This window comes from Canis lupus, chromosome 5 (genome assembly GCF_048164855.1).
Source record: "Canis lupus baileyi chromosome 5, mCanLup2.hap1, whole genome shotgun sequence".
Lineage (NCBI taxonomy): Eukaryota > Metazoa > Chordata > Mammalia > Carnivora > Canidae > Canis > Canis lupus.
This window is the reverse complement of record NC_132842.1, coordinates 62026970-63030219: the sequence shown is the minus strand read 5'-3', so window position 1 is coordinate 63030219 and position 1003250 is coordinate 62026970. Positions and strand designations below refer to the sequence as shown.

The window sequence follows — 1003250 nt, the reverse complement described above, 5'->3', positions numbered from 1 at the left end:
AGATCCAATTAAACCCAAAGCAAGAAGTAAATAAAGATTTCAGCCTGATTAATGAAGTAAAAATTAAAGAAAATTTACAAAATTAAAGGTAGGTCTTTTAAAAAACCAACAAAATTGACAAATCTTCAGCTAGACTGATCAGTAAAAACAAAGAAGCTTCAAATTACTAGATTCAAAGATGAAAGGATATTCCTATCTTTACAGTAATAAAAAAGGATCATGGGAATAATATGAATATTGTATGCCAATAAATTAGATAAAATTAGTTGAAGTGGCAAATTCTGAGACACAAACTAGTAAAACTGAATCAAGAAAAAGTTGAGACTATGATAAAGAGCATAATAAAGTAATAAGACTGAATTAGTAACAGCAACAAAAATACATGATAAAATCCCTAGATGAGGTGGCTTCATTGCGGGGAAAAGAAAAAAGAGCACCTATTCCTCACATGCTCTTCCAAAAATGGAAGAGGAAATATTCCCCAATTTGTTTTATGAGGCCCATACTATCCTGATACTAAAGCCAAAGACACCACAAGGAAACTGCCGATTGATAGCCCATATGGCTATAAAATGCAAACTGAATCCAGCAACATATGAAAGGTATTATACACCATGACCAAGTTGGATTTATCCCAGGATTGCAAAATTGCTTCAACAGACAAGAAACAACTGATGTACTATTAACAGAAAAAAGGAAGGGAAGCCTCATAATTGTCTCAATAGATGCAGAAAAAAACATTTCACAGGGAAATGAGTGGGGGGATGGGCTAGATGGGTGGCAAACATTAAGGAGGGCACTCATAATGAGCACTGGGTGTTGTATGCAAGTGATGAATCACCAAATTCTACCCCTGGAACTAATAATACACTATATGTTAACTAACATGAATTTAAATAAAACTTAAAAAAAAAACTGATTAAAAAAAAAAAGTTTTGGGATCCCTGGGTGGCTCAGGGGTTTGGTGCCTGCCTTCGGCCCAGGGCGTGATCCTGGAGTCCCGGGATCGAGTCCCGCATCGGGCTTCCTGCATGGAGCCTGCTTCTCCCTCTGCCTGTGTCTCTGCTTCTCTCTATCTGTGTCTCTCATGAATAAATAAATAAAATATTTTTAAAAAATAAATTAAAAAAGAAAGTTTCATGAGATCCAATACCCTTTCATGTTTTAAAAACAAAAACAGTAGAGATACAAGAGAACGTCCTCAACCTGGTAAAAGGCATCCATAAAATACCCACAACTAACATCATACTTAATAAAGATTGAATTTTTTTTTTAAAGAAAGAGAGTGAATGAGGGGGAGGGACAGAAGGACAGGAAGAGAGAAAGACTCTCAAGCAGGCTCCACTTGCTGAGCCCAAAGCAGGACTTAATTTCACAACCCTGAAATCATGACCTGAGCCAAAATCAAGAGTCGGTCACTTAACCGACTGAGCCACCCATGTGCCCCAAGATTGAATATCTTCTAAGTCATGACAAGACCAGGTGTCCACTCTTGGCACTTTAACCGAATATTGTCCTAGAGGTTCTATTCAGGGCGATAAGGCAAGAAGAGGAGAAAAAGGCATCCATACTGGGAAGCAAGAAGAAAAACTATTGCAGATGACATGATCTTGTAAATAGAAAATCCTAAGAAACTCACTATAAAACAAAAACAGCTATTAGAACTAGTAAAAATTTTTAAGAAGGTTGCAGAACACAAGTTCAACATAAAAAAACCATTGTATTCCTATAACACAAGCAAAAACAATTGGTAAATGAAATTAAGAAAACAAATTTATGGTAGCTTCAAAAAGAAAATATTTAGAAATAAACTCAACAAAAGAATACAAAACCTGTACACTGGGCAGCCCTGGTGGCACAGCAGTTTAGTGCTGCCTGCAGCCAGGTGTGATCCTGAAGACCTGGGATCAAGTCCCATGTCAGGCTTCCTGTATGGAGCCTGCTTCTCCCTCTGCCTGTGTCTCTGCCCCTCTCTCCCTCTGTCTCTATGAATAAATAAAATCTTAAAAAAAAAAAACCTGTACACTGAAAACTACAAAACATCACTGAAAGAAATTATTTTTCTTAAAGATTTTATTTATTATTGAGAGAGAGAGAGAGGCAGAGGGAGGAGCAAGCTCCACGCAGGAAGCCCAACATGGGACTCGAACCCGGGTCTCCAGGATCACACCCTGGGCTGAAGGCAGGCGCTGAACCTCTGAGCCACCTGCGCTGCCCCACTGAAAGAAATTAAAGAGGACCTAAATAAATTACAAGAATCCCCAAACTGATGTACGGATTCAGGGTAGCTCCTATCAAAACCCCAGCTGGCTTATTTGCCGAAATTGACCACTGGATCCCAAAATTCATATAGAAATGCAAGGATTCAGAATAGGCAAAATGATTCTTTTAAAAAAAAAGATTTTTATTTATTTGAAAGAGAGAGACAACCCACAGAACTTGGGGAAACATTTGCAAGTCATGTATTGGATAAATACCTTGTAGCAGAAAATATGAAGAAATCTTACAGGGGCGCCTGGGTGGCTCAGTGGTTGAGTGTCTGCCTTTGGCTCAAGGTGTGATCCTGGGTCCTGGGATTGAGTCCCACATCAGGCTCCCGCAGGGAGCTTGCTTCTCTCTCTATGTCTCTGCCTCTCTTTCTCTGTGTCTCTCATGAATAAATAAAATCTTTAAAAAAAAAATCTTACAACCCAGCAATGGAGACAAAAGCCCAGTTGTAAAATGGGCAAAAGAGGAGATCCCTGGGTGGCGCAGCGGTTTGGCGCCTGCCTTTGGCCCGGGGCGCGATCCTGGAGACCTGGGATTGGGTCCCGCATCGGGCTCCCGGTGCATGGAGCCTGCTTCTCCCTCTGCCTGTGTCTCTGCCTCTCTCTCTCTCTCTGTGACTATCATGAATAAATTAAAAAAAAAAAATGGGCAAAAGATTTGAATAGACATTTTTCTAAAGAAGATATACAAATGGCTAATAAGCACATGAGAATATGCTCAACATTGTTAGCCATCAGATAAATGCCAATCAAAATTAAAAACTTTATAACCCTTAAGATGGACAGAATCAAAAAGGCAGATGATAACAAATGTTAGCAAATATGTGAAGAAAGTAGAACTCTCTTACACTGCTGGAGAGAATGTACAATGGTGCGCACATTCTGGAACACAGTTTTGCAATTGCTTGTGGTATTGCCCTATGACTCAGCAATTCTATTCCTAGGTAGAGACCCAAAGAAATAAAAACATACGCCCACACAAAAACTTTTCAACAAATATTCATATTAGTGTTCATAGGAGCCCCCAAGTATAAAAAACCCAAATGTCCATCAACTGATAAATGGATAAATTAAATATGAATATTAGTCACCAATTAAAAGGCATGAATTTTTTTTTTTTAAGATTTTTATTTAGGGACAGCCCAGGTGGCTCAGCAGTTTAGCGCCACCTTCAGCCCAGGGCATGATACTGGAGACCCAGGATTGAGTCCCTCGTGGGGCTCCCTGCATGGGACCTGCTTCTCCCTCTGCCTCTCTAAATTTATTTATTCATGAGAGACAGAGACACAGGCAGAGGGAGAAGCAGGCTCCATGCAAAGAGCCTGATGTGGGACTCGATTCCGGGACTCCAGGACCACACCCTGGGCCAGAGGCAGGCGCTAAACCGCTGAGCCACCCAGGGATCCCAAGCTCCGTCATGGATAAGCCTTGAAAATATTATGCTAAGTGAAAGAAAAGATCACATAGTGTATTATTCTGTTTATATGAAATGTCTTGAATAGGCAAATTTTCTGTAGAGATGGAAAGTAGATTAGTGGTTGCCCAGGACTGGGAGCATTAGACTGCTAATGGGTATGGGGGTTTTGTTTTTGTTTTTATGAAATGATGGAAATGTTCCAATAATAGATTTGAGGTTGTTGCTTAAATATACTAAAAAAAACTACTGAATTGTATGGTGAATTGTAAAGGGGTGAATTGTATGGTATGTGGATTTTGTCTCAATAAAATTGTTTTAAAATACCGAAGGTAAAATTTATGAACTCAGTGTAAAATCTTTTTAATTTTAACCTCAAAAAATTCAGTCATTTTCCCCCATCACATCTTACACAGCCTGGCCTCAATGGAGCTCCTGAGATTATGGAAACCACTGCTTCCTCTACTGACCTCTTTTGCTGATCCTTGAGGTTTAGACTGGCTAGCAGCTCCTGCTACTCAAGAGCAGGCCTTTGGGACAACAGGAAAAGCAAGGGTTCTGGAACCTCTTTTGCTCCCCTGTGCATTTACTGCCAAGATGAGACCAGGAAATTTCTCTAATCTGTGATCTCCACTTCAACTCCAGCCTAGAATATCTGGTTGGCTGCATGACACCCCCATCTGCATGTCCAAACCTAGGCTCCAAACCTAGATTACTCCTCACCATACTTTTAGATGCTCAGACCTAACACAGGTGTCATCCTTGACAACTGCCACCCCCCCCCCCCCATATCCAATCCATCAATAAATACTGTTCCGTATTCCCATTTTCCAGGTCCAGGGAATGAACCCAACATATGCATATAATTTTGCATTGTCACCAAATCCACTAAATTGCAGTAAAAGGAATTCTTTTAAATGACAACCCGTAGTACAGGGAGAAATAGGAAAAAAAAAAAAAAAAAAAACCTCCACACAGTTATAAAATTTTGGAAACTAAAGCAGACCACTGAAAATTGACCAAAGTTTCAAAAAAAAAAAAAAAAAAAAAGCTAAATCCCAAATTGACAGTAGGAAATGCTGAAAACTGGGACCTCCTTTCCATTTGCTAAATGGGAGGCTGCCAGATTCATGTGTTGCTTAATAAAGCTGATTAGATCTTCAGGAAAGAAGAAAGAAAGAAAAGAAGGAAAAGAAAGAAAAAGAAAGAAAGAAAGAAAGAAAGAAAGAAAGAAAGAAAGAAAGAAAGAAAGAAAGAAAGAAAGAAAGAAAGAAAGAAAGAAAGGAGAAAGAGAGAAAGAAAGAGAGAGGAAAGAAAGAAAGAAAAAGAAAGAAAGAAGAGAAAGAGAGAAAGAAAGAGAAAGAAAGAAAGAAAAAGAAAGAAAAAGAAGGAAGGAAGGAAGGAAGGAAGGAAGGAAGGAAGGAAGGAAGGAAGGAAGGAGAAAAAGAAAAGAAGGAAGGAGAAAGAAAGAAAGAAAACTAAAGGAAAGAGAAAAAAAAAGAAAGGTAGGCTGAAAGTTAATCCAAGTTACATTTCTGTATCCCAAAACATTTTAGGATTTAGCAGCCCCAAATTCATCTACAACTAAGAATAAAAGAGTGACTATTAACAGAAAAAGTGGGAAGCCTTTCCCCACTCTTGGCCACTGACTGTCCCCCTGGCGTCTTGGCAAAGGTCTGGAGTCTGGAAAGTTTTTCTGCGCTGGGCGCCTCCGGGCACAGGCAAGGACGTGGCCGCCCACCGTATGGAAACAAAAAGATTAAGTGACTGCTACTAAAGCTTACTATCCTGAGCCATTTCCCCCAGTTGGCTCCCAGAATTCTGGCATCCAGACATATTTTGTAGCAGGAGATTCAAAGACAATTCACTGGGGACTCTAATTTTTTCCCCAAGAAAGCACTTTAAAAGCTATTTTCATGATGGTTACCCAACAAATAGCACACTTTGATTACCCTACACAGTGTTTCTCAGTGGGGGGCAATTTTTTTCTCCCCAGGGGACATTTGGCAATGTCTACAGACATTTTCAGTGTCACAATTCGATGACGGGTGTGTGTCCCACTGGCATCTGCTGGTAGGTATCAGCGATGCTGCTAAACATCTTATGACGCACAGGACAGTCCCTACCTCCCACCCCACAACAAGGAATTATCAGGTGCAAAATGTCAGTAGTCCCAAGCTTGAAAAAACTGTGTCCTACAGTCATCAAGCCTCATTTATGTACTGAGAGCTTCCTATTAGCTTAAAAAAAAAGAAAAACTTTATTGAGATGTAATTTATATAGTACAAATTCACCCATTAAACATGTACAAGTCAATAGATTCTAGTATATTTACAGAGTTGTACAGTCATTACCACAATCCTGTGTTATTTTATATTTTATGATTATCGGGGGGCGGGGGTTGTGGAGAGGCAGAAGGAGAGAGCGCATCTTAAGCAGGCTTCATACCCAGTGCAGACCCCAATGTGGGGCTTGATCTCACAATCCTGATATCATGACCTGAGTCAAAATCAAGAGTGAGATGCTTAACCAACTGAGCCAGCCAGGCGCCCTAGGACCACAATCCAATTTTAAAACATTTATATCACCCTAAAAAGAAACCTCATGCCATTTACACCCATCAGTTTTTTTTTTAATTTTTTTTATTTTATTTATTTATGATAGTCACACAGAGAGAGAGAGAGAGAGAGGCAGTGACACAGGCAGAGGGAGAAGCAGGCTCCATGCACCGGGAGCCCAACGTGGGATTCGATCCCGGGTCTCCAGGATCGCGCCCTGGGCCAAAGGCAGGTGCTAAACCACTGCGCCACCCAGGGATCCCCCCCATCAGTTTTTTTATCCCCAAAGTTTTAATTATGAGCAATTGCCAAGATCTATCAGACATCAGAGGAAAACTTTTAACAGAGAAGACAGACCAAACAGACAAACAGGGGCACCTGGATGGCTCAGATGCTTAAGCACCTGCCTTCGGCCAGGGTCATGATCTCCAGGTCCTGGGATGGAGCCCCAGGTGGGGCTCCCCGTTCAGCAGGGGATCTGCTTCTCCTTCTCCCTCTGCCTCTCCCCCTGCTTGTGCTCTCTCTGTCTCTCAAACGAATAAATAAGAAATCTTTAATCAGATAAACAACAAAGAGCAGGGAACAGAAACTGCAGAGAGAGGAAATCTTACCAAAAGTTTTCAAAGAGATTGAGAATTGCGTCCATGGAGAGAAAGAAGATGAGGCAAAAAATGCATATTAGCTTACGTGTAATATATAGAGCAATAGAATATATTTCTACAAATTCAGAGAAGAAAAAGTCAATAAAAACATGTTAGCAGAAATGAAACTTCAACAGAAATGTTAAATAGGAGTAGTAAGTTGAGACAACGTTTCAGAAAATAGGCAAAGAGATGTAAGGTAAAGAAAAAAAGTTCCAAGAGCAATTTAGAAGGTCCAATATACAATTAACAGAACAAAAAGAAAGAATACCTGTGAACTAAATAATTCAAGGAAATGTCCCAAGATTGGACATTACCTATTGAACGTCCAGCACGATGAATAAACATAAACCCACCCCAGAACACTTCATCAAGTAATTTCAGGATTCTGAGGGTGATACTTCTAGATCCTCCGGCCGCTGTGAATGCTCTACTTCTCAGGACTCACCCAATGACCTTGACCCTGACATCCTAGCAGGAGCCCTTACAAGCCTCCAAAAGGTAAAGCCAAGACCGAGTTCCTAGGCCCTGTTCAGCTCCCCTGCTCCCGGGAGGCTGCGTGTAAGATGCAGAGGCACAGTTACCTCTCCCTGACACCACTACACTTGTGCTCACCTCCTAGTCTCTCAAAACCCAGCACTCTATTATTTGGAGGTACAGATATAAGCAGCGCAAGTATAAAGAAAAGCAAGGGAGGGACACCTGGGTGGCTCAGTGGTTGAGCATCTGCCTTTGGCTCAGGTCATGATCCTGGGGTCCTGGGATTGAGTCCTGCATCGGGCTCCCTGCAGGGAGCCTGCTTCTCCCTCTGCCTATGTCTCTGCCTCTCTGTGTCTCATGAATAAATAAAATATTTTAAAAAGAGAGAGAGAAAAGCAAGAGAATCATTAATATACCAATTAAGTTAGTGGTTACCTCTAAAAGAATGGGGAGGACTGTCGTATGCGGCCATCAGGCCCTTCTAAGGCATTCATAATTCTCAACTTGGGTGGTGGTCATGTGAATATTGGTTTTGTTATTTATTCTTCTTTCAGCTTCTTTGTTTACATATATTTTGTTTTATATACATCTACATGTATAAATTATTTTTCTTTTTTTTTAAGATTGTATTTATCCATTTGAGACAGAGGGACACAGAGAATGAGGGAGAGAGATTGAGAGCACAAACAGGGCGAGAGGAAGAGGGAGGAGAAGCAGATTCCCAACGAGCCAGGAGCTTGACACTGGGCTTGATCCCAGGACCCTGAGATCACAACCTGAGCCAGAGGCAGACGCTTAACCATTGGAACCACCCAGGGACCCCTATAAATTATATCATAGTAAAATGTTGGGGGGAGGGTGTATCTCCTGAATCTGGGCACCTCCCTACCTCTACTGTCTCCATTCTGGTTCCAACCACCGTGATCTCTCATGTGAACTATTACAAAACCTCCTAAGTGGTCAACCTAATCGTCTGTGCCACCTACAGCCCTAAGCCTTTAAAATCCTAAATCAGGGACGCCTGAGTGGCTCAGCGGTTGGGCATCTGCCTTAGGCTCAAGTTGTGATCCTGGAGACCCAGGATCGAGTCCCACATCCGGCTCCCTGTGGGGCGCCTGCTTCTCCCTCTGCCTGTCTCTCTCTCTCTCTCTCTCTCTCTCTCTGCATGTGTGTATGTCATGAATAAATAAATAAAATCTTAAAAAAAATAATAAAATAACATCATAAGTCAGATCAAGCCAGCCCCCACTCCGGCGTCCCACTGCAATGCAGCGCAAGCCAGAGGCCTCACCTTGACCCCTGAGCATGCTCGAGGGCAGCCCCCGCACCCCTCTGACACCAGTTCCTACCACTCTTGCCCTTGTGGCTCTGCTCCAGGCGCGCTGACGTCCGGGCCATTGCTGCGGCCCACCCAGCACCCTCCCACCTCTGAATCCCGCGGGCCTCGAACAGGGTGCTGCTCCCCCTCAGCATCCCCGCTGGGCGCTCCGGCTGCGGCCCCAGGTCAGGTCCAGGGTCACCGGCCTCCACGCCCCCTGCGCGAAGCAGCGCGTCTCCTGCCCTCGCTGAGGAAACGGGGCCTGTCCGCGCTCTGCTTACCGCGCGGCGAAATCCACGGCGCTCGGGGACCGGTGACCCGGCTGAGGACCCGGGGCGGCGGCGGGGCTCGGGTGGGGGGGGCGGGGGGGGGGCAGGCGGCGGATCCTGCCCGGGCGCTGGCCCGGGTACTCTGCGGCGGAGTAACCTGGGGACACAGGTGTGCCCCGGACACAGGTGTGCCCCGAGACGCCGTGGCGGGGGCCGGCCGGCGATCCAGGCTGCGGGCTGGGTGAGCTGCCCAGAAAGAGAGGGCCGCGCCGGGAGAGAAGAGGTGGGGGGCCTGGGGACCGAGGCCGGCGAAGGGGGAAGGGGCGCAGCGGGGCGAGCAGACGGGCGGGGAGCCGGGAGGGGGTTCCCCGAGGCCCGGGGGCAGAGGGGTCGCGGAGGGGGAGCGGTTACTGCGGGCTGCGGCTGAGTGCCGGGGCCGGACACCCCTCCCCGTCTCCCCGGGGTGCGGGGCTCAGAGGGCGCCGGAGTCAGACACCGGGAAGCGGCAGGGGCGGTGAGGATTGGGCGGGGCGGGAGGCAGGGAGCCGAGGCCCGGCTGGGCTCCCACGGGATCCGGAACCCGTGCAGGTGTGGGGTGTCGTTAGGGAGCGTGTTGCGCGCGGGTGGCCGCAGCAGGAGGCCCCGGGGGCGCGGGAGGGCGGGCGTCGGGGGCACAGGTAGGGGATGCGTCGGCGAGGAGCCTGCTCCCACTGCTCCAAGAGGACAGGAAGCAGGAGCCGAGGGGGTCCCAGTTCTGAATCGTTTCTACCAACACCAAACATGCTCTGGTTGGGTTTTTTAAAATATTTTCTTTATTTATTTTTTATGAAAGAGCCAGAGGGAGGGTGTGCATGCAAGTAGGGGGAGGGGCAGAGAGAGAGAGAGAGAATCTCAAGCGGACCGGCTGATCGCGGAGCCCCATACCTAGCTCGATCTCACCACCCTGAGATCATGAGCTGAGCTGAAACCCAGCTTGACAGACTGAGCCACCCAGGTGCCCCTTGTTTCTTTCACCCCTAAGGTAACAGCACATGAAGGGACAAAACAGAACTCTTCTGACCGCACATCCTCCCTGGCTCCTGTACTACTTTTCTTCTCCCTTTTGCAGGAAAACTCAAGGATTCTCTACATTCTTATTTGTCTCCTCCCAAACCCTCCCAAACCTGCCTCAATCTGGTTTTCTGTCCCCACTGGCCTAATCGGCCCCTGGTGAGCATGACCAACCAGTCCAACGGACATTTGTGTATCTTCTTGTCTCATCACTATCACTAGACACAGATGCTCACTCCGTTTCCCTTGAGGCTCTTTCTTCACTTCCGGGCACCACACTGCCTGCCTTTTCCTCCTTTGTTGCTCACTTCCTGCCTCTTCTCTTCCTCCTCCCCTCAGACCTCCGAACACTGGAGTCCATTCTTCATCCTCTTCTCTTCCCCACTCATCCACTTGGTGATCACATCCCAAGCTCATGCCTTTACAAACACCATTCATGCCCGACACATCACAAAGTAAGGCATTTTTGTACCTTTATTCATATAGCGCAATGGCAGAAGTAGAGAGGGGAAGAGTAGCAGGAGATGTGCTTGAGGAGGTAGGTAGAGGAGGCTGATCCTAAAGGACTTTACAAGACCATTTTCTTGACTTTGGTTTTTATTCTGAATCAGATGGGAAACATTGAGGTATTTTGAGCAGAGGAGAGACAAGATATGACTCACTTTTTAAAAATGTTATCTTAGGGCAGCCCGGGTGGCTCAGTGGTTTAGCGCCGCTGTCAGCCCTGGGTGTGATCCTGGGTCTCCAGGCCTCTCATAAATAAAGAAATAAAATCTTAAAAAAAAAAAAAATGTTACCTTAGCTGCTTATTAGTCAGGCTTCTCCAGAGAAGCAGACCAATAAAAGAGAGAGGCAGAAAAAGAGAGAGATAGAGATTGATCAATTTTAAGGAATTGGTTCACATGACTATGGAGACTGAAAAGTTCAAAATCTGCAGGTGTGCCAGCAGGCTGAGGACCTAGGAAAGAGCCAATGGGTTCTTCAGGGGGTTAAAGTTCAAAAGCTATCTCTAGCAAAATTCTCTTTTGCTTGAGAGAGGTCAGTCTTTTTGTTCTATTGAGGCCTTCAACTGATTGTACGAGGCCCACTCACATTACAAAGGGCAATCTGCTTTACTCAAAGTACAGTGATTTAACTATGTATCACATCCATAGGTACCCCCCCAGAATCATTGAATAATGTATGATCAATGTCTAGGCACTATGGCCCAGGCAAGTCAACACATAAAATTACCACCACAGCTTCTATATTGAGAAGAAATTGCTGTAGAAGGAAGGAGAGAGGCAGGGAGACCAGTTGGGAGGAAAATGCAATGATGCTGGTAAGAAATGATGGAAACTTGTGCTGGAGGAATGGCACCAGAAGAGATGACAGGTGGTTAGGTTTTGAATAATTGAAGTCTGAGTTGACAGCAATTGCTCATGAATTGAATGCAGGAGGTGAGGAAAAGAGGAATTAAGGATGACTCCAGGGCATCTGGGTGGCTCAGTTGGAGGAGCATCTGCCTTCAGCTCAGGTCATGATCTCAGGGTCGTAGGATTGAGCCCCACATCAGGCTCCTGGCTCAGCAGGGAGTCTGCTTTTCCCTCTACCTCTCCCCCTGCTTGTGCGCTCACTCTCTCTCTCTCTCACTCTCACTCTTTCTCAAATAAATAAATAAATCTTAAAAAAAAAAAAAAAAAAAAAGGATGGCTCCAAAGTTTTTTGGCCTGATCCACCAGAAGAATGATGATATCATTTTCTGTTAGGAAAAAATAGAAACGATGGACTTAGAGCATGAGATTCAATGACATGAGGAGTGAGGGCCTGGTGGGGACGGTGGGCACAGTGGGCAGCAGACAAGACACAGCCCCTCCTCCTGGCCTGAGGAAATGCTAAGGGTTCCAGAGGGCACAGCAAAAGGACAAGTCAGGGGTGCCTGGGTGGTTCAGTTGGTTAAGCTTTGCCTTTGGCTCAGGCCATGATCCCGGGGCTCTCTGCTCAGTGGGGAGCCTGCCCTCTTCCCTGACTTGTATGGTCTTTCTCTCTCTCACTTGCTCTCTCAAATAAATACATAAATAAAATCTTGAAAGAAAGAAAGAAAAGAAAGAAAGAAAGGATGGGTGAGTGGTAATAAAGGAGAGGGAGATTTCATCTTGGCTGAAGTCACTCAGAGAGAGAGAACTGGAAGGACTTGTTTCTCTCTCTCTCTCTCTCTCTCTCTTTCTCTCTTTCTCTCTTTTTTAGGATTTATTTATTTATTTGAGAGAGAGAGAGTGCACAAGTGGTGGAAGGAGCAGAGGGAGAAGGGCAAGCTGACTCTGTGTTGAGCAGTGCAGAGCCCAGAGCACGACTCCATCTCACAACCCTAAGATCATGACCTGAGCTAAAACCAAGAGTTGGCCGCTCAACTGACTGAACTACTCAGGTGCCCCCAGAGTTTACATTCTTTTTTTTAAATTAAATTTTTTTTATTTTTTATTTTTATTTTATTTTTTTATTTTTATTTTTAAAGATTTCATTTATTTATTCTTGAGAGACAGAGAGAGAGAGAGAGAGGCAGAGACACAAGCAGAGGGAGAAGCAGGCTCCTCAGGGAGCCTGACGTGGGACTCAATTCTGGGTCTCCAGGATCACACCCTGGGCGGAAGGCAGGCACTAAACCACTGAGCCACCCAGGGATCCCCCCTAATTATGTTTTTTAAAATGAGATATAATCGACATATAACATTGTATTATTTTAGGCATTTATCAATGATTTGATATGTGTGACTACAAACGATGACTACAATAAGTTTAATTAATCTATAACCACATACAGTTACACAGTATTTTTCTTGTGATGTGAACTTTTAAGATTTACTTTCTTAGCAGCTTTCAAATATGCAATACAGTATCATTAGGTACAATCACCATACTATACATTGTATCCCCAGAACTCATTTATTTGATAACTGGAAGTTTGTACCTTTTGACCACCTTCACCCATTTTGTCCACTATCTATCCCCTGCTTCTGGCAACCACTATTTTTCCTTTGTGCCTATGAGTTTGTTTGTTTTTAGATTTCACATATGAATGAGATCATACGGTATTTGTCTTTCTCCACTTGACTTATTTTACTTAGCATCATGCCCTTTAAGGTCCATCCATGTTGTTGTGAATGGCGGGATTTCCTTCTTTTTATAGCTGAATAATATTCCATTTTATATGTACATATATATTATCTTTATCCATTCATCCATCAATGAATGCCTAGGTTGTTTTCATGTCTTGGCTATTGTGATTAATGCTGAAATGAACATGGGGGTGAAAATATCTCTTCAAGATCCTGATTTCAATTCCTTTGGATTAATATCCAGAAGTGTGATTGCTGGATGATTTAGTAATTCTATTTTTTTTAATGTAGACCCCACCCCCAGCATGGAGCCCACTGTGGGGCTTGAACTCAGTCCTGCGTTGAAGAACTGACACCAAAAGCCAGCTGCTTAACTGACTGAACCACCCAGAAGCCCCTGGTAATTCTATTTTTATTTTTTTAGGAACTCCCATACTCTTTACCAAAGCAGCTGCACTATTTTATATTCCCACCAAAGCGCACAAGGGCTTCCTTTTCTCTACATCCTTACAAACGCTTGTTATTTATTAGCTTTCTGAGAATAACCATTCTAACAGATGTGAAGTAGTATCTTGTGATTTTGATTTGCATTTCCCTCACAATTAATGATGTTGAGCTCCTATTTCTGTATCTTCTGTCCATCTGTATGTCTTCTTTGGTTTTTTAAAGACTTTATTTATTCATAAGAGACATAGGGAGAGAGGCAGAGACACAGGCAGAGGTAGAAGCAGATCTCATGCAGGGAGCCCGATGTGAGACTTAATCCCAGGACCCTGGGATCATGCCCTGAGCCAGAAGGCAGATGCTTAGCCGCTGAGCCATCCAGGTGTCACTATAGGTCTTCTTTGGAAAAAATGTCTATTTTTTTTTTAGGGAAAAAAATGTCTATTTACATCGTCTATTTTTTACTGGAATTGTTTGTTTCTATTGAATTTTATGAATTCTTTAGATATTTTGGGTATTAATCCCTTATCAGATACATGATTTGCAAATATCTTCTCCCATTCTGCAGTTTCACTTTTCATTTTGTTGATTTTTTTTTTTTTTTGCTATACAGAAGATTTTTAGTTGGATGTAGCCCCATTTATTTATTTTTGCTCTTATTGCCTTTGCTTTTAGCATCAAATTCAGAAAATCTTTGCCAAGACCAATGTTGAGGCACTTATGATCTTTGTTTTCTTCTAGGAGTTTTATGTTTTCAGTTCTATGTCCATGTCTTTAATACACTTTGATTTTTGTATATGGTGTGAGGTAGTGGTCCAGTTTTCTCAACACCAAATCAAAGAGACTATCCTTCTTTCATCGTATATTCTTGGCTCCTTCATTATAAATTAATTGACCATATATGTATGGATTTATTTCTGGGCTTTTTATTTTACTCTGGTGACCATGGGTCTGTTTTCATGCCAACACTGTACTGTTTTGATTACCATAGGTTTGTAGTATTGTTTGAAATCAGGAAGTGTAATTCTTTCTCAAGGTTGCTGTGGCTTTCAGGAGTCTTTTGTTAAGATTGATTTTTTTTTAAGATTGATTTCTTAAACTCAGTTATTAATATTCACTCTCTCCACTCAAAGCAAGGCCCTCACTCATGGCCTATTGGTGGTGAACTTGACACACATTCCCAGCCACCTCTGTTACTTTGTTTCAAGTACTCTTCCCTCCAATAAAAGAAAGGGTGACTTTGGTGAAAAGAAACATCATATAGCCTGAATGCAAGAAGGAAGATAAAAATAGACAAAGCCAGGGATCCCTGGGTGGTTCAGCAGTTTAGCACCTGCCTTCCACCCAGGACATGATCCTGGAGTCTCGCAATCGAGTCCACATCGGGCTCCCTACATGGAGCCTGCTTCTCCCTCTGCCTGTGTCTCTGCCTCTCTCTCTCTCTGTCTCTCATGAATAAATAAATAAAATCTTAAAAAAAAAATAGACAAAGCCTTTTTTTTAATTTTGCAATTAAGTTACTGATGGAATATCATAAGTGAGAGAAAAAATGCTATTCAAGATTAGAAAAAATGTCTTAAAACTCTGCAGTACAAAGCAGTTAAAGGTATGTAGCCTAATATCTACTCAACAGGCCCCATAGGCATTATAAGGCAATGATTTTTATAATAGTTATCGTTTAAAATTGTTTATAGAGGACTAAAAGGATAGGTTCTATTCATTCCAGATTACCAAGGCTTCCCTGTATATTCAATCTAATAGGGTTTTTTGTTTTGTTTTGTTTTTGTTTTTGTTTTTGTTTTTTGAGATTTATTTATTTATTTGAGAGAGAGAAAAAAAAATGAATGGAGAGGCACAGGGAGAGAGAATCCTCAAGCAGGCTCCCTGTTGGGCACAGAGCTCTATGTGGGGCTCAATCCCAGTACCCTGAGATCATGACTTGAGCCGAAATCAAGTTGACGCCTGAGTTGACACTTAACTGAGTAAGCCACCCAGGCACACCTCAGTCTAGCTGGGTTTTGTAGTTTATACTGTGAATTGAATTTTTAGCAGGCAGATTCTCATTCACAATAGGGAAAGCTGTCTTGAGGAGCTCATACTATCAGTTCATAAGAGACACAAATACCTGACTAGAATTAATCACAGATGAAATGCTAGTTAACTCTGGTCTCAAGATGAACTAGAAATTGGTTCCAGCCTTGCCTGAGTCAATGGCGCCCTCAACTGGTTTTTGCTTGTACCAACACTTCTTTCTTTGAATATTTGTGGGAGACACAAAATTGCAAACACAGCTGAAGCCACAGTAGCAATAAAAGTCATCTGATCATTCAGTCTGAAAGGAATACAACACTTAGAGCTTCTTGATCATAGGAAGTAAATTTAAATGCATGTTTTTAAAATAATTGTGAGGGACACCTGGGTGGCTCAGCGGTTGAGCATCTGCCTTCAGCCCAGGGCGTGATCCTGGAGTCCCGGGATCGAGTCCCACATCGGGCTCCCTGCATGGAGCCTGCTTCTTTCTCCCTCTGCCTCTCTCTGTCTCTCATGAATAAATAAATAAAATATTTTTAAAAAATAATTGTGACATTCTATCAGCTTCAGGTGTATATTGCAGTGATTCAATATTTTTATTTATTTTTATTTATTTATTTATTTATATTTATTTATGATAGTCACAGAGGGAGAGAGAGAGAGAGAGAGAGAGGCAGAGACACAGGCAGAGGGAGAAGCAGGCTCCATGCACCGGGAGCCCGACGTGGGATTCGATCCCGGGTCTCCAGGATCGCGCCCTGGGCCAAAGGCAGGCGCCAAACCGCGGCGCCACCCAGGGATCCCTCAATATTTTTATACATTATGAAATGATACTCATGGTAAGTCTAGTCATTACCTGTCACCATACAAAGTTATCAGAATATTATTGATTATATTCTCTATGCGGTACATTACTTCCCATGACTTATTTATTTTTATAACTAGAAGTTTGTACCACTTAGTCCCCAAATATAAATTTCCTTGTGGGTGGGAATGTAAAATGAGAGAGACACTTTAGGGGGAAAAAATGGTAAAGCTTAACATTTACCATATAACCCAGTAACACTGCTCTGTCTTGGTCTGCTAGGATCACTTCTCCCTGTGTGCTCATGTGGCCTTTCCTCAGTCTATGCATGTGGCTTTCTTATGAGGCCACACATTTATGACCTCATTTAACCTTAATTACCTACTAAATGCTCTATCTCCAAATACAATCCCATTGGGGGGGTAGGGCTTCAACATATGAATTTGGGGAGAACACATTTAGTCCCTAGCACACTCCTATGTGTATACCCAAGAGTAACAAAAAACTTAAGTTATGAAAAAACATTTACATAAATGTCATGGTAGCTTTTCTTATAATTACCCTAAACTGGAAACAACCAAGATATCTTCAACTGTTGGATGGATAAGTAAACACTGAGACATCCGTGCAATAGAATATTACTTATCAATAAAAAGGAACAAACCACTGGCACATAGATGAATCTGAAAGGCATCACGCTAAGTTGAAAGAAGCCAAACTCAAAGGCTATATGTTACATGATTACATTTATGTGACATTTTGGAAGAGGCAAAACTATAAGGAACAGAAAATTGGTGGTTGCCAGGGGCTATGGGATGAGGGGATTCCTACAAAGGGGCATAGGAAACTTTTCAGGTGCTGGAAATGTTCTGTAGTTTGATGGTGGTGAATGTAACTCTATGTTTTCGTCAAAATTCAGAGCTGTATACTTACAAGAGTAAGTTTACTGCATGCAAGTTATATCTCGATGAACACATAAAAGAATAAACAGAAAGATACTTGAAAAATTCATTTGTAACAAATACATTTTTGCTGAAAGAAAATAGGAAAGGAATCAATAAAGAACTTTGGAGCACAGAACATATTAGGATAAAATTTTGTTGGAATAATAAAATGGGAATATGAAGTAAAAGAAAGGAAGGATATAAAATTTCTCATTGTTAAAGAAAAATTTTATTCATGGATTTTAAAAATGGATTATAGTGAGTATCAAATTGTTATGAGTCCATTGGATATATTTAAAGGTTAGTAATGTTTTGTTTTAAAAGGTTTATAGTTCCATGTTGGATATTACACTTCATCAAATTTTTATTTATTTTTTATTTTCTAAAAAGACATTTATTCAGCATATGATCACACCATTACACTTAGCAATCAACAGCATGGGTGCAAAAAAAAATCTACATTAAAACCCTTTGTTGGAAAAATAAAATTAAATAAATAAATAAATAAATAAAACAAAACCCTTTGTTGGACTGCTTTACACTTTCCACAGAACAGAAACTAAAATAACCCGTTATACAATTAGTCACAAATATAGTCCTCAAGTTTTTTGCCCATACACATGACTATCATCTAGAACATGTCTTCTTTGTAGCAGCTAGGCCCTGCCACCACTGCTTGGCTGAGTTCACAAATCTGTTGTAACCTGTTGCTTCCCGTCACTTCTCTGGCTCTCCTTTCCTGCTAAGCTTTGTTCCCTGGTAGAAATTAAAACCTTCTGCCACTGCCATAGTTGCTGCTGCTGCTGGAACCACCATGGCCACCTTGGTTTCGTGGTTTGGCAAAGTACTGGCCTCCACCACCATAGGGGCCAGAGCTTCTGCCTCCAAAATTTCCTCCTTTCATGGGTCCAAAATTTGAGGATTGATTGTTGTAATTGCCAAAATCGTTATAGCTTCCGCCACCTCCAAAGTTGCTTCCATCATTACCAAATCCGTTCTAGCCATCCCCACTGCCACCGTATCCATCACCACCTCGACTGCCTCTGAAGCCACCTTGACCACTGAAATTCCCTCCACGACCAAAGGTGTCATTCCCACCAAAACCACCTCCACGACCACCACTAAAGTTTCCAGAACCACTTCGGCCTCTTTGGCTGGACCAAGCATTAGCCATCTCTTGCTTCGATAGGGCTTTCCTTACTTGACAGTTGTGGTCATTCACAGTATGGTATTTTTGAATGACAATCTTGTCTACAGAGTCATGGTCATCAAATGTCACAGAAGCAAAACCTCTCTTTTTGCCACTGCCTGGGTCAGTCATGATCTCAATCACTTCCATTTTCCCATACTGTTCAAAATAATCTCTTAGCTGACGTTCTTCAGTGTTTTCTTTAATGCCACCAACAAAAATCTTTTTCACAGTGAAGTGGGCACCAGGTCTTTGAGAATCTTCTCGGGAGACAGCCCTCTTTGGTTGCACAACTCTTCCATCCACCTTGTGTGGCCTTGTGTTCATGGTTGCACCCACCTCCTCCAGGTGGCCTACATGAGGAACCCAAAGCCTCTGGAGCGCTTGGTGTTGGGGTCTCTCATTACCACACAGTCCATAAGCCTTCCCCATTGCGCAAAATGGCACCGCAGACTCTCATCGGTTGTTTACAAGCTCAAACCTCCAATGAAGAGCTTCCGCAGCTGCTCAGGCTCCTTGGGAGACTCTGACTTAGACGTGACAGCGGTGGGAGGGGAGACTTTAACGATGCTTACTCGAGGGCGTCCAGGGGCTGAAAGGTTCATCAAACTTTTAACACAAACTTTTAGGGCAGCCCGGGGGCGGGGGCGGGGGCGGGGGGGGGGTGGCGCTCAGCGTTAGCGGCACCTTCATCCCAAGGCGTGATCCTAGAGACCAGGAATCGAGTCCCACGTCGGGCTCCCTGCATGGAACCTGCTCCTCCCTCTGCTGTGCTCTCTCTCTCTCTGTGTCTCTCATTAATGAATAAATAAATAATCTTAAAAAAAAAACACTATTAGATGTTAACTTTAAAATATCCTACAAGGTCTCCAATAAAAAAAAATAATAAAATATTTCTTTTCTACAAGGTAATTCTTTTGGGAAGACATGACCAAAAAGGTTCAAGACCGCTGTGTTTTGTCTTATAAAAGTTTATGTGAAATTTCACAGTTAACTCATGTATTCTAAGGTCATATATGCAATGTAAAAATAAAGTTTATCTTTAGATCGCCATTTGGGGGCTTTGACGTTCTACTGGGCTATCATATCACAACGGGGCAAGGATTTTATACATGCAAAATTGAGGCTTCTATAAAAATAGTTGATAGAGGAGTATCTCAGTGGTTGAGTGTTTGTCTTTGGCTTAGGTTGTGATCCTGGGGTTCTGGGATGGAGTCCCACATCAGACTCCCCACAGGGAGCCTGCTTCTCCCTCTGCCTATGTCTCTGCCTCTCTCTCTCTGTATCTCTCATGAATAAATAAAATCTTTAAAAAAAATAGTTGATCGTAACATGTCTTATACTCCATAGGTGCCTATTTTTTCCTATTTCTTTTTTCCTTTTTTTAATGTATGCTCCATGCACAGCGTGGAGCCCAATGCAGGCTCAAACTCATGACCCTGAAATCAACACCTGCCCAAAGTCAAGAGTCGGATGTGGAAGCAACTAAGCCACCTAGCCACCCCAGTGTTTATTTATTGCTGCATAACAAGTCATCCTAAAACTTTGTAACTTGAAAGAATAATAATAAAAAAAGAAAGAATAATAATAATTTCTTTTGCCCACAAATCTGCACCTGAGCAGGGATCAGTGGCAAGATTCATCTCTGCTCCATAAAGTATTAGCTGGGAACAGCTTGATTGAAAGCTGGAGGTTCTGCTTCCAAACTGGCTCATTCAACATGGCTGGGGCTGAGGTTGCATGCACCCCATGAAAACTATGCAACTCTCCTCCAGACTTCTGTACTCAAGAGATGACCAAACTATAGCATAGCTTCTAGCAGCACAGGGGCGTGCCCTAGGATGACTGCAGCCCTGCATTAAAATGCCTAAGAAAACTCATGGCTGCCAGAATTCACCCTTGGTTCTAGCCAACACCTGGCGATTTACCGAAAACGGCTTCCAATGGTGACTCCTTCCTCTGTGCCTTTGAGATGTGTATGTATCTCCTGCAATTTGAAGTGTCGTTCTCAATGATCTGAAAGCCATATAGGGTCTCAGTCTCCTAGTCTTTGTAGGAAGGAAGATAGAATCCTAAATTCAATAACTTGCCTGCTGGCCTGATCACATTGACACTCACTAACCCTTTGGAATTTTTTGGTTGAGCTCCACTTTCTCCCATCCCTAGTCCTTCATTCTCCCTTTAAATCATCCACTCACCTGTGCACAGATTTTTTTGGTAAGATTTTATTTATTTATTCATGCCACCCAGGTTTCCTCTTTTTTTTTTTTTTAAAGACCCCTGCACAGATTGGAATGGAGCTCAGCTCTTTACTTCATTGTCAGTAGTGTCTGAATAAAATCTATTTTCACCTCTTTAATGCCCAGCTTTGTCGATCGTTGATAGCATGCTTCTCCAAGTAACCTGGGCTTCCTCACAGCAGGTGGATGCGTTCAAAGGGTCATGGAAGAGGGGCGCCTGGGTGGCTCAGTGGTTCAGCATCTGCATTTGGCTCAGGTCGTGATTCTGGGATCCAGTTCTGCCTCCGGCTCTGGCGGAAAGCCTGCTCTTCTGCCTGTTTCTGCCTCTCTCTGTGTGTCTTATAAATAAACAAAATCTTTAAAAAATTCAAAAAAAAAAAAAAAAAAAAAAAAAGGAGGGTCAAGGTAGAGAGAAAGAAGTGACCCCATGGCCATTGGCAATGCATTAGTGGTTCCTCAAACAGAAAAATGTCCTATACTACATCCACTTGTAAATCAAAGAGGATTGTTAATAAAGTGATTCAAAGTGATTGAAGTCTACTCTAAGCATGAAAGAGAAAGCAAAATAAAAATAAAAGAACAAAGGTAAGCCACTGAGGATAGTACAAATATATCACTTAGAGCGAATGTAAATTGGCCCTTTGGGAAATAAGAGAATTGCCGCTGTAAAATAAATAAATAAATAAATAAATAATCCAATGATTATTTGAAAGGCTCACATAAAGTTAAAATATAGGAAAGAACTAGAAATTAGGAGCGATGCTGAAGTTCGAACTTAGGTAAACAGGCCCTTGCTTGCTATTACTCTTACTTTACAGTTAAAGACAGGCAGATAATGAGTATTAATTTCGGAGACACCTTGGGCAGTAAGCCGTCACAAGTCATTGTTTCTTGGATGTTTTCTCTTCAGCACAGCCCTGCTGCATAGTCCCACCGTGAAGACTTACTTAAAACGTCGCAAAGACACTTTTATTTTAGCCCCAGGAGCGCGACGTCCGTTGATTTTTTTTTTTTTAATATGGTTTTTGGCCCCCGTGGGCCTCCGGCTCGGACTACATTGCCCATCAGGCCCCGCTCAGAACTACGGGTGCCTACCTGAGGTCTAGCTTCCTTGGTGGCGGCGCAGTCGCCGTGCGGACGGCGGACGGCGGACGGGCGGGCGCTTCGCGGTTTGAATGGCTGCGGGCTCCGGCCCTCAGCTCCCCTGAGGACCGGCCGCCCAGGGGTGCGCCATGCCGTCGGGAGGCGACCAGTCGCCGCCGCCCCCGCCTCCCCCTCAGGCGGCGGCAGCCTCGGATGAGGAGGAGGAAGACGACGGGGAGGCGGAGGACGCCGCGCAGCCGGCCCGGTCGCCGGCCCCTCAGACCCAGCAGCGGTTCGACGAGCTGTGCAGCCGCCTCAACATGGACGAGGCGGCGCGGGCCGAGGCCTGGGACAGCTACCGCAACATGAGCGAGAGCTACACGCTGGAGGTGCGCCCGGGGGCGGAGGCGAGGGGCGTCCCGGGCCTAGTGGTCGCGCCCCGCCGCGGGGATGGGCCCCTCCCTCCCGGGCCGGGCGTCCTGCGCGACCGTCGGGCAGGCCCCGGGTCTCCGCGGGTCTCCGCGGGTCTCCCCGGTCCCCGCGGCCCTCGCGCCGTCCCTGCGCTCCCTGCTCCTGGGACCTGCTTTAGGAAACCTCCGGTGGCCCCGCGGGGGAACCCCGCCTCGCAGCTTCCCCCTCCGGGGGCGGGGCCGAGCTGCGGTCACGGTTGCGGGAGTACAGCCCCCTCGCTGGCGGACGGAGCAGGTGCAGCTGCGAGGCCGGGGGCGGGGGCGGGGGCGCCTGGCTGTGCTCCCGCGGGGTCCGCCCGGGGCAGCGCCCCTCCTGCGCTCCGCCCCTGCCGCACCGAGCCGCCCGGGGCCTGCCTTGGCCCTGCCTTGGCCCTGCCTTGGCCCTGCCGTCGCGTCCGGACGGCAAACGCGTCGTTCACGTCTCGGGCTGTGTTTGTGTGTGTGGCGTGAGGCGGGTCTTCCGTGGGGCACACGAAACGGGCCGTCGGCCTACCTCCGTGTAGACACACGCCCCCTGGCCGTCCCCGGGCCGTCCCCGGGAAGCACGCCCCGCGACGACCCGGACGACCTCTCGGTCACCTCGCACGCCGCGCAGCGCCCCGGCGTCGCCGCCGCTCAGGCAGCCTCTGTCCCTCTCCTCGGACGGGGCTCGCACGGGAGAAGAATGGCCATTCTAGCCAGTGAGGCTCGGCTGCGTAGGCACCGCCCCTTCATGGACCAATGGGAAGTGACACGGAAGTCGGGATTGTTTACCAGCTGTGGCGCTGGTGGGTGGCGCCCGGCGGGAGGCCGGAGGACTGTCTTGCGTTGCGTTACGGTCTGTGGCAAGAGCGGGGCCAATAGGCTCCGGATGGGAAGGCCTGACGAAGGTACTAGTCAGTCCTAAGAGCAGGGTGTCTCCGCCTGTGTGTGACCCACGGAGGTTACTCGCTGTTTGTTGGTGTGCCAAGGTCCCTCCTCCCCGTAGTTGCGCTCTGCGGCGTGGGGGCGGGGAAGCGGGAAGGCTAGTCCTGTAGTGGCTTCAGGACCTGACAGACCTAGGGGGCTTTGCACAGTTAGCCACCCCGGAGCTCAATGTCGTGATACGTACATCTGAGATGATTTGCACTGAAGGTCTCACGAGGTTCCGTGTGGTTTGTGGCGCACAAGGCAGTCATGGACCGTGCTTGCGCCTCAGTTTACAGAGCGCCCTCGTGTCCTCAGGGCGGGCATGTGGCCGCATGGGCCATCTTCCTCTTTATTCCTCGGTGGTTGTCTGGTCAGTGATTCCAGCCGTTCTTTGGTGATGGGCATAAGTGGTTGCAAATAAGCTCTTATTTTGTCTTCTCAACAGTCTTCGAAATTGGATAGAACAAGTAGTATCACCATACAGTTGAGGTATTTCAACTCATAGGGGCTGAGTTGTATGAAATCCAGTGTTACGTAAGCAAGTGACAAGCAGTAGATGGTTAGTAAAATATTTTTGAAAACATGTTTGATTACTCAATTTGTTAAAGACTTGGATCTCAGATTCTTAGCTCCGTTTACTCAGTGAATGAATGAATATTCATTTATCGATTTTTTTTTTTTTTTAAATCACCTCTTTGCCCGATACTGTTGTAGATGGTGGGGACAGGGCAGTGAACAAAACTTAAAAAATTTCTGCCCTTGTGGAGCTTGTAGTGGGGTATGCTGCAAGATAACACGTAGGATGTCAGTCTCATGGAAGTGTACGATGGAAAATAAGACTCCTGTGATTTTTTTTTTAAAGATTTTATTTATTTATTTGAGAGACAGAGATAGCCACAGAGAGCACAAGCTGGGAAGAGAGGGAAAAGCAGGCTCCCCGCTGAGCAGGGAGTGGGATGCAGGGCTCCATCCGAGGACCCTGAGATTGTGTGATCTGAGCTGAAGGCAGGACGATTAACCGACCAAGCCATCCAGGCACCCCTCATACAACATTTAATACAGAATATTGGTTATAGAATTTTACCTTTTGATTTCTTGTGTTTCCTGTGCTTTAAGCTTGCAACTCATTTCATTCTCACAGTCCTCAGATGAGAAAATCGAGTCTCTGTGACTGTTAATTTATCCCACACTGGGACACCCAAGGCACATGTGCTGAGAGAGTGAACCAGATAGAATCTTTATTGCCCTTTATGATCTTGCAAGTTACAGAGCATCATTTTCACCTACTCTATTAGTTAACACAATTGAAAATGAGGGAACAAAACACAGATTCCTGTCTCTCAATGTGAAAATGTCAATATATAGTATAAGGAGCACATGGGCTACAGCCATCATTGAAAATACAGTTTCCCACAAACCTAAAAATAGCACCTTTTGTTTAATCTAAAGAGTTTAATCTAAAAAGTTTTGGGTTTTTTTTTTTAAGATTTTATTTATTTATTAGAGACAGAGAGAGAGACAGGTAGAGGGAGAAGCAGGGTCCATGCAGGGAGCATGTCGTGGGACTCGATCCCGGGTCTCCAGGATCACGCCCTGGGCCCAAGGCGGCGCGCCAAACCACTAAGCCACCGGGGGCTACCCTAAAAAGTTGTTTATATGGAAATGTTTATATAGCTGGTTAACTAAACATCAATTTTCTTTTATTTTACAGGGAAATGATCTTCACTGGTTAGCATGTGCCTTATATGTGGCTTGCAGAAAATCTGTGCCAACTGTAAGCAAAGGGACAGTTGAAGGAAACTATGTATCTTTAACTAGAATCCTGAGATGTTCAGAGCAGAGGTAACTATATCAGAGTTTGAAAACTAGAGAATGACAAATATGAAAGCCCCAAAATCATAGTGTTAGTAAGAATTCTCTTTGTTCATTATCTCCTGGGTGTTTGTATCTATAGAGTGCTGAATTTAGAAACTAGGTCATGGTTTCCCTTTACCACATCTAAGTTAGTATCTATTATATTATACTTCTTTGGCGAAAACTATTGAAATTTTAATGTGTTAGGCAATTTTATAAAGAGTTTGCTGTTAAACATTATGATTTACCATTGCACAGTGTTGGGAGAATTCTAAATAAGGATATTGAGAAACTTTAGGAAGTACTCTAAATTGCAAAGGTTAATAAAATACAGTATTAAACTTAGAACTGCATGGACAGAATTTGTATTTTACTATATGGAATGTGTAAATACCTCTCCTTTTCGTTGAGGGATAAGCAACAGTATTATGATTATTGGAAGAGTCAAATGATGTTTTAAAGAAGAGGCAGAAAGAAATCGTTTTTCTATCTGTTGTATAATTGAATTGATTATTATTTATGCCTTTTGGGTGAATTTTCTTTTATGATTCACTAAGGATCGATGGAAAAAGGATATTTGGCACTTTGTTGGGAGAATACCACTGTCAAAATTTATGTACCTAATAGTTTAAAAAATCACTAATTAATCACTTAATTAGTCTGATCAATATTAGACTAATTAACAAGAAATGTAATATTTTAGCTGTAGTCTATTTCTTAACCTTGAGCTCCATCCTGAGTTATATTTAGGCCTAAGGACAAGAGGCAGTGCATAAAGAGTTGAATACCTGGGCTGTAAACCTGCATAAGTGGACTTAAATAAGGTGCAAAAATAAAATCATTATGGAGACGAAAAGTGGAGGCAGAGTAATCCAGTTAAGTGACAGATAAGGAACTTTAGAAGCAAAGGTCAAATTATAGAATCTTCATCATAAACAATAGTAAATTGAACTTACCCAATATTTTAATGCAAGTAATACAGTCCTAGGCTTCAGTTGTATTTCCATTTTAAAAACTCAGTTTCTATCTTTAAATTTTTACCTCTGGGTTCAGATTATTTACTGCCATAATGGACTAAAATGGATTAAAAACAAAGAGTATATTGGGAGAAGATATTTACAGTATGTATAACTGAAAAGGTCAGTATCCAGGATTATATAAAGAACTAGTAACAAATGGTTGCATGATTGACAAACAACTACTAAAAGTGGGTAAAGAATGATTTCACAAAGGTCAAAACTCACATACCTATATGTGAGTATATATGTAAAGACGCTCAATTTCACTAGAAATCAAGGAAGTTCAAAGTAAAAAACAAAGTAACTGTCATTCTCTTCAAATTGGGGAAATTTGGAGTCTGATAAAACCTTTGGTCATTATTTGGTCATTATTCAGAGAAATGGGAGCTCTATGTTGCTGATGTACTTGGTGAGAGTATAAATTGCCATGGCCACTTAAATGGGAAATTCAGCCATATCTGGTCGAGCTGAAGATGCACAGTCTCTGACTTAGCACTTCTACTTATTGGTGTGGTTCCTAAAGAAGCTCTTACATACATCTACAAGGATGTATTGATTACAGCATTTTTTTGGTCAGAATGTAAAATTAGAAGCCTCAATTTCCATTGGTTGGGAAACCAATGCAAAAAATCATGGTAGTTCATACTAAAGAATATTTTTTTTAATTTATTTTTTATTGGTGTTCAATTTACTAACATACAGAATAATCCCCAGTGCCCGTCACCCATTCACTCCCACCCCCCGCCCTCCTCCCCTTCTACCACCCGTAGTTCGTTTCCCAGAGTTAGCAGTCTTTACGTTCTGTCTCCCTTTCTGATATTTCCCACACATTTCTTCTCCCTTCCCTTATATTCCCTTTCACTATTATTTATTAAAGAATATTTTTAATAGTTAAAATGAAGGAGATCTGCATGTATCAATGTTAATTTCAGAAATATTGAATGAAAAAGCAAGTTGCAGAATGCCACTTATATAGTATGATACTATTTATGTAAAATCTTAAAACTACACATACAAAAGATACTACATAGTGTTTATGGATACATGTAGACCTGTATTGTAACTACATTAGATAGTAAGTATAAAAACATGGATGGGAAGGATTCGGACTAACTTTAGAATGGTGGTGATCTTTGAGGAGGCAGAGCAGTCAGAGGAGAGTTTGGGAAGGAGGACAAAGTGGGAATTTGGCAGTTTCTGTAGAACCTAAAGCCAACACGGCAAAATTTATTTAGTATGTGAATGTTTGTTAAATCTGGCAGTTGGGTACATAAGTGTCGGTTACATTACTCTGATTAATTATTTTGTACTTTTATATATTTCATAATTTAAAAAATAAAACCCTTGGATAACCTCAGAAAAAAACAGATTAGGAAAATCAGAGAAATAAACCAGTCTGTAAGAGATGAAGCTAATCAGAGACATGAGTTGTGATATTTATCACTGTCTCAAAGTAATATAACTTAATGAGTTAAATTTTGATGTAATTACATTTGTGTACTCTATCTTGTTAATGTTGAAAATATCTCTCTTTATTTTTAATATCAGCTTAATTGAATTTTTTAACAAGATGAAGAAGTGGGAAGACATGGCAAATCTCCCCCCACATTTCAGAGAACGTACCGAGAGATTAGAAAGAAACTTCACTGTTTCAGCGGTAATTTTTAAGAAATATGAACCCATTTTTCAGGACATTTTTAAATATCCTCAAGAGGAGCAGCCCCGTCAACAGAGAGGAAGAAAACAGCGGTATGTTTTTGTATTTGTTCGTCAGGAATACGTATACATATATTTTATCTGTGCTACAGTTTTGATCTCTCAGTTTGTGCTCCTCCGCTTATTTTGCTAGTTGTTTGTTTGTTTTTAGAGAGAGAGAGAAAGTATATGTATGTGAGGTGGGGGGAGGGGCAGAGAGAATCTCAAGCAGGCTCTTTGCCCAGTAAGGAGGCAAGGAGGCAGGTGAAGAGGCCACTCTGGGGCCCAGCCTCACAACTGGTGAAGCCATGACCTGAGCCAAAATCAAGATTTGGTCTCATAACTGATTGAGCCACCCAGATGCCCCGATTTTGCTAGTCTTAAAAAAACAAATGCGATTTCAAAAATAATCTCTTTTTCTGGGCAGCCTGGGTGGCTCAGCGGTTTAGTGCCGCCTTCAGCCCAGGGCCTGATCCTGGAGACCCAGGATCGAGTCCCACGTCGGGCTCCCTGCATGGAGCCTGCTTCTCCCTCCTCCTGTGTCTCTGCCAATCTCTCTCTCTCTCTCTGTCTCTGTGTATCTCTCATGAATAAATAAATAAAATCTTTAAAAAAAAATAATCTCTTTCCAGCAGCTCTCTTTTAATAATAATTTCTTGCTTTCATTGCATGTTAGCCATGAAGAATTTGGCTTCCTTCACATTGCAAAATGCATGGAATTACTGTTTCAATAAACTTGCCCTTTTCACTGAAGTACCCAAAAATGCAAAAGTGAGACCTTAAATATTTTCAGCACTTAGTCACCTGAGTATAGAATCTGACTCCTTAATTTTCTGTTATTGTCTGTGTTGACTATTTCTATTATTTGACTTTTTTGTCCAGCTGAATAACAGGTAAATCCCCTCTGAACTGGCTTCAGTGTGTATTTTGAAGTTGACAGTCAATCAAGTGTAGAGAAACTTGGGCAGCCTGGGTGGCTCAGAGGTTTAGCGCCACCTTCAGCCCAGGGCCTGATCCTGGAGACCCAGGATTGAGTCTGTCAGGCTCCCTGCATGGGGCCTGCTTCTCCCTCTGCCTGTGTCTCTGCCTCTGTGTGTGTGTGTGTGTGTATGTGTGTGTCTCTCATGAAAATAAATAAAATCTTAAAAAAAAAACCACAAAATCTAAAATCATTAAAAAAAAAAAAGAGTAGGGAAACTGGATGGGGGGAAAATAAGGGAGCTGAAAATATTATGAATTTGTGCTTTCTGATCATGTCTGCAAAATCTATAAACTTACTCTGGCTCAGCGTTTTCCATCTTTCCTGGCAGATAAAGACAGTCATGGTATACAAATTCTTTATCATGAACACTTTTTCATAAAGTAGAAATGGAAATTGTTCTCAAAGTAGAATTAGAACAATCTTGACAAGAAAAGTTGGGGAAAAAGAGTTATTATAATTGAACAAATAATGTTTGCCTCTCTTCTTCTTTCTTTCTTTCTTTCTTTCTTTTCTTTTTCTTTTTCTTTTTTTTTTTTTTTGCCTCTCCTTCAATATAAAATTTTTGTGAAGGGTATTTACAGTAAGTGAGCAGCTTTTAAAAATAAAACAAACTATGTACTTTCTTAGATAGGTGACCCCACTAATATGGAAGCAGCTGCTCTAGTTTGCTTATAGTTTGGATAGATGCTTTGTTTTAAGTCTGAGTGAGGCTGATGTCATCCTTTACAGAAAGATACAGAATATCTTCTTTGGAGAGTTGTAGAAAATGATTTTAGATTGTACTTGCTTTGATATTTATTGGGGTATGTATACTGCCTAATTGCAGTTAAGAAAATTCTAAGATAGCTTTGTTTTTTAAAAATTTACATTTAGATCACTCTGTATACATTTATTAGTACTTTTGACTAATGGTAATAATGTATACCATTTACTGAGCATTTATTATGGGGACTGTTTAAGACCTAAACCTGCATTATGTAAGTGAATCCCTATGAAACTGTATGAGGTTGATGTTGTACAGGTAGAAGAACATAAGCCCTTGAGAGGTCAGGTAATTTGGTCAGGGTCACACAATTAAGTGTGGAGCTATTGTGCTTCACAAGACTCTGTACTACATCTCACACACACTTTGAGTGTTTGTCACTGGGTATTTATTGAGAACTTACTATGCAAAGTACATTGTTAGGTATTCTGTAGGACACAAGTATTTATTTATTTTTGAGAGAGAGAGCAGAGGCAGAGAGAGAATCTTAGCAGGCACCATGCCCAGTGCAGAGCCTATGACCCTGAGGTCATGATCTGAGCCAAAATCCATAGTTGAATTCTTAACTGACTAAGCCACCCAGGTGCCCCAGGACATAAGTCTTTAAAAGAAAAAAACCAGACACCAAACACCCACAGCCATTGCCTTTTGAGAGCTTACAGTATAGTTGTGGAGCGGAGGCATGTATAAATGTGAAAGATAACAGAAACATGCAACTTTTGAGGCAAAGTTAAACCACTGTACATGAGCCAGGCAGGTAACATTCTGTGAAGAAAGGAACAATGGATAGGATTTCAATGGGTGAATGGGTAGATAGAGCCTTTGTTACAGAGGATAAAGAAGAAATACACCGGAAGTGGCAATTTGGCCAGTAGGTTAAGTTCTAGGGTTCTCAAGTTGAAGATTCAGGCTTTTTTTTTTTTTTTTTTTTTAAGATTTTATTTATTTATTCATGAGAGACACAGAGAGCGAGAGAGAGAGGCAGAGACACAGGCAGAAGGAGAAGCAGGCTTCACACAGGGAGCCCAATGTGGGACCTGATCCCAGGACTCTAGAATCACACGCTGGGTCAGAGGCAGGTGCCAAAACCAGGGATCCCCCGAAGATTCAGTTTTTAGAGCGGCTTGTGTGTTAAGCCAAAAAGTTTGACTTTTTAATCTTTATCTTGGTAGGCGTTAAAACTGGATTCTCATGTGCCTATGGTAGGGAGGCCACTTTTATTTATCTATTTATTTAAAGATTTTATTTATTTATCTTAGAGCAAGCATGCACGAATGTGGGGAGGGGCAGAGGGAGAGAGAGTCTCAAGCAGACTGTGCTATGCATGGAACCCGACCCAGGGCTCAGTCTCACAACTCTGCGTACATGATCTGAGCAGAAATCAAGAGTCAGACACTTTACTGACTGAGCCCCCCAGGCACCCTGGGAAGCCACTTTGACATTTAATCCTTACCATGGACTGGTGACTGAAGTACAAAACTATGCCCAAGTGGAATAATCATTCAGCAGATGAAGAGACTGAGGCACATGGAGAACAAGTGTGCCTCAAGGGGAAAGTGGGGGAACTAAACCCCAGTGTCCTGATTCTTCTCCTGAGAGCTCCTTGTTGGGATGTGGAGACCACAGATATCTAAACATTGGCAGAGATTCTGGCAGAAAAGCCAAGAGCTTAAAAAAGGTCTGAAACTCCCTGCAGCAGACAGCTTGGCAAAATACAACGGATAGCCTTAAAGAATAAGGAGTCCTAGGAAGCCCAGAATCTACATTAAATAGTCCTGTAGTGATTTGATGTAAACTGGAATGTCTTTTGGGAGGGAGAGTTTACAGCTCATCAGCTATGAAAAGGGGGAAAAAAAGGGAAATTATCCAATTGTATACAAGGGCCTGAAAGCAGCATTAGCCTTGCTCACATCATCAAAAGAACTGTTGTTGGGCACCCCGGGTGGCTCAGCAGTTTAGCTGCCTTCAGCCCACCGGGGTCCCAGATCGAGTCCCACATCGGGCTCCCTGCATGGAGCCTGCATCTCCCTCTGCCTGTGTCTCTGCCCCTCTCTGTCTCTCATGAATAAATAAATAAAATCTTAAAAAAAAAAAAAAAAAAGAACTGTTGTTACTCATTTTCTACCTTACCTGTTTTGACCTTGAACTGTTTTATAGTTCTTGAGAATTTTCTTTTTTCTGAGATGAGCTCTTTCCCTGGCTTTGTCCTTACCAGAATTTGGTTGGAACAGAACTTCTTATATGTTTTCTGTGTGAAGGGAATTTGTTCTCACTCCCATTAACTGTGGGTTTGGTTTTTCACATACTTTATAGTCATTTGTGATGTCTTTTTTGAATACTTACAATGAATTTATCTCATGACTTTTTTTCCCTCCCCCAAAGGCGACAGCCCTGTACCGTGTCTGAAGTTTTCCATTTTTGTTGGGTGCTCTTTATATATGCAAAAGGTAAGACAGAACAATATTTATCTATGTGTTCAGATATTATTTTGTCAACCTGTAATGTGTATCAGGGAAAGATGCTCATTGAAAAATTTCTCAAGGGTTTTAATCTCAGATTTGTTTTTAAGTATTACATTTTCATAAAAGTCTTTTGAATTTCTTTATGTAATATCCAAAACTTCTTTTATTAAGTGGAAAGTCCTTTATTTTTGTTCTTACTTAACATCTTTGCCACCCAAAGCTATTCCTCTGAGTTACAGACTGAAAACACATTTGGTTTGTACTGGTTTCACATCTTGAGATGTGTTTTTCGTGACTGCTCATCCTCAGCATGTATAGTTCAGATTGCTTTTTGCATCTTGTTCAGATAAATATGCTTGCTCAAATGCCTTTGAATACAATTTATTTTCTCCCTCTTCTCATCTCCCTTAACTTAACCAAGGTCTATATTCATTGAAAAATGTTTTTTGTTTGTTTTTGGTCCTCTGTATTTCTATGTAGAAATGATTCTTAGTAACCTAAATAAGAAAAGGAAATACAGTTACATTAATTACATAGACTATGTAGAATGCTTTTGCTACTACAAAAGCCCAATAAAACACAAAGTTATAATCAAAGAATCATAGAGCTGAAAGGAATTTCATAAATATAAGAGATTCTCGTAATTAGATCAAGTACCCCAAATTATTTACTTTTAAGATTAGGTAAGTGAGGCCCAAAAACTAGGAACAGAGCTCAAGTTTAAACCCAGATCTAGCTCTCTGTTTCATGCCGATGCAAAGGCCCTCTGGCAAGAAAGTGTCACTCCATTGGTCTTGGGGTTTGATATGTCTGATCCTCTCTAGCTAGTTAAGTGAGAGCTCACCCTTTTTCCCTGAGCTACGTGGTTGATTGAAAAGAAAAATCTTTCTTCTGCCAAAAATAAGCTGTTCGTTATTTTGTTTTCCATCACACTGAGATGTTTCTTTAGTGGAGATAAAGGTGATATGTTAAGTGGTACAAAATAAAAGTGTAAGAGCCTATAAACTGTTCTCCTAGTGGCAGTCACCCTTGCTGTCACTTTTAGCTTGCTGTGGCTGGTATTACATATAGTATTAATCTTGTCATTTGATTTTGGGCAGGTATATCTGACTTCTGAGATTTTTATCTGCTTTGTTTATATCTCTTATGGTGTATGTGTACCTAGGAATGAATGTGTTTGGTACCATATAAACTATTTAAAAAGAATTTTATTGTCCTTGTTTACATTTTGGTCTCACTTGATCACCTGGAGTAGCATATTTTTTGTCTCTGCAGTTAACTCAGTGTTTCAGTTTTATTATTAATTCAGTTTATAATTATTTAATCTGAAGAGTCTGTCTCCTCACTGTCTGACACTGATCTTTTATGATTCAGTAGAATCTTTTTCTAATAAAGTCATTTCATTAGTTTTATTCAGTTCTCAATTTAGTTATTTGGAGAGAGTTGTACTCTTTTATAGGCACCTTTCTCATGGCTTTCTCTGCAGCATATGGGCAATCCCAGATTATCTCATTCCTGATACATAAGCCAACTTTCTGCTGTTATCTTTGTTGACTTCCTGTAGCAAGTATAGAGTAGTGACAGGTTTGGGCTTGTCATCATGAAGGGCTTTGTGGTCTGAAGACCAATTGGTGCCACTTCCTGTTTTATAATCTCCAATCTCCTCGTTCCTGATAAATAAGCCAACCTTGGAGTTGAAACAAGTTATCTTTGTTGTTTGAAAGGTAACTTATCTTACAAAGTGAGATTTATTTCTAAACTCAGTATTTGAAATGTAAAGTATGTCACATTGGGACAGTCCTGGAGTTTAAGATTCTGATCTTTAGGGGCCTTTCAGTTTTTTGTTAGAAGTTACAGTGCTGCTGTTTTTTTCCTTTATGGCAAGTACAAAGCACTGACAAGTTTAGGCTTGTCAATGTGATGGGCTTTGTAGCTTGCAACCAGTAGGTGCTGCTTCCTGTTTTACATTTGAGAAACTGAGTATATTTTAACATTAAACATCTTTATAGTGGAACCAAACAAGTTAGTTTGGTTGTATCAGTGCAAAACTTAACCTATTAATTATCATTTGCCTTTCTGACAACAGAAAAAAAAATTCTCTTTAATTCATGTAAGTTCATTTGTTGAATGTTTTCATCTATACAAAAAGAATTATCCTGATACATGGAGGTAAGTGGTAACTTTCTTTGGAAGAAAAGAGAGGGGAAAAAAGCCTGAAACAAAGTGTGTGTGTGTGTGTGTGTGTGTGTGTGTCTGCATGCATTTGGGCAGGCATTACGTGTGAAAATGTTCAGGTTTAGAAATAATTCCTTAGATGTATATTAGCATTAAACTTGAATTCATGTGATGATACAAGAATGTAAAGTCAGTAGGAAGCATGTATATGTAGTGTTTAATCAGAAAAGGGATATGCTCAAAGTTAGAAATCTAGAAGAATTTCTTAATTTCTAAGAATATATACTGTTTACCTGCCTATAAAGACTGATTTCAGTGTTAAACTAGCATTGCAGAAACATGTTTCTATAGGTTTGAGTTTTGTTTTGTTTTGTTTTGTTTTCTTTCTTACCATGCATCTGCATTATTTCTGGGATATTAGCTCTAGACCTAAATATCTTTCATTGTTATACTGTGGCATTAATTTGTATGAGTTTGTATTATTATGTAGAAAATATCTAAAATGTTACTGTTAGGAGTCTGATGATAGGTTCTGGTCTTTTTAAAGTATATACATGAAAAACTCATTTTTCAGTTCCCATCCAAGTGTTTCTACTAATCTTTTTTTTTTTTTTTTTTTTTTATTTAATGAGTTTCCCTCTTAGAACTGCTTTTTGTGCATCCCAAAGATGTTGGACCATTGTTTATCTCCATATATTTTTATTTTTTTACTTTGTTCTCAATTAGTTGTTTTAAATTTTAATTCCAGTATAGGTAACATATAATGTTAATTAGTTTCACGTGTACAATATCTATTAATTTTCTTGACAGAAAAATATTTTCACATAAAAGCATTTTCTATAGTTTGAGATAATTTATAAAGTTGTTTAGAATTTTCAAAGAAAAAAGCCAGTGATAAAATTTTGGTTAGCTACTAAGGATTTAATGCTTATTTAATGAATATTGAGTGAATGAATGTCCTTCTTAGTAAACTTTTGGTTTCATTACACCCCTAGAAATTTATTAGACTTTAAGGGTAATGTTTCAAAATGTAAATTCGCCAGAACACTTCATGTAGCTTTTGAGTCAGCTTTGATACAGTCTTGTATAATGTCATCTTAATTAAAGGAAGAAATTACTTTTAAAATGTTATAAAGTTGATGCAAATATACTCGATAACTGTTTACATTCCTGTAGGTAATTTCCCCATGATTAGTGATGATTTGGTCAATTCTTATCATCTTCTGCTGTGTGCTTTGGACTTGGTTTATGGAAATGCCCTTCAGTGTTCCAATCGTAAAGAATTGGTGAACCCTAATTTTAAAGGTAAGATTATAAGCTGGAGCTTATTGGACTACTGACATTTCTACATTGTGTTTACTCTTGGGAGTTGTACACATACCACAGGTTTCTTAGCATCGGAGAACATAAGTGCCTTGAAAAGTTGTTATCTAGAGTACTTATCGCTAGGAGTTGAGATCTCTGTAAAAATATTTATGGAAAAGGCAATTGCAAATATTATGAAGTGTAAAGTCTTACATGACAATTTTAGAAGTTTCTGCAATATATATACTCAACAAGAAAAAGGGATTTAAAAACCCAGAGTAGCAAATTGACATTAAAACTGATATTCTTCTGTGTTGCCAGGCTTTGGGCCTGACACACAGTAGGAGCTCAAAATGGATTTATTGAAATAATCTTCATTTCACATTTTTTCCAGAAGAGGAGTAGTTACAGTTGTAAATAAGTAAAATGAATTTTTAGTTCTTAAACTAAAGGATGGGTAGACATTATTACTTTGATAATGCATTTTAGCAGGTTTTAAAGGTATATGATTTCTATGAATGATACACAGGAAGAAACCAAATCATAACTTATAGACAATATTATAAATATATTTTTAATATTATAAATATTAAACAGTATTTATTGAGCTAGTATATAATGCTATTTAAATAATACCATGATAGGATTCTGAGTGATTTTCAATTTTGGGGTGGTTACAATTAGAATTTTAACTTGTTCAACTCTCAAGGTAGATTTTTAAAGTTAGTGGAGTTAGTTACCAGTTGCTCCTGCTTTGGTAAGTTTAATGTTTTTAATTTATTATTTTTTTTCTCTCATTTCCTTCCTAACTCCCTTTCAGGTTTCTATTTATTGGCTGCTTTTCATTTTTTCCCTTCTTATTTAGTTTTTCTTATACTGAGTCTAGGTCAAGAATAAGCTGTAAATCAATATGTTAGATGCATCCAGTATAATGAAATGAAAGCATATAAGCAGTATGTACTTTGAATAGTAATTTTTTTCAAAGTTGTATTTTTTATTTTAATGTCAGACATATTTGCAAAGTTATATTTTATTTTTATGGGTTTTTTTTAATGTTTTTTAGATCTTACAGCAATATACTAAAATTGTTTCTCTAGGTTTTTTTCTTTAAGTTTCTCCAGATAAATAATTGAATAACTGAAATCTTTTGAGTAGTGATACACTTTACCTATTTGCTATTTTTTAATTTTTAAGTATAATTAACATACAATGTCACATTAGCTTCAAGTGTATAACAGTAATTCGACAATTCTTTACACGACCCAGCACTCACCACAGTAAGTGTACTCACTGTCACCATACAGTGTTATTACAATATTATTGACTGTGTTCTTTATGTTGTACTTTTCGTCTCCGTGACTCACTTATTTTATTTTAGCTGCATGATAAATAAGTTTATTATTGTCTTTATCTGAAAAATATTCATAGAAATTGTGGTTTGGTTTATTAGCTTCCAGCAGCCTGCTCCTGAGCTCTGAGGAAGCTTGTCTTCTGAGCTACCTAATATTTCTTCTGGGCAAGAGACATTTTGGGTGGTTCCCCCTCTTCTTTCTAACTTCTTTCTTAGGCTTCTTCTCATAGATTGGGTTCTCTCATGTGGCAGCATGAGCTTTCTTTATATCTCCTCCATATCTGAAGATGCTTTGTTCTTCATGTATTGACAGAGTTGTTCCTTGTAGGTATCTTCATCTTCTTCCATTAGGTAACACAATAGATCTGCAATAATCTGACCCATGACGTGCTTCAGATGTACTTCTGCATTGAATTCCTTACTTTCCACATCATAACCAAGAAATTGTTTGGTACTCTGAGCAACAGACAAGCCTCCATCCACAGCTCCCTTGAGGGCCCCCAAAACTTTATTTCCAGTAGTAGTTCTGGCCAGCCCTGCATCCACATAGCAGGTGAAGGCACCAGGTTGACCATCAATGCTTTCCACATTGTATTCATCTCCTGTCACTTCCACTTGGCCTTCATAGATCTTGTCCCTGTCCAACCTGTTGAGAAGCCTGTGGGCCAGCAGCAGGTCTGTACAATAATTTGTCAGCATAATTTGTCAGACCAGCCTTCACACCATACTTTGGGAGTTCATGAGCATGAGCTGCACAGACTATCATGTCTTCTTCTGTACAGGCATGAGTAATCTGACAAATGATATCTCTGTTGATTATGTGAACTATCATCCTGTATTTGGATGTGTTGTACTTATTTTTATCCTAAATTACCAACCATTTTTGAGCATAGTAATCAGTGTTACCTTCTTGTCTTCACCTAAATTTCACTTGGTATCTCTTGATGCAAGCCTTATTTTTGACAACTTTAACAAAAGCCATCCTACAGAACAGAGACTGACATCTGCGACTCACCACCAGGCGGCAGCAGGCCCAGCAGCAGGCTGTCAGGGGATGACTTAATATTTTGCACCTGGAAGTTACAAAATAACTTTTGTTATTTTGTATAACAGTTTGTATTGCTTAATTCCTTTTATCTATTTTGTCCATTCCTCCATCCACATCTCCTCTGGCAGCCGTTTGTTTTCTATACTTAAGAGTCTGTTTTTTGTTTCTTTTTTTTTTTTTTTTTAAGATTTTATTTATTTACTCATAAGAGACACACAGAGAGAGGCAGAGACACAGGCAGAGGAAGAAGCAGGCTCCATGCAGGGACTCGATCCCTGGTCTCCAGGATCACACCCTGGGCTGAAGGTGGCGCTAAACTGCTGAGCCACCCAGGGATCCACCTGTTTTTTCTTTCTTTGTTTTGCTTTATAGATTCCACGTGTAAGCAAAATAACATGTCTATCACTGTCTGACTTAACTATACTAGCATAATATACATCTAAGTCTGTCCATGTTGTTGTAAATGGCAAGATCTCATTCTTTTTCTACAGCTGAGTAATATTCCTGTGTGTGTGTGTTTGAGAGAGAGAGAGAGACATCTATTAATGGATACTTGGGTAGCTTCCATATCTTGGCTATTGTAAATAATGCTGCAATAAACATAAGGGTGCATGTCTTTCCGAATTAGCGTCTTCCTTTTCTTTGGGTAAATAACTAGTGGAATTACTGGATCATATGGTATTTCTATTTTAAATTTTTGGAGGAAATTCCATACTGTTTTCTACAGTGGCAGCACCAGTTTATTCCCTTTTCAGCACATCCTCACCACTGCTTGTTATTTCTTTTCTTTTTCTTTCTTTCTTTCTTTTTTTTTTTTTTTTTTTTGATACCAGCCATTCTGAATGGTGTGAGGTGGTATCTCGCTGGGGTTTTGATTTGCATTTCCATGATGATGAGTCATGTTGAGCATCTTTTCATGTGTCTGTTGGCCACTTGGATATCTTTGGAAAAATGTTTCTTGAGGTTCTCTGCCCATTTTTTAATCGGATTGTTTGTTTTTTTGGTGTTGAGTTGTATGAATTCTTTATATATTTTGGATATTAACCCCTTATTGGATAAATCATTTACAGATTTCTTCTCCTATTCACTAGGTTGCCTTTTTGTTTTGTTGATGGTTACCTTTGTTATGCAGAAGTTTGTTGTTTTGGTGTCCTCTCAGTAGTTGATTTTTTGTTTTTGTTTCCCTTACTTGAGGAGACAGATTTATAAATATGTTGCTAAAGATGATGTTGAAGAGATTACTGCCTATGTTTTCTTCTGTTTGCTATTTTTGAGGTAATTTAGAGTCAGGTTAGGCCCTTAGTACACTGTTTCCTATATACTTATATGCTAACTCACATGATGATTAGATTCTGTATTTTTGTGTATTACAGTTTGACTTACTGAATGCTACTTGACTTCTCTGTTCTGTGATTTTATTCATTATAGGCCTGTCTGAAGATTTTCATGCTAAGGACTCTAAACCTTCCTCTGACCCACCTTGTGTCATTGAGAAACTCTGTTCCTTACATGATGGTCTAGTTTTGGAAGCAAAGGGAATAAAGGAACATTTCTGGAAACCCTATATTAGGAAACTTTATGAAAAAAAGGTTTGTTAGTAGTAAAGAGATAATGTGAAAATATTTTCTGGGGAAAGATTTGTTTTAATATGATGACTTAAGGATCTCTTCTTTCATCATAGCTCCTTAAAGGAAAAGAAGAAAATCTTACAGGGTTTTTAGAACCTGGGAATTTTGGAGAGAGTTTGTGAGTACTTCTGTCATCAAACTTTTAGTATTTTAAATTGTGTACTTAGGAAACCTCAGAGTTTAGTGTTTTGTTTGTACGTTGGAAATTTAGACTGTCTTGTGGGATAAACATAGAAAAGCAGTAAAAAAATTTTTGTCAACTGCTACTCTAACCATATGGTTTTAAATTTATTGAAAATCGAATGGCTGTTTTTTAAAGCTTTAATAGTTAAGCTTTTGGATCATAGTTTTTGAGATAACTTCTTTTGGAAATAGTTCCAAAACAGGTTAAATAGGTTAAAAATGATAATGTAGAAGTAGTGAAGTCTTCGGAGATGCCTAGAGCAGCTAGGAAAGATAATTAAGCATATCACTAGAAACTGCACTTGCCTGGCAGATTGGTACAGGCCACCATCACTGAAACACGGTCAGCAAAATACTGTATGGAGGACCAGCACCGTGTAGCAAGCTTATTTATTTTTTTTTTAATTTTATTTATTTGTTCATGAGAGACACAGAGAGAGACAGAGACACAGGCAGAGGAAGAAGCAGGCCCCATGCAGAAACCCGACATGGGACTCTATCCCGGAACTCCAGGATCACGCCCTGGGCCAAAGGCAGGCGCCAAACCACTGAGCCACCCAGGGATTCCCGCAAGCTTATGTTTTATACACCTCAGTTTTTATAATTAGCAGTGATCTCCAATTTAGCTTTCACAAAATTATGAGAACTTCTTAGTAAATTAAAAACAATGAAATAAGTAGCCTAAAATATCAACTGAAATGGCAGTTCTGTGAGTGTACATGTCGCCTCTTTTGTTTTTTTCCCCCTGTAGTAAAGCCATCAATAAAGCCTATGAGGAGTATGTTTTATCTGTTGGGAATTTAGATGAAAGGATATTTCTTGGAGATGATGCTGAAGAGGAAATTGGGACTCTCTCAAAGTGTCTGAATTCTGGTTCAGGAACAGAGACTGCTGAAAGGGTGCAGATGAAAAACATCTTGCAGCAGCACTTTGACAAGGTGAGCTGGCTAGTGCCAAGAGAGCAGAAATGCAGGAGAAGATGTGCCGGAGGTTCCGTTTCATTTTGGTAATTGTGTGTGTGTGCACACATGCATTTTACTTCTAGTATGAAAAAGAAAATGCTCGTCATACTTAATTCAAAAAGTCTCTGTGTTTACTGATTAATTTTTGTTGACATCAACTTTCAAAGTTTTTGATTAGTTCTGAGAGAAAGAGCATTTAATATAAATTTAAATGAATGTATCATGCTGATAACTGTTGGTTTTGGAAAAATGGGCCAGTAATCTGTAGTCTGTATTATTGAGCATACTAGACATAGAAAATGTCAATTGACCGGAATGGTCCCTTTATCTAAATGCTAGAGAAACTGAGAATCTGTAGTTTTTAGGAAAATTCTGTTAAACTGAGTTTCAGGGTCATGGTGTTGTTTCATGTATACACTTAGGGTGATGGAGATCAAGAGTTTCCCTTCTATTGTGTGATGTTCACAGAAAATATACAGCTTCTGACAAGTGCCTCCAGAGGCAGTGTGGATGATTCCAAGGGGTAACTCTCCCATAAGATAGGCTTAAGACTGGTTTGCTTATTCATTCAACAAACATTCTAAAGGTATCCTACATGCCAGATAATGTCCTGGATCCTGGGGTGCATCAGTGAATGAAACAGCATGAATATCCTGTTTTGTATTTTAGTATATGTGCTGCCGAAGCGAGCACCCTGTTTTATATTTTAATGTGGGGAGATAGATAACCAAACAAGTAAATATATAGGATATCAGATAATGATATATGAAGACAAGTAAAATAGAGTAGTACAGAGTTCTAGAGAAAAGGGAGGACAGGTGGGTGGGCCTTGGGCTGCCAGAGGTATCGCAGTAGAGAACGGCATCTCTGAGGAGGTAACATCAACAGAGATGTGAAGTTAAGTGAGGGAGCAAACCATGTGAAAAGCTGGGAAATGTGTTTTGGAAGCCCAGAGAATGCAAGAGCCAAGGGAGTATGGTTGGCTTTTTGGAGGAACAGTAAGAATGTTATGTGGTAGGAATAGAATGAGTGAGCGAAAGAAAGAGTAATTAAAAAGTGAGGGGGTGGGGACACAAGGGACAGGTGGACCATACAGAGCTTTGGAAGCTGTAGTAAAGATTTTTGCTTTTGCTCTGATTGGAAGGAAAGCCATTAGGAAGGTGTTATGGGAAAGTGTGATTGAATCAGTCTGATTGACATGTTTAAAGGTTCTGTGGGGAGGTGTTTCAAGGGGCAAGGTGGAAAAAGAGAATTAAGAGGCTGTTGCAGTAGTTCTGGTGATAGCTCACAATAGTTTGGACCAGAGCAGTGGTTATATTTAGGCTGTATTGTGGAGATGGCACCCACAGGATTGCCTGATGGCTTGGATCTAGGCTGTGGGAGAAAGAGGACAGCAGTGACTCCAGTTGTGTAAATGGTGTGAAAGCTGAAGTCCTTACGGAGGCCTCTAAGGTCTTCAGTGAACCTCTCTGAATTCCTCTCCTCCCACTCTCCTCCTCACCCACTGTGCTCATGCCCAATAAACCTCTGTTCTCATTCTTTAGATACGCTGAGTATACTCCAGCTCAAAGCCTTTGCTCCTGCTCTTTCCTCTGCTTAGAACATGTTTCTTCAAGATATTCCTGGGGTTTAAGTCCTTCGTTCGGGTCTTCGGTGGACTAACCACTGTACAAAATAATAACCGCCAACTTCCTCCCCAACCTTCAGCACTTCCTTTCCCTCTTATTCTGTAATTACTGTTCCTCTTAGTATTTGTCATTGTCTTAAGATAAGTGGGTGGGTAGAAAGAATTGTTTGCCTGACAATAAATAGATAAATAGATACAAAGATAGGGGGAAAAAAAGAATTGTTTGTTATGCATCAACTGGTATTAGAATATAAGCTTCATGAGGGCTGTGACCAGTGCTGTCTTCAGCACCTGGCACATAGTAGGCAGTCCATGAATATTTACAATTGACATTTATTCAGGGAGAAGAGTGAATCTGGGGGAAAAAAACCCAGAGTATGCATTACATGGTATGTTAGTTTGAGATGCCTTTTTAGGTATGCTAGCAAGTTGAGTAGGCAGTTTAGATATACAAGATTGGAATTCACAGCAGAGGTTAGGGCTGTGTGTGTATCATCTGGAGACATCAGGATATAGATGGCTTTTAAAGCCATGGAATGAAGAGAGGCTACCTGGCAGTATAAACTGATATAGAATAAAAGAAGTCTGAGGATAGAGCTCTGGGACACTCCAAAATTTAGAAGTCTTTACTTGGAGAAGGAATGTCCTAATATTTAAAAATAACAGTATGCCTGAGTCAAAGAAAGACTCTTCTTGATCAAAATGCACAGGAAGCCATAAGTTAAGAACTAAACAGTACTACCAAGAAGCTGCGTGCTGACTTTGAGGACTGTGGACAGAAAGCTGTTTGTAGTAGTGCTACTTGTTCCCTTTGCAGAGGCACTGTTACCTGTGGACAGTGAGAGACACTGCTGGCTGCTGTTGGTTTTCCTGTACGTATGCAAGGTGTTTTTCCCTCCCAGCAGAGCACTGGGTCAAATCCAGGGAAGAAGGTGGCTCCAGGGAAAGCTGTGTGTAGAGCAAGGAGCAGCCTTCTGAATGTAGTTAGCCTATCCAGATCATATTACTGACCTAAAAAAATTACAGAATTAACTTCTTTGAAACCAAATGGAAGTCTTGGCTCTATCCTGTTTAAGTCACAGAGGAAGCATAGATTTATATCTGTAGGGCAGTTTTTGGTGCCTGTTTGTATCGCATTAAACTTGAGTGGTTTGTTTTGCTGGGTGAAAATTTTGCTAGGTGTTTTCACTGCCATCTCTAGCATATAATATGCTGACTACCTAGGAAAACATAGTTTATCCTGAATACTGAAAAACAGTCTTATGCTGCCTTAACCTTTCAGAGTTTATTAGAAAAAACAGAAAAGATGTTTCACTGGCATATCCATTCATGCTTAAAATCTCAGACATTAAGTCATATACTTTTCATATTTATATTTAAGAATGTTGACTTAAATATATTTTCCTGAAGGTCTACTTTAGTAGGGGAAGATGGAGAGATTTCTGTAACTAAAGGTAAAGGAGGGGTAGGAAGGCTGAAGAAGGCTGTTCTGTGTCAGGCTGTTTTTTTGTCCAGGAGTGTTGTTTTGTACCACCTCTCTGAGGCAGATTTGATTATTTAGATGGGCTTTTGTTAAATCATGGAATCCATTTGGACAAGGTTTAACTCACAGCTTTCTTTTGTGAATCTGTGAGTAGTTAGAAAAAAAGCAGTAGATGGGAACTGTAAAATTCTGTTTCTCTGGGATATTCTTAACAGTTTATTGCTTATTTGTGCCTTTGGGCTTTGGCTTGAAGTAGGGATACTAGGGAATTATGCCTTATCTTAAGGGTTTGACTTTTTTTTTTTTTTTAAAGATTTTATTAGTGAGTGAGTGAGAGGGGGAGAGAGAGAGAGAGCACAAGCAGGAGGAGAGGGAGAAGCAGATTCTCTGCTGAGCAGGGAGCCCAACACAGGGCTTGATCCCAGGATTATGAGCTGAGCCAAAGTCAGACTTAACCAACTGAGCCACCCAGGAACTTCTTAAAGGTTTAACTTTTAAGAGACAAACTTCCTAGCTGGCTAAAATACTAATTGTCCTTTCAAACATCTTCACATGGAGGATGGTGGCTCCTAGTGGTATTGTTATGTTTAAATTACAAGAATGGTGATATTTGAATCATTAAAATTTATTGATAAAGTCTGGTTGGTTTTAAATTCTTGTTTGTGAAGTAATTGAAAGTCATTCTGACCTAAAATATTGTTTCTCCCCATCCCCCATTTAGTCTAAAGCACTTAGAATCTCCACACCACTTACTGGTGTGAGGTACATGAAGGATAACAGCCCTTGTGTGACTCCAGTGTCTACAGCAACACACAGCTTAAGCCGTCTTCACACCATGCTAACAGGCCTCAGGAATGCACCAAGTGAGAAACTGGAACAGATACTAAGGTTAGTTTGAGCTCTTGCCATCTAAGATTTGATTGTTGACCATTTTCTATTTTAATTTTTTAACTTTTAGTGCCTTAATTCACTCACTGTTTATCATATACCAGTTGCATGCTTAGACCTGTTGTTAGTCTGTGGAAGACCTAGTAATATGGGATGTATGAATAGAAGGTGATCATTTTTCCTCAATATCTTAGTCTGTTCCAGCTGTTACCACAGAAGACCATAGATGGGGTGACTTATAAACAACAGTAATTAATTTCTCTCAGTTCTACAGGCTGCAAGTGTAGTATCAGGGTGCCAAGATGCAGTATCTGGTGAGAACTGCTTCCTGGTCTTTTTGCTGTCTTCACATGGTGTGAGGAGGCAAGGGAGGGCACTAATCCCATTCGTGAGGGCTCCACTTTCATCAGCTAATCACCTCCCATGCACCATAACACTTGGGATTAGGTTTCAACATAGGAATTTGGAGGGGGAGCACAAATTTTTAGTCCATAGCACTCAGATTTCTTTTATGTAGTATATGATGAGAGACAGTAACTAACAACACTATCACTGTAGATTAAAGCACCAAATTGTTACCAACTATTCTATCTTAAGATTTCAGGCAAAGCGGGATCAATAAAGATGGGAGTTGTCAAAGGACTCCATAAAGAGGATTGGACCTGAGCAAATTTATGAGGGGTGGGTCAGATTTGAAAAAGTTAAGCAGTTATATTCATAACTGATGTCAAACCACTGTAACTTCTGTAAGCTCTAGAGTTAGCTGCCTTTAGTCCTTTGGTCTGCCTGAGACTATTGGGAAGATCTTTGAGCTTTTAGTGAAAAGCATAATAGACTGAATCTCATGACCTGTACATAGTTTTGCAAATTTATTTGAAAAAACTACCTCCAAGACCCCTCCTAGTTCTAAAACATATAGAATTTGATGACATAGGCCCTATAGGAGCCCATTTTATTTCTGGTGGTAGAGTATAAGAAGGCCCCATATACATACTTTAGTAATTTCTTATTCACAGCTGGACTTACTAAATACCAAGGCTGACTAAAATTTTCCTTTACATTTTCATGAAGTCTACATTACTTATAAACTTGATTGTCATTAGTACCTAGTAGGCTATGTCTGTATGGCCTCTTCTTAAGTCATGTTTCTCAGACCTTGTTTACCTGGAATACAGAAGCATTTTATAAATACATTTTAGAAGACTGACTTAGTCTTCATATCTTACAGATCTCTTTAGAATCTCTAGCCAGGTGTAGCAGCTTCTTTAATCTTAAACACCATTAGTGGCGTTAAATATTATCAGTAAATACTGGCCCTATTTTCTGTTAAAAGGTACCTGTGTGTTAAATAAAAATTAAAATTCTAAATAAAATTCTGCTTGTATATTATACTTAGTAACTAAGTCTAGCAGGATTATTACTGATTTTTATTTTCTTTGTCATTTTCTAAACGTGCTATGCTTTTACAATGAATATGTATATCTGTGATCAAGATAAAAACATAATTACTTCTACACAGTCATACTGAGCTAGCATCAGCACCTGGAACTGGACGGGGCTGCGACCTCTGCTGTGCCTATGGCTTCCCACCACCTCTGGACCATGGACCCTCACAAAGTGAGCGAGCTTCAGGCCTTTGTGAAAATGTGTAAGCAGGATCCGAGCATTCTGCACAGGAAATGTGCTTCCTGAAGGAGTAGGTGGAGAGCATGGAGGATAAAATATTACCTGCTACTCATAAAACTAAATCAGAAGATATCAAGAAAGAAAAAAACAGATAGTAAGAAGTGCAGAGGAAAACATAAAGACAGACAAACCATCAAGTGAGGAAGGTGGTCTAGAAATTGACAGTAAAGGTGTGATTGAACCAGTTATTGACACCCCTCCAGAAATGAGGCGTCATGATGTAGAGGTGACCAGGGGAAATGATGGATCTGGCAAATGATAAAAAAGTGGCTGCCATTGATGCTCTAAATGATGTGAACTGCAGAAAGCCATTGACTTGTTCATAGATGCCATCAAGCTGAATCCTTGCTTGGCCATTCTGTATGCCAAGAGAGCATGTCTTCATCAAGTTACAGAAGCCAAATGCTGCCATCCAAGACTGACAGAGCTATTGAAATAAATCCTGATTCAGCTCAGCCTTACAAGTGGTGAGGGAAAGCACACAGACTTCTGGGCCACTGGGAAGAAGTAGCACATGATCTTGCCCTTGCTTATAAACTGGATTATGATGAAGATGCTAGCTCCTGCTGAAAGAAGTTCCACCGAGGGCACAGAAAATTGCCAAACATCAGAGAAAGTGTGAGCAAAAAGTGAAGAATGAGAAATCAAAGAAAGAATAGAAATGGTTAAGAAGGTTAGGGAAGAACATGAGGCAGCCCAGAGGGCGAAAGAAGCCAGATGATGATCAGGAACCAAAATTGGATCTTTTCTAGGTAGCTTTCCTGTGGGAATGCCTGGATTGGAAGGGATGCTTGGGCTCAATGAAATTCTTAGTGACCCAAAGGTTCTTGCTGCCATGCAGGATCCAGAAGTTACGGTGGCCTTCTAAGATGTGGCCCATAACCCAGCAAATGTATCAAATATCAGAGTGACTCAAAGATTATGAATCTTATCAGTAAATTGTCAATCAAATTTGGAGGTCAAGCATAATGCTTTTCAGACACACAAAACCCTTGCTGAAGGAAAAGCAACTTAGATTATCTAATGGATGTCACAGTAATACACACCAGTGTACCTCTGACCTTCTCATGGAGAGAAACCTGGGGTGCTATGAAGAGAATGCCTACCCCCTCGGCCCCATGTGTAACCCATACCTTTTGTAGTGGTTTGCCATTGGGTATTCATTCACATAATGTTTTCCTACCAGGAATTCCTACTAGGAATTTTAAACCTTAAAAATATTTAAAATCAAGTTAAAAGGGTATGTTAATCCTTGAAGGAAAAAAACAAAAACAAAAATGTTACAAAGGCCCACATGATGATAATTTGTATAATGCTTCTTAATTGAACTTACATTGCCTTTCTAGTTAAAAAAACAAACAAACAAACAAACAAAAAACAATGAAATAAACCTCGTTTTGGAGGAAAAGATGTAGAGTGCCAGTAATGGTTTATAGGAGTCTGTAATATAGTTTATATACCTCATTCTGTTTTCTTCCAGGAGTTCCTAATGGAGGTTGTAGTGCCCTCTGAGGAAACAGCTGAAGGCAATTTTGTTTACCAGTGATTGCAGATGGGTAGGGTAGGTGGGGGCCAGTCAAGAATGCTAACCTTAACTGTAGTAAAGGTACAGCTCTGCACAAGAAATATTTTTTTCGCTTAAAATGGTTATACCAACACTTTTGATAAGCAAGTATGGAATCTCCTAGAATAATTTGGGAAGTGTGTAGTTTTTGTTCAAAGTATTTTATATTTACAGGTTAGTAAAATTACAGAGTTGTAAATAGTTTATTACTTTGTGATGGGGCAGGACCTTTTGGTTGGATAATTTCTTATTCTTTTCTTTTTTTCCTTAGGACATGTTCTAGAGATCCAACACAGGCCATTGCCAACAGATTGAAAGAAATGTATGAAATATATTCTCAGCATTGCCAGCCAGATGAGGATTTCAGTAATTCTAAAGGTAAGACTTAATACTGTCCATCTTGTTCTCATTTTAACTTAACTACGAGCTTACCTACATAGTCTTCTTGGTAAGTGAATCAGAAATGTGAAGAAAAGATTTGGACTTTAGATTGAGGGGTAGAATATAGATGTCCAATTTTTCTGTCAACCAAGTGGTTTCTGGGCTCTTCTCTGTAAGAGAAACTTTAGACTGATGTCTGATTACTTTGTTTGCAAAATCTTTAATTTCATTTGTAGACTGGACTTTATTAAATTTAGAAGTATAATGATTCTTGAAAATACTAAGTTCAGAAGATATTAGCTGTTTCATGCCCACACCTGTTCCAGAAGTTTTCTGTTGTCATGAATTAGAATCAAGTATGAGTGGAATAGTAAACCAATTATATATACCTTTTAGCACAGAGCTGCTCAGTTCAAACTTAAAAAAAAAAAAAAAAGTGTCTCTTAATGGAATGCTGTGACAGTTTTTAAGTGCAAATTTCATTTCACTGTTTTATTTATTTTTATTTTTATTTTTTTTATTCATTTATGATAGTTAAAGAGAGAGAGAGAGACAGAGACACAGGCAGAGGGAGAAGCAGGCTCCATGCACCGGGAGCCCGATGTGGGATTCGATCCCGGGTCTCCAGGATTGCGCCCTGGGCCAAAGGCAGGCGCCAAACCGCTGCGCCACCCAGGGATCCCCATTTCACTGTTTTAGAAAAATGTAACCTTGGTTACCATGAAGAAAATTGAGAAATCTTAGGAATGATTGGAACAGCAGCTATAGGAAGTGCATATTTATGAAGTAATTGGTTGGTTTTTAAATTTTATTTTGTGGGCAGGGGTTGGGATAGACTCTCACTTTCTACAATATGTTCTTTGTATGTGACTTTTGTCTTTTATTTATGCAGAAATTGCCAGCAAACATTTTCGTTTTGCAGAAATGCTTTACTATAAAGTATTAGAATCTGTTATTGAACAGGAACAGAAAAGACTGGGAGACATGGATTTATCTGTGAGTAAATCACCAGCGTATTGGTCAACATGATAAGATATGGTTTCCTTTCGGCCCTACCTACACACAACCGCAGCTAAACTAAACAAAATAAAACTGTGGCTTTGAAAGACTAAGACTGGCAGCTGGAGAAACTCATGTCTTGAGTGTACTTGCCTCTGGTCCCCCACTAATGTTTCTTGGTGCGGCAGGCTGTATCCTAGAATTCACAGCTTCTCTGGCAGTAAGACTCTGTAGTCAAAGATTGAAACATTCAGATTGAACAAAAATTGAGTTTTTAGAATACATGAACTTATTAACAGGCACCCTCCCCCTAAGAAGCCTTGTATATCCAGGATAAGTTGAGTATTGATTAGATAGGACTTTAACATAAATATTCAGCCATTGCTCTTTGACTAAAGTAATTATTTTTTCTAGATTTTACTAGTCAAGAAATATAAATTGATTTTGAAATATGTAGTATTTACTTTTAATGACATCAATAGAAATGATTTTTGAAAATTTTTAAAAAATAATATTTTAGAGAAAATTATAAAACTAATAGTTCTAATTTTATGTAGCAATTTACATTTCTTTTTTATACATAAAATTATGGCTGTGGGAATTTAAAAGGCTGTTAAGACAAATTTTTAAATTTTGAAACACACATAAAACATAGCTGCAGTTTAGGGGCTCATAATAAGTATATACCTGTATATACCCACCTAAGAAACTTATTAAAACAATTTTTTTTTATTGTAGGAAAATATACATAACATAAAATTTACCATTTTCTGCATTTTTAAGTGAACAATTTAGTGGCATTAAGTACATTCACGGTGTTGTGCAACCCTTACCAATTTTTCATCATCCCAAACTGAAAGTCTATACCCAATAAGCAATGACTCCCCATTCTCACCTCCCTCCAGCCCCTAGTAATCCCTACTTTACTTTGTCTCCACAAATTTACCTATTCTAGATATAATCATACAATATTTGTGCTTTTGTGTCTCAGTCACTTGGCACAATGTTTTCAGGGTTCATTCATATTTTAGCATAGGTCAGAATTTCATTCCTTTTTAAGACTGAATAGTATTCAGAATATTATTCATAATCAACAATATATGATTGTCTTTTTTTGGTCAAGTTGTTCTTGATGTCAAGAGTTGGTCAAGAGTTCTTTATGTATTCTGGATATTAATCCCTTATATACAGTTTGTAGATATTTTCTCCCATTCTGTGAGTTCTCTACTTCATTGATAGTGTCCTTTGATAGACAGAAGTTTTTAATTTTGATGAAGCCACATTTACCTATTTTTTTTCTGTTGCCTATGTTTTTGGTGTTTAAGTAACTTTTTAATTCAAAAATAGTAAGTGTTTATGTACAGATTTGGAAAATTAGTAAGCAAAAAAAAAAAAAAAAAAGGAGATGTAAATATGTCTCCTGAGAGAAATGTCTCCTGAGAGAAGTGTGTTCACCTGTGGCCCATTACCATCTAGCCAGTCACCTGCCTTCCAGCTGTCTTTTTCTGATAGTGGCCTCTAACTGTAAATACTGTTTTGTAGCCTCTTTCCACATTGTTACTCCCCTAAACAGGATGTATGTATATTTTTGTTAGGGATATAATTTTTGTATCAACTGTATTATACAATAGGTAAGATTTTTGAAAGTTCTTCTACATTCTTTTATATTTGCTAAAACATGGGCTTATTTATTAAGCTAAGAAAAGTTCTGTAAGAAAGTAAGCACATACTTCTCCCTAACTCGGAAAATAAGACTTCCTTTGATATTTTTATTTAACTTGACTGTGTAGGAAATGTCTTTATAAGAGCAGGCTAATGTTTCTAAATGTTAATAACTTTTGTTTTATAGGGCATTCTGGAACAAGATGCATTCCATAGATCACTTTTAGCCTGCTGCCTTGAGGTCGTCACTTTTTCTTATAAGCCTCCTGGGAATTTTCCATTTATTACTGAAATATTTGATGTGCCACTTTATCATTTTTATAAGGTATTTTTAAAATCTAATACTGATGAGGAAATTGGAAATGTGATCAACTTCCTGTCGTTAGCCAGTTAATTCATTTTGCTACCTAAGTACATCTCTTCTCTTCTTAATTATATAATTAGTAATTTCTACTCTGGGAAGGAGAAATAGAAGAGTCTTAAGAACTATTTAAATTCTTCTAAGACAGTATAAAGACCTAATTTGGGTAAAAGCTTCATTTGCTTCTTCCTTTTATCTGCCATGGGCTTTTAGGATACTTTCATTGTATTAGCTGAGAAGCCTTTCAAAAAAGGTAGCAAACAAATCAGTAGCTATTCTTATATAGTAATCTTTTTAAATTTTTTATTTTAATTAAGTAGGCTCCACACCCAGTGTGGAGCCCAACACCAGGCTTGACCTCACAACCCTGAGATCAAGACCTGAGCTTAAATCAAGAGTCAAATGCTTAACTGACTGAACCACCTAGGATCCCCAACCTTTTTTTATTTTGTAGAAATAACATTGAAAGTGTCTTTTGGAAGAAAAGTTCTCTTTAACATATTATATAGAGGCGTAAAGTGATGGCATTGATTTGGTAGTTATTTCTGTCTTGATATCGATTTAGTGTATGGGTTTATCTTAATTCTAATAGAGCAAAGTCAGTTTTTTTAGTGGCATAGATTGAATGTTTAGAGTTTTTATTCTATTTGTTGTGGGTTTTTTTTTTTTTTTCCAGTAATCTTTGCACCCAACGTGAGTCTTAAACTCATGATCCTGAGATTAAGAGTCAGATGCTTTACCAACTGAGCTAGAGTCTTTAAATGTGAAATTTTGGGCAGCCCAGGTGGCTCAGCGGTTTATTACCACTGCCCAGGGTGTGATCCTGGAGACCTGGGATCGAGACCCACATCAGGCTCCCTGAGTGGAGCCTGCTTCTCCCTCTGCCTATGTCTCTGCCTCTCTCTCTCTGTGTCTCTCATGAATAAATAAATAAAATCTATAAAAATAAAAATTAAAAAAAAAATTTAAAGAGTAATATTTCTCAGGGACACTTGGGTGGCTCAGTAGTTGAGTATCTGCCTTTGGCTCAGGGTATGATCCTGGGTCCAGGGATCACGTCCCACGTCACGCTCCCTGCGAGGAATCTACTTCTCCCTCTGCCTATGTCTCTGGCTCGCTCTCTGTGTCTCATGAATAAATAAATTGTTTTGAAAATAAAAAAAAAAGGTAATATTTTTCAACTTTAATAGAAGAGGCTCTTTTTTCTTTGAAAACAATTTAAAATATGCCATTATACAAAAGATTTTCTGTAATTCCTACATGCATTTTAAATAATAATAATTTATAAAGACAGTGAAAGGAAGACCACCTGTTCAAAATAGTGCTGTTATTTATATTTTTAATTTTTTAAAATTATTTATTTATTTATTTATGACAGTCACACAGAGAGAGAGAGAGAGAGAGGCAGAGACACAGGCAGAGGGAGAAGCAGGCTCCATGCACCGGGAGCCCAACATGGAATTCGATCCCGGGTCTCCAGGATCGCACCCTGAGCCAAAGGCAGGTGCCAAACTGCTGCGCCACCCAGGGATCTCTATTTTTAATTTTTGATGAATTATCTGTTGTATCTATAAATATGTAAAAAATGCAATTTACCCATTTTTGCTTCACACTTAATAAATGCATTTTTAGTGACAAAAATAATTATTAAACCAGGGCATTTTTTATTTCAGGTGATAGAAGTATTCATTAGAGCAGAAGATGGTCTTTGTAGAGAAGTGGTAAAACACCTTAATCAGATTGAAGAACAGATCTTGGATCATTTGGCATGGAAACCAGAGTCTCCACTCTGGGACAGAATTAGAGACAATGAAAACAGAGTTCCTACTTGTGAAGAGGTTTGTGAAAATACCTTAACATCTTTCTGTAACAAAAGTATAACAGGATCTAATCTGTTTATATTCTTGTTTCACGGAGAGCAGTTAAACTTAGTATCTCCCTTATGGGAAGTGAGAGGGTGGCCATTGGGTTTAATATGGTATAGTCACCCCTGTATCTAAGAAGAAACCCCTAACTCTAGGAGTCAGAAATAATGTGTGATTGCTTCAAGGTTTCAGTGCCAGAGTAAGAATTCAGCATTCTCTCTTAATTTTCTAGTCAAGTCTCTGTACTTTAGAATGGCTGGTATTCTAATTATCTAAATCAGTAATGAAGGCTGAATCATATTTAGAATTCACCTATTAGCTTTGAATTTTTTTAAGCTTGCCAGACCTTTTCAACTTCAGTATGAAACTGGAAAAGACACTGATTTTATTTACATTAAAGAATTGGTGAGCCAAGTTTCCTTTTGCCTTAGATTGTGACTGTATTTCTAAAGAAAATACCTTTTTGAATAATGATACTCTGTATATCATTCTTTATAGGTTATGCCACCCCAGAACCTGGAAAGAGCAGATGATATTTGTATTGCTGGATCTCCTTTGACTCCCAGAAGGGTGAGTGAAGTTCGTGCGGATACTGGAGGACTTGGAAGAAGTAAGTTTAAAATATTAGGAGGGGGGCACCCAGGTGGCCTAGTTGGTTGGGTGTCTGCCTTCAACTTGTGTCATGATCCTCAATGGGATTGAGTTCTGCATTGGGCTCCCTGCTCTGTAAGGAGCCTGCTTCTCCCTCTTCCTCTGCCTCTCTGTCATGAATAAATAAATAAAATCTTAAAAAAAAAAAAATACTAAGGGGAGTATTTGGGAGCCTAATATCTGAGAATTGAAATTCTATCTGAAACTAGAAGTGAAATTAATAGGGTTTAAATAAAAGAAATATTTTGTGCATTATTAACTGGAACCCTCCCCTAGAAAGCCTTGTATAGCCAGAATAAGTTGAGTATTATAGTACCACATGGATCACTTAAAAGTAGTGCTTTTGAAATATATTTAAGAACACAGGAAGATACATGTAATAACAAGTGACTTTAAAAAGAGAATACTATATATTAATATAACTATATATTAATACTATATATTAATATATGATACTATAATTAATATTAAATAAAGAGAATACTATATAATTAATTATAATTAATATATTAATAATATATACTAATATTAATTAATGTATCTTAAGTGTGTGTTTATTATATATAAGCATACAGAAAGGCTAAAGAAAACCAAACTGTTAAGAAATATTGGTTAATAGAATTCCAGGTGCTTTCTGTAAATTTTTAAAAATAAATATGTATTTCTTTTAAAATCAGAAGAGGGGTGCCTGGGTGGCTTAGTTGGTTAAGTGTCCAACTCTTGATTTCTGCTCAGGTTGTAATCTTGGGGTCGTGGGATTGAGCCCCATGTTGGGATCCGTGGTTGACACAGAGTCTACTTGAGCTTCTCTCCTCCCCTTCCTACAACTCTCATGTGCTTGCTCTCTTGCTCTCTCTCAAATAAATCTTTTTTAAAAAGTAAAATCAGGAAAAAACAAAAGCTTCTTAAAGATAGAGTTGTATGATGCAACTAGGTATAGACAAGCTGATGAGTTAAAAGTACTGAATGGCCAGAGCATGTTCAGCTTTAACTCTTGTCAGTTGAGCTGTGCTACACTGGTTTATAGGACAGCAGTGCTGGCCCCAGAAATACAGAAAAGAGAAGTTTCACTATTCATCTGGTTCTATTTAGGCAGCTGCTTTTTTTTTTTTTTTTTTTTTAAAGTAATCTCTATGCCCATCATGGGGCTCAAACTCACAACCTGAGATCATGTTCAATAGGCTGAGCCAGTCAAGCACCCCTTCAGGTTGTTCTTGTAACATCTTCCACATGCAAGGTTTAAGTTTACATAGTTAAGACAAAACTGCTTTTAAAAAGCAATTTTGTAAATTCAGAGAGTTCTAAATCCTTACGTGCCATTAGAAGGATATTATTTCTAGATGAACCTTTTAATGTAATTGATAAGCACTGGTTATAGAAAAAAGATCAGATTTAAAATCAAGAATCAGTGCATACTCAATAACTATGGATAATCTATATGAAAATTTCCTCATTTTTTGGAAGAGGAATCATAATGGCTTAACTATTTTTCTGCCTGTTATCCATCTTAGACACAGATCTGACAGCTGGTCTTCCTCAGTCCTGTTTCTATAGAGTTTTTCCTTCCCTAATCTGTGGATTTAGGACCTGACTTTAAACTCATTTTCTTGGGCAGCCCCTGTGGCGCAGCGGTTTAGCGCTGCCTGCAGCCTGGGGTGTGATCCTGGAGGCCTGGATTGAGTTCCACGTCGGGCTCCCTCTGCCTATGTCTCTGCCGCACTCTCTCTCTCTGTGTCTCTATGAATAAATAAATAAAATCTTAAAAAAAAAATAAAGATTAAAAAAAATAATAATAAACTCATTTTCTTTGTACTTACCACTTCTCCATTTTCTTGAGGTCTCTTAATGCTTTACAAGATAATGATCCTAATGCATTCTTTCCAATTGTAGGTTTGTTCCAAATACAAATCTAGTAAGTTTATTGGGTTTTGTGCCATTGGAAAATTAAAATGTTAAGCTATAGTCTGTCACGAGTACCCCTATCCTCTTATGACCTCCCTACCTATATTTTTAAATTAAAAACAACAATTGATGTGCAGTTGGAAGGAATGCTGCTTAAAAATTCAGCCACTGATGTGCATATTTAACAACAGACTGTGCTATAATGTTTATAGGGGTTGTTTATGTTTAGGATGACAAAGTAATTTGGGAAATAGTGGTGATGGTTGCACAATATTGTGAATGGAATTAATGCCCTGCATTGTACATACAAAAATAGTTCAAATGGCAAATTACATGTTATATATATATATATATATATATATATATATATATATATATATATATATTAAAAAGGTAGCAATATACCAGATTCAAAATTTGGTATACCAAAATTTGAATACCAAATTCAAAGCATTGAATTGTACAATTTAAGTGAAATTTATGTGAATTATGCATTAATAAAATTGTTTAAAGAATATAATAAACTAAGCTTAATTGAGTCCAAAACACATATATCCATTTTTGCTGAAGAACATTGAGTTTTAGTAATTTTCTATACATGGAAAAAGACAAAGATGCAAATTGATAAAACTGGGGGGGAATGCTCCCAGATGATGTCCTAGTAATATCAAGTCCCCTTGTTTTGAGTAGTGGCTTTACAGTGAAAATCACATTGTACATGAGTGTTAGGTAGAAATTGAATATGGTCAAAAGTATCATAGGAAAATAGAATAATTGTTTAAATTGCCCCTAAGTCATCAGGATTATGTAGTAGTAGAGGGCAGAGTTTGATTTAGCAGGAGCTGGAATAAAGTAGGGAGCATTGTGAAACAAATAGAGAAAAATTCTTGTGTTTAAATTTTGCTCTTAATAGTGTGTGGTTGAATTTTCATTAGTTGAATATACTTATGAATATGATCCCTGTAATTTTTGTTTATGAAGTATTTCAGATACTGATTAGTTTTGAACTTAAGAGCTTGGCTGGAAGTTAGATCTCAGTTTCCTTGAGTTAAACCATTTGTTTGATTTTTTTTTTTTTTCTGACCCTAGGCATAACATCTCCAGCCACATTATATGATAGATACAGCTCCCCAACAGCCAGCTCTACCAGAAGGCGGCTATTTGTTGAGAATGATAGCCCTTCTGATGGAGGGACACCTGGGCGCATTCCCCCACAACCCCTCGTCAATGCTGTCCCTGTGCAGAATGTATCTGGGGAGACTGTTTCTGTCACACCAGTTCCTGGACAGACTTTGGTCACTATGGCAACAGCCACTGTCACAGCCAACAATGGACAAACAGTGACCATTCCTGTACAAGGTAAGGAAGGCAGAGTTGAATATTGAGTTCTTTCTCGGTGGCATTTATTGGAAAGTCACCTGAGATTTGGCTGGAATGACAACAGGAGATAAGGGGGCGGGGGGGGGGGGAAGGAGGCTAGGAGGGGAGAAACTGGAAACCCGTGCCTAGAGAACTTTTCATCATCCTCATCTTCTCCCTAACAAACTATAGGTATTGCGAATGAAAATGGAGGGATAACGTTCTTCCCAGTCCAGGTCAATGTTGGAGGGCAGGCACAAGCCGTGACTGGCTCCATCCAGCCCCTCAGTGCTCAGGCCCTGGCTGGAAGTTTGAGCTCTCAACAGGTGACAGGAACAACCTTGCAAGTCCCTGGTCAGGTGGCCATTCAACAGATTTCCCCAGGTGGACATCAGCAGAAACAAGGCCCACCTTTAACTGGCAGCAGTATTAGACCCAGGAAGACCAGCTCTTTATCACTCTTCTTTAGAAAGGTAATTTTTCATGTACCCTTATCAGGGTATAAGCTTGGGAAGTATAAGTGTTAGGTAAACAAACTTTGAAATGTTTTTGTTTATCTACCAGGTTTACCACTTGGCAGGTGTCCGCCTTCGGGATCTTTGTGCTAAACTGGATATTTCAGATGAACTGAGGAAAAAAATCTGGACCTGTTTTGAATTCTCCATAATTCAGTGTCCTGAACTTATGATGGACAGACACCTGGACCAGCTGTTGATGTGTGCCATTTATGTGATGGCAAAGGTGAGTACCATTTGGAATATAAAAGGAAAAAGTAAAGATGCTACTTCCTTACTCTCAGAACACTTTTAACAGTTTTGTTGAGCTATAATTCACTCATTCATTCATTCATTCATTCATTCATTCATTCATTCAAATAGTCCCCACACCCAGTGTGGGGCTTGAACTAACAACTCTGAGATGAAGACCTGAGCTGAGATCAAGAGTTGGATGCTTAAGTGACTGAGCCACCCAGGCACCCCTTGGTTCGCTCACTTAAAATGTACAGCTCAGTGGTTTTTAGTACATTTATAGATATGTGCAACCTTCACCACAGTAAATTTTAGAACATAATATTCCATTGTATAAATATATGACATTTTGATTATCTGTTAATTGATGGCCATCCGGGTATTTTCACTTTTTGACTATCATGAATAATGCTATGAACATTTGTGTACAAGTTTTTGCATAGACATGTTTTCATTTCTCTTTTCTATATATCTAAAGGTGGTGGATTGCAAGGTCTTATACTGTGTTTAACCATTTGAGGAGCTGCCAGACTGTTTTTCCAAAGTCACTGCAGCATTTTGTATTTCTGCTAGCAGTATATGAAGTCTTCATTTCTCCACCTTCTCATTAGCACTTTTTATTATCAGACATTTTTCTAAAATAATTTATTGATGTGAAATTCATATAAATCAACCATTTTTAAATGAACAATTCAGTGGTACTTAGTACATTCCCAATCTTGTACACCCAGCCTTTATCTTGTTCCAAAACATTTCCATCCCTACAGAATAAAACTACTTACTTATTAAATAGGTTCTTTGCATTCCCCCTCCCTCAGCTCCTGGCACCCATCATTCTACTTTCTGTCTCTATGAATTTGACTATTCTGGGTGCCTCTAGGAGTCCTACAGTATTTGTCTTTTCGTGACTGGTTTATTTCAGTTAGTATAACATCCTCAAGATCTTTCTGTGTTGTAACATGAGTTATAATTTTCTTCCTTTTTAAGGCTGGGTAATACTCCATAGTGTGGACATATCACATTTTGTTTATCCATTCATCCATTGATGGCCACTTGGGTAGCTTCCACTTTTTAGCTATGGTGAATTGTGCTACTATGAAGATGAGTGTATGAATATCTTGTTGAACTTTTAGTTTCATTCTTTTAGGCATATACCCAAAAGTGGAATTGCTGGGTCATATGGTAATTTTAGGTTTAGTTTTTTGAGAAACTTGCCGTGTTTTTGACAGCAGCTGCACCATTTTACATTCCCACTAGCAGTGCATTAGAGTTCTAATTTTTCTACATCCTTGCCAGCTTTTCAATTTTTTATTATAGTCATCTCAGTATTGATTGATACATTATGGGTTGTTTTTTTTTTTAAGATTTTATTTATTCATGAGAGAGAGAGAGAGAGAGAGAGAGAGAGGCAGACAGGAGGCAGAGGGAGAAGCAGGCTCCATGCAGGGAGCCTGATGTGGGACTCGATCCTGAGTCTCCAGGATCAGCCCTGGACTGAAGGTGGCGCTAAACCACTGAGCCACTGGGCTGCCCCCATTATGGTGGTTTTGATGTTTATTTTCCTAATGATTCATGATGTTGAATGTCTTTTATTGTGCTTATTGACTATTATTTGGGTTTTTTATTCTGGCCATCAGGAAATCATTTGTCTGCTGGTCATTTGTATATCTTTGGTGAAAGACCAGTTTAAATACTTTGTCCATTTTTTATTTGGATTGTTTTGTGCTTTTCTATGGTTGAGCTGTAGTTTATATATTCTGCAGATATTTTGGGTGTTAGATACTTTGGGTGTTTTTCCACTTACTTGATGGTGTTATTTGAACCATATAGTTTTTAATTTTGATTAAGTCAATTTTTATATTTTTTCTTTGTTGCTTGAACTTTTGGTGTCTAAGAATACATTGTTATGTCCAAGGTCATCGATATTTATGTTTTCTTCCAAGAGTTTTATAGTCTTATCTCTTACATTTAGGTCTTTGATCCATTTTGAGTAATTTCTAATACATGGTAGGAAGTAGGAGTTCAACTTTATTCTTTCACATGGAGCTAATCCAATTGTTTTGTGTAGTGAGAACACTTAAGATCACCTCTCTTAGCAACTTCCAAGTATATAATACAGTGTTGTTAACTGTAGTCACCATGCTAGATAGCAGGTCCCCAGAATGTATTCATCTTATGACTGGAAGTTTGTACTCTTTGACCAACATCTCCCCAGTTTCCCCACCCCAACATACGTACCTTAACTATCTATATCAGCTTCAGATTTATGCTAACATAATTCCAGTGAGATATAGAAGTGTTACTCTTATGTAGCTGTTTCCTTTTCATCTTTTGAGGTGAATTGTGATATCCGTAAGTGTTGCGAATCCAACAATAATTCTGTGACTTTTAAAGGAGCTAAAATATATTTAATGTATAACTTTTGTTTTATTAATTTTATCATTTCTGATTCTCTTTATCAGTTCCTGTGGTTTTAAGTTGTCATCTGGAGTCATTTCCTTAGCCCAATACAGCATTCCTCCTCCTAGGCAGTTTTTGGCAAATATATTATATTACTGTATGTTTTAGGCCCAGTGAAACATTATAAATGTATTGTTTTATACAATGGCTTTTTAAATCAGTTAAGGAGAAATATATGCTGTCTTTACGGTTCCATAATTATCTTTATCAGTGCTTTTTATGTGTATTTGAATTACTGAAGTCACTTGCTTTTAATTTGACGAACTTCTAGTATTTCTTGTAAGATCAATCTGTTAGCAGCAAATTGTTTATTTTGTATTTATTTCTCTTTCATTTTTGAGATTCTATTTATTTCTCTTTCACTTTTGAAAGATAACTGAACACTGAATTCTTAGTTTACTTTGAGCACTTTGAATATGTTGTTTCACCACCTCTTAGCTTCTGTAGTTTCTGAATAGAAGTTGCCTGTTATTTTATTGGGCTTCTCTTTATGCTTTCAAGATCTTCTCCCTTTCTTGGGCTTTCAGCATTTTTACTGTATGTCTGGGTATGGATCTCTTTGCATTTATCCTATACTTGGAATCCTTAGAGCTTCCTAGTTGTATGGGTTACTATTTTTTAAACAAATTTGGGAAGCTTTCAGCTTTATTTAACATTTTTTCTGCTTCTCTCTGTGTGCTGAATGATGTTCACAGCTCTCTGAAGCTCTGTTAATTTTTCTGCATTTCCTTTTTCTGTGTTCTTCAGGTTCCACAGTCTATCCCAAGATTGCTAATTCTTTTTTTTCTTTGCCAGTCAGATCTATTTTGTCCCTTGGGTGAATTTTTAATTAGTTAAATGTACTTTTTTTGTGCCAGGTCTTTGTTCAGATGCCACTTACTCCCTCTTATTACTGAATTTTAGTAGATTTTCTTGAATAGTTTTTCATTTTTTATACACCCTTAGGACAATTTCCAGAGATTTGAAATGGCTGTTTGTATGATTTTCACCAGTTTTACTGGGAAAGTAGGTTCACAGAGCTCTTCAATATATTTTGCTGGAAGTTACTTTCTCTCTCAGAATACTCTTACTGTTTGCCAGGTCACAAAAGAAGATAAGTCCTTCCAGAATATTATGCGTTGTTACAGGACTCAGCCACAGGCCCGGAGCCAGGTAACTACATTTTCTCTCAGGGCTGAAATAAAGCTTAAAGTCTTTGATAAATATGAAAAATTAACCACAGTTGATTTTGAAGCCTTTCCCCAGGATACAAAATAAGAATCTACTTTAAGGAATTCTTTTCTTTAATATTGTTTAATCATTGAGTGACAGCTTCACATCTTGATTAGTTTAAGTCCTCTTTTCTCCAAAAGGTAAAATATTTGATTCCTTAATTCGGATAATCACATGATAGATGTCAATTTAGGAAGTTGTTTCGTTTCTGTGTCACCTTTCAGGCTGGTTTAGAAAACCAGTACTGTACACTTAACCAAGACAACATTAAGTGAAAATCTAAAATTCATTTTACCTTTAATATTGTTCATTTATCTCAAAGGATAGGTATGCAAGATCTTTGTATTTGATTTAGAATGACCTGATTTTATGGTTGGGTGCTAGTACTGCCCGTTATAACATTATAGGCCATATTTGGAATTTGAGGCCAGCAGGCCCTAGTATAAATCTTGGCTCTGTTATTTAACAGATATATGACCTTGGCTGCATATATTAACCTCCCTGAGGAGGACAACTATTACTACATCGAGTCGTTGTGAGAATTTAGTAACATATGAAGGTCCTGTAGTCTAAGATGTGCTCAATAAATCTGTCCTCTTATCATGGTCTCTAAAGGTATACAGAAGTGTTTTGATAAAAGGGAAAAGGAAAAGAAGAAATTCTGGCAGCAGTGATAGCAGAAGCCATCAGAATTCTCCAACAGAACTAAACAAAGACAGAAGTAAGTGTTGAAGATCTTTATGAACACTTAGAAAACAAAATTAGGAGCTTCTCACTTTTTAGATCTAAAGATTACTAAATGAAATTATGACTATAGAAACTTAAAATATTGGCAAAAAAATTGTTGGAATAATAAATAGAATCCTAAATTTAGTAGCAAAGTTGGTTGTCCTTCATCCCATAGCTTTGAGGCACATTCTGCATAGCATTTTTCTCCAGGGAAATTAGAGAAGGTTTCAGGCAGGAATTTGTTGGTCTGAGTTCCAGGAAAGTTTGGCATACCAACTGAAACCATGCTATGGAAATACCTAATTGCTGACTTGTGTCACTTAATGCAGGGCACGGGTCCTAGAAAATTTGGTGTAATTTATTAGAGAAAACTACTCAGTAAACTCTTGCTACATAGCAGGGGGTAAGGTTAATACTTATTTAGTATCTGTGCTTTGCTCCCCGGGTTGAAGATAGAGTGCCCATTTGCTGCCATTTAAACAAGTACTATTTGCCTTTCTCTTAATGAATTTACTTTTTAAAAACAGTCTGCACTAGCTCTTTCTGTTTAACATCCTTTGTTCTACCCGCTGCAGCCAGCAGAGACTCCAGTCCTGTCATGAGGTCAAGCAGCACCTTGCCAGTCCCACAGCCTAGCAGTGCCCCTCCGACACCTACTCGTCTCACAGGTGCCAACAGTGACATGGAAGAAGAAGAGCGGGGAGACCTCATTCAGTTCTACAACAATATCTACATAAAACAAATTAAAACATTTGCCATGAAGTACTCACAGGCAAACATAGTAAGTTTGACAGGGATTATTGCATACTTTTTTTACTTGTGAGGGAGGAGAAATCACTTACGATGAGCTGCTGTATAGGTGAAGTAGTCTTAGAAATCATCCTTTTGTTAAATAAAACTGAGGAAATCTCTAAGAGATAATACGCCTACCCAACAGAATTTCTTTTTATTGTGAAGCGGTAAACAAGAATAAGATGGTTTTGGATTCCCTAAAAATTACTGTAATACAAGAGAGAGACTGCATGCATTCACATTGTCCAAAACTTACCAGCTATGGTAACCTTTCAAGTTACTTAACTCTCTCTGTCTTGTATCTCTTCATATATAAAAGTGGGAATAGGAACAGTCCCTAGTATATAGGGTTAACTGGGGGGATTAAATGCCGTAATGTATTAAAAATGCTTAAAACTGTGACTGCCACAAAGTAAGCACTTGTGTTATATTCGTATGGTTTTCTTTAGGTGTAATTGTTGCTGCTAATACTGTTTACTATTCAAAAAAGTTACTGGTTTATTATACCTCTCCACTCTTTCAATAAAAATAACCATTTTCATAAAAACACCTGGTTAGAAATTTCATTACCTTTCTTAGGAATATGGATTTTTTTTTTTTAAACAGATGGATGCTCCTCCACTCTCTCCCTATCCGTTTGTAAGAACAGGTTCTCCTCGCCGAATACAGCTGTCTCAAAACCATCCTGTCTACATTTCTCCACATAAAAATGAAACAATGCTTTCTCCTCGAGAAAAGATTTTCTATTACTTCAGCAACAGTCCTTCAAAGGTGAGCCTAGTATACATCTTGGCCTTTATTAACTCCCAACCCCAGAATTGGGGTTGTTAGGAAATGCTCCGTACTCACATGAGTGATGGGAACTACCAGGGAAAAGTGAAAAAAATAAGGGTTAGGGGGAGAACTTTATGGCTGGAAACAAAAGAATTTAGATTGATTTATTCATTCCTTTTCTTATTTGTGCATTTACAGTTTAAACTGATTATGGAGTGTTTCTACAGAGATAGGTAGTATCTCTGCCCTTTGGATTCTTTGTCTAAGGGGAGAAATGGACATTTTGTACCGTGTAGTGTGACAGCCCTATTTAGTAGATTTGTGTAGCAGCATCTGCCTCCATCTCTGTTGAGAAGGAAAGCTTGAATCAGGCCTTAATGGTATAAAAGTTAGCAAGATGCTAAGGTGTGGAAGGAAGGGGTATCCAGGAAGCACCAGGAAAGGAAAGAAAACAATGTCCTTGAGGCAATAAGGGTAGATCACTGGGCATCATGTGCTGTGTTTAGGAGTACACTTCAATCCTAAAGCCCATTCATGGTACTTGTATTCATAAAGATGGCTTAGATAGAAACACACACACAAAATGGCCTAGACTATTGCAAGAAAAAAAAAAAGTCAGTATCATGAGGAAAGGGAAGATGGGGAAGGTACTGTTCTAGAATGAAGAGGACTAGAGACAGGACACCTAAATGCAGTGCATGATCTTTGATTGGATCCTAAATAGAAGAGGACAGCTATCAACGATATTTTGGGAACAAGTGGGAAAATTTAATGTGGACTTCAGCGTTAAATTTTATTTTTAAATTTCTGTTAAATTCCTTTGGTATTGATGATAGTACTGGCTTATGTTTCAGAAGTGCATTGTCCCAGTATGAGCAACTTACTTTCAAATGGTTCAACTAAAAAAGAAATTATAGAGAGAAAACAAATGTGATAAAATGTTAATTACTGATAATTGGGTGTTCACTGTACTATTTTTCTAACTTTTCTTTTAAAATAAAAAGTTGGAGAAAACAAGAAAGCAAAACTTAGAAAACAGAAAACCTTTTCCATATTTCTGTTACAGTAGCATCAGAAGGTGTCACATGCCTTGGAGTAAATTTATCCCTTGTAGAGACCTCAGTTAGCCTTAATAACAAAGACATACTGATATTTCTGAATAGGAAGACCAAATACTTAAGAAACAGTTTCCTCCAACCACCACATAAGTGTGATCTAATTCCAATGATGTGGCTAGTGGGATTGTGAAGGTCGGAAACATAAGTCAACAATAGCCCCCAAATCAACTGGAGGACATGACTGACAATTCCTCTAATATAGGCACAGCTCGGAGATATTGCAGGTTCAGGTCCAGACTACCATAGAAAAGCCAGTCAAATGAAGTTTCTGACTTGCCAGTGCATATAAAAGTTATATTTATACTATACTGTAGTCATTGTATCTTTTTTTAAAAAATGTTCATACCATAATTTAGAAATATGCTATCTGAACTTTCAATGAATCATAATCAATAACAATTATAATAATGAAAAAGTCTGAAATATTGTGGGAATTACCAAAATTTGATACAAAGATCCAAAGTTGCAAATCCTGCTGGAAAATGTCACTGATACACTTGCTTGACACAGGGTTGCCACAAAATACACATTATTTGTGAAGCACAATAAAGCAAAGTATGCCTGTGGTTAGATATTCACCCTATAACCAAATGAATACTCAATTCAGTAATACAAGTCAGAATATTCAGTGCAAAAGAAGGCCGAAAAAGGAGGAAAAAGGAAAAAATACATGGGAAAATAGCAAACAAATAGCAATTAAATGTAAGTGGTCTAAATACATCAATTAAAAGGCAGAAACTATAAGACTGGACAAAATAGCAAGACCCAACTAAGTAGCCCACTTTAAAGTAAAAGGACAATAACTTAGATATCCCATTAACTGAAGAATAAATGCGTGTCCACATAGTTGAGTATTACTCCAACCAAAAGGAAGTAGTGACACATGCTATACCATGGGTGGACTTGAAAACATTATGCCACGTGAAAGCAGTCACAAAAGGGTAATTATTATATGATGCCATTTATATGAAATGTCCAGGACAGGCAAATTTATAGAAGCAGATTAGTGATTGCCTCGGTCTGGGAGGAATGGAGGGTTTCTGTTAATGGGCATATGTGGTAATGAATTGCACAAATGAATTACATGATTGAATGTGGTAATGATTGCACAACTCTAGGAACGTACTGAAAGCCATGGATTTGTATACTTCAAGTGGTTGAATTGTATAATATGTGACCTATATCCCAATAAAGTGTTTTTTTTTAAAAAGTAAAAGGATGGAAAAAAGTTATATATACTCTACCAACAGTAATTAATGTTGCCACTCCAGCTTTCATATCATTAATAAGAATATTATCACTGATAAAGAAGGTTATTTCCCAGTTACAGGACATAAAATCCTAAATAGAAAAAATAAATTTATCATCAAGAGATTTCAGCATAATTGATAGAACAAGTGAACAGAAGATAAACCGTGAGGATATTCGAGATGTGAACAACCATACTGGCTAATTAACATTTATAAAACACTCCAACAACAGCATCAGGTGCACAGGTAACATTTACCAAGATAGACCACATCGAGGTCCATAAAATAAGTCTCAGGAAATTTTAAAGGGTTCAGATAATGTATTTTCTCTTACCACAACAGAATCAAATCAGAAATCAGTAAGAGATACCTAGAAAACCCCCAAATATTTGCAAACTAAATTGCATATTTCTATGAGTCAAAGAAGAAAAGAAATTGTAAAGTATTTTGAACTAAATGAAAATGAAAATTTGACATACCGAAATTTGTGGGATGCAGCAAAAGCAATGCTAAAGGAGGGAAATTTATAGACCTAAAATACTTATATATATGAGAAAAGAAGAAAGATCTCCAACTAGTGATCTAAAATTTCACCCTAAGCAACTAGAAAAAACGCAGGAACCCATGAAACAGACAACTTAATATACAGAAAATTAAGGCCATTAAAAACCCGGGTGGTTTTTTTTTTTTTTTAAGATTAAAAAAATGATACGTCTCTGCACAGATTAGGATTAAAAAAGAAATAATCACTAATATCAGAAGTGAGAGCTATTGGTACAGGTCCTACAGTTATTAAGACTATAATGAACGTTAAAAAAACAACTTTTTGCCAATAAATGTAATAATGCAGATGAAATGGATCAATTCCTTGAAAGACATACACTTCTAAAATACCCTCAACAAGTAGTCTCAGTGGTCCTATATCTCTTAAATGAACTGGATTTGTAATTTAAAAACCTCCTCTCAGAGAAAACTATAGGACCACATGGCTTCAATGGTAAATTCTAACAAATATTTAAGGAAGATACAGTTGACCCTTGAACAACATGGGGCTTAGGACACTATGCCCCATGTAGTCAAGTATCTATGTGCAACTTTGACTCCACCCAAACTTAATTATTAATAGCCTACTGTTGACTGGAAACCTTACCAAGAACACAAACACCTAACACATATTTGCATATATACTATATTCTTACAGTAAAGTAAATGAAAATATTAACATCAGAAGGAAAATACAGTACTCTGCTAAAAAAAAACCCCAAGTATAAATGGACCCATTCGAACGTTCAAACCCAACATGTTCAATGGTCAACTGTCATGCCAGTTTTATACAAACGCTTCTAAAAGGTGAAGGTGATAAATCATCTCAGTGGTTGCAGAAAAACCATTTGGCAAATACAACATTCATTCACAATAAAACCTCTTGGAATTTCCTCAATCTGATAAAGTCTGCATACCAAAATTATCTGACAGTATACTTGGAGAAAAGGCATATAGTCTTCTACTATTAAGATCTGAAACAAGGCAAGGATATCTGCTCTCACCATTCCTCTTCAACTAACTATAGGCTTTCACATATATAATAAGGCAAGATAAAGAAGGCATACAGACTGAAAAGGAAATAAAACCATCACCATTCACATAATTTTCTCTATAGAAAAACCACACAATCTAAAAAATGTTAGTGAAACTAATAAGATTAGCAAGGTTATATGACTAATGTACAAAAATCAAATTTATTTCTATATAGCAGCAAGTAATGAGAAGTAAAAATTTTCTAAAGCACTACAACATTAAATACTTCAGGAGGTGCCTGGGTGGCTCAGTCAGTAGGCATCCAGCTCTTGATCTCAGCTCTGGTCTTGATCTCAGGGTTGTGAGTTCCAGCCCCATATTGGGCTCCACACTAGGTGTGGAGCCTACTTAAAACAATTTAGTGATAAGTCTTGACAAAAGACGTACAAGACTCCTATCCTGAGACCTACACAACAGTGGTGAAGGAAAAACTAAGAAAATGGAGAAATACCATGTTCATGAATTGGATGACATTTTCAAGATCTCCGTTTTCTTCCAATTGATCTGTAAGTTCAACCCAATTCCTGACAAAATCCCAGAATTATTTGTGCAGGTTAACAAACTGGTTCCAAAGTGTATATGAAAATGCAAAAGGAACTAAAATAATTAAAACAATTTTGAAAAAATTGGAAGATACCCTATCTGACTTTAATACTTAACTGTAAAGCTATGGTAATCAAGACAATGTGGTATTGATGAAAGGACACACAAATAAAAAAAAAAAAAAACCCAGAAACAGACCACATATACACGGTCAACTGATTGTCAACAAAGGTGCAAAAGTAATTTAGTGGAGAAAGGACAGCCTTTTCAACAGACAGTGCTGAACAACTAGGTAACTATATACAAAAATAATAGTAAACTTGCACCCATACTCTGCACCACATATCAAAATGAATCAAAACAGACCATGGACCTAAATGTGTAAAACTATGAAACTTATAGGAGAAACCATAGGGGAACAAAATCTTTGTGAACATGATTTACACAAAGATTTCTTAGATAACATCATCAAAAGCACAATCCATAAAAGACTGATAAATGGGACTTCATCAAAATTAAGAATTCCTGCTCTTTAAAAGAAAAAACAAGCCACAAAGTGGGAAGAAATTTTACAGACCTCTCATCTGATAAAGGATTTATTTCTGCAACATATATAGGATTTATCAAAATGCAAAAGGAAAACCAACCAAATTGAAAATTAGGCAAAAGATTTGAACACGCTTCATCCGTTACATGCCTATTAGAATGGCTAAAATCTAAAACATAACGGTAACAAATTCTGGCAATGATGTGGAGCAGTTGGAAGTTTTCATATATTCCTGGTGAGAATGTAAAATGATACAGCATGGCTCTAACACCTGGAAAATAATTTTGGCATTTTCTTATAAACGTACCCTTACCATATAACCAGAAATTTCACTTCTAGGTGTTCACCCAAGGTTCATACAAAAACGTGTACACGAACTGAAGTTTAGGACTATTCGTAATTGCCAAAAAGTAGAAAATAACCCAAATGTCCTTCAGCTGGCTAATGGATAAGCAGATTTGTGGTACACCTGGATAATGGGCAACTACAAACTGGTAACACCCAGCAACACAGAGGAACCTCGAATGCACTTGTGCCTAAGTGAAACACACTAGATTTGGTAGGCCACTTACGATAGGGTTTTACTTCTATGAAACTCTGGAAAAGGCAAAACTATAGGGACAAGCACATCAGTGCTTGTTGTGGGGAAAGGCAGGGGGTAGCATTTTAACTAGAAATGTGAGGATTTTTTGGAATGAAGCAGCTGTTCATTATAGTGGTAGTTATATGACTGGGTTTGTTAAAACATGCACAAGTGTACACTTACAAAGGTGAATTTTACTTAGGTGAATCTTTAAAAAAATGACAATTTGTGCAAAAAAAAAAAAAAGTTATGCAAGATTGAAAGCCATGCTCTAGACGCTTAATCTATCACCACCTGGAAAGGTTTCAAAAAAAAAAAAAAAATTCTAGCACAGAATTGAGAATTTCTCTAATTAGACTTGGTTGAAGAAACATTTGTCACCATGACTTCATAGATGATAGCTGAGATCACAAGTTCCTTGAGTCTAGAACCAACCTGTAATAGCCTAACATTTATGCTACCATGAATAAAGAATTATAGAATACCATGCAAAGTAATTAACAGGATTGGGGATCATTAGTGATACTTGTCAGGGAAGTTTCAGTGGATTGGCACAGCCTGTTGAATATTATAACATTGCTTGTAGTATTAAACAACTGGGAGGAAAGAATACATCAGTAGGGGATTAAAGTATGATAGACATAGAATATCATATAGCAGTTAAAGAGATGTGCATATATGATATGGGAAGATCTAAGATGCAATGTCGATTAAACAAATATTCCAAACACATAAAATTTTCCATTTTTTTTTAAATAGTCCAACATGGCACTTGAACTCACAACCCTAAGATTAAGGCCTGAACTGGGATCAGGAGTCAGACCCTTAACTGAATGAGCTACCCAGGCACCCCTGCCATTTCAAATTTTTTTGAACCCATTTAATACACAATATTAGATTTCTAGGGAGTGCATTCATAGATAGCAGAGACTATATGTAGCCTGATCTGTTCAGTGAGTGAAAGATAACAGTAGGTGCTGGGTGACAGACTGGGTGAGGACAAGAAATCGCAGCACATTCTGTATGAATGTTTTTGGATTAAGTTATTTGTGTTTAAAATATGTACATATTACATATGTAATATGTACATAAATATGTACATATTGTGTAAATAAATTGTGATGTGTAAGATTGTGTATTATATATAATGTCATTAACACACTGATGTTATATATAACTGATGTATATATTAATGTATGGTATATATTAATATGCTATGTATATTATACAGCTATACTGTATATTTCATATAATGATATATACATTATATACAAGTAACATACAATTATCAATATAAGGGATATTCAAGTAAATAGACTAGAGATTAGAAAATGTAAGAAAGAAGAGAAAATCAAAGAAAAGCTTTCTTAAGGTGGTTAAGATTTGAGAAGGTGCGTATGTAATAAAAGAATACCAGTGATTTTATTTAAAACCTCAGAAAATTTATTTTAAAATGAAGAATAAAATATGTCTAGAATTAGCTTTAAGACAATCTGGTGAAAGGGAAATGAAGGAGGGTATAGATAAAGTAAGACTGGCCAAAACTGGTGCAGTGGGGTAGTAATCATGAGAGGATTCATGATTCTCTTCTCCCTACTTTCCTGTTTGAGATGTCCTGTATAAACACAGATGAATATGCTGAGTTTATTTTCCATAAGGAGGCATGGATAAGGAAGAGGCATGTAAAAAAACAAAACAAAAAAAAAAACTGTAACCAACTAACTACCAGAAAATACTGTGGCAACTGACTTTTGGGGCTTTGGAGAAACTTAATGCTGAAGGCACTATATATATATATATGTATATTCTTCCAAGGATGAAATATAACTAGTGCTTCCTAGATCACACTAATTACCTACAATGGATGCCTTAGGGAATTAAGGAATCAAATTCCAGTTGAGAACTGCTAAAATATGAGTAACACTAGACTGAAAAAGGCATAATACTGTGTAAAATCACACTTTTTTAAAAAAGGAAAATGGAGACATATGGAATTGACTCAGTATGGCACAGCAAGGTGATGCTCCTTATCTACTGTAAAAAAAAGTCACAAATTTGCGAACTCTTATTTTTAGAAAAGTATACATCAGAATCACCCCTGGACCTGTTAAAAAATAGAAATACTCTGCCCTCCAACCCAGATAGTCATCAGCGTCGGCCAGCTGAAAAGTGAAATTGAAGAATATATAATTTAGTAGGTCTTGTCTTACAAAGATGTTCAAACTCTTCAAAGTGAATTCTTAACTCATTTGAGGTTCTTAATACTGAACTCTGCATATTAGCATTACTGTTTTGTATCTATTTTCCTCCCACTCTAGAGACTGAGAGAAATTAATAGTATGATACGGACAGGAGAAACTCCAACCAAAAAGAGAGGGATTCTTTTGGAAGATGGAAGCGAATCCCCTGCAAAAAGAATTTGCCCAGAAAATCATTCTGCCTTATTACGCCGTCTCCAAGACGTAGCTAATGACCGAGGTTCTCACTGAGGTTAGTCTGTTGTACTGAAACGGTCTTTTCACAAACTCTGTTCAGCAGCACCATTTAATGCATGCTAGATTATGGGGCTCTTTTCCTAATCTTCCAGTATCCTTAGGATAGCTCTACTCATCCCAACTGCCTTTTTCCTACCACTCAGTGCTCGCCATCAAGGCTACTTAGAATCCAAACAGGGATTTTTTTTTAACTCTTCAGCAATGCTTTTCTAAGTATTACAGGGAACAGAGCGTGCTCAAATACATGTGTAAGAGGTCTCTGTTGATGTGCTCCAGCAGAGGGACTGTATTTCCGTTCATTCCTACCTGTTTTGTGGTCAGCTTCTCATGAAAAGCAAAACAAAAACTTAGGTGTTTGTCACAAAACACTTGGTAGGAGTAGGAGGTTTTTGCATTCCTGAAACAGAACAAGGGAGAAAGCCCAGATTCGGAGCTCCTAGATTATTGTCCCAGGCCTCCCATTCCCTTTATGGAATCCTTCCCTCTCCCTGTTAGGTGTGGTACAGTGTGGTAAGTGCTGGATTGTTTGGTGTGGTACAGTGTGGTAAGTGCTGGATTGTTTGGTGTGCAATGTGTGAGTGAACTTGTATAAGAAGTGGCACTTTAGGGCTGTAAAAAGCATGATTTTGTAACCCAGATTTTGCTGTATATTTGCGATGGCACTTTCTACAATGTGAACTTTATGAAGTACAAAACTTCCAGGCTAAACATGCAATATCATCTTTGATGCTTTTGTACTTTTTTTTAAACTGTTTAAGCCCCAGTAGCCACCTTTGGGCATGTGTTTTAAATTCTCCAGGTTTTTGTTGTTAATAGGGATCAGTTGGCTAAGTAAAGATTTTAAATCAAGTTGAATTAAGGGAATATGAAAAATTATGACCTCCTCTTTAGGAGGTAGTTATCTGAAAGACACGTGTCTATTAAGGTGATAAATTTATCTTTGGGTGTGTTCTTGGCAGTTTAAAAAATAGATTGGAGAATTTAGGTTTTTATTAGTACATAGTACCATTTATAAAAATTAGAAATGTTATTTAACAGCTATTGAATTATCTATATATACCTTTATTAATCACTATTGTTCCAGCAGTTTTAAAGTTGAACAAATAATCTTATTAGGGAGAAAATTCAATTGTAAATTGAATCAGTATAAACCAAGTTACTGGGTAACTTCATATTGCTCTGAAAGAAATATGGAACTTACACTGTTCAGTTAGAATAGTGGTGCAAAAATATTTATAAAACCTCTCAAGATACTGCTACTGTAATTTTATATGAAAATAAGTGTATTTTTCAATAAAGCATTTATAAATTAATCTTTGTTTAGTTATACTGAGAAAGGGGTTTTGGTTTCCTGTATAAATGACAAAGAACAATCATTTATTGGTTTATTTTGTTTCTACAAAACACATTAGTCATTCATCATTTAAATATCTGACTTCATTAGAAACCGTTTAACACTTTCTCCCTCCTGCCATAAAAATACAGTAATTTGCTTTCGGGGAAAAAAAAACAACTATGAACAAGTGTTCTGGTTTCCTCTGACTCACCTAATGTGTACCTCAGTGATTGACAGGAGTCCGTAAATCAGTAAGACAGTAGGCTGAAGACTGGGGTGCAGATGACCTCCCCCTTACAAGTGCTTATGAGCTACGGAACCTCCCCCCGTCTACCTCCCCTCTCCACGTCCTAATGTATATACAACTGAAACCACGGACGTGAAAGTCATTAGATAGTGCCGAGCTCTATCTACTCTATTAGTGTAAATGAATGTAACTTACCTTTAGCATTATATGCAGAAAAATACTTAAGCCTCGAGGTCCCCAATAATTTGGAGTACTGAACTAGATAACCACCCTAAAGACACTTCTGACAGAAGTAATGCGTTACTTAAAGAGAGGTTTCCAAAACTTGCTGTTAGAACCTAAGCACACACGGACACACGATACCAGTCCTCGTTCGCACGGTTTTACTCTTCCGGCAGTCCTTTGCCCTCGGTCAGCTCTAACTAGGCCCGAGTCCGGCAGGAAAGTGCACGGTGCACCAGATTCACCAGCGCTTAAGTTGCTACTGTTTTTTCTTCTTTACTGAAAGGTTGTACTGAACCAGGCTTTACCCATGACAGGCCAGCAACGTGAACACTTTTATTGTGCTGTTCTTCAGGCTTCTTCTAGGTATAATCAAAAACAGACATTAAAAATAGGGCTGATGGAGACTTTGGTGCTGTACAGACTCATTTCCCAAAAAGTTATGTGTACATAATGAGTAGTCTCTGAAGAAGACATTTCAGAAAGGAGACAGTTAATGGTTTCAAAAATGGTTATGTACTTACTTTCTGAGTCAGCATCTTCTCTCTGGCTTCATCATGTACAGAAGGATTCCATGGAGAAAAGCTTAAGGAAGAGAAAAATATTTAAAAATCTGCTTTGGCTTACTAAATTTGTATAACATTCATTTCTGAATACTTAAGCCAATTCCCTAACAAAACTTAACAAGGAACAATAATCAGTTGTCAACATGTAAGTTTTAGACATTAATCTAGATGATTCTCTCACAGGGCAACTATTCCTTATAGAACGCTTACGTGGGTCAGCTCATTTCAGCCTCACAACCATCCCTGAAGTACTGTTATTTACAGATGAAGAAAGTATGGCAGTAAAATTAAGTAATTGTTCTGGGTCACTCAAGTCAGTCAGCACAAAAGCCAACCAGTCTATCTGCAGAGCCCAGGCTCTTAACCACTGTACTTAACCAGCCTCCCAGCAATATGTGCTGCCAGAGAGCTAAATCACCAATTCCTCAGGTCTCAACAATCATTTGGATGCTTCCAAGATTAAATATCATAGTGCTGAAGAAACACACCATTCATCCTAGTCACCCTATTCAGTTTCTCTCCTTCCCCCAATCTGATTGACAGTGGGGCTATGGCAGTTTAAGAGGGGCTCCAGCTAAAACTGCCAGCTGAACAGAAAAGTCTGGACATTTGAACATGCATATTACAAGGATCCTTAGGAAATCAAAGTGACTAAATAGCTTGCTATTGGCACAGTATGCCAGTAGATGTCAAGCTTTCTGCCCAAGAGATTTCAGAAAGCGAGCTGCCAACAAATGATAAAGGTTGCAGGCTAACAGATGATACCCTTTCCTTTTAAATCCCCATTCTAAGACCACCTGGAAAATGGAAGTACAGGACAGCAAAGTGCGGTTAATCTAGATCATGTACCACTTACCTAATTGCATAGGGGTCTTCTATTTTAGGTTGGTCAAACAAACGAGCAGTGCACATCTTAACACTGTCAACCACTTTACTTTTAAAAAGCTGAACATCTTTTTCATACCTGTGTTAAAAGTTTAAATCAAAAAGTTACCAAGATCATCTCCTTAGCTTCGTTTGCAAATTTATCTAAAAGAACAAAGCAGAGTAACCTACAGGACTGCAGCCTCTGGGTTTAGGGGGCTTGCTGTATCAATCTTGTAAAAAACCCTCCTTGCATACATTAAAACTTGCCAAATGTGATTATGGTTCCGCCTAAAGAGAAACAACGTAGGATTATTGAAGCATCCTGCTGAGGTAGATCACCAAAGTAAACACTTATTGACTCACCTCCATTTTGCAAATGCTCTCTTCACATCCAGTTCACCTGAGGTGGGATCCACTAGCGGGTGAAAGACAGGAATATCAAACACCAAGCGCTGTATTTAAAGAGAGACGTGTCCTTTAATGGAAGCAAGGAGCTTATTAGACCCATACAGATAGTTGCAAAGGCAGCTTCAGGACAAGGCAGTCATGGTATTTTAAGTCAAAGAGCTGCTTCAAGAGGAATACTTAACAACTTCTGCCATTTTCCTGTAAAATGAAATTTTGCATCCAGGGGGTGGAATGGGGGGTGGGAGTCACCCTTTGCTCTGCTGCAGCACAGCGGTTGCCATGCACACAGTCAGTGCCGTAGGACAGCTTCCAGCCTCTCTCACACACCATGAGCAGAGAAACAAGGAAAACTAATGGCAGAGGCGGGTGTGGCAAAAGATGCAACAAAGGACAAAAATCCCCTTCAAAGATGACTGAGTAGACAAAACATTTTGAGAAACTGAAATTGTAAAATCATGAGCTCAAGAAAAGAGCCGAGAAATCTTTCAAGTCCTTTAAGCCCTCCTCGGACCCAACGAATGAAGCCAGACCTGACTTTTACTTACTGGGCAGTCACCATCTGGGTAGTTATCAGGGATGTAAACTGTAAACTTAAATACACCATCTTGATAGAGACCATGCCGTATGAATATTACTCCAAACCACACTGTAGGAAAAAAATCAAAAACAGTTAAGGCCCAAGATGGTGTCAGAGAAACCAAGTATACTATAAATTAAGAGCAAATCCTTCTTACTTAATGCAGAGCGGTAGGATGGCTGCACATAGACACCTGGCAGCTTCTGCTTCACAACCAGGGTACTAAAACAGAAACAGAATAATGAAATTGTATGGATGTAAATGACATACAGATCACACAACCCTACGTTCATGTTTGGAGAGAAGGAACAGTCCCTCGAGGGGCAACTGACAACTAACATACAAGCCAAGTCATCACCATCTCACCTGGCCCAGGCTCCTGCCCATTTCCCAGCTTTACAAATCCAGCTCACAGAGAAATAGGAGCTAGAGAGGGGCCCAGACAAATTCAAGCCAAGCAGGGATACACAAAGAATCAAGTTTTCCTCCCAGAAATCAACTTTCCCAAAACATCACCTTGGAAACCATCTAGTAGCTGATTCTGAACAATGCAACCTGATCTAGTTCTGGACATTAAATTTTAGGGAAACGAGTGTACAATTTTTATTTTTGTGACTGGACAACAGATTTCACCCACACATTCAAAAACCACCTGTGAAAGCACAATTTTAGGTAACAAGAATAAAAAGTCCACAGAATTGCCATCACTTAGATGTCATTTTAAGTGTGAATACCAGTCCACATGGCCGAGGGCCGTGTTTAGATTTGCGATAATCTTAGTGAAGGCAGGAAGGCTCTGCATGGGGTGCTCCCCCTAGGTTCTCCACCTCCCCCCCTCCAAAGTGACACCATGACTCAGGCACCTGAACTCTGAACCTGACACCTGAACTCATGAACCTGACACCTGAACTCTGTGGGCCCTGCAGCAAGAAAAGTGCATGGAAAAAGGGGGCATTGGCTCTTCTGGGACCTGGTCACCATGAGCGGAAAGGAATACGGCTGAGACCAGATCTTAAACAATGTCGACCCTGGGCCTTACAACACGTTTAACCTGCCAAGCCTGAATTTTACTGAGAAATAACTTGTTGAACCTTAGTTGACTTTTCATTACCTGTTTACCATCACACTCATTTTTAATCCTCTTTAAAAGCAGTTATGCTGTTTTTAAGTCACTAAAATTCAGCATGTCAACAGCAGTATGGCTGGCTGGCAGATGTGTCTACTACAGTAAGGCCGTTCTGTGCTCTAATACAGACAGCAGATTTACGGCCACAATAGAAGCCTGTCCAACTCACTGCCCAGCCTCAGGCACAAGGCCTCCATTATAAAGCCAAAGGGACCACTGCCACCAAGTCACACACACTGCCAACTGTGCCGGGGCCTCAGACCCTCTGACCATTACGATGCGAGTACAGCGAGGGAAGGCTCCAGAAGGCTATACAAAGACATTTAAAAACGACAGCAATGAAGAATTCTCCACAACTCGGTCCTAGTAACAAGCGCTCCAGGCTGACATTGCGCCCCTGTGGTGGGCTGGGTGCGGTCAGGGGGCCCCCAGCACTCTGGGGCAGTGCCCCCTGCCTCCTGCTACAGATTTGTGTGACTTCGGTCTGACTTCCAGCTTCCAGGATTAGCCCTGCCCTTACCTGCCTGGAGCCCCAATCTTTGTGACTTCCCTATAACTGCCTACTTCTTCTGCCTCTATGGGTCACACAGCAGGAGTCCAGTCCTCTTTGTAATGACAGGTCTTCAAGTACATGAAGGCAGCTTTAAGAAGTACCTGCTACGTTGTCACTTCTCTGGGTCTACTGTTCCAGTCCCTACAGTCTGGCTTCCTGACCTTTGCCAACAGGGACTCTTTCCCTGGTCTTCCAGGATGCGTCTCATGAGATACTTAACACAGTGGAACACAAGCCTCCAGCTGGGTCTGACCCCAGAACCAACAGATTGCTGTCCTCTCACTGTCCTGGTGTCCACAACCACCCCTTTGGGAAGGGATGTCCTCACCTCATATACAGGCACACCAAAATTAAGTCACTCAGTTCCTGACCCATTTTAGATGCTTCACAAATCTCAGTATCCTCCTCTTGCTCTCCAAAATAGACATGGAGATGCAAGCCCATGTCTGCCTTCAGATCTTACCTGATACTGGAGGGGGATGCATTTGAGCCTTAAGACCGAATGATACCAGCCATATACGGAGTGTACCAGAGTAGATTTCATTTTTCACCTTCAAAGGTGAGTTAAAATTTAACAAGATAGTTCAAGCACTTACAATTCTGCAAGAAGCGAGTATTCCAGGTAGAAGGGTCCATAAGAAGCATGTGCGCCATTTGTTGACTGTGCTGCTGGGGCAGGGGATGTAGGCTTAGTTATGGGCAAAGCGTTTTTGGGAATACAAGGCAGCTGTTTCTTTGGAGCGGCACGTGGAGGGCTGGTTATCACATCCCCTGTTAATGCCTTCTCTTCACCTTCAGATCGCTATTCAAGATGAAGTTGTGAGAACATTTGTTAGCGTGATTCTTAAATGACAAGAGTACATGTGATGTACTCTTACCCTTGACCTAAAAGCTGGAATGACTCTTTCACAAGGACATTCTAGCACCATGATCAAGATGACTAAAAAGTCCTCTGAGCAGGCAGGCCATTAGTAAAAGAACAAAGCTGAAGGAAGACTAAAGCAATAAAAAAATTTTTAAAGCTACATCCTATAAAAACAGTAACACCAATATGAACAGGATGTACAGAGCAAGAAACGGTTTCTTCTGGTGACCCCAAAAAGAGGGCAAGGGGTTACTTAGAAATTAGACAACTGTACGAGATGAGAAGAGTCCACTGGCTCTTAGGTCCTGTAGAAGGTCAGGTGTGAAGCAGCTTAAAACAAACAGTAGAGGTGACAGATACTAGTCACCACCTGGCGTGAGCACCTCACTTAGAAACAACGAACAAAGCTATGCTCTCACTTGCGCTGCTCTGGTCTTGTCCCTGATGATCTACATCTGGGCTATCCCCAGCAGACTGTCAGCCTTAGTCAAAGACAGAGGTCCACATGAGTCAGAGATTAAGCCACCATCTCAAGAGACACTTCTCTGGCTCAAGTACAACCAAAGCCCAAATTAGCCACATTAAGAATCAATATTATATGGATAGAAAAGATGATGATTCCTGGGGCTGGTCTCCTAGAGGTGGAATTATGGGTTATAGTCCTTCTCTTTTGTCTGCATTAAGCTTTCCTACAATGTAGTTTTTGCGATTTTAAAATAGACATTTTGTTTGGAAAAATTAAACCGGTGCCCTCAAGTCTGAGGTGACCACATTGGACTGGTCTTTCTCAAAGCTGCTCTGATTGTGGAACCTTACAGAATAGTAAAAAGACTACTACAATAATGTGTCACAAATTTCATCATGTGTAAATACCCTAAATCAAGATAATCTTAGAATTGTGATTTCCAGAATGATTTCTACTTGAGATGCGATCTTAGTCTCAGAAACTGTCTTTCAGCAGCAAAGTATTTCTCAAGAGTAAAACCTATGGGTGCCTGGCTGGCTTTATTGGAAGAACATATGACTCTTGATCTCAAGAGTTGTGAGTTCGAACCCCATGTTGGGTGTAGAGATTACTAAAAAAATAATAATAAACTTAAGAAAAAAAATCCTAAGGAAAGCCAGCTTGATTTAATTCACATTTCAAAAATGTGTGAGGGCATGTTCCTGCTTGGCCCACATGAAAACAACACTGGTTTTCAGACCCAGAGTAATGTACAAAAACATACAAAATTATTGTTAAGGTTATAGGCAACCTCAGTATAAATTACTTTGACCTCTACCTTGACTCAAATGGATTTCCTCGCTAAATTTATCAACTATACCTACTTTGCGGACAGAGCTTGCAGACATGCTCCAGAAAGGGTTCATAACGTGGACTCCAAAAAAATTCAGTGGTCTGTGTCATCAAACTCTTCTGTCCTCAGAAGTCACTTTACCTAAAAATGAGATGAAAAATCACAGAAATATAGCAACACCAACAGTTAAGATTTCCAAAATAGTTGAGAAATAAATCTAACATTCTACAGAGAAATTCAGCATAACGTTGTATAATACATAGTGATGAAAATTAGGGGGAAAAGATATCTTCAAAAAGTTTCCTTCATTACCCCCTCTCTCTTCTGACTCCAGTTTCTTTCCCACCTTTAAACGCCTACAGGAATCTGTGTACCGAGTCCCTGGCCAGGATTCATAATATTCAGTGACACAGTTATTAAGCTTTGGTGCCAGAAATACAGAAGACATGGGTGGACTACACCAGTTGCTACTAGCATCTATAGTAGGCATTTGACTATAGGAAAGCCAGGTGCAGGGTGCGCTGTACCCGCATATGCAAAAGGCCTGTCACTGTGTAGAGTTATGGGAATTAAAGAGCCAAGGGGACTGATTAGCATCTTAAATGAGTTAAGTAGGGGATCCCTGGGTGGCTCAGTGGTTTAGCACCTGCCTTAGGCCCAGCGCTGATCCTGGAGTCCCCGGATCGAGTCCCACATCGGGCTCCTTGCATGGAGCCTGCTTCTCCCTCTGCCTGTGTCTCTGCCTCTCTCTCCCTTTGTGTCTCTCATTAATAAATAAATAAAATCTTTTAAAAAAGAGTTAAGTACAAAATTATTCTCCCCAGCAACTCGGAGCCAAAGACATAACAGAGAAGGTAGAGCAGAGAAGACAGAGAGCACCAACTGGGTCCTGGCAGGATCATCCCTGAGAAATGGTCTTTTTATGTCTGTTTAATGTGTGGAAACCGTAGGATTAGATGACGAAGGAATTGCCAAGCAGTACATACAAATGCAACAGAGGCATGCAGAGACATTTCACAAACAAAATCTCCCAGCACAGTGTCAAGGAGTGGACAAGAAAGTATGCCTCAAAGGTCATAAAGTCACTGGGTCATTTACTAAAAATACAGAGGAAGAGGCAGACAAAAAGCAGCAGGCCAGGCTCTAAGAACAGCAACTTCTCTGCTCTGGTGATTTTCCCCAGGCTCGGTTCTGTGTAAAGCAGAGCTCCTCTCAGTTCCTACCTGCACCAATCAAAAAGCTGAAGGTTAAAAGGGTCAAAAGTTAGCAAAATTCTACTAAATTCATAAGGAGCAAATCACTAGAGAATTCTGTACCAAATGTCCCTGAGAGCAAAAATTTGTTTAATGACAAGCCTATGATGTCCGCAGGTGGATACCAACTCTCACATACCAGGATGATGCCAATTACTGCTGTTTTCCTTTCCACAACCTAATGCCACCCAGTAATTAAAGGAATGAGGATCCTGGTTCTTCCACTAACCTGTGGCCTTACACTCAAACAGCAACTTATTGCTGAGAGCTCTCCACATGTCTGCCTTTAAAGGTGTCTAGGGCACAGATGTGAATGGTTGGGACATCAAAGATGTGTGAGGGCATGTTCTGACCTAGAGTACTTCTAGGACCCATCTGACTTAAAGGGGACCTCGTCCCATTAGGACACAGTGCTCACCACCATGTAAATTTACTGGAGTGACTCATTCACCTATATGGTCCCTTTCAAGTCTAACACGTAGTGAGTCTGTGACTCTGCATTTAGGAATCAAAACTTGGGGGAAAAGAAAAATAAAAACTTGCCCCCCAGTTCCTTCTGTCTTTAAGCAGGAGGTATTTTCTACTGCTGCCCTATGTTTCCAACCGCGAGAAACTGCAGCACCCTTTTAGAGAATACACCATTTATGAGATGTCTAGTCTACCGACGCGGCCCAGCATTTTCCAACAGAACTGACATAGATGGAAGGAAGCGTAGAACACAATTTGAGAATTTCTGCTGGTTCGGCCCTGGCCATACAAACCAAACAGGATGGTCTCCCCTTACGTCATACAGCTGAGCAATCAGTGTCTTGGGCCGTGCGAACGATCTGAACGCGACATGAGCCAAAACTCCAGAAGAAGGGTGCTGCTTTCCTACGCGCCACGGTCCCTAAATAGGCACTAACTTAATACATCACCCCAAACGCTTTAAATTCCACGCTAAAAGGAGACCGAGCAAGGCCCTGAGCAAGGGCGAAAAAGCACTGGCCCTGGCCCGGCTCGCTGTGGACAGCCGGGACCCGCACCCTCGCCCGGGGCGGAAATCCATCTCCGCACACGCACGGAATCCGGACAAACCTGTCTCGAGGTGGTGCAAGGCAGGGGCCACGGCCCAGCCTCGCAGCCGGCTCAAGGCCGGCCCCGGGCCCGCGAGCCCCTCCGGTGGAGAGCTGAAGGCCTCGGGGCTCGGGGACACCCCCCCAACTCCGGGCGCAGGACGGAGGCGTGGAGGGCGGGCCGCGGACCGGGCGAGCCGGTCGGACCCGCCTCCCTTCTTCGGGCGGCCGGGCCCAGCACCTGGACAGCCCCCAGCACCGGCCCGGGGCCCGCGGCCGCCGGCGCAGCAGGTGCCAGCAAACGCGGACAGGTGCCCGGCCCCGCCCCCATGTCCCAGCGCGGCCGCCGTCGCTCGGGAGTCGGGAGCGCCGGGCAGCGCAGACAAACACAGGGCCGAAGGCGCTAGCGGCCCGGCTTTAAGGACTCCACGGCCCTCCCGTCCCTCCCAGCCGGCCGGCAGCGCACCTCACCTCGGCGCTTTCAACGCGGAGCTCCGGGCTGCCGAGCGCCGTCGCGGCCCCACAGCATCTCTGGCCGCAGCGCCAGCCCGGCCCCCGCCTGCTCCCTGCCCCGCCCTGCTCTCGGGGTCGGGCCCCGCCCCCTGCCCCACGCCCCTGGGCCCGGACGCTTCCGCCCAGCCTCCCGGCGCCAAGTGGCTCCCATACCTGTCCGTCAAGGACGTTCTTCCGGGGGCGTTGGGACGACCGCACTGCTCCCTGCCAATCAAATCGGCTCCGCTCGGGTGGGGCAGCCCTTGGCCCTCCCCTTATGTAACAGCGCCCGGAGTGAACTGTCAGTCACGGAAGTCTCGGCCCCCGGGGGGGGAGGGAACAAACAAACAAGCCCCTGGACGTAATTGGTCACGGCATCCGCCAGTCATCACAGAGCCCCGCCCACGGGCTTGTGCGTGGCCGCCGCGGCCATTTAGGGAGGCGGTGCCTGCGGGTTTCCCAAGGCCGGGGCAGGGCGGGGCCGCGGCCCCCGAGAGCGCGACCTGCCGGCGGGCGGGCCAGCGGTGTGCGCGCTCCGCTCCGGGGAGGGGCGCCGCGACCGCCGACCGCCGTCCGCCGTCCGCCCGGGGTCCGGTCAGGTCCGGGGAGCCTACGGGACCGTCTTATGTAACGTGGAGAAACGCGGCGTAACGCGGCGTCCCGGCCCCGGGATGGGGGCGCCCCGTCAGCTCGGCCGTCGCGCTGCCACAGGGGCGTCTAGACCTGCCGGCGGGGGAACGTGCGGAACCCGCCCCGCGGCGGCGCTCGGGTCGCCGGTCTTCCCGCGGGTGCTCGAGGCCCCGACGCCCCGACCCTCCGACCCTCCGGTGCCCCGCCCCGAGGAGCCTTTGAAGTCGGGAGAGCGAGCCCCGGGGACGGCGGCAGCGGACTCGGTCAGCCCCGGGCGGGCCCCGGAGCCCGCGCGCTCCCGTCCAGGCCGCGCGGAGTCGGCGCTCAGCGACGTGGGCCCATCGGGGCGGGGGCGGGGGCGGGGGCAGCAGGAAATCCTTGCCTCCGGCCCGGGCCCCCCCAGCCTTGGGTGCCGGCTCGTCCTCTCCCTGACTTTCTCTGCGGTCCCCTCCGGTCGGCGAGCCCATTCCTGCCTTCCCGCCCACGACAGCCCTGGAGGCCGGAGACGGTGGGGCCCCCGGGGCGGCGCGTGCTGAGACCCGACTGCCCCCGCCGGGCAGGCCCTGGGGCTGGGACGCGGGCACACCCAGTGCAGCAGTGCCTAGCCGTAAAAGGATCCCTTTCTTCCAGGGGTCTTGTCCAAAGAGCAAGAATACCTTTCCCAGAAGCTCTCCGGAAGCATGGCCCAAGGCCCAGTGACCGGAGGTGAGTCACTGGGTGTCCGTCCACAACTACACGAGCCAAGGGCAAGTGGAACAGCGAGGCTGCCGTGACGGGCCAAAGCCAATCAGGATTGACCCTGGATCTCCGGACTTTAGGGAGGGCGGTGACATAATCAGATTTGCATTTTGAAAAGGCCACCAAAACAGGAGAACCGCTGGGAAACCACTGCAGTCGCTGAGCCGGAGACTGCTGTAGGAAGGTAATGGTGGATGCATTGCAGGGAGGTTTAGGAGGTGGCATGGACAGGACTGGGCCATCGTTAAGACATGGGGGCTAGGGACACGGAGACACAGGGGGCGTCATGGATGATGGCTAGATTTTTGGCCTGAGCTACTGGATGGATGGTGAGAACATTCACTGAGATGAGTGACGGTAAACCATGCTGTTTATGAGAAGGCGGGAAATGGGAGAGTTCTATTTCTGATAGAACATGTTCGGGGTGTTTCTGTGAGTACTGTTGCTTATGCACCTGATATCCGCATCCTCTTCTTCATTGCTGACAGGGCCCCAGTGTTTGTTGAGGAGTCCAACCCTTCAACCAATGGCATGACCGCGTCCAGCAGCATCTGCCCCAGGCTGGGGTCACTTGCATTATTTTAGTTCCTCTGAGGTATGATGCTCCCTCCCCGACCCCACCCCGCCGCAAGGTGGGGCCTTTGAACTTGGTTGTTCCCTTGACCTGGAACCTTTTTTCTCCCCTACACAGATGTCAGCTGAAACATCACTTCCTTGGGGCAATTTTCCACTTATTTGGGAGAGGACTTATTAGTGTCTGTCTCCCACACGGATACTGTAAGCTCCACAAGGCCAGGACCATGTGTTTCTCTCTTTGTGGTCACCCCAACAGGCAATCCAATGCCCAGATGTAGTAGGTATGCAAGAAGTATTTGACGAATGAGGGACAGAAACAACTAAAGTAAATTTAAAACACCTACCAACCTGTACGCCCCCAGATCTGCAGCAGGAACGTAGTTCATTATGAAAATGAAGATGATTGACTCCAAAGGAAATGAGGCAGCCTCAAGGCACCGTTTCTTTAAGACTGAAATAGGTACTCTTCAACATGGTGCTGGGAACACTGGATGGCTACATGTAAAAGAATAACACTGGATCACTTTCACACCATACACAAAAACAAACTCAGAATAGATTAAAGAATTAAATGTGAGACCTGAAACCATACAAATCCTAGAAGAGAGCACAAGCAGTAATTTCTCTAACATTAGCCATAGCAGCATTTTTCAAGATATGTCTGCTAAAGCAAGGGAAACAAAAACATATAGAAATTATTGGGACATCATCAAAATAAAAAGCTTTGGCACAGTGACGGAGACAACAAAACTGAAAGACAACCTATGGAGTGGGAAAAGATTTCTGCAAATGACATAGCCACTCACGAACTTCTAAAACTCAACACCCAAAATCCAAATAATCCAATTTAAAAATGAGCAGAAGACATGAAGAAACATACCTCCAAAGAAGACATACAGATGACCAACAGACACATGAAAAGATGCTCATCATCAGGAAAATGCAAATCAACCACAATGAGATACCACCTCACACCTGTCAGGATGGCTAAAATCAACAACACAAGAAACCACAAGTGTTGACGAGGAAGTAGAAAAAAAAAAAAACCCTCTTGCTCTGTTGGTGGGAATGCAAACTGGTGCGGCCATAGTGGAAAACAGTATGGAGGTTCCTCAAAAAATTAAAAATAGGGATCCCTGGGTGGTGCAGCAGTTTAGCGCCTGCCTTTGGCCCAGGGCGCGATCCTGGAGTCCCGGGATCGAATCCCACGTCGGGCTCCCGGTGCATGGAGCCTGCTTCTCACTCTGCCTATGTCTCTGCCTCTCTCTCTCTCTCTCTCTCTATGACTATCATAAATAAATAAAAATTAAAAATAGAACTACCTTACAATCCCAGGTATCACACTACTGGGTGTTTCCCTCAAAATACAAAAACACTAATTCAAAGGGATATACACACCCCTATGTTTATAGCAGCGTTATTATAGAAGCAAATTTTAGAAGCAGCCCAAGTATCCATTGAATGAAGGAAGATGTAGATATATATGCATATGCACGCGCACACACACACACACATACCACACACACAATGGAATATTTCTCAGCCGTCAAAAATAATAAAATCTTGCCATTTGCAATGACCTGGATGGAGCTAGAGAGTATAATGCTAAGTGAAATAAGAGAACAAGTACTGTCTGATCTCACTCATATGTGGAATTTAAGAAACAAATGAGCAAAGGAAAAATAAAAAGACAAACCAAGACACAGACTCTTAACTAGAGAGAGCAAATGGTTACCAGAGGGGAAGTGGGTGGGGGAGGTCCCAGTGAAATAGCAGATGGGGAATAGAGTACACTTATCATGCTGAAAAAGTACCTAAAGATCTTAGTAGCCACATCTATTAGCACTTCAGAATAATACTTAGTGTTTTTTTCTTGTCTGTGTTATAAAGCTTTGGTCTGGTACATTTTTATTTGATTTCTGTGTAAACCATGGAAACATAATGAGACATGAAAGCAAAATAAAAAATTAAAAGTATGTAAAGCATGGAGGAATAAAACCCTGCTGACTCTAAACCTTACTTATAGAACATTTTCAATCACTTCCTTATTCTAAAGTTTTAGAGTATATCTGATACTGGTGTCAAAAGATGAATTCTTGGTGTTGGACATAATAGATATGTGGTCTCTATGAGCACTTGGGGCTCCTGCTCCTGTTCTAATCAGCAAAATATTCACCAAACCATTCTTCCCCTGATCCCCGGGAAATTAATCATACAAAACCTTTGGGTCGCTGATTTACTACGAAAGGAAGGTCTTAACAGAAGGAAGGGGTAAAATAATGAAGCTTAGTTGAAATGTGTATGTTTCATACACGTGCACGCATAAGCCAAGATTTTTAGTTCGACCTGTTCACCCCTGAATCCTTTTCTGAAAGGTAGATTCCTATTTCTTTTGGTACATGTACCACTGATTATACATGTTCTTCAAGATATAGGAGATGATTATATAGCGATACATTTCTTTTAATAGGTCAGAAAAAATAGATCAACGCATCAAAACTATGCTTTTATAGTTAGTAATGTTTTCTTCGAGGCCATAGGAGGCATTTTAAGTGAATGGGTTCAAGGAAGGCTATGAATAATCCTATAATTAACGGTGATCCTTACATATGGCAGAAATCATGAATTTCTGACAATTATGGAAGTTTGAGAAACACTGGTATGGAGGGATGAAATGGCTTTGTCCTTTCTGCACCTTCCCTGGGCATCACAGTTCTTGCTATCACATCACACATGTGCTTGTAGTTTGGAGTTGTGTCCGATCCTACTCCCTTGCTCTAGTTCACATAAGTTACTGAGTGGCTGGCTGGAGGATAGGTAGATAGAGAAAGGGATGATTTCTACAGACAGACTACAACTTATTAAAATAAAAATAAGAGTATCTGATGGACCACTGAATATTTATGCTTTAAGAGAAAGCAAGCAGTATACAACACTGCAGCTCACAGAGGGCTGGAAAAGAATAGGTTTCCTCTCGTAATCGAACAGCATTTTGAACATGGCAGAGCAAATAAGCACCCACTCTCTCAGCTTGCTGCCAAGTAAACCCCCAGCCACAAGAGCAGTCTTCTCTCTGATTGGCATTATCTTTGCTAAACCCCCTCACTCTGTGGTTTCAAAGCATTGAAAGATGATAAAGGCCTAAGTTTAGTTTAGCTGGAGTGGCAGATTCAGACAAAAAAAGATGAGAGAGAAAGCAATATTCATGCACTGCTAAATAATTCAGGGTCTGCTGTGGGCCGGGCACTGTTGCAGACAAGACCCCTTCCTTTCTTATAATCGGTGAATAGTGGTTCCTGAAGGACATCTTAGAAGTCACTGATATTGAGGGTCTGCCCCCAAAGTAAATGACACTGCCACCATGATCTTTTCCAACTTTTTATTACGAAAGCTGTTAGAAACATAGACCTTATGACCATCCTTATACTCATCACCTGATTCAACAATGATTAATGGTTTTGCTGTATTTCTTTTACCTTTCTTTCCTCTTAGATCATTTATAAATAAGTTGCAGTCATCGTGACCTTCACTCCGGAATATTTCAGCAGGTGTGTCCTAAAGGCAGGATATTTCCCTACAGAACTATACTGCCATAATCACACTTGAGAGAATTCCCTAAATCCTTTGTCCTAATGGAGGCCCACACCTACTTAAATGGCCCTAAATTGCCACACATCATGAAAAAAAGCTTTCATAGTTTTTATTTTCCCAAGCCAGGATCCAATCAGGATTCACTCATTACATCTGGTTTCTTTAATCGTATATTCTAGAAGTCCTTTCACATCCCCTCTCCCCTGCCATTAACATGGACTGTCTGAACAGACCGGGATGTTTTACATCCTGGATTTCTTGTGATGTTGTGTAGCTTGGTCCTCTTTCCCTGCATTTCTTGTAAACTGTAAGGTCTGAAGACTTGATTAGATTCCCCAATTCTGGCAGGAATATTTCATGGGTGAGAGGCTTCTAGACCTCCACAAACTACTGATTTTGTAGAATTACATCCTAGTGATTACGCATGCAGGATTAAAAACCAATTATGCTCTGTGCTAACCCAAGTTACTCGAATATCTGGTACTGTAAATATTAGTATATTTTGGAGTTTTCAGTTGGCATTTCCTACTTCCCACTCTTAAGGCTGACTTCCTGTCAACGTCTTTGATCTAACAAATATCAAGGAGACTGGGAATCGGACTTGCTCTTATGGCCACTTGCTAGATACCTACCTAATGCTAGTGAAGTTGAATCCATATGAAAAAGAACAACGTGGTTCAGAAGACACTAGGTGGCGAGCTGTGTGGGTTAGTGTAGGAACCTTAGCGAGGGCAAGCAGGGCAATCTTAAGGAGGGATGTTTTATGGATTTCCCACTTCAACATTTGCTACATCCTCCCTGTGGCCAGACTTGGTCGGGCCTCAGGTCCCTGCTAACTGGTACACTGTAAACTTTTCTGTCTCATTCTCTAATGTGACAAGGTACCAAATATTCCTTAATGTGTGGAGACGTGAAAGCAAAGGCTACTGAAGGAATGGGAAACCCAGGCCCTCCTTGCTATCTCCAGGAATGTGAATCCACATAAACTTGACGGCAGAGACTATTAACTGAATATCCCAATGGGTTCATATCAGTGTATTTTTATTTTCCCCAGGAACAGGCAGCAGTTTCTCTTGACACCGTTTACAGGGCCCTTTCCTTTCAACTGACACTAAAAAGCAAACCATGCTCTGCTCTAACTTGGCTCTAAGCCTGAGTTTAAATGACCCGCAGGAAGGGACCTTCCTATCTCCTAGTGGATGGTCGAGTGCCCTCTGGTGGGCAGTGGGAAGAATGCATGTAGCAAAGTAGTAAATCGACCTGTTTCTCAAATTGTTAGAGGCACATTCTAAACAAATTTCTTTAAAAAAAAATCCTGCATCCACATTTGCATTCCTAAAAAATCATACCGAAAAGAGATATTTCCTATTTCCATTATATTGTCCCTTAGACAAAATACTTACTAGTCTCAAGCAGGGGCGCATTCCATCAGGGGCTCAGGTACGCAGAGAAGAGGAATGGACTCAAAATGGGTTACTGACCCGTTCAGCTAAGATGCCTTAAATATCTGTGGGTCTCATCTCAGAAACCATCCTCAGGGCTGCCCTGCCTAACAAAGTTCGTGCCGCTAGCCCCCAGAGCCTCTCCATTGGCACCCTTCTCGTGATTGGCGTACCCCTCTGCACCTACATTCCTCCTTCCCATCAGAACCAGAACGTGGAATCCTCATTCCCTGAAATGAAAATGATTAGCCACAAGTCAAGCCTTCCACACCTACTCAGGGCTCAAAGCCTTTAAGAGTTGAGGCAGTAACAGTAATTCCCAGCATGGGGCCAGAGACACAGTCTGTCCTCCTAGGGTGATCTGGGGAGTGACGGGATGGTGATGGAATTAGGAGGGCTTGACGGCTGGGAGCTAGAAGACAGTTACTGCAACCCCCTCTCCACGGCTCCATACTCACCCTGTGCCAGGGCCAGTAGAAGACCAGCCCCGAATACGCCCATGTGGCTAAGGACCAGGTTGGTAAACTGGGGTGGGTGTGGGGTCTCTATGCATTTGGGTAGAGGGAGATGCAGCCCCCTGGTTATCTGAGTTTCTCAAGAGTTAGGCCATCACCCCAGGGTCACGTGATCCAGCTTCTCAGGACAAGTATTTACTGTAATCTCATTAAGCGAATCAAAGCTGCATTGGTTGCGCCGAGGTGGTAGGATCAGCAGGTTCCTTCCAGAAGGCAGATTAGCCCAGGTGATGAGCCCTCTGGGGTTAGCTGAGCAATCCTAACTACTAAGAAGGTTTGGGAAAAAACCTGCAGCCCCCAACCACCATCCATTGTGTCTTCACAACCAGTATCCCAGTATCCCTGTTGACTGGGATCTTTCTACATTAAATCACACAGCATGGGGTACAGGACCTTGGGGTCCTCCTCCTCTTTCCTTCCTGGAATAGCCACAGGCGCTCAACACAGCCACTTGAGCCCATTGCAGCTCATCAGAAATCTAGCTGGTTAGAGGGTGTGTCACTACTGCTTCCTGGCCAGAAAGCTCAGCAGTAAAATGCAAGGTCACACTCATGGAGAGGCAGGAGAGCAAAGGACTATTCTGCAAAACCAAGGATCTCCAATTCATTCGTCTGCCTCCACTGCTAGGACCCTGGTCTGAGCCACCAGGACCTTTGACATCTCACCGAAATGACAGCATCAGCCTCCTCACTAGGCTTTGGCATCTTCTGCTTCCTCTCAGTCTGTTCTCAGCATGGCAGGCAGAGAGCACACGTTAGTCAGTTTGACTCTTTTTTTAAGATTTTGTTTTTTCATGAGAGACACAGAGGCAGACATAGGCAGAGGGAGAAGCAGGCTCCCTAGAGGGTAGGGAGCCTGATGCAAGACTTGATCTCAGGACCCTGGAATTATGACTATGACGTGAGCTGAAGGCAGATGCTCAACTACTGAGCTACCCAGGTGCCTTATAGCAAATTTTTAAGGAAACAAATTTTATGCTTAAAACTAAATTGTGTTGTTAATTATGGGCAGGGTGTGATTCAGTATTTCTCCAGGATTTAATGACTTTGTATGATGGACACTTTGTAGCCTTTGAGGACACCTTCTGTTTCCCCCTCCCCCAGCCCCTCTAACCCCCATCCTACTCTTTGCTTCCAGAAATTTGACTCCTTCAGATTTCTAATACACGTGGTATGACATAGTAGGTGCTCTTTGACAGCTGACTTATTTCAATTGTCTTCTAGATTTAGCCATGTTGTCTCAAAAGGCAGGATTTCCTTCCTTTTTTATGGCTGAATAATACTCTGTCATATGTAAATACTACATTTGCTTTATCCATTTATCCATCAATTGGCCTTTAGGTTCCTTTTAGGTCTTGGCTATTGTGAATAATATTGCATTGAACATGGGAGTGCAGACTTCAAGATCCTGAGTTTAGGGACACCTGGGTGACTCAGTCAGTTGAGCATCAGGTTCTTTATTTCAGTTCAGGTCGTGATCTCAGGGTTGCAGGATGGAGCCCTGAGTTGGGCACTGTGCTCGATGGGGAGTCTGCTTGTCCCTCTCCCTCTGCTCCTCCCTCTGCTCACACTCTCTCTCAATTAAATAAATAGACTCCTTAAAAAAAAAAAAAAAAAAAAAGATCCTGATTTAAATCTCTTTGGATATATACCCAGGAGTGGGGTTGCTGGATTGGAGGGTAGATCTGATTTTACTCTTTTGAGGAACTTCCATACCATCTCCCACAGAGGCTGCACTAATTTACCTTCCCACCAACAGTGCATAAGGGGTCCCTTTTCTCCACTTCCTCGCCAACACTTACTTTCATAGTAGCCACCTTATAGTTGTGGACCTATAGCTCATTATGGTTCTCAATGGCATTTTCCTGATAATTAGTGATGCAGAGGACTTTTTTATTTAACTGTTGGCCATTTGTTGTAGGTCTTCTTTGGAGAAAGTTCTAGTCAGGTCCTTTGTACTTTTTTTTTTTTTTTTAAAGATTTTATTTATTTATTCGTGAGAGACCCAGAGAGAGAGAGAGAGGCAGAGACACAGGCAGAGGGAGAAGCAGTCTCCATGCAGGGAGCCCGACGTGGGACTCGATCCCGGGATCCCGGGATCCCGCCCTGGGCCAAAGGCAGATGCTCAACCGCTGAGCCAGCCAGGCGTCCCCCTTTGTACTTTTTTTTAAAAAGATTTTATTTATTCACGAGAGACACAGAGAGAGAGGGAGAGACCTAGGCAGAGGGAGAAGCAGGCTCCATGCCGGGAGCCCCATGTGGGACTCAACCCTGAACTCCAGGATCACACCCTGAGCCAAAAGCAGAGCTCAAGCATGCCATCCAGGCTTCCCTCCTTTGTACTTTTTAAAATAAGGTTATTTCGTTTCTGTTGTTGTTGTTTTGCTGTTGAGTTGCAGGAGTTCCTTATGTTCCTTATGTTTCCTGATCGTATACTTGGCTCACAAATACTCCCTCCCATTCTGTTGGTTGCTTTTTCATATTGGTGGCAGTTTCCCTCAACGTGTAGAAGCTTGTTAGTTTGATGTCCCATTTGTTGACTTCTGCTTTTGATGCCTGTGCTCTTCGTGTTCTATCCAAAAAAAATCATTGCTCAGATCAATGTCAAGGAGCTTTTGGTCCCCTTCATGTTCTTCTAGGAGCTTCAGGGTTTCAGGTCTTACGTTTAAATCTTTAATCTATTTTGAATTGATTTTTGTGTCTGGTGTAAGATAAAAGTCTAATTTCATTATTTTGCATGTCGATATCCAGTTTTCCCTACACCATTTATTGATGAGACTATCCCTTCCCCACTGTGATTTCTTGGCTCCCTTATTAAAGGGATCTCCCTTATCCCTTATTTGCTGACCAAATGAATGCCTTTAGCCGCCCTGAAATGGCTGCTTATTTCCAGAGCTGAGGACTGGCTTTATTGTTTTTCCCCTTTCCACATTAAGATGAGTGTCTTCCGCGCATCCCGCATTCCTGGAGGTGGGCACAAACCACCACTTAGTGGATCAATCAAGGATGCAAAGAAAACAGGAAGTGATAAAATGAACGTCAAAGCTCTTGATGGTCACAATCTCTCCATGGGTAAAAATGGATCCCAACACGGGTCTCCACTGATTCCTTGACCAGTCTTTGCCAACAACGTGTTAGCAGATTTCTCCAAGCCATGGCCCAACAGACAACATGAGTGTGGGAATCAAGTCAAGTATGAGCCACAGGCCCACCTCCTTGCTTACAGGCCAAAGAACAGATGACCAAAAATGGCCCAGGCTGCCAGTTTGCAACCCCTGGGAAGCAGCTAAATATAGCCCATGTGGGCTAGATGCATATATTCCTACGAGGAGTTCTGAGCCATTGATCAGCCATGGATCTCCATGTGTGGGGGTGGTAGCATCAAGGAAACAAGGACCTAGGAAATAGGTCCTTTTCATGTGATGGATAAATAAAGCATACATAGAACATTTGACTTAAAAAAGCAAGCAATCGGGACACCTGGGTGGCTCAGCGGTTGGGCGTCTGCCTTTGGCTCTGGTCATGATCCTAGAATCCAGGATCAGGTCCCACATCGGACTCCCTGCAGGGAGCCTGCTTCTCCCTCTGCCTGTGTCTCTGTCTCTCTCAGTCTGTGTCTCTCATGAATAAATAAATAAATCTTAAAAAAAAAAAAAAGCAAACAATCTAGTCCAAGAGATGTGACAACTGCAAGAGAAAGGGGTTAGTGCCTTGGTCCCTTCCTCAGATGAGCCCACACTGAGCTCTAGCAGGGGTACAAGAGGCACCCAAGGCAGACAGCCACAGCGGCTGCTTTAATAATCTGACATGGGTCTTTCACACTGGTCTTTCCAGGCCAGGAGAGAGAGGCATCCTTCAGTGACAAAAAACGTGGTCTCCCATGGTCCTGTTGGCTTGGCTGAGTGGCTCCTGGAGGTATCCAAGACCTATTTATTCTGGAGAAGGGTCATATTTTATTCCCACCTAGCACTCTATAAACTCCCGGGCGGGGGGCCATCCCCAGTATTTACAACACAAGTCACACAAACAAGGGAACAACCCTCTCAGGAAGTGGAGGGCCTGTCAATCCAGCCGAGCCTTCTGTGCATTTATATTCATTTTTCGGCAGTTCTGTCACCTGTACCTGATTTGAGGGAGAGTCTCAATGAACAGTCGTCTCAGAGCCAGTGGTCTCGAGAAGCTAATGGGAGAACAGTGGGGCCTTGGTGAAGATGAAGTGAGCCTGAGGGAGGCCCTGCCTGCCAGGCTTCTCTCTGAGGCAGCTCACCACTCTTACCCTCTGCTGACAAGGAGCACGCAAGAGATGGATTTCAGTCCCAAACGGTGTGTGACAAAAGCCCCTCCATGACATCACTCTTGGTTTGACAGCCATGGGGACAATGGGAAGATTCTCTGGTGACAGCAAATGCTTCTGCTCACCAGAGACCCAACCCTCCATCTCGTCTTGCAAACTACACATCCAACAAGTCCGCCCAATAGTACAGGGCAAGGCAGGGTCAGACGTGCCAAAGGAACGGCCCCATCAGAGACAGGCCCATGAGAGAGCATGCATGCCCTGGCTCCAGAGAGCTACGGCAGGAGGGGCAGAAACATTTTCTGCATAAATCAGACCGGGTTGCCTCTTTGGCAATGTCAACAAGTAGTTAGTGTTGCAGCGTGGACTTGCTGAGAGGTGGGGGCCCTAGGCTAGGGGTGCTTACCTCTGACACACACACATAGGCAAATTCCGAGGCTGACCTTGCACGGAGGCTCCACCACGTTTGTTTTCACAGTGGTAAACCCATCTCCTGGCACACCTGAGCTTCCAGGAGCCTAGACCGGTTGGGGTGATGCTTCAGATTCCTTGTTGGTAATGTCCTTTATGAGAGCGCACAGCGTCTACACATCCTTGCATACTGTTCGTATTATTTTTCAAGACCTGCTTCCTCTACATGCCTCTCCACCCACCCCATCGCTCCAGCAACAACAGAAGGAAGGACACCTGCCACAGCGGCCACTTGCCTGAGCGCCCCTGGAGAAAGGTCTTTGTTTCTTTCTTTTTTTTTTTTTTTTTTAATTTTTTTAAGGTATTTATTTATTTATTTTATGATAGTCACAGAGAGAGAGAGAGGCAGAGACACAAGCAGAGGGAGAAGCAGGCTCCATGCACCGGGAGCCTGATGTGGGATTCGATCCCAGGTCTCCAGGATCGTGCCCTGGGCCAAAGGCAGGCGCCAAACCGCTGCGCCATCCAGGGATCCCAAGGTCTTTGTTTCTACAACTAAAACTCTTTCTGCTCCTGAGAAAGATAGAGAAAAATTAGCTCCAAGCCACAGAGAGAGAGATGGGGGATGGGGGCTGTGGTCCAGAAACCGGTCTGAATCCCCATCCTGCCACAACTGCCACGACTGGCCAGGCATGGGTCCCTTCCCTTGTAGGAAGGGCCTCTGCATCTCAAACCATGAAATGAGGAGAGCGGGCTCAATGCCCTCTTCCCTTCCAGCTCTCAACCCTTTGATTCTAAAGACCTCGAGTCAGACAGGACTTTAAAGAGAAAGTAGTGTGATCCTCCAATGTTGCAGAGGAAACAGAGGCCGAGGGAGGGGAGGGGAGGCTCACGGTCTTCTAGTGGATCAGCTGCACTGCGATGGTGTGGGAGCCGAGTGTGGGTGTGAGCATGTGTGCACGTGTGTGTGGGGTGGGCCTGTGCCTGCACAGGAGGCGTCGGCCAGGGCGGGGGGTGGCAAGCGAGGCACAGAGAGAACGTCTCTTTCCTCTCACAGATCACCCTAGAGATTGTCTCAACTTTACAGGTGGAACTGGAGATAAATGGATTAGCCAGGTGAATAAACCTGTATTAAAAAACCTTCTGAAGAAATCAATTTGAGAGAGAAGATTTGGGAAAATAAAATATGATCAACTGTGTCAGATAGCTTGAATAAATCGATGCCTGCAAGTCTGGTAAACAATTTCTGATCTACGGCTCCCATGGCATCCTCGCTGGTAGTAGTTACCTTAGTAATCGGACCGTGGGATGAGGCCAGGCCAGAATGAAAGGCATTAAAAATAATGTTTCTTCAAGTGAAAATTAATTTATTTGCTGACCAACAAAGACCAAAGCAATTTCAGAATTTTAAGGATGGCGGGACATCATAACATTCTTTACACTTTTCACCCCCTCCTGCAATTAGGCATGGGGCCGGAATGGAAATAAGAAAGAAATGGGCCTCTTGGTCCCCACGGGGGATGTGCTGAGCACAGGGAGACACGGAGCGGGATGCAGCTGCCCCGGCAGCTGGTGGCTGAGGGGAGAGGCACGAGGGACAGACAGGACCCCGCCGAGCCCCACACAACCGAGGCCTCTGCCTGCAGCCTGCTGCACACAACAATCAAAACGCCACTGAAAGCCAGAGGAGCTTTAGCTTTTCTGCTCTGGCCTTGCTCTTCAGGGTAGCAGGGGAAGTCAGAGAGGTAGCTTGGGGTGCTGGAATGAGTCGGTCTGAAAAAAGGATGAAGTCCACCACTGATACAGAAGTTAAGACCCAAGGCGGTGGTGAGCACCTGCGTGGCAAAGGCAGGTGGGCCTGGGAGGGGATGGCACCCGTGGCCGTGGATGGAAGGTGGTGTCGGCGCCTGTGACCTGTGGGGCTCCAAAGGCCCACCTGGCAGCCAGAACGATCTTCTCAGCAGGAATCAAAGGAGATCCCGCTCCAGCTTGAACCACTGGGATAGAGGAGCCGCCTCTTAGCAGCTTGTAAAGCTTTGTTTTATAAAATGCTCTGTAATGGGTAGAAAGCAGAATGCTTTCATCAAACAAGCCCTGGGAAGCAAGGAGCTATCATTTGCACCCAGCAGATCATCTGTTTGCGGGCATCTCTTTGGAATTTCGAGTTCAGGGACTTTGCCATGGTTGCTTCCTTGAGATGGGTCCCGACCGCAGTGTTCCCACCATTGAAATGGGAGCCGATGTGTGGTGTTGGCCCAGCCCCCAGCCGCCCAGCTACTGCTGACAGCCTTCCTTGGGCATCAGGCTGCAATCATCAGGGACGGTCCACTCCTCCCCGGTGGCCTGCCTGTCCCCCCAGTTCTCCCGCCATCCACTCTGCACGGGCTCACAAGCCTTACATGTGCTCCTTGGATGTTCCCCTGGACGGCCCGTTCCTTCTATCCAGAATGCTGCTTTGCCAGATCCTGTGTGACAATCTTCCTCTCTTTCAGGCCTCTGCTGAAATGCCACCTCCCCAGAGGGCTTCTCCCACCTCATCCTCTTTGGTCATTGTCGCATTGGCCTATTATATTTTCTTCTCGGGCCTCACTGTGCCCTGGAATCCTCGTATCGTTTGCTCGGTCTGGCCTCCTCCTAGAACATAAGCTTCCTTAAGGGTGGCCACCTGAACTCATGCATTTTCTCAGAATCCAGCTTGGTGCCCCGAACATCCCAGGCCGCTGAATCAAATGAATGAATGAATGAGTGAATCATAGAGAGCCTCAAATACCATGAACTAATCACCTTTTTTGGTGACTATTACTCTTCCATTTCTGTTTCGGAGGTAAATAATTTCAGAGACAATCCCACTTCCAATGGTGACAACCCTCGAGGGAATAAGTTTCTCTTTCCTCCGAGTGAAGGAGGCCAGAAGAGTGTGGGCTACCGGGAGAGGCCACCAAGCACAGACTTCGCTCATCTAAATCTGCCGAGTGCCATTTCAGGGAGCTGTGTCTAGAGCTACGGCCAATCCCCCCACGGGCAACCCTGCCTGCCGACCAAAACTCCATTAAAAAAAAAAAAAAATTAAATAAATAAATAAAACCATTGATGAAAAAAGTCAAACAATTTGGTAACGGACTCTTGGAAAATGCATCAAAACACATGCACCCTCATGTACGTCTCTGGAGAGCTTAAATCGATACCTTGTTTGACACTATTAAAAATCTAAGCACACATGCCCTTTGACCTGACTCTTCCACATCTAGAAATTTATCCAACAGATTTATATTCACAGGTACAAAACTTCGAGTTCGCAAGTTTAGTGATTGTGGCAAAAGATTAGCAATGATGTAAGAGTTCCCCGGTGAGGGGGCTAGTTAAGCCAATTACCGTGTGTCCAGAAAAATGAAATACTGCAGAAGAAGAATGAGGAAGTTCTTGATGAGCTAATATGAGCCCATGCTCCTCATTTCATGGTTTGAGAAGCAGAGGCCCTTCCTACAAGGGATGGGACCCATGCCTGGCCAGTTGTGGTAGTTGTGGCAGGATGGGGATTCAGACCGGTTTCTGGACCACATGCCCCCCTCTCCCCCCCCACCCCCCGCCATCTCCCTCTCTGTGGCTTGGAACTAATTTTTCTCTATCTTTCTCAGGAGCCGAAAGAGTTTTAGTTGTAGAAACAAAGACCTTTCTCCAGGGTCGTGCTAAGAACACCTTCAGAAGGATGTCCAAGGAATGGGGCACATGGTTGACTCTGGGTAAGGAGGCAAGTGGCCGAGAAACAAGGGGAAGGAGAAGACTTTTCACTGTGCATTGTAAATTTCAGCCGTGTGAACAGACAAATGCCAGCTCTTTGCCTAAAAATTGAGCATAAAAATGTAAGCTGTAGATTTGGCACCACAGCACTTGAGAGAAAATTCTGTAGCTCAGTTCTGTAGATACGACCCAATTTGCCTTGCTATAAAAGATGAGTTAGGGATCTCTGGGTGGCGTAGCGGTTGCCTTTGACCCAGGGCGCGATCCTGGAGACCCGGGATCAAATCCCACGTCGGGCTCCCAGTGCATGGAGCCTGCTTCTCCCTCTGCCTGTGTCTCTGCCTCTCTCTCTCTCTCTCTCTCTCTCTGACTATCATAAATAAATAAAAATTAATAAAAAAAAAAGATGAGCTAGATGGAGAAGGACTTCTATCTCTGGGGCATAACTGACCTGCTGCCTTCTTTGGCTTCCCTGGGTATCCCTGGCCTCACACCGCAGACCTCTCCTCTGCTCCATCTACATTTGCACACTAGTGACCTCATCCAGTCTATACACCAAAGACTCCTGGTCTGTGTCTCCAGCCTGGACCTCCCTCTGGGCCTTCTGACTCATGTTACCAGGTGCTTACACCATGTCTATGCTCAGACACGGTCTCCTCCAACGGCATGGCATCAGCCACAGCATGTGACCCTCCAGGGCCTCCCAAGTTGTACACAGTCATAACCTTAGGGTCATCCCTCCTCTCACCCCGCTCCCCACATTTAACCTGTCATCAAACCTGGGTCACCCCTACTGCAACGGTGGCCCGAACCCACCCATGTGTAACCACCTGGTCTGCTTCCACCCTGGCCTGCGCCACTCTCACTGCTCACCTGAACTGTTGTCAAAGCCTCTGGCCTGGTCTCTTCCTGACAGCCCTGCAAACACAGCTAACTGGACCCTGTGAAAACAACTCAGATCATGTCACTCTTCTGCCCAAAACTCCCAATGGTTTCCCATCTCAGAGTAAAACCCAAAGTCCTTGTAGTGTCCCATAAGGCCCCCTGTAATCCCTTACCCTACTCTGGCCTCATCTCCTACCACTGTCCCCTTTGCTTATGCTGTTCCATCTATACCAGCCTCCTTGCCTTCCTCAGATATGCCGACCACAGGGCCTTGACACTTGCTGTTCCTTCTGACATTTCCCTCTGGGAATTTCCTCTTCCAGACAACGATGTGGCTCACCTCCTCACTTCCAAGGTCTTTAGTCAAACATCACCTTCTAGGCGATGTCTACCTTGGCCACTATATTTGCAGTTACAACCCTCCTCCCTCCACCTCTGTTAATACTCCCCCCTCACTTTGACACTTCCCTTCTCACCAATAAACCAGGTGTTTTACTTATTTATCTTATATATTATCTATTTTCCCCTTTTGAATGTCTGCTTCACTAGGACAGGGATAATGGTTTTCTTTTTACTTTTTAAAAATTATTTATTTGAGAGAGAGAGAGGAGAATAGCAGGGGGAGAGGCAGAGGGCAAAGCAGCCTCCCTACTAAGGAGGGAACCTGATGCAGGGCTCTATCCCAGGACCCCGGGATCATGACCTGAGTGAAGGCAGATGGTTTACTGACCGAGCCACCCAGGCACCCAGGCATATTTCTCCAAGGCATGTCTCCAGAACTTACAACAGTGCCTAGCACATAGTAGATGCTCATTAAATATTTGTTGGACAAACAAATCATCCACATGGTTGTCTCTCTGGGCAGCGATCGTCAAGCATCTTGAGTCTGTGTTTTATTGCCTGAGCATAGAACTCTCAGCAATGGCTCTGATGGGCTTACCAGCGTCTCTGCTGCTCATGCTGCTCACCTGTGTGTCACCCGCAGAGGCATCATCTATCGCCCTGGCCATACTCAGCAGGCAGAGGCCTGCCTATTCCTAATCCCTGAAGCTTTTCCCTTGATGCTACACTGAGGTTGCCATAGAGCATGGGCTAGAAATCCAAATGCCCACAGATGCCCAATGGGACATGGAAGTGAGGGATGTAGGCCAGGTCTGGGCTGGGGTAAGGTACAGGCCCAGTCAACAGGGCAATCGCTGGCCAGCGCTGGTCTGGTCTTTCCAGGGAAACCAGAAATCTGTTTTTTTTCTAGGAGGCCTCCCAGACACTGAGGGTTTAATTGAACCCATCCTCAGGGTCACTAGTTGGAGACGTCTGCATGGGCCCTGGACCTTGCAGAGAGCGGAAGAGGTCAGGCCCTTGGGACAGGCTCTAGCTGTGGTTGTAATGTGCTGGGAAAAATTGTGTTTCCTCTCCATTGTTCTCTAAGGAGCGTAGCTTCCAGCAACTCAAGGATCTGCTTTACCGACTTCAGCTTTTTCTCACTCTATGGCCTTCGATGGCCTTTGCTCTACTTAAAGAGGGTATTCGCAAGTGTGTGTAGCCATGCAAGCTTAAGGAGGGGAGACTCCACTCAAGTGCATCAGAAAGGAGTGAAATGAGGGCAGAAGGCAGGGGTGAGGGGTGAGGTCAGGCTGGAGGGGCTGACAGATATAACCAGGGGGCCAAATGAGGGTTTTCATTCATCAGGAACTGTGGGGCATTCATCGTGGATCCTGTCCTCCGTCTGGCTACAAAATCTTTACTCAATACATTTATGTCAGTGGACTTTGTCTCTGGGGGGAGGAGTGTGAAGGAGGAAGGAAGGAGTGAACAGATGTGAGTCTTTGTGGACAAAATTAGTTTTAAATATTGATCAAAAGTTGGGGGCAAGGACCCAGGGATTCTACTCGTAGGCACTAAAAAGAGATGTTCCAGCAAAAACTTGTACACAAATGTTCACAGCAGCAGTCTTCACAAAATCCAAAAGTGGAAACAGCCCAAATGCCCATGAACGAATGAATGGATAAAACACACCTGGCGTATCTGACAGCAGCGCATCGTTCAGCCAGAGAAAGCAACAGGGTAGGGATGCCTGCTACAACGCAGATGAGCCTTGAAGATGTGATACGGAGGGAAAGAAGCCGGTCACAGGCAAACCACGTATTACATGATTCCATTTATCTAAAATAACCAGCACAGGGGATCCCTGGGTGGCTCAGCATTTTGTCACCTGCCTTGGGCCCAGGGCATGATCCTGGAGTCCCAGGATCTAATTCCGCATTGGGTTCCCTGCATGGAGCCTGCTTCTCCCTCTGCCTCTCCCTCTCTCTGTCTCTCATGAATAAATAAATAAAATCTTAAAATAAAAATAAAAATAAAATAACCAGCACAGGCAAATCTATAGAAACAAATTAATGGTTGTTTAGGACTGAGCGAGCAGCAGGTGTGAGTGGGGTGACTACAGGGCTGATGGCTAAAGGGGACAAGGTTCGTTTTTGAGATGATGATGATGCTCTAAAACTGATGATGGTTGCACAACTCTGAACATACTAAAATCAGTTGGATTGTGCATTTTAAACGGCAGGATTGTATGGTAGGTGAATTACAGTTATTACTGTAGTTACCAAACTACCAAAGTTATTTAAAAATAGAAAAGTTGGTGCCACACCGGTTGAAGATTCACGATCCACCAGGCTCCATGACTCACCCACCAAAAACTAGAGCCAGAGACTTGTGCTCAGACAGGAGGGGAAGATGGATGATGGAGCCGGACTGGGCAGGCTTGGGACCGGAAGCTCCCATAAAGTAACTGCCACCAGCTCAAGAAACCTGATCTGTGAAAAGAACACAAGCCTCTTTGCAGTGCCCAAGCAAGAAAGGGACAGAGGAACAGAGATGTCACCAACACCCTTTCTCACCAGGGACAACCCCTTCCGCCTTCCAGAGCGACCACAGCAGCTCAGCTCTGAGGGCAAATTTATTTCATAAACTCAAGCTGGCACCCAAGACAAAGTGTGCACATTTAGAATTAAGACCTTTTTAATACTAGAGATTAAGGGGATCAACCAGAGGAGGAGGGACCTGGAGGCAGAGCGGTTGCTGTGGCCACAGGGACCAAGGCCGGGAGGGGTGCAGGAGTTGGGATCGCCCAGGTTTGTTTCCAAGCTGACACTGTAACAAAGGGCCCAGACAGCCCGCTGGGGCCCCCTGCCTGCCTGCAAACCTAAACTGAACTGACAGGGGCAGAGACACCAGGGCTCCCAAGGCTCCAGCTGCAAAGGGCTTCCTGGAGCGCTGGGCCTTCTTGGATGGCAGAGAAAGCCCAGGTCCTTGGTGGCCCTGGGGACCCGACTGCGGTCGCTGAGCTCCTGATGGCAGCTGCCTCTTTCTCCCAGCACTGGCTTTGCTCGTGGGCCTCCTCCTGCCAAAGCCCCTTCTTTCTGCCCTCATGGGCTCGAGTGGGTGCTTCCAGAGCCCTTGCTGCCACAGCCTACAGCTCAGCATCTTCATTTGTCATCAGCAGGACAGGCATGATGCTGACCCCAGATGGTGTCTTCACGGCTGTTTAATGAGCAGATTCACATAAAGCACATTTGTTTCCCCTTATCCTGGATGGGAGCGCGTGTAGTGGGGGGACGCGATCCCTGGGCCTGTAGCTGTCCACACTACCAGGCTCTCACTGAGCCAGCAAGATAAAGCCTCCAAGCCAGAGAGATAAAACTAACGAATGTTTGTTTGTGCTCCACACACACACACACACACACACACACACACACACACACACAAAAGGCATCCTTTGTGGGAACACCAAAGCAAAACCATGAACAACTTTTAAATTAGGGATGCTTGGGTGGCTCAGCAGTTGAGCATCTGCCTTTGGCTCAGGTCATGATCCCAGGGTCCCGGGATCGAGTCCCGCATGGGGCTCTTTGCAGGGAGCCTGCTTCTCCCTCTGCCTGTGCCTCTGCCTCTCTCCGTGTCTCTCATGAATAAATGAATAAAATCTTAAGAAAATAAAACTTTTAAATTAACTGTGGTTTCTCTTCAGCCACACTCTGGGGGAGCCTTGCATCCTGTTGGGGGGTTACATGACAGCCCCCCAGCCCCACATCAGGTCATTCTCTGCAAGCCTGCCTTAGGGGGCCACGCAGGTGGCCCCTGTTTCTCCCTGAGATGCAGCAGACCCTCTAGGGCAGGTGGCACAGGGGCTCCGAGTGCCACCCGGACTCCACACCCACCCTTTGCACCCACCCTCCACGTGCCCACCTGGGTGTCCGGCCACCATCAAGGTGATCGTCAAGTACTAAGGCCGCATGCAGCTTCTTCATTTCCACAAAAATAATCACCGGGAGCCCCTTTGATTTGCAGGGAAAACGGGGCTTCTTGCACTTCCTGTCAGGCCGGCCCTTTGAACAGGCTCACTCCATAATTTAGAGTTTGAATCTCGTTTTAAATGGCAGTTAAAAATTGTATGTGGCAGTTCACAATGAAATTTAGCTTGACAGCTTGGACATAAAACTAAAAATAAATGACTTCACATCCAAATAATAAGTAATAACAATGTTAGCCTGCATAAGAATAGCAGGGCTGGATTCAAATACAATATTAATTTTAGGAATATGAGTGACTGGGGAGAGACAGAGGCAAAGAAACAAATCCTTCATATAGCGACGGTCCCCTCTTATCCCCCAGGCAACCGGCTGCCTGGCACCTCCGCGGCACAGCAATTATGTGGTGTAATGGAGCCAGCACAAATAAGCAGAAAGATTTTATTAAACCAAATGAGCAAATCATCTGCGTATTATTGCGATTTGATTGACACTGACAAGTGTCGAGCAGACGCGGATGTGAATATGATAAAGAAGCTTGCAGAAAAGCTCTTGATAATGTTACTCTTGATAAAGTTGCCCGGCCACCCTCTCTAAGTAAATAAAGGGGCGAGGAAGATGACGCATATTAATTCGCCTCGTTGGCAGCCTCCTGGAGGGGCGGGAGGGGAGGGGGGAAAAGTTGCAACGGGTTCAGCGTATGGCATTTTATATGAATACCAAAATTGCATTCGTGATTCGCACAGACTTTACGATAATATATTAATATTAAAACTAAAGGTCATTCCACATAACGGTTAAGCTGCTTGAGCTTCAACCTTTATACCAATAACAGGCTCTGGAAAGTAAGTGAGAAATATTTGAATACTCCAAAAAATTTTTTTTTCCTTTTTTTTTTTTCTTTGGGAGGATTGCGGGGCTACCGTTAGCTCGGGTGGCCCCTCACCCACCTGCCTTCTCCGGGGACAATTACAGGGCTACCTGGAGGACGGCTGCATCTGAGACAGCTGGTGCTGCCAAGGAGCAGAGCTGACTAATTGCCACAGGCCTCGGGCCCTCCCGGCTCCGCAGCGCTAATGACTCCCCGGTGCCCCGCGCCGCGCTCCACCGAGTCAGCACAAAACTTCCCGCGGCTGCTCGGGGCGCTCGGAGCAAATGGGCAGCGCCAGGCGCCTCTGTCTAGGACGACTTAAGGGGAGACCCGCCTGGAGGCAGGGGGCCGGCCTGCGATGACCTCGGGAGCCCCCCTCCCGCCCCCAGGGCTGCTTTGCTCTGATTGTGTCCTCCGCTGGCCGGGCAGCAGGGCTCAGGTGAGCTCTGAAGGTTTGCAAGAGGAGGAGCTCCAGGAGAAAAGGGGCATTGGGGAGACCTGCCCAATTGGGGGCGACTATCCGAGTTGAGCCAGCGCCCACGGAAGGGGAGTTTTGGGGCTGGAAAGTTGATCTGGCCCTCGGGGTCATGGGCAGATCCCCAAGTCTGGGCCCCTAACCCGAGGGGTGCAGGAGGAGAGCCTGATGTGCCGGCGGCAGCTGGGAGAGGCTCGCCAGCTTTCGGGGTCCAGCGGCATCCTCGCTGGTTGTGGGGAGCGGGCCGGGTGGGGGGTATTGGCACCACGGAAGTTGGCACTTTCCATCGGGGCGCCTTCTCCACCCACCAGTTCTTAGACATTTCAGCAGCGCTTCGCTGGTTGACCCTGCGCAAGGTGTGGGGGAGATGGGGCTTTCCACAAGCACCTGGGCTGTTGCCCCGCTTACCAGCGTCACCTTACGTGGACACACATCACAGTTTATCTAGTAATTATCTAGTCTTCGCGGATCCCTATCTGGTGCAAAGCAAGAGGAAAGGGAAAAAAGGCTAAATTAAGTTCAACCTAATACAACAATTCTAAAAACTTCTCTAGGCAATTTTCTACCTTTGCTGGAAAAAGAACTTGGGTTCTGGTTTTGCAGACTCCCACCCCTCCAGCCAGCTCTACTCCGAGGTAGAGCCTGTGCAAAGGTGTCCCCTGACTCCTGGCTACTGCTCACCCTGGGGCATTCGAGCGCTGGAATCAGCCATCTGGGCCCCCTTGGCCTGGTCAGCCTCATCTTTGGCAGGTGGACGCCCCTCCCACCCACGACCTTCTGGCGTGGAGTCTCCCTGTCCCTCCTGGATGTGGAGGCTTCAGGTTGCACCTACACCCTGATGGGATGGAATGGAAAGCTGTGTTCCTCTGCCTGCCCACGCACCACCCGTTTCACTGTGCTGTGGCCTGACTGCCTCATGCAGAGGCAGGGGGTCTGTTTCCAGGGTCCTCGGGGGAGCTGGTGCAGAAACACCCCCTGCACTCTTTCTGGCCACATCTTTCCCTCTCAAGGCCAAAGTATGGAAATAGAGACACACAGACTGCTTTCTTTTTGTCTCTCCTACTTTCCTCCTCCAAAATCTGCCAAGGCCAATTCAATTCGTCCACCTTGGTGTTTTTTCAAACTATGAGTCATCAGCCATTGGTGGGGGATGAAATAAAGTCAGTGGGTCATGACCCGCATTCGTTAAAAAGACAAATTTAAAAGTAAGAAAATACCAGATATAACAAGGCTAAGAACTGTTCTCTGGAATGTGTTTTTTAAAGATTTTATTTGAGAGAGAGAGACAGAATATGAGTGGGGGGCAGAGGAAGAGGCAGAAGCAGACTCCCTGCTGAGCAGGGAGCCCCAACGTGGGACTCGATCCCAGGACCCTGGGTCCATGATCGGAGCTAAAGGCAGGTGCTTAACCAACTGAGCCACCTCTGTAATGTGTTTTGACTATACACACATGTGTGTGTGTTCAGGTTAAAAAATGTCAAATCAGTTTCTTACTGCATCATGGAAAACGTATTTGAAAGTCACAGTTCTACATCATATTCTCTTGTTCCAAAGCACAGGCCACACAGGTCAAGGGCCACAGTGACATCACCCCCAGACTGGGAGGCCTTCAGACACTGCTGCTTCCAAGCTTGGCTCTTGATCTCCTAACCAAGGAGATAACCAGAAAATCTCCCCAAGTCTGGCTTACCACACAAAACTAATTTTGAATGTCAAACACTGAGCATGACCCCTTCTCTTGTATCTTTTCTGTAAACGAGTGGGACCTCTCCTTTTGCTCCAAGTAAATCTGATGCCCCCAGTCAACTTCTCCTCCAGAACATCACATTCAGAAAGGCCAAACAGAAAAGGTGATTCATATTTTTAAAGATGTTTCTCCCGTTACACGTGAATCATTGAGGAGGCTGTTGCCAAGCCCCCCCACCTCCTCCCGCACCCCTGCCCACTAGGCCCTACACTCACTTATGCAGCTGCCCGTGGGCAGCCATGGGTCCTGAGCCACATACTTCCTCAAGAGCTACTCAGAGCTAAACTGTTGTGCTTCGCAGAAGCCTCCATCACACACTCCAGTTGCTGATGCCTACATGAGCCATGCTTGGCTTAAAGGTCACTTCCACTGGGACTAGGTTGTTGGGGTCCTTGTGATGACTCTAGACTACAAGCTTTAGGAGGGCAGAGAACATAGCTGCTTTATGTGCAGTGTGTGCTCGGCCCTTGCAGAGTCTCTGGGACCTGGGGTAGGCCCTTGCTAAAATTGTGTGAGATCAGTATGGACGGATGCATGTGGGAGAAGAGCCAATTGAAGGAGCTCCCATATTTCTTTAAAATATTTTGTAGGGGCTCCTGGGTGGCTTAGTCGGTTAAGAACCTGCCTTAGCTCCGGTCATGGTCCCAGGGTCCTGGGATCAAGTCCCACATCAGGCTCCCTGCTCAGAGGTAAGTCTGCTTCTACCTCTTCTTCTCCCTGTCTCTCATCTTGCTTGTGCTCCCTCTCTCTGTCTCTGCCAAATAAATAAATAAATAAATAAATTTAAAATCCTTTTGTAATGGGGTGCCTGAGTGGCTCATTTGGTTAGGCATCCAGCTCTTGATGTCAGCTCAGGCTGTGATCTCAGGGTCACAAGATCAAGCCCCATGTTGTTGAGCTCTGAGCTGGACATGAAGCCTGCTTAAGATTCCCCTTCTCCCTCCTCCTCCTCCTCCCCCTTTCTAAAAAAAAAAAAAAAATATATATATATATATATATATATATATATATGTGTGTGTGTGTGTGTGTGTGTGTGTGTGTGTGTAGTTAATGGGTTCCAGGGAACCCTGTTAAATAGGGTACTCCAACCATGCCACATCACTGTACTAAAGTAAGTAAAGTAAGTAAAAACTACCTTTTGTGTGTTCTTTTCCAGATTTGCTAGCAGGCAGAAACTTGAGATGAATTAAGTGATTATTGCTTTGTCTATTAATCTTGGAATAAAACATTTTTGTTTGCTGTTGTTCTAGAAGAGTCTATTGTAAGACCCCATCATTTAAAATAAATCTATGGTTTACAGGGTGATACACCAGAATGTTGCATGCTGTTTGTGCCTTTACACACATACCCTTACTGCTAGTAAAAGTGAGATACACACCCATCAATATATTTTATGCCCTTCTGTTCCAGAATTCACACAATGATAATATCATTCCCTATTTAATTTTGAATACTGGTCAGAGGGAAAAATAAACAAGGCTATATATTCTTTGGAATAATAGATCTTTAAATTCTAAGAAATTTCAAGGGATAAAATCAGTCCGATATATCTTAAATGTTAACATAACAACACAGGGAAATGGCAGTTAACAGAATTGGAAACCACAATTGCAGGCTATTCGATGTCTGTAAGATATATGTATACTAATCCTTGCTTTCTTTATAGCCCACTGTAACCAAAACTATTTTGAATGAAGAAAATTTTCTCAAGGTACCATTTTGAATGATTTTTCCACTGCCTGCCTCAGAGCAAACTTTGTAACTGGCCACTCAAGACTCATATAAGCCAAACCTACACTACGTTTCTGATTTATTCATTTATCCCATCATTCCATCAGAAAATACCTGTGAAACACCAGAAAATGTGCTAAGACCTTGGAAAGACAGACACAGCCTCTCCCCTCTCATGGTCTCATGTTGGAAAGTATGTTCCAGTAGGAGGAGGATAACAAACACATAGATGATTACAGGCCACTAGGTGGGCTATGAAGGGGGCATATAGGTGAGGTGATGGAGGACACCTGCTGGGGAGGGTGATTTAGGTAGAGATGTCAGGAAGGCCCCTGAGGAGGCATTGAGAGCCAGCCAGAGAAAGGCCAGGTCAGAGCCAGCTTGGGAGGAAGCACTTGGGCTAGGGACGGAGCGGGGAAAGTGGGGAGAGGGAGCCCTGAGAAGAGGTAGGAGTGCCCAGTGGCAGGAACCAAACCACACAAGACCACAGGGAGAAAACCATTTTATGTCAAGAGCAATTTGAGAGCACCTGGGTGGCTCCATCGGTTAAGCGTCTGCCTTCGGCTCAGGTCATGATCTCAAGGTCCTGGGATCGAGCCTCACATAGAGTTCCCCGCTCAGCAGAGTCTGCTTCTCCCTCTGCCCCTGCCCCCTGCTCATGCACATGCCATGCCCTATTGCACACATGCGTGTGCATGCTCTCAAGTAGAGAAATGAATTTTTTTTTTAAAAAAGAGCAATTTGAATACAAAGATCATACTACCTGATAGGTTTATTCATAATTACCATATTACCATGAAATAGGGAAAAACTCAAATGCTCAACTGCTAATGGATAAACTGTGGTACATCTGTTTGATGCTGTACTCCTCAGCAATAAAAAGGAACACACAGGTGGCACCACTGGATATGCTGCAGATGCATTATCTCACTGGTAAGAGCCAGATTTCGTATCAGTTATCTATGCTGGAAAACAAATTATCCTCAAACCTAGCAGGGGGAAGGAAGGACAGCCGTACCATGTATCTGAAAGGAACATTGGAAATATTTAATAAGCAGAACTGCTAGTTGTAGCAGTTACAACTCTGTTGTTGTCTTACTTCTAGAGAGAAAGAGAACTTTCTATCATTCTTCACAAACGAGCCTCATCCGTGGAGCTTTGCGAAGTGGCGGAGACAGAACCACATGATTCAGAGTACTCATTAGTCACATTACTGGAAGCAAAATGTGCTATTGTATCAGATCAGCTGGGAAGAGAGAATGTCCTATGACATGACCTAGCCATGATATGCATGAGCCAGCACATGATTGATATGACCGATGGCAGCAGATACACAGCCATTGAGCCCAGTGCTGGCTCCCAAAGGACACCTATGTGACCCCAGGCCCTCCAAGCTTCGTAGCCTTAGGTTCCGTCACCTGCAGAAATTGTGGCTGGGACCTAATCTCTAAGGTCCCTTCAATCTATAAGTTATTGGTCATCGTCCTGTGATGTAACAGCAGGCTGCTTCTTGTTCCCAAGCCGAGCCGGGGGCTCCCTCAAACCTTTGAGCACATCCATGGATATTTTCCAGACCCATTTGGATACCACCTTCATGATCCCTGCCACATCTGCTGGCCACCTGCTTTACTGTTTACTTAGTCTTTTCCTTCAAATGAACTCACTCTTTATAAACTTAAACTTAAGTATGTTTATTTTAAAAGTAAACTTTATGTCATGATGGTAGACGTAAAGAAAACATCCAAAATTTTCCACCGGGGTGGTGGGGGGCAGGGGGAGAAAAATCAATGAGACTCGTCAATTAGAAGCCAACTATAAAATACAATGAAAGCAATGTTTCCAATTTCTGGTTCAATACCATTAGGATCATTAGGATTGGAGCCTTGGATCTATGTCTGTTTTTATTTTATTTTTTAAGAGACAAGATTGAAGAGAGGTGTTACAGACTTATTAGCACCAAACTGAGCCATTCTCCTTGCTTCATCTGTTCCCAGCTTGAAAAGGGAACAACTTTGTCCTTTGCTGATTCGGTGTTACTTGCTGTATCTCCAGGCCCCCTGAGACCATTTCCCAACATACACCAACATACTTTCCACATTTTGGGAAATGTTGAATTTGATGTGCATTGTAATTATTTCAGAGTTGGTTCCCTTCCTTCCCCTGATGGGGTTCCCAGAGACCCGGTGGCTCCTGGTTTCTCCATCTCTGCACCCCTGCCAGAAGTTCCTTGTTACTCCTCCGGAGGGCTTGGCGGCTCTGACACAAGCCTTGCCTGAAGGAGGTGTAAGAGTGAGTGCGGGGGAGAAATAAGGGCCACCACCATCACGGTTATTGTTACCACATCACTGAGCTTTGTCTGAAGTTCTAAGGAGGGGGAAAAAGCACCCCAAAGGAAGGAGATGGCTAAGTATGGTCTCAAGATGATTGAGAGATTTTGAGCCTCCAAGTGATTCAAGTCTACAAAACAGGGGATGCGGGGCAGGGTGGGGTTCAGTCGGGTAAGTGTCCAATCCTTGATTTCTGCTCAGGTCATGATCTCACGGTCATGAAATCGAGCCCTGCGTCAGGCTCCGTGCTCGGCAGGGAGTCTGCTTGGCCCTCCCCCCTACTCCTGCATGCTCTCGATCTCTCTCTGAAATTAATAAATACAATCTTTTTTAAAAAGTCTGCAAACTCAGGGATCCCTGGGTGGCGCAGCGGTTTAGCTTTTAGCCCAGGGCGCGATCCTGGAGACCCGGGATCAAATCCCACGTCGGGCTCCCGGTGCATGGAGCCTGCTTCTCCCTCTGCCTGTGTCTCTGCCTCTCTCTCTGTGTGTGACTATCATAAAAAAAAAAAAAAAAAAGTCTGAAAACTCAAAAAAGAAGTCTGCAAAAACAGTAGTTACACAGAATCGTCAAAGCAGTGGAAATTTTAGAAGGGATTTTTAAACATTTAAAGACATGGGATCTGGGGTTTCCAATTTTTTTTCATGAAAAATTAGAGATGGGCCTCAAGGACAATACTGAGTAAAGAGGTACCTTAGAAAGCTGGAAGGTCCACACTAAAACTTGTACAGCTGTGGTCATAGTAGCACCACTCACAATAGCCAAAAGGTAGAAACACAAATGACTGCCAACTCATGACTGGCTAAATAAAAAGGTGGCATATCCAGACTCGAGAGTATGATTCAGCCATACAAAGCGATACAGCACCCATGCATGCTACAACAGGCCTGGAAAACACTATGCTAAGTGAAAGAAGCCAGGCACAAAAGGCCATGCATTATGATTCTATTCGTAGGGAATGTCCAGAACAGACATTCCCAGAGACAGAAATTTAGCAGCAGCTGGGGGCTGGGAGGAGGATAGGACTGGGAGTGTGATGTCTAAAGAGCTGAGGTTTGCTTCTGAGGTGACGAGAATGTTCTAGAATTCATGTATGTGCGCAATATCACGATAAACCTCTCTTCTCTCTCTCTCTCTCTCTCTCTCTTTCTCTCTCTCTCTCTCTCTCACACACACACACATACACACGCAAACACACAGCTTGCAGGCATGTAGTTTTGTAAACCAGCTGGGAGGGTGATGGGTGATGCCCACTGACAGTTTGCTGAGAGCAGTGGCTGCGCATGAGCATCAGCTGCGGAGCTTCAGAAACCTCTGATGCTAGCTCCATCTGGACTGCTCAGGGCAGAAGCTCTGGGGGGGGTGACTGGCCTTCATAGTTTAAAAATCTCCCCAGGGGGCACCTGGGTGGCTCAGTTGGTTAAGTGTCTGCCTTGGGCTCACGTCAGGATCCCGGGGCCCTGGGATCAAGCCCTTCATCGGGCTCTCTGCTCAGCAGGAAGTCTCTTCTCCCTCTGCCCCTGCTCGTGCTCATGCTGTCTCTCTCAAATAAATAAATAAAATCCTTAAAAAAAAAAAAAATCTCCCCAGGCAATTCTCAGAGGCAGCCACGGCTGAGAACAGTGGTTCAAAAAATTCAGAAACAAAAAGGTAGACTCGACACAGATGTTTGCCTTTGCTCATTACCACGTCCCCCACTCCTCACACACACATTTTCCCTGGATAACTTTCTATCCAGCAGCACTTACCCCTCTTCTCCACTTTGTGACCTTTAAAAATAAATCACCCCCCACATGAGAAGCTACATGCTCAACGTCATTAGTCATGAGGAAAACACAGATCAAAACTACAATGAGATACCACTTCACACCCATGTCAGACCCATCAGGATGGCTATTATCAAAAAGTGAAAAATAAGGGTTGGCGAGGATATGGAGAAATTGGAGTCCTTGCAGGTACACTGTTGGTAGAAATGTAAAATGGTGCAGCTTGTGTGGAATACAGTGTGGCAGCTCCTCAAGAAGTTAAACATAGAACTACTCTAGAGCCCATAGTTCCACTCCTATGTCCAACAGAATTCAAAACAGGTCCTCAAGCTAGTATATATAGACGTGTTCATAGCAGCACTATTCACAACAACCAAGAGGTAGAAATAACCCAGGTGTCTATCAGCAATGAATGGATAAGCAAGAATGTATAGTATGTTCACACAATGGAATATTATTCAGCCTTAAAAAGCAGTGACATCGTGACCCCGTCTACAACATGGATGAACATGTTGGACACTGTGCCAAGTGAAATAAGGCAGACATGGAAGGACAAGTATTGTAGGATTCTACATGTAGGAAACGTCTAGAAGAAGCAATTTCATTGAGAGAGTGGACTAGGTTATCAAGGGCTACGGGAAGGAGCAAATGGAGAGTTAGTTTTGAATGAGTACAGAGTTTCTGTTTGGGACGATGGTGAAGTTCTTCAGATGGATGGTGGTGATGATTGCACAGCACAGCCAATATACTGGATACCACTGAATTGGTATTCAGAGCCTGATTTGGCTCTTTAGCGGCATACTGGGCAGAAGAGGAGAGGTCCACACCGGCCAGAGGTACAACCAAGGCAAATCCCCTGGGGAAGGGGGCTTGGGCCGAAACAGACACTTAAAAATGGTTGAAATGATCACTTTGGTGTTGTATATATTTTGCTACTATTAAAAAAAATTAAGAACTAAAAAAAAAAAAGAAAAGCCACAATGGCAGGCCTGGAGAGATCTTTCCATACTTCACAGGGAACAAACCCATTAGAAGCAGTGGAGGGGAAGACGCCACACCACCCTGGGATCCCATCCCACGATGGTGGGCCACTCATTCTAGCTCTCTGTACCTCGGTTCCCTCATGAATGAAAGGAGGATAGCACGGTGCACCCATCTCCGGGTGTGATGCACACTGTAGGAAATACATACAGCACCATGCACAGTAGCTGGTATACAGCAAGCACTCATAGGTGATAACACCATCATCACCCCAGCCACTCCATGGGTCTATCCTGACTCCGATTTCCATTCAAAAGGGAGGGTGCATTTGCAGGGATGGGGGGTGGTGTCATGAAAATGTTCTGAATTAGTGGTAATGGCTGCATCCTTGTGAACATAATACCACTAAATTCACACTGTAAAACATATGGAAATTACATATATATTTTCAAAAGGGGGGGGGTAGAGTCATGTGGCTTTGCAGAAGCTGACACAGAATGGCGCGGAGGGTACACTCATTTGCAAAATGGCAAAACTGCGACCACCAAGGCAGAAAAGAGCCCGAGCGCTGCCATCCGGGGCAAGGTGCACCCCATGGTATCAGTGACCAGCTGGGGCTGGGCCCCAAGAACTGCAGCTCCTGTTCTTTTAGGTTAATGAGAGGCCACAGCACAGGCCCAGGAGAGTTCCCATCGTCTCAGGACACATGCGACAACCTACTTGCAGGTGGGCTTGGTGCCTCCAAGTGCATGGCAGGAGGGTCATGCGGGGTCGGCGGGGTGAGGGGGTGCCAACCTGCCACCGCTGGGCGGGGAGTGTGGTCATGGAGTGGGGAGCCTCCCTGTCAAGAGGCGGTCAGGAGACCTGAGCTTTGCTGTCACGGGGCAGTGACACCTGCTCCTTAGCAGCACCGCTCAGGGCAGGTCCTTCTCGGGACAGAGCCAGAGCCTGGGACCCGCCATCCCCTGCCCGTAGCCGAGGTCTCGGCCGCCAGCCCGACCCGGCTCTTCAGCCGCAGAGTGGGCCCAAGGGAGGGGTCTACACCGGCCAAAGGTGCAACCCAGGCCAACCCCTGGGGAAGGGGCTCCGCCGAGACAGTCTCGGGGTGGCGGGCACCCTGGGTCCATGGTTCTGGGGTCACACTCATGCGGCCGCCTTGCTGGCAGCTCCCTCCCCGTGTCCTGCACAACAAACCTGCGGCCTGAGGAAGCAGCCTCCCCCGGCCCGCCATGGGCCCAGCCGCCCCCTCCTGCCGAGCCCAAGCTGGGGACCCCGTGGGGGGCCGAGGCCAGAGCACCTCGCAGGTGAGCCCAGCCCAGCTGCACCTGCTTCCGCGAGCCTGCACGACCCCTGTCACCGGCCGGGACACAGAGAGACAGAGACAGAGAGAGAGACAGAGACAGAGACAGAGAGAGGCAGAGACACAGGCAAGAGGGAGAAGCTGGCCCCATGCAGGGAGCCCGACGTGGGACTCCATCCCGGGTCTCCAGGATCACTCTGGGCTGAAGGCGTTACTAAACCGCTGAGCCCCTGGGCTGCCCCCAAAGGGCAGATTCTTCAATTTCTTGAAAGAAGCTTGGAGACCGGTGTTGGTGGAAGAAGCCAAGCATTTTGCTCCCGGGGCCCTGAGCCCGGCCCTGCCTGTGGTGACCATGGCCAGTGGCCCCACCGGCCGGAACACCCATCACTGCAGGGTGCAGGGACGGACACCCACTACTGCAGGCTGGGGCTGGGCGCCAGGCACTGCGGGTCCCAGAGAAAGTCATCCGAGATGATGCAAAACTCAGGGTTGATGATGATTCAGGAAAGCTGCATCATAGACTTTACCTCAGTAAAGCATTTGAACTTAAAACAGTGAGCTATGGGCATCCCCGGTGGCTCAGCGGTTTAGCGCCGCCTTCAGCCCAGGGCCTCCTGGAGTCCCGGGATCGAGTCCCACGTCAGGCTCCGTGCATGGAGCCTGCTTCTCCCTCTGCCTGTGTCTCTGCCTCTCTCTGTCTCCTTCTCTGTGTCTCTCATGAATAAATAAATAAAATCTTTAAAAAAAAAAAAAAAAAACAATGAGCTATGATAAGGCACCTGACCTTACAGATTAGTTACCTGGTCTCATTTCCTTCTGGAAACGAGGAGAAAGAGCAGGAATGGGCTACATCGGAGGGGGCCGGGCCTCGCAGTATTCAGGTGCTTTGCTGGAGGTCGGACAGCCAGAAGGATGGTGCTGGGCCCCTGCTCCGGCCAGGGGAACTTTCCACACAGATTCCTGAGCCTTAGGGTGCCTGGGTGGCTCAAGTCATGATCCCGGAGTCCCAGGATCGAGTCCCACATCGGGCTCCCTGCAGAGACTGTTTCTCCCTCTGCCTCTCTCTGTGTATGTCTCTCATGAATAAGTAAATAAATAAATAAATAAAATCTTCCCAAAAAAATTCCTGAGCCTTTTGTGGGCTGGATGGTGGGAAAATTGTCAGAAAAAAATCACAGGGAGTGGCCAGCTGACTTTCCTCCAGGCCTGTTTCCTCATCTGTAAATCGGGTTCAGGGAAGAGGGTCTCGAAGACCCCCCTCTTGCTCTTCTGAATAGTTTTTCTAATTGCAAAAGCAGCATAGTCTCCTTCCCACATTCCCACCTATGTCCTGGAATGAGAGACTCACCCATTTCCCAAGCTAAGCAGCACTTTTTCCTTCCCAATACGACTTTGATTTTGCTCCGTAATCAGCTTCCTACTTCCCTGACTCAGGACCCCAAAGTTACAAGTTTTCTAATTCCAATGTCTTGGCTATTTAAAGTGTTTGCAAATTCTGTTTATATGAATCAAAGTATGCTTTTGGCTTTAAGACTAAAAGGTTGGAATATCTGTTTGGGTTATTATTATTTTTTTTTGAGAGAGAGAGAAATGACGGATATCAGCCCTTAGAAAAATCAGCTCACTTCAAGACCTCCGTGGCATTATTGCCTTCTTTAATATTGCTGACAGTCTCTTGCAAATGTATCACAAGTTGGCATTTATTAGTGTGAGGCACAAGTAAGGGGCATGTTATTTGATTTGAATAACAGCTCGGAGCTACAGTTTGAGTCCAGAAATATATTAGTCAGAAACAATCTCATTTAATAACACAGAAACTAATAAAAGAAAAGTATTCCAACTGATTCAGAATTGAATTTATGAATATTGCTTTAGCAGGATTAATGATCAAAACCCCAACCTGTTTGTCACGTTATAACTGACTTTTCCATTTAAATGCAAAACCAGAAGTCAATGAGTCCAAAGGATTGTATATTGCTTTGAAGAAAACCAGTTCATTTTACATGTAAGCTTCCAAATTGGCAATAAACTTTAATTACAGGGTCAGATAATCAAATTATAATCAAATAGCCTCACATAAAAATCTATGTTTGAAATTAATGAGATACAAGGCTGCCACTTGGTATCATTGCACCTCTGTAACTTACTAACAGACATTTCATTTTCATTCAAAAGTCACCTTAAGGACTTTCTCCTCAATTTCCACTGTGTAGCTTAATTTGATTTAGAAAACATTTCATTCTTAGACCATACAGCCCTTCGGATTTTCATATTCATCTCTGCATTTTCCTTCCTCTCAGTGCGGGGGAGGTCTGTTTCATAATTGACGATGGGATTTCCAAATTGGCACTCTTGTAAACCTTTCCAACCGTGAGGCGCCTACATATCTATCGGGGCCTGGGAAGAAGAACCTTCAACCTCGTGCCAGGTGTCATCTGATAGAGGCACGTCCACACCATGGGGCTGAGTGGTCCAGGACGTTTTGCCAGAGGAAAAAATGTGTATAGCTTAAAATTACTTAAATTATTTTAAAGTCGGGTGCCCGGGTGGCTCAGTCGGTGAAGCATCTTCTTTCTATCAGCGGAGGGCCTGCTCCTCCCTCTCCCTCTGCCTGCCGATCTGCCTTCTTGTGCTCTTTCTCTCTCTGTCAAATAGATAAATAAAATCTTTAAAAGAATCATTTTGAAATCAACCGAGAGATGGCAACTGAATGGCGTTAACATACAGATGGTTCCCCCTTACGATTTTCTGACTCTTAAAATTTTGCAAAGTCGGTATACATTCAGTAGACACTGTACTGGGAATTTCGAATTTGGATCTTTTCCTCAGTCTAGTGATATGTGGTAGGATCCTCTCTTGTGAGCTGGGAAGCCCTGCCATCATGAGGGTGAACAACCAACAGATACGCTTCCAGCCACTCTGCTCCCCTACAGCCATTCTGTAACTCACTGAGATTTTCAACACTTTATTGTAAAATAGGCTTTGTGTGAGATGATTTTGCCCAACTGTAGGCTACTATGGGTGTTCTGAGCATATCTACGGTGGGCTGGGCTGAGCTAGGATGTTCTGTAGGTTCAGTGCATGACATGGCATTTTCAACTTAAGATGGGTTTATCGGCACCTAAGTCCATTGTAAGTTGGAAAGTTCTGTACCTGGTCCATGGTCTCATATTAGATACCAATAAGCAGAATGCTAAGTTGTTTAGTACAGAGTTAAAATCTTCACATTTCATCTTTTTTTTTTTAAATTTTTTTATTTATTCATGATAGGCACACAGTGAGAGAGAGAGAGGCAGAGACACAGGCAGAGGGAGAAGCAGGCTCCATGCACCGGGAGCCTGACGTGGGATTCGATCCCGGATCTCCAGGATCGCGCCCTGGGCCAAAGGCAGGCGCCAAACCGCTGCGCCACCCAGGGATCCCCACATTTCATCTTTAAAAGCACTTTGTCTTCTTCAGTAACAGTAGCTTTTGTTAGTTTGTTTGTTTCGTCAGAATGAAGAAGAGCCAGAGGCTGGGGCTCCCTCTTGCTGGTGAGCAGACCATGCAGAGGCCGAGCAAAAAGCTGGGGGGCTTAGAGAGTGGAAGGTAAAATCGACACTTTTCTATCACTGACATGCTTTCTTTTATAGAAAAGATTTTATTTATTGGAGAGAGAAAGAGAGAGTGATAGAAGAGAGCATGAGCAGGGTGAGGGGCACAGGGAGAAGCAGACTCCCCGCTGAGCGGGGGACCAACGTGGGACCCCAGGATCATGACCCAAGCCGAAGGCAGACACTTCGCCCACTGAGCCACCCAGGCGCCCGTGACATACTTTCTTTTGCTAAGCACTATTTTTTTTCTTGAGCATTTCCAGATTACACAATAAACTGGGCACATAGCATCTGACACAGTTGCCAGATAAAAATAAATGTTTAGTATAACCCAAATATTGCATGGGATATGCTTATACTAAAAAAAAAAAAAAAAAAAAAAAAAAAAGGTCATTCCTTGTTTATCTGAAATTTAAATTGAACTGGACATCCTGTATTTTTATTTGCTAAAGCTGACAATCCTGCTCTGAAATCATAGCAATAATAAATGCACCTTTGAGTGTTCAGAGCTTGGTGCCTTCTGAAACATTAAAGGATTTCAAGGTGATTCCCTCAATATTTTCCAGACTTGCCTGAACACACCATCACAAGCTCTTTAAAACTACAGATGCCCAGGCCCCTGCTTGAACTGCTGACTTAGTCAGTTCAGGGTTTGGCCTGGGAGTTTGTATTTTGACATGTTTCCCAGGTGATTCTTGGCACCGGGCAAGTTTGGAAAACCCTGCAAATATCTGTTACTGCAGCTCTGAGAAGCCGTGGTGATGGAGTAGGGGATTTAAGCCAAAATGATTAACCTTCGTTTCCAGCAGGGAAATTGTGGCCCAGGAAAGTATGGGGAGCTGTTCAGCTGTATTCAGGACCTTGGACCTATTGAAATGTCAGCCTCGAAGTATTTTATTTCATTGTTGCGTGTAATGAAAGGCCATCTGGTTTGGAGATGGCAGGTGGAAGGTGTGTGACCTTGTAAGTTATCCCTGTCAGTGTAATTAGATCTTTGCTGTTTTGTCTGGCACGCCCAAGGGTCCCACTGTGAGCTACCAAGTGTGGGGTACTGATCACTTCTCTGCCTCGGCTTTATCAGTAATAAGGAGATCCCCACTGCCCCAAGCCTTCTCGGCGGTTTGCCACCCTGGGAGCAAACACAGGCAGATGAATTGGAAGCTGGGAGAAGTCCCGGGCACCAGGGGTGTGCCCCCGACGTGAGGGCCGAGGGAGGGTGCCAGGCAGGTGAGCATCGCCGTCTCCCAGGTGCTCCCCCGCAGGCCCCCAGGGACTCGCAGAGGATGCAGGCCCAGGTTCCAGGGCACGTCGGAGGACACGCCTTCAGCATGAACCAGAGCCTGGGCCTCACCCACACTCTCAGCATGACACGTGCGGTAAAGGGAAACTGCCAGGATGTCAAGGTGACCAGAACATTCGATGGAAACAGAGGCCCTGGGGGCCGCCCACCCCGCCCTGCTCTGCGCAGCTATCACCGGGCAGGCACGGCGGGTTGGGAGTCCACCATTCATCTCCTTCCTAGGAGAAGTGTGAATCTGAGAGAGCAAGTCTGGCTTCTCCTGCTCCTGGCTCTCCTTGCCACCTCCCCTTTTGGATGTCTTCTTGCTCCCTAACGACTAAGCACCCCTTCTGTTACATGGATGAGCAGCCGGAAAGGCAGGGCTCCCCAGCCCATCCCCATCCCCCCAAGCCTGTGACCTTGGTTGGGCAACTCTTGTCTCTGCGTCACCTTCCACTTAGAGGTGACATCAGGCTCTGAGGTTCTGGGGTTTTCTACTACATTCTTTCCCTTTTATTCGTGGCTGATGACAGCATCAGTTAGGAGCCCCATAAGACCAAAGAAACAGGGCAGCCCGGGTGGCCCAGGGGTTTAGCGGTGCCTTCAGCCCAGGGTGTAGTCCTGAGACCCGGGATCGAGTCCGCATCGGGCTCCCTGCCTGTGTCTCTGCCTCTATCTCTGTGTCTCTCATGAATAAATAAATAAAATCTAAAAATAAAAAGACCAAAGAAACAAAATTTAGTTTCTCCTTTTCAACTGAAGCTAGTTTTTTCTGCCTGTTCTCTTTCCAAAATTAACCCCCAGCTGACTTTTGCTGTGCAGTCCTCGGGTGAGACCTGCCTTTCACTATCCCTTGAGTTGTTTGCACCCCATGTGAACCCACGAATTGGAGGGATAATACAGAAGAATGTTTCAATTCTAAAGAAAATGATCTGCAAGTCTTCCTTAAGCCGGTGTATTGATTCCTTAGATCACACCTCGCATTCGAGAAGCACCAGGATTTTTTTTCAAAGACCTAATGAATGTAATTGCCTCCAGAGGAACCCAGCTCAACCGTATAAGACATGCCGGGTGAGGCAAAGCATCTGTGGACATAGATCGTGGATAGGATGTGGAAAGAGGAAAAATAAACCGGGGGCGACTTCACCCTGGCAAGCGGTGAGCTATGGGTGATGAGGAATCGCGTCAGCCTGTCTCCCTTAATCTGCGGAGCCTGTGGTAATGCTCTATTGACTAAATCCTTACCAGGTCCCAGACATGTCTGGCTGCCTGTTTACTAGAGGCATTGCAGTCTCAATCACCTACAAGGTAGAGAATTTATAAAAAAAATAAAAATTCTTTTTTTTTAAAAAAAAAAAAAGATTTTTGGGCAGCCTGGGTGGCCCAGCAGTTTAGTGCTGCCTTCAGCCCAGGGCTTGATCCTGGAGACCCAGGATCAAGTCCCACGTCGGGCTCCCTGCGTGAAGCCTGCTTCTCCCTTTGCCTGTGTCTTTGCCTCTCTCACTCTCTCTCTCTTTCTGTGTCTCTCATGAATGAATAAATAAAATCCTAAAAAAAAAAAAAAAAAAAGATGTCTATTTGTTTATTTGAGAGAGCGAGGAGAGAGAGAAAAGGAGAGAACCCCAAGCAGGCTCCATGCCCAGTGCAGAGCCCAACAGGGGGGCTCGATCTCATAACCCTGAGATCATGACCTGAGCCAAAAACAAGAGTCGGATGCTCAACCAACTGAGCCACCAGGAACCCTCAAAAAACCATTCTGAACTACTCTTGCTATCTCCTGCTGGGATGCTCAGCAAAGGTGCCCTTCACACCCATTTGCTCCCTCTGAAGTGGGAAACACTCAGGGCTTCTACAGGTAGATGTTGGTTCATATGCGACGTAAAATTCTAGATTAACCCTGGATGGCAATGTGATATATTGGCCCAGCGGCCTCCATGGGATGTGCCCTCTGACCCAGAAATTTTACGGCTAAGGTTCATGGGAAGGAATATCATCCGTACAGAGCTTTTAATTGTGAAAAATTGGGAATCTGCCTTGTGCTAAAGAAATTATGGTTCATTCACATGAAAGCATACTCTGCAGCCATTCAGAATCACGCAGAATAGGCTTTGGTGTGGAAGGATAATTATCTCCTGTGGGGTTGGAGAGAATATACCATTTGTACATGTACCATTGTGAGAAAGACAAAGTTAGTTCAAGGCCATGTTAAGCTGGTCAACCGCCAAAGTGGTCATCTTTGGCTGATAGGATTACTAACACCTTAGATTTTTTTTTTTTTAAATTCTCTTTTGACTTGTTTTCCAAGGTTTCTGCACAAAGAAGTTATTTTTTTTAAATAGGAAAAAAGCTAATTACACTCCTGTGGAAAAAAATTAAAAAGGACAAAAATCCTACCTGTATGGAACAGGCTTCCAGCTTCCATTTTGTCATGAGTCAAAGGATTTTACATCACTGGGTTTCAAAGCCCTCCAAGCTCCATATCTGTGGGTGACCTTGGTCTTTCTCCCTGCCTTTGCCCCCACCCCATGTGGGGGTTCCAGCCAAGAGGAAGTAGCAGAAATTCTCTGACGAATCAATTATGGGAAGTATTCCGGCCTGACTTGACACTGTTGATGATCACAGAGGCTGACGCAGGGAAGGTGCTAATGAAATGTTTATTCAGTGAGCGAAAGAGAGTAAGTTCCTGCTATCTTAAAGGCTCTTATTCGTTCTGTTGTTAAAAAAGAAAAAAAGGGGGTGGGGCGGGCAAAGAACTCCATTTAATTCCATTCATTACAAACAGTGGTTTAAAATAGAAACTCCAAACCAATTTTGGCTAAAAGGGTTTCTAGTATATTCCGAACAGCTGCTGTTGTAGACACAGCCTGAAATAAATAACTTCCAGGGCAGTTCCAAATCTGCATTGAATAAAGGACGCAGCTAAGGGAGGGAGAGGGCTTTATTAGCATTAATTGCAAGGAGCCTGTGAAACTCAAAGGCCTGGCTGCTGCTTCCGGAGAAATCTACGGCGAGATCCTTCCTCGGGCTGTAGATGGAGCCATAACATCACTAAATGGTGCCCCAGCAGGCCTGGTGGGGGTTTTGTGCGGTTAGAGCCAGATGTTGGGAAGTTCTTGGGCTTTAGTTTCTGAGTGTGAACAACCAGAAAACTCAGACCTTCTTATTTTCCCCAAAGCCGACTGGGCTTCTAGAAGCCAAGCTCCTGGCTGGGTGGGTTGGATTGTGCTCGCGTTTGGAGATGCGCACGGGCTCTGGCCTCCTCCTGGACGATCTCTCTGCTCCAGGCCCCCCCCACCCCCCACCTCGGGCTGTCACTCCCACCCCGCTGGTGAATTCACCTAGAAAGTCAGCCGCCTCCTCCGGGGAGCCCGGGACTCACCTGGAGGCCTGGCAGCACGGATGGGGCCTTGGGGAGCCGGCGGGCACCCCCTCCCGTGCCCACTGAGGGGCCTCCGCTTGGCCAGGGCGGTGGAGGGGGATGGCATTGCAGGAGGACCTGGCTTCAGTCCCTCGGTTTTGTTGGTCTCGTCCCTCCTGTCTTCTCTGCCACCCCGGGTTCCCGAAGCCAGAGTCTGGCGACAGAGACCGTCTCACGTCTTGGCTGCACTGTCCCGCCGGGCTGCCACATCTTCTCACATCACCCCTTTCCTCCAGAATATTCCGTGGCTTTCTCCCTGCCGTCATTCTGGGAATGTCATCCTGGGGAGTCCCACCTGGCCAGACACCGCAGCAGGATGGCTGGGCGACGGAGGGGGGGCCCCGGCTCCCGCCCCCCACCCCTTTCCTGCGGCTCCCACGCTTGCCTCCAACGGGAATCTCTGTCTGTCTCCTGTGGAAGGACCTCACAGGGCACGTACTCTGTGTGCCCTGGATTCTGGCCACTGGGGTGCACGGCGGCGGGATGAGAATCCTTTGCAGGAGGCCCTGTGTTTCTGGGTACGCGAGGCCTTGCCCATCCGCTCAGGACACTCTGGGCTCACTGCAGCGAGAGAAGGGGGGTGTATGTCCGGGGCAATGAGCCGCCGGAGTCACTTCCTATCCTTTTGGGGGTGGGAAGGCTCCCTGGCAAAAATGCTAGCCTCAGGTCACCATGTTTGTTCGGGCCTAGAGGACGCCCCACTTCCCCGAGGTGAGCCCACAGGTCCTCAGGCCTCGTGCGGGGAGGGCAGAGGGACAGTTGAAGAAGATGGGGGTGTAGATGCCTGTGGGTCCTTGAGAAGGGGCAGCATCCCTGTCCCGTGGACCTAACCCTGACCCCCAGACAGCTTTTCCATCTGAGAACAGAAGGCCCCTGAGCCGTGCTTCCTGGGTAGGATTCAGGAGAGGTGAACGGGGCCTGTGGCACCCCGGCTCGGATGGGTCTGGGTGGAAGAGGGGTTAGCCCTACCGAGTTCCCAGTCTCCCAGCCTGGCATGGGCAGCCTCTGGGGACATACAGCACAGGCCCTGCAGCAGGAGTGGGGGTCCCCCCCGCCCCACCCCCATGGCCCTTGGGAAGCACCTGCTCCTTCCCTGTGGCCTGACTGTCCGCGGCCAGCACCTGCCCATCTCCAGCAGAGGGATTCCTGTATTAGCTCTGCCCTCACGCGGGGCAGGCCAGCGTGCTGGGAAACATGCCGGGCCGCCCTCAGCTCAGGACTGACAGAGCTGGAGGATCAATACCTCAGCTCCCTCGCCCCTCACATGGAGTCACTGGGATGGTTTCCAGGGAGACGGAGCTCCGTTGGCCCTCCAGGTCACTGCCCTTCCTCTCTTGCTGCTTTAGGTGGCTTTGGTATGATGCAGCGCAAGGCAAGACATGAGGTGACCTCTGGGGAGGCCTTCGCGTTGTAGAGATCGAGGACTCTTTTCTGCCTTTACTGACTTCCCGGTGACTTTTGGCAGGTATCACCCCCGAATCTGCCAGCACGTCTGGTTGTGTGGACAGAGGAATGTCCTGTGAACATGATCGACAGTGCCCTGTCTGGTTCATCATTTAGTCCGGTGGGATGATGATGCACTGGGGCTTAGCTTCAGGTTTGTTTAAGCTCTTTTGCTCCTCCTCAGCCGAGCAAAGGATCCTTGGAATCTAGGGCTGGAATTTGCTTTTCCTTCCCAATTACACTTCTCTGCTTCGATGGATTTGTAAGCCAATGGTAGGTACGGCTGCCAACTGGAGCTGTTCATTTATGTCCTGGTTTGTGGTAGGGACAGGAGTTCACACTTTGATCTCTGCAGAGGGTACGTAGCATCTTCCAGACCCCAGAATGTAGGAAGTGGGAGGTGGTTTCCTGCCTTCATCACCGAGCTCTGTGGAATCTACTTCTTGGGTAAAAAGCCCTCATACTTTGGGCTTGACTTTCAGGTCTCTCACTGGTCAATATAGAAAGATTGTAAACTAGGGAAGTAAACAAGCATGTGTTTGGGAAAACTGTGTCCCCCGAGAAGGGTCAGTGCAGACTGACCATGGGACAGGGGGACCTGGATTCCAGTTTGGCCTCTGCCTTGTACTCATTTCCACACCCACCCACCCTCGTCCTGGCCTTCAACATCCTCACAAGTGAAGACACTAGACCTCCTTAGATAGCTTCTGAGGTTCTTTTTGGCTTTAGAATTCTAGAATTTAAAAAAAAATCTGGAACAACAGACACCAGTTGTTTACAGCTGTAGTCTCTGGTGGAGGGGAAAGGATTATAGAAGACTAATTGTCCAACTCAAATATTTTTTATGGCTTTTGGATATTATGCAACAAAACATACTAATTTTTTAGCATAGTCTTTTTGTTTTCCTTTCTGAAATAAATACATCCTATTATGGAAATTTGCAAACATATATAACAGCCCAGAGTATGAGATCTGAACTTCCATGTACCCATCACTCAGCTTCCACAACAATCAGCTCTTAGCCAGTCTTCTTTCTGTCTCCCTACCTACTCCTCCACCTTCTGTAGTATATTAAAGCAAATTCAAGATATTACATCATTTCGTTCAGAAAAGCAGTTCACTTTTGTAATTAGAAATAGAATTACTTGACTCGTTCTGAAACTAAATACCCCATACTCTTCCTATAGAGCAGAATAGGCTGGAAGTGAAATGTAACTCAGTCTTTGAGGGATTTGGAAGAAATGTTTTCCTTTCATGATTGTTAAGAATGTCTAATACAAAGGAAAGAATCTCTAATGGTGGAATTTCATATATCTGGGGGAAGAGGCTGTATTTTGGGGTAGAACATGGGAGAATATTGTCAGCTTCTCTACCGTGGATTGCCAGTCCTGCTGGGGAAATTGCTGTCCATTATCTTCCCCATCCTTTTTTGCACCTTATACATAAAATCCCTCAGTTAGTACTGAGAAAATTATTTTAAATAATCTCTCAGGAGGATAGCAGCCTCTTTCCTCTCATCAGAAAATGTGGAAGCTTGGAGTTCCTGGGACTATTGCATGCCATGTCCTTATCAAACGGTGCTTTATGAAATGTCCACTCGGACCCACAGCCCACCTGCTACCCTACCGGCTGGGATCTCTCTTTGACTCAATTTCAGGGGTGAATTGTTCTCCCACTTTGTTCATTGAGATTAGAGACCCCATGACGTCTCAACCTGGCTCACATTCTTCCTTTTCTTTTTCAAAACAATAAAACTGTTTTGGAGGGATTCTGGACTACATTAGGTGATCATTTTCAATTTTCAAGCAAGACATATGGAAAGACTCACCTCCACTTACGGCTTATTCCCTGAGACTGTCTGACCCACGGTCGACACCACAAAATGGAAAAGCCCTTCCAGGCAGTCAGCATTTAAGCACATTTCCCGCCCTTGTCCTGTCCTGACCTCAGCTCAAGTCAAAACTCACAGAAATGCAGGGCTTTGACGATCCCGGCCACGGATCTGGGGGTGTCCCACTCCTCATGGATGCCAGGGCTCCCAAAATCCTGTGAAGTGAAGCTAGGGAGAGGGGTGGCACAGGTGTTTCTGGTCTTTTGTTTTCTTTGGTCGGGGGGAGAAAGGCCGGAGGGAATAGTTTTATTTGGCAGCGGTGCTTCCTTTTTGCCTACTTGACTTCATGGAGAAAAGCCACAAAATGCTGTCTACCGGGCTCCTTATGTTTTCCTCGCAGATACACATGTAAATGACACTAACACAGGGGATTTTAGTGGCTGTGTAAATGTTTGACCGTCAGTAAGTTTCCAGAATTAAGGTGTTTAGGTCTATTTTGCATCCTTAGAAAACATGTGCTTACCCACGACAAGTGAACGGGTGACGGAGGTAAAGGCACACAAGATGGGAGTCACAAGGGGGGAGCTGGGGATTGGGTGCCTGGTGACAAGGCTGGCCAGCCACTTGCTATGGGGCTGAGAGCAGCCGAAGCAGCCTGCAGGAGGGGGATTTGATTAGTTTCTTTTTTATTTAAAGATTATTTTTTTATTTGAGAGAGGGAGAGTACGAGAGCTCACATAGTTGGGGGAGCTGGGCAGAGGGAGAAGCAGGCTCCCCGCTGAGCAGGGAGCCCCACGCAGGACTCGATTCCAGGACCCTGAGATCATGTCCCGAGCCAAAGGCGGATGCTTCACTGACTGAGCCCCCCAGGTGCCCCGAGGAGGGGGATTGTAAAGGAAAGGTTTTCTGGGAAAGGCAAGGCTGGCTCAGGGGAAGCAGGCCCTGCTGTCTGGCAAGGCGGGCGTGGAGAGAGGAGGAGGAGGAGGAGGCCTGAGGCCGCCCTGTGCGTGGGGACTGGGCCAGAGTGGGGGGGGGGGGGACACGCTGCTGTGGATGTGCTGGGATCTCCCTGATGGAGAGTCTGCTTCCTCTTCGATTGCTCTTGGCTGTTGCCGGGGACACTGAAGAGTCGTGATACCGATGGATCAGGAGCCGGAGGTGCCGCGGCGGTATGTGGGTCGTAGGCCTTGGGACGGCTCACCCTTCGGGAATAGGGGAGAGAAGCAAAGTGCAGCCCTCGGAGGCCACCGTATCCCCCAAGAAACAAACGATGGGCTGCAGTTGGAAGATTAGACTCCTCTTTCCTTTTTGTGATCCGGAGCAGCTCACGGTTAGGGTTGCCTCTGCTCCACCTCCCAGCACCTGGATCCCGAGCCACCGGGTGTATCCCCGGGGACCTGTGGGAAAGGGGCCCTGCAGGAAACCTCCCACCAGCTGGAGCTGGTTTCCCCAGCTTCGCGCAGGGAGCTGCAAGGACTCAGCCCGCTGTGCGGCCGGGTGCAGTGTGCAGGCGGGGGTGAGGGAAGGTGGGGGGGAGTGGATTCTTGAAGGACGAAGGCACATGTCAACAAGTCCTCCATCCCTCGGTCCAGGGGACTTGGCGGGCCAGCCAGAGTTTCCTGGCATTTGGTTCCGTAGTAGGTGAGGCCAGCTGGCTCCAGAGAATTTTGTAAAGCTTATGTCAGCCTGTGTCTTGGGGTCTTGCTTGCTGCCTGGGAGGTGATGGTGCCGGCTGGCGGAGTCCCAGCTGTTCCTTTGGGGGGCTCATGTGGAGGCTCTGGACTCTGACAGGATCTTTCAAGCCAGTAAAGGATGGGGGACAGGACTACAGGGCCAGGGATGGGACGTGGGGCGGGTCTAACAGCCGGAGCTGGTCTCTGGGGCCACAAGCAAGTCATCCTCCCTCGAAGGAAAGAATTCTTACTGATCTGGAGGACGGCTGGGGAGTGCTCTGCTCCCCTCCTGCCACGAAGCATTCTGCAGGAGCCTAGCCCTCGGTGGGGCGCCCTTCCATATGGGGTGTGTGAGACATGCTTTGCAAAGGCATTCTTGACCAAGTACATCCACCAAGACACCTTCCCTGGAAACAAAAAGTGCTCTAAAGCTCCAGTTTTATGCAAGCATAAAGAAGGCAGTCTTCCTGCCTCTTTGCATTACTATCAGGAGACACGCTCCGTTCCAGGCCTGAAGACACGCTCCGTTCCAGGCCTGACCTGGGTCAGGGCACGTTTAGGGGTTTGGCTCTGAAGCCAGGGATCTGAGTCAGGCAGGGGGTGTGTGCACACTTGACTCCCAGTGTTCTGGCCTTCAAGGCCATTTACACTTAAACCTCTAAGTTTCTCCTTCTCTGAAGCCAAGGGATCTTTTCCTGCGGGCTTTCCAATCCCTGTAGTGCTCCTGGGAAGGAGAGGGTCCAGTGCCACCCAGAGTGAGTCTGGGAGCATCCTCAGCCCCGTGTCCCAGGGACACTGAGGTGACCAGTGGTTCTGTCTGCCTTCTCCACGCCTCAAAATAAACTTGCCACAAGCCAGGAGGTAATAAGAGTGGCTGATGGCCATGGAGTACTTAGCATGTGCCAGATCCTCTTCCAAGTGCTCAGCCTGGAAGACTCATTTACCCCACAGTAATGCCTACTGGTGGTAGTACTATTTATTTATTTAAGATTTTATTTATTTGGGAGAGAGAGAGAGAGAGAGAGAGAGAGAGAACACAGGGGGAGAGAAAGAGGGAGAGGGAGAAGCAGAGTCCCCGCTGACCAGGGAACCTGACTCGGGACTCGATCCCAGTACCCCGAGACCATGACCTGAGGCGAAAGCACCTTCACCCACTGAGCCACCCAGGCTCCTGCAGGCAGTACTATTTGTGATTCTCACTCTGCAGAGGGGGGAGCAGGCCTGGAGAGACCAAGACACATGCACAGGGTCGTGTCACCAGGGAGCAGAGGGCACTGGGATTCAAACCCTTCTCTCCCCACCTGTGCACACTCAGGGCTCTGGGTTATGCTGTGGAATCGGGAGCTGAGCCCCTTCTGGGGAGGGTCTGGGTGGCGACCGGCAACGCCCAGGGACGAGGGTGGAACCAGATGCTCCGCGCCCCCCCCCCCCCCCCCGCCCCGCGCCCCAGGATGCGGCCGCCTTGAGCCCCGCGCTCCGCCATCCGGGCCGGAGCCGAGCAGCCCCCCGCACAGGTGCCCGGGCCACGTGCGATGTGGGGAGGGAAAGACGGGGGCTTGCAGGCCGCGGGCCTCGGGGCAGGGCTGCGCCCACAGGGAACGTCGCCTGGTGCTGGACAGAGCTGGTCCGTGCGTCCGTCCGTCCGCTGCCGAGAGAGGCGTCTGCCCGGGGCAGGACCTCGAGCAGCGGCTTTGGACGGGGAGGAGCCCCACCGGGGCTCGTGGAAAGGAGCTGGACTTCGGAGTTACCTGTGAGGCCTTGGGAAGGGCTTCGGGGCGCAGGCAGGGGCGGGGCTGAGGGCCCCGGTACTGCCCCAAGTTGGCAGTGCCCCTCAGGGTCCGAGGCCCGCATCGGCCGAGGAGTCCTAGGAAATGCGAGGGCCGGGAATTTCCAATATATTTATTTATTTGTAAAGATTTTATTTGTGGCGGGGGACGCCTGGGTGGCTCAGCGGTTGGCGTCTGCCTTTGGCCCAGAGCATGATCCTGGGGTCCCAGATCGAGCTCCCTGCATGGGGCCTGCTTCTCCCTCTGCCTGTGTCTCTGCCTCTCTCTCTGTGTCTCATGAATCAATAAATAAAATCTTGAAAGAGAGAGAAAGAGAGAGAGAGAATGAGTGGGGGAGGGACAGAGGGAGAAAGAGGCTCCCTGCTAAGCAAGGAACCCCACGTGGGACTCTATCCCAGGACCCTAAGATCATGACCTGAGCCGAAGGCAAACACCACCGACTGAGCCACCCAGGAGCCCCTAGAAACTTCCAATTTAAAGTTGGCTCCTGCCGGAGTGGTAGTAACCGGCTGCCTGACCTGCTGCTCCCCTGATCCTCTGTCCCCAAGACCCAGAGTGAGACTAAGTCCCATACAGTAGTGCATGGGCCGTGGTGGTGCCCTTCCAGGCAGTGCCCTGTGGTGGAGGCCAGAGGCCGGCCAGCAACACAGGCGGAGATGACTGACCGCAGAGGGACCGGCTGCAGCGCCTGTTGACCCCTGAGCGGATTCTTAACAAACCTTGTTTTCCTTCACCATCCTGGAAGGCAGGGAGGGAGGATAGGAAGCTGGGTCCTGTTGCTTCCTAGCAGGAAGCTCAGGGTTGGGATGGGGTCAGGCAGCTGAGGCACTTGCCTCAGCACATTTGAGAGTGTGCACTCCAAAACTCAGCCATCAAGAGAAATCCTATTTAAATGCAATATTTTTAAAAAAACCCAAATACAAAAGTCTAAGGCGAACAGACTACCAAAATTTTAAATACAGACAGGGTATCAGTATACGACTGATTTTTCCTTTTGCCTCGGGCTCTGGTATAGGTGAGCAATGCATTGTTCTGGATCCTTCTTTATTTATAATGTTGGTAATTTATTCATCATGGACTTTTCTGCATTAATTTTGATTTTCAAAATGCTGCATTAAAATATGATTTCCTGGGGCTTGGGTGGCTTAGCAGTTTAGTGCTGCCTTCAGCCCAGGGCTTGATCCTGGAGACCTGGGATTGAATCCCACGTCGGGCTCCCTGCATGGAGCCTGCTTCTCCCTCTGCCTGTGTCTCTGCCTCTCTCCCTCTCTCTCTCTCTCTCTCTCTCTGTCTTTCATTAATAAATAAATAAAATCTTTTTTAAAAAATAAAAATAAAATAAAATATGATTTCCTTTGATGGCTGAGTTTGTGGCACCCCCTAAAATGCCCTGCCCAGGCAGGTGTCTCCTGGCCCTGCCTGGTGGCTCCAGACATTTTATTTGGCTTTAAAGGGTAACCCACGAGCCTGTGGGCTCCTGGGGGAAGGGCTACTACCTGGGCGATACTCATTCTTGCAGAGTCCCTTCGGAGGCTCTGGGTCAGCCCTGACAGATGTGTCTCCAGAAGCCTGTTAGTGTTGACAAAAATAAAACAATTTAGCAGTGATTGGATGTCCTCTGTTCAAGAGCAGACAGTCCAGGCCTTGAGGGAGCACAGGGCCTCACCAACAGAGGAGTGTTCTTCCCGAGGGGTTCTGGGCCACAGGAGCTTTCTGGAGGATAGAAGAGACCGAAGCGGGGCAAGCTGCTCCAGCAGGTCCTCTTTCCAGGGTTCGTCCGGTAAGCCAGCCAGCTCGGACTTGGAGGATTGTGACTGGTGCACGTTCCGTTTCCTTGACAGTTGGGCACTTCCCGTAAGTAGGTTTTAAATTTGTGATGCGGGCCCGACCACTGGGGCAGCCTCTGTTTTGTGGGTCCCGATCCATGAACTACCTTTATCAGTGCCCTGACTGCGACAAACCCATGTTCACACGTCACTGTAGGCAGCAACGCCGAGGCCTCCCTGGGCACAGATGGCGGGCACAGAGCCAAGGGGCCCCCTGGTCCAAGAGGGAAGTGTTTGGGGGTCGGTGGGTTGATTTGATTTTGTCTCAACGGGAACTTTCTTTGGATCTCTTTCCCTGACTTCACTGCACATTTCAAAACAACATTCTTTTATGAACAAGCACCAGGACATCAAATACTTCCACACCCTATGCTAGAAGTGCTTCAGGCCATGTTGTTCTTTTTCTTTTAAATAGTTCCATGTAAAATCAGATGTTAAATCTCTCTGAATAAACCCAAGTGGAAAGGTTTTTTTTTTTTCTTTAATAACACCAATGACAATCAGAACAGGTGGAAAGAATATGTGCCCTCAACACACAGAGCACAGTGGTTTAGAAGAAAAACACTAAGTTGTTACATATGTAACAAACAATTCTTATTTATTGATGGTGAGAAAAATGAACAACAAAGCTTGGGGGGAAAGTACAGCAGGAAATGTATTAGCAGGAAGGATGATTTATGTCTTCGAATGGGGCCTATTTCTTTCATAAAAGGGTTTTGTTTTGCATCTTGGTCAGGACCAGCTTTGCCCCACTTTTTTGATTATTAGAGCTTGTTTTGAGTCCATCATTTATCACAGCTTTTTGAAACCACTCTTCAGCTAACACACCGTGAAATAGACGGGATTTCCAGGATTTGCTACTCAGTTCTACAATGCTGGAGCTGGATGGGACTTTGGAGATTGAGAGGCTGACACTACAATCCCCACCTTGGTCACCCCTACACCCTCTCCATTGTACTGTGAGGGAGATGAGCCTGTGAGAGAAAGGATCCCACTGTTGTTTGTGGCAGAAACAGATCATTTTGTTAGCAATGCTTTGTAAAGGGACTCAAGACCTAGAATTCTAGACTTTGTTTCTTTCTCTCATTTTCTTCCCTAATGCTCTGCATAAAAGAACAGCTTTATTAATCGACATGGAGTATGGTATGGGTGGTTTTGACGATAACTCATAAAATACGCCGGGGCATTCATGTTTTTGTTTCCCTCAAAAGATTGCCTCTCTCAGATTGGCATTGTGTGGTATTTTCAAACACTTGAACTTCGTACAGAGGGCAGGAAGGAACTTCAGAAGAACCCTAATTTTTGCTAAAGGTGATCAAATGGGGTGTTAACACGCTGCATGCTGCCAAAGGGTGAGTTAAAGTAGGAAGAACTTTCCATGTGTAGACATGGGCCTGAAAGAGTTCCAAAAACGTTTGTCGTGAACTTCAGGAAACCCTGAAAATTTTGTGCTAACCAGCTTGTAATAACACAGACTCTTCTCTTGGTAAATTCACAGGACCTGACAAGGAAAAGTTCCTACCTGTGTACTTACAGAATTCTCTCTGCATTCACTCTCTGTGGGGTGAACTTCAGTTCCACCAGCGGACTCTGCATAGTACTGGCCCTGTGCCTTTCTAGATTTTTTTCCTGGCTTGTCAGACCTGTTCTCTCCCAAAGTTTTGTTTCATGGTTGTTGTATTTGTTTATTTTGTTTGGAAAGCTTTTATTTCATAAATACTGCATTTATTCATTTTAGAACAATGAGAAAATACAGATACAGAAAAAAAAAGAGAGAGAGAAAGAGATTACCTGTAATACTAGAGGTAGCCAACCATTGATATTTTGGAATATACATTTCTAGACTTTTTGTATAAATATGTACACACTGAAGTACATCTTCTTAACAACAAAGATGGGATCACACAGTTTATATTGTTGGATTCCCCGGTCTTTCATTGTTTGAGAACGTGTTAATATTGGCAATGACTCTTCTCTCTAGGCTAGGCTCTCATTTGAATTCCTTTCAATAAAGACAGAATTTTCAAGATGTCAGAGTTGGGGACCTGTCAAGTGGATATTCCTCTGCCCTTCATTCTCTGTCTAGGATAATCCTAAGCATTGCTTTCAGCCTTTTGCTAGAAGTGGGAATATTTTCAATTTGTAAATAGCCATAGATGTTCCTACAGTCCTGCATTCCCCACCTGCCTATGTTCCATTGGTGAAAACACAGAGTGGTTTGCCTACCAACTGCAGCTGTTCTCCATGAGCATGAGTGGGCCAATGATTCGGGGGGGGGCTGGGGTGGTGCCACTTTATCAGTTAGGATGGATTGACTTCTGTTACAAAAACAAACCCCAAAATTTCAGTGTCTTAAAAAAATAGGTTTCTCATGTCCATTTTGTTCCATACACTCTCACTTTGGGGCATATGCTGACAGCATATTCACTATCTTGAATATTGTCTGCTGGATCGCATGTCAGAAAGAGAAATTTTTATTGGACAAATTATCTGCCTTCCAAGTTATCAAAGCAGATAGTTTTACCATGTTTTCCACTGCAAGCCTGAATCACACACCTTCCAGGCACCGATAGGGCAGTTGCTATACATTTGAATGCTTGCCCCTAAGCCAGTGCCATATACTTTCCTTTTGTGGTGGTTTAACCATTTCCTAGGTACTAATTTCTGTATGAGTCAGGATAGGCTAGGTTATGCTGTGGCAACAAACAACCCCCCCAAATCTCTCTCATACTCTACATCTATTGAAGGCTGCCTAGAGTCTGTGTGTGCCATCTCTGGTTGCGTGATTATTAAGGTTGGAAAAAGAAAATGAGGCAAAATGTGCACTCTGATAAAGTTTCTGCCACATTTCATCGACTAAAGCAAGTCATATGGCCTTATCAAACCCCAAAAAGCAGAACTGGCAATTCTATCATATTCCTAAAATGAAGAAAACCAGAAATATTTTATAGACAGCACTCAAGATTACTCTCAATATTTTGTTACCTCCATTGGGAGAGAAATGGGTTCATGGTGCTATTTGGTCATAACTCTTTTACATTATTAATGGTAAGTTTAATGGAAAGTTTCTAGCCAGTATTACTTTCCTTCAGCCTGAAGAACTTCCTTAGGATTCTTTAGAGTGCAGGTCTGCAGGTGACATTTTCTTACCTTTTACTTATCGAAAATGTTTTCATTTTGCCTCATTCTTGAAGGATACTTTTGTTAGATATAGAATAGTGAGTTAACCATTTCTTTCTCTCTCAGCATTTGAAAGATGTGGTTTCACTGTCTCCTGGCCTCCATCTTTTTTCTACTGATAAGCCAGAGGTGATTTGTGGCCTTGCCCCCTTTATATAAAATGTAATATATCATTTCTCTTTGACTGCTCAAGACTTTTTCTGCATTTCCAGTTTTCATCAGTTTGAGTATGGTATGCTAGGTATGCTTTGCTTTCTATCTATTCTGCTTTGGTTTATTCAAATATTTTTTCCATTTTATCTTTTCTCTCTCTCCTTTTGACTTTTTCATATTTCCCCATAGACCAGTGATGTTCTATATACTTTTGAAGTCTTTTTTCCTTGGTGCTCCTTGTTTTTTATTAATATATTTTAAACTCACTAACTCTTCTGTTATGTATTATCAGCTATGCATTTTTTACTTCAGATTTTAATGTTTGGTTCTAGAGTTTCTGCTTGGTTCTTTTCAATTGTTTCTATTTCACAGCTCAGATTTCCTATCTGTTAATTCATTACAAGCATATTTTTCTTTACATTATTGAACACTAGCTCCTTTAAAATTCTGTTTGCCAATCTCAATACCTGGGTCTTCTTGGGGTTAATGTCTCTATTGGTTACCTTCTCTCTTGAGGGTGGATTACATTTTCCTCTGTCTTTGTATGTCTAGTAATTTTGGTTAATATCCTGGATTTTATGAATAATATGTTGTAAAGACCCTAGATTTATTATATTCCTCTGAAGATTCTTGATTTTTGTTGTCCCCTTAATCAGCAGTTAATTAAGTGAATTCAAATTCCAAACTCTATCTCTTCAATGGTGGGCGGCAACTGAAATCTGTTATTTTATTCTTCGTAAAACTGAAATCTGTTCCATGAATGTGTAAGTCAGAGGCAGCCAGAGATTTAAACAGAATTTATACATTGAATTTAGGGCTCTCTCTCTCTGTGGATCTCTTCTTTTCATGATGTTCTTCCCCATACCCTGTTTTTCAACTGCTGTGGTCATCCTAAAGTCCTCTTATATTCATGCCTCCTACACTGAGAGTTTCTGAGCCACTTGAATGGTGGCTGACTAAAGCCTGACCTCAGGCAAAAAGTTCTGTGTGTGTGTGTGTGTGTGTGTGTGAGACAGAGAGAGACAGAGACAGAAAGAGACAGAACAGAGACAGAGAAAGAGAGAGACAGAGACACAGAGATAGAGACAGAGAGAGAAAGAATGAGAATGAGAGAATTTTTTTAGCTTATGCCTGCTTTGGAACTTTCTCCAGTGCATTCATATATTTGTTTTTTAATACTTTATCCAGAGGTTTTAGTTATTACTCTGTCATTACTACAGTGCAATCTTTTTTTAAAATTGAAGTAAAATTAACATAGAATGCTATATTGAGTTTCAAGTGTACAATATAATGATTGAAAAATTCTTTTTTTTTCTTTAAATATACCTTGTTTTGTAGATCTGACTTTGGAACCATGTAAGTATTTTACATATGATTGAATAATTCTATACATTACTCAGTGCTCATCAAGATAAGTGCACTCTTGATATTCTGTATCTCTTTTACCCCTCCCCATCCACCTCTGGCAACCAACTTTGTTCTCTGTATGTAAGAGTCTATTTTTGTTTATATCTCTTTTCCTATGTTTTGTTTCTTAAATTCCACATATGAGTGAAATCATATGGTAATTGTCTTCCTCTGATTGACTTATTTCACTAAGCATTATACCCTGTAAGTCCATTCATATTGTTACAAATGGCAAGATCTCATTCTATTTTATGTATATATACCACATCTTCTTTATACATTCATTTATGGATGGACATTTGGGTTGCTTTCATATCTTGGCTATTGTAAATAATGCTGCAATAAACGTAGGGGTGCACATATCTTTTCAAATGAGTGTTTTAATTTTCCCTGGGTAATTACCCATGACATTACTGGATCATAGAGTAATTTTTAATTTTTTGAGGAACCTCCATACTGTTTTCCACAGTGGGTGTACTAACTTACATTCCCACGAATAATGAACAAGTGTTCCTTTTTCTCCACATCCTCACCAACACTTGCTATTTCTTGTCTTTTTGATTCTAGCCATTCTGACTGGTGTAAGGTGCCATCTCATTGTGGTTTTGGTTTGCATTTCTCTGATGATTAGTGATCTTTTTATGTGTCTGTTGGCTATCTGTAAGTCTTCTTTGGAAAAATGTCAATTTATGTCCTCTGTCCATTTTTAATCTGGATTTTTTTGGGTGTTTGGTTGTGTAAGTTCCTTATGTATTTTGGATATTAACCTCTTATTGTATATATTATTTGAAAATATCTTCTCCCATTTAGTAGGTTGTCTTTTAGTTTTGTGAAAGTTTTAGTTTCAAAATGATTTCCATTGCTGTGCAAAGTCTTTTATTTTGGAATATTCCCAATAATTTAATTTGTTCTCATTTCCTTTGCCTGTAAAGGAAACATCTAGAAAAATGTTTCTGTGGCCAGTGTCAAAGAAATTACAGCCTATGATTTTTTTCTAGAAGTTTTGTGTTTTCAGGTCTCTTATTTAGGCCTCTGATCCACTTGGAGTTTATTTTTGTGTATGGTATAAGAAAGTGGTCGAATTTCATTCTTTTGCATATAACCATCCAGTTTTCTCAGCACCAGTTTTTGAAGAGACTGTCTTTTCTCTATTGTATATATTTGCCCCTTTGTTGCAGATTAATTGATCGTATAAGCATGGGTTTTTTTCTGGACTCTCTATTTCAGTTCTATTCATCTATGTATCTATTTTTGTATCAATGCTATAGCATCTTATTATACCTTTGTAGTATATCTTGAAATCTGGGATTGTGATACCTCCATCTTTGTTCTTCTTTCTGAAGATTGCTTTGGCTATCTGGAGTCTTGTGTTTCCATACAAATTTAGGGTTATTTTTTCTAGTTCTGTGAAAAATGTTGTTGATATTTTGATAAGGATTGCATTAAATCTGTAGATTGCTTTTAGTATGGACACTTTAACAATATTAGTTTTTCCAATTCATAAGCATGGAATATCTTTCCATTTGTTGTGTCATCTTCAATTTCTTTATCAGTGTTTTATACAGAGTACAAGTCTTTCACCTCCTTGGTTAACTTTATTCCTAGGTGTTTTGTTATTTTCGGTACTATTGTAAATGGGATTGTTTTCTTAATTTTTCTGCTAAATCATTATTAGTATATGGAAAATGCAACAGATTTCTGTATACTAATTTTGTATACTGCAAATTTACTGAATTCATTTATCAGTTCTAGCAGTTTTTTTGTAGAGTCTTTAGGGTTTCCCCCATATAATATCACATCATCTGAAAATAATGAAAGTTTTATTTCTTCCTTAGCAATTTGGATGCTTTTTATTTCTTTATGTTGTCTGATTGCTGTGGCTAGGACTTCCAGTGCTATGTTGAGTAAAAGTGGTAGGGGTGGACATTCTTGTCTTGTTCCTGATCTTAGAGGAAAAGCTCTCAGTTTTTCACCACTATGATGTTAGCTGTGGGTTTTTCATACATGGCTTTATTATGTTCACATATGTTTCAAGTCTCTTTTGTTGAGAGCTTTCTTTTTTAAATGATGAATGGATATTGTACTTTGTCAAGTACATCTTTAGGATGATCATATGGTTCTTATGCTCTTCCTTACTAATGTGATAAATCACATTGATTGATTTGTGACTACTGAACTACCCTTGTATTCCTGGAATAAATCCACTTGATAGTGGTGAATGATTTTTTTTAGTGTATTGTTGGATTCAGTTTGCTAATATTTTTGTTGAGGATTATCTATGTTCATCAGAGATGTTGGCCTTTAGTTTTCTTTCTTTTTCTTTTTTTGTAGTGTCTTCAACTGGTTTTGATATTATGGTAATAGATGTAGAATGAGTGAATTGTAGAATGAATTTGGAAGATTTCCTTCCTCTCCTATTTTTTGGAATAGTTCAAGAAAAATAGGTATTAACTCCTTTTTAAATGTATGGTAGAATTCATTTAGAAGCCATCTGGTCCTGGACTTTTATTTGTTACTGATTCAATTTCACTGCTAGTAATCAGTCTGTTCAAATTTTCTATTTCTTCTTGATTCAATTTTGGAAGGTTATACGTTCCTAGGAATTTACCAATTTCTTCCAGGTTGTCCAATTTTTTGGCATGTAATTTTTCATGGTATTCTTTTATAATCTTATATTTCTGTGGTTTTGGTTCTTATTTCTCCTCCTTCATTTCTAATTTTATTTATTTGAGTCATCCCTCTTTTATTCTTGATGAATTTGGCTAAAAGTTTATCAATTTAAAAAATCTTTTCAAAGTATAATCCTCTTTTTACCTTTTAAGAATATAAAATCTGGTAAGTGTTCACAACTCTTTTTCATTCCATTTCACACATATCTTCTCCATGTGCCTTCTGTTACAGCCATGTCCCTTCAGAATATCCATACTGAATCATTCAAATTCTTCCCATATTGGGGAGAAATCTGTCCTTGAGAATCTGTGTGAATCACAATGGATATTCCAGAGCCAAGTTTGCTGGGTAATATCTCCTGGATCATTATACATTTTTTTTTAAATGCAAGTCTCTAATCCTGCAACACCTTTCCTCTTATTTATCCAATACAAGTAACTGCCTGACTTTCAAAGTTAAGTTCTCTCTAGAATAATGTGACAGTGGCCATGAAACCATACCATCTGTATGTGGAAACAAAAAAAAAAAAAAGAAAATTGAAATAAAAGAATCACAATTTCAAGATGCAGGTGATTTTAGAACTGTCTAGTCCAATATACTTACATCAGGTTATGGTGAAAGATCCAAGGAAGTTGGTCTAATTATGGACATGCAGTCAGTTACTAGCAGAACCAGTCAATTTTGTTCGGTGAACTCAGCTGTCTCTAATTCTTTTATATTTTTCTTCTGTCACCCAAGAATCTTATATGAAAGAACTTAATATCTAAACAGCTTCAGGGCTTCAGAAAAGCAGGAATGTGAAAATGCGACTCTCTTCTGTAGGTTTTTGTTCTAGAGCAGTTGTGTGTTCATAACAAAATTGGGTGGAAAGTACAGAGTATATAAACCTCTTGCCTTCCTCCATCCTCCATTCCTTCATATGCACAATATTCCCCAGTATCTACATCCTGCACCAGACTGGGACATTTCTTACAATGGTAAACTTATATTGATATATTATCATTCAAAGTCCATAGTTTACATTAGGGTTCACTCTTGGTGTTGGACATTCCGTAGGTTTGGACAAATGCATAATAACCTGTATCCACCATGATAGCACCATACAGAATACTTTCACTGCCTTAACTATCCTCTGCTTCCAGCTATTCCTCCCTCCCTCCTACTAACCATGGCAACCACCAGCCTTTTTCAAATATCCATAGTTTTATTTTTTGTAAAATGTCATATAGTTGGAATCATGCAGCACAGAGTCTTTTCAGATTGGCTTCTGTCACTTAGTAATATGCATTGAAAGTTCTTTTCTGTCTTTCTATGGCTTTCATGCTGAATAATATTCCATACATGCCTGTACCACACTTTTTATCCCTCCACATATTGAAGGATATCTTGGTTGTTTCAAGTTTTGGCATTTATGAATAAAGCTGCTATAAATGTTTGTATGCAGGTTTTTGTGTGGACATAAGTTTTCAATTCATTAGGGTTAATATTAAGGAGCATAGTTGCCAGACTGCTTGGTAAGAATATGTTTAGCTTTGTAAGGAACTGCCAAACTGTCCTCCAAAGTGATTATATCATTTTGCTTTCCTACCAGGAATGTTCAAGAGTGACTGTTGTAGTACATTCTTGCCAGCATTTGGTGCTATCAATGTTCCAGATTTTGGCCATTCTAGTAGGTGTAGTGTTATGTCATTGTTGTTTTTATATGTAATTCCCTATGACATATGTTAAGCATCCTTTCATTTGCTTATTTTCCATCTGTATACTTCTTTGATGAAGTGTCCAAATCTTTGGCCCATTTTAAAAACTGTGTTGTTACTTTCCTTATTGTTGAGTTTTGAGTTCTTTGTATATTTTGGACAACAGTCCTTTATCAGATATCTCTTTTGCAAATATTTTCTTCCAGTCTTCTCATTCTCTTGACAGTGCCTTTTGCAGAGCAGAAGTTTAAGTTTTAATGAAGTCCAGCTTCTCAATTATTTCTTTCATGGATTATGCTTTTAATTTTGGGTCACTGATTTTAATAAGAAAAATAGTGACAATAATAAGACTAATCCAAGGTGGGATGTTAATTGCCATAAAAGCAATAATATGGTATTGACTAGAGCTTGATGGGGATGTTTTATTTGCCATTTAAGTAGTCTTGCATGCAAATCATTCCCACATGTAATATGAAAATATATACATTTACAATTATTTTGCCAGTGTAGCTATTTCAAATGAAATGTCTTCAGTAGAAATAGACCAGAATGCATATGCCAATACTGATTTGAGATTAGCAGGCAGCAACCATTCTCCAAGCTACTGCTCCTGATATTTTGCTTGAACTTGAAGCCAAGTATTATCAACAGAGGTGTTTTTCCATTCCCTGGGAAGCTAGTAATAGTGTTCCATGGAAGAATGCCTTCCTTCTCTGTTCCCAGTATCAGAAACCACAGCTGCTAATGACTATAACTCTCCAGACATCAGAATTTGTTAAACATCATGGCATAGAAGTTGCTATGCTACAGCATGACATGACAATGCTAGTATCAAGACAATCACACTGCAAGGAGCTGGACTCCAATAAAATGAGTATCAGAGAAATCTTTGGAAAAGATATTGGCAGTCCTGGTCTAAGAGATACTACAGCCTGTGTGTTATCATCCACTGAGCTCAGATGGATAGATATCTGAAGAGCCCAAAGGAAATGAGCGACTTCTTAAAGGGAAGATCAGAGACAAACACAGAATTTCTTCCATTGTATTCTCTTGGCTAGTCTTAGTTACAGGCACAGCCCAGATCCAAGGGGGAGGGAAAATAGATCCTATCTCTTGATGGGGGTAGTTTTGAGCCATCATTAATCCATCACCCTATAATAATTTCTATTTTTTCCTTGCCTATTTGTCCATGGGCATGAGGAACCCAAAGTGATGATGCACTAATTGTGGCTTCTGTAGAACTCTTACTATGTTCTCTTAGGTGAGATAGTTAGTTCCCCTCTTAGGACTCAGGCCCTCACAACCTAAAATGATAGGGATGGGAGGCAGATATTCTGCAAATGGGTTACTGGGAGTGGAGGTGAAGGGGCACTCCTACTCCTATGCCCCTTCATATTGGGTGTCTGGATCCACATATTTTTGCTATAGACTTGGTACATAAATTGTATCCTGAAAGACAGCACTTCAAGTTGCTCAGTTGTCTCTGAGCAGGCATTTCAGCTGAGCCTCTAATAGGATATTCCATTATTCTATTAGGATAGTTGCCTCTGGGCACTGCAATATTTGGTAGAAGCAGTCATATCTCCTCTTCCATAAAAGGGTTTCCTTGATCTGAGGCAATGCTGTGTGGGATGTCATTTGGTAAATCAAACATTTTGTTATCTTCGGATGGAAATACGGGTAGGGGCATTGTGGACAGGGAAGGCAAACACATATCCAGAGGAGGTATCAACTGCAGTAAGGACAAATTACTGCCTCCTCCAAAGTAGGAGTCTAATGTATCAACTTGCCATCAATGGCTTGCTGGTCTCCTTGAGAGATAGTACCAAATTGAGGGCTCAGTGTTAGTCTGTGCTACTGGCAGGCTGAGAATTCAGCAGTGCAGTAGCTAGGACCAGCCTTGATGGATGGGGTCCATCATATTGGGCCCATGTGTGATTTCCATCCCTATCCTTGAGGGCCATCCTAAGAGAGATTGTAGTGTGGCAGCCAAGTCTGATCCCAAATCTACCATTCTATTATGCAATAAATTGTTATAGCATGTATAAAGGCTAAGTAAACTCCTACTGGTACAGACTAAGTAAACTCTTCCTTCTTTCTGAAGAAATGCAGAACAAGAGCAAAGAGCACATTATGCACCTGGGGCAAGATGCTATTAGAATGAAGTGAGTTGAAGCTGTCAGAGCTGGCCACCCGAAGCCACAGCCAGAATCTTCAGATGTGGCAGAGAGGCCATGAGGCAGGGCCCCACAGGCATCCAAAATGCCCTCCCCCACCCCCATCTGCTTTGGTTCTATTATCCAAAATTGATTTAGAGACTCTGGCTCTGACTCTGTCAGTTTGGGGAGAAAACACAATGATCAGACTCGAGAGTGCTGAGCAAGAGACATTGGAGGGTCTCTAGCCCTTGTGGAAACATGTGATGCCATTGTACATTCCCTCTGTTAAAACACTTCATTCCAAGATTTATTTTGTTGTTTGTGGCTCGCTCCTTTTAAGGCTTTTCGTTCTGTATATATGCCAAGTGTTTTCCCCTATGGTTTCCGATATGGTTTTGGAGCTCCAAAGTGTCCTCTTTGTAGCTCCTACTAAATTTTTTAAAATTGAGAACTCTGTTCCATTTACTATAGATCATTAAACCAATATAAACCCAAAGACATTCAGTGGGTTCCTGACATCAGTCTCCAAGTCTCCAGTTCCTCATTTTTAAGAAATGAATAATAACGCTAAACCAGTGCTGTTCACATTGGCCTTGTTCCACCCAGTGTATGCTAGAACGTGTCCTGGTGTCTGGGCTTGGTTTCTGAGTCCTTAATTGTTTTAATTAATGCATCACTATTTTATTCCCACTCACTCCTTCAGCTTTGTCTTCTCTTGCAACCCCTTCCAAAGCATCGTTAGCACTCTGATGTGCATCCTTCCACATTCTTATCCCTGAGCATATAATCATCTTTCATTTGTATGTATGTACTGTCAGACAGTGGTTCCATTCTTCTTTGCGAGAGGATTCTGGACTTCATTTGCAATGCAGTGTGCTTAATCCTGGCAATGGGTCATGTCTGGTCCAAGACAATAATGATAATCCTTTCTCCACATTTCCCAGCCTACCCTGTAGCTAGATGTGGCCACATGACCCAAGTGTGGTCAAGGAGATGTTAGCTATGTGTGGGGCTCCCAGAAAAACTTTTGATGACTCATTTAGGAGAGTCTTTGCTCCTTGCCCTTCTTCCTACCTAAAACACATATATCATGCTTGTAGGTGCTGTATGCAGTGGAAAGATGGTGGGGTAGATAGATAAGAAGGGTCTGGGTCTTTCAGAGCCCTACAGAGCTGCTGAAACAAGCTAGAAACTGTCTATATATAGACTATCCCTCATGGAAGAAAAACAAACTCCTTTGTTTTAACCACTGCTAATCTGGTTTATTGTTATCTTGCATCCAAAAACATTTATAACTGATACAAACTGCACATGCAAGCACACACAAATATTTTAGTCTTCCATTTACAAAAGTACAATCATATTATACATATTTCTCTTAGTTTATGGAACCTTGCCTTACATCTTTCATAATACAAATGGAAATTTCCCCAAGTCAATGGGTATAGTTCTAATTTATTATTTAAAAAATATTTTATTAATTGTCATGGATAGATAATATTGGCACAGGGTTCAAAATTCAAACTGCATAAATGGAAAATGGTGTGGTCACTTTGAAACACTAGCAATTGCTCAAAATGTTAAACAGAGTTACTAAATATTAGAAGTTTCACTCCTAGGTATATACCCAAGAGTAATGAAAGTTCACACCCACACAAAAACCTGTACATAAATGTTCATAACAGGATTACTTATAATAGCCCAAAGTGGAAAAAAACTAAATGCTTTCACCTGATGAATAAACAAAATGTGGTATAGCCATAACAACTGGAATATTACTCAGCAAAACAAAACAAAACAAAACAAAAACTGACGCATGCTACAATATAGAAGAACTTCAAAAATATTAATGCGAAATGAAGCCAGTCTTAAAAAATATGATATGGTATGATCACATTTATGTGAAATGTGTGGAATAGGCACCATAGAGACAGAGAGTAGATTAGTGGTTGTCTGGGGCTGGGGGTCAGGGAGCTGGAAATGGAAAATAATTGCTAATGTATAAGTGGTTTCTTTTTGGAGTGCTAAAGATGTTCTAAATTTTCATTATTATGATGGTTGCAGAATTGTGTGAATATATTTTAAAAATCACTGAACTGTACACTTTATTTATTTAGAGATTTATTTATTTGACAGAGAAAGGGAGTGTGAGGATGGCAGATGGGCTGAGGGTGAGGGTGAGAGAATCTCTGCACTGAGCATGGAGTCCAATGCGGGGGGATGGGTGGGGGGTGGGGCTAGATCTTACCACCCTGAGATCACCACCTGAGCCAAAATCAAGAGTCAGACGCTTAACTGACAGGAGCCACCTGGGTGCCCTGACTCCTTCTTTTAAATAGTGGCATTGTATTCAATTTCATGACTGTAACATAATTTTTTAATGAGTTCCTTATTTGATATTTAGAGTATTTCCAATTTTTGCCTTTCCAAACAATGATGAAATAAATAATGTCCAAACATCATTCCCTATATTTATGAGTACGTATTTGGGATAAAATCCTAGAGGCATAATTGTTGGATTAAGGATAAGTGTACTTTTTATTCTGATGGAATTGCCAAACTGATCTCCACAGTGTCTGTGGGTAGTTACCTCCCACTAGCAATACATGAGTGTGCAATATGTGTTTCCCATAGTCCTGATAGCACCATGTGTTAACAACATTTTTGATCTTGTCAATCTGGTAGTTGAAAAATTATATCGCATTGTGGTTGTAAACACACGTTTTTGTTATTACGAGCACATTAAGCATCTTTTCCACATTGAATACCATCACATTCAAGAAAGTTAATATTATATTCATTTGTTACGTCATTTGGATTTTCTGTAAATTGTTCATATCTTTTACCTGCTTCTTTGTGGGTTTTGGTCTTTTTCTTATTGTTGTTTTCTTTGGGAGTTCTAGTAAAGAAACTAGCTGTTTGTCTCATTTTTAGCAAATATTTTTCCAAATTTTTCATTCGTCCTTTGATTTGACGTGGGTTTTTTTTTTTTTTTTTTTTGCCATGAAAAAAATTTTACTTCTGTAATATAGTCAAATTGATTACTATTTTCTCTCATAGCTTCTGGATTTTATGAAATGGTTAAAAGTAATTATTTCTAGTGCATTTACGGCTTCATTTTATGTTATGTAAATATTCGTAGAATTTATTTTGCTTTAAGGAATGAGTTGGAATCCAATTTATTTTGGATTCCAAAGGCACCTTTTCTAGGTGCCTTTTTAGTGGTTCTGACGCCACCATTGAGTAGTCTGCTTCTCTCTGCTAACTTGGTACGCCACCTTTGATGTGCTAACTTCTTTTATGTATTGGCTCTGTTTCAAGACCTTGTGAGCCACATTGCATTCCTGGAATAAACACCTCTTGATCATGACTTGTTATATTTTTAATTTGGTATTCAAGCCTATTTGCTAATATTTTACTTAGGATTTTTGCTTTTGTGTCTGTGTGTGCAGTGTTTATTTGGTCTACAGATCAATGATATATCCAGTTCTTTAAAAGGTTATGAGAGTTTTTCTTTTTTTTTATATCTCTGGAACACTCTGAAGAACTTTAAAAATTATTTAGTCTTTGAAGGTTATTAGAATTCCCTTGTAAAACCTTCTGAGCCTGGTGCTTTTTTTGGAATTAGCACTTAAAAAAATTTATTATTTGAGAGAGAGAGGGGGAGAGAGAGACAGAGAGAGAACATGAGCAGGAAGGGCAGAGGGAGGAGAGAGAATCCCAAGCACATTCCAGGCTGAGCACAGAGCCTGATGCGGGACTTGATTCCACGACCCTGAGATCACCACCTGAGCTGAAATCAAGAGTCTGAAGCTTAACCAACTGTGCCACCGAGGTGCCTCTGGAATTAGAACTTTTAATATTATATTTCATTGTGAAAATTGATATTTTAAGCTTTCTTTTTTTACCAGGGTCAATTTTGATAAATTGTATTTTTCAGAAAATTATCTATTTCATCTAGGTTTTCAATTTATTTTCAAAGAATTATACAGTTTAGATTCATGATTAACTGATCAATTTAACTGATCAATTAACTCATCAGATTAACTGATTCAATAGTTAATCTCCCAGTGTCCTATTTCATTTGTGCTTGTGCTCTCTCTCTTTTACAATGATTAGGTCCATTTTGTTGATTATTTCATAGAAGTATTTTATCTATTAATTCTACTATTTGGTTTTTAACTCAATTACTTATGCTTTTATTTTTATTATTTCTGTCTCTCTACTTTCATTAGATTTACTTTTGTTTCTTTTTTAACTCTTGAGATTGATAATTTATTGTTATACTTTTATTTTCATTCTTACATTTAATCTATGCATTTTCTTTGCTTTAACTGTATCTCAAAGATTCTGATATATAGGGTTTTCATAATCATTTTTCTAAGAAACTGTTCAATTTCAATTTATATTTCTCCATTGACTAAAGAATTACTTAATAACATTTTATTTCCAGATGGAAAAGAACTTATGCCTTTTGATTTTATTTTGCATTTTATGACATTGTGATAAGACAATGTTGTTGGTTTACATTATTTTTATTTGAAAGAATTTATTGAAGTTTTCTCAGTGACCTCACATGTGGTCAATTTTCATGAATTTTCCACATGTATTTGAAAAGAAGAAATATTCTCTTTCATGAGGGTGAAAGGTTCAATATGTGTTCATAAGATGTACCTTGGGATTATGTTGTTTAGGTTATGTGTGTGTGGATAGATACATCATTTCTTTTCTTTTCCAACTTGCCCTGTGTTGAGCTGAGAGTGGACCTATAGTCTTTTCTAATTAATGTATCAATTACTGTAGATCTAATTCATGTATTTCTTCTTATCTCCTATATTTATGCTTTATGAAGGTTGCTGCTGCATTATTTGATGCACAGTTACAGACATCATTTATATCTTCACTGTGAAGATTATAAAAGTATCCTTCTTTTGTCTCATTAAGCACTTTTCCCTCCATGAATTTCACCTTGTCAGGTATCAAGTTCACAATCCCTGCTTTCTTTGTCTACATTTGTGTGGTATAGTTTTGCCCATCCTTTTAATTTTATTGTGCTTTGTTTTGGAAGTATCTCTTATAATACAGAGTTGGATTTTGCCTTGTAAGACAATTTGAAAATATTTTCCTTTTCATAAGTTTGTTAAAACCACTCACATTTATTGTTACAACTTAAACACTTGATTTTAGTCCTGTGTGATTATTTTATGTTGCATTTACTATGCATTTTTACCATGTGGTTTTCATTCTCTGGTCTGTTTTCTTTGCATTTTAATAAAAGAAATGTTGGTGATTAAAATGATTTGTTTTTATTTTAGTAGTTATCTTTCCACTAATATATTTATATAATGCCCATGTCTTCCTTATTTAGGCTTCAACTATCTGGTTTGTCTGCTTTTTTTTTTTTTTAATTTTATTTATTTACTCATGAGAGACACACAGAGAAAGAGAGAGAGATGGAAGAGACATAGGCAGAGGGAGAAGCAGGGTCCCAGCAAGGAGCCTGATGTGGGTACTCCATCCAGCATTCCAGGATCACAACCCGGGCTGAAGGAAATGCTAAAACACTGGGCCACTGGGGCTGCCCGTTTGTCTGCTTTTTAAATGCTGTCTTTGGCCCTCACCTATAATCTATGTGAAATCAATGAATTTATTCTACTTTTCCATTTTTCCTTTTCCTCTTATTAAAAAAATCATGTTATCAGAGCACATAACACTCACATACTGTTCTTCCACCTTGTCTCCACTGATTGGTCTAAGATCTGAGGTTAAATATAGTCAGTGCTTACCATCAGTCCTTCAAAAAAGTTTCTTCATTCACATCTTAGTTGGACAAAGGTGGTCTTCTAGTAGATTCCTCACGAAGAGCTCATTAGTACCATATTCCCTGAATTCTTGCATGCCTGCAATTGTTTTTCTATAAACAAGCACAGGAAAAGATGCTCAACATCACTAGGGAAACAGAAATCAAAACCATAATGAGATACTGCTTCACACCCATAAGAATAGCTATTGAAAATGGAAAAAGGAGGGATGCTTGGATGGCTCAGTGGTCCAGCAGCTGCCTTTGGCCCAGGGTGTGATCCTGGGATGCTGGATTGAGTCCCACATCAGGCTCCTTGTGGGGAGCCTGCTTCTCCCTCTGCCTATGTCTCTGCCTCTCTCTCTCTTTCTCTGTGTCTCTCATGAATAAATAAAAAAAATCTTTAAAAAAAAGAAAATGGTTCCTTTCTTGTAGAAAACAATTTGGTAGATGCTCAAAAAGTTAAACATTATCACATGACCCATTTATATACACCCAAAAGAGTTAAAACAGGTAGTCAAACAAATCCTTGTACCAAAATGTTCCTAGCAGCACTCTCACAGTAGTCCAAAGGTAGAAACAACACAAGTGTCCATTAGTGGATGGGTGGATAAACAAATTTGGTTGTCCATTCAATGGAGTATTATTCAGCCATAAATGGGAATGAAGTACTGATACATACTACAACATGGGTGAATCTAGAAGAACAGTATGCTAAGTGAAAGAAGGCAGGCACAGGCCACATATTGCAGGATTCCATTTATATGAAATATCCCAAATAGACAAATCCAAGGGAACAGAAAGCAGATTGGTGGTTGCCAAGGGCTGGGAGGGAGGGTGATAGCATATAAATGCTGAATGTATACAGGGTTTTTATTTTGGAGTGATGAAGTGTTTTAGAACTAGATGGAACAATATTGCAAATGTACTAAATGCCACTGAATTGTTCCCTTTAAAATAGTTAAACTTGTGTTATATGAATTTCACCATAGTAAAAATTGTTTTCCAATAGCCTTCATATTTGAAAGACTATCCAAGTTGGATTTAAAAAAATCCTTGGTTCACATTGTATCAGTTTCTTTGCTAAGACTATTTGACCACTCCCTTGCTCTCTAAATTGCTGTTGAGAAATCTAATGCCAACCTCCCTTCATGTTCTTCTTTTGGCTAGGAGGACCAGAAGATTATTTTTTTCTTGATTTTTGACTTTAATGTCTAGTTGTTTTATTAAGATATATTTCAGAGTTGACTGTTTTGAAGCAATTTTCCTACATGGTGGGCCATTTCACTATGTAGATTCAGGTCTTCTTTTATTTCAGGAGAGCTTTCTTGAATTAAAGTATTATGAATTTGTCTTATTTCACTGTTTTCTCTTTGGCATCTCTAAATGTACTTATATCTGCCTATTATATCTATCATTTTCTTATAGCTTCATTTTGATTCTTTCTTTCATTTCATATTCTTGGCTTCTTTCATTTCTACCCACTATTTTCCACCTTTGATTTCCACTCACTTATTTTCTCTTAGGTACCTTATAATTTAGTCATCACAAGGTTAATTTGTCTTTTCTTTCCTAATGCCAATTCCCGTTAGTTCCAGTTTGTCAGTTTCTATTGAGTTTTTAAATTCCTGATGTATGTTTTCTCCTCCCACCTGCAAATGCTTGTTTAATTATAATTAATTCATGTTGGAATATGGTATTATATTCTTTTGCATTGGGGCTGGTTTTCTTTATTCCTTTAGGAGTTTCCACCTACTGAAGTTTTTCTTCAACTTAAAAAAAATGGAAGTATAGCATAAGTTTGGCAAAGTAGGTAGCTGATAACATGGTATTTCACTCTCCCCCCCACCTCTCCCCGCATTTACCTTAATCCACTATCATTAAGAATATGTCACATGGGGCACCTGGGTGGGTCAGTGGTTGAGCATCTGCCTTCGGCTCAGGTTGTGTTCCCTGGGGTCCTGGGATCGATTCCCACATCTGGCTCCCCACAGGGAGCTTGTTTCTCCCTCTGCCTATGTCTCTGCCTCTCTCTGTGTCTCTCATGAAAAAATAACATCTTAAAAAAAAAAAAAAAGAATCTGTCACATGCCAGGGGTTACCACACCATTTTCCATAAATAATTATCATCCTTTTTGCCATCTGATCTGTGAGTGACCCAGTTTGAGTCCCATGCTAATGTTCTGCCTTTTAGGGCCACTCCTGGTACTTACTTTCAGCCTGGGTTCCCCAAAAGCAGGGCCTGAAACGAGGACTTGCATGTGGGAACTTTATTTGGGAAATTATCCCACAGAGGACAGACTGGGAGAAATAAAATGGAAAAGCCAGTGCCAAGTTGTATTGCCAAGGTGATCACCTCTATGAGTGATGGGGCTGGATTCTGCTGGAACCCTATAGAATGGACCTTAGAACTGTCCGTCAGAGGGATGGACAAGGGGAGTATTTATGCATTAGTTCCTGGCTCCCGCTGGTCGAGTCCCCTGGAGTGTTGGCTCCTTTGTGAATAAAAGATGAGGAGTGAGGATATGAGTGAGGTAGGGCCCACCAAGGGTTTCTTTTTTTTTTTTTTTTAATTTTTATTTATTTATTTATTTATGATAGTCACACAGAGAGAGAGAGAGAGAGAGAGGCAGAGACACAGGCAGAGGGAGAAGCAGGCTCCATGCCCCGGGAGCCCGACGTGGGATTCGATCCCGGGTCTCCAGGATCACGCCCTGCGCCAAAGGCACGCGCTAAACCGCTGCGCCACCCAGGGGTCCCCCCCACCAAGGGTTTCATACTATTTTCTAGTGACTTCCACTGTTTCAGTTAAGTCAGCTCTCAGTCTAGTGTTGTCTTAGGTCTCTGACTGCTTTTAAGAATTTTTTTTTGTCTTTGGTTTTCAGCAGTTTCCACAGAATGTGCCTTAAGCGGTTTTCTTTGTACTTCCCCAGCCTGAGCATACAGAATGAGGCCATTCTTGTAACTGTGCCTTATATGTATTCTGAAAAAGTCTTAATCATTATCTTTGGGAATATTGATTCTAATGCTCTTTTCCTCTCCTGGGTCTATTAAGTCTAATTGTATAGTATTACCTTCCACACAATCCCATGTCTTTTAATACACCCCTCCCTTTTTTGTTACTTTTCATGCCTCAGAATGGATATATATATTTTTAAAAGATTTATTTATTTTTAGAGAGAGAGAGAGAGACAACACAAGAGTGTTTTGGGGGAGAAGGAGGGAAGCAGAGGGAGAGAGAATCTCAAGCAGATTCCATGCTGAGTGGGGAGCCCAATCTCACAACCCTGAGATCATGACCTGAGCCAAAATCAAGAGTCAGATGTTTAACCAACTGAGCCACCCAGATGCCCCAGAATGGGTGTTTTTTAGAATATATTTTTTTTTACAGTTCAGCAAGTCACTTTTCAATTGTGTCTGATTTGCTGTTAGATCCACCTGGTGAATTCTTAATTTCATTTATTGTAATTATAGACTACATTCGATATTTCCAGTTGTTTTCTTTCAATAATGTCCAATTCTATGTCAAATTTCTCAAGATTATCTTTAACTCTATTAACACTTTTTAAAGATTTTACTTATTTGAGAAAGAGAGCAAGCACAAGTTGGGCGAGGGGCAGGGAAGAAGGGAAGCAGGCTCCACAGGGAGCCCAATGCTAGGCTCAATCCCAGACCCCTGGGATCAAGACCTGACTGAGCCAAAGGCAGACACTTAACAGAATGAGCCACTCAGGCATCTCTAACTCTATTAACATATTAAGCAGTGGTTGTTTTGTTTTTGTTTTTGTTTTTTTTTGAGGTTCATAGGTGATGACTCCATTTTCTGAATTACTTGTGTGAGTTTCACTGGTCTGTTGTCTTAGTCTTCAGTCACAGTCTTGTCTCCTTATGTGCCTCGTTATTTTTTTATGTGTACCAAACGTTGTACATAAAATATGCAAAGATAATTTGAACCTGAAGGATTTACTGGGGGCTCTAAGTTCTAGTCTTTGGTGGGCTCTAAATTTCTAATTATTGTTCTTCAGAGCTCCATGAGTCTGTTGAAATCTCTGTTCAGCTTTGCATCCATACTTTTAAATTGGCAGATGCTTCTAGAAGCAAATCAGCTTTAATGCTTGGCTCACCCTCTGGGCTTCCCTCAGTTCCCAGATTTTGTTCCAGTGATTCTTTACAGCCTAGGTGGCTGGCGGCATTTTGATGTTTTCAGATGCTTCATATATAGTATGTGCGTGTGTATAATATCAGATTTTCCAGTTCTCAACAGGAATGCTGGTCCAAACTATCAAATTCATCATTACTAAGGTAGAACTCCACCCTGCCAAAAAGTTTTATTTTCTTATGCAATATGGATACAGGATATTTTAAGTAAAATTTATTTGTTTTCAATTTTCCTGAACAGGCCAGGAAAGATAATCATACAGGTGGGGAAGAGGTTTGGGTAGCTTACAGGGTTTCTTAGCTCAAGAGTATCCTCTTCTGTTGCTGCAGTGACGTTTCTTTAATAAATGACCTCTTTAATGATAATGATACCATTTAATACTATCTTGTTCCACTGGGGTCCATAGTTTCAGCTGATTCTTTTTTTTCATTTCACTACTGTGTCTCCAAGGAACCTCCCCCTTTCAAAGTGTCTCTTTCTCTTCTAGTCTTCCCAAGGCTACCACCTCTGGTTCTATGTACTTTCCAACCTTCTTTCTTTCATTTCTCCAATAGCCAATAACTCTGCCCCATCAGGCCTCATACCTGTTCTTGACATTTTTCCATTCAGCATGGTCTTTGTTCTTGAGGGAACAAATAAATAAATTTTGTACAAAGTTCTGTCAAGTTGTTGCATCATGTACTTTAAGGCTATACTGTTAGGTGTATATATGTTCAAGTTCATTAGATCTTTGACTTGTTTCTTTTTTATTTTTTTTATTTTTATTTTTTTTAATTTTTTTTTTATTTATTTATGATAGTCACAGAGAGAGAGAGAGAGGCAGAGACACAGGCAGAGGGAGAAGCAGGCTCCATGCACCGGGAGCCCGACGTGGGATTCGATCCCGGGTCTCCAGAATCGCGCCCTGGGCCAAGGCAGGCACCAAACCGCTGTGCCACCCAGGGATCCCCTGTTTCTTTTTTAGTATAAATTGTCCTTCTTTGTCCCTTGTTTTCCACCTTGAATTGTTTTGCCTGTTACCTTGCTTCAATGTTAACATAAGACATCTATCTCATTTTATAGGTTGTCTTTGCTCTCTTGGTTAGAAAAGGCTCCCTCATCTTGGGTTGTGTGTAATCTCTTCAGTTTTCTTCTTAAAATTATTTAAATTTCTCCTAATGTTAATGATGGCCTGTGTAACTGGGACAAAATACATTTATGCCAAATAAAGCTTGATTTTAGTGACACATTTCGTTTAAAAAAAAAATCCTTATGCTTCAGCTTCTTAACAGTGTTTTCTGAGAGCTTTCTGAATTCCAGCCTCTGTTACTTCACTACAAAAAACACAGATACAAAAATTAGCTTGCTGTTTCCTCAGTTTCATAATGGCTGACTAAAAGTAGCCCTGTTAGGTCAAATTTAAAAAGTCTTCACATAAAGGCAGATTTGAGGAATGCTATTAGAGCTGTCATGGATGCTGGTATCTAAAGGAGTGGTTGTAGCACCAAAGGAAGAGAAAGGAAAAAATTGTGCCTTGACTAACTAAAAATGAGTAAAAGGACAGACAGGAGGAAATGTTCAGTTGAATATAGGTGTAAACAGATGGCAGAAATAGAAAGATCAAGATGGTGAATTTGATTTACAAAGAAAACTAATGGTGTTCAGCGAAGAGAGGGGCAATGCTGTTACAGGGATGAGAAAGGTCAATCTCAACAGAGAGTGAGAAGGGGCAAAAGGCAAAAGACAAGCCTGTTGGTGTCCACCACAGAAAAGAAGCTATATTCTAACACTGACAGAGCTAGATATTACTTCAGAAAGGCTGAAGGAGAAACATGGTTTAAAGATATGAGTCAATGTTATATGGAAAAATGAAAGGGTAAGAACAGAAGGTTTAACAATACCAGGAACATGGGCTCAATTTTCCAGGAGGTTAGACTAAAAGGTGCAGTCCACTGGTGGCTCTTTGAAATGAAACCGAAAATCTATCTTGCAAGATGAAAGAGATTAGAATGAGGGATGTTTTCTAATTCTGTATTTTCAGTTTTTAAAACACTTGTTTCTATATCTTTGATATTTTTTAGCTTTCTGGTTGACCTGAAGGTTGTTTTTGCTCTGAACAAAAGGGATGTAAAGCTGTTTGCTCCCATTCACGGATCTAATTAGGCATGTTGTCCAATCTATAATAAATCATGGGTTTAGTTTTTCTTTGTTAAGGTAGTCAGAGGCCTTCAGGCATGAGTGACTTATTGAAATGTACTCTCATCGTTGGGGATGAATTATCATCCTGATATTGTCAATCACTCGATAATTTGATATCACCAGAGCTCTCCCTTGGTTGTTTTGTACTACACAAAGATGGCATTTTATTCTCATATTTGTTCACAGACATGATTCACATTTTGCTATCTAGTGAATAAGGAAATCATTCTAAATTCAGCAATAGTGGTAGTTTGACTAAAAAAAGTTATTTTCCATATCCACAAAAATGTTAATCAAATTCTTGTTAGAACATGTGTAAGAAGTGGTTTTCATTGTCACAGCTCTTGATGTCAGATTACTAAAATAATTTATGTTTTATTGTGGGAACATCGGTGCACACAGAACCTCCCAAGTCACATGACCACTTCTGAGCCCACACTTCTTCATAACACATAGAAACTATTTGTGTTTTGTGGTAACGAATGAACAGCAGGAACAGCAGAATTTCAATGTGGCTGTTCTTTATTTGATTAAATATATTCTCTATTTATTCTTAAAAAAACTAATTTAACTTAAATGGCAATAAACCATGATAATTTAGAAAACATGTTGAAATTGAGAGTGAAGAGAAATGTTCTCTATGTAAACCACACTGTAAACCATAAAACTTATTTTTGTCAACTGCTTCTCATGACAGTGGCTGGGAATTTGACATTTCTACTACAGTAGGCAAAAAACCATGTAAAATACACTCTCCCACATACCACATCACATCTCTATTTATATTTCCAAACTGAAAGCATTACATCCCCCAAAAGTGCTGAGTGTACTGTGTACATTTACATCAAGAGCTGTAGGTTCACAAAAGCCTTGCTTAAACTCCAGAATTTGTGTGGCAAGGCCACTGTTGGTGCCCCCTCACTCCTCGCCATACTTTAGTTCAGGCCTGGCTCCCCAAGAGAGAGCCATTGCTCTGTAATCCAAAGGGTGGTGAACTTTTTTTCAATGAACTCTGGTCAACACAAGACAGGATAAAAAACTATTCTCCAACAGATTATGAAACACACTTGAAGCATCCATACGATGGCATTCAGTATCACTTACCCTTTCAAAAAGTGTCAGTGGGTATTCTGTTACTTAAGAAAATGAGTCTTGTAAGAATTCACATAGTTGGAAGGTGTGTTATTTTTTTTAAAATTTATTTATTTATTTATTTATGATAGTCACAGAGAGAGAGAGAGGCAGAGACACAGGCAGAGGGAGAAGCAGGCTCCATGCACCGGAAGCCCGATGTGGGATTCGATCCCGGGTCTCCAGGATCGCGCCCTGGGCCAAAGGCAGGCGCCAAACCGATGCGCCACCCAGGGATCCCCAGGAAGGTGTGTTATTTTAAAACTAGAAAAGGAATCTTTAATAATCTCTATGGCAAACTTGAATGTGATGGAAACATGGCTAGTTCTCTAATCGGATCTGAGGTATACATTCCACCCAGCTGACGAGGTCTCAGAAGTTCCCTAATAAAAACTCCCCCTCTCCACTTAAAGATCATAAGAAGTCAGCGCAATCCGGTTCTTTTCCTTGCAGAAATGGGTATTTAGTTTGGGATGTAACGTTTTATAACAATAATACAAACCTCCTGGGAGAATACCACAATAAATGTCTCAAAAACCACTCAGTTAATCCCAGGGTATAATCCGGCTGTTTTAAATTACTGCAGGGAATATTATGGGCCTTAATGATACCGTAACTGCATGAAGCCAAAGAAAGCTAGAAAGAGAGGCCAAAAAGATGAGCTCAGAGCCAGCTGAAGTGACAACAAACATGTGGCTGTTTACTAGGATTGGAGAGGTTTAGTCTGCAGATGTTTGTGGTCTCTAGAAGGTTCCAGAGGAATGAGTTATTATGAAGATTTGCAGAGTTTGATGAGAGCAAGATTCTTCTTGGAGATGGTGGGCCCCAGACAGGGAGGCCCAATGGTAGAGACAGAATTTATAGATTTCTGTGGTCAGATCGTACTCTACTGGTCCCACAATGTACATCAACAAATTAATATTGTACGGATGTCATTTCAAAGTCTCCTAAAGACGAGAGTCATTATTGAAGCCATTAGAGCACAGATGGTTCAAACTATATGCAGATATTCATACTTGCATTTTTGCATTATAGCTGCTTTTTTTTTTCTGTTGAACTGTAATGAATTGTCTCATAATCTATTCCATCTTCTTGCCATTAGCAGGCTTTGAATGTTCACAAATAGGAGCAAAGAACTCATTTTCCAGAGCTTTAATCACACAAAGAGGGAATGCCTAATTCTCTAAATGAAATGGTCTGTGATCACTGAAGCAGAGATTTAATATATCACGGCAAATTAGGTAGATTTTAATAAATTACTTATCTCCCTGAATACTTTACATATGCTTAAGAAGGAACATAGCCTGTTTGCAAACAGTGAAAACCCACAGCCTATAAAAATCCTTTGAAGAAAATGACAAATAAAAAAGTAAATTAAAAAATGAAATGCATTATATCCTAGACCTCTAGAGACAATTCCTTTGCAGCATTGATTCACAGCTCCATTAAAAATATCAATTAAATCCTTCAGTGAGATTGGGTAAAAGCTAGAAAATTAACTTTCTGAGCTGCTTTTTGAGGATCTGGTTATCCAGATACACCCCACCATTGTACAAGCTTGATGTAAATTTAAAAAATGATAAAAAAGATATTCCTTTCAGGTCTAACTAAGCATATCAGAATTAGAGCCATACTTTTAATACTTTCTTTCTGTGTCATAAGCTAAGTTTTCAAAATATGAATTTCATGTATATATACATATATTAATTTCATGTATGTACATATATGTACCTATTTCCTCTTTATATACACACGTCCCTGGATCCCATATCACCATTACAAATCCATAAAAATCATACAAATAAGAAGTGTGATTTTTAAGAAAGGAAACCAAAAACTTGCGTTAATTTAATAAGTTGGTGCCAAGTCTCATTCTTTATATTTAATTGATAGAAACTGCATGCATCAAAGAAAATGCATACTGAGCTTTAATGTGCATAAAATGGATATTAGCATTTTAAAGAGGAAGATTAACACATTAATCCAAGTAATTTTCATATATTGCTTCTAATAAAATCTTCACAGTATAAAACTCTTAATGAGGCTAATCATAGGCATTCCATTTAGTGGGACGATTAGGGATAACATAAAAGTGTTTCTTTTTCATAGGTTTTCTAAGATTTATCCTTTTTGCTTATTAAAAATAAAAATGGGAATTGCATGTCGGTTCTTTATAAGAAAGTGTTGAAAATGCAAATAGACTTTCTCATGCTATCATGTAGGTATAAATTATTGAGAAGGTACTGCCCACAGTGGAGAACTTAAGTCCTGAGGGGTGGCAGTCATGGGAAGAAGGGAATAGAAAAATAAACAAATGGAAAAGTATACAAAACTTGAACACTACAAACCCAGGCCTCCCCCTCCCTGCACCCCATGAATTATAGATTATATACACCAGAGTAATTACAGAAATCTCATCTTAGAGCTTTCATGTGAGTGTTTACTCAGGAGCAGGAGATGCCCCTGGAGCAGCTTCTTTCAGCCTCCAAGTCACCTCTATATTGCTCGTAGACAGACCGTAGGGCATGGAGCGCTTCGACAGTTACCCTGAGCTTGCCAATACCTCCACCACCTGCCCGGGCATCAAAGACTATGGAGAAAAATGGCAGAAAAGTGTTAATATCATTCAACAGATTTTTCTTCAGATAGGATATATGTAACAGGAATTGAAAACATGGAGATAGCTCTATAAAAGTCCAAAGTTCACCAGCACCTCAGAAATCTATAAATTACAGCTTGTCAAGTGTATATGAAGATACACATTTCAGGGGTATCACATGTGTGCAAACATACTGCCTGTGGAGTGAAGACTCGTGATCTATCCTGAAGTTTACTTTGTGGAAAGGCTAGAGGATAACGATTTCCACACAAGATCAGAAGTTCTAAGTTTGAAGAAATAAGGCCTAAAAGGGATCATGATATGACAGTTCCAAAATTTTTTTTAAGGAAACCTTTAAACAAAACTTGGAATACAAAGACTTAGATCTGAGCAGGAAAGGAGGTCATGGCCACAAGCGGTCCCCACCTCATTCCCCTGATTTACTTACATCTCTTCTTTGGGACTCCCTACTGCTGTGTCTGGCACAGAACACAACATTAAAATCCTGACCTGACCCCTGAGTGTTTAATTTTTTGACTCTCACTTAAAACATGGCCAGAGTAGCTATCTGTGTCAGATTAGAGTGGTCATGCGTGGACTCTCAGAATGAGAAGATGGACTGCTAAACAGAACTGTCCGGAGAGAAGATTAAGGATATAAAGCATAGATAATTTTCATTGCTTTTCTCAGCCTCTTTTGGTTCTGGTTGTCTTTCAGACAGTTTAGGTTAATATTGCAATCCTCTCATCTTCTTTTTCTGTGCCAAACAAAGTTGTGACAAACTGTCATGTAGTTAGATATGTATAGTTCATAAAGATTCCTAGGATAGGTTTCCAATTTGGTTAATTATCAGCTTAATGTTGACTTCTGAGCATGCAGCACACACTCAAGACAGGCAGCTTGACATGTGAACCACAGCTGAACTCTGGGGTAACGGTGTCTGGCACTTAAGAGGTGCTCAAATAAGTGTTCATTTAATGCATGAATAAATGAGTAAACAAGCCATGTACAGTTTTCCAGAGATGGCTCTGCTAACTTAACAAATGGGAGTAAGACTCAGCCTCATTTGTCCATTTACTGTGTAGAGCCCTGGCCATCCTCATTATGAGTTTTAAACGTCTGAATCATAAAGCACAATTCCTTCAGCATGTTCTAAATATGTTACATGAAAATATAGAGGGTAGTAATTAAGCACTGATGGGACTCATGCCTTTGAGGTGAGAATTCAGGAGAGTACATTTTGTCAGGAATCCTTTATTCCTCTCTGAATCCTGCGAGGAAATAAGTGACCATTACAACTTGGAGTTATTTGCAGTAGCTATATCACTGAATTGTAACACTGAATTAGAGAGAAGCCTTACAAAAGACATTATAATGATGACTCAGAATAACATGCTTTGGCTGAAATAAGTCTTGACAGCATGAAGCTTCCATAAACAACATTAAAAAAATCCAATGGCCGCATTTTTGTCAGATACTCACCCTCAATACTAACAAAATGAATAGTTCCTTGTGAAATGCAATTAATTATTTTAAAATTTCTTTTGACTAAAAGGAAGGCAGAGGAGGAGAGCAAGGAATGATGTAGGGAAAAGCTTCCAGCCTCAAAGAAAAGTCAGCTTGAGTTGCAAAGGATTCAACCAATGTGTGACTCAATGTCCCTGCAACCAGCTAAATTTAATAAAGAATTTGGATTTCAGCAATTGTTGTACAAATTGAGCAATACTCCCACCCATACCTTCGATATTTTGCTCGATGATGTCTCTCCCTTCCCGAAACATGTCAGCGAGATCAATGTTAGCAATGCCAATGTCCTCGCACTCCAGATCCTGTTCATCCTCTGGAGGGTCACTGACCACTGTGAAGCGAACACTGAGAGGAGAAAAAAACAAAATCCCCACAAATGAGGAAAAAATCACCATGAAACTCAACTCCCAAATGGGGTTTTATCAGTAAGTATGAAATCTCGAAGTTTCCAATTATTCCAATAAAAAGCAAATTACATGAGGTTAGATAAGTTATAGCACGAACTACTAGAATTATTATAGCATGCCCAGCCTTCAAATGAACATAAATCCACTTTTCTAAGCACTGATTAACATTTAACTCTAGAATCTGAGGAAATTACTAGGCAAAGAGAAGAACCAGATGTTCTCTCTAATATACACTATCTGATCGTATTGTGACATATCTACTTTTAAGGCTAAAAGGATCAAGTGAATAAAGACCACGGAGATCAGGGCGCTAATTTCAAAAGAAATGCAACATTTTCTGCAGAAATGTACAACTTCAGAGTGGCTACCAAGAAATTTATCTAATCCAACTCTCTGTGTTCTATGAAATGCAGGGACTATGTTTCCTGGGTAACATTCTGAGTCATGTTAGGTAAATGTTGTAGCTCTGCCCAACAGCTACATGAAATGTTTGTACTACTTCAGCAATCTTTTAACTTACAGTCCTAGCATCCAAGTTTTATTTTACTTTTAGACACATAATTGTAGGGTTCTGATGTAACTGATTTGAATTAGTGGCTTGTGTTGAGGCCAAACACACTTGGATTGACCAAATGACAGGAATTTACAGTTAAGTACTCTTTTGATATGTCTTGGCAGCATAGCTTAAACCATGGATGCTTGTAAACTACCATTTTAACCATTTTCAAAACATAGCCATCCTAAATCAGAAACAAAATAAGAAACTTGTTTCTCAGATTACATTTTTTTTTTCAGATTACATTTTTACATGAAAATCTAAGTCTCTGAGAAATCATGCCTTGAACAATACACTCAAATAAAATCCTTTCCAAACACTTATAGGTAAACATGATAGTATTTTTAACTAATTTGCTGAAAGTGAGTATTTGACATTTCATTCCTTTACTAAATCCCTGTTTTTAGCCAGCAAAAATTTTTATTATAAAATAGAAATCCCTTCCATTCAAACACAAGGTAGCCCCTATTCACACAATACTTATTAAGAGTACAGATCCTGGTCTGTAAGTGGATAAGATGAGTATTTTATATGATGCATAAAACAAAGGGATTAAGATAGAATGGTTAAAGGGCATCCATTGTGAGTTAAAATGTCTGCTCTCCTACTATGATCTGTGTGATGTTAGACACATTACTAAACCTCTCTGATCTTATCTGTAGAATGGGAAGGGGAATACCTATCTCAAAGGCTCTTGTGAGGATCAAATGAGATGATACATGTAAACAGTGCCTAGAGCATGGTAAGAACTGAGGAAATGTTTGCTCTTTTATTATTCTTATTTTTAATCTAGGTAGAGCTGCTTAAGCTTCTATATTTCTAATGGAAGAGAAAAAGAAGACATAGGGAAGGTTTGTTTCAATTGAAAATTGAGATTGCCAAATTATACAATGACTGTATCAGTCAGTTAAACAAGAAGAATGATGATGAAAGTAATTGTCCTAAAATGATGATGAGTGGAAGAGAAGGAATTACAAGTGATATCTGATGCACATTTTACATCCACAAGACTTCCAGAAAAGATAGAGGCTATGCAGATTGTACTAATATTGTTGTGTTATCCTCCTATAATGTCTCATATTTAAGGATCATATCTCTATCACTTTACAAATGCAGACCATTACCTCTGCTGAATATATGAGAATTCTGAGACAAAAAAGGAAAAAAAAAAAATCGTTCCAAATGTCAGGGAAAGGCTAGAAACCAAAATTCACTATTCCTAGCTTTAAATTCTATAGAGAGCAAAATGAGATGTCAAGTATGAAATTAAGAAACTATGAAGTTAAGCAAAAAAGGGAAGAGGGTACACTAGAATTAATTAAAAAGCTACAATTTGGCTTAGGCTACCCTGCACATAAGATGTAAGACGCCTTTTATGTCTTCCTGTTAAGCCTGCCAAACAAAGAGGTGGAGTCACATTACAGAGTTTATGTCCCACGGAGGATGGTAGACAACAAGTGAACAAATAAAGCAATTACATATTACAATAAGTACTAAGATAAAGTTAAAAGTTGCTAAACTGGAAAATAACAGCCATAGTGCACCTAAGGAGATGATAGTAAGTTACCTACGTGCCTGTCCTGGTCCTCAGACTGGACAGAAAGCCTCTTTAGGACACTAAACAAGCAAGTAGATGCCAAATACCCATAGGGAGGTGGAAAGGGAAGTGCATCCCTTCTCCCTCCTGCAGAACTCTCCCCTTCTTAGTGAGATCTGCCTTGCTAACCTCCTCTGTCAGGTCCGAGACACAGACATCTATGTCTTCCTGCAGGCCCACAGTTCCCTCTGCCTGCAGTGACCTTCCTTGCACTGTTCACGACCTGACTGGGTCCTCTCATCCCTCACTATCCTATCCAGCATACCATCACCTCCTTAGGTGTGCTGTCGCTGTTATTCTCCAGCTTAGCAACTTTTAATGTTCTCTTAGTACTTACTGTAATATGTAATTGGTTTATTTGTTCACTTTCTGTCTACCATCCTCCGTGGGACATACACTCTGTAATGTGACTCCACCTTGTCCAGCATTTAGCTCCCAATACTTATACAGGGGATCATAAATATTTGTTGAATTACTACATGAACTGCAAAATGGACGATGCTATTTAAGGTTGGCTCATTTGAAGAAGGTCTACTGGAGGAGGCAGGCCCTGGGCTGGGCATCAAGATTTAGACTTCGAATGTCACTTGCTGTTATTTAGGAAATCAGAAAGCACTAAAACTCCTTAAATTGTTTAACAATTTTGACTCCTCATTTCGAAATAATTCCTTTTCATATAAAATAGCATAGAAGAGCCTAAGGGTTACCCTGTGAGATTTACATACTGGAATGCTGATGGTTATGCTGGATCTGCTCAACAGAACATGTTAAAGGGAAGAAATGAAACCAAAAAAAGAACCTTAAGTCAGTGTCAAAATGACGACTTCAAATAATTTTTAAAATCTCACTTCAACATGTTACCTCCCTTTGAAAGTGACACTTATGTGCTTCCAAATATAGCAGGGGGCAGAGTGTGAAGGTGGTGTACATAATTCATTATACAATGTACATAAATTTATGTATGTCAGGAAGACTGGCCGAACTTCTCTAACTGTGGCTTTGTAAGGTATCTCTAATATTCAAGAGGGTTACTGCCTGAAAAACTGAATTCTAAGCTAGCAGGTACTTTAAACAATGTGAAGTAATGAGACCTGTAAGTATTTGCAAAAGGTGAGAATATACACTGGAATAACAACTGTCTTTTGGCTGTGGAGACATATAAACATAAAATCCCTCTTTGTCCTGAAGAAAATGATACTGAGGGGAAAAAAGTGAGCATGGCCCTCATCTGCTGTGCTGGTCAGAGACTTGCACAGTAGTGCCCCAGGGATTTACTCACCCCCACCCTCTGCATTGGCACCTTGCACCCCCAGTGCCTCTCTTGGTTTTTCTCAAGATGACATGAACACTTGGGTCTCTAGGGGTGTTTAGAGATTTTTAGAGAAACAAGGATGGGTCAGTGGAAGTCATCACATTTATTGTGGACATTTAAAAAAGTTTTTAAAACCATTTTGGTACAAGTAAGTAGGTCGTCTGAGGAAAGGCAGGTCTACACTTAAAGCTGAATTTGTCTTTTTAAAAATACATACTTTTGAGGAAACAAAATTGCTCTCCCTGATGAGGAGTTCTACTTATAATAGGTTCTAACATTCCAAAAACAAAGTGAACACAGAGGTAGACAAATAAGACTGAAAGGATTGGGAAGTGGAGCCCAGGGCTTGTTCATGGGAAGAGAGCTCAGTCCTGGACAGTAATGGCCTGCCTGTGGACCACAGAGCGGCAGATGACATGGCAGGGCTGTGTAATCATTGTGACCTGGGCTAACCCTGGAACACTGATGGTATCTGAGGGGGCCTTGAAAGAAGCTCAAGTGTACAAAGTAAATAAGTAAAACTCGAATGATTATCTACCATGCTGAGAAAAACAGAACTTCAGGTTAATTAACAAGAGCTTTTGGCACCCCTTCTTCAGAACTGAGATCCAAAGAACTGATATATGTACTTCAAGGAGTTAATGAAAAAGCTGCTATCAGATCCTAATAGCTAAGAATTCCAGTCTCCTTTTTTGAAAAAGAAGATCAAATGCTAGTTAGGAAGCTCTTTTGAAAAACAGAATGTCTTGGGGCGCCTGGCTGGCTCGGTCAGTGGAGCGTGCGACTCTTGATCTCAGAGTTGTGAGTTTGAGCCTCATGCTGGGTGTAGAGGTTACTTAAAAATAAAATCTTAAAAAGAAAAAGAAAAAGAATGTCTTTAACCTTCGCTTCATGCCCTCTAGAAGAGGGGAGAACTTGAATCCCTAAGGTGTGCAGGAATGAACTCTGTTTCTGAGGCACTAAGTGTGTCATGTAAGGGCCACAAGGGCAAGGAGAAGATGACAACAGAGAGATAAAGGGCCCACTCCAGCCAAGGGAGGAGAGCCAGCAAATGGGGCTGACGGGCAGCACCTTACATAACTCCTCAAACTGTACACATGGGAGCACACACGAAACAGGAAATTACTAAGATCAGGGTTTTTCCTTCTTTAAAAGGGTATACTTTCTCTACTGAACGAGAATCGCAAAGTCTTCTGTTCAAATTTGAAAAACAAAGGCATTAAAAAATCACATGAAATGATATATAATTAAACAACGAGAGTAAGGTAAAATAGTCTGGAAGGCTAATGAGCTATTATAAGTAATAATATTGACATTACTACTACTTACATCAATGACAAATGAACACTGACTGTGCGCTCTGTGCCAGGTACAATTCTAGACATTCCACATACATTATCTCATTGAATCCTCACAACAATCCTATATAATATTATCACCATTTCACAGATGAAGAAAATGAGGCAGAGGGTGGTTATCTAAGGTCAAAAAGCTAGTAAGTGATGGAACAAGAATTTATATTCAAGCCATTTGGCTGGAGAGTACACCCTCCTTGCAATCATGTTATGTTATTTATAGTTATACTTGAACAGTAATGGGATATTGGATATACACTGTATGGTGTCTTGGTTTGCAAGCACCATGGGATCTTTATAGTTACTCTGTATGGTATGCAGGACTACTTTATTTCTAGGAGGAAATTGACAGAGAGGAAACAGACTCATTTGAGGGCACAGGGTGAGTCAGGTGTTCTGATTCTTCATCTTGAGCTTTCTTTCACCACACCATGCTACAGAGATTTATTTTATATAAACCATCAGATAATTTAGAATGCTTAAATGTACCTTCTATTAGGCATCTCTTGTTTCAGTAGTATAGCTTTTAAGATGTCTCTCTTTGCTTGGTTGTTTTCTTTATCCACGTAGATCACTATACCCCCCCCCAAAAAAAAATCCACAGAAAAAGTCAGTCAAGAATATGCTACATTAGTACCATTCTGTATTTGTACAAATACCTGTTTTTAGAGACACAAGTCATGCCACCTCACTTGTATGCCTGGGAAAAGAAAGCAGCTCTGGAAACCAGAATCAAATCTGAATAGTCATGTGATCTAATGTCATGTCACTGGCAGGTTTATGTGCACACTGTCAGAAAAGATACAAGCGACATCTAAGAGTGCCACATCGCTGTCACTGCCTGTTAATGGCACTGGCAGTCATGACAGTAAAAGCCAGCAGTCTTTATTGCTTTGTATTTGAGGGATTTACTGCATTTTCTCTTGCCCAAGAAACGAGTGATAATGATAATGTATGGCAGAGAGCTTGTCCTTCCTGACAGCCTCAGTAATTTAATCCTTCTCTCCTGCCACAACATGCAATAAAAGAGGCATCTAGTGTATTGGGTTGAGGAAATCCATAGGCTGATGTTTGCTGGTGTTCGGGTGGGGGCGGTAAGGGAAGAGAAATGTAGGGAAGGGAGAAAGAGGCCTTAAGGGTATGAAGTTTGTCTTTGATTTTTAATGGTGCGTGGTGGGGGGGCGGTGGTGGCTGGGGTGGCTCAGTTGGTTAATCATCCAACCCTTGGTTTGGGCTCAGATCATGATCCCAGGGTCTTGGGATAGAGCCCTGGGTCATGCTCCACACTCAATGGGGAGTCTGCTTGGGGATTCTCTCTCTCTCTCTCTCTCTCTCTCTCTCTCTCCTCTGCCCCCCCCCCACATGCTCTAAATAAATCTAAAAAAAAAAAAGAGCATGCATGTTGGCATGCAGGAATGTGGCCAGACTTTACTCGGCTGAAATAGGATATGAAATAACTGATCTAAAGTTCCATCAGGAAGAAGGCGGTGAACACTTGAAGCCGTAAATAAGCACCTGCACTTTAGGAAAATGGCATCTCAGAGTGCGAACACCAATTTTCAACCTGGTTATTTTTTCTCAGCTCAGCAGCCATTCAGCATGTCTTAGCTTCTGAAGACATTTTGGAGGTAAAATGCCCCCTGTGTCCAGATCTCAATTTAGAGACTATCCTTGATCAAAAGTACACACAGGGTGAAGGATACCATGACAATTCCAAAGCCAGACTCCCCTGGGAACACTTTTCATCTTGAGAATGTTCCCCTGGACAATTTTAGTCCAGTCTCAAATTATGATAATACAAATTCATTTAATCATTTGACGTGCTGGGCACTGAATTGGGAACACAGTGTGGGAGACACATACGTGTCTGTGTAGGGATGGGTTAAGGGTTTAAGAGAAGTGAGAACCAAGGTCAAATAGCGGCTCTTAGCTTGTTGCTGTTTGCATGATGCAATATCAGTAAAAGTGGCTCATGATACAGGTTTCTGAGATTTATAAGAATCAAAAAAGAGGGTTCAGAGTATTTTATCAGTATAGTGCCTTGCTTATCAATGCTAAAAAGGCTTACTAAGAGGTGAGTTCAAAAAAAAAAAAAAAAAAAGAGGTGAGTTCTACTAATGCTGGAAGACTGGACCTCATTTTGGCCACCAGTACACCAAGCCAATGGGACTGAATCCAAAGTCTAGAATTTTTCAATTAAACTAGGCCAGTTCTGATAACGTTACCTCAATAGCTTGAAATAAAATTTTTAATGTGGTAAAATACAAGTAACATAAAATTGATCATTTAAATCATTTTTAAGCACACATACAATGACATAAAGTATATTCACACTGTTGTACAACCATCATGACCATCCATCTCCAGAACATTCTCATCATCCCAAACTGATAATAGTATCTCCCCCCTTCCGCCTCCCCCCAGTCCCTGGTGACCTCTATCCTACTTTCTGTCTCTATGAACTGGACTATTCTAGGTACCTCTAACTAAGTGGAACCATGCAATATTTGTCCTTTTGTGTCTGGCTTAATTCACTTAGCATAATGCTTTTTAAAGTTCACCCACATGGCATGTAACTGAAATTTCACTCCTTTTTAAGACTGAATAATGTTCCATTTTGATACAAAGATTTTGTTTACCCATTTGTTTGTTGATGGATATTTGGATTGTTCCTACCTTTTGGCTACTGTAAATAATGCTGCTATGAACATAGGTATCCGAACATCTGTCAGAGTCCTTGCTTTCAATTCTTTTGGGTAGGTATCCAGAAGTAGAGTTGCTATACCTTATGGCAATTCTGTTTAACTTTTTTTTTTTTATCATTGAAATTGGTTAAAAAGAAAAAAGAAAGATATAGTTGGGACACCTTCTGCTTCTGCTTCATCCAGTTGGCCAGCACTCTGTATTTCCTATTATCTTAACAATGACACAAATAGTGACAGCCATCATTTATCAATTGGTATTTATGTACTAAGTATTACACCAATACTTTTCTTATGGCAATTGCATGTATTAAGAACCATGCTGTTCCATATTTGACAAATGATTAAATAGACCCAGAGGAGGTAAGTAATTTGCCCAAGCTCATATAGTTAGAAAGTGGCAGAACCAGAATTTGGATCCAGCAAAGTCTGCCTCCAGAGCCTGCCTTCTTAACCTCCATGCTAGAATTTCTCCTTCTTCCATATGAAGCTGAAACTTTTTCTACTGTTTAAGCTGCAACCATGTGGTCAGCACAGACCTGAGTGTGAGAGAGAGTTCTGTACCTGAATCAAGGGAAGCCACCTGACCCTCCTTTCACTCTTTCACAAAGGGATATTGCTTAGGTGCAGCTGCTCCAGGTGTCTTAAACAACTCTCTTCGGTTGAACACTTTTTAAAAATTCCTTTCTGAAAAAGCTCAAGCTCCCTATCCATTAGCTTGCTTCTCTCAAGGTATACCAAATGTGAAGTCCAGCTCTTCTGCTTGGCACCAACAATGCCTAGAATATGGGTGTCTTAATCTAGATCAGTTATTCTTCACCTTTAGTGTATGCCTGCATCCCTGGGCGGGCTGGTTAGAATGCAGATTATTGAGCTCACCTTGAAGTTTCTAATTCAGCAGGCCTGGCTCAGGGCCTGAGAATCTGCATTTTTATCTTCACAGCTGCTGCTGGTCAGGATGTCACACACTGAGAACCACTGTGTAGCTCAACATCCCTTTGCCTATTTTTTGAGTGGGATCAGCAACCAGTGAAACTTTTGTGTTGAACATGTAGGGAATTTGGACACTGTGGCCACCTCTACACCAGGGTCCTAAAGATAACCATTTGGTGTTCTGGAACTAGACAATTAAAAAAAAATTCTACAGTTTCAAAACTTCAAATAGATCTTTAAAAAAGCAATTCTGTTGATTGAAAAGTATCAGAACTCTCTAAAAATTAAGTTATTTAAGTTTTATACTCATTAGAATCACATTTATTTAAGACTTGCTAGATTTTGACATAAACTTATTGAAAGCATAGGTCTCAAGAAAGGTACAAGACAGTAGTCCAAAAACTTGAGCTGATCTTGAATTGTCTACCATTAAAAATCTATCCTTCACTTCTGCAGGTTGGAAAAATCTTTACATTTTTTTTTATCAGTGTCATTTGGCAGAAATGCAGATGTCTTAATTACAGAGGGTTGATAAACTTGAATCTCAGAAGACTTTTTGTGTCAGAGTGTTATCATTCCCCTAATCCTTATCTTTGTCAAATTTCTCTTATTAGTGACAAAATGTAAATTCTGTTTTTATGTTCTGAATTAAATTTTAATTGTTCCAAAACATAGTCTCTGCTCAGCGCTTAGCGACTAAGGACCCAGATCCGTATAAGTCTCATAAAAACTTTGGACGATTTCATTAATCTTTTTTCTTCCCACTGTCAATTCCCTAGGTTTTATTCAGTCCAGACAACATTCTTCAGACCTACCATTAATCTTATTTTTTCCAAACTATTTTCTTGCTTTCTCAGCATTCTCTGAGCAAAATTTTCAGGCGCAATAAAACACAAATGTTTTGTTCATGCTACAAATGTCTAGCAAGTGAATTCAACTTTGTTTTTTCCTAGCATTAGATATATTTTTTGTGTAAGTGAAAGTGGTATTAGTACCTCTTAATAAAGACCGAATCAGGCTATAAATAATTCTGGGGATCACTATAATAAACCTCTCATTTTATGTACCTAATTTAGGTCTCATGAGACAAATCCCTTTTGAAAAGATTCAAGCCATAATGCAGGGTAAAAATCATTGTGAGGTTCAGTCAACCTCTCAACTGGTATGGTGTTCAAACAGGAAATAGCATGTACTAATTGTCCTTTAGATTTTCCATCGGAATTAAAAAGTCAGTTTGGAAATAAAATTACTTTCATTAACATTTAATAAGATTTGGAAGATGTAAGTCTACATTATATTGACCTTTTACATCAAGTCACAAGTGAATGGCAAATCATTACAATAATTAGATGAGATAGTTACTTATTAACCAAAGATTCAAGGAGATTCCCCTGTACTAAAGGTGATACAAATACAATAATTTAAAAATAAACATTTTCACTATGTCATAATTAAGTGAAAAATAAAATAAAGCCTCCTATGACGTTAATATTATTTCTCAAATTTGCTGATGACCCAAGATTACATTTTTTTTTTTTTATATAGTAGATAAAAAACAACATTATTTTGCTCGGAAGCACAAAATACATTTCTCTCCCCTCCCACCAGGAGAGGATTTAAATATCCTTACAATTCTTTTCATTTAGCCTTTAAAATACTTACAGTCAAATTCCAATAGGTAGGAAGAGAAGTTGAAAAAAGGTATATAGTAAACACTTCTACAGAATTTATTTCTAATAAATTACTGGTTTTCTTGTTGCATTCAGATGAACAATTATTCATTACAGCCATAAGCAATTGTTAAAATACCAATTAGATCGTAGGTTATCTTGTAGTAAAAGGAAAAAATATACCTGAGCCAATGCCAACCAACTAACAAAAAGCCCCCAAAGTCCTTGGTTACATGTGAGAACCTTACAAAATTCAGGACACTTGAGCATGTGCTAACAGGTTGCATCCCCAGAATGATTTGCATTGCTTCTTAAGCAAATAAAAACAATCTGTTGTGCAGTGGGCCAAATTTCTCAATGTACAATTTCTAAAAAGCAATTTTGTTGTCAGTCCAACCAAACATTCTACTGCCGACCTTTAAAAAAAAAGAATAATACGAAAGCCAGAAGAGTTTGTCTCTTTTCTTGGGGTATGGTATTTTCATTATAATTAGCTGTCTAATCAGTTCTTTCAATACTAATAATATTTTGCTATGGTTTACTTTTCTGAAACTTTGCAGGTAAAAGATCTCTAGGAAGCTTGAGAATGTATTTTTGGAAATATTTGTTATATCAAGTCAGTGAAAGGAAGGAAGAATCAGATTCTTGTTCTGACCACACTATTTATTTCCCATATGATTTCTCAACCTATCTGTCATTATAGAATTATAGAATTTGAGCTGGAAGGGATCTAAGAAAGTACCTTATTCAACAGATAAGAAAATAGGATACCATGAAATCTAAACATCTTACCCACATAACTAATAAGAATTGTGGATACAGGGAAGACTGGAACAGATTTCTGGATACTCATGATTATTGTCTTAATTTTTGGACCACAGTTCCAAAAATAGCAGGTGTGTGCACATGTGCCTACACATGTACATACACACACAAGTAACCATGAGCATTTGTAATCTTACTGTATGATCAATCAGTAGCATGGTATACATAAAATCAATAGCACAATTACACATGTTGATTAAAATACAATTTATAAAACTGGTGAGAAAAAATATCAGTGTTCAAGTAGCATAAGATGGCCTGTTTTGGCTAAAGGTAATGCAACACTCCATCTTTATGTTTTAATATAGGGCTTTAGAACTTAGGAAGCAGTTTTAACATAGGGTCATGTCAGATTGATATGCTATTTTTACTCCTCTTGAATTATACATTGATATATACCATTTTTAAAAACATCTTAAAGTTGGCTGATTGAAGAATTTACAGGGTACCAGTTGGGTCCGACTTGGATGTCAACTAGCTGATAGAGAAAGCTCTCAAAGAGGAAACCTGCCTCCAGTTATCAGTGCATGTGTGGGCTAAACCATGAAAAGGTATTCTAAGAATTTATCTCACTCAATTAAAATCCTGAACATATAGACACTAGGAGAGATGTACACATATATTGTAAAAACATCCATCTGATAACATTGATCAGAAAGATAGAAAAAATTAGGTCATTAAATTGTTTGAATCATATGATTAAAAAGCTAGTACTTTTCCCCCCATGAAATACCATACTTTTTGATTCAATTCAATTGGCAACTGAGGTGACATTTTTCTGCTGATACTATAATATAGAAGGAACATCTAGAGATATTGTTTCCTTTTCTCTTTAGTATTACTTTCTGTTGATACTATAATATAGCAGGAACATCTAGAGAGATTTTTTTTTTCTCTTTAGTATTACTTCAAATTTAATTTCTTAATCCTGGGATGCCTGGATGGCTCAGCGGGTGAGCGTCTGCCTCTGGGTGTGATTCCGAATTCCTGGAATTGAGTCCTTGCATTGGGCTCCTTGCACAGAGCCTGCCTGTGTCTCTGCCTCTCTTTCTGTGTCTCTCATGAATAAATAAATAAAATCTTAAAAAATTTTTTTAATCCTTATGCTATAGTTTTGACTTTTATTAATCCATTCTGATGAGACTTCCATGACTTTATGTGAACATTAGAGAATTATACTTTTTCCCTGTTCCTGCAGTTACCTTCACAGATAAGACAAAAATAAAAGTCTATGTTATAAAGGAACCATACATACCATTGCTATAATTATAGTAGACCCACTGCCCACTCTTGGGTTTTGGAAGTGACACAGGTGTCTCTTCAGCAGGAAGACTGTAGAATCTGCATTCAACAAACAGCCGTTGGATAGTGTCATCTGCAGTCACTCGAGAATCATTAAGGCTTAGAGCTATGATCTCAATCCGAATTTTTTCTGATGGCTGTTTAAAGAGCAAAAACAAAACAAAACAAAAAAACAACAAAGTAACATAAAACAAATGAGCAAAAACCTCTTTATTGTTTTTCAGTATAAATTTTAAATAAAACATGAAGGCCAATGGGTTTCTTTTTTGGAACGCATTGTACACTACTGTATAGTTATACATGATAGATTATTCACGACAGAGAGAGAGAGAATGAGATTCTAATGCCCCAGGGTTTGAAGTTAACAGTGTCATGGCAATAGTCTCCTGATTTACATTTGAGGCTATAAATACCCCACTAGTAGTCTATCAGGGGCGAAGATTATGAGATCTTCATCTCCGATTGCTTTCAGAATGACAAGTATCAGTTGGCCTTATTTCAAACTATGTAATGAAGTACATGTTTATCACTGCTTTTATTTAATCTACAGTACCTGAGAAGTTTCGGTTATTCAGAGATCAAAGCCTGTTGAATACTTTATAGCTATTATGCTAATAAATGTAGCTATATGAATCCATATTAACTAGAGCAGAAACTATAATTCATCCTCTTGTATATTCTGCCATAATATATTTCATTCAATATGTAATGTTTTCAAACAAAAGAAACAAGATTTTTATCTAATCTACCATATATTTCCTTGCAATTTATTTTTTATCTCATCTTTACAGAATTAACAACTAAAAATATATCTGTTTTACTGTGTAATTTTCATTTCAATCCTTACTTAATAGATTTTGGTATCACAGACATCAGTATATGAACCATACATGTTTCCTTGAGTAATGATTTAAAACAAACAGACGGACTTAAAAATTAGATCACACCAAGATAACTCCTGTTTGTTTTTACAATTTTAAATTTGTGCTTCATTTCCTTTTACTAAATTCCTCTTTACTAAATTCAGAAGCATGCTAATGTAAATTGTATAGCTTTAAATAATAATTAGAAAATTCTGAAACTAAAACCTGTCTATAGGACCAACTTTTAGGAACTCACTGTCAAACATAAATCAGTGTGTAAATTCACCACAGTGATTACTTAGATATTTCAAAGCATATGATATAATTAATTAAACTGAAAAGCATAATTATCCTATTGTAAAAATATCCCCATAAAGAACAATTTCTATTGCTGTCAAACCCCCTCAATATTTGATGAAGTAATTTTACCCCACTCTTTCAAAAGACATTTTCTTTTATTATGTATTCTAAGACACTTTAACTAAAAACCCAAATCTGAATATTTCAATAAGGTTATTTTATTATTCAGTAGATTCATGGAAATTTTACTAGGATGACAGAGAAAATTCCACACCATTCTGTCTCCACTAATACAGGTACAAGGCTGCAGCTGGCAATATTACTAGGATTAGCATAGTATGATGAAATATTTAAAGGAAAATTTTTTCTAAAACCTAATAAATCAAATGACTGCCAAATGTCATTAAAGTGATGGTCTTTGACTTGAATATGCTTTTCATATTCAAATTTGAAAAGAAAGAGATGAAAGCCTGGAAAGGTTACTCGGTTTCAACTAATAACCTCAAGCCCTCTCCGTTCACGTGCATAAAAAATGAAGTTGGCTCCATTGTCTAACCTCACTTCAGAAAAGCCCTTCTCTGCTTGCCAAAGACTAACATGGTAAAGAAAATATTTTAAATGATATTATTTTTTCCTTAAAATGTATGGTGGTTGTCAAAATACCACACACGAACACCCATTTTATAAATCTGCTTCAAATGTAGCACAATGCATAATTAAGCCTTTTACATGAGTTGTAATTTGACAAACTCAGAATTGCTAAAATAGTAACTTCTTATAAAACATTTGTTTGCCCGCACAAAAGAATTAAAGGAAATTAGCCATAAAAAGGCAAAAGAGATAGATACATGGTTATTTCTAAATTGTGAAAAGAAGAATTTAAAGTTGTTTATCATAGAACCCTATGAAGAAATGAACGAACTTTTAAATAGCAGGGGAATAAAATTTACTTAATGGGTTGGTTATTTTATTAAATATTAAGTTTATAGTCCTCATATGAAAACTTACACTATTGTAAGAACGTATTTAGGTTGTCAAGTAAGGCTATATACAAAAATATAATTCTAAATGAAAGTAGATTACAGCCAAAGAAACAAATCAAAACATTAATACCAAACAAACCAAAAGAAAACCCACATTATTCAAATAAATAAAAGAGCTTTAAAATTCCTCACATGATGACATCTCCTTTCTCGTCCAATTTTTTGTTGTTATCCACTACCCCCCCATCCCACCCTAATCTCATTACCTCTATCCTATGTCCTTCTAAATTCTCTAATATTATGGATAGAAGTTATTAGTTGTCATTTCTTTGTTCTTTTTATGCTACATGAATCAAGTTAAAATACATCAAAAAGGGGATATGTTTTCCAAATCATATATATCTAGGGAAGCATGCTCTGGATAAAGAATTTTCCAAACATGATATATTTTGGCTACTGGGACCAGCCAATTTATTTTTCAATGTTGGAAAAATACTGGTTGTAGTGTTGCCTCTGGAATCAAAAGTTCAACTAGATTATATATAAAGATTTTGAAGGTTAGGAAGCACTTCAATTGCATAACTGACAACTCCAACTTAGTGTCAGAAATGAACTCAAATTCTCTCCTCTTCCCCAAGCTCATTCATCCTCTGGTGTTTCCTATCTCAGGTGACATCACCATCTCCCTGGTCACCTAAGCCCAGGAGACCTTGGAGTCACTTCTGATATCTCTTTTTTCATACCCACATCATCCTACAGATTACCCATTCTTGTTCATTTTACTTCCTAAATATCTCAATGATTCATCAAATTATTGAAAGCTTATGATATTTCAACATTGTATCCACTACTGGGGATATAAAGATAAAATAGGATGTGGTTTATTTTCTCATTTTTATTTCTAGAGAAATTTCTTTAGGTTCTCATCTGATCTGATGGAAGAACTAATTCAACAGCTTCCTAGTATTAAAATGTAGTTTGCTAGAATAACAAGGAAGAAGTCAGAAGGAATCATAAAAGATAACTGGTTGGCAGAACTATAAGCAGATGGACGGCATGAGGCTGTAAATTCAGTGATACAGGAACTATTATCTTGCATATGGTATCACTGGTGTGGTATGTAGTACAGACTCAAAAATTAAGTGGATATACTCTAGAGCTGTAAGAGAGGTGAGGCACTCTTGCTCCTAATCCCTTGTTGGCAGCCTCAACTACTCTTTTTGTGGCCAAAGTCTCTCTCTAAAAACAAATCAGGTATCACCTCTGCTTGAAAACTATTAACCTCCATTCTTGCTGTTTTCCTGGACCAGTGGTGTGCTATTTATATAGCTCAGGTTTGGCATTGAAAAATCTTCTCTATTAGACAAAATTCTACTTATTTTAGGCCCTGGGCCATACATACTGTCCTTTCAGGATAGCATTACTAATCTTCAAGAGCAAGTTGGTTCCTCCACTGGACCGTCATTGTACTTTTCAGTCCCATTATACTGGATTTCTTTTTTTTTTTTTTTTTTAAGATTTTATTTATTCATTCATGAGAGACACACAGAGAGAGGCAGAGGTACAGGCAGAGGGAGGAGAAGCAGGCTCAAGGCAGGGAGCCCAATGTGGGAATCGATCCTGGGATTCCAGGATCACACCCTGGGCTAAAGGCAGGCACTAAACGGCTGAGTCACCCAGGGATCCCTATACTGGATTTCTTTACTTACCTGCCTCTCTCACACTGTGAGCTCCTGGAGGCCAGAACTGTCTCTTACCAATCTTCTACTTAACATCCTATCTGGCACATAGTAGGCTCTCAATAATCAGTTAAAGATACAGAGTCAAGGGAGGCTGAATATCTTTTACATATTCACATTATCTTTTGCATATTGCCAGACATAGAGGAAGCTCAATTATTAGTGTTTTCTCTTTTATTTTTTTTTAAAGATTTTATTTATTCATGAGAGAGAGAGAGAGAGAGGCAGAGACACAGGCAGAGGGAGAAGCAGGCTCCATGCAGGGAGCCCAATGTGGGACTCGATCCTGGAACTCCAGGATCATGCCCTGGGCCAAAGGAAGGCGCTAAACTGCTGAGCCACCCAGGGATCCCCAGTATTTTCTCTTTTCACAAATATTGTGTCTCCCATGTTTCGGTAGGTTGGCGATTAATAGCCATTGAAAAATATACAGAAATCTTGTCGTTCTAGATTTTAGTTAAGTAAGGCTATTTCAAAGACAGGCCAATATTGTGCAATTGAGATGGTAGGTTACTATTATTTCAAGTTTTTTGTATGTTTCAATTTTTCATAATAAAACAACAAAAAAAAGTTCCATTAGGAGACTTGGAAAGGATAACAATATTCAAATGACAAAGCGAAGCCTCTGCAGATAGATGCATAATCATGTCTGATCAGAATCACTAGAACATGACAGGTCTACTTTGGCAGGACCCTAGTAGCCTCCACAAATGGTAAGTTTGCCACACAGCATACATAGGCTTTAGCCTTTTCCTGTTTTTTTTTTTTTTTTTGTGTGTGTGTGTGAGAGAGAGGTAGTGCATGCACGCATGAATGTGGGGGTGTGGGGGTGCAGAGGGAAAGGGAGAGAGAGAGAATCTCCTAAGACTCCACACTGAGTGGGGAGCCCGCCTTGGGATTTGATCTCATGACCCTGAAATCATAACCTGAGCCGAAATCGAGAGTCTAATGCTTAACCAACTGAGCCAACCAGGTATCCCTCCCATTTTCTTTTCTATATGTGTGAATGTTTGTTACTAAGTATGATGTTACTTTTTTTGTCTCCTTCACCAACTGGCCTATTAACTTCCTAGTTAGCAAGATGTTGACATCAGCATATAAAAAGAGCATTTAAAAGTTCTGATTGTGGTAAACAGAAGTCATAGAAGTCACTCAAATAGGAACTGCAAGCAACTTTCTTTTTGTTGTCTGTATAGATGGACACCACATATCATGTGATTGAATGATCTAAAGATGTGATGACAGCTAGTATTACTTGCAGAGAAAAAAAGTTATAGTTCTCATGATTTTGGCTCAATGCCACTATTGCTTCCTGACTGATGTTAATTCACGTTTTAGGCCATATTTTTTCTATAGTATTTACTTAAGCTTTTACTGGCATGCTTGACTTTTTTGTTTTACTTCAGAGGTTCATGTTGAATTCTTCTTTGGTTTTCACCATCAGAGCAACCACACTGGAGCTGAATTGTTAGAGTCCTAAAAATTAATTATACTCGGGGCAGCCCGGGTGGCTCAGCGGTTTAGCACCTGCCTTCAGCCCAGGGCCTGATCCTGGAGACCTGGGATCGAGTCCCACGTCGGGCTCCCTGCATGGAGCCTGCTTCTCCCTCTGCGTCTCTCTCTCTCTCTCTGTGTCTCTCATGAATAAATGGATAAAATCTTCAAAAGAAAAAAAAATTAATTATACTTGACAGCCCTTAAACATAGTATTCCTTAACTGAGAAGGGCCTATGATAAAGGTTTTGCAACTTGTTTCAGTCAATTAGATTTAACTTTAACTCCGGTGAGATTACATGTGAGTTTTATTTCACTCTAAATCTCTACAGTGATTAAGCATTTCTGTAAAATTATAAAATATAGAAAATAATTTGGCATATTCAAATACTCAACATCCTAAACAGATGTTACTATTTTGCTGTGTCTGATTCAAACTTTTTTGTTGTTACTGTTGAAGAACTAAAACATTTCAGATGCAGGTAAAGCCCCCACCTCTCCTAGTTCCTTTCTCTCCTTTCTCATTCCCCCAGAGGAAACTAGTATCCTGAAGGTGGTGTGTATCACTCCCAAACATGCCTGTATGTTTTCTACAACATGTGTACAGTGCTGTTTTCTGTTTTTACATTTTATATTAGTGGTACCATTCTCTATAATTAGTGGTTAACCATTCTGCAACTTGTGTTTTTTTTCTCACTCAATACTATAGAGATTGTTCATGTTTATAATTAAAATCTAACTCATTCATATTGTTTTACAGAATTCCATTTATATTGCATATATAATCTATAGTTCACTTATTTCTCTACTGATAATGAAGTTGATCACAATTTTTTGTTATTACACTGTTGTTGCATTGTCTATCCCTTTGTTTTTCTGTATATGTGAGTGATTCTTAGAAGAATTGCTAAGTGACAGATATGAGAAATTCAAATCACTCCCCAAATGGCTACATGAATTTACATGAGTATTATATTTATCACCATAAAAATGTGTATGTATGTGTGTGTGTGTGTAAATAAATACAAATAAAGCCTACCTCTTAGGAGCCATGGTAGGTAGAACTTGGTACTTTTTTTTTTTTTTAAGATTTTATTTAGTTAAGAGAGAAACACAGAGAGAGGCAGAAACATAGGTAGAGGGAGAAGCAGGCTCCCTGTGAGAAGCTCGATGTACGACTTGATCCCAGGACCTCAGGATCATGCCTTGAGCAGAAACCAGACTCAACCACTGAGCCAGCCAGGCACCCCAGAACTTGGTAGTTTATAGCAAAATGATACATAACAGAAATGGAAGGTGATGATCTATGTCTATGTCCTTTAAGAACAAAATTTTAATTGGGGTGAGCTCTAAAAAAAGCTCAAAATGTTGGTTCAAACAGTCAAACTCACTGTTGGCACTTACAGGGCCACATGTAAGTGGGGTGAGGTAGCAATGGTTAACGGTGATTCTTACAACTTCCCTTCTTCAGGCTGGAGGTGGGCAGAGTCATTGCAAAAACTCAAATAAAAGTCCTCTCAACTCACACTAGACTCCAAAAAATTCTTATTAGGAATCATATCTGCTCTTCGCACATGTTTTTTTTTTTTTTTTCCGCACATGTTTTGATTGAAAAGTCTTTGGTTTTTTAAAATAACAGCTCTTTATTTTTTTAAAAAACAAATTAATAGCTCTTTAGGAGAAATAAGAGTGAAGAGACACTCAAATTGTTGAGATAACAATGTTTTTAACAAACAAAACCAAAAAGACTTCAGCTTTTATCAATGGCGGTAACTTATCTTTTCTCAAAGGCTCTGTGAAAGACCTATATTGAACAAATAATATAAATATTGAAAAGTTCATAATGGAGAAACAAATGGTGCTAGGGATAGGAATACTTATTTTTAGAATATTGTCATGGTATCCCTTATATACCATGTAAATTACTGCACCTATAATGGTCAGCAAATTACAGAAGCTTGTTACCACATGTTCTAAAGCAATGGTTGGAATATTTATTCCTGTCCTAATGCACCTGAGGGATATGACACATTTCCATCATTAACTGTGGCTTACTATGGCAATAATGTGAAGGAAGGAGAGAATTTTAAAAATTACCCTCAATTTCAGGTGATTTTGATATGCCATTCCATTCTCACCATCATTGAAAACAGATGTTATAGTACAGTGGTTCTCAATTCTGGCTGCACATTAGTATCACCGGGGGAGCTTTAAACAAAATTTGGATTTAGCTGATCCGGATGGAGCCGGGCCCTGGCATTTAAAAACACTCTCTAGGTGATCCCGTGTGCAGTCACAGTGAGTAGTACCACTTTTCCCTAAAGTTATTCTCTCTAGCATACCCCAGAATGACCTGAGAGGCTTGATAACACACAGATTGCTGGGACCCAGTCTCTGAGTTTCTGATTCATGAGGTCTGGGGTGGGGTCCAAGAATTTGCATCCTTACAAGTTCTCATGTGATGCTGATGCTGCTGGTTTGGGGACCACATTTTGAGAACCACTGCTCTAAACCAAAAAAGATTGAACCTACATTTGTTGACCCTTTCTAAGATATTTATTAAAAGGCTTCTACAAGGGTAACTTGGTGGCTCACTTGGTTAAGCATCTGCCTTCAGCTTAGGTCGTGATCTCAGGGTCCTGGGATGGAGGCCTAATTCCACCAATTCCTGGCTGCCTTCTCAGGGGGAGTCTGCATCTCTCTCTGCCTTTCCCCCTGCTCCTATACACTTTTTTCTCTCTCTCTCAAAAAAGAATATTTTATTTTTTAAAATTTATTTATTCATGAGAGACACAGAGAGAGAGAGAGAGAGAGAGAGAGAGAGAGAGGCAGAGACAAGCAGGCTCCCTGCAGGGAGCCCTATGTGGGACTCGATCCTGGGACTCTAGGATCATCCCGTGGGCCAAAGGCAGGCGCTAAACCACTGAGCCACCCAGGGATTCCCCCCAAAAAGAAAATCTTAAAAAAAAAGCTTCCACGATATTAATATTAAACTGTTCTTTAGTTATTTAACATTTTAATGCATAATTAGCCTACAAATTATTTCCTTTCTAGACGCAATCTACGCTCATTATTAAAAGTAATCAACAATATAAATCCTAAAAGCAAAGTATAAAAAATTCCTTGTTTTCTCCCAACTCAGGGGTTGGCAATTTTTTGCTGTAAAGGGTCAGCCAGCCAGTATTTTTTGCATTGCAGGTCATATGATGGGTATAGCTATGTTCCAATAAAAGTTTTTTTAAAAAATATTTATTTATTTATTTATTCATGAGAGACACACAAAGAGGCAGAGACACGGGCAGAGGGAGAAGCAGGCTCTCTGCAGGGAGCCCGATGTGGGACTCAATCCCAGAACTTCAGGATCACGCCCTGAGCCAAAGGCAGACGCTCAACCGCTGAGCCACCCAGGTGCTCCCCAATGAAAGTTTATTTACAAAAAAGGAGGGCTGGGTTTGACACATGGGCCATAGTTTGCTCACCCCTGTCCTGATCCATGTCTCAGAGAAACTCACTGCTAATGAATGGTGTTTGGATTATACACTTCCAGACATTTTCTTTGCTTATGTAAACCTAAATGGTGTGTCTGTATGCTCATATAAAAATATGTGTATATATATATATAAAATATTCCCCCTTTTTTGCTTCTTTATAATGGAATTATCAGTGAAGTATAATTTCTTAACCATTAATTTGGCAAAGGTGTGATGTGGGGAAGTGGGGGAATTTTTATACATTGTTATTTTAACCAGAAATGTTTGTATTAACAAAACCTAGTAGAAACTTAAGGTTCTCCCAAAAGGGGCTTATTTAAATAAATATGGTATAGCTGTGCAATGGAATATTATGTATATGTTAAAAGAAATGGAGTATACTGCTATTGGAAAGATGTTCATAGTATATTAGTAAGAGATAATTAAGTAGCAAAACCTAAAAAATAGTTTTGGAAGCGGTTACTACCAGGAGAATAATCCAACATTTCTGGTTTTACCTAAAATATATTTTGAAACCTACTTTATCTAGCTTAAGCTTCTATATGTAAAATTTGGGAGGGACTTATTTTACCCACTGATAGGATATATTTGATTCACTTTTTGTTTTAAATATTTTATTTATTTATGTGTGTGTGTGAGAGATAGCAAGAGAGAGCACAAGCAGAGGAGAAGGGAAGGAAGAGAGCGAGAAAACAGGCTCCCTGCTCAGCAGGGAGCCCCACTGACCATTGGACTCAATTCCAGGACCTTGGGATCATGACCTGAGCCGAAGGCAGATGCTTAACCAACTGAGTCACCCAGGTGCCCTCATATTTGATTCTGAAGTGATTTAATATTTTTTAATACATGAATTCTAAAAGTAGTGAGTTGCTTTATGCATTTTTGCCTTTCAAATCCTTAAAATATATTTTGCCGAACATCATTATTACAATCACCTGGGAATGCCAGTTCATATTGTTCAAGAGGACCTGGTTCCCAAGTAGAAATGTAATTTAGTCCAATTAAATATGGCAGTTTTTACAAAACTGCTTAGTAGAAACAGAGGAAGATGTAAATATGCAACGTACAGAACAGACCACTGCTCTTTCAGCATGTGAATTCCCATTCTTACCTGTGGGCGCACCTTAAGAAATCTGTGAATTGATGGCCATACATTTTGTTGTGAAAATGGAAGACTCCATTGCTTAAATGATAAAACTACAAACATTTTGCAAGAAGGATTGTTACTTTTTTTTAATGCCATGGCAGATGCAAATTTTTGGTTTTGATGTCTATTTTAAGGACCTAAAACAAGGCTTTTAATCAATGTATTATACATCAAATTGATACTGTTAACTTCTGATTATTCAAATTAATAAAATATTCATAGAGAAATGTCCAAAGTTTTACATTTCTCAGACTCTCCCCCTCTCCCCCCTTAATTATCATGCCTAGAAGCTTTTTAGTAAAAGCAGCAGTCATCAGGCTGACGGAATCTGACAGGCCAGCAAGGCCCAATTACACTGGTGCTCTGTGGCACTTTGATGTCCTGGAAACGAAGAGAGATAGGGGCAAATTGGGTAGCACATTATGTTAATGACTTGATTTAATCCAGCCACTAAACTTTATGTAGCCTGTTAAAAAAGATGCTAACACTAATTATGCCACTTTGGAAAGAAAAGGAGGGGACAAGCATTTCACTCTGACAAAGCGAAGCTCATAAATGTTGTAAATGAAATGAAACAAAATGAAGTAATCTATGATTAATTATACATCACAGACATGAAAAAAAGAGGAAGAACCAAGTAATATGTCTAAGTCCTGGGAAATCTGTTAGATTCCTTTTAAGGATCAACATTTCTAAGAGATAACTAGGAGCTGTGAGATTCTGAATTATGAAAAAAAGAAACTGCGTGATCTTAAAGTGCTTATACAGCGTAGCAGGTAATTCAGATTCACAGTGTAATTGGCATAAATGATACTTATCTAGGACACTACTTCTGGTCTCACTTTTGTGACATTATAGGGTAGAGGCAATTAAAAAAATCTATCAAGTGGGGATAACCACAGAGTAGGGTTCTCTAATTACTTTTTAATTAGTCTCTGTGCCTCTAATCTATTCTTTACATTATTGATAGCATGCTCTTTTAAAATGCAATTCAAGAGTGTAAACTCCCTAAGAGCAAGAGGATTACTTCTCTGCTGCTATATTCTCAGCGCCTAGAAAAAAGCTTGGAACGCAGCAAATGGTAAAGATCTGTTTAATGAGTGAGTGATCTTCCCCCTCCCTTTAAATCCTTCATTGGCTGCTCATAGAACTTTAGGATAGACTTCAACCTTCTCAGATGATACAAGGAGTCCTCAATGCTCAGGACATGCCTATCTTTTCAGCATATCCTCCTGAGCCTCCTCAGGTTGCCATAACGTAGCCCATCCTAAAACCATTCTGAATTCCCAGAAAGAGCCATGTTCCACATTCTCTCTAATTCTTAAGCTATCATTCTTTTGACTCTAAAGATCCCTCCATGGCCCTTACTTACTCCTAATCATCTTCAACACTTGGCTCAAGCTTCACTGACTTTAGGAAGTCTTCCTTGATGAGGGTCCCTAATGTACCTGCCTGAATGTTCCCATAGCATCCTGTGCATTCCATTCTCCTAGTGCTAACCACTATGCATTGATTGTGTTTCCCCTGCAGACTGTGACTGCTTTGAGGCCAGGAACGGCTTCTTTTATGACACACAGTAGATGCTAATGAATGTAGAATTGTGATATTAGAGGACATATTACATAGGATGTGCTTATTAGCACATAAGAGCCATTCAATAATACCTTCCTTCTGATGAGAGCCATGTATCACTGTGCTGAGATTTCTACCTGAAGCAGTTCTTAAAGAAGAGGTAAAGAAAGAAACTAATGAGACACAAGGATTTTTAAGCTTAAAAAAGTTTTTGTGGTACAACACCTTAATGGAAGTTAACATCATCAATCATTGGACAAAATGACACCCTGTGCCTCCTGACATGATACACTGAAAAGGACACAACACTGCTTTTATTGTATTCCCACCATAACATATAAAGGAATATAATAGGAAAAACAGCACATAAATCCAAATTGAAGGATATTATACAATACAAATGACCTGTATTCTTTAAAAAAATGTTAATGTGAAAGATTCAACATAAAGAAAGGCTGAAACCATCATTATGGATTATAGGGCTAATGAGAGAGGAAAGCTAAATGCAGTGTGCAATATGGATTGGATCCTGGACCAGATTAATCAAATGCTATAAATTATACTACTGGGACAATTGGCAAAATTTTAATAGGGACTGCATATTAAATAGTATTGTATTATTTTTAAAAAAGATTTTATTTATTTATTCATGATAGAGAGAGAGAGGCAGAGACACAAGGCAGAGGGAGAAGCAGGCTCCATGCCGGGAGCCCGATGCGGGACTCAATCCCGGATCTCCAGGATCATGCCCTGGGCCGAAGGCAGGCGCTAAACCGCTGAGCCACCCAGGGATCCCCCAGTATTGTATTATTATCATGAAATATTTAAGGGTAAAGGAGCATGATTTCTGCAACTCGGAAATAATTCAAGAATGTATGTATATATACATCCACAGGTGCACGCATACATATATAGGAGAACCAATGGAAATGATAAATGTAATAAAATGTTAGCAATTGGTGAATGTGCGTGAAGTATATTTAGGAGTTCTTTGTACTAATTTTTCAATCTTTAAAGAAAAAGGTTCCATGTCTCATATTGAATGAATGTTAAAGTAGCACAGAGAAAAACTGGTATAATCACTAGAAAATATGGTAATTCATGATTATGATGATCTTTTGAGGTTTGTTCCTAAGTTTACAGATTAAACTATTTTACTCTATTTGGTAAATAATTTAACAAAACTAAATATCACCTATTAACATAATATACTGGTTAGTACCTTATCCTAAAAGTAGAATTTTTAAAAGCATGTTGGAGGTTATTAAGGGCTACTGAGGCATAAAGCATTGCTTATAACAGTTGCTTACTTTAAATGATATTCACACATTTGAGAAAGCATCTTAAACCATTATAATAAATCACATTTGGAATGGTAGTCAAGACTGTAGCAGTCGGTAGCAAAGTAACACAAATTACTTTCCCAGGAATAATAAGAAAAAAACTCTAGTTTACTATAAAAGAAAAAATAGATGTGTACATTAGAATTAGTTGGATATTTTAGAGACCTAGTTCTTTCTTTCGCTAAACCTCTTTGTTAAATTGAAGTTCTTTATTCTGTCTTAGTCAAAGGCAATGAACAATTCCACCGAGATGCTAGTGATGTTGCCAATACACATGGTTCCATGAATGAAGGAATTCTCAAGCTCAGCACTATGGACATTTTGGGCCAAAGAGGCTGTGAGTCCTGTGCATTGTAGCATGTTTAGCAGCAACCCTAACCCCTACCTATTAGATGCCAGTAGCAGTCCCTCCCAGCGTGACAATCCAGAATTCCTCCAGACATTGCCAAATGTCCTCTGGGGGACAAGATCTCCCCCAGTTGAGAATCATTTTGGTTTAAGGTGCTATAATTTAGATAACACCTTCCTATACTTTGAAAGTTACTTCTGAGTGATAAATATACTGTTTAGAAAATAAAATTAACTGGGATGCCTGGGTAGCTCAGCGGTTGGGTGTCTGCCTTTGGCTCAGGGCCTGATCCCAGGATCCAGGATCCAGTCCCGCATCAGGCTCCCTGCTTCTCCCTCTGCCTATGTCTCTGCCCCTGTCTTGTGTCTCTCATGAATAAATAAATAAATCTTCAAAAAAAAACCCTTACAAAAAAAGAAAATGAACTATTACAATGTCTCTTTAGTATCTACTAGATAAAATCCAAAATGTTTAGCTTCTGCATTGTATCTGAAGTCTTCTATCCTCTTATATAAAAAGGCTGCTCTATAGTTAGTGTATTCCTGACTTCTGAAATGCATATGTATCTCTGCACTAGAAGTGCACATGATTTTCTCTCTGTTATCATATATCCCCATCTTTGAGATGTCATTATTGAAACAGAACACTCCCTCTTACTGTGTGATTGGCCATAACAGAATGGATCAAGAGTATACAACTGAATAAGGATGGATGCAATCCAGTGGCTTTGCATGACTAATTAGATTTTTCTCTTTGGGGCTGGGCAGTTTTGTGTGGCTATCTTTGGGCAATAAACAAGGAAAGCAGTGAAAGTCAGCTTAAAATTAGAAAAAGTAGACATATTGCTCACAAGAGGACAGGTGGGCCAGCTCTGGGCATATCTTCCCTAAAGTCTACTGAAGAGTCACTTAAAATTTCTCCTTCCTCTGAATTTCCTTAATTGGTGACAAGATTATCAGCAAGTCACTTTATCACTTAAAAGCTCATCTGAAAAAATGAGAAGGGGGCTAGAAAACAGCTAAGTATTCTTTACCTCAACTATCTATTACATTAATTATTGGTACTATACCTCCTGGGGTGCCTGGGTGGCTCAGTGGTTGTTCTGGGGTCCTGGGATTGAGTCCCATATCAGGTTCCCCCTAGGGAGCCTGTTTCTTTCTCCCTCTGCCTATGTGTCTGCCTCTCTCTGTGTCTCTCATGAATAAATAAAATCTTAAATAAAAATGATTGGTACAATCTCTTGACATTGTTTTAAATTGTAATTTAACAGTTGAATAACTACTTAACTTTTCGTGAACACATCTTCCCAATTAATGTACATGTTCCCTGAGGGCAGGGCCAGAATACATTTACTTCCTTAGGAGAAGTGATAACAAACTGCAGACACTGAATCCAAAGGAGTCACTGCATAATGACAAGAGAGATGAGTGTTGTTTGTACTTTGACTAAATACATCCCTTAGTACCTATCTTCTTAGACTCCAGGACTGATTCAGTATCTTAGTTCTCATATTCTTATGTTCAAAAGGCTAAATTATATAGGTACCCCAAAATCCTGATGAAGTAGGCAAAGTCTTCCAGAAAAACTACTGATACATGAGAAAGAAATATCTGATTCAGACATGTAGGCTTACTACTCTTGATGTAATGAATGAGAATTCTTAATAAAATGATGTGATAGTTAAATTTTTAAAAGATTGACTGATTTGAGAGAGAGGGAGAGCACACCAAGTGAGAGCAGGGAGGGGGGCACAGGGGAAAGGGGAAGCAAATTCCCCACTGAGCATGGAGCCCAACATGGGGCTTGATCTCACAACTCTGAGATCATGACCTGAGCCAAAACCAAGAATCTGACACTTAACCAACTGAGCCACCTGGGAACCCCTGATAGTTACTTTTATCTGGTAACTTGACTGGACCACTTGATTTTCAGACTTTTGGTCAAACAGTATTCTAGGTGTGTCCTTCTGGGTGTTTCTGGATAAGATTAACATTTGAATTGTTAGATTGAGTAAAGCACACTGCCCTCCCTAAAGTGGATGGGGCCTCCTCCAATCAACTGAAGACCAGAATAGAACAAAAATGCTGAGAACTCCTCTTGTCTGATGGCCTTCAGATGTAACACTGGTCTCTTCCTGACTTTGAACTTGAACTGAAACACTGACTCTGTTTAAGTCTCGAACCTACCTGCTTTCCAGCTAGAACTTATGCCATTGGCACTCGAAGTTTTAAGGTCTTCAGACTCAGACTGGAACCACACCATTGACTTTCCTGGGTCTCCAGCTTGCTGAATGTAGATCCTGAGACGTCTCAGTCTCCATAACCATGCAACTCAATTCCTTACATCTCTTGATATGTACATATTTATTCATGTTATCTTATTGGTTCTGTTTTCCTGGAAAACCCTAATACAAATGGCTATGAAGCTAAATCCCACACAAGGGGCCCATTTTCCCTTTGATTCCCATTTTCAAAAATTTCTAATAGAGAGCAGAGAATTTCTATGCATTAGTTTGATAAATAATTTAACAATTTCAAGTTTGATAAAGCAAAAAAGCTAAACTGAATTGAACTAAACGTATCATTAAAAGTCTATAGGCAATCATATTCAGGATTCCTTCCTTCCTTGATTTACTGATTTTGAACAATAAAGATTCCATATATCAGGATGGCATGGGTCAGGTAATAATTAATAATAATGACAATAAAACACTGGACAGATGAACTGTTTGTATTTGTCAATCATCTGTTTGTATTTGGATCTGTTCTGCAGAGAGGTTAAGCTAAGAATTTTAAGAGTTGAAAGAAGTGTTCTAATTCTTATCCATAAAGTAGAAATTCTAAAAAAAAGGAGTACAATGAATCATTTCAGGAAAATTAATGGATAGAAAAAGCTAGGGCCTTTCTACTTTACTAACGTTTTCTTTATAAAATCTACCCCCCTCTTAAAATAAAAAATGCTCTGGTAAGTGGTATATTTCCCATATAAAGTATACTTATAGAAGATAAATTACCTTCTATGAAGGTTTAATATTTTGGCAGAAATTAAATAACTTTAATAGTTTATCAGGGACATATTTAACATATGAATGAATTCACATTTGCAAGTATTATATTTTTAAATGCAATATCCCATTTTCAATTCTTAAAGCTCAGATTGGAATTTTAAAAAAGATTTTATTTATTTATTTGAGAGAGAGAGAGTGCACAAGCAGGTGGAGGAACAGAGGCAGAGGGACAAGCAGAGTTCCTGCTAAGCAGGGAGCCCGATGAGGAGCTCACTCCTAGGACCCTAAGATCATGACTTGAACTGAAGTCAGACGTTTAAGTGACTGAGCCACCCAGGCACCCCTCATATTAGATTGAATACATCTTTGTATAATCATTCTGAAAAGGAGTCAGGGAAGTCAACTGTTTTTAGCAAGTAACTATTTTTTTTTTAAGATTTTATTTATTTATTTATTTATTTATTTATTAATTATTTATTTATTTATTCATGAGAAACAGAGAGAGAGAGAGAGAGAGGCAGAGACACAGGCAGAGGGAGAAAAGCAGACTCCCTGAGGAGAGCCTGATGTGGGACTCAATTCCAGATCCTAGGATCATGACCTGAGCCAAAGGCAGACACCCAACCATTGAGCCACCCAGGCATCCCAGCAAGTAACTATTTTTTTGTTTTTTAAGATTTTATTTATTTATTCATGAGAGACACAAAGGGAGAGAGAGGCAGAGACACAGGCAGAGGCAGAAGCAGGCTCCATGCAGGAGCCTGATGTGGGACTCGATCCCAGGACTCCAGGATTAGCCCTGGGCCAAAAGCAGGCACTAAACCCCTGAGCCACCCAGGGATCCCCCCCCAGCAAGTTAACTATTAAAGCTGCTGATGACAAGTATTGTTAACATGTAAGCAAAAATAACACATGTTATGATCCATTATGTAATGAAACTACCTATGAATTTTTTTTTGTACTAGATGATTACATGGGTAAGATTGTGAGAATACATTAAAATTTTCCCAGAAATATTTCTGCCTTAAGATTTTCATGTATGAAGACTGATACACTATTAAGGAAAAGCAGCTTTATTCTGTAACACTTCTAGCTGGCATCAAGCTACTGACCTGTTTGATATTCTTGGAGATAGGAGCTGGAATAATACACTCATCACTGTCAGATGCTGATCTGTCTTCCTCCTCTGTTAAAAAATAAAAATTTAGTGGTTCAAGTCTGTTTAACCAATTATATTTATACCTTGTGAAATGGAGCGAAATAAGAATATGTTATAAGGATGATCTTAAAAGGAGAATATGATAATCATGGCTAGACCTTTCTTAGCAGCAAAGATATTTTCTTTTACATTATATTGTAGAAAGAGAAAAAAAAATGATGAAAAACTCCTAGTTTAGTTTTAGTAGAAACATAATATAGCTTGCTCTGAAATTCAAAAATAATCTTTTCAAAGAGAAGGACAGGGTAATAGGTGTTTCCTTATAGCCTAACCAACTATATTGTGCAAAAACCAAGTTATTCTTAACTATTATGTAGAAACATATTTAAAATTTTGCAATTTTATTGTGGCAAAATTGCCATATGATAAACTGCACATATTTAAAGAGAAAAATTTGATACTATGATATACGTATAATTTGTGAACATATCTGTCACCCTGTTAAGTATCCTTATGCTCCCTTGTAATCTACTCCTTTTCTATATCTCTGTATTCCCTAAGCACCACCTAAGTGCTGTTACTCTTGTTGCCTCTTCTAGATATTTATATAAATTAAACCCTGTTAAGAGTTGTCTTCTTTGTCTGAGTTCTTAGTTTTAATTTTTAAAAAGTTAATTTCTCTAGAATAATTCAGATGATAGTACAAAACCCAAAGAGAACATAAAGCCGCTTAAAATATAAACTGGGAACATGGTCAGCAGTAAGACTTGCATTCATTACACTGTGGCATTCCAGGTTGAGAAAAGAAGGTGTGTGGGCAGCCCGGGTGGCTCAGCAGTTTAGTGCCACCTTTGGCCCAGGGCCTGGATTGAGCCCCACGTCAGGCTCCCTGCATGGAGCCTGCTTATTCCTCTGCCTGTGTCTCTGCCTCCCTCTCTCTCTCTCTCTCTCTGTGTCTCTCATGAATAAAAAAGTAAAATCTTTAAAAAAAAAAGAGAGAGAAAGAGATAAGAAGGTGTGCAACAATTCCAGCTGTCAGTAGCTAACTGGACTGAATTGTGTCTCATGTTGGTCATGAAATAGGTTATCATGGAGTAGATCCACTGTTACATGAAGATGTCCTAGGAGGCATGCTCTAACAGATTTTTAAAAAAGCACAGAATTAAGTAAATAATATTAATTTAAGAAAGGGAAAAAATCACCTTCTGGTTCCAATTCCTCAGTTATTTCTGTTTCATCTTCAGAAGAAGTCCAGCTTTGATTTGCAACCTGGCCCTCAGATAGGAAGGACACATCATCATCTTTTCCTTGTTGTATTTTCTCTTTTACCTTAACTTCACTGCTTTCTTGAGAAACCTGAAGAAATACAAGCACACTGATACACTCACTGTTCCTTAGATCACATGTGTGTGGACTTGCTGAAGCACCTCAGAAAGCATGTAAGGCTTGAGACTTAAATATACAGACAGGCATTATATGTAAGTGAGTCATTAGAAAAACTATCATTAAAATTGCACAGAAAAATGGATAAATGAAAACATTATTATAGGCCAAGAATGAAAAATGCATTAATATCAAATTAATTTTTGATTATTAAAAAAATCATTATCAAAATGAATTTTACATTATTACTCTAATTCATATATTTATTTGTTAGCTGCTAATATCAGCATAATTGTAGCTGATACAACACTGGTCATGTTTTGATTTTTCTGTTCCCACGAAGTTATACACAAAAATATGATCAATGCTATGAATTCTTGATCCATGATAATACAAAGACAATCTTTTAGGAACCAAATTAAACCTTTCAAAATAATTTTAATTCAAACCCATACCTCAGGAATATGTGAAAGAGCTGGCATATTAGTTTCTATTTCTGGTGTATGCTCCACTTCTGATGAAATTTCCTTCACATCTTCAGGAGGAATAGATATTTCCTTTTATTGATGTAAAAACATGCATATATGTTACTTTATATTTATTACTAAATCCCAAATGATCCTAAGACTTATATATAGAGAGAAGAGTAAATACAGTAGTTATCTGTATGACCCTAAATTTAGTGTATTTCCGTAAAATGGTTGATAGTTATGGTATATATATGTAATTTAAGAACTGCTAAGTGTGGGGTGCCTGAATGGCTCAGTGGGTTAAGCACCTGCCTTTGGCTCATGATCCCACAGTCTTGGAATGGAACCCTACATTGGGCTCCCTGATCAGTGGGGAGTCTGCTTCTCCCTCTCCCGCTGCGGCTCTCCCTGCTTGTGCTTCTTCTCTCTCTCTGTCAAATAAATAAATAAAATCTTAAAAAAAAAAAAAAAAAAGAATTCCAAGTATCATTCATTGAAGCATTGTTTATAATTGCAAAAAAAGTGAAAACAATGCAAATGTCCAACAGTATAGGATTAAGTAAAATATGGTATATACAAATACCTGAGTTCTTTGCAAACATGAAAAATTTGATAATGTAGATCTGTACTTACTGACACTGAAGAGAGTGCCCAATACAGTTTTGAGTAATAAAGCTATTTACAGAAAAATATACATAGTTTTATATTGTTTTGTTAAAAAACAAACATGCAATGTGCATATTCCCATGGGAATAAGTATGGAAGGAAATTCACTAAAATTCTATCTCTGATATATTGATTTGGAAAAATTTAATTTTTAATTTTTTTTTGCTTATTTGTATTTTCTAATATTTCTAAGATGATTATACATTTTTCATGTAATTAAAAATTGCATATGCTAAGATACATAATGTCTATGATCAACATTATTTTTTAACTGTATAAAATATCAATTTCTAGTCAACCATTTTCCAGGATTCATAAACTGATGTGTATTTTTAAAATACAGCTTATGATTTTTGCTATTTTATTTATTAATTTTTTAAAAAAGATTTTATTTCTTTATCATGAGAGATAGAAAAAGACAAAGACATAGGCAAAGGGAGAAGCAGGCTCCCCGTGGGGCACTAGATGTGGGACTCGATCCCAAGACCCCGGGATCATGACCTGAGCCGAAGGCTGATGCTCAACCTCTGAGCCCCTCAGGCACCCCATTTTTGCTATTTTAAAAGTAAACATGTCCAATATAGAAAATGGGAAAGATAAACCAGAAATCAAAAGAAATTAATATAAATCCATATTCTTATTACCCAATGATAATATCCATTAATAAGAGATCACCAGTCAAGACGTCTGATTGACTGAACCATCCAGGTGCCCTTTATGATTAATTTTTAATGCAAATAAAAAACTTTCTTGGTTACATAGTGGGAATTATACTACAAATACAATATATACTGTTACATTTAAAAAACCTCAATATTACAACATAAAATTTTCTCCTAGTATGACACTTCGGGTAAACATCATAGTTAATAAATATTGTATTAAAATGAATGGATGTAGGGACGACTGGGTGGCTCAGTGGTTGAGCATTTGTCTTTGGCTCAGGGCATGATCCTGGGATCTGGGATGGAGTACCACATCGGCTCCCTGTAGGGAGCTTGCTTCTCCCTCTGCCTATGTCTCTGCCTTGCTGTCTCTTTGTGTTTCTCATGAGTAGACAGACAAATCTTTAAAAAAAAATGAATGAATGTATCATAATTTAATGAACCATTTTACTGGTGTTGGACATTTAACTAGATCACTATTTTCAGCTATTGTGATCACATTCCAACACATATCTCTGTGTATGTCTTTTTTATGTTTATGATCATTTATGTAGAAATCTGGCTACTTATGTTCGAACCCCAGATCTAATATTTTACCTGAGCAGTTACTTTTCTTTTGTATATTTTTTTTATTGGAGTCCGATTTGCCAACATATAGCAAGCATAACACCCAGTCCTAAGCAAGTCACTTAAGCTCTGTTCATATTACTCCTGATTTTTTTTTAAAGATTTATTTTTATTTTAGAGAGCAAGAGAGAGAATATGCAAGTAGGGGAGGGGCCATGGGAAAGGGAGAGAGAGAATCTCAAGTTGACTCTGCCCTGAGTGCAAGCCCAACATTCAACATGGGGCTTGATCTCACAACCCTTGAGATCCTTCACTGACTAAGGCACCCAGGTGCCCCTTACTTTCCTGATCTTTCAATGGGAATAATTCTAATATGATCATAAGGTTGTTGTGAGGATTAAATGATTTTGTGGACATATAGAATTTAGTTCAGTGTCTGACACATAATGAGCACTCAATAAGTGTTAGCTATTTAATACTGCCTGAATAATTATTATTGAATTCATTTATTTAGCACATATATATTAAAAGCACTGTATATGCCAGATATTATTTTAAACTCTAAGGAGAAAATATATTTTTATTTTTAATTATTTTTATTTTTTAAAGATTTTATTTATTTAAGAGAGCGAGCAAACACATGAGTGGGGGTAGGATGGGGTAGGGGAGGAGCAGTGGGAGAGGGGAAGCAGACTCCCTGCTAAGCAGAGAGCCTGATGTGGAGCTCAATCCCAGGACCCTGAGATCATGACCTGAGCTGAAGGCAGACACTTAATGGACTGAGCCACCCAGGTGCCCTGAGGAAAAAAAAAAATTAATCTGGGTGATGGTTACACAAGTGTGTACATAGGTAAAAATTCATTGAGCTCTATGCTTAAGTTTTGTGTCCTTTAACTATTTAAGAGTTATATCTCAATTACAAGGAAAAAAAAATATTTTTAAAGTCCAAAAGAGATGATGGGGACTTGAGTGGTGATAATGGAGATGATGTGAATACAGGGTATATTTTCAAAGTATAGCTGACAGGTGGATGAACTGGTGGATGAACTGGTTGTAGGATGTGAAAAAGAGAATGACAAAGGAATGCCTTCAAAATTTCATGACTGTGAAACTGAGTGAATGATTAATCATTTACTAAGAATGGGAAACAATGAAAGAAACATTTTGGAAGAGGGCTGTGAAGTCACATTTGGTTTTTGACATGTTAAGTTTAGATTCCTATTACACATCCAGGACATATGAAATAAGCAGGAAGGAAATAAATTTGGAATTTGAGATCAAGACTGAAGGTAATAAATATGAGAGAGATTGTATCTAGATGTTTAACACTATGAGACTGGGTAAGACCTCTGAATGTAGATACAGAGTGAGTAGAAGTCTAGGTCTGCAGTGAAACTGCTGAGGCAACTTGACAATAGAAGATTTGGTATAGGACAGTGAGAAGAATAACGGGTAAAGCTGGAGAGAAACTAGAAAGATACAGTGTTCCAGAAGCTAAGTAAAGAGGGAGCTAGTAAAAAAAAAAAAAAAAAAAGAGGGAGCAAGTATTCCACTGTGTCGAATGTTACTGGGAGGCAGAAAACTGACTACTGGATATGGCAAAATCAAAGTATTGGTGACCTTAGCAAGAGTGGTTTTAACTGAGGATGAATTTTGACTAGCATGAGTTCAAGAAACAGTGTGAAGAAAGGGAAACAGAATTAGGACTTTCTGAAGAGGTTTCTTCCCATCCCCCACTACCCCCGCCCCCCAATAAATGGGGGCAGAGAATTAGAGCAGTAGCTGGAGTTACAAATGGAGTCATAGGAGGGTTTAGATCAAAAACTATTAAGAGTTAACATTTATACACAATGCCAAATTATAAAGCCAACATTTAAAGGAAAAAGAAGTATTTTATTTACTAGTTTCCTTTGAAATCAGGTAGAGTATACTACACCTATATCATTTATTTAAAATATTTGGTATGCGAGAAAAAAATCATTATTTTCAGTGGTTACTACTTACAGAACTCTGATGTGGTGTGATATCCACAAAAGACACTTTCTTATCTACAGGTGTTAAACGCCGCCTTGGTTTAGGTGTTGGTGCCTAAGATAAATCAATATGTCAAACTGAGTATCATGAACATATACTTAGATAAGACTTCAGCTATTTTTTCTTTCTTTTTTTAAATACTATTTCTTAAGTTCTATAGGAAATTCAAAGTCACTGCTACTCACAACAACTAATGTGCTAACAGAGGATGCTGGAGGTGCTCTTTGAACAACTTCTGACTCTTCTTGGCGTATAAAATTTCCTAAGTCTTTAGTTGTTATAGATCCACTTGGTGGAAGGTAAGCAAATTTCCATTTCAATATAACATGAATGGTTCCTGCAGGATGCTTTTTATGATCTGTTAACTCAAACATTCCTGTCAAGTTACAAAAATAATTTTAATAAATGCCAGAGTATTACCATAAGAATTAAAGAAGAACAAAGAGAACTACCCACAACTTTAAAAATAATTTTGGTTTTTACTCACACCTCAAATGGCTTAGAGAATAAAGACAAAATAATCTGATAGGTTCATCTCTGAAGCACATTGCTTTCAGAACTTGAGGCCTCACTGATAATATTGATTCCAAGATGAGAAAATTAACTTATAAATATTTTAATTCACTGAAATTAAATTCAGAGATTACTCAGAACTTTTAGCCTTCCTCTAAGACATTATTTGGGTTATAGCTCAAGTATCAACCTTCTTTTGCCTTAAATATTCTTGCAAAAGACTTGTCTCTATAGAAAAATATATTAAAACCTCACAATTTAAAATAATTTATGTATCTAAGGAAGTCTTCATATTACCATAGGATTTTATCATAATTTTAACATATTTCACTGGGATTTGTTAAATTACTCCAAATTAATAGTAGCACAGCAAAAAAAAAAAAAAAAAAAGTCTAGAAAATAAACAAAATGCCCAAAACGGCAATAAGAGTATCACCTAGCTTGTAACTGTAATACAGAGTCACAAATTTTAGTCATCGCACTAAATTTTTCAGTATGAAAAATTCCAGACTTGAAGATAGCAAATCTATATTTCAAGTATAATGGTTGTTTAGGAGTAGTATCCTTTACGTGGTCCTCAAATGTTTGACACATCTTTTAATGGCTGGCTGGGAAAGAGCCACAAAACAACTCTAGACTTTAGAACAAAAGAATATAGATAGAACATAAGGAGTTGATAAAATTCTATTATAGGCATGGGTGGGACTTCCAGAGTGGCTGAGTGAAGAGCTCAGTAAATCCTTCCCACAAAAAGAATGACAAGATAAAACTGGACAAAATGATCAAAAACAACCATTCAAGGGCTCTGGAAATTAAAAAAAGGTATACAACAAATTGAGAACATATTGATGAGAATCTACAGAAACTCAGTAATGGGGATCCCTGGGTGGCTCAGCGGTTTAGCGCCTGCCTTCAGCCCAGGGCATGATCCTGGAATCCCGGGATCAAGTTCCGCATCAGGCTCCCTGCAAGTAGCCTGCTTCTCCCTCTGCCTGTGTCTCTGCCTCTCTGCCTCTTTCTCTCTCTCTGTGTCTCTCATGAATAAATAAAATCTTAAAAAAAAAAAAAAAGAAACTCAGTAACAACAGACTCTATTAAAAGTCAGAACAGACTCTATTAAGCTACTTCCCTGGCTGACCATGAGACTTGCAGACTGCCTGAACTTTGAAAAACAATTACCCAACAAGTACACTAACCCACAAAGGGTGGAAGCCTATCAGCTCAAGGTATTAAGTACAACCTATGACCAATCAATGATAAATAAAAACTTAGCAGAGACATCAGTAGGTACAGTGAGTGGAAGATACGAAATTAGTTCAGGCAAGTTACCAAGCAAAAACAGCAAGAGAAGCACCCTGTGGAGTAGGGGAGGGTTGAAATCTAGAGTTGCTATAATATAGTATCCTAAATGTCCAGTTTTAAACAATAACAAAAAATCATGGCACATGTGGAAAAACAGGAGTGTATGCTGCATATATAGGAAAAAAGGCCATCAATAGACGCCTTCTAGAAGTGTTACACTTCAATAGACGCCTTCTTGGTGTTACACTCAGCAGACAAAAACATCAGAACAGCTATTATATGTTCAAATAATTTAAATAAATGATATTTAAAGAATTAAAGGAAAATGTGATGACAATGCCTTATAAAACAGAGAATATAATAAAGAGCAATTTTATAGAAAAGAACTAAATAGAAATTCTGGAATTGAAATTACAATTACGAAAACAAAATTCTGTAGGGGGGCTCAATAGGAGATTTGAGCTAGCAGAATGAATCAGTGAACTTGAATACTGACCAGTAGAGATTATCCAATATGCAGAGAGAACATGGAAAAAAATGAATAGAGCTTCGGAGATCTGTGGGACACCACAGATATACATGCAATGGGAATTCAAGAGAGAAAGGGATGAAAAGAACAAAAGAAATAACAGCACAAAACTCCCTATATTTTGTACATAACATTACCTTACACATAAAGAAGCTCAACAAATTCCAAGTAGGATAAACACAGTGGGATCCAAACCTATACACATCACGGTCTGTTTAAAGAAACACACACGCACACACACACACACACACACACACGAAAATCTTGAAGACAGTATCAAGTACAAGGGAATCATATTAAGAGCTGATTTCTCGTTAGAAACAATGCATGCCAGAAATTAGTTACTTGATGTACCCAAAGTGCAAAAGAAAAAAATAACTGATGACTAAGAATATTATACCTGGTAAGACTATCCTTTAAAAAATAAAAGCAAAATAAAGACATTCCTAGATAAAAATTGAGAGAAGTCATTACTAGCAGACCTGAATTACAAGACATATTAAAGGAAGTTCTCTAGGTTATAAGGAAGTGATACCAGATGGTAACTCAAATCAACATAAAGGAATAGAGACCAACACAAATAATCACATAGGTAATTATGAAAGACAGTGTAAATATGTTTTTTGTCATTTCTTAACTGATTTAAAAGATAACTGCATAAAACAGTAATAGCAAAATTATATTGTTGAGCTTACATAAAGATAAAAAGTATATGGTAATAATAGCACAAAGGAGAAAGAGGCAGTGGAGTTATATTGGAGTACGGAAATAATGCCAGACAGAAACACAAATCCATAGGAAGAAATAAAGAATATCAGAAATGGGAGAGGGGGAGGGAGGGAAGAAAGAATACCAAAATTGGTAAACACATAAGTTAACGTGAAGGTCTATAATTATAGTCTCCCTCCTCCTGATTTCTTTAAAAGACAAAAAATCATATAAAGGAATAATTATAGCATTGTTGAGTTTATAACATATATAGGTATTCTTTATACAAATATAGAACAGTAATAGCACAAAGAAGAGGGGAGGAAATGGAATTATATTGGGGTAGACTTTCTATATTTTGATAGAGTTGTTAGTATTAATTTTAGACTGATATGTCAAGATACATATTGGTAATCTGCAGAACTACTAAGAACATAACTAGAAAAAAAAACTATAGGCCCAAAGTTTAAGATTATCTGAGAACATTAGGAAGGTTAATCATATCTGTAACTGAAGTATAATTTAGGTTTGTTTTTATAATTTCAGATTCAAGAAATATGCTTACCTGAGATACACCTGTCATGTGCCAATGAAATCAGAGGCACATTGACTTTTCCTATGTAAATATTCTCTTGAGTATCACTATCATCAAACACATAAAAACTCAGAGACTCTGACTTAAGGTATCGATCCAAATCCATATTCATTGGCACTGGGAAACACATATGATCCTCAAATTGTGGATCATTGCTACTGGGAATGATGGCTGTATCATGGTCTGCAAAATCAAAAAACTTGTATACAACATATGGGTGTGGCTGAAGGTGGCTTCCTCGGGACTGCAGGTTGTTGCAACACCTTACTGTAATATGAAGTTCATTTAAGTTGCCATCTGTGGAATCAGTAGAACTGAGCTGGGCAGTTTTGGGTGCTTGCTGACTTGACTGGAAAAAAATACATATTTATATTATAGTAATAATACAATGAGAAGATAAACAGCAGCTGCCAAATTCCAAACAAAATAATTTTGTAAATGGACAAAAAGATGCATATTTACACTTCATAGTGAATTTCTCAGTAAAAGACCTGATCCTCAGTCAAAAGCAATACTCCCTAGAACATAGGTGAACAGGTGATCTTAAGCTATGAGCAATAAACATACATGCCTGAACATACACGTAGAGACTACTGTTAAAACCTTTAATTCTTTAATTCTATTTAATAGCTAATGAATAAAGTGAACAGATGGGTCCAAAGACAAATGTTTTCTAGTTCACAAATTTATTAAGAGCTAATTCTTCAACCACTCCAGCTATTGTGACCATATCTCACTCCTATATAAGAATCCAATGAATTTGATGGAGTCCACCCACAGACATTGTTTTGTTATATTTGAGTTGGCCCTCATCTTCAACCCTTGGTGTATGGGGAAGCAAACATGAGCCTAAAATTAGCCAGTAAACTGAAGCTCAACTGTTATAAGAACAAGAGAACAAGGTCAGAGATAAACATCGGCGGACATAATAAGTTGGATTGGGAGGACATTTCAGAAGAAAGATGAGTGAAAGGTATTAGGCAGAGGTAGAAGCTACTGTACAACTCCATATGAAACTTTTGTTCAGGTGCCAGTGCATAAGCATTTTAGCAAACAATTGCAGTAACTAACTTGTTAAGCTCACCATAGCTGATGACCTAGCATAAAGAAACGTTAGTGTTCCAGCGCCGTGTTTAGTGTTGGAGAATTCTCTACTTTCTACAAAGGGGGCTCCTCTTTCACTGTATTTCTAAATTTGGATTGAGCATCTGGAACCTCTGACTCCAGCAGTGTTTACTGGAGAAGGCAAAATAGAACCAAACTCATAATGTCCTCAGTAGAGACATCTGGTGGTATGGAGAGGAGAAAACTGAGAAGGGAATTCCAATACTGCTGTCCTGGGGCTGGTTTGTATTCAACTATAGAATGCAGAGTGGAATGATTTTTAAAAATACCCCCTGTGGTTCTCACTCCAAATCTACCCACAAAAACTGGATTTCCAACAAACGACTCACCCAAGCCAGAAAATGGGAATCTAAAAACAAACTACAAAACTAAATAAATAGCCGTGTCTCTCTATTTTTAATTCTCTTTTCCATTACAGCATTTCCCATAGTATGTCCTAAAGAATACTAGTCCAGAAAGATGATCTCTAGGAAACAGGTGTCATTCTAAGTTCAGGAATCAGTGTTATATTAGTCATGGTTCTCTAATTGAAAATTATAGAAACTAGTTCCATCTAGCAAATACAACAAAATGAGACTTTAAGTCCATATGGTTATTTCATGGAATTGCGTAGCAGAAATGTGGTGGGTCTTAGGAAGGTAAGAGGTCTAGAAAACTGCCAGAATTTACCCTTGATCTGGTGTCCATTTTTCTCTGTATGCTTGCTCATTATTCCCTTTCTCCAGACCCATTTTCTTTCCTTTGCTGGTTAATATGGTAGAAGATGGCTGCCCCAAAGCTCTCAATTTCACATGTTCCAAGCATGGAGAGTCTTGTTTTCTCTTGAAAGTGGAATCCGAGGGATCCCTGGGTGGCGCAGCGGTTTGGCGCCTGCCTTTGGCCCAGGGCGTGATCCTGGAGACCCGGGATCGAATCCCACATCAGGCTCCCGGTGCATGGAGCCTGCTTCTCCCTCTGCCTGTGTCTCTGCCTCATTCTCTCTCTCTCTCTCTGTGACTATCACAAATAAAAAAAAAAAAAAAAAAAAAAAAAAAGTGGAATCCGATTGGCTTAACTGGGGTCAGGTGGATACCCCTGAATCATTACTCATAATTGAGTATAGAGTGGGAAAAATAGGACCACTGGACATAAATCTGGCCCCTGGGGGCCCAGCCACATGGATAGCAGTGACAGTAATCCAAAAGAAAAAAGATAATTATGACTTGAGCAAACATTCCAAAATGTTTCAACTATATTTTATCCCTTTGTTACTCAACTCAAGTGTGTACTTGAAGCTTTCCTCTTGGGATTCTTGTTAAACATGAAAGTCAAGGACCCTATTTAACTTGGCTCACTTTAGTGCTTTCTGCATTCATTGTATTGTGGAATTCTTTTGGAAGTAAGGCCATTATGACTCTATGAAACACAGGGAAATGCTGCTCTGAGGAACTGCATTTAAACTTCCAATTCACAGTACTGCAATTCTATTTTTTGAAAGTACCCTGGGAAGCACAAGGGAGTTCCTTTCTAGTGATGGAACAATTCTGTATCTTGCTTGTGGTGGCAGTTACATGAATATATATACATGATAAAACTGCACAGAACTACTAATGCTACACACGCATATACACACACAAGTAAAAACATAAAATCTGAGTAAGGTCTATGGTCTAGTTAATAGTATTGTACCAATGTCAATTTCCTGGCTTTGATAATGTAGTGTAGTTATGAGAGTGTTACAATTGGGAGAAGCTGGGTGAAGGGTATATAGAACTTCTCTGTACTGCTTTTGTATTTCCTGTAAGTCATAATTATTTTGAAATAAGAAGTTAAAAAGAGTCACTTGATGGCTGTGAAAGAAAATGATTTTGGTTTAAAGCATGACATAAAAAGACATATTATAAAATTTCTGTATCATAAAAATGTCTTAAAGTCCAACCAGCTCACCCATTGCATTTGCTCTGGCCCCTTATGATTTGATGTTATATATCCCAAAGCCTTTGCTCGTTCTCGATAAAGTCGAATTGCTTGATCCATGGGAATCCGTAATCTGAACCAGTATTCCACTATGCCAAAATTTGGGATGTCTCCTTTAGTTCCTTCAAATCAATGCATAACTCACTGTTAAAATTTTATTCTGAGTAAAATAATGTATGACTTGCACAAATGATGTGTGATTGGCAAAGAACAGAGCTGAAGAAAATAAAGTTATTTCTGCAAGTTGAGTTTCATTGTATGTTAAGTATTATTAAAGAGCAATGTCAAATTATGTTTGAGATATTCCAATTCATACTATTTAAATCCTTCCAAAATATAAAGAAAAAAAACCTAAACACTGTATTACATACTCCACATATTCTTTTTGATGCTACAGTAGCTTGTTTTTAACAAGTTGTACTCCATGTAGACTGACAGATACAATATAAAATCTCAAAATTTTAAATATAAAATTCCACATTATAATTCAGCTTTCAAGAAATCTTTGGCACCTTCCCACTTCTCTACTGTGCCACAAGTACAGGGACATATGCCATAGCTATGCCAAATATATTTCAGATGTAATACATGCTTGCATGATGTTTCCCCTTGTACACTCTCACTACTCTTTTCAACTCGGGCAGCTATTCATCTCTCTTCCTCCGTGAAGATTTCCTCTACAGTTTCTGGGGGACTTAGAAGCTCTCTGCTTCCTTCAAAGAGGGGAAAGATTTGTCCTCTCATTAGGACACTGACTCCTTTCACTTAACTGTCTATTCACCAGCGTATTTCTCCACCCACACCAAGTTTCTTGAGGCCAAGGGCTGTGGTTTCCACTGATATATTCCTACCAATGTGACTAGTATACAATGGGTACTCAATATTTGTTGAATAGAGGATATTCTATACTTAAGCTTTCCTGAGCATAGCATATTATTAAAACTATTTTCCCCATTCTCTTCTACTTCATTATTTACTTTCTCACTAATGGATCATCAACAAACAAACATGATTCTATCTACTATCTTTTTTAAAAAAAGTCCTAAAACCAGAATATTAATGGATACACATAATTTGCTTGTACATGCTTAAAATTTCTTTGGAAGAATTCATAGCTTTGGTGAGGGGGTCCAAGGTAGTTGAGGGACAGAAGTGGGAGAGAGAGGTATTTTATGGTATAAGCTTTACACCTTATGATTTTTGAATCATGTAAATATGTGTTACCCCTGTGATCAATCAATCAATCAATCAATCAAATAAAATCCCTCCCCAGAAGCTAAATCACCCTCTTTTCTTTTTGAAATGGTTTCTTGGCTGGCCTCTAGGATACTGTTTGTTCTTTAGTTTGCCTTCTAAATCACTGGCCACTCTTTAGTTTCCTTTGCTGGTGTCTCTTCTTCCTAAACTCTAAATTGTGCAGTTTTCCAAGGCTCAATCCTTGGCCACTCTCTCTGCATTGTGTACATTCAGCCTCTATGTGAGATTACAGAGGCCAAAGCCTTAAAATATATTCCATATGGTAATGACTCTCCTTTTCATTTGTTTATCCCCAACCTTTGGGGAGGTGTATCCAATGGTAAGCGTGCCATCTCTATTTGGCTGTCCCAACAAGACAGTCTTAAGTTGTTCAAACAAAATTGACTTTCTTTCTCAGATTTGTTCCTTTCCCAGGCCTAACTCAATAAATGGCTTCCCTATTCTCCTTATCCTGCATGCCAGAAATTCTTGCCTCCTCCATTTTCCTCATTACTCTCCATCTGGTTGATAAGCAAATCTTGAAGTTAATCAAACATCAACTGAAAAAAACTGCTTCTTGTCACCGTTCTCATTACCATCTTAATCTGAGCCATCATCATCTTTCCACAAATTAATGCAAGAGCCTGAAAATGGTCCTAATTTTCCCTTTTGGCCCCGAGAGTCTATTCTTCCCCCAGCACCCAGGGTGGTTTTCCTAAAACCTACGTGTGATCATGTCACTTTCTTCCTCAAAACTCTCCAGTGACTTTAATTACTCAGAGAAAAAAAAAATCCATTTGCCTCATCAGGACCTACAAGTTTCTAGAGCATGATCTGGTCCTTCTACTGTTTTTTTTGCTTTTGTTTTTTAAAGTGTACTTTTTTTTAAAAAAAAGCTTTTATTTAAATTCCAGTTAGTTAACATACAGTGTAATATTAATTTCAGGTGTACACTTTGGTGATTCAACACTTCCATACATCAAGGTGCTCCTTCATCCCCATCACCTATTTCCCCATCTCCCACCCACCTCCCTGCTGGTAATAGGCAGTTTATTCTCTAGAGTTAAGAGTCTGTTTCTTGGTTTGCTACTCCTCCTCTTTTTTTTTTTTTCCTTTGCTCATTTGTTTTGTTTCTTAAATTCCACATATGAGTGAAATCATATGGTATTTGCCTTTCTCAGGCTGACTTTGTGTACTCATCCTTCTTTTGCTTTAATCACATTTCTGCTTTAACCATTGGCCTTCCTGCTGTTCCTCCAACATGTCATCTTTGTCTATCTTGGTACTTGCTGTTTCCTCTTCATGAAACATTCTTCCCCCGGACGTCATGGATCTTTACTCAGTTCACCTATCAAGGAAGCTCTTATCTGAATTAGCAACCTTCCATCTTTGTTAGCTTGTTCATTTTTCTTCATCTGATGAGATACGAATTTGTTTTATGGCCTGTCTTCCCCTCTAGAAGATAAGCTCCATGATGGCGGGGGTTCTGTCTTACTTAGCACTGACCACTGTATTTCCAATGTCTAGTAATGGTGATAACATAAGCTCTTAAACTCGGATAAATGACTACAACTAATATTTAATCAAAAAAGGGTATTATATGGTAAATAAATCTGTGCACTTATAAACTTGTGAAAAATTAATTGCCATTGCACTGACATCATTAATGACATTTAGGATAGTCTAATCAACTGTAGGCAGATTACTTAGAGGACACTGTCCTACCCTCAAGGCATCTTGAATCCATAAGAAAAGACAGTAATGTAGAATACCATATTAATATACTAATCAAATTAGTGATTCAAATATCCAAAGCTTATAAGATTGTACTTACCAACCAAACTTGCTGTGCAAAATATTCGACCGCTTTTTTCTAGAATTTCATGGAATCTCAACTGACCTGCTGCAATTGTTTCGTAATCTGTGCTGTAAGCTTGGTGGACCTCAAGAGTGATAGTGTTCTTCTGAATATATTGTAAAAATAAGTCATTAACATGAACGAGATATTGAGAAGTGAAGTTATATTCTGGGTGAAGGCCTTGCACTATGGGAGTTGTCTGTAGCTCAAAATCATAGAAAGCATAGGTACAGAAAGTGATAGGCTCTTTATCTCCAGATGCCCGTAAAACTTCAGAAGAAAACGTTACTTTGTTGATATGGATTTCAAGTAGGTTTTCGCCTCGTTCTAAGTGAATGGTTTCATCAAATTCATCAACAGAGTCATCTGGTGTGATTTCTGGTTTAAATTTATACTGCTTGGTGCCATAGGCAATATCCTTTAATTGGGCTGCAAGAGAAGACACAGAGTTTAGATATTTTAAAATATTGACATATGAAGATACAAACTGGCTTTTGAAGTGGTAGGAAGTCTAAGTGCTTTGGTGAAGAGTCTCAATCTTAAATTCTATGACTACACTGTTTTTCTGTGAGTAATACTGTATTCTATAAAAATTCATCCTTTGTTTTGACATCACTTATTAACAACAAAATTACAACGTAAGTTATAACACAGCCTGTACCAGGGGAAAGGAAAAAGGAAAAAAAAGGCTTTTGAATGAACAGCTGAGGTAAATATTTGGATTCCCCCTATTCCTCTGCTTCTGCTTTATTATATTCTCTCCTTTAAAGTCAATTTCTCTTTCCACTGACTCCTTCCCTTCAGCTTATGGAAATATATACTTTTCTACTTTGGGGGTGATGGATATGTTTACTGTCTTGATTGTGGTGATGGTTTCACAGTGTATCCATAGGCCCAAACTCCTCAAACTGTATGCCTTAAATATATGCAGTTTAAAGTATGTTAATTATACTTCTATAAAGCTGCTTTTTAAACAGATATATCTCTTTCTAGATACACATTTTATCCCCATGTTACATCTAAATTTATGGAAAAAGTAAAATACTTTTTCGTATCTACAACTCCTCATCTAACAGACACTTTTCAACTTCCTGCAAAAAAGTATCTGCCTTACTTTTCTCATGAAACTGCTCCAGAAAAGGTTATCATTAACAAATTAATTGCTAGATGGAACAGACTTAGGTTCTTGTATCACTTTATATTTCTTTGCTTTCTCGACAATGATGGTCACTTTCCCTTTTATGAACCCCTATCCTACCTTGGTTTCCATGTCATCGTCTGCCCTGCTTCTCCTTCTACCTCTCTTGTTCTTTTCTAAGGGTTTCTCTTTTTTTCATAGTTTGCTGGGGGTCCTGTTTTTATCCTCTTAGCCCTCATATTCTCATGGATGATCATCTCCATCTTTTGTGACTTCTGCTACTAGCAATATGCAAAGACTCTCCTCTTTCTATTTTTAATTCAGTCTATTTCCTGAATTCCAGACCCATACATCTCATGGTTTGCTGAGCCCTCTGCCTATGAGGGACCCAGCTACAGCAAACTATTTATCCAAAATAGAATATAGCTACTGTAGAGTATTCTCTTCCAGTTATTTCTGTACTCTGAATCTCAAGCACCGGTGTTACCATTCAACCAGTTGCTTAAACTTGTTGCCACAGAATTGTTCTAGTTTTTCTTTCTCTTTACTGTCCCAACCTTCATAGAGTCACGACTATTCAACATTGTCTCTTTAATCTTTCCAAATTTGTCCCTGTCCATTCTCTGTCTACTAATGCCATCTTACCTACATTCCCAGTGTTTGCTACTCAGATTATTATGGAACCCAAAGTGCTTCCTTCCTTCAAATCTTATTTACCCTTTCTAATAACTACAGCATAATCTCCAAAATACAATTCTGGGTATATTACTGCCTACTTTAAAAATTGTTTAGTGGTTTTTTTAGGTTATTAAGTCTCAAACTCTTCAGGGTGGCAACACGGCCTTCATGATTTGGCTCTTTCCAGCCTTACCTGGAGAGATTTTCCTTCCTTTACTAATCATGAGTTCCAACTACAGGGGTACGCATGCAGATTTGCAAATGAAAAGCACTGCGTCCTCTACTGTCTGGAATGCCTTTCACTGCTTTTACTTAGTGGCAAATTCTGTCATCTTTAAAGATTTCAAACCTACTTTGCGGAGTCCTCTCTGAATCTTCAGGTTTAAATAGGCATTCTCTCCTTAGTGTTTCCTTGTTATGTTCTGCATTTTCCTAGCTTCACACTCTTCATGGTCAAGTATAACTGTCCATTTATGTGCTCCATCTTTTTTGAAAAAAAATATTTTATTTATTTATTCAAGACAGCAGAGCAGGAGCAGGGGGAGGAGCAGAGGGAGAGGGAGAAGCAGATTCCTTGCTGAGCGTGAAGCCCAGGTGTGGGGCGGAATGGGGAAGGGAGGACACACATGACAATGCAGGGTGATCCCATGACCTTATAAGATCACAACTCAGCCAAAGTCAGATGCTTAATGGACTGAGCCACCTAGGTGCCCCTGTCCTATGTGCTCCATTTTATCTAAGTTCCTTAAGGGTGGTACCTGAGCTTTTTTTCCTATTTGGATCCTCCCTGCCTAGCACTTTGCTCAGGAGGCATTAAGAACCTGAGCATGTTTAAGGAATGAATTTATGAATGAATGAATTTAAGGGACAGATGAATTATATTGGTGAAGATTTAGTAACACTAATAGGAATGAAAATCCCAAACGATGTGACTTCCTTGTTATTTAGGAAAATTCTATTAAGCAAATTTTTATTGAGTACTACTTGAAATAAAAGGTAAATACTGCTCTTTTGGAAAACTCTGTTCAGGCAGATAAAGATATTTATTGAACCTTTCTACTTAGAGCCATGGTTCTCAAAGTGTAGTCTGGGAACCCCGAGGGTTCCTGCAACTGCTTTGAAGGTTAGTGAGGTCAAAACTATTTCTAAAATACTACTGACATGTCACTTGCCTTTTTCGTTTTTATTCTTTCACAAGTTAAGTGTTTAATGGAGTTCCCCAGGCTACATAATGTGTGATATCATAACAGATTGAATGCAGAAGCAGGTCTAAAAACCCAGCTGTTTTCTATTGAGGTATACACCAAAAAGTTTGCAAAAACGTCAATTAAAAAAAGGTAAAACAATTTAAAACAATGTCACTCTTCTCACTATTTTTTGGTATGGAAAATACAGCTTTTAAAAAATAAATACTGTAACTTATGTTAACATATAACAGGTTTATTAATTTCGCATGACATAAAATAAATATTTTCAAAATTTCTCTTTTAATTCTTAATATGATAAATATAACCCATATAAGCAAGGAGGCCTTTGGGATCCTCAGTAATTTTTAAGAGTGTAAAATTACTGCTGGCATCAATCATTTGAATTAAACATTGTATGTCAGGGGACTTGAAAGAAAGACAAAGTACTTAGCATCATAGAGTTTATATTGCAGTCACAGGGAATATGCAAAACTCCAACAGTAAAGAACACTTACGTAATATAATCCCCACAAATATTTTTTGAGTACATAGGAGGAAAAATGGTTAGTACATAGTTAGTACATAGTATTTTTCAAAGTATAGCCCTGCACCTCTATCTGAATTGCTCGGAGTAATTTCCAAATATATATAGAATCATGGACCCCCAGATCTCTAGGGCTAGGGCCTAGGAAGCTACATTTGAAACAAGCTCCTCATGTGATTTTCATACTTGTTAAAGTCTGGAAACCACTGCAAGGACATTTCAAGTAGATGAATGATCAGAGCCAGCTTCTTGGCACAGGCGTGCATTGCAATTGGGTAGATTTCAAAGCAGGGTAAAAGGGTATATGTTGGGCATAAAGGAGGCTCTCAGGTGGAGCAAAGGTACCGTGGTAGGACTGAGAAAGGTGAATCTGACAAAGAGCAACCGCACTTGTTTGGATGAGATACATAGCTTGTTTAGAAGAGAAATTAGAAACGGGGTCTACAAAGTTAGGTCTACAATGTCACAAAGTACTTTGAAATCTTGCCTACAACACTGAATCTGGAAAGCAACAAAATTACTAAAAATTCTTGAGTAGGAAAGAAGCAGATAAAAACCAATCTTTCTGATAAAACTCCATAAATTCTGAGAATTTATTAATTACAGCTATGAATCAGAAAAATATAGAGCAAAAATAAATCGTGAATGTAGATTTGGATGACATTTTCAACTATTGTAAAATCCATTCATCTAGGTACTGTGGACAAAGAACTGTACCTTCTAGTTTCTGGATGCGTGCAGCTCTGGTATCAAGAAGATGAACATATTGTTCCACTTTGAGTTCATAATCTTGCTGCAAATTTTCCATCTTCTGGGTCACTGCTTCAACTTCCATCTAAAAAATAAGAGATAACAAGTTTCAATACTTAGGATTAGTTCCATTTTCATTTTTTAAAGCAATATGACTCAAGCATTTCCTAGATCCTGGGGCTATCAGGAACTGTAAACCATGGTTTTCTGACCTCCAATAGCTTATAGCTTAGAAAATTGTGCTTGGCGATGTCCATAAATCAGAAGTAAAATTAACAAAACCCCAGATGCCTTTTCATGGAGGTGATTTTCCTGTTTGTTAAAGGCTAAAATAACATGTGGTTGTGTAGGATAACTACAATCCATTTACAGAAAGTGCTAGTACCAGCAAAGGTGAATTCATTGCTGCTATTTCTTCTCTAAAACCAGGACTTTAAAAAAATTATTTGTTTTTAAGCTATTTACTCTAAGAACCTAGTTACAAGATCAAATTCCAGGCATGTGGGTAATGCACGATAAGAGATTATGACAGATAATAATACATAATACTGCTTTGGAAAGTAAATCACCAGGAGTGTATCACAGGAAGCCTATTCTCCCGACTTAGTGCAGCACATTACCTGATAATCTTTATTAATTTTATGTTGCATAATTAGCATGTTTCGTGTCTTTTCAAGTTCTTGTACTGTTTCTGCGTGAGTTGCTTGTAGCTCTTTCATGGAGCGTTCTAGATCTTTGTTAATTTTATTGTCTACTTTCTCTAAGAAGGAAAGGTCTCCATTTTTTTGTGATTTTTCAGCCTAAAACAAAAACATGTTTTATTATTGAAATAAGAGTTTCTAAAATGTAATCATGTGAATTAATATAGATATAGCAGGGAACAAATCATTAATTGAAAACAGATATATTTCCATTTTCCATCAGGAATTAAAAAATCCTGATACAGAGAATATATTTGGATAGACATTTGGAACAATTACAGAGAATTCTAAAAACAGTTTATTACTTCATGACATAAAGAAGAATCATGTACATTTCTATTTCTTCAATTGATTAAAAGCTACACTGTGTTGATTTAAAGGGAACAAAATGTATTTTCTCAGGTCTTCTTATAAATAACAGAATATCCTAGACCTGAAAAATATCTTCTGGTAATATTTATAATTCAATATTTTATTTAAGGTAATAGGGTATATACCAATATCTCTTAGGACAGAAAATTACTGATTAGTTTTATAGCGAGGTGTATAAAAGTGAAATGTTTGTTACAGTTGGAGAAAGTGCTTTAAATAAGAGTTTTTGAGGTCTATTTTAATGTAATTTTGATGTCATTATGAAATATGTATATGCTATAACTAAATGTCACCTGACCACTTTCCTGAATAATTCATTCTCTGAGTATAAGGGTTACAGACAAGGGTCATCATTATGCTGAAACAGTTATATGTAGACATGAAATTCATGGTGAAGTTCAGAAAGTTACCTTTATAAGTAGGAGAGCTTCACTCAATTCATCAGCATTAATATCACTATCCTGCAAAAGATAGAGTAAGTAAAAGCTCACAATGAGATATTAATGGAAAGTACAAGAGACATTCCAACTATGCAGATTATCCTCATGGAACATAAGCTGCCTGATACCATGAATTAAGAAACTAAGTACACGAGACATTCCAACTATTCAGAATCTCCTCCTGAAATGTAAGCTGCCTAATAACCATGAATTAAGAAATTAAGTAATATATTTGAAGTCTTTTGCTTTGTACTACAGTTTCCTCCAAGCATAAAATACTGAGATAAAAATTTGGAGTTTATTTCCTAAGTAAGAAAATAGTTCACCTGGTTGTAAAACTTCATGCGGTGTTTAAGGTCATCAAGTTGTTGCTTTTGTTCCAGATACTGTAACTGTAGTTCTCTGTTTTCTTGAGTGAGTTTCTCATTTTGGTCTTAGAAAAAAAGTTGACACAATTAGAAAGGTAAGAGAACATGAGGCATAAGAACGTATTTAAAATTGATATAATTCCTGATACGTATTGTTCTGGTCAGAGGAAATTGTGCTAGCACCTAGACAAAGGCAGTGAGGGAATGAGGAACAAATGAACGCTATCATGTGTCTACCATATGATCCAGTTGCTTATCAAAAACTGAAGACTTAAGTTCACAGTATTAATATAAGGAAATTGTGGCCTCTGGGACTTCAAAGGAACATTCTATCTAAAATACCTAAGAAAATATGTTTCTAAATCTATGATTTTTACTTACTTATTAAGGGTCCTGAAAGGCATGCAAAAAAATTTTTGTCTTTTAGTGTCTTAATTGACTTCCTTAAGTTTTCTTTTCCCAATTTAGCATAAAGTCTTTTTATTAAAACAACATTAATTTCTCTGGTATTAACTAAACCCATCATTTTAATCAACCACATTTTGAACAAATCTGTTAAGATAGGAGAAATGGATTCTCAGCTAGTGCATGGTAGCATCAGTAATAATTCATGTGTGCTCTTTATTCATTGAGTTTGTACTGTTAATTAGTAGGACATGGACTCAAAGCTGTCGTTAAGGACTATAGATAGGTTATGTCTGCCCAGGCACTCACTTGCCTGGACTCACAAGTAGGAGTACAGGGTACAGCTACAAAAGATGGTAAATTCATAAAGAGACTAATTTTTCATTCCCTGCGTTAAACATATGTTTAACTTAAAAGAAAAAAAAAAGAGTTAGCTAACAAATCTATTCTTTAGTCTCATGTTCTTTAGCATACCTCTCAACACAGTTCACTGTGGGGGGTCAAGTATCCTTTCTGGCTCCCCGTAGACTAACTCCAAACCATGTCATCCAAAGTGTCTCCTAATCTCATCCTATTTTCAAAGATTTGTGTTTATCAAAAGTCCTCAATTCAAGTTGTACATTTTTGTTTCCTTTTCTTAAAAAAAACAAGCCAACACATTTGCCAAGAATTCTTTACATGAATACACAAATACATTTCTGATTTTTAAAATGCTTTGTGTTCCCAAGCTATAAATATTACATGTAAGTGAAAATCATAAATTACACAATTAAGAAGAAAGGGAATAAATTTGGATTATTTTTGATGTCACATATTTCCTGACAAACTAAAAAGCAAAAAAAAATGTGACTCTAGGGTATGCAGAGACATTTTAATATCAAATATATAAACATTTTTATCTTATCGATGAAAGGTTAAAAGGTTATACTCAAGTATAAGTTGCTAATACTAAGTGACCTAAATGAGACAATTTCCAAATGTGAACAGTACTTGGAAATTTTGAAGACAAATACTTGTCTTTAAACTAAAAATTAGGATTAATTATAAACATGAATTTGTAGAGGAGATAAACATCTTTTTCAGTTACAGAATAGAGTAAGAGTGTGGAATGCTTTCTTTTATGTTGATTAGGTTAAAAAACCTAGATAGGAATGGTTAGGTAACAGAAAGAAAGTTAAGTACAGTAAGAAAAACGTAAAACCAAAGGTCTTGAGGCTGATATAATTTCCTTCTCTGGCCTGCAAGAAGTGCTACGGGTTGTGAGGTTGAGGTAAAGGGGAAAGGACATGACGACTTCATCCAAAGTATATTTTGATTACTAGTTTTATGTTCTAGTTTTTCTATTCTCTCAATATTTCACAGCAGGGTCCTGAGAATGATATGCTAGTAGGTATAAATAAACTTATTCAAATGTTTCTTCCTTTGTTGATTTCTGTTTCCACAACAATGTCCCCATTTCCCCTCATATTTTTAAAAGTAGGATGTTATTAGTGGGAAAGTATTTTATTAGTGGGAAAAGACATTACTAGATACTAGTACCTTTCTTTCTACTAAATTTTATGTAGAATTATCCACAATATTTTCCCTTTCTCAAACTGTTTATTGGGGATATAACTCCTGGGTCTTTAAAAAGCACGGAGATGCTATAGTTCAAAGAAGAGATAGACTTGCTGAATTATAATATGAAAAATCAAAGCATCCTGTACAAGATGAAAAATAACCTCCTTACCTTATGATTTGACAAAAAGCAGGTTAAGCTAAACAGTATTTTATTCAAATGAGATAACATTTTACTCTTTTAAAATTATGTTCTTCAAGCACACCATTAACAAGCAGAGTGCAGAGAACAATTCAACTAAACAATTTTCAGAGCTCCTTTGTGCTAATATCTTCAGCTGTGATCAATATAACCATATGCATTATGCTGAATTATGCATTTCAGCTAAAGATAGAAAGGAACTTTCAAAAGCAGGGCCTTTAAACACATGCAGTTAATTTAAGCATTAACCAAATGCAAACTGCATTTACATATCCTTCCCCCACATATTCACACAATCTGAAACTAATTTGTACCTTGAATAAAGAGGTGAGTATTCTCTAAAAATAATTTGCCAGTTAGATGAATGATTCTAAGAACCCAGGGAAACATCTTCTGGCAAAGAACACTTGATACATGAAAAGGTAAATGTGTGAAGAGACTTCAAAGTAAAATGAAACAATTTAAAAATCTGTAATACAAAAAGGAACTTTCTAATATTAAAAGATTTCCTTATATAGACAATTTCAATTTTTTTTTGTTTAGTATTTCCCTGGGGGAAAAATGATTCAAGGCTGTAATATTTTTCTTATAATCTATTGTAACATTTTCACAAAAAACCCCCAAACTTTAATCATTAGATCTATAAATTTCAGGAGGTCAAGCAAAATAAATAACAGTTGTACTAAAAAGAAAGATTCAGTTCTAGCAATTTTTCTTAAGGAAACAACTGAATAAATGTGTAAATATTTGTGTAGAAAGATGTTTATGATACTTAAAAAAAAACTAAAGCTATTTAAAAATTCATCCACAGAAGACTTAAACAATCTTTGGTACATCTTCACATGGAAAACTATGACAACTTAATAAATGGTGATGATGATGTGGATTTATATTTATACTCAAGGAACGATTTCATAATATAGTAAATAAAAAAGCACATTATAAGACTATCTGTGCATACAGAAACAACTCTGGAAGGATATACATAAAAATATTAATAATGATTATTTTGTGGGTTGTGTGATTGAGTGACTTTTAGAATTTTTTTTCTTGTTTGCTTACTGGACTTTTTTTAGTGGTATACATGACATAAAAAGTAAAAAAAATGAGGAATGTATTAATGGTGGATTAAAATGACTTAGCAACTTCAGTTTTAATAATTTAAAAGAACCGGGATCCCTGGGTGGCGCAGCGGTTTGGTGCCTGCCTTTGGTCCAGGGCGCGATCCTGGAGACCCGGGATCGAATCCCACATCGGGCTCCCGATGCATGGAGCCTGCTTCTCCCTCTGCCTGTGTCTCTGCCTCTCTCTCTTTCTGTGACTATCATAAATAAATAAAAATTAAAAAAAATAATTTTAAAGAACCTTTGAAATTAATTCAGCAATAGATAGTTTTTTTTAAAAAAGACCACCAAGATTCTATCCCCTTAAGAGTTTCTTTCCAGAGACCAATTCAGATGCTTAGAGATAAAGAATTTTGGAGTTAATATTTGGGGATATATAGAAAGCACAGAAATAAGGCAGGTCTTGTTTTTTTTTTTTTTCCCCATTTCTCTTCCATTAAGAATGGAGAGTTTATATTTGTTGTTGGCAAAAAGAGAGGGAATATAGAGTGATTCTGCTTCCTTCAGTCAGCAAGGATTTACTGAGCAACTACTAAACAAAAGCACTCTGTTAAGTACCACATAAAAATCAGGAAATATGTATCTTTGACATCAAAACTTTTAAGTGCCCACCCAGTCATAAATCATGCCACTATTTTATTCTACTCACAGTATTTCCAAGAAAAATTCATAATTTTTCACGAAATTCAGTCACTTGGTAAATAAATATTGCAAATGTGTCTTTCACTGAAATTAAGACTACATTGATTATAAGTGTTCTGATTTCATATTTCTTAAAATATTAAAAAAAGGTCAGACCATAATTTTAAAATGTTATCATTTATAAGATGTATACCAATTTCAGAGATGTCAAAAGAGAAAAAATATCTCTTATAGTTAATAAAATATGGCATTGTTATCTAAATAGAGTGCTAAGTAGAAATGTATTTTTTAACTAAGCCTGCATTAAACTTTGAAATGCTCTCATGCAACACAACTGCAAATGTTCAAAAGAAGCAACGTTATCACATCACTTGGTTTATGTAGTAGATGAGCAACAGATACAACATTTGACGCAAATAATTCAATTCCTCTGTTGTGCATTTGTGTGTATAATCTAGTAAGTCAGACATCTACTCTATAATTATTTTGTTTCCATGAGATGAGAAGGGTGAGATCTGTGACTTGTATACAAAACTTATTAATGATTATTATTTTAGCAGGGATATCTTGACAAGTCTTCCTGGTATTTAAGTTCACTGTCATAGGGTAGATTTAGATATCTCATTATCAGAGATCTTCCCTGTTCGACGTATCAAAACTAGCAAGCTACTTCTGCTACTCTATCATCTTACCCCGCTTTTTTATTCCCACTGCACTTGCCACCACCTGACACGTTGCATATTTAATTATTTTCAGTTTCTCCCCATTGAATTTATGTTGCATGAGGGCAACGCCTCTGTTTGGTTCATTGCTGTATCCCCCTGAACTTTGAACACTGCCTAACATATCCTGGTAGCTCAGTAAATGCTCATTGACTGCTGAATACAGAAAGGCTCGACATTTAGGAAACAAAACAAAACAAAAAACGAAAGACAACCTGAATAAAAAGTATCACTGATGAGGAAAACAAACAAACAAACTCCTTTGGCATATAAGGTAGGTTGAGTAAATGGAAATTTTGAGTGACCAATAAACTCACGAACATGGATGGCCATTAATACAAGATATGTCCCCCATATGTAGCACGGTGCCTGGCAAAACAGTAGGCGCCACAATCAGTGCTGACTGAGTCAGTGAATAACAATGAGTAACACAGATGTCTGAAATGAATAAGTCAGTAGTCGTTTTATATGTACCTCTTTCGGTTTTGAATCTGTCAAGGATTTCAGTTTTGTCTGTTAGGTCAGATTTTAAGGCAGTCTCGAGTTGAGCGATCTGTACTTTCAGCTGCTGTTCCTTTAACTTCCATTGCTCTTCGTGGGCAGCACTGAAGGCACTGCAAAAACACACGTGACATGCAAGGAGAGCCTGGAAATCGGCTTCAACCGAAAATACCAAAGAGAAAAGCTTTTAGTGGCACAGAGACCACTGTCATCATGTCTTAGGAATTAAGTAAACATATGCTGGTCTGCTGCTGTTGAAACCAAGGCGCCTTTCTCAGGCTGCGGTTAGGAAACATGAAAGGGTTTGTGGGATGAGCAAAGGAACTGGCCTTAATTTAGAGCTCTACAGTCAGAAAAGTTGGCAGTGTGCAGCTTTTGTGGGACTAGTAAAGGAATTCAGATACTGTACATACTCTAGAGGAATCTGCAATTCCAAACCTCAGCCATCGGCTTCGGATAAAACTCTGCTCTCCCACATACAAACCCTCTTCAAACAGAGAAAACAGGCTCGCCACCTGATCTTCACTTCTAGAACCTGAAACTTTTACCGAGTCTGTGCTTAATAATACACATTCACAGAATTCCGGCCATGAAGTGCTAGCACAGTGAACTATGAGACAGTAATTCTGCTATTAAGAATTAGTGATAATGTAGTTTTTGTCCTAACACAACACACACAGCAATAACAAGCTAAGAATGAAGTTTTACTTGTAACACAACTGTGAAGAAAACCCAGTGAGAACACCCCGGTAAGAATGATGAAGACAGAAATGTTATTCCTTAGTAGAAGCACAACAGTTTAAACTCTTGTTACAATCTACTAATGACAAAATCTCAGCATTCATTTGCACCAGTGGTTCCCGAATGCCGATAAACTAAACACTAGTGCTAGACTGTTGCACTAAAAACCCTCAGAGGGAGAGAAAAATGAAGGATCTGGGGCCCGGGAATTCATAGTTTTATAAAACTTCCCCAGGTGATAGCCAGGTTTTGGAAAAACTGATCTCGATCTGTATCTCAGCAGAAAACTATTATCTGTGAAGCTTGATATGATTGAATAATTATCAGCAGCTTTGACTCTTCTCCTTATTTTAAACCTAGTAAATGAAATAAGAACTCATAAAATCTGGTTTTGTAATGATGCAAATAGAAGAAAAACTTGTTTTTGAAAATTGCCCTTAATGTTGCTCTCAGCTAGTCTTGAGTTTTTATTCTAAAAGAGATACTTTTCTGAGAGGCATGGCTTTCAAAGGAACAGAATTGTGTGTCTATTTTACATTTTGAATGTTTTTATTGCATTTAAAATAATATGAGCTTAAAAATAAATGGAATTCTAGAAGTTTCTCTAAATATGGTCTCTGTTTCTTCTATCAATGTTCTCATTTCACATATGGAATCTTAAGAAACACATGGACCTATATACCAGTCTTTTAAGCTAATTTTATCAGTGGTATGATTATCTAGACTTAAATGATATCCAAACAAAGCATGTACTTTAAATATTAAAGAATATTCCTTTACATTTACATTTTCATTTTTTAAAAATAAAGAACAAACAATTTCTATGTCTGGTCAAATTATGTAAACCAAACACGTGTGTGTGTGTGTGTCTTGTATTATTAAAAACATGTACTACCCGGAAAAAAAATTAGCATGATGAAATAGGCACAATTATACATTATATCAGACGCCAAAAATTAGAAACAGTAGTGTTCCAATAGCATTAGTACCAGCAAAAAGATCACCAACAGTTAATCTGGCAGAAACATCAGAAGCTGTATGTGTTTAAATTAAGAACAATTTAGCAGCCTGGTTTCTCCAAACCCACAAAATACTAGTGTAAATCAGCATAAGTCAATCTGAATTTAGTCCACTGCTATTTTCCCTCTAAATTTAGGATTACATTCCACTGGAGTTTCATGAGGAATTCCTTTTGAATTTACTGTATTCCTCTATGCTTGGAGCCATCTGTGTAACTATAAATGGTGAACCACATCTGGCTCCATTTTCTTTGTAAAGGCTGTGTACATGATTAAATCTGCATATGAGAACAGTCTTTGAGAAACTTTTATTCATGAAAATGTTTTTGTATATTGCCTATAGTGACAAGTGAGGGGGGATCATAGTTGGTCTGTGTGCACATTTCATTGTCACATTCTATTGCAGAAGTGAGAAAATGTCAATCTATAGTCGAATGCCCATTGGTGCCTGTGGTCACTGGCATGTCCACTGGCAGTCATGGGTCAACATACACAACGTTGATCAACAACATGATCAGATAGAAATAAGAGCTGAAAAATTAATCTCCACCCTAAGGCCTTTTTTCTTACAGAAGAAATTTCATATATTCCAATGTTTAAGGGCATCCTAATGTATGAGAGAGGGAAGAATAAGCTCTAAGTCATCCACAAAGAAATCCATAGGTACTTTAGTTTAGACCTAATGGAAATTAAATACGTATTTACATAGGGATATTTCACTTGCTGAAAGAAAATGATGCTCCAACTGTACTCAGTTTGATTTCTCGGAAGCACAAAATGCTTGTATTTGATCACATGAGCTTTCATGATTCCTAGAAGATTGTAGGGGACAGGTGCTCACTTTACAGAAATGGAGCCCAGAGAGTCTGTGAGTGGTCAGCAGTGCTCCATTAAATTTTGGATATTAGACGACTACTACTATTGTAAAAACCGATTCTTAAAACGGTTAACACCATCTCCAAGAACTAACCAACTCTTTTTTTTTTCTTCTTTTTTTTTTTTAAAGTAGGTATTAGTGCCTCTTAGGAGTAATACCTTAAAATCACTTCTCACAGATTCTCTGGATCCTATCTCAAATTAACTAAATCTGAATTGGATGGTAGTGGGAGGCTGGGGGATGGAGGTTTCAAAGGGGTAGTGAAACCTATATTTTGCTGTTTTCCAGGTTATTCATATATACAATAGTAGAAGGACTATTGTATTCATCAGTTACACCATGCTAAAACTAGATATATATACTAACTTCAAAAATGGGACACAGCTTTACAATACTGTAGTATAAAGTTTCTCTCTGACCACACAAATTTCATTGCAAAAAGTTTATTCTGAATTTTTAAATGGAATATTTCTTAAAGTTATACTTATTTCTTGGCATCATATCAAAAATGTTCTCTCATATTAAAACAAGCTCATACCAAATACTAACATGAGGGTTTTATTTTACCAGATGATTCCCTAATATGTCATATGTCAAGTAATAAACACATTCAAAATTTCATTTGGAAAAGGAAGATGAGAATGTAATCTGCAAATCATATTTTTCTCCTGAAAACTAGCCAATTTTGAATAACAAACAAATGCTCTCCTTTAAAAAACATGCTATCACCATGACTAACCAAACAGGGAGTAAATTTATTTAGTTTTTGATGAGCACTAGATGTTGGCAATGATGAATAACAGAACCACGAAACACAAAAGCTGTAAAAAATCTTAAGGGCAACAATGATTTTTGTGGAAGTGTCTCTAATTCTGCTTCTGAAAACATAATATATATTAAAAATTTGTACTAGAGAATTTTATAGTTCTATTTGCTATCATGTGTGCTTGCTGGGTTTTGTGCTTAAGTGACATTAATTCTTTTTTTTGATACAAAGTGTTTTGACACCCATTACACACATTTACTTCCATATATCTCACACAAAATTCAAGTGCAAGCTGCATAATGAAGTCTGTTTTTAATGTGACAAGAAAAAAATGTAGCTCAAGCATAAAACATTAAAAAAAAAACCCTTCAAAAAAAAAAAAACCCTTCAAAGTCAGATTTACACTCTCAGATCATCTACTAATATGGAGAGATAAAGTTTCACGGTGATAAAGTAAATACGAGAAAAACATCTCTCCCTCAAAATTCCATTTATGCATTATTCCCAGCTAAGTTTAATGTTTTTTATTCCCAGAAGGTATGTTCAGTAAATCTTCAAATTGGGAAGTAGAAAATGTATAAGTAATGGCCAAATGGCACTTATTTTCTTGTATTAAGACCATGTTAAATTATTTGAAGTTACAAGATGTTGAGGATAAATATAAATCAATAACAATTTCTGAATGCTTAGTAGTTCTATCATTGCACGAACATTTCCCTTCCACAGGATCAGTTTTCTAATGCAATAAAATCAGAGAGATAATGAAGAACAGGGGGAAAAATTCAATTTCAGAGTCAAAAGAATGGGGTTTGGGTACTACATTGGAGTCTCAGCAATGCTGTGTGACTCTATACAAGTCTCTCAATTTTTCTTCAGTCTCAGTTTTCACATTTCTAAAATATGGGGATAGCACTATTCTCTGCCCTATAATGCAGCAGTTGTGTCATCTATATATACTGAAATTTGGAATTTTCAAACACAGAACTATTAAATATTTAGATATATAGCAATATAAACCCTGTATTTTTCTACAGAAATGTAAATGTAAAAGAGGAGGCATAATAAATGCTTTAAGTAAAATTAATCAGGGCTGATGAGAGAAAGGCCAGAACAAAGCAATAGGGCCAAATGATCTGGAAGGGGTCCAAGGTAGATCCCACATAAAGATTTTTAGCCAGTCTACCCTTGAGAGAGAGAGCCCCAGGTATTATTTTATAACTGATGTCTGAATCTGCTATCGATAACTTTTAATGTAATGAGCCACTATGCAAAGATAATCAACACTAGTAGGTAAACAGATGATCTATGCCACTGGAATGACGCCTAACAATAATCTAGGTATCTTTTCAAAGTAAAAATAACTAAAAGCCTTATCACCACACTCTTTAGGTATGATTTGATTAATTTACAAAATGTACCTTTAGTTTATAAAACATCCAAAACATACAGTTAAAAAGTTAAGAGGTGTATCTGTGTGTCAGATGGCTACTTTCTGATGTTTCAGAATACACTCAATAGGGCCAACTGTTGAATATTAACTATAACATATACCTTCCAATATTTATATTAAATTTACTTTCATATGAACCTGTATTTATCCTTCATCAGTTACCATATACTGAAAAGACTTAAAAATACACACATATACAGACACACAGATATCTGTACTGCTTAACTAATAAGCTTAGCTGTGGTATAGAATTTTGTTTCTAACATTATCAGAAGGGATTAATTTTTAAAATACCATCACTATGAGGTTGATTAAAAAACAAAACTGAACTAGCTCTTTCAAATTTTATATGAGGGGGTACACCTGGCTGCTAGTTGGAAGAGCCTGCAACTCTTGATCTCAGGGTCATGAGTTTCAGCCCCACGTTGGGTGTAAAGATTACTTATACAAATAAACTTAAAACAATTTATCTTGAGAGAAAGATATTTTCTCTTTATAAGGAACAGAGACAATTTTAAGTGCACACGTTTGTTTTCCACCAAGAGAATCACTCTCAGCTAATAAGCTGGGTAGTCCAGGGAAGAGACCAGGGCTTGGAGAGACCAGAAGATGCACAAATCCAAGTTTTATCACTACACAGCTTTATGAATGTAGAGAAGTGACTTAATTCTGTTTTGTTTTCATTGCAAAATGGGCATTTACAATACCTACATTTCCTGGTTGTTATGAGAAATTTATAATAATGTATGAAGAGTATTTAGCATAGCCTGCTTGCTTACAGTTTATATTCAATAAATGGTAATAGCAACAAAGTGATATGATTTTCTAGTAAGAGTCTACTGCTCGGCTTAAACAATTTCTTACCTATACCTAAAAAAAGCTATTTTTATTTTAATATATATGTGTATATATATTACATTAAATTATATATATATATTTCTTGCAATCATTCATTGCTAATTTTTTAATCACTATTAGACATTCTGACATCTACTGCTTTGATATAAAAGATCTCAAACAAGGGAATGAGAAAACGCATGTATTCATGATTTACCTGTTATAAAGTTTATCATAGTTTTCCTTTAAAAGTTCCCGTTCCTTTTCTAAATCATTAATTCTATCCTGCAGCTAAAATGAAAAGAAAATGACACATTAGGTGATTATCAAATAAAACCACACGGGGGTAAAATAACATGAGGGGAGGCTAACATGTTTCCATCTTTATTTCTAAATTGCAGTTGCTAACTAGTCAACTTATATTTTCTGTATTTAATTTAGCATTGATTTTTTCCAAGTTGTTAAGTAAACATGAAATTAATATTTCTGTTTTAATTTAGCAGAAATGTATGCATTGCTTTATGGTGACATGTGTCAAATCTCAATAAAGAATGTGTTAAAAGTTTGCTATGAAGTCTGAGAAACATAATATTTTTTACTTTCCTCCCTGATGAATTCTATCATTACATTCATTTTGTATTAATTTCCAATTGGCCCATAAAAAATAAAAGGATTAACTTTTCTTTTGGTTCACGGCTCAAACAAATCTTGTCAATCACAATTTACTCTCAAGACACAATTTTTTATGTTTGCTAGCCATCTAATGTGCAATGAATGTACAAAGAATCAGTAGCACATCTAATGAATCATATATCCTGTTTTACCCTAATGAATATTTTTAGAAATAAACTCAGGATAATCATTATAGCTTTACAACTAAAAAGTAGCTTTCTGTATTTATTTCTAGCATTCATGTCTAAGTTTTATTCACCAGTATATTTTGTAGTTACAATGTTTTCCTGTGGGTGAGAGACTCTCAAAATTCATTTCTATGTTCGTAATTCTCTTTTGATGCTAGTTTGAGACACAGTAAGGATTCTTTCAAGATAAGAGCAGAATGTAGGCATCTTATTTATTTCATTGCCATTCTCTTTCAGGACAAGTTTAACAGACTACAGGAAGAGACTGTGCTAGCTTGGAGACATGAGTAGCAACGAGAATAGAAAGATGAGTTTTCAAATAACTTCCTAGAAATAAAATGAAATAATTTCACAAAATTGCTGATGTTGCACGACAGACTATCCCTCTCCTCAGAAACAGATGTGTCCTCTAACGTGGTCTTGGTATCTCAAATGGCTAATCAGATGTTGAGGCAGAGAAAGTTAAGTTCCACTGGGAAGTCGTGTTTTCTTTTTCCTCAAGAGTCAATCCATTAGGTAAACAGTGGGTATCAGCACATTTGCAAGTATTTTTAGGCACTGAGTTGGCATGACTATATTTGCTGTGCTCAAAGCACCATGTATGTAGTTTAGGATCTTCAAGTAAACATATTTTTAAAATGTCTCTATTTTACTTTATTGAAACAGTGACAGAGAAGTTTTAATACAAGGAATGGCTAATAAACTCTTGGGAGCTTACCTCTTCTATTTTTCTTTCAGAAAATGTCATGGAATGTAATTGTTTCTCAAGACTGCAGCATTTTAAACGTTGCTCTTTGAGTTGCATATTTAGCTCATCTCCGTTTGCCATCAAGGCATCATGGCTGATCCGGAGTCTTCTTTGCTTCTAAAAAACAAAAAGAAAATCTTTTCAAAATTATTTTTGGATTCTGTGTTTAGTAAGTAATTACAATTTTGTAAGTGAATTTACTCCTAAAGTTCACAATATACAGATTATTCTTCACCTCATAAACAATATATATGTGCTACTTGTCCATGGAGACACTATTGACCTAAGTGTATAATTAGGAAAAAAATATAGGGTTATCTTAGCACAGAGTCACATAAAGAAAACGTTTTGTCCTTTATTTCCTCCTCGTTTTTGACTGGTTGATTAGCGACCGGTGAGTAAATTAGTTTTAGCAATTTTTTTCCTTTCTGCTGTGGTTACAATGGTTGGACATGCTAAGAATGCTGCCACATGGGTCAAAATAAATGTTAACCATAGATAATCAAACTTGAAAGGATTTGTCACCACAGCACATAAACAGCCTAAGAGAGGGTTGTTTTAATACAACTAGATTGAAATTTTCAATTCAGTAAAAATAATTACTAAAGTCGTCTTAATTTTTAGAAACAAAATTTTGTCTATCTATCTATCTATCTATCTATCTATCTATCTATCTATTTATTTATAAGTAATCTCTATGCCCAATATGGGGCTTGAACTCACTACTCTGAGATCAAGGGTAGCATGCTCCAACGACCGAACCAGCTAGGCATCCCAATTCCTTAATTTTTAAAATGGCATTTATGAATGTTTTAGATTCAAATTTATATTCTTAAATGCCAATACTTTTTTTAATAAATAAAAAGATGATCATATTAAAGTCTTTCCAGAGAGACCAAAAGACCATAACATGAAATGGCTCATCTGCTAATTAATATCCCTTAACATTCTACAGAAGTTCTCCAATCATTTATTTTTTATTTTTTTAAAAGATTTTATTTATTTATTCACGAGAGACACAGAGAGAGGCACAGACACAGGCAGAGGGAGAAGCAGGCTCCATGCAGGGAGCCCGACATGGGACTCAATCCCGGGTCTCCAGGATCATACCCTGGGCTGAAGGCAGCACTAAACCGTTGAGCCACCCAGGCTGCCCTCTCCAATCATTTAAAAGAAACATTGCTACTGAGTAACTGGAGTCCAGTTTTTGTTAATCTTGGATTATATTATAGCATGCTATCTTTAACCAGCTTTTCCTGGGCCTCCTGCCTCATTTGCTAAAGCTGTTGGTCTGAACTTTTCAAATCTTTCTTTACGCAATACCAAATCCCAAGAGGAACCTGTGCTATTGCAGTCGCTTGTCATAGTTGGTATTTGAACAAATACTTGGCAGCACTGTTAAATGGAAGTCAAAAAGGTGAAAGTGACAAAAGAATGTAAGCTCAGTCTTTATTTCCTTTCCTAATTCTCAATGTTAGAAATGGCCCTCAGCTCTGTGTTTTCTTAATCTCCCTCTTCTATCTTTGGGCAGATAGTGCTATCGTCTCTACTCTCCAATTCATCTTCTCTCTTTCATAAACCCTCATATTTATATGGAAGGCAGTTACTACTTCACATTTAAGGAGGTTCATGCAGGAGGGAAAACACTAACCAAAACACATTTTAAAAATATTTATCTAATTCAATAGTAAATTTAAGCTTCAGATCACCCTATGCTGCCCATCAATTTACTGCTTTCCTTGTCTCAGTACTTTAAGGAAAGTACTGCTTAATATGAATTCTCATCTGGAATGTTTTGGAGTTCATTAATTCCAGAATCTATGTTAATTATGCAGTGCCAATAAATAGGAGCCTTCTGATGGCATATTTCTGTGGGGCCACAATCCTAAGGCAGCCATGGGGATGAAGAGTCCTGAGTATTGTCAACAAAAATGGTTAAGATCTAAAATAAGTAGACTGATAGCTGACATGATGGGCACTCAAATATTTTGTGATAATGGTAGATAGTGACAAAACAAAACACCACACCAAAGAAAGATTGAACAAAACCTGATTACTGATGTATTTATAAGTTGGTCTATCTTGGATATCTCATAAGTGCTTATAACTGAAGACAGATGCAAATACATTTAAACCTTCAGTGCTATGTGCCCATATAATTACAGATAAAAGGAGTCAAAAATACATTTTCTTGGCATGAAATAATTTATGATGTCTATTATTTTAAGAAGACAGGTATTTAAGAAAAGTCCAAGCAGTTATTTCTTTAGTTATTAAGTTATAAATTACAAATAACATATGAAGTTATACACATTTAAGAATAAAAAGAGCATCTTTAAAAATAACTTTCTAGTGTTAGGACCATTCTATTTAAAAAATACAACTTAAACACTATCTTTGATAGTATATCTCTGTATATACTAGGTATACACATAGATACATTTGTATCTATGCATCACCATAATAAAATAAATGATCACATTACCTCTTGAAGCTGAATAAATTTTCCTTCCATTACTGAAAGAGCGTTGCTTTTCTCCACTAGTTGTTTATGAAGCTTAATCATTTCTACATTGTCCCGAATGTTTGACCTTCAACGATGTGTTTAAGAAAAAAAGAGACAAAGTAAAAAATGCAAGGCAAAAGGAAAAAAATCTGTGGTGGAATCACAATTTTTCATTGAAACATTACCTAGGAAAAATTTATACACTTGCATATCAATCACCAAGGTTTTTAGTTTACTATACACTTAGGATAGATTACTTAATGCCAACAACTCACTGTTCTTGAACTTTGTTAAACTCATATATTCTCAGAGTTTGAAGGGAGATTCAAATTTGATGACTTGTATCACCCCTATAACAACTTACAATATGCACTTAAAACCATTTTACAGCGTCCTGAAAGAGTTAAAGGACATCAGTCTATAGCACAGTAATGGTTCCACCCCCAAACTTCATACTTATTTTAAGGACGATCATACTACTTTTCCCTAAGAGAAAAATATGCAAGACAGCCACTCATCTTCCTACCACTCCCTCGAAACAAATGGTATCATAAGATTACCATTTATTGGAGTTTCCTCCTGGAGTTTCAACTTTTCAAAATATTTCCCAAAAAAGTGACTTAGCATTTTATACTAATAATGCCCAAAGCTGGCATTTAAATATGTTGCAGATGTGCCTTTAGCTTTAAGAGATCATTTAACGTCCACAGGGTATATAGAAACTCTATATGCTGCAATACTAGTTTGTATTTTTCCTACTGAGATTAAAGCAAATGTAGAATTTAACAGGAAGATCTTGTTAAAGGTTAATCACAGATCTAAATGAATACCCGTTTTCAAAAGGCATTTACTTTCCTGACAGAGAAAGACTCCTTAATTTAATACGTTTTACATTCAAAAAAGTATTTTAGAAATTGTGAAGCTCGGTTTTAAAACTTCATTTCCTTAAAAAAAAAACATAAAAAATTTTAAATTCAGAAAATTATTTCAGGATTTAAAGTAAGTAATTTTACTTCCAAAACTTATCTAGTGTACACATATTGGAAAAATTGTCACAATGCCCTACTGGAACCAGAAAATGGACTACAAAGCTCACACATCTGTAAACCAGCTGAGGACTTGAAATACTTAATTTTCCTCTTTGATATTTGAAAGTTCATTGTATTTTGGCATCGGACAGTTAGTTGTCCTCACACAGAAGATAAACAAGTCCAAGAACCTGGATCTTACCCAGGATACAGTCTTAACACAATGTTAAAATAATTATGTGTCTAAAACACGTTATCTAGTAGTTCTGAGCACACATTCTGCAGTACACTCTCTATTCTTCCTCATAGCATGCTCTTTATTCACTAAAAATATTATAATATGAAGGGAAAACATATTTTACATAAATCAAATAAAGAAGATATTCACTTTTTCATAATTAGAAACCAAAATATAACAATCTGTTTTCTCCAGAATTACTTGGTTTGACCACTCAATGGTGACTGACAGTTATTGATATGGAAGGATTGAACTATTCAAATAATTTCAAATCTCTTCTTACATTTTCAGTCATCTCCGATATTTTCTTGTTTTTAAACATTTAGTATTTTCAAGAAAAATATATATACATTTATATATGTTTGAGTAACAATTACTTAACGATAAAAACAAAGAATTAAGCACCAATAACTCATTCAGCCACACAAGGTTATAGAAATAATAGGTTTTAATTTTGAATTTTCTCTGTAAGGCAAAGGATGGTAAACATCTTTCAAAAACTTTTTAGTGTGTTTTAAGTGGTGGATGTTTACCTGAATATTTTCCTAACCTCCTTGAAGATTAAACTTCTCAAAATATTGCCAAGAAAAGTGACTTCGTATCTTATGCTAATAATGCCCAACAGGTGGACACAAATGCAACTTTAGTAGAGTTAGAAAACAACAATAATAATGTGGTCCTTTAAATAAAAAGTCAATTTGCTTAAGAGTACACTTGCAACACCTGCAAGTCTTTAATGATTATTTTCAAGTGTCAGTTTTTAGGGGCTTTATCTGTAAGAGTCATTGTTATGATTAGATTTTTAACAATGATTTATTTATTTGAGAGAGAGAGAGAAAAAGAGCATACAAGTGGGAGAGGCTTAGGGAGAGAGAACTTGAAGAGGATTCTGAGCTGAGCGTGGAGCCCAACACAGGCTCAATCTCAATCTCATAAACCTGAGATCACAACTTGAGCTGAAACCAAGAGTTGGGTGCTTAACTGACTGTGCCACCCAGGTGCCCCTATGATTAGACATTTTTGAGGGTCATGGTGGGAAGAAGAGGCTGGCTGCTTAGCTGAAAGTCCTAAATAGAAGATCAAAATCAACAATGTGATAAGTGTGACCTGGCCTGTAGGAAGACATACAATGGAAAATTGTCTCAAGCCTGACAATTGACTCAACATCTTTCATAGGCCAATGAAATATGATAAAAAAAAATACAGGGGGAGATTGAGAGGGAAAGAAGGGAAAGGAATGTCAGAAGAAGCTGACAAGGATTGTGAGGATGATGGAGGCAAGAGGGGGCTAGAGTCGGTGCTTAGAGGCTTGTCCTACACCTCTGTACTAGGAGGAGGTCCTCAGGTTGGTTTCCTTTGAAGAACAGAGATGGAGTTAATTTTATAAGCAGTATTTTAAGTGACTGCCACGCCATACTTTCTTGCTCTCTTTCATGCACTGTGATGGGAACATCACATCTTCAGGATGACAACATTCTAACAAAAAGAACGATCCATGGTAAAAAACATTCAGATGAACTCTGACAGTCATGCAACAATTCATACATGCTGCATTACACATGGTGAAATGATCTGCAAACAGATATCAAGCAGTCTAATTATGTGCTTTGTAAAAATAAATTTCTCAAATTTTTCAACAAGGATTTTGCAAAAAACCTTGGACAATTAAGTTGGAAAATGCAGTTTCTTTTCTTTCTCTTGTTTTTTTATAGACCTATTATTTAGACTTATGATCAAATCTTCTAAAACTATTGGAAGAGTTGTTGACCCATCTCTAGATTAAAAACAAACTGAAATAAATTAGATTTTATGTTGAAAAAAGTAATCCAGTTCAACAACCTATGTGCCAAGTTTCCCTCATATAATTGGAAACAGTCAAGCAATAAACTCTGAAAAAGGAATTTCTAATGGAAGCCTTGAAAACACTTGACTCCAGCTTTGCTACTGGGTGCCATAATAAATCCAGAAACTTAAAACCTCAGATACACTGGAGAAGGAAAAACTTTCAGTGGAGCTATGTAATGTATAGTCTAATATGAAATCTTAAGAAGCAAAAATCTTTCCTTCAGTGAAAGTATCTTATACTTTACTCCCCAGGCACACAGCTCTCTCACCCTACCCTGTCCCCCAACCCTCATCACCATTTCACTCTTTGTACCAGCAGAGAATGCTAAAGAAAGCCTCTTGATTTTTTTGAGGCAAAAATGTTATGATATTTAACACCATTTAGAAGAGAAGGCTGTAGAATACAGAAGCTAGGCTATGAGATTCTGGAAAGTAGTTGAGTAAAATATTTATGACAGAATGGAGAGGCTCTCTCTGAATCATAGTTTTAAGCTGACTAAATTTGGGGGATAAGGTTGAAGACAACTTTAGGATTAAAACATGTCTACTGTATTTTTTTTTTTTAAACAGTGGACGACATTCTGTAAGCATATTGTTAAAAGAAATGTAGGTTATCCATAGCTTTTACTAGGGGTACACAGGTAACAGTCACTAGCAAGGTAACACTACTGATTAAGATTACAGAAGGTTGCTGGTAAATTAAATGGAACAAGCTTCACTGAAAAGCTGAGGAAAGTCTATTTGAAAGGTAATGGTTTTTGCTCAAAACTGCTACCTGAGTTCATAGGTGAAAATAATGCTCCCTAAGATTGCATAAGGGAAAACATTTGTCTGTGTACGTTTATTTGCCTCTGGATCATACCTTTCTTGTGATGGTGAGTCAAAATATAAATCAGAGCTCAATATTTTCTTACTCGCAACACCCATGAGGAATGGAGAGAAACAATTTTGTCAAGCACTCTAAATGCACAGAATCACTCTCTTACGAAAATGGAGCGGGCACTCCCAAGGACTGGTTGGAGACAGGAAGAACCGAAATCCTGGCTGATTTTCTTAAAGGGATCATTTTGCAGATCAAATTTAATAGATTCCAACTAGTAGTGGCAATCTGAGAATTCCATTCAATATATCCAAAAGCTCAATGGAGAATGTTGGTTTACCAGCAATTAAGTTGCCAAGGTGAAGGTTTTGTATTTTTATTTTTTGCTAGAATTATACCAAGTCAGTCCAATGTTGTAAGTTACTTCACAATTATCAGAAGCAACCATTGGCATGATACAGGTTTTTGATAAACCAAAGAAAAAAACCCAGAAAGTTGATTAAAATACATACCACTTACTTAGTAGACAAAAATCTTTCAAACATGAGGTCCCTAGGGGATGAAAGTGTGCTGCTTAAAAGGTAGGGAACAACTTACGTGTTTCATTCTCTTTACTTTATAGCTGAGGTAGCTAACCAAGGCTTATGAGCAAAGTAAAGAATTTGGCCAGAGTCCTTACATGAGAGAGCTGCCAGTCAAATCCAATCTTAAGAGACCACTTCTTCCCACTTTTATTTTTTAATTTTTCTTAAATATTTTATTTATTCATGAGAGAGAGAGAGAGAGAGAGAAAAAGAGAGAGAGGCAGAGGCACAGGCAGAAGGAGAAGCAGGCTCCATGCAGGGAGCCCGACGCAGGACTCGATCCCGGGACTCCAGGATCACACTCGGGGCTGAAGGCAGGCACCAAACCACTGAGCCACCCAGGGATCCCCACTTCTTCCCATTCTTTTAGGCTGTTTCCCTCCTCAGAGATATTCCTAGTTCTAGCTGTGTCTCCACTCTCAAGTATGTCCTAATATACCAGTTACTACAAATTGTGACAATTTGTGTGGTTCATATTAAGTGCTGAGAAAATGTCAAGCTGATATCCCAGAAAGATAGATTATATTAATATTAAAAAACACAGGGAGAAGAGAAATGATATTTGGGTGTGATACTTTCTACTGGGCAAATTCTAAGGTATTTAAAACAACAGCAAAAGCTTGGTGGATATATTTTTAAAAAAATGACAGATCACCTGCCTGTGTAATAATAATGTGTGCATGGTTATCCTTGGCCCCAGTTACCCTTCCATCCAAAGACCAGATGTGCCCTCTAAATTAGGGGGCCGGGCAATCAGACAAATACAAATTGAGGGGCATTCTGCAAACAACTATCAATGGGCTGGAAATGGGGAACCACTCTGGAATAAAGGAAACCTAAAAGACACGACAATTAAATACATGACCCCTAATTGGATACTAGATCAAAACAAAGCAAAACAAACCAAAACCAGCTATTGGGAAAAAACAAAACAAAAAAACAGCTATCAGGGATACAATTGGGAAATGTGAAGATGGACTGTATAACAGTATTGCTGTTATTGTATTGTTAAGTGTCTAGAGTATGACAGCCATACTATGGTTATGCAGGAGGATGTCTCTGTTCCTAGAAGATACTTAGAAGTGTACAGAAGGCGAAATGATACATGTGTCTAAATCTCAGATGGAGGGAGGCAGTGGGAGGAAGGGAGAGAGGACAGAGAAGTGGGAAAAGTGCATGAATGCCAAATACAGAATAGACTTATGTCATTCACAAAGATACAAAGAGGTGAAAGGCATGTGAACGTTCAGACTACTATTCTTGCAACTTTTCTGTTGGTGAGCAATTTTTTAAAATAAAAAGCTGGGGAAGAAATTAAGAGTACCAGGAAGTAATCCTCTGTGTGCCTAGAAGGAAAAGATGGACTCCCTAAGGCCAAGCTGTTTCTTACATTGCATGGCTGCAAAAGGACTTTCTGTTTTAAGATTTGACAGTCTGCTGTCAACCAAAGGGAAGAGGGTAAATCAGAGTGTCTGGAACATTTATAGGTTAAATTTCCTCCACTGGGATATTGTGGAACTTACATGATTTTTAATTAAGAAGGTAAACACCCTAACATTTACTAAAAAAAACCACTTAGTACAAACTAGTTACACATTTGGTAAGAGTATAAATATTTTTGGAGTTGAAAAAGCCAATAAAAGGTAAAATCATTCTGATTTTAATGTTCACATACATGTGTTCACTGGTTACTGCTTTGCATTTAATTTAAGACGGCCTTTTTAATAAGCAGAAAATGTGCATTTTTATATTGTTTAAATTTTAATATGGATTTTTGTTCAAAACAACACAGACATTCAGGCTACTTGTAAATGATACAAGATTTTTTGCTAATGAGGCATTATGTAGAACATATGCAAAAATCACAACTCAGTCTTCCAAAATAGACCACAATAACAGGAAAAAACATGATTTTAATAAAAAAGAACAGCACTGGGCTTTTACTTCAAAGCAATTAAGGGCTTTGGATAACCAAAAGTTTATGTCAAGTTGATGCCAAACCAAACTGGTCTATTAAACACATACTATGAAGAGTTTCTGTAATATTCTATGAAAAAGCTCTTTGCCATAAATATCAAGCACCGCACTCTGAAGATTACGACTATGTTAGGTTCATGTTTGAGAACAAGGAGCCCAACATCCTGATCAGACTTCTAGAATTTCAAATTTGAAATAATGTATCCGTGAAAGAGAAGTTTAAATATGTTTTCCATTTTGTGATTTTTCTTTACAGTAAATTATACCAAGTTTTATATTCTCCCAACATTTTTTTTCAACAGTTTTCCATTAGCCTCAAAAAATTGCTGTTACACATAAAATTTTGAGCTATGTGTAAACATATAAGGAAAAAAGACTTAAAGACCTTTATTGGAAGTCATTTCTTCAGTTTTCAACAACTGTATTTCAAGGAACAATATGCTATTTACTAAAAGTGCCTTTCCTTTCTAAGCAAATAACATTTGATTTTCAATATTATAAAATCAGTGAGGTAAGGTACAAATTGGTTTCTTTGGCCTCTGCAACAAAGTTCCTTTACCTGTAATACTCATTTTTTCTCTAATTCTGGATGTGACAAAAGAGACTGCTACTGAGTGAATAATATAGCTCCCCACTGAGGGCCTTAGTTAATTTTTAGGGTAAACACATCCAGGTGTATATGTTGGTGTCTGTTGTTGACAATATTTATAGGAGAAAATATGCATACCTGTCTATTGCTCCACTGCTTCTGCTTTCCTAGCCTTAGGACTGAAGGACATTTGGATCTCCCTTCCAATGAACACTAGTTCCTGACGATCATATCCCTTTGGAAGAGGGAATGGCCAACACAGTATCCATCTTACTCTTTGGGAATTTGAGAAACATAACAGAGGAAGTAGTCACTGATAACCTTGTACTCAGCTGTTGAGTAAAGGTGATAGGGGTGGGCTCTAAGCTTGGACTTGGTCTAAGCACAGAATTTTTATATTTAGAAAATATTTTAAATATGGCTATTGGCAATTTATTAAGATCATATTCAGTGTTGAGGTCTGGTCCTTTAGCACTGTTCCTCACAAGGAATAACGTCTTGGTTTTCCAAGAAGACAAAGTCTAATCAGTTCTTCTTCCTAGGGGAAAAGGGATAACTCCTACGTATTCAAGTTGGTTCAAAGCCAGTATTCAAATTGTATCATCTAATATAATTCTCAAAAACATTCATGTGTCTTTTGCCTTCCCCTTATAAGAGTATACAAATATCACTAAATATATAGAATTTCATTATGTAACTTAATTTTACACATAACTTTTCAGGAACAGAAGTTATCAGAGAATACTAACCATTTGAATCTTTGAAATAGAAAGCTTCTTCTGTATTTTCAGCTAACTTTATTGTTTTTAAAGTAAGTCTCATATGATGCATCTTTTCCTAGTTTTTTCAAATATTACAATGGCAGGTTAGTTTGTTAAAGGAGGATTAAACTGAATCCAAAATGAGAAACTAGAAAATCATACTGGCTTTTCAAAATGAGAATCTAGCCACAGAAGCATGATATCATATACACTGGAGGGGGGAAAAATAAATAGAGATCTAGGTCTGGTTTAAAAAACATTAAGAGAGAAATAGGAGACATAAGAGATGTCAGATGTAATGTGTAGAGCTCATCTGAATTCCAAACAGGAGAAGACATGTTCAGGGAAGTTTGAAATATAGGCTGGTATTAGAAGGTATCAAAGAATTGCTGTTAACTTTGTTAGGTGCAATCATGGCATGGAGTTATATTAAAAAAAAGTGTCTACCAGAAATATATACTAATATTCCTTGGAGGGATGATATCTTATCTGACTGGGGCTAATTATTTAAAGAAAATAAAGGTGAAGGAATACGTGAAACAAAATTGGGAACATGTTAATGACTGTTTAAGCTAAGTGATGGGTACCTGGCAATTTAATATACTCTACTTCTGGGTATCCTCAGTCCAAGAAAACAAACAGAATGGTAAGAAAAGAAAAGAAAAGGAAAGGAAAAAGAAAAGGATGGAAGGGGAGAAAATGATTTGAGGAAGAATATGGTAAGAAGATAAAGTCTTATTGGAAAGACAGTGTGGAAGTACAAAACGAGAGAAAGGTATTAGGAACCACAAATGACAAAGGAGGATGGGAAAGAAAATATAGTACATTATAAACATCAAAAATGAAGAGGCAGCAAAGAGATTGCTGTAGGGCCACACTGTCATTCATAATAACCAACCGAATTTGAAGCAAATTTTGATTAGGAGAGGTAAAAAAAACATCTTTTGGGATCAAAAAAAGCTGGTACCGTATTATGGAATTTTTTTAGCTTTGAGAAAAACTTAAATGAGGCTGGACTTATTCACATGCTGTGTCAATAGCAGGGTTCTTGTCATACATATTTCTCTTGGTAGGTGCAGTCAAATGGCATTAGAACTTCCCACAGTTATGGTAAATGCAACAAATGGATAAATGAGTTGGGGAGACAAGATGAAGCAAAGTAGGTTAGGGAAAAATGCCCTTCCGCTAGAGCTGTTGAGAGCAGTTAGTAGGTCTAGAGCAGGCTTATATGAAGAATGTTAAGTGAAAACATGATTTTTAAAATAGACTAGGCTTATCCTTCTATGGCACATGATAAAGTATTTTAAACTAATTTTGACCTTATCAAAGTGATATTTCTGTTTTAACATACCTTTGATCTGTAGCCTGCTGTTCTCGAAGCTGAAGAAGAGATAACTCAATTTCATTTTCTTTTCTCCTCAACTGAGTTTTCAGGATCTCAGCCAAGTGCTCTAACTCTTCTATCTGGCCTCTCTGTGACTGAATAACATTTTCCCTGAAATAAAGAACCTTTACAAGAATTTGTAATTTGAGGAAAAGTCTGCAGTATTCAAGATCAGTACAAAGAAAGTTCTTCATGATAAAAAGCAAGCAGAAGTTAAAATTTTTAGCTTAAGTGCCTCTGCATATAGTGACGAGTAGATTAAATGCGACGATTTAAAAGTGCATGTGGAATAATTCAAAATACTGCTTTTTATATAATAATGTCCTAGACAATAACTTGGACTTTGATTTAATTCAATTCAGTATGTATTGGTTACCTATTATGTACTCCACAATCTGGCCATCTTCAGGTAATTTATACACTTTTGTTCTTTCCTATGTACATCTGCCTAGATAGTTCAAATTAACTCTTAAGAGAGTGAGAGTGTGAACAAGAGAGAGAGCGTGTGTGAGAAATTTGCAAAACATAATAGTGTTTTTTTGCACGTATTTATTTCTCTACCATGTTTTGGTAGCATCCCAGTGTAATGAGCCTCAGGAAGCTTGTATAAACCCTTGTTTTTCAGCAGAACAGCAGGCAAGAAGATTAGGTCTAGTCTCCTGGTTTTATTCCTTCATAGGCTAGTCATTGTTCTAATTGGTATTTAAAATATTCAAAAGAAGTAATTTGAAGCCCATATTATTCTTGAGCAACCATCTACACCGTGATGCTCTGTTTCATGTTTTCTTTCCTCATTCAGAATTGTTACTTTTTGATGATTCAGGTGAAGGCCTGCAGGTAAGGTGGAACCTTACCTTCGTTTGTGTAACTCACAGACACTGAAACCATGAGGCTTTGATTAACTGGGAAAGTAAGCTAAATTTGGCAGAAGTAACTTTTCTGAAACCATAGTATGATGAAGAATGCAGTACCATAGAATCACAGTGAAACAAAATCTGAAATCCATATGTATCTGATAACTTCAAACTTTTAAGTCACTCCCTTCAATTCCTTTTTTTTTTTAACCGCAAAAAGGCTAATTAATTCAGGATCTAAAAAAATAATTACCTGTAATTTTTCTGAGAATGGAAATGTTGCCCCGAAATCTTGTACTATTCTAAATGACTGGGCTTGATGACATTCCTTTTGGGAGAAAATTATAATATAGAAGACTATTCTATAAACGCCTCCACTGATGTAGTTGGTTAAGTTGTTCATTTTCTTCATTTTTTTGGAAGCATGTTATATAGTATCTGTTCTTACCCCACAGATCTAGATGTATTTATTTAGTGGAGCAAACTATTTGTACATAAACCAATTGTGTTTAAAATAAAGGAAAGGGAGGTATCAAAAAAGACATGATTAATAAAGTTCTAAAAAGACGACAAAAAGAATACGTACAAATTTCTTATTTCTCCTCTGGCTTCTTCAAGTAAACTGTTGCCATATTTTGTAAGCATGGGTTGTAGAGTTTCTGCTACATCGACATCTTGGAATCTAATACCTAAAAGTCAATCAGTAAGATTATAAAGGTGAAATTGGGATAGAAGGACTCTTGATTTGCTATCATGAAGAAATTTGCAATATAAGAAAATTTCTTAAGTACTGAGAGATATGTGCTCTATAACACAGAGAATCAGAAATCTATTGCCAAAGGTACTATCGTTGATGCACATTAAATGTACGTAGCAGCAAGTACTGCCCATCAAATTCTACTATGGAAACCAAATCACCTAGAAATAATTTGATTCAACTTAAATTTAGAACTCCTAAAGTAATTTCTGAAAGAACCAAAGTCAGGGCTTTACAATATAAGCTAAAGTATGAAGGAAAAAGGTTTCAAAACCTTGACTTTTTTTTTTTTTTTTTAGCATTTTTTGATATAGACTTCTTAATTTTTTAATTAGTCATTCACATTCCTTGACCTTACATATTGAACCTAATCTTCCTTTGTGTGACTCACAGATACTGTGGGTTTAAGTCAAAACTTTTCCTGTACTTAGGCTTATTCCAACTCAATATGAAAATCCATATTTAAACAAAGGTAACTCAAAAAGGTATCACCAATGAGATTCTTTGAAATAAAACATTTTTGCTGCTGCTCTTAAAATATTTTTCTTATAAAAATAGTCGATGCATGGGACAAGTCTAGTCCCATTATTAAAAATGAGACATAGGGCAGCCCGGGTGGCTCAGCGGTTTAGTGCTGCCTTCGATCCAGGATGAGATCCTGGAGACACCGGATTGAGTCCCACGTCAGATTCCCTGCATGGAGCCTGCTTCTCCCTCTGCCTGTGTCTCTGCCTCTCTCCCTCTCTCTCTTTCTCTGTTTCTCATGAATAAATGAATAAAATCTTTAAAAAAAATAAAAATGAGACATAATTTTAATTGTATGATTACTTTACAAAATAAGTTACTAGAGCTTAAGGTAGATAAAATGACATAATTTAATTTTTTTAATGGAGCATAATCTCAGATATAAGGTACAGATAAAATTCATTTTCTTAAGAAAGTTTATTTTTAATTAGAATGGAACTATTATTTTCTGTTCCAAAATTTTCAATATCTATGGTTGTAGTTCAGAATAAAGAACAGAAAGGCTCTGCCTAAAGCCATTAAAATAATTTACTGTGTTAAAATTTGCCGATTTCGGCAGTAATGCTAATTCATAAACTTTTCCTACATAAATCATGGAAAAACTAAACATCACTAGTGAAATAAAAAAAACAAACAAACCCCAACCTACTTACCCTTAAAATAATCTTAAAACTTACTGTGTAACAGTGGTTTGACAATGGTTACATTTTAAAGCATACACAGCTTATAAAAATCTTTGTTCTACTGGTTCTTTACAATAAGGATTGTTTCTACATTACAATGATCACATCTTAAACCAGTACTTTGCATCCTTTCTCCTGACAAGGCACATATAGAAAATGGTAATGTTTATAGCAGCTTGAGAGGCAAGTTGGCTTGTAGGTGGAGAGGGCCTAGTGTTCTCCCCAAGTCACCCTACACTGTGATACTTCTGACAAGTGTGGGTAAGATCCAGGCTCAAAGGTGATCTTGAAGAGATTATTACTAAGGTATCAACCCTGATAATGGTGTCTTAAGTTCACTCAGAAAGATAATGGTTGAGAAAGTATTCAATGGGGCACCTGGGTAGCTCAGTGGTTGAGCCTTTGCCTTTGGCTCAGGTCGTGATCCCAGGGTCCTGGGATCAAGTCCCGCATTGGGCTCCCCATGGGGAGCCTACTTCTCCCTCTGCGTGCGTGCCTCTCTGCTTCTCTGTGTCTCTCATGAATAAATAACAAAATCTTAAAAAAAAAGAAAGAAAAAGAAAGCATTTATCACTATTTAGTGCTTTGTGCAGCTTCTATGTCTTGGACTCTGTACCAAGTAGTGAAAAAAGATCTGAATTACTAGAAGTGTATGAACACAAGGATAAATTTAAACTTTATAGTCACATTTTAAAGACTAAGCTGCTCTGTGTCTCTTTTCTTCTTTTTCCCTATAGGAGTAAGCTTCCATCAGACTCAGACTCTTCTATTCAAACACCAATTCACAGCAGTAGATTAGTTCCACGTTGATCTAAAATTTGGGCACTGCTTTTTTATTTAGTATAAAACACGTTATAGACTTTAGAGATGATCTTGCCCTACTTCAGTCACAGTTGACCAAACTAAAGTAGAAAGGTAAAATACACACCACGGAATTACCATTTCTTGACCTTTCTTCTCATCTGTGTTATTACTCCATTTTACATATGGGAAAGATGAGGCTCTGAGAGGTCAAGGCCCTCTTCCAAGTAGAAAGTTAATTAGCAGCAGAATGTATTTTTTAATTTATAATGCCCTACGACTGCTTTGGTTATATCAAAGTCTACTGCCAATCTCACAAGCTAGGAGTAGCTGAGCCCTTTCATCCTGTGGCTGCCTCCTGCTGTGTGGAGGCCTTACTGACTTCAAGGGAACTCTTCCTAGAGAAGAGAGAGGGTCAATATTTTGGCTTGGAGAAAAAAACAGAACAAAATTTTCTTCTTTTCTGTTTATATGGCATTTTTTGTCCTCCTACATGAATTGAATTGAAAGTTTTACACAGATTTTTGTATTCCTCAAAATGTTTGGTGTTTATGTGAAGCATGTTCCAAATGAAGATCAACTGCAGCTACAATTTTATTTCCTTCCCTAGTAGTTGAACTTAAAAAATTTACTTAAAAAATACTTAAAATATTTATTAACTTTTTGCCTCATTACAAATGGTCTGTCCTTGGAAGAACTGGGAATTTTTATTAGAAACATTTAGGTTCTTTTTATAGTAAGTTTCACCTATGCAACTGAATTGCTTTGTAACATGGGCAGGTTTTTGGTGATGCATTCTCGAATGAGGAAAATGATAAACCTATGATCATTTCTACAGATAAAGAAGATCTTTATGGTCTCCTGCCTAAATCCTTTTATTTTACATGTAATGATCAAGTTCAGAATGATTAGATGACTTGCCCAAGGTCACCAGGTAGTAAGAAGAGGAGCAAGAATGCAATTTTTTAAACCTTTAGTTATGTGCACATTGCATGGTCATGTTGCCTCCACATGATGAGAGACTTAAGTGATTCTAAAATTTTATAAAAGGTCTTTGGAAAAGGAAATTAAGTGTGATCACTCAAAACAGTAAGCATGATCATAAATAAGCAAACTAACTGGTTTTCCCATTTGCCTGAGTCAATGTGATTTCTGCCTGAAATACAGAAAACCACCTCAAACTCAACTTCTATTTTACAGTTTCACACGTGTCTCTCATATCAGGATAAATAGTTATGTTCAATGTTTTACTCAACAAATGATTTTTATGTTAACATTTTATCAAAACGCAAGTCAAAAAACTATTTTTCTATTTCTAAAGGAACTTAAAAACATGAGAAATACAGAAATACTGTATGTGCGTGTGTAAAACAACCTATTAAAAGATTTACATTTAAGGATTTAATATAAGCTTATTTTACCTTTCCTGGGGCATTCTTGTGAGCCTGCATTTTCATTCACTTTTCTACGCCCAGTGTTAACACGAGACTGCACATAGTTGTACGGCGTTTGCCTGTAACCTTGGATTTGAAGTTGCTGTTTGGCTGAAATGAGTCTGTTTTTAAGGACTTCATTCTGTCTTTCAAGCTCATGAACTTTCTCTTGCAGCCTCTCCATCATTTCTTCCATTTCCACATCTCGTCCCAGCCGCTTGGGGCCGCCACCAACCCGCTCATATCTTTTCTTGTCATTAACGAGCCGTATTAACTTGGTGGCCATTCTAGGGAAATAATAAAAAGATGAAAAGGAATGTGAGAAGTCAGCATAAAATGCATTCTGTTGAAAGGAACATAATCACTGTGAGGACTTCAGTGCAGAACCTGAATAATAAATTTCAGGTTTTGATGTAACTATTACTGCCTGTGAAGAATCCTTTGATGATAATTGAAACCACTGGGCAACAATCTGCTTTATAGCACTGACAAATAACAGTTTCCTAAGGCTTATCATTTAAGGTTAGTAAAGAGAGGACACATATTTACTCCATATGTTCCTCAAATGCAATTTTTAACGCATGACCTTATGTAGGAATGCTGTATGCACTTAAATGTAGCTACAGATTGTGGATGTGGTGGGTTATAGATGCAAGCCACAGTAAGTTACAACTTTTGAAAAGTGTGTTAAGACTATGTAGCATATAGGTGATCTGTTTTAGGGGAACTGTTTTCAGGTTCTCTAAGATTGAGACATGTTACAAATTCAAAAATGTTAGAATGCATTGGTACACACAGACAAAAAGCCCAATGAAAAATTCAGAAGAAACTGAAATGTGCCACTAAATGTTGCTTAGGACCCAAGGAGCATTCATGTTTAATGGCAGAAAATACTTAGATGCAAAAAGTATTATTTTAATGCTACCTTAAATTTAGACATAAGTTGTGTTTTTGACATCTTAGGAGTTTATACCTTTCATTCTTTTAAGTTTTGATAAAACCTGGTTAGACAGAACAAAAGACAGAAAGGGCACATGGGGGTGATGTAATATACACGTACGGAAAACATGCCTGACAGTGAATGGAAAAATCTTGGCAGGACAAGAAAGAAAAGGTGGCTTTGATGAGAGACACAAGTTCAAGACTTTACAAAATTGGTCGCACATCTTCAATAGCTGATTCTAGTTTATAGTGAATCTATTTTTATAAAGAGCCAGACGGAGATTGAAAATAAAAACTCACTTCATTTTTCTTTAAACGGGGTTTGCTTTATTTTAGCGTGGTTATGGACAGAAGCTTTTACTTAAGAGAACAAAAGTGAAATAAAAAAATCCTTAATAGCTTTGGGATGTCATAGAACAACCTTTTTTTTTGCCCTAAGCAGAGTCCTCTGTAAAAGCGGTAGTAATACATGTCTATCTACACTTCTGGCTACTCGGCCTACAGCATGTGGCATCAGGGAGAGCAATGCATAACATAATCAGTTAAGATTGTTTTCTCTTTCCCTTGAGGCAAATCCATTAAACATGCTTTATAAGGGATATAGGATAATAAAAACCAAGATCCAAGAGTACCACAAACACCCTAGTAAAATAATCAATGGATTAGTTCCTTTTCCACCTAATCCAGAGAATGATATATCACTGGAAAATTTGGGCAGGTATCATAAGACCAACGGAGCCACACACTCTATCTAGCCCTTTAATGAGTTTAGGATCCTTAGCCCCACCCAATGGTTTAGCCATAGAAATAGGGTTGACATTTAAATGGGATGTCAACCGAAATATCTGAATCTTTTATTACAGAGAGACTTTCATAGAGATAGAGATCACATTCAAAAGACACAGGTTTAATACAAAAAAGCAGTCAACATGTGGAGAATAATAAATGACCCACATTTTTAAGAATGGCACATCAGTGGAGTGGCTTTAAATTCTTTCAAGGATGTTCAAGTAAATTTTTTGTTAAGAAACAAGATTGCATGTTTGTCCAGTAAGGGCAGTAGTTTTCATTTGTTTGATATCATTATTTTGTGTTATTAATACATTGTAAGTAATCTGATAAAGTTTAAGTACTTATTGAAAAAGGTGGCTTATCAAATCTATATTTATGCTGATGTGGTCCTAATTACATCTTAAGGATAAATTTAAAACTGTTCTGGGGTACCCGGCTGGTAGAACATGTGACTCTTAATCTCAGAATTGTAAGTTTGAGCCCCACATTGGGTATATAGATTACTTAAAATTTAAAAAGTAAAAATAAAAATCAGAGCAGTTCTACACATGCCTCTAGGTTGTGTTTGTGAAGTGAAATTCAGAAGAATTTTAGAGCTTTGGGTCATAGTGGTCATTGGATTACTACTCTCAGGGCTAAGTAAAATAACATCCCAGGAGGTTAAATGGCTTGAACATAATATCATAGGCTAGAGGCAGAGAAATAATAGAACACATGCATACAACTTGACTTCTAGCTGAGTCCTTTTTCCATTAAACTACATGGCTCATTATTAGGTTGTTTTATATTTTCTGGCTGGGACAAATTACTAATGAGGTCAAGGTTGTGAATTCAATTATTTTACTGACCAATTAGGCCTACAAAGGAAAAAAAAATTGTTCAGTGGTCATAGACTACATTCTTCATTCTGATAGGATACGTGTGTGTTACTGGTCAGAAAAGGAATCAGGCAAGTGAGTCACATGTCTTGTAAAAAGACATTATCATGACTCAAAAAAGGACTCAAAGTAAAAGCCCCCAACACAGCAGGTCAGTGGGCCATTAAAACAAAGTCCACAGAGTAGAAACTGAACTAGAATCACCCCGTTAGGATACATTCTAAGCAGAATACTGACCCCACCTCCACCCCAATCTTCTTTCTTCCATGGCTTTCTCACCTTTTCATTTAACCTAGAACATGAATATGAATACAGGCTTGTTGAAGCTTACAAATGGGAATGTGCTTTTTTTGCTTTTAATGCCACACACTCAGAAGATAGTTAAAGTACTTCTGAACAAGAAGAAATGAAAGAATACCTACTTTTAAGAAGTTATCCCTGCAAAAATCTTTTGCACACAAATCAGGTGACAATAATTCTTCAGAAACAGTAGAGACTCTTCGAAATAGAGATTCTAGACTAATCCAAGCAAAGTTAAGTATGTTCCAGATACTGAAGTGAGGTTTTCATTAGTAAACCCCAAGTCTTAAGGGAACATGCATTCTAACAAGTTAGAATAGCTAATTACTTTTTCAAACTTTTATTTTAAACCAAGGCATTTAAAAAACAGATGCTTTGGCCATTTGCTTATTAAACTATAAATATTAAACCAGAAGTTATTTATAGATATGATATACTCGTGGCACTCTTAGCTATTAGCTTTTTCTTTCAAATAGCAACTTCAGACATAATAAACACTCATCATCTTTTTGGTTTATTATTCTAGTTTGTAAGATTTTCCATTTTTAAAAACTGTATTTATTTACAACCTGCCTTGTTCCAAAAAAGATTCCAGGTGGAGTTTTCAATTAAGTTTATAAAAAAGCATATCCTCCAAACTTTACAGAGTCAGGAGAAAAAGCTAAAAGCTTTTTATCATAACCTTTTAATTTTATCCTCTTGCTTGCGGGCATGCTGTTTAAGCAAAATGTTCTCATCATGCAAACGCAAAAATCTGTCTTCCAGTTCCTCCCGACTGGTACGTGACACTGCCTGGCGAGACTTCATTGTCCGTGACATTGATGTTTCTGCAAAAATGCCAAGGTAATTAATAGTGCGATTACTTAAAATAGTCTCTAAAAATGATAATAATTGATATTTTTTTAAAACATTTTTATAGCCTGAATCTTTTTTTTTTTAAAAATCAAGTAATTAATTTATTTATGATAGTCACAGAGAGAGAGAGAGAGAGGCAGAGACACAGGCAGAGGGAGAAGCAGGCTCCATGCACCGGGAGCCCGATGTGGGATTTGATCCCGGGTCTCCAGGATTGTGTCCTGGGCCAAAGGCAGGCGCTAAACCGCTGCGCCACCCAGGGATCCCGATAATCATTGATATTAATCTAATCCTCAATGCACTTTTTTCCTTCGTGATTTACATTTAAGATTGTTTTAGAATACACTATAGCATTGCTTACATCACCAATCAGAGGGAAGAATAATAATCTTTGCTATTAAAAGTTCACATGTGCGCCTGGGCGGCTCAATTGGTTGAGCCTCTGCCTTCCGCTCAGGGTCCTGGGATTGAGCCCCCTAGGGACTCCCTGCTCAGTGGGGAGTCTGCTTCTCCTTCTTCCTCTACTGCTCCCCCTGCCTGTGCGTTCTTTCTCTCTCTCAAATAAATAAATACAATTTTTAATTTAAAAAGAATAAAAGTTTACATGCAATATTGAGGATTTCGGCAATAACAGTATCCATTCAACAGGATATTTAAATAACCATTCTTTAAGAATTTATAAGATGGAACTCTGATTCGATAAGACTTTTCAACATATATGCTCAATTATGAAAAAAATTTTAAAAAAGTATCTGAAACTGTGTTCTCTTTCTTTTTTTTAACAGAGGCAAGAGTTATGACAATAATTTGGTGAACATAAGAAGTTTTTTGGAGCTATGTATGGGTTTTGGGTTCTAGAAAATAAACTGTAAAATCTGCAAGTACAAACAAATAAACCTCTACAAGTCATTTATAAGCTATATTATATATATATTTTTAAAGAACTTTTATACCTTTTAGCATGTGTATATGATTTTTTACATATACTTAAATTCAGTATTTTCTGTATCACTGGCTAATTTTCATTATCATCCAAAAGAAATAAAGAACAAATGGACAAAGGTTAAAGCCCCTATAGTGGTAAACCGAGGGCAAGAACTGAACTTAAAGTAGCCAATTCCAATAAGCAGCTATGCACAATTAATGTTTATTGTATCTGAATACCTCATGTTCCACCAAAGATCTCAAGCAAATTTTATATATATATAATATATATATAATATATATATCTTGTAAATTTAAAAATAAAAGCTGTATAGTCAAATTTATCTTTTTCAATGAACAATACACTGACCATCTTTCCGTGATAGTTCAAGGTGGCCACCTGAATTGTTCTAATTCACAGGGGTATTAAGACATCTTAGTGGAATATATTTTATATCACAGCTGTCTCAATGACAAATGCAGTAGCATGACAGCAGAGCTGACACACTGTATACACAAACAAAAACATAGTTCTACACTCTAAATTGCTCCTCAAAGCAGTGTTTTTCATTCTCAATTTGAAAGTGATTTTTTTAGCTCTAGGGCAACCACTAAATGATAAAAGGATAAAGGAAACCTTTAATGTGTATTAATTTGATAATACAAAGTCAGTATCACTTGGATAAACAAACCATTTTGAGATACTCTACTTGAAAGGCAAAAAATTTTAAATATGGCATTTCCTCCCATATAAAATTTAAACATAAAGAAACATTTTAATGGTGAATGTGATTTAAACCAGGCAATTCGATTTGGAGGCTTGATTCTGTGTAGTTTCTACTGATGTGTGGAATTTTAAAAAGATGATTTATAACAATTCTTTATCAGAACAGAGGGGGATTTTACATTTTCTATGAGCTGTTGATAATTGATGCATGCAGTAAAATACCATATGTTGTTCTAAACTCTCCATGTTCCTGTTTAGTACAATCAAGAGCTATATAGTTACTTAAATGGCTTTGTTTGTAAGGATATCAGAAATACTTTAAATTAAAAGTTACTGATCAAAGTTCATAATGATAATAAATAACAGCTGGCCATACCTTGCAACCCTCCCATTCCAGAGAGGTTTAGACCTATATCTTTCACAGGCAGGTCTCCTGCCGTCTCATCAGTGGGACCAGACATGGTCTATCTGTGGAGAAGAGAAAATTCAAATAAAATCTTTCCAACATATAACATTAACTGTGCAATGGAATGAACCAAATAAAATGAATTATGACTTTAATGGACATCTACTGTCTACACGTGCGGCTTGAAGACAGTAAAAGCTTCTTTTGTACAAGTAATACTATATTCAGTCAGCATTTCTTTCAACAGTGTATTTCCTATAGTTTGCTTAGGAAATGGGGTAAGATTATCATTCTTCCTTCTTTTTATTTCTTGATCTGAAACAAAAACAAACTCCTGTAAATTTAAGAAATACTTCCTCTCTATTCCCCCCCTCTTTTATGCCCCCCAAAGCAAGCAGGTATCTTGGAAAAAACCTAGTTGGAAACTTGATTCAAATGGTTGTTCTATTATTTACTAGCTGGCCTAGTCACCTAATTTTGCTGAGTTTCAGTTCCTTAATTTTATTTCATTATTATATTTTTTAAAAACTCATTTTACTTTGTTATATATATTTATTTAAGTAAATTCTACCCTCATCATGGGGCTTGAACTCACAGCCCCAAGATCAAGAGTCACATGCTCTACTGAAAACTCAGACAGCCAGGTGCCATGGTTCCTTAACTTTAAAAATGGAGAAAAAATTAGCTATCTCACAGTTATTCTAAGGGTGAGATGGTAAGTTAAAAGCAGTAGCATATTTGCCTGGGATGTCAATATTAGTTAACTATTAATTTTTAGCTTGGTGAACAAATGAGTGGGTAGGTCCAAGTTTTGTGAAAGTGTTTCATAAATTCACCAGCTGAGTTTTTGTTCTGTCCTGTGTTTGTTGCCATGAGGTCTAGTCCCAGGGCTTCCTACCTCAACATACAAAGCTGTCCAGTTAATTTTGGCATCTTTACAGTTTTACAGTTTCTATTCTTCAGAGATGCACCACAGTAACTCAATTTTGTACGTGGATATAAACGGTCTGTGCAATGTCTAGTATGTGGGAAAAAAAAAAGATTTTATATTTTCATTTCAAACCACCCCAAAAGCCAAATGGAAACTACCAGTAAAGATGCCTTAAGGCAGAGGTTCTCAATCTCTAGGATGTTGGGCCTAGAATGTAAAGTCCACGAGAGAACCCAGCTTATTTGTCTTGTGTATCTCTGTACTGTATTCTCAGAGGCTGACACACAGCTTGGCACATAGCAGGCATTTGCTAAATAACTGCTGAATGAATGGAATCCATGGAGCTTTGGGGTCTGTAGACCCAAGAGGTGGTTTATAAAATCTTGTATGCATATGTTTATATGCAACATCTTTAGGGAAAGAGTTCATAAACTTTATCATAACTCATCAAAGGTTGAGAACCACTGCATTTAGCTGTGCAATAAACAACGAACAGACTTATACCTGAGAGATTACCTCCTGCTTCTTTTGGAAACACTGCTACAGGAAAAGTCAATTTTAGGAACTAAAATTATCAAGCAGTTTAAACATAGGACACTTGTGTGTTTAAACGATGACTCTGCCATGACAGAGTCATGGTAGCTTTTATAATAATGATGATGGTGGTGGTGTGTTAACATTTACTGAATGCTTACTAAAATGTGCCAGGCCTCTTCTAAGGGCTCCAGTTATACGAATTAATCAAGTGTCTCACAATATCCCCGTGAGGTTGTTACTACTTTACAAATGCGAAAACCAAGACACAGCTTAGGTAATATACCTAAGGTCACACACATCTAAGAAGGGGTCAGTCATATTTTTGATTGTCACGACTGGGAAGGTGGAGGGCGGTGCTACTGTCTTTTAGAGGCCAGAGACGATGTTAAGCATCCTACAGTGCACAGAAACCACAAGAATGATCTGGCTCCAAATGTTAATAGTGCTGAGATTGAGAAACCCTGCACAGTGCTGTCATGCCTCTCCAACACCATCTTCTGTTATCCCTCCTTGCTTGCCATACTTCACTCAACACTCCTTTAAGTTCCTCAAATCCACAGTACCCTGTCTTGCTCAAAGCCTTTGCATGAGCAGGCTTCTCATTCTTTGGGGCTCAGCTCAAATGTCACTTCTTGAGATGCCTTCTCTGATCACTCTGTGTTTGAGTATTCTTCCCCCCCCCCCCCAAATTCATCACTGCTTATTTCCGTTGCAGCAGTCATCTCTACCTAAAATTATTTGTTTACTACCTCATTACTGGTTTGTTTCTACTAATCAAGTATAAGCCTCTTGAGATGGGTTATCAGTCCTATTCACAGCGGTAGTGAACAGCGGTCTGGTGCAAGGTGGGCACCGACATTAATACTTAATTGATGAGGGCAGCCCGGGTGGCTCAGCGGTTGAGCGCCGCCGTCGGCCCAGGGCCTGATCCTGGACACCCGGGATCGAGTCCCCCCTGGGGCTCCCTGCGTGGAGCCTGCTTCGCCCTCTGCCTGTGTCTCTGCCTCTCTCTCTCTCTCTCGAATAAGCAAAATCTTTAAAAAATATTTACCTGATGATTAAATGAATATGTGGCATTGAGACTAAAAAGGTAAAAAGAATGCCCGCCGTCATGTAGTTCAGAGCCTATGGGGGTCATCAGGCGATAAACAAACAACAGGCCATTCAGGAGGTTTAAGGGCTAATGAGAGCACTGTGTTTCTGTGCCCTTCTGCTTGAAGGACTTGGATGGGCACAGCCATTAGCATTAACGCTCCTCAGCTAGGACTTAAGGCTGGGCTATAACATTTCAAACCGGTGCTGGGCGTGGGGATAACGGGCGGGCTGTGATTCAGGCCTGAGGATGTGCTGTCTCGTGCCGGGCTGCTTTCCACGCGAGCAGAACTCTAGTGCCTTCTCTCCGGCGTAGAGCTGACCCCAGGACCCTGCCCCGTGCTGCAGGTAGATGGTGGGCCACCTCCGTCCCCTTCAACTCCCCCGGAGTACTCACCGCCACTCTCTCCCCGCGGCTAGCTACCGTTGCTATAGCGCCGACGGCGTGCTGGGCGGCTGACCCAGAGGAGCACGGGAAAAACATGGCGGGCTCCGTTTCCTCCTGGGAAATGTAGTTTTCCTCCAGCCTTAGCCCGCCAGCTCGCTGCGTAGCTGTCGGCCCTGGGAAATTCTCGTGCTACAAACCCCGAGGCGCTCTCGAGCGTCGCCGCCTTGCATCCTGGGAATGGTAGTTCCTGCGGCTCTGACGGAGAATGGCGCCGGGCGGGAGCAGGACGCCGAGAGAACTACAAGCAGGAGGCGGGGTCCAGGGCGAAGGATCTACGCGGCTCGCAGTGGCGAAGGCGGCTGTAGCGGCAGCATGAAGCGGACCCCGACCGCAGAGGAAAGAGAGCGCGAAGCTAAGGTATGTCGGCGACTGTCGAGTGTGGGATCCTTCGTGCACTTGTAGCTAGGGGCCGGGAACCGGGAGGATTCGGTTGCACGGCGAGCGGACGCACGGTCTAAAGCCGAGGGATGACAGGGCCTTGTCAGTAAGGGCACCAGACACCCTGGGGGGACATACCTTCGTGCTGGTCAGGATGCGGGCCTAGTCCTGTTGGATCACGAATGAGAATCGCGACACCGTTTCCTTTTGCTCTTCTGCACCTCATTCCTTGGTCACATTTGTAGCTACCCTGGTGCCTCAGTTTACCGGACTCTCAGATGACTGAGCCTAACAGTTGTGCTTTCTCTTCAGTAATGGTTTCCGAGGACTGAGATTGGTTCAGGTGAAATCAGACGTGTTTATTTGGAACAGTTATCTCAGTGGCTGCCTGTCGTGCTCTGTGTCTTCAGCGGATAGGAGTCTCACTACAATCCTATTTTCTACCTTTTTGGGCTTCAGCCTCTAGTAGTTGCCATTTCATGGATGGCAATAATAACATCTATAGCGACTTTTTTTTTTTTTTAAGCATTTATTATACGTCAGGACCTACGTTAAGTTTGTAAAGTTTACATTATTTCATGTTCCTACCATAGAAGATTGTGAGAGATTATGCAGATGGATTATCAACTGTCCTGTTTTACAGACGAAATCGTAAGGTTCAGAAGAATTGAGGGTTTCCTTTCTCTCATTCCGCAAATCAAGTCCCTTTGGTTTGTTTAAATATGCCGATAACCTGTCCCCCTTTTTCTGTCTCCAGCACCTTGGACCAAGCTTCCATGATCTCTTTAATGGATGTTGCAACAGTCTGCTTATTGGTCTGCACTTACTCTCCACCCTAACAGCTCCCATGCCTCTGCCCCCTTTCTTCCACACAACTAGTCTGTTTTGCACACTCTGGAGAGTGATCTTTTTGCAATGTAAATCTGATCATGTCCCTTTCCTTCTTCCCTCCTCTGCCAACCACCTGTTTAAAAATTTCCCATGACTTTCTCTTGCTCTTAGGAGAAAGACACAATGTCACACGGCCTACAATGCCTTGCATGGTTTGGACCCTTCTTGTTTCTACAGCCTCATGGAACATGACACTCTCCTTGCTCTCTACCCATTAGCCACTTTGGCCTTTTTAAAAGCCCCTCTTTCCTGCTTTATCTGGCTACATAACCTTTACACGTGCTGTTAGGTTGCCTACTCCTTATTAGGCAAATATTAGAGATGAGGACCAATGATAACTAAAACAGACACAGTTCTTGCTCTTGTAGAATTTAGAGTCCTACAGGTGTTTGTCTTAGGGCAGTGCTTCTGTGGATTTAAAATATAAAGTCTGTCCTATAATGACCTGAGTTATAACAAGGTCTCACCAGGGACCTGACGTTTTCATGCTGGAGTCTGCCTGTGATATGGACAGTATACTAAAGATGGATTCAAAGGGCCTAGGATCCTTCTGCATTAGACTACAACAGTGCATAGAAAGAGATAAATGTCACCCAGTGGCATTGTGTATGATGTCCTTATCACCTTTCCTTTATAATTACGTTATTCATTCTTCTCATTGATTTATTGAATGATTTCATTCATCATTCATTCATTCATTGATTTATTGAACACCTATGATTTGCTAGACACTGGGATTATGACTTTAGCTAAGATGGAATCCCTGCACAAAGGAGCTTTTACCCTACTGAAACTTTACCCTTTGCCTATGAGATACTCATGTCATCCACATTTTATGGATGTGGAAACTGAGGCTTGAGGGAATCATGACTTGCCCAAGGCCACTCGGTGGCTATGCAGAACTAGAGCTCAGAATGAGGTCTTCTGACTCAAAGCTTTTTTCCATTTTCAACATGTGAAACGTATTTAATTGACAGAGCAAGTTGTCTTCCTGTTTACTTTAAAGAATTCCTTTGATACTGTTTTAAAATTTGCTTATGAAAATATTATTGGTTAGAACAAAGTATCGACAGTTAAGTTTTAAATCTTCAATAGAAAATGGTCAGTTACTCATGACTTACTTTTTCATTTCTAATCAACTTTACTGAGGTATAATATATGAACAATAATTCGTACCCATTTATAGTGTGCAATTTGATGGGTTTTGACAGATGTTTATATCTGCAACACCACCATCATAGTTGACATAGCAAACCTTTCAGTCAGAAATTTCCTCTTGCTGATTTGCAGTCATTGTCTCCCCTACCTTGGTTCCCAAGCAACTACCAATAAATAATGTTTTCTGTCGACGTAGACGAGTCTATTTTCTATGGTTTCATATAAATGGAAACACCGTATGTACTCTTGAGTCTGTCTGCTTTCACTGAGCATGATGATCTTTGAGATTTATTCATGTTGTCCTGTGTATCAGTAGTTCATTCCTTTTTTATTGCTGAGCAGTAGTGTACTGTTTGGATATACCACATATTGTTTATTCATTCACCTGTTGCTTAAGAACATTTGGATTATTTCTGGTTTGGGACTGTTAATGTAAAAAAAAAGCTACTATCATCATTCATGTAGAAGTCTTTGTTTCTCTTGTATAAACACTCAGGATTCTAGTTGTTCAGTTCTTTGTTTAGCTTTTAAGAAACTACCAAAGTGGTTCTGCCATTTGCATTAGTTTCCTAGGGCCGCCAGAACTTGGTGTCTTAAAACAACAGAAATTTATTCTCTCTTAGTTCTAAAGGTAAATCTGGATGCAGGGTGTTGACAGGTCATGGTCCCTCTGAAAGTTCTAGGGAAGAATCCTTCCTTGCCTCTCTTGGCTTCTGGTGACTCCTGGTATTTCTTGGTTTGGGCAACCAGAACATAGTTGGCTTCTGTGTTCCCATAGCCACCTTCTAAGTGTTTATGTGTGTCAAATCTCCCTCTCCTTTCTCAAGTAAAGACACCAGTCATTATATTTAGGGCCTACCCTAAATCCAGGATGATCTTAATCTCAATCAAGATCTTTGATTTATTTAAATCTGCAAAGATCCTTTTTCACATTTACAACTACCATGGGTTAAGATTGGACATATCATTTTGGGGGATGTTATTCACACCCAGTACACCATTTTATATCTTCATCAAATGTGTACGAGAATTCTAGTGCTCCATGTCCTCACTGATATTTATTATTGTCAGTCTTTAAAATTTTAGCCATTCTAGTAGCTGTGTAGTGGTATCTCAAGGTGGCTTTAATGTCCATTTCAGTGGTGACTAATGACATTGAGTATCTTTTTAAAAAAACCTTTTGAGGTATAATTTATGTACTATAAAACTCACCTCTTCTAAGTGTACAGTTCAGTGATTTGTAGTATATTTACAGAGTTGTGCAATAATCACCATAATTTCAGTTTAGAACCTTTCCATCATCCCCCAAAGAAGATGTGTGTTGATTTGTAGTTTATTCCCCTGTCCTATCCCCCATCCCTAGGCAACCACTAATCAATTCTTTGTCCTCAAAAGTTACCTTTTCTGGAGATTTCATGTAAATGGAGTCAGACAGTATGTGGTCTTTTTTGTGTTTGGTTTCTTTACCCAGCATAATGTTTTGAGGTTCATCCATGTTGTAACATGTATGAATCAATATTTAGTTCCTGTTTATGACTAAATAGTATAATATTCCAGTGTGTGAATATGCCACACTTTGTTTAATCCATTCACCAGTTGGTGGATATTTAGGCTGTTTATACTTTTTGGCTGTTTTAAACAGCACTGCTATGAATATTCCTATTCTACTTTTTGTACAGACATATATTTTCCTTTCTCTTGAGAAGATGCCTAGGAGTGGACTTGCTGGTCACATAGTAAATCTGCATTTAACATTTTAAGAAAGTGCCGTACTGTTTGTTTTCGTTAGAATGTTTAAGTCCTCCCAAAATTTTTATGTTGAAATCCTAAATCCCAACGTCATGGTATTAGGAGGTGGGGCTTTTTCCCCACCTTTTTGAGGTGATTAGTAAGGGGTTTAGTGTCTTGTAAAAGAGGCCTGAGAGAGCTCCTCATCCCTCCTGCCTTGTGAGGACACAGCCAGAAGTTTGGAGTTTGCAACCGGGAAGAGAGTCCTCACTAGAACCTGACCATGCTGGTACCTAAATCTTGAACTGCTAGCCTCCAGAACTAGATGCAAAGAATTTCTGCAGTTTATAAGCCACCCAGTTTGTGGTATTTTGTTTTGGAAGCCCGAATGGACTAAGATACTGTTTTCCAATGTAGATTCACCCTTTTATGTTTCCACCAGCATTGCTTGAGGGTTCCAGTTTCTTCACATACTTGTCACCTCCTGTTAATGTCTTTTTGATTGTAGCCATCTTGGTGTGAAGTGTTTTTTTTATTTTTATTTTAAGATTTTATTTATTTGAGCTAGAGCATGCAGGAGAGAGCATGAATGGGGAGGGGGGACAGAGGGAGAGGGAGAAGCAGGCTCCCTGCTGAGCAGGAGCAGCACATAGGGCTCCATCCCAGGACCCTAGGATCATGACCTGAGCCAAAGGCATATGCTTCACAGACTGAGTCCCCCAAGTGGCCCTCATCGTGGCTTTGATTTTCATTTCCCTGACATGTAATGATGCTGAGCCTCTCATGTGTTTATTGACCATGTTTACATTTGTTTTTGTGAAGTGTCTATTCAATCTTCTGCCCATTTTTTGGGTTGGGCTGTCTTCTTAAAATTAAGTGTTAGGAGTTGTCAGATTTTCTAGATGTTCTTTGTTGATGATATGTATTGTGAACATAGTTTTCCAGTCTTTTAGTTTATTAAATGATTGTTTAAAGTACGAAAATACTTAATTTTGATAAAGGTCTAATTTATTGATACTGCTTTTTATGATTAATGCTTTTTAATGATATCTATGAAATCGTTACCTATTCCAAGGTCACAAAGATTTCTTGTTTGCTTTTTAAATTATCTCCATAATGGGTAATATTACTTTTGATTTTTCTTTTCTCTTTGAAATAACTTAGATTGTGTTTTCTTCTTGTGATTGCTTATGCTATAGACTTTTATATGTTGTGCAAGTCTGGAGGGTGAATGAAAAGGCTGGACTAAATGTTATCTAGCTTTTCCTGATAACGTTTATTTAATCTGTGTTAAAACCTAAGAATGCACCAAAGTATATTCATTCATTTAAAAGAATTTTTTTAATTTTTAAAAAGATTTTATTTATTTGAGACAGGGAGTATGAGTGAGGAAGAGAGAGGGAAAGGGAGGTGGCAGAGGTAGATGGAGAAGTAGACTCCCCACAGGGAGCCTGATGTGGGACTAGATCATGGGATCATGACATGAGCTGAAGGCAGATGCTTTACTGACTGCGCCACCTAAACGCCCTATTCATGCATTTTTATAATGAATTTTTCTTGTAAGGCATACGGTGGCATGGTCCAGATTGGTAGTTGGAAGTCTCAGTTGGAACCATGGCCTTAAAAATTTCCTTGCTGTTGGGATGGAGGGTTGGTGCCCTGTGCCTCAGTTTCTCTAGGGAGAAAATGGAGTCAAGCATGGCTTCTTGTGTGGGTCACTCAGAGGATCCAGTGTGATGAGGTCCCTGTGCCAGGGATACGGTAGATATGGCTTAGCATGAGTTTGATCGTCTGAAGGGCCCTTTACCGCTAGAGGGTTGCCTCCATGCTTTTGTTTTTCCAGATGCTATAATTTGTTATTTTAAAATGATTTAGGGGTGCCTGGATGGCTCAGTCCGTTAAGTGTCTGCCTTTGGCTCGGGTCATGATCCCAGGGTCCTGGGACTGAGCCCACATCGGGCTCCCTGCTCATTGGGGAGTCTACTTCTCCCTCTCCTTCTGCCTACTGCTTCCCATGCTTGTGTTCTCTCTCTCTGCTAAATAAATAAATAAAATCTTTAAAAAAAATAAAATGATTTAAAATTTATAGAAGTGCTGAAGAGTAGAGCAGAGAGCCCTCACAGGCCTATTATGCAGATTCACAAGTCGTTAACATCTTGTCACATTTGCTTTTTTGCTTTCTGTCTCCCTAAATATACACATAAACCATTATTATTATTATAAAATATTTTATTTATTAGAGAGTGAGTGAACACCAGCCAGGGGAGGGAGAAACAGGCCCCTCTGCTGAGCAGGGACAACCCCCACCCCCACTCCACCCACCCTGGCAATGTGGGGCTGAATCCCAGGATCATGACCTGAGCCAAAGGCAAAGATGCTTAACCAACTGAGCCACCCAGGTGCCCCTGTTATTTTTTTTTAATGAACCATTACAGAAGAAGTTGGAGACCTCATTCCTCTTTACCTCTGCTTTACCTTTACTTCGGCATGTATTTTCTAAGAACAAGGACACTCTGTTATATGGAAATACAGTGAATTGTCACATTCAGAAAAGTTTACCTTGATAAAATACTCTTATTCTAAAGTTCGTATGTAAATTTTGCTAATGTCCTAATAATATCTTTTATCGCATTTTTTTTTTTTTCTGGCCCAAGTTCCACTCTAGGACCACACATAATCTGTAGTTGTCATATGTCTGGTTTCTTTTAACCTTCTCTAATCTGGTCTTCTTTGCTTTCTTTCATGACATTGACATTTGGGATGAGTGAGGCATTGTTGACATTTGTGATGACTTACAGGCTGTTTGCTTTGTATGCTATACCAGTATTCTTATTTGTCTAATACTTCTTATAAGGAGACTTAGATTATGCATTTTTGGCATGTATGTTTTTGCGGAAAGATAGGGACCATTAGAGATCACACATTTACAACTCACATAATTATCCTGCCTGTAGATGTGTTTTAGTTGGCCCAAACTGTGTTTGGAAGTTTCTGAATTATTTTATAATACAAAGTGGAGATAAAAATTTGGATGTCTAGCTTTCTTGAAAAACTAGACTCTCTGGCAACACCAGGCATGCGCTGCACCACCTGGAGCTGCATGGTGGCTGCCCCTTTAGATGGTAGATGGACTTTCCATTTTGCCACACTCCACGTTTGCCTGTTAGCAGTTTAGAATATGGGGCTGGAGAAGCAGACTCCAGGAATCGAGTCCTGCTCCATCACTGATTGGGGCAAGCAGCTTCATTGCTCCCAACCTCAGGTTCTTCATCTGTAAAATTGTGATGTTTATGATCATGATGAGGATTAAGTGGGATGTATATAAAAGCACCCAGAACATTCCTGCACATATTAAAAATAAAAGTAGTTGTTACCACCATCACATCATTGGCATCAAGTTACCACTTACCTGATCCCTGTAGATATTATAGCCTCTGTTCAGGATATTCACCTAGTATACTTATATCCACTAATTGGACAGATTTCTCAACTGGGGTTCCACTAGCTTCTCTCCTGTGGATCCCACGTGGTATAAGTTATGTACCAGTCTTGGGAGAATTGAGAAAATAGTCATTCAAACCATTTTTTGTGTTCTGTGATTCCAATGAGGAATCTGGTTAAGTGCCAAGTAGCATATCTAGGACTGGGGGCACGTGGCTAAATATGGCAGATTTGGTTCTATGGAACTGACTGCCTTTCCATGAAAAGTAATAATTAAACAAGTACCAAGAGTATAGTGGTGAGTTTTTATCATGGAAGTGGGACATGGGAGCAGGGAGGATCTATGTGCTATGGAAGTCATGGAATTCCTTCCTCCGGAAGATCTGTTTAATCAGGTTGTAGGATCATGGAATTCCTTCCTAAGATCTGTCTAAGGATGTAGCCTTATGAGAGGCCTAAGACTCCTTTAGAGGTTGTTCAGAAATATTAGACCTGTTCTTTTTTCTAATTCCACTATAGTTAACACAGTGTTATATTAGTTTCAGGTGTACAGTATAGTGATTGAACAAGTCTATATATTACTCAGTGCTCATCATGGTGAGTGTACTCTTAATCTCCATTTTCTATTTCATCCATATCCCAACTCACCTCCCCTCTAGTAACCATCTGTTTGTTCTCTATAGTTAAGAGTCTGTTTTTTGGTTTGTCTCTTTTTTTCCTTTGTTCATTTGTGTTGTTTTTCAATTGCACACATGATGAAATCCTCTAATATTTGTTATTCTCTGACTGACTTGTGTTTTGCTTAGCATTGCACTCTCTAGCTCTATCCATGTTGTTGCAAATGGCAAGGTTTCATTCTTTTTAATGGCCGAATAATATTCCATTGTATAGATACACCACTTTTTTTTTTTTTTTTAATGAGTAGGCTCCAAACCCTTGACCTTGAGATTAAGAATCTCATGCTCTTCTGACGGAGCCAGCTAGGTGCCCCTATACCACATTTTCTTTATTCATTCATTTATCCCTGGGCACTTGAGCAGCTTCCATAATTTGGCTATTGATGCTGCTGTAAACATAGGAGGAGTATGTGTATCCCTTTGAATTAGTGTTTTTGTATTTTGGGGGAAATACCCAGTAGTGTGATTACTGGATTATAGGGTAGTTCTGTTTTTAATTTTTTGAGGAATTGCTGTACTGTTTTCCATAGGGACCCTACCAGTTTGCTTTCCCACCAACAGTACAAGAGGTTCTTTTCTTCCCACATTCTTGTCAACACTTGTTTCTTGTGTTGTTGATTTTAGCCATTCTGGCAGGTGTGAGGTAACATCTCATTGTAGTTTTGCTTTATATTTCCTTGATGATCAGTGATGTTGAGTCTATTTTAATGTTGGTCGGTTGGCCATCTGGATGTCTTCTTTGGAGAAATATCGATTCATATCTTATGTCCATTTTTTAATTGGATTATTTGTTTTTTGGGTATTGAGTTTTATAAATTTTTTTAATGTATTCTGGATACTAACCCTTGTATGGCTATGCCATTTGCAGATAACTTCTCCCATTCAGTAGTTGTTTTTTAGTTTTGTTGACTGTCCTTTGCTGTGCAGAAGCTTTTTATCTTGCTGTAATCCCAATAGTTTATTTTTACTTTTGTTTCGCTTTCCTCAGGAGACATATCTATAAGGAAGTTGTTATGGCCCATGTCTGTGCTCTCTTCTAGGATTTTTATGGTTTCAGGTCCCACATTTAGGTCTTTAATCCATTTATTTTTGTGTTTGGTGTAAGAAAGTGGTCCCGTTTCATTCTTTTGTATGTTGCTGTCCAGTTTTCCCAACACCATTTGTTGAAGATACTTTTTCCAATTGCATATTTTTCCCTCCTTGATCAAAGATTAATTTATCATATAATTGTGGGTTTCTTTCTGGCTTTCTATTCTGTTCCATTGATCTTATGTCTGTTTTGTGCCAATACCATAGTGTTTTGATTACTACAGCTTTGTAGTATAACTTGAAATCTGGAATTGTGATACGTCTAACTTTGTTTTTCTTTTTCAAGATTGCTTTGAGGGGCGCCTGTGTGGAACAGTTGAGTGTCCGACTCTTGGTTTTGGCTCCAGTTGTGGTCTCACGGTCCAGATATTGAGCCCCATGTCAGACTCTGCACTCAGCGCAGATTCTGCTTGGGGTTCTCTCTCCCTCTGCTCCTCTCCTTCTCCCCAAATAAATGAATAAATCTTAAAAAAATTTTTGCTTTGACAATTTGGAGTTTTTTGTTTCCATACAGATTGTAGAATTCTTTTTTCTAGTTCTGTGAAAAAAGCAGTTGGTATTTCAATAGGGTATTAGAACCATTCCTTAGTCGTGGAGTGAAAAGATGTAGATGCTGAAATCCAAACTCATTTCAGTGGTTCTTATGTTGGCTTGAGTAAGATCATCTTTTTAAAAAAATACTGAAAATAGAACAGTTTACATTTATTACTGAGAGGGTTATATACGTTTAATAGTAACATAATAATTTTGTTTAAGTATTGTACATTTTTATCAGTGACGGAATATATCCAGAATAAACTTGCTGTTTCAAATAAAAATTATTTAAAAAGTCTGTTTTTGGTGGCAATTGTCTTAATATCATTTAATAAAATAAATCTTAAGTTATATGTAATGAGTTATAAATATAATAACTGAATAAAAAGAAGTTTGTTGTTTATGTAAGTACTTTTTAGGTCTTTTTACCTCAGTTTTATTTTATTTTTTACAGTTTGATATTTTAGTGAGGTTCTGAGAAAGTTCTTTTGGTCTTTGCCTTCACCATGGACCATCTTGGATTATTTTGCCAGTGTATCTGTTGCTAATTTAGGAAACTAAACGTAGAACATTTTTGATGGTGGCCAATGACCAGGGGACTTAAGAAATTAAAACTAGGGCTGCCCAGGGTGGCTCAGTGGTTTAGCGCCGCCTTCAGCCCAGGGTGTGATCCTGAAGAACAGGGATTAAGTCCCAGGTCAGGCTCCCTGTATGGAGCCTGCTTCTCCCTCTGCCTGCATCTCTGCCTCTATCTCTGTGTCTCTCATGAATAAATAAATAAAATCTTAAAAAAAAAAAAAAAAAAGAAATTAAAACTTATCCTAGCAGATTCTACTCTGTGATCTTTTTCCCTAAAAGTTTTGCTTGATCTCTCTTCCAGTATATGGGTCAACCTTTAATCACCATTTGGTAGTTTCGATTGCCTTCTTTAGATAAAAGGGTTAGTTTATTTGTTCCTGGTTTTCAAACCACTTTATATACATTCCTTGAAAACTTAACTAGCTAAACCATTGAGTCATTGTGAATCTTGTTACTTTGTATTATTTCTAGGTCTCTTCTTAACATGCTAGTGTTAGTTTTGAAAACTAAATTTGCCATTTGAGAAATGTCTTAGACACTTTTAAACAACCATTAGGGGATCCCTGGGTGGCGCAGCGGTTTAGCGCCTGCCTTTGGCCCAGGGTGCGATCCTGGAGATCTGGGATCGAATCCCACGTCGGGCTCCCTGCATGGAGCCTGCTTCTCCCTCTGCCTATGTCTCTGCCTCTCTCTCTCTCACTGTGTGCCTATCATAAATAAATAAAAATTAAAAAAAAAAAAACAACCATTAGATTCTTTGATGACAATATTGGTGTCTGATTCATCCTTCCTTCTCTCTAGTATACCTAGTAGTGTCTTGCATATAAGAGACATTTATAGGTATCTGTTGAAGAAAGATTGAATCGTTAAGAGCCTCCAATGTCTGATACAGGTTGTGTGTGACCCTTACTAATTATAATATTTGCTCCTTGGCTGCTGATTGGATTTTATTGTGCTAGGTTTGGCAATACAATTATTGGCTTTTAGACTGTATGCTTCAGGAAAGTGGAGACCCTGTCTGGTTAGTTCTGTTATTCACCATTCCATTATTCCATTCCTGGCACTTCACATTGTGCCAAGCACACAGTTGTGTGTGCATATTTATCAAATGAATGAATGAATTCCCAAAAGCATCACCTGTTGTTGGTCATTAGGCCTTCCATTAGTGAGAGCTGAAACTGGAGCCTGAAAGAAATAATGGAAAAGCGTTAAATACTTTATGGATTGTAAATTACTTGACATAGGTATAGGTATTAATTTTGAGAAACAGGATTCTTTTTTTCAACATTTGCTTAGCACCTGCCAGCAATTGTTTTCTGGTGCACTCTTTCAAATATCAGATGCTAGTTCATCCTCTGTGTATTTTATAGTTGTTAGTTTGTTATGGTAGATTTCTTGATAAAGTTATAAAGTGTGACTTTGTAACCTCTAGATGACAAGAACTTTTTTTGTTTGTTTAAAGGTTTTATTTTATTTATTCATGAGAGACATAGAGGCAGAGAAACAGGCAGAGGGAGAAGCAGGCTCCATGCAGGGAGCCTGATGTGGGACTATCCGAGGACTGGGATCATGCCCTGAGCCGAAGGCAGATGCTCAACCGCTGAGCTACCCCAGGCGTTCCTTGTTCCTTTTTTTTTTTTTTAAGATTTGGAAGGCAAGAACATTATAGTTGAGATGGTACTTTTGGACCCTTGAAAAAGGTACTATTCAGAGGTGGATTTAGAGTCCTGCTAACCACATTCACTTGACTTCTGTTATAAACTGGTTTTGTATTATTTTACAAAATTGTCTCACCAGTTGATTTTCCAGTGTAAGCTGGAAGGAATCTGGGGGGTGGGGGTGGGGGTGGGGAGGGGACTATTGGGTTGGATCAGGAAATGTTCAGGAGATTAAGATTTGCATTGGTAGGAACTTGTTTCCAAACCTTTGTCCTTGGCATTGTGTTTGTCTGGAAGGCCAGTGCATGTTTGAAAGCTGACCCTTGAATAGGTGCTATAGGCTTGCATTTTTGTTTATGCTGTGCACATCTGTCTTGTTGTCATGCCCATCATTTATTTGCTCTGTAGTTTTGGAAATGAGATGATTGCAAAGTGACCATGCCTTCCTTTCTGTTAAAGAACTGCCATATGGCTAAGTGGCAGTCGAGACCTTTAAGGCTGGTAGAAACCAAGTAGAAAACTCAGTCTGAAGGACCAAATTATGTTGCATCTGGTCTGAGGAGGAGATACGTTGCCAGGGCATGAGTGTTTTCATAACTGTTTGTGATCAGAAAATTCAGAGCTCTGATTTCTGTATTAGCCCTAAGTCTGCCCTTTGGCACCTTCATTTAGTGACTGGATCATTCAAGGCTGAGCCTCAAGGGCCAGCATTTCTCTAATAATCATATAAAATGGGCTGATGTGGCAACCTTAACTCACTCTGCTGAATTGGGTGTGATTAAAGTCTCAAGGTCGTATTAATATGGATTTTCTGTTTCTATGCACAGCAGTCCATTATCTCAGTGTTTTCCAGTTGACCATTTTTTTGAAAACAGAAGATGGAACATTTTTGCTGATGAATTTTTTTTTCCTGTCAGCAGGAATGTTCTGTTTTTGTTTTGTTTTGTTTTTGCTTGAGAATAGCACCCGACAAATGAATGCAAACATTTCAGTTTATGTGGCCTCTTGCCTGTTGTCATGTCAATCTTGTTATTTAGGTAAATATTGTGCAGGGTTTTTTTTTCTTTTTGCAGAATCAGCAGCCAGTGTGCTGCGAGCACTTTTTGTTTTAGTCACATGGACTGGTAACACTATTAATGAGACAATAATTGGGAAATCGGAGTCATTGTTCTCATAAAACATGGTCTTCGCGGTGGAAGCAGCCAGGCAGAGGAGTTGCATATGCAGACTGCAAGGGAGGAAAGGATGAGTAGCCAGTGCGCCCAGCTTTTAAATTCATCAGACCCCTGCTGCTTAAATTGCCCCAGCTGTTAATGCTGGAACCATTACAGTAATGGACTCAGCAAATGAAGGAGAACGAAGACACGCACACTTTATTACCAGAGGGGCAATTTTCTCTTCATCTGTAATAGCAGCGGTGCCTCATATTGATCAGACCATCAAGATACTAATCCTCTGTAAAATTACTTGTTATAACTGAAAATGTGTTAATCCAAATCAGTCTGTGTCCTGACTGTCTACTTACTATTGAATACAGACTATTAGATGGTTTATTTTTCATGATTTAAAGCCTTTGCCCTGAAAATGGTTGGCGTTTCCCTCGCAACACTGAGTGCTTAATCTTAGCTATAGCCCAGGGTTGTCTTTTTGTTTTAAACAGAACATCACCCACTTAATTAAGGAGTGAGTGTCTGTCTTGCTGTCTGAGTTATGCTGGTGTTTTATGTTCCTCTGGATTTATTAAGCATCTTGTTTTACATTCAGTCTGTGGTTTGTGCTGTAAATAAAAATAGGCCCATCTTGCACATATTAGAAATTTGCAGGTAGCAAATGTCAATAAGTACCAGGGATGTAAGGTTCTTTGATTTATATTTCAGGCACCACGTTGTGCTTTGTCGATTGAACCCATAGGCAGGATGCATCCTGATGTCTTCTGTGTAGCAGATGTGTTTTTGCATCGTTGTCTGAGAAAGTTTATGGTTATTTCTGCATCCTTGGTTCGGTAGATTGCTTTTTAGACATCATTGTCTAAATGCAGACGGCATCTTAGGGGGCAGATCTACTCCCCCTCCTTGTGTTTTGTGAAATGAGTACAGCTAGGAATTATTATAAGAAGACCTGTTAAAAACTGAGTTCTGTCTTCCTTAATATTTAGAATTATAGGAATTACTCCTTAAAATTTCCATTTTTTTTCTATTGTAGTTTCTACCACATTGTATGTTTATCTATATACAGACTCAGATGCCCTCTTGGCAGTATTTTTACTTATTCTCCTATATTGTCATTGTTCAGAGCATTTGTATGGCATTCTCTGTAGAGTTCATTCAGAAATACTTAATTAGTCCTCTTTGTGTGCCAGAAATTGTGTTAGAGGCTAGAGATTCAAGGATGAATAAGATACAGTTTTTGCCTTTGATGACTTTGGCTCAGTGTGTTCATAGGAATATGAATAGCAAAATGGTGAAATCCACTTGTGAATGTAGTTCCTGGGAATGGATACCAGTTATGGGTGTGATAGTAAAATCAGCCTCATCGATTTTTCTTGAAGTGTTACCATAAGCAAAACTGTGCAGCTTAATCACACTTTAAGACTTGCATCTGAATGCAAGTGGTTTGGAAGAAATCTCATTTTTCTCATTGGAAACTTGTTTACTGCCCCCTGGAGACAGGCAAAGGAAGGATTTCCAAAAATGTGTTGATCAGTGACCACATTTTTGGATATGTATAGTTTTCCCATGGAGACTACTTTAAAGGAAATAGTGCTTATTCGATTGTTTATCTTCTAACATTTATGCTATAAATCAGACTTGTTGCTTTAGAATATAGTTCATCAGGAGAGACTTTAGCCTGTTGTGGTTAAGAGTGTGGATTTTGGACCGTTTGCCTTGTTTTCCCCCTAGCTTCCCTACTTACTAGCAGAGCAATCTTGGGCAAGTCAATTTCTTTGAGCCTCAACTTCATCTGTAAAATGGAGATAATAATAGTTGTGAGGATTAACTGCTTTACTCTATGTATTTAGAATGGTGTTAAGCGAATATAGTGTTAAGTGTTAGCTGTTTTTATTATTGTAGATGTGACTGTAGGTAATGTGATTATTTTCAACATGTTGCTAACCACAATGTGTATGGCGTATAAGATAATTAAGCATTTCTTATTTAAAATACTATTTTTTCCTGATTACATGATAGTTTGCTATATTAGAAAAACTTGAAAATACAGAAAAATAGCAAAAGGGGAAAAAAAGGCCTATAATTTTCCAGAGATGCCTACTATATGTACAGTATATTACTATGAGCCAAGTTTTATCTAAAATATATTTATGATACATATTTATGTATGGCATTTTAAACAAAGATGTATAGCATTTTATCATATGGATTTTTATTATCTAGTACTTATTTCATCATATGGATTTTTTTTCCTGCAATTATAAATTTTCTTTCAGTGACCGTTCTTGCACATGAATCTTTGTATGAACCTCTGGTATTTTCCACCAGATATATTACAAGAAGGCAAATTGTCAGTTTAACATTTGTAGAGTTTTGGTTTTCATTGTCAGATTGCCACCCAGAGAAGATATGCCAGTTTTCACTATAATAAGAATGCCTATGAATACGTATTTGTTGCATCCTCTTCAACACTGGGAATTATCATAAAGGAAAAATATTTGACAATTTGGAGATGCAGTAGGAGCTCATTGTAGAACTAATTTGTATTTTAATTACTAAGTGTGGGGCAGCCCGGGTGGCTCAGCGGTTTAGTGCCACCTTCAGTCCAGGGTGTGATCCTGGAGACCGGGATCGAGTCCCACGTCAGGCTCTTTGCATGGAGCCTGCTTCTCCCTCTGCCTGTGTCTCTGCCTCTCTCTCTCTCTCTCTCTCTCTCTCTCTCTGTCTTTCATGAGTAAATAAATAAAACCTTAAAAAAAAAATTACTAAGTTTGTGGTTGAATTCCCTCTCACCATGTTGATTGGGCAAAAATATATTTCTTTTGTGATTTATTATAACCTTTGTTCATTTTGCTAATGTATGTTTATCTTACTGACTTGTAAGAACTCTTCATAGATTAGGGATATTATTTGTTAATCAAATGATGGAAATATTTTTCCTAGGTTGTTTATTGCCTGCCTTTTACTTTTGAATTATTGTTATTCAAAAGTTTTTCATCTTTTAGGGGAACTTTTCCCACCTAAGTGTCAGATTAGATACTTGTATGTTCTTATTATTTTGTGATTTAAAATTTTTTATATCATTCTTGTAATACATCAAGAATTTAGTTGCTGTATGAAATGGAGTAGATGTCTGACGTTTTCTCCTCATGAGGTTAACCAGTTTATCTCCTGCCTTGACTAAATGAATGCCAGAATACTTAGATCTACTTATTTTGTTTTTGTTTTTTTTTGGTCATTTGTTTTATTGTTTTTGTTTTGTTTTGTCTGTTGTTCTTGATACACCATTTTATTTTTTTTATTTTTTATTTGTTTTTAAAGATTTATTTATTCATGAGACACACACACACACACACACACACACACACAGGCAGAGACAGGCAGAGGCAGAGACACAGGCAGAGGGAGAAGCAGGCTCCATGCCGGGAGCCCGATGTGGGACTCGATCCTGGGACTTGAGGATCATGCCCTGGGCCAAAGGCAGGCGCTAAACCGCTGAGCCACCCAGGGACCCTTGATGCACCATTTTAATTACCAGAGTTTTAGGATACCTTCCACTTTCAGGCAGTATAAGACTCCCATGACTATTATTTGTTTTCAGACAATCCTTGGCTCTTTTGTATGGAGAGGACAATACTTTTTCCAGATAAACTTCCAAAATCACTTTTTTGGAGTCTTCTAGGTATATCAGCCCTTTCTATTTTAATTATTATTGCATTACACTTATAACTTAATTTGGGAAGAACTGAAATAAATACGGTAAAACAATTTCTCATTCAACAGTGTTATTTATCTTTTCATAAATTTAAGCTCTCTTTTATGTTCCCAGAATGGTTTGTAATTTTACTCAATAAAGTACTTTTTATTACCTATTGAGTTTATTACTGGATATTTTACATATTTATTATTTTTTGGTTACTGTTGCAAATGGGATATTTTTAAATTATGTTTTTAAGGTGGTATATGAGAAAGCTTATTTTGTGTGCTGTTTTTGTAATTGGCCACAAGATAGAATGCATTCTTATTCTAATATTTTTCAGTATGATTTTCTTGGGTTTTCTAGGTATACACTAAGCACATAATTTAATCATCTGCAAATATAATTTGGTCTTTCCCCCTTTAGTAATTATAGTCCCCTCTCTCTTTTTTTCTTGTGTTATTACATTGTCTAAAACTTCTAAGTAGAGGCAATAGCAGGTAGTCATGCCTTTACGAATTCTGTTTTAGGATTCTAGTAGTAAGTATAATGATAGTTGCTGGCAATAATCTTTGATTTTTAGTTTACTCTTTTACTAGGGACTGAGGTTGAATTCTTTTGAATATAGTTTTGACATTTATTTACATGGTAAAGCCTTTTACTGATAGAATATAACCTATTAATATAGTTTCTTATTGGTTCCTTGGCCTAAATCCTACTTGGTCATATTATATTGGCTTTTTAACATACTACTGAATTCACTCTTTTAGTATTTCAATTAGAAGAGCAAGATGGGTCGCTAGGAGTGATTGTTAAGGAAGCTGGCTGGTAGTACCCCCTACGGGTCTTTCAGAATCTTCAGTGAGGCATATTTAACATACACGTTATGGCCATAATTCAGACTTCAGTTAGTAAAATTTAATAAAGCTCTTTTGCCTGATTGAGGATAAGCTAATGGTAGAGGGAAGATATTTACCTGTTAAAATATTGGGAAACATTCCTTTCTGTGCTTTCTTTTGTCAAGTTTTGGTATCATAGATAAGCCTGTGTCATAAAATGAGTTGTAACATTTTCCTCATTCTTTGTTCTGGAGCCTTTTAAGAAGCATCAGAATTACTTGTAAAAATCTTCATGTGATGTTGGGGAAGGTAATTTTTGGATAAGTGCTTTTTTTTTTTTTTTTTTTTTTTTTATGATAGGCACACAGTGAGAGAGAGAGAGGCAGAGACACAGGCAGAGGGAGAAGCAGGCTCCATGCACCGGGAGCCGTCGTGGGACTTGATCCCGGGTGTCCAGGATCGTGCCCTGGGCCAAAGGCAGGCACCAAACCGCTGCGCCACCCAGGGATCCCTGGATAAGTGTTCTAATATCTTTTCTAGGTATTGCTTTTATGTAGTTTTGTTTCCTTTTGAGTAAATTTTGGTCATGTTTTCTCAGAAACTGAAGTTTTATTTTTTATTTTTATTTTTTTTATTTATTCATAGAGACACAGAGAGAGAGAGGCAGAGACACAGGCAGAGGGAGAAGCAGGCTCCATCTAGGGAGCCGGACGTGGGACTCGATCCCAGGTCTCCAGGATCACGCCCTGGGCTGCCGGCGGTGCTAAACTGCTGCCCCACCGGGGCTGCCGGAAACTGAAGTTTTTTTTTTTTTAAAGATAGATAGATAGATTTTATTTATTTATTTATTTATTTATTTATTTATTTATTTATTTATTTATTTATGATAGACATAGAGAGAGAGAGGGAGGCAGAGACACAGGCAGAGGGAGAAGCAGGCTCCATGCACTGGGAGCCCGACGTGGGACTCGATCCCGGGACTCCAGGATCACACCCTGGGCCAAAGGCAGGCGCTAAACCGCTGAGCACCCAGGGATCCCCCGAAACTGAAGTTTTATAGTTACTGGCATGAACATAACCTTCTCTGGCTTACAAGGTAGAATTGTGCAGTTTTATAATTTAAAAATTCCATATTCATTTTTTATGTCTCCTTTTATATTTTAACTTTCTGTATTTGTGTACTCTCTTCAGAACTTCATTACATTTGCTTGTGATCTCTTTTTTGAAAACTGTCTCTTGAACTTGTTATGCTAATTCTTTACTAATTCATTACTTTTTACCTCAAACTTCATTTTTTCCTTCCTTCTGCTTTGCTTAAACCACCATTTTTTCTTATAAAGATTTTATTTATTCAGTGAGTGAGTGAGCAGGAGCACAGTGGGGGGAGGGGCAGAGGGAGAAGGAGAAGAAGATTCCCTGCGGAACAGGGAGCCCAACACAGCACTTGATTCCAGGACCCAGGGACCATCACCTGGGCCAAACGCAGACACTTAACTGACTGAGCCACCTAGGTGCCCCAAAAAGTACTTTTTATTTTACTAAATACTTGCAGTAAATACTTAGTTCATTTATTTCCTTTTTATTTTTATTTAAGTATTGAAAGCATTTCAAAATTTTAAAAATAATTTATTTTCTGTATTTCTGTAGCAGTTTGTGCATGTTTTTGGAGCAGTTGTCAGTATTTCTCCCTCTTCCTTAGTTCCACAGATCATATTTTATCTTTGTGCTCCGGTGCATGTAGAATCTTGAGCACAACACTAAGAATGCTATGAAGATATAAATATGATTTAAAATAGGAAGCTTTTAGTATTCTTATCTTATCCACTACTCAATTATCTCTACTTCCCAATAGAGTATCAAGTTTTTTGGAGGAGAAACTATTAGGAAAAAAAATACACACACACACACACACACATTCTCTGAAATATCTAGCACAGAACTTTGTTGACAGATATCCAATAAATGTTTATAGATTGACTGTTTTCCGAGACTGAATTTTCAAATGCTCATTACTGAGAGAGTCTTAAGTAAGTATACTAAGATCTAGGAGTCCTTCATCCACCCATAGAATTTCTAGTTTACTTGGGGTGCCCTAGACAGCCACAATACCACATGGTTAGTGAGATGAGTGTGCATTGCTTGAGGATGTAAACCTTTTTTGGTTCAGTCACATTTCCTCTGCAGAAGAATGCTGGAAACATACTCTTTTCCCAAAATAAAAAGATTGGACAGCTAGTGTAATTTATATAAATTGATAATAGATTATAAAGTTGATAGAATTTCTTTTCTATTGTTATATGCCTTAGAGCTGTTTGTTTCTAAATTCTTATTTGGAGGAAAAATATATGATTATTTCTTCCCTTTCAGTTATAGTTACATTATAATTTCATTGCTTCTCTTGCACTGAGATTTTTTTTTTAAATTTTTAATTTATTTTGTTAATTGCTGTGGGGGGTGATATATCCCCTTTTTTTATTTGGGAAAATGAATGCCACCTGATATGTTGGTCCTAGATTAACAGGTTGATTTTTAATTGCTAAATGCCATACAAATGCTTTGATGATTGATAGTAGGTTTTTGTGTAATTATTAAATATTTTCTTTTAGAATAATATTCATTGGAGGACTTAATATAACCCCTGACATTTTAGTGTTGTGATTTCTAGTAGATCATGTAGTACCCCTCCTGTGCTCTCCACCTTCATTTTTTAGCATTTCATTGCAGCTGAAAAAAGTAGGTATAACTTTTTGAAAATAAAGATACCCTTTAGACTGTTTTTAAAGATTCCTATGAGACTTTATAGCTCAGATAATTGATGGTAAATTCTATTTGGTTGTTTTTAAGCCCAAACTACGGGGATTTACAAAACAAGTTTCATCTCAGAGAAATGAAAACTAATTTGATGATATTCTATTAGATCCACCAATCCCTGAGGAATTGCCTTGAGTTCTCCCTCTTTCATGAAGCTTTTGAGGATTATTTCTTTCATCTCTTTCCTTGCTGACCTTATTTCCTATGTCAGAATGTACGTTAACAGTAAGTGTGCATATAGTATACTTACTAGTGTATGGTACCAACCATACATTTTGACATTTGGTCATTTTAAATATGTCATCTTATTATTGCTTATATTTCTTAGAGTTTTCTGTAATTCTCTTTTTCTTTAGAGAGATTATAAGCTCCCTCTGGCCAAGAACCAAGTTATAAGTTTATCTTATATATCTAGCAAGGTGCTAAAGATATGGTTGACTCGCAACATTTTTTTTTTCACACTTTATAGAGCATTTATTTATCCTTCAACACTGTTTATTCTCCATCAGCCACAGAAAATATTTTGTTTAGAAATGTTTTGCATAAAACCATGTGATAAATAGATCTCAGGAAACTGTATTTGTGGACCATAGGAAAATCTTAGATTTTGGTGGTCCTTTGCCTATCACTGTATTTTTTAAAAGAGTTTTATCTGAATCACCCATGTGTCCTGATTCATTTTGCCATTTCATCTACTGCTCTTCCTCCTGTTTTTATTTAAGACTATAAAGTTACTTTAGTGTAACTGCTGCTGTCACCTTTGCCCTTAGCTAATCAAATAGTTTACCTTGAGGGAAGCATTTATCTCCCACTTTCATTATTATTATTTTTGTAGCTGTAAAGATATATATTTTATGTCTGCAGAAGGCTGTAACAGTGAAACGAGGTATTGATCTGCTGTATTTAGCAATTTCTTTCCACCTTGCCATCAATAGCGTGTCAGCATCTGTCTGTACCGTGGTTGACCTCACAAATAGCTCTTTATGCTCCCATTGGATTCAAATGATATAGTATGCTGAAAACTAAATCAATGAATGATTATAAAGTTTTTAGTATTATTTCATGACCCGGAGGCAACTGGTACTCCTTGCACTGAACAGCTCCGTGTACAATGAATATGGTAAAATGAGTGTGTCTGGCTTTTGTTCAGCTGAGAGAAGGAAAGCAGGGCACCTCCTTGGGTTAGCTTAGACTTCTAAGCTGATGATCTCAAAGCACTTAGGCACTTCGTTGAAGCATCTCACCTTATGGAATCAGAGAGAGAAGAGGAGTTCCTCCATTGAGCTTTATTCTCCACCCTCCACCACCATGAGCATGCAGCAGTGTTTCTAAAATTATTTGAACAGTAAGCATATAGCCTTTTGGTTTCATTTACAAAAGAAAGATAAAATTAGATGCTGTATCATTTTATCACTGAGGGCCCGATAAAAAATCAAGTGTTAAGAGCGGGGAGAACCACCTTTGTCTCGATCTGAGGGAATATCTGGAACAGCTCGCAGCATACAGTTGTCGGGGCCACATTCTTGACCCCAACTCCCACTGTGGAAATTCTGCTCATCTCCACCGATCTGTGGCACACTTAAAACAGCAGGAGTCACTGATTTGACTGAGATAAAATTTGACTGAATTTAGCAACTTTAAACAAAATTTATTCTTGCTAAATGCTTTACATACACATGTGGGAGAATCTTTTAGGTAGTGAAATTTGGGATATATGGAAAGGTGAGAGGGGATGATAGTGAATGGGGAAAGTACAACACAATAGTTGTCCCTCTGATCTCTTGAGTATACAAATCAAATGTTTGCTTTCCAAGAAAGTGCCATTCTGGTGCATTCTCGTTGTGCACCAACCCAGTTAAAAGTTTGACAGTGAGTGTTGAGGAATTCATGCATCAGGACATTCCTCAGACATTTATTGAGTATCTACTCTGTCCTGGTTGGAGAGATTGGATATGAAGACTGGCTCTTCCCTTTGAATGTTCATGAAAACTGACCTCCTCAGCTTCGTTATCTCAAAATGAATGTGCCTACCTGCCTTGCCTTATTCCTACCAGCTGTCATTATCTCTCTCCTTCTTCCCTCAGGCATCGAGATTTTTTTTTTAAAGATTGTATTTATTTATTTATTTATTCATTCATTCATTCATTCATTCATTCATTCATGAGAGATCCCAGGACTCCAGGATCATGACCTGAGCTGAAGGTAGACACTTAACCACTGAGCTACCCGGTGTCCCTCCAAGATATTTTGAAACGGGGAAATGAAGGAAATGAAGGTTTTATGACTGCAGGTTGATGTCCAGACAAGTTCTTCTGTTTGTCATCTGCATAAAAGGATGAAGTGGGGACCCTTTCATGCAAAGTCACACAGCAGGAAGGTCTGAAGAGGGAATCCTTGTTTTTGGAATCTGAGGTTGACAACAGATTTAGGGATCACATCCTCTTTTTCCCACAGTGTAGACCTTGTGATATTTGAATAATTTGAGCATTGGACTTAACCATGTGAAGTTTTCTTGGGATCTGCCTCTCCTAAATTTTTGGTTTACTTGTATTACTCCTGCATCTGTGAGTAATTGATCAGCTAACCTGTTTTTGAAGGCATTTAAGTTTTCATTCTGTATTATTCTGTAGGAATATGAGTACATTAGTGGATTCTAGGGATGTCAGAAGGAGTACTTTCTTATATTTGTCCTGTATCAGTTCACATTAAGCTTTGAGGTTTGCAACCCAGGTCTAAAATAAAAGGATTTGAGGAAGAAGTTCCTATCTCCAAATGGAGTCTTTGTGATTTTGTGTACCAGCTATGCCTGAATATGAAGTAAGGAATTTTCTTCCTGAAATAATCCCCCAGGAAGGAGAAATCATTTCATATTCACATTCTTATCAAGTCTCTCATGTTGCAGAATGCTCACTCTTAGTTACTTTATTTTGAACAGTGTTATTCAAGTGGTTGTCCCTGGGGTGTCTGGGTGGCTCAGTCAGTTGAGCAATTGACTTGGGCTCAGGTCATGATCCCAGGATCCTGGAATGGAGCCCACATGGGGCTCCCTGCTCAGCAGGGAGCCTGCTTCTCCCTCTGTCCCTCCCCCTGTTCTTGCTCTCTCTCTGTCTTTCACTCTCTCTCTCTCTCAAATAAATAAATCTTTTTTTTAAGAAAAATAGTTGTCCCAATAGTATGTGAATAAGTCTTGTAGTTTGCGATATATCTCTTGATCAGAACTATGTATTATAATGGGTTTCACTCTTTCTCAAATAAATAAGTTAAATATTAAAAAAAAAAAGGGGTTGTCCCAATAGTATTTGAATAAGTACTTGCAGCTTGTGATATTTCTCTTGATCAGAACTACGTATAGTCATCTGGGTTTATGAACCATAATTTCTGGTTTTACTTGAAAATAGAAGGTTGATACATGCTCATACATTACTTAAAATAACTTGTGTTTGGTTTTCTGAATCTCTATGTTAAGATACTAGCTATGTTCTTGTTGTTATAGCATAGGACAATTAGTTGATCTCAGTCTGTACAGGCTTTAATGATGGGGTGTTTTGGCCTTGTTCCCTATAGTTGATAGGTTATCTCCTCTCCCCAGGCTTTCTTGAGGCAGGGTAGGTGATAGTGATCCGGGCTTTAAGAGTGATGTTAGTGCTGTAGCTGTGTGTAGACCAACACCTTTGTAGAAGGTTCATTTTCAAGTTCACTCCACTAAAGGCTGTCTCTGATGAGGGCCACTTATAAGGACTCTACCTGTGGGTAGAAATACTATTGTTGGTGAAAAGGCTATAAGAAGACTTTTCCAACTTAATTCTTGATCTCAGCCAATCACTTTTAGTGACAATCAAATGGCTTCTAAATGAGATGAGACATTTCTTTTTACTCAATAAAGATCAAAGCTCTGTTAATATATGTTAATACACACACTTGAGTGGGATCATATAATTCCATTACATAAAAAACAAGATTTCAAACTGAGAATTGTGGAAGGATGTATTTGTGTCATATGTGAAACTCTTGAGTAATTTGTGAGTGATATTCTCTTTAAAAAATTAAAAATGTATTAATAAATTACTTAGTACTTAAAATTATATTGCATTCAATAAAATTCTACATGTATAGTTATATTCTTATGCTCTCATAGTAATATGGTGATATTAGATGAAATGAGTCCTTTTTAAGATTATTTTCTTTTGTACACATTTGTGAACTTTTCTAGAAAACTGACACCAGGGTTCTTCTGTGCCATGTTGAATTATATACTTTATTAGAAACTCCCTAAAGAAGAATGAATTAATTTTGCGCTTTCTTTTCTTTTCTTTTAGGATCTGAGAATGTGTATGTGTCTGAGGCTATGTATGTGTCTAAAAGCATAGCATGCTTAAAACCATGGCTGAAGAGTTATGCTTAACTGTATACTTTGCATGCATTTGTGATTTGAAATAGGAAAAAAGTCAAATCGGAGACAGCTTGAATGGCATGCTGTCAGTTTGGAGCTTCATGAATTGGCAATGGTCTCATTTAGGACCTTCAGATGTGTCTCTGCCCGGACAGAATGAGAACGTTTTGCATGTTCTGGAGGAGACAGCCACTCCTTGCTGCTTCACAATAGGCAGTGGTGCATGACAGTTGCCCTTCATTGCTGGCTTCTTGGAGCTTAACCTCTGACCCTCCACTTAGTCGCTGTGCAGCAGTTGGAGCAGGTTGGAGATGTTGGTGAATGACGGGCATTGGCCTGCAACGTGCTTGTCATTATTGGACTGTCAAAAGGAGCCTGCCATTGGTTTCCATCAAGGTTTGAAGCCTCTGTGCAGCAGTCCATATTACTTAACTTCCAAGGCTGTCAACAGCATGATCAAATGTGCATAAAAAATCTGAGTGCTGAATATCTCTTCAATCAGGAGATAGGAAGTTTTCTCTCTTCTTTTCTTTCTCTCTCTCTCTCTTTTCATTTTCCTTTTGGTTATATATATTCAGATGGCTTCCACAGGGCCAAGAGGTTGAATCTGTTGCCACGGTGAAAAAAGTGAACTGTTGTCTCCTGTGGTCTGAGTTTCAGATAGCACAGTGCAGGTCTGAGCGGCTCTGCCAGTTAAACTCAGCCCCGTCTTGCATAATCTGTCAGCTTTCGGCCATTGGTTTAAGGGACGAGATGCCAGCCCAGTGGTACCTGCGGTTAGCTGACAGGATGAAACGTTTACTCGGTCTTTGTGTGATGCTGCAAAGGGATGGAGAGCTCCGTTTATGTGATTTGTGAAGCACGAGTGGAAATTTCAAATAAAGAACGAAGAGGGGGACATGGGTGGTGGGTGACGATGATCTCATTTAAGACCCTTTTTTTTTCTCATGGTAAAGAAGTTCAAACACAGTGTTTAATTGGCTGAGACTAAGGCTTCGAGACTTCAGAGGTCAGTCTCAGGCAATATGTTTCTTAGATATATAGAAGATTATGACTGTAAAGCCATCTTTTTTCATAAATTTGAAACTCCGAGTTAAAAATCGTCCCAAAATGCAGAAGGGTGAGGGAAAGCCTAACAGTGTTCTTGAAGTATATGAAAAGTTCTGGTTACTAAATTTGGTTTGCTTCTGGTATTATGTAGTGGATACGGGCACGAGCCCAGTGATGTGAATTTTAGTTTTGTTTTTGCCAGTCTCAGCTGTGTCATCTTGGGTAAGTCTGTGTCAGTCTCAGTGTCTTCAGACAATGTGCTGGGAATACTAACACTGTGGTGAGAAAGAAAGGAGGAGATCCTGCTTGAAAAGTACTCCAGGACCTCCACAGGTACTTCCCAGTCTCCTTTTTGTCTTTACCTTAGCAGGAAAGACTTATTAAAGACTTATCAGAATGTAATCCTTGGCCAGATAAAATATTATAGAACTCAAAACAGTTGATCTTTGTGTTTCTACTCCTCCTGCCTCACCCACTGTCCTGATTTTAGTACAGTAATATCTCATTTTAGGCAAGCACTCAAACCACAGATCTGAGTGATCTGCCTGCTTTCTCCTTCCTTCCTTCTCTCCTAGTCACTCATTCATTCACTCATTCAACAAATATTTTTTAAGCCCTTATTATGTGCCAGCCCTGTTCTAAGTTGTGGAAATACATGAACTGGGCAGGCAACAGTTGCCTTCATGGAGCTCAAGTGCTGTAGGGAGAGACAGAAAATAAGTAAGGAAACAAATACCTCCTCTTGGTGGCTCTAAATGCTATGAAGAAAAATAAAACAGAGTGTGAGGGTAAGAGTCCTTGGGGTTGTCAGCAAAGAGCTCTCAGTGGAAGCTTCTTTCTAGCAGACGGAACTGACTGAGGGAAGGAGTGAGCCAGTGCTGGGAAGATGTGAGGTGGGGCTTCCAGAAGAAGGAGGGCAGCTCTTCTCTCTCCTGCTCTTCATCAGGTTGGTCACCAAACTCCTGGCCTCTGTCCTAACGTCTTTCCTTCTTTCTTCTTTTCATCTTTGTGCCAGCCCTGTGTTTAGGCCTTAGACCCTCACTCAGCCTGCTTTTTCCCTTCTATCAACTTCTTTCATGCCAACTTGAAAGGTATAAAGTAGCCATGTCACTCCACCATTTACAATTTCTCAGATTTGCTCCTGGCTGTACGTTAAAATTCAGACTCCTGGGCTTGCCAGACAAGGTTCCTCTTGTTTCAGTTTCATGTATGATCTGAAACATGTGAGAGGCAGTGACCCCTGTCCCTCCCCTCTCACCTTCGCCACCTCACACCTGATCCTCCCGCTATGGGAAGATGCCGCCTCCCTAGAGATGCCAGCTTCTGTGCCTTTAGAGATGCCCTTCTTTCCCTGAAGCCCCCCTTCCCATTTTACCAGCACTTAGGAAAGGAGAAAATGCAAGCCTTTCCTCTGATGCCACCTCCTCTGAGACTTCTGATTCCCCAGTCCTCATTTGTTAGCTTTTATCTCACTACACCTATTTATCTGTTTGCTTGACTAGTTAGCACTTTGAAGACAAGGACTGCTGAAACATTTAGAGACGCATTTATTGTGGAGTTTATAATGAGAACTCTACAAAGTATTCCATTATTTTTAAAAAATATTTTTAAAGATTTTATTTATTTCCTTGATGCAGTAGGTGCAGGGGTGGGGAGAGGGCAGAGAGAGAGAGAGAATCTTAAGCAGACTCCACACCAAGTGCAGAGCCTGATGCAGGGTCTCAATCTCATGACCCTGAGATGATGACATGAGACAAAATTAAGAGTCAGAGGCTTAACCGACTGAGCCCCCCAGGCGAACCTTTGGTGGAACTTCTTCTCTTACCTTAAGTAGCCAACATATTTGTAAAGGGAAAAGGAGGGTGGAACATGAACACATTAGAAAATTGAAATATTGAATTGATTTCCCGATAATTTCAATAATGCCAGGATACAGTATCTCCCAGCAAGTTAGTCTCAGATAAACTTACATTGTTTTATCTTCTGTGGAGGAAGATAGTCCTGGATTTAGTATTCCAGTTCAGTAGGTAAATTTTAGTTTGCCTATCAATCCATTTATATTTTCTAGGTAATATTGTATAGAGTTATCATAGTTTTTTACATTTTTTTGTTATATTAGGAGCATTGTAGTGCCAAAGCACAGTAGACCCCATCATATGTTGTTGACCATTTAGCTGATTTTGTTTATTAGTATAAATCAAGCTGTGTTTAGTGGTTTGTTTAGCCATCCTGATGTGTGTTTTAAATTTATTTTTTATGAATAAATTCCTGGAAGAGAACAATAAGGTCAAAATTAAGATTATTTTTTAAGTCCCTTTGATGTATTGCCAGATTACTTTTTGGAAAGGTGTATAAATCCGTGTCAAGATAGTTTGTAAAATGTATCTGATTTTATAGTGTGTTTCTTAGATTACCTGCAAGTGAATTTGGGATCTCACTGTGGATTTTATTATTATTTTTTTAGAAGTGGGGAGGAGCAGATAGAGGATTTTAAGTAAATTCCACACCACTTCTTATCTTGCCCAGCACAGGGCCCAACGTGGGGCTAGATCCCCACTGGATGGAGATTTTATTTATTTTTTATTTTATTTTAGATATTTATTTGAGAGAGAGAGAGTGAGTGAGAGAGAGCATGCACACAGCACACAAGCAGGGGGAGGAGCAGAGGGAAGGGGAGAGAAGCAGACTCCCTGCTGGGCTTACAGCCTGACTTTGGGCTCAGTCTCCTGACACTGAGATCATGACCTGAGCCAAAATCAGTTGCTCAGCCAACTGAGCCATCAAGGCACCCTCCTGCACTGGGGATTTTAAATGTAAGAGATGCTCTTGAGGAACTAATGATTATCAAGAGCAGAAGAAAGAAGAGAAAATGAGAGAAAGAAGAATAAAATCTCAAGTGTTGCCCTAGAAATGGCAGAGTGGTATGGAGGCTCTGGTGCACTGATTTGCATGCACCCTTGTGACCTGGGCACTCCTTGTACTCTGCTGTGGCAAGGCAGGGGGTGAGAAGAACTTGGCCTTTTTAAATGTATTTTATATGTCTATACCTTGGGTAAGATTTCTTTAAAATGAATGGTTTAGAACTTGAAAAATTTGAAAGCTACTGATGAGCAGATCTCTTAGTTCACTAGTACTATTGTCAGACTTGTGATTCAGAATGAACCATGTTCATGCCTCTGCTGTTTTCTTGAAAAGTCAGTGCTCTCATTCCTTGTTGCCTCTTTTTAAAATATTAATTTAGTTAGAGAGGAGAGAACAAGAGCAGAGGGGGGACAGAGGGAGAGGGAGAGAGAATCCATAAGCAGACTCCCTGTTGAGCACAGGGCAGGACTCGGGGCTCAATCCCACAACTCCTAGATCATGACCTGAGCGGAAACCAGGAGTCCACCACTTGACTGGCTGAACCACCCAGGCACCCCTCATTGTTACCCTCTTAAAGGAACCTTCTCGCTAGCCCGGGGGAGTGAGGAGTGACCTCCTGAGTTAGGTGGCTCTACTATCCCTGCTGCATTTTTTAATTCTCCTGTTAGGTGCTTGGGGTCTGTGTGGTTAAGGTAGTGTGGTGTCAAATCACTTTCCAGTTCCAACTGCACTGTAGGAACTGTGAAGTAGGAACTGTGAAGTATCTGTTTTAGGCTAGGTGGAGGTTCAGGCACCTTAAGGGCAGCCACTTCTTATCTTGCTTTTATTAGTATTGGTGTCAACATGCTCTAAAATTCGATGACCTGCTCTCCTTTCTGATAAAAAGAAAATGACCAGCCTGGCATGGATGGAGAGAGAGGTGCCCGAGGCAGATTACATTGTCCCCTCTCATAATAACAGCAGGTTAAAACACACACACACACACACACACACATACACACACACACGACCAACAGATTTCTGTTTACCAGTGAAAATGTTTGACACTTTTGGCTCCTGATGAAATGTGCTGGATACAGAGGAAGGAATGAGTAAGGAGAAAAAGGAGTCTGGCTTTTTAAGAGAGATTTGAAGACATGAGGGGACTTAAATCGCAACCCTGGAACAGTCTGTTGGCAGAACCTTAAGACCTGAAACCCTAGAGGGAGCTCCTTTTTCAGTCTGTGTTTTATTCTAACCTACATTTATTTAGAGCCAAGATCTCTAACATGGTTTGGCGGACTTCTCTAGAGGTGAACTAAATAGAGAGCTACCTGTAGAGTTTATAGTCTAGAGGAGACGCCAGCATGGAAAATTAAGAGGGATAATTACCCACTCCCCAGCGAAGCAAGATTTTCATCTCAGTTAAATGTATTTACTTACATGCCTTTGAGGACAGAATCTGAGAACTTTTGGAAAGTCATAGCTATTTTGAGATGTTTGGTGTAATTTGAGCCTTTTTTAAGACAATAATTGAGTGCTTTAACCTGTCATCTTGAAATATAAATTATATAGAGATTACATGGAAAAAAGTTACATATGACACCTGTAGGTGCTTTCAGGAAAAGATTTGAGTTTGTCTCATGTCTGTTACAGCAACACTCTTTGAGTTGTTATAAAGAACATTACATAAGAATTTCCTCTATAATTTTAAATTGTAAAATGTAGCCTTCCTTTAGCCAGAATAAAAGAGTTTTATGTCTATGGAAGACTTATGAGCAAGAAGGTAGAAGACTCGTAACAGTAACAATAAAACAACAGAAGCAATGCTTTAGCCATGTCGTATAAGCACATAGATTCTACAGATTGAAGTTATTTTTTTTGAAATTTAACTCCATCCTTTTTTTTTTTTAAACAAATATTTATTTATTCGTGAGAGACACAGAGAGAAAGAGAGACAGAGACCTAGGCAGAGGGAGAAGCAGGCTCCATGCAGGGAGCCCGATGTGGGACTCGATCCCAGGTCTCCAGGATCATGCCCTGGACTGCAGGCAGCACTAAACCGCTAAGCCACCGGGGCTGCCCTAACTCCATCCTTTGAATCAACTCATGACAAACCATTTTTCAAAAAGTGTACAGAATGGAAAAAAAAAAAAAAACATTTAAAAAGCATTTCTTCTTGTATCACCAGGTGAAATCTTTTTTTTTTTTTTTAAGATTTTATTGATTTATTCATGAGAGACAGAGAGAGAGAGAAAGAGAGAGAGAGAGAGAGAGAGGCAGAGACACAGGCAGAGGGAGAAGCAGGCTCCTCACAGGGAACTTGATGCGGGGCTTGATCCCGGACCCCAGGATCATAACCTGAGCCGAAGGCATCCTCTCAAACACTGAGCCACCCAGGCATCCCTCACCAGGTCAAATCTAATAGTGAAGTTCCTTGCCTGACCTCTCTTTCTCCTTAAGATGTGAAGTTTTGCATTTGTTAACATAATTTGCAAATGGTAAAAAAGGACAGATAATGCCACAACTTCAGTTTCTGGATTTCTGGTCTATTATTTAGGTTTCTTATGAATAAGAGATTTGATCTTTTATTTTTTAAAGGAAGTAATCTGTATTCCTAGCATTATCCATTCTGTTCTGCAATGTTATGAACCCTTGGTACACAATTTGAGAGGAATAGACATTCTTTGGTGATGTAGGGATTCTTTAATATTTCTAAAATGACAGTTCTCTTCTCCCAGAATTGAACAGTATTATGTTCATTTGATTGCAAATCTCAAATGTCTACAACTCAGATTGGGCAGCCAGTAGCACATTAGAGTGGATGTCCATTGAAGTATTTCATGCATTTGTTCAGTATGAGTTTGAAAAACCCTACCACCTATAACAATTCCCATACAGTAGTGGGTTAAATATGACCTTTTTTGCACTATAAGCTGCCCAGAAGAAGGAAGTTCTTCTGGAGCAGTGGCTTAATAATTATAATCAAGGACACTGGCATGTGTTAGTTTGCTGCCCTGCCATTCTTACCCATGTGGAGTTTTTGGCCTTTGGCTAGTGACCACAAGATGGTGGTGATAGTGCCAGATATCATGTCCTCATGCAGCTATGTTCAAAGCAGGAAGAAGTGGGTAGGAAGATGCAGTATTGGGATTTATATGAGAAATATATGTTTGGTCATTTGATGCTATGCAGGATTCCCTTCTGCCATTGGAATTGGTACCAGAACCAAAAGGGAAGAGAAGAGGGAGTTTTTCTATTAGATTCTTCCTTGCAGGCCTCCTAGTAGACTCTTCATTATGTCTTGTGGGCCAGGTCTGGATTATCTGGCCATTCCTGGTTGCATGGAAGCCTGGGCATCTAGTGTCTGGCAAAAGGGAATAAGATTTCTCTGTGTTATAGGCTCAGTGTTTGTGTCCCCTCACATTTGTGTGTTGAGGTCTAACCTCCACTTTGATGGTATTTGGAGGTGGGGTTTGAGGGGAGGTAATTAGGGTTAAGTGGGGTCATGAGGATGGGCCCCTCACGATGGGATTAGTGCCCTTAAGAGACATTGCAATGCTCGTGCAGTCTTTCTTTCTCCCTCCCTCCCTCCCTCCCTCCCTCCCTCCCTCCCTCCCTCCGTCTCTCTTCCCCTCACCTCCCTCCCCCCCCACCCCCATGGACACAGGTCTTGTGAGCATGCTATGAGATGGGGCTGCCTCAAAATGAAACTTAACCTTGTCAACACCTTGCTCTAGGATTTCCAGCTTCCACAACTGACAAATAAGTTGTGTTATGCTACCCAGGCCATGGTATTCTGTCCTCACAGTCTGTGCCAAGAAGTCGTGCCTGGCTTTGAGGGTTCATGATTCATTCCTTGAAATTGTGCTCCTCATTGCTGTCCTGTTCATAGGGACAGAAGGAAGAACTGGTGAGTAGACAGCCAGTGGTTTCTGCCACATTCAATTAATGTATGGCTGGAAAGGGGACTTTTATCTTTTATTCCAGAATGGCCAAGGAATGTGGCCTTTGTTAACCATATAATACAACCTTTTGACATAAGTACATATAAAACCAGGATTAGAACTCAGAATCATTCATGCAACACATTTAATTAACACTTCCAGTGTTCCAGGTTGTTGCTCAAAGCTGAATAAGATGGACCATCCCTGAACTCATAGGGCTTATAGACAAGTTGGACAGAGAGATTAGGAAAGAGACTCTTGCAAAATAGTGGAAGGAGTGCTTAGAATGGGGGAATCCACAGCTTGCCGTGCAGTGTGTGGACGGCAGCTGACACCGACTTGGGTGTCAGGGAAGGCCTCCAGGGCGAGGTCACATCCTTCCCCACGTCCTGAGGCAGGACTCAGCTCATGCCCTGATCACCCTCTTTTTGTGTAGGTACTCTTGGGAAATCAAGGCAAAACCAAGTCTGCTCTTCTTGTGGAAGCTGGTGGCTTGGGAATTCCATGTGCTTCTTAGAGTGTGATTGAATGAGCAGCTCAGGAAGCGGCACAGCACAGTGTAAACAGCATCGTCTTCAAAGCCAGCCAGACAGAAGTGTCTGCCTCTAACTGGCAGCATAAGAAACAGGTCTTTCCTGAGCCTCAGTGTCTTATTTTATAAAATGGAGGGAAGTAATACATCGCTGCGCAGACACCGTAGAAGAAATAGCAAGCGCTGACATGGCACGTGCACTTTATCTCACTTGATGTCATGTTACTCCCGTGAAATAGATCTTATTATTAGCTCTGTTTTATAGGTGAAGAAACTGGGGACAGAACGGTTAAATCAGGCCCTCAGAAGTCTGCAGCTGGTAGTTGGGTTTTAACATGGGCCGTCTGGCTCCTGAGTTCGTTGTCCAGGAGAAAGCCGATTGGACTCCTCTGTACTCCGCTATAGTGGGACAAACCCAGTCAGACTCCTAGCTTAGTATCTTTGAAACACTGCATCATTGGTGAAAAATTTTTTCCTCATACCCAAGTCAATATGGATTTCTCTCTGGAAATCTTGGGATCATGTGTTCTGTCTCCCATCTGTCTTCAGGCAGGCACCAGTCTCAGTCTGTGAGCAGCTCTAACATGTGACCCCTCCTCATTTCTATCGCCTCCACAGATTATCTCAAAATACCTCCTTCCAGCAAAATTGCAACCGCTTCCTAACTGGTTTTCTCTCCACTCTTCTTTCCTTCTCTCCCAGCCTCTGCTCTTTTTGCTGATCCATCTTCTACTTAGCTAACAAGATGATTTTTCTCATTATTGGACTGGTTTAATTCATTGTAGGTATTAGTTCAATGTATTCCTATTGCCTGTAGGCTCAATTCCAAGTGCTACAGGTACATAGGTGTCCTTTTATTCCCAGGCCATTCTCTAACCTCCCCTTCCTCTCCCAGCTCTGCCCTGCCTTTCCTCCCCCTTCCAGGTCCCTCTGTTTGCCATTTATTTTCTCAGGAACACCCCTTCAACTTCACTTCATCCCTCTAACCTACTGTCCTCCTCTGTCCCCCCAGTTCATCTGGGGGCAAGTCCAGTTCCTTCTTGAGATTTAGTTTTAAAGTTTCGATCTCTGCAAATCCTTCCTTCCATTGTGCCCCCTCATCAGTTCACTTTATGCTTTGCCTTTGCATTGGCCTACTTGGTTTGCCTCTTTGGTGGCGAGTCCCTGGGGAGCAGGAATCCTTTCTGCATCTGTTTCTGCAGAGTGCAGTACAGTTTGTGCTAATGGGAGGCCTGTTATGATATGTTATTTTTAATTTTGCATGATGGACACAGGTTGCTGATTTCTGTGTGCGGGAGATTCATATGCGGGTGTGCACACACATATATACAAACACCCACTCACTCACACATACATGTGTATTTTGGGTGCTTGTTGTTACCAGCAGCAATATGAGCCTTCGTTTATTTTGCCTGTGTGGTGCCCTCTAGGGAAACATATATTGGTTCTGCCAGATTGACGTTATGAGGAAAGAATGTGTATTCAGTGATGTCTGTACAGTTTTGCATGTACTTTTTCCAACAAGTTTTTCACATTTATAACGTGCTAGAAATCACATTATACAGAGGGATTATAATGGGAAATAACTCTCCCCTTTATTCCTCCTCAACTTCCCCACTTAGAGATGACTATTTTTTTAAAACAGCTTTATTGAAATGTAATTTACATACATAGTTTACCCATTTAAAGTATACAATGCATTTTTTTAAAGCTTATTCACAGGGTTGTGGGGCCATCACCACTGAAGTCTAGTTTTAGAACATTTTCATCTTTAAAAAATCCCCCTTATACTCATCAGCTGTCATTCTCCATTCACTCCTTTCAGTCAGCACTCCCAGCCCTAAGCAACTGTGAATCTATTTTCTGTTTATAGATTTGCCTGTTAGAGACATTTTATATAAAGGGAACCATTAATAAGTAGCCTCTTATGACTGACTTCTTTTACTTAGTATGATTTATATGTTTTCAGGGTTCATGGATGTTGTAGAATGTGTAAATACTTTCTTTTTATGGCTGAATAATATTCCGTTGTGTGGATATACCACGGTTTGTTTATCCATTCATCATTTGATGGACATGTGGGTGGTTTCCACTTTTTAGCCATTCTGAATGATGTTGCCATAAACATTTGTGAACAAAGATTTTATGGAGATATGTTTTCATTTCTCTTGGCCATATGCATAGAAGAGGAATTGGCTGAGTCATGCGGTAATCGTATGTTTAACTTTATTTATTTATTTAAAAGAGAGTATGCATGATACGTTAGTGGAGGCAGGGAGAGAGAGAGAGAATCCCAGGCAGACTCTCTGCTGAGTGCAGAGCCAGATCTGGCGCTTGATCACATGACCCTGACATTATCTGAGCTGAAACTGAGAGTTCAGCATTCAACTGACTGAGCCACCCAGGCACTTCTGTATGTTTAATTTTTTGAAGAACTGCTTGACTATTGTCTGTGGCAGCTGTGCTGTATTACGTCCCACTAGTAATGTAAAAAGGGATCCAGTTTCTTTACATCCTCGTAAACACTTGTTCTTGTCCATCTTTTTACTGCTTTCATTTAATTCTCACAGTTCCGTGCGCTAGCCAAAGAAAAATATTCTGACTCTTACGAACGAAAACTCCAAGTTGACAGACAGATGGATGAGATGCCTAGTATATATGTGAATAGAGGGGGAGAAGAGGGGCATAGATAGTTCAAAACAACAGATTGCCCAAAAATAATTAAAATGTTTTTCAATCAGATATTTAGAGCTATGTCAGGGATTGTATTTCCCATCCCCACCTCTTTTAACAAATCAGTGTGATTGTGGGTTTATTTTTTGGCCTGCATTTTTTTTTTTTTAAATTGAGGTATAATTCACATAACATAAAGTTGACCATTATATGAGATGACATATCTTGTTCATAAGTATTTCTAACAGTTAAATACAAAAATATTTAATCTTTTAAAATATTTGCATATGTTTAAAAATTCTTTTTTTTGTTATTTATAAAAAAAGATGAGAAAACAAATTTGCTCACTAGAGAGCCATTGTAGATATACAGAAGGAACAAGAATTTAAGGACCAGAAGGCAAACCAAAAGTCACTTGTTTTGAAGTAATTAAGATAATTCGATTGCCTTTCTTCCATACTTTAGATACAGTCTTTTCAAAATTAGAAAGATCTGCCTGCCTTGTATTCTGACATGAATATTTAGCAGTGTCATCTCTAACCCTAGGATCACACAGTAAATGTTAACAAGAAACACCAGAACTTGTGTTTTTCCTGTCTTATTGTTTTTCTACAGGAATGGTGACAGCTAGAATGGCTTTATGACATTGTGCCTACAAAACCGAATGTTACATGTGTAGTTACCTGGGTAGGTGTAGAGTGTATTTTTTTAAGAGCTGGACATACTGACTGGATGTCATCAGTTACATCTGTTTTGTAATCCTGAAGAATTTTACATATACTTTGACCAAAATTGCAAATAAGGAATTTATAATAAATTCTGTGTTAGGTTTCTGTGAAGTGAACAGACTGTATTCTGAAAATATGAAATTTCTCATATACACACAGGTGGAAGAAGTGCTTTATATAGTATTTTCAGTTTTTGTGTGTGTGTTTCTGCTCTTTGTGGTGTAGTTTTACTTTTTTTGTGAGGAAACCTACACAGTTCACCTTAGGTTTTTTCTCATTCTGTTTCAATTCTCCATCTCATATTGCTTGTTTTCAGATAGAGACATGCATGGTTTCTGTCCACTTTGGAGGATCATGAGGACCACTGAAAATGTTATCTGTGGCTCAGCTGACAGTTTTTATTGCCAATCTTTTGGTTACCAGGTCTTACTTTTTCAGTGTGTTTTAGAGTCCCCATGTCTCCCAAGACTCTTTTTCCTTCTTCCACTGCCCATGTCAACATGAACAAAATCGCCCTGTATATTCTAATATACAGGAGAATAACATTTTGTGACATATAAAAATAATATGAAATGTAAAAATGAGTTTCCATAACGGAAGCCTTACTGGAATGCAGCCGTCCTCACTCATCTCTCCATGTTGTACCTGCCTGCTTTCATGCTGAGACAGTAGAGGGCAGTACCTGGGCCAAACTGATGGCCTCCAGAACCTGAGGTACTTACTGTCTGGCCCTTAACAGAAAAAAAATTGCTGATTCTTGGTCTATAACCTTTCAGATTTTTCCCTGTGTATTTATGTGAAGATGTTGTGTGTGTATCTTTTAAATAGTGGAGTCATCCTGTGTGCTTTTGTAATCCACCCTTTTTATGGAATACTATGGTTACCAGTAAATTCTATTAAGTTCTTTTTTTTTGGTTTTTTTTTTTACCACTGAATTGAAATTTGAGAACCACTACTTTTCTTTTTATGTTTGTGTTAAACCCATTAGATGTTACCTGGGAATAGTGGTAATAATAGTGATAATTATATCACTTAGAATTGCTTTTTATTGTTTAATGAATTAAAGGTTTATTTATTTATTTTTTTCTCACCTGACTCATGAGATAGGTAGTGATGAAGCTGCCCAAGAAGGTCATGAGGGGCAGGGTCTTGTTTTAGCATCCTTTTCTGCCATTCTTAGCTTATCATTTCCTTGAAAGATGGCAAATAGACTGTCATTGCTGTGTGACAAATTACTGCAGAATTTCATGACTTGAAATTAACAACTGTTTCTTATCTTACATCTTCTGTGGGTCATCAGTCCAGATATAGATTAGCAGGGTGTCTCTGGCTCCATCAGGGTCTCTCAGAAGGCTGCATTCAAGATGTTGGATGGGGCTGCAGTTATTTTAAGACTTGAGTAGGGTAGGAGGGGCTCTGTCTTCAAGCTCACTCTTGTGTCTGTTGGCTGGAGGCTGTTGGTGGGAGGAGACATCAGTTCCCTGCCACATGAGCCTCTCCATAGGGCAGTTTCCAATGTAGCAGTTAGCTTCCCCCATATTGTTTCTGAGTGAGAGAAAATCAAATTTTTTCTCTCCAAGAAAGTGCCATTCTGGTGCATTCTCGTTGTGCACCAAACCAGTTAAAAGCTTGACAATGAGTATTGAGGAATTCATGCATCAGACATTTATTGAGTATCTACTATGTCCTGGTTGGAGAGATTGGATATGAAGGCTGGGTCTTCCTTTTGAATGTTCATGAAAAACTGTCCTGTTCAGCTTCATTATCTCAAAATGAATGTGCCTACCTGCCTTGCCTTATTCCTACCATCTGTCATTATCTCTCCCCGTTCCCACCCAGGCACCAAGATATATATTTTTTTAAGATTTAATTTATTTGTTTATTCATGAGAGACACACAGAAAGAGGCAGAGACATAGGCAGAAGGAGAAGCAGCAGGCTCCCTGCGGGGAGCTCGATGTGGGACTCGATCCCAGGATTCCGGGATCATGACCTGAGCTGAAGGCAGACGCTCAGCCACTGAGCCACCCAGGCCCTAGATAAATAAAATCTTAAAAAAAAGATGGTGGATTAACCCTTAGGGATTGGTCTGAGGTCTTTTCAGGAAAAGGAGGGTAGAAAGGCTTTTTTCTCTTTTTTAAAAGGAAATCATTAGTTGGCTTGCAATTGTACTTGTATTTCATTAACTAGAGTTATGCCAATGGCTACCCCAGCTGCAAGGAAGTCTGGGAGAGCAGGCTTTTTGGGTGGGCCCATTGTGGCCCAGGTCAAAATCAGGATTTTGTTGACAGAAATAATTGTGAGAATAGACACTGGGTGGACAAGAGAGGGTACCTACTATACCTACCGTCTAAGGTGATTGTAAGGGTGGTAACAACCCCATGCTTGTCTGGTTTATGATATGCGCTCAAACAGTAGCTATGCTTAATATTACTTATAAGTTTGGAAGTTAACTTATTGGTATAACAAGTTCTCTTGCATTGATAGTGAAAGAAGTAGCACAGAAAAGAAATAAGCATTTATTGAATACCTGGTTTGTGCCAGGTATTTCATTAATATGCTGCCTGATTTAATCCTCATAATAAACCTGTGAAGTAGGATTATTTACCCCATTTTACAGATGAGGAAACCAAGGCCCCATAATGTTGAGTGGATTGTTGATGGAGCACATCCCACTGGTGTGCCTTGAATGTGTTATAGATTGTAACAATCTGTAGTTTAGTTCTTAGCTCCTGGATTGAGTTTATGAGGACTGGGACAGCTGGATTCTCTGGTTCCTGTCAGCTCCAGCCCCAGCAGCCTCGTCTGGTTACTCCATGGTACCTCAAAAATACAATTTTTTACGTGCTTCATGATGTGTAAGAGGTTTGAAAATATTGCTCTATCAGTGAGTGAGTAGCACAGCTGGAATTTGAATCCAGGTATGGATAAGTCCAGAAAGCCTGCCTTCTTTCCATTACTAGCCCCTCCCTATCTATATAGGTAGTGAATCTTAGGCTGAAGTAGAAGTTAAAATCCAGCTTCATTTTATACATAAAAGTATTGTATTTCCTTTATACTTACATGTTTCTCTTTCTGATACTTAGATTTCTGTCTTATATTTCTCTTTCTTGCTTTTATTTTTTATTTTTATTTTTTTAATATTTTATTTATTTATTCATGAGAGACACACACACACACACACACACACACACACAGAGGCAGAGACACAGGCAGAGGGAGAAGCAGGCTCCATGCAGGGAGCCCGACATGGGACTCGATCCCGGGTCTCCAGGATCACGCCCTTGGATGAAGGCAGCGCTAAACCGCTGAGCCACCAGGGCCACCCCATCTTTCTTGCTTTTAATATCTATATATTTCACATGCTTAAAAGGGGGTTTAAAGATAGTTTAAGGTCTAAGATTATAAAGTTAACATTATTTGCTATTTCACTGTCGTCTGAATTGAAACTCACTTGGCCACTAGGTGTCTCCTTTTGGTTCTGTTCTTTCTCCTAGATCATACTTTTAGAAGGAACCTAAAAGGGATGTAAGGAAGATTTGACAACACAAGATTAAAGAGTGAATGAACCTGGAGCTGGGACTGATTCCAATTGTTGTTTTCATCTTTTGCTTTCTACTTCTGTTCCTCCTTGCTCTTGGGCTGATATTGAGTCATAGATCATTCTCTGGAAGCTTAGATGAGTCTTTGATACCTCCTACTCATTTATAAAAGTATTCTAAAGTGGGCAGAAAGAACTTCTGTGCTCATTTAAACATGTTAGGTAGGTAGTAAAATGATCATAAGATGTTTGCTGAGTGTTTAGGGACAGTCTTAATAATTTATTCTCATGGGAAAACTTGTGTTACTAGGCAAATAGTGATTGTATTATTAATATAAATTTTCCTGTTCTTTACTATAGTAATACTGGCTGTTACCTACATGTGTTATCTTCTGTATTTCTAGCAGGAGTCCTACAATGTTGCCATTCTCCCTGATTTCAGAGAAGAAGAAATTGAGGCTTCGAGATAGTTAACTTGGCTTCAGATTTAAAAGAGCTTGTTTGCTTTCAGATTTTGTTCCCTCCATTTGGAAATTGTTCATTCATTATAGTAGTGGGGAGAGTTCTATTTAAGTCAATAAAATTTTAAAGTTCTCAAGAAATAATTTAGCCTTTTGGAACTATGGTTTGGTTGTGAGCGCACAACTCTGTTTTCTGCAAGTTGGCTTGTAGAAGTGAACAGTGTACTCTGGATGTGGGCTCCCTTCAGGAAGGCTACAGGCTCTTTGCAGAATTACAAATTGTGTACACTCAGGGATCACTTCCTTTCACTTGCCTACAAATCCAGCACCCATTATCATAGAAACAGCAGGGCATTTGACAGCTCAGGTTCAGACCGGGTGCTTCATAGAATTGAACATTCTTCTTATTCAATTAGGGGCACACTAAAAAGATGGAAATGAAGCTCGGCCTAGGGTTTTCTGAGACAGCTGGCTGATATGCTCTCTTTTACCTGAATTTTGAATCTGCATTAATTTCTGGATTTCTCCAATTGTCTTAAAAAAACATCAGCTCAAGCTAGGTTTTCTTTAGTCTCGAATAATTTAATTGTGCTTAGTATCTCCCTGGTTGACTCCCCAGTTGTGGTGGTGATTTCTGCAGACCACAGGAAAATGTATAACAAATGTGAGATGAGAGAATGTTGTCAGGCAGGTAGCATTTTCTCTGGGAAGTCGGAGCCAGGAGTGGGAGCGGTCCCTAGCGCTAACAGGCACACCCCCAAGATTTGCCTCCACCACTGTCACTTCTCTCTCTTTGTTCCCCTTCTCGACTTACTTTCTGCCAGGGATTTGTGACATATTTCGTAGCAGATCAAATGAGCCCCTGACACCTGATTGCCGAGTGCTTCTTGTTTACAGTTGCTTTCCAAGGACATCTAGACAAGATGGAAAGCTTAACGTGCAGTAATTAAATTTGCATCTGCTCTGTGACAGGACTCAAAGGAGTTTCTTCCCCCTCCACATATGAATCTCATTGTAGAGCTCCTACTGTCTTTGACCATACAACATCTAAAAAGGCAAGATGTGGACAGGTAAACAAACATTGGTTCAGTCTACTGCCTGTCATTATAATGATGCATATTAAATAAGATCACCGATCTCCCTTTCTTACTTGACTTTCTACTCTTTACCTACTTGTATAGCCAGATTTATAACTGGTCTTAAATTTAAGAACTGTAGCTTGGAGGTGATTTTTTCTTTTTAATCTTTTTAAAGGAAAACAAACATTGCTGAACAATCTGGATTGGTTTAACACCCTTTGGATTGTACATTTCTCACAAATGCTAATGAATAATTCAGTAAAGCCAAACACAATCTGCTGGTGGTATCCAATGTTATTCACACTTGCTAATGAATAATTCCCTTTGGCTTTTATAGAGCAGCTCTAAGGAGTGACTTCTGAGACTCAGATGGGTTATTATTGGGCTATTTGTCAGTGTCCTTGGGGCATTGTGAGCCAAAGTCCAACTTGGCTATCCACTCCACATCCCCTCTCTGATTCTTCTGGGAAACGCGCCACTCTTTCTGTCCCAGCCTTTTAGCTCTCAAATGTTGCTATGAAAGAGGCAATAGTATAACAGGATTCAGCTCCACTATAATTTCATTGAGTCACTTCCATCAGTTTCATTCAAATAAAGAAGTGTTTATTGAGCACTCTATGAAGTGTAAACTACTGAGCATGGCATCATGTATGAACCAAGGTAAAGATAGAGTTTCTGAGATAGGCCCTAAAAGAGAATGTAGGGCATTGTAGGAGAGGCATGTGGTCCCAGAGGAAGATGCTCAGGGTCTTTTGTCAAAATGATCAGTTATCATTTTCTCATTATGTTCTCAGGTATGCATTTCAATGCACATTTGCTATTGATGGTGTCACAGGAGGGTTTTGTTTCTTTGGATAAATCTAAAAATTGATTAATCTTGGAACTGCTTACAGGATAAGCCCTAGATAGGATGATCCCAGAGATAGCTGAGTAAGTCTTGTTCATTTCTGCTGTGTTGGAATCAGGAATGTGGTATGACCTGGTTTTACTAGCCTGGAGAGTCTAAGGATGGTGAATGTGGATTTATTTATGCCTGAGTGGTGTATGTACCGTACCTTCACAATCAGACTGCATAATGTATAACTGAGATCAGTGAGGCACATCTAGCTAACCATAGTGAGATTGTCCCTGGCATCCTATGTTTGCTTTAGCTTTTTCTGTTCAACTCCTGGTTTTTCCTCTTCTTTCTGAGTATACTGGAAGATAATAAAAACAACCAGCTTTTTTATAGTGAGGTGGGATCAGGCCATTCCTTCCGACCAATGAAATGTAAGAGGAAGTGGCAGGTGTCATTTTCTGGTTGAGACATTTAAGCTGAGGTGACATTTGCAGGCTATTCATTTTCTCTGCCACAGTGACCTTGGGAGCTATGTGTTTTAGATCATGGGGTCTACATTAGGCTGGGTCCATGAATGACTGTGTGGAGTAGAGCCCAGCCCCTCCACTACTGGCCCATATTGGACATGGAACTTTAACAATACAAACCTTTGTTGCATCAAGCCCCTGAGATTTGGGAGTTTATTCACAATGTAGCCTAGACTGCTTTATACAGAGGGATTAGTGCAGGGAGAGATGTGTGTACCTGTGTATATATGTTATCTAGGGCCTGATATTCTACAGATTTTAGCCAGCTTGATGGAATGTAGTTTCAATTGAGAATTGAAGTGTAGACATAACTTAGAGACAGAAAAAGTTTATTTCATCAATAACCAAGGAATCTATGGGAGAATTAACTTCGGTATAAACAGATTCATGGAAATAAGAGAATAATTAGTAAGAAAAACCAGAGCTGCGGCTATTGTAATTCAGAATTAATGAATTTTAAATTGTGTCTAGCGTGTTTAATTTGATTATAAACCTGTAATTTTTTTCTTTGCTTATAATTTATACCAGAGGCTGGCCCTTGAGCTAAGAAAGGTTTTTACATTTTTGGTGGCTCGTAAAGACAAGAAGAAGGAGGATATTCAGTAGGAGCCACATGTGGCCTACAAAGCCTAACGTATTACTATATGGTCTTTTACAGGAAACGTTTGCTGACCCCTGGTTTAAAATCTCCACACACTGTTATCAGAAATATCATGTTCACTAAAATACAAACTCCTCAAGAACCAGAAGTCAATGGTTTTATTAATCTGTGTGTCTTTCTGCCTAGCATAGTGCATGGCAACATCGCGCAAGCTCAGAATAAGTTATTTGATTAAATTTCACACACAACATGGGAGATAAAACATTGTGGAGGGTGAAAACTGGCAAGCAATCGTAGAAAGCCATAGGTTTGAAGAAATAGAACTTTTCCTCCTCTATTCCCTTAACTGGTGACAATTTTTTTTTTTTAAATCTAACGTGTATGGACATTTATTTCATTTTATCCTCATTTTCAAATAAATGTCATATCTTGAAAGATTTTAAAAGTATAATACCTTTAAATACTCTGGTGTCACAGTATTGTTAGAGTTGTCTCCTAAATCTATTCATTGTCGATCCACCCCCACCCCCTCACCCCCCACCCTGGCCACCTCACAACATTCTTTTTCTTTCATTCTACCTTCATGCAGGTTTCTATAGATTAACTCACTCATTCATTCATTTGCTCACTCATTGACCCATACCCACAGGAATTGAAGGCATGTCCACACAAAAACTTTTACACAAATGCTTGTAGCAGCATTATTCATTATAACTCAAAAGAGAAACAACCCCAAATGTCCATCAACTGGTGAATGGATAAACAAAATGTCATGTAACCCTATTATGAAATATTATTCTGTAATAAAAAGGCACAAAGTACTGATATGTGCCACAGCATTGATAAATCTTGAAAACATTATGCTAAGTGAAAGCCAGACACCAAAGCCTGCATATTGTATGATTCCATTTATGTAAAGGGTCTATAACAGGCAAATCTAGGGACAGAAAGCAGATTAGTGCTTGCCTGGGGCTGGGAGTGGGGTGAGGTGGGGAGTTGGGAGTAACTGCCGATGGGGCGGGGGTTCTCTTTTAGAGTAATGGTGAAGTTCTAAACATGGATTGTGGCGAATATTGCAAAACCCCGTGAATATACTAAAAACCATTAAAGTGTATACCCTAAATGGATGTATTTTTTGTTATGTGAATTATATCTCAATAAAGATATTAAAAATAATTATGCAGTTGATTGCTCATGTTTTGGTTATGCTGGTGATTATATACACACTTATTCAAGTAGCAGTGAGGATTTGAATTTCTTCTATTAAACCCTTGTTGAATTAAAGTTTTCCAGAAACAAAATGGATTTATATTCCAATCCCCTTTGACCCAGCCATGAATTTATTCCACTTTCTATATTGGCAAATGTGCACAAAGACATGCACAAGAATATTCATTGTGGCATTATTTGTAGTGGCAAAAATGTAAGAAACAATTTAAACATCCGTTGAAGGGAACATGTTAACAAATTAAGGAGGGTGTAGCTGGTGAGCTGCTCTAGTAGAAAAGACCGTTCTGTAGGTACCAATATGAAACAGTCTTCAAGATACTTAAAGCAAGATGCAGAATACTTTTTACTATGTATATGAAATACTTGCATAAAGGTAGAGTATCTCTGGAATTATTCAGTAGTAGTTACCTTTTTAAGGAGGGAAAGTTTGGGTAGGTCAAAGAATAGGACAGCGACAGCTTTTTGCAGGGTTAGGCTTTCTTTTAATACACTTTTCTTTTCGTAGCAGCATTATTCATAATAGTCAAAAAGTGAAAACCATGCAAATGTCCATCAACCGATGCAAGGGTAAACAGAGTATGGTGTCTCCATATATGCACATAAGCAGACTAACTGGGTCAAGGGGATTTGAATATAAGTCAATTTTGTTTTTGGGAATTTTAACTCAAGAAGTTAGTATTTGAGTATTATTAAAAATTGTTTTGGGGCACCTGGGTGGCTCAGTCGGTTGAGCATCCGACTTTTGGTTTTGGCTCAGGTCATGATCTCAGGGTCCTGAGACTGAGATTGTGCCTGCATTGGGCTCCTTGCCCAGCAGGGAGTTTGCCTGAAGAGTCTCTCCTGCCCCTCCCCGTGAAATAAATAAATCTTAAAATTTTTTTATTTTTATTTTTTTATTTATTTTTATCTATTTTTATTTTTATTTATTTATTTTTTGTTATTTATTTATGATAGGCACACAGTGAGAGAGAGAGGCAGAGACACAGGCAGAGGGAGAAGCAGGCTCCATGCACCGGGAGCCCGACGTGGGTTCGATCCCAGGTCTCCAGGATCGCGCCCTGGGCCAAAGGCAGGCGCCAAACCGCTGCGCCACCCAGGGATCCCCTTAAATTTTTTTTTTAAAGTTGATTCCTATACTATAGCTCAGCAACCAATCTTGCATATGTTTGTGCATACTCCCTTTTAATCCACGTGGAATAATTTGTTTGAAGACTCATCCCTTTTCTGTCCCCTCCTCTCCCCAACCACTAATGATGGAGCAATTATGTGGTTCCACAGTAATTTTAACACCATCTTCTAACCCAGCTGTGTGGCAGCAGTCTATCTGCAGGGCAGGAGTGTGGCTTGCAAGGGACAGTATCACATTGCCCACAATTATTTTAATGTCTCCTGTGAAATGATAAATGAAGTTTATAGTTATAATAAAAGTAAACCCATTTCCCCCAAGGTATAAAGACTTTGCAAGTAAAATTCACAGTCAGATGTGCTGCTGCTTTCTTTTTTCTTACAGAATCCTTCATTGAGGGCTTAAAAAGAAAAGAAAATCTGGGGATAGGTTTTCAATCTGGACATTTATTCATCAAGCCCTATAAGGATGTGAAGTATGAAAATGTTATATGATTTATGGTTGTATGAAAATGTTATGAGATTTATAGCGGCCCCTCTAGTAACTTACAGTTTTTGTTGTTGGCATAATTGAAAAAATTCTTCCAAGTTTTGCATCTGTGTGCATGCTTTATAACATTAACTTTATGTAATTTGCAAAATTCTGGTGGGATTTTTCATGGTCCTAGGAGGTCTTGTAATTTGGCTGTAACTCCTGCTTCTCATTATTTGGTGCCACTTTGGTTTGAGTCCTTCCTAATTAGTGTAAATCCTCCAGCCTACGCCCACAGTTCCTGGGTAAGACTGCCACCTTGAGAGATGAGCAGTTCCTGTTCACAGTATCTGACAGAGTGCCCACTGCAGTAATTTAGATATCTCTTGAAAAAGAGCTCACTGGGTCAAGTCTCCCCATTTTCTTAGGAGGGAAAGGTGGGACTGGAGAAGTGACTCCACTTCTCCCTGCATCTGCAGCTTTCTGCTATCTCAGGAAGCTATAGGACTTGCGCTGTCTTGCCAGCTGCAGGAGATCCGACTGGTGGGTTGTCATTTAAAACTCTCTACTTTCTTCCTGTGGAGGTACTGCTTGCTACTGACTGACCCCCAGCCAGCAGCTGCTCCTGCTGTCCTTTCACCGTCTGTGTGACCGGGCATCTTGCTTTGTGCAATTTTGTCTTTGTTTAATTTTTATATCTTCTGTGCATTGTTAGTGAAGTGGGTTTGGAAATGTCCATGACTTAAGGAAATCCTGCTGTGAATCCTCTCATAATCCCTCTCTCAGGTAGGTCTACAGGGGAATTTTATAACTTGAGATAGATGATGATGATGATGGTGATGAAGAAGTGATAACACTTAATATGGGCTTATGTAAGCTCATCTATTTGTACTGTTTCTTTTATTTTTAAAAGATTTATTTGAGAGAACAACAGAGCAAGGGTGCATGGGTTCGGTGGGGGTAGGGAAGGGGCAGAGGAAGAGGGAGAAGCAGACTCCCTGCTGAACAGGGAGCCCCATGTCTGGCTCTATCCCAGAATCCTGGGTTCATGACCTGAGCCAAAGGCAGACGCTTAATCAACTAAGCCACCCAGGTGTCCCCATTTGTACTGTCTAACCTGTGAGGAACTGTATGGCTTTTTTGAGTCAAACTTAACCGTAGTACAGCTGAGCCATGCGAGGCCCAGAGAGTTTGTTGGCTTCTTCAAGATTACTCAGCTGTTTAATTTAGCGCTGAACCTGCAAGTTAGAATTTCAGGCCTGGAGCATTTTCCATAAACCAAACTGACTTGCAGGCTCAAAGATACCTTGAACTTCAGGGGGTGTCGAGAAATTACTGGTGAGGCAGGACACACAGCACTCCATTAAAATTCCTCAACAGTGAACTAGTTAGTTTGAAAAAAATAATGCTTAAGTATTTAAAATTTTATTTCCCTTCATTATAATGAAAGGAAATTACATCTTGTAAAATGTTTCTGATGGTCTTTAAATGGTCTTCCAGTTAGTTCTACAACTTACTGATAGTGTGACAATATTGCTGATAGTGATCCTTCCCCTGATAGTTTTGTTCGGTTAGACTGACGAGCTTGTGCTAGAACAACTGTGCAAACCCATTCCGATGGCTGTGGGCAAACCAGAGGCCACGTCTTTCCTAGGTAAAAGGGCTGACCTGTTACCATGGCTAGTTGGCATGTACAACATGTGTTAGAAGAAGTAATTATTTTTAGCCGACTGACTATGACCAAGATTAATAGCTCTTGAAAGAGCTATAATGAAAGACTGCCCCAACTGGCTTCTACATTATTCTTTATTTATCCTGCTCTCATCCCTGTCACCTTTGGGCATCAGCCAAATGTCATTTCTGTGAGATTTGCCCCTTAGATGTGAGAGGCTCCTCTTTCTTAATGATGGGAGGTGACGGGGCTGCAGGGCTGAGGAACTTGGACAGTTGACACGACCCAGAGGAGGGTCCCTCCAGGTCTGTGGGTGTCACAGGGGCAGGACTTTCAATCCCAAGGGAGGAAGAACATGAGAATATTCAGCTGTCTGATTCAGATCATTGAGGTATACTTGAGGGATATAGGGAGTAGTTCAAGGGCTCCATTGTCAAGTCTGTAGATTTCACGGACTCTTCTGTTTGCAGCATTTGCAAGTTTCCTGTTCTGAAGAGGATTTTTTTTTTTTTTGACTGAAATCATCAACTATTTCTAGTTTTATAAAACTTGGAAATCTCCATGTGGCAGAGACTTTGAATAAACTCCCAAGTCCCTGTTGCATATTCCTGTCACAGGTTTTCCAGTGCAATTAGTTACCCAGAATACAGGCTGCATTTCCCCTGCAGCTTCGGTGTGGCCATGTGACTCACAAGAGTGTATCACAGAGGTAGTTTTTGGGACCTTTTCTTAAGAGAAAAGTGGTGTATGCCCTTTGCCCTTTTCTTCTCAGGCCCTTCCTTTTATCCTGCTGCCTAGAATGTTTGGGGCAGCTTTGGGATCTTGAGAGTGAGGGCCAGTCCTCAGGGGTAGCCGAGTGGGTCAGTGGGCAGGGGCTTGAGTGTCTCCGGGCAGCTGGAGGATCAGCACACCAGTCTGGCGGAGCCACTGTCATTTTGGATTTTCTGTCACTTGCAAGCCAAACCTAATCCCAGGTAAGACATGGTTTGTACACATTGCAATAGAGGAAGATAAATCCCAAGCCCTTGGACTCCTGCTCTCCTTTGAAGTAACAATGTCAAAATCGAAATACTTTCCTCACTCTTCCTTCTTTCAGGCCTACAAATTAAAGCAAACCTCCAAAAAAGAAAATACATTCATTTATTTAAGAACTAAAGAGAGATACATGAAAGATAGATGAGAGCTAAATTAACCAGAGGGATGGACCAGGAGATAACTCATTTAGGGAAGTGATAACTGGGACTGGTCTCAGTGGCCCTTCCCGAGTTTTAGGTCAGGGAGCCCTCACCACTTGCCAGTGCTGGTGGCAGCAACAGCTTCTTTTCTCTTAGGCCCTCAGCTTAGCAGAGGGCCTTGGGGATTCAGCTTCATCTGCTTTTGTAAGGACCTGGGGAGCTTTTGAAATTTTCAGGTTTCAAATGTCAGGTCTATTGAGTGCTTTCAGATCCCTTGTAAGATAGCACTGTTTCTATTTTGCCTGACTCATTGGTTTTAAGCCACAGTGTTTGCATGTGGCTGTCCTTTCTCTCATATTATCCATATTAGATAGAATGGACTGTGTTAGATTCAGCGGGTTGCAAATTATTATCAACACAGCCCTTTTAAAAGCGACGCCGAGACGTGTAATTATTTTTCATGACTTTGAAAACTTGGGAAAGAGAAAAGCAGCCTCTTTGGTTCACTGTTTCATTAGCATTTGTAAAGTGAACTGAGAGGTTTTCTGTGCAGTGTTTTTCCTTGCTGTTTCTTGCCTTTTAATTTGGAGAATAGCAGGACCTTGTCTTTTGTTCACACACACGGAAAAGTCCATTCAGCTGGGAAACACAACAGTATGTTCTTTGTGTATGCAGAGCCTTTCAATGCTTCTGGTCACACACTAGTTGCTGTTTAACTACAATAAAATTGTGACCAAAGGAGATAAACATTTAAAGGATAAATGACAGGATTGTTAGTCCAAAAGCAAGTTTTGTAGCACTGTTATTTTTAGCTAATAGGTATATAGCCAAGAGTCATGAGGATGACTTTCAGTCTGAAACTGGTGAAATTGTGTCCAACCAGTAAAAAGAAATGTCACTGGATGTTTTTAATGGCTGATCATTTGAGTCTTAAAAAGTCACTTGAACGTGTCTAAACTGTCTTTAGAAACTTCTAGGAATTTACCTGATGTTTTTGCTAAGCTTGGCTCTGTCATATATGTGAATGTGTGTACATATACATACATATATATGTGTATATATCTATATATTTGTATATACATATTTATTTTATATGATGTCAAGTGTATTATTTAAGAAAAGAGCCTTTAGGGCCTTTATAAGTCTGAATTCAGAACTTGATCTGTCTTCCTGCCTGTAAAGCATTATAATTTGCCTGCCCTTTTGTAGAGGAAAAGCATTTTTGAGAATTTCGTTTCCCTATAGGAATGCAAAGGATAAATCTCTGTTTCTGCCTCCCTCGTGCCCACCCCCTCTTAAAATATAGGTCTTTGGCATATGACGCTTTGAGAAGAGCTGATTTCATCTCTAGTGAGGGTACTCAGGTGTTGGAGTGCTGTTTATTTTTGAGATATGAAATATACAGGGTTCCACTTGTGGTTGCCTAGTGCTGGATGTATTTTGCCTTATCTTACTCTTCCTTTGGATTATCCATCCTTTTTCCAGGATACCCCAAAATAAAATAAATCCAACTGTATTTTATAAATATCTTTTCCCTTTATGCATTCATATCTCTTTACAGCAGGACTCTTCAACTTTGCCTACCTCAGGGGCCAGATGGGGGAAGATGATTATTATAAATGGCAACTCTGTCTCAATTTAGGAGAGACAGCAGGGACTGGTGGTGCCTGTAGTGAAACCAGAATATGTCCGCACTACCTTGAGGGACAGCTTTAACTTAGCTTCAGTGAATGTGGGTCCAGTATTTGCAGAGGCTCTAAATTTCTTTTTTTAAAAAGCTCAAAATGTGGATTTTTATTTGAAAGCTCTTTATTGGGGCAGCCCTGGTGGCCCAGCGGTTTAGTCCCACGTCAGGCTCCCTGCATGGAGTCTGCTTCTCCCTCTGCCTGTGTCTCTGCCTCTCTCTCTCTCTCTGTGTCTCTCGTGAATAAATAAATACAATCTTTTTTTTTAAAAAGCTCTTTATTGTAAATAATTGAATTTTAAAACTTTTTTTGGTCCAAATAAATCACACTTAGGTCCTCAGGCTGGATGTAGCCTAGGCCTGCCTGTGATCTCTGTTATTTAGAACAGTTATATAACTAATGTAACCAGAGAAGAGAATTAAGGATTCCTCTTCAAGGAAGTTGACCAGCCTGAAGAAGGATCTATAGGTTGACATGTGGGAATATCCAAAGAAAAGGCCAGGTTTCCATCATACTACCCTATGGCAAGGCCCACCAATTGACAAACTGAGTTTCAGCACTTATGGCTTCTAATTCCATTTGTATGGCTGCACTTGAACTTAAAACTGATAGGCAGGCATCATCAAGCATGGAGGAATGCCTCCAAAAAATATGACAATACAAAGCAACAAAACAAAACAAAACACCCCAAAACAGAAAGGAATACAGAGAAATAGTATAATGTGGAGAGTCAGAGACAAATTATAAATAATTTTCTTAGATAAGGAAAGAAATTACATGAAACAGGAATAAGATGTGAATCAAAAGGAACATTCATATTGTTAATTCTGTTGGTTGTGATAATGTATCAGGATACTTTTTTTGGTATCATGATATTTTTTTTTAATTTATTTTTTTAATTTTTAAAAATTTATTTATGATAGTCACAGAGAGAGAGAGAGAGAGAGAGAGAGAGAGAGAGAGGCAGAGACATAGGCAGAGGGAGAAGCAGGCTCCATGCACCAGGAGCCCGACGTGGGATTTGATCCTGGGTCTCCAGGATCGCGCCCTGGGCCAAAGACAGGCGCCAAACTGCTGCGCCACCCAGGGATCCCAGTATCATGATATTTTTAAAGAAAAGTTGTCTTTATATATTAGAGGCACATACCAAGGAGTTACAACTGAAAGATTATGATGATGTCTGAGGTTTGCTCTGAAGTAATTTAGAAAAAAAGGTAGATAGCGTTGGAGAATGGATGAGTTAAAATGAGTAAAATGTTCATAATGGTTGAAGTTGTATAGTGAGTACCTGAGGGCTTATTATACAGTTCTCTCTACTTCTGTGTGTTTAAAATTTTCCATTGTAAATTTTTTAAAAAGACTTATTTAAAGAGCAAGAAATAACTCTCAAAACTATGATAGTAAAAATAAAAACTCCAGTAGGGTTAGAAAACAAAGTAGAACTCAGAAAGTAGAACAAAGCAGTAGAAAAGAAGAAAGGAAAGATATAAAAATAGAGGACCAGTCCCAGGGATCCAGTATCTAACTCTAGGAGTTGTAGAATGAGAACCAAGATATCAGAAGAAATGATCAGAGAAATAATAAAATTTCCTTGGTCTAAAAATATGAATGACTTTTGAAATCAGAAGAATCCACTGAGTGCTTAGCATGTGGGATGAAAAATGGCACCTCCAGGTCCTTCATGAATTTATGGAACCCCCGAGAAAAAAAAGAGGGCCCTCATAGCTGACATGCAGCTGTCACTTCTATTCTCAGTCTGCTCTGGTACTAGAAGGTCTAGACTTCTCTGGGTCACCAGCTTTCATACAGTAAACCATCCCTTGCTCAGTCAGGGTTGCATTGGTTACCTGGCTGTTGGGATTGGGAGAAAGGATGTGGAGTCTACCCTCTATTCATAAACTTCCCACCAGACTTCTATTTTCACCTCCACTTCTGAAATGCCCTTGCCTTCAGAGGTAGCTGGTTCCTGTAATTCCTGAGTCTTCCTGGAGATGGTAGCATGAGTCAGTTTACAACTTGCTGGTCTTTCGACTCCCCACCCCCATCCCTGCCCTGACAGTAAGTAGGCTTTGACTTTCCCTCTTCTGTTAACACTAGTTAACATTCCTTTTCTACCTTCCAGAATGTGGGGTTGACATTTTTCATGGGCTAATACCTTTCCTTTCATTCTCTTGATTTTAGGAGGGATCCCAGACTATTATCTGCCATGTTTAAGTGAAAGTGAATTTGTTGTGTTAATCATTAATTTGGATATTAGCGTTTCTTTTCCTAAGATTTGGAAATCAAATCAAAATAAGAAAGCAAAATTTAATATGTAGAAAATAATTTCCTTCTAGCATATTCCTTGACTACTGTCATTCAAATACGCCTCTTCTACCATCTCTGAAATACTGTGGCCCTCAAAAACTCTCATTTAATTTAACAATAAATTCTATACTGCTTTGGGTCCTAACTCTAAGCACTCAGTGTGTGCCTTGTCACCCAACCTAGATTTTGTAGACACATAGAGCAATGTGTTTGTCTGCTTGTATTCTCTGTGGCTCCTGATAAATCTGAATTCAATAAATACTTGCTGATTAAAGTATAGTACTCTAATGTTTTATTACTTCTTTGTGTGTGTGTGTGTTACATGTATTTCTGTTTCATTATCGTCGGAGCTTATTGCTCAGAGATCAGTAGGAAGGACTAAGTATAATGAGTAGATTTAGGGAGTATATTGCTAAATAAAAAATGTCATTAGTGTACAGCTTCAGAAGTATTTTACTGAAATTGCCAATTCTCAACTGTATTTAGAAAGGGGAACGTGGAGACCCAACTAGTCACCCAACTAGTCACACTGAGGAACAGGAAATCTGGGACTTGATTTCTGATTTTGGACTTCTGTGGAGGTCTTATCTCACAGTGTGTTCGCTTAATGACTGTTACCCGAAACCAGGTACTTGCGTTTATTTTAACTTCTTGCCTCTTAGCACAGGAGAGCTTCAGTTGTTCCAGGTATGCCTCTCTAGTATAAGCAACAATGCTGTCATTTTCTCTAAAGTCACCTTCTTTATTAAAGGAACTCTTTAATAGTTCCGCATATTCTATAGTTATGCATTTCTGTGAGTGCTTACCGACCCCAGCAGTGTTTAATAAATTATTGAACTTTGAAGAACCTTTGAGAAGCAAGGGCTTTATGTGACTGAGCAGCAGACATGAAAAAACGCTATCCTCCAGAGTATCTAACAGACAGAAATAGAGGCTTGATCAGACAATATAAGCACCGAGTGAATGATGGTAATACCATGAAATATTTACAGCTGTAGAGCATACTAGGGTGGGGAGCAGAGAGTGTGGGTTTTTATCGTTTTGGGTTGAAACTGGTGCCACACAGCTCACCATTCTGTGATCTTAAAAGCAAAACAAAACAAAAAAAAAAAAAAAAGAGAGAGAGACAGAGAAAGAGAGAGGAAGGAAGAAAGGAGAAGGGAAATAAAGAAGAAGAGTATTGATTTGGTGCTATTCTGTTGTTTGTAGGAGCTTTTCATAAAAGCAGGTTTCCTTACTAAGAGCCAAGTTTTTAATCAGTCCTTTAAAGAGACTAAAAAGTCCTATTTCTTGCCACTACAAGTTTAGAGTTTTGATTTAATCGATATCATGATTTAACATGCCTTAAAAGCCCTCATTTTATTATCTGTAAACACAGAGGCTTGAATAGCAAAAGTACCAAATAGCCTAATATGTTCTTACTTTCAAACACAATATGCCATTTATTTATTTTTTCATGCTGTTCCGTTTTAAATTGGCTTGTGGTGAATTTATTTAATAATGATCCACAGAGAAAATTAATATAATGGAAGAAGTGTCTGGATTACTTAGGAAAGATCTGGACAATATTTATGTGAGTGGATACATTTAGAGCATTTCTAATATTTTCCAGGATAGAAAGGGCTAACATGAACATGTCAGACCAATTTGTTTTGCCCTTCTACATGGAATTTTGCATGTAAATTTTTCTTTTAGAAATAAACCTTTTTAGAGTTCATGGTTTTATGTAGTGTTATTGAAAATATTTGTTGTTATGATGAATAAAGTTTGACAAGAATAATTTAATTTATTAAATTTAATTTTACCTGTGATTTATATAAAAAACCCACAGATTGTGTTTGGTGGGGGGTGTTATATTTATTTATTTATTATTATTATTTTTAAAGATTTTATTTATTCAGAGAGAGAGAGAGAGAGAGAGGCAGAGACACAGGCAGAGGGAGAAGCAGGCTCCATGCAGGGAGCCCGATGTGGGACTTGATCCCAGGTCTCCTGGGTCAGGCCCTGGACTGAAGGCAGCACTAAACTGCTGAGCCACCTGGGCTGTCTGTTAGGGGGTGTTTTAATGTCATGTTTTTGCCTTTGCTTTTTAGTGGTAGTAGAGAGAATGGAATCACGTATTAATAAGCTCAGATTGACTGTAGACATTGGCCTTTCAAGGGGATCATCTGGCTTTGTGGTTTCAGTGTCTGTCATGAACTCCCTGGATGTTTGATAAGCATTATGCTGAACTGGGTTATTTGTTCTGCTGATCCACATTGACCAAAATTGACAATTTTCTATCACTTACAAAGTCAAGATGATATGTTGGAAGGGAAACTTTGGTCAGACCTTCCTTTGCATCTATAATATTTTGTAGATGTAGATGTCAGGACCCTAGGCCCTGTCCTATGTATGTAGATACATACATAAGGGAACTTTTATTTATTTATTTATTTAATTTTTTAAGAGATTTTATTTTTATTTATTTACTCGTGAAAGACACACAGAGAGAGGCAGAGACACAGGCAGAGGGAGAAGCAGGCTCCACGCAGGGAGCCCGACGTGGGACTCGATCCTGGGACTCCAGGATTACGCCGTTCCCAGGACTCCAGGATCACGCCCTGGGCCGAAGGCAGGCGCTAAACCGCTGAACCACTCAGGGATTCCCTATAAGGGAACTTTTAAAGAAGTTTACTGTTTGTCATGTAGGAACCCATTGCATACAAAGGAATTTATAGTCTAAGGACTCAGTATCAGTGAAATGTGATATGGCTCTACTTGTTAAAGGGTGTGTTTCCCCAAATTAAAACTGTAGAAAAAAGGTAATATTGGTATGTTTCTTGTTTTTGTTGCTAATATGAAGACTTGGAAAGAATTGGGATTTTAGAGTTCCAATGATGTGGATTGAAATCCTGCCTCTGTCACTTACTTGCTGGACTTCTGGCAAATCACAGGCCTAAGTTTTATCATTTCTAAAAATGGGGCTAAATAAAATTTACATAGTAAAAAAGCTTTTGAACATTCAGCACAATACTCAGCATATGGGAGATACTTGAATAAATACTAACGCTTTCCCCTTCCTCTTCACTTAGACCACTTTATCTAGGAAGTGGAACTTATAAACTCTTGATGGATGGAGTGAGGGGAGCAGTGTACCAGAGGGCTTATTGAGGCCTGTAGACAACTATGTGAGATTAGTGAGAAGCGTGTGTGTTGTGATGGACGGAGAAAGGAAGCATCGAATCCACTGATTTATAGAGGCAAATGCGATGTTGGTGATTGGAGACATCATCTGAGCTTCTGCTCTCATTCTCTGCTGATTAGGTTTGGAGTAGAGAGCATAAGCAAAGCTGAGAATTTATTTATTCCTATTGTCTTCTTGAACTGTTTTCAAATGGAAAGTGTTAGAGATGTTTGATCCCATATAGGGCAGTTCAGGGGTTTCTCTGTTCCTAAATTCTGTCTCTGACCATAATACTCTGAGTGAGAACACATCGCCGATACTTTTAGCCTGACTGGGATAAATAACAGATTTCTAGGTGCTACTCGGGTATTTATTAAGCAGGTATTAACCGAGGCCTATTATGTGCTCAGTGCTGTACTAGACTCTGGGGATTTAGTGGTGACAAACAGACCAAAGTCCTTCCTCTTATGGAGGTTAACATTCTGTCAAAGATAGGAAATAAATAAACAGTACTAAAGATGATACATACATAAGGCCATGTCTGTTAGCAATGAACAGTATGGTATGATAATGGGCGAGGAGAGGGTCTGCTGGAGATAGAGTACGCCAAGGTGGTTTTCCTTGTGAGATCTGAAGGGTAATGAGGATATTCATTCCCGCCACAGGGACTTGGCTCTGAGGTGCTGATGAGCTTTGCATATAGGAGGAACAGAGAAGATCAGTGGCTAGAACTTGAGAGAGAAAAAGACTAAAGGGAGAAAGAATGAGGCCAGATCACATTAGGGCCTTCAGGCTGTGGTAAGGATTCAGGTTTTATTCCAAGCCTGATGGGAACCCATGGAAAGGTCTTAAGAGGATGGAGGTGTGTGTGTGTGTGTGTGTAGAGCGCCTGCATCCGATTTGCTTTTTCAAGAGCTCACTCTGGTTGCTGGTGGGGGAACGAGGTGGGGGGAATACTGGAGGGCCAGCACACAATGAGGGGGAAACATTAGGAGAGAGATGCTCAGGGCTTGGCCCCACATGGTGATTATGGAGGTGGAGAGAAGGAGAGGGGTTTCAGCTATATTTTAGAGGCCAAGCTGACAGAGTTTGATGGAGTTTGAAAGAACAGAGGAATCAAGGATAACTTCTGTGCTTTTAGCATGATCCACTGGATTGTGACCATGTCTGAGACCAGAAGGCTGAGGGAGGAGTTGGTGCAGGTATGAGATCAGGTGTTGTCTTTTCGACATTCACACACCTGGTACTTTATTTGAGGGGCCACTAGTGAGGCTGTGGGGTAGAGAGAATCTGGAGCTCAGGAAATCTGACTTTGGAGAGTCATCATAATGGAGCTTGTGGGCTTAAGCCTTGGAGCTCCTCTCTTGATGATTCGTTGTTGTTCTGTAGGTTGTAATGTATATTTAGGCCCCAGCTTTTCTGAGCAGAAGTGTTATTCCTTTACCTTTTCTATTATTTCTGGGTTGCTGTGCCAGACTGTCTCCAAGCCCAACAAACACTTTCCTTCCAGGCAAAAACAGAAGATGACACACACCATGAGCCAGATTTTCCATGACAGACTTGTAAGGAACAAGATAATCTCATTGTTCCTCCTGCTACTTAAAATAAAGGTAATATTGATTTTATAGTAGCAGTTCAGGTCCTAAGGCATGATATTGATTAAGCGTCTGTCGAGAATTTGCAGGGTAGCCTTCTAGGCCTACAGCTACAGGGCATCCCCCCACTGGGTCAGGCCTCTGCGCTGACCTGCTCTGTTATAAGTGGTGTTTTGTTTACAATTTCTTGACCCTGTGTAGTCTAGGCCCTGTCCAGAAGCATTTATTTTACCTGATAGATGGCTCAATCCCACCTATTACCTTAATCTGGCCTTAAAGATGGGAACTCTTTTGGGAACTAATTTTGACACTTTCAAATTATTTTCTTAATCAGTAGCAGTGGATTTCATGTTGAATCTTTAGCTGTAAAACTTCAATCAAAAAGTTGTAAGAGGGGCAGCCCTGGTAGCCCAGTGATTTGGCACCACCTTCAGCCCGGGATGTGATCCTGGAGACTGGGGATCAAGTCCCACGTCAGGCTCTCTGCATGGAGCCTTCTTCTCCCTCTGCCTGTGTCTCTGCCTCTCTCTCTCTCTCTGTGTCTGTCACGAATAAATAAATAAAATCTTAAAAAAAAAAAAAAGGCTGTAAGAACTTTCCTTTTTTTTTTTTTTTTCCCTAGGGCTACTTTGGAGCAAGGCTCACATTGGTACTTCTTTTAAAGGTGGCATTATTAAGCTAATGGGACTCCTTAATTTTAATGTTGCATCAAGGAAAGTAATTTCCTTGTGGTTATTGTGATATGAAGCATTCGACATTCTCCATTTACAGGTTAGGTTTTTTTTTTTTTAAGATTTTATTTATTTATTCATGAGAGACACACAGAGAGAGGCAGAGACACAGGCAGAGGGAGAAGCAGGCTCCATGCAGGGAGCCTGACATGGGACTCGATTCCCGGTCTCCAGGATGAGGCCCTGGGCTGAAGGCGGTGCTAAATCGCTGAGCTACCCGGGCTGCCCACAGGTTAGGTTTTATAACGTTTACAAGTCAGGTTCTGAGGATATTTTTAATTTAATAATAATCAAGGGATAAATTGTTTACTGACCTAAAGTATATATAGAATTCCTAGACATCATCCAAAAATAACAGTTTCATAGAAGAAGGTTTGACTTTCTACTATAATAAGACTCATTTATTTTTCCCATGTTGAACTTCTGGCTGGATTGTTCATGGGGTTGGTTCAAGTTTTAAATGAGTTAATATAGGTTAAGGCACTCAGTGTAGTATACTAAATGCTCAACTGATGTTAATATTAGCTGCTATGGTGGTGACATTAGCTGTTACATTAACTCCTTTTCTGTTGGCCACAATACTCAGCACAGGCCTGGGCACATGGAATATTTGAATATGTTCTCAGTGACATGATAAGGTTTCCAACATTTGGGAATTCCTTCCACGCTGGCAATATCACAGTCAGTTTTTATGTCTTAAATGGTCTAAGTGTCCTTTGATTCTTCACATGGTTACTCTCAGAGAAGGGGCTGCATGAATTTTGACCACTTACGCATCTACCTGTCTTCTGTGTTAGCTGTCAGAGCTCAGGTTTTAAATTCTTTGCAGTTGGAAGAGATAATAAATGTTAACATTCCTAGTACAGTACCAGTTGCTGAATAGGTAAATGCCATTTGACTCTGCATCATGACTACTGGGCAGTTCTACCTTTAGGGAGGTAGTACTGGGAAGTGGGGTTGTGGTTCCCTTTGAGATAGAAGATGAAATAGTCATTTGCTAAGCTGGTAGATGATACCAGGGGAATTTTACACTTTTTTTGGGATACTCTGATTGGTGCACAAAGGGGCAGTTCTGTGTCATAGAACCTTGGTGGAATGGATAGGCAGCTTTATAAATGGAGGAATGGACTCTATTTGGCTCATGAGCAGAGTCATTGTGGGAGTGGTTTATGAGTCATCCGAAATAGCATTTAATCTAGACTTGTGGCCTGCTGGTGAGGCTGTTGCTTTTTTATGATCTTGAATGTCTTGTCCATGTCAAAACTTGCCTTGTTTCTCTGTTTACTTTTAACCAGGAAAATGATCATGACCACATTTGGAATTCCTCCTCAAGTGTGCATTTGGTCACATCACTCCTGGCTACCACCAGTACATGACTGTTTACTTTGGATGTCCTTTTCTGATGTTCAGCTAATTTAACCCACAATGGAGTTAATCCTTGCTTCTTTGGAAAAGTACAGATTTACTTATTAGCTGCTTTCAGAGATATTTGCATTTTCATGGAAGGGAACATATAATTCCACTGACTTTTGGACCTATCTACCCACATATGCAGCAGAGATGCCTTTTTAGTCAGGATTAGGGAGAGCATTAAATCATAACTGTCCTGATTTATCTGAAGTCCTGTTTAAGGTTAATAATGAACATGTATGTGACAAACAGGGGCAACTATTTGATTTGGTCCATTTATCTTGCCTCCTAGTGAATGAGAGAGAAGATCAAGCTCTTTTGGGATTCAGGTTAATACCTCTTTCCTTGTATGTGTAGCATAATGACTAAACAGTATGGGTGCCACATCCACACTGGCTCTACCACTTACTAGCTACCAGGGGCAGGTTACTTAACTTCTCTCTACCTCAGTTTCATTTTCTCTCAAGTGAAGACAATTATAGAAACAACCACTGGGAGTTAGGAAGACGAATTAATTTATGTAAAGCATTTAGAGCTGTAAACAATTAGTAACTAATAACTAAATAACTAGTAACTATATAGCTGTTGTTTTTATTATATATTAGTTATTGCACAACTCAAAAGGTGAAGGTGTAAGTTTCCAATCAGGGCCATTTATCTGGGGGATACTCCAGGCATTGTGTCTAGCTCTGTGGGTTTGAATTAGGTGTAGGATAGCTTATTGCTACAAAAAAAAAAAAAATCATATCAAAATACTGTATAGTGGGTTGGAGGTGGTAAAATTTTGTTTCTTGCTCATGTAACAGTATTAAGTATGTAAGCAGGTTGGTGGGATGGCTTCCTCTGTGCATTCTTGTAGAGTTGCAGATGGAAGGAGGTTTTACATTTTCAGTACATTGCTTGTGAAGTCACCTTAGGTTATCTCCATTCTAGCCCACCAGAAGAGGAAAAGAGCACACAGAAATGTGTTTTGGAGTTCTCTAGGGCCAGACCTGGAAGTGGCATTCATCACTCCAGCTCATGTTCCAGTGGCCAGAACTCAGCAACTACCAGTCTTGTCCACCATTTTTCAGGGGTCTATATACCTCAGTATGAGCACTGAAGAAAATGACTCTAAATCCAAACAAAAAAAATTGCAGAATTAAAGTGAATACCTGTTGAATTGAAAGTTTATAAAATGTACTCTTACATTAGCTTTGTAAGTTGTTATATTTAGTATTGTTCTTGCATTTGAGATTAATTTGTAAGTTAGATTTTTCCAACTTCTCAGTTTCCAAGTACACCTAGTGATTACTGAGAAATTATAGTCATCGTAAATGAGTTACTCAAAGCCAAATAAATTCCAGTGCAAAATTATACAAATCCACTCAAACTTTTCTGTTGCAAAGAAACTTTTTAATGTAAAATCTGGGTTCAGTTTAATGTTTATTTTGATGTTGAGTGGGGCCTTCAAAAGTAGTAGTGACCCTGACTTATGAAAGTCTCTTAAACAGTTCTGTTATTGAGTCTTAGTTATGCATTTTGGTTGCCTTAAAAAGTGTGTGATGGGAGTGACTAGACACATTTTGCATTTTGAGCTCAGGTGTCCACTCCTTGCCCTCCAAAAAGAGGGTCCTCTTTTTTCCCCCCTTCTCTTCTCTTAGTTTCTTATGGATATTTGCTGTAGTGATATCTAAGAACATGAATTATCCTACATTTAATAAACCAAGTTCTTGGTCTTGGAGATGCCAGAGAGAAAACATGCCTGTTGTATTTGAAGGCTAGGGTTTGATTGATCTTTCTGTTGTGTCACCCCTGGCCTCTTGGGCTATGGTTTCCTCTTTCTGAATTATTCTATTCTTCTAAAGTGAGGAACTTCTGAATGGACATTTGGGAAATGTAGTTTCAAAAACCTCTTTTTATCATGGATCTTGTCAGAGGTTGCTTAATTATAATAGCTTTTGGCTCTTCTTTTTTTTGGTTAGTCTTGCCAACTGGAATTTGCTTACAAAAACAAAATATCCAGGATGGCTCTGAAGGGACTTTGATGTAGATTAGGGTTATGGTATGGCCTTCCTTGAAAAGGATAGGCAAAATAAGAAATATGGCAGCTGCTTCTGATCCAGCATTGCAGGAATCCTTGAAAGTGGAGCATGGGGAGCCTCCAGAGTGGTCCTCTCCACCCCAGTACATCGCAACTTCATCCTTCCAGTTGCTCAGGACAAAAATCTTAGACACATCCTTGACTCTTCATTTTCTTTTCCACATCTCATCTATCAGCAAATTCTATCCTCTTTCAAAACATGTTTAGAATCCAGCCACTTCTTGGGGATCCCTGGGTGGCTCAGCGGTTTAGTGGCTGCTATTGGCCCAGGACATGATCCTGGAGACCTGGGATTGAGTCCCGCATCAGGCTCCCTGCATGGAGCCTGCTTCTCACTCTGCCTATGTCTCAGCCTTTCTCTCTCTGTGTGTCTCTCATGAATAAATAAATAAAATCTTAAAAAAAAAAAAAAAGATTCCAACCACTTCTCACAGCCCCTACTTATACCATTCTTCTTCAATCTGTTAACATCTCTGTCCTGGATCACTGCAGTTTCTACCAAACTAGCTTCCCTCTTCCTTTCCTTGCCCCTTTCTACATGGCAGCAACCAAAATGAGTCTTTAAAAAAAAAAAAATCAGATTATGTCACCCCTATGCTCAAATGTTGTTACAGCTCCTCAAATGTTAAACATAGTTGCCGTATATAATCCAGCAGTTCCATTACTGGTTACCCAAGACAAATGAAAACATAAACCCACAGAAACTTTGAACTTAGATGTTTATAGCAGCATTATTCATAATTGCCCCAAAGTGGAAACAACCCACATGTTCATCTGATAATGAATGGATAATCAAATTATGGTATATCCATTCAGTGGACTACTATTCAGCAATGAAAAGGATGAAATAGTGATACGTGCTACCACATGGATGAGTTTCAAAAACACTATACTGAGTGAAAGAGGCTAGTGACAAAAGGCTATGTGTTGTATGTTGCATAGAGATAAAAACTAGATTAGTGGTTGCCGGGAGCTGGGTAAGAGTGGGGTATGGAGTGACTTGCTAATGGGTACTGGGTTTTTTTGGTGTAATGAAAATGTTCTGAAACTTAAGTTGTGGGCATGATTGTATAATTCTGAATAAACATTCTGGATAATGTACTTTAAAAAGGGCCATTGGTAAAAAAAAAAAAAAAAAGGGCCATTGGTATGTGAATTGTATCTCAATGAAGCTCCTATTAAAAAAAAAAAAAAAATCCTCTGCTTTTCTATCTGACCTGCCGACATCTTCTCTGACTTTGTCTCCTGTCATGTTCCTCCTTTCTTACCCACCCAGACTGGCCTCCATTCTATTCCTTAAACAAGGCAAGTGCTTCCTGCCTGAGCCTTTATACTTGCTGTTCTCCCTTAGAATTCCCCCCCATCCCCCATCCCTAGATACTTGCATGTCTGGTTCCCTCACTTCCTTTAAGTCTGTTGAAACACTGCATTCTCCAGAGGGTTTCTCGGTTTACCCCGAAATAGCACTCTCTATCTTATTGCCTGTTGGTGTCCTCTCTTCCCTTTGCCCTTATTTTTCTCTATGTTGCTTACCATCATATGATATCTTCTAGATTTTTTTGTTTTTTTGTCTGTCTTCCTTTATTAGAATGTAAACTCCACAAGGTGACTTTGCTTTTGTTCATTACTCTATCTTCAGCAATGTAGGCCAGATCTCTTTTCACCAACCATTAGCATGAGAAAGGCATGGATTTCTGTGGCAGTGGTGCTGTTTGGGGAATACACTGTATTTGTGTGGATGTTCAGTGTATCTATCTGATGTAGCCTTAGCAATCAACAGCCTGGAAACAGGCTCAATGAGAAAGGTAATTTTGGTTCAAAGAGTGGAATGGAACTTCTTAAAGTTATTTTCAGGTAACTCTTGCACAGATTGCTAAGTTTTCTTATTTTTCTAACCATTTGCATTATGCTAATATATTATGTAAAGCATGCTGATTTTTACATATGTCTTATGGATTCAAGGCCTTTAGTTTTATTTAGTCTTTTTGAAAAAACCTTTAATTTATTCATTTAAGTAATCTCAATGCCCAACGTGGGGCTTGAACTCAGAACCCCGAGATCAAGAGTTGCAAGCTCTTCTGACTGATACAGCCACATGCCCCTAGTTCTATTTAGTCTTAACTTATCAGCCTTCCGCTATATTTTCCTACCTTGGACACTATTGAAGTTTAGTTTTGAACAAGTTTTATGTTGGACGATAATTGACCAAAGATACAGTTCTGGAATGCAACTGATTAGTTTGGCCTTTGATTTGGTTTTAGAGGAGCTTATTTTGAGACATACCCATTCTTATTTAGGAATGCAGAGTTGGGGAGAAAATAAAATTTTATATATATATATATATAACAATTTATATATATAAAATTTCATATATATATATGATTCATAATTGCCCCAAAGTGGAAAGTATATATATATGTACTTTAAAAAGCAAGCATTTAGTTGGGAGAGCTTTCAAAATTGCATTTCTTCTTCCTGTTTCCTTTTCCTACATCCAAGCTTAGGTTATAAAGATCCTGTCAGTTGCCCTAACTCTGTGAGTTAAAATGTGTGAGTCACTAGGTGGCACTGGAGCATCACAGTGGAGCCCAAGAACACTTTCGTTATCTTGCTCCAGCTGACTGGATTTCTAGGTGTCCGGGAAATTGTTTTATTGGTAAAGGGCATAGTGTAATATATTCATCTCCACCCTAGGCAGCTATTTAATGCCCTGAAACATGCCCCTCTTGTGGCCATGGCCTGTTAACTATGCTTATTTGGTGTAATAATTAGCAGAATTTCTCACTAACAGCGGTACTTACCAACACCTCACATCTTCACTGTGCTTTTGTACGTGATGGATTGTACATTCTGTGGAAAAAGTTGGGAAGGTCAAAGCTTAACCTTCTGTCCGACAGGGCTACTTTCTGAACATTTGTTCAGAATAGGTTTATATTAACTTGCTGTTGAGCTTCTTCAAACCAGAGTTGAGTAGTGTAAACATATTTGAGCTTTTATGTAATGGCCTAGTGAAGGTTTGTCAACACAACACTGTTAATTTTCCAACCCTTAGAATGATACAAAAATAAATGAATAGCTGTCCAAATAATTGGATGACACTTGCTCCTCGGACTGTGTGTGTTGGAAGCATGTCATGGGAACAGTGGGCCCGCCACAGGCACCACATTTTAAGTAAAATTGGAGAAGAAAATTACATATGGAATTTTAATTTTTTCCATGGTTATAAGTTAGGCCCAATTTAATTCTTTGTGGTTTTACAAGCCCTCTTAAGCTCCTAATATTTCTACATCAACAATTTTAACATTTACTTTAGAACATGGTTAGAGTTAACTGACAGAAGACCAAACAGAAGAAAATAGGTTTAAAGCAGGAAATACTTTAGTTGGACCACTAACTTACCCTCTGTGACCTTAGGCAAATTGTTTACCTTCTTAGTGCTTTGGTTCTCTCATTTCTTAAAATACAGTGTAGGATACGCATCCTTTTGGTATGCAGTACCAGGTAAAATGAAGTGAGAACTCTTCAGAATACCTTTGTTCATATTCAGAGCTTCAGATAAATGGCAGATGTTGTTATAATTACTTAAGAAAGCCAAAAGCATTTTTCTCTGTTGATTCCAAACTGAGTTGTGGAAATATTAGAGAATGAATTAGTATAGTCCTGGGGTCTCCCCAGTTGTTGTGTCCATGAAGATAATCCGTATTTTTTCTGCGCTCTATCCTGGCTTTGTTTCCAAGTTTCAGTTCCATTCTTTTACCTGTATACAAGTAGTTCCACTTGTTTAGTCTGCCTTTATTTAAACCCACTCACATGTCTAGTAAGATAGGGAAATAGATTCTTACAGTCACTGGGAGAAATGGGCTCAAGAGTGAGCCTCTAGAGATGGGCTTCTCGAACAGTGCTACAGCCTGGCTTGCCAAGTTGGCCAGTAATCTGTTGTACCCAAGAAGGCTGGAATCAGGAAGCCTTTACTAGAACTATTGATTTTTAAGAACATGGTCTGGTAGCTGCAATTGGGGGACAGGAAAGTCCTGCCATCACAGCTTACATTTAATAAGCTCAGAGCGAATAGCCAGATCCTTGGGAGGTCATGGCAGACAGAGTCTTCAGTGTTTCTGACTACGTTGCCTACAGAAAATGTTTAAACGGCAAGAAGATGGTCTCCATTTTATTTTCTTCCTGCCTCCTAAATCTCACATGTAGCCATTTAATTGGCAGAACCTATTTCTCACTCAGAATCCTAACTCCACAGGGGTCTGGGAAATGTAGTTTTTTAAACTTTCTGTCTTCTGCAGCATAGGGAAGCACAGTAATAACAGATTGGAAAGATGTGAGTTCAAGTCCATCATATCCACCTCCTTCCCTCAGCTTGTTTAAAATTACTTATCTGTGTCCAAATCCTTATTTCATTTATTGCCTAGGTACAGCAACAAGCTTAGTAGGCCCTCAATAGATGTGTCATTAATTACCTTGACTTAATGTTTACTTCCGTAGGGTTCCACTTTTTTTTTTTTTTTTTTAACAGTTTTGGTACCGCATTAAAATCTAGATCTGTCTACTAGTGTAGCTCTTGATTCTTTCTCATTTCTGTTGCCATGTCATTGTTTAGACCCAGCTCATGTCTGCCCGGGCTTTCTAGTCATCTCCTTAGGTGATCCCCTGGACTCTAGTCGTGGTTTTTTTTTAATGCAGCCATATTATTAATAGATTAGTGCTTAAAAAACAAAACAAATAGCACACTTCCATTATGTTCCTACCCTTCTCAAAAGCCTGTTGTGTGTCCTTGTTAATATTCAGGATAGAGTCCAGATTCCTTAGCTTGGCTTTGGGGACTTTAGCATTATCTTTCATTTTCTCTCTGTTGTGACTGAATTTTAGCCAAAAGGTCTTATCAGCAGATGTCTGGGAGTGTCTTGTCCTTTACCAGCTTTTCAGCTCTGCTACCCCTACCTGCGTTTAATTTTTGACTCTCTTCTCATTTCTTCATGCCCTTGGTCATGTTAGTGCAGTTATTCTCTGCATTCTTCACACTTTTATAGCAATGTTTACCTGGGCTTTTTTTTTTTTTCCTTACCTGTTTTGTTAGTTTTCCTTTTATGACTATATATCCTTTTTTTTTCATGCAGACAGTATAAATATTTGTTATGGATTGATTGTTGTTGATTCTTTGTGGTTTAGACATTCACTTGCTTTGGAAAAAGGGGATGTTGGAGGGTCAGGGCGAGGGTTGAAGCAACACTCTAGCTGCATGATTTTGTCCTTTTGATTTCTAGTGAAAGGACAAATTAACTATTTGCTTTGAGCAAGCTAATGCTATGTTTTGTGGATTTTAGTGTTTGAAAAGGGCCCTTGGCTGGGAAACCTTGGAGCTGAGCTTCTTATCCCTGTTTGCCAGGCTGGATGAGCTCCATGTCTATACCACTGCATTGCAGTTTGCTTAAGAGCAGGTTGTGAAATAGCAAAAGAATTTGTCTGTGGTTTCTTGCCAGAGAGGAGGAGGAAGAAAGGATTCTGAGTAAATCAGACATGCAAATTAGCAAGGCCCATGGGCCTTAAGTAAATTACACAATAGAGTCCAAAGAAATTCAGTTTATCTTCTTTTCTACTTTTGGTTGGTGCAGGGTGTGTGTGAGAAAGGCGGCTATTATAGATTTGCTTTAAGCCAAAATTCTCAACTTTTTGGCTTCAGAATTCTTTTATACTTACATTGCTGAAAATTAGTGAGGACCCCAAAGAGCTTTTGTTTTTATGGGCTGTATCTATTTCTATGTACCTTATTAGGAAATAAAATGAGGAATTAAAAAATATTTATTAGTTCACTTAAAAATAGCAAACATCCACCACATATTGACATAATTTTTTAATGAAAAATGACTCTCCAGTACAAACAAATTAGCAAGAAGAGTGGCATTGTTTTTACTTCACTGCAAATCTCTTTAATTTCTAGCTTAATAGAAGTTGGCTTCTCATACTTGCTTTTGCATTCAGTTGTTGTGCTGTGTTGTTTTGGTTGAAGTATAAGAAGGAAATCCAGTCTCACACAGACACTAATGGAAAAGGCAAATATTTTAACTGCTTCTTTAGCTATTAAATGTGGATGTTCTTTGGTATTACACCAAAATTCAACAAGTCATACTTTCTTAAAGGTTAGTTGCAATGTAGAATCTTAAACCATATCAATTATCTTTTCCTACTCTGTTATATTATTACTTATTGATTTAGTTTACATTTTGAGTGGATCTCCTACTCATGTATGATTTTATAATACCATGCTTTAGTCATTTGGATAATTATGGGTTCATTGAATTATGCAGATCTTCCAAATGTTGGCATTTATTATACATTGTCAAAAATCATTCATTAATATCATCACTGATTTTATCAGAAAAGCCTTTAGGTATTAGGTAACTGTCAAGCACAAGGTATCAAATACAGATTTTCCAAATTTTTAATTTTTGATTGAAAACTCAAAATTTTTTCATTGGCAGCAAATATGGTATGTGGAAATGACAGGCTAAGTTCATTAAATTTTGAGAAAATGTCTGCCATATATGTGTGTGTGTGTATATATATATATATATTTTTTTTTTTTTGGTAAAAATGGTGTTCCATGAAAAAGTGGCTAGTCTACAGCTCGAATAACTGCACACATGCTCTCCTTTGAGACAACCATTTTGCTTTGGTATATATCAGAAGTGCTTTATACTTCCCATTTTGTTGCACAGAATAGTAAAATGATAGTTACTAAACATTTGAGATTTAATAAGATTAATAATGTTTACTGCTTCATCAGGGACATTTTTAAATGAAACTAACTTTTTTTTCTTGACTGGAACATGTGATGGTAAAGAATACAGTGAATAGTGCACTTCTGTGCTATTGGCTCGAGTTGTGCTAGATCACCAGTTTCACCAGCCATTCTTTCAAACTAGGGATGCAGTTGTCAACACAGTGAAAAAAAAAAGCAAATAATAGTATTATTATGAAAATAGTAAAAAAAAAAAAAAGGAAAAAAGAAAATAGCGTTGATATTTCAGACCCTTGGATGATTTCCAGCACTAGCATTTAAATCATTAAAAATTCAAAGAATGGAATAAGAGCTGTATTGGTTCTATCTTTAAGGCCAATTTCCTCTTCATCCTGAAGCTCTGCTTCAGTAAGGCAATCCAGAGGAGGAAATTTCTCTCCTATTTTGGGCTTGTTCTCAGCTGAAGGTCTCATTCCTGGGACTCAGTATTTTTTAGTTACTGAGCACACGGAGATGCTCTATCAGCTTTTGGTGATCATTAATGTTTAACAGATCATTCAGTTGTATTTTTGTTTTTGTTTTGTTGTTGTTGCTGTTGTTAGAAAAAAAAATGATGGGTACTAATAGTTGTAACGACTGAGATCACAATAGGACCACCTGTTTGGGACATTAGTGAGGCATAGCTTCTCTAAAAAGACGCTTTTTGGGGCCACATGTGAAAATGATTTCAGTCAGTTGGCCTCATTGACAAACTTTTGATCGTTATATTAGTTTGTTTGCTTATTTTTAAATATTTGTAAGGCAGATCTTCTTTCTGCTTCTTTAATTGCTGTCAGATCTCCCAAACAGCATCATCCCTTCAATGGTGTGAGTGTAGCCTGGACTTGAGGCAGCAATTAGCTGATCGTGTAATAGAAGAATCCCAATTTTCCAGTTTCTTTTTTTCTTTTTGTAACTTCTTGGGTGGTTAGGGCACATTATTGAAACAATTATTACATTTACTTAGAGTTTGTCTTTTCTATTAAAAAAAAAATTCCATCTAAGTGCCTCACGGTGAAGAGGAGGAGATTGTGTAACCAGAGCCTCCTCTTAACTGGTCTTTATTGTTAAAGAAGACTGATCCCTTTGTGTTTCAGTTTGGCACACAGAAACGGTTTTAATTTAACAGTCCAGCTCCTTTAATAGATCAATTCTCTATTGTGTTTTGAATTTGGTGTGTTCCCAGTTTAGTCTTGAAGCTATGGGCTTCCTTGGAGGAACGGGGGCGAGAGTGTCAGAGAGGCTTAGTCCTTTTGGGTATGATTTATAGTTTTATTCCAAGCCTCTTATAATTAATGTTAGATAGGGAAAGTAATGAACATTTCTAAGTGCCCGCTGTGTGTCAGATGCTCTGCTAGGGGTTTTGTCCATCCTCATCTGATCCTCAAGGTGATTCTGATGTGTCCTGAACCTGCACACTTTCCTCCTCCTCTGTCAGTGCTACCATGGCCAAGGTCACCATGACTGGCACTGGTCACCCTGCTTCAACTTTTCACAGCCCCTTCTTCCTCATAAACCATTCTCCATGGCAGTTGGGCTCATATTTTAAAAATACACATCAGATTGTGTCACCTCCCTCTGTAAGGTCCTTCAGTAATGCTGCATCGTGTACAGAATGAAATCCTTGTGCTCTGGCTGACAAAGACTGCATATAATCTGGCTTCGGCCTGTATCTGAGAACTCATCTGCCACGCTTTCCACGCACTTCACTGGGCTCTAACCTCACTGGCCTTTTTTCTATCCCTGGAAGCCACCAGGCAGGTTCTGTCTCAGGGCCTTTGTACCAGCTATTCTTCCTACTAGGACCGCTCTCCCTAGATCCTTACTCTGGGCCTGGCTGCTGCTGCTTGTGATTTGTGTCTTACCTAAAATGACATTTGCTCAGTGTAGCTTCACTGACCAGATGAGCTACAGCAACATCTCTCTGTGTATCATTCATTTAATTTTCATTATATCACCAAATGCTGTGTAGAGTGAGGTTCTGCTGTCAGATTGTCTGGATTTCAATTTTTGCCCTTCTGCTTAACTTGCTGTGTGACTTTGGGTGAGTTACTTAGCCTTCGGGGGCTTTAGTTTTTTTCCTGTAAAATGTATATAATAATAGTATGTCCCTTTCTTAGGAGATTTAAATAAGTTAATAATTAGTTTTTAGAATAGTTTCAGACCCATTGTATATGTTTAAGAACCGTTAGCTATTATTATTTTAATGTGATTAGTGTTATTAAAATTATTTTACGTTTTATTTGTTTGGCTATTTGTCTTCCACCTAAATACAAGCTTTATGAAGAAAGAAACCTTTTTTTCTTTTTTTTTTTTATAAAGATTTTATTTATTCATGAGAGACACAGAGAGAGAGAGAGAGAGAGGCAGAGACACAGGCAGGAGAAGCAGGCTCCCTGCAGGGACTCAAGGCCTGCAGGGACTCAAGGCCCTGCAGGGACTCAAGGCCTGCAGGATCAAGGCCTGCAGGATCAAGGCCTGCAGGATCACGCCCTGGGCTGAAGGCGGCGCTAAACTGCTGAGCCACTCGTGCTGCCCAAGAAGAAACCTTTTTGGTTACATTCCCAAATGTACCCCAGAGCCTAGAACGGTGGTGCTTAGGCACTCACTAAAAATTTGTGGATTATTAAAATCTGAAATATTGTTATCTCTATTTTAGAAATTGAGCAGTCATGGTTCAGGATGATAAACTAACTTATCTAAGGTTACACAGCTACTAATAACAGTCTTAGGACTTAGACTGAATCCTGATTCCAAAGACCCAGTTCTTTCTAGTACACCATGAGATATAAGTGGATATTTATTTACTTCAAATTTTGTCATGTTTGGCACATGATTTCCAGGTTGCCTTTTTAATGTAAATCCTGCTGTGACTCATGAAATGGAAACAGCCTTTTGTGTTGATATGAGGGGTCAAGGCCAAGAGTTAGATCCAGAGGAAAGTTCAGAAAGTGAGATGTATGCCAACCCATCAGATTCAAGAGGTGATGCCTGCCATGGGAATGTACAAGTTAGTGACCTTGGGGTTGGGCTGCCTGAGGAGATTCATGTACTTTGACTTCTAAATGGAAAGGATCCCTAAAGTCATAAACCTCTAGTTTGGGTTGTTGTACTTCTGTCTTCCTACTCCACTAGGGTAGAGGCAGAAGTTGAGAAATTGATGTCTTGGCTCCCCCAGCTTCTTAGAAATAGACTTAATTCTGCCTTGGTCACTGACAACACATGATAATGGTCTGTGGTCCATGGGGCCTTTTAGTATTTTTTATTTTTTAAAGATTTTATTTATTTATTCATGAGACACACACACACACACACACACACACCCACACACACACAGAGGCAGGGACACAGGCAGAATGAGAAGCAGGCTCCATGCAGGGAGCCTGATGTGGGACTCGATCCTGGGTCTCCAGGATCACACCCTGGGCTGAAGGCGGTGCTAAACCACTGAGCCACCTGGGCTGCCCTGACTCATTCTTTTAAATAGCCTTTTGGTGGGGGGTAAGGTATAGAAATTTTGAGAGTGTATGACACAGACTGTGGAGGTTGGTAGGTTGGGGTTCAGATTTCTGCTGTGCCACTTTTTGGCTGTGTCTTTGGCACATAACTTTTCTAAACCTCAGTTTCCTTGTATATACAATGGGGATTTGTGTAAAAAGTAGAAGAGAGACTTTGCTTAAAATGTCTTCTTGTGTAGTGTCTCCGGTTTGGATCTTGACCGTTTAGAGAATTTAATAAAAGCTATGGATTCTCTCCCCAGAAATGTACTCATACACCCCAAATTTGACATTTCATTTTGTGGGGTTCACGGAGCATCTGAAACTCAGGTTAAGAATCCTACCAGGGATGCCTGGGTGACTAAGCTGGTTGAGCATCTGACTCTTGGTTTCAGCTCAGGTCATGATCTCATGGGTCATGGGATGGAGCTCTATGTCTGGCTCCCAGGCCAGCGGGGAGTCTGCTTGAGATTCTCTCCCTTTCCCCTTCCCCCTACTCATGTGCTTGAGAGCACATGCCCTCTCTCTCAGATAAACAAATAAAAAAATAAATAAATAAAAGAATCCCCACACCTTTTCTTTTTATAGGAAAAGCCTGTGTTTTTTTTTTCCCCCCCTTAGGAATTAGATTGGTGGTTGGCTTCCTGCAGTCTCTTATTAATGTTTGTTGAATGAGGGAATTTAACTAATTTCTGGATTCCTTAATCACCTTGAGCTTGATACTTGATTTCCTTTGCTGTAGGGCCTGTATCAATGCCAGCTTCATAACTTAGTCTGGGCATGCCAGTAGCCATTGCACCGTGGCAATAAATAGCTGGGCCTGTGGTTTTGCCTTAGGTCAACTGTAAAGGTGGACTCATGAAATGCTTGGAAAATGTTTTCAGCTTATAATAATATATAAATGTCAAGAGCCCTAACCATTGAGGGATGGTACATTGGAGTGTTTGGATACTAGGTTGTGAATGACCATCACAGCATGTGGAGTTTTGCTAATGCTTCTTTATTAATAGAATATAAAACCTTAAGGCTAGAAAGTCTTAGGGATCATTTAAACTAATTCCTGCAGATTGATTTGATTTGTCCAAGGTCATTCAACTAGTATAGTGGCAGAGCTCAGGGCATGTAACCCTCAGCTTATACTCTCTCTCTACCACCTCCCCCCACCCCCCACCCCCTGTGAATGAGTATTCTTCAACTCCTCTGAAGCCAGTAACTTCTACTGATTTTTGTGTGTGTTTTTAAAAGATTTATTCATTTATTTGAGGATCAGAGAAAGAGCATGAGTGGGAGGGGTAGAGGGAGAGAGAATCTCAAGCAGACTCCACACTGAGTGTGGACCCTGACATGGGGCCCAATCTCATCACCTTGAGATCACAACCTGAGCTGAAACCAAGAGTCAGATGCTTAACCAACTATGCTACCCAGACAGCCCTGATTTCGTGTGCTTTAACAATCTTTGAGACTAAATATAGTTATTTTAATGCTGAATAACATTACTATCTGCAATTGGCTTACTTCAGATAGAATATTATTCATTACTATCTGTTTATGAATGTTAATGCCCAGTCTGTCCTCTGTCCTCCCCGAATGTAAGCCCCACGTAGACAGGAATTTTGTCGATCTTACTCAGGGTAGTATCCTTAGAGCCTTATGTATAGTAGTTGTGTAATAAATTTTACTTGAGTGGGTGAGGAATGTTCCCTGGCAGTTCCCTTAATGGTGTCCAAAGCATTGGGATTTCCCCTTATTTTTATCAGTAATTTAGCAAATAGTGATTGACCCTTCTGTATATCAGATACTGTTCTTGACATAGGAATGAATAAAGTATGGTGCCTAACTTTAAGAAGTTAGAGTTCAAATAAAAAAAATAAAATCAAGAGGAGCAGATCGAATTTGGCTTACAGTATATTTTTAAATTTAATTTAAATACATGCTTCATTAATTCCTTTATCTTTTACCTGCCTGCTTTAGTCACTAAGGTGCCTAGCTTCCGATGGCGTTTGAGTACAGATTTTAGATTCTGTCAATCAGTGCTTTCTGTTTATGGTTGATCATCACTTTACCTCAGGGGCTTTAGAAATGATGGGCACACACAGGCATCCAGACCCTACTCCTGGAGATTCTGAGTCAGTAGGACTGGGATGAAGCATTGGAAGCTGTACTGAAAAACATGAACTCCTTAAGCAATTGTAATGAGCAGTCAGATCTAGCAGGATACTTCTGCTTTGTTAGATGAGTATTGAGCATGAATCCTTCCTTGGTATTAGAAACTGGGCCCAATATTCTTTAGAAATTGGGCCCAATATTCTTTATTGGCATCTTCCTCTTCCTCAATAGATTTTTATGTTCTTTTCTGTGCATGCTTTTTTTTTTTTTTTTTTTTTTTTCCCCAGGGGGCTCTGCAAAGCCCAGCAGTGTGTTTGCTATCCATCCACATACACTCTGAAAACTCTCTGAAATCATGTAGGTAAATGAGTGAAACAAATAGTATCTGAACTGGTAATAGCCCCATTTGGCTCTCCTTTATCTTTGTGTGTGTGTGTTAGTTCTTTGAGTAGATTCAGCATATAAATTGAATATGGTTAGCCAACTTGGTGACTTTTGAGAGTGAATATTTTTTTTTGGAACAAAGGAGGTGGATTTGTGTTTTTCTGGGACTCCTGTTCCTAGACTTGGCAGGACGATAGCCAGGCAGATCTCAGCAGACCTGAAAATAGGTGAGCTGTCAAGGTGTTGGCAGTGATGGGCTCCTCTGGGTGGGACTCAGGGCAGCCTACCAGCAAAATGGAGAAGGAGCTTAAGTGATTTCACATTGGGGCTTTACTTTTTATAATTGCTCCAAGTGCTAAATTGGGTGTGACAAATCTAACAGGTAATTGCCAAGTGGGTTTCATTACCAGTCATCGATGAGATCAATGATGTTCCCCTATGTTAAAAAAATTGAAACAAACGAAAGAAAAAAGATTGTATTTGGAGTTTGAATTCAGACTGCAGATTTTTCTTACAGAAATGCTGTAAATTAGATGGCCTTTGGACAACACTCAGCACCAGATATCTAAGGTTCTTGACATTATTGTTGACTCTGTTTTACCTTCTATATGTGTGACCAGTCTCAACAGAGTTCATTCATTAGTCACTTGATTGATGTTTTGAAAATATTTTTAAAAGGCATATTGAAGCACAAGACTGAAACTTGAGGATCACATCACTGCTATGTTTCATTCATTCAACAGATACTTGTTGAGTGTCTGCTTCATATTGGAGGTTCATTGATGAACAGGCAGGACATCAGGGCAGAGAGAAGGGATTTTTGACTCCTTGGTTCACTACTTAATCCAAGCGACTAGAACGATGCCTTGAACAAAGCAGACACAGAGTAATTACTGAATGAAAGAAGAAAGGAAGATATATTTGATCTCCATTTTCACAGAGCTTACCTTCTAGTGGAGAGACAAACAGTAAGTACAGATAAAACAGAATATATGAGCGAGAGTGACTGGAGTGAGGGCTCTGGTTTCGATAGGATGGCCACGATTGGGCTGGTTTGGCAATGGATCGCTAAGAGACAGGCTTGCATAGCTGGGGCTGGGGGAGTATCATTTAAGGAACAGAAAGAAGATCCGTGTGACTAGAGAGTGGTGCATGAAGGGGGCCTTGCTGGAGCTGGGGAAGGCAGGCAGGCGCTGGGTCAGGCTGAAGAGTTTGGGTTTTATTCTCTGTTAATTGGGAGCCCTTTAGAAGGTAGAAAATTTTAAGCTATAGAACATGAACTGATGTCCTTTTTTAAGAGGTGGTCTTGGGCGCCTGGGTGGTTCAATTGATGAAACATCTGCCTTCCCCTCAGGTCGTGAGGTCTTGGGATGGAGTCCCACATCGGGCTTTCTGCTCAGCGGAGAGTCTGTTTCTCTCTCTGCCTCTGCTCCTCTTCCCCACTTTTGCTCCATCTCTCTCTCTCTCTCTCTCTTTCAAATAAATAAAATCTTAAAAAAATATAAAGAGGTTGTGCTGACTGCACATGTGACAAGAGGAAGACCAACCAGGAGGAGGCTATCAGAGTCTTGTCGACAAGAGAGGACCGTGGCTTACCGCAGTAGCATTGAGAAAAGAGAGGAGTGGAAGGATCAGGAATGTATTGGAAGAGGGGAAAGCTAAGTTTAGTGGTCTCAGAGAAGTCACAGTGAGAAAGGCAGCACACAAGTAAACACACACACACACACACCCTCTTTTCATGATGAAACTTCTTCAAAAAGTATTTGTTGGATTAGGAGATTATGGGCCATAAATGAGAAAGCTGCTATTTTGGAAGTGCAGGGAGTACCAGGAGGAGAAAGTGCCGTGTGTGGCGCTCAAGGCGCCACCCTGCTGTGGCTCTGTGGGTCCAGGCATTTTTGCCAGTGTGGATTCAGGGCTGAATGGCAACACACACTGTGTATCTTTTGGCAAATCAGAGCATAATGAAAATAAAATCAGAAAATTCAGCTCTGGCTCCTGAGTGAAATGGGATTCAAAGAGATTATCTCAAATCTAGTTTATGAGATAATGTGCTCTCTTATAAACACGGGCATCAGTTACGCATTTAGAATGTCTGATTTATTCTGGATTCTTTTTGACTATTGTGAATGCAGTGATCCACTTGGATAGTCTGTTACTGTGAAGTTTTAATGGGTAACAGTCAGAAGCAGAGAGCACATAAAAGCAAACAAATGCTAATAGCTGGTACTCTGAAACCATTAACTTGAAGCCGGTTATTCCTGACCTCATGCTGGAACATAAGGTGGCAGACAGGCCGTATGGCACTGAACACAAGTTCTTTAGAAATATCGCCCTCGTACAAAGCATACACCTTCAGTTTCCAGGGCAGCAGCATTTGCTTTATAACCTGAATGTCTTTGTGGGGAACTTGCTGTCCATACCACCATTACCTTACGGATCAAAGGGAAAAGTCAGGTGAAAACAACTCTAATGTTGGAAGAGGTGAAGCAGGACAAGGGGTTCCTTTTAATGAAAAATACAACCCAATATTTGCTCGCTTATTTTGATTTTGGTCATTGTAAACTCACCCGAGAAGTGGCTCTAGCTAAAGGTCATCTACTACCACACATTTTACAGACAAGGGAGTGAAAGCTTTGCCTGACATGAAATACTAGGTGCAGATGTACCTGTTGGCCCAAGGAAAATCAGGCAACTGGAATTTGGGGGGAAAAGATTAACTCTCTTTTGTGTTAAGTTTCAGAGGAATTGTTAGTAGGAGAAACTTGCTTGTTCCTTTTAGACTGACTCATATAGTTAGAGCAGATTAAATTTGAGACCTAATGTGGAACAGAAAGGGGAATGACATAGGTGAGAATGGATGAGATTAATGCTAAATTGGCAAGTAAAATTTTTTTTCAAGCTTTTGAGTTCCCTGCCCCCCTCTGTTTTATCTCATCTGCAAGTCTGGTATATTTCACTAATCCTATAAACAGCTTTAGTCTTAGACTGTATAGTGGGTCTCTGGCAGACTAGGTGAGTCAAGTGAAATTATAGGTAAATCAAGCCAAAAAATAGACTATCAGAGGGAGGGCAGATGAGCCTAGGCTCCATAGTGAGCAGTGGAGAAGAATCAGAGCAGGCAAGGACACAGAATGATTCACTCTTGCTGGTTTATGACAGAGCACATCCAGAGATACGTTTCCTTGATTCTGTGTGACTGGATAATTCCAGGGCTGGTCCCTTTGCCTCCTGTCCCAGGAGAGTACCCTTCCTTCCTGTAACTATGAATTGTGGGTCTCAGAAATGCCATGCTCTTGTTCAGAGTGGCAGATTGCTGGTGAAGGGCCACAAGAAGAAAACTGGCTATGTTTCTTTGCCAGGAAATGCCATTCCGTCAGCATTTAGAGAATATGTGCCCTGAGTTGGGAGTAAACTGTAGTGATTCCCGAGCTGAGGAAATTATAATTTGAGGCGTCTTCTTCAGATTTAAGCCTTAACTGAAGTTAGTAAATTCCTTCTCTTCAGTCTTTGCTCTTTCTTTATACCCTTGACCTCCTATTCTTTTTACCTCTCTGGCTGTCTGCTATTGCCCTTATGCATGCTCAACCTCTATTTTCAGTTTTCTTTCTTTTGGGAGAATACTCGGTACTGGATACTGCCTCTGTCTCATGGGGGCAGTTACCTCCTGGGGAGTAGGGAGATCTTGGGTATGTGCCTCTTCTTGCACATACTCTGTGCTCTATCAGTAAGTGTACAAGTACATTATATTTTCCCATTCCCACCTATTGTGTAAATAATAAGGACCAGGTGTTTGAATAAATTGATCACATGCCAGATTTCATTTTGAAATATTTTAGTGTTAGACTGTAGTACGTTCGTAAAAGCTGTAATATATTTCAGTGATGAAGGCATCTTAAAATCTGTCATAGCTGTTCACCTTAAAGTTATTATGACCTGTATGTTGTGTTCATTATATGATATAAATATGTGTTAGCATGTGCTCATTTACATACATGCAAATATAAAAATACCATCTGAGCAAGGACTTTGTGTGCCAGATTTTAGCTTGAATTGAATTTTATGGATGAGAGAGATACCCCGAAAATGAAACCATTGGCGTAACCTCATGTGTAATCTAACCAGCAGGCAGAGCTCTAATGATCTGCAACATGAGCTCAAGATCTACAATTTATTCAGAGAACACCAGCAAAGGCATTTCTTCCCCCTTATTAGCTAGGTTGTCTTCCAAAAGCAACAAGTACTACTTGTCTTTTCAGAGAGCTGTCATGGAGCCCTAAGACTCTTTGTGGTTTAGACTTCATGTGAGTAAGTCTCTTTACCCTCAGCCTAGAAAAACTTCACATTGCTCTTGGAATTCAATAGAAGTTTCCTAACTTTGAACCTAGAGAACGCTCTCATTTCTCATTAGCCGGTTGTTAGCATTTTTTTCTGCTCTAACTCCATGATGCCAAAAACTCCTGTGTGGTTACTTTATTTCGAGAACGAGAACAGTATATGACCTCCGACTCTAAAGTCACTTGTAGTTTAGAAATTACAGCAACTGCGTGTGTGTTTTGGTCTTTTCTCCCCAGCCTTTCTGAACTTTTTGATTTCTTCAGATTGTCCATGTTCTAGTTTTGCTTTCTGATTTCCACAATACTGTGCATAGTGTTTTGGAACAATTTTTTAAAAAATTGTATAAGATCTATATAACATGACATTTACAGTTTCACCTGTTGTTAAACATACAGACCAAGAGCAACAAGTCTGTTCTGATAGTCATGCAGCCATCACCACCATTGACCTCTAGAACTTTCTCATCATTCCAGTATGGAAACTCTGTCCCCATAAAACTCTTAACTAACCACTTACCTCTCTTCCCAGGCCCTGGAAACCACCATTTCACTTTCTGTCTCTAGAATGAACTATGTGTGTACCTCACAGAATTGGAATCATGCAGTGTTTGTCCTTTTGTGACTGGCTTATTTCATTTAGCATAGTGTTCCTCAGGGTTCGTTCATGTTATAGTATGTGTCAGAATTTCCTGTCTTTTTAAGGACGAATAATCTATTGTATGAATATGCCACTTTTGTTTATCCATTCATCTGTTGATGCACACTTGGGTTGCTTCCACTTTTTGGCTGTTGGGAAGAATGCTGCTATAGACATGGGTGTGCAAGTACTTTTTGAGAACTAGCTTCCAAGTTTTGGGGTATATACTCAGAAATGGAATTGCTTAAGTTTTTGAAGGAATGGCCAGACTGTATTCTGTAGTGACTGCACCATTATACGTTCCACCAGCAATGCCCAAGGGTTCCAATTTCTCTACATCTGTGCCAGCAGTTTTTGTTGTTATTGTTATTGTTGGTAATAGTCCTCCTAACTGTTGTGAGATACTATCTCTGGAACCCTTTTGACCACTGTTTCTCTCTGCTTGACTCATACCCACTGATGTTTCAGTTCTCGGCTCAGATGTCACTTCTTACGGAAAGCCTTCCCCAAGAGCTCCCTATCCTATCTTTTAAGTTAGTTGCTACAGTATCACTCTTTGCTTCCTATATCATAGAACTTCCTGCATTTGATGTAGTTTGCTTTTTTAATTGTCTGACGCTTCTCTTATGTGTTGAATCCCATGTAAGCAGGAATATCTGTCTTGAAATATCTGTCATGAAATATCTGTCATGATCACTGTTGTCTCCTTGGGACTTGGCTCTGAGTAGAGGCAGTGTTTGGAATGTGCACCTTTAGGTTTAAATAAGCATTCCTAGTATACTGTAATGTGCAGCCTGGGCTTTGTAGATAAAATGAGTGAAATCACATCCCAGGTGTGAGATTACTAGCTTCTGGTTTTTGAACCAGGTGTTTTATTTTTATTTGTCCAAGTCTTGGTTTTCATTTCTTTAAAATGGGGATAATGATATCTGTATCATCCTCATAAGATTTTCATAATAATTAAAAGAGCATAGATTGAAGAGCCGATTGTAGCCAATAAACATGAATGAGATGAGTGAGGAGAAACAGGAACAGAACTTTCAACATTGTCAGTGTGGTGGACCATGACATTAATTTAAGATTAAAAGAAGGAGAAACAAACTTGAGGAAGGTAGGAAAGGAGAATGTTGACTTTGATTTGGGCTTATTGTGTCTCAGGTGCTGGGGGGGCTTGCATGTTGTAATAATATCCCGGAGACAGTTTTAAGTGTAGGTTTGGGCTAGAGATGAGGATTTGAGCATTATCTTTAAGGAACCCATTATAAGAAGATGAAAATGGTTAAAGAAAGACTGCTTTGAAAGAAAAGAAGGGTATAGGAGGTCTGCTATGAAGGGCAGAGGAAGACCTGGTGAAACAGATGAGAAGGAGGGAGCATAGCTAGAGGAATATAGGGAGGATGGGTGATATTACTGAAACCAAAGGAAAAGGGGATTTTGAAAAAGAGATGCAGGTAACTATGTACAGTGTTTCCCAAATGACCAAGAGGGTGATGCTGCATTTTAGTAGATGGAGTTGGTCATTGACCTTGGGAAGAGTTGTTTCAGTAGAATTAGCAGTGGTGGAAGCCACATCACAGCAGGGTTAGGGCAAGCAAGAGTTTAATTAATGAATTAGTTAATGAATTTTTTAAGGTGGTAGGAATTTTTTTTCTTTTTCTTTAAAGCCTGAGCTAACGTAAGCACAAAGGATGTAGAGATGAAACCCAGGAAAAGAAAGAGGTTGCTTGATGATGTCCAATAGAACTGTGGTGACTGGCACATAACCCCAAGGATGGCAGGAAGGAATGGAACTGGGAGGACAGGCAAAATTATTTATCAGTCTATTTCTAAACTTTTATTAAGATGTAATTAAATAATATGTATTAAACCCTTAATTGTTTTGTAATTGCACACACATTTATTTCTTTACAAATAATAACCCATTTAATTTAATCTTCATAACAACCTTGTGAGGTACATATGATTGCTGTATCTCTTTTATAGAGAGGGAAGTAGAGGCACAGGTAGTTAAGTGACTTACTCAAGTTCACACAGCTAATAATTGGCAGAGACAGAGTTTGAACCAGGAAGGGCTGATTTTAGAGCCTGAGCTCTTAACCGTTATTTACTCCTGCCTTTTACCCTTGTGTTTGGAGGCTGCTTAAAGAGAGATCTAGTTCATGTAGATAAAATCTGAATAACTGAGTGGAAGGCCTGGTCTTCTGGTTTACATCTCTGATTGGAGTTGTGTATTTTTACAGCATAATGAAATTACACACATGATAGATAAGGTTGCAAGCCTTAGCATATTTGTAGGAGAAGAATAACTTTATTAGTATTATTATTCATTGTTTCAAAAAGATTATATTTATTTATTTGACAGAGAGAGCACATGTATGCACACGTTTTTGCCAGGAAAGGGAGAGGGACAAGCAGACTCCTGTTGAGCTGGAGCCTGACTGGGGGCTCGATCTCATGACCCTGAGATTACAACCTAGCCCAAATCAAGAGTGTGACTCTCAACTGACTAAGCCACCCAGGCACCTCTATTATTCACTTTCTATCAGAAAGTGGTCATTTTTCATTTGTGGTGGTCATTTTTCATTAGTGATATAATTGGAAGAGGAAACTTGTGAACATAAAATACACACATTGAATTAAGATTAAATACATGCTGGGATGCCTGGGTGGCTCAGTGGTTGGGCGTCTGCCTTCGGCACAGGGCATGATCCTGGAGTCCGGATTGAGGCCTGCATCGGGTTCCCTATGGGAGCCTGCTTCTCCCTCTGCCTGTGTCTCTGCCTCTCTCTGCGTGTCTCTCATGAATAAATAAATAAATCTTTAAAAAATGATTAAATACATGCTGATGGAGTTAGAGTTTCATAGAATGCCTCAGTCAAGAAATTTTGATAATAAAGAGTGTGTATTGGCTTCCTGGAATCCTGGGAATGGATAAATGAAGACAAAAAAGAAATAACTACTTTGGGTTATAAAACTATAAAATAGTTATTAAATAACTTATTCTTTCAGGTATTTTTCTTTAACTTTTTATAACTGCTAGGCAAAACTAATAGTTGATACAGCTCTGTCAGCAGCTAAGGGATTTCTGTTGTTGTTAAAGTCATATATCATGTCTTGTATAATTCGCTTGTGGCTACACAAGGGAAAGTATTTAATGTCTGATTATGCAGCACTTGCTGTGGAAACAGCAGAGAGCCAGAAAGGGACAGCAGAAAGCTAAGGATTATTTAATGGACAGTCACTGAGGTCACTTACTGATGTCTTTACTGCAGCATCATGTACATCTGCTTTCCCATGGCAGGTTGTTTGATCATGGTTTAATGGTTAAAGCTTTGTAAAATTACAAAGAAGTCAGAAATCTTATTGGTCTCAAGTGTTATTTTTTACAATTGGACTGCTAGCAAGAAAGTGCTTAGTTTGATCATACTAATAATGTTAAGCTGGGAAAGACACAAGGTGAAATCTCACGGAGTTCTGTTCTCTGACCTTTGAGTAGACTAGTAAGGTAGAAGATCTCAAGGTGGAAATTCCCTGAAGATTAAAATATGATTGAGGGAATGTGACTTTCTCATCTGAACAAGTGTGGCCAAGAGGAAAGTTGTTCTCCTGGAAATGTAAGAGGTGAATTGTTAGGTCCTCAGAGCTAGAATGTAGGTACAATGGCAGTGAAGGAGTTTTAATTAATCTATTATCTCTTTTTTGTGGTATGGAATTGTGTTGCCCTTGTTCTTGTATTCATCTACAAAATTATGGGCAGTATTTTGATTGTGAAGAAGAATCTTGGGTAAGTGAGTATCTCTGTTGAAGGTACTTGGAGATGGCTTAAGCAATCTATAGTTTACAAGGTAGTGCCTCCAGATGAAGTCAAAAGAAGTTAGAATTGTTCTTTCTAAGCCATTAAACCTGAGTAAAGAATCCAACATTTTGGGGATCCCTGGGTGGCTCAGCAGTTTCGCGCCTGCCTTTGGCCCAGGGCGCGATCCTGGAGTCCCGGGATCGAGTTCCACGTCGGGCTCCCGGCATGGAGCCTGCTTCTCCCTCTGCCTGTGTCTCTGCTTCTCTCTCTCTCTCTCTCTCTCTCTATGTCTGTCATAAATAAATCAAAATAAATCTTTAAAAAAAATCCAACATTTTATTTTGTTAGAGGTACTTTTTGCTTTGATATTAATAATATGTTTTTGAAATGTGTAAAGTACCGTTCTCCCAAAGTTCCAGTCCTTTCCACAATCACTCCCCAACCTTTATTTCCTTTTAGATCTTGTTTAGCTGATTTTCACCATAGGAATTTTTTTCTTTATGAAACTTTCTTTTCCTTTTGAAACTTGGACTGCATTCTTAAAATTGATGATTGTAAGTGGTTAGGACTTAAGGTCAGGTTGGTGAGACAAATAGGTTTTGATACTCAAATTATTGTCTGAAGAACTAAAGCATATATTTATATATGTGGTTTGACTTATGAAAAAAATTTCTTGTAAAAAATTTTCTTGTGAAAGAGTAATTTACAAGAAAAAGGAATGCTGTTACTAACTTTGTGGAATACTTGGGAAAGTATGAATTACATTGAAAGGTGCTGTCTTAGGGAGGATATTTTTTAAAGTGTTGAAAACCCTAGTGTTACAGCTTGATGCAAGAGGTAAACTCTATTAGGAACTGAGTAATTTGTTAGACAGGTGCTCATAATAAGGAAAGAGAAATGAGAATTCTTACTAATTAACTTGCATAATGCCCAGATTTATTGTCTTTACCTGGATATCAAGTATAGATTCTTAGATCTGGAAGGGCAAAGATAAAATGGACAAAAGTCATGAACAGGCATTTTACAAAGGAGCTACTGCAAGCAGCACTTAACATATGAAAAGTTACTCGACCTGATTAATAATCAAAGAAATGTAAATTAGGGCGAACTTGTTTTTTCACTTAACAACTTGCCAGAGATTGAAAAGGTTGATAATAATTGATGTGTGAGTAAATAAAGAAAGGGATTTTGTCTGTTAATGGACATGAAATGGATACCGTTTTCCTGGAGGGCAATTTCACAATATGAATCAAGACTCTTAAAAGGGTATATACCTTTTGACCTAGTGAATCTCCTGCTAAGAGTTTTTATTATAAAGAAATCATCTGTGCCTTCTTGTCAAGTGATGCAGTAAGCTTATAGCTTGTGTATGCCTTCTGCTCCAAATACATGATTTATGTTAGTGTTTGATAACACTATGTTATGATTGATAACACATTAAAAGAATAAAAGATAAAAAAGAGTCCTAGGTGGGTTTTTGGGCAAGATTTTGTGGACCAGAAAGAGAACTAAACGTAAAGGGCTAAGCTGGATTGAAGGCATGTCCTATGCAAAGCCTTCAGGTGGGAAATTAAAAAGTAGCGGTTGGGAATTTTAGGTCCTTTGGGAATGATGGGGACTAAAAATTCACTTCTCAAGATGGAATCAGAACTAGGTTCACTGCATAAAGTCAGAGGTAGGGGTGAAGTGGTATTTCTCATAAAAGGGAACTCAAAAAAGACCCACATTGTCAGGGGAATAGTTTGTATGGAGCTATGGAATTTGAGGAACAGGAGAAGATAGATAAACCTTCCAGAATAGAAACTGATCAGTCTGATTGGTACTTCAAATCACCATGATATGAGACTTGGTCTTGGGCTGGTGGCATAGTGATCCTTGTGGAGGCAACTATAAAATCACTATGGAGGGAAAGGTGAGTACAGATGGAGAGAGAGAGAGGAAGGGAAAAAGGCAAAGACAAAAAAAGCCATCCACTCAGAATTAGCCTTCAAAACAAAGTACCAGAAATATACTTACAGAAAACAAGTGTATTTGTCACGTGAACACCAGATGTTAAGTGTAATGTAAGTGATGAATCACTGAAATCTACTCCTGAAAACAGTAGCATACCATACATTAACTAGCTAGATTTTAAATTAAAAAAGAGATAAAAGCCCCCATAGCTAAAAAACTCAACAATGAGAACAAGGAATTATTGCAGATGAGATAAATTTTACAGAAGTCAAAGACTAGGGTGCCTGGCTGGCTCAGTCAATATAGCATGCAACTTTTGATCTTGGGCTCATGAGTTCAAGCCCCACACTAGTAGAGCTCGCCAATAAAACAACACAACACAAAACAAAAGAGTCAAACAAAAATAAGCATATTCAGATGTTCAGGAAATTCATTTTTTTAAAAGATTTTATTTTATTTATTCATGAGAGACACAGAGAGAGAGAGAGAGAGAGGCAGAGACACAGGCAGAGGGAGAAGCAGGCTCCATTCAGGGAGCCTGACGTGGGACTTGATCCCGGGTCTCCAGAATCACAACCCAGGCCACAGGAGGCGCTAAACCACTGCGCCGCCGGGGTTGCCCTGTTCAGGAAATTCAAAGGAATAAATAGATGCATCATTTTTCTAAAAGTGAAAATTTAAAATGTCCTCAAATAATCACAAGTGGTACAGGAACAACTATACATAAAAATGAACCAGTTCACAATTTTGGAAATGAAAAGTAATGTCATATAAATAATAATAGGTGGGGTGAACTTTAGATAGAATTAAAAGGAGAATTGATGAGTTGGAGGAGAGCAGTAAAGAATTCTCCCTGAAGGTTGCATGAAGAGACAAAAGATTAAGAGAGGGAGAGCAGGAGGGAGAGAGAGAAAGAGAGAGACAGAACAATAGAATGAGAACATACATTTAGCAGACTTGAGGGGTATATTGAGGAGTTCAAATATATGTCTGTTAGGAATTCAGAAAAAAAGACGATGAAGGTCTTGATGGAGAAGCAACATGTGAAGAGCTAGAGTTGAGACTTTTCTTTATATAATGAAAGACCTGAGTCTTCAGATACTTTCAGCAGGACCATCCTGAAACTAGAATACAAGGGACATAAAGAAAAAAAATCTTTGAGATTTGCCCCTCTCCCCAAATGCAGATTATTTACAAAAGAAAGATTCTTAGTAGCAATAGTAGATGCTGGAAGATAGGAGACTATAATTAATTTCAGTTTTTAAAACTGATGAAAAAAATGCAGGTATTTTCAGTCATAAAAAAAGACCTGGAGAGGAAAGTTATCATCTATGAATTCTAACCAGGATAACCGTTACAATTTAGTAAGAACAAAAGCGAATCCAGAAGGAAAGTTTTTAATATAGAAAACCAGGGTCAGCATATAAATGCAGCATATAAATGGATGGAAAATTAATTATCGATTTAAAATATTACTCTTCTGTTTTATTTTTTTTTATTTTTATTTATTTATGATAGTCACAGAGAGAGAGAGAGAGATAGAGAGAGGAAAGTTTTTAATATAGAAAACCAGGGTCAGCATATAAATGCAGCATATAAATGGATGGAAAATTAATTATCGATTTAAAATATTACTTTTCTGTTTTATTTTTTTTAAATTTTTATTTATTTATGATAGTCACAGAGAGAGAGAGAGAGAGAGATAGAGAGAGGCAGAGACACAGGCAGAGGGAGAAGCAGGCTCCATGCACCGGGAGCCCAATGTGGGATTCGATCCCGGGTCCCCAGGATCGCACCCTGGGCCAAAGGCAGGCGCCAAACCGCTGCGCCACCCAGGGATCCCCTACTTTTCTGTTTTAAAATAAATGCAAAACTAAAACTCTGGATAGCAATAAAGAGAATATGAGAAAGAAGCAAATCCTGTGTGATCTGGTATTAGGGCCTCAAAAGAAGGTACACAAACTAGTATTCCTGATTTCTAAGAATGATATAAAAGCATATGATACATTTGAGAGCTAACTTAGATGAAATGGATATTTAGGAAAATGTGCATTACTTAAATTGCCTCAAGAAGCAGTAGGAAGTTTGATTAAAGTGATGAAAGAAACTGAATAGTAACCCAAGAGTTTATGCTCCAGATGACACCAGGTCCAATTTTGCAGGCAAGATAAACCATATTTCAGTAATCCTCACTTTCCCCCTCTCTTTTTTTTAAAATCAGTTTATTGAGATATAACTGATATACAATAAGCTGTGGCTTATTTTTAGATTGAAGAACTTGATAAGTTTTAACACATGTATAGGCTTGTTGAGTATTATGTTACCCCCGTAGTTTCTTTGGGCATCTTAGCAATGCTTCCATCATATTCCCTCCAGCCCTGGCCCCAGTCAACCATGGAGATTCATCCATGTTGTTGTGTGTATCAGTAATTCATTCTTTTTATAGCTGAATGTTGATTTTTGTTTTGATATACCACAAGTTACTCTTTTTTTCAGTATACTCCAGTTTATTTGTTCACTTGTTGGTGGACATTTATTTCTGTGATTGGCAATTGCAGATAAAGCTGCTGTGAACGTTTATGTACACATTTTTGTATTGACATGTGCTGTTATGTTGTAGCTCTATAACTTTTAAAGAAACTAGCAGATTGTTTTCCAGACTGGTTGGAAGACTGATTGTCTTCCAGATTTGTTTCCTGTATTAAAAACTTTCACTCTGGATTCACTTTTGTTCTTACTAATTAAATTACATATTAATTTAATTGCATATTAAAGCAAACAAGAACTTTAATCCACATCTTGTATCACATATAGAAATTAACTCTAAATGAATAAATATACTAGTATAAGACCCAACTATAAAAATTAATATAAAACTTTAACTATAATACCAATAGAAGAAAACATAGGAAATTCTTTGAGTCTTTAAGTTAGGCAAGGCATTTTCCTCCGTATGAAACCAAAAGCACAATCCATAAAAGAAATATAATTCTTTAAGAATAATTTGTTAGAAGGATTATTTTTCTTCTTCTAGAGAATTAATTTTGAATCTTTGTCAGAATCCATTTACCACAAATAGGTGTGTCTACTTTGGGATTGTTTTTGTTCCATTTATCTATTTGCCTACTTTTATGTCAGTACCACACTGCCTTGAATTCTATGGTTTTATATAATGAGAGGTAGAGTGGAGTACTTCAACTTTATTCTTCTTTTGCAAAGTTGTTTGCCACTTTAGGTGTTTGCATTTCCATATAAATTTTAATTTTGTTAATATTTATAGAAAAAGCCTTACAGGAATCTTGGATTGGGATTGTATCATCCTGCAGGCAGTTTGACATTTTATTGAGTCTTTTGATCTATGAACATAGCATATCTCCACATTTATTTAGAAATTATTTCATTTCTTTTTAGCACTCTCTTCTAGTTTTTCAAGTGTGAGTCTGGAAAAACCTTTTGCCAGATTCATCCCTAAGTAGTTTTTAATTTTTGATGTTACTTTAAGTGATATTTTAAAAGATTTCAGTTTCATTTAGTTGGTTTCTGATATTATAGAACTGATTTTTGTATATTGATCTTGCTGCCTCGTCCTGCAAGGTTGTATTCCTGCAACCTTGCTGAGCTTACTAGTTCTGGTTGCTTTCTTGGTAGAGCCTGTATGATTTTCTTTCTTTTTTTTTTTTTAATTTTTATTTATTTATTTATGATAGTCACCCAGAGAGAGAGAGAGAGAGAGAGAGAGAGGCAGAGACATAGGCAGAGGGAGAAGCAGGCTCCATGCACCGGCAGCCCGACGTGCTACTCGATCCTGGGTCTCCAGGATCACGCCCTGGGCCAAAGGCAGGTGCTGAACCGCTGCGCCACCCAGGGATCCCTGTAGAGCCTGTATGATTTTCTATATTGGTGCTTGTATTATATGCAAATACAGACAATTTTATCTTTTCTTTATTTCTTCCTAGTCTGGATGGCTTTCATTTCTTTTTCCGGCTGTACTGCACTGGCTAGAATCTTCAGTACAGTCTGGAGTAGAGGGATGAACAGACATCCTTGTCTTGAACAGACATGCTTGCCTTTTTCTGGATCATACAATGAAATCATTTAGTCTTTTCATTGCTAAGTATTGTGTTAGCTATATGGTTTTCACAGATTCCTTTTATCAGGTTGAGGAATGTCCCTAGTTTACGGAGTGTGTTTAGTTTAGTAGGATTGATGTTGGGTATTATGTAATGTTCTTACTGTATCAATTCATATCACCATATGGTTTTTCTTTCTTCATCATCAGTAAAGGTGATTATTCATAATATGACTTATGTCAATTTTAGAATGTTAAACCTATCTGGCATTTCTGGAATAATACTTGGTGACATATATATATATATTTTTAATGTGTTGTCAGAATGAGTTTGCTGTTTGTTAATAATTTGTATATTCATATTCCTGAGGGATAGTGTTCTGTAATTTTATTGTAATAATTCTGCGTGGTTTTGGGATTGAATTTCATTAATTTTTTGGATGAGTTTGAATAGATTTGATATTTCTTTGTGAAATGTTTAATAGAATTTGACAGCGAAGGTTCTGAGTTTTGAGTTTTCTTTGTGGCAAGTTTTAAAAATACAAATTCAATTTCATTATTAGATTAAGGGCTCTTCAGATAAGGGCTTTTCAGATTATCTTCTTCAGTGAACCTTGATAATCTGTCTTTCAGGAAATTTTTTCATTTTGCCCAAGTTGTAGAATTTATTCATCTGAGTTCATAATATCTCCTTACTTACCTTTTAATTGGCACGTTGAGACTTCAGTGTTTTGTTTTGTTTTTCCTTATCACTATAGCTAGGTATTTTAAATTTTCTTTTCTCAAAGAACCAGCTTCTGGTTTCTTTGATTTTCTTTCCTTTTTCTGTTTTCTATTTCATTAATTTCTATTCAGATCTTTTTTTTTCTAGTTTTTTAATAATTTTCTTTCCTCTGCTTCCTTTAGGTTTCATTTGCTCCTCTTTCTCTGTTTTCTCCAGGTGGAAGCTGAGGTTATTGGTTTGAAACCATTTTTCTTTTTTTATTTATTTTTATTTTTTATTTTTTATTTTTTTTCATTTTTCTTTTTTTAAATAATAGGCCTGTACCTATAGTTATATCCCAGAAATCTTGAATTTTTTTTTCATTTTCTTTCAATTTAAAATAGATTCTAATTTCTTGTTTTATTTCTTCTTTAATTAATGGATTATTTAGAAGTGGGTTATTTAATTCCAAATACTTGAATTTTGGATTTTCCAAATACTTGAAATTTGGATTTTCAAGATCTATTTCTATTATTGATATTTAATTTTATTTTATTATAACACCGCACCCCCCCAGCTTTATTGAGATATGATTGACATGTAACAATGTGTAAGTTTAAGGTGTAAAATGTGATGATGTGATATATATAAATATTGCAAAATGATTACCACGATGGGGTTAATTAAAACCTCTGTCATCTCACATAATTGCTTTTGTGTGTATGTGTGTGTGTGTGATTATTTAAGATCTACACCCTTAGCAATTACCAGTATTGTTAACTATAGTGATCATGCTGTACATTAGAGCCCTAGAACTTACTAGTATTATAACTAGAAGTTTGTACCTTTTGACCAACATCTTCCATTTTCCTTCCCCCAACCCTCATTCTGGCAACCATCATTCTGCTTTCTGTTTCTATAGTTTGGCTTTATTAGATTCCACACATAAGTGAGATCATACAGTGTTTGTCTTTTATCTTTCTCACTTAGTATAATGCCCTCAAGGGTTTATCCATATTATCCCAATTGGCAGGATTTCCTCCTTCTCATGGCTGAATAATATTCCATTTTATATATATGGTATATATAATATATATAATCTTTATCAATTCATCAAAGATGGACACTTAGGTTGTTTCCATATCTTGGTTATTGTGAATGATACTGCGGTGAACATGGAAGTATGGATACCTCTTTGAGATCCTGATTTCATTTTTTTGATTTTGGTTTTTGTTTTTGGCCATGTACCTAGGAGTGGGATTGCTACATCATATGGTGGTTATATTTTTAATTTTTTGAGGAAGCTCCATATTCTATTCCTGCCAATAGTATATAAGGGTTTAGATTCTCTTTTCTCACCAAGACTTGTTATCTCTTCTCTTTTTGATAATAGCCATTCTAACAGCTATGAGATGATACCTTACTGTGGATTTGATTTGCATTTTCGTGATTATTAGTGATGTTGGACACCTTTTTATTTCCCCTTGATGATTTTCATGTCTTCCTTAGAAAAATATCTATTCAGGTTCTCTGCCTTTTTAAAAATCAGATTTATTATTATTTTTTATTTTGCTACTGGGTTGTATGAGTACCTTATATACTTTGTTTTTTTAAATTAATTAAAAATTTTTTTTTACCTTATATACTATGGATAATAACTGCTTATCAGAGAGGTGGTTTACAAATATTTTCTTCCATTCTATAGATTGACTTTATTTTGTTTGTTTCATTTGCTTTGCAGAAGCTTTTTAGTTTAATATAGTCCCATTTACGTATTTTTGCTTTTGTTGCTTGTGCTTTCTTTTCATGTCAAAATAATTGCCAAGATCAATGTCAAGATCCCCTAATTTTTCTTCTAGGAGTTTTATGATTTCAACTGTTTTTTTTTTTTTAAATGTTTTATTTATTTATTCATGAGAGACGCAGAGAGTGCAAAGAGAGAAAGGCAGAGACATAGGCAGAGAGAGAAGCAGGCTTCATGCAGGGAGCCTGATGTGAGACTCGATACCAGGACTCCAGGATCACGCCCTGGGCCAAAGGCAGATGCTCAACCGCTGAGCCACCCAGGCATCCCTATGATTTCAAGTCTTATGTTTAAGTCTTCAATCCATGTTGAGTTAATTTTTGTGACTTGGTAATGTAGGGGTCCAATTCCATTCTCTGCATGTGATTATCCTGTTTTCCCCATACCATTAATTGAAGTGACTGTTCTTTCCCCATTGAGTATTCTTGGCTACTTTGTCAAATATTAAATGACCACATATAGGAGAGTTTATTTCTGGGCTGTTGATTCTGTTCCAATGCCCTATATGTCTGATTTTTATGCCAGTAACATAGTGTTCTTATTACTATAGCATTGTAGTATAGTTTGAAATCAGGAAATCTGAAATTCCCAATTTTGTTCTTTCTCAGGAATGTTTTGGCTATTTGGGAGTCTTTTGTGGTTCCCTGTAAGTTTCGGATTTTTTGTTGTTGTTGTGAAAAAAGCCATTGGAGTTTTGATAGAGATTGCATTGAATGTATAGATGGCTTTGGGTAGTATGCACATTTTAGCAATATTAATTCTTCTAATCCATGAACATAGGATACTTTTCCATTCATTTGTCTTCATTTTATTTTATCAAAGTCTTATAAATTCATCTTTTATTAATTTAATTTTATTATTTATGATATTATCAATAGAAGTGTTTATCCAAATAGTTCATTGTTAGTGTAGAGAAGTGGAACAGATTTTTGTGTGTTGATTTTGTATTCTGTAACTTTACAGAATTTTTATATTCTAAAAGTTTTTTGGTGGAGTATTTAGGATCTTCCTGTAGATAAGGTCCTGTCACCTGCAACCAGAGACAACTTGGCTTCTTACTTTTTTTTTTTTTTTTTTTTTTAAGATTTATTTACTTATTTAAGAGAGAGTGAGCAAGCAGGGGGGAGCAGAGGGAGAGGGTGAGAGAGTCTCAAGCAGACTACACTGAGCACAGAGCCTGATGTGGAGCTTGATCTCACCACCCTGAGATCACAACCTGAGCTGAAACCAAGAATCAGATATTTACCTGACTATGCCACCTAGGCATCCCTGCTTCTTCCCTTTAGATTTGGATGTCTTTTATTTCTTTTTCTTGCCTAATTGCTTTGGCTAGGATTTCTAGTACTATGTTGAATAGGAGTTGTGAGAATAGGCACCTCTATCTTTTTTTTTTTAGAAGAAAAGCTTTGAACCTTTCTTTATTAAGTATGATGTTAGCTGTGGACTTGTCCTATATGGCCCTTATTATGTTGTGATACATTTTTTTCTATGCCAAATGTTTTTATACCAGATTTTTAAGATAATTTTTAATCGTGCCAAGAATGGTGTATTTCATCAAATGTTTTTTTAAAAACATTTGAGATGATCATATGATTTTTACCTTATATTTTATTAATGTGGTCTACTACACTTATTAATTTATGTATATTGAATATCCTTGCATATCCAGGTATAAATACCACTTGATTATGGTGTATGATCCTTTTACTATGCTGTTGAGTTTGGTTTGCTAATATTTTATTGAGAATTGTTTTTAGGGGATCCCTGGGTGGCTCAGTGGTTTGGCGCCTGCCTTTGGCCTGGGGTGTGATCCTGGGGTTCCTGGATCGAGTCCCGCATTGGGCTCCCAGCGTGGAGCCTGCTTCTCCCTTCTCCTGTGTCTCTGCCTCTCTCTCTCTCTCTCTCTCTCTCTCTCTCTCTCTCTGTGTCTATCATGAATAAATCTTTTAAAAAAAAGAATTGTTTTTATTTCTATCAGGAATATTGGCCTGTTGGGATGCCTGGGTGGCTCACTGGTTGAGCATCTGCCTTTGGCTCAGGTTGTGATCCTGGGGTCCTGAGATTGGGTCCCACATCAGGCTCCCTACAGGGAGCCTGCTTCTCCCTCTGCCTGTCTCTCTGCCTCTGTCTCTGTGTCACATGAATAAATAAAATCTTTAAAAAAAAAAAAGGAAAGGTACACCTGCCTGACCCCAGAGATTTTCTGCATCAAACATTAAAAAAAGAAATATTGGCTGGTAGTGTTGTTTTGTTTTTTTCTTGTATCATTACTGGGCTTTGGTATCAGGGCAATGCTGGCTGTGTAAAATGACTTTGGGAGTGTTCCTTTCTTTTTAACATTTTGGAACAGTCTGAACAGGATTTGCATTAATTCTTCTTTAAATGTTTGGTAGATTAACCAGTGAAACCATTAGGTCCTGGGCTTTTCTTTGTTGGGAAATTTTTGATTACTCATCGAATCTTTTTACTTGTTACTGTTATGTTTAGAGTTTCTATTTCTTCATGATTCAGTCTCAGTAGGTAACTGCTTTCTAGGATTTTATCCATATCTTCTAGATTATTCAATTTATTGGTATATAATTGTTCTTATAATCCTTTCCATTTCTGTGGCATCAGTTGTAATGTCTCCTCTTTCATTTCTGATTGTGTTTAGTTGAATCTTCTCTCTTTTTTCTAGCTGGTGAGCTAAGGGTTTGTCCATTTTGCTTATCCTTAAAAAAATAACCAGAGTTATTAATTTTTTTGTTCTTTTCCATTTTTTTTTTTTGGACTCCATTTCATTTCCTTCCATCCTGCTTTTGGTTATTTCCTGCAAACATGGCCTTAGTTTGTTTTTTTGATCTAGTTCCTTGAGGTTTAAAGTTAGGTTGCATATTGTAGATCTTTCTGTTTTCTTAACTTAAGCATTTATACCTATATATTTTCTTCTCAGAACTGCTTTCACTGCATTCCATAAGTTTTGATATGTTGTTTCCATTTTTGTTTGTTTCAAGATATTTTAAAATTATTCTTTTGATATCTTCTTTGACCTGTTGGTTGTTCAAGAGTATATCATTTAGTTTGCTCATATTTGTGGATTTTTCAGCTTTCCTTCCGTTACTGATTTCTAGTTTCATACCATTCTGGTTAAGAAAATACTTGGCACCATTTCAGGTTTTTGTTTTGTTGTGTTGTGTTGTGTTTTGCTTCTTGTTTTTTTGTTTGTTTCTGTTTTTTTAATTAGCTAAGACTTGTTTTGTTGCCTAACATAGGATCTGACCTAGGGAATGTTTGTGCTTAAGAAGAATGTGTATTCTGCTGCTGTTGGATGGAATGTTCTATATATGTCTGTTAGGTCCATTGGGTCTAAAGTACAGTTCAAGTTTAATGTTTCCATATTGATTTTCTATCAGGATGATTTATCCATTGTTGAGAATAAGGTATTGAATTCCCCTACTATTATTATATTGCTGTCTGTTTCTCTCTTCAGATCTTTTAGTATTTGTTTAATAGTATTTAGGTGCTCCAGTGTTGGGTGTGTGCATACTTAAAATTGTTATATTCTCTTGATGAGTTGGCCCTTCTGTCATTATATAATGACCTTCTTTGTCTCTTGTTAAAGTTGAATTAAAGTCTATTTTATATATGTATAGCTACCCCTTTTCGTTTTTGGTTTCCACCTTGCATGGTCTTTTTCTAGTCCTTTACCTTGAGCCTTTGTGTGTCATTAGATTTTAATTGAGTCTCTTCATACTTGGGTCTTTTTTTTTTTTTTTTTTTAAATCCATTTAGCCACTCTACGTCTTTTGTTTGGAGAATTTAATCCATTAACATTTAAAATAATTATCAATAGGAAAGGGCTTACTATTAATGCCATATCATTAACACATATCAATAGTGTTTTGGTTATCTTGCAGTTCCCTTTTCCTTTCTTCCTCTCTTAGTGTCATCCTTTGTGCATTGATGATTTTTTTTTATACTGGTATGCTTTGATTTCTTTCTCTTTATGTTTGTGTATCTACTATATAAGTTTTGGCTTTATGGTTCCATGAGGCTTCCATAAAAGATTTTATACATATAACAGACTGTTTTATGCTGATCACAACTTAACTCTACCTGCATACAAAAACTCTATCCTTTATTTTATTTTTTTTAATATTTTATTTTTAATCTTCACAACCGTTGTGGGGCTTGAACTCACAACCCTGAGATCAGGAGTCACGTGCTCTACCAACTGAGCCAGCCAGATGCTCCATAAACTCTGCCCTTTTATTCTTTCTTTTTTTATGTTTTTGATGTCTTTTTATATTGTATATACATTAATAAATTATTATAGCTGTAGTTACTTTAATGCTTTTGTCCTTTAATCTTTTTACTAGTTAGCACATCACAATATTACAATATAACTCTAATAAAGTTCTGAAGTTTACTGTGTACTTTACCTGTATGTTATATATATTCATTCTTTGGAATAAATAGTATCCTTTCATTTCAGCTTGGAGAATTTTTTATTTAGCATTTCTTGTAAGTCAAGTTAGCTTGACAAGTAGCATTTCTTGTAGTTAGCTAATAGGGTTGAAGTCAGATTTTATCTGAAAAATATCTTTATTTTTCCTTGATTTTTAAAGGACAACTTTGCTAGATAAAGTATTTTTGGTACTTTTGGTTGGCATTTTTTCCCCCAGCACCTTGAGTATATCATCCCACTTTTTCTTGGTGTGTGAGGTTTCTGCTGAGAAATTCACTCTAGCCTTATCAGAGTTCCCTTGTGGGTGACAAACTTCTCTTGCTGCTTTTAAGATTTTCTCTTTGTCTTTGATTTTTGACAATTTTATTATAATGTGTCTTGAGTTAGAACTTTTTGAGTTGAATCTGTTTGAGTACAGTAAGGGCATTGTGAATTTGGATTGCCAAATCCTTCCCCAGATTTGGGAAATTCTCAGACTTTATTTTTTGGAATATGCTTTCTACCTCTCTCTCTCTTTTTGCCTCCTTAGACTCCAGTAGTTCATATTCTGCTTCTTTTGGTGGTATCTCATAGTTCACGTAGGTTTTCCTCACTATTTTTTTTCCTTGTTTTCCTTTACTTGGGTAATTTCAGAGGTCCTGTTTTTTTCCTTCACATGGAATTACTCCCAGTAATTCTGCTTGACCCATTCTGCTGTTCGTACTGTCTATTGTATTTTTTATTTCATTCAGTGTTTGATTCTGTATCATTTCTGTCTCTTTGTTTAACTTCTAATTTTGTTCATGTATTGTTTTCCTAATTTCATTCAGTTGTCTTTCTGTGTATTCTCATAGCTTATTGAGCTTTCTTAAAACATCTATTTTGAATTCTTTACTGGGCAATTCACAGATCTCTATGTCTTTAGAGTTGGTTACCAGAAAATTATTACAATTCTTTGATAGTATCACAGTGCCCTGATTTTTTTTCATATTCCTTAAAGTTTTGCATTGCTGGCTCCTCCAGTCTTTACTGACTGACTTCCAGAGAGAAATCCCTTTTGTCAGCCCTACTAGGGATTTTGAGGCTTTCTCAAATATATGGATATTCCTCTTCTACACTTCCTGCTCCCTCTTGTGGCAGAATTCTTAAGTTTATATGTCTTCTCTCAGTCCTGCAAAGCACGACTGAGTACTGACAACTTGCCTTTTGCTTTTCCAAGGGCACTGTTAAATGCTCAGGTTTGTGGTCTGTCCTTGATCCACAGATTCAAAACGGTTTTCTGTGCTTGCTCACTAGCTGTCTAAAAAAGCTTGCTTTCATCAACTGCCTACCTGCAGCAGAAGGGGGTTTGTGGGTGAGAACTGTGGAGCACTGGGTGCCTGTGGGCCAGTTGGAAAGATCAGACCAATGGGTAGGGTGACCCACCCCTTGTGAGTTGGCCTTCTAATGGAGTCCATGGTATGGTTAATAGGATATTTGTCCCTTTAATATGTATGTTTTAAGCCTTGGCTATTGTTCTCCTAGCCAGTCACTATGCCCCAGTTGTAAAGCTCATAACTTGGTACTCTTAGTGGGATGAGAGAGAAATGGTCCTCTTTGGCAGCATCCCATACAGATGTGGAAGCTGGCTGCTCACTCACACAGTTTCACTTTTCACCATAGGAGAAATCATGGGCTAAGAAGGGTACTGAGTACTCTGTGCACTGACCTGTGCCCCCTTGTAGGAGAAGTAACATGGGTAACATCAAATCATTCCTCTTATTCTTCCAACATGTCTGGTCATGGATTTTTCTTGCTCCCATGGTGTGCTGGAGCTTCTCCACTGGACTCTGATAATTCCCCAAAGGCCCTCTAGTCCATGGATTGGATAATCATCTAAGTCAGTGTTCCTCAGGGCTTCCTGGACCTTGGCTTAGACGGGGCTGGAGCCTATTTATGGGCCAGTTTGGGGTCTGCAGTGGACCCAGGTCTGTATGCCTGTTAGTTGCTACCAGGTGGGTGAGACACCTCCATGATCCCTTAGTATATGGTCCTGGATCCTACAGCTCCCACATAAGGCACTTATGTCTGTGGATGGATACCAAATTGTTTTTGTTGAGGGGGGCATACAGTTGAGTGATGTCTTACTCAGCTGTGTTTCTGACATCATTCTCCCTCAGTGAACATATTTTTAATGATCTGAATTTTAAGAACTATATTGATATCTAGATATGTCTATCTTGCAGTATGTTCTGTGTGCATTTGAGACAAATGTGTGTGTTGTCATTGTTTGGTTAAGTTATATAAATATCAATTAGGTTAAGTTGGTTTATAGTGTTGTTCTAGTCTTCTGTTCTTCTGAATGTTCTGTTTGTTCCACCAGTTACTGAGAGAAGAATCTTTATTTTTATTTTTTTTATTTATTTATTTTTTTTAAATTTTTATTTATTTATGATAGTCACAGAGAGAGAGAGAGAGAGGCAGAGACACAGGCAGAGGGAGAAGCAGGCTCCATGCACCGGGAGCCTGATGTGGGATTCGATCCTGGGTCTCCAGGATCGCGCCCTGGGCCAAAGGCAGGCGCCAAACCGCTGCGCCACCCAGGGATCCCGAGAAGAATCTTTAAATCTTTGACTGTAATTGTGGAATCCCCTATTTCTGTTTGCTGTTCTATCAGTTTTCTCTGCATGTATTTTATAGATCTGTTGTTAGTTGCATAGATATTTAAGATTACTCTGGTCTCTTGATGAATTGACTCCTTTATCATGACATGACTTACTTTACCTCTTAAAATATTCTTTGCTCTGAAACTCATTTTATTTGGTATCAGTATAACTTCTTGAACTTCCTTTTGATTAGTACTACTGTGGTAAATATTGTTTTCCACTCTTTCTTAAATCACTTTTTATTGTCACAAAATATGTGTAACATAAAATTTAGTATTGTAACCTTTTTTGAGTGTATAGTTTTGTAGCATTAACTAGAGTCATATTATTGTATCCATCCTTTAACTTTTAACCCATTTGTTTCTTTATTTGAAGTCGATTTGTTATAGGCAGCAGATAATTGGATATTGATTTTTTAAAATGTAATCTGGTAGTCTCTTCCTTTTAATTTAATTGTTTAGACTGTTTATATGTAATGTGATTGTTATGTGGTTGGGGTTAATTCTACCGTTTTACCATCTACTCTTCTCTTTTTTTCCATTTCTCCCTTTTTGGATTGATTTTTCATGATTCTATTTTATCTCCCTTGTTGGTTCATTGCCTGTAACTCTTTGTTACTATTTTATGGATGTTTTAGGGTTTCTAGCATCTATCTTTATCTAGAATATTTCTTTAAGTAGTACTATTGCACTTCAAATGTAATTTAAGAATCTTATAACAATATACTTTCATTTCTCTTTGACCATTATGGGACTGTTGCAGTGTGTTTCACTTCTACGTACATAATAAACCCCACAATGTACTATTATTTTTGCTTTAAATAGCTATCTTTCATAAAGATTTAAATAGTAAGGATAAAGTCTTGTATATTTCCAGTGAAGTTACTACTTTTGATTTTCTTTCTTCCTTTGTGTAAACTCCAATTTCTACCTAGTGTCTTTTTTTTCTGCTTGGAAGTCTTTCTTTATCATTTCTTACAGTGAAGCTTTGCTGATATTATTTTTATTTTTCTGTAACTGCAAACATGTTTGTTTTGCCTTTGATTTTGAAAGACATTTTGGCTTAGTGTAGAAACCTAGTTGACAAATATTTTTCTCAGTTCTTTGAAAAAATTTTTTCACTGTCTCCTGGCTAGCATTGTTCAAAGATATTTCATGTAATGATTTGTTTCTGTGTGTGTACTATGTAATGATTTGTTTTTTAATATATACTGTTTCTTTTTCTCTGCTTTTAAGATTTTCTGTTTTCATTGATTTTAAATAACCTGATTATATTGTGCTTTAGTGTTATTTCCTTATGTTTTTCATGCTTGTGGTTCTGTGAATATCTATCTTGAATCTGTGGATTTATAGTTTTCATAAAATTTGGAAAATTATATAGTTTTATCAAATCTGGAAAATTTTTGGCCAGTTCTTTTTCTTTTTCCCCATTCCCTTTCTTATTCTTTGGTGACTCTAATTATATGCATTTCAGTGGTTAAAGTCCTCTCACAGCTCACTAATGCTCTGTTAATGTGTTTTTTTTTTTTTAAACCTGTGTTTCCTCTTGGATAATTTCTATTGATATGTTTTCATGTTCACTGTTCTTTTCTTCTAAGATGTATAATCTCTTTTGAATCCTATCCTGTTTGCATTTCATCTCAGCCATTGAGGTTTTCTTGTCTAGATGCATGATTTAATTTTCTGTATTTCTTCTGTTCCTCTACTTACCATATTCAATCTATTGAATTTATGAATCACAGTTAATGTCACTTTTTAATTTTTATTTATTATTTTTAAAAGACTTCTTTATTTGTCAGGGCATGAGGGGCACCAGGAGAGGGTGTGGAGAGTATCTTCAAGCAGATATGCATTGAGCATGGAGCCTGATGCAGGGCTCTGTATCACAACCTGACCCGAAATCAAGAGTCAGATGCTTAACTAACTGAATAATCCACGTCCCCTTACTTTTTAAAATGTACTTCTGTTATTTGTACCATTTTGCAGCCAGTTTCAATTGATTGATTTTTCTCTCCATTACTTTGCCTTGTAGTCTTATCTTGCTTTCCAAGGTTATAGTTTTTAATTGGAAACAATTTGATCCTTTTAGTCTTTTTTTTTTTTAAGATTTTATTTATTTGAGAGAGAATGAGAGAGAGAGAGCGAGAGCATAAGCAGGGGGAGGGGCAGAGGGAGAAGCAGCTAGACTGATGAGGAGCTTGATCCCAGGACCCTGGAATCATGACCCGAGCCAAAGGCAGATGCTTAATTTACTGAGCCACCCAGACTCCCCTAATCCTTTTAGTGTTGGTTTAAGATTTCTAGGAAAGAGTGGAGCAACAATCTAGGGCTACTTTTGTGTTACTACTGAGGTAAAAAACTGAGAATTTTTCCTGATGTTTTGTGGATTATGAGATTTTTTTTTACTCTGGCTGAATTTGTTGTCTGCAACAGTGTAGTTTCCCATTATTGGATACAGTAAGAAATGTGAAGTAAATTTTTTTTTTAAAAAGATTTATTCATTCATTCAGAGAGAGCGAGAGAGAGGCAGAGACACAGGCAGAGGGAGAAACAGGCTCCATGCAGGAAGCCTGATGTGGGACTCGATCCCCTGTCTCCAGGATCACACCCTGGGCTGCAGGCGGCGCTAAACCGCTGCGCCACCGGGGCTGCCCCGTGAAGTAAATTTCTTAAAAGAATTTCTTGAAAGCATTGTAGAGCTACCAAAGCAGCCAAGACTTGGGTGTCCAGAATTAGTGGTATAAGCGTATGTGTTAAATTTAAAAAATAGGATTGCTTTTAATTAAAATCATTTAAGATTTTTGTATTTATATTTACTTTTTAAGGTAAAAATTGAACAGTTGTTAAAAGATAAAATTTCTGTTGCCTCTTCGTTGGAGTGGTGGAGTATAGTGGAAATGACCTTGTACTTGGGAAATGAGAATATGAGTTGAGATTTTCCCATGACCAGCTACATAATCTCTTGCTGGTCACCTTGTATCACTGGATGCGTTTTTGTTTCTTCGTCTGTTCTAAAATTTTACAATAATTTTTATTTTTATCAGTGTAACTAATTGAGGCATTTTTTATATATAAAATTTTATGGAGAGCTTTTATATGTTTCTGCTGTAGTTCACCCAAGTAAATTAATATCTGAATTTCTCATGTAGCATTAATTTATGGCATAAAGTATAATTTGGTGGGTTATGCATAGATTCTTTTATAGATAATTCATAACTAGTAAATAAAACTAATTTCCCAGAATAAGGGAGAAAATAATAAGTGGTTGCTATAGTATATTGAGGGTTTTTTATGTGCTAGGGTACTATTCTTAGATTTCTATATGTGTTACTCATTACACGTCACATGGAGATAAGAGACTAGTTCCAAATTGTATATCTAGATGGATGGGACTGATAATAGAACTAACTTTTGGCTTCTTAGCTCATGCTTTGTTATATAGACCCCATCCTCTATTTGAATGCCATTTCCTTAATATCTGTATAGGTTATTATTTGTAAAATGCACTAATATATGTAACTGATTTTATTTCATTCTAATAACACACAAAACATGACAGTGTTTTAGAGATGAGTAAACTGTAACTGATTTTATTTCATCTTCGTGAGACTCTATGAAACAGTCTTTTACAGATGAGTACTCTGAAATCCAGAGAGGTCGATTTGGGTGTACCACATATGGGAAGTGATGAGTCTAGACTCAAATTCTACTCTTTCCTCCAAATTCTCTTTATTTTCGCCATGCCATTATTTTCAGCGAGCAGGGGAAAGTGAATACTAAGTTTCTTAAAGTGGTTAAAGTACGTTGTTTTTCCTTTCATTAAAAGTAAATATGGCATATGGGTATATGAAATATTTATTTATACTACTTTTGGCTTAGCTAGTTTTTACTCGTCTTTGTGGCGTTAGTTTGATGTATCCTCCTCAGGGAGGTTTTACATACTCACTCAATGTCCTGCTTAAGGACTAGGTCAATTTTTCCACTTATTGCTTGAAATCCTCCAAAGATCAGGTGATTGTTTTTACACTAAATATTCATAAGCTGTTGCTTGGGACTGCATCTTGAAAAGTATCTGAGAACAAAATTAGATTTTTATCGAACCTGACAAAATATGATTCATAGGTTAAAAATTATGTTAAAAATGAAAAATGGATAAAGGATAAGAGTAGTTAGCAATGTAATCTGATGAGACTGAAGAAAATATACTTTATTTGTAGGTGAGCTACCTCTGCATATTATGAGTCATAATCCGGTTAATCTTTTTATGTAATTACTGTATTCGCAAACCATGTCTCTCTTTGATGAGATTTGCAAGCTCAGATATAGCTTAACTTTTCACAGTGAGTCAAGAGGCTCAGGGTGAAAGTTCTACCTCTAGCTTCAACCTTTGTGGTTTTGAGTGGCATTAAGGTATGTGTTTTGTTTCCTTGATAGAGCTCTGGAAATGGGGCATAGTCCTCATGGAAGGGCCTTCATGTGCTCCTTCTACCAGGTGGGAGAGCTTGGGTCTTGGGCTCTCTGGCTTTTGTGCAGCATTTGTGAGCAGCTTGATGTATTTGACACCGGTGTGACAGCAAAGAAGTGTGCGAGCTGACTGGTGTGCGGTAGGGCCCAGCTGTGTGGATTTATCTGTACATCAGGCCAAGGAGCCTCAGTTAGCCAGATCTGACAGTCAAACACGAGCACCTTCTACCCCCACTCAGGAGTGCATTTTAATGTTTGTGTGTTTACCGACTACTTGGCATTTGACACAAAGAAATTGTCAGAGCTCTGGTTTTTTACCCCCCTACATTCTTTAGTGTACTGGTCTATGATAGTTTCCCCCCAAATACTTTATTGTATATCACAAAAACATACATTTTCTAAAACAAAGTAAAATATCATGGCATCTGCATTTTTATACTGAATTTTACATTGAGAATTAGTAGATAATATGTTTGAGTTAGTAATAGGTAATGTGTTGAATTGGCAGTATGTTTACATGCTTCTAGAATCAAAACAATATACCTAGGATATTTTGAATAGTCTTGTTTCACCTATGTCCCCGTCTAGTTTTTTCCTACCTCTGCCTGCAGGCAACCATGTCAGTAATTTGTCACATATCTTTTATGTGTTCTGGATGCACATATGAGCAGATATTTTGTCCTTGCCTTTTACTTCCTGAGATATTTTGGCGAACTTTTTATTTCACTAACAGGGAAGCTTCCTCATTCTTGTTTGCTGTTGCATTGTATCTCATTGTGTGGATGTACCATAGTTTATTTAACTGTTCTCTGTGTGGAAACACTTGTGTTGTTTCTGATCTCTTCGTTTAGTTGAGATGAAATTTACATACCAATATACTCATTCTTTTAAAGTGTACAAATAAGTAGTTTTAGTATGTTTCCAAGTTTTTGTTCTACAGATAGTGATCCAGTGGGTAAACTTGCATGTATGTTCTTCTGAACGTGGTGCAAGTAAAGTATATCCATAGAAAAAAATCCTTAGAAGTAGTATTTCTGAGTCAATGGGCAAATGCATTTAAATTTTGATAGGAGGGCCCAGGCCCTCCTATGGCCCTCTTCCTTTGGCCCAGGGCACGATCCTGGAGTCCCAGGATCGAGTCCCGTGTCCGGCTCCCGACATGGAGCCTGCTTCTCCCTCCTCCTGTGTCTCTGCCTCTTTTTCTCTCTATGTCTATCATAAAATAAATAAATAAATCTAAAAAAAATAAATTTTGATAGGATTGTCAGTTGCTGTCTATCAGTATTGTACTAATTTGCATTCTTGAGTATAAGAGGACTTTTTCTCTATAGTCATGCTTTCTAGAGGGACTTTGTCTTTTTATAAAGCAATCTTAATTTTTAAGAAATATGTGAAGTTCATGAACTACCAATTTAATCTAATATTAATTCCTGATTGATTTCACCAAGGTGGGGATGACCAAAAGTTCTTTTTAAGTTCATAAATATTATTGATTATAATTGATCTCATTAGTTAATTGGTAAAATTGTAGGCTGTGAATGTTGATACACAGAACAGATTACATATGTGTGGTCTTAAGTGGAGTGATTTCTGGATCTGCATTCTCTCCTGTCATGTAGATATAATGATGCTTACAGTATCAGATTAAAATTTCCAGTGGAAGGAGAACATTTATATTCTCCTTGCTCTGTAGTAGGAACATTCCTGTGGAATTTAAGCCTTTTGATACAGCTTTTCAAATTCTAATGTTTTATACCTGATACACAGGACTTCAGTTGAGCTGGAAAATGGTTGTTTTTAAAATGATGTAGCTAAAGTATTAATTATAAATAGAAATTCAGCCTCCATTGATGCTTGTTGATCTAATCTCATTAAGGTAGAATATTTAATTTCTTAGAGGTGTACATTTGTGTTCCTTCATATATACAGATTAGCCTTATAGACTTGCCTGAAGAGATCTTAAGGTGATATCTATTTATTTATTTATTTATCTATCTATTTATTTATTTATTTATTTTAAGATTTCTGAAGAGATATTAAGGTGGTATTTATTTATTATTATAGGGTAGAGTCATATCAATGTTGAGATATCATTTGTGCTTGAGTTAATCAAGAATTTTAACAATGTGTTTAATTTTTTCCCAGCATTTAAGTATTCTGTCTATAAAAAGGACTGGCAAAAGATTCATAGGAAAATGTGGGCTTTCTTGAGGTTGAAGTGACAATTGAGGTATAGATTTTGATTAAATTTGTGATGAAGTACATAAATGTGTAAGTATATGAATGGAAATATCATTAGTTCTTTCTATGCTCCCACATAATGGCCAATGTTGAAAACACATGAGCCACTTAACCAATGATTTGTCTAAACTAATAGTTCGTTTTAGTATTATAGATTCTTCATAAAGGAAAGCTATTAATAGTTTAACTAATAAGACAGTCTTATCATGTGTTTTTTTCTATTTTTAAGATTTTATATATGTTGGCAAATTGAACTCCAATAAAAAAAAAGATCTTATATATTTATTCATGAGAGACACAAAGAGAGAGAGAGAGAGAGAGGCAGAGACCTAGGCAGAGGGAGAAACAGGCTCCCTGCAGGGAGCCCGATGTGGGACTCCCTCCTGGACTCCAGGATCAAGCCCTGGGCCGAAGGCAGACGCTCAACCGCTGAGCCGTCCAGGTGTCCCAGTCTTAATCGTTTTAGATGAGAAAATACCTAGAGTCCAAGCAGAAAGCTTTCATTAAAGAAATAGACCAGAATTTTGTATGAGTAAAATTTAGGGTTTTGCCTCTCTTAGATCAACTGGTTACTGTATTTCTATTTCTTTTTTCTTTATTTACCTTGGATAATATGCAAAAAGATACAGAGAGATTTAAGTTCTGGCCAAAGGTTTTTTTCCTCTGGACTACTCTGTGGTGGGTCTTTGAGAAAAGGCTGCTTTTCTCGGACAAGTGAGGGTGATAGGGTCCCCATGTCTGGTTGAGCAGGTTGTTCTCTGCATAAAGACAGTGTCCATTGAAGCAGGTGGGGGCTAAATTCCAGTTTGTGTTTCCCAAGCCACGCGTGTGGAATAAGACTGCAATGACCCACAGTGCAGCATACCATTTTCTAGTTCTTATAAAGGTGCTGATAACAGCCTGAATATGCATTTTATTGCAGTTTACTTAAAAATCAATTGTTTCTACCTCTTCCTTTTTTTTTCGAGAAATTTTCTGTAGTTATAGGTAATTCCTATGCGAAATGTGTGTCTATATATACACACACATAATGCTATTTATATGCCATGTGGGCTCACACACACACAGACACATGTTTGTAGATTACATAGGTATTCTTTGAAAAAAATCCCTTAGAAGGAGAGCGTCACCTTATATGTATTCAGTTCTTTATAAAGTACTTTATAATTTGAGGTCCTCACCTGATTACTTTGAATAGTATGTTATTATTTGGGAAGACACAGGAATGGCCTCAGACAGTTCTTGCTGTGTATGCTTAAAAACGTTTTTCTTCATAAAATTAGAAAAGAAAAGAAACAAAGATGCTTAACACAGAATTAGTGATTATTCTAGAGATGTAAGTAATTTAAAAATTATTTAAAAAGGAATACATATGTGGGTATGATATCAAATAAATATTTATAGGATGAATCAATCTTCCAAATATCATGACATTCTGTAAATGGATACTGTGGTTTGATTTGGTTTTTCCAGTGTTATTGTCTTAGAAGGATTCAGAAACTGCTATGTCTCCGGCAGATTTTATAGACAGGAAGGTTTGCTCTGGAAAACTGTAGAAGATGTCTAAAAGGTGATTCCAGTGATGAGAAAGACCCTGGTGTTAAAGAAACGTGTCAAGATTGGTGAATCAAATTGTTTCATGGAATATGAGAGTGAATAAAGTCATTATTTCCAAATGAATGCTTCATACAATGTGTAATTTAAATATATGTAATTAAATTAATATATTTTATAATAGGTGTTTGGCTAATTTCTGTCCCTAAAAGCTTTTATGCATTCAGGTTGGCTAAGTTATTCTTGATATTATTGGAAAAATAAGGGGTTGTTTTATATTCTACTTGCTTTATATTCAGTCACCTATAATCATTATTATTTCTAAACAGAAATTGAGACTTCTTGAAGAGCTTGAAGATACTTGGCTTCCTTATCTGACCCCCAAGGATGATGAATTCTATCAGCAGGTAAGTTTTTAATATTTTTATCAATTTGTGTTGATTTGCTCTGATCTAAGAAGCACCTGTGGTCTGGAGAGGTTAAATGAGAAGTGAAATGGTCTGATTTGGTCATCCAGTGACTCCTCATCACCCACAGAACATACCAGTTCTTTCATGATCTGTTTCTGCTTTAGCACAGTGGACTGCTTTTTTCTTCCTCAAACATTCCATGCTTTCTTCTACTTCCTTGCCTCTGCTCATTGTGTTTCTTCTGCATAGAATATCTTTTGGCCTCTTACCTTGTTGCCAGGTGGCTAATTCTTCAAGACTTCACTTAAACATCACCTCCTTGACTTACTTTACCTAAAGGTAGACTTGACTGCACTTTGTTCTGTGCTCCTTGTACCTTATAAATACCTCTGTTGTGATTATTACATAGTATTGCTGAAGTAGTCAGTATTCTTTCAAATACAAGTGATAAAAACCCAAACTCATTGTAGCAAAAGGGAATTTATTGACTTTCTTAATTTAGATGTCTAGGAGTACATGGCCTGAATCCAGCTCCTCAAAAGGTATCATCTGATCACTACTTTTCTCTGTGTTATGGTTTGGCTCTCTGTGTGATTTTATGCTCGATGGGCTCTACCTGCTAGCATGCGTAGGTGGACTCTTTCAGCCTAGGTATGTGGTCTTAAGCGCATGGGATCTTAGAAGAAGATAGCCATTTCTTTTTTTCTGGTTCCATCTTCTGATTTCCCTGGGAGTGATCCTGTTGGTCCAGTTAGAGTTCTGTACCCATTCTTGAACCAATCATTGTGTTGGGGGTAGTGAGATGCTCCTATTTGCCGAGCCTCGTTCATGCACCTACTTGTGGAGTTGGGTTCAAATATGACTATTTTCACCATTTCCACTCAAACTGCATAGACTATGAGTCAGAGATGGATGGTTTTCCATAGGAAAATTGGAGTCCTATTTCCAGAGAAAGAGAAGAAGGCATGTTGGGCAGCCCCTAATAGTACATGTTCACCTACTCTTTCCTACTAGAATGTAAGCTCTTGGGGATAAGAATTGGGCCCCCTCATCTTTGTTTCTCTAACACCTGACATGCACTTGCATATGGCTAGTTCTCAGTAACTGCAGAATGGAGACAGGAAAGATGTTTACTCATCTGGAATCCAGGTCTCTTGACTTCCAGTTCACTGTCCATTCCAGGACGTTATCTGTCATCTCCATTCTCATTAGATCTTTAGTGTCTTTCACTGGATCAGTCCTTTTATGGATTGCTGTAGTTTTTCCTCTTTGTCCTTCTTTCTTAACCCTTAGAGCTATAGCACATATTCTAACCAAGACACAAATCTGAGCATGTCAACCCCCTGCTTCAAACACAGCAGTGGCTGCTTTTTGCCTGGCTCTTGCATTTCTAGCCTTATCTCCCCAACTCTTTCATCTTGTTACCTACACTAGACTTTGGCAGGGCCTCAGACTAGCCCGGCAGTCTCATGTGTGGGCCTTCTTGCTACATCTTCTGCTGCCCTGCCTCCTCCCTTCCTTGGTGAACTTCTATTACCTGTTAGTAACGTGTCATCTCTTGTAGGATGTTCCCTGACACCTCTACAGCATAGAGGCTTGTCTCTGCTCCCTCTTGTGTGCATCATAGTACTTTATATGTACCTATATTATCTCAGTGATTTTATTTTTATGCTTGTCTCCCTCATCCCCTGTACTTTGTACAGTGTCTGGCACCTAGTAGGTATTTAATTAATTTGCTTGGATGGATGAGTGAATTAATGCATATATTAGTTAATTTTAAAAAGCAGGTTATATGATAATGTTTAATATGCTTTTAATTTTATTTTTATACATATACACTCCTCCTCCAGAAGATGGCATTGGGAAATGTTTGCAGCATTTATACAGAAATGTTATGTGCCAGTGTGGTAAGGTATTCTCTTTTGAGCTTTTCTAGTTTTCTAGGTTGTCTTAAATGAACATGTATTCTTTGATAATCAGAAATAAAAATTATTGAAAGGATCCTTAAAACAAACCTACAAAATGCAATCAGTTCTTAAATCCTTATTGCTGTTTTCATAGATGGAAACCATCTGGTACATGATTGCATACACTCTTTTAAAGCAGCTACTGAGTCTTACGGCTTCGGTATGGTGCAAGTAGTAGTAATAGTACATGAAGAATTAAACACAAAGGTTATCAGCAGCTGTGCTCAGAGCCAGCCCTACACCGGGGGATAAAAGGAAACTCAAAGGCAAACAACAACTATCAAGGCTGCTCTTTTATCTTTCCAAGACCTACAACAAGCCTGATACCAATATCTAATCACTTTAAGTACACCTTATAATAAGGGTTAGTGCTTCAACAGACCCTTAGTAAAGGAAATCTATTCTCTTAAAAGACAGAGTGAAATTACTTTTTTAATGACATGAATAAATAGAAAGTTTAGAGTTGACATCGGGTCCCTTTAAATAGGCCGTGGCCACAGGAATGCCAGTCCAGCTGCCAGTCACAAAAGCAAGACTTTTTGCAGCTTCCCTGTTGGGTATGTGTGTTGACCCTCACGGTGTGGTTCTTACATTCAGTCCTCACAACTCCCTTGTGCATTTGTGCCACAAATGTGCGTTCAGCTAGCAACTGCTCTTCTTCAGGCTTCAGGGTTCAAGGTAGGTAGTATATCTTCCTCTTCTAGAAATTTCTCTTTAGATCCAGACTAAGCTCTGTATCTGAGCGGCAGAGGTGGAGTTCAAGCCCACATTTACCTGACTCCAAAGTCCCGTGCTCTTTCTGCCACGCTGTATGCCTCCCAGAATACCATGCTCAGACTCAAAACACCTTCAGAGACATTTTTTTGTTTTTTTCTGATAAGACCGTAGAGAAAAGAAACAAAGCAACAACAAACCCGAGGTAGAAATTGGAGAAAACTTCTGTAGGTTTACCACAGAGCACAAAGAGATGAAGAACTAGATAGTCCAAAAACAAATCCTGGCTTCCAGATACACAAATGCTCTCTCTCCTATCCCGAGAAAATGCCTCTCTCCTAAGTATATGGCCCCTTGCTTACAGTTACTGTACTTTCCACGCACTGGGTTTTAGCACTGCTTGCTCTTCTCCATGCTTTACATGTATTTGCTCATTTATATCTTACCACTTATCTTACATCTTGCTCATTTACATCCTCTGAGGCAGATTTTTTTTAATCCCATTTTAGAGATGAGAAAATGGGAAGCACAGAAGGGTTTAAATTTTTGTTCAAGGCTTATAATAAGCAAGAAGTGTCAAGACCCAGATTTGAGTCCAGGCTGTCTGACTCCAAGATCTGACTCTGAGTATCATCCTACTATATCTCTTTGGTGCTTCTAGGATTGCTCTGCTTTCATCCCCACAATCCCACACATCTCTTTCAAACCCTGCTTTCCCCTGTGACCTCCAGTGCTACCAATTCCAACTACCTGTTGGGTGGCTCTGCCTAAAAGTCTTTCAGGGGCATCTAACACAACATGATCCATATTCATTCATTACTGACTGCAGTGAACACCTGTGTTTAGCTCTCCTGCCCTGTGCAGGTAATGTTTTAGGCATTAGAGATGAAGTTGTAAAAGCCCTCAGAAGGTTCCTCCTTCTTTGAGTTTATTTCTTATGAGGCAGGGGTAGAGGAAGGAGCAGAAAGAAAAAGAAAACCAAAAAATGAATGTTGGAAGGGAAAACGGGTAGGGGGATAAAGTAAGAGGGCACTGTAAGGTCTGTAGGGTGGGAGATTGCAAATTAGGGTGGTTGTATAAGGCTCTCTCCAAGTGACATTTAAACAAAGACCTTACGGAGGTGTAGGACCAAGCCAGATGCTTGTGGGAAGAATGTTCTGGACACAGGGAATAGTGGAGTCCCTGAGGTATATTTGAGGAGGAGCCCCTGAGGCCAGCATACCTGGTGTGAAGTGAGAGTTGAGAACAGAAGGGATGAGAGCAGAAAGCCATGGCCCGATGATATGGGAACTTGCCATCTGTGCTGAAAATGTTGGCTGTGATTCTGAATGACATGAGAAGCTGTGAGAGGGTTTGGAGCCACAAAAGTGACAAGCAATGATTTACATTTTGGTAAGGATCCATTTTTACCAGGATTCTGCTGTTCATTCTCTTCTCTAAAGGCAACAACCCCCACTTTGTCCTGTTCACTAAATCATAAATCTTGCTGTCCTCACCTTCCACCCATTGCTTCAATCCCTTGTTCAGGTGCTGGGCCCTGGCAGGGCTACCTCTTTATAATCCTTCAAGGTGTTTCTTCTTTTCCAGTTCCACCAACACAGTCCTTGATCAGGCCCTCAGATATCATTTATTTTACACCAACACAGATTTCTTATTCTCCTGTGTGGTTCCTTGTGCCCTCTCCAGTGGCATTAATATTGTGTTCCCATCAATATGTTTGACTTGTCACTCCTTGCTTCTTAAATTTTGCTCAGTTCTCTTACCTGTAAGGTAGAGTACACCCTCCTCAACATGTCCTCTAATGCCACTGACCATATGACTCCAGACTACCTCTCTGGTCTCATCTCTATCCATTGCCTAACAATGGAGTTCAACCTTAGACTCCCCATCATGCAGAGTCTCTTGCTACATGCTGGCTCTGCTGTGTCTTTTCATCCTTCCATGCCTCGGTGCCTGGTATTCCCTGGGTGTGGAGCGCACCCTTATCCCCTTTTCTGTCTGGTGAGTATCTACTCACCCTTGAAGACCTTGTTTAAATACAACCTCTTCTGTGAAGATACCAGGAAATGCCACTTGTTTTACTTTCAGAATATATTAAAAATCCAACCACCTCCCATCTCCTCTGTTGTATACGCCAGGACCAGAGCTCCCATTTTCTCTTTCTCAGATGGTTGCAAAGCTTCCTGTCTGTTTTCCCACAGCATCTGTAGCAGTGCTCTTTCTAAAACTCCAGTCAGCTCATTATACTTTCTTGCTCAGAGCCCTTTGGTAGCTTATCTTTGTGTTCAGAGCAGAACCGTAGGACCTTACATTTACCCACAAAGCACAGTAAGATCTGGTTCCTGATCACTTCTCTCAGCTCACTTCCTGAACCTACTGCATTCTTGCTCTTCAGAGAATCAATGGAGCACACTGCTGCCCCCAAGGCCTTTGCAACTTAATGTTCCCCTAGCCTGAACACTCTTTCCCTTAGGTATCTGTGGGGCTTGTATCCTCATTTCTTGCATTCCTCTGCTCAGATGTCACCTTATTATCAAAGGCCTTCTCTGACCAGCCTGTGAGAAACAGCAACATTCACGGCTCATGTCCTCATCCACTTAATTTGGATTTCTTTTTTTCCATGGTACTTAACCACGATCTAAAAAGACTATATATTTTGCTAAGTAAATAAGTCAATAATAAATGTGTAAAATACTATGTATGTTGTGAACCCTATGTACTAAATATTTATATACCATGTAAATAAATATGAGCTCCTGGAGAGCTTATCAAAGTTTTGTTCTCTTCGCATTCCCAGTACCTCGTGCTTTGCAAATAGTATATGCTCAATAAATATGTATTCAATAACTGAGAATTTTCCAGGTTCCCTTCCTGCTTGTTTATTCCCTGCTCCCATAGTAGTATTTTCATACTTCAATTGTGATAAGTCTTTCTTTAGCTATTGTTTTTTATTTTTATCTATACTGTTAAACTCTGAGGTGCTATAAAACAGGAACTACCTTGTCATTGTATTTATGGCACTTTATGCAGTATCTGGTAGAGAGCAGATATTCAAGAAATTTTAAATTAAAAAAATGAACTACTGAATTATGGTGCCTGGGTGGCTCAGTTGGTTATATGTGTAACTCTTGATTTCAGCTCAGGTCTAGATCTCAGGGTCATGAGTTCAAGCCCTGCATTGGGCTCCACAATGGGTATAGAGCCTACTTTAAAAAAAAAAAAAAAGAAGAAGAAAGAACTATTGAATGAGTAAATGAATGAACAAATAATCTCTTGGGTCACTTTGTAGCAAACCACAGGTTATCACAAGATTCATTGTGATAGCTGTAGCAGGACCAATGCAGTGACCTCAGAAGAGAGCCTACTTTTGGAGCACAGCAGGATGTTGGGCCAGTTACGTGTCCAGTCCATTTGTCTTGGAATGGCTACCAAGTCATAAGCATGTTATGATGAAAATTATATATAGGGACGCCTGGGTGGCTCAGTTGGTTAAGCATCTGCCTTCAACTCAGGTCATGATCTCAGGGTCCTGGGATCGAGCCTTGCATCCAGCTGCCTACTCAGTGGCAAATCTTCTTCTCCCTCTGTCTTCCTCTGTGTTCTCTCTTACTCTCTCTCAAATAAACAAAATAAAATCTTTTAAAAAAGAAAAAATTAGGGATCCCTGGGTGGCGCAGCGGTTTGGCGCCTGCCTTTGGCCCAGGGCGTGATCCTGGAGACCCGGGATCGAATCCCACGTCGGGCTCCCGGTGCATGGAGCCTGCTTCTCCCTCTGCCTGTGTCTCTGCCTCTCTCTCTTTCTCTCTGTGTGACTATCATAAATAATAAATAAAAATTTAAAAAAAAGAAAAAAAAAGAAAAAATTATGTAGCAAATATTATGATTGATAATGTGTACATTTCTATGGAGTGCAAAATGCCAAGTGTTACCAGCAGAATCTGATAACAGCTAGATGAGAAATAGAATCCTTTGACATCACAACACTTCTTAAATGAAGTACATTTCCCAAGTCACTGAAGATTTTGAATTTAATTTCACTCTACTGAAGCTTGAGTTCCACTGGCTTCATTTAGGTGAGCCTCCTGTAAAACTGGTATCTTACCCAGATAGCAACATGTTTGTCCTCTGTCTGTAATGAAATTCTTTCAGAACCACCCCTTGCTATGAGAGGACAAGCAGTAGAATTTTTTTAAAAGATTTTATTTATTTATTCATGAGAGACAGAGAGAGAAAGAGAGGAGAGAGAGGCAGAGACACAGGTAGAGGGAGAAGCAGGCTCCATGCAGGGAGCCTGATGTGGGACTTGATCCTGGATCCCAAGAATCAGGCCCTGGGCTGAAGGCAGCGCTAAACCACTGAGCCACCCGGGCTGCCCAGCAGTAGAATTTTTATATAATGGCTTAAAATAGGTGGAAAATAAAGCTTATTATCCAGAAAATGTAGCATTCCACATCTTTCAGCCACTGATAAAGGCCTGGCATGTTGCTGGTTTATACCTAAAATACCTTTCCAACTGCTTATTAAAATCATCATTTAGATCATGAAATCTTTTATAGATCTCAAGAGATATATTAAGTGACCAAGCAATTATTAATACAGTTGCATGACTCTATATATACTCCCTGGCAAAACTTTAATGGGATTCAACAATAAAAAAAATTCTGACATTTTTGAAAACCTGCCAACAGCTGTTCCAAATTCTTGTGTGATATCTGCTGTTTTATATGTACCTGTCCAAAATGAAAAGAGAACTTATTTGTTTGCCAGAATGAATTAATATTCAATTATTTAATGTTCAGCTCTTTTCCAGAGTTACTTATAGTTCTCTTTAAAGGAAAATTTAAGAAACACTACATGGTACTTTTATGTGTCAGGCACTAGTCTAATTACTTGATGAATAATTAGAATGGGCATTTAGGATAGGGAATTTTCTATTGGATTTTTTTCTTTTCTTCTTTCTTTTTTTTTTTTTTAAGAGATTGACTAAATCAGCCAGTTCTTATCATTTGTATTTATTGTGTTAAAGTCATAATTTCCTAGAGAATTCAACAGCATTCCAAATGAGATTTTAGTTAGAACCAGAAGTTATATTGAGACATTTTGAGGGCAGCCCGGTGGCTCAGCAGTTTAGCGCTGTGTTCGGCGTAGGGTATGATCCTGGAGACCCGAGATCGAGTCCCATGTCGGGCTCCCTGCGTGGAGCCTGCTTTCTCCCTCTGCCTGTGTCTGTGCCTCTCTCTCTCTCTCTGTGTCTCTCATGCATAAATAAATAAAATCTTTAAAAAAAAAAGAAACAGTTTGAAAATTCAGGGTCATCAAAAAGAATATTTTGGCAAATATAAGAAATGTCATGAAAATTAAGAATTTTTGAATGTGACATGTTCTCCCTCGTTTCTAATTTAAAAGTATTTTACATTTACTTTGGCAAATATAAAAAATATGCAGATATCTAAAGAAGAAAATTAAAATTATGCCCAAGTTCATCACCCAGAGATAACCATCATAAACTTTCTTGTTTATTAGTACTTTGTTATTTAAGTTTTCCACAAAACAGTACAGAAATTTTTCTAAAGTTGTGTTACTTTAGCATTTCATCACATAGATATACCATTTTACCTCTAATCCCCTGTTGGGCATTTTGGTCATTTTCAGCTTTTAATTCTTATAAAGAATAGTATGGGGATCCCTGGGTGGCGCAGCGGTTTGGTGCCTGCCTTTGGCCCAGGGCGCGATCCTGGAGACCCGGGATCGAATCCCACATCGGGCTCCCGGTGCATGGAGCCTGCTTCTCCCTCTGCCTATGTCTCTGCCTCTCTCTCTCTCTCTCTCTCTCTCTCTGTGTGTGTGACTATCATAAATAAATAAAAATTTAAGAAAAAGAATAGTATGATAAATATCCTTATAATCTTGGTACATTTCTCTTATTATTTCCCTATGAGAAATTCTTAGAAGTAGGATAACTGGATGGAAAGATATGAGCATATTTAGGTTCTGGTGAATTTTGTTCAACTGGCCAGAAGCAAGGTTGCAATAATTTGCATTCCTAGTTGTAGACTATCAGAATATTTGATTTTGCCTCATCAGGAATGTGTACTACAATTTTACTACAATAAAATTTTATTTTTTGCAAATTTCATAGGTAAACCAAATTAAATCTAATTTAATTCAAATTACGTTAATTTATGTTTTTTCTGACTTTAGTGCAGTTAATTTTTTTTATATTTAAGAGCCTTCCCCATTAATTTATGTGTGAATTTCTCTAATGATATATATGTTTATACATATTATATACGTATGTGTACATGTATTTAAATTTAGAAAATTTCTTTATTAAGAGTGATTAGCCCATTTTTGCCATGTATATTGCAAATAGTTTTTTTCCAATTAGTGTTTGCCTTTTTATTTTATAATTCTTATGCAAAAGTTTAAAATTTTATATATTCAAATGTATCAATCTTTTAAAAACAGTTTATCAAGCTGAATATATGTACAACTTACATATCATAAAATAATTTTAAGATTATACAATTCAATAATTTTTGGTAAATTTGCAGAGTTGTGCAACCATCACCACAGTAGTTTTAGAATATTTCCCAAATCCCCAAAAGATCCCTTCTGCATCTTTGCAGTCATCAGCTTTCTTTCCTACTCCCGGCCCAGACCCTCACTGATCTGTTTTCTCTCAATCTTAGATTTTTTTTTATCCTCTTACTCTTAGAGACAAGTCTTGAACACTTCTATTCGAGTCAGCCAAGGGCTTGGGTATATAGTGGAGAATAAAACTGCTACCATGTCCTTCTTCTGGGAGATTTAGTCTTGCAGGAGAGATTATTAAACAAATAATAGTTCAAATAAATATGTAGTTATGGATTGAAAAGTGCTGTGAAAGATAAATGAGAAGGGTGTGATGAATGATAATGGGGGATACTTGTTTGATGGGAGCAGTTCAGGGAAGGATTCTTAAGTGAGTGGCTTGCAGGATGAGAAGGGCCTGGCAGGTATAGATTTTGGGAGAAAAAGCCTGCCCTGAAGGTAGGTGCTGAATGCTGGCTCCTTGAGGCCTATGGGAAAAGAGGCCTATGTGGTCTGAGGGGAAAGAGACTGAGAGATCAGTGAAAAAAATTTGGTGGCGGGGGGGCGGATACTTTCCCATGTCATTATTACTGTTTTATTTTTAGAATGCTGTTTTTAATGTCAAGGTATTTACATGTGATACTCATATGGTTATGTGAATTTCCCAGGTCCTTAGAGTTATTATTCCCCTGTGTTAAATACATCTTCTGCAGTCTCCAGCCCCACTGCATATTCAACAGTGGCTGCAAGCTGTGTGTAGATATAGATGGAAGTGTGTGTGTATTATCTCCAGTCTTTCTCCTCTCAGTCCCACAGGGAGTGTGTTCCCAAATAAAGTTCTTGGGAATTATCTTACTTTTTGTTAAAATTTTACACTGAGGATTATTTTAAAAAAACCTAGAATTGTTAGGAAAGTATGGAGAAATTTCCTTCTTAACCACTGTTGTTAGTTAGAAGTGCTTCGGGTATACTGAGGCCTCAGGGACTTGCTCAGAGAATAACCAGTTTAGTGATAAATATTGTTGCTTACTAGATTACACTGCTCTCTGCATGAGCTGCATAAACAGAAAGTATGGTATTTCTCTTTTTATTTTTCAAATGGGATAAATGGGTATAGAAACTATAAATCCTAAATGCATCCCTGACAGTCTCGATGGCAATTCATAGTGCTGTGCCACATAACTCTGCTCTTTGTCACTTTAAATTTATGATCACACACCTCAGATAGGCACTCTGAGAAGCGGGGCCATCCTATTGCGCTTTCCTAGTAAGGTCATTTTTCCAAATGCAGGCTTGATAACTTCATTTTTCTTCGTACTTAGACTTCCTGCTTATTTCCTGATTTCTGGAGCAGTCATAGTAGGCTAGATAATGCCATAGTGACAGACAACCCTCAAATCTCAGTGGTTCCCCCAGCAATATTTCTTATTCACCCTACGTATCATTAGTGGATTGGCAGAGAATCGCTGCCCATTAAATTAGTAACTCGGGGACCCACGTAGCCACTGGCTGATTTCTGTGGCAGAAAGAGCATTCTGGAGGGTGTGGTACTGGTGACAAAGTGCTCCAGGCTACAGGTGACAGCCCGTCATTTTTCTGGACCCAAACAGTCATATATCTCATCCAACATGAGTGGCTAGGAAGCATCATTCTACATTGGGCCCAAAAAGCTGGGTAATGGCAGAGTCCAGAACTGTTTGGCAAGCAGCCAACTTGACCAGCACACGTTTGTAGCTACTGATTTGGTTTGCACTTCCACTGCGAAAATTAAAGTGCTCCCCTCTGTCTCCCTCTAAAAGCTCCCTGAGACTTAGTCATTTGCCTATTACCATTAGTAATAGTAACCATTAATTACTATTACAGTCCTCTCCAAATTTACATCTTCTTTCTCCTTCCTGTTTATTCTGATGTAGGAAGTATCTTTCTTCTGATCCAAATGTTTTTTGATCATCTATTCCTGTCAGTAACAAATTTTAAGCCTGTACAGTGGTGTCCTCCTAAGTGTTTAAGAATGGGCTGTCTCAGGGGGAAAAAAAACCCAGCCTCAGTTTTTAGTGTTAACTAATTTCTGTGATGTAAATACATCTCCATGGCCAGTAGCATGCATGGCTATCAACATGACGTCACTGAATGTGCATTTGGGAAGAGATGTACACAGTAGGCTTTCTCAAGGGGATATGAAGTGACTCCAGCACACTACCCATAGTTATTCATTAAACAGACATACGTATTACTGGTATACTTGTGTCTATTTTATAATAGAACTCATATTAAATGTTTGTATATGTGTCTATATATCACACATATATATGTACACATATTTTAGTAAAACTTGATTTTTTTTTTTTTTGTTTTTTAGATTAAAACCAAAACAGTTCTACCATCTTCTCCCCACCAACTCTGGCGGATTGCCATACAAACCCCACAGGGTTCATTCAGGTACCTTCCCTTGAGAGACTCCTGCTCTGGCCACTCAAGGATTTTGCTCCTGTAGTTAATCACCCTGTGTCCTGCAGCATCATCAGCTGCTGTGTCCTGCAGCATCAGCCTCTTCCCAGGAGAATCCTGGCAAGCCCTGATGTGCCCCCCTATCTTCCATAACTGAAGATGGTCCCCTGATTCAGTATTTCCCTTTATCAACAGCTGTGTTTTTCTGTTCCCCTTCGGAGTGTGACCCCCTGAGACAGACATTTAAACATGCCATCTCCACTTCTGCTCTTTCATTCCATCGCCAGCTGACTCTCATCTGACTGTCATCCCCACCACTCTTCTGCAATTGCTCTTGCCATGGTCATCAGTTATCTCCATGCTGCCACATCTCGGGGATCACGATGTCTGTCCTCATCTCAGTTGGCTTCCCAGGGGCGGTCGCCTACTCCATCCTTCTTGAAGCACTTGAAGTCTTTTTCTGTCTTTTGACTTTTGCATTAATATCCTCTCCCGCTTTTCTCCCTCAAAGGTCTCTTTTGCTCCTTTCCTCTGTGACTCAGGAAATGGCTATTAGCCCCCTGACTCCCCTTCCATGTTCATGCTGTTTCCCTGGGAGGGCTCATTCATTTTCAGGCCTTTATAGACCACAGGTGTGCTAACGTTGCCACCTGGATTTCCAGGTATGTCTGTGCAGTTGCCCCCCTTGCGTCTTCTATCTAAAGATCTCATAGGTATCTTAATGGCTACGGCTTCAAAATGGAGCTTCTTATTCCTTCCGATCCTTCCATCTACCATTCCTGTTTTGTCCCAGTCTTTCTTATTAAAAAAAAAAAGAATGGAGGGGGGCCTGGGTGGCGCAGTTGATAATGCGTCCAACTCTTGGTTTTGGCTCAGGTCATGATCTCAGGCTCACACCCAGCACGGAATCTGCTTGAGACTCTCTCCCTCTCTCTCTTCCCTCCTGCTCGTGCGAGTGAACATTCCCTCTCTCAAATAGATAGATAAATGGTAAGCTGTTTACTCAGTTATTAAATCCAGAAACTGAGAATCATCCATAACTGCTTTCCTTTCTATACCCTTCACACCTACCGAGGCCATAAGCACTGCCTTTTGCTCTGCCTATAAAACATGTATAGTATTATAAAATGTAAATAAAATTTCTCTTCTCCCCTTGGGTCCTCTCCAGCACACTTTGCATCAACTCCCGGTTCCCCCTTTGGCCTCCCAGGCTCCATGTGGTCCGGCCTCTGCCTCCTTTCAGCCTCACCGCATGTCACTCTGTCTTTGGCACTTTTGCTCTAGTAAAACTCTCTTTCTTTTTGTCTCTAGAACAGTCTGGTGTCCTTCCTCAAAGCTTTTGCGGTCTTTGGTCCCTTCCTGATACTTAATGCAACTTGGGATTGCTTTCTCTTATTTATTACCTGATCTGGTAGAAAGCTCTGTGAGGGAAGGAGCATATCTCTGTGTAGTGTTTGGTGGGTGCTCTGTAGACATATTGAATGAAAAAAAATGAAGATATAGAAGGAATGTGTTTCAAAAATCATGGGCAGAAGAGTACTGAGAAGGTACTGATCAGATTAACCTTTATAGGATCAAATGTAAAATCCTGTGCTTTGGTAAAAAAAAAAAAGTCCATTTCATCGTACAGAATCTGGGAACTCTGGCTTGTCACCTGTTCCTAACTCCTAGGAGCCAGAGTGGTGGCTGAACAGGTAATGAAGTCCTCCACTGTGGTAATAAATCTATGTGTTTCCATATTAAAGGAGGGATTATTTTGCAGTATTCTCCTCCAGTGACACCAGTAAAATGATCACAACTTTTTCAATCACAATAGAACACCTCATTTATTCACCCATTTATTCAATATGTCCTGAATACACTCTGAGCACTAGTCTTATTGTTGTAAACAAAATTCTCCTGGCTCTAGTATTCATGGGACTTGGTATCTAATTCCCAACTTGAAGTGATTTCTCCTTCAGTGAAAGTATTAAAGCAGAGACCAGTTTGTCATTTATTGGGAGGCAGAGCAAGTTCGTGGTTCAGAACTCCTGCCCTGGAACCAGACTCGAGAGCTCAGGGGCTTCAAATCCCAGCTACAATATGTATCAGCTATGTGACTCTGGGCAGGTATTAAAAATGTCTCTGTGCTTCCAGATTCTCCTGTATAAACCAGAGACAGTAACAGTACTGCCACATGGAGTTGTGAGTCACAAATGAGTTAATGTGTCTAAATCATTTAGAATAAGACATAGCACTTAGTAAGCCCTTAATAAATAGATGGTAAGCAGTTAATTAATAAAATCGTGTTGTCTGGAGGGCCAAAGGTTGGCAGACAGATTGAGGGCAGGGAGAAGTAGCTGTAGAGGGAGCCTGGGAGATCAAAGCAGAAAGTATTATTATTTTATTTATATTAAAGATGAATAATTTGAGCTTGGACTTGAAAATCTTGACTGGACAGTTGATGACATTTGTTTCATGTAGCCTTCTGTTTGAGGCTGGAGAGATGCAAGTCCTGTATAGAAATACTACCTGACAGTTTTATTTTTTCCTCCTAACGCTAACAAAGAAACACACTTCTGGGAATGACAAACTCATGGCTCTCCATGAACACATATTTTTGCTTTGGTTTTGTTTTAGTGGCAGCTGAAATACCCGAAACTAATTCTCCGCGAAGCCGGCAGCGTACCTGAGGACCTCCATAAAGAAGTTCAAGAAGCCTTCCTAACGCTGCACAAGCATGGCTGCTTCTTTCGGGACCTGGTTAGGATCCAAGGCAAAGATTTACTCACTCCAGTATCTCGCATCCTCATTGGCAACCCAGGCTGTACCTACAAGTACCTGAATACCAGGCTCTTTACGGTGCCCTGGCCAGTGAAGGGTGCTAGTACAAAATACGACGAGGCCGGGATAGCTGCTGCCTGTCAGACCTTCCTCAAGCTCAATGACTACCTGCAGATAGAGACCATCCAGGCTTTGGAAGAACTTGCTTGCAAAGAGAAATCTAATATTGATGCCGTGCCGGTGTGTATAGGTCCAGATTTCCCCAGGGTCGGTATGGGGTCCTTTGATGGACAAGATGAGCTGGACATTAAGAACAGAGCAGCATACAACGTAACTTTGTTGAATTTCATGGATCCCCAGAAAATGCCATACCTGAAAGAGGAGCCTTATTTTGGCATGGGGAAAATGGCCGTGAGCTGGCATCATGATGAAAATCTGGTGGAACGGTCGGCGGTGGCAGTGTACAGTTATAGCTGTGAAGGTACAGTCTGCTCTGGGAAGACGCAGCCCTGAGTGGCACATGAGTCGTGGAAGCTCTGGAGGTGTGCGTGTGCGTGAGTGGGAGTAAGTGAGCGTGTGTGTGTACCTGTACGGACATGGCTGTCATGTGTCCTTTGTAGGTTTGCCACACCCAGGTATCTGCAGAGTGTACCTCTTTCTCATCTAGTGGGGCTGTCTAGCTCATTGTTACACTGTACTTAGATGGAATATTTCTATGTGTAAGCACTACTGTCATTCTGTCTTTCTCATGCCCAGAGAGCAGCATCTTGGTTTCAGACAGCCAACTGCCTTTCTCTAAAGCTCCCGTAGCCTGCACAGTTGCTATAATTAACTTGCTGATAAAGGGCTGGGAAAACAAAAATCTGTCAAATCTTTCCAGGTTCCCATAGGTGCACATTTCCAGTCTTGCCAAGATACTTTATTGTGGTTGACATCACTGTCTTGATGGGAGTGATTTGTCAAATATGGACTTGTTCTTGGCTTCATACAGATTTGACTACTGTCCTTCCTGGCCAGAAGCAGTTGAAGTGGGTTGTGGCAGCAGACAGTCCTTTGGTTTTAGGACACTCTCTAACGACCCCTTCCCCTATCAGCTCTATAGTTTTAGACTGCAAAGGGGTGCTGTGGGCAAACTTGTTCTTGAAGTTTCTGAAATCTGGCCCCCTTGGAACAGAGATCATAGGGCTACCTTTTTGTGGCCTACCAGAACTTTCCTTCTTCTGTTGTACAGTTTCTGCGTGTTTGGGGACTCCATTGTTTTTCAGCATGGGGTTACAAAAAGAAAGTTGAGCATATCCAGGGTAGCGTGACTATTGCTGACTTTGTCCTGTGCCTGAGCATTTGACAAAGGATGACAAGACACAGCATTACTCTGTTTTCTGTTTATCTCTTCTACCTGCTTATTGAAAGATGCTTGTAAAACCAGGGAATGGACTGGAACAGTGAAGGGTCAGGTCACTGCTTCCTGAAAACTGTTTTTGTTAATTGGATGTCGTTATCACTGTATGCTTTTTGTTTTCTAAACTGTTTTGGAAAAGAGATTTTTTTTTTAAGATTTTATTTATTTATTCATAGAGACAGAGAGAGAGAGAGAGGCGCAGAGACACAGGCAGAGGGAGAACAGGCTCCATGCAGGGAGCCCGATGTGGGACTCGATCCAGGGTCCCCAGGATCACGCCCTGGGCTGCAGGCGGCGCCAAACCACTGCGCCACCGGGGCTGCCCCGGAAAAATGATTTAAAAAAAATAATTCTCTTAGTTCTCTTGAAATTGCTTGCCATTTTCCAAGCTCAGACATTTCCTCGGGATAGCTAAAATATCTTAACCCATGTCCTCAGCCCAGAACAAGCAAGTAGTTTAGGTGTTGGAAATTTTACCAGTTTCCCTGGCACCTCAAATAATGATGCTGACCTAAGAAAATTGCTCCAAAGGGGATTTGATAGTGTCCTAATGGAAAGAACTGAGCTCCTCTGATCTTTACTAAGGTATTGCCAAGGATTTGAGAACAACCACGTCCAAGAACTCTGATGGGGAGGGAACAGTGTATCCAGTTTGTTAGTTTCCTTCTTCAGGAGGCTGCTTTCTGAAGCTGAGGCTGTTGAGGCCATGGTATGTGATAGCTCAGACTGCTACAGAGATGGCTTTGTGCCCCGATCGCCTCTCAGCCCTACAGTTTAAGAGTCCTATTGTTCTCTAAGAGCGTGGAGGATCAAGTCTCTTTTGAAACCTAGAATATTGTTCAGAAGGAATTTATATTTCGAATGAATGGTTTCTATGGTTGGGAGAAGTTAAGACTGATAAAGTATACAAGTATACATAAATACATAAAGGTTTATCCTTGTAACTGTCATCTGGAGGAGGGAACTGCAGAATTGCAGTCTGTAAGAGCAGCATGATTCCTTTGTTCTCTTAGAACAAATCCCAGAGAATCCCAGAACTTCATCTAATAAATAATAACAACAATTCCAGGAGCTCTCATTTATTGAGCACTTACTATGTACTGGGCATTGGTAGAAGCATTTTATATATGTTAATCCATTTTATTTTTATACCAACCCTGTCAATGAAGTAGTGCTGTTCTCTTCATTTTATAGGTGAAGACACTGAGGCACAGAGGGATGATGAACTTTTCCATGGTTATATAGCTGTTAGCGGAGGTGGGATTCGAACTCAGATATTCTGGCTTCGGAGTCTTAACAGCTAAGGCTAACTGCCTTTGAGCAGATATTTCCTATTCTTGCAGTATAGCTCCCTCTGGGATTTGGGTTTTTAAAATGTCCACCTCTGGAAAGGTGGAGGGAATGTTCTACTTGCTCTTCCTAGCAGGTCCTGTATCCTCTCCTCTTCTGCCCACCACCTTGCTTCTCTCCTCCCACAATATCTGCCATGGCTTTTTACACATGCTATCAGGTGATTGGAATGTATTAGATGCTTATTATATGAAATGGAACCTCTCTCTAGGTCTCCGGCTATGTGTGTGATGTTGAGTCAGATGGTTTACAAAGCATGTGCCTTGAAACTTTTTGGTGGATGCATTTCTTCCAGGTGACAAGTGATACGTTTACTTCTCTGGCCTGCCTGTAATCTTGCCAAAAGTATGGCAAGGGTGGACTTGAAGAGAGCCATTTGGGTTAATATTACAGTCGAGGTTAGGAAGTGCTTGAAGGGGATAAAGAGAATGGAAAATTCAGACAACCGTACTGTTTTCTGAGGCCCTGAACATGATTTGCCAAGCAACTGCTAAAGGAAGTTCAGTTGGCTCTTCTTAGGGAGGCTCCAAAGGGGTGATTCAAATGCCCTTTTTGCCTTGAAAGGACAGGTGAATTAAAGTATGCTCTTTTGATTATAACTTTGCCATCCATGAGATCTGGAAGGGACTTTTGAAATCACCTAGTTCAAGCATCTCATTTTACAGATGAAGACACTCAGGCGGGGAGAATGGCAGTGACTTGTCCAAGGTCACACAGTTCCCTAGTGACAAGGAAGTGTTGTTACATGCCACAGGAGTTCACATGAAATGCGTTGGGAGTTCAGAACAGAAGAGATTACTTCCTGCTGAAATTAAATTCAGGTGAAGCTTAAGATCCTTCAGGACTTTGCTTTCAATACCTTTTCCCAGTGAAATCTTTATGTAGATTTATAATGAGTCAGTCATCCGTCTTTAGTTTATTTCTGTGAGTAGAGGTCATTGAGAAGTAATTTGTATAGGATACGTGTAATTATATACTAAATTCATTGGCTTCACAAGCCGTGCTAGTTAATAGATATCCCCAGTAAGAAGATTGAGATGGTACAATATTTAATCAGGAATGGCTTCAGGGAATTGTGTGTAAATAGGCAGAGTATTTGATTTTCCCATGCTAGCTTTGCTGGCAATTGCTTGTTACTCCTGGTTATTAAAAATGGAAAAACGAAAAAAACCCAAACATATATACATACACAGGCACAAATTTTAGCAGAGAAGGCATTAACAAACTCATTGTTTAATACAGTCCTACACCTTGTTCTCTGACTGGAATACCTTCAAAAGGGTCAAGTAAATAATTATTGGTTACTGTTTTATGTTCATTTGGAAGGATACATTTTTTGCAGCATTTTCTTTATAGGAAAAATAATTCTTTTTTTTTTTTTGGAAAAACAATTCTTAAGAATTTTAAATAGTGCCAAGTATTGCAGATTCTTGATATTATTTTCCAGATTTCCCAAGAAGAGCAAAGGAAGAAAAGGAATCTATAGTTCCTGCTGAGTATGTGATAGGCTAGAAAGTAGAGACTTTATAATAATTTTCTTGGAATTCTAGGATTCCCATTCATGTCTTTGACTCAGGAAAAGTTGAAATCACTTATGGATGGAAATTCGTTACCATAATTCTTGAATCTTTACTTTGAAACAAGTTTCGTATTACTGAGCTCATCTTTGAGAGCATGACAGGCTAGATTGTAACTGCAGCTATGGGTTTTGAAGCATTCATAATTTTGAAAAATACCGTGATATTTAATGTTTTCCTTAGCCTCCCACATCCCTGTCTGAGATCTCAAAGCTCATTTGACTGTGTTTCATTGTAAAAAACTACTCATGCCATGTGCTATTAGTAATTTTTTTTAAAGATTTATTTATTTCAGAGAGAAAGAGTGAGAGGGTGCATGTGTGCATACATGGGGGGACGGGCAGAGGGAGAGCAAGAGAGAGAATCTCAAGCAGTCTCCCCGCTGAGCATGGAGCCCAATGTGTGGCGCAATCGCACAACCCTGAGATCATGACCTGAGCTGAAATAAAGAGTTGTAAGATGTCCAACCGACTAGGCCAACTAGGCGCCCCTGCTAGTTATTTGTGAAGTCACTTACACTGTTCAGTAAAACTTTTTGGTTGGTCTAAGTCACATTTTATTTAATCCCTATGTAATTATATGTGCATTGAACAGTGCAGCTACTGTCTGCCAAACATTCTTCTAGATGCTGGGCTTAGAACCATGAACAAAAATCCCTGCCCTCACAGAGCTTATGTTTTAGCAAGGAGAGACAGGAAACAAACAAGAAGGTTGTTAACAAGTGGGAGGCACAGGTATACGGTTTTATTTTATTTATTTATTTATTTATTTATTTATTTATTTATTTGTTTATTTAATTTAATAAAGATTTTATTTATTCATGAGAGACACACGTGGAGAGAGAGAGAGAGGCAGAGACACAGGCAGAGGGAGAAGCAGGCTCCATACAGGAAGCCTGATGCGGGACTCGATCCTGGGACTGTGGGATCATGCCCTGAGCCAAAGGCAGATGCTCAACTGCTGAGCCACCCAGACGTCCCAGATGTACAGTTTTTTTTTAAAAGATTTTATTTATTTATTCATAGACACACACACACACACACACAGAGGCAGACACAGACAGAGGGAGAAGTGGGCTCCATGGAGGGAGCCCGACGTGGGTCTCGATCCTGGGTCTCCAGGATCATGCCCCGGGATGCAGGCGGCGCTAAACCGCTGCGCCACCCGAGCTTCCCAAGATGTACAGTTTTAAATAGGAAAGTAGGGGCAGCCCCGGTGGCTTAGCGGTTTAGCGCCGCCTTCAGCCCAGGTCATGATCCAGGAGACCCGGGATCGAGTTCCACATCGGGCTCCCTCCATGGAGCCCGCTTCTCCCTCTGCCTGTGTCTCTGCCTCTCTCTCTCTCTCTCTGTGTCTCTATGAATAAATAAATCTTTTAAAGTAAATAAATAAATAGGAAAGTAGGCTTCCTTTAGAAGATCACATTTGAGCTAAGATTATAAAGAGAATGAGCGGGACCAGCCTGGTGGGTAGAGGGAATATCGAAGGCCCAGAGATGGAATGTGATGTTGAGATATCTCAGAAACAGCAAGTATGGATGGAATTGAGTGAGAGAAGAGGGGGAGTAACAGCAGTGAAGACAGAAAGGAAAGCAGTGAATGCAGAGTGGATAGAAGATATTAAAGAAGTAATACTGTAATACAAGGTACTGGGTCGTCCATGGCATAGCATAAGGTAGGAGCCATTGTGGTTTTGAGTAGAAGGAGGGAGGCTGCACTGGAAGCAGGAGAAAGGGGCTATTGTAGTAATCCAGATTAGAGAAGGTGGGCCAGATTAGAAGAAGGAGAGGCGATAAAATCGTTTTTATGGTGTCACCCATCTTTACCAGTGAAGAGTGACAGTGTTCAGTGCTGATGAGAAAAGAAAATCCACAGTACCGTCTCCTGGTTGTCAAGGGAAGGCCAGCCAATATGAATGGCTGATTCCCCCTTCCCTCAATAGTTTTATTGCAGTATAATTTACATACAATAAACTGCACATATTTAAAATTTACGGTTGCATAAGTTTTAACACCCTTGTGAAACCAGGACCACAGTCAAGATAGTGAACATACCCATTATCCCCCCTCGTGCCCCTTGGTTGATCCCTGATGATTAACAATGTTGAGTTTTGTTTCACTGTTACTTGGCCATTTGTGTATCTTCTTTGGAGAACTGTCTCTTCAAGTTTTGCTTAAGATTTATTTATTTATTTATTTATTTATTTATTTATTTATTTATTTATTTATTTATTTATTTATTTATTTTAGGGAGAGAGGCCAAAGGGAAAGAGAGTTCTAAGCAGACTGCAGTGAGCATGGAGCCCAACATGGGGCTTGATCCCACGGCCCTGAGATCACAACTTGAGCTGAAACCAAGAATCAGACATTTAACTGACTATACCACCCAGGTGTCCTTTCCTCTTCAACTTTTTTGTCCATTTTTTAATCGGGTTGTTTTTTAGTTGTTGAGTTTTAGGAGCTCTTTATATGTTGTGATTACTAATCTCTTAACAGATATATGATTTGCAAATATCATCCCCAAGAATGGCTGAATTTTTAATGATGTATTCATGTGATGAGTAGGAGATGACAGATTTTGGAGTGGAACAAGCTTTATTGTCTAGGACCTTAATTGGGCAATTTAATTTTGTATTACTGAATGACATAATCTATATTAGCACCCTAGAAATGCTTCTTTCCAGTGTATTTTTTTCCCCAAGCAATAACCACTGCCCTGCCTTCTGAGGCCTTACATTAATTTTGTGCATGTTTAAGTTATGAATTAGAATTGTAAGCCCCTTGAAGATGTGGTTTGTATCCTTCTTTGTAGGTATATATAATGGGAGAAAAGTAAGTATTTGTTGCCTAAAGTCAGTATTTTTAGTTTCGAGTAGTATATGCCTTTCATCTACATTCTGGCCGCTGTCCAATAACTCTGATTTCTGCAACTACCATCTCTGTTTAGAATTAGGATTCTTTTGATGGCAAATAGCAGATACATGGCCTAAACAGACTTAATTTAAAAAGATAAGGCATTGTCTCACTTAATACAAAGCCCAGCAGTGTGTTACTGGCTTCAAGTGGACCTTATTTCAGCAGTTAATAGTGTGGTCAATTTCCAGTCCCTTTCCCTTCATCCTTTGGCTCCTCTTAACTGTTGCTTTCCTCCGTTGGGCAAGCAGACTTCTCCTGGCCCCCAAATGCCTGCCCCCAGCTATTGTGGCCACTCCCTTTCTTGTTTAAGAGCTTTGAGAAGGACAAACACTGGGTATTAGGTATTTTGAACTCTGGGTAAGCTTTTCCTGAAGCTAGATGAACAAACAATTATCTTTTCTGATTAATCCTGTTTGGTTCTGATCTTCTATGTTATTTACAATGTGAAAGGTTTCTCGTAAATCTCTATGACTCTGTCCTTTTCTTGATGTTGCTCAAGGAGTTAAAAGCTCTATTGTTAGAAAGTCTGGTTTGGAGAATGTATTGTTTGAGAAATATCTTTGCTTCCACTTCTCATTTCATATTTTACTTCATAATGTAACGGTTTTGAAACTTTAGCCAAGAGCCCCCAGAACAGTTTCTTTTTTTTAATTTTTTAAAAAGATTTCACTTATTTATTCATGAGAGATACAGGCAGAGGGAGAAGCAGGCTCCATGCAGGGAGCCCAACGTGGGACTCAGTCCCAGGACTCCGGGATCACACTCTGGGCCAAAGGCAGACACTTAACCACTAAGCCACCCAGGTGTCCCCACAGAACAGTTTTTATCTTCTTTTCTCACTTTTGCTTTTTCCCCCCAAGTCCATGAAACATAATGTAATGAGATTCTCCTATGTATGTGAATATTTGTATCTTAAATTTTTTTTTCCAAATGCTTAATCAGAAAGCTGACAGAGCCAGACATCATGTTGAAAGACTTTAGACTTCTTGAGAAAGAGTTTGCCACATTTCTCCTGAAAACCCAGAAAACTTCTGATTAATTTTATAATCTGTCGGTGTCAAGGGACTATGTTTGTCCTGAATTCCTTGTTTTGAGGCATCTGAGAGCAGCTTCCAGCTTCTTCTAATAGACTCTGAGCTGGAACTGATTAGGCCCCTCCCCCCCCCCAACTTCAAATGTCTCTGAAATAATTTCTTCAGACTATTCATTCCTCAGTGGCTGGGAAGGAGTTTGCTTTAAGTCATTCTGGTGCAGGCCTGACTACTTGTTCTTCACAACCAAACAAGGATAGTGTTACTAAGTTGTAGAAATCTTCCAGGGCAGTTTCTCCTTGGCTAACCCTTCTTTTCTTAAGTACATGTCTGTCTGTCTTTCTTTCTTTCTTTCATTCATTCATTCATTCATTCATTCATTTTTTTATTGGTGTTCAATTTACCAACATACAGAATAACCCCCAGTGCCCGTCACCTATTCACTCCCACCCCCTGCCCTCCTCCCCTTCTACCACCCCTAGTTCGTTTCCCAGAGTTAGCAGTCTTTACGTTCTGTCTCCCTTTCTGATATTTCCCACACATTTCTTCTCCCTTCCCTTATATTACCTTTCACTATTATTTATATTCCCCAAATGAATGAGAACATATAATGTTTGTCCTTCTCCGACTGACTTACTTCACTCAGCAGTACATGCCTTTCAAGTGTTTCCCAAATGTTCTCTGGCTTATGCCATTGCTTTGGAAACCTGTCCAGAAAAATTATACAAAGTCTGTACACAGAAGTGTCTACTTTCCAAAGGAATACTCTGAAAAACAGATCTCACCTATGAAAAAGTCTTTAGCATCTATTACTGCCCTCAGTCTAAGTTCCTTATCACGGTTCTCAAAACCCTCTGTGTCCTAGCCTCTGCCTCCCTCTCCAGCCTCTTTTCTTGCAAATGTATGTCATTTATGTGATACACTTGCAACTCAGAATTAATTATGTTCTTGTACACCCAACATGCCATCTCCCCCCTCCCCAGAAGATGTCTTCCAAACCTCATACCGTACCCTCTTAACCCTCTGACTTCCTCCCTTTGTTCAAAACGGGTTCTCCATCCCAGACACTGGAATATCACAGATCAGCCAGCACGGGACAGAGAAAGCATCATGAGGTTTTGTATACCAGCTAGCTGGCTGCAATTTCTGGGTTTCTCCTGCCTCAAGATCTGGGACATGGATAGGAAGGGACCTAGAACTAGAAGGACTTAGGTCCTTCTGGGTGTGGAGTTAAAAAAAAACAGAGAATATAATTGCCCAGGCTAGAGTCTTAGAAATCTTAGCACTTGGCCAAAGGAATAGGGAATAGGAATTGGGCTATTTTTTAAAGATTTTATTTATTTATTCATGATAGACACAAAGAAAAAGAGAGAGAGAGAGGCAGAGACACAGGCAGAGGGAGTAGCAGGCTGCATGCAGGGAGCCCGATATGGGACTTGATCCCAGGTCTCCAGGATCACGCCCTGGGCCAAAGGCAAGCGCTTAAACTGCTGAGCCATCCAGATTGCCCGAATTGGGCTATTTTTAACGTGTGGTGATAATGAACATAAATTTACATATCAGAGAAATGATATGTGACATACAGTATTAATGGTCTATGTTATTAAATGTGGTACAAAATTTCAAGCAGTATATTTTATTTGATTAGAACTGTCTTGTCTTCCTTCATGCTCAGTCTTCTGTCTTTGGTTCCTATGTGACAGTGGTTCCATACAGCTTTAGAAATACAAACAAAATATTGGATGGCATTTATCTTTTACCAAATGGGAATTAATTGCTCTTCAAAAACTAGTGTAAAAAAATCAAATTGGTTAATTTGATGGGGGGAGTTGGTATTTTAAACTTGACGTTTAAATTTAGCATTCTTTTCTATTTTGTCACATCTTTTACTTCTTGAACAGTTTGGTTAGTGGGAGCTAGGAAAGCATCAAATGCACTGAGACACAATCCTTTCAGTGTTACTGAGGTTTAAAGGCAAGTAGGAGCCTTTGCCTCTGCTTGTTTGCAGAATAACATGAAGCAAGAGTAATCAGCTGCAGTTGCTATAGATAATTACAAGTTGATTTTATTGAGAAAGTGAGCAACACTATACTTATGCATTAAAAAATTTATCAGATGCACAGCTTCCCTCCCTCTTCCATACCCAGCCCAAGGGGGGAAACAAACCTTCAAGAAAACTTATTTTAATGAGCATGTTTCAAAGGTGCTAGATTTATGGGAGACATCAGGAAACATTGATTGCTATTACTGTCTCTGTTTGCCATTCAAGACTTTATTGGTGCCATATTGGGACAAGGGGGGAGAGTAGATAGAGGGGAAAGTTGTCAACCAGCCCATTAGCCAGTGAAGATCACCACTTAGCAGAATAGCCATACTCACTGGCTTGAAACCACAACAGCATCATTGTCATTGTAATTTAAAAATCATTTCTTTTTAAAGTTCAGTCATAGTTAATTTCACCAGAGACAGACACATGAAAAACCTTCTTAAAATATTTCTATTCTTTTCCCTGGTGCTCCTTGCTATATCCGTTATCATTAGGGCTCTCTGGAATGAAGCCACCAAAAGCCCTAGGGTATCACAGATACAAACATACGATTTCTCATAGCAGTATTCTTTTGCTAAATTGATCTGCTTATCAAATAATTTAGCATTAATTACTTTATTATGTTGTATGCTAACACTAGTTGCATGACATCATTCTTATTTTATTCAGCCTGGCTTCCTCCCTAATACGTGCAGTAGACATCTCTATCAAATCACAAATATTAAGACTTAGAGCAGGGTTGTTAAATGTTTTCTGAATAAGGGGCTGGCCAGATGATGAATATTTTTGGCTTTGTGGGCCTTACGGCCTATGTCTTAGCTACTCAGCCTTGGACAGTGCATAAATGAATGGGCGTGACTGGCTTCCAGTTATTTTATGTAAGTAGGTGATTGGTATGGTTTGCCTATGGGCGCAAACAAAGTTTGTAGATTTAAAAGCCTATAGGGGCTAGGCAGGTACTGCCGATGAGGGAAATGGCTGACGGAGACAGTCACCAGCAGAAAGCACATGCCTTGTCTAAAAGGGGCAGCTGCTTTTAGCTTGGGACTGGCTCAGGGATACCGGATCCTGTAATTCAAGAATAGCTGGACGTTTGTATCTTTATGCAAAAACACTTGTCTCAGTTGGCAGCTAACTTAGTTTTGTTAAGAAAATGTCGTGCAGGTCAAGTTGTACACCTTTTGCAGGTTCTTTTTTGGTCTATAAGATCAAGTTTTACAAATTCCAGAATTTCAGCCATAGCTATGTATTATGTATAAGTAAGACATGCCTAGAGAATGTCATCAGGTGTGGATAGCAAAATCTGCTATATTTGTTCTGTTGCTACTAACTCCTCCTTCTAGTGCCAGTGACAAACATTATTAATTATACCACTCTTTCCTGCTGAGCTTGGAGAAAAATTCAGAATAATTCCATACCTGGGCTCACAAAAGCCATGACCAATGAATAAGTTGTGTCCTCTGATATGTAAGGTATTTGTCATTCATGTTCTAGAGGGTTTTCTTTTAAATGTCTTTGGTGGGATTAACCTAGAAAAATGGCTTTAGACTTTTTACTGTAGGACTTTATTCTTAAAGAAAACTTCCAAAAAAAAAAAAAGAAAGAAAAAAAAAAGAAAACTTGCTAAAAGTTGCTCCCAACTAAAGAATGCTTGAGAAATCATGTATCAGAAATAACGAATAGGAAAAAGAAAAAGGTAAGATTCTGTTCATATGGCAATGTCAGATTTTAAAGACCTATTTATTTATTATTTTAGAGAGAGGGAGAGGGAGCAGGGGGAGGGGGTAGGAACAGAGGGAGAGGGACTGAGAAACTCAGGTAGACTCTGCACTCAGAGTGCAGAGCCTATAATAGCCCATAAGGCTCAGAGTGAAGCCTTATGCAGGGCTCAATCCCATGACCCTGAGATCATGACTTGAGCTGAAACTGAGATTTGACGCTCACCTGTCACCCAGGTGCCCTGTTGCAATATCAGATTTTAGATTCAAACTTAAGGAATTGAAGAATATCCAAAGTTGGGTATGTGCTTAAAGGTCGCTTAGTAGCATTCCTTCACTGAACTTGGATTTCTGGTCTGTTTTTTTGCACCATAACTGTGCAGAGTAATGTGAATTATAGTTATAAAGGGGGCTTCCTCCCTACCCCTTTCCCCCTGTTACTACCTTTAACACTTATGCACAGCTACTGACCGTAGAGTAATATGTTCAGAATTTAGGAATTCTGTATATGGAGGTATACCATCTGGGATGCATATACTGTTGGATTGTTTGTAACACGAACACAATACAGTCTAGGTTAAACGTGTTTCATTGCCTGTTGTGATCATAGGAAACTTTGCATTTTTTGTCTTCCTTCATCATTTCTTCCTTCACCTTCAATGAATCTAGACCATACTTGTCTTTCAAGTCTGGCCTTCTCCAAGATTTCTGCTCTACCTAACCTGTCCCTTCTCTAAACTTCTTTACTGTTAAGAACTATACTAAATTAGCAATGTAGTGCTTTATTATGTTATTTGATTTAATTTACAGGATTTTTTCCCCCCTTCAATTAGCATTATCTTGTCCTTCCATCTAATCCAGGAAGGGCTGTGAATGGTGTGAACTGAAAGAGCATTTTGTTTTTTAAGTAAGCAGTTGAGTACCACTTTACCACGGTTCACTGATTGCCTTCTGTGTGTGAGTTAGTAGAGCCCTAAATGTGGATGAAACAGAAAAATGGACCCCTCCCCTTGAAGACTGGAGTCTGGCATCTAATGGAATTTAAACTGTCCTTTTTCTAGAAATCAGTGATGAACATTCATAACTTAACTAGAAAGAAAGCTCCACTGGGGCAAAGCTCTGCAGTGATTCATTGATAGAGCCCAGGTGCCCAAGTCAGTGCCTCAGATATAGTAAGTGCTTAATAAATATTTCATAAATGAGCTTTTCTAAGTTTTTATAAGTTTTATAAGTCCCTGCAGGACTGTTCATTTAGACAGGTCATATTATATGCCTTTCATTTCATTTAGGTGTCTCTCCCAACCTGTACCTGGTATTCTTCTTCTTCTTCTTCTTCTTCTTTCTTCTTTCTTCTTTCTTCTTTCTTTTCTTTTCTTCTTTCTTCTTCTTCTCCTCCTCCTCCTACTCCTCCTCGAAAAATCAATCTTGGGTATCCTTCTAGAATAGAATATCCTTCTAGAAATAGTACACACACACATATATCTTTGTATGTATATACATACATACACACACATACATGTATGTGTTATTATTTTTTACACAAATTACATCCTGTTGGTTGCTTTCTCTTAAAAAATGTATCAGTTCTGTATCAGTGCATAGTCCTCTTACTTTTAGTGGTTACACAGTATTTTATTGCCTGTACATTTCATAATTTATTTAACCATAAAATTATTGTTGGATATTTGGGTTCTTTCTTTCTGCCTGCCTTCCTTCTTCCCTCTCACCCTCCCTCCCTTCCTCCTTCCCTCCTTCCTTTCCTCCCTCCTTCCTTCCTCCTTTCCTTCCTCCCTCCCTCCTTCCCTCCTTCCCTTCCTCTCTTCTCTTCCCCCTTCCCTTCCCTTCCTTTCCCTTCCCTTCCCTTCCCTTCCCTTCCCTTCCCTTCCCTTCCCTTCCCTTCCCTTCCCTTCCCTTCCCTTCCCTTCCCTTCCCTTCCCTTCCCTTCCCTTCCTCCCTCCTTTCCTTCCTCCCTCCCTCCTTCCCTCCTTCCCTTCCTCTCTTCTCTTCCCCCTTCCCTTCCCTTCCCTTCCCTTCCCTTCCCTTCCCTTCCCTTCCCTTCCCTTCCCTCTTTCTTCTTCCCTCTTTCTTCTTTCTTTTCGTCTTCCTTCGTCTTTAAGAGTGAGAACATGAGTATGCACGTGCATGGCACACAAGTGGGGATAGAGGCATAGAGGGAGAAAGGAGGGAGAGAAGGAGAATCCTAAGTAGGCTCAGTGCTTGACTGACTTGGGGCTCAGTCCCAGGACGCTGAAGCTCATGACCTGAGCCGAAACTGAGAGTGGATCCTCAACTGACTGAACCACCTAGGTGCCCCTATTTAGGTTATTTTTGATCTTTTGCTCTTATAAACATCTTTGCTCAAAAGTCATTTTGCAACCTGTGCAAATAGGGTATTCCTAAACGTGGAATTGTAGAATTCCTTTAAGTTGAAAGTGTTTATGCATTTGTAATTTTGATAAGTATTGCTAAATTGTCCTTTATAGAGAGTGTGAATATGCCATTTTGCTACACTCATACACTCTATTTTATCAAACTGTTTGATCTGTTCTGACAAGTTAAAAATATTTGTTGTGGCTTTAATTTGCATTTCTCTTATGAATAAGTTTGAACATCTTTTAAATGTTTACATGCTTATCCTATTTCCTTTTATGTGTTCTGTCTTCATAACTTTGGCCCATTTTTTTGTTTGAGTATTGATCTTTATCTTCCTGATGTGCAGTAGCTCTTTATATATTAAAAACTATTTCCCAGAATGCCTGGGTGGCTCAGTGGTTCAGTGTCTGCCTTCGGCTCAGGGCGTGATTGTGGTATCTGGGATCGAGTCCCACATCAGGCTCCTTGTGGGGAGCCTGCTTCTCCCTCTGCCTATATCTCTGCCTCTCTCTCTGTGTGTCTTTCATGAATAAATAAATAAAATCTTTAAAAAACAAAACAACTATTTCCCTGGCTATGCCTGCTTGTTATATTTCCATGTGATTTATAGAATCAGCTTGTCTAGTTACCAACCCCACTTAATTAAAAATCAATCCTGTTGGTATTTTTATTGTGTTTGTATCAAATTTATAGACAAATTTAGGGAGAACTGACATTCCCATGGCATTCAAGTTTATGTCTCTAGAACATAATAGGCCTTTACATTTGTTTAAACTTTCTTTTGTGGCTTTCAATAATATTTAAAAAATGTTTTTCTTTTTCTTTTAATTATTATTTTTTAATTTAATTTATTTATCCATGACTGACACAGAGAAATGCAGAGAGAGAGGCAAAGACACAAGCAGAGGGAGGAGCAGGCTCCAGGCAGGGAGCCCGATGCGGGACTTGATTCTGGGTCCCAAAGACCATGCCCTGGGCTGAAGGTGTTACTAAACCGCTGAGCCATCCGGGTTGCCCCAATTTTTTTCTTATAGATAATAAATGTTTAGGAATTTTTTTAGAAGATTTTATTGATTTATTCATGAGAGACACACAGAGAGAGACAGAGACCTAGGCAGAGGGAGAAGCAGGCTCCATGCAAGGAGCCCTATGTGAACTCGATCCTGGAACTCGGGGATCATGCCCTGAGCCAAAGGCAGACACATAACTGCTGAGCCACCCAGGCCTCCCCATGTTTAGGAATCTTGCTGGATGTTTTAATATGCACACATTTGTAGTTAACATTTTCTTAAATTTGACTATTGTTTGGGATATATTTTTCCTGGTTGATTTGCAGATAAAAGTAGTATTTGCAAAAAAGCACCTTTTCTTTTATCTAATTATTGCTCATTTATTATGCAACTCCAGAGAACACACTTGGATTGGTCATTCCTACCAAATAGTGATGAGTCATTGTGATGATAAAGGACATTATTTTCTAATTCTTAACTTTGGGAGTATTTTTAATGTTTCCCTATTAAAATATGATGGTAGCCTTGTGATTGAGAGAGATCTGTATTTTATTATGTTAAGGAACCTGTCCACTTATTATTTTATTGATGTTTTGGCTATGGAAGGATGTGTTTATTTATTTATTTATTTATTTATTTTGGAAGGATGTGTTTAGTGAATATTTTATGTATCTCTGGTGACTCTGTTTTCATCTGTGAATATGATGAATTTTAAGCTTTTGCATATTGAACTGTCCTTGTATTCTTATGATAATTTCTACTTGGTCATGGAATGTTATTCTTTTAATATGCTGTTAGATTTGGATTCTGTTTCTCTATGTTTAAGAATTTTGCATTGATTCTCAGATGTGAGATTGTGTGTATGTGTGTGTGTTTTCTTTTTGCTTTTTAATATATATTATTCTATCTTCATAAAAAGAATTTGGGAACTTCTTTTTCTGTGCTCTTAAACAATTTAAGTATATGGAAATAACCCACTCCTTAATTGTTTGGTAGAATTCTTCTTTGGAACTCTTTGACACCTGTGTTTTCCTAAGAGATAGTTCTTTGTAGCTTTCTGTCTATCTTTTCTGCTTTCATTAGCTTTTCTACCCTCTGGGAGTGATTTTGATGTTATTGTCTTCCTAAAAAACTGTTCATTTAATCTAGATTACCTAATTTATTTGCATGGAATTGAATAAATCATCTTTTATTTTCCTTGGTACCGGTGGTTATTTCCCCATCATTTAAAGATTTTTTTGATTAAAGAATAAAGTACATGTTAAAAATATTTGAAACAATGTGTCTTTTAAAAATATATGATGTAAAAGGATCTAGCTCACTTCCTATATATTTTTTATTAAAACTTAATTATTCCTGAGCTAAAGATTATAAAGCCCAGAACTTGAGATGAGACATTTCCTTTCTGATCTGGCTCTTCTCTTTTTGACAGGTCCAGAAGAGGAAAGTGAGGATGACCCTCAGCTCGAAGGCAGAGACCCTGATACTTGGCATGTTGGTTTTAAGATCTCATGGGACATAGAGACTCCCGGCTTGGCAATACCCCTTCACCAAGGAGACTGCTACTTCATGCTTGGTAATTAGGAGGGGCAAGCTATACCAATGCTATACTATCTAAGTTTAGATTACTAGCTACATATTGGAATGTGTCTATTTTTTTTTTTTAAGATTTATTCATTTATTTGAGAGAAAGCATGTGAGTGAGTTGGGGAGGGGCAGAAGAAGACTCTTCAGGCTGACTCCCTGCCAAGCTGGGAGCCCAGTGCAGGGCTCCCATAAGATCATGACCTGAACTGAAAGCAAGAGTCAGATGCCCAACCAGCTTAGTCACCCAGGCGTCCTTAGAATGTCTTTTCAAATAAACTTTTTAGGTATTTTATAGCAATAATGAATCTTCTACATGGTGGAACTAGTTTTTTTTGTTTTTATTCCCTTATTTTTCAGGTATTGCTCGTTTGTGAAAGTTACTTTTTTTCTCCCCCATTCTAATTGTTTATAGAGTTCCTAAATGTACTAAAATTTTCAGGACTTTTCATCAGTTACTCAGCTGTCCAAATGAGCTTATCAGTTTGAAATAGTAAGATGATTTCCCTGTCTGTACAAGGTCTTAGTGAAACTTTTTTTCCAGTTTTGAAGTTAGTTTCTTCTCAGGACCAGCTGACCTGACGACAAGGCCTTTCTCTCCACTTGTCATTGGGTTCTTTGGGGAGAGTATTTCAGCTGTGCTTAGGCTAACCGAAGAAGCTGTGGCATTTGTGCAGCTTTTGCTTTTGGCTTTTTGATCTAAGCATTTTGTTTTGTTTTTGGACTTTATGCTTGTTTTCCAGTGCACAGTATATAGATAGTATCCTTTTCTACTTACAAAGCCTCCCTAGGTTTATTCTGTCATTGGCTTTAGCTCCTCACTATCCAGAGTTTATCTTACTCTTACCTGCCTGGGGGAATCTACTCACGTATTAGCTTTAGAATTGGAGAGCCCCAAGGCTCAAAGCTGGTATTTATGATAAGAATTATTTCTCAATGAATTGAGTATTTGTAGAGGGCCCACTACGTTCTCCATGTTGCTAGAGGTTCTGGAGGAGATATTGAAGATGGATAAAACCTGGTCTTTGCCTTCTAGAAATTCAGAGTTTGGATTAGTTCTTTAGGTTATTATCTCATCAAGCATTTTCCAAATTTCAGTCATTTACACGTCAGCTTCGAGTTTCTAGCCAGATCCCCATGCTGCCTGTATTATTACTTATGTAATGTTTTTCTCTAAAATAAATTCACTTTCTTTCACTGAAATGGATTTGCTTTACTTAAAAAAAATTTTTTTTTTAGGATTTTATTTATTTATTTGACAGAGCAAGCATGTACAAGCAGGGGGAGTGGCAGGCAGAGGGAGAGGGAGAAGCAGGCTCCCCACAGAGCAGGGAGTCCAATATGGGACTTGATCCCAAGACTGTAGGGTCATGACCTGAGCCGAAGGCAGATGCTTCACCAACTGAGCCACCCAGTTACCCCTAGAAGGAGATTTTATGACACAGTCTTAAGCAGAAGACCAATATCACTTGGTTTATAATTAGAAGAGTTTTAATAATATATAGAGAGTAAAATAGCATTAAGTACCTGCTGTTTTTGTTTGCTGAAGATCCTGAGTCCTGTTCTGTCTTTGTGAAAAAGGGACATGTGTCCCTGTTAGAGAGGTAACTGTATAATGGTACCAATCTGAGACTTTCTCTTTGTCAGCAGCAAGACGAGAAGATAATTATGTAGGGAATTTCTTTCCCATGATGTGTACTTTAGTGGTGCTTACGGTTGTGTCCCTTTACCTCTTCACTTCTTCCTGTGGGGTGATTGCTACATTTGCTGAATACTAATCTATGTAAGCCCTACATCTCTTCTTTCCATTTGCAGGTTGCTCTACAGTTTACGAATCAGTTTCACATACATAGTCTCATTCACTTAGTAATCAAGCTTGTTGTGGAGATGGTATGGAGATTGTTCTTTTCTTTTCTTTTCTTTCTTTCTTTCTTTCTTTCTTTCTTTCTTTCTTTCTTTCTTTCTTTCTTTTTTAGATTTTATTTATTTATTTATTTTTTATTTTTATTTATTTATTTATTTATGATAGTAACACACAGAGAGAGAGAGAGAGGCAGAGACACAGGCAGAGGGAGAAGCAGGCTCCATGCACTGGGAGCCCGATGTGGGATTCGATCCCGGGTCTCCAGGATCGCGCCCTGGGCCAAAGGCAGGCGCCAAACCGCTGCGCCACCCAGGGATCCCAAGATTTTATTTATTTATTCATGAGAGACACAGAGAGAAAGAGGCAGAGACACACACAGGCAGAGGGGAAAAAGCAGGCTCCATGCGGGGAGCCCGATGCGGGACTCTATCCGGGGTCTCCAGGATCAGGCCCTGGGCTGAAGGCAGCGCTAAACCACTGAGCTACCCGGGCTGCCCAGATTGTTCTTTTCTTTTTTTTTTTTTTTTTTTTTTTAGATTGTTCTTTTCTTAAGTGATTTGCCTAACGTAACTGGGTTGATACAGGGGATTAGGATGGTTTGCAGATGTCACATATAGTGCTTTTCCTGCTCTAGAAGGGACCATTTGATTCCAATACACACAAAGGGACTTGATTCCAATACACTGAAATCTCTGTGTGGGAAGATTTTTAGGCTGAAGGTCATCTCTTCCTGAGACCCTCTCCTGCTTGCCTTGGGAACTAAGTATCTATTTTGAAGTCCCTGCCCCATTGATAAGCATCATTTGTAGGTTATAGATTATTACTCATCTTTTAATGTAGCATTTGGATATGGATATTTACCTTGAGTATAAATGAGTTTTAATTTCAGCCAATAAACCATTTGCCTTTGGATACTTTGCTCAAGAGTTTCTATTAGCAGTTTTGTAACTTTGAAAGAGGTGATAATCATTTGGTGCCCTTCTAAATTGCTAGATTAATTTTCTGCATATAAAAGTAGTAAATATACATTTTAAAAGTTTAGCTACCTTCTGTTTATTTAAGAACATCTTGTGTTTTTTTCTGATTATGAGAGTAAATAAAATACATATTCCTTGTAGAGGAAACAAACACTGAAAGGTAAGAAATGAAAGAAGAGTATAAAAATCAGGTTCATACCTGTTTTGGTATATTCCTTTTCAGTCTTTTTTTTTTCCATTTTTTTTCAGTCTTTTTTTCAGTCTGCACGTATGTGTATCTGGAATAATAGTAGTATGTGAATAATTAGCACATTTACTGGCAACTAACAACAAGTCAGACATCCTTTTAATCATCTCCATAGCACTAAAAAGTAGATGATAGTTATATTGCCCAAAAATCAGTTTGGGTTAAAGTGATGTAGTGACATAACCATGGTTACACAGTTAGTAGGGTGCATGGGTTGGAACTTGTTCTTTTGTCCCATTTGGGCCTTGACACCCACATCAAGGGCCCTCTCTTCCTCCTATTGGACCCCCACTCTGGGCTCCTGGGCCCTCCTCTCCCTCCTTCACCGTGATGCCTCTGCTTCACCTAAAGGCTTTAGAACTAAATTGTTCAGGAAGGAAAGAGAAGATAATGGAGTATTCTGTACACTTCTTTCTTTTCCCTTTCTTTTTAAAGTTATGTTTCTCTTTCCTCAGAAATAGTAGATTAATAATGAAAATATTAATTACATTGCCTTTTGCCTTTTTTACCTATATGTTATAATGAATATACATTTTAAAACATACATTTGTTCCTTTAACTACTGTAGGTTATAAACAGAAGTAAGTGCTGTTATTTTATAGAAGCTGATAATCCAAGATATAATATCTATTCCTGATTTTCCAGCTCCTGCCTTCTTCAGATATAGGGGAAATAGTTGATACCTTACCGATCTGGGCCAGGCACAGCACAATGTAGCTAAAATGTGCTTTTAATATATTCATTTTTAATGTATTTTCTTTATTATTCTTAAAGAAGATTATTATTTTCTTTATTATTCAGTTTCTGTAATGAACTTCCCACCATCTCCTCTTAAAAAAAAAAAAAAAAAAAAAAAAAGAAACAAAAATAAAAGGCACCATAGTCTGTTGCTACCTTTTCTCTTTACTTGTTAGAATCCAGATCCTATATGGAGCCCTGTGGAGGGACCTCGGCCCTGTGCTGATACCTGAAATCTGAACTTCATAGCACTTATGAAAAGGAAACAGTTTAGCTCAATTTATAATAATATATTGGTCTGCAGAGGAAGTGCAGACTGAACCCTGCTGTCTCAAGTAAATACTCCAGGGGTGTCTGATGGGGAACGTGTCGGGTGCCTGTAATAAATCCACTGCCTGTGGAAGTGAGTGAAGGCCCTGCTGGCAGTGCCTGAGGACACGCTTAACTGGGGTTGTCACGGTTTTACTTTTAAATTGGAATCTTTGCCCTAATCTCAGAGTTAGACATGACCAGATTTGCAAACAGATTTACAATTTTCACTAATTTTCCAACCAGGACTTCAAAACACACTTAAAGGAAAAAAATACACCCTGGTCCTTCTCAGAGTAGGATGATTTACTTTGCCACAGATGTTTTCCATAGACTGAATGTAACCAGGGAGTTAGGGACTTAAAAGTGGCTTGGAGACAAACTGTGGGTTTGTTTTTTTGTAGAACAGATTATACAGTTCAAGGGACATCAAATTATGTTCATTAACCAGGAGCCTAGTGTAGAGATGGGATGTTTCAGGACAAAGGTGAGCACTAGGCAAACATTTGAGGTAAACCGTTTTTTTTTTTTTTTTTTTGAGGTAAACCTTTTTATCCCCTCCCCTTCATTTATTATTTTTTGTCACTGTTCATGACTGTTCTCTCTGGCCTATTTTTGTTTCCTTCAATCCAAATTAAGTCTCATTTTCAAAAAGTTATCACAAAGCTTCAAAAAGTTATCAAAGCTTTAGTTGCCAAGTAAAATTTCCATGGCAAAAAAAAAAAAAAAAAAATAGCAATGTGAATTGAAATACACACTGTTTCTTTATTTGGCTTTGCTTTACTTCACCAACAGTTTTGGGCAGAATGATGAAAGGCCATTTCCTGTTAGGTGACCAGGTCCCAGACTCTCTGAGTTGTCTATTGGCTACATACTGTGCATGTTTCTCCCGAGTCTCTGCCTCCCCGGACAACTAGAGCTTCTTGATACTTGCTTCCTTGGGTTATTGGGAGGCCAGAGAAAAAAAGAGCTTTGCAAACTACGATTTGAATGTGGGGACCAACTGTGAAGATGGGGAGCTGGGCCATGGCATTACAGGAGAACCCAGGAGGCGAGTGGGTGACAGAAGAATGCTGAATGTTATGTTCTTACCCTGCCTCAGGCCCTGAGTTTTGCCAGCTTTGCCCATCACTGTTCCATACATATACTTCCATGACTACATAAAGGAAGAGCAAGAAAGGGCGACCTCACCAACTGCTTCTTGACGGGGAGAAGAGTTGAACCAGAGCTCTGTGGTAACCATACTCTTACCTTGGTTGAGGCATGAGTCTACCTATAGAGCCTGGCCAGTAGTGTTTTACAGATTAGGTTCACCTTCTTTGAAATGCCTATTCCTCAGAGCAGCAAAACCCAGAGCTCTGTGAACGTTTGATTTGGTATAACCTGAAAATACGCCTTGCTTCTATTTTTGGTGTCATCATGAGCACTCCAGTTGGAGTCTGCTGCCCTGTGAGCAGAAGAACAGAGGCTTCTAGGAATTTAAAGCCTCTTAATTGGGGCTCCCCTGGGACTTAGCTTAGAGACTGTGGTATCTTTGTAAATCCTCCAGGTGTCCCTCAATCCTGCCCTGATGTAGACATTTTATTCAAAGGAAAAGGCTTTTGTTATTTCTTCCTCTGACCCCATACCCTTCCTCCCCCAACTCCTGACTGACCAGCTGAAGTAAAAAGTGCCTGTAATTTATGGCTTAATCATAAATTCTAAATAATTATACTTTATTACCTCTCATGGGTCTTGAAACGTAGGTGCTATGTTCTGCTTTTTGCCGAGGCAAGGGAATACTGGAGAAACAGTAATAAATTATAACTTCAGGCTGCAGTCGGTGAGCTTGAGGAATTGCCATTTCAGTGGAAAGTGCTCGAACAGCCAAATGAGCACCTGTCATGTTTATTTTCACTTTGAAAAGTGGAAACATGACAGCATAGTTTGAACTGCTCGTCCAATACTAACTTGTGGTGTTCTTCTTACCTTCTCAGCAACTACGGTATTTGTTTCTTGCTCATCGTGTTTTTGGTTGAGGATGTATCTGTCCTCCTGAAACTTTCACTCTAAAACTGTAACCCCAAATGCTGACATTTTCAAACTGGTGCTTTTTTGTCTCGATACCTGATTCGTCTGTATTCAGTAAAACTGGGGAGAGGGCATGCATCTCTTGTGGAATTTGCTCCTAGGGTAGGAGTCCCAGGTACTTGAAAGGATTTCTCTATCTCTTCCACTTTTCTAGTGTATCCAGTCCTGGTGTATATTTCTCTATCACTGATGTCTTGAACTTTACTTGAAGTGCATGAGTATCTACTGAGGGACAGGCACTGTGCTGGAATCTTTGATATATTTCCTTTCTTTCTTACAATAAGTCCATCAAGTAGGTAGTCCTCTCTCTTGGGTCCCTATTTTTTGCCAGAAAAGAAAATTGATGAGGATTGCCTGCTAATGGGTGTGTGGGTTTTTTTAGGGGTCTGAAAATGTTCTAAAATTCATTTGTGGTGATGGTCACACAATCCCATGAGCACACTAAAATAAATTGAATCATATGCTTTCAACGAATTGCTTGGTATGTGAATTATATCTTAATAGAGCTGTTTTATAAAAAGGGAAAGGAGGTTTAGAGAGGCAAAGTAACTTGTTCAGAGCGATGGACCTAGTGAAGCTTGTGTTAGAATACAGGTTTTTCTGAGACTAAAGCTGTTTTTTCTTCCGTCAAATTGTGCAGCTCTACTCATTAAGTAGTCACGGGATCTTCTTTCAGAATGCTGTGAAAAGTAACTGAGCAAGTAATACATCAATATATGTATATTCTCAATGTAAGGGATTAAAATACTATGGAATAATGCAGAATAAAATTTGGAAGTTCCCATTTACTTTTCTTTGTGATCCTTTTGTAAACATGAGCATAAATATAGTTATACCAATATGATTTACATATATATTGTTGCTACTTTATTAACAAAATACACAAATGGGATCTTATAAGCTATATTATATATATTACTCTAGTACTTGCTGTTTTTCTTTAATGATATGTCCTGGAGATCTTTTCCTGTCAGTACCTCATTCATGTTATTATAAAAATAATATGTAGACTAGGAAGTACAAGTTCAAAAAGTTGAGGATGATCTAAAATGGGAAGTGAAGAACTCCTTGCCACCTGTCCCCGAGTTCTCTTTCTTAGAAGTAACCACTTTTCAATGTATTTGCATTTTATTCTTTAAGTGATTACCTCCTTAACTCTTAAACACATACTTAATATTGCTCTCTTTCCCCATCCAGCAGCTTGAAGCACTGTCTATTCCTCCATGAAGAAAAATGAAAATGGGGATGTGGCTTTTATACTCTCTCACTCTTGCCAAAAAAATTTTTTTTTAAGATTTTATTTATTTATTTGAGAGAGGGAGAGAGAAAGAGCAGGAGTTGAGAGTCAGAGGCACAGATAGATTGTGCTGAGTGGGGAGCCTGACACAGGGCTGGATCCCAGGGCACTGGGTTCGTGACCTGAGCCTAAATCAGATATTTAACTGACTGAGCCACCCAGGTACCCCTCACTCTTGCTAAGTTTTATTAGTTAACATTTACTTTAGTTTTTTGTTTTTGTTTTTGTTTTTTTTCCTAATTGATTACCTTACAGCTGATATATCGTATATCTCTGACACTTAGGATGTAAAATGGGAGATGGAAATTCCCTTTCAGCCATATCATTACTTTCACATCATTGAAGTTAATAATGTCTACACATTGATCTATAATTTTGATAAGACTACCCTGCTTTCTTTGGACATGGAATCTGAAACTTGAAAACCAGTATGTAACAATTGTTATGTGTGTCTCCTTTATTCAAAGTGACTGGATCCATAAATAGAAAATGAGAATCCATAGTAATCACTAACCTTGTCCCATTGAAGGGAAATGTTACAAATGTCAGGTCAAGATTTTATAGTTCTTCAGAGGCCCAGAGTCATACTCCATTTTAGCTTGCTTTGTGTTTGAACCAAGACTTTCTTGTTATTCTTATTGAAAGGATAATCATGCCCTAGTGCTGTCTGTGTCATTTCGCCTTACTACTTCTTCAAAGTCACCAGTTACAGTTATCATACTGAGACTTCTTCTCATTGTGGTCCTTGGCCATTCTGTTTTTTATCTGGGTCTCATGTCTTTCTCTTCCTTGGATTTTCTAAAAATATCTTCTGTCTATCCTATTTCAGGTTCCTAAAAATGTGTAACCTCCATAGCACCTAACAACAGTACTTTGAAGATAGTAGATGCTTTATTAATAATTTTGGAGTTATTGAGTAGATGAATAAACCAAAGTTTTGGTCCCCGCACCCCCAGTATCATGGCAACATAAACATATAGGCAAAAGGAAAGCTCCTGGCTGGAAAAGTTTATGAAGTTCCTCCCCCAAATGGGGGGCCATTCATTTACTACTTGGGGATCTCCAAAGACAGTTTTTAGAATCTTCCATGGCAATCTGTTCCTTCAGTGACCAATGCTTTGCTTCCTAATATCTAGTTCAAATGACCATGTGACATCACATAATTTTCCAAAGTGATACGGTGTCTGGATCAATCTGTACATTCTCTTCCAGATCTTTTATTTAAAAATCTACTAAAGGTAATAAAACTGTGTTGGTTTCTTTTAGGCTGAGGATGGATGAGTTGCTATGAATTTTGAGATCCTTTATTGTCATATTTTATCTAGTTAGAGCCATACTATATTAGGATAAATCTGCTCCTGGGTTGCTTGGGTGGAATTTTTCCCTTTGGCTGGCAGTCTTAATATGCCTTCTTTGGCTCTTGATCTATATAACATAACTCCTAAAAGCATGAACTGTGGAAAAGAAATTTTTCAGACTTTTGATTTGATTGCATATCCTGTGTGTGATCTTTGCCACTTCTCTAAAGATAGGAAGAATGGCCATAAAGGAAGGTTTTTTTAAATTTTTTTAATTTTTTTTTTATTTTTTTTTATTTTATTGACTCTTACTGCAGGCTTCAGTTCAGGATGACAAGGAATGAGTTTCACATTCCTGAAACAGTCCCTGTAGCAGATTTCAAGGCCAGGCATTATACCCCATGATGGAAGATTCCTTAAATTCTTCCTGTGGAATAATTCCTCTAGACCCTAGAAACATTGAAAAATTTTTAAAAAGACCTAAATTATAGTCCTCAGTCAAATCATTGTAGTGGCCTTGTGCTATAATTCTGTCCTAAAATTGGCTTTGGCACAAACATTTTTCCTTCTATTTGTTTATGCTGTTCCCTCCACCTTGTTGGGTTTTTCTGTCTACGTATATTTATTTAGGGTGACATTAAAGAATTTAATATCCATGATGGCAGAGGCATCAACCAATCAGTGTAGATGCAGTAATTCTTTTTTACCCTCTGGACTGTAGTAATTGGTTCAGAGGTCTTATCTGTTAGAATTAAGGTTTTTAAGAGCCACTACCGTCTTCTCTGTATTATTACACAGCATAACAGCACTTAATGCCTTGTACATAATGGGAACTTGCCATGTATTTGTAGAGGTCATCCTTTTTTCGTCCCCAGGTATAAGCCAGAAACCAAAGCCACCATCCTTAAGTGCCGGTGGAAAAGCAGATGTGACATAGGAATGAATCAAGAGGGAAGGCAGGAGGTATATGGAGGAACAGAACCAAGGGTTTAAGTGGATGCTTCTGTTTTATTCATTAACTTCATTAGGGTGGTTCTAGTGGGCAGAAGTGATGGCCCTGCCTGTTCAAAGGGGGAAAGAGAAGAAAACTACTCATTCAGGTTTGCCCCTTCAAGCCACCTGTGTCCCTTCTCATCTCTCTGTTTCCCAAAGCTTCTCTGCCCTGCTGTTTCTTGGGAAGAGTTACAGTCTGGAAGATTAAAGGCAGCTCTTGCCAAAGTGGGATTAAAGTTCATAAGGTGGGAAAAAGAATGATTAACCTCAAGAATCTATCCTCTTTACAACCCAACAACAAACTAAGCATTCCATAAAAGTTAATTTAGAAACAAGAGGGGGAAAGTCGTGTATCCTCAGGCCATCTTCACCTCTGTGCTTGTTTTTATAGGATAGTTTTCACTCCCATGGAAGAATGGATTTTGCGGAAGGTTTACAGAACCATCCAAAGCTCATACCGCCTTCACTGATGGCTGTGTGCCATCGTTTTAATTTGAGGAATGAATGCCTCTTTTCTTAGGATCTCCTCATTGAACATTATCCTTTGGATCTTTCCAAAATAATGATATGTATTGTTTTATTTTTTATTGCTACGTACAAAAGTAGTACTATATGCCATCCAGGGAGAGATGCCATCAATCTGAAGATGTAGTCCAATTTCAGATATACTAAATATGAAGAAAAAAGGTGCACCTTGGATTTGATGAAATTTAGTGCATGTCCACTTTAAAGAACTTATAAACAATAGGAAAGCGTAAATACAAATATGTCATATTGTCACCATGCACAGATCATATTCTTCATAACTATTTGGTTTAATTCCATCTAGTGTCTCATTCTGTACTTGGACACATATGGGTTTGTTTTTTTTTTTTTTTTTTTAGAAAATTAGTATTATCTTAGATACAATGTTTTAAACCCTTTTTTCATTACTTTCATATCTTGAGCATTTTTCCTTATTAAATATTCCTTGAAATGTGATTTTTAAAAATGGCTTAAATATTACTCCCCTACTTTTGGTGGTTTAATGCATCTCTGGTGTTTATTTGATATCATGTATATTGCTCTGGTGAATATCTTTGTACACATATCTTTGCAACTGTGATTATTGCTTTAGGAAAAAAACACTAGAAGTGGAATACCTAGATGAGAGGAGGGTGTAACTATTTTATTTTTTTTAAGTTTTAATTTTTTTAAAAAAGATTTTATTTATTTATTCATGAGAGACACAGAGAGAGAGAGGGGCAGAGACACAGGCAGAGGGAGAAGCAGGCTCCATGCAGGGAGCCCAACGTGGGACTCCATCCCAGTTCTCCAGGATCATGCCCTAGGCTGAAGGCGGCGCTAAACCGCTGAGTCACCCGGCTGCCTGGGTGTGACTATTTTAAAACTGTACATATCAGACTGTCACAATGTACATTCCACCACAGTGCATGAAATGTGGCTGTCAGTTACTACCACTGGCCTCCTTTCCCTCACCCCAGATAATACTGAACATTGCAATTTCTAAGTATTTTGTCACTTCAAAGAGGAAAAGTAGCATGCTGCTGTTTGAAACCGCATTTTTAAATTTATTGAAGAGGTCGAACTTCTTCTATGTTTCTTGGCCACTTGCATATTTCTTTCTGTTACTGTTCGGCATCTGATCGTCATTTGCCCGTTTTTCTGTTAAGGTGTGTTTGATTTTCTTCACATTTCCTGTATGCAACCCTTTGGCCTGCTTCCCAGGTGTTTTTTCATATTTCTTTTGGATTTCCACTTAGATATTTAATGTTATTTTTTTTTAGTTGAAGCATCATTACCTGATGATAATGATTTTTAATACTTGCATTAAATAGCCGTATTTGAAATCATTTTACTACTTTTATGCTCACTGATAATTTTCATGTGAGTTTTTTTCTTTTAAAAACTTATTTTTTATTTTTTTTTAAATTTTATTTATTTATGATAGTCACAGAGAGAGAGAGAGAGAGGCAGAGACACAGGCAGAGGGAGAAGCAGGCTCCATGCACTGGGAGCCCAATGTGGGACTCGATCCTGGGTCCCCAGGATCGCGCCCTGGGCCAAAGGCAGGCCCAAACCGCTGTGCCACCCAGGGATCCCCTAAAAACTTATTTTTTAAATTGAGGTATAATTGACATGTAATATTAGTTTCAGATGTACAACATAATGATTTGATATTTGTATACATTGTGAAACGTTCTCCACGGTGAGTCTAGTTAACATCGTCATCTTACATAATGTGAAACTGAATAGAGGAAACTTCATTTATAATAGAGTTGGGAGAGCAGAGAAGGGAGCTCTCTTGCCCTACCAACTTATTTTCGGGTCAGAGGCCAGCAGTAAGATACTACTTTACTGCCCCAGGAACAGGGAGGAAGATTTTCCACTTGCCTCACAATAGCCCAACCAGTGAGAAACTGCCACGACTCAGCCAGTGAGAAATCCTTACTGCCCTGAACTCTCACTTGCCTCCAGTGGGCTTTTGTTCAAGCAGCCTCTCCCAACTCCTCCTTTTCCTTTGTAAAGTAGCATTCCTTTTTTTTGTTCTCTGAAATTGACTGTTGTTTTGCCATAGTTCAAGTGTCCTGAATTGCAGTTCCCCTGTCATTCTTGAATAAACCCATTTTGCTAGTAAGATAACTGGCTGTTTTGTTTTCAAGGTCAGCAGTAGTTAGGAAACACGTTTTTTTTTGTTTTTTTTTTTGTGATAAGAAATTTAAAAATCTGCTTTCTTGGCAATTTTACATTACATTACATTACATCCCCATGACTTCTTTATTTTATAACCAGAAAATTGTACCTCCTGACCCCCTTTACTCATTTTTCCCACTCCCCATACCCCACATCAGGCAGTCACCAGCCTGTTTTCTGTATCTTTAAGCTTGTTTTTTTGTTTTATTTTATTTATTTATTTTTTAAGGATTTTATTTATTCATGAGACACACACACACACACACACACACACACACAGGCAGAGGGAGAAGCAGGCTTCATGCAGAAAGCCTGATATGGGACTCAATCCCAGGACCCCGGGATCACAATATGATCCAAAGGCAGATGCTCAACCACTGAGCCACCCAGGTGTCCCTGTTTTTGTTTTAGATTCCACATATAAATGAGATCTATGGTATTCATATCTCTCTGTCTGACATATTTCATTTAGACCTCCTTGCCCTGGAGGTCTACCCATGTTGTTGTAAATGGCAACATTTCATACTTTTTTTATAGCTAGTGTTCCGTTGTATCTATGTACCATAATTTCTTTACCCATTCATCCATCAGTGGGTAGTTGGTTGTTGTAAATAATGATGCAGTGAACATGGTGATGCATATGCCTTTTTGAGTTAGTGTGCTCATTTTCTTTGGGTAAATATGAAGAAGTGGAAGTTTTATTTTTATGGTAGTTCTATTTTTAATTTTTTGAGGAACCTCCATACTATTTTCCATAGTGGCAGTACTAATTTACATTGCTATGAAGAGTGCAAAAGTTTTTTTTTTTTTTTTAAAGATTTTATTTGTTTATTCATGAGAGACACAGAGAGAGAGGCAAAGACACAGGCAGAGGGAGACAGACTCCCTGACTCCATGCAGGGAGCCTGATGTGGGACTCGATCCTGGGACTCCAGGATCACGCCCTGGGCCAAAGGCAGGTGCTAAACTGCTGAGCCACCTAGGGATCCCCCAAAAGTTTTTTCTCCATAACCTTGCCAACATTATTATTTCTTGTCTTTTTTTTTTTTTTTTTAAAGATTTTATTTATTCATGGGAAACAGAGAGAGAGAGAGAGAGAAGAGAGAGAAAGAAGCAGGCTCCATGCAGGGATCCCTCCAGGATCACACCCTGGGGCTGGGGGGGGGGGAGCGGGGGAGAGAAGCAGGCTCCATGCAGGGATCCCTCCAGGATCACGCCCTGGGCTGAAGGTGGCACTAAACCGCTGAGCCACCCAGGCTGCCCTTGTCTTTTTTATAGTAGGCATTCTGACCAGTGTGAGGTATTATCTCATTGTGGTTTTAATTAGCATTTCTATGATGATTAGTGATATTGAACACCTTTTCATGTACCTCTAGAGAAATGTCTCCTCAAATCTTCTGCCTATTTTTAATTGGATTGCTTGCTTTTTGCTTTTGAGTTGTAGGAGTTCTTGGATAATATGTTTTGGATATTAACCTCTTATCAGATATGTGATTTGCAAATATTTTTTCCCATTCCATAGGTTGCCATCTTGTTGATGGTCTCCTTTGCTGTGCAGAGCTCTTTATTTATTTGTTTTTGTTTGTTTGTTTGTTTATGAGAGGGGGAGTGGGGCAGGCAGAGGAGAGAGAGAATCTCTCTAGCAGACTCCACGCCCAGTATGGAGCCTGACTGGGGGCTCAATCTCACAGCCCTGAGATCATGGCCTGAGGCAAAATCAATAGTCAGACATTTGACTGGCTGAGCCCCCCAGGCACTCCTGTGCAGAGCTTTTTAGTTTGATATAGTCCTACTTGTTTACTTTTGCTGTCATTGCTTTTGCTTTTGGTGTCATATTTAAAAAGTCATTGCTTAGACCTATGTCAAGGAGCTTACTGCTATGTTTTCTTTTTGTATTGTGGTTTTATTTAAATGAAGTATAGGCTCTAACAAGTTTGTCATGAAGGTTAATGGCAAAGGAATGGTGGTAGCTTATATTCTCTGAGTTTTTATATTGAAAGTGACTATACCTTCACATGCTGCTACCTCCTTAGATAGCTATAGGATTCTTGTGTCGCACGCAGTCTTCCTACCTGAAAACTCTGGATATTGTTCCCTTGAGCTCTAATACTTGATGTTTGAGAGATGTCTAAGATCATCTTTGTTTTGATTCTGTAGTGATAAATTATGGTTTTTCTTTTAACATTTGTCATATTTTGTATTTAATTTTTGAACAGAATATGTTTATGTATTTCAACAACCATTTTGTAGTACAGAGTCCCTTCACAACTTTGAGCAATATCCTCTGTTCTTTGGTGGTTCTTTCATCTATCCTTTTCCTGCTTTCTTTCTAGGATTCTTCATATATTTTGGCTTCCAGAATCTGTCCCTTATTTCTTAGCTGTTCTGTCACTAATTTTCATATTCCCTCCAAGTTCTAGGAGAATGTTTTGAGTTCCCTCATCCACTTTCAATTTGAATTTTGTGTAGCATGTATTCTGTTGTTCACTCCATCTTCCATCATTTTAAATGAAAGGACACTATTTAAAAAAGAAAGTCAACTCCAAGCAATCTTTCCTGATGGCAGATTATTCCATCTTCATGTCTACTTGCCCCATTTTCACAGATGCAGTGCTTCCTTAAATCAAGTGTCTTCTTAAAATATTGAGAATTTTATAAAAAATTTGTCCTGTCAGTTTGAGTAAAACCTTTTGAGCAGAGACAGTTTCAAAGTGGTTCCTTTCCTTTGAACTGCAGTGTTTTTACATGAGTCTGGTGATTTGTCTCTGTCTGTTTCTTCCTTCAGAAGGAGGACTAGTACTGGTTTATGGGCAAATTGGTGTTGAGATTGTTTCTTTTGAAAACTTGGTGTACATTCCCAGCCAAATCCTTCCATCGAAGTATGGAAGGATGAAAATGTATCCTTCTTTGGCCAGATAAGAGATTTCAAGAATTGGAGTGTCCTGAATAACTCATTTTGATCTCCGTGTGGTATAGATGCTTGCCCAATGGACAAACCATGACAGCTTATGGTGCACCTACTTGTTCTAGTTTCTTACCTCAGCTATGTCAGGCTGTCTTCTCAAAGTGGCAGCTTGTACCAGCAGCACATCCTGGGGTCTGTGGGTGTCACAGGTTGCTTGCATTTAAGATTGCCCCGTGGAGGCAAGGGGCCTGCCCCCTGGCTGCCCTGTAGCCTGTCAGACCTTCCCAGTTCTTTTGAATTTGAGGGTGAGCACTCCCGGAATCGGCTTGCTGTATTTACTAGGGTGCTGCTCCTTCAGTGTAGACACTCATGTGTCAGCCCTCTTCACCCTTTCTTTAATCTCCTCCCGCCTAAGCCTATCCAGAACAAACCCTCGCAATTTCTGGCATATTGAGCACCTTTCTCTAATATTCAGTGCTGACAAAAGTCTTGATCTAATTGAATAGTCCCCTGATCATGTCCTTGGGGAATCTGGGAATGGGGCAGCTTGAGAGGCCTGAGTCTGTACCGACATCTTGCCACAAAGCTTCCCCTCCCCCCTTTCAGTGGCTATTAAATTCTGAATATGTTCTCAGTCATGGATGTCCCCATGTCTAGGAAAAATAAGGTCATAAATATTAAGATTGAGCGATGAGAATGGACAGGTGAGTAAGAATGAAAAGCTTCAGTGACTGCGTGAAGCCAGGAAGATTGGATTTCAGTATTGGGCCTATTTAGCTCAGGAGTGTGCCTTTAACGAAGCTCCTGATTGTTACTTTAAGGAATCTGGGATGAAATAGCCCTGGTAACACACTGGACAACAAAACCAAGGAAGTAAGGGGCTGGGTTAAATTTGGGATGACTGACTGCCCCAGTTGGTCCGTGTGGGAGGGGAATCTCAGCAGGTGGGATTTCAGGAGAATTGTGGGCATGATTCAGTCACCCTGGCGGAAATTAATGCCTTTGCATCTATGGTCTTTTATATATGAGATGAGATTTCATGCTACAGTGAATGTCCAGAGCTCTCTTCACCCACTGACAGAGCACACAGCATTTAGCCAGCAAAGTGAGGGCTTTTCTATTTGTTTTGTTGAATAAATTCTACAAACTCTGATTCCACTTGAATATAGAATTAGTCAGTGTTTAGCTGTATTCTGAAATAGCTCTAACAAATAGACATCTTTAGTGTTTTCTTCCTAAAAATTAAGAGTCGTGTTTTGTAAAGCTAGCAAATGTTTTTAGCATATCTTTTAAGATGTACATACAGTCCATGAAGTTGGAGCCACTTGTACAGACTTAGGGTTTTAGATAAATTAGAAGCTCTTGGATGAAAATTACAGGGTTTTTTCTAGAAGCCATAATGGATTAGAGACAGGTGGGAGCAATTTCAAAAGAGTTGTTTGATTCGGAAATTGCCAAGGATTTGAATAAAGGTATAGGGCTCAGTGTATTCTTTCGAATGCTGTGTTTGCCCCTTGGCCTGCATCAGACTAGTTGCCCCTCAGTGGAACAAAAGCACTTAACCAATGTTCATTAAGATGTTTTCTCTTTAGGGCACCTGGGTGGCTTAGTTGGTTAAGCATCTGCCTCTGGCTTAGGTCGTGATTCCCGGGGTCCTGGGATCCAGCCCAGCTCCTTCCTGCTCAGTGGGGAGTCTTCTTTCTCCCTCTCCCCTTGCTGCTGCTGTGCATTCTCACTCTCTCTCCCAAGTTAATAAAAATCTTTTTAAAAAGATGTTTTCACTTTCTCTATGATGTCCATGGATCCTAGTACTAATAGCATAGGATCAGTGAGGCTTTTATTTGTGTAAATGAGAAGGGCATTTATGTATTTCTTAGAAATTGATTTCAACCCTTTATGGGAATCTGCCTGAGGAAACCTCCTCCAGCCTCTGCTCTTCATTTTGTTCTTTTAGACAAAATAGTCCAGGTTAACCAGAAATTCTCAGGTGTGTTTAACCAGAGGCGTCAGAGGGGGGTCAGACTGAAAGGGAGTCTCTCACTTAGCCTTCATCAGGCTTGAAACCACGCTTCTGAGCCCAGCTGCCGAGGTTGGGTCCTTTCCTTCCTTCCTTGTCCTCTCCTTTGTATTTAAAACTCCACAATTGTCACTCCCGTCTCTGTCCTCACCTTTCACTGCATTTTGTAACACTGTTTTCACATCAACCTAATGTTTTGTGACTTAATCATCTTTAATCATTCTTTCCTTTGATAACTCCCAGTACTGCTCTTAATTTCACTCTCTCCCCTCCTTCCCTCCTCCATCCAATCTTTTAGCAGGTCTTCTGTTTTTCTCTAAAGCATTCTGGACCTGATCACTGCTCACCATCTCCTGCTCAGTCATGGTGGTCCACATCACCATCGGCTCCCACGTGGAGCAGCAGCTTCCCCACAGGTCTTCCTGCTCCAAAGCCTGCCCTTTTCCATCCTCCCTTTTTTCCAGAAAGCTGTCAGAGTGGTCTACTCAGACTTAGATCACCCTTTTTTCCCCTGCTTAAAGTTTTCTAATCGTTTCCCATTGTATCTAGACTTAAGCCCCACATTCTGACTGTGACCAACGGCGACCACCTTCATCTGTTCACCTTTCCCTCTCCACCTTGAGCACCTTGCTGCAGTCTCCAGTACAGTGAGCTTATTCAGTGCCTTGGTGCCAGCTCTTTCTTCTGCTGGGAATTCTCTCATCCCAGATGTTGGTGTTGCCAGGATCCTCGTTATTCAGATCTCAAGCCAACTTAGCTCTCCCCAGCAATAGTTCCATATCTAGTAGTGTGTTATTCCTTCACACCCCCACTAATTCTTATACTTCTTAAATTGTCCTGTTTTCTCCAGAGCAAGTCATGTCTGAATTTCTTGTTTATTTACTTACTCTATATCTTCCCCATCCTGATGTAACCCCCATGAAAGCAAGGACTTTGTTTTGTTCACTGTGCCCAGAGTAGTACCTGGCACAAAGTAGTTCTTCATCTACATAGTGAATGAAATGATGTGAGTGTTTTCCTTTGCCATGAGAACACCCTAGGAGAAAAACTATATAGTTATATACCTGCATATTGGTCTCAAGACTGTGAGCTATGGACTGTTAAATAATTTTCCAAAGACTTTTCAGTTGATAATTTTTTAAAAGATAGAGTTTATTTTTAGAGCAGTTTAGGCTCCTAGCTCCTAGTGGTTACAATTATTACAATTGATTAACCTACTTTGACATATCATTATCACTCAGAGTCTATGTTTTACAATGGAGTTCACTCTTGTTGTTGTCTATTTTATGGATATGTTTTATGTATTTAAGAAATGTATTATGACATATCTTCCATTATAGTATCATACAAGATAGTTTCACTGCCCTAAAAATCCTCTGTAACCCTTCTATTCATTCCCTCCCTCCACTCAACTCTTACCATCTATTTACGTTCTCTGCAGTCTTGTCTTTTCTAGAATGTTGTATAATTGGAATCTTAGAGAAGATAGCCTTTTCCAATTGGCTTCTTTCACCTAATGATATGTATTTAGGTTTCCTCATTTCTTTTCATTTATTGATAGCTCATTTCTTTTTAGTGCTGAATATTATTCTATTGTCTGAATGGGCCACAGTTTATCCACCTACTGACAGATATTTTGGTTGCTTCCAAGTTTTGGCACTTGTTCATAAAGCTGCTCTAAACATCTGTTCACAGGTTTTTGTGTGGACCTAAGTTTTCATTTCATTTGGATGAATATCAAGGAGGGCAGATGCTGAATCTTATGGTGAGAATAGGTTTAGTTTGTAAGAAACTACAGAACTGGGCAGTCTCAGTGGCTCAGCGGTTTAGCGCCGCCTTCAGCTAAGGGCATGATCCTGGAGTCCTGGGATCAAGTCCCACGTTGGGCTTCTTGCATGGAGCCTGCTTCTTCCTCTGCCTGTGTCTCTGTCTCTCTCTTTGTCTCTCATGAATAAATAAATAAAATCTTAAAAAAAAACACAAAAAACCCCTACAGAACAAATAGCCTTCCAAAACAACTATATCATTTTGTATTCCCATCAGGAACGAATGCATGTTCTATTTTTACGTTATTTGTGTCAGCATTTGGTGTTACCAGTTATCAGTGGATTTTGGCCCTTCTAATAGGTGCTTAGTAGTGTCTTTTAATTTGCAATTCCATGACAAATGGTTGTTATAATTTGCAGTTCCATGACAAATGATAATGAGCATCTTTTCATGTGCGTATTTGCAGTCTGTATATTGGTGAGGTGTCTGTTCAGGTCTTTTGCCCATTTCTTCAGTAAAGTTGTTTGTTTTCTTGTTGAGTTTCAAGTGTTCTTTATATTTTGAACTGCAGCCCTTTATTGAGCATGTCTTTTGCAAGTATTTTATCCCAGTTTGTAGCTTGTCTTCTTATTTTCATGACAATGAGTTTAACAGAACAGTTTTTAATTTTTATGAAGTGCAGTTTACCAATTACTTCTTTCCTGGGGTGTGCTTTTGGTGTTTTATCCAAAGACTCATCATTAGCCCAAAGTCATCTAGATTTCCACTTCTGTTATTTTTTAGTTTTAGACATTTTATATTTAGATCTATGATCCATTTTGAGTTAATTTTTGTGAAAAGTGTAAAGTTTGGTTCTAGATTCTTAGATTTTTTTTTTTTTTTTTTTTTACATGTGGCTATCCAGTTGTTCCAACACCATTTATTGGAGAGATTATCCTTGCTATTGTATTATTGCCTTTGCTCCTTTGTCAAAGATCAGTTGACCATATTTATGTGGCTCTTTTTTCTGGATTCTCTTTTCTTCTGTTCCATTGATCTCTTTGCCCATTCTTTTGCCAATAAGACATTGTCTTGATTACTCTAGTTTTATAGTAATTTTTGAAGTTAGGTAAGTCCAACTTTGTTCTTCTTCAATATTGTGTTGGCTATTTTGGGTTTTTGCCTCACTATAGAAACTGTAGAATCAGTTTGTCAAAATCCACAAAATAACTTATTGGGATTTTGATTGGGATTGCATTGAATCTATAGATCAAGTTGGGAAAAACTGACATATTGACAATATTGAATCTTTCCATGAACATGAAATATCTCTCCATTGTTTAGTTCTTTGATTTCATTAGGGTTTTTGGTTTTCCTTTTTTTTTACTTTTTTCTTTATTTTTTAGTAGAGAGAAGGAAAACAGGGAGAGAGAGAATCTTTCAAGTAGGATCCAGTCTCCCACTATGGAGGCTGACTTGGAGCTTTCTCAAAAGCCTGAGATTGTAACCTGAGCCAAAATCAAGAGTCAGATGCTTAACCAACTGAACCTCCCAGGCGCTCCTTTGGTTTTCTTTATGTAGATCCTTGTACATATTTTGTTAGAATTTATATCTAAGTATTTTATTATGGGGGATGCTAATATAATTGGTAATAAATTTTTACTTTCAAATTCCACTTACTCATTAGGAAACTGATTGACTTTTGTATATTAAGCTTATATCCTACTGCCATGCTAAAATTGCTTATTAATTCCAGGAGAGTTTTTTGTTGTTGATTCTTTTGGATTTCCTACAGAGACAAGTCATATCATCTGTGAAGAAGGAGTTTTATTTCTTCCTTCTCAATCTGTATACCTTTTTTTTTTTTTTTTTGGCTGATTTCATTAAACACTTCCGGTGTGCTATTGAAAAGGAATGATAAGAAGAGACATTCTAGGGATCCCTGGGTGGCTCAGTAGTTTAGCGCCTGCCTTAGGCCCAGGGCGTGATCCTGGAGTCCCAGGATCGAGTCCCACATCAGGCTGCCTGCATGGAGCCTGCTTCTCTGCCTGTGTCTCTGCCTCTCTCTCTCTCTCTCTCTCTCTCTGTCTCTCATGAATAAATAAATAAAATCTTTAAAAAAAGAGAGAGAGAGAGAGAGAGAGAGAGAGAGAAAAGAAACATTCTGGCCCTGTTCCCTATCTTAGTGAGAAATCAAGTTTAAATATGATGTTAGCTGTAGATTTTTTTATAGATGATCTGTGTAACATTGAACAAATTACTCTCTAGTCCTAGTTTACTAAGTGTTTTTATTATGGATTTGTGTTGGATTTTGTCAGATTTTTTTTCTGCATCTATTGATATGATCATGTGATTTTTTTCTTTAGCCTGTTGATGTGCTGGGATATATTTATTGATTTTCAAATATTGAGCCAGCCTTGCATACCTGGATAAATTTCACTTGATAGTTCTGTATAAGTCTATAAGATGTATATAAAAGTATATAAAATATATATTATTGGTTTCTATTTTCTGGTATTTTGTTGAGGATTTTTGCATTCGTGTTCTTGAGAGATACTAGTTTGCAGTTTTCTTTTCTTCTGATATCTTTGTCTGGTTTTGGTATTAGGGTATTTTTGGTCTCATAGAGTGAATTAGGACGTCTTCCTTCTTTTTTCTTGTGGAAGAAATGGTAAAGAATAGATATAATTTTCTCCTTAAATGGTTGGTAGAATTTACCAGTGATCCCATATGGGCTTGATGCTTTCTGTTTAAGAAGGTAATTAATTTTGACTCAGTTTCTTCAGTACACATAGGCCTATTCAGATGATCTATTTCTTATGTGAGTTTTGGCAGATTGAATCTTTCAAAGAATTGATCCATTTCATCTATATTTTTGAATTTGTAGACAGAGAGCTGTTCATAATTTTACTTTATTTGCCTTTTAATATCCATAGGATCTGCACTGATGTTCCCTTTTGTATTTCTGGTATTAGTAATTTGTATTTTTCCTTTTTTTTCTTAGCCTGGACAGAGGCTTATTGATTTTATTGATCTTTTCAAAGAACCAGCTTTGTTTCATTGACTTTCTCTGTTGATTTTCTGTTTTTTATTTCATTGATTTGTTCTAGTTATTTTTTTTTACCTTTAGATTTAATTTGCTCTCCTTTTTCTAGTTTTCTAAGATTGAAGCTTATATTACAGAATTTAGATCTTTTTTTTTGTAATGTATGCATTCAGCATGTTAAATTTTTCCCTTTGAAGTGCTTTTGCTGCAGCTCACAAATTTTGATGTTGTATTTTTATTTTCATTTAGTTGAAAATACTTTAAAATTTCTCTTGAGATTTCTCCTTTTTTATTTTAAAAAAAGATTTTATTTATTCATGAGAGACACAGAGATACAGAGACATAGGCAGAGAGAGAAGCAGGCTCTATGCAAGAAGCCTGATGTGGTATTTGATCCCAGGAATCCAGGATCATGCCCTGAGCCAAAGTCAGATGCTCAACCGCTGAGCCACCCAGGGGTCCCGAGATTTCTTCTTTTACTATGTTATTTAGAAGTTGTTTAATCTTTTAAGTATTTTAAGATTTTCTAGCTGTCTTTTTGTTAACTGATTTGTGATTTAATTCCTGTATGGTCTGAGAGCAGACATTGTATGATTTCTAATCCTTTAAATTTGGGTTGTTTTTATGTTTGTTTTGTTTTTTATTTTGTTCTGGTCCCAGAATGTGGTCTATCTTGGTAAATGTTCCATATGAGCTTGAGAAGAATATGTATTTAGCTCTTTTTGGATGAAGTAGTCTACAAATGTCAGTTATATCCAATTGATTGATGGTATTCTTGAGTTCAGCTGCGTCCTTATTGATTCTGTACTTAATGGATCTGTCCTTTTCTGATAGGAGATGTTGAAGTTTCCAACTATAATAGTGGACTTGTCTATTTCTCCTTCTGTTTTTATTTTTTTAAGATTTTATTTATTTATTCATGACAGACATACACACAGACACACAGAGAGGGAGAGAGAGAGGCAAAGACATAGGCAGAGGGAGAAGCAGGCTCCATGCAGGAAGCCTGATGTGGGACTCGATCCCAGAACTCCAGGATCATGGCCTGGGCCAAAGGCAGATGCTCAACCGCTGAGCCACACAGACATCCTTCTCCTTGCTGTTGTATTAGATTTGCTTCATATAATTCAGCTCTCTTTCAAGGCACGTACACATAAGAATTGCTATATCTTCACGAAGGATTGACTCCTTTATCACTTTGTAATGCCCTTTTTATCCTTGATAATTTCTTTGTTTTGAAGAAACAAAGACTGAAATTCATATAGGTGTTCCAGCTTTGTTTTGATTAGTGTTAGCATAGAATGTCTTTCTCCCCTGCTTTATTTTTAGTTTATATGTGACCTTATACTAAGTGAATTTCTGTAGACAACATATAAATAGTTGGGTTTTGGCTTTTTATCCACTCTGCCAATCTCTGTCTTTTAATTGATATATTTACTCCTCTGACATTGAAAGTGGCTATTGATATAATTGGTTTAATAGCTACCTTATTTGTTAATATTTTCTATTTGTTGCTCTTATTCTTTGTTCTGATCTTTTTCTTTGGCCATCATTTCTTCAGATAATTTTTTTCAGGTAATTTTTTTCTATCCTTCTTCTTCTTCTTTCTTCTTTCTGCTTTCTTCTTTCTTCTTCCTCTTCTTCCTCTTCTTCCTCTTCTTCCTTCTTTTTTTAAGATTTATTTATTTAGGGGCACCTGGATGACTCAGTTAAATGTCTGCCTTTAGCTCAGGACATGGTTTCAGGGTCCTGGGATTGAGCCCTGCATCAGGCTCCCTGCTCAGTGGGGAGTCAGCTTCTCCCTCTTCCTCCACTCCTCCCCCTGCTCGTGCTCTTTCTCTGTCTCTCTCAAATAAATAAAAATCTTAAAAAAATTTTATTTATTTGAGAGAGAGCATGTGCACACAGGAGCAAGAGAGAGACACAAAGGGAGAGGAGAGAGAAAATCCAAGCAGACTCCACGGTGAACACAGAGCCTGATGCAGGGCTTTATCCCATGACCTCTGAGATCATGACTTGAGCTGAAACCAAGAGTCATATGCTTAACTGGCTGAGCCACCCAGGTGCCCTGTGTCATTCTCCTCTTCTGAGAATCAAATTATATTTATGTTAAACTGATCAGTAGTATCTCATAGGTCATTGATGCCCTTTCATTTATCTTAGTCTTTTTTTCTCTGTGTGCTTTATTTTTTGGTAGTTTTTATTTCTGTGTATTCTAATTCACTGGTTTTTTTTCTGCAATGTCTAAAGTGCTGTTTATTTCATTCAGTGTAATTTTTAAATTTCAGATATTACATTTTTCATCCTTAGAAGCCTCATTTTATTTACTTATATATATGAAAGATGTGTATATGTGAAAGAAGAGAGTGATATGTATACATCTTATATATACATATGTGTCATGTATCATGTATGTCACATCTTTCATTGCTCTGTTACTCTTTTTCTTATAATATTTTATTTTTAAAAAATATTTATTTATTTATTTTAGAGAGAGAGAGAGAGCATGAGCAGGGGAAGGGTCAGAAGGAGAGGGAGAGAAGCAGACTTCCTACTGAGTGCAGAGCCTGATGTGGGGCTCAACCCTATGATCATAGCCTGTGCCGAAACTAAGAGTCAGATGCTTAATTGACTGAGCCATCCAGGTAGTCCTATGAGATTTTATTTTTAAGTAATCTTTATATCCAACATGGAGCTCAAACTTATTACCCTGAGACCATGAGTCATAATAAGCTCTACCAACCAAGCCAGCCAGGTACCCCTCTTCTCTGTTACTTCTTGAGTGGATGCTAGATTTGTGAATTTTTTTTTGTTAGGTATCTGATTTTGTTAAATTCTTTTAAATAGTGTTAGACTTTGCTCCAATGACTAGTTAAAGTATTTGGAATAACTTGGATACTTTTGAGGCTTGCTTTTAAGCTATTAAGTGGATCTAGGGCAGCCTTTGATGAACTAATTTGGCTCTACTGCTAAGTTGTTGCTTTTCCAAGGACTCTAACCCATTATCTCATAGTAGGTGCCATTCTAGCTGCTGAGAACACAAAATATCCTCAGCCTTACATGAGGTCTGAGATTTTTCAGCCTATCATTTGCTGGTGCTTGTTTTCTTGCTCTTGGGAAGCTTTCATTCACAAGTGGACAGGTCAGTGCTTAGCCACAGATTTGAAGAAACTCTTCTGCAGATATTTACTTGTTTTCTCTTTGTACAGGTTCTCCTGTTCCAGTATTCTGTCTTACAAATCCTTGTTGCCTGGCTTTCCTAAACTCTAGTCTCTGTCTTCACAACTCAACAAGAGGGAAAACTGAAAACTCTGGGTTCTGTCTGACTCCCCCTTTCCATTCTAGGTAGTAAGCTAGGGCAATCTTAGGGCTCACCTATTTTGTTTGTCTTTGGGATTGTATCTTGCTCTGTTTTCCAGTGTCAGAAACATTTGTTTCCTATTTTTGTTTTCTTTTTTTTTAAATGTATTTATTCATGAGAGACAGAGAGAGAGAGAGAGAGAGAGAGAGGCAGAGACACAGGCAGAGGGAAAAGGAGGTTGCCTGCGGGGAACCTGATGTGGGACTCAATCCTGGATCCTGGGATCACGCCCTGAGCCAAAGGCAGATGTCCAACTGCTGAGCCATCCAGGTGTCCCTACTTTTGGTCCATTTTTATAGTTGTTTAAGGTAGGAAGGCAAACCTTGTCACTGTTACTCCAGAATGTCCAGAAGCAGGAGACCTTCGGCTGACATTTTGCATTTCCATTATTTTGTTTAAAAGTTAATTTTAATGATATGATGGTTTTCTGCCTTTTGGTTTAAATCATTATGAGTGTTGGTATCTTGGTAAGAAGCCTCACTTGCCTATTTAGGAAATCACACACTGCTGGGGACCAGTACTGTTTCCTTCTCTTCTTTGTAATAGAGAAAGTGGTGTCCTAAGCAGAGGTGATAGAGATTTTGCCTGACATGTGGCATCATTTCTTAGAATACACAACAACTTGGCCATTGGTTTTTCTTCCACTGCGTGTGGTTTTAGGCTTATTCTTTAGCTGATGAATTCACCACCTACTCCATTCTTGGGTTGTGAATCCATAGGCTAGAATTCTTTTCTGAGAGCCAAAACTTTGCAACTGCTGAGTTGGTTGGTTTTTTGCCTGGAAAATTGTTAGGGTAAAGTTGATACTTTGATTGGGGAGAGAAAAAGGCAGATTTTCAGATGAAAGCTGTTCCACCCTAAATAGTATAAAAAGGTTTTGGCTTATTATCTAAAGGCATGGGTAGAATTTGATGTATCATGAGAAAGAGAAAGAAGTTCATAAAGAGTAAAACTTAGTGGTGAGTGGTGATCGTAAGACTACACGTAAGTAGGATAACCATGTACTCTTTTGGCTAAAGACAATCCAGGTTTACACCTGTTGTCCTGGAATAATTAACATCCCCTTTCACTCTTGGAAGTGTCATGGTTTTGATGTCTATACATATACTTTATTTATATATATGCAAAGTCATCCTAGTTATAAAGAATGGTTTAAAGAATACAAAGTAGATGTTAATTCCTCAGTTATTGTTGTTCTTGAATGATGGATTTACTGTTTACTTTGTATTTTTGTTGAATAGTTTATAGTGACTAATAAATGTGTGTGTGTGTGTGTGGTTTTATTTTTTTATTTTTTAATTTTTGGTATTTTTCCTACAGATGATCTCAATGCCACCCACCAACACTGTGTTTTGGCTGGTTTACCACCTCGGTTTAGTTCCACCCACCGAGTGGCAGAGGTAAGTGTAAATAAAAATGTGATTCAAACTTAATTGGATGTGACAGCAGTGGTTGAATGAGCAATTTTGCATAGAGTTTTGGAAGAGTATTTGATAGGAAAATTGCTTCCATCGAACTTGACTTTAGCCTTTATTTACTTGCTTTTTTAACTTTGAGTTGTGTTGGATACAGTTTTTAAGAGAATATTCATAGCATGGGATAAGTATATTTTGCTTCTTTGGGGTTATGTTTCTTGGAGAAGGTAAAATGCTATTGGCAGATATTGCTAGTTAGATTTTCTAAGGGGTTTATATCTGTCAAGGTCAAGGACAGGAGATGACCAGAAGCAGATGGGGGGGATTTGTGCGCTTGTGTATATGCTGGCTATGACCGGGCTCTGATGGTTGAGAATTTACATTTCTCTTAACTTTTTGGTCAGGCTTCTGGTCATATGTGAATATAAATTAAGGAGAGAGTTACAGTGGTGCCAGGGAATTTCTGAGCTTCCCTGTTGTGTCCATAAACCAGACTTTATTGCTAAATTCTGCTACCACTTGCAGTGTGGCTGATGGTCAGCTGATTAGACCGGTTCAGAGTGGAAAGTTAAGAGGTGGGAAATACTTAACAGTTACCCTGGAGTACTGTGTGATCGGTTAAGGAGGGTTCCAGACAGCAGGGGAATAATCATGAAAAGGACTGCAGGTTGACCTTGAATCCAAACTTGTTATCTATGCTTTGCTTTGTAGATTGACTTTTCATTATACCACAGGGAGGACCGAGGTGGGAAGTTGAACAGAAGGGATAGTACAAAGTGGCAGGAAGCACAAGCACAAGACCTTCTCAGTCTGAGTCTATAAGGCAGTGGCATGTCCTTCGGGAATTAAATAGCTTTTCTCGTGGTCTGGTCATGTTGCTGTGGGGTAGAGAGGGCATGAGTGTCTACTAAATTAAGATACCATCAAGCCCATGAACCACTCCTTTGTCCCCTTCCCCTTTTCTCCCTGGCCCCTTCTCTTCCATTTGCTCTTTTCCTTTTCTCCCTTGCCCTTCTCTTCCATTTGCTCATCTAAATACTTGAGTCCCTGTGACATGTTTAGCCGCACAACGGGCTTGAGAGAGAGAGCCGTCAACATCATCAATGTGACATCTGTGGACACTACCTTTGTTGAACCTTCCATTTTAACTGGGAAGCCAGGTACCAAACAAACACACAGATAATGATAAAAGAGACCTGGAAGTAAGTTCTGTTAGACAGTTGAGAAGGAAGGAGTATAAGAATGAATGAATGCATGAATGGACAAACAAATGATTGAATGAACTCTTCATTGGATGCTTTCCCTGTGCTGGGCTCTTGGCTGATTCTCAAGCCTGGGTGATTTGGGGATGTCATTGCCATTAGTAGAAATGACCGTTTAAGACATTAGGGGAAGACAGTAGTTCATTCAATTTTAAACAGGCTGAGTTAGAGCTCCCCCATGGAACGGTCCAGCAGATAAATGCAAACAAGGGACAAAAATTCTCCTCCTCCACCTCCTGCAGTAGACATGCCTATACAGAAGCCACCAAAAGGGGCCCCCCAGAGGACAGTTTGAACAGTATCCCTGTGGTCTGGTTTCCTTTTTTCCAGGTGGACCAATTTTATTAGAGTAGCAGTGCTTTCAAAATATGCTGAGGTTCAGCATTTTCTGCTTAAGTCACAGCTGTATTTGTGTCTTCTAAGTTTTAGGCAACATCATGGGCACTAATTAACTTTTATATAAAGAAGCAGGTATATGTAGTGATGCTGTTGAGAGAAAAACATTATCTCAAATCTCTGTCTTTTACAGGCTTTGTACCCAAGTTCAGGCTACTAATTAGACACCTCTACTATGAATGATGTGACCATCTTGCTTTCTGTATTATAGATCAGGGTCAGCACACTATGCCCCGTGGACTAGCCAACTGTTTTTATAAATAAAATTTTAATTGAAACATAGCCACACGCATTTGATTCCATATCGTTTATGGCTGCTTTGGAGTTAACAATGGCAAAGCTGAATAGTTGGAACGAGACCTTAGGCCAGCAAGCCTGTAAGATTTACTATCTGGTCTTTTAAGAAAAAATGGACTAACTCTGTTTTATGTGATCTTATGTATACAGGCTTTAATAATCACCTAAAAGTAAAAAAAAACTTTTTTGAAACATCACCATTTTAATGTAACTTTTTATTTTTGTGAAGAGTAAAAAATGATAATGTTCAGTGTCAGTAAAGTTACAGTGCAACAGATACCTTCATATACTTCTAGAAGTTTTTCTAATTGATATACTTTTTGGAAAGCTATATGGGGATATGTATAAAGTACCATAAAAATATCTTTGATCTCATAACACTGTTTGGAAACCAAACCTAGGAAATAATTAAAAAGGAGTACACACACACTCACACATGTATAAAGATGTTTGCTTAGAGTGATTAAGAGTAGTGAAAAGTTAAAAAAAAAAAAAAAGAGTTGTGAAAAGTTAAACAGAACTTTAGTGCCTCTAGAGTATACGACTAGTAAATTAATATCGCCCCAATGAGCAACCACTGAAAATACTTATTTTGAATACTTAACACACAGAGAAAAACAGAATATACACTGATGTGTACATTCTGATTACAGCTGTGTAGACAAAGAATCATGTACAATAAAAACAATAAAAAAAGGTAAGGTGACAGGATTATGGTTTTTTCTATAAATTTTTATTTCATGTTAAATCATTGTTGTAATAAAAGAGGGAAAATTTTTTTTCTAACATGAAGGTTACATTATTATTTCCATCCAGAGAGGAGATAGGAAATATCTATGATTTGAGGGCAGTGTTGTAGTCCTTACTTATTTTTACTAGAAGTCCTCACTTTTATTTTATGAATGTTTTCTCCTTCATCCAGAATTAACATGGCATGTTTTATCTGTGCCACACAAAATGATTTGTTATTTTCTGTCTCTTCAAAATACATTAGAAACAGATTGTCTTAAGGAAGTGATGTTCTGAATTTCATATTAGTTAAATCAGAAGAAATCTATTTAGTTTTTTTATTACATGTGACTAGATTATATCTGATGGCTCTTGACCTTTATTGGATTTTTTCTTTCTTGTTGGAACAGAAGAAATCTGTTCTCCTGAATATCCTTTATTAACTTAAATTTTATGTATAATTATATTTTGAATAGGTAGCCACTCAAATGGTTCAAAATGCAAAAAGTACCCAAGAAATAGATAGTTTAATATCTGTTTCTTCTAAAGCCAACCAGCTCCTCTTTCCTACTAGCAACCAGTGTTATCAGCTTCTTGTTATCCTTTCTGTGATACTTAGTACATATACAAGCAAATATTTGTTCAATTAAAAACATTTTTTGTACAAGTAGTAGTCTACATACTATTCTGCACTTTTGTTTTAGTAAGGCTTGGTAATAACTACTTAGTAGTAAGTAATTCATACCTTGGGGTAGGCAGTGATTTTTTTTAAGATATGACACCAAAAGCACAAACAACCAAAGAAAAAATAGATAATTTGGACTTTACCAAAGTGAAAAACTGTTATGCTTTAGGGGCTCCTGGGTGGTGCAGTTGGTTGGGTGTCCAACTCTTGGTTTCAGCTCAGGTCATGATCTCAGGGTTGTAAGATTGAGCCTTGTGTTGGGCCATGTGCTCAGCGTGGAATCTGCTGGAGATTCTCTCTCTCCATCTCCCCACCCCCCAATGCTCTCTCTCTCTCTTTCTCTCTCTAAAATAAATAAATAGGGGCACCTGAGTGGACAGTCAGTTAAGTGTTGAACTCCTGGTTTTAGCTTAGGTTGTGATTTCAGGGTTGTGAAATCAAGCCCCGCTTGGGCTTCATGCTCAGCAGTGAGTCTGCTTAAGACTCTCTCTGCCCCTCCCCCCGTTCTCTCTTTCTCTGTCTCTAATAGGTAAATAAATCTTTTAAAAAAATGAATCTAAAAAAAAAAACTATTAGGTTTCAAAATGTTCCATCAAGAAAGTGGAAAGAGAAGTTAGAGAATGTGAGAAAGTATTTTCCCTTCACTTATGTCACAAGGTACTTGTGTGTTTAGAGTATATCAATAACTCTTACAAACTAATAATTAAAAAGATAAATAATCCAGTTTTTTAAATGATAAAAGATCTGAATAGACATGTCTGCAAAGAAGGTGTACAAGTGGCCAATAAGCACACAAAAAGATGTTTGAACATCATTAGTCATCAGGGAAATGCAAATCAAAATCACAGTGAGTTACCACTTCACATCCACTAGAGTAGCTACAGTCAAAATCACAGTAACAAGTATTCATGAAGATGTGCAGAAATTGGAACCCTCATGCACTGCTGGAGGGAATATAAAATGGTTCAGCCACTTTGGAAAAGAGTCTGATCCTTCCTAAGAATTCTACATAGCGTTACTTCATAACTCAGCAGTGCCATAGTTGAGAGAAATGAAAACCTGTACATGAATATTCTTAGCAGCCTGACTCATATTAGGCAAAAGGTGGGAATAAGCCAAAGGTTCATCATATAATGAGTGTAAAACCAAAAGTGGTATATCCATACAATCACATATTACTTAGTGATAAAAGGGAGGGAATTGTCGATACAGGCTACAACATGGATGAACCTTGAACTACCATGCTCAGTGAAAGAAGCCCGCCATAAAAGATCACCTGTTGTATGATTTTATTTATACGAAAGGTCAAGCATAGCCAGACCAGTGGTCATAGAGAGTAGATTCGTAGTTGTCTGGAGCTGGGAAGCTTGGCAGAAAGAGGCAGGTGACTGCTAAGGGGTACAGTTTGTTTTGGGGAGGTGACAAAAATGTTCTAAAATTAATTGTGGCGATTGTTGCATAACTCTGTGAATATACTAAAAACAAAAAATTTCATGTTTTCAGTGTGTGACTTCTCTGACATGTGAATTATGTCTCAATAAAGTTGTTACCTGCCCCTGTCAAAAAAACAGGCTTCGTTATAGGTTCTGTACAAGAGATAAAACTCTGTACGCCCAGAAAGAAAAGCATCCCCATCCCCTTACTTTTGGCTGCAAGTGCGGCTTCACTGTAGTTTATTTAACGAGCCTGCTATTAATGGGGAATTTAGGTTGTTTCCAGTCTTTTGTAATAAATGTCATTGTGATTAGTAACCTCTTACTTGGGTCACTCCATACCTGGGAAAGTAAAGGTGTGAGTAGAGCATGTTTATAGATACAACGTCATTTTAAGAGCAGTTGTAGGAGTGGTTCTGGGACAAAAGTGAGTGGTGATTCAGCTTCACTTTTTGTTTTTTTCTTTGTAGCAGCTTGGAGCTGTTGGGCTCCCAGCACTCTTAGATCTTTATATTAAAATACATATTAGTCAGGCTTCTGTTTTTGGCACCATAACTTTATTTTCTCAGGCTTATCCATGACACACTGTGTAAAATGGCAGTAACCATACAAATAATTTTTGTACCAGGGCATTAGCCTTCAAGGTTATTTCTAAGGGATCTGCTTAAGTTATAAATATTAAAATAAAAATACTTTGGGGATACATTTTCCTCATTGGGCCTAAAGGATATATTTATAGCCTGCTTTTTATCATTCTAGGAAATCATGTTGCCATTAAAACCAACGGATGCACACTTCCATCTGCATCCTTTTCTTTTCTGACATATAGCATTCAAAGGAGGAGTTGTCCATTTGACCTCTGTTTTGCTCCCACAGACAAAGAGAGGGATGAACTAGTTATCTGTGCCCTTGCCAATACAAAGGTACTAAGTTATGCCTTTGAACATGCCTTGAGGGCATGAACTACATAGTCTTCATTATTTGAAGAACCTATCCTGCCAAAGACTGCAACTACTTGGTGTATGGTTTTTGCAGGAAAGGAAAATGAGTTCTTTGCTTGGTGTTTATAACTTCAAATTTTTTCCCTGCCATTACTGTTCTGTTTTGTAGGCTGTTGAACCAATCAGTCTGGTTACCTTTCTTTCCCATTGTTAGGTTCAGGGCACTTATAATAAAGCCAGTGTCTTTGACTTCCTGGCTAATTATTTATTTATCCAAAAACTACCTTACTAAGTTTCTTTTACATTTAGGACTTGGTTCTAGATGCTGTAGTATATGTAGAAAAATATATATAATAAAATGTGTGTGTGTGTGTGTGTATGTATGTATATATGTACATTTATGTCTGCATATATGTACATGGCTTTAGCTTCAGGGAGCCTACTGTTTAGGGATATAAGGCCCACATAAGAAAATCAGCAAGAAGAGTGGCCCAGGTGAGGCCAAGCTGGCAACACAGAGCCCAGTGAGTAGGCCACTTTAGTAATTCTTAAGTTTGAGTATGCACTGAGCTGTGGGGGCAACAGATGAATGTACAGAAAAGGGGCAAATGTGAACATCCTTGGGAAGTAATGTATGATGAACTTGGATTTTGCTTATAATCTCGGTTGCTGGTTCTGTTTCTGCAGTGCTCGACCGGAACCTTGGATTATATTTTACAGCGCTGCCAGCTGGCTCTGCAGAATGTCCGTGATGAGGCAGACAATGGTGATGTTTCTTTGAAATCCTTTGAGCCTGTAGTTCTGAAACAAGGAGAAGAAATCCACAATGAGGTGAGACTTTCAAGAACTGGGAAGCTATGTGCAAGCTAACAAGTTGATCTGCCATAATTTTATATGAGTATGAGCCCTGAAATTCCTCAGTGAGGGACAAAGAGCAGTTTAATTACTTAGGAGAACAGCAGTAGTTGGAGTATCAGCATTTTTGTCCCAGTTCTGGAAGCCTCTCTTTCAACAGGGCAATGCAAAGTGGGCCTATAATGTGGGTATATGGAGGGATTGTGTTATAGGAGAGGAACCTTAGCAAAGGGAAGCTGAATCTTTTATAATAGGTAGTAGGTGATCCTGATCTTTGCTCCAAACAAGATACAGTCTTTATCCTTCAAGTCTGTTAGCATCCTTGCCCTTTGTTCTAGAGGGCAAACTATATCTTCCAGGCTTCACCATATCAAACATTCTTGCAATAGGAGGCTGAGATAGAGGGAAGTTAGTGCCTTGCTCACAAGACCTGCAGAAACACAGGACTCATGAAGAGTAGTCTTCCTGCAAAGACAAATGGGAGTCATAGGTGGACCATAAGAGCAAGCAACAGTGCCTTGCTTTTTATTTGCAAAGTGAGGTGAAGTTCTGCAGTGTGTCAGAACAGCAGGTCTGGATCCCACCAGCCAATGTTTCACAAGCTTTGCTATTCTCAGTAACACCCTTTCCACTTTTGCTTTATCTTTGGATTGTACATGTTGTCTATTTAATACATTTAAAAACTGAGCTCATTTTTTTTAAAAGATGTATTTATTATTTGAGAGAGAGAGAGAGAGTGGGTGGGGAGAGAGAATCCCAAGTGTATTGTCTACTGAGCGCAGAGACCAACACAGGGCTGGATCCTAAGACCCTGAGGTCATGACCTGAGCCAAACCAAGAGTCAGATGCTTAACCAACTGAGCCATCCAGGCACCCCATAACTCAGCTCATTTTTTATGTAAATAAATTTCTTTGAAAAGGAAGCTTTGTATTACCAATTCAAGTAAAAGCCATTATCACTAGCCAAAAGAATAAGGAACCAGAAAAATCTCGCCAGTGAAAACAGCAGTGTTACCACCTTCCTGCAGATGCTCTTGCTGGGAGGAGGCTCTGAGCCTGAGGTTTCCATTATCCATGGGAGAAAAAGGGAAATTCACATACAACTCCATACATTTTCTAACAGTCATTGAATTTTATACTTAAAATGGATGAATTTTGTTGTAAATTAAAACAAAACAAAAAAATATTAAAAGAAAAAAGTTATTCAGGTGAGAGAGAACCATTGAAGACTGTCAACAATCTCCGACTTTCTCTTTGCTAGAACTGGAAGGATTGATGGAGAATTTAGAATATAAACATGTTCTCTTTCGTCCTTTCAACAAGTAATGACTGGCTGTGTGCCTGGTACTCTTCTGTGTGCTTTAGGATATACTGGTAAGTAAAACAGTTGTTCTAGTACAGGAAGATGACAAATAATAAATTTAATGCCTCTGTTCATCAGGTTGTGTGTTAGCTAGAGAGAATTGGAAAACGTTCCCACTGACAAGATGTGCCATGAGCAGGGGCTTGAAGACGATGAGAAGTGAGCTATATGGATATCTGGGGAGTATGAATTTGGGCAGAAGGAGAAGCCACTGCATAATCTGTGGGAGAATACTTGACGTTTCCAGAGTAGGTGAGGAACAGTCTAGTTTGAATGGCATAAGTGGGGCTGTGAGTGACAGGACATGGGTCACAGAGGTGGTATTGGGGACCTGAGAGCAGCAGATCGGATCAGTCCTTGGAGGTCCCTGTAAGGACAACCACTTTCCAGTTGACTCAGAGGGAAATGGGGAGTCATTGAGGGGTTTGGAGCAGAAGAGAAACGGCGCTTCCACAAATGTCATATAATGTCTTCAAAGAGATAATTAGATGGGGATCCCGGAGTGGCTCAGTGGTTTAGTGCCTGCCTTCAGCCCGGGACGTGATCCTGGAGTCCCGGGATCAGGTCCCATGTCGGGCTCCCTGCATGGAGCCTGCTTCTCCCTCTGCCTGTGTCTCTGCCTCTCTGTGTCTCTCATGAATAAGTAAATAAAATCTTAAAAAAAAAAACAAAAAACCCAAAGAGATATTTAGGATCTTATGAACTGTGCCACACTTGATGAAACATTGCCATAATGTGCAGAACCAAAGGCAAAGAAATTCTTCCTTTTGAGGAAATAATAATCACTTCTGATGCTCATAAGCTGCACTTAGGACTGACTTTCTTCCCTTCCTTGTGCCTGATAAGTATCCCATTTTCTCTCCTCCCTGTCCTTACTAGAGACATTGCTGATAGCTAGAACTTCAAGAAAGATAAGCGTTTATGGGCCTAGTGACCTCATTGAATTAGGCTTGGGAGCAAAGTGATGTCTTTTTCCATATTTGTAGTAAAGAAATTCTAATCTGGAAATGTAGTCTTCTCAATAGACCTTGTAATGTTAGGATTTGGGCTAGCAGAATGGGTGCTCTCTTAAATACCCTTGTGGGCTGTTTTTGCCTCCTTCTGGTCTTCTTCTGTGACTGACATGTTTTGTTATCATTCACGAGTGGGGGAAATCTGTAAAATCACCATGTTTATCTAACAGTAGAATATTGTCATCTGAACCCATTAGCTTCGGGAAGTGGCTGGCTGCTTTTGACATTGTATACGTTAGCCAAGTGGGATAGAGATGTGTCAGAAACTTTAGCCCCTTTAGACCGGTCTAGGGGTGAAGGGATAGAGAGAGATCTGGAATCTAAATAGTGTGTGTGCTCATCGTGTCCATTACCCCAGTCTTTGATTCCTCAAGGCCATCCCCTGAGAGAATGAATTCCATATGTCAAGGCATATTGTCAGATACTGTTCTTTCGCCATACACGGTGGCCTGGGTTGGAGCGCTGGCATGCTCACTTTCTACCGTGTCCCATTGTTAAGCAATAGCACACATGTCCATAATAGTTCCCTTGGGTTCCTTATTGTTTGCTTTCTCCTCTTTCTTAAAAGCCATGTGCCTTTGCTGCACCAATTATGGGACGAAGCCTTTGGTTTTATGTACTGCAAGCTTTCAGGCTATGTGGGTGTAGATGTGGCTTGTTTTCCTTAGATGGTTTCTAACTAAAAGAACTTTGGGAATTTTGGGGAATAGAACTGAGTACCTTCAGCAGATATTTTTTCCTAACTTAAGATACTTAGCAAAGATTTTTGTCCAGTTGGAAGCAGAATCTTCTTGCATGTTTTTAAATATTCTGTTTCCCTTTTTAAAACTAGCTTTGGTCTGGCTAGACCTGCATCTTTTAGAGCTAAAAGGGCCTTCGGAGTGTGGCTCTTGGTACATTGGACATCAGCATCTCTCCCTGGTCTAACATCTTGCTCAGTGAAATAACTTATTCCAGTTACTACAGTGAGACATTAACCCCCGTGGGCATGTGCACACTTCTCATGAGGGAATGTGTGAGCTGAGCTGGGACCAAACGGAGAGCCCAAACTAACTTGGCAGAAGAAAAGTAGCTGTCAGTTGTTTACCTGTGAGAGGCTGGAGATGATTTACAATATATGGTGATGTAGTAGCTCATAAATATGATTTGGAACTTTGCTACTGAATGCCTAAGGTAGGTGGGTTTCTTCCCCTTCAGACTTCCAGACATTTTTAGGAGAACAATTTTCCTTGACTGATCTTTTAGACTGTTCCAGGCAAAAGTTAGTTACGAGGGTTATAAGAGATGGCTTTCCGAGTCACATTTATGAAACTGACACTGCTGTGGACATGTTTTCATATTTCTCTGATGATTCAGATGTCACTTCAAGAACCTGCAAGGCCTCTAGGTTGTCAGTAGGCCCTGGGTAAATAAACACCTGGGGGCACTGCTTATCTTTGTATTGCAGTTGCTTAAAAGATTGAATAGCAGTGAATTTCCTTTAAGGGCATGTCCAAAATCTGGGAGTCTGGTTTAGAAGCATCACAAACTCCGAGGGCACCTCAAGAGAGTTCCTGTGTGTTGTCTCCCTGATGCTCGCATCTTGGGAGATCCACATCACCCGTGGAGCGTTCTTGGCCTGAAGTCAGCCATTCCCTTCCTGATGGTTTGTCTCTTATCTCTGCTCCGATAGTTATGAGCTTCCTGGGGGAATAGTACCCTGGAGAAGGGATGGAGACCCTACTCCTGTCACACTTAGGACTTTATTGGTCAGTTACCATGGTTGGTCTTTGATTTTCTTTTCTTTTCATTTTTAAATCCCTGAAGAAAATCAGGCTTCCATTCTATTCTGAATCCCGACCCCTCAGCTTTTGTGCAGCATCCATCCTGCAACTTTTCCTTTCTATTTCCCACAGTTTAGGGAGGAAAAATAAAAACTTTTTTTGCTTATTTAGTTTTTTGTTTTGGGTTTTTGTTTGTTTGTTTTTGTAACTTAAACTCTCAATCAAAGGGCTGAAACTATTTTTTTGCTTCCTTAATTAAGTTTAAGAAAGCAGCCAACGGCTTCTCTTGGCAGTGGGGGAAGTGGTGAGGGTGACATTTGCTTAAAATCCTGTAATGTTTCTTGCCCACAACACTGAAATGAAAAAGTCAGGTTATGGAGTTGAATAAAATGCATGCCAGTGGATTCGATGCCCAGAAAGATCATTATCTCCTGGGCAGTACTTCAGCTCATAAAATAAACCTCTGCTGGGATTGAATCCTCAGTGTTGAACTTTACTGACGGGCCTCGGTGGAAGGGGGGTGGGCATGAATTGACAGGGATGTTAAAACTTTTCCTGCCATGAAAATTTTATCAGATTGTGAGATCCTAGGGAGGACAACAAATTCTAGGCCTCATGTCTTGCTGAGTTTGCTTCCTTAGTATCTAGCAAGTGCCCGGCCTATAGTAGGCTGTTCATTATTCACCTACTAATGAACACCACAAACCTATGTGGTTATTAGGTAATTATCCTTATTTGTAGGTGACATAGCTATTTAGTAGTGGGGCCCTTATTCTTCCTCATGGCACTGTCTGGTTCAAATGGTGGCTGGGCATCTGAGGAGGAGGATGAAGTCAGGATTTATTAAAACGGACAAGCTCTTTCTTTGCTTTCTTGTCTGATAGCAGAGTTTCCAGGTATGCCCCTCTCCTACCTTCTGAGTTCTCATTTACTGAAATCTAAACTCATGTATACCTTGATAGGTTGAATGAACTATTTACATAGGGTACTCAATTTTCTTTCTTGGGACACCATTGTGGCTGGTGCTTACATGTTTTATCTTCAGCAATGGAAATAACCAGGCCCAAGATAGGAAGACCTTGTAAAACCTTTTCAGCTCTCCCTGACATAGGACATGATGCCATGCTGATCGGCTGTGCCTGTCACATGAACCAGTTTCATGAAAAATCTCTTAAAAACATCTTCTCTTGTAATAAAGTTCAGCCTGTATCTTCAGAGAAGTTGAACTACACTTATATTCGCTCTCCCTTCAAAGTAGTCACGTTTACTTCTGTTAAGAACTGTCTCTTAATACCACAGATAAGGTTCAGCAGCTATTGTCTTAATATTGTCTACATTCCTCATTTTTTTTTTTTTGTTTAAACAGCTTTGACTGAAATCAGTTCTACATATCAAACAAACATTTAGTTAATGTAAACTAAAACCCTTTCATATGACTGGGTGTTCTCAGGCTAGTTATTTGAGCCATTTTCACCATTGTTAAGTCTTCACAAGTTGCTTTTGTTTGCCTCATGAAAGTTCAATATGGATAAACACAAAAATTCTTTGTGGTAACAGGTAAAGGTTATAATAGTTTGTCTGTGTAGGGAACCCGATTACCTCAGCAAAGTCAGGTGACCCAACATTAAGCTGTGAAAGCTCTACATTTCTTTAGAGGATAGAGGTAAAAAGACCTTGTAGGATGAATAGTGTTGTACTTTAACAGTAAAATTGGATTTTTTCAAGTTGAAGATGAGTTTTAAGGATTTGGAAAGTGAACAAAAAACAGTTTCTTACCCTTCCAGAGCTTTTACCTCAGCCTATCACGTACATACACTGGAATTATTTCAGTTGCACGGGACAGAAAACTCAGCCTGAATTGGCTTAAATAGGAAAGACTTTAGGAACAGCTTGATCAAGAGCCAGGTGGTGTCAGCAGCACCTGGTTTTTATCTTTTTATCTTGCAGTTGCTTCTTACTGTGTTGTCTCCATTTTCCCCATTCGGTGGCAGAATGGTTGTTGAATACTCTTCCTGAATCTTCTCGGTCCCTAGACTTCCTGTGATTGAACGAACAGTGATTGCCCGCATACCCAATTCTGTGACTAGGGAAATGTGGTGGGCTGATTGGCTGACATTTGGATTGCACACTCTACCCCTGATACTAGGACTGGCACTCTCTCCTCAGACCTCATGGACTAGGGCTGGGGAAGGGGGTCAGTTAACAGATGAACAGTGGAATTTTGCTAGAATAGGAGGAATGCTAAGGGGGCAAATGATAACCATAATAATGACCATGGTAGGTTCATAGGAAGGAAAAGCAATTATTGGGATCCCTGGGTGGTGCAGCGGTTTGGCGCCTGCCTTTGGCCCAGGACGCGATCCTGGAGACCCGGGATCGAATCCCACGTCTGGCTCCCGGTGCATGGAGCCTGCTTCTCCCTCTGCCTGTGTCTCTGCCTCTCTCTCTCTGTGTGACTATCATAAATAAATAAAAATTAAAAAAATTAAAAAAAAAGAAAAACAATTATTAATGTCTTTGCTGTTTTTTCTACCTATTGTCACGTGCCCTGAGTTGAAAAGTAACAATTTGAATGGCTGTAGCTTCTTAATATGTGTCCCCACAATTAACTGTATTGTTTTGTTCTAAGGACTGGGATTCTCACCAGCTCCTCCTGGCCTATGGTAAATTCTTTATTTTTTATTTTTATTTTTTTTTTTGGTAAATTCTTTATTGATTTTAAATCTAAGAAACTTGAAATTGATTATCTCTTAATATGTGTTTCTGTGTTTTGCTCTAAATACAAGCCTTTAATAAAGATGTTTAATAAAAACCTATTTCGATTATATCTTCTCTATCGTACATAGTGCAGGCTGCTATATACTTTAGCATCTCAGTATTTGTGTTTTGTTTATCTGTTCTGTAAAATTTATTTTTATTAATTAATTTTTCTTCAGTATCTGTTGATGAATATAGTTTCCTCATGTCTGACTAATAAATGTGTTGGAGGACCCCTCCCCAGCCCAAGCTGGGTTGTCTTGCTAAGAGGACCTCAGTTTTAAGATTATTCTTTTCTTGGCTTTGTAGAAGTGCTCCAGAGACTCCAGGTTATATTGGAAACTGGTTAGGCTGAGCTTTTCTCACCCCTTCTCCCCTTGTAGCAGTGAAGTTACTGGAGGAGAATCGAGTGACAACATTATTGTCTTTGTCCCTCACAAAGGGCATTATTATTGTCTTTGTCCCTCACAAAGGGCATTATTATTGTCTTTGTCCCTCACAAAAGGGCATTATGACAGCTGCCTTCTCCTTATGGTCCACAGGTTGAGTTCGAGTGGCTGAGACAGTATTGGTTTCAAGGCAATCGATACAGAAAATGCACTGATTGGTGGTGTCAACCCATGACTCAACTGGAAGGACTGTGGAAGAAGATGGAAGGTGTGGTAAGTACATGAGGTCTCTGGCCATATTTTCTGGGGCGCTGTGCTGTGTGACTCCTCTGCTGCCTAATTCGCATACACAAATACATAATTCATTATTCAAAATTATTGAGTCAGGTAACACTTCGTAAGGAACGGCTCCGATTTTGTCAGTACAAGCTCAATTCAGAAGGGTGAGCATTTGGTCAGGTATTTTCAACAGACAAGACACCATGCTGGACACATACTAGGAAGCGACGAGGAGGGAAGAAGAGTGCAGCAATAAGATTTAAAATTCATTTGCATTTTCAGATGCACCAGGCACTGGTCTAAGGATTTTCCCCGTATTGACTTCTAAAATTCATACAACACTCCTACAGGGTGTAGAAACTCTTATGAGTCTTCAGTTATAGATGTGAAAACTGAGACATTGAGAAATTAAGTGCCTCACCCAAGGTCACAGCGTAAGCGGCTAAGCAAGATCGAGACCCAGGCCTTCTGGCTCATGCTCTTAACCACTACATTCAGTTTAACAAGCAGAGAGACATGAATGTAGCCAGGTGTTACATTAGTTAAAATGAAAGCCTGTGATAGAGATTTAAAAAAAAAAAAAAAAATCACAGTCCAGAGGAGGGAATATTAAATTTGGACCACTGGACCTGGACTGCTGTGGACCAGCAGATGTGGCTTTTGGGGACTTTGGATGGGGAGGTATAGGGTCAGATAGGGCATTTGGAGAGGAACATCAGGCTCCAGGAAGTACACAAACAAGAGTGGAAGCGGGGAGGGACAGGGTGCTCAAAGCTAGGAGTCAGGGGATATAGTGGGAAGTATAGCTGGAAGGTGAGTGGAGGCACTTGCAAGTTTTGAATTAAGTCTTAATTTAAATAGTAGTAACAATAGCAGACTCTTATATGATACTTATTAAGTACCAGGCACTATTCTGAATGTTTTATATATAACTTATTTAACTTTTATGACAACCCCATAAAGTGTAGGTATGATGGTTCTCTATTTCATAAACCAGGAGACTGAACCACAAAAGGTTTACATAACTTCCTTAAGATCACACAGCCCCTAAAGTGAGGGAACTGGGATTTGAACTCAGTAAGGCTGGCCCTAGGGTCATGCCCTTCACTCCCTCCCTCTTCTGCCTCCAAACCTTTGGCTTTGGAACATCATGGGAAACTGATAAAAGCCTGCCACGCTCTAGAAGTAGTATCACTGCACAGACTTCTAAATATCCTGGAAACAGTAAACTGAGCAGCAAAAATGTGTAGCTGTTGCTCAGCCCAATTTTATGATAATGAAAAGATCAAGTCAGAACTGTGAAGGGGTCTTAGTTTGAAAATCTAGGTCAGAATCCGGAAGTCCTTGCTTTCCAGACATCTCCTCAGATCTTTAGATCATGCCCTTTCATGGATATATATCTGAGGAAGGAATGTTATAATCCTTCTTTTATTGTACTAATAGTATCACAAAAATGGATCCCTCTAAAGACCTGAGCCTCAGTATAAAACTGAACATTGTAAAACTGAGTCAGAGGTAATGAAAAGTCCATGCCTTAATCTCCTTAGCCCCATTCCTAAAATTAGCCTGTGTGGAGTATGCTCCATTTTTATGGGATATATATATAAAAGCAGCTTGAGTTTCAGGGACTTTTTTTTTTTATTGTGTTATTCTGGTTTTGTCCATTTACATATGAGTTAGAAGAACCTCTTTATTTAGCAGGCTTTGACTCCTTAAAACATCGGGTTGACTTTGGCATTGTAATTTGGCAACTCCACAAGTTAGCATTGACAAATAAATAAGAAAGGAACTCATTGATTATGCAAACAAATAAGTGAAAATTTAAGAAAAAATAAAATTCTTTGCATTGCTTTTGTTCAAGGTTTTGTTTTTTTTTTTTTTTCCTTCTAAAGAGTAGTCTCGGGTATTATGAGCTTACTGATTATATTCATTATGAATTCATTTAAAAGATGTAGTTATAATTTTTAAGAAATCAGGCCATGGCACATTAGTTAGACGGAATATCTTCTGTTTACTTTATGACTCTTGTATAAAAAATACCAGGAAGAAGAGTGATCTTGGGAATTCTCCAGAGCCAGTTTCCTTGCAGTTGGTGTGGCATTACTGAGTGTTCTGAGTGAAATCAATGGCCCCAGTGTCTCTCCTCAGCAAGCCTCAGGGTGATCATTATCAGCAGAGTGAAGGTTTGGTCCAAGATAAAAGGGATGATACTTCTAAATTAAATTTAAGCATGGCTTCAAGCCTCTTTAAATGACTTTTAACAAATTCATAATGATTTATTTTTGCTATTGGAAGAGACAGAAGATAATAATCATCGAGAGAGTCCATGGTTCTGTGGCTCTGTTAGTACAGTGCCATCTGGTATTTGTATACTAGGGTTGGGGCATGGGGGGACTGGCTGGCACTGGCCCTTTGGAATTCCTGCTTTTGTACCAGCCCACCTCATACGTTTGCAGCTGTAAGCAGTAGGGGGCAATGTTGAGCTACCAGTTTGAGGCCTCCAGATGCTGGCCTTTCAGGAAAATGTACACAAATGTACCATTAACTGTCAAGAATTATCCCTGTTGCTTCAAGTTAGCTGTAATCTCCAAGATTCCATAACACAGGAAATCAGTTGTGGGTTAACAAATTCAACAGCAATTTAACATAAAAAGTGCAGTGTTTGGTGCACATTTGGATTCTATAGAATTAGACTAATCTGAACGGCATTTCTGAATGTACTTGCTTTGCTTCCAGGGAATATATTACTCAAAATTATGATCCTTTTAGACAAATGATTCTTCTTTATCTCTGTGCTTTTTTTTTTAATTTAAAATCAGGTTTGTGTTAAGACTTCCCTAATTAATTTATTTTGTCTGTTGTGCACCATCTTATGGATCTCTTGCAGTCGAAACAAAACAAAACACCTCAGGCAATATGTACATTACTTTTCACCTTTTGCTTATGAGTAAAGCAACCTTTGATGGCCCTCGCACCAGGGAAGAGACTTGTGTTGTGATTTCTCTCTGTTCTTTTTTTTCCACTTTGTGGTTGGAAGGTGTAGTCTCAGGTTGGATACAGAAGAATGGAAAATGAGCTTTGAAATCACATTTCTTCCCTTAATGGTAATTGCTTCTTCACATGTCATAACCAGTCACATATTTCAGAAACTTTAGGCCACTGCCTCTAAAACTGACCCAGCCTCTACTTCCCATTCTCTGTTCCAGCAAGCACTGTTTTTTATCACACTGTTTATTCTTGCCACTTTACCCCCTAAGGATAGTTTTACTCTCTGCTTGCTCTTGTGATGTAAATGTTAAACCCTATATTTGAATGACATTCTGATAAAATATCACATTTTCCTTGAATATTACCTCATGAATTTATGAGCCATCAAGCCCAAAGCAACGCAACCCATTCTTATAACCCAAGAATTTAGCCTTGCCTTCTCATTTCATCTGTGCTCCCTGTGCAGGATGGTATGCTATTCAGATATTTGTATTTTATTTTATTTTCTTAAACCAACCCACCACTTCACAATGAAGATTAGTGTATTATGAGGAGACTCTTCAGGATAAGAGAGAGTTACCATTTGAAAGAAACTGTACAAGCTTTGCTTTCTGGGTAAAGAGAAGTCTGAAAAGCCGAAGTCTCCTGTGAGGTGAGGAAGTCTTGCCGTAGCCAGATTCAATGGATAGGCCATTTGTCTCTCAGGGTCTGGTATCACACTTTGCAAAACTGACATTTATTTTACCTATAAAAATGTTTTAACACTATCAACTTCACAGTGATACAGAAAAGAATGCTAGGTGTGGTGTCCTCTAAATTGATGACATTTATTCATTTTCCCCTGACCTTAAAAAACAAAAGGTCAATTTAGTATAATCCCATGGAAATATTCTAGAATAATTTCCAGAGTAAATATTTTCAGAAGTACTGATTATTGATACACTGGAGAGAAAATTCTTCATGCCTCTTTTAAAAAAAATTTTTTTTTAATTGCTTCTTTCTTATAGAAGAGGAGAGTAGAATCCTGATCATCTTGAATTGCATTTCCTGTCTTGACAGTTTTTAGCACCCAGATAGCAGTGCGTTTATATGGCAGTTGGCCTTAATAACCTTTATTGACTTTAGTGGGAAGGAGCCAAGACTGGATCATTTTAATGTATCCGTTTTGAAACAGTGTAAAACACAACATATAATTATGTTGGGTAAGCTATAGGCTACATTAAATTCTACCCATTTATGTTAAAATTTGGCCCAGGAGAGCAGAGAGACGTGGAAAATGAGTAGGTGTTTTATTTAATTCTGTTACCAGTTTCTTATTGTTAAAAGTTTTAAGAGAGCAATGTACTTACGACTGTAAAGGTTGTCCTTTACAAGTTAGTTATAATAGTTTAATTTCAAGATGAGTCATGCGTTTTTCCTTGTCATTTTGGCCTGTGTAAATCATCTGGGAGAACTCATGCCAAGAGCCTGTCCACTGCTGTCTGGTGGAGCCTTTCTTAGTATAGGTTACACAGGCACAAGCAGTGATTAAGCTGAGGAGCAGTTTGTTTGTTTTTGGAGAGATTAATGAAGCTATCATCACAGTGCCTTAGATTAAATTCTTTGTAACCGAATAGAGGAACAAGGCTGCCTTTTAATGCACTGAAGTATATACTGAGTATACCAGTATCTGCTATTCTATTTGAATTCAATTAGCTAAATTCATTTTCATCTTTATTCTAAGATTGAAGATTTTTGGGGGGTATGAGGAAGAAAGTGATATAAATACTAATTTTTTGCCTGTGTTAATAGTGAAGCCACCAACTTATATTTATATATACTTGTGTGTGTGTAAGTATGTATGTGTATATATAAAGATCTTTCCTTAAATGTTAGCTGTATATACTCAGTTATATTTGCAAACATAATCCTTTCTTCCATTTTTTGGAATTAGCATCTTTGATACAAGAGCAGAATATATTGTAGTAAAACTTAGGATTTGATGTGAGATGTCTGATGGTTTCCAATGAAAATTTAAGTTCCCTTCTCCCTTTTTGGAGTGGGGCAGTGCTGAATGGCTCAGGATAAACACAGATTGGAGGCAGGTAAACAGTCACAAGAATCCAATAATTCAAATTAGGTACACAAACACTGAATTTAGGGACCTCTATATTTAGCTTTGGAAATTTGGAAAAGAAAAGAAAAGTCACTTTTCAGCTACAGTGGCTAAATATCCTTAGCTCCCAGTTTTTATTTTCTTAAACGTGTTCTTTGAAGGTTGATGCTTTCGATTCTCCTCCCTCTCCAGCCACCCACTGTTATTACCCACAACTGCATTGTTCTATTAAGAGTAAAATATCTGAGGGGAAATTGTAAGTGTAATTTAGCAATGAATTTCTAACAGGTTTTGATTCCTTCTTTGATTGCCTCCTGGATTTCTCTCAGAGTTTTCCAGTTTTTCCCTTAGTCACTGCAGACTTAGTAATGAATTAAAAAAAAAAAAAAAAAAAAAAAGGAAGCATTGTGTATCCTGTCTTTTTGGGAAAAAAAATTTACAATTCCAAGAGAATTCAGGCTTAAGCTTGAGAAACAGAATGTGCATCGAAAGCACAAAGGACTATGTTTATGATTCTCTTTGAAGTGTTTTTGCAACTGGATAAGGAAAATTTTAGAAACCGTCTGATAGTGTTCAGGGTAAATACTTAAACCCCTTTAGAGAATTTCACACACAGATACTGTGCAGCAGAAAAAAGGGATACTTATGTTTCTTAAAGCTGCTACAGCCTACAGCTTTGTACTTAAAGACAGAGGTGTTGAATAGAATTCTACTGAGGATACATCCAGTGACAATATCTCCAGGAACATCAGAGCAAACCAGTGGGTAGGACTTTCTGTTTTTAACCCTTATATGAGCTGTATGAGAATTGAGCTTTATTGGTACCAAGTACTAGGATGTGCCTGCTACATCCCAGGAATGTTAAGAGGATCGTTCAGGTGCCTCTGCCCTGCACACAAGAGGAACAATGCTAAAAATGCAGAAGACAGTGAAACAGAGTGACAAGAGCTAGGAAACTCCAAGTGAGAGGCTTGCCATCTCTCTTAACTCTTGTGAGCACGTGCAGAGAAAACCTGGAATAAACAGCCACAGTTTCTATTTTAGCCTTGATTCCATAGGCTTTCACTACATTTTGCTAGCCTTTGTTAAACACACACACACACACACACACACACACACACAGAGGCAGGTGTGCGCATTTCACACATGTTCTATTTTCTTTTCAAATAGACAGATTTGGTTGTTTTAAATAATTTTAGCCACACCAGGTTTCGGATTGATGTAAAGGTGTGAAGATCCTGCTACTTTCTCCTGGCGGGTGCTAGCATAACCTTAACTGCTGGAATTTCTTTTGGATTCCTTTGACTAGCAGACCCATCATAGTATTTCAGATGTGAATCACAACCCCTGGTGCTGGATTGGGATGTCAGTAATTTCCATCTTTTTCTGGAAAAGATACAGCCTAAAACAATTGTATACCTTATTTCCTCTAGTTCTTTTGGAGGGTGAGTAAGGTAGGGAGTGGGACATTAAATTCAGTTCTAGTCTGTTGTTTATTCTATTAGAAATACCTTTGAGATATTCTAGAAGAATCTGTCTAGAAGAATGAAATTATGTTTAAAAAAAAAAATCAGCAGACCTATAATTTTAAAAGGAAAGAAGGATTTCCAAAGGATGTATGCCAGTTGTTAGGAACATTATCAAGATTATAGGATTTTTTCCCCCAAGCTGGTTAACAAGTGGTCCCTAAAACTGTTACCTTCTGAAGAAAATTGTTACAATGATCAAATGAAAAAAAGAAAATGCACCACTAGTAATTTTATTTTTCTAAGTATCTTATTTATTTGAGAAAGAGAAAGCATGAACAGGGGAAGGAGCAGGGGGAGAGGGAGAAGCAGACTCTCCGCTGCACTCAGAGCCCAACGTGGGGCTTGATCCCAGAACTCTGAGATTATAATTGGAGTCGAAGGCAGATGCTTAGCCCACTGAGCCCCCCCGCCCCCCCCCCCCGCAGTGTCCCTCCACTAGTGATTTTAGAAGGAAATTGTAGACAGTCCTCAGTTTAGGAGACATTACTTAGGGGTCATTTGACTGGGTCCCTGTTAGTGACAGCGTCCCTTCCCTCTTATTTCCCTTCCTCCAGAACTGGGGTCAGTCCCAGAGCTAGTGTGACTCAATGAATTGGAGCCCAGTGCTACTCTGGTAATGTTTCTATCCTACGTGGGCTAAATACTTTGGGAAGCTGGGCTGGGAATCTTTCCATATTTTGCAAAAATGTCTCTATGGAGAAACGTGGTCCCAGTACCAGAATCTGACTTACCAGAAACCTCCGGGAACACATTAAGTTGACTCTTCCGTGCATTAAGGGTAACATAACCATGATCCTACTCTCTTTTCATTGACACCTGCAAAAGAATGACCTTTTTTTAAACCAAGGGAAACTTGATATGTTGCCTTTTCAGGATTCCTGAAAGTATCTCTGTGATCATTTGTAGATGATGTTTTTAACACCGTCTTTTCCCCTAACACGTAAATTATGATTGACTTTTTTTGTATTTCCTCTATGTGACCTCAGCCCATCTGGAACCACCTGTGACGATCTCATTTGTGAATTTTTCTTTGATGTGTATAAAAATCTCAGATGACCTCCAACTTGTTTTTGGTTTGATTGATTGACTAAATTAGCCTTCAAATAAAAATCTGAAGTATTATAGCAATACTCAAAAAATTAATTTCTACTATTTCAGACATAATCTGCTTTTTATGAAGACTTAGAACAAGTGGTAGCTTGAAAATATATGTCTCTTTACTTAAATATTACTAATTTAAATGAGCAATTATGAAATACCCAGAATAATACATTAGGTCTTAAACAGATATTGGGGAATTAAGAGGGCTTGTATTTTACTTGATGTCATATACTTTTTGTGCAGTTAACAGTGAATTTTTTTTTATTGGATGGAAGTAGTGGGACATTCCAATGCCTGTAATAGATTAGTATTGTCTATTAGTACCAGGGTCTGATGTCTTGGAGGCTCGAACAGTGATTGGGCAAGGTGGGCCATATGTAGTTATTTAGTAATAATATTTCAAATTCAACATATCTCAAACCAAACTCTTAACTCCCATAATCTACAATCCTGTCTCCCAGTATCACACAGTTCAATAATTTGCTTAACCTATAACCTTGGAGTTCTCTTGATTTATCTCTTGATTTAGCAGTGAATCCTGTTAACTCTGTTTTTAAAATATTTGTGATCTGGCCACCCTTCACTACCCCCTGTGCTACCACTTTGGTAAGAACCACCATCATTTGTAGAAAGAGCCTCCCTGCTTCTATCACCCTGTGTCCATCCCTGTAAGAGTGTTTGTTTAAAATATAAGTCTGGTATTTCACTCCCCCAGCCCAAACCTACTATCACGTGCAGATATCTCACTTCCTTGCAGTGGGTCTAGTGCACTGCAGAGTCTGTCCACCCACACCCCCAGAACATTATTTTTCCTCCCTTCTAGTCCCCCACTTGCCCTCTTACTGTCTTTAGAACATGCCCATCTTTCTCCTGCATCATGGTCTTTGCATTTGCTGTCACATCCGTCTAGAATATTATTCCCTCTGTTTATTAGCATGACTCACTCCCTCACTTCATGTCACTCCTTGGAGAGAGTTTCTTACGATAGTGCCTTACCCTGTTCTGCTTTGCTTCCTATTGCTCTCCACCATCTACCATGATTCGCATTTATTGTCTGCCTCTATCTAACATAATCTTTGTGAGAGCCGGACTTTGTTTTATTCACTGTAATTTCCTCAGCTTCTTGAACAGCGTCTGGTACATAGTAGGGACCCGACACTTAACTTGTTGAAGGAATGAATTGATGTGAGGTCAATGTTCCCGTCCAGCCATTTCTCCCACCCACGTTAAACAGCATGGCCTTTAATAAATTCTTTTTAACTCTGTACATTTCCCTAAAATGTCAGGTCCTGCTTAACAGGAATACTATGGGGTTAGTTTTATTTTTAAACAAACAACCCTCCCAACAATGCCCCCAAACACCTTTAACATTTAAAAAATAATAATATCGAGAGTACAGAGGATGCCTGAGAATGTCCTGTTTTATGCCTTTGGCATTTACAGTGAGAAGATGGAGCAGTCACTGGCAAACAACTTATGCAAATATGAAAAACATTTTTAAAATGTGAGACGTAAGTAGGTTATTAGCAGCAGTACTGCTAAAACTTAGAATCTTGGTGTTTTGTCTCATCTGTTGGCATCCTTCATATTTTAGATTTTCCTGTTGGGAAACTTAGTAGAGTAAAATTGACAAAAAATTAAATGAGTTGCCCAACAAAGCTTGGACATTTTTATTACTAATTTCCAAGAGTTATATGGGGAAAGCAGTGTGTACTGGACAGGTTTTGGGCACAGAACTAGGAAAATCTCTGAGGAGTAAACTGACTTCCGCTAGACAAGCTGAAAACTGATTAAAATATTTATCATCCTTTGGGTATGCAATAGCTTTTGATGATGGAAGGCATATTAATATTCATCTTTGCTGCTTGTCTACACTTCAGACAGATCCCAGGAAAGGATGTTCAGATGACCAGTTTTCTTCCTCACCAGGAGTCCTTGAGCCCCAGTACAGCTTGGAACCAAGAAATGCCTTGTGATGTGATTGAGCTTTTCCTCTGGGGGCTGGGGCTGGGGGGAATACAAACCAGGAGAGACCTCTGGGCTGGAAAGCTTTAAAGGATTACTGCTTTCTCACAGGAAGTCTTTTGCTAGAACAAAGGGAAAAGTTTGGTTGTAATTTTACAACCAGCAGAACTGCCATTGCTGAGTCCATGAGGCAGCCCTGGCTTCTTGGGTGAAGTAGGCGGTGACCGAAGGTCTTACAAAGGCTTTTGGTGTGCATGCCACTGGAGGCTGAAGACTCCCCACTCCTTCCTCCGACGTTTGCTAAGGAGAGAGAAATTAGTAGCATTCGCTGCTGACCCCAAGCAATTCTGACTGGTTGTTCTGGAGTGTCCCATCTCTCTTTTGTCTTTACACAGAGTGAACATATATAGTGTCCTCCTAGCCAGGCATTAGGAACACAAGGTGGCCTGTTGGGGTTCTCAGGATCTGTCTTTAAAATGCTTGTTTGTTTTTTACTTTGGTGGGAAAAAGAATCTGGCTTAATTAGTTTAGTTAGGCAGTGTTGTTTTCTAAGTTAGGATAGCCTTGATTCCATTTCAGGAGGCAGCAAATAAGAGCTCTGAAAGAAACTGACCTTATTGAGTGGTCTGCAAAACCTGGAAATTGAATAGAATATTCTCATAAACAAGGCTGTGTTAAAACACGCCGTTTCTGTCTTTTAAATCTGAAACATTAACATCTACCCCCTTTGCATTCTTGTTTTTGTTATTCTGCGCTGAGATATTTTTATGGAATATACCTTGAAAAATATCCAGACTGTAATTATATTTGTAGCCTATTTTAATAGAGTGGCATCAGAAAAGAAATATTAATTCTTCATTCTAGTCATTTCTTCACTCATCTGCTCCACTTTGTGCAGATAAGTGTGAAGTTCTACAAAAAGCCAGGACTTCTGTCTCCCAGGTTGATAAGGCATAAAGCAGTAAGTAATTCAGAGGAAGAAAAATCAAAGGGGAGAGTGGATTCTGACACAGGCCTTTGGGAATACAAAGGATTTTGATAGATGGAGATGGGTGGAGGATATTCAGAGATGCTAGAAGCAGAGACATCATAGTGGGAAAACACAAAATCTGCTCACAAACTTGATGAGACTGGATGGAGTGTGGTTTGTGTGAGTCCAGTAGTGAGAGATAAGATTAGAAAGATTAGCAAGGACCCTTTTCTAATGCATTTCTTTGCAAGGTACAGTGCTTTCACCCCTTAATGACTGCCTTCCTGTCTTAGTCCTGGAAAGCCAAGTGCTGATCATGTGCAACTAAAAAGAAAATGAAATCTATCTTACTATCTCGCATCGGTGAAGGGGAAACAAGCCAAAATTCTGTTATTTGTGCTAATTTCAAGGCTTGTCTGCATCCTGAATACAGCACATAAGCAACACTGTACGTTTTTAGCAGGAGAATTACAAATGAACTGATGTATTTTCCTACCAGGGTCTTTTTTTTTCCTCACAGATTGAATACCAGCCTAATAATTTTGGATTTCGGTCAGAGCCAGGTTTTCCCACGTGTGAACCACTTATGATTCTCTTCCTTGTTCAGCTCTATCTCATTTTCTTTCTTTCTTTCTTTATTTTGATATGGGAATTGAGGTCTGGAGGAAGTGACATCTCCACTGCCTCTTGGAGAGACAACAGTTTTTGAGGACTTATGTACTTACATAAAAGTATTTTGAAATACAGCCAGAGTGTCATTCAGGAGTTATTTGATTTGGTTCAGGATAGCGAGTGTGGTAATCTATCATTTCCACTGCTGAAATACAGTGGTTTCTTTCCCCTGCATTTCTCCCCATTCTTTGGCTAATAGCTTCACATTAGTGCCTGTAGACTCCACGCTGCCCTGTATTTGCCATTGCGTTTCGGCTTCTCAGTCACACCACTTGAAAGACTGAGTCAGGGCGGTTTAGCGCTGCCTTCAGCCCAGGGCGTGATCCTGGAGATCCGGGATCAAGTCCCACATCAGGCTCCCTGCATGGAGCCTGCTTCTCCCTCTGCCTGTGTCTCTGCCTCTCTCTCTGTGTCTCTCATGAATAAATAAATAAAATCTTTAGAAAAAAAAAAGACTGAGTCAATGTTCAGAATGTAAATGGTTGTTGTTCACTCTGGTCTCTTCCACCTTTATATATAGATTTCTGCTAGACTCTCATTCTGCTCCTCTGTGCGATGTTACTATTTTCCAGTGACTGGTTTTATTACTTTTAAGGCACAATGTGTTAATTCTCAAGTGATTAATAACTCCCTGTTACTTTGTTCTTCAGATGTGGGCTTCTGTAGGATTGCCTCAACTTTGATTCTGCTCAGGAAACTAAGGTCTGAAGTGAATTTAGAGGCTACTACTATCTCTCCTAACATATTGGTGAGATGAAGAAATGATATTATGGGGCTACTGTTTCATTTTACCAGAGAGCCTTCTGAGAGTCACACCCAAGTGACATTTCCCTAGAGAATGGACTTCATGCTTTTTAAAATGGTATCTCCTTGATATCTCTTCGTATCTCTTTATTCTTCATAATGCCAAAAAAAAAAAAAAGAGACTGGTAACAGTGATGCAGTTTTGTCATTGCTTACTTTCTTTCAAGGCCTGGAACCTTTTCTCATGATCTTTATGTATTGTCTATACCAGTTGTGCCCGTACCCGCACTTGCCACATTCTGACAAGCTGAGGTCCAGCTGCCATGGAATCTTGCAATGTCAGAGTAAGAAGGGACCCAAGGGACGAGCATCCATTCTCTTTCTCTTGGAAAAGGAAGGGCTCAAAATGTACAGAGGCTTGTCTGGAGGCAACAGAGCCAAATACTGGTGGACCTAGAGCCCAGATTTCCCAATTCCCAGTTGAGTATCTGCCACCATTCCCAAGTCTTCCATTGGCCATGCCTTCTCTCTTGTAGTGCATCTACCAACTTTCAACTGGATGCACGTAGCAAAATATGATGACATGAATGTTGCTCTGGACCCTTTTCTCTGCCCTGTGTTTGAACCTGGCATGTCAAAATAAGGCTCTTTCATATGAAGGTGAACATATTGTATTTTCCTGTCTAGCATCTGTTTCTCCTTCTCTAACAGCATCTGGAAGTTACAGATGCTGGAGCCACTTTCTTCAGTGGCTCCAGGTATAAGTGCATTGCCTTAGTCTGACTACCTCATGAGCATGTGGTGAGCTCTTTTCGGACTATTGGTGACACCTGGGCACAGGGCAGAATTTAACAAGTACAAAAAGCTTATGAGTGCAAAGTAAGTCTTTCTCACCACTAATTCCCCCAACCACCCTTTTCTCTTCCTGGAGCCTCAAACCCTTCACAACGTTTTCTGTACCTTTCCAGAGATATTCTGTATACTTAGAAACGTTTATGTGTTGTTCCTCAAATGAGTAACAGTCTGAAATCTTTCCATATTTGTATATTCTTTTACACAACTGCATGGTTTTTCATCATGTGGTTTCATAATTTATCTAACTAATCCCTTACCATCTTTAGTCTTCTGAATTCACAAATAATGTTGAAATGAATATTATAATGCAAAAGATTTTCATGTATAACATCTATGATAATATCTAGGAGCAGAATTGCTGGATCAAAGAATGTGTATTTTTAGCTTTAAGAGGGATAGTCAAATTGCCGTCCATAGAATTTGGAGCAAAGTTTGTGTGTGCATGTGTATTTATATATCTGTGTATATGTACATATATGTAGAGTTTGTGATATAGTACTTGTTTCTCCTACATCCTCACCAGTGCAGTATATTAACAGACTTTTTGCAGCTGTGATTGGTAAAAACTGGTGTCTCACAGTTTTCATTTACATATCTCTCCTTCCTGTTTTATAGATGAAGAGACTGAGGCTCAGAGAGGTCAGAGACTGCCGAGGTCACAGAAGCAGAGAGTGACAGAGCTAGGCTTTGCAGGTAGCAGAGGCAGCCTGGCTCCAGTCTCTTCTCTTAATCACCAGAATCTTAGCTAAAACCCTGTTGTGTTACTTGCAACCAAAGAATTCTGATAGAAGTAGAGGTTCTATAGCAAGGAACACTCATATTTCCTTGGCAAGTAAATGTGGGAGGATTGTTCTCTTTCACCACGTAGTTGTGTGCCAGGTCAGCTGAATCAGTCCAGGTGATCAGAGCAGTTGCCCTGGCATCCAGTGACGTTATCACGTGGTGAAACTGCCTTCTATATGGGAGGTACTTGGCCCTTTACCCTGCCAAGTCTTAAGGCTCTGTGCTATAGCTGTTTCTGTCAACGGAAGGTGAAGGGGGCTCCTTACCCCTGGAAACATGGCACATTGACTAATTTACTCTTTAGTTATGTTCTTAAGGGATTCTATTCAGTACCAAATTTCTGTTGTTGTGTTGTCATATGCTGAGCCTCTTTGGCCTCTCCGGCTTCTTTCATTCTCTTCTACCTGTCAGTCTTCAGTAGGTCATTTCAGCAGTTGCTCATTGTCTGTTCATGGCCTTTTTCTGCTTGGCTCCAGAATTGTGGGTTGAAGCTTTTAGCCTGCACATATTCTTCCTAGGTAAGAGTTTATCTTCAGAAGTCTTTGGAGAGGACTTGAGATTATGGGGGAGGGGGTTGGAATTCTATTTTCAGTTTAAAGGCAAGGATGAAAAGAGATCTCAAGGGGCAGGGTGGTGGAGAACTTTCCTTCAACCCCCTCAGTAAAGCATGTTGGTAGACTGATTCTCAGGAGCTGGGTAGAAAGCCCCTCTATCACTCTAGGCCCTGCTGGGTCTCATCTCCTGTTGTCTTGAGAAGTCTGCTTCTGTTGCTGGCTATAACTCCCAAGTCATTTCAGGTTGAACCCCATCACCTTTGAAGTCTACAAACTTAGGTATTTTTGGATTAAGAGCTTGAGCTCTCAAGTGAGTCAGGCTAGGATTCGAGCCTTGGAACCGTCACTTAGCTGTGTATGATACTGGGTGGTCAATCTGGGAATTTTAGTTATCTATATCTGTAAAATGGGGATAATGGAAGTGCTTCCCTTAGCAGATCATTATGAGATTTGTTGAGGTGATAGGTGCAGCGTTTTGCATATTGCCTGCCATATTTTTAGCATTGCTGATTTGAATCTATCCTGTTTATTCCTCCTGCCATCTACCAATTCTGTGTCCCCTTACTTCTCATCTAACACATTCGTATAGCTCTCTGAGACCCCCATCTCAGCTTATGTTATGTTTACACATAATCTGTGCTTCCCATTCAGGCCTTTTTAAAAAAGTCATCTGAGAGTGGCTCTTTGTCTAACTTTTTACTCTACTTGATTTTTCCTCAGGGCACTTAGTAATATCTGAATTTATATCCTATAAATGTTTGTTTCCTGTGCTAGAACGTTAAGCACCTTGAGGACAGGGACTTTGTCCTGTCTAACTGCTATGTTCTCAATGCTCAGAGTCAGAACCCAAAGTATTTGTTGGGCAAGTGAAGACACAAATGCTTCCTCTGAGGTGCCTCTTTTTATGCCACAGGTACTCTTACACGATATTTGTTGAATGACCTGCTGCCCCTTTTTCTTGGTTTAATGCATTTTGAAAACTGCCTTGTTTAAAAATGTGCAGTAATTATCCATTACCAACTGCAGAAACCTTATCTTTTCAGGCTTCTCTGGAATATAATTTGTCTGCATTAGAGGCATTCAGCGTTAAGATGTATGTAAGAGACCCTTATGCACCTTTTTAAAGACATGAGCACCGTCTCCAGGAGTTTGGGTTCAGTAGCTATAGCTTTCCATCTTGGCTACTCATTTGAATCATCCAGGATTAATTTTGTAAATGTATCATGTGCGTTTCACCTCTAGTGACATTGATTTAATTGGTCTAAACTGTGGCTTCTGTTGGTTCCAAGGTATTATCAAGTTGCTGTATATTTAAAAAGGCTCACAGGTGAGTCTGACATGTGTTCAGGATTGAGAACTCCTGTCCAACAGGTATCTGACCTCTTACCAGATTAGCTTGATTGTGTGGATGAATTACAAACATATTAGCAAATTGACGGGAAAGCTGTCTTACTTTAACCAGCACGAATGTACCTGCTATGTATATTTCCCAAATTCAATGGAGGACTCGAGAGGGAAATAGCCACATTTAAAATTAGTATATAAAGTGGAAGATGATGTTGGTAGAAGATATAAATAGAACTATGAAAGTTGGGAAGACAGTGGTAGACATCTGGATGGATGGGATCTCAGAAGGCTTTGTGATTGGCAGGGACTTTTGAGTTGAGTCTTATAGAATGTGCAGAATTCTGGGAGGTGAAGATGGGGATGAGAGATTCCTTGGAGGGAATAGTGTGTGTACTGTAGAGGCAGGGACATGCAGGCCATATTCAAGGCCCCCTACAAGTGAGGCTGGCAGTCCTCCAAAGCTTGTCTACTTCTAGAGTTCTCTATCTCAGGAAGTGATAACACCACCCACATAGCTTTTCATGCCAGAAGTCAGGGATCCTCCCTTAAAACTCCCCTCTTAAAAAAAAAAAAAAAAAAAAAAAAAAAAAACTCCCCTCTTCCCACCCCCACATAATCCAGTCTAAGAACTTTTACATCTAAAATATGTCCTGAGTCTGTCCATTTCTGTTCAGGTCCACTGCTACAAATCTAGTCCAAAATACTACTCTCACACCCTTGGACTATTGCTGTCTGGATTTCTATATTCTTCACACAGCAGCCCGGGGCAATGTTTTCAAATGCAGGTCCAGTGGTGCCCCCTCCCTGAGTCAACCCATTAATGGGTTCCAGTTGCTGTTAAGATAAAGACTGAAATATTTTATCCAGCCCGCCTCTCCTGCCTTACATTCCCTCCAGTCTCTTTACTTCCATATTGCTTGCCGTACTGGCATTTTCTTGATGAATCCAGTACAGCTGCTCCCTTCTTCAAGGACTTTGCAAGTGTTTCTTCTTCGAATGTCCTCTCCCACCAACACATATATGGGTATATGGATTATTTCTACTGATTTTTCAGATCTCACCTCAACTTGCCCAGAAAAGCAGAAAAGCCTCCCTTGCCCTGTCTGACTAGGTCAGGTCCTTATCCTATATTTCCCTCTTACCCTCATGAAATGTCTGGCTCACTGACTAGAGGCATTGAGTCTTTATGGCAGATAAAACTTGGGAGTACTTATCTGTCTCATGGAGATCCAGTGTTGCTGGAGACATTAAAATAGCTGAAGTGATTTTGGGTAGTGAATTTATGAATCTCATTAGCCATCCCTTGACAAAGAACGGGGAATGGTTGATCACGTTGTAAAATAGAATGTGAATAGCCATGCTGTTTCTTTGTCTAGATTCCTCCCAATTATTGGACAAACCAATTCCACAGTATTAATTTGAGTGCTGTTATCTGCAGTAAGACAGCCTTCATCAGATTTTCCTTGTGGGAGGCAAGTCTTAAAATGTACAACCCTCCCATGGAAGTCTTATGATGCAGCCAGGGCCCAGCTCTTAACAGATTGTGAGCAGATGAGTGAATTGGTGAAGATGAGGTGCCATGGCTGGAGCCCCGTTACACCCTCTCTGCCACTGCTTTCCTAATTTCAGCATCCCAAACATCATTCACCTTAGATTTTAAGGAAGGACAGGGTGCCTGAAGTTGTCCTATTTTTATTTCCCTTGCCAGAGAGAGGCAATCACGGGAGCCTGTTCCCGTCAGAAAGGTAGGGAGCTATCATCCTTGGTACTGCCACATGCTTGCCTAAGTTGGGGGTTATGTGACAAATTAGGAACTATCAAGTTGTATATTTGGCATGTGGGAACCCCACAGAATCTGGATGGCGGTGTCAGAAGAGCTGTTTAGATGCCATTCCTTCTCACTCTTCCTGTGTTGATGCTCACAATCACCATCCAGCTTGAAGGAACCAGGAATTTTTCTGGCCCATGGTCCCCTTGGCACATGTACAAGAACCCTCATGCTGACTGAGATGGAATCTCCTGGTGAGAAGTGATTTGTTGTCCTGATTAGAATGTAAACACTTGCCGAAGTTGAGTTTTGTGTCTCATGTGAGTTTTATTATAGCCTTCTGTGTTTATAAACATGTCTTGGGCATGAAGGAGAAATGTGATAACCTCCAAGCACCCAAGAGCATATCCATGGGTTTTCTCTATGGGCTAAAGTTAAGATAACTTAGCTTCCTCCTCTTAAGAATCCCACAGTCCTGCTGGCCTGGGATGGTGCCCAGATTGCCATTTCGTGATTGTTCCATCCTTTTCTAGTAGAGTTCATGAAGTCTTTTGACAAAGTACATTTCAGATTCAGCTGGCATCTAATAGAAGGGCACAAAGTCCAGATAAGGCTTCAGTCAATCTGACAGTTATTGAAAAATTAAAAAAAAAAAAATTTCATGTGTCAAAGATCGGAGAAAACCAGGAGTGCTGTACTTGTGGAGTGTCGCATGCCTGTAAGGAAATAGGCACACACATAAGTAAGACATGATGTGAGATGTCAAATGGGAGGTAGAAACAAAATGTTGCAAGCGTGCCCCAGAGAATAAAAGTCAGATTGAAAAAAACTGGAGAAGACTTCATGGAAGTGGAGATGCTATTTTTTGTGGGGTTTTTTGAGGAGGTGCCTATTAATTGTACCTCGAAGAGGGGCACCTAGGTGGCATAGTCAGTGAAGCATCTGCCTTTATCTCAGGTCATGATTCCAGGGTCTTGGGATCAAGCCCCACATCAGGCACCCTGCTCAGTGGAAAGTCTGCTTCTCCAGTCCCTCTGCCTGCCCGGCCCCCTGCTTGTGTTCTCTCTGTGTCAAATAAATAAATACAATCTTAAAAAAAAAAAAAAATTGTTCCTTGAAGAGTGAACTGACTTTCAGTAGGCAGTTTTCACAGAAGGACAAGGCCTATTTTAAGCAGGGCAGACAGTAGGCACAAGGGCACTGCTCCAGAGAATACTAGGGCTCATATGCAGAAATGATGTAGTCCTTTGTAACCTGTACTTCATAGACTTGTTTGGGATGAAATGGAAGATGAGGGACAGGTACCCAGGAAGCAGAGAACAGTGGAAAGAGGAGAAGGAGATCAACTCAAGAGAAGGGCCTTGAATGACAGGCTTAGGAATTTGGCCTGTAATCTGGAGATGGTGGTGGCAGTGGGATTCAAAGCCTTTCATAGGGTGGCAGGGCAGGCAGATCCATTTCTAGAATTGTACCCAGTGGCACGTGGATTGTGGAGAGGAGAGGCTGTGGCCACAAGGACCTTTTGCAAATATCCTGATGAGAAATAACGAGGTTTTGAACCAGGGTAGTAGCAGAGGGAAGAAAAGGTAGGGCCAAATTCTAGAGAATTTGTTTTTATTTTATTATATTATATTTTATTTTATTTTATTCTATATATTTTCAAAGGTTTTATTTATTCATGAAAGACAGAGAGAGGCGGAGACATAGGAAGAGGAAGAAGCAGGCTCCCTTCAGGGAGCCTGAGGTGGGACTTGATCCTAGGACCCTGGGATCATGACCTTGGCTGAAGGCAGATGCTCAACCACTGAGCCACCCAGGTGCCCCTGGAGTTTTATTTTTAAAGAGGGGCATACAACTTCACCATCATTTGGAGGTTGCAGTTGAGAGATGAGGGAGTTAATAGTTTCACAAGTAACTCCGGTTGTAGCTACTGGCTGGATGATAATACCATTTACCAAGCTAAGGAACAGAAGAGGAGGAAGTTTGAGGGCATATTGAGTTTGAGGAGTGAGTAGAACACCTAAGAAGATCTGGAAATGATGGTAGAGACATCAGAGCCAGAGTAGATCTGGAGTTGGATTCAGGTCTTCAGGAGACATTCCTTTGGGGCTTGGCACAGTTGTCCCCTGTGTGGATCTGTGCCAGAAGCACCTGACACGTGACAGTCATCTGCACAGAGACCACGGTTGAAGAATCGGGAGTGTGTGAGAGAGAGTGTAGGTTTGAGAGTAAAGGGCATGCAGGACAGAGGGTGGGATGACCTCAGACAAGTACAGAAGAGCCAGGGAAATGACCTGAGATGTCAGTCAGAGAGGTTGGAAAAAAACCAGGACTAGATGGTGGGACTGAGGGAGATAACAAGTATCAAATCCCCAGAGAAGTCTGTAGAGTCAAGAAAAACCTTCCTGGTGCATCCAGCAGGGAAAGAATCTGAATTGAATGGCAAGGACAGGAGGACAAGGCAAGGGGAGCTGGGCAAACCCGTCTATACATTTCTGTGGTCTGAGTTGAGAAGAGGTTTTCAGAGAAGTTTTGTCAGTCCCTGGTGTTGATAAGTAAACCTGAGGTGCTTGACAAGAGGCACATTTTAGCCAGATGGGGGTGTTAGCTTTCTCCTGACTTCCTCCAGAAATCAGCCCGGAGACATTCACTTGCCCGGTAGCTGACTACAAGAAAGGCTGACCTGAAGCTGTCAGCATTTTAATTTGCAAAACCATTGTTGTATTAAATCACAAATGGGAGGCAATTTAGCAGTGCATCTCCAAAATTGCACTGGGCGCTGGCTGTGGTTCTGCAATTTATGTTGAAAACTAAAATTGAACTCTTGTGGCATAAAAACATACTGTTGATTTTGTGATTAATTTGGTCTCTGAGGCCAGGGAAACTGCTAATGCTGTATATCAGTTCTAAAGTTGTGGTAGTATTTACAGAGCAAAATGAAAAATCAATATTGTAAGTACAGGATAGCTCTCTTAAAAATCCAAGGTGTGTTTTGTTGCAAATTGCACAGAAGAAGTCAACCCCCAAAGGGACAACCATACCTTCAATATTGCACAAGTGTGTATCTGTTGTGGACAAGCCAAAGAAAATGGTTGGGCTTTTTTTTTTTTTTTTTAATAGTGTCATGGGGAGTACGAGGTGAAGGATCAGATTGTTGCAGTTTTGAGTAAGACCTCACTTATGGTTATGGTGTGTCCTCAAGGCAACCTCAAGCTGTAACCTCCAGAAGGGTCGTGTGATGGGAAGCCAGGAGACCTGGGTGATAACTTTAGCCTCTGCTGATCATGTGCTGCTGTTTCGTCTCTCCCCTCCTGCGTGTTCTGTGGTTTTGTGTGTTGCACTGCAGAGATGTGTTGGCTTACTTCAGTGAAAAAGGAGTGGCTTCCATCAGCATCATTACAAATAAGACACCTAAGGGGTTTGTTTACATTTTCCATTCCGAAAAGTGGGAATATAATTCTTTTTTTTATTAAGCCTGTCCATTTAGAGGGGGTGTTTTAGTTGGCAGTGGTACTGTGGCGAAAAGCAGGTGTCTCCGCATCCAAGCAGTGATTTATTCTGTGATCCTGCCTGCCTTTTTCCTAAACTGAGCTGGAATTACTTAAGTACGATCCAGTTGAAATTTGCTACCAGCTTCTTAGCCAAGGACATTATAAAGTTCTAGCCTTACAGGTCAAATCTCATTTGGGTCCAAAAGAGTCAAATCCAGCTTAAGAAAAAAAAAAAAAAAAAGAGTATGGGTAGAAATGCTTAGAGCTCACTTCAGCAAACTGTACCTCTGGTGGCCCTGTTAACGCACTTCTGTTCTATGTGACTTATAATTAGTTGAGTGTTAGGGCTTGCGGTAGGTTGCCCTCGATGTATAGGCAGAGGTGGTGACTCATTTCTTTCTTTCCCATCTATCTCGCTTCTCTTCCTTTCAACTCACGAAATGAGTTGTGTGCTCTTTTGTAATATAAAGGTTAGTGTAGCCATTTTTAAGTTACTTTTTTTGGCGATCTCTCTTAGGAGCTGACTCTTTGCAAAAGCAACACTTCCATCTTGTCAGAATGACAGTGATTACCCTATAGTTTGGATCATCTCCAGCAGCTTTGTTCCTTGAAAAACGAACTTGATTTGATGAATAAAAGTTGGGTGTATTTGATGAGTCAGAGGGCAGGAAAATGTCCTTGTCTCTGATGAGGCTCTTACAGTCAGGCACAATTGAACATCAGCAATGAAATAAACCTTAATCTCCGAAGGGAAAAACCCTGGAGCATGAAAACTGTTCCCACTAGAAATGCTGTAAATCTTGCAAACCATGTAGGTTTTCTGTTTGGGGCAACATCAAAGCCCAGTGACTTTAGAGATTAAAGTGTGTTTGACAAGCAAAACTTTCCCCGTGCCCCATTCTTTACGAGATTTGGCCTGTCTCTTCCCTTTGTCTCACCTCGGTATGACTTCCTTTCTTCCCCACAAGTGGGAAGCCTCGCTTCTCAAATCTGGAGCAGACTGCCATGGTTTCTTCCCGTAAAGCTGGCAGTCCCTCATCTTTCCAGCATCTTCCAGCCCCAGTGGTGGGCAGCACCTTCTCACAGTCACTTCCCAGGGACCGTCTTACTTGTGGAGGAATTTCAAGGCCTTCTGCTAGCCATAAGCAGATCCAGCAACAGGAAGGCAGTAATTTCCCTCAGCTCAGAAAAGGAGTTAGTCTTTTACCTTAGAATTTCTATTTCTTTTGAAACCATGTTCTCTGGTGGCTTGGAAGACACTCTCAGGTTTGTTTGTTTGTTTTAAATCTGTTCCTAACTATGTTTGGGATGTCTCCAGGCTTTCCCTTTTGCAGACTGAAAATAAATGACCGTATTTTCGTTCAAATATAGAGAATTCCTTTTCAGATAAATTCGACGATCACTTACTAGAGTAACAACTCTTTCTCAGTAACGTCTTTTTGGAAAGTAAGGTGCGGTAAGATTTTGCTTGTAAAAAGAAAAAGGTGGGAGGGGAAACAGTTGTTTCCAAGGCACTGTGCTAATCGTGCTCTCCAAAGTCAGACATCCCTGTCTCCCGCCAAGTGCCTGTAAGATCTGGCCCTTCGCCGCTTCTCCGGGTGGTCAGACGGCAAGAGGAGGACAGACCAGGGAGGCAAATGGCTTTCAGGGTGAACCTCACCGCATGAAATCTCATTACTGGAAATGCGCTTTGTGTTTGTGGGTAGGTATCCCCCAGGGCAAGGATGGCAATGGGGAATGGTTAAGGGACTCACTAAAATATCTTAAATTGTCTCCGTTAAACATGTAGCCTCCTTAGAGGTCAGGCAGAGCTGAAACTCGAACAGCTGTACAACAAGCATCTGAGATTGTTTTTAATTGTGTCCCCTTTCTGTAACAGCAGTCATTCTTGTTTATATTGTCAAGAACCTTTCCAGCGAGCACAAGCGCACCATACTTGAAGGTCAAATGCTTAACCCTTCCACATGGTTACAATGAAAACGGGCCCTTTTGTTTTCATTAATGTATACCCCAGCCTCAAATCCGGGGAGGATGGGGGCCTCATGCGCTCATCGAGCTGAAGTAACTTATTGTCAGAGTGCCACAAAGAGAGCATATTTTTGTCTCCATGCAACAGTTGCTCAGCCTTTCTTTGCCTGTGCACCCAACCACAAGACAGTAGGCCCATTTATCAACAGGCAGAAATTTTGGGTACCATTTTGTTCCTTTGACCTGTGTTACTTTTTACTGACCCGGCCAAATTGCTTAAAAATTTCCCCCTTTCTGCTGTCAGTGTTTTCAAGCTGCTTCATGTGTCTGAAGGGATCCCCTCCCTTTCTTTTTAACACTTTACATTCCTGTTCACCCCAGCACCTGTTACTGTAGGGCACCGTGAAATCACAAATTTTATGCAGCTCCCCATGGCCGATAAGACTTTCTTAAATAGAAATAGAGGAGCTCCTGACTCCAGGGTGGGGTACTGAGGTAGGCAGGCGGTGTGGTTGCCCATGTGGGTGTAGATCCACGGCCATTTGTTCGTGGGGGCCCATCACCAAAGTATGTCGGTGTCTTTATTGGTGTGTCAGGCAAGAAATATTTCTTGCCCCGCTCCTTAAGAGTTAACTAAAACTAGAGAGGCCAGTGCAGCAAAACAGTAAATATGAGCCTCCAACATGAAGGCTTCTTTGTTACTGAAACAAAAATACCACAGCAGGTGGTTGACTTGAACACAGGAGGGAGGAGGAGGTTCAGTTGTTGCCCATTTTTCTAACCCTTTCAGGATACCCATTGTCTAAACCCCAAAGTTAAAGTGTCCCTGCTCAGTCTCATGGAGACAGTTCTAGCATGAAAGCCCTGTGCCCATCACCGGTCTTTCTACAACAGTTTAATCTTGGGGTCTGGAACATATAACCACTAAACAAGGCAGGAGAGGCAATTATCTCTAGAAGATGAGCCAATCATATCTGCTTATCAAAGCATAAAACTGTTCTGACTACAGCGAGTTAGAGTTCATCAGGATTTCGTGCCAACAGCCGTCGTATCGTTGCACGTCTTAAACTGTATCGTTGCACGTCTTAAACTCTATCACTTATAGCAGAAATGTCGGCTTTTGTTGCCCTCGGGGCCCTCAGAGCAACTTTGTGGTGGCCACGCTACCCATTTAAAGCCGAGGTTAAGCTCTGCACAGTCTGTACCCCCAAGGTGTTGCACTGGTCCTTCTTTCTCTTAAAAAAGAATAAAATACAGTTAGAACTCTAGAATTTAGAGCACCCTAAGTGGGAGGCATTAAAGGACAAAGACAAATCATGGGCAGATTCCCACCACTGCTCCTGCTGAAGGCCACCAAGTATCCCATTCACATGCCAAGTCCCTCTGTGTTCTTATTGAGCTATCCCACTTGTTTGGTTTATTCCAAATCACAGTTGGAATAATTTAAGCAAATGAATGCAGTGGTGTGATAGTTTTGTTTTAAAAATTCCTGAGAAATCTGGAGTTGAAAATCTTGTTTCCATAAACTCCAGACCCAGATTCTGATAAATGTGTAGATGTTCATGCTCCTTCGATCATGTTCTTTAATTGCTCATGTGAACGTTGGATGTATTCCCAACTAAGGAGGAAGCTACAATTCTCCTGCTTAAGCCACACTTACGTGTCTAATGCCGACTGCTTGTCAGTGGCACAAATCATATCAAGAGAACAGCATCTGCCAACCTAGAGGACTTTTGTAACCTTCTGGATAATACTAGCATTCAGGAGTTAGTGTTTCCGTCTGCCACTCAGATTCCTTTCGTATGTAATATTCATAAATGTGAGAAAGGCTGAAAACAAACCCTAAATGAGACTATCATTTTCCCCCTTGACTTGGGACAGTATAGCTAGGAAAGATCTGAGGTATCTGGAATGGATGTAGGTAGAAAGATCTGATGTGTTCCAAAAGTGATGCTGTTCCCTGTGACCTCAGGCCCATGTGTCAGGGTGGGGGACGGACCCCAGACAATGAAGGAGTGAGCCACTGTTTCTTCCACAGGTAGAGCCCATCTCTGAACCCTGGTCTGTTACTGAAATCATTGTTAAGAACTTAGCATCATTGACTCCAATTCTCCTGACTGCGCTTACTCTGTTATCCATGGGCAGTGAGAACCTGGGCCAGTTATTAAACTTGCAACATAAGTTTGCTGATGATAGCAACCAACCTTGTCATGTTATTGGAAGGATTCAGTGAGCTGCTGTGTCCCTGGCTCACAAAAAGTGCTCTCTATGTGATTAGTCATTATGTAGTTTAGCGGCTAAGTGAACTCAGACTACCTCGGTTTGAATCCTGGTGCCACCACTTACCAGTTGTGTGATTTCAAACAAGTTACGTAATATCTCTGTGCCTTGATCTTCTGATCTACACGTTGCGATAGTAATAAAACCTATTTCAGTGAACTATCATGAAGATTTAGTGAGGAATACATGGAAAGTGAACAGCAGGGCTTATCACATGTTCAGTAAGTGATAGGTTTTTTACATTGTTAATGTTATTAATACCTTTCTGATTATATTTTTATAACCACTGTAAAGTGCTTTTCTTTTTGTAATTATTCATGTACAGGTAATATGTTCTTAGATTGCTGATTTAATAGGCACTTAGGTAGGTTCTGAATTCTTATTTGAGAACTATATCCCCAAATTGTGTTTGTGTCTGTGTGTGTGTGTGTGTTTGTTCATTTCCTCTGAGTAGATACGTGCCAGGTAGCAAGGCATGCTGGCATTGAAGACTTTGTAGACAGTTGTGTTTACAGGGAGCGTCCTAGGCAGAGACTGCATTTGTCTTAGGTAGATGTTATCAGAGGACAAGTATAGCAACTCTGCTCATGTGATTTTTTTCCCTGAATTATCTTTCCCTACCAGATTGCTACTTCATTGAGAGTTTTAATAGTCACATTGTCAATATGACTATGCTTCATTGTAGCAAGGCATACTTCTGACCTCAGGAATCTTAAGAAAAATAAGATTTTTTTTAAGAGTGGGGAGAAGTTTGTGGTGGAATTTATTGGTTCTCTCTCTGGTCTTACAGGTCCTCATTTCAGTTTTCATTTCTTTAAAATGAAAGGGATGAGAGTACTTAGCCAGATCAGTGTTAAATGGAAATGTTAAGGTTATGATAGGCAGTGAACAGGGCAGTTGAGTAGAGTGACTGCTTCATAAATGACTTCTGTAAATCAAAATTAATTCTAAGAGCCATGTTGAATTCAGCAGTTGTTTTCTGTAACCTCCTTGGTCACACCCCACCCTGTGTGTATATTTTATTTCCCTACTTTGATTGAAAGCACCTAGTTGCCCAGTACTGTGATACTAGGGATGTCCACAGGTTTCAGAGACTAGTTAACTGACTTAATCCATGGAATTTGCCTTTAGTAATCCCGTCCTGTAAATTGAGTTTAGATGCACAGGCCCTGGGAGTTAGAACACTGGATTGCTAGTTGTAGCTCAACTCCTACACTAATTTTGATATTGAATGGGATATTTAGTTTAGCTGAGCCCCAGATTCCTCATGTGCAATAATGTGGTTAATAATATTTGCTCTACCTAACTCACATAGTTTTTATGAGGCTTAAATGAGATACCATTCCTGAAAGGACTTTATATGATATAAATCCGTTTACACATAGGTTTGCTTCGGTCATTGGAGTTGGATGCCAGGGTTATATTTGGTTCTGTTGCTTACTAACGGTGTAAAATTTGGCAAGTTGTTTAATCTTTCTGCATCTCAGCTTTTTCATCTGCAAAATGGAAATGATAATACCTTTTTCTCATAGACTTCATTTTAGGATTCAGTGATACAATGAGTGTGAGCAGTGCCTAGCATGTAGTAGGCACTGGATAATGTTAGTTGCCATCACCCATCACCCACCAGCAACAGCCAAAGGGATCCATGTTAAAAGATACTTACCAGGTTTAGAGGCATGGTTAACATGGAGGGGGGAAAGGAAGAAATAAAGACTTAGGTTAGTAGAAAGACAATGATCAGTTTTAGTGCCTTTTTACTGTGGCTGTAAGTGAGACTCTAATGTAGCTAACACTAGGACGCCTGGGGGCTCGGTGGTTGTGTGGCTGCCTTTGCCTCAGGTCATGATCCTGGGTCCCGGGATCGAGTCCAGCATTGGGCTTCCTGTATGGAGCCTGCTTCTCCCTCTGCCTGTGTCTCTGCCTCTCTGTGTGTGTCTCTCATGAATAAATAGGTAAAATCTTTTTTAAAAAATATAATGTAGCTAACACTTACTGGGACCTTACCACATGTCAGGTACTATTCTAAGGACCTTGTTCGTAAAAGCTAAATCCCATGTACCCTCTAAAGTAAATGCTAGAAATACCCCCATTTTACAGATGAGAATACTGAAGTACAGAGAGGGTAAGTAACTTGCTCATGGCCAACTCTGAGCCACTAAGGTATTAGAACTCTGGAGCCTGTGTTTGTCCTCCTTGTGGTAAAACCCACAAGGACAAGAGAGACCTATAATCTTCTCTTCATCACAGCCAGGAGTTAGGAAGCCTGCCCCATCAGCTTTGCTTGACTCTGAGTTCTCTACCCCCCAGTTCCCAGCTCTCCCAGCTCTCCCAGCTCAGATGCAGTGTTTAGTTTAAAGAACAGAATGGTGTGTGTGGGTGTGTAAATCTTCCATAGTCTCAAATCCGACATCTGCACTTCTCTCCCAACTTTGTACCCCTGTTTGATAAGTGTCCCCAAGCATTGCCAGTACCACACATCTAAAACTGAACTCTTCTTCCCTTGTGGCTTTGGGGGTTACTCTCTCAGTACTTTAATCTCCTCATCTTTAAGACAAAGATGCCTCGTATATGGTGACCATGGGATTCAATGAGATGATGTTGATAAAATGTTCATTGTGACATCTCGCACATAATAAGCACTAAATAAATATATCTCTTGCTGTTACTGCAACTGTGAGGAGAGCAGTTCTCTAGGCCTGGTGGCAGGACAAGGTCCCGGCTGGGCATTCTGGCCTCACCCTCACAGGCAGTTAAAGTGTCCACCAGGGCTTTGGTTTGGATGTTACTGAAAGAGGGGGTGGACAGGGCGGGGAGGGCAGATATATACAAAGGAGTGAATTATAACAAAGAGCCTTTTCTGCTTCAGTTCTTGTGTAGAAAACATATGTTCAGTGATGCAGGCAGCAGTTGGGTTAAAGACACACTGTAGGGCTGCAGACAAAAGACCTGCACTCTTCCTGCATTCACAATGTTTCCAAACATATTCACTTGTCTCACTTGTTAGGGACTGGGCTGTCAGCTGGATCCTCTTGCAAGTGTGATTTCTTTTTCCCCCGTTCCCTTTCAAAGGCCTCCCCTCCCCTTCCCCTCTCCCCCAATGTTTTACACTTCATATAATCCAGTGTGCATGACAGACCACTTCAGCCTTTGTGCTACTGATGTTTGGGGGAAGGGGAGAGCTGATCTGATGGAGATCTTGGGTAACTTTTCACTCGCCCGAGGACAGGAAGCCGCTGAGCCACTTTTAGGCCAAACATCATCAGTGGATGAGTACGTAGTACGTGGTATAGTTAGCCATTCTTCACCCACAATTAACAGGCCAACGAGTGGATTAGCGGAGGGAGATTCTTGGAAGCTGTGGCTGCGAATCGGGGCCATATGTCTGTTGTGGTGGGGTTGGGAGAACTGTTGCTTTTTTATTTGCAGAATGACTAGTTTTTGATGAAAAGATGCAGATAAGGCAAGGCCCTGCTGAATTGGAAAGTAATTGGGAAGAAGCTGGCTCTCATTCTCGTGTTCATTATGTGAGGTGTATGCAGATGCCCACACTTAATTCTGGATCCAGGGAGTGTGACTGTGTGCCGTGTCTGTACTTTAAACCTTTTACTTTCTTTATGGAAAGGAGACAGCTAAGGTAGGGTTTGTTTCCATGGATGAGATTTTGGAGAGATACTTTCATGTGTATTTCTTTTTACTCTCTCTCTCTGTATAGGTTACATGTAATACTTCCACATATAGTCTGTTAGAGCTTCCATTGCAGTGAGCAGCTAGAAATGTAAAGAATTAGCATAGTGCCTCTGCTGCCACTGACCTGTATAACTCTTGGAATCTCAGCTCCCCAAACTCAGTGTTCGCATCTGTAAAATAGGAATTACTTTATCATCATACCCCTGGAGCATCCCATAAATAAAACAGGAAATATCTATCCCATCATGGTAGGTGAGAAATCTTGTCTTTGTAGAAATCTTGCAGTGTGTCTTCACTGCTACATTACTGAGTCAAATTTCAGTGCCTTTGTTTCTTTTTTTCTTTCCAGCCTCTTGCTTATGCCCTCTGTTTCATGATATTGTTTAATGGTTGAGTTGCTCATCCTGGAAAGTACCAGCATGTTCCGAGGAAGGAGAGGTGGCAGGGAGGCAGAGAAATTTTCGTTGGCTTAGAGTTCTAAATGGGCTGTTAGTTCACTTCAGCAGTAGAGGCAATTACAATCCTGCTAATGAATAGGCAGTCAAGTGGAATTTCCCAGATATGGTGTCTTCTGGTGGGAGGATAATTTCACCACCTAAACATCCTCAGACATAAAACATTGTATAAATATTTTGTAATGCAAAGTGCCAACAAAGTCATCCCTTGCCAATACACTGCAGACCTGACAAAGGAAACTACTGATGGTATTCCAGTTTTTAGTGCTGTCATTTGAAAATCCTGGGAAGGGAAACATCATGGAAATGTATATGTGTGCCCTTCAACCTGAAAATAACAGTCTGCAAAGATTTTAGTAATGGATAAAGCTAATAGACTATAAGCTGGGACAGAACTTTACTTGGGGTTGGCACGTCCCTCTTTGGCCTGGCGTGGAGTGTCACCCAGAGCCAACAGTAGAGCATCTGGAAAATAAATTGATATTTTTTTCCCACATTGAATGGATTCATTTCACAGAATGATGGGAAAGGGAGGGGATGGGAAGGGTGATAAGAGTATATTTGTGAACCCCCCCATCCCCCGCCCACCCGCCAAGTATATAACTTTTGTTGTTTTGTTTTGTTTTAAAAAAAAAAAGCTAGTGCTTCCAAAGCCAGAATGATTCTTGGGCTCTCTTGGTAAGAATAATTATGCTGTTTCCTCTACCTCTGTGTGGATCTGCTTCATTATATAGACCACGTGTCGTAGTGACTAAGGGTAGACTCTACAAAAGCAAAGGAACTTATGAGGCTACTTGGAGAATGAGGGGAAAAGAACAATGATTTTGGAAACTCCATAAAGGTCAAAAAAAGGCTTTCAGTAAGTATGCAGAGACTAGAAATCAAATCCCATTTCCTATCATAAGAAGCCCGTTGTTTTAGCCACAGTAGTTAATGTACTGTATGTGAAAGATTTAAGACTAGTTGGAAAGCTTTGCTTCTGTTTTATTAGGCTGCTATTGAAAAGCCAACAGCATAACTTCGACTAGGTGCTTTGAGATTTCTTAATGGGCTGTCAGGGGCAAGACACCAGGGCTGTGCTATACTAGCTCTTTCCTGTACATTAAAACAACAGGGGCCAAGCGATCACATACAGAAGTATGAATTACTTGATGCTTTCTCTGTTCCATATGGCCAGCCATGTCTTTGGCAATTAATCATGTACAAAATCAGTCGAGTGCTCTCTGAAGCATTGAAGTCAACATTTAGTTGTACCTGTGCCAGTGGGGGCAGTGGGGTTGCAAGCGTAAAATAGCAGGATGAGGGGCTGCTGGCGCCAAGGCCCAAGCAGCTGGCTTCTATAAACAACACTTTTTTTCCTCTTCACCTTTCTCTCTCTTTCCCTCTTTCTTTCCTTCTTTTTTCCTTCCTTCCTTTTCTCCCTCTCCCCCTTCCCTCCTCCCCTGTCCCCTTGCTCCCTCTCCCCCTTCCCTTCCTCTTTACCCCCCACCAGGCCTCCCTCTCCCTCCTTCCCTGCCTTCCATCCTCCTTCCCTCCCTCCCATTCTTTCTGTCTTTTTTTTTCTTCCTTGACAAATATATGGACAGTTTTTCACCATCATCTGAAACACCAATGTTGCCAGTTCTGAGGTCCAGCTTCCATTCACTGTCCTAATACCCCACGTTAAGTGATATGTCGGGTCACCCTTCCCTCCAGCAGCCTCGGTGTTCAGCAGTCGTCACCATGACTATCCTGAGAGTTCATGCAGACCCAGGCCGACTGCTGGGGTTCCGGAGCTTCTTGATAAACATATGAGCTATGACGATTTCTGTGTTCGTAGGAGGAGAAAAATGGGAGGTCCTATTAAAGTGCTTTGGGGAAAAAAACCCCTCTAATTATTCACATTCGTGGCTGTGGTATTTTAGGATTTTATTTTTTTTTTAACAATTGCTATCCATACCGTCTGGGATCTTTTTTCCCAATCTTTTTTTTTTTTTACACATAATGCTGCTGGTGATAGGTCTCCAGCATTCGTTGAGCATTTTGTACGTGCCAAGCATTGTGCAGAGTGCTTTCAGAGTGGATTATCTCACGTAATCATCACAAGGATAGTTGGTGCTATTACAGACACCCCTTCAGAGATGAGGAAACTGACCAAAGAAGCATTTTCCCGGCATTCCTTCCCCTCTAGGCATCCTGATTACTTTCCAGGAGCTCCCTTAGTTCAATAGCTCATGATGGGAAAAGGCTAAAAGTATGACTTAATAGTACATTTTTGAGGCTCATTTGGTAAAAAGTCTGCTGAAATGTTCGTTCAAATCAAGTGGGTCTTTGAGATGAACTGAACCAAGTGGATCTGTAGGTGGAAATGAAAGGCTGCTTTGTGGGCAGCGTCTTGGAGACTACTGCCTTTGTGCCTTCTGTTCAAGACAGTCTAGCTCATCTGCTGTCCTTGCTGAGCCCGCCATGAAAGGCAGAGACGGGGAAGAGAAGGATGGAGACAGCAGCCTGAAGTAGTCCAGTAGATGTGGCAGCCAGCGGTGCCTTGGTGTTATCTCCCAGCCGAGGTCATCCAGGATGTGTCTTCTCAAATTCAGGAAACAGGGGAAAGAAAGTTTGAACATTGTGTAAACATTAGCACCCCCAAAACCCTCTTGCTCCCAGAGAGGGAGATAAAGTAGGCAAAAAGGCTGAGAGATGTGTTTATTTGTTCTGCTGGGCTGTGGATCCCAGCATGCTAGAGATCTTCATGATGCCCAGTCCAGTTTAGCAAATGTGAAGGCATCACTCAGCACCGAGCTCCAGAGGCCTCACAAAAGAGCCATCTTAAACTGACAATCAGTAAATGAAGGAAGACCTGAGATCGACCTTTCTTTGATGGGGCTAAGGCTATCTCAGTGGGTTCTGTGCCTTTCTTCTTTAAAAAAAAAAAAAAAAAAAGGAAAGAAAAAGAGAAAAAAAAAAAAGTGTTCCTGGACTTTTGAAGAGGGGAGCCCTGGTTGGGTTTTTGACAGCCCGTGGCAGTGTTGATGTGAGGAAATAGCTTTCCCAGCTGATAACATCTTAAACCAAGTTTCTTCACAAGTTGAACCTTTAGCCCTCTTTATCAGTCCGAGCATATCTTTGTAATTTGTGTGTGCAGAGGGGAAATACAGCCCTAACATGAGGCTGCTCTGTGTATAAAAAGTGTTCGGTGGGGCATTTCCCCCATAATGATGGTCCTGCTTTTTTGGCGCTGATGAGGAAGAGGAGATGGGAAGATGGGAAAGGCATGTAGTGCTGGCATCCTGGTATTTATATGACTTTTGAAATTGGAAAAACAGCAGCAGAATTTTTTTTTAAATGAACTAAACAGAGGGATTATCAGCCACGTTTGTGAAATGCCTCCTATTGCTGTGCATTTCTTTAGACAGAGTTCTCTGATTTGTAAGATGGGTGGATTAAATTTGAGTTTCAGAATTAAAGGCCTATCAGAAGCTGTTACCCCATATCAGAAAGGAGCCCAAAGAATTAAAGACTTCTGTTGAATTATTAGTAAGAAGTAAATGTTGTATGTAATTCTCCTTTTAAAGCTCAGCGTGATTCCTGTCCAAAAACCTTGTATGCTACAAATTCTGTTTATTGCATGTATGTCCATATGTGCTTTCTTTCTGATACCCCAGAATTAGAACATACTGGAAGGCATGGACAAATACATCCACCAAGAATTGGGTGAATTGCTCAGTTTTAATTGAATAAATTCAGTATTGGGAGACTTTTTCCTAAAATTTGAGACTTCTTTTAAAAATTTTTATTTATTTACTTTAGAGAGAGAGCACAAGTGGGAGGGGCAAAAGGAGAGAGAGAATCTCAAGCAGACTGCCCCACTGAGCATGGAGCCTGACATGGGACTGGATCCATGACCCTGAGATCACAACCCGAGCCCAAACCAAGAGTTGGCCACTCAACCGACTGTGCCACCCATGCACCCCAAATCTGAGGCTGCTTAGAATCTTAGAGTTTTGGTTTTCCTTTTTTCATTCTCAGTCAATCTCTTTCTCCTTCACTCCCTCCCTCCTTCCTCTCTCATTATGGTTTTTTTACTTGGTTTTGTACATAGTTTTGAGCCAGGAGTAGCTGAAAACACTGGGGGAATTCTTAGAGATCCTTAGGATGCTGTAGGTTGTCAGACGAGTCCAAAGTAGTTTGTTTGTTTGTTTGTTTGTGTTTGAAATGGAGAAAGTGAGATTTTTTTGGCTTATTTGGAAGGTGTGCAAAGATTACACGTGATCCCAGTGTAGTAAAACTTTTAGATGTACTTTTAGATACATCCTTCCAAATATGTATTACTCTTCTACATAGTCTCCTAGGGATTGCATAGCCTTACTTTTCTTGATGCTCTTGTTTAAAAATAGTTTTCACAACATTTTTCTTAGAATTCTCATCAGATACAGTTTGCATCAAACCAGAGCTTGTTTCACATACTGTTTTTGATCTCAAATAGTATTCTGTGGCTTGATTGTTCATCTTCTTTCCCAGACATGTTCCAGCATGTAATTTGCTTTCATTTATTCAACACCCTATCCCTCAGGAGTCTGTTTTCATGACATGGTGCCAAAGCAGGCACCTTGGAGGGTATTGGGAACAAATGGGCGTGGGCCCTATCTGCTCTAATAGAGCTCCCACTCTGGAGGAGGAAGCATCCAGTGAGTAAATAAGAAGAGCAATGGAGCATAGCAAGGTTTGTGAGATGTTCAAGAGCGAGAGTAAGGAGGGATGATCAACTCTATGTAATCTGGCGGAAGGATTTGGTTAGTGGAGAACTTCATAGAGGAGGTGTTATTTGAGATGTTTCTTGAAGAATTAGCAGTTACTAGCCAGTTATATAACAAGTAAATGTATTGTGTAGAACAGCCATGTGTTTTTAGGAAACTGAAATTGGTTCTAAATGGAATGGAACATGGCAGGAGATAAAATTTGGGAAGCAGTCAGGACATGTATTAAGAGATGTTGTTTTGGTATGATTTTTTGTGTTTTTATTTGGTCAGGTTAAGAATTCAGGCTTCTAAAAAAAAAAAAACTTTTCCCTCAAATGACAGTAAGTGGAGCTTATAAACAGAACTACTCTGGTTTAGGTGAAGTTTTAGAAGCTGAAGCTCCTTGTTTCCTTTGACCCTGAGATAGCCCTCTTATAGGAAGAACATTCGTGAGGGGGTGAGATGGAGGCAGAGAGGCTCATTCAGATGCTACTACATGGGCCGGGCAAGAGAGAGGCCTGAACTCAGCCTGTGGCAGCAGGGAAAAGATAAGTCTGAGTCGTATTGAACAGAGAGGGATGACAGGATTTAAAGTTTAGGTACCAGGAGTACAGGGAAAGGACAGGGAAGCCAGTAGGAATAGCCCCAGCCATCTGGATTAGGTAATTGGGTTGATAGTGGTGTCATTCGCCCTGCTAAGGAAATAGAGGAGAAGGAGCAGACCGATGAAGAAGGATATGATGCAAGAGCAATGATAGTCGAGATGTGGATGAGTGGAGGTTGAGACTCTATGTCTGAAGGGTATATTTAAGGAGAGGTAGGCAGTCATGGGCTATATGGGGCCAGAGCTTGGCAGCAAGGTCCACTTGAAGACATCAGTCTCAGGGGAACCTTGAAGCCACTGGAGAGGAGATCACCCATGGAGAGAGCAAACAGAAGATATCAGATGAGAACCAGGAATCTCGCCCTGGGGAACCCACAGAGGAGATGAAGAAGATCAGGACACGTATTAGGTGGTAGCCTAAGAGAGAATGGTGTCAATTAAAACCAGGAGTGGCATTAAAAATAAAACCCACCATCAGAGGGTAAAGGTTTTCTACCATCTGGGAGATGGAAAAGAATATTGTTCTGGCTCCTGATAGGTCGTGATTGATCAGTGGTCACCTGATTTCCTTTTCACATGTTTCATGTGAAGTCATAGACACTTGAAGAAATGCTTTTGTTAAAACAATATGACCTAGCATGAGACTGTTACGTGAGTCCTAAACAATAATAATCATAGTGGCATATGTCCTGGGTACCTCCTCCTCACAAGACCCCGTGGAGAGGTTCCAGTGTCATCTCTGTTTTACAATTGGACTGAAAGCCCATAACTAGGAGGTGACAGCTGGGATTTGAACAGCTAGCAGCCCTAAGAATATTCATAGTCTTTTCCTGAGAGGCCAGCATTTTCATCAATTTCTGTTGAAGAAGAGTTACTAACGAAATTTCACCCCAGAGCATGATTTCTAAATCCCTGATTTACTTGCCCTTAATTTTGAGAGGGAGAATTTGTTTTTGGTAACAGGAGACTGTTTAAAAATTGGTACTTATTTGAAAACAGTCCTGTGTTACTACTGATGGGAAAATGGGCTATTAACATTTCCGGCATAAAGTCAACCCTTGAGGAGCCAACACTAGTATGAGGGAAAAAAATATCACTGTTAATCCTTGTCAAAAGAATGTTCTTTGACACTCTGAAATTAGCTTTTGTGCAATGACTTTACTCTGAATTTTATGAAATACTATATTTTAGGGTCTGAATGCTCAATCTAAATTCACCCATCCTTTTCCAATATCTTGAAAACATTTTTTTGGTAACAAAATTTGTTTTGCTATCTAGATCTAGTTCTATTTTTACTGACTACTTTTATTCAGGTGTATTTAATATGTACACTTGTTCTCTGCATTCTTGGTTGTCCTAAAAATGTGATGAAATGAATTTTAACAATTAGGTTTTAGAAGATTTTCATGTGATAAAATAAACTTTTGGGGATATACAGTTCTGAGTTTTAACATATGTAGAAACTCACACCACCACCACCACCATAGTACAGAATAATTCCATCATTCCAAAATTCCCTTATGCTGCCTCTTTGTAATAAACCATCACCTGTCCTGATCCCTGGCAACCATTAATTTGTTCTCTGTCCCTGTAATTTGCCTTTTCCAGAATGTTAAGTAGATGGAATCATGCAGTGTTTAATCTTTGGAGACCACCCTCTTTCACTCAGTATAAGGACTTTGAGATTCAGACAAGTGGCTGCATCTGTCAATTGTTTGTCTCTTTTTTCTTTTTTACTGCTGAGTAGTATTCCTTTGTACAGATGTACCACAGTGTGTTTATCCATTTACCTGTTATAGGGCATTTATATTATTTCCAATTTAGGGCAGTTATGAATAAAGTTGCTCTGAACATTTTTGTAGCGGTTTTTGTGTGCACATAAGCTTCTGTGTCTTGAGCTAAATCCCCAGAAATGGGATCAGTGGGTCATACATTAAGTGTGTATGTGTAACTTTGTACAGAACTGCCAAACATGGCAGTATTTTGCATTCCCACCAGCAATGTATAAACTATAAAAAATTGAATTGCTATTTTAATGCTCTGAGGTTGAGGTTGGCAAGTTGTGTTCATAGTTCCTTGGGGTTTGGAAGAGATGCTCCATGACAAAAGGAGCTGTTAGGTCTTCCATAGCAGCTTCTTCAAAGAGAACTGCTCCAGTTTTGTTTTATGTATTGAGTTCCATGTAGAATACATTTGGGGAAAAAAAGAGGTTTATCTGTAAAGTGTTGGAAAACCACTGTAGTAAGGTGGTATTTCCAGAGCTTGGGACATGGATCATGGGTGTCAACTAGGGGAACACTAGGTGGCGCTCCAGGATTCCGCAGGTAGTGGGGACCAGGCTGTGAGACCTTGAACTTCCTTTTCAATTCCTTTTCAGTGCACATCTCTGTCAAGGAGGTCTTCAGGTCCTAACATTCACCAACACTTGTTAATGGCCTCATTTACAACGACAGAGTAGGCTTCTGTCCCAGAGCCTTCAGCAAGCAACATCTACCTAGAATGAAATAAACATACAGCTTTGTTTTTACTATATTATTTTTGCAGTTATCTTTTCATTTATGGCGGGTACCACAGGTTTTCCAGTTTTCTTTTGAAGAAACTTTACAATGTGAGTCATTTGAAATAAAAATATTAAATATTGTATACCTCATACACAAACATGGCAAGAATTTTGAGACTGTGCTAGAATGACTGAAATTTGGGAGACTGTACAATAGGGGGGCTATTTATTTAGATAGACCTTGAAGTGGATCCTTTTGTCAAGTGGAGAGTTCCTCTGTAAAGTATGTAACTATCTCAGTTTTTTTAATGAATTTAAAAGTAGAGTCTTAAAAGGCCATCTTCTCTTACTCTTTGTTTTTGATATACTTATTTTTCAAGTTTCTTCTTTATTTACTGATTTGACAAATATTTATTAAAAATTATTAGGGGGATGTCAGGGCACGATCTCGTGGTTCTGGGATTGAGTTTAGCATTGGGCTGCCCTCAGGGAGCCTGCTTCTCCCTCTGCCTGTGCCTCTGCCTCTCTCTGTGTGTCTCTCATGAGTAAATAAATAAAATCTTAAATAAAATAAAAATCATTAGGAACACTGGGGTACAGTAGTGAAGTAAGCAGTCAGGGTCCCCAGTCTTGCATAACTTACTTTCTTTAATCCTTACTCCTCCTCTCAGAGGCTGGCCAGGGAAAACAAGGGCCTCTGGATAAAATTTAAATGATGCAAATAGGTAAAGAAGAGATAAATGACTTTTTTAAAAAAGTTATTTTAATACCGTCACATGGAAATTTATTTTATTTATGTTCCTGGAGCCATCTAGATGTGTACTTTGTCTTCTCTTTGAAACATTTTGCTTATTATTTTGGCAAAATAATATGTACCTACAGACATAGTGATGAACCATATGACTTTTTGAGGTTCCTTCCAACCTTAAGTACTTGGGATAGGGTATTACAGACAAGGAGTGATGTTATTGTCAGAATACCCATTGATACTAGCACCTCTCTGAAATTCGACATCTTTTACATTAGAGGTCACAAGTTAACAGCTACCTGAGTTCTGTTCAGTCACTGGTGTTTCTTGTTTGGCCACCTGGTATTTAAAAAGCTAAAAAAAAAAAAAAAAAAAAAAAAGTTTTAAACATTTAAAATAAAAAACTTTCACATAAAAAAAATCAAAATGGATATCTTGTTTATTTTGAAAACTCATGAATCTGGCACTACTTAGCTTTTCTGAATGACAGAGTTGGCTATTGTTGAATAGTGACTGCCTTTTTGCACAGAACACATACTCTCATCAGGTAATCTTGCTTAAGTTATTCATGTTACCTTTCTGGCTTTGGTGGGTATTTGCATTAGCAATTCCTGCTTTAGCCACGTGGAACCCAGGCTTCATGCAGGAGAAGCACCTAGAGAAAATGAGTTTTCTTCCCTAGGTCAGAGAGCTAAAAATGTCACTGCCCTCGAAGCTCACTGAGTGTCCAACTGGGTGAATTGCCTGGTGTAGAAGTTGTAACTCTGGACTCAGGAAGCTGAGATCAGGGTCCTTTTCTTGGCTATAGCTAGTCACATTATCTTGGATCCTTTAACAGTGGAGTACTATTTCCTATCTTATCTTTCTGTATCAGTTAGTTTTTGATTGTAAGCAACAGAAACAGATTCTGGTGAATTTGAACAAAATGGAACTTGATTGAAAGGATATTGGATAACTCCGTGGTATCAAAAGAAGAAGAATGATCTCTACTTAGAAAGTTCAGGAAACCAAGAATACTTTGAGGGCCACGGGTGGTAGGAACTAAGGAAATTGATAAATGGCCTCCAAATTTTTTCCCTTTCTTTGTCATTTTTCTTCAGTGTCTGAAGTCCTAGAAGAGCGAATCAGGTTGGCCTAGCCCACACCCTTCATGGGAGAGAGTGGAATACTTTAGTTGGCAGTCTCTCTAAGACTGCATACAATAAAAGACTTCCCTAAAAGAAGGTTTGATGTTGTTACAGGAAAGGGGGACTGGGTCTGGATAGAAGGCAACCAGACAACAAATGTTCACTATACCTCTTCTCAAGGCTGTCCTGGAAGACATTTCAGTATACACTGTAAAATGCCATAGAGGAGTAAGGAAGGAGTACTTCCAAGTTACATGAAAACAATTGTAAGTGTGCTCTTTAAGCAAGTGAAGGCATTGGCATCAGTTCAATACGGACTAGTACAAAGAAAGTAAGATTCATTCCTTTTAGTGGGATCCTGAAGACCCGGGATCGAATCCCACGTCGGGCTACCTCTCTCTCTCCCTCCCTCCCTCTCTCTCTCTCTCTCTCTCTCTCTCTCTCTCTGTGTGTGTTTCTCATGAATAAATAAATAAAATCTTAAAAAAAAAAAGATTATTCCTTTTAGCAATTGCTTTGGGTATAACATCTCCAAAGAAGCCACACCAACTTTAAATGGAAAACATCTCTAAATTCTTGAGATTTCTATTCCAGTTGTATGAAGATAAATATGTGTGATGAAAAGTTTTATCATTAAAACTCAAAAGGCATTTGCACACTTACATTTCAGGTCCCAGTAGAATACTCTATATTGTTTTCTGAATTGTTTTTTATAATGTTACATGAATTTGTGTGTTTAAAATACGTGTATGTAGAACTAGCACACAGGAGTGAGTTGTAGACAAAATTGAAATGATAACTTTCAAATTCAAGTTTCGGTGTAATGCTCCTTGTTAGAGTGAGCAGTTGTGCTGGGGCTTCACCTATTTCTAAAAGCAACATCTGACCTTTTGCAATGCCAGGTAGAAGCTTGAGTGTTTTTGTACTCTCCTGTGAGCCTAATTTCTTTTAAGGACCAGAGCAGTGACTGTTGAATAACTGATTCTTCCTCAAATCAGAAATCTGCTGTGCACGAGCATCCTTGTACATAATTATTTGAAATATGTAGTGGATTTTTAAAGCTGGAAGGATTCATTGAGACTGAATTTGATTTTTTGTACTCTTATTGTTCCTTTCTTTGCAAGCTCTTGTTTTGCAACAAGCAAGAAAAATGAGTGGACACCCCCCCCCCCCAAAATTGCTGGCATGGCTGGAAATAGAAATTAATGATTCAAATACGAGAGGCAGTGCAGAAATCCTCAGCTGGGTGGCAGGAAACAGAGAGAGTGAAAGTCAGAGACTGCTCTTTTTCAAAAGGCAAAACAAACAACTCACAGTGAAGTGTACGTGAAAATCATTTCTAATAATAGCTCATGGGAGACAGTTCCCAGGAAAAAGACCATTGGTGCACTGAGGAAATTAGAGCGAGAACACACAGTATCTCGATGTGTTACTTAAGGCAATGGAGCTTTAGAGTTTACCTTATGTGCCTTGTACATTGATTAAATACAAAATATATGCTGGCCATTTTGACCATCATTTACTGTATTGATTTGTTAGCAGGGGAACTGTAATAAAAAAGCCATTGATTTACTGTCCTTATTTGCTTATGGGCTTTTTTTTTATTATTAATTTTTCACGTTCTCTCTTTTTTGGACCATTTCTTCTAGACAAATGCTGTGCTTCATGAAGTTAGAAGAGAAGGGGTCCCTGTGGAACAAAGGAATGAAATCTTGACCGCCATCCTTGCCTTGCTCACTACACGCCAGAACCTGAGGAGGGAGTGGCATGCCAGGTTAGTTGTGTTACAAAATGGGGATTTGTTGTTCCTAAAAAACAGGAGCTGTAATTCGGCCGAGCCCTTCCTTACAGTGGGTCTCGTCCCTCTGATTTGAGGACCCATGAAAAATAAGCGAGTTATAGTTGCTTTCAGCCAAAGTTAGCTCTGCTTCATATGGTACCTACATTAATTGAAATGAGCCATGATGTCATCTGTAGGTGTATATGATTTATCCCTGAGTGTAACACTTCGCATAAATGTTTGCATCCTGAGCATAATATAATAGTAGTACCTGATGCTGAAGGACCCTTTTAATCAACAGTCTAAAAGACTAACATTGCTATTTAGTTAGGGCAGATGTCTGGGAAATTCACATAGTGCTCTTACATCACTCAGTGAGAGGCAGATTGCTTGAAAGTGGTCTATTTATCAACCCCAGTTTTATAACTGGCCAAGTAGGAATTATGTTGGCTTCAACCTCATTTCTTTGCTCATGGACTTACCTGTGATTAGAAAGTTGCTACTGGTAGAAAGTTTCTATAGATCATCAGTTTTTACAGAATGGATGCTTGCTTAGTATGGATTCTGTTATCTTGCTTTTATTTGAAAAACAATTAATGGTTGGAACGCTGGAAGCACTTCCCCCGAATGTTAGAGTTACCTTTTAGATCAGCAATTGGGTAAAAATTGTTGAATTATCTGTCTCTCAGCAAGAGAGAGAGGAATCAGGAAGATCAGGCTGAATTTTGTTGCGGGGTCTTATCTGATGCTTAAAAATCCTATGTGCCTGGGAGTCAAGAACATTGATAGACATAATATTTCTCCAAATGAGTTCATACAACAGAATTTATAATAATTGATGGCTTTACTAGTAATAATTATCATTAAAATTGGTTTGTGAACAAGGCTGAAGATGAGCATTTTCCAAGAAAGGAGACACTGAAGAGTATGAACTGTCCTCCCCAACTAGGTATTGGAAAGCTGCTTTTCAAGTGTGTATATTATCTCTAAATTCATACTTGATTTAGAAGAATAATTTTAAAATTCCCCTGATACTCTCCCTCTCCCTTTTTTGTAGTGTAGTCAGATTAAAGGACAGTTTCAACTACAGTAAGTAAATAATCTCCAATTTAACTTTTCTTGTATTCCAACTTAAGCATATATATTCATTAAAATATGCACATTTTATTAAATACTGGAAAATCCATATGGGGACATCTAAGATGTGTTTCTATATTTAACCTTTTATATCTTTTTCCCCTGGTGATTCTTATTAAATAAGAAACAGAAAAGGAAAGAAAGAATTTCCCTATAATCTCTCTTCCACACCCTTCCTTACTACCCCCCCTGCCCCATCCCTCCAAAGACAGCACAGCTCAGAGACCAAATGTTGAGGATGGATGTCTTCTGTTGAGTGCATTTGGTTTGTTAACAATAATTTCCTACTACACCAAATCATCAGACAACATGCCCGAAATGGCCTATTTAAAAGGAGTCTGGTTTCAGCATTTCTGGCCCTTACTGCTAACAATTTAATCAGGAGCTGGAGCCAGTGTTGAAGTTGATGGAGTCTAGCATCTGAAACAAAAATTCTCAAGTCCTTTGTGGTAGGGGAGGAGAAAAGAAAGAGCTTAGCTGCTGACACTCTGCAGACCCCCTTAAAACTAAACACCTGAAAGCAAATTTCAAGAGGGTCATGTCTTGAGAGCTCAGAAGGAAAAGTGTCTTCAGAGTATTAAATAACCATAATCCTCCCCCCGCCACCCCTTCTCCACCCCCATTTGATGTTTCCCATCCCAGTGACCTATCTGAAAGACTCATCCATATGATCTGTATAAACAGACTGTTACCATACACCACCTCTCTTTTCCTCATCAAAGCTTCCTCTGGCCGTCTGGAACCGGGCACTACCCCGAGTAGCCATCAGGCGGGTGGTGGTGAAAGTTATAAAACATCCACTGCCGAGCTAACCAAGCCGCCTGTGTTTTAGAGATTGGCTCATTGTGTACTTTGGAATTACACGAGGAAAAATGTGCTTTGACAGAAAATAATTAGCGCTCGCCAAAGGCCAAGCAATAGGTTACAGTATTTTACTTTCATCAAAGCTGTCAGGGGATCAGTTAGATTAGATAATAGAAATTTTTTCCTCCGAAAGTTAAATACAGATGACTCTAATTACCTTCTATTGCACATTGGAGAATGCATGATGAGTAGTACAGCCTCAAGAAATGGGGGTCAGCAGAGACTCTGCTGCCGGCAGTGGCTCCAGTAGGGGTCCATTGTCATAAAGAGCACCCCCCCCCCAGCCCCTCTGCAGTTCCTCTGCAGTAGTGATATGAGGGAGAATGTTTTGAAGCCAAACTTGTAACTGGGTTTTAAAATATTTCTCTCCCTCTCAGGCCCACAGCTGAGGCATTGTTTGGACTCCCTGAAGTCTCTTAAACTGAAAGCATATGTTCCCTGTAATTTCACTTTTTGAGCAAAGTGTCACTTCTGCATGACTCGGGGTAACTGAGTTTGTCACAGTGTCACACAACCCGGTGATTCCAGAGGCATATCTGAATGCTGTGGGTCGCCTTCCCCAAGCTCGGTAATCCCATAAACAACCCTCTCCAAATAGGCTTATTAGGGCTGTCTATTCACTTCCCCCGAGTTGAATGATCCCAAGTACATCAGGAGAAGCTGTGTGAATGCAGGGTAAGTGTTAACAGAAGTGGTACAGAATTTCTGAAGATTTGGCTTTGTTTATACAGTCCACTCTGCCTGATGGACAGCTTGTTATAGCTTTTAAAGAACTGGGCGAGCCCTCTGATCTGACCCCTTCTTGACCTCCGCAGCCCAAAGGTCAGTCTGCAGCTAATAAACCCTGAGGTTCTTAGGGTCTACTGTAGGAAAAGGCAGAAAAAGAGCAGCTGCAGGGACTGGGTGTCCTGGGCGAGGCTGCTTTAGGGTCACTCTCTGATAATGAAAATGATTACCAAATTATATGGAGGTTTAACCACAGTAGTGAGAGAGAAGAGGGTGGAGCCCTGTGTATTAGGTCTGATAAATGAACTGTGAAGAAGGCCCATCTGGCTCCCAACGTCTTGTCTCCCCCTCTCTCCCTACCAAGGGGAAACATTTTAAAATAACAGCAGTACATATAGACTCAATGACCCATGCAAGGAGCTGGAATGGATTAAGATTTAATGGTGACAGTGGAAGAAATTATCATTTGAAAAGTGCGCTGAAGAAAAGGTACAGCTCCGTGTCCGTGCCCGAGTTGTTTTTCTAAATAAAATACAGCAAAACATCGGCGCCTTGGTTTATTTTCCACAAATCCCTAGTGCCTTTCCTCAACTGTGGAGAATTTTCAGGGCATGTCTATTGTGGAATAATTATCCGTAGTCAGCTGGAGGAGAGGAATGGGCTTCCTTTGCCTTGAACATGGTGGAAGGAGAATCAGATATTTTGTTTTCAGCTTGCTCACTCAGTTGAGCGAATATAGGTAAATCAAGTGTTCAGGAAAATGGTCTACAAAAACGCTACGATCCACTTCAGCCCCTGGCCACCAAACATTGTGCACGTTTGGATCCTAGATGTACCTGTTACTCTCAGACACACAACTTCGTAATTTCTTGTCTGTAAAAGGAAGATGAAAGCACGTAATGTCCATTGAGTAGATAGAGTTGCTCCTTTCTTTATTCCTTTTTCAAAAAAGCATCATAGCAATGCTAGTTGCCAGCGTTGGGCAGGTCATAAGCTGTATGTTCCCTTCCTGTTCATTGATAGGAGTAATCTACTTAAAGCTCTCTCCCAGCTCCCTGGGAAGAGTGTCCTGGCATCCGAACTGTGATGTTGGGTTTCACTAAGCTCTGTGCTCTCCTTCGGAGACGGTGGGCACGGCTATGACTCTGTGTTCTGAAATAAGAATGAGTTTATTTCATGAACATTTTTGTGTGTTTCCTGTATATACCATACACAAAACACCACATAAGATGCCATGGGGGAGACATTGTGTTCGACAGCCAGTTGAAGAATGTATCTGGGGATGAGATTCTAGCAAGTTCCCAGAAAAGCGGGGTGTGGAAGGCAGTGGAAAGGAAGGTGGTGGAACCATCCTGAAACCACAACGGAGAGGCAAGTTGCTCCAACCCACTCAGGAGAATATTTCACTGTATACATCATTGCAGACCAGAATTGCTGTGCTTTTGAAAAGCCTCTTATGTTGAACTACACTGTCTACACATACAACTGTCACTCAGACAATAGTTATATTTAAAATGGAAACAAAAAACTAATAAACATTATCCAAAGTCAGTATATGTTTCATTTTGGATTTTGACTTGACCTTGTTCTGCCTGTGGGGAACTACAGTGAGCTGAGAGCTAGGTGGAGGCTACACAGGGAGTTGAGGGACACTTGTCTGATTTTAATGCTTTTTAGCTTGGAAATAACACCTTTAAATTTGTGCTGAGTAAGATGCAAATACAACAACATAAGACGAAAGCCAGGCCATTAGGGTTTTTTTTTTTTTCAATTGAGATATAAATTCACAAACTATAAAATTTCATGTAACATAAAATTAGTCATTCTAAAGTGTACATTTAAGTGATTCTTAAAAGTATACTCGCAAGATTGTGCAACCATCACCATTATCCCATTCTGGAGCATTTCTGTTACCCCAGAAAGAAACCCCAGAACTGCTAACAGCCACTCTCAATGCCCCTTTGTCCCCTTGTCCCTGGCAAGCACTAACCTACTTTCTATCTCTATGGATTTGCCTTTTCTGAACATTTTATATAAATAGAACCCTACGCTATGTGACTTTTTGTATCTTGCTTCTTTCATTTAACATAGTGCCTTCAGAGTTGATCTGCGTTGTAGCCTATATAAGGACTCTGTTCTTTTTCATTGCCAAGTAATATTCCACTGTAGGAATAGACCACGTTTTGTTTATGCATTCTTCACTTACCAGACATGTGGGTTGTTCTTTGTGCTGTTCTGCTCTGAGTGTAAACCCAGGAGTGGAATTGCTGAGTCATATGGTCACTTGAGGACTTGCCAGACTGTTTTCCATATCTGCCACCCTGTCTTATATTCCTAGCAGTAGTGCACAGGGCTTGAAGTTTTCTCCACAACCTCACCAACACTCACTCTCCTTTGTTATTTGGATGGTAGATATCCTAGTGTGGTTTTGATTTGCATTTCCCTGACGATGAATGATGTCTTGAACATTTTCTCATTCGCTTCCTTAACCACTTAGATTCTTACCGGGAGATTTAAGAACACAACTGATGTAAGCATGCACCCCCGTTACTTGGAGAGAAACTCATGAGCCCATTAGGAGTATTCGGCTTAGCAAGGGGCCAGGGCTCCAAATGAAGCTGTCGTGAGAGTACAGCTGGGCCCATTCCCTGGTTTCTGTAGGCAGGCCCAGCCCTTGGCTTATTTGCAGGTAGCCCTGCGTATTTGTTTTGGAAAACCCCCACCTCATTCCTTCTCCCATTCTCCTCCATCCCTTTCGTTACAGCCTCTCGGAGCCATTGCACACTGGATAGGAACGTAACTGAGTAAACAGACACTATTTACAGCTCGTCCACTTCTAGGCTCAGAAGATCATCGATAGTCCCATCGTAGACAACTTCATTCGGGTATGAGGAGCCTTAAAATGGTGCTGAGAACAGTTTCAAAACTGTTTATGGCCATTTCTTAGGAAAACTTTCAGAACTACTTACTTCCAGTCAAAATTAACTCTAGATCTTGATGACTTTATATACGTCTTCCGCATATTGGGCTTTGTCAGCTCAGAGAACTGCCGAGTTAGCCCTTTTCCTGGACAAGAGAACCATCTTGTTATTGACCATCTCCACTGTAACCTTTACCATCTGCACTTACCTCCAGGACAGATCCACTTTGGACATCTTTGTTACGGCTCCAAAATCCAGCTGTTAGAACCTTTCCTACAGTGAATGAGCTTCAGAACTGTGATCTGGGTGCAGCAAGTAAAACAGTTTGTGTATAACTTCTGTGGATCAGCTCTGGTCCCAAGACTAGCACAGGAAAGTTTTTCTCCATGGATATGTGGTTTCTCCTTTTGCCTCCTGGCAGGCCTGAATTATATACAAAACTGACAAGTTGATCCAGTCCAGTTTAGCCATGAACTGTTATTTATTGAGTGCCTGTTATGTACAAATAACCATGCTAAATGCTGTGGGGAATATTAAGATGAGCATGGTACAGTGTTGATTCTGAAATAATGTGTAGTTTAGTGTGGGGGAGGATAGGGCAGGTTTATAGGAACACAGTGGCTAGCCTGCAGATTTTCATTTTTTTTCTGCAAGAACCTGGAAGATGACTTAGCATTAAAGTCTAATCCAAAGGAACCTACAGTGTGGTAGGAGCTTACAAAAAGGAATAGCCTCACATATATACATATTTGATTCTTTGTTTACATTTGGTCTCCCCTACCAGAATATAAACCTTGTGAGGGCAGGGCATTTGCCTGTTATCCAGCTGTAAAATCTGCAGCCCGGCTCATTGCAACATTAAGCTGTCAGCTTTATTAGAACCATGCCCGATATGAGCAGGGACCCTGTTGCCTATTTGCCACATATCCTTGCATCTAGAATAGTGCCTGGCACTCAGATTTATTCAGTGGCTGCCTGAATAGAATAGCTTTCCCGTCAACCCATTCTGTATTTGTAAGTACTTTGAGTTCCTTCTTAATTTTGAAGAGGAATGACTCTTTGAGACGCCGGCCTCTTGCTTTTTTGAGTATGTATTCATCTCATCTAGCCAGAGGTAGAAACCGTGAAGTTGAATGTAAGGAGAAATTTCTGATATGTGGTTTTTTGGTGTTTAAGTCCCAAGACTGCACCCTGACTACTGCTTCCAGCAGGAGGTCCAAGGAAGGACACTGTGTGCACAGGCTGATCTGGGTCCTTGAGGAAGAGCCCAGAAATGGACACCATGGAATTGAGCTGGGACCAAGACAAAAAGACATAGTCTCATTTCTAAGGCAGCTATTCCTGATCCCATGCTGTTCTTGGAAATGAAATAGAAATGGGGGAAGGGGGAGAGGCCTCCCTAGAGCCATTCCTCTGAACAAGAGGATGACTTTCAGGCCAGGAGGGGCAATGCTGAACCTAAATGGGACTACAGGGGCCCCTGGGTGGTGCAGTCATTTAAATGTCTGACTCTTGGTGTCACCACAGGTCATGATCTCGTGGGTCATGGGATCGAGCCCTGCATCAGGCTCTGTGCTCAGTGGGGAGTTTCTGTCTCTCTCTCCTCTGCTCCCCCTACCCCCTGCACTCACTTTCCCTGTCTCTCTGAAGTAAATTTATATAATATATATACACATATATATTAAATAATATATACATATTAAATGTGGCTTCAAGTTCGCATTTTACCTGCTCCAGGGAGTTGCTTTTTGCTGGTTACCTGTGAATATCCTGATATGCCTTTAATGGTATCAGTGCAGTGATGAGCGTCAACCTTAGTGAGTTGACATTTGGGCCAGAATTTGCTTGCTGCCCTCAGAAACTGTGGTCATGAGAAGTGGAACCACTAGCCCTGAGGACAGGCATAGCCCCGAGGACAGGCTATGGGATGACGAAGCTGAGGTTACTATCTTCTGAGACAACATGTGATGGTGTCGTCTGATCATGTCAACTGCTATCACTCACGTTAGAGAGAGGGGCTGCTACTTCTGGCCGAGGTAGTTTGGAGCTAGAAGAATACGGTCCAGTAGCTAACTCTAACCCTAACTGGCTGAATTTGTTTGCAGGGTTGGGGGCGGGGGCGGAATACATGAAGAAGCTTCGAGGGAGAAGGAGGAAGGCACTAGCCTGCCATTTGCCATCTCTTCCTTTCCTTTTTAATACATCTGTCCCATCTCCTTTAATAATTGCAGTCACTGCTTTCTGCTGCCCTTAGCAGAAGAATGTCCTTTGTGTATCTGAACCAGATTACTCCATAAAACCTGGTAACTCCATAAAACCTCCTCATAAATGTGTAGGAATTGAAACATTGTATAAATTTAGAGCAAGGATTAAATGAGTCTAGAGATAGGGTTACCTTTTCTCCAAGATACAGCAACTTATCTTAAGGAGGCCAGTGTTGTTAATGTTATTACCATTGTTACTGTCATTATTTGAACAGTTTTATGGGAGACAAAAGCCAATTGACTTCTGCGCATCTTATTTATAAAATCAACACACAGGCTTCAGTATGAGCTTCACTCCTGGCAGATTCTGACTGTGATTGGTTGCTGACTATTTCTCACAGGCAGTGCTTTCTTAAACTTTTTGAAAAGGCATTGATTAATCCATTTATTTCTTCCACAAATACTTACCAAGTGCTTGCTATTTGTCAAGTACTTGCTGTCAAGCACTGTTGCAGGTCCTGGAAGTGGAGTGGTAACAACACTGATGGAAGAGCTTCTCTCATGGAGCTTATGTTCTAGAGGGAGGACAGACAAGACGTGTGTTCCTAAGTGGAACTCTGAAAATCTCCTTTGAAGAAAGGCGGTGGGGGATTGCGCGTGTTAATGCACTCCAGAACTTAATAAACGGTGGTTATGGTTACTGTGAGTGATCTGTCAGTTATGCATTGACTCAGCAAATATTTATCGAGTACCGAGCTGGTAGCAGACACTATCATGGGCCTTGAGGTTATAGAGATGAGTAACACTTGACTAGGGGAAATGTATTATGCAATATAGTACAATAAATGCTGTGCAAGAGTATTAAGTCAGGCTTCTGTGCAAAGAAAGTGGGGAAGAGAGGGAAGAAAGTGGCTGGCTCTTCTGAAGTGCTCTCCATGTGACTCTCACTATATGCCCAGCTGTTGTGGGGAAGACTGCTCCATTGTAAAATTGTGTTGGCTGCAAGTGGGTAGGAAGCATTTTGTCTCCAAGAGTGAGAAATAGAGGAGAAATTTATGTGTGATTATGGGTCATGGGATAAAATCTGGGATACTTCTTTCCAGAGGGATTTAATTCTCAATGATGAATGGGGGATGTTTTCTTTCAGAGCAAATTTCATTAACATGGCATGGAGGTTGGGAGCATAGATTCTGAGCAGGTTGCCTGGGTTTGAGTCTTGGATCCATGTCTGTAATAACTCTAGGCAGTTAGAGAGAAGTTACTTAACCCCTCTGAAGCTTAGTTTTCTCATTTGTAACTTGCACAGGAGATAATAATAGAACTAGCACACTAGGTGTTCAGGAAAAATTACCCATCACCTTTAGATCCAAACAGAAAAGTCAAAAATAAGCCTGGCCACATTAATCCTTTGAGAGTATGTCCCCCCCCACCCATGTCAAGCCCCAGCCTCATGGTAGGAGCCCCACCTTACCACACCTGTGTAGGGATGAATGCTAGATGGATTTTGTCCTGTGCCAGGCCCCACACTAATTAAGCACTGTCACATAGAACTGACAGACGGAGGCCTGAACTCCAATTTGAATCCTTTCTCCAGCTGGCTTTTCGCTCGGGGCTTGATACTCAGGGTCTCAGCAACCCTCCCGCTGGACAAGGTGCTCTCTGTAAGTTAGATCCCAGGGAAGTGCTGGAGGTAGGGTAGGTGTTCCACCTGACCGTGTCACCCTTCTCCCTCCACTGTCCTTGAAACCTGCAGTGGGGCTCATTTTAGTAGTAATAGCAGCTAACGTTTATTGAAGACTAAGTGCCAGTGTTTTAAGTGGCTTAGGAGGTGAGAAAACAGAGGCATGGCGAGGTGGAGTAACTTGCCCAAGGCAACATGGCTAATGGTGGAAATGGAAGTTAAGCCAGAGCAGCCCCAGCACAGACCTGGGCTGTGAGGCTTTACAACCACTCATAGGTTCGTGTAGTACTTTGGCATGGGTCCCACAATAATAGGGCTCAGAGCCCTTCCAGGATCCTACCCAGGGTGGAGAAAGGCATGAGTATATTAGCAAAGGTTTCTTTCCTCCAATATCTAAGCACGTTCGGCACTTTTTAGTTGTGGGTGCCCCTCTCTCTGTAAAGAAGTAATTTCCAGCCCGTGTTCTCTTTTCAAGGAAAGTTACTACCTTTATAGCTGTGTCCTCCTCCTATATTGTTTACAGTCTTTCAGGTGGGAGTAGGGGCGCCAATGGGAACATCAAATTTTAGCCTCTAAGAACCTGTAAACCCTCTAAGTGGAGAAATTTTGAGGCAGGGTTGGTTAGTCAGGGCTGATTTGAGTGGGTTCCCTTAAGGTGAACAGGTAGCATTTAGCTCCTCTATGATGGGTCCGTCACCAGTTGTACAGTGTGCTTAAGTCTCGGAAAGTATTCACCGTGTGTGGAGAGTCATGATCTTACTCTATCCTGGGATGTCTCCAGTGCGTTTTACAAATTTACCCTGTAATGGATATTCCAGGTTACAGATCAAAGTTTGACTCTGCTTTCAGCTGAGGAAGTACTGGGGGGAGGGAGGGGGGGAGGAACAATTCTGTCGGCCTGTAGGGGACACTGTTGTATCACATATCGGAATGAGTTTCAGCATCTTGTCTCAGGACAGAAAACAAAACCGACAAATCAAAAAACAAAAATAGGTCAATCACCCTCATGTTACTTATTGAAATTATTTGAGTGATTCCAATGTGTTTAGAATAGTCACTGCTTTCAGGTATTTATCAGGCCATGTCGTATCTGGGCACGAAAGGAACAATTTAGCGTTTCTTTGCCAGGTGGGAATGATTGACACTTTTCTGATTAGCTTTCTCTTCATACTCTCTTCTGGACAGGGTACTTTTTAGTTCAATAAACCTTTAGGTTTAGTGGAATTATCTTCATTTTTCACTAAGACATGCCCACGTCAAGTTGAAATGCTGGAGTTCTGCCGTATTCTAAATAAATATCATAAGCCTTTTGAAGGGCATTTTGGAAGTTCTGAGTCTCTTCTTTTTATCCATATCTTTTACTTCACTGAAAAAAAGATGCTGTTTACTGAGAAAATGAAGTCCTATCTATAAGGCAGGCCTGCGTAGGGCTCAGCCGGAGCTCCGGGAAGCCCGCTGCCAGATGCTCGGCATGGCTCTCGGTTGGGCATGCCTCTCTTTCCAGACTGTAGACAGTCTCCGTATCCGTCCAGGTGCCCCGTGGCCTTGCCAGCAAAGCCTCCACCCTCACCCCCCCGCCCCGCCCCGGCCCAGCTCTGGCCCCTTCCCTACTGGAATATGGGCCCTGGAAGGCGATTGTAATTAACCCTCGGAAAGCATAGGTTTTGCTAAGCAGCGTGCACAGTAATGATTTTGTTAGCTTGCTTCATTTCCAGTTTCACCATCAATTATGCCATGTGTTTCATCCAGTTGGTGCTACCCTCCCAGTGTTAATTATAACCTACAAGACTGTTACAGTTAATTTTATGGCAAGCATATTGTCTCTTCAAGGCTCCAGAGCAGCTCATAAATTATCTTGAAGGTAAAATGTAACTTGGGGAACTAGTTAGCAAAATTCCATCCATCTCGCTTAGGAGCTGCAGCTGCTACTGTCAGCTGCCTCGCCGCCGCATTGTGAAGGAATTACGGTGGGTCAGGTTTAAGAGGGTAGGCCCGGGCTGTCACTGAGGAGAAAGGCTGTCCTGGCCCTGTCAGACAAGTACCTTCTGCCAATCCCTGGTGGTTTCACTTTGCAGGCAGGAAGAGGCAGCCAGCGCAGGTGGATGGTCCCCAAGCTGTCTGTATTCATTACTTTACAGAAACTTGTTGTAGGTAGGCAGGTCCGGAGACCTTTCCTCTTCTCTGTTGTCATGATGTTAGGCATCATCTGCAAAGTGTGAGAGAGATAACTCTATAACTAACTCCGGGTTTGGGCCGGAGACGGCAGAGTGGAGGGGCGGGAGTGAGCGGTACCTCCCAGCAGCCCCTGGAAGGCCCGTGGCTGCAACCAGCATTTTATTTGTGGTTGTTATTGTTCACATAATCTGATAAAGTAAGATTTCACTGTGAACGAATGTACTCTAAAATTGCCTACTAAATAAATTAGCAGGTTATCTTATTGGGATAATAAACACACTCTTTTTCTGCTTCCTCACACGAAGTCTAAGCTTTACATTTCAGCCCTTAGGGCTTTAGCATTATTATTTTTAATGACTGAACACAAGTCTTTCATTTAGCTTGTTTGTAGAGTTACTGTAAATGATCTTTCTGCTGTTGGTTCTTCATTTGAAATTCTGCATGTTATGCTTGCTTGGAGAGCTCTGAGGGGCCTCTGAGAATCGGGAGCTGTATTAAGCACAGCATCTTCCAGCAGCATCGCGAACAGGCTGTGGCAGGGAAGTCAGAGAGGGTGTGTTAAGTCGGTACGCCTGCACGCATAAATCTACGTTCCAGGTGGAGCAGAGCATACACAAACAGTGCTTGAGAGCTCTGCCCCTTCCATGAGCTGCTGGCTTCTCCCTGGATATTTCAGAGCATTTTCACATCTACCCAGAGGTGCGTATGACCCATCAGCCCTGGGCTGTGTAACTAAGAGAATGAGACTGGTTTCAAGAGGGTTAGGAGGGCCCACGCAATGTTGAGGCTGTGCCCAAAGAGGCCCCGGGCTTTCCCAAGGAAGTGTCCTTCGGAGCTCTTACTGACAGCAGCATGATACCTGGATATTTGTGAGTTTTCTAGTGAATTCAGACAAGAGGTTACAAACACAAATGTGTACAGGGCCTGGCAGGTACCCCAGATGAACGAAGCCGGAGTGGTGGGGCTGAGGTGCTCAGGAGGTACACACCCTGTCAGAAGTAGGAGCAGCTCTTCTGCTTTGCAGGGGGGGCTGGCTCTATGTTACTAGGTCCTCTGCATCTTCAAGAGAAATGGAAAATGGAGACTATGTGTATATGCTTATCAAGTCTTCTATTTGAATATTAGTGGAAATTCTTTTTTAAATATACTTATTTAAATATTTATTTTAGAGGGGCGAGCAGGCATGAGCCTGGGGAGGGGTAGGAGAGAATCTCAAGTAGACTCCAAGCTGAATGCAGAGCCCACTGTAGGGTTCAATCTCACGACGCTGAGATCATAACCTGAGCTGAAACAAGGAGTTGGACGCTCAACCAGGTGAGCAACCCAGGCACCCCAATGTTAGCAGAAATTCTAATGTTTGTACCTTAACATTCAAGCTAATTAATCAATACCTGTCTGAGGACTGGATGGTGTAGATAGGGTTCTGCTATAGACTGGAAGTCCTGCCTTCTTTGAATGAAAACTCTTCTCAACTTTCTCATACTTCTCAAGAATAGAGATAATGACCGGGCCAGGGCACCAGAATGCAGTCTGGGTATTGCCTTCAGTGACCTTTTAACATTGTTCTACTCTGTGTGGGTTCTTACTTGGAGGAAATATTTGTGTGTATTTGTTTGTTTGTTTATTTATTTTGCCTCTAACTTGGCAGTCTCCTCTTTCCTTTTACAGAGAAATCATGAGAGTTTTTAGAAGTCAATGAGGTGTATGTGGTGCATAGTGTCACCATAAAAAGGGTGTCTGCAAAAATGTTGGCAAATTTGAATCTGATGAAGGATTTGATTCTTGGGGATAGGAGTAGGGCAGGGACTCTACTGCTAGTGATCACCATTTCTCCTGTTGCAGTCTCAAGCTTAGGCCTTATCCCTAGCTCCACCATGGGGGAACCCAGCTGTTCTTTCATGGCTCAAAGTTGTCATGTGGTCAGAATAATCTTTTAGTCTCACTGATCCGGACTGATGCCCACATGGAGGTGTGGTCTGGGAAGTTGTTAAATACATGTGGGTTTGATCTTCTGGAGAAGAGGAAAATATAAAAGCAATTTCTTTCCTTTAATAAAAAGAGAAAAGTAAGCATAGACCCTGGCTGCTGCTAAAGTCAGCTGTTACGCATGCGTGGCTGAATTTCATTGTAAATATTTCATAAGGGCTGTTAGAATGCAGCCAGGTTGACATCACAGCCCCCACTGTACCAAAGGAACCATTTCACTAAAATAAGCCAACATTTCTAAAGAAACATGAATTTCTAATGTAAAGTTAACATCAGGTCAGAAAACCCTCTGGAAGAAATGTCTGTATCAATGTTTATAATCTCTGCATTTATGGATTTGCAGTTTGTGCAAAAAACTCCCAAAGAGACTTTATTTTGGTTAAATAAGACCAGCTCATGAAATCGTCTGTATATCCAAATCCATCTTACCCCAATGTCTTGGCAGCCTTTTGTATAAATAATGTCTTTTCCAAAATGTGTGTATTTGAAAAAGGAAGAGGGAAATTAAGTGGCATGCTGTGTCTCTGGGTTGCCATCCACTGACAGAATGTTAGGAGCAGAAAGCAAAGACTGTTCATTCGTTCTTTAGAGCAAATTACAGAGCTGTACGTTAATTTATTGATTTAATTGAGGCATGGAAGGTTGCAGTGAAGACCAAAATGTTTACCCTCCTTTCATTTTCCTTGTTTCTTTTTATTGTAGGAAAAGTTTATTTAAGCATACCTCTTTTTTTTGTGGTGGTGGTGGTTGGTATGTCACACAAAATAAGTACGAGGTTTAGAGGCTTTTTGGCAGAAAAGAAAGGATATTCACATTTTGTAAAAACTTAATCCATGTTCACAGATGGTCCTGTTCAGGTGCTATTTTAATTACGAGGTAAAGAACAGCCCCACACAGTTGGAAGTCGTCTTAATAAATGGAGAGGGGCTTTTGTCTTCAAGCGTCAAAAAATCCTTGTTACTGAGCAATTTAAAGACTTTGTGTTATAGGGGAGAGTCTCAAAATGACCAGGATACTTGGAGAGAGCAAAAGGATGGGCTTTTCTCAAGATCAAATGAGTTCCCTAGAAATGTTTTACAAGTATGTGGCTTTCAGCTTCCTCAATATTGGTTGTTTTAGCGGTGGCTTTTTCCAGTGATACATGTGCGCCATGGATATGTTCATATGATCAGAGGGAAAATAAACAGAACAAATTGCAAATAACATTTAAAAAGAATTTAATCCCAAATAGAAGTATTTTTTTACGGTTCTTAAGCTCAAAGGGTTGCATTGCCCTTCAAGTGATAGAGTGCTCAGAAGACCTAATACTAATTCACATGCTGCTGTAACTTACAGCTTGCATTAATAACACACAAATAGAACAGCCTTCTTATTAAATATTAGTAATATAATAATGTCTTACTGTCTTTCCCTTAGTGGGGAATTATGAGGACCTCATGTTAGGACCTCAGTGTCCTGACATAGTTAATTATCCATGGATAATGGTTTTCAGCCATCGCTGTTCTGAGTGATGCAGCTTTGTTGTTGAGGGCTTATTAAGTGTTTGCAGACTCAGGTGCAGTGCACCTATGCACTTGCCTACAGAAGCAAACAGCTGGGTTTTCTTTACTATATTATACATCACATGGAGTGTCTCATTTATTATAGCTGAGCTAATGATGCAAGCACAAACCTCTATGTCCCATTCTCTATGGCGATAATATATTTGCTGTAGAGATGTTAGCTTGTTTTTCATAAGTAATTAATCTTTTCTTGTACCAAATGTATCACATGAAAATGGGTTAGCACAGAGGTCAAAATACATTTAATCTGGTCTGTTGAGATTGGGCGAGACTTCTGGATATGGTGGCATTTTTTTTCTCTCACAAGGGCCTCACCCGGTGTACAGTCCACCCAACAACACGATGCTCGCATTGCTGGGAATTTAGGCTGATGAGAGGGAACTATTTTCAGTCCGTTAGCACCAAGACAGGATTCAGACTCGAGTATGTGTTTAGTGAAGTAAGCCTAGTGACCGTCATCCACATCCAGTCCCTTGACAAGGCTGCATATTGTCCACGCAGATAGTTATGGGTGGTGGGCTTCTGCCAAGTTTCAAATGCCTCCCTGTTCCTGCATAGGTAGGCCCTTCTGAAACATGCCAAGGCCTAGTTCAGACACTCCTAGAGTGTAAAATATGCTGGGGGCACACCTGGTGCTTTTGTCATACCCCCATAAGCACTTTTTAAGAGTAATGTATTTTGTTTCAGATTTAGAAAAGCATAATTAGCATTTGGATCCATGGTTCTCAGATGATATTGATGAGGTCAAAGGTGAAGTCGGTCTTGAAGTATGGGGGTTAAAAATTTTTTAAGTTAATTTAAAGAAAAATGCTAGAAATACAATGTAGAGTGGTTTATGGATAATGCTAAAAATCATGACAGTGGATCATATCAAAGTTTAAGAAACATTGGCCTTAGGAACCAAAAGGGCCAAGAAATATGTATCTCAATCATAATTATGCTGTCGGTTATGAAGATGATCATCATCATAATTAACAGTAGCAGCTAACTTGGACCCTTTATTCTATACGAGGTACTCTTCTAAATGTTTTCCCCATATGTCCTTATTTACTCTTCATGCCAACCCAGTGAAGGAAGTGCTAACTAAAGTGCTACTCATATTTCCATTTTACTGTTGAAGGACCCAAGACTCAGAAAGGCTAGAGAATTTACCAAAAATGCCATAGGTTGATGTGACCAAATCAGGACTCAAGCCCAGGCAGTGGGGGTCTGGTGTCCTTTTTTTAATCATTGCATTTTCCTACATCTTGATGGCTTAAGAAATAGTACCTTCTGTCTGTCCTCAAAGAAGAAGATGGAGAAACATGAAAATATACAACACTGCATATAACAGTTTACCTGTTAGTTACATAATATAATTAATACAGTATTTATATTGTAGATATTATATATACTCACGCATAATATAATAATGCAGTAACCCTCCATGTGTTGTGAGCACTCTACCCTGCACTGCTGATGAGACCCTACTGTGACTATATTCTGAGTTCTTGGCTTCCTTAGATAGCCTCCTGGATGTATACTAGAACAGGTGTCTTAAAACTTGACATTCTTCATTTGAATTGATGCAGAAAGGCAGGGAGGCAGGAAAGGTATCACCTTATCACCTTATCACTCTTCAGTTATAGGAGGCCAGATAGCCCTCCAAATGTGTACTATGCAGGGGGACTTAACATTTCTTACTGTCCAAGGGCCTGTGGAACAAAAAAAAATCTTTGGCAACTTCTCTATTTCCGTACTTAGAAAAGCATCCTGATTCTTTCCCCTATCCACTTCAAATATATAGAAACATTGTTTAATATTGAAATGTAAAGTGAAATTCTTCAGCAAATAGCATGATTATATGCCCAGAAAGAAAAGCCAGAGAGTTAACCTATGAAAATTAATCTCAACTCTGAACAAATGTGCAGAAATGAAAAAAAGAATATAGCCCACAGGACCCAGAGGTAGATGGGAGTTAGGTCTCTCGGGTCCCAGAGCAAGACCAGAGGCACACATTTTTGAAGCTGAAGCTCTTCTGTGACTCTTGCTTTATCTTGATTGAAAGTCCCAGAAAAATGCTCAAGCAGGCAAGAATTTGCATCTGTCTCTCTCATCTGATGTTTTTCTAAGCCAAGTTGCTTTGTTTTCTTCAGTAGTATTTATGACTAGTTACATTGCACATGGAGACTTGACTTGGATAAGGCGTTAAGGCATGGAGAAATGGGTAATGGGACTGCTTAGGACACCTGTCCAGCGCATGTTTCCCAGCCAGCCTTCCCATGGGCCAAAAGTCCACACAAACAATTACTTGTGAATTGTGAGGTGCTCAAGGAGGAAAATTGCAGAACAAAATGGGCTGAAGGAATTTATCCTTTTGTCATTTCCAGTTGAAGCCAGGGGCTAAAACTCATGTCTTGCACCATTGTAATCTACAACCATTTAATTTGCTAACAAGACTTAACTGATCAGGATCTGCAGCCTTCTCCGCCAGTATAATCAAAACAAGAAGCATTTGGCTCCAGAGAGTAAATGTTGTCGATCTTTTATTTTGCAGCCCCACCATTTCTCTCTGGCAGGCTGAGATGAAACAGAAAGCTGATATTTGGAGCCACTGGAATTGCAGGCCTTGTAATTTTGAAATATCCATTTTATCCCGTGTAATTTCTTCCCTAAGATTCCTCAGTCTAAATCTGATACAGGTAGGAGCCAAGACAAACAGTAACCATTTATAGTCACCCAGACCAGTTTGAATTTCACCCTAATGTAAAGCAAAGAGAGTTTTTGGCTTCATTTCAGGTGTGTAACAGGGGTAGAAAATGCATTTAAAATTTAGCAGCAAATGTTACCATATGTTTCCATAACAACTGCAAACTTTTATATTAGAAAAGCAATAATATAAACACATAGGAATCTTGGAACAGTAAACTATTAATTTACCAAATATAAAAAATCCAGCATGAAGGGGCTTTTATAGCCACAGAAGCCGTGAGGGGGCCCAGCATCCTGTGAATTTCTCCATTATGTGGCAGAAAATACTGCCGGTTGGTTAAATGAGCAAATCTTTTAAAATTATAGGTACACTGTCAATTCTCCACAGTACATTTTTCTGAAACAATATGTGGTGGTGCCAGCTATGGCTGATTTCTTTTACCATCTTGAACTAGTAAAATACCCTAGAGTGACTGCCCCCAGTGCACATCTGTAATATAAGGGCATTTTTGTTTTCTTCATCCATAGCTTTAAACTTAATAATGGAGACTGGATTCCTGCACAAAGTGTAGTGCCCAGGAGCTGGCTCTAATGCCTGTCAGGGAAGAGGTGTTCACGGATTGTTGGTGTATGTGGAGAAGGTTCACAGTTTTCTCTCCCATCCATTTTTAAATACAAAAAGACAAGGGAAAAAGAGAGAGAATGGATCTACTTGACCACATCTTAAGAAAGAGGAGTTAGTGGCTAGAGTTGCTGAAATCACCATCAAGGGAAATCCAGTGTTCTCTGGTTTCTTTGTGGGGAAAAGAAATAATCTTCTTTTAAAATATGTATCAGAAACATGGCAACCTGTGGATGGGTCTTTCATTCGAAAAGAAGCATGATTTTCTCCCCTAAACCTGCCTCAGAGTATGGAGAGGGTTTTGAACCTTTTCCTGGAATGAAATGACATTATCGTTTAAGGTAAGATGATGCACCTTGACCAAGCCCTGAAATATGGCTTAATGAGATAATGATCACTGAATATACTGATCAGGAGAAGAGAAGGTCAGAGGGAGGAGGCAGGCTGCCCAAAAAATGAAGCGGAGAACTCCTGAGTGGGCTGCATTCAAGAAGGGCCCTGGTATGGTTCCAGCCCAGAAAAGGGCTACAGTTCTGTACATTTCAGAAAGTGGAAGAAAGAGGCTCCACCCTTCCAGTCAGGGTAGCACGAGCAACGTGGCCTCCCTGCAGCCTTCACAGTGGAGCCCAGAGGCTGCCTCGCCAGAAGCAACACAGCGGGGACGTTGGTTAAAGCAAGGCTCACAGTGTTCATGGGCCAGGAGAAGACAGAGGGTCCAGGTCACTGTGCCTAGGGAATGTGGTTGGGCAGGAGTGAGGGTAGAATGCACCAGTGAGGGTGGAAAAGGTGTTTTGTATAAAGACTGATTCATTCCCAAATCCTTGGTAGGCCTTGTTTCAGGGCAGAAACCTGATTTCCGCTGGTTATCACCTTCTCTGGCAGGGTTCAAAAGAATGTTCGTTGTGTTTCTATCAGCGCTTAGCCACGGAAGCATCTCTGAGCATTGATGAGATGGGAGCCGGGCATTAATCTTGAGTCCGGCTCCCCAGTGGCATGAAGATGGGTGGGTGGTTAAGAAGAAAGCAACGTGCCATTCATTCACTCAGAAGGTACTTAGTGAGCACTTACTGTGTATCCGGTGCGAGAGATAAAACGAAGAACAAGAAGCACGGCCTGCCTCCTGTGCCACGGAGCTTAGGGTCTAACGGAGGAGAGAGACCAAACACAAGTGAACGGTTAAAGAAGCTGATGTCAGGTGAGGGGCACTATGGAGAAAAACGGGTGAGCAGTTGGGGGGACCCAGAGCTTCTTAGGGAATCTCTAAGGGAGCCTCGCTGGGCAGAGCCACGAAGAAGGAGCCAGCCAGCCAGATCAGAGTACGGTACCCGAGGGAGAAGAAGTTGAGGGGGGGTTGGAGTGGCAGGAGAGGGTAGGGGGACAGATATCATTCCACACTGGCGTTTGTTGACTATGAATAAAAATGAAATTCAAATTCTGTTTACCAGTATTTTAAAGGTTTCCACCTGTGCTCAAGGCTGTGGTAGGCCTCTCAATTCTAATTATGCCAGAAAAATGAAATGGGTACATGGCCTTGACCATAAGCAAAGCACAAGCCCCGAAGGAGCTGGGAAAGTTTTTATGGAGAGAAAGAGGGAATAAAAATGGAGCTCAACGGGTATTGATTGAGATTGAGCACCTACTGTGTATTGGTGCTTTGTATGTATTCACATTTATTCTTCACCGAAGTCCTACAAAGGTGGGGTACTGTTACCCATTTTGTAGATAATGAAACCAAATGCAGAGAAAACTTAAGTAGTTATTGACAAAACCTTAACTTGAACCAATTAAACGTATTGGAAGAGAAGCAAACCCTAGCAGTCACGACCCAGACCCACTAACTAAAAATACTGTAGGTTTCTGAATAGCCCTATGATATATCTCCACCATCACACCCTGCCCCCGCCCCCTTGAAGTGCTAAAATGTCAAAACAAAAGGATCCATGTTTGTTTTTAGGGATGTGGAGCTGCAAGAGGACTCCAGGGAGCTTGTGGCCTATTACAAAGCTGGTCTTTGGGAGAAAATCCAAAGCTCAGCTAGAGGAGGCAGTGGCAGCTACTAAGTGGCAAGAAGAACAAGACCTAGTCCCTGGAGAAGGAGAGGAGAATTAATGGAGGAAGTACGGGCCGGGTGTGACCTTGCTGGGTTGAAGAGGACAGCAGGGGCAGAGTGACTCTGACAATGTTAGAAGGTAGAACACATCACCACTTCTCTTACTTCTGGAGGCAAGCAGAAATGCCACGGGAGACCCAACATTTTCTTCTTTGGTCTTGGAATCTCAAAACAACCCTATTTAAAATCTGCTTCTGTACCATTCCAGTGTTTGCCTCAGGCGTCCTCTCCTTAGGTTATCTTTTGAGGCATGGCCCTGGGTGGAGATAGGTCAACTTTCAGGTGACTTTTTTTCAATCGAGGCCATCTCCCACTAAAAGTTTTCTTCTCCCCTGGCTTCAGCCGGCCTGGCATTTCTGACAGACGTGTAAACAGATGCAAGCATTGTTGCTAATGACAGGTGATTATAAGAGGCATGGGGGCCAAGGTAATTAAACCACGACTTGACAGGAACATTTGGCAATGCAATATTTCAGCATTAGAAATTTCTTTGCAGCGTGCTTTCCCCACTTGGTTTGGTGAAGATAATTCTTTTTTTTTTTTATTGAGAATGTGGTGCTTGGAGATCTGAAACTGTCCTGTCTGAATGCCTGGTTCATTGTAGGGCTCCAGAAAATGGTTAGCAGTGAAGTGTCTGGGGGTCTAGTCGGTGTCTCAGACTCTTTCCATGGTCTGCTCCAGAGCAATAGTGGGAATAGGTCTGTGTCCGAATGCAGGGATTGTATCTGACATATTATTATGTACGATTTGATAGTGATAATACCCTGGAGAGAAACATGAATTATTTTTATGCCACTATAATTTCAGCTTCTCTCCCTGTTACCTGGGTTTGCCTGTGTTGCTCCCATGGATCCATCAAAAGAAGGCTTACTCCATTCTCTTGTCTCCTAAATTCCTCTATTAGAAGTAGGGAAAAAGTCTCGAGTCACCAGTAACCTCTTGTTACAAGGAACCATAGTAGAAACAATCATCAGGATCATGGAATTTGTTTATTTGTTCATGAGATTTAAATGTAATTTCACACACACACACAAAAACCCACACTCCATTCTTTTTTGCTGGCAGGATCATTAGGAATGCCTATTTCGACACTTAGAGGCTACTTCTTGCTCACTGCCAATGGTGGCTCACTTACAATTCTCTGAAGGAATCCTGTCTTCTATTGGAAGAGCAAACCTTCATATAGACTAACTGTTACAGTTCTGACTGTTGAGCCAGCTGGACCACTAGCTGGACGACTGTGCGGACTAGCTTATTTATAGTTACTGTGGAAGCACAGTTTCTCCTAATACGGTGACAGCCTGGCACTTGTCTGAAATGGGCACTTCCTCCAAGCAGGTTAGTTCCTTCCTTTGCCACAAAACCAACTTTTCGATACCCTTGGTCTGGTGTTTACCTGACTATTGGAAGAGATCAGGGAAGCAGACCAGTCAGGGAAGGCCAGCTGCTGAACGGGATGGTTGTGTCTCTTCCTCAGCCCGTGTTGATTTTCTCCAGGGAGGGGTGAAGAAGGGGATGAATCTGTGAATACAGTTTGGTTTCTGCCAGAGGAGTGCTGAGCCACCATGACCCTTTGTGGGGTTGCCTCCCCCAGCATGGATAGCTCCTGTCTAGCCCTTACTCTGTGCTGCAGGCCGCAGGCTATTGGGAAGCAGAGGCTTTTTTTAAAGCTTTGTCAGATAGGTTAAAAGGTGTCCCACACCCGGTGTATTCAAAGAGAGAGAGAGAGTAAACTCACTAAGCCTACCATGTTCCCTCTAAAATATCAAGTCAAGATGATTTTTAAATCCAAAGTTACCAGGCTTAGGGGGGGTGTGACCTTTCGTGAAAGCAGCCTTGGAACTGGAGCGGAGGGATCCTAGCAAAAGATAGCACAGAAGCCGGTGGCTTCAGGAAGGCTGCTGAAGCCAAAGCAAATTGTTGCCCTTCTCGGCCTTCTGGCCAGCAAAGCACCAACCCCAAATCAATACCCAACCTGACTCCTAGGCCGCTGGAGTTATGGCAGAGTCCAGGTGGCAAACCTTGCTTCAGAGCACCTGCTTACTGAACAGCTACTACTGAGCTCTCAGGGGCCAGAGATCACTAAGGCAGGGTCTCTGGCTGCAGGAGGCTTACAGTCAGATGAATACTACTGCAAATCATAACTCTTTGTTGAATTTTTAATAAGCATGCAGGTGCTTTTCATATATTATTTCCTCAGTTAATCCTGAATAATTAAAGTACTAGCTAGTCCCTAGTGGCTACTTCTCCATGCCAGGCACTTTTTAAATGCTTATTAACTCAACTTATCCCAGTGGTATTTTTTTTTTTTTTAATTACCCCTCATTTTAACAGGAGAAAACCAAGGCAAAAAGATGTTAAGGAACTTTTCCAGGGACACAGAGGCCTGGAGGGAAAGGAGCCGGGCTTCCAGAGCAAGAAGTCAGGTCCCCAAAGCTAAGCCCTCCACCTCCCACTGTCCTTTGGATACAGGTTAGGATCACCTTGTGGGTGTGAAAAACACAGATTGCAGGTCTTCCTCGGGTGGGGCCAAGCAGTTCGCATTTCTCACGGATTCTCAGGTAGTACTAATTCCCACGGTGCTATATCCAACAGAAGCGAGCAGTGGAAACCAATCACTCTAAAGCAAAGAAAAATGAGATGTCATATTTTTTAAAAAGATTTGTATTTATTTGAGAGAGAGTGAGAATGAGAGAGATCCTAGAGGGAGAGGGAGAAGCAGACTCACCACTAAACAGGGAGTCTGACACAGGGCTCGATCCCAGGACCCTGAGATCACGACCTGAACTGAAGGCAGACACTTAACCCACTGAGCCACCAAGGCTCTCCAAGATGTCATATTAATGCAAACAGAGTGCCTTGAGAATACCAATGACCATAATATTATTATTTTATTACTGTCATTATAGCAGATATTTATTGAGTACTTACTCTTCTCCCGGGTACTATCTTATCACCAGGTAACCATCGTAACTGGTACAATGGATTATCTCATTTTATCTTCACAGCAGCCCTATGAGGTAGATATTACTGTTCACCCCCATTTCAGGGCTGAAGAAACAGAGGCACAGTTTACAAACTTGCTGAAGTGCCAGAATGAGGACTCAGTCTACCCCAGCATCATTCCAGAGCCCTTAACCACAAAGAGAGCTGTGGACTACTAAGGGAACTCAGACCCACACAGTGTATGAGCTGGCCCTGAAGGAGGAGGGAGGTGAGGAAAAGCTTCCCAAAGGGAAGGAAAATGTGCAAAGGCCCGGGGGCATGAAAAGGCAAAGTATGATTGAGTAAAGAGCATGGAGGCTTCCATGTAAGCTGCATGGGAAGAAACGAGGGATGGTGCAGCTGGAAAAGTAGGTTGAAGACCTTGAAAATGAGGAGTTGATGGTGTTCAAGAGTGGGCTTTGTGCTTTTGAACCCCCGTCAGGGGCATACTCTTGCTCAGAACTCATTGTGAGACTTCCAGATGAAATGATGGAGTCATTCTTTGTTAAAGGCGCTGCTGGGCCTTCTCTTCTCTCTCTTTTAAAGTCTGAGAGTGTCAGAATCCGTTCAGAGGAGAGTTTGATTTCTGAGGTTAGCAACCCTGTGACAGTGACTCATGCCCTGCCAAGGGAGAAGTAAGATTTGTACACAAGCCACATCAAAAACAAATGGGGATGTGTGTGCTCATGGGTGAGTGTGTCCGTGTGTAAATCCACGTACCACACTTAGAAAACGCCTGCCATGGCACTGGTGCAGTGGTATCGTCGGAGCTGCCAACTTGTTTTATTTCTGATATTGCCTGGCAGCCCCTGAAGGAGGGAAAGTATGAATTTTTATCTCCCATTTACTAGACTTTCATTATATTGTGCTTACAGACACAGTGTCAGCACATAAAATGTTAAACATCACTGGTCTGAAAGAGGCTCCCATTGTCTTACCTCTGGTGCTGGGGGAGTCTTGCTAGCCTTGCTTGTAGTGGTTCTGTCAGTGTAATATGACATGAAGCATTTCTCGGTAATGACAGACATTGAATATGAGTGACAGGAACTCTGACCGCGAGGAATGGGTTCAATTACCAGAGACGGGGGGTTACCTGAGATAAAACCAAAGAGCCCAATTGTGCTCGGTTTCGACCCCTTGACTCCCAGATCCAGAGCAGTGAAGACAAATGGCTGATTAACCAGCCCCTAACCCTCTTCCTGCAGTGATAAACTTGTTTGGATTTCCCTGTCTGAAAAAAAAAAAAAAAAAATCTATGGGTGGCACGTTTCTAAAGGAAATATGATCAGAAACCAGTAGGGCTGGTGCTGTTCATTTTTGTCTCTCGCAAGCACAAAACCAAAAACTGTCATTCTATCTTGGAGTAGATCTAGGACACGGTGTCCAGAAATCAATACAAGATCAATGATTGCTCCCTTAACCCGCCCCCCTTTCTTTTGCAGCAGGAGCTACGCTGCTCCGGTTCACCTGTAGCCAACCTGACGCCAGTGAGAGATCCTGCCATCTGAAGCTCTCCTTTTTTTCTTTCCTCCTGTAGGCTGCTCTGCTCAGCATCGAGTGCAGCTTTCTGCTCGTTTATAGTCCACTGCTTATAGCCCCCAGATAGAGTTCTAGCAAGCAGCCCAATTAAACTGTCGCGGGCCGCCCTCACTTGACTAGCTCTGCAGAGTCATTTAGCCAACAGACATTCCTGACTATTAAAGCTAGTAGCAGCATGTCTCCAGAGCTGGAGATAAAATGAATGAAATTTGTTATTCTGGGCTGACACTTGATCCCAGCTGTTGAACTAATGCTATTGCACCTGAAGTTTTTCTTTATGGTAATTGCTGTCTGTGTTATTATTTCATATACTAAATTGGAGAAAATTGCAACAGGTATTAAATTCTTTGAGCTAATTCACGGATGTTGTATTGTGCATTCTTGCAAGGCAGATTCCAACTTCTGTTCAAGGCCGAGAAGACAGATTTTGCTAGCCAGATGCACCGGCTTGTGTTTCGTTATTATCAGAGACATTCCAGTTTAGGTCTGGTCAGGCATTTATCAGCTTTACCTGAAATCTGCTCTGAAATCTACCTTTGGTACTAATTCAGGCAGCATATGTTGGGACTGGCCCTGGGGAATTCCATGACGATGACCAGTGCTGACAGTGATCAGTTGGCTTGATCCATGACACATCCTTCGTAGAATCATTAAGTCTCTTGCATTGTATAGGTAAATGGGCAGTGTGAAATAAGACTTCCCAGAGGGCCCCTTTGGAATCCACCACTTGATGTGGTAGTTCTCGAACACCTCAAGTGGTACCACTTCAGTGAGAACCTATTGAAGTATGTCATAGGTTTGGAGTCTCTCAGCCCTGTTACTGGTTCTCACCGCCTGCTCCTGTTTCACTCTCTCCTCATTTCTGTTACCTTCTTTGACCAGATCTCATTCCAGAGTTTGGGGAAATCGTTTGTAGATTTCCCATAATAGCACATGAACCATATTCAGAGGACTCAGTCTTAGGGACCTCTTTCTCATAGTAGATATGACATAGGAAACCATGTCCTTTACAGCATTCACTTGTCTGCTCTGCTCATGGTCAGCACTAATGGTAAAGGCTTCTGGCAGGATCCAGAACAAGAATTCAGATCTGGCTAGTGGTGGAAGCACTATGCTCGCCTTCAAGTTAATGCTGTGAGGGGAAGTCACCCTACGCTGTTGTCACTATCATTTTTCTCTGAAGATCACAGCTGGCAGACATAGTGGAACTCTTTTAATTTCAGGGGCATATTCACACCTTTAGAATCCAAAGCTTTGTTCCTGTCCCCATTAGGAAGCAGTAGACAGATTCTACTCTGTATTTTGATTAGAGGCAAATGTGAAAAGCTCAAACCTCCAAGTATAGAAAGATAGCTATAGAGCTCCATGCTTGCTTCATCATTCAACAGACCCCCATACCTAGACAGTCTGCAGACCAGTTCACAGTTCCCTGATATGAGGATACCTGGAAGCCTGTAAAGAATCATCTGAAAGTCCTTTGAGAAAGTGCTTTCTTTGCCAACATGGACATCTGTACTTTGAATGCCAAAAGCTAGTATCGGGCTGTCTATGATGGACCATTTATATTGTAAGTTAAAGTCCATAGAGTTTGTGAGATCTCAAACATACTGCATGTATGGTGGTCCACATTATTTTCGATATTCATAAGCTTTGTTTCAGTTACTTTGCAAATTGAATTTGAAAACTGAAATTGAATTATTTTAATTTACAGCAAAGTTCAAAATGAGAAGTATTTTCTTTGCCCACTGAGAAAATGAGAGAAGTATTAGTCTCTAATTTATATATGAAATGTATAGAATATGAGTAGAGTATCAAGTATAGAATTTGTGTTTAAATCCTGAGAGATTTATTTTCTTACCCTCAAATCCAGTAGAAAAAACTGAGTTTCTTCAAAACTAAACCCAAGACTGATCTGTGTTGCTTTTTTTTTTTTAAGATTTCATTTATTTATTGGAGCAGGAGAGAGAGATCCCATGACTGGGGGGAGGGGCAGAGGGAGAGGGAGAAACAGACTCTCTGCTGAGCAGGAAGCCTAATGTAAGCCTCAGTCCTAGGACCCTGAGATCATGACCTGAGCTGAAGTCAGTGCTTAGCTGACTGAGTCAGCCAGGTGCCCCTGTGTTGCATTTTTTTAAATAACAAAATGCCCCATAGTTCTAGGTATTTTTAAGCAATATATTCATAAGCCTATATTAACTTGTGCCCAGAGATCCTCCAAATGCACATATTCTTGTCATGGGTATTTGAAGATCCTAATAATATCACTGTAACACAAGTACAACTTGTTTCATAATAACTGCATGTGTGCATTTCAGATCCAGAACTAATTCTCCATATTTCTGCCTCTGTATCTCTTTAGCATGAGCAGTAGGCATGTCTCTTCAAATCTTACCTGGACTTAGTGTTTTATATATTTTGAGTTACTGTTGGCTCTTTAGATTATTTGACTCGTTTTGTATGGATTGCACAGAGAACATGGTGGTGACTTCAGCATATGAGGCTGTATAAGAGCTTGTTTAGCAACTGGTTATTATAATAGTATATAAGAGAAGAGTCTGAATTTGGAAGATCTCTGGGATGCAGGCAGCAGAGAGGATGACTGAGGTTTGGGCTCTCAAAAGGCAAAATCAGAGACACCTGGGTGGCTCAGTCGGTTGGCTCAGGTCCTGATCCCAGGGTCCTGGGATTGAGTCCCTCATTGGGCTCCCTGCAGGGAGCCTCCTTCTCCCTCTGCTTGTGTCTCTTCCTCTTTCTTTGTGTCTCTCATGAATAAATAAATAAAATCTTAAAAAATAAAAGGCAAAGTCAGAGGAAAACAAAGACCCCTCTTGGTGGTACTTGGAGCCAAGTACCTATCCATTCATACACCTGTAGCCAGATCAGTACAGTAAAAAGATTCTTAAGATGACAGATATTTGGATAAGGTAAGGGTAATGCATAAAAAGGAATGACTCTTGAAAGTTTATTCTGCAAATCCAGAAATATTTCCTTTCTTCTCATATGCTCACATTTAGAGAATCAACCTTGTCTTAAGTGCCTTGCATCCACCGGAACCTTCCATCTCCTTCTCTGTAATTCACTGAGGTAGAGTATATCGTCACCTTCCCAGCGAAGAAACTGGGCCTCCCAAAGCTAGAGTGATGGTTGCCACCGGGTACATTGTAAGTACTTTTAGAAGGTGGGACTCAAAACTTGGAACCGTTGCTTCTAAAACTACAGTACCAGTTTTGGATTTGTGTCCCTCTGAGATCAGTGGCTGTTACTTTGGAAAGCAGAACTTTCAGCTAGGAACTTCAAGCAGATTGCTAAAATTCCTCAGTTGTCCTGATGATACTGCCAACTTGCTAGGCTTCTGATCACTGCTGTGAAAACTAAAACCCTGCCAGGATACAAAATAAAGTATACTTCTTAAAATTTGAACTTTAAACCTAATTCATGAGGGCGAATTACTTAGAATTGGTTGAGTTCCCTGCCATATGGGTCACAGTAGGTCTCCATCAAGAGCAGGGGCTGGCAAGCTTTTTCTGAAAAGGGCCAGACAGTAAATATTTTAGGTCCTGGGGCCACACAGTCTCTGTCACAACTGCTCTGCTCTTAGGGCACAAAAGCCACCAAAGACAATATGTAAATGAGTAAGTGTGGCTGTGTTCCAATAAAACTTTATTTACTAAAGCAGGTGGCAGGATTTGGCTCATGGGCCAAATGGTGAGAAAGAGTCCACACCTTGAGAAAGAGTTATGTTTAAGGGAGTCCACACCTTGAGAAAGAGTTATGTTTAAGGGAACCAGAACACAACAAATGTTTTCTTTTCATTTATTAGTTGTTTATGTAGATTGCTGGTGAGAAAGATGTCTTCTCAGCATAATTTGAAACCCTTTTCATTGGCTTGGATTTTAAAGTTGGCTTTTTTTTTTTTTAAATCTCTTGTTTAAGCACATGTTAAATGTGTCCATGTTCTTTCCATTATATATCTTGGTTGCCTTCCCAGACTTCAAATTGCAGTGAATTTATCCCCAAAGGATGTTTGGTATCAATTCTCAAGATGCAATTTGAATGTAGTCCGTTTCTATAATGGAAAAAGGATTCCAAATCTTCATTATTTAAGTTACACAGAAAATAATGAATCATTGAAATAGCTATTACTCAGCACTGCTTAGTATACTGCATCCTGTGTTATCTTGTCTTACAGCTTTGTATCAGCTCAAAGAATAAAGGAGTGTGAAGATATAATTTTAGGGTTGCATATAGCATTAGGCTATGGTTTCTAGCTAAGTCATGCTGAACTCAGATTATATTATAATGAAACTTTTTTTTTTCACTAAGCATTTTCTAGCAGGTAAAACCACATGCACACAAAAATCCAAATAACGGTTTATGAGTCTCAGAATTGTTATCCCAGCAACTGTAGCAGTTTCCTTGTTGTTATGCCATTTCTGTATAATGACCCCCTTTGATAAATCATTCCATCATGTGTCACTGTATTATAGGGATTAGGGCATCACCTTCTCTTACAGAGGGAATCAGCAGTGGCTTTAGTGATAACAATAGTAGTAGTTAACTGTGACATGCTTTTTCTCCTTAAAACTCACTGTCCTCACCTGGAGCAGCTATATTGAAGAGGAGGAGAGGTGCCATCAGAAATGGCATTCTTTTTTATAAATTTATTTTTTTCATGAGAGACAGAGAGAGAGAGAGAGGCAGAGACACAGGCAGAGGGAGAAGCAGGCTCCCTGCAGGGAGCCCCAGGCGGGATTCCATCCCCGTACCAGCGACCACTCCAGGAGTGGAAGGCAGATGCCCAACCGCTGAGCCACCCAGGCGTCCCAGAAATGGCATTCTTAACCTCTCAGCTTCATTGCTACCTGCTTGAAGGTGTGCCTATTGAGCCCTAGTCTTAACTGTAAAGTGAGATACTTGTGTTCTCTGCTCGAGCACTCTCTGTGTGAAATATTTAGTTACCTTCATTTTGTCTTACCTCTGTGTTTTCTAGAGCAACAGCATAGGGCAGTGGAAAAAGGACTCCCACAGTCCAAAGCCCTATTCTCTCTAGTGAGCCACTTAGCTTCTCTGACCTTTCGGTTCCCTCTTGCGTAAAATCAGAATAATACCAACCTTACATTATAGAGTAATTTTAAAACTTAATGAGGATATATGTTTAAGTACATTGTAAATTATGCTGACCATGTCTGAGTTATTTTTACTGTTTAACTAGCTATCTGGCCCTGGCCCGGCCTTGTTCAGGAGGCTCCTCTGCCTTCATTAAAATAACCAAATCCATAGCCCTATTCATCTTGGAGCATAACACGTGGAGTTGCCCATGTGAGAAGCAGCTTAATTGCAAATCAACTGGGGTCGCTATATGACAGAATGCCAGTGGGCACTGTTCCCATTGTGTTGAATAAATGTTACCCCTGGAAACACAATGTCAGTACTGACATCAACACATAAAATTCCCAGCATCTGCCTTTGCAACTTCTGATTTGGGGCTCATATTTGAAAATGTTTTCTCAGTGTACATTCATACACAGAGTGGATCTTTCTCTATTAGCACTCTACCAAGATCTTTTGTTGATCTACATTTCTGTTGCACTGGAGAACAGTTGCCTTCCAGAAGCTCCCTAAAGTGAATGTATATATGCCATTATCCTGTATTTAGAATGGGTACAAATCAAGAATAGCCTCTAAGTTTGGGGACCATCTTACATGTGATGTAATCACAAACAGAAAGAAACTTAATTTTATGTATGCAGATAGGACGGACAGGTGGATATGAATGTAAGGCTCTGGTACCTTCTGCCCATGTCAAATGAGCTAAATCCTTCCCAAAAAGCCAGCCAGGAAAACATATGATACCATTTGCAATGGTAGAATGTTGCACGCTGTTCTTCTGTAATTATAATGGCCTGATCCATGTGGGGTGGATGAGTCTTGCTTAACAGTCATTAATCTACTGAATCTTAGTATCAGCGGTCCATCTTGAGGAGCAGCAGTACTTGGCTGGATGAGTAGGGCTTTGATTTCATTGTAATAAGGATAGCTTTGTTAAAATTCTGCTGCTCAGTGGTGCCTGAGGATTCTGGGAAGAGAAGGTTTTTCGCCCCCAACCCCCACCTCCTTTTTTTTTTCTCTCTCTCTTTTTTTTGCATGGAGGGGATGAATTGTTTCTCTCTCTTCCATCCCCTAGGTTACTATTTATGCTCTCCCTTGATCTCCTGCTTGTCCCTTTATTTCTCCACGTTGTGAAAGTTTCTTTCTGTGTGACCAGGAGTCTGTTTAGCAGACCATATTGTGAGTGAAGGGCCAGCGTTTGTTGCCTGATTTTGGCAATGCTGGGCAGTCAGCTGGGATGTAATTAAGACTCTGAGAACAGGCTGTCTTCTCCACGGGAAGGGCATGTTAGATGGTGCTGGGATTTGGGGCTGTCAGTTTGGCCAAGGCTGGAGACAGAGAGCTAGGGACAGAGATATTTCCTTTCATTTATAATCCCTTTATGTACAGTGTATGCACTTGGCGAAGTTTACATATAACCTAGTGGCTAGAGCTTACAAGCCAACACAGTGAAATTAGCATATGTTACATGTATATTTTAGTGATATTTTAAAGCAAGTGCATATTTCCAAAGTGAATTATGCATGGACGACAGCAATAGGGTTGTGTTGCGCTGGGTGTCAAATCCCACAACTTTTTGTCGGGACCGTGGATTTTACACTAAAAAGGCAGAAAGACTAAACGAAGTAAAACAGTTTTAATTTTTAACAGTTTGGTTCGGCCCAAGGAGCCAGCCTGTGACAGATATAACTGACATTTGAATAATTGGATTAATTTAGAGAAGGGCAAATCCAGTTTTGACGGTTGTGCTTGTGTGTACGTCTTCTCCTTTTCTTTTCTTTTCTTTCTTTCTTTTTTTTATTTGCGAGGATGGAGTGGTGTGGCTTAGATACATACTTTCAGTGATGCCTAGCAAAGCTGGAGGAAACTCCACCAAATTTATTAAATTGTCCTCCAGTTATTTTGTTTCCATATACATGCTGTCTATGTGTCCATTCATGTGGCATTAAGCATTCTCCCTATTTTGTGTAAAAGCAATCCACAGTGTGTACTTTATTCAGCTGTGTCAGTGACATGTATATTGCATACGCAAGCACGTTCTATGTGCTGTTGGTAACTTAATAAATACAGTCGGGAGAAAGTGTTCACCACTTCATAGGCCATATTGGAAATGTGCAGACAAGCAAACTCACTATGACACTGGTAAGCCCTTTTGGTCCCTCTACCATTGTGTTATAAAACATCACAGTGCAGCAGTGGAAACCGCCTCATTTGGTATCTAGGGTTTCAGTAGCCAAATTCCACATGGCTGAGTCCTCAACCCTAAATTCCTTCGGGTTTATGTGGCTGTTGAGCTTCTTGTGTGAAGATCACCTCTGTAATTTGAGATCAAGAAACCAAGTACAACACAAGATGCCCCCGCCCTCCTTAGAAATTCTTTTAATTAAATGGGCCACCTAAAATCAGCACACTCAAGACTAGAACTTGTGGCAGGCAATCTTGAGCTGTGGCTCTGGGCTGGCTCTCAGAGCCTTTTACCCAGCAGGACATTAATAGACATTAACACTCGGGCAAGAAGTGTTGATGTGTGGTTTATAATGTTAGCACCCAGTTAGGCAGGTATAACACATGCTGTAGGAATCTTGTACCAACACATGTGTGTGTTGAGTCAGATTAATGAGAACCATAAAAGGAGAGACATTCCACTCAAGCTGGGGACTCCATCCTATCCTCCTTTTACCAAGCAAACCTGGGGCCCAGCTGGGTGGAAATGTCCTAGTTGGACATTTTTTTCAGTATTAGCTTAAAGAGAATGTTTGAAAGTTTTGTTTTGCCCTGTTGTTATGTGATGGAGGAGCCCCATGTGTTAGTCAAGACTTCACATTAAAACTCCTTTTCATCCAGTGCCATTCAGGCTGAGAGGAAAGGAAACTTTCGCGATGCAACTTAACTGCCAGGCACACGTTATTATTTTCCTCTCTCGGCTTTACCCGGCTCTTCTTCAAGTGTTTCTGAATGGTTCCGAGACACTTTCTGATTTACTTTGTAAATGGGGCAGTGAAGCATTCTTGTCTCTTGACTGGCTCTCCTTAGAGGATTCTCAAAGCCTTTTAAAATTGTGTGTTTTTCTGGGGCAGCCTTGAAGGTCCCAGGAGGGGAGTTGCCATCTGTCCTTTATATTAAAAGAATCTTCTGTATTGTATACCTGATGTGCTTGTCCCAGAGATAGATGTTGTTAATTAAAGGACAGCATTTGTCCTTTATGTGAAATAAATCTTCTCTCTTGCCTGAAGAACAGTTTTTGCAAGCTTTAGGAAACAGTTAAGGACACTCTGCCTGGAGTTCTAGTGTCTGCTAAAGGTGCACGGCCCAGCGCTATTCGTTCAGCCTTCCCTATAGACCAGACACATAAAATAGGAAAGTACTTTGTTTTTTTGTGGGTTTTTTTTGCTTGTTTTCTAGTTAATTCATCTACCACAATTGTAGCCTTTTGTAGAAGTGTGAGTGAACGTAACATGCAGTGTTACTTTGTTTTGTAATGTAAAAGTAATTTGCGACTTTTTTGTGGAGATTTACAAATGCAAGTTCCGTGTCTCATCCACTGTGTCTTCCTAGAGCAGATATGATGGCCCTCCTGTCCTCCAGTGCCACGTCTCCACTTTGCTGCTACACAGTCTCTGTTCCTATACCCCCTTGCCCCAGGGAAAAGAATAATGCAAACATCTGCCCACAGCAAACTGAGCCAGAGTTCTGTCAGATAATGGAAGACATACAGGGGAGAGAAAGCACCTCCCTTAACCTGCTGGATCACTGTCTCAAGCCCGGAAAATGGTTTAGATTTGTAACACGGAAATGCAGCGAGGGTAATGTGGCTCTGAAGTACTATCTAACAGACTGATCCTTTCAGACATGGAGAAGGAGAGTGGCCTGGGCCTTGTCAGGGCCTCACTTCAAGGAAAGATCTCACCAGCAGAGATCATTGACTGAGGATCACTTTCAGGGTAGAGGAGGTGAGATGGACCCAACTGTCCTTTTATTGGTAGGAAGAGCCTGGAATTGGCTGTGCCGGAGTGAGGAGAGGAGTGGCTAGGCCCATGAGATTCCACTGATAGGATAGTCCACACTGGAGGTCCAGTTTAATATGCAGTGATTCACCTTTCAGAGAGGAATCACATAGATGCAATTCTCCATCATCCATTTTTTCTTTCCCCTGGTGATCACACAGATGAGGAACTGGCAGGTGGCGTGAAGGAGTAACGTGGTCTCGGGTGGAAAGCCAACAGGCATGATGGTGGCCGTGACATACAGGCCAGCGCCTACACTGTCTACAAGGGCTGTCACTTTTCAACTCCAGCCAGTCACTGCTTTGTAGGGATGGGAGAAATTCTGTGATTCTAGTAGAAGCTGTGGATGTGAAACTTTCAGCATTTTCAATGCTGGCAGATATTTCGCTGTTTTAAAGCAAGGCAGGCCAGAGAAAGCTCATCTGTAGTAAAGATGTGTGTTGTGGGCTGCTAGTTTGCACACAGTGATATACACAGTACAGTAACAGTATCAGAGTAGGGGATATTCGGAATAATAAGCTGACAATGTGGAAACATTTTTTAAAAATAGAAGAAAATGGCTTCAAACAATGATTAATATTTTGGGGTGCTTCCCTTTGAGTCCTTATCTACTGCATATGTCTATTATGTGCATGTTTTAAAAATAGTTGTAACCCTAGGACCCTACATTTTTCACTTACCATTATAGTCAGTCTCCTTATATAGTTTAGAATGGCCACAGCATAGTCCACCAAGGAAATGTATCGCAGTATGCAAAATCATTGCCTTGTTGTTGGACATTTAAGTTGCTTTTGATTCGACAACATGGTAAGTAGTGTTACAGTTAACTATTTGCTCGTGCCTCTTTTTCATTATTTTGGATTATTTCCTTGGAATCTGAAGGATGGCTAAGTCAAAAGATAAGACTGTTTTTATGGCTTTCAGTATATATTGCCAGATAGCTTTCCAAAAGTGTCGTACCAGTTTGCACTGCAATCAGCAAAATCTGAATATAAAGGCCTTCAACATATCTTTGCCAGCATTATTATCTTACATGGAACCCCCATTGGTAGGTGAAAATTGGACTTCCAGTGTTTTTGAATTTACATACATATATTTGAGATTTTCCAATAAATCTGGTGACTAATTGTATTTATTCTTAAAACATCTGCATTCACTGAGGCCAAATTTTGTCAAGGTTTTGTTTGCGTCTTATGTGTGTAATTTTTTTCAGGTTCTCTCTGTTAACAATTGATAAGTAATTCGGGAAGAGCCTCCTTGGCAAGACCCTCCTCCAGGGGACCCCCTATCTCAGCATTGCTGCAGCTGCTACTTTTAACTGTGCATTAACTTGGACTTGGGCCAGGGCCCAAGCAGGATCCCCTTCCTGAAGAGGGGCTCTTGTGTGCCTGGTGAACCACAAGCTCAGAGCTGTATCTGCCAATATGTTTTTGGCAGGACCATCTAATAAAATCCCATCCGCACTGTTCTGTGAAATGCAGTCACAAATTTGGATGATGATTACCTGATGCCATTTCTTTATAACAGCTAATCTCCATGTCTTAGGTGGTTTTTGTCTGCTGTCTCTCCCCCCTCCCCCTGCATCCCCTCTGTCCCCCCTTTGCCTAGTGCTTGTTCTAACTACAGGGTAGATGATCTATAATCTGAGTTTCTTACAGCATGGTCTAACAGAAAGGGCACATGAGCCAGTAATAGGGACACAGGGGTTCTATTATTGGCTCTGCCCTTTGTTTAATAATAGCGCAACGACAAGAACTTAATGAGTGCTGAAATACTTCTTAGCATTCTTTATATATTCTTCGATCTTCGTAAGGCCCTGCTTAGGCAGGGAGTGTTATTACGCCCGTGGGGAGGAAACCGCAGCTCAGTGAGATGTAGTATTTGTCCAGCATCTACTTCATTCTTCTGAACTAAAGTGAGTTTTCATTCCTCAATCTCTCAGCCTTATCAGCAGCAAAATAGAGCCGCTTCACTCTACCTTTCAGGGATTACTTGGAACGGAAACCATGTTGTGTGTACCTTATGTTGCTCAAAGTATCGAAATCCGGGACATGTAATAAATTGCAGTTATTAACCAGTGCGTGCCTTTCTGGCCATCCGCCTCTTGGCTCATAAATGTCGGTGCTGAACCAGAACCTGTTCATTGGTCACTTCCAGCCATCGCATTTCCTCATTGGTTCCAGACTCCAGTCTTGGTGGGGAAAAAAAGCCCATGGTCTCCAGGGCAGGTGTGCATCCTGCAAAGGAAGTCAGCCCTGCTTTCCAGGCACATCTGCCCCTCTGAGCTGTTTTTTCCTGAGAAGGAGGTACAAACTTTTAAGAAGTAGGAGTTTTACTCTTCCATGTGCATGGAGCCTACTGGGAGATTCTCCTAATGGGTAGTTGAGATACCAGCATGCACTGGCCAGAGGAAGGCCTTGTGGAACTGCTCGCTTCACCTCTTAAGTATAAATATAAATGTGGGAGTAGACCTCATTTCACTTTCTCCTCATACCTTACCCTCAGGTGGGAACGTAATTAACCAAGGAGGTTAATAGAGAAAGTAAGGCACGAGTCAGTTCCACACAGAAATGCATTCAGGCTTAATTTCATACATATCTTTTTTTTCCTCCCTCAAATAAGGATCCAGGATCCCATATGGCACTTAGCCTCCTAAACAAAGATCATCAGCCCTAGACGAGAAGCAGGTGGCCTGGCACAGAGAGCAGAGGTTATTTTTGCCGCTGGGCTCCTGCCATTTCAGAGTTTAATAGTGGCAAGGCGGCACAGCAGGAGGCTGACCCCAGATGCTCTCCCTTTGGTGGGGATGGAGCAGTCCCACCTCCTCTGCGGGGAGTACATACACTTGATCAAATCTAGGTCACAGTTATATTTCCGGAAGAGTCTCTGTCTAAACTTCTTCCCATTTGCTACTTCATTGCTACTCCCAAATCTGATTCATTTGAAGTGAAGGAACAGCCTGAAATTGTTCACCTATCCTGGTGTCTCTTTAAGGCCTATGATGATGGTGATATGCTGGCATTTTCTTTTAGGTCAATTCTTGGGGCAACAGGTTGAAAAGACTTAGCTTTAAGGATGGTGGTAGAGATCAGAAGTTTGGAACCCTTGCTTGTACTCCTGGCCCTGCCTCTCCCTAGGGTTTGGCTTCCCTGTCTATAATCTGAAGAGGAATTTCAAATTCAAGTGCAGGTGACAAAGATGAGTAAGAAGGAAGAGAGGTAGGAATCAGAAAGGAACATAAGAGAGCTTTGAGGATGGCGGTGGAGATGTGTCTCTTGATTGGGTGATGGTTACATAGCATATATACCTTTTTCAAAACTCATTGGACTTACCCCAAAGATCTGTGTGTTTTATTATGTGTAAAACAAATGTAGAAGGAGCAAAATGCACTGGGTAGTGAATTAGGGAGCACACACTTTAATTGATGAGCTCTAGCCAATTGATTCTCTGCCAGATGCAGGTTCAGTGTTGGTACAGTTTCAGAAAAAGCCGGAAATTTGGATATTTTTATAAAAGATATATATAGATATATAGATTTGTGGGCCCTCTTTGGTCAAACAGAACACTGTTGGCAATCTCCAAACTGGGGGGCTTCTTAATTCTCTCCCAAGGATCATTTCAGCCCCAGCATTGAATGATTCTGGATGATTGCAACGAGGCCTTAAACAACAAAAACTTGCTTACCTCTCCATTTCCTCACCTATAAAATGCTGATAATTCATAACCAATCTTTACAGGGATCTGCTGAAGAACATGAGATACCATGTACAAAGCTACTTTGAAATATAAATAAATACCATATAAACACAAGTCCCTATTATCTTTATTATTACTTTAAAGAACCATTTCCATTTTTAGAAGTACCATTGTTGAACATTGAAGCACTGAGCTTTTCAAGGATGGCTGATAAAAACATCAGCAATTCACCAGTAGTAAATAGCGTGCTGGCAAATGAACATGCAGACTCTTCATTATCCTTGGAGGGGAATGTTTCTCTGGTGTGTGACAAAAAGAGAAGGCGGTTCATTTGTACAGCTGCTCATATAAATTGCAAAAACTCTGGGAGCCGAAGTCCAGGGTATGGCAGTAGAATATAAGGAAATGAAGCTGATGCTATATTAAAGATTCCTTGTCACATGCACTCTCAGCCTGGGGATGGGAATGCTCCAGCCTTGTCACTGACATTTTGTGAACAAGCAGCCTGTATTGGATGGTGATAAATGGATTATCTTAAATGTCATTCTGCACTGTTTTAGAGTTGCAAGGAGAGTTTTGATATTGAGTTGTTGGTTAGTATATTCTGTACCAATCCTTTATGATGAAATAATCTCCTCAAGTTACATCCAGAAATGTCAAAGTTGCTTATTTCTTCAATCACCCGTAGCAGTTTCTATTACGAGATATGCAGAGAAGATTGTGTAATAATGTCAAACTATTTATAGCACTATTTCCTAGGAATCTCTACTCTCCTGGAGTTGTTTGTGTATTTAATACTAGAGATTTGTTTTGATATTTAGACAAATTTTTCTGTTTCTAAATTGACTTCAGCTGAGGATGTTTCATTAGTTTTTCATAGAAAGTACATTTAAAAATTGATACTAGTATTCAAAAACTAAAACTAAGGCCAGTCCAACCCATTTTAAATTCAGAGATTTGCTTCTTAATTATTGTAATTGTGTGTGTGTGTGTGTGTGTGTGTGTTACAACTGTGTCCTAAACATTGTATGAGTGTTACAATCATAGCAAATTTGAAACATGTTGTTTATTTAGGGTAAAGCAGTATGCAATACTTTGGCAAAAGAAATTTTATTATTTCATGCTAAGGTATAAATTATTACATTTTTAGTATTTGAAGTTCCAGGTTTAATAACATTGTTACTGTTATGCAGAATATAGACATTTGTATAAAAATTTTGGTCCAGTGGGTTCATATGGAAATATGTACAAAATAGATTTTGAAAGCATGTCTCAAATTTTACTTGGGAAAGTTATTCTAAATACTGGCTTTCCTTGTGAAAAACAAGCTCTTTCTAGACACATATATTGGATTATTTAATATTTCTGTCCACAGTGACTCCCTTCAGCTCCTCTCTGCTAATCTTAACCCCCATCATTTCTTCTCCATAGCCTTTAAAAAAAAAGGTACGTCATGTATATTTTTAAAAAGTCAAAAGAATACACATAACATTAAGTTAAACCATATAAAATTACTATTTGTGTAAATAAAAACAGTCACATCAGCAATTTTGTATGGCTCATCCTAACTTAGAGCTAATACATCGTGCTGATAGTTTACTGTATGCCAGACATATGCTTGATGTATATTAATTTATTCATTGATAATAGTAATCCTATGAGTAGGTACTATTATTACCCCAACTTACAGATGAGAAAGCTGAGGTGCAGATTGATTTAAAGAACGGTTAGAACCAGCAGCCTATGTCCAGCGTCCGCACATAACGACTACTTTGTATTTCTTCTTCAGAAAAGCAACCCTCCTTTGAGTGCCCCAGCAAATGTATGACTTTGCCCTGCAAAAAGTAATGTATTCACAATCACGTTGGCCTGTTTGTTAGATCTCCCTCTTCCTTACGTGCGTGCATTTATATGTTGCTCATAAAAATATATGGCATTGTTTTGCTTTTTTCTTTCTCTTTTTCTTTCCTACGCAGTGTCTTATCTTCCTTCCATCCCTTTCTCATCCATTGCTTCTTTCCCTCTTTCTTTATCTTTTTATTTTTTATAAAATGATATAATCCCTACAGTTCGACTTATGTTTGTTTACTCTACACTGACTTATAAAGCTACTCACATTTGAGGGTAGAAATCTAATTAATTCCTTTTGACTGTTGTGTGACATCTCATAATATGGATGGCTATCAATCCCACTTTAACTACCTTGCTCTTGATGACTATGAATTTTTTAATTTTTTTGCTATCACAAACCTATTGTAGTGAACACACCTTTTCATGCCCCTTGGTGTATATACGGACTATTTCTGTAGCCTACATCCCAAGAAATGGTATTAATAGATTAAATGTGTGCCCATTAAAGATTTTAGTAACCAGTAAGTAGCTCTTTAAAGGAGCTGCACCGATTTACATTTCCATCAGCTGTGTATGAAGAATTGATATAAACTTACCACTCTTGTTTATTTTATTTTTGCCACTATGTCAGGTGAAAAGGGTGTCTCATTCTAATTTGTATTTTCCTGATGACTGGTGAGCCTCTTTTCACATTATTATTGAACCTTTTACTTTTTCTTCTCATGTCGTCTGTTCATATCCTTTATGCGTTTTTCTATTAAGTCGTTTCTCTTTTTGATTTGCAGTTCTTTATAATAATGTTCTGTATATTAAATCTGTTCTTTGATTTATATTTTTGCCTAATTAGCAAAAGATTGTGTTTTGAAATATAGGGCTGCTCCCCTCCTGTGTTCTTTGTTTATAATTTTGTTGCTGTTCTCATGCCTTTTTCTTCCAAACTAATTTTAGAATCAGATGGTCAGATTCCATTTAAGAAATCCTGTTGGGGGGCACCTGGGTGGCTCAGTCGGTTAAGCATCTGCCTTCAGCTCAGGTCGTGATCTCAGGGTCCTGGGATCAATCCATCAATCCCTGCATCAGGCTCCCTGCTCAGTGGGGAGTCTGCTTCTCCCTCTGCCTGCTCTTTCTGTCAAATAAATAAAATCTTTTTAAAAATTAAAAAACATTCTGTTGGCATTTTTATTATGAGTGCATTGAGTTTATAGATTTTTATGTTAGGGAACTTTAAGAAACCTGTTTCTTCATCCATTGAACTCATGTATCTCTTAATTTGTTATGTCATCTTTTGTGTCTTTAAGTAGAGTTTTAAAATTATTCACATCCTTTACATTTATTTTTGGGTACATTCGAGGGTTTGTTGCTCTTGTAATGGATTTATACATATGTAGGATAGCTGCTAAGTTTTTATATTTATTTAATTACCTTATTAAACTCTTTTCTTAGTTCTGATAATTTTTCAGTTAATTTCCTTGGAATTTATAGGTAAGGAATAATAGTACATAAAATAGCAATGATGTTGCCCTTTTATGTCCAGCAGAGATCCTTTTTTTTTATTGATCTTCCTGTCTTTGCTGAGATTTCTAGCACAGTGTTAAATCGTAGTAGGGTCAGTAGGCATCTTTATATTTTTTCAGTTGTTTTTTAGGACAGTTCTGATATTTCACAAGTCAGTTTGAGATTTCCTGAGATTTCTGGTAAATACTTTTTATCAAGGAAAGGAATTTTTATTCTCATTAATACACTTTACATTCAATCGGATCCTAATTTTTTAGGGAGGAGGTTGTCTACTGGGTTGACATCTGGGTTTTTTCCCTCTAATTTGTAAATGTGATATATTATATGATTAGATTTTATACTGTTGAGCCATCCTTGCACTCCTGGAATAGACCTTACCCGATCATGATGTAATACACAGTAGGACTTGATCTGCTGGTATTGTATTTACTATTTTCATAGATAAATAGGTGATATTTCCCTACAGAGGTCTTTAACTTTTCCGTGAAGTTGACTCTTTTGAAGTTTCTCCAAGGCTTAATTGGCTTTTGGCTATTTTAACCCCAAGATTTGCATGCAACGTCCCTCACATATCTGAACTTTATTTCTATTTAAAACTTTCCAGAGAAAAGGCATGAGTTTGCTTTCTCAACTTTTTTTTGCTCTTGCCTCCCAGCTAATTTTTGTGGGGAGAGAGTATGAATGTTTCAGTGAAGCATGATGCTGTACCTTTATGAAACTTGTAATTGCCCCTTTTCATTTGGAAAGTATGAATTTTCCGCTTCATTCTTTGCCCATTGAAGCTATAGATTTATTTAGTCCTAATTTATATCAAATGTTCCCCCAGAAATAGGCATTCACGATTTTATAGTGACAAACACCTGGTTTGGAGAAGATAATATTATGTCATTTTCTTTTGCAAGAATGTCAAGTATGTGGCATGCCTACCAGCACACTCCCTTCTCCTGCCCATGGCAGATGTCACTAATCTTACTGCATTTTTTCCTATTCAACTCCTATTATAGTCTTTTCAACACAGCATATTGAACAGCTACCACTAGTTGATTGACACTTGTAATGTAGATGAAACGTCCTGCTGTCCCTAGTGTCATGGAAAGGGCATACATTGGAAGCTAGGAGTCCTGGGTAATTGCAATACCTAGTCTTCATTTGCACAATTATCTAATGAAGAGATTAAATCAGGTGGTCTCTGTGTATCTTCTGTTTTGAACCTTTTCTGATTCTGTTTAAACACACAACTGTAACATTGTTTCAGGACTCCAAATTTATATATTTTCAGTATTTGTCAATCTCTGCTGAAGTGTATTTTGGAATTTCGATGCCACCATTTTGCTGTTTTCTTGTTCAGTTATAGGCTTTTGAAGTTCTAAGTACATTTGCTCTTCAGCTAATTATATTTTTGTTGTTCAGTACTTTCTCCTGCTTTTAAAATTAAAAAATGCTCATGGTAGAAAATTTGAAAACTATATAACAGTACAAGAAAAAGATAAAAATTACTCATAATCCTACCACCCCAAACTGTTAGTATCTGCTTGTATAATTAGAAAGATTTCAGTTTTAAAAAGTATTTGTACTTCTTTATCTATTTCATATTATTTTGTGATAATTTTCTCATTAATTATATTTCATTCAATAATAATTTACCTCAAAATATACAATAATGTGTTGAGTCATCTTTTTTCACTTTTTTTAGGGTGGGGGGAGGGGTGGCAGGAGAGGGAGAATCTTAAGCAGGCACCCCTCTTGGGACTCAGTCTCATGACCCTGAGATCATGACCTGAGCCAAAATCAAGTGTTAGATACTTAGCTCAGTCACCAAGATGCCCCTCTTTTTTTCATTTTTGAATATTATAATCAATACCTTTTATAATTTTTGAGCCTTTATTGAATACATTTCTAGGTATGGAATTACAGGGTGAAAGAAATTGTACATTTTAAGTTCATAACAAATCATAGTATTTGATAAATGCATGCAATGAATATTTGTGTAAAATACTACCAATATGATTTTCAGAAAGATGTTCCAATTTAGATTTTCATCAACCGTTTTTGAGAATGCTTCTCCCTTCTCATGTTTGAGAGTGTGGAGTATTACCATTTAAAAAATTGCTGATTTTATGGGCAAAAAGGTACATCTCATTTCATTTTTTTGTCACTATGAAGGCTGGACATTGTTCATTATTTCCTGGCTGTGTGTCTGTATGTGAGTTTCTTGTGTCTCTGCCTGTATCTCTCCTTTTTGAGGCATGTATGTTAATAGGTACAAAGCTGGAAACTCATTATCAAGGTCTTACCCCCTCATTTATGATTATAACTAACTTTGGGGAGAAAACCCCAATATGGAAGTAAAGAAGAGAACTAAGAAGTCTCTACATCTGATGTGACTTTGCTGTCACCAACTCTGCATTCCTTGGTTTCATTGTAAAATTAAGAAGTGCTTGCCTCCAGCCAGCTCTTAGTAATTTCTGAAGCTTTTTTTGATGCTTACCCACTTCCTGTCGATCTTCAATTTGCCTTCTCCTTGGAGCAATTTGCTTCCACAAGAAGCCTGAGGCCAAACCATGCTATAAGTCTCATCCCTGGGCTTGAAAACCTGGCTTCCAAGCTTCTGATGCTCACCAGCAGAAGGCTGCTCATGGCTTTTCACCAGTGAAAGAACCAGACCTGCTGATCTCAGCTCTATGTGTGCCCTTCAGAGCCAGAATATGAAGATAGAACCAGTTCCACCCTTAAGTCTAGAAGGACTGGTTAATCATGAAGTGAAACCATGTGACTCTGCTCTTTGTGACTCCTAATTATTTCTGACTAGAATCCCTTGATTTATTCCTCATCCTTCTAACTTGATGCTATCAGGATCATTTGATCACACAGTTGTGAAATAAGTCCCTGACCTCTGTGTGCTGGTAAGTTTATTTAACAAGACTTTGGCTACCTGGAAACCAGAGTGGCTGGAAAGAGCCCTGCTTATGCATTTGTTATGTTCCATACTCACCACACTGGTTTCACTCTGCATCCAGACTCCTAGCTAAGGGGGCTGACATGGGGCACCTGGGTGGCTCAGTGGTTGAGCATCTGCCTTTGGCTCGGATCATGATCCCAGGGTCCTGGGATCAAGTTTCACATTGGGGCCTACCCCACGGGGACCCTGCTTCTCCCAGTGCCTATATCTCTGCCTCTGTGTGTGTGTGTGTGTGTGTCTCTGATGAATAAATAAAATCTTAAAAAAAAAAAAAAATAAGAGGGGCTGAAGTCCAGCCCACACTCCTGTCTCCAAACTGGGAGACTTTCCTTGCCCACAGGGGGCACCTTTTTCTCATTAGCCCAAAGGTGCTGGAAAGGCTTGCAGAAGCCCTCATCAGCAACTTGTATGACTTACAAAGTGCCTCTCCTTCCAAGCAGGTTAGGATCCAAAAAGCTGTCTGTAAAACTTTTTGTTTGTACATCCAAAGTAACGCTGAGCACTCACTGGCAATATTGTCTGTTAGGGGACACACTTTTATGCTTGTACTTTGGTTGGTTCTTTTTGTAAGTCTAAATTAAAAGATCTGAAGTAGAGAAATGATTGTATTTAAATAGCTCAGTACACAACCATTTTCTTTCTTGTTGTAACATAGTTGGGTTTTTCCCCACCTAAAGCAACCCTAACTGATACAGGATTAGATGCAAAAACCATTTTCTGATATACTTCGGAATTACAGAATTCCGAATTCCCACAGATTCACATTATATACAAATCTAAACAGACTGTGGCCAGTTTTCCTCACAGATAGACAGCATGGGTTCTGCACAGTATTTCAGGCCTAATGAGCTTTTACTAAATTGGGAGGTAAAGTTGTGCCAGCTATATCTCAATTTAAAAAAAAAAAAAATTTTTTTTTTTTTTTTTTTACAGTTGGAGGTAAAGTTCTAGTGGTATCTGAAGATAAAGGCCCGTATTCCTTTGTGTTCCCCAAATCATTGCACCAAAAAAGCACAGACATTTATTTCCCCTCTAAGTGATGTCCGTCCATGAACACAAAGGAAAACCTAAAGCCCTTCTGCTTTAAGAGCCATTCTGAGCTTCATTGTATAGTATCCCGATCCTGGCCTCAGAGGGAAATTAAGCAAAGGCTCACCCCACCACACTGCCTCCTTAGCATCATGGAAAAGATGCTCAGATTCATCTCATCCTTGCTGCTGGTGAAGGGGCGGAGCATCCTCAGCTGCACCTCTTTCCTTTCATCTGCCCACAATTACAAATGTGATGCAGTCGAGCGCCTTATGTGATATTTTAAGTTTCCTTTTCATGGTGGAAATTAAAGTCTAAGTGACTTTCATTAGGCCTTCTATTCGAATACCATAATGAATGAACAGATGAAGAAACTCTTGTTAGGGTGCTATCCCTGTACTCTAATGACCACAATCAGAGGTATTGCAGTGAAATAGCTTGCCAGGAGAGGCTTCTGTCTCTCCCACACCACATCCAGAAGTTACCACTACAGTACCTGCTTGTGAAAACTTGTTCATCCTCACTGGTATAAACCCTGTCTTCAAGTGACAGGATGCCCAGAAACACAGCTCTGTTGGAAGCTATGCCCAAGGAACATAAGAGTTTTCTAACTGGGCTTTCCAGCTGTGGAAACTTCGTCACCTTTCACCTGAATTTCTAATATGTTTTGCAAATGAGGAGCTGGTGAGAAAAATATGCAGCTTGAAACTGGCAAAGTTTTAAGTGGGTAAAGCTTGTAGTGTTCAGATCATAGCCCCAAATTACTTAAGGGCTTCTGCTAACATGGAAATAAGACTCTTTTCTGCTGAGAGATTGGATATTCAGATAGATTTTTTTATGAAGGAAATAAATATTTCAACATGCAAACACTACCCAAGCGGGTGGCGATGCTTCAAAACAGGGTCAGAGGTCAGGTTTTTTGCTGTTTGTTTTTTGGGATGGCTCCAAGTTTAAAGGTATTACACATTACTACCTACCCTAAGCCTCACATGGTAAAGTAATTACTGCTTGCTAGTGCAAAATATGTACATTCATTTCTATTTCCAAAGGTCCTGAGATTTCTCTGCCTTTTTTTTTTTTTGTGGTCCTCATTATAAAAAAATATATCACGAAGAATGATAGTTTTTCTCTATCATAACTGTAAAAAAAGTCAGGCTGAGAGTGCACGTCTGATAGGTCAACTTTGAACAGACTTAATTTTAGAGTAATAAGAGTCAATAAAAATAGAATGCATTTTTCCTTTAGAGCATGGTATGGTTCATTTTCATAGTTTGTCCACAAAACATGCGACAGACCCCTAAGGGTATCAGGTACCTGGAGAAAAGGCTGACCAGCCAGTCTGAGTGGACTGGGGCCAGGATATCTTTAGGTGAGCAAAAGGATGTATGTCGCACATGGTTCTGAAATTCAGGCACTGACTCACTCAGTATGGTAGAATTTTGGTCACAGTTGGAATCGTTCAATGGGACCAGGGCTTCTGAAATCTTTTTTTTTTTTTACTCTGCCTTCAAATAGGGAAAATAATTATTTACTGGGCAGTTAATTAGTAATTACACAAAATGGCAGAAATGGTCAGGTCACATCCATACAAGAGTTTGCAGGTCATGTCAGTGAGTGAGGTAGGCCAGGTACAATGTGCTAGGGAGTTGAGGGGATGATGTAGAACCAGAAATCACCCCTTTAGCCTAAAGGAGACAGCCATTGAGCAGCTGCCACCAGGGCATGTGGGCCCATTGTGGTGGACTAGCCGGATTTCTTTTTTGCCAAAAGAAGCCGGAAATCCAGAATTTTTTTTTTTACATAAAAATTGGGGCAATTAATTTTCTTAAAAGTTTAAAAATGTATCTGAGGGCTCAATTTGGCCTACAAGCCATGTTTGTGACTTCAGCTTTCACAAATTGAAAAAAAGGAGGAGCTGGGTAGTTCGTGGCACACCTTCTCATTCTCCAGGGAAGGTGTTTATGGCTTGGTATGTTTCTGAACAGTTACTGTTTTGTGGCTTCACACACCATTGTGAAGAATGTACTTACTCCAAAAATGAGGGCAGCTTGTCATATTTATGTCTGTGTGTGTGTGTATGTGTGTGACAGATCCTTTGTCAAGTCTGACTTAAGGGAGTAGAGTTCCAGAAAAGTTTATAGGACAGAGCTGCCCTTAGCTTTCCTATCTTGCTGACTTTTAACCCATCTCAAAATAATTACTTCTCTCCTCCTTCCCGCCTCTGGCATCAGCCTTTGGAATGTGGTTATTCTTTAAAGTTCATTCCAAGGCAGGACATTATTCACATTTCCTATCCCAGAGCTACTAAGCATCAATAGAAGACAATGCTCATACCACGTTCAGACAGATAAATCATCACTTAATGTGAGCTTTTGAGTAACTACTGGTTTAGTAATGATCACATGGATAAGAAAAGACCTTGATTCAGTCAGTAACATTGTAATATGATTATTTTAATATTGTTTCTTTTGGGCCATCTGTTACCTTTTCTCCTGGCATCTGACTTTCTCAGGTGGGCGGAGAGTAGAATGATGGAAATCTGTTTGTTTTTCAGAGCAGAGAGGCGTGGTGGTTAAGTAGAGAAATCACAGTGTGTCTTCAGCTGCCACTGATGCCCTTCCAAATAGGGGAAGTTTAGTGTAAAACCTGCCATTAATTCTTGGCCCCTGGCAAGAGTGGTACAAGGTTGCCTGTTTGTTCCAGTGAGTGTATGGGGCGGAGGGAGGGTGGGGGGTGGGGAGGGCAGCAATTAGTCAATGACATTTATGACCGATTTATAAAACACAAATGAAATAATTGGTTACAAAATCATGACAAGCCCTCACTTGTCTTTCGCAAGCTTGTTCTCAACACATTGTGAAACTTTGTAAACGCCCTTTGCAGAAAGCAAACAGCAGCCAATCTGAAGAGAGCAAGCCAAAGCTCTCGGCTTTGGGAATAGCTGGGCGACAAGAAGATTCTCAAAAGTTGTTTCCTGTTCTCTTCCCAAATCTCATTCTTACCAGATCCGGGCAGGGAACCATCCCAGTTTTGGTGGAGGATGCCTAAATACGAAAAAGAAAATCTTTGCCACCAAACGTGTGGGAGCCCTTTTTGGTCCTTGATGAGATTGAAAGTACAGACTGTTTGTAGAATAGTGAGAGGCAGTGTGTGCTGGCAGCCCTTTGCTTGCCCATTAAAATACCATGTTGAGGCAGCATTGAGGAAGAAGTGCCAACGTTCACACCAGATGCTGGCCCCCAGGTGATCTTCCTGTTTTCAGGTCTTTCAATGCCTCACCTCCTCCGATCCTTTGCCTTTCCATACTTTCGCACCTCTAGAGAGAGGACATTTGCTCAGTCCAATGAAAAGGGGGGCCCAAACCTAACTCTAAGCGTAGGTGTGTTGGGCTATAATTTAAAGCTAATTTTTAGAGTTTGTCCATCTCTTTGATAAAGATGTTCTCAGCTTAAAACCTTTGGTTTTAGGAGAGATGTTCCATTTTGTTTTGTTGTTGTTTTAATTCCTCTTAAACATTTCAGACCCATGATCAAACAGGACTGGCTGGATCCAAGTCTTTTATTTTTCTGCACTCCTTTGCAAAATTCAGAAAAACTGGCTGGTCTGGTTTAGAGAAGAAAGCGAATGTGAGAGTGTTTTCACTCTAGCATTCCAATGCTAGATCTTTTGCTTTTAGTGATAGACTACTCTAATTTTTAAATAATTTTATACTACTCCAACACTCTAAACAGACAGTTTTCTTCTCAGGCTACTTAAAATAACAACCACTGTCACCTATCACCTGAGATTCACTTGAGTGAAAAATATGATTGAAATCATAAAGGAAAAGCTGGCATGGACATTACTCAGCAAAGCTAGGTCAAACCGGTTTGTGTTTCCCAGAGTACACTGTTGAGGATTTCAGCTGTCTCAGACCAACAACGTGGTGTTGCCTCTGTTCCTTTGTGAAGACCAACCATGTGTTCCCTTCTCTAAAGCTAAACATCATCTCAAATGCTCTGGATCCTTCTGACGAACCTTTGTGGGGCACACAGGAAGGGACAGGTCATGAATATGCAATGACTGACACAATGTCTTTTGCGACAAATCCAAGAAAGGGTGCTCTGATCTCAGGGTTGGGAGGTGATTTCTGATTTCAGCCTAGACAGGTCTGCTTAAAACTATAATCAAGCTGATTCTATTGCCCTGGAATTCTAATTTCCAATTTAGGGTTTTGCTATATAATCTCTAGTAGAGTGTGTCTAATCTTCATGAAACCCAGAGTCTTTATATAAATGCTATGGATTTCCGTCCATGTGTCTTCAGGCCGAGCAGGAGAGACATTGAATGACAGAGGTACATGGAGGCAGCATTACGAAGTCGCTCTCTTTTTGAAAGACCAACTAAAATTCTATACGCTGCAGCTTTGATCCTTTTCATTCAATTCTAAGTACACTTGTTATTATAGTAACTGTTGTTTGTATGTTATTTTAGCTTTTTACTTAGGTAGCTATTTAGCAATTTAAATGAAAATGTAATTAGGTTACATCTGTTTTACATGCATGTAATGCCACGCAGATGTAAACTTCTATTAAAGCCATATTTTCTTTTTGGCAAGAAAGGGCAAAAACAAAATTGCACCAATCATTGGAGGACGTCCTGCTCTTTAAAAAAGTTATATACAAAGCACTGTGCTATTATTTATGTGATGGTGAGGGTATATCACTTCTATTTTTCAAATAGTAGGAGAACAAACAAGTACTCTATAATTCATCTGGATACAGAGTTTAAAAGGATGGTATTCTGTAGATTTGTCCAGATTGGGGTGCATCTGTCTCTATGTCATGCACACCCACTCTTAAAACTCCATGCAATGTGGAAAGGGCTGCACAGCCCCCGGGAGTCAAACTTAGCTCTGCTTTAAACTGATTTCAATGAAGCCACTTCACGTTTCTCTATTATTGTTCAAAACCCCAGGAGTAATAGTATTTGCCCAACCCACCTCTCGAGCTTGTCATGAGGTGCAAGTAAGGTAATAAGTATACAGGTATGTTGAAAAGTATAAAATAGAATTGTTAGAGACTATTAGTAGTATATTGGTCTGAAAATAGCCCCTCCTCTCTAGTCCCCCCACATTGCTGTGGGTACAATGGGGATTGAACTCAGAAATTAATTCTCCTGTTTTGGGAACCACTGCCTTTCTTATAGCCTGTTAATAGGATTTATAAAACATCATTTCAGACAAAGTCACTTATCTTATTTGCTAACGAGACACAAAATTTGGACTGTCTGGAACCAGGTAATATTTTAAGAGTTGCCCATTTGTTCCATACACTTTCAGTATTTCAATGCAGTCATTTTTAATGGTGGTTTTTATAGTATCAATAAAAATATTTTCATATAATTCTTCCTTGTAAATATGGTTAAACTTTTAGCTTTCTGCTACTTGGTGACCTGTTAAATAACTTAATGTACTTTCAAATTGATTGTTCAGTGCCAAGACAATAAGAAGCCAGGAGGAGCCAGGTTTATGGCATTGCTCTTTTATGTTGGGGCCTTAAACTGAGCTATGCAAAAAAAAAAAAAAAAGTCTAGCAGAGTTTGCAATATCCAACTTCTTAGAGTTTTTTCATCTCTGATTCTGAGAGAGCACAAACTGTAATGCTTACTTCTCCCTTTTTGTACCTGTTTTAAGAGGTTAGTATTTTAGATGGCAAGGAGAGGAAATATTCTATCCATGTAGTTTTATATCTACCATTTATTGAACACTTACTATGTGCCAAGTGCTATTCTAAATGTACCACGCATTGTTTAATCCTTTACAGCAAACTTATGGGGTGTATGTTATGTCTTTATCCCTCATTTTTGAGGGAAAGAAATTGAAGCTCCAAGAAGTTAAGAGTCTTTCCCGAGGTTTTATAACTAGTATGTAGTAGAAGGAGGATTTTAAGGATTTTAACCTTGGCAGTCTGGCACCAATGCCTAGATTTTTTTTTTAAGATTTTATTTATTTATTCATGAGAGACACAGAGAGAGGCAGAGACACAGGCAGAAGGAGAAGCAGGCTCCCTGCAGGGAGCTCAATGTGGGACTTGATCCCAGGACCCAGGATCACGACCTGGGCTGAAGGCAGGCACTCAACTGCGGAGCCACATAGGTGTCCCTGCCTAGAATTTTTTTAATGCTTTATACCTCATGTAATACCAGGGTTTTTCTTGTTGCCATTCTTATTTCTTTGTTTTTATCATTTGTATCATCTATATCATCTGTATCGTTGTATCATTGAATCAAATATCTGTGACCTGGAAAGAATCTTGAGGTAATCTTTCTCCCCGTCCTCCATTTTTCCTGGTTCAGAAAAACATATTTGGAAGACCTGGGTGCCACAAAAATAAAAATAAATATGACCCAGTACTCATGGCACACACAGGGTAGTTCCTACAGACGGGTGGGGGTCTGCAAGCCTGGCTAAGCAGAATGCCGAGGAGGATGTAGTACATACCAAAGGTTCAGCCCATGTGCTGTGTGCACCGGCGAGAGAGTAGTCAAGGTCAAAGGAAGCTGCTTGTGTTCTGGGCATGGAACAATTCTGCTAAGCAAGGAGATAGGTAATATTTCAAGTTTCAGGAAGAGAATGAGCAAATACTCAGAGAAAAGAAAAAGCAAGCTGGCCTGTCGCAATTGTTAAACCCCAGAGGTGATAGAAGCTCTCTTGGGTGCCAGAAGAAAGAGCACCATGCAGGCAAGAGAATGACATTGCAGAGGCAGGGCCATGAGATTTGGAAATTGATTAGCAATAGGGAGGGAGAGGGAGGATTTGAGGAGGGTCCCCAGGGGCTCTAGCTCAGTAGGCTAGTAATAACGTTAATCATAGAAGGCAGCTCAAATTCAAGAGACTCCTGTGTAGGGAGGCCAAATCAGGTAGAGAAGGGAAAGAACATAGACCTTTTCTTCTGAGTCCTGGGTCTGAATCTTTGCTCTGCCACTTACTGTACAGTGACTTGGAGCAAGCTGCTTGTTTAATTTTGTTATCTCTCAGTTGGGAGTTTATATTGCTGTGAAAATTCTGCAGGGCACACACGGAAGGATACAGCTCCCTTTTTCGTCATCTCTAAGATGGAAAGAATGTTAATATTTATTCCATAATGTGGTTGGAGAGAAGTTAATGCTTGTAGGATGCACAGTGCCTCTTAGCGTACATTGAATAAGTATCAGCAGCCTCTTAGGGCAAGTCGGTTTTTATGCCCATTTTATAGATGAGGCTACTAAAATTTGGGTAAGCCAACTCACTCTCTGAAGTCCTACAGTCAGAGATCGCCATGCTTGCCTCTTGGAGCTCTGCTCTGTCTTGCCAGGTTCTAGGCCCTTCACCACCCTCACTGTCAGTCGGTGACAGGCTGAGTCTTGTAGTGGAGTTGTATTGACCTTCCTTCCTTAGCGGTTGGATGTAGCAGAAGCAGGTAGCTTCTGCTACTCCTTTTATTTTATTTTTTAAAGATTTTATTTATTCATTCATGGGAGACACACAGAGAGCGAGAAGCAGAGAGACTCAGGCAGAGGGGGAAGCAGGCTCCCTGCAGAGAGACGGATGGGGGACTCACCAGGACCCTGGGATCACACCCTGAGCTGAAGGCAGACACTCAACCACTAAGCCACCCAGATGCCCCTCTGCTCCTCCCTTTCTGGCCATCGATTGATTATGTATGGATTATGTATCCAGTAGGCTATTACATGTTTTGCATATATTTCTAATGACTGAAAATAGGCTTTCATAACCTCTCTTTACCTTAGTTCTATATAGTACACATTTATTTTCTCAGAGCTCTTTTGAGCACACCAAAGGAAGTTGGATCCTTCTGTGTGCATCCTGCAGAATTTTCCCAGCAATATATAAAGTGCATGTCTTGATGACCCGCTAGTACAGGAAGGCCACCCCAAAAGCATCCTCTTCTATAACCTAAATCTCAGTGTGTGTCCTTTTTTTCCTCCTTTTCAGTGTGCCCAAGTAAAGCTCTTAAGTAGGTAATACACCATTAAGCCCAGATCATGGTGTTTGGGAAAACAACACCCAAGCCTCGTGAATAGCATGCACTGTTAATTGTTAAGCTGCTGGTGCCGGGGTGCCTGACCTCACAGCATTTGTGTTGTGACAGCTCTTTTGCATTGATGAGGTAAATGAATATCTGCCATGATGTTAGGAGTCAGGGATGGGTCTGGGAAGCCTGGACACAGTATCAGATTGTATTTCACCAAAAGAACAAAATTGATTTATCGTGTTACATGCAGGTGAGGTGGACTCAGCCCCAGTGTACCACATGCTTTTTTATTCCCTTGTCTGCTAAGTATGCAAGTACAAACAGCTTTAACACAATTTTTTACCTAGAAAGGAGCCTGGGGCTGCATCCAAGTACACTTAACATATGAAAATTGAGCTGCTTTGAACTTGTATGTTTTTGATAACTGCTTGGTATGCTTCCTGGAGGATCACCTGTAGGCTTTTCTTTCCAAATCCTAATCCCTTTGATTGAGTGCCAGGACAGATAGCTCTCATTGAATAATTCCAGCCTCATAATTCTTCCTTCATTCAGAGTTGAAAGGGAACAGCTCCAGATTCAATAGGCAAATCCTCAGATTTAGCTAAAGTAATTCAAACACTTTAAAACTGAAATTGTTTTGTTCTAAAATAGGGTTCAGATGGGCTACCGAATGTTTACACAAGCTAGTTGCTGCCATGAACTACAGGATGAGGAAGAAAAACACACTCCCTCCTCCGCCCCCCCCCCCCCCCCCCCCACACACACCACCTTTTCTCCTTTGCTGTCTCTGTGACCAAGGAGTAAGAGGACAAGAAGCTTGGGAGTTAGAAGTTTCAAAGCAACGTGGGCATAAGAACATACTTGAGTCTTGTTTTCTCTCCTCCATAGAGGCCTGGCTGAACATTCCTGCTCTCCCTTCCCAACCCCCTTTCAGAGGAAGGAAAACAACCATGTTCTTTTTATCTTTACAAATGTGCCTGGTGAGGGCTAATCTAAACCAGTTCAAGATGCCTTTATTTAAAACTGTTGAGAGGAATGGAAGGTGCCCCTGAATGAGAAGTAAAGTGGCTTCTGGGCCTCCTTGCCATCCTGCTCCTGCACTTTCCCTGGCCCCTGCCCCCTTTTTGGCACCAGCCTGGATTTCTGCTGAGATCTCTGTTTTCAAATCCTTTCAGAGATCATGTTCACTAAAAGATTGTTCCTTTTGGTTGGACATCCTGTGTCTGTCCTATTTGGCCAGAGAGTGCTTCTGCTGGGAAAAACCATCTTCTTTCTCTCTGTGCCTCGTGCCCTATTTCAGAAGGAAGCCTGAAAAGTCGTTTCCGCATTCTGCGTGTGACCAGGCCCCGGCACAGATTATCTGAGTGTACGTTCCCTCCTGGGTGAACGATCTTTGCCCTCCTCTTGGCCACCAGAAGAAGAGAAGGACTGTAACCCGTTATCAGAGTACTAGGGATCTGAGTGCCTAGTCAGATTGAACTTGAGGCAAGACTGAGAGATGGATTCTCTACTGGCTGATTTCCCACTTACGAAATGGGGCTACTTCACTAATCATTGATACTGAACCTTGGTAAGGAATCTGGTGTATTAGTAAAGTGAGATGTTACGAGGTTATGGAAAAGCTTCCAAGACTGGAGGCAGGGGACACCAAATGATGCAACCATGATCCATACAGATCTCATCTGAACACATTTTACAGCCTTCTGTTGGACTACAAGTTCTACCCAGATGTGTCCCAGGACTTGACCCTGCTTGCCTTATGAATTTTGACCTACCGATGGCATGAGTTTATTAACAGTCTTCTTCATTAGATTTCCCCTGTTTCTCCTTTTCTGTTTCTCTCCTTGGAAGGTTTTTATAACATTGTTATCATTTATAATTTTAAAATGTCTCTAATAATGCTTAAAAACAGCCCTTGATTTTAATGAGTGCTGCTTAACTGTAGAAGGTTTGTATCTGCATTACAGTCGATCCTTACAACAATACTTTGGAATGAAAGTAGAAAGTTTATGACACATTTTATTATATTCCTAAATGCGAAAGAGGATTCTAATTTAAAAATAAGTGGCTATACTTTTTAATTCTTATTTAGCCTCTATAGCTGTTTTAATATCCCTTTTATGGTTGACTGGTCAATGTTTTAAAACAAGTTCTTCAGGGACTCTATGCCCATTAGTCCCTGGCAATAAAATCTGAACTTTACTAAAATAAAACATGATGCCATGGAGCAATTAAGAGGAGAACTTTCAGAGATGACTGTGAATATGAAATACAGTGATTTATTTTATTAATGGATTTGGGGAAAACCAGCCCACCTCTCTTAAGCTCAACTATGTGTATTTGGGGGTTTTTATATTTTTAATTTATTTCTTTGTTTCTCTCAGGGCAGTAGGGGGTTCCATAGTGGGCTCTTAAGGTATACCAGTCCTCCTCCCATAGCCCGCTACTTCTGAATATGATCCTTTATTTTTTCATTTTATATGGAAAAGGGGGTGATGTCACTTAGGAAAGCATTTTCCCCAAAGTGGTTTTGGGAACCAGAACCTGGTGATGTGTTATTTAAAAGCGATAATGTAGTAAAGCTATGCTTTGTGCTTGAAATAATTGTAGGATTTATGGGATGTATCCTTAACCTGTTCAGTTTTATGGAAGGACAAAACACAGGTATTCATTTCATCAGAATCTCTGAAAAACTGAGAAGTACAGTTGACAATTCTTTCTGGAACATTATAATAACTTCTTTGTTTATTAAATAGAGTCGGGAGTACTTTAGGACCCCTGCAATTTAGTAGTTATTTAATTTGCAAATGGGATTGGCCTCATTCACCTTTGAAGGAATGAGTTAACTTTTAATGTTTTCAAACTTCTATTGACTCTCTATTGCCAACTAAAGGATAAAGTTCAGGTTTTAAAAAGCCCCACCTGACACCCAGTCTCCTTTCTGTTGCCCATCCCCCCACCCCCACCCCTTCCTTCAATAGTAGGTCTGCCCCAGAACATTTACTGTAGCCTGAATTTTCTATGGACTGTACTTTTTTTTTTCCCTCTCCACAGAGTCCTTCTTTACCCTGTCCAACCTCCAACCTTCCTTTGCTTCCTGCACAAATGTTTCCTCTCTTAAGAGGGCTTTGGAGCTCAGCATCCAGGGCTTCCACATCACCTATGTGAGATGTGCAGAACACCGCTTGCACAGCTGTAGGTGGCAGCCCTGTCGGCATCCTTCCCTCGCCCAGCAAGTTGACCTCCCCTCTGGTCCATGGCACTTTCTACAGATCTTAATTATGGCACTTGTCATGTTAAGCTTAGCTCTTCATGTAAATGTTTGTCTTGTTCACCAGACAGTGAGCCTCTTGAGGGCAGAGGTTGTCTTAACTATCTCTGTGACCCATACTGCCCTGAGGGAGACACACAGCAACTGCCAGATGAATGCATGGACAAATGTTTTCCTGCCTTAAGAAATGTCACGAGATACCTAACTTAAGAGGCTGGATGAATAGGGAGCTGCTTTTCTGTTGTAAACGTCATTAGGCAGCTCACATGATACACTGAGGAGACCTTCTGTTAGAGCTAATGAGCACTGAACTCAGAGATCACCAGGAGCTGGCTATGGGCCTGTGGCTGGTGAGTGAGAAGCAGCAGCCCGGAAACTTGAATCTTTTGGTTTCACAGCCCGGTACCCTGACAGCCATACCAGTGTAAGTCTGGCAGGCACACTGTGTTGGCCACCCAGCAGCCAGTCCCTTAACTCCACCCTACCTCCATCATCCCTGTGAAGAGAATCTGTTTTGTTCAGGTGGTGGATAGAGTCCCCTTGATTTCAGGGAGATTGGCCCCTCTGCCAGCCACCGGTGGTGAATCACAGCCACAGGTGGTGAATCACAGTTAGGTTAAGCCAGGCATGGTGTTTCTATTCTTCTGGGCCGGATGCTTACAGCCTCCCTGGCAAGCTGGGGGGCCATAGCACAAGTGCTGACTTGTCGGAACTACATAGAGAAGTCGGCTAGGGGCTTCAAGGAAGGGTTTTCTCCCTGATTAAAAGACAGAGCCTCAAGAAAGCATCTGGCCTTGCCACACAATGGGAGGACAGGATTCTGGACCCACGGCAGCCAGTCTGCAGCCATGAGGTGACATGCATGATGACAAAAAACTGGTACACTACTACTGGTAGAATAAATGGAAAGAAAGCCTGGATCCATGATGACCAACCTCAATGCCTTTCACCTCCAGACTTCTTACATAAGTATCCTGATGGCTTAAGCTTTTGAGAGTTTGTTTCTTGCTACTTGCAGCAGAGTACATCCTAGTTGATTCACTTGCTTTGAGACAGAAAAATGAAAGTGGAGATAGCATCCCAACATGAAGATAGTGACCAGGTAAAATGTACAGAAGTCAGGAGAACACAGAGGTCAAGATATCTGTGGGATGTTAAGCACAGAGGAGACCCACCGAGAAACCCTGCAACATTCACCATTCACGAAACATTGAATTATTATCTATGTTATTCCTGGCACTGCAAAGTATGTTGAGGATACAGAAAGAAAAGACAGTGTCTATCTTTAAGGAACTCTTAGTCTAATAAAGAAGACTGCTGAATAAGCAGACAATTAGCCAGGAGTATGATAATTGCTGTCTTTTGATAGGGGTACATTCAGAGTAGTCTGGGAATTCAGAGGAGGACCATAGAACCCTGATGGGCTGGGGAACAGGAGGGATCAGGAAAGGTTTCCTAGAGGGAGGTAATAACTGAGCTGAGTCTTGAATGGGAAGAGGATATCACCAGGAAAAGAATGGTGGGGCAAGGGTAGATGGGACATTCAAGGCAAAGGGAATGTGTGTTAAGATAAAGAGGCATGAGAGAAATAGAACATTTGGAAACTGTAAATCCTTCACCAGATTTGATTTAGATCTTTTTCTTTTTCATTAAGATTTAGCAAAGCTCATGATAACTACAAGTGTGTTATATTATGCTATATACTTTTGGTATTTAAAAAGTCTTATAAAAAATTAAATAAAAAGTCTTATAATCATTTTAAGTAAATAAATGAGATGTGAGAGATGAAGGCATCGCATATAAGTATCATTTCCCAGTGTGTGTTCCTCAGAACTCTAGATCCTTGAGATGTTAGATGTTTTTAAGCAAATTAAAGAGGGGGTAGTTTCCATGGTCAAATCAGTTTGGGAAACATTGGGTTAAATAAAATTGAATGGTCCTCATCTCTGTAAGAACTCCCAGAGCCTTTAATACTCTCATTTTCATGAGAGTTACTGTCCAAAAGGAGGCTACTACCTGGGGCATTTCCCAAAATATATTTGATTGTGTACTCTTTTATATATAACCATTTGCAGAACTGAGGCTTTGGGAAGGGCTGGTATAGACTACTTCAGAAAGCTTGACCAAGAAAGAAAATAGAGTTATAAGGTGACAGCTAAAATGAGGGTTGAGCAAAGGAGGATATTTCATAAGATGGGAAAGTCAAGAGCATGTGTATATGCCAAGGACAAAAAGCAGTAGTGAGAGAGGTTAGAGACCCAAGAGCAGGGGTACTGATTGGGAGGGCAAGCAAGGTGCTTGAAGTTACAAGAAGGAGTTGCCAGCACCTCTGTTCAAGATGTCAAGATTGTTATAATATTATGTTTCTACATTCTAAGAGAGAAGGTAGGACTCTAGAACAGACTTGATAAATACCAGAGTCTACTTAACTGAATTTATGTATCAATTACTATTTTTCCAGTTGCAAGAGACAGAAGACTCAACTTACATATATAGGCCTAGGTAAAAAGAGTTTACTGGTTTGTGTAATTGAAAAGGACATGGTAACTCATCGAGGCATAGCTGAGTCCCAGGAATAACCACATCACCAGGACCCATCTCATCTCTCTGTTCTTTGGTTCTTCTGAGCTGGTTCCATTCTTAGGTTCTTCATGGCTGCTGGTAGCTTTAGCCTCTTCTAGATGCAGGATGGTTGTAGCCCCAGACCTAACAAATACCATCACATCACTAATCCCAGATTCTTCCCATGCCTCCTTCATGTGAATGAATTATGTGTCCATTCCTGAATCAGTCCCTGTAACTGTGAGGGAGATAAGGCCTATTCTGATTATCTTAAATCAGTCAGTCCCCAAGCAGCCCAAGTGGTGGGAATGCCCAAAGGAAAACCAAGAGTGCTGTATCTCAAGAATGAAATGTGTTAAGAAAGTAACATCTTCCCATCTCCCAAAAAGGAAACTCCCAAAACACGGCCCTTAGATTTTTACCCAAGACAGTTTTAAAATTCTGAATGTTAGAATGTTTAGGGTCCCAGATGAATCAGATCCCTCCATTTGGAGCACCCAAGTAAATGAAGGGTGTTGACAGCCATTGTGGGGTGGGGAATGCTGATGCTAACTGAAGAAGTCCTGCAATAAATCCTTTTAGGAAATAAACAAAAAGCAGTTTTTGAGAACCCAGCTTTCACCAAAGACCAGAACCTGTCAGCCACAGGCAGAAGTCATTAGCAGGATTTATATGTGCCCGTATCCAGCATCGAGTCAAAGGGAGATATGCAGAGGGGATTTCTGTCTTCCGGAAACCCAACAGAGGAATGAGGAAGACTTTCTGGATAAAGTTTCAGAGAACCTAATGCATAAATCCCCTTAACAAACACTGGGATTTGGGTTTGTAACTCATCCCTCTCAGCTTGGGTCCTATGGAGGCAAGCTGCCATAGCCACCACAGGGCCAACACAACCAAAGTGAGGAAGAGAGGGGTGGAATTATTGTGAAAATATGGAAACTGCTTGAAATGGTGACATGTTCACTATGTGGCACATTTTTGCTTTGAGGACACTTGTGTGGTGCCTAAGCTGTTGCCAGAGATCCCATGAAAGCAGCCAGTTGCTGGCTGGTCGGTATTGTGCCCTCTCTGTGATTTACAACTTCGCTGACCTTCATTTCTCCTTTCATATAGACGATGCCAGAAATTGATTCTCCCAAACTCTGTTCCAAGTTAGAATGGGAAAGTGTGGATTCTCTCCCATCTGCATCATAGACAGTATCGTTAATTTGCTAAGTTTCTGTCTTACAGGGAAATTTAAAAAGCAAGAGACATTCTCCCCCACTCTGAATTGACACATATTCTTCCTATACGTACTTCTGGCTTTGTACGTATAGCTTCTGCTTCTGTCAATATCCAGATAGCATGCCGTGATCTTTCTGTAACCTAATTTTTGCAGTAGGTACAGAACCAGAGCAAATGGTGAGTCCCAAAGGAAAAGATCTAGAATGCAGCCTGCTGAATAAGAGAACAGGAATGATCTTGTGTGATGATAAATGCTGTGGTCTATTAGTGCTTTGGCCATGGATTTGGCCACCATTCAACAACCTCCATGGCCGGCTCTCCACATGCTTTTTCTTTTCTTCCTCCTGTTTGGTTGCAAACTTATTTTGACTGAGGATTTACTTGTCACCTCATGTTGACATTTCAAGTTATTGCATTAAGAAAAACACAGGAGAAAGCAAACAATCAAGTATATTCCAACAGGTCACCAGGCAGAGGAGTCCTACTCAGATTTCAAAGAAGAGGAGGGTGTTAGAGTGGAGAATGGAGAACAGATATAAGGGGGAAAAAGTCGTGCTAGCTTTTGGGGCCCAAGTCAGATCTTGAATTGTGGATATTATTCTCACCTACTGGTGATTCATAGGACTGCTATGGGGGATTCAGGTCCAACTGCAGTTGCTATGTAATTCTATGGAATCAGGCTAACATTCCGATTTCTCTGATTATAAGTGACTGCAACAACAAAGAGAATAACTCTGCTTTAAGAACTGTTTCCACAGTGTCTCCAGGGGACAGGTTTGCTTTGGTCTACAAATTCCCCAAAGGCAAGCTGAGACTATGTAAATTAAAAAAAAAAAATTCAGAGCCACTGACAACCAACTCTGTGGTTTTATTTGATTTTCCAAAACATATGTCCATCAGCATGTAGTAGACAACACAATATGATTAAAGCACAGCAATAATCACCCATATATTGCATTTTAATTGGTATAATGTGTGATGAATAATGAAGTTGAAACCAGTAGGTATACTTTTACCTTTGAGCTATTTCTTTGATTCATTAGAATTTGTAAAATAGAAGTCAGACAGTCTGCACCCTGAATCAGGCTCTGCCACTTGTGACCTTGGATAAGTCACTAAATAGCTTTGGATCCCATTTTACTCAAATCTGTAGCAAGGGGTTTAAACCAGATAAGATCTAAATAGCCTTTCACTTGTAAGGTCGGCCACTGCATGGTGTTTTCTTGTCTCTGGAATTTCATTACTGAAACCTGTTGATCTTACGTTTCTTTGGCAATTGAGTCTCGGCCTTTTTATGATCTGTGACAAAGATGACTTTTGTCTAAACTTTGGATTTCTGAAACTGATTTCCATGAATTGCATCAAATATAGTTTTAACTATATTTGATATATATATATGTATATAATATAGTGTATATTAAATGAAAGAGAGAAAGAGAAATAGCAACAGCAATTTAAATAGTTCTTTCCTTACTATTCCATTCCATGAGTATTTGCCCTGGAGTAAATGTGAGACAGTCAGGAATCTATACCCACCTCTTTTGAGGGTGAATTTCTTTGTACTCTGAGTATGAGTCTGTCCTCAAAGGTATGGTCGGTTGATTGGTTGGTTGATTTTTCCACAATATGGCCCCTAACATAAGACAACTGTTTGGTATTTAACTGATCATTTGGTGCTTCACTGAAGAAATACTATCTATTCCAATGATGTTGGAAAACCTAGCTGTGCTGGGCTTACTATTGAGCTACAAGTGGCAAGTAAATATTTGTGTTCAATTCAAGAGATTTTTGAGTGTAATTTTGACTCTAATTTTTGCTTACTCTGATAACTTCAGGATTTGCTACCCCTACTCCCTAAGCATAGGATAGGACTCAGGAAGTCCATTGGATTTCGCACTCATTCTGTGCTTCTGATGGGCCTGTGAGACGATGAGGGTGGAGTTAAGAAAGTATGTCAATCCACCTATTGTACTTTATGGCTTTTAAGGCCACTGAACTAGTTGCCCAGGATTCATTCCTCCTCAGCACCCCTTGGGAACTAGTCTTTCAGTGCATGATCACGGGGTTGTGCTCTCAGGCAGCATGTAAGCTGCCAGCTTCACAGCCTTCCAACCCCAGTAGGCTTTGGCCCCGAAAAAGGCTTGCTTTAGGTCAGATGATTGGTAACATTGTGTTCCAAACACTTGGGGGTAGGGGGTCGGGTGAGAGGGGGAGAAAAACAAATTTCTACTTAAGTGCTTGCGTTTTGCCACTTAAAAACAAGTGGAAGAAGACTAGGAGAAAGCACAGACAGGAGTAGTCTCTGTATAGCTATGAAGCTAGATGAATTTTTTTTATTTTATTTTATTTTATTTTATTTTATTTTATTTTATTTTATTTTATTTATTTTTTTAAAATTCTGAGCACAGATATAATTCTACTTTGAGCCTCTCCATCCTTATTATCCATTTGGTGGCAGTTTCATGGAAAGAGATGTCTGCTCCTCTTGAATATCACATTACTCTTTAGAATTCCTGAAGCACTTCAGCTCTCCAAAACTCTTAATAAGCAGTGAGTTTTACAAAAATTTTTATTTTTTAAAGATTTATTTCTGTATTTATGAGAGACACAGAGAGAAAGAGAGATACAGACAGAGACATAGGCAGAGGGAGAAGCCAGCTTCTTGCAGAGAGCCCAATGCGGGACTTGATCCTGGAACCCAGGATCATGCCCTCAGCTGAAGGCAGAAGCTCAACTGCTGAACCACCCAGGCATCCCTAGAATTATTTTTTAAAGCAGTGATACATAAATGTTTTTTGGATCTTTTAAAAACGTATTCATTGGGCAGCCTGGGTGACTCAGCGGTTTAATGCCACCTTCAGCACAGGGCCTGATCTTGGAGACCCTGGATCAAGTCCCACGTTAGCCTGCATGGAGCCTGCTTCTCCCTCTACCTGTCTCTGAGACTCTCTCTCTCTCATAAATAAAATCTTTTTTAAAAAAAGCAACTTATTCATCATAAAGACAATACCAAGTGCTATGATGATAGGGAAAAATTAGAGCCTTCAATACATTGTTGGCAGGGATATTAAATGGTGTAGACTCTTTGGAAAACAGTTGAGAAGTTCTAAAAAGGTTAAACATAGAATTATTATACGATCCAGCAGTTCCACTCCTAGTTACCCAAGAGAAATGAGAATGTATATTTATGCAAAAATTACACACAAATGTTCATAGCATCATTATTCCTAAAAGCCCAAAATGGAACCAACCCAGATGTCCATCAAATTGAATGAATAATCAAAATGTGGTATATCTATACAATAGAATATTATTGGCAATAAAAAAAAAAAAAGAGGTACTGATAGATGCTACATGGGTGAATTTTGAAAACATGGTAGGTGAAGAAGCCAGTCACAAAGTACCACATATTATGATTCCATTTATGTGGAATGTTCAGAATACGTGAATCAGTCTAGACAGGAAGTACAGTTGTGGTTATCAGGTTGGAGTGGCAGAAAAGAATATACTAAAAGTCATGCAAGAGTACTCTTTACATGGGTAAATCCTATGGAATTTGAATTATATTTCAATAAAGCGGTTACCAAAAATTTTTTAGATTAAAAAACAACACTTCATGTGAGATCATTGTCATTTTCTTGCTTCACGTCTAGAACAAAGCCAATCTCCTTACCAGCACCTGGTTCCTGCCTGCCCCTCTGTGTACTCACCCCTCCTCCATCTTCCCACATCAGCTTCTGTTCTGTTCCTCCAGCTCATAAACTGTGTTTTTGTCTCCAGGCCTGTGCATTTGCTCCTCCCTTGGCCTGATGCGCTCTGCCCTTCTGACCTCTGAATTTTTGTCATTCAGTTGTCACCTTAAAGAGGTCCTCCCTGACTACCTTTGGTAAATTACCTCTCCATTCCCTGCACAGATGGTTGCATCATCCTGTTCTTTTCTCTTCAAAGCACCCAACTGCATCTGAAGCTCCTATTTGTTTGTCTGATGATTTATCCTGTGTAACCCACACTACATGAAACCTTCTCTCCTGAGCTTAGGGACAAATATATCTCCAAGGCCTAGCTCAGTGCCTGACACATGTGCACTCAGTAAATATGTGAGGCATGAATGAATGAGCATTATAGCATGCTCTGCCTGTCAGCCCAGTGTGGGTATCCCAGTTTGGTTATGGTGGCCCCCTGTGATGTGAATTTATCAAAGCCATTTACCTGGGCACCTTTACCTCCTTTCTCTGTTATATCCTGAGATAGAGAGGAGTCTAAAATGTAGCATCCTTTTTCTTTTTTAAAAGATTTTATTTATTTATTCATGAGAGAGACACAGAGAGAGAGACAGAGACACAGGCAAAGGGAGAAGCAGACTCCATGCAGGGAGCCCAATCCGAGACTCCAGGATCATGCCCTGGGTGGAGGGCAGGCTCTAAACCACTGAGCCACCCAGGCGTACCTAAAATGTAGCATCATTCATTACTGGAGAGGACCCAGGGGCATGGGGAAAAAATAATGGGCCTTAAATTCTGATATAAGTGAAGGTTTGCAAAATATTGTTCATAATTCCATCTACTCCCTTTGATCCATTCAGTCTCTGAAATAATCCTTCTCTTCTTAACACTTTTGTAATTTTACATTGTATTTATGTTGACTTAATTTTTTTTTTTTTTTGGTCTATAACATCATATTGGAAGCTCTTCGAAGGTAGAAAATGTGGTTATTCCTCACTCTGAGTTCTTAATACATGTATGTCACATGTCTCTTAGGCACATGATGTACCTTGACTGTCGTTTGTAAACTCTGATAACTCAGGCATCAAGATGTTGAATTAGATTTTATAGAGTTTTGTTCTGGAAACCGATGCTTTTTTCCATGCATATTTTACTTTATAGAGTAATCCCACTTTAATCTTTAATCTTAAAGGTGTTCAGAGTGTTTGAAGGTTACCTGCATAGCACCTGGGTTGCCAGCAAAGTAAAGAAACACAGGCTTGGGTTGACTTTCGATGGGAAGCAGGTGGGCTCACTTTGGCGTACTCTCCCTTGGGTGGCTCTGATGTAGAAAGACCAGCTCTCCCACCATTTTACATGCAGCCTTGTGCTAGGTCTTGGGAAAAAGAAATACTGTGAGATATATTGACCCAGGCTTTCCAGTGTTGACCCCTTGTGGAATGCTAGGAAGAACTAAAGAGATAACAGTGCTTTTTTCCTACCTTTTATCAGATCTGGAAGGAAGCTCTGAGACTAGCTTGGGACTGGCTAACCTGAAGAGTTTCAAGCCAACCACTGAGGCTTCCTCCAAGAGTTGTTGGTTTGAGCTCCAAATAGGATCATGAGGTCCTAGATATGGATGTAGGGGAAGACAGCCAACATCTGTTACTATGCTTAAAAAAAATTTATTAACATCACTTGCCATCTATGTTTGCCCACTTATATCCAATTAACCCTTAAGTGTACAGTAGAGAATTGAGATTTGTGTTGATTTTCCTGGTGGTATAGTTGCTTCCTTGGCCTTATGTCTCCATGCAGAAATTTCTATGGAGATACCATCCTGGGAAATATGATAGAAATAGTTCAGATTTTTAAAAAGAGGACTCTCTGTTTTCTCTCTCTCTCTCTCTCTCCCCCTCTCCCTCCCTCTCCCTCCCTCTCCACACACACACACACACACACACACACTCACACACTCACACGTATATTTCTCCATCTTATGTTTGATAGTTTGGCTATAGAAAAATTATCTGAAGTCATTTTATATTCTGACATCTCTTTAGTGAGTGCCTTGGTTAATGTTATTATTTCCTAAGAAAGAATATAATTTCTCTGAGAACATTAAACTATATTACTCTGAAACAGAGAACAATAAATAGCCTCTGTACCCTAATATTTGATAGGATAAAATAAGGTCATCTTACATGACTTATATTCTACCTTATGTTTGTATAATACTCAGTATTTTTTAGGGATTTCCCTCCAGGGTTTTTTTGAAACACAAAACACATTGTGTCAAAACTGATGTTACTTTTGATTTCAAAGTAATAGATAATTGTTATTGTGTTATAATGTTTAAAAATGAAACTTGAGAAAATAAATAAATAATAAGAATGATAGTTAAGAAATAGACTCAAGGCACACCTGGGTGGCTGAGTGGTTAGGTGTCTACCTTTGGCTTGGGTTGTGGTCCTGGAGTCCTGGATTGAGTCCCACATCCCTTTCCCCTTGGAGAGCCTGCTTCTCCCTCTGCCCGTGTCTCTGCTCTCTCTCTGTCTCTCATGAATGAATAAAATCTTTAGAAAAAAAAAAAAAGGAATAGGCTCGAAAATGTTTAATTAGCTTTACTTTGCATGTTACATCTTTAAGGAAAACACTAAAAATTTTCACAAATAAAGCAGTAGAATTTCCTGTGTTAGGTGATTCTATGGATATAACTGCCTTCCAAGTCAAACTGAAGTTGATGTTGCTCATTATTACTATGAGCTAAGGAGCCCATAGAAGTGGCATATAGCTATCAAGTTATGAAATACCCATGTTAGCCACTGCATACTATTGAATGAGTCTCCCTACTTAAGGAAAGAAGACAGATACAAAACAGGATATGTCAAACATACACAGAATTTTCCTGTAGGCCAGATAACCCCTCTTTTGGTTTTGATACCAGGCACTGACTCTAATGTGATGCAGCTATGTAGCCTGATGGCATGGAAATTCAGTGGAACACCGTAGCATTATGGTATATCTTCAGGCAGTACCAGGTTTCTTGTCTTCACGTCAAGGTAGATATAAAAGGGAGGAGAACCTTCTTCCATCCCATTTTTCTATAGCCTTCATAGGACTTGGCTTAGTATTTTATTTATATATGAACTATATGTAATTATCGTATTAGTTACATTATCAGCTATATAGTATAGCTGTGTCCTAAGCACTGTGCTAATGTAATACATGTAGTATTACTTATATTATCTCGTTTAATGCTCATGAGAGTTCTTTGAGGAAGATGATATTACCATTTTACAGATAAGAAAAACAGAAGAGAATAGAAGTTAAGTCATTGCCCTGATTACCTCACTGGCTCTCATTCATTCACTCATGATTCATGAGGCATTTATCAAGCAACTACTGTATAACAGCGTTGAAGATACAAGGGAAGATCAAGCCCAATCCTGGCCTTCAAAGAGCTTAAAGAACTGTGTTGGAGCAGAACTTAGTTGTCATTTCAAAGGTAAAGAAACTCAAATTGAGGAGTTTGTGGGCATCTGTCTTAGGACTATGCTGCCAAGATAAATGTGATGTATAAATGTAAGCATGAGTGGGAGGAAATGTCCTAGAAAACATTTTCTCAACCATGTCTATGACTCTTGGGAGCTCCTCGTTCATTATTAAGTTCTTTGATGACACCGACCACTGCACAGGAATCTCTTCCCAGAGCAATTTATAAATATCAAATACTTTTTATGGTGGGTAATTCTAGAAAGGGTTAAAGTTAGCTTCTCTGGGACACATAATGGGAAAGTAGCTGAACATGATTTCAAAGGGATTTTTTAGGAGAGAATTCCAATTACAGAGAAGTAATTTCCCTTTCTAGCTTACTAAGCTCTATTTCAGGCTAATGCAGTTTCAAGATCCATATCCCTTCTCCCCTTATTTCAACAGATATTTTGAATATGAAAATCTTATGTCAAAACTTAGCAGAAGCCTTCATCAGGCTTTTGAAAGGCTAAGTAAGAATTCTGTTTCTAGGAATAAAAAGATTTGGATCAGAAAGATTCTTTGCTGGCTAGAGTCCCTTTTTGGATGGTAGCTCAAGCAGTCTTTAATCATATTTTTGTTGATTATTTATTAGTTTCTCTGAGAAATCAAAGACTCAGTAACGTAAAATATGTTTTCCTTAAGATATTTTATGAATCAGAATCCAGAGTAAAGAAATAATGGAAAATACATTTCATTTGCTGATATGGACTAATTGGGAATTAAAATACCTTTCTCTAGTCAGTGCCCCACATGGAAATGCTAAGTACCCACACTGGCCCAATTGTACCAACCGCCGTTTCTGCCCAGACAAAACTCTTATGCTGCTAGTAGATAAAGAGAGTGCTTTGTCAGTAAATCAAAACTGTGGAGCACTAGAACTAATTTAAGTGAAAGGATAGGCTCCACGCCAGCTGTTTGGGTAAACCCACATTGAACCAAATGGGAGACGGATGAAACTTAATATGTGTGTATTCCAGTCATCAGCCTAGAGTGTGTGTAACGCAAGCTTGTGGTGTTTGTCATTGTGAGAAGTGTGAAGGCAGCCTTCCATTCTCAACTGCATGGGGCTGCCAGCTTGTGGCAGCTTTCGTCAATATTGGGCTTGCTCTTGGGGAGCCAGACATTGGCTAGTTTCCTGATGGAGGTTAAGGGAGCTGGGAAATGTATTTACTTGCACACATCATCCTGATCCAGTGAAATCAAAAGGTGTTTGAGAAAAAAAGCAATCTGCTAGAGTAAAATACAAAAAGGATGCATTTTATGCCACTGAGGCCAATGTAGTTTGAGGGGATATACAAGATAAACAGATGTGACAAATTAGAAAAGAATGGGGAATAACAAAGTATGTCTGGGTAATGGAAGCAGCAGACCATGGTGGTGAAGCCAAGTGATCTGAGTTCAATACCCACTCTGCCACTTACTAGGTACAAGAGCTGAGGCCGGTTATATGTCCCTTCTCTCCTTGGATCTTTGTCTGTAAACTGGACATGTAAGAACACCCACCTCAGGATCACTCAAATGTCATTTAAGACAGATGTAAGAACTGCACGACCTAAAGAAGTAGGTCAGAAGGGCTATGAGAAGATTGCTTCTCTGTGTTTTGAAGTCTGTGGTAGAAACGCATTCATCAAATTGAGCCACAATTCAAGTATCTGACAATATAAAAATGCTGATTTCTTATAGTTCAGTCTACTAAAGAGGGGCTCAGTATGACAATATGGATGGAGAGATGGTTCTGGTTTTCTAGAAAAAGAAGAAAAAAGAAAGAATGCCTTCCTCCCAGGATTGTTATGAACTAATAGATGTAAAGGTGTTAAGAATGGTACCTGGCCCATAGTAAGCATTATACAAGTTGGCGATTGTTATTATAGATCAGATGCCCAAGAGGGCCCAAGAGGACCAGCACACGGGTCACTGGCAGCAGAGACCAGTGGTGTAGAGATAACAGAGAGTGGTCAGGACAGTGACACCTGCTTCTCAGCTGCAGCCACTACTCTGCTCTGCCCTGGGTGTGGCCTTAGGGGAATGCCGGCCAAGTGTTGCCATATCTTCCAATATTTCAGAAGAAACTGGAAATCTGGATTTTGCTGAAAATCTCCCAACTCTTAAATCTTGTTGATTTACTTTAAAGCCCTCCAGAAGCCAAATAAAACCCTGTCTGTAAGCGATGGACCACCAGCTCATGGTATCTGTGGTCTAATAATGAAACATTTAAATGTAGCTTACAGAAGTCCATCTGATGAATATATCATCACACCATAAGACGGAGACTCATTTCGATTCTGGAAATATTCATTGCATTTCTACTACATGTCAGACCCTGTGCTGGTGCTGAAGATACAGTAGAGACTTAACACAAGCCAGTCCAAGGAACTCACACACTTTATAAGCAATACCTGGCACCCTGTAGATACTCCATGTTGGTTCCCAGCTCCTTCTTATTACCTCTGCTAAGTCTGGACCCAATCCAATGAGTGCTTGAAAGCTGATTTAGGTTTTTGAATAATAATAGTATGATGCAGTTTAAAACTAATAAATCTGCCAACAGTATTACGGAAGTATTCTACTGAAGTTCTCTTCCTCTTAGTTTCCTGCTTTTTCTCTGATTAGTTGTCCTCTTTTACTTGGTATCACTTCATTACTTCTGGCCATGGACTTGGGCTACGATATTTTGCCATTGTTTGCATGTTACTTCACACAGTTTTCCCATTCTGCCTTTGAGAGTGTGAACTTCCTTCACACTTCCAAGGGCATTCAATGAAACTGTAATCCTGTGAGCTAATTCAATGTTATTTGAGAAATAGGGAATATTATATATATATTCCCACCCTTTCAAAGCCCATTAGCAGAGCCCATTGAAGGCTCCGAGGAAAAACTGCAGTTTAGAAATCTACTTGATAAACCTCGTCTAAATAAATGTTTCCCAAATGTATTTGACCAAGGCCTACCATCCTCTCCTTTTACCCATGTAATGCACCTTAATATGCCAAGTTACTGGTAATTGTTTGACCCATTTGAGGAAATGCTGGATTGCCAAATTATAGTTGCTCTTAGGGACTGTAGTTTCTTTCCATTTCTTCCCTACCTCAGTATGTGCAGGTAAAGAAATTTCCAAAAGCTCAGACTTTATTTTCAAAGAGTCTAACCAGTTGAGTGTGGCCATGGGCATCTGTGGTTGCCTGACAATCCAATTCTAAATCTTCAAGGAAAGAGACTGTCATCTTGTGTTCTCTTTGGGGCACCAAGCACAAGGTCATTCTAATGGTGCAAATGTGCATTACCTGACCAGTTGAGTGCCCTCAGCAAAAAGATTCCAGGAGAGATTAAGAGTAATTGGATTTGGATAAAGAAAAGCTGGTTGGTTTGGAGTACTATTCCTGTAACTTCTCTGTAAGTTTAAAACTGATTTCCAAATTTAAAAAACTTCTTTGTCATCTTTCAAACCATGTTCCTCAAAAGTGTAAATTATACGTTGCCTTAAAAAAAATATGCAATGCTTGGCAAACCTGAGAGAGAAGAGCAAGACAGAAAAACGGAGGATGCCCTTGAGCAGGTCAAGAAAAGGGAATACAAAAGGGATTGAAGAAGAACAAGTGAACAATAGAACTGGCAGGTTTGGGTTTTTCAGAGATCAGTGCCTTATACTTGGTCTAAGATAGTGTCACCTAAGGGCCCCATGTCCAGGCTGCATTCCAGATTGGGTCTGCCCGGGTCTCCCTCAGAGTCTCATGGCCATGGTCTTTGCCAGTCCTTTCAACCCTCCCAACTGCCGACTCCTCTACGATCACCCTGTCCCATCTGCCTCCTGTGTAGGCACATCTGGCTTCTCTGCTTCAAATCCAGGTCAGTCACCTCCTCTACCAACATGTCGCTTCCTCCAGGACTCACCACACCCAGCCTCACTGCTTGGCAGCGCTTCATGGCAAGACACAACCTGATTCTTCTTTGGAGAAAGAGGAATTAGCTTCAGATTTGAGGATTCAGCAGTAAAATGACGTTTCCCACACTCACAGACCTGCGTACCAATGATAAACCTGAGTTGATTTTAGACCGTTGCTTTTAGTTTTATGTAGGCCCCAAATGACAAGGGAGCACTGAGCTAATTAACCATCCTTGTAAGCCTCAGGAGCTCTCATATGTCTTTTTGGTTGTGGGCAGAGTGTTAATGCTTTGGCTTTAATACAATTCTTTTCCTCCCAGCTCTTCAAATTTGTAAATCTTCAATAAAATGTATGTGGGAAATCAAGAGGACATGCTCCAACCCAGTTATAATAGAGGAAGACCATCCTAGCCTTTAAAATGGGTCCCATTGACACTGATATTTTACAACCCATCCCTGGGCCCTCATCCACACCTCCTGATTTTTGTGAAGGTGAGCAGTGTAGGACAGTGAGAGTCACAGGATTTTAAATAACTTCACTCCTAGGTGTGTTTGGAATGAAAACAAAGATAACCCTGTTCGACAGTGAATTTGTGCCTCTGGGTGAATGGCCAGGTGTTCTTTCAACTGAACTGTGAGACTAATTTCTTCCTGGCCTCTGGAAACCAGCTGAAGCAGTAGGCCAGCTGGTATATCTTCAATCTTGCATACCAACATCTTTCTCTGATTCACAGATTTCCTTTATCCCCAGCATTTCCTGTGGTATGTGCATCCCCAACAGTAAGCGATATCTCTTATTGGATTTGGGCATTTTTCAATTGTGAGTCTTTTGGAGGGGAGGGCATAGGAAGGAGAAGGGGGTTCCATTAGAATATTTCCAGAGGGAGCCGTGCTTTAATCTCACCCACCCCCGCACATCAGATGGTCTCCACATTCGCCAGGAGATGACACTGAAGTCATTGAGGATGGCGTTAGGAACATTTTTCTTTTTAATATTTAAATGATCTCAAAGAAAATCAAAGTTACTTTACGTCCAGTTCCTGTAATACGCACCATGACTAGGGTATAAAACAAGAAGCTATGGAGATTGTTATCTAGAGAAATCTCTCTTGGAAACTTTCTGATGACTTTTCATTCGCAAAGCACAGCTTTTCTGTATTAATTGACTCACTTTTCAGTGATTGGAGGTTTGGAGAGGCCCAGAGATTTACCTGGTGAATCACAGAGTAAACTTGATCCTTGGAAGCAGGAGCCTATATACCTGACAGTCTAGCAGTTCTCAGAATACTAGATCCTATCCGTAATTTATTTTCCCAAATAGCTGTGACATACAAGATTCTTCATGTGCCAAAAGGGGTGTTTGAAAGTCACAAGCAAGTGGTAGAGGACCTCTGGTGACTTGAAGGTGTCCATCTGCAGCAGTGTGTGCCTGTTGGCATTTCTGGTATAATCTGGACCTGTCTTATAAGTATTTTAAGGGAAATGCATTTTTCTTTGCTAGTGACACACATACATACCCTTCAGTTTTCCAGAGGCTGCCGTGCTTCAGTTGAAACTATCCCTGTCCAGTTTTGAGATGAAATTTACAGGAGCCCCCCAAAGTAAGCTCCACCATGATGCAAACCATGAAATGAACCTCCTTTTGTTCAGAGTGTGTGAGAATTTTGGTTGGCTACACTCACCAGGCAGTCACTGTCAGGGCTCAGCTAGCAAATGCCGTTCTCAGCCATTCACACAAACCTAGCCTGCCTGAAGGGTGTGCGTAGAAACATACGTGGCTTTTCAGGCACTTTTAATTGTACTGGACTTTTCAATTGCAGATTCCCTTGAACCGGATCTTAGCATATTATAACATATTATAGTATAGTATACAACGATTATGTCTCATGCAAAGCACCATAGCAGCTTTCACTCCTAAGAATATATGTTACCTCTACCGTTTACACACAGAGTTGTTTGTTGCAAGAGTTCTTTGCCCTTGGGGACAATTGTAATAGATGAAGTACCACCTTAAAAAGCAACATAGATTAATTTTCAAAAGGGAATCTCTCATGGTTCATAACTAATAATAAAGTAATAAACCTATGCTCATGGCAAAAATGCCTAGGGAAAGGAATGGGACAAGAGCAGGAAATCTGGACTAGCTTTTTTTAAAAAAAGATTTAAAATTCGAAGACTATATGGAAAAATTCAGCTTAAGAAATAACGTGAATCATGACTATTTGTATGTGTTGAGTGTTTACCCTGTGCTGAGTGCTGTGCCACGTGCTTTGTGTCAGTTTTTAAATTTCATCCTCAGAGCTCCCTACGAAGCAGGTGTTTTATTATCCCTATTTGTTAGACGAGAAAGCTGAGGCTTCAGAAGATGTCTCACAGGGTCATTCAGCCTCCAGCAAGTAGGGAAAACAGAATTCCTACTCACACGGTCAGCCTGCGAGCGGTTGCTCTTGGCCATTTTTCTTGCCTCATACATCACTCCTTCCCACAGCAGAGGTCACAGCCTGAGAGCCAGCAGGCCAAATCCAGCCTCAGGTAACAGTAGCCACTGTTGAGCAGTTACTGCGTGTCAGGACTATTTTATGCACCTTCATTATTCCTCATTTCACCCTCAAAACAACTCCCTGAAGTGAGGTAGCTGTTATTATCCCCATTATACATACGAGGAAAACTGACATTCAGATGAAGTGGTGTGTCCCCAGTGTTAGAGGGGCTGACATCCAACTCCAGGCAGTCTGGTCCGGGAAGCCACTCTCTTAACCATCGTGCTAAGAAATGCAGTTGTCCGACAACATTTTAAAACTGAGATATTTCACACTACAGGGAAAGATGTCTGACACCTCTTGGAAAACAAAACAAGACAGAAGAGTGGACAGTACTGGTTCCCCTCCAGCTGGCAAATGTGGGTAGCTGCTCATGGTAGAGGGCTATCTCGCACACCACCCCTACCTTTCACTGCTTTACTTACTCGTTACTCACTTGGACTTTGAAGGGGGCATTTCAATTTGCATTTGGGGTCTGAGGTCTTCATGGTACTGGAGCTGCCTCAACAGGGGCCTGTTGTACATGTTTTGTTGTTCGGCTGTCCAAGCTGTTCGGTGCTGACAGCATCCCGCCAAAATGACAACAGACTCCTCCTTGAAGTCTTCCTCTGTCCCCTTCCCCTAGAGAAGGGTATTCTGCTACTCTAGTATTGGCACCCAACCCAGTGGGGAGCAGGTGAGATTTATACCCTTTTCTCTCTCTGCCTAGTTGATAGCACTCTGGTGATGTTTGGTTGGCCATAACCAAGCTAGTAACAGCATCTCCAAGCTTTGGCATACAGCTTGGTAGGCTGTCGTGTGACCCAGAGACCCCTAGACTCTCTACATGTCAGCCTGAAATACAACCTAACACCCAGAAATGAAGAGAAAGATTTTGGCAAGTACATGCATCCTTCACAAACCAGAGATTTATGTATTGAACCGAGCTTTTCTAAGAACTCAGTCTTGATGATTTGTTCTGTGTTGGGCCAAACCAGTGTATTATTGGTAAGATAATGAGTGGCATTCACCCAAGGGTAATCCTTCCAGGGATTTTGATGATGTAGTAAATCATGAGTGTAAAGCCTGAGTGGTTTATGCCATTAAAACCTCAAGATAGAATTAGACTTGTAATCACCACTTGCCCATGTTTTGTCATTTATGATAATTATAGTAGTAATAATCCGTGTATTGTTAAGAAGTAGCAGTCAGAAGCATCCATCAATTTTTTATCGACACCAAATCAAGTTGATACTTCATCTTTGCTGCAAAAGTGTAGATTGCACCAATTAGTCTAAAGAAATTGGGCAGTCATTAGCAATGAAGTAAGCAGTTAATCTACAGAATATTTCTGGTCCTTCTGATGCCAACAATCCCTCTTAATTATGCGGAATATCATGAGCATCTTTGGGACTCTGTCAATAGTGCCATTGTTGGCTTAGATTAGAAGGAACATCCATGTCCCTGCTTTTATTTAGAAGAATGCACTATTACCTCCCAGCCCCCACCTTGTATCCTTCTGCGCTTCCAGGCAAATTTATTCTGAAGCAGAACACTCAAATCAAAGCAGTTGGCATTTTCTTTTTCTTATTTAGAAATGGGGATTTTCCCCAGTGGGCTGCTTTCAGGGATGGTGCATTAACTCACCATCCCATACTTAACTATTCTTGTTCACCTTACCCAAATTGTGGAATAATCATCTCCTTAAAAAGGAAGGAAGGAAGGAAGAGAAGGAAAGAAAGGAAAAGAGAGAGAGGAAGAGAGAGAGAAGAAAGAGAGACAGAACTAAAGGAAGAGGGAGTCAGAATTTAAAAGAAAATCCAACTATTTGTGAAGAAATCCTGGTGCTAATGAGCTTTCTACATCTGCCTCCAGTCTTTTCCCCAGGCTATCCCAATCTCCCTCTCTAGACATTTTCAGTCGTCATTGCCCATAAATTGTACTAAGCAGCTGAATAATGTAGTGTGGAAATTTCGAATATATGTATTTTTTTTTCTATTTAGGAAGTTTGGAAAAACAAGACTAGGAAAGAGGGAACTCATTTCTAACCTCCAACCATGACATCAACCTCTATAAGTGTTTTTTGATAGATTTTATTCCAAACTCTTAAACATACACCTATGTTGAGATTATTTGTTGTTGTTTTTGGTGCTTTTACTACATTTGGTCCTTGAACAATGCAGGGGTCAGGAGTGCTGATCCTCTGCACAAAAATCCCTATATAATTTTTGACTCCCCCAAAACTTAATAGCCTACTGTTGACTGGAAGTATTACTAGTAACATAAACAGTTGATGAACACATATCTTATGCGTTACATTTATTATATAATGCATTCCTTTAATAAAGTAAGCTCTAAAAAATTCTAAGAGATCATAAGGAACAGACTTATAGTACAGTATTACATATACCAAAAAATAAACCACATAGAAGTGGACCCATGCAGTTCAAACCCATGTTGTTCAAGAATCATCTGTATAATGGGGCACCTGGGTGGCTCAATCGATTAAGTGTCCGACTCTTGATTTTGGAGCAGGTCAGCATCTCAGGATTGTGGGATCAGGCTCTGGGCTGGGCATGCAACCTGCTTAAGATTCTCTCTCCTTCTCAGACTCTTCCTCTGCCCCTTCCTCCCCCACAAAGAGTCAACTCTATGTATTCTTTTTTTTTACTTGTCATAATAATTTTTTCACTTTACTAACAATTTCAGTAACCATTTTATATGTATAAATAGTACTCCATCAAATTACAAATTACAAAGAAGCTTATCAATTTTGATCCAGTATTTCACTTTTTACCTCAGGGAAATAATTCAAAAACATGGAGGAAATATATACTCTACTCTGGATTTAAAGGAGTACTATTTATACATGTAAAATGGTTACTGAAATCCTGAGGTGCTGACCTGCGCCAAAATCAAGATAAGCTTCTTTGTAATTCTCGATAGAAATTGCCAAATTGGGCTCCAAAGGATTTTGAAATTTTAAATTTTAAAAACCTCCCCAGTAATATGTACAGATACCAATTTAATTTTAGTGAATGAGATTTAAATTCAGATGTGTTGGCATGCTTGTATCTAAGCTAAAAATATAAATGGTGCTCTTCCATAATTAGCTAAAAATGTGAATGTTACCTCTCCATAAGGGACAAATGGGTACAGTATCAAATTGTGCTCTGACAACAACTTGGCTTAAACAAAGGCAATTATGATCTCATGTTACAGGAAGTTCAGAAATAGGACAGCTGTCTGTGTGATATGATCATAGGCCCAGTGATGTCATGAAGACCTGGATTCCTCTCTTTTAAGCTCACCATCGTAACTTCTACCCTTATATTGGCTTCCTTCATGTTTCAAATGGCTGCAGCTGCTCCAGGCATTGCATCCAGATGTTGAAACAGCAAAGATGGAAAGAGACCAACTCTTCCAGGGCTTCCTTCTCAAGAGTGAGGAAATCCTTCCTAGAAAATTCCCTGTTGACCTTCTTTCCAGTCTCTCTGCCCAGATCTGGGTCAGATGTTCACTGCTAAACCATTTACCAAGGAAAATGGAAACACCATGATTGGCTTTATTAACTAAGATTTGCTTCTGAGCCGGCAGTGGCATCTGTTTTCTCTGAGTTGAATGCATGAATAAAATAGGAGCTCTGTTAGCAACAAAGAAGAAGGGAATGGTTGTTGGGGAGGTAACCAGTAATCTCCCAAGACACCCTAAGTTTTTTTCTTCAGTCTCTGGCACACTCTTAGAACAATTTAGAATGCTATAGTAACACTTTATGCATGTAATGGTTGTCTGCAAGATACACACAAGTCCTGAGCGCTGGTCTTCATGTAAGGTTCTCATGTACTGTGACCATGCTTTGTATTTCCCTTACGTTTTCCTTAAAATCTGTCTCAGTACTGTGCACTGGAGATAAAAAGCAGGACCTCCCCTCTATTTTCATAAACCTTTGGTATATGGGTCTCATATGGAAAAGAAGTAGAACTGGCTTTCCTGTTCGAGAATTACTGTTTGGTAGAGATTTGACATCTAGGAGCGCCACTGTCAGGACTTAGGCTGGAACCGAAGGTTTACACCCTGATGAAACAAGTCTCGCTTTCCAGTCTGTATTACTCAGGCTCTGTGCATCTTACTCCACTGCACAGCCCAACATTTTGAATGTTGAATTGCTCACTGGTCCTCCAGTGAAAGACCAGGAAAGGGGAGGAGAGGGGTTGAGGAATTCATACCAGTCAAATACTTCTTGTTGTATCTAATTGGAGAAAGGGCTGAAATCACCACCTCAAAGAGTGTTTTGAAAATAATTTACTTTATTTCTCCATTCTTTTTCCCCGAATTGTACAAATTATTAGCATTACATTTTTCATTAAAAACAAAGAGAGAGCAGCAATGTAAGAAAACATGTCCCTGGGTTGAAAAAACAGGCCTAGCTACTACATGCCACAGAAATTCAGTACTATTTTACATTTCATGTACATAGTTGAATCATAGGGTACAGATACTATCTTCTTATTAATGCCTGACTTGCAAGTATTTTTTGGCAGTGGAGATAATCAAGGTGATCTTGGATCAAACCTGCCCATTCTTCAGCCAAGTAGATGAAAACCCAAAATACAACCATTTCCTACCACGCCATGATAGAGTCATTGCTTCAGTTGTAATTCTGGATGAAGACAAAAAAAAAAAAAAAAAAAACAAGATGAAACAAAGGAAAAAACTCCACCTACTGTACTTGTATACTTTTTGTTTTAGTTTGTAGGGATTTTTACAACATAATTACATGTTCTAATTATGAGATTACATACATTTCTACCACTTATATAATCAAGTGTAATTATACCAACTACTTGGGCAGACAGTGATAAAAAATTACTTGAAGCAAAAATTATATGTCGAAGTGCCATTTCAGAAAGGCTTTTGGAGCATATATGCCACAGATCCCAGATGAAGGTGACACAATAGCCTCCGATAGCTTACTTTTCATAGGTTATGGCATCGAGAATGACTCACATTATTTTGAAAGTTTGGTCTTTTTAAAACTGTCTTTCAAACCTAGCACCCATGTTATATACCTTCTCCACTTGTGCAGAAGCTGGTTGAGCTCTGAGTTTGTCTCCTTCTTGCCCTCACCTTCTCTCCCCCCCCCCCCACTTCCTGCTTCCTACCCTTCCATCCTTCTTTCCTCTTCCCTACCCTACCTTATATCTAGGCGCTGGGAGAAACAGTAGGCTAATGGGGACAAATGGAGTGGATTCTTGGGACATTATTTCCCACTCGAGTAATCCTTGGATCCAAATGTTTGAAAGCAGCTGGTTTAGAAGAGTTAATGTCATCCTTAAAATTGTCTGATTCCTCGGATGGTGGACTAGATATAGAGTCATAGTCCATTGGGTTTCATGGCCTTTAGGAGCATTTTTAGCATGATGTTGTTGTTGTGTAAGAGAAACAAAATAGAGGAAAGTAAACACTACAGCATAAGCAAAATTAGGAACTTTTAAAATGAAGTATGATGTTACAGACAGTTTCTGAGAAACAGCATGCTATTTATTATAATTGTTTCTTTCATCACTGAAAACAAAGTGTATTGAAAGGGTAATTTTTCTGCAAGTCAACTCCTTTCCCTCTGATGTCTTTTCAAGACTTTCTTTTCTTAAGCAAAATGTCTTAAAAATAGAATTGTAAAACTCATTTATTTGTGGACTACCTTAACACTGCTAGGACTTCTCCAGAGGCTTTCCATCACTTCACATGTTAACTCATTCTTGATTAAAAATAAATGAATAAAATTCTTAATCACCTGTCCTGAGTTTACAATTCAAAGCAGTTTTTTTTTTTTCTTTTTTGGACTAGCTAGTCATGTTCTCCTAAGGACAGCGTCTTTGAGGTGTGTTGTTCATCGTCCATATGGAGCAAATTAGAGAGAGAAGGAGGGGAGCTGCCACTGTTTCTGATTGGTTACGGTAGTATTAAAAAAAATTGACTTGCCCCGCTCTAGAGAAGAAAGATGGATAAAATGCTCTTTGAACACACTAGTCTTTTTTTTTTTTTTAATGTCGGTACAGAAGGGTTGCATTTATATTTGGCTTTCCAGACCTGTCTCTTGACCTTCTAATTACTTTATTTGAAACAGCACTGAGGGTATAATAAACCTGGAGGTTGCCTCTCCTTTGCTTTATCATAAATTAAAGCTGCTGGTTTGTTGAGGTGAAAGTGGAGGCAGAATGTTCATTACTGCTCAAGTGACGGCTTGTCAATAGCAGTGCTTTTTAGTTTGTTCTAGTCAGCACTTGCTGTGCATTTTGTTGGGCCACTGGGAAATAAATACAACAAGATTATACGTTTGGAATACCACAAGAGTTCACGGAAAAAAAACACAAATGATAAATTATACACTTGGTAGAAAGTGACATGCTATCTTGTGCTATTAACAACCAAAGATAATTGCAACGAATTGTAATTGCAGTTTGCAACTTACAGTACAGTGTGTCCAACATCAATCTTAATAGTGAACAAAGCAATTTATATTAAAACTTAATTCACTTGGTAACTTTCTGCTGTATACACGGGAGCTAACAGATGTAGCTTTTCAGAAAGTTCAAAGGCATTTGGAACGTGGCAAGAAATGCTAATGCAGTAAGCCTTGGAGAAATATTGCATTACTACTTGTAATGAAAACAAATGTATGTCATTATCTCCTACTTTGTGTTTATTTAATAAAATATGCAGTTTGCATGTTGGTGAATTCGGTGTTTCTGAATGGATATGGAATGATGTTCTATTTGGAATCAAAGGCCAAACAGGACTAGCAATTATGCATCGAGTATAAATAGTCTGCTTTACTATTTTAGTAGCATGCCCCTTAATGCTTCAGTGGGTTTTGTATGAAGTGTAACAGCAAACTGGAGTAACTTTATTCATGACTTTCCTTAGATTGGATGTCTTTGAAGCAAGAAAGGGAGATCTCCTGGAATTACTTAAGAGAACAAGCATATTTGTTTTGTGAGCTTGACTGATGGCCAGTAGAGCAGTTGAGTGAAATCTCTAAACTGATTAGGGCTTTAGTTCAAATAATCTTCTACCTTTTTCATTAATTTATTCCTTAATGCTATTTTGCTGCTCTTCTACCAAGGATAATAATCTCACACTCGCTGACCTCCATGAGTGGATGACCTGGAGCCCATAACTAATCTTATTTACTCTCCTGACCAGCCGAACTTCATTTACCTTGACTGGATAAAGAGCCTTGCGTTGCTAAGCTTCCCCTCCTTCGTAGCTTTCTAGTTAATCTACAGTGAAGGCAAGATGATAGCCTTTCCCAGTCAAGATCCAGAAGCATCTGGGGACAGTGGAAACTTCAGGCCATTTCTCTTCCTTTCTTGAGTCCCACTCTCCTAACGCAAATTATTTTCGGTTTGAAAGTCAATTTCCTGCCATGGGCTATATGAATACATTGTTGAATTTAGGCTTGATTGTTGAGTTATGCATGCATATAATTTTATATCCTGCTTTCTTATTTAATACCAAAGTGTTTCCCATGTTGCTTCATAATTTAATACTTATGCATTTTAATGACAATAATTCATTAAGTTTGTATACCATTTTTTTTTCTAATCATTCCCTATTATTAAAAAGTTGGGTTACTTCTGCTTAGTTTCACTGTTACAGATATTGCTGCAATAAAAATTTCTTTAGATTTTTTTCATTTAGATTTTTTTTTCATTGTTTCTTTGGAAGACGTTATTAGAAGTGTAATTTTAAGCAAAAGATGTAACATTTGTGTGGCTTTTTGCCCTACATTACTAAAATAGGTTCCTGGACTAGTTTATAGTAGTTTATATTGCTTCCAGTAGTATTGGAGGAATATATAATTTTATCACAGTAACATTGAGATTTATCCTGATTCTTTCATTTATAATCTAAATGGTATTGGGCAAGTTACTTAACCCCTCTGCCTCATCTGAACCTCCTTATTCCCCACCTGAAGGAAGGGGATAGTAACTCATGGATCATTACAAGTATTGTATTACTTTTTATATATATAATATTCGGGGAATAGTGTCTGCCATATAGGAAGCACTCAGTAAAGATTAGCTGTTATTATTCCTACTATAATTTCATTTTTCTCTTAATTTAATATCACTTTCTATTTAAGTTGCAATCTTTAAAGGAAATGTTGGAGTAGACCGTTGAAGCTAAGTAGTCAGTAGATGGCATAAGCAACTCCTACTTGTATGGAGTAAGAATTTTACAATGCTTAGGCACAGTGAGCCATTAGGTAGAACTCTCTCCAGTGAGCATTCTCGCCGTAAAGTAGAGGCTTTCAGAATCTCCTTCTCTTAAATTTAATAAGCTCCTTCTCTTATTTATATATGATAGGGGCGCCTGGGGGGCTTAGTTGGTTAAATATCCAACCCTTGGTTTTGGCCCAGGTCATGATCTCACTGTTGTGAGATAGAGCTCCAGGTTGGGTTTCATGCTGAGCATGAAGTCTGCTTGAGAGTCTTTCGCTCTCCCTCCCTCTCTGCTCCTCCTTTTCCATCTCTTCCTTTCTCTCTCAAATAAATAAAACTAAAAAGAATAATAAATGGCTCTTATTTCCAGAACAACCTAGATGGGCCTCAAAGCCTTGGGGTTCTAGTTTACTGATCCTGGGATTCTCATATTCAGTGAGAACTCAAGTCTCCCACTTTTAGGAACCAGCCTCTGCATTAAATAATGGCAGTTATTTGTTGGTCTTTAAGTAAGACAAAGAACTGGTTTCCTGGATTTCTTAATTCTGGAAAATTGACTTCAAATTTTAAAATTTTCAAAGAAAAACTGTAACTAATTGTATTATTCCATGAGATGATTTTGATGAGATGCATCTGCTGTATGTGACTGAGTTGAGAACGGCACCTTCCAAAGTGTAGAGTTGGAGCAGCGTGCCCTGGGCGAGCACTGAGCCCCTGGGTAGTAGCTGCTCCAGGTAGAGGCTAGAGATTACTTTCTGAAGACCTTCTTTTAAACAAAAGGAATGTGGATGCCTTATGTTCCCTCCTGGGAATAATTTCTGTGTTAGAATTCTTGGGTTGCAAGCAACGGAAAGAAATACTGGCTAACTTGCAGGATGGGTGTGGAAAGCAAGAGAGTGGGAGGATCTCTTTTGGGAAAGATACGGGGCTGTCTACAGTAACCTGGAAGAGTAACTCAGCTGGAGAGGCAGCAGTGCAGCTCTGAGGATCCAGGCAGGAGGAAAACACAGATACTCATCAGGGTGCTGCTCTTGGAAAGAATATGCTCTATCTACTCAAGAATCACAGTCTAACAGGGCCCAGCCTGGATCCCATGCCCACCTCTTCAGTGGAAGAGGCCGCAGCACCTTGGTGACAGTCCCACTAAAGACGGCACACTCCTGGGGGAAGAAATTTCCCTATACAAGATTGGAATCCTCGTCCTCGATGAAAGGGGAATGAAGGCTGGGCCACTACGGTTAACAAAGTTACACTGCATTTCTTAAAAGACTATAGTACTATTGTAATTCCTCAGCAGTAATGATTAGGAAAACAACTAAATGGCTTACAAAGACCAGGAAGTAATTGGATCACTCAGGGGCCGTTGCCTAAGACATTAGCCCTGGAAGTAACTAATTTTTTATTACTCAGGATGACATGAAGGGCCCACATCAAAAGGCATTTTGTAGGAGAAATGTCTCCCATTTGTCTGCAGATATCACAGACCTGAATGACAGTGGCTTCAACCTCAGAGGGATTTCTGTTTCCTTCATGGGAAATAAATCCATCAAGAATAGGGCCATTATGATGGCTGCACCACACCACCAATGTTCACGGCTCCTTCAGTCTTTCTGCTCTGCCCTCCTTTTGGCATGGCTTCTCCCTGCAGGTTTCCTTCACCACTATGAGAGAACCACAGTAGCTACTTACATTACTGGTAAGGAGGAGGAAAAAAGGGAGGGAAGGCAAATGTGCCTGGCCCTTGAGTCACCCGCCTCCCCATTGGAAAGACCTTCCCCAGAAGCCCTACCCAGCAGTCTCCTCTTGAATCCCATTAGCTAAAATGTAGTCACTTAGTCACCCCTTTTGATTAAGGAAACAGGAATAGGGATCCCTGGGTGGCGCAGCGGTTTGGCGCCTGCCTTTGGCCCAGGGCGCGATCCTGGAGACCCGGGATCGAATCCCACATCAGGCTCCCGGTGCATGGAGCCTGCTTCTCCCTCTGCCTATGTCTCTGCCTCTCTCTCTCTGTCTCTCTGTGACTATCATAAATAAATAAAAATTAAAAAAAATTTAAAAAAAAAAAAAAAAGGAAACAGGAATATTTTTCAGCCAGGTGCATTGCTACTCCTAGCAAAACCAGGATTCTGCAAGGGAGGGAGAAGAGGAGAGCAGATGTTAGGAAGGCAGCCAGCAGCTTCTGGCACGGCCCCCTTGCCGAAGTGGACGGTCTTCAGCCCCCAGGACTCTCCTGCCAGTCCCAGCATTACCTATGAGCAGCCAGTACACTGATAATGCAGCATTTTCTAGGGTAGGGAGAGAAGTGAGTGGATTGAATGATGAAAACTTTAGGTCATTAAATAAAGTTCCAACATTTTCTTCTTGCCCAAAACAGTCAGAACAAACTCTGTGGAACCGAAATCGAAGGGAAATGTGCCATGCCATTTTTCTTTAGCCTTTTTGCAATGCAACAGGACAATCAATACAAATCTTTGCAGTAATCATATATTGATTTTCCTAGAATATAACTCCATTTAAAGCACTTTTATCCCCAAGAGTAGAAACATTGGAGGCTATCAAAGAAGGAAGTAGGTTTCCTTGACCCCATCTGCAGTGCACAATTGATTAACAGAGGATAGTTATGAGAGAGAGGGAGAGACAGAGAGAGGGAAGAGAGAAGTCACCGAAAGGTTAATACTAGCTAAAGAGAAACATGATTATAGGACATTAGGCTTTTGGTAAAATCCTAAAGTCGGCAAAAGATAATGATACCATCTAAAATTGCATGAGATTTTGAGTACTTCACATACTCTTTGCTGTGCATCCCCACACCCCAACAACAACCACAGCTGAATTTGGGGGATCGACAAAGCTGTGAATGCCTGGGGACTGATTGATACATTTAGGTTCAGGGCTGATAAGCTGGCTTGATAAAGGAATGAGCGATACTGTTTCAGTTTTCCCTGAGTCATGTAGTCATTAAGCACTAAAACTCAAACTTGTATGTCTCTCAGATTGAATGTTTCTTGGCTTTCAGATAAAGCTCAAAGAAGAAAATATTTTATTGATTCACTTTTTAAATTTTTTTAAAAGAATATTTTAAAAAATTCTCATTCTTACTGTTTTGTAAGAGAACAAAACCCAAGAGCCCTGCTCCATTCCCTCCTCCCCCTCATCACTTCAACCCCCAAGGATAACCAAAACAGCCCACCTTCCGCAAATCCCAAGAGTTTAGGTCTGCTGCTGACTATTTCTGTGCGCAGATGTCTTCATCCCAGAGACAAGGGGAGTAATTGGATGGTAACGTTGAGAAAGACATGCCGGTTCTGCTCTGGCTCTGGCTCCAGAGGCTGGGATGTCGCCAAAACCGAGGGTGACGCCTCCCGAAGCAGTCCCAAGTTAGCCTCCTAACTGCACTCCTGGAAAAGGTCAGAGGGTGCCCTGGCGTCCACTTGTTCACAGTGTATTGTTCTCGGCGTATTTCCCTAAATCCCTCTTGTTTTTTTGTATCAAGGCTGGGGCTGCACAAACAAGCTCTTCACTAAATTAGAAGGCGTGTGCAGCCTCATTATCCCTCTCAATGTGTTGTACTTGATACTGTTTATTTTACCAGCAACTTCGGTCATTTGTGTTTTGCTTTGTTTCCCCCCCCCCTTTCTTTTTTTCTTTTTCTTTCTTTCTTCTTCTTCTTCTTCTTCTTTTTTTTTTTTTTTTTTTTTTTTGGCTTCAGGCAAAGCAACTAGTACACATTGTCAGATAAAGTATCTTATCTGTCAGCAGCACCCTTGTGAATTAATCATAATTCAATAGGCTTACTAATCAAGATTTGAGATGAATGTTTTGATAGAGCAATCAGATTTGTCTAATCTATCATTAGTTGACAGTCGCTGCAGGCAGAGTGTGAACTTGGCAATGGTAGACCTGTTTCTGATCCCTTTGGCTGGGCCCACCGGTTGGGTAGCATCGCCGATGGTAGCTGTGGATGCAGGCCTTGCAACCAATTAAATTCCGTTTCTCACTACCCCCCAGTCCTCCCTCCCCTCCCACCAGTTTGCAGAACAGGTTGGGTAGAGATCTCTGGTGAACCTCCTGCCCACATGATCAACAGATTGGAGGACATGGTGTTCCTTTTGTCATTTTCACCTGTAAACAAAGGTGTGCCACTCCAAGTGATCAATCTCAAGGGTGATTTATGGTGTCACTTGCAAATAGTGGTCAGAGAAAAAAAATAAACATAACATTATTAAACGTTATTGATTACAACTCTTATTACGTCGTATGCCTCTAAAATCTATGCCCCATTTGACAAAGTTACACATTCTTGGGAATTTACAGCATAGCTTAGGCATTTATTCAATTTGATTGTATAAATGGAAGAAAGCTCTTGTTGTAGATGAATATTTCATTGTACATAATGTCTCAAAATCTGGATAAAATTCTGAAATAATAAGTTACACTATATATATTACATGGTAGTCACTAATACATTAGTGTGAGAAAATTAGGGATAGGGTTATTTTATGGAGGACTCTTTAACCAGTCTTTTCCTTCTCCTCCCAGGTTTATATTAGCATAAAGATATTTCCTCATTATAGAAAGCTTAGATAATTCCAGACAAATCTAAGGGGAAAAAAAAATCTAAATTTCCTATAATTCCATCAACTCAGAGTTCATCAATATTAATATTTCACCCTATTAAAACTAAATAGGTAACAGACAAATACCTCAGTGGGTGATTGCCTGACACTGTCATCTACAAAATACAGCTCTACGTGGCATGCTGTTGTGGCATCTGTGGACCACACCAGACGAAAAGCCAGAGGAGTGCAGGAAGATGCTACTTCTCTCAAGATTTCCATTTCTGCGAGAAAAGCATATAGGGAAACTCACTTCGGCTGTTAGTGTGTCTAACGTGTTGGAAGTGACAACTTTTCGATTTCACAGGCGTGTCACAATCCTTACTAAATGAATGCTTGCCACACTTTGAGAGATTTGTAGCTTGGGCGATTCAGACAAGGGACAGCAGAGAGTTACCTAATTAGCCTACAGGTGTAATTATGTAAGGCATTCCAGGCAGTAGTGCGCTGTGTGTTAATTAACTTTCATGCCGAACATGCAGTAGCCCCTGAACAAAGAATGGTTCACAGATGAAGAAAAGCTGCTCGTTTTGCCCTAGCTTTATCTTCTCCTTCTAAAGCTTCCTTCCCAGCCTCTTTTTCTTTTTTTCTCAAGTCAACACATGAGGCATATGAGTTACTTTGCAAATAGCTCATCATCTCTCCCCATAACTCCCCTTCTACTTTCCTGCATAATTCCAGCACATTCTCTGGAATGAGCTTGTACATGACAAAATGTGTCTGTATTTGCTTATGTATTTATCTGTCACAGGTTTGTAAAATCCGTATGATTTCCAGCCGTGAGTTTTTGGCTCTCCGTGAAACTCCACAGGTCTCTTGTGGTGAAGACAGGAATGTCATTCACCGTCCCACAGGAGTAGCTCACATCCCGTCAGCCATCTTGCTTCCTAGTTGCTCCCGTCCATTCCTGTCTCTGAGGAAGACAAGGGAAAAGGCACCAGTTAAAGAAGATTCTTTCTTCTAGGAAATTAATCCATGGCTTCATTTGTGCTGGTTTCTGCTGTCAACTGCTGCCCCAGTTCTTAACTAATGTATTAAAGTAAATGTTGCAAATCCATATAAGTCAGCTCTGCACACTTGCATGAGGAAACACTTGAGGTCATCAAATAAGCACTGTACGTGGATAGTGGTCAAGTGATTTTCCAGTCCTTTCCCAGTTCTCAGGTGGTGAGATCCCATTCTGAGGTTCTCTGCTCCTTCTAATCCTGCCTCCTTGGCATCTCCCTCTGCCTTCATTTTGCTACTAATGCAGTCTAGAATGATACAGGAGCACTCTGTTCATACAGGAGATGAATGTTCTAGAATTCTACTTCTAAAATTCTATCTACACTAGCATGAAATTAACATAGATCAAGGAATTGCCAGCAACATTTAGATCGAATTCAATACGCTTTTTTATTCCAGTACCTCTTTACCAGTTATGAGAAAGAAATGTTTCCATTTTAGTACTAATACTAGTAAGCAGGCTCAGTTTTTATTGTCTTATTGGAAGAAAATAATAATAAAAACTCTTGTTGTTTGAAAAGCATTATTTCAGAGCTCTGTGACGTTATGGGAAAGGCCTTCAAGTTGATGCCACTCTAGTGAGGATAAGGGACATTTGAACAATTTCAGTGCTACCTTTGCATAATTTTCGGTTGGATATCTAGTGGAACTCTGTCTTCATTGTCACTCCCCACCACCCAATGTGGATCAGGTCAGGCCCTCATAGTCAAAACCAGTGTAACCACTTTTGACCAATCACTTGCTTTATGCATCAGGAATCCAGAGTAGTCTCAGACATAATTCCTGTTCCTAGAGAATTCACTATCTGTATGTGAAGATGAAACATTCAATACCTGAAAAGTAAAAACTCCAATAAAGAATCTAAATTACAGTTTGAGACAACACTGGGGAAGAGAGGTCACGTGGCTACATGTGATTGTCTTGTCATTGACAGATGTCTTGTAGAAGGAAAATGTTCTTCATGTAGGGGCTCATAGACACCAGTTGTGAATTCTGAACTGAAGTATTCTGTAAAAAAAATGCTTTTCAATTTTGAAATGGCAGTGCAAAAGAAAAATCTGGTCTATGTAACTGGTAAAGCAATTATTTTAGATTATTATTGAAATAAAGGCATAAAATTGAAAAGTTCTCATAAAATTCATGGACTTCTGAGAAAATGCCAGTGCACCTCACAGACCCAGGGTAGGTGGTAATTTCATTAATCAGTTCCAAATTCAAATGTAAGTTCATTTCAATCTACATATGTAAGATTTAAGGGAAAAGAGAAATTTCAGGTAGGGTAAGATATAGACAGCTGTATAGGAAGAGGTCTTTTCAATTAGATAGAATTTATTATGAGGGTCAGAATAAGATAGTATAAACCAGGTTCCATGTGTTAGACTTTCTGACTGAAACAGAATGTTCAAGAAACTTAGACCAAATATGTGGGGAGTACTAAGAGAATTCTGAGAAGCCTTCAAGGGTTTCCAAAGCTGAGAAGTGACATGATGCCAGAGATACTTTAGGGAAGAATAGTTTGGGGGCAGGACGGGCATAGATTTGGGTTCTCATTTAAAGGGTTGTATTTAAAGAGAAGTCGTGTTCCTGAAATGACGTGATGTGGGCATGCATTCAGGCACAGCAGTGATAACAGAAGAGAACGTATGAATTTCAGAGGACCTCCAATGTAAGAGAACCTCATAACCAATTGGTTATGGGGATGAGGAGGAAAGAGTCAAGGGTGGTACTCCGATTTAAAACTTGGAAGTAAATGGCCGTTTGGTGGGAATGAGGGTGTGCTCCACCACTAGTGGAAGTAGAGGGGAAGTTTTAAGGATCCAGCCCCATGTGTAGCTCTGGGGGAGACCTGAGATGCAAAGCAAGAAGCACGGCTTTGACATCTTCCTGGCTGTGAAAATCACAGAGTTATCCTGGGAGGGATTGTTTGATCTTTGTGTCAACTCAGTGGCCTCAGATATAATCATACCTAAAGTACAAAGCCAGTAATTGAAAGAAAAAAGATTTCCAAATATTTTAGGGATTCTGCAATTTTATAGTGGGTTAGTAATCACCTTGACTTTCTTCTTACAGGGCTTGTAGTTAAGGGCTAGTTCATGCCCTCACCAATAGACAGCCAGATTTCTCCTTCGTTTTATTTAGGTTAAAAGACTTTTACATCACCTTGGTTTTCAGAAACTGACAAACTGCCAGTGGCCTGTCAATTGCAGACTGACTTTTTTTTCACCTGCTCACAGAGATACTATTGTCTTCCGAGAACTAGTGCTTTTCTTCAGTGATGTGACTAAGCCTATATAATCTTTGAAGAATTGGCCGCTTTATACCTAACAGAGAAATGAAGGTGAGGCTGTGGAGCTGGGAAATCTCAGGGCAACACCCTCAAGTGTGAAGTGTGAGGGAAACTGAAGCAAAAAACCCCTCGACTTTTTGCCAAGCCCATTGCCCAGATCTCAACATCTAGACCTGGGCAGAGGTTGAGTTGAGTACATTCAGCTGTCCTTGTATAAAACTGTCTTTATAGAATGTGTACTCATCCCATTCCAGAGAATTGGAAAAGTCTCCTGTTGGTCAGACACACCTGAGTCCTGCGAACCCTGAGCAATGTGACTTTGTAATAGGTGAATGGCCTTTAAAGATTTATTGTTTTATTTTAGTGGGGGAGAGGTAGAGCGAGAGAGAAACCCAAGCAGACTCTGCACTGAGTGTGGACCCTGTCTCGGGGCTTGATCTCACGAGCCCGAGACCACAACCTGAGCCAAAACCAAGAGTCAGATGCTCAACCGACGGTGCCACCCAAACGCCCCTAGATGAATCACCTTTAAAGTCCTCACAGCTCTTGGAGAGTCTGACTTGTGATGTGTGCAATACTGTGTCACCCTGCCCACATCATAGCTACCTCAGTATCACTTCAGAGCTGAGAAGGTATAAAAGGGCGCTGCCAGGACCCACTGCCACTTTGTGAGGGCATAACCATGCTTGCCAAATTTTGAAACCAGTTACGAATCTGAAAATAAAAAATTAAAGATGTTAATCATTTCCCCTATTACTGAAGGATATATGTGAAATCTTGCATTCACCTTTTTAAATAGGCTTTATGATGAACATTGACTTCCCTGTCTCTTGGAAGGCAGATGTTTTTCTAACAAGGAAATAAAGCTACTCTCAACAGTATTTTCCTAATAAAAGAGCTAGTTGCTTTTCCATCTAAAACCAGAGTTTAAGAGCTTTTTATGATTCTAAAATGAAAAGAATTCCCTTACTATATAAAAAAAAAAAAAAAAAGAGTGATGGAAATTTTTTGCCAAAAAAAAAAAAAAAAGGTACCTTACTTTGCCATCTCAATGTGGCCTGCTGGCCTGAATGTAGTGGAAGGGAGAAGCTTTTATTAGGAAATAATCCTTTCCAATTCTATACCAGTCCTTATCCAAAAACTTTCCCCAAGGCTGTGTACAGTCCTGTGCCCTGGAACTTGTTTAACCATAGGTGGGTAATGTTCTGAGCTTTTGAAACCAACAGGATGGTGTGAACATAAGACTAGGTAAAAGAGGTGCTCTAGTAGTTGTAGGATCTTGAAAAGAGTCATTAATGCTTTCAAGCCACTAAAATTTCTTTTTTTTTTTAAATTTTTTTTTAAATTTTTATTTATTTATGATAGTCACAGAGGGAGAAAGAGAGAGAGGCAGAGACATAGGCAGAGGGAGAAGCAGGCTCCATGCACCGGAAGCCCGATGTGGGATTCGATCCCAGGTCTCCAGGATCGCGCCCTGGGCCAAAGGCAGGCGCCAAACCGCTGCGCCACCCAGGGATCCCCAAGCCACTAAAATTTCTTTAATTCTTCTAGTGTTGTCCTTCATAATTGTACTGTCAAATTTCCCATTTGCACATGAATGGGCTTGAATGAATTTGTAATAATAAGCTGGTGTCTGCACCATGTATATTAGGGTCTCAGCCCCCAACAGCAGGGTGTGATTTGGGAATGAAGCACATGGAGGCATCAGCAACACATAATTGGAAAAGAAAATCCCTTCCAAAATAATGGTATATGATCACCATTTCAAACGTGTAGAGATTGGGATCATCCACTTCAATATCATTTTTTGTATTACTGTAACCACTGAGTTTAGAAAATACAGAGTTGATTCCAGATTTTTCCTTGCAGTTTGAAAGAAGGCACACATCTCTCACAGTGACTGATATTCAGCATGAAGGGCCTTACTAACTGAACAGGATCTGATTTCGTCAGTTTTGTTACTTTCAATCGAAAACAAGACACATTCTTTGGCGAAATCCTCTACTTTTATGTTAAGGTATTCCTTAAACAAACCTGGAAGATAAGGTGCCATTATAGCTATAAAAATTAAAGCATCAAAAAAACCAGATGTCGTTTCCAAGACCACAGAGCCATTCACATTCAGAAACAAAACGAGACCCCTAAGAGGCTGCTGCTTCATTTTGGCGGGGTCACTATGGTTCTGGCCCCTCAATCAGGCTTATGGCAACATGAGGGGAGGTCTCAGCTGAATGCAGAGTCTTCATTAGACGTCCTGTAACTAGGTCTAAATGTGACTTCACAAAGACCTCTTAACTAGACACTGGCTAGAATGACTCTTCCCCTGGGAGAAAAGGGTCTTTAAGATATTTTGAGGGGAGGAGAAGGGTTAAGAGGTCTAATCCATAGCTCTAAATTCCCGTGCTTGGGGGAGCTCATTGACATGGTAGGTTTTAAGGGCTTCTTTGGAGCCATTATGGTTTGTCATGCTGAGGCCCACTGGAGAACACTTAATTGTAGATTATTACCCCAGTGTGTCGCAAGGGCTTTTTGAGCGCTTTGACAAAGCAGCTTGCTACCGCTTATGGGAAACCTTGGGAAAGTTTTGATGCACACAAACCCGAGAACATTCTTTGGGTTTGTGCTTTTAAGTTAAATAACTGGAATTGTCAGGGGCTTTTAAATCTTCCCATCCCTTCCTTCCTCTGTAAATCAAACCTCAATTGTACATAGATTCCTGGGTGCTGGGTATATGCTGAATATGTTTCTTTCCCTTCCTAATTGTTTGTTTTTGAGGTTGGGATTTTTCTTGGCGGTGGTGGTAAAGATGGTGTAATGAACAAACACAATTATCACATCCAGGGGCTGCAAAGCTTTAATTTAGAAATGTAATCGAAATCACATTGTTTCATATGGAACCAATTCCTTCTTGTCTTTTTCCCCCCGAGGAGTGAAGGAAATATCTCTGGTATATGGTTTAAAAACCTGATAGATTAGACCTTCCGATAGGTAGGTGGATTAAGGCAAAGCACAAAAAAAAAAGGCTCATGTTTTCATGTGTCTCCCCTATTTCAAGGTATTCTGAGTTTACCAGATTAGTCCTAATCTAATATGTAGTGCTTTAATGTTTTAAACATTTTGGCTGGACTCTATTCCTAGCCTCCATCTCGCCTATCTCTGTTAACATCTCTGCGTGCATAAGAGGGCATTCATTAGGGCTGGACTGAGGGAAAACAGCAAAAGATCAGTCCACATTTCTTGGGGTTTGGGAATGCAAGGCCATAGCATTGAGAGCACAAGAAGTTGAGAGGATCCGGGGGGGTCAAAATTCAAAATGGTGAACCTTTTTTTCTTTTTTTTTTTTTCTTCTTCTTTGCCCAGAACTCCAGGTTCATTCGGAAATGAGTTCATTTATGCAAACACTGAAGTTTGGGGATCTCTAGCTCCTGCTCATGGTTTCCCACACTGTAAAGCACCAGTGAAGCTAGAGGATCAGAAATAGTTAACAGTCTTTGTGCTAGAGTATGTGGATTTCTGTGTTTTTTGGGTTTTTACGAGCTCACTGCCACGGTTCCTCTTCTGTAGATAGAACCACCTATACTGTTTGCTTTTTTTTTTTTTTTTTAAGATTTTATTTATTTATTCATGAGAGACACACACACAGAGAGAGAGAGAGAGGCAGAGACACAGGCAGAGAGAGAAGCAGGCTCCATGCAGGAAGCCTGATATGGGACTGGATCCCAGGACCCCAGGGCCACGCCCTGAGCCAAAGGCTCAACCACTGAGCCACCCAGGGGTCCCTGCTTACTTTCTTTTAAAATTACCAAGAGATCTAGACATGTAGCGCAGAGGACACTTAATGAAAGCTGTTAACTATGAGTTACTTTGTTATATGAGATACACCAGCAAAATAAGGGACACAATTATTTTGGTAGGACTCTGTCATGGATACAGGAAATCTCAAACTTGATCTTAGGAACAGATGGAGAGGTCATCTGTCCTTGACTTCTGCATCTCCTTAAATTTGTGCTTGCTCTCATCCTTCAGCACACCAACTTCTCCTGTATCTTAGGTCCACATGGCTGAAAAACAGCTACCACTTCTGGGGCGCTCACCTCCATATAGGGGGTGAGGTCCCACCGAACAAACAGGGCTCCAGGAACCTCCCACTGAAGCCATGTGTGTTGGAGAGCTCCGTTCCCAAAAGAGGGTGACGAGGGACACAAGCCTGTATTCTTTTACTGGACCACTCCTTTAAGGAGGAAGTTAAGGTACCTGCGGTTCTTCTTCACATTCCTCAGAATAAAGCTGCTTTAAGGAACGAACATAAAGTTTTAGAGCAGGAAAGGATCTTAAAGTTCACCCAACCCTACCCTCTGTGTCTCGTTGAGGAAACTAAGACGAACTGAAAGTGATTCATTTTCCAGAGGTCCTGAAGCTAGTTCACAGCATCCCATGCTCAGGCTTTTAGATCAGGGCTCCTAATGCATCCCTTCTTCAGCTTTGCTCCACCATATCACAGCTCGTGCGCATTTCACGTGTTATTTTTTGCTATTGCCTAGAAGTTTTTGAGTAACAAGGGATTTATATTTATAGTCCCTCATTTAATAGATGGCTTTAAGTTTTATATACTCTTTGGCTTGAGAAAAACACAGGCAATGTTTATGAAGACAACCTAGAAATGTGTGGGCAAGTATTTCTAATGTACCATCACACAAAAACAGCAAAATCATGGTCAAATAGCCCATAGATTAAAAAATAGTAAAAATTATATAGGCGTGTAGATGTTAAGCAGGTTTGTTAGACCAGTGGTATTATGTGTAACTTTAAATTTCCTTAATATTGCCATTAAATTATTTTTAGAGTTTTAGGGAGCATATTTAATAAAAATATATCCCACTCTACTTCTCCTCATCTTAGAGCTACCTGAACTTGTATGCCCAATATTTTTGCTCATGGAATGTAAGGCACACCTGAAACTTCTATTCCAGTAATAGACACACTGAATATGAAATCCTCATAGCTATGGCCACAGCTATATTCAGTCAGGTTCTAAGCAGATGCTTGGCCCCAGGAAGAGGACTCTCAGAGGCAGTCAGAGGATAAGATGTTCTCAAGCACAAATGGAATCACTCTCTAGGAGTTAGGAAAAACGTCATGTCATATGACTTGACCCCAGAGGGCTTCAGGATGGGTGCTGGAAGCCTAGAACATTTCAGGTCTTAGAGGCACAACTTGGTTAAAACAAGCTAGATGACTCTCAGCAAAGTTCTTTCTGCGGCTATACCAGCTGCACCAAGGTGGTGCTCAACCTAGAAGGTGCCTTTCCCACTCACAAGCCCCTCATCCCCCAAATTCACTGTCTATACTTGTGACCACAAAACCAGGGAAGAAAATCCAGTTTCTTCGACACTGTCGGAGTTCTAATATGCCCTCACTGCGGTCAGGGCCAGGAGTAGCCAGCAGAGCTTGTGAGAGCAGGAGGGCTCACCTCGGAAAGGCAGGCCTACTGCTTGCACTGCTCCTTTTACTTGAAAAGAGCAGGCTGGTTTTTCAAGGACGATGAGAAGCAGAGGGAAGGGATCTGAGCCGAGCTGACATGGCATGTGCCATACCTGTCAGGCGCCTTTAAACCATTAGCTCCCCAACCCCAGGAACCTGCTCTCTTCAGCTTCTTGTACAGCATGGAACACAGCACGGTGCCGTTGTGGCTTAATGAAGGTAACTGAAGTTTAGGGAATTTGGTGAGGAGGACACATTGTCAGGAGCAACCCCAAAGGCACCTCTGCTTCTCCAAAAGTGGGACTCCTTTGTTTCCCAGCTGACAGAGGGGTGGAGGAGAAGGAAGAAAACCGGGCTGAGATTGGGCCCGAAACACAGGGGTGGAGGTAGGTAGCGTTTTCACTTCTGTGAAATCAGCAAGGATTTATCCTAATGGTAACCTCTCCAGAGATTTCGATCACCTCGTAGGCCTCTCACTTCCTGTAGGACTTTGTTTTCTATATAGAATTCACATCTGCCTGGTCTCATTTAAACTTCCTTTCTCCTGGCCCTGGCCAGCCCCACTGTGCAGGATTGCCATGGGCACTGGCTGTTCAATACCAGAGTGTTGGGAGCCAGCAATTCTTAGCCTTGGCCACAGTTGTACATAGGTTCTCCTCTCTGCAGCTGTGTTTAGCAGGCATTTGGTGGAACCCCGGGCAAACCTCAGTTCAAAGCAGAGTTCACACCTAGCGAGCAAACCACTTTAATACAAACAGTGAAATAATTGACCTTAAAATAATCCCGTTAGGGACAGGAAATATGGTGGCTTGACCTTTTATTAATAATTCTTTTCTTTCCAATAAAAATAGCTATGAGTCAACAGCATCTCTTCAAATTTGGTTAATTTCCTTAGGTTCACTCCAAAGGAGAGGTTCCATCAGTGGCTTTGAAATCTGAACGGGATGAAGAAAAATCATTTATGTGGTAAAAATGTCAACTACACTAACCAGATTAAAGACTTTCTACTGAATTAAAGAAAAATTTGACTCGATTATTTGAAACTAGTTGTAGATACGTCTAAGCACACAGAGAAATCTACTCTGAAGTTGTAGTATTTGCAAGTTCTCTAGGAGCTTACATTCCAATGCAGGGGACCCCTGTTAAATAAATACATAAAGGAGATCACTTCAGAAAGTGAATTAAGAAATGGGGCAGAGGACAGCCCTGGTGGCTCAGCGGTTTGGCGCCGCCTTCAGCCCAGGGTGTGATCCTGGAGACCCCGGGATCAAGTCCCGCATCGGGCTCCCTGCATGGAGCCTGCTTCTCCCTCTGCCTGTGTCTCTGCCTCTCACTCTTTCTGTGTGTCTCTTATGAATAAATAATAAATCTTAAAAAAAAAAAAGAAATGGGCAGAAGTGTGAGTAGTGATTAGAGATTTCAAGGAAGGCATCTCTGAGAGGTGACATTTAAGCTGAGATCTGAAATACATGAGGGAGATAGCCCCATGCAGACATGGAGTTAGCGTTCCAGACAATGGGAACAGCAAGTGCAAAGTCCCCGAGGTGGGAATGACCCCTTGGACGAACGGGAAGCACGTGGAAAAGCTTTCAAGGAGGAGTAGAGGTAGTTGGAATAGTCAGAAGGAAAGTAGAGCCATAGAAAGGCGTTTAGATTATATTTGAACTATAGAGAATAATTTGGAAAACTGAGCACCGACTGTTCTAAGCCATCTGTGAAGGGAAAATGTGCCTGAGGTGCATGTTTTATTTAGTTCTAAAGAAGAAAAGTGCTACGATTATTCTCCTTTTTATACCTCTACGTTGAGTTACACAAGTATTAGTAAAATGAAGTAATATTCACAAAAACACTTTAAAAATTTTAAAGCACTGTAATTTGAGGATATTGTCATCATTAAAGTGTTTAACATAATCGAGGGTATTATTACTTTATGGTAGAAAAATCCTGCTAAAACCTGAAGCGAATTTTCCTAGGACACCCCCTGGCATTTCTCTGAGACCTGTGTTGCTATGAAAAGCTTCTGTTGCCTTTTCCCATATCTCATGAAGGTCTGAGGGAGGAGGATTCCTGCTATGCAGACCACAGACCCCCAGGAGAGAACCACTTTGGTGCCCTGGTCTCCTCTGAGTCCATGGGGTCAAAGGTAAGGCTGTCCTGAGATCGTGACTCCCAGGACGTCTCCACTTCTTGGGCCATGCCGGCTCAACGGAAATTATGAAAATATCCAGGGCCAGGAGCTAATAAATAGGAAGTGACAGGCATGGCATATTAGGGGATTATCACATGCACCAACTCTCTTGCTGACGCAAGATGAAGGTGGAGGGCATCTAATAATCCCCCTGAAATGCGCTGCCCGATGTGCTGGTGATACAAAAGGAAATCTGGTTTCTTGCAAGGCGGACTCAGAAGACTGATGTCCTCTAGATGACCGTTCCCTTTGACATTTATCTGCTTTTTTGTGACCTTTGGTTTCCAAATGTAGTCCTTGGCTCTGACCTCTGGAAAAGATAAAGGAATGAGTTCCAGGTTTGTTCGTTGGTACCAGGAATGACTAACATTGGAGTTTCTCGGCTGACGGGTACAGGATGGCGGTCACCTCTCGTGTTGGCTGTTGTCAGGGCATGGTGGCCTCCATGAAGGGCCCGGCAGGGATGCTGTCTGTAATCACGTGCTCAATGAAAGCAAGAGTCCTCTTGATACCTCTTGACTACATAGCTCCACCAGTGCTGCCCAAGCCATAGAAGTGTAAAACGAATTAATGGAGCAAAACAAGTGGCTTGCATACAGTTGGCACTTCTGTTCTTATTCGGATCAGAAAGAACAATCGGATGGAGATCATTTCAGGAAAAAGAAAAAGGCATATGTTACTTATTGTTTTGGGCGAATGTTTTTATGAGGAAAGGGGATGCCGCACCATTAATAACTGTGGCACGCCATAGCAATTCCAGTCGGCCTGATAGATTAAACGTTAGCCCTCTCTCATTATTCCAGCGGCATTGGCTTCCCCCCAGCCTGATATGTATTCCATGCACAGTCAAGCCTCTGAGTTGACATCTTCTTCTAAAATTGTTTGGCTGTAATAAATATAAAACTTTCACCACTGATGTAAAGCATTGCTGGTTGGCATCATTTCCTACCCCCTTTTAATTATTCCTGACACTGTGGAGAAACATCTAATATAAATCTGTAATGTGCACTGATGACAAACTACACGGTTGGAGGACCATGTAATTTCTCCACAATTAATTAAAGTGCATGGAGATTTTTTTTTTTTCTCCCTCTCTCTCTCTCTCTTTCTTTCTTTCTTTCTTTTTTTTTCCCCCTCCAGCAGCCAGATGCCACTGACTGGCTCAAATAACACTGCTGTCAACTGTAAAAAATTAAGATCCAAACCGTAAGAAAGGTACTTAGATAAAGAAACCAGATGCCGGGATATTTGTGATCCCCGCGTCCATCCCGATGTAAGCCCCCATTGTTCGACATCTGTAACTCCACAGCTTCATTCCGGCCCAGTCTGTCAGCGGCCCATTTCCACAAGCGTCGTCACTTTGGTAAATCTTTTATTAAAAATTGAACGGTGCCAATCAGCAAGGGGAAGAGGGACACCCGGGGCGGGAGCGGGGCCGGGGGTGGGGGGGGAACCTCTTGTGAGAAGAAACTGGGGCCTGTTTACACCAGTAACGCCCGCTGGTGTTTATGGGCACGTGCGTGTGGTCACCCAGAGAGAAGGAGGGAAAATGCTCGGCTACCATTTCAGGCGGATCTGCCACCTGGAATTGATCAAAAGCAAATTAATTTTCATTTTCAATTAGGAATACAATTAAATCCAAAGTGTGCTGGGGAGGGGGGGGAATGATACTGTTTACATACAGCCCCTCAGCCCGTGCAGTGGGAGGGCTGGAGGTAAAGCCAGACGAAATGAAATACAATTCTTTGTGTCTTTGCAATTTAATTCATTAAAGTGTTAAGGTGCTGGCTGGGGCTGCTGCTGCATTTTACCTCCCCAGTTGCTGCCCCTCCTTCCCCTGAGGCAGCATTTTAGGAAGGGGGAAGAGGGAGGGCCCCTGGGGGGTGGGAGGTGCTGTAGGATCTGAGAGAGACCCTGCTTGCTGGGGGGCCCTGCCCCTGTGGGTCCGCCCGCGTTTTCCCAGGGTTCTGCTGTGCCTCAAGGATGTGGGGGGTTTAATGGAGAGCCTGAATTGGGGAACAGGAATTTGGCTCTGCCTTCTGCCTCCAGCCTGCTGGCTCTCAGCGTCGGAGCGATACCTGGCAAATGGATCCCCCTTCCAAGTCTGGCCATCATCAGAGATATTGAGTGATTGTGTGAAAACAATCTGGCCGGTGAATGCCTCATGTCACAGGATCCTCGCTCTTTTCACTTGACTTTTTCTCCACATTCAACTGCTGCCTTTTGTTGGAGCAACCAAGTGGGGGCCTGTGGGGCAGACAGGATTCCTCCGTGCTGCCTGGGGAACAGTTGGCCCAGTGTGTTCATCACCAAGGGTGGTAATTTGGGGAGCTTTGACCCTGATTTTAAGGAAAGTCAATTATTTGTCAATTATGAGACCTAGAAATCCAGCGAGAGGACTCAGATGTTAAATGCCCAGCTCTCTGGTTGGGGGATGGCTAACAGCATATCAGCAAATATGAATATGAACAGAAGTTTGCCCCCCTATCGACCTGCCTCCCACAATCAGCTTGCCATGAGCGTGTTGCTCTGCTGAAGAGAATCTTCTGACTCCATCTCAGAGAAGAGCTTCTTTGAAAAAACAGTGGACGATAAATATTTCGCCTTATGAATAACAATGAAGATGGCCTTAGATAATAGCTTACATCTTTCTAAAATTCTTTAGGTGATGGATTAAGAGAAAGAACATTCTGGGATCATGGAAACAGCTGCTTTTGGTGAAAGATTATCCAGAGCAGTGTGGTCACCGCAAATCTCCTGAGTTCCAGTCCATATTTTACTTCATACCACGCCACCCCCCCCCCCTCCTCATCCCAAAGCAAGGGTTTACGTTTCCTCCTCGCATGGTATTTGTGCTTTAAAAGAAGATTTTATTACTTCTGCTACAGTGGAATTTCTCTTTTTACTAGACAGTTGGCATGACCACAGCCTGAAACCGCGATGGAGTTGTTAACACGCTGGGATCAGTTTTTCCCCCTTTAAAGCTATTCTTTTCTTTTCTTTATTTTTTTAGGAGGGGGGTAAGAAAGCGCCAACAAATCAACAGAACTATTAACTTTCTGATTTATTTGCTACAGAAAGCAAAAAAAGTCAATGTGAAGTGACAGAAACACCAGAACCGACAGTAGGAAAACATTCTCTGTGAAGGTTTCCAACTGAAATTGTACCACAACCAGTTGGTTATCTGGAGATAGACATCTTCAGTTTCCTGATTGCATAATAGAAATGGGATTTCTTTTTCCTCTCAAAAAAAGCATTATCCATAACGTCAACATCAAGTTGTCTGTGCTTTGGGTTCCAGCAAACCTTCCTCTGGGAAACAGGCTTATAATCATCTGAATTGCTAACAGTTTCCACCATTTCTCCTCCTTGGAGGGGAAGGGTAAGTGTTGCTAACACAGTGAAGGCCAGAAGAGGTCTTCAGGAGCCTGCCAGATTAACCCTGCCTGCCTGGCAGATACCATGCATTGAGTAAATAGACATAGTCCTAACCCCTCCCCATAAGGTGACGTAGCTCTTGAGAAAATTCATCTGGTTGCATATGGTGTCTAATGGCGGCACAGCCAATACACATTATTGCTTTACAAGTAACTCAGGGTTAGAAGTCTATAAGGATTTGGCACTGTGGTTTGGGGCAGTCCAGGACAGTTCAGACATTTGTCCTGGCTGGGGTTGGATGTGCCCTTCTCATGAATGGCAACCAGCGATGTGTGTTGCCCTGCCCTCCTCACTAAGGCACCCACCCTCACTCAAGCTGACAGGTCTTCCCAGTGTAGTTGGTGACAATGCACTCTGTTTTCCTCACCACCACCCCTGCCCCCACCAGGTTTCTGATGACCCATTTCTGAGATGGAAAATTCTTGGCTTTGGCCGACAGCTTACATCATTTTTGCACTTAACAACGCCCATGATCGCAAAAGCAGCCCTCATTTTTAAATCACTTTGTATATCAATACTTCATTTTATTTAATACAGTGTTTTAAAATTATATTTAAAAGGCAGCCTCTTTTCGTCTCATGTGCCCTTGGCTGGGAAACAAAGGAAGTCTCTTTTAAGAGGTGTTTTACACTTTATGACTACTGAGAGAGAACATAGTTCTTTAATAGGTGTATATGTAAGAGAGTTCTACATTATAGCTTTTCAGAGATTAAAAGCTCCGGAACAGGGCTGTTTGATAACATCTTTGAAGGGCAGAAGAGCAAAGTGGAAGCCTCAGAGATTTGGATGCCAAAACAGAACACTCCCTAAACCTGTGGGCAACAGCAGCTTCTCTGAGATCATATTATTCTCACTGATAATAGCGTTCCGCCCTGACTGTGGGTGAGGACTGCGCAGGATGGATCATTCCTGTCTTATACTTCATGGTTATGGGCATGTAATATGTCCTTCATTGAGGCAGGCAATTGACGGAGACGCCAGAGCATTTAAGACTTGAGTCTACTGGAAATGAGACTTGCATTCTTGCCAGAAATGGATGCTTTTCTGTGTCCACCACTATCACACATCTTGACTTTTTTTTTAATCCCGACTCTTAAAACAATAATATCAAACAACTCCAGGGGAAAAAGTTAAATATTTCCATATGAAGAGCTGATTAAATTTGTATGGTTTTCTTTTCAGTAAAAATTGATATGTGATGAAACGCAGTACAGCTGGATGGCTGGTTTGGGCTGATACACCCGCATCCTCTGATCTCTGGACCCAGCAGCTCTCAGCGCCAGTGCCCCGTGATGGCCGTGCCATGGCCCAGGTTCGGAAATGCCCGTTCCTGGGGCAGCCGGGCTGCGGGATTGCAGGCGCTAGGCACCATCAGCAGTCACCTGGGTCGGGGCTTTCCTCTTAATTCACATGTCCCTTCGGGGACAGGTTGAGTCCCTGTGAAGCATCCTGGTCAATAGGGGACATTTAATGCTCCATCAGTTAGGATTCCTTCAGCTGAAGATGGGGGAAAGAACCAGGCTGGGATATGGGGGAAAGTAGTGAGGAAGCTGATTTATTGGCTCATGAGTTTGAAAAGGACAAGAATATCTGGTGTTAGTACAGTTCCATCTTGGGTTCAAATGAGGTGGCTGTGACCTGTGTTCTTTTGCTCCTGTGCTGGTTTTATACTTCCTTCACGTTGGTCCCACCATCACACTCTCCTCTCTGGGTCACAGGATGGCTGCCAGTGGCTCTGGAGGCTCTGTGCTTCCCATGGGGAGAAGCAAGGACCCTATCCCGGTGTTCCCAGCAAAGGGGCTCCTTTGCCTTGATGGTAGTATTGCCAGGGCTAGAGTGGACTGCACTAGAAGCTTCTGGGCTTAGTCTGAGAAGGAGACTCTGGGCTTAGTCCTGGTGGGAAACTGAGGTTACACAGAATGAGTTGGTGACAAAACAAGAATGTCCCTCGCGTATGCCAAAGACCATCCCACCAAAAGAGTAAGACAGGGAAGTAGACCTCTTTGACTAGGACACTTGAGTGTTTTGGGGAGACCACATTTTAGTGCTTCTGTTTTTATCCCCTTTAAAGTATGAATAAGAGGAAAGGGCTTCTCAATCATTTGTGTGACTGTACAGGCTTGACATTTGCTTTGCCCGGGGTGTTTGGAATCCAGGGGGCAGGGGGCCTCCTGCTGCCATCATCAGTGCTCAGAAGTAACGGCAGCGTATTTTTTCCTCAGCAGACATGAGGGACATGAAGCATCAGGACATGAAACCATCCTGATACTTCTATGCTTAAAAACCATGCCCATCTTTCCTCTCTGCAGAGAAGAAGTTGCCAGCGACTCAGGACCCCTCCAGGCTTGGCCCGCTTTGGCCCTCGCTTGTCACACCTTCCTGGGGCTCCCCTTAACTCTATGATAGGATGGCATCTCCTGTCTTTCAGCCTGTATTCGGATGCTTATCTCTGTCCACCCTCCATTTCTGTCTCCCAGAAGTCTGATATCTCTCCTCATGGCCAACTGAGATCAGGTTTCCCCTTCTCCTGGTTTCCAAAGATCATCTCCTGCTGGGGCTCGGCTCAGAGTTAACTGGGTTCCACAGCCTCGCTAGCTACCGGCAGCAGCGGAGCTGCCCTGAGCCACCTCTGTCAGTAGTGACTTTTCCTGAGCAAGGTCAGGCACCAGAAAACTTGATAGGCAGCATTCACTGTGGGGCTCCTTCTGTGCATTCCTCGGACGGACGGGGATGGTAAAGGTCCCCCTCGCCCCAACTCAGGGACTTCAAACCTGAGATAGAGAAAAAGACAAATTTGGCTCTCAACGTCTGTCAGGCTCCAGGGAAGCCGTATGTGTAACGGAGCTATTACAGATCTCTATTTGTCAAACTGAGTGTTTACTGTGGGCTCCCTTACAGCATGCCCCCCCACCCTCACTGAGAACCAGTCTACAAACAAAGCATTTACCCTCCGAGGATTCCTTTCTAATTAAAATTTTACATATACTAAATAAACAAGGGCACTTTTGAAATGTAAATCTGTCATTTTCGTAGGCGACTTAAATCAGCTCCACCTACCTGGAGACTGGTCTCTCCTTCCGCACAAAGCCACACACATCCCTAGTTTGCCTTGACTCTTGCGCAGCTCACGTTCCCTGTATCCTTAGATCCTGGTGTGGGTTGTTGGTTTTTTTTTTTTCCCTTGAACACTTTCTGCAGTTTAGTTATTTGTTGTAATTATCAAGTTCATTTTTCTCTAATAGATGTGATTAAGTATATTTAGCACTGTGTAATGAGTTTTCTGCCTGGTTGCATCTTAGCTAATAAGGAATTCCTTAGCGGCATCTCTGACAGCTGCTGCGGATCCCAGGCCTGCTCTGCCACAAGAGACCTTTTCCATGAACTGCTAGCATTAGAGAAATTAACTCCATTACACTCACCATAAAATCGAGGGCTGAAATTTGATTACTAATAGATCCTCAATTCAACTAGAAACTCAAGAAATGGGGTGGCCAGCGGGGAGGAAGGCAAATGTGTGCGAAATGCCGGTGTGCACATTTGTGCCAGTGTGTGCGTTCAGAAATTTCCAACCGTACCTCCGGTTTATTTCCCGAGCAGGACCAGAGAGCCGTGCGCCAGGCTGGTAGGCTTATAATGGTGCAATTCGGTAGGTATGGGGCTGGGAGGCTTTGTTACAGCCGTGATGGTAGCACCTGGTCACTGGTGCCTCTGTCCTCACCGCGCTAAGAAACCTCTGGGTGTGTTTTTGGCCACAGCAACTCCTTGCCATTGTTGCAGGCTGTCCAGATTTGTAAGGCTAAAGTGCTGAGGACAATTAGTGATTGGTGAGTGGCTGCTCTGATGTATCGTTGCTTAGCAACAGTCTCTGAATTAAGTCTCTGGAAGGAGTATACAGGAAGAGACAAGACAGGAAGATGAACTAGGTACCATTTCAATGTGTAGGTGAGCTGGCAATGAAAAAAGAGTAAAAGATATTTGTAATCTTAGAAATGGCTGAGTGGAAAAGGGAGATAAAGGAAGGAAGAGACAGAATGTAGCTTCTCTCTTGCTAAATAAAATAAGTGTCAGTTGAACCAACCCCACTGATAGAAGAGCTCATTCTTTCTTTGACCACTTTGGCTAGGATTCCCACGCAGGCAGAACCCAGACAGCATTACCCGCAAATGCAGCATGAACGTTCAGGGAAGGAAAAGATGGAGAATGGAGCTGTGCTTGATGCTTGAAATCATATAGAACAAGCTTAACTTAGCGTTAGTCAGTTCAAACCAGCAAACTGAGATTAACCGGGGGACAGGGCCCAGTTTTGATGAAGCCCTGTTCTCAGAACTAGGTGGAATTGGTGCTCTTACATACCGATGCTCAGTCTTGCTCCATTTGAAGTAAGGAAGTATCTTGAAAGCCGGGAACAGCAAGCATATCCATTTCAATAGATTTGGTTGAGTTTAGACTCTCAGCTGACTAAGATATCACCCTGAACTCCATGATTTAGTGAGCTGGTTTAGCCTCTGGAAGGCCAGATGAGCAAAAGAAAGTGGAAAAGCAGTAAAAGACCTTGATCCAGATACTGAGCCTTGTTAAGGGGAGGCCTTATCTACACACTGAGCTCTGTCTGGAGGTCTGCAAAGGTCCAGGGACTCATTACTGTTAGTGAGGGCTGTTTTGCAATTAGTGTTGAAACACTGAGATAAAGAAAGGATATATAGGAATTAAAAACAGATAACGTAAACACTAACAAAGAGTCCTAATCCCCTTGGCTGAGTGTTTTGCATGTTTACCTCTGATCAGAATTCTTAATAATATCGAGTGTGTTGCAATTCAATAAAGATCCCCTAGGAAGAAAGGGGTCGATTCTTGGGATTAAAAAACAGAACAAAACAAGAAAAACAGAAACAGAAAAACTTATATCTCCTATTACTTTATTTTAAAAAATGAGAAGAATACAGAACAACCAATAAACTACACAGGAAGGTTTTTGTTTTGGTGTAGTTTGGTTCAAATCACCTATGGGCATAATTCGGTCTTCTAGTATCTAGTGATTGGAAGGGTATCTCCAGGGCTCAGAAAGCAGAGTTTCCATCTCCACCTGTATATAACTTGGTTTTCTCTCTGAAGAATGGAAGTGGCAGGCAGTCAAGAAAGTCTTTGCCCTCCTGGCCCAAAGTTCATTGGAGAAAGGAAGCTGATACACCACCTCTGATTCTTGCCCAGTACCTAAAAGGGCTCACCATCACAATAGAGCAGTGTGTTTTCAGGACAGTATATAATTATTTGGGGAAGAGCCAAAAATGATGGCTAGTGCTTGATAATAGCACGTATTATGACATTCTATCTAACAGTCAATGGCTCAGGATGCCTGGGTGGCTCAGCAGTTGAGTGCTTGCCTTCGGCCCAGGGCATGATCCTGGAGTCCTGGGATCGAGTCCTGCATCGGGCTTCCTGCATGGAGCCTGCTTCTCCCTCTGCCTGTGTCTCTGCCTCTCTCTTTCTCTGTCTCTCATGAATAAATAAATAAAAATCTTAAAAGAAAAAAAAAAAGCCTATGGCTCTGAGTTTAAGTATCTTAAGCTCCGAGTGCTCTGGGTTCTGCATTCCACCCCCAGCTCTGATGCTCTGGTTGTTGAGCGCCCAGCTTCCCTGCTGGATTGTAAACTCGGTGAGTGCGGAACCTTCTACTTTGGTTTCCACCAACATTGTGTCCCTGGCACCCAATGCAGGATTAGCTACATAGAGGGAACTCAGTCAGTGTTGCTTTAATGTGTTATCTGAGAATCTAGCGGTGGTAACCAGTCTCCAGGATGGCCCTCAATCCTGATGTTCACAGTCCTGTGTAATCCCCAACTTTTCAATATGTGCTAGACTTGGTGACTTGCTTCTGCTGGGTAGAATAAGGGAGACAGTTAGTTCATAAAAGGCAGTGCGGCTACCTGCAATCTCTTTCTTTCTGGACCACTTACTCTGGGGGAAGCCAACTGCCATGTTGTGAGCAGCCCAATGTAGAAGCCCTCATGACAAGCCACTGAGGCCTCCAGCCAACAGCCATGCCAGTGACCTTGAAAGTGTATCTTCCAGCCCAAATCAAGCACCACTTGATAGGTTCATTGCATCCTTGTGAGAGGCCCAGAACCAGAGCCATCCAACTCCCAAATTCCTGACCCAAAGAAACTACTAGATAATAATGTTCATTGTTTTAAGGCCTTAATTTGAAGGTAACTTATTACACAGCAATAAAAAATGAATACAGTGGCTGATTACCACAAGCGTCACTTCATCCACTTACTCAGTAGGTATTTGTTGAATGCCAGCTCTGCCAGGGATTGAGCTAGATGCTGCTGATACCAAGACAAATAAGGCCTTTAAGGAACTTACAGTACTGAAGTATCATCAATGTAAGTGCAGTGGGTGTACAAAGGAGGAAGCCAGAATGGGGGGGAGCCATAAAACTAACAAAGCGGTCTCTCATGTAGCCTCCTGGCATCCCAGCACACACACATCACAGAAAACACTTCTTCCTAACCGTGCCTTAGCTTCATTTAGTTTTAGACAGTTCCAGCAAACCTTGTTCAGCACTTTGTTCTTCGTTAAGCATTGATTCATTATGGAACTGGTGGGCCACTAGAGAAGGGGGAGGGTTAGCCTAAATTCTTGGCCCTGGCTTTGAGCATCCCATGCTGAATTGGACTCTTGGTGGCTCTTCCTAGTCTGTCACTTTATTTCTCCCTGGCCTCTCGGTCACCAACAGCCCTATTAACTAGGGGTCTCTTGATTAAAAACAAATTGTTTGATTATCTCTAAAAGAACAAAAACCCCATGAGGCTATATTAATGCTTTGTATATATGCTGGCTGTATAAATAAATGCACGTTTCACTGTGGCTTGAGGCTGAACATGGCAGGAGAATGAGTCAGGCCTTAGGCCTAGCAATGGAATACTTCTAGGAATGCTGAGAAGATAAAGATACTGGCCAATAAAGCACTAATACATGGCTGGTCACTCACAGATCACTGTGGAAGGAACACATCATAGGGGCCCCTGTTATAATGGCCCTTATAAGGGCTGATTTGTTCAGAGACCCATCTCCAGGACCTCATCTTCCAGGCTAAACAGAGCTGGTCATGTACAAGGATGGCCTCATGTGGCTGCCTAGGCCCCCGGGATGAGAAGCAGAGGCTATGGAGGAGGAGGATTCACTTTGTAGCAGAGAAGCAGCTCTGTCTGGCCCGGGTCCTCCAGCCTTTAGGGGATGGGGCTTGGGAGCAAGAAGGAACCAGACCAGGCACCAGGCCGCCCCAATCATCCCAGGTTTAGAGCTGACTCCAAGGAGGAAGAAAGCCGACATGTTCTTTTTCCATTTGCCGCAGGCCTCAGCAGGAAAACAATTAAATTTCCTTTATCCCCTTGCCGGTATAACTGATTTCAGTGGGGAGAAGGGAGACAATCTAGCAGAGACACCAGAGATTATTTGGCTTTTCCCCTGCTCGTGTGCACGCACGGGAGAGTGACCGAACAGTTGCTTGTGTTCGGTACCTTCATTTGCCTCTTCCTCCCCTTTGGGAAAAAAAAAAAAAAAAAAATGCTTCCTTTGTATCCTGCCACTGTGTCGATTTTTGTGGTGGTGGTGGTTGTTTTAAATAGGAGAACTTGTGAAATGAGACTGCATAAAAGATAGACTTGTTTTCTATATGGGAGATATTGCCTGTCCTTCAGATCTATGTGTCTCGCTTATGGAATGAACCAAAGTAGGACAGATAAACTAATATTTTGTATAAGCTCAGCCAGACAATACAGATGATAAAGATGTTTCATCTTCTTATGCATGCAGAAAATATGAAAAATCGTAGTTTACACATATTTGCTCAATTCAAGTGTAAAATTGGGCCCTTCGATTGCCCTGGGCCACAGTGGCTGTGTTAAGGAAGCTCGATTTACCTTGCAGCCGAGTGAAAAATGATCAGAATATTAGACTCATCTAGCCCACATTAAGGAGCCATTGCATTTCCCGACAATTTTATGCTATCTCAATATGAAAACAGAGCAATTTCAACTCATATCAGGTTATGATCGGCAATTACAGTTGCATAATTCACCTAGGCGCCTCTGTGCAGGGCCTTTATTTTCCCTCTTGGTGACATTCCTGAGAAAGTGCCTGATAAAAATGTCATATATCATCCCAGCTTTAGAACTCGTGAGGGGGTAATCTGCTATGCCTTGCTGAGCCCATATTCATCACTGGATTTTTGACTTGGAGGGGTCGCGGCACTGATAATTTCCTGTTTGTTACTGTCCTCAGCAGCCCTGACAAGGGCTGTAAAAGCGGGGTTGTAGGCGGCGGTTCAGCGCCGTTCCGGTGGGGCTCATCACCAGCAATAACAGTGCGTGACTGTGGCTCGTGCTGTAGTTGGCCGTTTCGAAGATAATTAGATTTGATGTCAACATTTCTTTATCACCTGCATCCTTTTATGCATCTGTGTGTCAAGTTGTTATTTCCGGATTTATTAGCACCCTCAGAGCTACCCTCGATCTGTCAGCCTGTGTGCTGTTTGTGTTGACAGTTGTAAAGTTAATTACTAGTACTAATGAGCATCGGGCTTTTGGTGGACATGGCGTTTTGGACGTTTAAAACTATAATTAGTTTTTTTTTCTTTGTGTAGTGCTTCAGTACAGAAAAAAAAGTGTTGGGGGGTGGGAGGGGGGAGAAATACCTTCCTTCCACTCCGTTTTGACATTCTGTGTGCAGTCAACTTATCTTTTATTCAGAGGCTCCAAAAATTCAGTTCTGTTTATTTTTAAAATCGACTTCTTTGCATTGTAACTCCATGAATAATTTCTTTTGTTCCTTCTTTCCTCTTCCCGCTTGATAACGCGATCGTTTCGTGTGCCTTGAGAATTAAGGATAGTGAGGGTGGGACGATGAAAAAAATGTGCTGAGTAAATGTTGACTCCCACCCAACCAGACTGCAAAATCTCCACTTAGAACTCTTCCTCTTTTCAAGTCTTACTCTGGGCTCACCTGAAAGACTCAGTGAACGAAGAAGAGCAGACAAAATCAAAAGAGTAATCAGTGGTTCCCTGGGTGGCTGGTCCCTGACTAATAGTAATAGGGAGTACTTATGTAGCATTCGTTCTGTGCCAAGAATCGTGCTAAGCTCTTTGGACGAGGGTCCCCTGCTCAGTCCCTACCAGCAGCCTCAGAGATCTGTGCCGTCGTCTTCATTTTACAGGTGGGGAAACTGAGGTTTGGGAAGCTGACGGAACTCACCCAAGGTCTGACAACTAGGGAGTTGTGTTGGGATTAGAACCCATCAATGCAGCTCAAAGCCTGTGCTCGTGACTACGACTCTGTAGACGCCGAGTATGCTTTCAAGAAAAATTAGCAGGCTCCTGGGGCATGTATTCTAGAACAACAAAGAGCAATCACTTACTAAATCAGATGGGCTCATTTGTATTTCACTCCCAGTCATAGAGGGATGCTAGCTTCAGTGTAATGGCAATTATCTGTGGCATGTACTTTATGGAGGGATTTTGTTTGGTCTGTTGCGGCAGCAAAGCACCACTCCCTTGCTGCTATTCATATTTACTTTCTATTCATCATTATCTGCCATTTTGCTAAATAACTATCCTTCCCAGACATAAATCATCCATAAAAATACTCTGGCTCAGAGAAAATTTCGCCCTGGCACTGCAATGATGAGATAACCATTTTCATCTCTTGTTGAAGCATTGAGATTTATTGGCTTTCGATGGGCAACAGACCAGGCATCACTCTCTGCTAAACAGACTCCCACTTGCATTTATTCTTATTGCATTTAGTGATTCAAAATGGAGCTCTCGGAATCCCTCGAGGGTCCATTCCCAGCCTGGGTGGGGTGTTATTACTTTATATTAGATAAGGGAAGGACACACAAAGAAACATGTGGTGATTCGGATGATTTTTTATTTCCGTTTAGCAGTGATGACAGAATGTCATAGTGAAATGACTTCAAAAGTCATTTTTCCCCACTGCCCTGGTTCTGCAGCCTTGTCCCTTGAGGGCTCTTCCATTGTACAGTGTTATTAATTCTGCTAACTTTCAGACTTCATTGCTGACAACAGGCCTCTTGGCTTTCGCAGCCTATTACATTAAATTTCCCATCAAACCATGTCAGCCTCTGAGGTCACAGATTTCGAGAGAAGCTTTAGATATTTTGCCATCTGACTTCACGGGCAGGTGTTTTCTAAATTGCTTTTAGGTTTGTTTTTCCAGTGTCAGAAATCAGATTGAACCTATTTAAAAAAACTCAGACAGTGAGCGCTCATCAGGATAAGAACAAAGCGGAGTTTGAGGCACGCCTGAACTGGCACGTGTGTCTGTGTGTGTGTATGTGTGTGTGTGCGCGCGCACGCGCCCGCATGCATGCACTTGTATTTCGGTTGACCTTTCAAAGGGAAAGCAAAGCCTTCCAACCAGACTTCATCCCCGACCCCACCCGGTGAGTAGAGTGTCTTGTTGACTATCTATTTTTCTAACACTTACTGAAGCCCCAAGTACAGTGTGGCTGCCCTGGTGAACAGAGCCAGGCGCCACTGACCTTGAACTTGGAGGGGTCTGTGAAACTGTTGAGTGGCATCAGGAGGTCACTCCGGGCAGGCCAGTGAAATGACTGCAGACCCGGCTGCGGACTAGCGTGTCTTAATGTGGGATCCTCGAGCAAGTTTCTGGTGGCAGTAGAAAGGCAGCGTTTCTTTTGATGCGTTCGTTCTGGCCTGCCGTGGTGGGATTCAAATAAAGGAAACGCAGAAACCTTCCTTCCCAGCAACATGGCCACAGGCACCGCCTTGCTGTCGGAATTACGTTTGGAAGGAAGCCTGCGGAGGAAGGTGGAACGGGGGGCTCCACTGCAGAACAGAAGAGAAATGAGCTGTTGTTTCCGAAGCAGTCAGCTCATGAAGATGATTGCAGATCATTTGGCAAACCCAGTGTACCCTTGCAATCATTATTGATTATTAGTTCCAGTTAATATTTCTGCTCTAAAAATGACAGCAATTAAAAGCTCGCCATCGCAGTTGGGGCCTAGCAGCCCGGCACTTAACAGCCTCGGGGGCCCTTTGCTGACTACTGTGCGTGCTTGGGAGGCCAGGCCGGGGAAGCGACGGGCCTGGGGCGTTGAAGAGGAGGGAGGACCCACTCTCGGGCCACCTCAGCGCTAGGCGTTAAACACTCGGGGGGCCGCACCTGGGCAGGCGACAGAACCTTGGGTGCCTGGCGGGAAGCACTGCAGTTCACAGGAGCCCTGTCCCGTTTTTCTTTAGCATTTTTAGGGCCCCGCAGGCTGCTCTTCCCGAGCCCATCATGAGCCAGCTCTCCCTCCGTGCAGGAGGAGCTGCCGAACCAGGCTGGGGCCGGAGAAGGATGAGAGAAGCGAGGCGGTGTCACTGTTTCCCCTGCTAGCAGCCAGAAGGAGAGAGAATCATTTGTGGCACTCTGGGGACAGTTTTGTCACCCTGACAGTAATGCTGTTATGCGCTGGCTTGACACACAGGATGAATCCATAAAGACAGATAAGTAACTGTGAAAGTGGCTGGGGATCAGGCTGAGTGCCACCACTCACCTGCAGTGACAAATAGATAGTCATGAAGGATTGGAAATCCTGCCCAACACGGAGATCTGTCAGCAAAGAGATGGACTGCAGCCCCGGTGACACAGGCAGCTGGAGAAGAGCACGCGTGTGCACGTGCGCGCCCCCCCGCAGGGTGGGCGAGGGGGTGAACTTCAGAGCCTGGTTTGGGGGGTGGTCAGGCTTTCCCTGGGGTGGGGGAGGGGGTGCTGGTGCTGGTGCAGGGTGGGGAGCCCAGAGTCTGAACTTGGTTTTCCCTGGTGAACTGGAATTGTAGGGATTGCTTCCTTTTGTTGGTAAGTTCAGGCATATTTGGTCAAGAAGGCTGTGTTTAGTTTCCATTTTCTCTGGGATTTTTTTCATACCAATAGGGGTCCCCATCTGCAAATGAAATGAATCCAAGTTTTGATAGTTAGCAAAATATTACTGCTAAGCTGCTGGTGTCAGAGGCACCAGGCAAAGGGCAGGCGGAAGCAGGGGGCCTCATATTTATCTTTTATGTTGGAAAGGTTTGTTATTTCTGGTTGGGAATCTGCTTTTCTTCAATGAAAGCAATTCTGAGGGACAGCGTTTGAAAAAACAAGCCATGTGCTGGATCTGCTGTTTCCCACTTGGGCTTGAGATCCACACCGCCCTGTGTTCTATAGTCGTGAATCCCACTGTTGATATTACACAGAAATACGCTTTGTTTTAATTATTCTTGAGGTCGCGAACGCCTGGCTGTACCCTAGGAGATCCCTGGGAAGTTATGGAGTAGATTTGAGGTGAAAATAAGCATAAATGGCAAGAGTAAAACCTCCTCAGGGCATGGTCAGGGGTTGGGATAGAAGCGTCGAGACGTAGGACAGCCATTTAGAAATGCTTTTCTTTCTGTTACCTACAAAGAATATTTTGGCACTAGAGATCAGCATAAATGTCTTGAGGACCCACAGGATGGGTCCTGTGTCCGATGTGCATTTTAGCAGGAGGTGGGGATGGAGGCAAACCAATATCCCAGCATCTGTTTTCTATAACAGTGACCAGAACTGTTAGCATTAATAAACTGGCTGCTTGCGGGGTACGGAGAATCATCTATCAAGTCCTTGTTCAAGACTGTTTTTAATGTAATAATTTAAAAAAAAAAAAAACTTACAGTACCAAGGTTTTTTGTTTTTTTTTTCCCCCCTCCCCCTCAAAGGAGTTCTCTTGCTCTATTCCTGTGCTGTCATCTTTGGCCACCTGCCTTTGTCATAGGTGGAAATGTACTTGATCTAGCTCAATTGTACATACCCCGCTAATGTTACTTCTGGGAACTTAACACAGGATACCTGCATATCTGAAGCTCTGTTTCCTCAAAAATGGTTTTACGTAACTCACACTTTTACAACTGTCGTTACTATTACTACTTCTGTTTGAGGGCGCTGTGTACTTCAGCATTTGTTCTCCTGCCTGGGCAGGCCCTCACCACTTTATATTTCTTTAGAAAACCCTGGGGCCTATTCATTGGTTTTAAGGTACTTTCTTTTAGTTCATAATTTTTGGAGGCTAAGACTGTTTTAGAGCGATTCGGCTATAATGAAAACATTTTTTGTTTTGACCCTAGGCTCTCAGGTTTGACATGTTTTGACCCTATCTTTCTAACCATGATTTAAATTCTGAATTTCCAGAAGCCTTATTAAATATGTCAATTTGTGCACCAGAATGGTAAATGTTCCTGTGAACTTTGACTCCTAAAGGAAACTCTATTTTAAAAGAATAAAAGATTTTCCTGATAAATATGTTCCTCATTTTGGGCTAATACTTTCAGTCTGAATGCTGGAATGGGGAAGGGCCAGCCCACTGCCTGACCCCACTTGCTACCTCATTCTGTGATCCAGTGCTATTTTACAGCCCGCAGCATTAGATTTTTATTTCACCAAGATCACTTCCGTAATGGGATATAAATCTCCGAGCGCACACCTGATTACATAGGCCTGCACGTGAATAAAAACGAGGGTGAGCCCCCTGCCATCACAGGGCTGCAGGTAAGCGTGCCAGATAAGCGGCACTCAGTGGGCTGACGGGACCTCTGTGGCTGTTTTTATTAACTTGGGAGCTAAGGTCACACTCCTTCCCAGGGCCTTTGCGATGAAATGCAAGCCAGGGGCCTTGCCTTCGGCGTGTATGCCAACTCTGTGGTCATGACCCTGGATACCAGCATTTGTCAATAAAAAGTGTCTCATGATGCTAATTCCCTCAGTTTTAGCTCCACACCCATCTTCTCCATAACAATGCTTGGGGAGAGAAATTTCTTCTGCAGGGTTTAACTTAACTGGTTATTGGCTCCTCCTCTGGTCACCGGGTCAAACTATTCAGAGAAGGCTGAGCCACCTTTAGTACTTACCAGGAATGGAAAAATTGTCTTGGTGATAAGATACAATTTTGAAATACCGATGTGCCCAGCCCATTTTGCATCGTGGCCTTCAACACATGGCGTTACCTCAGCCTCCTCAAAGTCCTCACCATCCCGCCTCTGAGGGGTTGTGAGGACCTTTGGTGTACTTGGAACCCGTGGACTGGCAGCAAACACCTTTTGAAACTATCAGGAGGGGATCTGGCTCAAATAACTGACACAGTCATGCTCTTTAGAGTTGACTAGCCACTGCTGCCTGCGTTCTCTCTCTCTTGATCCTCTTAACGTGGTCAAGCGAACATGGCAGATAGCAGTGGGCCTGTCTTACAGTGGGAGAGACCCCATTGCCAGGTGGCTGGCTGCACTTCCCCATAGCACCTTCGAGGTCCCGGGAGGCTTTGTGGGCATTGTTTCCCTGAGTCCTTACCGCAGTCCATGCTCTAGGTGGGACAGGTGATGATGTACCACTTTGTAAGTGGGGAGGCTGAAGCTTAGGGAGGTTGACTGGCCAACCTGGGGACACAGCCGGGGAACTCATCCCAGACCCTCTGACTCTGAGACCAAAACCCTTTCCATGACCCCAGGATTAACTCCACACTTGAGAAAGTCTCCTGAACGAAGCTACTCTTAAGTCTCTGTAGGGCTTCACCGTTTCTATGATTCCAAATTCCTGTGACAGCCAAGCTGCAGTTCCCTGGAGGAAAGTTCCAGAAGGGAAGGTGTCCCTTGGCTGGCTCTTCATGCCCAGGCCCAGGGAGGACTCAGCAGAGGGCCCCACACCCAGGGCGTGCTCACCCACCCAGCTGGCAACGTGGAGGTGCCGACGATGATCTAGACCCATATCCTGGGACCGGTCGCCTTTCGCTGACTCATGCCCAGGGTGTTCACAAAGTGCACAGGCTGTAACACAAAGATGGAGCAGATGTATGGAAGAAGAGTGTCAGCCGTCGCTAAGGACCCACAGGCAAGGTGTCCCTGTCAGTGGGGACAGAGAGCAGACACTGAAGGCGGGAGCCTGTGCCGTGGCAATCTCCCGTCCCTGAAGCGTGAGGTTGGATGGCAGGAGAGGCTGCCGCACGTCAGAGTGGGCTGCATTTGCAAAGGTCAGGCTTTAATTACATGCACAGTTAAATGGAGATACTGGAGAGAGGTCACACTCGTATTTCTCTGGCCTTCATTAATGTTATTGCTCTGTCACTTTCTCTCTCCTTGGGTTTGTAAATGAAAATTCCTTTAATACATTTAAAAGGATTATTTATTTTTAATTGTTTTTACCTCTGGAGGGAGAGGTTACTTTTTTTTTTTTTTTGAGTAGTTAACACACACATACACACACATGCGCATACACACACACACCAACTTTGCCTATGCATTTCTTGCTAATTTATTTCAAACCCTGTGCTTTTTATGGTCTTATCTACTAATGATTTTGATTAAAACACAAGCAAAAACCAGCCAACATGAACAGGTTGAATGCTACATCTGTGCAGAAGATAGCAGCTCACTTATTTATGGCTCCAAGAAATGGAGCCTAAATTAAGCTAGCTATTGCTGGAGAGTGGATAAGCGGCCATTATGAATTATCCTTAATTATAGCGATTTCCTAAACTAATAAACCTGCTAAATCTTTATTGCAAAGGTTAGTTTACGCAGTGCATATAAAACCCGCATGTGCTCCGCATCAGCCACCAGCTGTCTGACAGTGGGTTGCGATTTTACTGAGTGTTCACATAAATTTTATGTTGGTTATATTAACAGTCAGTCCATATCACTACCCACAGATGCCAGTAGACATAAAAATTGCTCTCTAGTGAGCCTAAATATCCCTAGAAGCTAGTTGTGTCTAATGTTCCATGTAGTATTTGTACGTGAAAGCACCAGATTGGAGGGTTATTTACAGATGAATATTTCAATCCAGTTAGTTCATATAGGCCTACTTAGCCTTCTTTGCTGGTTTATTTGTATGCTAAATAATTCACCAAAGGTTCTTGTTTACTTTCTATAGTAGTTTCTATGAAATGCAAACAAGGGAGCCAACTTTAGGTGTTCAAAAGGCTAAGCAGCTCTGTGTTTAAATGCAGGTCAGAGCAGCAAATGCAGTCTTGCCCATGGGCTGTCACTCAGTTTTACACATCCTTCTTTCTTTTTTTTTTTTTCCCCTTTCCTCCTCCAGATATAACTAGAGCTTGCTGCTTTCATAGGAATTTTTGGCTGGACTATCTTTAGTCTAAATTTATCTTTTTCAATACCTGCTATATGCTACCTTCGGCTTGCACAATTAACCACCCAACGCCAGCAGCAAAGAACACATTCTTGGCTTTGAGAAGCTTCCCCACAGTCCTCTGGGCTGACAAGAATAGGTCAATTCTCTGCTATTGAAATGTCCTTGTTTTCTTTCCTTATTTTTTTCTTTTCTTTTTCCTTTATCCTTTTTCTTCCTTTTCTCTCCCATGATTTTTTTTTTTCTGGTACATTTCCAAATCTCAAGATTTGAAGGGACGGCAAATAGGACCTTTCTGTTTTCTTGGAAAGCCCCCGAGCCAGTCTGACCTCCATCACCCTGAAGGACAGAGGAGCAAAGTCCAGCTCTAAATGATGTAGCCTTTAGCAGCCCTCAGAATATCTCTTCACCTGGGTGGGAAGGATCCTTGTGTTCTAGCGAGGTGACAGTTACCTGGCCTATTGTTCACGTGTCCCCATGGCTCCGTTTATATGTGAAAAATATCTGCCCCTATATTTTGCAAATGTTTATGAGCCTAAACATTTGCCCCTAAAGAGATTGGAAAATAGCCTCCTTCATTTTCAGCCCAGCGCTGCCACGATCATGAGAGAGTTCAATAGCAGTGCTAACTTTTTATTTAATAATATTGATTTTATCATTTTTACTACTTACAATGGGGATTGGTAGGCTGATAGTTATTTGACCTCCCTTTGTGCATGGCTGTGGAGTGCTTCGTGAAAGCTATTGACATATATCTCTCTTCCCCCACTCCTCTTCCAGTGGCCCATCTCGGCAAATAATATTGAGATGCAGTAACTGTTCCTGGTATTGATTTCAGATTGTGTTCATCACACCCTTCCCGGGGCCAGGCAAAGAGCAGCAGCCCCAGTTCTGTAAACCCTTGACTGCTGCAGGCTGGAGTATCATTTCCATCTCCCCAGCAAGAATATCAACCATATATGTTTCAAAAAAAAAAATTTACCCAGAAAAATGAAAGCATGTTTTGATCTTGATTATTTTTTACGCATACATCATTAAACTGATCTCTTCAGTTTTATGTTGGGCTTTCTCTGTATTATTTTTTTTTTTTTAAGGAATACTAGGAGATCTGTGGTTCCCTGAGCTGAGAGCAGGAACTCTGATTACATTTTAAGCTTCTGGGATTCAGAGTTTGGCACACTCAGACAGACCAAGGGCCTCTTTGACCTTCGGTTCTCAGCCAGCTGGGGCCCTTCTCACCACCTGGGCCTAAAAAAAAAGTTCCAGGTTTTGCCTTCATGGAGTCAGTTGAGATGGCAGCACATTTATAAGAACCCGAGGTTTAACATTCAGGGAGCAGCCAGCCTAATCCAGTGATTATAATCACGTTTATCCATGGGAAGGATACAAGGCATAGTCTGGGTGGATTTGCATACTCATTGAGAAAAATACCAAGCACAGAGCTAATTACACTGGAATCCTAAGTTTTGTAGCCCCCCCACCCCCCAAAAAAAGGCAGTAGAGAATCTGCATCAAGAGTGACTATATCTAGGTGATAGCACTGCAAGTTATTTTTGTCTTTTTTGGGCATTTCTACATTTTCTACATTTTCTTTTGTCGTTAGGAAAAAAAAAAACACTCAGAGGTGTTATTTTTGAAAATGGAGTGGTTAGCAGGATTGGACCTCTCCAGAAGATCCCTGACCACCAAAGTGAATGCATTAGCCGAGGTGGAGATTGACCCACTGCTGTACTAATCTCTGCTCTGAGAGAAGCAGGACAGACATTGCTCCTGTCACAGTGCACCTGCTAGTTCTTGGTTTGTGAAGCCCCTGGGAATTGCGCTAGAGTTCGCCACTGAAGCAGAAGTGCAAAAACTGTTAGGAAGGAGGGCTTTGGAATCAGACAGGCCTGGGTTTGATCCTCGGTTCTTTCTTTTACCAGCCATGACTTTTGAGCAAGTGACTTAACGTTCTCTACCTCAGTCTGCTCGTCTGGAAAATGGGTTATTGAGAGCATTAAATGACACAGTACACGTAAGCTTATAGCATACTGCCTGGCCTCTAGTAAGCAGTCTGTAAATGGTAATTTGCATTGCTGGCATCTGTATAGCAATTTCCTCATCAAACCGGAGCCATAATGGGAATTAGCATAGTCGCGGTCTACAGAATGGTGATTTTTTTTTTTCCTCCATAAGCCCAACTGGGACTCAATTAAGATCTATCCAGTGTCTAATACATGTCAGATTTCCAGGACAAACCGGATTCCGTACAGCACTCTTTGATGAAAGGCGATTCCTTTTTAGCTGTGTATCTAAACGACAGTCCAGCTTCATATTTTTGTGAGGATTTTTTAGAGAAAGAAATGTCTCTATCAGGAAAAGAAGTTGCAGGTCTTCAGTTAAAGTTCTGCAAATACGATGAGCTTGCAGACGGTGGGCCGCCTCCCTCCACCAAACCCGGGCACACGCCCTAAGCACGCACATCCCCTCCTCTCTCCAACAACAATTGAGCCAGGGCGACGCTACAAGATGTGGTGGGAGCCTGTCGAATATTGCCTCCTTTCTGTGGCAGAGCCGGGTTTGCTAGGCCCGAGCATTTTCCATCTGTGTGGTCGGCAGCACTTGCCGGTACGTCGGGTGGCGTCGGCTGCTCCCCTGCAGGCAGGCATCTTCAGGCCTGAAAGCCCAGCATAGAAAGCAGCTAAATTAGAGCCTTTACACAGTTGCTGGAACCGGCTTAATGAGAGACAGCGAACATTTTGCAGGCTACTGAACTTCTGAAATGTGACAATCCAAGCAAATGAAATCATGGTACCTTTCATTGTACTTTAATTGGACTCAAACTTGGCACGAGGGGCCGCCGAAAGCCGCACTCAAGGAGACAGACAGGAGTTGTACGACAACTCGGGCGGCCCGCACAGCCCATCCTACAGCTGTCCGAGGCCACGCCGCGCCCCGGCCCGGCCCTCGCGGTCAAGAGGGAGCGAACCGCCGTGCGTAGAAGCGGAGACGAGAAGGCAGGCCCGGGCCTGGCGTGGTGAATGGCAGACCTGTCACCCCGAGTTTCGCACTTGAAATAACTCGGCCTCCCGGCAGCCGGTACAGGCCAATTTATTTTAAAGAGGCGAAAGAGGAGCGAAACAAACTTAGACCCTCTCTTCTGCCTGTTAGGGTGTCAAGATATCAGCGTCAAGGAGCCCTCTCGGCAGAAGGGTGAGGGTGAGTTGAGCATAAACACGAACAAGCAGAGAAATGAGCCTGGGCCTCCCGTTGAGCGAAGCGAAATGGGAATCCCGGTCGAGTAACCCAAAAAGCGGGGAAATTGCCAGAGCTGTCAGGAAGGGGACCAAAATCCTGTCAAGCAACAGTAAAGGGAAGGGGAATTGAGTGAGGGAAAGGCACATTTTGAGAGGGGGGCATGACGCGAAGACGTAGATCGTTTTAGGAGGGGCACCGTCCAGAGCCAGGAGGCCCTGGAGAGTTCGGAAGGGGAGCTCGGCTTTCCCGTGGCGCTTGTGCATCTTTTGAGTTCCCCGAGTTGAGATGGACGATGGAATCTCAGCCTTTTCTGGTCTGACCATCCCACCTGCCACTTGAGTCCACGTCCACTGTTGTTATGGCTCCGGGTTTAGCCAGGAAGGCTAGGAGAGTGGACAAATTGGGTGCCTGCATGTTACGGGCCACCCTGGACATTGATTTTTGAAGGTTCATTAGATAAATGCTGACATCACAGATTGATGTCTCTTTAAACCAGTACCTAGCGCAGGACCATCGAGGGAATCAAAAATATTGATGTAACATGTTTGAGCAGAAGGCTCACTGGAGACTTCCTCCTGCCTAAATGGGATCCATCAATTTAGGCTTTCTTTAATTATTCTAATTTCTGTGCACCGCATCCAGAGGGGAGTCCATCTGCAGAACTGGTTTTTATGGGGAACGCTGCTCCCACTTTAGGGGCACTGGAAGGCCAGACAGGGGGCGCACATCTATTTTTCATCGTTGTTGGAGCCGCTGTTTAGTAATTAAAATTTTTGATCATAGCCTAATTTTCCCATACAGTGTGGCCATGGAATTGACAAGGGACTGATTAATGGGCCGACCCTGGGGCCAGGAGGCTGCTAGGTTGTTCTCCTGTGGAAGGCATGCTGGCAAAATAAAGTTGATGGTTTTGTTTGTGTTTAACCCTTCACCTTGGCACTATCAATACATTGAAGACATCATTTGTATCTGCAAGTGTTTCTTTAATTAAGACCTTCTAAAAATCTTTCCTATTGATTCATTCCATTATCCTATTGATTAACTGCAGTGGATCATGTACTTGGTCTTCAGTGGAAGGCAACAGTCTCGGCCGTCTGTCATGACTACAGATGCAGACCACAGGCAGCTAGCATCCAGCGCCCAGGGCTGGCAGGAGTGTCTTGCGTTCTAATGAGGCGTCGGCAGTGGCTCAGTGGGGCTCGCTGAACACCACCGAGAAAGCCAGTTGTCTCCTGCTGGAGGGGTGGCCAAGCATAAAGCATTCCTTGCAGTTATTTATACTGTAGCCGCTTAGCGAGCAGTATGCAGAGATGAGGTGGGGGGTACTGGCAGGCTTGTGTGGGGGATGGAGAAGGACGATTCTGCTCTGCATCTGAATTTGGAAATCTAGAGCTTTGAAAAACAAAAGCAAACTCAAAAATCTAGACACCAGGCTTGGTTCCAGACAGGCTGTCCATCTTCCTTTGCCCAGGCTCTAGCTTCGCCCCCGCCCTTAGTTAAACAACCTGGCTACAGGTTGTTTATTGGACTGGCTACAGGTGCCACAGTGGGCTTCCGGTTTTAGAGGAGCTCCCCTCTGCCCTGTTCAGAAGGAAGAGGTGATCACTTTTGTACTTTCTGCTGTTGGCTTGGATCTAAGTCCTCCCCTGGTATTAAAAATCAAGAAACCAATGGCTAAATTAGCTCGTACGCTTTGTGTTTTAAAATATTCCTTAATATTGGTAGTCACAAAGAATTATCCTGGCTGGGGTTTGCAGACAGAAGGAATTTGGTATTCTGGGATATGCAAAATTACACGAGGTAATGCACTCACACACGAGTGGAAAGCACTCAGCACATAGTAGGTGCTCAATGCATCAGTAATTTTTGGACCTGCCAAAAATTCCTTTTTTCTCCCTCCCGTACACATCCCATTGCACCCCCCATGCATTTATCCTTCAAACAGACCAGAGCAGATGCCCCTCTCAAGAGTCAGGATGCCTCATAACCCAAATGGAATCCAGTAGAAAAGAAAAAACGTGAAGCAGGGATGCTGGACAGGAGACAGATTAAGTTAAGAGAGTAAGATGACTCTGTTCTGACTCTTTAGGAAGCAGATGACTTAATTTTTACTTGCAGAATGAGAAGTCCTAAGACTTTGAAGCATCTCACCTCAACAAGGTCATAATGGTCTTCATTTTCATGGTCAGGCTTGGCCCTGGGTTTTCAGTAATGCGTGTGGTCCCTGAGCTCATGCCAGTGGCTTCTTTGTCTGTGAGAAAGGAAGCAGGAAGTACCCCCTGTGTGTGTTTGGGGGTTGAGAAGGTGGGAGTGGGAAAGCTGGTGGTTGCCAGGAGGAACTCTTTTTTTTTTTTAATATGAATATTTAAAATAAAAATTTCCACATTTATAGAATTTTAAAAATCAAAATCAAGTGCAAATTCATGGCTGATTTGTGTTTCTCCTAATGGCTGATATTAATAGCCAGTTGTTTGTGCCAAACCAAATTGCTCAGTTTCCCTTGGCACCAAATGTCATGTTTTGGGCGTCCTACATTCTGTCCAGTGGGTTAACATTGTATAATGAACGAACTGTTTTCTCAGGCCAGGAACCTGACCATCCTAACTGCCAGTTCTGCTCTTGTAAACTTTTGTAAATGCCTTATTTCCACATTGCTGTAAAATTTATCATTGTGTAGATACTCCACACTCTTCTCCAAATAAAGCAGAAACTTACTTAGATCTACAAGTACTTTTCATAAAGTAAATTATTTAGAAAATATGGTAACATTTTTAAGACTCAATACTTCTGAATTTGCTTGTTCAATGAGCATGTTTTAAATTAAAATATTTTATCTGTGCTAATTAAAATACTTTCCTGAAAATTCAGAGAAGTACAAAACAAAAGAAAAACCTCCTTTAGTCCCACCACCTCGAGATAACCACTAAGAATGTTTCAGTGTGCTGTCTTCCAAGTTTTATTCAGTGCATTCATATGTACGGACATATATTTTAAAGCACAATTCGAGCCATGGTATTTTATAACCTGCCTTTTTTCACTTACTATATCACAAGCAGTTTTTCATCTCTTTAACCTAATTCCTCGGGAACAGGATTGTTAATAGAAACTTGTGTAAATACACCATCTTTGCTTAATTTTTCTCCTACTGTTGGACATTTAGGTTGTTTTCCTCTTTTTCCCTTATCATATGAAATGCTGGGATGAATATCCTTGGCTGAAAATTTTGCGTGAATATTTATCACCTTAGGATAAATTCCTAGAAATTGAATTACTGGGTCAAAGGATCTGCACATTTTTAAGGCTTCTGACACATATTACCAAAATGTTCTTCCAAAAGGTTTAACCAATTATATAGTCTCCCCCAGCAGCCTGTGAGCACGCCTGTTTTCCTCTACCTTCACCCATGCTGAAAACTGTGTATATGTGTGTGTGCATGCGTGTACGTGTGTGTGTGTGTGTGTGTGTGTGAACTGTTTCAGTTTCATAGATGAGGACATAGATTATTTCCTTGACTTCATTTATGTCATTTTGATTACTAATGAGGCAGAGGTATTTTTTCATATTTAAATAGGTATTTCTGTTTCTTCTCTTGTGAAATATTTATCTATGGTTTTGCCCATTTTTATTGGAATGTTTGGCTTTTTCTAACCGATTTGAAGATTTTTTTTCTTTCCGTCTAAGAATCATAGGCCCTTTTCATTGGTAATCAGATTAGGCTGTTATAATCAGGTTGAATTTTTCAGGTAGACGTTAAGTTATATTTGGAATATCTGCTGATAATGGCAATATCATTAGTGTACTTTTTACTTTTTAAGAAAGAGCTAGTTTTGCTCTGATAAAGAAGATATATGAAAAAGAATCTGACAGTGTCAATCCAGCTTTGAGTTAACTATCCCAGGACACTACCAGCATTTTATTACAGTTGTCAAAAAAAAAAAAAAGAAACCAACAATTTTATTGTTTTGATTATTGAGATCCAGCCACAGATCAACTGAGCAATTAAAATCTCTAAATAACATTCTCTGAATTGTCAAACAAAGGATTAGTTCCCAGCGGAAAGGACTTTTTTAAAGAAGATAGTTGTCTCTATAATGTCTGTGCCAGTAAATGGTTGCACTAATTGGAATATACAGAAATATTTTACCAGTTTAACAATGCATGACATCCTAATAAGATTGTGATGACAAGCTTTTCTTTTTATGAAAGGTGATGTTACTGCATGCTTCTAATATACATGGGCTCATGTGTCTTTTTATGACATGCTATAAATGAAATTTTTAGGAGAAATTAATCTGCTTTACTAGATCTTTCCTATATATGAAATTATTTATTAAAAGCAGGACAACAGAATCTTGATTTCTGTTGTTTTTATTTAAGTACTTGGAATAATATATTTTAAGGAATCTTGGAATTGAATAGAAAGGGATCACAATTAAATGCATATTAAACTGCTCACTCCAAATCCCACTAATCTGCCACGAGAATGTGTGAAGCCAGGTTCCCCGTCTTCCCCTAGCTCAGGTGGCTGTCTGAGTGCAGGCTTGGGACAGTTAATGACAATCTTCCAAGACAAGCAGGACTTAACATCAATATCCCTCTCCCTGATAATCTATATACTCTGGAGGTGGTGAGCTCTGGCAGGGTTTTGATGATTTTATGATGGCTTGTGTATATTTACAGTGTGTTTAAAATACTCTTTTTAATTATCATTTGAGTGACAAAGCTTAATCTTTCGATCTTTATCTGCACCTCCTGCTGATGTGTGTTTGTTAGGTAACTAAAAAGCGGAAATTTAGCAAAGCCAGAGCTTTATGCGAGTAATAAGGCTGAGGAGTCAATAGATGATTAACCCGCCTTTCTCCTCTTCATGAGAATAAAGGAGTCACTTTATAAAAATCTTTGAAGGTGGCCCAGATTTTTCAAAGCAGCATCCTAGAAACATATAATAGCTACACAGAAATGAGGAACATTTGAACTGCACAAAGCAAGCATGTATGGTAAAGAATATCAGAACATTTGAATACCATTTTCAAACACACTGGTATAACTGTTGATATTCTATGACATAGACTTATCTGTTTCTGCATGTATACACACATTTGTGTATATATATATATACATATACACACATAATGTATGCAGTATATATATTATATACATATAAATTATCATGTGGAGTTAAAAGCCTGTGTGATTGGATATTGATATTTTGTTAGATTTTAGGGGCTAAATAAATAGGATACAACCATTATTTAGCCTATCAGAGCCACACCTTAAAATGCCTCCTTGGTATTATTTCGTTTGAAACAGGATGAAAGGCTAGGATTATTATTCCTTGCTGCAAATAAGTAAAGGCATGTGTGTTAATAATGGATACTAAGGATTTAGAATTAAATATTGAAACTCTGTTTTGATTTTCCAGAATGATGAGCCACAACCACTACTCTTTTCGAAAGCCCTTGTTTCTTATAACAATAGGCCAAAATTTTAAGCAAAGGCAGAGGGAAACAATTTCAGTTAACCAGTCTATGTGCTTATTGACATATGTGATTAACTGATAAAGTTATGAGCATCATCATCGTTATGTATAAAGGAACTCCAGGCTGCCTAAGACTCCCCTCAAAGAAATCTTAAAATCAGGGATTGATTTGCAGATTTAGTAGGATATTAAAAGCTGATGTTGTGCCTGAATAAGATAAGCATTCTATATTAGACTGTACTGGAGAAGGCACTCACGTGGCCAGATGATTTTATTGACATCTCAGAACTAAGGGCCATAAATTCTGCTATCAGGCAACATACTGTCCTAAGAAATGGACATCTCTAATGCTGAAGCTGCCTTTGGTGGCCCCATAGACACAGCATGGAGTCTAATAAAGCATTAAACCCCAGAACAACCCCAACACCTAACAGAGCTATCACCTGTTTTAGCCTTGATACTGGTCAGCTTGACTGCCATTAGTAAATCATCCATTCTTTTGAGCAGTTTTTCTCTAGCATCAAGTAAGACTAAGTATGCATCCCTAGTCACCTTGCCCACCAAACTACTAACATCAAGATGATGCTTTTCCTAGAATTGCTCCTGTGAAACCTAGGCAACAGTAGGACAATGTAGAGTTTGTGCCAAGAGGCCAGCGCTACTGGAAAGAAAGCTTACTGAGTCCCCTTCCATCAAGCAGGCAAGTGTTCACATCCAGAGAAATCATCAAAGACAGAGGATGGTATCTGAAAAAAAGCAGTGGGCAAGGGTGCAGGTAGGCAAGAGGTTTGGTGTGGGGAGCTGAGTCCTCAGGAAGAGGCAAGCAAGGTCTGGAGGCCAGAATGGTAGGCGGTTGGATCAAGAGTCCAGATTAGTGGATTTGGGAGAAGAAGATCAAAGACTCAGACCAAAGTTCTGGGCCAAACGGGGTCAGGAAACCAGACCAAAATGTCTTAACAATAAAACGCCGAAATCAAATGAAGAGATAGGCAGTGATGTACCAAGGGTGGGCAGTGGGAATGGTCCACCCAGCTCTCCCTCTCTCCACTCCATGCTGGCAATAAAGGCTGCATTGTCTGTAGAAGATCTAAAAACAATAATAAAACTAACAAGAATCAGTCTGCTTTTCATTATCACCATTTTCTGTCAGTTCTAAAGAACACCCGTGATAGAAGACTTCTCTCTACAAAACTCTTGTTGATCTCATTTCTACACAATTTCTGAATTACTTGTGAAGTTTTCTAATACATACACATTTCCAATATATATTTCTAATATATATTACATATATGTGGGCTTTAAATTAGCACCTTTTTAAAAAGATTTATTTATTTATTAGAGAAAGTGAGTGTGTGTGTATGAGTAGTGGGAGAGGGAGAGAAAGAATCTCAAGCAGAAACCCCGCTGAGCCTGGAGGCTGTCACAGGGCTGTCTCATGACCCTGAGATCATGACTTAAGCCAAAACCAAGAGGTGGATGCTCAACCAACTGAGCCACCCAGGTGCCTCAAATTAGCACATTTTAAATAACCTGTCCTTTAATGAACATAGTATTCTACATAGACATTAATTCAGAGGATTCTCAATTATAGCATCAGCAACTGACGTGCAAAGACTCAGCTGTGCCTATCCATTTCAGAGTAGGTTCATTGCCATTTGGAATTGTTTGAGCTCTTCTCATTTAATTTATGTCTTCAACGACTATGGCGCCACATCATCCTGCATCTAAACAGTAGATTGAAAATGACTGATGATAGGCAGCGATTAAGACAAAGAAACCACAGTTGGGGATCCCTCGACTCTCATACCATGTGACCACTGAAGTTTATATTTTTGTTTAAAACAGTGAACCAGTTTACAGACTATCTGGGTAATAATTTGGTAAATGAAAACTTAATTCTGTGCACACAGCCTTTGGCTGAATTTGAATATTTTTCAGTTGAGATGTATTTTTTCGTTGTTAATTACTTATTTGAAACTAAAGAATGAATCAAGACAATAATTACTACTGAGTATTATATGATTGTTACTGAGAATAATTTCATTCTATTAGAGGAGAAGGGCCTAATAAATGATGTTCTTCAGCTGTCAGATATGCTAAGTACGTCCCTGGAGATGGGGGAGTGTTCACAAGTGTATTCAGCGTCTGCTAACACAATCCCTGATAATAAGGAGATACAGTCACAAGATGGGCCAAACCAAGAATGAAGCTTGATTCTGAGCTTTATAATCTGATATCTCTCTACAATTATCTGGGTCTGAACTGGCCTCAAAGTAAAGACAGAAGAAAATATGTAAGTAAACGTGCTGAGAGAGCGAAAACAAATGATGGCCAGACTAGTTGTTGATGATCACCCTGGGGAGAGAGCACGTAGATGCCACCCAAGTAACTGCTGTGGAGTGAGGTAACTCATGAGGCAATACTCAAGCAACCCCAAGGCCCTTCTGAACTAAAACTTCAGAAAGCAGAATGGCAGAATTGTGGAAGGAACCAGAGAGACAACTAGCGGATGGCTAATGATGACAGAAATGGGCTGGCTCTTCTACAGCCAACGGACCAGAGCAGGACCTGATAATACAGATGGATGAAGCAGGCAAGCATGGAGAGGTGAGATTTGTTTCAAACTGGAGCATGTGTGTCCCACCCAAAGGGTGCAGCCATTACTCAGCTCTGGCCAATTATCATTGTGGGGGATTATTGGCCAAATAAGCAGATCTTCCTGTTTCTCAAGCAAAGACAGAAATATGTATTTTTGACTCAAATCTCTTCATTTCCATTTCTTTTCTTTTTCTCAAAAAAACTAATTCACATTTTTAAAAAAATTACAAAAGCCATACCATTTGGGCCAAAATAAATGTGAGCTAAAGGTGGCCTCTGAGCCACCATTTTGTACCATCTGTACCAGAACCTGACACTGTTTCTGGTGGCTGTCACTACCAACCATAGGATGGTTTTCATGCTTTGAAATACTAGAGAGAGCTAATCATCATGCTTATAAGAATAATAGAGGCATTCCTGACTGTTAAAGACAGTGACAGAATGACTGTCACAAAACAGTCACAGCTTGTAGTCCCCAAATGCCAGGGAAGATACTACACTCATAATAAAGGCTGTCATTGATGGAGCTAGTTGTTAGGTGCCAGACTTTGTGCTGTGTCTCACTGGGTCCTCACAGCATCTCTGTGAAATAGATATGTGTAGCCCTGTTTAGAGATAAGGACACTTAGCATGATTTTGTACTTTTCCCAAGGTCCGTCACAAGTCAAGACTCCAGCCTAAGCCTCTATTGGATTTCAAGGCTCAGGATCTCAGCTACTGAGGCTCAGCTGCCAATGGCCACATGAAGAAGCCAGAGCAGGGTTGGTTGCCTTGACTGTCAGTCTGAAGGGCCCACTGCCCAAGAACCTTGGTGACTTCCCCAGCAACACAAATAGACTCCTTAGGTGGTTTGGGGGACCTAGTGGGTAATTGTTGTATGAACACCTAAGTTTGCCATTCTCCTGGTCCTGTTAAAGAGCATTCTCTTGAGCAAACCCATGGGAAAGGGGACTGCCTTATGTACAGTTTGGCCTGAAGCACTTGTGCTGATGTTCTCCTGGAAGAGTATACTTTGACTTATGCATTGCTTGCTTAATAGACCACAAAAGTCAACATCCCGCTGGAAGAACAGCTCGTGCTTGGAGGCGTCATGGGCTCCAAAAGATCCTGTTGAGGCAGGATGTTGTATGAAACCCACAAGTAGAGCAAAAACCTCATGTCTCCTAATTACAATTTAATATTTTAAAAAGCTTCAGAGACCACCTCTGTGCTTTCTACCAAAAAAGGAACTGGGATTTTTCCCCCCTTTTGGCTTTTTGGACCTAGAAGCACAGCGTGCAGGTGTGTGTGTGTGTGTGTGTGTGTGTGTGTGTGTGTTTAACAGAAGAATGTGTCTCTTGTCCTGGGGAATAGTAAGGCTACAAAGCAGGTGAAGCCCACTTGTAGAGGGGAGGGGAGTTGACTGATAAGTTAGTGTACATTGGGAAGAGACACAGTACAGCTTGTATGTATCTCACCCCTACCTCCCCTAGCCCACTTCCCAAAGTGGGCAATTAGGTCATCTTCTTACAATGTCCTCATTCCATTTTCCTCGAACCCTCTGGCAGGTCCCCAATTTCTCTTATCCTCCAGCCCAGTCTGGGGTTGGACTTGTGTGAGTGGCTAAGCCAGCCATGTAGGTATTGGCATGGCAGACACAGAAATGAAATCCAATCAGACACCCAATCAGGACACATTCTTGAGTGGCTGTGGGGTTCCAGAGTGGCCAATAGATTCCCACTGGCTGCCTGGACAGTATATCTTAGCAAGTACCGGCCATGTCCAGTCCATGCCAAGCCCCTGTGTCAGTGGCCAAAGAGGAATTCAATTCGAACCAAAAATAACAAGCACTATAAATTATTAAATGTCCCCCAAACACTGTGGCATTGTTCGGAGATTGTGGCATGCATAGGATAGTAGGAGGCATCTAATCAGAAACTCAAAATGAACAGCCTCGCAGAACAGATGGGCAAACTCTGTGGATTTCCTTCCTTCTGAGAGGAGGGGCCATTATTTAAATTTATATACAGTGGAAGCCACTGGAACCCCATCCTGATGATTAAATCTGGATGATCACAACACCCAGATGCATTAAACAGTGACCTTCTCAAGTCAGATGTGAGCAGAGATGCCACATGGCCCTGGCCAAGGACGTAGAGTTCATTCACTAGGCATTTCAGTTTTGATGCTATGTCGGTAGACAGCAGAAAAGCAGACTGATTTCCACCAGCTTCTACTTGTTCTTTCAGACAAGGGACGTTAACTCTTCTATCTCAGTTAACCTCCACCCCATTCCACCCCACCTCACCCCTTTTGTTTATCTGAGAAATTACTTCATATTCTTCTACCTAAATAATCATGGAAGAGCATAAAAATGGTGGAATATTGAGGAAAGGGACATGGCCAATAAGTAATACAGTCCGAAAAGGGCAGGGTCTCCACGCTGTCTACTCCTTTCAGTAAAACCTGTAAAAAAAAAAAAAAAGCAGACCGCCCAATGCATCAAACAGTTTGGATCTCACTTCCACTTAATTCTTACACCAGAAACCGGGAACTTAGGAGCAGCTCTGTGTGTTGGGAAACCAACATTGCCACCAGGCCCAAAGTTTTGTGTAGGAAACCTGACCACTAAGATTTGACCATACTGACTGACACCCGGGGCTCAGGATGTCCAGTCTAGAATTCTACCTTTGGTCAAGGTATTAGAGATTCAGAGTATATACTCCAAATGTCCTTAACATCACCTTCAGAGGAGCAGTGGGTCCCTCATTCTGTTAATTTATTATACTCTTGGACTTAGGCAGAAGAGAGCCTTATCACTCCAGAGTTTGGTGATAGTCCAGACAGAAGAATTTTGAATAGATTTAACAAAGATAGGGACCCATCTTTTTTTCTCATACAGTTTCAGGAATCCTTAAAAACCCATTTCTCACAATAAGCAAATTTTAGTTTAAAAATCTTTATGAGAAAAAAAATCTTTTTGAGATAAGAGGGATCGTTCTTCATGGCCTCTATTCAGGTTCGAAGAGCCCTTTTGGTTGCGTAGGACAAAAGAAAACCTGTAAAAATAAACTTTACAAGAAAGGAGAAAGGGCTGCAGTTTGGGTTTGGTTGGTTTGTGTTTTCATTCAGTTTGCCTTTTTAGACTCTGAGCGGAAAACAGAACACGTCACATATATATTTTTTTTCTTAATTGTAAGAAGTAAATACTCTGAAATGTATTTTTTTAAATTGCGATTATATTACAGCAGTTTCTATGTACCATAGATTAGATTTTTATTAAGGGTTTTATTAAATAACTGGTGTTTCACCAACATCTAATTAAATCTTCTATCTAAATTGAACAGAAAATTATGGGCGAAAAGAAAGCATTTGTAGCAGACTTTATTACAGATAAGACTATTATTTGTTCATCTTAAGAATTTGAGATCAAATTTACAAGCAGCATCCTCATCAAATTTCTTTTCTGGGCTGCTGAGCCTGGCCCCTTGAAAGCAGCCCATTATCTCCACCCCCCCCCCCTTTTATTATAGTGTCCTGGTTGTTGGCAACATGCCCGCTGTTTAAGGTTACTTTCATTAATTAACCGAAAGTTAATTTCTTTGCAAGCAAAATCTCTGATCTCATTATGTTGTCTTTAAAGCTGAAAGATTCAGGTTTTCTGGTCTCCTTTGATGGCACAATAAAAAGCATGCTCTTTATCTTAAGGGAAACTGTCTCCAGGGTTTAATTTAATAGTCCTTGAAATAGTTACAGCACAGCCAGGCGGACTACAATCATATGCCAGTTCTAGAAAACCTTGGCTTTGTCATGGTTAGAGAGCCTGATGACTGGTACAGATGTGGACCACAAGGCACCCGTATCCAAGAAGTTCTGCATTTTACCCCTTTAAGTCTCCTATTTGCACTCCCCAGTATATATCCTGAGAATAGAACAAACACCACCGCCAGTGTTCCTTCCAAAGCGTGCCACTGTCCAGCCATCTTTTTCTCTGGAGCTTCAGGGGTTTTGTGGCATTGACATTCCAACTGTTTGCTTTTGCTGCATGTGGTAAGGTGTCTTTCATTCCTCCGGTGGGAACGAGGCAGCATGGGTGCTCCAGAGAGTTTTGAGTAGTAGTCCAGAGCCTGGCAGGAACGGGATTTGAATTCAGTCTTCTTTTTGTCCTTGGACAAGTTATTAAACCTCTCTTTCTAAACCTACAGTTTTCCTATCAGTGAACTTGAAATAATTATGTAGAGTTGAGAAAATTAAATAAGTTAACAGGTCCATACCAGCCAGGTACTGAGCAAATGTGAGTCTTCTTCCCTTGTTCGTGTCTCTACCAGCTATAAGTGTGTTTCTAGATTTGGGGTTCATTCTGACATTTGGGGGCTGGCCTCCAGATTGCTATACCAATAGGAGCCATTTGGGGAGATTGTCAGACTCCATGGAGCATGTGTGCTGTAGGTTCAATCAGCAGGCTCCGTATGGCCCCAAAGCTCTTTTATAGACGTGGGGACAAGAAAAGTGTGTTCTCTTTGTCTCTCTGAGTTAATTTCATCCTCATGGATGAAATCTAGTTGCTTTCTGGAGCATTAAATTCAGCAAGTTGAGAGGGGCCTAAATGTCTTTTCAGAGCCACCAGGTATAGGTCAGACAGAGGGGACAGAACTCATCAGGTAGCTCAAGTCTCAAGAGCCATCCAGATACACGGAGAAGCTATTTGTATCCCACTGAGTCCAGCGCCGCCGCACACAGCACTGAGATTTACAGAGTCTGGCGGGGAGGGCTGCCAAAAGTGGGTAATGGCATGACCCGACATGCTGCTTCAGAAGCCTGGGAGACTGGGTCTTTGCCATTTGCATACGTCACCTGTACCAATTCCTAATGAAGGATGCAATTGACTCAACTCAAGCAGGTCAAAGTTACTTAGGCAGAAAATCCCAGGTCTTGGGAAGAAAAGTCATGTGCCTCTTGGGCCTGTGGCAGGAGTCAAAGGTCCAAGGTAATGTATTGGCAAAGATCCTGTCCGCTTTGGTGCCTTACTTCACTGCTCCCCCATGCTTTTAGGCAGAAATATTGTCAATGCTATTGATTAGTTGATCTGATAATCCAGCAGGCTCCCTGATGTGTTAAATTTCCTACTTTGGGATGACTCTAAGTATGGGCAGCGTGTATGCTTCAGTTGGGGGGGACTCTCAGTGGACCTTGCTTAGACACTGCTTCCACAGTGAAATTGCTTGAGGCTTGACAATTCCAATTATTCTTTTGGCTGTCACATTTAACCCTTCCCAAGACAGTTTTTCCCTCATTATCCATATTTTCTAGCCTTACTTTAGAGTTGGAAAAAACACTTTGTCTTCTGCATTGGGCCTCCAGGGTCCCTTGGTTTATTATCATATATTACATTGATGTGTTTAGATTTTTATTTCTTCATTTTCTTTTTCTCTTGTGGGCATGCTCCATCCTCCGCATCTTCCCCTCCATTGCATACCCTCCATGGCACAAGTCATATTGACTTTTATCTCTGTCTTCTGTGGATCTTCACACATTCCATCAGCCCTATCCTTCATTTGAAAAGCACACAGCAAGTCTATGAAGGGTTATGTAATTCACAAATAGGTTGGCATCCAAAGGGTGACCTTGGGTGAGGACAGTGGAGTTTTCTAGAAGGAGGGTAGCAAAGCTAAGTAAGCTGACACCACATTGTCCAAGATTGTTTCTAATTATTTAGACACTAGTCTGGAGTAGCTAGGGACTTAAATACCGTCTGGCATATCTTTCTTTGGTTGTTGGTTTTTCATCCCACCCTCTGTCTGGCTTCCATCTTCAAGCTCTTCCACTCTGTCAAAGGGCATGAAGGTACCCCGGGAAATCCAGACTGCCACTTGGAGAAATCATGCCTTCAGCCATTTGGGTCTACGGTGCCATTTGTTCTACATCCCAGCTTACCAGGCTTGACATCAATTACACTCTCTGCCTTGGTACAAAGAATGTGGGATGACTACCTTAATCCCCTTTGCAAAATAATAATAATAACAGCAACACCAGTAAGGCCTCTAAGCGGAGAATGTTAAGCCTAATTCAGAATTTTTAAAAGTGGAAAATGAATCATAAATACCTGAGAAATGAGGTTCATAATGGAAGCCCCAAGAAGCCCTTTAACCTGGGCAAAATCCTATAACACAATTATAAACAATTTCACACTCGACTGGAGCTGTTATTTGAGCAAAACTAACCATTTTTCTGCATGCACCAAACGAACCACGAGATCCATGTATCCAGCTGCAGAAAAACGTAGGATCACCCGTTCAGTCTGCATGTAATCAGCGTGCTTGATGGCAAGGGCATCGTAGGATCAAAAGAGTTAATAATTGGATCCTGCCCACAGCAACCACACAATTAAGGGCAAGATTAGCAGAGATGAAAAATTTATTGTAAAAATGCAATGTGAGTCTGAAACACAAAATGATTTCACTGAACATTTGTTCTGTTGCCATAATCCTAACGATCAACTCTATTACACTAATAATAGGAGAAAAACTAATTGCAGTGAGGACAGGACAAATCTTTTTTAATCTGCGTTGTCATCCCAACTAAGTCCCAACCCATTTGTATTAACCTTTGCTGACAGAGTCACATGATGGACATAATTTCTTATAATTTACCAGCTATGGATCTAACCTCTCTTCATCAAATATTCATAAAGGCAGGATTCTCAATGATTTTCTGTCTCTCTTCATATTTACAGCTTGTTGTCTTCTTCCTTTTTACAGTAATTTGGACACAATTGAAGTCAAATGGAATTAAAGTTAAATGCCTTTAGCAAGTAAGGTGCCTAAAAGCAAAGCCTTAGGGGAGGGGGTCGTGAACTAAAGGAGGGGGAGCTTGTGTTCCCAAGACTCTTCCCATCTCAGAGGAGTTCAAGCAGGCTTCCCTTCCCCAGAAGGGAAAAATGAACTCAGCCAGAGAATAGGCTCGCCTTGCAAAGAAGTGGCTCTCAGGCCTGTTTTGGGGGAGCGGCGAGGGGTGGGGGAAGCAAGGCAGTATAGGCAGGTGCCAGTGGCTCTGAAGCCGAGCCGAGACTGAGAACTCCAGACCTGCCTCCGTCTTCAGGGCTCACTGGAACCCTCAGCTGCCATGTCCGGGCCCCGTTTGGGCACGTGTACCCGCCAAGGGCCCAAGAAGCGCACAGGGGCTGTCATGGTGGACCAGGAAGTCAGTTGGTACAGCTACCCAGAAAGCAAACCGAAGTATCTGAAGCCATTCTTGAGAGCCCTTTTGGTAGAAAAACATCTGTTTCCACTTTGCCTTTGTGTTGCTTGACAGCTTTTCCTTAAGAGGCGTGTAGCTGAAAGGAGTTGCATAAAGCTTCGGTGTTTCCAGTGAGTATAGTCATGGGCCCTTTATTGTCACTCTCCCCCTCTCAGGGCTCCAGTGTCAGTGGGATGGCAGAAGTTTGGGGAAGGTGAGAGAGACCAGCAAAAGAATCCCCTTTCTCGACGACCGCAGGTCATCCTCAGATGACCCTGCCTTTACTGAAGCAGCACAGAATGTTGGAGGCAGGTTCTCCCTTAAGATGCAAAGGAACCGGGGCACCTGAGTGGCTCAATCGGTTGAGGGTCCAACTCTTGATTTCCGCTCAAGTCTTGATCTTGGGGTCGTAAGATGGAGCCCTGTGTCCCGCTCTGCACCAGACATGAGCCTACTTCAGATGCTTGCTCTAAAAAAAAAAAAAAAAAAGATGCTTGCTCTCCCTATACCCCTCCCTTGGTGCTCCCCCTCACTCACTCTCTCAAATAAATGAATGAATGAATGCAAAGGGACTCTTTTACCTTGTTGACTTCAAAGTCCCGTACTGACCAAGCCAAGAATTTCCTCTTGCAGAGTTCCCAGAATTCTGACTAGTAGAAAGGAAATTAGAACTGAAGGCACTTATATGCTTCGACAACCGATTCACATCCCCATCCCCGGCTCCTAGGTATTTTGTTTTCTTCACCATCAGTTAGCATCTTTATCCATTTTTAATCACACAGGTATACACAAATACAGTTGCTCGATTCAAAAATTAAAACTTTGTAAAAGTGCTCTTAGACCACTAGCCCCAGTCTCTGACCATCTTGCCCTTCTGGGTATTTTTCTGTGCATTTACAGATAGATGGATGTCCTGGGGACAAATATGTATTTTCTTTTGCCGTTTCCATAAGTGGCTATTAGGCCAGGACAAATCAATACCCAACTTGGTTGTGTTACTCAGTACATCATATGTTTGGAAATCTTCCCATATGAGAACACAGAATATAAATCTGTTCTATTCTACTTAATTGTAGCAGAGAAGTCCATAGTGTGGACATAGTTTAGTATCATCCCCACAATGATGGACATTTAGGTTGTTTCCAGTTTTAATTTATAAGCAATTCTGCAAAACATCATTATCTGTTTGGAACCGAGTTAGTTCAAACAGTTATTTCAACAGCATGCTAGCTTTTGCAAATACAGTTTTGAGAATGCTTATATTGACCTGAGAGCTCAAAACACTTTTTAATTTTCTCTACCGAGCCACATTTCTTTTCTCACAGTAAGGACAAAAGCAGTTATGAGGTATTTGACATCCTAAGTGCCCACAAATAAATAGACATTCCAAATGGCAGTGAATTAAATGTTTTTGATAGGGGGAAAAGTGGTAATTGGCTGTCAGAAAGGCCCAAATAAAGCTTGTTTTACAAGGAGAGCATCATCATGGTCGGTTTTTTGTTCCCCGGATTCAGAGGTACAGACGGTCAGACTGTGTTTCCCCAAGCTGCCCTGTATATTGGGGAAAAGCCCTTATTATGATAGCCTTCTCCTGCATGGTATTCCTTTCTTCATTTGCCTATTTGGCTAATGCTTGTGTCGTAAAGGAGTATCACTGATTATGTAAGGGATGGTTTGCCGAGTAGGATACGCACACATGTGTGGTCTTAATAACCCTTTCTTAGTCTCATACAAATGCCACAGAAGGTGTCAGGAAATTCTTTTAACAGATCAGATAATTTTGCCAAAAGATTCAAAGGGTTTTGTGAAAAGATTTACCAGACACCTCAGATATTGCCATTCTTCTGGACGGAAATGGGTAGCTGCTGAGATGGCCACCAGTTCCCTCTGGGTTGGTGGAAGAAATAAGGTATTTATCCAGGCAGATGCATTTGCAGAAGTGCAGAATGAAAACCTCCAATCTGCATAAGTGTAAATTAAAGATTCTAGGCTATTTTCTAAATTGTTCCCATTAGTCACTGTTAGGTTTAGGGAATAACTCAGAGTTGGTTTAACAGTAGTGTCAGGGAGAGGTTGACTTTGGTGAAAACCATCAACTGACTTGAGAATGACATAAACACAAATATTACCCTTCCAGCATACAAGAAGCATTGGGTATCTCATATTCCTTCAACTTTGTTTCATGCTGTTAAGTGACTCAGTCTTTCATCCTATGTTGGGTACTCTTATTATTATCTTATAAAAGGGAAAGTTGAAAAGTTCTCCTCAAAATGAATAAAACCCAAGAAAATAGATAAATTAGCCTTCTTCAAAATTAGAAACATTTTTGTGCATCAAAGAACATTATCAAGAAAGTGAAGACAACCTTCAAAATAAGGACAAAACATTGCAAATCATGTATCTGATAAGATTTAATGTCCAGAATATGTAAAGGGCTCCTAAAACTCAATAACAAATAGGCAATCAAATTTAAAAATGGGCAAAGAGGGGATCCCTGGGTGGCGCAGCGGTTTGGCGCCTGCCTTTGGCCCAGGGCGCGATCCTGGAGATCCAGGATCGAATCCCACGTCGGGCTCCCGGTGCATGGAGCCTGCTTCTCCCTCTGCCTGTGTCTCTGACTCTCTCTCTCTCTCTCTCTCTCTCTCTCTCTCTCTGTGTGTGACTATCATAAATAAATTTAAAAAAAAATGGGCAAAGACCTTGATTAGACATTTCTCCAGAGAAGATATCGAATGGCAAAAAGTAAATGAAAAAGATGCTTAGCATCAGTTATTAGGGAAAGTAAATCAAAACCACAATGACAGACTACTTCAACCTACTAGGATGGCTATACCAAATTTAAAAAAAAATAGTGTTGACAAGGATATGGAGAGGTTGGAACCCTCCTACACTGCTGGTGGAAGTGTAAAATCATGCAGTACCTTTGGAAAACAATCTGACAGTTCCTCAAAAAATAAAATGTAGAATTGCCATATGACCCAGCAATTCCACTCCTAGGTATATATCCAAAAGAAAGTAGGAACTCAAAACAGATATTTGTACACCAGTGTCCTTTGCAGCATTATTCACAACAGCCAAAAGTGAAAACAACACAAGAGTCCATCAGCAGATAAGTAGATAAATAAAAGGTGCTATCTGCATACAGTGAATTATTCAGCCATGAAAAGGAATTAAACTCTAATACATGCTACACCATCGATGAACCTTGAAAACATTACACCAGGTGAAATACAACAGACACAAAAGGACACATATTGTATGGTGAATCCATTTATAGAACTATCTAGAAGAGGCAAATTCATGGAGACAGTAGACGAGAGGTTGTAGCTGCCAGAGAAGGGGGGAATGTGAAGTGATTGCTGAATGGTTATAGGGCCTCTGTTTGAGACGATGGAAGAGTTCAGAAATAGACAGGCCTGATGTTTACACAATGCAATTAATGCCACTACATACTTAAAAATAGTTGAGATGCCAGGTTTTATGTTATATGTATTTTCAGCACAACAAAAAAAAAAGCTAATGGAACCAGATATAGAAGGTAAGCATATTATCTACAGTTACAGAGGTAGCCAGTTAAGGAACTAAAAATACAGAAAACACTACTTTCAGTTATTTGTTGCATAACAAATCACCCCAGAACTAAGAGGCTTAAAATGGCTGCAGTCATTATTTCTCACAGAAGACTCTGGCTTTCTGTGTGTTGACCAGGGCTCAGCGATAGAACGTTCTTCCATGGGCCCCACTAGGGGTCCTGCCTTACTGACGTCAGCAGCTGAAGCTCTGGCTTGCGGGGCCTCTCTCTCTCCAAGTGGCTTCTTTGTGGGGGTCTCTACAGCCGGGATCCAGCCTTCTTGCCCATGACTCCCAAAAGCACAAGAGCGAGAGCTGTCAGGCTTTTCTGAGAAACTGTTGGACTGTCACCAGTGCTGCAGCCAGTTTAAAGCAGGTGACAGGCCAACTGACCCAACGTAGGAGTGACTGTCAGAGGGCTAGTCCACTGGGGCCATGGCTGGAGACTGGTTCCCACAAACACCACTCACACGTGCGCAGAATAAGGGCGAGCCAGGTCTTCATGTACCATTGCAGGAAGCCAACAGATAAATATCTGGAGTTCATAAGTCAAGAAATAGCAGTGTGTGCATCTTAGTTAGAGATATAGAAGGTAACCACCATTAGAAACAAGTCCAGTGGTGGGAGACTCTCTTTCTTCTTTTTTTTATTTTTTAGTAATCTCTATACCCAGCGTGAGGCTTGAACTTATGACCCCGAGACCAAGAGTGCATGTTCTTCCTCCTGAGCCAGCCAGGTGCCCCTAGACGGAGACTCTTGCTTTTACATTATAAAGCTCTCTGTATCATTAGATGTCAGACTGGGAGTGTACATCGTTTCAGAAACATCATAGGGTAGTGGCTTTAGAACATGGCTCTAGGGCCAGAGTGCCTGGGTTCATATCTTGGCCACATCGCTCACAGTCTCTGACCTTGGGCAAGTTACAAAACCACTTATTGCCTCAGTGTTCCCATCTGTAAGATGTTGATAATCCTACCAACTTCAGAGTTATTAGGGTTACTTGGAAAGATGGAGAACCCTATCTGGCACAAAGTAGATCCTTAAATAATGTTTGCTATTAACAGTTATGACGTTAGAAAAGAAAAAGCAGGCAAGCCCACGGTGAATGAAGGTTCCCAAGACCTGAATTCTAGTCTCCCAGCTCTGCCGCAAATGTATTGAGCAAGTCCATTCACCTCGCCTGTAAAGTGAGGACATATGAGATAAGGATGAGCTCCTAAAAGCAGAGGTTTGTCAAATCTGACGTCTGCAAGAGCTAGGCACAGCAGTCAAAACTTACCTTCCTGGGAAAAGGAGAGCCCCCTCCCTCCCTCTTTGGAGAGAGCTTCAGGTTCTTTACGGTTGAACCCATTCCCTCATCTTCTGACTGTACCCACCATGGAGAAATAATTCACGGACTCACTCGCTGCCTGTCCAGAGACCTTTCTCCTGGGAAAGAACTTTATAAATCATTTTAAGTTAGTGGCCATAACTCCCAGGTGCTTGCACGAGACCAACTGGAAAAGGACATTAAGTTGGAACCAATTAAATTGCTTCTAGTCTGCATTTGCTGGCCTCCTGAATGAATCTCTCCCAGAAGGCTGGTCATGTGGTCAACCCTAGGTGAAACTGTAAAGAAGGTAAAATTGGGCTTCCGAGACCCCCACCCCTTCCTCTGTCCCATTTCCCCCCACTCCCCCGGGCGTGCAGAGCTCACATGCTTCTCTGTCACACCAGGAAGCAGCATGATCTCAGCAGTGACTTAAAATATTCTCCTCCTTAGGAACCGTTGCACCGCTAGAAGCCTTCCCCCTATATTGTCCCCACATGCTTGCGAGAACCAATTAATGGTGCACTTTCTGGCCCGGGTCGAGGAGGCCAGAGGAACAACACCGTGCCGTCCTGGTACCGCTCCGTTCACACCACATGGGCCGGCCACCTGCCGACGGCGCTATACATACATACAGCCCTGGCCTCGTAACTTAACCAGTGGCTGCCTTTGGCCACCAGAACCTTCATGAGTCAGTGTCCAGCTAGAAAGTGCAATTTAAATTAGGAACAGCAGGTTTCCCAGGTCCTGTGGTCTCACTCGAGCTAACCTATCAGCTGGCGCTGCAGAGGAAGCATAATGGGCCCTCAGTAAGGTATTCTGTGCTCAGTCCCAGGTGGTCTTGACTACAGAGCCGTCCTTCCAAAAAGTGTAAATTCTAACTTAGCAGTCTGCTGAGAAGCTGGGCTCCCTGGCAGGCCGGGCACGGGGGCAGGAGGTTACAGCGGCTAATCAAGTCCTCGCTGTGCCGTCCCGCTCACCGCCGAGCCCTGGCCCGGTCCCAGCTGACCCCACTCCTGTAATGCTCAGTGAGGAGCCGAACTTCTCCGTTACTCGGCCTGTTTTCGGGAGCTGGAAAGGTGACTTGTAACAGGCCTCTTGTTCCCAGCCTCCTCTATAATGACATTCTGCACAAGCAGATGTCGTCCTTTGATTCCCGATGACCTTCTGAATTTGGGCAAATGAGAAAGCGCCCGGGATCCACAGTGAGGGCCTAAGGGTGTCTTCCTGCACGGAGCCGAGCTCTCGTCGTGTGCCCCCACCCATCCGTGGCTGGGACGTGGCAAGGACGTGGCCTCACTCTGTCCCCCACCGGTAAGAAGGCTTCTTCCTGGAGCCGAGGGGCCATGAGATGAGACGGCCAGTGCCAGCCCGCGCTTGAGTATTTACCAGACGTGACTCCGGGGCTCTGGGGCTGTCTCAGCTTGACAGATGAGAAAATGCTGCCTGAACGCCCTTCCCAAGGTCACCTCACAGGCAAACTGCTGGTGCTGGGAGAATGAGATCACCCAGGCAGCGAAGGAAGAACTGCAGACCCCGCTTTCAGGAGCCCTGAAATGTGAGATGGGGCCACCGCCCGTCTAGGTGGCGGGCGTGTGAGACCATCAGTGATGAGGAGAGAGCGGCTTGTCTCTCTGCCTTTCTCCTCACAGATGCCCAGGTGGGCAAGTTGTGGTTATGATGATTAATTAATAAGCCCACCAGTTAACCCGAAGGCCACTCTGCAACCCCAAAGCAGTCTCTCCGGCAGCTCATCCTTGCATCCCGGGGCTCCAAGGGGCTTCGTGTGCCGGCCATGAAGCTGGCAGCCCAGCAGAAACCAGCTGGGGGACTTCAGAGTGTGCCCTGCCTCCCATTGAAGTGCAATTTTTAAAAACTCCTTTCAAACGGAGGCACTTTAGAAGCAAACCCAGCACCGACTCAGAGGCCTGTTCAGTCTTCCGTGGCTCTCAGCATATAGGATTACCCTGCTTCCTCAGCCTGAATCCACAGCCCCAAGAAGAAAAAGAACAGCATAATTTGGATGTGAGTTGAGTTCTGAAGATACACATCAGGTGAACTTAGGAATACAGGGCGGCTTTGGCGTCGTTTCTTCTTTTCTATTCCATCGCAAAGAGGGGAACAAAGCTTCAAAGCCATTAGGACGATCAGGTTCAGGGTCCTGCTCCCTCCCAGCCCCCAGCGTGGGGGGGGGGGGGTGGCCTGTCAGCCAGGAACAAGTCTTAAGGAGGATATTTTGCTCTATTAAACCAGCACTATGTATGGGTCAAGCAGAGAAGTTGACTCTCATGAGATGACCCAATTCCTAAAGGAATCTGGAGGCTTTCTGCAGGGGACCAGGCCAGAGATCATATCACTGCCCTGCATGAAACCCCTCTGTCCTTTCCCATCTCACTTAGAATAAGATCCCTCTTTACAGTGGCTTCCCAGACCCTGGGCTCTCCTGATCCCATCTCCTCCTTCCCTTCGTCACCCTCCTTCAGCTACAGCAGCCTCCTCGCTGTCCCTTAGAACATGCCTATACTCCCCTAGAAAACTGTGCGCCCAGATAGATGGCTAGGACGACCCTTGTGGCCAGCGCCCTCCCCTGCCTCTCCATAGCATTTATCTCCAGCAGAAACGTCTTAGTATCCGTTTGCTGCCATTCTGTGGCAGAGAATCATGCTCATCATACCCACATTTTTTTTCCTTCTTCCTTCGGTCTAGATCTTGGTTTTGACAGAGAAAAGAAGAGGGTAATGCATCTCCCTAAAAACCTCCACTTGCCAGCCTCTCCTGCAGCCCATTGACTGAGTTCCCATCAGTGAGAGAGAAGGGGAGGGGTTGCCTGTCCTGCCTAAAGAGAGGAGGTGACCACACATTTTCCCCCTCTACCATTTCTCCTATTCCCTGGGGCTCCCTGGGACTCGAGACATTGTGGCTAGAGGACCCTGGACCATGAGGTGAGCTCAAGGATGGTGGGTGTCAGCTAAGAACAGCAGAGTTCCTGTCATAAAGCATCCATAGGCAAATGGAGCAGGTTATAATCTCTAATCCTGGAACAAGGTGGCAGCTTGGAGAATCTTGCATTCTGCCCGCTGGACTCTATGATACATATGGATATTGCCTCTGAGGGGATTAGGACTTGCCTGCAAAAGTGGTTTATGAATCAGAGTAACAGCAACCGGTGGCACTTTCCAGTTCTACCAATAGAGGAAATACAGTTAATCAGAAAACTGCTGGCCTGGCAGTGACCTCACTTCCAGCTTTGTGACTTGCCGGCCACGTGACCTGGAGCAAGGCCTCTGCTTCCTTGTCTCCCAAACTGGGTATCACCCCTCCTTCCTGTCCTCGTTGTGCAGGTCACACGAGATGAGGTGTGTGGACGTTAACTATGTGTATATGTACAATCCCAATTTTCTTTTTTTTTTTTTAAATCTTATTTGGCAGAGAGTATATGCACAAGCAGGGAAGTGGCAGAGGGAGAGGGAGAAGCAGGCTCTCCACTGAGCAGAGAGCCCAATGTGGGGGCTCAATCCCAGTACCCTTGCGATCATGACCAGAGTTGGAGTCAAGACACTCAACCAGCTGAGCCATCCAGGTGCCCCCAGAATCCCAATTTTCTAAGAGATGAACCCAAACCTTAAGGATTGCCTGACTCAACTCTTGACTTTACAGACCTGAGTACTGATGACCAGAAAGCCACGATTTTGCCCCAGGTCACAGGGTAAGGTAGTGGCAGGGCTGGATCTTGAATTTCCCAACCAGTGATCTTTCTGCCACACCATCCCCCTTGGCAGTGGCTAGTCATGATATTATTCCTCCTTTGATCATGCCTCCTACTTTTACTATCATTATTATAAAACTGATTATATAGCAGGGAAATTAGTCTATTTTAAGGAAGCACTTCTGTGCATCACACTGTATTTAACGTGCCTACAATATGCCAAACTCTGTGCTAGGCTTGGAGGAGATGGCGGTGAGCAAACCACACAGAAATCCTGGTCTTCGGGGCACATGGGTGGCTCTGTGGTTGAGCATCTTCCTTCAGCTGAGGTCATGATCCTGGGTTCCTGGGATCAAGTCCCACATCAGGCTCTCCAAAGGGAGCCTGCTTCTCCCTCTGCCTGTGTCTCTGTATGTGTCTCTCATGAATAAATAAATAAAATATTAAAAAAAAAAAAAAAGGAAAGAAAGAAATCCCTGTTTTCGGAGAGCTTATTTTGCAGACACACACACACACACACACACACACACACACACACCCCAAATGGTATCAGGTGTTGTGTAGGACCAAAGGGCAGGGAAAGAGGAATGGGGAGTGCCGGCAAGGGGTTGGAGGGAAGGAGAGATGTTGCTGTCTTAGGTAGGACAGTCACGCTAGGCCTCACTGATGGAGCAGTGGCCTGAGGGCCTGGGGGAGCAAGCCACATGGGTGTCTTAGGGGAAGACTTTTCAAGGTAGAAGAGACAGCAGATACTGATGCTCTGAGAGTGTTCTTTCCTGTTCCGGGGAGAGCAGGTGAGCCAGTACCGACTGGCGCAAAGTGAACACGGGGACAAGCGGAGGGAGGAAGGGTCAGAGAGCCGGGTGGGGAAGGGGTAGATCACAGAGGGACTGGCCGACCATTGGAAGAACTCGGACTTTACCTTAGCTTTTGAACCAGCGCAGAGAGTAAACACATCAGCGGGCTGGTATGTCCTCGATGAACTGGCATTTCCTTTTGGCCCCCGTCTTCTGGTTCTGAATTTCACTGCCCTGCCACACACTTGGCGTTGGGCTACCCTGAGCTTTCTCCCATGCATGCTCTTGACCCACTAGTGAATACTTTTTGAAGAAGAGGAGAGACACAAAGGCCCAGTAGCCTCACGTTCAGAATAAGGTTAAAATAAACTTGGGAGATGTTTCTCGGCATCCCCAAAACCAATTAAGTGGGTTACACGGAAGTATTTCTAAAAACAGCAGTACAGTGGAGATGGACTGACAGGTGAGCAGATGGGGGAACCATCAACTCAAATTTATTTCACAGCTTACAACTCAAATGAGCATTCCAAAGTCAGAACAGCTGGCCTTTTATTCTGTAAGCCATTGTCCTTTGCTTTGCTCATCTCTCAGGAGTATGAGTGGATTATGCTCCAGTGGCAGTCTGTCTGTCGGTCTTTTGACTTTGCGGGGAAAAATCCTTTGTAGGAACCAGGCTTCTGATGTAAATCAGATTTCTCTGTAATGCCTGCTTCTTGCATGGGTTATGAAGTTTCTAGATTCTGCAAATCAGTGACATTGGCCTTTCAGCTTTCATTTGCGGCACCGTATTCGTTACCTACGTGACTGTTACTATCTGATCGTGAGTAAATGGAATTTAACCAGATAGTCAAAAAGCAAAATCTTCGCATCTGCAAGAAGAAATATCTCTATATTAAATATCTATATCTATAGATATAGATATATCAATATCTAGATAGATAGATAGATAGATAGATAGATACTTTAATGTTACCATGCACCTAAAAATCACAGCCGCCTTGAATTTCTGCCCGTAAGCCATTCTGGAATCTTTGTGAAGTTTGAGACTGCCCCGTGCAAACTTTACTTGAGTTTCAAGCGACAGGGGAAGTCCTGAAATTAGGAAAGGGTTATCTTTTGTCCATCGTGGTCCTTTGTGGGGTACTGTGCTGACAGGACAGCAGAGAAACCGTATTCTGTGGCTGAAAGGAGGGCTTGATACTAGCCGGTGGGGATTTCATTCCAGTAATTGCATCAAATTGGACCTTCTGCCGTGCTGCGGGGAGAGCATTAATACCACTCATTAAGTCCTGCGCCTGGGCGCTTCCCTCCCCACGGCAGAGTCACGGGCACAATATATTTTCCTCCAAAGTGTTTGTTTTCATTGTTGCCCTTTAAAAATAATGAGTTCATTCTATTCCCTCGCAAGGAAAGTTACTCTAGACTGCTTTGAAATTGTATATCTTTTGTTGAGCGCATTTCTGCAGTGGTTCCATAGCTTTGTGCGCCGGGGAACCCAACCCGGCCTCTCTTAAAGCTCCTGACCAAGCTGCCTCAGACTTGATACATATAATCGTCCAGCCTATTTGACCCTCATATTGTTACCCTTGACCAGGTAGAAGTCATGCAAGTTTCAGGTGACCCTATCATGTGACCAGAGGTCAAAGGTCAGCAGCTCCTAAATGTTGAGCTGTCAAGGTAGCCCATTCATCACTATCATTATGTCACTGACAAGCCGACAAATGAACCTGGGGATAAAATTGTTCTCAACCCTCCACCCCCTGGGTTTACACCCCAGCGGTGGGCCAAGCAGTCTCGCCTATTAAGTGATCGCCCAGGCCTGTCAGAGGCCCCAAAGTCCGGGAAGGACTCCTAGAGACCTGTCCTATGTGCAGACCCTGCACAGTCGCCAGTTACTTGCATAGGGGGCCAAGTTGCATGTCCGCAAGAGCTGACTTGGAGTCTGGTGTCCTCTGAAAGGGACATGAATATAACGTGTGTTTTTTATGGACCCAGAGACACCCACACGTCCCCCCTCCACATTCCATTTCAGCATCTTCGTGGTCCTTTGTGGCAGGCTAACATGGTGCATGCAGCATTCTCGCAAACTGGCCTGATCCAAAAAGTCACTCGGGAAAATTCAGACTGACCGGAGGGTCTGACTTGGGGCTAGGTGCCTTTGGTAAACTGTATTTTTAACAAGAGCCCCACGTGATCCTTTTGACATTGGTATTTTGGAATGGTGCAAAGAGCTCGAGATTTAGAGGCAAGCAATTTTGCCAAATCTGGACTCTTTCCTTTGGATATGAAATCTAGGACAAGTTAGTTAATCTTCTGGGCCTCAGTTTCCAATTTGAGGACCAACATTTATTTAAATAGATGTATCTCCTGGAGGTACATAACCGGGCACCTTTATTCTTACCCCTTCTCCTCTCTGATGGAGCCTTGCCATGGGCCAGAGGAGCTCTTAGCAGTGATTGGAGTGGAAAGAAGCCCTGGTTCCATGAGCCAGGAGAATGGGAAACCCATATCAAAGGAGTTTTCTCCTTGGAGTCCCAAGTTGGAACTCTAAATGTTTTGTTTCATTTTGTTTATTTCATTTAACAAAATAAAACCCAAACCCCTGATATTCATGGTTATTGAGCTATATGGCATATTAATGTGATATTTCAGAGAAATCATAGGTGGTAGAATTGGGAACCATGAAAACCACTGTTTATATGGAAAATGCCTTATGAGTTCCAAGGGAATGTGGAGAACACAAGTCATTTACAGCAGCTGGGCCCTGCCTGTGTTATTCCCTTCCCTTCCCAGTGGATAGACAGTAGGGACCCGCACTCGGTACTCTGTAAATGTGCTGACTGATAGCTAAGATCTAGACAGCTGGGTTATCCATGCTAAATGGCACAGTGGTTTCTTGAAAAATGGCCCGTTGGCCATGTGGCTTGATAGCACAAGCATTTATAAGCATTTTAGGGCTATTTGGTTTTTAACACACTTTAGTAGGCTCTCCTGCTGAAGGCTCTTCACTTCTTCCCTGAAGTGTGAACCCCAGAGTAGATTCTTCTACAACTAGAAGTTAAGCCAACCCTACTCTCTCTCAAGTGGTCATGGTTGAAAAATACTACCAACTAAAAAGGTATATCGATGGGAAAAAAAAGAAAAGAAAAAAAAAAGCTGACCCGTGGGCCAAAGTTTGGCTTTTCCTCACTCTGATATGTGTTGACTTTACTGATCTGGAAACATTAACATGTGGTACAGAGGCAAGAGGTTAAAAGCCTTTCAAAGAGAAAGTGAACGTGTCCTTTGTTGAAACTCATTTGGCAATTGGCTTTGCTTAGTAGTTCTGCCGTGGGTAAACTGAGTTATACAAATTTAAGAAGCTGATTTTGTAAAACCAGCTTTGTCAAGATAGAACATTATGGTAGATACGACCGGGCAGCTCTTTGTTTTCAAAGTGGCTCACAGTGCCGGGATGGCCGTGACAAGAAAGTCCAAGAGCACAAATTATAAATTTGTTAGCCCACTTCTTTTGAAAGGCCTCGGAGTGTCAAGCGTAGAGTATCATAAACTGGACTGCATCCTCTCCTCACCACTGATGAAGACAGATTATTTGGAGCAAAGCATAGTGAGACCATGCAAAACAGCACAGTGGAGTGACCCGCTCACCCAAGATTTGATTTGAAATGTAATGTTTAAGGGAGACATCCTGGAGACTGAGAATTACGTGTGAAAATCCCTGAAATTGTCACCAAGTACTGTCAGGGATCAAGATTGTATGGTATATGAAAACTACTTACATGTGAACACTGGAATCCCCCCCCCCCATGGGGCAAGATGCTGTGACTCTCATGATCCCAGAAAGAATGGGAGGAACAGAGAACCTCTGTGCCTTCCCTTGGGGTCTCTTGCTCCCTCTAGAGCATTAAAGGTCACAGAGGAGATTGTTGCCCAATTACGTCATTACTTGCCACCACTTTCATGCTGATCCGGCCAGTTGGGCCTCATTTGATGTGAGGCCATACCAGCATTTTCTCCGTGGGCCTGAGCCAGGCCTCGGAAGCCTCCATGGTGGCCTCCATCGTTCGAGGGAACACATTCCGATGGGGTTGATAGCCTGACACAGGCTCCTGTTTCCCATCAGCCAGAATGACTGTCAGCTCCTCATTGTAAATTACAATTCTGGAAAAAACTGACTTGAAGAGAACTGTGCTTTTCTAGTTCACTGGGTATTTTCTGGTGAAGTTGTTGGTTTCAGTCCCTGCAGTCTTTAGAAGTGTGATTTCTTTCCTTTTTATTTATAGGCGTTACAAGCGCCTCTGGCCAACATTGCATAATCAGCCGGGGTTTTGAAACAGGACCAGTACCTGCACAGAGAGGAAAGGATTATTGAGACATAATTATACATTTGTGTGGCATTTTACCCATTTTAAAGGGCTTTTATAGGCATATTTGGTTTTATCTTCCCATAACCCAGTGAAGCAGAGAAGCATTAGCTTCGTGTAACAGCTGAGGAAACTAAGAGGTTGAGAGATTTTTCTCAAGGTCACCCCAGGAATATAATTAGAAGCAGCTTATGCTCCCTAAAAGATGAACACGTATCTTTTGTTTCTATGGACTATATAGATGCTTACACTGTAAGAACCGCAGAGTCATCAGAGTGAAAAGGAAGTTTTGTCTGTCGTTTGCTGTGATAATAGTTCTTCTAGAACTTGAAGGGAAAAGATGTTTTGCTCCTCTTTTTGCCCTGAAATGATTTGGAACCTCCCAAATATCTAAATGAGTCAAGAACAGCTAAATAGTCAGGGGACAGGGCCCGTTTTCACCCGAACAGAAGTGCATGAGAAGGATGGAATGCAGTAGAAGGGGCAGCCAGCTAGATGCCCAGGCCTGGCCTAGCCCTGCTTACCCACTCACTTCCTCCTGGTTAACCGTGGGGGAAGGCAGCCCTCACTCGAAATGGGGGTCAAATACCCACCTCCCCCATCTCTCTGGGGTTATAAAAATCAAATTAAGACAGTGCTGTGTATTGAGAATCTTTTGTTTAAACAGTGTACAGAATGTAATTGTTTTAAGCAGGAGTTGCTCTTGCTGTCCTGTTTCCCATTAAGGAATTCCCTGTCAGGAGTTTATTTTTCTTGTCTCCTCAACAGTGTGTGCCTGGTAATATTTCCCCATCAAGCTCGCGTTTTTGGGTTTTTTTTTTGGGGGGGGGGTGTATTTTTTTTAAGCTTGCTCATCTTGATGAATCTTTTAGCAAGACACATTTCTCCTGAGATCTTTACCATGTCACCAAGAGTTATGGAAATGTTACCTGTCCTTCTTTATTTGTTACAAAATTTAGGGACAAGGAGGAAGACCATATATGTTTTCTTAAAATCAATGGCCAGCACATTACTGTAAAACCTATTGATTAAAAACACAGAGTATAATGTTAGTCATTTAGTCTGTGAAGTGGCGCAATAAGGGAAGAAATGTATCCTTTGACTTTTGCATTAACCTTTTATTGACTGCTTGCATACCCATAATTAACACACACTTTAGCTAAAGTGGTTAATTTTAGCACAGCGACCAGTGTTCACTAATGTTGCTGCCACCCCGATCACCCAGATGCAAGTGTGGCCCTAGGGGAAATCAGTGGCTCTGAGGCCCAGGATGAGTTACACCTGCAGGGAGAGAAGGGGACCTCTGGGCAGCCTGCTACCGGGCCAGCCAGTAGGACACCTTTCAGTTGCTTTGTATTGTGCCACCAGGCCATTTCAGGGAGAACCATTCCTTCATAGTGAGAGTTTGGGGTGGCTCATAGAGAGTCCTTGGTATCAAAATAATCTGAATTTGGGAGGGAGAGAGATGACGTGTATATTATTTTCTTTTGCTCCCTTTGTAATGTTTCATGAAAGGGGCAGGGGTTTCGGGGTAGATCCACATTTATTTGCTAACTAAAGAAGCATGAAAAATAGGATTTGCTTTACGATGGGAATAGAGAGGACAAGATGACTTTCTTACTGTTTAGGTGGGTCCAGAATGACCTACTCTCCCTGGGAACACTGAGTTTAGGGAAACTGTTTTCAACTGTCTTGAGAAAAGTCATCCAGCTGTGGTCATAGAAACCAGCTTATTTGCATGCAGAGAACTATTTGGATGACACCAGCACACCCTTGTATTTTGGATAGAAGTTTGTCCCAAATAGAAATACCGTTTAAACCAAAAGCAAGGGCAGTCTGGGTGGCCCAGAGGTTTAGCGCCGCCTTCAGCCCAGGGCGTGATCCTGGAGACCCAGGATCGGGTCCCACGTCGGGCTCCCTGCATGGAGCCTACTTCTCCCTCTGCCTCTCTCTCTCATTTTCTCTCTCTCTCTCTCTCTCTCCCTCTCTCTCTCATGAATAAATAAGTAAAATTTTTTAAAAATTAAAAAAAAATAAACCAAAAGCAAAAGCCAGTGTTTTCCTGCTTTCCTTACTCGGATGATCCCTGCACACACTATACTGTGTCAGCAGCGGCATCTCAGTTTGGAGGCAGGACAGTTCACATCCCTTTGGCAGGCAGGTCTGTGGCAACGGATGTTGTAGTAAAAGGGGGGAAATAACTCACAGGTAGGGAGCATGGCCAGCATGTCAGCCAGGACTCTTTAGTTGCAAGTGACAGGAAAACCTAACTGAATCATGGCTCATGAAACTAAAAAATTCTAAACATAACTGGCTTCCAGGTGAGGCTTGATCTAGCTATGAATGACACTGCTCAGAACCCAGCCCCTTGCTGCACCTAGCAAAATGATTGTGGCAGTCCCAGATGGTACATCCTGATAGTTCACAGAGATAAGAAAGGCTTTTCTTGCAGCCCCCACACCAGTCCTCTGGTTTAGTCTCTCCCTCTTGCCCTAGACTGGGACATGTGCCTCCCCCTAAGCCTCTTCCCTATGGCTGGGAGAGTGCAATATGCTTGTTAGCCTGAGCTGGTCAAGGCTCTCCTCTGGCTGTAGAGGTGGAGCCAATCCCACCCAAACCACATGGCCAACCATGGGGGGGGGGGGGTAGGGGGGGATGGATTCCCTATGGGAAAATTATAATCTCTTGATGGGGAAGGTAGGGATAGATGCAGACTGCAAATGTACACTGTGGTCCACATTCCTAACACATTTCCTAAGAGAAGTTAGGGTCCTAAGAGAACTTATTTTGCAAGGAACTATAGACCCTGCGTGCTAAGAAACAATCTGACTTTCTTCCCTGTATATGCCAAATCAGTCTGGAAGAGCCACCCCTTAGAAAGTACGATGACAGCACGTTTTATTAATTCTAGGTCTTCAGGAGCAACTATGGAGTTGTTCTGAATCAGAGCATTTTAGCCTGTCACCGGGAGGTTGTAGCAGCTTGAACACATAAGCCGCAGTGTCCTGGAGTGTCACATGGTGATAGGGTTCAACCACAGGCTCAGTTAGATTCAAGCCAGAAAGAGCCGCTTCCGTATCTCCAGAGCTTCTCCTAGAAGAGAGCCAGGCCAGGGGCCGCCCACTCAGTTAGTGTGAAGGGAGGGTGTTGCCACAGGGACAGGCAGCCCTGTTCTCGGCGTCATCATCTGTCCATCACCAGTCCTCGTGGTAGAAGCAACAGCAGCGATCATACTCCATAATATCTGCTGAGTGCTTCCTACGCACCAGGCAGTGTTCTAAGCACTCTGTGTGTATTAATTCATTTATCCTTCACAATAACCCCATAAGTCACTACTGTTATTACCATTCTCCTCCTCCTCATCATCATCACTCCTACTCGACAGGAAGTTGAGGCTCAGCAAGGGTGAGAAACCTGCATGGGGTGTCCTGCCCCATCGTAGGAGATGAGCCAAAAGGAGGCAGAATGAATGAATCGAGCAAGAGGAATGAAAACGGAAAAGATGCAATGCCTCGGAGCCATCCTCAGTCCCTTCTCTTTCAGTTCGCAGTCTGGCACGATGCAGGACTAGACCGTAGATGGAGGTGGGGTGAGGGGTGTCCCCTCCCATCGGGAAAGCATCACCTCCAGCGACGAGCCCTCTGCTGGGGCCCCATCACTCGCCGCCTTTTGGAAATCGGCAAGGAACACTGAGCATTAAAACAAGTTTGAAAATGACCTTGAGAGCTCTGAATTAAGACCCGGGAAGGGACCCCATCGCGGGTTCTACCTCCGGCCCAGGGGGAGCCTGTGAGTGTAGCCAGCTCCTAGCCTCTCGGTGGGGGCCCCCATGGAAAGGAGGTCGTTTCCACACCAGCCAGGCCTTTCTTTGGCGGCAGAAAATCACAGAGCAGCTTCACCCAGACAAAAAGCTGGGGGAAGCGTCTACTGCATGGCGTGAGCAAACCTCTGCAGCAGGCTTTAATATTTTTAATACTTTCTCAAAGCGAGGGGGCAAACCCATTTGACAGGTGAAAAAGCATCTCTATTGACTTTTTACAAACCTTATGATATTCTAGGTGGATCGACACTTATCATAGGCCCTTAATCTGCCAGCCAGGATAATGTGTGCGCAGATAATTTATCCACTGAGAGGTTGAGATGCTCAATTTGGAATAACTTCCCCTACCTAGTAAATTGAGCCTTGCTCTGTGATTCCAAAGCAGAGAGAGAGAGAGAGAGAGCGAGCACAATTTAAAAAGCTTTGCTGAGTTCCTTTGTAATTAGTTGCAGCTCCCTCTGAATATTAATTTCCCTGCATCCCTTTCATGTGATTTAGAGACTGTTTCTAGAACTACAGAGACACCATCAGAACCACGACAGCGAGCGGCACCGTCTCAAACACCTATCACCAAGTAGTCTGCAGAACGCACCCTCTGTTCTTCGGCGCTATGTGGGGCTTATCAGTGCAAACAGTTTAATATTTATGCTAAGAGGATTGTCAAAAGCAGCTTCTGTTGCTTTAATTCTTGTTTTAAATAAATAATGAGAACATTTAAACACATTACTCTTCTTGGGGCCCTGAGGTCAGCTAATCTTATTATTTATGAAGTGATGTGCTACATAATAGTACTTAGTGCATGTTAACAGACGCTATTATCAGGGTCTGATGCGGAGAGCTGAAGATATATTGGAATGTTATGTGTAATGTACGACGGATTGAGTGCATAGGATGCCGGTAGAGCAATTAACCACACGAGCAAATAGGTATAAAGTTGAAGTATGTTTTCCCATGGGGATCACCTCACCATTAATAATTCCCCAGAGAAGACGATGTCTTTCAGTTAGGAACCTTCTCTACCATCAGGCTTGGAAATAGGGCCAGGATATTCCATCCTTTGATGTCTTCATAGTTAGTCCTCCACAGAGGGCAAATCGTGGGAATGACCACTTTTTAATTGATTTCGAGAACAATGCGGAGAAGGTGGGAGTGGGGATGGACCCACACATCTCTTCCGAGTGTACTCATAGTACTTCTTTCGGGTCCATGTGCTTCCGCCACTGTGCGCTCCGAGAGGGCAGGGAAATTGTTCCTTTCTTATTGCAACTTGTGTTTCATTCTCTCTGATCCTCGTGTTTCAGACGAATAAAGCTAAAGCCACTGAGCTTTCCCAGACCAATTTTAAATAAGCTGGTCTCTCTGAGAGGTAGATGCCTGCCAGGACGGGGATGATGCTGCCCCAACTTTTTTCCTATAAGGCTATAATTTAGTCACATATGATAATTAATTTCTCTACTATTGATGAATAATCCATTTAATAAAAACCGTGATTTAAGTGTTTTCCTTAGGGAGTAACTCTTGCTAGCCTTTTAATTTAATTTTGTGGAAGTTTTCCTCACCTATTCATCAGTGGAAATGATTATTAACCTCTATTTGCATATATCCTTATAAATCCGTCTCTCCTTGGAGTGCCTTTTTCTGAGCACAGCAAGCTGGGACACTTGTAAATCTCTAGAATCTCCAAAGTCAATCCCGGCCCATAATATTGTTTAATCTATTCTTGGACGTTTTAATGCAGTAAATTCAATTTAATCTTTCCCAGTAATCTAGTAATACATCGAAATCCCACAAACATTTAAATCTGATAATGGCTTAATCACACACTTTAAATAACAGTTGAGATAATGAAAAAATAATTCACCATTTTAAAGGCAGAGTAACTGAATTTCCCCGGTGATTGGCTTCTGTGAAGCCACTAGAGATAATACAAAGCTGGGAATTGAAAAAAGAAAAAGAAGTTCCAGCGCCGCCAAGAACGGTTCCTCCGCCCTCTGAACACCTGCGTCCTGCTCGGTGAACTCATTCTTTCATGTCAGAACCAACCCCCAGGAGGACAGTCTTTGGAGCATTCGGCCGTGTCGTCCCAAACTGCCCGAGAACCGGGGTCCTCCAGGAGTTTCTTCCCATGGATTAATTGCCTCTTCCTACTCTTCCAGGTGCCAGTCCCGGATTGCCCGAACTCTGCCTGTGGATCAGAAGCCGGAATGTCGGCCGTATTGGGAAAAGGATGATCCTTCGATGCCTCTGCCATTCGATCTCACAGACATCGTTTCAGAACTCAGAGGTCTGCTTCTGGAAGCAAAACCCTAGAAGGAGCCCAAGTTTTAGGTGGAGGAGGAAAAGCTAGTTTTGGCCTCCTTCCTCTAACCTTGCCACAGGCTCAGGCAAGGGCAGTATGGGTAGACTTGGCCTTTAGATTATAGAACCTGGGTCCCCGTTGGAAAGAGTAGGGAATGGAGCCCACGAATATTAAAATGTTCTAAAATATTAAAAGATGGCACAGTGTTATAATCTGATTTGGTACGAAACAAGAACCTGCCCCCAAAATACTGTTCCCCACTAGGATTTTTCATGGGAGCCATTCAGCTCCCAAGAGCCAAGGGGTGGGCCCTGTCTATGGCAGAGCCCAACCTACTTTCCACCTTCCCAAGCCTTTTCAGAGACTCTAGAATAGAAGACTCTTAGTCATCCGGGGGAAGACAGAACCTATATGCCGGTCCCCCCAGTTTCTCACCACGCCCTCTAGAGGCTGTGCTGTCCTATATGGTAGCCCCTAGCTGGGTGCAGCTTCTTAAATCCAGTTTCCATTGTAATTAAAAATTCAGTTCCTCAGCTGCTTAGGTAGCCACACATGTCTGGTGATTAGCATATTGGGCAGCACAGATGCAGAACATTTTCACCATCGTGGAAAGTCCTGTTGGATAATGCTTCTATAAAAAATTTGAGAGCAGGAAATTCTCTTCTCCACTTGTCTATAGCCACCATCACCATTGGCAAAAAGAATGAAAAGAGAAATGAGTCATTGAAGAGCAGCCACTGTCCCTTCTGTGAGCCAGACCTCAGTAACAGCCCAAGTTATGAGTTCTGTCCTCTGCCCCTGGGAACGAGGAGGTATTGGAAATTAAAATACACTTGACATCTGTCGTTGAGAAGTTTCCCTGATCTAATGAAAGAGACGCAGACCTGTTTGCATTGCCTCATGGACTTGGCCCACACATGCATTTTTCTAGAATTCCCCCATCCATCCATGCATAACGAAAGATGGGATGGAGGCCCGGGGAGTCCCAGTGGCCCATTCTGATGATATCGGTGCATCAGAGAGGAGACGTTTAGTAGAGGTGGAAACCTGGGCTTTGGCTTTGGAGTGTCTGGATCAAAACAGCACACTGGCTCTGTGACTTTTGACATGTCACTGTGCCTCAGTTTCCTTATCCTTATGACGGGGGTACTAAAAACACCAACTGACAAAGTGAATAGTAAATGGAATAACCTAGCTACAGGTATAGAACAAATTCTGACAGGTAGATACCTGGTAAATATTAGTATTCTTCTGTATCTGTAAGCTGACCCGATGTAGACGTTGGCCCCCACTGCCCTCATGCTGATTTTGTCTCGTGATGCCATTAACACATCTCTCCCTTTTTGGCTTGGCCCCTGCCCCATGGTGACCCCAGAAATCACGAGAATAGTTAGCCCCCTGCCCCAGCCCATCGCCTTCTCTGGTAGTGGTTTACCTGTAGTTTGGAAGCCGAAGAGCTCTTTTGCGCATTGAGTGGCACACAGAGAACCCGACTCTGTCCCACCATTAGAATGTCCCCAATTCAAGGTAGCGTTCACTTCCACGGAGTCAACCGCCGAAAGGCCACATTACCCAAAGCAGCCAGGGTTTCATCATCTGGAGACTCTGTTCTCTCAGACCTTGGATGAATCCCCTCATGTCCTTGAGCCTCATCAGTAAAAGAGAAAGGAAGTGCTGCCTGCCTCACCATCCCCGGGCTATCATAGAGATTAGATGAACTCCTGGAGGTAAGGAGTGTGTGGCACATAGAAACCACATTCTAGGCACCAAGGCCGTGTGGCCTGCTCTTGGACTGATTTCGTGCCAGAGCTTCTTCTGTGTTACCATTTCATGAGGTGCCAATATTTAAAAATTGGGAGATCTCATAGAAAAATTAAAACATGTGCATTCTCTTTAGAATTCAGAACATCTGGCAGCCCTAGGCCTCCATCCTGGCATGGCAACGGGCTAAGTAGCATCTTCTCACTCTTGGGCAGGATGTGAGGGGCCTCCATGGCCCCCGGTGCTCCCCGTAATCATTTATCATAAACCCGACCCCTCACTGTCAGCACTCTCCAGACCTGCTTGCTTGCTCCCCTACCGTAGAAATAGGTAATCATGGTTAGTGCTTTCCCCAATGTGTGTGTTTTACTATTGAGCTATATTTGTGGACTACTTGTAGTAATATGTCTTGTACGTCACTCATAAACAATAAAAATATTAAAAAGATATGATAAGAAACTGAGAGAGGTCCCACTCTTTTCTCCTTGAATGCTAGTGGGCGGGCCTGCTTCCTTGGCTTGGGGTTAGGTGGAGATAGTTCTCGAACCCCTCCAGGTGGGGCCAGGTGATGCACCAGGGGTGGGAGAAACCACTGCCTAAAGCAAGCCTAACAAGTGAGATCTCGTTTTCGCAGAAGAGATGATGGCTTTCAGCAAGTGTGAGCTCAGCGTGCTTGGGGATTATGGATGCTCTGTGGGGAGGGTTCAGGTGGGTAGAAGGAGGGACAGCAAGAGACAATATGAAGGGGGGTTTCTGGGGCTACTGGCCATCAACCAGTTCCCACAGGCCGAAGGAAGGTCTCATTCTCCCCCTGAGAGCTAGGAAAGGACTTTCCTGGGAACATGGGCCACAGTGTGGTTGAGGGAGCAGGCGGCCTGGCCCCAGGGACCACCTGGAATCAGCAGCCCCACCTGCTTCCTGCCTGGCTCCCCCCCCCCCCCCACCAGTCCTAACTCTCTTGAGAAAAGTGATCTGAAGAGATCCCCTTGCCCTCAGTTGCTCTTCCCCTCCCTTCTGCAACCCCCAAACCTTTCTTGACCACCTACCATGGCTCAGCGGCTTCTGTGAACCCCGGGCATCCAAGGGCTCCCCTGTGCCAGCCCCGTGCTGAGGGCGAGCGATACACAGTGACCGAAATAGTGGGGGGACGTACAGCATACCTGCAGATCAACAACATGATGGTTTCACATGGTCGTACGTCCCGGGAAGGGGACCCACTGGGGATTGACAGAAGGTGGCTCAGACCTTGAGATGGGGAAGCTGTCCTGGGGGGCCCTCCAAGTGCAATTATGGGGGTCGTCCCACCCTGCCACCTCGCAACAAGCCACTCCTGCACTGAGGGGGTGGGGAGTGCCTCTCCTGCCACCCCAGCCTCCCAGTCAGGGGAGCTCGCTAGGCAGAGAAGAGCGGGGTCATGGCATCACCTGTGACACAATTTTAGTAATAAGCTGCTAAATCCATCACCAATTGAATCGAGGGATGCTGGAAATGAGATTCCATAGGCCCTATTTAATAGACACCCCACATTCAGCAGAACAGTTTCTGTGTGTTTCAGGGGAAGGTATTTTCGAATGCAACTGTTGTGGGTTTTGTTTTGTTTTTTTTTCCTCTGCTCTAGTTAAGGCTGATTTTACCACTGGGCAAATTGCATACATTTGGATCCATGCCATGCTAAATACTGTTTATTTTGGAGATCTGTCAGAGGCAAGTGCACAGAAGACAGGGGGATTCTTATTTGAAAAGGCAATTCTCCTCCAAACAGATTGAGAAGGAGAGGAGAGAGCGGATCAGGATGTGCTGATGTGGTAATGCCATTTATCCAGTTTGCCTTTGTCACTTTGTGATTAAATGGTATTTTTAATTAAGTCTCATCGAGAGCCATAGGTACCACGATGGTGAAATCAATTTGACAGCCATAAAGGGGGAGGAAAGGCCCAGGAGTGTGTTGTACTGACGGCGGCTGCAGGAGAGCTGGGCTGCTTTAGGGCCTGGGGGGCGAGGGGCCAGGGGGGAGGGGGAGGTGCAGGTCATAGCTTCCCTTGGGACAGGGGCACCTACGGCAGGCCTGAGTGCCATAGGGAAAAGGAGACACCGACTCATGCTCACCTGAGAGACCCCAATACACATTCCCAGAGCGGCTGGGGACTCCACGCAGGGGTCTGCAGGCTCGGCCTCTGGGTGGTCTCCTACCAGTAAGGAGGAAGCACATGGCCAGCCCCGCGGGTGCTGCAGCCCGGCCCCCCCGGCAGCGCGGCCCACGGCCCTCCGTCCCCCGGGCCCCGCTGTTCGCACAGGACGGGCCCAGTTCCTCTGCGATCTGAACCATTTAGAGGCAAGACATCCTTCCAGATAACCTGCGCAGATCCCTGTCCCACGGTTGAAAACTAGGCCCCTCTGCACCCCCTTCCATTTATCCTGTTCCCATCGACCAGCTTTCCTTCTGACTCCTGGATGGCAGCAAGAGGCTTCTGGCAGCGGGCTTCCCCACTTTGACTCCGGGTCCGGTGCCTGACCCGAAGGCTGCCGTCCTTTTAAGCCTCTGTTTTCTTGTCTACAAAATGGGGATCATAGTAATGGATCTACCGCCTAAGGTCCTTGTGCAGATTCAATACGGTGCATGGGGGCGGGGCGCCTGGGTGCCTCAGGCGGTTAGCATCTGCCTTCGGCTCAAGTCATGATCTGGGGTCCTGGGTTCAAGCCCCGGGTCAGGCTCCCTGCTCAGTGGGGAATCTCCTTCTCCCTCTGCCTCTGCCCCCCACCCACTGCTGTTCTCTCTCTTGCTGTCTCAAATAAATGAATAAAATCTTTAAAAAAAAATACTGTGCATATAAAATGCCTGCAGCAGTGCCTGTTGTAGCAGGTCTTGAGAGCAGGTCTATGAGCTATAATGTTTATTATCCTCTGATAACCGTGGTAGCTTTGGGACTTGGGCAAATCACTTGACCTCCCTGGGCCCCAGTCTTTGTTTTTGTTTTTGTTTTTTTTTAAAGATTTTATTTATTTTATTTATTCATGAGAGACACACACAGAGAGAGGCAGAGACACAGGCAGAGGGAGAAGCAGGCCCCATGCAGGGAGCCCGACGTGGGACTCGATCCCGGGTCTCCAGGATCACACCCTGGGCTGAAGGCGGTGCTAAACCGCTGAGCCCCCCCGGGCTGCCCGCCAGTCTTTGTTTATATAACAGGGAGGACAGTAATGCCTCGCTCACTGGATTGTTCCGTCCCCAGGATCCTGCCCATATAGTGAGTCACATCGTGTCTCGTACTTAGTGCCAGAACAACACGTTACCATTTATATTTCCCCGTTTGCACCTCCCGGCTTCCATTTTTTTCTAGGCAGATGGCATGGAACTTCTTATAAATGAGATCCTATGAAAAATGATTCTTCACTCTTGCTTTCCTCCAGTGGGATTAGGTCACCCGCTGCAATTTTAGATTTGCTTAAAAAAATTCTTGCCATCACCTTCTAATGGATGATCTGTGTACAACAATTGTTTATTGACTGTGAATGTCTGAGCACCAGGGTCAGTCTATTTCAAGGGGAGGGAAGCATTAATTAACTTCCAGCATTAGATTCCGTGATTCTTTTCCAATGATGCAGTTCATGACTTTGCTTGCATTTACTTTTCATCAGTCCTGAAAGAATCGAGGTAAAATAGTTCTTCTGCACATGTGTGTCAAGCTAAATGGATAACAGCAGATACAGATCTGTTTGCCTGTCTGCACTTGCCTTTAGACAAAATTCATCAATTTTACAAAAGCCACTGACTAAACATGGCACCAATACAAATGAAGTGCTTCTAGCACAAGGGTTTTCCTGTTGCTTTTAATCTGGTAAGTGGGGCAGCTTCCTGCTGCGAGATGGGAAGCGCTGGCCTAGGTCAGCTCTGTGCCCCACGCACAGGAAGGTCAAGGCCGTTCTACAGGAAGTTTAGGAAAAGCACAGGGCTTCCGGACCGGACCGCGTGTGCTTAGAGCAAGTTGACCTGCTGAGTGAGTGACTGTCCGCAGGAAGCACCTCCGCAGTCTTGCTAGATATTAAAGATGAAATAAAGACCAGGGATTAGCCTGCCCTTGGTGGCGCCAGTTTCAAGGGCATCCCGCCTGCCCTTCCCAGCTCCTGGGACAAGGGGAGGGTCTGCTGTGGAAAGAAACCCCACGGGAGAATCCCAGCACCCCCCGGTGCACCCCCACAGAGACAGCAACGGAAGGGCTTGTAGATGCTGAGGTCCGGTGCCCATGCAAGGAAGCAAGATTATGATTATTTTGTGAGACCAGTAGGATTCGGATGGGCAATGGAAGCACTGGTGTGCGTTTTCATCAGCCCTACTAGGGCAAGGCCCGTGTAACCTGGGAGCGGCGTATGGCTCACAGTTGAACACCTCCCCCCCACCACCACCCCCCCCACACACACAAGCAGCTAGACCAGGGGGCACTGGAGTGGCCTTCTGCGTGACAATAGTCTCCAAGAACTTTCGAAATTTTTTTCAGACCCCGGGGCACCTGGGTGGCCCAGTGGGTTAAGCATCCAACTCTTGGTCTCAGCTCGGGTCTGGATCTCAGGGTCGTGAGTTCAAGCCCCACGTTAGGCTCCACATGCAGCATGGAGTCTACGTTTTTAAAAAATCTGTTTAAGACCTCATGCCCCCTGCCAAAATCCCTGTACCCGCGGATAAGTGTGCTCAGCACTGGGGCACCCCCAGGTGAAGGGAACACGCTTTAGTTAGTTTCTTGGGAAAACTGTCATCTCCCTGCTGAAAACCCCCACTCATCCCTCCAAACAGGGAATCCCATTCTTCGTTTTGGACCATGCGCAGCTAACCTAGCAACCCCAGAGCCCCCCGGAAGGGCTGAGTCAATTTCTCAGAGTGGCTCAAGAGACTGCTCGTAACTCATCCAACACAGAAAACTGGACCTCTGGTCACCCCCTGCCCCCCGCACCCCACCCCCACCCCAGTGCTTCAGACAGAGATTTCCAGTTGATTACGCCTTGATTAGAGTCGGGGAAAAGCAGGCCAGGTATATAGGATTCCCATTGTCCCTCCCTCCGCGGCTCCCGACCAGGGTCAGGCTGAGCGGCCCCTTGGTGAACATGTGAACAATCAAAGCCCTGTTTACCATGGACGTTTAGTTTTCTTTTCTCAAAATCAAAACAGAGTTTAGTAGGCAGCGTATTTCATACATGCCTCTTGATCAATGGAATGATCTGTCAGAAGCCATTAGAGCCCCCATTAGCTCGAATGCATTCAAAGCTCAACTATTGGATCATTGAAGGGCCACAGTGATTGTTTTTAATATACTGTACATTGATTTCTCCCCGTGAGCGGTAACATAAGTTTGAAACTAACTGTGTATGACTAAAGCTTCATTTGCTGTCTCCAGTCCTCTGTGAGAAGCATGGTTTCACTTCGACCAGAAATGTCTGTGTATAGTTTTTAAAGAGATGCAGACCCTGTTAGATTTCCCAAGGTTTAGACTGGGTCGAATGGGGGGGTTTTTGGTTGTTGTTATTTTTTTTTTTCCTTTCCCTGAGCTTTCTCCCATATCTTTGTGCCCATTAAGTGAGTTGTGCGTGCAGAATGGGAGAGGCATCCCTGCCAAGGACCTCAAGTGAAAGGCAGTGGGGGAAATTTTTCTGAAAGCATGAAGCCCCAGCTGAGGCCAACATCGAAGTGAATTTGACAGCCTTGGGCCAGCAAAACTCTGCCCACACAAAGCAACAGAAGTGTGGCTGAGTCAGGGGCCTCCTCACTGGGGCATAGCTTGTCGAGCTGAAGGTGGAAGCTCCCCAGGTGGGGAAGCTAGCCATGCCCTCTCCCCCGCTCTGGCCTGCCAGTGGCTGCCATACTGCCAACACTTGTGTTGACTCGTCTTCTCAGCCTTTGCCAAGTGGATCCTTCGAACACTCGATTCCTTCCTAAATGCCAGACTCTGTGCTAGGGACACAAGGTCCGTGTCCTCAAAGTCCTGTTCTTGACCAGCATTTCTGATCTCAGGCCCTCGCTCATTTTTACACACTGTACCCGTTTTACAGATGGGAGAAACTAAGTTATTGAAGGTGAATTCTAGAAACTGGATTTTAAGCTCCTGGTATGTACTAAGATTTGGGAAGAGTATGAAGATTCTTGGATCCACCTCCCAAATAAACCCCAATATGTTGAAGAAGAAGACAGCTCCAGAGTGCTCACAAGAACAAGAACAGCCTACCCCTCCAATTCCAGCCCAGAAAGAAGAAATTCTGATAGTCTAGAAAATAGTTTGGTTGCCATTAATTCTCATTCCCCTGGGCCACAAAGGTCCACAAAATTTTGGCGATTTTTTTTAACTACCCAAACAAGCCATTGGAATTCATGGTGCAGGTTATTAAAATCAAAGAGGCCAAGACTGATCACCCCAAACACACAGGCCAAGCAAAAGTGACAAGAGCAAAATGCAGAGCAGGAGTCAACAAATTACAGCCTACGGCCAAATCTGGCCCGTCACTTGTTTTCATAAAATAAAGTCGTGTGGGAAGGCAGCCACACTTGGGTTTGTGCATTGTCTATGGCTGTCCCCTCACTCCCGTGGCGGAATGGAGTAGTTGCCACAGAGACCATAGGACCCACAAAGCCTAAAATATTTACTACCTGGCTCTTTACAGAAAAAGGATCGCCAAGCCCTAGACTCACTCAGAAAATTAGCCCTACCACCGGCGATTGTGCATGTTAGGTGATTAACATCTTGTCCAGCACTTAGTAATGACTCACCGGGTATAAATGACGACGATGAATCTTATTACAGTGTCCGGATCCAAGCACTCATGCCAAGACCGCTCTCCATACAGCAACGTGGAAAAAAAATAGTGATGATAAAGGCGTTCCAGGGCAGCTCTTTTAAGGGGAGAAACAGAACCAAGAGCCAAACCTAAGGCTCTTCCTGAATTCGAGAAGCCTGAGCCATGCGGCCGGGGAGGCCAACCCGGGGGGTGGGGGGGGTGGCTCTGGGGCCGGCGTCTGGCCTCAGCAGCCGCAGCCTGCCCCTCCAAGTGGGACTGCAGGGCGGGCCCCGGGGGGCCTGGCGGGGTGCTCCGGACCGCGTGCTCCTGGGCCCAGGCTCGCGTGGTCCCGATGGCTCACGAGGAGAGGTGGGGGGGCCTGGTCCATGATTTTTTTTTTCTTCTTCCAAGGTGGGTGCTGGGAGGCAGCGGGCGACGCTCCCTAACGTGGGGGGCTGACCCGTGTGTCCTCACAGAGGGTCAGCGCGGGGGGCCTCCGGCTCCGGGAGGGACTTCCAAATCGCTCGCTGGCGCGCGGACGTTGGAGCCGAAACGCAGTTGCGTGCCCGTTGCCGTGTCCTGCATCCGTCGCTGTGCTGCTCCTCCTCGCCTCCCCGCAGCCCGCGCTGCGCCTCCGCCGTCCAGGCCGCGGGCGGCCCCTCTTGCCACCTCAATCCTTGACTCGCTTGCAAGCCACCCCACGTGGATCCTTCCCGCTTGTGCCGTCCCCGGACAGTTTGGGAATATAATTTGACTCGTCAGACTGGGCTTCCAGAGCGGACCACGGGATGCTGGAGGGCAGAGCTCACAGCAGCGCTCTTGACTTCCAGGTTAGCGCGTCCATCAAACTCAGGAGGACGCTCCCTCCCCCCAAACCCGTTAATATTTATTAGCTATCAATCGAGCGAACCTTTGTCTGACATGTAAGAAGTACCCCGTAAGCATTCGTTGGCTGCCCGTTGGAGTGGAATTCATCTGACCGTCACCCTGCTGTCCAGTCTCCACTCCACAGCTTACGTATCTACCCCTGACCTCTCTCTCCAACTTCACCCCCCAAAATTTGCCTCTCGCCTGTGTTTTGTACAACATCTGGACCCTTCCGTGGCTCCAGTGCTGTGTCTTACGTGTGCGGGCCCCGGGCATGGTGGGCCTCAGTGGCAGGCCAGAGGACAAGCCGAGCCTGGTGGGGCCAGGGAGCCTCTGGCCAGAAATGTTCATGTCCCAAAGACGCATTCGGTCAAGGAGGTGCCAGTAGGTTAGCCAAGGCTTCTGAGCTGGTGTTTGGGGCATGGCAGCAGGGGTCTCCCAGAGGCAGAGGAAGCAGCCCAAGGACAAGCCGGCAAGGCCTTCTCCGAGCAGCAGGCCCTGGGGATCCAGGCCCAGCACAGCTCCAGAGAGCAAGATCACAAACAGCAGACTGCCTGCCGGGGCCCGCGGAGGTCGAGGGAAAGCTGGAAGACCTCAGCGGACACAGACTTGGAGCAGTGGGCTTGGGTTGGCAAAACAGTTGCAGACCCTACTGGCCTGGGGTCATAAAGTTGGTAAGACACTGCTCTCAAATCATAGACATTTAACCCAATCTTGTGTGCTCGGGAAGGACACACAAACATAAGGGCTAAATGGCCTGGTGATTCCCTCCCCAAGTTACACTCGGGGTACACAGCCTGGAGGAGTCGGGGGAGATGGGACCAGAATCCCTGTTCCCTCATTCTGGAAGTTACCCGTGGCTTAAATCACAAGCCAGCTGCTACACCTGGTGCTCCACGTAAAACCACAACATGTTCCAGCACCGGAGGAGAAACCCTGCAGAGCTTTCTCCAAAGAGGACATACAGGTGGTGAATATGCCCATGAAAAGATGGCCAATATCATTTGCCATTAGAGAAATGCAAATAAACCACTGACGCCTGCGTGACTCTGTGGCTGAGCATCTGCCTTTGGCTCACAGTGTGATCCCGGGGTCCTGAGATCGAGTCTGGCATCGGGCTTCCTGCGGGGAGCCTGCTTCTCCCTCTGCCTGTGTCTCTGCCTCTCTCTGTGTCTCTCATGAATAAATAAATAAAAACCTATTTTTTTTAAAAGAGAGAGAAATGCAAATAAGACCACAAGGTATACCCCTACATATCTGTGACAATGGCTGCCATTTTATTTTATTTTATTTTTAAAAATATTTTATTTATTCATTTATCTATCTATCTATCTATCTATCTATCTATCTATTTGAAAGAGAGGGTGTGAGCATGAGCAGGAGGGGCAGAGGGAGATGGAGAGAGAGAATCTCAAGCAGACGTCCCGCTGAGCTTGGAGCCCGATATGGGGCTTAATCCCATGACCCCGAGATCATGACCTGAACTGAAATCAAGAGTCTGACACTCAACCAACTGATTCACCCAAGTGCCCCTACGGCTGGCTGCCTTTTAAAGGTAGTGGTATCACCTTATGCTGGCAAGAACGTGGAGGAGGGGGGTCACTTACCCATTGCTGGTGGGAACGTAGAAAGGCAGAGCCGCTCTGAAAAAATAGTTGGGCAGTTTCTTATAAAACTAAACAGTAGTTAGCACATGACCCAGCAAGAGCACCCAAATTCATCCCCCAGGAGGCAAATCTATATTCACACCAAACCTGTACACACATGAGCCAAGTAGCTATTCACAAGAGCCTCCAAATGTAAACAACCTGCAGTGAGTGAATAAACGTGAGTACATCCACGCCTCGGAATACTACTAACCAATAAAAAAGCAATAGGCTACCAATACGCACAGCACCTTGGGTGGGTCTCAGGGGACGTATGCTGAGCGAAAAGAATCCAATCTGTTATACGCTGGAAATGTGTATAAATAAACGGTTCCATTTATCATATGACCTAATATGAACTAATAAAAGCATAGAGCTGGAGAGAACAGATTGTAGTTGCCAGAGGAGAGGGACGGGAAGGGGTGGCTTCTCAGGGGCAGCGGTGGGAGCCTCGAGGTGCTGGAACGGCTCTGCACCTGGACCGGGGCGGTCACGTGAATCTACGCATGCAGTTGTGGAGAACTGCCTGCACATGTGCACACCCACACACACACACGGGCACCCTGGGAATTTGGAATCACCTCCCTGGATCCCAGCTCTGCCAGTTTCTTGGTTTTGATGCTGTGTATCAGCTACACAAGATGTTACAATCTGGGGAAACTGGCTGGGGCTCCCTGTACATTTTGGGGGCAGCTTCCTGTGCTGAACAGGAGCCCCTGGTTGGCCCAGTTGGTAGAGCATGCGACTCTTCATCTCGGGGTTATGAGTTCAATCCCCAACAAGGGCCTAGAGCTTACTTAAAAAATAAATAAATAAACAAAAAGACAAAAGACAGCACACCGAGTTGCAGCATGGCAGCCCCCCAGGGGACTCTTAGGAGTAATTGTACGTGATTTCATGAGTGGACCCCTCATAAGAAGGGACTCCACGCCGGCAGCACAAAGCTCGCTCATGCCTGTACCTCAGGACGACGCCCGCCCCGTGGGAAGCAGCTTCCCTGGGCGCTGCTGCTGTATCCTGGTGACTCCTGCCAGAAGGAGACCCATCTCCCCCGTTCACTCGCAGGACACTTTGACCTTTGGTGACCTGAAATGGCCTGTTGGATACGCTGGCCTAGGCTGTGCCCGAGTGTCCTTGGAGCCCCGTGCATGGGACTGGTAACCATCTGCGCCGCGCACAACGTGAGGTACGCTGTCTCACAACATGGAAACACATTGTGTTTTCCAGGTGACAACATTTGGGCATGGACGGGCCATAGAGGGTGCCCCACATGGCACAGCTAGGAGCTGGCAGAGACTGGATTCAGATCCAGGCTGTCTGGCTCGAGAGCCAGGGAGCACTGGGCCTCCGGTGCTTGACCTTAGCACCATTTTCGGTTCTGCCTCGGTCCTTGGTTCACCAGACATACCAGAAACCAGCTCTAGTAGAGGCAGGAATAACTTAGAGTTGCGTGCAGCCTCTGCCATTTGATCTCTGGGTTATGAGTTCTCTGTGCCCCCACTTCCCTTCTTTTAATTGGGGCTCCTAAGAGCACCTATGATGTAGCATTGTTTGAGGGGTGAAAAAGAGAAAGTACACGAAGCTTTTAGCATACTGCAAGACTCCCCGCAATTGCTCAAAAAAAGAGAAACCTAGCTTTTCCAGTGAGAAACTTTGCTTTTTGGGGCTGGGTGGTGACTTGGGGCACGGGGGCAGTTTCTTCATGAGCATTATTGTATAAAAGCAATTTCTGATCTCTGATGAGAAACAAAGGCACTAGCTCATGAAGCCCGCACTGTGAAAGCAGTCGGTGCCCTTCATAGCTTGGAGGCCATTGAACAAACGCGTCCCCTCTGAACGAACTGAGCGAGTGAACAGCTTTCCGGCATCAAGTCTGCCAGGGAAGGGGGGTCTGGGAGGAGGACCCCCTGTAAAGATGGCAGGGATGCTAGGGCGCATGGATTCTGAAACTATTCTAGAAGCTACCCTGTAGGGTTTTAGAGTGAAGTTGATGGATAACACCACTCCCCCAAATTTTTTAAAGGATATTTAAAAATTTGTGCTCAACTTCACAGAAAACTGGAGGAAACTTTTTTTTTTTAAGATTGTATTTATTTATTAATGAGAGACACACACAGAGAGAGAAACATAGGCAGACGGAGAAGCAGGCTCCTCCCAGGGGGCCCAATTCGGAACTTGAACCTGGGACCCCGGGATCACACCCTGAGCCAAAGGCAGATGCTCAACCACCGCTGAGCCACCCAGGCATTCCTGGAGGAAACTTTTATATATGTTCTCACCTCTCTGATCTCATCTCCTATGGCCCTGTCCACTCCCACTCTCAGCCCCAGCCATCTCTTTCTGCACTGGTCACTCTGGCTTCCCTGCACCAAGAACTCACCCACCGCAGAGCCTTTGCAGGGACTCTTTGCTCTGCTGGCACTCTTCTCCCAGATATCCACACAACTCCCTCACCACCTTCTTCTTCTTCTTCTTCTTCTTCTTCTTCTTCTTCTTCTTCTTCTTCTTCTTAAGATTTTTGTTTATTTATTCATGAGACACACACACACACACACACACACAGAGGCAGAGGCACAGGCAGAGGGAGAAGCAGGCTCGATGCAGGACTCGATCCCAGGTCTCCAGGATCACGCCCTGAGCCATAGGCAGACACTCAACCACTGAGCCACCCAGGCGTCCTGTCTCCCTCACCTTCTTAGGTTCTTTCTCAACGGTCACCTTCCAGTGAGGCCTTTCTTGACCACTTCTATTTAATGTCTTTGACATCAGGATTCAGCAGTGACGTGTCATAGTTTAATTTGCAGTGTTTTATTTCTTCTTTTTTAATGATACATAAAATAATGTTGTACCTTATAATCAAGGCAACTTTGAACTGATGAAATATGGTGTTTAAAGTGTCCACCACCCAGTTATTCTAAAGTACAGGTTTCAGATGGACTATTGATAAAGATAATAACGTAAATTCTTAATCTGCAATAAAAGGATTCCATTTGGGGTCAGATAACATTGGGGCGGGGGACATGGTGTCTGCAGTTGGTTCTTAGTGCATCTGTGCTGGAGGGAGGGAAATCTTTTCATTTATTTATGATTCTTGCTATTCTCTTTAAAATCTTTTCCCTGTCTTCTCTCGGTTTCTCTTTTCTCTAATGCTTGCTGGGGGGATTTCTTTTTCTCACGCGAATGTTAAAAACAACAATAATGCAAAACCTTCACAGTGACTCAGTCTTTGAAAACTGACATCAAGGTGAATGTCTAGAGGAAATTTGGGGCTTGCTGGGGCCGCCACGGGCAGTTTGCATTTAAACAAGTTGTGACTTTGATTTAAGAATTTGGCTTGATGGGTAATATATCCAAGGCAGGAGATGATGTATATATACTGTTTCCATCAGAAATATCAAGTTCTGTGTGTGATGTGTTTATTTCTCTGAGTGGTTATGTATTTAATAAATAATGTGTTTCAGTGGGGTATTATTTTCATCTCGGTGTTTAATACCTCCACAATATGTCTCAGATTCGGGGTTGAACGGCACCTCATAAATTATGAGCTGTTATTAGCTGCTTTCTGGTTACATCTTAATTATCAAGGCTGAAAAGACAGGGCAGATTTTATAAGCATTCATATTTTCTGTTTACAAGGCTTTTACTGGCGTCTAATAAATTTAATTACCTCTAATAAGAAGAGGAAATGAAGTTCTATTTAGCAAATTCATAGCTTTGAAATGCAGCTTGTAGCTTTATGAGCCTGGCAAGCCCCAGGAAGGTGAAAGCCATTGAAGGAAGCCGTTGAACCTGGTGAAAGCCAGGTTAAACTAACTGCAAAACTGCTAAATTATTTTTTGTTTCCATTTTATTGCTTCACCTCCAGGGTAAACTTCGGGCTACTTGATAAAGCAGCCTCGCAGGAACTTAAACTTTCCATGCCTTAGCCCACAGGGCCGAAGCAGATTCCTGTAGTAGAGGTGCATTTTTCAAACATAATGTGAAATTTGGGAAATTGATCGTGTGCTGACCTACTTATTTCCACGAGCTGTTCCTTCCAGACTCCTTTGTTTTGCTCATATTATAAATCTATTGTTCTTTTAGGAGCCCCCACCCCACCCCCCGCTGCTAAGGGGGTGGAGGGAGGAGTCAGTGCCAGGGAGACGAGACGCAGGGTGCCAGCACCTCCACCATCTGAAATAAAATCCACAATGAACTGGATTCGTGGGGTGCAGAAAAGACGGATGATGCAGATCCACCTCTTCCTACGGAGGGTGGGAACACAGAGACTCCAGGCTTATTGAGATCGTGTTTGGGGAAGAGGGAGCCTAGAAAATATTTAAACACTTAGGTTATAGGGCATCGGATGGTTCATTTGGATTTATTTTTGGGTCAGATGTCTTCCCAAACTACCCTTTCTGGCAGCTTGATTTTCATTTATTTGACTATATGGGCAGGCGGACCCCTGGAGAAACCATCCTACTTGTGAGAAGTCTTTCTTGGTCTTTCTTCAAAGACCTAAAAACAATTGTGGCGTTAACAGGAAGGCGCAGTGGATGAATGCGTGTCTCGGACAGGTGTCCTCGGCAGGAGCACCTCTCTGGCTGTGACTCACTGCTTACCCTCCTTCCCTCCGTCCAGAGTCCGCAGGCTCATCACGGCCCCAGGGGCCTGTCCCTTCTCTGTCTGCCACCTCCTTATTCCAGCTCCTGATAGTTCCACTGGGACAATGACAACAGCTTTCCCCTGGGTCTTTCTCTTCCAGTCTGGCCTTTCTAGGCTGTTCCCCCCAGCAGTGACCACAGCTAGTTTCCTCTGAAAGAGTAAACGTACTGCCACACGGCCCTCTGGTCCCCAGGCACCTGTCTCATTCCTATCCCTGCACCCAGCTCCTCTTCACCCTCAGCCCCACCAAGCCTCTGCTTCCAATCAGAGGATGCTTCCTATTTTCCGAATACACCAGTCTTTCTAGCAGGGCTAAATACCTTCCATTGGTGCCTTTGCCAGAGAGGTTTTAGTGATTTTGGCATCAAGGCTTGACTGCAGTGGATTTAAGAGTGAAGACAAAGTGGCTGCAATGGAGAGACCATTTTACTGCCTCAATAACCTGTATAAGAAAGGAAGAAAAGAAGGGGCTGTTTTTTTTAACCTTATTTTATGTGCATACTAGCCATTGATTCTTTCCTATAAATTGCCTGTTCATATCCTTTGTCATTAAAAAAAAAGTCCAGTCCCTTCTTTTCATTGATTTGCAGGAGCTCTTTGTATATTTTGGACATGATCCCTGTCTTGTATGTGTCACAAATAATGTTTTCCAGTCTATCATTTGTCTTTTAATGTTGTTTATGGAATCTCTTATCATATATGGTCTATTTCATCATAAATAAATGTTTGGATTTTTAACATAGTCAAATCCGTCAGTGTTCTCCATTGTCGTTTCTTTGTTTCTGTCCTATAAGCTCCCCTTATTCTTCTCTTGCTTTTTTGTTTTGTTTTATGCTTGTACCTTCAAATCTATAATTCATCTTGTGCTTCTCTTAGTGAATGTGTTAGAGAAGGTTCTGACTCTTCCTCCTCTCCCCACAGTGTGTCCACTTGTCTTGTCTCCCCAGTCAATGGACAGACAGTACTTTCCCAAACTGATTTGAAAGTTCATCATTTTAATATCCTAAATTCTAATTTTTAAAGGAGAATCATCTTGAGCATGTTTAACAAGATGAAGGGAGAATACAGCATACAGGATGAGACTGAAGAATTCAGGAAAGCTCAAAGATGCTAGAAGAAGTCTTGTTCCGGAAAGGGAGGGAACTGGATTGAACAGCAGAGCTTCATCCTGAGTGGAGACGTGTGTCCACATGAGTAGCATGATGGTGACACACAAGGAGCTGGAATGTTTACATCGAAGGCCTCCGTTTTCTCTGTGAAGGAGTAAGCAGCCATTGACTAAGAGCAGCAATAGAGTAGGGCATTCGTAAGAAGTGATTCGTTACGGAGAAGGGTTTGATTATGGCAAAGTGGAGGAGCATCCGGAAGAATAGTGGAGTTTGTCCAATACGTCCATAATCTGGGTACTCCTCATCATTCCCACCGCTGCACCTCGGGGTAAGCTGCCATCTTCCCTTGTGGATTGCGGCAATTTTTTTCCACCAAGGCAGGATGTCTGTCTGGTTTGTTCACTGCTTTGTCTCTGGCCCCTAGAACAGTGCCTGGCACAAAGGAGATGCTCAGTAAGCACTTATAGAATAAATGAATGAAGGTTGGGGGGCTCATTGGCTATGGAAAGAAGCCCCCAGAAGACACAGGAGAATGAGCTGAGAGAAGGAAATGCAAGAGGTGAGAGAAGAGACTGGGAAAGATGAGGATGAATGGCATGCTGGGACCTGCTGGCCTTGGTGTACCAGGCGGATGTAATGCATGAGCACAGGCGCTCTCATTGTCCTTGGGACCTAGAATGCATTGTCCCAGCTCAATGTTTGCTCAAGAGTTTAAACAGAAGGCTTCTAGGGGAGATTCTTCTACTTGGCCCAGTGAGGCAGCCGTTCCAGTCTTGGCTTGGAGAGCTTCTGTCCTCCTGGGTAACCAGTGACCCTCAGAGCGTGGCTGCCTCAGTCATCCTAGAAATAGCTGGAGAGTATCTTAGGTGGCAAGAAGTGACCAGAGCCCTGAAGGAGCCCTTGCCTGGGTGACTGAGCTGGAGAGGATTGACCACCAAAGACCATGAGGAATTAGGCCTTGATGACTTGGAGATTGAGCCTTTCCTTGATGCAACCAGAAACCATCTGTGATGGCAAGAGGTGACCAGGCCCACAAAGAAGATCTTGCCCATCTAGCAGACTCTCAGAAGAGGTTTGTGGATGGACAAGAGACCAGATGAATGATGTGGCTGGGTGAACGTTCACATATCAGAAGACGTTCTCCATTTCAAGGGCAATGAGCAGGGGCAAGGGGCATTATTCCCCTGGACTAGTCTACATACTTTTAAAGAAATCATTAGTAGTGTTTGCGTAAGACTTCAGACTCTCCACTTGCAGACAACACGGTCATAGAACTTCCCAGCCTCAGGTACAGCCATGTGATCAGTTCTGGCCAAAGAGTTTTGAGTAGATACGTCACATGTAGTGTTCAAGCCAAAGCCTTTACTTATTTGTGCAAGACCCTTCGGACATCCTTTTCCTTCTGGCACGTGCTGCTGTGCCAGGAGGAGCAGGATGACAGAACTCCCCTGACAACCCATGATGAATGCATAGCATAGGTGCGAAATGGGGGGTGGATGCTTGTTACCTAGCAACAGCCTAGCCTTATTCTAACTGACACAGCTCCTACTCTAATCTGAACCCTGGTTATAACCCTGGTATTTCTAGAGGAAAGAGAAGGGAAGCCTATTTTTCAGCTACTGAATTTTTTCTTTCCTTTAAAAAAATGTGTGTGTGTAGTAAAACATACATAAAATTTACCATTTTAACCATTTTAAGTGTGCGGTTCAGCAGCATTCAATACATTCACGTTGTTGTGCAACCAGCACCATCATCCATCTCCAGAGCTTTCTCATCTTCTCATACGGAAACTTTGTACTCATCAGGCAATGAGTTCTTATCCACCTTCCCAATAACCCCTACTTTCAGTTTCTATGCATTCAACTCTCCTAGCATCTCATGTACGTGGGCTCATACAGTATTTGTTCTTTTGTGTCTGGCTAATTTCACTTAGCGTCATGTCCTTAACAGTTCATCCATGTTGTAGCAGGGGACAGAATTTCCTTTCTTTTTAAGCTGAAGAATAGCCCATGGTGCGTGTACACCACATTTTGTTTACCCACTTATGCGTCAGTGGGCATTTGAGTTATTTTCACCTTTCAACCAGTGTGAATACTACTGGGAGGAGCACGGGTGTACACATAGCTACTCACGTTCTGCCTTCAATTCCTTTGAGCATACCCCCCAAAGTGGAATAGCTTGTTGGATCACATGGGATTTCTATTTTTAACTTTTTTGTGGAACCGCTATACGGTTTTCCAAAGCAGCTCCACCATTTTACTTTCTCACCAGCAATGCACAAGGGATCCAATTTCTCCACGTCCATATATACGTATATAGTGGTATCTCACTGTGGTCCAAACTTCTTCCTCTTCTTTTTTTTTAAAGACTTTATTTATTTATTCATGAGAGACACAGAGAGAGGCAGAGACACAAGCAGAGGGAGAAGCAGCCTCCCTGCGGGGAGCCGGATGCAGGACTCGATCCCAGGACCCTAGGATCACGACCAGAGCCAAAGGTAGATGTTCAACCATTGAGCCACCCAGGCGTCCCTTCTTCTTAACCCATTGTTTGCCTGGTGGGAATCATACAGTCCCTACAAATCAGAGAAATGCATTCCGTTTGGTTCTAGGTATGAAAGCAGCCCAAAGCAAAGGTCTGACATGGATGAATTCAGACTTTTCTACCGATTCTTCCTGTGTCTTAGGCCCCTTTGCAAATGCCCCTACTTACAGCCCCTCTTCCCCCACTAATGCACGCATTTCCGCTAACAAGAAAGTGAGACCTCCCGGGAGTACCTCCTGTTTAAACACAGAGAGGGTTTCACCCAGAGGAATAGCTTGCCGATGGCACAAGTTCAAAATTCAGTGAGGAGGAGGTTTCGGGGTGGGGTGCCCCTGAAATTAAATCACACAGACAAGAGTGCCTCACGGAAAGGATGCCCCATGCCCACAAGCCACATCCTGAATCGTGGCGGCATCCACTGTGCTGCTGTTTTGTTTACTGTGTTTGGAATCAGGCTCTTTTGGATGTGCTCTTTAGATGACAGCATGATTGCATGACTCTATCCAGAAGTTTCCCTGAGAACACAGAAAGTGCAACTAGAAAACTCAGCATCTTTATTGGAACTAAGCCTTTCATAGGACTGAAATGGAGCCCTAAAATTCTGGGATGTTCTTAAGGCTCTGCCGAGTGATGGGTCTGTGTGGAATCTTCGAGGACTGACGTGGGTAAGGCTCCCTGATGGAGACCTAGGCCGGGGGTGTCTTGGATAGCCAGCCCTTCAGATTCCATCTGCAGACGTGACATCCATTTGGCTCTGGCCATGCTCCAGAGTGACAGCCAGAGAGGCAATGGGGCTCCTTGGCAGGCAAGAAGCTCCTTCCTAAGGTTCTTTCTTTCCCCACCTCTGGTCCAAAGGCCTCATTGCTCAACCTTTTTAAGAGAAAGTGGGTTTTTCATGAGAGACACCTAACTCTGGAAAATGAACAAAGGGTAGTGGAAGGGGAGGTGGGTGGGAGATTGGGGTGACTGGTGATGGGCACTGAGGGGGGCACTTGGGAAGAGCACTGGGTGTTATGCTATATGTTGACAAATTGAACTCCAATAAAAATTTTAAAAAAAAAGAGAAAGTGGGTTTTTAAAATCAGTAAATATCACAATTCCTTGTAGAGATAAGCCTTGTACTCCATGACACTGGCCTTTGACATAAAAACCAGACATCTTAGCACTTTCATCTAAAGCGTGTGTTGAGAGGTGACCTCGTTTCCCCCGCACAGTGAGGAGAGTCTTACCAAATCTCTCCATGATGAAGTCTCCCAAAGAACAGTCCCAGGGTCCACCTCTGGAACCAGAAAGGGCTCAAAAAATCGGAGTCCGGTCTCAGACCAACAGTACTTCCTAGTGCTCAACCTACAGAGTGGCCAGGCTTTCCATAACCGTACAGACATAAACCAGATCATTAGCTTGGATACCAAAGAACATTTTACAAGCTGCCATCCCATAAACATTCATTAAACACCTACAAAGAGCTTCACCTCTCTCTTGACTCCTGTGGGAAGTCAAGACTCCGGCTAGACAAACCTCTAGCCCAGTTTGAGGAGGAAAGAGGAATACGATGGAAATAACATGATATGATTCATGATCAAAGTCTGATTCCAAAAAAAATGAGACTTCAGGAAACAGGAAAAGTGTCACTTGCTCGGGGCATCTTGTTACAGAATCCTGGAACAAGGATCCTAGCCCTTCCTGGGCTAGGAGGATCTTGGAAATCAATTGTTCTAACTTCTTCTCTTTTGAGGAAGGAAGCTGAGATCCCAAACAGTTATAGGACATGGGCTATTCGACAGCGAGTAAAGTCAAAACTGGGGCCATCACCCAAGGCTCCTGGCTTCCACACCTTAGTGTGTGTCTCATGGACAAAACTGATGCTCTCGGGGGGACCCTCAGCGTCTGAACCTTTAAAGGACACAGAAACACTGGTTCATCTTCCTTGGGCTCATCGAGGCTCATACTACTTGGAAGCAGAGGAGCTTCCTTTACCTTTAAAGACACAAGCCTGACTCTCTTCCGGGTGAACCTTGCCTGGGAAGCCAGCAACTTCCTGGCCGCCCTCCCTCCATCCCTCCCTCCCCTTCAATCCACCAGCCCCTTCCTCCCCGGCTCAGTCAGCGCCAGGCCTGCTCAGGCTGGTGACTCCCTTAGCCTTTTTGCTTTGCTGAAGTTAGCGAGTGTACCCCTCTCAAGGTTAAGTCTTCCTTTGATCCCTGTAATCACTGCCAAAAGAGTTCATTTTTTAAAATTGAGATATAATTTACATACCATAAAATTCACCCTCTTAAAGTGTACAGTTCAGTGATTTTTAGTACATTTTCAAGCTATGCAACCACCAGCACTCTCTAGCTGTGGAACATTTTCATCACTTCAGAAAGAAACCCCATACCCATTAGAAGCCACTCCCAATCTCCTCTCTCCCCAGCTCCCAGCAACCACTGGTCTGTTTTCTGATTCTATGGATTCACCTATACCGGGCATTTCATATAAATGGAACCCTGCAACCTGTGACCTCCATGTCTGGCTTCTTTCACTTAGCATACTGTTTTCAAGGTTTATTCATGTCATAGTGTGTAACATGCTTCGTTCCTGCTGAAGGCTGAATAATATTCCATTGTATGGATAGAACCACATTTGGTTTATTTATTCGTTAACTCATGGATATTTTGGTTTTTGCCACTTTTAGGCTGTTATGCATAATGATGCCATGGCCATTTGTGTACAAATTTGTTTTTTTTTTTAATTGTATTTATTTATTCATGAGAGACACAGAGAGAGAGAGAGGGGTAGAGACACAGGCAGAGGGAGAAGCAGTCTCCATGTGGGGAGCCCAATGCGGGACTCCATCCCGGGTCCCCAGGATCACACCCTGGGCTGAAGGCAGGCGCTAAACCTCTGAGCCACCCAGGGATCCCTTGTGTACAGGTTTTTACGTGGTTGTGCTTCAAATTCTCCTGGGCTATACCTAGAATCGCCGTGTCATACGGTGACTGTATGTTTCACTTTGTGAGGACCTGCCAAACCGTTTTCCAAAGCAACGGCACCATTCTGCTTTCCTGTCAGCAATTGATGAGCAATGCATTTGTCCACATCTTCACCAACCCTTATCACCATCCTTCTTTTTGATGATAGCCGTCCTAAGGGATGTGAAGCAACATCTCATTGCAGTTTGGATTTGCTTCTCCCTAAAGACTGATGGCATTGAGCATGTTTTTGTGTATTTTACTCACCGTTTGTAGATTGTCTTTGGAAAAAAATGTCTATTCAAATCCCTTACTCATGTCTTACTTGAATTATTTCTGATCTTTATTGTTGAGTTCTAAGAGCTCTTTATATATTCTGGTTACTAGTCCTTCATGAGATACTGACTCTCAACAGTCTCCCATTCTGTGGGTTGTCTTTTCACCTTTTTGATGGTGTATTTTGAAGCACAAAGATGAAGTTCAGTGTATCTATTTTTTTCTCCTCTCCTTTGGTTGCCTATGGTTTCGGTATCCTATCTGTCCAAAGGTTTTTAAGGGCCCTCTTTCATTTCTTGTCCAAGACGACACTCAGCAACATTCAGATGGTAACTGCATCTCTCTGTTTTAAAGAGTGGTCTTTTTTCTTTTTGAGCTGACCAGGGCTCTCAAAATATTCTTGAGGGAGAATGCGGAGGGGTAGCACTGTGGGAGCAGCTGGGAAACTGTTCCCAGTGGGTAGGGTGGAAGGTGTTTGAGGAATAAATTGTGGGTCAGGGTTATATCCAATTATAAATCTCTTGCATCTCATTTGAAAGGAGCAAATATGAACTATTTAAAAGAGACAGATATTAAGCTCGCCTCTGCAATTTTTCAAATCCTCTGCTGGCTTCTTGACTTAAGAAGTGACCGTATTCTCCTCCAAGAAGCCGACTTTGCATGGCAGAGAACCCTTCTGATTTGGCCATGAATCCAGTTCTATGGTAGACTCTGCTACTCTTTGGGTTTGGGGGGATTTTAAAGGTAAACACTACCCCCGATGTGAGGGTTGAACTCACAGCCCCAAAATCCAGAATCCTATGCCCCACCGACTGAGCCAGCCAGATGCTCCGATTCTGCTACTGTTGATGGCTCAGGGGCATCCCTGCACCCTGCTCTCCACAGGCCAGATGGTCTGAGCCCTATTGGTCCTCCCCCCTTTGAATGCCCTCCGAAGGGCTTGTGGTTCTGACAAAGCCCTGACTCTGGGCTCTGCTGGAATTCATTCCGAGAGCTACTTAGGGTCCTCACAGGGTCCCTCAGGGGCCTCCTCTGTCCCAGAGCAGGGGAGACCAGCAGGAGCCTGGGCAGATCACAACCCTGCAGAGCTTGGGAGATGCTGTGGTCATTCAGGGAGGTCAGCCTGCCCTCTGTCCTTGACGAAGATCCCTGAGCCTGATGCGTGGAGTCTGAAATCAGACTGTGGCTTTCTTCATCTCCACCTTCATCCTCTCCTGCTTGGCCCCCTTCCCTCCGTCAGCTTCCAGCTGGCAGCCTGGGCACCGCCACAGTTTCGGATCTATAATGGAAATAAATGAACTAAGACCCTCAAGGAGGGGACTCCTGGTGTGTTTCAAGTGAAGCCTCTAAGCTGCTGCCCTGTGGCTGGGCCGGGCCGACTGCCCCTGAGTAGATCGAAGGCAGGCGGGGTTGGCCGAGAAGGCACTTAGGGTGGAGATGGAAGGTGTGATGAATTTGCCCCCTAAGGAGAGGGATCTGTCATGCTCCCGGCCTCCCGGCCATGTCCCCACGATGGATCACGCGGTTGATAAGCAGGAGATGAAACACCCTGCCTTCTTCTCATTTATTAGGATTTAGAGAAAATGAATCTGATTTGGAGCTCTCTGGGGTCGGCCTTGGGCTGGATTCCTTTTCAGCGGGAAGCGGAGGGTCTGGAAAGGTGAGCCTCCTGTCCCCGAAGCTGTTAGCCGGGCGGCCAGGAGGCTCGGGCAGGGGGAGACGGCGACACCACAGCATTAGGGGAATGAAGTTCGCCGTCTGACCCCACTGGCCGTGAAGGTTAAGGAGCTGGTGACAACTAATGATTTCTCAAGGGCGTTTTGTTTGCAGATGGCTTTCTAGTGATTTAGGCGGGTCGTTAGCGGATCAATACTTTTCTCGGGAGTCTCTGGAATCCCCGACTGCTTGATGGCCAGGCCTAGGCAGTTATTTCTAATGAGCAATGGTGCCCAGCGGTGGGGGTGTCTCCTTGCTATTTGTCGCTGCCGTCGGACGGCCTTCCGGGGACCGCTCGGTGCTCTGGGTGTCCTGTGAGTTTGTGTTACTCGTTTGTATCATTGTGGAGATGAGTCACCTGGGACTCGGAGGGATTAAGTATCTTGCCCACAATCAGACGGTCACACTGTCTGAGCTGGAATATTCTCTCTCTCTCTCTCTCTCTCTCTCTCTCTGCCTCTGAGCATACACAGTGCACTCAACCTTCCTAAACCTCGGTGTCCCTATCTGTGAAATGACATAACACATGCCCAGTCCTTGGCCCTGTGACAGGCACATGGATAGTCCTCGATGAATGACAGCTAAGGGCCCACCCAGACCTGTCTGGCCTCAGAGTTCACCTCCTTTCACGGTATCACTGTGCCTCCAGAAGGGCAGGAGGAAGAGTGGTGCCTTCCAACAACGTGTCTATTTTCTCAGGATGGTGTCATTTCTGGTTGGGTGTGACTTGGCAAAGTCCTACGAAGCCATAGATCTGCTCAAGAGACGGAGGTAGTTAAGTGTCCAGGCTCTAGAGGCAGGTTGCCTGGGCTCAAATCCCAGGTCCACCACTCACTAGCTGTGTGACCTTCGCCAAGCGAGACAACCATTCTGTGCCTTGGAGTCAGTCTTTACCTATAAAATGAAGATGGTAATCATCCCTACCTCAAGTTTCTGAGGGTTGACACACGCGAAGTTTCTAGATGAGTTAATGCATCCAAGTGCTCAGTGAATGTTATTGTTACTCAACAAATTCTATCAAGCACCCGTGTGTCAGGCATTGGAGACGCATCAGAGGAAAAGACAACTGTCCCTTCTCTCCTGGGGATTATATTCTAGTGTGGGGTATAGGGGCACATAGAAAGCAAATAGGCCAACAAACAAGGTAATGATAAATGCACTGAACAGAGCCAGGAAGGGAGGGCGTGGGTCAGGGAGGCCTCTCCGAGGAAGCGCCGTTTGCACTGGTTCCTGGAGAAGTGATGTGCGGGGGAATAGTACAGGAGGAGATCGGGGGACAGCAAAGGAATTGGCACATCGGAGGAAGAGAGGGGACGCCCAGGAGGCAGATGCCCCCAAACACGGCAGTGAGAAGGATGGGCTGCCGTGGAGAGCTGTGAAGAGCCTGGTCACACGGAGCATGGGGACAGGCAAGGAGTTGGACTTCTTTTGTAAAAACCCACGAAAAGTCTTGGAAGGCAGGTCAAGCACGGCAGTGGCCTCCTCTGATGCCCAGGCCAGCTGCGGGGAGGAGCGATCGTGCAAACTGGAGCAGAGCACAGGTGGGGAGACCAGGAGCCGTGGATGGGGCCGGGGCCGCGGGGACGGTGCAATGGCAGAGCAGGCCCGACTGGGGTTAGACTGGTGTGGAGAGGAGGGCAAGAAGGAGCAAGGGGGGTGAGTTTGGGGCCTGAGCCCCGATCTTCCTGAGTGGTGCCCCAGAATCACAGCAGCTTATAAAACAAACCAGGTCCCAGGGTGGCTGCAGGTCACCGTAAGCTGCTGGGGGGATCAGCTCTCTGAAGCCTCAGCCTGAGGCAGCGGCCCTGTCTCTGGATGGATTGGAAACAAGGAAGAAAAGCGGCGGGAACACAACGGTTTGAAGCTCCTGCCAACCTCACATCCGCCCGCAGGCCGAGGCCTAGAGCAAGCCTCACGGCCAAGGCTGATGTCAAGGGAGGGGATCCTGCAGCCCCCGCACCCCAGCGGGCCACACGGCAGGCGGCAGGCAGTGACAGGACCCGGGAGTGACCACCTGAGAGCACAGCGGGCTAGCAGCTCATGCCATTGAGACCAGGGTGGGGAGCGGCAAGATTTGGGGGGACACCATCAACAATCGTCCCTTCACCTCTCAACAGTGGAGTTCCCAGCAGGGGCTTTGAGCCAGTGTTAACTGAACGAGTCAGACGCAGGCCGGCCTGGAGAGGCCCATGGAGGGGAGGCTGGGGGAATGTTCTCGGGCGCAGAGGGCACCCAGGTTAACCTCCCTCAAGAGACAGGCGGTAACCCAAGCCCTTCTGCTTTGTTCAGCCACTGGCTTCGTTCTGGCCACCGAGCTCTTGGGGGTGTGTGGGGGGGCGAGCCAGGGCCCCCCTTCTAATTGTTCTCTCTCCTCTAGCCCAGGCTCAAGGGCTGGGGGCGGGGGGTGCTCTGGGGAGGTCAAGCGCTGTTCCCTGCCCTCCTTTTCAGAGATCAAAAAATGGTTCTCTGGTTGAGCCATGGCCCGACCATCTGCGACATGTTAACTGCATAATGGAATGTAACTCGAAGGGCTTTTAAAAACACGAAGAGAGATTTTATTGTAACTAATCGTGATGGATGGTGAGTGCGGTCACACCAGGCACATAAATCTTCGTGCCAGGCCTCGGACGAAAGAGCCAACCAAGTCCACAGCTCAGGGAGCCTGGTCCTCAGCCGCGGGCAAGTCACACGGAGCGGCGCTGGGACGTCAGCGATGTTAGCAGGCCGCCCTCCCTCCCGGGGCCCTGCCCACCCGGCCCCCCGCGCCCCTGCAGGGGAGTCACCCGCCGCCCGGCCTCACCTCCCGGGAGTGGACCAGCAGGCAGGCCCCCCGGAAAGGGACAAAACAGGGTCTGCAGAAGCTCCAGCCACTTTCCCGTTTCATTAGAGAGAAGAATGAGTCAAAGAGCGGGGTGAGCTCCGGACAGAAAAGTTCACGTGTAATAGCTGCTCCTGTTAGTTGTATTCACTCACTTAGAACCATCTTGGCTCCCACGAATGTGGCCAAGGCTCTTATTTATTTGTCACTCGGGTCAAGGTTTTATGGTTGTCAGTAAAGGGACAAGAACAGTGGGCTGAGAGTCAGAAGTTGGGGACTCAAGAGTCAGCTCCACCCCTCTGTGACTCTGGGCAAACCAGTTGACTTCTCTGGGCCTCAGTGTTCTCATCCATCATCTGTCAAATGGGCTCGATACTACTGAGCCTAATTAAAAGGGTTCTTCCAAGGAGCTGAAGAAATGATGTATGTCTCAAAGTTTGGAAAAACATCAGAAATGTATGATTTGTATTCAATTCGAATTTGGAAAACAACTCAAAAAGTATGCCTAGATTTTTTTTTTTTTTCCTGGAAAAACCTACTAAAGGGTGAGGGGAATGAGAAAACTGGATGAGGCAGCTATCATTCCCACCCCACACCTCTAACTTTTTTATACCTCTCAGCTCATCATTTGGGAATCAGAGAATGGAGATGCTGCATTTTTCATATGGAGACTATGAGAAAATTGTGCTTTGAATAAGTGTATTACATGATGACGACTTTTCTGTGGGGCTTTACCACCTCATACTTTAATTTGTCAGGAGGGCAAGGGGCCAGAGCCCAGAGTCACAGGGAGCCCACAGACCAGGGGCTTCCCCCAGGTGACCATTCCCGTCATTGATCACAGTGAGATTGGCATCAGAAATCCCGAGGACCCTGCTTGAGTGCCCGATTGGCTGTCCCTGGGCTGTCCTCATCCTGAGCCCTACCCTTCTTTTATTTTTTTCTTAATATTTTATTTATTTATTTGAGAGAGAGAGAGAGTGAATGAGCAGTGGGGAGGGGCAGAGGAGAGGGAAAAGCAGACTCCTCGCTGAGCAGGGAGCCTGATGTAGGACCTGCCCAAGACCCTGGGGTCATGACCCGAGCAGACCCTTACCCGACTGAGCCCCCTGGGCGCCCCTTGAGCCCCGCCTTCTGATAGGAAGGTTTCTCCAGCCTCCTGGGGTGTCAGAGTCTTCTCAGGAGTTCTCAGGTTCCCCCATGGCTGCCATGAAATGCAGGCTCTGTGTCACTTGTTGGGTTATTTTTCACTCCCCTTTCTGTGACTTTTTAGAACTACTATAACATTTGGGTCCCTTAGTTGCATTCCTGTCAGTTTTCTGGGGTAGATATAGTTTGTTCTGTGTCATTAGATTTCTTTACACATGTCTATGGGATTTTGGAAATGAAGGGGAAAGAATGGTGGGGCTCGATTTTCCATCTTAAAGCCACCTGTCAGGAGCAATATCATTCTTTTTGAATTCATTAAGGTCACCATCCTTGGAAGCCAAAGGTAATTTTTATAAAGATTCTTTGGAAAATTTAAAAGAATTTGGTCTCCTTGGTAGGAAACAAAATTGAGAGTTATATCTTAAATCAACCTTATTATTCAAATATTTTTTTCTTTTTTATTCAAATCTTTTATATCCTTATGTGATACTTTTGAGTTCTTCTCTTTTAGGACCATTTAACCAAATAGCAACTTTTTTTTACTATGTCTGTAAATCTCTGAATTTAATAGTGTGAACTCACATATACGGTTTTATATTTAGCAGCTAATCTTATTATAAATAATGGTGGTAATATTTGGTTTTCTGTTACTTTGTTTTGTGTTTTAGGCTTGATTTCCCTTCCTTTAAAAAAAATACATATCACATTTACTTTCTTCCTCTTAATAAACAAATAATCTAGAAGGAGGTACTCCATTTTTGTTCTGTTAGTGGCGACTGTTAAGTTTTTCAAATGCGTCTTTGGTCATTTTTCTCTGTCGCCGTAAATCGGTATCTATCAAACGTCCCCACGTGTATAATGGAAGATGTCTTGAATTTGTCTCTTACTTCATTAAATTGATTTTCTGCAGCATCCAACCTGCTGTTCAGATGATGGTTTTTAATTAATCAATTGTGTTTTCTCTCCATTCACTCTCCCCTTATCTCAGATTGTTTCTTTCCCATCCCGCTTGGTCTCATTTCTGGCTTCAATGTCCTCTTGAATATTGTTGAAAAGACAAATCAGAAATATCCTAAAGCTGTCTATTTTTCACAGTAAATTTCCATGGCAAAAGAGTGGCTTCTATTGCCCTTCAGGGGGCCTCCTTCCTTGGGCCTGTGGGTGCTCCTAAGCGTGCGGAGCCCTCCCTGCCCACTCCTCCTGCCTTCTCCCTGCTCCAAGTGGGGACAATTCCATGGGCTTCAGTGATGGCTTCTTCCCCTTCCTTCACAGGTCAGCTGCTCTGAAATGACAAGGGGGTGGGGAGCTGGCCTCCTGGGCCCCTTTCTCCAGGTTTACGGGTCACCCTTATGAAGAACGGTGGGATCTGATGGACGAGATGACAGCAACCAACCCCTTAACTGGCTCTTCATTGCAAAAATAAAACAAAATTAAACTAAATGAAAAATATGAACAAAAGAAACCATATTATGTCACTCAATCAATGTAGGGCCTGTCCCTAGATCATGGGTTTCTCTGATCTTATACAGAGATGGTAATAAGAGGTTTCTTTCAGTGACAAGTTTGATCTTTAGAAAAAAAACAACAACAACAGTAGATATAGCAGCTCCTGATCTTGCAATTGATTCATAGCAATAATTATAGCTGTGGACAAAGATTTGGTCCAAGATGAATCCATAGTCGTCCCACATGAATGGACAGCTGGTAACAGCCTAGAGGTCAGAAATAAAGGACTGATTGATGAAAGCTTGGAGATGCAGCCCTTAAAAAATGCAGGAATATTTAATGACATAATAACATTTTCATTGGTTAACAAGACTCACAAAAGCTTGTTTGATCTCATGTTTGTAAAATTAGTGTGTGTCTGTGTGTGAGTGTATGTGTGTGTGTCTGTGTGTGTGGGTGAGTCTGTGTGTAAGGGAGAAGGAGAAAGAGGGCACAGAGGAGTAACTGAATCAGCAATACCCCAATATATTAATCCCTGGGTGAGGTCAATATACAGATTTACGTGCTTTTATTCCTTTTACTTCCCTGAATTTGCCTCCATTCTTTTCGATGCATATGGAATATTTTTGTATCAAGGGAGAAAAGATATTTTTTTAAAAAATCGGTTCATTGGAAGATTTCTGAGAATGCTTATAGACGTTATCTCCACATTGGATGATTTTGTCATTGTTTTGCTTTTTTCCCCCTAAAAGAACAAAAGGAGAAATGTTGGATATTCTGGACATGCTATTAATAAAAAACCATGTTGACATTCATCATTATTATCCTGGAGCTGGTTGGGGGTGCTGGCAGGATCTCTTCCCAATGATGCATGCAGTCATGTCCAACTGGTTGCTTCAAATCAGCCAGAGGGGGAGAATTTACACCACGGGCGGGAACAGGCAAACACTAGAAACCAGGCCTTCTGCCTCCAAGAGCTGGTCATCACCATTACTTTAGGGAAGATCCAACCCACCAAGGAACTGGGGCTGGGAGAAGCGGAGTGATGTGCCCAGGATCACATGACAGCTTGAGGACAGGGCTGGCTTGATGGGGTTTGGGCCGGGGGTCTCCTGATGCCCCCAGTTCCCGCTGTCCCACGAGGGCTCTGCTAAAAACGGCTCCGCTCAGTTTTTGCCAGTGCTGACCAAGAGCACGTTCATTTCACTTAGGAGCAGAGAAAACCTCACTTCTGTAGTCTAAAGAAAAATGAGCAAGGTGTCCAGGACCATGATTTTGCTTCATGCGGATTCACAGAGACGGAGAGTGATAACCAAAGACAATTTATCTACATGTGAAACTAAGCATTTATCAGATAATTGAAAAAAGAAAAGGCTCAAATCCCTGTATTAGACAACACAATATTCTTACCATTTGTGCAATGATTTGTTAATTAAATTGCTGCTAAAACAATATTTATTTTTCACCTTAAAATCAGCTGAATATCAATCTACAATCAATACAGTGTTGCCTGGAGGCATCTCCTGCTTCAAATTTGCTTCACAAATCTGCTGCAGGTAATTTATACCCAGTCAATAAGACATGTTTCAAAAGCCACTTTTCGCTCCCAACAGGCAACCCTGGTCTAATTTACAATTGGATAAGAACTGGCAAACTATACACACCTGAGTTAAATGTAATTTGTAATAGGATTTTTTTTTTTTTTAAGCAGTAGTGAAAGATTTGATTTCGCCTGTTCGGTATGCAAGTAATCATTGGCTATTTTTGGGACGATAACTGGAAAACATAAATTGCTTTTGTTTCCCTCTCAGGCATAATTTTTTGTTGTTGTTATTTGGATGGGGGGTGGGGGGCCTTCGGGGACCGTGAACGCCGCAATCACGTCTCCAGTACATGTTTGCAGAATCCACGGGTAGCGATCTGAGAGGCAACCGTTTATTGTTTGGATTTATTTTCTTAAGGAATTCTTTATTCTGGGGCGAGTCTTTGCACTGTCCCCCCAGTATTTGGGAAGAGGCAAAGGCAAGACAGGAGCTGTCACGGTTTGGCTGAACGGGAGACTTCCAAATTAATCCCAGGGCTTGAGATCTCAGCAAAGGCTGAAATCTGCGATTAGCGTTGCAAACTGCAATTAACAGGTGGGGAAGGCGCTGGGCGCATCTCGGCGGGCGGGGCGCCCCAGGAAGGTCCCCCGGGAAGGGGGTCCCCGAAGCTCCCACCCCACCCCTGCAGGCTGCCAGCTGCCAATCTGATTGGCTAAGTAGTTTGGACTGCACAATCCTCTCTTTTTCTTCTGGATTGATGTGTTTATTACTTTTTGTGACAGTGGCTCCCAAGGCAGATGTTCAATAAAGAAAAAAAAAATCTGATACAGACCCAAGTCAAGAGAGAAAGCGGCGGAGATTTGCAGAAAATTGGGAAAGTTTATAAGCGTGGCGCTGTTATTGGTGATTCTGCTCCCAGGGTTGTAGCCGTGGTGTTATTTACTCTTCGCAGACGGAAGCCTAGCAGGGAATTATTGAAAGCCGAGCTTCCGGAGTTTTAAATTGCACTCGTTTGTGCACATCCTGCCGGCAGCTCATCAAAGAGGGGGGCTAAATTGAAGCTCTGAGGGATGGGAACTGTTCTGTTTCTCTGTCTCTGTCTCTGTCTCTTTTTTCTAGAAGGAGAAGAGGGGCCTTAGTTTCTAGATGAGGAGGTGGTGGTTTATTTGGCGGCATCGGGGAGCAGGTTCAGGCTATGGCATAACTGAGCTACCTAACATTCATCTTGGGGCTCTTTGGGGTCCAAGCTCTGCACCCCCACCCACTTCAATGGCTCTCCCAGGCCCCAGTTCCCTGCTCTCCCGGGTCTTCTCCTTCCTCGTCCCCAAGCACTCCCTGCTCACTGCCCCGTCCTGGTGGAGACCCACCTGCCCTGGACAGGGGCCGCTGTGCTGGGGACCCAGTGACAAATCTGAGGAAACTGACTTCCTCCAGAACGTTCTACTGTTCTCTCCCAGACCTGATGTGACCTTGAATCGGGCACATTCTAGAGACGAAACTTCAGGCATCCTGTCCCTCAAATGGGCTGGCAGGATCTTCAGGTTTCCTGTCTGCACACCTGCTTTTCAAGTCACCCCAAAGGCCATTTTTAAAAAAAAGATTTTATTCATTTATTCATGAGAGACACACAGAGAGAGGCAGACACAGGCAGAGGGAGAAGCAGGCTCCCTGCAGGGAGCCCGATGCAAGACTCGACCCCAGGACCCCGGAATCACGCCCTGGGCCAAAGGTAGATGCTCAACCACTGAGCTACCCAGGTGCCCAAAGGCCATTTTAAAAATCAGGTTTATACCCCTTCATGTCCTCCTCAGTGCTTTTCTTTAGCATATGAAGCTCTTTTTTTTTTTTTTGCATATGAAGCTCTTAATCTATAAGCCGACTCCACCATAGAACAAGAGGAGTCAGTCAGTCAGGTGGTTAACTGCCCTTGCATATTATCACTTTTTTAGAGAAATTTTTATTTTTATGTATTTATTTACTTACCTTCTTAACTTATTTTGCACACATGAGTGAGAGTGAGCACCCACGCACAGGGGAGGGGCAGAGGGAGAGGGGAGAGAGAATCCCAAGCAGATTCCGAGCTGAGCACAGAGCCTGTCATGGGGCTCAATCTCACGACCTGAGACCATGACCTGAGCCGAAATCAAAAGTCAGGCGCTCAATCAACTGGACCACCCAGGTGCCCCTGCACTTGGAAATTATTAAACCCAAATAAATGTTTGCCGGGAAGTTCCCTCTCTTGGCATTTCCTTTTTTTTTTTTTTTAAAGTTTTTTTTTTTAAGATTTTATTTATTTATTCATGAGAGACACAGACAGAGAAGAAGCAGGCTCCATGCAGGAAGCCCGATGTGGGACTCGATCCCGGGATCCCAGGATCACACCCTGAGCAGGCGCCAAGCTGCCGAGCCACCCAGGGATCCCCTCTCTTGGCATTTCCTAAGCTATATGTCAGCTCACTGAAAGTTTGAGAAAGCCCAAAATTTGGATTTTGTCTGCTGCTTGCCAAACTTACTTGACTATTTAACAGTCATCCTATGTCAATTTATTGAATTTGCTGCGTGGCAGACCTCAGGCCAGCATCTGGGAAGATGACGCGAAAGAAAATGTAGTGTCCTTCTCTTTCCTTAACAAACCCTTCCTTACCCTCCCCCAAATACTGATTTAAATGAACCCAGCGCTTCACAGAGCACACCTTGGAAAATACCTCCTTAATGCAAAGGAGTGGCTTTGATGGTGGAATTTTGAGGTGCAGGAGAGTCTTCCAGCGCCCTGAAAATCATACTATTTGGAGAGCAGCCTAGTTGGCTTACATAGAGACCTGTCTCCGAGAGTGAACAAAGCTTGCAATGGTCAGAATTTAAAGCACTGGCTGATGGCTATCGTAGAATGCCAGGACTCACCTTCCTCCAGGCCTCCTGGCCTAACCAGGGTGCCCTAGTCTCTCCACTGAATCCTTCACGAGGAGTGGGTGGGGTAGTGGAAGGCCAGAGCAAGGGCTGGCCGGCCGGAGAGTCGTGTGATGACATTATTGCTCACATTCTCTCCAGGGGAGCCGTGACACGTACAGCCCAGCAGGATCAATCTGGGTAGCGTTGGGTATTTATCACGGGATGGAAAGTGGCCTTGGAAATTCAGAGCAGAAACTGATGGCTTTTCTCCTGAGAACACAGGATAATTCAAAACTTCAGCTTCAAGAAAGAGGTTGAAATGCAACAAACCATGGGGGGCTCTCCACGTTCCCACCATTCATAATTGGCAGATTAAACAGTTGATCTCGTTACTTCTTTTTCTGTCCAAAGTGGCTCTGTAGTTAGACAGGGGTGATCGGAGAGAAGGTAGTGTCTGCGGGCTCGCACGCACAACTAAAATAGGAAATGCAGCTGTGAGAGAACAAGAATGAGGGTCACTCGACAGTCTCATCACGAAAAGATGATTCGCACATCATTGTTCCTCTTCCTGTGGAGGTTCGGTGCCCCTTCTGTCCCGAGCACGAACACTGTTTGAAGACAGGCCCTCCTTGTCAGTAGAAAGCTCGATGTCTAGTCTGCGGGGTTGGGGCTGTTAGGGGCTGAATTTTGTCTCCTCAAGTTCATATGTTGAAACCCTAACTCCTTGTACCTCAAAACATCACTGCCTTCGGAGGTAGGATCTTTAAAGGGGAAATTAAATTAAAATGAGGTCTTTAGATTGGACCCAAGTCCCATCTGACTGGCATCCCTCTCAAGAGGAAGTTTAGAGACCAGACATGAGTGCACACGTAGAAGACGAGCGCGTGAGGACACAGCAAGAAGGCAGCCATCTGTGCACCAAGGAGAGAGGGCTCAGGAGAAACCAGGCTCGCCCACACCTGGATCTTGGGCTTGTCAAACTGTTGCAGAGAAAGTCAACATCTGGAGAGCAAGGAATGAGAGAGCAGACGGGGAAGGTGCTTGAGCAAGTATCCAGGAATGGGGATGGATTTTTGCTGACTGTCCCCCACAGACCTCTGAGCGGCCCATGCTCCTCATTGTCACTTGGGAGACGCCAGCTGAGGGAGCACCAGGCTGGGAACCAGGAAAGAAGCCTGTGGACGGCACAGTTTGTTTCCTGAGTGACAGCAATGGGTCCATTTGATCCCACACTATTTACTGCTTCATTTTTTCAGATGGGAAGTGAATTTTTGAACCTACCGGTAGCGCTACCCAATAGATGTATTCAGTTCTTTCCGACCTTCGTGTTTAGCTACTTCAGGCTCAGAAGAAATATTGGCGCTGGTTTCTGGAGATGAAATGATAGAGGGGACATGTAGACTCTCAGGTATTCATTTCCAAACCATTTTTATTTTAAAAATCAAGAAATTGCCACCTGGCCAGATGACCAGCAGAGAGCCTAGAGATGGAATGGGTGTTTGGTGGAGGCTAGGAAGAAATACTCTACATAGCGCTGGGAAATGACCATTTTTTTTTTAAAACAAACCTCCCTTGGATGTCTGCATCATATAAATCTAATAAGACAGAGTAAAAAATATTGGATTTATTTTTACAAGTTAGCTATGACCTCCCGACCTTCTGAATGGATTCACTTCGCCCGGTTCCTCTTAAGGGCCTTAGGGTGATGACTAACTCATAAAAATAAATCCAATATTTTCCCCTTAGCCATGTCATAGCCAATGTAGGAATTCAGATGATGGGGCAAGGGAGGTGGGTTTTCATTTTGTTTGACCTCCCATTATGAGAGGAGCTGAACCCTCAGCCCTGATGGGGCCTTCGGCTTGCCAGCACTCCCTGCAACCTGTGTACAAAGGAAGAAAAACAAGGTACCACTTTGGGGCCAAGCCCAGGGCAGGGCCTTGTAGGGATGCGGTGACCAGACAAGGGAGATGGCGCACGTGGGAAGAGACACATGCTTTTTGGCCTGAGGGACAGGGCGAGCCCTTCCCTTCTTTGCAAGGGCTGGGCAGGTGGCTCACTGTTCTTCCGTGAGAACAAAAAATCCCACCCTTAAAGGAAGGTATTCACAGGAGAAGGAATTTGGCCTCAGTGGAATAGTGTAGGTTGGTCTTCCTCAGGCCAGAAATGTCACCCGGATTGGAGCCCCGACATTTGTCATTACCAGGGACCTTGTTCGTCAAACACGTACGTCCTGATGACCTACTGTGTGCCAGACCCATGATGAGACTGAGCATGTGGGGTGAACAAGAGATGCTGTTCCTGACCCTGTGGGGCCTGTGGGCTAGTAGAAGACTCAGACGACAGCCAAACAAACCTAGAAATCCATGTGTAATCATAAACGCAGAGGTGTCCAGGAGAGGGGACCCCAGAGGCCTATGAAAACCAATAATGGCAGGACCCTGTCTTCTGGTGGCAGGGAGGGACAGTCCCACAGCAGTCCCCTGAGGAAGCCGTGGTTGAGCTGAGAGATGGGAAGTTCACGGGTGATGGGAGGCGTGGAGGGAGAGGGGCCAGTGCTCATGAGGCAGGTGGCATTCCCTGCCAGCGGGTCTGAGGCCGGCAGGACACCTGGGATTCCTGCCTGGGGAAGAGCAGGGCAGGAGGAGGAGGGGAAGGCAGGGCAAGGCAGTGCTGGGTGGAGGGGCGGGCTGTGGTGCAGTATCAAGGGAGGCCTCCTCCCGCCTGCCCCCGACTCCACCCCAGAGCCGTGAGGCTGGGATGACCCCTCAGACTAGCTCTGCGTTGGGATGATGGTACTGGGCCCTTCCACCCCCTCGGATACCAGCCACTCTGGCGAGGCCGTGGAGCGTAGGGTGTCCTCAACAGATGCCGCTCATGAAGAGGCTGACAGCTCGGGCCAGCCGCCAGCCGCCCTGCCAGCGCCTGCGGAGAACCACATCACAGGAGCCTCGAGCGCACCGACGTCTCTAGCCGCCTCCCTCCCTGGGCGAGCCAACGCTTTCCCGTGGCTTTATTTTTATTTTTTTTTTAATTTTTTTATTTATTTATGATAGTCATACAGAGAGAGAGAGAGGCAGAGAGAGAAGCAGGCTCCATGCACAGGGAGCCCAATGTGGGATTCGATCCCGGGTCTCCAGGATCGCGCCCTGGGCCAAAGGCAGGCGCCAAACCGCTGCGCCACCCAGGGATCCCCTCCCGTGGCTTTAAATACGGTCTCCTCATGGGGATGCCTGGAGCCTCAGCGGGTGAGCGGCTGCCTTCGGCTCAGGGTGTGGCCCCGAGGTCCCGGGATCGAGTCCCGCATCGGGCTCCTGCTTCTCCCTCTGCCTGTGTCTCTGCCTCTCTCTGTGTCTCTCATGAATAAATAAATACAATCTTTAAAATAAATACATAAATACATAAATACCGTCTACTTGCTGGTGACTCACCAACTGCATCTCCTGCCCAGACCCTTCCCGCAGACTCCAGACCCGTCTACCCAGTAACCTTCTGGACGTCACCAGTAAGATGCCTCAGGAACCTTGGCCCCCTCTGAGGGAAACCAGCTTTGCTGTGAGCTGCCCTCTGGAGAGAACGACGTGGCCACCGCTCAGGAGGACCCGGGATCCTGGAGGTGGCTCCTCCCCTTGAACCTCGAGATGGGACCACAGCGCTGGCTGACACCCGACGGGGGCTCCTCCCTGTGAGTGATGCCAAACCAGAGGACCCGGCTAGGCCGAGCCAGGATTCCCGACCTGGGATGATAAACGTTTGCGGTGTCAAGTGCTAGGCTTGGGGATGCGAGGACTTCCTTGATCCTTGAAGTTATTTGAAGGAGAGGATCCCGTAGACTCAGGGCTAACGTCCAGTAACCCGGAGGGTGTGCCAAGGGCGAGGTGGCAGCTCTGAGACGACTTCCAGGGTGGGCAGAGCCAGATTCACTGGAAGCCCTCAGGCCTCTGACGCTTGGAATTATGCCCACATTCTCCTTGTGCCCGTTTATATATATTTTTGGCCACCACCACTCTGGACTCAGGGAGCCCTGGTGGTCTATCTGTTATCTTGTGAAGGGAAGGGGTTTTTTTTGTTTGTTTGTTTGTTTGTTTGTTTTTTCTGCTTTGGACCAGTCTTTTCTCAGAGAACTCAGCTTGGTGCTCTCTCCCGTGCGAGACCTGTCGCCTTCTCCGGGTGGGAGGGGGGGGACCGTCTCTCTAAGGGGGCTCAGGGAAGCCAGCCTCGGGGTGGGGGTGAGGTGCCGGGAGGTGAAGCTGGGTCTGGCGGCACTTTATGCCACCCTGAGGAACTGTCAGCTGCACAAGCTGAAGAGTGGGGGGCTGCTGCGATGGGGGGTTGTCTGCGAAGCATTCCTCACCCCGCTGTGGGGCCACCGCAAGAGCCTGGGCCCCTCCGTCAGCAGAGGCCCCACCTGCCGGGTCGGGAAGCAGGACACACCAGCTTGTACTTCGCAGGTACCCCTGGAGTTACCTCAGAACCACGGCTCCATTTACAATCTCCCCCTTTATAGTGTAGCAGAGACACATAGTTTTGGGGGGAATGTGGCAAAACTGCCAGGCCCTCGTATGTGGGTAGTGCTTGCCTGTATGTGCCTGCACACAGCCTCTTCCCGGCCTCGAGGGGAGCCCAGCCCCTCCAGTGGTCCTGGGGAGCCAGGGTACTTGGTATTCACCCAGCCACATGTTTTTGAATGTCTCGGTCTTTGATCCTGTCTGTCCTTAGACTTTCTTTTTCTAGGCCGAGGACACCTATTTGGAGGTCTTTCATCCCACAGAAGCCCGTTGGCCTCTGGCCTTCCCTGCAACTTCATCTGTTTGGCTGGATTTTTTTTTTTTTAAGGTCTATCCTCTTTCTAATTATAAAAATAAAACACATTTTTTGTTTTCATAAATCTTGAGATAATTCAGGAGTGTATAAACAACAAAAACAAATGTCTCGCTTAGGGTACACGATAATTGCACAGAACACCCATCTGGGGTGTAGACACATCAGGGTTTCCTACGAGGCATGGTTGCTGAGAGGGCAGCGTGGCATCACAGCCCTTGTGTCTGAGATACCTGTCCTCAAGTCTGGGCCACTCCACTTCTCCAGCTCTGTGACCTCAGCAAAGTTACCAACCCTCTGTGAGCTCCCCTTGGAAGGTTAGGTGAGGATTGAATACGCTCATGGAGGCAAGCCTTGGGAAACAGGGTTTGGAACAGGGTGGGCACTCTGAGAATGTGAACGTGTCCCCAGCTGAGCCCCTGCTCGACCCCCCACCCACGCACCCGGGTCCTCTTTGGTATGTCCACCCCAGTGAGAGCTACCACTCTCCCCCCGAAACCCAGGCATCATCCTGACACTTCTTTGTCTTCCGCTCCCCGTAGTCAGCCAGCAGCAAATCACACCGACTTCACTTTCTGCCCTGTGTGTTCTGCATTTGTCCCTTTAGCCCTCTCTCTATCCGGCTATATCCCACGGAGTTGTTGGTACACTGAGACGTGGCTGGTGGGAATGTCAAGTGATGCCAACCCAGTAGGAGCTGCTGGCAGCTCCTCAACATGTGACCCAGCAATTCCCCATTATCATACTTCGGAGGTATAGACTCCGAACTATCGGAAGCAGGTGTGCGATCAAAACCTCTACACGAATGCTCCTAGCAGCTCCATTCACAGGAGCCACGAGGTAAAAACAACTCACGTGTCCATCGGTGAGTGATGGGCAAGGAAAATGTGATCTCTCCGTACAACGAACGACGACCGGCTCATGCTACAGGCTGGCTGAGACTCGAAAATATTATGCCAGGTAATAAGGAGCCAGACGCAAAAGACCACATGCTGTATGACTCCATTCATGCAAAAGGTCTGGAATAGGGGAACCAAGGGGCAGGGGCCCCTGGAGTGAGTGTTTCATGGGTTACTGTTTGGGAAAATGACAAAGTTCTGAAACTAAAAGGTGGTGATGGTGGCACAATAACGCCACTGGGTCATATATAGACACTGGAACATGGTTAAAATGGTAATTTTTATGTTTCCTGTATTTTACCATAATAAAAAACTCCTGTGTCCTGCGATCAATACCTCCTCATTTTCCCTTCCGACCCCTTCCCCCCATTCCTGGCAACCACCATTCTATGAGTTTTACGATTTTAAGTTCCACATATAAGTGAGATCATGCAATATTTGTCTTTCTGCGTCAGGCTTATTTCCCTCAGCAGAATGTCCTCCGGGTTCACCTGTGTTGTTGCAAATGGCAGGGTTGTTCTTAATTTTTAAAGGCCAAATAATATTCCATTATAAACATATACCACATTTTCTTTGGGCCGAAGGGTACAGAGCTCCAGTAGTGCAAGACGAGTGGGTTCTAGGGGCCTCAAGTACAGCATGGTAACGATGGTCGACAACGCTATATTGTATACTTGCAATTTACGAAGAGGGTAGATTTTGATTTAAATCTCGGCACACACCCGCCCATGGTAACGCAGAAGCGACAGCTTGATTGTGATGCTCTTTTCACAGTATATACATCTATCAAAACATCAAGTTGCATATCTTAAATATATACAATTTTTATGTATCAAAGACGACTCAATAAAGTTGTTAAAGAAACGAGGATTTTTCTGAAATCCAAATTTAACTGGGCATCCTATATTTTATTGGGCAACCCTGCTCCCAGCACACCATGGCTCCTATGGCTGCTTTCAGGAGCTCTAGTATCTTCTTTCTGGAAGTCCCTCCACAGCAGGGCAGGCTCTCTCCTTTTCTGCTCTACCCCTGCCCTCATCTGCAGCCTGGATGGGAGGGCGTGTCTGCCCAGGCTCTTCCTCTTCTGTTCTTGCCCCTTGATCAGCAATGACCTTGATGCTCAGTCCCCTGGGCTTTGCCTGCAGGGAGAACCCCAACATTGCTGAGAACCTCTGGCAATATCTTTTGGACTGGTGAAGTGGCTCATCCAGGGGTGGGGGTGGCAGGATTTGAATTTCCAGAAGCCACAGGCCCTCCCTCAACATCCTCCTATCCACTGCTGAGGGTCAGAGCTGGTTTCCCCACTCCATCTTCATCTTTAATATAAGCAATATCCTCCCAGGCTCCAAGGACAGCAGTTTGCCTTCCTTCAAGAGTGCAAATTAAAGTGATGCCACCAAGGGCATTAATGGTCTTAGCAGAGTCAACACGGAGAGCATCGTGCATTCCCTGTGTAATATTAAGAGTGACTAAGCAGAGGCACTGCCCTTCCAGCCAGGCTGGGACTGAATACCAGAGGCTCCTCTGGGGGTGGAGAGAGGAAGGGAGAGGGGAGGAGCTCTGAGCTGCCAATCACCTGCTGTAGCATCGCTCACATCCCAGCCCTGGGGGGCCGTGGGACAGAAGGTAAAGGTCAGAAACTCTCAGCAAATATTTGGAAGGCTGTTCCCACGCCCAGTGGGTTTGGACACAAGGTAATCCTCTTCTGGAAGGGGCCCAGTAATCCCTGAGCAAATGCCTGGCCTAACTGGTAACTGCATGGCTGAGCCAGCCCATCCCCCCAGGGATAGTCAGGAAGGGAGAAGGTGAGGCCCACACCCCAGGCTGAGGCTGGTGTGGGAACACACCCACTGGCGAGTGCGTTAGCGTGAGACCCGTGGCATTGGGGTAGACAATATTGTGTTATCTATAACCACACTTACAGAGCATGTTCTGTACCCCAGGCTTCAGAGATGGAAGATGTGGTGCTTGTCAGGAACCCAGACTCTGGTGAGAGAGCAGCAGGTCTGTAGGCTCCCTGAAGACAGACAGCATCTCTGACTTGGCTCCCTGTTGCACCCCCAGGAGCTAATGGAGTAAGCAAATGAATGGCTGACTGAATGAATGACTTCCAATACAGTGGGGCTCCCTACACCGTCCCATGGGACTCAGGAGGACTTTCCAGAGAGGGACTTAAAGAGAGGTCCGAAACAGCTGGGCAGAGGAGGCATGGAAGGGTGGACCCAGGCAGAAGGAATAGCACCTGCAAAGACTTCAGGCTCGAGTCCCCGTCAGGATCCAGGGGTCTGGAAGGACCTTGCCCGCCATGGGGAGGAGCTTGAATTCCTTCCTGAAGCTCCGGAAGGATTTTAAGTAACAAAGCAACAAGATCTGATTTGGATTTTAGATCATTAATGTGGATGATGGGATTGCTCATTCTATTTATTAATGTATATTAAAAACAAACCGCTATTACATACCAGACATTACACTGAGTCTAGACCAATACTGTTCAGCAGAAACATAATGTGGGCCACATGAGTAGTTTTAAATTTTCTAGTAGCCACATTTTATTTATTTATTTTTAAAAATGTTATTTATTTATTTATTTGAGAGAGACCAAAAGACAGAGAGGGCACACGATTGGGGGCAGGAGCAGAGGGAGAGGGAGAAGCAGACTTCCCACTGAGCAGGGAACCAAAAGAGAGGCTCGATCCCAGGACCCTGGGATCATGACCTGAGCTGAAGACAAACACTTAACCAACCGAGCCACCCAGATGCCCCTAGTAGCCACCTTTTAAAAGGTAAACAGAGCAGGTGCTATACTTAATAAATCATTTAACCCAATATAACTGAAATATCCAGGAACATTTTACATTATTTTTTGGTTGTTCTACATCTTTGAAATCCAGTGTTTATTCTTGTGTCACACTTGCCCAGTAGGCACCGTGGCTATAGTACTGAACAGCTCATGGAGGTGTAGATGACGTGTAGGAAGCAATCATGGTCTTAGTCCTCACAGAGCTCAGTGCCTGGAGGAGATCCACAATTCAATAAGTGACAGTGGTGGTAAGGGAGGCGGGGAGGATCCTGACACCCAGGGAGCATGGCTGAGGGACACAAGTCAGGGTAAATTAGGTGGTGTCCTCAAGGATGAATGGGGGTCAGTTAACTGGTGGTGATGCTGGTGGGGCTGGACTTCAGCCATGTTCCTGGCTGGCTGGCTGGACACCTGCTCAATTGCCCTAAGTCCCAGGAGAGTGGCTTGTGGTGAGTCTGGCAGGGTGGGCAAGGCCAGCCTGCAGCCATGCTGGGCATTTGGGCTTCCTTCTGAGAGCAACGGGAAACCACCCAAGGGTCATAAGGAAGTGGAGCAGTGACCACAATCAGATCTTTACAAATAGTCCCTGGTGGATGATGTGTACACGTGGACTGGGAGGGCAGGGCCGAGGAGGACAGCCCATTGCCTAGCGCACCTGTTCTAGCAGGAGATGCTGGTGTTTTGAAGGGGGGGTGGTGATGGCACTGGAAATGGGAAGTGGTGGGTTAGAAGCCAGAACCAGCAGGACATAGTAATGGATTGGGGGCATGGATGTGCGCAGGTGCACCTGTGGGCGCACGGGGTGAGAGGTGCAGATAAGGGGTGACTCCCAGTTTTCTGATGCTGTTTCTGAGATGGGAAACCTAAAGGAGGGGAAGCTTTGGGCATCAGCGGGGGAGATGACAGGTTCAGTCTGGAGTATGTGGAGCTGGTGGCGCTTGCTAGACGAGGTCTGATTTTAAGTGACAGTAAGTAAGTCCAGGCTTGGGAGAGAGGGCTGGACTGGACAAACCCCTCTGGGAGATGGTCAGGCTCTGAATGCCTGGTTGGTAATTAAACACATAGAAATGGGTAAAATCATCTAGAGCAGTGGTTCACAACCAGGGGCGACTTTGCCCCCAAGGGCCATTTGGCAACGGCTGGAATACATTCTCCGTCGTCACAATCCGGGGGCCTGGGGACTACTGCCCACGTCTAGGGGGTCGAAGCCAAGGATGCTGCTTAACATCCTGCAATGCAGAGGACGGGCCCCCACAGCAAAGCCTACCCAGCCTGGAATGTCCTCAGCAGCGCTGAGGTGGAGAAAGAGACGAGGCAGAGGGAGAAGAGGAGACAGTCTTGGATGGAACCTGGAGGAAGTCTGACATTTCAGGAAGAGCGAGTAGATGAGGAAGGAGGGATCCGTGAGGTGGGAGCTTCTCAGCAGCTGAGAAGGGAGACAGGGCAACAGGCACAGCCGGCCCAGGTAGGAGGCTGTGAAGTCACCCCCCGGGAATAGTTACATTGTATCTTTCTAGTTGAGACCTTTTCCATTTTGATTCTTCTTCCCCAAGCCAGATCTACGGACACCCCAAATTTCAAGCACCCGGAATACAGAATTGCAGTGTGGCCAGTGGAGATCACAGGCTCCATCACTTGTTGGGTATGTCCCTTGGGCAAGAGGCTCAGTCTCCCCAAGCCTTGGTTTCTCACTCTGGAAAATGGGCGTGTGACCACGACTGAGAAGATAATAAATTGGCACCTAATAAGTGCTCAATTAGTGGCAGTTACTTTACTTCCTTTCCTTTATCATCTTGTGGCCAGCTTGCTTATAAGCTATTCTTAGGTTTTTATCTAGTCTACTCTGCCAAAATCCTACTGAAAGCAGGATAAGTTTTAGGGTGAGGTCTCTGTTTCCTTACCTTGCAGATAAAGTCCAGCTATGGGGCACCTGGGTGGCTCAGTGTTGAGCATCTGCCTTCGGCTCAGGTCTTGATCCCAGGGTCCTGGAATCGAGTCCCATATCAGGCTCCCTGCGAGAAGCCTGCTTCTCCCTCTGCCTCTGTCTCTGTCTCTGTGTCTCTCGTGAATAAATAAATAAAATATATATATTTTTTAAGTCCAGCTACTTGTATTCCAGGCTCTTGATGTGAAAAGCACCTTTTAGTGAAGCACACCTTCTCCTACCCCTTCCCTCCCTACCCCTGCTCTCCCCAGCTTTCTCTTCTCATTCTGGTCCTTTGTATTAAAGAGTATGCCATTGGTAGGACCAGGTCCTCTGGGACACGGTTTGGTTCATCTTTTTAATCACACCAGGAAGCAGAGGAAAAGGCACCAGATTGGAATCTCTTTGTGGGCCAAGACATACCAGACCTTCCAAACTCTCTCGCTGATATTACCCAGCAGAGGGGGTTAAACTCGGACCACCCTTCACTCAGCCTCTCAGGGTTCAGGGTGTGATGGGGACAATCACACTCCAGGCAATCGACTCCAGGGAAACATTTTCTTTCAAATGTTCAAATGTCTCCTGTTCATCTTTAAAAATCAATAAATTTAAATTCTAGTCCATAATTTATCACTGTTCATTTTAATATAATAATAAAATTTTATATTCTTTTCTAGATGAGTTACATGATTTCTCTCTACCCCATTAGTTTTCTCAAGGCACAGAGATATACCACCACGTAACCCCGGGAAGATTGGAGTGTCTCAGCTTGACATCAGGTACAGCTTGACCACCAGGAATACCCAACATGTTTTTCTTGGGTACCACATACCTCCTGGACATTTGATAGATTCCTAGGGATGCAGGGTATGATGATTAGAGGAAGGCAACAGTCATGGAGCACATCATTCTGGAATAAAGTGTTTTCTGGGGAACTGAGAAGGTTCCTGAATTCTCCATTGCTCCAAAGAGACTATGATTCTATTTTTTTTCCAGCCAGCAGAATTTTTCTAACTGGGGTTTTGGTGGTTAGCAAAAAAAAAAAAAAAAATGTTTCCAACGTACCCGGGGACGGGGGGACCTGTTGAAGGTGTCGGGTGTAATTTCTGTTGGGCAATGGTCGGGGCCTCACAGGTATTGAGATTGGAAGGGTTTCCTACGTTTTGCAAAGCCATCCATTATAGACACCCTCTATGTTAGCAGACATGGCCCCACAAACGGGCTGTCAGAGCCTCCCAAGAATGATGCCAGGAGAAACAGAATGTCAAAGACAATGCCCTATTCTTTGTCTCTAGAGGAAGAAGTCATCCCCAGGTGCTCAGGCATGGATGGAGTGGACTCTTCTCTGACACATCACACACACACTGCAGCTAAGTTTGTGGAGATTCCAAACAGGGATTACAGTTCCCTCTATGAAAAACACTGTCTGCTTATTTTTTTGGTCTTATGAACAAAATGGCTTCAAATTTACATAATTAAAATTCTGGTGTCTTTCAGATCATAACAATGGGTAATTAACATTGTTACTTGTCAGCTGGGAAATACCTCGGGAGGAGGATGTCAGAGCCCAGCCGTTTTATTTTGGGCCACATCTCATGGACAATCAGGGCTAATTGAATCACCCCCATCTCATGGAAAATGAATGAAAGAACATTGAACGTTGCTAGCCCGGCTCACAATCAACTCAGAAAGGCTGCTTGCTCAAACAACCCTGCGTCGGAGACAGCAGCCTGACAGTCTAATTTAGAAGCGTTGCTTAAAATCTTAATCAGCGCCTTGAAATTAACAGAGGCGAGTTCCGACACCATGTTTGTTGTTTATGGTTATCATCATTAATAAACGTTAAAATGTTTTTACAGGTGTGGAGAAAGGCACATCCCGGGGACACTGCTCTCCTACGTTTGTACTCTCTACCAAGAAAAAAAAAAAAAAAAAGAAGAAGAAAAAAACCATGTCATCGTCAAGAATGAAGACGTAACATAATCATCAGAGCTTGGCTTCCTTTTATTTTGTGGTTCCCTGAAAGCTATCTGCAGTCCTAAGCCCGGGTCCATCTTCCCTGCACAAGTGCTATCTTGATTGACACGTCTCCAAATAAGCTTGTGAATAGCTTTCCATATTAGCCTCAGAATAATTCAGATGTCAAATTACGGCTCGCAGACTCCCTGACTCCTCTCGAGCCCCAGAATGAATTTTTTTTTTAAATATTTGGGGGGAAAATATTAAAGGTTGTTTGGGTTGGGTCAAAGTTCGTATCATTTGCTAATAAAGAGCCACAGAGGGTGTTTGCACAGGGTGGGTGGCGTTGATTTTATTTTGTGCCCCAGCTGCAGGTCAGCCTGACCCCTGGCCAGTGGTTTGGAGTGTGCAAGCCTGCAGACTCTTTGCACCTTTGCAGTTTCCCGTGGGTTTGCTTTGGACAGAAAAGGGGACGAGGGAAGAAGGAAGGGGAGAAGAGCCAGGCATTCTCTCTGCGCAGGACTCCTGGCTGATGTCATCTCTAAATATGCAGCTTTAATTGCTCCTCTCGGCAGCAACAAGGGAAGAGATCTTAGTTACTTGTCTTCATCACCATTGAAACCGCGCAGCGGACCCAGCCCGGATTCCCGTCCAGCAACCACACAGAAGCATTTCTGGCAAACGAGAAGGCAAAGCAGTGCTTGCCGGGCTGATAATGACCACTTTTCATAATATTTGTTGGATGCTCTGTAACGTGCGGCTGAGAAAACTCTCATTATTACTGGCTGTTGGCGCAGCTGTAAATATTTAACCAAGAATGCTACCTGCTTTGTGGGAAGACTTGCTAATTACACCTGCTTCTCTCTATAATTACATATTGTTGTAAAATTCCACGATAATGACACAACTGTGTCTTCCTGGTGCAAGAGGTAAATTTATACCAAGTACGGCCCCGGAATTTCCATAAGCAATTAGCCTACACATTTATATCCCTGTGTTTTTCTGTGATTTTATTGAAATGAAAGATAATGAATTAAACCCAATTACAGCAGGAAGACAGCTAGCAAGTTGATGTTCCTTTCAAACCGCAGTTCCACTTCACAAGCGGAGTGAGGAGGAGAACTGGATTCCTGCTGAATACCTCTGAAGCATCTGGATAAATTAGAAATATCAGCCTGGTAGCATGGACCCTGATAAACAGCCTGTATCGGGGACTGGGGTTCCCCCGGATAAAATGCTCCTCAACAAGGTGCCCAATTCGAGGCTGAGCAATGTGAGGCACTGCCCTTGGCTCGTAGCTTGATTATTAGTGGAGCAACCCTATGAAAAAAAAAAGAAGTTTTTGCAGATGCCGTAATAAAGCCCAAGATAATAATCTGTAGTTTGCAGGGTTCGTTGAGGAGCGTGAGAGACGGTCCTGGGCATTCGGGAAATAGGAGACAGACAACATCCTTAGTACCCTAAGCTGTGGGCTCGCCTGTTCTCCTGGAAATCTCTCCGGGAGACTTAGAGACACGACGCCGGCCGGCCGGGCTGAGAGAAGGCTTCGGTCGCTGTCGTCAGGAGAAGGTTCCCAGTGCAGAGTCCCGCTGCCGAAAGGACAGGACAAAACCAGCGGCCTGGGGATCCACTTCCAAAATCTCCCGCCTCAACATCTTTATTGTCTTCTCTCCCTCTTCTCCTTCCCTCCCCGTCCCCCCTTCCCCCTCCGTATAAATGCAAACATCTCAAAATGTCAGAGGCAGAGAAGTGACCCATCCGTCCCCAGCACAGGGGACGACTCTGCTCTGATCTCGGCATCATTTCAGACACAGGCACAGTCCCCGGGGTTCGGGGCTCCTCGGCACAGTTTTAAAGCTGATGATGAATTTATTTCTTTATTTAGCGGTCATGACTATTCCTAGGAACACTTTCTGGTAAATAGGAAGGCGGTGGCGTAATTACAGGCGGCGGGAGCGGGAGCGTGACAGCCTGGGCCGCAGGAGCAGCCGCGGTCGTCCTGCCCCCGCCCGGCCCGCAACCCTTCTGTTCTGTCCTGTTCGATTTGCTCTGGGCGGCGGGGCTGGAGCGCGCGGGCCTAATGGTCGGCTGTCGATACAGTAAAAATGCTAACCCGTCTTTACATCTAATCCATTCTGAGAGGGCTCTTTGCAGAAATGGCCTCTTCCATTTCTTCATTTTCAGAAAAGCCAATCAAGGAAGATTGAACCACACGCGCTGTCGGTACAGTGTTGTTTTTTTTTTTTTTTTGTAAGTGTGCGTGTGTGTTTTAAAAAGGCGCGATGATTAATTTTGAGACACAGCATTTTGTGTTAAGTTGTCTTTGACTATTTTCTTCCCCGCCTTTTTTTTTTAAAGGGCTCTGAAAATCAATGCTCTGCTCCACTACCATCCATCTTTATATAGTAATAAATTAAGTGGGAGGTATTGATATTTTTGACTGAGCTTTTAGAATTTACATACTAATGACAATTATACCCTTGTGACTGTTGATTTCTGCTGCTGTTGACTGTTTGTGGCTCGGGCAAGAGGCGTTTGAGTTTCGCCTGTTTGCTCTGCTGTTCCTGGGTGTCCACAGCATCCCTCTATGTCTTGGGTGGAGACTGAGGTCCGTGGGAAACTGGGTCCCAAGGAGGGGAGGGCTCAGGAAAAGCTCTCCTGAGGAACTCCCCCAAGGGCAAGGCCGCATGACCTCAGGCTTGGCAATGAATGTGGGGAACTGAGGCAGGGTTATACCAAGATACCACACAACAGTGGGCAGCGGCCCTCACCAATGGGTCCTGGGCAGGGGTGTCCTGGAGGTCCTTCTGCTCTGCCAGACGTTAACCCTTTAGGTGCTGAATTAAGGGAAGTAGAGCGTTCTGCGAAAGCCAGGGTGACAAGCCACAGAGGGACTGGGGAGAAGGGCTATGTAGCAGGTGATACAGGGCATCCCAATGTTTAATACTGATGCAGACTGGGTGAATTTTAGCTCTGGATAGGAATCCCCCACCACCACCACTGCACACACATTTAGAAATCCTGAAGTCACAGAGGTATCGTGTGCCCTTTCCATTCCTTAAGAAAAAAAAAATAGGGGAGTCGGCTGGGTGGCTCAGTCGGTTGGGTGTCTGCCTTTGACTCTGGTCATGATCCCAGGGCTCTGGGATCGAGCCCTGTGTCTGACTCCCTGCTCGGTGGGGAGTCTGCTTCTCCCCTTCCCCTCTGCCTGCCACTCCTCCTGCTTATACTCTGCCTCTGTCAAATAAATAAATAAAATCTTTTTTTTTTTTTTTTTTTTTAAAGGAGAATTTGGAACCCTGCCATGGAGTGCCTGACTCACTTCGTGCTTGCAAACTGCTTCTGGTAAGTTCTGAGTTTGGGCAGAAATGTAGACAACTACGGCCCGCCCCACCCCCTTGCCCTGTCCCTCCTGCGAGGTGGGTGAAGGGCATCTTCTCAGCATTTGGCCAGAATGTGTCGGGAAGCAGAGAAAAAGGCCTAGCAGAGACGGAAGGACAGCAGCAAGGCCAGGGCCGCTGGAGGATTTCATGTGATGAGACCAAAGCCCTCGGGCCGGTCGGAGGGCTACCCACAGGTAGCCGACCAGGAAAAATACCAACAAACGGGCACGCAGGCCTCAACTTCACTGAAACAATTATGTCGGGCACCGGGACAGCCTGGAAGCTAACAACAGTTTATTCGCAGAGATTAATTTGTCAGTAATATTGATTGTCGGAGGCCTGTTTCTAAGATTCCACGAGGCGCAGACAGCAGCCACTCGTGCAGGATTTCTCCCTCTAGAGTTTCCAGGATGTTGAGGAGGCGACTCGGAGGCGCAGGACGCTTGTGCTGTCAAACTAGACTCGGCCAGGCCCACTGATCCCGGGGCAAGGGGTGTGGACTTTGTTTACATTTCGCAGAAGCAGCAATAAATTGTTTGTTTACACACCAGGATCTCTCTCTCTCTCTCTCTCTCTCTCTCTCCCCTCCCTTAATGGGGGTCAACCAGCAGGGCCAGGCGCCTAGCGTGGAGGGGAGCCAGTGGAGCTTTCCAGACGAAGCCCTGAAATCATTATGCGGGATTATCCAAATATGAGGGCTGCTGAAAGTCCACCTTCTCTGGTTTCCTGCTGCACAGAGATTGCTCGGTTACATCCAACTGTCCAGGAAGTGCCTTTGCGAGAGTGTCTGCAAAGAAAGGACAGAACAGAGGAGAGGTGTGGAGGAGAACTCACTTTCATCAGAGGATCGGCTTTCAGGCTGGTTTGGGAGCCCAGAGCATTATTGTATTACACGCGGCACTGAAATGCGCCTTGTTTCGCTTCCTTCTCCCCCCCCCCCCAACTCCTTTCTTTTCTTTGAGTGTTTTTGAAATAAAAGAGTGTTTTCTTCCAAATTGTGCTGGGAGGCAAATTCTTGAACGGTGTAATAGAAAATGTTAGACAATATTCCTTACCGGAGCTATTGACATTTTGGATAGTTGTGACACTTTGATTTTTCTCAAAACATATGGATCAAGCCTGGCTGCATTATTGGACAGGAAGTCCTGATGAAAGGCCTTCCTTTATCTTTCTTTGTATTCCCCCCCTCTGTTTGTTCATGGCTTTCTCTCTGAATATAATCGTGGTTTTCTTAAGCTGTCCGGGGAGTCCTTACCGCCTTACTAAATATTTCATGGTGCACAGCACACCATACCTGCCAACTGCTTTCTTATTTGTTGTCAAAAATAAAGGGTTCGTCCTTCGGAGTGGGGGAAGAAAAAGAGAGCCGGTTTATTCTGTTGTTTTTATTTTAAAGTTTCTCATCTGCCCCAAATGCAGGGAGACACTGGAAATCCAGGAGTGGTGCCTTTCATTTGCCGGGGACACGGCTGGCCACTTATTTATTTATTTGCGGCTTATTTATTTATTTGCGGCGCGCACTCTCTTCTATGATTCCCAGCACTTGTTTCTTTGCGGTTTCCCGTCCTATTTGTTCAAAAGGGAAAAGTTCAAAGCGGCTCTGTCAGCTGAGGGAGAAGCCTGCTGAATACTAACCCTCCAGCGCCCGCCTGCGCTGACCTTGAGAGGGGAGCCGTAAACGGTCCCATTGCAAACCCGCATGTGTGTTTTGTTAGACCAGGTCGGGCGGGGTCAGGGCTCACCTGAGGCCTGCGGAGCCGCCGACCTGCCCGAGCAGCGGGGTAATGCATTTTTAAAAGGGACATTCTCCACTCTGAATGGGCCTAATATGGTCTCTGTTTAAAAACCTGTCAGAATCCCAGGCACACACTCCATAAAATATAAATAAGTACTTACTGTTTGCAGATGTTGCTTGTTTTTCATAATGTTTGTATTTGAAGTCTCGAATCCTCACTTCCTGTCAGGTTCCCTCCTGCCTCTCCTCCGGTGTCTGAAGGAGCCCGGGAGAACTTCAGATGGCAAGTTCTCAATGAAGACACTGTCAAGTCTGTCAGCGTCCCTGGCACAATTAGCATTTTCCCTCTCTCTCCCTCTCTCTCCCTCTCTCTCTCTCTCTCTCTCCCTCCCCCTCTCTCTCTTTCTCTGTCTCTCAACACCAGGGTTGATTTCTCGCCAGTTTGACGTGGGCCATAGAGAGCCACCTCTCCTGCTGGCGCCTTTGCAAGGGGCTCCAGTCTCGGGGAGGTGTGATTTTTTTTTTTTTTTTAATTTTTATTATTTGTTTGTTTATTGAGGTGAGGCTCGGAAAAGCAAAGCTGGAAGTCAACAGGCCTGTAACAGGCACACTTAGATTAAGTGGAGAGAATTAGCAAAGAAAGAGACTGTGGGGAACCTGGGAGGGGGGCCTCATGTCTCTGGGGCGCCCATCCTCATCCCCGGAGCCCCGCGATCAATTCAGAGCAGGTGCCTGATGAACTTACCTGTGCGTTTGACTGCGCCCGCACCGAGCAGCCCCTGAACCGACCTGACGTCTACCAGGGTCTCGGGCCTTCCCCGCACGCTGGCCCGAGCTTGCCCCGGCTCCCAACCCGGTCCGCGCAGCCCCCCAGGGTGGAGGAAGGACCCCCTTCTCGGCCCCCTATCTCCTGGCTCCCTTCCTGCCTGCTGCCCCCGCGGGGCGATGGGTGACAGGTGGGACCAGGGCTCATCTCTCTGCATGACCAAGCCAGCAGATCCTTTATTCCAGAGCCCCGGTGGCTGGACACTGTGCCAAGAGGACTGTTGCTTTTTATTCCCAAGCCCTCCCCATGACTCAGCTGAACATTTTAACACCCCACGCCCTGGGGCCCCCACCGGCCAGCTTGGAGAGTGACATGGGAGCGCTCCCCGCACACCCGTGGGCTTGCAGAAATGGGCATTTAGGCGTGTGTGTATGTATGTAGGTAGGTATTTATTCATTTATATATATATATATATATTTTTTATTTATGATAGTCACAGAGAGAGAGAGGCAGAGACACAGGCAGAGGGAGAAGCAGGCTCCATGCACCGGGAGCCCAACGTGGGATTCGATCCCAAGTCTCCAGGATCACGCCCTGGGCCAAAGGCAGGCGCCAAACCGCTGTGCCACCCAGGGATCCCTATTTATTCATTTTTAACTGCGTATGCAGCCCTCTGGTTCAAAAGGCCAGCACAGCACTTGTTCTCCAACCCTGTGGTTTCTTTGCTTAGAAGGTAGTAGTTTGGAGGAGCCCCTCTGCAAGGTCCCTGCTGGGCCTTATTTCCCGGGTCCGGGTGCCCAAGCCAGTGGTCATCAGTACCCTGAAGAACCGAGAGCCTGCCCCCCAACCCCGCCAAATCACTGCTAAGGATCAAAGACTACCCTTCACCCACTTGAGCTGGAGATTGATGACAGTGCTGTTCACCTGCCATTTGCTCTCCTAATAATAGTATTTTTAAAAAAGAAAGAGAGAGAAAAAGGAAGGAAGGAAAGGAAAGGAAAAAAGAAAAGAAAAGGGAAACAAGAGACACCAAGCCTTGCCCGGTTTCTCCCGGCTTTCGGGAGGATCCGATTATAGACACGTGCCCAGGACGGCGGCCTCCGTGCTCGAATCAGGTCAGTGGGGCTTGCTTCCTCTCTAAAGCACAGAAACCATAAATCAAGATGAAAATCCTTCAGCCCAAAAGCCTTACCAATTGATACAATTTGAAAATGGGCAGCGGAGAGGCTGGGGAGAAGGCTGACATGATGACTTTTATAATAGCAGAACGTTTAAGGTTCTAGAAATAAAAGGAAGAGGATGAAATCAGGCACGTTGGTCTCTGCCTGCAGGCTCTCTGAGCTCACTGGAAGCTCCCGCAATTATTTCTGCTCTGGCTTTCCCCTCCTTTTTTTTTTCCAGCAGTCTGTTTGAAATGAAGCAGAACCGGGCATGGCAAGCTTATCAGTGTCATTAGCTGACAGGGCGCCCAGCACACCTGCTTTTACTTGCTGCCATTTCAGGCATTAATGCCACAGAGAATGTTGCTTGGGTCCTTATAATGTGTAAAGATTCATTTATTTCACCTTTTGAACCTGCCTGACCCCCTGGGCTTGTGCTGGGGAGGGGGGAGGAGGACTGGAGAGGGTTTTTTTCCTGGCACTTAGAAGAAGCTGACAATTAGGGGTCTGGCCCTGGGGCTGTTGTTGTGATAGAAGCTTAAGAGAGAGGTGGGAGCTTAGCCAGGGAGGCTCTGGGAGCCTGGGAGCCGGGCAGCACTAGGGCCACTAGGGCCACCCGACCAGGGACTGGGGTGGGGGTGCTGCTGAGCCAGTTCCCCTGGCTGCTGCCTCCCGGGCTCCGAGGTGGCCCAGGGCCAGGGCTGCTTTGATGCGGAGGCACCCTTACCTTCCGAGACCCCTCCCTGCCTCACAACACTCCTATTGCGGTGCACCCACCTCGCACGTTCGCTACGATTGCCCAGAAGATTTTTAAACATCGTTTTGCCTTTGGAATGCTTGGGCTCTGAGTACCTCCGTTTTGTTTATGATGGTTGAGATCTCTTGGCAATCACTGCACCTAGGAATCCCTGCACAGGGAGAAATATCTACCCTTCAAACTGTTTTCCAACATAATGGAATTTTTATGAATGCTAAACTTAGCCATTAATGAGGTTGATATAACATTAAGTTTTGCAGACACTTTAATGAAACCCCGATTAATTTTAATTTTATGATTTTCTTTTCACATTTTGGACTATGAATATATATTATATATACTTACATATATTTATATATTACATATACTTACATATTATATACTTACATATTTATATATTATAGGTCCTTATATACTTATATTTTATATATAAATAATATATATATCTCAAATATTTTAATAACCCCTGAAAAGGAAAGGCTGGCAGCTACAAACCCGATGCCCTAAGAGTCCAATGACAACACCCCCGCTACCCTGTTTTCTTCTTTTTTTTTTTTTCTTGCTTTCCCTTGGTATGGGTTTGACCTACACATTTTCCCTTTTAGAAGTTTTAGTGTAAGGTTGTAGTTTGCTAGGAATACAAAAGTAGTTCTTGTGAGTGAACATTACACTCTTAGGACTTTGATTCTGGATCCTTCTATTTTGTATCTCCCGACTAGTAGTATTACAGAGAGTCGACTCTATTCTTCAGCCTCTGCCTGGAAACCTGGGGCTTCCTTCATTTCTTGATTTTTCCTTCTTTTCCAGAGGTTGACTGTGTACTTTTGTTGCTCCTGCCTTATTAGTATAAGACGAGCTCTTTCCTAGGAAACCCCAGGCCCAGAGAAGATCACCCTCATTGCCCTGTTGAACCCAAGCTGAGTTTTCTAACCAATGGCATTGCTGCTCTAGACATTGGGGCTCTCTTGAAACTTGAAAGAGTGTGCCAGGAAAACATCTGTCCTCACCTATAAAATAGGCTTCTTTGCTATTCCCTAGTTCGTGATTTCGAGGCTTTAGCATCGTTTGTGAGTACATGGCTTTCCAGTGGTCCTGTTTTCTACTCTTGGTGACAAAGTATTCCTGGATTTGTGATGAGATCAATTTTATTTTTAAAAGCTGCAGATTCCGAGGGGAGCCATCCATCAGTTGACTTCTGTCTGAATCCCTTTCCTGGTGGAATTTTATCCTTGCAGAAACTGCACAGTTCAAAGTTCCTAAACTTGAATGCTAAAGATTCTTTGGGTTGAAAACATCTCAGTCCCTGGTACTGGAAAGTGAGTATAGCATCATATAATCTGGGCATGTATATGGCTGCATGGTGAATTAATACTTGTCAGACCTTGTTACTCTGAAATAGCCATGGCAAGGTAATGATCATCATTCATTTTATTTTATTACTTTTTTTATTTGATTTCATTTAGGCTTTGGCAAAGGTGAGGGGACTGACTTGTATTTCCTGTTTATGTTTGATATCCAAAGCCCCTTGGGGGAAGGCGATGCTAGGGGAAATTATGTAAATTAAGGAGGAAATTTGTGAAGATACCTTGACAAAGTCAGAAATGAGAATATTCAGCTTTAACCGTTGGGTCATCCTGATACATGGCTCTTGCACTCATGATTGGTGAAGGAGGTCTGAAGAGGGCATGGAGCAGGTGTGGCTTGCAGAGTGTGTGGCTTTCTTATTTGCAGGTGAAATGAAATGATGGTTGAGGTTTAGCGTCCAGAAGCAAAAAGCTAGGTTCTGTAATAGCTAATTTAGACTAGAAAGCCCACCGAGTGATGAAACTTTAGGTTTTCTCAGCTAACAAATCCTCCCTAGGCCTGATAAAGCACTTTAAATTATGAAGGGAGCCCTCATTGAGACATTGTGGTGGGAGGCATCCCCTGGGAAAGAGGCCATTCTAAGTGAAGGGAAACTCAACAGCAGGGCATTTGGTGCTGGGACAGAAGGCAGCATGGTGTACTGGGAGCAAAAGAAGTTCGAATCCCACTTCTGACACTTCCTAGGTATGTGGCTCATTTTAAAATAGCCTGCTTTATCTCTTTTTTTTTTTTTTTGTTCTTAATTAATTAATTTATTTTTTAATTTTTTATTGGTGTTCAATTTACTAACATACAGAATAACCCCCAGTGCCCGTCACCCATTCACTCCCACCCCCCGCCCTCCTCCCCTTCCACCACCCCTAGTTCGTTTCCCAGAGTTAGCAGTCTTTACGTTCTGTCTCCCTTTCTGATATTTCCCACACATTTCTTCTCCCTTCCCTTATATTCCCTTTCACTATTATTTATATTCCCCAAATGAATGAGAACATATAATGTTTGTCCTTCTCCGACTGACTTACTTCACTCAGCATAATACCCTCCAGTTCCATCCACGTTGAAGCAAATGGTGGGTATTTGTCATTTCTAATAGCTGAGTAATATTCCATTGTATACATAAACCACATCTTCTTTATCCATTCATCTTTCGTTGGACACCGAGGCTCCTTCCACAGTTTGGCTATCGTGGCCAATGCTGCTATAAACATCGGGGTGCAGGTGTTCCGGTGTTTCACTGCATCTGTATCTTTGGGGTAAATCCCCAATAGTGCAATTGTTGGGTCGTAGGGCAGGTCTATTTTTAACTCTTTGAGGAACCTCCACACAGTTTTCCAGAGTGGCTGCACCGGTTCACATTCCCACCAACAGTGTAAGAGGGTTCCCTTTTCTCCGCATCCTCTCCAACATTTGTTGTTTCCTGCCTTGTTAATTTGCCCCATTCTCACCATTCTGTAGGTTGTCTTTTAGTTTTGTTGACTGTATCCTTTGCTGTGCAAAAGCTTCTTATCTTGATGAAGTCCCAATAGTTCATTTTTGCTTTTGTTTCTTTTGCCTTCGTGGATGTATCTTGCAAGAAGTTACTGAGGCCGAGTTCAAAAAGGGTGTTGCCTGTGTTCTTCTCTAGGATTTTGATGGAATCTTGTCTCACATTTAGATCTTTCATCCATTTTGAGTTTATCTTTGTGTATGGTGAAAGAGAGCGGTCTAGTTTCATTCTTCTGCATGTGGATGTCCAATTTTCCCAGCACCATTTATTGAAGAGACTGTCTTTCTTCCAATGGATAGTCTTTCCTCCTTTATCGAATATTAGTTGACCATAAAGTTCAGGGTCCACTTCTGGGTTCTCTATTCTGTTCCACTGATCTATGTGTCTGTTTTTGTGCCAGTACCACACTGTCTTGATGACCACAGCTTTGTAGTACAACCTGAAATCTGGCATTGTGATGCCCCCAGATATGGTTTTCTTTTTTAAAATTCCCCTGGCTATTCGGGGTCTTTTCTGATTCCACACAAATCTTAAAATAAGTTGTTCTAACTCTCTGAAGAAAGGCTTTATCTCTTATTATAAATCCAATAGTTTTTAAAAAATGCTCATAACGATGAGTGTAGTCACCATCTGTCACCATATGACATTATTACAGTATTATTGGCTAGATTCCCTGTATTGTACTTTTCAACTCCATGACTTATTTATTTTATAACTGGAAGTTGGTACCTCTTAATCCCCTTGTTTTGCCTACCTCCCTCCATCACCCCCTGGGAAACCACCCATTTGTTCTCTCTATTGAAGAGTCTGTTTGGGTTTTTCTGTTTGTTCATTTGTTTTGGGTTTTGGATTTCATATATAAAGGAAATCATGTAGTATTTGTCTTTTTCTGTCTGATTTATTTCACTTAGTGTAATGCCCTCTAGGTCCATTCATGTTGCTGCGAATGACAGGATCTCATTCTTTTTTATGGCTGAATAATATTCCATTGTATACATATACCACATTTTCTTTATCCCTTCATCTACCGATGGATACTTCAGTTGCTTCCATATCTTGGCTATTGTAAATAACGCAGCAGTAACATCGGGATGCACATATCTTTTTGAATTACTGTTTTCCTTTGGGTAAATACCCAGCAGTGGAAGTATTGAATCATATGGTAGTTCTATTTTTAATTTTTGGAGGAATCTCTATACTGTTTCCCACAGTAGCTGCACCAATTTATGTTCCCACCAATGGTGTACAGGGGTTCCCTTTTCTCCATATTTTTGCCAATGCTTGTTATTTTTTGTCTTTTCTATCCTAGCTATTCTCATAGTTGTTTTTTTTTTTTTTTAACGGAAGCAAAATGAAGAAAACAAAAGCACATCCTTAATCCCATGCATTCAGACAAAACCTACTATTCCTTCTTTCATGGCTATCTCTCCAAATCTTGTTTCATATATAGACATATATATTGCGTTACAAAAATTAGAATGCCTATAAGCCCCTCTCTTTTCTTTATGTTCAATTGTGGACATTGTCAACATTTTGTAATGGCTGCACAACGTACCATCTTACAGATATGATTTATTTACCCAAACTCCTTGTTGAAAGTATAGGTTGCTCCAGCTATTCACAATTACAAAATGGCTGTGACAAATACTTGCAGCTGATTATCCACCCATGTTCCTGTTTAAGATGATCATATTTCTTTATGGAAAAATTCCTCAGAAGCCAGATTTTTGGATGAATGGGCATGCATATTTTTCCTTGAATAAACTTGGAAGTTTGTTGAGATTCTTGGATAGGTAGATCCATGTATTTTCTAAAATTTGGGACTTTGAGGTCATTATTTCTTCAACTCTCTGCTCCTTTATTTTATTTTTTTATTTTTTTTATTTATTTATGATAGTCACACAGAGAGAGAGAGAGGCAGAGACACAGGCAGAGGGAGAAGCAGGCTCCATGCACCGGGAGCCCGACATGGGATTTGATCCTGGGTCTCCAGGATCATGCCCTGGGCCAAAGGCAGGCGCCAAACCGCTGCACCACCCAGGGATCCCTCTCTGCTCCTTTATTACCCTCTTCTCCTTCCTGGACTGCCATGATGCATCTGTTAGCCTGTTTAGTGGTATCTCATATGTCCCTTTGGTTCTTATTGCTTTTCTTCATTCTTTTTGCTCTTCACACTCATCATTTCAAATGACTCCTCTTCAAGTTTGCTGATTGTTTCCTCTGCTTGTTCTCTTAACCGCATGAGTAAATTTTCCAGTTACTCTATTTTTCAGCCTCTAATTTTCCTCTTGGTTCTTTCAAAATAGTTTCAGTCTCTTGTTCATGTGTAAATTTTGTTCACATATTATTTTCCTGACTTCTTTTAGTTCTTTGTGTTTTCTTTTAGCTGTTAGAGCCTATTTCAGATAGGGTTTTTGTGTGTGTGTGTGTTAGTTGGATAATGTGCCAAGGTCATAAGGTTTGAGGGAGACGCACATCAGGCCATGGCATGCACACTCATAGTGCTTATGACATACAAAATGATGTTTAAGACAGTTCTGTTAAAGATTTTGCCCATTATGCTGAGTGATATAAGTCAGGTGGAGAAATACAATTATTAGAGGGCTTCACTCATATGTAGAATATAAGAAATAGTGGAAGGGACCATAAGGGAAGAAGGGCAACTGAGTGGGGAAAAAATAGAGAGGAAGACAAACCATAAGAGACTCCTAAGTCTGGGAAACAAACAGGGTTGCTGAAGGGGAGAGGGGGTGGGTGATGCGGTAACTGGGTAATTGGCATTAAGGAAGGCGCATGATGAGATGAGCACTAAATGTTATATGTTGGCAAATTGAATTTAAATTAAAAAAAAAAGAAAAAGAAGAGTTATGGATAGAAAAAAAGAGTGCAGAGAAGTAAACACATTCTAAAGACCTTATCAAAAAATATGAATTTAATAGAGGGAGAAAAATGAAAGTATTCCAAGTAAATAAGAAAATATTCTAAATAAAAATATTGGTGTAGCTTTAAATCCTCATAGGGGAAAAAATCATGTTTTCAAATAATGGTAGAGGCCTATGTGTTGGAAAGTTGAGGCAACCATTATGAAATGGTAAAGCATGTTAGAGCTCACAAATTAACAAAGGAAAAAACCGAATTAATAGCTTGATTATATTAGCAAACTTGGGGGGGGGGACAATGTAAGATCAATAATATGTTTATTAAATAGCATGTATTAAATAATATGTAAAAATTAAAGCGTATCAAACATTAAAAAAAGTAAAGATTTTGCCTAGCAAGTCTGATGCCCATGTGTTTTCAGGGACTGTGTCTGGAGATCTATTTTGTTCCTTTGTGTGGGCCGTGTTTTCCTGTTTCTTTGTAAACTTCATGATCTTCGTTTAAAATTGGGTATTAAAAAAATCAGCCACCTCTTCCAGTCTTTGTGGACTGGCAGGCAGGACCTTCACCAACCAGCAGGGCAAGTACCGAGCCTGGGGATCAGCCTCACATGAAAGTTTGAGGTCTTCTCAGGGCTTTTCTGGACATAGGTCTCCCCTGGGCCTGTGTATTGCTCCATATAGGTGACTGCTTTTAAATGTCTCCACTTTCTTCTTAGACCTTACCTGCTTCCCCAACCAATAATTGCTGGCGTCAGGAGTCTGCTGGTCTGGAGTCCTCTTGAATTTTCCTGAGCCACATTTACCACTTCCTGCCTGAGATCCAGGTTGTGAATCCTTACGTGAGCATGAGCGTGAGCTCCTGGTCAGGAGGCGAATCCCTTTGGCAGCCCCCACACAGGTTAGAGCATTGCAAATTAGGTCCACCCTGCTCTTGCTTATTTCTAGAAGGGAACTGGGAATCAGGCTACTTCTTCCCCTAAATTGTACCATGCAATGCCAGGCAAGGGCCAGTAAAAAGACCATATTTTCCACCAGCTGAATGTGACTTTTTCTTGGTTGGAGATAGGTTGCTGTGGATCTTTGACTGATTTCCAGAGCTCCTATAATGTCATTTTAGCACATATGTGAGTGATTATTCAAGAGTTTGTCGGCAAGTTCCTGCAATTCTTAAAATCTAGGAAGCTCCTCCTCACTCCTTCAGTCTGTAGCACCAAAGTAAGTCATTCTTGAAGTTCTCTGGGAAGCTGCTTAAACCCCACATCATCTTAAGCACTTGGCTGCCAACTGCCTCCAAAGAAAAATGACTTCTCTTCCACCTTGCAGGTCCCACCTCCGAACTTCTCACAGGTTTTCACCCCTGCTTGCATAGGGGGTTCTGGGAAATGTAGTCCCAGCTGCCCAGGAATCCTGGGAAGGAGATGGCTGGTGGTGGTGCTGAGTTGGCAGCAGACAGCAATAGCACAGCCCAGCACAGCCCGAACCACTCTGTATAATCACTGGCACTAATTACTTGACAGAAGCAAATGTGTAGAAGTAAAGGCGCTCTTTGTAATCATCCTTGGCCTGCTAGATCCCTTTCTCCAAACACCCCTATCTTGATGGCCATCTTGACACTTTTGAGTACTATATAGTTATTTACTTAATACCTTCCATCCAAAGGATTACTCTTTTATTTAAATAGATTATTTCAGAGGAAAATACATGAATTCTACAAAAGGCGAGCAGTATCATTTGCAGTACATAAAAAATACCTGTTAAAGAAGTGGAAACAGGGGGTGCCTAGCTGGCTTATTCCAGGGAGCATGAGATACTTGATCTCAAAGTTGTGAGTTCAAGCCCCACATTAGGGATAGAGATTACTTAAAAAAATTGGAAACAGGGGCACCTGCGTGGCTCAGGGGTTGAGCACCTACCTTTGGCTCAGGTCGTGATCCCGAGGTCCTGGGATCAAGTCCCGCATCAGGCTCCCTGAAGGAAGCCTGCTTCTCCCTCTGCTTCTCCCTCTGCCTGAGTATCTGCCTCTCTCTCTGTGTCTCTTGTGAATAAATAAATAAAATCTTTTAAAAAAATGAGTGGAAACAAAACCATGTTACCAATTTTAGCTACACATCACTCTCTACACCCAATCACCACCCTTTCCTACTGTGACCCCTCAAATTCCCATCTCAACTGGAGCAGGTGCTCTTCTGTCTGACTTATGTGCTGGGGGTCCCTCCTCAGCTGGAAATGTTGATCACACTGTTGACAATAACTAGAAACATCCAAGTCCCAATCACTTTGGTACATTTGAAGATGCTCCTTTGGGGTTGCAGTAGGGAAGGCCACTCCTGGAGCTGAGTTTGGCTGGAAGGCAGTGCTTTGAGTTGAACCAGATGAAGAAAGTAGCTCTGCTGTCCTTAGAAAAGGAGGACTCTGCCTCGTGTAGCACCTTCTGTAAACAGGTCTGGGGATCTTTGTGAGGATAGATTCTATGATGAAAATCCCAATCTGTCCATGAGAATTTTCCCTCCAAATGAAGCGCAGAGCTGTTGTAGCACCTCAGGGTGGCAGATGTGGCAAGATTTTTACCCTTGTGGCTGAGGGTGAAGGGGTGGGTGGGGCATGGAATGTTCTCACCCTTCCCCCCTCACCTAGATTAGGAAAGGTGAAGTAATTCATCCAGTTGGCACAGCTGGCAGGAGATAGATCTGGGATGAGAACCTAGGTTTATCTAGCCGCCGCACCATGTGGCCCCTTGTTTGAGAGCTTCCAGGAGACAAGTGAGCGTGCCCTGGAGGGTCAGCTCAACTGGAGAGAAGAATGCAAAAGGAGAGAGCTTTTGCAGCTCTCTGACACAGTTTAGGGCACCAAGCAAAGCAGAGTGACTATGACCTGGACTCACCAGCCTCTGAAACTGTGCTTCATAAACTGGTCTTGGGAGAGACCCTTTGCTTCCTTGTGGAACACTGAACCCAAGCTGATCCCTCAGCAACTTGTCTCTGAGAGCTCTGGCCAGGGACCCCTTGATTCCTAGGTCACTCCCATCACTACATTTAGTGAGGTCACTTACTTCTCTTCAAGGGGTCGTTAGGGAACAGAAGAGACCAAGGCCACAAATAGAGGCAGATGTGTGGTATGTGAGTCACCTAGCAAAGGGGCGAAAGGAAAGATGACAGAGCTGGTGCTGGTTAACACTTTGGAATCTGGCTTTGGGTGCAAAGTGGAGTCTTTGCCTCTTGAGCCAATGACTGGCCTTTAGTGTCCTTCCCTCCCAGTGACAGTCCCATGAGCCAAAGCATTACATAATGGAAGTTACCAGCATTCATGGAGTAGTTACTATGTTCCGGGCACCAAGAAGTTTTTCTTGGCCAATAATGGCAAGAGCCATAAGAGGATAAGACTTAAGCACTTCTTATCCACGAAGATGGCTATTAAAAAACAGAAAATGAAACAAAGCAGAAAACACCAGGTGCTGGTGAGAATGTGCAGAGATTGGAGCTCTTGTGCATTGCCAGCAGGAGTATACAGTGGTGCAGCTGCTGTGGAAAACAGTGTGGCATGCCTCAAAAAAAGTAAACGTAGACTTACCATATGATCCAGCAATTCCATTCTGGTCTGGGTGTTCATCCAAAGGAGTTGAAAGCTGGGGCTGGGACGGATATCCATACACCCCATGTTCATAGCAGCATTATTCACAATAACTGAAAGGTAGAAGCAGCTCCAAAGTCCATCAATGAATAAGCGGATCAATACAATGTGATACAAACACACAGAGGAGTATTATTCAACCTTAAAAAGGTAGGAAACTCAGGTATGTGCTACAACAACCTTGAAACAGAATGCCAAGAAAAATAAGCTAGACACAAAGGACAAATATTATTTGATTCCACTTATGAGGCACACAGCAGAGTTGAGTTCATGGAAAAAGAAAGTAGAAATGTGGGGGGAGAATGGGGACTTACTGTCTGATAGGGACAGAGTCCTGTTTGGGAAGATGAAAGGTTTATGGAGAAGGATGGTGGTGATGGTTGCACAACAATGTAATATACCTGATGCTATTGAATGGTGCACTCAAAAAAGTTTAAAGTTATCTTTTGTAGCTGAGAAAGCAGGCTCTGGAAAAAAGGAAGCAGCATCAAAGTCTCATCTTGCAGAGATTCAGGTGTGCCCCACTTGTCTCTGCTCATTCATTTCTCCTAGGTCTTCTTCAACACCTGTTCACTGATCCTCCGGGAGGGGGACTCCCACTCACCCCCACTGTGTGCTGGAGGCTTGGGGGAGTCTCAAGGAGCTGGCATTTAAGCTGTGGGTGGGGTGGGGGTGGGGTGGGATTGAGAGGGTGAAGAGCTGGGTGTCACCAGACAGAATGTCACCAGGCTGAGGAAGGCAGGAATGGGCTCCACTAGTGCAGGGGACTGGAGATTCATTTCTGGCAGAGATGGTGAGGAGATCCAGGGGGGGCTTTATGGAAAGGAGTAGTAGGATGCTGGTAAGTGGAGTTGAAAAGAGGGTTGGGTGGCTCAGCAGTTGAGCATCTGCCTTGGGCTCAGGGTGTGATCCCAGAGTCCCAGGATCAAGTCCCGTATCCAGTTCCCCATGGGGAGCCTGCTTCTCCCTCCACTTATGTCTCTGCCTCTCTTGTGTGTCTCTCACAAATGAATAAATAAAATATTTTTTTTTTAAAAAAGAAGAGGGGGTTCCCAGGGGAGGATAAGGTGTTGACAGGGTCACAACAATGAGAATATTAATAGTGCTTACTCCAAGCCGGGTGCTGTCCTAAGTACTTGACATGTGTTATTTCACTTTATTCCCAGAGAGGCGGGTACTTTTAGTCACCTCATTTTACAGATAAAGAAAGGGAAGCCCAGAGAGGTCAAGAAACCTATCAAAGGTCACACAGCTATTTTTAAAACATACAGCCTGCAGGGAGCAGGTGTGAGCATCCACATTTAGGGATTTTTAGGTCATAGAAGTTAGCAGGAACATAGGGTGTGAAAGGGACGCAGTAGACACGAGATGGGAGAGGGTATGAGGGCCTTCTATGCAGAACAATAGTATGGGTACTATTTCTTTTTTTGGGGGGGGGTACTATTTCAATAAATGAACAAATCAATTTACAATCTCTTCCTTTCCAAAGGAAACTTGAGAGATGATTGCAAGTGGGAACATTTGTGGGACAGATGAGGGGACCAGAGACCAGGGGTAGGGTGGGGCAGATCAGGGTGGTGGCGCTCAGGGTTGCCAAATCTGAATATTATTTACCGTGCTAACCAACCTCCAAGATGGCCCTCCCAGTGAGCCCTACCTCCTGGTAGTCATCCCTTGAGTAGTTCCCTTGCATACTAAATAGAAAGGACACGTAACCAATACAATACTGTGCAAATGATGGTTGCCGCCTCAAGGTCAGGGCACGCAAGACACTGTGGCTTTCAGCTTACTTTTACTGGGGCCACGTGCTCTGGAGACAGCAGCTGCCATTGTGTGAGGAAGCTCAAGCAGCTCGAGGGGGAAGGCACTGGGGCCTCCTGTCCACAGCTGCATCCATGCCCACCTCGGAAATGGATTTTCCAAGCCCCGTCAAGCCTTCTGATGAGCACGATCCCGGCTGGCATCCTGACTGCAGCCAGATGAGGAGCCCCTGGGCCAGGGCGGCTCTCAGTCCCTGCTCTCAGATTCTTGACCTAGAGACACTGTGCCAGATAATACATGCTTCTTGTTTATTTAAGCCACAATGTTTTGGGCTTAAAAATTGCCCCGAGGTTAATGAGGTTAATGATATAGATACAATGGATAGCAAATGTAATTGCTAAAGTGACTCCTTCCTGGCCCCTGTCTGGGCTGCCATGCTCCCTTCAGCGGGGAAGCTTGTAATGGTAGCTGAACTTTCAGCTGAAGGCATGTTTCATCCCAGCAAGGCGGAAAGGGAGCCGGCACAATGATTGTTCCATGCTGCTGCTGATACTGTATTCCTAACCCGGGAGAGCTCCCCACTGTTGCTCCATCCTGGCTGCCACAGGCCCCATGTGGATGTGGCTGTGCCTCTGGGTGAGGGCAGCCACCGGTGGCCACATGCAGATGTCACCAGTGGCCTACGAGCTCCATGGGGATAACGGCTGAGTCTCACCATCCCTGTTACCCTAGTCGATACTTGATTGTCATGTCTTGGATACACGACCTTGTACTCAGCCCGGCCCTGGTGATGGATGATAAGGTGGTTTCCAGTTATTTTGCTGGTATAAGTAATGCTGCAATGAATAAAATCTGGAAAAATGCCTGGCATACCCATCGATTAAATTCCTGGTAAGGGGTACATTGGATGTTCCCATCCAATGGGAACATGGGATGAAGAATGGGATGTTCCTATTCTTCGTTTTCTAAATCTGGGACATACCCCGATGGCAGGAGACCCAGGGGTTGTAAAGGGACAGTGAGCAGGTAGGTGGCTTAGAGAACAGTCGTGCCCTGAGGCAGGATGATGTAGGAGACGCTTTCTGGAGTCCCTTTCCTATTGCCAGCTCCCAAAATTGGGTCACATTTTAAGTCAACCAAGGCTGTTGGGAGGGGAGATGTGGCCAGACAGAGGGGCCCATGCTATGTTGGCAAATGTGTGGGTCACACGCTGTTCTCTTGGGTACATGTGCACTCCTGTGCGTGCATGTGTATGCAAGTGTGCACGTGAGTGTGTGTATGGGTGTGTGTGCATATGCATGTGGGCGTGTGTGTGTGCATGTGTGTGCACGCACGCAGGTGTATGCATATGTGAATACGTGTGTGTGTGTGTACCCTCTAGGTGCTGTCTGTGTGCCCCTCTTGAGCCCAGTCCGGGTTTCCCCTCCGCAGTACCCCCGGCAGCCTTGTGGTGTCACCAGAGTGCACCTGGCCCCCGAGGGAAGGCGGGCAGAGGCCTGAGGAAGGGTTCCTGGCCTGCCCCGGGCTGCGGGCAGGCCCCCAAGGGAGCCTTGGCTCTTTCTAGAGGGCAGCTAGTGAAGGCCTGCGTGGACCTGGCTTGCCTATCATCTGGAAAGGGATGTGGGATGAGCACCCTGTGTCCCCTGCTGCTGTGGCCTCGGAGAGTACAGAACAGATTCTGACTCAAGGTCATGAGCTGTTGTTGCCTCTTCTCCTTGGACTGAACTTGGAGAATCCACTTGTCAGGAGCGAATAGGGAGACAAAGTGGGCTCCAGGTCAGGACGTTTCTGACACGGAAGCCAAACCATCTAACCTTTTGGGGGTGTTGGGTCTCCTCTTGCCCTCTCCCTCTCTCCCCCCTACCCCTACCTCCCCTGGCTTTGTGTCGCCCCGGCTTTCCAACTGTGCCTTCCACCGCCCGCTGGCAGACTGCCCTCCGCCTCCCCGTCGGAATCTGGCTGCTGGTGGGCACGCTGCTCTAGGAATGGGAACCAGACTTGGGCAACCACCGTGCCCAATGCCGTTTGCGCGACCCGGAGCCTCTAATGCACACAGCATGGTCCCCAGGCGCCCCAGACGGGTGTGGTTAGCCCAGCCAGCCGCACGGCCTGGTCCGGATTGCCGCCCCTCTCTAACCGGCAATTAGGCCCGGGCTGTGACAGCAACAGGCGACCGGGGGTCGGGGTTTTCGTCCTGGGCGGTGGTGTGTGGGCCTGGGGCTCTGGGGGGATCTGGGATGAGGCGCTGGGGGTGCAGCCGCAGGAGAGGGCTGGGGTGTGCGCAGGACTGTTGCTCTGAGGCCGCCTTCCTGAAACCGTCCTAGGCAGGCGTCCTGCCCCTCGCTTGGTGCGCTCTTCTCTCTCTCTCTCTCTCTCTCTCTCTCTCTCTCAGTTGCCTGGGGCCCCAGCCCCTCCTCAGAGCTGCAGGTGAGCTGCCCTGACCACACAGCAGCGAGCAGGAGTCCTCTGGGGGGCACCGGAGGGGAAGGGCCCAGCGCTGGCTCCCACAGCTTCTGAGCTCCTTCGAGGCTTTTGTTTGGCTCCTGCAGGAAACTGGGAAACGCTGTTGGGAGGGAGCTGTGAGGGTGCTTCCAGAACACAATGACTAGGAGGGGGAGGAAGAGGAGGAGGAAGGATGAATAACAAAAGGGATGAAGGGTTGCTGGGGCACCGTGGGCCTAGGGGAGAAAGTATACCTCCTTGCAAAACGACTTTCTGTAAACAAATCTATATAAAATGTGAAAACTCTTCTTTTTTCCACAAGGTGCCAGGGTGCAGGCCCTGGAAACTGCTCCTCCCATGGGCTGAGATCAGGCCCTGGCCATGGGTGGGAGGGGACCCCTGAGAAGCTGGAGCTCTGGTGGCTGCAGCTCAGGGGGGTTGTGGGGGGCCTGAGTCCTCCCGCGGGGACCCAGCAGGGGAAGAAGGGTAAGGAACTGGGGAGCCCACTTGCCTTGGAGCCTCTGTGATGCTGGGGGTCCCAGGCAATTGCAGCATTGACTTCCCAGGGACTTCCCACCCACGTTTGTTTCTATTTGTCTGACTGCCCTGCCCTGCCTCCCCACCCACCCCACCCACACAGCGCCTGGGGATGGGATGGAGATGGAAGCCAGCCCGAGGGGTCCTTTTGTGCTCTTCGGCTGGAAAGGTCTCTTGTGCTGCTCAAAGAAGGAGATTTGTTCCTTTAATTGATAATGAATATCAGAAAGGTCATATTTACATTATGAGCTGGGTGGGAATTGTGTGTGTGCCAACAGTGAGAAGAGCCCACAAAAATAAATGACATCCCGCTTGCTCTCCAGGCTGGTGGTGCTCAGAAGGTGGGTGGGGGACCTGTCCAGGGAGGCGGGGAAAGAGGAGGGGCAGAAATGAGGGGAGAGCAGAAAACGGGGTGGAGGGAGGGAGAGAGGACACATGGAGAGGAAGGGGACGCAGAGAGGGAGGCAGGGATGGAGGCCAGAAGTGGAGGCCCACCACAAGCCTGCACCCAGTGCCTCCCCACCCCACCCCCCCCCGCCCCAGGGCGACACTGGTTTAGTGCTGGTCACTGGTCACAGGCAGGGATGCCAGCCACTCCTAATCACAGGACCAAACCATCAGCCTCCTGGGGGCATTTCTTAAATACCACATGGGGCCAAGGTGAGGTGGGGATAGGGTCACATCACTGCTGTGTTCAGAGCTGCCCGATGGCTCCCCCAGTGACCTCAGGAGTAGCTCTTCCACATGGGCTCCCCAGGCCCTGGGCCACGTGCCCTGCCTGCCCTCCACCCTTGCACACCCTTCCCAGCCCCCACCCCCCAAGCCTCACCTGATTGCTGAAAACTCCCTCTCTGCCCCCAAACGGCTGGCCTGCCCACCACAGGACTTCCCAGCCTGGGGCCATAGCTGCCAGCAGTGGCGCTGGTGTCCATGCAGGGCTGTGTGCCTCCTGAGGGTGGAGACCTGCCTTGGTCACCGCTGCCTGTGGTCCACAGTCAGGTAATGCACCTCCGGGGGCCAGCCCTCCGAGGCATATCTGTTAAATTGTGTGGTACATTTTAGTCTCTTCTAGAATCTTCTGGTAGAGTCTCAGGAAAGTGTCTTCTTCCTTATTCTTGTACGTGGCGCTTTGGGATCTCCTGGGTCAAAGCTCTAAAGGAAGCCTGCATCTAGCTTCTGTTGGAGGCTCAGGGGGGGCAGGGAATAAGCCAGTTGAGCCTCAGTTTCCCGCCAGCTGCATTCTGATGGGAAGAGAATCCTTGGGAGAGGACCCCTGTGTCAGGGCACCGACAGCAAGTGCCCAGAGAGAGCTGGGAGAGCCTGAAGGGCATCCCTTCTCTCCTCCTGGCATCACTCATGACACTGGGCAGGATGGAAGTCAAGAAGCTGCCCCAGGGATAAGCCTTTTGGGGGAACCAGCCCAGAAAGCCCCCCCACCACCCCCACCAGGGCTAAACCTGACTTCCTTTTTGGGCCCGGCAGGCTTCATTTCCAAATGCTTGGATGCTTCCTGAGGTCACTGGCCAGGAAAGGTTAGAATCAGCAATTTGGGGACATGGCTTGCAGCTGGTCCCCTGATGCGGGAGTCCAGAGTGGCATCAGTGGGGGGTGTGATGAATGGCAGGGGAAACCCGGCTTCCATCCACACAAGAAGGTGGGAGATTATCAGGACAGGAAGAGAGCCGTGTGTGTGTGTGTGTGTGTGTGTGTGCGCGCGCACGCGCACGTGTGCGTGTGTGAGCACACGTGTGCACACACCTGCGTGTGAGAAAGAAATGGAGACGTGGGAATGGTGGTGGAAGGATGTGAGGGCCGTGGGCCTTACCATTTTTCCAGACAGAAGAGGGGAATTATTTTTATTTTTATACATAATGTTATCATTTTTCTTTGAGAATATAAAATCTGAAAACTGTGTGTCTATTCTTTTCCATAAATGGTGTCACGTTGTAGTCATTTCTTCCTGTCAAAAGGAGCTTATCAGCAGGAGAGGGACCCCCCTGCCAGCACTCTGGGTGAGCCTGGGGAGCAAGCCCTTTGGTGGTGTGGACATGCTCACCCTTCTGAAGGACGACGTGGAGGTGAAAAGGCTCATCGAGGCACACTGAGGTGACAGCGAGAGGGGTGAGGGAGGTTTGAACATCGTGTAAGTGACTGTGCTTCTTCCTCTCATCAGGAGGCAGTCAGGGAAGGAGCAGTGCTTACGTGCGCTGGTGTATGCTGTTCCCTGTGTCTGTAATAATTCATAAAGAATAAAGGAGATAAAGGAGGCTGACTACTTCTTATATCTTATATTTTTATTTTTTAAATTTTTAAAAAGATGTATTTGAGACAGAGAGAGCGAGAGAGAGAGCATGAGTTGGGGGCAGGGGGAGCGGCAGAGGGAGAGGCAGACTCCCCGCTGAGCAGGGAGCCCAACATGGGGCCCAATTCCAGACCCTGGGATGGTGACCTGGGCCAAAGGCAAGCACTTCACCGACTGAGCCACCCAGGCCCCCGTGCTAATTACATTTTATAACAACATTCTAAAATCATAAAAACCTATCAGTGTGTGGTCATATATGTTTTTAAATGATTTCTTTATTGTGAAAGTAACATCTGACGATAGGAAAGTAGGAGGTACAGAAAAATATTAAGCTGACCAAAAACACGGAACATGTTCCTACTTAACAGAAAACTGCAGTCACATATTTTATATGAATATGATATCAATCTATGAAAAACATCTGCTTACAGTTACATTTAATGTTCTAATTAATGTTATAATGAGATGCTAATAACCACTCTCATTAATTGACCTCTCGTATGATCAAGGTTGGGCTTGTTGCGTTCGATTTAATCTTCACGGCAGCCTTTGATGTGGGTATTCACTATGCCCATTTTACATGCAGGAAAACTGAGGCTCCTAGAAATTAAATGGCCAGAACCAGGACTGGAATGGAGCACCAGGCTTTGCCTCTAACGCCCCCAGGCTTCAGGCTTGCGTTTATTGTGTGTCAAGGGGGCTGGGGATGTAACAGTAGGCCCCCCTGCACTGTACTGGGATTCCCTAGGGTGGGGTGCTTGGCATCACAGGGGCCTCGGGGAGAGGACAGAGCGAGTAACAGGGAAGCCCGATTCCACGGGAGACGGCCCACCATTAGTCAGTTCCTGCTTTTTGATTTAATTCTTCCCCTAAAGTGTGTTCATCATGTAACTTAGGAAAGATTGGTATTCAGGGAAGAGGCATCACGGGCGGTAATTAAACTGTCTCCACTGACGCGCTCCCGTCTCTGAGAACAGACCTGTTTGATTTCGCAAAGGAAATCATTGGTATTTTAACAGGAGGCAGGAAACTTTTGATTAGCGAGTGATAGATAAACAGATCGATGCCTTTTCTGGCGACATTTTCAGCTTCATTATTGTCACTGGGAGAGAGAAAGGGGTGGGAAGGGGAAGACGAGGAGGAGGAGGAGGAGGAGGAGGAGGAGGAGGAGGAGGGGGAGGAGAGGAGGTGGCGGTGAGTCCTGGGAGTGGCTGGCGAGGGGGCTTGAGTCAGGGAGGCGCTGGGGCTCCAGGAGGAGGTGGCTGCCCCTCCGTGGCTGGGAGCTTTGTCCCTGCCTGGGGATGGCAGGAGAGGCCCCACCGCTCCCCTGCGGCGACGTGGCATCGCTGCCAGGGCCAGGGCCTGGGCCTGATGAGATTCTCCTGGCAGCCCGCCTTCCTCCCAGCCCCGCAGCCCCTGCGCTTTATTGCTGCTCTCTCAAGGTCAGGGGGAGTTAAGACCAGAGATTATACTGTGTCAGTTGTGCCTTTTTGAAATATGACTCAGTGTAAGCTCTTTCCACACCAGAGGAGAGATGCCAAAATCGCACTTCAATCTCTAGCTCGCAACGGGCTTATTGGGATTTTAGCAGGGCTCTGGCAAGATAAGTCTGTTTCTTCTCTCAGGGTTGCCCTTTGACAAACTTTGGTTAAGCGAGGCCATAACTTAGCGAGGGCAGGTGTCCAGGGCTCACGGATCCTGTGCCCAGCAGACGCGGCAGGGCCACCCAGTGCCACTGGTCCCTGTGCCAGCGGAGGAAGGAAAAGTGGGCTCCTTGGCAGCCGTTCGCCCCTCCACCCACGTGCCCTCCAGCCAGGATTTTGGTTATTAGCTGCTCCTGGGCGCCGATCGCAGCTCATCTTCCTGAGCCTCCGTCTCCTGGACTGTAAGGTGGAGCCAGCCAGCATGTCCATCTCTCAGGGTTGTCCCGAGACTTAGGGATGCTGTAGGAAAAGCACCCGGCCCTTAGGAGGTGCTCAATAAATGGGAAATCCACTCTGCTTTCCCTGATTTTGGCTCTTGTGTTTTAAGATACCCGGTGGAGGGTAGGGGAAGCCAGAGGTCGGTCAGAGAACTCCGTGATGCTACCTGGGCACACACAGCTGTGAATCTGCCAGCCCCTCCGTCCCGGGCTCAGCAGGGACATCCGCCAAGTGGCGCCTGGGCTTTGTGGTCACTCCTGGGATGAGACACAACCTGACTGCAGGCCTGGGTTTCCTTCTTCAGCGTGGCGGCTCCTTGAGTCCCCCCACACGGTCGTCTCCTCCTCCTCCTCCTCCTCCTCCTCCTCCTCACTGTCGCCCACCGCCGGGCCCACCCTGCCCCGGGAATCTGCGCGGCATCACCGTCAACCCCGGGCTTTGGCGCTGCGGCCGCGGTGGGCGAGTCCGTGGCGGGCCTGTGTCCTCATCCAGAGTCACCGCCTGGTGCGGCCGCGGTGGGCGAGAAGCCATGGCGGGAGCACCCCGTCTGGGCCACTGACCGGCCCAAGGTGAGGCCCGCGACCGCAGCTCCAGCAGGGGCTCCTCCTGACCGCTCCCCTACGGCGTGGGCGTCGGCACTGGAGGGATGCTTTCTGACCACCTGATGGAGCACGAGTAGATTCGGAGTAAATTGGAAGCGTCAGGAAAACGGCCTCTCCGATCCTGGCGTTGCTGACCTTGCGACGGCCACTCGGGGTTTCCTTCGTCTCCCAGGTCCACTGGTCCTCCCGCTTCCCTCCACTTCCGGTAAGACCTCCAGCGTTACTTCCGGGGACTGGCCGCTCCCCTCCCACTGGCGGCTCTTGGCAGAACTGTCAATCAAGGTGCTTGGCCAATGGGTGGGGCAGCGGCTCGAGTTCAGCCAATGAGATTCTCCCGGGCTTTGACACCGCCCCTCCCTTCTGGCCAATGGGTGAGCCCGCGCCCGGAGGTCAGCCATTCGCATTCACTCTCTCAGGATGAAAAATGGCTGGGGCTGAGTTCTGAACCGAGGGGGCTCTGTACGGGCTCCTGCCCGCCTCCCCCGGGTCCCTCTCCTCTGCCTTTTTGAGCCTAGCACTGAGTCCTTTCTGATTCCGAGAGCTGCCCCACAGCCTTCCAGACAGTGCCCCTCCGAGCTCGCCAGCCAGGGTTGGTCTCCGTTGCTGGTCACCCAGGAGCCCTGATGGGCCCAGGCTGTGCCTTTCGGGTATTCAAGGAGCCAAGTGGAACCGGGAGCCAACGCGTTCTGGTGGCCCGTGATGAGGGGGGCAGCCCCGGCCGCCCTCCCTCCCATCCTGCAGAGCTGGGCTGATCCGGCTTGCGAGGGATCCGGGAGCAGTGCTTGAGCAGCGACCCGGCCGCTCTTCCGAGGGGGCCTGGGCTTTGCCCTGCTAATGAACCCCTCACTCTCTGAGGCCCAATCCATTACTCAGGCTGGTGCTCACACCCGCCTCAGCTGTCTGTCTTCCTGCCTTTGCTTGCACCCCCACCCTGTCTTCGGTCCTAGTAGCGGTATCTCCAGATGCGCTGAATTTAGCCATCAGGTCCTCCTTGCAGGAGTTACTTCTGATTGGGGTTAGGGGTGGGGCTACCATGGCCAAGGGGTCTCACTCTGATTCTCCTCCCCCCACAGACTCAGGGGCAAGGGTATTGTGTGTGTGTGTGGTAGGGGGGGGACCCCTCCTCTCAGTCTCCACAGGGGCCCTGACCCTCAGCCTTAAACTCCTCTTCCCTTGAGTGGGTGAAGGCTCCAGATCCTTGTGGGGCCCAGACCTGCCCTGGGTCATCTGCTCCTGTCCTGCCCCTGGCCCAGAGTGGAGCTTGGGGGCCAAGAGGGGCCGTTCTCCATTCTAACTACCTACTGACCCCTGACTCATTAGCTGCTTGGAATCAAGCATTTGCACCCAGCCTGCTCTGGTGTGCACACCGCCAGGAGCTCATTCAGGCCTGCCTGACCTATCTGCAGCCCGACTCACCCCCAATCAGTGCCATGTGCCTCTCAAATGGAGGCTCCCTGTGATAGTGCATTGATTTCTGGGCGCTGAAGAGCCCAGTGCCTCCAAACTGCAATGTTGAAAATCCCATCGTCTTTTCTGGCCCAGCCTGGCCAGTGGCCACATTTATTTGGGGAGCGCTCCACCGTGTTTAGAATACACCTCTGGCTGATGCTAGGGCTCCGCATGACAGAGGGAGACGGTAAGACTGTCATTTCCAAGCTGGCTCCTGAGTGCCTCTGACCTATTTAGAATTTCTAATTTCTGTTTCTTCACTCTATTTTACAAATTTATTTATTTATGTATGTACATATGTGCTTATTTATTTATTTGTTTACTTATTTTTGAGAGTGAGAAAAGGGGGAAGGGGCAGATGGAGAGGGAGAAAGAGCATCTTAAGCAGGGCTCAGGTCCAGCATGATCTCAGGGCTCAATCTCACAACTCTGGCTTCAGGCACAGCTATATCCAGGAGCTTAAACAATGTCACTGGGACTCTGTCTCTCAGCCTCTCTCAAGTTGTGCTGTCCTTTCTTTGGCATCTTTCTTTCTGTAACTCAGCCAGCAAAGTTAATTTTGGACTTCTAGCCTCTAGACTGTGAGAAATAAACTTCTGTTGTGTAAGCCATGGGTCTCTGTGTGTTTATTATGGCAGCCTGACCAGACTAACCACACTTGACTTTGTTTTATTTTTTTAATATTTATTTATTTATTTATTTATTTATTTATTTATTGTTTTTCCTTAGTGTCTATTACTTATTTTTAAGAATTTCTGAATTTTTATTTTATTTTTTATTTAATTTTTAAAATTTGATACTTTTAGTTATTTTTTATTTAAAAAATTTTTATTTTAAAGATTCATTTCACATTTATTTTTATTTTTAAAAATTGTGAATTTTATTTATTTTTATTATTATTTATTTTATTTATTTTATTTATTATTTTTAAATTAAAAAGTTTTTGGTTTCTTTTTTCTTTTTGTTTTTCAAATTTTCAATTTTTTATTTATTTTTATTTTTTGTTAATACAGAATTTAAATTTTAAAAAAATGTGTATCATTAGTTTCAGAGGTAGAGTTTAGTGATTCAGCAGTCGCCTAGAACACCCAGTGCTCATTCCATCAAGGCCCCCTTCTTTAATGCCCATCAGCCAGGTTACCCTGGCCCTGCCACCCCCCTCCCCTGCAGCAACCCTTGACTTTGTTTTTAAGTGCTCTTTATGTATGCGGCCTTCTTGGCACTCCACTGACAGATCAGCTGCAGGCATTTGAGACCCAGAGAGATTGGTCCCTTGCCCCAGGTCACACAGCTAGTAAGTGGCAGAGCAGGGATTTGAAGCCAGAAAGCCAGGTTCCAGAATCCAAGCTTTAACCCCACTGTACCGCGCTGACCTGACTGGCTCGTGGGGCTGAATTAGTGAGGTGCTATATCCATGTGGCTCGTTCCAGTGCCTGGCATATGGGAAATGGCTGAGATGGCTCTGTTGCCCTGCTGACCTGCGGGGTCTCCCCCCAGCGACATCAGCCACGTGGCAGGGTTCCCAGGGCCCAGCAGCACAGGCCAAAGCCCTGCGATCTGGGCTCCTGCACCCATCTTCCCCATCCGAGCAGCACGGTGCTGGCGGGGGAGGCTGAGCAAGCAGATGGGAGATGAAAATGGCTTTGGAAACAAAGAGCTAACTTGGGAGAGCAGTTTGTCTATAGGCCCTGGTGATTTCTAGGTGCAGGGCAGGGCGGGGTGGGTGGCATCGGGAAGGTACCATGGGGGCGGCGGGGCTGGGCTCAGAGACTCAGAGGCTGGGGACTGCCCTCCTGCTGGCAGGACCTTCAACCGCAAAGTGTCTCTGTCTTTCAGGGTGACTGTGTCAGTGGCGGTGAAGCAGCAGGGGCTAGATGTGGTGGGGTCAGCGACCCGGGAGTGCAGTGTCTCAGGGACAAAAGCAGAGCGGTGGTGGGCACGACCACTCAGCAAAGGCAGGCCTGGGAGGCACCCCCCGCGGGCCGGGGACCTTTCTCTTGGAGCCCTTGGAGCCCCTCTTCAAAGCACACTCGGGGCCCAGAAGCTCCAGAGGGCCAGTGTGTTGCTGGGACCATCTTCTGTGACCTGGGGAGGCCCCGGCCGGAGGAAGACCCCCTCCAAGGCTCCCACCCTCTTCTCCCAAGGTGACCCTGGCCTCAAATGGACGCTCTGTCTCATTCTACCCGTGATGGAGGGTGGTTATTAACAAAAGTGGGACTCACTGCTGATTACCTTCCCCACCCCATTAATTTTCATTTCCCCTGGATCCCTCAAGGCGGGCTGCTGCTGAGGCAGCGGGACCAGGGTATGTGTTACACTGAAATGCACGGGGTGCTTGCTCCTGATTTCTGAGTTAGAATGTTCCCCTCCTGCCAGAGAAGGGAGCTTGCTGCTCAGGGTTCTGGTTGCGTGTCCTGCTCATTTATCAGTAAATTCTTCTCTTTCCCCCATATAACCCAGAGTCCTTTGCTCCTGCCCCTATGCTGGGAATGTTGGGAAGGCCCCAGTAGGCCAGGGGATCCATCTCATACCTGGCCAAGGGCCCCTGCCAGCTGAGAGAGCTCAGCCATGAGAATCTGGTATGGCCCCAGCTGAACAGTGGCTGGCTTCTCCTTTGGCTTCAACCTGCAAAGCGCAAGCCATCTACTGGGTGACCCCTAGTATATTTTGTGAAGATTTGCCCATGGCAGCAGTTGTTGGTACTTGCATAGCATCAGAAGGACCTGGGCAGCTTTCGCTAACTACAGATGCCTGGGCCCTGTCTCTAGAGACTTAATTTCAATTATTCAGGAGTGTGGCCCAGATAATTCTAATATACACCAGGGTTGAGAACTACTGATCCATAGCCTCCTCCCCTTTACACGGGTGAATGCATGACTTATGGACCTCCCCCAATCTCCCCACTCATCTGTATCTTAATACTGCATCTGGTCAACACAAAGGAATGCATCCCTAATGGTGAAATATAGGGAAAGTGGAAGTGGTATTTTGGGCAGAATGGCGACGGTATGCTTACTTGAGAGGTATAAATTCCTCTGCAACTCGTAAGGCAGGCCCTCATTACCGTAATTTACACTGCCACCCATCTTTGGAGGGAGTGCCCTGCTAGGAATTAAACTCCTGTTTCCTTTTTCTTCAGTAGGGAGAGTTCTCAGGGACCGGAACAGATAGGGTCCTCAGACGCAGCCAGAGGAGCCTCCCCAGAAACACACGGGATGGTAACTGGGCCTACTGCCCTGAGAACAGAAGAACCCAGGCAGAGCTGGGTGTTCGCTATGGGGAAAAGGGGGTGGTGGTCCTGAATCTATGGTGGTGAAGAAGGAAATAGCCCAGCCCAGGGCTCATGGGCGACATTCCCATTGCGGAGAAGCCAGGGGCTCAGAGCACTAGCACAGGAGGCTCCTTTGAGGTTGCATGGCCCCATTGGAGCCTGGGCAGCACACGACACACGCATCTCTGCTTTGCCTTCTTCTGAAGAGGAGTTATGCAAGGGCCTTGGGTGGAGTTTAGAGCCCTCCTCACTACGGGGGGTGGTGGTCGAGGATCTGGCCTCTTTCCCAAGCTTGCTGAGACTACTTGCACTCCCTCTGCGATCGGTGTGATTTATCCCACGTCGTTCCTAGGCCTGGGCAGGGTCAGAAGTGCACAGCACAGGGGCTTTAAAGACTTGTGCATGCCCAGATGGCAGAGGAGGTGCTTGGGCAGATGGCACTCTGGAAGACATACTTGCTTCTGTCTCCTTCCAGTCAGCTGGGGCTAGGGACTGTCCAGAAGCACTCATATGACCCTGCAGTCCAGTTCCCCTCCTCATGATGGCTTTTCTTGGTTTTGAGGATGCACCAGTTCTTTTCCTGATTCCCTCCATCAGGATCTCTTTCCCTGGGCCCTTCTCATGACTGAAACTCTTGCACTCCCTTCTTGTCCTGACTTCGGTGTCACCCCTTCATAGGGGCCTCCCTCATGGCTCTGGCTAAGTACATCTCCCTCCTGAATCTAGTCTCATTTGCTTTGTCTCTGTTGGCCCACACAATCCCTTCATGATGCACATCCCATCGGTGATGACATGTTGACCTGTTTCCTTATCTCCTATCTGTTTCTTCCACTGGACTGTACCTTCCCCAAGGGTGGACACCAAATCTGTTATATACCCATCATTTCCCTAGGACCTAGCACTGAGCCCTCAGATAGGCCCCTCGAGGAGGTAAGTGTGGAATAAATGGATGAGTGGTTGAAACCAATGAGAACAATTCAAAGATTAAAATGCTATTATGCTGGGGTGCCTGGGTGGCACAGTTGGCTAAGTGGCTGACTTTTAGTTTTGGACTCAGGTCATGATCTCATGATTCTGGGATTGAGCCCTAGGTCAGGCTCTGCCCTCAGCTTGAGATTCTCTCTCTCTCCCTCTTCCTCTGTTCCTCCCCTGCTCGTGTGCATGCTATAATGTTAAAATAAAGATTTTATTTATGTGTCTAAAAGAAATAAAGGAAATTTTAAAAATTAAATTAATTAAATTAAATTTTAAAAATGCTAACATCTGATCCAACAATCACTTTCCTTGGTATTTACCCAAATGAGTTGAAAAACTATATCCACACAAAAATCTGTACATGGATGTTTATAGCACCTTTATAAATACTTATTCTTACGGTTTATAGGAGAGATTTTTTTTGAAGAAATATGACAATGTCTAATAACTATATAAAGTCCTAATTTCCACTCATGCAGTGGTAGATTTGATATAATGCATAAGAAAAAACTTTTAAAACCCCAAATGCACAAAGTACTGTACAGTTTGATCACAAAGGCATTGGTTGATAGGGAAAGCTCACAGAACAGCTTCACCTCAGCCAAGGTGAGGGGGCAACCAAGATATTCTTCAGGAAGTGAATGGATAGGGTAGCCCGGGTGGCTCAGCAGTTTAGTGCCTGCCTGCAGCCCGGGGTGTGATCCTGGAGACCTGGGATCGAGTCCTACATCGGGCTCCCAGCATGGAGCCTGCTTCTCCCTCTGCCTGTGTCTCTGCCTTTCTGTCTTTCTGTGTCTCTCATGAATAGATAAAATCTTTAAAAAAAAAAAAAAAAGGAAGTGAATGGATAAATAAACTATGGTCCATCCACACAATGGAATATTATTTAGCACCAGAAAGAAATGGGCGATCAAACCATTAAAAGATACTTAGGAGCCTAAAAACACGTATTGCTAAATGAAAGGAGCCAATTGAAAAGACTACACACTATATGGTTCCAACGACATGGCATTCTGGAAAAGACAACACCATGCAGACAGTAAAATACATCAGTTACTAGAGGTTAGGATGGAGGGATAGCTAAGCAGAGCACAGAGGATTTTTAGGGCAGTGGAAAGGGTCTGTGTGATACTAGAATGATGGGATGCATGCCTTATGTACTTGGCCAAACCCATAGAATGCCCAACACAAAGAGTGAGCCCTAATGCAAACTCTGGACTCTGGGTGCTAAGGATGTGCTATCGGCTCATCAGTTGTAACAAATGTCCCACTCTGGTGGGGGATGTTGAGGGTAGGGGAGGCTGTGCGTGTGTGTGGAGGGGGCACATGGGAAATCTTTCCTCTCCAAGTTGCTGTGAAACTAAAGCTGCTCTAAAAAAAAAAAAAAAAAAAAAAAAAAAAAGCCTTTAAAAAATAAGGCAGATTACCGAGAAAAAAGCTATAATGCTAAAAAAATGTTATGAATGTATAGCTATAGGACAGTGGGGAAAAGAGCTCATTTATATGGGGCACCAGATATGACAAACTAATGCCAACAGAAGAGAATCACAGAATTCTAGTATGTGTGGGCATGTGCACACGCGTGTTTGCCATACCACTGCCACACGCGGTATAATAGGGCAGGTACTTTACAATATGGTCAGCATTAATTTCATTTAAGTATTATTATCTCCATTTCACGGAGGCTTATGCCGCTTGACCAAGGCTGCACAGTTAGTGAGTGGCAGGGCCACAGCAGGCCCAAGAGCCCATGCTCTGAGCTGCTGTGCAATCTAGACATCAACTCTGGAATAAATAAAGCCGGAGACATGGCTCTTCTCCCTGGGGGCTGTTTTTGGTGGTTGTGTTGACTGGGGAGCAAAGATGCTGACTGTGTGGGGTAAGTCCCCTCTAAAGACCCTGAGGGATGCCAGGGAAGCTCCCAGGCTGGTGCAAATGGATGAGAGGGGATAGAAGGAACCAGAATGGGGTGAGGACAGTGTAAGGGCCCGTAGACTACTCTATGTAGGGCTTTGGAAGCTTGGGGCCCAAGCCTTCCTAAATGGACAGGACACTTTGGTGGCACAAGTGCTTTGGAAGCCTCCTGGGTCTACAGTTGGGCCTCCAAAAAGCACTGGGGTTGAGCCAGCAGAAGGAGACAGAAGAAGGAAAGGGCTGGCAGTAGGGTCCTCAACACGGCCAGCATCTCTGATCGGGGAGCTTCATGGGGTGGGGCTCCTAATTTTGCCATTGGAGAAATTGGTAATCAAGTGGGCAGGACCAGGACTTAGGGCAGAGGGGTGTCTAGCCACTGAGCTTCCTTTTTGAAGCTCATTCTTTCTTTCTTTCCCCCAAATATTTCCTGAGCACCTACTGTGTGCCAGGCACTGCCTGAGATGCTGTGGGTAGGGCACTGAGCAGGAGAGGCCAGCCTCTGCCGGTGGGAAATGGATAAGAGGGATACACAGGTGAGATCATACTATGAAGAAAATATGCCATGGTGATGTGCTAGAGAATGGCTATTGTGGGGTGGACAAGGGCCTGGGAGGTGACCTGAGGTGGGAAGCCAGGGAAGGCTTCTCTGAGGAGGTAGCATTTGAGCTGAGGCAGATCTAAGATATTTACATACATGAACATACATGATGTATAATATATAACACCTCATATATTATATATTACATCTTATGTTATGTCCTGCCATGTGAAGAGACAGGAGAAGCACAAAAGAGCAGTCCAGGTGGAGGCCACAGCATTAGCAAAGGCCCTGGGGTAGGAATAAACTTTGTGTGTTCAAGGAACAGAAAGAAGGCCTGAGTATAGTGACTGAGTGGGAGAGTAGTCTATGAGAGGTGCACGGGGACTGCTGCCACCGAGCCTTGTCATTCCAAATGCCAGGGGAAGTCACCGGCAGGTGGTAAACACAGGTGTACCAAGACCTGCGGTATAATTTTTAAAGGGCCACTTTGGTTGTCCTGTTGGCGCGTGGATCAGGGTGGTGTAGGGATGGACTCTCCAGCTCTCAGGAGGATTCTCAGCAGCTGGGCCTTGAGGTGGGAGGCGGGGCGGGGGGGGGAGCTTGGGGGCGGTTGTGGACCAGGAGAGAAGGAGGACGTTCAGGATGCCCTAGAGCGGTAGAGCCGCTGGGAGCTCCAGGATCCTTCCCCGCTAGGAGGCTCCCATCAATAAGAGCATTTCTAGGAGGTCCCTGGGGACCTGCCTCCCTTAGCATCCCGCAGGCCCCACGGGCTCCAGGAGGTGCCTTTGTTTTCAATCTGCTCTGGCGTTTGTGATTAAATTGATCTGCATGTAATTGATGTTGCTTCTCGCCAACCAGCAGAGCGGACCCCTATCCATGGGGCCGCATTGTTTTTCCACAACAAAATCTCAGCAAAATCTCCTCCCTCCCCCTTACCAGAGGAAGGGATGAGGGTGGGAGGCAAGCCAGTAAGGAACACAAAAATCTTGGCCCCTCTAATCCTTATGATTCCTGAAGAGTGTCAGCCAGGGTTTCAAGACAACACATGTTCCCAGAAAACAGCCCTGGCTTGGAGACAGGCGGTATCCCATTCAAATCCCAAGCAGATCAATCACCGCTTCTCTCCAGCTCCAGTTAGAACTGTCAGAAATTAGAGGAGCTTGCGCAGTCAGCGCTCGGGTCCTTCACGTTGGAAATGCTTATGATAATCGAGATGCAGCCTAAATGCGAAGTCGTGGTGTGTGTAAATAACCAATTATGAGGGTTTTTAAAGGAGAAGCTTGTTTGGTTCTGAGAGACAGATCTCCCCAGCGGAACCCGCTTTTTGCCTTGGCGCGATATGGACGTAATTTCAAGTATCCCTGGGTGTTCTCCTCGTGCTATTTATTTAAGGTATTTATACAAGAATCAACTCTGTCGAGATGAAGCAGGGGAGGTGGAGAGAGGCTCCCGGAGCCCGGAGCCCGAGTGATATTGATTACGATTGCAGACGATTGCGGTGTCAGGTCACCTTCCCGCCATTGATCGCTGATTGCTCTGTAACACCCGCTGCTCCGGCCCTCCCTCCCCTCCCCTCTGCCAATCACGGACACATTAATTGTGGGGACAAATTTCACCATTGCTCCCTTGCAGTACTGTTGCGATTCCCAGCCATTTTTCACACACACGGTAAAACCGCGGTCGGGCTGCCGAAAGGGAATCCTGCAGGAAGGAGGCCACTGCAGAAAGACAGTGCATTTCCAGCATTTAATGAGCAGAGCGGGAAGGCTGGTTCATTCTCTCTGATGAAGCTACAGCTCGGTCTGAGTGTTGGGTTGGGCAGAAGAATGCGGGATCCACTCTCTGAACTGCTGGGAAAATTCTCGGTCTTTGTCAATAATGAGCAGTCCTCCACCCTGGGGGGGCTGGGGGGCGGTGATGGCAGAAAATAAAACAGCCTTGCAGATTAGCTACCTGCCTGCTTAACCAGGACTAATCACAGCAGGGCCAGGCGGGCAATTACCAACTGTGGCTGGTGTTAATTTCATTCTCCCTGTAGCTTGTTTCGAAAGAAAGAAAACAACAGACTAAACGCTTTTGGCCTGCAAAGATTTTCATCTTGCCAATATAGATAGTTAAATAAATCCAATGAAATGAATCCTTAACTAGCTTTGCAAAGTAGGATCTCAGTCCTTACCGGTTCAGATTGTCTTATTGTAGGGGAAGTGGCATCTGCGTCATACTGCAAGCAATATTTATCCATCCGTTCACGTTTTAAGTATTTTGGTGCTGAATGCTGAGAATACAGGGGTGAACAAAACTTGCCTGTTTGGAATTTATATTCTAGAAAGAGCAGTGGGTTTATTATTTTTTTTAAAGATTTTATTGATTTATTTATTCATGAGCGACACACAGAGACACAGGCAGAGGGAGAAGCAGGCTCCCTGTGGGGAGCCTGATGCCAGACTTGATCCCAGGACTCCAGTATCATGACCTGAGCCAAAGGCCCAAAGATCAGTGGGTTTAAAATATGCCTTATTATTGTGGGGGCACCTGGGTGCCTCAGACAGTTAAGCATCTGACTCTTAATTTCAGCTCGGGTCATGATCTCAGGGGGATGAGATTGAGCCCCAAGTCGGGCTCCATGCTGAGCATGGAGCCTGCTTAAGAACCTCCCTCTGCCCTTCCCCACACTTATGCTCTCCTTCTCTCTCATAAGTAAATAAATAAATAAATCTTTAAAAAAATTGTGATAAGAACACAACATGAGCTCTATCTTCTCAACAATTTTTATATGTCATTGCGGGCTATCGCTGCAATGCTGCCCAGTTCATCTTACTTAACTGAAACTTGTTCATCTTACTTAACTGAAACTTCATGCCTGTTGATTAATAATTCCTCTTTTCTTCCTCCTTCCAGCCCCTTGTAACCACCATTCCAGTCTTTGAATTTATGATTTTGGCCATCTTATTTATATATTTTGGGGACGGGGGCAGGGGTAGGGATAGAGGGAGAGAGAGAATCTTAGGCAGATCCCATGCTGAGCAGGGAGCCTGCGGGGCTCCATCTCATGACTCTGAGATCATGACCTGAGCCAAAAGGAAGAGTCAGACGCTTAACCAACTGAGTCACTCAGGCGTCCCTGATTTTAGCTATTTTAAATACCTCATTTAAGTGGAATCATGCAGTACTTGTCTTTCTGTATTTGGCATGATGTCCTCAATGTCTATCCACGTGCTGTACATTGCAGAATATTCTTCTTTTCTAAGGCTGTATCGTATTTCATTGTGTGTCTATGCAATATTTTCTTTATCCATTCATCTGTCTATGGGCATTTAAACTGTTTCTACCTCTTAGCGGTTGTGAATAGCACTGCAATGAACATGGGATTATACAAATGGCCAACAGGTATATGAAAAAATGTCATGAATTATCAGGGAAATGAAATACACAAAAACCACAATGAGATGTCACCTCACACATGTTAAGGTAGCTTTGCCAAAACAAAAACAAAACAAAACAAAAACCCTCAAAAAACAAAAAGACTAGTGCTGGTGAGGATACAGAGAAATTAAAACCTGTGAGCACTGTTGGTGGGAATGCAAAATGGTGCAGTCTCTGTGTAAAACAGTGTGGCAGTTCCCTCCCAAAAGTACAACTACCCTGTGATCCAGCAATCCCACTTCTGGGAAGATATCCAAAAAAAAAACCATGGAAATCAGAATCTCAAAGATATATCAGCATACCATGTCCTGAGCTTTAGCATGTTTCAGAATTACCTGGAGGAGTCATTAAAATATCAGTTGCTGGGCTCTGTCTTCTACCAGAGTTTCTGATTCAATGGGTCTAGGGTAGGGCTCTGGAGTTTGCATATCTAACCAGTGTCCAGGTGCTGCTGCTACTGGTCCAGGGAACCCCACTTTGAGAACCACTTCAGTGGATGTCAAGTCTGGTTGCACATTCAAAACCACCTTTTTGAAAGCTTTCCAAAAATACCATTGCCTGAGAGGGGCCCACTGCCAATGGTTCTGACTTATTTGGTCTAAGCTGGGCTCTGGCATTGGTGTTTTTTGAAAAGAGTGCCCTAGGTGATTCTGTACCACTGAGTTGAAAAACATTTTCCTTAACCTAAATGTGCAGAGTAGAGGATAGAAGCTTTTAGCAGGGTAGCTAAGAGGCTGATGGATGTCATTTGGCACTCCGAGCCCTGGCAAATTATTTTGTCTTCCTGAGCCTTGGTGTCCTCATCTGTAACTTGAGTTATCTCGAGGAGCAAGTGAAGTACTACCCACGCCAGGCATGTGGCAAGAACTTGGTATATGCTGGTCCTCAGGATGGCTTTCAGACTGGGGCACACAGTGGGTCTCTGCCAATTTTAATGTAATTACTCAGTATGCTCCCAGATAAACACCGGGCCTGTTGAGACACCGCAGAGGCCGACTGTATTTGTCTTTTCTTCGATTTGCTGTTTGCCCTGGTGCCTTTCTAGAAGAATCCCTGCCGCTCTCCTTCTCTTTCTTCATTCAAACACCAATAGTAAGGTCCTCATGCCTCTCCGACAGCCCCAACTTCTTAGCAAAAGTGTCTTGTTTGCAGCTGTGGAAACATTCGTCATCCACTGTAACTAAGCAAAACACTCCGCCCTGGGACGTGTCTAATACACGTGCTAGAGATGCGGTGCCAGGAGAGCAAATGGTACCCGAGAATAATTCCTCAAATGAGCCACAGGCACGTAGTGAAAGCTGTCGGAAGCCAGAGGATCCATTAAAAATTTTTTGATTGACAGTCAAGCTTGTTCCTCTTTCCATTGCTTTCTCATGACCTGCTATGGTTTGTGCTGTGTGAATTTTTTTTAAGGAGTCATTGACTTCAGGGTGGGAGTGAGAAGAGGACAGTGGGACCCACAAGAAGTTGGGACAGGGGACTCAGGGCATGTGCATGAGGGTGGAAGGCACAGAGAGGGGGCCCTGGGCGGGTCTAGAAAGGTAGTCGGGGATGCATAAGAGGGGAGGGGTGGGAAGGGAACATGCTTTCTTGCATTAGGCTGGGACTGCACATAAGCTAAATTTATACATGGCACTGCCAAGGCCAGGAATCCAGAGTAGTCTCGGGATGGGGAAAGCAGGGAAGTGGTTACAGGCCCTGTTGCCCAGAAGTGCTTATAAGGCAAGAACCCAACTTGCCTTCTACTCGGGTTATCTGGGGAGACACCATGTCCTTGTGCGTCATCCACAAATTGAGGCTGTGTAACTTGGTGGTCGAGGACACCAGCTCTGGGATCAGAAACGACCCTGGGCATGAGTCCTCACTGCCACCTTTTGCTAGGATGTGTGACCTTGGGTAAGTCCTTCCCCTAGGTGAAAGTAAAATGGATATAATAACAGCCCGGTAGCCAGAGCCCAGGGTTGTCACAAGGGATCGTGTTTGTGAAGTACTTATACTGCCGCTGTGTGGTATCCACTGCCCTTCATCCATCTAACAACTAATTATTTATTAAGCCTGACTTTGTGCCTGGCCCCACTCAAGGAATAGGCACATGGGGGTGAAGAAAGCAGGTGATACCCTTGCTCTGAAATAGCTTATATCCTGGCACAGGGAGGCTGAATAAACAATAGCAATAAATAAACAAGGGGGGGGGGAGTAGCACTAAATGCTATGCTGATAATTAAAATAGGGTGCTGTGAACAAGATAGGGGCCCCATTTCCCCTGGGAGGCAAAACATTTCCCCTGTTTAAGCTAGAATCTGTATGATGAAGAGGCAGCCATGCACCTATCTGGGCAACAGCATTCTGGGCAGGGGGACCAGCATATGTGAAGTTCCAGAGTCTGGAGAGCAAGAGGCAGAGAATGGAGGCCGAGGCGGCCACCATAGAAAGGACGTGGCAGAGAGTGGAAGGAGAGAAGTGATAGAAAGAGGCAGAAGCCACAATGCAGAGGGCCTCTCAGGCCCTGGGAAGGATCTGGATGTTCTTCTGCATGTGATGGGAAGCCTTGGGAGGGCTGGAACAGGTGACAGAGTGACTTGGTCTGATTTCTATTTTAAGATGATCTCTGGGGGCCAATGGAATGCAGGGGTGAGAGCCAGAGAGGGGGGGCAGCGAGGTGGGTGGGTGGGTGGCCATCTTGCAGGGTGGGTGCCAGCAGCTCGGCCGGCCTTGTGGACCTCGCGTTTAGCCTGCATGCCCTCACTTGGGGTGGAAGCAGAGGGCAAAGCCTCCAATCTAATCCCCGAGAACCCAGCTGCAGGGGCTGGAGAATGGGGTTGCTTCTCCTCGCTGTGCACCCCCAGCCTCGGTGAGGCGAGCTGAGGGGCAGCTGGAGAGGACACCCTTCCCGTTCACAACTCACCGTCCTCCTCCAAGCCCGTTTCCCACAGGGAAGGACACTGGCCCTCGGCTGCCCTGCCTGGGACACAGCTCCTGAAGGGGCCGGTTTTCCTGGGGATGGTGCTGGGTGCTTTCCAAGGGTTTTCTGGATCATGTCTGCCCTTGGAAGCAAGCACCTCACCAACACATAGGGAACATGCGTGCTCTGCCGGCTGCCTGGACACCCAGCCAAATGTCGGGAAGTTGCTTCAAACTCGTGTCACGTCTCGCTGAGTCCATCTGGTTTGGCCGGTACAGGGGCCTGAGCCCTGGCATCTGACTGGCCCTCTCTCAGGCTCCCGTCTATCTCAAGGCCACAGGCCTTTGGGGTTGGAAGGAATTAGGGAAACATGGGAAGGAAGTGTGGCTATGCAGTCATCTCAGTCCATGCCGGGTCGCACAGAAGTCCTTTGGCAAGTGACAGCCCGGAACCATCAGCCTGACTTCTGCGAGCCCCCGACCCCCTGCCTGGCCCATGCAACTAGAGAGTAAGATTCCCTATTAGAGGGCGGCCGGGAGGCTCAGCGGTTTAGCACCAACTTCGGCGCAGGGTGTGATCCTGGAGACCCAGGATCGAGTCCCGCAACCCACTCCCTGCACGGAGCCTGCTTCTCCCTCTGCCTGTGTCTCTGCCTCTCTCTGTGTCTCTCGTGAATAAATAAAATCTTTAAAAAAAAAAAAAAAAGAATGAATTTCTCCTCCCTGTGCAATGGCTTACTGGAGGCCCCACTTGAAGAGATCACTCTGTTTTTTTCCTTTTTATCTATCTTTGTATCCCTTTAATTTTTACGGCCGATCATCCCGCACGCGAACCAAGTGCTTGCTAAACAGGCATTATTGCCGCTCTGTGCAGGGCGCAGCGCAGAGGCATAAATCCCACCTCAACCTCATCCCAAAGAGCGGCTGAGTGCATCCTAATAAAGGTCCCGAATGGTTTTAGTGTCTAGAAGCCAAACGGAATAAAAAATGCACGCGCATTGCAGGATGTTATGAGCCTTTCTATCAAAAGTAATAATAAACAGACTGCTTGCTGAGCCGGTGATTGGGTCACTCTTTGAAGCAGGATGTTGAGGGACAAATCAAGGCCGCGGGGAGGACCCGGTGACACAACGCGAGGGGCCCGCCCGCCCCCGGCCTCCGGACCACGTGTTCATTCGGAGCCCCCCACCCCGTCCACCACCCCCCCCCGTACCGGGAGAAACCAGCAAATTAAGAGGCCTTCGCTGCACGCGGATATTTAATATTAGCAGCCAGATAGAGCGGGGGCGCACATCGTTTGTCAGCAGAATACGAAATCAGATGAGGCAGTTGGCGGCCGCGGAGCCGGCGCCCGCAGGGGAGCAGTCCAAGGGAGGGCTGCCCCCGGGGAGCTGCAGGGGTGAATCAGGCCGGAGGGCAGGGCTGCCCCCTCCCAGAGCTGCAGGGGTGAATCAGGCCGGGCCCGAGGGCAGGTTGCCCCCAGGAGCTGCAGGGGTGAATCAGGCCGGAGGGCAGGGCTGCCCTCCCCCCCCCCCCAGAGCTGTAGGGGTGAATCGGGCCAGACCCGAGGGCGGGGCTGTCCCGGGGGAGCTGCAGGGGTGAATCAGGCCGGAGGGCAGGGCTGCCTCCCCAGAGCTGCAGGGGTGAATCAGGACGGGCCGAGGGCGGGGCTACCCCCGGGGAGCTGCAGGGGTGAATCGGGCGGCGGTGGTCATCCACCCGGAGCAGGCCGCCTCGGTGCAGATGTCTGGGTTTGGCCGGGTCTGTAGGCAGTCACTCGGCGCTCTGGGCAGGCGGGGGTTTGACTATGGGATTGTATGTGGAATCTTGGATAAACGGGGGACCCTGCAGCACCGCTTGGAAGGCTCCGGGGGAGCGGCGGGAGGAGCGCCCCGAAAGCACGCGCTCGTTCCCGCAGCGGGACTCGAACTCCCCCCTCCGGGGGACCCCAGCGCCCCGGGCCAGCCGCGGCGGGGCTCCTGCGGGGCCGCTGACCCGTGCTGACCTGGCCGCGGGGCGTCCGCACAGGCCCGGAGCGCGTGCTCCTCCTTCCCCTCCTGGCCCCACGTCTTCCTCCCGCCGCCGCGCGTGAGAAACGCCGAGATGGGGAGCTTGGGCCGAGCAGCCGGGCTGTGACTGATACCTTTCTCCAATTCTGGTAATACGCATAATGATGTTACTCAGTTTGTTTTACATTTCCAAAACAGATGTAGCAAATCCCTGTAAACTGATCTATGGTAATGCACTTAATTTTAATCTTCAATGTTAAGAGTAAAAACTGATCACTTAAAGCAGAAACATGTGTCACTTCTCCATAAGCTGGCACGAGACCCAGCCTCCCCCTCGCCACTCAACTGTTTTGGCTCTGCTCTTGGCCTTCTCTTGAGGCTGTCCCGCCCGGTGACTGCCCCTCCTTCTCCCTCCCATAAGGCATTTCTCAAGGGGCCTCCCCACTGCTGGGTGTCCCCTGTGGCTGGTATACGCTTCTGACCTTGGGTGTTCCCCAGGATTGTGTCGCTTGGTGTTCTGGGCCACAATGAGTAGACTGCAAACCACAGGTCCGCTGTGTTTTGGAAGGTTGGAAAAAGATAGCCCAGCGTTGTGCTCGATTGTGGAGAACCGTTGTAATGAACGGTCCATGAAAAATGAGTGCTCCCTGACCAAGATACTGGCTAAATATTAAAGCAAGTTGGGCGATGATTACCAAATATCTTTGTTCAGGAGTAAGGGCTGAAGTGAAAACCTGATTTTTTTTTTTTTCTTCTAGAAAATGGGTTGTGGCTTCTTAATATGCAGGTGGTTGCTACTCTGAGGCTCAACCTGGGTGGCAATTAAGAGAGTCAGCCTGGAAATAACAAAGGAGCCTGGAATGTAAAAAAGAGGTACGCCCCAGTGATGGACCAGAAGGGTTTGGAATGGTGGGATGCAGGATGATAATTTTTTCTTCTAGTACAAGGCATCAGACCCCCGAACTTCTGCCTTTACCAACTAAGCGTACCACACGGTGCCAACTTTTTTCTGAACAGTTCCCGGTAGCCATCACCGAATGGCATGCCATTGTCAACATGGGTTATCTTTGACCTTAAGGTCCGGAAGAGTTGAAGCCAGACGGATATCTTTTGTGCCAAGTTGGCTGGGGGTTGGAGGGTCCACACAGCCGTTGACTTCTGGCCTTGACTTCTTGGGAGCAGGTACCTAGGAGACACACCTGTTGATGAAGAAACCCCGACAGAGGGAGAGGCATGTTGAGTCTGGAGACCAAGACAGGCCAGGCAGAGTGTGGGAAGTGATAGTGGTTGGTAGTGTTGGGGCTCTCAGTGCCAGGCGGGGGCCGGCACCAGGGAGGTAGCAGGACCAGCTTAGGGGGGCATGCCTAGGGAGTTTCAGACCTTAGCCCAAGGTCAATGGGGAGGCTCAGAAGGAAGTGACAACATTGATTTGTGACTTAGATCTCTCTGACAGCTCTGTGTGTGGGACTGAAGACATGGCGAGCAAAGTAGATGTTGGTCGCTTTGAGTTCTGATGCTCTGTCCTCTATTTAGTTGCCAGGACAGTGACCCTGCTGAAGCAGCTCATCTTGACCATGAGGCCTCCTCGTTTGTTCCTTTTTCTTCCTGTTCTATCCCTTTCTTTCTAAATGCTTTTTGCATCCAAGATTCAGATAACTCCTTTCCCTTGCTCAGACCCCATATTCTTTATCTTGGCCAAATTGGAGAGACCTCTTTCCTTCAAGTGAAGCCCATCAAAGGAGAGGGCTGAAGGCCTGTGTGGGGCAAGACCAGTGGCATCAGAGTCTCCAGGAGGGCTGGTGAACACACAGATTTCTGGGCCCTACCTGTAGAGTTTCCGATTCAGCAGGTTTGGTCTTGGGCCTTTGAACCTGCATTTCTAACAAGCTCCCAGACGCTGCCGCCACGGGTGATCCAGGGACCATACTCAAGGTAGCAATGATAAGAGCCTCAGTGTCCTCAGCCCCTCTTCATCTTGGCTGGCGGGTGCTGGAACCTGCAGAGGAAGGGCCAAGTGGCTCTGGATGGCACAAGTGGAGATACTTTCCTAAGGGAGTTTCAGAAATTAAAGGCAGAAGGGTCGTGTGACCAGGGCCTCAGGAGCCTGTGTGCTGCTCTTGGGCTGTTGGGGGCAGAATCATCTTGGCTCTAACCATACTCCGAGGGTCCTGTTCTTCGTCCAAAAACAACGCGGCAAGCAAGAATTCAATTTGGCAGGGGCCCTTCCTGTGTAAGCATACTTTCCCTTAATTTGATCACCCATGCAAGAGCCTTCCAGACATTTGGATATAAGTTTTTAGAAATTCGGCTTATTTTCTCAGATATTTTCATTCTTGGCCATTTGGTGGGGGAGGGAGGCTGAGAGGCGGAGAGATACACAGTCCAATGGAGATTATTCAAGTAGAAATTGGAACGTAGCTGGGAAGATTCTGGAAAGACACAACAGAGTTGTGGAGAGACACAATTTTTGGAGCTGGACCCAGCAGCTTGGCATTTCAGACCTGCCACTCATGGGTCTGTGGCCCTGGGCAAGTCACCTGGTGCTCTTGCAAACTCAGTTTCCTCCTCTGGAACATGTACTAGTAATGCCTGCCCCACGGGGCTACCATTGGGATTAGAGGTGATGCCCGAAGACTAGTCAACATACACCGGAACCCCGGGAACCCCTCAATTACTGCCATCTGTGATCAGAATTTTGTCGCTATTCTTTTTCTTTTTCTTTTTCTTTTAATATCTACCCACCCAGCTCAAACTCATGTATATTGCAGAGTATTCAGCAAATAAGAACCTCTTGAGAATCATCCATTTTTCATTCAAATATCTGTGTCGGGGTGCCTGGGTGGCTCAGTTGGTTAAGCATCTGACTCTTGATTTGGGCTCAGGTCATGATCTCAGGGTCGTGAGATTGAGCCCTGCATTGGGCTCCACTCAACATGGAGTCTTCTTGGGATTCTCTTTCTGCCCACCCCCCACTCATGCACGACAACCCCCCCAAATAAATAAAATCTTTAAAAAAAATCTGTCAAGGGGCTGCATCAGTAATCTCAACCCCGGCGGCAATTCTGTCCCTCAGGGGGCATTTGTTAAGATCTGGAGATGTTTTTTTGTTTTGTTTTATTTTGTTTTTGTTTTTGGTTGTCACACTTGGGGACATGCTATTGGCATCTAGTGGATGGAGGCCAGCAATGTTGTACATCCTGTAATGTGCCGGGCAGCCCCTATGATGAAGGACTCTCCAGCCCAAAATGTCAAGAGAGCTGCGTTTGAGAAACTCTGGGCTATTACTCTGTGGTTCTAGGATGCAAGAGGAAAAAAAATCTAAATTATTACGTATTGAGTGTTTTCTATGTGCCAGGCATTGGGTTTGGTGTCTTACTTTTTTGACCCTTACAGAGACCATGATGTGGGTGTTGTGATGGCCCCTGGTTTGCAGAGGAGAAACCTGGTATTGCAGTAGATTGCTGGACTTCAGCGCAGGCTCTCTTTGTTGTCTTGTCCCTGCACTCATTTCCCTTCCGCCAGTGCTCTTAGAGTATCTGTTTGGTGCCAGGCTGTGCTCGGAGTCACCAGGACAGAGTGTGAGCAAAGTCGGCCAGGTGCCTGCGTGGGAGGAGCCCCATCCTGGCCTGGTGCAGGAGACAGAGAGTGACATCTGCTGTGATCTGAACCGGGCACCATGGGAGGGGATGGCAGATGGTTATACCTGACCTGAGCTTGGTGGGCCATAGGGAGAGACACCTCAGCTTATTTCTGGACAGAACCCATTTCCGGGGACAGTGACATGAAATGAAATGGACTGTCTAGGCTGGAAAAAGAGTCCACTCTTTCCTGCCCTCCCAATCCATCCCCTGCCACCATGACCCTGTCTGCATGGAGGAGAGTGGATTAGAAGGATTTCTCTGAAGTCACGCAGACCTGTGTTGAACTGCTGGGTGGCCCTGGGTAGGTCGTGGGACCACTCTCAGCCATAGTTTCCTTGTCCAGGCATGGGGACAGATGAAATAAGCACGGTGATGCAAACCACAGCTCACTGTGTCAGGTGCTGCCGGTGTGTCCATCACAGATTCCCATGTGTCACCTCATTTAACCCTTGCGACATGCCCTTGAGATCAGCACTGGTATCAGAGCCAAGACCAGGGTGAGGCGAGTGAGACCCTCACTAAAGATACAAGATTGAAGGGGGTGCCAAAGAACTCAGTAACCAAGAAATGATTTTAATGCAATTTTTAAAAAGTAAATGCAAAAACAAACAAACAAACAAGCAAACAAAATCCAGGGTGACCAAACTATCAAGATTTTAAGTAAGACAGCACTTGTGTGATTCGGCCTCATGCTAATCCTGGCTCTGCATCACCCCATTTTGCAGATGAAGAACCGAGGCTCGGGGAGACTGTGTCTCCTCCTGCCTTATAACTGAGGGGCAGCGAGAACAAGGCAGCGGCCTCTATTCTGCTCCTCCAGTCATTCACCCCTCGCAGGGGAACAGGAAAATAGACAGTGACCAGCACGGAAGCAGGGGCAGCTGGGCCGCTGGGCTGAGGACCGGGTTACTGTTTAACATGCATCCAGAACCCGCAGCGCACTTTGAAATCGAAATGGACCAGGAAGCGCCCTGGTAAACTTAGCTCTTTAGTCTTTTGGGGGCACCTGGCTGTACTTCAGAGAGAAAGCAGATGAAGCAAAGACAAGCCCATTGTCAGGGACCCCAGATGGGAAGGAACAGAGAATCGGACACCAGGGAAGAGCACGTGGCTACTTGAAAGACATCACCCAGGGAAGGAGGAAGGAGCAAGACATAATCGTGTTTTTCTTTTCATGTGTTTTTTTTAAACGACTTTTACAAACATGAGTTCATCTATTCATGACAAGATAGAGGTGGTGATTTTTATTTTACTACTGAGAAACTGCAACCCCAGAGAAGGTATGGAATTAACTCTGGGGAGATAGCATGGCTGCTTCCTGTTTGGGGGTCCGGGAGGCTAGAACTCACGGCCTCTGCCCCCTATCCCTGCCTCTTTTCCCACAAATTCCATCTCAGCCGCTGCACAGACCAATACGCTCATTACGCAGAGCTCATTTTGATTAAACTCATAAGCAAGCACTAAGCTCACGATGTCTCTGAACTGGAAGGTACTGGTAGTTCTCTTGGCTCAGAAGCTCTGTGCCGTGAACACACCTACTTTCCCGTTCCTGTGTGTGCTAAAGTTATTCTTTACACCAGCATTCTGGATGTTGCACTCATAACCTGTTACATTTTCTTGTGCTTCTGTCAGGATCTTTCCGGCTGTCAGTGCTATTGTTGGCTCCTGTAGATGAGCATTGTAGAATGGCCCCAACAAACCAGGTCTCCTGCACCATGGGCTTCCCAGTGTGATATTGCTGCTCCTCCCAGCAGTCGGTAGGTCTATTTCTGGGCTGGTCTTGGGCTTGCTTATACTTAGAGAATGTGGCCAAAGTGAATGTGGCCCAAAGGTGGAAAGAACCCAAGTGTCCTTGGATAGCCGGGTGAACAAAATGTGTTATATCCATACATTGGAATATTATTCAGCCTTAAAAAGGAAGGAAATTCTCACGTCTGCCACAACATGGATTAAACACCCTATACTAAGTGAAATAAGCCAGTCACAAAAGGACAAACATTGTATGATTCCAGTTCTTTTTATTTTTAAGATTTTTGAGTTTTAAAAATTTATTTGAGAGAGAGTGAGAGAGCACAAGCAAGGGGAGGGCAGAGGGAGAGGAAGAAGCAGACTTGCTGCTGAGCAGGGAGCTGGATGTGGGGCTTGCTCCCAGGATCCCGAGATTATGACCCAAGCTGAAGGCAGACACCCAACTATCTGAGCCACCCAGGTGTCCCTGTATGATTCCACTTCTAGGAGATACCCAGAGTAGTGAAATTCCTGGAGGCGGAGGCAGTGTGGTGGCTGCTGGTAGCTAGGCAGACTGGGGAATGGGGATTTAGAGTTTTATGGGTAGACTTTCTGTTTGGGAAGAAGATGGAAAAGTTCTGGAGATGGATGATGGTGATGGTGGCACAACCACATGAATGTACTTAATGTCACTGAATTATATACTTAAAAATGATTAAAGTGGTAACCTCTATGTTGCATGAATTTTATCACAATAAGAAGACATTTTGGAAAAAGCAAGGCTGGGTGAATTTGGATCCTAGGCCTTAAAGGGCCTCGCAGTTCCTGCCTTGGCTCTCTTGGAACACCTCCCCAAGACTGCCAAGCCAGGGAGCCAGTCCCACCCTCCAGAGGGTGAGGGGACACTTGGAGGGTCCTGAGGTGCCCAGTGGCAGCCAGGGTGGGTAAGGTCAGCTGGGACTTCCCAGCCTAGTACACCTACTAGCTGACTTGTGTTGCATGACTGGGTCCAGGGAAAACCCAAGGAAGAGCTGCTCAGCTGAGCCTCAGAACCGGGAGAAAGACTACTGTTCCTTTAAGCCAATCCTTGCGTCTTTCCTTTCAGTTACTAACCTCTCTTCTCCATTTCTCTGTTCATGGCTTTGGGGAAGACACATATTGTGCTCTTCCATCTAACTCCTATTTGATTTTTTCTTTTCTCTTAAAACACAGAACAAAGTCTTCCATTTCATTGTCACGTCATAGCCAGGAATTTCCATCCTACCAAGTTTAAGTGATTGCTGGAGGGTCAGAAAGTAAAATACCAACCTTAGGTCTCCATCACCCTAAAAGGCTCATGGATATCACATGAACACCTGTCTACAAGCTGTGAGCTCTCTCCCATGGGAAGCCTCCCCAAATTCTACATTAACTAAGGTAATTTTTTCCTATTTTCCCAGAAGAGGCTGAGCTCCCAGGAAATACATTGTTTACCTTTCTCCATGTGGAATAATAACTTAAAAGTGGCTTTCTTAACCAATTAAGTTAGAGTTTAGGTCAATGAAACATGGACTCTCACTCACTGCTGATGGAAAAAGTCAGTGGTATGATCTTTCTGGAGATAGTGTGGCAATCTTGACCAAAACAATTAAAAATATACATATCCTGTACGCCCCCACATTTCACTTTTATTGATTTGTCTGTCCTAAATAAATAATTGTGGCTATGAGCTGAGATTTAGCTGCATCGAAGTCCATCATGGTATCAATTATATTCATGAAAAATTGGGAATAACCTAAATGTCCAACAAAAAGGGATTGGTTAAATACTTTAAAGTACAACCATAGAGGGGAATCCTATGCAGCCGTTAAAATTCTCTTGTAGGATAGTCAGTGGTATAAAAAGATGCTCATAATCTGTTGTGAACCAGCATCTCAATAAAACAATTTAGTATGATTTCACTTTTATGAAAAATGTATTTATATAAAACATGTTCAACATGTTATATATGTGTGTGTGTATAAGATATACAGGAAGTTGGGACTCCTGGGTGGCTCAGTGGTTATGTGCCTGCCTTCGGCCCAAAGCATGATCCTAGAGTCCCAGGATCGAGTTCCACATGGGGCTCCCTGTGGGGAGCCTGCTTCTCTCTCTGCTTGTGTCTTTGCCTCTCTCTCTTTGTGTCTCTCATGAATGAATTAAAAAAAAAATCTTTAAAAAAAGATATACAGGAAGTTATATACCAAAATGTTAACAATGGTACTTCTGGGAAATAGAATTAAGATTGATCTTAATTTCCCTTTTCTCCCATAATTCTATAATTGAGTGTAAACTTAAATGTTTTATACTCGGTGGTTATTATTTTTACATTAGGAAGAAACACAATAAAAGAGGTGGTGACATTCAGTTAGAAATACCCACCAAACAAAATATGTAGTCTTAACCATGGACAAGAAGTTGAGAAAACATCATCCTTCCCTGGCCCAATTTTTTAAATATGCAATTTGGAAGCAGCAAAGCCAGGTGTCCGAGACTCTGCTATGGAGCAGAAGAGGGAGATGTTGAGCATCGGGTCAGGATCACTAAAGAACATTTGTTCACTCAGCTTCCCACAGATCCTTGTCTAGGGAGCATAGCTAAAGACACTAAATGTGGTCTCCATCTGGATGGCCCCAGGCAACTGGATTAACACAGTGGCCCATGGAACCAAATCCCTGGATTGGAATCCTGGTTGTGCCTGTTACCAGCTTTGGCTCTTGGACAAGAATCCCAGATGCCAGTTTTTTGTTTACATGACGTAGGCTCAGCCACCATCTTGCTTGTACTGGCCCATTGGATGGTGAAAGGATTGAAAACAGAAGTTTCCGAGAAGAAATTTTCCTGGGAAAACCTAGAAGTTTTCCCAGAAGAAAGCACTGGAAGTAATTTAAAAATATCCAGGATCAAGGATTACTTCCTGGGTGAATCTGTGGTTCACCCCTCCCTGCCCTCCCTGGACCGCCGAGTTGGCTCTCTGGGCCTTCCCAGGGTGAGGAAGGGCAGTGGCCTTGGCACACACTCATTTCTCCTGGACTCTGTGTCAGGCGCTGACACCCCAAATGGCTCCCGGAGGGGTGGAGGTGTAGAGGCATAGCCTATCTGTGCCCCACATGGAGAGGCCAGAAGGAAAGACAAATGTTTTAAACTCTCAGCCACCCAGCCTCCTGTTCTTGATATTTCTCTAACATATGCTAACATATGCTTTCCTCAAGAACTTCAAAAACCTGCTTTTAGCAGCAATGAAAATAGGACCATGCGTCCAATTCAACCCTAAGCTTCAAAGTTTCCCTCTAATACCATTACCTCATGTACAGAAGAAAATGTAAATCTAAAATATGCTGGTGATTATAACCTTTCTTCCTGACAGACATTGTAATATAAATGCACATAAATTGAATTTCTTCTTTAAAGAAATTTGAATACCTTTGGAGCATTTTAGCAAATCATCTGCAGCCCTCGTGGCACCACATCAATGATCTGTGGAAAAGTGATCTGTCTGTAGCATGACTTCTGCAATAGAAGGATGGAGCAGGGCCGGGACATGCCAAGAAAAATAGGACGTACTTTATTGATATTCAAAATTTATTTTATTAAACTCGCACAAAAGAGACGCGGGGAGCTGGTGCTACCAGGGAAGGAGCTTCAAATATTAACTCCCTGAGTCCTGCTCACATCGTCTGCCTGCCAAAACTGGGGAGACAATGAGGAGAGACAAGCAATTGCAAATCTGCAGTTTTTCTTCATTTGGACTCTGCCGCCAGGCTACAATGCAGAGGCCTCGCATTAACTACAAAATCAGAAATGGTAGTGGTGGTGAGCATTCGTGGGAGGCTACGATGCATCAGATAAGAAGAGTTCTTGGGCCCAGATGGCCTTTGGGGAGGAGGGAAGGAATGTTTGAATGGTGTGCGCTCACCAGCTTGCACCCAGATAGGAAGGCAGCCGCTGAGGTCTCCGTCCTCTCAGGGGCTGAGTTCAGGCCTGTTGGGGACTGACTGCTGATTGTCACTGCGAAGCTGGTAGGTTTAGAAGTCATAATAACAAAAACTGTGCCCAGCCCTCGAGCCTTCCCACCACGGCTTGAACTCTGGTCCTGGGCCTCTGTTCCACTCTGGGCTGGCATGTGAAAGCGACCAGTGTGCTCATCCAGTGCTTCTTTGGATCTGTGCTCTAGGGCTGTGGTTTGGGTGCTCGACCTTAGCTCCGCCTGGAGTTGCCCACCGTCTAGAAACCTCCAGGATCGTAGGAAAGCTGCTGCTGGATTTGGGCTGGGTGGGAGTTTCAGGTTAGGAATGCCGCCTGATGTACCTCATCCATAAATGCTGGAACTGCATTTGCAGGGGACCACTGTCCTCCAGGAGCGAATGCGGCACATTCCCTGTGGGCCCCCTGCCCTGGGCCAACCACCACAAATAATGAAATGATGGTATGTCCACTTTCTCCATCACCTCTGGGCTCCAGGGGCCTGAAACTTCACCACACACATTCCTGCAGCCAAGAAGCCAGCTGAGGCTACAAATCCTTTGGGCTGCCTGGAGGAGGCATCAGGGCACCCCTTTGCTTGAGCTGCTGGTCCTAAGTTAGGGCAGGCTCCTGTGCAGCTCTTCTTTGATCTCTCAGAGCATGCACCGCCACCCTTCTTACAAAATAAAGCCACCAGCCCTGATCAGGGACAGGACCTACTATGACAGTGAGAGGATCTACAGGGGGAGCAGGAGGAGAGGAGAGTGATTCTGAGCAGGGCCTCATGCCAGACTGCCCAGGTTGGAATCCTGGCTCCACCACCTTGGGGCTTAGAGCAAGTTAGCTTCCCCATCTATGGCTCAGTTTGCTTATCAGTGACATGGGGATAACACTCTCAGGCCACATGACATGAAACTGCCATCAGTGCGAGTCAGAAACAGTCGATTAGTGGCAATATCGTATGGTTCGTCCTACTAGGACGTACCCACGAGTCGTGGGGAAATTAATGAACAGGCACATGTACAGAACTCAGGAATGCGCAGAGCACGGGGCTAGAGCCTATGAGGGTTAGTTGATCCGGTATTTATTCTCACCTGTGCTCTGCGGCCCACGGGAGAATTAGTCCTCACGGGGGTTCATTTTCCTGGGGTTTGTCTAGACTCATGGGGTTTAGGGAGGAGAGAAGATCCAGCTGACCTGGATCTGCATGGCCTTCTGTCCTCTCCTGTCCCACTCGCCTGCACTGAATCAGTGCACCTAGCACTGCTGCCCCGCACGCTGGTTGTCTCCCGCCCGCATTCGTTCAGCCAGGGCTGAGTCAAAGGTGAGGCAGGTGATACAAAATTTGCATAGGAGCCAGAAAACCCAGTGATCAGGATAAAATAATATTTTAATGCCGTATTTTTCTTAGAATCAAAATTATTGTGAAAAATCCATGATAAACAAAATAGCAAAGCTTTAGAAAAGAAGACACCCAACAGAGCAGGGACTGGCGAGGGAGGGGGTGACTCAGACTTGGGTGGGGTAGGGAAGCTGCGGCGGGGGGGGGGGGGGGGGTGTCCGTGGGGTGGGGGTCGGGGAGGGCGGCCTCCCCTCGTTTCCTCTTGAGCCACTAGTTATTGCTGCTCCACCTTTTCCATCTGTTACTTCCAGTCGGGGTTTTATTTTATTTTATTTTTCATGAATTTGGAGAATTTCTTTTTGTTTGAAAAAAAAAAAACCCCAGCAACGGCGAGGGCAGATCATGTGACGCTGCGGCTGCGTGTTGGGCCGCGGTCTGCCCCCTCTGACAGCGCTTGTTGCAATCACATAATTGCTTGTTAGACTGAACTGTACTGATTTATGGGGGATCAATCTTTCTGCTGGTCTCCGTTCCGCAGGGTTCCGTGCCAGGAGGTTGTCAGAGAAGCTCATTTTACTAGAAGAGAGAAAACAAACAGGGAAAGGGTACTTGCACATGTGGAGGCCTGAGAACAGTGTTCTTTACCCCCTCTGCCACCTATACCTTTCATTATTTAACACCCCACGGGGCCACAAGTGAGTGGAGGAGATCTCCAGAACAAGCCCGGACTGTGGCCCAGGTCACCTGCCTTGTCCCTACGCCCCCTCTCGTCTGGAACACATGAAAGGATGTGAAGTAGAGGAGCTGCCCTTTCCCTGATCTGTTCCTTACAGACCCTGGCAGAGTTTCCCTAGGGGGATTTGCAAAGCTCTTAACCTTGGTGGAGGCAGGGGGGCTCCAGTGGGGACCAGTGAGAGGCAGCTGGTCCGAGGAGGCAGTGGATCTTAGCGGCTGGGAAAGCTGGAGTGCGAATCTAGGCTCTCAGACTCCCTGCTATGTGGTCCTGGACAGGTCAGTGAGCCTCGCCAAGCCTCAGTTTCCTAACCTGTAAAGTGGGACTTCCTCACTGGGCTCACATATCATGAGAAGAGTTGAAGTGCGTGAAGCCGTGGGCACAGTGCCTCGCGTATAGTAAGTGCTCAATAAATACTGGTGGAGCCTCGCATATAGTAAGTGCTCATAAATGCTGGTGAACCCGGCAAAGTCACAGCACTACAGGGAGAATTGTGTATTTCTTTTTCCCTATTTCTCCCATTCTCTAGGGCAAACTCTGGGAAACAGAGCACGTTGGTCCTCTTCTGCATCCAGCCAATGTCGTGTATCCCTGAAGGTCAAAAACAAAGGTTACTAAGGAAAGGATGATGGGATTGGGAGCTGGGAAGCCTGGCTTGTAGTCCCCAGGCTTGAGCAAGTCCCTCTCCCATTCTGGGACACTAATTTCTCACCCGCAAAACAAAGGCTTGCCTGGACACGGCATCTCTGGAAGTTTACCCCAGGACCCTATGGGTGTTGCATCTTCTATAGCTCAGTGAGGGGAAGGAAGAAGGAGGAAGGGTTCTGGGGTCAAATTTATTTAGGGAAGGTTATAAGCAGTCCAACCAAGCTCCACACAGAACTTCTGAGAGCCCTTCCATGTTTAGCACTTTCGGGATCTGTCTGCCCATGGTTGGCCAAACATCATGGGGAAGCCATTCTGGAAGAGGCTGGGCTCGGGTCTTCTCTAAGGTCTGTCTACACCTGGGTGTGATTCTGAGGCTGACCAAGGGCAAGTAACTGCAGACAAGGCAGAGCCAGCAGCAAACACATACAAAGCCTTTGCTCTTGTTGTGCTTACATTGTTAGGTCAAGAGAGACTAAATAAAGACATAATAGGTCAAGAGGAGGCGATACATACTAAGAAGGAAAATGAAACAGGTTAAAGGGACAGAAAGATTAGGGGCTAGTTTAGACGGGGATCAGGGAAGGTCCCTCTGATTTGGTAACATGCAAGCAGAGATCTGGATGGAGTGAGAAAGCCATATACACATCTGAGGGAGTGTTCATCCAGAAGTAGCAAACTGTAAGTGCAAAGGGCCTGAGGCATAAGCACATTTGGATGTTCAAGGAACAGGGAGAGGCCACTGGGGCTTGAGTGGAGTGAATAAGAGGGAGAGAAGTAGAAGAAAGTGACCAGAGAAGCATCTATAGAGCCTTGTAGGCTACCCAAGAACTTGGATTGTATTTTTTTTAATAACTGATTGAGACATATTTTGCATGTCCTACAGTTTACAATTTTTGAGTACACACCCCAAGGCCTTTATTTATCAAGTTGTACAATCCTCACAAAATTTATTTTAGAGCATTCTTATCACCAGCATGATTCCCATAAGTAAATGAAAAATCTTTTGAAAAAAAGATTTTATTTATGTATTCATGAGAGACACAAAGAAAGGGACAGAGACACAGAGGGAGAAGCAGGCTCCCTTCAGGGAACCCTGATGCAGAACTCGATCCCAGGACCCCAGGATTACAACCTGAGCCAAAGGCAGACGCTCAACCACTGAGCCACCCAGGCATCCCTCCTTTGAACTGTTTTTAAGTGTACAGTTCAATGGCAATGAGGACATTCCAGTTGTGCAGCCATCACCATCATCCACTTCTAGAACTTCTCCATCATTTCCAAACTAAAACTTTGTACCTGTTAAACAAAAAATTCCTATTCTTCCCACCCCAGCCCCCGACACCCGCCGTTCTATTTTCCTTTCTTCTGTGAATTTGACCACTCTGGCACCTCACACAAGAGGGATCAGACAGTATTTATCTTTTTGTGTCCAGCTTCTTTCACTTAGCGTCATGCCCTCAAATTCCATCCACGCTGTAGCGTCAGGATTTCCGTCCTTTTTTTCAGGATGACTGCTGTCCCATTGTATGTATTTGCTAGTTTGTTGATCCGTTTATCCCTTGATGGACATTTGGGCCATTTCCACCTTGTGGCTACTGTAAATGACACTACCTTGAACATGGGTGTGCGAATCATCTTCAGAGTGGGAATGGTAGCAGTTACTAACCTGACACACCTGTCATGAGGATTTAATGAAACAATTCACACGAGTGCTCAGCACAGGGCCTGGCACGCAGAAGGTGCCAAATGGACACCATTCAATACAGATTCAATGACAATTGAGCTTGTTATTATCAGTGATGATCTGCTGCCAAGCATGTGATCGAGAAATAGCACAAAGCTCTGAACTTGAAGAGAGGGCATAGGGGGTTGTCCTTTTAAAACATAAATACAGTTTCTATTATAAAAATAACATGGCCATAGTTTTTGGAAATTTAGAATACAGCAGAGGGAAAAAAAGTCCCACCCATAATCTCACCACTTGAACTGAGTATCAGTTTCCTTCCACTTCAGAGGAATTCAACAGACTGTCCTTCAGGAGAATGGAGGGGAGCTGGAAAGCCTGGGTTTGGTGGGGTCGGGTTGGCCAAGGGACCCCAAGGAAGATCTGCCTTGAGAGCAGTCATGGTTGGGGATTTGCTTGTGCTTTCGAAAACCTGAGGCCCGGCTGGCTCAGCTGAGCTGGGATGCATTTTTTGGCTCCAGCGTTGGGAGAGAGAGAGAAATCAAGAAAAGGAAATATCATTTCCTTAACTACTAGGTATTAATATCCTGTTTAATTTAATTTCGGCTTTCTGCGCTGGTGAGCTTTTTTCCCTCTAACATACAGTGTCAGCTTGGCAGGGAGTTTCTGACAGTATCAAAAGAGGATTTAGCTCTGAATCCTTGCCATGAAAGTGTCTCTATCTGCGCCCAGTGTAGGCTTTCAGAAGCAAGCATTGTGTCCCGTGAAGACGGTAATTGAGTGAATGAGGCCTGGCACCTGGGCCTGCCGCGGAGCCCTGATAAGGACATAAAGACAGGCTGAAAGGGCCTGCTTGCCAGAGGCGGAGAGGCTGGCGCGTCCTCGGGAGGAGGGGAGCCCAGCCATCCCTGCAGAGAGCTGAACGTGGGGAGCTCAGCCCCTGCAGCCCTGCAGAGGGGGGTTCCTGGGCAGAGCGGAGGTCTGAGTGTTCTGCACCTCAACACAGTGAAATGGCATACGCGGGGTGTGGGGGGGGGAGATAAGCAGGTGGCAAGTGAGGTGGGGCTGGCCCAGCTGGCTGATATGCCCTCTGTTTCTTGATAAACACCATATTCATATTTGGCAGACCCTCCTCCAGCTAGCCACGTAAAAAAATCCAGCCTCAGTTCGCTGGGCTTGTGTCTATTTAGTCTTATCTTTTTGGGGGGGCAGTGTGTTCCACCATGTGGAAGACTGAATCAGGACCCCAGGGAGTCTGAATGGTTGATTTCCCTACTGATTCCAATGTGCATTCACCAGCCCTTGGTCAGGCCTTACAACCCTGAATGGGACTGCCCATCTCTGAGATCTCAGGGTTGATCATGAAACCCCATCCCACCCCAAAGAAAAACAAACTCATTCTGTTCCTTCTCCTGTGAACTGAAGACAGTTTAATGGATAAATGACTATAGGGTTATTGCCTACCTACCCACCCATCCATCCACCCATCCATCCATCTACCCATCCATCCATCTACCCAACCATCTATCCATCTATCCATCTATACACCCATACCCCCATCCATCCACCCATCTATCCATCTACCCATCCATCCATTTCCCAACCATCTATCCATCCATCCATCGGTACACCCATACCCCCATCCATCCACCCATCCATCCACCTACCCATCCATCCATCTATCCAACCACTCATTCATCCACACATCCACCCACCTATCCTTCTATCCATCCACCAACCCCTCAACCCATATATCCATACATTTAATAGCCTACATGCCCATCTATCCATCCATTCATCCATCAACTTTGGAGATCCTGTTATGTGTCAGGCACTAGTGGATGACATCTTCTAAGGGGCTTTTAGTGGTGACAGCCTTGGATAAGAAGTTGAAGCTTAAATCCCTAATTAGCTGTGTGTACTTAGCTAAGTCACTGCTTTAGAGTTTGCCACAATTGGGAGCTACTCTAGTTAGGGGCAGGCAGACTTTTTAAACCATTTCTCCCAAACTCCAGTGGTTAATATAAGTTAGCTTCTTTCTCTTTCTTTCTCTTTCTTCTTCTTTTTTTCTTTCTTTCTTTCTTTCTTTCTTTCTTTCTTTCTTTCTTTCTTTCTTTCTTTCTTTCTTCCTTCCTTCCTTCCTTCCTTCCTTCCTTCCTTCCTTCCTTCCTTTCTTTCTTTCTTTCTTTCTCTTTCTTCTTTCTTCCTTCTTTCTTTTTAAAGATTTATTTACTTATTTGAGAGTGAGAGAGACAGCGCAAGTGGGAAGGGTAGAGGGAGAGGGAGACAGAGAATCTTAAGCAGACTCTGAGCTGATTCTGGAGCCTGATGTGGGACTTGGTCCCATGACCCTGAGATCACAACCTGGGCCACAACCAAGAGCGAGACACCCAACAGACTCTACCACCTAGGCACCCCAACATGAGTTCATTTCTTATTCATGATTCAAAATAAGTGTTCTTGATTGATGGACAGCTTTCCTCCGTGTAGTGACTCAGGGGCTCTGGTTCCTTCCATCTTGAAACTCAACCCTCTTATAGTCCATGGGGCTCTTTACAGTCTGCTGGTACATGAGGAAAGAGAAAAATAAGGATCAACTATGTGAGGCCTGAAAGTGGTGCACATCCCTTCTGCTCATATTCTATCCGCCAGAGCTCAGCCCTATGGCCATAGCTGACAGTAAGGGTGGCTGTGTGCCCAGGAAGGCGAGGAGAACACGCACACTAGAAGCGCCAGCAGGCTCTGCCATTGGGTCTCCAGATGGTTTTTGATGTCAAAGAAACAGTAAAATGTTAGATACCAACACAAAGAGGTAGGTCAAAGATTTCTGGATTTCCTTTACTTCCCTGGCAGAAAGTTAGTTATTACCTCTGCTGCCAAGTGCAGGGAGATTCTTCAATTGATCTAACAGCCTGAGGCATCAGTGCTGGCGTATTCAGGAACAGATAGCAGAGAATTTTTTTTTTTTTGACATCTCAACTCAGAACCTTTCTTTTCTTTTCTTTTTTAAGATTTATTTCTTTATTTTAGAGAGAAAAAGAGTGAGCAAGCATGAGCCAGGGGAGGGGCAGAAGGAGAGGGAGAACCTCAAGCAGACTCCCTGTTGAGCTCAGGGCCCAATGTGGGGCTTGATCTCAGAATGCTGAGAATATGACCTGAGCTGAAATCACGAGTCAGATGCTCAACCTACTGAGCCACCCAGGCATCCCCAAGAACCTTACAAATATAACCAGAACCCTGTACCAAAATGGAAATGAGAAGGTCAGGCCTGACCTCTTTAAATATTTGATCTTGGAAGGGAGAAATTAAAAGCCCATAGCATCATCCAATTATAATCTTCTTTTATCTGGAATTCTGATGGACAAGTTTATACTTAGTTTTTTCTAGAAATCTATCTAAGCATAGGTTTCAAAATCATTACCACCGTCACCATCATTAACATTTATTAAGTGCTTACCATGTGCCAGGTACTGTTTCAAGAGTTTGATAGTCTTTTTTTACCCATGTTTTGGGGCAAGTATGATTATTATCTCTGTCACAGGATTCTGGGACAGGAAGGCATTCAGCTAAGATCAGACATGATCCTGGTGCTATTGGGTGGCAGAGCAGGCAAGAATGATTTCGGTGGCTTTCCTTAAGCCCAACGGCATCAAGGTATCACTGGGACTTTAGGCCCAATGCAGGAGATTTTCCCGAAGATCCCTCCCAGGGCCGTGTATGTCAGTTTTCCCATCCATAAAATGGGGATGCCAGTCACCATCCTGTCTCTACGGGCAGCTTTGCTGAAAGGATCCCAAGAGAAGAATGGGCTCGGAGGCACTTGTCCAAGCACACAAGGGCACACGTGAGCAGGATCATTGCTTTGAGTGTCCTATCATTTGTTTGCAGGCTTTTCTCTGCCTTTGGCCTCAAAATTGCTTCAAAAGCATCAAGTGACTTACTCAGCAGAGTGAAGGCTCGAGACAGAACGTGCTGTGCAAATGCAGTGTTTGCCTTTGGAATATTAACCTCGAGAGGCTCGGGTGAGCTGGGAAGTCAAGAGCCTTCCTCTCGGTCCCTGGCAGCCTGCTCAGGCTGTGCGTGTTTTTCCAGCTCGAAGAGTGATGAGCCTCTTCTGCACACTCCAGATGTTTCCAGCCCTGCGGCGCCGTCGTCGTCTAAAGCAAGCTGCTGGGCACCGACTCTTCGGGTGACATTCTCCCACAGGTTCTCTCGAATGGGTTTGGCTTTGCTGCAGGGAACGAGGAAAAGACCTGTGTTTGTGTTTTCTCTCGTAAAGAATACGGACACCGTAATCTGCTTTACATCTGGGTCTGACTGCACACAAGAGAGAGTGGGTGGAATGGGTGGTGGGCAAGTCAGCTGCGGGGGAGGCGGGGGCCCCCCGCCGATAGCACACCTGTGTAGGTGTGACAGGGCAGCTCGCTGGGTGGAGGAGTCTCTGGAAGACTCGAGGCCCCTCCACTGGAGGCTGGAGGAGGGGACTGTTGCTGTTTTTCAGTGATTCCGGGCTCTTTCCCCCTTGGAGCATTTCTGGTTCTGTCTGGGTTTTCTGGAAGCAGTTAGAAGAAACAGCTGGATGTTGGAGGGAAAATGTCTAATGTGCTTAACATCTTTATAAAGGCGATTCACATTTAGAGAAAGGATTTGAGTTGATTTTCCCCAAACCAGCTCTCTTCTCTCTCTGTGCAAAGGCTTTCCTAAAACTTCCCAATGTGTAGAGGGTGGATTAAACAAGTGAGAAGTCATAAAGTGCAGCCCTATTTAAATAGAGGCACCTATGGCCCAGGCATCTGATTATGGATGAGTGTTGAGTGCCACTTGCAAAGTGTGCAGCCGGCCTGCCTTAAATAACACTCCCTAGGCCCAAGCAGTCCTGAAGAGGTTTCTAGGATTAGATCACAGCCTGGCAAAAGCAGAGCAAGTCTGGAAAAGTCCTAGGAGGATGGAAAAACATTTTTTCCTCTTTTGTTTCAAATCTATCAGATCAAGCAGCTGATGCAAGCTTTGGACCAAATGAAACATTTCAATAACTCGTATTGTTAAATCACAATCAGCTGGAGGAATTTTGATTTGCGACCGGCTCAGAAGAACATTCTTGGGGATATTTTGAAAGGATCACCAAGAGCAAATTACTGCCATTGTTCCTTAAGGGAAAAAGGATTTGTTTTATTCCATAAACTGCAGGGCGCTCAGCAGGGTAACTGGCAGACGGAAGAGGGCCTCATCAAGTGTCTTAGCTTGGGCTGCTCTAACAAAATACCTTAGACTGGGTGGCTTGAGCAAGAGAAAGTTACTTTTCACAGTTCTGGAGGCTGGCAGGTCCTACTTCGAAGGGCCAGCTGATTTGATTCCTGGCTTGCAGATGGTCTTCTCGTTTAGTAGAGAAAGACAGCTCTTTCTTCCCATTGTTTCTTCTTATAAGGCCACTAACCCCATCCTGAGGATTCCACCCTGGGTCACTTGATTCCCTCCCAAAGGCCTCATCATCTCCAAATATTATCACATTGGGAGTTAGGGCTTCAACATATGAGTTCAGGCAGGGGTTGCCGGGGAAGGGGTGGGGGGGTGGGCACGAGTTCCATAGCACCAAGTCGCCTCTGGGACCCTCAAAACATTGAACAAACCAAGACACAAATGCCTTCCCCAGTGATGTCTGTTAGAGATGCTTCTCCCTTAAGCACAAAGGCGGGAAATATCCTAATTGTCTGTGTGGGTCACACAGTCACGCAGAAGGTCTGGCTCTACACATGGCGCTTTGTGCTGTGAGCTAGGCAACGTTTACACAGGCAGGCCTGGAACCAAAAAAAAAAAAAGTGCCAAAGGATGAGCCTGCCGTTGCCGGGATTTTCCCTCAATGTTTATTGCATGAAAGATGGGCTTTGTCCTTTGGAGCATGGTGTGGGAAATAAACTTGGCCTGACAGGTAAACTCTTAAGAGGCCAGCAAATCCAGGTGATTCAGCGTGTGGAATCTCAGCCTCTCACTTGGCCATATTTTCAAAAGAGAAGACAGCTAATGGGAATAAGTTCCTTACATTAAAAATATACTTACACTTAACAGCACCAAACCACTTAAGTTGGCAGCGGACCAATTATTAATTAGACGAATGGCCTTTTATAAATCCCTCTGTGGCCTCCAGACAACTGATGGGTTTATGGTCCATGCATTAGGGAACGTGGTTCCTCTGTGGTTATAATTATCCACAGTTGCTGACCGTTTGAGGGTCATCACACCAAAAAACAGCTGCTCCGTGGACATGCTGTCCTGTGCCGCCACATGGGTGACGGGGAGGAAGCAGAAATAGGAGAGGAGGGTTTCCTTCTGCTGCCCTTCCTAGCTGTTTGATCTTGGCATAGCCCCTGGAAGTTTTTCCTTAGTTTTCTCTCCTGGATGTGTGTGCAAGTGATCCGTCGAGGTTACACCTGCCCCGTGACCCTGGCCGGACACTCAGAATGCTGCCTCCCTCCAGCCCCACCATCCGCGCCCATCCAATCAGAAGCAAAGAGACTAACTCCCTGCCCTTGACGACTATTGTTCCCGGGGAGCAGATCTGACCGTGTTGGACGCCAGCTTTGTTCCTGTCTGTGAATGTTCATAAAGTTGAAAGTTTTGGAAATTGGTTAAGTTTCTGTAACTCTTTAAAAAAAATATTTAGAGGCCGGGAAAAGAATGGCCTTGCTCCTGTAACACAAAGAGCTGCTTGGAGAAAAAATGAGTGGGAAATATGAGAAAGAGAGACAGAACATGAGAGACTCCTAACTGTGGGAAAAGAAGGGGGGGGGGTTGTGTGGAAAGGGAGGTGGGCGGGGGGTGGGGGTGGCTGGGTGATGGGCACTGAGGGGGGCCCTTGATGGGATGGGCACTGGGTGTTATGCTATATGTTGGCAAATTGAACATAAATAAATAAATAAATAAGTAAATAAATAAGTAAATAAATAAATAAATAATAAAAAGAGCTGCTCAAGATCTTGGCTGGGGGTGCTGAGGAACAAGGATTTAATGGGGCCCCATAGGCATGGGATTAGTCCGGTCTATGCCCCGTGTCCATCCATGGAGGAGGAGACCCCACGGAGGTCACTCAGGGCCTCTCCATCTGGTGGTGCTCTCATCACCCCCTGCACCCGCGGAACCCTCCACCCCGTTAACTGCATCCTGACAGCAAACAGGAGCTCAGCGCTAAGATTGGATGCGCCCAGCCCCGCAGCGATGCCCATCAATTCTGCCCACTTCCCATTGGCCAGAGCTGGGTCACATGGCCACCCGAACTGCAAAGGAGGCTGGGAAATGTAGTCTACCTGGATGCCCAGGACGAAAGGGCAAACAGGTAGGTAGACAGTAGCGGGCTAGCCTCGGCCTGGCCCCAGTAACACAATCCCAAGTTGGTGGTTCAGCTGACAGCATGTTTTATTTTTGTGACTATGGATATCACAGGTGTGCTTTCTTTCTTTGGAGACTGAGAATACAAAAGAAAATGACTAAACCTCAAAGCCAGCCATTTCTCAGACTCTCTGGCTCCCAAAGAGCTAAAATCTTTAGATGTTAGAGGCTGCTCTGTTCACAACGAATGTCACATTCGTCCTAAGGGACGTATTTGACATTGGGTGGCAGAGTTGAAGGGTTCCATGCTGCTCTTGTCGAAACTCGGTTTTCCTTGAACTACCTGTTCCCCCGTTTATTACCACTATCCTGAAACCTAGTTCCCAAAAAAGCCTGGAGTTTCAGCTTCGTCCAGTCGATCTTCTTAAGGCTCCGTGCTAGTCCGATGGATGACATTATGTGTGTTCATGAGAAAATCATTCGAAGGGCTACAAATGAGTCCTTTAGTAATACCCAGGAGTCATAATGTCTGTGACATAATGAACCTTCCTAAATTACAGCCTACACTAATTAGATCACTTATTGCTACATTCCAGGCCCTGAAACAATTTGCTTAAAGTGATAGTTACCTCTAATGAAAAGATACATAACGGCAAATGTCAGCAACCCTTTTAAATCCTCCACGACTTATCACGAGGACGAGTGTTCCTGGTGGTGCCACATCTTTTGTCACCATTTCCTCCTAAATCAGGTGGGTATTTTACGACCGCTTGGACACGGAATTCCCCGGGGGTAGTAAGAAGATGAGGGAAGGGCTCACTGTCTCCTTCAGTCCTTCTCCTTAGCCTGGCCGCCCCACCCCACCATTCACTGTGGTCGAAATGCTCCCAGCATCTTGCCTAGAAAGATCTACGGCTATCAGCTACTTGTAGAGTGGCCTTTCCTGGAATGCCTGGGGTTCCTGCCCACCTGGCAGGGGCGGGGTTCCCTGGTCTCCCTGAGCCCTTCCCGAGGGGGGCATATTTCACAACCATCTCCCTGATGAGGTTGGGAGGGCTGTGCCAGTCACGGGGGCTGATGGAAACCAGGGTCTGGCGAGGGCTGGCACTGTCACCACCAGGTCAGGCCTGCAGCAGCTGACACTTAGGATCATTTGAGGAAGCTTCACAAGGCACTATCTGCAAGGATGTGGGCAAGGATGCTGAGAAATGCAAGGCATGACAGCAGGGCTGTGGCGCCCCTCTGCCCAAAGGGACAAAGGGAGGGAGCCGTTATCAGAATCCAGACGAGAGAATCCAGACAGGAAGGGTCTTCTCGAGCCACCTGCTGAGCCCCCTCCTGGCCTGTCTTGGATGCCCCACAGGGAGCTGGCGGGTAACTGCCCCAACTCATTCTCCTCCTTTCCTCTCTGCCTCCCTCCTCTAGTCCCTCGCTGGGCTCCCTATTGCTAAGGAGATATCAGGAGATAGCTGGGGGTTCGAGGGACAGATGAGCAGGGAGGGTGTGGGAACGAACCTGACTATTTGGATCAGCCTTCTGGGCCATAGAGCAGGGAGGGGAGAGTGGGGAGCAGCTTTGAGGGGACGGGACACACGGATGCCCAGCACTGTCAGGTTCTGCCTACAGCCGTGTTGTGTGGGAGAACATCTTCCCTGCCTGCTGTGCTTCCAGGTCCACCTAAGTTCCCTAGGGCCCTGAGCAGTGTGGGTGAGAACCAGCACCCTGGACCACCCGGGGTCTCAGCCTTGGCTTGGCTCCTTCTGGGAATCGATGGCTGCCCCTCAGGGACATCTGATGGTTCTACAGTGATACTCCTCTGCCAGAAAACAGCCAGGATGTGAGGCTTCCTTGAGTTTAAGCACATCCTTGATAGCCTGAGGGTGTGTCTCATGATAATGAAGGCGTCCCATCAGAAAAACAGGCCAATAACTGCACCCACTTAGAGAATGGGGTCTCTCTCCCACACTCCTCATTTTTTTAAAAAAGATTATTTATTTATTTATTTATTTATTTATTTATTTATTTATTTATTTATTTATGAGACACACACACACACACACACAGAGACAGGCAGAGGGAGAAGCAGGCTCCATGCAGGGAGCCCCGACATGGGACTCGATCCCAGGTCTCCAAGATCAGGCCCTGGGCTGAAGGTGGTGCTAGACCGCTGGGACACCCAGGCTGCCCCACACCTCATTTTTAAAAAACTCTAGAACTGAAAGGGACTCATCTGTTGCCACCACGGGCCCCACCCTGGCTGTCCTTCAGGTCACGTAGTGTGTGTGTGACTACTTAGGCCATCCGGGGCCTGGAGGCAAGGGAGGGGCTGGGTTGAGCCCCGGACAGGATGGAGGCAGAGTGAGCCATGGGTGGGGGCAGGGAGAAGCGGCCTTTTTCTAATACCTTCTCACCAGGGATGGGCAGGCACCAGCTCTCACCTGGAGAACACCGGCCTGGCCACGACACCTGCCATGACTTTCTTGTTGGAAAAAGGGTCCAGATCACATAGGTGGTGGGGGCAAGTGATACTGGGCTAGGAATTGCAGATGAGCCTTGCAGGTTGGGAAGGTTTTATTCCAGAACCCAGGAAAAACAGAGCTGACCTTCTTCCAACCTGCAAAATGGCCAGCAGCCCTGAAACATCGGCTTCCTGAAACCTAGAGCAAAACTTCCAAGGTCCCTGCCTGTCTAAAGCAAAAAGCCCGCAAAGTAGAAACTTCTTATTCTTTCTCCTAGTTTCCAGGGTGGGTCAGAGGCCAAGAGACTTTAGTTCTAATCCTCATTCTGCCGCGTACCAGCTGTAACCTTGCAGTAATCACACATCTCCCTGCATCTCCTTTGTGCAATTGCAAGATTGCTTTAAAACACTAGTAAGGGGGGATCCCTGGGTGGCTCAGCAGTTTGGCACCTGCCCTTGGCCCAGGGCGTGATCCTGGGGTCCTGGAATCTAGTCCCACATTGGGCTCCCTGCATGGTGCCTGCTTCTCCCTCAGCCTGTGTCTCTGCCTCGCCCCCTCTCTCTCTGTGTGTTTCTCATGAATAAATAAATAAAATCTTAAAAAAAATAAAACACTAGTAAGTAAAATAATATCAACGTTAATGGAAAACAGTATACTAAGTGCTTATGGTGGGTGACAGCCACTGTCCACCCAACAAGTGAGCCCTTCCTGTGTGGAGCTCCCCCCAGGAGGCAGCAGCCCATCTGGGGATGGTTTTCAGCCCTCCTCATGTACAGATGGGGTCTGTGTTCCAATAAAACTTTATTTACAAAAACAGGTGATGGGCCGCATTTGGCCCACAGGCCATAGTTAGCCTCTAGTATAGAGAATGCCTGTATATCCTTTTTCTAAATTTACCAGCTAGTAATGTTCACTAATCACCTGTTAAGCACCATTCGCTGATCTGCATCTGCCGTGTGCAGGAATGTGGCAAGGTTCTGGATCTTACTCTTAAATTCTTCCAGCCAGCATCTATTGAACCCCCTCTTGTGTGCCAGGTGCAAAGTCCCTCTGGAATTTGGCTGTGAGCAACAGAGGCTCAGGCTCTGCCTGCAAAGTTACATTCCAGGGGCTGCGACAGATACAGAGAAGCACAAGTGCTAGGGAAGCATGTAGGGAGGACCTCTAATTCAGACTGGGAGGGAAAGGGGGGCTTCTCAGAGGCACTGACACACAGGGCAAGGCGACTGCTGCCTTCATGGATCTTCCAAGATGTGTCCTTGGCACCTGGCACGCTCACTCTTGCCCTGCCTGAGACCGGCCGCGGGGGACTCTGAAACACTAGGAGATGGTCTAGCCACAGGATGGAGGGATCCTGAATCCCCAGATCATCACAGGGAGAAAAGCTGCCTAGGGACCATAAGCACCTTCTCTGAGTTGTCATATGAGTGAGAAATAAATCTCATTGTGTCGCGATGCTGAAATTAGAGGGGTTATGTATTACGGCATCTAGCGCTATCCTCGTTAATAAAATGCTTTATGCACACCGTCTCGTTTAAGCTTCTCAGAAATCCTGTGCAATACCCCAGTTTTACAGATAAGGATGCTGAGTCTCAGAGAGGTTAAGTGGCTTCTCTGAGGTCACACAGCTAGTAAATTAAATAGCCCACAGTCTATCCCGGAGGAGTCTGTCTCCAGCGCCCACACTTCTGAGCCCCGTCTGCGGCTCAGATTCTGATTGATACATAACCCAGCCCTCCTGTCCTGTCTGTGCAGCTTAGCCCAGAAGAAGCAGGGGACCGTCCTGTCCTGGGACTCGTATTAATGGGATGAGACAGGAATTCCCCAGGGCTGGGACCGAAGGCCAGAGGCCAGACAGGAAAGGGCAGTCCCCTGGCCTTGGGGAGAGCCCGGTTTGCCAGGCGTTTGGAGACTGCTGCGGGCCCCAGACCCTGAATTCCTCCGAGACCGTGGGAGAGAGAGGCAGGCAAGTGGGAGGACCCCCAGGATCCCTTCTCGGTTCCTGCTTCCTTGCAAATGTTTTCCTTCGCCGGCCAGTGAGGTACCTCTCTCTTTGTAGCCAACATGTCCAAGGCTGACAGGCTAAAACTGCTCGCTTGCTTTTAAGTGTCAGGAGATGTAAATAGTTTTAGTCTTCAGTGGTTTCTGATTGAATCTCCTTTTGAAGTAATGATAGCTATAATTTAAAGCAACAGTTACCATATTTTCCTTGCTGCCTGGCCGTCTTTGAAGCACTAAGTATAAATCTGCTTAAAATCTTAAAATAGCTGTAGCCCTGTCTCAATATTCGACCAGGAGCCAGGGAGATTCGGCCTCTAATTGCCATCATCTGTAACTAATATCAGGAGCGGAGCGGGCCCGTGACAAGGTGGCCAGCAGAATTGCTCTGACCTGGGCAGGGAGGTGGAGGCAGAGACATGGTCTCCCCTGGGGACCCTTGACTTCGGTTAGAGTTCGGAAGAAGCCCGTCCTGAAATTAGGACCAAATGGGCTCTGGGCTGTTAGGAGATCTTTCAGGACCGTCTTTTCCAGGCCTCTCCAGGACTGTGATGGAAATGAGCAGGGCCTCTCCTGCAAAACAGAACCCAGAATGTTCAAGGGCGGGCAAGGCCTTGGTCCCAGCTGATGGAATTCCCAGGGGCCATGTCCATGGCCAGGTTAAGGCATGCCATCCTTCTTCAGAGGAGGAGGCCGGCTGCAGAGATTTCCAGGGTGGCTGCTCACCCATGAGGAATAATACACAACCATTTCTGCCGCACGTTGACAAACACAGTTAAAATAGCTTTTCAGGGATGCCTGGGTGGCTCAGTGGCTGAGCATCTGCCTTTGGCCCAGGGCATGATCCTGGGGTCCTGGGATCGAGTCCTGCATCCGGCTCCCCATGGGGAGCCTGCTTCTCCCTCTGCCTGTGTCTCTGCCTCTCTCTATGTGTCTCGTAAGAATAAATAAATAAGATCTTTAAAAACAATAAAAAATAATAAAATAGCAGTTCACTCTTAAATTGGCCACTGCATTTTCGTTTATTCATGAATATGAATTTATTCGACAAATACTTACCATGTCCCTACTGCACGCAGGGCAGCGAGCAAAACAGTTGAGAACTCCAGCCTTGACAGGTTACATTAAGCGCTATTGAGATAAGGAAGACAGGGAAGGGCTAGGGAGCAAAATAAAGGAAAGGAAGAGGGGAGTGGTGACCTTGCACTTTTAAATAGCCTTGAGTGTCACCAAGAAGGTGGCATTAAGTGGCTTTTCTGTCTTTGTAAAAACTTTTCAAGGGAAGGTATACCATGTATCTGGGGATTCTTTTTTTTTTTCTTAAGATTTTATTGATTTGAGAGAGTGAGAGAGTGTGAGAGAACGAAGCACGAATTGGGAGTGGGGAGGGGCAGAAGGAGAGGGAGAAGCAGGCTCCCTGCTGAGCAGGGAACTCGATGTGGGGCTCGACCCCAGGACCCTGGGATCATGACCTGAGCTGAAGGCAGACGCTTAACCAACCGAGCCACCCCATATTTAAGGCATTTTGAAGAATCATGGTGGGAAATGTTCAGAAAAGTTGACAATATGTATCTTTCAGTGCCAGGATTTCAGGTGATTTTAACTTCTGCTTTACTGTGCAGGCATTTTCTGAATGTCCTAGAATCAACATGAATGTGTTTTAGGAAAAGGTGGCAATTGAGTTTGGCAGTTCCCCCAGTAAATTAAACATAGAATTACCATATGGCCCAGCAATTCCACACCTAGGTATATATACCTGAAAGAATTGGAAGTAAATATTCCAACAAAAACTTGTGCACGAAGGCTCATAGCAGCAGCATTCACAATAGCTACAAGATAGAAGCAGCTCGAAAGTCCCCCAGTGGGTGGAGGGATTAGCAACCTGGGGTGCATCCATGCCATGGAGTATTATTTGGCCAAAAAAGGAACAAAGTGCTGCTAGACACTACAACAAAGATGAACCTTGAAGACAGTATGCTCGGTGAAAGAAGACAGATGCAAAAAAAAAAAACCACATAGTGTAGCATTCCATTTATATGAAATGTTCAGAATAGTCAAATCCATGGAGACAGAAACTGGTTGCCTAGGTTTAGGGTTTTGGACTATAGGGTTTTTGGAGTAGGGCGGGCAGTGACGAAAATATTCTGGAACCTAGATGGTGGCAATGACTGTCTAACACTGAATAGTCTAGAGTCACTGAATTGTGCGCTTTATTATTTATTTTATTTTAAATTTGTTTGAATTCAATTAACATGAAATGTTAATTAACACATAATTAATGAACATATAATGTATTATTATTTTTGGAGGTAGAGGTCAGTGATATATATATATATATATATATAGATAGATAGATAGATAGATATAGATATATATCTCAGTCTTATATAACACCCAGTGCTCATCTTATCACGTGCTCTCCTTTATGCCTATCACCCAGTTACCCCATCCCCCCACCCACCTTCCCTCCAGCAACCCTCAGTTTGTTTCCCTGAGTTAAGAATCTCACATGGTTTGTCTCCCTCTCTGATTTCTTCTTGTTTTATTTTTTTCCTCTCTTCCCCTATGATCCTTTGTTTTGTTTCTTAAATTCCACATATGAGTGAGATCATATGAGAATTGTCTTTCACTGATTGACTTATTTCACTCAACAGAATACCCTCCAGTTCCATCCATGTCCTTGTAAATTGCAAGATTGCATTTTTTTTTTTTTGATGGCTGCATAGTAGTACTTTAAACTTGGTAAAATGGTAAATTTGATGTTATACATATTTTTCTATAATAAAGAAGAAATGGGGATGCCTGGGTGGCTCAGCAGTTGAGCGTCTGCCTTTGGCTCAGGGCGTGATCCTGGGGTCCCAGATCGAGTCCCACATTGGGCTCCCTGCAAGGAGCCGCTTCTCCCTCTGCCTGTCTCTTTCTGTGTCCCTCATGAATAAATAAATAAAATCTAATAAAAGAAGAAGAAGAAAAAAAAGTTGTTGGGGAGTTCCTGGAAAACTCAGTTGGCCCTATATGCCCACGAGAGGCCTGTGGTGTTTGTCAGGTGACCGAGGTGTCAAGTGCTAGGGGAGCTTGGCAGCAGCCCCATTAGAAAAACTCATTTCTTCTAGTAATTTAGCAAGCACCTCCTGGATGCCTGGCAGTGAGGCCACGAGGGTGGGCACCGGCGGGCCTCCTCCCACGGAGCCTCCAGCCGGAAGCGGCCTGGGAAGGGCCACGAGGTAGTTGAGTGGGCCGAGGGGAGGCATGGGGGGAAGCTGTTTGTGTGAGGCTGAGCTGTGAATCCAGCTGCTTCTGCCCTGGCCCCGACACGCCTCTCTGGGCCGAGGATACAGATCTCAAAGGAGAGGCCAGACAGACGCTCTGGGAGGCCACGCCGAGTGCATGATGGGGGTTAGCAGCAAAACAAGCTGGGTGGCTCTGGAGCCCATTAAGGGATTAACAATTTTCCACAGATGATCCACAGAAAGGGCAGTCTGGACACAAATAATTGAGAAAGAGCCTGCTCTCCTAAAACCTGGGCATTCCAGCCTCCCTCAGAAGAAATTCTCATGCTTGTGAGGACTGCAGAAGTGAAGATGTTTTTCCGTGGAGGGCGAGGGAGGAGAGGGGCCCTTTCCTACCATCACGTGCACGGGGCACGCCCTGTCTTCACACCTGCCTCTTGCCCTGGCTTCGCCCGGGACCCAGACACCAGCCCCTGCCATACGACCGCCCAGCTGCACCCCTGGGACTCAGCCCACGACGCGTGACTCACTAGAACTTTCTGGGTCATGCTTTAGAGCTGAGTGCCTTTGTGCCAAAATATAAGGCAGAAAGATGCCAGCAGCCCAAGGGGCTCGTCTGCTTCTCTTGCTATTTCTCCGGTGAGAAAAGGCAATGGCCTGCTCCAGGCCGAGGCGCAGAGATGGGGGCAGCTGCCAGCGCAGCAGAGGCTTGGTGCCCACTCCAGCCCTAAGAGAAGTCACCTTGCCCCTGCGCACAACAGGGTGAAGGCCTCCCACCCCGCCCAGGGGGGCCCCTGGGTTGGCACGCCTTTCATCTCGTGAATCCTCCCCACTGCCTTCTGAGCACTTGACCCCATCTAGCCAAACCCGACTGTCCTGGAACAGCTCCGGTCCTTCCTCACCTCCAGGCCCTTGTGCCTCCAGTTCCCTCCCCTGGGCGCTACCCCCCCAACGTGCCACCTGTTGCAATCCCAGCCGTGCTGCACCACTCATCTCAAATGCCACCTCCTCCGTGACCCCTCCCTCCTCGAGAGTGTTCTGGCCCCCCTGCTCTTCTCAGGAAGCTGTCTGCCAGGGGAAGGCTTCACTGGTGCAACTCCTCAATCTTAAAGGGATCCAACAGAGGGGCCTCTTGGTGGCTGAGTGATTGAGTGTCTGCCTTTGGCTCAGGTCATGATCCCAGGGTCCTGGGATCGAGTCTTGCCTTAGGTTCCCCATTGCCTATGTCTCTGCCTCTCTCTCTGTGTCTCTCATGAATAAATAAATAAAACTCTTTAAAAAAGGCTCCAATGGAGCCCTATGGTGTAGACCAGGACTTAGGAACTACACACACAGCCTGAGGTTCAGCCTGGACTCAAGCTGGGCAAATCTCTTTACATCTCTGCATCTCCATTTTCCGATTTGTGACACAGAGACCACCACCATCATCATCATACAGTTGACCCTTGCACAACATGGGTTGGAACTCTGCAGGTCCACTTTGCATGTGGATTTTTTCTGATACAGACTATACAGGACCGGAAATGTGTTTTCTCTTCCTTATGATTTTCTTCTTTCTTTCTTTCTTCTTTCTTTCTTTCTTTCTTTCTTTCTTTCTTTCTTTCTTTCTTTCTTTCTTTCTTTTTCTTTTTTTTTGATTTTATGTATTTATTTGACAGAAAGAGATGGGGAGGGGCAGAGGGCGAGGGAGAAGCAGACTCCCTGCTGAGCAGAAAGCCTCATGCGGGACTCGATCCCAGGACCCCAGGACCATGACCTGAGCTGAAGGCAGATGCTTAACTGACTGAGCCCCCTAGGCACCCTCTTACGATTTTCTGAATAATGTTTTCTTTTCTCTAGCTTCTTTTATTATAGGAAGATAATAGAGAATACATGTCACCTACCAAATGCACGTTATCAACTGTGAGTGTAAAGCTTCGGTCAACAATGGGCCATTAGTAGCTACGTTCTTGGGGAGTCAGACCTATACTTGAGTTTTCGACTGTGTGGTAGCTCAGCACCCCAACCCTCATATTGTTCAAGGGTCAACTATATTTTCTGACAACATGGACTCCCTCTGAGGATTAAATAAAATGTGTACAAGGCAGGGTGGGGAACTGGGGTAGAAATAAAGACCTGCCTCGGATGCAAAATTTCAGGAGGTGCTCATGACGTCATGAAAGTGCCCAGCGCCTCTCCGCTCTCACTAATCCTGGCCTTGGTGCAAAGCACACAGGCCAGCCTAGAATAATGCCTGGGAGAGACTGCTGAGTGCACAGAGCAAACGTTCAGGAGCTCATGCACAGACTACTTCAGTATTCGTACACCTGCCTATGTGGGTGGGTGGTATGTACGTAGGATATAAGCACATATACATACAATATACGTGTACATTTATAGATCTATACAAACACCTAGAAATATACAGTATTAGTGATTTCAGAATCCGAATGGAGGCATTTTGCCATTATGCTCTTTGGTATTGTTTGAGATTTGTTTGGTTTATTTTTTACACATTTATATTTCTCTTGCAATTAAAAATAACACGTTAAAAAAATCCCGTGAGGCAATTTGCTCAGGAGGGACTTTGTGCTCTCTCGTTTACTTGCTGTGTGACCTTGGCAAACTGTCTCTGCCTCTCTGAGTCTTCCTCTATAGAAAGAGAATGATCGTGGTTTAATGACCTCATGGGATATTATGGGGTTTAAATAAAAGAACACCCTGTCTTTCCAGGCTGTAAGTTTTTCTCATCCGGCTCCAGATGTTGGCAGTGCCCAACAAATAATGTGCTGAATTGAAATGTTATTTCCTTTTGGTGTATTTCTATAATAAGAAGTTTTCCAGCTCACTCCAGATCTTTTAAAACAGGGTGCAGGATGGACTGGAGGGGACAGAGGGCCACCGACCCTGTGGGAGGCTTGGCAAAAGGAGACACAGGTAGACTAAGCCTTTTTGAGGCTAAGGGCCTCTAAAAGATGGCCATCTCTTCGGGATGAGAGAGGATCCTAGTAAACACAGATGGAGGGTGGTGGGGCTGGGAGTGGAGGAAATGTGTTTCAGCAAAGATTTCATGGCGGTGCTGATGGATGGAGATGAGTAATGGTGCCATACTCCACTATGGTGGCGGCTTGGCCTGGGTGAGAAAGGAGGGACATACAGGGCTAACGGAAGGCCAAGGGAGACCTCAGCCCAGGGTCTGTGAAGGGAGGTAGTGCCATGCAAGGAGGAAGCACCAAGCTTTTGGTGCCATATCTCCTAAACCTCAAATCTTCTTGCGACCGTTTACTTCATGTGGAGCTTTAGACAAGTTCTTACCCTCTCTGTGCTTCAAAATCCCCGTCTTCAAAATAGGAAGAGAACCGGAACAAAGCAAGCACTTGGTAAATGTCATCCCCAAGGATGCTGATGGTGATGATATTGTTTGAACTTGTTTGAGCAGGCGAATGACAGAAGCACATCCATGCATTGAGAAATCCTTCTAGTCACAGTGGGCAGGATGAATTATGGAGAAATCGGGACAGGGAGGTGCTTAAGGGACAAGACGCCTGCTTAGTCATAAGGAGAGGGAGCAGAGTGGGAAGAGATGACAAACGTGACAAAGAGAAAATAGAGTCAGCTTGGCAATTGATCAGATGGAGGGGACAAGGCAAAGGGGGTGGGGGAGGAGTGAGGGGCAATAAGGGGTCAGGGGAGTAAAGACACAGTTCTGGAGCCTGGGAGAAGATTCCTGTTGGTATAGGTAAGTATTCTGGAATGCAGTTGGGTTGGGCATGTTAAGTTTGAGGGACCATGGGAATCCAGGTTGGAATCCTGAAGAGGTTTGGGTGTGGCCCTAGTCAAAGGTAAGTGATGTAAATGTTCCTGTCACCCTTGAAATAGGTACCTGAGGGGTGCCTGGGTTGGTCAGTGGTTGAGCATCTGCCTTTGCCTCAGGTCATGATCCTGGGATCCTTGGATTGAGTCCTGCATCGGGCTTCTCGCAGGGAGCCTGATTCTCTCCCTGCCTGTGTCTCTGCCTCTCTCTCTGTGTCTTTCATGAATAAGTAAATAAAATCTTAAAAAAAATGAAATAGGTTCCTGATTTGGACATCCTGAGGTCTCAGACCTGGTTGTTAAGATGTACTGTCGTGAGGACACCACAGCTGCTCTTTTCCCAAAGATAATATGAGGAATTGTGCTTGCCTCTTACAAGTAAGGGTGATATTTCCCCAAATATATTCCATCAGTGGGTGTTCTATGAAAAGAATATTTAGTGGTTAAATAAATTTAGGAGGCATTCAGTTAAACAAAAAAGTAAATGTTCCTTTATGCAGGACTTATCAGTGCCTCTAATGTGCTGATAGGTTTTGTGTGTTCTGGAGAAGAACATGGAATATAATATTTCTCAAAGTTCTCTTCCTGCAGAGCTTTTTCTTTATTTGGCCGGGTACTCAGCCCTGAAAGCTAAGGAATCTGCATCTGGGGCGGTGGATGGCAGAGGCCTCCAGGTTTTCAACTGAGAGCAGAGTTTCACCAACTTTCCTGTGCATGTGTTAATGTGGGGTTTGCACGTCTAATAAGCTCCTGTGTGACACCTACATGCTGGTCCACAGACCACGTATTGAGAAGGGCGGTCTTAGAGGACCCCCTTCCTCCGCTGGCTGATCACCAAGGAGGGCACGGGAGGCCTCAGACCTGAGTGGGTGGTTACAGCCCATCGCTGCCCTTGGTAGTGGTCGCCCGCACCCTGCCCTCCAGCTGATGCCGTCCTGGAGGCAGAACCCTAGTTTCTATACTGTTAAGGAAAATTTGCCTCCAAATTTTAAGCTGGAAGTTCACTGGAATAACTTTTAGGAAAGAATCACAACCACATGATTTTTTAGATTTTCGGTACATACATTAAGAACTGTGTACAAATTGAAATGTCTGTACTGATCCTCAGAACAACCAATAAAAACTCAATTATGAAAAAAAAGGGAACCCTAGTTTCTCACAACTGACAGCTGCCTTCCTGTCTGGAGCATGCAAGGGCCCGAGCCGTCGAAGTCCCAGAAGGCAATCAATAGGCAGGAGAAGGAGCCGGGTGACTCACTGTCCCCATTTGAGCGACCAATCCCTGCAATGACATGCGGACCGTCCCCAGACCCTGCAGAGGAGCAGTGGCGGGGCAGATGCCTCTGCGGCCCCAGGTTGGCGGCAGAGCACCTGGCTGGGGATGATGGGCCGGGGCTGCCTAGAGGGTCTGTGCGCGTGTGCACAGGGTGTGTGCGTGTGTGCGCGTGTGCACAGGGTGTGTGTGTGTGTGCACAGGGTGTGTGCCTGTGTGCACGTGGGTGTGTGAAATATGGCTTTCCAAACTGCCAAATCATCTTAATTAGATTGAACAGTCCTCCGATCCCTTATTTAGAATGGAATGTGGAGCCCAAGCTCTGCTTTCCTTTAACATGGGGAGGGAGGGAACGAAAATAAACTTTGGTTTTTACTGTGGCCGAGAAGTGAAGGGAGGAGTTTGGGTTTCAAGGGAGGGGGGCACCGCCCGGGAGGAGGAAGGCTCCTGGGGACACCCACACCACAGGATACCCGTCCTGCGCCCTTGCTTCTAGGCTCTGCTTCTGAGCTTCAGAAAGGCCCTCTGCCAGAAGGTCTAACTTTTTAAGAGTCTAGGTTTGGGGTGATGGAGCACTGGGTTTGAATCTCAGCTCTGCCGTTTAGCAGATCGGTGACCTATCGGTGCTCAATACATGGTAGCTCTTTCTTTCTTTCTTTCTTTCTTTCTTTCTTTCTTTCTTTCTTTCGCTCTCGCTCTCGCTCTCGCTCTCGCTCTCTTTCTTTCTTTTTGGCTTATTCAAGAGCTTAATGGACAAGAATGAATGTGCTTTTTTCACACGAGTTGGTTTTATGGGCATGAGCACTTTCTGGTACTTAACCATGGAGAGCAGAGCTTTTGTTGGCTTCTCAAAACACCCTGAGGGGGAAGGGAGGGCCGCTTCCAGAGGCTGAGACATGTCCAGGGCTGCACGTCCAGTGGACACTGGGACAAGGCTAAATTACAGGTTGACATCCTAGGAGTCCTGAGTATGAGGAAAGTGATTTCTTAATGAACAGTGCCTTGGGGACAAAATTCCTTTAGAACCAGCATGTTGAAGCAGGAAACAGGAAACCGAAAATGTCCCACCTCTTGAGGTGGACTGGCCTCTTTCGGCCCCTGGGGCCATCCTGCTCCGGCCTCACGTAGCAGAGGGTAACGAGGCTCAGCCGTGAGAACAGGCAGATCCTTTAACTGTGTCCCAGGGAGACAGGGGACTCTGGCCTCCCCCAGGAAGGCGCGTGCTCTCCTGCCTTCTCGAAGGCTCCGTCCAGTGCAGGAGGGTCTGGTGACCGGATATTGCTACCTGTGGGAGGACTGCCCGGCAGCTGGCACACTACAAGATAGGCTAGTTGTTCATGAGCCCCACCTCCTTGCTGGGCTTTAATCCATCACTGAATTCTTCCCACCTGCTCCAAACTAGAGAGCAGTTTGTGGGTGAGCAAATGGAGGTCCCAGAGAGGGGAAGTGACTTTATGGTTGTCACCCATCAAGGCGGGGTCCCTTGGCCACCAGAACCCCGGTGCTTCTCGCCGTGCCACCCTGGGAGTCCCCTTCCCCTCCTTGTCTCGGAGTCTGAGTCTGGCAGCTGTGTCCCCTGCTCGTCCCAACCGACGCTCCTCCCTCCCCGCCTCTGCTCCCAAACTCACCCCAGAAGCGCTGCCTCCTCTGGCCCCTCTGACATTATTCAGGTTACACTTAACGCTGCTTCCTAGGACAGTTCCTATCCCCCTGGGACAAACCGGGGGACTTTTTTAAATGTCTCTTGATACATTTGGTTCTCCGGGTAACATTGAGTACATTGTTCCTTTAGCGCCTGGTGAGAGACAGTGGCATCTGGCTTCTGGGCTTATCTCCTCTGCTTGCTGAAGGATCATTGTATTTCCTCTTCTCGTGAAAACATCTGACCCTCCTCGTGGCGTAGATAACAGGTGGTCCCCAGTGGCTGCTTTCTCCAGGGTGCTTCTGGTCCCCAAGGGGGAAGGGCCTCGCACTGGCTGGGTGTGATGAAAGTGCTCCTAAGATTGTCCCAAACTACTCTAGGGAGGGAGGTGACTTTGTCTGCTCTTGTTCACAGAAGATTCACAGGTTGTATAGTAGAATGGAAGGGCTGCAAAGTTAATTGTAGTAACATGGGGTAGAGATTGCTAGTTGCCCGGCCAATACCCATTCTCTCCTGCTTCTGCACCAAAAGAGCCCTAATCACTGAGGGCAGTACTGTGGCCAGCTATAGGACTATTTTCCTCAACATCCCTTGTACATATGTGACTAAATTCTGGTCAATGAGATGCAGGTAGATATTGCTGAGAGATTCTTCCAGAATGTCTTCATAAAAGAATAATCCCTGAGGAAGGCCCTCCCTTTTTTCTTTGCCCTTGATTCCTTCTTTCTGGGGCACAGATGTGATGGCAGGAGCGTCAGGTCCACTTTGGGTCACGAGGTGACCATGGGGATGGAAACAACACGCTAGGAATGGAACAATACAATGACAAAAGGAGCCTGGGTCCCTGACGGCCCTGAAGGAGCCACTGTGCCAACCCTGGACTGCTTACCTCTGGACTTCTGTCATGCATATGGGAATAACCCATTATATATTTCTGTTATTTGGGATTTTCTATTACATGGAGTTGGATCTAATCCCTACTGTTACATAACACTTAAAAGTGGATGGCATTCCAATAATGTGAAAATAATGCACCAGGTTATGTCTTGGTGCATTGTTTGTAATTGCAAAATATTGGAAACAATCTAAATACTACTAGACTTGCTGAACAATTGTGGTGCTGTCCACCCAGTGGAGTTCTACGCTGCTGTACAAAAGAATGAAGACGACATCTGGGACTTAGGTGGGTGGGGGTGATTTCCAGGACCTATTGCTCAAGCAGGATGCTACTTTTTGTGTAGGAAAAGGAAGGGAAAAAGAAAATATTTGTACAAAGCCAAGAAAACAACAGCTAAAAGAATAAAACAGAAACTAATGAGATTGGTTAGTTCTAGGAAGTGGGTGGGAAGGGGGTTGAAAAAAAAGAAAGAATGGGAGGAAGTAAAGCCTCTCTTAATATATGTTTTTGGTTCAATTCTGACTTTGGGAACCATGATAATAATGTCACGCACTCAAAAAAAAAAAAAGGGAGTAAAATCATCAAGGTTGGCGGAAAATCTTAAAATGAGGTACAAGTGAAAACAAATGAACTGAACTATATTTCAAATGAAACAATAAACCACACTGAAAGGAAGGGTTGGGAGAGCAGAGCCCGGTGGTTTTGAAACAGCGTTTGGATGAAAGACAAAAGAGCTCAGTGTGAATCTTTAGCTCTTGAAAGTTGGTTCCTTTTTTGTAATCGTAGAGGTTAGCAATTCTGAAAATGCTGTGTATTCTGGGATTGGGCTAATAAGGGAAGACATGGTGCATCATAGTAGCCAGGTTTCTCACTGACAAAGGAGGGACGTGTACGGAGAGCACAAGGATCTGACGAACTCGGCCCTGCTGGATCGGAATTGGAAGTATCAACTTATATATATATACATAGTGTAAATTACATATATTCTTGGACATATATACACATACATGTGTATATGGTAGATATGGGCTTGTATATGTGTACTGTACACATATATAAATATTTTTATGTGGAGATCTTTATATTTACATAGCTATCACTTGTGTAAATATAGATAAATCTAAATACCGATATACTCATATATCTATACAAGTGAAAGATAAGTACCTAAAACAAGTATTGCCTGTCTCTGGCTATCTATCCGTTGATGAGAAAGAGAGAAATATGGTAAAATGTTTACATTTGAGGCATCTGGGTGAAGGGTTTACGGGAATTCTTGGTACGATCCTTGCAATTTTTCTGTAAATTTAGAAGTATGTCAAAATAAAAACATGAAAAGAAAGAAACCCAAGTGGACGGCTTGTTAGAGTTGATTATGAGGCTCGAACTCAGTGTGTCTGGCCCCGGTTGGGGCTCTTTCTTGGCCTGCGGTCTCCTTGCCATTTAGTGTGGATCTATGGAGGAACTCAGGCTGGGCAAATGGGTTTCCTCAACCCCTTTTCATTCATCTACAGGACGGGTCTCTGACATGCGCACAGGCAGAAGGAAGAGAAAAGGAGGGGGTGCCCTCTGTGAGGGGACAGCTCGTGGAGCCTTAGGTGAGGAGGCATCTATCTGGGTCCCCGTGCGACCAAGGGCAGGGGACTGGCCCAGCCTTTGAGGGCGTCTGTGCTCCCCTATCTTACTTAACGTACTGGTCCTGCTGTCTTCCTAAACACCTGCAGGAAGACTTCTTCAGTGTAAGAGACCCTCCACTCCATTTGTTCTCTCCTTTTATCTTGGAGGGGCTATTTGTCCCCCACCCTTCTGTCCTCCAAAATGTTGCTTCTCAAGAGTTTTGACAGTAATTCACTAATGAAAGCTGAGTTCAGCAGTAATTCACTGTGGCCAAGGAAAGAAAAGAACGAGCTTCTTCCCTCCTCTGCTATCTCTCCCCTAATTATTAGTTTGTAAGTATGGGTCGGAGCACCTGCCTTTGAAGGGTAAGTGATGAGGACTTTGGCAACGGTGTTAGGCAGAGACCTGGGCCCAGACCTTCACCCTGTCCCCCTTAGACTCTGGTGCTCCACCTGCAGAGGGGGCACGATGATAGCTTTGACCTGAGTGAGTGGCTTTGAGGCTAGAACAAGATAAGCCTGTAGATGCTTATCAGAGTGCTCAACAAATGTCAGATACCAGCTGTCATCATAGCAGAGTGTATGGTTGTGACCTCAGGCAGCAGTACCAAGGACGAGCCATTGAGAAGGAAGGCCTTCCTTCCAACCTGGACCCATCTTGCCTGGAATGGCAGTTAACCTGTGAGTGCATTTCAGAGCTTTGCGGGGCCCTCCTGATGAAGACAAGGGTTTCATCTACCTGTCGACCAGCCTTCTCCAAGTCTCCCACATGGTGTGTGACTGGGGGCTCCCGACCCTAGCCACGGGGTGTGTCACTAAAGCCTCCATCTTCCCTGCACTCAGAGCTGCATCCCTGCACTGTAATATTCTGGAAAACATCTTCCCCTACCACCTCTCCTAGGTTAGTGTGAGGTGACAGCAGTTTACTGGCGTCGGGGGGAAGTTGTCTGCTTTTTGAGGGGATAACAGCACCAGGCTTTTATAAGCCCCTGGCAGGTCTCCCTGCAAATACTGTCCTATGGAATCCTGTTACTGTACGAAGGCTATAGAGACGACTCAGGGAGCTTGCCATATAAGAAAGTTCCAGAACATAATTATTTGAGGTTACAAAAGCTTTTTATTCTTTGGGGGAGATAAAATTCTATGTGTTTTCAGCGAGACCTCTTATGCCAAAGCTTCGCAACAAAAATTCACTTAGAGGAGCCTTAGAGGGGAATATTCACAGCTATTGGTGTCGAACCAATTTTCTCCTTCTTCTTGTGTTTGCTTAGTGCGTATGTATGCATACGTGTAGGCATGCGTGTCTGAACATTTTGGAGAGTGTCTTTAAGTAGTATGTTTATGTGTTGCCCCAGTGGGACATATCCAGTGACTTTCTTGAGCTATAATTCACATGGATTGTAATTCATCTATTTAAAATGTACAATATTCAGCAGACTTTAAAATACAGAGTTGTGCAATCATCACTACATAGATTTTAGAACATTTGCATTGTTTCAAAAAGGAACCCTGCCCCACTAGCAGTCATTCGGTATTTCTTCCCAGCTGGAACAACCCTAGGAAACCAGTTCCTGTTTCTATCGATTTGCCTATTCTGAGTATTTCACATATATGGGATCATATGGCATGCAATCTTTTTACAATGGCCTTCTATCACTTAACACATTTTCAAGGTTCATCCACATCATGGCACATGTCAAGACTTCAATCTTTTTCATAGCTAAATAGTATTCCCATTGTATGGACAGACCACATATTGTTTATCCATTCATCAGGTGATGGACATTGGGCTGTTTCCACTTTTTGGCTGTTACAAATACTGCTACTTCTGAAGATTCATGTCTGAGCTTTGTGTGGATGTGTGCTTTCATCTCTCGTGAGTATATATCTCGGAATGGAAATCCGGGTCATATAAAAACAATGTTTAGCTTTTTGAATAACTGTTGATCTATTTTTCAAAGGGGTTGCACCATTCCCACCAACTATGAAGGTGATAGTTTCTCTGCATCCTGTCCAACCTTTGTTATTATTCGACTCTTTGATTACAGCTGTCCTCACGGTGTGAAGTGATGTCTCATCATGGATTTGATTTGCAGTTCTCTGATGATCAATCATGTTGAGCATCTTTCCACATGCTTATCAGCCATTTGTATATTACCTTTGGAGAAAAGTCTATTCAGATCCTTTGATCATTTTTAAATTGGGTTATTTTTCTTTCATTATTGAGTTGTAATAGTTTTTGAAAAATATATTCTAGATGCAATTCCCTTATCAGATATATAATTTGCAAATATTATGTCCCCCATTCTATGGTTCTCTGGTTACTTTCTTGATGGTGTCCTTTATAGTAGCACAGCCTTACATTTTTTTAAGATTTTATTTTTTATTTATGAGAGATACACAGAGAGAGAGAGAGAGAGAGAGAGAGAGAGGCAGAGACACAGGCAGAAGGAGAGGCAGGCTCCATGTAGGGAGCCCGATGTGGGACTGGATCCCAGGACTCCAGGATCACACCCTGGGCCAAAGGCAGACGCTAAACCACTGAGCCACCCAGGCATCCCCACAGCCTTACATTTTGATGGAGTCAAGTTTTTCTTTTTCTTTTTTTTTTTCTTCTGCTACTTGTGATTTTGGAGTCATATCTAAAGAAGGCTTTAGTAGGGATCCCTGGGTGGCGCAGCGGTTTGGCGCCTGCCTTTGGCCCGGGGCGCGATCCTGGAGACCCGGGATCGAATCCCACGTCGGGCTCCCAGTGCATGGAGCCTGCTTCTCCCTCTGCCTGTGTGCTTCTCTCTCTCTCTCTCTCTGTATGACTATCATAAATAAATAAAAAATATATATAAAAAAAATAAAGAAGGCTTTAGCATACCCCAAGTCACGAAGATTTATGTTTATATCTTCTTCTATAAATTGTATAGTTTTTAGCTCTTATAGTCAATTCTCTGATATATTGAGTTAATTTTTATGTATGGAATAAGAAAGGGATACAACTTTCTTATTCTGTAGGTGGATATCCAATTCTTTCTGTTTTGAAAATCCTGAAATAGTTCCATGGCAGTTGGTAAAGAGTGCTGCCCTGAGATCCCCAAGTGTCCCCTCTTTTGCTCTGGTTCTACCCTGGGACCTCCCAGACATTCCCATGACTCACAGACTGACCTGTCAATGCCTGGCACACAGCAGGAGTCTTCAGGACCCTGCCAGCTCTGATGCCAGTGAGGTCCCAGCTGTTAAATATTTTGAATGTCACACTTATGTGCTGGTGTGTGTTATGACGCGTTCTCAGGGTTGGAGACACTAGTATCAATTCAGAGAGGTCCTATAACCTGCCACTAATACTCCTGTATTGTACTTCAAGAGGGTGTTGCTGGAGCAAAGAGAAATACCAATGTGCTGTAACTGTCACACCAATGAGAACCAGAGCAAGAGTGGAACCTGACTCAGAAGAAGCTCAGCAGATGCTTGAAAATCTATGAGCCAAAGACCTCAGAGGCAGCGAGATGAGAATATTCCACTGTGGTTTCCCCACAGGCAAACTGGTCACCCATCTTTTGCTCCCATCACAAATATCCCATCTGAGGACCCGGGACCCTACCCAGGTGGGTTCCTCTAGGGGAGATTGTCTGATTCTCTCTTTGCAGAGTGAGGACGAACATCCACAGTTTTGCAGGATGGAAGGGGCCTCTTTCTTGGAAGGGTTGAATCATCGAGACAGCTTTCTTAGAAGGTCAGAGTTGACAGACCAGTCTACCTTAGTTGTGGATGTGTCCTCGCCCCTGGTCACAGCTCACCACTGATGGAGAGGGACTCTGCCCACCCATCAGATCGGCACTGCCTCTGCCTCCCTTCCCCTCTCATCCTTCTGCTCAGCCCCTCTCTCCTGCAGTGTCTCTGCTCCACATTTCTGGATAATTATATTTTTTGGCAATGGCCCCTCTGCATGCTGTGGAGCAAGTGGTTGAGTCTATGGCCTTTTCCCAAGTACTATTTCCAGCCAGGCTGTGCCATCCTGTTCTTCTGCTGTATTCTAGGACACAAAAGGTCAGGAGCTTTGCTGGGAAGACAGACCCTGGTGTGGAGACCTCTTGGCCTGACTGTTATGTGGACAATAAGGGAGCGTCTTAGGAAAATCAGTGAGAGCATGTGACAGGGACCCCAAGTCCCAACCTTACTGAGTGACCTCAAGAACAGTCCTGACTCCACCTTAATATTTGGGAGCTCGGGAAGGGCTGGCATATATCTGAGTTTGCTCAGGCATGGCAGGGAGAGGACACAGGACAAATGGAATAACTGTTGCCCTCAAACGAGACTCTCTTGCTGACTTGGCAAAGAAAAGCATGACGACAAGTCACTGTCACATGGCAAACCTGAACAAAGGGGAACTCTAGTACCCTACTAACTCTTTTATAATGATGACACTTTAGTGCTCACTTCGGCAGCACATGTACTAAAATAGAATGATTACACTTTATAATTGTATTTAAACTTCTTCTATTTGGCACTTATTAAGCTATTTTTACAGAATGGTATTTATAATTAGAGTATTTAATAATTCTTATTTTAGAAAATATTTGCAAAAGATTGTCCTAACGACCCAAAAGGAAATTAGGAAGAGCCTGATTTTATCATCAAATTCCAAAGCAGCAAGTCACTCGGTGAATATTTATCAAGTGCTCAGTAACATGAGGCTCTGGGATGCACCAAGCTCCTAGAGAATCCCCAGGACAAAGTGTATCCCTCAGCTCAGGATCAAGTGTCAGAGGGGAAAAGAGGTAGAGGGACCATGAAGAGAAGAGGGGATGCCAAGCCCTAAAATTCTACTGACTTTAAGCAAAACATGAGTCCCCAGGAGCTCCCCCAGACCAACCCCATTCTTCTCTCCCTTGTCACCCTCCCAAGACATTGGGATCTGGTTCTTGTTGACCCCTGCCTCCAAGTTTCTTGAGTCACATCAGCAGACCTCCATGGTACCCAGTAGTTCCCCAGGAGGTATCAAAGCCATAGGGCCCATGGGGGCTCTAAAGATCTTTTCAAGAAAAGCTACTTTTATAAAAAGACAAACAGGGAAATATTACGGAGTTGCAAGCTCCTAACTAAGATAAAAAATAAGACGTAAGGGAATGTGCACTTTTGTACCCCACTTTGGGTCTGACGTCAGAATCTCCAGGTGTACTTTCACTCAGCTCTTTTCCTAGGGATGATACTCACGTGGGGAAGCTCCAGAAGTTGGGCCATGACTCATGTCCATTTCGGCCAGATGGAATCTGCTGGTCGGAAAGGGCTGAGGTGGTCTGCCTTTGATTTTGCCCTTCGTGCAGTAACCAGCCTCGGATCCTGGCCTTTGAGGTACTGACCGATGGCTCTCTCATCACCTGCATCCCAAACCTCTTTGCAGATCTTCTTTCCCTCTCCCATCCTGCACCCTTTCCATCTGCCCTTTCTACGATGCACCCTATCTTTCTTCAAGGAACTTCCTCTTCCTGCCACACCCCTGGCCATTGTGATTGGCCCAGTAATGAACACATGACCAAATTGAGCCAATCAGAGTTCTTCCTTGGGATTTTATAACTGAGATGAACCAATTGAAACCGTTTCTTTCTTTCCCTTTGTTTGGATCACCAGCTCTCAAGGCCACGGATACTGAGTTAATGGTGATGGTATACCTGCCACCTGGGGAATTCTGAGAAGATGGCCAACACTGATGTAGATGCTGAAATTAAAAAAGAAACAAAGTACTGATGGTTTCAAGTTCTTAATCTTTGTGAGGATTAAATGAGTTAAAGCAGGTACTTAGCTCATAGCATGTGATCAATAAACACTATCATTATTATTTCTTCCACTCTTGGCTTCCCTGGTTACATGAACCAACAAAAACTTTTTTAGAAAAGGCTATTGAACTGGATTTCTATCTCTGGCACCCAGGCACTCAGATGCTCAGGATCTCAGGAATGTCTTTTCTTCGAAAGGAAAGCTGGTGCTGAGTTAAGTCACACATATGTGTCAGTGACTGTAGTAACCAGGCTCCAAGATGGCCCCAATGATCTCTGCATCATGATATTCATGCCTTTTCATAGTTCCCTCCCATATGGAAGAGGGCTGACTAGTAGAATATTGCAGAAATGATACAGTGTGACTTCTGAAGAGAGATCAAAAAGAACTGTGCCTTCTATCTCGGTCCCTCTGGGGCCCCTTGTTCTGGGGGCAGAGGGCTGCCATATTGTGGACACTCAGGCTGCTCTGTGGACAGATTCACGTGGAAGGGAGCTGAGAACTGCTGCCCACAGCTGTGTGAGCAAACTGTCTTGGAATTGGATGTTCAGACCCAGCCAAGCTTCCAGATGACTCCAGCCAGCCCTGACATCTTGACTGTAACCCCCATGAGAAACCTCAGGCCAGAACTACCCAGCTAAGCTACTCTTGAAATCCGGATGCACAGAACATGTTTCAGAATGACTGCTTGTTCTCTCCTATCACTGCGTGTTTTTTTTTTTGGGGGGGGGAGGCGGGGGTTGTTATGTAGCAGTAGATGCCGACATATTGACTCACCCCTCCCTTCATAAGATCGCCCAAGTTTAGTGGGGATCACTATGAGGCATGCTGTTAGAAATCAGCTCCTGTTAATAAAGTCCCACATTTTCTAATTACATATATCCGCATGCCATGAAATATCTGGAAGGGCAGAAGCTGTGGCCATGAGGAGCCTGTTGTTACACGCAGCCAACCTTGAATATGATTAAAAATAGAGGAAGGGGCACAATATGTTGTTAGTCCTGATAAATTCAGCCTCATGTTGAAGCCTGGTACCTTCTCCTTTTACCCCTCTCATTCCTTCCTTTCCTCCCCTCTGCTCCACCCTCCCTCGTGCATCCTCCATCCTGCCTATCCCATAGAGGTCCAGGTCTCAGAGACTGTTCCTGTCTCCGTTCTGGAATGGCCACATGTTTTATTGAAAGGCATAGGGACCAGTGCTTCTCACACATTCATATGCACCCACGTCCCCCAGAGAATCCTAGGAAGATACCAATTCTGATTCAGTGGAGTTGTGAGGGGCCTGGACTTCTGCATTTCTAACCAGCTCCCAGATTGCTGCTGCTGCTGCAGGGAGCACATGCAGAGAGATTTGGAAGGATGACTGCTTACAACAAGCCACTGGCATGTAACTGTCCTGAGAGCCCCTCTCCACCAGGACCAAAGGTGAGGAGGAATTGAACAGGTGGACAGAGATCCTCATTCTGTCCTGTACTTACTTTAAAAATTTAATTTAAAGGCCACAGACTCAAGGTGGTGTCTGTGACACAGCCATTCACATGCCCTTGCAATTTGCTGACTTTGTGATGGAAATGGGGGGCTGCAGTGGGAGGCAGGGTGTAGGGGCTTCCTAGGATCTTGGCCCCAGCAAGACAGGGTCAGGTCCACACGGATCAGGTAAGCAGGTGGGGCAGGAGCAAAGTGGTGTCACAGCCGATGGGCACTCCACCCTGAATCCCAAGCAAGTGGCACACGGGGTCAGAATGCTGACTCTACCCCTCATTGGCTTCACTGAGCAAGTGGCTGAGTTTGGGCTGACCTACCTATAAAGTGGGGGACAATCATGCCCATTGCCCAGGGTCGTTGTTGTTACCATTAATGCAAATAACATTTGTAATAGACTAGGTAATTAGTATGCATGAGGCAAATCCTTCTGCATGGTACCTTGTTCTAAGTGCACATGAATTCATTTCATCCTCCCAATGGTCTATGCGGGAGGTAAAATTATAATGATTTTTTTTTCTGTTTTATGAGGGGGCAAAGCTCAGAGAGGTGCAGTCAATAGCTCAAGGTCACACAGTTAGGGGGCAGCGGAGCTGGGATTTAAACCAAGACAATTTGATGGCGGGACCCACCCTCTGGACCACCGCACCCAAGGTGCCTGGCCTGGCACATATGGGTGGTACTGGAGGGTTACCTGAGGGGTCAGTGAATGAATGAATGCTGTGGGATCCAGGGAAGTGGCTTTCTGTGTGCCTGTCTTTCTTCTCACTCTCTCTCACGCATTTTAGTCATTTAAAATCTAAAAAGCTTCTTGAGGAGTTAACACAGTCACAAGGTTCAAAAGGAGCAAATGGATTGAGACTAAAAAACATCCCTCCTGTCCTTGACCCTCAGCTGCCTGGGACCTTTCCCCGAGGCAATCACACCAGCTCCTTGTACAAACAAATGTATATTACCCTTTGATTTTTATTTATTTTTGTAAGATTTTATTTATCTCTTTGACAGAGGGGGAGAGAGAGAGAGAGAGAGCGCGCGCACAAGCAGTGGGGAGGGGCAGAGGGAGAGGGAGAAGCAGACTCCCCACTGAGCAGGGCGCCTGACATGGGGCTCTATCCCAGGACCCCAGGATCATGACCTGAACTGAAGGCAGATGAGTAACCAGCTGAGCCACCCAGGTGCCCTTATATTACCCCTTTAATCCAGACAGCTACATACCTATGGAATGTTCTCCTCGTACCAGAAGAGTCTCTTAACCTGACCTCTTTAAGCCTTCATTTATTTATCAGGTCTCCCTGAGGAGGGGTTGTGAGCATTAACGAAAATTCATGGAAAGCAGTTAGCATGGTTAATGGTTAGGCCTATCAAATAATAAGCACTCAACCCCATTTTATTCGTTTTATTTTAGTTATTTTATTTTGTGAAAGAGGGTGAAGGAAATAGGAGGTGACACGGCCTCCACTCCGGCCACTGAGGCCAATGCCCAGCTCTTGAAGGGGGCGAGACTTCCTGTCAGCATTTGTATACAGATCATGAGCCATTCACCCCAAAGACAAGAAGGGAAGAAGGAAGGAGCAAAGAAAAATATGGACAAAGAAAACTTCAAAGCCGCTCTAAAAAATAGAAACTGAGCCCCACCCCCAACTCTAAGCAGGCCCCATCCCGCATTGAAGGCCTCCCCGGCATTGAGGTGGACACCATCTGGCTTCAGACACTTTTCCTCAACACCCCAGCGTCAAGTCAAGCAAAGTGGGGTGGGAGGAGAGAAATAAGTTGGGTTGGTTCACACAGAGCCTCCAGATTCTGTGCAACAGTGATAAATAATGTACAAAGCCCAGAAAACGCAGCTCTGTTGAGTCTGGGCCTCTTTCTCCCCGAGGTGTGAGGAAAGGGGAAGCAGGGCGTTCATCCTGTTAAATTCCTGGAGCTCTGCATTCTGGGGGGCCCAGTGGGAGCCCCAGGAGGCTGAGCCAGTCTTTGAGCCAACCAGGTGGCCTGCCAGGTTGCCAAGGGTCTCCCCACTCGGGGCCTCAGGCAGGCCAGCATGTCACAGGCCCACAATCTGAGCATGAGGCCTATCTCTTGCTATCATTAATTCATTTCTCCCCTGCTGGCCATCAAAATCCCATAAAAAAAACCATAACATAATATCAAAATAATAGTAATGTCATTTTAATCTACACACATTTTTATCACTGTTCAAAAGATTTTTTTAAAATTACCCCTGGAAACTCCCGCTATCTAATAATTATCAGAAAAAAAAAAAAAGAGGAAAGAGAGAGAGAAAGAGAGAGAGCGAGCAGGGGGGAAAAAAAGCCCACAAGAGGCAGGGAAGCTCTGCTTTGTCAGGGAGAAGAAAATAAAGAGAAATCAGCCCAGCTTCAAAGGGCGCATTTCCATAATTGCCCTGTAACTTTAGCAAAATAAATCTGAGCGGCTGAGAAAAGCACAATCTCTCAGATGAGTGCACTCCAAAGGTCCCGGAGGGCTACGGGCCCACTTGTTAGCGGCCCAGAGCAGTGGGAGAATGCAGGGCTCCCCACCAGCACAAAAGCCATGAAATCACAGCCTTCCCGTCCTAGACAGGCCGGGCCAGAGTAAGACCTTACCCTGCCTTTGTCTCCCTCCTGCTCCCTGACACGGGACACACACCCACACGCACCCCCCACCCCACATGCACGCACACCCGCACTCCTACATGCACCCACACACACCCGTGCACACACACACACCCATGCACCCACACCCACACGCCCACACCCACTCTGGGGTAAAATAAGCAAGTAAATAAATAGAGACATTTATGCGTAGGAAGGGCTGGCGGCAGTTAAGAGGTGGCAATTATTATGAGCCAAACCACAGGAGTTAGGCTTTCATCTGCGAGAACATTCCCGTAACCTGCTCCTGATATAAATATCCAGTGAGAAAGGCCCCAACTTTCCAGACACACATCCTCTTTGGAGAGGAGTCTGTCTCTCCCTCCTGAGACGGTCCCACCTCCAGCGGCTCAGGGAGCAGAGACCTCCTCTTCTATTTCCCAGGCTGGCAAAGTTGCGTGCTTGTGCTCCCCCATCCCCACGGCCCCCTTCCAGGGCCCAGAGTTTTAAAGAGCAAAAAGTGGCCCCACTTAGCATCCTCCCCTAATGTTTCCCTTCCACACAGCTGAGTTTTCTGGGAGAAAACACACTGCTCTAATGGCCCCAGACGCCTCTCCCCTCCCTCACCCTCTTGGTTTCTTGACCGAGGCATTATGGACATTTCGGACCTCCTAATTCTCTGCTGTCGGGGCTGGCCAGTGTCTGTGGGGCAGCATCCCTGGTGTCAGCGGCATCCCTGGTCTCCACCCATGAGATGCCAGCAGCACCCTTCCACAGTCAAGACAATGGAAAGTGTCTCCAGACATGGTCATATGTCCTGGGAGTGGGGGCATTGCCCAGCGGAGAACCACTGCTCAACCTAGGGACCTCTTGCCATGGCTACCCACCTCTCCCACACTCAGGAAGAGGTGCCCTGTGGGGTTTTCCGTGCAAACAATCTGGATGGTCTTCAGAGGGGCTGGAGCCTCTGTTGAGAGGGAAGCAGGAGCTGCAAGTGAGCCAGGTAGGCCACCAATAGATGGACATTTTCAGTGTGGTCACGTTGGCCGGCTGGATCCGCTGACAGTGGCTAATCAAGATCAGGAAGCAGTCTCCAGAGAGGCTATGGGCTCCCTCTATTTATGCCCAAAATGCGACAACCTTGGATTCATCGACTCCAATCCTCTCTATCTTGCAGATGGTGAGGGTGGAGGCCCAGGTCGGGATGACACTGCCTCCCCTCAAGCTCGAGTTAGCTCTGCCCCATAGACATAATTTGTACATACCCGTGATTGCCCTCTTTCATTTGGCAGAAGTAGAGGGTACATGCAGCTAGGAGTTAGAAGATACAGACAACGTTTCTAGAAGGATACGAATATTAGGCCCACAGCCAGAGTTCCTGATGAAAAGTCCCAACAAATCAGTGAAGATGTCTGACATCCAATTCCCATCCAAGGATTCAATCCCTATGGCTCACCTTCCAAAACCCAGGCCTGAGACAGTGGACTCTCCAGGTGGCCTGGAGACCATCGGCCCAGCTGGGGAGGACTTGCCCTCTCCTCGTGCCTCCCCTGGAGCAGGTGAGTGGCTGGAGCCCTCTTTATTCTCCGGGGAAGCCTCTACCGCAGTAGCTTTTCCAGGTTGCCCTCTGACTGGACCCCGCTTCCTCCTCCCTGTATTCCAGTGAAAATAAATTCAATTGGAAATCATGAATGTGCCAGTCCCAGAGGTGGGCCATCACTTAGGGAGATAATTTTATTCTCCTCTGGCTCTCTGGCTCGGTGATGCACCCCCACCTCCAGCTCCGTGCAGATAATGAGGGAAGCGGTGACATACACTCCTTCCTCTGACCTAATTGATTATCCCCACACACCATGGCGTGCTTTGCATAACCAGCCCCGACAGCAGGAACCCCTTCCAGGAGGAGTGATTGACATATTTTATTTCTAATTGAAGCTTAATCAGGACCCAGGATAAGATTCCCAGACATTCTTTCTCTATTACTCCTTATTCTCTCTGGCTTCCTCCTCACTCTCTCTCTCTCTCTCTGAACTGTACTCCCTCCAGCTTATTTTTTCCTTTTAAAATTTTAGGTCCACACAATAAAGTATGGATGGAGAGAGTTCCTAGGATCCCTGAGAGGAGGGAGAGGAGGGGATGGCTTGGGGAGGAGGATGCAGAAATGGTGAAATGGGCAGGGGAGCTGCTTCTTCTTCCCTCCTTTGGCTAGAAAGCCCATGGGATCTCTTTTGTTTTGATTGAAGTTATCCTATGGGGGTCAATCTGGGGCCATGGGAAGGGCCCATGTGTTCTGTTGGACGGAGAAGATCCAGCTACATGGAGCCACTCCCAGATCTCTCCCAGCTGTCCTTGCCCCCCCCCCCCGCCCCCCACACACTGCCTGCTCCGTAGAGGCAGGACTGTTTCATCAGAGGGCCACCATCCTGACGAAGTGGGCAAGCCTCAGGGTTTACACCAGAGAGACGCCAAGCACAGGGAATCAGATCTCTCCAAGCTTGGCCTCTCCACACCCACCTCCCTGTGAACAGAGGCATTTCCTCCTCCCCTGGTGGGTGCTCAGGGCAGAGAGGCTGCCTGCCTTCTCACCCTCTCCCTGACCACCATGGCCTAGGACGTTCCTTTCTCCCTGGTTTGAACTGGGTCCTGTGGTGCCTGATGGCCGACACCTCACTCTTCTGGCTGAAGGTTGTGTATGGGCAGAAATATTGCCCAGAGTTGAAGAGAGCCGTCTGAGATTCTGGAATAGAGTATTAGTCAGACCAGGGCTATCTACCCCTGTGACCCCGGGCCAGCCCCGGACGAGCTTTCTCTCACCCGCACATCCTGCGAGGTAGGTGGCATTACTCCCATCTTACAGATGAGGAAACAGTGCAGAGAAGTTAATTACCTGCCTAGAGTTTCACAGGACGTACATAGACCTGGGAACTAGATCTGTGCCACAGTGGAGCTCGGGAGGCACTAGTGGACAGGCTATGGCGGGGGGGCTGCCCACCTATAGGCACTCAGGCTAACAGCAGAGGCCTCTGTCTGGCCCGGGGCCCTGGTCTCTGAGGTTCCAGGCCCAGACGATTGGAGCCCGTTCCATGGGGCAGGGGAGCCTTGCCCAGGACCTGAGCTGAACCACAGCCTCCACCTGAGACCTGGGAAGGCGTCTGAATCCCATGAACACCATTAATAAAGAGCTGGGAGGGGACGGAGCCCCGAGAGACATCTCCCACTTCTGGGGAAAGGGCTAGAGGGGGAGCCCCCAGCCTTGCTTGGAAGGTCTGTGCTCAGAAAGCAGCCTCCGCTTCACCAGTCCTCTGGGAAAGGCCATTTACTGACACACGGGATGCCAACAGACCCTCTTTCCCCCTTGCCCCTGGGGGGCCACCACACCCAGACTCCCCAGCCTCAGTGAGGTTCCTTGGGGGCCATGCAGGCAGCTGCCTGGGCATTTAGGATCCAGGTCTGCTCCCCCTCCCCAACCTGGAAGGGGTACTATAAATAGAATGTCTGCCTTGTTCTGTGGCTTCAGGCATGCAAGCGCTTCCCAAACCTCCCAGGAGACCTGCAGGATTGTCACAGGCTCCACACAAGGGGGTGGGAGTGGGTGGCAAACTCCTGGTATCTGGCCACCCTCTAAATTTACTAACTAATCACGAGGAAGGAGATGCAAAAAGAGGTACCCTCCGCTTCATGCCCCGAGGCGGCACTCTTCTGGCGCTCCCTACAACTTGTTCAAGTCAAAGTTGGGCCGCCGCCGGCCACTGAAAGAGAAAACAAGAGGAGGAGGAGGGGGCTGGTGGCCGCCGGCCTGGCTGGAGAGGCCGCCGAGGTAGGCGCTGAGTGGCCCTTTTGTCCTGTAGAGGGAGCTCCAGCCCCAAATTTCTCGGCTCCCTCCCCCAACCCGCCCACCCCTGGACGGCTGGGAGCCTGAGTCCCGGCTGCAGAGGTACAGGGGCCCAACACCCCTGCCCCCCCCAACCGGGACCCCCAGACAGCCGTCCTTCTGGGGCACTTGCGGAAAACCCGCTGGGGTGCCAAGACAAACCGATGTTACCAGGACACGGGTCCCCCAACTAAATTCGCCCTGGGCGCAGTCCCGGAGAGGAAAGGATGTTCATCCCTAGGCTCCCTGCTCCTCCCTACCCACCCTCTGCTACCACCACCCCGCACCCTCTCATCTGTAAGGAGGAGTCTAGGGTGCAAGGAGGTTGGAAGAGGCTTGAACTGAGCCGGCACATGCCCTTACAGAAGACTGAGAACCCCTCAGTTGTGCCTGTCTCTACGAATGGGGCTGGGAGTGATGAGAACCTCCCAGCCTAACCCTTCTGCATCCAGACCCTTCTCTGAGTCTTTCTGCTTTGTCATCGGAACAGGCCCCAAGAACCCTCGGTGGCTCCAGCGGACAGGCAGGTGGGCCCAACTGCCCGGACTCCTCCGAGGGCATCTTGAGGCTTCCCCTGCCCTTTCCCACGGGCGCCCCACGTACTTCTCTCCAACTGCCTCACCTCCAGCGGCAACCCCAGGGCCCGCCACTGCTGTGTCTCCTCGGCCTCCGCGCTCTCCCGATCACACGGTCCTGACTCTCCTCCTTTTCCTCTCATCCCGTCGACTCCTCAAAGGTGGGGGCGTGGGGGGAGTGGATGAAACAAAACACAACAAAAACCAAGCCGATCGGTCGTGGGGGGGGGGGGGGGCAGACAGGCGGGTTATAGTCAAAGTGGCAACAGCTCATTTATTTAGCCAAAAATAGATACTTTCTTGTACAATTTGGTTCACACATATGTACATTTTTCTGTATATACAAAAAAAGTCAGACACGGTTATTCTCACGGAGACTCCACCCCCCAAAATCAACCGAACCAAAACAAAAACAAAAACAAAAACAAACCAAAAACCCTCACAGACTCTGCTAATGTGGGGTACAGAAGCCACTTGGGGAGGACTCAGGGGGACTTGTTTTATTTTTTTTTCTTTTTTGTTTAGTTTTCTTTTTAAGGTATTCATACACGGACATGCTTACAAGTCATAACTATACAGAGCGATTTTTTTTTTTTACAATTATTACAACGATTTAAAATTTTTAAAAATAAGTACTAGGACGAGGAGAGAGCCGATAGGACCAGGGCGGCATCCAGATGGTTCTGGGGCCTGGAAGAGAGAAGCAATGGTAGCAAAGGCAAGTTCGGAGCACCGACGCTGCCCAGGGCCGGGAGACCCAGGCCGGGGCGGAGGCCGGGGGCTGGGAGGCGTCTCCGTGTCAGATGCCGGCCCGCTGTGGATGTCGGCCTTCACCGACACGAGGGCGGGAGGGCGGCAGATCGCGGGGCCGGGCTGGGAGGCCTGCAGGTGGGCTTCCCGGAGCCGCCGCCCGCTCCAGGGGCCCGCCGGGCTCGGGTGCCCAGCGAGCCGCACCCTGGGCCGCGCCCGGGGTCCAGGACCGGGACCTCGGGGCCGGCTGTGCGCCCGCGGGGACTACCCAGGGCCCCGCGCTCCGGCCCCTTTCTAAAGCGCGTCCCGGCTGCGCTCCCCCGGGGGCGAAAGGCGCGCGTGTGCCTCCGCGTTTGTCCCTCCCCCCCTTGCCCATCCCACCATCCCCGCCCCCCCCACCCCCTACCGCGGGGTCTCTTACCGCCTGGGCACCGGCTGGAAAGCTGTCTTGAGTAACTTTTTCTCCACTTCCAAGGCACTACAGCGATCTAAGGGGAGCCGGGAAGAAAAAGGAGGGCCTTTAGAGCGCTCCAGTGCCGCAGTCAGGGCCGCGGAAAGCGCCCTGCGCCCCCGGGGTCCTGCGCGCCCCCGCCCGCGCCCGCGCGACCCGAACCCACCCCTGCCCTCCGCGGCCCGCGCTCCGTAGTCACCTGCTCCGCCCTCGGGCTCCGCAGGCCGAGCGAAGGCAGCAGCGGCCGCGGCCGGGTGGCCCGCGGCTCCGGGAAGTCCCAGCAGGTGTGGAGGGGCCGAGCCGAGCAGGGAGAGCGGGTGCGGGCGTGGGCCCGGCGGCGGGCCTGGGAACGGCCGGTTGGTCCAAGCGGGGAACTTGCTCAGCGGCGCCGAGACGAGTCTGTGAGCCGCGGCGGCCGCGGCGGCGGGCGAGAGCTGCAGGGCTGGGGGCGCGACGGCTGCCCCGGGGGGGGAACCCCCAGCGCCCGGGGGCGAGCGGCGCGGGTTGTCCGGGCTCGTGGCCGTCTCGGCCAGGGACCAGATCTTGGGCTTCTGCAGGGCCGAGGCGGGCGCCGGCGCGGGAGCGCAGGGGTCCAGGCCCGCGGGAGGCGAGGGCGGGGACGGCGGCACCGCGGCCACCGGCGGTGGCGCTGGGGCCAGACTCAACACCGGCGGCGGACGCTCCTCCAGGCCCTCCGAGCTGTCGTCCGAGTCGCTATTCTTGGAGTCTGCGATGGGTCTCAGGCCGAGGTCGCCGTCCCGGTGCGCCGCCCCGGCCAAGGCGAGCTCAGGCCCCACGGCCGCGCCGTCTAAGTTCTCCAGGTCGATCTCCTCGTCCTCGTCGTCGTCCGCCAGGCCCTCGCCCCCCGTGTCCTCCTCCTCCCCCACGAGCTCCTCCTCCTCCAGCTCCAGCTCGCGCTTGCTGTCTTCTTCGTCCTCCTCCTCGTCTTCCTCCTCGCGCTCGCTGCCATAAGCATTGCCCTCCTCGTCGGTGCGGCTGCGGGGCGCCCAAGTCATCTTGTTCTCCTTCTTGAGGCGCCGGCGCGCGTTGGCGAACCAGGTGGACACCTGGGTGAGGGTCATCTTGGTGATGATGGCCAGCATGATCTTCTCGCCCTTGGTGGGGTAGGGGTTCTTGCGGTGCTCGTTCAGCCAGGCCTTGAGCGTGCTGGTGCTCTCCCGGGTGGCGTTCTTGGGACGGGACGGGTCCCCGAACTGGTACTGGCCATACGGGTAGAAGGCGGGGTGCGGGTGCGGAAACGCGGCGGCCGCGGCCGGATGCTGCACCCCCGGGCTGTCTTTCAGCTCGTACTGCGCGCCCTGCACGCACATGGAGAGGGAAGGGACACGCGCGGAGGGCGCGCGGGTGAGCCCCAGCCGTCACCGCCTCCACCCTCCCGGCCTGGGCCCCGCTCGTTACTGCCGCGCGCTCACCCTGTCCCGCGCCCCAACTCTTACCCTCCCCCCGCCACCCCGGCTCCCTGGGCGCTTACCAGCTGCGGGAAGATGGGCAGCTCGGCGGCGTAGGGCAGAAAGGCACCGTAGCCTTGGGCGGCGGCGGCGGCCGCTGCGGCCGCGGCATAGGGCGCCCCGTACACGGAGGAGAGCACGTTGGACAGGGACCCCGAGGCGGCCAGCTCCGAGGCTCCGGCTCCCGGGCCGCCCCGGGCCCCCGCGCTGCCGCCGCCGCCGCCGCCGGCGGCCCCCGGGCGCTCGGGTGGGTAGAGCGGGCGGATATACTGGTATCCGAGCTGGGGGAAGGACATGGTGGCCCGCGGGGCACGGACGGAGAGGGGGCCCGGCCCCCGGGGCCGCCCAGCTCAGCGCCGCCCGCGGGCTCCGGCGCGCATCGGGGGCTGGGCCGGGCTGGGGCCGCGCTGCCTCCCGCGCTGCGCTGCGCTCCGCGTTCGCCTATTGATCTGCTCCGCGGCGGCGGCGGCGGCGGCGGCGGCGGCGGCGGCGGCGGCGAGGAGCCAGGTCAGGTCCGAACAGATTGGCGGAGATTCCCGGGGCTCCGGGCTCTGATTGACATTTCTACGGGCCCGCAAGCCCCTCCTCTCTGCGCCGCGCTCCCTCCTCTCGCAGCCGGAGCTGCCTCTGCCCGCGCCTCGCTCCTCTCTGCCCTCCTCTCCCCGAGCGGTGTCGCGCCTCGCCTCCTTCGCCCTCCTCTAGTTTTCACTCCTCCTCCTCCTCCTCCTCCTCGCCCTTCCTCTCCCCTCCCCGCCCTCCCCGCGCTCCTCTTCCCCCTAGGATCGCTTCCGCTCCTTCGGGCTCTTGCACTCTCCTGGACGCTCGGAAACTCTCTTCCTTCTCCTGCTTTTCCGTCCTCTCTATTCCTTTCCTCTTCTCCCCTTTCGGCCCCCTTCACTCATTCTTCTCCCCTGTTTTTATCTCACTCAGTCAACTCCCACGGCTCCCCCCCCCCCCACCCCCAGCCCTGGCCTCGGCGCCCCGGGCTCAGGCGGCCTAAAGTTGGGGACACTTAAGGTGCCGTGCGGGGGGTGTGAGTCCGTGCATCTGGGTCTGAGGCTGTGTCTGTGTGTCCGTCCCCGCCCTCACCTCCTCCCCTGCCCTTCCCCAAATCTCGGGTCTGACGTCGCGCCCTCTTATTCGACTTTTCCTCGCGTCTCCTTCCCGAGTCGCCAATCGCCGGGGCGCCTTCCAGGCGAGGCCGCCCACCCCGGAGGATACTGCGCGCGGGGCGGGGCGGGGCGGGGCGGGGCCGCGAGCCCGGGCGCTCCGAGTCCCCGCCCGCCCCCTCCGGCCTGCGCGGGGAGGGGCCGCGGGAGGCGCGGGGCCGCGGGTTAGTGCGGGGTCAGCGGGCCCCTCCCGGCTGCCAGCCCCTCGGCACCTCCCCCCCTCCGCCGCCGCGCCAGGCCTGGGTCGGGACCAGAATTCGGCCCGGGGCCGGCGCTGGGGCTCTCCTCGGCTCCGGGCCCCCTTTTCGTCTCGCACCCCGAGACTCCAGGCCACGCTCGGCGGCGTAGAGGAAGGAACTAGAAGAGTGGTGCGAGGGGGGAAGGGGTGCCTTCTAGCCGAGGCTTCAGAGGCCATCTCATTGCCCGGGGGAGCGAAGCAGCCCCCCCCACCCCCCACCCCCCAGGACCAAACCCTGAAATCAGCTCCTTGAACGCGGCCTGTGTCCGGGTGCGAATGTCTGATGGAAATGGCGGGCTCTGCCTTTGGAGGGGCTGGAGTGCGGACCCCTGGGGATCCCGGGGAGCCACGACTGGAGAGCGGAGCCCAGCGGCGCCCTAAGCGGCTGTGCGTGGGGGGAGGAGCAGAAAGCCAGGTGGCGAAGGCTCCGGGAACTTTCCGAGAGCGCCTCGACAAGTTTGTCTTGGGGTTTTCGGTCCGTAGACACCCTTCGCTTCCCTGCCCCTTCCTCTGCTCTCCGGTCACCGTGCCAAACTGTTTTCTCTCTGCAAAGATCCTATCGCCATCTCGGGTGGGGATGGGAGGCAAGGCTTTGAGTTTCACAGTGGGATATTTCCTAAATCAAACCTGAAATCCCAGTACCCGAACGCCCGCCTCCACGGATTAGGGCGTGCAGCCCACCGCGGGATTGAAATTCCCGGAATCGCGGCGACTGCGGGCTGAAAGCTTTAGGCCGCGGCCGCGACCGCCGCCCAGGCCAGGCCTGCAGCGGTGCCGCGCTCCGGGGACAACCCGGAGGCGGTGACTGTTCTGGAGTGGCCAGCCCGGGCTGCGAGGCGGAAACTGGCCGCCGCGCCGATTGATGGAGGAATTGAATCCAAATTCCACCGGAGTGGAGGGATCGGAGAGTCCCGGCCCCAGGCTGTCCCTCTGGTCTGGGCAGCTCTGGGCAGTTCAGGAATGAGCTCCCAGTTCTGACCCCACCCCTCACTCCCGGCTCCTTTCACCGGTCTTCGCACAGGGCGGCGGCTCCGAGAAAAATGCAGGTGGTGGTGGTGGTGGTGGTGGTGGTGGTGGTGGTGGTGAGGAGACGGGAAAGTTTGGGGGAGACCAGTTTGGGGTTCGAGGGCGACCCGTCTGGGGTTCAACTGGGGAAACGGACGTGTGGCCTTCTCAAGTGCGGCTGAGCTCTTTCCCATATCCCCTCCCCACCTGCTTCTCTGTCTGATACCTGGCGCTCGCCTTAGCTGGAGTCTCCCGCAGAGGGGGAGATACCAGGGGAAGCTCTGGCTTTGAAATGTTTCCCCGGCGCCTGATTTCGTTTCCAGTTAAACCTCTCAGCCAAGTGGCTTCGGGAATCCTGGGCTCAGCTTCTCACGGAAGATCTCAGGGGTTACAGAATTGAGGGTAACATCATTTCCCCGAGTGCTTCCTTAGGTGTCAGACCTTGAGCCTCGACGGCCCTGAACCCTTGAGTTTGCACAAAGCGGTGGCATCGGACCCGAGCAAGCCAGGAGCCAGACTCCGAGGCGGGGGCTCTGGGGGGTGCGCTGTAAACGCCCGGATGAAACGCTCGCTATTTAACTCCGCTCTTCCAGAAGGAAAAGAGAAAACTATGAGCCTCGGAGATGCTTCTCCCGCCTAACCAGCTATCGACTGGGCTGCGTCGAGCTGCGGGAGGTGGGAAACAGGCCAGGGACCGGGCGAGGCTGTTCTCTGCGAACCAACCACGCAGGTCCGGGGGCGCCCGTGGCCCCGAAGGCGAACCCTAGACCCATTCGCGTACCCGAGAACCTCCATTCATTAGGTCCCTCCAGGAGCCCCAGGTCCCGAGCAGAAGCGGCCTCTCCACTACCCTAGTGTCCAGCAGAGATCGGCCCTGCCCTGGCCCGGGAGCTCGCACTTCACGTCGGGACTCAGCGTCCCAGGCGGCCGAGCCCCGACGTGGCCCTGGCTCTGCAACTCGACCGGCCAGTGGCGCTCGGCCCCCGGACTGAACTCGCGGGTTCGAGGGCAGCCAAGCCATCTCCAGAGATTTTTAATCCAAGGGATGAGGTTAAAGTGACACTCGCACAGGGAGGAGAAGCAGGTGCACGGGAAGTTGATTTGGGAAGGGCGTGCGCGCACAAACCGCCGCACACAAAAGCTTCTCCGTCTTTTCGCCGCCTTCCAACGTTCCCAGCGCACAAAGCGCTTCGGAGGCTTGCTGTAGACGCTCTCTCTACGCGGCCCCGAGCGCGACAGTGCACGCAGAGGGTGTCCGCAGGACACGTTTGGTGCACACGGCAGCGCTCGCTGGACTCGCACCTGGGGCCGCGCGGCCCGACGTCTGCCCAGGGCCCGCGGCCCTCCAGGCTCAGGGGCAGCGCCACTCACTGCACGCGAGCGGCTCACCACCGGGGCCCCCTTCGGCCCCCCGCCTCGCCCAGCCTCACGGTGCGCGCGCGTCCCCGTCGGGGGGCGCCGCTGCAGCCCTGGGTGTCCCCGCGGAGGCCCATCTTCTGTCCTTCCCTCCCAGACCCGGAGTCCCGGGGCTGCAGTGCGGCCGGCGATCCCTCCGCTGCCTGCAGACGCCGCGGCGCACGCTCCCACCGCTCCCTCCCCCCGCGCTCGGGTTACAGGTTAATGAAATGCTCGTTTTCCTCAGTCATTTGTTTTGTTTTCCTGCAAAGTTCTGATAAGTAGCTAACCAACGAAGCTTGTAATTACAATCTTACAGAAACCGGGCCGATCTGTATATAAATCTCACCATCCAATTACAAGATGTAATAATTTTGCACTCAAGCTGGTAATGAGGTCTAATACTCGTGCATGCGATAATCCCCTCTGGATGCTGGCTTGATCAGATGTTGGCTTTGTAATTAGACGGGCAGAAAATCATTATTTCATGTTCAAATAGAAAATGAGGTTGGTGGGAAGTTAATTTCTCTCCGCTCTGTGAAGCGTAGACAAGAATTTAATGATTTAATTACAGTTGTAAGCCCTTTCCATGAGACTTAAATTGAGCTGAGAATATTTTTTTCTTCTCTCTCCCTCTCTCTCCCTCTTCCGCATTCTCTCTCTCCGCTATTAGCAGCCTCGCGGACGCCCGAGTGCGTGGCCCGGCGTCCGCGCCCGGAGGGATTTGCATCAGGCCGGAATCCGGACCCGGGGATCCCAGGAGGCGCGGGGCCGCGGCCTTGCAGAGCCGCCCCGGAACGGGTTGCCGCTCCCCGCCGGTCGCCGGGGCCTCGAGGCCGGCCCCTGGGCCCCGAGGAGCGTCGGGGAAACTTTGCAAGAAACTTTGCCAACTTTGCTCTCGGCGGGGGAGAGGCCGCCCGGCCCAGGCCGCCGAAGCTGCGGGCCGCGACGCGCGCGGTGGGCCCCGAGCGGGGCTCGTGCACCCGGGAGCCGGCCGGGCCGCCGCAGGAGGAGCGCGAGGCCGGCCGGCGGCCCCCGGCTCCGCGCTGCGCCCCCCGCGCTAACCCCGCCCGGCCGGCGCCCCCGGGCCCCGCCGCGGCCCGCCACTCGCCGCGCCCAGGATGGCGGGGATGGAAAACCTGGCCCGCAGCGCAAGTGATCTGATTTTCCTTTACCTCTCCACGACCAACCTCGTCTCCACCTGACTGCAGCAGTTTCACTGCCGCCCTCTCCTTTGTTTTTCGCTCCCCGGCTGTCTGTCTCCCCCACTTTCTAGGCATTCGATTCCCCAATCATCCCTTTCCCTTCCCTTTCCCCCGCTCCCTCCTCCACCCCCACCTCCGGTGTTTTATTTGCTCCTCTGGACCACTTTGCGCTTCACTTTTCTCAGTCGGGCTCCTCCCCCCTGCCCTGACTTTGTCTCTGTTCATCTCTGCCTGCCCGTGTGCGTGTGACGGTCCCCCTTCTCGCCCCCAGCGCTCCCTCTCTCTCCCCTTCTCCCCTTCCTCCCGGTCTGCGTGCTTCTCCGCTCCTCGGTCTGGCTCTCGGGTTCTCCTCTGCGTGTGTTTTTCTCTCTTCTCTCCTCTCTCCCTCTCCAGGACCTGTCTCCCCCCCTCCCCTCCGTGGATCTTCCTTCCCCGCGGCGCCCCCTTCTCATCCGTCTTGGGAGATGAATTTGTCGCCTTATTGGATGCCGAGGCCAGCGCCGGGTGATGGGGCTCGGCCAGCCTCGCGCATTTTCTTCATGCATATTGAGGAGATGGTAATGAGCGCGTTTGCATTGTTGCATGGAGAGACTGCGTTTCCGGCCGCAGTTCGCGGCGGGCGAGGGTGGCGCGGCCCCCGGGGGGCCCCGCAGTGGGCACCCAGCCTGGTGGCCGCAGCCGGCCCTCAGCGGGATCGCGGGGTGCTCGGGCCCCGGGGAGGAAGTGACCTCCGGGGGCGCGCGGCCTCCTCGGGCTCCTCCACAAAGGCCGGCCGCGCGCCCCTCATTAAAGCCTCGTTACGGGAACCCCCGCCTGGCTCGCGCCGCATCCCTCGCGCCCCCGGGCCCGTGGGCCTCTGAGCCCCCTCCCCTGGTGCTTCGAGTCCTGTGATGGAGCGCCACCAGGAAATTAGCGCCTGACAACGTCGTCTAATGGCAATAAATTGTTGGCGATTGTGAGTGACACGTCGCGGGATCGAACACAGCCGCATTGTGTACCCTGCTCCGCTCCCTCCGTGGTCGGGGAGCGCGCGGGGCCGTCGCCGGGCCAGGGCAGTCCCGAGCCCACCCCGAGGGCGCATTCATTCTCGAGGGGCACGTCCCTCTTGAGGAGGTCCCCAGAGCTCAAGAGACAGGACCTCTCGGAGGAAGACATGCCTCTCGGAGAGGTGGAGGTTTATGAGAGTCAGGAGCTTCCAGGGAGCAAGTGCTTGAAGAATTGAGCTCCGAGGGAACCCAGTCCTGGAAAGTCAGGAGGGCGCGGAGGCCCAGCTCCAGACACAGTGGAGCAGGGGACCTCTGGGTGTCAGACGTTTACACTGATCCCTCATTCTCCTCCCAACTTCAAGCCGGGAAAGCTGAGAAAACATCCAGATCTGGCCTGGTCTGGAATAGGGTGGTGTCGGGTTTCCCAAACTTCAAACCCTCCACTACCACCTCTACTGTTATTTGTTTAACATTTTTTTTCCCTACAGTTGACTCGTTTTCAATACTTACATACATGTTTTTGGAAAGAAAACTTGATACTGCTACTGTAAATTGAAAAGTAGCTCTTACCATAAGGGAAATGGGGAAAGATAAAAAAACAACTAAAACCAGGCAATCTAAAACATGCGAGCCATGTTGCTTGCTTGGGAAGGACTTCTAGAGGACCTGTGTGTGTGTGTGTGTGTGTGTGTAATCATTAGCAAGTGTTGGAAATATTAAGTACCGAATCTCTTTTGGAAGAAAATGAGAGAATTGAAAAGGGAATGCTTCTTATTATTCAACAATGTTAATTCTCTGTCTCCAAGATACCTGAAATCATATTGAGGACCCTAAAAGCTGCACTGGTTTAAAATTTACCACTGCAAACCCATACTCTGTTGAAGAGCATGTAAAAAAAAAAAAATTAGGATTAAAAAAATGTTGAGTTATAATTAATTAGCAAATAATTGTATCAAGCATTAATTATCAAGCAATATAATTATTAATTATTAATTATCACAAATAATGTGTGTTCAACAGTATCACATAGAAGGTCTACAAAGGAAAAACTATCCAGGGTGGCCATGTATGGTTGTGCAGGCTGCTCACTGAACAAAGGCATCCAGCTGAGGGGCCTTTAAGAGGGTCCTGAAGTCCAGTCCTTCTGCACTCATCAAGCTGGTGCCCTGGCTTAGGGCTGCCCTGGGAGAAAAGTGCTTGTCTCTAATTTGCACAAAGCTGGGTAAGACCTAGCCCTAATCTTAGTGATGGGGAAACTGAAGCATAGAGAGTCCAGACCAGACTGGATATTCTTAACTATGATCCCTCTGGGAGGAAGGTTTTCTGCGGACTTGGGGAGGTGGTGCTGGGAGTTTGGAAGGGAGATAAGCAAAGAGTAGTCCCTGGATTGAGGGAAAGAAAAGGACAGCCAGGCTGCTGAGCTTTCCCTTCACCTTAATCCTCATACTTCATGCAAATATTTGGAGGGGACCTGGGTCAAGGCTGCATTATCTCTGCTTAGGAAAGGGGTGAAAGTGTTCTGGCTGGCCTAGGCCTAACTGTAGGTATTGGAACCTGTTCCTTGCTTTTTTTGATTGAGCCTTACCTGTATGAGTCTATAGACCAGAGTACCATTTTGCTCCTGTCCACACTGATTGGCAATTTTGGACTGTTAGAGACACACTGAGGACCCATTCCCTAGAAGTGGGCCATAGGCATACTTTTAGGGGGGAGGGAATGGTGAGGTTGGCTTCCATTGAGTTCTTCAAAAATTGAATTGCTTGCCAACACTTGCTAATTAGGTAATTTTATTTAAAAAATCTAGATCCCAGTTTGTTTGAAACACTGGAGGGCTAAGAAACACAAGCCTCTCCCTTGTGAACACATAACCTAGAGTTCATGGCCGCTGCCCATTTACCTGGGTACGCTCCAGGGTACTCCAGTCCCTACCCAGCCCCTTCTGTCAATGACCTGTAGGCAGCGGAGTGTTGGTACTGCTTGCATTCTCAGTTGTACGAACCAGCCACCCTTACAGGTAGACACTGCTCCTCCGAAGAGAAGAAAGTGGCACAAGGTGTCACCTGGGCAGGAGTTGCAAGTGTCCCTTTTTTTCCTTTTGTCTCTGCCATTCTTCTGGTCAGCTGGCAGTTACTTTTCCACGGGGGTGGGGGGGGCAAGGAGGGACGGGGGGGGGCAAGGAGGGGCTGGTGAACAGCTGGGAGGTTGAGGGCAAGTTCCTAGGAGACACGGGAATGAATAGCACTAAGAGGTTGTCCAAAAGCCCTAGTTGGGCCTGTTCTAAATCTTCTGGGAAGAGAATAGAAGGCTCGTCCCCAAACCACCATTTGTAGGAAGCCCCCATAGCATCAGCCCTTTCTTGATTCCCATGGACCATCTTAAAAATATCAAACCAGGGGCCCCTGGGTGGCTCAATCGGTTAAGCGACCAATTCTTGATTTCAGCTCAGGTCATGATCTCAGGGTCGTGAGATCGAGCCCCATGTTGGGCTCTGCTTTGGGTATAGAGTCTTCTTGAGATTCTTTCTCTCTCTCTCTCTCTCCCTCTCCCCCTCCTCCTTAAAAAAAATCAAACCAGAAGGTCTGCTTCTTCTCTCCTTGTCTCCTTTTCTCCATTTCTCTTGGCAGCAAATGTTTATTGAGTGTCTTCTGTGGGCTAGAAACAGTGCTAAGAGCAGCAGATAGTGAGGAGCTAGCTTTTCTCCTGGAGCTTGCATTTTAGTGGGGCATTGAAATACTAACCAGGAAAACAAGCAGGACAAATTAAGATAGCATCAAGTACTATAAAGCAACACAGTAATACCGGGTGTACCCGGTTGGATAGTGTCTTCCTCTAATTCATCTCTTTCCCACAACCTCAGAATGTGACCTCGTTTGGAAGTCAGACCATAGTAAATATAATTAGCTAAAATGAAATGTATGCTGGATGGACGCCTGGGTGGCTCAGTGGTTGAGCATTTGCCTTCGGCCCAGGGCATGATCCTGGAGTCCTGGGATCGAGTCTCACATCAGGCTCCCTGAGGGAGCCTGCTTCTCCCTCTGCCTATGTCTCTGTTTCTCTCTCTGGGTTTCTCATGAATAAGAGAAAATCTTAAAATCTTAAAATCTTTAAAAAAAAAAAAGAAATGTATGCTGGAGTTTTATGTCCTACGGGAGTGGAATGGGTTCTCAGTCCAGTAAAACTAGTGTCCTTGTAAGAAGAGGAGAAAAGACATAGAAATAGACACAGAGAGAGAAACCAGGAGGATATTTTTGATATATTGTTAAGTAAAGATGACTCTTAGAATTAATTTCACTGTTTCTTTTTACCTTTCTAAATGTGGGTATCAGAAAATTTAAGGTTGCATATGTGGTTCACATTGTATTTCCATTGCATGGTGTTCTGAACAGTAGGAACAGCATGTGCAAAGGCCCTGTGGTGAGGGAAGAAGTCCTTGTGTTCAAGTGTTTTGTAGTCAGCCTGCATGCTGATATTTATTTGATGATATTGCTGAATCTAAGATGCTGATCTGGGAAGCCCTGCAGAACTTACAGGAAGTGAATACGTGAGTCTCTGTCCCTTTCCTCAGTGGAGAGGGAGGTCATGAAATTCAGCCCTTCGACTTGATGCCTCCTTTCTACTTTCCAACCCCATGTACTCTCATAGGCCTAAACTCTGCCCATCATTTCTGCTTGGTATGTCCATCTCATCCTCTCTGTGTGCTTGTTAGCATGAACAACTTGGAGCAAAGCCAGCTCCAGAAGCCTTCTTGTCTGTTGATGGTATTATGGTATTAAGAACACGGTATCAGAGTCCACAGCAGAGCCCTCCATTCCCCACACCCACAGCTTGCAAAGTGAGCTTCAAGGACCACAGTAGTTCACTTGTGAAGCTAGACCTTTGTTCTTCTTCTTTTTTTTTTTTTTAAATATATCTTTTTTTTTTTTAAAGATTTTTTTTTAAATTTTTTATTTATTTATGATAGTCACAGAGAGAGAGAGAGAGAGAGGCAGAGACATAGGCAGAGGGAGAAGCAGGCTCCATGCACCGGGAGCCCGATGTGGGATTCGGTCCCGGGTCTGCAGGATCGCGCCCTGGGCCAAAGGCAGGCGCCAAACCGCTGCGCCACCCAGGGATCCCTAGACCTTTGTTCTTCTAAGACAGAGGTCACAATTGTGGTGTCCTGGGCTTTAAAGCCTGCACTCTTCGATCACCTTGCACACTTTTAACATTCTTTTTTGGTTTGGTTGCTGCATCAGTCAGGTTAGGCTGGGCTCTGCTTCGGTCGCAAACTATCCTTCAACCTGAATGGCTGATAATCACCCAGGCCACCTGTCATTAGCGATGGTTCCGATCGTGACATTTTTACTCCTGAACCTAGGGTGACAGAGCAGCTCCCATCTGGAGTGTTGCTGCCTGCCGGTGACAGAGATCAAGAGAGTACGATGAGTCACATAGTGGCTCTTGAACCGAATGCTTGGAAGTGACACCTGTTGCTCCTGCTCACCTTTCATTGGCCAGGACAATCACGTGGCCAAGCTTGACTTCAACAGCAAGAGGCTATATGTGCCTCCTGCAGGGGGACCGCTGGACGGGACCAGTCTTGTACCCACTTCAAATACTTTCAGCCTCACCCTATTGCAGCTGCTGCTTCCACAGGCACGAGCAGGTTCACCTGACAGCCCTACAGTGCACCTCTGGCTCCTCTGATGCATTGGCTTGGGGTGCCAGCGGCAAGCTGTGGGTCCCCAGGGGCATGCCAGCTGGAAGTGCAGGGGAATGAACACCTGTGGGGCTCCCTTGACCAAAGGGGAGGCAGCGGACGGATGCCTGCCACCTTCCATCCTGGAGTAGGCGATGTCCCGTGGCCCTAAGTGCCTCAGAAGGGTTAGCAGCATCTGGCTCCCACAGCAATGGTCAGCCTAAGAGCAAGACTTTGTGTGGCTCTCCCCCGTCCCCCCTCACTCCCTGTCCTTGCTCTCTGGAATCCTTTTCCATGTAAACCACCTGCATGTAAGCTTTTGCCTTAGGACCTGAGACCGGGGGAAGCTTAGCCGAGACAGAGAATAGAAGAAGCCATACACAGTCTCTCACCATCGCCCATATTTAAAAAGTTAAGAGATCTAACATAAAATCCCAATTCTAAGACTTTTCTTGAAAAATAACTTCCAACAACACTGGATCCACATTTTGACAGAGCCCAACAGGCTGGATTTGAATGGGGGTCATAGCTCTCTTGAGATGGGACCCAAGGTTCTCTGTTGAACACATTTGTGCTCTAAGGTGGGAAGGGGGGGGGTCTTTACTTTTTCATGCTGTCTCTCTGGCTCCAGAAGGCATTTGGGGTTTTGCTCTCTATTATCGGGACTGTTGGTTGAGCTAGATAGACATCTATGAGTTCTGGAAAATCATTTTTATTATGCAGGAATATCTTTCTCAGGTTGTTTTTTTTTTTCTTTTTCTTTTCTAATTTTGTGTCTCTTTCTATCTTTTTTTAAAAGATTTTACTTATTTATTTATTTGAGAGAGAGAGATGGAGACAGAGCACAAGCAGAAGGGAGGAGGCAGAGGGAGAGGGAGAAGCAGACTCCTTGCTGAGCAGGGATCCCAACCACGTGGGGCTCGATCCCAGGACCCTGGGACCATGACCTGAGCAGAAGGTAGAAGCTTAACCAGCTGAGCCACCAAAGCGCCCCTCACTTTCTCATTTATTATAACAGGATCAGTTCTAAGAAAAATATAAGCTGGCAGTGCCAGGAGGACAGGGGCGTGTGTGTCTTGTCTCCAGGATATTTCTTCCCAGTGCTTACCCTGAGCGGGTGTAGGTGCAAAACCATGTTTACTATATGAATGACAAGATGAGTGACTGCAGCATCTAGCCTCCAGTGACCCCCACTAATCCCCAGCTCCTGTCCTCCTGGAGAGCCCTCCCTTTGTGTGTGGGCTGGACTTACTGATTTACTTTGACTTTTACTGACTGAAATATGGCCCGAGTGATGAGATGCCACTTCTGAGATTAGGTTAGGTTATAAAATGACTGTGGCTTCAGTCTTGGGCACTTTCTGAATCTCTCTCTCTCCCAATCTCTCACACACAAGTAGCTTCCTGCGTTGTGCGAGGCCTGCAGGACAAGGCACTGAGGCCTGCCAGCAGCCGTGTGGGTGAGCGTGGCAGCAGATTAGTCGGTCCCAGCAGAGTCTTCGGGTGACTGCAGGCCTGGCTAACCACTTGATTGCAAGCTCGTGAGGAATGTCAGGCCACCAGCACGTAGCTAAGCTGCACCTGGATTCCTGACTCACAAAAACTGTGAAATAATACACGTTTGTTGTTGGATGCTGGGAGTCGGGAGCCTGTTGCCTGTGGACTGGCCACTTGTCTTTGTAAATAAAGTTTTACTGGGACAGAGAAACAGACCATTGGTGTACACATTGTCTACGGCTGCTTCCCCGCTCCATCAGCAGGAGTTGTTGAGTAGTTGCAATGGAGACCATATGAACCACAAGTCTACGATATTTACTATCTGGCCCTTTAAGGCAAAGTTTGCCGATCCCTGTTTTAAGCTGATGTATTTTAGAATAATTGTGCCGTAATGATAGGTAACTACTACAAAGCCTTGTGGATCTAGAACAGTGGGTCTAACAGGGCTTGTATGTCTTGGGTGGGGCTTCTGATTTCAGTTAGCTTAATTTCATAGGTATTAACTGAGCATCTACTGTGTGCCAGGCCCAGTCTCAATCATATTCCAGAATGCCCCATTCTGTTCTTTGTCTACTGTCTCCTCAGGTACTTCCTCAGTCTATGGTACACTGTAGGTATGCCAAATGTTTGTGGATTTAGATTGGCTTTTAGGGATTGGAATTAGCAGTGCGCTGTCTGGACCACCATGGAGGACTCTGTAATTATGAGGAGGCAGGTATCCAGCGGGTCTGGACATGCACAGTTTGTTGGTTGTTAAAATATGGCAACATTCCTATTGCTTTACCCTCAGCCTCCTAGAGCTCTCCTGTTGCCCCAGCTGTTCCGTCTTTTCCCTGGTCCAGTGTCCCAGTGACCAAAGGGCTCAAGGCATAGCATAGCAAGGCCTTCCCCAAGCTGGGTCCACTCTGATTGGTCAGCCCGACTTGGGGCCCAGATCTCACAACCCTGAGATCACGACCTGAGCCGAAACCAAGTCAGAGGCCTAACCACCTGAGCCACCTAGGGACCCCGGCAATCTTGAAATTCTTAATGTTCGAACCAGGAGCCCATCTTCTTATTTGGCACTGAGCCCTGAAGGTGGTGTAATTGACCTTGCACACAGAAGTGGACAAGGCACAGGTCCATTCTTCAGGAGCCTTGTAGGCTTTTGAAGTGGGCAAATGGGCCCACCATAAACACATTTCAGAGTTACATGCATTCTGGGGCAGCTTGGGGCCTGTTGCATGTGTTCCCATGCATCGTGGTTGGTTGGAAGCAGCCAAGAAGACCTATTTGAATCTTTAAAAGAACTACAGCAAAGGCCAAGCCTGCCCTCTACTACCCCGGGAACCCAGAGAAGACCTCCAGCTGGGAAAACGGGTCCCATGATGCATCTGCTAAAGGAATGCTGCTTGGATTTATCTTCTGCAAGAGGAATAAGGTCTTGAATTCTGAAATATTTTTGAAACCTTTGGAAAATCCCACTTTAATCACTGATGACAGTTTGACATTTTTCCAGCTGTTTAGAAGCAGTAGACAAGTCAGGTTGCTCGGCAGGGCACAGGCTGGCATGCTGGGATATGTGTGGGCTCTCACCTCCCTCCCCCTCTGGCGCCTCGCGGCTTTGAGGAAAAAGGAAAGGGGGAAAAAAATCAACCCAGGCTCTTGCAGTGTTCATGCCATCGTGTGCCACCTGCATTTGGGGTTTCACTCCTGAAAGTGAAATCTTAATTGGATAACTCATTCCTTTCCTCTTCCCAGATCCATGCACTCCCCTCCTTCTCACCCATACACAATTCAAGGAGCTTTTGTGTCATTTCCTCATTAAATTGGTTGGGGGGATTGTCTTATTGGCTCTTTGGGCACTGGAGTCAACCCGTTGTTTCCTCCTTACGTGTGTGTCTTCCACATACCATCGAGTCATGGGTATGGATCATGATCCGGGTTCCAGGGTCGCCTGGCTTGTTGGGAAAAAGTCTTGTGCTCACATCCAAGCGCTGTCTCTTACTCCCCGGGGAATCTTGGGAAAGTTACTTGGCCTCTCTGTGCCTTGGTTTCCCCATCTGTAAAATGCCTTGAGGAAAAATGACTTAATCCATGTCAAGTGCTCAGAACACATAAGGAAGCACTTTGGCATATGATTATGTACCTAACATACATTTTTTTATTTTTTAAAGATTTCATTTTTTTATTCATGAGAGACACACAGATAGAAAGGCAGAGACATAGGCAGAGGGAGAAGCAGGGAGCTCGATGCAGGACTTGATCCCAGGATCCCAGGATCATGACCTGAGCCAAAGGCAGATGCTCAACCACTGAGCCACCAGGTGCCTCTCTCTCTCTCTCTCTCTCTCTTTTAAGATTTATTTATCAGAGAGAGAGAGTGCACATGCGAGTGGGGGGAGGAGCAGAGGGAGAGCATTTCAAGCAGACACTCCGCTGATTGTAGAGCCTGACTCTGGACTTGATCTCATGATCCTCAGCAGAAACTGCATAGTCTGACCCTGACTGACTGAGCTACCTGGGAGCCCCAGGATTTCCCTTTTTCAATAAAAATTTTAACTTCTTATCAAAGAATGATATACATCCATGAAATGCAAGTATCCTATGTATAGAATACATTTTTACATAGTGAAAAACACCCATGTAAGCAGCATCCACATCCAGAAACAGAAGGTGACAGCCCCTCAGGAGAACCTGGGTCTCCTAGTCACCCCAACACCTCCGACGGTGCCCTCTAGCCAGACTCCCAATAGCAAAGGTTAGTTTTGCCTGGTTTTATACTTGGTGAGAACAGAATCATACAGAGTGTATTCTCTTGTTTCTGGTATCTTCCACTCAATGTTATATTGTTGCTTGAAGATTGTTTATTCCTGTTACTGGCAAGGTGCTTCATGCACAATTTCTCTAATCAACTTTGCTGTTGATGGGAATTGAGGTAGTTTGCATGAATAAGGCTGCTGGGGATATCCTGGTTCATGCATTTTGCTGGGCATGCAGCTGCATTTTTGCTGGGTGTGTCCCTACGGATGGGACATAGGATGTGGACATGTTCGGCTTCAGTAGACATTGCTAGTTTGCCAAATTATTTTCAGGACAGTGCCATGGTGTTGGGGACTTACTTTGGGGGTTGGGCATTTCGTAAGTGATTTCCCTTTCTGACCATTGACTGGAAATAAAACATGACATTTGGACCTAGTGGCAGGAGGAGTCACCAAGGCATGCCAGGGGCTTATTTATGGGGTTTTGTTAAACATCCCACCTTTCTTTAATTTCTGCAGGATATCCTCTTCCTGTAAAGTGGGCCGAAAGGGCAAACCGTGCAAGTTTCACGATGTCACTGTTGAGCTGAAAAGCAAAGAAGTCAGCTAACAGCCCTGGGGCGGACGCTGGGGCTGTTCCCAGGGAGGGCATGAGCCTGGCACGGAGCCCCTGTCGCCTTTTGAACCCACTGTGCGTGATCTGGTTGGCTCATCCGCCTCTCGCCACGCACTGACTGTGGGCTCCCTCTGTGGCCCGCCATGTGATAGCCACCAGGGACACGGTGGCATGCAAAGCTGGCCGGACCCTTGCCTTCTCAAGCTTACGTTCTCCTGGGGGACTCAGATATAAACACGGACACTCATGAACAACTTTAAACAAGTAATTTCAGAGCCTGATAAAACAATGAAAGAATAAAACCGGAGGATGGAAAACAAAAACAAAAAAAAAAAAAACAACAACAAAAAAAAAACGGAGGATGGGAAAGTAACTGGGGAGGGAGGTGGCCTTGGAGACAGCTCAGGAAAGCCGGTCGGAGGATATCATTCAGTGGCTTAGAAAGATGTGTTGGGGAGGCCTGGGTGGCTCAGCAGTTGAGCATCTGCCTTTGGTTCAGGTTGTGATCCCAGAGTCCTGGGATCAAGTCCTGTATCCGTCCTGTCTCCCTACAGGGAGCCTGCTTCCCCCTCTGCCCGTGTCTCTGTCTCTCTCTGTGTGTCTCTCAGGAATAAATAAATAAAATCTTAAAAAAAAAAAAAAAGACCTGTCTGGGGGAGAGAGGTGGAGGGGAGCAATGTCTGTGAAGCGGAGCAGGACCAGCCTTGTGGTTGTACAGTCCTGTGCACTCATTCTGATGCTCTGCTCTTGGTGTCCTACTAAAGTCTTAATAATTTTCAATCAAGAGGCCCACTTTTTCAGTTTGCTCTGGGCCCTGTGAATGATGTGGTTGGTGCTGTGGGGTTGGTGGGGTCACTGTTTTGTCATATACCCCCACCGGCCAAACCTTGGGGACGTCCTCCCTTTCTGCTTACTCCTTCCCCTTCCTCCTTCCGCATCTGACAAGTACAGAACCAGTTTGGAAGCTTCGGTGAAAGCAGTCAGGATCCAAATGGAGTGGTTGCTTTTGATTTGGGCTTTGAAGGACTTAGAGATCCTGTAGTTCCCTGGAGGCCCCTGGGTGATTGATGATAACGGGGCTTTCTCCATTGTGCAAGGTCAGAGGAAGGAAGGAAGACCACTGCAGAAGGAGAGGGATCCAAAGTGCTGGGGTCTTAGACTTCAAGGTCCCCAGGAGGGAAGTTTCACCCTTGGGCAGAGGGCCTGCCGGGATAGCTTTGGGGAGCTGGAAGGGCTGGCGACTTGGGCCAGGTGGCCGGGCTACAACCCCGGGTCATCTGCATTGTGCTCTGATGATCCAGCCACTGCATGGAGTCCAGCTGAGGTCCAGAGAGCCACTGCTGAAGGCTTTGGGACTCGACAAATTCCAAATCTTAGGCTAGTTCACCAGAATGTGCCCAGCATCCCAGAAAATCCACTGTCCCAGTCACAGGAGTGGAGCCCAGGGCAATGGCACACAGGGCCCCCCAGCGTCTGACAGCACCCCCACTTCTTTTATCATGAGCTCCCCAGTCACCCCAAAGAGTAAAGAAACATCGACATAAAGTTCCAGAAGATTTTGGTTTGTCCCAATATTTGCCACCAGCACATGAATGCTTTTAACAAACATGCACAGAGTATCATGAATTGTACTTCTGCGACACAGGATTTTTATGTTCCCATTCATATTTGTATTTATTTTATTTTTTTAAGATTTTATTTATTTACTCATGAGACACAGAGAGAGGCAGAGACACAGGCAGAGGGAGAAGCAGGCTCCCTGCAGGGGGGCCGATGCGGGACTTAATCCCAGGACCCCAGGATCACGCACGACCTGAGCCAAAGGCAGATGCCCAACCACTGAGCCACCCAGATGTCCCCATATTCATATTTAGAATTATAATTAGCTAATTAATGAGTGACAAGATTGCGTGAACAAACACTCCAGCTTTCTTCTCTCTTTGTGGGCTCATTCTAAGGCAGGTTCTACTTGGTTCATCTGAGGGGGTCCCATGGGCTTAACCCCCAGTGGGAACCTGTCCATTGACTCACTCCTGAATGGCTTTCGTCCCTTCCCTGCCTCAGTGAGCTTCCTGGGATCACCCCCCTAACGACTACCTGTACCCAAATCCTTTGCTCAGCACCTGCTTTTAGGAACTCAAATTAAGACACTGCCTTCAGGGGCAGCTCGGGTGGCTCAGCAGTTTAGCGCCGCCTTCAGCCCAGGGCCTGATTCTGGAGACCCGGGATCGAGTCCCACGTCGGGCTCCCTGCATGGAGCCTGCTTCTCCCTCTGCCTGTGTCTCTGCCTCTCTCTCTCTCTCTGTGTCTCTCATGAATAAATAAATAAAATCTTTTAAAAAAAAAAAAGACACTGCCATCAGCAGGTTGGGTCTATGGTACCAGTCCCAGGCCCACCCCAATCATACCCCAGATTCTCAATTCTAAATAAAGATTTTTGCAATTCTAAATAAAGATTTAAAGGACTGACAACAACCAGCCCTGCGATCTTGTCCAGTTACTACCTGTCAGGGGTTTAGATTTTCACCCATTAAGTGAAATAACATTAAGATAATAATACCCATATCTCCACCACCACCACCCCCAGCCCACTTTCTCACTGTGGTGTAAATGCCAAAGGAGTTTACCTAGGAGAAGAATAGAGATGAAGGATGTGTCTAAAGGAGGAGTGGCTGATCCCTGTTCTGGTGGGTATGTAGTCAGCGCTGCCCAAGATCCCTTCCCCCTTCTGATAGCAGCATCCCCACTTTCTTGAGAAATAACATCTCTCTCAACCTCAGAATGATTTTTAGGATGGCTCAGATCCTGCCCTGGCTTCAGGGGTGAGCATGTGACCCTGGCCTTGCTACTAAGTGTATTTATTGTGATGGGTTCAAGATGGAGCACAAGACTCAGGTTAGGCCTGCGATGCTAATTCTGTTACCATTGTTTTTTTACTCTGCAGCTGTTGAGAAAAAGAGACTGTTTCTTTTAGGGAAAGCTGAACTTATAGGATATAGGCATAGGGATGAGGATGGTCATCTTGCCACTACAAAGGGAGGGTTCCATTAGATAATGAAAGGAACACAGAGAAAGACAGAACTGAGACATGCAGTCCTTACTGGGGAAGGAGAGGGACAGAATGAGCCTGATGAGACTTATTATACACAGCAGAAGTCCTGGACCCAGCCATGCCTGAAATCCATACCATTGCCCTATTTGCATAAGTCAGTTTGAGTTGGGTTTTTGTTTCTTGTAACCAAAAGGCCCCCAAAATATATCTACTAAGTGTTAGGTGGCCAATAATATTTGATGTTTTTTTTCGGTCCTACCTTTCCAACCAGATTGTAAGTTTTTCCCAAGGGCAGAAATCAGGCTAGATATTCTCAGGAGGTTTTGAGATCTGTGTTGACCAGTGGCTGAGTGAAATGTTGAATGTAGTGAGCCAGGGATCAAGGAACGGGAGAGTTGGAGGAAGGGAAGAAAACACATGGAGACAAGCCAGGTTGATTGCTGTTCGCTCCCACATCACTGCGCAATTTGTGCTAGAAGCTGAGGAATGCAGTGGGTAGTTCAGACACCATTTTTACCCTCATGGAGCTCACAGTTGAGCAGAGAAAACAGGTGTTAAGCAAGTCATCACAGTAATAACATTAGAGGTGTAGACGTGGGTTGTGTGTGTGTATACACATAGCTCCTATGCCCTCAAGGTTCTTGTGAATGAGTTGCTGATGTAAATTGCTGGGGGAAGGTTAGGATGACCCCCTGGGGTGGGGGTTTGTTCCTAGGAGAAGAATGAGACACATGTTGAGGGGTATCTGGGAGGATTCAGAGCAGCAAGGACATGGCACTCCAGCCAATATGTGTTCCAGGCACCTTCAAAGTCATTTGCTTATGATGTGAATTGGTAAGAACACCACCACAGTGGGTTCCTCAGGCGGTAACCTGTCCCCATGTTTCCATGTCTTCTCCCTATAGCTGCTTTCTGCCTCTCAAGGGGGGCTTAGGCGGGTACAAGGTAAATGTGCCGGACTATTAGGTGTGGATTTTCTTTCATGCTGGCACAAACCCCGGGAGAGGAGGTGCTCTGTGGTGTAAGGATGAGGGAGGGCATCTCATACCTCTCTGATGACTGGCCACCCCGAGTGGGTGTTTGTTCCCATGGGCAGAGGGCACATGCTGTCTTGATAAATAGCCCGCCCAGACTAGCTGCACCTGCTCCATCTGTGCCAGAGAAGGAACATGGCCCCCAGTGGCCAGAGCCCTGGAGGGACAGCAAGAGGATGGGGGAGTGGACAGATTAAGAACAAGAGTTTTGGGGTCAAAAAATAAAATAAAAAATAAAAAAATAAAAAAAAGAGTTTTGGGGTCAGACAGACCTGGATCCTTGCTCTGGCCCTTACCACCTGGGCAAGATGTGAGAAGCCAATTAGCCTCTTTGTGCCTCAGTTTCCTCATCTTGGGGAGGAATGGGGGCCTCTTACAGGGTTTTCACATCAACATGGCAGCTAATGATGGGATTAATCCCTGGGCAGAGGGATTGGGTGATGTTCATTTTCTTTTACCTTTTCTCATTTTTTCAAAAAAATTTTTGGTACAGTTAATATGTAAATCTTTTAAATGAAGAGAGAGTCAGTAAGTGCTTAGAAAAGGAAAAGGTTGTTTCTCAAGACTGGAGCACACCGGGCAGAGGAAAGAGGGGAACAGGAGAGAGTGGAATTTAGAAGCAATCAACAGTCACTTTGGGGGGAACTGGGTCCAAGGATTGGTGAGAAATGCCAGTCTTCTTTGGGAGTGAGTTGGAAACCCAAAGGTTTTGAGTGGGCCATGGAAGCCAGGGCTGGGGTGGGAAACGCCATTGGGGAGCACCCTGAATGAGGGAGGAAGGACTGATGTTACATTTGCCATTAGAATTGGAGTCGGAAAGCAGGAGAGTGGGAATATGGGGAGCCGGATAGTAGGGAGTGGGAGAAAGCCCAGCCACAAGGAATGGAGGAAGGCGGAGGAGGCCAGGACAGACACCCACACCAAAGGAGGGCTTGGACTTACCTGGATATTCCCTTCTTCGTTAAAGGAGAAAACTGTATTAATCTCAGGCCCCCAAGTATCTCTAAACAGTGCCATTTCCTGATTTGAGCCATCCCCTCCGCTGGGTTTGGCCTGTGAAGAGAGAGCTCTGAGTGGAGGGACACCTCTGTCTCAGTTTTGCCATAAACCCAGTGCGTGGCACCTACCGAGTGTCCACCCAATATTATTATTCACCTGGTTTAACCCGAATATAAGCTGGGGCCCTACGTGGCCCAGTCTTACTTCATTGTTGTATTTAGAGGATCAGGGTCTGAAAAAAAATACATAATTTTAAAAGGACCCTAATCTTTACTTGTGACTCTTAAAATACTTCCACGTGGACTCAAGTCGTAATCTAGAGCGACACTTCCTAAAATCCTCTTTTCCCGGCTCTCATCCTCATGCGTCCTGCAGCTGCCACAAAGGTGCTCGTTCTCCAAAAGCTGCCCCCAAATCTGTTCCTCATCTCCAGCTACGTGGCATTTCCTCTTCCTCCTTTCCAACTGTCACACCTTATTGCCTCTTGCCAGATGTCCCTGGAATTTCTGCTTGGGCCAAAGAACATGCCGGAAGGGTGGAAGAACACATGAACTCTGCTCCAGGTCCTTCCTCATTCTTTATCGGGGGTTTCACGCCGACACCAGGGATTGAACGAACAGACAGGGGAAGACTTGGTTGACAGAAGGATCTGGTTTTGGAACCTGGATCCTCTTCTTGTTCATCACATGACTTTGTACAAGTCATGAAACCATTCAGACATTCAGCTTCTTTGTGAGCAAAACAGGATTAATATACTTAGCCCAGAGAGTGCTTAGAGTATGAGCACTTAGATGCTATGGCCATGCCCAACTCATGTGGAGTTAGCACACATGAGTGATGGCTAAATTATCACCATCACCGTCCTGAGATTTTTTTTTCATGTTTCATGTTGATGAAAAGAAAAAAAAAATGTTGCCCCTCTTCTGCCCCAGGAGATGGTACTCAGTTTCCTTTAAAACTCCCGTTCTTTTCCTTCTTCCCTCTTCTTCTTCCTCTTCTTCCTCCTCCCTCTCATTATCATGATCATTATAGGGCTCAGGAACCAGACTGTCTGAATTCAGATCTTGGCTCTACCACTTACTTGAATCCACGGAAACTGCTCAACTTCCATGCACCTTCTTGCTCTATGAAAAAGGGTTAATAATGAAACCTACCTTATAGAATCGCTATGAGAATTATATACATATACATATACGAATACCATATACAGAAGACCTTAGAGGAATGGGTTCCTATGGCGGGTGCCCAACAAGTGTTATTTCGTCACGTGTGGAGAGTGTAAATAGAATCAAGATTCAGAGCCCACTCTAATAGCAAAACCTATGTTGATAACAACTGTCCTGCATCCCTTCTTCTGGCTTCTTATGGGGCCACTTGTAGTTAAGAGATGTTCCCTCCCGATATGCCCAAAGATATTGAAAGCAGAGTCTGGAAGAGATATTTGTGCACTCACATTAGAAACAGCATTACTCGCGATAGCAAAAAGTGATAGGAACTCCCATGTCCATGAACAGATGAGGGAGCAAACAGAATGTGGTAAATGCGTACGATGGAATATGATTCAACCTTAAAAATAAAGGACACCTACTATGACATGGATGAACCTTGAGGACATTGTGCTGAGTGAAAGGAGACAGTCACAAAGAGACAGCTACTGTATGACTGCGCTTTTATGAGCTACTTCTAGAATAACCAGATTCATGGGGATAGAAAGTAGAATAGAGCTTGCTGGAATGGGAGTAGGGAGTTAGTGTTTAATGGAGACACAGTTTTGGGGCGCCTGGGTGGCTCATTGGTTAAGCTTCCAACTCTTGATTTCGGCTCAGGTCATGATCTCAGGGTTGTGAGCTCAAGCCCTGCATTGGGCTCCATGCTGGGCATGAAGACTGCTTAAGATTCTCTCTCCCTCTCCTCCTCCCCCACTCATGTTGTCTCTCTCACCCTCACTCTCTCTCTCTGTCTCAAAAAAAGAACAAAAACACAGAGTTTCATTTCTCCAAGATGAAAAGAGCTCTAGGGGCAGATGGTGGTGATGGTTGTACAACAACGCTGATCTACTTAATACTGCTGAGCTGCACAGTTGAATAGATATGACAGTAATTTTTACGATGTGTGTATTTTACCACAATATAAAAAAATTGAAAAAAAAGAGTTGCCTCCTTGCCTTTGCCGCAGGAAAGAGGAGACAGGGCTCAGTTTCCCATGAGTCCCTCTGTTGTTCACCTGGAGACTGTGGCTACCCCATCAGTGACTCTATCTCTCGCTTTTGCCCTGAACAAGTGCTGCGGTGACATGGTTGGTGACTGACAGCCATGGACCTCCTACTGGGAGTGGGCATGCATGGCCAACATGTGTCCTCACCCCTCCTCCAGAAGGGCCAGTGGTGCGAGGCAGGCAGCCAGGAGGTCTTTAAAATGGGTTAATTTCAAAATCTGGGAGGGAAAGTCTTATTTTATTTCTGTCCATGTGTCTTTGGGGAAAGGGAGAAATCTTGTGTGTTGTTGTTGCTGCCCCGTTGGTTCGTGTGAACATGTGCTGCTGTAGACACCCGACTGTCTCCTCCTTTGTCACAAAGCTCCTGCCAGTGTCCCGGCCACATTCTCATTAGGGTCCTGATGGTGAGCGAACCCTTTGTATCAGATGGAACATACTCTGCAGTGACTTGTGGATAGATTTTTTTTTTTTTCTTTTCCCAGTTGATGTGCTAATGTCTGCTGGGTTTCTTTTAGCTCAAGTTCTGAGATCTTCTCTTGGGTCAGGAGGTGAGGGGACCATGCACTAGCAGAAATTGCTTCCTCTGGAATAGACTTGATTGGAATTTTGAAAAAATGAAGGCAATTTGGAACTTAGAAAGAGAGGTAGGCTGCGGGCTAACCAGCAAATTGAGGTTTTATTTTCTTCCTTCCCTCTCTTTCTCTTTTGGCTTAATTTTTCTCCCTGTCTTTCCAATGTTCCCCATCTCATTTCTCTCTGCCAAGCAATTTCTATCTTCTACTTAAAAACCCTGTTTAAGCCTGTGTCCCTTTGGGAACTCTGATTATTTCTGATTAAAACCTTGTCTTGGCCTGGACTCCTCCAGGAGCGGATCCTGAGGCAAAGGCTATTGTGCAGGTAGTTTATTTGAGAGAATCCCAGGAAGCAGGAGCCAAAGAGGGAGCAGAGGTGCCAGGGGTGGGTGGGACGGGATGGGGGGAGGTGGTCAGGTCATACAAGGAGCATGGGAGACACACCACAGGGATGCATTATGAAATGAGTATCAGTATGATCTGCCTGGGCAACAAAAGGAAAAGCTTATCCCCAACATTTTCCACCCCTGTTGGTCAAGGAGGGTCTCTGGTGTTTTGGGGTACACATTGCCTGGCCAACTGGCCAATGCTAAGTGGGTCTCCATGGGTCTGAGGAGCCCCATGGGGTCAGAGGGAGTCTCAGGACAGGAAGCAAGAAGAATATGATGGAGTCTTGACTTTGCAAGGGGCTCTGTGCCTGAACTGCAAGAAGTTGGCATGTCACCAATGTCCATAGAAATGGCCGCAGTAAGAGGAAAACCAAGAAAAGACCCCATACAGACCTATATAGACACCCAAAGCACAGAGGAACTCACAAGAATGTATTTCGAAGTGCAACTAATACTCAAAGCATAAGAGAATTCAACAAGGGCCTGCATTCAGACACCTGCTCCTATGATTTCTGGAGCAGCAGCTGCTGAATGCCTTAATTCTATTCTTTAATTTGAGTGCTCTTGCTCTGCCCCAAAAGCACAAGCTCAGCCTCCCTGTTGGGTATGGCTGATGGGACAGGCCACAGCCAAGACCACAGCTGCTACTGATGGCATGCTCCTCCCAGGTGGGCTATGAGGAGTCGATTAGAGACTAGGACTGTATGATGCCTAGCACGTAATCGTTGCTACTCAAGCACAGTCATTGGCTTTTTTACTTATACTATTATTATCCTTATTTTGGAGTCCTGGATATTATTGAGGATTGAGGAAAAGTGTGAAAAAAAATAAAAGCAAAAAACCAAAAACCTTTCTTATTTGGGAGGTGAGGAGTTCTTAGCCTCATTGAAATGTCTACATATTAATAATATTCTTCTTTTTTTAAAATATTTTATTTATTTATTTGTGAGAGACATACAGAGAGAGGCAGAGACACAGGCAGAGGGAGAAGTAGGCTCGCTGCGGGGAGCCTGATGTGGGACTCGATCCCAGGACCCTGGGATCACACCCTGAGCCGAAGGCAAACGCTCAACCACTGAGCCACCCAGGTGCCCCAACATTATTATTATTGTATATTTAATATATATACTATATATATATATTATATATTTTATATATATATATATATATAGTTGGATTCACTGTGTGTTTCCTGGTCCCTCACATGAGCTCAGCACGGTGCAGGACACCGTGGAATGAAGGAGGAGAAGCATGCTGTTGGAGCAGAGCCTCTTGGTCTCCACCCATATCCCTGCCGTCTACCCCAGAGGTCACCTGCAGGCCTCCGTGGACAGATCTGTGGATGATGGCTCCTACCTCGGGCACCTGCCTCTGTTCTCCGAAGGCTTTTTCTGGCAGGAAGAAGGAGCATGCTCAGGCTCTGGGTGGAACAGGCCAAGTGCTGTTAACACCATCAGGAGCAGGAGCAACTAGTGAGAGGTGGGAGTCGGTGGAGAAAGAGCCCCGCTTCTTCGCCCCTAGGTGGGATGGCTCTGGGGTGTGCTGTGCGTCCTCCCCCAAAAGGTTCTGGGTGCAATGGAGCCCCGGGTGTTCACACCAACAGCCCAGCCACTGTCCATCATTCTGGGGCTTTCTTCCCTGTTTTACTTCTCACTCCACTGTGCCTCCTGAGGTCCTAGCATCTCCCCAGGATACTTAAAGCATGGTTCTTAAATTTCATTCTGATTAGAGAAGTAATCCTTGCTCATGGTAAACAATTCTGATACCGCAAAAGTGCGTGGCCTAGGAAATGATAGTTCTTTTAGAAATCAGACTTCCGCCTCCTCATTACTCTTACCAGTTCGGTGAACATCTCTGCATATCCTTTTCCTTTTGTCAACAAAGAGAACACTTTTTATTACATTTTAAAAAATGGAATCATTATTATAATAATGTTCTGTAACTCCCCCCCCTGCTCCAGTATAATATATATACTCCCAAAGTAGTCCCTCTAGACCTACCCCGCTGCTCCATGTATCAGTGTATCAGTAGGAGAACATATGATACTTTATATAACCAAGACCTGATTGGTGAACTGCTGGGTTGCAACTAGTATTTTTCCATATAAACAACGTGCAGTAAGTCTGTTTACAAATATTCTTGGCACCCTGGTGTTGGCATTCTTATGGGATCAGTTCTGAGAAATGGAATTTCTAGCCAAAGGAGAAGCTACATTTAAAATACTAACAGCTCTTGTCCAGTTATGCTGCAAGATCATTGTACTGACTTAGGCTCGTGAGGTTTGCTGTCACTGGCAGGAAGATTGGTGTGCTCATAGGGCTGTCCGGAGCCAGAGAGAGGAGCAATTTGGGGGGACAGGGTTGGTCCCCCCAAATATCTACTGGCCACCCTTTCCCTACTATAAACTTCACAGACTCCAACACTCTGAAAGTTCCATTAGAAGCTTGCCCTCTTTCCTTTTTCAGGGGGACCCCAGAGAGTGAGGAACGGAAGCCTTTAATGTCTGCAAGGTGCAGGGGTGCTAGAAGGACTTTGGTGTTCCTGGTCTATGTGTTTCTGGCCAGTCAGGAGGGAGATGGTCAGATGTGAATCCCAGGGCTGCTGCACCCAGAGTGTATAACTTTGGGAAAGTCACTTCTCTGGACTATTTTTTCACTTGAGAAACAAGAGCCAGGACACTCACTTTCTGCAGTTGATATTAGGTTAACACTTAACCTAACCACTGTGATAGCCTTAATGTAATGCCTTGATCTCAATGCCTTAATGCAATTCAAGTTTATTTACCACTCCAGTGATGTCCTAAATGGATGTTTCTTTCTTTCTTTTTTTTTTTTTTTTAAGATTTTATTTATTTATTCATGAAAGACACAGAGAGAGAGGCAGAGACACAGGCAGAGGGAGAAGCAGGCTCCATGCAGGGAGCCTGACGTGGGACTCGATCCCAGGACTCCAGGATCATACCGTGGGCTGAAGGCAGTCACTAAACTACTGAGCCACCCAGGGATTCCCTAAATGGATGTTTCTGATGGATGAGGGAGCTCTCCTTCAAATGGCAGGTCAAGCTTCAAGCTTCTTCCATCTTTGGTTCTTTGACACACAGATCCTAGGTTCCCATACTTGTGCATATCAAGTGAAGGAGGAGAAATGAGTATAGATGGCCCATGGGAGGGTTTATAGGCCAGGCCTGGAAGGGGTGCACATGAGTCCTGCCAACCTTCCATCAGCTAAAAAGCGTGGCAGCCATGAAAATGCACTTCTCAGCATTCCTACTCTGGGGAGCTTAAATGAGCAGAACCCCAACTGCTGTCCTGGATTTACCATCACATTCATGTGGAGAGAGGCCATGCTTCTTCCAGCTGGTGCCAAGCATGGTGGAGGTCTTTAGCCAGGCCTCCTCTAGCAAGATCAGAGCCTCTTCCAATGGGCACCTGTAGTTCAAAGATATCCCATTGGCCTGGCAGAAACTTTCTTGGAAGCATGACTCAATCTGAGATTTTTTTCTACTCAATCCTCCTTTCTCTCCATTTCCACAGAGTTCAGACCCTCATGTGGCCTGAAGGCTCTCCCAGCTGTTTTCTGCTCCTCCTCCCCACCAATAAAATCCTTCTGTGTCTAATCCCATCTTTTGCGTTCACTTCTCAGCTAACCTGAGCTAACACGTGACAACTCACAGCTGCAGGGGACTCTGGGAAATGTAGTTCAGCTGCATGTCCAAGAGGAAAAGGAAGTGGGTCTGGTGAAGAGGGAGCCAGTCCCTGGCACAGACATCATGAGGATTAAGATATCATGCAAAGTGCGTAGCTCTGTGCCTGGCACACAGCAGTAAGTGGCTGTTCTTGTCACTATGGCCCTTTGTACCAAGGTGTCAAGTCCCTACAAGCAGGCAGTGCATCTCCACTTCTCTGGCCTAGCAGGTGGTCTGACCCCTCAATGGGGTTCCTCTAGATCAGAGCCGGGAGGGACACAGGCACATGTCCCAAGATGGAGGTGTCAGCCCTAGAGGAGCTACATCTGGGAACAACTTGGCAGCAGCCCCAACTCACCCTCCAGAGTCCCTTCACCTGGCTCAGGCCTCAGATGAAAGCAAGGCGCCGGGGTGTGGTATGAGCAGCTCAGCGGCAGCCAGCCCTCGGGAGAAGCCCACACATCCCACGAGAAACATCTCTGCCCATCGCCAGCTCCTCCCTCCACGCCTGCTTCCAAGGGCCGCCACTGCTTTAAGAGCTCCATAAATGCTGATAATTCCCGCATTAAACTTCACTTTATTATTTTCTCTGGGTGCAGGTATGCGGATGATATGAGGCCTCGCTGCATTTACATACAAATTGAAGATTTTTATTAATCAGTCCAGTACCAGGGATCCAACGTTAACAGTCCATCAGGCCCTTAAATACATTTGGTGACATTTTTACCATGCATTAGCATGATAGGGCAAGGCGAATATAATGTACCAATGATTGCTTTTCCATTGAAAGCACAAACGGTTTCATTTTTCCTGTCATCTCAAATAAGTGTTAAAGAGGGTTTGGAGGCTGTTGTGTCCGCGCCGTATGCTCAGGACTTACAAACACTGATGAGCGCATTAAATAACCATTAGCGTCTCGGCCTGGACCACAGGACCGTCCTTCCTCTTCAGAATTTATTCTTTGATTTAAAGTGAAGGCAATCTGTGGTTGCTTTCATAAAGTCCTGCGGCCCCTCCATTCTCCCTCCAACAAAATGCATTACAACAGTAATTTTATGACTGTTAAAATAACTGTCGTTAACAAGCACTTAATTAAAATGTACAATAAATAGCCGACTGCAGCCTTATCTGCTCTCTGGAGCGGCCACGGCCGAGACTGCAATGCCCAGGCCTGCTGTTGCCCAGCTTGTTTGTAGATTAATTGCTTTTCGAGCTGGCAGGAGCTGCCTCTTCAGCAGCCAGATCGTAAATGACCAGATAGGGACTTTATCAATCAGGCGTGTGTGTCTGTGACCGCTGGTGGACGGGCGGGAGGGCCGGAGGGTGGGCGCAGGGCAAGCCTCGGGGGTGGCATCTCTGTTGGGGACGCGGGGTGGGCAGCGACAGAGGGGGCCGGGGCCCGGCATCGGAGAACACCTGGTGACGGGGTCCCCTGTGGGCTGGACTGCCCCAGCCCCCCACTTGGACGGCTCCGGCATAATAACAGTTTTGATGATGGTAATAATAGCTAGCACTTAACCATGGCCTGGTACTTTATTTTTATCAACTATGTGAACTCCCACAACAACACTATGAGGTGGTTATTATTAGGATGCTCATTTGTGCTCGAGGAAACGGGGCCTTGGGGAGGTTAAGTGACTTGCCCAGGGTCACACAGTTCATAAGTGGCACAGCTGGGATTCTAGCCCCAGCAGGACTGCTGCGCGGGAGGGGCCTTAACCGCTGCACTAGCCGTCTGCTCGTAGGTGCGCATTCATTGTGTGCCTGCCCCATACCTGCAGCTGTGCTAGCGTCTACGCTTACTGCTTCACGTGAGCGTGTGCACCGTTAATAAATACATATTTACGAAGTGCTTACTATGAGTCCAGCCTGGGCTAGAAGCTGGAGGTACAAAGGTGAGCCCGGAGGATCTGATCTCTGCCCAGTGGTGAAGTCAATGGGGGAAGGCAGCTGTTGGACAGGTAATGGGACCACAGAGTCTTAAGAAGGCTATGTGTGTGCACGCGCATGTGTGTGCACGCACAAGCAAGATCAAGGAAAGCTTCCAAGAAGTGACTGGTTTTTTGTAAGATTTTCTTTATTTCAGAGAGAGAGAGAGCGAGCGCAAGCGAGCGCGTGAGTAGGGGGAGGGGCAGGGGGAGAAGCAGGCTCCCCACTGAATAGGGAGCCCCACATGGGGCTCAATCCCAAGACTCTGGGATCATGATCTGAGCCGAAGGCAGACACCCAACCGACTGAACCACCCGGGTGCCTCTTTTAAGCTGAAGAGAAAATGGAGCAGGGACCAGGCAGGTAAGAGGGCAGGAGAACAAGTGTGCCAGGCACGGGGAGATAGTTGAAGACACGGAGGAGAGAGCACAGGCCCTGTTCCAGCCCCTGAGGGAAATTTGGCAGGACGTGGGTGAGTGTCGAGGGACGAGGCCCAGGAGGTCAGCAGGTGGTAGATGGGGGAGCCTCTCGTGAACCCAGGGGGGTAGGCGGTGTGCTGATTTGTGTTTTCCAAAAGGCCCTCCGAGGAAGGGCCTCGTCAACAGCTTTGTAAATTAGGTATCACGATTCCTGTTTTTGCAGCTAGAGACACAGGCATATGTAGGTGGAGGGGTAAGTGACTTGTCCGGGGTCACTGGGTGGAGCTGGGTGGAGCTCCCCTCACCGTCCAGGCTGGGGATGACCTTGGGGTTTGTTGCTGGTATCTTGGGAACCACCAGAACTACCCAGTCATGAAAATGATTATCTTAAAATTTTGGATTGTTTTCCTTTGGAATTCCATTTTGTTATGGTGCTTCCCGGATCCCCCGGCGGGAAGGGAAGTATGGACAGGTCTGGGAATGATGGGTAGGAAAGGTGTCCCCCACCAGTAGCAGAATAAAATAGAAGATCCAATCGACCAACCCAAGCAATTGGTTAATCGTACGCTAGCAGAGGAGGTCTGGAGAAGGGTGGCTCCCGTTTTGGTGAGGAGTCCGACCAGCTCACAGAGGACATACTCCCCCTGCTTTCCTCAGCCCGCTGGCCTTCGCTCTCCGGCTTGGGCACCTCGGTCACAGGATGGCAGCCAGATGAAAGGTAGGAGGGAGAGATACTAGGGGGACAAGCTCTTCTGAAAGCAGGTAACACGCTCTCGTTCTGTGGCTTTGGTCCAGTCTAAGTCACATGGTCGTCCAGCTGAAGGGTTTGCTGGGAGGCAGCTCTCCAGTGGCTGGCCTGACATGGTTCATGAGCACTGGACACACAGCACCCTGAGCGACATGGGAGATCTCCCAGCAAGCAGGAAAGGGCAGGGTGGATGGTGGGTGGAAGGCATCAAACAGTGTCTGCTGTGGCACCTGGCAGTGACCGTGTGTCAGGGATGGGGCTGAGGGATTCTCTTTGAATCCTCACACTTCTACAGGGTAGCTGGAGACCCCTCAGAAGGGGGGCTCCGGCTCCGACTCAGATCTCTCCAATTCCAGGCTCCCCTGCTCCCTGTTCATCCTTGCTTCTCACCCCCCAATGTGCATGATTTGGGTTTGGTGGAAATAATGGGGTTTTAGGGAAAAACTGATTCAGGATCAAATGGCCTTTGAACTTTTTTAAGCAGGACTGCTTTTAAATATCTAGTCTCAAAAATGGAAAAGGCCATTTTATTCTCTGATATTTAGTGCCTCTATTTTCAGAGGAAGAGAATGAATTGTTTCAGGCAAGTGACAAACATCTTTAAGACAATTAAGTTTTAACAATGTTTCTGGACAATTTAGGATTAGCAGGCCCAGGTTCTGGAAATCCTAGAGTATTTTATAAACTCTTTCCTCTCAAAGTTGCTCTCAAACTCCAGGCCATAGTGGCCACTCAGCTCTTGTGGGTGAAGGAGGCTCCCCCCAATCCCTAGCTGGCCTTGGGGGCACAGGGCAGATAACCTCCTGTCCTCTCTGTGCCAGACACCTTAGGCCTTTCAGACTCAAGCCTGACTTCTGGTTCTCTCTCCTGAGGGCCACATTCACCCACCCCATCGTCTCCTGACCACTTGGCAGAGAACACTTCTCTCTCAACACCTGGTGGGGCTCTCATCTGGGGAAAACACAGATCTTAGACTCATTTTTTAAAACTCAGTTTCATCATAGTAAGATGGATACTCCCTCTCCATCCCCCCCAAAAAAGGATGGATAAAAGGTAATGGTAGATTTTTTTTTTTTAGATTTTTTTTTTCTAAAGAAAGTTCTCAAACTCTTTAATGGGTTTGTGTTCGTGATGTCTCGGAGGCCGGTGCATATAATCCATCTCATGCTGGGGAGGGCGTGGGTAATAAGGTGCGTGCAGGCAGCTGAAGGGTCAAGCAGTACCGGGCAGCAGCCCGGAGCCTGGAAATGCAGGAGACTCCTACTAATGTGCAAGCTTTATTCATATGGGTCCATCCCAGCCTCACAAATAAATGGAGACAGTCAAAGATCTGCAAACATACAGACGGCTGTCGAGGGTGGGGAGGCGTGCAGGGGATGCTGCTTCCAGTCTTGGCATCTTGGAGGATGTCTAACTGAGGTCTCTACCTGGCTGTTATTTAAACAAACACGAAAGATGGAGGTAAGGAGTCCAGAGAGGATGCTGGAAACCATCAGCAAACAGGGGAGCTCAGCTGGGAGGTTGCTGCTCGGTGGATGTGTCAAATCCATTTGCATCAGAATCCAGCAGAGGCAGGAACACCCAAATGTAGAGTGAGTATGCACGCGGCTGTTTGCCCAGTGAAGGCCTGGGAAGGCGCAGGGTGGGCTCCCCTGGGATGTGCAGATGTGCATTCATTAAAGGACCAGCTTGGTGGCCCCATGGCCAGAGAGTGACAGCACTCCTTATGCACCAGGAAGAGTGTCACCCGGGCATGCGCTGTTCTGATTGATTCTGATTAACTTGTTAGGAGTCCGCTTCCTGAGTGTGGACCGTGTTTATACAGAGCTTCAGAGCAGCCTCTATGCCGAGGGTCCCCGTTCTTCACATCCTCTGGCTGGGCTAGCCTGAAGCTGGCCCATGGAGATCAGTCTGATGGGGTGAGACGGGCAGAGGCATGTAGTTGGCCCCAGAGACTTGGATGTGGGCTAGCTGTGTCACTTGGGGTAAGGTATTGCCTTGATGAGCTATAGTTTCCTCTTTGGGAAAATGGGGATAAGTTTTCTCAGCCTTGTTGGATTCCGAGAGACAATCATGGTGACAGTTCCCTGCTCTTTGCTCCCTTTTTGGGTGTCCAACTCAGATTTTATTGCGTGTTTGCCAGAAGACCACAGATCAAGTCCCACATGGGGCTCTCTGCGGGGAGCCTGCTTCTCCCTCTGCCTGTGTCTCTGCCTCTCTCATTGTGTCTCTCATGAATAAATAAATTTTTAAAATCTTTAAAAATAAATAAATAAATAAATAAATAAATAAATAAATAAATTCAATTTGCCAACATATAGTGTAACACCCAATGCTCATCTCATCCTGTGCCCTCCTTAATGCTTGTCACCCAGTTACCCCATCCCCGCACCCTTCTGCAACCCTTTGTTTCCCAGAGTTAGGAGTCTCTCATGGTTTGTCTTCCTCTCTAACTTTTGCCCACTCAGCCTCTTTCCAATCACAACTAAGTCAAAAAAAGAACCTTGGTTGGTGCTCATATGTCCTTAATACCCCTTCAACTCTTGTCAATCTCCCTTTAAAACGAACAGATCAGAAAGAGAAAATAACCTGCCTGGGAATTGGGGGGGGGGGGTGGCGGAGGGGAAGAGGAGGAAAGGAAAGGTGTTGCTCAGTGGGTATGGAGTTTCAGTTTGGGAAAATGAAGGAGGGTCTAGAGATGCATGATGGTCCTCATTGCACAACATGAGTGTACTGAGCTGTGCCCCTGAAAATGATCGAAATGACAAATGTTATGTTTTATATATTTTACCACAGTAAAAGCAAAAAGCCAAAGCAAGGCCACAAGCAGAGGAAGCTTCAGGTACAGAGGCTTTGGTACGCAAATGCATCCAAACAGACTTTAATAGCATTATTAAGAAGTCAGTTTGACTCTTTTTTTTTTTTAAGATTTTATTTATTTATTCATGAAAGACACACACACAGAGAGGCAGAGACACAGGCAGAGGGAGAAGCAGGCTCCCAGGACCCCAGGATCACGCCCTGAGCTGAAGGCAGATGCTCAGCCACTGAGCCACCCAGGTGTACCCTGTTTGACTCTTAAGGTTGCCTTTTATTGAGGACCGGGAACACCAGCTTCCCATTCCCAAATATCCACTTGGTACAAAGCTTCCTTTGGAAACACACATGTTTATTTACTAAGCCAGGAGAAATGGTGGGTAAATCAAGTGCATGGGTAGGGCAAGATCACAAAGCTGGAATTGGACTCAGCATCAAGCCTGGAGGTCAGCGGAGGCTCCTTGGCACCCCCTCCTGCCTCACTCTTGTTTCCCCCCGAGTCTTTGCGTGGTTGGCTTCCATGTCTACTGCATCGGCTGGGAATTCTTTGTCAGGGCTGAGAGAAGGTATGGAGTAAACTTCTGTGTCGCCCAGTCCGAGAACTTTGGGGCTGTTACTTTGTCCTGAGGTCACCCCATGGCTGCCCTGGGCTCTCGGGGCAGATATCAAGCATCCTGGGAGCAAAATGACAGTCTTCTTGGGTGACAAAAGGGCAATGTCCTCCAAGGTTCTGATTGTAACTAAGGACTAACTGGAGCAGGAGTTCGCAAACCTGGCTGCATTTTAGAATCATCCAGGGCTCACCTCCAGGCCAGAATCAGAATCTCTAAAGGGTGAAGCTAGGATAGCCCAGTTTTTCAAAACTCCCCAGGCAAGTCTAATGTGTGACAGGTTGGGAACCAGTGATTAAAGCAAAAGTGTCATTGCTTCTAAATGCTTTGTACCCTGTCTGGAGAGGCTTTTTCTTCCTCTCAACAAATTCAAAATGCCTTTTTAAGACTCAGCTGACATGTCGTCACCTCCAAGAAGGCCTCCCTGATCTTCTAGACTGAATTGCCTCAATGCTAACACTTATCACACTATATTGTAATCGATGGATTTGGGGACAGTTTCAACCACCAGGTACGAAGCTCTTTGAAGGCAGGACCTGTGCCTTATTCACTGTTGAATCCCATGGCCTGTTTTAGTAAATGTTCAATATACATCTGGTGAGGAGTAAATGGATGGTTTGAGGAACACAGCAGGAGTCCAGTACACTTAAGCCCTAAGAAACATACTCACTTGGGAAGATAAATGGGCTTCCTTTGAGGTCAGTGAGGTCGTTCTAGGGCCTGCCCCACTTTGGGCCATGGTGGCTAGACTTACCTTCTTATGAATGCCTATTTGAGTCACTCAGACTTCCCTGGTCTCCTCCGCACCCAGTGTCCCTCAACTCCCCACACTATTTGGCCACGGCGGCCTTTTCTCCCTGGCTTTCCAGTCTCAAGTGTTTCTAGTCTCAGAAACTCCATGGGGAAACTGGGTTCTTGGCCTAAAACACCATTTAGCCCAACCATACCCAGCTTCCTCCTAAATGCTGCTTCCTCACAGTGACCTTCCTTGATGTCCTCATCTCCCCAGTCTAAAGCTGGGTCTCATTTTTCATGTCTAATTGTTGCACATTCTTTGCTTATTCATGGCACTCACCTTGGTTCTATATGATAGATGTTTCTCCCTGGTGTGTTTTGTAGATTCACACCAGCCACCCTGACTAGCCAAAGTGGGGACTCAGCATAGCACTGGGCATATAGCAAGTGCTCGATAAATACTGAGTAAATGAAGATTTAGGTACTGTGTTACCCTTGTAGGCTGCTTTGCCTCCAAAAGGCAGGGCAGCTGGGGGCAAGACAACCCCCATGAAAAGCCTGTGTCTCTACCATCAGGAAATTATGGCTCTGGTCCTGCCTTCTTTCCCTCCTTCATTTGAGGTAGAGCTGAGCTCCTCATCTGGTCAAAAGGTGAACCAGGTAAAGACCTAGATTCCTGCTCCATGCCCCCAGAACTGGGGAAGGATTTGGAGTAGAGAGGAAAGCAAGTGAAGAGGCATCCCATGTCTTGGTGCACGGACTTTCCATAGATGGTACTTTTTAGGAGATCTCTGCCTCTCCCCCGCTCTGGGTTTTCAGTCTTCGGAAATAGTTCCATTGATGCTCATGGGGAGCAAATTAATAAAGGGTCCAGCCCTGACCAGAATTTCATATCAAAGTGCGTGCCGCCAGAATGCAGCTCCCCTTTCCCTTGCACAAACCTCCAGGCCTTCTTTGTCACATAGGAGAGGTTCTGCAATGTGGCCCTTCTGTTGGGGGCCAGTGGTCAGGGTCCCCGACTGTGGTGGGAAAACATGCTTGGGGGTCTGACCTGGCTGATGATAGGATGTGTGGGGAGCCTTGGGAAGCTAGGTGGCGGGGGAAAAAAGACTTACGACTGCCTTCCCTACTAGGAAGGTTCGAAATAAGCATCAAAAAAGTTATCTCCAGGGGCGCCTGGGTGGCTCAGTGGGCTAAGCATCTGCCTTCAGTTCAGGTCAGGTCATGATCCCAAAGTCCTGGAATGGAGCCCTGCATCGGACTCCCTGCTCAGCGGAGAGTCTGCTTCTCCCTCTCCCTCTGCCCCTCCTCCTGCTCATGCTTTCTCTCTCACTCTCAAATAAATAAATAAAATCTTAAAAAAAAAGTTGTCTCCAAGCAGTCTGATATTAGCAGATCTCTGGGCATTTGTTAAGTGTTGAAAGACATCATTTGAAATGTATTTGTGGAGCAGATTTGGTGGGCAGAGGAGACCAGACTGTGGTCAGACAGTGGTTCGGCCTGCCGTAGCCTGGGGCGGGCGGTGTATGTGTGTGGAGTGGGAGGTAGGGGTTTACCCCTCCCTCCCCCGCCCCGTCCTGCCAAATCAGCTCTGTATCTGAATAGAGCACCCCCCCACCCCGCCCTACCCCTGTGAGTTACCGCAGCAGCCATGGGGGCATTTCCAATCCAATCTGGTCTAATGGAGGATCATGTTTTGATGTTTTCCTCAGCAGCTAACTTTTGTCTCTAATTTTAACATTTGGATTGTGTTCCGGTCAGATGGGAAAGATCTATCTGCCCGTCTGCAGAAAGTACATGCTATTCCCACTGAAATCTAAGTAACGACACTGCGAGAACTCTCCCCCTCTGTACACTCCCTACCACGGGTCACCTCTAATGATTGCCAGAGTATAAGGGACCTGAGATTACCTCCTGTCTTAGCTGACTGGCCCCTTTATACCAGTCAGGGGAGGCAAGGTTATAGTGCAGAAACGAATAGGCCCAATGTCACTTCAAGCAAAGGTTTATCACTCACTCGCGCTTCCCGCCCAGCACGGTGTGGTGTGGAAGCCCAGGATGGGGAGGGGCGTAAACCCCACTCCATGCCGTTTGTCACTCAGGGACTCAGGCCAAGGGGGTGCGGTCCTCTTGTGCCACTGGCAACTCCACACAAAGGGGAAGACACGGTGAAGGGTTGCACCTGCAACCTGTTTCATTGGCCGTGACAACCAGTCCCAGAGACAAGGAATTACAATACCCCCTGGGTCCAGACATAGAAGAGCCCTCTTTGAAGAACTTGTCTGGAATTCTGTGTGGGGAAGTGGCCAACACAGCTCTGATCACTCTTGCTGTTACTGATGACGTGTGTGTGGGGAGCCAGGGGGAGGGGAGGCCAGAGAATTAAACAGAGGCAGGTTCATGGAATCATGTGGGGGAGTTTAAACTGTCCCAAGGACAAAGGGGCACTACTGAAAGGTTTTCATCAAAGTGTGACACTGTCAGTCCTGCACCTTGGAAAGATTCCTTTGGCTTCATTATAGAGAGTGGATTAATAGCATATGATGGGGGTGGAGAACCATCCAGAAAATGTCCTAGATTAGGGTGACATCAGTAGAGGATAGAGGAAAGTGGATTGATAATATACTTAGCAGAGAACACCGTATTAGTAGCAAATACTTACACAGCATTAACTTTGTACCTGGTGCTGTTCTAAGCATGGTGCGCTGTTTATTCATTTAATCACTGCAGCTCTATGAGGTGGACTCTCCCATGGTCAAGTGCGATTTTAGATGAGAAAATGGAGGGACCAAGAACTTCAATAACTTGCCCAAGATCACACAGCTAGATAGGGGTTGAAGGTCGGATTCAAAATCAGGAGGACTGGTTCCAACATTATCCACTTAACAACTGTGCTTTTATTTGGTGAGTGACAGGGTATGTAGGTGCGTATCAGTTAGACGTGACCACAGTGATGCTGCGTAACAACCACCCAACCCCCAGTGGCACATATGAAGAATACATTTATTTGTACCTATAAGTCTTTGGGTTGACTGGTTCTGCTGCTCTGAACTCATTGGAGGGGCTCACTCACTGCCCTGTGGTTAGCTTTGAACCAGCAGGTGACTTTGCTTAAGTGGCTTCTCTTGCAAGTCTGAGGTGTCAGGTGGACTCAGCATGGCTCCATACGTGTCAGGTTGCAGGCTCAAGTGCAGGGGTGCAAGGGAGCAAGTAGAAACACGAAGGGAATGGAATATTGTCACTTCGCCGCATCCTGTTGGCCAAAGCCAGTCACAAGGCAGCCCAGATTTAAGAGCTGGGGAAACAGGCTCTACCTTTTGATGGTCCAAGGGCATGGTTACAGGGAAAGTGAGAAATTTGTGCAATTTGGGTCATCAATCAACCGTGGGGAGTGAAATTTTCATAACTCCCGGAATGTTTGCTCAGGCAGCCAAGTGGCTGAGAGGCTGAAGCAGAAAGGGTAGGTTATGGGAGTAGACGAAGAAGCCAGGGCTCAGTGAGAGCAGAGGTCCTGCCCGAGGTTGCACAGCTCGTATAATCAGCATCCAGACTCCAGCTGCCCAGAACTGAAAGGTCCCCTGGTGACCGGACAGGTGTGGTGGCATGGCTGGAAATGACTTTGCGGGCCGTAATCACTTGGAAATGTGACTATGAACAATTTTGCCTTCCAAATCCGGTTTTCCTAACAGCTCCGTTCAGGGAAGCCTGGCTTTCTTTTTGCATTCTAAAAGCATTTTCTGGGTGAATAATGTCCCCCCGGGGCCTTCCTTCTTCACACTGTAGGAATTGAACAGACTGTTTTCACCTCCAGGGAACAATCTGGTATTGTTTCTCCAGGTGCTGGCCTCTGGGGACTGGAGCAAGAAGCCTTTTTCTAGGACTCCTGGCTGCCACCATCTGAGGCCCATCGTTTTCCAGGATGGCTGAGCTGAAGCTCTTCCCGACTCTTCCAGAACAACCACCCAATAGCCGCCCTCTCCATCCACACCGCCGAAGGGTCCTTGAGTGGGTAAGCCTAGATGCGGCCAACAGGGAGCCTGGCTTTTCTTGAACCAGCAGCGCCTGGGGCGCTGGGGCCCGGAAGCCCTCCAGGGGGTGTTAATCCCTCTCCAATCCTGGGAAACTCTTGCCCTTCGCACGCAGAGCTGACCTGCCTACCGACCTCACTGCGTTCCAGCATTGTCAGCCTCACCCCCGGCGGAACCACCGAGCTCCCAGCCCTCCAGCACTTGGGCGGTGGCCTGTCGGGGCTCGGACTTCTCCCTGGCTGTGGGGTTCTAAGGGGAGGCTGAGTGAGTGTATGTGCGTCCCCAGGGAGCAATCTTTTCTTCTGGAAACATCACTGATGCAGCTAGGAGAGCCCCAGACGACCGACAGTGGCTGTCAGAGTGGCCCCTTCCCTGGGAAGGGATCAGGAGCCGTGTGAACCCTGTCGGGCATATATCACCGTGTTAACCGTCATGGTGGAAGTAGCCCGGTACTCGATGAGCACCTACTGCATACAGAGCGTTATGCCAACGTCCTTGCTTCCCTTACCTGCTCTTTCCTTGCTTCCTTCTTCCTCTGCAGAGGCAGTGAGGGAATCTGGAGCCAGGCCAACATGTGGGGACAATGACAGCCTACTCTCCTTCAAACCTCCATATGATGGGCTAATATATATCCCTTGTAGGGTCATCTAAGGGATTGGAGGCCATGGTACCCAGTAGGCTCTTAGGTGGCGGCTGAGCTTATTATTATTGTATTGTTAGTGAGTCTGGGGTCCCTGAGGCTGCCCCGGGACCCTACTTCCTTCTCCTCCCAACCCAAGGGCTTCTGTCCAAGGGCCTTGTGGGAAGCTATGTCCCCCATGGAGGTGAGGGAAGGGATGCAGCGTGGTGGGTGGGCTGAAGGCTGGGGGTGTACGGAGGTGGGGATTTCCTCCCTTTGTGGAAATGACTTACCGCTGGCAGCAGGATGACCGTGGCCAGAGATGGAAGCCCTGTGGCTGGAGGAGTAGTGACACCAAGGAGAGCTGGCTGTGTAATGGGATCCTTTCGGTTCTGCTAGGCCTCCTCTGCAGGACTGCAGGACAGTCCGCCAGTGGTGGGCCAGGGGCTCTCTGTCCTTTCCCACCCCTGCTGACCCTTTCTGCCCCCTCACCCTTTGCTCAGGGTGACCAGCTGGTCCTGTTGAGTTAGATGGCCATTTCTTCATAAGCCCTCAACATTCACCTCCTTCAAGCTGTATTTCCCATTAAATTGTGGTCCCGAGGTGAGATCCAATTCTACAAAAAAACATGTAACCACAAGCCTTTTGCTGCTAGTTTATTATCTGCGCTGGGGTCCCTGGGGTCCCGGGTGCTGATTCTTCTGTCTCTCTCTCTCTCTCCTTCCCCTCCCTGATCCCCTTGGCCTTGGGGAGACATGCCTGCTAATTTAGCTTGGAATGTTTGGGCTCCCATGCTGAATGGGTCTGTTTTCCGACTTTCTAAACAGATGAGCAAGTGTGAAAAACAAGTCAACAAATAAACAGAGGCTTCCACCAGAAGACACTGGAACCAGGCAAACAGCTGCCAGCCTCACTACAAGGAGAGCATCCCCAGGGTTATCTAGTGTGAGGCAAATTCTACTCTTGGAGCTGGAAAACTCAGAAATGGGACTGGTGTCATGCAGAAATGAGAAGATCATGGTGCTCGCCCCTTATCGGCCCTGTGTCCCCGGGGGGAAGTGACTTTCTAAGCCACAATGTCCTCGTCTGTAAAATGGGAATTAATAATGATGCCTGGCACACAGGATCATATTGCAGATAACACGAGATATTACAAGTGAGATTGTACATGTGAAGCACTAAGAATAATGCCACGCACATGGCGTGCCTGACAAATGCCAACTATTATAGTTGTAATTCACATGGTCATTAATAGAGCTCGAGTGGCTCCATGATCTTGGACACGTTACATCAATTTTTCACTCAGTTTCCTCATCTGTAAACAAAGGAACAGTTATGCGTGTATCACGGGGCACTTCTAAAACTTACAATTTAAAACTAAAACTTATAACTAAAAATTCATAAAAATGCTCAGCTTACTGCTTAGCACTTAGGTTCCTAATAAAATGTTTCCTCCTTCCTTTCACTTAGGCAGGATACAAAGAAGTTAAAATAACCAAGTTGTTTCAGAAAAAAAAAAAAAAAAGCCATAGTAGCATAATAAATACAAAGTATACATCTCTTAAAGGTAAAGTTCGATAAATCCAGGACCCAAATTAGGATACAGAACATTTCCAACACCTCTGAAAGCCTCTGTGGGCTCCTTCAATACCTTCCCTGCTTAGAGGCAACTATTATCTTGATTTCTCTAATACCGTAGATTGGTTTTGACTGATCTGGAGCTTCATATAAATGAGATGATAGAGTATATCCTCTGTTGTGTCTGGCATCTCCAGTTCAACACAATGTTCTCAGATCCATCCATGTTACTGTACGTATCTGTTGGTATACACTCAGGTTCGTACCCAATTTTAAGTTACTTATGAATAAAGCTGCTGTGAACCTTCTCATACATGTCTTTTCATGGATATGCACACTTATTTTTGTTGGCTGGGTACCCGGGAGTGGAACTGCTGAGTCATAGGCAGGTGCATGTTTAGCTTTAGTGGATTTTGCCAAACAGAATTCCAAAGTGGTTATTCGCAGATTACTTTTTGGTTTAAAAATTTTTCTGAAAGAGGAGGAATTAAGTCTGGAAGAGATTTAATGCTGAATTTATTACATTGCACTCTTTACTGAATTCTAATTTCCTCTTTGTTATAGATTACTACTTACAATTTACTGAGAATTGACCATCTTTTCTAGAAATAGCTGCGATTATACCTAAATAATTTTTCCAAAAATACTAATTATTTATAATGGAGAAGAGAAACTCCTTGAAATGTCTGTCCAGAGGAATGATTAATAAATCGTAATATACAGATATTATGCAATGGCTGAATACACAAGAAAGTGCTGACCTGGTAAGATGTACAAGCTATAGTAAGAACATAATAAGCATGTTGCAGAATATTATATAGAAAAGGGACTATGGGGCACCTGGGTGGCTCAGTGGTTGAGCGTCTGCCTTCAGCTCAGGTCGTGATCCTGGATCCTGGGATCAAGTCCCACATCGGGCTCCCCACATGGAGCCTGCTTCTCCCTTTGCCTGTGCCACTACCTCTCTTTCTGTGTCTCTCATGAATAAATAAATAAAATCTTTAAAAAAAAAATAGGGACTATGTCTCTTATACATCAAGAAATGTTTTATAAATTGCTAATTTGAAAATTGTGTCAAGACCCTCCATCTCTATCATCAGTATCTATCTATCTATCATCTATCTATCTATCGAAATTAGGGAAAGAGTATGAACAGTCAATTCACAGGAGAGACAACTGGAAGGCCAGTAAACATATGAAAGATAATCAATCTCATTAGTAATCATGGAAATGCAGTTGAAACAACCATGAAATATCAGTTGACATCCCATAGGTTGGTAAAAATTGGAGCGTTAACAATGCCTTGTTGGTGAGGATGTGGAGCACAGGAACCTTCATACACTGTTGGATATTGCCAAATATCTACATGGAGAATCTGAAAACAATTTAGAGAAGAAACAGCAGTTGCAGAAGGCTACATATACAATGATTCTATTTCTATGAAGAATAACATTAAGTAAAATGATGTTACATACTGCATATGGATCTAAGTACACATAGTCAGAAATATAACAGGGGTATAGAAAGGATCATTTCTGGACAAAGGTTACCTTTGGAGAAAGGGGAAATGAGACAAGGAAAAGATGCAAGGACTTTCAATTTTGTCTGTAATGTTTCATTTCTTTAGATGGAAGGTACACTCTTGGATATTCATTACACTAATCTCTGAAATACTTAATATCAAAGGTAAGATTTATCCATTCATGTATTTGTAAGGCTCTAGATCAAAATGTTAATGGTGGTTACTTCTGAGAAACAAGATTATGGAGTGGAGTCTATTTCATTTTCTACTCGATATATTTCTGTTGAATTTTTAATTAGCACATATTGTTCTAAGAGCCATTATAAAGGAAGAAGAAGAAGAAGAAGAAGAAGAAGAAGAAGAAGAAGAAGAAGAAGAAGAAGAAGAAGAAGAAAAGGAGAAGGAGGAGGAGGAGGAGAAGGAGGAGAAGGAGAAGGAGAAGGAGGAGAAGGAGAAGAAGGAGAAGGAGGAGGAGAAGAAGAAGACAAAGAGAACTGGTAATCCATGCATGCCAGATGTGGTCATTCTCAGAGAATACCCCATTCTCTGGGTAAGGCCCCACCTAGAAATGAAGGTGGATTCCTCTGTGAGAGTGGGCCTGATTCCTTCAGGAGGGGTCAGTGGGGTGAGTAGGAGAAGGGAGTGGGATGCTATGGGTGGGCGGGGTCCTCTTAGGTCTGAGAGCAACCCTAAGCTCAGCAGGAGGACAGGAAGATGGTGGAGGCTTGTGCTGCAGATGCCTGAATCCTGTCACCCTCAGCTCTCTCCCCCATTGTCAGTCACACAGCCTTGGTCACAGTGCACCATCTTAGCACCAAGCCACTCCTGAAATGAAAATTCTTAAAATGCAGAGCCAGACCGATAAAATCCCCTGGGTTATAGTCCGTTCACTTGGAGCCAAATGGATTGCTCGTTAATATCTTCCCCCATTTGCCTTATGACCAATTAGCAGCTATTAAGACCCAACCATCCTGGCATGAAGCTTTTCCCTAGCAGCGGCTGCCACTGCTGAGAGCCCTGGGGACTGAGGGTGGATTTCCTCCCTGGCCCCTCGATGCCCCAAAGCTCACTCCCCAGATCAAGGATGGGGGAAGTGCTGAGTTCTGGGCGCCGTCACTGCCTGATCCTATCAGGGAACCCACTGGAGTTGAGAAAGGTTGCTTGCACCCGTGTCTAGCCAGATGTCCTGCATTCTTTCCCCAGGGCAGGGGTCCTCTTGAGATGCTGCTGCTCCAAGAGATCCAGAGGAGGCTGGCTGCCCCAGAACCTGTCAACAAGATTCCCATGCAGCTTTCCACCCCCCCCTTCCCACCCCCTCTCTTTCTCTTACATTCTGTCCTAAGTTACAAACACAGGCCGCTCCTTTATACCGGGGACACTGCTGAGTGCCCGTGCATTTCCTCACACATTCCTCACAAGAAGGTCGTGAAAATAATCATGACCCTGGGTGACAGTGAGGGCAGCGGAGGCACACCGAGAGAGGTGAAGTGACTTGCTCAAGGTCACATCGTGACAAACTGGCAGGGCTGAGATGAGCACTGAAACCCCTTTTTTCACAGCGAGTCTGAGAAAAGCACGTCTGACAACGAGAAAAGGTTCTTGGAAAGGCCAGATAAGCCCAGGTGTAAAAGGCACTCCACGCGGAGAGCGTGGCTTCTCGTAGAAGCAGTGTAGACAGCAAAGCTTCCTGGAGACAGAGTTCTGTGCCTTCTGTGGGTATCCATTGAGCACCTGCTGTGTACCAGGCACTGTTCTGGGTGTGAGCATTTGGCAATGAATCAAACTGACCTGTCTCTGTTTCTTAGAGCTTAAGTTCCAAGGGGGATGGTGGAAAATAATGAAACAAAGTCATACAAACAAGACACTATGTCAGAGAAGCATATGTGATCTATTGAGAAATAAGATAGAATGATTTGTAGAGACTGAGATGGATGGGCCCTGAGGCGGGGGGTGCTCTCCTGAGACCCGAGTGTTGAGATGAGCTGACTATGGCAAGACTTTGGGGGTAAGGGTGCTATTCCTGCCGCGGAGCAGCAAGGACAAAGGCCCTGGGTTAGGAAGGAGCTTCTCAGGTTGGAGGAACTAACAGGCCAGGGTAGCTGCCTGTAGTGGGGGGCTGGGGGCAGGGAGCCTCGTACAAGGAGAGTTTGGAAAACAAGGCGGGGTCCAGACTTATATGGCCTGCGAGGTCATGGTTGCAAGTTTGGGCTTTACCCCAATACAGGGGGAACAGGTGAGGGTTTTAGGCAAGGGGCTGATGTAATCGTGGTCTGATTTTTAGAAGATCCCTCTGACCACTACATCGATCAGAGCAACAGGTTATTGCAAAATTACTGATGCGTGTGTGTCAGGGAAGATGATCAGGAGAGGCAGAGGCAAGGGGGCGTTGGAGCTGCTCGGGGTATTTCTTGGAAGGCTGCCTGGAGCAGGAGGGTGGGGGCCAGACTGTGGAGACCTGTGCTCTTCTTGGAGGGACAGACGTTGGCAAAAATGCGGAAGTCTGGCTTCTGAGCTTTTGGGAATAAGCAGACATCAAGTCAGGGCTGATAAATGGAAAGAGTGGGGACTGCATGTCCACTGGGCACGCCCTCTGCTCTGTCCTGGGCCCTTTGTGTCTCTTGTGGGGTATTTTTACCCCTGTATTTTTATCCCTCCCCGTGCAGGAGATATTTTTACCCCCACCTGTGCCAGGCACTTTATTTGCAGTGGCAATTGTCCAAAGGGGGGAGGCAGCATCTTACAGGGGAAGATAGAGCTCTGGGGCCAGATGCTCAGGCTCAGATTCCAGTCCCACCAGCTGTGTGATCTTAGACCAGTTACTCAACCCCTCTCTGCCCAAGAGTTCTTATCAGCGTTATGTATCTGCCAGTTGGGATCCTTTTGGCTGCAAGGAAGAGCAAACACCAATTAAGCAATCAGGAAATTTATTCTCTTGCATGATGATGGGTCCCTGCCCAGCATCATCAGTGGCTCGGTGGCAGTGGCAGTGGCGATGTCCTTCCTTCTCGGCTCCCCCGGTTCATGGTAATTGCATTCTGAGGCCAGGGGTGGCATGGTTGCAGCAGCTTCCGGCCACACAGTCCAATGGGACAATGTCTAGAGAAAGGGGCAGGACCATCTCTTCCTGGAGCAAGGAAGCATGTCTTGGAAGACCCGCAGTCTTCCCTCCGTGCCTCATTGGCTGAAATCGGTCCCGTGCTTATTCAGGATGCTGTAGAGCATGAGGGTAATGGGATGGCCATTTCAATAAATCTTAGCTATGAAATGAAAGATGAAGAGGAAGGGCGGAAAGAAAGGAGAGGAAGAAGAGGAGACGAGGAGGAAGAGAGGAAGGACAAGATGCACCTTTTCTCGACTCAGAGAACTCAGTGGCTATGACCTGGAAGCCAGGGCTCCTTGTACTTCCTTGCGCGGCCTCTGTTCTGAGTTAGGTTTCCGAGATAAGGACTGGAGCGCGAAGGCAGTGTTGGTTTGAAGGATCAAGGACAGTTGACCATCCCAGGTGTCTGGATTCCTGAGGGCAGGGCCTCGGCCTCCTCAGCCTCCACCCCAGCCTCTGCCCCAGCCCCAACACCCCCACAATTCTCCCATAGGCCATGCTCAACCTTAGGCATCCCTCTCCTCTGTGGTCCCCTGCCATTATTCTCAGAATCCTGGCACCCCAAAGGGGCATGGAACCACCCTTGAGGCCCCTGGTCTGTCCTCTCACCACCCAGGCCAGGATGCCTGTTCCCGGCACACTGCTGAGCCATCTTGCTCAACTCTGGGGAATTTCTGGGCAGTTTTGAAACAGCCTCTGAGACAGCTGGGCAGAGCATGAGCTATGAGGCCTTGGGCAAATTACATCACTTCTCTGAGCCTCAGTTTTCTTATCAGTAAAATGGGATAATAAATCTCTGCATCGTGGGCCTGTTCTGAGGATGAAATAGATCACGTGGGTGAAACACACGGCCCAGTAATTTCATAATTAAGGTTCGTTTATTTTTATGGAGGTGAAATTTACCTGACAAAACTGGCCAGTTTATACATAAAATTCAGTGTCATTTAGTACATTTGCCTCTATGTGGCTCCAAAAACAAACATTTGCATCACCCAAAAGGAAACCCCATGTCAATTAAGCAGTCCGCCCCTAGCTCCCACCCTACTCTGGTCCCTGGAAACTACTCATCTGCTTTTTGCCTCTATGGATTTATAGATTCTGGGTATTTCATGTAAGTAGACTCATACTCAATGTGTGACCCTTTGTATCTGGCTTTTTTCACTTAGCATAGTTTTTTGAGATTCATCAATGTTGTGGCATGTGTCAGCGTGTCATTCCTTTTCATGGCCGAATAACACTTCATTTTATGGAATATGCCACATTCCAGAAAATGTAATTTGTCCATTGATGGACATTTGGGTTGTCGTCATTCAGCTCTTGCGAATCATGCTGCAGTGAACACGTGTGTCCATGTACTAGTCTGAGGTCCTGTTTTCAATTCTTTTGGGCATCCACTTAAGAGTGGATACAAGTTACACTCTGTATAACTTGTCGAGGAGCCACCGAACTGTTTCAGGGTTGTACCATATCACGTTCCCACCCGCAGTAGATGATGGTCCTAACTTCTCGCCCGACGCATGTTATTTCCCATTTCTGGATTATGGCCATGCTGATGGGTGGGAAGTGCTATCTTAGAATTCTTTTTTCAGGAATGGCATAAAGGAAGATGGCCCTGGGGTCTGAATGGCCCACCTTCCTGAAAAAGTGGCTTTGCAATGCTGATCAGCTGGACCAGGGCTGCTGGTCCTCAGGTAGGGCTACGAGTTCTCCCCACAGAGATGCTGGAGGCAGAGCGCTCCCCACCCCCCTCGCCCCTCCATCCTAGCAGTGCACTGGGAAATTGGGGCCAGTGGGGACCTCCTGCTATCAGGCGGTCCTCTTGGGCCTCACCTCCCTCCAGGGCACCAGGGAGGCGGCCACACTGGGCTCAGTGTTTTCTGTGTTCTGGATTTCTCTGCCTGAGAACCAAGCCCCGCGCCACCACCGGCACAGGTCTCCGTCTGATCCCAGCTTCTGATCTGGGGGCTGCTTCTCTGTTGTGTCAAGGAGCAACGTCCTCTGGTCCTGTCCCTGGGCTCCACTCTGCTCTGGGGCGACACTGGCTTTGGATTTTGTGGACCCCAGGCCTTCCCCCTCCTGAGCTACTGTGGCCACATGCCCTGGCACCTGGGAGACCTGAGCTAATTAAGGAGGCTCTCAGGGCCCGGGGTGGATGCCTGCCTGGCCCCTGGGTGAGGTGCGCTGGGAGCTGGTGGCCTGTGCAGGAGGGCAGGAGGCCACCCAGACCTCCAGAGGCTTGACGCTGTTCTTGACCTTCTGGGGCCCCAAGACTAGGCAAATTTGCACTTTCCGAAACACGGGTGACCTACACTAGCTTTGAGTCATCCACATACCCCTTTTATGGGGACCCCTTTAGTGTCCCCAGTTCAGCACCCCTCCACCTCTTTTTCTTAAATATTTTATTTATTTTATTCATGAGAGACACACAGAGAGAGGCAGAGAGAAGGCAGAGGGAGAAGCAGGCTCCCTGCGGGGAGCCTGATGTGGGACTTGATCCCAGGACCCCGGGACCATGCCCTGATCTGAAGGCAGATGCTCAACTGCTGAGCCACCCAGGTGCCCCAGCACCCTTTCACCTCTTTTATTTATAACCCCATCCATCCCTTCCCTCAGGCCCCATTCCCCCCCACAGGCTCAAACCCCTCCATCACCTAAATTCCTAGGGGAGCTGAAATGGAAGGGAGAACAGGGGAGGCACCTTGCTTGTAAATGTCTGGGACCATCTGCCCCCTGCTTCCTCCAGAACCCCTGCCTTAGATGTGGGTCCTCCTGAGCCCACTGCTCCTCCCCTCCTGTCTGGGCAGCAGGATCTATTAGAATCAGGTCCTCAGTCCCCACTTGCAGAGGAGGTCACAGACACGCCTCACCTCTCATTAGTCCCAGTTTCCCTCTTTAAAAGCAACAATTCCTACCCCACCTTTATTAGTTTAAAATTCTTCTTGGTCATTACAATAGTAGTACCTTCTAGGAAACGGACAAGCAGAAACAACCCCCAATCCTTATAATGCTACCTCCTGGAGTCAACCATTGTCACATAACAACAACGACAGCAAGAATCACCTCTTACTGAACATTTATCTCATATCAGACATGGTGCTAAACACTTTATGTGGGTAATTTTATTGCTCTTCCCAACAGCCCAATGAAGTTGGTATTTTCTGCATTTTACAGATAGAGAAGCCGAAGTCCAGAGAGAGAGAGGTTCTATAATCTGCCCAAGGTCACAGAGCTTGGAAGCTTCAAACCCCAAACCTGTCTGGCTGCCTGGGGAGCACACCTGCCTCCCAAACACTATTCAAAAAAAACCCCAAAAACATATATATATATATATATATATATATATATATATATATATATATATATTTATGTAAGATATTTTAATAGAATTAGTTGCAGCTATTGCTTTGTAACCTGCTTTTTGCTCCCTCTAACAATAGATAATTAACAATTTCCCCATGTCCCGCTGTCTTCAGCAATATTATTTTCAATGGCTACTTAGAGCCTCATTGTGTGCGTGCGTGTTCCAAGGTTTGTTGAACTAATCCTCTATTGTTGTGCACTGTAGGTTCTTTCTAAAGTTTTTGTTATTATAAACAACAGTCTTGTGCAAATTTTTTTTGCCCACATTCACAGTAATTTCCTTGAGGGTAAACTCCCAGAAGGGAGGTTGGGAGGAGGCACGGCTTTTGTTTTTCAAATGTCTGTAACATCTTTGGATCCATTATGTATAATTTGTGAACACAAGTTGTGCCATTAACAGAGGGAAGGTTGACACCTTTCCCAACCTACTGGGCTTTGCACAACCTAGAATTATAGGAGTTGTAAACAAGCCTTCTAATAGCCCTGGATTATCTGTGGCTATTGTCAGGTCATGTAGAGGTGGTAATTTATTGAACAGATTTTTCAAGTGTGTCCAAGTACACCTGGGTGGAATTGAAAACGGGAAGGGTTTCTGGAAGCGGAGGTGGTTGCGGTGTTTGGGGGAGCTGGTGGCCGGCCGGTGGCACTTGTCTCGGGGCTGGCTCAGAGGCCCCCATTCCACCAGCTTCTCTCATTGTAAAGCCCAAGGAGCTGCCTTGGGAGTGAGCTGCCCCGGGGGGCTGCCTGGGGGACACACCACGGAGTCAGAGGCTGTGCGGGCCTGCGGAGGTAGCAAGTCATGCCTTGTTCCTACAAGGCAGTAGGTGCCATTTCAACACGGTCATAATCTTGCTTCAGCTGCCAAGAAACACCAGCTGGTGATGATGAAATGCCCCAGAATTTCTTCAGGGAAGTTATTCACCAGCTAAACAGTCTCCCATTCCACGAACATTGCAAGGAAAGAGAATTCTCTCCGTGTGTTGGACGCCGTGCCTCCTGCCATCGCTCAAGGCTTCCCTTACTGATCTGGTCACATTCTTCGGACATCACTTGCTTGACCGCATGACATGGCTTCCAGGCCACCTGCTCTCCCAGCAGCCTCTCTGAGGCCTTGGGGTGGGGACTTAATTGGTACATGCAGCAAATTAGCCAGGGCAGAACCAGTTTGGATTTTAATCCGGTGGTTTAATGAGATGTATGGCCCAGTTTTCTGTGCAGGCAAGGAGACGTCCCTGCCCAGGAGGGGCTTGCCATCAGGCCGGCAACAAACGCCCACGGCCTGGGGGGAGCCTTCCTTAGGTGAAGGTCAGCCTGGCAGGTGACATCTTGTTGGCTTCTGTGGGTGAGAACTGAACAAAGGGAGAATCTCGGTTGGGGGTGGTGAGGTGGAGTGCAGACGGACCCTTCACCGCCTCACAATTCTTCAAGGGCACTAGGCTTCTGGGTCTTTCTTGAACACTTTCTCGGGTGTTCCTTTATACACTCATTCCCTGACCTTGCCAGCTCCATGATGAATAGTCTTTTTTTCAAAAGTCAGTGCAGCATCACTCTCTAGGCCCCCCCTTACCGAGCACTGACTGTGTATCAGGCTCCATCTTAAACACTTTTCATGCATTGTGTATTTAATTCTTCCTGCAGCCCTGTGGGTAGACCTGATGTCTTTTCTAGATTACAGATGGGGAAACCCAGGCAGGGGGAGTTCAAGTCGTTTGCTCTAGGTCACCCAATCAAATAAGTTGCTATTCCACCCTAGGTTTGGGCACACCTGGGTGTCTCAGTGGTTGAGCGTCTGCCTTCGGCTCAGGGTATGATCCTGGGGTCCTGAGATCGAGTTCCGCATCGGGCCCCCCGGAGGAAGTCTGCTCCTCCCGCTACCTATCTCTCTGCCTCTTTGTCTGTGTCTCTTCATGAATAAATAAAATCTTAAAAAAATAATAAAACCTTGGATTGCATGGCCCCCAAATCTAGTCTCTTGACAATAAGCTCGTGCTTCTGTCTGAAACTTTTCCTTGCTCTTGTCACCGTGCTCAGAGCTGTGCCCTCGATAAACCATGAACACTATTCCAGAGCCTCCACCAAGTGTGTAATTTTTTTTTTTAATGTCTACCTATCCTGCTGGAAGGGGTCGGGGATTGTGTGTGCCTCGTGTCCATAACCCAGCATCCGGCTCAGAACCCAGCATGCAGTGGACACTTAATACATGTTCAAGGGAAGAATAAGTCTTCGAGTTGTATTAACTTGGCTGAATGTCCACATTTCTGTAGACTTTATCTCTTTCTGGAGCACTGAGAAAATAGAGTAAGTTGAAGGGGCACATAAACTCCCATAAGGGGCTGAATTAACACCAAGAGTTTTCTTCCATCTTTGAAGAGTTCCTTCTGACAAATGTGTTTTCTTGACATGTCTCTTTTAGATTTTCATGGCATTCTGGAATATTAATCTGTTTCTCTTGTGTGATCCTTCTTGATCCTCACATCTGCCCTGGGAGGCAGGGAAATGAAGTGTAAAAAGCCTGCTTTGTAACTGAGGCTTGTTGATGGTCGGAGATTCATCCCCAAGGCTGAAGGATTGCAGGAACTAACAGATTCGGTGAGGGCTCAAGGATCCCCCTCCTCCAGCCAGACCCTGTTCCTGGGTGCTGGATTTGGCAGCAGGTATTGGCCAGGGTGATGCATTTCTCTTTTGGATGTTCAGCAGTACCCTGGAAAGAGTGGCACAGCCAAGGGCAACCACCCTTCCTTTCGTGGGTCTAGAGCCCTTTCTGCCTGTGTGCATCTTTTCTCCCATTTGGCTGACCCCTTCTTTGGTAAGAGCAGCCTTGGGCTTGGGGTCTCCATGGATCCCTGCTTGTCCATCTTGACGCTATTGTTTTCCAGGTTCAGAAACAACACATACCAATATGGCACCCACCCATGTTGTGCTTCAATCTCATTAGACTCTGCAATTCCGTGTACTTAAGGGAAGTGGTTGTCATTAGAATTGTCCTCTTGATCCCAATCCCTCCCTACAGTACTGGATCTTCATAGCCTTTATAGGATAGGAGATCTTCACACAAGCCTGCGGGTTAGGCAGAGAGGGGCAGTGGAGTTTCTGAGAGGAGGATGAGCTGGTTTGTTAGGAAGCACAGCACCCTTCACCTCAGGAATGTGGGACTTGGGCTTTTCCCCCCAGCTCCCAACACAGTTGGAGAATAAAAGATGAAGATGATGCATCTAACTGGATCGAGGGTAGGGTGGGGTGGTGGTGGTGGTGGTGGGGAAATGTCACTTCAAGGCATTAAGGTCTTCCAAGGAGGATGGGCTTGTTAACTGGCTTCCTAATTAGCAGACCAGCCTGAGGACTGTCTGGCATTTCTATTCCAGCTTTTGTGTTTGAAAGAAAATTCCACCCAGTTGCTTCTTGAAGTACAGCCTGATTCGCTAGAAAACTTGTAAGGAAAAAAGGAACTGATCCTCAACCCCCATGGTGACTCTTCCAAGCTGGTGTGCCAGCTCTGACTGGGGCAAGGGTTGTGATGAAAGTCACCTCCAGTGGCACTGGTGGCTGCTTTGTGCTCCTCTTCTCCTTTCCGGAATCACACAGTCAGGCCAGGCTGGTGGGTGACAGGACACCGCTGAGGCCTCCACTCCGGCGTCCTTCCCAAGGACATGCCCAGCGTCCACCAGGGTTGCCTCATCAGGCAGTGAACTCAGGGCAGAGGAGAGTGGAGGGAGAGGCGATAGCTGCAGCAGCAAGCCCTTGGCAGCAGGGTCTGCAGGAGGCCGGCGGGGCTTTAGCATGCAGGGCCCGTCTCTGGAGGACTGGTAGTCTGGGCTGATGCCAGAGAAGACAGGAAGCCAATGGGTCAGCCCCTGCTTCTCCAGCTAAACCTTAATTTTCTTAGGGCAGCCAGGGAGGGGTATGTGTGTGTGTTTGTTTAGATATAATTCACATATCATCATAACACTGACTCTCTTGAAATAGACCACTCAGTGGTTTTAATGTATTTAGAAGGTTGTTCAAATATCACCACTAATTCTATAATCCCCCAAAGAATGTTCATCATCCCCCCGAGGAGCCCCCAGCCCATTAGCTGTCACTTTCTGGTTCCTCCCCCTTTTAGCCCATGTCTACCACTAATCTACTTTCTGCCTCAATGGATTTCTCTCCTCTGAATTTTTCACAGAAATAGAATGCTACAGTATGTGGCCTTTTGTGTCTGGCTTCTTTCACTGAGTGCAGTGTTTTCTACGTTCACACGTTTTAGCACACATCAGTACTTCGTGCCTTTTTGTGGTTGAATAATATTACCCAGGTGATGGACAGCTGGATGGCTTCCACTTTGGGGCCCTTATGAATAGTGTTGTCATTAGCATTTGTGTACATGTGTTTGTGTGACGTTTGTCTTCAATCTCCTAGGAATGGGATTTCTGGATCACAGGATGACTCTGTTTAACCTTTGAGTAATTTCCAGATGCCTCTCGAAGGGACTGCACCATCTTCCATTCCCACCAACCATGCATGAGGATTCCGATTTCTTCCTGTCTTCTCCAACACTTGTTATCGTCTGCCTTTTTAATTAGAGCCATCCCAGTGTATGTGAAGTGGAAGCCTGCGGACATGGACAAGGTGACACTTGTGATTAGAAGGACCAGAGCATGAATTGCAGGAGGAAGAATGGGGATGTTGGGAGTGTCCCGGGTAACATCCTTAAGGAGGTCTGGGGGACTTGTCCCAGGCCAAGGTCAGGAGAGGTGATTGAAAGCAGCATGTGTGGGGGCACCTGGGTGGCTCAGGGGTTGAGCATCTGCCTTTGGCTCAGATTGTGATCCTGGAGTCCTGGCATTGAGTCCCACATCAAGCTCCCCTCAGGGAGCCTGTTTCTGCTCTGCCTTTGTCTCTGTCTCTCTCTCTGTGTCTCACGAATAAATAAATCAAATCTTAAAAAAAAAAAAAAAAAAAGCAAGCAGCATGTGTGGTTTATTTGCTGGCTTATAACCCCAGCACTGAGCCCTAGTAGACACTCAAAGCTATCTGTGGAATATATGATTGACTGAATAAATGAATGAAGTGAATGAATTATTGAATTAATGAATGAAAGCATCAGTCCTTGGGGACCCAGTGAGTGCAGAGGGACTGGAGGATGGGCCACTCTCCCGTATGTTCCAGGAAAGAACGACTCCCCTAACACGTTGTCTTCTCACAGATGGGGAATGATCAGCTACTGTCTTTCTGGCAAACAAGACAAAGGGGCTGGTGAGGAATGGGTGGGATGGGGCCAGGGCTGGTGTCACAGAAGCAGCAGGCCATGAATCATAGCTTGAACAACCCTGAGGACAACAGTCGCAGAAAGGCTTTAGCACCCACTGAGCCGTTCTCCTGTAGAAACTCACTTCCCAAATCTGCTTTGCATGGGATCGTTCAGCTCCAGCTCTCTGTCTGCAGAGGCTGCTATGATTGCTGCTCTCTGTGGCAAGGACCAGGCCAGACATTCCACAGCCGAGCCTCCTCCCAGCACCAGCCAGCTCTCTCTTCCTGGTGGCTGTGCGGGCGCAGGAAGGGAGGCAGAGCTGGATGCCTGCAGGCGCTGTGCTTCTTAAAGCTTGGCACCTAGGAGGGTTAGGGTGGTAGGAGGCCTTTTCCTGAGAGATCTGCAGAACATTTAGTGTAACAACAACAACAACAATAATATTTCCAGTTACAGGGATGCCTGGGTGGCTCAGTGGTTGAATGTCTGTCTTTGGCTCAGGTCCTGATCCCGGGGTCCTGGGATTGAGTCTCACATCAGGCTCCCTATGAGAAGCCTGCTTCTCCCTTTGCCTCTCTCTCTGTGTGTCTCTCATGAATAAATAAAATAAAATAAAATAAAATAAAATAAAATAAAATAAAATAATAATAATATTGCCAGTTACAGAATATTTTATATGCACCAGATTCTGTCCAGAGCACTTTATATAATCTGGTGACTGTGGTGATTGTCTCCTTGGAGGTCACTTTCCTCCTTATTCCTTTTACTAGAGGACCAGAGGATAGAGAAAGATTGGCAAAGCCACCGAAGTTCCTCATTCCCTTTGCCCACAGGTTTGTCTTCCCAGCATCCCTTGCAGCTAGAGGAGCCAGGGCTGGAGGCCCTGGGGAAGTGGGCGGGAAGGCAAGGGGTGGTCATGTGATCCAGTTCGGGCCAGTGAGGCCTAAGGGGCAGTGCACGGGATGCTGTCTTTAAAAAGATGGGAATGACAACTTACTGTCCTGCGAGTTCTGCTCTTAGGGCAGCTGCAGCCACCTTGTGACCACAAGGTGAAAGAAAGGCAAGCGGATTGTAGAGCCGTTGAGGTAATCAGGTAACTGTCTATTCCTGATAACTTGTTATGCAAGAAAACTACATACCTCTCTTCATTTAAATCACAGTAAATGGGTTTTTCTGTTCCTTGCAACCAGAAGGCATAATAGACAACTGTATTTTATCTGATTAATCCTCATAGTCACCATAAGGGGGAGGTATACTTATTTCCATTTCATAGATGGGGGCCAGGGGACAGGATCTTCTTTCCTGTAAACAAAACAAAGAGGCTGGTGAGGAAAGGGCTGGTGGGACGGAGCCAGAGCTGGCGTTGGAGAAGCAGCAGGCTGTGAATCGTGGCTTGAAACAACCCTGAGGACAGCAGTTCCAGAAGGGCTTGATGAAGCGATGTTAGAGAGGATAAGAGACATGCAAAGTCACTTAACCGGAATAAACTGGTGAGTCAGGATTTGAACTTAGGTCTGTCTCTAAAGCTCTTATTAATTTCATCATTCAAAATCCCTGTGGATTCTTGCCCAGAGTGGGAAAGACCATGAGCAATGGACAGAATGGGAAACCAGGTGTTGGCCTTCTTCACCCCAAAATGTGCCCTGGGTCTCCCAGGCTGCTGAGTTTTTTTTTTTTTTTTTTTTTTTTTTCCTTCCCTTGTGGTGTCAGAGTCTTTGGGCCCTCCACAGCTAGCTGGTGGAGATGGACAGCGTTTGGGAAAACATGTGGGGCTTGGAACCAAAAGGCTTGGTCAGATCCCAGCCCTGCCACTTCTCAGCTGTGTGACCTTGAGTGGGTAGCCCCACTACTGTGAGCTTTGATTCCTCATTTGTAAAACATTCGATAATTCACTTGTATGGAAAAACCAGGTCAAGTTCTCTGGAACCAAAAGGGGTGTTTACTAGCTTTTATTTGCTGAAAAATTCAGCGGGTGGACTTGACCTTAGTCTTAGAGGTAGAGGTATTAGTAGAAAGAGAAAACATGGCCCTCTCTTTCCGAATTCCACGGCCCAATTTCATGTCCCCTGGTGGTTGCTCTTCCTGCTTCCCCTATTGATTCATGCTCTGCCATTTCACTGGCTGGGGAACAAACATGCCTATTGCCTGGGGGCACTGTTGCCAGTTACTGCCAGGATCTCCTATTAGCTCGGTCATGTGACCTTCCTGAGAACTGGAGGTAGAGTTAGTCCTTCCAGAAGCTTCTCCTGGAAGTGAGCATGGTTTGGTTCCCCATGAGAAGGAGGAGGGTCCTGTATCAAGAAGTGGGGAATAAATGTGAAGCAGGATAAAACCCCAAAGATGTCCCCTCCTCCACCTCAGGGAGCAGTTCTGAGCATTCGATAAGGTGGATGTGTTCTCAGCAGGTGCCTAGCATGATCAGCGACCCTGAAGACCCTTGGTAAATGCTAGCCGGCCTCTTCCCAGGCCATGGCTCTGTCCTCCCTGCAGCCCCTGGCCTGTCTGTGTTACTGGGCACATGTCAGGGAACAGGCCCACCTCCACTCTGTAGCCTCTATCCATCACCCCAGCCTTTCTCCCTGCACCCAACATGACAATTACCATGTGGCTCGAGATGAGACTCTAATCCTATTACTCATTCATCAACCAGCCACTGAGAACAGGCGTTGGATCGAACACTGCCAAGGAAGCTGGGAGAAGCCTTCTCCACCACTGTGAAACTAGGCTTAGCTCAAGCACAATAGGTGTGTAATTTCAGGTTTTGTTGAGCCGAAATCCAATCACATACTTGACTGGTGGATCACAGAGACTCACAGGCTAAAAGAATGAGATAATTCTACCTCACACAAACACTGGGATTCGGCTTTGACTTAATGACAAATGTGTGACCAACCTTACACTGTTACATTCTTTCCCCCTCTCTCTCTCTTTGTTTCAAACATATTTCTATCTTTCTCTCTCTCTCTCCCTGCTCTCCCTTCCTCTGCACCATCTAGCGATGGGATGGGACTCAGTGAAGTCCTAGAGCCACAAAACAAAGGTAGAGAAGCAGGAGGAAGCTTTCTAAATGGCCATCACCAGGTGGGATGCACTCCCATTCATTGTCTTCATTTAATTGAATGAGAACAAGAAGGTGAGAAGCGGCTTCTAGGGATGGATTTATTTTAATTCCTAGTGATCTTGGTTCTTCTGTCCCAGGAGTGGCTTAGAGTGAGAAAGGGCAGCAGTCAGAAGGTACATATGGTCATGGTCATGTTCATGAACCATTCCCTTTATTCATCCAGTACTTTTTGTCCAGTGAGTGCTGCTCAGTGTGGGTGGGGAAGGATTGTAAGGAGAAATACATACATACGTGTGTGTGTGTGTGTGTGTGTGTATAGTATTTGACCCCTGTTCAGTGATGATAGCTGCTTACCTAAAGAAAGATAACTGCATAAATGAGCTCATTCAATTTTATGAGTTCACTCGACTTAAATTTATCCACTCCACAAACACTTATGGACTGGCAACCACGTGCTGTGCACTCTGGTAGGCACTGGGTGACGCTCTGGTGGATAAAGGCAGTAACCGAATGGACAGCTAATAGAAGGTAACTAGGAATAGTGGGGGAGTACTATTTGGAGGTGAAAATGGGGGAGCAGTAGAGAATGAATTAGAAAGACCTCTTTGAGAAGGGGACCAGAATGATGACAGAGAGTCATTTATTGCAAGACTGGGGGGGCGCTTTAGAGTCCATGGTCAGGCCCCAGATGGGAAGCAGGTGAGCCAGATGCAAGCTGGATTCAAGGTCTGCCTGACAGGTATGTGCATTATTTCCCAGGGCAAGCCATTCATCCTTCTGAGTCTCTGATTCTCAACCTGCTCTGCTAACTTTGTAAAGTCTCTGTGACATCTCACTGTGATCACAGTGTGTCACTTTGGAGTGACAAGCAGAATGCACTCACAAGAACAATTATTAGATTTGTTTCTTCATCGGATGGGCATATTGAGTGTGGGTGTGTAGGGAGTGTTGTTGTTCCTAGAAATGGAAGTGGGCTGGGACTGGTGTGGGGAGTGGGTTTCCATTACATTTTCTTTCTTTTTCTTTTTTTTTTTTTTTAAGATTTTATTTATTTATTCATGAGAGAGAGAGAGAGAGAGAGAGGCAGAGACACAGGCAGAGGGAGAAGCAGGCCCCATGCAGGGAGCCCAGTGTGGGACTCGATCCCGGATCCCAGGATCATGCCCTGAGCCAAAGGCAGAGGATCAACTGTGAGTCACCCAGGCATCCATCCATTACATTTCCTTTCTTGAAGCTCCTACATAAGTCTGCCCTTAGCTGGCATTTGTCAAATAAATACTTTCTATAGGTAGAGAGCTAAATTGAGGCTTCAAGTGAGAATCCTGAGGTAGTAGCCTCTGGGAATAATTTAAGATGAACTTGACTCTTATCACGCCTGCTCTGGCCCAACAGGGGATTGATTTTGAAGCCAACGTTACATTACATTAACTAAGTGCCAAATACTGGACTTATATTACCTCATTGCAGCTTTACCAAAACCTTATTGTTGTTGTTGTTTAGGTAGGCTCCACACCCAGCATGGAGCCCAACACAGGACTTGAATGCATGACCCTGAGATCAAGACCTGTGCTAAGGGGCACCTGGGTGGCTCAGTGGTGGAGCATCCGCTTCTCCCTCTGCCTATGTCTCTGCCTCTCTGTGTCTCTCAGGAATAAATAAAATCTTTAAAATATATGGAAAATTCTCAACTGTTCTTATTTGAGTATTGTCTCCCCTCTTTCTGGAACTCAGATTAGCTGTATGCTAGATCTTTTCCTTCTACTCTCCCTGGTTTCTAACTCTCCTCTTTCAATTTTTGCACCCCTGTTTCTCACTGTGCTATAGCCTAAGTAATTCCTTCAGACCTGTTGTCAAGTTCACTAATTTCCCCTCACACTGTGTGCAATTTAAGTTACCTATTTTCTTGCTTAAATGTTAAGTATAAATTATATAGAGAGAAGGGCAGAAATCATAGGTTTATGGCCTGATGAATTTTCAGAGTGGACATAATATAGAGCCACCTCCCAGGTGAGCAATCAGGAGCTGACCAGCACCCCTAAAGCTGCTCCCTCCCTCCCTATATCACCCACCTTCTTTTCCACAGAAACCACTCTTTGACTTCTCCACCATAGATAGTTTTGGCTGTTTTCAACTTTCCCTAAATGGAATATGGGAAATCACACAATATGAACCCTTTTGTATCTGTCTTCTTTTACTCAGTCACATGTTTTTTGAAATTCATCAATGTAATTGTGTGTATAATCTACTAATAAAAGTCATTCAATTCTAAAAACACACTAGACATGGGTGGTTTTAAGGTCTGTTTCTCTTTGTTCACATATATACAGATTTGCAGGTCTTGTTCTCATGGTGGTTTGTTTCCTTGTGATTTTGTGAGTTTTTCTTATGAAGTTATGTTGTCTTGGCTCTTTATCGGTAGGAGTAGTTTGAGGCCTACACGTGGGGCAGTGCTCTACAGAAATTTTGCATTTGTTTCTGCCAGTCTTCCTGATTAGCTACCAACATGGGGCCACTTAAAAATAAATTTAAAAGGCATAGGGCTTTTTGTGCCATATATATAGATTTGGTGAATGGATTCTGACTTGAAACCCAAGTTAGGCTCATGTCTAAGCTCCTAGGAGAGACTGGTAAAAGCTCCATGGTCTCTCATCTGTGGGATGACGAGTTATTTTCTGTAACAGCTTTATTGATATACGGGATGGTATTTCCTATCCTAATTCATTCATGGAGAGGGTCACCTTTCAGGGGTCACCAATCTCAACAGCTACTTTGCTTGAGTCCCGAAGCCTTATCTTTGCTGCTCCACACACCAGAGCCCCTTTACAACGAAGGCTTGCATCCACCAGGTGTTAGCAGCTGCTCCTTGGGCCAACACTAGTCTATGCTTACTTTCTGCTTGCTTTTGAGCATTCTGATTGTTTCTGGTCTCCAAGGATTTCATTTGCTTTTATTGCCAGCTCTTTCCTGCATTAGAGGAAAAAGGGCCTTCTTACAAAATACTCTATCCAACCTTTTTTTTATGGTGAATGTGTTATGTGGCAGGAAGGTTTTTCCTAAACGTCTATTCTGTCATAATACTGAATCAGACAGATGAGCTCTTAATTCTAGAAACATTCCCTTGAGATCAGTAACCAAATATCTTCAACTTACAGATGAGGAATTGGAGACTCAGAGAGGGTAAACAACACATCCAGCGTTGCCCAGCTAGTACGTGACAGAGACAGGATTCAAGCTCAGGTCTGTGTGGCTCTAGTACTGATGTCCGTAAAGGTAGGCTTGCTGAAGTCAGCGCCCTGGATGACTTCGGGTTCATTCTGGGTTGCCAGGCCCGTAGAGCAGTGACACTGTAGAGAGGAAAGGCTCAGTTGTCGAGGGTGATGCTTGCAGCTCCAGGCGACTGTAAAGCTTTGGCTCTGGCATCCAGGCTGGACATAGAATTAGGCAGGCTTGTTGGCTTCTCTGGGAGGTGGGGATGGCCACACAGAAAAGTGCCATTTGCTGAATCGAGCACCTTCAGATATTATAAATGTGCCAGTTCAGACTTAGGAAACATGCCAGGGAAAGAAAACTTGGCTGATGGGACATTTCAGGCCATTAGGCTATTACAAAGGGAGGCTCTTTGAGGGTAGCTCATAGCGAGGCTTCCAGAGTCACCCAGGGAACATTCTCCTCTGTGTGGGCCTCTGAGTGTCCTCTGTCCCTTTTCTTTTCTCTCCCCACCCTACTGCCCAATCTAGCCTGGTCCTGTGAGCCCCAGGGTGCAGCCCCCTCTAGTTTCTCCTGGCCTCGGATCTGGACTCCCTGGGGTCCAGTGCTGGGTGGATAGGGCTTAGCGGCAGTCTCTGGGCAACCTTCATCTCTTCCATAGCTGTCCTGGTTGCTGGGAGGGAGTGTGCCAGTCTCCGAGTCTTCTGAGCTCCTGCCTTTTTTTTTTTTCTTTTTCTCCAAAGGGAGATATATTTGTGTATTTGTCAGGAAAGAGGTTCAGACAGTTAGAAACATAGACACTAACCCGTGTTGAGCACTCGCTGTGTTAAGCACTTATTTCAACGGTAGCAAGCAGAAGTGATTTTGATCTACTTTTTCTGGTTTTTGATTACCATTATTGTCCACATGTAATCCGCATCATTTCTCATTGCACTGTCTCCAGCTTTCACAGGATGGACAGTAGAGACGGGCGGGGGGGGGGGCTGCGGTCAGAACATGGGCTGGTGTCCTAATCATGAAGCCACTCTGGCTAGACTTTCCCCCCATCCTGTCTCACCTCCTCGTCCCCTTGCAGTGCTTCCTGAGATCACCTTCCAAATAACAGGTGCACCCGTTCTTGCTCTGGTGGGGGTGCTTCCCCTAGCACACTACCATGGAGGTGCTCCATGTCCTGCTCAGAGATGACATTTTGTTGCTTAGGGATAACACAATCCTCGGCATCTGCAGGGGGTCAACGGGGTAGTGAAAGCACACTGCTTATCGTTTTTAAATAGCAGGATCTTTTGTCTGGTGACATCATCCTGTGTGCCATGAGGAAGCTGCCAGCCGGGCAGCACTGTGTTCTTGGCTCTGGGGATCCTGATTATTGACATTGGAGATAGTTTTAACATTTTTTTTCCCACTAAAACATTAGAACCTGCAGCCGGTGTGCCGGTGCCCCCAGATGGCCGGCTTTGGCAAGCTTAAGTGGGTGGGAGTCTCTTTTCCTTCCATCAGCATGGATATCTGAATCAGCCAGTGATTCTGACCAGCCCCTGAAATGGACACAGGTGCTCCTAGCTCGGGGTCCTGAGGTCAGGACTTCTGGTTGTGGGTCTGTGGCTGGGTGGCAGGAACCTGTTCCGCCAAGCGGGGCCTCGGTATGTGACAGCCTGTCCCTTCTCTGTAGTTTGCCATCAGCTACTTTGTACCACGACAGATTTGAGAAGTGGGTATCCTTTCTATACCCATGTTACAGATGAAGAAACCAAGGCTCAGAGTGGGAATAAGAGACTTGCCCCTGCGCACCCAAAAGGTAAGTGCTCTGAGCCAAGGGAAGAGCCTCAGGGGTGGAGCTTGAAGGAGGTTGGGGTAAGCTCCACGATTCCGGGTAGAAAGACCTATGGATCTAGTTCCTTGGAGATGCAGCTGGGGTCTGAGGAACTTTGGGGGCAGGCTGCATGGGCTTCTCAGAGAATGGTGAGGCAGGGAGGCCAACACAGGGGGGCGTCATGCTCCCTTCCCAACGGGGTGTTTCCTTCAACGCTGGGTTAGGAAAAGTGGCCACAGAAGGGGCCTCCCAGCACGCAGGAATCTGGTCCCAGCTGTGTGAGGCTGTGCCAAGAGCCTGGGATTTACTGCACCCCCAGCCAGCTGAGGAAAGGGTGTTGGGGGGCGCGGAAAGCATTCTAAATCGAAAAGGCATCGGGGCCACCCCTGCCTTTCCTGCTGCAGGGGTCACGAGGCTGGTCTGCAGACGACCCCCATGAGAGTGGAGCCTTTCAAGTGAGTGAAGACAGTGCTGAAGCTCTTCCTCCAATAGAAGAAATGGATCAGCTGTGTGGCATTTCATTGTTGATCTTCATCACCGTTGTCATCAAGCCGGCATTTTTCAGACATTTCCTATGTGCTAGATGCTATTCAAGTGCTTACCCTATGCCATTTAATATATATTTTTTAAAGATTGATTTATTTATTTTAGAGAGAGAGAGGGAGAGGGAGCGCTCAAGCATGTGTGTGAGCAGAGGGAGGGGCAGAGGGAGAGAAGAGAGGCAGAGAAGCAGACGCCCCGTGGAGCATGAAGCCCAAGTCAGGGTTCAATCCCAGGATCCTGAGATACGACCTGAGTCAAAACCAAGAGTTGGAGGCGCAACCGACTGGGCCACCCAGGTGCCCCTCTGCCATTTCATTTTAAAGCTCTTCACCTCCCTGCGAGGTGCGGTGGGGCTGCTGGCCATGCAGCACCGGTGGGTGAATTCCCATCCCGGGAGGATGCAGACATGACTGGCTTGCCAAGCTGATAGGGGATGGATTTCAAGGGGCACCAAGCAGATAGGTGTCCTTGGTTGGGCACCTTACTGCAACTCCCAGTCTGCACAACCCTGGTGCCCTTGGATGACAAATGTCACGATCCCCATTTTACACGTGAAGAAACTAGGCCGAAGGCGGTACTTGCCCAGTTAGTGGCCGAGTCAGAAGTCAAAACTGCCTGAGTCCCCAACCACCAGGATTCACCATGACATCACATTCCTAACCACTCCATTTTATAAGCATACATTGTGGCATTGTTGGGGGAGAGAGAAGGGGTCCATCTCTGAAGATGCCTTTCATTAAAACCTTGTAATTACCCAACTTGTGTAAAAAGAAGATAATTTGCTACAGGTTTAAAGTCATCAGTGGAGTGGGAAAAAAAAAAAAACCCCAACACAAACCCCAAACTTGTAAATATTATTAGCTGTTCTCCAACTTTGTTGAATTTAGCTAATGTTTTCGGTGTTGACTTTCCCAGCTATCAGCTTAGCTATATAAATCCAGTTGACGTGTCTTTATTCAGATAAAACTCTAATACTGCAAGTGTAGCAAATTAGATGCAAATGCCCCCTTTTTATTTTAAGTATACTTAAAGCTGCCTTTCCAATGCAAATTTCATAGGAAATCTCAACCAGCTAGGACAGACATCTTAGCTGTCAGCAGGCAAATGCTTTCATTTCGGTCTCAGGCAAGGGAGCTGCCTGCTTTTTTTCTTTTTGCCCCTGCAGACTGAGATAATTAAAACTATAGAGAAATAGTTTTAAATATACATGATACACACAGTTCCTTAAATTATGGGATAATGCATAAATTCACCCATTACCATATTTGATAGTGGTCTCGCTGACCGAAGTTGGGAGGTGGCGGTGGGGGTGGGCGATGTGATTTCTCCAGCAACCTGCTTGCCTTGTCATCAGCAGCGCGGCTTCTGTGGCTTCACCTGGTGTCCTAAGGAGCCCTGGTAATGGTTCAAAAGGAGGTTGTGAACACATTCATTAAAAAGGGGCTGCAGTGTGTGTGTGTGTGTGTGTGTGTGTGTGTGTGTGTGTTAAGAAATAAAAATGTTAATGGTAACTTTTTCTCTTTTTTTTTCCTCTCCCCCGGCTGTCTCAGTCTCTTTGGAATACATATCCATTTCGGCTTTGATTTGTTGAGCTCCCTGAATGAGTTTATCCAAACAATGTGAATTTACTTAGATCTCTCTCAAATCCCACATCTCTTGTGGTTGATAAAGCTGACTTTAGCTAAGAAGGGCTGGATCAGTGTGATTTGAAATTCACATTGAAAATGATAAGGGCTTTGCTGGAAATAATAAGCACAGTCAAATGCTGTCAGGAGGAAACAGTGGAGCATGCAGGGAGAAATTTGGTAAGGCCATGCCCCACCCTCCTCCTTTCTCTCCTGAATCAAGGTGGAGAAGGGAGGGGGAAAGGTGAACGAGGGGGCTTTGCTCAGACACACACTTTAGCTTTGTAGGGGATGGGGATGATGATTCTAAAGAGCTTTGTGCATGAGCTTTATTTCTCATGGTTAGAAAATGGCAGGCATCCCTGGATGGGTGGTGGACACCCATGGGTGTTGGGGGTTGCAGCCATTTTGCCACCATGGTGCCCGGCACCTGCGGACTCCCAACTCCCCCTTGCCCAAACATTTCTGTCTCTATCTCCCGTCTCCCCACCTCTCTCTCTGTCTCCTCAGATTCTTTTCTGTCTTTTTTTTTTTTTTTAAGATTTTATTTATTTATTCATGAGGGACACAGAGAGAGGGAGAGACACAGGCAGAGGGAGAAGTGGGCTCCCATGGGGAGCCCGATGTGGGACTCGATCCCAGGATCCCGGGATCACACCCTGAGCCAAAGGCGGACGCCCAACCACTGAGCCACTCAGGTGCCCCCTCGAATTCCTTTCTGGGCAACTAATCCATGCCTGGTCCTGAACTAAATGTTTCCCCATGTCCTCCTTATGACCCTCGGAGCAGCATTCTTATCCTCCCCATTTACAGGAGGTGCCCTGGAGATGTGACCAGTGGAGCCACAGAGGACACCCAGGTCCTTCATCCCCTTTCCCTTCAGCTGCCAGGCAGAGACCAATGCCTTCAGGAAGTGATGTCTAGAAATGGTCCTTGAGAAACTTCGAAGGAAGACATTTTCCTGGAACATGTTAACCAGTGAAACTGAAAGGGAGGAGGGAGAGGGCGTGTGAGGCCAGAGGCCAGCATTGGGGGGGGGGCGTAGAGTAAACTGGAAGGTGATCTGAGGGTGATCACCTCCGTGAAGGTGATCTGAGCAGACCAGGCTTCTCCACCTTGGCACTGCTGACATTTGGGGAAGATAGTTATGTGGGCGGGTGGGGTGGGCCCTGTGCCCTGGAGGATGTGCAGCAGCATCCCTGGCCTCTGCCCGCTTGACGCCAGCAGTGCCTTGCCCCCCATGTTGTGACAGCCCCAAATATCCCTGACCTTGCCAAGTGTCCCTTGGGGGGCAGAGCTGCCCCAGCGGAGAACACTGGTGGAGAGCTGGCTCCTTCGGGGCTCAGATCCCTCCTTTTCTTTAAAAGGCAGGTTGCCTGCAGGTTCAGTCCCCACCTCCCAGTTTCCCTTTGTCTCAGAAGACCCCGCTTTCACACGCCCTCCTAAGCAGCTAAGCAACCTTCCCTGGAAATAGGTGGATCAGAGGAGCTTTGCCACCGAAACCTTATTTCTAATTATAGTAAATCGCTCCCCGTTGTCTTCACCATCGGGGCAGTGGGATCAGGCGCTGGGCTTCTGCTCACTGCCTTGATCTATACAATTCTAGTTCGGCTTTGATGAATGACTTCTCTGACTGCTTCTGCCCTACCTGTGTGTGCGTGTGTGTGCGTGTGTGTGTGTGTGTGTGCACACACGTGTGTCTGTGTCGGGGGAACACAGTGACCGGGCTGAGGCTAAGGGGGGTGGCATTAATGCTTCCACGGCCTCGTCTCTGCCGGGCTGTAGCAATCCGGGTCCCACCCACCCTGCAAGGCTGCTGGGCTCCGAGCTGACCTCTCCCCTCCCCTGCGCTGGGGGCCTCGCCTCCCCCCTCCATCCTCCACCTGGGCCCCCCGCTCCTGACCCCACGACTCGCTATTTCCTAACTCAGGCCGCTAATAGCCACTGATCACCGAAGGGCAGTTTAAATTCTATTTAGACTTGAAAAAAAAGGAGAAGCCAAACTTCAAAAGCTCTCTCCTGCGAGCAGAGCGGAAGCCACGTCCAGCCATTACCAGCAGAAGCCGGATCGATATTTGTGCACCATCCCCTGGCCGGGGTTTCGAGGAACTTTTATTATTAGTGCGGTTAAGCTGTTCTAAAGTGGAGCATCATTTATAAAACAAACGGATCCCTTCCAAATAGGTTATTTTCCTGGTTAATGACCGATCGTCTGCCCTGGGGTCTGACTGTGTTGAGATTCCAGATGGGAACAGGCACTTCCAGCCCAATTATCTTTATTAAGTGTTTTTCCTCCCCCTTTCTGAAAAATGAAATGGCAGCCGGCTCAAATGTCTCCTCCTTCCCCTTGTCCTCACCCCTGCACCATTTCCTGCGTTCGCCTCATTATGGACAAGTATGTCCTTTAAGACACGGAGACTAATGAGGCGGTTTTATGAGACTAATACATTTTAAATTTTAGCACTGGAGCTAGCATCTTTAATTGTACAATTATACATTCATTTAGCACACGCGCGCGCGCGCTCTCTCTTTTGCTTCAAAAGATAACAAACCACAGGTGACTCCGAGTGTGCAAAAAGGCAGAATTTTTGTTATTCTTTAGGGTACTAAATCAGGTGGCACTAGAAATTGTTTTTCTCCTGAGCGGTTTCTGAAGCAAAACTAGTTGCCGTTTCGAAGAAAAATTTAAAAATTTATTTTTTAATTTTTTAAATTATTATTATTATTTTTTATTTTGAGGCAGGGAGGATGGGTGATGGGTCCATCGTGCCTGGTGATGAACTTCAGTTTTCTGTGCCCCGTTTCTACCTATAGGGAGAGGGTGGCTAGAAAGTATTTTGAGAACGAGAGAAACCTGGATGTTGAGGCCCAGCAGCTGCAGCTGGTGAGAGAGAGAGAGAGAGAGAGAGAGAGAGAGAGAGGCTACCCCATGTATCCTGTCTCTAACAAAAGCCCCCTACATTCCCCACCTGACAGGACTTTATCGGGTAGTAATAAATAAGGCTGAATTATTGATGATGAGAACTGCTAATATTATTATGACCTCAATTAAGTGCTTTTTCCAGACACATTAGTAACAAAGGGTCTTCCCTCTCCTGGTTGCTGTTTTTCTCCCCCAGGCCCCACTTTACATTAAAATCTAATTGATCAAACCTATTTGCCATTCGCACAAGAGCGATCACCATAATGGGTCATCTATCAGCATGGGCTCCTCATCAGGCTATTAACACCTTTTGTTACTGGCCCCAGTTCTGTACCAGCTGAGAGGATCAGAAGGCCGGGCCTCAGATCTGGAAGGATCGTGCGTGCGTGAGGTCTGACTTGTGGTACCTTCTAATTGCCCTCTTTAACATCCCTGCACAAGGCGGAAGTGCTCTTGCTCCTGAGGAAGCCCCGTCAGGCGTTGTGGAGTGACAAGATGGCGGCCTCCTCATAGAACAGAGGCCACCTCCCCTGCCGCTCACTGCCTCCCCATCATCTCCCCACCCTGTTGGCCCTTACACAGCCTGCTCTGGGGGGGCCCGGAGCCTGGAACTTGGGGGTGGACGTGAAGGTGTGGGAAGTGTGCAGGCAAGCGCTCATTATCAGAACTGGAGACGGGTGCTGGCCTGCCATGGAGACCGGTCCCCAGGAGCAGAGCCTCCCCAGGACTTGTTGGCTCAGGGTCACTCACAGAAGGTTCATGACGGCCCGTAAGCCCCCTGGGCTGTCTGCAAAATTGTGTTTGTGTGTATTTTCTTGGAGACGGTTATAGCTCCCATCAAGGGTACCAGATTTATCCATGGCCCCAAAATGGGTTTAGAAATATCTTCTTGGGAGCTTCCTAAATGGAGAGGTCTTCTATCAGTCTGTCCCTCAGGATTGGATCTCCAGCTTTGGGAATATGGGGGAGCCATGGAGATGAACGTTGTTCCTGGTATACTGTGGTGTTGGGTCAGACTCTCTCTCTCTGGGTCTCTGTCTTCTCTGTCTATTTGGTCAAAAGAAAAAAGTCTCATCAACCTCCTGCTGTCCACAGTGACTGTGGGAACAGGCTTTCTAAATTAGTCTACTGTGTGCAGGGCCTCCCACTGGATGCTGGAAGATACGAGAAAATAGGAAGTGCCCTGCATTGGTTGTATTGCTGTTGTTTGAGCAGCGAAAGCTCCAAATATGACATGACAGGAACTCTCTTCGGGTGACATTACACAGCTTGGAGCACTATTCCGGGCCATCTCTTTGGCCCATGCAGCTCTAACTACTCACCATGAAAATAGCTTTATCATTTTTTTACCTGATTATAAATGAATGCATGGAGAAATCACTCAGAAGGGAATTAAAACCTCCCCAAATCTTAACATTTTGGCTTGTCTCCTTTCTCCTTTGTTTGCTATGCAAATAACAATAGAGGATTTCCAGGAAGTGGTCGGGTTTTTTGTTTCTTTTTTCAAGAATAGGACTATACATCTTTTTTTTTTAATTTAATTTATTTATTCATGAGAGACAGAGAGAGAGAGAGGCAGAGAGAGGGGCAGAGGGAGAAACAGGCTCCATGCTGGAAGCCTGATGTGGGACTCGATCCGGGGTCTCCAGGATCATACCCTGGGCTAAAGGTGGCGCTAAACTGCTGAGCCACTGGGGCTGCCCAGACTATACATATTTAAGTCAGTAATTTGTTAATTTTTTATTTACATAGCATAAATATTGTAAACATCTTTCCATTGTAAATACTGTTGATCAGCATGATTTTAAATGTCTGCCTAGTATTTAATCAAATGGATTTATCAAAAGGTATTTACCAATCCGTCCTTGTTGGATATTTAGAATGTTTCCACTTTTGTCTGTCATAAACAGTACTGCAGTAAATGTCCTTATATAAACATATGCACTTACCCAGTGATGTCCTTAAGATGGATTTGTAAAACCAGGATTCCTGGGTTAAAAGATTTGTGTTACATTTTGTGTGTGTGTGTGTGTGTGTGTGTGTGTGTGTGTGTTTAACAGTAGATGAAGGGATAAGATACATCATCAATACGACTTTTGATGGGTGGCTAACTGGCACTTCTGTCAAAAGGTTGTGCAAGGTGAAGAGCCTTGGCGAGAAGGAAAATGCAGTCACTTAAAGGTGCCTTGGTGGGTTTGCTCTCTGCAACTGTGAGTCTGGAAGAACGAGGCCAACCAGGCTTAGATTTTCTGCTCAGTGCAGGCAGAGGCAGGGCCGAATCTGTAATCTCTTCTGGAACTGCTAATTAACACACAGTCCCTTTAGTGAAGAGACCACCTCTGTCCATAAAGAGGCCATGGGGCCGGCAGCTGCGAGGTGATGCTTGGCTCTCCCCTCAGAACCCCATTCTCACTTAACTGGACCCCATGCCAGACAGCTGGGTAGGGGCGTCTTTCTGCCCACCGCTCCTCAAGAGATTGAGGGCGGGCAGGAGGCTGCAGGGCTGTGATGCTTTCCACCAGGCAGCCCAGGATATCACTGAGCACTGCCTAGTGGCCTCTCAGCCTGTGTTGTCTTAATTCAAGTTGTCATTCATAGACCAGTAGAAAGCTAAAATCAATAAGGGGTGAAAATGGACTTTAAAGACAAACTAAAGTCACAGAAGAGGGACGAAAACAGGATCTGTTGGCTCAATGAGTTACCTTTTCCCTTCCTGTTTATATAGCTGGGTCCGTGGCCTGTGTTTTTGTTTTTGTTTTTTTAAAGGAGTTGGGGCAGAAAACGAGTGCATTTCCTCTTTTAAAATACACAGGGTGTCCAGGGGCGCCTGGGGGGCTCAGTCGGTTTGGCATCTGACTCTTGATTTTGGGTCAGGTCATGATCTCAGGGTTGTGAGATTGAGTCCCACATCAGGCTCTGTCCTCAGCATGGAGTCTGCTTGAGGTTCTTTCTCAACATCTCCCTCTACCCCTCTCCTTCTCCCTACACACACACACACACACACACACACACTTTCTCTCTCTCTCTCAAGTAATAATAATAATAATAATAATAATAATAATAATAATAATAATAAATCCTTAAAATATACAGGGTATATCTGTTGGACAAGACCTCAGGGGCAGGGAGACCATTATTTGAAGGGACCACAGAGTACGATGATGATGATGGTATTTGGGATGGGTCTATATTTTACCCTGGTAAATTAATTGCTGTGTTACTTTCTGCTGGTAGATGTACTTCTCTGGGCCATGTCTTATCAATCAAAATGAATCAGATAAGGTACAATGATTTTCAGCCTGATGAGAGAACACAGCAGATGTGCTCTGGGTTTGAAGGGTGGGCATCAGGGTTGATATTGAAGTCAGGGGACTTAGGGCTCTGATCCCTTGGTCTTGATAGGAGCTCTGGAAAAGATTTCATCAGAAGGTAGAATTTCAGAGCAGAGGCAAAAGTTTGGCAAGAATCAGTGAAGGAGAGGGTTTCTGAATTTCTTTCTTTCCACTTCTGAGGGATTACAGACATCTGTTGCATGCCTACAGGTCATTGCTGGAAATCCAGCTTGAACTTGCTCCACCTTCTTCTGGAGAACAGGGCAGGATCAGCAGGAGTAGAGTCGGTACCAGGCCTAGGTGGGCCATGGACTCTGGTTCTGGCTATTCCTGGAAACATGGAAGGACTCCTCTGTCACAAAAGGGGTGTCTCAACCTGGTCATTCTCTGTCTCCATGTGCCATGGGTCTGGTTGTCAGACATGAAACAGGAGGTGGCACTTGTCAGACCAGGAATAATTTTAAAGCAAGAGACAACAAAGACTTGGCAACATAGGCTTAGTGGGGATGCAACTCCATTACCCAATGTGTGGCAAAGTGAGGTAATAATTTCTTGTGCTTTTGGAAGAACCAGACTTTTGTAGATTGCCACCAAAAGGGTAGCCAGGTGGAGGAGGAAGGAAGAGGCCCAGCCACTATACCCCACTTCCAGCCATTTGTAGGTCCCAGAGCCATTTTCAAGCAGGTCCCCTAGAGCCCCCTTCCAGTGCAGGTGTCACAGCTCATAGTTAGAAATTCTGGGGTCTCTGAGGGGCACACAGATTTGCCCAACACGAATATAGAAAACCATTTAGTGTTAAAAAAGAAAAAGAAATCACTGGCAAGAGGGTTTCAGAAATAGAAATATGAGGTTATCTGTATTTAGAACATTCGAAATGAGCCAACATGTTGGGAAGACTTTCTAAGAAATGCAGCTCTGCAAACTTGACTTGCAGCTTGAGAGCTGGTTTTGACGTGGGGCTGGTTTTATGAGGCAAGAATTTACTTACACTATTTGTGGGAACCGAGCCCGGGCGTTCGGAATGGAGTGGAAGGTCTGCCTGGCTAGGCGGGGCTGGAGCTGCGGTGACCTTCGTGCTGCACAGCTGGCGTCCAGAGGGTCTGGGGCTGCCCTGTGTGCTTGGCTGTGGAGGCGGGAGGACCAAGCAGGCGGAGGAAAAGACTCAGCGCACACGCCCGGGCCGGCGAGCCCAGCAGCCTGGTGCACCCCGTGAGCCAGACGCGGCGGTGGCCCTGCTTTTCCTTGAGCTCTTCCTGCACGTCAGCTTGATTAGGTCTTGTGCAAAGGGGCACCCGTTGCACACCCATCATAATGCTTCCAGCATTAATTGAGTATTTACACTTACCATATGCGTTCAAAGCCCCTTCCCAATGGATTCAAGTACTAATGGATCTAATCCTCTCATCAACTCCGTTATTACCCCATTTCACAGATGAGGGAATTTGAGGCTCCAAGAGTTGTAAGTGGCAGAGCCTGGATCTGACCCTGACTTTGGAGTCTGGGTGTGACGCCACGAGACTCTATTGTCTTTGAAAGCACACAGCCCTACATCTGAAGGGAGAGAAATGGCTTGATCTTGGCCACCACCAGCCCCTTTTTCTGTGAGGTCCTTGAGGAACCAGGGCTCCTCTGTTCAGAGCTGAGCTCCCCCCGCAGCAGACCCCAATTCAGTGTTCTGCCAACGGGCATTGGGCTGCAGGACACACTCCTTTGCTCGGGATGCAAGCAGGGCAAAGGGGAGGAAAGTTCTGGGCGGCTGAGTTACCTGCTGCAGGCTTTCCCAGGTGGTGACAGCTAAGGGTGCAGAGAGAGGCACCTGTCCCTCTGGGGAGAGCATCTTCCTGGGCTCTTGTGAGCCTCTGAACCTTCCCAGGACCTGGGCCCCGGGCCGTGTCCAGCTGAGTGAGGGGATGGAGAGAAAGACAGGGAGGACCTGACCTGTGCCCTCCTCCTTCCCAAGGCCAAGGGCTTCGCTGTGTGCACACGGCGGCGGGGAAACACCCGGCTACCCCTCCGCATCCTACCCCCACGGCCAAGTTCACCCTCCAGCTCCAGGATGGCATTGCCTACCGCCGCGAACACGTTGGGAAGGTGCAGAGTCTTTGTGGCGTAATTCTTAATTTTTTAGAGTTGTGGAGTCCTATTCATTTCATGTGACAGTCTCTTCCTTCCCCCTACCGTGACGGAATGTTCCGTGGCGTATGTTATGATCTTTAATTAAAGGGAACTTAATTTGCTTTTGAGGCATCCTTTGTTCACGGGAGACACCCTAGGGTGTTTTAAAACCAGGTTTGGAAGCATTGTCACTGAAGCCCGGAGTCGCAGGCGGATTCTCTGCTCCGGATGGACGCCAGTCGCCTGCGTGTCGGGGGTGGGGTGGGGTGGGGATGGGCTGGGGGGGTGGCTGTCCCCGTCTGGGCCCCCTCGGAACTTCTCCAGACCCTCCCCGCCGGCCTCGGGGTTGGCCTGCCCACCTTCCAGAGCACACAGACCCCGCAGGCCCCGGGAATGGACCGTGGGCCAAAATGCTGTTCGAGAAGGGGGACGGGCCATTTAGATGACAAATGGGCTTCAGGACACCGTCAGAAAGTCCGGGTGGGGGAGACCATTAAGAGTCACGTGGAGGCAGCCGCATCTGTGATGCCGGAGCCCGGCCGGTGGGTCCCCACTGCTGTGTTTACTGCTCCTTAATGCCGTATTGTTTACTCACAATTAAACCCTTTACCATTAATTTAACTTTCAGATGCTGAAATTGGTCACACAGCCTCGAGTCTCAAGGCCCGGACAGATGTGTTCTATACACTTGTTTAAACACGGCGCTCATTAGGAGGTAATGCATGTATAGCAAGTTGATTACACCACAAAGCAGGCCGCTTTATCATGGGGGCCTCTCAGGAGGCGGCGGGAGGGGCCGTCAGCTGCCGCTGTCACTCCCCCCAGCCCGGATCCTGAGTGACGGCCGGGCCCGCCACCTCCTCGCAGGCCTGCTCGGAAGTACACAGCTTCCCGTCAGAGAGCCGCCGAGCTGCCTGGGAGGAGGTATTAATTGTTGTCAGCCTCCATTTCACACCCCAGATAACAAACGAGAGCCACCCTGGCAGTGTTTAAGGAAGATAAACAAGTTGCCTGAGCCCCGGCAATTAAACACGCTTGCATATTTAACTGAGATGTTTCCTGTAAAAAAAAAAAAAAAAAAAAAAAAAAAAAAAAAGGAAAGAAAGAAAGAATGAACAAAAAAAAAAAAAAAAAAAAGCAGCGCCACCCCTAGCGGTGTGGGGCTCAGAACGGGCCTCCATCCTGCGACCTGGAGGCCGCGCATCCCGAGGCGCGTGTAGTGTCTCTCGGGAAACTGAGCCTCCGCATCTTGAGCCGGACGCGCCTCGGAGTCGGGTGCCAGGGGGAAGGGCTGGAAGCTCTTCCATGTCCCACATCCTGGGAGAAAGGGTCAGGGGACGGGTTCTGGAGCTGGACTGCGTGGGCATAAGTTCCGGATCCGCTTTTACAGGCCGTGTGACTCCGGGCACGTGGCTTCTTTGAACCTCGGTTTTCCCATCTGTGAAACAGGCACATGCTAATGACCCGCAGGTCGTGGTGTTTCCCGACCAGGAGATCCGGCTGAAGACGGTGCCCGGGCCCTCATCCCTGGTAAAGGGATCGCAGGTGAGAACGTGCAGATGCTCAGTAGCCAAGTTAGTGCCCTTTCCTTCCACCTTTTAATAGATAACACTGTTTAGCAGGAGATGGTGAGAAGCGAGACTTATAGGTTATCCCTCAGCTGAGTAAGGTGACGGTCATGTCTGATCGTGATGCTCCTTCCCTCCATGGTCCAGAGAGCGTGGGATGGCATGAACTCAAGATGGAAGCTCTTGGTGGGTCTTTGGCCTCAGGGCAGATTTAACCGGCCCAGGAATTAGGTAGATCTGCACCTTCCAGATATTTCCAGACATTTCTGCCCCAACCTCTTTGGGAGCTGACCTGCCAAACAACCTAGTTTTCTTCTCTGGTCCTTCTCCTCCTCCTGCTCCTCATCTCCCCTCCCCCTGTCTCCCTCCCCCTTCCCAGCCTCCCCCCCCACCTCTCCCCTTCCTTCCTTAACTTGGTTCTGCAGTGAAGAGGGGCATCCGCCAGCCCCTACGGCCTGAAGCACCTCTACTCCTACCCTCATCCCCCCAGACATCCCAGCCATCACTTGGGTTCTTAGAGCGCTGGTGTTTTTCCTTTGGAGCATCTGTCAGAATATTTATTATTTGAGAAATGATCTGCTTAATTTCCATCTTCCAGTGAAGACGGGGTCTGGGTCTATGCTGTCCACCCTTAACTCCAACACCTAGGACTCTCCGCCCTGGCTCGGGCTCGCAGATGCCGAAAAGCCTGAGTTGTACTACAGTGACCTGCTGGGATGAGTCAGACCATTTTTCTTGGGGATCTGGAGAGACGGAAAGTCCTCATGGTTTCTCATGGCCTCCTTTGTCTTTTCTTTCTAGGGCTCCATGAGGCTCACCCCACTCCTTTCTGTCAGTTTCACTGTTAGGGACGGAGAGGTTGGGGTTCCAGTGGACTTCCATCCGCTAGGTGCTTCCGGGGCCCCTCCAGGGACCGGGGAGCCCTGGCTTTTCCCTTCAGTCTTGCTGACACCACCGACTGCTCAAGAACCCGCAATGATTTGTCCTTGGACAATGCAAAAAGGATGTGGCTCTGCCTCGTGGGTGCATTTTAGGGAGGCGGGACCTTCATTATTTGTCTCCACAGCTGCTTCCTCTGGGCTTTGTGGTTGCCTGTGTGTCGCCTTCTCATCCGATCGCATTACCCTTAATAAGCATCGCCCTGGCAGGAGAGGGGTGCCGAATTCGGTATCCTGAGAGCATGTGTGTGTAATGTGCCGGGCAAGTGATCCTAATGATGCATTCAGCACACCACTCCCCCAAGAGCCGGCTTCCAGTTTGTCCAAATCCATTTATATTCCCGCTCAGACCTTTGGGATCAAAATTCCTGACCCTTATGCGAAAAGCAAAAACACCTTTCGAAAGGAAAAAAAAAAAGAAAAAAACAGAGGAGGGAGGTGAAATTTCCTGAGCTTTCATTTCCCTTCATGGTTGAACTTGGATGACTCAAGTCATTTGCAGTCAATCTATTTAGCTGACTTGTCCTGCCGACTGCCAGGAGGTCAACATTTCTGGATTTGCCCCTCCAGGGCCAGCATGTGGTCCCAGCTGGTTGTGCTGTGGTGGGAACGAGGCTTGGGGGGCGGTGTTATCTGCAAGCTATGTTGGGGGCTCTCCGTGCTCTGTGAAGATGATACTTCTAGGGGAAGTGCTTTTGTTTGCTGTTTGTTTGGGTAGGGTGGGATTAGCTCCGATTACATATTAATAACCTGGAGCAGGATCGAGTAATTAGATGTTATCTTCCAGATGTTTAAAAGAAACCTTTAGTATTTTAAGCTGCTTGGAGATCTCTAGGCACGTTATTAAAATGGATGGAATTTAAAATGGGCGTTGGTGGTGTCCCTTTCTGTGGATTCTCTTGCTGGCGTAAGACCCGGGAGCCCTGGGTACCCATGAAAGGACCCCAAGCATTTATTGTGGTGGCCCCTGTTTGGGAACAATTGGGGCAGCCACCCATTCAATGGGTGGTAGAGGGAATGTCGCGGCACTTCTGCCCCCTGTCAATCGGCCAGAGCGGCTCATTGATTTCTTTGAACCACTTGAGTGAATCTCTCAGAAGTTCCCCTTCTCTGAGTCCCACACAATTGCCTGTTCTCTCTTTATTAGGCGCTTTGAGGGACAGCCTGGTCTACACCTGCCTTTGAAGGGGCCCCCACCACGGTTTTAATGACCTCCATCCGTCAAAGGAAAAGTTCAGAGTTCATTCTTTTGTCCAAGTCCCAGCAACGGAGGAGTCGAGGGTGCTGGCTGGTCCGGCCTCCTTAAATCACCCGCCCGAAAACTTTCCCTGTGACCCCGCTCATGTCAAAACAGCGAGCTGGCCACTCTGGCCATTGTCATCGGAATAAGGGCTAAGTGATGCTGCTCGGTCATTACGTGTGCCCTGATTGGCAATCAGGGTACAATAGGAGGTCATTAAAGGCCATAAAACTGCCAAATCTCTGAAAAGGGGATTTTGAATGGAGCCAGAGGGCTCTGGGAGCCTGCCAGGGCAGCGCTGGGCGGACAGGGGGTTCGAGCCGGTCGGGGAGGGGAAAAGTCAGCGCCGTGTGGATTAAGAAGTTTCTCCCCTGTGACACCAGAAAACACTGATCTCCTGACGTCATCTTCCCAGAATGCTCATTCCTGCGTCCTCTAAAGAGATTCGCTTGGAGAGACAACCCAAATAGCGCTTCGTGAAAAGAAGCCCGGAGGGGATAAGTCTTTATATATATATAAGGAGGTAGAGGTTACTTCTAAGTATATAAAAGGTCATTGCTGTTAAGCACCAGTGGGTAAAAGGGCGTCACTTATACGGTGATGGGTGGTAGCTGGACACACGGTGGCCATCGCTCTGTAACGTAGGCACACATTAAATTATAAAGCTGTCCATCTGAAACTACCTAATATAAAATAGTCAATATACACACAGGCATACCCAGAAACTCTCTGTAAGGCGCTCCCTTGTACCGGGGCCTTGACTGGGCTCTCTGCAGGTGTTCACTTGGAGAAGCCCCACACCACCCCGTGGAGGCAGGTTAACGTGATCAGAGCTCTACAAGGGCTTCCTTGGGAAGCTTCCCAGTGTGGCAGGTCTTAGAAGGGAACCAGGAAAAAAGGAGCGTCCTCCTTTAAGATGATGGCAGTCTTAAGAGTTTGACTTATTGAGGCCCCTCCTATGTGCCAGGCGTTGGTGGCATCTCACTGAATTCTTATATCAAAACCGTGGAGTTGATACTATGATCATTCCCATTTTATAAGAATCAACAATCCAGAAACAGAAATGCCAAGAAGGGTGCTGTGGATGGTGTCATTGCCTCCGTCAGGATGGCCACCCCACTGAGGTGAGGCTCCTCAGCCACAAGGGGACTCTTCTCCAGCGTTGCCAGCTCCCTCTGCCTCTGCGCTCAATCACTGCATCAGAGGCGGTGCAGGAATTCTGGATTAGGCCTCTGCAGGTGTGGGGCCTAGACTCTGTCTTGTTGGGCAGCTTGGGCAAATCACGTCACTCTCTGGGCCTCTGCTGGAACATGGTTGGGTGAGGTGAGGCCTGGGCTGGCTCCGATCCTCTCAGACTAGGCCCTTCTCCACCTGGGGATAAAGTCGGGAGATGCATGTGGGCCACTTTTTAGATCATCTGTTTTATTCCGAGCAAAGTAGTTAAAAACATGATTTTTTCTGTTTTCTCAGAGACAGACATAATCTGCAGTAGAATGTGAACCCCTCGTGAACTTTTTAGATTAAAAAGGAGCTTTCATAGATGTTTGGAGCTTGCCCTCCATGCCTTTGGACTCTGTTCTCTCTCCCCACTTCTATCCCCAATGTCTATCAGGGCTACCTGCTTCCTCTCCTTGCCTATAGGGGAGCTTAGAAGAAGAGTGTGGAATCCACTAGATCACCTGGCAGGGGGACAGCTTGAAGCTCTTTTGAGATAATCCTCTTGGTCTGCAAGATGGAGTCCTCAAGCCCTCAGAGGGGAAGCTACTGAGGTTGAAGATGAGGGATTGTACTGGAAGTTGTAAAGGCCAGTGTGAACGTGGGTGTATGAACCCACATTGAGATGACTGGGGGTCCCCAAGGCTGCAGTTCCAAGATCCAGTGAGTGCCAGGAGCTTGGAGACACAGGAGGAAGGACACCCTGGTGGATGCCAGCCCTGCACAGGGCTCGCTCGAAACTTGGGACGGATGACAGCTGCTCTGCCCTCTGTGCCCTTGCCTGGAAGAGGGGCGTAATCCCAGCACCCCAGGTCCAGGGTGGGGAAGGTTCAAGGAGGGAATCGATGCAAGGCACCTGGAACGGGAATGTGTGTCGTAAAGTCTCCATAAATACCAGGTGTCTTTAGCGTTATCGTTATTTGTGTGACTAAAACCATTCCCACAAGGAGGCGGACAACTTACCTGGGGTCCCTGTGAGCTCTGCCATCTGGCTCAGAAAGAAGAAAGAGACAAGAGGAGAAAGGAGGTGGAAGAGGGTGAGACGGAGAGAGAGACAGAGGAAAATAACGTGTCTGTCGTCTTTCCCTTTTCATGGTTCTCCTGGGGAATGAGTTGTTTCTTCTTTATTTGCAGGTTTGAAGCCCCTGGGAGGCTGTGTCCCTTTCTCTCCCTCTGCTTTGGGTGGTTATTTAGATTCTCTTTGTCCACCTATTTCCCTTGGAATGTGGCTTCCTGCCCCTGAATCTCTGAGAATCTCTCTCCCTCCATTGTTCTTGGTTGGGGAGTGGGAGGTTCACCTGGATCTCCTGAAAGCAACCTTTCCTCCCCCTTATTGGAAGGAGTGGGGCCTCCAAGGAAGGGAGAGGCATTTGGGGGTGAAGCCATTCCCTGGTGACTTGAAGTCCCTCCTACCATACCTTCCTCTCCCACCCTCCATCTGAAACACACATTCCTCCCACATTACACGTGTCCCAAGAAACTTCTAGAATATGAAGGAATTGCCTAAACACCCTTTCTCACTCTGGTCTCTTAGGCCAGACCTACCCATGTGATGGAGATTCCCCGAGATGCTCTCCTTCCCTCGGGGAATTTCCCAGAGCACATTTGTCATCCTCTGTGAGACAAGCAGGATTTCCTGCACTCTAGCCCAAGTTGTGAATGCCCAGAATATGACACCCTTTAAAATGTCATCAATCTCAAATTGTATTCTTGAGAACAAATGGTAGTGGGACCAGGTATGGGAGTTTGCTGACGTTTGCACCATCCCAATGACGGCCTCTGGGAAAGGACCCAGCGACTCTCTCCCTAGATCACCTGCAAATGGCCTATGGTTGGCTGTGTATTCCTAGCCCTTTCAGACGTCCAGATTCTAGCCTGGCCTGGCCACTCTGTCACCTTGTGACCTTGGGCCATTCTCTTCCCGTGGCCGAGCCCTGGTTTGTTCACCTAATAAAGAGGAAGTTTAACTCGATCTTACTCCCTGAGGTCTCCTGGAGCCCTAGCATTCATTTTATTTTATTTTATTTTATTTTATTTTATTTTATTTTATTTTATTTTATTTTAATTTTATTTTATTTATTTATTTATTTATTTATTTATTTATTTATGTAAAAATGATTTTTTTTTTGGAGTTCAATTTGCCAACATATAGCATAATACCCAGTGCTCATCCCATCGAGTGCCCCCCTCAGTGCCCATCACCCAGTCACCCCCACACCCTGCCCACCTCCCTTTTTACCACCCCTTGTTCTTTTCCCAGAGTTCGGAGTCTCTCACGTTCTGTCTCTCTTTCTGATATTTCCCACTCATTTTTTCTCCTTTCCCCTTTATTCCCTTTCACTATTTTTTATATTCCCCAAATGAATGAGACCATATAATGTTTGTCCTTCTCCGATTGACTTATTTCACTCAGCATAATACCCTCCAGTTCCATCCACGTCAAAGCAAATGGTGGGTATTTTAAATATTTAAATAAATCCTGTATTCAACATATTAATACAGTTAATCCTGTATTAACTTGGCACCTACCCTGCGGTGGCAGGCCTCATGGGCACTGGAAATTCAGCAGTGAGTAAGGGGTAATGTCATTTCCACTCTCATGGAGCTAAGGAAACCTGAGAGGCTGGAAAGGTTGTGGGGGACAAGGAGGAGGTAGGGGGAGGGAAGGAGGACCAGCAGGGAGAGTATAGGAAGGAGCACGATTTCAGATCAGTCATAAGATGGACTTGCCCATAGGAGAGCCAGAGGGGCCGAGGTCCTCATCTTGGGAAGTGTTTGAGGGCGTCAGAATGACCAACTGCCAGACTCATGTAAGCAGTGCCCTCCATGGGAGGCCATGTGAGAGCTGGCCGTGTGGTGTGTGGGGGGGGGCGGGGGGGGGGGCTTGGGAGAGCTGCTTCAGGCACAAGGGAAAGCATGTGCATCACCTGGAAGGGGAAAGCTCCACTCTGCGAGGCCTGCCCCATGCTGTCAGGTTCTATCCAAGAGGGATAGGGATCCACGGATGAGTTTCAAGTGGGCCAGTGAAGTGCTCGGGGTCTTAGAAAAGTTATGTCTCTGAAGAGAGGCGATTGGGTGGGAGAGAGACAGCCTGGAGCAGGAAGGCCAGACTTTTGGTGGCTGCCAGTGTAGTAAGGGGGACACATGTTGGTCTGTGAGCCAAGGGGGGGTTTGGGCAGGTGGAAGGAAGTGACAGGTACTAGATATCAGAGCAGGTGGGCTCCAGGGGCCTGGGTGACTGACCAATTAGCCAACCTGTCTAAGGGGACAGGGGTCAAGATGACACCTGGCACCCCAAGTCCACACCGGCATGTAGGTGTGAACTAATTCTGTTTTGGAACCATGTACTTTTGGAAGGTAGCTAGAGGGAGGTACATGACTTCTTTTTGTAGGAAAGGATGCTAACAGGTGAAAACAAAATGATTTATTGAAGGATATGAGGCATGGGAACTAACCCATGAGAACTCCCTGGGTGTTAGTCAGCTAGTGCGGCCACAACACATAGCACAGGTGCGGTGGCTTCAGTACAGATGTCTCTTCTCATCGTTCTGGAGCCTGGGAGTCCAAGATCAAGGTGCTGGCAGGGCTGATTTCTGCTAAGACCTCTCTCCTTGCTTCTCACTGTGTCCTCACGTGGCCCTTTCTCTGTGTGTGTTTCACAGAGAGCAGTCTCCTCCTCGTCTTCTTCTTAAATTTTATTTATTTGAGAAAGAGAGAGAGAGAGTGAACTTGCCTACGAGAGACAACAGAGAGGAAGGGCAGAGAGAGAGGGAGAAGCACACTCTCCCACGGAGCAGGAAGCCTGATGCAGGATTCAATCCCAAGACCCTGGGATCATGACCTGAGCCGAAGACAGATGCTTAAGGGACTGAACAGCCCAGGTGCCCCTCTTCCTCTTCTTATAGGGACACTAGCCCTATTGGATTAGAGCCCCACCCTTAGGATCTCATCTAACTTTAATTACCTCCCTTAATGGCCCCATCCCAAATGTAGTCACATTAGAAATTAGGACATTAATATAAGAGTTTGGGGAGGGGCATAAATTAATCCATTTCAGCCTACATGTCCCCTGGAGTGACAGATATCAACCCTTTAGTTGCTGGCTCCTGAGGACATCTGGGGTCCTGAGGGAAGGGTTGGGGTATTCAGGGCTTAGGCACTCAGGAACGGACCCATTTACCTGCGTGCAGGCATAAGCATTTTCATCTCTAAGGATGGGTGAGGCCACTCCTGCACAGCCCACGAGGATGCCAGCCCTGCGTGGCTGTGCGGAACAGGGTGGAACAGTGTGTGACAAGTTGTGCCAAGTCACCAGGAGCAGGACCTTTTTTTTTTTTTTTTAGGACCTTTCAAAACAACAACAACAACAACAAAAATCAAGCAGGGGTCTGTGGCACTGGGAGAGGCTTTTAAAATCAAGATGAAATATTTGCTTTTAAGAGTGGTAGAGCTCACTGCCTGGTCCTCCGCTGCCTTTTAGGAGCCTAACTCGGTTATTTTCTTTTTTTTTTTTTCCCTTGGACTAAATATCTGTCTTGATGGGCATAAAGGGAGTAGCTGCATCAAACATCAAAGTCCTCATTACTAACCAGAGGGAGGCACTTCTCTCCTCTCTCTTAAGCCCAACCTTATCTGGAGGGACCTCTGTCCCCAGAGCTGTAAAACAAGCTCTTTTTCTAAGCTAACGGTGCACAATAGTGTCAAATTATGTATAATGATTTTGTAATGTGAACTAATGCCACCAGGGACCTCGTGGAAAGTACCACTTTCATTAAACTTATCCAGCAACAGGGTCTGAATACGAATTTAGAGGCGGCAGCGGTGAATTGCAAGGCACATCCGTTGTCAGCATCTGCCGCCGCCCCTCCACGCAGAGATCCACGGGGCAGAAGCCGGAGCATTGCGCATCTGGGTTTCTCGGCGTGGCAGTGGGACGAGGCGACAGTGATGTCCTCCCCCATCCCTTCTCCCCCGGACCTCAAGCCTTGTGAGGCTCTTGGCCAGCAGACGGGGCGCTGCCTGCCGCTCTCTGTTGCAGACACGCTCGCGTCTCCGGAGCCCTCCGGCCCCTGGGAAGCACCGGTGAGGGCACCCGGGCCTCGTCTCGGAATTAATGAGACCACCAATTACATTCATTTGCTTCAAGTGGAAATTCCAGCAAGGACTCCCCCCCCCGCCCCCATTTCAGAGTTTCCCCATCTCCTGTGCTTTCCTTTCCAACGAGTGGTTAATTATAAGAAAATCAACCCCAAGGAGGACACATGCAAGAGACCTCCAAGGAAGAGAGCCGGGAAGTGCCACCTCTCCTGCCCAGTGTCTGGTCCGCGAACCCCACTTCCGAAGCCTGCGTCGCCTTCCCGGGGACCCGATGGAGCTCGACCCTGCGTGTGTTCAGGCCACCACCACCACCAAGAGATGAGAGAGGACACCACTCACCAAAACTAACCCAGATGCCATTTTTCCGACTCTGCTAATCTTAATTGAATCAATCTCCCAGCCTCTCTTGACAGTGAAAGATTGCTCAAATCTGGGAGGCCAGGCTGGACACGACTCCTAGAAGAAAAAAAATCTTCCTTAATCATTAATTTGTCCATTCCCTCCCATTTGGCCCCATTCTTCACTGTCTACGCGGTGCACCCCCCTGCAACCTTCCTGTGTTAGTAATCACTCGTAAGTGTTCTCTTCCCAATCCGCTCACATGACTGGAAACCAATTTGCTGGAAGAGGATACAGCAGAGCGGCCCCCACCCCCTCCCTCCCTCTCTCTCCTGATGCTCTTTTTCTCTCTCCTTTCTATGAAGTGCAGTTGAGCTTTCATTAAGTCCGGTGAGGTCTCTAGTACTGCTTTCTGGACACATTGGTAGACGGGTGTAGGGAAGACTTTCCCCAGAAGCTGAACCTACAGCACAAAAAAAAATTGGTTTTAGGGTCATCAGAAAGAATGGTATCATCCTCCGGTGCATCCTGTTGTCTAACAGATGGAACTGTAGTATCTTCGATATGTCTCAAAAGGAAAAGGACTTCTTATGTCCTCTGAACTTAAAACTTAGTTTTCAGAAACATCTCTCCCCCTGCTCCCCTGCTCGCCAAATTATCCAGAGCTCTCAGACTCTACGTTCAACTGTGATTTTGTCCTTAAAATGTGTTTAATGGTTAGTGAGAAATATGCTTGAGGTGCAAGTTGAGATTAAAGTAGAGGAAGGAAAAGAAAAAAAGAAAAAAAGTAAATAAAATAGAGGAAGGGAATTTGCCAGTGGAGCCCATGACTTCTGGCTTGGACTATTGCAGTAGTATGTTAACCGATCTCCTGGCTTCTATCTTTGCTTCCTAACCCTCTGTCCTCCAAAAGGAGAGTGCAACTTTCAAAACAGTTCACATCGTTCTGCTCCTCTGCTCAAGTTTTCTTTTCTTTTCTTTTCTTTTTTTGCTCAAGTTTTCTTAAGATTTCCATCTCACTCAGAATTAAAGCCCAAGTCCTTCTATGGGTCTGGTCCCCAGTGATGTCTCCAGTCTCATCATATGACTCTCTTTCTCACTCATTACACTCTGGCCGTCCTAATCTCCCTGGGTACTCCTTGAACACATCAGCCTTGTCCCATCTCCAGTCTTCGCCCTGCGTGGCTGTACTCACCTCTGCTATCTGCGTGGCTCTTTCTCTGACTTCAGGCCTCTAATGAAATGGCCACTTATCTAGGAGGCATTCCCGGACTCTCCTATCTAATAAATCACTCCGTCACTCTACTTTATTTTTCTCTATAGCAGTTATTCTCATCTGATCTACTACTCTTGTATTTTCTGTCTCCCCCACTAGACAGTAAACTCCATGAGAGGAGGGACTCACCCCTTAGTAGATGTTCATTAAATATTTGTTTAATAAATGACTATTATCCCAGAGACAGGATTCAGGGAAACGGCTTTAGTGAATTGGGACTCTTTAAGGCAAATTATCTTCATTTCAGAACTCATACGATGTCCCTTAAAATGTTTCATATTGATCTTGAATTTCCCATTAATAAAGATGGGAAAAGTCCACAAAGGACTCTCTCTGTTGATCATAATAAGTAGCAGTGTTTGAAGGCAAGATATGGCAGTTGTCATAGTGGACTTCCAACCCAAAGGCCGTCGCTGCTTGGGACTAAGTATCTTCCACCACACAGCCTATCTTTGAAGTCAAGTCCAAGTTCTCAACCCAAGGTGGGTTGCTCATTGCAGGTGGATTTATCGTAGCCCTGTGGATTGTTCCCTGGCCTGTACACGTCAGCTCCCCCGAAGGCTCCTCTGCGTGCAAATGCCAGGTGGTAAAACAAATAAAACACACTGTTCTTCTCTTGTGCCTCGTCATAAATCGGTCCTGGCCTCACTCACGGGGCTGGAGTCAAGTCTGATTTACGCGGTTCATGAGATTTATGGTGTCGTCATTTAACATAAAAAATAAAACCTCTCAAACATGAGTTCTTACACATAAATTCCAGAGCTAGCAAATGCTTGGAAACTTTTGTTTTCTTTAGATGATGCTGAACATGCGTGCCCCACCTGAGGGATCATTTACGGTAGAAGACTTCGCCGCAGAGATTTCAGTTAGAGAAGAATAGCGGCTGTTGAGTGGAGTCCACATTATGCTTTGTGTAGAGTAGGTCCTGAGAAATGGTGAGTTGATTTCTGGCTAAAATTGGGGTCTGCGCTGAGTGTGGTGAAGGCTAACTTCAGTGTGACCCCCTCCTCGGTGGAGGAGGTGCAGATTCTGTGTGGCAACGGTTGACATCATCGGCAGACACTGCATCTTCCTCGGTTGCCCCGGTGAACTTGGTGGATGGGGTGCGGGAGGGGTGGTAGAAAGTCCTCTGCTTTAGAAGTAAGGAAACATAGCTTTGCACGGATTCATCATTCATTCATCCTCATCCGTAAAATAAAGGGACTAGACTAGAGAGCTCATTGCCGAGATACCCGTTCTATTATATGATTCAGTGCTCTAGAAGGAAAGGAATGGTCCCTAATTTTTCCTTCTTTCTTGCCCTTCCTCCCCAACAAGGTTTGATGCAAGGAGACATGCTCAGAGTTTTGCTGAATAGAATTTTATTTTTTATCCCGCAAGTGTGGTGTGAGGGTAGAGGTGGGGGAGGAGTTTCTATTCAATTTTATAACATCCTCAGTGGCTCATAAAGACGAAAATAATTCTTCATCCGATTTAATTTATAAATGCCATTTGAGTAATACCTGAGGATTTCTAAAAATAAAATAATAAACCTAAGCAACACTTCCCTTGCCTAAAATTTAGTAGATTTTTGTGATATTTGGCTATTAAAAAAATTCTTCTTTTCTTCTTCAGGGCTGATAGTTGTCATTTTGAAAGCAATTGGGTGTTTGGGTGTTTTCCACCACTCAAAGAATGATAAATCTCACCATCTGCATGCTTATATGGAATATATATATATTTTTCCTGTTTAGGTGACAGTTTTAGGATCCTTCTAAGCAGTGATAAAAAACTCGCAGTTATAATGTGTGATCATTTTGCCTTTCATTATAATGCAGAATTTCTCCATGCAAAATCAGGCCAAGATGTAAGCCTAAACCCAGGGGCAAAATTCATTCATTATGCATGTACATTATTCCCCCAAATATTGATAATACTTTTCATAATAATTATTTTACATATATTAGCTCTTGCTGCTATATTAGTATTAAAGATACCTTTATTAATCTTGAATATTTTGCTGAATAATAAATAGGATCTCAGAGGCTTGAGTTAAAAGCTGCTCTTAGCTAGAATGCTGTAAATCAGTTGTTTTATGAATAAAATTGGCTTCCATATTTTTTTCCTCAGGATTGCTTATTTAAATAATTTTCCCATTTATTGAATGTGTATATTTTTTTCTTTTTTTTTTTTTTTTTTGCTGGAGACCCATCCCCCTGCTGCTGCTCTACCTCCTGGCTCTCTCTCCCAGTTGGAGAAAAATGCAAAATCACATAAACCTTTTTCTAAACCTTCACAGTGAGAAAGGGCAAACACTCTGCATTATTTAGCAGGCAATAGGCATTTTCGTCCCAGTGAAGCGCTCTTGCAGCTTGCTCTTTCTCTTTCTCTTTCTCTTTCTCTCTTTCTCTTTCTTTCTTTCTTTCTTTCTTTCTTTCTTTCTTTCTTTCTTTCTTTCTTTCTTTCTTTCTTCTTTCCTTTCTTTCTTCTTTCTTTCTCTTTCATTCTCTCTTCCTTCTTTCCTTCCTTCTTTTCTTCCTTTCTTCTTGTTATGAGCTAACAATTTGCAAGGCTTTGAAAGTACGAGTTCACTGATGCCCTCATACTGCTAGTTGCATTTCCCCCATTTTCCATGTGATAAAATTAAGGTTTAGCTAGGTTAAGGTCACTTAGCTGGCAAGGGGTGGAGTCAGGATTTAAACTCTGGTTGGTCTAACTCCTGAGCCCATCCAGCACAGCCTTGGAGGTGAACCTTCACAGCAAGGTGTTTGTGTGACACTGAGGAAGGGGCTGGGCCACAGGGTTTGGGGGTTCCAGAGAGCCCTGTGCCCTTTGGTGGGTAAAAATGGGCGGTGGAAGGGGACGAAAGTGGCTTCCATCAGGACAAGCTTGGATACGATGCACATCACCCTACAGTGGTCTCCCTCCTACTTGTATGGTTGGGTCAGCACATCTTCTGATTGTGTCAGTGAGCAAGGAAAGCTTGTCTCTTCTTAGACTTTCATAATCTCATCTGGTGTAGAGGCCAAAGGCTTACCCACTAGCACCCATTCTGACTGACTGACACAGTCGGCCTGGGAATAGACTATGTCCAAGGCAAGTCATAGTGGATTGGGGGTGCGGCTAGGGAAGGGGACCTGGCAGTGGACATAGTGGGTGCTGCTTAACCTGGGCCAGATTGTGTAACTGCTGGCAGCCATCTTTCCAAGGATTCACATTGGGGACTTAGAATTATGGGTCTCACATTCCAAAGAGCGGGCTCTGGTGAGGGCATGGCTTTTCCCCAAAGTCATACAGGAGCTGCTTCTCTATGGAGCACGTCTTCATTGCCCAGAGAGGGAGAAACAAGGGTGGGGCTCCATTTTCCTTGCAGCCCTGTGCTTGGCAGACATAGCCTTATTTATTGTCTGCTTGCCCTGTCTGTTCTCTCTGCTGGGATGTAAACCTTGCAAGAGCAGGAACTGGGTCTGACCTGTTTCCTGAATTATCTCAACACCTGGAACTGTACCTGGCATTTGATAAATGTTTCTTGAATGAATGGATGAATCAATGAATGGATGAATTGTCCTAATGAATTTCCCAGCGCCTATGGTCCTCACCCTTGAGAAATTCCTACCACTCTCACCTCTGGCTCATCCTCTCCAAACTCCATCTTCTGGATTTGAACACCTTATGTGGTTCTGGATTTTCTTTCTGAATTCCTCTAACATCTTCCAGTTTTGCCATTTAATTGTGACCCACGTGTGTTCCTTGGGAGCAGTCCAGGGCACAGAAACATATTCCAGAAGTAATTTGTATTCCTAAATATGGCCTCTTCAGCTCCCACAGCTAGGGGCAGCCTGGCTTAGTCAGGTTTTAGATATGCATATTATTATGTAAATGTCCTTGAATTGAATATAATTTCCTTAAAAATATTTTCCAATGGAAAATAGATCTCCTTGCAGGAGGAACGTAGCCAGGCAGTACCTGAAGAAAGCCTCATTGTTTGCATGAAGTGTGCATGAGACATGCATGAGTATGAGACATTTCAACAAGCTATTTTTAGGATTAATAACAACAACAATAACTAGAAGTTATTAAATTCTTGTGAAGTGCCAAGCATTGAACTAAGCACTTTAAAGATGTTTTCTTATTTAAGTTTGCCAACGACCCTAAGAGTACTTGTGGTTATTACCCCCAGATTACAGATGAGTAAACTGAGGCACAAGAGGGTTTTGGAACCTGCCCCACATCCCCCCATCTTGAGGAAGAGCTGACATCTAATGCAGTCCAGGCTGCCCCCGGACTCCCTGCTCAAACTCTGCCACCCTGACTGGTACCTCTTTAAAGGCATCGCAGAGGAAATGTTTAAGTAAATCTGAAGGATTAAGAAAACAAAGCACAATATCTAACTCCCTTCCATGCCTTATGTTCCATGATTCTAGCTGGTTCCAATGCCTCTCTAAGGGATAACTTGGAGAAGCCAGATATTTCTGGTTAACAAATATGTGAAATAAATCAGAATACATCCTAACTTTAATACAACGCACAGAATCAGACCTGTGAGTCTCTGGAGGAGCTATTCCAGGGAAGATTGTGCTTCTTTCTTTAAGGGGATGTTTGAAATCCCATGCACACATGCGCCCCACAGACTTTTTCTCCACATGACTAATCCAGTCTCCCGTGACCTCTCTTTAGTGTGACGGGGACGCAGGGAACAGAGCCTGCAGCTTCTGCCGACCCCAAACATTTAGTTACATTAATCACAGCACGTTTTTGGACTTTGAGCATCCAGAATGAAAGACACTTTCTTGGGGAGACATTGATCAAACAGTCTACAGGTATCTGTACATCGAGGGACATTAATCATCTCTGCATTATCTCGCCCACCAGTAGAATATGTAAATGTGATTCCTGTCAATGATAAGAGGAAGTGAAATTATTCTTAGAGATTGGTCCATCTGGAGCTGTTGATACAATCTTACCTAAGACAATAGGTTGTAAAGATAAATTTTTTAGCATTACTAATCCGGTGTTGCCAATAGCCATGGAGAATGGAGAAATTTAAAACCAAACTAAGGATGTACAGTCAAGAGAAGAGAGGAAAACAAGTCCCAGCTTTGCTCTAGTTCCTGCAATATTATTTGGCAACCTAGCAAGAAAGATGCTTTCTGCATAATTAAGGAGGGCATTTGGAAGGGTCTTGCTAGGCAGTTGGGGAGAGTGTTCTGGAACATTTCACATCCAGCCAAAGGTTTAACTCTAAACATACACAAGACAAAGGCTTCAAAACCCCAAATGAGATTTCTACTGTTTCTAAAGACTAGAAATTGACGGATTTTATCTTCACAAAGGAATCTTCCTAGACCCTTCTGACCCATCAACTTCCCCCATAGGGTTGGCAAAAAGTGTACAGTGTAGAGAGGAACAGAAGGAAATGGAGAGAGCTCTCTGCAGAAGAGGGGACCCAGGGTTCTAACCCTTGCCACACTTCTTAATAATCAGAGTTTTGGGCAAATTCCTTCCTATCACTAGCTCATTTGCATACGGATTGTATACACAAAATGAAATGGATTGGATGCAATGTAAGATGATGTCTTCTCCATGATAGAATGACAGTCTTTCCTAGGTGTTCTGTCTTCTTTGTCAATCAAGGCTGAGAAAGTTAATGAGTTCATAGAGGACCTTGAGATGCTGACCTACAGGGGAATCTCCTGAGTTATGTATTGTGTGGCCACAGTGCCCAGAAACTTTGAGATTTTGCTGCTAGTGATCTTGAGAGGTGCCCTGTTATGAAAGAGGCCCCTGGAGAGAGGACATAACAAGCTTGAATGAATATCATCTTTATAGAACTTACATCACTCAGGAATCATTGAAAGCAGGAGGGTGATTGGGGGAGCTATTCCTTTTTTAATGTGTGAATGCGAAACACATTTTGATAAAACTTTTCAAATTCTAAGTTACTCTGGGAAGATTACTGAAAATCAATAGAAAGAGTGAGTTTTCAGGGCCCTCCCTACATTTTAACTCTTCTCTCCTCCCTTTATATTGATAAATAAAAGAAGTAGAGTCCCAAATTGTTATTTTTCAGCTCCTGGCTAGAAAGAAGATGAAGGGTTTTGATGAGGCATGAGGATGATCTTTCCCAACAATTAATGATAGAATAGCATGAGATGGGGTATTAAGGGAGGCAAAGAATTCCTCCTTTAGGGACCTTTAAGAAAAGAACTAAGTGATGACTGGCAGACTCCAAGAAAGAACATGGTAATTTCCTTCTATGATGTCAGTTTCCAAAAGGTCAGAAATACTGTCTTTCCCCGAATCTTTAGCTTTCCTCCAATAATCCATTATGAATCTGACATCCACTAATTTGCCTAAATGTTCCTTGAACTTGATGGGGTAATGAGTTCCTCAACTTTGCTATTACCTGTGAAGGTAAAACTATGTCTCTTATGCTCTATGGGTTGCCTACTTCATATCTCAGGATATGGCAAGCAACTTCAATTCACTTATGCCCCTCTCATCATCCCTTTATCTAGAATTAGTAGTCTTAATATTATTGTGGGGGTTTTTTTGTTGTTTTTTTTTTGTTTGTTTTGTTTTGTTTTTAGCTTGTGCTCACCAAAAGTTTTTCTAGAACTTGCCAATAATCTTAATTCCTCGTTGTGGTGTGGTGTTGTGTTTACCATCCTGTTTAGTGGTGGGATTATTGGGCGGGAACACCATAGTATTGAACAACGATAAGATAATGCTTTCTGTCCACACTTGAGACCAGATTCCCCAAACTTGTTCTGAAGAACTAAGTCATTTGAATTCTTATCGCTATTACTTGAAGAGAGAGTTTTGTTTACTAAATTCTAGGTTGAAGAGGTAAATGGTTCTAAATGGAATGCAGGTCTTCTCAATGCTTTTAAGGGGCTGGAGAGCTCTCGGACTGTCAAAGAACAGGATGACAGTCCTTCACTTCTCCTGAACGTCTTTAACCACAGGATCCCTTTTTCTAAGTGTACTTCTTGTGATGAAAGTCTGTGGCACAGGTGTCGGAGAAAGATGAAGTTGAAAGTTATGTGCCTGAAATGTGCTAAGAGAATCTACTCTATATGGTGTTTCTGAGAGGGAGAATAGACATTAATCCTAGATATCTTGTACAAATTTAAGAATTTATGATAACATGTGAAATTTACTTATTAAAAAGATCCTTAGTAGAAAAAAAGTTCCCCTCACATTCTGCTGGTAGGATTAAAGATTGGCATAGCCTTTCTGGCCGTTGATTTCACAATGCTTGTCAAAAATGTTAAAAATGTGAGTACTTTGTAAGCAACAAGTTCTTCTCTAGGAATTTATCCTAAAGTAATTATTAAATCGTATTAAGACTTACTTCTCATGTTATTTACTCCCATATAGTTTATAGGCTTGATGTTAAAAAAAAAAAAAATTAATGGCTGGCATGGCAAGAGCACAAACTAATCAGAACAGATGGCTCCTGTACAGCATTGGTGTCACTGGACTCATGCACAGCAACTAAATATTAGCCCTGATTCTTTATAGGAGAGATGGAAATTAAAAACAAAATCTTGCAATAGGGAGATTGTTACATAAATTGTGATCGATCTATGTGATGGAATACTTCCCAGCTAGTAAGAGTAATGTTATTGAAGACTCTTTCATGGCATAAATATTCTTGAAATATTATGGGAGAAAAACAGTTTAGAACTGTGTGTAGATGACAGTCCTGTTGTGAAAATGAAATATATATACGTGGAGAAAAGATTGGAAAGATACACATCAAAATACCAACGTCGATTATCTTTGGTAGTTTTGTTTTCTTCATTTTATTAGTCTGTATTCTGCAGGTGGGGGGTCAGCAAACTGGTTTGTGAGCCAAGGCTGGACCACCATCTGTTTTTATAAGGAAGTTTTATTGGAACACAGCCAGGGCTATTCATTTATGTATTGTCTATGGCCACTTTTGAGCTACAATAGCAGGGTTGAGTAGGGACAACAAAACCTAGCCCACAAAACCTAGAATATTTGCTAGCTGGCTCTTTACAGAAAATGTTTGCTGAGTCCTGGTCTAGATTATCTGTAACAAATACCTCCTACTTGTATAATAGAAAGACTTAACACTAAAACAGAAAGCAATAAACTATGGGGTTTAAATACGAAAACTGTCCCTTCTAAAAGATGGACATATAAAGGAAAAACTGTCAGACACTGAGTTATATTTATTTCCCATATTTATACCTCTCAAAAAAGTTTCAAGGGGAGAATAAAACAGAAATCTAACAGCCTCTTAGATGCCATCTGAGATAGAAATCACCACACAGAATGCATAAGTGAAAGTGTTGGGGTTTTCAGACAAGAATGAGTTTTAACCAAGATACCAATAACATACATCTCCTCACCCACCCATTTTTCCCTTCTCCCTCTTCCCAGTCCCTTTTTCCCCTTCCCCTCTCCCTCTACCCAGTACACAGAATCTCAATAACCATCCTATTTGAACTGTTAAAGGGCTGATCCTGTCTTTGGTTCCTTGAATTCTAGCTTCTTGTGTACTGACTCCCCCTCCCTTTTTCCTCACTGCCACCCCCCAGGAGATGAGAGATTCCCCCTCTGGAGAACGAAGGTCTCCAAGGAAAGAGCAATAAATATTGACATTTGGGGGTCTCCAAAAGCAAAATATGGCCTTTGACCAGTCATCAACACACTCACAGATTTCCACTTGCTTTCTAGGTCCTCTCTATTAAATATAAACAGAAGGCCAAGGATCTTTATATATTTGAGAAAAGTCTTCAGTGTGAAAAAACCCAGACCCTTCTCAAAAAAAGAAAAAAGAAAGACAATACAAGAGCTAGAATGAATATTAAAAAACAAACTATAACATCCCCAGAGTGATAAGAGAATATATTATATCTATGAAAATCAGCTGGTGTAGAACAAAAAGGAGTTCTTGGAAACTGAAAGTATAATGGCAAAAATACTAACATGTAATAATAAGAGATGGAAGATAATGTTGAGAAAATCAGAAGATCAAATTAGGAAAAGAAAACCCCAAAAGATAGCTATTATGGGAAAAGATCTATTTAAAAAGGCCAAATTCATGTATCTTGATTCTATGGTCAGGAAGGTCAGAAAGTAGACACACAGTAAGTAGAGACAGAGACATTTTGAAAGGAAAATAAAATGCAAGAAAACTGCCCAGAAGTTTTCAGATTCAATGACCCATTGGCTTTCCAGAGCCATGAATGAGAAACAATTGACACTGAGTCCTCTTATGGTGACAATTCAGAACAAAGATAAAGAGAAGGTTGTAAAAGATTTCAGGGAGAAAAAAAATCACACTTCACGAATTGGGGGTTAAGAAGATCCAGAGACTTCTCAACAACAGCAGTGGAAGTTAGAAGACAGTGGAGAATAGCCATCAAACCCTAGGAAGAGAGTCTTCTCATCCTAAAATTCTACACTCAGCAAATTCTTTGTCCAAAATATTTTTCAGAGTTAAAAAGCAAAAACAAAACAAAACAAAACTACACCCCCCCACCTTGAAACTCCCAGAGAGCTACTGAAAGGTTTATTTCATCGAGATGAGCATATATGGGTTGCTATACAAAATATCATAGACTAACTAGGTGGCTAAAAACCATAGAAAGTTTTTTCCTCACAGTTTTGGAAGCTGGAAGTCCTAGACCAAGGTTTAGCCAGCTAGAGTTCAGGTGGAAGCTCTCTTTGTGGCATATAGTTGGCCACCTTCTCACTGTGTCCTCACACAGCAGAAAGGGAGAGAGGGAGGGATGGGGGTGGGGGTGGGGGAGAGGTTTGCTATCTCTTTCTTGTCTTATGAGGGCACCAGCCCTATCAGATTAGCATCCACCCTTACCATCTCATTTGTCCTTTATCAGTTCCTCATGGGCCCCATCCCCAATCTAGTCACATTGGGTTTTAGAGCTTCCAGTTATGAATTTTGTGGGGACCCAAAGTTCAGACCATAACAAGGGTGTAAACCACAAGAGAGGAAGATAAGGAATCCAGGAAGCCAGAGGGAGAGGCAAACAAGAAGCTGTAGGAACAGAGCATTGCACAGGTCTGGAGAGTTCCCAGCCTGGCATACACCCAAAGGGCCATAGGAGGGGGTCATTTAAGAAGAAAAACAATGTGTTTGAGACTGGAAATCTGGACCAAGAGGCTGATGGAGCTGGGAAGCACAGTGGAGGCACAAACCTGGAGTTCTTTGTGAGCTGGTGGTTTTTCCTGTGCTGTTCCCTCTTCTGGAATACTACATTCACCCAGCTAATTCTCATTCTGCCTTTAGGAGTCACCTACAATGTTAGCTTCCCTGAGGGAGGCTCCCTGACCGCCATATTCTTCTGCGGTGCTGACTTTTGCCAGTTTCCTTCTTAGCTCCCATCTTAAGGAAGAATTGTTGGGTATTCTCCACCCTTCCCTCTTTCCTCTTCCAAATGGGCATCGTGGAGAACTGAAGGACCTCCCATATACAGTAGGATCCAATGATATCTGAGCTGGGCCCGGCACCACCTCTTTCTACTATAACCTGCACTTCGGTAGAGAACAGAGCCTCTGCCTCTGGTCTGGTATCCATAGTAGGCCCAGGGCCTTAAATTTTCTCTTCGATCTCCCAAGGACGGGAGGAGAGATAAATTTTTCTGACTTCTAGGGAGGTCCCCAGTATGGGCATTCAAATCAAAGTGCTGACTTTTAATTCTACAACAGCTAACCTTCCTAGGTGGGTAAGTTAGCCTTACTGAGTCTCAGTTGTTTCCTTTGTAAAATGGGCCTAATAGTAGGAATAGGATGTGTCTCAAGATCATTCCTAGAATTAAATAAGGTAACAGCTCTAAACCACTCAATATACATCTGGCTGGTGGTGCTCATTAAATGTTCGTTATAGTTATTATGGCTGCTATGATTGAGCAAGAGCAAGTTGGGAAGGCAGGTGCTTAGCCAGGCTCTTCAGTGTTGGGTAGTCCAGGAAGGAAAGGGAAAGTAGGACTGGCAAGGGAGAAGAATCTAGTGTTTACTGAGCACTCGCTCTGTGCTAGACCCCGGACTTTCAACTTCTCATGGTACCGTTGGTGTCCCCATTTCACAGATGAGAAGCCTGAGCCTCAGGAAGTTAGTAGCATCACTTGCGAAGACAGGAGGTGGCAGAGGCAGGTTGGAAGACAGATTTTCTGCCTTGAGGGTGCCTATGCCATGCTCTGGGGGGTGGGGGCCCTGAGGGCTTCTGTCCCCCTCTTCCCTAACCTCTTCAGGCCTGATTCTCAGCCCCGTAGCCCTCTGGAGCCAAGTTGGGGAGCTCTGAGGCCAAGCTGAGGGCGGGAAGTTAGATCATCAGCCATCCTTTAAGGGGGTAATTAGCTGACTACAAAAACAGATTCTTTAACCGCAGCAATTCGCCCCACCAGGGGAGAGGGGAAGTCAATGTTTTTATTATAAACGGAATCATAGAGGGGTTTAAGGCTTAGTAGTGTTTGGTTTGGTTTTGTTTTTTAAAGGCCTGAGGTGGATCTTGGCATCTGCTATCCCAGCAGGCCTGAGGTGGATCTTGGCATCTGCTATCCCAGCCCAGAAGAAAGGAAGTTTATTTTCTGGGTCAGATTAAAAGACTTGGGCTTTCTTGATTTTTATTTTCATGGAAAAGAGCTGCCTTTGCTGAGTCTCCCAGACCCTCTGTCCCCCTCTTATCCAGATTTTCTGATGCTTTTCCAGCCAAGTGATAGGAGGCAGTTCAGGTAGTTAAAAGCCCGAACAGGAGGCAGTGAGGGGGGGCAGGGGTGGAGGAGTGTAGAGAGAGAGAGAGAGAGAGGGAGGGAGGTACTTGTAAAGCAGCTCCACCGTGATGGGGAAGGGCTGCTGAAAAGCCAGAGGGCAGCCTGAAGGTCTTGGGATCCAGTGGAAACAGGGTGGAGCCCAAAGGAAGTGCTTCAGAGGCTCAATTTACTGCTTGTGTGACCTTGACCAAGTGACTTAACCTCTCTGAGCCTAATTTTCGAATTGATGTAGGGAGAGGGGGGCCCTATCTTGTCCAGGGAACAAGCCTACCCAGCATGATGTCATGTCTTAGGGCACAGGTTGCCTGGGTTTGAACTCTAGCCCCAGCCTTTACTTGCTGGACCAGCACATGACTTAAGCCCTTGTTTCCTCATCTGTAAAATGGGAATCTTATCATTAGGGCTGTCTGAGGTCAAATGGAAAATGTGCTTAAAGTAATGCCTGGCCCATGGTAAGTACTCAAGAAACACCAAAACACCAGTGATTTTATAGGATTATTTAATAGCATTGTTAATATGATCCCTCTTGTTTCTGTAAGGGGAGTCATGGATAATAAAGTTGAGTTTAGGGTCAAATAATGGGAAGATATAAATGTCTAGCTAAGAAATTTGCATTCAAAGAACCAACTTTTGAATTAAAGTGACCTAAGATGTCTCTTTATTCAACCTACTTAAGTAACAGATGGAAAACCAGGGCTCAGGAAGAGGATGTAGCTTGTTCAGGTCCTGCTGTGGCTGAACTGTAACCAGGAAGGGCAATTTAGAGGTAAGTCAATAGATTATCGGTGGGAAGGCTTCCCTTCTAGAAATCTCCCATATTACAGCTCCATTGATGGTATCTAGAATCCTTCCCAAAGGGCTTGCATTTTAAGGCACCTTTCCTATTCACATGCAGACACGTTAAGCCCATGCAGGACTATTCACACTGTAGTCAGAGTTAGTTTATCAGAAGATTTCCAGTGTGAGAGTAGGGTCTTGCTGGGGAGTTCCAGGGGCAGATAAATTGTGATCCAGGGTAGAGGTAGAGCCTGGAGTCCTTAAGGCTAAGTTGGCCTCAGTGCGGTTGGGGGGTGGGGCTGCTGAGAAGCCAGATGGCAGCCTGAGGACCCCCTCTTCCCCCTTCCCAGAGGCACCAAATATATATGTCTTTATGGTTGACCCAAGGCTTTTATAGTTTGGAATCTACTGAGTTTTGGGCAGAGATTCCTCATCCTTCCTGACCACTCAGAACCCAAAAATGCTCGAAACGTTTGGCCAGTGGCATCTTAACCTCAGGGGCCCATTTGCAACTAGGCCCAGTGCATTGGGTTCAACCGTTTCCCCAGCCCACACTATTTCTGGGTTACGTTATTGCTGCATTCATGTGTTCAGATCTTTCTCCAACTGGAAGAGACTTTGGACATTTTATAAGGATATAGGGATATGTTAAATAAAACAAGATGGTCTCCAGCCCCCCTGACTGACCCGCCCCCTTAAAGAGCAAAGCAAGGAGGAAAATGAATGTAGAGCAGAATGCTCAAGTAAGGTGAGGTTGGAGTGCTCTCCACTAATCCCAGGAACCCGTCTCACCGGACTGCATCTGACTTGGTCCAGGGGGCAACTTTGGCCTTTCTGGAAGCTAGGATGGAATCTGTTTCTTTAACCCTCTGAACACCATCATTGTTATTTCTAGTCATAAAAGACCAGCTGAGACAGAAGCGAAACTTTCCTCAACGGACCCAACCACGATCATGGAACCCCCTCCCCCAGAAGAGGGGCTGCCTTCGTAGCCCTCCCTTCGTATCATTAGTTTACCTATTTATAGGTATGCCTGCTATGGGTCAGCACTGTTCTGGGCTGTGGGCACGCAAGTGTTAACCAAACATTCCCCCCCTCCCACCGTGTCCCCCCACCCCGGGGCTTACCATCAAGCCTGTATGTTTTGGCACATTATCCATTAAAAGTCAAATCCTGAGGAATTCTCTAGGACCTTGCCCTCTCTGAATGCAATAAAGACATGTTGGAGAGGAATGTGGATGAGTTAGGGTCCAGCCAGTCAAGTGCTGTTTTTTTTTTAATTTATTTAAATTCTAATTAGCATATAGTGAATTATTGGTTTCAGAGGTTCATTATTGCTTGTAACACCCAGCGCTCATTCCGTCATGTGCCCTCCTTGATGCCCATCACCCACTTACCCCATCCCCTCTCCCGCCTCCCCTCCAGCAACCCTCAGTGTGTTTCCTATGATTAAGAGTCTCCTACCGTCTGTCCCCCTCTCTGATTCATCCTGTTACATTCCCCCCACCTTCTTCTGTGCTCCTCTGTTTTGTTTCTTGAATTCCACATAAAACTCGAGTGTTTTCAACAGAGGGGAGTGAAGGCAGGGGACTGATGACAGCTAGAGGAGGGGTAGAGGTGCTGAGCAGGGGTCGGGGGTGGGGGCATGCGGTGGAAGCAGCTACCACCCCAGCCTCCCGGGGCTGGCGCGATAAAGGGCACAGGCTGTGTTTCCCAAGCACCGGGACCAGGGTCACCCAGTGGAAGCTACGGCCTGGCCCGTAGCTTCCTGTCTGCCAAGGGCCTGTGCCACAGGCAGATGCAGTCTCTGAGAGCCACCTAAGGCAGAGAGAGAGACACAGCACAGCGGGGTGAAGGACTGGCTTTTCGGTCTCCCCACCTTGCAGGCTCCCACGGGGGCGGCCTCCCAGCTAACTCCTTAGACGCCGGTGTTTGCAGGAGCCTGAGATCCACGGGCATCCTGCAGAGTCGGCGGCCCCTCCAGCTCTGCTGGACGTGTGTGCAAAGCCGGTGGCCGGCCATGGAAGGGAGGCCTCGGCAAAATCCTGTATAGTAGCCCAGAGAATAAACTCGCTGTGATCCTCAGGGGTAATCCACAGAATTCAGTGGTGACTTCTCCTGGAAAAATAAAATAATGACCACCACCAATGTAGCAGAGCGCCTCCCTTGTGTTAAATTCTTCCCCAACGGGACACCTGGTGGCTCAGCAGTTGAGCACCTGCCTTAAGCTCAGAGCGTGATCCTGGGGTCTTGGGATCGAGTCCTGCATCGGGTTCCCCGCAGGCGCCTGCTTCTCCCTCTGCCTCTGTCTCTGCCTCTCTCTGTGTCTCTCATGAATAAATAGATCTTTAAAAAAAGATTCTTCCCCAACCGTAAATATGTGTGTATATATCCTGTTGCTGGGCAGTTTTATACATGAGAAAATGGGAGGCAGCCCACCTGCTCGAGGTGCCGTACTGAGCCAGAGGCAGGACCAAAGCTTGGGTTGCAGGCTGCCTTGACTGCAAGCACTATGGCCTCAACCACAGAGCCTTGGACCCCCGAGGCTCCTGGGACAACAGGCTCTGGAGCTACACCGCCTCTCTCTGCACGCTGAGTCCCCGAGAGACAGAGGCAGCTCCCTGGGCAGGGTGCAGGGCTCAGACCCGGATCTAGAAGGAGAGCCTCCTCTGGACACCGCTTCCCCCACCCACACACCAGGTAGCGTGTAAATGTCTGGGGCCACCCAACAGCCTGGAGGACAGGCCATGGAGCTGTGGCAAGACCATGCACGGCCCTGGTGCCCAGGGGACTGAAGCCAGTGACTCAAAGGGCAGCGCGTGTTTGCCTCAAGGTGTGTGGGGTCTGTCCAGCGCCGGCATATCTTCCCCTCACCCTTACATTCCGCCCAGTCGATGGCATATAGGGTTGGCCCTCCCTGGGCCTTTCCTGGCTGGCCCCGCCTGTGTGGCCTCCAGCTGCTCCTCTGCGGCTGCCTGGGGCTACAGGATGCCACACAACGAGGCTCCTACCTGCTCTGGAGTTCAAGGCTGATCCCACGTCGTGTGTCATCCGAATTGGGAAAGGGGCAAGGAGGAGGCAGCGAGCCTCCAGACGCAACGGGTAGAACACTGCTTTGAGGCCAGGTTCCCATGACCCTACTTGCCAGTCTCCAGTCATTCCCAGATGCTGGGCAGGAGCTGTGTCCTCTGAGGACCTCAGATGGCCAGAGGTAGAAAAGTCAAATCAAGGTGAGGAGCTGGGGGGCTGGGGTGATAGGGCAAGTTTTCTTTGAAGGCCACGCCACGGAGTTTCTGATGTGGCTTTCACACGTTGTAATAGGCCTCCCCGTGTGACAGGGCCTGCGGCCCCGGGACCCTGGCTTTATCACTCCCTAATCTCAGTTTAATTGCTGTGGTCAATTCACCCTGCACTTAATAACCCACAGCTTGGGATATTGTTTAATATGGTTGACACACACTTTGCTTTAAATGTCAGCACTGGCCGGGCCTGGGGACTTGGCAGGCTCCCTGGGAGAGATGGCAGACGAGTAGTGTCATCTGCTCAGCGTCTGGGATGCTGGTATGTTGGCCGTAACTTTGCTGGCTGGAAGGGCTCAGCCACTGCCCAGAGCTGAGCTATTGGATGGGGACTACCATCTCCCGCCCGTCTCCCAGGCCTACCCGGCCCGGAGCTGCTTTCCTCTTGCTGAGTCTCACCCAGGGGCCTGGGGAGAAGAAGGGGCGTCTGTCAGGCAACCATCCTTTGCTTGCAAAGTGGGTTGTGTCCAGGCACGAATGAGCGGCCCGTGGCCCTCTGTGTGGCCTGGTCCGGGTTGTGTGTTTGTGACCAAGACCCCAGGGGCGGCTGTTGGGTAAATATCACACTCTGGTTGAAGGATTGTAAGCAACGTGGGTGAGGACAGCTGCGTCAGGATGGCTCTGCCTACCCGTGGTCGCTCTCAACGGGCAGACTGGATGGATGCATTTTGGCGACCCGACTCAACTTCCGTTCCTTCTGCTTCTGATGAACTATGTGATTCAGCTGGATGGCCCAAGCCAACGGAGCTTCCCAGCTAGACTCTTGGGTCCTTAGGACCACTCACTGAAACTCTCTGTGGGAAATGCTTTTTAATCTACAGGACACAGGCACCCAGGAGTGCTGGAAGGACCCCTGACCCAAGCTGAGCCAATCAGCTTCTCTTTCCTGGGGATCAGGAACTCAAGATGAAGAGACAGCACTGCTGTGGCTGAGGGCATCCCTGAACGGGAATGCGTAGTCTAAGGAGGCATGGGGCTGCCATATATTTGCCACTGGGCCAGGTTGCAGAGGAAGAAGAGTGAAGTATACAGACCTAGAGATGAAAGGGAGAGGGCCCCCCACCCCAGAGGGCTCTCTAGCTCGTGGGTCCAGTCTCCCCCAAAAGAGTAGGGTTTTCCTGCCCCTAGTTTCCCTGAGATATCCTAAAGCTGCGTGACAAGTCCTCCCTTTTGCAGAAGCAATGTGGGTTGGTTTGCCATCTTCAAACCAAGAGCTCTGCCTCGAAGAGTCAGGAAAGTATTCTACACAGAGCTGCCAGGCTGAGGGCTCGTCCTGCTATTAGGAACTTGTATTTGGGATCCAGTTTGGGGGTGGGGGTGGGGAATGGAAATGTGTCAGGAAGGAGTCTGTCAAGGGTCATGTTGGCTTTGGGTGTGGGGTATTTGTTTCTAGGGCTGGAGCGCCCATCAAGCTCCTCTCCTTGGTTGGGTTTCTCCTTCCACCTTTGACATTTGGGGAGGAGCTGGAATCTGGCATTTGAACCCCAGATCCAGCCTGGGCCCATTTGCTCTAGCCTCTGGTCTGATTCCACTGTCCAGGTGAGGATGGCTCCTTGCAGACTATTTGGAAAACTCAGGTGTGCCCCAGAGTACCCGAGAGTCAGTTTGGGAGAAACTCCTCCATGGGCTTTTCCCCTTTGGGCTCAGCCCTAGGGAAAACTTCTATACCCTGAGACCACCTACACCCCACGATAGCCTGTCCTCCAAGTAGGACAGTGGCTAGGCCCACAGTACTTCTAGGGTGCATGAGAAGGTCTTAATGTTAATTTCTTTGAAAATCAGAAGAAGATGAATGTGATAGTGATAAATATATAACAAGGAATCCAGCCTGGATTCAATTTGCCTGGATTCAACTTGTCTTTATACCAACACAGTTGTAAAATAGAAGTTCTAATATTTTTTTTTATGAAGGAAGGGACAAACAACTTTCAAGTGTAACAGTACTAACACAATACTAAAAGTGCCCAAGGCCCACAAACAACATCATAATACGGCCCTGTCCATGCCCCTGCTCCTAAGCACATGTGAGGGTTCCAGCTTCCTAGGAACCCCAGGTGGAGCCCACCATCAAAGCAGATAGATGTGCCCTGAATTGTTTAGTGTGGTCTGTGGAGAGGGCAGCAGCCCCAAGTGCCTGCTGCTCTGACTCCCATGTCCTGGCCTTGCCTGCTCTGTACGGGTCGGGACGGGGGGATGACTAGCTGCTCTGGGATCATTACTTTTCCTGTCGGAATTGAGCTCAAAATGTAGCCAAATGGAGGCCTGAGCTCAAGGCAGAAGCTCTGAAGACTCTGCATTCTGCCCAGAGGTATGAACACTGGCCCTTGCAGCCCATGAAGTTGTACCTGAACTCTACCCTGGTCTCTTGCAGGTGGGAACCAGGCCATGCCCTGCTTCCTTTCCTTCCCAGAGGCCACAGAAACTAATGAGAGCTATCAAGTGTCAGATTCATGTCCTGTGTTATTTAATCTAATTATGCCAGCAGCCCCAAAGGAGGGTACTATTATTAGTCCCATTTTATAGACACAGAAACCGAGACTCCGAGAGATTAAGAGGTTTGGTCAAGTTCAGAAAGGTAGTAAGTAGCAAGGCCGGGATTTGGTGTGCCTGACACCAGAGCTTATACACCACAAACCCCTGCCCCCGACCCCCGACCAGAGGGCTGGCCTCTGGGTATGGGGGGCACAGCCCCCTAAAGAAGCAGTGTGCAGTGTTTCCAAGGTGAGGCACAAATGTGGCGTCCTGGGCATCGCCAGGAGACTGTTTGGTGATATATAGCACTCTGTTTATTCCATAGTTACATGGGCAGAGAAGAAAACATATGTAGTTTATCCAACAAAACCATGATTTCTGAGGCACTTGGATGGCCCAGCGGTTGAGTGTCTGTCTGCCTTTGGCTCAAGTCATGATCCTGGGGGCCTGGGATCGAGTCCCGCATCGAGATCCCCACAAGGAGCCCGCTTCTCCCTCTGCCTATGTCTCTGCCTCTCTCTCTGTGTCTCTCATAAATAAATAAAAAAAAATCTTAAACACACACAACACACAACACACACACACACAAACCCCATGATTTCCTGCTAGACAAAAGTATATACGTTTTTAAAAGCAAGTTGATTTAGAGAAAAATATTAAGCAAATAGGGTACGGTTGACATACAGATAGAGCAAAATAAAAAATAAAAAAAATAAAAAAAACAAAAAATAAAAACAAAAACAACAACAACAACAAAAAAAAAACAAGACAAAAAGCTCTAAATACCGGTATAAGAAAGAGACCTCAAGATCATCCGTCATAATCTCTGAGTCATAATCTCCAAGTTATCTGATGAGTGTCCTTGAAGGAGAGCTTTCCCAGACTCAATGTCCATATCTGAAAAACGGGGAGGGTCCTCACCAGGTTGTTGTAAGGTGCAAAGGAGAGGTCACCCAGTAGCTGGGTTGCCAGGCTCTGTGTAGGAGGAATTCAGGGAAGTGGGACAAGGGGCTGCGCAGTCAGGCGCTTCTCTTCCTGCGAGCTCTCAGACGGGGAGCAGGAAAAGTATTCTTGGATAGGAAGACTGGGGAGGGCTTGGGCTTGGAACTTGGAGTTCTCCGTGCTTAATTCCACTTGGGACCTGCCCCAGATCACTAGGCCTCCCAAGTAACATGATATAAATCCATTTAATTGAACATGAGTCTTAATTGCCAAAATTACCTGTAACATAAGCTTCTTCTGCAGCTGTGTCCTCTCCCGGGGCTGGTGCCAGTTCTCTGGAGATGACTGGGTCCCAGTGAGGCCGAGACCTAATGGGGGTAAGCTGTCTGTGGCTTTGATTGTTCCGCATAGGGCCTAGGAGTGGTGGAGAGGTGCCAAGAACGGGAACCCACACTTTGGAGCCAAGGCCTCTCAGGCTTGCTCTTCCCTAGACCATCTCAGACCCTTGCTTGACACAGCCTGTCTAGCTTCTGCTCCAAGATGCCATCCCTGGTTAAAGATGTCAGAGAAGTCTCTCATTTTTCTGGAATCTCCTCCAATCCTGGATGTCAGGGCCCATGTCCAGTGTTTCTATGATAATCCCAAACCATAGAGCTCACAGTGCTCAACCGGTTGGACCACTCAGCATTGCTGAGGATGACTAGTAATCAGAGGGGACAGGAGACATGAAATAAACCCTGGTAGTGGCTACTATAGGCCATGTGCCTTGGCATCAAATATCCTTATCTTCACTAAATAATGTAAGAAAATAAAAATGGCCCAAAGAAGGAAAGAACAGATAACTCAGATCTACCAGTTATCAGTGAAATGCAAATTAAAATTTATATCATATTCATTTGTTCACCTATCAGACTACAAACAACTTTCAAGTGTAACAGTTTCAGTATTGTGTAATGTAGGGAAATGAACATTTTTTTTTAGTTCTAGTGGCAGTATAACTTGAAAATGAGAAAATCTAGCAGGATTTACTAACATTAAAACTGCCTGGGCATGCCCCTTGACCCAGTAATTCCACCTGTAGGTATCTATCTGCCCTAGGAAAGTACTTGCACACGAACTAAGGATAATTTGCACAAAGATGTTCATCACAACATTGTTTAGTACGCAGCTGGAAACAACCCAAGGGTCCATCCTGGGGCAACGGTTAAATAACGTGCTGGGGCAGCTATCGTCTCCCCAGGATTTACTTCATGCTCCAGTCCTCTCTGGTTAGCACGGACTGTCAGTGATGACCGAAAGGTAGAACTCTATCTACAGACTTGGAAAACGCTCTAAAACTTCTTGTTGGTAAACATAAAAACAAACAAACAAAAAAACAAGAGTGAGAGAGATGCAGGAAGATCCAAACAGTACAAAATAAACTATATAAAACGAACACTTAAAAAACAAACAAACAAACAAACTTACAGAACTAAGCCAGAGCAATACCATGTATTTCTAGAAGCATCTACAGAAAGAGGTCAGGAAGCAGACCCACCAAACTAATGATAGTAGTCAGCGCTGGCAAGGGGTATGGGACTAGGGGAGGAGGTCTCAAGCTTTATATCAGTTGTCTGAAAAAAAAAGTTTTACAAATGGATGTATTCATGTGCTCTTTAGGTAATTAACAGTAAATATATTGATGGGATTTGGTGAAGGATATGCGGTGGTTTACTAATTCTGTCAGCTTTTGTATTTGTCCAAATCCTCCACAATAAAAATTTAAGAAATAAAAAATAAAGTTGGCATTATAAAAATGATGGCCTCCCCAAAATATTGCTCTTTCTAAGAGATCTATTTGACATGCCCAGCTCTGCCCTCAGGGTGCACCTGGCTGACTTTGGCCCCCCTGTGCCATAGGATGGCTGACGATGGTCTGTCTCACTGAATGAATGAATGAATGAATGAATGAATTGTTTCATTGAAAGCGAGTAGGATCTACCAACATGGATACTTGTCTTTCAATGACCTATTTCTGGTGTTTCTGCTCAAGGGGCTCTATGACCAATTTGGGCGAATGTGGGAAATGTGGCTCACACTCTTCCTCAGGACTGGAGAGGTGAGTATCTTGGGGCTGGTGGTATTTCTAAAGGAAGAAAAAAAGGCTTCCTTACCTCACCCTCAACCCAGTCAGCAAATGAGGGGCTTCTTTACAGGGGCTCAAACTGCTCCTTTATCAGGGCTCTGGGCCAAACTCTGGCTTAGAAGAGGTTCTGTAGATGGTTTCTAGACTATTAGACGAGACGAGAGATGGGACTTGCTATGCAGAACTCTTGGAGAGGAGCCATGGGTCTAGAGTCCCCCTTGGACCAGGTTTGGAATCCCATTTCTCATTCCCACCATTCTCTGGCTGAGCTCAGGGCAGGCATAGATCCTCTACAATGGGGATCTTTCCCACGGAGGCAGTACATGGTCTCAGACCCTTGACCCAGTGCTCTGGGGCAGCCATGTTAATTGATAAGACAGCCTAATAATGAAAATATATGTGCCATTCCCGTCTGATGTTATCTACGAGAACTGCCTTTCTCAACATCACATGTTTGAAAATGAGAGAAAGAGGGGCGCCTGGGGAGCTCAGTGGTTGAGCATCTGTTTCGGCTCAGGTCATGATCCCGGGGTTCTGGGATCGAGTCCCACGTCAGGCTCCCGGCATGGAGCCTGCTTCTCCCTCTGCCTGTGTCTCTGCCTCTCTTTGTGTCTCTCATGAGTAAATGGATAAAATCTTAAGAAAAGAAAAGAAAAGAAAAGAAAAGAAAAGAAAAGAAAAGAAAAGAAAAAAAGAAAAGAAAAGAAAAGAAAAGAAAATGAGAGAAAGAAGGAAAGTCTGTGTATATAGTTGCCTGTGGGTATTGGGGGAGTGTGTTGGGGAGGCTTGGCAAAGGGGAGAGGAGTGAGGAGAACAGATGCAGAAGGGAGATATGGGGCACATGTTGTGTGTGCCCTCAAATACAAGCATCCAGTTATAATCCAGGAGATAGTAAGAAATAGAAGAGAGACCAAGGGCCTTGCCATCTGAGTGTTAATTTTTTGAAGGGTGTGGAGAGAAGCAAATATCCCAAGAACACCTCTTCAGGCCCTGCGTAAATCTGTCTTCAGGTTCTTCTCCATTATCCCCATGTTGTAAGTGTCATAAAACACCAGGTTGACACAACTCAAATGACCTGCAATTGGAAATCACCCATCTCGCCAAAGATGCATTTCAAGAAGCTGGCGAAGGTGATCCCTGAGGAGTCCTCGGAGCTGCTCTCACAGCCACCGCTGGAAGGGCACGTGGTGGAGCTAAGGCAGATGGCAAACGAACAAAGGAAGAGCTCCAGGGATGATCACCCACTCAGGGCCTTGCCAGAGGAAGAGCTAGCTGTCGAGGTCCCAAAAGGGTCTTGAGAAAATGAATGAAGTCCTCTGACGTGTTCACAAAATGAGCCTTTTTGCAATAATCTTTGCCTTCAAAGCCAGACGTGGCGGGACAGCCGTTGTATCAACACAGAACCCAGTTCTGGGGGAATTATAGCTGAGAGCGAAGCTGTTCTTTGTGAGTTCTCAAAAAGAACTCAGTTGTCACTGAAGCTTGAATGTGGTTAAACATCAGATAAACGTGTCTAAAATAATTTCCCTTTCATTTTTCAAGACAAACTCGAAACCAAACCCTTTTGCACAATTACACGACTAACATGGGATTCCATTTGTAATGTTAAAAAAAAAAATAGATCAAGGGGCACCTGGGTGGCTCAGTGGTTGAGCGTCTGCCTTTGGCTCAGATCGTGATCCCGGGGTCCTGGGATCAAGTTCCACGTCAGGGTCCCCACATGGAGCCTGCTTCTCCCTCTGCCTATGTTTCTGCGTCTATCTCTGTGTCTCTCATGAATAAATAAAATCATTTTTTAAAAAGATATTTTAACCTTGAATAAGTTTAGCTTTGTGATTTTAAAGGGAATCACTTTGGGCAATTTGTGTGTGTGTGTGTCTGTGTGTGTGTGTTTCAGGGAGCCGAACCCTGTCTGGGGAGCAGATACAAGGAAGATCCCTTTGCACGCTGATATTTGAAACGTATCTTGAAACACGAGGAGGAGTTTGCCCAGTGGACAAGTAGAGGGAAAAGCACATCTGGCGGGAGGCACGAGCAGACGAGGTGCATTTGGGGTACAGTCTGGAGGCTGGTGTGGCAGCACCAGGGAGAGCAGATGGCCAAGAGCAGGGGAAGAAGATGTAGAACTTGGATGGAGGCAGCTGGTGGAAAACCTTGGGGGCCGTTGTGGTGAGACTCCCTCCTACGCGCAATGGGAAGGGTTTTCAGTCGGGATGTGATGTGATCAGGTGCAGCCTTTAGAACATTATTCCAGAAGCACAGAGAGGAGCCCTGACAGTCCAGAGTTCCTTGATGGTGATGCAGGAACACCATACGGACCCCACGCTGCATAGAATAAGCTGTAACTCACTTAACCCTCACTGCAGTCCTGGGAGGGACAGAGAGGTTAAGGAATTGCCCAGGGCCCCACCCAGGGCCCCACTGCAGAGCTGGGTTTCAGACTCGAGTGCATGCTCTCACCCAGTCTGCCCCACCGGCATGTCAGGTAGCCTGGTTTCTCAAAGTGTAAAGGGATTTGATTCTCTGTTTAGATATATATATATCCAAAAGAGAGCTTTGTATCACTATCATAAGTGAAAAAAAGTCATTTTGTTTTCTATTCCACATCAAAATAAATATCTGTTAAGCTCAAGCATTTGCCCATGCTGGGGTTGAAGGGAGACGTGTGTGAGCTCAGGCAGGGGCTGTAGTCACAGAAGGAGGGGGGCCCAGGGGACATGGCAACAGGATGATAGAATGAATGGCTGGAATGGGGTGAGGGCCTCCTTGGACATGCTTTAGGTCTGGTGACTCATGACACGGTTCAGACACCTGGGGGTGTGAGCCTTCCAGGAGATTCTATGGGGGGCGTTAAGGTGAAAACCCTACATAGAGTAGTTTTGGTGGTCAGGTTACATCTGAGACACTGGGGTGGGGTGGGGTAGGACGAGGCGGAGGACCCGGTCCCCGGGGGGCGTCCTGGCTGTGGTGACGTGGTGGGAAGGACACCCGGCCCTGGACAAGGGTGCGTGCAGCTAACCTCGTAGGGAGACGGAAATCTCTAGGGAGTGAGGCAGCAGGATAGAGGGTCTGGGCAGCAGTCCCCAGGGCCATGCGCACAGTCCCAGCCCGGCCTGCGACTGGAGGCTTCTGGGGTGGCACAGGTGGGTGATGCATTTCTTACTTGAATGCTTTACCTCTCCCAGGGCACCTGCCCTCCACGTTTCCCTCCTAGCCTCCGGGCTCGGGGCGAAGCATGCCCTCCCTGCCCCTCCTGTTGTCTTTGTTTCTGTGGCGGAAAATTTGAAAGCCCAGCATATTGGATTTCTTTTCGGCACACACGATAAGGCAGAGGAAACATCTGTGGCTTGAGACAAAAATGTGTGAAAGATGGGGGGTGGGGTGGGGACAGGAGTGCTTTGCCTTGCAGAATGTTTTATCTCCTCGCTAGACACCTCCTTTATGAAACTTACGTTTATAGGGTGAAATGCGAACCCGAACACAGAGGAGACAGAGCGCTGGCATCCAAAAGGCGGGAGTTCAAAACAAATGAAAAGGAAATCCTGAAAAGTCACACTTCCAGAACCAAATGCGGACACACTCGTTTTGGTTTACCCCCCTTCCCTCGGCCATCCAGCCTCAAGAGCTCCGCCACCTGTATTCTCGCCCCAGATTTATTAGCAGTTTCCAGGGACCAGGAGAACATCCTCTCCCTGAGCCTCTTAATAAATCAGGTGCTGAAAGGAGTTCAGATGCCAATCTGAGGAAGAGGCCTGGACCCCGGAGAGATCGAGCTCTCGAGTCCCTGAGTCTGGCCATTGGTCGTCCTGAATAATCCCAAAGAGAGAGGGGATGCGAGGGAGGATGGGACAGCGGCCTTCTACAGCATCCGCACTCCTTACCCACCCCCTGCCTGCTCTGCTCCAGGCTCTGGGATCCGAAGCTGAACCCAAAGGAGCAGCCCCCTAACCGTGCCAGGCTGTTGGATGGTTAGGAATCTGCCAGCTTCAAGAGGGAGACGCCTGTTTCAAAATAGCCACGGTGCGCTCTGTAAGTGGGCCATTTGTTGTTTGATGCGTTAGAAGTTTCATCAAACCTCTGGGCATATTTATACAATTAGAGCGGCAAGCGAGAGAAAACAGCACAGTGACAAATTGGGCTCGTGCACTCTGATTAACTTGTTAAGCTAAATAAATTGCGTAGGAAACCTGCCCCATTTGAATTTATGAAATTGCTTCTCATCAAGATAGATGGCGGCTGGACCAGTCCGGGGCAGGCAGCCGGTGTCCGCTCTGGCTAGGATTAGGTGTGAGAGAGGAAACCATCGCCCGCTGGAAACAAAATGACAAATCCCCTCTACAGGGGCCGAGCAGGGAGGCTGCTCTATTCCAAATTCTGGAAGAGTGTTCCTAAAAGCTGAACCTGATCACATCACATCCCTACTGGCAACTCCTGTTGACCCAGGACCCAGACAGTGAGCTGACTCGCATCACTCAGTGTTCTCTAGGTCCTTGGTTTTTACGAGCAAGAGGACTGGCAGAGAAACAAGACGGCATGGGGTTTGGGTTTAAACACCCTACAGATCAGCCTATGTCTTCTACGCTTTTAGCCACTGCAGGGAGACGCCGTGCCTCATAGCGTTGAACTGTGTCTGATCCTAACAGATAGAAGCAAACATTTATCAGGGACTTACTCTGTGTTAGGACATATGCTCCGTGCTTTTAAATCAATGATCACAATGACCCTCTGCCAAAATGCTAGTATTATCCCCATTTTCCAAATGGGCACAGAGAAAAGGTCCATAGGAGCGTGCAGGGGAGTTACAGCAAAAGGCAGTGCCAGGACTTGAACCCAGGTGAGGTTGGTCCCGGAGCCTACAATGTTCACAGTACTCCGTGCTGCCTGCATTAGGATCACAGGGACCCCTGGGCTCTTTTAAGGGATTTCTGAGCCCTATGCAGTCTGAAACATCCTTTAAAAAAAAATTTATTTGAGAGAGAAAGCAAATGAGCAGGTGGGGAGGGACAGAGGGAGAGAGAGTCTTAAACAGACTCTGTGCGGAGCACGGAGCCCGATATGGGGCTCAATCCCCTGACCCTGAGATCATGACATTTTGATGAGACCAAAAGTGGGACCCTCAACCGACTGAGCCACCCGCGTGTCTCTGAAACATCCTTTGGACACATCAAAGGGGTTGATGTTTCCTTCCATCCGTGTTATTTTAAAAATACAGAATAGTTAAAAAATAGTGCATTGTTTGAAAATTGATATGCACAGGGATTGTTCCCCAGCCTAGAACTGGATTAATCAATCCATCTTATACCATGAGCATTCTGATGCTTATAGGGAGATGGCATTTATAGCACGCCAACTCAGCAGTGACTGTAATCGCTAATAATAACAAGAGTTAATAGCTAATCTTATAGCACCCATAGCACCCGCCCTGTCTTAAGTACTTTGCCTGTATAACTCACTTAACCTTCCTATCACCCCTAAAAGATAGGTGCTTTTAAATTTAAAAGCCCATTTTCCCTAGGAGGAAACTAAGGCACTAGAGGTTGTGTTGGGACCTGGGCACCCACTGTCTAGAGTTCACATCCCGACAACTGCTGGACAGTTGTTATGCTGGTCGAGCAAAGCCCTGGATGTCCCGTGTCCCCCACAACTGGACCGTCCTGTGCATGAGGTCAAGCCCTGCCCTTTCTGCTGTCAGGACATGGTATGATCGGGCTGCACCCAGCACTCTGGGAAGGCGAGTCATCCTCCTTGGCTGCTGGAAGAACCAGCTTCCAGAGTTCCAGTGGCCACACCGCCCACCCTTTCTCCATTGCTGGGCAAGTGGGGACAGTGTTTGTGGTTCCTCTTTGACTCCTGTCCTCTTTGGAGCATGGCTGGATGACCAGACCCTTCCAGACAGTATGGAGAACTAGAAGCCCTTCTGGAGGACAAGGAAGGTGCTCAGCGGGCACACACCAGGACCAGGGACCCCCATGGACCCGGGGGAGGGGCTCTGAGAATACACTAGGACTGGTGCCCTGCTCATCTGAGGGAGCAAGAGTCAGATCATCTTCTTGCAGAATGACAGGCCAGTGAAGACGTGAGTGGATTACAGAGATGACTTGGCATTGGAGGAGGAGCCTATTTGGCCTAGAAACGGACACACTTTTGAAAGAAAAGAGATTCATCTTCTCTTCAAGTAGATGAAGACAATAATCTTGGAGGTCATCGTTCGCTGTTGGCGATCTAGGGCTTTAGCAGGTCATTCATTCATTCACTCATTCACTAAGCATGTAGCAGCAACTGTGTGATACACGGGGAACGTGGTAAGGACTAGAATAAATAAGAGTCCCTCGGGAGTGAGTGATGTAGGCTGGAGGGAGACAGCCGGTTATATTATCATCACATAAATACATGTAAATATGGTCGTCTGTGTTGAGAGCAACAGAGGGAAGCTACGCAGTGCTTTGGGAGCCTATAGGGATAAAGGACCTGGTCAGCAGAGTCAGGAGAAGCTTCCCGAGGAAACAGACAATGGAGCCAAGATGTGAAGCCTGAGAAGAGCTTACCAGACGAGGGCGAGATGGGGAAAGGAGAACACTTCTGGAAGAGGAAACTGTAGGTTCAAAGGCCCAGAGGCAGGTGGTAGTGTGGCAGATATAAGGGACTGTAGAGGTTGGGATGTCTGCAGCACAGAGTAAGGGAGGCAGCCCGGTTCCATGGTCAACGAACCGTGGCCCAGGGCCTCTCTTGCTGGGCCTTATGTCCATGTTAAGGCCCTGGAAGTGGTTGGTCATCGTAAAGGCAGCGAGAAACCACTGAAAGATTTTCAGCATCCAGATGGGGGAGGAGGGCAAACACGGAAAGATCACAGTGGCCCCAAGCCATCTCTTCATAGCAGCACCCACAGCAAGGGCTGGGTCTGTCCAACACGGAGGTCATGGGAGTAAGACCCTGGGCGCATGGAGCCTAGAAGAAAACCCAGTGGGACAATGATGGGAGACCTCCAGTGGGAGACCTCCACTTTCGGGCACAAAATTTAGCAGATTGGAAACATTTAGTGTGGAGGGTCCCCAGGAGCACACTTAATAGCTTTTAGGGTAAAAGTTCACCATCCTGCCTCAACAGAAGTTCATTTTAATGACTCTGGGTCATTATCAGTAAAGGTAAAATAATAGTGAGTATTATGAGTTTTGGAAAATACCAAACAACATAATACAGTGCACGTGCATTCCCAAACAAAATGGTTAAAATGAAAAAGAAATTGGGGCTGAAGGAATATATGAGAGGGCCTCTAGAATGTTCCATCATGACATGCCTTTGAGCTGGCCTGATTGAGCTGCAAACACCTTGAATAACTCAAGAGTTTTTTTTTTTTTTAAAGATTTACTTATTTATTTGAGAGAGAGAGAGAGAGAGAGAATGCACAATCAGGGGGAGGGGCAGAGGGAGAGGGAGAAGCAGGCTCCCTGCTGAGCAGGGAGCCCGAAGCTGGACTTGATCCCAGGACCCTGAGATCATGACCTGAGCCCAAGGCAGATGCCTCACCAACTGAGCCTCCCAGGGGCCCCAACTCAAGGGATTATTAACTGGCAACAAGGAAGCAGAGCCCTCCTACAGCACAGACCTCAGAATGTGGGGAAGTGGCCTTAGAATTGAGTAATGGGTAAACGCTGGAAGAATTTTGAGGCATAGGAGAGAAGGAACACTGGCCTTGTCTTAATTAGACTGTAGGCAGGATGATGGACAGTCACGTCGCCTCTGGAGGTGAGAAACACACACATCAGAGGGCAGGGGACAGCCTCCAGAGCTGGAGGGACAGGGGACAGCATGTCCCCCGGAGCCTCCGCGGGCAGGGAGGTCTGCGGACACCTGAATCTCTGCCGGCATTAGACTGCTGGCCCCAAAACTGGAGAGAGTGAAGTTCCATCTTTTTAAGCTGCTGAGTTTGTGGCAATTTGCTTCAGCAGCTGCAGGGAACCATTCCGAGTAATATCTCCTTCATCTTCCACGAACGGCTGCGATCTCACATGTCTGGTGCGTTCTCGTCCTTCAGACTAAATGACGCCTCCTCAGAGTGGCCTCCTGGACCTCCCTAACCAGAGCAGGTTAACCTCTTGTTAACTGTCCATCACGGCACTTCGTTAAACCCAAAATTCTGGGTGCCTGGGTGGCTCAGGGTGTGATCCCGGGGTCCTGGGATCGAGTCCCCCATCGGTCTCCCCGCAGGGAGCCTGCTTCTCCCTCTGCCTGTGTCTCTGCCTCTCTCTGTGTCTCTCATGAATAAAATCTTAAACAAACAAACAAACCCAAAATTCTTTCTTAGTTTGTGTGCTTGTGTTTTGTGCGCCTTCCTCTCGTTAGAATGTGAGCCCCAGGCAGGCGGGGACTATGCATCCTGCTCTGCTGTTCCCGCAGGGCCCAGCAGAAAGCCTGGAGCAGAATGGATGGCCCATGAAGGTTTGTTGAATGAATGCGTGACCTTTCACGGTGTTCTGAACACATCAGCTGAGTTTCACTGGTGTTAAGAAGCCTGGCTAGCCTCCTAGTTTGCCTTGATCAACAGGTACTGGTGGCTATTCGAGCTCCTGGCTTGGATCCTTAGCCTGTCCCCGAGATGAGAGCCTGTTTCATATTCATTCACTCCTTCACTCATTCAATAAATATTTATTTATTCGGGGCTTTATTATGTCTGAGGCAGTCCACTGATGATTCCTAATTGGACTATTTTTTTTCCCTGTTGAATTTCAATTGAGAAAGAAAAGAGCAGTTGTAGCAGTTTTCAAGGCAAAACAAGCCATAGAACAACCACAGACCGCGAACAACAAAACAGTCTTTCATGAGGCTAATTAGTCCTGAGCCTTAAAAAAAAAAATAAAAAAAATAAAAAATAAAATAATAATTGTCAATTCTGGAGCAGTCTTTGAAGGCTTTTGGAGCGGAACAGTAATCAGAAAACTTCAGCCTTCACGAAGCAAGTGCTCAGAGAAAAACAAGGCGCTCCGGAGTTGTGGACTTTCCGTAACTCTGATTTGGCTGAATTTTCTTCTGATAAGGAAATTTTAAGGACATTGATGGGCAAGTGAAGCACCGTCATTGCACACAGGGATTCTTTCAACGAGACTTCAGGATATACAAGCAGTGTCCTAATCAGAAGTGTTTCTTTCTGTTTAAAACCCAGAAGGGTAGCTGACATCTTTTATCAAAAAGACAGACAATTCTTATCCCCTGACAATTCCAGATTATGGGTCCCAGGAGGCTCTCCTTACACTGGTATTTTATCACCGGAATCAGAGCGACGGCTGTTTATTTTCTGAACCTCCACGTAGTTTTCAAGGCGTTTCCAGCAGGGCTTGGGCTGACAGTGACACGTGTTATTGTCACATTGCTAGATCTGAAAGAAAACACCAGATAAATAAATATCAGTGTTTTCTTGGATCTCTTTTTGCTCTCATGGGCACCGGAGGTACTGGCATTTGTTAATGCACAACTCCTCTCTGTTTGGTGAGCCACTTGCCCCTTTCATCCCCCGTCCGACGGAGCGGGGGAGGGAGGTAGAGGCTGGCAGCCTGGCACGGCTGGCCATTTAATCCAGTCCCCAGCCTGGGCAAGGGACAAGGCGGAGGCGGCCTCTGGATAGAGTTTCGTCCACGGAGGGGAGGGGAGGGGAGGAGAGGAGCGGGGCGGGGCGGGGTGGTGCAGGGGGAGGTGGAGGCCGGCTGCACTGTCTTCTCAGTCTCAGGGCAGGTTATCTTGTGGTGTGTCCGAGTCAGTGTGGCTGGACTCAGAGTCAGGTGACACGGGCTGGGGTCCCAGTGGGGTAGGTGGCCTAACCTCTGCACCTCTGCTTCTGTGTCTGCAGAACAAGATACTGGGAGTCTCCCCGCCCCCAGGTGAAGAGGGAAGAGCCCACCTCCAGCCAGAGCAGCTCCTCCCTCTCCCCCAGACACCTGCTGGCTGTTTCTCTACTTTCCCTACTTCCTCTCGCCCCCTCTGCCCTTTTCTCTCCTATGGATCACACCTCTCTCTCTGCCTTTTGCCTTCTTTAGATCCCCTTATCTTCCATCAGGGGATGACGTCAAGGAACCATGGCCCATGGGCCACAGCTGGCCCGCAGCCTGGTTTTGGAAATACAGTTTTACTGGAACACAGCCGTGCCCGCTCATCTACATACTGCCTGCAACTGCCTTTGTGCTACGGTGGCAGAGCCGAATGGTTGCAACAGAGACCATATGGCCCGCAAAGCCTCAAATCTGTACGATCTGGCCCTTTACGGAAGAAGTTTGCCAACCCCTGTACTTGATACTCTCCTAGACATAAACCACCCTGATTCCACTCATCCTTGAAGATCCGACTCGAGTTCTTCATCTGTTTGGCACTCCATGGCATGTTAATCGGTTTTATGTGTAAAAAGGTTTCCACGATCAAATCCCTTTGGAGAACCCTAAGTTAAACGAACATAAACAGACTTCGTTGCTAACTGTAGGACTTATCAGAGCATTTAATGTGCTGCTGTGCATGTGGAATCCCCACGAGGGAAATGTAGTGTGCAGCATGTCTCAAATGTATTTCTCGGCCAGGCTAAGTGTTGCATAGCTGGCCTCTACTTCTCTAACTATTCTCTTTGGGTGATGTCATCTGATACCATAGCTTCAGAATATTTTTATCTGAAATTTTGCTTTCCAGCCTGGGTCCCTCCTCTGGGCTCCCGACATCAGTCTCTGTTTTTTCTACAATTGTCTAACAGATACCTCTGACTTAAAATGCTCCAAATGTACCCGCTCCCCTCCCATCTTTATATCCATCCTAGGAAGCAGCAGCTTTGTTTGCTGGTTGCTGGTGTCAAAAGCCTAAGACCTTCTTGACTCTTCTCTTCCTCTTGCCCCTTTATCAAATCCATCAAATTGCATCCTGCCCAGGACTACTCCTCACCACTACGAAGGGACCAGCCGAGTCTAATCCACCAATATTTCCACTGGATTCCTGCAACAGCCTCCAGATTGGACTTCCTGCTTCTGCTCTTGCCCCTGTACTTCATCCTCTGCACAGCAGGCAGAGTGATCTTTCTGAATCTTAAATCCAATCATGTCACAACCTTCCCTGGCTTAAAATACCTCAAGGAAAATATTTTTGTTCCAACCAGAATGAAATACAGAATTTCTTGAATGGCTTTCCAAGGCTCTGGATAATCAGGTCTTCACCTATTTCTTACTTCTGGCCTATTTTGCCCTTAAGCCCAGGAACCCCCAGGGCCTTTGCACATTCTAATGTTGTAGCTTAGAAAACTCATTATTGGGCAGCCCTGGTGGTGCAGCAGTTTAGCGCTGCCTGCAGCCCAGGGCGTGATCCTGGAGACCCTGGATCGAGTCGCTGCATGGAGCCTGCTTCTCCCTCTGCCTGTGTCTCTGCCTCTCTCTCTCTCTGTCTCTATGAATAAATAAATAAAATCTTATTTTTTTTATAAAGAAAACTCATCATCATTCTGTTTCCCTCCCCTGTCTTTTCAAATCCTCTTCTGCTTCTTCATTGTCATATAGGTCTTAACTTCATAGATTGTTAGAGGGGCCCTTGCTCACCATCCCAAAGAATACCCATGTCTTCATAGCAAATTATTCTAATATATCATCAGAACCCCACGTTATCTTACTTACCTATTGTTTTCATGCTTATTTCATGCTTATTCATGTCTCCCACTGAGTAAAAGCTCCATGAGGGGAAGACCCAGGCCTGTTTTTCTCTTTTTCTGTCACTAGAGATCCAGAACCTAAGACAGTGCCGGGCACATCATAGTTATTTGATAATAGGTCATTGTTGACGTTCTGACCCATATTTTCCTTTATCCACAGAGCACCCCAAGTGCCAGCATTTTATATTATTGTCATAACAACAATACCACAACCTGTCATTCATCAAGAGCTACTTGCTAGGCACCAATGCTAAATGCTTTTCATTTGTTATCTTGTGCAGGTCTTCCAATTCAACCTATAGAGCCTATGGAGCAGGTGTTTTTATTCCTACTTCACAGGTCTCTTCCCACTAAGAGACCAAGTTGCTTGCCGAAGATTGTGTGTCTGGTTACGGAGATCTGATTCCACCGAAATCTGATTCTAGACCCACGCCTGTGAGCAGTGCTGGGCTTACAGCTGCTGTGTTACTGTGGCCAGCATTTGAGCCTCCGTGAATAAGGTTAACGGGCCTGAGAGCACTGTGACCAGGCTCATGTCTGACCATGGCTTCTGATTTGAAGAGGGTCTCCACTATCTGATGTGCCCATTATTTGGAACGTTACTTAGTTGCATCGAAAACATTATTTTCATCAGGAACCACCACATGTACTTCTTACAATCCCCATCTCTCATAAAAAGTGTTTCGAGTCTTACCTGTTAAATGAGCTAACTGCTGTAAAGTGCTTAGGATACTTCCAGCCCATAATAAAGGTTTTGCCATTTTTTTTGTTCAATAAATAGATGTAGCTGGAAGAGCTCTCTCCTTGCCCACAGAGGTTAGCAAAATCAGAGGTGACCAAAGCCTAGCTCTCTGTGCTATCCTGGTGGCATGACTGCCGGACGTTAAGTAACATTGAATCCCAGAGTCATTCCTTCCCTCAAAGACAACCTGGCCCAATCTTTAACACCTCTCAACACCTGCTAATCTCCCCCTTTAGCAGAGAGAATTCTCTGGGACTAACCTAATGCTCAAAGCCTTTGGCAGGCAACAGTATCTCTCAGGCATGTAAGAGCATTGCTTTGTGCAACGTTACATCCTCATTGCATTTACAAACAAAACCCCATACTATTATATATATTTGAATCTTGGGGGTTTTATTATTGTGGTGAATTTCAATTTGTGGCAAGTGATATCACCTCTGAATTCTAATAGCGAATCCATTTTTTTCTCAAAATGAATTTACGTTAAAAGTAAGTTTAAAACAGACATTTATCATACAACCCAGTGATTCCAGTCCCAGTGAAAGCTTGTGTCCACATAAAATTTACACGCCAATGTTCATTGCACTATTATTTGTAATAGCCCCAGATTGGAAACAACCCAAATGTCTGTCAACAGACGAATAGATAAAGAAATTGTGGCATCTCCATACATAATATTAAAAATAAAAAAGGAACAAAATATCAAGGCATCCAAAAACATGGATGAGCTTCAAAGGCATTGTGTTGAGTGAGAAAAATCAGAAACAGAAGACTAGGAGCTCTCTGATCCCATTCATATGACTTTCTGAGAAAAGGCAACATGCAACAACAGTAAACCTTAATGTAGGTGCCGTTTTATTATATGTAAGGCATATCTCACCAAGGTTAATTAAAAGAATAATTTAAAAGGAAAATAGGTAAATAATAAAGCAGGAATTGTATGGAAAGGCCAAACGTGCGAAGTGGCTGAGGATAGGAACCTCTTGTTCTCCCCAATGTCACTAAAAACATTTCTTAACCACCTATGGCAATCTGTTATTTTTTTTTAAGATTTTATTTATTTATTTTAGAGAGAGTGTGCATGAGCAGCAGGGTGGGGGTGGGGAGCAGAGGGAGAGGGACCAGCAGACTCCCCGCTGAGCCTGGAGCCTCATGTGGGGGCTCGATCCCACACCCCTGAGATCATGACCTGAGGCCCTGAGCTGAAACCAAGAGTCGGCTGCATAACCGAATGGGCCACCCAGGTGCCTCAGGACATTTACCACCTTAACCATTTCTAAGCATACATGTCAGGGGCACCAGGTGCCACTTCCTTGGTCATGTGGCCGTCACCACCATTCATCTCCAGAACATTTTCATCTCCCCAAACTGAAGCTCTGTCTGTCCCCATGAAACAAAAACTCCCCCATTCTCTCCTGGCCCTTGGCAGCCACCATTCTCCTGTCTCCAATCCGACTCCTGTCCTGCAGGTAGAACCCTACTGTATTTGTCCTTTTGTGACTGGCTTATTTCACTTAACCCACAATGTGCCTCTAATTTTTTAGACCGTTTGATTTTTAATCCATTGGAAAGTGTGTGTGTGTGTGTGTGTGTGTGTGTGTGTCTGACGGAGGTCACAATTTAATTTTCTTACTTCCAACAAATGGTTAACCACACCACCCAGCCTCGTTGATGAAAAAGAGCTGTTTTTACACAATCGATTGCTAGGTCCCGGTACTGTCCCCTGTGTTCTCCGTGTCAGCGTGTCCCGTCTGGGGCTCTCTCCTGTCCCTTTGATCTGTCTGTTTATTCCTAAGGCCTTACCAACCTAACTGCATCCAGTGCCTTGGTCAGGCTTCACTCCTTCCTATTAGCCTTTCAGAGGTTCCAAAGGATTTGGGATACCCCAAGCTCTCCTGAACCCTCTTCCACCTCTCTCTTTCCCAAGGGGAACCTAGTGTGCAGGGGTCTCAGTCCGGGTGTAGGGAAGAAAGCCCCAAGCCATGCTGGTCGGATCACACAGACCCCGACAGTGCTGAGCGCCCCATCTGCTGCAGGGCTGGGTCACTAGGAGGTCAGTCTGTGGCCTCTGCCTGAGAAGGACTTGGTGGGGAGCTCAGGTGCTTAGGGATGATTTGGATTTCTCTGCCTGCAGTGGAGCTTCGCTGTGACCCAGTTGATTGTCAGGTTGACTTCAAGATAAGGCAAGTTAATCTTGGTTCTCCTCCAAGGACATTTGGTACTGACATGCAAACCAGAATCCTTTCGAAGTTCATTTCAGAGGGGACCTTGGAGGCAGTACCATAGTGCTTCTCTGCATTTCTACAAAGGGAGTAGAGTGACGCGGCTGGGGCCACCTCTCCCTGGACTGTGACAGGGCACCGAAGAAGCAGAGCGTGAGCCCCTCCGGGCAGAGCTGGTTTGCAGATGTGTGGGCTGCAGACGGTCCATGACGGTCTGCGAGGCTGTGTTCAGCCCTCGGCCCAGAATCCCACAGAATCGGGGCGCTTCAGATGACTTTCTCAGGGCCAGAGGTGTGGGCAGAGAGTGGAAAGGCTGAAGTTTTCATAAATCTCTTGCCATCTAATTAACATCAGATGAGTCAGGTCTTCCTGGTCAATGAGCTGCCTCTGGGTTTCTGGTAGGAGGCAGGAGAAAGAAGTTGAGCCAAGGTAGAGCACAGATAAGCTGGTGGGACTTGTTGGAGAACAATGGGCATCCTCTCGCCCCACCCCTGCAGCAGAGAGGCCACCTGGAGAGCTGACTGCATTTGGTAAAGGCCCCTTGGGGACATGCACACCCTGGGAGAAGCGTGCTGGGACCGGGTGTACAATAGGCCAGCTCTGCTGGGAGGTGACAGGAAGGCAGTCCAGCAAAATGAACCAGCAGCTCAGTTTCCCAAACTACAATCATTCACATGCCACCTTCTCAGACCCGCCACGCCCTGCATTGGTCTTTACAGGTTGCAGGCGCACATGCATACACACACCACCTCCCCATGCGTTCATATACATATATTATATTCGAACCACCTTCCTAACATAGGTGAATTTGGCATTTTTATAAGCAGGAATCTGTGATTATAGTACTGACAACAGTCACTCACTTGATAAGAAGACACTTATGATAGACAGATGCTGCTGTTAACACTTTAAATAGATTAACCCCGTCAGTATCAACTCCCTGAGGCCAGTTCTACTGCATAACTCTCCACCCGCCGCGCCCCCCATTGCCATTTAACATAGGAGGAGGGGCTCCTGGGTGGCTCAGAAGGTTAAGCATCTCCATTTCCACTCAGGTCAGGATCTCAAGGTCATGAGATCAAGCCCTGCATCCGGTTCCCTGCTTAGTGGGAGTCTACTTGAGATTCTCTCTCTCTCTCCCTGTCCCTCTGCCCCTCTTGCTTATGCATGCACTCTCTCTCTCTCTTTCAAACAAATAAACACATCTTAAAAAAAAAAATAAGAAAGGTAAGGTCACCTGCCTAAGGTCACTCTGTTTCAAACCCTGGGTCTAGGCTCTGAAACGGGCTGCCTGTCAAACACAAGGTAGGCTAGATGGTTCTTCCCGAGTCACATCAATAAATCACAAATAATTTGTGTATATATATACAAATTATATATATATACACAAATTATATATATATATATACAAATTATATATATACTTATATGTATATATATATATTACAAACTGTTCATCTGTGTGCCACCTGGTTCTCTCCGCAAGCTTGCATTTGTGGACAGCCACTTAGGCATGACTCTGCCTAAGGGGATAGTGCATGGCCCCAGTCGATAGTGCAGCTGGGATAACCTCCCTCCCCAGGACCATAAGACCAGCAGGACCACCATCCTCTGACACACCCTGGCCACCTTGGTCCTCTCCACTCCATATGCATTTCTGTCCAGCTGCCATCCTCCAAGCCACCGTGGGGATCTGGTCTAAGTATGTGGGGAGGGAGGATGAGAGGAGGGAGAGGGAAGGCTTTCCGAGGCCCAACAACCACGGAGAATTCTATAACCCAGTGAGTTGCACCCACTTGTTTAGGTGCCTGGCACCAGGTATAGCAATTTATGGCCTGATTTTTGGTTTTCACTGGAAGTTTCAGCATCATTTGCATCATCACGATCACCTTGGGGCATCTTCTGGGAAGCCCCAGGGCATGCTCCAATCTCCTTGGCTATGCCCTGAGTGGCTTTTGCCCGTGTTGGAGGGAGTTTGAGAAATGGTTCTGTCTTTTCCTACAGGCCTCAGGTCAAGTGGGGACAGAATGAGCAGTTTCTCTGGGCCTTGGCCTGTAGCCACCTGCTTGTCCAGCAGGCTGAGCATCTGGGCCCATGTTCCCAAAGGCCTGGACTCGTGTGGCTTCTGGAAGAGCACCCAGTACTGCCCTCTGCCTCTGCCTCAATGCCTATAACCTTTTTGAGCAAATGGCTCTGGGTTCAAATTCTGATGCTGTTCCTGACCAGGGACGTGGCCTGGGGGAGGAGTTCTAGCCGGCCAAAGGCCGAGTTTCCTTGTCTGTAAAACGGGCTAGCTACTCCTAGTCTGCACGGTCACCAGGAGGGTGGTACGGGTGAGAAATGCTCGGTCCCCAGATGCCACCCGGGGACACGGTGTATAGCGCCGTGGGGCAGGTGGCCCAGTGTGAGCTGTCTTCCTCGTTCTCACTCCGGCATTTGCAGGCCGCCTCCTCCAGGCCGGGCTCCGTGTAGTTCATTTCTACCTCTCCTAGAGACCTGGTTTTCTAAACTTTAGGGAGGATGTCACGAAGCCCTCCAGAAGTCTGATGAGTGTACCTGTGCCTGTGGGATACAAGTCGAGGAGTCCTTGCCCCGCCCTTCCAACCCCGGGGCACTTTCTTTTCCCCTGGTACCTCTTAGCAAGCCCTAAAGATAGAGTGGAAAAGAGAAAGGTGCTCTTAGCCATTTACGCTCATTCTATTTTCCCCTTCCTGGCTCCCACGGGGGCCTATGGAACTGTGTGAAATGCTCTTTTTAAAAGCCTAATTATTTACACTGACACTATTTACTTTCAACCTCCAGTTGCTGAGTCAATATCATTTTTCCTCCTTTCCTCTGTCCCTCGGCTCCAAAAGCCAGCAGCCTTGCGAAAACCACCTGGCTGTGTCTCTTTACCTGCATGGTGGACTTTTAAATTTCACCTGCTCCAGGAAATAAATGACAGGAGCCCTGAAGATTGAGGAGGGGCCGCCGTTTGGACCTCTATTTTTGCTCCGGCCTCAGGTGGCAGCTGGTCTCTAGGCTCATCCTTAAGCCTTCAGGGGTTTGGGGTTGAGGCGAGCTTCTACTGCATTCCCCGCCCCTCAACACACACACACACACACACACACACACACACACACACGCATCTTCCTTTCAGAGTTCTCCTCCCTAGCTGTGACCCAAGGCATTGCCCCAACTGCTGTGGGAGGGTGGGAATTTTCGTTAAACCTGTGACCATCCGGGAGTTTCTGAACAGCCTGTGACTACAGGAACCAGCCCTCCCTTATCTGCTCTCCTGATCGCTTCCCCGGTGAGCCTTCCAGGCTACGCCCTGCCGCCAGGCAACTGTACCCAGAAGTGAGCTTCCAGGCACTGGGCTGCAGTCAGCAAACTGATTTGTTCAGTTATATCTATAATCAGATGCCACGAGCAGATGAGAGTGATAACACCTTCTCTGTTTTGCAATCGTGGACATGATCGAAATAGGAGATAAGGCGAAGGGGGAGGTGAGGGTCAGCCTTGAACCAGCTCCCCAGTAAGGACACCAGTGGGGCCACACGACCCGTTTTCACCGTTAGCACCACAGTGCTCCTCTGTTAGCCGCGCGGCGATGCTCTTGCAATTAACCACGCTGATGACATTCTCCGCCTGGTGGTATCTCTCTCCGTGCTCCCCTCGGCCCCAGAGGAACAAACGCCCTACAATCCCTACAATTAGCAGCCAACTAGGTGACAAAGATCTCCTGGCTGGCTGATGAGAGTCCTCAGATGCTATTCCAACACCTACCTGCTTTCTGCAGAACTTCGCTTGGGTGTCTTGCCCATCTCGAAGTGGAGAGAACCTGCTGTTCCTCTACGAGCACTTCTTTCTCCTGCCAAGAAACAAAGAAATGTGGGCTCAGTGAACCAGTTTGCATGTGCTCATCCTTACCCCCCCTCCAACCTCCCCCCCTACCCCCCGTGTCCAACAGAGCCTCTGTCCCTGTCTGGCCGGTTTCTCTCTGGGTCCCCAGAGCCTGGCATTGAGCCCAGGGTATGCTGGACCTGTGACAAATGTTGAATGAATGAATGGCTGAGGAATGAATGGACCTAGGACCCACCCACCCCCTCCGCCACGGCTGCCCCAACCTCCAGAGGCTGACAGTTCATTTTGCAAGTCTACTTTTTATCCTACCCACAGCTGCCTCCTCCCAGGCTTAAGGACACGTTGCAATCTAAATGCTGGAAGAAAACTGACCAGTTTGATGCTAAAGTGAAAGTACAGCTGTTGCTGTGGGTGGAGGACACCCTGGGATCGAGTCCCTCATCAGGCTCCCCGCAGGGAGCCTGCTGCTTCTCCCTCTGCCTGTATCTCTGCCTCTCTCTGTGTCTTTCATGAATAAATAAATAAATAAAATCTTTTTTTTTTTTTTTTTTAAGTTCAGCTGGTGTGGTATTTCTAAATACCAGGAGGATGGGGTGGGGCATAGATATACAACAATACATAATATATGTATGTATATTTCTATATGTATCTATATAATTAAACAGATATGTACATGACTGCTAAGTTCCAAATGTTGTATCCCCCGCCCCCACCCGCCACCCCATTGATATATTGGAATCTTAATCCCTGATTAGGAGATGGGGACTTTGGGAGGTGCTTGAGTTATAAGGGTGGAGCTCTTGTGAGTGGGATTAGTGCCGTTCTACAAGAGACCCCAGGGAACGTCTTGCCCCTTCTGCCTCATGAGGATGTGGTGAGAAGTTTGTGACCCAGAAGAGGACCCAAGCTATAGCCTTGGAAAACAGGGCCGCTGCCAGCCATCATGGCCCAAAGCAAGAAGAGAGGAAGGAATAGATATCCTGTCCCTTTCTCTCCCTAGTCTCTTGTTGGGGTCTCCCACTGGCCAGTAGGGAGCCAGAGAGCCTGGGTGCCTGGGTTCTGAGCTCAGCCTCATGGGGCACAGTGCAGGGCAAAGAAGGAGAATGGATGTGGGGGCGCATAGGTGGGGGGAATGAAGATCCCACTTGGCCCTGGAACCAAAGCCCACCTTGGTGCGCGATGATGCGACTGGCGGCACGCTGCCACTTGTTCAGGGGTATTCGCAGTACATAGCAGGTGCTCGCGTGGTTCTTTCACCCCATCATCTCGTCGGGGTAAGGACATTGTCAGTTACACTAGCTACTTTGACACATCGGCTCATTTGGTTTCAGCCTGGCAGGTAGAAGATGCTCAATAAACATTTCTTAAATAAGGAGTGAAGACGTGAACTCTTAATAAGTGAGCTGGAGGGTGGATCTGAATGGTCTTGAGAGGGGTGCTGTGAAGCCTACTAGACACCAAGATAAACTCACTTCTGAGGGGTTAATTGACCAGCGAGTGCACTCAGCCGCTCCGTGCATTCCACAAACATGTGCTGAGTACTTACTATGTACCAGGCGTGTTTACATTTGACTGGCGGAGACGAGCAGGTCAACGTATGTATGCTGTGTAATAGCTAAGCGCTACAGAGACAAATGCAGTAGAATGGGGGATGGGAAGCTCTGGGGACAGGGTGCACTTTTATAGATTGCACGGTCGGGGATGGCCTCTTGGATACGGAGAGACACGGGAGGCACGTTCTGAAGGAAGCGAGGACAAGTCATGTGGCTCTTTGGGACAAGAGCCTTCCTGGAGGAGGAAAGTGAGTGCAAGGAAGACAGGAACATGTGTGGGGCATTTAGGAAAAAGCAAGGAGGTCACTGTGGCCTGGGGAGAGGGTCACTGCCACCAGCCCAGCCAGGTAGACGTTCTAAAATGTCCATTCGACCTCATTCTTCCCCAGCTAGAGCCCTCCAGCGGCTTTTCACTGTCCGGGGAAGAGCCTGGCTGTCTCCCTCTGAGATCCTGTCCCTCACTGCACTCCAGCCACACTTGGAGCCTGGCACTTCCCACCTCCAAGACCTTCACCCTTGATGTTCCGTCTGCCTGGAAGACTTGCCCTGTCACTCCTCAGTAGGGCCTCTTCTGACTGCCACTCCACAGGAGGCTATCCCAGGTATTCTATCGTGTCACCCTTCTTTCTTTCCTTTTTTTAAAGTTTGTTTTTTTTTTTTTTTCTTTTGAGAGAGAGGCAGAGACAGAGATCGCCAGTGGGATAGCAGAAGCAAGGAGGAGAGGGAGAAGCAGGCCTCCCAACTGAGCAGGGAGTCTGATGCAGGGCTCCATCCCAGCACCCCAGGATCATGACCCGAGCTGAAGGCAGACACTTAACCGACTGAGTCACTTAGGCACCCCTCATGTCACCCTTCTTATGTCCTTCGCAGTTGACATATCATCTCCCATTACCTGGTTTATGTGTGTCTGCCTGGTTATTTTGTCACCCCGGCCCCCCACGAGCTCTGAAGGCAGGAACCTCATCCATGTGTTCCTTATATAAGATCCCCTGTACCCAGAACACTGCTTAACACATAGTGGGGCCTCAGTATCTATTTGTTGCATAACAAATGAATAAATGAGTGAATTTTGTTTGAGACCCAGACTGGGACTGAGAAGAACATATTTTTTTTCTTTCCTCAGTCTTTTGTCCCTGTAGGTTTCCTTTCTAGATTTTGGGTTTCCCTTAGGAGGGTTTAGAACAAACATCCCCACTGACATCACTGACCACAAGAGCAGAGCTGTGGGGCTCCTAGTGAGGGTTTGGGGAAGGATCTTGCTTCCACCTGTTCCACCTTTCCTTCAAAAATACCTGCCATGCAAATTCTTCTCTGTGCCGGGAGCTCCCAGGGCACTGGGAGCAGCCCCCCAGGACCCAGGGTGTCCACCACACCTGACAATCTCATGGCAGCCCCTGTCCCCCAACTCCTTGCTTCTCTTTTAACAAACAAATGAATGAACAGGAAACTACCCCCTGACAGACGTTGGCGTCAGGTTTGTGCTTTTCAGCCCGGGAGCTTTGAGAAATAGAGACTCTCTCACCTCCAGAGTGAAGTTTTTGGATTCAAATATCTGCAGGCCTCTGTTATGATTTTCACCACCTTCTTATCCCACCCTCATCTCCAGTTAATTTAGGCAATTTAAAAACAACTTCTGGAGCACCGAGCTGCATGGAAGTGTTGAATCAGTATAGTGTACACCTGAAATTAGTATTACACTGTATGTTAATTATACTGGAATTAAAATAAAGACTTTAAAAAAGTAAAAAAAAAATAAAAACAACTTCTGTTTTTTTTGTGTGTGCTTAGTGTTACATTGACCTACTCAGTGCAGTCATGTGAGCTTGTGCTGTCACATGTGTTATAATACTCTGGCAAACACACAGCCGTAAAAATGAAGGACATTCCCTCCTGCACGACTCAGCACCATCCTTGCAACACCAGTGACAGAAGCACTTCCTGTAGCAAACACGAAACTGAGAATTTGGTTCTAGATCTGAGAAGGGCCTGGGAATGTGCTTTGAGAACAAGTGTTTGCAGTGGTTTTAATGCATGTGGTCTGAGAACTATACTCTCCGAGGAACTTCTCATGGGCCCCACATGTGGCTTTTGGTTTGAGGAGTGGTACGTGTGTGAGAGCGAGTGTGTGTGTGTGTGTGTGTGTGTTCATAATCCACACTCAGGCAGGTTTCCACTATCTGAGAAAAATAGGTCCCTGTCGGAAAGCTGGCGGAGAATCCTGCCAGGGTCGCTGTTGCCTTATCGCTCTCGATTACCTTTCTATTAGCTTTCTCTCCTTTAAATCTTCTAACTGGGCTGTGCTTGTGGGGGCAGGTATGTTTCCTGTCCTCGTTTCACAGAGGACACCGAGAAAGAAATTGATGGCTTGGTTGGGCTCCTTACACAAGGGTCCTGCAGTCCAGTCCCTCAGTTTCCCCTCTACTTAGGGTAGCCTAAGGAACGATGTGCTAGTGGTTGGGAGAAGGAGAGGCAAGAAGGGAGGGACTGAGGAAATTTGCCCCACCAGCCAGCATGGGGGGGGGGTGGGTAGGGGGGGGAGACGGAGAGAAGAGAGGTGCCATGCAGGGGGCTGCTCCAGGGGAGGTGAAGTACCGAGAAACCACATGTGCTAAGGGAGGAAAGCACGAGGACCAGAATGGGGCTCCCCCAGCTTCTGGGCGCGGGCCCCCATCTCTCCGCCTTTGGCAGCATCTCAGCCTGGGGCTGAGCAAATACCCCCGAGGAGGCTAGGCTGCGGAGAAGCCAGTATTTACCCACCATCTCTGTTTTGGAAGTAATTAATCTTCGAATGTATGAGCCTCTTTGTGGTGGAAAGTGCGCGCTGACACTTTTGTGTAAACACCCAGCTTAGCATATTGACAAACTGGTGGCTGTTACTTTGATCCCGGGCTGCCAGCTTCTCGGGCTGCCCCACCAGGCACAAAGGCGACTCTAATCCCCGCTACACTCCTCTCAGATCCATATTTAGAATTCGGAGTCTTTATTTTCTATATCCACTTAAGCTCCGTTTGGAGTTTGTTTAGTAAACCTTCTTCCCTTTTCACGCTCACTGCTGACTCATAAGTTGGTTTTCTTCGCAAGGCATGCAGCAAAATTCCAAAGTAGCAAATGACCTGAATGAAAACCCTTAAACTCACATAGATTTAATCACTGCGGCAAATTGGAACCATTTGTGGTCAGGTTTTGATGGCCATTTATAAAGATCTCCCCCATGGCCCCCCTCCACTTTCTTTTTAAGTGGCTTAGTTAAGGTTAGTGAGAAAAGGAGGCATCAGTGCCAAGGTCCACGGGGTGGGGGAAGGGACTTAAAATTGTTTCAGCTTTCAGGGACATCTGCGGTCACCTGAGTATCTTTCCAAAGGCAAGGAGCAGACTTTGGTGGTAGCCAGCCTTTCTCCCACATGCCGCGGTGGTCAGGGCTCTGCAGTCCAGAAAACAGGGTGGGGGGGTGCCCGGCCTCTCCCAGGGCTGTGAGTTTCCGTGGGGCGTTTGGGCCCCTCTTAGGAAAATACTCTGCTCTGTGACTTTTGTCGCCTCTGCTTATCCTAATAAGGCAAAGAAAAGGTCAGTACATTTTTTCACAAGCAGCAAAGCAATCGGACCCGATCTGTTATGATTTCTCCCTAAGCAAACCAAACAGATGAGCTTTAATGAAGACACGGATCCAGAATTGAGACTGACCCAGGGAGCACCACAAGGGCGTCAGATCTGTTTCTGATAAAATCCACATTGAGGTTTTCAAGAATGAATCAGAAAGGAAGTTCAATTTCATTTCATGACTGGGCTGAACTAAATAGAAAGCTCGTCTGTAATTAAAGGGAAGCTTTTTTAAAAATCTCTTGTTGTTGTTCTGCAATGTGTTTCAGAAATTTCTAGAATTGGGATTGCTCTCAGGTCGTGGGGTTCTGTTTGATTTCTCGATAGCAGATGGGAAAGTGAATTTGCCAAGATTGCAGCAACAAATTTCACTGCACAAATTATGGAAAAAGTGACCCAGTAGGGTCCCCCCCACCTCTTTTTTTCCCCCCTCCATCTCTAGTTTCTGTGATTATAGTTGGAGAGAAAATTCAGGCTGAAAGAAATTTGATATTTATTTTCTGTGAACTTTAATAAAGAAAGTGGTGGGTTTGGGACTTTTCTTTTTTAAGGCCCTTTGGACAAGTCAATTTTTAATTTTTTTTTAATAGCACCTCTTGGCATAAAGCTGCCCGCGTGTGATTTATGAAGCTGCTGGGCTGAGCGTCATTCCTGGCAGGTTGGCCGGAGACTCTGGGAACCCACTCTTCACGGGACCCGTGTTCACCCAGGCAGGCCTTTGAAAATGTTTAGTGCCCGAGCCTTCGCTTGAAGTCCGTGTTTGTTTGGGTTGGAGGAGCCTCTTTCCTTTTTTCAACATTCTCAGATGTCCCCGGTTTAGGCCGAGTGATCGGCCGTAATCCACTCCAGCCCTGACCAGGAATAGTCCACTTTGCTCATAAGCACATAACATAACTCCGGCCCCCGGGGGCCTCCATCGTGAAATGGAATCCCAGACACTGCAAGATGTCTTGGGAGATAAGCACGGCCCTAATCCCAGGGTCACCCGGGCCCTGGAGGAGCAGGAGCTCACCTATACATCATGACATCGTTATCAGCGGGCCCAAGCAGCCACGACCCGCCACATTTTCCACAGGGCTTGGTGGTGTTAAGAAAATACCCTCCAGCGCGGTGTTATTTTAGGCTGAAACAAAAGTCGACATGAATGGCTGGGGGGAACAGAGGGGGCTTTGTTCTCCCCGTGGCCGGGTGCTCAGACCTGGCCTGAAACTGGAATCCAACAAGCAGAGAAGTAAATGCCATCACGTACAAATGGGCTATCGTGTGTCCGGCGGGATCAATCGAGCACAGAGGGCGGCCAGGCCGGGGACACTGCCAGTCCCCGGGTCATGGGAAGTTGGGTTTCCAGAGCCGAGGCCGAAAGCGCCACCTGATTCGGGGCGGTGTGACGAGGGGCCTGGGAAGGAGCCACCTGCTCGGGAGAGGGGGTGGGAGAGTCAAACAGCACGGCGAGCTGGCTTGGGGGTGCGGGGGCGGGGGGTGCTGAGCTTCTCCAGAGAATCGCCCCGGTTAAGCTTCCCAGCCTCCCCATCAAGCAGGTTCCGCTGTTTGGCCCTTTTACAGATGAGGAAACCGAGGCAGAGAGCTGGTGACTTGCTGGAGCTCACGCCGCTGCCTCGTGCAAGAGCAGAGCGCCTGGCTCCAGAGCCCGCCTCCCCGGCAGCTGGGCCTCACCATCTCGTTCTTTTTTTTCCTTTAAAGATTTTATTTATTTATTCATGAGAGACACAGAGAGAGAGAGAGAGACAGAGAGAGGCAGAGACCCAGGCAGAGGGAGAAGCAGGCTCCACGCAGAGAGCCCGACGTGGGACTCGATCCCGGGTCTCCAGGATCAGGCCCTGGGCCGCAGGCGGCGCTAAACCGCTGGGCCACCGGGGCTGCCCTCATCTCGTTCTTGTTCTCATCTCCTCCGTGCTTCTCAGTCCCGGCGCCCGGGGCGTGGGCAGGTGCCCAGAGCCCCGCGTGTGTCCAGCCGGGCCAGTGCAACCGGCGGCCCAGCTTCCCGGCCGTCTCCGGCCCCGGCGTCTGCTCTGCTCCTCCGTGCAGTGGGCCAGAGGCGCCAGGACATGAGCACCCCCAAGTATCGGGGCCCCAGCACCCTTGCACCTCTGGTGGGAAGGCTCGAGGGGGGGTGTTCTCTACTACCCAGAGCTCCCCGGCGGTGGGAATGGGCCCAGGGTGCCACAGAGGCACCAGCTGGAACGTGCACCCTCCTTGGCTCCCATCCTCACTTCTGCTGGTGTTTCCTGGGATCACCGGCGGACATCACCTTCCTTTGAACCCTAGTCTTTAGAGGTTCTGGAGGAACCCAAACCAAGACAGGTGATCGTCCATCTGTACAATTTTGGGGCTAATGTCTGTCTCCCTCATGAAGCTGTGCATTCCATGACTGCTTCCCGGGGACGAGATGAATGTCCAAGCAAATATTCATGAAGGAAAGGATTTCAAAATGAAAAATCCCTTTCCATCTAAAATAAGTTTATAGGGACACCTGGGTGGCTCAGTGATTGAGCATCTGCCTTTACCTCAGGTTGCAATCCTGGGTCCTTCTCTGCTTGCCTCTCTCTGTGTGTCTCTCATGAATAAATAAATAAAATCTTTAAAAAAATAAAAAATTAAATAAATAAGCTTATATTTTGACAATTTATTCTTTTAAGTCAATATATTATGTGTAAAGTCATTCTTATCATTCCTTTTTTATTGAAGAGTTGCTTTTTCTGGATACCTTACAGGGGGTTGGAGATGTGGCCCCTTGTCTCCGTCTGCCTGGAGGTGGGGCTAAACCAGCTCCTCCATCAGACTCAGATGAAGACTTTTAAAGGTTGTTCCAGAGATTGGTCAGCTGCTTCGCAAGCCAGTGTCAGTTCCCCCGGACTTTATTTCCCAGTGTCCCTTACAATGACATGTGCCACGTGAGTGGGTTTTAGCCAATGGAGTCTGAGCAGATGGGTACTGCTTTCGGCCCAGCCCGTGAACACCTCCTGCATGCAGTCCTCCATGCTTTCCCCTTCTGCAGCTGGATGCCAGTGAGTAAGGTAACCTTGGGAGCCACATGTTGAATACAGCAGAGCACACCATTCAAGAGCGTGGGTCCCTGAATCACCACTTGGAGGACAGCCACACACATTTCAGACTTTACTGGTGAAAAATAATTTTCTATTGTGTTTGAACCCTCATACATTTGGGGGGTTTGTTGCAGTACCTGAGATTTCCCTGATAGCAAGGCCCTAGCACTCACAAGAGTTAGTATCCTCTGCCATATGGAAAATTAGTATTAAACATGCCCAACAAAGTTTCAGTTTTCTGTGTGATTGCTACTTTCATTAGAAAAAAAAAAAAAATCAGGGTGCTGCCTGCCTTGGGCTCAGGTCATGATCCCAGTGTACTGAGATGGAGTCAGGCATCAGGCTCCCTTCTCAGTGGGGAGTCTGCTTCTCTGTCTACCCCTCCCCCTGCTTGTGCACGCTCCCTCATGCTCTCTCTCTCTCTCTCAAATAAGTAAATAAAATCTAAAAAAAAAAAAAAAAAAAAAAGGAAAAATCAAATAGAAGAGCCTTAATATTTAGAGGGTGGGAGATGCGTAGTGCCTTGCTTTACTGGTACCCCGAGTACATGCTTATTTTGCCTCTTAGGTGACCCCACAGACTGTGTTTCTAAAAAAAAAAAAGAATTGTCTAACAGGCTGGAACATGGTACTTGCTCCATCCAAGGACCTTGAGAAGAGCCAGTGGAAGTTCAAGAGCATTACTATTTTCTCCAGAGAATCTGGCAGCTGCTCCTGCCCCTCAGTGAGCTCTAGTAGCGATGGACATGGATCCTTGCGTTAAGAGCTGAGACTGCATCAATTCCTGGGACCCGCCTTTCAGCTTCAAACCTTTGGAGATGTTCTCCTAAGCTTCCTTAAAACCCAATGGGAGACACAAATAAGCAACCACCAAAGGCTCTTTGGCTACCCTCCCTACCTTCCTTGAGAGGAGCTTGGAGCTTTTGTTGGAAAGGTCATGGTTTCTGGAACAAAGCAGATTGGGGTTTGACCCCTGGGTCTGTCTTCTTGTTCTTCTTCCCATTTTCCAGATGGTAGCTGAAGACTGGTTCCTGAACCTGCATCTTTTTTTTTTTTTTTTTTAAAGATTGCACTTACTTATGCATGAGAGACACAGAGAGAGAGGCAGAGACACAGGCAGAGGGAGAAGCAGGCTCCTTGGAGGGAGGTTGATGTGGGACTCGATCCCAGGACTCCAAGATCACACCCCGAGCCAAAGACAGGTGTTCAACCTCTGTGCCACCCAGGCTTCCCTGAACCTGCATCTTTTTATTTTTATTTTTATTTTTATTTTTATTTTTATTTTTATTTTTTTGCATCTTTTTAAAATGTTTTATTTTATTTTAATTCCAGTTAGTTAACATACAGTGTTATATTCATTTCAGGTGTACAATATACGGATTCAACATTTCCAAGCATCCCCGGTGCCCTCCTTCATCCCCACCGCCTATCTCACCCTCTCCCCACCTCCCCTCTGGTGACCATCTGTTTGTTCTCTATGATTATGAGTCCGTTTCTTGGTTTGCCTCTTCCTTTTTTCCCCCCTCACTCATTTGTTTTGTTTCTTAAATTCCACATATGAGTGGAATCATATGGTATTTGTCTTCCCTTGGTTGACTTGCTTCACTTAATATTATACTCTCTAGGTCCATCTGCACTGTTGCAAATGGCTACATTTCCTTCTTTTTTATGGCTGAATAATATTTCATTGTGTATATATTCCATATCTTCTTTATCCATTCATCTATGATGGACACCTGGCTTGCTTCTGTGATTTGGCCGTCGTAAATAATGCTGCTATAAGCATAGGGGTACATGTGTCTCTGAATTAATGTTCTTGTATTTTGGGGGTAAATACCCAGTAGTGCTATTACTGCATCCTAGGGCAGCTCTATTATTAACTTTTTGAGGAATCTCCAAACTGTTTTCCAGAGTGGCCACACGCGTTTGCCTTCCCACCAACAGTGCAGGAAGGTTCCCCTTTCTCTGCATCCTCGCCAACACCTGTTGTTTCTTGTGTTTTTTATTTTTGTCATTCTGACAGGTGTGAGGTGGTATCTCATTGTAGTTTTGATTTGCATTTCTCCTGAACCTGCACCTTGGCCCTGGATCAAGCTCTCCTGATGTGGTGACATGTGGCCCCTTCCAAAGTAATGGCCTAGGCAGAGAGGACCACGTGATGGGCTTGAAATGTGGCTCTGCTTCCACGGACAAGTTACTTAGCCTCTCTGTGCCTGTTTCTACATGTATGACTTGAGATTGTAGAGTATCCAAGTCATGGGCCCATTGTGAGGCTGAAACAAGATAATAATTGTGAGACACTTAGACTGTGCTCATCACATTATTCCTCCTCTACTTATCCTGGAAGCTGGTGGGATCCGTGTACCCTATCCCTGGTGACCCCAGAACTTTTCGTGGTTCCTCGCAAAAGGGGCAGGTGGTGTGGTCTGAAGAGCTCTTTGGAACCTGAGCCTTAGGAGAAGTGTTATCTGGAGCCTTTTGCAGTCTCTGGAGATCCAAAGCCAGTGCCCCCTCAGCCCTCTGGGCAGACCCCTGATGCTCTGTCCTCTGGATAAGCCTCCATTGGAGGCTACCCTCTAACAGACCCTCCTTCCAAAGGCAACATGACTGCCGAGGAAAGGTGGCATTCTTCATGGTCAAGGACTTGGCCTTTGGAGTCAACCACACCTGACTCTGCCTCTCTCCCGCTCAGCCACTTTGGAATGTCTCTAGCCCTTTCCTCCTTAGTTTTCTCATCTGTAAAATGGGACTGTTGGTGATCCTTACTTTGGAAGATTGTTGTGAGGAATGAGTGGGATAAGAATGTACATAGACATGCTTTTCACGGTGGAAGCACTCAATATAGTTCTGAAAATATTTTTTCCCCCAATACAAAATATGCATAGGACTTGAAAAGCTTAACATACTGAGCCTGGGTGGCTCAGTAGGGTAAAAGTCTGCCTTTGGCTCAGGTCATGATCCCGGGGTCCTAGGATGGAGCCCCACGATGGGATCCCTGCTCAGCAGAGGAGTCTGCTGCTCTCTCTCCCTCTGCCCCTCCCTACTGTTCATACTCTCATTCTCTTTCTCAAATAAAGAAATAAAATCTTAAAAAAAAAAAAAACGCTTACTAATATAAAATTTGATGCACTGAAAAGTAACTTTCTCTCCTGCTCCCCTCATCCCATGGGCCTCTCCAGAGGAAATCATGGACATTCTCCATATATATCAGCATGGAAATTATATGTACATATGCAGGACGTATATACACAAACATTTTGATTTACAAAAATGAGGGTGTCATGTGGTTCAACCAAAATGATATATATATAAACAGTGATAGCCTAGGAGATACTTTGCTCTCTATTTTGTTCATTTCTATTTTTTAATCTAATAATATTTTTTGGAAGCCATTTTGCATCAATTCTTACAGACATAGTGCATTCTTTTAAAAAAAAAAAAAGATTTTATGTATTTATTCATGAGAGACACACAGAGAGAGGCAGAAGAAGGAGGAAGCTCCCTGTGAGGAACTTGATCCCAGACTCGATCCCAGGACCCAGGGATCATGACCTGAGCCAAAGGCAGATGCTCAACCACTGAGCTACCCATGTGCCCTGACATGTTGCATTCTTTTTAACAGTTTGTATGGTAGCCCAGCCTGAAAACAGACCTTATTTATACCTTAGTTTATTTCACTAGGTGTCTTTGGAGGGCTAGGGCCTGGTTTTTTGGACCATTTAGGGAGAAGACAGGGAAAGCCCTGCCCTTCAGTGCTCTCTGTCCCCAGGCCAGTCTCCCTGCCTCCAGCACCTGTTATTTCTTTTCTGTTTGGTAACTCCCTAGACTGTACATTTCTCCCACTGCAACTGAGCTAGATGAAGTTTGGGGCTCCCGCTCTCAGCCTAAACATGCCTTAGATCTCTTCATAACTTAGCTTGTAAGTCAAGGCCTCTTAATTTGGCCCACAGGACTCTTTAACACCTTTTAAACCCTGTTAAACCCATGTAATGAGTTTCCCCTTGCTGTGCTCCTGGCCGTGAAAGCTGAGAGCCAGGGCCCAGGCCTCCCACCTGTTCCAGAGATTGGGCTGTTCTGGAAAGGCTGTGGGGCCACGGGGAAGGGGCAGGGGGTCAGTGGGAGTTCTGTGGTCGGCCACACAAGCAGGACTCCAGGCTGGAGTGGGCGTGTGGGTGCTCCTCGATCCTGGGCAGGCATTACTCCATGGGAGTATCAGGGCCCTGGGGTGGTCTGAGCACTTTAAGCCCACCTCCCACAGGGGGTGGAGGAGTTTGGGGAACACTTGGCTTGGGCCAGGGAAGTGGGCTGAAGGCAGCAGCAACTTGGCTTGCTGAGATGGGAGTTGGTGCTCCAGGTGGGGTAGATGGGGACTTCCTCTATTTAGAGGACCTGGAAGCACAGGGCTGGCTGGGCTGGCTGTCCAATGAGACTTCCAAAAATGTTGTCTCCAGCTGCAGAATCTTTTATCCACTGCTGCCCATTGTGTAAGGGTTTATGTGCTTCCTTCTGGAGAGATTTGCTTCCCCGCCCCCCCCCCCCCCCCCCCACACACACACACACACCACAGTCCACAAGGGTCAAAGAGGCTGAGTCCATATTTCCTACTTCCAGGTCTGGGCATGTGACCCAGGACTAGCCAATCAGAGTGTTCAAGGTCACTACCTATAACGGTTGGTTCAGAGGTAACCCCTGTCCAGTTCCAGGAACTGCTTAAGGGGTGGGCATGTGATCCAGGTCTGGCAAATCAGAACATTGAATTCTTTGGCAGAAACTGTGACATTTAACTGTTTAGGGATGGACACATGACCAAGGGGTTATCCTATGAGATTTAATCCCAGGACCTCCTGTTCTAATAAGAAGAGGTGCACTCTTCTCATGAAGGTTATTAGAGGAGAGAATGGTAGCTTGGAGTGCCCTGGGCCAGCTTGTCACCGTGAGGGCAAAGCCTACCAGAGATGGCTAAGACAGAGGAGATGGGGCTGAGAGTGGGGAAGGGGAAGGTTGAATGAGGGTTATTGACATCATTTAGCTTCTGGATCTAGCCATACCTGAAGACTTCATGTTTACACAAACAAAATAAATTATCTTTTACTTAGGCCAGCTTGAATTGAGATTAAGTTTCTTTCAACCCAGAGTCCCAACTCAAACACAGCACCCACTAGGGATAGGGTGTAGGGTATGCCACGGTATGACCCCCAGCCTGGCCTCAGCCTACCTTTTCTTGCTCTTCTCTGGCCAATGTTTCTGCACCCAGTCCTAGGATTTGCCTTTGACACATCCTACTCTCACTTCATTACCCAGTCCTTTTCCTTTCTGTGGCAATCCATTTCCCCATTCTCTCTCCACGTGTCATTGTTAGCTAACATCTGACTGAACGTAGTGTTTTCGGGTCCTGAAGGGTGCTGTGCTCCTGTTAACACATAGCTTTCGCTTTAAGGAGCTTGTAATCCATTTGTGGGTTGCTTAGCTCAATGTGGATGCTTGAGAAAGAATGAGTGATATGTGAGGGAGTGGCTCATACCAAAGACGGGGAGACAAGGCTCATACCAATGGTGTTCCTGTCAATTCAAGGCAGCATTAGGTGGGAGGGGAGGCATGGACAATCAGGGTTCCTAGAGGGATCGAGAATATATACAGCAGGCACAAGAACAGTTTGGGAGGAAGCTGTGGATTGAAAGCCAGGCTAAGGGTTTACGTGCTTTCTTATGGGCCATGGAAAACCACCAAAGGTTTTTAGAACAGACACACAGCACGTAAAGCTATGTTTCAGCCATGCTGAGCAGTGATGAGGGGGCTGGATTGGATAGCAAAGGGCCAGTGGCAGTTGAATTAACAAAAACGATATTTTAAATACGACCTCCATGGGGTGAGATGAGCCTGACTTACAGGGTGGTAGGGGAGAGATCAAGTATGGCTTAGAACCTGTTTTAAAAAGATTTTATTTATTTATTCATGAGAGACACACAGAGAGAGAAAGAGACATAGGCAAAAGGAGAAGCAGGCTCCCTGCGGGGAGCCCTGTGTGGCACTTGATCCCAGGACCCTGGGATCATGCCCTGAGCCAAAGTCAGATAGATGCCCACTGAGCCACCCAGGTGCCCAATTAAGGATGGCTTAAAAATTCTTTTTCAGTAGATCTGAAATGGTCTCTACCCATCTTCATTTTGAGGACAGCCCTGAGACAATTCCAAAGCAGGTTGCACAGTGGGGTTGTAGGGTTTGAGTCCATGAGTCCTAGGAGGATGACGATGGAAGTAGGGGCATGTGGGAGAGTTATTCGTTTGGAAGGCACAGGGCAAGCCCTCCCTTCTTTTAGAAACTGTGGCATTAAGGAACTGGCGGGATGTCCCCTCAGCATGCCAAGGTTAGTGACGTGGAGCTAGGTAAGTCAATGATGTGGAGGAAAAGATGTGGAAGCGGCTCCTGTGGCGCTGATGAACCCATCTGAATTAGTCGCCAAAAGATTGACATAGAAGCATATCCCACAGCATGGTGGCTATCTGGATTCTCATAAATTTAGATGAACTGTCTTGTCAGACGTGCCCCCCTGGGATGGAGCCTCTGTTAGCAGCTGCCCTGCTCGCCGGTGGCCCATTTCCATGATTCCCCTAATGCCTCACAGCCAGCCCACATGGCCTGTTTCTGTTCCATCTGATTTGTATCAGCAGTCTTCAGTGTCACCACGTGGACAGATAAGCCCTCGAAGGGGGAAGGCAGCAAGGACCAGAAAACGTGGCCCTAAGTGATGGGATGAAACAGAGCCCTGGATGCCCCAGAAAAAGGACTATCAAGATGTTGAGGGGGCAGTTCTGACCATGGGTGAGTTGCTTACCTTCACCAGTGTTGATTTCTTATTTGTACAAAGGAGTTAATATCTGTTGCTGGGGCCACTAGGTTCTTTGAAAGCCTTAGGGTACATGAGACTAATCTCTGGCCGAGAAGGGGCCGCAGAGCAGTAAGGTGCCATTGAGAGGCAGGGAGGAGGGCCCTGCAAGGGGAGAGCCTGGAGTCCCACTTCCACGTTGTATTAGGCTGAACGAGATGGTTGATCTCCCGGAGACTAAATGTTCTCTAGTGTAAACCGTGACAATGATGGCCACCCACCAGGGCTGCTGGGAAGATAAAACAAGACGGCGGATTCCATCTTACGTGGGAGTTAGGTTCTGAAAGCCAGCACAAAGGCAAAAAATTGCATATACTGAAAATGACCATTGAAAATCCTTTTAAATAACCCCAGGCAGGAAGCCATGAGTACAGACGAAAATGTATACAGCGATGTATACTATATAAAGAGCATGTATGACAAATAAGAGCTTTACAAAGTGCTGAATGTTTTAAAATAAAATTATTTTGGCTAAGCTCACACTGAAGAGTTCACGTATGTGCGCCTGTGGTTTCCTATGCGGGTGAAAACCACTTAGGAACTCCCTGCAGGGCGATTAGAACCCTAACTGAACACTCTATGTGCTGCCTCTGCGTGATGGTTTTAAGAGGCCATTGGCAGGCTTGGTAGTTGCAAACAAAATCTTGGAGAGCAACTGTTTGGGTTGTGTAATGCTATTTAACGGTTTAAATATTCAAGGATAGTTGATTTAATGGGTGATGTTGTGTTTGGAGGGTATCATTTTAAAGGCACAAAGCATAGTTAAATGGACTGCTTACCACACACCGGGCACTTTCTAAACGCTTTACGTGTGCTACCTTCGTTTAATGTCCACAATGACTCTGTGGAGACTCCCATCATCCCCATGAAGACATTGAACCATGACGTATTTCTGTAAGACCATGCAGCTAGGAGGGAGCGGGGCTGCATTTGAACCACCTGGGGCTCAAGGCTCGAGCTCAGCTTGAAGCGCGTGCAGAGGGATGATTTAAGTGCGTGAAGTATCCGGAGTGCATTAAATGGAAAAGTGTGCATTTAAAATAAGTAAAACGATTGCTTCCTCTGTAGATCCCAAGTATGTCACGTGTCACCAGGGGATAGATAGACCTGCCACCCGACAATGTCTACACAGGAAACTCGCTTTGGTGATTCAAATGTTGCTAAATCCCCAGTGGACCACTCTTTGATGAAGTCAAAGGTCACATTGTCCTTCATCCTGCATTGTCTTTCATCTTATAATTTTTAGAGATGGATTGCACTCCTTATCCTCAACAGACCCCCAGTAGATCCCCCAATTCTGTTTCACATTGGGCTCTCTTGTCTAAAAGTTCAAGGAGGCCCATGCTACTGGCTTGGTCCAGGAAGAGTCCTGGTTGGGACCCGTGACCATTTTAAATCATGGACCCCAAATTCTTTGATTCTCCTCCCATCGATAGATGCATCCTTTGAATCCAGCCACTCCTAGGACAGCGTTGTCCAATAGAATACTACCATGTGACCTCTGAGGCTAGGCCAGAAGGCCTTCCTGCTGGTTCCTAGGACTTTGCCCTGTGGAGAGCCAGACACATATAATGTTTGCCTGTCCTGAGAACATCACGTTGGATAGGCCGTGTGTAGACGCCAGACTGATGGGGATTGACAGCCAAGCTGAGCTGTTAGCCACATGGGTGAGCCCTTTTAGATGTCCAGCCCACTCAAACCCCGAGGTGTGGGCAATGCCAGCTGACGGTTGATTGCGACTTTATGAAAGACCCCAAGTGAGAATGGTCCAGTTGAGTGCCTTCCAATCCCAGACCCACAAAATTGTGAGCAGAATCAAATGGTGGTTTTAGCTGCTGGGCTTTGAGGTAACATGTTATGTAACAAATAGTAACTGGGACAGGACTTTAAGCTTCATGGAACTTCCTAGAGGCCTTTAAGTGAGTGTCAGTGAGGGAAGAAGGCTCCAGGAAGAGGAGAGAGCTCCATGTCCGGAGGGTAAAGCCTCCTTAGATTTAGACTCAGAGAGGAAGATTGGCTGGCCTCCACCCAGGCCTCATGAAGCAGGACTTCCCTGGTGAGGCCATGTTGAGCAGTGGTTACAAGACTGCCTTTGGCCGCAGCCAGACCAAGTTCAAATTCCAGCTCTACCACATATACCTGTGAGCCCTTCATTGGGTGATTTTTGTCTCTTGGTGCTTTACTTTCCTCATCTATAAAATAGGACTCACAGATGTACCTAGTAAGTATGGCTCGTTGGAGGATTAAATTAGATTATGAATATAAAGAGCTTGGAACATATAATAAGTGCTGGGTACTATTTGTTATTATTTGGCTGACTGTGTTAAATTTAGGGGTCTGCTTCTCCACCTTTCAGGATTAGCAGCTCAGTTTTATGGACACAGTGAGGATGAAACTGACTCATGTTAACCAGGATAGAGTCTGATGTATAAACCTGCATGTCAAGGACAATCAGAAATACGGCCATCTGAGAGTGTGGTGTGGTGACACAGGCAAAGCAGTGCACCCCTCCCCGGATAAGGACTCATGAGGACCATCTTCTAATGGGAAGGTTGCTTTGGAGAGTATACAGTGGGAAGAAAGGGTTTAGAATAAGGTCTCAGCTAACTTGAGGTCTTTTCTCCGGTCTGAGAGACCATCCTGTTCCTTCTTCTGGGCCCCCCAGCTTGTGACTACCTAGGTTTTCTTTTCCAGTCACTTAAGCCAGTTCTTCTTTGGGAGATCATTCTCTAGGGGTCACCTTCACTTCTCCACGTCTTGTAAGGGAGGTACTAACAGGCCTTGGTTCTCTTTGCCGGGAAGTTTATACAGCACACAGCTTGGGAAGATGGAGATAGTGCCTGGCCCCAGAGCAAAGGGCAGGCAGGCTTACTGTTCGTGATAAAAGATTCCAGCTCCCAAAAGCTTGGGTTTCTCTCCTACAGGGCAACACCCTGCATGGATAGGTATCTATCTAAGCTAATCTGCGTTGCCTCTGAATAATTGGGAATGAAGGAAACTGTTGTAAATATGCTACTGGCTGTGCCATGAGCAGTGAGTTTCTTTTGCTCTGATCCACCAGGCCTCGTGTCTTCGCCCGGAGTCCAGGAACCTGGCAACTTAACCTGACTTGCAAGGGTAACATCTCAGGCCTTTCCCATCCAGTCTTCCCAAATTTTGCCATATCTGCACAACACCTGCATAGTTACTTACTTAATATGTGTCTGTAAACCGAATCTCTGTTTTTAAAAAGCTGATTTGTTTAAAAAGAACACTTCACAGAACAACCTTAAATGGAAAGCCAGTATGCTACTTCATAAATCTAAGCTAAATACAACAAAAACAACTCTCCAAAGGCTACTTACTGTATAATTCCATTTCTATGGCGTTCCAGAAAAGCCAGATCCATAGGAACAGAAAACAGATCATTGGTTTCAGATCAGGGGCTAGGGTGGAGGTTGGGCAGGTGGACCTCAAGGGGCTTGAGGTAGCTTTTAAGGTGGTGGGAATGTTCTGCATCTTGATTGCACTGGTAGCTATACAACTGTGTCGAAAGTCACAGAGCTGCACACCAAAAAAGTAAACTTTAGTGCAGGTAAATTTTGCATAAACCCGACTTTACAAGGGAAAATAAAAGCCAACATTATTAAATTCTGGCTGGATATCCTTGCTGGCCCAAGACTTGCGCCCAAGGCCTGTTCTTTCTTTGCCAAGAAGAGAGAGATGACCCCAGGTTGAAGCCATGTCAAAGATCTCTGAGCACCAAGCCAAGGCTTCCACCGGTCCTTATCAGAAGGACTAAAAGATGTTCAAAGGAACCCTGCTCTGCCCACGTGATTCAGTATCAGGGAAAGCCATGTCCCCAGGTTACCCCGAAATGACTCTGCACCTCCTGGGATATTCATGCCATGTTTTGGGAGCTGTGCCTCTAAGCTGACCTGCGTCCTCAACTCCCCACTCACTACACTCCAATCACTTCCTAGGCTCGTCTGCTTGAAATTACTCCCAAGCAACCTAGTGGGAGTGTTAGGTGTCCCCGAATTCTCCTGCCCCAAGGCCCACTGGCCGACTCTGGTGAGCCTTGCTTGCCTGGGGCCTCTACATAGTGCCGTTTCAATGTCTGCGGGACCCAGCCTTCATCAGTGCCAAGTTCTTGGGACCATCTCGTCATCCTTTGGATGAACCCTTCATGCCATGCCATGACCTGGGCCTGTGCAATGTCTCTCTCTCATCTCAGTCCGCTACTCCCCTTCCCCATGTGCAGGGGCTCCCCCTCCCCCAGATCTGTCTGCTAGTCTCGGCAACAGGGCAGCGGGCCCACCAGTCAGTCTTAAAGACCACAGTGAAGGAAAATGGTGACTGCCTTTCACTGGAGGGTGTGATAAATGTTACTGTGTTTTTCTTGACTGCTTCTTTATTTTTCCTGGCATAGGCCTGGAGCAGGGAGTGCTTTGTGGCCGTGTCAGTGCCAATTATTAACGTGAACATCATCATTGGTGGCTGTTCTGCTGGCTTGTGTTGTAAGCTAAGCTCTGCCGGGCTTTGCACGGCTCCGCAGTGATCTCTATAATTAACTTAGATGATTCACTGCTGTACACCCATTGTGCTTTTTTTCAAGGCTGGTGACATCCATTTACATGGAGAGCTAAAAACAAGTATTTCTGAGGCCTTCCTTTGGAAGAGTTTCTCAAGGACTCACCCACCCTTTCTCTTCTAATGCAACAGCCTGACCTCACCCTGCCCTTGCCTCCTGGTGGAAACCTAGCCCTTGAAACCAGGCCACAGAGAAGGATCGAAGGGTCTGGTCCCCTGCTTCTTTCCAGAGAGATGCCTGGGGACACACACACCCTCTATTTTGACCATATCCAAGACTAGCCTAGTGCCTCCCAGATAGCAGACCCTCAAGAAATTTTTATTTTTTTCTGAATTGGTGAATTTCTCTTCCCCATTTCAGCTGTCCCAGTGGATAGACACTTAGAAAAGTGGTTTTGGACCTGGGGTAATTTTGTGATTCCCACCAGGGGACATTTGGCAATGCTTGGGGACACTTTTGGTGTCACAGATAGGGGAGCATTATGGGCATCTAAGAGAATAGAGGCCAAGGACGTCACTAAACATCCTACCACACACAGGTTGGCCCCCATCTCCCCCACAGCAAAGAATAAGCTGGCCCCAAAGGGCAATAGTGTTAAGTGTTAACCCTTCCTTGGCTTGGAAGATGCCTCACCAGGCTCGGCTAGCCCTGGATTTATTCGTGTTGGTGTTAGTTGGGCTCGAGAAGTTTCCTGAAGCCTTGGAGTGATTGACATTTTGCTGCTGGATGTGATGTGAACGGCTGCTAATGAACACGGCCTGCCTTGATGACTCTGCAGAGGGCACCATTCAAACGAACCAATTATGAAGGATTTTTTAATGTAAACTTTTAACCAGGTAGCCTGAGGGCTTGCTGAGCATAAAAGTACAGTTTAGAAAACATGAGGTTTTCTGAGCAATGGGGAAGCCCCGGCAGGATCCACGCACAGCTCCAAGGCTGAGAACACGGGTTTCTGAAGTCAGGGAGAACCATCCTTGGCCATCGTGTTACCCCCCACCCACCCCCCACCCACAGCCAAGAGCAGCGGAGGGCTGCTTCTTCAGGAGTGCTGGCCTCCAGGGGCTAGGCAGTTCTGGGGGGCCCCTGGCACCCTCCCCAGGCTGCTCTGCTGCCCAAACCTATCCACTTAGTCACTAATTGCCAGTGAGTGACCTGCTGACTCATGGCTTTCCTGCCTTTAGCCAGATCGCTGAGGCTGTACGCAACGTAGTGATTCATTCACCCCTTTCCTTGGCTCTGACACCTTGTGTGTCATCCTTCAGAAGCTGGAACTCAGTGCCATCAGGTTGGCACAAAGGCCCAAGGACTTGCTTCGATTTTTCCTTGTTCCTTTTCTCTCTCCAGGCCCAACTCTCTCTGAAACAGGGGGTCCCGAGTAGGATGCTACTTCCTCTGGGGGTTTGCCGAAGACCCTCTAACTGCTATGTTCTGTAGCTTTGTTTCTTCCACAGTGCCACACTTCTGGACTTCTCCTGTACAGGCACCTGCTGCTCTCTCACTTTCTCCCCACCATGAGGTGCTGTGCCTCACTTCCCCAGGCCCTTTGCTTAGCAAACTGAAGTCAGCACACACTGGACGGGGCGCTGGTGATGGCCTAACTGGACTGGAGGCCCAGCACTGAGCTCATGGCCTTAGATAATTTTTTTCCCTGGGCTGGTGGCCTTTAAACATCTTTTTATTTATTTGTTTCCTCTTAGCAGTAGAACCATTCATTCAACAAATATTTATCGAATGTCTGTGATGCCAAGCATTGTTCTAGCCACAAGGGATACAGCTGTGAACAAAATGGGCAGGATTCTTGTTCTTCCGGACCTGACATTCTAATGTGGGAAAGCCAATTATAAGCAAATAAAAAAGTACATGATATGCCAGGTGGTGATAATTGCATTAAAAAGAAGCAGGGTAAGGATTAAGGAGTGATAGTGGCGAGGGTATTATTCAGATGGGGTGCACGGTGAAGCCTTTCTGGTAAGGGGAGCAGAGGTCTTTTTGGAGCTAATCTTCCTTGGAACCCCAGCACTTAAAATAGTTAAAAGTGGAGTTGCTCCAGTGGAGGATAGACAAAATGGGGAGGGGGACTCACACAGATAGGGTAGATAGGGTGGTCCAGGCCAAACAAGTGGCACTTCAGCACAGAACGGAAAGGACAGGAGTCAGGATATAAAAAGTAACTTTGTTTTAACATTGGAAATGAAATAACTGAACATAGTAAAAAAAAAAAAAAAAAAAAGAATTCAAACAGTACAAAAAGTATACACCGCAAGTGTCCAGATCTCCAAATCCTTTAGGTCCTGGTCTTCTGGTTCCACTGCCTCAAAGGCAATCCCTGTTACCAGTTTCATGTGTCCCCTTCCAGTAAGATTTTGTATTTATATAAGCATGCATGTAGAGTATCTCTGTCTCTATCATCTTTTTAAAAAATACCAATGATAGGGGTGCCTGGGTGCTCAGTCAGTTGGGTGTCCTGACTCTTGATTTCAGCTCAAGTCATGATCCTTGGGTGATGGGATCAAGCCCCAGATCAGGCTCTGTGCTCAGCAGGGAAGCTGCTTCTCCCTCTGCCCCCACCCCCACTCATTCTCTCTTGCTCACTCTTTCTCTTAAGTGAATAAATCTTTAAAAATACCAATAATAGGGATACCTGGGTGGCTCACTGGTTGAGCGTCTGCCTACAGCTCAAGGAATGATCCCCGGGTCTGAAGATCAAATCCCGCATCAGGCTCCCTGCAGGGAACCTGCTTCACCCTCTGCCTATGTCTCTGCCTGTCTCTGTGTGTCTCGTGAAAAAAATAAATAAAATATTTTTTAAAAATACCAATAACATATTGTACCCAACACCCAGCATCTTAATTTTTTTCATTTGACATCATGTCTTGTAGATTTTTCTGTATTTGCTCATGAAGACTTCTTTCGTTCTTACAGCAGTTGTGTGGTATTGTACCATGAGTTTCTTTCACTAATGCAGCCAGTCTCTCATTGCTGGTGTTAGATGGTTTCCTGAGTGCTTTCAAGACCCATTTGCAGATATGGGACTCTCTCCGTTGGATAAATATGAATGGAAATAAATACATTTATTGAATATACTATACAAAACATATATATGGAATATATTAATTGACATTTATACAACATACTTACTGTATAAATTTCTCAAAGTAGAATTGCTGAGTCAAAAAGGATGTGGATTTTTCATCTCAACACATATTGACAATTTGCCCTACAAGCGATTATACTAATTTATGTTCCCCTCCAGTTAACAAAGGCATCTTTTTCCTCGAATCTTTATCAACAGCGTGAGGCCCCTTTTGCTTCGAGTCTTTATCAACAGTGTGTTTTCAAACATTTTGATCACTCTTTGCCAAACTGGTGAAAAATATCTCAGTTTGCTTTAATTTACATTTTATTAAATCCTAATGACTTTGAACATCTTCGACATGTCTAAAAAGCCTTTTGTGTTTCTCGTTTTGTAAACTACTTAGCCATGGAAATGTCAAGGCGAGGTGCCTACTAGATGTCCCTGAAGATGTCAAGAAGGCATCCGGATGTGTAAGATAAGTCAGAGCTCAGGGAACCTTCTGGGCTGGGGCTAATACTTCTGAAAGTCAGTGGTACATAGATGGTGTTTATCTGGAAATGAATGCACTCCCCTGAAGAGGAATGAACAAAACAGAGAAGGCAGAGGACTGAACCCCAGGGCACTCCTACATTTAGAGGTTGGGTGCAGAAGGAGGGTCAAGGAAAGATGAGGAACAGCAGCCAGGGAAAGGAGAGCAGCAGGAAGCAGAAGCTGCCAAGAGAAGCTAGTGTCTCAAGAGGGACCAAGGGGTTGGCTGAGAAGTCAAGAAAGAGAAAAAAGACACACTGCTTGCATTTGACAACATGGAATCACTGGCAAACTTGAGACCAGTCTTGGTCGAGCGGTGGCGAAGTGAAGTTGGACCTGGTTAAAGACATATAGAGACAGGGCTTGGAGGCAATACACACAGGAGGTTTTGCCAAGATGGGGATTAGAAAACCAGGATGTAGTTGGGTAAAGGGGAAGGATTGAGGTAGATGGTTTGGTTTGGTTTTTTGAAATGAGAGATAAGGAGTCCTGGGAGTGTAGGTGAGAATGATCCAGGAGAGGGGGTTGTGGATGTGTGTGAGTGTGTGGCTGGAAGGGCAGACTAGGAAGAGGGGAGCATTCGGGACACGAGTAGAAGGTGGCCTCTGGTGGGAAGAAGGGCACGCCTTCCTCTACATCTGGAAGCATGAAGGAGAGTGGGGCTCAAGTTTGTGGGTCGGGTTGCGGGGATTGAGAAAGTGTAAATCCAACGGCTTCCGTTTCCTCCATCAAGAATGAGACTGGGTCATCAGCCCAGGGTAAGGGGGAGGGAGTGATGGGAAATCTATGCGCCAAGAGAAAGCATGAAATGGGCATCTCTGAGCAGGGCAGGGACTTCTTCAGAAAACCAGGTTAGACGGGCCAGGCTCGTTCTGACGTCCTTGGAGCTTTGGCTGACGTTAGGCCGCTCTGCCACTGAGAAGTAAATCCAGCCCAGCCGAAGGCTTTGTGCTGCACGGAGTGGCTAATTTGGAGGTGTCCGATCGCCACACTGTTCACAGAGTTATTTATGTCCAAAAATGATGAAACTTCCCTCCCCCCACCTCCAGGCCCATAAAATCGTGGGGAAGTGGCCAAAATACCAGCCTGCGTTCCTGGGTCGTGTGGATTACCGCTGTCACGGGCGTGTCTGGCGCCCCCATCCATCTTCAGCCCAGACTCCCCAGCTCACGCCTGTCAGGACGGGGCACTGACCCCTGCTGAGGCCAGGTTCCCGGGTTTGGGCACCATGTGGGCTCGAACACAGCTTGTGAGCAAGTGCTTTTAATAAGCGTCAAGTTCCCCAGTCTCTTCTCCTTCCTGACCTCCTTCTTATCATCTAAAGACAGCAGCCCCTGGCTCCCACTGAGCGTGGGATACAGTTTCCTACTAAGCACACACTCGTCCCGGGATGGGGTATGTCCTAGGTCCATGGGGGTCGTGTGCACGTGGTTTTGTGTTACTCTCTTCTACTTCGACTAGATTCGGGATTATAGTTTCTGGAAAATCTAACTCCAGGAAAGTATGAGAGGAGGCTTGTCTCTGGTTCTCCTACGATGACTCTCTTCAGCTTGGCCGTTTGACAAAGTCCCCTGTCCTCACCAGATCTGTCTTCCCATCTGTAAAATGGGAACGATTCGATCTACCTTAAATATCTACTGTGTGTGTGTGAAATTCAAATGAATGAACAAACACAAAGTTGCACTTCTATCAGGGAATATTTTTATTAGGCATTCTCTCTCCTCTGTGATCTCCCTTGCCACAGAGTGTCTAGCATGAAGCCTGGCACATTGCAAGTGCTCAATAAATGTTTGGGAGGAATTAATGAATGAATAGAAGGAGTGAATGTGTCTGCAGGTAAACCTACACATGCAATTGTTGTTGTAATTAATTAGTGCTCACCACACGCCAGGCACTCTGTGAAGCATTTTGCAAAATGATGTCCTTTTGGTCTCGCTACAGGTAGATGGGCATGTTCCCATTCTACAGATGAGAACACCAGCCACTCAGAAAGGCTGACTTCCTTATGGGAAGTGTCCTATTACATAGATGCCAGGGCAGGCCATGCTCTTGACCATTATGCTGTCATACTATGTATGACAACCAAAGGCCAACTTGGAAAATGCTGCCCTATGCTGAACATCTGCACCCTCGAGGAGCTAAAAGAGCATTTATCTCCCAGAGTAAAAGCTGGCGTTTGAGAACATTAATAAGTACAGGCAGAGAGAATCCATGAATAGCTTTCTGTTCAGAGGAAGAGGAAACGGAGGTATAGGTGGACCGTCGTGCTGGTTTGGACACAGATGGGCTCAGCCATCCCATGTGCTGGGCTGTCTCAGTTCAGCCGGCTGGCTTGGAGAATGAAGCGGGCCAAGCCACCAGAATTCATTCCCTGCCACCTTAAAAGATCCAGCAGAACTGGAATTGAGTAGGGCTCGTTGACTTTCATATTATTATTTTCTTCCCTGTCTTGGCTCCTGGGGGGATCGGCTACGGCAATAGTGGTCTTTGTCCTTCTCTGAATCCTGGTTCACTGGGATCATCTGTTACCCACAGTGGCCCATCAGACTCGGCTTTGGGAGACAAATGTCTCACTGAGACCCTTGGCCAAGCTTTAGGGCATTGGTTCCCATCAGCTAACTGGTCTCTCCGGAGGATTGGCCTACCTTCCTCAGCCTTCTTCTGGCCCTTAGAGAACGGATCTACCCCCTCAAGGTGGGATACTTGCTCCAGAGAAAGCCCCGGTTGCTGAGCTCTGAACTCGGGTGTGCGGTGGTGCAGTAGGGCCAGATCCAGGAGGAGATGGGCCAAGCTTTCTCCACCTGGGAACGACAGCCCCACTCAGCCGGCGGGCGTGCACTCTTGTACACTCTGCTGGCTGGCTGCTGTCTCGTTCTAATAAATTAAATCTGTTATATCATCACTGTTATATTCCTGAGACAAGCACTTCCAAGGCAGATTAGAATGGAACTTAAGGGGATTAAAAGCTTCTCTTAGTGAAAAACAATGTTTCAGATGGGAAATCCATTTACCAATATGAATTTCAGCAGAAATGCATGTTTTCCTTAATGCATTGCTACTGCTCAAAGAAAGCGGGATTTCCCCCCACGCCTCCCGTCTTCTGTTTTGCATAAGTTATAATGTGGATTCTGTTGAGCGTAGCAAGCCTCTCAGGGAGATTGATGGCTTCCATAAAGTTGCACAAAAACATTTCTCCTTTGTTCACGAGGGAAAAGAAAAGTGTCTAATGGATTTGGAATATTAAAAGAGTGTCGGTCTATACTGTAAACCGGGAGAAGTCTAGGAGTAAGTGCCAGACACCAGAGGAAATGGATTAATTGGAAATGCAAAGTCAATTCTCAGTTATCTGTGTGTGGCTTATCTGCAAGAAGTTAGAAAAAAGAAAAAAAAGAAAAGAAAGGAAAGCATCCCGGTGCCTTGGCTCCCCTGCCCGATTGCCTATCACTGTGTTCCCAGGGAATTAGAAGTCATTTTAATAACCTGGGCCCAATATAATTTGGACAGTAATTCTGCTTGCAGCAGCTATAAAAAATCACAGAAGGCAGTCCAAAGGCTATGTAATTAATTTTTTTTTCTATTACTCACCGGTCGGGATTCTCTACACCATTGGAAAGTTGACAACTTAAAATCATGAGCTAGTTCCCCAAAGCCAACGTGGAGCTCCTACCTCAAGGGCCGTAAAACTTCAGGAAAGTGCTGAGTCAGGCCCCAGACTCAGATGCAGGGAGTGAGTGAAGTGGAGAGAAGCCCTCTCCAGGAGGTGGGTGGGATCCCGAGCATCACTGTCTGGATCCAGAAGTTGGAGCCTGGACACAGAGAAAGGCTATAGCTGCCAGTGGGGTTTGGGCAGTGAGTGAGTGTTGATCTGTTCTAGGTGATTCGCAGGCATCCTGGGGGTGCCAGGTGCAAACCGTGCTCCCACTGTGCCCCTGCAGCTGGGTGCCTGTGACCGTGGCTTCCCCCGACCATGCTATGGAAAACTCCTCCGTGACATTCAATGTCGCTGCTCAGAGTGTAGAGAGAGCTCTTTTGGTGGCACAGGAAATCAGAGAGAGGTTTGCTGCGGGGAGCCTACTCTCATGGGATCCAAGGCGATGAAGTCAAGTTGGGGCCAGAAGTGTCATGAACCAAAGCTCCCTCTTCCTTCCTGCCTTCTCTCCCGTCCCGTCCCTCACCCTCCTCCTCCCCTCCTCTCCTCCTTCCTTTTTTTCCAGCTCCTCTTTCCTTTTCTCTTGCTTCCTTTTACTTTTAGCTGAAGTGGGACTGACCCAGGCCCCCTTAAGAGGTGAGCCACAGTTTTCTGTGTGCCATGATCCTCCACGCCTGCCATCTCACCCTGCAGCCCTCCTGTTCTGTCTGCACTGTGCTGGTGCCACATCTGGTTGAAGGCTTTGCCTCTTAAAAGGAGAGACTGGATTTCTGGAGTTAACTTTCCTCATTTTCAGCTCCAATAAATAACAATATTTGCTCACAGTTATTGGGTGCTAACTAGGTGCCGGGCATTGCGTTAAGTGCTTGACATGGGATGTCTTGTTAAAGCCTCTCAATGGCATAGAGCGCTTAATGCTGTCACCCTCTTGTTTCACAGCTGGGAAAAGGAGGCTCAGAGAGGTTCACTAACTTGCCCAAGGTCACACAGCACTTAAATGGAGAAGCGAGATTCGAACCTAGGCACTCCAGCTCTAAAGCCTGTGCTCCTTTTTTTTTTTTTTTTTTTTAAAGATTTTATTTATTTACTTGTGACAGACACAGAGAGAGGCAGAGACACAGGCAGAGGGAGAAGCAGGCTCCCTGCGGGGAGCCCGATGCGGGACTGGATCCCAGGACTCCAGGATCACAACCTGGGCCGAAGGCAGACACTCAACCACTGAGCCACCCAGGTGCCCCTAGAGCCTGTGCTCCTAACGACCTCATGGCGCGGCCTCATGATCTAACTGGAGCCCTTGTGTGTGACTTGACCAAAGGCTCTTCGCAGGTTGAAAACAACAGTCTCCAGCCTAAGAAGCCAGTTTTCTACAATCACACGGACAGAAATGAACACAGAGGGTCAAAAATCACACATTGTGCACTGATGCCTGGGATTTGAGCATCTGTGGGGCTTCTTACCTGGGATGCCTAGAACCCTCGCCCTTGCTCACCGGCCCGCTCACCCCTACTGCCCTCCTCCCCCTGGCTAACACACATTTTTAGGATTTCGCTGGAAAACCTGGCGCTAAAATGTTGCTCAATTTTAATTATACTTCCAAGCGCCTTGCTGTCAGCTGCCCTTCTGAAATTGTTTTAATTGAAGTTCCATGAATCCTGGGGAGTTCAGACGGAGTTCATCTCCAAGCCCATCCTGATTTCATTAAAGATTTGATCTTTCTTTTTTCACCAATAAAACATTTATTATCGTTATCTGTTTCGTAACCAGTTCTGTCTCCAAAGCGGGACGGGGGGTGTTTAGGTGGAATCAACCTCATCTTCATGCCAATAGCACTAAGGAATCATCTGTTGATTTTTCTGGCACACAATAGCAGTGAGTTTAAAAGAAAAAATTAATTGACCAATTATTTTCCTTTTAAATGAAAGCAATCCTCATTCAAGAGGATTGTGAAGCCTGCAGGTGAGAGTGTTCCCGAATCAACGGGCCCAGGTCTTAGGAAAAAAATCATCTTCCTTAAATAGAGGTGCTGCTTCTTTTTCTTTTCTTCTTCTTGTTCTTGTTCTTCTTTTTTTTTTTTTTTCCACCCTAGTTGAGGACAGATCAGGCCCCTATTTTAATAGCTGAACCAGGGATGGTTCCCTAACACTGTCCCCACCACTTCCCACCAACAGGAGGTAAATTATGAGAAGCAAAGTTATAGATGAACCAAAAAATGTAAAAGGAAAACCAGACCGTGGAGTAGCTTGCTGACCCCTGAGTGTTAATAATTAACGGTTAATTACTATTAAATCATCATTGCCCAGCCTTGGCCAGGATTGCAATTTACGCCCAGGAGTCCGTTCACAGGCTGTGTTTGTGATTATCTGCGCCGCCCCGTTCTTAGCAAACCCCATCCCTGCCTCCTGCTTGGTGGATCGGGGTCAGAAAGTTTTTGTTAAGACTTCAGCTGTGGCTCCTTCTAGACCTTTGTTTCATGTATGTAATATACTTAAAATGCACTAAATGACAGTTTATAATATCATTATCTACAGTTAAAGATATTATAACTTCAAAAATGAAAAGAAAGTGTAGCCATATGTGGAAATGGTCTATTTTGTGCCCTTTTAGCCTCTCCTAGTTTCTGCTGGACCAGACAGGCAACGGTACAAAAATCATAGGTCTGGCAAAATCATTTTGCTATTTCAGCTCGCATTTGTCATGAAAGGAAACTGGGTTATTTAGATAGTAAATAACAACTGCGGGCTCATTTATTTTTCTTTCTTTCTATTTTTTATTCTTTTATTTTGGTCCCGGGTTCCAATATGTTCTTTATTACATGGTTTGATCATTCAAGGATGGTTCAGCAAACCCCTCCTGCCCTGCCACCGCCCCTCAACCCCCCGCAACCCCCCAATAACATGAGAGTTGATTTAAAACTTCACTCTGAACGGCCCTAGGGTTATTTAGGAACAGTGTGGACCGAGTATGGATTAGGTTTAAAAGTAATAAAAAAGTAGACCTGTTGGTTAGGTGAAAAATTCACTATCAGATTCCTGAGTGCAGCATTCCTTTTCATGTGCAAACGGTACTAAATGAGGCATTTAATTCAACAAATCCAGAGTTCTGATCCGCCAGAAATAGAGACTGGGTTAGTTCAATTTGTAACAAACGATCTCCTTATGATCAAAGTCCTGAGCGCTGATTTCAACATGCTGCTTAAATTAGTCTAACACCAAAGTCTTTGGCTCGGAGACAGTATTTGGAATGTCTTACCAGAGGATAAATTCCTTCTCACACATGGTTCTAATATCATGCCATGCCAGCTTTGCTTTTTAATGGGCTGACAGGAGGCGCGGTGCTAACTTTCTGACTCCAGAAAGTTCTTGTGCTGTCACCCGCAAACCAGCTAGGATAATTTTTCCTTGGCTTCCTTATTAAAGACTGAATGAAGGGATTGTGTGGCTTTCTTAATGTCACTTGGTCTGTTTGCCATAAATTCAGGCGCTCACGATGAAAGCTGCACTTATATTTCGCTGGAAAATGGAATCAAGGAGAATGCACACAGGTTCACAATAAATAACGAAGCGTGAGTTATTAAGTGAATTTCATCTACCAGGGCCTTATTACATCAGCAGTTGAGATAATGGCTGCTGAAAAAAAAAAAATATCTATGTACTTCGAGGCCAGAGCGTGGAGGGGCGGGCTGTCCAGAGGGCGCCGGGGTGGACAGACAGAGCCAGCTGGGGTGAGAATGGAATAGGTGGTATTCGAAAAATAATATAATATTTACATTTTTGCATGCTGTTTGCCTTTTTAGCTCAGCAGGGAGACTAGCAGGCCTGTTGGCCAACGTGACATGCATCGCTGCAGGCTTCCTGCCTGCGATTGTTTGTTTTTTTGCAGAAGGAAGACTTGGGGTTGTTTAGACTATGAGCCTAATTTTAGAGGATCATAATTATGTTGCTTCTAAACCACATATTTTCCAGAATTTGCTGCCCCATGAAAATAACTTGCATGTGTGTCCAGCCTGGCTGGCAGCCAACCTGATGCCCAGAGCCTCGGTTCTCTGTGTCATCCTGGGGGACTCCCGGTGACCAGGACAGGGTGGCATGGGGGTGGTGGTAGGGACTTAGCCTGGGGAAGCAGGGGAGCTGCGTCGAGGCTCCAACTCCAGCATCCTCTTGGGTCTTGGGTCGGTCATATAACTTCCTGGGCGGCATTTTGTAGGACATCCATCCCACAAAATGCTCTAGGATGCCTTGATTGAAAAAGCTTGGGGGACCTTGTCAGATCCATTCCCTTCCTTGTGATCCACCATGTACATACATGTATCGTCTGTGTTGTCTCCCTAGCTCTGAGCCTCAAATACACTCTTCCTTTCTGGTGTAGGTCACAACCGTAGTTCAACAGCCAATTACTTGCTCAGCGACTCGATGATGTGAGTGTCCACTCAAGACTAACTCCTTGAGAGCAGGTGCTATCTGTTTTGTGATGGATCCTCAGTGCTTCTGCAGTGCCTGCCGTGTCCTAGCTACTCAGTAATGATTTGATAAATTACAGAATGAAGACAGCATTCCTAAACTATAATGAGCATTTCCATCGCCTGGGAAGATCTTGTTAAAATGTACATTCTAAGCTTCTGGGTTTCTGCACCCAGAAGCAGAGTGTGTGCCCATGTTATGTTGATAATGTTGCATTTTGAGCAGCAAGGAATTAAGCAGTTTAACTGTGTTTAATCCTAAATACATCAAACTCTGTTTACCCTTTCCTGGTGGAACACCCAGTGACTCCTATGATCTGAATCTCATTTATTCATCTATAAAATGAACCAAATGCTCTTCAAGGATCCTTGCAGCTTAAACCATTAGTTTTTGGGCTTGTTGCTCTGAATTCGTTGCTGAGTCAGGTCTGGAGTTGGGGGGAGGAGTTCCCCCAACACATGATCTTATGAGATACATGCAGAGTTCACTGGGGGACCCAGAGGCAGCAAGAGTGGGGTGGGCTCAGCCTGGCTGAGCTCCTTCAGATCCAGTCATGACTAGAGAGGCAGCTAGGTATCTGCTGGTCACAGTTGGGGGGCTGTCCTTTCCTATTTCTCTGAGCCCATGTGTGTGAGGTTGAGGTGATGGAACATTCCATGTGTTCTGAGCTCAGGATGATACAGATGCAGGAAGGCAAGGGCAACATGGATAGAGCTAGCCCAGGAAGTATGTCAAAGACACACAAAATATATGAATATAAACATATACACGTATATTTATTTGCATTATATGTATATCTGAATATATTCAGATATACATTCAGATATATATATATCTGAAAATTCAAAAAGAAAACACAAATCATCATTTTTAAATATTAGAAAAAGATTTGAACAGATACTTCACCAAAAAGGTACATGAATGGCAAACGAGCTTCTGAACAGATGCTCCACATCATTTGTTATTAAGAAATCACAAATAACAATAACAATGAGGTACCACTGTACTTGGATGAACTGAAATCTAAAAAACTGACAAGACCAACAGCTGGATAGCTGTGAGCAACAGGAGCTCTTATTCTTTGCTGCTGGGAACGCAAAATGCTACAGCCACTTTAGAAGACGGGTAGGTTCTTACAAAACTAAATGTGCCTTCACCATATAACCCATCCATTGAACCCCTGGGTACTTACCCAACTGACCTACAGACTTGTTTATGGCAGCTTTGTTCATAGTCAGCAAAAACTGGAAGCAACCAAGATGTCCTTCAATAGGTGAATGGATAAACAAACTGTGGTCCATCCAGACACGGGAATATTATTCAGCAGTAAAAAGTAATGAGCTATCAAGCCACAAAAAGATATGAGTGAATCTTAAATGTATTGGTAAGTGTAAGAAGCCAATCTGAAAAAGCTGTATGCTGTATGCTTCCAATTATATGACATTCTGGAAAACGTAGCTGTAGAGCTGATAAAAAGATCAGAGATGGCCAGGAGTTCGGGGCAGGGGGGGGGGGGGCGGAGGGTCAAACAGAGGGGCACTGTGAATTTTTTAGATCAGTGAGATTATTCTGTTTGCTACTGTGATGGTGAATACAAGAATTCATGACTTTGTCAAACACACAGAACTTTAGAGGGTTGAGGGACCCCCCCCCCCGATGGAGGACACAAGAGTATTATAAATATATTTACAAATTTTACACCTATGACAAATGTATGAAATGGTCTCATTGAAAGGGTTGAGGGAATAAGATACTGACCTAAGCAACTTTGAGAATGAGTGAAATTGTAAGACCACTGGCCATGAAAGTGTTCATAAGAATTCTACTGTAGTTGAAGATTTGTGTTCTACAGAGGCATGGACTAGCAATTCTGAAACTGCTACACTCGTATTCTGTAATTGAACAATGAACTATAGGGATGGTAGGTAGTGGGAGTCAGGTAGGTTTTCCAGCATTGGAATGGGTTATGGGTAATCGAGGGGAGGGTGCTAGAATAAGTCATAGGGTATTGGGTTAGAGTTAGAGACATTGGAATGAACTCATGTGCAGGCTAACACAGATACATATAGTTACATGTAGGTGTCTTAATGTTCAGATCTTGATTTCTAATATTATTCTCCAATAAAAGGAACCAGGGCTTAGAGAAATGGCTGATTCTAAGACTCTAGGACTGGCACATGGAATATATATAAGATGAGCTCGGAGTCATGGTAGTGCCAGAAAGCAAGAAAGTGCTGAAAACAAAAACAAAAGTCCAACCAGAAAAACCAAACCCATAATGATAGGACTATGCCAAAAGGATAGGGGATCCAACTGAAAGAATTTCCAATGACCAGAGCAGAATTCAAAATAATTTACGTAGATGCTCAGTCTTCAAGGAGGGGGAGCATAACTCTCCATTCCTTAAGTGTGACTGCACGTAGCAACTTTCTTCCAAAGAGAACAGTATGGAAAAAGAAACGAGAAAGAATAGTTTGACAGTGGAGAAACCTGACAAACACTACCTCAGGCCAGGTGGCCAAGGTCAACGTCAACAAATACCCAATCAGTATTGCTCAACACTATCAATGTCTTCAAAAATAAAGAAATTCTGACAATCTGTCACAGCCAAGAAAAGCCTAAGGAGACATCACTGTTAAATGTAATGTGATACTGGATCAGATCCTGGAACAGAAAAAGGACGTTGGGGAAAAAGTGAGGAAATCTGAATCAAGTATGGACTCTAGTTAATAATAATGTATCAATATTGGTTCCTTATGACAAATGAACCATGCTAATGTTAAGATGTTAGTAAAGGGGGGGAAGTGGGTGTGGAGTATACAGGAACTCTGTGCTGTCTTCAAAATAATTCTAAATAAACCTAAATTTAAAAATCTAAAATTAAAATTTATTTAAAAATTCATCATTATTTTAAAAAAGCCCATAGTTAGCAGCTGGAATAGGCTTTGGAAGAATTTGAATTAGCTTGACTTGAACACCTACTGTGTGTCAGGCAGTGTGCTAGACTCTCTTTGTTCATGAGCTCTTTTAATCTTTACAAGAGCCCTCTAAAAATGTAGGGTAGTCCAAAATCTCTAGATGTGGAAAGGGGTGTTCAGGGAAGGCCAGTAAATGGCCCAAGGTCCTATGGTTACTGTGGGGAAGGGCAGAGCCTAGGGTTCTTTCTCCTTTCCATCAGAATGCACAAGAAATTTCATGGACCCCCTGGCCTCCACCTGCTTCACCCATTACCTTGCGTATCTATCACATTGTGATTGGGCAATATTTCTACCTAGTGTCTGGAAGTTTTAGCGGTGACCTTGAGCTGAACACCCTCCGGGTGGAGGGCTTGTGGTTGGACAGCATGGTCTGGAGCCACTGGCTTAATGGGAATATCCATGGTTGGGGGAGATCCTTGGCCAAATGGGAAGGGACTTTCTGGATCTCTGTCCCTGTCTGGTCAGCACATGGGCACTGCATCGGCAGAGATCTTTGCAGGGAGGCCATTTGAGCGCCGCCTGCAGATAGGTAGGGAGTAAAGGTCTTGGACTCCTCTTGCTCTGTCATCTGGCACTCATGAACTTTCTTAATCTCTTTAACCTGGTTGGTGTTCAAGACCTTCCCAAATGGAAGTCCCACCTCTCCTCTTGGCTGCTGTCTCTCTTCCTTAGGGCTTCTGCAGAGATCTGTGGGTGTCCCCTTATCTACTCAGTCGACTGCAGTCCCTAGTAAGGGACGTTGGCTGGTGGTAATAGAGTGCCTACACTCCCCCTCCAGCCTGGCTGGCTTTCTGGCTGTAGTTCTCTACAAGTCAGACCGGGTCCATGGTCTGGCTCCACAGTTTATGAGCTGGGTGACCTAGGAAAAGCTCTGGGGTCTCTCTGAGCTTAGTTTTGCTCATCAGCAACATGGGGCTTAGGTCGTGGGAAGGGTTAGATGACACAGCATGTTAGCGCTCAGCCAGAACAGGTGTTCGGCAAATGCAGATGTTACTATATTATCATTACCACACCTAAATATTTCTGTGTTACACTCACTTCTCAATGGAAGTGTCATCCCCCTCATCTTTATCAGGCAAGGCCTTCCCTAAGTTGTGCTTTTTTTCTTATTTTTTTCTGCACTTAGCAGAGCGTGGGGGACTATGAGTGGTCATGAATGACCTAAGAATGAAGGTCAGGTTGTGAGGTATGAACAGGGAGGTAGGGGATATGTTCCCCGGGGGGTTCGGGGAAGCATGGAGGCACACTTTCCACTGCTGCGCGGGGAGAATTGCCTTCCCCCTGATTTCCAGGTTGACCTCTACTCAGGGCCGTCTCTGCAGTAGACATGGCACCTCCCAATGCTGGCAGCTGGTGCAAACCGCCCCTGTTGGCCGATCATCTCCCCACATGCTGTAGCAGAGACCCTGGGAGCCTTCCTCCTGCTAGAATGGGGCTGCACTCATGGCTTTCCTGCCCCAGCTCTCTCTCCCACCTTCCTGGCCCTCGGAGCAGGGCAGAGGGTCACCTGAACGATATTCTAGAACTGGACTAAGAGCAGCCCTTGCACCACAACCCCCATCTAAAAATGGGCTGTGACCTCTCCCGAGGGGCTCTCCTTCAAGACCTTCAAGGCAGCTAGACATCTGAGCCAGAACTTGAACCTCATCTCCGTACTGTGATCCTGTGCCCTGACAGCTGCATCATCCTTCATGAAAGAATGGTGACAATTTTCTTTCCAAAATGTCCTTCCTTCAACGAGGAGAAAATGGCAACGCAGGGTAGTCACCTCCATGAATGCGTAAACGTTTTTAATGGCCAGTGAAACGTAAAATCCTCAGCCCCGTTGCACCAGGTCACACAGATCTTGACTCCGGTGGAGTGCACTCCGTGGAACTAAATCCAAAAATCCGGGAGCCCAGGGCCAGGGAGATAGAATCATGTGTCCTTTATTCTATCTGAATTTGCAGGAGAGGTATTTGTGTTTCTAGTAGCTGTCTTATAATAAAATAATGATAATAAAAAAAACAAGAAGAGGCAGAGAAAGAACTTTCCTTATTCAATTTGTTTTTGTTTTTGTTTTTGTTTTTAATAACAGGGGAAGGTTCCAGAGCCACAGACTTAAACGCTGCTGGCTCTGCTCTCAGGAGAAAGAATTTAGAGACACTCTGGATCAGATAAGGCTTCTTTTCTCCTTAAAAAGGCCACTGGGATGGGGCTTGTGCGTCTTTGTTCCCTCTGCTCACGTTGCAAGAGATACATGTCATTTCGAGAAGTATGGAACTAATTGAGAACTATGTCCAGCTCTTGTAGAGGTGAACAGGGCAGATAAATAAAAACTCCATCGCACATAAATCTTTGCTCCCAACATCAAAGAAGCAGGATCCTGCTAAGTGTATTTGTATAATGCAGTAATTTATGCAAAAAGCAGCTTTGATAAATGTCCCCTAATTTATTGTCATGTATCTCAAATCAAAGTCAAACATTTACAGCCTGAGCCTGAAGGAAGCCAGGCCTCCGAGAGCCAAAGGGTTTGAAGTAGGTAAAGCTATGTTGGACAAAAGGTTAAATGGGATCTGGTTTGAATGTTAAGAACTTTCTACAAATGATGGCAAAAGAAAGAGGGGACTGGTTTGGCTTCTCAAAACAAAGCCAGGCAGAATTTTCCCAGAGATTTTTCTTCCAAGGACAGGCACGATGCATGCACTGGATGGTCTTAAGGGAACAGGCCGGGTGCGGGGGAGGGGAGAGGCTACAATTTACCCTCTATATTATAATCATAATAAGACAAAGACAAAGAATAGCCACCGCTTATTGGAGCCTTACTATCCGCCACGCGCTGTGCTGAGCGTCCTGCAGTCCTTATCTTGTGACTCCTCAACACAACGCTATCACGGGAGAGTCTTACCCTTCTTGTTGGGCAGCCGGGGAAACTGAGGCAGCACGTGGCATGTGGAGGCCGGAGACCCAGGAGGCACGGGCCCTTTCTCCTGCTGAAGTTCTCATCTGCACACGATCATTTCTTCCAGCGGTGGATGGGGGTCACTCAGTGGGAGGAATATCCCCACAAGGGAGGGCCTAGGCCTTTCCCTTGCAGGGACTTTGGTTTGAATCTCATCTCTACCACCTTCCAGGTGTGAAATTCTGGGCAAATCCTTAACCTCTCTGCCCGGCAAAGTACCCATCTATTGAAAGGCCCAAGGAGCAGCGCCTACTTATCGGGGTTGCCATGAGGATTTAAAAGAGATAATGCCCACAAAATATGTGGCAAGTGTCCAATCGGTGGATGTCGTTGTTGCTATGTTATTCTCTCTTGCTGGTAAGAGCTCCACATTCCGGGCCCAGGAATGAAGAGCCTGGGGTCCCCCAAACTCAACTCCAGGAGGCAGTCACAATCCCAAGTTGCTGGAAAGATGAACCAGCCTTTGTAAGACGGTATTTTTAATTTTCAGTCTGAAGGGCTCTGCGTGCCCACGATCGCTATAAAATAAACATACAATTCCAGTAGTAGCATAGCCGTAGACAGCAGCTGTTTAAAAGATTTTACTGCCCATCTGGTGGCTTGGTGTGGTCTTCAGGCTGGTTCCAGGAGAGAGGGCTTTGCTCTGTGATTCCACCAGCTGGTAACTGGTATTGCAAACCCATATTCAGATCTCAGCCTTCTGGTTAATAAAACCGAGAGAAGGAACGGACTTGTAAAGGGCAGGATGTTTTCCCCATCTGAGGGTTTAGCTTTGGAGGCCTGGATCATGATGCTGGGCTGGTTTCTGTCCAAGGCGAGGCCCCTGGCAGCTGTAAATCTCATGGCTCGGGGGGTGTGTGGGTTTAGAGGGAGTGGGGAGTATGTCTGACATCGACTTGTTGGCTTTGTTCAGTTCCCGTTGGCGTGGATGGCACGGGAGGGCAAAGCTCTTCTCACCCAGATGGTGGCCGCGACATCCCACCACTTGACTTTTGAAACATGCAAACGAAGAACTTCCCTTCCACTTCCACTCTTATCCAGAGTACAGGGAAAGGTCCCTGTGCCTCGGCATGGGCTCTGGGCCACAGTGGATTAGCCTAGAACATCCACTTGGTGATACCCTCATTTTAAGAGGAAAGCAGACACAATGGAATCTGGTCCTTGGGTTTGAATCTTAGGATTCTTGGTTATATGCACCTTGAGTCTATTTCCAACCACTCAGAACTCTAACTTCCTTATCTGTCAAATGGGAATTAATAATTCCCACCTCACAAGGTTGTTTTAACACATGAAATGAGCAACCTATGTATGATGTTGCCCGAAGGTAGGGTTGGCACTTGATATGTGTTCTCTTTCTTGGCCTCTGTTTCTGTATCTGTGAAAAAGAGGGGTTCACTTCCCAAGCAGTAAGAACTGATTGACACCCAGCAGGCAAAGTACCTAATCCAGTACCAGCGGCCCTCGTCCCCATTCCCCCCATCACCTCTGTACTCAACTGGAAACTGGTGGAATCCGACACTTAAAAATCAAATCGAATACAAGTCCACATTGCTTCTTCCCCGGTTCTGGTTATCTGCGTTGAGTAGTTACACTCAAGAACCAGGGATTTTTAATTTAATTTATTTTATTTTTTAAAGATGTTTATTTATTATTTATTTGAAAAGGAGATGACACAAGCAGGGGGAGCAGCAAGCAGAGGGAGAGAGAGAAGCAGACTCCCCAAGGAGCAGGGAGCCCGGCGTGGGGCTCGATCTCAGTACCCTGGGATCATGACCTGAGCTGAAGGGACACTTCACAGGCCGAGCCCCAAGAACAAGGGATTTTTTTAAAGGCAGTGAAAATAAGGGCAGTTGTAGTGATTCCTCAAAGGCCTAGGATGGGAGTCACTGAGGCCTCGGTTGGAGTCGGCCGTGCTTTCGGTGCCCGGGATCCTGCAAGTGCCCGAGAAGTCCCCACGGGGCGTCCACAGCCATCCTGACTGCAGGGTTCCCGGGCCAGGCTCCTGAAAGGGACAGAGTGAGGACTTATTTCTCTTTGTTCCTACTCTGGGAGGGTCTCAGCCAAGACGAGAGCACTGATTTCTTCCAGCAAGTGTTCTGGGGCTTAAAGAATCCTTCGAAGCCACACAGAGGCGAGTGCCAGCAAACACGGAGCACTGCCTCCCCACCTGCCAACAGCCCTGAGAATCGGCTTTCCGGCTCTGCACCAACGTGCTCTCCTTCCTCCTCCTAACCGCCCCTCTCCAGGGACATCCCAGCAAAATGCTCCCCCCCACCCCTGGCCCCCGGAGCCCCGCCAGGTCCCAGGGAACACGTACTGTGTCTTGTGGGCCTGCAGGGGGAAGGCCTCTCGGCCACTCCTTTTCTGGCTGCAGGGACAGCTACCTGGATAGTTGATGCATGCACAGTTTGCATCTTCACCTGGTCTGGGCACAGTGCAGACCACTCTAATCAGGAGTAGAAGAGAATCAGAGGAAGGGGAAGTGTTTTATTTTTAGTTATACTCTCAAGTTCTTTCAGCTGCTCCAAAAGCTTCCTTTGTCTAGTCTCAGGCAGGGATGTTGCACGACTTTACGGTTTTGAGCAAATTAGAAAATGACACCCCCTCGAGGCAGGCATGTGGCTCATCAAGTGGACAGGTCCCTCTGCAAAGAGAGCAGTGTCCTTCCGCTCCTGGGAGAGCACAGCCCTGCATCAGGTACCGTGCCGGGCAGCAGGCTGGGTTTCAGCTCTTACTGTCCTCTCAGAAGGGCCTTGTGCAGTGAGCAACCTGCACAGCTGTATGGAGCAGCCCTGCTCCTGGGCCTCCCTCATCCTCTGCCATACCAGTGATTTCAGAGCTGCTGTTGTCTTGGTGTGACGATTCTCTCAACTCGTTGCCCTTCACACTTCAAGGCTCCTCATCATGTGGCTCCCAAACAGGGACCTGGGAGCAGGAATGGGACCCCCTGAGAACAGGCCTTCTAGAGTGAGGAGGAATCCCGGGAAGTGAAAGAGCTGGTGAGAAAGGCCAGGCCTGAACTCTGTCTGCAGGGCCGGCTTCGTGCTGTGATCTGAGAACTCTCCGGGGGCTTTGCCCATCAGTAAAGAACTCCTCCAGCTGTTTACCGTGGCCTCCGGGCAGAGCAGGCCAGCTTCACGTGCAGGCGACCGGCGCAGTTGCTCAGAAGGGCTCAGGGCTTGGCTGAATGCTCTGCTCTCGCTGTTTGTGATTCTTAATACTTTTAAATGAGAGGCCCTGCATTTCATTTTGCACTGGACCCTGCAAACTACATAGCTGGTCCTGCTCTCGGATCTTACTGGCCTTTCTGGGGAGTTGTTTCCATGCATTTGTTCACATCGGATGTCATTCAGCAAGTATTTACTGTGCACCTACTGTGTGTCAGGTGCTCGACAGGCAGTGGTGAGAAAAGGAGGCGGCGTCCTGACCTTCAGGGTGTTCACAGACTGCAGGTGCGGGCGGGGAGTGAGTGAGGGGGGCGGGTTCAGGGCATGCAGAGTGCGTGGAGAATGTGAAGTGGGTGACAAATGGAAAGGACTCGGTGGGGGGGCTCCTTCTGATGAGGCCATCAGAGAGACCGCAGTCACGTTTGAGCTGAGATGATTGAGATGGTGAACTAAGAACCCATCAGGCTGTGGGCACTGGGGGTGGGACTCAAGTTCCAACTAGGAAGAATAGCAAGTGCAAAAGGCCTGAAGTGGGACAGACCTCAGGCTATATGGGGACCATAGGCAAAGATGTAGGTTCGGATTTTAAATACAAGGGACAGGGGCGCCTGGGTGCCTCAGTCAGTTCAGCATCTGACTCTTGATTTTGGTTCAGGTCTTGATCTCAAGGTCGTGAGATCGAGCCCCGCACTGGGTTCTCCACTCGGTGTGGAGTCAGCTTGGGATTCTCTCTCCCTCTCCCTTTGCTCCTTCTCTGCTCATTCTCTCTCTCTCAAATAAATAAATAAATCTTAAAAAAAAAAATACAACCAGGCAAGTGATGTATGTTTCCATTTATCAGATGAGGCAGTTGAAGTCTGGGGGGCCCAAAGTCACCTTGCCTATGAGTAAGAGAGCTGGGACTAGGGTTCAGGTCTGCATGATGGCAAATAGATGTTCACTGCTCTTCGCTGTCACGCTCAGCATTGTGTCTGGCTGCCTCAGGGTGCGGGCTCTCTACTGCGGTGATGTCTCTCTTAGTGTCTTCTGTGTCCCTCCTTGGACTGAGGGACCTCTGAGCTCCAGCACCGGGGAGGATAGATGAAGCAATCTTTCGTCACATTCACTGAAGATTGTGATGAAATTTTATCCTATGATCACTTAAATAAAGCCAGCTGGGAGTAGCTGTTCAGGAGACACAAACTGGCCAAGATATCTTTGTTGCGCACAGCCTTTTTGGCCGTGCCCAAGTTCAAGTCCGGAGAAAAAGGAGAGACTGAAACATTAACTAGTTGCAGTGCACGCCTCTGTAAGTACACGCCTTCCTTTAGTTTACTGGGTTGACTTTTATTTTTGGATGGGCTCCAAAGACTCTTGATCTTTGTGCCTGTCTCGATTAAATTTTAGAACCAACATGGGTAAGATACACTCCTAAGCACTGTAGCAGATATAAATATATCTGTCTTCAAAGGCTTTCCAACCTGGAAGAGGGGGCTAGCTGGGGTGGGGGCTTGTTTTCTGGCAAAATACAAGTGCCATAAACCATATAAAAGAGGACGCAGGGAGGTTTTGAGGGAGGGAAAGTTGCCTCTGCTTTAGTGAAATTGATTATATATATAGATATATAGAGAGACAGACAGACAGAGACAAAGAGAGACAGAGACAGAGACAGAGAGAAAGCACCTCTTATGCGCCAGGAACTGGAAATAGAGCACTGAACAAAATGGTTAAGGATCCTTGTCCTTATGGATCTCACATTCTAGGGGAGGAGAAAGGCAATAAGGACACATGAACAAACAAGATAATTTCCATGAAGGAAAAAAGCAAGGAAGCTAATAGAGAGTGGGAAGTGCAGAGGGTAGGTGAGCTGGGATTGGAAGGATAGAGTCTCTCCAATTGGCCACCTTCAATTCAAACCCAGACCCCCCCAAAAAGAGCAAAATAAAGAGAAAAAAGACTTCAGAAAGGAAGCTGCAATCCACAAGCTGAGGGATCCCAAATAATGTTCTTATTGTTTTTACATGTGTTCTCGGCTTATTGTGCGCAGTGCTTCCACAACCTGGGAGTGTATTAGCAGGACAGCCTCACAGAGTTAGAATGGGACCCAGACCAAGCGGGGCCTTCAGTAGAGGTGATGTGTGGTGCACCCTATTTCTTTGGCAACACTGACCGCAAAACAGCTCTTACTACCTAGGTGCCGAGCTCGGTTCCGCTATGGATTCACTGTGTTGCCTTGGGTGGGTCACTTAACCTGTCTGGGCTCCTCCTCTACAAAAGGGCCAGGCAAAACTCGAAGATCTCAGAACTTTAAAGGCCAGTGATTCCCTGATCTAACCGATCCAAACAAAGCCTCCTGACGTGTCCTCGGTATCACGAGGATTCCCCCACTTGGCATAAGATTACGTTACCAGATTCTGACTTGGGATCACAGCAAAGGTTGTGAGAACGCTGGGGGGTGCGTCCTCTGCTCCGATCCCCGGTTTGGGCTGCCCGGGAGCTCTGGGGATGCGTCCTGGCCAGCACCCACATGTGTCTCGTATTAGTGTTATTTTCGTAATGGCAGCGGCCCTAAAACTTGCCCATTTTACTATTGAGTTACCCAGCTTAGTCTTGGAAGTATCGCTTACACATAAATACCGTCTCCAGCCGATGAATCCACTGTTTTGTTTTTACTTTCTCCACCTCCCCCTTCCCTGTGAAGGTGTTTATTGCAGCCATCAAAAATAAAGTGGATCGATCATACTGCTGTCTTTGGACAAACTGAGACACGTTCTTGAGCCTTCGCTTTAACAGAGAAGACACGAGGAAAAACACGGGCTGTACGGCTTTGGCAATCTGGTGTCTTGTCCACGTGGGATTCGCAAAGAAACACGGGAGCCTTGAGGTTGGTGTTTTGAAATTTTTTTTTAAATTTTTTTTTTTTTTTTTAATTTATTCATGATAGTTACAGAGAGAGAGAGAGGCAGAGACACAGGCAGAGGGAGAAGCAGGCTCCATGCACCGGGAGCCCAATGTGGGATTCAATCCCGGGTCTCCAGGATCGCGCCCTGGGCCAAAGGCAGGCGCCAAACCGCTGCGCCACCCAGGGATCCCGAGGTTGGTGTTTTGAATGAGTGTGGAGAAACAGAAAACAGGCGGGCAGAGGGCATGGCTGTCTTTGGTTAGTAGCTGCTTGGTCCACAGCTGGAGTTCAGAAAGATCCTTCGTTTCGAGTATTTTGACCTTGGCAAGCACCCCTCTTGGAGACCTGCTATGGTGGCCCATGCTGCCCCGTGGAGTGGAAGTGACAGTTTGACTTGAGAGAGAGAGAACCTTCATGATCAAAATATTTGACTGGAATTGAGAGTAACAGGAAAACAGATACCCTTGAAAAACCTGTCCTCTTGGATACTTGTTTCGGTTTCCCGAATTTTCAATCCTGTTTTTAAAATTAACTAATTAATTTATTTATATAAAGATTTACTTATTTTTTGAGAGAGACAGAGAGAGCACATGGCCGGAGAGGCAGAGGGACAGGAAGCGAAGCACACTCTGCTAAGGGCAGAGCCCTGAGTGGGGCTCAATCCCACGATAGCAAGATCATGACCTGACCAGATGTCAAAAGTCCGATGCTTAACCGACTGAGCCACCCAGGCACCCCCTAAGTGCTGTTTTTAGAATCGGGCTACCTATTCTATAGGTTCCTTAACATACACCCCCCTCCTCCTCTCATCCCTGAGTGTTTACGTACGTCTTGTCCCAGGCCATCTCTTGCAGGTCTCCTTTGGGTTGTGTGTACCCCACAGTAAGCCAACCGGTGACCGGAAGGTCCTCCAGCTAATTTGTGAGTTCAGCAGATAATGCTGAACATACTGACCCCCTTCCTTTTTTTTCAATTTGCCCATTTTAACAGAAAATATTTTGTATAGTTATAAAGACCCCCAAAGGTCAACTGAACAACCCAAGCCAATGAGATTCTGTGTTATTGTTTTAAAATTTTCTAAGATTAGTTTTTTCACATAGCTCAAAAATCCAGCAATATATTCAGTGACAAGTCTTACTCTAAACCCCTGCTCAATTACCATGCCACCCCAAAGGTTTCCTTTATGCAGATATAAATACAAACACATGGTCTTGCACCTTCCCACCATTCACCTTCCTGCCACATCTTGGAACAAATGGCTATTGTTTGAAATTATATCTGCCAAATGATAGAGACAGTAGGGAAAGACTTGGCAAAAGGATAAAGGAACCCATGTACATTTAGGAGAAGGGGGTGGAGGATGGCCCTACCCTTGGGTGAATTATTAAAATGGAATATTTCTTAAAATTTCTTTTGAAATAGAACATTCTAGAATCATAGCAATTCAAACTTAGAGAGGCCCTTAGACCCCCAGTCATTGTTATATTCAGCAATCTTGGATGATGAGTATGAAATTCAAGAGAAAACCAATGGGTAGGTAAGGATAAAATATTTTTCCTCGAGGGGTGGACCAGGGGGCCGGGGAAGAGAGAAAGAGCAAGAAAACGAGATCCTGAGGCATATTAACATGGAGAGGCCTGTGTAGTGAAGTTGAACCGTTTGCTCTCTGAGCTCTGTATAGAAATAACCATAGTTGCTCTCAGAAGCTGAATAGAGAATCCATGGAATAGACAATCCTGTGTCACATGTGTCAAGTCCTTGAGAGGAAACCCACGCATCTCCCCACGACTGCGTATGAAGTGGCGTGGAGAGAGCTCGCATAGCCAAGCTGCTCGAATACTCGGTGCGTCTCCGTACATGCATATACTCACTCAGTTAAGCTGCCTGTAAACTCACAGGTCTGAACACTCAGCCCCAGACATCAGAACACACAGGCTCGCCCTGCCGGGTGACAAACCGTCCTGTAGATGACAACCCCCAGGACGTTCGTGCTAGCCTGCAAAGGCTCTTCTCTCTTAGCCTATGTGGCGTTCCAGCTTACAGATTCCCTCTGCTTAGGAACCGTGCCATTGATTAGATTACTAATTAAATAATTAAGCAACCATGCAGTAGAATAGCAGGGTGAATTGCTCCCAAACTATTCGCAGGAAATCCGGTCACACAGACTCTGCTTGTCACTTATGCAGGAGCCGCAATGTGAAGATGGAACTCAGGATCGCCTGGTTTGGAAACGAAAAGAGTATTTCTAATAAGGAGATAAAGGAGAGTGGGCCAAATTCTTCACAGGGTGAGCACTACAGTGAGGTAATGAATACAAATGTGATTTTCCAGATCAAGAAGACCTGGGCCTGTTAATTACTCCACGGCATCTCTTCCCGTCCCCTGCATCGGCTTGTGGCTGCTTTTGCTTTGTGGTGCAGCTTGACATCCCCGGGGACTTTCTGTCTGGGGATTTTACATGGAGACAGCATCTCTCAGAATTGGGCTGCTTACCCAGTGCAGCTTCTGTGTACAGAGGAACCTCCCCGGCAGGCACCCAGGTCGCATGCTATTGGCAATGTGTTTCTTTTCTTTTCTTTCTTTTTTATTTATTTATTTTACATTTTTAAATTTTATTATTTATTTATTTTTAAAGATTTTATTTATTTATTCATGAGAGACACACAGAGAGAGAGAGACAGAGACACAGGCGGAGGGAGAAGCAGGCTCCATGCAGGGAGCCTGATGGGGCACTTGATCCTGGGACCCCAGGATCACACCCTGGGCCAAAGGCAGGCGCTAAACCTCTGAGCCACCCAGGGATCCCCACATTTTTAAAATTTAAATTCAATTTGCCAACATATTGTATAATACCCAGTGCTCATCTTATCAACAGGGGGATGAGCAAGGAGGAGGACACTTGAGGGCAATGTGTTTCTAACGATGTTCATGTAGCCTGCTTCCTCCTCGAGGAAGAGCCTGAGCTCTGGTTTCCATGTCTTAAAAGAGTCCTCCGTTAAAAGAGCAAGAAGCCTGGGCTCTTTTGGAACTTGTGACCCAAACTCAGAGCAAAGAGCTGACCTACTTTGGGAGTGATAAATGGGACAAGCTAAGTTCTACCAACAGGCCTCTTCATATGAATAGAGACGACGTTTTAATTCTTTCTCTCTCTCTTAGAAAAATCAATGGAAAAATAGTTTCTCTTCCCCTACCCATTGGTTGTCTCTCAAATTCCATAATCACTTTCTGAGATTGCTTAATACAACATTGACTTGGGTTGTTCAATTGGCCACCGAGACTTCTATGACTGGGAAGTGTAGAATATTTGCAACCTCATATTTCATGTTATATTAGTCGAAAACATATTTTTAAGATGTAGATTATTAATGACACAATAAAATCTCATTAGCGGATGGGGTTGATAGATGTGGTTTATCTAACATTAAGCAGAAATTGGCATCTTGAGGGAAGTATCAAGATTCTGTGATCCCAGACACTGATATTGAACAAGCCGGGGCCAGGAGCAATCCGCTATTGATTAGAAGGTGCAAGTAATTATATTTACCGAGCTGTTTTATTGGGTGGGGCAGAAGGTGAGGTGGTTCTTCTTTAGAGTAGAGAGAGAGCAATCAACAAAGATGTTGTCGGTGAAAGCCCCAGAGCCAGTGTGATTTTCTCGGGCTTTACTTGAGGTCTCACCCCGGTCCTAATCATTATTTAGAAATGCCGCATATGCTAGAAGGTTCCTGGTGGCTTCCCTTGCCCAGTCGCTTGTGTGTCCTGGCAGTTTCCTGGTATGTCTAGTAGTAGGGCTAAACCTTTGCATTTTATTCCTTACCTCTACCTTTCCATCACTGACATTACCAGCACCACCACAACTCACCACTGCCATCACATGACCAACACCAACGACTTCAGCAGCATTAACATGACCATTGTCACCATCACAAATAGTATCATCACCATCACCACCATTATGATTCTAATACCTACCACCACTGCCGTCCCCACCATCAGTACCAGGACCAGCACTGGTGCCCCATCACCACCCCTGTGACAATGACCAGCCCTCCCAGTGGTCACTACCATTATTACTACAGTTACCTACATCATCACCACTAATAACCCCACCAAGATCACCATGACCGCCATGACTGCCATAATCACCATGCTCCACTCTGCTCAGTTTGACAGTTGTGAGTTTGAATTCCCACTCTGCCACTGTGTCCCCCTCAGTGGTGTTATCATCTGATTCAGAAGGTTACGACGAGGCACAAATGAGTTAGAATGAACTAATGTCTGTAAATCCCTCAGCACGTAGCAGGCATTTGATACATAGAAAGGCTGGGCCCCGTCTTTGATGGAATATTATGAATTCTTAGCCTCTTTGTTCCTGATGCCTTTTTCTAACTTAAGGGAGATTATGGGCTTTGGTATTTTTCCTTCCATCCTTTGGATTCTTTAGTACTATGGCTGAATTATTTGTAAAAGCCTTCCACTCAAGAGAAGAATGATCGTTCCAATCTTACCTTCCTCCTCAGCTCATGTCCCTTGCATGCCTCAATCCTGTCCCACCCTACCATGTACCACAGGCAGGTCATGGAACTAACCTCCAAACATTGAAGCCAGGGAAGCGACTGTGTACCGAAGGTCTCTGTGTCCAACAGGTGCTCAGGGTTCCATAGGAATTCCATCCTCCACTTTTATATTCTCTATTCCATGAGCATGTCCACCTCCCAAGTGCAAGCCACTGTCCTCTCTTGCCTGGGTGTCTACAGTGGGTTCCTAGCTTCTTCTCCTCCCTCACAGTCTTGTCCCCTATGGTACATTGACAGCAAAAATAATCCTAATTCTTTAATTCTTTCCTCCTGCCTCTGTTTGTATACTTTGCAATGGGACTTTGCGTCTCCTCTCCACAAAAGGCAGAGTCTGTTTCCCTGTGTCTGACATCTAGCCTTGTGACTTACTTTGGTCAGTGGAATGTGACAGAAGCAATGATGTGGAGTTCTGATGTCTCAAGAAGCTTTACCTATAACTGCTCTTGCTCTTGGGTCACATGGAGCAGAGCAAATTCAAACTAGCTCCCGCCATCCTAGACCAGCCTGCCCCTGCCAGCCTGCAAGTGGACTGAAGATGCACAGACAAGCCCAAGCAGGATCAGCCCAGCCCAGCTGACCCCTAGGCTTGTGAAGAATGAGAAATCAGATGTTATTCCTGACAATAACAATGTTGTCAAACACTAAGATTGAGGGTACTTTGTTACACAGCACATGGTAGCACTAGGTAGCTGAGACACCCCCTCCAATGCATTCTCTACCCAGCATTCAGTGCAATCTTCTCAAAACGCAAGTCTGACCATGCATCTGCCCTGCGTTAGGTCATCTTTCAGTAGCTTCCTATCGCTCTTGGGATGGAGCCCAAACTAGAACACGGCCCATGGTCCCTGGTGTGTCTGGCCTCTGCCCGGATCATGGGTCTTGTTTCACACATCTTCCTGCTGACTTCTCCACCCCAGTCACCATGACCTTTCCAACTCTTTGAATGGCCAAAGTTGTTTTGCTTCCTCTGGGTGATTGTAGGTGCTGTTCCTCTGCCTGATGTCCTTTCCACCCTCTCACACAACTGCTACTCTCCTCATAGCTAACTCCCTCCCTTCCTTTGGGTCTCAGCTCAAATGCTCCTCTTCAGAGAGACCTTACTGACATCCTTGCTCAAGTAAGTCTTCCTGGTCTGTCACGAGCTCTTGCTTCTGTGCTTTATAATAACAGTCCCACTCTAGAATTAGAATCTTTTCCCCTTTTGGGGATCCATCTTTCTCACTAGAATATACACCCCATGAAGGCAGGGACTTTATACTTGTATATCATGGATTTGTCAGTGTTTAGCTTAGAATCTGAATCAGAGTTGGCACTCAATAACCTGTTATTCTACCCCACACACAAAGAAAAAACAAAAAACCATATCAGATACCATCCTAAGTGATTTAGATATATTAATCTAGTTAATCTTTACAGCAACTCCAAGGTAGTTACCATTGTGATCCCATTATGTAAATGAGAACACAGAAACATGAAGAAGTTGAGTAAACTGTCCAAAGACCCAGCTAGCTGTTGGTGTTGTCAGGATATGAACCCAGACAGCCTGACACCAACATCTGAGCCCTTAGCTTCCTTGTTACGCTGTCCTTATGAGCTGGTACCATTGTACTTCCTAAGCTTGGGAAGCTCAGGCCCCTTGTGTCAGGGTCTCCCAGGTAGTGATTACAAAGCCCAAGTGGTCTGACTCCTCACTGCAAGGCTTTCATCAGTACACATGCTGTGGCATCGAGACTCCGTGTCTGGCCAATGCTCTTCCCTCTTCCAAGAACTTCCTTTCCCTTCTCCTTCCTAACTGACCTGATAAATTCCTACTCATCCTTCAGGGTCTGGCTCAGTTATATCCTCCATGGAGCAGGATGAGGTTGGACTCCCTTCTCAGTACTCACACCAGTTATTCCCAGTACTGATCACACTGTATTGTGTTTATCCTTTCTACCCAATGAGAGGGTGAGCTCTTGGAAGCAAGACTCATGTCTATCTTACCACCTTGTCCTCAGCATAGTGCCTGGCACCTGGTGGGGAGCTTAATTCACATGATTTGATTGACTAAAGAAGACTTACACTCATTACTTACATTGGGTCTTTATTTTCATGCCTGGAAGCAGATTTTATTTTTTCCTATTAAAATCAATTCCAGGGGCGCTTGTGTGGCTCAGTCAGTTAGGCATCTGCCTTCAGCTCAGGTCATGATCCCAGGGTCCTGAGATCGAGCCCTGCATGAAGCTCCCCACTCAGCGGGGAGTCTACTTGTCCCACTGCCCCTCCCCCTGTTGATGTTCACACATTCTCTCTCAAATACTAAAAGATTTTTTAAATATTAAAAAAAATAAAAATAAAATAAGAGTCAATTTTAAGGGCATGTAGGTGGCTCAGCTGGTTAAATGTCTGACTATTGTTATTTGCTCAAGTCATGATCTCAGGGCCCTCAGGATTGAGCCCTGCATCTGACTCCACTCTCAGTGAGGAGTCTGCTTGAAGATTCTCTCCCTGTCCTGCTGCCCCTCATCCCACTCACAGGTGCTCTCTCTCTCTATATTTCTCTAACGAATAAATAAATATTTTTTTAAAAGTCAATCCCATAATCAGGCAAGTGTTCAAATACATGTGTGCAAAGAATTTCATCCCAACATTATGTATAATAAAAAAAAACAAAAAAAGAGAAAACAATCTGCTTTCGTCTATTCAAGCCGCTATAACAAAAATACCATTGGATACCATAAATTGGGCAGCTTAAACAACAAACATTTATTTCTCATAGTTCTGGAGGCTGGAAAATCCAAGATCAAGGAGCAGGCAGGGTCAGTGTCTGGAGAGGGCCCACACTTTGTGGCCATCTTCTCACTGTGTCTTCATATGGTGGAAGGGACAAGGGAGCTCCCTGGGGTCACTTTTTATAAGGGCACTAACCTCATTCATGAGAACTGCACCCTCATGACCTGATCACATCCCCAGGCCCCATCTCCTAATGCCATTGTACTGTGGGGTAAGATTTTAATATATGAATTTGAGGGGAACATAAATATTTATCCTATTCAATAATTTAAGTGCCCATCCATCAAGTTTGGTCAAATGCATTACTGTTCATTCATATACCTAAATACTGTTCAGGAATTTTTAAAGATAAGGTAAAAATATATTTATTGAAAGAAACTTATTTACAATACATTATTAAATTAAAAAGCAAGTTATGAAAACAGTAATATAGTATGGACCCTCCTCCCTCCCCTCCCCTTTCCTTCCTTCCTTCCTTCCTTCCTTCCTTCCTTCCTTCCTTCCTTCCTTCCTTTCTTTCTTTCTTTCTTTCTTTCTTTCTTTCTTTCTTTCTTTCTTCTTTCTTTCTTTCTTTCTTCTTTCTTTCTTCTTTCTTTTTCTTTCTTTCTTTCTTTCTTTCTTTCTTTCTTTCTTTCTTTCTTTCTTTTTTCTTTCTTTTTTTTTTTCTATCTTAGTGGATAATGCATAAAGGAAGAGAGGCATCTCTAGACAGATTCCACAAAAATAGTGTGAAGGGATACCGACCAACTCATCCTTGTGTTAATCTCTGGTAGGGCAAGGTGGGGTTGCAAGTAATTTCCTTTTTTATAGTGTCTGGATTTCTTTTGAATTGGTTTTAACAATGATATACTAGTAGTGCTAATACACTAGCATGAATAAAACAGTAATTATGTTTTGACACTGTCTGGTTATCATGTTCTCATGGCTGACTCCGTGGCCATGACCACAACTGTTCCCAACCCCATAAGAAATACAATGGAGTGCCCCCAAGGATTTCCCAAGGATGTCCAAAGGGTATGGAAGTACCTGGTGGTCACCGGACTTGGGATTTCCCAGACAGGAGGAGCAGGGGTTGTTGGTAGGAATTCCACACCAGCTATCTAAGGGGAGGTGATGTTAAAATCCTCAGTGTGGAGTTTCAGCAGGGTCACTGAGTTCACCACTTGTAAAGTATGCATGTCTGCACCCATAACACACTTTTGATACTTTAAGAAAATGTGTGCACATATCGTAAAACAGGCATGGACAAGGTGCATCCTGCCACAGTCTATACCACCGTCCTAATAAGAGGAATCCATGTCATCTTGATTATGGCCCTCTTCTTCCCCTCGACCCCTGAAACATGGAGTATAACATCTTGTCCTTTGGATACACTCTTAGCATCAGATTGTAAGAGAAAAATAAAAGTGCTCTCACATTTTTATATCCTCTTATTCTATTTGGCAAGTAGAAAGGCTTCCAAACCACAGGTGGAATCAGGTCAGTTCAATAAGATGTTCATTTTTAATCTGTTATGTGATTTACACTACAGTATGGGTTGAAGGATAGAGAATCTCATTCATTCATTCATTCATTCATTTGTTCTTTCAACAAACAAGTATTGGGCACCTTCATGGACCAGGCTCTGTGCTGGGGGTTCAGAGATGGAGAGGACATCCCGAAGGGTTGGGGGAGGACAGATCTACCAACTGATTATCTCATCATAACAAACTTCTTCCCTCACATGTAGAAGGGAGCAACGAAATAAGTGGACACATGGGCTTCAAGGACAAGAAGTGAGCCCTCGATGCAGGACTGACCCTAGTCCCCAAAGTATCTTTTTGCCAATTAAAGGAAGCCTCCCTTTCTCAAGATACTTTATTTCCATCTGTCAAAAAAAAAGTACTGATTTTGTTTGGACAAAACAGATGATTTTTTTTGTCTGCCAGAAAATTGTCATAACAAATGTAGAACTCTACAAAAGATATGTGAATGATATCCTCTCAGATATGAGCTCATGTGCAGTACACAACCTGCACAGCTGTACATAGGGGGCTCTGAGTAAGTGGGCCCGGGGGTCCAGGTTGGAGTGGAAGCATGTCCTGACTTGACATTGCTTAATCTGGCTTTTTCCTCCCTATAGAACCCACATTACATAGCTTCTTATGAAGGGAATCATATTTTTATCTTGTCCTGAAGTCTGGTCTTATTAATCTAAAGAGATTCCATTTATGAATGTGCGGGCCTTAATTTGGTAGCTCAAATGGGCTATATGAGCCCACAGCTGTCATACCAGCCTCACAAGGTTATTGCCAGAGGAGGAGATCATCAACATCATGAAGATGACAGATTTTGGACAAAGCGTGGGATGAATAGGGACACAGTAATATCTCAAATGCTTCTGGCCCACGGAGAACAATCAAAGACGCCTAGTTCTTAACAAGTCCACCATTCATGGCTTCCCCGAGCCAATCTAGAAGTTTCCTCGGCATCGATTAACCCTAACACTCCTGGTCGGTAAATGCCCACCTTGGGTTTGAAAGGCACCTGCCGGGAAGGGAGGAGGTGGGCTCTAAGCCACGGTGGGACATGGCCATGAACAGAAAGCCCTCCTTTCCGGCAGACACACCCTCTTTCCTCCCAGAGAACCAGACCTTTACCCTTTACCCCATTTCCAGCTGGGCCTGGGAGAGGGATGTTCCTCTCTCTAGGCTATGGAAGCCTCACACCAAAAACATGTCCCCCCTAACATCGTCCCTGATGGGAAGAGGAACTCAGATAAAGGAAACAGATACATATCTGTTGTTGGAGAGCTTTGTTTCCACACATGATATATGGTTCCGGAGGAGGAGGTAGAAAACAAATAATTGTGTCTCCTCACCACCGACAGGTCTTTAGTGGGGCCGCCCGGGAGAAGAGATGCTGGAGATTAGCGGTGACCTCACAATAGGTGCCCGGTACAGGAAAAGTGTCTGAAGTTTATCTATTGTTAAGTGAGATAATTTATCGTCACCAAGGGTTAAGGAGCAATCCCAGTCCTTTCCTTCTTCGGGAACAGAGATTTATAAGATGGTGCCCAAATTTAGACATTGAGGCGCTGCTGGCAGAAACATCCCCAAAGGCTGATGGCTTCTGTGCGTTTGAAGCCAAGTCATTCACGGAGCTAATTTGAGGCTCTCCTCGGAAACTATATTTGCTTTCTGAGTGCATGGTGAGTTTTCATTTGGGCTCTGACCAGCTGACAGCTATGCAAGTTTGTAGATACCAGTAATTGAATATAGATAACCTTGATGGGTGACCTCGTCAGAGCCGGGCCTGACTGCTTCCCATTGTTCCTGGTTTTGCCAGTTGATACTAAACTGCTGCCGGATGAATTTATATATTAAGAATTCGCTGCAGTGGGAATTGCTTATCGTTCCCGGGTCTACCCTGTAAGCTTCTATTTACTTGACGTGGTGGGCTGGGAATAAAAGCCGTGATTTGACTGTTCACCATTAGTGACAGAGAACAGTGTGTCGGAAGAGCTTTATTAATTTCTGAAAACAAAGCGGGGGTGGGGGAGTGTAGGGTGTCATGCTTTTGCTTGACACAAATCGCACGGAGAGGCTCTGGTCTCGCTGAGCTGCTTGTGGCTGTCTGAAGTTGGTTCCCAGCCATCTTTTTAGGTTCCATTTAGCTTAAAAGCAGAGTTTGAAGCCAGCTCAGTGCCATCGCCAGCGTGACACTCTTGTGTTTTAGGGGAAGCATTGGAAGAGGTTCAGAATTTATGGTTAATTCAGGGAGATGCTTTAAGAAGTCTGTAAGCGGGAAAGGTGGCTCTGATCCCAGGGAGAGGGGGAGGGCAGGTCACAGGGCCACAGAACGAGGAGGGGGACAAATTAGGCCAAGTGTTTGCGCCTGGCTGCTCGGGTAGTTGAGCAGACGGTTGTCAGCGGAACGTCACCGTGGGACTCTGCACGGCGGGCTCCGCAGCTCCCCGACTCTCTTCTTTATACTTTTCTGAATTGTTGAAATGTCAACAGTGAACATGGATCACTTTTTGCCACCAGGAAAAAAAAAATAAGATGAAACCGTTGAGAAAAATCTTTTCTAGAAACCGTGTTTTCTAGCCTTTTGGAAGCTGATCTGTATTTCTCCAGGCTCCCTTGCACGGCTTTGAACTTGGCAGCAGGTGCAGAGGGCGTTAGGGAGAGGCCAGGGTCTGTGTCCCCGTTAGAGGGGTGGGGGTCAGAGGGTGGCACTGTGGACAGAGGAGGAGGAGAGACAGGTGCAAGCTGTGGAGGAGCCTGGACATCTAGCTAATGGCGTGGTGGCTGCTAATGACGCGGGGTGCATTCGGGGGTCTGGGCTGGAAACCGTGCGGGCGGGGAGCTCCTGGGGCCGTCGCTGCCAAGCAACTGTGTGTCACTGCTCAGCTGAGGGGATCAGCCTTTGATGCTTTCAACATCAGAACATCAGAGCTCTTCTTCATCCTAAGAAGGAAGGTTCGGGTTAGTCAGCCAGGGCAAATAGCTCAAGGGAAATTTCATTTTCCCTTTGTCGGGCCCTCTGCTTTTATGTGCTGGGCCGTACATTGCAGCTACCACACGGGGAGAAGAAGGCTCGCCGGACCCAGGCGCACGCAGCCAATTTGGGGCCTGGGTGAGGAGGAGGGGAGCAGCTCAGGCCTGGAAGCCTTGCGGGGAGCCCAGAGAAGGGGCTGCTGCGGGCCTGAAGTCACCTCTCTGTTATGCCCTCTGGTTGCCGACTGGCCAAGGAATGTTTCCACCCTGGCCGGTCCAACCGGTCTGGCTTCTCTTCCCAACAAGGACAGCCCTGTTTGTGTCTTTGCTGCTCTGGGCGTGTTTACCTTGTAAAGAAGGGAATGAAGGGCACCCAAGGGTGCCAGCAGCCAGCACCGTCCAGTGTTCCCTGTGGTGCGTGCAGCCGGGTATCTTGGGTTTGAATCCAACGCTGCTGCCTCTTAGCTGTCCAACCCTGAGCAATTGCTGCACCATCCTCTCACCTTAGTTTTCTCTATAATAGATAGTGGGACCAGTAGGCATGCAGTGCTCCCCTCTCCCCCTGGTACTACGAAGGACTCCATCATCAGCCATCACTGAAGACATCCATTCGACAGCCATTTGAACAGTCCAGAAGCCCTCAATATTTTAACAGCAGCCTCAAGGGATGGCTGCCTTTTCCAACAGTGGAATTAATGTTTATTAACCAAAACTGCGATTTCAAAAAAATTAATGCAGCTTAGCCAACATTTCCTCCATCTCCAAATGGGTATAATTTTTTAAATATTTCATTTATTTTCAGAAAGAGGCACACACGTGCAACCGGGGGTTGAGTGGTGGTGAGTAGCAGAGGGGTGGGAATGGGAGAGAGAATCCTGAGCAGACTCCGTGCTGAGTACAGAGCCTGATGTGCGGCAAAATCCCATGACCCCGAGATCATGACCTGAGCTGAAACCAAGAGCTGGCCTCTTAACCCACCGAGACACCCAGGTACGCCTCCAAATGGGTGTGGAGCACTTTGTAGTTCTGAGGAATGAGCTCTGTTTACTGGAATGAGCTACACTGCGACTCAGTTCTTGGGACTTCCAATACCCCAGATAAGGTGGGGTCTGGGGGCAGCTAGCAGTGTTGGGGTGGGCTTGGGCACGAGAGAAGGGAGAGCAGGAGTTATGCCAGTGATGGAAGTCAAGTCGGGGGTCAAAGGCCCTTTAGATCCAAGAGAAATGATGGTCAGAGGGAGGATGTTGGCAAGGAAGGGGGAGACACCAGATTGTGAGGTCCAGGCAGGCCATAGCCTGTAATCTAAGAGGTCTAATGAGCTAGGTTGTGTGATGGGACAGCTGCTGAGGTGAGCTTGACCTTGGGCTTAAAATGATTTGCCCTCCAGCATGCTTAATGATATCTGTGTGACTTGAAGGCCCCAGGTATTTACAGGAAGGCATTTCAGAGTGTTACCCGACTGCAAATGACCTGAGGCTGGCTGAGGAGCTGTAAGACAAGATTGCCACAGGGGACCTCGGTCTCCTCCTCTTGTGAGCCTTGCCTGGCATCACGATGTGGGTTCTGAGGTCCACACCACAGGAATTATGGCTGAAAGGATCTGTAGGGCCTCTGTCTCTTGGGGCCATATAAGCGTGAAAATCCTACACTTACCACCTGAGATGATTAATTCATTCAATCAAAAATATTTATTGAATGCCATCTATGTGTAAGGAACTATGCCAGGTGCTGGAAATCATTTTTCTCTAGGATAGAAAAATTTCTGCAGTCTCACACCCAAGGCTTTGGTATGCCAAAAGTCACGGGGGCAGCTATTCAAAATGCAGACTTCAGGTCTGTGCTTGAGGGATTCTGATCCGGTGAGTTGAACATGAACATTTGCATTTTGAACGAGCACAAATTTTGCCCACTGAGACCAAGGAGCCATGGCATGTCTGTTTGTCTGTCCATCCACATAGCTATCATTTACTGAGCACCCGCTAGGTGCTAAGCACTAGGTTGGGTGCTGGGAATGGGAAGAAGGCACACCCTTGCCAGCAAGTTGCTCCTGGTTATTGGAAAGGGTTGATCTCAATAACCAAATGGTTTCTAGAGTTTCATATTCTAGCATCTTTAAAAGGGTGTTTTTTTAAAAAAAAATCTAACACAAGAGACAGGAACGCATTCTCTGTTCATTACCCTATTAGATCTAGTTGTTGTACAGAGTTTATAATGAATAAAACAACACTAAGAGGCAGGCAGTCTTGCGAGTTTTATGCATGCTTTATATAAATGTTAGTTTTTGCAACGACTTTATGAGGCTAGAGTTAGAAGCATTTCCATTTTACAGATGGGGAAAGTGAGACATTGGATGGTCTTGAAGCTAGGAAGTGATGAGCCGGAATTTGAACCCAGGCGGTCTAACTCCAGACTACGCGATTAACCATGACATGATTTCCCAACACAGTGTGCTGTTGCTGGAGTTTTGAGGCTGAAAAATGCGGCCTTAGACCAAGTCATCCTGATAGTTATTCTGATACTGGATCTACACAACCAGAGGAGAAAAAGATCTTATGTTTTGACTTGTATTTTAAAGAACCTAGAGCAACTTTCTTTTCCTGGGTGTCAAAGGTGGGAGTGAGAGGGCATGCCCAGGAGACAAGGAAGCCCTAACCTCACAAGAAGCTGGTCCAAATGTTGAATTCCCCAAACAGCTGCAAATCTCAACTTTGAAAAATGTATTTGAATTGGCAAAACTCAAAGAGCTTGATAATAACAGAATGTTAGCAAGGATGTGGGAAAATAGCTACTCTCATATACTACTGATATGTGTGGAATTAGGTTGAACCACCTTGGAGGGCAATTTGGCAATATCTAGTCAAATTTCAGTGTGCATGACCTGTGCTCGTGCAAGTCCACTTCTATATCTAGTGGGCCCAAGGAGAAGGGCAAAAACACGTTACTACAGCATCAGAGACAACCTAAACACCTACCAACAAGAGAGATGGGTGAAAAGAAGGTGGAAACAGATGGAACCCTTCCAGCAAGATCTCAGCTTGCTACTTTGAACCCATTGCTTGAGAAACTTTCTGATGTTAAGAAGTCTAATGGTTAGAAACATAGGCTAGGACTGTGGTGAGTCTTGGCTCCTTCCTTTACTCACCATGTGATCTTGGGCAATCACAAGGGATTTATTTCTTCGTGTATGTTTCATGTCCTCATCTTTGAAATGGGAGTGATGATAACAGCACCCTGCCCACAGAGTGGTTATGAAGACGAAAGGCATTAATGCAAGTAGATCCCCTAGAACGGTGTACGTTTCACGGTGTTTGCTGTGGAGTATTGCTGTATAGCCTCAGTAAATGTGAGATGGGATGAGATGAAGATGAGGATGATTGGCTAGGGCTTGGATCCATCTCAGGTATTCACTGGAAAGGTAAAAACAAATAAGAACAACAACAAATAAAGCTCAGAGAAATGAACTGGGCCGGTATGAACCGCATCGAAGATTTGATCCTTACTTACTCGCCAACTTAATAAGCTCACCTTGTAGTCAGAAAAGTGGTTCGAGAAATGATGGGTCATGGCCTCTGATAGAGGGGAAAGGGTAAGAAATAAGGTCTTCCAATGGAGACCAGTTTTCAAGGGTTCAGCACAGAGGCATGGATGTTTTTCAGGAGTAAATATGGGGGCCATGAACCCACTTGGCCATGAAGAAACTAACAAAAGCTTAAATCCTCGGGGGCTGAGATGGTGTCATGGCAAGTACTTCCATTCTGGCTGCAATGCCAACATCTTTTGTCATCCCGAGAGTCTGAAACGTTGTTCAGGATTTTCCCACAGTGAGGGAGATGTTTTTATTCCGGTCCCCAGTGAATCTGTTGGATCCAACAGAGATGTTGCTGGCCCCTCAAATCTCCCTGAACTCCAATAACCAAACACGAGCTTTTTCTCGGTGACCTGGCTGTGGCACTCCGCAGCCTCGTGCATTGATCCCTGGTGGCTCCTGAAGACCGACAAAGGAGATTTCTAGATGTTTGACAATTAGCAATTTCTCTCATAAAACACACGAGCACTTGGTGGTGCGGAGATTGCGTTTTATTTTGCCGAAATTTGCCCGGGCTTCGTCCTCTGCGATAAATGACGGATCCTTTGGAGTATTAAAGTGATACAGCACCTCCGGTTCCAGCCCTGAGACCTCTGCTCTGCCATGAAGCAATTTTCATTTCAGTGGAAGATATAAGAGTCACGTTCCAAACTGCTGCCGAATAATTCCCAGCATCTGCAGAGATTCCAGAGCAGCCACTGTGCTCTGTTTACCAACACAATTAAACCTCGACCATTCCCAGCTGCAGTACAAATATAATCTTATCTACTTAATGTCAGCCGATTAAGTCATCGGGGCTGCAAAACGGCAAACAGATATTAATAACGAAGCTAGAAGTGAGCCATTTCAGTGAAGTGGAATTTCGTGGCCGGTTCTTAGGCCTTAAGGCGGAAAAGTTCACACCTTCCTGACACTGCTATAAAACACTGCAACATTACAACTTTTCAACCATATCTAAAAGGCCAATTTAGGTTTATTCCCATCCGAGTTTATGGCCATGGTTCAGCAGGTGTAAACCGGTAATAGCTGCCGTCCGGCTCTGGGTGGATGCCAGCACAGATGTGTTCAGTCAAATGACTAATTGAAAACCTTAGACAAAATCAGCGGCCTGGCCATTTTGCCTGCATAATAAAACAGTGCTGATAAAGGCAGTGGAGAAAAAAAATCCACCCATCTCATCATCAGTGCCATTAACAATCATGAGTAAAGATGAAAACAACGCATGGTTTATTCTGCAAATGAAGGCATATAACTAGATGGTTTCCCAGGGGCCCATTACCCTTTTTAATAATACATCAAGGAGCCCGAGCAAACAGTTTGTATGTGCAAACCAAACAGAGCAAACTATTTACAGTTACCGCATACAGAGACAACTCCCAGCACTCTGGATTTAACAAATTTATAAAGGTACATAACATGATAGCTATTAGCAAAATTAAAAGAGAACCATTATAGACTTACAGTCTGCCATGCTCGCTCACCAGTCAAGAAGCAACGCCGACACCAACTTTCAATTCACAAGGATTCCACCCCCCACCTTTTTTTTTTTCCTTTCCTCCAAGAGAGCAGCCCGACTTGGACTCAAATTATGTGCATGAATAATAAAATACCATCTAATTAAAAACTGTAGTTAAATATGCAAAAATTAATGGTAATGAGATTGTGTAATGCCTCCGAGTATAGGCGCTCCATGAATTACTCACAAGAGCTCCTTTGCTTGACCTAAACAGGGGATAAAGGAAGTGTCTTTGAACACTCTTGGTCCTGGCACCCCACAGGGCTCCGTGATGTTTCAAACATACTCGCAGCCAGGGCATCGAATGGCCAGCCTAGGTGGAATGCGGCCCGGCCAACGCATTCTCTTCCAGTCCTTGGGAACAAGAAGGCTTTTGGTGGGCATTGTGCCGGAGGCTGGGCAGAGGGGGGAGGGGGTTGGCAAGGCAGGGGCTTGTCATCTTAAAGCAACAAGGGCCCTCTTGCAAAATGAGGATGGCTGGACAGACTCCTGGTAATGAGAAGTGGATGGAAATGTCTATTTTGGGGTTCATTTAAAGTTGTTTCCTACAAGCTGTCTAAGCCTACTTACCTTCCTAGTCACCCATGCAAGGGTCTGTCCCACCCTGCATGGCACCGAATCACTCTAGAAGAGCACCCCCATGCTAGCACTGTGGGACTGCTACCAGAAACTTCTCCCGAGTGAACCACCCCCTTTTCTCCCGTGCAGTCTCAGAAGACATTGCTATGTTGTCAACACAAACTACTGACCACATATTCCTCAGCCCCGTTTCCGAAGGAGCTACTGGTCGCCTTTGTGCTGTGAAGCCTTCTTGGTGCTTGACCATGCCTTTAGGACTGAGTCAGCTTCCTGAGAGCATGCCCTGACATTTGCTTTAGACACAGAAGACTAGATCTCCCCCCATCACTTCTGCTCAGAACTTCTGAATCCCAACTCCCCCATCCTCTCTCCTCCCATCTCTTCACGGCTAGTGATTCTTCTGCTTGAGGACAGTTGATGACAAACCAAAGGACAGCACCCATCAAGAGGAGAACGGGATCTCGGTGCGGTAGACAGTTTCAGACACACTTGATATGATTCCTGCTTTTGCCTTTTCATCTGTTGAAATTGAGTCTGACGTGCTGAGAAGTAAGCATTTCTTTGGGGGAGGTAGTTCCCATTCAGATGAGCCTGATACAAAACTTCCCTATCAGCACCTTCTCAAGCAAGCCTATGTCATCCTGCTTATGATAAGGGTTTTGTGTCAAGTCAGTAGGCATTTGAGCTAATTGATACCTTCTTGGCAATGCTCGACACTGGTGCATTCATCAACTATGCAAAAGAACAGTTGTGGTGGTGTCAGAAAAGTGGGGATTTCGTTCCCTGCCAGCCAACCTAGACCGGTCCTGAGACTTATATTGTAGCGTTTGGGGCTTGTGAGAAAACGGTGACCTTGATTTGCCTCCCCACCCCCCCTTTTTTTCTTTCTCCTGTTGAAAAAGTCTAGATTTCTTCCTTCCTGTCTCACAGATTCTACCCAACTTTCTCAGTCGGCAGCCACATTTCAATGGTGGAAGCACAGTGGCAAGAATTTCTGGTGTTTGACATGGAAAAGATACAGAGTTGGACCAGTGAGCCTTCTGAAAATCCTTGGACAGATCAGACTTAGGTTTGGCGACCTAATAAGGCTTGATGCCTCATATGTATGTTCTTTGTTGATAGGTCGATTGATTGACTTGTCATTTACATCTCCCAAATGAATGGGATCTGAGAATTTGGTTGAGTGTACAATCTCTAATGTCATCCGGACTGGTGTTCTTGTTTCAGCTTTGCTGCTTGCTAGCTCCCTCACTGATCTGAGCTTCAGTGTACTTATCTATAAATAGAGATCATTGCAATGTCTCCATCATAGAGTTCTTGTATTGATTAAATATGATAATGTACATAAAGCACTGAGCACAAGTCTAGGCTCATAACAAATAGTCAATGAATACAGCTATACTATGTAACAACAGCAACCACAATGATAATAATTACCAGAGCTGATTTTCCATAAGATCACTTAAAACAGAATAGGAAAAACAGAGAGGAAAAGTTAGAGGTGAGTCAAGAAGCTTTTGGACAAAGGAAGAAGTAGATGTCCGGAGAATAAAAATAATAATGATCACATCATGTATAATTTTCAAGTGTTTTGATGTACATTATTCAAAGTAACTAACAGTTAAGATACTTTTTTTATTTTTTTAGATTTTATTTATCCATTCATGAGAGACACAGAGAAAGAGGGAGAGACACAGGCAGAGGGAGAGGCAGGCTTCCTGTAGAACAGGCTCATCAAGCCCAATGAGGGACTTCATCCCAGGACCCCGGGATCACACCTTGAACCAGAGGCAGATGCTCAAATGCTGAGCCACCCAGGCATCCCAGTTAAGATACTTTTGACAACAAAAGTAGGATAGGATGCTTAATTATCAATGACTTGAAACCTTAAGGCATCATTTGTCCTATATAGCAAGAAGCCCAGAGGTTTCTGGGGTTGAGTGGTCAGGAGTTCCTTGATTCCAGGGTTGACTTCCTTGCAAATCTCTTGGCTTCCCCTCATGGTTTCAAGGTGGCTACCCAGCTTCAGCTCTCACGTTCCCCACAAAACTTTGTCCAAAAGAAGAAAGGCTCAGGGACAGGGAATGGGGTTGATTTTTTTCCTTAGTCATCTCTCATGGACGAATTCTTTTCCTGGGCTTCCCAGCAGACTTCTCATTATAACTCATTCAGCAAAACTGGGTCACATGTCCATCTCTAAAGCAATCTCAGGAAAAGGAGAATGGGATCATCATATTTGGCATTGACCAGTGATGACTCCTTTGCCAAGGTTGGGCCCACCTTTCCTGAGAACATTTCCATTGGGAAACTGAACAATACAGGACTACTGCCATCAAGAGAAAAAGTAGAGGATGACTGATGAGTGGGCCATCGAGAGTGTCTGCCAAACCCTACAGTGGCACATGTTATTACCTTCACTTGTCAGATATAGAAACTGTGGCTCAGACAGGCTCAGCAAATTTTTCAAGGCACAGACAAATTAAAAGTGATAGAACTAGACCTAGAAGTCAGATCTTTAGGCTCCTGATTTAGTGTTCATTTCAATACATTCAACTGTAAGGTGAGATCAAATTTGAAACTCTGAGCTCACTGGCAGACAGAGGGAAAATGCCAAGAAGATGAACTTTATAGTTCATCTCAGGGTCTTATCAAAAGGAGCCCTAGAAGTTTATCTGAAGGGAAACATTTTCTTGGCACTAAATTCAGGAATTTATTGTACAAAATCTTACATAAGGGACATAGAAACATAATGGATAATGTAAAAAAAAAAAATGAGAACTGGCAGAGGCTCTGCCACTATGAAAAAGAGGAGTGTTTTTTAAACATTTTTGTTTCCTGTTAAGATATATGTGAATGTCATGCTCTCATGGGTGAACCCAGGTTTTTACTAACCTTACAAAATTTGGCAGAGAAGTTAGTCTCTATAGTAATGGAACAAATCAAGACTAATAATAGTACATTGGGAACAATTACTCAGAACATTTTTTGGCGTAGATAAGCTGAACTTTGGGTTTTGTGCAATTCCTGGTACATCCATGACCACATCCTTTCTTCTCCTACTCAAAAAGGCAAATGAGTGAGTGAGATTGTTCTGTGGATTGCTTTGAACTGACTCTTAGTTTGTATTTCATAGTCAATCACTTGGCACACTTCACGCTCTTATTAATTTAATAATGATGCCTTATTCCACATACTACGATCACAAAAAAAACAATGGCCTTCCTAATTTCAGCTCTGTATTCAGAAGAAAAGTGAGCAAATTCACCTCCCTGGGGAGGTGTTTAATTAAAGGGAGGGAAAACTCTGACATTTCCTGATGTTTGCCAAGTCCTCATTCTTTAAAATTACTTTAAATAAATTTGCACACTATCTCAATAGCTTGACTTTATTCTACTGGAGAAGGATGGAGACTCACTTTTTTGCTGGCTAATGTTCAAAAAAGCTCCAAAATCACCTGCAATTATTCCTACTTACCCACTTCTTTAAGTCTATACTGACCTTTTATTTACTCATTTAGAGAGAGATTGACCTGCATGGAAAGAATACACATAAAACCCAGAGCCACCCCTAGTCATTGTGGAAATGCCATTTGTCACCAGCTCTCTTCATTGCCGGGTGAGCCTGACCTAATGATCTTGTGATTTGGTTTATGAGTGAGAACAGATACATTTATTTATTTATTTATTTATTTATTTATTTATTTATTTATTTAACTTAAGAAAGGGAAGGGCAGAGAGAGAGAGAATCTTAAGCAGACTCCCATGCTCAGCACAGAGCCTATCGGAGGGCTCAGTCTCACAACCCTGAGATCAAGACCTGAGCCCAAATCAACAGCCAGATGCTTAACCAACTGAACCACCCAGGTGTTTCCAGACACCTATTTTAAAGAAATGCCAGTATTTGTGTGTCAGGAAGGAAATAAAGTCCTTTCTACCATAGAGGGATGGCATCTTATGCAGTAAAAGTGTTTGTCACTCTGGTTATGGAAATGTAGAGTAATTATTTAAATATTTTTTAAAGAATAATAGCTATTTCATTTCTGGAAGAAGATGTTTGTGAATAAATGCAACAAGATATATCTTATTGGTTAAGGGGAGAGACTCTTAGGTTGAGAAGTTTGAAATTTTCATAAAAGCACAAATGCATGAAAGTCAATAGACTGATGACAAAGTGAGAAAACACAAGGAACTTTGTCCAGCTCTTCTGTAATATTGAGCATCTACTGTGTGTCTAGTACTTAGCTCAGTCTTGTAGGGGATGTGCTGAGGAATAAGACCTAGCACTTAGCACTTGCCCTGAAGATGATTTCCAGACTTCAGTGCTTATCAGGGCAGCATAAATGTATGACATCTGCCAGCCAAGGACTGTGGTGAACTTGAGATTCCATATCCTGCTTAAAGGGGTGAACGCTACTCAGCTTCTGTGATGATTTCTATCTAGAAATACTGGCCCAATGTAGCAAGATCTTCCCGTTTTATAAAACGAACTGGAAATTGAAAATTTTGTGTAAACTCTATTTTTCATTATTACTATCATTTAAATAAAATTAAAACTGTGAGGGGAAAAAGAAAAGATGTCAGTTTGCTGTTTTCCCTGAACTGATTTGTGGGTTTGGCAATGTGAAAACCAGACTCTTAATGGCATTCATTTTCTGTCCATTTTGTCTTGTGAAGAAATTAATTACACTTATGTCAGCCAAAAATACCTTTGGGTCTTTAAATCCTTTTTTTCCCTCTCTCTTTTTTAAGATGAAAGTATTTCTGCCTAATTGACCAGCATCTGCCATTGTGAGATTCTGGCCCTCGTGAGAGATGCTGAGAGGTGGTATGAGGGCTGTCAGCTTATTTCAACTTGATTTCAGCCACCACTTAAGAATTACTTTGCTCCCCATCACATGAGAGCGAGCCTAGTGGTTGAAACCTGATGACAGAGGGAAAGGAGGAGAGAAAAGAAGAGAGAAACAGAGAGAAAGCAGAACTGCCACAGGGCTGGGAATGTGCAAACAACAAAACAAATAGCAAACTAATTTCTTACTGTTTTTCATTCATGCGCTTATTCATTCATAGATATTTATTGAGAATCTACTATGTACCAGCCTTCATTTTAGGCATAGATATATTGAGAGAGTGAGACAGACACAGTCTCTGCCCTCGTGAAACTTATATTCCAGCAGGGATGTGAAAAGAATGTGATATGAACAAATGAATGGATAGGGTTATTTAAAATGGCAGTAGGGGGCAGCCCGGGTGGCTCAGTGGTTTAGCACTGCCTTCAGCCTAGGGTGTGATCCTGGAGACCTGGGATCCAGTCCCACATCGGGCTCCCTGCATGGTGCCTGCTTCTCCCTCTGCCTGTGTCTCTGCCTCTCTCTCTCTCTCTCTCTCTGTCTCTCATGGATGAATAAATAAAATCTTTTTAAAAAATGGCAGTAGGTACTGATGAATTAAATAAGACAGGGTAGTGGGGCCTGATGAAGTATTCTATTAGTAGGAATGGTTGGGAAGGCATATCTGAGAAGAAACTCGAGCCAAAACCAGAGCAACGATGAGAAGTAAGCTAGCTATATGAAGATCTGCAGAAAGTTGATAAGGGATACAGGGCAAAATAACCTGGAGTTGAAGACTGGGTTGGTTATTCCCACTTTGACTGTTCCTTTTCTGATCTATTTGGTTAATAAAGGGAAAATGTCTCCATTTGGTATGAATATGTCTTTCTATAATAACATCTTTCTAATACCTGCTAGTCTCTTTAATGAAGACAGAACAGACCCCAAGCCCAGAACCTTCAGCAAGCCACAGTAGCTGACTAGCATTAATAATGTTATTTGTTCTTTATTTTTGTAGTTTCTTTCCACTTTGCAATAGTGACATAAAATTTCCGATTTGAATGAAAATAGTTAAGTGAAAAGAATGAATCAGATATGCAGAAGAATCTGAATTACACCACAGCATAGGACTTTCCAGAATTAAGAACACTAGGTATATGTTTCCCCTTATGTTCTAGGGAATCACTCCCAAATATCCAGAAGAACAAGAAACCAAAGTACAGTCTTCATGTCTACTAAAACTAGAAGCCATCTGTGATGCTTAAGCATAATGTGTTAAAATGGAAAATGGATAGAGATGACCAAATCAAAATGATGATGAGCTGCCACAATAAAAATATGTAGGCTAAGTGGAAGCCTGTGTAACTGTACAGTCTGGTCTTCCCTGTGCCCTTTCTTTGCCTTGTTCTGAGAATGCACCATTGGATGGATAACCCATAAGTTGAAAGTAGATGGTCAACAATTTCTCTATAAAGAACCTGGAACCAGAGCAAATAAGTAGGGCTGCACTAAAAAGCTGGCCATCTGCTATGCTCTCTCAGATACTCAGAACCCCCAGTCTGAGTGCTGCACTCTTAAATATAAACTGGCTACAAAGGATTCACAGATATTAAAAGAAAACCCCCACCAACAAAGCCAGAGACCAAACAAGAAATTGTAAGTAAAGAAATTCTGAGGTATTAGAGATAATGCAAGGAATAGAAGAAAATGCCACAATATTATAATTAACATTCACAGAGAGACGAAAAATATATTGCATTGCATCCATGAAGCAAGAATGCGATGCTATTGCTTTTCAAGTTTTGATCAGGCAACAAAATAGAAAGAACCTTATAAATTCCAAGTAAGTTTAAAGAAATAATAAATGCAATTGGAGGATTGGAAGGCACAATTGAAAACATCTCTCAGCAATAAAATGAAATGGTAAAGAAATGGGAAGATAATACGAAAAAAATTACAAGATCTCTTCATGAGGTCTGATGTCTTGACTATCTAGTCTTCTATAAAGAACACAGAAAACACACAATGGGGGAATGAAATATATCAAGGAAATAGGAGTACCTGGGTGGCTCAGTTAAGTGTTTGCCTTTGGCTCAGGTCATGATTCTGAGGTCCTGGGATTATACTGAACACAAATTCCTGCCTTTCTCTATAAAAGAGGATTCCTCTCTGGCGTTTGGCAGACTTGACTATGATTTTGCCATATCTTGCTTCTCTTGAATTGAAGTTCACTGTTATTCTTGAATAATCCCATCTTCCTTCCTTCCTTCCTTCCTTCCTTCCTTCCTTCCTTCCTTCCTTCCTTCCTTCCTTCCTTCCTTTTTCTTTCTTTCTTTCTTTCTTTCTTTCTTTCTTTCTTTCTTTCTTTCTTTCTTTCTTTCTTTCTTTCTTTCTTTCTTTTCTTTCTTTCTTTCTTTTCTTTCCTTCTTTCTTTCCCCTGTGTTGGGCTCCCTACTCAGTGGGGAATCTACTTCTCCCTCCCCCTTGGTCTACTCCCATACACACTCATGCCCTCTCTCAGATAAATAAATTTTATATATATATATATATATATATATATATATATATATATATATATTTCAAGGAAATATTCCAGAACTAAAGGACACATGGGTTGAAAGAACCCACCCAGAGGTAAGCACAGTGAATTTTAAAAGTTCCACCTAAGGCTCATCAGCACATATTTCAGAAGACCAAATAGAGAGACGCTGAGAACTTTCCAAGAGGGAAAAAGAGATCATATTACACACAAAAGACTGGGAGGAAGAAGGGAATCACAGTGTTAACACTGGGATAAAAGAGAGTCTTTAACGTACTGAATAACAATGAGCTTTCAATCTAGAATTCTATATCCAGCCCAAATATCAAGTGGTGGGTTAGAATCACGACATCTCATTGGACAGCATATCTATCACCCCTGAGCTCTTTCCCAGGCAGTGACTAGAGATTCTACTTTATCAAAAAAAGAGTTTGTGATCCAGGAAATAAATCTAACATATGAAAGAAGCAAAAAGAATTCCGGCATGAGATAATATTTACAGCCATACACCAGTCCTCAAGGGCAACTGGTCCAGATGGAAGGACAGAGGGTTTCAGGAGGAGAACCTTCAGGAAAAATAAATTAAACCAGTAGATTATCTGATATTTTGAACACACAGATAATTCTTTTAAGAAGTTACTGGAGGAGATGGGAAGAATTTTAAATGAATATTTTTAAAAACAACTAAGAAAACAAAAAAATGAGAAAATTGATTCCAACAAAAGATGTTTTTTTTTCCAAAAAGGAAACATAATTGTGGCACTCCACTAGGCTCAACAGCAAATGACATTTGCGCTGTCATAAAAATGAAAATGTTGGATACTGCCTTAATTAGAAAATTATATATGGTCCTGCTGGGAAATCTGAGGGAAAGGAAGCAGGGCAGGTGTGTGTGTGTTTGAGAGGGGAAAAAAAGCCAACTTCTTATTTACTGAAGTAGAAAGTCAATATAAAAAGCCTAAAATTAATGAATCAAGAGATAGCTGTATCATCATTTTATCTGTTAAAAGCATGGAGGTTAATGCCTGAAGAAACCACTAAGAGAATTAAAGTTGATGCTTCTGGAGAGGTGGATTGGGGTGAGTAGCCAAAACTGTTATTTTTCTGTTATAAAACTTTTAGCATTACTTGGCTATTTAAATTATGTGCCTGTATTACTTTGAAAACATATAATATGCTTAAAGTAAAACAACAACAACAACAACAACAAAAAACCCTATAAAATAGGTATTTCACAATGGGGCAGAGGCTTTTCATTGTTCCTTATTGCCATTCTCCAGTTTTCGTCTGCAAGAGAGCCCCAATTTTTCAGTGGGCATTTGTCCATCTAGAATAAAGATTAGGTTATCCAGGGTCCCTTGCAGCTAAATATGACCATGTAACTAAGTTCTAGTCAACCAATGACAAACAGCAGTAGTATATAAAATTTTGAGGTGTGTCCTTAAAGGGAGTGGCTCTGTTTTTTTGTGTCCTGCTACTTCCTGCTGGAGCTCCAGGAGTCATGATGCAAAATCATCACATATGGCAGAGCCACAAGATGGAAGGGGCCTGGGTTTATATGACCCCACGCCACATCCTGGATGGACTACTTCCAGACTTCTAGAAAATAAGGGAGACATTCAGTTTATCTTTTTTAAAACCATTGTTATTTGGGGACTTTTAAATGCAAACAAACAAATCCAACAAATGCACAGGAGTATGTCAACCATCACAGTCATGGGCACATAAATAACTGGACTCTGGAAACACTGACCTGGAGGGAATGAGTGAGAGCAGTGGAAAGGGAAGAGTCCTTTCCTGAGGACCAAGAGGAGTCATATAAGTGGAAGGACCCACGCTTTACAATCTGGTAAGCCCCATTCAAGAATAGAAGGCGGAATTCAAGAGAACAGCCACTCACTAAGAGTCTGTTGGGGTGACCCACCTATGCAGTGCACCAGGCTCCATCCTTCCCTTGAAGTTACCTGCAATCCAGTGGAAATCCTACTGGGTATCCATATAACTCTACTAATGATGGTGGCCACCATGGGCATGATGTTATCTATATGTGTCATATATATTCTCTCACTGAGTCCTCAGGCAACCAACCATGTGGTGTTGGTGCATCTATTAACACCCCCATTCCAGAGGATGAAACTAAGATTCCAAGAGGTGGTCCAAGTCCCCAGGGTCATGCAGGTAGACTTACTGTCTGGCTTATCCACGAGACCCAAGGCAGATGATGAAGTGCTGAATCTGAGGTTCAGACAAACAGAGGAGATGGAATCCTAGGTTGATGGTGAAGCACGTGTTTAAGCTGGGCCTTAAAGGTTCTGAAAGGGGAAACTGAAAACAAGAGGAATTCTAAGTGGTTGGAATATGTGAGCAAAGGGATGAAGGCTGGAAAACACCAAGCTGGCTTAGGAAGCTGGGACTTGGATGAGTCTGGCTGGGGGAGAGAGCATGGTAACACCGTGGGAGATGAGGCTGGCAATGCAGGGTGGGCACCACGTCACAGCAGCCTCCAGTAGAGGCTAGAGGGGTGCGCTGGATTCTATAGGCCATGCATGGTTGCTGTAGGAGGTTGCTTTGCTTGCTTGCTTCATGTTTTTTTCTTTATTGAACCCATCAGATACTTGCGATATATTTAGTTGAAAAGTAAATGCTCCTCCATGAGCATGGATGAAGGCCACCTTTCCAGTGGCCCCAATCCCTTCATGGCCTCTATGTTTTTTAATTTAATTTATTTATTAGAGAGAGAGAGAGAGAGAGAGCTTGAGTGGGGCAGGTGGAAGAGCAGAGCAACTGGGAGAAGCAGATTCCCTGCTGAGCAGGAAGCCTGATGCAGGGCTTGATCCCAGGACCCTGAGATCATGACCTGAGCCGAAGGCAGACACTTAACCAACTAAGCCACCCAGGTGCCCCTCATGGCCTCTATTCTTTATGCTGCTCCTGTGGCAGGATGATCATGGGGGTCACTGGGATGTTTCCACACCCCTACCTTAGATTCCATTCCTCTAGGTAATGTTTCCAGGCAGATTAATGCCCAGATGGTGCAAGGACTCATCAAATGCATACATATTCTAAAAATGCTTTTGTGTATCATGGCCATCTTGTTTATCATGAAAGCTTCCCTCCTGTGCATTTTCTGCCAGATAAGAGGAACAGCATGAGATCTGGAACCAGCTTTGGGGTAGGGGGCTTTTTTGCCCTGAAATTGGGAAAGGATGAGTCTGGTCCACACAGCACTTTACTCCGTGCAGCTAGGACCTGACTCTGGAGCAATCTTATCCAACTGTCTTTCCTCTTGTGTGCCAGCTTCCGTCTGGGCAAAGGCTGCCAGTTGGACAGAGGCTTTAACTGCACTTAAAGAATTAAAAGATGAGCCAAGCAGAAAAGGATGGAACTGGCTCAAAGATTGATCAGGGACTTTGCTGGGGGCAGGAAGCAAAGCCTTGGATTTTGTCTGTGTCAGACCTGAAGCCTGGACCTGCTGCAGACAGAGAAGCCTCAGATGGGGTCATGCTGAGAAGCAGAGAACCCCCACTGTGGACTTGAGCCCAAATCCTTCAACGGTTCCCTTTTCTTTAATTTCCAAATAAAAAGGCTTAGGGGCCTTCCACTGTGGGAAGTCCAGCCCCTCACCAGGAGGATAGAGCCCTGCTTCTCTCACCCTGAGGAACTGTGCTGGCTGTCACTCGGCCACCTGCCACCCTGTCCCCCTCTCTGCTCAGCACCATTCCTGTCATCCTCCAAAGCACCATCACCCTGTCTGCTGTGAGACACAGAACCTACCGCAGGTCTCCGAATAACCCACTCTTAACATTTGCACGCCCAGAGACACCAAGGGAGGCCCACTTAGACCAGGAGTCTAGGGGTTTAAAGGATTTAAATAGTCTAAATAACAGAACGTTTTCATGTGTTCTAGCCATCTACCTTGACAGAGAATTTTGCAACCATCTCAGAAGGCTTAGCTTTGAATTTGGGATTCTCAGCTTCTCAGAGTTAGGCCTGCAGCTCACCCCCCTTCTCTCTCTGCCCCAGTCCCCTTGCACACCAGGAGGGGCCTCTCGCTCTGGTATGTGGACCTCACATCCCATCCCTGTCCACACTCTGCCCACACAGCCCAGGGCTGGGCATCCCGTGGCACAGTGAACTCTGAGAGACCAAGTCCAGCAGCCCTGGAAATGGGCTTGCACTGTGTGGAAGGGAAGCTCCCATGTGCTGAGTCTGGGAGTAGCATCCAGAAGCAGTGTTCAGCAAACAAAGGCCTGTGGGCAAGTCTAGCACACTGCCTGTTTTCTGTGCGATCTGACAAGCTAAGAACGTTTTCCTGCATTTTTAGATGACTGAAAAAAATCACAAAAGAATAATTTTCAGGCAGCCCGGGTGGTTCAGCGGTTTAGTGCCACCTTCAGCCCAGGGTGTGATCCTGGAGACCGGGATTGAGTCCCACATCGGGCTCCCTGCATGGAGCCTGCTTCTCCCTCTGCCTGTGTCTCTGCATCTCTCTCTCTGTCTCTCTCTCTCTGTCCCTCATGGATAAATAAATAAAATCTTTTTTTTTTAAAGAATAATTTTCTGTGATTTGTGAAAATGATGTGGAATTCACATTGCATGTCTGTAGTCTTCTTGGAATCCAGCTACGCTCATTCATCTGTGTATCATCATTAGAAGCTTTTGTGCTTCTGTGGTGGAGCTGAGTATTTGGGACCTCTGGGCCCTCAAAGCCCGAATTATTTACTATCTAGCCCTTCGCGGAGACCAAAGTTTGTGTTACTTCTGGCAATTTGCTCTGCGAAGCAGCCCGTGCAGCCCTGCTCTAAAGATTCTTAATTAAAAAAAAATACATGGCAAAATCAGTATAAAATTTACCACCTTCACCAGTTGTTAAGTGTACAGTTGGGTGGTATTAGGTACACTCGAATAATTGTGCAACCATCACCACTACCCATCCCCAGAACATTTTCATCTTCCCAAACCAAAACTGTCCCCACGAAACACTAACTCCCCATTCTTCACTCTCCCAGCCCCCCACAACTCCCATTCTACTTCTCTGTCACTGTGAATTTAGCTATCCTAGGTACCTCAGGTAAGTACGGTCGTACAGTAGTCGTCTTTTTGTTCCTGGCTTTTTTCACTCTGCACGACGTCTTCAAGTTTCATCCATGTTGTAGCAGAGGTCAGAACTTCTTTCCTTTTTAGGGCTGAATCGTATTCCATTGTATGGACATACCACATCTTGTTTATCCATTCATCCATGGATGGCCACTTGGTTTGCTTGCACCATTGGCCACTGTGAATAATGCTATGGGCATGGGTGTACAAGAACCTCCTCAGGACTCTGCTTTCCATGCTTTCAGATGTACACAGGCGTGCTTCACTTTCTTGTGCTTTGCAAAGATTGCACTTTTTACGAATTGAAGGTTCACCACTTCAGTGGAGGAAGTCACTGCAAAAGTCATAGAAACAGCAAGAGAACCAGAATGACAAGTGGAGCCTGGAGATGGGACCAAATGGCTGCCATCTCATGATACAATCTCAGCAGATGAGAAGCAGCTTATGGATGTGCAAAGAAAGTAATTTTTTTTTAATAAAAAAATATTTATTTTAGAGAGAGAGGCAGGAGAGGGGCACAGGATCTTCTAGCAGATTCCTTGCTGAGCTCAGAGCCCAGCACAGGGCTCGATCTCACAACCCTGAGATCATGACCTGAGCTGAAATCAATAGTCCTATCCTTAGTGGACTGAGCCACCCAGGAGCCCCTAGAAAATAGTTTCTTGAGATAGAATCTGCTCCTGGTGAAGATGTTGGAATGACAACAAAGGATTTAGAAAATTACATAAACTTAGTTGATAAAGCAGCAGCAAGGTTTGAGAGGATGGACTCCAGTTCTGAAAGAACTTCTACTGTGGGCAAAATGCTACCAAATAGCATTATGTGCTACAGAGAAATCATTTGTGAAAGGAAGAGCTAACCAATGCTGTAAATATCATGGTTGTTTTATTTTATTTTATTTTATTTTATTTTATTTTATTTTATTTTATTTTATTTATTTTTTCATGGTTGTTTTATATTAAGAAATTGCCACAGCCATCCCAGCCTTCAGGGACCACCACCCTGATCAGTCAGCAGCCATCAAGATCCAGGCAAGACCCTCCACCAGCAAAAAATCATAACTTTCTGAAATCTCCAACAATTGTTAATATTTTTTTAGCAATAAAGTATTTTTAAATTAGAATATATATTTTTAAGGCATAGTGCTATTGCACACTTAATGGACTACAGTAGAGTATACACACAATTTTTTAAAGACTTTATTTATTTATTGGAGAGAGTGCAAGAGAGCATGAGCAGGAGGGAGAGGCAGAGGAGAGGGAGAAGGAGACGCCCACACTGAGCAGGGAGCCCGATTTGGAGCTCGATCCCAGGACCCTGAGATCATGACCTGAGCTGAAGGCAGACCCTTAACCAACTGAGCCACCTGGGTGCCCCTAAGCACAATTTTTATATGTACTAGGAAACCAAAAAATTCATTTGACTGGCTTTATTGTGATAATTCACTTTACTGCAGGGGTTTAGAATTGGAACCCGCAGTATCTCCAAGGTGTGCCTATACCTGGAAGTAGAATTGCGTCATCACATGGTAATTCTGTTTACTTTTTTTGAGGAACCACCATATTGTTTTCCAGAGTGACAGCACAATTTAACATTTACCATTCCCACCAACAGCAGGCAGCCCTACCGTTTAAAACCAAAAAAGCTCTTGGAGGCATCTGCCTGACAAAAGTGCCACCCATCTTTAAAAAAAACAAAATCTAACCTCCTAAGAGCAGTAGTTTTCAACCCTGACTGCACATGAGAACCATCTGGAGTACTTATAAATAGCAGTGTGTGTGTGTGTGTGTGTGTGTGTGTGTGTGTGTGTGTGTCCGGCAGGTGGATGGACACTGCAGACCAATGAAATTGGAATTCCTGGGGTAGAGTCTGATACAGGTGTTCTTTCTGTTGGCCCAGGTCATTCCCCAAAACAGCCCGGGTCAAAAGCCACTCCCCTTGGACAACCAGCTTGCCCTGCAGCCAACTTTTAAAATAACCCATCCTTCTCCTCTTGCTGCATTTGCCTTTCTGAGGACCCAGCTCCAGGAAGCAATAGACATGTCCCTGGAATCATGAGTGGTGTTGGGCATGGAGGTGGTGACACACAGTTTCCTGGTGAGATAGCGGGTGTGTTGAAGACAGACACCATCTGGAGTAGAGACGGCAAGGGCTGGGACTGGGCTGGTCACACCCTGTGCCTTCAGCACCTTTCCCCTTTTGGGGACATTTCTTGGGTCACCCTGTCCCAGACTCTTGGCATCTCTCCCTCTGGGAGTGTACCTCCCCCGCCACCACAAGCATACTAAGCCTGTGCGGTTGGGGTCATCCTCTTCAACCCCAGTCAGATCCAGGTTCTGGATCTTCCTCCCTCAAGTAACATGAAAATAATCTTCCTGGTCAGTCAGGCAAGACACAGGCGGAAAGGTCTTTTTTTTTTTTTCTTTTACACTTTTTCCTTAGAATCTAAATAGCCATTTTATTCTGCAGTGGTGAGTTCTGGAGTACCGCTCTGCTTGGTTATAGTCTGAGGGAAACACAAATAAGGAGAGAGGTTTTAAACACGGCTTTGGTGAAATGTATTGAGGCAGGGCCACAGTGTGTGCTTAAATGATCTAGAATGATGAAGACTGGTTGGGCTTTTTTTCTCCAAGAGTGGCCCTTGTAGGTTTAATTGTAAAGTGTAATTACTTCAAGACGTCATAATTTGTTGTGTACAATATAAATCAGTAGAACTCCGTGGAATCATGTTTTTAATGTAGACCCCAAATAAAATGTTCTTTTATGACATAGCAGATGTTTCTTAATTCACTAGCGCCATGCATTGGGGTATTAAGATTATTCCTTGGCATTTTATTATGAATAACATACTTGCTCCATCATTAAGTGGCCCATTAAAGACATAAACAAGCTTTTATGCCCTGGTTTTCAACAGCTGCTGGTGGTCTACCAAGTGATAATCCAGCTTTCAGCAAATATTCTTCAGCTCTAAGAAATAAATACATTTAATAGGGCAACCTCAGGTCACTCTACAGCTTCTGGGATCCTGGCTTGGGAACATTCTTGAAGCTGGAAAAATGGACCGAAGGGTGAGTTGTTTTGAGAAGCCGTGTTTCCTTTAGCGTGTGTGTGTGTGTGTGTGTGTGTGTGTGTGTGTGTGTGTTGTGGGGGGTTCTTTAAAATAAACTAAAAATTTAAAAGACAAAAGAGAGACCTGCAGGAGAGAGAGGCAGTGTTTTGTAGAGGGGGCAGGAGGCATTCCCCTTCCTAACTGAGTGGGAAGACAGTGCTCACCAGTCCTATAACCTGCACTTTGAAAGGAATCAGCTGAGTCGGTGGTATGCAAGAAACAAAGAGTGGTGAAGATCCGTGTAGGTCACAGGCCCCTGCTCAGTCACTGGCGTTGAATCTGAGCGGATGTGACCCCCGTGTGACAATGTTCCCAAGGTGTACCGGGAGGAGGTTCATGTCTCCAGCTCGGATGGGAGCCAGATAAGTGATCCCTCTCCCCCACCTTGGACTTCCTAAAGATAACAACTCGGGGCAGCCGGGGAGCAGAGCTAGGGACAGAGCCGAGATAGGAAATAGTGAGCCTGTATTATCCTTGGCTCGCCTGTTCCTGGCTTCCTGTGCCAAAGGTAGCCCTGAAGGGTGCGAAACTTTACAGTGCTAATGTACACAACGACATCCTCCTACAAGCAGCGGTTAGAAGAAGAAAGAGGGGCAGGGGGAGGTGAGTGGGGTCAGGGGAAAGCTGATGGAAATTTGCATGAAGGCTGTGTTGCCCTCGCCGCCACCACCACCACCACCGAGCTTGGGACTAAATGAAAGAAGGGGAAGGTGGAACTGATTTTCAGGTCTGTTCAATTTCAAATCTATTACAAGATCTGTCATCAATAGGAAGTGGGAGAAAGAGCTCCAATTTATATCGTGAACCAGGTAGCGTGGACCTTCAAGGGACATGGCTCCTCAGCACCCGGGAAACACTGTTTCAGGATGCCCACTCCGAAGGTTTTGGGCGGAAAAGACAGTTGGGTGAAATGTTAACCCCCTTGTCCCAAATGACGAAGAGACACAGCAGAGAATGTCTGTAGGAAGAAGGCCTTTTGTCTTTTGTTCCTTGTCTTTAAATAGGATTTAGTAATAAATTTTCTTTTCCTTTTTTTTTTTTTTTTTTTTTTTTTGGTGGCTGATGAGGGTTTATTTTCTTTTTGTGTTCTATTTCATTTTGTAGTTGGATGTACTATTGTTCTGGGCCTGGGGAAAACAGGGGAGGGGGGCAGGAGGCAGGAACCACATTGTGAGTGAACTTGGCAAAAGGAGAGCTAAGAGGTAACTTTCCCGTCCGGTACAGTATCTGAGGTTTGCCCTGCTCCTGCCTCACCAATTCCTCCACCGCCACGACTGAACTACCCCTGTGCCCCAACAGAACCACGAATGGACCCAGCATGGCCTGGTCTTTTTTTTTTTCTTTTAATGCTCATCTGATTGGACAGTGACATTTGATACTTTTTCATTGTGTTAATTACAACTGTAATAGGGTTTTATTGTGCCCTCGATGACATCACTTTGGAAACACCATTCAATTGGGTGGCCCGTTTTCCTCTGGATAATTGTACAAAATAAACACGCAAGCCTTCTTTTTATAGCCATAGTCTGTGACTCTAAACACACACACACACACACACACACACACGGGCATTTTTAACCACGTCAGAAAGGAAACAGAGCTGCCAACTTCACAGCATTCTACATGATTTTGAATTAATATGGGTCTATTAAAAAGAGCTGTAATCAGAAGAAAAAACTTAGCCCGATTCGCACAGCAAATACATTTCACAGTTGTTTTGGACAAATGCCCTCAGTGAATATGTTTAAAGTCATGTACAACAGGAATATGTTATCACAAGTAACCATGTTTTAATAAACACTTCATCTTTTTGTATTGCTTTCTTTCCATCACAATAATAGAAATATAACACCATATATCACTGTAAAACACATTTCCACATAAATGCTGATAAGCACAAAATATTTTTCATCATTTACATTTTAACTGTAATAATATATGGCAGGATTAAAGCTGCATCCATCATGTGTCTAACTAACCTTACTGTAATGAATTTTTAAATGTAATGGTTTCTGTCGCAAAGTAAAATCGTACATAATGTCTAGTGACACAGTACGCTGGTGGGTAGGTGGTTTTTAAAATGTAAATGCAACTTCATTTTTAATTAGGTTTATAAACTTCGCCACCTCCCCTCCTGGCCAGCCCCCCACCCCTCCTACCCCCCACCCCCCCACCCCGCAGGATTATTTAAAGCAAGAAATACGGGAGGCGTGAATATGTGAAGTACTGCCAAACAGCTCAGCCCTTGAGTTCTTTAAAAATCACTCGCTTGTTGGAAATCCTGTGAATTCAGTGTATGTGCCTCTGTGTGTGTGTGTGTGTGTGTGTGTTCGAGAGGAGTGAAGCACCCAATAGAAACAAAAGCTTATGGAAAATCAGAGTGGGGGGAGAAAAGCATTCTAAGGGCCCCTGGCGGGGCTCCGAGACTCAGGGCACCCTCTTTGCACCAGCGCCCGGGTTGGGCTGTGGGGTAGGGGGCACGGGGGGCTGCGGGCCCTGAGCATCTAGGTCAAGGACAAATGCATCCCTCTCTCTCTCTCTCTCTCTCTCTCTCTCTCTCTCTCTCCTCTCTCTGCTTGAAGTAACAAATAAGCCGACTCACCAGAGAAGAATCATTAAAAATAATTTGCACAAGCTTTCGGTGGTGTGAGCTCTTTTTTGATACAATATTTCCTTCCGTGATTATCACTGCGGACATGTTCCAGCCATATGGAAGCGAGCTGGGCTGGGAGCTTCCTCAATACCTGAGTGGTTAATTAAGAGCCGTTGCCCGGCCACAAGAAGCAGGTTTGAAATCCCTCTTCAGTCTCCGACAATGAGTAGCTTTTTTAGCAGCAGAAGTCACCAGGGACAGCCAGAAGCGAGGGTAATTATTTGAGATAACACACAGCTGAAAAGAGTGTGTGTGAGTGCAGGGGGGGCGCGGGGGGGCGGGGGGAGCAGGGGGAGCCATGTGCAGTTGAAAGAAGGGCAACAGTAGAGAAAAGTCTATAATAAAAAGGTCAACATCTCCTATTTTTCTGTACAGTGTCGACAGTCTGTAATGCCTTTTTAGCATGAATGACAACGGATTCTGTCTTTTTTTTCTAAAAAAAAGGGAATATCTTATTTTGTATTCAAACTTTGCAATTGTGAGTTCAGGCCTGCCAGCTCAATCTGAATAAGCTATTCTCACTTTATCAGGGTTTGCTGAACTGACTTTGATTGCATTGTTGCAAAATAGCAGTAATTTTTCCATTAACCCGTACAAACCCTCAGCGAGCAGGAGAACAAAGAAATATCAGAGGGATGAAAGCCATGAGCGCCGGGAGGGAAGCCAGGAGTTTCCTAAATGGCTTTCCTATGTGGCTCATGGAACTGCACACCCCAGCTTCTCAGGCTGGCTGGGGCTTGCCGGCAATGCCATGTTAGGCTCCCTTTGGGGTCCCTTGGGGTTTGAGTCTCAGTGGGCCCCTCTCGTCCTCCCTGCCAATTTCTATTGTTTCCACTGTGTTAGCAGGGGCTGGGAAGCGGGGGCTGGGTTTCCCTTCCTTCAGAGGGACCATCTTTTATCCTGGATCTTGCCCGTGCCAAGAGCCTCGGCCTTCCTCTAGAACCGACCCGGGGCCGCTCGAAGCCCATCAGAACCCAATACGACCCAAACACCGAGGGGCCTTCCTTTTCCCCCAGAGAAGACCCCAGCAGGCAGGGTGGGCGGGGTGGGGGGCCAGTTCCGCTGGTGACTGGAAGCGAGCGAAGGACCCCGAAGCCCACCCATCTGACATTTTCATACGTGCGGCATCACCCCTCCCCCCAGAGGTTCTGGGGTGGCAGGTGCAGCCGCTCGATTTCGGGCGTCAAGGTAGCGATGTGAGGCTGCTGTTTTACATAAGCGGGGCCGCCCTCGCCTGTCGTTGTCACGATGGCGGGAGGCAGGACAAGCCGGGGCTCTGGCTCTCCCCTCCGTTAGCGGGAGGTCCGTTTGGAAGCATCAGACACAGCTGAGATGCTGTGTTCCCGCACAAAATCCCAAAGCCGGGGTGTTGACGGTTGTTAAGTTGATCAAAACGGAAGCATGACTTTTTGGGGTTTGTTTTTTAAATTCAAAGTGTCAAGCGCAGCCCATCTTTGGCATGGGGCTCTCTGCTAGGGGGCCCGGCAAAGAGCTGAGGTCTACAAGGGCTCTGGTCTTCCAGCGCCCCCAAACAACCCCGCTCGAGCAGTGGTGGCTTCACCAGAAACCCACGGCTCAGCTTTGTTTAGGAACCGTCCAATATATTAATTATCTCCTTTACCTCCGCCGCATGGTACTGTCACACCGCACACCAGTCTTTAGGAAATAAAAGTGAACACGTTGAGCCCGCCGTACCCTGCTCCCGTAATATCCAGGCCCTGACAACGCCTGAGCTGTCAGATGAGAGGCAGCATCACCGGAATAAAGGTGGGCAGATGTGTGATAATGAGATAGAAGCGTGCAGATGCTAATAGAACTCACCAGAACAGGCCTGCCTTAGTTAGACGGATCCAGGTAGCAGCTGCAGAGTGTCAGGACGCCGGGATGCTACTTTCTCTTGATTCTCATTTAAGAACTGCTTCGCGTGCGGCTGTCTGTCAGTGAACTTTTCCCTCTCAGGAGCTCCAACCCCTAGGTGATCAGTCACATTTCGACATAACTAGATGTCAAAAGAAGTTTAAGTTGTATGACGGACTGTGATGCCAGCCTCCGGCCTCGGAGGCGGCTTCTTAATGATCCGCCTGGAAACTCGGGCGCCTTTTCCTGCGTTTTGTTTTCTTATTAAAACACTGGCTAAGTCTTTGTCAATATCCATGTCAGCAACTGTGAGCTCAAGACAATATTATCCTAAGCATAATTTAATTTTAAATGCGTAGCTCAGACCCAAGCTGGCCCGAGAGCGGGAGGTTTGTGTTTGAGCAAACGGGCGGTCCCTCCAAGTGGCCCGCGGTAGCATCCTTAATTCAAATGAGGTTGTCGTGTGGGTATTTACTGTCGGCCCCAGGTGGGACACTGGTGATCAGAGGGGGAAAGCCCGGCCTGGGTCCGTGTGGCTGTCACCGTGGGCTGCTGCCCCAGGATCGGAAACCTGGTCGTGGGGCCGAGATGCGTAGGTCGGCCCTGGGAGCTAGTGATTCCAACCCACGCAAGGCGGGAAGCAGACGTATCCTGGGAACTGTCATCTCTGATACCCAGAAAACCTTTGAACGGGCGTGTGAACTTTATCAGGTCCCTACTGGTCTCCGCGAGCCCTGGACGCCCTGGGACGGCGGGCTTGGTGACGAGCTAGAGGGGCATGGGGGGTGGCAGTTAGGTGTATGTGACACACGCCGTCAGGTATGCAGTGAAGCCCGCCAGCTCTTGGCCTTCTTTGTGAGGCAGGCGTCTCTTGGAGCGTTTAATTGGGTCGGGTCGGTTTGTACTCCAAATATGTTCATCTTCTCCCACCACTGTTTACATTTCCATTGGGAAAATAAATACTACATGTCGCTTCTGCCTGCTATATTTTCCTAGAGATTTTAATCCCGCTTCCTCACGAAAGGTTTACACACACACACACACACACACACATCCTCCAACCCTAGTGTGAAGGCATCACAGCTCATAAAATGCTTTTGTTTCTCCTCTTCAGACAGTGAAAGGATGTGCTATGGAAACCTAATGCCGCGTTGACATAATGAAGCGTTTGGACGAATCTCACGTTTCTCCATCAGAGCACCAGCCAGTCTCATCCGGAAGGTTCTAAGCCGCCTGCACCCCCACCCCCACCCCCACCCAGGGCCTCCCCTCAATAGAGTTCTTCCTTAAACCTTTCCCAGACTGGCTGTTACGCACTCATATGCTTTCACATAAAATGAGACTCTTCCCCTCCACCCCCCACCGCCTCCCCACCCCTAGATTCTGATATTTAGTGGCTGGAAGCTCATTAGTACTTCACTCCTTTACCCTGGAGTTTTAAATTTTTAAGCAGCTAGGATTCGTCTAAGAGGTCTTAACCTTATAATTTGTAATAACTTAGAGATCACGCATCTGAAGTGTGAGTTATTTGAAAAAATGCTCCTTCTCCTTCGCCAGCCATTGATTTGCTTCCTCTTCCAGTGAGGGGAAGCACTACTAAATCAGGTGATGGAAAATGCTCATTTATTACTCCATAGTAAAACACAAGCAATTATGAGACATTTCCTAACGGGGATTGATCTTGCCTTAAAAGAAGGCCCAGAGTGTCAGAAGCTACTGTAGGGGCGGCGGAGATGAACCGAGGTGGGGAGGAGGCAGGCAGGAGAGACAAGGGCCTGGACGGGCTAGCATCTGTGCCCGCATATCTGCTGCTTGAACCTTCGCCTCCCACCGAAGGGTCAACAGCATGTACCTCCTAATTTTGACTGCTTCAGGCGCTACGCTAAGGCGGTACCGTGGAGAGCACATCACGGTCTGAATTCAGGCAAATGAGCTGTTTAATTCTGGTCAAGATGCTTAACCTCTCTGGGCTTCAGACCTTTTTCACCATGAAACTAATAGAATCTGCCTCTGGCTTGATATGAACATAAAAGGACATCCCGTACGTAGATGATCCAACGTAGAGTTGGGGACGCGCTTGCTAACAATAGAAACACCACCCTCCAGGCACAAGAGGGAAGGCACAAGCGTGCATATGACCTGGCCCCCAGACCTCAAGACTGGAAAGTTCTCGGGGTTCCTGGGGAGAAAGAGACCCAGACAAATAGAGCTAATGATAATATTAATGCAAGAAGCCAACGCGAGGAGATGTTTTTCCTTTTATTTCTGCTGCTTATACCAGGGCCGGGCTCCTGCTACACTGACTAAACTTTGTCTAAAAATTATCTAAGGACCACCTAATGTGTGTCGATGCCACACATGTCAGATGTGTCAGCCTCTTCCAGTAATGACTCTCTGACATAAACAGTAAGGAAGAAATATTACAATTACCGAGGGGTGCCAAAGCCCGGCATGCATTTTCATGAGGGGTCTTGGTGAATGGCAGCGAGCTCTGTAATCAGCTCCCCCTGCCAGCAGAGCTGGCCAAAGAAAGCTCTCATCCCCCAAAGACAATTAAAATGAGTTAAATGAATTAAAAAGGCCCTTCCCAGTTAAAGTACAGTCAGAGGTTAGAAACAGTAGTATTTGGATTTATGGAAACTCCATGGCTGCCAAGCCTTCGGAATTGTGGCTCACGGGGGAGTCATTTCGGTGGGAACCTAAATAACTTATGAAATTGGAGGCAATATGCATAATTTTACATTTCTGGGAGGCAGTTTTCATTTCCCTGTTTATTCTGGCTCCTTAGGTCAATAGGAATATCTTTTTACCTAAAATCAAACTGAAAGCAGTGGGATGGAGGGGGGAGGGGAGGCTGCCTTGTTGTCATTAACACAATGGGACAAATGAACAGAAATTCTCCCTATTTCGAGACAATGGGAAGGGAAGACCAGGCCTGGGGACAGGTCAGCGGAGGGAGAAAGCATGCCCTAAGTCCCGTTTCACCACTCACCAGCTGTGTCTCTTGCAAGTGGCTCAACCACTCCGTGCCTCAGCTTGCCCATCTGCAAAATGGGGTTATTTCTACCTCACAGGTGCTCATGACAAGTATTAGCGAATCATCTGCCACAGCCGGCTGTTGCTATGATCAACATCCCCCACACACACACCCCCACCGCCCTGTCTCAGGAAGACAGTAAAATGAAAACCATGGAGATGTGAGAGAATGGGGTCCCTGGAACCACTCCCCAAACTTTCCCCAGCACCAGATGTTGACAAGCCACAGGGGCCACGGGAGACTGTTCCCGGCATCACTGCCGTCATCTCAAACGTCCCAGGCACCTGCGCGTCCAGATCTGGTCTCCCTGACCCCGGCCACATGCCATCAACTTCGTAAAAAATTCTATCGAGATTTCTGTCCACTGCATGAGAAGGAAGCCTCCTGTTTCCTCAGCCAGCCCCCTCCCACCCCCTGGGTCCCCAAAGTCCCCAAGTGTGTGTACGCACTTGCCCATTACATGCACAAACTCCATCAGAAAGCATTTGTCTACACCCTCTTTATTCACTTTCAAAGGGTTAAACAGCCTATTTACTGGGCTGTCAACAATCCGAGGCCCAAATCGTGAAGAAAGCCCCATCCAGTTTTGTGCGGCCCAGAGCCTTGTCTTTGCTGGCCTGTTCTTGTTACTGTCATGTAATATCCATGACAATCGTGTTGGGCTTTTTTTTAGGGGCTCTGTGGGGCTCAATCTGAGGGGCCACTTTAAGCCAGGAAAGGCCTTTATTTACGTGGATTTGAAAGAGGCTTGAGAAGGTCTTTCCCCTCAGAACCCTCTTCCGCAGGTCACCGTGGTTTCAAAAGGATTTAAATGCGGAGGCTGCAATCAGTACTTCCATCACGTTCTAATAGACTGACATGAGCATTTGTGCCTGAAAGACAGGGGAAAAAGTAATGCAGATTTTCCCTAAATTGGACTGACGCACAAAGCAGGGAGAGTAACTGAGTGCTCACACCCTCTTTTGCACTTCTGACCAGCACCGCACAAAGAGAGCCGTGGGAAGCTGCCCAGGAGCCGGGCCGGGCCATTTCCATGGGCCATATGGAAATTTTGTTTTGTGTACAGAGAAAGTGTCTGATAACAGTGACCTTAACTGCCATATGTGGGCAGTGAATAGGCCAGAGGAAACCACTCCACAATCTGACCCTCACCATATGGACCAGCGGCCCAAGGAGACTTTCATTTGCCATCTCGCTGGCAACCCGGGGGATTTCATTAGATTTGTTAATGAATTGTTCTATTGACTTATATCTGAGCTTGCCTCATTAGAGGAGAAAAACACAATTTTTATCTATGTTTTCGTGAAGGGACCAGAGCGTTCCCTCCTTTGTGGGGTGGCGGGTAATCTGCCGTGCTGTCATTGGCTTTGAACTAATTTATTGTGTCAGTGAAGAAGGCCCTTCCGCGTTTGTTGAGGCTCGAGCCTCACTCGAACCCTCTTCAAATCAATGTTTTCCTTGTGAGCGGGATGTTTCCTTGGCTCCTGCTTGGTTTACAAATAGCCCAACATGATGTTGGCCGGTGTGGTTGTCATCAGGCTGCTGGCAGCAAGCTGAGGCTGTGAGTCCCCCCCAGCATCACCTGTCAGGAAGGGGCTGCGCGAGGCGACAATATGCTTTGCAGTGAGGTTGCCCATTCACCTGCCCACCGGCCACGATGCACTGTCTCTCTACACTGTCCATACAGCGCCTCGATACACCGCCAAAGAGCTCCACCTTGGAGCATCCCTGCATCAGGAACACCCCCCTTCCGTCCTGCCAAGTTTGGAATCATACAAATCTCCCCATATCCGAGCCTTATTAGTAATGGCTCGATTGTTTGGGCTTCTCAACGCGGGAAAGCTTGGGTTTTAAAGCAATAAGAGCTATCAATTAACATATTATTAGGGGTAAACCAATAAAGAACCCATTATGGCTAATAGCGAGTGTGGAATCACGAGGAATTAGCAAAATGAGATTCAATAAAATGGAAACCATAAAGATAAGCTTCTGAAGATTGGATCTGGCTTTTTGAGCTTAAGTCTCAAATAAACAAATGAGTGATACCCACCAATGCCTCCTCGTTGGTTCCTCTTTCCCAAGCTGGCTGAGGACACAAAGAACTTTCCGAGTTAGAACTGGGAAGAAAGTTCGCCCGCACTGCAACTCAGAGGTGGTTTATCCCATGGAGGAGGAAGGGAGGACCAAAGCAGGTTAATTCTTAAAAGGCACAGAAGTTGGGCTAGGAGTCCCGCTTCCTAGGACATGGCATAGAAGTCTCCAGGCCTGTGTCCTGGCCACTCTGGCACTTGCCCTTGGTACATAAAGAGCCAGAAAGTTGGAGAAAGCAGGGAACTTCACATCAGAGAAAATCTGGAACTCACATAGGTCCTACAGCAGCAGCAGTGTTGGGGCAGGGATGCAGAGATGTTGCACACTAGAGGTATCACCTGGCAGAGGTGGCATGATGGGTGGCTGGGGTCACTGTCCATCCTCACCTGAGTCTGAAGATGGAAACTAGGTTTTCCTGGTTAGTTTTGCCTCCTTGTAACACCTCACAGCAGTGCCGAGATGTCAGTTCTATTGTGCAAGAGCAGCTCTTTAGGACTGTTGGTATCCATGGAAGGCTCAAAGAAAGAGGAACTCCCATATTGGGAGAGAAAGGTTTTGCAACATTTGTTCTGGGCAAGGAGAGTGTTCCTGGAACAAGGGAACTATAAGATCTAAAAAAAAAAATGATATGAGAATTGGGTGCAGGGAGGTTATAAGGGACTTAATAAGCTATAAGAGTATATGGAAGTACTTGGGCTAGATTTTACCAAACATATTGTTTTTATCAAGACAGGCTCACTGGTTGGTGCCTGGCTGGGTCAGTCAGAAGAGTGTTTGACTCTTGATCCTGAGGGTCATAAGTTCGAGCCCCACATTTGGTATAGACATTACTTAAGTAACTAAATAAACATTAAAAAGAAAAAGAGAAGTTCATTGGGTTGTTTGCCCTGAGTTCACACATCCTTGAGGTTGACTGTTGCCCTTATAATTGAAATACCACTTGGCTGGGTATAAAATTCATTCCCTCTCTCAGAACATTGTAGATATTGCTCCAGTGCCTTTTGGCACCAGATGTCATACTAATTTGTTACCATGTGCTTCTTGGTTGTCTACACATCATCATTGAACTGTTTTATTTAAAAAGCTTTTCTCAAGGAGGACTAGGGGTGCTATATTTCCTGATTTGTGTTTTGTTTGAAAAGTTTTCCCTGTTTCTTTTATACTTGTGTGACAACTTGATTGGGTATAATTCACGCATTCTTCTTCGAACTCTGTAGACACTCTCCAGTCTTTTTTCTTTCTTTCTTTCTTTTTTTTTGGCTGTGAACATTCCTCATTGGGATAACTTTTCAACTACCAATGCCCTGATGTGCTTCGTGGGTGCCTGAAAAAAATATTTCTTTCCCCTTGGAACCTCAGAACTTGATGAGGCAATATCTTGGTGTCACTCATTCTCCATCAGTATCTCCCAGAACTCAGTATTTTCCAGCATACCCTTGTGAACTAGATTCAATTCTTTCTTCATTTCAAGGAAGTCCTGTACTATTGCATCTTTGACTTTTTGGTTCCGTTTGTAGGATTCTCTAATCCCAGGTCACTAATCATCAAGATCTTGCATAGATCCAATAGGCTTTAAATCCACTAATGGCTAATATCAGCTTTCAGCTTATTATCTCCCCCATACCCTCAGACTATACACTCCTCAAAGGAAAAAAAAAGTATCTTATTTATCTTCATTTCCTCAGAGCCCAGTACATGAGCAACTATGGAATGAACCTAAAGTAACCTTGTCTGTTAGGGTTCAAACTTTATTTTGAGAGAAGTCAACAGTCATTGGAGATTTTCAATAAGGAGGGCAGTGTTGACATGATATCACATAGCTTGAAAGTGGGGCAGACTAGAGGGTAAGATAGATACTCCTAATGAATGATGGTGGTATCTGGTGATCACCAGATATGCTGGTTTTACAGGAAAAGAAGATGTGGTGCATGAACAAGAATATTTTGGACTCTTCTAAGGAGAAAATTCATACCTGTACCTCTGCCAGGAGAGCAGGTGGCTTATGAAAATGACTATTGGCCTTTGGTTCCAGAAAAATAACTGGAAAGTTCTCTAGGATCCTTTCTTTCTCTTTCTTTCTTTCTTTCTTTCTTTCTTTCTTTCTTTCTTTCTTTCATTTCTTAGATGTGTAATTATCAGTTGATTTCCAACACCAAACTCCTCAAAAGATTGGCATGTTAAATAAAAAATATAATTTTGGGGGCAGTTTGGTGGTCCAGGTGGTTGAGCATCCAACTCTTGGTTGTGGCTCAGGTCATGATCTCATGGATCCTGAGATCAAGCCCCATGTTGAGTTCTGTGCTCAGCAAGGAGTCTGCTTGAAGATTCTCTCCCTCTTCCCCTCCCCATACTCTCCTGCACAAGTTCTGTCTCTAAAATAAATAAATAAATCTTAAAAAAAATTAATTTGTGCATCCATCAGAGCACTAGCTAGAAAGAGATGGCACATTCAAAGGGTTTGTGGGCAGGGCTTAGAGGACCACAAGGGATGCAGAGGCACCAGCAGTAGGGGGCTGACTCTCCTAGGCTAAAAGAGCAAGGACAGGGAATGACGTTGTGGAACCTGCTGAGAATTGTGACCAGGACAGAGGGTCTCCACTGCGATGCTGTGCCCTAGGACAGAGTGCTACACCCCTTGACCCCAGCGCTGACCAAGACTCAATGAGACCAAAGCCATGAAGGGCGTCTCTCCTCCCTGTCTTCTCCAGTTTTCCTCCTCCCTCTTCCCACCGACCAAGCTCAACTGGAAGCCAGAGGTAAGGGAGCCCAAATGATGCAATTATTTATAGAAGTCAGTCTCCAATGTCCAGAGCAGGCAGGGAGAAGGGCAGAATGTGCAAAATGTGGATCTGCAGGGTCCCAATCTTCCCCAAGGAGACCACCTCCCTCACCATAAAATAAATAAAATAATAAAATAAATCAAATTAAATTCCATTTTCCCTTATTAGACTGGTGGGGATGAAAATGTTTGAAAACAAGCAGTGTGGTGAGAGTGTGCAGAAAAAGAGGTTCCCTTGCACATTTGTTGGTGGAAAGGCAGTTTGGAACACCTTCTACACAGGGCAATCTGATGGCATCTATCAAAATTACAGTGGACACACCCTTTGACGGAGAAATCCTATTTCCAGGAATCCATTCCACAGATATGTTCAAACATGTATGCAACGCTAGTACGCAGGGCTATTCATTACCACATTGTTTGAAATAGCAGAACGTTGGTGAAAACCCGAGCATCCTTCAGTAGGGACTGGTCAGATAGATTGTGGGTCGCACACACATTGGAATAAATGCAGCCATAAGTGTAGAATAAGGAGACTCTCCCCATAATGATTTATTTTTTTTAAGATTTTATTTATTTATTCATGATAGACATAGAGACAGAGGCAGAGACACAGGCAGAGGGAGAAGCAGGCTCCCTGCAGGGAGCCCGATGCAGGACTCAATCCCGGGACTCCAGGATCGCGCCCTGGGCCAAAGGCAGGCGCTAAACCGCTGAGCCATCCAGGGATCCTCTTCATAACGATTTATTAAGTGAAAAAGCAAGACAGTATCATTTGTACTAACGGGTGGGGAGATGGGCAGATAGAGCTACATGGTCTCTTTTGGACCATGGATACACAAGAAATTAAGGACCAAGGTTGGGTCAGGCAAGGGCACAGTGTGGTGGAGGGATGATGCAGAGGGATGTTCCCTCTGTGTGACTTTCAGGTTTTTGTTTTGGTTTCTAATGCATTTTGCCTATTCAAATAAAGGACTAAATCAATATATTTTTAAAAATCCTATTGAAAAGCTAAGACTTGACCATCTATGGATAGTGAGAAATTGTTATTAAAAACTGCACGTGCCAAGTGAAGGAGCTCGGGGTACTAGACTTCTGGCCCCCAGAGGCATGTGCTGGAACTGTCGGGAGCAGGGTGGCCCCTCACAAGAGCCTCCATCCGAGGGCCCCTGCCCAGGGTGTGAGGATCTCTGTACCAGTGAAATAATGGAAAGGACAAGACCACCGTCCCCTAGAAGCTTTCTGACTTCAAGTAGAATAGAAACAGCTCCTCCCCAGCCCATCCTTCTCCCCGAGGATGTGCGTCCCTGGTATGGGGTGGTGGCGAACGTGGGAAGAATCTCTGCAGGCTGCTCTCGGGATCAGGCCCCTGCCCTGTGTCCCCTTCATGCTCATCGGCCTCAGCATCTCTCCTGTGTTATTTTGCCGTGTCCCATGAGCCACTGTTTATATTGCGAGAGCTTCAATCCTTCCCCTCTGCTGACCTCCAGGGCTGCAATCTCCTTATCTCTGGATAAGGAAGGAGTGATAGTGCATGTCATCATGGTAGCAAACATGAGAATACTTGTCTTTTGCCTATTTCATATCTACTTTTATCACACTCCTCCATCTCCTGCCTTTCCACACCCACGTCGCCTCGCCGGAAGCTCTCACACTGTTGCTGGAGAACAGAAGCCCAAGCCCTGGGGCCACCAGCAAGCGCAACATGATAGATGAGAGTGAATAACAAAGAGTGGGGTGCTCACTGGGCTCCAGTCAGTGCTGCCTCCTTGCTGACCTTGAGCCAACCAAGCAGGCTGCTGCTGTGGTGCCCTTTGCCCTGGTTGTCTCTGCTTGGAATATTCTTGCCTTAGACCACAATATGGCGCCCTCGCCACCTCCTTCCGGCCTTTGCTGAAATGTCTCCCTCTCCGCAAGGGCTGCCCCTGACCTCCCTGAAATCCCACGCTGGCACTCTCTACTGCACCACTGGCTTCACACAGCTCTATAGATCCGATCATCATCTAACAGGAATTATATATTTCTCTTCTTTATTCTATGAACTGTATGTATATTATCTGGAATCTGAACCTCACATTCGTAGGGATTATTTCCCCCTGTTTTGTTCACCGATGAATCCTTGGAACCCAGAAGAGTGCCTGGCGCATTTCCATGCTCGGTATTTGTTGAATGACTAAACAAATGAGTTATAGCCCTTCATGTCATTATATGTTGTCTGTTGCCTACTATATTTCCCCCCTGGGCTAAGAACTCCTTGTACTAATTACAGCACCTACCAAAAGCCTGGTGTGGTATGGTGTGTGTGTGTGTGTGTGTGTGTGTGTGTGTATGTGTGTGTGAACAAATCAGTGAAGGCTCTTCCATGCACACTTTCAATCCCAGGTGATTTTTGTTCTGAAGATACAGAACTGACATCGGCCACACTCCAACACAGCGAAGGTTATTTGGCATCCTTTGCTGATGCCACTTCTTCTATTCGATTCTCTTATTTTTAGTTTGTCAGACACATTTTGGTTCAAGCTGTATGAATGAGACAATGAACACAGTTCTAGGAACTGAAGAATCGTGGGCCCTCGATAAAGAAGAGTGTCTCGAACATTGACTTCAGGGACCAATCTCTTTGCTTTCAGGTTAGGATGTTGAGTTTTTCTTTGAGAAAAGCAGTTGCTATGGTGGACGTCATTCTTATGAGAAAGAGAAGCCCCCGTTTGTTGACTGTGTACCCTTTATCAGGAACCGCACTAGACAATTAATTTGGCAACTTCATGGCAACTCCATGAGATAGGTACTGTTTTTATACTCAGTTTTTAGAAAAGATAACCAAGATTTGGAGAGATAGAATTAACTTGTTTGAGGTCCTTAGAGCTAGAAAGTGGTGGAACTGGTATTTAAATCCAAGCCTGAGATCTCTAAATCTACTACTTCACCTACAATGCCCCTCTACCATCGCCCTGCCAAGACTAACACAGTGTGTTTGTTCTATGGTGATATATTAGTTGGACTAAGCTAGTTGCTACAACAAACAAGTCCCCAGCCTTCAGTGATGTAACTGCTTATTTCTCGTTCATGACACAGTCCCCATGACACAGTCTGTGTGTTTGTGCACACTCGAGCATATGAGCATGTCCTCTGCTCCATGCAGTCATGCAGGGATTCAGACACCTTCAATCTAGTGGACTCTAGAGTCCATCCCTTGGGCCATAGTGTCGTCCTCTAGACACTCTTAACATGTCCAGTAGGTGGGGGAGACAAAGGTGAGCAGAGCTGATAGCACACGGGAGGAGACACTTAGGAGCCAGGCCTGGGGAAGTGGTGTTCATCACCTCTGCTCACCTTTCCTTGGCCAGCACTCTTCATATGGCTGCACCCAACTGCCAAGGTGATGAAAATATGTCTAACTGTGTGCCCAGGAGAAACAAAATTTGGATTTGGTGAACACAGAGTGACCTCTGCCACAGGGGAGAGTGGGTGGAGTATTCCAGAACTGAGTTATATAGCCAGGTTTTAGTTTTCTATGTCACTAAAATAACAACGAAAACAACAACAACAAAATGGCAGGGATATGAGTCAGCCAGAGTAGCAGATAATTAAACAACCATGTATCCAGCAGAATCTCACTTGATCAGAATTCTCTGTTAATGTGTCATTTTGGTTAAATGAAGGCTAGACGAGACGTCTTTTGGTTTCAAATCTTATACTGAAAATCTTTCCAAGATATGGTGTTCCACGTTCCTGCCTCAGGAAGTTCGATGCGGTAAATTCAGTAAATATTTTCTCAGTGACTGAGGATCTCACAGGGCTTCTGGGTTGCCATTCTGAATAAACATCAGTCCTCACGACACAGGCTTGGGTGTGGGAGAGAGAGCTGGTATGAATCAACAGTGATCAGAAAATGTCTTTTTTGATTTTTTTGTTTTTTGGCTCCTAACTTCTGCTGTTTATATTTCATTTTGCTTATTACCAAAACCCACTCCTGGTAATTGTGGTAATGCTGCAAAATACTGAAAGGTAAAAGCTTCAGAACAAAATCACTTCTAATTTTACAACCTAGAAATAACCACTATTACCATTTTTGATGGTATTGACTTCATTCTTGCTTTCTCCTTTTCTTTCTGCATCTGTTCCTCTTTTATATTTATATTAAGTGAGTTGAAAGTATAAATGCAGTTTTACATCTTGCAATGTGTCTTATTATTAATTACAAGAGAGTTTTCCCTTGTTGTTAATACTGCTTTGAAAAATATAATTTTATACACTCCATAATATTCCACTATGAGTAACTATGATATTCCCAGGTTTTTCTCTGCAACTTGGCAAACCTTTTTTTCATTCAATATTACAAATAGCATTGCAATACATACCTCTGCACACAAATCTATATTTAATTCTTTGATTTTTTTTTAGGATAAGTTCCTAGAAGTGGCATTATCAGGCCAATGGACATAAATATTTTTGTGTTTGGTACCCTGACAAGCATTGAGGATCTTTTAATCATTATTCATTTACCAAATGAAAAATTGGATTTTATCGATTTTCATTTACATTTTTTGATTACCAAAATGACTTTTTATGTTTATTAGTTGTTTGCATTCTGTATACTTAATCTATTCCAATCCCATAATTTCCATCGACTCATTTTTTTTATTGATTTTTATGATCTGTTTATTCATTTAGCATATTTTAGTTATTCTTATGGAAAATATTTTCCCATTTGTTTTAAAATTACTGTTATCAGCTTATTAACTTGTCATTTATCTTTTTTTCTCTCCAATGAATGGTGAAGGGACAAGTTTCTGGTTAATTGAGAATTCTAATTAGTCGACTTCTGGTTGATTTAACAATCAAGATTGGAAGGGAGGTTAAATTGGGTATATGTTGCAAAGTTATATTACATTTTCAAATGAAAAAATGAAGCTAGGGATGCATGGGTGGCTCAGCGGTTGAACGTCTGCCTTTGGCTCAGGGCATGATCCTGGAGTCCCAGGATCGAGTCCCACATCGTGCTCTCTGTGAGAAGCCTTCTTCTCCCTCTGCCTGTGTCTCTGCCTCTCTCTGTCTCTCTTTCTCTCTCTTTCAGTGTCTCTCGTGAATAAATAAATAAAATCTTTAAAAAGGAAAAAAATGAAGCTAGAAGGGAACATGAACTGGTTTATTTTCTCCTCTCCGGGTCAATAACCATTAACATTTCCTCCATCTGAGGGGAATGCTGTTTCTTGGGGTTGAAGATAAAGTAAATAGAAAACATTGAGATATTAGCAGAGCTATAAATAACCCTTTTTGTTAAGGTCAGTAAAAAATCAGCATGGATTTCTGGTAAAGATAGTAGAATTTAAATAGCCTCCTACCTCTCCACACTCCCAAAACTCTTGATAAGTAAAAACAAAACATTTATAAAGCATCAGTTTCTGATCCAAATTCCTAAGGCCCAGCCTCAGTTAGCTTTTACAGGCATAACTTTCAGACACATAGCTTTCAACTGGGAACTTCTGAGACAGTGCAACATCATCCAAGGTATAATAAAGTATATTAAGCTCATATATACTAGCTCCTTAGAGTATTAATAAATGCTACATTAATTAAGGGATCCCAAAGCAAATAAATTTGAGAATTGCAAGGTTAAATAAAATTTTTTATTGCAGGACTTATCAGAGCATTTGAGGGAGATATATATATATATATATATATCCACACACACACACACACACATCTCCATGGATATATTCATATATATATATATATGGATCCCTAAGATAGGATTCTCCAGATTCCACATTGATTTGGTCATGGAGCCCATTTTTAAGGAATATCCTTTAAGAATACACAGAATAGCCTTTGAAAAATGTTACCCTGACCTGAAACAATGATTCTAGCTGTGTATTTCTGGGGCATTGTAACCAGCGAATGAAAGAGGTATTTGGTGGCATACATAAATAATTGGATAAAACAAATTAAGTGCTCACTAGTTGTCAAACCCCTTTTCTGCTTATCATCTCAAATAATCCTCACAACAACTGCATGAGCCAGGCACTCAATCATTAATGAGGCTCGATGGCAGTGCCTACAAGGTCTAGGCTTGAATCCTGATTCCACATAACCTGTGTGACCATAGGTGACTTACTTAGCCTCTCTGTGCCTCAGCTCAGAGAGCGATTGCACTTACCTCACAGAGTTGTGGTGAATATCAGGAGAAGGACATTTCTACTGCCCTTAGAAGAGCATCTAGCCTATCTTATGTATTCCTTACATTTTAGCTATTTTTATTCCCATCTTAAGCTGAGTAAACTGGGACTCAGAGAGGTTAATGAACTTAAACAATGTCATAATGACAATCAGAGGAAAAGCTCAGCTTTGAACACAAATGTTTGACTTTATTTTTTTTTTTAGATGTTTGACTTTAGAATATTGTTCTTGAATATTATGCTCACTATGTTCTGTTTCTATGAATAGCTTGACATCCTCATAGGTCTTTCCATATAGTCCGTATATACATAGACCATGTCTTCTTGTCCAGTGGGGTAGGAATGGGCCAGCTGCCCAAAAAAATTCTTGCTCCCTCCTCATTGAGTTCTTGAAGAAGGGGGGGGGCAGCTGCCACACCCAGTACCAAACCTCCCAGGACCCCTTGTAACTGATTGTGGCCATGTGACTAGTTCTCACCAGTCAAGTGCATCACTTTTGGGATGAGCCTTTAAGCAAACGAGTGCCCTCCTCCAGCATTTGGCAAATACATGCAGATTACTATGAACCCCCCGGGGATGGTGGAATCATAAGATGAAAGGAGCCTAGGTCTCTAAAAATCACCACTTGCAGGAAAAATACTCTCTGGCCAGTTTCACCTGCGCTTGATAGATAGGTGAGCCAAAACGGAACATCTGCTTTGGGAAGCGATTGAAATATGGGGGTCTTAGTTGTTACAGCAGCTAGCAAAACATCCCTTTACTATGCAGTCGATGTGAACGTGAGTATTCTATTCCAGTCTCTGTCAATATTCCTCTGGGCAGACTCAGCCCCATGCGTTCTCATGGAATTATGCTCCAGTTGGATCCTTTTATGATGGTTCTGTGTTACAGCCAAAACACAGAGGCTGACGGGCTGAGGCTGAGGGTAGGGATGGATGGAGGGCTGTTTGACAAATGACCTTGCCTTTGGAAAACCTCCGGAGGGAGGGAGAAGAGAAAGCAGTTGGGGTGGGGGCAGCGGGGAGGGCGCTGGGCTGGCAGGCATTTGGCGGTGCTTCTGCTGCCTTCTGATTCTGCAGAGCACATTTTTAGTTTGTCATCAAATGTTTACTGCTGAAGTTAATAAAGAATCCAACACCAAACAGCCCAGCATAAAAGCCAGCAGCCGCCATAAAGCTGCCTTTGCCATATAGGGTGTTTCTAGAGTTGGAAGAAACACTTTTCCCCATACAAAAGATATAACTATATATCTTCTGATTTTATGGGCTGCAGATTACTCTAATTATCATAAAAAATTACTACCGCTAATAAAAATTCTATTATAAGTTACTTATAGTAATCTCCAGGGTACTACACTTAGCCAAGAAGAGGTCGTAATTACATTAAACTGCAGGGAGTTTGTTGCACAAAACTCCCGAAACACTAGCCGTGTCTTTTAACACACCTTAACGGTCCACCAGCCCCTTTGCTTTTTCTCCCACCTCCTCCCTGGTTTTTGGTCAAAGGTCTCGTTGTTTTCACTTTGCAGGATGTGGTTTGAGCCTAGAATAATGACCCATCTTGGACACAAATGACGCAAATGAACCTTTAGAGTTACAAATGTCTGGGTGGATTTGTCCTCCCCTGGGGCCCCCCGTATGTCAATGGAAGGATGTAATAGACGGGGAGACCTGACAACCCCCGCCCAAAGGGAAATATGCTTTGCAAAATTGGTGGAAGCTACTGGGTGTTCATGCGAAACACAATGCTTAGTTTTTTGTTTGACAAGACAACAATTGGTATTTTCCCTTCTATAACTACTATTTTTTTTGGAATTGTCATCTGTGAGGGTTGATGACTCTTCGGTGACCTTAGAAAGTCTTGCCAATGATACCAATTCTAACTGGTAATTTCGTGACCCGCCCTCATTCCTCTGCCTTTGAATTAAATATCAAAATAAGTGCTCTCTCGTACTCCCCGAATGACGAAGTAGTAGAAGTAGTAAATAAGCTCACAGTCCGAGGACTTAAAGCTAAAGTTGGAACCGTGGTCATCCTCCCAAATAGGGTTTCAATTGCTTCTGCAAAGGAGTGAATCAGCATTTTAATGAGCGGGCCCAGAAAATGAAATAGCCCGTTGGAGTTACTTTAAAATAAGCAACTTATTTCAGCAATGACTTGTGGCACATTAATTGCTATCAGTAAGGGGAAAAGTATGTCTCGGACTTTTCCTGGCTTGTTTTTAAAGAGACATTTTGGAGCTGGGCTGTAGAGGGAGGTCCTGAGTGAGGATGCTTGTGGTCAGCCAGAGTGTGGGGTGAGTGCAGAGAGCTCCTTAGTCAGGGTGCCCCAAATAGTCCCTGACCACAGCCTGGCCTCCTGGCAGAGGGGCAGTGGGCAAAAATCATTTGCACACTGAGATCTCCTCTCAGATTAATTTGTTTGGATTTTAATAAATGAGAAAGGAGGCTAATGAGGAGTTTTGCTATTTTTCCTGCTTCTCCAGACCGTCTTGAGTTTATTTCTAATCAGAAGGAAAGGGGGTTTGCTTGGAAGAAAGATACATATGGTCTGTTTCCTCCACTAAAGCATAGACCTCATGAGGACAGGAGTTTTGTTTCATTTCTTGAACCATCTTGAATAACCGGAGTAGATAGTGCTATGATGAGCCGTATGCTTAATAAATATCAGAAGAATGAATAAAGGAAGGACTTCTCAGGAAAATTTGAAAATAAAAATAGATCAAGGAAGATGACTGCATATCTTATGTAATACACCCCGGATTCTATAGGATGGTACTTTTATTTCCTTGAACTAGTCTGCATACTAACCTTTTTTTTTTTTTTTTTTGAAAGATTTTATTTGTTTACACATGAGATGTGCAGAGAGAGAGGCAGAGACATAGGCAGAGGGAGAAGCAGGCTCCTCGCAGGAGCCCGAAGTGGGACTCAATCCCAAGACTCCGGGATCATGACCTGAGCCAAAGGCAGACGCTCAACCACCAAACCACCGAGGTGGCCCTACAGACCAACTTTATCCACTGACTCAAAGGGCTGGCAGAGGACACACGTCTGCTTAGAAAGTGGAGGGCCAGAGGCTGAGAGGAATGCAGCAAAGGAAAATTCTTTGCCCATGAATATGGGTACCCAACTCCAGCCAGTCAGGGAAATGGTCCCTGGTGGCACCGGTGGGGCCAGCCAAGCCCCATGGAAAGAGAATGAACGTTGGCTCTGGAAACACCTGGATTTGAACTTCTCTGCCATTCGTTGGCTATGTAACCTTGGGTGAGTTGCTTAGTTTCTTTGAGCTCCAAACTCTGCATCGTTGAAATAGGAAAACTATCCCCATCCACCCTTAGCACAGTGTCAGACAGAATTAAGTCCATAATTAAGTCTCACCCTTCCTTCTGGATTTAGAAGCCCTTCTCTCCCTTCCTGCTGTCATTCGGCCTATGCTGAACTTCATTTCAGCCCAAGTTCATGACCATCCCAAGCCATATCTTGCTGTTCATTTAGCTTCCCCAGCTTGCAGGTGCCTCACATGCAAATCATTTTTTTCTGTTTACGAAGCCTAGCGTGGTCAATGCAAGTGCAGTTTACACATTCTGAAAGGACGCAGGACATGGCACAAAGGTTAGCCATTCGGTTTGGGGACTAGGTTCCCCTTCTTCTAAATTGAGTGGTTTCAGCTAAGTCACAACATTTCTGGGTATCTCAGTTTTTTTCATCTGAAAAATGGGGATTTCAAGAGAAACTTCCTTGAAACATACACGCATAATGTGCCTGGCCCCTGACAGTTGGTCAACGGTGGTACTAAGAAGAAAAATTAGTACTATAAAAAATAATTCCCCTTGGAATTTGGAAATGGGAGAGCACCGTATCATTTCTCCCTCTCTCATCTTCCACTCCTCATTTTTCCTTGGAAGTTAAAGAAGTAAGATGTCAACTTGGCAAAGAGCGTGCTTTTAGTAGCTGCATCTGACTCCCTGGTGAGCTTCCCTGCACACATGTTGGGAGTTGTTTCAAGGTCTGTCGGGAAGTAAGGCTACTGATGAGGTGTGGAGCTCTTGAGATGTCATTTCTGACAGCCCAGCTTTGATTTGGAGTGAAATGGAAGCAATTTCATCAGCTTAAGCTCAGAAAGCACCTGAACAAATGCCTTATTTCAGCTATCTGTTGCTGTGTAACAAATCACCCCCAAATTTAGAGGCTTAACACAGCCTTTTGCTGCTCATGATACTGCGGATTGGCAATTTGAGCAGGTCTCAACTCAGCAGGAAAGGTTCATTTCTGCCTCTTTTGGAACTGGCTGGTGGTTTGACTGGGGTTAGAGGATCCGCAATGGCCTCGTTCATGGGAATTTGATGCCACCTGTCACATAGGGCACCTTGTCTCCTCTGTGTGATTTCTCTCTCCATAGGGTCTCCCAACATTCAGATGACCTAGACTGAGCAAGAATGTTCCAGAAGGAGACACAGGAGCAGAAGTTGCCAGGGCTCTGAAGGCCCAACCTCAGGAGATGAACGGTGTCACCCCTGACTGACAAATTCTAAAGGTCAGAGAAAGCCTCAGGGCCATTTAGATCCAAGAAGAGGGGAGAGGGGCTCTATCTCTTGATGGGAGAGGTGGCTTACTTATACTATTAAAGGGTATTCAGTATAAGAGGAATTGTTACAGCCAGTCATCAAAAATCAGGTCATCAAAGTAAGGTCTCCATGCAGACAAAACTCAAGAGAAGTTCCTTAACCAACAGGTAAATACAAAGACAAGTTACCTGCACTCTTATCCCCACCAAACAATGGCAGAACATGGGCAGAAAAACTGCCATAGATAATTCCTTTCCAAAAGATGAATGGGGGGCACTGGATTGAGTCTGTAGAGCATGTGACTCTTGATGCCAAAGTCATGAGTTCAAGCCCCACATTGGATGTAGAGCTTACTTAATAAAACAAAACAGCAAACATTAAAGATGCTCACTGATTAAAAAAAGAGGGAAAACAAGGAGGATAAGCAAATTCCTTAACAGAAAAAATAAAAATTTTAAAAACATAAGGAAGAGGAGAAGGAGAAGGAAAATGGGAAGCACTCACTGCCCCATAGCAATTCTGAAATCTTACCGGACACCCATTGCCAGGCCCTGTCTCCTGTTGGCATGGCAAACTAGCTAATCATGACCCAGGTCTTCCATCTAGAAGAAAATCCTTACTTCTATTTTCCTCCCAGCTTTTCCCTCAGTTCTCTGCACTCTTGGCTTTGTCCTCTGAGAGATCCTTCCTTTTTTTTTTTAAGATTTTATTTATTTATACACGAGAGACACAGAGAGAGAGAGGCAGAGACACAGGCAGAGGAAGAAACAGGCTCCCTGCAGGGAGGCCGATCCAGGACTTGATTGATTCCAGGACCCTGGGATCATGCCCTGAGCTGAAGGCAGACACTCAACCACTGAGCCACCCAGGCATCCTGAGAAGTCCTTCTTTTTACATAAAAACTGGCTCATATTTATAGCTGACTTTGTCACTCAGCATGCTTACTGCTTATCAAAAATTGGGGAGCCAGAGTCTTCTTTTCATTTTGAGTGGTTCAGGTCCCTTTCAGTGCAAGCTGGCAGTGCGTTTACCAATAAAATGCTCTTAAAAACTCTGCAAGTTCTCTATGAACCTCAGTGGTTTTGATTTCATGATCCAAGAGCCTTTTCCATAATTCTTTCTGAGACATGTCTTAGGACACTGTCCCTACAATTCTTAGTTTTGTCTAACTAAGAGGCTTTCCTAAGTTTAAATAGCTTTAAAGCTCTCCGAGGCAGTAATGAGGGTCTTATGGCTATTCCTTGATCTGATTTATACCATATTATTATTCCTTATTCCTTATTTTGAGAATATTTTTGCCAGCTTGAGAGACTCTTGTGGGCCTGCTAAACTTCCTCTAAATTCTATAGCTCTCTCTCTTCTCATACTTTATCGTAAAAAAGCTCTAAGAAGCCAAGTTGGCCCTTTTAACATTCTTCCTGGGGGCCTCCTTGTTAGTCAGATTCACACTGTTTCAGTTATCTTGTGATTGTAACAAACCATATCAAAATAGAGTCACTAAAAGCAACCACTCCCACTTACCCTCGCCACATTAGCTGGAGCACTCATTCCCGTTCCACGGACTGTCATCCGGAGCAGCTCAGGGGAGCAGTAGGACCCGGGCTTAGTAGGTCACACTGGCTCTGCTCCAAGAAAGTGAGAATGGAAGACTTCGGGTCTGTGAAGATGTGAGCTCAGACTGGTGCAGCCTTGCCTCTAGGGCATTCCCTTGGTCCAAGCAAGTCATGGGGCCAGTCCGGATTCAGGAGCAGAGAAAGGAGATTCCATCTCTCGTTAAGTGGAGGAGAGTGTGGCTGCAGCTATGGGAGGAACTCTTGGCTGCCAACTCTGGGGGCAGGCTATCATCCCCTCTCAGGCTACAGGCAGACCTCAGCATCCTTTGCATGTTTGCTGGCAAGACTGTGCACACACCTGACACGTGGCAGACATGTAGTAAAAATCCTTAAGTGAATGAACAGAGAGAATAAGTATACAAGGGAAAGCATGAATGAATGAGTGAGCGGCTGCGTGAATAAAAGATACGAGTCCATGAGTGGGTGAAGGGATCGCCTGAGAAGTCCCTTTAAAATAGAAAATAGAGTAGCAGGGCAGCCCGGGTGGCTCAGCGGTTTAGCGCCGCCTTCAGCCCAGGGCCTGGTCTTGGAGCCCCGGGATCGAGTCCCACGTCAGGCTCCCTGAATGGGGCCTGCTTCTCCCTCTGCCTGTGTCTCTGCCTCTCTCTCTCTCTCTTAAGAATAAATAAAATTTAAGAAAAATCTTTAAAAAAATAATAGAATAGAAGAGCAAAACATCCCCCAGTTGCAGGGACTATGAAATACAACCTGTTCCCTAGAAACTAGGAGCAATCTTTCCAGGTGACAAGGCCCTCTCAGGTTCCCCTCACCTGAATAGCCTGAATAGGTGAAGAACCTTTCTACCCTCCCAACTGGGCAAGGCTGACTCCTGACAAGATCGTTAGCAGGCATCACAAACCCAAATACCCCAACTGCCAAGCAGATAATATAAATGAGTGAAGTGGACCGTGTGGCCATCACATGGGTATTCCAGTCTTGTGGTACAGCCTGAAGATCCTGCACATTTCCAGAATTTCTCATTTCCCAAGATACAAGGGAAATCCAGGTTTGTTTGTTTGCTTGCTTGCCTTTAGAGAAAGCATGCAAGCAGGGGTGCAGAGGGAGAGAGAGAGAGAGAGAGAATCTTTCATTTTTAAGATTTTATTTATTTTGAGAGAGAGAGCATGAGTGGAACGAGGGGCAGAGGGAAAGAGAGACTCTCAATTAGACTCCACACTGAGCACAGAGCTTGACGTGGGTCTCGATCTCAAATCCCTGAGGTCATGACCTGAGCTGAAATCAAGAGTCAGATGCTCAAATTGAGCCACCCAGATACCCCCAAATCCAGGTTTTTATATGAAATCTTTATATGAATAGGTGAAATTAGGTGGTGGCAACAAAGAAGCCCCAAACATGAGTGGCTTGAAATAATGAAAATGCTCTTCTTATTCACACTGCATGTCATCAGAAATATGCTGGGGGCTGTGCTCTGTGTCATCTTCGCTCGGGGACCCAGGATGAGGATCGCTCTCTCTCTCTTTCTCTCTCTCTCTCTCTCTCTTCCCCTGCCCCTTTTTCTCAGTATCTCCCTCTGCACAGAAATGGAAACACAATGAGTAACGCTCTGGTTCTTAATGCTTCTTCCAGAAGTGACAAACACTACCTTTGCTCACACGGCATTGGTCAGAGCTAGTCACGTGGCCACCTCTAAGTTTGCAGGGTTGGAGAAGGGCAGCCTCACGCGTGCCAACGAGAAGAACTGGGAATTCAGGGTGAGTAGAACTAATGACTACCATCACAACTAACACATATTTTTGAAAATACTGTTCAGACCAGAGCTGGTCCATAAGATCTCAGTGTCTGAGTTTGGGGAGGGGGAAGTGAGATGTATGGGCACCACGTCCAGCACTTTCACTGGCTTCTGTGTCCCTTCCGTTGCCCCCTGAGCTCCGTTGGTCAGGAAACCAACTGGGAACAGCTACGAGGTGGTTCACAGTTTCTTAACCATGGCACAACTGGATAATTTTTTGTTGTGAAGGCTCTCTGCGCATTAAATAATGTTTAGCAGCATCCCTGGCATCTGCCCACTAGATGCTAGTGGCACCTCCTCTCCCCGTTGTGACAACAACAACGAAAATGTCTCTGAACATTGCCAGATGTCCCCTGGTTGTGAGCCACTGTGATAGTGGAAGGATCATTGGGCTGCAAGATTGTAGGCAGGTCTGGAGCCTCTCACCTCCCCGCATCTCCTGGGACCCCACAGCAACATGCTTGGTAAGTGTCAGTGATCTCATGTGTCCAGTAGGGGTGACCATTAGTAATCTCCATGAATAAGATTTTTGTGAGGCTAGAATGAGAGTCTGAATACCAAGTGTCTGTGTAACCTGTCCTATTAGGGTTTCAAGGCCTGCGCATTATGGTCTCGCCCAGGTACTGCTCCACGCCCAAGGCCTTGCCCTCAGAGAGAAATTATTTGGGGCCTCTGCCAACTGTCAGCAGTCAATAATAACATCTACCATCATAGTTATTGCTCCTGCTGTATATCTGATGCCTGAAACATGCCTGACAGCATGCTGCCATTTGCATCCGCTCTCTCAAGTAAGGCTCACAACAGCCCCCCCAAAGGTAGGGATCCTTGTCCCTGTTTCATGGTGATGAAATGAAGCTTCAGGAAGGTGGAGGGGCCTGCCTCAAGTTAGGAGGTGATAGAAAAAACCAGATCCGTTATCCCTCCAGGGTGGTGTCTCTTTCTGCGTACTAAGAGTGACAAGGGAGCACAGCCGCCTGGAGACATGAGAGGAGGAGGTGGGAGGGTGTTTTGAGGGTCTGGGGGGGACCTTACTGGGCGCTCCTAGTGAGCCATGCATGAGGGATCTCATCCAATCCTCACAAGGAAGGCTGGAAGGCCAGGGCTCTACTGTCCTGTTTTACAGGGGACCATCCAGAGGCCCAGAGAGGCCCCTCGTCTCACAGTAAGGGAGTGAAGGGGGCAGGGGTCCAGGGCAGCTCTGTGAGGCTCAGGGCCCTTCTTCATATATTCACACCCTGTCGTAGCCCTGGCAGTGTCCCAGCCACCCGGTCTGTGCACAGGCTCCGCTCTGCCCCCCTTCCCGGGCACCCACAGGAAGTAAATTCCAGGACTGTCCCCTCGGGCCTGCTCTGGCACCCACCGACTGCAGTCCCAACCCTCACTCTCTCCTCCCAGCAGACAATGCTTTGGAGCCTCCTGATGTTTTATTTCTTGCTCTGCCAGCCCCACGGTGGCCCAGGAGGTGGCTGTCAGGCACATGATCTCGGTGTCAGCTAGAATTACGACGCTCATTCACTAAAAATTAATGGTGGCGGGCGGCCACCCCGCCCTGGCTGGCCCCGGCTCCTGGGCCGAGAGCGCACAGCCCGTCTACACCCTCCCACCCAGCGAGGGCTCACGCTGCCACCGAGGGAAAAATAACTGCACGACGCCCTTGAGGAAGGAAGGAACTCTGGACTGGTGGCCTGCCTGGGCGATGAATGCGTTTCCTCAGCTCACAGATAAACAGTTTACAGTTCTGAAATCCTGTGTTTGACTTTCCCATCTGCTCTCACTCTTGAGGCTGGCACCGAGGCGGCCAACTGTGCCCCCCGAGTGGCAGCTGAAACCCCAAGGCAGCTCCCCCAGCCCCCTCCGCCATGGCCTCAGCCACGGGGCTGCATTTCTATGTTGTTGCTATATGGGAAGGTGTCTTCACTCAGAGAATGCAGGTGGTTCCACAAGGGAGATTTCTATTTCTTGCTTCAACAAATACTTCGTGAGGGCCTACTGTGTGCCAAGCCACCCCCCACGGGGGTCACACAAAGGCCCGGTTGGGTGTGGATAACCACAGCGTACCATGGATGGCTGGGACAGGAGGCGAGTCTACTCAGAAAGAGCTGCTCTTCCAGGATCACAGATTCCCAAGTGAAACTTGTGCTGGTGTCGTTGGTGGGGTTTTTTGTTTTTTTGTTTTTTAACGTACGCCTCTCAAAGTACATGAAAGGTATAGTTTTCAGATAACCAAATGTAGGAGGCATGTGGTAGGTTTCCATAAGGTTTTTTGTTTGTTTGTCAGTTGGTGTTTTTAAATTAAGACACAATTTTTTTTGGGGGGGGGCTGTTTTGGTTCACAGCCAAATTGAGGGGAAAGTACAGAGAATTTCCATGTACCTCCTGCCCCAACACATGTGGAGCCTCGTGCATTATCAACTTCCGCCACCAGAGTGGCACATTTGTTATAATTGATAAACCTACAGTGACACATCCTCATCACCCAGAGTCCGTAGCTTCCATGAGAGTTCATTCTTGGTGTTGTATAATCCATGGTTTGACAAATGTATAAGGACGTGTGTCCATCACCATGGTATCACACAGAGTATCTTCATTGCCTTAAAACGCCTCTGGGCTCTGCTTATTAATCCCTCCCTCCTCACCAAACCCTGGCAATCACTGATCTTTTTAGTATCGCCATAGTTTTGCTTTTTCTGAAAGCCATACAGTTGAATCATACGGTAGGTGTCTTTTTCAAATTGGCTCCTTTCACTGAGTAATATGCATTTAAGGTTTCTCTGTGTCTTTTCATGGCCTGATATCGCATTTATTGTTAGCACTAAATAATATTGCATATATCATAGTTTATTTTTCTTTTCACCTACTGAGGAACATCTTAGTTCCTTCCAAGTTTGGGTGATTATGAATAAAGCTGTTACAAACATCCATGTGTAGGTTTTGTGTGAGCATAAGTTTTCAAGTAACTTTGGGTAAACATCAAGAAGTGTGATTGCTAGATCCTGCAGTAAGAGTATATTTAGTTTGGTGGGAAACTGCCAAATTGTCATCCAAAGTGGCTGCACCATTTTTATTCTGAGCAGTAATGAATGAGAGTTCCTGTTGCTCCACACGCCCACCAGCATTTGGTGTTGCCAGCATTCCAGATTTGGGTCATTCTAATTAACGGGTGTGTAGTAGTATCTTGTTGTTTTAATTTACATTTCCCTGATGACATACAATGTGGAGCATCCTTTCATATGTTTATTTGCTGTCTGTATAGTCTCTTT

General features: G+C 43.2%; 6 protein-coding genes, 9 long non-coding RNA genes and 3 pseudogenes across 41 annotated transcripts in view; 8 read left to right on the top strand and 10 right to left on the bottom strand.

Moving 5' to 3' along the window:
• Positions 1-17936: 17936 nt before the first annotated feature.
• Positions 17937-19175, bottom strand: HNRNPA1L3 (heterogeneous nuclear ribonucleoprotein A1 like 3). The gene is given in 2 exon segments (XM_072827057.1): positions 17937-18852; positions 18855-19175. Coding segments are annotated over 2 exon segments (1026 nt in total). The 5' UTR covers positions 19111-19175; the 3' UTR covers positions 17937-18082.
• A 1576-nt stretch (positions 19176-20751) lies between these two features.
• On the bottom strand, positions 20752-21739 carry LOC140633904 (uncharacterized). The gene is made up of 2 exons (XR_012031494.1): positions 21604-21739; positions 20752-21101 (listed from the first exon to the last, which is right to left on the bottom strand). It is a non-coding gene; the product is annotated as an uncharacterized lncRNA (long non-coding RNA).
• An 89-nt stretch (positions 21740-21828) lies between these two features.
• On the top strand, positions 21829-73184 carry RBL2 (RB transcriptional corepressor like 2). Its single transcript, XM_072827056.1, has 22 exons — positions 21829-22217; positions 24898-25028; positions 27608-27808; positions 31882-31946; positions 35313-35441; positions 39269-39429; positions 39522-39586; positions 40403-40589; positions 44445-44611; positions 48133-48239; positions 49135-49238; positions 51091-51228; positions 52938-53102; positions 53628-53739; positions 56772-57041; positions 57234-57514; positions 57606-57782; positions 61331-61402; positions 62078-62183; positions 62767-62972; positions 63590-63754; positions 71695-73184. Exons 1-22 carry the CDS (start codon positions 21978-21980, stop codon positions 71863-71865), a joined length of 3420 nt encoding a protein of 1139 aa, XP_072683157.1. The 5' UTR covers positions 21829-21977; the 3' UTR covers positions 71866-73184.
• LOC140633902 (large ribosomal subunit protein uL18 pseudogene) lies at positions 36888-37774 on the bottom strand (annotated as a pseudogene).
• Positions 46058-47410, top strand: LOC140633900 (hsc70-interacting protein pseudogene; annotated as a pseudogene).
• A 59-nt stretch (positions 73185-73243) lies between the features above and the next one.
• On the bottom strand, positions 73244-84150 carry AKTIP (AKT interacting protein). Of its 9 annotated transcripts, none has more exons than XM_072827059.1 (10): positions 84023-84150; positions 79968-80077; positions 78370-78575; positions 76252-76316; positions 76063-76163; positions 75473-75561; positions 75299-75397; positions 75099-75206; positions 74201-74261; positions 73244-74038 (listed from the first exon to the last, which is right to left on the bottom strand). In XM_072827059.1, the coding sequence occupies exons 2-10, from the start codon at positions 80007-80009 to the stop codon at positions 73928-73930; spliced, it is 882 nt and encodes a 293-aa protein (XP_072683160.1). In that variant the 5' UTR covers positions 80010-80077; positions 84023-84150; the 3' UTR covers positions 73244-73927. The 9 variants fall into 9 exon arrangements, with proteins under 9 accessions (XP_072683160.1, XP_072683167.1, XP_072683159.1 ...); XM_072827066.1 differs by having other exon boundaries at positions 73244-74035; positions 84023-84113; XM_072827058.1 differs by lacking the exon at positions 84023-84150 and adding an exon at positions 82911-83048.
• Positions 84151-155820: 71670 nt separating this feature from the next.
• On the bottom strand, positions 155821-250626 carry RPGRIP1L (RPGRIP1 like). Of its 4 annotated transcripts, none has more exons than XM_072827047.1 (27): positions 250482-250496; positions 248423-248542; positions 247495-247586; positions 245295-245439; positions 241689-241987; positions 238088-238190; positions 236615-236758; positions 227401-227506; positions 224886-225032; positions 223525-223598; positions 217591-217730; positions 212423-212529; positions 212067-212117; positions 211204-211383; positions 210551-210668; positions 206263-206715; positions 203163-203314; positions 200082-200460; positions 196650-196840; positions 196435-196518; positions 192518-192619; positions 191882-192035; positions 190633-190706; positions 173186-173369; positions 166290-166374; positions 160785-160918; positions 155821-159037 (listed from the first exon to the last, which is right to left on the bottom strand). In XM_072827047.1, the coding sequence occupies exons 3-27, from the start codon at positions 247577-247579 to the stop codon at positions 158892-158894; spliced, it is 3837 nt and encodes a 1278-aa protein (XP_072683148.1). In that variant the 5' UTR covers positions 247580-247586; positions 248423-248542; positions 250482-250496; the 3' UTR covers positions 155821-158891. The 4 variants fall into 4 exon arrangements, with proteins under 4 accessions (XP_072683148.1, XP_072683146.1, XP_072683145.1 ...); XM_072827045.1 differs by lacking the exon at positions 250482-250496 and adding an exon at positions 250044-250467; XM_072827044.1 differs by lacking the exon at positions 248423-248542 and having other exon boundaries at positions 250482-250626.
• FTO (FTO alpha-ketoglutarate dependent dioxygenase) lies at positions 250545-678978 on the top strand. 10 transcript variants are annotated; one of them, XR_012031485.1, is made up of 10 exons: positions 250545-250889; positions 358771-358848; positions 373173-373797; positions 390168-390311; positions 417202-417281; positions 423727-423870; positions 431333-431452; positions 472057-472181; positions 492711-492945; positions 497294-497746. XR_012031485.1 is itself a non-coding variant. In XM_072827050.1 (10 exons), the coding sequence occupies exons 1-10, from the start codon at positions 250710-250712 to the stop codon at positions 678647-678649; spliced, it is 1611 nt and encodes a 536-aa protein (XP_072683151.1). In that variant the 5' UTR covers positions 250545-250709; the 3' UTR covers positions 678650-678978. The 10 variants fall into 10 exon arrangements, 8 of the variants coding, with proteins under 8 accessions (XP_072683151.1, XP_072683150.1, XP_072683152.1 ...); XM_072827050.1 differs by lacking the exons at positions 492711-492945; positions 497294-497746 and adding exons at positions 677886-677945; positions 678595-678978; XM_072827049.1 differs by lacking the exons at positions 492711-492945; positions 497294-497746 and adding exons at positions 677886-677945; positions 678592-678978.
• LOC140633896 (uncharacterized) lies at positions 550550-557842 on the bottom strand. The gene is made up of 3 exons (XR_012031487.1): positions 557681-557842; positions 555976-556151; positions 550550-550922 (listed from the first exon to the last, which is right to left on the bottom strand). It is a non-coding gene; the product is annotated as an uncharacterized lncRNA (long non-coding RNA).
• On the bottom strand, positions 668214-673970 carry LOC140633898 (uncharacterized). 4 transcript variants are annotated; one of them, XR_012031491.1, is made up of 4 exons: positions 673474-673970; positions 672619-672776; positions 669840-669984; positions 668214-668700 (listed from the first exon to the last, which is right to left on the bottom strand). It is a non-coding gene; the product is annotated as an uncharacterized lncRNA (long non-coding RNA). The 4 variants fall into 4 exon arrangements; XR_012031490.1 differs by having other exon boundaries at positions 672619-672702; positions 673474-673912; XR_012031492.1 differs by lacking the exon at positions 668214-668700 and adding an exon at positions 668820-669056 and having other exon boundaries at positions 672619-672702; positions 673474-673963.
• On the bottom strand, positions 678261-680770 carry LOC140633897 (uncharacterized). Of its 2 annotated transcripts, XR_012031489.1 has the most exons (3): positions 680464-680770; positions 679880-680030; positions 678261-678770 (listed from the first exon to the last, which is right to left on the bottom strand). It is a non-coding gene; the product is annotated as an uncharacterized lncRNA (long non-coding RNA). The 2 variants fall into 2 exon arrangements; XR_012031488.1 differs by lacking the exon at positions 680464-680770 and having other exon boundaries at positions 679880-680141.
• A 6906-nt stretch (positions 680771-687676) lies between these two features.
• Positions 687677-687773, bottom strand: LOC140634558 (small nucleolar RNA U13; annotated as a pseudogene).
• Positions 687774-722403: 34630 nt separating this feature from the next.
• LOC140633016 (uncharacterized) lies at positions 722404-737112 on the top strand. The gene is made up of 3 exons (XR_012030646.1): positions 722404-722728; positions 723081-723205; positions 735453-737112. It is a non-coding gene; the product is annotated as an uncharacterized lncRNA (long non-coding RNA).
• A 2376-nt stretch (positions 737113-739488) lies between these two features.
• On the top strand, positions 739489-762219 carry LOC140633017 (uncharacterized). Of its 2 annotated transcripts, none has more exons than XR_012030647.1 (5): positions 739489-739635; positions 757568-757668; positions 759148-759388; positions 760985-761135; positions 761412-762219. It is a non-coding gene; the product is annotated as an uncharacterized lncRNA (long non-coding RNA). The 2 variants fall into 2 exon arrangements; XR_012030648.1 differs by lacking the exon at positions 739489-739635 and adding an exon at positions 755690-755774.
• Positions 762220-770328: 8109 nt separating this feature from the next.
• Positions 770329-773863, bottom strand: IRX3 (iroquois homeobox 3). The gene is made up of 4 exons (XM_072827043.1): positions 772774-773863; positions 771481-772600; positions 771252-771318; positions 770329-770770 (listed from the first exon to the last, which is right to left on the bottom strand). Exons 1-4 carry the CDS (start codon positions 773044-773046, stop codon positions 770716-770718), a joined length of 1515 nt encoding a protein of 504 aa, XP_072683144.1. The 5' UTR covers positions 773047-773863; the 3' UTR covers positions 770329-770715.
• Positions 773864-828267: 54404 nt separating this feature from the next.
• On the top strand, positions 828268-836740 carry LOC140633015 (uncharacterized). The gene is made up of 3 exons (XR_012030645.1): positions 828268-828407; positions 834855-834980; positions 835400-836740. It is a non-coding gene; the product is annotated as an uncharacterized lncRNA (long non-coding RNA).
• Positions 836741-863452: 26712 nt separating this feature from the next.
• On the top strand, positions 863453-870996 carry LOC140633014 (uncharacterized). Its single transcript, XR_012030644.1, has 3 exons — positions 863453-863599; positions 869630-869719; positions 870626-870996. It is a non-coding gene; the product is annotated as an uncharacterized lncRNA (long non-coding RNA).
• Positions 870997-1000141: 129145 nt separating this feature from the next.
• LOC140633013 (uncharacterized) overlaps positions 1000142-1003250 on the top strand; it is a 57182-nt gene continuing 54073 nt past the window's right edge. For both annotated transcript variants that reach the window (XR_012030643.1, XR_012030642.1), the window contains exon 1: positions 1000142-1000454. This is a non-coding gene — a long non-coding RNA (uncharacterized lncRNA). The remainder of the gene's footprint in view (positions 1000455-1003250) is intronic.

What these genes read in the sequence shown, in the direction of transcription:
- FTO (XM_072827048.1), top strand. Translation starts at nt 250,710, where the DNA reads ATGGTAGTTCCTGCGGCTCTGACGGAGAATGGCGCCGGGCGGGAGCAG. An exon ending in GTACAGTTATAGCTGTGAAG is followed by an intron (nt 373,798 to 390,167) that starts GTACAGTCTGCT and finishes TCTTTTTGACAG; the next exon opens with GTCCAGAAGAGGAAAGTGAG. An exon ending in GAGAAGAAATCCACAATGAG is followed by an intron (nt 423,871 to 431,332) that starts GTGAGACTTTCA and finishes TATGGTCCACAG; the next exon opens with GTTGAGTTCGAGTGGCTGAG.
- RPGRIP1L (XM_072827044.1), bottom strand. Translation starts at nt 247,579, where the DNA reads ATGTCTGGTCCCACTGATGAGACGGCAGGAGACCTGCCTGTGAAAGAT. An exon ending in CAGATTCAAAACCGAAAGAG is followed by an intron (nt 212,530 to 217,590) that starts GTACATATAAAA and finishes TTTTTTTCTAAG; the next exon opens with ACCAAAATGAGAAACTCACT. An exon ending in CATCGAGCAAAATATCGAAG is followed by an intron (nt 159,038 to 160,784) that starts GTATGGGTGGGA and finishes TTTTCTCCATAG; the next exon opens with TCTTTGATGCCCGGGCAGGT.
- RBL2 (XM_072827056.1), top strand. Translation starts at nt 21,978, where the DNA reads ATGCCGTCGGGAGGCGACCAGTCGCCGCCGCCCCCGCCTCCCCCTCAG. An exon ending in GCGAGAGCTACACGCTGGAG is followed by an intron (nt 22,218 to 24,897) that starts GTGCGCCCGGGG and finishes TTTATTTTACAG; the next exon opens with GGAAATGATCTTCACTGGTT. An exon ending in AGTGACCATTCCTGTACAAG is followed by an intron (nt 57,042 to 57,233) that starts GTAAGGAAGGCA and finishes AACAAACTATAG; the next exon opens with GTATTGCGAATGAAAATGGA.
- IRX3 (XM_072827043.1), bottom strand. Translation starts at nt 773,046, where the DNA reads ATGTCCTTCCCCCAGCTCGGATACCAGTATATCCGCCCGCTCTACCCA. An exon ending in TGCCCATCTTCCCGCAGCTG is followed by an intron (nt 772,601 to 772,773) that starts GTAAGCGCCCAG and finishes ATGTGCGTGCAG; the next exon opens with GGCGCGCAGTACGAGCTGAA. An exon ending in TTCCAGCCGGTGCCCAGGCG is followed by an intron (nt 770,771 to 771,251) that starts GTAAGAGACCCC and finishes TCTCTCTTCCAG; the next exon opens with GCCCCAGAACCATCTGGATG.
- AKTIP (XM_072827059.1), bottom strand. Translation starts at nt 80,009, where the DNA reads ATGAACCCTTTCTGGAGCATGTCTGCAAGCTCTGTCCGCAAA. An exon ending in AACCCAGAGGCTGCAGTCCT is followed by an intron (nt 75,207 to 75,298) that starts GTAGGTTACTCT and finishes CTTTTAACACAG; the next exon opens with GTATGAAAAAGATGTTCAGC. An exon ending in GAAGACCCCTATGCAATTAG is followed by an intron (nt 74,262 to 75,098) that starts GTAAGTGGTACA and finishes CTCTTCCTTAAG; the next exon opens with CTTTTCTCCATGGAATCCTT.